This window comes from Patagioenas fasciata, chromosome 3 (assembly GCF_037038585.1).
Source record: "Patagioenas fasciata isolate bPatFas1 chromosome 3, bPatFas1.hap1, whole genome shotgun sequence".
NCBI lineage: Eukaryota > Metazoa > Chordata > Aves > Columbiformes > Columbidae > Patagioenas > Patagioenas fasciata.
Window position 1 is genome coordinate 103,521,098 of NC_092522.1, and position 1,153,433 is coordinate 104,674,530.

General features: G+C 39.6%; 9 protein-coding genes and 3 long non-coding RNA genes across 41 annotated transcripts; 4 read left to right on the forward strand and 8 right to left on the reverse strand.

The window, feature by feature from the left end:
• Nucleotides 1–583: 583 nt before the first annotated feature.
• Nucleotides 584–12,944, forward strand: LOC139827626 (uncharacterized). The gene is made up of 4 exons (XR_011738502.1): nucleotides 584–1,214; nucleotides 3,929–4,024; nucleotides 12,161–12,361; nucleotides 12,437–12,944. It is a non-coding gene; the product is annotated as an uncharacterized lncRNA (long non-coding RNA).
• Nucleotides 7,887–91,299, reverse strand: MYOM2 (myomesin 2). Of its 4 annotated transcripts, XM_065833354.2 has the most exons (40): nucleotides 91,196–91,261; nucleotides 88,394–88,536; nucleotides 85,974–86,053; nucleotides 82,853–82,986; nucleotides 81,715–81,834; nucleotides 80,115–80,253; nucleotides 79,785–79,942; nucleotides 77,926–78,018; nucleotides 68,403–68,491; nucleotides 68,272–68,322; nucleotides 67,824–67,988; nucleotides 63,486–63,647; nucleotides 61,466–61,607; nucleotides 59,698–59,897; nucleotides 58,519–58,572; nucleotides 55,791–55,918; nucleotides 52,601–52,784; nucleotides 49,264–49,438; nucleotides 47,758–47,879; nucleotides 46,927–46,947; nucleotides 45,415–45,602; nucleotides 42,767–42,893; nucleotides 38,341–38,519; nucleotides 38,057–38,171; nucleotides 37,593–37,749; nucleotides 37,383–37,489; nucleotides 35,301–35,345; nucleotides 34,706–34,842; nucleotides 30,018–30,162; nucleotides 29,852–29,911; nucleotides 27,270–27,337; nucleotides 23,455–23,568; nucleotides 22,028–22,115; nucleotides 19,141–19,179; nucleotides 18,333–18,438; nucleotides 14,223–14,386; nucleotides 13,868–13,904; nucleotides 13,733–13,755; nucleotides 12,805–12,860; nucleotides 7,887–8,961 (listed from the first exon to the last, which is right to left on the reverse strand). In XM_065833354.2, exons 4-40 carry the CDS (start codon nucleotides 82,957–82,959, stop codon nucleotides 8,626–8,628), a joined length of 4,401 nt encoding a protein of 1,466 aa, XP_065689426.2. In that variant the 5' UTR covers nucleotides 82,960–82,986; nucleotides 85,974–86,053; nucleotides 88,394–88,536; nucleotides 91,196–91,261; the 3' UTR covers nucleotides 7,887–8,625. The 4 variants fall into 4 exon arrangements, with proteins under 4 accessions (XP_065689426.2, XP_065689425.2, XP_065689428.2 ...); XM_065833353.2 differs by lacking the exon at nucleotides 88,394–88,536 and having other exon boundaries at nucleotides 91,196–91,299; XM_065833356.2 differs by lacking the exons at nucleotides 46,927–46,947; nucleotides 88,394–88,536 and having other exon boundaries at nucleotides 91,196–91,299.
• Nucleotides 91,300–124,203: 32,904 nt separating this feature from the next.
• KBTBD11 (kelch repeat and BTB domain containing 11) lies at nucleotides 124,204–146,985 on the reverse strand. 3 transcript variants are annotated; one of them, XM_071807006.1, is made up of 3 exons: nucleotides 146,783–146,985; nucleotides 132,096–132,227; nucleotides 124,204–131,672 (listed from the first exon to the last, which is right to left on the reverse strand). In XM_071807006.1, the coding sequence occupies exon 3, from the start codon at nucleotides 131,595–131,597 to the stop codon at nucleotides 129,828–129,830; it is 1,770 nt and encodes a 589-aa protein (XP_071663107.1). In that variant the 5' UTR covers nucleotides 131,598–131,672; nucleotides 132,096–132,227; nucleotides 146,783–146,985; the 3' UTR covers nucleotides 124,204–129,827. The 3 variants fall into 3 exon arrangements, with proteins under 3 accessions (XP_071663107.1, XP_065690265.1, XP_065690264.1); XM_065834193.2 differs by lacking the exon at nucleotides 146,783–146,985 and adding an exon at nucleotides 146,147–146,564; XM_065834192.2 differs by lacking the exon at nucleotides 146,783–146,985 and adding an exon at nucleotides 145,837–146,113.
• Nucleotides 146,986–154,206: 7,221 nt separating this feature from the next.
• ARHGEF10 (Rho guanine nucleotide exchange factor 10) lies at nucleotides 154,207–270,445 on the reverse strand. 7 transcript variants are annotated; one of them, XM_065834198.2, is made up of 29 exons: nucleotides 270,268–270,445; nucleotides 256,068–256,143; nucleotides 238,424–238,594; nucleotides 236,831–237,121; nucleotides 235,656–235,719; nucleotides 234,393–234,472; nucleotides 233,190–233,246; nucleotides 230,408–230,571; nucleotides 227,144–227,260; nucleotides 226,053–226,167; nucleotides 224,057–224,169; nucleotides 220,458–220,535; nucleotides 220,037–220,216; nucleotides 218,634–218,750; nucleotides 216,513–216,605; nucleotides 214,850–215,020; nucleotides 212,892–213,037; nucleotides 209,729–209,904; nucleotides 192,795–192,910; nucleotides 191,066–191,193; nucleotides 190,489–190,589; nucleotides 189,073–189,194; nucleotides 185,593–185,679; nucleotides 184,023–184,246; nucleotides 182,677–182,834; nucleotides 172,976–173,118; nucleotides 166,876–167,050; nucleotides 160,190–160,312; nucleotides 154,207–158,184 (listed from the first exon to the last, which is right to left on the reverse strand). In XM_065834198.2, exons 2-29 carry the CDS (start codon nucleotides 256,102–256,104, stop codon nucleotides 157,670–157,672), a joined length of 4,062 nt encoding a protein of 1,353 aa, XP_065690270.2. In that variant the 5' UTR covers nucleotides 256,105–256,143; nucleotides 270,268–270,445; the 3' UTR covers nucleotides 154,207–157,669. The 7 variants fall into 7 exon arrangements, with proteins under 7 accessions (XP_065690270.2, XP_065690271.2, XP_065690269.2 ...); XM_065834199.2 differs by having other exon boundaries at nucleotides 216,513–216,602; nucleotides 235,656–235,722; XM_065834197.2 differs by having other exon boundaries at nucleotides 235,656–235,722.
• Nucleotides 270,446–276,889: 6,444 nt separating this feature from the next.
• Nucleotides 276,890–289,629, reverse strand: CLN8 (CLN8 transmembrane ER and ERGIC protein). 4 transcript variants are annotated; one of them, XM_071807010.1, is made up of 3 exons: nucleotides 289,535–289,629; nucleotides 281,477–282,145; nucleotides 276,890–281,075 (listed from the first exon to the last, which is right to left on the reverse strand). In XM_071807010.1, the coding sequence occupies exons 2-3, from the start codon at nucleotides 282,017–282,019 to the stop codon at nucleotides 280,761–280,763; spliced, it is 858 nt and encodes a 285-aa protein (XP_071663111.1). In that variant the 5' UTR covers nucleotides 282,020–282,145; nucleotides 289,535–289,629; the 3' UTR covers nucleotides 276,890–280,760. The 4 variants fall into 4 exon arrangements, with proteins under 4 accessions (XP_071663111.1, XP_065691082.1, XP_065691081.1 ...); XM_065835010.2 differs by lacking the exon at nucleotides 289,535–289,629 and adding an exon at nucleotides 283,424–283,505; XM_065835009.2 differs by lacking the exon at nucleotides 289,535–289,629 and adding an exon at nucleotides 283,451–283,500.
• Nucleotides 289,630–316,935: 27,306 nt separating this feature from the next.
• DLGAP2 (DLG associated protein 2) lies at nucleotides 316,936–780,608 on the reverse strand. Of its 12 annotated transcripts, none has more exons than XM_071807011.1 (16): nucleotides 780,473–780,608; nucleotides 702,443–702,497; nucleotides 556,817–556,849; nucleotides 475,167–475,199; nucleotides 419,446–419,511; nucleotides 405,242–406,311; nucleotides 389,489–389,700; nucleotides 374,730–374,877; nucleotides 370,935–371,154; nucleotides 350,924–351,273; nucleotides 340,752–340,837; nucleotides 339,104–339,519; nucleotides 330,803–330,894; nucleotides 326,741–326,893; nucleotides 325,899–325,916; nucleotides 316,936–324,418 (listed from the first exon to the last, which is right to left on the reverse strand). In XM_071807011.1, the coding sequence occupies exons 1-16, from the start codon at nucleotides 780,488–780,490 to the stop codon at nucleotides 324,200–324,202; spliced, it is 3,189 nt and encodes a 1,062-aa protein (XP_071663112.1). In that variant the 5' UTR covers nucleotides 780,491–780,608; the 3' UTR covers nucleotides 316,936–324,199. The 12 variants fall into 12 exon arrangements, with proteins under 12 accessions (XP_071663112.1, XP_071663116.1, XP_071663121.1 ...); XM_071807015.1 differs by lacking the exons at nucleotides 702,443–702,497; nucleotides 780,473–780,608 and adding exons at nucleotides 472,208–472,327; nucleotides 646,006–646,435; XM_071807020.1 differs by lacking the exons at nucleotides 702,443–702,497; nucleotides 780,473–780,608 and adding exons at nucleotides 623,326–623,497; nucleotides 646,006–646,149.
• A 257-nt stretch (nucleotides 780,609–780,865) lies between these two features.
• ERICH1 (glutamate rich 1) lies at nucleotides 780,866–870,364 on the forward strand. Of its 4 annotated transcripts, none has more exons than XR_010651215.2 (7): nucleotides 780,866–780,955; nucleotides 796,991–797,185; nucleotides 810,531–810,665; nucleotides 840,501–840,881; nucleotides 843,297–843,491; nucleotides 848,027–848,219; nucleotides 870,302–870,364. XR_010651215.2 is itself a non-coding variant. In XM_065835904.2 (6 exons), the coding sequence occupies exons 1-6, from the start codon at nucleotides 780,934–780,936 to the stop codon at nucleotides 848,098–848,100; spliced, it is 1,002 nt and encodes a 333-aa protein (XP_065691976.1). In that variant the 5' UTR covers nucleotides 780,866–780,933; the 3' UTR covers nucleotides 848,101–848,285. The 4 variants fall into 4 exon arrangements, 2 of the variants coding, with proteins under 2 accessions (XP_065691976.1, XP_071663123.1); XR_010651214.2 differs by lacking the exon at nucleotides 870,302–870,364 and adding an exon at nucleotides 849,384–849,533; XM_065835904.2 differs by lacking the exon at nucleotides 870,302–870,364 and having other exon boundaries at nucleotides 848,027–848,285.
• Nucleotides 817,528–821,181, reverse strand: LOC139827628 (uncharacterized). The gene is made up of 2 exons (XR_011738505.1): nucleotides 820,987–821,181; nucleotides 817,528–819,574 (listed from the first exon to the last, which is right to left on the reverse strand). It is a non-coding gene; the product is annotated as an uncharacterized lncRNA (long non-coding RNA).
• Nucleotides 870,365–886,688: 16,324 nt separating the features above from the next.
• Nucleotides 886,689–894,090, forward strand: LOC139827629 (uncharacterized). The gene is made up of 4 exons (XR_011738506.1): nucleotides 886,689–886,922; nucleotides 891,138–891,357; nucleotides 892,894–892,935; nucleotides 893,611–894,090. It is a non-coding gene; the product is annotated as an uncharacterized lncRNA (long non-coding RNA).
• A 29,779-nt stretch (nucleotides 894,091–923,869) lies between these two features.
• Nucleotides 923,870–952,676, forward strand: TDRP (testis development related protein). The gene is made up of 3 exons (XM_065835405.2): nucleotides 923,870–924,239; nucleotides 946,627–946,730; nucleotides 949,482–952,676. The coding sequence occupies exons 1-3, from the start codon at nucleotides 924,120–924,122 to the stop codon at nucleotides 949,825–949,827; spliced, it is 570 nt and encodes a 189-aa protein (XP_065691477.1). The 5' UTR covers nucleotides 923,870–924,119; the 3' UTR covers nucleotides 949,828–952,676.
• Nucleotides 952,677–955,579: 2,903 nt separating this feature from the next.
• FBXO25 (F-box protein 25) lies at nucleotides 955,580–989,537 on the reverse strand. Of its 2 annotated transcripts, XM_065835555.2 has the most exons (11): nucleotides 989,422–989,537; nucleotides 985,086–985,229; nucleotides 977,046–977,155; nucleotides 975,645–975,694; nucleotides 972,483–972,575; nucleotides 968,137–968,230; nucleotides 967,235–967,419; nucleotides 965,261–965,443; nucleotides 963,056–963,199; nucleotides 959,237–959,263; nucleotides 955,580–956,758 (listed from the first exon to the last, which is right to left on the reverse strand). In XM_065835555.2, the coding sequence occupies exons 2-11, from the start codon at nucleotides 985,220–985,222 to the stop codon at nucleotides 956,669–956,671; spliced, it is 1,113 nt and encodes a 370-aa protein (XP_065691627.1). In that variant the 5' UTR covers nucleotides 985,223–985,229; nucleotides 989,422–989,537; the 3' UTR covers nucleotides 955,580–956,668. The 2 variants fall into 2 exon arrangements, with proteins under 2 accessions (XP_065691627.1, XP_065691628.1); XM_065835556.2 differs by lacking the exon at nucleotides 959,237–959,263.
• A 90,772-nt stretch (nucleotides 989,538–1,080,309) lies between these two features.
• FAM110C (family with sequence similarity 110 member C) lies at nucleotides 1,080,310–1,088,946 on the reverse strand. The gene is made up of 2 exons (XM_065835695.2): nucleotides 1,087,586–1,088,946; nucleotides 1,080,310–1,084,231 (listed from the first exon to the last, which is right to left on the reverse strand). The coding sequence occupies exon 1, from the start codon at nucleotides 1,088,721–1,088,723 to the stop codon at nucleotides 1,087,626–1,087,628; it is 1,098 nt and encodes a 365-aa protein (XP_065691767.2). The 5' UTR covers nucleotides 1,088,724–1,088,946; the 3' UTR covers nucleotides 1,080,310–1,084,231; nucleotides 1,087,586–1,087,625.
• Nucleotides 1,088,947–1,153,433: the final 64,487 nt, after the last annotated feature.

Below are 1,153,433 nucleotides of genomic sequence, written 5' to 3' on the forward strand. Positions count from 1 at the left end.
ATTTTGTTTTCCTGTTAATTTTTGACATTCCTCTTGGGACAATGAATGGCCTAATTCAAGCCTTTGGAAATCCACGAATGCCTCCCTTGAATTCAGTGGCTTCACTTCCTACCATCTGTGAGGAAACTGAGTTACATCCTGCTTTTCTTCACCCTCTAGCAGATCCACAGGCTTCTCTGCATTTGTCATGGATTTCCAGGTACTTGTTCAAGCATAAGAACAGGTCAATTGTGATAACTGATGTCTATCAAACTGATGTTTGTGATTCAGCAAAGAAGGAGATGGTCAAGGAAAGGCTCACTATGTGTGAAAGACAAAACACTTGAAAGAATAAATAAATTGAATAGGAAGTCAATTGAGATTTGGGAATGTTTGAAAAAAAATCAAAGTTTAGGTGTGAGCTCAATGCAGGTTATCTCATGCAGTCAAGCATGAGACAACAATCAAAGCCCTCTGACAAGTACATGTTTGGTGTTTTGTATTTTGATTTGTTTTTTGTTTTTGTTTTTTTAATTGGCAATGAAACTATGTGGTCTTTCTATCCATTATATTATCTTTTTTTCCATTATCTGATCCCAGAGAACTCCTACTTAAAGGGAAGAAACACAAAGGGATGCCCGTGTGCCAAGGTTTTCACTGTCTCAAATAATTTCAATAGACTACGTTGAAGGCTCAAGCTATGAAATTAGAATATATCCCAAGAAAGTCTTGGGAACAAATGTTCTTCCTACAGTCAGCATTTGCCAACTCCTCTACATCTTTGAACAGCTGCAGAAGGCAGTTTTTTCTACATTTTGCACTTTCATATCAGATGTTTGCAAAGCTGAAGAATAAGTAAGAAACCCTAATGTAGCAACCCAAACATCAAGATACAATATCACCTGAAAGAATAAAGATGAATATAAGCAAGCTGCCAATCCTGAAATGCCTGTAGAGTGTCTATAATTATAGCCTGAGGCCTCAGGAGGAGACTTGGGAGCACGGTTACTGCAAAGTCATTGAACTATGGCATTTTCAATTAAAACCTGTCAGGCCCAAAGGGACTGTACTCAGGTGGAAGAGGAATTACTAACTGTGTTGTTCATAATGAAATAGTCCTATCAGTTCACGTTTTGGCTTGGGATGGACACAAGGGCTGACCAGAGACCATCAGAAATTATCACGCAGAACTCTCAAAGTGATGGAAACTATATTTGAGTCTTCGGTACTATGAGGTAAGGATAAGGTTCTGAGAATGGAAATCATGGTTAATTAAATGGACTGCAATACAGGTACTTGATTATACAGGAGACAGAAAGGTCTGCAAGAGATACTCTCTGATTTGTGATGGGATACTTCAGGCAGTCACAACAGGATAGAACACAGGGTTACTTCAGGTGAGTATGCCTGAAAAGAATAAGATCCATAGGAATTTAGCTGCCTGAAACCGGTAAAAAGAGAGCTGTGCATGTAAAACATGATTGTGTTTAAAGGGAACAGAAAAGTACATTTAAGACCTGATGACAAAGTGAAACAGGTCTGATGTCACACGTGGAGAAAAGAGACACATGCAACACATGCTGACCAGGCTTAAATACCAAACAGACTGGAGCAGCAGAGGGTATGTGCCAAGGTAAGGAGAAAGGTCTCACGAGAGCCCGACCCGTTCCTGAAAGGTCAGCACATAACCTTTAACAGCCAAAGCTGCCACAGGTGTTTATTTTACATGACCAGGAGGTCTGTCCAAAAGCCAAGAAGAAAATTGGGAAGTTTAAGGTATAAGCCTGTAAAGTGCTATATACATTACAGAGGAGTTCAAGTACTAATGTGCCAGTTAATCATAACCCATCAGTGGCAAATGATGATAAAAAAGCATCACAGACAGGAAAGGGTCAACATCCAGAAATGCTGGGTTCAGCTATCAGCAATACAGGGACACATAAGCTGCTGAACCAAACATTTTATTTTCATTAGGATAGGTTTGCTTGCTGGAAGTGGTTATGAAAACAGCAGGCCACATAGGCTCAATTATTTACTTACTAACAGGACACTGAGTCTTGATGCTGCCACGTACACATTTCATATGGCTACTGATGCTTGGACGTTTTAGTTACAACCTCTGCTCGTAAATTAACCAGTGCTAAGCCACCAGCACTGAACTTCATTAGCTACTACTTTTATTTCTCCAGGCTGACCTTAGCAGAGTTTTGGTGCAGGTCAATTCACACACTCCAAAACACCTCCTGACTTGAAGTTAGGGTGGGTAGATACTCTCTCCAGTGGGCAGTTCAGATGACATCAGACTTTGAGGTGGATGCTGGAAGAGGTTAATGTAATGTGTACAGGATGTTGGCCTAAGGACTAGATAACCAACCCTGGCACTGTTTTATTTACTGATACAGATTCTGCCATTAAAGTAGTATAGGAAGACAGAAGACTGAATGACATAGGAACACAGATCATACCAAGAAACCACGAAGTCTAGAGGATAACAGAGTTGAACAGAAAGATAACTGGGAACTAGGTAGTGACAACCAGAAGGCAAAAGCAGAGAGGTCAATACCAGGACCAGGAGGATTCAGAGCTTTGGCCAGTCACTGAGCTGCCTTGGGCACACTGGAAGAACTTCAGCATATGGGAACCACAGAATTGTGCTTCTCCAGCCAGAAGGAGTGCCTGGCCAGCACTACAGAGAAACTGCACATGAGGCATGTCTAAAGGACTTAGCAAAAGGGCACTAACCGACCATGAAAGGCTTACAGCAGCTATTCATGGAGGTGTTGCCATGGAGTGATGGCATTGAGAGTAGCAAAGACAGAAACAAGTCCCACACTAACCGAAACATCACAGCGAATCAAAAACTGGGATGTTTAAAAGAATAGAAGGCCTAACACAATGTCTTGTTAAAGGCCAAATCATTAGACTCAACCGTGAGTTGGGACCAACTGGCAGCTGGAAGTCAGCAAATGCTTGCACATGGATGTGAAGAGAAGGCAGCAAAGACTACAAAATACAAGAGTTCAGTAGAGGAAACCAGCATGTAAAAACACAGCAAAAATTCCAACTATTATGAAGCATCTCTGTAAATAGATCTTTTAACTAAAGAGCTAATTAATTTAGAGAAAAGTGCTGCAGAATTTATCACATGTAGCTTCAAACATCAGCCATGTAGAAGTCTCCCATTCAACCTGCTTATACTAAGCTTTCTTTACAGTCAGTGGAAAGAATAGACATCATTCATCTCACTTATTTGAAACACCTGCTTTAGAATGACATGACTTGTGCCCTACTAGTACTTGTGTCTCTCCATTTTCTAAGAAGGGAGTTTCAGTGATTAGCTCAGATGGAGACATCTGCATGTGGCCTCATAACTCCCAGCCAGGGAGTCGTCTTGTGTTTTACCTCCCATTAAGCACCATGCAGGAGGTTGATTGCCATTTTCATATGTGGAAGGCATTTTTTCCCAGACAGCAAAAGTGGCACACGACTATGTGGGGTTCTTTTTCATATATTATCTTGCAATCAGGAGGGTTGGCTTTTGGGTTGATTTACAATTGTCGGTTTGGCTTTTAGTGCACTTCTTCCTTCAAAATGGTCCAGTGGAGGTCACTAAGTCAGCAGACTAAAATTTTGATAATTATTTTTACCATGATTCAAAATGATAAAGAGATACACCGGCTTTGCCTTTAACAGAAGTTATAGCTCTTTCCGTCTACCTCTCTTCTACATGCTGTGTGCACCAACTCATCAGATGGATAATGGCTTCCCACAGAGGTCCTCGGCAGGGTGGAGGGCAAATTATCTCTTGGGGGACACTGGTGCCTGATGAAATCTGCATGTGACAACCCTGCTGGGTTGGTTAGGTTACCATGGGAAAGACTTTAGCTGTAGCTATTAACCATATACTTCTAATTGCAGTAGGTTGTCTTAAGTATCTTTTTTCTTTCAGACTCTTGGCTGTGCAATATTAATGTAACAGAGGAGCAACAATAACAGAAAATGAAGTTACACTAACTTAAAAAAAAGGAGACAAGTTTATTACGAGGTAACAGTCCTTTAATGCACCCACACAAAGTTCAAATGTTCATAAAGGAAATTACATGAGGTCAAGTGTGCTATTTTTAGAATATAACAATCTGATAAACCTTGAGCTAATACCCGAGGACAAAGCTCATACTGAGTTACTGCACATTCCAATGAGGAATGAAATATTAATATAGAAGGCTACTGGTAGTTTCTTGCAGGTCTCGACATCACTGAATCTTGCAGTGGCAGCGCTGAGAGCCAGATCCTGCACTCTTTGCTCCCAAACTTCTCATGAATTTCAAATGGAATCATATCTGTGTAAAGACTGAACAAAAATTCTAGGGTGTGGGTCTTGCAGAATCACAAACAGTGTTTTGAAAACCCGTGGATGCTGTTAAGCCTGAGATGTTTGCCTTTAGAGCTCTAATTCAAATCTCTCTTTGAAAATATAGTTGATATGCTGTGGTTTTCATATTCTAAGGAGAAATTTGATGTAACATGAGTCTTGCAATATTTTACAACGCATGTTTAACCTTTTAATGTGCGTCATGCAAAGATTAAGAGGCAGCATTATTGCCTGCAAAATCACCTGCTATTTCCTGGAAACAGTCATTTGCTGGACCTGTCCTTGTCACTGGCAAAAGTATAATGCTTTTAATAATCTCCCATTCCCTAAGTGATGTGTTTGCATCAAAATGATGGATATGCTATAGCTGGCAGAATTTTTTAAGAACTGTTCATTTCTATCTTGTTCTTCTGGTGCCATCTAGAGGTTTTATTCTTAATTCTACAAAACAGAAAATAAAGTGCTTTGTTATATTTCTAAAGCTTCCTTTAAAAACTGTCTGTGCATTAACATCACTTAGGGTCCTATTATCACTGAACCTCTGTCTCCATACAAGAGCAGATTAATGAAGTGTGCACAAGTTTTTGAGCTGTGGGATGCAAGTGAACCTTATGAGCTGGGGAAAGATTTACACTAGAGGCAAATATTGTTGTAAAAAAAAATCTTTTCCTCATAAAAAGCACCTGTAAATTGGCCTTAGGAGGAATTTTCATAGAACTTGTTTTCAAGAACATAAACAGTAACATATCAAAGCTGATTCAAAGGAAGCAGGTGCTTGGAGAAAAAGCAGCCTTGCCAGCCTTGTAGCAGAATGCCAAAATGACAGACACAGCCACAGCTTTGGCCCATCAGCACAACTGGCTGACATCTGCCTCCCGTGACAAGTCGATGATGCTCTGTTTCACGCTAGCATTGCCTAGTAGAGCACAACATGAAACTCAGGCAACAAAAAACTTAATAGCATGACAGAAAATCATTCTAGTAGAAGCATTTCTTCTTAAAGATAACAGAAAATTTTAATTCGCTGTAATGGACCCCTATATTTGTAAAAAACAACAGTCTAGATTCAGACCCAGTATAAATGGGTCATACTCCCTTGATCTTAGTATGGGTAGGCTCATTTGGCACCAGATCTTCTCCAGAAAATCATATTTTCTTCTCTTCCCCTTCAAAATGTTTATTAATTAAGCTAATGCTGACACCAAGTCTGTGAAGGGTGTGTGCAAATGCTAATATGCCTCATCATGTATTCCATCTGACTTGATTACCAGAGCATCCGATTTGTCCCTCTAATATCATCCAATTGTATTGTCCCTCCAGGCGACTAAGTGCACATTCACTCTGAAAAAATAGTCCCTTTTAAACAGAGCTGGCCAGCTAGCACTGATAACAAGATTTTTAAATGGGTACAGAAGAATCAAAGGTACACTGAACACTGAAAAATGTGAAACAGTTTATATGAAGTCCTTAGCCTTTTGAATACAATGTTCCTGTGAATGATAATTTCTGTACTTCAGCAGAGGATTAACTGTCATAATAAATTATTTCTTTTGCCTGGAAGGAAATAAGTGAAGCTTGCTTAACTAAGGAGGCCAGCTAAAGGTACAACCGAGATGAGACTAACCTTGTCTCCTGTGCCCAAGGATACCTATGAAAAGCTGCCATAACATGCAATAATTTGATAGTCTCAGCTAAAATTAACCTGTGTACTGTATAAGGAGATAAGAATAATATTAAATTCTTGCTGATACTCACTTTGTATTCTGTGGAGACTGGCTCTGATGTTTTGTGAGCCTGCATAGTAAGATTTTGAAAATCTTAAAGGCCTTTAATAAGAAATTAGAATAGAACAGAAGAAAATTTGAGTTATTTTATTGAGATTTGCTGAAGTTCTTGTGATGACAGATTAATTTTGAGATATTTTTCTTACTTTGATAGATATTTGGAGGATAAATCCTTGCTTTGCCTTGTATCCTAAAATCTCCTAATTAGACTACCTCACAGCAAGACTCCTTGAGTTTTTTACCCTCTCAAACACTTTCATTCAATGACCAAACACAGAATGTGGTTCCATAGCCACTGTTCATCGGCTCTAAGTACACAAATCTTTTAAAAAGCTGTTTATTTAAAATCAAAATATCTTTTTAATACAGTGTGATTAAAGACTATTTCCTTTCCAGAGCTGGTCTGTTGCTTTTATCATGACTACTCTCATATATCAATGAGTTGCAAAGGAGACTTGCAATTTTTCTTACTTGAGGAATCTGAAACTACAATGAAGCCATCCTCCTCATTATCTCTTCAAACCATCCTGTTCTTAAATAGTCTGCATTACCATACTCTCAGTCCTCCCTTCCTTACTGAAAACTAAGATAAAGTACGAGAAAGGGAGAAAACCTCTTAAATCTAGCATTTTACATGCTCAATTGAGAAGTAGAAGGCCTAGGTCTAGTTTCTTTTTCAGTGCCTGTTTACCTAGTCAGACAAAGTAAAAAAGGATAAATAGAAGCAGCACTTCCAGGCACAGGGGAGACTGGGGATTAGTGCACTGCTTTGGTGGTCAGAGATACAGGTTCAAATCCCCAAGGATGGATAGGAGGGGGAAGGAGAATGTGGGTCTCCTGTCTCCCAGATGAGTGCTCTAGCCTGCTGTATCTGACACCTTGTAAATTGGCTTCTCATTTCCTCTGTGAAGAATTTATTTGCCAGACAAAACAATGGAAGGTCCATTTCACTTAGATGAGGGAAAAAACACACACACACACACACAGAGAAACAAACAACCAAAAAACCCCCCCTCTGAGATTAAATTTACTATGAAACTGTTCATTTTCCTGGGGGTGGGAGGGGGTGTCAGTTTATCTGCTGGAAAAAATAAATATGTTTCCATATTTTCCACACTTTAACTCAGAGGGTGTCAGAGATTTTGCATCGTCTTTCAGCTGTGACCCCAAACACAAGTTACAGTCCAAAGTGCTTGTGCCCCACAGTTTTATCCAGTTTCTCCAGTGAAGATCTTTCAGTGCCATCTCTCCTGTCCAGCCCTCCTCCGAGCTCTGCTGTCTCCCACAATGCTTCCTTTTCCCCACATTTATTCTACAGACTGGGAGAAGTCACAAGAGACAAGGACTGAATCCCAGCTGTTTGTGTCACCAGTGTTACTTACCATTAGAAGAATTCTGCTGGAAGCGGGTTAGAAAATAACAAAGGTTCATCTAGGTAGATAAATGGACTTTCATTGAATAGGGAACCTGATGTGAAAAAAACAGGGCTGCAAACACTCAGTCATGTATTTTATGACAGATATGCAAGTAATCCTGCTGAAAATGTTTCATGATAAGCATTTATTGAAATCTTTGCCTAGCAGAACATCACCCTGGGAAGAGTTCTGTTGTTCTTTTGGATAGAGTAGAATCAAAGAGATAATTATCTTAAGTGACTGAATTGTGTACATGTCTTTTGGTACTAGTTTAAGCTTGCATCTTGACCTGTATTGTAAAGAGTAAAATTAATGTCACAAGTGCCACCCAGTGACTGTGATTAAGCATAATTTGCATTCTTTATTGAAAGTCGATAGTCCACATGCTACCAGCTGTGAAATTGTGCAATAAGCAATAATTAAACAATGAAAGAGTAAACACAACTAGTTAGGTTTGATTTGGAGCAGTGAGTAGCAAAGGTGACTTTAAAAGTTTTATTAGCACAAAGCAAGAAAATTGAAATACAATCATGTGACCTATGCTGCAAGGAGAAAACATTAAACAGTTGTAAAAGTCTACTAAGGTCATACTAAAAAATAACAGTATCACTACTAAATAGATACTACCCACTAGACTCACAGGATCAGAAGCTTCAAAGTCAAAGCGTCTGTGTGTGTAGCAAAGCAGGAACTATCTGTGAATATGTATGTAACTGCAGTTCACTACCTTTACTGATAGAATGTTTGTTCTCAGAAGGTTGTTGGGTTGTTTGGGGTTTTTGCAGAGGGTTAGGGAGGGTGGAACTGAAGGTTTACAGTGTGCAGTTTGTGCAGTTGCCATTGCATATGGGAACCTCTGGCAGGCATTTGGCTTTTTGCGATTTGCAAGTCCCACCCTATTACATGTATTCAAATTGAGATTGTTGCAAATGTGTACAGCACCATAGCACAGCTACCTCCCTAAAGCAGACTCCCAAAATTTCAGTTTCTCTTTGGACGTTACCAATTAGCTAGGTGTGGGAGTACCTTAACTCATGTATTCTATGATTTTGTTTGTCAAATGTAGTGTCAAGCTTTACTTACTGGATGTTGCCTCAGCTTTGAGGACTTCTTCTGATGGTGGTATTGGCCTGGGTTTAGCAAGCTGGCCAGGTTTAATTTCAGGCATTTTTTCACCATGTCTATAAACACTTACAGTAACATCCACTGTTTCCCCACCATATTTGTTCTTGACGTGGATGCTATATTTGCCTGAGTCTTCTGAGGTCACTCCCTTGATTGTTAAACTGGCATATTTCCCTTGTTCCAGTGAAAATGCATAGTGCTCGTTAGCTTCAAAGGCCTTGTCATTCTTGAACCAAACCACTTCAGGGTCAGGATTTCCAAATACGGTACAGGTCAGATTCAGTGTCTGAGGGAGGAAAAAAAAAGTAATTTTGAGGATTAGTCATATTTGTTTAACCAGAATATTCTCAGGATTGCTTTCAGGAACTTCTTATTCCTAGTTAATTAAAGTAAGACAGATATCATGTTCCTGTGGACTAAAAAGTAGAGTTCCTAATATTTTTTATTATTATTATTTAATCTTTTCACCATCTTACCAGTGACTGTGATGCAGTAATAGCCTCAGGGTAACAATGTCTGAAGATGGTAAGTTGGACTGTCATTGCAGTCCTGCCTGCAGGAGACTCCTGACAACCCATTAGTCTGACATGAGGTTCAGGCAATGATAGGTTTAAAAACATCCTTGAAGTTTCCCTGTACACAGCAGGGAGGAGAACCGAGCAAATCTTTTCTGACCAAGGCCTCATGAGGTTATTGCTTGAGATGATTACAAGAAAAAAATCACTTAAAAATAGAGTACATAACAGGAATCATTGCACATTGATTCCAGGTGCTGCTGACTAGTAAAATGGAAATATTTCATGAAGAATAAATAATACATAAATGTTGTGAAAGTGTTACACATATGTGTAGCATATACAGAGAATAGCTGAAATGATCTAGTGGGCCATAGTGGCAGCTCAGGTATTTCCCAAGGTCTGAACTGAGATTGAAGAGGCCTATAAAATTTTCATGATCATTCTTCCAAATTTTTATGTAGTTACCGCTGAACCCCATTTTGACCACCATAAGTATATGTAAACTTTATGTATTTAAGTACAGTGTTGACATAATAAATGAAATAATCATCTGAAAAGCTGCATTGATTAGTGCCTACTTTGTCCACCTTTTCTTGAAACTCATTCTGTTCAAAATCCTGCCCTAAATGGCTAAAAGTCACATTAAGAATATCATATATACACCTTTGTGTTAGAGGAAAACCAAACTAACAAACAAAAACAAACCAACAAAACAAAACAAAAAAAGGACACCTGATAGTTTCTACTAGAATGCTTCCTTATATTCCCTCCCCTCCATATTTCCTTTCAGGTTTTGCCAAATCCTGACCCAAAGGGAGCAGAGAAAGTCTGCCTGTGTGCAACCATGCATGTTTTTGTGTGGTGTTTTTCTTGAATTATGACGACAGAATAGTTGTGATATAACTCAGAGAAAAATATAAAACAGGAGGAAGGTTTAAGTGATCAAAAGTGCCATATGTTCACGAACAGAAGCAGGCTTGAATACTACATGCTTCTGAAGGGGAATGTTGAAGGAAGATTTACATGCCTAGTGACAACCTCATGTGTGAGTTTCCTATAGGATGTACAGTTAACTAATAGCCTATAGGAACTAGCCTTACTATAAAATATTTAGAGTCTGATGGAAACACAAAACTAAAATGTTAGTAAATCAATGTCTAATAGCATGAGTCTAAATCTTACTGTCCTTTCCGTAACTCGGGCAACATTTCATGATTATTGCCCTCCAAAGTGACCTCATTTAAGAGGAATTAATAATTAATTCATAACAATTAATCAAGTCTTAATAAGTTAATACTAAAAACTTACCAGAGAACAGATATATTCCACAGTAATTTTAGATCATTTGGGCCTGTTCTACTTTATTAAATTATAGATGTGACCTGAAATCATTTATACTCTCTTAAGAAGCACTGGTAAATCTTTGTCTTATGTGCATATGTTTGTGTGGTTATACCATTCCATTGAATGAGGAAAACTGTTCACTCTTGTCCTTTTTGTACAGTTCACTTCTCACACTTGTACTTACACAACTCTTGCATAGTACCTATGCACATTTAGTTTAGAGGTGTTTTTAAAATTTCTCTTCCTTGTGATCCATGGTGTTTTGCCTGATTTCAGGAATCAGAGCTTTCCTCTTCATGCATTCAGTTATTTAATCCTCACACAATTAGATGTCCTTTGAAGCCCTTTACTTCTGGAAACACACTACATAGTATTTCCTTAATTTAAGGTTGTACCTTTTAGGGCATGATTGTATGAGAAAACTGCAGCTAGTCTGTCCTTGCAGTCAGAGGTGACTTCACCAAGCTATTTTCTTAGAGGTAGACTGTTTTAAGATGTAGGTCATAGAGTGGCTTACACCTAACCTCCTAAAAGACTAACTTTCTTGCTCTGAGGTGCCTCTGTCTACCACAATAAGAAGATACCTCATGTGAACACCCATTAAAGATAAAGGAAAGAACGGGCCAAGAGGAAAATATCTCTGGTCCAGAGTCGTGCAGCTTTCATCATCCACTGCAAGGGCCACATGTTCATCCATCTTTCTAGAGAGACTGCTCCTGGGTATCCAGAAAATGGCCAAGTACACGCAAAGTTGGGAGACTTATGTGCAAACTCTTACTCCAGTGATAAGAAAGACAGTTCCCGCACAGGACACCTCAGCTGTAGTCTCTGAAAATGCACTTCACACAAGAGACATAAACAGCCTGATCAACATACCCCTGATAACCAGCAGATGGTAGGAGTCACATTGGCTCGTGAGCTATAGTCAGTCAGAACAAAAGTCCATCTAGCTCTTTTAGAGGTCAAAAGCAACTGCTTCAGAAAGTGTAAAAAAATACAGAGCATAAATAGTATGATCCTATTCCCAGTACACCTTCCTGCTTTCCACAATTTGGTTGCTTTTAAACTGGTTACGAGCACAAGTTTTACTGAGAACACTGTATTCAATGGTCCCTGCTGGACTTCTTTTAACGGTAATGCCTATTTTGTTTTTCCACCAAAATTTATTTTTCCCTAAGGTACTAAGGTACAAATTAATTATGAACCACTTTAAAAAAATACTTCCTTTTGATTCTTTAAAGCCTGTAATGATCACGTAATTAGGCACTCCCTAGTTCTTGTTCTGTGAGAAGTGCTGGATAATCATACCCCAGTACCTCCTCTACACCATGCACAATGCTGAAGATTTCTTCTTCTTTTTTTTTTTTTTACCCTGTTATCATTCAGTAGTTTTTCTTGCCAGACTGAAGACCTAGTTTCTCCTCATGGGGAAGGACAGCGCACCTAATAGAAGAAGATTTGCTTCAGGAGCAAGAGACAAGAACTTGCTGTCTGTGTGAGAAGGATGAAAAGAGTTAATCTTTCCTGGACTGAAGGCTTGGGTGTTTGGACTCTGGAAGACTCTCCTTGCACCTGTGAGGACTAATATCAGCTCAGACTAATAGTCTTCTCCTTCTGTTTTAGTATCCAGAGACTCTGCATTGAGGTTGCAAAAGATCCAACTCCAACATGACAAAAATCCCAGTGAGAGACACCAGTCAGTAAGCATAATGGAATTTCATCTCCACCACTCAAACTGACCTAGGAAAAAACTTTGTGAAGGTTTACCAGTTTTGACTTTGTATCTGGGCATTCATTTATCTACGTCTGACATGCTGGAGAATGGTAATTAATTTTTGTTTCTGTTTTACTGGCCCCCAAAGTGCCTGCTTCCTCCTGCCTCTTCATTTTTTTCTACAGGGCAGGAGTGGACTCTCCTCTTGAACTGCTCTGCTCAGCACACAGAGCTGAAAGCCAGCCCGGATTTGAGGATGCAGTTAACTCAGAGTGTGTACTGAATCAGCACAAGACCAGTGCCTCCTCTGGCTGACCTTCCTTGCCTGCGATCTGAATCAGGCTGTGACTCCTCTGATTGTACAGTCAGCATACGTTACCTATGCTCACTCAGACTTTGCATGTGTCTCAATTAAATAACTACCATTAGGTGGTTTAAATTATCCTCCTTCTGCTTGCAGCTTCTATAAAATCATCTGCATTCCCTTCCCTTTTGCTGTCAAAGCAAAATTCTCACCAGTCAGCAAGACCTGTAGACAAAAAGAAGTCCTTACCTTCCCATCCATTATAGTAACGACATCAGGCAAACCCCCAATGACTTTACCACGATCTAGAAGTCAAAGAAAAATATATGAACCATGTGAAGTTTAGTCTTAGACTTCAAACTTATTCATTTCTTAATAATTTTATAACTTGGTGCCACATTAGTCACAGCTGTTGTTTGGACTTGTCTTTAAAAAACCTGTAACCTGTGGTCAGTTAAAAGTAAAATAATACAAATTTTGTGATATTTTGGGTTATTTCTTTTTGATGTATTTTATTGTCCCCTCAGATTTCTTATCAGAGATTGTGCTATAGCATTCTAAACTGATACGCATAAAAACATTGAAGCTACTGCTGAGCTTGACAGCTTGTGCTTTGGGCACAAAGCAAAGCAAGGAGAATGTTTTTAGCATCTTGGTGGTATCTAAGATCTAAGGAAAATTTGTTCTGCCACTCTCTCTGCAGGCAGAGGCATCTAGTCATTACCAGGGGAACTGATATCAAAGCACCAGAATTCCTAAAATCCCTAACATGAACAAGCTTCCCCACTGTCTGTGTCTCATCAAGCACTGGCCAATAGGCATTAGCAGGCAATTTTTTACTTAATAGGTAGATCTCAATATTCATTATCAGCAGCAGCTTTCAGAGTCAACACCTCCTTGTATAACACACAGAAGCTCACACCTCACAAAACCTCTGTAGATGCAAGCAGATACACTGGAGGCTTGCAAAATATTGAAAACTTTTAGTGGGTTTCCACTGGAATTAAAAACAAATAAATCCACAAATTACTTTTATTGTTTCAATATTATGTGCTAACAGGGTATTTCTGCAGCCACAGAGCTCTGAAAGCTATGGCAGCATATCATGATGGATGTCTTAAAGAGAATACTAGACTCCATTGTAGAACACTTTTGATAAAATGTAAAATAAACTTACTCTTCTCAGCAAAAGCAGCTGCCCTAAAATTGTTGAGGAAGAGAAATAGATAATGTTATTAATGAAATTATTAATATTTTTTTCTGTTAAGACACTCTCATTACATCATTAAAATGCAAAAAATGTAGTGCTTACTTGAGTCGCTGGAATTCTGCATATGCATCATCAAAAGCTGTAACGAAATGGTTGAGAGAGTTATTTTCCATAAGCATAATTTGCACTTGGGGGTTAAACATTTAGAGAAACCCATGTTAGAGCTCTTTTAAAACCCATATATGGTTAGACAGTACCAAAATGGGAAACCAGCCCCCTGAAACCCATTTGCCACTGGTGGTGAAAACAGATATAAGACTAAAAAGATCACAACAGTTATGCACTAAACTGCAACTGCTTCGGACCAACGGCTTTCTGTTTTACTGTCATTCTTCTGATAATTGCTTATTAATTCTGCTTAATCTATGAAAAGTTGCCATATAAGTATATAATATACCTTGCCCAGACAGATCAAGTGTGCGTTTGTAAGATTCCTTGTCACCAAAGATTTCAAAGGTGTAGTTCCCCTTATCCTTTTCAGTGGGTTCACTTATCTGCAGCCAGGCAATATCCTCTCCACCTCCAATCTTCATCTTTTCACCAGAAGAAATCTTAGATTCCCTGGGAAAAAAAAAAAAAAAAATATATATATATATATATATAAAAATGAGTTTGAACATTCTTTTCTTCCATATTCTAAATAGGAGGTAATCTATAAAAACTTACAAAGGACACTATACTCCTAAACTACAGCAGAATTAAAACTAATAGGAGCAATTTCCCAGGAGATTCTTTGCTTGCTAGTGGTTCTTGCTTTGGAACCATTAACTTGAGCTTTCATTCCAAAGATTAATTTGTTCACCCTCCTCTCATTCTCTTTCTCTCCACATACACAATCATTTATGTTTATATCTATATGCACATACGTGTCTGTATGTTGAAAGGTCCATGACTTCAGAGTTCTGTACACTTCATACTGTACACTTCATACACACTACCACAGAATACATCAGAATACTAAAGTAGAGGCAAATAACCTTTTCTGATCAAGAATAAAATTTTTAACTTCATTAACTTCAACAATTTATAAATAAAACAATAAAAGTTTTGCATTTAATTTATTAATCTTGCATCAAGACAAAATACACCTTTGTTTTTAGAACAAGATATGAAGAAAATTTTCTAGCTGTGTAAAATTAATCGACAAGTCTTTGAAAAAACAGTACCATTAACTACATCAGTGGACAAAGGAAGGGCTAGGTATGTCATCTATCTGGAATACTGTAAAGCCTTAGGTATGGTCCCCCACAACATTCTTTTCTCTAAATTGGAGAGGTATGGATTTGATGAGTGTACTTTTTGGTGGATGAGGAGCCAGATGGATGCTCACACCCAGACGGTAGCGGTCAATGGCACAATGTCTGGATGGACACCAATAATGAGCGGTGTCCCTCAAGGGTCCGTACTGGGACTGTTGAATATCTTCATCAATGACATAGACAGTGAGATTGAATGCACCTTCAGCAAGTTTGTGGATGACATCAAGCTGAATGGTGCAATTGACACACCTGAGGGATGGGATGCCATCCAGAAGGACCTGGACAAGCTCAAGAAATGGGCCCATGTGAACCTCATGAGGTTCAACAAGGCCAAGTGCAAGGTCCTCCACCTGGGTCGTGGCAGCCCCTGGCATCCCTGGGGTATGAAGTGATTAAGAACAGCTCTGCTGAGAAGGACTTGGGGGTACTGGTGGATGAAAAACTGACCATGACCTGGCAATGTGCACTTGCAGCCCAGAATGCCAATTGTATCTTTGACTGCATCAAAAGGAGCATGGCCAGCATGCCGAGGGAGGTGATTCTGCCCCTCTACTCCACTCTGGTGAGACCCAACCTCGAGTACTGCATCCAGCTCTGGAGCCCTCAGTACAGGAAAGACATGGACCTGTTGGAGAGGATCCAGAGAAGGACCGCTGAGCTGATCAGAGGGCTGGAACACTTATCCTATGAGGACAAGCTGAGAGAGTTGGGGTTGTTCAGCCTGGAGAAGAGAAGGCTCTGAGTAGACCTCATGGCAGCCTTTCTATACTTAAAAGGAGCCTACAAGAAAGATGGGGACAGATTTTTTAGCAGGGTGTGTTACAATGCAATGGGTAATGATTTTAAACTATAGGAGGGGAGATTCAGGCTAGACACAAGGAGGAAAATTTTTACAATGAGCGTGGTAAAATACTGGGACAGGATTCCCAGAGAGGTGGTAGATGCCCATCCCTGGAAACATTCAAGGCCAGGCTGGATGGGGCTCTGAGCAACCTGATCTAGTTGAAGTTACCCATGCGCATGGCAGAGGGATTGAACTGGATGACCTTTAAAGGTCCCTTCTAACCCAAGGTCCCTTCTAACCCAAACTATTCTATGATTCTATGATGGTTCTATTCTATTGGCCTATCATCTCTTCCTAACCTAAAAATATAAGAAATGCCCTACTGATTCAGATCGGTGGTTCTTCGGGTCCATAATCTGTCCTGAAGAGTAGAAATAGAAAAAGCTCTTTAGGGAAAGCATGCAAACCAGACCACTTTCAATGGTTTGCAGAGAAGTTCCAGCTTTCACTCATTAGTGAAAGGAATCTTTCTTGCCATCCTTCCTGCCCAAAAATCTTTAGCTGGAATTCTTCAAAAATGAACTCAGCTTTCACTTCTCTTTGATCAGTTAATTTATTTGCCCAGACAAGGCTGGTTTTGCTTCATAGCTGGAGAGTTACTTTGATGGGGAAAAGGAATTTTTACTATTTCCCTTTCTGTAAAATGACTACATTGAGTTCAGCATACCAAATTAGGTACCTGGATAGAAACTACTATATATTAGAAAATACTACACGTAATATTCCGCACTGTGCCATGAGTGGATGATGTATGCTGACTTTAGGACTTGTATTATGTTCCTGCTGTGCAATATAGTGGATAATTCAAAGGTAGCTAGAAATTAGCATGTTTCATGATGTGCAGACATCAGTAGAAAAAAAAACAACTGGATTTTCTAGCCTTTCATTTTTTTCCAGGAATAATATTGCTAAAACTCCATTTAATAGAGCTGGGAGTTTTGGTGAGGCTGGGGGAGGCTGGTTGGTTTGTTTGTTTATTTTAGTCTTTGTTTTAGCTTTAATGGCTCTGGCTTCTAATCATTGTATTCATGGAAGAGTCAAAATTTTATTTGTTCAAAATCTGTGTTGAATGATCTTCAAGACAATGAACATGTAAGACGTCATAAAATCTGAAATATTAGGAGCAGGGCAGCTGCCTGTATGTAAATATAGATCTAGATCTAAATATAAATATAAATATCTCTCTCTATATATATATATAGATATAAAAAAATAAATATGCACACTGGTATTTCCATATTAGCCATGTAGCGTTCTCTAGTTTTATAATTATGTGAACTGGAGGGTGGAATGGTCTAAGTTACCTTTAAAACTCAAGCACAGGCACAGGCAAAAAAACCCATTTTTCTTTTCCTTTCTGTCATATTAATACCACATTTACTGAAAGAAGGAACAGAACTTGCTGAATACAAAGCTGGAGTTATGAACACAACTGCACACCATTGCAGAAGTCTGCTCAAGTTCCCTGGGCCTGATGATCACTGGCACTTTTCTCGTGTTCCTGTCTTCATAGAAATCAAAGGCTGGGCAGCATTGCGCAACTAGGACAACATGCTGATAAACCAGCCTGTTCTGTCCAAGACAGACTAGTTCACTGTGTGTCACCTTTGTAGGCTACCAAGGAATGGGAAAGTTGAAATCGCTTGAAGAGTTTTAAAATCCTTCCAAACCCTACTTGTGGTTTCCGAAAAATGAGTGCCTGACATAGAAATGCATATGAACACATATTGATCTGTAAATACACAGATGAATAAAGAGTGTCTCTAAAGTCAAAGACTAATGTAACAATGATGGTGGAAAACTATTGGGAACTGTAAAGCTCATCTCTGGTCATGTTCTCATCTCTAAGAACTATTCTCAAAGCATACTGTGCCCCATCAAATATTTTTTCAAAGAAAAGGAACAGAATTAAAATATTTTGGGGTACTTAATATGTTATCAGTTTGGGAAAAAAAAAAAAAAAAAAAAAAACTTAACACAGGCTTTTATAAAACTGTGAGAGCAGATCCTTGGTACTGACCTAGTACTGGAGGAGAACTTCATTTAAAGACAAGGACAGCCCTGAAGAGAGCTATGCTCGAATATTTTTCTGTCTTTGAACCAAGCAGATAATGTAGTGGAAGACAAGCAGTCCTGTGTTGAATAAGAGATTGAAATACTGTAGATTCTTTTTTCCTGGCTGTTAGAGCCCTCCTGATAGGTGTTGGAAAAATCTGTTAAAATTTCTTTTACTGTGTATGTTACCTATGTGAAAAGAGAATATGAAGTGCTGGAAAGAGAAATTCATTAATGTGGTCCAGTTACTAAATGAATGCCACAAAGTAGTAAATAGTAAATCATTAATATAGCTTTTTTTTTTTCTCAGATAATGTACAGGCCACCTTGAACAAATATTCTCATCTACCTGTGAGACCAGCTAACTTTCATTTCTTCATTGTAGTACTTCAAGAAACATTGGAGCCTTATTCCTTCCTCAGTGCAAAGGATCTTCAGTGGAGAGGCTGACTTACCTATGTAAAAAATAGAATATATGCAGATCAAAGAGGATAGTGGAATGAACAGGAAACAATCAAATGGACTACTTGTACCATCAGGATGAAAAAAATTCAAGATCTGGGCATGATTCTCAACTACCACAAAGAGAAAATAGTTCATGCCTCTCAAAGGAGATCTGTTGATTTATGTCAGGTGAAAGTTCAGCATAAGTTCATGGTTTTATTGTCATATACAAGCATTATGACCAGAAAGATCCATTGTGAAGTAATAAGCTAGTCATGCCTTGAAACAGTAGTGTCACGATTCTAATTGAAAGAAAATTTTATTCTTGTACATGCCTTGTTCTTTCAGTGGAATGACTCCCAATATCTTATTGGGAGCAGGATCAGAGTCTCGGTCTCTTTGTTATTAAGGCTCACTTACTAATGGAAAACAGGAATAAAATGATTGCTACAACATTGTGATAGTATCTAAACCAAACAAGCCAGGTGGAATAATACTCTTTTTCCCTTTTAATAGTGTCAATTAGTAAGGTCAACTGCCTATTCAGAAACTTAATAACATGTCCGTAATAATAAGGGCATCATGACTCTCAGAAATTTCCCACTTACAATAAAAATTGTCTGCCTTAGGCACAGATGACTTTAGTACAAAAAAAAAACAAAACAAAAACAAAAACACAACCTACATGAAAATCCAAAACAGCATTTACTTACCACTGACTCCACTCAGTGCCAGAATTATATCATCATACACTGAAGAGAAAAAGAAAGAAAAATGTACCATCAAAATTCAATCAGAATATAGCTTTATTATGTTCAGTTTAACTAAAGCGATATGGGAAATCTTCACATCCTTAGGCAAAGAAAACCATTAAAATTGCAACAGGTGTATGGGAAAAATTAGAGACTGTGTACAGCATATGAATGCTGTGCTGTGCCACTGAGTATCTCCACTGTGTGTGGAGTCAGCTATCTGCTGTCAAATCCTTGTCTTTCTATCACTCAAGCCAGAAACAATGAAAGGTCATTAAAACTAGATAGTTCACATTCAAAGGAGAGTGCGGGGGAAAGAGAAATTATCACATTCTAGATGAAAACAGTTCTCCTGCTACCTATAGGATGGCATTTGACAAACATAATCCCCTTCAACAGCAAGTGGAAGAAATGAGGTATCATATCAAGCTTTTGAAATACCACAGAGTTAATTGTCTTGCAGAAGGGGAGAACCCTGGAGACAGGGGCGGAAGAGTGGGGAACCCTTTTGTAGCAGAAGAATCCTATTCAGTGTCACTGTGTACAATGCAAAGAGAGAGAGAAAGAAAGAAGCACCATAACCTAAAGAATGCACATTCTAGACTGAAGAATGCATATTCAAGGTTGGAGAATTTTATGAATAGGGAAGGCAGTGAAATGCATGAAGTTCAGAAAATACTGCTTTTGTATGTGGTCTGTATTGAGCTGTATCTGCACATTTTGAAACCTGCTAAAATAAATCATTATTCTACTCCATAACACTCTACAAACTCCAGTATGCTTCTACTAGCATCTTGACAAGAAGGCATTAATTACATACTATATATACATTAGATTACATTACAGCCAACTGGGGAAATGGGGTTATATTGCCTATACTGTCTAAATGAGAAGGTTTTTTGAAAGAATAGTGGGCAGAGTTTACACAGAGGAAAAATGCCTGAGACACTATTGAGTGATGATACAGCCTTCTGACGTAGACCTCAGCTTAAGAACACAATCTAATATTACCTCTGCCTCTTACTTCAGATAATTCCTCAACCTGCTGAAAAAAAAAATGTTGAGATCTTTGGCGAACTGAATTAATTTTTGAATATGTCTTTCTCCCTCTCTTAAGGCCCTGCAGAACATATTCATTATTTGAGTTAAATGACTGTATGCAGGTGGGATGAATCCATGTCGACTTTGGTTTAGTTGGTGGAACCTAAGCATAAAATCCCAGGGCAGCTCTCTCTACCAAAGCTGCATAAAATTCATTATGCTGGCAATAGATCAGTCTTTGCTATAGACTCAGAAGTAAACAAGCATTATTTTTTACTGAACAAATTTAAATATACATAAAATTACAGTAGGTCACTGTGATATCCAATAGCATATGAAACGTTATTTAAATGCCTATCATCAGTCCATTTTAGACTAGATTCTTTTACTCTTATTTGCATTTATCTTCATTTCAATGCCAATGAACATTTAGTTTGAACTAGCCTGCCCCATACAATACACAGTCTTTCAGGGCCTCGCTTATGCTAAATTTCTCTAGTTATGTTCCAAGGCTAAATTCACCGTTCAGAAGACCCACTGTTTGGCTTAACACTGCAATTATTGTGGTTTTGCTGGTTGACATTTTCAAGGCCTTCTGGATCAACAGAATTAGACACTGTATTGTCAAAATATGCATTTCACTGTATACCTTTCTAGCACAGCACAGTCTTGCCATACCTGAAGTATAGCCTCTGGAAGGACCCCTGACTTTAAGACTGAGAACTACAGTACCTGTTGTTCATTTCAGGGGCCAGGATACTCCTTATTTGAAAATCCATAGACTAAGAGAATGATATCTGTGTACATATCAAAGGACAGGAAGGGAGGAGGTGGCTAATCAGTATGTACTGGATAGTGTGGGATCCAAGTATAATGAAAAATGTATGGAATAAGATGTGGAGATTGTACAGATTTTGACTAGGATAGAGATAACTTTCTTCACAGCAGCTTATATGCTGCTATGGTTTGAATTTGTCACTGAAAAAGTACTGATAACACAGTGATGTTTTAACTATTGCTGATCAGTGCTTGCACAGTGTGAAGGTCTTTTATTTCTATTCCTCAAACTGTTCCACACCATATGATGCAACAAAAGCTTGGGGAAGAAGGAAGGAACATTTGGAGTTACAGCATTTGTCTTCCCAAGTCACCATTACACATGATGGAGTTCTGCTTTCCTGGAGATGGCTGAACATCTGTCTGCTGATGGGAAGCAGTGAATGAATTCTTTCTTTTTGTTTGCCTGCATGCACAACTTTTGCTTTACCTATTAAACTGTCTTTATTGTAACCCATGAGTTTTCTCCCTTTTCCTCTTCCATTTCTCTCCCCCATCTCACGGAGGGGGAGAGAGCGAGCAGCAGCGTGGGGCTGAACTGCCTACTGGGGCTAACTCACAAAACAGCTTTACGATTTTATGATCAAAATAACTCTCAGTCCACACTGAGAGTCCCACCTCAACATATGCAGCACTTTGAACATTTTGGTGCTTTAGGGTTTTTAGGAGACATTAAAGCTTAACAAATTTGAGAGAGAGAACTGTCTACACAACATCTCACATAATAGGGGTGTCTGTCTGATCAGAAACCTCATTTATTTCTTGCCTGTCAGGGTGCTAGAGGTTAATCATGACAATGCCCAGTGTCACCCTCCCTAAACTGGTGTTCTGCAGTTTAGGCCTCTAAAACATAAGGAGAGAAAAGGACCCTCAAAAATGTCTGTTAACTTGCCATTTGTGAAGATAGAGCTTGGACACCTATTGAGGACATGTGTAGATGGTTATTTCAATATAGTAAACTGAATGTTACCTTTTCCTGATAGTTCAAGCGTAGATACATCATGACCTCTATCATCTGATAGTGTCGCCTTATAAACTCCCTCATCTTTGCGTGACAGCTACAAGGAAAGCACAAGATGTTTACTGACAAACTTGATAATTCTACAACATTTGCTCAACCCCTGAATGATTTTCTAAATCAAACAACATACACTGTACTGCATTCTAGTTAAATAATCTTACCAGAGATGAGATAGAATGGTTTGTGCATGCTTTTTTATAGTTAGTCCTTAAGGCTAAAATATATTCTGATTTCAGTTCAATTGCCTTGAGAAACCACATTTTTCCTCTTCCAAAAAGAACAACAAGATTGATCTTGGTCAGTAGAAAATTCAGGTAGCATAATAAAATGTAACAGAGGGTAGCTTAACCCTCACAAGCTTTAGAAATGCTTTTTTTTCTGTATAAAACATAACAACAGATCTCTGTCCTTTACCTGTCCAAATATGAACTCAGTGGCTTCTATTTAAGCAACTGTATGAATGAACTGTACTCAAATTATATCTATGCTAAGTAAATAATGAATTCATTATTGATGGAGAGATTACACTCTAAAATCTAACACAGTGGTGCTGCATTAAAGGCAGTAGGGGTTTTTGGTTTGCGTGGGTTTTTTAAAATTATTTTAATTTTTTAAAAAAACTTGAAGGAAAATACACAAATAATTACATAGAGATTCAAGGTTATTTTATTGAATCTTAGATCAAGTCCACAAGCAAGTAAATAACAGTAAAAACATCATATAATTGAATGATGAGTAACAAGAGAAATTGAGACGAGTAGAAACCACCCTCCTCCAAAAAAATTCCACACATGAATAATGGAGCCACTGGAAACCCAGTATCTTCTTGCAAGTGAATGGGGGATATAAATTAGAAGAATATGAAGCAAATAAATGAAATAAATAAGTCAATTGAATGGAATGCACACTTATGCTGAAAGAAGAAAAAACTTGATTAAGGGTGGTTTTTGCACTTGACGAAGATAACAACTATGCAAGCTAAGGCTTCAGACACGAGTCAGGTTATCCTGTCTACACAAAGATAAATCTTAAGAAGCCACATACCTCAACCCTATTCATTTCAGGCAATAAAACTGAGACACTGTCAGAAATGAGGTACTTGAACAAATTGAAAAATTAAGGAGCAATAAGAAAGAATGAGATAGAGTTCACCTAAGGACACTAAAGCAACTTATGCATGAACTCTCTGAGCTAATAGGAAAAATAGATACTCTTTTACAAGCATTAGTTACTCAGCAGGTAATTGAAGGGTAGCAAATATGCCTTTTCTTAAAATGGTTCACAGACATCATGGTAGGTGGTTTAGTGCTCTGCCTGACAAACCTGTAGTGTGTCAAGCAGAAACTGTCATTGCTAATCAGTAGGTGATACTGTACCTTGGGAATACTGAGGTGACATTCTCCCTTCTGCAGATCAGGCACCTCATCAACGTCAATCCCAGAACCATCCTTATACCACTTGAAAACAGTCTCCTTCTTTGTGTTTGCGACCTGTACAACAGAAAATGAGCATAAGCCTGGCTAAGTCCTGAAGAAAGGTATCACACTGTAGGTTAGTCACACAGGTACTTTCAACATAAGAAACCAATTTTGGTGTAACACATGCCAAATAAAGCTAGGTAAAAATATAACTTAAACCAAGTCCTACTAAGAAAATCTTAGTCCAATGGTATTTATCTGCAGCACAAAACTGGTCAGAAGTATACATCTTATAGATTCAAACCCTGACAAATCCTTAAAGGCAGTCCCATCAACCTCTTCCCTTAAAGGTTTTTTATACCCTTGCTATGCACTTGTATTTTGTCTAGAGATATCTGTGAGAAATATTTTTTAAATTAGAGCTGCTGAACTCTCCTTTATCTTTTTGTGTTTGCAATGTGTCTCCAGAGAGCTGTAACAGAGAATTTAGGCCATATCTTAGAGAGAATTCAGCCAATTCACAGATTTATCCCAGCTACTTAAGTAATATCTTTCAGGGCTAAACTGCAGAGAGTAACTGAAATTAGTATTCTGAAAGCATTTGAGACTTCAAAATTGCAAGCTGAACCAGAAACCCTTTTTTTTTCTACTACATTGTGTCCTACGAGAAGTACAAAGTCTTGAGGAACCCTACAAATTGCAGTCTTTTCCAACACAAAGGGGCTGAACAATGTAGTGCAAATGCAAAGAAGTTGCTTGAAAGCCAGAGTTTTGCTGTAGTAGCAGCAGCTTATCTAAGTAATACATAAATAGACTACAGCTATGCCTCAAGTACTGCTATAATTTTGAAATATAAATTGTGTATTGGAGACACTTAAAATATCACTGGATGAATGCCCTCAAACTGTGAATTCAAAAAAGCTAAAAGCACAGCTCTTTTTAGAAACCTTAGCAATATTTATTTATTTATTTATTTATTTATTCCCTTTTAGAAACACTATGGTTTATTTGACTTCACTATCCTCACACCCTTCTAAAATTCCCAAAAATACAATGGTATTTCTATGTGTAGCCTGAATTCCCAGTCAGCATGGCTTTGGTGGAACAACAGAGCTGGTAGGAAATTTCTCAGTCCCCAGGCAGTTGCTTTAAACAGCTTCCCTAAAAAAGAACTGAACAAATGGATAGAGGGAAGCCCAGAAATTAATACAGATCTGCAATAGTTTTCAAGTGGCTTGCTTGGAGGAAAAAACATGCACCAATTTCTTACCCTTTCACATTATAGAAGTCATTCCGTAGATAAAGAGCTCTAGGAAAACTCTCTATAGAGGTGACTAGACAAATAGGAGTGCCTCCTATACTTACTCCTGGACCTCTCTATAAAACCTGCCCAAATTAATCACATATATTGCTGCTTAATAACCAGAGTGGTTGCTATGGATCTCTGACAGAGTATTCGAGATCACAGCCTGGCCCAAAGCAATGCCTTGCTTGAGAAAAGTGAGCAGCATTTTACATTTACTAGCAACTACAAAGTGGCTATTCCTGCAGTCATATGACATGAGTAGTAATTTTATTTGAACAAAGCCTGAAGGAACAAGTCTTTAATGCTTTTCAACAATTTTTCATCCAAGACTGTTAGCACTCAATCTGAAAATAAATAGACTGAGTTTCAGATATATGCAATTCTCAGTGCTGAAGTTATTTCATGTTGACATTTACTATGAAAAGTTACCTTTTCGCTGTTTAGCCACACACTAAAATTCTTAACAGACACAGTACAAATAAGGGTCAAAGATACGCAAGAGCAGGTAGCTTCTGAACTTTCTGAAATTTAGTACGAGAAAAATGATAGTAGATGCTGGTATATGAAGAAAAATAAACACAATAAAAAGTAAACAGCATCAAATTATCATTATGGACAAACATGTTCCTCTCACACGCAGGGGCTACCATACCAAGAACAAGGTCATCAATACCAGCTATTTAGATTTAAATACTAAGGCAATCAAAAGTCAATCAGGTCTAATCACATAGAAAATAAGTGGCACATGACATATTTGTTCATTATTACCGTTATGGACCTGGATCATACAGTCAGTCTTCTGCCTTACACAACCATCCAACTGACCTTGTTTCCTAACTCCCCTTTGAGAAAGTCATGGCAAAAAGCACTGTCTTACAGATACCTTTTTCACATTATCACAGGCTCTTTCAAGAGGTAAAAACAGCTATGACAACTATTTTTGCACTAAACAGAGCCTAAAAGAGACCTGGGCCAAGTGTTATGATATGGTCTCTTTTAGGCAGAGATTGTTCCTTGGATGTTTTTATTATCACAGAAATAGCCCAAGGCAGCCACACTTTTAACCTGAATGTCAGGCATCTAAAGTTCATAGGAAAAATCCAAGCTTTATTGTTCAGACTCTTACTATGTACAAATATCAGTTAAACAGGCATAAACAACAGTACCATGTGAACCTAATGACCAGTCACACACTAACAGTAACAAACATTATAAGGTCAATGGCATAGTTAAAATGATGAATGTGCAAACAGCCCACATCCATGATTGCATTCACTTAAAATGTTCTGACCTTATGAACAAAAAGCACACTGGTGAAAAGCACATAATCAGACACTCAGCCTTTGACAGTTTCAGTAGTATAAACAGGCTCAGCAGTCAATGAAAAGAAGGATAATTTCAGATTAATTTGTAGAGAATTAACACTAGTATAACTGGTTCAGCAACATTTAATTCCCCATGTGAATGAAAGGACAAGCAGGGTTCATGCCTGAGGCAAATGCATGCTGAGATTGTAAAATATTCCAGCTATGCAGCTCAGTACCAGCAAAAGTACCATGTTAGCTAATGAGTACTGAGCCCTAAAATGGGGGCACACAGAACGGCAGCTTCACCACCCAGGTCAGTTCTGCTGGGGATAAGTTGAGGTTAAAGGTTTCCTAATTAGTGAGCAGAACAAAAATAAAGAAAGAAAAAAATCCCAAAAATGTGCATGTAAATTGCTCATAAAGAATGATTCAAGTTAGTCTAATTAAAAGTGGAAAACTTGTTGAAAAGAAGTGAAGAAAATTAATAGAAAAGAGTCCATATTACAGGAAAAGGCAATGAAGAAGAGTTTCATGCCTGTTGAATTAAATGCACTTAGTTATTCAGACCTCTAATTAGTCAATCTAGAAGAGCAACAAAAATGAAAATTTATCACTTTAGATGGCATATAAAGATGTTAATAGCAGAAGTTACTCTGAATTCCATGCACATTAGCACTAGTTAAGGTTCAAAAGTCATTAGCTAAATACAATAAAAATCATGTTTTATAACTTTAATTCTAGAAGCCTTTGTTGCATGTTTGGTTACAGTTGATTAAATAATAGATGCTTTGGTAGAGGAACCTCCAAATCAGAAAATGGTGAGGAAAGAGTTTGAACTCTTGGTTTCTGTGGCTATTTTTTGACAAGGAAGAAGGACCATTAAGAAATGAATATTTTGTTTAACTGATTTTATGGCTCAAAATTATTGTAAATAATTAGATCACCTAACGCTTTTAGGAATGTCCTGTATTTCTTTATTTTAACAAAGACTAGTGCTGAACTAAGTCAGAAATTTTGATTTTAAATATTTCTAAGTAACAAAAATAAAGCTTTCATGTGAAACTTTTAATGTTAAAAATATAAAAATCTTTCCTCACATTTTCCTGCCTCAATTTTGAATCAACACATTCTAACAAATCATTTCAAGTATATTTCCTCACCTTACAAGCAAGTAAAACTTCACATTCTTCTGTAACTTCCCAATACAAAAACACTGAGAAGTGAGGACCTAAGAAACAAAATTGTCTTAAAGCATATGTTGTAGAATAAAATAATATCAGAGTGATCCAGTGAAAAAAAGGAAAAGAATGACAATTATATTATAACATCCTTATGCCAAAACAATGAGAGGGAACTCCTGAGCTACCCACGCACTAGAAGTAAAAACTCGCAGTAAGATTTTATCATGTTGACCCAGGCGTCTACAGCACAGCTTAGAAACCTAAGGCTCATCTCTGTTTGTACAAGTCATGTGGTATCCCAAAGGAAAATGGTGAGATAAATTAGTTTACTAAATATGTTTATGCCTAATTGCCAAGTAAGCATGAGAAAGAAATATAGTAGCTACAAACAAGTTTACAAACAATGTATTTAATGCAAAGGAAACTGGAGAATAAACGAATGTATCCAAACACTTAATTTGATGTTCAAACCAAAAAAGTCCCATGTCAGACAAGGAGGACTCAGGAAAATACAGGCCAGCAATCCTCACCTCTATTCCTGGAAAGGTGATGGAAAAACTCTTTCTGGATGTTGTCTCTAAGCATGTGGAGGAACAGAAGGTTATCAGGAGTAGTCAACATGGATTAGCCAAAGGGAAATCATGCTTGACCAATCTGATAGCCTTCTACAATGGCATGACTCCCTGGGTAGATGAGGGGAGAGCAGTGGTTGTTGTCTACCTTGACTTCAACAAGGATTTTGGCACTGCGTCCCAGAACATCCTCATAGATAAGCTCAGACATTGTGGGTTAGATGATGGGCTGTGAGATGGATTGAGAACTGGCTGAATGGCAGAGCTCAGAGGGTTCTGATCAGCTGTGTGGAGTCTAATTGGAGGGTTGACTATGTGACAGCAATGTGCCCTTGTAGCCAAGAAGGCCAATAGTATCCCAGGGAAGAATGTGGCCAGAAGGATGAGGGAGGTTATCCTCCCCCTCTACTCCACTCTAGTGAGGCTACATCTGGCGTACTGTGCCCAACTCTGGGCTCCTCAGTTCAAGAAAGACAAGGAATTATTGGAGGGAGTCCAGTGGAGGGCTACCAAGATGATTAGGGGACTGGAGCAACTTTTTTATGAGGAAAGGCTGAGAGAGTTGGGTCTGTTCAGCCTGGAGAAGGCTGAGAGGGGATCTTATCAATGCTTGTGAATATCTTAAGGACAGGTGTCAAGAGAACGGGGTCAGACTCTTTTCAGTGGTACCCAATGACAAGATGAAAGGAAACAGTCACAGACTGAAACATAGGAAGTTCCATCTGAAAATTAGGAGAAACTTCTTTACTTTGAGTGTGCCAGAGCACTGGAACAGGCTGCCCAGAGAGGTTGTGGAGTCTCCTTCTCTGGAGATATTAAAAACCCACCTGGACGTGATCGTGTGCGATCTGTTCTAGGTGAACCTGCTTTAGCAGGTGGGTTGGACTAAATGATGTCTAGAGGTCCCTTTCAACCCCAGACATTCTCTGATTCTGTAACATTATTTTTCCAAATAATATAAAGTTTAAAAATGTATTAAACATTGCATGCAGAACAGGAAATATTCCTTTTCCACACTGAGGATCCAATCTTGCAAATATATATATCCTTAAGTAAATTTACTAATATGCATAGCCTTTCTAAAGTTATTGTGGTTACTCATGTCTGTAAATTTATAAGTTTTAGTGTCGGCAGGATCAGGGCCCGTAATTGCAGTATCCAGACAAGGCAGGTAGCAAAGTCCCAGACTTCCACTTGAAACACTGAGAACTGAAAGATCTTGTGAATTTATGCTGTAAGTGGTATAATTTCTGTCCTAAATCTATTAAAAAAAATCCCTCCCCCAAAACCAGAAAAATAATAGAATTACATTGCTTGTATAGAGCATCTTACCTAAGCTACTTACAATATTTTTAATTATTATTGTTACTTTTATCCTAAAGGCCATGTGCTTACCAAGTGAAAATTACGAACTAGAGCACAAACTCAACCTTTTATGGATTTCACAGTGTTAGAATTCTGAATGAGGTATCCAATATTAATTCTTAATTACAGCTGCAAGCAATATCGGTAACACTTATGTGACAAACTCTGTAACTGTATAGCAACTATGCAACAAGTATACATTTGGTTCCTGGAATTTTGCCTGGACAGAAAACATAGGATCAGGTTTTTAATCTTCCTAGTCTGACACTATGCTGTCTACTCTTCTGTGAAGTGTATTGAAGGGACAGTTTGTGTACTTAAATCAAAGGTGCTGAAATACATTGTTGGATCAGAGCCTACAGCAGGCACATTTCTCATAAATATTGAGCAAAGATAACCACTTATAAGAGCTCCCAGTTTATTTCCCTATTTAATGGAAGTTCCGACATAACATGCATGGATCATATGACAATGCTGGAAAATAAGATCCACCAAGCGTTCAGTGTGTCCTCAAGCTGGGCAATATACTCATCTTCTAACGAAATCAATGGAAGTTGGAAGCATTTTGTATTCAACAGAGATGCAGCATCAGCTGCAAACTGGTCCTAAAGTCACCAGTCTTACCTTGCTTCCTGAGAAATTCCTTCCGCTGCAGCTCAGACTCAGCCAATACTGCCTTGAATGCTAGATTTCAGAAGAGGTGAATGAAAAATGAGTTAATCACAAAATTATTCAAAGAATGATTGAAGTTTATTTCTTCATCAAAGTTTCAGTGTTTCAGTGAACATACCATCTCCAATAAGAACTAAAGAAGACTGGTTCTTAGCCTTTCCATCTTGAATCTGTACTGTGTAGGTGCCTTCATTGTCAATTGTAAATCGGTCCATCACCATTTCTATAATGCCATTTGAATGATCACAATGTATTTTATGTCTCTGAAATAAATAAGTAATAATTTTACTTTGGTATAGTGTAAATTACTTATGATTCCTATCAAATTAATAACGTTTTCTATCTCTCTCCACAATCAATCTTTTTCACACCCTTTTAATTGTGAAATATGGAAACAGGGCTCTGCTTATGTTTACTCTTACGCAAGATCCCAGTGATGATAGAAACCTCTGTGTGCAGCGGCATTTGTAATCCTTGAGTCATAACACAGCTGGTTTGCATTTAAAAATGATAGTTTATGGCACTATGCATGTTTGAAGAAGAACCTACATAGCCAGCCTTTAGCTGCATAGCAGCTTCCACTTCAACCAAGGGCCTTGCTAGGCTGAAGCAATACTCCTAGCAAGGTCCAGAAATAGCTGGTGGTATTAAGTTTCTAGACACAACTGTGGATCTCCAAGTAAATCCATCACAAAATAATACATCACCAAAAAAAAAAAAAAAAAATAAAAAGTCATCGCTACTAAACATCTCTGAGATACATGTGGCAGCTCAATACTGGATCCTATTTTCTCACTAAAGAAGTTTCTTTAGGAAGGTTACAATGATTAGCTTATCTAACTGCAGTTATTCTTTTCAAAGAACACCAAAGTGCAAGACCATGAGAATAGTAACTTCTGCAAAACCAACAAAGCTTCTGAGAACTAAAAAGAACAACCAAGTCCAACAAAAGAGAATTGCAATCCTGTCAAAACACCTAGTTATCTACTAAAGTGCTTGCAGAATACCCAAAACACCAAATATTGACTTGAATTCAAAGTTAAATATTCTTTTCACTGTTTGTGTCCTTTTTCTGTTTGCATCCTTTTTCTGTTTGCATCCTTTTTCTGTTTGCTTTGTGTTAAATATTCCAGAAAGATAAATTATTGCCAGGCATTGTCAAGGAAACAGAATATTGCAAGCAAATATTGGACAATACTTGCAAAATATGTGTTTTGAATTTGGAGGTACTATTTTAGATACAACCACCTTTTACTAAGTAATATCATCTTTCATTCAGTGAGTAATAACTGTGAGGACCGTGTGTCGCACTAACAGTGATATTGTTTGAATCTCAACTAACAAAGTTCTAAAGCAAAGTGTAAATAATCCAAAGTTATTTGATGAACACTTCTAGGTAACCAGTGTGGTCAAGTATATTATACACTAACTCAGGGGTGTCAAACTCATTTTCACTGGGGCCCACATCAGCCTTGTGGTTGCCTTCAAAGGGCCAAATGTAATTTTAGGACTGTATAAAACAGTGGCCGTTGGTCAAAACTAGTTTGACACCCCTGCACTAACTGTTCCATTCATGATGGGACAGGAAAGCAAATCACAGAATCATGAAACAGTTTTGGTTGGAAAAGACCTTTAAGAACATTGACTCCAACCATTAACCTAGCACTGCCAAGTCCACCTCCAGACCATGTCCCTAGGGTCCTCCTCTACAGGTCTTTTAAATACTTCCAGGGATGGTGACTCCACCACTTCCCTGGGCAGCCTGTTCCAATGCCTGACAACCCTTTCTGTGAAGAAATTTTTCCTGATATCCGATCTAAACCTCCCCTCGTGCAACTTGAGACCATTTCCTCTTATCTTATCACTTGCTACTTGGGAGAAGAGACCAACACCCTCCATGCTACAGCCTCCTTTTTCTCCAGACTATACAGCCCCAGTTCCCTCAACTGCTCCTCATAAGACACATGCTCCAGACCCTTCATGAGATTCATTTCCTTTCTTTGGACACACTCTAGCACTTCAACATCTTTCTTGTAGTTACAAACCCCAAAATTAATTTAGTATTCAAGGTGAAAATGTCACCACCTAGAAGGAGTTCTATGCAGTAAATTATTATACAACTATTACTGTTAAAAGGAGATATGATGTTGTATAAACAGAATGGTTTGGTTAACCTTTTTATTGATTCCCAAAACTAGAAGAACATACCTAAAGCCACATTTAGATAAAATGTAGGAAAGGAGAGGGAGGAAGTGATGGGGGAGGGAAGAAAGGGAAGGAGGGAAGAAAGGGAGGGAGGGAAAGGAGGGAGGAAGAGGGGAACGGGGGAGGGAGGGAGAGAAAGAGGGAGGGAGGGAGAGAAAGAGGGAGGGAGGGAGGGAGGGAGGGAGGGAGGGAGGGAGGGAGGAAGGAAGGAAGGAAGGAAGGAAGGAAGGAAGGAAGGAAGGAAGGAAGGAAGGAAGGAAGGAAGGAAGGAAGGAAGGAAGGAAGGAAGGAAGGAAGGAAGGAAGGAAGGAAGGAAGGAAGGAAGGAAAAATGCCACTTATTAAACTCTCTGGGACTACTTCCTTAAGTGGAAGAACCTTTAAGTACTGATCCAAAATCATTACAAATGACTCCACTGACATATCTACTTCAGCTTTGAGGGACACCTCCTGACCAACCTCAAGAACAGATTCACTGTTGTGTGGACAACAAGCCTGGAAGAATAGTGTACACATAGTCAAGATGTTTAGCATTCATTAGTGGTACTTTGAGATATACAAAGAATACTAGTTTAAATCTTAACGGGGTAACTGAAGAATGAGGAAATATAAAAGATAATTGAATTAACAAAACATTACTCAACAGATTGATTAAGATAACAATTTGTTAAATAAATAACTTAGCCGGAAGGGACTGAGGTATAACGTTTATATAAAATAACAAGGGAAAATGCTCATATAATTCAGATATGCACTTTCCTATATCTAGTTCAAAGAAAGATATAATATCAAAGAATAAGACAATGCCTAAGCAATCAGGAAGTTAAGTAGAATAATTACTTATGTAAGAGTTTCACTGTAAAAGCTGAGGAGACTGGCCAGGTAGGTTAAAAAGAGAAGTTATAAACTTCAAACTATCAAAAAGTGCAAATTCAAATTCTCGCTTACAGTTTCTTGCCCACAGAGGTCAGGGACAACACTTGTATTCCTTTCATGAGTTCTCAGGGAGAATGTTAAATTGAGATTTGCCAGAAGCAGAAAATGAAGAGCAAGATGTATGTTTTAATCTGATCTTTTATCACACTTATATAATTCTTTTTATTTCTTGCTTTGGGTGAAGGAAAAAAAAAATATTAAAATATTTAAATGACAGCTGATTAAATGGGGCCTAGTTCATTCCACTCTCAGATTATTTTGAAATTTTACTGAACCCATTCCCTGTTAGGACTTAGAAGGAAAAATTTATCACTTCAGCCAATGTCAAGAATCAGACTACAATTCACCAGCATAACGGTCTATTGAACATGTTCAGTGACTGTGGCCCAGTCTCCAGGCAGGTTTTAGAGTGTAATTAGGCTTCTAACTATTGCCATTATGCAGCAAGATGAAGTTCAATGATTTTATGGGCACCATAAATACTGGGCTTTTATGTGACTTTCCACAAAAATATCATCAGTCTCCAAACGTAAATGTCACCTGTGGGTTACTAATTAAAGAGGTGAAATAATGCAGTTCCACTTCAAGACTCTCTCTGATGTCAACACTTCCAAAACATATGTGAACTAAAAATAGCTTGTTCTGTTCCACTAACATTGCCAAGACAGAATATTGTCATTTCAATACATCCTAGTCACTAATATTCAGGTTTTCAGTGCTATAGTTTATTACTTCTTAGAGTAAGAAAAACACAAGTATTTTACTCAGAAACATGTCTTCTTCCACTTGTCAATATGTAATTAAAGTAAATGCTCTTTGCTTCTATGGCATAAAAATGTTGACAAGCTTCTCGCGCCAAAACCAGGCTTTGCATCCTCAGGAATAAACTGAACCTTTCAAACAGCTGCACTGGAGGTGGATTCCTCACAGGAAAATATATTTACAGTGCTGTAGGTGAACCATACTCCCACCCTACCAAGGTATGACCTTGCTTTCTTCTCAACCCAATGTGACCACTTTTTTCTGTCCCTTTCTATGAACGGTCTTCCTAGAGCTGTAAAAATGTAGGAAGATGGTGGCCTGCCCTTACATCCCCATGTAGCTACTCAATACCCATTTAGTGTCTAGGCCAAAATGAAAAAAAAAAAAAAAGGAAATTGACATCATCTAAAAGATTTGTATCTATGACCATTGTTGCATTGTCAAGTGCCTCCCACAATATATGTAAAACTAGCAACAGGAGCCTCAGAGGGTCTCTGGGAAAAACACATCATGCTTGTTTGGAGTCCAAAACTTTACTTGAAGCACTTTTTTGTCTTGAGCTAATTTCCCAAGATATTTGTAAACTACTTTTAGTCAGATGTGTTTAAAATTGATCTGTGTCTATTCTCCTTCTCTTTGGCTGTTGGTCACCCAGCTACCCAAAATGAATATGAACTTCTGAGGATTAAACATTGCTCTCTTTTTTTCAGTATTAATAGAATCGCTCTGCAACAGGAATTCCATAATGAAAAAAAATAATAATATTTAAGTTAAAAAATGGTATTCCTATCAGACCTTAATAGTATGACTTTAAGCAACTATAAAAATTGAATATTTGTTAATGCATAAAGTTTTATTAAATAAAATCACATGTATATATCTATAGTACTCAATATGTACTTACATCACTGTTTTCAACTTCTTTATCATTAATAACGAATCTGAAGGTAGAACTTGGTGATAAGCTTTCAGCCTGAATCCAGAAACGAACTTCTCCTTTCTCAAGAACTTCATAAGCTAATTCTGATTTCAGAGGTATTGCTGCAGAAAAAAAAGCAATCAAAAGTCAATAAAGCATGAATCCTTGTGAGAAAAAGCACTATTGTAACACATCTCCCTATTATTTATGGAATGCTGAACATAGCATAAATGTTATGCAGAGCAACAAAGTCTAATGCAGTCTTTGGCCGGGTTTTAAATTAATTTCTCAAAGAGAGAAAATAATTTACAGCTTATAGTTTGCCCGTTGTTTAAGGAACTGGCTAGTAGCAACCTGTAGTCTGTTGTCAAAGTTAAACTTCTGAAGACTTTTGGGCAAGGATGATTTTATTCAATGCAAACTAATATTCTTCTAAATGAATTGAATGATAAGGAAGCACATTTTTCCATGAAAAATGAAACTGCTTTTGTCTCAGGAAGAACATTTTTGGAACTCCAGTCATTAGTATGTAATTATATTTCTTCTAGAAGTATCAAATATATTCAGGTCTTCAACTTACTCGGATTCTTTATTTCATAGCTTAGTGCCATCAAACGTTCCAACTCTGAAATTAAGAAAAATACTCATGTTTTAATTTACTCTGGAAAAGTATGGTGAGAAAACAAGTGTCAATTAAGGTACATATCAGAATCAGTAGATAATCCCCTTAAGTCTTATATGTGAAATACCCAATTCTCTTCAGAAAATCATGACTAAAAAATAAGATTTCATAAACTTTGAGTTCTGATACATGGATTTGACAAGTGTTCCTACTTCACGCATTTTCATGCACACTGTCTTATGTGAATCAATCTAAACAAGGGAAAGAAATATTTTTAAATGTCCATGGGATTTAAATGAAAGATGGAAGAAAATAGCTTCTAAGCTGTGCATGACGTTACTTTATCTGCTGACTTTCTTTCTAACACTACCTGAAATGCTTGTTTTACTGTGGCAGGAAACAAAATTGAGTGCAGGTAAGTCTGAAAAAGGTACAGAAAATTCTATTTAATGCATTAAATCTTCATGAAGGCCATGCAAGTGTCTAGAAATCACTTGGTTAGATTTACATACTAACCCTTTTTACCATATTCATTACTAATAAAGATTTGGAAGATGAACATTACTGCCAATTCCAAAATTAAAGATAATGTAAAGACCAGAGAAAATTAGCAAGGATTTATGACATTGTCAGGGATTTAAGAAAATTAAAGAATTTATAGTATTTGAGAAAGTGGGTAGTGAAATAATGGTTTCCAGTGATAGAATACAAAATCTGACACTTGTGCAGGGATCCAGTACAAACAATGTAAATGTAAGTAACAGATATTACCAGAGAAGACATGAGATATGTGTGGGACGGGAAACACCTTCAGTGTTCTTTTTTTTTTAAAAAAAAAAAAAAAAATCTTCAAAGGTAGGACTGATGGTGACAAGACCTACAGACAGGTTTCAGTGATGCTTCGAAACTAAGCCAAAGGGGAGTTCTCATGATCAAATGCATATCTGTCTTTTCTTACAGTATTTATTGGAAAAATAAAATATTGCAAGTTTAGCTTTACCACAAGAAGTAGATATTGGTGAAGACTAATAGCCCACACAAATGGTCCATGTCCTGGAGAATCATATTTTTTGCGGCTGTATATGGATTTCTTCTCAACATCTACTTTGAAAGGAAGGTTTCATATGGTTCACACTGTGATAAAAGTTCAGCCCACTAACAGACTCATGCAATCTCATCTCCTCTCCTTAAATTACTTATAAAGAATGAAGTAGAGGTATTTTCATGCTAAGAAACTGGCCATAGCAATTACAGTCTGTGGACTGGGAAAGCACCAAATTAATTTTTGTGCTATTTCAAAATAGCAAAGTCCCTCCCTTTGCCTTTCACCTCAGCAGCTCTCAATAGTAAAACAAAGTCAGACTTCAGCAAATTCATTGCAACTCCAATGAAACAAAATAGCCACAATGACTTAAAGCAAAACTAATATAAATTTAAGGCAAAGAAAAATTTAACTCAATGTATTCAGATCTTGTTGAAGCAACATCCTCCTGTTCATATTCTTCTCACTAATTCTCTTCATCTCAATTATATGAAACGATATTTAGATCCTCAAGGTCTATCTCTATATTAGGCTCCTTGGTTAGCAGAGATCTGGTGGTAGCTTTACAGCTAACAGAGGACCAATTATTATAAGATGTGAAAGGCTATAAAGTGAAAGCACAGAAAATGTGACCCACTAGAGAAAGAAATTCACAAAACAGTGCATAAAGCAACATTTTCAGACATTTAACTGGAAATGTAACAGATATTTGCAAACAGCATTATAGTCTCAGCATAAAGAAAACAGTTCTAATTGGACATATTGTCTTTTTTTTTTTAATAAAAATTGCCTGAAGTTATCCCAACTTTCATTATTGTGATAATCAGAAAAATAAGTAATCATGCAAAGCACATCGTGTGGTCTTCTTTGTTTTTCCTTAATGCATAGGAGAAAATGGGAGAATTGTGGCGTTCTTTTTTTTTTTCTTTCCCTTGGATAATTTTTAGTGCAGCTGGGGTGATGAAATTAAGAAAGACTTGAGATGGTAAGGAACTTACCTTCCTCATCCATAACAAAGCTGGATGAAGCCCCATCTGTGTCAGTAACTGAGATGGAATAAGTTCCCAAGTCTGATTTATCAGGATTTTTGAAGTACAGCTTAGAACTAAGATCATCAATAAAGAAGAATATAATTAGCAGGGTTTCTCATGATATTGAGGTTTTTAACAAGACAAACTTCTAATATATGGTAGACTGGTATGACTTACTGATTTCCTTCTGTTTCAATCTTAAACTTATCAAAATCATCAATCTCTTCATATGATTTACCCCACAGAAAATCAGATGCATCTGTGGCTTCTTTGCACTCAAAAGCCAAGTAAATATTACCCTCCTCGTCCACACCTGAAAAGATTTCTTTTGTTCCTGAAAAATAGGAATAAACTCAAATGTCAAGGATGTATTTTTCTTTTGAGCTGCAATTCAGAAATTACTAAAGCCTGTGCAAATTTTGCCCATCTTCACTAACAGATATTTATCTTGCAGATCTCAAAGCATATTTTTGTCATGTACTGACTTAGCATCACATACTAGCAAGATTCTTATTCCACACACACAAAAAAGGAATACTAAAAATTATAAATGCTTATTGAGAAACAAATCTATAAAATTCAGCTGAATGTGAGAAGTATTTCAGAAGTTTAGAAGCAGAGGAGATAAAATAGTTCATTACCTGGACGTGCCTCGACAAGCACTGGTTCAGATATCTCAGATGACTTGCCTACCCCAGCATCATTCACTGCACGAACTTTGAAAACATAGGTATGACCCTCATGTAAATCAGTGACCTTGAACAAGATAAAGAGCAAAGCCAGTTTAAAAAACAATCTAAACTCTGTTGTTTACTTATATGAAGATGTTAGCAGAAGCCTAAGTTCAAGTACAAATCGTTGTTGTCCTCAACCAGATGCTTTTAGAACTCAGTTTTGAATTAATACTAACCAATGAGAGTGTTACCTTAAAATAGCGCTTTGAAGTAGGTTTTTCATTAGCAGTGATCCAGTCTTCTGTGTCTACTTCCTTATAGTCCACTAAATACCCAGTAATAGGGCTTTTGCCTTCATACACAGGAGCTTTCCACAGAAGAACCAGTGATGTGTTTCTGACTTCACAAATTGTGAGACCATAGGCAGGACCTAAAATATTTCAGATGTTGAATGTTCATTTCAACATAATAAAGTTTTGCAAACTACCCTGTAGAGGCCATAATGCACCACTTAACTTTCCTTTTGACTGTGTTTGCTTTCAAAAATCTCATCCTTTACAATAAACCTGGTATATGTGGTATTCAGGTCGTTTTCCCCTCACGGTTATGTACAGCAATACCTGCTTCATGCAGTGCACGACATTAGTATTCTGAAGCATACAGTCTCAGCTAGGTCTCAGTAACTCCATTTTAAGGGAAAGTTATTCATGTGGAAAAACCCATGCAGTTCAAAATTTTCCAACAAGTAACAGAGGGTTTTTGTCTAATATTTAATTCACCAGCCCCACATCAGAGTAGCTTCACAGAGCCTGACTCAGGTTTATAATTTAGCACCATGGCTTTTATTTTTTCTTTGGTATACAGGAACCAAGATCCTTCAGAGTAATCCAAAACCCACTGACACAGGTGGAGTTTGGATCAGTTTTCTTGTTTCCTGACAGAGAATTTTCCATTGTGAGGTGGATAACGATAACCAAGAAGAACTTCTCAAGAAAATATCTGTTAGGAGAGCTATTTGCACCAAAACTATCCTGATGCTCTATGAATAAGTGAGAGTTCATACCTTTGCAGCTATCAGGTTATGGTCTCCCTACTATACTTTCCTTCTTCACTTAACTGTTCTAGTGATATTCAGTTTAACTTGTAAAACTAATTTTCTGCTATACTCTTAATATTTATTTTTACCAGTAGACTATAAAAGCATAATATCAGTTTCCTTCCATGGTGAATACACTCATGACAGAATACTGATATTCAACCAAATAATATAGCTGGAAGCCTGTTTCTTGTGATTTAAATTTAAAGTAAGGAAACCTGAAAGTACCCGAGATATAGGGATTTTCACAGTGTTGTCAGTTTGGCCTAATTCAAGACATTAATTCATCCTATAATACACCTCACCATTTAAAATTTTTTAAAAAGTGAAAAGCCTTACAAATAAGTTTGATTGATTGTCATGCAAGCCTACATGATATTAACCAGTAATTAATGAACATTAAATTTGTAAAGGACAATATTCAGCAAATATGAAAAAAATGTATAATATTGTTTCTCCAGAGTGGATAAATACATTTCAGAAAAAAAAAAAAAAAAAAAAGGCATGAGTACCTGTTGCAGACCTTATGAGGATAAATACTAGATTTCTCATGGAAAGACTGCAATTCTCAAGGAGCCTAAAGCCTTGTCAGAGGGCTCTTTAAAAATCCCAACCTAATTGTCTATATATCCACAGATAACTAAAATTCCACTGGCAGCCGCATCTGCTAGAAATCTAGACAGTAGAAGAAAATGTGTAATGAAGTATGTTCAATTCTGAGGATTCTGAGACCACTTTTTTTTTTTTTTTTTTTTAACTAATGTAAAATAATTCATTAGCTATCATTGCTAACTCACAGAGGCTCAGAGAGATACCTAGGACTAGAGTTCTGCAAAATGATGAAATAATTATAGGCTCTGGGCAAGGAATCCATCACTCATGTTGGCAATTCTGCAAGGGGGTCTGGCCTTTCTAAGGAAACCTCCCTTCCATATCAAATGTGGAAGAATATTTCATTTACACTGGGACTATATTGCAGTTACATTGCATTAGTCTTTAGTAAGTCAGGGAAGAGTCAGCCTCTTTCTTCTAGTCTTAAATCTCAATTATTTATTTTCATTATTGACAAGTCATTGTTTAAAAACTTATTCTAAAAAAGAGGTTGGTTGGTTATGGTGAGTTTTTTAAGCAGGAAAAATGCAATACTCTCCATTCGAATAGTTTCATAATGAGAACAATGTAATCAGCCAAGGAGTAGGAAGGTCAGATTGTTAATTATGAAAATGGAAATTTCACTCTCTTCATTTCCTGAGAGTGATTTATTTTATTTCTTAGTATATCATTTAAAATGAAGGATAATCTTCACTTGTTTATTATACTAGACAATTTCATTGATGTTTTCAAGACACTGTAGAGAATATAAATTACAGATTCTTTCTTTAAGGAAAATAATTGTTCCACTGATGATGCATTTATACTAAATATTACAAAATTATAGGAAAATGTAATTAACACAGGGGGAGTTAAGGTCAGGAGATTAAACATTTGTTATTGACAGCTTTGCCATGTCATTAAATCCATATGGTAAGATTTATGAACACAGGAGAATTTAACTAGAAAACGTGAACAACTCTTTGGCAAGCAGTTTTGCAGAAAGGAATTTTGCATTAAAAGAAGTTGGAACTTAGCATAACAGTGTAATGTTTTCTTTTAAAATACAAGTAGAAGGGGATTTGTAAGCAGGCAAATTATTGTAGGAGGTGTGGTGTTAACTTTGTTCAGGGTTGAAAAATATTTATTTGAAATAACATCTGCAATTTGTGCACTGCCATTCAAGAAAGACATGAACCAACTAGAGGTTCAAGTTCAACTGGAACTTCAAGTACAAAGAATAACCAAAAAAAATGTTTATTTAGAGATAGGAAATACAAGATCTATGGTGAAGGTTGCATGAAATAGATTGGGTCAACTTAAGGGGAAAGCTAGGGGTCTGATAAGGCCTTTAAACACACACAAAAGCTGTTGCATAGAAGAAAATAATAATTTCCTCCGTGTACTTGGTGGACAGGAGAAGCAGCAAACAGGCTTAGATTGCAGGAAGAGAGATTCAGGAATATTAGAAAAGCTTTTAAATGGTAAGTATAGTAAGATTAGGAATAGACCCTGTCCAAAGACCCTGGACCTTTTCACGAGTAGAAATCTTTAAGGGTAGATTAGACAAGCATCTGATAATGAGATAGATATAGCGGATCCTGAATGTGGGCAAGCAGCTGAATTACATTATATTTGAGAGTCTTTCCTAGCAAAAGATTCCATTATCTTAGTGGATTGTTCCTTCTTCCAGGCAAGAATTACTTTTTACATATAGCAATACTTTTACAAAACCAGACTTAGGAGTTGGATTTTTTTATTCTGTGCTGAGAAAATAACTGCATGAACATTTAGGCAAGAAACAGATGTGTGTAGGTGTTAGACAGCTCCTGTGACATAAACAAGTATTAGAATGGATCCTTAATTGCATACCAAAGCTCAGTGTCAGTGTCATAAATAGAATTCTACTTAACAACACAGCAGTATTTTACAGCATTTTGGGGAAAAGAAGGTGGTAGGTGCCTGTGTTTTCATTATGGACTGTACTGTGACATGTTTTGTTCAGGTAGATCAGTACCAGACATCAGAAACAGCTTCAGCAAAAGTGTTGCTCAGTATGAGCGAGGGTGTTATAAAATAAGCAGAATGGGCATTCAAAAACCCTTTCGTAGTTTATTTAGAGAACTAGAGCATTACTGAGGATAACCAATTCCCTAGCTGTCTAACATTTAGGCACAGATTTACATGCTCACATGAGGTAGATTGAAGCTTGTCTTTCTTTTGCTGGGGGACCTGAATTCACAATACTTCTTAATTAACACTTTTTACAGAGTTGGCATTGCAATTAACAGTCTTCAGCTACCTCTACACTAGTGAACTACAGACAGCCTAAACACAGGTTTCAGTACTAGCATACAGTCATTGCTATGTGTGTTTCTTAGCACAATTGTTCTAACACCTGGCTAATAATAATCTCTCAGGTAACACCTAAGCACAGTTAGAGAAAACACATAATTAAAGGCACACTAGTTGAGACTGGGAGAATTTAGCTGTAAAGTGTAGTCTATACCGTGCTGCTTGTCTCTGTGTCAAGACACAGGCCCTTGCTCTGTCTCATGACCGAAAAACATGGGTTTGGAGTCTGAAACACCAGAAATATTCTTCATAGACTGCAATTATGGTGCAGAGATGCCTATATATTGTACAGATGGTGAGTGCGAAGTGGACTTGTAGGGCTGGGGATGAAGAGCTGCTAGAGATAAAAACATACACTAAAGACTGAAGACTGCTCTGAGCTGATGTGGGCAGTGAAACAAGGAGACACTAAGCAAGCTAAGTAAAGGTCACCCACTTCCCAGGACATTCCATATCACGAGTGGGGATATGGAGGTAGCTTTTAACAGGAGATGTCAAAAGCAATGGCAATCTCAACACGTAATATGGCAGAAATTACTCAACAGACACACAGCAGGGTTTGGCTGGGTTTTAATGCTGACTGAATTTTAAGGAGTTTATATTGAACTGAATTCATGTGAAAGTAATATACTTACCAGGTTCTGGCATAGTCCAGGCTTTACACTTAAAATGTTCACTGGGATCTGAAGGTTGACCTATTCCAACCATATTTGCAGCAGCAACTTTGAATTCATAGAAGGCATCTTCTATCAAATCCTCTACCTTTTTTGAGGAAACAATTCAATATATCAAAAGCTACGATTTCTATTCTTTAAATAAATAAAATACTTAAAAATAAGCATTGGTTAATTGTCAGGTCTTACTGCTGTGCTGGAGTACTGGAAAGATCTAATTTGAAGATTTTACTCTTAAACCAAACATTCCGCAGAAATCTACATTGTACTTCCATGTTTCAGCTGCATCTGCCTTGGAATAACAGCTCCAAATATATCATCGTGAGAGGCTGTAAAAGGTCCAGGGAGTCCACCAGTACATACTTATGGTTGAGTGTTCTAACATGAAATACTTTCTTGAATTGCTTATGAATGTCTATTCATAAGCCATTCACTTAAGCGAGAGTCTGAATGGCATTTTAGTCTAAAGACGTCATAATGGACTGATCAGGGAAGAAAGGAAAACAACAGGAAACTAAAGGAAAAGCAAATCCAATTAGTTCCACAGTTTGCTGATATAACTCTGACAAATATTTTCTCAGCAATTTCTTCTGGCTTGTATGAGTGTTTCTCTTAATATTACTTACTCTTACAAAGCGAGGAAGCAAGCACTGGAAATTGAATGGTCAGAATCCATGCTATACCTCTGCAAACATCCCTGGTAAATGAACCCTGACTTATTTAATGAGTCCATCACCACATCACCATCTCAGATTTTGAGGTCAAGGTAGACAAGCCACAAGGCAAGAGCTTTTTGACACCCTGAGTGCTTCATGGGAGAAACCATTTTCCACCCTTCCTCTTCCAGGACACCTAAATACAATAAACAAATCTTCTACACCTCAGCCTTTTGCATAATTTTCCTGAAGTTATACTGAATTCTATGTGTCAAGAGGAAGAGTCAGCTGAGGGTAATACTTCTAGTAGAGATACTGAACAGTTTTAGATTTTCACAAATAGCTATTACTATATTATCTGGGAAAATGTGACGCAAAAAAAAAAAAGGATTTTGGTATGATGGTAATAAACATATGATGGGATGCTGAAAAACCTATTATGGGATAGCATCAAGTACAAGACCAAAGCAAACAACATAAACTAGGAAAAGTGAGGTACTAATACAATTTGGGAAGAATTTCCTGAAAATAAAGAGCTGTATAGTGTGATTCACAAGACAAAATAACAATTCGACCTGTACAATTGGTTTTGAAATCCCAGGTTATTAAGGGAAAGGATATTTGTGGGGTTCCCCTAGAATTATTAATCAGGGAGGGTTAAACCTTTAGTGATTTCCCAGTGCTGCACCGTATATCTCAGGACCTTCTCTGCTTGCAGTATGTCATAAAATATTCTGTGCTACTAAAAGATGCTTGGTTTTTATTTCCCATCAGTATTTCAGATTCCAGTCATTCAAACTAATGTGTGAAGATGCACCTTCAGGCACAAGTAGAGCTACTGGTAGGACTGAGACTTAAATATCAAATTAATTAAACTCTGAATGGTTTTCCTTAATTTACATTAATAATTTGTTTACAAATGCATTAAAAATGAAAATATCTGGAAATCATTGCTTAGTATTGCCCTTTCATGTCTATCCTACCCGCCCTTTTTTATTTCTCAACATCCATGCTTCATCTGATATGCCAGCGATGTCAGTTACAAACTCACTCATAAGCATACATACACTTGAGTGTTGCTGGCTGCTTTCTGTGCATAATACATTTTTCCTAAGCTCATATGCAGCATCATTTTCTACCTTAGTGCCAAATATCTGCTAAAGAGTTACATTTACCCTGAGGTTTGTAAGAAAGTTGCTGACTTGTGGAAATAAAATTAAGCATTTGGGAATAGAATCTGATTGTTTAACTTAATTTAAAAAGTGTCAGGTTGATTAAATACTTGCTATATCCTATCTTCCTATGCTTTCTTCATGGAAGTTCACATCAAAATTTTCCTCTTTAAGAAACGTTGAATACATTGCAAGCACAACCAGAAGTAATTCATTTCAAAACTAAAATCATCACTCTGGTACTCTGGAAAGGAGGCAATGAGGCATAATGCTAGTTTTATTAATATAGTTCCCTTTCCAGCTGAAGGCGGATTTTGAGAGTAAGAACAGGGACAGTTAAATTTGTTCTCAGCCCACCTCTATTTCATTTACAAGCCTCCAGTTCTACAGACAGCATGGTCATCTGTCCTGCGAAATGCTTCCATCCTTTCTCTGCATGTTATTACAGTGATGACACTTATAGTGCTCATTAATGAATATAGTTTATGAAGCATTTTATGACTCCTCTTGTTCTTTATGAAAAATGTGCTTCACAACTCTTTCCTCAAAAGTTTCCTCATCTGAATGGCCTTATTGATCTTAAAGTTTCATAGCAGAGAATGGCACTGATTCTCTACCACAGGTTTTAGGCTTGTTGCACTGCAAAATACACAATGGAAGCACCTGTTTTTCTCATAGTAAGTATTTAAAGAATTTTTCTGCAAGAAAGTAGAACTCTGCTGAAAGCAAAAAAATATAGTACAAATCATTTACAGAAAGACAAGGATTAAAAAGTACCCACCGTATAAATTGTCTGGGTAATAAGGGAAGAATTGACTTCATGCCAGTTTTGATGGTTAGCTTCCCGTTTATCCATATAATAACCAAGGATTGGTGAACCTCCACTGTACCTCGGTGCTTTCCAGCCAAGGGTCATTGAGTGACCATCACAGTTCAGAAGTGTGATACCATGAGGATATGATGGACAAGCTATAAGAAAACAAGCATCCTGAGAGTTAGGACAGAGTCTAAAGCACTGCAGTGTTGAAGTTGTTTGGTGTTTTTTGCATTGCTTTTGTTTTCTACTATCAGTTGCATATCAGTAATAAAGTAGGTGTAAAGCTGCCAGTCAACATTAATTTTATCTCTAAACATAAATGTGGATGCTTTTGAAGCATCTGCCAAATGTGCTGCTCTCTCAGCAGATAGCAAGAAGGAATAGATGATCTTTGGTATGGAAATGGCAATGCCAGCAAAAATGATTCCAGACTGAATATTATGCTTGAAGATTGAAATGGACCAGAAGATCTTTTTCTGCTAAGAACTAGGAATCAACTGCTCAAGTAATTTTGGAATACAGTAAGAATCACACAATCAGAAAAAAAAAAAAAAAGAAGGCTATGAACTTGAATGAAATGAAGTCATGTGACTATCTGATCTATGGCCTTTCTGTTTTTTCCATCCTATCCCCATATTATATGTCTACTTCAGACTGAGAGTGCTTTCTTTCCTATAAGGAATAGAAAATATTTAGACTTTCACTAGCTTAGCCAATGCTGAAGCAGAAGACATTTCCTCCATGACTTTCCCTGCATGACTTTACACCTATCTGTAGCAAAAGCAGAAATGATACAAAGGCATCTTCCTAGAGATGAAGAAAACTGTTTCCCTTTCTAGCAATTACTGTTTCATATTTGCCATCCATGCATGAAAGTTTGCTTGAAGATATCGCTTTCTTGACCCTGTTTTACTGCAGTCAGTACAGGCTAAGCACCTGCCTCTAAAGCTCATCTGATATTTTCAGTTGAATTACCTGTATAATCTGAAAGAATGTGACTTACCTTATTCAGAAGATAATATGTTATCAGAGGCCCTTAATACAGTCCCTGATCTTCCAGCTGTACTAGTGATCAGAGTGAAAACAGTTATCAGCAGAACTGACTTTTTGTTCTTTTTTTCGAAAGCTATTTTACACTCTGAGGCCACAAAACACGTCCTTTGCAATTATTACCAGTATTGGTAAATAAGAATGACCAAACTCCTAAAAATGCACTTAAAATAATATCACAGAAAGATTCTGGCCATACTAAGGTAAGCCACCTGTACATAGTCCTGTTAAATTCCTGTTGAGACTACTGAAATGGGTAAAAGCCATCCACATCCTCTAAGTGTGTGTAAGGTCCATGTGTTCTGTGTTTGGTGACATAATCCATGCAATCCTCATCTTCAGAACACACAGTGACAAAAAAAAAAAGGTGCAAGTGCATTTACAACATAGGGGTGATAGATGTACAAGTGTCCATGCACCACCTACCCATATGAGACACACTTTGTCCTAAAAAAATCAAATAGAGTAAGTTTGTCAGTACCATCTCATACAAATTTATCTTCTAATAGTCACTCTGAATTATAAATCTTTTAGAGGACTTTTTTTTTCCGACAAGTGTGCCTATTAATCTTCTTCTCCAAAAGACAGGGGCTATCCAGGTGGGGAAAAGGTGTTCTATTTTAAATTTTTCAGTATGAAACTGCAGAAAGGAAAATGGGCCCATAGTAGCCCAGATCTACTTTTTTGTTCTAAATAACTATCTAAACAAGTATCCAGCCTTTCACTCAGCATGTATCCTTCCCACTGAATGTTGCATAATAGATTGTTCTTACACTGAAATTTTGTTTGCAGGGTACCAGAAAAGGTAGATTGTGCTCTAAACTGTGGTAGCCAAAGGGAATTTTCTGCTTGGTTCAGCCACACAGTAATAAAGTTTCCTGAAACCCTTCTAAACAGAGCAGATTCCATGCTAATCTGGTTTGCACCACTCCAAATCACCTAGAAGCTACTTGTCTAACTTAATCAAGATTTACAATTTCTTTGTTACAGCTGAGGAACAGAAGGCAACCTGGTCATTATAGTAAATCTAACCCAGTGTTTCTAACAGGCATTATGAATAATGGTTTTTGGTTTTTTTGGACAATGTCTTTTATCTTCAACAGCCACATGCTATAAATGTCACTAAAGGGACATGCTTGATAGCTGCAAAATGTACTAAATTATAAATTATAATAAATGAGACCAAAGGAGTTCATTGCTGAAAATATGTAACTCATTACAGAAACAAGAAGCTGAGTTGCACAGAGTTGTACTTACTAAGGGCTGCCTGTACTGTTATAGCCTCTGATTCCTGTGAGTTTTCACTGAATCCTACAGGATTCACAGCTTTCACACGGAAGACATACTGCTCTCCAGTTTCCAAACCATGAACAACAAACCTGCATTTAAAAGAAATAGTATCATGTATTTTATAGGAACCACTCTGTGCTGTAACATGAAATCTTGGCAACAGTCAGAAAGCTCAGCTTCATGAGTGCTTAACAAAGGCAAATATTTCTGAGAGAGAAACTGTAATACAATGACATGATGTAGTACAACATAATTGGATGGGACACTGGAACAAAAGTCACAGGGCTTGTTAAACTGCTAGTGCTGAGCTACCAAGTCACATAAACTATCACACATTCCCTCTGAACAAACCATAATATATTCCCTCTGAACTTTGGCCTGTTAAATTCTAATCTATTCTGGAAAGGGACTATATTTTTCACTGCATTTTCATAGTCACTATCAAAAACAGCTTTCAGGTTTGATCTGAGTTTCTAGGTAATTAGTGTAGCAGATAGTCAAAACTGCCTTATTGTAGGATATGGTCACATATGACCAAGTGAATATTTTTTTCTATTTTTGTTCTATCTCAGTCCCTCTGACCAAGAATTAGTCTCTACTTTTTCTCTGATCGAATTCCTTGACTACTCAATCAAAAGATTCAGCAAAATACAAACTCCTTCCAAAATTAATTAATAACTGACAAATCACTAAACAACAAAATATACTCATTATATACTCATAAGAAAATATAAATTACACATCTAAACTTTACATTTGATGACTGATTCCCATTAAAGTAAGTATGATTGTCTCATAGGAAATTAATTGAAGAATCACATAATGAGGTGTGATATTCTCAAGACGGACTAAGAAATCATCAGCAATACAGACAGGACGGTGTCATGACAAGGGAACTAGAAAGACAGGCTACTGTCCTTTACCCATAGCTGTAGCAGATCAGGGGGCCCTGATGTTTCTAGGATGGGACACTTGGATTTCCAGCACAGCAGTGTCAGCAGCTGAAGCACTTTCCCCACCATGTTTATGGCAGACGTGGCCTGCCCTTTTGCTCAGGTCTCCATGAACCATGGGAAAGCTTCTGAATTCCCTCCCCTTCTTGTACTCTTCCTCATGTGCATCAGATCTGTTTACCTCATAACATGATCCAGACTTTTAAAAAGGCGTTTTTTTGTCCTCACTCCTGTCCAAGACATACATAATCATGTCTCTAGAACCTGCTCTTATAACTCAGCATCACGGAATAGACAAAAAATGCTTCTCTTTGGAGGAAAAAAAAAAAAAAAAGGTGGGGGGAGGCAGAAAGTCTGTGCTGCAATCTGAAAAACTTAGCTCTTTGAACCTCCAGACTGGGTTTCTTCACACTCATTCAACATTCACTTCCATGATAACACTGTTGCTCAGCATGTACCTTGGCTTAAAACTATCCTAGACTTTTCAAACCTCCCCAGGATACAGAAGTGCTTTCAATACCTGTTATATTTAATAGGTTTATGGTTGCTAGGTTCCCAGTGATTTGATCCCACCACAGAATAGTCAATGTAGTAGCCATATAAATTCTCTTCATGTTTCGGTTTATCCCATTGAACTACCACTGATGTTTTTGTATTCCGTGTGGCCACTACCCGACCAGGTGCAGATGGGACAACTAAGGAAAAGAGAGAAAACATATACTGTTATGAAATACATAAAAATAAAAGTAAGCTGAGGTAGTTGCAACACCATATACTTTTATCATATTTAATCACTACGTCATTGACTTCTACTGTATTGATGTTGCTATATGATATATATTTTAGAACATTTCTCTCACTGTAAGTCTGAATCCTTCTAGATATGTGTGTATATATATTTATTTTTCTATTTGTTTACTTAAAGTAAACTTACTTTAAGCTATGAGGCTCCCTTGTCTCATTTTATATAGGTTTCCTGAGGAGTGAGTTGTAGAAAATATTTTCACATATCAGTGTGGCATACAGATATGAAAATGGTCTCTCTCAAAAGTTCTCTCTCAAGTAAGAGGTTTATGTATAGCTTATGTTTCTGTAGCACTACTGCATCAGTAAGAAATGCACACAAACTGTAGAGGTGTGGTATCATAAGTACTGAGAAATACAGCCTTCCACTCAGCTAATGACAACCCCAGTTCAGAAAAGGTCAGCTTTTCAGGACAACTTGAAGCATAGGTTTGAATGTTGAGTGTTAACCAGATGGATTTCAGAGAAACACAAGAACATTTCCTGGAAGGGATCTCTGGGGATCATCTGGTCCAATCTATCACTGAGAGTGGGATTATCCCCAACACTAAACTGAATTGTCAGCCATGGATTTGTCCAATTCTTGAAAACTTCTGACAGTGGAGATTTCGCAGCTTCCCTGCACAACCTTTTCCAGCCTTGTACTCTTGCACCTTTTTCACTAAGAGAGTAAGTCCAACCTGAATTTACTAAACTACAATTTGTGGCTGTTGCCTCTTTTTTTTTTTTTTTTTTTTGTCATCTGGCATTGCTGAGAACAGTAAGCGCAGCTACTTCCACCTGTCCTCACATGTCAGAACTTCTAGGCCCCTGGTCATTTTGGTTGCCATTCAGTGGACCTCTCCAGTTCCTCTGCATCCATCTCTCTAGACTAAGAGTGCTAGATCTGGTACCAATACTCCAAGATCAAACTCAGCAGCAGCAACAGAAGTGGATAATTTTTCCTTGAATCTGTTGACTACAGTTCTCCCAATGTAGCATAGTACGCAGTTCAGTTTACATACAATGGAAGTTCACAGTTGATTTATATTGATCTAAACACCCTGAATGTGCATAAATAGGACCAGAAACATCAACATCTAAATGGAAAAAAATCTTAGTAAGGGCCAACACACAGTCTGTACACTATAAAATATCTGTCCAGGCTTTCATAATATAAGGAGTTAAGGCAGTGTCTGAGCTTTTCATGATAGGTTAAGAGAGGCATTCAGCACTTGCCTACTGAAGGCATTTTAGTTTCCTCAGACTAATATATCATTGCAGCATGAAACAAAAGAAAGACAGTATTTTTTTCATTTAGTCTTTCAATCTCAAAATAAAAAATAATACTTACACACTATTGTACTTTATGTGGTAAATTTGTAAGATCAAGTGACAGAAAGGTACCTACATTTAGGGGTTTATGTTTAAGTGTCTACAAGTACATGGTCTTAAGCTACCATTATAGTCCAAGAATTAGGACTTAATTCAGTTACCCCAAAAAATCATTTAGGGACATTTTAGAGGATTTGAGACTTCTTTTTGAAGTTGCCAGATAGGACTCAGGAGATACTAAGTACCTCTGAAATGGCAAAGTGAAAGCATTTGAAAAGGTATTAGATGTCTGTTTGGCCAGTTAAACTAAGCCTCTGATCAGTGGTTGGTAGAGTCCTGAAAATGATTCATCTCATCCCAATGTAGACACTCCATAGCTAGGTGCCATAGGGCAACTTATGGCAACATCAGCCACCTTATTCTCCAGGCTCCAGTTGCCACAGTGAGAGCAGAGGCATATAGACCATCTGTAGATGTCTACATGGAAATGCCTAAACTTAGATGTTAATCTCAAAATCAGTGCTCAATTCAGTTGTACAATATTAAGGATCATTTTGTATGGCCTAGGATACCACATCCATCCTCTAGTTTCTGCTCAAGAGAGAAAGCTACTTATAATTCCTGTGCAATGATTGCCATCCCCATTAAGTTGTCTCAGCTACCCTCAGGAAAGTCAAATGGCTCTATGTGCAGGCAACTAAGAGGAGCCATGTGTGTCTGATGTATTTTAGCTCAGGTGGTAAACCCTATCTCTTAAAATACACCTGCAGTTTCTCTTCAAAATAGCACCTTCTGCATTCTGCCTTCAGCTATAGCTATGATTTATTCAGAACATCTTGCGTTAACCCCTAAGGGATAGCCCATTTTCTGTACTAAGTGAAATAAATACAGTCTTTTTCTTCCTTACTTTAGGGAATGTTGAATGGTTTAAATAATTTATATGCATTAATGAGACATCAAATCAAGAATACATAAAAGCAAAAGATGTTTTTATTTCATCATGTATAGTTACAGATTAAGTTAAAGGTAACAGATTATATTTTTTAAAATTATGGTGAACATTAAAAATGTATCAACATTTGGCATACTAGTAAGATATGTGCTGCTATGGTGACAGCTGTCAATACATAGTGCTGTTATATATGACCTTTGCAAAACTGCAAAAGCAAACCAAATATTGGAGCAACAAGAAGAATTATCACTCCCTAAATTTTCACTTATGTTTTTTAATGTGCCCCAAGATAAATACTTCACTCCCATTTGGAATGTTATCACTGAATATGTAGACAAATTTTCTCCTCTACTCATCTGCAAGCCACAGGAATGCTGCACCAGCAGTAATTTGCAACTTAGAGTACTAAGAAAGAAAGAAAAGGCTACCTTAGGTAGTTTAAACTGTAGGGAATTAGGTAGTATATAATTACCTGAGCCAGACAATATAATTACCTAAGTTAGCGATTAACCTGTATTACCCTGTTTTTAACAAGTCACATTAGTAGAGCGCTCTGAAGAATGAGTAACTAAAATTCATTTACTTTTTTAAACAATTCTTGGTCTCAACAAGGAGTCTTGTGATCATTAGGAAAATTTTTGAATGTTTCTGAAATTTAGCATCTTGGTTCATAGTATTGAACACAAATCTATTTGATTAATATTATCATTATACTAATCTAATTAGAATGAGTGTTATCTATTTTCATTTTGCAAAGTATCAATTATATTTAATATTAATGTCTTACCAACAGTATCTTGTGGTTGAATAGGTTCTGTGATTTCAGATGGATCACTGATGCCATGTTTATTTGCTGACAAGACTCGGAAAACATATGATTTTCCTTCTGCAAGGTCAAACACTGCATAGCGAGGAGATTTTACTGCAACTTGTGCATTGACTCTTTGCCAGCTTCCACTCCCAACCATGGACTATAAAAAAAGAAAAAAGAGAAAAAAAAGCTGTGACTCACTTCTGTGAACTGTCAAAAAATGAACATATTGCTGCATTGCATCCTGTCATTAATTTATTTAATACCTATAAGAGAAGGATCACTCTCAAATGCCTCACTTCAACATATGCAAATTCTCATAGCTCAAGCATACCATTACTCTACAAAAAAGTCTGAATACATCACTGTCTCCCTGCCTGTCTAGGCTTCAATATATGCACACTTGTACATACAGCTAGTCTTCAGTTAGGGCCATGACCGTCAATTTGATTGGTCCCAAAAGAATTACTCTCATGTCCTGCAAAACTCGCTTGAACACTCAAAGGTTTGGTATAAAGCCAGCAAATCCTAATCCAAATTCTGCAGAAAGGTAAGGTGGGGGATGTTACTTCAGTCACTGCTTTATCTTTATGTAGTCTGTTGAGTAAGGTCATGTCCCTAAAGGCATTCATGAAATGAAATAATTACTTTTGAATATTCTCAATGCAGCAGCTGAGCTAATCATCATCACAACTGCACATGGAAGAGAGCCAGCACACCAGCACTCTGAGAGAAGTCTGCTGTCCATTAGGTTCCCCAGATAAACTGTTGACCCAAAACAAAAATTAGTCATGGAATCTTTCAGCAAATTTAGTAAAACCCAAGTGTCCAGTAAATAGCCTAAATAAAATTTCCTTTGAGCACGGAAAGGTGCATACAAATCAAATGTTCATAAAATTTGGAACAGAGTCTGGGAACAAAGCCCAATAAACTGTGAACCTCTTAGAGGAGGAAAAGTGTTTCATCGGTGCTTGGAAACTACCCTGTATATAATAAGGTCTACTGTAGATAAATAATAAACATGTAAACAGCTGGAGCCCATATATCAGTATCTTTTTCATAGATACTGAACCCACTGTTCTCAACAGAAAAAAAGAAATATAACATCCATTCTCTTCATAATAAAAAGTGAGAAAATATGAAATAAACATGATTTTGTCATGTATTTTATTTTCTGGAATGAAAAATGTTAATTTTTGCATTTCATCTTGACAGAGGAAAGAATCAACATGACATTTTAGTCTGTAGTTTGCTTTAGTTTATCTGTTAAATAATGATTTTAAGGGAACATTGCTTTACAGCATAGAAAACTCATTTCCATTTTGTGTTTCTTGAAGCCTTTAGAAATTAATTGTTATTCTTCAGGACTGAGTCTTCTTTATTTGAAATAAATTAATTAGAAATTGTGCTTTTCTAAATTAACAGATGACTATGAAAAGCAAAAAAAACAATCATTTATGAACTGACTGAGCTATTCATATATATAAGTTATTTATATTAAAAATATTTTAGATTCAGGTATTAATTAGTATGATGAACATTTTTTTCTAATAGCAGCCTTTTAATACTCATTCTCACTTTCCATCAATACGTTTGGCATTTAATTAAGACTTGTTGATCATCTTTGTCATTGGTCTACACTGTTTCTGGAGCTATAAAAAGCGATTTCTGTAAAACAAGCATATATATATATATATATATTTTTTTTTTCCCCAATTAATACATTTAGAATGAAATTCACCTAACCAGGTGTAGGTGTTCAGTCAGTGAAAATCTACATCTTAGCTTTTTATCTTGGCTATTTCTGCATATTCTAGAAACAACAAGGTATTTGCACACCAAAATCTGGTTCAAAATCCTTAAACGAGTATGCTTGAAATTTATAGATAATAGCAGATGTATGCAACTAGGAATAAGTATAAGGAAGACATGCTATTTCATCGCACAGAATTAAAACTAGATACTTATTTCTATGAGAATTTTCTTTACTTCTTTCAAACGTGAAATGCAGAGTGGGAGAAATCATGGACATACTTGCTGGAAAATTTAACTACTGACTGGACTTCACTTTACACCTATTTGTTCTACATCCAGCAGTTAATGAATGATGAAGAATGTGGAGATAGGCTACAAAGGTCTTTTGACGTGTAGATTTTGATGTGACTGAAAAGAAAGAGGCAAGATGGGGGCTGCAAAAAGAGGAGTGATGTGAGCTGAATGACTGGCTGGGTGAAAGAATGTGCTGAACAGATGTGAGAAGAGAAAAAAATGTGTGGTAAGGGCCTGAGAAAAGGCTGTTACAATATTCGAGATGCAAATTGAACACGTGGCAGTTTTAAGGGTAGTTTTAGTGCTTGTGGATCATTAAGAGGGGGCATATGCTAGAGGCATAATTCATAAAAACTAAGTATAATTTGGCATGTAAGAGTTTTAGAGGTCAGGTATGAGGCCCAACTTACTGGGGCAACTTTACAGCAAGAAGGAAAGATTGTGACCTCTGGCTGTAATCCAACATACTTAATTTAGAAACCTGGCTCAGGGACAGATGTATCTAAATCTTAGTAGCTCAGGTGGGGGAAGAACAAACCTCTGTGATCACTGAAGTCCCCTGTCAAGTCAAAGAGAAGAGCAAAGCAGCCATGAAGACTACCAGGGAGCAATGAACCTGAGACAGGCATCTGCCTCTCCGCTGACCTTGCAGGGAATAGATTGGAAATGTCAGGGTGTAGCAGAGGGTGCCATAAGCATGCAAAAAGGAAAGTAAGGATCAAATTATGAGTCACCATTTATTCCTTGCTGTACCACAGGACTACCAGAAACTTTTCTTTAATATAGTCAGACTATAAACTTCCAGTCTTGCCTGTAGGACTGCAAAATCTTAAGATGTTTCTTTTCCAGTCAACCACTACCTTAAATATGTAGTTTTCCCTCAGTTTAGACACCAATAAGCAAACAGCACAGGGGCATCCTTTTCCACAGACCTTGAATTCCAATGCTCATTAAATCATGTAATAAGTCATTCGATTGTCTGTGCTTCTCTAACATTCCATTACCAAATCCTGCAAGACCTCAGAAAGTGTTTTATTGTTTATTCTGTAGTTCTAAAAATGAGTTAAACACAGCAATGAAACACCTTATAGCCAAGTGGTACTGTACAGTACGGTACCTTCTCAATGAAATACGTCACTGGCTCCCTGCCACGGGGAACAGGTGGATCCCAGCTGAGTACAACATATGTTTTGCTGATTTCTGAAGCATGTACATTGGTGGGAGGGCCTGGAATCTGAATATCACCTGGAAGAGTGATAGACGTAGCAAGTGTTAAACAGCAGATTAACCCCTGGGTCAGCACTCATGCTACAGCTCATCTTTCTGATCTCCCGCCCTGCAATGCAGTGCTCAGCTATTAGGGGCTGCGATATCATCTGCTGAGTTCAGCTGATCACTTCAACTAATTTTTGAGAAATAAAGTATCAGTATTAAAAGCTAGTTATTTACGTTTTTCCGTAGAAGTTAAATATGCCCCCTGAAAATCTGTGCATTTGTCATTTTCTTTGATAGCATTTGAATTACTTCTAGCTGCTAGGCAGACTACCTTGGAAAAAACCTACTCACTACATGCAAAGGAGATATTTTTTGATAGAAGACAGAAGTCTGAAGAGTTATTATGAGAAAATAGACTGGAAGAAGATATCTGGAAGGGAAGTACAGTAAGGAGAAAACCAGCTTGAAACAAAGCAAAAAGCAGAAAAATAAGCAGAACCTATTAGCAATGTACCCTGTAAGGTGATGGTATCACCAGCCATATAGTCTAAAGAACTTCTAGAGACTGTGGAACAAAGACATAAAAATTATGTCACCAGCCTGCTGATGACTGCATCAGTTGGAGTGTCCTGACCAAACCCCTTTCCCTACAGTCCCATCTGCAGGGTTGGCAGGAACTTGAGGCCTGTGCAGGCTGGAGGAATTCATCGTGGCCCTTCGTGGTCACAGTCACCTACCACAGTGTAAGAAGAAGCCATTTTCACTATCTGAGGAATTACAATGGTGTAAAATAGCACTAGAGAGCAGTGGGTCCTATCTATGAGAGACCACTTGAGGAATAGCTATACAACCCTGAAGAAGGTACCTCTTGTTAATAGGTCAGAAAGAGTAACTCAGCAGATACTTTTTTTCTTTTTTCTTTTTTTTTTCTTTTCTGGCTTGCAACAGAGAAAGCAAAAATTTTTATTCTTTTAAGGTACATTTTGCCACTTCTCAGGCTAGCAAGGAGCATATTTCCCCTCAATGTTCAGGATTTGACAAAAAAAGAGAAAAATGTTTCAGTAATAATCTCCAAATCAGGGATGTGATATTTTAACAGTTTATAAACATCTGTAGAACCAACCAGGCTCAAAATGTAGACTGCAGCTATTTCATCATACCTATTTCCCAAAAAATCCCCAATTTTTTTAAAGCAAACTGATATATCCAAAGAAAAATTATTTTCTCTGAATGCTTTCTATGTTTGATTTCCTACAAATACATTTTTTCTTCAAGAAAGACCCATGAATCACCTGAGTTTAAGACAAAAATGCCTACAAAGCCAAGAAAATTACAATAACCCTTCACAGCATAATGCATAAAGTAAAAAGGTTTCCAATCTGTTCCACATAAGTAAATCTCAACATGTTTTCTTACATCCTTGAAAACCCCAAAGCTGACATAATTTGTAATGATATAACAGGATGGTACAGCCTGCTCTCCCAGAATGGAAGGTTATCCAGCACATTTGTGACCTATGAGATCATTTTTTCAGAAGTGGTCTCCAATCTTGCAGATGAAAGTAATGATCTATAAAAGCAATGGTATTTGGATATTCACACTCTTTTATTAAGTATGCACATTCAGGTAACAGAAATCCAAATATCATTATTCATGCTTGTGCCAGAGTGGCCATTTAATGCCTCTGATCATTCTCAGGCAATCCTGAGAGCAGGAGTATGTTCTGTGAAGCCAAACAAGTAAGATAAATGTATTCTGATCCTATAATGTGATTCTGATCCGAGAATACCCGTATCAATTCATTTAGGGTACCATTGTAAAAACAGAGAAACTTCATGTGTCCTGCCTGTGCACTGGTAAAACCATTTAATGTCTGATTCGTCTTCAAATTATACCTGTTCTCCAGTGGTTTCTCTTTTACTATATTATTATTGGCACTACAGGTTTATGACATTTGTGAAAGGAAGTGGACAGACTTTCTTTTTTTACTACTGAGCCTGTATAGTTAATATTTTTGACAGTTTAAGTGAAAAGGTCATTATGCAAGCGAAAAAACCCCAAGCCTACTACATATAGAAACAAAGACAGAAGAAATTCAGTTTTATCTCAAAAATTGGCAGTGATCTCTCCAGTTCTCCTGAGGAAAAACAAAATTTGGTGTATAAGCTTAGCCTTAAGAACAACCTCTCTATTCAGGTAGATATATTAATTAAAGAATCAAGATGGATTGCATAAATTTTTATGAAAATGGAAATAACTTGCTCAGATCATCAAATTCAGTCTAAAAAGGCTATATGTAGTTCTCAGAAGGATAGGAAGAAGAGACATGTGCAATGAAATGCAGTGTTTAGCTGTTTAACTCAGCTTAGTACTAGTCAAAGTAAAAAGGTGAGGAGATGCTGTTTGCACATAATTAAAGTAGAGCTGTTAAGAGTGTGGTGTTCTCTGTTCTTTTAGACCTCACCCTTCACTTGTATTCTCTCAGCCTTGCAAGCCAGAATATCTGTCTTTATTTATTTTACAGAGTTTGCTCAACAGGTGGATTTCTTTTCAAGCTATGCTTTTCTAATTATAATGCTAAATTTCTGGAATATAAACAGATGTACTGAAATCATAGAAATTCTACGTACCTTCAAGATCATCCTTACTGATCACAATCTTTCGTCCTTCATCCACATGAATAGCTGTTGATCAAAATATTCAATTAGTTTATTGAAACAGTTCAATAAATTTACAAATTTTGCAAATTATTGCTCATCACCTGCTCAAAAGCCCATATGCCTTTATTTCTATAACCCTGTTATTAAATCTTTCCCCAGATGGAGTCAATTCAAAGGCATACACTGGTTCATTCGCTTCGATAGGAAAACAGAGCATGGTAAGATAGTACTATTTAAAGATGTGCTAAAAACCAAGATTCATAGCCACAGTAGATAGATTCAATTATGTGGCAGATTAGTAAACAATTGTATAATTAATTGGACTTTTGTTATAGGAATTAAGCATAAAGCATAATGGAAACACAGCATATTCAAATCAGATTTTACAAGCAATATTGGGGCAGTGTTCTGCAGTCTTCATGATGAGGTTGATTCCTCTTTCAGTAAAAGGAGCACACAAAACAGAAGATGTGCAAGAACATAATATACGGAACCTGCACAGGGGTTTAGGACAAAGCTAAATCAATAAAATTCCTCCCCAGAGCAAGCCAGCTTACTCTGTTCCTGCAGATGTTCTCATAAGGCTCCTTTGCAATCTGCAGTGGCCTTGAACACAAGACCAGCTTTCAGAAAGAGCTTGTTCATTAGATTGAATTTTTCAATATGCCAGAAAAGTCACAATATCAGAGACCCCAAAACATGTATCATGGGGGGCTTTGTGCCAGTACTGGTGGTTCATTTAGAAAAAAAAAAAAAAGTGAATAAAACAACAGTCTGTGGGCCAGTAAATTCAGATGACAATTTTTCTTTTTTTCTTCAAATAAAACAGACATATTCAATAGCTTTTTCAAAAGTTACTACCAGCAAACTTAGAAGTTTAAGAGATTTGAGGGCCCACCTCCCAATGCAAATGATACAAACTTCCAGGGCATATCAGCTCTCTTGAAAACGTTGCTCCTTGAGATGGAGTCCCCAGGTCCTGCCAAATTGCCTGTATGGACCTTGCCATTCCAACTACATCCCCTGCCCTGATATTAGTGAGATATTTAATCAAATGAAGAAATAAACTCTGCTCCTTCAGTTAACTAGCAAACAGAATCTTAAAAATATATATATATTCAACATCTGTTTCAGACTTGCATAACATACTTTGTGTTCTCTCCAGGTCAACAGGGTCAAGAGCTGCAACTGGTTCAGAGGCTCGCGAAGGCCTGCTGATGCCAGCACTGTTTACTGCTCTCACACGGAATATGTAAGACCGTCCCTCATAAAGACCAGTCACAGGATACTTGCAGATTTTTACAGGAGCATCATTGCACTGGACCCAGTTTTCCAAACCTACTTCACACCTTGAAGTAAATGAAGACAGCATTTGTCAGTATCATCACACAACAAATATATATCATCCTACACACACTGAGTCAGAATCACAGAAGTCATCCTCACTAAGTTGAGGAACTAAACCCTGCACCACCTCATTAATGAAAGTCATGCACTTTATACTCACTTTCCTCTAATCAGACAGCCAATTCCCACCTTGTTCATATTTATTCACAATATAATTGCAAAGGTCATTTTTCTTGCGTGGCTTTTGGCCTTTTCAACTCTCTCTGCTTCCCTTCCATTTGGTTTTCTTCCTTGTCATGTAAAGAATAAGTTATTCACTTTTATTTTTAACAAACATGCATCTCCACAGAACATGCAGAACACTTAATCTTTTCCATCTCTTTCTTGTCATATTTTAATTTTTGTGCTTTTCCCTCCAGCAATCACTGGACCACAGAGTGTAGGAGTCATCAAGAAGCAGAGTGATGTCCTCATACTGACTCCTTCATGTGTACACATCTGGTTTGTGTCCTACTGCTATACACTTCTGTGGAGAAGAATGTCTTTTGCCCTGACAGTACCAGGAAAAATGGGGTCATGATCAAGGGCTCCTTTTCACTGCACTAATCCAAGCAAAATATCAAAAGGCACAAAATAGGTGAAATATTTCCATGATCTATGCACTATACAAATTGGATATAAGTGGTAGAGTCCCCAGGGCTTAAGTTAATTTCCTCACACTGACTGCCATTCATAAGCAAACATTTTCCAGCAATTTCCAGACACTTGTCACTGAACTAGACCAAATTACAGGGCAGCAAATAGCAATGAGCTGCAAATGTTTTTAAGTGTAGAGCAGTATACATTATTAAATCATTTCAATAATGTTTTTGCTGACTGACAGTTTCAGACACTAAGGATCGGATGTTCCGCTCTGGCTACAAGGGGCAAGCATGCAGTTCAGTGGGAAAGACATGCAAAACATCATCTGGATCCCCAGCTGCTTACACTCAGCTGAAACCACAGCAAAGTGCAAAGGACACTGGAGGAGAGAGGTCTGCCAGTCTGATTTAAACTACCACCTCCTGGGAGCCCATGCCTTGAGCTCCTGATGTACCATGGTTAAGACAGGAATAAAAAGATAATGTAATAACTCCTAGATTTCAGCTATCACAGTATACAGATTAAAGAGACTAAATCTAATTCAAGATGCCCATGGATTTTGGCTTCTATAAATTAAATATTACCAACCTCACTCTCTGATTTGGCCATATCCACACTATTGAACATTTTCAGTGTCTGATAAAGTGTGGCTGCCTGCAAATGATTACTGGGAAATGCCCCAAGCCATTGTGAACGCCCAGACTGTGCCCAGAATTGCCAGGGAAGGTACTAGATCATCGGGGCTAAAAGTTTGTCAGGGAACAATCTAGTAATTTAACAGTAGGACACTGAATTCCAGTGTTTAGGATCTGTAAAAATATACCCAAAGAACCCATGCATTGAATGATATAATGATAATATTTTTTTCTTCAGTGTATACATGTTTTTGACAATTAACAAAATTAAATAGATCATAATGTTTACATACTTGTCAACAAAATATCCAATGACTGGGTTCACATTGGTTGTGTTTGGCGGCTTCCAGGTAACAATTACATAGTCTCTGTTAGCATCATGACATTTAACATCCATCGGTGCCCCTGGTGCTCCCGCAATCAATGCATCAGCATCTGGACCACAAATAAAAATAAATCAGTTTTGATCCTGACTCCTCTGAAATCCACCACAAAGACAAAAGGGAAGGTTTCCAGCTCACTGTGCTATTTGTTTATATGAATGGGAGCCCAAAGATTTAATTATATGCTAATTCACTGCAATAATGAATCAGGCCCATAATGTCCATATCTCAACATAGATAAAAATGTTCAGGGACATTTTTGAGGACAGAAAAGCAATTTAGGCATGAAATATCTATTACTTTTAATAAGAATTAAAAGCTCAACTACCCCATGTGCTTTTGATACTGTGTCATACTGAAAGCTGTGGCTCAGTGGATTATTGACCAGACCAAGGTACTCAGTAAAGAACATGCAGCTGAGGAAAATAAACCTCTCAAGGAACAAACAATTTGCAAACTCCCAGTACGCTTCTAAGGCTACTTTTTATTTAAAGTCTTACAATACCAACAGGCAGAAGTAATCAATGTTCCACCCTCAAGATACCCTTTTGTGGCTTCATTTTGAGAGAGGTTTTGGCTGACATGGACTCAAACTCCTAATGAAGTCTCCTTTTAGGTGAAGTTCCCTCCGTTTAAAAAAGGTTTCTATGACACAAAAATGTAGAATAGAGTCTAAAACATGAATAGAGTCTATATTTATAGAGTTTAATCTCAATCAGTCGTGAGATGGCTGGTGCTCAGTATCAGATCACAGTCTACATGAAAAAAAAGGAAAAAAGGAAGGCCGAGAGAGGACATAGCTGAAGTCCAGAGTCCTCTACATGCAAAGGGATTAGACATACTATAAAATGAACAGAGAGGTACCTAAAATTGACCCACCACTGCAACAAAAACTTTTTCACCTGGGTGTTTGCTTTCTTAGGAGGTAACTGAGAAATAGAAAACTTCAGCAAATTGTTTCCAATTAGATCAGGTTGGCAGAGTGGCTTGTTCAGGACATATTGCAAAGCTGATGAAGCCCTTGCACTAGTCCAGTGACGAAGATGGATCTCAACTGAAAAAAAACATTCATGTCCCTCCATCCCACACAAACTGTCTGGATGACATTTCTGGAAGACACGTGTCCCAACGCATTTCCAAGAAGAAGAAGGTTTAAAAGGCAGCTCCAATGCCTTCAATGAAGTTGCTCCGGTCTGCCACCATGAAGGACGTTGTCCAATGTATTTAAGTGAGCCAGAGACATTTTCATCTTTCAATGAAATAATAAAGTGAAAACTAAGTTCAGCTCACAGGTGCATGTGGAAGCTTATTCTCACTTCACTGAGAGCTGTGCATGCAAATGTGAGGAAAAATTCTGACCTTCATTCTATTTTAATACATTTTCCTCCTTTTATCTATGTCCCTTGTGAAAACTGTATTTCTTCAGTGAGCTAATTTCTTACTTCTTTTCTCTGATTATTGAGATGACTATGACTGCTATAGTAGTGGGAATATTTCTTTTGCTTTCTCCTGTGTCTCCTCCTAAGGTCAGGCACAAGATATGAGAATGTCCAACAAGGCTCATTGCCAGTTGGCAATCTCTAGAGCTAAAACCATAACAGCGAGGACTGGCTGCATGCAAAGACATTTATTTCCTACTGGGAAAGGAGACAGCAAAGAAAGAAACAAGCTGTTTCATCAGAAGAATGATTTATCTGGTTCTTCAGAAAAGAAAACTTCCTTAGGAGTATGCTCCTCTTGAAGTTCCCCATTGATGTGAATTGACTGTTTTTTTCTAGCACAGAATACTACATAAATGAAACAAATTACTATGAAATACCACAAGGCTGGATTCCTTTTGTACTTCAGTTATTACATAGGATTGTTTAATAAAACTAATCTTCCTACTGCTCTTTTTAATTTCTCCCCAAGAAACAGATGAAAAGCTTACCTCTGACAAACAGGTATGCACTGTATTCACTCACACCACCTTTTGTAACCATGCGCAGGGTGTATAAACCTTCATCATCTTTGTTCAGATGGGTAAAGGACAGAGCTGCCTGGCCTTCTCCAAAATACAGCTTTGTCCACTTGGACTCCTTTATCAGTACATCTGGAAGAGAAGATGCATCAGACACGTTACTATGCTGGTCAGAATAACTACATCCCAGTGCAGCTCTGTGTTAATCAGGGGCACAAAGAAACCTTTATCCCAGTGCTATTCAAAGTTATGGTGCTTTGATGCTATAGAGAGCTGCATCTCTCTAAACTTATTTCATCAGTGAACTTCGGAGGATATGAGGTCTCAGACTACCATATGCAGTGCCAATAACAGAATTTTCGTGACTGCAATTTTTAATATGTTGGCAGAGAAAAATATTATCCACATTGCAACAATGACATGAAAACCTGCCATACCCTGTAATGAATGCAGGGTGGAACTTTGTTTCATTTTTAATAAGTTTTGCTACCTGTTCAGGTCAAAAGTCAGATTGCTTGATATCTTCCTACAAGTTTAAGACCAGCTTTCAGTTTAATCTGAAGACTACTATAAATGCACACTAAATTCAAATCTTCAAGGCATGCCTATTGAGAAGTGAATAAAATTATATTTGAATTTCTCACAGGTGAGAGGTGGTGACCCATGATTAATGCAAATTATTCTGATTGCCTAGTGAAACCACAGCAAAAGAATGAGCAGGGTATTTTATGCTAGCCAAGGGACTTTCTCATATCACCCTTTTTAATAATTGATTGGATTATTTTTGATTTTTAACTCCCTAAGCCATGTCGCATACTAATTTATGGTAATCAATGCAGCAGAACTGTATTTAAAGGAATTGAATATCTGTACATGTTTATTATTTTATCGCTAAAATACACTTTGGAGCAGACAGACAATTGCAATGGAATGTTTTCCCACCTACTAGCTGAATTGCATAAGAAGGTATAAAAAAATTATATATGTTCAGATAATAAAGCATCTGAAAGACACAAATTACTGAAACTTACAGCAGTAAATTACATAATCTCCTAAGCATACAGCTGTTTTCTGAGAAGCATACAAAGTAAATTCACTCACATTCCTTCCCATGAGATCCTTAATCATGAGAATCTTACCTAGAAAATCTGCATGTCCCCTTTCTGTCATGCATGTCACAATAGTACTGAGAATTTGTGTAGAGAGACATGAAGTATTTTAAATGAAATCAGAAAACATCTTAACTTAGAAACTTTAAGCAATGCATGAGTTCTGTGGAAAATCCTGAAGAAAAAAATGGAATTGAGTGACTGGTGCCTCTGAAAAACAGGTCATTTCTTTAGACTCCAAGGTTGGGTGGAATGGTAATCACTCTAGTTTGAATATACAGAAACTGTAAGCAAGCCTGCATTGTCTATTAAGGTCAGAACCATCCATTTCCACCTTTTATGTGTACCTGAGACCAGAAACTGTGAAGGCAGTTGTGTTTGGTAAGAACAGAAAAACTGTCCTTCACACAAAGCTCACCAGATCCTTTAAAAAAGCAAGAGTGCTCTTTTTTAATGCAGTCTGGATGGATGACTTCCTAAACAAGCCAAGAAGAAGAGTAAACTTTGGAGGCCACAAACTTACTCAGAAGCTCTAGTAGAGCAGGTATTCATGTACCTGCCATCAAAATAATACTGCAGTTACAGGGTATCATTACTGCACTCAAATTCCCAGTCTGTTGACCAGTTGTGCTATGCCACTCCTCCCAGAACTTACCAAGGAACAAACCTGCAGGAGACTAACCCTCAGAGACAGTGTGACTCAAGCCTCACATACTGTTTTCAGCACATGAGATATATTTCCTACAATATTACTCTGCTGAAATGTCATGTAAATAGTGGGCAAGTACTGTATACTGAAGCTTTTTTTTCATCATGTATTTTCGTTGCAGAAATTTCAGCTAAATTCTACACTGTTATTTTTCCCTCTGAATTCAATTATTTTATTCTAGATAACAGTATAAATGGCTGAAGAATACTAGTACATATAGCTTTATGATATTTTATTACATTAGAGATTAATAACAGAAATCTCCTGTTACTAGCCGAATTCATATCCAGATTAGATACACATTCCTGAAAGTATTATTTTGATTTAGTTCTTTCAGTATCTTAAATTGTTGTAAGTGAGCCATGAATTATAGACATCATATTCATGTTTGTCAAATCCCAAACCACTTTAGAGGATTTGATTCAGTTGACTTATACACCCCTAGGAGTCTAGTAGACATCCCCAATAAGGTTCACTCACGTGAAGCTTATTAATGCTGGATAAACACGTTTCTCTTGTGTACAATTATTTGAAGTAAATCATATGTATCCATCTCAAGGCTTCAGTTATTATTTGATTAACACAAACTGAAAAATTTTAGGAAAAATACAGTTTGTCATAGTGCAAGAGTAGAATTAAGTACTCCCTAAAAAAAAAAAAAAAAGGCACATGATGTTGTATAAATTATTAATCTTTTAATTGTTTACATTTGTGCATTGCCTCCAACTCAGCAAAGGTTCATAGTGTATGAACACCTCCTGTTTTGAGTACAAGCTGTGCCAGTTGAGGCAGCTCTACACATCTTGGAAATATTTTGATCCATGTTATGTGCAATGAAGGACAGATCTAAGCTTGTTTGTATCACCTTATTTCCTGTAACGTAAGTAGCTTGATGGACCGAAGGCCTACCTGACTCACTACTAAAAACTTATTGGTTTCAAAGAGACCCAGTTTTCATCTCAGGTTTTCACAGGGAAGGTAAACTTAAATAAGGCAGAAAACAAAGATCATAATACGGTTACATACGAAGACAGAAATATCTTGGCATCATGAATAGTTGAACTGAAAGCGCCATAAGCTTTTGGTAATCCATTCATAGCACAGGAACAATTCATGTTGGATGAAATGTGGAACAGTATGGGGTAGTCCTTGAAAATTAACAGTTCCTTATGGCTGTAGTCCCAAACTCACAATTTCAAAAGTTTGGCACCTTAAGAAACTGGGTCTAGTGGGAGACAAAGTAAAGGTACCATTGAAACTGCTGTCTCACCTCAGAGTGATGCGAGGAATTATTTATAGTGATTACAAATTGCTGTACACTTCAGTGTGAACAGAATCTGGGTTCAAGAATAAGCCTCAGATCTTAGGTTATAGACCAAACAAAAAAGCTATTTTTGCTTTAGTAACATCTAATAGTCTTATCACGATGAAGTATCCACACTGACAGACAAATAGGAGTGAAATAGTAAGTAGCAGTCCATTCCATAAAGAATCAGATGCAAATCTATGTAAAACTGTGATGTACATGAAATAAAAGTCATAACTAGCAGCAACTTGACTGATTTATTAATATTACTGCCACTTCTTAGTTTATGCACATTTCGCCAACTATGGAAATTTCTACCAGTTTGTCTAAGACCAGTCCAAACATCAGTCCGGGAGTCTGCCTTTATCAGACATGGTCCCCTGGGGAAAGGTCTCACTATTCACAAGTATCTAAGGCTTTTCTTTAAATCCTCAGGCAGAATATTTACTTTAGAAGTCTATACAGAGCTAGTGGATGGTGAAAAGTGATGAGCTAAGTATCTACAACAGCCTGCCATCTGTTAAACTTCAATAGGTAGCTGTTATGTTTCAAGACATACTTTTTGTGGGATGAACATTGGTCATGCAAGGTTTTTGTACCATCCACCAGAGTATACAGTATGCTTCAGTGATGTTATTTCCAGTATATCCAGTTAAGATCGCTTCTCTTGACATAGCATGGTTTTTCACTGACAAAGGAGTTGAGGAAAGCTACCAACCAACATGGCACTTTGCAGAGCAAACCCATGTGTTTCAGGCCCAGCTCCCATAAGTATTTCTGAACTATAGATTAAATTAATATGAAATTCACAATAAATACTGGAGTAAGTGCTTCAAACTTGAATTTACTGCTCTGGGAGTACCTTTGAGCTAACTGGTCAAAGCATTCAACTATAAATCATGGTCAAATCTAGGAAGTGAGTTTGGATCTCCACCCAGTCAGTAAATGTTCTATCATGTTATTAGATAATATGAGATTACCTCCAGTTGCTGTAAATGCGAGCTCAAGAAAAGGTTGGCCAAGTCACTTAACTGAAAGAGAGAGCAGGTCTATAAATCCTAATGAGATATTTGTTTGCTCTACTCCAGATTTAGTTCTGAGAATCTCATGTTCAAAGCCTGATCTGTGTCCTCAGGGTTTACTCCAGCATTTTCAGGTAGTTTCTATGCAATGTACTAACTTACCATCTCTGTACCACTCAGCACGAGGCCGTAGTCTTTTCAGGTCTGGGGTGATCAACATAGAACACTTCAGGGTCAGTGTTTCACCTTCAGTTGCGAAAGTGACTCCAAACTTCTCCAGAAATTGGACATCAATGTGGGTGAAGCAAACCTCATACGACAGGGGCACTATACATGAGAAAATGAAACATTCTTGAGTATAAGTAAACTGTACTCGGCACAAACAGATTAGTGCCTGATCAAAAAAAGAGATGGAGCTCTCTGTTATACTGTGTGCTCATCTAGAAATACAACTGGCAAAGCAAAAGCATCTGGACAGCTCCTATTGTAACTGAATGCTTAGAAAGCAAAGCCAGAAGCAGCAAGTTGTATCAATTTTTTTTTTTCTGTAAAACATTAGTTTCATAATAGTAAATAAACTATGTAAGGAAAAAAAAAAAAAAAGTCTTACAGTGGAAGGGCATTATCCCAGCTGGGTGAGGCTCTTCACCTTCTCTGAACCCTATAAATAAACATACAAAAAACATTCAATGACATGAGTATGATATTAATTTCTTATTTTAATCATTAAGTAGGACTTACTTCGTACAACCACAGCACAATTGGTTGATGCTTGTCCATGAACATTTGTTGCAACTGCTGAATAGGTAGCAGAATCATCAAAATCAGCTCTGAAAAGAGGAAGGAGGAAAAAAGATGACTCTTTACACAAATTCTCCTAATGATTGATATTAAAAACCATGGTATGCCAACCCCAAGGAAAGTGCAGAAAGTTCTTTGCTGGTGTTACACAGTGCAAGAGGTTGATGAAAGACAATGGGAAAGCTGGTACTGTTTTTGTACTGCAGTTTTATCACAGCTTTGTGTGCAGGCTGCATTAACTTGAGCAAACTGGAAATGACCTTTAGAGAATAATCAAAAGAAGATAGCTGGAGGATGTCAGCCTGGCTATTCCCTTTCTGTATGTAAACTTCTTCCTTAATCCATCTTGCCCTTTTGTCACGTATTTTAAGAAAAGGACATAGAAGAAAAGTACATGTGAAGCTTGCAGAACTTCCTCCTTCTATGGCTGTTCCCAATAGGCAGATACTGGCATTTTTTGCCTCTCTAATATCTCTTAGGCAGTTAAGAAGAAATGATACAAAACCAGAAAATTGACCAGATTTGCTTATGGTCTTAAATGTTTTGGCCTGATATATTTTTTTAGTGAAAAAATACATTTATTATGTGAGGACAATATAATTAAAAATGGGGGTCCTGGTGGACAACAGGATGACTATGAGCCAGCACTGTGCCCTTGTGGCCAGGAAGGCCAATGGCATCCTGGGGTGTATTAGAAGGGGGGTGGTTAGTAGGTTCAGAGAAGTTCTCCTTCCCCTCTACTCTGCCCTGGTGAGACCACACCTGGAATATTGTGTCCAGTTCTGGGTCCCTCAGTTCAAGAAGGACAGGGAACTGCTGGAGAGTCCAGTGCAGGGCAACCAAGATGATTAAGGGAGTGGAGCATCTCCCTTAGGAGGAAAGGCTGAAGGAGCTGGGGCTCTTTAGCTTGGAGAAGAGGAGACTGAGGGGTGACCTTATTAATGTTTACAAATATGTAAAGGGTGAGTGTCACGAGGATGGAGCCAAGCTCTTCTCGGTGACAACCAATGATAGGACAAGGGGTAATGGGTTCAAAGTGGCACACAAGAGGTTCCACTTAAATTTGAGAAGAAACTTCTTCTCAGTAAGGGTGACAGAGCACTGGAACAGGCTGCCCAGGGAGGTTGTGGAGTCTCCTACTCTGGAGACATTCAAACCCGCCTGGACGCCTTCCTGTGTAACCTCATCTAGGTGTTCCTGCTCCGGCAGAGGGACTGGACTAGATGATCTTTCGAGATCCTTTCCAATCCCTGACATTCTGTGATTCTGTGATTCTGTAATAATAATTTTTTAAAAATTCTTAATTCATGTAAAGTAAGACCCAGTGATGGATTGTCTCACTTACTATATCCTTCCTTGAAGAAGAAGTTACATTAGCAGATATATAGCCCAATGTTAAGATACAGGTACAAACTTTGATGTTCCAGTTTTCTTATTTAAAAGGGGCTCAGTCGGGTTAAGAACTCTTGAGATAAAATTGAAGTAAATTAAATGAAACTAAACTGTATGTAAAAAAAAATTTTTGTGCAATAACTCAAATTTACAGTTGAAGTATACTTATTTTCTATGTTTCTAATAAATATAAGTGACTACTAGAAAAAGTTTAAAATATTTTGGACTAGTTTTTGGTAAAATGTAGATTTGGGTTGAATGAGTTTTCCTCAATTTTGCTGAAAGAACTTAGTCTGGCTGAAGAAAGAGATTTGGAAAAGGTAGAATATTTCATTTTTACATTTCAGAATGAATATTTTAATTAAAAATATTTCAGAATTTACTTCTGTTTTGTTTTTAGAAACATACGTACTAAATACTCTAACATGAAATAAAACATTTTGGAATTTCTATTAGGTTGGGCAGTCAGCTAAGTAGAGTGTTGTCTGAAACACAATTAAATCCTGCCCCTGTGTAGTTCATTTAGTAGTGCCTTTAATGGAGGCCACTCTGAAATTTCCAGTGATGAGAAACAATGTTCGGCACACATGCACTTCGTTTCCTCTCAGAAGAACAAATTTGTATCTTCTTGGCAACTGCCAGATGAAAGGGATGAAATTCTGATTGCACTTGTCTTCTCAGACACATATCCCAGGTGTGAGAGAAGGAAGAATATGTAAAAGTGTTTGATGTAAATTGCAAAACAGGATGCCAATTCTGAGGTATGTAGCACCTGTGACAGGCACATCAGACACCTATTTTTCAGCTCCTGCATATATTCTGGACAGTGTCATTTCAAGAATGATCCTATCTGCACTGTGATGTCTAAAACATAACTTGATGAAAGCTCTATTAAATTGAGATTTATCTCTCTAAACGCACAGGACTAACAGCTCCTCCTGGAGGCTAATCTTCAGCCATGCATTTCACAAAAGAAAGAAGTAAAATACAAAGTTTATCATACAATTAATTATCAAAGTCAGAGGGGTAAGTCCAAAGATTAGGCCACTTAACTGAAAAGCCTTCAGATGAGTATGAAGCCCTTGAGCATGCTACTACAGTCTGGACAGGCAAAGTAAGTCCAAAAAACAATTTAAAATAATTGAAATACTAGGCTCAATATCATTCAACAGGTTTTTTGGTGTTGTTTTCAGAAAGGATTTTAGAAAATGCCAATACCTATTTACAGATCCATACAAAGCTTAACTGATTCTGGAATTGCTTGAAAGCTGTTGCACTTGGCAACATTTCTTTGCACTAGCTCCTTAAAAACAGGAGTGACATTTTTTCTATTGCAGTTTCACACTATTTAACATTTGAGTGATAAAGTACTAAAAGCAAGGCAAAACTGCAGTAAACTGAAGAATTCTTTCCTAAGTCATGTTATAATGTTTCTATACTCAAATGTATGTATTTCATAGATTTCTCACAGACCGACACAGTGTCTTGCAGTAATGAAACAAGCTAACAACAAATGAGACATCTCATTTTTCTTACAAGAAGGGCCATTGCAGAACTTACTGTACTGGAACAGTAAGGTGTTCCCCTCGCTCTGCACTACATACCTACTTTAAAGAGATATAGAGAGTATACAGAAAATAGTACGTTATATTTAGTAACATATATTATGTGTTAGCAAATTAAACAGTGTTAGGTAGCGTCCCCAGAAACCGGATCTTGATCACCCTGGTGCTGACATGTTAGAACAGGGCTTGGCATGCCGTGGTGTGTGCCAGTTCGCCAAAAGGATTCCTGGACCCAGGTCAGGAGATAGCAAGGGTCCATTCCCAGAAAACAGCTTGAATGTAGCTGCCCTGCCCCGAACGACAAGAGAATTAGTCCATCCCATGCCAGGAGGCCACTGTGGCACAGGATGTGTTTCATTTACTATGGCAAACAGATTTCAGAAGTGCAATTCCTAGGCACTAGTGGCAGGTGTATGCCAGGCACTCCAGGAGGATGGTGCACTCTCACATCTGACAGGGCATGTGGTGGGGGAGCCACGCTGCAGTTGCTGATGAAGTGCTGATCCATCTATGGCTGTACATGATTTAGGCAGCTTACTGCATCCTTATCATAACTGAGTGATGAACACTACTCCAACATTGTTGTGTTCTCTCACACAAGCAAAGCATTACTTCAGGCTGCTTTGCCTCTGTCAAATCCAACTTAGCTGTTCTTTAACATTTTGTTGTTTTTTAGAGTGTTGTCAACAGGAGTAAAATAAACTGAGGGTAATGCTGATTAACTATCACTTTAAAACAGTCATTATCTGCTCTCAGTGTTGGCTTCATTTTCCATCAAAACAATAGATAAAACAGTCAATAGGAATTCATTTCTGTAAGAATTGCATAGGATTCAGACTATGAAGAGTGAGTTATCATTAACCACAAGGTGGCGTAAAAATAATCCAAAAATTCTAGAAACGTGCATTCTGCACAAAAGCTAGGCCCCGATCTGTGCTTGACCATTCAAAGCATCAGAAATTTAGGGGTGTAAGAACTGCAAAGTTGTAACCCTAAAATGAAGAAGCAGAATGGCAGATACCTGATTAACTTTCCAAATGAAAATATATCTGTGCTTATCTCAGTGCCCTCCACATAGCCTTACTCTCTCATAAGGAACAGCAAAACACATCTCTTGACAAGATTTTCCTGTTTTTGAGGGTCTCCAAGGTAGACAAAACACAATATGATCCTAAAAGTCTCTAGAAAAGACAGAGATTCACAAAAGTGTTGTTTCTTTAGCCCCCAAAAAACTGAATGTCTGAAAGCAGCTATTTGACGGAAGTTAGTGATGGAGTGAGAATTAATTTTCTCAGGGACAACAGAAGAAAGAAGTTACTGACCAAATGACTGACCACACTCTTACAACATTCTTTGGTTTTACGGAGAGAAATAAGGTTTTTACAGTCATTATGAACATACAGCTAACAGTTCCCCAGTACAGGCACTTTCTGATGTTTAAGAGGTTCTAATGACTCTATCCATTTTCTGGAAGTCACTGCTTTGAAAGTATTTTACAAGTCCTAACTATAATCTGTAACCTGACTCTCCAGGATATAAATCAAACCATCTTAGTGTAAGTAAGGGCTGCTTTCGAATCTGGTATTGGAAGTGTACAGGGTTAGTGGGTAAGAGCTACACAGCCCATTTGTTTAATATATACTTTGAAGAAGCTGGTCGGGATGGCAAGTCACGTAAGGTCCTGACTCTCTTTTTGTGTCAAGTAATACTCAGACCGAGGATTATTCTGGAAGCTATCTACTTCCCTGTATGCTAAAAATCCCTAGACTTCCTAAATTGCACTGTAAAGTGCACTGAGTCAAGACCTGTAAGAAACGGTATTTGAAGTACCCAGGAGTCAAGGTGTGGTCTTTCCAACAGTTATTCTTGCATCATGATGAAGAATATGTTTTCCAACCTTTACAAAGGTCAGATAAAATATGCATAGAGTACATTTAGATAGCATAAAGTGTGAGCGCAGAGCTGTATCTGTCCCAAGGTACTAATACTTTTTCTGAAAATTAAATTGCCCTGAATCCACATGAGGTTCTGAAGTGCTAATGTTTGTGCAGGGAATATTCCCCAGGCAGATACATCTGTTTAAAATGCATATATTCATCCATCTGCTTAGTGTAGATTTAAACACAAGAGTTAAGAGTGAAATAACATTTTTGCCTGAATTGGAACAAAATTCAGTGCATGTCAAGAACAGGAAGCAGAACGCAGTAAATTACACAGAGTTAAAATTGCCTCATTTGAATGCAAATGACAAAATTTTCAGTGCTATGGCTATATGACATAAAAATGTGGAAACACTCAACAGGATTACCATCTCACGTTCTGATTCTCCAGGCAGGCTGGATCTGACTGATTCTTTTTGTTTGGCTGCCTTTTGTCATTACTGAAGAGGGGAGCTCTGTTACCAGGTGGCCACTTCCTCAAGCTCCCAGCTGTTGCAACTTGTAGGGGACAGTGACAGGTCAGAAGATCACAGAGCATTTCATTTGAGGGCTCCTGTTTGCATTTCAGGGAGGAAAGAAGAACAGAAGCACACCACACCTGCAGCCTATACACTCACTGGTACTGCATACCTGCAAAACCCTGAGAACTGCAGTTTATCAGCCCATCAACCCTGTACAGCTCAAAGGCTCTGCCTTGCTAGGCCAGAGGGCTGCCCTTGCCCCAATGTCTCTGCTCTGCTCTGCTTCCACCAACAGCGGGAGAAAGGGCAGCCCTCATTCTCTCTCTCTCCACATTAAATGACCTCGAGCCTTTTGCGCCTACTCAAACTAAAATAGCGCTGTACCGACTGCACAGTGTCATTTGTTAGATGAGAATAGTAAGAAGGGAAGGCTCAATCAATTTTTTACGCTTTTTATTTTGGAGCAGTGCTGGCGGTGCTGAGGGGCGTGATGAGAGGGCCAGCTCTGCCTGCTGGCAGCAGGTATCACACTGCACTCTGCTGGTCTGCCGCGCATTCTTGCTGGTGCAACCACGAACCTTTGCCGCAATTACAAGCACTTCTGAAGCGACGACTTAGTGAAGCAGGAAAAGGAGAGGGCCCTAATAAAAGATAAAATACTGCCTAACCTCGAGCCTTGTATAGGTGGGACTGTGCAGACACATCACATCGACAGAGCTCTGGAAAATCAAACTTCCTTCCCTGTTCCTGTCTCGCTGAGGAGTGGGGGTGGGAGCCCCCCCTAGTCAGGAGCAGACTGCTGTCCCCACTCTGTTCCAGCCAACACAGCAGGAAATGTAATACAGCTATTCACAGTTGCATAAAGCTAAGTTTTAAGGAGGCATCACAGTAAGCAAACAAACAGAAATCCAAAACCTGTTGCTAAACAAGTAGCAACAACTAAGAAATTCACAATATTATTATTTTTAATTATAAACGTATACGCTAAGGCAGAAAATATTTTGCAGCTGTGCTATAAAGCAGTGGCACACCCTCCTTTTGACTACCTGTGATACAGAAATCTTTTCTTGTATTATGTGCCAACACATAGCTAAATTAGGTGGAATAAAGAAATGCATTTTAAATAAACCCTGACATTCTCAGACATGTATCAATCACTTCAAACACCGGTAGCTTTCCCTCAGAGGGTTCTTCACAGTCCCCTCTGAATCACCTATCAGAAGTGAGATGAAAGATGAGAAGAACCACTAGCCCAGTGAAGGCTGGCAATATCTCTTCTCCTGTAATTAGGAGATGTGTGAAAAATATAATGAAACTTCAAACCCCTTTTCTTTACTGCTCAAGGGAGACCTTGAGCTCAAACTCCAATTGAAGAAGCCTAAAAAAGAGCAGGAAATCAGTACTGTATCCTAATGATAGTGCTGAATGCATGCACAAAATGTGGTCAATTGAGCACAGAGCATCATAAAAATATGAGACAAGAGAAATGAAAATGATCCAGTTACTGTATAGGTTTACGGGCCCTTGAAGACAGCGAACAGGGGGGATGAAATTGTGTCCAGTTACTACGTTAAGATGACAGGATGACGTTCGGGTTTTGGTGCCTCAAGAATTTTTCCACTGGGACCAAGGAATACTCATAGGAATAAATATCACACTTGCATCAGAATGAGAAGTTCACTGCCTGAGCTTCACTGAAGCACTAGAAAGGTAGCCAAGAAATTCCAAGGCCGTTCTGAGCGGCTGTGGATCAGATGACATGCAGCTCAGCACTTCGGTGTGAACAGCTGAGAATAGCACAGAAGTGGGTAGAAAGAAAATCCCAACTGTTCTACTTCCCGGGAAAAAAAAAAAATAAAAAAATAGTAACACTCCAAATATATGTGCACAAAAATATGTATGGAAGATCCAGAGTTACTTGACACATGTTTGTAGAAAAACATGAGTATGTATTTTAACCACTATGTATACATCCATTGTTTTCAATACAAGAAACACCTAGTATTAGTAATGCACTATCAAAATGTTCTTCCATTTCTTGCATGTCAATTTTCTGTCTTTTGGAACAGAAAATATGGCTGATGGTCAAGTTTTGAAATAAAACAGATTAGTAATAAAGAAATACATTTCAGGTTAGATTATTTTTATTTAATAAACTGTGCAAATCTATGGTAAATGAATCACACAACCCCACAGTATTCTTTGAAGTAGATAAGAGAAACCTGTGGGAGAGCAGCCAGATATCTTCAGGTGGCAAAGACACCACACTGCCAGACAGAACGAAAGAGAAATAGAGCAACAGCCTCTGCAGATGGCAGCTTGGTTGAATGTGAGGGAGCCAGCACATATACATACAGGTCTGTGACTAGTAAACAGTGGGTGATGATGAGTTGGGTGAGGGCACCTGAGTGGGTGCCCATAAACGACTCTATGGTATCTACGAATAGACATGGCTGGGTCTGAACACTCGCAAAGCTGATTGTAGATGTTGTCTACATGTCTGACAAACAGCAGAGGAAAGAGAAAAAAGAGCACCAAGGGGATGTGAGCCACTAGTACCCTTCAGCCTGGTGGTTACAGATACTCAGAAAGCAGTGTCAGTACTGTTTCTCATTTCTTCCACTAGCCATTTACTCCCAAAATGCCACAAAGGGAACCTATGTACTGCATATGCAGCATTTGGACTCGTAAAGCAGCTGCTCATGGACACTAACTAAGGGAAATAAACACAGCCACAGTCACTTCCTGGCAGGAAGTCACCAAAGTTTCATCTCCTGATTTTCATTCACACACATCCAGCTAAAGGAAAGCATTTTCCATTTTCCCTGCTGCAAGGGAGGGGATTGCGGGAGGACAACTTGTTTTTATGTTTTAACCTCCTGCTCTCATCTCCAAAAGTAATGTTGGTGGGAAGAATCAGTTGTGTTGAGACATCTCATGGATACAGATGTCAGCAAGTTACTCATAGACTGGGGATATAAAACTATGAGCATCTTAGAAGTGTTGATAAGTACTGCTACTCTCTCAGAAGCATCTCTTAAAAAGCAACAACATAGTGGTTCTTGCTGACAGCTTCTGTACAGGGACATGTTTCTCTCATCCTGAGCTATAGAAAAGTGGAGAGTTGGGCTGGACTTTGTTGCAGGATGGCAAAGGCATGTTGTCCTTCCCAAAAGCAGAAGGAATGAAGCACTTATTTTCTGTGCTAATGCCACAAGGCTGTGCTCAGGGCTGCTTCCACTGCTGACAGATGGAGACAGGGTGGAAGATGAAATGTTTGGTTAGCCAAGTGTTAGCCACAAATATTCCAGCTGCTCCAGCACAGCTGATGCTCATGTTCTGGAGAAATTAAAAGGGGTGTTTGTGTCTCTGCTCTAGATATTAATTTCATTTTTAAATACCACAGTCCTGTCCTCACATTTCTTGGGGTTTTTATATTAAAAAAAAAAAAAAAAAAAACACACTTGTATCAAGTCACATGCAACATGCAATATTTCAATTATTTAGGATAGCATGGGATTAGATTTGCAAATATATTCTACCCAGGCATTTTCTATACCAGAAGTTTGACATCATATAGACAAATAAAATCAATTAAATTAAAACCTTTTAAAAAATTACACTTCCTTCTTTTGGGAGAACAAAAAAAATAGAGATCAAAAAGTAAACAGTACCTAACATATGATAAAACAAATACTGATGACAGGTTATCCTTGCCCCAACCAGCTAAATTTTTGCTTACTTTAAAGAGATACATCATGAAAAGTATATAAAATACATAGACAATTTTCCACTTTGAATACTGAAAAGATATAATTCTAATAAAAAAAGAACTACCATTCTTTCAGGTACTTACCTCTGCTTTTCTATCTCCTTGTAGATTGCTGGAGTTGAATAATAGAAATATCTAATTTTTCATTTCATTTTCATGATCTAATATTCAGCTGCTTAGTTAATCTTCTCTATCTTAAATGTGAGTACCAACAGAGAAATCTGCTGAATTTAACAACTCTCTTGCAGCCTCTGTGTGAATTTTTAATTGTATTTAATATAAAATACTTTGTGTAGAGTATTAAAAACTGTTGTATTCCCCAGAATAATCTACCTGTTTATATGCAACACATGGACTCCATATTTGCTTTCAATTCTGTACTTTGTTGGATCACTTGCGGGGGTAATCAATTCCTCATTTTTGTACCTGACAATAGAGAAAAAGATGCATTCATTAATATAGATACTATCCACTGCATTAATTTAGCAGATTTTTACATCCAGATATCATTTACTATCATCTGAGCTCCCTCTATAAATCTTCTCTACCTGTATAGAGTATTTTCCAGTATGTATGAACAGCTACACATTGGGTCCTGAAGGCAAAGGGGGAGCATCATTGCAGTAAGAAAGCAGAAAGAGAAGATGTGCACCCAAATCAGAAGAGCAGGCAGTGCAGTAGAGAGAAGATGGTATGTGACTTGAACTTCAGCCCACTAGCCCTGACACAAGATGAAAAGCAAACTTTGTCTTGGATCACAGCAGTAAAGCACTTCAGCACCAACCAGGGAAGCAACAACAGAATTGTGCCTCAGGTTAGATCTTCAGGGTCCAGCCTGGGGCTCTTATACATACAGGATAGCATTTGTCTGGAGGGGAGGAAGCTTCAGGGATGTGACTTTCATGTTCGCCTCCACAGAGGCTGACACAAAGTGGACACAGGTACAGCCCATTACAACAATGGTGTTGTGCATGTTTACTGTGGCAGAATGCAAACCCCCCTCTCTCCCCCTCCTCCTTCAGTATGGAGGGAGTAGGCACATCTCCCTCTCTCTGCTACTTGAGGCTAACAGCTTCTTTTGTTTGGCCCAGAGCACCCTGGCCAGGGCCATTAGGAGAAGGGATTGCCGAGGCGCCAGTGAGCCGCTGGGCACCTGTGACCGGTGTGGGGGATGTTTGGAGGCTTCAGGGGCACGCCACACACGGTGTGGGGGTGCAGAGAAGCTTCTAGATTGCCTACAGTCAGGTCTGATCAGCCTGTATAAAAACGGGACTCTCGTCGAGGCTGGGCCCATTGTCGCCGGTCTCTCGGAGCACGAGTTGAAGATACTGCTGCCGAGACCCCCCGGGATGGAGACCCTGCTTGCCTTGCTGCCACGTATGTGAGTAAAACCCCTCGCAGGATTGCGAGTATATTTATCCTTTCCGTGCACATATGCACGTGTAACTTCCCGTGCTTAATACAAGCACGTATAAAATTATTTCATCGCACAATCGCAAGTGTATTTATATTTCCGTGCACATTTGCACGCGTACTTTAAATTATTCCCTCGCACAATCGCGAGCGTACGCTTTACCTTTATCTCTTTAAGAATAATCCCGCACCGTGTTCAGGCAAGTGTGTACCCCTCTGGGACTCGGGGATGGTTCCGGCATTGTTTTGGGTGAAGCCACGTGCATGCACTCTGTGGACCGCCAGTTGTACTAGTTGCTGCCCCTTAATAATTTTCCTCAACTGATACCCGAACCTATATTTAAGTCACTTTTGGAGCGCTAAAACCCTGTTTCTCACCGGTTTAATAAAAGTTGTTTTGGACCCTGTTGTCCCTTAAATTAGCCTCGGGGTGCCTCCGTGACATTACCCAGGCTTTGCATGTAGCCTGTGAGCTCTGTGCATTTTGCCATTTGCTACTTTATCATCAGGGAACTCAATGGCCAGAGAGACTGGAATGCCTTCCACAGTCTGCCTTCTGAAACACTTGAGTTTGCTTCTCACACTGCACAGGGCCATTCAGCAAGCTGTCCTGCCACTCCTTTCACTGCAGTATCAACTGCTACAATCCAGCACATCTATGAGGATTATAAAGGGGGGTTAAGATAGCCATTATGTATGTGACACCAGTTATGTCATAACTTCCAAATGAAAAAAGCTTAACAACATTTTTAGAGGACTAGGAAAGGCCAATCTCTTACCATTGTACTGCAGGGGTGGGAAATCCTTGTACAGTGAAGCAAAGGCTCACAGACATCTTTTCCCAGACTGTGTGAGACCTCAGACGTACTAGAATTTCGGGAGCTCGACTTATACTTTCCTCAACAGCGTGTCTTTCCAGAGCCATATTTTCTTCTACCTATTAAACACAGAAAAAGGAAAGCGCCGAACTCAAATGGGATAGAAGACTTAATCTTAAATCTACAAAATTAAAATATGCTAAATCACTACTGGTATTTGAAACACAAGCCTAAATTTCAATATATCTTATAATTATGCTTGGATAAGAATAAAAAGGTTCAGGACTGTACCATCCTTTGTATAGCAAGTCTATCCAGATGTTCTCTGGCGTGGTGCCTGGCTGTGTGAATCTCTTTTTCCAAAGCAGATAACTCACTGGCAAAACGGATCCTTTTCTCATCACTTGCATGAGTCTTTTGTTCATGAGTCCTGTAGGATAAAAAAAAGTATCAGGTAAGAGTAACCGATATGAAGCTTTAAGATTGTCACTTATACACATTGGGCAACTGAGAGCTCTGAAACCATATCAGTAAGATGCAAAATCTAGTTTAGGAATTATTCTTAGAGTCTAACCACTCATCCTAATTAGCATGTGAAATGAATATGAATTTTCCTTCTTTTTTCCTTCTCTTTCCTTCTGTATATGTGGTGCCTGTTCACACCCTGGTAAGAGTTGGGCCTTCCTTACGGTGTGCCCTTGCCTCTAGCACCTGGGATGCTCTACTGTCTTCATGGGCTGTATCACCTGACCTCACCTGAAAGATACAGACCAAGGGGTTCGCAAGGATTTGATGACTCGATGCATGCAAAAAAGTTGTGCTTGGACAAGGGTGAGCAGGAAGTATTATAGAAACTATCAGGAAAAGACAACATTTTGAGAAACAAAACAAAACTTCATAAATGTTTCTCAGAGGAGCTAGCTCCAAATCCTTCATTCATACTGATTCAGTAAGCATCCTAAGCTACTCTTTACCTTGGCAACAGGACAAAATAAGGGAGCTGAATATCAGAAATTTCTAACATGGCTGGCATTATAGAATATGGAAAGATTCTTAAAGCACAACCCAAGCTTCATTGCCATGAAGCAAATGAGAAAACTTGCTTTAAATTCAGTGAAGAGTAGATCAAGACATTGTTTGTCTGATATTTTAAAAATATTTCTTTGTACCGTTTCAATGTACTTTAAATATCAGTCTTGATCTGGCATGTATTTTTATATTGATAGAATTTAAGACTTTTTTTAAAAAATAAACTAGAGTATACAAATCTGATTTTCCTAGAACATTCTGTTTCTAGGATATATATTTCAAAACAGTCAAACTACCAGAACCATGTGGATATATATGATTTTCACAACACATTTTCTACAAACAAGGCAGAATTCACTATTTTAGTGTAAATTCTCTATGTCTTTGGTGCAGTCACTGTAGACCATGGCAGAGCAGAACCAGCCAAATTCACTAGCAGGAATGTTGCTGTCAGCACATTTCACAGACTTTGTAGTAAGGCTGTAACTGAGACATGCCAGTAAGTCATCTTGATGCTAAAGAAAGAACTTGAAATGTTTAAGCTGATTCAAGCCAGAAATTCAGGAATAGTGGAGCAGATCTGTTAAAAAATGAGTTTTGGATCCCAGGCAGATTCTAATTTACTTTGGTTTTAAATCTGTTTTCAAGGGTCAGAGTAGGGATTAAGGGAACAACTCTGGGCTGAAATATGAGATTGAAAGTGACACTCAGTCATTTAGTATTCCAGCCAAAATAGATTAGTGAAGAACAGTGACAGAGAAGCCTCCAGTCTTGTCAATTCTGAAAACAGCCCTGGCAAAAGAGCAATACTAAATGGGACCAGAGCCACCACACAGGTCAGATGGGACCAACAGAGATTTACCTTTTCCTGGATTCTTGTATTGCTTCATGAGCCAAGGTGCGTGCCCTCCTGGCACAGAGTCTACATGTCGTTTTTCCCAAGCCAGATGATTCATAATAAGCAGCCTGTCTGGAAGCAGCCCTTCAAATACGAAAGACATTGTTATAACCCAGCAATTCTGGCAAAACATGAACTCACAAAAGTCAAAGAAATTACTTTAAATGAGCTGAATACCATAAGTGAGCACTGTTCAGTGAGAAACCTACTTTATATTCCTCACTAACTGCACAAGGGTGTTGAATCTCACTTGTCCTTCAAGGGCTTAATGCCCATCATCTGTCATTGGGGATCATTAAGCATTTTATTTCATTCAGTTCTATTAAATTTATCGTTATCTCAGTCTCCAATCATTGAAGTGCTGTGATAGTACTTCAGTGAACCACGAGGGTACCAGCCTAACACAGAAATCTCACACAATCCCTGTAACACTGTCTGTTTCTAAACTTTCCTGCCTTTCTACACTTCACATAACCTTCTGCAGCTCTTCTCTTTCATGAGGGAAGCTGGACAAGCTAAACTACTAACTAAGCTGGCTAGTCCTCCCAGTTACTGAGGAGAGAAGATGATGATTTTTAAGCAAGCAAAATTGAAAGCTCCAGACCTTGAGATACAAAGAACATGCATCTTGTGGTTAAAACTCAGATTTCACATGAGAGGAGTCAAACCTTTATTTACTTTTAAAAAAGGAAAGTGAATGACAAAAACTATAATTAGGAATAGTCAGATTCAGGAGAAAGAATATCCTCATGTCATATGGAAGAACAGGTAAAAAACGGTCTCTGTGATTTAATATAAATTTCATGGCAATTTTTCTTAACTCAAAGTTTCAATTGGAGCCTAAAAGGAAGAACTTCCAATTTGGAGGTAGTAAACAGGACAGATCCTGAGCTCTAGGTGACTAGCAACATAGCTTAAAAGTCTAGCTATGCTGGTGGGAGGCTATAGACAAGGAGCATCCCAATGGAAGTGGAAAACCACCATTCTGAATAAATTACTATCTCAGGAGGTGCAAGGGGAAGCTAAAGATCTTGTTTCAAAGAAGTGATTATCCAAAATAAAAACCTCTCTATGTTCCACGTGTGAAATATGTGGCACTTACTTTCTTGCTGCGTATTCCTCGAGTACATATCTTGTCTGAATGTTGCGATAGGACTGATCAAAGTGCTTGTGCCTCCTCTGGTAAAATGGCACCACTACTGATGACATGCTTCCGTTTGCTGCAATCAGTAATTCCTGCAGAGAGTGAAATCACATTTAGCCATCTATTTCAGACTAGGCTTGATTTTTTTGGGGCATGTAAACATGTGTGTGTACATGTACAAATGAATAGAATTCCGTCAGTTCATGTCAAATAGAGGCATCAGTTATATACACAGGTACCTCAGGCTGTACCTTATCACCCACACACTATGAGATATGGAATCATAGATGACAGAGAAAGAAGACAATTTGTTTGATCATTTTTTCCCTTCTTTGCATATGCCATTTAACACCTACACAGAAATTTCAAGCCATGAAAAATTTAAGTTTTGGGCATATTTAGGTGTTTCAGCTCTCTGCTCTTCAAACATTTCACTTTTTCCCTTGTTGCGATTTATGCTCACTGTTTCTTGTCCAAATCACCATGACAACAAAAAACAAACTGTATTCACCCACTTTTGCTGCAGCCTGTTCAAGAATTTGTTTGCATCTCCTTTCAGCTCTCTTGTTTAAATTAAACAAAGCTGGCTCATCCAAACTTTCCTCACAAGTCATTTTTTTCCAGACCTCAAATAATTCTGGTTGCCCTCCTGTGGACTTCCTTCAAAGCATGATGTAGTTTGATGAGTATTTGGATAGAAGGTTCTCAGAAACATTCAGGGGGCTCCTGAAGCGGTGTGGGTTGGAAGATCATGTTTCCCACTGAGTCGGAGTTCAGTAAATTCGCAATCATGATGTTAAAAGAACCCAGGGTTGCCCACATCCCTCTGTGCTCATTAGAAATATGATGACAAATTATTGCAGAAGGGGGAAATGTTACCAGTAGGTGTCAGCTTGTGTAACTGCAATCTGCTGAATACATCACAGTTACAGTCTCAGTTGGATGTGGGGCTCTTCACTGCTGGGCCACCTGGCCTAAACAGTGCTAAGGGATTGCAAAGGACAACTAAACAGCCAACACCTTCCCCATGAGGTGGCTGCACTTCAGTGACAATAGAAGCAATTTCCCAATATAGAAACAGAGAATAATTTTGGTTGGAAGACATTCTCAGGATCATTGAGTCCAATCATAACCTAACTTGAGCACTAAACCGTGTTCCTAAGAACTTCATCTGAAAGCCTTTTAAACACCTCCAGGGACAGTGACTCCACCACTTCCCTGGGCAGCCTGTTCCAATGCCTGACAACCCTTTCCGTGAAGATTTTTCCTAATATCCAATCTAAACCTCTCCTGGCGCAACTTGAGGCCATTTCCTCTTGTCCTATCACTTGCTACTTGGGAGAAGAGACCAACACCCTCCATGCTACAACCTCCTTTCAGGTAGTTGTAGACAGCCACTACGAAGTAGCTTGGGCCAAATCCTGAAGTTTTTTTGTCAGGCAATTTACTGCAATAACATCTAATTTCCTCCTGAAAGGTAAGGGGCGTGTCCCCGTTGTTATGCTCCCATGCAGGGTGCAGCCTGTCAACTCTGCTCCAGAAGCTGAGGCACAGGCAGAGGCATGGCCTGGGACCCACCTCAGGGCTACCCATGCGAAGTGAAACAACATTAGCCCATCCAGGGGCCATGGCAAGAGGGTGTCAGTGTCCTGGCGGCAGCAATGGACCTGGTTGTCCCTGCCCAGCCTCCTCCAGGGTTCCCCACCTTGCCCATGGCCCAGAACCCCATTTCAGCCCCACAGGGCTATCAGCCCTTCCCCAGCAATGCCGCAGCGGGGCCAGTCTCCAGCTCCCCACAGCCCAGCCCTGCCCAGACGTGGCCATGCCAAGGAGAACCTGCCTGTGATGAAAATCCTCAGACCTACGCCAAAAGTCCTGTATGCATTTGTCACAAAAAGTCCTATCAGTAGGAATATAAAATGAAAGCTCAGTGGGATTTGAATATAAATTATAAACTCATTTATATACAACATGAGCTCCTCTTAATTTCAAAGGCACTGGTACTGGCCAGGTTTAGGCTGTGTTGTGTTTCCTATCAAACACCTGGAAATATGTGCTTTGGGTACAAAATCTACATTAAAATTCAATTAATAACTTTTTCAGGAAAAAAGTGGTTTCTGGCAAAATGGGACCTAGTCCAAAATTTAAGACATTCTGTCATGATGTCATTGTCAACTTGGAAATTCCATGTACTTTTATTTTTGTTTCATTAATCTTTTTACTGTGTGAAAAGTACATTCAGTCTATGTACTTCAATAAAATATTGCAGAAAATAGGTTTTTAAATGTTTATTACTTATTCTGAAAGTAATTATGTTTTCTGTCACATAATGGAATTTTGCTTACTATCTCATGTTTTGAAAAATCATTTTTCAAAATCTCCATTTGGAATGAGAAGCAATGGTAAAATTGTGGGAAAATTACAGATATATCAACATTTTTGCACAAATTTTTAGTGTTACATGTCTATGTCTTTTTTTCTAATCATATTACTAGCCAGATTGTATATGCAGAAGAAATAATTTTCTACTTTCCATTGCAGCAATTTATCCTTGGAAAACAAGATCTAGGTTTCTTAAACAATGCTTTATATTTTTAGAAAGAGGGATATAAGATGATGACTGCAATTCCTATTTTAACATGCCACTTCATCTTATGTGTCTTTTTGGCAATTTTGCCTGAATTGTATAAAATTAAAACCAAAATAATTTTTAAAATATTAATTATAGGCTAAAAAAATCAAACCTTGAAACATGGTAAAATACCTGTAAATAGCATATTTCCAGCATATAGTATTTACCAACAAAAGGAAATGCTAGTTATGGATTAAGTAGCATAATAAATTACAGCTGTGTCTGATTGTTAGTTTCACATATTCAAAAGCTGAGTCAGATGCCCCAAGTCATGACATTCTTACATCAGCTAGTTCTACTTTCCCAATAAAAGGTCTCTGCAGGAGAATACAGTTGGTATATTTAACAGCAGATACATCTTACTAAAAAAGAGTAGTGAGATCTAAAGATATGAGGTTTTACAATTTATCATCTGATAGCTGCATCTTCTGCATAACCTATAGTTACCTTTTCAATCCTTTTTCAAGAGATATGAGAATGACAAGTCACACGTTCAAGAATGAGAGCTTTAGGCTAAATACCAGTCACTGCAAGACAAAAATAAAACATGTTTACAACATCACTATGGAACACTAAAGAAATATATTACCACATTTCAAGAGAAGTAAGAAAGCTACCATGACTCAAGTTAGTATAGCATGGTGCAGGACATTGCAGAGATGCTATCTTAGGTGCCCTCATGTGATGTTGAGCTGACATGGACATATTAACCCATCATACGACATATTATCTTGGTTAGAAGAATACAGTCACACAGATCCATGAGCAGCCTTGGCTTCTCCTAATTTTGGTATCTGTACATTACATTATGCTATACCTGCAGACATCAAATACTGTTTTTGTTCATGCTGTGTGACTATTGTGTAAGACATTTGGCTTCTCCTGTAGTTTGTACATTAACTGCACAGTTAATGGTATAATGTTCCCTCTTTTCTATTTTTAATTAGCCCTTTCACTTAAATGAAGGTGTAAAGGGCAAACCCCTAGATAAAGCTGACTCAGCTGTTAAGTACTACTCAGGTTTACATGTGGCCCAGTTAAATAACTCTGTGAATTTATCAACATGTAATTTATGTGTTGCCGTGTGTATAACTCCCACAGAGACCTCATGTATAAAGGTTGCAGAGTAATGCCCATGTGTCTGGATGGATCACAGTTTGGGTTATTTTCATTTATGATATAGAAGAAAAAGTCTTTGCCATTTACAGTTCTGCCTTTTCCACTAAATGCAAAACTTACATTTTAGTTGGTATATATTGTTCTATTAATCAGCACCCAGAGTTTATCAAAATTTGAGTTCAGGCATTTTTTACATTTATCTAAATACCATTAGAATAGGAAAAAAGCATAGCCATCCAGTCACAGCTTCCATACAAGCAATTAACGAAGCTTGTTAGCACCCAGACTCATTTTGCCTTCTGTTAACACAGAGGGGAGCTGCCTGGCAACAATTCCAAATGTAATAATCATCATCAGTTAATTACAATGATGCTCGCAGAGAATGTATTTAATACTTAATAGTGCTGCAAAGATGTGTGTCTGAAAAGCAAAATCACAGCCCCACTGTAAAATCAGCTTCAGCAGTCTACAGAGCACGCAGGGTGTCTTGAGTTCATAGTAAGATAAGTTTCTATTGTCTTCCTAGGAACAATGTATTGATTGTTTCCACAGTTTTCCATTGATACACATTTATGTGAGATGTTTGAAATATGTACTAATATTTAGTCAACCTACCACTAGCAGACTAGATAACATGATATGCAGATGACATCTTAGTCCCACTGAAGTTATTGATTTAGGCGAACCAAGATTTTACTACTGGCAGTGCCTGAAGACCTAATTATACTGGCATGTCAATCAGTGGGATTGACCCAACAGCAAGAAGCAGGCAGAGGTCTGGCAAATGCATTGAGATAAAAAAAGAATGCTTTCCTAATGGGAAATAAAAAAATAAATTAAAAAAAAATATATATTACAAAAGGCAACAAATAGACCAAGAAAAGATAAATTAATTTTCTGGATAAATGCAATAAATTCAAAAGTAAATCTCAAGTTTTATTCAGCAAGTTCTGCTGATATGTGACTGCAAGTGTTACAGAGATCTTGCTGAAACCTATGGGCTGTGTGTCAAAACCAACCCTTTAACTTCACCCATGCAGATCCTATTAACTTCCCTGGATTTCAAAAAAAAGCCCTGGAGATACAGGACAAGATAGGCATACAACACTTAGTCTCTCATCTGTCCTTTAATTTTCGGTTGAACACATCACCATTGTACTCCTAATTTATTATTATTGATAATTATTAACATCACTGTTATCATTATTATTCCTGTTTATTTCCATAACTGTAAATGCTGGGGACATCAACAGTACCTAAACCGCACTAATCTATGTTCTGTATGAACCACTCAGAAGCCTATCAAACTCAAAAATATTAAGTCAGTCAAAATGTCCTTAAGGATTAATGATATAAAACACATATGAATTAGACTGTTAGAATCAGTTTACACAAACAGACATGTTCACAGGGTTAGTAGCATGTATATAACAATTTATACTTGGTCATGAGTAAAAGGCGGAGTTCCCAAGCCAGGATATGCATAGTTTCATGCCATAGTAATACTGATCTGAATAGAAAGCAATAATCTAGGACCATGTGACAAGGGAACACATTCTTGGGCATAGAAGCCAAGGGTCTGATATAGGCGTTGTTTGTTTGATAAGTGAGTTAATTTAAGATTTAAAGGACAGGCAGTAAATTCTAGCATGATCATTCACATAGCCTTGGAGAGCAGGCACACAACCAAATAAATTGATGGATAGGGTTGACAAATGCCATGGGAAGGAGAACATGGTTGTGCTCACCATAGATAGACAGCTTGCATTCCTGGACTCAGGAGGTTCCTGTCGTAAGTGATGCACTATACAGCATGTACTTTCTCTGCCGGACCTGTCAATGCTATACCATGCAACATGCACCTTCTTTGCTCATCTCTGTCCTTTTCCACCTGCAGAAGTGCCAAAAACAATTTGCAGGTTCTTGCCTGCCCTCACGTAGCCTATCCTCCTCATACTGGCTGAAAGATCAGTACAGTCTGTTCTTACATGCAATCCTCATTCTTGATCTTTCTCTCTCTCTCATCTTTCTTAAATATCTTTGACCATTTGTAGTGACCTGAGGATTTGTCCTTGTTTTCCCATGACATAGTCATTGTCTACACTGACTGTCTATAGTTCTGCTTGTTGTTCTCCACATTGGTCAAACTTGTGTTTTCAGGAAGCCCTTTTTTGACAGTTTATATTTCCATGGTATATTAAAGCCCATGATATTTAGCTGATAAAATATATTTCATTCCATACCACCTATATACCACAATGGAAGATACAAGGAAAAAAAAAAAGAAGAAAAAACAAACAAACAAACAAAAACCCCACAACCAAACAACAACAACAACAACAAAAAAACTAAAAAAAAAAAAAAAAAAACCACAACTTGAAGTCATCAGTTGCTTCCAATGATCAGTTTAAAGAATTGCCATATTGCCTCAGAAAACATGTGAACCTTTCCAGACAGTTATATCAGTCCTGTAGAAACCACAGTAGAAATCTTGTAAAATCAGCATGAATCATTATTCAGCTTATAGAAACTGCAGTCTAAACTGGAATGGGATGTAGAGGGTCTGGTAACATCTTCTCAGTTTTAGTAACAAACTTTTTACATGCTACTATGTCTCTTCAATCTTTTAGCTCTCCGTGCATGTGTGTATTTAGATGTCACACAGAAAATTCTGTCTCTGCATAAAAAAACATTAAAACACACACAATCTACCATCATTTAAGATGCTTCTGTCTTTCCTATTGAAGATTTCCATTTTAACTTTCTGATGACAGAATACAAATGCTTCTGAAAACAAACAAACAAAAAAGTATATGGAATTCCAGACATTACTTGGCAAACTTTGAGACTGATTTTCTTTTCTGATGTCTTTAGCTGCCTCATAGCTGGTCTTACATATTACTGATCGTACCTCCTTTGTATGGAAATAGTATTATTCTAGTTTCACAAACTGATTTTAAACAGAAATCTTATGGACAACAGGTTAAGTCTGGTTCGAATTGTTCACAGAAGTACATGCTTTTTTCGTTAAACCTAAAAATGGAGTTTTCTCATCAATTTCTAGTCACCTGAATGTCCAGTAAAGCAACATTTTCAAGCAGCTGATGATGCTGGCCATAACAGATGGGTATATTCTTTATCAATAATTTCATATGTTTTGAATGAGTAGACTTTTAACATCTCATTACATCAAGTGATTCTGCTTACAAAGGCATAAAGGTAGATTAAGCAGTTAGTGCAATCATTTGGCTCTAGCACATGTGTTTTAAGTCAGAATTCACACCTTGACCTTGTAATAGTCCCTGAATGGTTTTCTTCACCCTCTAGCCATAACAGTTAGTAAGAAGGCAGTTTCAAACATGCCATGGGTGGTCATGGTCGCAGCCACAATCCTTGATGGAGTTAATCGTCAGCTATGCTCTGCAGCATACTGGTATGAGGCAAAGCCTCAGGTACCCTTCCCTCAGGTGAGGTCATTGTTGTGGAGGAGAGCACCTCCTGCACTGTTGGGAGCCCAAAAAATGTAATTTTGGCTTTTTCTATGACTCTTATGGTAGAAGTAAGTGGAAGCCCCCAGTTTGATTTCTCTTGCCACAACCTTGTTATAAGCTAAACTGTATAGGCAAGAGAGAGTACTTCTGTAGACACTTTCTTACTAACTCATGATCTTATATGACTGGGAATTAAATTAGGCTTAGTTTGGCTGCATTGACTTGAAACCTTGCCATCTTAACACTCCAAATGCACAAAGAGCCACAAAATGTTACCATAAAGCTTTAAGATTTCCCTTCACTTTGTGAGTGTACTACATCCCTTCAACCGGACAGCAAGGAATATGGGACAGTGAGACAGTCACTCCCATCATTCCAGCCTTCATTATCCCTCATTACAATACTTTCTTTGGCTCACAGGTATTATCAACACACAGGTGTAGTTTCAAGAGCATTAACATGCTTTCCCAAGATTCTATCAGTGGTATTTAACTAGAATTTTCACGTGGCACAGAACACATCACATAGCCTAGAGTAATAGAGACACCAGAAATGTGTCTTCTGAAGACACATGCTTGAAAGTACAAAAAGTAAAAATAGAATTTTTCATCCTTGCTACATCCTATTCTTCAGCATCCCAAATAGTTTTGCCAACTACTACTTTAGGATTTTATGCTTAATAATTTATACACATACTTCGTATAAACCGTGTTTTTTCTCCTTATACAGTATAGGCACACAAGAAAGTTGCATTGCCAATATATGTGCAATTGGAAAAGCACATATTCCAATAGAGCTGTGGATTGGTATAATGTAGTTCCTCATATGCACAAAGAAACAGAGGAAATGTAATACACAATAAAATCAAGCTGATTGTGCACAGAATAAAACAATTCTATTGTATTTTTTTGTTTGTATTTTCATAAATCAATCTGTGTCCTACTTATTGCTTGTTTTACCTGAGGAAGGTAATTTATTTTTTACAGAAAAGCACCCAACACCCTCCCACAATCACTCCCATTTGTTATGAAGAAAAACCTAGGTGAAAAATGGACTTACCAAGGGATATAGAAAAATTGTAAGGCAGAGAGGAAGACCAGCCCTTCCCAGCTTAGTAAACTCTGGCTGAGGAAAACAAAAATAATTCCCCTCTCTAAAGGCTACTGCCCCTTCACTCCCATTTAAGGGCAGATACATGCTATATTTAGAACCAACCAAGTTATTCTCCCAAAACTGAGGGCAGCCTAATAGGCAATAAGGCAGGAGAAAATCTCTGCCCCATATGCAGTTTTGTACTGTATTTTCATAAAATATAGACTTCTTTCCTAAAAAAAAAAAAAAAAACAAAAAAAAAAACAAACAAAAAAAAAAACAACAACAACAAAAAAAACCCAGTTGTTTGTGTTAAAAGTGGGGTTTCTTTTCCCAGTAACACCAAGCACATGGGAAACAGATTAATGTCAGAAAACAGTTTGAACTTTTTATTTAGAAATTATTGAAGTTTAAAAATAATCAGTAACTTAGAAGACGAGTGAGGAGACGTAAAGTCCAGAATCTTATTAGTAGAGACATGAGATCCCCTTGGTGGCTCACGCTGTAAAATGAGCCTCCTCATTGCTTCCTTAAGAGCTCCCTGGATTTGAGAACATGGCAGCAATATGTGAAGGCACAGTAACTATCTAAAAAGCCTATTAACATGAACATAAAGAAAGTCCAGTTTCTAGTCACTAGTTCCATCTCCATAATGTTACCAGCCAACTTGATAGAAATTTCTTTGTGTCTTATAGGGAAAGCAGGAAGAATTAATACACATAGAGGCAGAGGAAAACCGCAGCCAAAGCACTCAATTCTGTGAGACCCTGATGGTCCCTGATTACTACCAATTAAAATGGAGGGGTTTGGTGCCTGTAGTGCTCCTAGATTTCTATCCAGAAGGTCCAAAGCGCCACTGTGGTGGCTCTGAGATGTCCAGATGTGATGGTGAGCATGGGCTCAGTCACTCTACCCCATTCTGGCGGTGTGCAACCCCACGGCGATTTGACTCATGATGTGAACCCATGTGAGGGAAGAGAAGGGAGGACAGGAACTCTGACTAGGCTTTGTGACGAGTGCAAAGAAATAATCACATTCCTCTTAATTCTGCCTGGAAATAAGGACAACATGTCTGAGAAAAACTGATCATATGACAGACTTAATCACACCTTGTAGCTCGGCCCACAATTAAGGAATTCACTGATATTTAAAGTATTTGAAAATAACAAGATCTATTTTCATTTTACTTATACAGGAATGGGATCAATACCAAAGTCCCTAAGTAATAAGATCTTTCAGTGCTCAGTATAAGAAAATTCGGTAAATGAACAATGTACTTCTAAGTAATGCTTTGTTCTTATACAAACAGGAAGCAGAGCAAGACGTGGAGACACCTTTAACCAGTTGCTTCTAATCCTATCCCCAGTGTTCGTCCAATTTTCCTAAATAGCTCTGCTAAGGATCTTTCCCACTTTCTTACTGTCTAGGACTATCTTTTGCCTGACACAGGCTTCTCCCTCCCACTGATCTTAAATTATAACTCAGTCTGACAGAATTAGATCTACAGAGACAGACACAGTGGAATGAGTGCATATGCACTGAGCATAGATGTTGCTTCAGAAGCAGCTGTCAAAGTAATTATCATGTAATAATCCAGAGCAAACCCACTTTACTTACACAGCTCCTTCTCCCCTGTTGCATTTTCCTGTGGGAGGTAAAAGGTTGGTTTTCAGGAAAGCTTTAAAGTGCTCATCACACTCTCTACTTTTAATTTCTTGTTCTATATTTATTATCTTTAAAGAAATGGAGGAACATACAGCCTGCTTTATCCACCTTTACATTTGAACTCTCTTCTATTTTAAGATCTTCCTTCAGGGTGTGGTTGGATGTCAGAAATGTGAAAGGGCATCCTGAGGCCTCTGGGGAACATACCATGGGCAAGAACCAGACATGCGATAGGACCAGTCCCAGGTTGTGTTCAGGTAAGTCAATAAATAAATTCTGCTTCTCTTCATAGATATTCACAAAATGGGAGAAAAGGGAAAACTGCACTATTGTGTTATTTGGTGGTGTTGAAATTTGGCAGAAAACCTATCATCCAAAAATTCTCCAGCATTTTAATGATTAAATAATTTACATTACACTAGCAAACACACTTCCTCCCTGACACTGAAGGCGTCTTCCCGTGATCCCTCCACTTCCCAAACAGAAGTTCTTCCCTAAGAGATGGTTTTCTTAAAGCAGAGATTTAGCAGGGTATCAAAAGGATTATCCAAGCACTTAAAACTGAGCATGTGCTAAAATCCTTTCATGAATATGGTATTTCAGAATTACATCTTTGTCTTATACCAGTCCCTTGATGTGGGTTGTTTAATTGCTACAGGCTTAAGTAATGGCTCAACTGCTCCCATAAAGGGGAAGACAAAGACCTGAAATGGATCTCAGAAAAAGATGCATTAGCATTTTAGCTACTGGAGGAAACATCAAAACTGTAATGAAATGAAATGTAATGGTGTTAGAAGAGGTATGCTTTTAGCCTGTAAGAGTGCCTTAATAGTGGCCTTGTGCTTTTAGCTTTCTCCAGTTCCAAGAAAACTTAATGCATCTTTGTATGGCAGCTTCTGAAGTCCTGCTTTATTAATATTGTAGGTCTTGATCTCTTCAAATGGTTGTAGGATATTTATAGTTTCATATAAATTGTAAGCTTTCTAAAGCCAGGCTAGAACAACAGATGATGTGCACTCGAGATCACAGAGCAGTCTATTGGATTTCCTTCACAGCTCTCCTGGTCCTAACGTCTCCTTTGGTATTACAAATGAACGACAAAATAATGCATGTAAATTCAAGGATATGGGAAGAAAAATCATGCCCTTTCCTCAGCTACTGCTTTTGGTCAGAAGCTCAAAATGATCAGGTCCATAGATGAACTAAGTAGAATTTGTCTTATTCAAAAGAGAATATCACCACCTGAAAGCCTTAATGAAAAATCTTTTGAGGCAGTGCACCTGCAGATTAGCTAACAAGAGAGCAGCAACAAACACACACCTGACTGCTAACCACACTGTAAAGGTGTTCACACAGCTGAGCACAGATCTCAGAGGGAAAACGTGCTCATCTCTTCCATGTGGGGAGAGCACAACTCCATCCCAGCTCCTAAGACACTTGAATAGTACTCTCTCTACCTCCTGTTTTCTTCTTATTTTCATTATTCTTGATGTATTTTCTCTTCCTCTACTAGAACTTTTTATTTTCTTTCTCAGTGCCCAACTTGGAAGTATTTTAAGGCTGGCTTCACCGCCAAAAGCTAAAACTACCCCTTCCAGAAATGAGGATGGGCTATTGGAGATGACACCATGAGAGAGCCAAGACATTTGGAGGAGGCAAGTGCAACCAAGAGATGACTGCACAGCTCCTGGGAAAGCGGACAATGGCAGCTGCAAAAAACCCCACACGTGCTAGAAGCTGTTCTAAACAACCAGATGGGGATTGTCAAGCAGCTATTCAATAGAGCTAGACTGAACTGCAGCCAGAACACCACACACTTCCAACACGAGCCTTTGAACAAATGCTAAAATACCTCAGAACACAAAATGCTGGGGTTTGTTTCCCTGCAACATAAAATAAAGTGAGTCTCTTAGTAAGTATCCTCATTTATATCTAAGAAGACAAACACACCACTTAGTATAGTGAGTCAATCATTTCTAAGATATTTAAACAGTGATGTGTCACCCTGCTGTTCCAGGTCCCACTCTGGAGCCCATCAGAGTCAGCGGTAAGGTTTTACTGACTCGGGGAAGCTCTGATTCATATGTTTCTTGATTTAATGCCTCTTTAAAAAGCTGACAGAGGGTTAGCTCAGCCACAAACAGAAAATATAGGGTTGCCTGGTGCAGCAGAATGTTTCAGCTACTTATTTTGTGAGTTACTGCAAGTGGCAACAAGAGTATATTTGCTACTGCTTTGGACAGCATAAAATACTCTAGAGTTGGTAACAGGCTTAACTGGAACTTCAGCCAATGGGATTGCGTAGCTAAATATGTTTTGCTAAATTTTAGGGTTAGCCAAGCAAATTACAGTCTCTCATCAGGGATGTGAAGTTACAGCTTAGGTTTCAAATGCTGTTGTTCTTTTTAATGTAATCAGATATTTTGGAAATGTTTTTGATAAAGCTTAATGAAAACAGCGTTTAGTACAATTTACTAACTGTAGTTAGATAAACCATACCGTAGGAGACCCCACTAACCGTGTATAAGCTCAGTGACACCTCTTCATTTACCATTATAATGGGATTTATTTTTCAACAAAGTGCACAGATATGGACCATAATGATTTTCATCTTACGCTGGTATAACTAGCCAAGTGTCACACAATACGCTCTGCATATATCGACTGTAGCAACAGTTATCTCTATCAACTAATGTCAATGTCAGCAACAGATGAAATCTAGACACAGCCACAGGTTGTAAGAGGGCAGAGATAGGAACAAGTTACACTGCAGTCATGTGGTCCAGAGGCTTCACCACCCAGAGGAGTGAAGGTGAGACAGTTACAGTCCCAAATTCACCACTGGGTATCACCATGCAGTCTATTTTAATGCCTTCAGGCTTTAGAAGCTGCCAGCTATGGGGTATAGAGCTATGTTAACAGCACCTACACACAGGACTCACACCAGAGATAAGCACAGACAACCCAAGCGCAGAATCACAGAATGGTTGAGTTTGGAAGGGACACCTGAAGGTCACCTTGTCCAGCCCACCTGCTCAAGCAGGGCCACCAAGAACCAGCTGCCCAGGACCATCTCTGGATGGTTTTGAATATCTCCAATGATTGACCCTGCACAACACCTCTGGGCAACCTGTGCCAGTGCTTGGTCACTCTCACAGTAAAAAAAGGGGTTCCTGATGTTCAGAACCTCCTGTGTTTCAGTCTGTGTCTAACACCTCCGATCCAGTCCCCTCCTCTGCTTGGGATGGCAGGATCTGAAGGTCACTAGTGCAGGCACTGCAATAGTTATCACCCAGTCCACTCATACCAGTCCGACCAGTAGCTGACGCTCAGTCCATGCAGCCCTCACATGGGATGGAAAGTGAGATTACAGAGAGAGAGAGTTAAGAAAGGATTTGAAGACAGGACAGGCTCTGGTGACCAGGCACAGGCTTCAGCCAGACAACTGGCCCTGTTTTACACACAACCAGCCCCTTTTATACTCCTTTCTGTCTGTTCCTCTCTTTGTTCCCCCCAGATTCCCTTCCCTCAAATATTTCTTCATGGCTTTGCAGGGTTCTACCAATTCCTACTCATCTGCTCTCCACCCAACTCAACCCAGCCCTCCTACTTTCCAGTATTATCAGTTGCAAAATTCAGATTAATTTTCCTGGAATACCTCATCAGTTTGTGTGACTAACAAGGTTTATTTTTTCTCATAGTCTCCATCATTGTTTGTCAGGTCTGTGTTTGTTGCTTTCACCTTTTTTCATATAAATTTGACTTTAAGTGCTCATCTATCAGATCATCTTGCTGGAACGAACATTCTCACACTCCACTCTCCTTATCAATTAGTGTCACTAACCAGGTATGCTTCTGGTTATTGACTTTGTTACCACTACATGATCAGGCTTTTTATGTCTATATGCTTGGCTCTCCCCTTTTCCTTATCATCCCATTTGACAAGGCTCTTCATCAAATAATCTTACAGAAAAAAAATAAAATATAAATTAAATAAAATCCTCACATTTCTCATATCTTCATACAGATAACATGGAAATTTTCTATTTCACAAGGGAAAAGGAGAAGGAAAGGAGCACATAACAGATCACATGGCAGGTGGGTTTCATGGTGAGTTCAATGCGAGAGTTGATGTGAAAACGTCCAGCAGTGTCAAGTTCAGACATATCCCACTACTCAAGGTTATTGAGCTTTGTGTGACATATCCATCAGTTCATGTCACCAAAGCATGTAGCTATGCTGGGTATGGCCCATGCCACACATGATATACTGTCTGACTTATATATGAACATGAATGTACTCTGGAGTAATGAACCTTTGATATATTCCTGGAAACAGGTAACTCCCATTAGAAAAAATGATATTGTTTCATTTCAGAGCTAAATTACAACAGCTTGAAGGAATGACACAGTGGAGATCTGATCGGTTTCACTGTAAACAGGCCAAAACTGTTGGAAATGCAGCCCAGGCGTGGCTTTCTTTAGGAATGATAGCAGATGAACCCCTTAATTCCAGTTCCTCACTACTGAAGAGTTTCTTTGATTCTTTGGTTATTATAATGATACGGATTGAGTTCAGCACAGGAAGGCACAATGAGGAGTGTGATAAGACTGTTGGTCCCAGGCAGGTCCCAAATTTACACTGTTTTAACGAATACCATTTGGCATTTTTAGTAACAATAAAGGAAGAAGCCACTGATTTGCAGAAACGACAATGAGTCACACTGATGCTTCTCCAACTTCTCTATAGTTTCTTCTCCAGGTTTTCCAGGGCAATGCCATCGCATAAAAAATAAAGCAACATTTCATTACAGAAAACAGACTGAAAAGCCATACTTGATTATTCTATCTCAGCCTCTAATCAATATTTCTCTCCATGGTTCATACTCTGGTGCTTCAGATGAAGCTACATTTGGAGGTTACCTGGTCTCACCATTACAGCTACTGCTCCTGAGTTACTGTACAGGTGAGTTGTTCCTGACAGGCAGGTTTCGCTGAATTCTTTGCCTATTCCGTTTAACTGATTATTTACTCTTCTCACTCTTTAGCATTCAGTTGTCACTAAATCAGTCATGCACTAGCATCCTTGATCCTCAGATTAAAGACTCATTTGATTTCAAAGGGTGCTTTTACCCAAGCAAAGACTTTAGGACTCCCTACACAAACACTCTTCACATTTAAACATAGATTAGACAAGTTATTGATATTTTGTTCTTTTTCTTTTTCTTCATATGTCATCTAGCCTGTGTCTTCCTGAGCATGCTGAGTGTTCCTCTGCAACTATATTTTTATCACAAGGTAATATTTACATGGCTATAACATTTTGCAGATTTTATATGTTAGATATATACAAGTACATATATTTTGATTCCCACTTTGCTGTTATCCAAATCAAACACTATTCTCATTATTCTTAATTTTAATCTGAGGAAGTTATGGGTTCCAGATACATAGGTAGCTAGAGATGGCAGAAGATTTTTTTTCTCCATGGGCAGAATCTGTATTGCAATAAGGAAGCATTAGGTACTGGTCTGGATTCTACTGTAACATATCCTAAAGAACAGGTAGGCAGATTCAGAGAGCTGCAAGACCAAACAAGGCATTCTTCCAGCTTAATAAATACTTTGAGACCCAGGTCATGTCAGAGCAGCACAGAATGTAAAGCTTTGAATGCTGAGGACAGCTGTCCTCCCTCCCTGCCTCGGTGGCCTGTCTAGTTGTAGGCAATCCCATCCACTGGCAGTGTTCCCCAAGTGAAACAAATACTACAGCATTGCAGGGGAGGAAAAAATCTTGAGCTGAGTGTGGTCGTCAAGATGTCTGGGCATTTATGACCAGACAACAACAACATAACATCACAGTAACCGTTGGGATAGCTTAGGATACCACAGGGAGTGACAGATCGTTGCTCCCTCCCTGACAAAGGGACTGAAATCAGCTGCTCAGAGTTTCCAACGCATGGGAACCCTTGAATGGAAAGATATAGTTTGAGGCCAGAAGAATCATCATGATCATCTTATTTATACCTCACAGTCTATTCAATTACGTTTGCTATTTTCGTGCAGTGACACTATGCAATTGAGAAAATGTGTGGTCAAAACATCACCTGGATGAAGTACTTGTTCTATAAAAGGAAGACTGTCTTAATGTGGACATATACGGGGATTAATTATTCCCTATTGTTTGTACTTTCCTCCAATGCTTAATCATAAGTGTAAAAAAAAGTGTGCCTTTCCTCTTGAGTTGAAATTTGCCTAGGATCACCTTCAATCCGGTAGTTCTTGCTGGTTTCTCACCCAAAGGTGCCCACACACTAACCCTCACACTTCACCTTCCCACTGTAATTGCTAGACAGAATATCTGTTTCTGACCATATGATGAAGCCTGCTAGCACAGAGCAGTCAGGACTTCTGTGAACAATAAGGTAGGAAAGACCAAACAATCAAAACAAGTTTTATTTTGGCATGTTTATAATTGTACATTTTCCATATATGGGAGAAAAGAGTGATTGCTTAGAAAATACTAGAAGCAGGCAATGATGTAGCAAGGAATTTGGCATTATGTGTTGACCTTTGGAAAATCAGAGATGAGAGATACACATAGGTCATGATAAACATTAAGCAATGGGAAATATAGTTTGCAGCAGTACATTACAAAAAATGAATCTTCTAGAAAGAGGAATCTTGTAAAAAGAGGAACCTTGTCAAAAGGACACCTTAGGATTATGATCTTTTCAGAAGCTTTCTGGGAAATACTAACTGAGCAACCCGCATTGCATTCCTACCCTGTAATATAAAAGCTTCAACTTGAACTTCAGCTGTGTGCATACAGAAAGACAGTACACTATACTTTTCAGATGTTTTTTCCTGTTTAATCCTAGATAGAATTAGTATAAAGGTGTAAAAAGTGAAACACTGATTGTGATAGCTGCTGGTTGAGAGGCTGCCTGACAGCTTGGAAGGTCGTGTCTTCACAGGAGTTGTGAAAGGAGGCAGCAAACAGAGGCATGAGGAAGGGAAAGCAAGGTCTTGGTGAGTTTAGGTGGGCAATAGAAAATAGAATAGAAAATAGAAAATGGTGGCTGATTTTCTGTGAATCTCTGATCAATCACACATTTTAAACTCATGCACGATACATCTGAAACAGAAATACTGCCTCTGTTTCCAGTTTAAAAAGAAAAAAAAAAAAAAAGTCACCAAAAACAGACCACTACACATGTACCTCCTTACTAGCAGAAAGGACACACATGTGCAGTGTCACTCCCTTCCTGACAGAAGTATGCCAGCAATTTCCTAGTGGGTCATGTGCCCTGGGATACAATTGTGCCTCATGAGAACCACGTGGAAATAGTCCATTAAGGCTCCAGTGTCAAGTAATATAGAGCAGCTGTCTCAATATTTGGACTTCTGACTTGCTGTGCACCTTGTTCATTATTACTTTTTGCTACTCCTCCTCCTCCCACTCAACTACCCCCTCCCACAGCCCCCTCCTCTATTAATTCTCAAGAAGAAAGAAAAGGGAGATGTCCAGAAATTCCACTACTAGTGCCAGCCCAGGGGATGAGAGGAGGACCAGGAAGACAATGCCACCATCGCTCACCACTCATAGAGCCACAGAACAAGCAGGGGTACATATAACTTAACAGCAGAACCAATCATGCCATCCATCAGTCTTCTGATGGGGCTCTCTACAGACAGTTGCAATTCCTGCTGATGGACTTCAGAGGCACCTGGGACATGGTGGGCTGCTGCTGGTCCTGAAAGCAGTTCTCTACATCCAGCCCTTCTGAACTCACAGCTGCAGAGATACTATATTCCTCTCATAGAGCCCTTGACCTGAAATTTGGTAAAAGTATGGAAACTGCTTTGGGGAGCAGCACGACACATACATTTGCTGTATTCTTTAAATCCTTCCTAGGGACCTGCTATTTGCCATAGACAGGGAGAAGACACTAAATGTACCTCTAGCCTGGTTTAATAAAGTCATTCTTATGTTAAGACAACACTTATAAAATATGCACCAGGAATATTGAAAAGGTCAAAGAACTGATTTGCATTCCAGAAGCTAATGAACATTTGCTTGCTGAATGTAATCTGCTGAAAGAAAAGACTAGGGAACAGCAACCAAATAAGGAGGTAGATAAATCAGAGTGTGTATAAGAGTGATCAGAAGAGGACCCATGTACAATGACATCTTTCTAGGTAGATACAGTACAGATAAAGATCAACACCAAAGATCAGCAACTCCCTCCAGGAAATCATTTAAATAGTAGCTGTCCAAGTACGGGACTGTCTATACAAGGTGTTTAATAATATTCAGAATCACCTCAGATTTCTTTAAACATTCAAAGTATTTTCATTACTTGATAATTTTGGCCACCATTTACAAGACTACCAACTAGCATTTCTTTTACCATTCTTGAATTAATTGTTATGTACATTGTTAACATTTGCATACATAAGCATTTCCATGGAAATGCCATGTTGATGATTAAGGAGTTAGAGCAACTGACATGCCAGGAGAGGATAAGAGAACTTGACTGTTCAGCCTGGAGAAGAGAAACTTCAGGTGATCATATGAATGTGCATAAATACCTGAAGTGAGGGAGTAAAGAAGACAGAGCTAGCCTCTCTTCAGTGGTGCCCAGGGCTGCAGGGAGCTGGAGACCAGCACTGCTGCAGCGTCACTGTGGAAGGGATTGATAGCCCTCAAGGACTGAAATTGGGCCATGGATAGGCTAGAGGGAGGCCCTTATTAATTCCAAAATTACATTTTGGGAAGGAAAGTTGGTGAAAACCTCCTCCATGTCTCTGACTTCTCTTCAAACAAACACACTGCATAGTGTTGACCATCAGTGAAACTGCATCGATCAGAAATGTCTATTATCTTACTTATAACACATAATCCAGCATTTTGTAAGGAATCCAAAATAACAGAGCAGAGTTTCTACAGTAGCATATTTGCACTTAGACAATTGGCCCATTAAGCTGGTCAATTTTATTTTAAAGCCTCATTTCACTTCTATAATATATTATGACTCATAAGCTCCAGTTTCAATGAGTATTGCCAATTATTTAAACTTCATGCTGAAATATACTTGATAGATGTCAAAGTTCATCTTAAATAACATATTTATAGTATATGAAGTATTAGCTTACATTCAACAGAAAGGGACCTAACATTTTTCCTGTGTAATAAATGTAAGCCAATGCCAGCAGACCAGCAGGATGTATCTACACCAGGCACTGATGAATAATTTAGAAAACTCTAGATAGCACCAGTAGAACCTCTTTAGGACTCAAACACCGATTAGCCATGTCAACATGGAGCTAAACCCAAGTTAATAATACAGGAAGATGTATTAGTTTTCTCCTGAACACAGAGTAACATAGCTACACTCCCATAAAGAAGGACGCTACTCCATGTGGACACCACAGCTCAGCTCAATGCTAGTTTATGTGCTTCTAAAGCACAATCCATCAACCATCTTCAGTGTGAAAATATTTTGATGTAAGTTGTGTTTTAGGGAACTGAATAAATCTGTTTAGGATTTTTTTTTATAAAATTTTGTTTCTTGGAAAAAACAAAAAAGTTGTACCAAAGTGACTTACCTTTATCTCCGTGTAAGTACATCTGTGGATATGGAATTTCTAGGAAAGGCTTCTCAGGTTCAAGGAGGAGTTTCATGCCATATTGAAGATGTAATTACTTTTTTTATGAATTCTTAGGCTATGCTTCTGCCTTCCCTTTCACACTGGGAAAGCTCAGGTCAGCAAACTGGCCCTGGGTGCAGGGCCTCACAGGTACCATGCAGTTTGAGGAGAGATGAGAGGCCAGGCTCCTACCAGGTGAGCAGCTGGATATGAGGCTGCTCCCACCAGCCTTGTACCTGCTACTGGCTCACTGAGCCTGAGCCCAGGGCCAGAAGACCTTCCTCAGCATGAAGGAAGCATGAGAACATATTGAGAAGGTACCCTCAGTGACAGGCTGCGTTCTGAGCTGTGAGAGGAGGCAGCCACAGCCCTCAGCCATGCAGCACAAGGCTGACCACTTTGTCCAATGTCTGTCCATCCCCTCCTGCCTGCTTGGGAACACCCCTGCTCCTCCTATGCACCTCCTCCTCTTCAGTATTAACAAAAAAGCGATCAAATCTTCCCTCTCCAAATGACTGGTTTTGACACTGAGTCCAGTCTCTCTAAAATGTGAATAGTCAAATATCAGAAACAGTTTAACTAGTGAAACATACTGGCACCCAAGCTGGAGACTTGCACCTCAGTACGGTCAAGAGAAGAGCTTCCATTTATTTTGAGTACTGCTTCAGTTCAAGAACTTTTTCTGGAACTCGGAAATCATAGTGAAAAACACGTTTTCTGTATAGTATAGAGTTGAATATAGCTGTGATATAAAGGTTTTCTTGCAAATAAGAAGATCTATTTCCTAAAAACATTACCATCGTTCACCTCTGTCAGCCCTTCACGCCTTTCCTTGGGAGCTGAGGTAGGACAATTGCTGGTCAGTGTAATGGGTCTTATGGGACCATTCCAGATGCTGTAACTCCAGCACTGTGCTTCAGATCATTTATTCTGAAAGTCATTTTTTCTAGGATCATTTATTTTGGAAACTATTTTAGCTCCTGCAGACTGAGAAACACCGTGGGAAAAAAATAAATAAATAAACAGATAAATAGATAGATAAATAAATAAATAAATAAATTTTTTAAAATCAGATCTTCCCCGTGCCAGGAGAGAATTCAGAGCTTCTCCAGGATTTGCTCAGCTAAAGATCTGGCCCTCTCTCTACATCAGTCGTGTGACAGTGTGAAACAGAGCTGTAAATGTACTGCGAAAGGCATGTCAGTTGTAGAAGCCAAAGAACAAAATAAGAAAGGCTGAAAACCAATAGAAAAATACTACCAAGAATAAAAGGATAAATCATTTGTCAATCACTCTTTCATACACACACACTCCTTTCCTCCTTTAAAACTCTACTTCTTTCACAAACAATAAACCGAAGTTTCACATTTTTGAGGCATGAAAAGCCTTCCAGACACTCAATCATTTTCCCTTATTAAATTTAAGAAAAAAAAAAATAAAAGAAGGTTAAGTGCAGTACAGGATGATGGTTCAACAGCCAAAGTTAGAAAAGGTTTCTTTCCCAACAATGTTCTTTTTTATGTTAGTCAGACCCTCATTTGTCTTCCAATATCTCTACCTTGGGAGTAACATGCAGTGTTTTTAAATAACCTGTCTATGCAGTTTAATAAAAATAATCAGCTTATCCTTTACGAAATAACTTTTTGCAAAATAACCCAGTTTTACACAAAATCAGGAGCACTCAACCTCCATCCCTTATGATCTTCTCTGAAAACAGAGATAGCACAGAAACTCTTCAGAAAGTGCTTTCATTGGGGTTTATTTTAAATTGAGAGACCGAGCTATGTACAGTTACTGATGCTTTCTTGAAAACAGCTAGTTCTGTAAAACACATTTGCCAGAGAAAACAGCTTTATCCTTACCAGATAGTTTAGCTATTTCCTTTTTTATTTTCCTTTTTATTTTAAAAAGGCACATTTTTAGACAGCTAGGGCCATATGTTCTGTCTAGTTATCTATCTTATTCCCTTGGGCTGCACTGAATCACTTAAGTGCAATTGAAATCCAAATTTGGCTTGCTAAACCAATCTGACAGATAGACTAGAAAGATGTCATTTGCAAAAGTAACTTGGATATAACCATAAAACCTTTTGCCATTTCTCAAGCCGCTTTCTTTTATTTTCCTAATACGTATGTAGAACAACCAGTTCATGTCTGAGCAGGGTTATAATTTTAGCAATCTAGCATATAAGCAGTTGTGTCAAGACAAAACACAGATTTTTAAATGTTTAGCTCTGACAGACCTTCTAGTGTTGCTGGAATGCTTCCTGTTTTCAAGGTTACCTAGTAAGTCTCTTAACTTATGGATAGCTTCATAGAGTAATACTGATGTCCTTGAATCATTTACCAATGAGCGCAAGAGTTCTCAGTGAAATAATGCAGCCATTCCCTTAAAATAGTACAAGAAAGACAGATGTACAGAAAGAAAGGACTTTCCTTTCCCCTTTTTCATTTCTCTTTTCTATTCTTCTTTTCTTTTCTCTTCTTTTTTCTTTTCTTTTCTCTTTTCTTTTCTTTTCTTTTCTTTTTTCTTCTTTTCTTTCCTTCCCTTTCCTCTTCTTTTTTTTTTCTCTTTTCTTTCTCCTTCTTTCTCTTCTCTCTCTCTCTCTTTTCTTTTTATAAGCTTGGGATATGCTTCTGCTATGTTACGAAAATGCTTCTGCACATAATGCAAAGTAACATTGTCTATACAGACAAACAGATGAAAAATGTCGGCAGGAGAAGAATGAACACATAGTGGTTTCACTTGTGATTAGTAAGCTCTGTAGGGAATCTTCATATCAGGTCCTTTTACCGCTTTCTGTTTCTCAAGGCAGCACAAATAAAATTGCTGTTTGTGCTGCTCAGTGCAAGCTTGTGCCCACTAGATGGGGTCCCAAGGCAGGAAGTTCTCAGCCAACACAGCCGGGTCCACCCTGAGACGCTGCATTTCCAGAGGAGAAATTTAAGGGCAAAAAGCGGTCTGAAATGTCAGAATCACAAAGAAGTTAAAGAGCTCGACCTGAACTTGGAATTTACTTCAGAAGGGGATTTGAATTATAGTAGCACCTACAACAGAAGGAAAGCATAGACCCTCTAACCCAAAAATTCTTGGCTATCTAATCCTTAAAACTCAATGTGTCTTTGTTTTTGTTTTTTAAAAAGTCCCTGTATTTTACCAATAAAATTCAGAATTTTTTTACATATCTGTTTATGACTACATAGAACTACGACTTCACCTACCTACAGGGGAAGACATTGACAAAATTATGTGATACAAACATTATCCTGTATTTCCTCCCGGTTAGTCCAGGCAACAGCAATGCCAGCATCCCTCAAGCAAACATGTTTCCAACAAGAAATAGTCCTTGGAGAACTTTCAGCTATGGCTTAGTCTGCTGGGCATCCAGCCTCTGACAGAAATGTATCAGCTTTCCTGCCCCGTTTCTGCTTCATAGATCCATGCCTACAGAAACTGTTCATCCTGACATATAAAAATAGAAACAAAAATTTCTGCACCTCACAGGCAAAGCTATGACCACTGATCCAGGACATGATTCTGATTTGGATTCACTTTGATCTACAACTGTTCTTCATTTAATCTGTTCAAAGCCGATCCTCCGCTGATGAGTTACCATCTTGTAGAAAATTGTCCTACAATATGAATGTAGATTGCCATTATTACTTAGCTTATCCCCACGTTTGTACAGGAACTCATTACCATGGGCTACCTTTACTGCCCATGGAGAAAGCCACTTCACAAATGCAATTCATCCTACTCAAACATAAATGTCTCAAATTGGTTCCCCCTAGGGTATATAGTTCAGATATGGATGTCAAAGCTGCAGAGGTCTTAGAGGTGAGAAAAATGGTCCTCCATTTACTTCTCAGAAGACACATTTTCTTAGCTTTGTGTTCAGCAAATTTTCATCTTTTAACTTAAATTTATGAGCTTAGGGTTACAAAGATAAGCCAGAAAGTGTTAATTGCAAAAGCTTAGAAAATTTGTTTGAAGGTTTGGAGAATGTAGGGTGAGAAGTTACTAACGTGGTAAATCTCACGTAGGAGAGAGAAATATAAATGTTGATCCTCCAGATTAATTATTCCAGGAAAGGTTAGCCAAGTTATGGTTAGACAATGCCATAAACCTCCCCACACAAACTTTTGTCAACTCTCTGGTCTGTTTCTGTTCCTGTGAAAAATCAGGCCTCTGTTGTTTACCAGTTTGCAGGGAAATCAGTTTTCCATACCAGCAGCGCAACATCAGCAAGTGTAATGAGGGGCATCAGTTGTGCAGGGTGAAAACAACTGGGACAGGCCAGACATCTTAGACTTGCTCAAGCCAGAATGCACAGCAGCCAAGCCAAGGCTGGCTGAATTGTTATTCTGTTTATGTCTGGCTGGATCAGACCCTGGAGCACCAGCCTTCTTCAACAGCAACTTCTGAAGAAAGGACTCAGTGGCAAGTCATGAACTTAACAGGAGATTTGCAGGCATAGTAATTCAGTCATCAATATTTTTACAATGTCAAAGTGTTCCTTGACATGGTTTTGCACTAATACACGTGATCCCTTCCCAAATAATTCCTGAGTACAGGCAGGATTCAGCCGGAGCAAGGCATCATTGCCCATGAAGGTTTGGATGTGATCATCATGTTTTGCTAGCTAAGAGAACTTTATAGCACAGACATAGCCAGCAGTTTTAGGGATCAGCCAGGACAGCCATAACCCTGTTCATTTTATTAGTACATATATATAGCTGGTAAACTCAAAACCAGGCAAATGTAAAAAAGGAGCACTTGTGAAAAACTCTAAACAATATTGACAGTTGAAGTGAGAACAAGGCAAGATGTCTGCACCACAGGCATATCATGGAGGTGAAGCAGCATGTGCAAATTAAGGCAAGGTCACCACCAATCCTGAAAGCCTGTAACTGGAGCAGGTGAGAAGAACATGCCGTGACAGAATTGACAAAATTAAAACAAAGGAATGGAATCCTTAACATACAAATTCTGGATTCAACCAGAGCAAAGAGAGCAAAACAGACAAGACTTTTTTCTATGTCCCGACAGGCTGCCACAGGAGAAGGAACATGAGTTCCAGATACCACTGAGTATTTGTGGTGTCCAAAGTAGGAAAGTGCTTCTGCCCAGGCAAGCATGGGGAGAGCCAGAGGTTTTTGATGACACCAAGTCTTCCGCAGGAGCTGTGCAGGGCAGGTCCAGACTGATTAGTACTTTCTCTCTCCTTTACAGCTCTCTCAAACCAGACCCACCTCCCATCCAGTAATTTAAGGAAGGGGGAAGGAGATCTATTACTTCATCCACATGTATGTTGCAGTTTTTCTTTGCTGCCTCCTACGCTTCATCTGCCACTGCTTTAATCTGCCCACTCTCTCACTTTCACACGACTCTTCTACAGCTCTGTGTCAGGAAGATACTCCTTCATCCCCTGTGTGCCTCACTTTGCCATGGTCACTTTCTCACACTCCTGCAACTCTTCCTTCTCCCTACAGCATCTTCAGACATTTTTTATCAAGCATTTAATCAATCAATCATTTTCCATGTTTGTTTTGATTTTCCAAGTTACTTTTCTCTTGTGCTTTATTAGACTGTAGAATGCTTAGCTCCCTCCAAAGCTCAACATGAGAATGAAATGTGAATAAGTGAGCCCATAAGCTATCAGACAGAGCTCTCAAGATAATTGGAAGCATAAAAAGTTAGAAACATGGCATCTTTGTTCAATTTATCCAGAAATTACTCAGAAGTCTGAGCAGCCTGAACATACTTCAACAACTTCCAAAATACAGACTAAGCATACCTAAAGCACATTTCAGACACTGAGATTTTTAGTAATAAACTAATAAAGAAATGAGTATGTTGTGCACCCTTCAGTAGACTAATAGGAATATTACTACCTTAACAAACTTTACACGGTATCCAGCCTGAATCTTTTTAACTGCAGAGTAAGCAAAAATTAATCTGATTTCTTCTTGCACTTCCTAAATGAACAAAGAGAACAACTGATCATTATCTTTAATAGCATCCTTTTACATAATGAAAGACTTCTCATGTTCCTCACTCAGAGTTTCATTTCCTAGATTAAACACAGCCAGTGCTCTGAAACTTTCTTAATTTCCTAACTCTCATGTTCCCTTTGTTACTCTCTGAATTCTCTCCAGTGAATCCACATTTCTAGTCAAAGACAATGCCTGAAATTAGGTGCAGTATTTCAGCCAATCTCACCCCTGCCAAGAAAGGAAACGTAATTAATCCCCATTTTACAAATAATGCTGCTGGTTAGAATTTTTTCTTAAATGGCAAATTTCTCTTTGGTACATAACAGAAACACACTGTAAACCAATATCCTTTGCTTTCCAATATCACCCAAGGGACTTGGTGGGATTCTGCCACTTGGCCAGCTGCTCCCTACCTCCATTTCACATTTAATTTCTCATCCACGAGAGCAGCATCTGTGCCATTCATTACTTCTGCTTAAGGTGTGAGAGAAGTACCCTGCTTTTTAATCCATTTAGGAATAGCCTGCAGTTTTCATGCTGTAATTCAGGCCCCTTGCTTTTTGCAATATTAATTCACTGCATGACTCCATTTCCAGAAGAAGACACATGCCATTATACCTTCTACGATAGAATAGTTCTGAAGAGCAAACTCCTCCTTGCTGTCATAAAGTTAATTTTTATTGTCAGCCATAGCATATGGGAAAAAAAGAAACACTCAGCCTCTGTGTGGGTGACACAGAAGACAAAATCTGAAAAGGAAACAGGAGAAAAATGGAACACTTGCTACTACAAGACACAGATAAACTTGAGACAGATCAAAAAGTTAAAGCAGGCATATATAAGGTGTCCAGGTTCTTGTCTAGGAAGTTAACATGAAACAGATTATATTCTATTAAAAAAAATAAAAAATAAATCTTACTTCAAGTATTACTTTTCCTAAAGAGTCTGGGAATGGGATGGAAGAAAAATGGACTTTCATTATGTCCAGGAGATTAACAATATTGTTCTGGTGATCTCAGGGAAGAAAACTCAAAATTCAAAGGCTTTCAGAGGAATAGCATGTTCAGGTCGACAGCCTGAGCTCATTTTGGGCATTTGCAAAAGCAAATAATCATGGAGCACATGAGTTACTTGCTGCTTGCCTGGAATGTCATGTAGAAGGCAAGACAGTCTCAGCTGTGTCTCCCTGAATACTGCAACACTGTAGTCACAACTTGAGGTAGCAAAAGCAAGCTCTGCATCTACCAAAATATTAACATTATTAGGTACAGTTTTGAATATACTAGGCTCTCTGTTTAAGACACTTTGTGTCCTCATGTTGGTGAATATTCTAGTTATTCTACATTTACTCTTTATTACCTTTGTGCTACCTCCTGACAGCATTGCAGTCAACTTGTCCAAATCTATCTTGCAATTTCCTACATGTTCTCAAAACTGTTCTGAAAGAGAAAAAAGGTAAAGACAAGGCTTTTCATTCAGTCCTAAGCTGTTACTGAATCACAGAGTGGCTGGAGTTGGAAGAGACCTCTGGAGATCATCTAGTCCAACACACCTGCTAAAACAGATTCACCTAGAGCAGGTTGTGCAGGATCGTGTCCAAGCAGGTTTCGAATGTCTCCAGAGAAAGAGACTCCACAACCTCTCTGGGCAGCCTGTTCAGTGCTCTGGCACCCTCAAAGTCAAGAAGTTTCTCCTCATATTCAGATGGAACCTTCTGTGCTCCAGTCCATGCCTGTTACCACTCATCCTGTCACTGGGCACCACTGAAAAGAGTCTGGTCCCATCCTCTTGACACACATCCTTGAGACATCTATAAACATTGATAAGGTCCACTCTCAGTCTTCTCCAGGCTAAACAGATGCAGCTCTCAGCCTTTCCTTGTAAGAAAGATGCTCCAATCCCCAATAACCTTTGTAGTCCTCCACTGGTCTCCCTCCAGTAGTTCCTTGTCTTTCTTGATGTGGGGAGCCCAGAACTGGGCACAATACTCCAGTTGTGGCCTCACCAGGGCAGAGCAGAGGGGAAGGATAAATTCCCTCGACCTGCTGGTCACACTCTTCCTAATGCACCCCAGGACATCGTTGGCCTTCTTGGCCACAAGAGTACACGGCAGGCCCTTTTCTGCAGAGCTTCTTTCCAGCAGGTCAACCCCTAACACAAAGTCCTCAAAGTTACAGCAAAGTCCTCCAGAAAAGACACATTTTAACATCTCTACTAGTCACTAAATGAGATTTTCTCCCCGAAGTATTTGTCTTTCTGTGCTTGTTTGCAAACATGGCACCAATGTGACACTGACATATGCTTAGTTTCCATACAAAATAATCCCACTGAACCCCACGGGTGAAATTCAATCCCACTGTGGTAAAAAAAAAAAGACTCCATTGACTCACTTGGGTACAGTATTTCACCAATAAGACTATATTAGCACAAACAGTTAAGCTAAGGCTAAGCACAATAGTTTGCAAATACAGAGGTTATTCTAGTTAAAGTTTGAGGATATATTGTATATATGTAGGAAGAAAAGCAACGCATGTGTATGATGGTATATAATACTTTAAATGTTGCTAAAGCTATTAAAATGCAGAAGAAAATACCAATGTGACACAGAATAACGATCACTTTGCTGAACTGATTACAATTTCAAAGAGACGGTGTATTTTTTGTAAGCTGCAACGACCCATTTGAACAGCAGAGGACACTTATTTAACCCAGTTTGTCCCTTGAATGGCATCCAGAGGGAAGAACAGTGGGAACAGTGAGGAAACGCAGCCTGTGGAGGGGCAGAGAGAAAGGCCCTTTTGTGCAGCGGCAGAGGCAGAATCCCACACGCTCACTTTCACACGCAGACAAAGGCAGAAGGAGAACACTTATCTCTTCAGGTTTTTTGGATTTTTTTCCAAGGTCTGCATACAAAATCCCTTCCAGGCAAGTTGTTAGCAAGGAGGAAGCATCCTGCGTGCAGAGGCCTGGCCTGGGAGATTAGCGCTATCGCTTACTGCAAACCCAACACAGCAAGAGAAGCTGCTGTGGAGAGACACAGCGGAGGAGAGTCTGAGAACTGCCTGTGTGAGCAAACAATAAATACGGCTGGTACTTTAATCATTGCGCCACATTTCCAACAATGAGCTCGATTCGCCATGCTGCTGAACCAATACGGGATGCCGGAGGAACTCCACGGTAGCCAGCAGAGAAGCTGGGGTGAATCAAAGCTGAAGTAAGACTAGCATAGCAAAGTTAAATATGTCTAATCCTGCTGCTGCATTTTGACTTCACTTGTTAGGCAAGACAGATACACAGCAGCAAATGGGCTTCTCTGCAGAGAGGAATGTAAGCTGCGGAAGACTGGAAAGACCACAAAAGATATCGCTGCCTGCAGTGGTGGTGACCCACAGCTGAGCAAGGGCCAACTGTGTTCAGTTTTACCCCTGATCCTAGAGCCTTTTGCATTAGAACTCTGCTGCATAAACAACTGAACAACACTGAGAACAGGGACTAGAGTCTGAACCTGTCTGCATCAAACTGCAGTGTTCAGCACCTTCTTGTGTCACATCTCTCATGCCCTGTGACAAGAGGGGATGAGATTGCTTTCAGCCTGGAGGGTCTAGGACAATGTGGTTTAAAGTTTCTTAAAGTATGAAAGGCACTAGGAGAGGTCTTAGTGACAACACTATTAAGAAAGGGTATGACAGCAAAATTACCACCAATTTCAAAGGAATGGAGGCATTCTCACATTGAAAATAGTCCTTTTGAGCAGCTAAAGAAGGGATGAATGTGTACTTTAAATCCCAGGGAGCTAGAGCGCTTCTGTTCCACAGAGAGACAAGATTTGAAACAAACCTTGCTTTTGCATTCACTGCCACTCCTGCAGGTGTACCAATCATTGTGATGATCTTTAGGGTCTTTTCCAGCCTAAATGATTCTATGAAACTAATTCATCAGCATCAGGCTTTCTTCCAGACAGACTCAAACCATGTATTGCCACCACACTGTAAATTGAGTCTAAGTTCCCTAAGAACCTAAATGCTCCCTTGAGCACAACTGAAAAAGTACAGCACTATCATACAGCTCTAAATTTACATTACTTTTATATGCCATCCAAGTCCACGCACTAGAGCTATCACACTTACCAGGATTCATTCAGCCAGACATCTCAGAACCTCCTCTTTGGGTCAGGATCTGCACAAAATGCAAGGAAAGAGATTAGTCCTGTGTATCAGTGGTAAATTGTCAGAACATGAATGTAAAAGAGGGAAAAACAGTTTAATCCTTTTTCTCGTCCCAGGGGAATGTGAACTCTTACGACCACAACTCCATGATACAACCATCAGTCAAGAAGGTTTTCTAGATGCTTTTGTCTGTCTTTTCTCCGAAAACTGCTACATACGACACTGAATAATGAAATAGGTCATGGACTGTAACAGGGAAATAACACCATAGCCTAGTTTGGACAGTAGTCACTGGGAGAGAAGGGGCATGCATTCCTGTCAGCTGTTCAGTCAGTCTTTCCAGATCTTTTCAAAAATAATCTGAACTATTCATGTATCCAAGCCTTTTCATGAGTTTAGCTCTGAGGTCTCATCCATACCTAGTTTTACTTTCCTAGTTATCTCTACCATGAGGCCTCCTTAAATGAAATGCAACCAACCCTGGCAGAAAACATTGTCTTCTTAATTATAGCATTGCACTTTTTCCCTGGCCAGAATTAATCATACAAGCAGAAACACCTTCTGCCAGTTTAATTCACTCCATCTACACCAGGACATTCCTGCAATCAGCTGTCTTACAAACAAAGACCACAGTGCTTCAGAGACCCCCACACCACACCCACATTGCCTCTACATGAACCATGAGTTCAGTCAAGCTAAAACACAACCTGCCTGCCCCTGAGCCATACAGATACGTAGCATCAGAATTCTCCTAGGAAGGACACTACCATCTAGTGTGTGCTTAATAAGGGTCTCTGACTTTGCCATGAAGAAAAATGGGAGAGATGGAGGTGGTTGGGAGGGGCTCAGGGTGTCAGGGGCCGCCTACTTAGGAGAGAACAAGTGCCTTCTACAGAATGGGGTACTCTTGGCATGACTACAAAAGCTGATGTGCTTCAGATACAACCCAGAGAGTGGAAACAGCATGAAGAGCCAGTAGTCTTGGCATCAGAGGTTTCCTCCATCCTGTAAACAGGATGCAGAGCTGTAAAAAGGCTCACGAGTCCCTGTTGTACCGTCCAACCCAACAAGGCCCCACAGCCAATGCCTCTACCACTACTACAACCTGCTCTTCTCCCTGCCTGCTCCCCTCAGCCTCCCCTGCCCGCTGCTACCACAGAGCTGATAGGAGCAGCACTCTGGGTAGTTAAATGAAGCCATGAGGAACATGAGGGAGTAGGAGCAGACACAGCTTCCAGCCCCATTCCCTGCTAATCGCAGGCTGTTGGAGAGATGGCCTCGGTGGCAGCAAGGGTCTCTGGTAACACACTTCAGGTCTGGATTTAAGCACTTTGGATAGACAGAAGGTAGAGAGAGGACAGGTCTGACACTCCCCCTGCACAGCTTCTAACTGGCTGCAAGTTATACCACCAGTGTTTTCAAATTTAGATTAAGCCTGAAATAGATAATATACAATGCTGTTTTGCCCAGGTATTCAAAATGACAAACACTCTCAAATCTTCAGAATGGCGGAAAACAAACCATTTACATTTTTGCAAGCACTTCAGTCTTTCCTCCATACCATGATCTGAAACCACAAAATAAAAATGGTGTGTCTTCTCTGATTTCAAGGAAGTGCAGTAGGTAACAGCAAACCAAACACGTGATGCAAAGGAGGCATTCGAGCAGGAACTGAGCAGAACTCACAAACACTCAGGCTGTGATCCCCTCATTCGTCACTCTTGAGCTGCTGCTTTATTTATGCAAGGAATTATTAGAGTAGCAGTTAGCAGTGTTGGTGAAGGAAACTGAAGGCTGGGTGTGGGAACAGACCTTCTGTCTGAACATCTTTATCTTCTCTCAATGCTTATGTCATGTCTCCTCTCCCACAAGAGATCATTATCCCCCTGTCCATCCCAGCACTGCTGCACTACCAGCATCGCTCCATTAGCTGTCAGCCAGCCTGCAGGTTTACATGTTTGTGCACATCTCAGCTGCCTTTTGCTTTACTATTGCTTGCTTCATTTAGATTTATATGCCACCTTCTAGCAGCAAGGCAAAAGTTTGTTTTCCTCCATAACAAGTAGTTTAGTTCTGGAAGAACTTCATTTTTTAACAGTTGGGGGAACGTTCATCAAAAGACTCAAAATGCTGTTTCTTTATCCTGTGATATTTTGGGCTGATTTTTCCACTCTTTTTCCTGTCTCAAATCCAGTTCCACTGATGCTTGCAATGGGCAGATAGACAACTTAAAATATCGTCACCAGTGCTTTAAATTCTGTCCCGCATGGATCTCTTTGAGCTGGGTTAGCAAGCACAGTACGCACAATCCCAGCCACCTCTGGGAGCTCTCTGGACTACATACCAAACCCTGCTATCATCATAATTCAACCAGCGATTGTAACGATGGGATATTTTATTTTAAAATATATTGGAGTACATGCAGTCACTGTCACCTAGGAGATGCTGAGTGAGTAGGAGTTTAGCCACAGATAATTTTGAAAAGTCATATTTTGCAGGGTGAATCAACTGATCCTTACTTTAGCTGGAAAGCTGCCCATGTGACTTGTAAAATAAAACATTAGAAATAATTTCTCCTGAAAATGCAGCTGCTTACAACTGTGCTGACATCTGGCACTTTAAAAATAGTAGTAAAAGGAGCTGGTAGAAACAGAAAAGAGAAGAACAATGTAAGAGGGAGAAGCAACACAGAGGCTAAGGAAATTACTGAAATCCAAGTTACTTAACTACAGACACAGAAGTGAAATCTATGCTTCTTGTATATAATTATGTAAGTTACTACCATTGGTGCTGCGTCCATAAAAACACCAATGAATAAAACATAAATAAAAGTGTCTTGTGTGTATAGTCTGCTTAGACACAAACACTTGAGGGGAAAAAAAAAAAGTTCTCCTTTAAAGCAAGGTATATGATAACCTTAAAAAGGGCCATATGAAAAGTATCTTACTTTTCCAAATAGAATAAAAAGGTGGAGAAAAACAGATCCTGCAGGCTTAGCTTTGTGTGTCAACACAAACATTGCCCTGCAGACAAATCTTTGTATACTGCCCCTTCATTAAAGGAGCTGTCCTGGAGTTTTCTTAGATCAAAGAGAGAAACAAAGGAAAAGAAAACTATATGGGGAGAGAGAAAACAGTAAGGTCTCTGTTTACTTCATGAACTTTACTGGGAGAACTGCCGTTTTACTGCAGAGCCACAGGCCTTTTCTATTTACAAATTCAAAATCCAGTGCTAAACTTTCGAAGATGCTTGTGCCAGGTTCTGTTTCCAATTACCTGCATGCTGTGTGGTTTCCTAAGTGGGGTTTCTGCTGAAACCATAATCAGTCTAAAGTAAATAACACCCACAAATGCTGCCTTGGATCAACAGATCATGCTCCAGCAGCACCATCCTGCCTGCAGGAAAATGCCTTCTTTTCTATCAAAAGAACACAGATGAGCTTGGATGTATTTGGCTTTAATTTAGATGTAGGCCAGCAGCCCAGGAAAAAACTGGCAAGTGGACATAAGAGGAAACCAACAAGAAATATTCTTTCTATAACACCTCTTGGTGGGTTGTCTCTCCTCCCAGACAGCTTACAGTGTTGAATGCAGGAGGCTACACAGAATGCTTGAGCACCCACAAGTAACAATGGGCCCTGTTTGCTAAAAAAAAAAAAAAAAACAAACCTGTATCTGTGGAGGATTTCCAGGTTAGGGACCTGGTTTTGAAAGGAAGGGGAAGCTATATGCAGAAAGACTGCAGGAAGCAGCTCTTTTGTTAAGCAGGCTGTGCTCTTGACCTGGAGCAAAGCACCCTTGCTCGCTAGTCTTGATAAAGATGGAGTTGCTGAATTGCTGAGGGGAACCGGTGAGGGTTGCCCAATACTTTATTTTGAAATTTTAAACCAGAGATGCTGGGGCAATCACCAGCTGGCTGGCAGAAGCAAGAACTGACTGTTCAGTGAACTACACCACCAAAAACATTCAAAAGGCCATCCCTTGACACAGGGATGGGTAGTGTATTTTAGATATCCTTACAACCTCAGATCCTTACATCTGCACATGCACTGGCAAAAAGGACCCAGCAAGTAGATCTTCAGGAACCACAAATCAGTGTTCTGTTGACTTTATGTATCCAAGTTTGCAGCCTTTGACAAAACCTATGAAATCTAATAAAAATGCAACCCTTTCAAGGGAATACATTTGATTGTTTCTTTTCTCCAAATACTAGGGATTAACTTTATTACACTTATTTTCTTTTTTTTTCTTTAAAAACAAAAACTAACAAGAAAACAAAAAAATACACACACACACAACAAAAAAACCCAAACCTTATAGAATCCTAAGTGCTCTACAGTCTACAAAAAAGAAACACTTCAACACTGTAACAAGATTGTACCATTACAGGACTTCATCTGGAAAAGAAAAGAAATTGAGGTCTCACCTGTTTAAATTCACACAAAGGGCTCTAATGACATTTTCAGTGCTTCTGACTGTCAGAGTTAAGACAAAGACATAATCAGCCTCAAAATCTTAAATGTTAAAAGAAGTTAATATGTGAACATTTGTAACCTTATTTATATGATGAGTGTGAAGTACTTAGCTTCATTTCAGATAAAGTAAGCAGAGAAGAGACTGAGAGGAACATGTCTACTTTTTCATCCCACTTCTCTCCAGACTATGTGTCCTTCTACAAGTATAAAATACATGGGTAGGAGGTGAAGGTAGAGGAATAGCCACAGCAGCAGTATTATTACACCATTCCTGAAGTGCGTATGTCCATGTGTAGACTGCCCTGGTTCCTCTGCCACAGACATCTGTGCTTCAACAGAAAAGGCAGATGTCCCACTGCCTTTTCAGCGTCCAGGAGCATCCTTGCTTCAGGGGCAAAGGGTGCTGCAAAAGGCCACAAATAGCAAACAGAGTAGGAACAGTTTCACTCCACTTTTTTTTTTTTTTTTTTTTAGTCTGTTCAGCTCCACAGGAAGAAAAATATTCTGTTCACATGGAGCAAATACAGTAAAAAAAAAAAAAAACAGTAAAATAATGCATTCTGCAGTGTGAGCCAATATTCCTCTAGTGCTTTATTGATGCAAAAAATGAATTTACTTCCAATACCTCATGGGATGAATTATCTTTCTCTCCCCCCTTGTCCACACTTTTCAGAGAAATCTGACACATAAACAGCTTTTCCTCAGGAATAAATATAAGTTCATGGCAGAACCAGAAATAAAACTAGGTCTTCCTAATGCCTGTATTTCCTACTGCAAGTTCAGCAGAAGCTAACCATAATTCCATTGTTCAGCAACTGCTCATGCAATTTCTTCTTCTAGACTGAGTGTGTTCCAGCATATGTAGGAGTCAGAAAATCTTTGGCTGGGAACTGTTTCCCAGGTAATCTGCACCTACAATTTCTTCTTGCTGAGAACACTTGGCTCAAGCCTCCCTTCATTCCCTGCACTGTCCCCCACCTGCTGCCACTGGCCATGGCACAGCTGTGTCAAGAGTCCCCGTGTAGCTCTGTGGAAGATGCACTGCTGCAGTCACCCAGCTGGCTGGGCAAATTTGCCTTTTTTTAGTGCCCTCAGAGAACAGGGCAAGTTCAAAAAAAGTGAACCTGTTGCCTGGGTTCTGTTGCATTTGAACTGTGCATGAGGAAGCCCTGGGACTGCTGAGGAAATCTACAGTACGTTCCAGCTGCCTCAAATACAGTAGCAACATCAAAAATAGCCAATGCAAACACTGATTTTTTTTTTTTTCACTGCCTCTTCAAAAATAACTTATTCTACAAGTTCTCTTTTACCACATGTAAGCTGAGCTATTTTCCTGGCTCTCAGGAATGAAGGGCAACCTTGTAATTTGAGTAAGAGGAAGCCTGGAACTGCACTCTCCCCGGGGACCAACAAAGAAGTAACAACTGAGCCGCTGCACCTCTCTGGTTCTCGGGAGAGGGAATATACAGCTTTGCTACTCTCCACGGGCACCCAGCCAGGCCGTCTGGGCAGGAAAGCAGCAGGAGACAGAATGACTGATGCGCCCGGTGGTCTTCCAGTCCTTGCTTACAACAGGGACTATCAGGTGAGCAGCCTCCTCTCCTTCCTCTTCATGGCTGGAGGCACAAAGCCCCTTTCTGTATTGGGATAAAAGGAAGTTATAGGCATATAAAATACATATACTGATATACGCCTATACACCGAGAGCCTGCTTGAAAAGTTCAACATAGCAATGACAGCAAGTGTGTTAATTGGCAGGTTGTGCTCCTTGCCATTAGCGCATCAGTCAGCTGAAGAAGAGGCATCATTTGCTTGTATGGACTGGGCTCTTCAAACAAATATTACATATATCCATACTCACTATCATCACACCTTTATAACTCCACAAAGGCAAACCAGAGTTGGATACAGCCAGAATCTACATTTAAATAATACTAGATTAATTGAAGTAGTGCTTAACAAGGAGGTATGAAAGAAGTTGCTGATGAGTTAAGGGGTTTTTTTCATTTTCTTCCCATTAGTATTTTGACATTTCATTTTGGTTTAGGATAGGGTGATAGAGTACTGCACCTCTAAGGTATGTTGTCAAATCACAGAGTCAGTATTTGCTTTCAGAAGATACACAAGAGCACAGAACTAGAGTAAGAACACGAAAGAGGTTCCATTTCTCTTAATTAGCCGATGGAAGTTCCCACACAGTCCTGTTCCCAGTGCAGGAGACCTCTCGTGCACCTGTATGATTTTGAGTTTTCTTAATGGTTTAAAAAACATTTTTAAGAAGGCTTCCTGCCTGCCTAGAATTTCATTGTGAACTAAAAAGAAACTGGAAATGATGGCAAAAATTGATTGTCTTATTTGCATTTCATATAGTTATTATTAATCTCAGCCTTTATTTCTCTGATTCTAATCAAGATTGCCATTTTCTTTAATTAGAAAAACATGTGAGAGATGTATAATCCATCATTGTGGATGACAGATTAATTCACCCATGCAGACTGTGTGGAAGTTGCTACAAATTTTCTACTCAAGTACTCTGCAATGATTTTTCACATATGCAAAGAACTGCAAAGCAGTAGAGGGAAAACAAAGCAACTACACCACCTTCATCTGTAATGCACTAACAAGCTGTCAACAAAATAGGCCCTGGCCGCTGAGATAAAGGTTTCTAAATGGTGTCAGAAGTAACTTAATCCTGCAGTAGTTTGTGGTCTTTCTTCCTCAGAGACCTCCTACGTGTTCAATACTTTGATGCTGCAGTTACTTTTTCTTGTAGCCACAGTCTGTGGTGACTGAAAGCACCAGTGAGCTTAACAACAGGTACATAACTCTTTGCCTTAACTCTGCATTATGACCAATTTAATTGCTCACAACTTCCTTTATATCCTTAGGAAGCAAACAGCTCATGGTTTATTGTACCATTCTGCCAAGAAGCATATGGATTAAGTCCTCCCCATCTCATCTAGAAAATTAGGATTTTATTAAGGGAAAAAAAAATAGCAGTCTAGGGAAGGATAGTCTGCCTCCTGAGAGAAGGAAAGAGAGTTTAATTGGTTTCCAATAGGTAATTTTGCAATATTCACAGGTGCCCTACAGGACCTATTGGAATATTCAAGCAGAGAGAGAAATACATAAAGCTACATAGAACAACAACAAGAAAAGAGAAGGAAAATAGAGGGGGTGGAAACAGAGCAGAAAAAGAGAAGATGACATGAGGGAAAAAAAAAAAGGAAAAAGAAAGAAAAGGACAAAGGGAAAAAAAGGGAGAGGGAAGAAAAAGACATCACCTTCAAAACTCTCTGTGCATAAGCTCCTCACTTGCTCCCTGGGGAATTCAGCAAGAACCAGCGCTGCCAGCACAGGGGTAAGACCACCATGCACATTGTTTTTTGCCTCCTTCCCGAGGACTTCACATCACAACAGCTGTTGCTCAGAGGATCCTCATTCAGCTCCTTTCTGTCATTACTTGCTGCTGGAGTGACCAGCCAAGCAGGTGTCCTTTTCGTCAGGCCATGTTCCCTTCACTCCACAGCTGAACTTGCTCACTAGTAGTTGCTCCTGGTGGTATTTATGAGATACAGATTCTCTTCACAGTCATTTTGAAAAGAAGTCTGCAGGTGCTGCCATATCCCAGTAATATATGCTTACTGCTCCCCTGGCCTGCTTTGAGCCATGTATTACTCAGACTATGAATTCTTTCTCTTCTGGTTACAAGTGCCCTGACAAAAAAATCCCAAGCCAGGACTGAGGTTTGTTTCTAGGCATGATCCCAGTATTAACAGAGATTTGTGTTGCCTTTATCACCACCCACAACAGGTACATGTGTCCATAGGCTGTAAGCTCATGCTCAATGACACTGTTGTTTTGTACACTTGAAAATTACTCTTTAGGTCATGGGAGCTACCAGGTATATGTGACTTCCCTGCTTGCGCAGTCCAGGAACTGAAGCAGATTTGTGTTTCCAGGTAAGACTTGTCTGCCTTCAGGGGAACACATGTGAAGACCACCTGCCTCTGGATGTTCTCATATGAAATCCTTTGTGATTTCTGAAGTCCAAAACATGGACAAAAGTGATGCTAAAAACACACATTATACCAAAAAAAAAAGATGATAACAGGGGATCTGCCACACCCAGATCAAGAAGACTTTAAAACCTGAATCTTTTGTGCTACAATTAGTGGTTTCAGTGTTTCAGAACTGGAAAATTAATCTTAACACATGACACAACTTATTGGAGCAAGTTGCATCATTTACCAGACTGTGGATACACCTGAAGCTTGAGCCTCTGGCCTTGGCATCCTGAGCAGTGTGTAGGTGCATAATGTTCAATGAACCAGGCAGATGTATATATTTGAGATAAATTTCGTTGGCACTAAACTTCCTGATGGCTAGTTCACAGCACAGAGAAAAACAATAGAGATAAGGAATTTAAGTTCTAATGAAGTTAAAAAAATAGTAATTCGAGTCAGTGATTGCCTGAGTCTTACTCTATCAGAGCTTTTCTTTCTCTTTTCCAGTGAAGGTGCCTAGTAAATGACAACAGACTCAAGACTCTGGGGCTGAATGGAACAAGTTTTCTGGCAAACTAAGAGGTTTGGCTGAGCTATTCCAGATTGTGCTGGTTTGACTGAAAATGAGTTAATTTTCTTCATGCAGTTAGATTCTTTTTCATAGCTAGCACAGTCAGTATTTGGACTTAGTTTGAGAACAAAAGATAACACCCTAGAACTGAGTCAGTGGTTTTAGTTGCTCTGGTCTGAGAGCCAGGGACATTCTGAGTGCTCTGTCCACAGGTGTGAGGCATCGAGGAAGGGTGGCATGGATGGGGCAGAGCTTGACTGATCAATAAGGGTATTCCATCCCATTAGCATCATGCTTCATATTTAAGGAGAGTTGGGATCTTCTGGTTGCTCTCTTGGGTTCTCTTCACTCTGGGAGACCTATTCGGGAGAGTTCTGTTGGAGACGTTTAATTTGGCCTTTTGCCATCCTGCAATTTTGCAGAGGCCTCTGAGCCTTTCTGCCTTTTTTCCTTTTTTCTCTCTAACAGGATCGGCTGTTGGGACCAGGTGCTGCTTCCTGGGACTGGCTGCTCAGTGTGGATGGAGTTTGTGAGGAATTGCCTTGTGCATCTTTTATTTTATATTCTATTTCCATTTTATTTATATATTTTTTTAAAAAAAATTTACTAGTAGTGTATTAGTATACTGTTATTTTATTAAACTGTGTTTATCTTAATCCAGGTTTCTCCTTTCCCTTTCGACTCTCTCCCCTACTTGGGGCGGTGGGGTTTGGGGTGAGTGAGTGGCTATTGTGGTTGTATTGCTAGCTTGGGTTAAACCATGGCACAGATTTTCCCTGGTTTAACCAGCAGCAGAATTCAGCTGTTCTGAAGAAAACATAAGAAAGCTGAAAAAAGGTAGAACTTGCACATTGGGGCAGCTAATGAAATAATGGAAATGACATCAAGTCCACCTATTCTCTCTACGAACCCTGGAATTTTCAAACAGGTTATATGACTTTATTTCAATCAAACTATCTGATGAGAAAATAAGTAGGAGACAAAGTACAAAATTCAAGCTGTGTTTGATTCTGCTTCTACTTACACTGCTGTAAATCTACTCCAGCCAAAAATCTGGCATGTGTGACATAAGACAGGAGAGTATCCTGGGAAAACCTACAGAATAGAATAGAATAGAATAGAATAGAATAGAATAGAATAGAATAGAATAGAATAGAATAGAATAGAATAGAATAGAATAGAATAGAATAGAATAGAATAGAATAGAATAGAATGGAATTTTCAGTTGCAAGGTACATACAATGATCATCTAGTCCAATTGCCTGACCACCCTGATGAATTCAAGGCTGATCAGAAGTTAAAGCATGTTGTTAAGGGCATTCTCCAAATGCCTTTTAAGCATTGACAGGCTTGGGGCATTGACCACCTCTCTAGGAAGCCTGATCTACTGTTTGACCACCCCCTCAGTAAAGAAATGCTTCCTCATGTGCAGTGTGAACCTCCCCTGGTGCAGCTTTGAACTGTTCCCACGTGTCCTGTCACTGGATACCAGGGAGGAAAGCTCAGCGTCTCCCACTCCATGTCCCCTCCTCAGGAAGCCGCAGAGAGCAAATTGCCCCTCAGCCTCCTTTTTTCCAAACTAGACAAGCCCAAAGTCCTCAGCTGTTCCTCATAGGACATTCTATCCAGCCCTTTCACCAGCTTTGTTACCTTCCTCTAGATGCATTCAAGGATCTTCACATCCTTCTTAAATCGTGGGGCCCAGAACTGCGCACAGTTGAGGTGTGTGATAACGTAGATAAGTGCTATCACAGCAACCTCGAGGTGAGGCTGCACCTACACTGACTACAGCAGGACAATCGCCTCTTTTCACCAGTTGGTGATGCTGGGTTTGATGCAACCCAGGATGCAGTTTGCCTTCTTGGCTGCTGGGACACGCTGCTGACTCACATAGAGCTGCTGTCAGCCAGCATCCCCAGATCCTTTCTGCAGGGCTGCTCTCCAGCCACTCCTCTGCCTGTTTATACTGGTGCCCAGCGTTACTCCATCCCAGGTGCAGAATCCAGCATTTGGATTTGTTCAATTTCATCCCATTAATCACAGCTCAATGCTCCCATCTGTCTAGATCCCTCTGCAAGGCCACTTGTCCCTCAAAGAACATCAACAGCACCTCCCAGTTTGGTATCATTAGCAATAAATAATGTACATTAACATATTGACAAGAAAAAAAAAATTAACTGAACTGGATCTTATGCTAATCTGCATTTAGGAAAGTGCTTTCACCGCAGAATATTTCATGTTCCAAATACCCAGGGCACTGTGAAATGAAAATATTCCCTTTTGCTTAGGCTTAGAAACATTTTCTAAAGATTTTCCCTTTGTGATAATCCATTAAATTTTGTCTTTGCTTTATGATAAGAACAAACATAATACTGTTTACTGGTTAGATGGATGACAAAGAAAAAACACCAATTAGCCAGAGATCACTAAGGGGGAACATAAGCTTTTTGTATGTATTTATTTCAATACAGCATAAATTGGAGTACATAAAAAGCTTTACTTATATATACTTCAAAAATGAAACTGTTAATACATCAGTTACACATATAATTCACCTGAATTGTGAACAGTGTCTAAAGCATTGGCATTAGTTAATCTGTTGTAAGTGACGGCATCGACATTGTTATTTCATGATTTCACAAATTTGTCCAAGGTTTATCCACTAAGACTTAAAAGCAAAGCACAAGATCCATCCAAAAAGTAGCTTATTAAACACTGCGGCTGTTTGAGATGCATTGCAGGTACAAAATGATAAGACTAACAACATAACTGGTAAAAACTCGGGCTGCTTGAGAAAAATTTGGAAAAAATTGGTCCTGTAGTTATCACTGTCTCAAGTACCAACTCTGGTTTCCCATCCCCACTATTTTTTTGTTTCAACTGGATATTAAGTAGGTATTTTTGACTTCTAACTCCTCTCTTCTATCCCTCTGCCCCACACTCACATTTCTTCCCATGGAGTGATTTCTAAAAGTCAGAGAGGCTCCAGAACAGCCTGCTGATTCCTAACACCGATGGGTTCATTCCAGCAGCTCTTACGACAGCATTCAGCAGGTCAAAATGAAGGAAAAGTGTGTGATTCTAGATTCTGAGCGTACAATTCTACTGACCTTGTGCATCAATCTCTGCTCTTAGCAGTAATGCTGAAGTCGGAATAGTTCCAGTAATCTACTAAATGTGTGGATCTATTATAAACTTAAATTACCTCAGAGTAGGAGCTGAGGCAGTCAATATACTTAAATAAAAATATACTTTGCTACAATAGTACTCGGGCTCATACTGGTAACAGCTACACAAAGATGTTCTCTTAAATCCAGTGCGAATCTGGTGCATACAATAATGGCAGACAAAACAAGAAATTAATTAAATGCTTGTTCCTACAACTGCTGAATGGTACTACCATTTCCCCTTCATGTGCTTTCTGAAGTTTCCCAGAAGCAGTGCCACTGGGATACTATTCTGTCTAAATCTTCTGAGTTTGTTCAAGTAGAAAGCACTACATGTCAGTCCAGACACAAAGCAAATCACCCCAGTACCACTGTTGAGCTTTGTGATAATGAAGGGTAACGCACCTGTGGAGCAGTCAATGGAATGGATACCGCAAAGCAGGAAAAGCAACAGGCCACTCATGAATAATGATATTCAGGATACAACACTCTGAGAACCAATCAATCAGCACAGGAGAGTTACAGTTTTCATGTGAATCATTTATTCTTTCACCACTTTAAATTTTAGCAGGTTTTATTTACACTTTTTTTGGTGGACAGAATTTACATCAGCTATGCATGATTTTATTCATTAATGGGGATGATTAGCATCCTTTCCATGTTGCTTAACAGTGCCTGTTTTGATCAAATAAGGTTATTTCTTTTGCCAAGTTTTCCTTTGATTCAGTTTCCAAGTGTAAACAGAATTTGTACAAATGCCTTTGCTGCAATTAAGATTTCTTTTTACAGAACCAGTCAATAGATGGAAATAGCAAATTTACATCTGTTATTAGTCTTTGCTAAGAAGGCTTGTTTCTTTATTCAAGCAAGGGTTTAGTTTTAGATGCAATGAAGGCTTCAGGCATTTCCATGTTAGGCACTGCAACACCTCTTCACCAAGGCATTGCCCTGAGAATCAAATTCCCTGCTTGGCCTCCCAGTACAGCGCATGGAGTCCCACACCTCAGACTGGCAACCCAAAATACAGAGCCTGTCTGGAAAAGCTTTCCACAGAAGAAAACTTGTCCAGGCGCACCGACGTACTAAATGTGTCCTGAATTACCCATCCAGGAGCTGGAGGCTGGAATCTACCCAGAACTCAGTGTGCAGGAGCCTGTGTACGTTTTCTGAGGATCTGCATGAGGTTCATCCCAGAAAAAGAGCTGTAAAAGGTGGTCCCAATACTCTTCTCCTAAATAATCACCTAGATTTGAGAACAAACATACACATGAAACGGGAGTACTTCCTCAGCTTAAGGGAATTCAAGCCTATGTCGTCTAGCAGATGACCCTGAAAACGGGAGTACTTTACGGAGGAGGAAGCACAAAAATTATCATCTTCTGCATATTCTACGAAAAATGGGAGAAGACAACTGTGAATCATGGAGAGGAAAAACAGCAGAGAGGACTATGTCTCTCCAGCTAGCTTCAGATCACTCCGTGACTATGAGGGTTTGAATTTACCTACCTCAATCATTTCTGAGATTTTTAGCCAATTAGTATATAATACAAAATGCATAAATACTTAGCTTCGAGATGTCCTTCAATCCACTGCTAATCAGGTGGTGAGAGATGTGGATTGAATCCTTGCAGGCTAAGAAAGTGAACACATATCTTCACGTTCTCATGCAAATGCAGTAGCCTTCAGGCTATTAGATAAAATAGCTCTGTTTTAAAAGCAAAACATATGCAAACACAATCTGACAGCGGTCTGGCCCTTTAGTTTGTACCATAAAAACATATTACACCAGTAGCTTCTGCATATCAAATCATCTAGTTTCAAAGGAGTTTAGGCAGTAGCTGGGTAGGTGCCAACTGCTCAGATGTGAGCAGCTCTGGAGGGGTGGAGGGGAGCTGCTCAGCACCTCTGCATGTCAAAGGGACAGTGGCTGCTCAGCTTAACTTAAACTGGAGAGTTCTGGTGTGTTGTGGTTTGTTGTTTTTTTTGTGGGTCTTTTTTTGGTAACTGGGGGAAAAACAACTCTCAGCAAACCTGCCTCAAGCTTAACAGGGAGGAAACAGAGGCCACAGAGTAGGAAATCTGGTTAGAAACATGTCTCTGTTGTCAATCATCAGGCTGTGATTATGCAGTGTACAAAGGAAACAGGTTTGACAGACAGCTACTAATGAACACCAGACTCTGCCCTCACACTGTGCAAACAGTGAAAGCGGGTAAGCACTTGATTCAACCTTTTCTAACAACAGGAGCTAGCAAAATTACAAACCACTGCAGGTTCATAGAATGCTTGTTACTGTAAAAATTATTTCCAAATGTATTTCTTCCTTGTGTACAGCAACAAATGTTAGAAGAAAGGATATGCTTCATTCTTTCCCGGAAGTCTGTAGTATATTTTCACAGCTTAAATCATTCTCAAAACTTATTCAGAAGCATTTTCATGCACTAGTAGGAATGAAAATGCTTAATTAATAGGAATGCAAAAGCTGACTTGATTCCTCACTAGGCTGTACTATAACATCTATACTACATAATATTTTGAACTATGAAATCGTATTGTATTTCAAGGTAAAACAGACACTTCATTGTGTGTTCCTGATGACTCTACTAATTCAAAATCTGGCCTAGCACTTCTGTCTTTAGTTTAAGTATGCACCTAAGTGTCCCACTACACAACTTGAAATATTTTCTGCAGTTAACATAAAAATGATGCTGAAGGCAAACACATCGTTTTTCTTTCCTGCGCAAGCTACAATACTGTAATTTCATTTAGAGTCAACGTTTGCAAGGATTCTTGTCTGAGAACTAAGTCCATCATTCAGCGAAAAAAATCAATTTCTTTGTGAATCCCTAACAAATGTGCCATCTGTGGTATTAAATTCCACTGCACCAACCTGTACAGAGGCTAAGATAAGTGTCACACTCTGCAGGCCTACAGCTCCTACCCAGGCGATGCTTTAATTAACTCACTAGGGAACAGAGTCACTTAGCTAAGAACTTTTAGGACTGGACCACTATTTTCTACAGGATGGCTAATCAGAACAGCTGTGTTAAAACCCTGTGCAAGACATGGAAAAAAGGGAAAAAAAAAAGGAAAGAAAACATGAAGTGAAGGAAAGAAGTATTGATAAACTTCACTATTTCCTTTTGTGACGATGATGTCTCTCAGGACAGAGCCTGCTGCCTTCCTTTGGATGTAGCAATAATGTATAAGAATGCTAATGTCCTGTTTAACAGAAACATCTTAATAAAACATAAAAAGATCTGCTTTCTTTGATGTAAAGTCCCTATGTCTTTCTAAAATATACTAGAGCTTTAAGTATAGACAATTCCCTTCCACAGTCCATGCCAGTTCCAGGCTGAATTACCAATAGCAAAAACACCAGTTCTGTTTTTCAGAAAAGGTTTCTCAGTGATCTACCATAAAGCTAAAACATTTGCCTTGCCTATTGACTTTTTAATATAAAATGTATAAAATAAATGCATGTGCCCTTTTCAATATAGTCTGTCTGTGTGGATGGTTTACGCCTTTCCAGTTCTGTGTGACATGACAAAAAGTATGCTCCAGCTTTCCACAGGCAGGAGGAAGCTTTGTACGAAACAGTTTCATCTTGTTAGGAAGCTGCTCCTAAACAGCACTCTTGGGTGGTTCAGAATCCCAATGACAGCGTACGCCATCAGCTCGTGCTGCAGTTAACAAGGACTTATTGATTACAGCAGATCGAAATAAATAAAGCAGTCTCTCAATCAAAAGATAGGAAATAACATCATGCTAGCGCACAACATAATCAACATGTGTAGGGCATTCCTATTTTCCACATCCTCCTTTGATGGTCTTGCACCAAGTTGGAAAAGCCTCTTGCCACAGGATACTGAACATACAGTGAAACTTTAAAGCTATCTGCAGTCAGTTTCAAAGAATTTACATTTAGTTTAGGTTAATTTTCCTTGACCTGCAGTTAATTAAAGAGCAGATGAAGTACAAAATATTTCCCCCAGCTCTAGTGGCATACACGGTCATGTCAATCAGTTGCAGCCTGAATAGCTTCAGGTCATTTTTGTTACATTTAAAATCTCTGATAAAAAAGGTAATAAAACAATGTCTTTTTATACAGAAACCATTGCCTTTTTCAAATAAAGAACATATCAACATTTCATTTCTGCTATAATATGCCGCATTTTAAAAAGGTAACTTGCCTTTTTTTTTTTTGTATTCCAAATACGAACATGTGGCACACATTTGTGTTGTCTAAAACTTTTAGAGTCTGGTATATGTTACATCATTCATTGTGGTTCAAATTCCTGAGACCACACAGTGCCATGTCTTCCTTAAACCATCTATTGCGCCAGAAATGAAAGGCTGTGATGGAGATAATCTTCCTATAGTTTTCTAACACAGTAAATACTTGGTTTAACATAAAAACAAATGTAGCTAAACTACATTGCCAGCAGTGTTTACCCCTCGGTATCATCTCAGAAAGAATGAAAACAAATGGCAGAAAATCTCCATCCCAGATTGCAACTATATGTAAACACACAACCAACACTCACAGTAATATCCCATCATGACACTGTTGTCAGGATTTTTTTAAAGATCCAGGGGTAAAAAAGTTTTCTCAGATTGGGAATTGGCACAAATGTAATCCAGAGATTATCCTTTATAGCAGCTTTTCCTTTCATGTGCTCAGCTTTTCACATAAAGTACAGCAAACATGAGAAGAGTTACAACAGAGTTACAACCTAGTGGCTCCAGATCAACATCTTGGGAGCAGAGAGGAGGAAAGGAGGAGCCCCTTCTCTCTGCAGACACCCCAGAGAGGATCACCTCTGTAGTGAGGGGAGTTTGTGGGTACCCCACAGCTGCAACCCAGCTCCACACTCGGGAAGTCAGAGCCAGGCTGGTCACCTCACAGCGGGAAGGAGCCCTCCTGATCCCCAGCTTTGTCCAGTCTCTCAGGCAGGGTGAGCACGAAGGGTAGGAGGAGACCCCTGACATCCAAGGGAGCTTTAAGAAGTTCCCTGTCAAAGGTGCCCTTGAGTCCACCATCCGCTTCCACCTCACCATCCTGGGCTAGGCTGAAGCGGAGGGTGCCGGTCCGGTTGACGCAGTAGATGGTGTTGCCCAAGGGGGCGCAGCGGAAGGGCTGGATGGGGCCACCACTGGGCCGCAGGTTGGCACACTGGCTCCAGCGCTTGGCCACCGTGTTGTACCGGAAAACTTCGACACCACCACCAGTCCCACTGCCTGGGCCCTGCTCCCCACCACGGCCACTGCTCACGTCAAAGCGGTAGATGAAGCTCTTGAAGGCCACCATGTCAGCAGAGCGTCGGCGGCTGCTATTGTAAGGGCACTCTTGCCACTCATCACGCTTGGGGTCATACTTGAGCAGGCGATAGAAGAGGGAGCCTCCCGACACATAGATCTCCCCGTTGCAGGTGGTGGCCTCGTGAGCCACAGCAAAGGCACCCTTGGGCAAGGGTGCCACAGGGCTCCAGCGGTCAACCCGTGGGTCGTACCTCTCTACAGTGAACAGGCACTCACCCCCCACGGCGTAGAGGTAACCATCCAGGGCCAGGAGCTTGAGCTGCGAGCGAGGCTGAGTCAGTGGCCGCACCTGGCTCCAGGTGTCGGTGAGGGGGTTGTAGCAGAAGACCTTGTCAGAAAGGCGGGCCCGGGGCTCACTGCCTGCTGGACCCGCTATGATGCCCCCTGCTAGGAAGAGGTAGTTGTGGAGGACACACATGGCGCAGCCCTTGGCATTAGCCTCCTCGGGCAGGCGCGTCAGCACCCTCCACTCACCGCTGGCCTCCTGGTAGCAGTGGATGAGGGCGCCACTCTCCTCCAGTGACACCACGGAGGAGGGACTCTGCGGTCGACTGCTCTCGCGGCTCTGTGGCCGGCTGCCGCCACCCAGCCGCTCAAAGGCATCACTGACCTCAGCCACCAGCAAGCAGGGCCGGCCAGCCTCCATGCGTCGCTGCAGGATGAGGTCCCGCTCAGTGCCACTGAGGCGGCCATAGACGCCGGGCTCCCGCAGCACTTCCAGGTAGTGGTCACTCATGAAGCGGTAGGCGGCCTCCCGCAGCTCCGCCAGCCGCTGCTTCTTGGCCAGGCAGAGAAGCTGGTAGCAGTTATCGAGGCAGAGCTGGGCACGCATGGCCTCAGCGGCACAGTGCAGGGCGCATGGCATCTGGAGGACACGGGCGCCGCTCACCACCTCGGCCAGGTTGTCGTGCCGCACTTCGCCCATGCGGGCTGTGTACACGTAGTCGATGAGGAGCCGCAGCGCCCCGTAACTCACCCCCTTCACCTGCAGGACGTCCCGTGAGGCGCGGGCACGAAAGTAGTCACTCTTGGCCGCCAGCACAGACTTGTGTGCCCGGATGCGACGCCCCGACACCTCGATCACCAGGTCGGGCTCCTCCGCCGGCCGCTCCCGCGTCCCCACCGCCTCCTCGTCCTCCTCCTCCGGCTGGCAGGCGGCGTTGTTGATCTCCCACTGGCTCTGCACCACCCGGCCGCCGGCGGCGGGCGGCTGCGGCTCGGCAGCGCTGGCGCTGAAGCAGAGGGAGGAGCTGAAGCCGCAGGGGGCGGCCGGGGTGGGCGGTGGCGGCGGCGGGGGGGCGCCGGGCCCGGCCCCGCTCTCCTCCTCCTCGGCTGCCCCGCTGCCCTCCATGGAGCCGCGCTAGCTGCGCCGGCGGGCTGCTGCGCCCGTGCGGAGGGCTCTGGGCCGCAGCGGAAAGGCCATCACCTGCGGAGGAGACCGGAGAGCGCTCAGCTTCCCGTGGCCGGGCTCGCTCCCCCTTGCCGGCTTCCCCTTGCCGGCTTCCCTCCCGCTTCTGCTGCTCGGAGCCGCCGCTCCCGCAGGCGGAGCTGCCTCTGGTTCCGGGGCTAAACCCGCGCTTCTCCTTTCCCCGCACGACCCATCCTCCCGCTGCCGAGGGCTGACTGCCTGACCGCTTTCTGGGGGGAGGGGGCGGGGGGGGAATCGCCCCGAGGAGCACCTCGGTACCCTAAAAATCGATTCTGGTTTTCCTGTTGTTATGCAAAAATTTTAAGCAGTTTGCATGCACAGCGTCCTTCCCATGACAACTGGTCCCTACACTGTGCTGGACAATGACTAAAACGTCCTTGAAAGGCAGACACTGAGCAGTGCTGTAATAGTTCTATTCACCTTGTGCAGCTACTTCAGTGGAAGGCAGTGGTCGCCATCTATTCTGGAAGGAGATTCTCCACTAGCCAAGTTTCCCTTTACATGACCTTCGTGAAGGTTTCTTCATATCACTGCTCCACATGTGCGTTCCCCCTGTTGAAAAGAAAGTGTAAAAAGATGATGAGTTTAAAAACGGATACATTCTCAGTTCACTCAGGAGCTTGGGATTACTAGAGTTATGCTTCCTGTAACAGGATATCTACAGTATCCTAAAGTGACCAGAGGTATAATAGATTCTAATTGTTTACAAAACACATCAAAGGACTTTTTTTTGCTGTTATGACAAAAGCAATCTGACATGTACCTAACAGCATTAGCAAGATGTAAATCAGAATTCACAGGGACTGGGTCATGTCTGAAAGATTTATGGCTTCTTTTAATAAAAAGGAGAAACGAGCAAAAATCACCATAGATAATTAGAACATGAAGTTTCTTCTGGGAAAATGGCAGGCTGCAGGGCACAGCTGTAAGTAGGTTAGTCCCTGTCAGCACAATCATCACCCAGCAGCATCTTCATTTCACAAATCTAGTTTTCAGAATTTAACAAAGTGCAATTTGTTTGCCTCATGTTTGTTTATGAATTTCCCAGGCTCGGTTTAAGTACTGATGAATGATGCATGAAAATTGTCCAAAAGTACTTAATTTCATTTAATAAGTATTTGCAGCTCTGATTCTATTTTTAAGGAGGTTATTAATTTCCATTAAAATTTCCATTGGCAGGTTTTTCAGTCTCCAAGGAACACTCGTTTCTCTGTAGAATATGCCTTGTGACCTCCTTTCAGCAGATGATTTATTTACCCTATTAAATTAATATTAGGATAATCTAACTTTTTGATGCTTTTTTCATGAAAGCGTAATTGGTAAGTGACATTGTCTGAAAACTCTTGACACAGATGTGAAGCCTAGAAGCCCATACTTGTGTAAACAAGGTTCACTTAAATGATAGTATCAGTCTTCGCTTACAGGTTTTTGTTTTGTGCACTTGGTCTCTGAAGGACTTTCTACTACGTTTGATCACATTCAGGTAGGCAAGAAATCAATACTGAGGTTTGATTTCTGGATATCTGAGCCCTTGAGACCATAACCAGGTTTCAAGAGCATTTGAAAACTCCTTACTAGGATGAGCAGATTTCAGAAACTTTGCATTTCTCATCTGGGTGTTCAAAAATCTGGCACTTAGGAACTTTACTATGACATTTTATGAACTTTGGATAGCCTTAGTGGCAAATTTCCTGAGGTCCAGACCCAAACTCAGTAGGTTAAATTTTAGTGACTTTTCTGCAGCTTTAACTAGACAAGGAGAAATGCAGTGGTCTGTGTGTTCACTTGGTGTGTCTGTGGAAGATACACTAATTCATTAGTAATTTAAACAGAGCACCATCCCTGTCGATGTCATTTTGTTTTTCAGTGAGTCTTCATGGTACTGAATTTACTATGTAATCATTTTTATTCCCATTTATTATGCTGTAGACATTGAGATTAATTTACTTTCTGCTCCAGGCCTTCCAGAGCCCTGACGATCAGCTTCCTTTGAGGGCAGCTACGGTAATAGACACTGGTGAAATGACGAAGGTCAAATGGAGGTGGTTAGAAAAACACCTAGAATATCAAGCTCTGATGTACTGCTATATTAAGAAAATTGCTACCAGCGTAATATAATTTGTAACGTAAGTACCTAACTGAAACATTTTGTGCCTCCTCTGCACTTTCTCGGACTGAGTGCCCTGATACTCAACTCATCTTGCTACAGTTCTGGATAGCTTGACCTTCTCAACCATGAACATTCAAAGGGTGCTGATGTACTTTCCCCCATTGTTTTCAATATTATGATCCAAACACACCTCACTTCTGAGAGCACTTCTCCTACTTATTTTCCACCTCTACAAGAAGAAAATAGTAGCTGAAAATAGTTTCAAGCTCTCAGTCTACTGCTTGATTTTGCAAGTGAAACTATACAGGAAGAATGAAAGAGAATGCTACCAAAAATAAAAGGTGTAGGTGACTAAATGTGAGAAGTCAGAAACAGTAACTGCAATACCAATAATATCTCTGTATGTTGAAAGGTATTTCTTGCATCATGTCTCAAAGGAAAATCACAAATTAGAATATTCACAGTTGTTAAAAACATCATGCAGAAAAAGCAATCTTCTCAACTTTCTCGAGTAATGAAAATAAAAAAGGTGAGAGTCTCCTCAATCACACCTTTTCTCATTTTCAGATATCTTCGTGGCTTATCAGTTTGACTTGAAACAGAAATGTTATTTAGAAAGAAGCCTACCATAGTCCTAACAAAGACCTGTCTTAAACTTCTCTTGAGGAATTACAAGGAGAAAGAAGGACTGATGGTACAGCTTGCTAATGGCAAGCAGCAGAATTTAGCAGAAAATTGTCTCCTGGTATATTTAAAGCCAACTACCAAGAATATGTTGAAATTCATGCTGATCATGAGGAAGATTTGAATCAGTATCTCATGCCATTTAGGCAACAAGGAACTCCACGGGGAAGCTGAAGGCTCAGAAAAGCTAAAAGAGGGTTTGGAGGACTTTGTCAATGACAGCAATGGCTGCTCTAGCAGTGTCAGCACCTTTGTCTAGCTGAAAACAAAGTATAGGAATTACACAAAGATGAAGCTGAAAAAACAATTCAGAGAAGTTGTGGAACCTTCCCATTATTGAGCAACATGACCCATCCAAGTTAAAAGGTCATGGACTTGGTATAAAACAGGAAGAAGCTGAAAGGGACTGATGGAAACAAAATACTGAACTCCTTCTTCATTCCCTTTTTTATCTACAGTGATCAAAGAGTTGTTTTGCTGTTCTGGTGACACAGAACATTCAAAAATTACAGAATTGCAGATATACTTGCTAGCTGTGCTGATTCAAAAGGATCTGAGCTCCTAGCAATCTCATTTGGCTTAAAACAAACTTGGTTTTAGCACTTCTTTCAAAACTCACAAACAGGATAGGTACTGGAAAAGGAAGCAAGCTGTTCGGAGTACATGGCATCTGTGGACTGATGTCACCTTTTATACTGGGGACTTTTAAACCACAAGCTGAGTTACTTGGACTGAAACTGTTTTCATTATCATGGGTTTGGTCTAGGGATGATGTAATGTTAATGGACAGAGGAACTGCCAACAAACATGAACTGTATTTACAGACTTGGCAATGACACACTTAGAATATCCTGGATATGTGCCCCTGACCTCAGATGCTGTGAGACCGTGCTCAAGCAACACCACAGACAAGAAGGTGTAGCTTTTTCTGACAGAGGAACTGTAATGAAGAGCTGCAGGTAAGGTTTCCTGGCACTGTATTCATTTGGCAGTTCTTCTGATAAAATCCAATTACATGCTCGTTCTTCGTTGTTTTTTATGTTTCTGTGTGCAGTGCCAATAAACTTTGACCTGAACCCTGTCCTCTAGCAAGACCCACTTTCTCTGGGGAATATGCACATGTGGGAGGAACTGGGTTACTGCTCTCCAGTTCACAAATGGAAACTGCTCTGACTCAGTCTCAGGGTAAATAAAAGCAGTGCTTTCCCTATCATAAGCAACTCTAATTTACATAAGCAGGCTATCCTCCCCAAGAGACACTACACCAGTTCAGAACTGACAGAATGCCGGTCTGCTCCACTTTAGTCCAGGAAATGCTTTTGTAAAAACTTGTACTGCCAAATTTTACCCCAGCACAGAACTCCCTCGGGATAGGGGCGTCATCTGATTGAGATGATTAAGGAGTCCAAAGAGGCAAGATCATCAAAAGAGAGAAAACATCCTTTGTATTTATTTTAAAAACTAAAATACGACTGTTAAAAGTAGAACTGGGCAGTATTATCTTGCAAAGTGAAGACATCCAGCTCAGCCCACGAGAGGGCAAAATCTTCTGGAAGGCAGAGTCAAGTGCAGAGAGGTTTGTGTACTTATAAAAATGATCTGTTACACTCCTGCTTATTGAGTAGATCTGTGAAATTTAGGTTAAAGAATGGTATCTTCCTAGCTGGGGAAACATCTGGAGCATAAAGAGAGATGCCACTTTTCTGAAAGTGCTTGCAGCACATGGAATCTTGCATCCTATTACAGATTCAAACTCTAAATCATAACTGCTTGATTAAGCCCCTGCTTGTAAGAAAAAAATAATTGTCTTTCAACGGCCCACGTCAAGAAATATTGCAGGAAGGATGCACTTTTTCTTTTCCTTTTTTAAAATTAGAGGTGCTCAAAATTGGGGTTACAACAGTGACATGCCTTGCCTACTGGATATATGCTTTTTGTAGTATTGCATCCATGCTCAAGTTACCTGTGTAGCTTTCTTGTGACCTCTCAAGGTGCTATAATTTTCTCACAACATGTAATGGAGGTATGAATACTTTAATCTCATAACTGCAAAATTTTCATACAACTATAATGGAAAATAAACATTTAAGAAATGCAGCTTCTGATTACAGACCACACAAGAAACATGTGGGCAGCAGTTCCTCATCAGGAACTTGGAGGAAGAAAAGGCTGTGTGTATCTGGGCGGAGGGGAAGAGAGAAAGGAAGTAAGTCATAATAAAAATATTACTGAGATCCTGATGAAATCGATATTATAGCTAGAAAATCTAAACTAAAAATATACAAGTTCTAAACAGTTGTTATGAGCCAAAGAAAAGGCTTCTTAACAGTGATACCCATAGAGACAAACATTCACTGAAAAGGAAACTATCTTTTTGAGTTCCTGCCAGTTTAGACTCTTCAGAAGTAGTCAGGGAGGAGCAGTGTCTCTCAGGAGTTCTCATACCAAAAAGGAAATAACACTCCCACAAAAGCAAAATGTAGCAAAGCTTAAGTGCAAGTCCTTTCTAATAGCTCTTAGAATAAAGGAATCTGAAAAAAACCCAAAACAACGCCAAAAAAAACAACAAAAAAAAACCAAAAACCAAAAAACAACACCACAAACAAACAAAAAACAACAAAACAAACAAACAAAAAAAACCAGTCAGAAACAAGGTTTGGGGTGATTACAATACCTTTGGGGAAAACTCCAGGGCTGATGTGATGTCTTCATCACTAATGCAGCACAGATCAGGAGATAATGGCACAGCAATACCACACTGAATGTAACAAAACTTTTTATTGAGAATTGCTGCTAATTCTAGAAATGGCCTTGTGATTACAGTTCTAGACATAAGGTGGGAGTATGTGGTTTTGTCTGTGATAAACTGAAGTCTGGTTATTTTCATCATATCTGGACCCAGCTAACACTACATTAGATGAACAGCTGTACCTAATACACCAGCATAGTGCTAGAGCTGAAAAGGGGAATGCAGTCCTTGAATGTGTATACTGGGAAATAGGGAGTAACTGTAGGGAGAAGGTTACTTTTCATCTATAGCATTGATAGGTTTGCAGTGGAACATGATGGATGGATGGATGGATGGATGGATGGATGGATGGATGGATGGATGGATGTTCCAGGCTTTACATTTTGAAAGTAGTATTTAAAAATCTGTGAGGACAGAGAAAAGTACCAAATTACCGAAGAGCTGTAGAAAAACACTCCAGTGAGAGACAACAGCACTCTGCAACCAGACACAAGCTTACTCTGTGTGCACACAGCATACGCCTGTCTCGAGCCAGATTCCAAGCAGAGAGGTCATGCCTGGCTTAGGCACTACCTCACAGCCACACTTCCATGGCTTTGGAGTGAAGGTGGCTTGTGCCAGTAGCTTGGAGAACAGGTAGAGCCAGCCTGAGAAGTGCAGTGCTGACACTTCTTCAGAGCTTGGTATGTTTGCTCTGGGACTTGATGACTGTGCGTAAGTGTGGGCACATGAAAATTCTGCATACTGATTAGGCTGGTGGAGAAAGCCCTATACAAACCTAGGGGTGGAAGCATAAACAAAGCAAAATATTTACACTACCAAGAATAAAAAAAATACTACCACAGCACATTGCGGATACTGAAAGTTTACATTAATTGATGGGAAAAGTGAAGAAGGAGCTCAAGGAAGGGAAATCTGTTGAAGGTGACCAAATACATACTAAACACTAAAACAGTGTCTAGCTTAGGAGGATCCTGAGCTGGAAAATGGCCAAAATATTAATATTCAAAGATGAAGTAGTATCCCATGGGAAAATACATATTTTTACCCTGGTATGTTTTTTTCAATACTGGATTATGGTCCATGTGCGAGGCAGGCTGCTGGGCTAGGTGGACATTTGATCTGACATTGGAAGACCCTTATCCTGATGTGACAAAGGAGATCAGGAGTGTGTGCCTTGCTGGAAGGCACTTGCGAGTCCAGGAGGAATAAAATTTGACAGGAGCAGACTATCTGTTCTAGTGATCCTTTCTAACCTTAAATTCTGTAGCACTGATATCAAGCAAAGCATCAGCTTGTGATGATTTAAAGCCTCTTTTGAGTGTTAGTGGGGCGAACTGCTGCAATGCTGATTGCAGAAATGCTTTTCATCATTTAACAGTGTTGTCAACAAATAAATAATTGCAAACATGATCAAAGTCTCTGAGAACACTTTGGCAATGTTGGTACTAATACACGAAGAAGAGAATATCCAGAGAAGACAAATCAAGCAAACCAGCAGATTTCTTCAGATAGATTTTTCTACATAAAATAAGAGTCAGGCTTGGTTTTGCATTCCAGAACAGCACTGGATCTCCATTAATATACTGTATTATTGCAACACCTGTGCTATATGTTGCATTTAATACAGAAGATGGGCCAATATATTTTCAGGAGATTAAATTCCTTGCATAAGATAAAACTAGGTTTTGCTTTTAATATCATTATGGAAAGGACATACAGATTAAAGAACTCAAAGCACCAGAAAACTGCCAAAGTACCTCACCATTGTGCTTGAGAAAGACAGAATTTGAGAAGTAACAATGGACTTCAAAGGAAAGCCAACTGAGTTCCATTCTTCTGAGACTTATGCCTAGGAATAGAAAGGAAAACTTCTAGAGAAGAGAAAAATGAAAACACTTCTTTTTCCAGATAAGTTCTAAATCAGGTACTTAAAGGGAAAAAAAGCCCCACTTTTAAAGACTGAATAGGCTCACTGATTTCTTAATGAATTAAGCAAGAGAAGGGCAGAGGCCCTTCAGATACATTGTGAATGGCATTCTTCTCATTTTTGGAAATCATATATTGTTTCTTTGCCCAGATACATTTTTCACTCTTAAGGTTTATATTCACTCTAGCCACAGCTAAAAATTACACTACATCTAGTTAGATTTACAAAATAGTTTCTGCAGACATTATCTCTACGCAGACTTTGGACTGGATTCAAAGACGGAGGGACTTGCCGCAATGCTAAACATGGCAAAGGCTGATTTTGAGGGTAGTTTTATCTGGCAGATGGCAATGCAGCAGAGATCTAAGTCCTAAGACAGCCAGATCAGAGAGAGAAAAAAAAAAAAACCCAAAACCTCCTGCATGACAGCCCTAATCTGAAAGGAGGAAAAGAATTAACTTGCACAGACTTCTCTCTGCCATGGCAGAAGTGCTGCTGGTAGAGTTTGCTGTTGGGCCTATAACTGTGAACTATGAGGTGACTCATGGGAGTCTGACTTCTCTTATTTATTATTTCATGGAAACCAGGCCAAGGTGGAGAGAAATGGGGCAGGCCTGAGGCCATATTCCTACCCAGAACTGATCTGTGGGTGGGATGCACCTCCCAGTTCTCCTGCAAGGGCAGAGGTGAAGGTTGTGTATCTGAGCTGTACAGTGTTGCTGATCTACCTGTAAGCAGCTCCTGGAATGGAATCTGGAACATATGGACAGGTTCTGTACCCATATGCATCATGTAGGTCATTAGATGCCACCTGATCAGGATCCTCTATAACCACCATAAGAGCTACCAAGGGGTAGCCAGTAGAAAAATACCCAAGACCGGTGGTGAAGTGCTTAACTTGTACTATCAAGAGGTGTTAGTTCTTGCTGTGGCTGCCTCAACCCAGAATCCTCCCTGAAATAAACCTAAACTATTTTAAAAGGTAACACTACTGACTCTTGTTGCTACTTTTCCTTTCTCTACAATGGTTAGAGCTCTGACTAAGCCCTGTGGGAAACTTGTCAGTGCTTCTCCCTTTGCCTGACAAAATTAAAACCCCCAAATGTCAACTGAGTGCCCAAACCATCAAGACTATGAGAGCAGGGTTACCCTCCTTCAGACTAAAGCTGTACTACTTTTCACTGAAACAATAAAAAATATTACTGAGGGAGAAAAAGAAGAATCCAGGGTTCTGCGCCAATGAAAGGGAACTTTCTGTCCTTCCCATTGCCTTTGGTGGGGCAGGGCTCAGTTATACTGGAGATCCAAGCCACCACGGCTTGTGCTAGGATTGAAAAATGCTTTTGCTGATCTCAAAGCAGAAACATATGCTAGAGTCATAGGTACTTTTGTGGCAACACTTTACTGTCAGAAATACCTGTACGCTGTCAATGCAGATTTCACATAGCAGTGAGAATGCTTTTAGCAGCAACTATGTGACTGGGGGCTTAACAAAATAGGAGGCTACTCCACGTGGTCATCAGAACCAAACAGGGGAAGAAGAGAAAATTGAGTGTAATGCATGCTGTTATCATTACTAGAAGGTAACAGGTTTTGATTATTCTGAGACAGAAATGAAATAGGTTTCTATTGAAATACTCTTATTTCCATGGCCTGACACTTTCTGTATTGGATGCATAACATTTTTTTACTATAATGTGAATTTCATATGCTAAGCCTGGGTATTCAGGCAAAGCCTCTCTGTCTGTGCTGATTTCTCTGACTATACTCAGCTTTTACATTTATTATTTAGTGCAAGCAATTCAATATGTCTCTCAATATTTTTTTTTCCATTTAACAGTGCAGATAGGTAACAGTTCTGTCCTTTAAGTTCAGGCATCTTAAAAGACTGCCTGGTTATCTAATCTTTTTCCATCAAGAACAGGCCAAAGAATTTTACTCCTGTACCAAGTCAATAACTTCTGGCTGAATTAAGCCCAAGCATTTTTCTGCTCAAATCATTTGTTTTACATCTATATGGTTTCTCTGTTTTGGCCAATGACCTTGATGGAAAATCAGGTGTCAAATGGATCATCTTGGACACCTTGAAGAAATATCCATGCTGCTTTTCACTTTGGACTTCACTTCTTTATCTTCTACACTTCTATATCTGCTGACTTGGCAGCATTCTGTTTTCCCAAAGTGATCCATACTCTTTGTGAAGAGACATACAGACTGGCAGCATAATCGTGAAGGGTGATGATCACAGCTACCTTAGGACTGTCCCATCTGCTTTTGGACTTCCCGACACAGAGAAGAAGTAAAGATTGTACTATGACTTACTAAACTATGATCAGCCATGTCCTTTTTTAAGTGCTACAGGGTAAAGGCTTGTTAATAACATGCAGTTAAATTTGCATCATGTGTGACAGTCACGGTGCTATTCTTGCATTTGTTGGGTAGCAATCTGGGCAGAGCTGGACAGTGTCAGGACCTGGAGTAAGAAGTAAGACCTTCAAATCAGGATGTGATGCAGAGAGGTGTTTGGTTTTATAGTTAGGATTGGGAGGTGTGAGAAGAGGCACAGATTCAAGGATCCTGGTTTGTGGTCCTTGACCATTTTCAGATTTTGATAGTTCACTCATAGGACTAAAGTTTGGTTGCTTCTGACTAGGGAGAGATTTTAGATACACACCAACAATATCTCCAATGAGATATGGAAGCTTTTCAGCCACGCAGCTATGAAAAGATCCCTCATTTTGGGGGTGCAATAGAAGTATTTATTTCCCCATAAGACTGCAAAATATCTCAGCAGGGATACTGTCCAGGCATTGGGCAAACAATCTAATAGATCCTTGCAATACTGTTGCCCATCATCAAGGCCTTTTCGTCTTCTGTCACAGAGAATGAGTGGTACAGACCTCATCCTGACCAACAAGAAGCAGCAGCATGGAATTTTATCATATGAATGCACATGAAGAGTCTTTGCCCTCCTTTTCCTATTTTACAGCGTAAAACTTCTTGGGACATATGGTACTAACTCCAAAACTCACAAAGCAATACACTCAAATGACATTGACTTTACTGTATCTGCATCTGCTGTGAAAACAAAACTCCTTCACTTGGTATTAAACCAGAAATACGCTGTCTGTGTACTGCCCATTTCCATGGCTTTGGAGAGACAAGGCTTGTGCTAGTAGCCTGCAGCTGGAAACTTCCACCTAAGCTTCACAGAGCTTTCTGATAAGGCCAGAGTCTGACATCACTTTAAATCCCACCCCATTAACTTCACGAGCATCTGGATTTCCTACACTGGACATACAAATGTGTATAGTAGCTTTTTTTGAACTGCAGCAATGCAGGGAGCTGCAGTAAAGGAGAGATGAAAGAAAGCTACAGGATAAGAGGGGAGCTCTCCCATGAAGAGACTCGTCTTTGACTGACGGAATCAGAACATTTGTTGTTCGTGTGTCATTCCTGTAGCAAAGGGTTGGCTTCTCGGTCTTACTGTCTAACACTTTAAAATATGGGTCACAGAAATAATAGTTTATCTCCACAGCTTAGGGCCTGTTCTTCCAATCTGCTTACAAAAGAGGGAGAGAGGAAGCAGAACTGCTGCCAAGAAAAAGAAAAAAAAAAAGTTACTGCAGATCTCTGACAGGTTAATAGTCTGAAATGATTCAGAAGCCCAGGAGCCTTCCAGCAGCTGGGGATCCACATGCAAAACTTACTCTGCTCCTTAAATACTCCTGGAGGAAGCAGTGTCCAGAAAAACAACAAACAGCTTGTGCTAATCTGTGAATGTGTACGTGTAAAATAACTTCATTTTTATTAATTAATGCAAATCATGTTGTGACAGACAACATAACAGCATGGAAGCTGCTTGTCCAACTTATGTGGATTTGTATGGAAAGGTTGCAGTTTCTGGCGTGTTTCCGAGTGAATTAAAAAAGGCTGTCAACCTGTCTGTTTTAGCTAGAGGCACAGCAATGGCAGTTCCTGAAACATTGCACCTGAAAAGCATTTATGTGACACATCTTTCTTCTCCCTCTGACACACAGTGCAAAATCTGGAGAACTACTGGATTTTTTTCAGCTTGTTTTGCATTAAATAAACTGACTTAACCGATCATGAATGCCTGCCATCCTCACTGATGAGGTATAGGAAACTGAAAAGTACCAAATGTGCAGCACAAAACAAAAGACATACTCAACTCTTTTTTTTGCATTAACACTCAATCAACCATATACAATACTGACCCAGTCTCCTAATTCTTTCAAAGCCAAAACTGCCTGTTAGCATCTAAGGAGCATTTTAGGATGAGGACAGAGAAAGGCTACAGAATTGTCAGCACTGTCAAGGAAAGCAAGGTGTGGGGGCGCCCAATCCAGCAGAGAGTTACAGGCAGATTTAAATGTTCTGGTCATAGGACCAGCCCCCCTCATAATGCAAACATCTATGTACATAAACTGTTTGTTTAACTAACTGCAGGAGGAAGGCAAAATCTCTACCCATTCACTGTATTGCCACCTGGTTACAAGTGCTGGCAGAAGGAAGGAGGCAGGAGTGTATGGCCCAGGCTAGGGAAGGAGCAGGGTCCCTTCTTGCTCAGTGACAGCTCAGTCACAGGTCAGGTCAAATCCTGAACTGCTACAACATAATTCTTCTTCAATGAGAAGAGCTAATCATGCCTGTTCTCTGACAAAACAACACTGAGACCAAGAATGAAGCAGAAAGAACAGATAATGACAATTCCATTGAAAAGTAAAATAGCAGTCATAAAAATGTCATGTCCCAAGAAGGCTAATGAGATCATACACAATGAAAACTAGCACATTTTTCAAATGGTTATTTCCAAGGATGTGAAGTGGCATAAAATGACTTCTCAGCTTCTTTCCACAGGAAAGAAACAGCCTCCTAACCACAATGCTGCAGAATCTCAGTAGGGATAAACAGCAAAATCCCTGCAAAATCCATACATGATCTCACAAGACACATTAAAAGAAAAAAAAAAGAGTTTCATTCTACTTTAAAATAAATTGCAGGATTTCCTTTCATGTTTTATTATACCCTTCTTTAGCAGCCAGCTGCCCTTAATATCCTCTTGCAACAGGATCCTACAGGATGCTGAAACCCCCAGTAAGTAGGATCTGGATCCAGTCATCTAACCACATCACTGTCTCTACGGTAACCTAGGCCAGCCCTAAATACTGTAATCCTGCTTTACTATAGTAAAGCCAGTTAATGGCTTTCATTGAGTGTTCCTGCCAAATAATGGTGCTCTAATATTTATTGACATTTCAAATCTGTCCACCTATTTGGACTACATGTTGCACTGAAAAGCGATGCAAGCAAAGCATTCCTAGAAGAAAGGAAGCTATTAAGGATTTCAGTCTTTCAGTATTACCAAGGCACAGTCCTGCTAACTCCAGCTCCTAAGAGTTTCACCACTGATTTCAGTGCCACTGCTGCCAGGAGCTGGGGCAGACAAGGGACCAGTCCTGTCTCGTTGGCAGGTTCCCATCAGACAGTGCCATTAGCACTGGGTGACCGGAGGATCCCACTGGCATGCACTGGATGTCCTAATTAAAGAGTGAATAAATGCTGTGTGATGGGCTCTGGGAAGAGGAGAATCCAGAACAGGCAGGATGGGCCAGAGAGTTAACCCAGGGAGCAAATTATTCTTTGTCAGTACTAGTGACAATTTAATTATTATTTTCCATTAACAGTCCATTTAATTCCTTTTTGGGAGACAGATGGTTAAGTCTCTGAAAAACAGAGGAGCTCTTTAGCTCCTCAGATCATATAGAAGATTGTTCTATTTTATTGCTATTCTACTTTTTATTGCCCTACTTTTTTCTATTTTTTTTTTTGTTCTAGTTTTCTATTGTTGAATTTAGTTGCTGTGGAAAAGCTTTACAGAATATTATTCCTAGAATGTTTTGTTGGGTTTTTTTTGTATTGATGAGTGAAAAAAACTTGGCTATAGGATTTAACACTGACATTTTCTGCACCACATATAAGTTTGGGAGCCGTTTTTTCATTGCTTTAAAGGACCAGATATAAAAACATACCAGCTCCGGACAAACGAAATTCAGCAGGACTTTTCCTCAGACATCAGCACCTCCCACCCTGCAAAGCCGTGTGTGTGCACCCAGGGCTTGCACCACTGCCTGCTTTTAGTAGGATGGGGAAGAATTACCATAAAGAATTCACAGCGGAAAGCAATCTACTGCTGCTGCTACACATCCCTAAAAGTCGGTGTAAAGAGTAATTTAGATTTTTAATAGGCCAGCAGCATTAAAAAAAAAAAAAAAACAAAAAAAAAAAAAAAAAAAACAAAACAAAACAAAAACAAAAACCGCAGGCATCATGTTAGGCTCCTCTGCGACATACGGAGAATGGTCAAGGGGATGTGCCCGGCCTCCCTCCTGCCCAGGGGAGCTGGATTAAGGAGGACTAAGGGAAGAGAAAAGCTCGATTAAACCCGACGGTGCTCCAGCCCCCGACACACGGCTCCCGTGGCTCCGCGTCGCGATCGGCTGATACCGGCATCAATCCTCCCCGGCGGCTCGGCGGCGGAGGGCCGGGGGTGTGTGGGCACGTCCCGGGCACTGGCCCTGGCCCCGAGACGGACGTGCCCGGCCCGGCGCCGCGCTGCGCTGCCTCCCCGCTGTCCTCCCGGCAGGGCGGGCGTGCAGGCGCTTACCTTTCGGCGGCAGCCGGCGAGCCCCGCGTCGCTCTAGGGAAGCTCCCTCCGCCCCGCCTCGGTGCTGGCAGCACGGCGGCCCCGCCGCCCTGCCCACAGGAGCGGGAGCCGGCGTGGGGAGGCCGGGAAGGAGAAGCGGGAGGTGGGGGGAGCGGTGAGGCGATGCCAGGCGACGCAAATGGCTGAAGCGCGGGGGCCGGGCTGGCGGAGGGGGCCGGGCGGCCGCTGTGCGGGGGGGACGCGGGGCCGCGCTCAGCCCCTTTGTTCGCCTGACACACTCACGCACGGAGGGGCGGGGGAACACACAGACCTGTTGCTTGCGGCGGTCTCCGGTGAGAGGCAGCCGCTGAGGCGGGAAGCGGCGACGCCGCTCCGAACCGGGTGTTCGGGCTGCCCCGTTGCGGCGGGGCGGGACGGGCGGGGGAGGCGGTGGAACGGCACCACCTGCCCGCGCTGAGAAACTCCCTCCTGGCGGCGCCGGGCGGGGAAGCAGCGGGTCCTCAGCTCCGAGCGGGGTGCGGGGAGCCGTCCCTGAGGTAACTGGGGCTGCGGCGCCGCCGCTCACCTGCGTGAGCAGGGTCGGTGGGGTTTGCTGAAGCTGCTGCCGGCCCCGGCGAGGCGGCCTGAGTAGATCTGCCGCCCTGACTGCAGCCCCTGACCGACCACGGCCTCCCGGGGCTGGCCCGGGCGAGCTGCGGGGAGCGGCCGGAGCCGCTGAGTTACTCAGGGTTTCTGCCGGCTGAGAAACAAGCAGGCAGAGGCCAGGTGGTTTCTATTGGACTGCAGTTTGGGTCTGGTCCCATTTTGTCCTGCTCTTCAAAGTTGAGACTCATCAGAATTCCCAGAATTAGACCTGTTTCCCAGTTTCCAGAAAAAAAAAAAAAAAAAGCTCATGTTGCTTTAGTTGTACCCTGGGTCAGCTGCTGATGCAGCCGGTGGTACTTACCCAGCTCATTCCCACCGCAGGCTGCATCTGACACACCGAGACAACGGATAGTGACACCGGACTGTTCAGGCCTTTCCAAACCACCATTGATGCCTGGATATATCATACTGCTGTTGCAAAGTGTAGTTTCCTATGATGCTGCTGTCTCAAAACACCACCATTTGCTGCTTTTCGCTTTACCTTCTCTCCACTGACTCCAGGGTCCTGTCAGACTGGTTCTCCTGCAGCTGCCCAGCCAGTGGCTCCTGGGCCTGGGAGACAGTCCTGAGCAGACTTGCAAAGCTACTCCTGTCTAATATTAACTTGACTATTAATTCCTTCTGTGCTGGCAGCGTAAACTATTGTAGCTGTATGTTCTGCCAGCTTCATGGTGGCAATGGTTAAATGTGGTTGGGTGTCTTCTCATTCACTTTGTCCCATTGCTCCTAGTTTTTGACTGGTTTTCCTAAAACTCTTCTGTGTTGAGTTAGTCCTTAATGCACTGGAGTGCTTGCGTGCAGTGCTGGGTAAGTGTAACCACTTGAAACCCTTGGCTCCACTCATGTTGTGTACTTACTTAAGTGCAGTGCTTAACCAGAAGGCTGGTTTTCAAGCTGAGGTCATGTCTCATCTCTGCTGAGAGAGGCCAGCATACTTTTTGGTGCCATAAGATAAACAAGTAACAGTCATAGCACATCGCAGAGGTCTTGGAATAATTGGTAACCACAACATGTGGCTTTAGCATAATTGTGAATTTCCCACTGTCTCCTGATTTTGGTCCATTACAAGATTGGACTGTTTCTGTACACAGTTTTATTGCTTGCTAGCTGGAAGAAGTTTCTGTGTGATACAGCAGGTCCATTCAAGCCTGCCAGAAATAACTCCTGTCTTGTGACACTAGGAACTAATCTTCCTGCTGTTTTGTGCTACTTTAAATACTATATATTTCAAGGTGACACTGAAATTAGACAACTGATACAGGTCTGGGAAATTATTTTCACTTTTAAATCCCCATTATTCTGTTCCTATGCAGAGGATTGTCTCTCTTTGAGGTGCCTGACTTCTCTTCACGCTGACGAGACTTATGTGGCTGTGCCAACAGTAACCTACCTGAGATCATTTGAGATTGTTCCAATTCTTGCTTTCTGACTATATGACAATTTTAAGCTCTACTGGATTTCCTTAACTCCTTTCCATGTTTAACTCACATTGCATTCCAGTCTGTGTGTACAGAGAGGTGTTTGAGCTGTTTTCTGGAGACAACTGAAAACTGGTGGTGAGTAGGAAGGAGCATATTGTGTGTATATGGGCCATGCTTGCCCAGTGGCTGGAGCCAGCAAAAGACCAGTACAAATACAAGCTCTATGGGGGACGTAGCCTGACAAGTCATATGCTCTGCCCTCACTGAACATTGCCAGAAGCAGATCGGGTGAAATGACCTCTGTTCTGGTTTTTGGAAGTGTAGCTTTGGACAGTGATTCCCCAAGTTTGTGAGCCTCAGTCTACTGTCCACTCTCCAAGTTTATTTCTGGTCCCCCATGCACCTTTGTCATCAAACCTTTAAGTGAAAACAGATATAAAAGAGATTTGCTGACCTCTTAGCACAACTTTTGCAAAGTACTGCTGCTCTACAGATCATAGGGTAGGAAACTTTCCGTGGAAAATGAGGCTGCTCATCAACTGGCCTTTCAGATTGTAGTAGACCTGTAGATGATGCTGAGAACAGGGAGACGCACTGTTGAAATCACCTCAGTTCTAGTTGTTTGATTTCCCTAGTTGGCTTGAGTTCCCTGAAGCTCTATTTATAATTAGTGTACAGGAATAATCATGTCTGGAGGGAAATCTTCTCAACTATCTTAGACATCTTATCTTAGGATAAGGTGAATGATCATTTGGTATTGCTTGTTTCTCTCCATTAGCTGTCAAGTCAGACTGGTACAACTGTAGACAATTAATTTTTAGACACCTAAATTACATGAAATGAATCATTGTCCCAGTGTAGAAAAAGACTGTCCTAAAGATAATCAGGTATAACACAGCCCATAATAATACATCATTTTGTGTCTGTCATGCATTTCTGTAGCACAGCCAATGTGACAAATACTCAGGGGGACTTAACAGCTTGTAATTGCTGCTACTGGCCACCAGGACTTGCTGAGATACCCGTGTTCTGTGAGGGCCAATTGGCCTGGAGCAACAACAGTGCAGCGGCGAGCACAGCGAGGTGAGTGAAGGTTGTAAGGGAAGAGGCAGGTGTTTGTTCTGCTCTGTCCCAGCAACCTTAGCTGGCTCCTGCCCAGTCACATACAGCTCCTTCTCCCTGACTCTTACACGCCAGCAATAGTGCACAACAATAAAAGGTAAAAATAACAGTTTTCAGCTGTACAATAATTTTATTAGATGTTTCTCTGGTTAAAAAAAAAAAAAATCCAATTGGAGAAATAGGAAGGTTTCTTCATCTTACGCACCTAACTTGGACACAAAATAGGCATCCTTTCTGTCTATTTAATCTACATCATGTAAAATCAAAGATTCTCAATTTCTTCTCCCTAGAATACATCAAACTGTGATATCCATGGTGCAGAGATGAGCAACAGAGCTGAGCACTGTTCTTACGATAGTGTCACCAAATGGTGCCCAGATCCAGAGAGAGGCACATCCTCTCAGAGCGCAGCAGGGCCCTGCCCTTCCTGGGAGTGGTGCAGCATTGCTTCTCTTTTTCCTGCTGGCTGCAGCTGCTGCGGTTCCCAGCTCTGAGGCTGCCATGCAGGACTGGGCTACCCAGGTCAACTGGAGCAAATGCACTGCTCTTCAGTAAAATTAGCTGGCAGATCACATAAAAAAATGAATCAGGCCAGTCTCAGGTGGTTTGTTTCTCGGCCAGTGAAGCTACAGAATTTCTCATTTAAGGAGGTTAGGAATCATTTAACCAAATCGTTATTTCACCCGGATGAAATACTCAGTGCATATCCTATGGACCAAGAGGCTTTAAACCTCCCTCAGTAATGGGCTCAGAGTGTGGCTTACACAGGTGTATGCAGACTTGCTTTTACAGGTGAGCAAGGTGGAGCCCTGCCGATGGTGTACCCATGGCAGCATGGAGCCGAGCACAGGACCATGCTCAATTAATTACCCAGCTAATTGGGTAGGCTGTGCAGCCTTCCCTTGCTGCATCCATTGCATTGTGCATCTATGTCCAACACACGAGGTAGGACTGGTGTGCCTACACAGTCTAGACTTACTACCAGAGTCGGTGCCAATGCAAAGCTGTTGGTAGGCTATTCTTTTGTATTTTAGAATGGCACAAGGATGTCTTGGATAAATAAACACTGCAGCATCAAATTCTGGAGCTGAAATAGGTGATATTCCTCCTGTGTGTACCAGAGGAAGCATCAGACACAAAGCAGCAGCAGCTCATGTCAGTGGTCACTGCAATACCCAGAGATCTGGTTCAAGGCCAGAAGCTAAAATGTAAAACCAAAACAAACAGAAAAGAAAACCTGACTCCTATTGCTTATTCTGGGTTTGACAGCTGAACTCTCCTGTGTGAAATGCTTCTTGATATTATAACACAACAGCCTCAAGGGTGTTTTGATGCTATTGCTGGCACAAACAGCTTATCATATTTCTGCTGAGCAGCCAAAGATGCCTAAAATGCATTTTGTATATTTCAAATACAAAAACCATACACGCTGTAGGCGTGTTACACAGTATATGTTGTATACATCTGATGCTGACTCAAGCTAATCTGTCTTTGTGTATTAGTTTTCACACTTCCTTGTATTACACCCAAATAGTAGAATTGAAAGAAAAGGGCTGGTAGTATTGAAAGGTTAATCAGCTTGTAGCAGATAGAGTGGTAATAGTCATAAGGAAAAATAGATCCTAAAGATTTACTTCGTGTTTCATTGCATACCTCTACCCACCAACCAATCAATATTGGTTTTAATTTAAGAAAAAACCTAGCATATCAAAAAAGACTGTGTTAGTGCAGATTTTTATCAGCTGAAACCATGCTCTGGAACAAATAAAACAGCTTTTAATGAGGTTGAAAGCATTTGATATGGTTAAAAGATATGGAACACAGCATTTATTTAGATGAACAACTGATTAAATGTCCACATCTTGTCCTAATTTGCTAAAAAGATAATAATAATAAAAAAATAAATTTAAAAAAATAATTAAAAAAACCCCAGAGGATTTGGAAAGGACAAAAGCTTACTCTTTACAGTGCTCTGAGATTATCCAGTCAATGTTTCTTCTCAGTCATAATCAGCCACGGATGGTCCCACCACCTGTCTCTTCAACTTTTGTTTATGACTTTTTAATTTGTGAGCAAAACACCTTGAGATCATTACATTTCTCCCCAAATACTGCTGTATCAGTGCAACGTCATCACATACGGGCATGGACTTCAACCAGCTTTTGTTGCCCAGACAGTGGGGTTTGTGCTGGGCAGGGCCTGGCACATGGATCCCACCTGCCAGAGCCTCAGGATGTGTGTCAGCAGCACTTGAGGTGCTCGTGAGTTCAGCAGCATAGATGGAGCTTAACTGACAGTGTCAGTTACTTGTGATGGGGATTAAGAGCACCACAGACTGCTCTGAGCAACCCTGCAGAAAAGTTGTTGCACTTTCAAATCTTGGCTGAGCTGGGGGTAATCCTCCTCATTAATGGCCATAGTCTGTGCTACCCAGCTCTCCATAAATCTCTTTAGAAAGGGAACATTAGAAAAGCATTTAGTGCAGTCTGTCAGCCGTGTTCTGCAACTTGAACTGCAGACAGAAAGAATGAACCAGGAAAGCCCACAGGAAACAACTTTCACAGTTTGCTTTGGAAGATGTGAGTTAATACATTTTTTTGTGCCAACATTCAAAGTGACCTTGATGCTCAAGGTAAAACCCATAGAATTTCTCTCCAACATGGAATCATAGAAAGCAAAAATGAAAACTCTGTAACGCTGTAGCTAAGCTGTATCTTGTTTCTTGCATTTTAAATCTTTCTTGTTATCCGCATTTGGGCATGTGAATATACAGATTTTTAGCAGAAATCAAGTACTTTGGTGCTTGAGAGAACTCTGCTGGAAGCTCACCTTAATCTTTTGATGTCAGAATACTCCTCAAATCGGATTTCCGGTTAATTCTCACAGTGATTTAATCTCTCCCAAGGTGTGTCATTTTAATCCTAGGTGTTCCGGCTCATCTCGCAGTTCGGGACACACGTTAATGATAACTGTGATTATCCCTGAAGTGTAACAGTATGCACAATGGGAGAACTTGCAGTTCTGCTGTCAAGGCCTGTTTTGCTGGTGGAAAAAAAAAAAATCCCTTTGAAAACCTTTGAAGGTCGTGCTGTGAACGACTAACTGCCTTTATAGCGCAGTTTATGGGGCTTGGCCAAAGCACTTCAAGTGCTTTGGGTCATTCTTTGACATTGTTGCATTTCAAGTGGAGTCACACAGGAAACCCTCATTTGCCTAGGAAATTCTCAGACCCTTTCATCTGAAGCTGTTTCAATGTTGCTATTTTGATTCTTTGTCTTAGGAGGCAATGAGTGTTTCTGGCAGTTTAGTTGTCGGGCATGCCTTTAAGGAAAGTGCTGTGATCAAGTAAGCACAAGTACGGAGGCAGCAGCACACCAACTAATTCTGAAAAATCTTGTGCTAGATTTCTCAAATCAAATAGCAGATCTAGCAGTGTGCATGCTGCATTAGTGATGAAATGTGATGAAGATTCTTCATACAGCTATAAAAGCCTTTAATCAGAAAGGTGAAGGAAGGAATCCAGAGTTTTGAGCTGTAGGGTGGTGCAAGCAGCTGATGAGCCACCACAGACCAACACTGAGACTTCTCGTGCCAACTACTGGTACCTGTGTGGTAGGTATCTAGTCTGTGTTAGCACCTATTTCTGTTCTCTGTTTGTAAGAGACTGGTCTCAAGTTCCAGACTGGTAGGCAAGCATCCTATATGAAGTAGGCTGTACGGATACATCAGGCTGCATCAATACCAAGAAACCAGAAGCAAAGAGCCTGTTCTGTGTCACCGTACAGTTCACATCCCTGTAGTCTGTCAGTCCCCAAAGGATCTCAGAGAAGTGGCCATGTTGGTGCAGGCTGATGGGAGCAGCCCAGGCCAGGCTCAGTCCCAGACCCAACCACTACCCACCTCACAGGTCAGTGCACAGGCTGTCGCCCCAGTCCTGGCCAGTTCACTGGCACAGGCGCTTCAATAGCTGCACGTACAGGATGCCTGCAAGGAGGAGGCCAGTTAAAGGGCTAATCATGGGCTTAGAAAGCCCAGTGTCTTTCATCTGTGTGCTGTTGCACCATGTGGCTTCAAGTCAGGCAAACACTTTTCAGCTCAGTGTCTTCCTAGCTACGGATAATATTAATCTGCCTTCTTAACAGGGCTATTATTATGTGAACTATTATTACTATGACGATATGTAAAGCAATCTAAAAATACTTTATCAACTCCATGGTATCATTAATTGCAATACATGTTAACTCTTGCAGAACCCTCCATTATAGCTGCACCTTTCAAACCACAGATTTTTCTCTCTGCCAAATGCATTTTACAAAAACTAATTTGCCTTCATGCAGCCAGAAAATTAAATAGGACAGAAGACAGAGGAACAGTGAATTCTAAGCACCAAACCACAGTTCAAGAAACCCTTCCCAATAGTCAGTCCTCTCTCAAAGGGGCAGGTAAGCAATTTTTAGCCTTCAGCCTCCACACATAAGTAATAATGTGTAAGTTCTCATTGGAATGGAATCTATCTTCAGGAGTGCAAATGTACAGTATCCTGCACTCATGCGATTTGATGTTTTTCAGAACCATATATGAAAGAGATGTGATATAAAACCAGGAGCAAAACCACAGACTTTACTAGCAACTAAACAGATCTCAATAACTCTTCTAGTTTACTTGTAATAGTGCAGGTACACAGAGAAAGGCTATTGCTGAGTCTGATGAATACAAGTCTCAGTATTTAAACATTATCATGGGATTCTGTATGTATCCTTTAGGGCAGATTAATTAGAACAAACTGCCAGTTAGCAACTAAAAATTAATTTCTTCTGTTAATGCTTTTGCTCTGCAATACTGATCTTGAATATTAATGCTTCTCATTTGGGTGCATCACACATGCTGCCCAAGCACTGACGTGTGCTCCATGGAGGCAGCACAGTAGAAATTCTACTGCTTAGACACTATCGGGATCCATTGATACAGGGGTCAGACTTATACAAGACTGCATCAATTTCAGAAATTGCATTTGCTGGTGTTAAAACTGTAGAAACTATAAAACTAAAAAATATGCGTCTTTTTTGTCCTAGTCGCGTATCCTATTTTCCCTTTCATGAGTCCATATATATAATTCATTAAAGCACACCACGATTTCTAGCCTTCTAGTTAATATGACAACCTGAGAAACGTACTTCTGAAGTTAATTTTTATCATATTTTTTTATTAAACATTTTTCTCAGTTGATACTTTGAACATAAATACACAAGATTTATGGCTCATATTATAAAAGACACTGCTATGTGTTAGAAAACATATATAGAATATATTGTAGTGGTTACAATTGCTCCCCTCTTTTCCTAATATTTTCCATAACTTCCATTAATCTAGAAAAGCAGTATCAGAGAGTAAAATCCAACCTACCTAGCAGCTCAGTCCACAGCAGCTATAAAGACTATTTGCCAGCTGTAAGAGAAACTTTGGTTCTGGTTTTCATAGTACGCTAACACAAGTTAGCTGCATATCGGAAAACAAAACATTGCACCTGGTGCTCAGTTAGTTACTAAAAATCTAATTTGTAACAAGGTGTATTTTTAAAGACAGACCTACAGCTTCTCTTTTGCTTTACAGCTTAGTAAGATAAATAGACACAAATTTTCAAAATAGTATAGCGCAAATGAGGGACCCAGTTCTGTTCTTACTGAAGTCACTGGAAAAAAACTCCAGTATACTTTCAGAAGAGCAGATTTCTACTTTGTTTCTACTGTTTTATCAATAAAACTGAAGAAAATTACAATTCAGCTGGAAGATAGGATGAATTTCACTTGAAAATCCCCATGCATTTTTGCTAGCAGGCCCTGTAATAGCACCATGCATGGATTTCCAGTTGAATGTGTGGTGGACTCTGCTCCTAGTGATACAGGTCCTTGAGAGAGTGGACGTGGTCTTGCAGTCCCAAAGGCAGACATGGAATCCCGTGCCCAAGGAACATGCAGAATAAACCCAGTGGTCTTTTTACTGCAGTGTAGAAAAGGGATACTAGATTACATATGCTTTATACACAGAAGAATCTTTTAACATGTTTTTCAATACACATACATTAAACTGTACAATGTAGTACCTCCACACAGTGGGCAAAGAGCAGCTCCCAGGGCCATGGCTGTGGAAGAGCATAGAAAATGTGACTGGGTTCATCCCTCCGGCCAGGCACACCGAGGCACTGGGCCAGGGACAAGAGGGAAAGTTTGGGAAAACATTGCCAGCTGCCTGACTCACAGGCATTCTTTCCTTTTTTTCTTCACCAGGGCTCATGCCGATATTAAGGCCACGCCAATGCTGACAACACCCAGCTAAAGCCACGAAATACACAGTGAAAGACACAAAATAAAAGCACAAAATAGTAATGAAGACACTAAGCCTGGAATCCCATCTGTAGCAAATGTCCTTCATTGTTCATTTAACTCTGTGCTTTATGGCTCAAGAATCCTGTTCTGGTCAGGGTGTAGGATGTGGGCAAAACCTCTCTAAATAAATCTGGGTGCGCATCTGATTTTTGAAATGTCTATTTTGGTGCCACCTAGCAGTCAAGGATTCCCGGTGTTGGCATTCCCTCCTTCCCATGTATTTGGTGGAAGGGAAGACCAGCTCAGGACTTCCTATGAATCCATGATTCTGTGTTACCGAGGTGCTCTGTCAAACTTGACAAGTCAGCCCACCCACCGATTTTGGGGTCACTTGACAGAAGTTTGCTTTTTAGAGCAGACAGACTGAAAATTTAAGCACAAATCTGCTGCAAAATAAAGACATTTCAGGAACATTTAAAAAAACCCTACTGCTCTTTTGGAAAAAAAACCCACCTCTTTATTTTCTATTGAATAAAATAAGTCAGTCTCTAGTACTGTTTACCTTGAAGTGTCATGTGGTGGGGAACACTGTAATGATGGTTGATGTTGATTTAAACTAGGCAGATTGAAACCAAACGTGGAATCAAGGAGTTTATATCAGAAGCAGCAGAAATAATTTTAGGGCAAACTATCCCCTTATTGGGATAATAATGGCATCAAAGTAGCCAAAAGTTTTACTTGTTTTTAGTCAATGCATACATGTGACAGACGTTCTGTTTCAGATACATTTAATTTGCATTTTATTGAACTGATGGACAGTATTAGAGGTCTTAACATATTCCAGTTAAACTTAACCATCCTCATTTCTCTGTATCTTTCAGTCTACTGGTGAGGGAAATTGATGTTCCCAGTGACTTCATTCAACACATTACCTGTATTTGACATATTTTGACTGAAGGATGTGTCTCATCACCACTTTTGGTACCATCTTTCTGAACTGAAGGCTTTGTCTTACATTTCACATGTGCAGAGATTAGCACAAAAAGCAATTTCAGTAGGAATCCTAAATTCAAAATTTACTTTGGAGGTACATCAATTCATTAAGAAACAATCATTAGGTCTCTATTTAAAATTCAGCCCTCTAACGCTACCAAAGCAACTGCTTGCCTGACTGAGTGGATGAAGCAGTGCAGACTGTTTTCACAATATCCATTTACATGACCATGCTTTGCTGAAACTCTGGGTGAAAAGAGGCGATCACCATTCAGATACAATCATCTCTCTGCTGTTGTGCTGGGCCGTTATTTGAGGGGCGTTTGCCCGAGGACATCACACAAATCAACTGATGTAGGACCAATACCCACAGTAACTACCTGCACTTCCCATAGATATTCCAATATTAGTATATTTCTTCCCAATTAATGAGTTAATTGGTAGTTTCATTATTAATTTACTGGATGTGCGTGCATCCTTAAAAACAGCATAGGCCACGCTCAGCTTTGATGCCAAGTTGCCAGGGGAGCACGTGTTAGCAGCACTACAATGCACAGCTGTCCTCTATCCGCATCTTCTATTTGCCGCAAGCCATAGCATCCTTCCAACTTTCCCTGTATAACGAAGGTGAGTCACAGACACATTGCACCTACTAAGAAAATTAATGCGCTTTTTATAGTGCAACATTATTAATAATACTGAGCATTAGAAACAATAATAATAACAATAATAATAAAATCTATTTTCTATGTTGAAATAAATGAATACCAATCAATTAGTGTAACCACTTTTGTCCAGATCAAACTCTGGCTTGTGGAATGATGTTACAAACTATGATAGTAATTACCAAATTAATATTAGTTTGCATTAGACTATTTATTGTTTAAAAATATTTGCTAATTTGTTAAAATCTACAGTCCATGCAATATGTCACTTTGGAAAAAGACCCAACAGCTGATTTACATAAGTAAAAACCAGCATGAGACGTGGCATGTGTTCCTTGCCTTTCTGAAGTGCTATAGAACATAATTACAATATTTATAAATGTGAATATAAATACGGTTGAGATTCTAAAACCATTTAAGAGTGTCTAACAGATCCTTTTTGTTCCAAGTATCAAGGACAGCATCAGTGGCTAAATGTTTTCCAATACTCTAACAATGCAGAATGTTCTCAGGATGTGAAGACTCTCTTGCAACCCTTAATTCTGTGATAAAAGCCTTGCTCCCATGTGTATGAAGTCTATCCATTTGGGTCCTAAGCTGACATTTGCTGTAAAAGGATATCAGACTTTTTTTAATTACAGAAAGTATCTTGGATTTAGTTCGCTTAGATATTTAATAGTGGTATTTGCCAGACCATCACTGAAGACACTAGTTCATCTTGTCGCTGCTGCTTGGTCTTCTTGTTCACTCTTCTGTGTCCTTGGCCACCAGAAATTACTAACACTGAACTTGCTTTAATTTTCTTGGATCTCTGTCTTTTACTTTTAAATGAGATATTTTGATCCTTCAAAAGCTCATAAATGTTACTGTCCTCTGGCCTATGCTCCAGCGAACTTGATCCGTGAGACAAAGTAAGGGATCCAGAAGATGACGACAAGTCGCTTTTTTGTGCAATTGATCCTGCTGAACCCCCCAGCCAAACTGCAGTGTCGTGGGTGTTACTAAGGGAAGAGCCTGGTCTCTCAATGTGCAGAACGTTCTTTTGGTCCTCGTCCTTAGGTTCCGAGCCAGGAGGCAGACTGTTCCTCAGTTTGCTTCTGTTCTTCTTGTTGATAGATGTAGCCATTACAAGAAACTTGACTGGGCCATTGTGTGCATGGTACGACACCATTCCTCTGCCTGGAGCCGAAAGAAAAACACCAAGAACATTATTTATTTCACCACAGTGTTCCACCATAATAAGTTCACGAAATTTGCTCTGAACAGCGTAACTCTTAAAGCCGTATTATACGGATCTAGTCTTTCACCTTCTGTGTACACAATTTACAGAAGTAAGTGTTAAAAAAAAATCTGTTGTACCACAAGTATTTTAGGACTGTATTAAGAAATCAGCTGAAACATGTCAGTTAACTGAAATTCGTACTGCCTTTTGTGCTCTGTTCTCACAGCATGAGTACAAAAATGCTACTAACTTCTTTTTTTCATCATCGACACAAAAGTAACGCTGTGAGTTTTCTCCAGTAACCCACAAACAGAATATGTGGTTTTCAGTTAATTCTTTTGTACCTCTGCACATCTCCAAAATTGCATAGAAACACAAGAGCATCTGTTTCATCCTGACAGACCCCTCCACACTATACAGCAGGAACTGAAATTCATCCTTCTGAATGGCTCTCTACTCACCATGGCAGATTTACAAGGAAAAGATGGAACAATTATTACTTTTTGGTTTTTTTTTAAAGTATTTAAACAATGGGAAGTCAGTGGTACAAGAAAGACTCACACTGTGCAAATCACTAGAAGGTATGAAAACAAATGGCATATGGCCAAATTTAGAAGCTGTGACAATATCAGTATATGTGGCTTTTACAGAAAAAAAAAAAAAAAGGGAAAATAAGGAGAAAAAAGGAAAAAAGTAGCATTCTACAATATGGAAAAGAGCCAGGCTATCATGGGAAAAACCCACCACCTACAAATCACGCTGTCCATCCATAACTGCCTAATGCATTCCAGGTTATGATAAAACATATTCTGCTTTACAGAAAGTGCAGTGATATAAAGATGAATTATCACTATTGGAAGGACAAATGGAAAAAGTCATGATTTTTCAGTTAGAATTCCAAAAATGGTATCAAAGACTATAAAAATAGATCTCCCGATGTAATGTTGCTAGATATGTGAAATCTGACGAAATCTTGACCTGAAATAAATGCAATAATATACAGATGACATAAACCACCATAATCAAAACAGAAAATGGAAGAATAAAATTAGAGATTTTTGATTCTGCAACTATACATTTTCTTGCATTCCATATTTTTTAAGAGCATTTATCCTGTGTCATACCAGATTATTGCTGCGTATTTTGCTGAACACAGAGGATTTTGTTTTCATTTTGTGAAGTTACATAAGCTTTTTTTTCTCCCTCTGAAGGAAGTTGCGAACAGCTTGCCTCATAAAATCTGCCGCCTTCCCTCCACAGCGCAGGAGCTCCAGCAGGATTCTGAACCCAAACTGTAGCACGGCAAAGCCCCTAGTAAACAGACTTTCAAAATCTTGCTTCTGCTAAGCAGTTTAAACATTTGCAAAGTGATACAGCAGCATTCATGCATTTGTATTTCAGATGGGGTAATGTGAAAGTAACTCAATAAATATATCTTTCCCAAATGCAAAAATCTTTATCATTGTCAAAAAAATGAAATCTATACTCTCATAGTTTCCAAGTCTCCTGTTTGTGGAGAAAGAGCACAAAACCAATTTACTGAATAACCAGTCAGACAATATACTAAATATTCAGAATCTGTCTCTCTAAAGCTAATGCATCTTTTTTCTGCAAACCTGGAAGAAAGATTGTTTGCATCCTCTTCTCATCTCCCTATATTTGACTCTATTCTGACAGGATTAATGCCTGTCCTATTCTTATGCCCTAAAGAAAAACAGTTGCCCTGGCTCAAACAACAGACAAAACGAGACAAGTATCTGGGTATACTGTAAAGCTCAGGAAGAACAACAAATATTATTTCATTGTAAAGCTCTGATATATATATATATACACATATACACACATACACATATATATAAACAATACATAATTTCGCAGGTTCACTTACGCTATGGACAGAAGAGAAATGAAATCTTTAGTATAAAAACACTGTACTTGAACCATTTGAGAAACATGACTCACCAGTGACTTTGGGGATCCCCTGCAAGCGCGGCACCGGCAGCGCTACGATGATGCCCAGGTTGGTCCCGACCAGCAGCAAGCCGTGGCACACCAGGAGGCTGGTCACTGACACACGCTGCTGCCCTGCCAAGTGCAGCAAACCCCCCGTTACGTGAGAGCAATGATCTCTGCATGGATCTAAGTCACTTCAAGCAAACATTCGGAAAAGCATCACAAAGGCAAATCTCTTGCCAGATTGTGGTATTAAACTTTAATAGTATTTAAATGGTCATATATGTAAACTTCTGAAACATCCTGCCCTAAATCTCTAAACCACAGTATCTAAATCAGATATATTAGATTATCTTTACAAATATGCTTTTATAAATAGACAATGTTCGTATATTCTCAATAAAAGAACTGAACGGCATTTCGCTTCACAGTACTCAATAATATATTGCCATAACACACTATATTCCAGACTCAAACCAATTAATGATTATTTTTTTTCCTTTATCAGAAGTGCTGTGTGCCCCTGTTTGAGTTTGGGTTCCTCTCCCTGTACAAAAAAGGCACTGGCATATCGGAACCACCCATGGGAGGCAACCAAGGTGATGAGGAGACAGGAACACGTGGTGTACACAGAGAAGGGAGAAATGCTGTCTGCACCCATCTGACAGGGAGCTGCACAGAGTCAGACTATTCAGCTGTGCACAGTGATGGGATAAGACAGAACTGCCCCTTTTGGAACATGGGAAATTTGGATTGTAAGTAGGGAAAAGCTTCATCATAAGGGTGGTCAAACACCGTATGGGGTTGCTCAGAGACGCTGTAGAATCTCCATCCTACTCAAAGATAAAATTTGACAGGACAAGTCCTTGAAAACCAGGTCTAATCATGCCTGCTTCAAAAAGGATAGACAAGCTGACCTCCACAGTAATTTGCAATCAAAATAATTCTATGATTTTCTACAACAAGTTCTTTATGGGATTGCTATTTTTGTAATGAAAACCAAGTAATCTTTTCTTGCAATGCTTACTAAATATGTTTAATTCAGTTTAGATGGATTTTCAAAATGGCCTTGCCAAGTTTCAGAAACAGAAACTACTGCCTGCCCTAACTTCTGCCATGGCCCAAGTATACGCAGAGGGGCATTTAAAGTCTGCCGGAATCCTACAGGTTCAAAACGCACACGTTCTTGGATTCATGGTTAACTTTACATACAAGAGAGCAGTCACTCCCATCTTCATCATAGCTCTCAATTTGTTAATCACTTCATCAGTAAGTAGATAATTTGGATTCCATGCCTGATATAACTTGGATGAACTCGCATGTTCCACACTTTGGAAAAGGACCTTAATCATGGTGTATCACGAATGCATTTTCCATCTTGCCCCTTGAAGCTGAGTCAATTTACATCCCAGAACATATGAATCACAGACCCAGTGGGAAAGCCAGGAATGAGCAGCTTGATTGTAGCCCAAAGCACTCAACTGGAAAGTAGGAGGGGAACGACGGTTCAAGTCGTTCCTCACAAAACTTTACAAAACCAAATCATTAACCCAGCAATGGTGTGCTGTAAAAGGCACATGCAGGCCATATCTGGAATCCCAGCTCTACCTGCCCAAACCCACATTCTGAAATACCCTAAAGGCACAACAATTAGGTCACTCTCAGCAGGCACAAGTTGAAGAGGCTCCATCTACTCATGCAGAGCTTCAGAGACACCCATGTTGTTTTCTATAAACTACAGATGTTTGTGCTGGTAGGACTGCAGCATCCCTCTTCAGCTAGATAAGCATGGATGGTCTATGCCTATAAATAAAATAGAAGCCTTCTGAAGCCTGGAGTTTGCTATTTTGATGGGGCATTTTAGTTGGTTGGTTTGGTTTTGGTGGGTTTTTTTTTGTGTTTGGTTTTTAGAGACATTAATGGAATTAATTTATTTTCCAAAACAAAGCACACAAAGGCTCCTTCAGCAGAAAAGAATTCCAAATAGGGATGCCCAAACACCTCTGTGTATTGGAGTTTTCCAATTTGAAATCTGTATTTGAATTCTGTGATTTAGGGCTCAGACTTGCTCAAGTTATGTGACATGTGAGTCCACTCCCACTCCCAGTGCCACAGCAAGTGCACAATAACTGCAAATTCACTTAACCTCACTCCATTTCACTTAAAAGCTTGTTTTACAAACAACAGAGAGAAATACTTATGTACAACTTTTAAACTTGTAAAATTATCAAAAACTCCAATTGTACTTTTGCCTCTCAAACCCCTTGGCAGAAGCAAGATGGTCACATTTTTAACCAATAGATCTTTAATGCTTTTTAAGCATTTAAAATGTAAAATAATATGCATGATTTCATACTCCAACCCTGAAACCACTTATAACCAGTAACTTTTACCAGGGAAAAACTGGCAATTTGAATTCCTGTTTTCATAGGTGAAAACAGCAAATTATCAGCCAGCAACTTAGAACATTAAACACTGAGCACAACCATAAGCATGAATCATCTATAGTGAGGTCAAAAGAAAAACCACTTGCTTTGAAATCTTGGAAAAGTAGGAAATATCTGCATCTGAAAATATACTTTAAAATAGCAGAGAAGTAGAAAAATTAAGTATAAATTAAAAAACTTATTAAAATACTACTTTAAAATATTAGTTTGTTTTCTGCTAGCCAAGGTTTGAAATCATAGTTTTCTGTGACGTTGTAAGGTATTTTGAATTTAGAGAAAAAAATGTAAAACCCATTTTCGAGAACGCATTATGCAGTAAGCACAGAAATGAACAAGTTAAGAAAGAAAAATTATAAACATACATGCCAAACCAAATCAAATACTCTTATCTTTAGATGACAACTTTTCGATCTGTCCCAACGCAGACAGAACTGTTAAAACCTATAAAATAATCTGACCAAGATGTTGACTTTACAAAGAGCTAAAGCCAACAATTAAGCTTACACATGGACAAGCGGTTTTATTGCCTGCGTTCTGCTCTGTGTTCACCTTTCCTGGGTCTCATTACAACAACCACCAGATCCAGGTAAATCCTCATGTGTTCCCTCACATGTGGCTTTTGAAGCCAAGCCCAGGTAGGTGCAAGGGCATCCCAGTGCATATCCTCTTACACGACCACGTTGCTCTTACTATATAAAAATAAGCCCACTGTACAGATTTTTTGGGCTGACCTAAAGTTTTTCCCAATCTTTTTATCATTTCCCAGCAGTAAAATCATAAACCTGTTGCATTTTATTGTCTGGCAGCTGATAGGGTGGAGACAAGAGAAAGCTGGAAGCCTCAAACTATAGTTTGTTTTCTGCAGATAGAAAATAATACTTTTGTTTTTTGCTTTGCTTTCCTCATCTGTTTCCAGGAAACACACATGCTATTAGAGGATACATGGATATAAACAGAACACAGCAACCTAAGCAGAAATAACCTCTCTGTTAAACAGGTAACCTGTCATCATTCGTATGAGCAATGAAATTACATTGTATCAAGGTCACAGTAATCTTTTTAAAAGGACAAACTGTTTTAGAGCTGAAAGGAAAGACATGTTTAAGGATGCTCTTGAATAATGAAATATCGAAAAAATAAGTGGAATGACTATTCATGTACAGTATGTTAGGTTTTGGTTGGTTTTTTTTTGGTGTGAGCGATAAAGGCTTGTGAAAAGCTGCCATTGTTGAGATTTCAACTTCAGATCACAAACACAAAGCATAAATGAAGTACATTGCACCAGTGAAGTGCGTATATTTGCCTTCCAATGTTAATAGATACTTTTTCTGCTGCTCAGTGTGCCCTCTGTTCAGCCAAGAGCTGTGCTTGGCCCACCTAAAAGCAATCCAGTAGCACTGTGGCAAAACAGTCACCTGGACCTGTAACAATAGTGATGCTCTTCCTCTCAACCATTCTTTTCCTTTCCCATATGGCATTTGTGCTTTTTTGGTGTTTTGGCAAAGAACACAAGCTTGTTATACAGTATTAGGAAGTATTTCCAATGATATATGAAGTAAAGGTACTGCAGACCACTCCGGACTAAATGTGCACCCCACAGTTGCCTTCGTGACCCTGGTTTAATTTCCAGTCCTGCCTTGATACACACAAACTTCCTGTAGCTCCGGAAAGCAAGAGCCCTCCCAGCTCCATTCTTCCCTTAGGAAGAATGCCACAGATTTTAGAAGTTATGCCCAGCAGACAACAGGTTCTGCCAGACACAGTCTGCTTTTCTACATGTCTGAACTTTGCTGAATCATAAGGGCAATCGCCTCCCGTGAATCTCCCTCACGCTTCATTCCTTTGTGACTCTGACCTGCAGGGCTGTCTTCCCCAAAGCAAAGGAGGCACAGCCTTTACAACCAGGAGAGCAGGCACTGACATTTCAAGCCATCTTCTCCTAAGAAAAAAACTGGGAAAATCTAATGCTATGCAAACTGGTTACTAAGGTTATGAGAACCTACCGCTCATCTTAGTTACTGCAGCTATCCTTTCAATACAGCACTGTAACTCACTGCGACCATTCCTGACAGGGACGGTAAGTTTTTCTTTTCCTTCTACTGTATAATAACAAAATTATTTAATTAACTTCATGGAGTGAGGTTCCTCTCATGCACATTGCTTTAAATGAAGATATAGATGACATCTTCAAGTAGACTATCAGGCCAATATTACATCTTGGCAAAAGAAGTCCAGCTTCTTCGAAGTTATATCGAGATCTTGACTTTTTAACCTCTCTTCTTAAGACTTTTAGCAATATTTTTACATCAATTTCCTTTCTCTCATTTGAATACAAGTTGAATGTTCATCTGTTATTTTTGCATATTAAGGAACTCTTACTGAATTTCAGAAACTAACAGGGCTTTGTTTCCTTTAAAACTAAAAGTCCTAAAAATCTTCAGCAAAGCCAAACACATATTTTGTAAACACACAGCTATTTCACTCCTGTTTCACTTTGATGGTTGTGTTTTACTTTTTGTTTCTCCTTTTTTAACCTCAGTAGAAACTACACAGAGCTTGATTTATTCTTCGGCTGCTTGTACTTCCAAAAGGTCCTTACTGCTGCTTTGTTATGTAAAACTCCTACTCTTTTTTTCAGTGTTTGTTGTTGCAGCGTTATTGGGATCATATAAACAGGCCCAAGAGCTGCTGCTAAATAATCGAAATTCATTTAATTTTTAGAATGGATTCTCCCTTGGAACATTTGCTGTAATAATGTTCTACTCCTGAAATAACTTTCCATTTTCATTCACTGGCGTGCTTTTTGTGAAGACACTAGGGAAAAAAAAAAGGAACTAAAATGGGTAAGAATGACAATGAAGAGATATAATTAGCTAAAACTCTTTTACAGAAAGAATTTATATGCTACATCAGCAGTTTTATTACCATGGCAATGAACACTAAGGCTAAATTTCTGGAGATTTTTATATGCAGAAAATATGTATAAGGGAGGCTCCATTTCCTGCCCCCCCCCCCCCACCCTGCCGCAACAGCAGAACATATTACAAGTTAATCTCCTTTTTAAACTGATCTTGATTTCTTTGCGTAACTGTGATTAATTCAATCAAATGACCTATATAAAGGCAGGCGATTTGCTGCTGTTCAGTGTTGGAACCACAGCCATGACATGTAAAAACCAGCCTTCCTAGAACATGTTATAAACGGACACAATTTAAAACAGAGCTTTATTTGCTTTATTGCAAAGCTAATGTCATCTGAAAGAAAACAACATAAGAGGACAGAAAGTGAAGAAGTGAAACATTTTTGATTCAAGATTTATCCCTAACTCTTGCAAAAATGTAAATAACAGTGTGGGAAAAATCGGCTTATGCTGGAAACAAAGCAATAAAGCTGGTACACACATTGTCCTTGAAAACTGAAGAAGCTCCATCTATCGCAGCCTATGAACACGGAGAGACAGAAAGAACAGTTGTCCTCATGGACATGTCGTGCTCAGCCCCACCAGTATCACCCTTTCCATCCCTTCTCCCAGCACCACCACAGCTCCCACTGACATGGTCACTGATGCTGAGGTCCCACCACCTGCAAAAATTATACAGGTCAATGCAGCTGCCTGTGACAGTGATGATTTGGGGATGATTGAACAACTTCTGTCTTAAAACGTTTAAAGATCTGTTAAACTTTCTCCAAACAACCACAGGTTCCATCTTTACCCGTAAGATTAAACTTTTCATTCAACAAATTAAAGCTCCAATCAGCAAAACACCAAACACACTCTGAAATGGCAGCATGGCAGCAGTTTAACTGAGTTCACGGAGACTCCTGATGTATAATAACTAAAATCAAGCAAGTGCTTTTTTGGTTCAGATCGTATGCAAACTGACTCCATCATGTACTTTGACACTAAGTTCCAGAAGTAAATGCTAAACTCTGCAAAACAAACACATTTTCATGGCAGACTGCACTGTCCTACTGCTTCACAGTCGCAAAACCCATGACTAAACAGAAGAATATACCTGCTTATCTATATAATTACATGTATAACCTCTAAGAAGGAGAGCTGCTACTCATCCAGTTCACTGCACACACAGTTCTGAGCAACAGAAGGCAACAGATTGTGATTTACCAAAGCAAACAGTCACGAGACAGTTATCAGACTCAAAGTCCAAGACGGACCTTCTGATTCTGGCATAATCTACAACACTCTGGAGAACAAGAGTGATAAAGAGAACAAAAATGTCGTCATACCTGGCAACATATTGTGAACAGGGGTGGCAATGTTAACGTCTTGAAGGTGTTTCAGTGTCTCAGTGTGGAAGAGGCGCAGTGTAGATCCAGACGTGAAGGCAATCCAGACTCCCACTCCAGCAACAGCCATGTGAGAGATGACCATCCCTTCCTCTTGATGGGCTTCAAAATGGCTCTGCAAGAAAAACAAGGACTCTGTGGGGAGATGAACAATCATTCAACCTTCCTTACCAACTCTGCAGTGTAGGCACTGTATCTTCGTCTTCCGTGTCAAGGACAAAGCTACCCTTCTCTACGTTGCTCAAGATACGTTCTGACTGCTGCAAATCATGCATTCGTTTTCCTGTTACTTTTTTTTTGAAAATACAACATCATTAGTATGGAAGGATTCTCAGCTCCTGAACCAAAGTTCTAATTAATGATAGAGAGACTTCATAGCAACTTATTACAAATACTGCATGGTAGGGGCTGGCAAGTCCATAATAACTGACACTTCAGAGGATTTTTATTTTTTTGATTGATACATTGGGAAAACTACCACAGAGATGAGAGTGGACATATATTTTCCTAAAATGTTACTTTTATCTAAAGCAGCACTCCTCTTTAAACAATAAAAAACATCTTTCTTCTCTTCTGTTAGGGGGTCTTTTCAGAACAAGAATAATAGAACCAAGGAAAAATAATCTTTAGAAAGTGGAGTGTTTATTAATATAAATACACCATTATTTGCTCAACTATGTACATAACAATGTGAGCCTTAATACTGTGGCTTGCTTTTCGACTCATAGACACTTGTAAATCTCACAAGTATCAACTACTTTGTTTTTCTGTCCTTCAAAATATTGACACTTTTCATGAGAAAGGCCCAAACCCTCCTTCTGAAGGTAAGGAGTAATGCAAGAGGTTCAGGATCGACTTTTTTTCGTTGATCTAATGCCTTCCCAGTTATACCTTCTGCATGGCTCCATGAAGGCCGACACCTCTCTACATGCTCCTGTTAATGTGCAAGACAAAGCTATAGTAAAGTTCTTTAATCATTAACAAGAAGTAAGGACTTTTTTTTTTTTCCAGTTGTGCCTTGTAAGTAAACTGTTTCTGAAGTTAAACACAGCCTTTTAATGTTGTGCCAGGTATTATCAAATACCGAGAGCTATTCTGATAAAGATAAAACTTCCTTGGCTAAATAAATGACAAGCTGTTCCTTGGGTACAAATCTGTCTCTGAGGGATATGGAAGGAAATATCTGCTCTAATATTCACAATACATATTATAATATTCTGGTTTATATTTGCAGATAAAATGGAAAAGTACCCCCATCCTCCTTGTAAAAGCACACTTAAATTTTCCATGCATTACAATTAAGAGTTACATTTTGGTTATTTTGCATCAAAATCTAAGTTACATGTTTCTCAGGCTAAGCTCTTAGTCTAAGATAGTTACATTTTGAATATATTAGGCTATAAATATATTGTTCAAATTTTCCATCCAAATTCAATAAACAGGCTAAGATCAGAAATAAGGAAAGAAGTTTAAGCTTTCACAAAGTAACTTTTGATATTATACTTAGCAGGCACTTAATTTTCTTATTTTAATTTCATACTTTATAAATTAGTACTTTCCACTAAGCAATTGGCTGTTAGAAAATAAGGGGAATTACTGCTTTTTTCTTTTCATTTGTTAATACTGTTCTTCAAATGTTCAATTTTTAGTGAATAAGCAAAGAAGTTTCTGTTCAACTCTTATGCAGTGGCAGTTTTTGAGTGTGTTACTCTTCTGAGTGTGTTACCTTTTGACTCTTCAGATAACAACACTGCAGAATGCAATGCAATGTAAGCACCTCTGGCAGGCTCATTTACGTTCGCTGTTTTCCTCAAGGAACCTCCATTCATTCTTTACCAAATGATACACACAATTTGAGAATCATACAGTTTATTCAACAGAAGAATTCATCCATGAACAACATCTTTCAAAGCCAGAAACTGCTCTTATGGATAAATCGCCTGATATTCTCATCATGCATGTTTCATTGCAAAAAGGATTTTAAAACAGTAACTTCTCTTTACAGACTCCTACATCCCTGCACTGATGACCAACCGACTTTTGAAAACTTCTCCGGGACAGATCTAAGGCTGCTCAAGTGAACCTGACCAGGAACTTGTGCTGTTTGGAATTAGAATAAAAATTAAGCTGATCATAAAAAATGAATTTTCTCTGCTGTGGTCTGACCACAGCTGACAGTTCTGTTGGTGCCACTGTAAACAACTTGCACATGCATTTTTGCCACATTCCTTTTTTACCAGCCAACTCATTATACTCCCACTTAGTCTGTCCTGCCGTTCGTACAGCTGTCTGCTGAAACATGGAGACACATTGAAAGAAAAATGGTAATATTGTCAATGCTACAAAAAGGATGTAAAAAGAACTATTCTTCTAATTCAAAAGGTATTCTAACACAGAGCAGAAACGTACCCAAACCTGTGCATTCTTTTTACAAATGCATAAGTTTTTTGACATCTGCTTCAATTACATGTCTAACTGCGAACAAATAGCTGGCCTTTTCCTTCATATATATATATATTTTTTTTTCCTTCTCACAGCAAGAAATACAAATATAAAGGGACAGAAATGTCCTATTCCCTCTGTTATTAAAAAAAATAAAATTGAACTTTATTTTGCTTTTCAGATTTCATACCTACGTTCCTCCCTATTCAGGGCCCAGCTTTTTTTTTCCCCGCAGGCTCTCTCATTCAAAACCTACAGCAAACCAAGAGCTGCAGAGGACTCTCTGGATGCCACAGTCCAACATCGCTATTGTTTCCGTAGCGCGGGGCTGAGCTGGAGTCTGTCTTTTGAGGAGGTGCCACTTGCACTAGACAGCTGCACCAAGATCTGAACCACAATTTCTCAAGCTTCATGGGAGATGCACAATGAGTGTTCTTGTCCACGAGGTAAAACAAATTACTTTTACTGCTTTAAAGAAGTTACAGTACTCAGGCAACATACACTCATGCACAGGGATTTTCATTTGTTTCATTTACTCAGCTGAACATTTCAGCTTATTCTACTTGATTTGTTATAAGGAAAGTAACTCCCATATAGTTAGCCAAATTTTAAAACCAAGACAAAACAAACCAGGATGGAATGCCATCCAATTGGTGACTTTATTCTGTTAAATACTCTGGCATTTCTTATTGTTTTTAAACAAACACAGTCTGCTTTTGCAGAGCCTAAGGGTCTACAGGCATAGACACCACTACGGGATCAAGGTCTATACCCAACAGCAATACAACTGTCATCAGTTCTAGGGTCAATAATAAGGACAAATTTCTTCTTCATGGAAAGAGTATCAGAGTATGTAATCAGTATGTAACAGCAATTGATATATTTCTCACATGTCCTTTGCCAAGGAGCTTGAGGAACTGTGCCAGTTTAGGACACTGTGCCAATAAAAGACATTTCCTAAAATATTTTATTACAGTAACATATCAAAACAAGTGAACTGAGAGTCTTACCCATATCAGAAGGGGGGAAAAAAAGGCAGAAAAAGTGAATAACATCCAAAACCAATGTACGGCATGCCAAACCTGCTCATTTACTAATAGTTATTGAACAAAAAAACCTTAAACAGGAGTCTTAGAAAAGCAGGGAGGGGTGGAATGAGATTGTTTTCAGAGGATAATGTACCTTGCACTTAGCAAATACGCAGAGAGTTAAATATGAGGTACCTATGAAGCAAGGAGTGCCTCACAAGGACCAAGTTTACAAAATAGTCTTGAAAAAGCTCATGGGTTCACACAAATATGGCCCTAAAAAAAAGTCAGGTGCCTCTATAGATAACGTATTTGACACACAGCATATAATATATATGCATGATAGCAGAAAGCAATAAACAAGCAGCTGTAATTTGAAGAATATAGAGAAATAAAGGAGTTCAGCAAAGAAGGAAGAATAACAGTTGAGTCCTGTGCAACACATGGATTCCTTTTAATAGAGCAAAGATGAATATTATGCAAAAATTCTTCAGTCCAATCTTACTAACTGACTCCCCCGGAACAAGAAAGGGCACAGAAGGAGAACAAATATTTCCTTGCTGCTGTTTCCCTCCATACAGCAAAGCTTCTGCTCCGCACAGTAAAGAAGCGGTAGCTCAGATATATTCAGTTGCCAATATTGTTAAAATATTCCCTGTATGCAGAGCCTAAATTTCCTTGTGTTATCACGTGATAGTGAAACAATATTGGCAATCAACATGGTATGTCCATCATAGCAGATCACTTTGGGAATACAAACCTGGGAGTTATGAAAACAAGTCAGGTAACTGAGCAGGCAATAGAGAAAACATTAGGGAGCTGTTTAGTCTGGTGAGATGAAGGAAACAAGATCAGCACTTCTGTAGATCTTAGGATCAGTAAAGAGACAATGGAAAATCATAATTTGTTTGCAATTCTATGAAAAGGTGACATGCTATCATATAGATATTCATGTTAATACTGAAAAGTCAGCAAAAAGACTAACACTGTTTTGAAAGTGTTAAAAAGCAGGTACTTTGAAAAGAAACCTCCAGTGATGCTTTTGTAGGAGAACTTGTAGTAATAGGTGAAACATGAATCTACCATGTCTGAAAGGCATGGATAGAGTATGTTACTTTATCTCTCTGAACTTCTGATTTCAATACTGCAGTCTATTACGCTATGCCGTATTCTGATAAAGTAACCTTTAGACAGGCTTCGAGGATTAAAGAACATATAAGCCTGGGTTTTTTCTCCTATGCCAAAACAGCACAGCATAAATCCAAACTGCAGCCATAGCACCTGATCTAGGAAGAGTTTTGTGAAAGAATTAGTCCAGAATTGCCCAGTTTATTTACAGAGATCTGGCTGTATGTAACCACCCTCACACAGGAACAATCTGGCTGTGATCTCTTACCATTGCTACGTATTTTTTGGTGAGAATCGGAGAGATTTGTGATCAAAGTCTGTAGGACAGTAACCATGTGTCCCAGAGGCCACCCTGCCTCCCAGTGAAGGTAACAAGAAGTCCATCTCAAGCATCTGTCCAAATCTTTCCCTCCTCTTACCATTGAAAATATCAACAAAACAAGCATTAGAGAAAAACAAAGTAGGAAAACACACTATCTGAGCATCTATGAAACAAATCACCCAGAAAGCATCTACAAAACAAATCACCCAGAAAGCACAGACAGAGGAAATTAGGATGTTAGCTATTTCCCTGCAAACTCATGACAATGACTCACAGAATCAATTGTACCAAACAGGCAATTGTTGGGAGAAAACACGATCATCAATGAAACAAAAAAGCAGCAACAAAGCCCACAAAGAAGGAGGCTGTGAGCTCATCACAACTCCTGTTTGAAAGAACTTTATGGCTGTAAACATCATGCAATTCAGTGTAACTGTACTGTAGGTTGAAATACAGGCTTAATCCCAACCTTTCATCAGCTGTAAACGTTAGACTACTGAGACATTCTTCTGGTGGAGGCTACAATTTTTACAGAAGTGAGGGCTTAACACTTTCTGGAAAATGTGGTCACAAATATAAGCTCAAATCATTAACACTCTTCTCCCCTCTCAGAAAAGCTAACTTTTTAATGATTATTCATTGGAAAATGTCCTTATGCAAAACATATTTCTGTATGCCAATGAGAAGCAAAACTTTTAAGAAACGTATTATAAAATCATCACAAGGTACAAGTAACATCTAACTACATAGAGGCAGTCTCTTTATTAAACCTTATTCTGGAATTACCAGATGATTCCTGTAGGCATTCACCACTTTGCTGCCTTTTCTCAGATCTCATTTTTAAGCAAACCTCTTTCCCCTAATACCTTATGAGCTCCAAGCACCTTACGGAAACCTGGGGTAAAACCAGAAGCAAACCTAGGTCTAAACGAGACATCAACAGAGAACATCACAGCAGAATTTCAAACTGTGGGGAGTAGGATTTTACAGAACTGAAACCATATTTTATGAAAGGCTTCTTCCTGAATCTTGAAGCTTCTTAAACAGATTTTAATGTTTAAAATTTCACCACTTATACCCTGTAGCATAGTATGTGAGCAATGCTTTTAAAAGCGTTTACCTCTATGGAATGTGTCACAGTGCTGATTATAAAAATCTGTCCACCACATGCAGCCCAAATGGTCTCCTCCATCACAAGCAGACTTCTGACAGGCAGAACCCCCAGTTTAACTATCTTCTGGGGTTCTGTGTCCCAGGTGCCGTCTTCAACAAAAAAGAAGAAAGGTTATACACAAAAAAATTGTGTTTTTTTTTTTTTTTAAACAGTTTTGAAAACACTGCATCTCAAGCCACCACTTGAATCTCTGCAAGTTGCTACTGCAAGCTGCACTGAGATTTAACTTTATCTGTTTAACTTTATCTTCCAGGGTAAGTTTGAAAGGTTAACGTGATAGTAAGGGGGAAACAAAACAAACCAAACAAAAAACCCATAACAAACAAAAACAACACCACAAACAAAATGCCCCCACCTCATATATTTGTCAACTGAACAAATTTTATATGGATTAACTGATAAACAAGGAATCTCACATTGCGGTTTTGATTCAATTGCTTTCCTCTCCACACGAAAAGCATCAGAAAGCCATGGCTGATATAATATTATCCAACTCAGAAAAAGCTCACAGCCTACCTGTTTCAAGACTAATCAACTTCCAACGAGGATAGAGTCATATTTCACATTAAAAGTAGTAAGGTTTTTACTGCAGGTTCTAATGAGCTCAGATAACTTTCCAAGAGCATGTTGATGAAATGGATTTTCTGATACTAGATGATTCATTTAAGAAGGAAAAGCTTTTTTAAAACAAATTGAAACTTAATTTTGTGCTATATCCTCACTACTTCTATTTGTTTCCCCCAAATATAATCCACAATGTTTTCTGTCGACTGCATTTAGCAGATCCAGTTTACATTGTGCATGTGTATGTGGCACAATGAATTATTCAGAGACCTTCTGAGAAAAACTGCATGCTGCCACTTAACTGCTCTGGTCACTTTCAATTGCTTTGTCTTTGTCTTTGAAACAAGGAGTAGCAGATTATTTCTCTCCAAATCTAACAGCTAGCAACATAGGATTCTTTAAATATTTGTAGCTGTGTCTTATATGTTCATTTTAACATACTTAATATGTCAGTAATCATTTTAATACTTTTATATTAGTTTATTTCTACATAAGCACTCATTGAACATGAAGTCTCAAAGACTGCATTTCTATCCATTATGCTAAAGTAGCACAACATCAAAATCTGTTACAGCATCTGGTTTTACACAGAGATAAAATATGTCCAAAAGGCCCCACTTTCTCAGTTTAAAGCTTTCTTCCTGCATAAGCTGCAGAAAAATTGTCCAGTTTACCAACATCAGTTTCAACTCAGTAACCACTTAAATTTTGGTTTATGAGACCAAGCTCAACACATCTTTAGGCAAGCACTTAAGAAAAACTTATTTTTTCCTCCTCAATAACAAGTGCACCTATTATTATCTGCTTAGGTAATGGGTACCAAGTTCCCTGCTTCACAATGCAGCAACAATAATGAGAAGCCTCAGCTCTGGAGTATTTCTCATTGCTTCTACCATCTGCACGATACAACCTTTGCTGAGTCACTCTCAGGATGCGGATCTCTTTTGAAAGCCTCTTTTTAAAAATAACATTTAGATTCAGACTGTCAAAATCATTTTCATTATTTTATTTTCCAAGTGAGAAGTGTTTCCAGTTATTAGCTTGCAAACTCTTCCAGCTATGTCAAAAGTCACTTTCTGTTCTTTGTGACTCATATGCAGGATTAGTAATAAAGAAACTTCTGGAAAAATTTTCATTTGCTAGCAATCATATTATTCTCAAACTAAGTTATTAACTGGAGGCTGCCCATACGCTGTGAATGCTTCAATCAGTGCAGGCAGTTCAGAGAGTAGAGCTGCACACGTGTGTGTATCCCAGCTTACTGTGTAAGTTACACTGACTGCAGAAGCTCTAGCAGCACCCAGTTCATCGCACCTTCATGTTTCCTTTTCTGGGATGAAACCAGCATACTTCTAGTATATTCTTCCTGTCTGTTCTGAAGGACAAGGACAGCTATCTTTTTTTTTTTTTTCTGTAGTTACATTTTCCATGGTGAAGAGCACATTATAATGTACAGATAAAATTGTTCATTGAACTCTAAGGCTTTTCTTTCTTAAATACATTTAAGCTATACATTGATTTATATATGAAGCACAGCTGATACATAAGTGACATGTGAATGGTGATTTTCAGGATCTCAACTGTGGACTCCAGGATTTAAATTTTGCTTAAATTTAATTATTTCAAGCACCTAAGGTTTTGGTTGGTTGGGGTTTGTTAGCTTGTTTGGGGTTTTTGTTTGGTTTTGTTTTGGATATGGATCTTCATGCCTTCAACTTCCATACAACTCCTCAGCAGTCAGCCATTTTATTAATTTTTATCAAGTCATTATTTAGCATTTGTAACAGTTTTTGAGTTAAAAGGAAAATTACTACTGGTCTCAAGTGGATGTTGATTGTAAAATAAAAATTTTAAAGTAACTCACTGGAAGGTAATAAAGTAAGTTCGATTTTACCAATTTTATTAATACTACCTGTGTTACAAATATTTGATTCATCAAATATACATATAAAAACTCAGCTCTCACAAAACCATTTTCAGTTGGTGCTGTTGGCACATCACTGAACAACCCAGTTAGTTTTAAGAGTTTATTGGGATTGGACATAGGAAAAAGCTGAGAGACAGACCTGATGTCTTTCATGTTACCGTGATTTCATGCAAAGAAACTGCAATCCCACTTGATGGCAGCCCAGGAAAAATCTGAAGCTCAGTATTGCTCTGCTGAGGTACCTGAGCCATGTAGTAAAGCTGTTCTGTAGGGCTTTTTTATTTCTTCCCGCAACCATTGCTGTCTTCCAGATGAGACAGCATTTGAGACAGATGAGAGGGGAAAAAAGGGAGGGGTGTGCAGGGAGACAGGGAGACACATACAGAACTCTCTAGCCTGGTAATTACGGCAGTAGTTAAACGATGGGTCAGCTGTGTTCTGGTCCCTGCCTCAGTGAACGTTTAATTAATTATACAGAGTGGAATGGCACCAGGAGGAGATATTAAGCAGCGTGCATCTCTTTCCTCTTATTTCATGGTAGCCATGGAAATCTCTTGGGAGTTGCAAGCACGGATACAAATCCTCTCAAGCAAGGCAAGGGATTAAGCCCGATAATCCAACATACTTCTGTGTATGCCAGCTAAAACCAAGACCACAACTTCATTTTGTTGACCAAGAATTTTACCACTCATTGCAAAAATTTCTTAACAAGTTCACAAATTGTTTCAAGACTACTAAAATCACACCTTCAAGACAATGTAATGCTCTCTCTGCCTCTCTGCAGATCTCAGGCGACGCTATTCAGTACCTGCCTGCACAGACTTCACGTTCAACGTTGGCTATTCCGTGTTGTCTAATTCAAAGTTCATTGCTTCTAAAATCTAAGAGAAGTATTATCTATATTCTACTTGTGTAAACACCTGCCAATGCAAGACATACTTATGCAAGCAGGTTCAACAACTTAATTGGTGCTATGCATGTATTTAAAATTCAAGGCAGCACTTACAAAAGATATGGAACAGCTTTGTTTGACATTAAAAATCCTTGGTTAGTTACCATATTAATAAATTGGTTTTCTCCTAAGGAAAAAAAAAAAGAAAAAAAGCAAGAAATAGTAGCTTGTCAACAAAATCTCAAGGTGTACAACAGGACAAAGCCAGCCCAAGGAGCCCAGCACGGCTGCTTTCAGAGTCTTACAAACTATTCTCTGAAAAGCAAGAATTGAGTGAAATAAAAATAAGCCATGGAGATGTACATAAAGTGGCTCCCAGAGACCAGGCTGGAGAATACCCACGGGATTGTCTACAAAAGTGTGGCTTGTCTTAAAATTCTGTTCAATCAATGCCTTGTTTCTGTTCTCTAAATATACATTGGTTTAGTTTTAAGATGATTCTTTGGTCATTGTTGTCTCTAGAATGATGAAAAGCCACAGACAAACTTCGACAAACTTCTTCTGCCTATGAGATAAGTATATACATATCAAATGAGATGCAATATGAGGAATCTATATCCTGTAAGCAGAGACTAGTCTGTATGTAGAAAATATAGTTATCTGCACCCTGAGCAAATACAAAATCGAAGGCTGACATCTGTGGAAACAGGAAAGAATCCATGGGAGAAAGGACAGGGGGTTTCCTTCTGCTTTGTGAAAAAAGCCCATGCAAGTATTAACACCACAGAAACATAACTGTATTTGCAGATTGTAATGGATCTTAAGCCGACCACATCAAAGCAGGTATAGACTCTCACTATAGATATAATAAAATATCTAGTACATGAGACTTGCAGTCTCTATAACATTTTTGTAATAGAATATAGGCTTCTATGGGGATTGCAAATACAGCTATTTGCAGGAACAGAGTCAAATATACTATCAAATCTAGGGGTTTCCAGAAAGAAGACGTCATAACTTCTGATATTTATACATTAGATCAATATTTAGAACGTGAGAATATAGTTTTTAAACACTATTTGGTCTATGGACTAATGTCTGTTATGCCACTATTTATAATGCTCACCATAAATTATATTTTTCCAATATTTACGTGCCATAGTTTATATCCCAATGTTGAACAGTATCTTGCAATGCTCACAACAGGCCTTTTAGCTTCATCCAAGTAACATATCTTAAGCTCATAAAATATTTCTAAGACTTTTATATACAAGGACATTATTTCCATTAGTGCATTTTGCTATAAGTCTTGTGATTCGTATACATTTTGGAAAATCAGGTATCCTTCTATTCAATCAAATTTAATCAAATTAGACAGGAAAAGTTTTAAAACCATGTTCATTATATAGGGCAGAATATTGGCTATTTTATCTTTCTGTGGTTTGTTTCCATAAAACCCAATGATGGTAAGTAACATTATTTTACAATAATTTATAAAAATAAGCTGCTTCTTATTACTTAATTTATAAATAATTTATTAATATGTAGTACTTTTTATAATTATAATTTGTTGGTGCTCTCAAGTCTTCATGTGACATAACCTAATAAAATATACCTTATCTCATTAGAAAGTCTTTTTAAAGTCTGTAGTACTTTTCCTCTCCTTTACACTTTCAGTTGAGCTGAACTGAACATCCTTTTTTGTTGGTAACTTCCTCTCTTGCTTAGCAGCTCTATTGATGATTTCAACAGAGCTGCCAACTACGCCCTGGGAACAGTGGTTGTTGGTTAATTTGTGCAGTGGAGCACAAGCATTTTTTCTATCACATGGTACATAAAGCAGCACTTTTATTGAGGAGTAAGACAGTAGCTACAGAAGTAAAAAGTTTAGCACGTTTCTTATAATGCAGAAATAAGCTGGGAGATTCAGGTCTGCTGGTTTAAACAAGGTGTAACTCGATGTTCTGTGCTACGCATGCATACAGGAATTTTTTCCTAGATATGCAACGAATTCTTCATGCTAAATAGCTGACAGACCTCTAACTAAAATCATAGAGGAGGCTGGTGCTGGAAGTCCCAGCGTGAGGTATGTGAGTAAGACTGACAGCGATGTCAACATACTTCTGGTAACAAGTATTGGGTGATACTGCTAACAGTGATAACATAGTCAAGACAGAAGTATTTATTTCTTTTTCAATATCACTGCTCTAGTCCTCTCCAAAACAGCTTAATACTTTGCCTCGCTTTTCACAGCAATACCTCTCAGCACATCCGCTTCAAGTGGCGATCACACTCCAGAACCGCACTCTTCAGACACACTGGGGCAGCGTGTGGATCCACTCAAGCTCTGAAGTCTGACATCAGTGCTTTACATTCCATGTATTCCTCCTTCCCTACTTTTGCCAAAGTACACAACTGTCTTGCAAAATTGATCAAGGTATCTTGCTAATGAACTGACCTGCTGACTCTTCACTGTTGTAATTGTTTCACCTTACTCTTACATTTCTTGTCAGATTTGGTCTTTTTCCTTGATATTAAGGTCCTCAAAGTGATCACTGATTAGTGTCATGAGGTCTCTTTGGATAGATAAGTCATCAAAACTCTTGAGCAACTTCAGAGCTGCCTAAGTTTTTAAACAGCAAAGTCTCTCTGAAAAATGCAAACTTCTGTTCTGTGCATGGCCAGAATTCTTGTTCTGTAGGCTGAACAGTCCCAGCTCTCTCAGCTTTTCCTCATAAATAAGATGCTCCAGTTTCTTCATCACCTCCATGGCCCTGTGCAGGACTCTCTCCGGTATGTCCACGTGTTCTCAGCGAGAGGGTGCAAGGGTTCACCACAGGTGTGGTATCTTAACCAAACTCTTTCCGAAACCACTAATACATTAATTCTTCTACTCTTTGCCACAATCATTCTGAGTTTTTATTTTCTTTTTCCCGTTTCTCTCCATACTCTTTACGGGACTTTATGGAAAGGAAATGTATATCAATGTCTAGAAGAAAGGAAGTAGCTGGAACTGACTCCAGTATGTCAGGAACAATACACCTATATTATATAAAGTTTGTGATTTCCCTTTCCTAAGATGTTTTTATGAGTGGAAGTCAAACACGCGCTGACCTTTTTTGCTATTACGTCACTCAGAAAACACATCTGCTGGGCCGTCTGCAATCATCACAAAGGGGTTTTGTTAGGTTTTTTTAAACAAAGACAATACAATGTACATTTCCCTTAACCTCATCTAGAAGGGTTTTGCCTGGAAATATTCTTAATAATTCAGTCTGAAACAAACACTAAATACACAGTATTTCAGACTGATAACTGTGCAAAAGTTAATAGCCCTATAAACTGCATCACTAGCATTGCTATATATAACAGCATTTAATGCATTAGCTGTTTCACGGTTCCCCAAACTAGTCTTCTCACCCACATAAAATTAATTATTATTAAGGTTAATTATTAGGGCTCCTGTCTTTAGGATTAACATATTAGCTGTCCTACATCCTAGTCTTCCTGTGACATTTTCACAGACCACATTAGGTCACATTTAAGAACTGAGCAGATTTTACGATATCAGCGCCCCATTGACTTTGCTTTTAATTTATGTTCCAACACATTCAAGCTCAAGTACTTTTTAATAGTGAGATACAGAAGTATCTCACTAAAACGCTACTACCCTCCATAAAGGAAGCCTCACTGGGCACCTTCAACCCTACCACTAATGTGTCACATGTTCCTAGGTTTATTATACATAGCTGCTCTCAGTTTCCATTTTTAATTACTTCAAGACAAGACCTTCTGTAGCCAGAAAGCACTCTGGATGCTGTCAATCTGACGAAGTTCTCTTGTGAAAAAAATCAGGAAAGAGTACTTGCTGTTTCTAAACAAGCTGGATATTTACATGAAATAAGCCACAAAAGAAATTAGAGCTATTTCGTTACTGAGCACCAAATGGCTGAAGTTGTGGGTCTCTGACTACACACATAAAGATATCGAGCTTCAGTGGCTGAACTGATCCAATTTCCCTTTCTGCCCATAGAGAAAGAGACTCTATGGGCAGAACAGATCCTAACTCTAACGTGGACTGCGAGGTGGATTTTCATCCTAGAAGAAAGATTACCCCTTCTCATTCATGGAGGCCTGCAACAGCCTGCACAACAATGTCACCTGTGCATCCAATCTCGTTTATCCTTCTCAGCCTTCAAATCAGATGTCTCGTAATGCAGTGACCATATTTCATGTTCACTTTTAAATTTCTTGTTAATCTCCTTCATGCAGACAGACCAAAACCCAAGTGTGAAGTGCATGGCTGGGAAGTAACCCCCTCTGTAGAACAGACTCGACCCAGATGAGTTGTACAAAGCTCTTTGGAGGCTGCATTCCCCCTCTCTCCCTCCCATTTCACCACTTGGATTCCTTTGTTTGGTAAAATAGGTCAGTGCTCATAAAAACACCCCTCCAGGGCTGATGCCTCACATGACCAGAGCAGCCAGCCATTATATAAGGAATATGAAAGCTAACACGGGGGCAGCTGACTCACACAACTTTCATGAGGCACAGAGAACTGAAATCACACAGATCAAGCTGTAAGGGAAAGGGCTACAAGTTGAATCAGAAAAAAAATGAATGTGTATTTCCCATCTCAGAGCTTCAGCAATACAGAAATAGACTGCGACAGGTTCTATGAATATCTTAGGTACGCAGAACTGGTGTCTTCGGAGGAAGATAAACAGGGGATGCTATGATCCTGGTTAATACAACATCACCTCCAGCTCAGAACAGAGTTCAGTCTGGTTTACAGTTCTGCCCCATCCTTAACAACCTCTGTAAATATGCAACCCACGCATCCTTTCTTACCTATGCTGCCAAGGATGCCACTCATGTTTTTGAAGGAGTCTTTTCTGGAAGAACTTCAGTGATAAAAATTGCAGTCTTAAGCAGCTTAAATACACCAGCCCCATTCAGAGAAGATGACAGATTGACCTACTACCCCACCCAGGTACGTAAAGAAACTGAAATAACAAAAATGATATAGCAAGACTAGGATCAAGACCTCACTCCTGTGCCTCCGAAACAAAGAAAAAATGCTATACGATGGTAAAAAATTAAATACATATTTTTTAAAGCGAACTGAAATCTCATGTCTGGCTTCAGATAAGAGAGAACAGCTCAACAGGAAGCCCACTGGCTTGAAGATGACAACAGGTGAAAGAAAATCTCTTTCCCAACACATTTTTCAGATTCTTTGTTGCTTGAAAGAATAAAAAAAAATGCACCCTGTACCTTTCCCAGACTAAGACTTTATATCATCTAACACTGGACACACAATTTGTTCCAAGATTCAAGATACTGAGCTTGGCTCCCCAGTTAGAGGCTGACAGGATTTAGTATAGTGCTATAATACACAAATGCAACTGCACTATTTACAGGACTCAACTCATTAGAGAAGTATGACAACCTTCATCATGCAGCTAACACTAATAAGGTTCACCAGATCTCTGTTGGTTCTGTACTTCGGTAACTTAGGTATCTCCGTGCTAACATCTCACTCAAAACCTCAGGTTTCAAACTTTGAGGAAAGCCTTGCTGATTTTGAACTAAATTCATTCTATATGTACGCAGTACTGCAGGAAAGTTAGTGAGACGTCCTGGAAGTACACAGGGAAGCACCCAAACCAGCTCTGGAGAAGACAGTTCTAGTTCAGAAATATCACCTGGAATTCTCTTTTATTCCAATTATTTTAGCAATGACCTAGCTAAATACAAAACAACCGTGATGCTTATGAAAAAAGGAGTCAAACTGTTAAATATATGAGCTGCACACATAGGAAAGACTTCTTGTATCTGTACAGTGAAAATGAGGCTGTAATTTCAAATGAGATATAGGAAATTTTTGTCTTTCATAAACACCAATACCGGGTAGTTGTGTGGAATTAGCATTGTGCTGCATAAAATACAGTATACTGCCTGTTGTCAAAAACTTCTGGACTTTTGTAACACTGAAGACCTTGGGGTTTAAGCTAATGGGTATAAATCGGTTTTCATATGTACCGTATGGTAAAAGTGGGAACAGTATCAAAATATCTACTATCCTTCAAAAAGAGAAAACAAGGTATGAAGTCTTTTCAGAAGCACTGAGAAGTATAGTAATCTTACTTCAGCAGTTTCACAGAGGACTTTCGGAAAATGTAATAGTGGAAAACTACATCCGCCAAAATATACTGACATGTGAGTTCCTCAGGATGTTATTAAATCATATCAGTACATTACCTTCTGCTTTTGTGTAGATTGAGATGTTTCCATTTACCAAGCCAGCAAACAAGTATTGAGACATATATGTTAAGCTCATAACAGTTGATTTCTCAGGAGTGAAGAAGTGTTGAAGTCGAATTTTCTTTGAGCCTTGGCAACTCTTGTAAACGGAAATACTAGAAAAAAAGAAGCAAGAAAAAATAAACCCATGAAAATGCTTTATTTAGTTCTTATTAGAATACACATAAAAGTGGTTTCGATCAAAACACTGGGGGAAAAAAGATTTTCTACTTCCATACATAGGAAGACAAGCATGGAAAGGAATATCTTGACCCCCCAAAATGTCTATGCAGACCATTTGCAATTACTTAGCATTGCCATATGACAACACTTTTCATTTTATCTTCTCTGGAGAAACATTTATCAAAAAAAAAAAAAAAAAAAGACATAAAAGTTGTGCTAACAGCCCTTATTATGAGTTTATCCAAAATTTTCTATTAGTTTAAAAAAAAAAAAAAAAAAAAAGATTAAGCATTACCTGGAGAACTAAGGAAAAGAGAAGAAAAACTCACTACCAGACATAAGTTACACTTAAAATTCCCATCATTCCTCCAGGTGATTACTATAGGTATGTTAGGAATACTGAATAAATAAATTTAGAACTAATTCCACTTCACAAGCAAAGATAATCAGTACAAGATGTGGGAATTTCTAGAAACATAGCATTTTCCTTGGAGAATTTTTTTCTCCTTCACTTATTCTGGTTAGAAACTCCTTCAAAAATCACATGTAGTCACATACTTTTATGGCCTCACTAGTTATAACAAGATCTGTTTGCTTACAGACTCATAAATTTAGAAAATGTAGCTTTTGTTTTTCAATGTAAATCAAGTGATGACTCCGTAAGGTCATCAGGTCAAACAGAGCAAAATAATTCATTTCAATAGTAAACAGAAATATTATTTATTCGCATGACAAATCCTGCACAATATCACAGTGTAGAAGGTTAATGGGTTCCTCATTTAACACTTCATCATTCTGAAAATTTTCCAATACCTAAAGATTATGTTGTAACATTACAAAAGTAATATTTATCTTTTTCAGACATGATGTATGATGAATAAATCCTCTTTCACTGAAGACTAATATTATTTTAATTTCAAACACTACATACTGTATTTTAATATCATGTGGAGTGTATTTTCTGCTTGATTTAGGTATAAAGGGTAAGTTGAGGTCACTGGGTATTCACAGATACTTTTTTAAAAAGAAAACATTTTCTTGGAAGTATCTCACACAATTTTGCTATAGAATAGTAAACCTAATGAATAAATCATACATAGTACACTAAAAATGAGAATCACCTTCCTTCTTCCATGCCAAGGCAAATAGTAGGCACACTAGAAGCTTTTGCAAGAACATTTTCAGAGTCTAAAGCCTTATTTTGCTCTTTCATTTTCTCCTCCTCTGGTATGTAGACCATGCAGAGAATCCGTGATTCCACATTGAAGCACTCAATAACCTTGGGGCCGGAGCTTTGAAATGAGACTATTGCAATCTGGCCCATCTGATTAGTACAACTGCCAATCTGAATTGGAAAGAGGAAACAAAAAAAAAAGACCAAGACTGACACGTTTCTCCAGGAAGATCAGCATTAACAAGAAAGAATGACTGGAATGGTAACTGAAGAGCGCATCTCAAGTTATATGTGTGAATACGAGGTTTTCATTCACTAAGACATAAACAAGAGATTTCAAAACATTATATACCCTTGTATACTCACAAAATCAGTTCTTTTGACTTTGAAATGAGGAATATTATGGCTTGTTCTGATGTCTGACTCATATGTATATATATAATGTAATGCAATTACAACAAGTACCTGTGTAACAAATTGATTTAATAACTGGTGTTCTAAGTTCTCAGGTTCTTTAAAACTGATAATATAGCTGAGGCCTGCCTGTTGCACAGTAACAGCTGTACAAATAAATGCTCTGTCCAAAAAGAAAGATGGATTATTAACATAATCCCTTTCATCAAGTTGCTGATACAGAATCCCAGGCTTCTCCCTGATCCAGAACTAAATATCATCAATATGTCCACAAATCTCTACGTTTTAGGGATCTGAGAAGAGTAAAAAACAAATGTCTGCCCAAGTAGCACAAGTGTTTTTATTTAGTAACTCTCTATGTTTATATGAAATGAAAAAACATAGCAAATAGAAAATAAATGAAACATTTTGTGCCAGTATAAAGATTTTATTGGCATATATTTGTGATGACTTTTTACAAATAGCAAAGTCAAAAAGAAATTCTAGAGGTCACTTGAAAAAGACCACTGACAAAAGCTATTCCTAACTTCCACTTTTAATTCACAAGGGTTCCCTTAAAATTTCAGTATTGTAGTAAGAAGAAAAGCTACTGAAATCATTAGCTTTAAATAAAAAAAAAAATAAAAATATTGGCTATCTCACTTTGCCTGCTGGAATATCTGCATATTTGAGGTCATAACAATATGCCAGAAGAGGGTTTTTTTTTCCCTGTGCACAGACTTAAACAGATGATTTACGGCTAAAACATTTTTACAATATGGCAACAGACAATAGGACAGTGTGAGCTCATATGGGTTTTAGCAGCCCTCATTATAAATCAGCACATAACTCACTCCTGAATGTGCTCAGCACTTTGGAATTTGTTCTGTGCCACACTAACAAATCACATACAAATAAGTGGCACCCTACAGAGAACAGCAAAATCACATGTCCAAAACTACAAGCTAGCCTTTACAGACATCTAGCTTAAAACAAACAAAACCCAAAAAGAAAAAAGAACAACCCCAAATTTATTTTAGATCCATATCCCGCTGCGAGTCACAAAAAACAATGCAAACAAACAGGAGATAACCTCCTTTTTAGCTTTTAAAGATGACGCTTACCCAAAGGAAACCATGTTCCATGGCACAGGAATCTGACTCTGTCTCACCAGGGAGGTATGGTTCAGGATTATAAGCAGCACATTCAACCTTCAAAAAAGGAAAAGAGAACACTTATCACATTAAATGCCAGTTTCTGCCTAATTTAGTCTGTAATTGACTAAATCATGTAAAGATATCAAAGAATCACAGAAGGCAAGAAGCGAGTTTAGTCTGTCCAGCTTCTCATGGGCAGGGTCAAGTACACGTCTTGTTCCTGACACATTTCTTATCTACACTCTTACAAACAAAGCCAAAAAGTTAAAATTTTCTATCTGATCTGCTCAAATGCTTCCTGACCTTTAAGTTTTCCCAAATTCCCAACTTAACATCACGCTCACTGTAATCGTTGGCCTCTTACTCCTCATCTCAGCCAGCAGGTACTTCCTTTCCTTCTGCAGTGTCTTTTACATGTAGAGTTTATGTATGTCATGACCATGCCTGAGTCTCCCCTTCATTAAGCTAAATTAACATTATCACTTAATTAATCTTTTAAACATCAAAATACTTATTTTTTCTTGTTTTTAAAATTCTTTATTATCACTTTTTAAACTGGCATCTCTCCAGCAGTTACATCAGCTCCCTATACTTGAGAGTGCAGAACTTTCTCACCTGAACATGCTATTCTAGCAGAGCTGTTAGAAGCACTGCATCATGATTACTTTTGTCCACATTCCATTGATCATTCGCTGTTTGTAACAATATTACATACTTAACCAGTCCTTAGATTGCTGGTCTAATAAAAATTACTTTTGCAGACTTTCTGTTCAACCACCTCCTCAATCTGTACTTGTAAAGTTATCTGCTTCTGCCTCAGCACACCATGGGCCTGTCCTACTGACTGTCATCCCTTTTTTCTTTCCCCCCATTCAATTGTTTCTCCAGGTGCTTTACTCATTTTGAGTGCAATAGTATCATCCATAATACTCCTATTCCCTTGCAACTTCATGTCATCATGTTACTGTCAGTAAATTAATAACTCTGCTCATGATTTTATTATGCAGGCCATTTGAGAAAAACCTCAAAGCTAGAGACTCACAATCTATATTTAAGTCCATCCCAACTCTGAAAAATCATTCAAGCACCAGCATTTTTATGAGCAGTCATGGAGTTATCTTTTCCCTAATTTTCTGAATGTCCATGGCAGAGCTCCCTAAAGCTTATGTAAACACTTTAAAACATATAAAAGCACTTAATAACCATATAGAGAATAAAAAGCTTCCTGATGAGGTGTGATACTACATTTTTAGACAAGATTCTCTATCATTCACGCTTACGTTCTCACCTCAGACACAAATGTCATCAGGATTATATTGCAGTACTAGAGATAAATTGGTTAGTACTAACTTAGACAACTTCACCATAAGCTGGCAACATCTCCTCACTACAGGGAATAACTAAAAAAGAAAGCAATCAGGTGTAAGCTAGAGTTGTAAATTCCCAGTTTACTTAATTTTCAAAAGTGCAAAGATTTTCTCAAATCTCCATGAAGTAAGCAGGCATCACCAAGTGATTAGCAGTAGTAAAAGTGTTATGTCTTCACCAAAGCAATTCAGTATGAGGACAAAAGATGGAAACTGATAGATGAGAAAAATACAAGGTTTTTAAAACAAAGAGGAGCTATCCATGCCAGTCTTAGCACGTCTCATTTAACACATGCTGAAACTATCTACTTATAATGGTGATTTACAGTAGCTGTGACAGATAAATACACCACTAGGAACAGAAAGACAGGCTGCATGCTGGGTATTTCTCAGGCTGTTTGTTGCATCTCCGTGTTACTTTGCATCTTAGTCAAAACCAATGATGTTTTTCACAGTTAAACCACAGCAGTTCTGCTCTCAATATTGATAGAAGCCCTTTGCCTGAGGTGTAAACCTGCTGTGGTGGGAGACAGTGTCACAGGCTCCCTGCACTACTGGGCAGCCTGAGCAGCACATGGAGACACAAGCAGCGTCAGCCCAGCAAAGCTTCTCTTCCCACCCCAAGCTGTGGCCTGACACCCAAACTGCAGCTGAGGCTGCAGAAAACCACCAATAATACTTAGATAATCTTTTCCAGTAATATCAAGGACTTAGGAGCATCAGGCATGACAGCTGGGCTCATGGCCATTTTATCTTTAGGAACTACAAAACTGGTCAAGCTGACCTGCAGGCTCAGGCAAACACTGCCACATACTGCCTTCTGCTGAGAAGACCAAGGCAAAGACCATTACCCAACTGTACAAGGAACAGATTTTCCTTTCAAAACAAACAGGTTCTGTTTTAACTCGATTACAGGTTGCCTTGGCCTTCAAGGGTCCTGGCATGGACCAACAGGATTTAAAACACATAGCCTTTAAGGAAATGTAAATATTTTAAGTTTCTGCAAAAAGTTAAACTAGCTTGATGATTTTAGAAAGTATTCAATACAGGCAAAGCAGAGTGTCTAATAAGATAAGGATGTGGTTGTCAGGGAGAAAGGAAACTTTCAGTAGACTTTGGCTGCTGTAAACCACAGCTCTGCTCCAAAACCAGTATCATAGGAAGAGCTGGATTTAACACCGTTACATATCTCAAATGTATTTCCAGCTAGCAGTTATCTTCCCTCAACATCCAGGCTTGTGCATTCACACTTGAAATGAAGCTGCCAGCTGAACGTTCCTCCTGTGTAGGCTGTCCTAGCAACAAGGGTCTGCAGACCTACTGCTTTAAGCAGTACCCATGCAATGATGCTAATTCAATGTTGGGATTCTGGCCATACAAACACAATTTTATCTCCATTAGTGTTTTTGTGCAAGACTGATTGATGGTTAATAAAAAAATCCTGTTGATGCACAGGAAAAAAAATTATTCAGCACCCTTTCCTCCCATCTCTTGGTCTAGACACGCTGTACTTATTTTCCATCATTAAAGGCAGTGGTCAATATGACTTCAAACTGACATATTACTTTATGAAATAAGCCATTAAGACTTTTTTGTATGATTGTTCAGAATAGAACTACATTTTATAGAAGACCCCTTAAAACTGGACATTTTTAAATTATTTTGAAACTATTGTTCTCTGTCCGCTAATGAAAATAAAAAATTTGAGGAGAATTCAGTATAGTTCTACCAGTGGAGGACAGCTATCACAGAGACCAGATCCTTACACTTTGTAAGCTCCAGGTACTTCGAACTCAAACAAACACTTGGAAACCTCAAGAGCAATTAAAAGTTCCCAGTAGTTCTGTTTTCACCTGGTGATGAGCTTACATCTGGAAGTAAATGTCATACTATATAAACACTATGTTCCTTAGTGACTCAAAGACTGCCTATGACCCTCTTGAACCTTTCATTGCTACTGATCTTACACTTAAGAGAAATAATAGATGTGAATTAATAGATGTATTTACAATATGGTATCTTTCAGCAGTTATATCACATGAGAAAAGTAACATCAATTTCATGTAACAATTCTGTTCACCTTAAACTCCTGTTGCTTGGCCATCATCACTGGCATGTGTCTAACAAGAAGAGGATGTTTCTCTTTTTTGATTTGATTTCCATCATCTTCTACACAGAACCAACCTAACAGGTTATCCTCCGCTGTTATGGAAAGAACACAAAACATCCCACAATATTTGCACTGAATAATCACTTGTACCTCTCAATTGGAATAGAAAAGAATTCTATTAGGATTTGTTAATACCAGTCAGGCTGTTCTTATGCCATATATGCATAAAATGACAACTTAAAACTATGAGCAAAAATTTAATATAGTAGATTACATACATATCAATAACATTAAAAAAAAAAAAAAAAAAAAAAGGAGAAAGAAAAAGACCAAAAAAACCCCACAAACAGCACTGACAACAAAACAAACAGCTTAACACCAGCAAAGTGTTAAGGATGTTCTCTTAATGATCCTGTCAGCAGGTTACTGAAAGAGGAAAACGCACATCAAACCTCCTCTCAGGCTTTCCGAAATCTGTTTTGCTAATAGCATTTCTCTGCCTGTATAAGTGACATCACTACCAACTACTACTTATTGTAATTATAAGGATCCTCCTCTTGGAATGATACAGACATTCATCCTCTCTTCGTTTTGTGGTTTTGCCTGCCTTCAGTGAGATACCAAAAAAGCACTGTGTTTTGAAGATATGCTGGTGAAACTCGCTTTCTAGCAAGTGCACATCCTTAATGTTTCTCAACTTAGGCATTCAAAATCCCAGGTATCTTTGGAAACCTTTGCCCCATGCAAACACAGGAGACTAATGACATCACAGGACAGTAAACCCTTCATTGCTCCCACTTAGGTCAGCTTTGTGTGTTCTAATCCCTCCATTGAAACTGCAGATTTATGTTAAAAAAAACACCTCCCCAAAAGCCTTGAGTTTTACATATCCAACTATAGAAATATTGTAGTATATTAAAACTACACCCAAAGCTTATTTCATGCTCAGAAAGCTAAACAAATAAATTCAACACCTTTACTGATACTTCCTAGCTAAAAATCACTGAGCTAAAACTGAGAAATTTAAATCTGAAGTTCAGCGTTCATAAGATCTGACAAAATAAAAATGTAACACATTAACTTCCTCACCTGTCTCTGCTGTAGTATATCTCACTCTTTTATTTAAATATAACAATTAGTAATGGTTATCACAGACTTCATTAAAATACTGTAGAAATTGTATTATTTCATAACAAAACCCCCATCCTATCTATAACATCATTGCTTTCTAGTGATACGCAATCACTACTATTTACTGTATTGCAGTTTTAACATCTGCAAATAGATTTTCACAATCATTTTTCTGAAAAATAAAAATAAAAAAAATTACAGTTGACATTGAGAGCTACCTGAACTTGATAGGAAATTTAAGTAACTAAGAATTACCAAGGGCCAGTTTAGCCATTTGTAAATTGTTGATCCAAGACTGTTTGATGGCAGGGGTAAATGTGTTGAACACAGCTGTAAAGAAAGTGGGCCGCCCAGACCTGCAAGACAGAAACACACCACACTAAATGCATTGAGTATGAGATACCGTCAAGGTTAGAGATGTCAAGCAAGATGAAATTTCATTATTTTCTAACACTCAAAGACACAGCTATGATATAAGCATGCAGCCTGTGATATGGCATATGCCCATCTTCCCGCACTTTACATGGAATGGTACGATAAGAACACCCTCCTTGCTGAAGCAACATAACCAGGGCTATTCCCCGCTAGCTGCCTCTGCCACGGCTCCTCTCTTGCTTCTTGCATCTGGAACACAGGATTGCAGAATGGGAGAAAAACTACAACACTGCCCTGGAACATGCAAGTTCCCAGCTTGGTGGCATGGGAGAAGTCAGAGGCTAACTATGGAGACAGAAGAGGCAGAAAAGCTACAGATTCCCAAATCATCCCTGGTACATCTATGCCTAATACATAAACTCGTTTAGAAAGTTTCACAATCAAGATTACTACTGACTTGTCCTGTTTTCCTGGAAGTTGCAGCTGTATTCTACAGCGATCTGCCGCTCTGATTTCATCTTCTTTTTTCAAAATCAGTTTTTGTAAACCTGAGGTCCAGTCATGGGCTACAGATTGGTTTAAGTTCTGAAAAATTAAAAAAGCTAAGATTCAGCACCAGCCTACTGGCCTATTTCCAACAGGCTAACTAAGGTGATCTCCGCTTGTAACAAACAGTTCCTGGCACCTGGCCCTCAATTAGTCCACATTTTATTCACAGATAATTTAGCCATATCAGTAAACACATTTCCAAAATATCTGTAAAAAATTTGCTAACATATTCTATCTGGTGATTTAATCTCACATTGCATAGAGTTTGATGATACACAAATGACATTCCCAAGCATTTGTCAGATTAAAAAATGCAAATTTGCATCAGGTGTACACACAAGCCCTTCATTTCAATAAGTAGTTACACAGAATCAACAAATTCTTTTTCTGAAGAAAATCTCATGAAAATATTTGCAAATAATACTGCCAATATGTATCTGTTCGTATCTTTGAGCCAAAATGTTTACAGAGCCATCATGAAAGCTATCTCTGTGGCTGCAAGCCGAGTGCTTGGTCACAGAGAGTAAAAGCCCACCTAAGCGACACTTAAAGCATCAATAGTAATGAGTCTTCATACACAAAAGTATAATGATTTTCCACAGTCAAAATTTTACAAAAATTGAAGTCTTTTTCAAAATAGAAAAGACAACCTCCTTCCTCAAATTATCTTTGCCATCTCTACCTGGAAACATTGACTGAATTTTAAGTTTTCAAAATGTCGTTAGCTCTGACTAGAAGTACAGGCGGAAAGGTTTTGTATATGTTAACAGGTGAGTTTCTCATGGCATCTGTGATATACATATTGCCAATAATGCAGCTGAAATTCACCTTCAAATGATTGTGAAATTTTGTCCAAAAGTACTTTTTCCATAAAATTCCTACACAGTATGCATTTTCACAAAAGGTAACATTTTATTTAAATCCCTTGACTCTGAAGCCAAGATAGCCCCAGAGAAATTCAGCTTTTATATACGTATTCACACACACAGGTATATATTTACGGTGGCAGGTAGGAGCTAAAAATTGTGCCTAAGCATACAGAAAGCATATAAAACAAAAGGTAAAAAGCAATTTTTTCTAAGTCTTAAGACCGTGGAGAACTCATTCTGAAATTCATTGTTGAAGTACTATATCTGTTTGTGGGAATACAAACTAAACAAAAAGGATGTGAACAAAGCTGAACGAATTACTTTCAAAACTCCTCTGAAAAATCCTTCTATATTTTTGTAATCTGCACTCATTTTTAAAGTATAGCTCTCCCCAAAAGCCAGGATTATGAGCTTGGATGGGCATCAAGAGGTTCCTCCAAACAACCACCCTCCTACTGCTTTGTCTAACTGCAAGAATCCAATTTCTTAAGATCAAAACGCAATTCTGTTTCCATATAAGCTTATCAACTACTGAGCAAATGCAGACACTTGTAGTATCCACCTACACTTAAAAACAATAAAGAAAAACAAGATTAGAAGACAGCCGTAATCTACACAGTTAACAGTAAATGAATTACTAGAGATAAAAATTATTACATTCTTTACAGAGAACGCTAAAGAATGTCTTGCACAGATTCTAGGGAGAGACAATTATGCTACTTTACAACAGGAATGTGTTTGAAAAATAAATCCAGCTTTGTTTATTACCTGATAGTTTCCTTTAAGGCTGCCTATTAATTGACTAATTTGACCAACTACATTCAAGTCATGCAAAAGGTTCTGTAGATCATGGTACAGTTGCCCTGGTCCCATATAGAGCTTGTCTAAAATAAATAAAAACATAAGGTTATGTACGATAAAAAGATGTCACTCTCAGTTGAAAAAGGAAAGCATGACAAATACAACAGTATCAAAATATATTGCTATTTCTTAACACTATGAAAATCAAGCTTATCAAAATTGGCGACGCTCTCTAGATTGTAAAAACAACTGATGCATCAGTGTGCACGTAGGGTCTTCATTACTTCTGAAAATCAGAGTGGTTTATTTATACATACATCATGAATATTTCATTTTGCTGCCCCAGGTGCTTTAAATGAACGTGCAGACGGATAATTATGAAGTGCTTCCCAGGAAATTATAGACAGCAGAATGTTACCACATATCAGCTTTGTATGTAGAGGTATTACCATAGGCATTTCCTTTTAGCTCACCTTATCACTCCTTCTGTAGTTACAATTAAGATTCCAGTTTGTTCATCTGGTATGATGGAGAGCATTATGTGTAGTTTTAATAAGCATGCACTACAACCATGACGAATAGCAAAGCTGCCCTGTCCCCAAAAATCTCTCACTGAGATGGCAGCTTTGCTTTGCACCAAGCAGTGGACTCGCTGTGACACCTTAGATCCTTCCTGCAGCTTGCTTTTGGTCACATGACAAAGCCAAAAAAATTATTTATAGCTTTCACTACGATGGCTTAAAACTCAAAATTTGTTTAACCAATCACAGGACAGTTCTGGATCATATATCCATATCTTAACTCTAACATGAGCCTTCAGTTTCACTGAACCACTTGAAATTTTATTGCAAACATGGCTAAGTGAACAAAGGATCTGCACTGAGATCATCAACAAATCTTAACAGCAGTAGAAATATTTTGGCCTAACCATCAAGAAGTACATATGTTTATACAACAACACTAACTCAGAAAAGTATTCTGATCGGTAGGATAAGGTGTCTATTTAAAGGCACAAAGCTTGCAAAGTCCTGCTAATGCCCTGACTCCCAGACTCCATGTCAGGAGCAGAACAGCTACACAGCTCTTGTGGAAACAACACTCTCCCTCTCCCCAAAAAATCCACACTGGCTCACACAGGGTCAGCATGTTTCCCTTGGGCTGAATGACAGGAACTGGGCTGGGTCACTTTTCCAGGAAGCCCCTGCGGATTATTTAACTCACGCAATGCAGCATCCAAACTATGGATCCTTCACCCTCAACCACATCTTTGGAAGCTGGTCTGAGGGTAGACAACTCCCCTGAAGCATAAGGATTTTCAACCTTGCATTGGCAAGAACACAATCTAAATAAAATGCTGGCTATCAGCTCTGCAGACAGGTCAGGAGGAAGGACAGGAACAATGTCACCTGCTCCTGCTGCAGGGACAGTCTATCTAGTGAAGTGCCCCAAGTGTCTGTACTGGGACCAGTACTGTTCAATACATTGATCAACGACTTGAATGAGGGAATACAGTGTACTATCAGCAAGTTCGATGATGACACCAAGCTGGGAGGAGTGGCTGACACGCCAGAAGGCTGTGCTGCCATCCAGCGAGATCTGGACAGGCTGGAGAGTTGGGCAGGGAAAAATGTAATGAAATATACCAAGGCAAAGTGTAGAGTCTTGCATCTGGGTAGGAACAACCCCAGGTTCCAGTATAAGTTGGGGAATGACCTATTAGAGAGCAGTGTAGGGGAAAGGGACCTGGGGATCCTCGTGGACAGCAGGATGACCATGAGCCAGCACTGTGCCCTTGTGGCCAAGAATGCCAATGGCATCCTGGGGTGTATTAGAAGGGGGGGTGGTTAGTAGGTCGAGAGAGGTTCTCCTTCCCCTCTCCTCTGCCCTGGTGAGACCACATCTGGAATATTGTGTCCGGTTCTGGGCCCCTCAGTTCAAGAAGGACAGGGAACTGCTGGAGAGAGTCCAGCGCAAGGCAACGAAGATGATTAAGGGAGTGGAGCATCTCCCTTATGATGAAAGGCTGAAGGAGCTGCGTTTCTTTAGCTTGGAGAAGAGGAGACTGCGGGGTGACCTCAATGTTTATAAATATATAAAGGGTGAGTGTCACGAGGATGGAGCCAGGCTCTTCTCGATGACAATCAATGATAAGACAAGGGGCAATGGGTATAAACTGGAACACAGGAGGTTCCATTTAAATTTTAGAAGGAACTTCTTTGTGGTGAGTGTAACAGAACACTGGAACCGGCTGCCCAGGGAGGTTGTGGAGTCTCCTACTCTGGAGTCATTCAAAACCCACCTGGACACCTTCTTGTGTAACCTCATGTGGGTGTTCCTGCTCCAGCAGGGGGATTGGACTAGATGACCTTTCAAGGTCCCTTCCAATCCCTAACATTCTGTGTTTCTGTGGACACCGCGCAGCTGCCAGCTGAGACACCGCCAGCACCTCCCTCCCCTGGGTCTGCTACAGGGACACAACAAACCCAACTTGAAGCTATCAAGAATAGCATAATCCACAATAAACATGAAAATAAATATGCACAAGACAATTCTTCTTAAATCAATCATACAGTCTCAGTTGTGTATAAAAGTAAGTATTTTCTAAAGACATTTTCCTATTTGGAGCCATCATACAGATTGAGGCCACTATTGGATACTTATTTTTAACATAATTCACTATATTAAGCTAGGAGACTTCCTTAAGCCTTAAAGAGTATAAAATTTCAAGGCTCAAGGAAAATGTTAAGTGTTGCTTTGTCTCTGAATTCTTACCTTCACTCCAGCAAAATGTAACATAAACCTGAGATATTGCACATTCCTATAACATTTCATATTATTTATTCTCTTGCCTTTACATCTTCTGGTAATTTGAATCAATGAAAGGATTTCTGTGTATTGCCCTTGAGCACTTAACAGAAGACTGCACTTACTACTGTTTACCCTGTCACAGAAAGATGCAACTTTCATCCACTCTTATTTGTCTGTTCTGAATGCTAATTAAAAGAACAATCTAGCCTTTCTTACCCTTAGAAAGAAATCAGTGAATAAGAAAAGATCATTACATTTATTGTACACAATGAAATTACTGCAAAGCAGACCTAAGAGTTTTGAGATTACGGTCAGTAAATTATGTTTGTAGATTTCTTTAAAAAAAATTAAACACTTCTTTGGAACTGCAGGCTACATTCTTTCATTAAGCTGCATTTTCACTTCCTTCAAACCAAATACCTGGAAAATCAACATCTGAAATCTGTGAACACTTCTCTCCTTGTATCCCTCTTCTGCTAGCTTACACCTTTTTCCTTACTAACATCTACAATACTAATGTTTTAAGCAGCAGAATTGCTAGTTCCTAAATGCATCAAATTATTGATTTTGATGAGGCCACTTGCAAAGAAATGGGTGGATCAGTGTTAATAGAAGTTCAGTGAAATCTAGCCAAAAGCCATGATTAATGTGTTGGCACTGTAAAGAACACAAATTAAATCATTCTTGCCCCAAATTTCTGTAACAAAAAGATAACTTCTGCAAAACACAGTTTAGACTGATTAGAAGTAATTGGCAGTTTCGTTGAGTTTTTGGAAGAAGTCCACTCACCTGTCATTTATGAACTCCACTACTAAACAAGCCAAACTGCTGCACTGAAAAACGTACTACAAATATTTCTGAAATTTATCCTTGTAGGTTTGAACCAAGAGAAAAATTTACAACTACCAGGCCATGAAAAGCTGAAAGTTTGTGAGGGTTCCCTTGTTTAGGATGGATATTTTTACTCAAGTGAATTATCTTATTTCTAAGTTTTAAAAGTCATGATCATTCTATGCAGCTTCATAAAGACACAGTTACCAGACATTTCATTTTATGGACATTTCATTGATAGGATGGAAAATGGACACTAACCTGCAACATCTAACAGCAGGCATTCAGGCAACTCTTAGATGCTCTAAGACTCTGCGCCATAGTCTTCAACTGAGGCCATAAAGAAAGCTTTAACTGCTTGCCCTGTACAGTATATACACACTTTTCCTGAAGCTTCATTATGTTCTTACAAATATCCTTGTTCCAGCCTTGGGAATAAGGTATGAATCGAATTTCATGCAATAATTGTCACCTGAATCCATTTTGTCTGTATCATGAATATTTTATAAGCTTTTAATAAGTCAGGATAAAAAGGATGCAATGAGAATTTCAAAGCAAATAAACTAACCTGGCATCTGAAATTTTGTCACACAGAAAAACCAAACGGAAGTCATTTTAGGCTCATTCATTAAAGACCACATTCTTAGCACAGGAAAGGAAGCCAAAAAGCAAATCAATAAATAATCAAAGAGAGCCTGCTTCCATCCTTTGATGTTCTAGAAAAGACAAACAGTCAAATTAAGAAGAAATTTTAATAGTCAACCAAGGACTAAATCAATAGCCACAGCTAATATCACTCTGTCATGGAGATCCTTAGCGGGTACAAACTGGAACACAAAAATAACTGGGCTTCTGAGATCAGCAATGGTGGACTCATAGGAACAGAGCCCTCCGAGAACTGACCACTTGGTTTGTGTCTGGATAACGAATGACAAGTTACAGCAACGTCATCTCAGAACTGGGTCCTGTGAGGGTTACTCACAGTGTCTTTTAAAATAGGATTAGCTTCTTGGTGGCTAAAATGTTGGCTACCAGTTGATTCATCTGAGAATTGTCTGATGGAGGGTTTCTCCTGGTGAAGGAGCAGGGGGCACACTAATGTGTTCGTCAGATGCATTTCTCAGTTCACAGCCAAAGACTGGCTGCTTCAGCCCACACGTGTTCCCTGACCATTTGATTGCTGGCTCTTTTGGGGTAGGTGTTCACTGTTTGTTTTTTTTTTTTTTTTTCCACAGAAAGCACTGAAAAACTCTTGGCTTCATTCCAAAGCAGATACGTGCTTCGTTTCTTTTTGTACTTTGAAATGTTTCAGAAATGATAAAGCCATTTCCTTCCTATTTCTAAGCCACTCTTGCAAATTATCAAGCTCCAAAACAACTTATTTTTCCAATGTGAAAAAAAACCCTCCATAAGTATAGAGAATGTTCTCCCCAGCTCTACACATCCTACACATTACAGAGGATGGTGTGCCCAGGCAAGAAGGAGGCAGTGTGCTATAAACAATAACCATACATGCAGCTTTGGAGGCAACGTTTTTTGCATTCCACCAACAGATCACGGGTGAAATCTTGGCCACATGTAAGTTAGCAGGAATTTTTTTCATCAACTCCTTTGTTGCTAAGACTTTACCAGAGGAATTTGTGCATCCCTACAACAGGCAAGTTTATTGCCGACAACTAGTAATTCATGCAAAACACCTAATTCCTTGCTCAGCATTATTATGAAATATATTCAAGGTTAAAAAACCCCACAAAACTGCCGCTTGATTTAGGAGGAGGAAAGGAGGTTAAAGTTTAAATTGATTTTTGCTGCTATGTAAAATTGGGCTGGGAAGATTTTGCTTTTTGTAACAACTGCTCCTAAATCAAGATACATTTAAGTATAAAACTGAATACTTATTTTACTTGCTCATTTCCCAGTGTTACTTTCAGCACCACAGCTTTCAATTCACCATTTTTGCCTGCCTTGAAGTAATTCTTATAATTGAAACAGAAGCAATTTTAGCCCATTTACATCCAGCCGTTTTCAAAGCCTGCAGGAAACTCCCTGGGTGTGGTTAAAGCCAATTTAACTTGGCTTAGGCAAAATTAGGAGTTGGAAGGTCGTGTATAAATATACACATGCAAAAAAAGTATCTGTGGGCTTGTGCTTGGGTGTGGGCAGAGGAGGAGAGGATCTCTGTTGTGCTCTGGGATCAGTGAGTAACAGGACGTGAATAAGACTCCCATGGCACGGGAGTTTTCTCCTTTCTGTGCTGCCAGCCTGATGTGCCCCTTCTACTCTCCCTGTACCAGCAGCAGTGGATGTGATGGACACTGCTGGGACAGCTGCTCCCATTCCTCTGTATTTTCAATTCTCATAGGCACCACAAGCATATTGGATTTCACAGACCTGAACTGATCATGCACTATTCTTCCTCTCAAACAACTACTACGGGACATATTTATTTACCACGGTGATTTATTACTTTTACACATTTACCAGTAGCTTTTGCTGTGTGCCCCGATTCTCACTTTAGAATTATTATTTTATTACAGATTTATGCTACTAAAGGGGAAAAGGAAAGTGTTACAATGCCTAGAGTAGATGCAGTCACCATAATTTAAACATCTGCTCCTGGCTAAGCAAACGCAATGGCTCTGGTTGGCCCTTTCCATGCTAAGCTCCTGTTTATTCCCAATTATTATTATTTCTTTCAAGTAATATTATATAAATCCAAATGGTGTGCAAGTAAAATAAAAGCCTCATCCAACATATTCTCAATATTGCAACTATTCTTGCAAATATTTCTGTGTTACATATTGTGTTAAAGCCAAAGATTCTTCTTAGATATACTCCTGGGTATCTCTTCTACTGCAAAGTATCTAATCTTGACAAGATCTGCCTTGAGTATGATTATAGTAATGACCTTTTCCCCACGTAGTTCAAAACCACAATCCATCAACATAAATTGCTTTGGAAAAAGTCATATTGACATGAAGTCAGAACTGATGTGTCATGGACATTCAAAGTCCTTAAAAAGATTACTTTGCTTCCAAGAGACAGAGTCCTGCAGTCAGACTCAATGTCACACAAAATAGAAGCTCACAAATACTCACATGTGAAAAACACAACCAAAACTGAACAAGGCCACAGTTCCTGTATTATTGAGGGGTAACACGAAATTAATGATACGCTTGAAGGACATGCCAGATTTGAAGACTACTCTGAAAGTCTGGCAGATCCCAAATTTGACTTGCTATTTGCAATCTGGTCTTTGAGGCTGAGCGCATTTGTATTGCTTCCTCCCACTGAGCCATCTGTGTGCATCCAGGCAGCATACTGAAACATCAAGTCTTATGAAGGAAAGAGATTTGGAAAAGATTCAGTCCTCATCTTGAGCATAAAAATCACCTGGGATGGGGGGAGAAGTTATGTATGTGGGAGGTAACTTTTAAAGTTGCTGTGTCTGAGGAAGGCATAACAAACTGGTATTGCATAGAATTATGAACTCAGAACAAATAATAGGCCCCTCCCCCAACATTTAAGTCTACATTTAAACCTGAGAAGCTTGTACGGTGTTCTGGAAAGCAAAGCATCATGATACCTGATGAATTCTTGATCAGTTCATAATAAACTGGACAGATTTCATGAGACTGTTAATGTGCTTAGGTTAAACTATGATGTTGTAGCAGTAATACATTTTAAACTACTTAAGTGCAGTCAGAACTGTTCAGTTGTTTTGTTTTAAATGTCACTTCATTTGTACTGGAAAAGTTTCTACTGATTTTTTTCATCAAGTAACAATAGGATGAGAGCATCCCACTGCTCAGTTTAAGATTCCTGCCATTAAGACAAGAATGGAGACAGAGACAGTCATACCTGAAGTAAAAGAGCTTCCTGTTCTCTGAAGATCTTGATCATTAAAGAAGGAAAAGCAGAAACCATTAATAAAGGTCCAAGATTCAATTACTGCAATTGACGAATTCTTCCCCTATACGTGGTACTGGATACTGCTCCTACAGATACACTGGTATGCAAAACAGATAAGACAAATGCCTTACAGCTGCTCTGGGGAAGAAATCTGGTCAAACAGAGGAAAAACATTCTCCCTACGGAGCTCCTAGTGAAGGTAATTTTCTCAGTGCAAGTAGAAATTGAGACCTTTATATGACATTTTCATACACAAGTGATCTATTTCAGCAAAAGAAAAACAGAGCTGGCAAAAAGAGTATGGATATTTGCAACCACAGGAACAGTCATTTATTTAGCAATTGATACTGATGCCCATTGTTAAGTATTATTCCCTTTCCCTTTACAAAACCTTTGCACCAGAACACCTAGCTTTTGCTGGAGGGCCAGTGATGAGGATCCCCTGCTGCACTGAAACCTTCTCTTGTACAGAACTTGGTAAACCCCAGCACCAGCTATACACAAGAGAGGCACCTCCATTCCTCTGATACCTTCTGCTTGGAAATTCTGTATCATTGTTAAAGGCAGTGACAAAATAGATGAGATTCTGATTTTTAGATTTTTAACTACAAGCTTTTTGCACATGTGCGACCTCACCTAGGCGTTCCTGCTCCAGCAGGGGGATTGGACTAGATAATCTTTTGAAGTCCCTTCCAATCGCAAACATAGTGTGATACTGTGTGTGATATTGTGTTATGCAAGCAAAGCACCTGACAACTCCCCAGCACTACCCTCCTCCTATCTGTGTCTTTCCACTTGCTCACTCATGCTGCTCCTGTTTCCATAGACACCTCATAGAAGCACGTGGGTGGGTTATGTTTTCTAGTTTCTCCCTTATGAAAGCATTTTAATAGCCAACTAGAATTTCAGTAAAATAAAATTTTAATAAGTAGCCTGTGAATCCAAAATCCTGGTTTAAGACCTAAAGAAACCCACAGGATAATTTAAAGTTCATAAGAGAAAAAGAGACTTTCTGCCTTACCCATGTTTGTCCTTTCATGGTAAATTCAACTCATGATCTTTAAAGTTGCATGCTCCCAAAAAATCTGAGCTACCATAGTTCAACCCATACTCTCAGGTCTAATCTGCACAAATATTTGGAGAATCATATCAGTCTCCAGGCTTGGAAATTGAAGTAAATAGTAAATCAGTAACGATCTCAGAAAACAAGAGCTTAGTTAGCAGCCATCACTGAGCAGCTACTCACAATACAGCTTTACAGCATAACCCTAAATTAGATTTAGTAACCTAGTGCAAAAAGAAGCAGCACAACTACATATATAGTATTAAGTGATAAGCAATAAACCCCTGAGATTACTAGAACACAAACTGCTAAACTCAGACATGGGATAAGCAAGCCTAATTATCAATACAGTCAGGACATACCATCATCAACCAACATGAGGAGTGTCAGCATAAACATAAAATTACATCATTCAGTCTAATCATACTTTAATCACATAAGCATCTAAAGGTAATCTTTATGAGCTTAATTATTGAATCTGATAATCTGAGCCTCTAAAACTCTTTAATGTATTTATTCTCACTGCCATGCAAGATAGGAATTCTTCAAGTCCTAATCACAGACAAAGAATCGGGTACCACATGTCACGCAGTATACACAGAGCAGCGCTGGGAAACAAACCTCCCAAGTTTCAACTCTGACAGGTATTTTTAACATGCCTCACCTCCCTGTCAGCTGTTAATACTTTGCTCTTAGCTGGTAATTACATGAATGCTCAGACCTGTCTTGCTATATGCTCATTGTATCAGATCTGAACACCAAAGAGACAGGCTGCACAAAAGCTACAGTCCAACCACTAAACTGCTTATTCACACAGCTTGATTAATGTGAAGATAAAATCAACAGCTTGCAACTGCAAACACTGAGTAAGGTATTAAATTCATTGTGTTATACCATTTGTGAGTAAAATTATACGATACCAAGGAAACATAAAGCCTCTTGAGAGGGTGAGAAGTAGCTCATACACTGAGAGCACGGCTTCAGGATTATATTTAACTCCAGCTAATCCTGACTACACAGGGAATTTCAGAGATAAAATGCCATAAATATTCTCCCTGCTGACAGAAGTAGCTGTGCTGTGTCACAGACAAGGAAGGAATTAGAGAAAAAAAAAAAAAAAGCAGTAGGGAACACAAGGGAGAAACACCAGAGCCCTGATACGCTGACAAGCGTGGACCCCACAGCCTGGCTCCTCAGCATCACTCTAGCTCGGACAACGCTCAGGTGTCGTCCTGAGCTACACACTGACTTCAGGTATGGATCGGAGGAACTCCAGTTCCTGGTTCTGTTCCCACAGGGAAGGAAAATCCTGGAAGCAAAGTGTCTTTAGAGTGAACAAAAAGAGTTTCCTCTCACAGGTCCCAAAGGGCAGCTAAGGCCAAGGGCAGCATGGACCTGGAAGCCTCTGCCCTCCTAAGGACCTCTGAGGTGTGTCTGCATGGGCACAAAGGGCGAGAGAGGAACTAGATGCGAGAAGATAAACACTGACACAATCATGCAGTGAAACTACACGTGAGGGCGTTTAAAACTTTGAAAGTACTTGTACACTGGCCAAGCTGCCAGAAGTTTACACCGGAGTTCCCACCAGACTATCTGTAACAACTCATGTGGAAAGCGTAGCGTGAGGAGCTTACCTCCCTCTTTCATACTCGCTCATAGCGAGGTTTCTGCTTATTCTACTACTCTGTGTCACGATGCGGATGAGACCCCTGGCAACACAGAAAAAAATTCAGAGGAGGTAAATGTCAAGCCGTATAACCACTATAAATAATATGAAAGACAAAGAGAAGAATCTCATCCTAAGTAGGTGAGACAAACATGGAAGACCTAATTTATTCTATGCCTAATCCACCAGCTGGAAACATATATCCACATAACAAGTGAACTATCAAATGTCAGCCAGTTTGCTCAGCTGAACAGGCTGTCTGGAGTTAGATTTTCTTAAAATCTCTGGTCTTTCGTTTGCTTCTATCAATGATAGCGTACATTCATGAACATATTACATCTCCTTTAGTGTACAGTACTATTTTAAATAGTTTTAAAATAAAGATTTACATTATTACTCCATACATATGTCACAGAGGTGAAAGTTAGTTCACCTAGAAATTCATGCCATGTCATCCTTTTTAAAACCTTATCACCAATGCTAGAGCTGATAAGCCACTAACATTTAGTCTTGCTTACCCTGGACATTTTATTATGATTGTCCAGCCTCAAAGCGATAATTAAGCTGACTTTTTTTCCATTCCGCAATTCTGCATCTCTCCTTAGACAAACCAGTAAAAATCAGCTTTAATGGTAATGGTGGTTACACCCGCACTATTTCTGTTTTTGAGACAATCTGTCCTTTCACTGAGCGAGACATTAACAAAAACACAAGGGTACACTGCAGCCCATCAAACATTCCTACCTGTTTCCCTGGAAACACTTGGAGACCTACATGAAGTGACTGCAACAAGCAGAAGGAAACTCTGAAGAGAGGAATCATGCCTGTACTTCAGCATCATGTCACTACTACATCTGACAACAAACAAAAATCTCAGACATCAAAACCACAGGTAAGCGGAAACAGAGTTAAAATGTAACCCTGAAAGTCTGACCAGAAAAGGAGAGAAGCCATGGTTTAGCAGTGCTACGGTTCAATCTCAATCTGAACTGTAAACCTGTAAAACTAAAAATAACATTACAATGCAGCCATAAACATGCTAAATTGTTTTTTTCATTTTACTGTTATCTCCTATGCTCATCACTTCATGATATATAGTACAGATGGGTCTTGCTCATTTTCTTTTTCAGCCTTTAGCCATATGGCTCAAATTAAATGGTTCTTTGCTTAAGTAATAGTCTATGCTGTGTATGGCTCCTAATCAACATGATCAGCAGCAGAGCACTGCTGACAGGCACTGGTTTCCCACCCAGAAACAGCAGGGTGCTTAGCCCTCTCCCTTTGCTGCTACGCAGTCTCTATAGCCAGGTCTTCTTAAATAAAAACACTGTGAATAACTTTTACAGCTCAATCCTTCTTTTCTTGGGAACCAGAGAACAGACAGCTCGGGGTGGTCGCTGTTGCTGCGGGACCAAACAGACATTCATCTTGGCATAGAAACCACATTTCGTGACACATCAACAGTTCACAGAAAGTGCTGCAAACATCATGATACAAGCCAGGGGTCTAAGAAACCAAAACTCTAGCCAGTGTATTTGACTGTTGCTCCTATGTTCCCCTTTAAACAGCAGTGAAATATGTGTATTTTCAGTGATTCTCTGCATACATGGGTGATTTGCAACTGAAGGTCAACTTCTGATTCTTCTGAGGGAACATAGTAACTTCTCATCAAAATGTACAAATATGCCTTTGACAGCACTTTTTTACATTGTTTTTGGAAAGACATATTTAAAACATGCCATGTTAATAGGACATACTAAAAAAAAGTTGTATTCATTGCTCTTTCACTCACCCTCTTTACCAGAAAAGCACAGGTAGCATTCAACTTTTTTGGTGCCTGCCTTCTAAAAGTTCAATCCAACTTCTTACCCTTTTTGACTGAATGAATATAATTCACTAGGATATACTTACGCAGTAAACTTCCTCAAAAGCCAATAAGAAAAATAATCTCTAATAAACCAAGAACCAAGGAAAGAGCCAGCAGATAAACCCCTTCAACTACTAAAGATCATTTAGGATGAAGCAGCATATATTAGCAAAAAAATATGGCATCAGAACACATGCATTAATTGCTTTAGATGCCTAAAGCATCTAAAACAACAAAGAAAAATTAAAAAAAAAAAAAAATCAGTGATAACCTAGTACTTGAATAGTCTCTGATTACTCTTTCAATTCTTCCATGAGAAAACACGATTACCAAAGATACCAGTTTACCTGTGTGCATGTTTAAGTGATGTGTGGCCTCCATTAGACTCTTTCCAGACACACTGGCTGCCTGAGGTCCTTTGAGTGTTTAGGGTTCCCACCCAGAGCACAGTGTATTGTATAGGTGGGGAAAGGGAAGTACAGAAGTAGCAAGACTCACCCAAACATACAAGCAACCCAGTGACAGAGCAAATTCAGGAGCCCTTAAATTCAATGTTTATTTCCCCGCCTCCATAATAAACAGGTTACCTAGAGCTATCTTGGGGGAAAAAAAAAAAAAAAAAAAAAAAAAAAAAAGAGAGAGAGAAAAAGAAAGGAAACCCAAACCAAGCCAATATCTCAAATGTGAAGACTGAATCCATTACTATCCACAGTACACAGAGGAGGTGAAATCAATGCATGTATCAACACAACTGTGTGGAACAACAGAATTCACTAGTTAATATGGCATAAGGAAGATGTGTAATTAAGAAAGCATCTCCTCTGGAGTTTTTCAACTGTTTATAACCCAGGGCCATCCCCATATTACACATAATACTTTTGCTGAGTTCTTTTCCTGTTTGAATCACAGTTCTTGTTTCTTCCACTTAGCAACCTCATCTACAATTATAGTAGCTTTCATATCTTATTAATACCATAAACACAAGCCAAATGCTCCCATAACCACTTAAAAGACACTCCAAATACCTCTTACTGAACTCCATTAAACAACACAATTCTTCCAACACAAGTAAAGCAAAAGTAATATATAGCTTCCTTTTCATGTCAAAAACATTACTCTCTTCCTATATTAATTCAGCTTTTCAGTATTGTGAATGCGTCTGTACTTCTGCACATGAAACAGTTGGGAAGGAGAGGAGAACAACAATAGCCTACCAGAAACAGTACATGGATTTTCTAGGGAAGAACTTTATCTTGCATCTTTCCTCCAAGTGGTTCTATGGAAGAAAATGTTCACATCAAGCCTCTTGGGCACACAGAGTAAGATAACCACTTCCACAGGAACCGTCCAGTTGGGATTCCAGAGGCTCGTACAGACTTTACAGCACGACTAACTCCGACACATGCAAGAGGACTTTGCCTGATTTGCTCAAACAAATGCGAAACAATACACATGCTATTTTTTTTTCCTCAAGTCTGAGAATGTGAAATGCTTTCTGCTTTAGATATCATATGAAGCAAATACAAGTTACAACTGCACTCCGCTAAGAAACTATATTAGAATCACACAAATAAAGGACTCTGCCAAACAGCCAAGACTTCAATCCTTCTCCATGTTCATAACTAAAACAATTCACAGTCGACTTTTGGTGCTAAGGGAGAACAACAAAAGCACATCAAGGACAGGACCAGCACAGCTGAATAGGAAAATTTTCCTGCTTTCTCCCCTGCACCCACAGGCCACGGAGTTTCTCCTGAAAAAGGGCTCAAAAAAGGAAAGGAACTTAACAACCTTAAATGTATTCTCCTCCAGAATTCAGGGACAAAAGACTGGTATGCAAGGCAGAACTGGGTAGAAAACTGCAAACTGATGATTTTGCCAAGTGAAAACCAAGTTCACACAGCCCTTGCTTTCCACCTTAGGACAGTACTAAAGCATGTCCTTGATTCATATGTACTCACAGAACCTTTCAACCTTTAATAAGTTGCATGTTACAGCCTGTACAAGAAGAATTCAAATTCAGCTAATTCATTTCTCTGTAGCACACAAAGCGCATCTTTAAACTATACTATCCTTTCTAGTAACATCATAGAAAGCTGAAAGCATCAATTGCATTTAGCCAATAATAAACAGGGAGATATGCCTATGGCAGTTACCTCATAAAAAGGATTTTGGCGGAAAAAAAAATTGCCATCATAAGAGTAATATAACTAATAACCAATAATCCTCAAAAGGACATGGCCAGAATCCATCAAGAATCCTCGCTAATTACAACAGTAATGTGAGAATATCACCTTTACAGGGGTCAAGTACTTAAGGTGGTGTGCTGTTGATACAAATCAACTTTTCTCAGTCCTGCAGAAATGGAAGAGGTGACTCCCCCTTACTACTTAATGCTTGTACACAGAACTGCTGTTATTCTGTATCTGTCCAGCTCCCACAAACTGAAGATAAGGTCTGACACACGGTTCTACACCATGGAAACAGGATTTTGAACAGGAGTTGGACTCTGATCCTTGTGGGTCCCTTCCAACTCAGGACATTCTATGATTCTACGATTTTGCCTGCAGCATCCAAAATTGTTCTTCACCATTACATACTATTTAAATCACATACTATGAGGTCACTGGGATTTCACCACAGCAGTTCCTTTGCTATCCTTTGAAAACAGACAAATATAACTTTATGACTGCAAAGTCATGCAGTTTCAGGCAGAAAATGACAATATTTTGCTGGTAGTGCTTTGTAATTTCTGGTAAATATCCAATAGTCTCACCAACAATGCAATACTATTACGACAAAGACTGTGTCATCAACTGAAAAATGCAGCATCTTGGTGGGTGCAAATAAACAGGCAACAGCAAACCGTTACACAGTCTCACCAGTCCCTTCCCTCTGCAGGAAGGCTGCACTTTCTGAGCTTCTGTACTCTTTAGCAGCCAAGAAGACTGGAAATAAGGGAGCAACTCTACAGAATGTCTAACACAAGTAGGTGTGTATTCAAACTTGTCTATGCAGGCCGATTCGGACAAGTCGTCATTCAGAGTAATAGTACCAACACAGAAATACATGCAAATAGCAAAACTACACTCTCCCCTTTTCATAACTGATTATATACCATTTAGTTGGATCATTTGGCAGAAACATTTGATTAAAGCAGAGGGAAGATTTATTAATTTCTACAATCAGTACTGTCTTATTATTTTTAATTCTTATATTTCATTGCTTTTATAAGAGAAGTCTGAATTAATACAATCATCAGAGCTTACCGAAAAAACAGTTAGTTCAGCTCATGTTGTACCTATTGAGTACCATTTAACTTGAAGGTTGAGACTACAATTATGTACAAAGTCTTTTTTTTTTTTTTTGTGATATTGCCACCAACATCACGACACTGAGAAACCTCAAAGCCAAGATGTTCAAGTAGGTTCTACAGGACTGTTTGGGTGAAGGTTTTTCTTTCTGCCCTCATGCTCCACTTCCCCATCTGATCTCGCTAAAAGGCAAGGATTTGGTCTAATTAGCTGTGAATTTGCTGCACAAAGTTGCAGTATGACTATTCCACAAGCTGTTCCTCCCACACTCACCTACAAGAGGGACCCCTAATTCTAAGTGACACATTCCCTTATACACACTCCTCTTGGGTCATGCATACACCAGCTAGTAAATTATAATATAAGAGCTTTAATCTCATTGTCTAAGTAGTCCATTAATGCTTAAAAGGAGGTACAAGAATGAAGTTATCCTTGAAACTGAGACGTAAGTACCCATAAAAATTTTCTGTAGCTACTTACAAAGGGGGCAGCAAGAAGACTTGACAATAATAATCCCGAAGAATACGGAGGGTATTAAATGCTGCAGCTGCACCTCAAACCATTCTGATGTTTATGTCTCCTTACAGCACTATTGCAGGAAAACTCATGAGGCCAAGAGTGTAATATTAAATACATGTAGCATGAAATAATACCCAGAGCTAGCACTGAAACCCATGTAAATTACAGTCCATTAATAGGGATCACAATCTAGATATAATAAATGCACTTAAAACCACAATACTTAGCCAAAATACAGGATATAAAAATAACTCATTACATATGAAAGGCTAGCTACCAAGTAAGCTCTTGAAATTCATATATCTCTTGAGGGTAGTTGGCAGGCCTATAAGAGGGATTAACAAGCACAGAAATAACTTGCAAACTTCAGACCCTGAGGTCCTTTTTGCAGGCGGCTAGCAGGAAAATACCTTTTGCCACACTGCTTCAAAAATTGAAGATTTTTCTCAAGCACTTGTTACTATGTTTGAAGAGGGAGATATGATGAGTTTGAGAGAATTAACTACGCTGCAGTAACCACTGTGTGCCCAGACTCACTCCACAGCAACGGAGTGACTGGTCATTTTCAGTTAGAAAGATGCTTTAACTATGGGATAAAAAAACCGATGCATGACCAGCTACCATGGGACAGCTGGCACACCATACCAAAACCACCTTTTTGCATGCCCACATACAGTCACGCTTTAAAACTCTTTATGCATTCATGCATAAAACTAAACCAGGACAAATTCATGTTGCAAGGCAGGAGACTGGCTATAACTTTATGGATTCTCAGTTTCCAAAGAAAGACATTATATTACTGTTCATGTTACAGAAGTCTTCAAGCACAAAATGCTTTCCTTTGATTTCAGTAGTCCATTGAAATTCAAATATGGATTTTAACAAAACAGCCTGTAAAGGTCAGTAACTCCTGTCACTTACTTGGCTTTGAGTTAACGACGACATTTTCAGCAGAGTGCTGGGGGGGAAATCTGCAATTCTCGCCTTGGCCCTCGCTGCTGCCATACTCTATGACTTCCACCTGTCCCAGCGGTACGCTCCACTTCAATAAATATCTCTGGCCAGTTGTCACGGTGCCACTGCTTTCATAGGAAGAGCTGGAAGATGCACAAATTATTGCTGTGACAAGCAACTATGTTTCATGGCATCCTATTTATTATTTTAGCTTCTGAAATCTGCTGTTTATCAGTCTGAGTACTGTGCACAACTTTAAACAAACACATGCATCAGGCTGGTTTTTGTGACTGACCGCCCCTGTGAGTGCAAAGAGCAGCTATGTAGGTGCAGATAATCTTGTTTACAAACAGCACACGACTGCCAACAACAGTCCATACATTTCTATAACAAAACAGAAATTATTGTCTTTTAAAGATCAACACGGATTTTGACATCCTTATACAAGCACTTAGGATGATACCATGGCTCCATCCTTTCCTAATTCTTTTGGATTATGCTGTCTTTCAGGACAATACTTGAAACAGTGCTCAAAGGAAGTAATTGTTGCGTTTAGGAAAGGATGGATGATGGGACCTTTAACTAACTGCTGGCAGCAGGAAAGACAACTTAACTTCTCAAAGGCTGAGAAGCTAACATTTCTGCTGAGTCCCATAGCCCAGGATGTTCTTTACAGCAACCTCCACAACTGCTGTGGCTTCTGAGAGCAACCCCACGTGAGCTGCGGCTGCTAAAGGCAGAGTGTATCACAACAGGCATTTCAGAGGAAAAAGCACACAGAGGGAGCTCACTTGGAACAGTAATGGCATTAATACTCCTCTTCCTTTCTTCATTCGCTATTCCCATTCAAGCACATATAGCAAACATTTATTATAAAGGACAAAAGAGATGTTACAGTGAACAAAAAAAGGTTTAATTTACAGAAAGCATGACTGAAGTAGAGAAGCTAAATGTTTGGGAAAATTCTGCAAACAGTATTTATTGAGAATAGTATCTATGTACTATGTACCTACACACTATGATGTTCAGCTAGTCAGCTACCTATTCACAACACTGTCATACTTTTGTTTCAATGAAGAGGTAAGTATGAGCAAAAAGCACAAGTGCCACAGCTTAAGTAAATATTTATACACTCTTGATCTAGTTCAGAAGAAAGAAAACAAGACCAGGCAGGACACAGCTGTTCAGTCACTAGGAATAGCATCCACTCCATCCAACTCCTGCTACTTAAAAGCCAGGTTTCTGGTTCAAGCCAGTCATCTGGACTACATGTGAAGAAGGACCTTCTGAGGGTCACGTGCTCTGTTGAAATACCGATCTTTTGCCAGCTACAGAAAACTGGACTGGAACCAGTGACCCCCAGGCTCCTGGGATATCTGACTGTTTCTGTAAAGGTTAGACAAAAGGTGGCTAAGAGAAAGGAGCTGATACATACTGCACAGCTACATGTATGTGTGCAGCTTCTGAAGAAGTCTGCGTCTCCTGGGTAAATCTGCAGGCATGCGCCTTGAAAATCACCACTATAACAGAAGCCTATCTTAGGTAAGATCTCTAACTTTTACACAGCTAAAATGAAGAGAAATAAAGCTCATCCTGCACGAGCCAAACAAGTGAGTGGTACATTCTATAGCATATGCTTATTTTTAACAAAAAACTTCTTGGACTGGATACAGGTGTCATATGTGAAATCTGGTAGATTATTTCCTTCAGTCTTTAACTGTATTTTGCATGACAAAGGTAGTTCCTTCTGCAGCAAAAATCTAGGAGTGGTCTGTGAAATGATGGAGGAACACTAAACCCACACACATGACTTGCAGGTGGACCCACCTGCAGCTGAACACTGAGGAAGTCACAAACCCTTTTTTTGCTAGTGAATAAACCTAAAAGTGCATTCAACTACTCTAAAAAACATTGTTAGATAAATAAGTGGGTTGGAAAGCAAACATTAACTGCTAGAGAAAGCCACAATTAAATGTTTTCAGAGTTCGCAAACCCCATGACACAGGTGTGCCCAATTACCATCCCAAAGGAGGTTGCTCAGAACCAGTTAATGCCCACAGGAATTAACTTCATAAAGAACCCAGAGACTTGGCATAATCAGAAACTTTTCACATGGAAAAGGGAAACAGACTGCATACTGCCACTTCAGGGACAAATACAGAAAATCCAAGACAATGATGGTATGGAAGATAAAATGTAAATGGTTAACAGCAATTTTCTTGCAGACAATCACGAGAAAATATCCAGCTGTGACTAAATAACAGAAGAACTCATAAGGAAAAAGAACCACAGGATAATTGACATAAGCTCTTTCATTTTCTGAAGTGCAGTTATTACACGGCAGTTCTTGCTCACTAACATGAGACAAAGCATTCACATGACTACAAAAATATGTACTGTATTCACACATCAGTAATAAACTAAAATATCAGCTCATACTAGACTTAGGAAAAGTTATTATTGGAAGATTTTAATGGTCTACATTTTCTCTGTCAGGATATACCATCACACAAAGCAATTTATGGTACAAGCAATACTTGAATGTGAGTGTGACCTTGGCATACACAGAAGTACAGTAACAGTAAAAATTACAGCCAACTAAAACACAGAAGACACAATGAAAAAATGCTTTCTTCAAAGCACCTCAGCTCTAATGCTTCAATGTTTCATCTTGGAAATGATAACTCTTCCCCAGCTGGAACTTTGTTAGTGAGTTCCAGCTTTTTTCTGGCTACATACATGAGCTTTGTGTGTTGGTTTTTTGTTTTTGTTTTTTAAATTTGCAACATGTGTCAAGTTACAGATTTGTGTGTGTGACAGTATGAATTTAAGGAAGAGGAGAAAAAAAAAACCCTACCTCAGAATGCCTGCACTCTCCCAAAGACTAATACACAGCAATAACTAGACACTGAAGAGCATTTCTATCTGTAAACTCCAACTGACATAATTTTCTTACCAATTTACTCTGCAAATTCCAAATGTCAGACTGTAAGAAAGCTAGTCAACCATTTATTATGACTACTGATAGAAAGCATTAGCCATGGTAAAGACAACAGTAAAATTTTTTTGAGTATCATTTATTCCAGCTGAGGCTTGAATGATCATTTTAAAAATACAAATCAAGTCTTACCGAATATTTACTGTTGCACACATCAGCACATCATTTAACATGAAAAGCCGTCGTTCTTTGGTTTTGATAATTTCACCTTTGTCATTGTAAACCGTCTCAACCATATCATCAGTCCGTACGAGGTATCTGTTTCCACTGCTGAGTAGCTAGAGTTTAAAAACAACCAACACTGTACATTATACACAGTAGATCAAACAACTGGTGGAAAAAAAAAACCAAAACAAAACAGGTTATCACCTGCTATCCTAGTACAAGTGTTTCAGATGGATGTGCCAAGTGAATTACGCCTCTTTACTGATTTGTTTTTCATTTAGAGAAACAGCAACTTCTGCTGCCTGCAATATGGCCTGCAGGGGTTTCAGTCTTAACATGGAATGCAATTGTTCTGAAAATCTTGCACACTGATAAAGGTCCCCTAGCAAAAAAACCCCGTAGCATCCAAAATTTCTGTTGTTTGCTTCCCTTATCTCTTCTTTCACAGCCCATGTAAGCGCTACGCACAACCCCAGACTTCCCGAAGGGGGATGTTGGTTTGGGAGGAGGAAGAGACCCCTGCCTGCCCCATCCCCTGGGCAGGCACAGGCAGCAGAGCCTGTGACTGGCGGCTGCCGCAAGCTCTCGAGAACATAATGTGTACAAATGATGTACAGTGTGTGAGTTGCTCCTGCTGTTTGCCTTCGAGGTCTGAGTATCAACACTGTGTGCAAGCATGAACTGGTGCCTCACAGGTCACATACTCCTCCGTAGCGGCCAAGAGAACAGAGCGATCTGTAACTCACCTGTTTTTCCGATTTATTCACCTTTTTTACCACCCGTTTCACCCTGCCTGGTACTGTTCCAAAACTATTAAGTCACAAGGCACACAGGGCCCTACGTGATTTGGAATGACTATCCAGGTATATCTTAATCTGTCCCCTGGTGCAGAACACACAAGATTTTACAGTTTATATGGGCTAACAAAATGAAACATGTACCACCATTTAAAAAACACATTCTGTGTCTTGAACTCCTTCAACCGTTCATAGATGATTCGTAGCTGCTTCAAGAAGCAGGAGTATTAAAACTAGAAAGTGATATGTCTGAATCCATCTTCTAATGCACTTAGAATAGAAATTCAGTATCCCATTTTTTATAAATAGCCTAAAACAACCATGTTCTGGTTGACTACCTTTTTCCTGAAACCTACGTTTTCATGTATCACAAAAGTATTCCTTGCTGTCTTTCAGCATGTCCCCACTACTCCATCCCAGAATGAGTCCAGTATAATCATCTGTAACTTCATGAAAGCAATAATTGAAGTACTTATGCCCCAACTCATGGGAAAGGAAGGAACATGTATGATGCAAATAAGGCTAGTATACATATATCCACAGTACAGACAGCTACGAACAAGTTCAAATTAAGAAGACTGTTACTTCCTTCCTACTGAATGTCTTCTACAGTTCCTTAAGGGCATTTCTATTGAATGATCTGAATAAGTGAATGAAACATACTGGGATGTTCCTTAAAACAAGGAAGATATTGGACACATTCAACAGCATATCTTGAACTGCTCCACAGTCACAAGCACTGCAGTATAAGGAACTGGTTCCTTCCTTTATACAGGAGTAACTCCTCAGTTCCTGGATAAATTCACAATTTAATTTTGAATTTAAGAGAAGGTGTGCATGAGACTTTACTACAGGATGAGGAAGCAGCTTGATCTATGCACTGCCAAAAACCACTATGACTCCTGCTGCTATTTCAGCACATCACCTGCTCCAGCACTCGGTGGTTTAACCAGTGAGCCTGTCGAGTCCTGGAGGTCCCTCACATCTCACACCTACAACTAGAATATCCCCATGTTGTTGTGCTCTACAGAAAAACCTCAGGCATCTCTGGTGTCTGTTCTAAAGACTGCTCAAGGCTCAGAAACTAACAATATGCTAAGTCTCCATCACACATTCTTACTTCCTAACCTTGTTCAGATAACGTTCGTTCATTGCTTTTGCTATTTGTTTTATTTCACAGCGCTGATCTGCATCCCTTTTTCTTTCATTTAACTTCTCTGCCAGTGTTTCAAGTTCTGTAAGAGCCATCTGTAGAGGTAATCTGTCGGGATGTCCTTTATTAGTGTTCTTCAACATATCCTGAGGGGAAGTGATAAAACAAACAAATTTCAAAAATCAGATTTAATTTCAAAGTCAAGTTCAAAAGATTGCAGGATGTAATGTTATTGCTACATTCTTTACCCAAGTACTACTAAAGAACAAGGCAAATGAACACCTCATGAATATTTAGACAGCACATTGCTTATTTTCCTGAATACTTTAATAGTTCTTAAAAAATATACTGAACAGGGTCACATATTGCTTATTCGCAGGAATAAAGTACAGCAAAGGAACTTGAAAATAAGTGTAAAAAAAAAATGCAAATGTAAAGGGAAATTAAAAAATATACACAGTTTGAAAATCAGTAATAAGACACATATGTGTCTGTAAACAATGATTTTAAATTAAACTTTTCTGATATTTACTGTTGTAATATTGTATTATCTTTACTACTATTATTATTCCTCATTAAAACACTGACAGCATGCTCATTCCAAAGTAGGAGATGTTACTTCATGGAGGTTGAAAAAGCCTCTAAAAATCTTTTCCTTTTCTAAGCATGCAGTGGAACAGCATGAATGAAATTTTTGCTTCTTTCCCATAGCACTTAAAAATCCCTACATATTCACTACAGCTTCCTGCCGCAATACACTCCATTTCTTCTGCTAACTCAAAAACTCTCTTCATGACTAGCTACCCACATTTTCCCACCACGACCACCACTGCTCCTTCTCCCTGGACCCGCACCCCAAAGCCTGTCCTCCTCTGAGACTCACAGAATGTCAGGGATTGGAAGGGACCTCGAAGGATCATCTAGTCCAATCCCCTGCCAGAGAGAACACAGTTAACTGTAGTGCTCGCTGGGACAGACCTGCTGCGGCCTGCAAGGAGTTACAAACAGCACAGGGTGGTCTGCACTGGCAAACTGTGCTTTCCCTACAGCTCGACTCCCTGTTAAGAGGAGACCTGAGGACTCCCTGTCAAATCCTCAGACTGCATGGGAAGGAAAACAGGGTCAGAAGGAAGCTGCAATGCACCCCAGTGGGTCCTGTGAGCCACATAAACAGGTAGAGAGTGAACTTTTGCTCCACATCCCATATATATTCCAAACCATCCAAGGCAGGAATTACATCCTCTTGTATTTTTCTTAAATGTAAAGTAATGCCACAAAGTTCCCAGTGGTGTTTTGAAATGTTATTAGCCAACTAATTCACATTAAAAAGTAGCACATTTGAACTACAGCTTTACTGCAAAGTGACTTACAAGGTAAATATAAACTAGCAAGTAATCTAGAGTAAATCTACCTTACTAAGATTTTCCTGCAGCGTATTTACTGCCTGTCCCTGCAATCAGACTACAAGATCAGCACATTATGATGATGCACTGAAACTTTTTCTTTGTTATTTCCCCATGATCCAGCGGTCACTTCCACGGGAGTGTGCTCCTCCAGCAGAAGACAGCAACCGTGCAATCCCACAAGCAAAGCACATAAGAATGAAACAAGAGCATCCCTTTGGTAAACATTATTTACCTGCAACAGTAGAATGAACTGTGGAAAGCGCTGGATAGGTTTCATCATTAAACCATACAGTGTAATACGATCAGGGCTTGACTCCTGGCACTGCTGCAATGCAAAAAAACCACACTGTTTACTACGGTGAGCGTATTTCCGTCAGATACAGAATGAAAGGAAAACATTTCCTGAAAATTCTTTTATGCCATTTAAATTAATTGTAACGGTGGTACTATAAAGATTCCATTTACTAGAAAGATTTTGTTTAAAAATATTAAATATTTTTTTTAATCATTAATAAAATGATGGCATGTCACTGAACTGAAATCTCCTTAAATAAATACAGCTGGGATAAAGCCACATCAGCAATGCAGCACCTACATATATATATATCTCAATACAGCACATTCATGCTTTTTACACAAACAGTGCCCTGAAACATCTGCTTAACTTCAAGCACAACAAAGGGAATGTACTTGTTCATGGTCTTATATTTGAAAAATGTAAGTGATCTGTTGATTTATAGTCGTAATTTACTATTGCTGCTCTGTTTCTTGGGGCTAAGAGAATATAAATCTCTACCTATGTGTTTTTAAAAGGAAATCTAAAGAAAACATCATAATCTCAGTGCCATGCAAACAAAAAGAGATTTTCATTTTCTTTATTAAAAGAAACTCAGGAAAAGAACATTGATTTATAGTTGGAAATAAAAACGTAAAAATCCATTATTTTGGTTTTTGGGACTGGCAGATAAAACCAGACAGATCTCATCTGCATATGCAGAAAAGTCCTGTTTGTATAAGACTTTTCACCATTTGGAAATATTTTGGCCAGAATCACAGCTAACCCAAAACACAGAGGGCAGAGGAAATATTCAGTAGTAAAAACAAAATTAAACTTGTGTTGTGCTTAAATTGCTATTTATTGCTACAACTATCAGCGTCACAACAATTTGTTTCCATACATATCTCCACAAACACTTCCCCCCCGCAACAGCAGCAGTGAAGATTCCGGTCTTCATTGCTGATAGGCAAAAAAAAAAAGGAATGTGCAGAAATGTCTTCTGTCCTCAGAGTTCAGTTCTGAGCTCCCAGCTCTGAGCAGCGCTGATGCCAGCAATGACAAACAATGATGAGAAGCGTAAGTTATGCCTCTATTGGAACAACGGGTTTTTAACAGCGTGAGAGGTATGAAGTGACTACACACTCACTACAGAAGTTTGATCTTTGTGGCTTCCATAATATAACCCTTTGTAGTGCTGGCTACACTCCAAACAGTTGTCAGTTAATTCTAAGACCTGGAGACAGATTAGGAATCAGCCTCCCTGCAACCACCCTCTCTGCAACCTGAGGGCTTCTCTATTTAGCTTGTCTAGGACACCCAGTTTCAGTGTTCGGTGGTCCACTGCACCAGACCTGATGGGGTGGCAGCTCTGAAGCACAACTCAATCCAGGACTCTCTGGGAATGGGACAAGCAGAGCTTCCAGGCTCTCAGTAGCATCACAGGCAACCTAAAAGCCTTGAAACAGATTTTGTGCACCCTCTGCAAGGTACCATCTCTAGGGATTCACAGCACTTCAATTGCATGTACCAGACCCTTAATGCACGTCACCAGAAGCATCATATTCATCAGGGTAATATGCTTTCTGCACAAAAACTTTCAATTTTAACTCCAAATTGGAAACATGATTTTCAAAATACTAGGAGATTGTTGTGGAACAGAAATCTAGTTATGCTGCTCTGCACAACACAATAAAGAATTTAGAAGTACAATAAAACCCAAATAAGAAGAAGCCACAGATGGTGAACTATTATTCGAAACTCATCTGCTTTGAGAGAATCCCAATATTTTGCTAAGTACAGTACATGCAAACACCAATAAACTGATCTGAGCAACAACAAAACCACTATGCATTTCAAAATACATCCTAGATATAATATCATATTATTCTGAAAATATAGTAGTGGAAGTGAATTCTCTGGGGATTTCTTTGTGCCAAACCCATAAAACATAAAACCAAAGTCCTTAAAATAGTCACACAATATATAGAATCAGCAGTCAAATTTCTTCCTAACTTATAAACAAGACAGTATAAATTATATCATAAATCCAGCTGGCTTAGGATTGAACAAACTCACCTTCAAGAAGTCTAAAAATGCAGGTTTGGTGGCACATGTCTTCTTGAGAATTCCTACTGCTGTACTGAAGTTGTTCACATACTCGCTGTACGCATCCAATACAATAGATTTAGAAAACTGAAAACATAAAAGGGTAAACTTTAACTGTAAATACAAAAGATCCCCAAAAGCATAACTATCTAAACCTCTGACTATTAAGGACTTGCCCAGTTTGGAGCTAAGGGTTTTGCTTGGCCTAGTCAGTACTAGATCTACAGAAATACCGGTGTTGCCCAAAATAACCTTTCTGTAGAAGACAGATTGGAAACCTAAAGATGTAACAGCTGTGAATTGCAAAATGTAAATTTACAGAAATAGCTTCATCTTGGCTATGACATGAGGGCAGAGCCTGGGGACTATGGGCAATCAAAGGGCATCAACTGAGAGTCAAAGTAGCTGCCGAGATGTGCTGATCATCTCACTGCTGCCTATCTTTCAGATTTGGCAAACCAGTGAAGTGCCAGGGCCTTCATGCCCCATCTTCAGCTTCAGGAAAGGGGATAGATTGTGTAGCCATGTGAGGGGTAAGATCATTGCTCATTGCCTCCATAGTAATTTTGTCCCTCTCATCTGCAGAGCTGGTCATTAATGCTACGTAATGTGTTTCCGTCAAAACAAGACAGGTTTGCTTTAAACAGTAAGTCTTTAGTAACCCTTTCACTTTGACTGGAATGAGTTCAGAGCACTCAGAGATACAGATCCCAGCTCTCCTACAGCAGGCATGAAAAGGTGACAATTTCCAGCAGCGGGGTGGCAACAAAACAAAGTACTCAAAGCAGCAGGTAGGCAGCTTTTTCTGTCCACACTCGGACTGGGAAAAATGCCTTACCATCAACCAAGGCCACTTCTTGTTTTCTCTAATTTCAAGCAGTGGCTAGTTCAGTCCTTTACCAGATGGGCTTCCATTAAGGGTGGAAAAGTATTTTACAAATACTCTTCACCTGCCCCCCCAGGCTCAGCTGAAATCCAGGAATTCAGGACATCACCTACTGTAGGCTTTTTCTACTCCAAATAAACACACTATATATGACTACCTACTTTTTAAGAGTTGCTGAGCCTCAGTTTCACCTTAATTTTGGTGAATTTGTGAATCTCTGTTTCCTCAGAAAAATAAACTGTTTAGCTAAATGTCTGAAAGCTTGATCAAAGCCTGCAAATTTTGCCCACAATCCTTTTATCTCTGCCCACCAAGCCAGACACATGTTGGTGTCTGTTTCCTTACCAGGATGGTACAAACACACTCTGACAGTCACCACAGGCATTGGAGAATATGGGAATAAAGTGGGCAAGTTAGACAGAGATATGGTGATGGAATGACAAGCCTAAAATAAAAACAGATTATCTGTTCAGGTGCATTTGCTTACTGAAGCAACAAAGACATCACCAATCATTTCAACAGAGTCCCACTCAGATACACGACTCGCCAGCGCAATCTGAAACATTGAATGGCACTGAAGAATTTCCTTAAGTCGATAAAAGACCATTTTGAGTTTTCTTTCACTCAGTAATTTTGGTTCCATATCTGAAAGGGGCTTCTCGTATTGCTGTGGGGAAAACAAAACAAAACAAAACCACAACATAAAAAGATTTTAATAAACAAGCAGAAAAGGTCTTCTAAAAGCAGAAAAAAACCCAACTTATGTAACAGTATATACACAAAAAATCTCTCAGCATTTGGCATGAAGCATCTTTAGTAAAACCTATGTGAGTCATACTACAGATTCTTTACGGATTTCACTATTTTTCAAATTTCCAAATTATAACATGCAAAACATATTAAGGTACCTCCAGGATTCTTTTGAGAGCATCCACGTAATTCTTCTCACTGTCAACTACAGAGCCCAAAATATACCTTCTCACAACCTGTTGAAGAAACAAAGTTTTGTCTGAAGCTCTAATTTGGTAACACGTTCATCATAGTTGGGAATGCTGATGATAAAATTCTCACATTAAGAAAACACAAAGCAATTTCAACACTGGAACTGCAATAAAATAACAGCATACCTCTTCAAAAGTAATCAAATTTACCATTACTGTAAAATTATTTATTTTAAAGAACACAATAGCTATTGTATCTATATCTATAATCTTTTTGACTGTTGCAATTTCAAGCTTTACTTTTGAAACTTGTATTTTAATTTTAGATGTATAAATTTAGGTATCAATGTCAATAATAAAAGAAATAGATTATGTTGGCTACTTTGGTGATTTGCTTCAACAAAATACATATCAACTTATCTAAAATCAGTCTTTTCTTTTTTCAATGTTTTATAAATTTACTAGGAGTAACCTGAAGGACAAAGCAGCATGTGCTGGTGACATGACAGGAAGGACTGGGGAACCGATTTGGGCTAAAATTTAAACTTCTTATGGTTATTGATTACATTTCTTGCTTGTTTCAAGGATTTGTTGTCACCCAAATCCATCGCCTAATCCAGCTCATCCCAGGGATTTCAAAAGCAGGACTAAGAAAGAAAACCACACAGAGGCAAGATCAAACCGCTCCCCACAACTACAAGGGAAGGCAGAACTGCTTCTTTTGCTACTTTAAGCCAGCCTAAATGGCCATGAAACTCAAATCTCAGAGTTGATTCTTTCTGCTCCTGATGCCCACGGCCTTCTTTAATTCTCCACACTTGTATTTTGCATTATTAAGTTAAGTGCAAGTTATGCAAGGATTTTCTTTCAAGTACTGGCATTTCAAAGGAAGACTTCAAAACTTTCTGAGGCCTCCCTTAAAGATTCTTGTGGTAAAATTAGTTGTGTCTAATATGAGTTTAGAATGGATTTAGCAGTGTCTTATTTGGTATTATGTATCAGCTGCTCTGGTAAAGGATACTAACTCCACTGTTAGTCACAGTTAATTCTTCTGAAAAGAATAAACATCTGTAGAAAATGTTTTTTTCAGGCTCCATAATACACAAATAGATACTTAGTAGTGCCTACGGGCTATTGCAACAGATACACAGAATTTATGAGAGACTTGTATGCAAGTCTTACATTTATGTTCACATTTTTGCTAGTAACAGTAGCATACAAACACACAACTTACCCTAAGAATTCAGGTCCCAGTGTTAAAACAAAGCAAAAGCTATCGCAATCAAGACCCAAGGCAGGACACAGTATTTAAGCAGACAGTAGGTTTAAACAAAAGCTGTTGTGCCACCTGGTGTTTAAAACCAGCATATTCATGGGTACAGCTCATCCACTAGGAGCCATGGGGTGAGCAGGGGCCCCTGGCCTCCACCTCTCCAGCGGGATGCCCAGGGCTGCTCCACGGCACAGGGTGACTCTGTCTCAGAGCCAGCACTTGGCTTGGCCTCTGTGGAGCTGCTCGAGCTTTTCTGTCACCTTCAGCCCACCAAAGCCACACTGACCAGCAGCCCCACTCTCTCACATGTGGCCTGCTGCACCCCTCCAATTTGGTATTGCCTCCAAACGTGCACTGCAGCATGCATTCAGATCATTAATATAGGCACTAAACATCATGGGATGTGTGTCCACTCCTGACGGACACCACTAACACTGGCCACCCGCTGGGACTTTCTACCATGGACTACAGCTGTTTGAGCATGGTGTCCTCACCTGTTTACCACTCACCTTCTAGTCCAACCATAATAATGATATCTCACCTATGCAGCTACAAAGGTGCTTCAGGAAGCTGCTGAAAGTCTTCCTAAACCAGAGGTAAATGACATCCTCTGCTGCATGCCTCAGAAAGTGATCTCCAAGGGACTCAGGCTGGCCAGGCACAAATGGACTCTGGTCCCTCTATGCTGACTGTTCCCGATCACCCTCCTGTCCTTCTGAACACAGACATAGGTCCCAGGAAGATCTGCTCCACCAGCTTCTCAGGCACTGAGATGAGGCCAGCCTGGATCCTCCTCCTTGCTCATCTTGAGAATGATAGTGTGACATTTACTTTTTTCCAGACAACAGAGAAAGGCCTTACCCTCCGCATCCTTAAATCCATCCCCTCTGGTCCCATTGACATCCATATGTCTAACTGGCCTCAGCACGCCCTAACTGCAGGTCTTGCCTCACCCCAGCAGGACCCGCCTCTGGGCTCAGGACTTTTGGAGGCCTGAGGACAAATCTCACCAGTAAAAGCTGAGGTAAAGGCAGCACTGAGTACCCTTTGTCACAAGGTCCCTGCCCCACCGAGCCCCAGATCTGTGTTTTTCTTAGCTTTCTTTTTGCTGCCAACAGCGCTGTAAGAAACCTTTTGTTTTTGCCCTTCACACCTGACCAGCTCCAGCTGAGCTTTGGCTTTCCTACCTCCATTCCTGCACACTTGGGCAGCTCCTCCTGAGTCGATAAGCAACATACATCATGACCCACATAGTGATGACTAGTTTGCTCCAAACTAAGACCACTCTGTTTTTCCAAAAGAGGGTACTTTTTTTAAACTCCCTAAAAAAACCCCAATGCCCCCCTACACCAAATCCAAAACCAACCAAACAAAAAAAAATGACAAACACACACAAATTCTCAACCCTCTGTTTGGAAAGCAGGAAAAGACAGCATTCAGATTGATGCCAAGATCTTACAGTACAATGAAATCTTACAGTAACATAACACAGTTTGGTAGTTGCATTGTTACAAGACTAGCACTTCACTGTGCTAAATACATTACAAAAATAAGCCTCACCATGCAAACCAAAAATCTTGTACCATTCTCCACAACGGACTCTTAAAGTGATTTCTTTTTTACTCATTTTCTGAAGGTACTAACATGACTTGACATCACAAGAAGCTACAAAACTTTCATATAGTTATTATTTACTGTAACAACAAAGTAACATGAGCCCACAGGATTTATTTGCAGCCAAATTTCTAACTGATGCTGATTTCACTGTTTTTTGAAGTGGTTTCTGCAGTGACTATAGAGGTTAAGGTGGAAAACAGCAAAATATATTCCTTCTGTAGACTTGAATTTATTTGGGACAAGTTTGTTTGTTTTTTAATCAGAAAAAACCTTAAGATTCAGAGACTATACAGGATATTATCTACATTTAAAATAGAAATCCTGGAGCACCTGGAGCAATGTCTTCTGGCTCAATAAAAATGTTTAAACTGTTTTCTTCTTCACTCAAACCCATCACATTTAGTTTAAGTGTTCGGATAGTGAAACAATATAATTATTATATATTATTTTACAATGCAATACAGAATTTTGCATCTCTGGCTGAATTCAGGACTTATGCAACTATATCCACACATACCAGTTTTCAAAAAACTACTTATACAGTCCTGAATTTGATGTTCACTCAATTTGTGTTAAACATCAATATGTTTGAAGTGCTAAGCACCTGGGAGCCACTGAGGTGGAGCAGAAGGGGAGATAGAAGAGACAGAAGACCATATTTCCAAAAGCCTATTACCTGCTGCTGTGATAATCCTTCAGGCATAGGAGTCATAATTGCTTCTGTATGCATACAGTCCACATCAATAAATAAACTGAGCTCTTCTTCTTCTAGACATGATGATCTATGATCTACAAGTAATTGAATAGCCAAAATGTCAACTTTTTACAACACATATATAGAAAGTAGGAAAAAAAAAAAACAACAACAAAATTAAGATCCTATTATCCAGTAATTACACCACAGTCTTATTTTTCTCTTATCAAACAAAAGAAATTTCCCAACTCTTCTATATCACCTATGAAATCACAAATACCACCACTGACAGGCGCTCTAATACAGGACATCTTTCGAAGGTATCTCAAAATCCTAAAATCCACATAGCAGGAGACAGCCTATGCATCTTTTGCTCGACCTCTACTCCCTCTTCATTGCCAGGAGAACAGGGCTGCCCAGAGTGCAGGACATGACAACCCAGGATAAAGTACTGTGGCTCCAAGGTCAACAATTTTTAAATAAATTACCTTTGAGAAGGAATTAAACACACCAAATAATACGATTCAACTCAAAAAACTCCATACACGCTTTCATAACTGAAATAAAATAAGAAACCAAATGTACCAAAATGTTGGTTTTCATCAGAAACGAGAGTAAGGGATTCTGCATTGCTCTCTACATACTAATTTTATGCAAAAAGTATCACCAAAGTGCAGTGATAGGTGGCAGTAGGCAGCCAGACACAAGCAGAGGAGAGATCAAAAAAGAACCAGTATTCAAAACCATGTCTTAGAGCAAAAAGAGAAGTAAGGGGAGCAGGTCTGCTGGCTGGAAGGAATTCATGAGTTTATTTGACAAATTTGTAACCAGCTTCCTATAGATCTGGTAAGCAGCTAAGGGATGAAACCATCCAGAGATATCCTGTGTCTGCCACCTAACCTCTAGAAGCAGAAGAAAGAATGCCATGTCCACTGTAATACTGCCCTGCTGAAGCAGGTAATTTTCTCCTGTGCAACAGCAATAAGTTAAAGACACATTTTTGATCACTGAAGTTTGTGCAAGTAACTTTATATCTTCTGTCTGTGAGGTCCAGAAGCAGTCAGAAGCCTTTACAGGGATGTGAGATGCATCCTGGTCCTTACAGACAGGATGCAGCTTTACATTAGCTTGCTCACTAAAAATGTGTTGTTCCAGCTTTGTGGCTTCAGCTTCCTAAAACTGTAGTTCTGTAATGTCTGAAGTTACAACCATTCAATTAGCTGGGTGGAAACTTGAGCAGAAAGGCATATTGCCTCTCAGACCTATCCTGGAAAATAAATAAGTTTGTATTCAATTACTACCTGCTGCCTCTTGCAAAAATTAACTGTGGACTGCTGCTGAGGCTCATGACAGAGGGTTGATATTTGTACTTAACCAGAAAAAGAACACAAATACTTTTAGCTTTTTGATTTTAGACCATATTTTGTTTCCCCAATATAAACTCAGATTTCATCAAAAACCACCAAATTGTGATAAAGCAGAAGTCTCTTCCCCTACTACCACTCTTAAGCACAGAAAGTATTTGTTATCCCTTGTCACAAAAAACTTTAAATCGTCAGCTATCACATCACTGAGAACCATATCATAACAGCAGACTTCCCAGACAGTCAGAGTTACTTAATGGAGGACACTGGACAGATTTGGTCCCTTAACGTAATTGCTGTATTCTTGTATACCAATACCTAGATGGTATCTATGACAGTGTTTGGAGGGCTTTTTTGTTGTTGTTGTGAAGTGGACCCTTCTCTGTGGTCATCAGGTTTCTCAGGTTACTCAGGTTCTTGCCCCAGACCTAAAACTACTCCAGATGCATTGACAATAATGTCTTCTGAAGTGATCATACCATACTTTCTTGCTATAAAAAGTTGATTTCATGTATCCAGTACTCAGCTCCCAGTACAAACACCTGCTATGCCATTCACTTCCTTTCTCAGTAGCTACTAAAGAGAGTAACAAACACAATATAATTTGTACATACCTTGAGAAATAAAAGATTTTGTTCTAATGAAAGAACGACCCTTTTTCACAGCTGCTTTTGTCTTTTCAAGTCCATCTTTGGTACCTTCTCTAGCAGCTCTCATCAGCTTTTGCATCTGTAAGATAAAAAATACAGTCTACATGTTCAGTGAATAATAGGAACACGTTTGAACTTAACATGCAAAATACTTTTGATCAAAATATCTTTAAAAATAACGCTGTCAAGTAGATTAGGCTATAAATATAGCCCAAAGTCAAAGGACTATACAGCAAGTACACAGCTCCATCAAAGCTCAGATCTAAGCATCTGTACTTTTCCCTAATAAAATCAAACCTAGAGAAAGAGACCTACTTCATGCCAATATTGTATGCAAGCCTAAAGTAGCAGAAACACTTAAGAATCCTTTGCAAACATCTGAACTCAAATAATCTCAAGTGCTCAGCTTTACGTTATATAACAAATAAATACTATAAACAGGTCATTAAGAGCCAAAAGTGCTGTTTTGCTAGGAAATCTTTATTAAAAAATATGCTTCATATTTTTGTTCTCCCAACGTCTCATGAAGGCAAAAAATCCCCACTACTGTCAGAGCTGTGCTGACATCATCAGTGACATCAGAACACAAACAAAGCTGTCTTGCTGCAACAAGGCAATTTCTGAGTTTGAACTGAAGCTTTTAGCAAAAACACAGCCTCCTTATACCGGCTCCATTCAAAAAGCAAAGCACGGAGATCCCCACAGCCGCAACCTCACCCCACATGGCCGGGGGGCCAGGGCCAGGCCAGCCCTGCAGAGCTCCCGGGGCTGCACACCTGGCTCAGCCTCAGGGACAAGGGCACCCATCAGCAGGGCAGGACGATGCCCCATCTCACCTTCCAAAACTGTTACTGTTAAAAATAAGCATGAGGAAAGGTCCTCGATGAAGCACTTTTAAGACAAACTTCATAATAATTCAGCACATTTAGCACTCATTGCATACAAATTATTGTCCACTTTTTCAAGTTATTATTAAAAGAAAAAAGACAACATTGTCTGTGTTGGAAAAGCAATCATTTAAACATAGCTAGTCACAAAAAAATCTACTACACTACCTTCAGCTCATGTTTTTGCTTTAGTTGCTGAATCTCTACTGCTCCCACAGTGTTTGCCATCAAATCTTTCATCTTTTTTTCATAATGCTCCTTTAAACGCGTTAGGTCATGAGAAAGCTACAGTGTACAAAAAGACACAATCTTTTCAAAAAGCCTGTAGTGCAAACTCCATGCTAAAGTACTCAGGTATATCATGCACATTGCCCATTCTACCTGCTGATACAGAGACAACTGAGGGAACATTATCATTTAGGGGAATTAACAGACCATCACTCCTGCACACCGCTGCACTCCTGAAACTCAACCAGGCACCTTCACACTATGCTGGCAACTATGTAAAGAAGGACAAAGTCACGTAGTCTAAGATAAGTGTGTATTAATTATGATCTCTTACAAAACATAAGGAAACAATGGATCAGCTTTACCCAAGGGGATCATTTGGTGGAGCACAAACCCTAGCGAATATATTTCTGGCTATCCTTCAAAATGGTGAATCAGAAACATTCTCAAGCACTGAAAAACCCACAGAGGTCATTGGCACCCAAGATGATCAAGATGAATAGTGCCAGTGAGTTGGGCAAGGAGACACTAACAGGGGAGGAGGCACAGCCCTGGAATTCCCAAGTTCAGGAGAATAGGGAAGCACAGTTTCCTCAGCTCTGTCACAGCCTCATTGCATGACCATAGATGTAACCATCTTGTACATTAATATATCCATTTGAAAGGTAAGAAAATTGTCCTGGAGAAATGCTCTGGAATACCAATTAACATTTGTTAAACGTTTTGAGAAAGCCAGATAAAAGAGGCTAACGTGTAACTAGAAAGAAAAGAAAAATTTAAAAAAATTAAAAATTTTGTATGCCCTATAGTAGAAGTCCAATGGAAAAACCCTCAGCTTGATATCAACAGAGTTATTTGGCAAGAGATGAAAGCATCAGGAAAGAGCAGGCCTACTGAGCTGAAAACAAAGGGGCAGGTCTGGCATTTAGCTTCACTCAGCTGGGTCAGGATGTGATTACCTCCAACACAATGATTCTGGCGTTACAGCAGTATAATTAGGAAAGCATCTGGTTCACAAACTAGAAACATTTAATAGCACAAAAGGCTTCTCATTTCAAAACAAAAAAAAATAATCAGAAGTCATAGTAAAAAAGTGACTTTGAGGGAAGTCATGCCAGCACTTCAGTTAAAAATCCTACCTCCAACCTCCCCATATTTATCAACGGACAGAAAAAATAATAAAAAACAAAGTCCCTCATGGGCTCTGACAGACTATAGAAGGAGATGTGCTGGGAAAATACTGTAACATCCATCATGAGACCTGAAGAGAAGCAAAAGTGCAAGGAATGGATACAGAGAATAGGTACGAAGTGGAGTGGTTTCTCAGCAATCCTTGAGTTTCTGTCTTTCCTCACTCTCTGCCAAACCCCTTCTCTATGACTTCACCTCCAAGCAACCCATTCAGGTACTGCAGCCTCTCTGACTTCACCATCCACCAACTAATATGTTCCTAGCCTCCTCACTCACAAGGGAATCCTCAAAATCTTTTGTTACAAGCCGGCTGCACGGCAGGACCCCAGAGCACAGGCCTCTCCTCCCACCACTCTTCCATCTCGTGCTCAGACACTCTGTACCTCATCCTGGCACTGTCACGCTCAACCCACTGCCCACAGTTTCCTGTGACAGACCAAAGTATACTTACAAGCATTTTAAAAATGGCTTTAAACCTTGCTTTGTGCACATGTGAAAAATCAATTATTATGACTACGACTAAAGCTGAAGCTACAGATAACAGGAAAAGATTAGAAAAAAGAAAAATAACAAACCAACAGGCATGTTACAAGTTACATGCCAAGTTATTTCCAAGCCTCTTACAAAGGTATTAAAAAAAAACAAAACAAAACAAAAAAAACACCACACACAAACAAACTAAAACACAAAACAAAACAAAACACCCCACACCTGTTTTCTTAGTCCGGTTAAAAAACTCCCCAGAAAGAAACAGCTGCAATAGCTTAAACTTGTTCTGGTCAGGACAAAACTAAAACAAAACCAGATGATTAGCTCTTGGCTTACTAAGTGCTGATTTGGGTGGGCTCAAGTCTTGCAGTTAATGGCTCACTCCCTGATTTCCAAAGGACAGGCAGCAAAGATGGAGGTGAGGGGAGAGCAGATAATGTGTACTGGAGGGAAACACAGACAGTGAGGCTTTTATTCTTATCAAGGCAAGAAACCTGCAAAATGAAGATGAGGGTCCCACGGAAGAACACCCTGGCCACTACCCTGCATCCTCCAGCCACGGGTGCTGGGCAGGTAACAGCACACAGCTGTGAAGTGGTTCTTGGGTGTCTGTTCCCAACCAGCACACACCTGGGGCCATGAGGATTTGGCAGTGACTCTGGGCACTGAGCCCAGCCCATCTTGTCCTCCCTGCTCCACATCCCCATCCTCCAAACACCCAGAGCTGGACACCAGCAGCAGGAGGCTGCCCAGGTCCCAGACAAGATGTCCCTCTCACAGAAAGGCCAGGAGGGCAGGAGAGGAGCTGAAGGAGCAGGAACATGTGCATCTGGGGCTCCTCCGACTGGCAATCAGAGAGATGCAGCAAGGGTAGTACCCACACTGCCAGGGTCTTCCTGCCTCCCGCGGAACACATGTAGCCCAAGATACTGCACCAGAGATGTCTCACAGATGCGTCCTTTTTATCACATCACCTCTATTCCCTCCTTAATAAATAGTACAGACCTCTCTTTGATCACAAAAAACTTTTTTTTTTTTTAAAGGTCAGTCACCTGCAAACAGCCAAAGTGATACAGATCTAAGACAGACAGGTAGGGAACGCTGGCAAACTGTTTTGTGACTTTTGAGCATCTGATGGATCCCAAAACTTCAAGTCTTGTCAGGCTTACCCCCATTTGTTCTTCACATTATTTTCCATGCTCATTTACCACTTACACTAATCCAGCAGCTGCAAAAGAAGAAAAGGTGAGGAACCACCCACAAGCAAAAACAATCTAATTTTTAATTACACTTTTATCCAATTTGAGTTATTTCTTTTTTTTAAGGGGCTTCTGTTTAATATTTCCATCTTTTCCTTGTCACATTTTGTTCTGGACTGTCACTCCCACACTGACTCACGTCTCCTTTAAAAAGAGGCTGTTGGCATTTGAAACTGGATTGAGGAGAATGGAAACACAGGTGAGAAAGGCAAGTGCTGGAAATCAGGATAACCTCAATGGCTGAGCAGCACCGTGGGATACATACATGTCTCTTGTGGTTGCCTCGCAAAAAAGAGCTGGGAATTCCATTTTTACACTCAGAATCACTCTGTTCTTCATAGCTTTCAAACTCACTTGAACTCCACCCATATTCCAGTGAGCTGTTTCCACCATCATCACCATTTTCAACGTCATCATAAATCATTTCCTCTGCAAGAATTAAACCAAAATAAAAAAGCTACACTGAAATTTCCGTTTGTTTAGGCACCAAAAAACTTATTCAGGACATATTATAATGAACTGTTTAGATTTTTGTATGAACATTCTAAAATGTGAATTAAATTCTATATTCAAAGTAGGCTGAATCTGTTGAAGCAGAGAACTAAAAGAGGACAGTGTTATGGATACACTGTCCCAATCCTTTTAAAAACACGCCCTACTCAAACTACACCATTTCGTCCAAAACCTACAGCACATTTTAGAAGAAACTCAAAGGAAGTTCAAACTGTAGCTGTGAACACACATGTGTACTGAGAAGGTGCATCCTGTCATTTGCAAGCTTGCCATTTGTCCCTAGGAACATCTTCATCATCAGTCCAAATGACAAATGCTAAAACATTACAAGAATCAAGCGAAAATGTCACTGCATCAAGCAGAAGAGATAAGACCGAAGTAGCAAGAAACATGTTACACTATAATATTATGACTTGTCATTCTTGCAATTCCACCAGTCATATTTGCAGGTTAGATTGCTCGTAATCTAATCTAAGAACTTGAAGTACTAACCTTTTCAAGATATAAAAAGCTATATTGAAAAGGCTGACCAAAGTATCGCCTGTTAGAGACACAGCTCTTTTCATTAGCACAGATGTCAATTAAGACAAACTGATTCCAAACAAAATGGAAATTTATTAGTGCCAATTACTTATCAGGAAACAAGCATACACTCTACATGCAGCATCATTCATCATCACAAGTAGAGAAGTATGGACACTTCTGCCAGGGATCCCTATTGTCAGGGGTTGCAATGCTTCATTTAAAGCTGTCTCATACTAAATTCAGTAATCAGAAGTTGTGCTTTCATTTTTAAGACTGAAGTTTTATTTAAATTGAGAAAAAAGTTGTACTCGAAAGAAAAGCTGATGTGTTTTACACATTCGCGTAAACCTTGGATTCTGTGATTTAAAAACTACATTGTGATCAATAATAAAATTTTAATATAATCATCAATTAAGTTATTTAGAATTAAGACCAAGGAATGTCCTCTAACTCGGAAGAATAAAATTTTAACAATTATTTTTTTAAACTTCTATGCATATTGAGATTGTCCTTAAAATACACTTACTGAAGAAGACATTTTAGTGGAAATCTAGCACAGCAAATAATTTAAGAGAATCATCATAGCCAAAATAAGTCAAGACTTATATAAGGCAAAAGTTTGCAATACTAGTATTGGAGCAGGCTATACCCAGTGATTTGGTGGATGTATCTTGTCCCTGTGCTAATGTAGACTGAGCCCTGGCTACAATTTTTTTTGGAACAGTGGTGTCTCCCTGACAAAATGCACAATAAATAAACATCAACATTGTGAATGTACAAAGATGAATTTTTCAATGTCTCTGGAAAAAAAAAAAAAAAACAGAAAGCCAAAATTGTAGTTAATATCTTCTGGGTTAAGCTGAAAATTCTGACCAAATTCTCAGCAGGGCTTTGCTCCATGTCCCACATTCCTCCCCAGCTCATCCTCCTGGCCTTGGTGTACATGTTTCCTGACTGAGCAGTTACGGTGCCCAGAGCAGCACAGTCCTCTGAGGAACCTTACAGTAATAAAAGCATTCAAGTAATGAATGCAACATCATACTTTCAAATAATAAACGAAACAAAATCCGTTAATAATTTGTAAAACACCTTGCCTGTACACCACTATGGACAAGAAATGAAAATGTTAGAGCTTTCAAGATAAATGTGGTTTTCACCCAAGAAAGCTTAAGTGTTTTCTCAAATCATTAACAACTTCACTATCAAACATCTGCATCCTCTGAGTCCCATGACAAGTAAATGCCAAGTTCCTAATAGGCTAATCCACTCAAACACAAAAATCAGTCAGTAACAACCAAGCTTTAAGTACTGTCTCCACTATAACCAAAAACTGCAAAACAAATCTGAGCAAAGAACTCATTGAAATAAGCTTCCTGAGCCCCAGCTCCACCATTCATAGTACAGGTAAAACCTTGGCTCCAGTAACTACTGAAGGATCTATTCTGTCCCTTCCAAACATGGTCACTCCATCAGGAGCTGGACCACTCCACAAAGCTGAAACAAAACATTTCTGTAGAGTCACGATCAGGATGGTAAACAGCCGCTCTGAATCTCCTCTTCCATCTGTTATATCAAGTACTTTTATGTTGAAGGGGGACTTTCAAGAACAGAGTTCTCTGCATAACCATGACAATGATGCATTATAATACCTTATTTAACTATTTAAACACACCCTTTTGCTGCCTACCTTGCCTAGTTTAGATCACTAAAGCTACAACATCCAACACTGTAATTCTCTAATATATAGAATACTTGAGCATTTGGGACAATATCTACAGAATACAGCAGAATTCAGCTTCTGAAAAGAGCTGTCTAGAAGACCTGCTGAGATAAAGTCTTTTTCAAGAGTTAGTTTAACTCTAAACTTTTTAAGACCTACCAATTATTGACACAGTGTTTTACATTTATGTTTATTTTAGGTACTTAACGAACGTATTTATTAAGTATACATGTACATAATTCCACTTCACATTGTTTTCAATGTGGTCTGTATTACAAAGACCTCAAACCTGGTTCAGAGTCTGAATTTTCTCTTGGCACATCATCATAGATTACTTCATCAGGGTCTAAAAGCAAAACAGAAGAAAAAAAATGAGAAACGCCCAAAAATTTTAATGGAGCCAACACACAGTGTTTAAGAGGCATTTGGACAATGCCCTTAATAACATGCTTCAGCTTCTGGTCAGCCCTAAAGTGGTCAGGCATATTGACTAGATGATCATTGTAGGTTCCTTCCAACCAAAATATCCTATTTTGGTTATATTGGCACATATGAATAAGATGGAGATATGATTCATTCTCCACTAACATTTTGCTAGTACATCTAATCATCATTCAAATAATGCAATAATGCACAAAAACAGTATAAGGTATTTTCACGGTTTTATCTGTACTGTTTATGCAAACCTTTGGTAGCCTGAAAACTGAAATTCAATTCAACAGCCAACATTTCTCTCTTCTTTTTACAGTGCTATGGTATGTTCTGTGATTGTCAGAGGCTGCTCATTGCCTTATTAAATGGCTGCAGAGAAGCTTAATAGACTTTTTTTTAAAAATAACAAAACTAAATAATGTAATGATCATTATTGTACATTAAGAGGCAGGATAAGGATGTAAATCTTCAGTCACTTCAAGTGACATATAAGATGAACCTCCAGCCCCGTGGAAACAGCTGAGAACAGGCAGGATTGCCTGTCCTCAAACCACTCAGTCTCTGTTCTGGTGTAAAATGCAGCTGCCAGCCAAGGGCACAAACTAAGAAAAAGTGGCAATTTGTTCTCTTCCACCTTCTCCAATAACTTATTTGGCAATTACTGCATGAGAAGAACAATTTCATACACAGCCACAGAGAAGACTCTGAACATGAGCAAATTTCCACTGGACATGTATTGACAGAGCCAAAATATTTCCTTAAGACAGTGACAAGTGATCCCATAGACTCAAAAAGGCACTCCATGGAAAACTGTATGTTAAATTTACTTTAAAATACACAATTTTATTATGCTACTGAAAAATTTTACTGGTATAACTTAGTTCTGGAACATGTCTTAAAAAAAAATACAAGAAAAGTGAACATGGACATTCCCGTAATATATATATATATATATATATGTGTGTGTGTGTGTGTGCATATAGATAAATGCACATTGTTGATCACAACTTCAAAACTGACCTTCTTCTATAGTTGTGCTTCAGTACTCACTGATACTTACTTTCCATCCATGCTGTATTTGCAGGATCTGCAACCCACTTGGCCAGAGCATCATCCTCTCTCTTGGCCTGGTTATCTTCACTTGAAAAAAAGGCCATAAAACAAAAGCATTAAAAGATACACCACAATGTTTTTGAATAACTGTGAACATCATAAATATCTTGCTGCCTTCCAGTTCACACTCTGAGGTTGCCGATTACTCAAAAACACTGCTTCAGTATGTAATTGGGAGATTATTAATCTATTTAACAGTCCAACAATTTCAGTCAAGAAATTGAAAACACTTCCCTTCAGACTCAAGAAATATTTTGCTTTTGAATTCTTCTACCAGAACACAGAAACACTCTCTCAGAAAGCAGTGAATTGAGATTTGTTCTTTCACTGTACATAAGAGTAAAGATATTTTGGGCTACATCAGGAACTATTGGGCTTGTCAAAGCTGTTCTCCTCTGGTTGGTGCTGGTGAGGCTGAACCTGCAGTAGCGTGTCCAGTTCTGGCTTCCCAGCGCCCCTCTTCTAGAGGGGTTGGAGAAATTGAAAACACCTCTAGAGAGACATGCAGAAATTGAAGTCAGAAACTAAAGCACATGGCCTACAAGAAAAGAGGCAGAAGATATGGAGCTTATTTAGTCTGGTGAAAAGGATGCCACAGGGTGATTCGAAAGCAGTTGCAACTGTGTGAAAGATACAGCAGCTATGGAGGTGATGGAAGGTTTTGGTTGGTTTGTTTTTTCTGGTTTGTTTTGGGGTTTGCTTCTTTTTTTTCCCCTGTGTCAATGATACACAAAGGGGAATGGTCATCGAACTGTATATTTGGAGTATTTGGACATTAGGGAAAAAGAATTCACCAAAGGGTTGTACGGCAGGGAAGACTGCCCTGGAAAGCTGCAGCACCTCCATCCTTTGAGATTTTTAAAGTCCATCTACCAAGGCCACGGTTGATTTCACGGCGTGTTGGCAGCAGTCCTGCTGAAAGCAGCAGGCCAGGCTATGAGATCTCCAGCAGCTTGTTGCAGCTGACATTGCTATGACTCTACAGAAATTAAACCTAGGTTCCTTCAAAAATGTCATGCATGGTTGTAGATGCAATACCTCAGCCAGTGCTGATTTTGGTAGGCAACCAGAGTGAAGGAGTTAAGAAAATTAAAATAAACAAACATGAAAGTGTCACAGTAGAAAAATAAAATATTTGATTGATTAAATCTAAGCCCTCTTAGAAATTAAGGTTTTACAGAAGATTAAAACATGCTGAACGGGCAATCACCTATTTTGAGGCTTCTCTGAGTTTCCAGAATTACAATGACATTCTTCAGTTGCTGACTGTGTACCTGCTAAGTACAAAAAGAAAAAAAATTTAAAAAAACCCAAACGCTTAGAATAGAACAATAAAACATCAGTGTGATTCAAACAGTACATTTTAGCATAAAAAACTTATTTTACTAGTTCATTACTAATGAATTATCTACTTCTGCACAACATTTTTATTCCCAAACAAACATGCCTCAAAAAGAAAAACTAGAAGTTTCTTCACGCTATCTACTATGCAAATGAAATAATTCAGAGACAGCAATTTGTTATAAGAGCTGTTTAAGAGGAAATCACAATGTCTGACGCATTTAATTCTAGTCTCTCAAACCTACATTCCTCTACAGGTAGTAACAACCCCACGAATGTCAAGAGAGCAGAGGGAACAGAAAGCTCCCCATATTCTGCCTTTCTTATAACTTGAATATACTGTTCTTCAGATAGGCAGCAATGCTACTGTAATTCCATGTACTGTGATACTTTTTTTCCAGCCTTTGCTGTCTGCCGCCATTAGGAATATTGGCAAGTAAAAGCAAATGTATTCACAGTATCACAGTATCTTTGTGATACTGAAGAACAGTATATTCAAGTTACAAGAAAGACAAAAAAGGCAGAATATGGGGAGCTTTCTGTTCCCTCTGCTCTCTTGACATTAAGTTGTCGGCTTTGCCAATTCTAGTTACAAAATGAGGGATTGTTCCTGTTTCTGTAATAATCTATAGTTATTTCTCTTTCAAGTTTCCTCTTCTGTCTTAAAATTGTACTAAAGAACAAAGGACATAGATAAAGCATGATAAGGTATGAGAAAAAATATTTGGCTTGAATACTGAACTATGGCTCTGGAAACTATTTCATGACATTAAAAGGGAATCAGCATTAATCATTCTTAATGGCAAGATAAGACAGGAGTCCTCCCTTGTACTACATGTTGTAATACAGTGCCACAAAATAAAAGTTCAAGCGTCACCAACTTAAGAAGGATTGAAAAAGAACTGACTGCGTACATTTGGTCTTTTCTTACACATCTTTACTTCAGTATCTCAACCCTAGCACAGCAAGCACAGTCACATATGAACTTTTTTTTTTTAAACAAGGATTCCCCTTCAAATAAAGTAAGGTGTGTAAATACAGTACCTTCTTCATCTACAGAAACACTGCGTATTATGACAGGACTGGAGTATGCTGGCATTATCAAAGGTAAATTAGATGGCACAGCATAACCACAGGGGACAGGAACAGAATATCCAACAGACAAGTTCGGACTTGCGCATTCATCTTGAGGACTTGGTTCTGGTGATGAAGATGGATCCTTTTCTTGAATTGGTGAAATATTTATGACTGAGTACGGATTTACTTTGGCTGGAGTGGCTTCTGCAGCAGGTTCCGATGTTTGTAGCTTCTCACTGTTTTCTAAATTATCAATCCCTTTAGTTGAAAAATTTAACAAAAAAAATAAGGTCTTATTTTTCATACCCATTCAAGCTGTTTAATATTGTTTAGGATATTTGCAAAGAGCAATGACATGCTCCTTGCTATAGAAGTTGCTTACAATCTATTGATTCATAAAATTCCCACACAGTAGTGCTATCCTTCCCATTTTACAGATGAGGAACGCCACAGAAGCAAAACAAGCTGGGTTACAAGGATGTCTATGGAAAAACAATAACTGGATTCTTAATTCTGAATAGGAGGGTTTCTGACAATAGCCAGGGTCCTCTTTTGCTTTAAACCCTGAAGGTTAAAATCTGGATTCTACATTAATTTGAACCTCATAAAAACACAGATACAAGAAAAATTTTAGGAATAGCCACAAGGAAAGAAAAAGTTCACTGGAGAGATACTCCTGAAAGAACAGTCCTGGAAGTATCCTATTAGAAAAGGGGAAAAAAAAAATAATTTGCAAGGTTTTTCTCTTTGAAAATATTTTCTGTTTCTGTTACTTCTTGAGACAAGCTGAGGTACAGCTGAGGTACAGCAGAACCAAAGGCCCCTCTAAAGCAATCGGAAGTTTCTAAGTTGTAAGTACAACTTCACAAAAGGGTGCGTGAGCAATAGATTTTCAGTGAAAGGTGGTGTTTAAGTTCCAGGTTGTCAAACTGCACAGTCACCCAAAGAGTTACCCATCTTTTACTGCCATGAACACAATGTCTCCACATACAAAAGGAAATCGGATCAAAGTCAGAAAAATCAGCTGTTGTCCGTTTGAGCAGAATACACTGATTTCCAGACTACACCTCAGCACTGGGAATGCCTACATGTGTTGTAACAAATGTTTTAAAGTTTAATAAAATAAAACTTCTGTTTATTACAAAAAAAGAAAAATGAAAAAAAATCACACATTCAGGCTCTGTTTATTTTTGTTCACATCACCTTAAGATCAGCAACCAGCAAGCTTGACTGTGAAAGCAACTTATCTCAAGCCATCCACACAGCACTACAGCTGCAAGAGCATAAAGTTTTCCTCTAGCATGGAACTGTGACTGAGACCAATCCATTGCTTTGGGTGTCACACTTGGATGCGAAACCTCACAGGAATTACATGTGAGGACCACTTGTCTTGTCAAATCTACCATGGGTGTAACTAGCAGGAATATTCAAAACACTTGTACAGTATTCCCCTACAAACTTCTTTTTACAAGTATTTTTATTGCGTTGTCATGAAAAGGCATCCAATAATGAGTCTTGGCTCTTTAGCCTAGTGGAGGCACAGTACACCACCTGACTTACCTACGGCGTGAGCCTCTTGGTGCTCTGTGCTGTTTCCAGGACCAGGAGGAGGTGGCACAAGGGCTTGCCTGTCTGCTTCTGGTATCTCGTCTCCACTGTCAAAGTCAAACTGGTCTCCCTCATCTTCCTCTTCATCATTTGTGCCCGTGGCTTTTGGTTCATGCTCTAGAACTGTGCAGGAAGACATGCTTTCGGTTGTTTGCTCCTAATAATGGTTTCATGGGACCAGTAAATGTTTCACATTACAAATAAAGCTTATACAACGAACCCTTAGATTTTTAGGTTACTGGAACAGAACAAAAGCTCCTTGACATGATAATAACGTCACAGAGTTTTCAACGAATCCTTTAGTGTCAACAATGATATTACTTGGAAAGCAATTAAGAACTAATAATGCAAATACCCTTGCTTTTGTCATAATGAAACAAAATGAAAAAATTTTTAGGAAGACATTTAAGCAGCTGATTCTTCAAAGAAGAAAAGTTCACAAATTAATTTATTTGTACAGGGACTTTGTGACTTTATAACTTCAAGTCATTTTTTCTCTCTAACTCAAATGTCTAGGTCTATTCCTTCTTAACAGTGTCAAAATGTCAGTGACAGCAACATTCTCCATACACATCACAAGTGATCAGCAGATTGGTTTTCCTGCTCCAATCTGGGATAGTTTTGCGTCAACAACCTTACACAACACGCTATTAGCCCTGTCCCCACACATAAGGTGCACTTGGATGGAGATGCAGGGGGTGGCTTTTTAGTTCTTATCTTTGAAGTAGTAATGACTGAAATAATTACATCCTAATACAGCTGGGAAGTGGGAATGTGAGGGGTATTTTTGTCTTTGCTTGTGAAGACCCCACAGCACAGATTTGGCTGAGGAGGGGGAGCAGGAAGAAGTGCCGGACAGTTTCCCTCCCTGCACTATTTTTCCTACTCACAGGAGTCTTGAGAACCCACAAAGATTTAACCCCCTCACTGCTTTATCTACTGCTGGTTTTGCTGTGCGTTCATACTGCATGAAGCCTGCCTACAGCATCCAAAACTTTTATCAGAGACACACCACAGCGGAGGGATGGCCAGAGCAGCTGTAGGGAGGGATGCCCAAACCCACCAGCCTCTTCCTTGCTTCCAGAAGCTTTCACTGCCACTCCCCAAAACAAAAGGGCTTCAGCCCTCCCTCCCTCAACCTGCCTTAGCTGCTCTTGCACCTTCTGGAGGAGAAACTTATCAGAGGTCCCCTTGAGGCAGAAATGTCGTATGTGGAAAGTTTTTGGCCCAGTTGACTTTACTTATAAGCCCTTTCACAAACCCATGATCAATAACTAACTTTTACACAGGTGTTCCACAATGTTTATAAAACGTTATTTAAAAAAACCCATGTCACTATAGCACAAAAATATATACTAAAAGGGATAAATATGTAAATACACAAATATGTTATAAAAACATGTGAAGTTGATAGAGTTCTCCCTGCTCCTCTTCAGGTAACATAAGATGAAAAACAAGGTCTTGCAAGGACAATTGGATCTCCTGAGTCATGAGGATATTATCAGGTTTTCTACCATCCAGGACACGTTTTGTATCTTTATGATAAAACCCACACAAACCACAGCTCTAGGCTGCTTAGATTGTCATGGTAATCAGCATTCCTGCCAAGGCTTCTGTTTCTTCAGGCAGGCTGAGCCAGCATATTTTATCACAGCCACAAATAACAAGATCTTTCATGCAGCCTCTCTCTAGGAGAAAAAGTGAACTAATTGCAAAAATCGTAAGGAACAAAAAAGGGGTTATCCCGCATTTATTGTCATGGTTTATGGCTGAGGCAGCAGGACATTTAATTTAATTTTAATGCTTTTTTTAAATCCTTCTGTAAGAAGACAGCCTTTGGATTAAAGCTTTTTTTCATTTTTTCATTTTGTCCATTAGCTATATTTTTTTTCCTGAAATATGCAAAAATCCTGCAGAGGTCTTCCATGTGATTCACGACAATCACAGCATTCTTCCCGATTCAGCATCCATCTGGCTAGACTTTGTACTACTTGCTGCTTGACAGTAATGTGGAAGAGAAGGAAAACGTGGCTGGTGGTGGTGTTCTATTTCTGTTTGTTTGTTGTTTTTTTTTTTTTTTTTCAGTTTCTTTATGTTTTCAGTATACCTGTGTACATCAAATTAGTAAAACACAAACCTGTGAAATACTAAGTAGAGGGCGTTTTGTGATTACAAGTGTGTGACATGTTAGTTAGTGATGCAGGCTGGGCAGTCAGGACGTAGGTGGCAGTCACAAGCAGGTGACTGCCATGAAACCACAAGTTTTTGTGCGCATACACTGCTATCCACCACTCATCTCCTGTGCTATGTAAGTGAACCACAGCAGCAACCACTTCAAATACATGAAGTAGCTCTGTCTGCACTTGGCGTGGTGGGAGCATGGAGAAGAAGAGGTTACTGCAATGAGCTGATAATTTCTGCAGGATTAGGTCACTCAGGAAACTGGAGCATTGCTGGAGTGAGGCTGAGCGCCATGAACTCACTGGAGCTCAGTTCTAGGCACCAGCAAAAGAAAAAGCGTATGTGCTTAAAAAAAAATCCCCGAGCCATGCAGGGAAACATTGCAGGAGCAGCAGGCACCTCTGAGGCTGCTGCATTAGGGAGCTTCTGGGTCTAGATGCTTCCTTAGGGCATATAAAGTAACTCGGGTATCAGATGCCTGATAACTCTCTACTCCAGCACTTTTGCACTGATGCGATTCCCCAGGCACTCGAGTCCAGCACAATGTCATTTGCCAGAGACAGACAAGATCTGCCACGGGCAAAAAAAGGTAATTTGAGACACTAAAAGCAAAGGGAGTGACTCAGGACCCAGAAGCAAAACCTGTTTTGGTCAACCGATGCACAATTCCCCTCCAATATGCCTCCCCCTTTCCCCTAAAGAAGCAATCAATCCATAGTTCACAATTGTGGGAAGAAATCTTAACATAGGACTTGACTTTCTCAACTCATATTAAAAAAAAAAAAAAAAATGAGGGTGCCACCTATTTTTTTGTCTGTTACGGCTGTTAATGCTGCCCTGTTGCATTTATTCAGAAACATTTACTTTGCATCAGAAATAAATAAGGTGCAGAACCCTGTAATTGAGCAGTACGGTCCAGAAAGATCCCCTAAATCACATCACTGATGGGACAGTAGGTTAGGATTACAAAACAGACCAAAAAAATACAAATTCCTTTCTCAGATTACGTGTCTTTTAGAAAGGGCAGGAAGTTTTAAAACTGTATTTCAGCTTTGCATCACTTCTGCATTTGCTTAATTCTACAGGTATAAAGATAAACTTTAAAGCTTTAAATGTACTGATGCCTTCAGTCTTATACTTGGTAAAAATATTTTTCTTTAAGCTTTTAATCTCAATGGCATCCTGTTTCATTTGATGGAAAAAGTATTTTAATAACAAAAACAAAGACAGGGTGAGGGGCTTTTTGCTTCAACTGAAGAGCTGCTCAGCACTGCAGATAAGTACAGATTATGTCACACAAAAAAAAAGATCTTGAATGACTATAATTTTGAAAAGATGTACTTTTTCTGCAGTTGTTTGTGTTATGTCAAAAGAACACACACCCAGACAAATGCACTTAGAAAGTGCTACGATAAATTAGGATGACACACAGCACAGTTAACACTTGGGCTGAATCTGGCTACAGAAAACCACCACAAATCTTGCAAAATTTCATCCTCATGAAAAACACCCCAGTTCCTCCAACCCTCTAACTGTAAATCAAAAGGATCAAAACAAAAAAGTGCATTTCCAGGCAATTGTGCTTGTAGAGAAAATCTCTGGGGGCGGGGGGGGATTTCCAAAGGTGGCCCCCTCCCCAGCCACACAGAGGACAACTCATTTTTTTTTCCCACGATTTTACAGTGCAGTATTTTTTTTTGCCAAAGAAATAATCACAGAACGCTTCGTATTATGAGTCTGTCTGAAATTACTTCAAATAATTAAATTAGTTACTAAAAATCCATTTTGCCCTTTCACCACTACTCACACCCTTAACTTTACACATGCCAACCAGAGCAATGAGAATACAATAACCAATTAGATGTTTTCATCTTATGCCAATACCATTCTGCAGCATTTGCTTTGCAAATGCTTCAGGGAAATTACTTAATTTCTAAACACTTCTATTTGGAGTTTTAAAGCACAAAAAATAAAAAAGCTGATATAATAGAAAAATTGCCTTGAGTGTGAAAGTATGAATTTAGGATTAGAACAATGAATATACACTCTCATAATTGTTAGCACAACGCAAGGATTTACGGCTTTTTTCTGTGCTATGCTATTCGGGGGAATGACTTTTTTTTATTAAGCTTACTTCAAAAACAAGCTAACTTAGGCTGTGTTTACAGAGACTTGCTGGGGCATAAGCAAATTTAAACAATTTTTGGTTGCTTTGCCAATTGCAAAGCATTCTTGGCATTATCTGCTTTCCCACTCGTTTCCTTAAACTATTTCTAGTTCCATGTCATACAGCTAAAGAGTTACAAGTTTAAAAGTTACAATAATTTCAAAGCCCAGATTAAGCTAGTGAAGTTTCATTAATAGTTTTCTTCAACAGTTTATTTTAGAGATAAAGAAGTAAGACAAAACAGCTCTGCACTTACTATCAAATGCACTTTGAACACAAAAGGCTAAAAGCATCCCAAAAGTCCGTCCTGCCTTGCAATTGCCTAAATCAGAGATGATCCTGAAGAAGTCAACCTAGTTTCTTCCATGGAAAATCATGACAAAAGAAGAAAGAGAACACCAAGCAGGAACAGCTCAGCCATCTGGAGCACAGTAGCAACAAACCTGGAAGCCCTGGATGATAGACATACTGCATGCAAGAAATGTGAATATGTTTTAAGGTTTGAAAAACATATTCAGAAAACAAAGTAAGGCTTCTGTAAAATTAAGAATGTCACCCATGTCACCCTTGCAATCAGTCGCAGTCCTTTCCTGTTTAATTAAAGTTAGCAGGGAACTATGGAACAAAAAGAAGAAACGCATCTATTATATTTGAAAGACTATGACAAAGAATATTCTAAAGACTGCAGGACACAGTAAATATGCATGTTCTTGGAAAGGAAAACTATTTTTATTTTCTCCCTCTAACAGTCACGTTCCTTTCAACACATTCTTGTTTTTTTAATTGGGGTGAGAGGGGACCTCTAGAGTGTAATCTATCTTGTATATTCACTGAATGCCAAATTTTCTTTTTTTTCTAAATTATAAACATTTGTAGTCACTTTTACCACATTTTCTTCATCGGTCAGTGTTAGGTAATGATAAGTGTACAACACTTTGGATGGAACCTAAAACAGACTGACAGGAGCTGCTTGTTCTTATTCCAATGTGCAGAAAACATTTCTGTTTTACTCATGTAGTCTGGATTGCAAAAAGACACTTGGAACTGCATAGACTCGCCTTCCTTCAAACAGAACTCCCCGAATTCTTCCACATTCACAAATCCTTGAGTACTTTGAAATACACAAAACTTTTCAGTAAAAAAAAAGAAAAAAAAACAAAAAACCAAAAACCAAAAACCCTCTCTCAGAATATCAAATTTTATAATACATAAAAATAACTTTAAAAGGTAACAAAAATCAAAGCAAACAGTCAGGTATATGTGTGCTTATTTATTTAACCTTGATACACTCCAAAAATGTCTCTCACGAGATACACTTGCCTTTTCAGGTCCTTTTCTTCTAAAGAGTTATAATCCACCCAGTTCCTTACTTAAGTGTACAAGGCAATAGATAGAAATAAGAAATGGCAGCATGTAGGTAACGGTAACTTTAAAAATCAAGTTATTCCCTGGTACTTTTGTAAAACTAACCGTTTGGTCCAAACACACCATGATGACGGTGTTCCACAATGAACAGGCTCTCATACCTTTCACTTTTCATTTTAGGTGAAATTTTGTAGCAAAGGCTTGAGGCTTGTCAGGAAGGTGAACCTTGTGCCTGCAAAAGTTCCCTGATTTGACCATCGTGTAACCTTTGGAAATTGACAGTTGGTTCACATTCAGCAGGAACTTGCAAAAAGCCTGTAAGAGACTCAGTCACCATTGGATTGCCTCTAGTTTCTCACAGCTTTTTAGCACTGATTAGACTGCATTCCAACAGATAGAAAGCAACATGGTATTTTCTACTTGCTCACATATCCCACTTGTGACTGTGACTTCTTCAGTATCAGGAGAGAAAACTGAAGGTAAATATTCTTTCACTCTGGCACCTGGCTTACACACACCTCCTGTGAGGACTGGCTGAGAGAGTTGAGGTTGTTCATCCTGGAGAAGAGATGGCTCCAAGGAGACCTTATTGTAGTCTTTCAGTACTTAAAAGGGGCCTATAATGAAGATGGGAAAGACTTTTTAGCAGGGCCTGTTATGACAGGAGGAGTAATAGTTTTAAACTGAAAGAGGGCAGCTACAGGTTAGACATAAGGAAGAGAGGTGGTTGATGTCCCATCCCTGGAGACATTCAAGGCCAGGCTGGATGGGGCTCTGAGCAACCTGATCTAGCTGAGATGTCCCTGCTCATTACAGGAGGTTGGACTAGATGACCTTTGAAGGTTCTTTCCAACCCAAACTATTCTATGATTCTCTGATCACTGCTGCCTTCCCCAAATGAGCCCTCCATTGGCAGCTGGGCGGGGTGAGACGTGCAGAGTGACAGGGCAGGAGGGACCGTGTGAGAGGGAGCTGGCTTTAAGAGCAAGTTCTCCTGCAAACACTGCCCCTCACTGACACCTCCCAGTCTGAGTGTGACATTTGCCAACACACCGCTGGCATCCATAAACCACTTCCTCATATGGTCACACAGGTGAAAAGTGCCTATTTTGCTCAGGGAAAGAAAAGTCTAAAGCAAAACTGTGTGCACAAAAACACACAGTGAGCACTCCTTCCCCTGAGGAGCACATTGGAGACAAGGACATTCCTTCCCCTCTCACTTGCAGGAAGCCCAGGTCGCTATGGGACAGGCACGCTGCAAACTGCACACAGCTCGTGCGCGCATCCAAACCATGACTGCAACATCATCATCACAAGTCTCTGTGGAAAACAGTTTCAAAAAAACCAACAAAATCAGACAGTACACATTCATGCAAAAAGTGTTCCCAGTGATGGAAATGAAAAACAAAAGCAAAACCACATGAATTAACAGGATTTCCCTGCAAATAAACAAAGAAATAAGTAAAAATGCCTCTCTAGTATTTCATAAATACACACATTACATACTAATTTTGTTGTCTAGCATGCACAACACATATTATTCTTCTGGATACGAAACAAATTAAAAATTGAAGTCAAAAGAACGATGAATCTGCCTGCTCAAGTTTCAGAGAGAGACTGCTAACAAAGGTATGCCAAATACTAAACAATTTTATTTCTTTAAATAAAACCCAGATCTGTGGATGTTAGGAAAGATTTACAAATACCAAAGGCATTGAACCTTACAAACTATTCACAATGCTAAAAAAATAAGCTTAAAAATGGCTAGAAATTAAAATAATCAAGTTGCAAAGAAACTTAAAAGTCTAAAATAAAAATATTAAACATGAATTAGGCTGTCCAGAGAGTAGTGGCAGCTCCACCAGCAAGACTTGTACTCCTTTGTAACTCCACAAAACACTTTTCAGTGCTGGCTATGGTATAATTAGAATAGCTCCTACAAAAAATCAGCATTTTGTGACCATTTACATTAACCGCCTTCATACTCAACATGCTGACGAAACTGGTATTTCCTGCCACGGCCGGAAACATAGCCTGGTCTCTGGACGAGCAGGTCTTTTGTACGTCAGCACCATATTAGAAGATTCTGCCATTAAAATTTCACTGCAAAATGTTGCTGATGTGCAGCAAGTGAAGCCCTTAAAAGGAGATGCTGTAAGGAAAATACGTACAGCCATTTATTTCAAAAACTGCATAAATGCATGACAGATCCCTATCTACAACCAAAACGGTACATATTAAAGGCTGTTAGCATTCCATCAGTATTAAAGGAATACTAATACACGTAACACTTAATAGTACCGAGGTTAGCAGCCTGAATTAGTATAAATGCCACCAGGCACCTAAGATGAGGTATAGCAGTCAAAGCACAAAAGGTACCTTTCTGTCTGGCATGTCTGTTGGTAGACAGAGGTGCTGACGACGGCTGCGCAGCCGAGCTCAGCCTCAGCCACTGTGCGCACAAACTGCTGAACTCGCCTACAACACGCTGAGAAACGGACAGTCCCACGCAAGGAACGGGAAAACCAGAGAGCTTTAATAAAACAGAAATCAGGCAGCAGGTCTCCCAAGTCACTGGGAAAAAAAAAAAAGTATCTAGCTCTGTCAGTGCAGGGATGGAGCATGTTGGCAATCCAGATACAAGTGTCATGTGAAGAAAAAAGGAAAAGAAAGGTTTCCTAGGAAGTGTAGTTTTGGCCGTGTAATTGATTTATTTGTGATAAAATAACCATTTTTAAGGAAAACTCCAACAGTGAAAGCAGTCTGGATTGTTCTTTATTTCTTCACATTTTTTTTTCTAGCATATATCATCTATTAATATCTAGTTTTCCAAATCATTACTTTTTACATTGAAGCAATTACTGTTTAATGGTTTGATGAATACGCACTTTTCTAATACAGTACATTCAATTCCAATTAGCAACATGAGACTGCTTTATCATTTGATAACACCTTGGACTGAAAGGACTTTAAGAGTAACTGGGAGTCCTGTGAACCAGAGAGTGGCAGATAGAGACCCTGGGGGCCTAGGACAGAAGAAGCACCAGATCCCACTTCCATAGGAATAAAACATACAGTTTGGGTAAATAAACTGTATATCATACTGCAAAGAGCTGCCAAGCAAAGCAAAAGCTGAAGCACCGCAGGTCTTGGATCACATTTAGCAAAATCCTTCCACAAGATCAGAGGTGTTCATGTGCTGAGCCTCCCTCTGTCGTAATAGCCCAGGAGGGGCTCAGAAGATGTTTGTGGCTTTGGGGATCAAATTGTCTTTTTGGACACACTGCCACAGGTTCCTTTTTCCCCAACAATAACATCCTGTAAGGCTGCCAGAACACTGCATGCAACCTGTTCACATGCTTAAAAATAACTTAGATTTAACTATTTGCATTTCTCCTCAATGTATTCTGAACGAGGAAACAAACTAGAAATCAACTACTATAGCAACTTACAGCATCTTTTACTACAGAAAAATTGTTACAGACCAGAACAGAGCCACCACATCCTGTAAATCCAGGACAATACTGAAAATATTTTGGATTTCAGCTGGCTTCTCACCTACTCATTTTTGTTGTTAACCCTTCGCCCAGCCTACAGAGTACTATACAGGATTTGTAAATGAAGACTGATTTGTAAATGAAGTTTAACATATGCAAAGTCTAACAAATCCATTATCCCAGCAATTAAGGGGGAGTGAGGTGGGAGTTAGTTTTACAGCACTCCCTTTCTTTGTTTTAGTTACTGTCTTGCTCTTCTTTGCCCTAACATGCTGTTAGGGAAGTCTATTTCCTAACACATCCTAAGATCCTGTTAAGTTCAAAAAAAATATACTTCAGGAATTCACGTAATCTCACAAAACCAGTAATTCTTACATAAAGACTCACCAACTGAACTCTCAGAAATCCTGTTTTACCTTTTTAACACAGCTTCTACCAGAAATTCTATCACTTCAGTGGACACTGGCTTGAGCTGGGCAACAATGATGTTTCCTTGGAACCTTGCAACCCATCAGTTTCAGAGTTCTTCTCATCACCTCCTTTCATTGCCCATGGAGGAGAAAGGAAGCCCCGCCTTGGCCTCAACATTGGCCCAAGACAACCACCACAACCAGACTTCATGATTGTCCTGGTTTTGTTAAAAAGCAAGTTTCTCTTTTAGTGAATTTGCCTGTCAGTTAAAGCCTTCATATTAGCTGCATTTTCCTGGACAACCAGATGCATGTTTCGGTAAACATAGCAATGGAATGCGAAGTTATTGATAAGCATGGATGCACCTCTCCTGAGAGGGGCAACAAGAAACAGGTGACCAAGAAACTGACCAACTGAGTATAACATCCCATTCACGTGAATAGTTCATATAAAAGTGGGAGATCATGAGGATCTCGTCCCTTTTGCTTATGGTCGACATTAGGAGAGGACCTTGCGAGTCATCCCTGCGAACTGAGGCCTAGTGACAGACTGAATCCAGCTCTGGTTGGCTGCAGAGTCCAATTCAGGACTTTGGGTGGCGACTGCAGTTGCTGAGACTTTCAAGATTGGTTTTGTACATTTTGCATTATTTTCTCTATTCTTATTAGTAGTATTAGTAAAACATTTTTAATTTTTCCAACTCTCTTCTTTCTGTCCTTCTTTCCCTCCTGATCGCCTGTCCTGAGTGGAAAGTGGGTGAGGGAGGGGCTGAAGGGCGAAGAGGGGAGAGAGGAGGTTAACAATAGATCTGCCACAGTTTTATTGTCACCCCGCAATCAAAACCCACGACAATGATTCAGAGCTTCAGCTAGTCCGCATGGAAATCGGGAAGGAATTTCTTCAAACATGAGAAGTCTTTTTAAGCATTTGGCTGGCAAGCATTCTTTGTGTGCAAACATGAGCAGGTCACCATCAGGCATGCAAGAAGCAACCCCAGCCAAAGTCAATTTTACTTCCACCTTCCTTTGCAATACAGGAAATCACTAAGATCCTCCAGACACATTACACCAAACCAGGTCACTGCTCACAGGGCAACACCTTACGTCAGCACCTGGATTTCTCTCTGTCTCTCCCTGTGGCACACAGGGCTGGGACATACAGAGACTGAGAAGCTGCCCATCAGTGTGGGCATCCCCACAGCACAGGAGCACACACGCTCTTCCTCCAGCCCCGGAAACCTGTACCAGCACAACACAAGATTTTTCAGGAACTATTATGCTTTCACGCAACCAAAATTACTGAGCTCACAACAGACTATTTAACAACAAGATGTACTCTGCAACAACCCTCTATGACACACTAAATCATCTTCTGTATTCATTTTAATGAAACTACGACAAGGTCACATTTCCTGGAAAGATTAGTTCGATGAGAAACAAAAAAGAAAATCTACATAGGAGGCTGTAGAGGTTTTCCCCAAGAAATGCTGATCAAGTTAGGTTTTCCTCAGATTGCTAGGCATAGTTTCAGTTCCTCTCTGCAGCAAAAGCAAGGAACACTTAATAAATGTTTCACTCAATAATTCAGACACTTTATTTAACTTACCATAAGGCAAACAAGTTTTTACTCATGTTCATGCACAAGATAAAAGAATTATAACAATGTATTAAAAAGTTTATCTCTCTGTAAACGCTAGAGTAGAATCATTACACAGGTTTTAGGCATGGTTAGTGAATATTTACTGGGATCAGTGAAATGGAATTAAAAAAACACAAACCAAAAAATTCCGCAGTTATTTTGCAGCAACTTTTATCTAGTTATTGCTAGATAAAAGTACTAAAAAGGCAAAAGAAGTAAAGAAAAAATAATTAACACCTCTCCTTATACATTGGCTTACTGTTTGAAACTAAAACTTCAGAATTTAGCTTACACAAATATTGATTGCAAGAATATCTCCAAATCAGTACAAATTCCTTTACAAAGTGTTTGTCTTTTAGGCAAACAATACCAGTTAGCCCAGACCAAAGGCAAAGTTTTGCTGCCAACCCTCAGAAGCCCTTTATCTCATCATCAATTGCTCTTTCCGATCAACATGTCTGGGCCTCATCTCTGCACACAGCCAGCAAGTTAGGTCCAGCAGTAGAGTCACCTTACAGAGCAGTTGAATGAATAGAAAAAATAAGCTTATTATTCAGAAAGAAAACATCAAATACGATCAAAAGGATTAAGTCAACCTCTCAGAAGTCTACTACAGTGAACCACATTTTATCATTTAACACATTATAAACATCTCAAAAACATTTTACTGGATTACTTCAAAACAAAATAATGTATCATTGCATCTATGTAAACTGTGTTTTCTTTGTAGATGCTAAAAACAGAAATAAGTTTTTAATTAATCTACTTATTTTCTTTCTATCTCTTGTTTTTCCCCATGCTCAAATACACGTGGGTAGAAGTAAAAACCACATAACTAGAAGTGACATGTGACACCGTAGCTGCACTCTTGCACTGGAAATTTTCTTGTTACTCTCTGTTACACAGCTTGTCTGAATTGTCACACAAAATAATTGATCCTTACCTTAAACAATGCATTTTCCTTGATTTACTGAGAGAATTGTGATCTTCAGAAATAAATAAATTGTTCTGTTACAGATGGGATGTCAGACACCAGCGAGCTACTGCCAGCTTCAAAAACAAGGGACCATTCATAACTACAATTCATATTCTGTTCTCATTCTTCTGAAATCTTGGCTCCCCTTTACCATCATTTGTAACTGTCTGTACGCTGGAAGTAGATATGTAACAAACAATGCTGTTCAGCGCAAGACCAACTCCCCTTACAGCTGCAGTTTAATTTAAGCAGTGTTCTTATTTCAATCCCCCTAATCATAATAAGTAATGCCTTTTTATTTTACTTTAGTCTGAAATACAATCTTATGTCCCCTCAGTGGTTTTCACTTCCATAAACCAAATTGTACAAGTGCTTTCCTTGTCAATAATATAAAAGCCCCAATTTAACTGCTTCTCTCAGTCACAAAATCAGCTTGTTAAAACAGTTAAAACCTAAATAAACTACAAAACCATTCACTAAACAGCACAAAAGGTAACTAAGCAATCTGAAAGAAATACATACAGCACACAGAATAAAATGCAGTTCCCCTAGTGGAGAAACAGTCATCTCTACAGCAAAACACGGCAGCCGTCCAGCAGTTCCCTACTAGGGTTAATAAACATTTTTTTCTAAGTTTTTTTTGTTAGACTATGTAAAGTCATCCCAATGGGAAGTTTTATGGGAGTATAGATGTTCCTACTTCACTCTTTCTCACCCGCAGCCAGACTTCCTTCTCAGGGACAGAGGAACTACAACTATCTTAGTGTTCCAGCCCTGGCGGGCAAATGACAAAAAATAACCACGGAAAGACATAATCACAACACTCGATCACATACAGGATATCCAGATTTAAGTCCTTGGCCTCCTTGCTCTATGTTTCTCCATATGAGGAACAAAGAAATATTCTGCTCACTGCCCTAGAGAGCTAATCGTTTGTATAAAAAGGTGTATACAATGCTTTTGTAGTTGGTGTCTAGGAAATATCCTCAGCCTGGTTTCAGTTTAAAAAAAAAAAAAAAAAAAAATTCCATTGAAGAACATCTCAGATCCCAAAGTTTAGCAGAACAAGGTTTCTCACCCAGCTTTACCCACAGTACTGGGAATAGTGGGGTAGGTAAGTGAACATCCAGCTCTTCACTAGACTTGGTCTTTAAGGGCACCTCATGCTTCCCAGATAAAGAAGAGTTCAAAGAGAATATTTGACAGTAATGCTAAGACTATGCTATCAAATTCATTCTCACAGTGTTCTTGTGTGGACACTGAAATTTCAGTATTTCACTTAAGAATTTTAATATCTCATATGTTTATTTCCTATAAACAGGAAACAAAATATAGTATCTATTCACAACTCAAGAACTGTATTGCAATGCAGCCACACTCGAGATCTCATCACTTTATATTAACCTATTTTGATACACTCAGTTAATTACAAAACAGAGCTTAAAACTTATTTAAGGCCTTTCAAATGTTGTTAAAGGCAACTCAGTGTAGGACAACAGATGACTTGTTAGCAAGCATACTCAGCATGAGGAAATACACTGAACATTTTCTTATAGGTTTCGCAGAGAAATCATATGAGGTATAGTACCATGTACCAGAAATAGTGAGAGAGAGAAACATATTCAGAGATGAAAATGCAAAACCAGAAGCCTGTTTGACACAGAGAGAACAACTTCCCAGCTTCCGTTGGGCAAGAAGCTGTTCATCAGGTATTCATCTTGCTGAGCAAACAGAGCTGGTTTTCCTTCTGAAACAGGCCCCAATAAATACCTCTTAAGTCCTCACTTAGAGCAAAGGATTTCCACTTTACTTGAAAACATCTTCTGATGTTGCAAAGAAATGAAAAACGGAGACCACATCTCCTAATAAAGCAGTAATAGCACAAGCACAGGCCATCACATGTAAACATCATCTCAGCCTTAAACATCCCATCTCCAGGCCTAGCTGGTCAGAGTAAAGATGACTCCTCTACAGAAGCACAATGTGATTCCCAGTTCTCGGAATTACCAGCTTTTTAATTCCTCTCTGCGTAGTCTGCAGTTCACAGTACATCCCTCTCTTCTCTAAATGGGTTTGGTTAAGGACACTCCATTATAGCAACCAATTAAAAATGTTATTGTAACTTAGAGCCATGATAAAATATGCTATTTTCATTTAGCTTTTGAAAAAGGATTTTGCTGATAGAATAAAAATAATCCATTTTCTTTCACAAAATAGATATGGAAACTTTTTACACATGAAATCTTAAATACCATTGCTTTGTGCATAAATTCATATGCACAGACACACTAGAGAAGGGAACACGAGCCAGTACTATCATCTCTTAGCCAGGAAAGCCTTTGCATCCACACCCCTCCAACTGCTCCCTTGCTGCTAAAACTTGCATTCATTCAAATTATACAGTAAAAAAATACTAGGGAATTTTTAATCATGGTTAGAAGAAAAATCTCTTTTTAAAGCAGTCTGGAGGAGGGAGCATACAAGCATTAATTTTTCCAAAGTTCCTCAGCACTTGAATTTGCTCTGAGGTAAGGGATTTAACTAGCACAGACTTGTCACTGCCTAATTAACAATGCATGAAAGGAATGTCCAAACAGCTATCAGCAGATATGTTGCATAAGCATAACAAATGAAAGAAATAAAGGTAAACTATGTTATTTTCCATTCTTTTATCACATGTATTTTTCCTTATCAAGAAGTGGGAGAAGAAGCCATACTATTGACTAAGGTACTAACTGTACCTTAACTTAAATAAAGTAGAGATTCAGATGGTTATTGCTAATGAAAAGACATTATTTAACCTGAATTTATTTGCTTAGCTTCCATGTACATGCTCACAACATCTCCATGACAAAGATGAAGTTTTACCATTGCTTTTCCCCTTTGTATGCGTTAGGATCAATACAAATACATTTGTGGAAGTTACTTGTCAAAATCATAGAAAATCTACTTGACAAGAATAAAATTGAGATTTATAACGCGAGGTATACACATCTGCAAGGGGAAAGGAACCCATACAACTTTCAACACTAGAGCTGTATTTGTTAGAGCTGGCAGGGCCTGCGCATCCCTTTCGAGCAGACACCATGTGCAACCAGTGTACATGCATGCCAAAAAAAAACCTTCAATTATTAAAAAAAAAATCCTATATATTTCCTTCCTTTAACTGTTACGTGTATTTGTAGTTGTATTTGGCCCTAAATTCCTCACTGTTTTTGCACCTGCAAAACGGCTCATGAGAACTATCTAGAAAGTGAACTAAAGTGTCTATCAGTGTAAGTATTAACATCCATCTTCACTGATATTCCTTTTACTAATATGTTCTTTTACGAGAGTTGGCAATAGTAAAGTAAAAAAAATATATATATATATACAAGTTCCAACAGTTTCAAAGCTTTTTGAGATGACAGGGAAAGCATCCATTGATGCAAGATCAGATAGAGCAGAATCTCGATTTATGTTAAAAAAGTCTAATCCCAGCCTATTAAGGAGTGACACGTCTGAAAATAAGGACACGATACACATAGTTCTACATGTCATAAAGAGCTTTGCAGAGAAAGAACCTGAATTCTGGAACTGTACTGAACTACGTCACCCTGAATTTTTGTCAGAGTATCCCACACACTGACATGCTGAACAAAGCTGGAGCTGCTGCCACAATTTTAACTGTCTTTGAACACCAGCAGCCCCTGCTCAAGTGGAAATATCGATTCCTTAGGGATGGACTCTTCCCCCACAGCACTACATTGCTTTGGAGATATATTATCCCACAGGGACAGTTTCACAGTAACTGTCACTAAACAAAACAGAGCTAAACTCAGAGTCCTGACCACATGGATTAGAACAAGGACAGGAAAAGCATTTTTGCCAACAATAGCCTCAGTGATACCTCAAACCATAAATAAAACTGTCAACAATCCTGACCAGAAATCTAACCCATTAAAAGCTGATTTCACAACTTTCTGCTTCTTTCACATTCCCAGTGTCCTAGGTAGTATATAGTAACAGACCTCCATCTGTGGCAGTGTCTAAATTAAGGAGAAAGCAAATTTGATCTACGATAGCAATTCCCAAATTACCAAACAGCTACAGCTGAACAAAACTAAGATAAACCTTCTTTAATATTTAAATGGCTTCATTTAAGTATAACTTCTGTGTGTACAATAAATAAAATGTCCTATAAGCAATAATGCATATTGTTAACATATATAAATATATACATATATCAATGTATACGATAGACTCTAAGTCTATGAATAATAATATCCTATATAAATGACAGATAAAAAATGTATGGAAAACCCATTACCTATACAAACTATACTAGCAACTTTACCAAAATAAGAACAGCTATACTTGGTTCAACCACAGGTCTCCATAACCCACATCTCCATAAACTTGTGCTTGGGGATGATCAGAAGAAGATCATTCCACTCCTAAGAAATCTCCAAGCATCCAACTATCAAAAGCGAAATCCTTTTAGGACTTAGAATACATAATACCAAGTACTGTACAAAGGTGCATTTACAGGAAATCAAACAGGAAAAAAGGTAGCCATATTCTTTTACAAAGAACATAAATGCTGAGGGCAATGACATGGCATCTTTCTACATCTTATTTTACGCCCTCTGAAACCTGGGCTTTGGAAGCAGCCATGCAGCTACAGTATAGAGCAGGCAATGGGCATCGAGTGTGAACTTCACCGAACCAGCTCCGCAGTCCAGCATATATAATACTCTTCCATAAATCTCTGTGCTGAGATCACACAGAGGTTCAGCTGTGCATGTTTCCCTTCTGCTCCCCATGGGAACACATGCTGGCTAGACAACTGCAGCATCAGAAGAAGGTCCTTCAGCTACAGCCCTCAACAGACATTGCCCAGATTAAGCATGCCTGGTGGACACAGATCATGCCCTAACAGAAAACAACTCACACCACTCTGTCCTCTCAATTCAGAATCCAAATCTGTCCAGGCATTTGGGACACTCATCCAAACATCCTGCCCATGCCACAGGCGTCACTTGTTTTTTCTCTAGAGGGCACCCTGTGCATGAACACTCGAGGCTCCCAAAGCGCATGATGAAGGTGTGATGATACAGTCCACACAACATTGCCTTAGGAAACAGCTATTTGCAGATTTGGACTGTAAGGAACAATTGCTCTCCAGGTTTCTTCTCATCATCATCTCCCAGCACCAGCAAACAAGGTCCAAGAACAAGACAGGGCAGACAACAGGAGTTCATGTTTCAGCAAAATACAACTGGGACCAAGCCTTAAGGTGATATTGGGAAAGATGTTTTTGGAAATGTAATCAAATTGTTATGACAAAATTGGCTTTAAACCCCAAACTATTTCAATTACCTTCTGGTGGTGGGGGAGGGAATTCCTCTGTGTCCATCCTAGAGCATCCACCGCGTCTTTAGCAGCCTGAAAAATCCTGCAAAAATGAAGGGAACATGTTTTGTATAATTTCCAAAAACTGAGACACTCCTTTTCAGTTTGGCCAAGCTCATACCCATTAGCTAATACCATTATGGAAGAGAGAAAATGTGCCTGGCTTCTTGCTTCAAAACGCATCTAGTCCAAATGTATACAGCCCTCGGTATTGGAGCCAATTCTTGTAATGAGCTCAATGAGCCAGCTGAAGAAAGATTGGGTTTTCAAACTATTCAGTACTCTGCAGCTCCCACTGTGACAATCACAAGCAGATTACTAAAACATGTTATTTCAATGCCTCTTTGGACTGTATATTCTGTTTCAAAATCTTCAGGAAGGAGATGGGGAAAAAATCTAGGAAGCTCATCAATTTTGATGATGCTTTTCTCCATTTGACAAACAGAAATCATAAGTTTTAACTACGTACTCTATAAACAGCTTCTTCTTTTCCTTTCTTTTATTTTCTTTGTCAATCTTAAAAACTCCACTTCAGCCCTTTTGCTTCCACCTCTTCCAAGAAGAGTGAAGTACCAGTGAGCAAGTCTCCTGAGCACCTTCTCTTTCCTCCTCTTTTCTCAAATGCCGTCAGTCTCATGTTTTAAGGAAAAGAATAAACCTACAAAGCATTCCCATACTTTGGTCCAGAATACACCCTAGGAGAAAGCAAAGCTCAGAACCCCATGAGAGAAGTTCTTTCTTTCTCTCATTCTTTCCTTCCTTCCCCAGAACAGTATTTAATAGCGATACTCCAGTGTCATCTGTTGAACAATGTACATACTCTGCCCCAACCCTACTTTCACTCTAACTCAAGAGACAGTCTATAAAAAAAAAGAAAGATTTTAGAACAAGGCTGAGGAGGAAAAGTATGTTTCCAAAAGCCACACAAGACTGGAAGAGCTAATGCTAAATTTTCTGTCTCTCCTGAACAGCCCATAGATGTTAATCTAAAGAAGCTACAATTTCTGCTTGCAACAGCACGCAAAACAGCTCAAGCCCTTGGAAAGTCTATAAAGCCAAAGTATGAAAACAGCAAGTTGAAGAAGACAGTGAAATTCAAGGTACAGTGGAGAAATAAACTAAAATCAGGATTCAGAGGTCAAATCAGTTGCCACTTATAGAAGAGGTGTCAGTAAATGGAAGGGAGTGCCTCAAAAAAGGATCCAACCTCACAGGGGACCAGACAATTTATCTCCCCAACATCAGATATGGAAGGGTAAATCATCAGGACAGAGGTGCCAGGAAGAATAACAACTCTAATAGCATAAGATCTTCATACGATGAGACAATTCATAACAACTTGCATTATCTAAGCATACAAAACTCCCTTTTAAATCCTCTCAAGCTTTGGTAATTCTTTATCAAGTCCTAGACAACACCAAGCAGCTTCAGAGCCAAGACTCAGAAAGGATTCATGCACATATACAACATCTGTCTGCAACAGAAAAAACATTCCATTACATGCTTTCACTATACAATGTCCCTCCTAAAGCCTCTCACTACAATTTATATCTGCAGAGCTCAAAGGCATGTTCCTGTTTACAAGTGTCTGGAATGCATTTTGCCACACCAAAATTGTCAGACAAAAGGAGTGAAAAATATGGTTTGAAGAAAAAGCTATTTTTCTTTATTATTTTAAAGCTGAATCATCGGTGGAACATAGGTTTTCAAGGGTGAAACAAGCAATGACCGGCAAACCTCTAAAAGTCCGTCTCAGCACCTCTTCCAAATACATCTTTCAGAAAGTAGCTAAAAGGCCTTCAGAATATTTTATTTAAATGAATGATGTGAGTTTTTAAACATCTGTGGAAGTTAACCTCAACAACAATTTAAAAAATCAGTTTCTTCTTCACAAGCAAATACTAACAATTAACATGCAGAGCTGAGCGCTGGAAGTTTTCAGCTTGTTCTCTGTTTTGATGTAGCTCTCAGTGACATGCTTCGAATTGCACAAGAATCGTGTTGAAGAAGGACACAAACCCACTGTTAGAGTCCTAGCCACTGACCTGCTTGCTCCCATCTGAACAGTGCAGTTATTCACAAGAAGAAAGATACATTTTCTCACTTAAGAATGCCTTAGGGGTTGACTTATACACGGCATTAATTCATCTTGAAGTTCCACAGATTTTTATCTACTTTTTACACGCTGAGAAAAACATTTGAGCAGCAAAGAGAGCTTGTGTATTGTACATTCCAGTATTACGCTCCATAAAAATAAAATAATTGCCATTTTATGTAGTAGACATCACATTCATGGCATGATCTCTAACAGGACGGTATTTGAAAGATAAGTTTTTCACGCTTTTATTGAGAGGCAGGGGAACTAATTCCAGTTGAAGATGTTTCAATCAAGACTAAGCCAGATGATTTAATTTGGCCACGAGCATACAACAGTTTGTATTTGCATTTCAAGTGGTTTCCCCATTGAACTTGCTGCTAACAGAGTTACCACACAGCTATACAGGTGTATGCATAAAGTAATTGTGGAAACCCCAGCTCAAATTAGGCTGGAAGTCCTCTGAACGTTCTCTCATATACTCAGAACAGGTGCCTTTAAAATTAGATCAGGTTGCCCCTGGCCTTTTCCACCCATGTTCTGAAACCCACCAACGGTGGAGGTCTCACCATCTCTCCTGTGCTGAAACAGCCACACCAGGAGGGTTTTTTCTCTTGTGCCCAGATGGAGCTAAACTTGCAGCAGCCATCATCTCTCACCCTCCTGCTCTCCATCCCTGGGGAAGCCCAGCTTTGGCTTCTTCCTCCCCCCTCTTAGGGAACAGAGGACTGTAGTTGTCTTCCAGATGCCACATCATGACCACTGAGTACAGGTTGTTTAACATCAAATTATTTAGGAAATGGAACAACTGTATGTTTTTATGACACAAAATACCAAAAAGTGGCTCCAACAGTATTTCAAAACTCCATTTGGAAAAGAAACAACAGATTAAACATGAAACACAGGAGCTATTATAGTCATATGTATTACATTATAAAATCATGAATATGAATAATTGAACAACTGCCCTGACATACTGGACGTGACACAAAGGTTATCAAAGTATTTTTGGGTTTTTTTCTGCCCTATAAAATTGATTCCTCAAACACAGTGTGATGACTCAAACTGCTCCCTCCTGGGCTCCATGGCAATCACAGAAACACAGAAAGCAGCTCTTCAGGTTACCTACCCCAGAAGTTAAGATCTCCCATTGCCTTCCAGCTACCCAAGAATTCACCTGTCTCACTGACCATCACCTTCTTTCCTTCAGGTGAGGGTTAAAGAGGTAGCAGTGGGCAGTGTGAACCACTGTAGTGGTTTACAGATCACCTCCTTTCCATCTCTCCCCCCATGTTTCCCCTGTGTACCCAATGTACAGCAGATGCTGGGAAAGAGACCAAGGAGCACCCAGACACTTTCATGAAAGGCAGATGACCCATTCTGGTCAAAAGACTGGCCCTCACCTCCCTGTCTGCTTCCTGATCCTAGTCCTTTCCTGTCAAACTGTTCAGAGGAACAGGCAGTTCTTATTCATATTTACAGACTGGAAGAGGAAAGACAGCTTTCCAACTTTGCAAGTTCCCAGGTTAATTGTCCACTTATAACAGATTAGTTATTGGACCAATCTATCTGAGCAAACCCACATAAAGAAAATATTCTGAGCCTAAGAGACTACTGCTGTCAAAAAACCTGATTTGTAGCATGGCAGCATTCTTTTATTCCAGCAGTTTAACTAGTAACTTCATAACCTTGCCCTTAAAGTCACCAATAACCATGTTAAATGCATGTATTTTGAAAGAAAAAAAGATCAGATCCCTTGATACACAGCAATATATTTAGGCCTCACCAAGTTTGTAATGATTTCTAAATTTTAAATCAATGTTTAAGACAAAGAAAATGTAATTAAAATACCATATGAAAATCAGACATTCCTGGGCAATGTTTCTCATGCAGAGAAGTCCCATGCAGTGGAAGTGGTCAGATCTCAAATGGCACTTGCACCAGAAACCAGAATCGACCAGAGTGAAACGATCCCCAAGGATGGCTCCTTACACTTAGTCCCATAGCGCTGGAAGGAATGTCCTGTGAGAAGCAGCTGAGGACTTCGGGCTTGTCTAGTTTGGAAAAAAGGAGGCTGAGGGGCAACTTCATTGCTCTCTGCAGCTTCCTGAGGAGGGGACATGGAGCGGGAGGTGCTGAGCTCTTCTCTCTGGTATCCAGTGACAGGACACGTGGGAACGGTTCAAAGCTGCACCAGAGGAGGTTCACACTGAACATGAGGAAGCATTTCTTTACTGAGAGGGTGGTCAGTGGAACAGGCTTCCTAGAGAGGTGGTCGATGCCCCAAGCCTGTCAATGCTTAAGAGGCATTTGGAGAATGCCCTTAACAACATGCTTTAACTTCTGATCAGCCCTGAATTGGTCAGGCAGTTGGACCAGATGATCATTGTGGCTCCCTTGCAACTGAAATAGTCTATTCTAGCCTATTATTTCAATTTTTTCCACCACGAGTGCTCACCTTCAACCACGAAAGCTGGTATGAAAGGAGGTGGGAGTCTGCCAGGTCCCACAGCAGACCTTACAGTCTCAGAGCACTAACACCTGGTAGCCTGGCATGTGCGAGACCAAAATTCTGATTCCATGGCACATGGCAGTTTCAGCAAAGAAAACAAAAGCATCTTTATACTTGTCCAAAGACTACAGAAGAAAGTCAGTGTTCAACTCTATGACTCTGTTTCCCCTCTCATTACCTCTGGTAACTCCTTCTGCCTCCAGGACTAGGTGGTCTCTCAGCTACGGCTGCACATCAGATTTCATTTGATTGTTTCCTCTAATTGTGGGACAAACAACAGACAACAAGTTCTCAGCTACCCAGATACAAACACCGATCAACATCTGCATTTCCACTTCATCAAAACTGTTTTCTGAAAATAGTTACTTACACAATAGTCAGAAGGCAACAGAAACAGGACTGATGCAAACTCCACTAAAGCTACCAGGTGGCACAGAATCTGTACCTGGTGGCACCGTACCCATCTGCTGAGCTCGCAAGAGACACAAGCTTTCCAGTTCTCCTACCCTGAGAACTGTAAAGGCCACATACCTTCTCTTTAAGGAGTGCACTACAACTGCAGCGACATCAGGATTCTTCATTCTTAATGGTGCAGAAAGAATGAGCCAGTGAGCATTTTTTAATAGAAAACAGAGAAGATGAAACAAGCAGACTGATTTCCAAGGAACTGTGACTCATGGAGAAAGCTTCGAGCAGGCAAACTGCAATGAAACTTCTCTGAGAAAGTGTAAGTATTAAAGTAAAACAAACAAACAAACAAAACAACCACACACACAAAAAAAACCCCACAAAAATAATCCACACACGAAAAAACCCTGTGAAGATGAAGCCCACAAATGTCTAAAATCCTCTCGTGTCCACATCACTTATTGATTATCACTGTGTAATACCAAATTGAGTTTTCTTCCACCTATAAATATACAACTGCCTGCTGAAATCTGAGAGATACTCTTTTGGGAATGCATAGAAGCAAGGAAAATTAAAGAATGCAAAAGAAAGAAGGTTAAATTTTTTTCAATACCTCAAGATGGCTCTGTTACACAGGAAAGAAAAAAAAAAGATAGCACAAGTTTTTCTGCATACAAAACTATTCCTAAGAGACGCAGACTGCAGACTTTTTTGTTTTTTTTAAAAAAAGATGGTTTTATATTACAGTGAGTGTGAATGAAGCAGGCATTTTTATTACAACAGCTTATCACATGCTGTAGGCCATAGAAGAAGGTTGTGTCAAGACTAGATCATTATTTCTTTTACTGTGTATTTGGTTTTATTAACAGTTAACAGTTCTATATTGTGCTAATTTTATTCTTAAATTTAAGAAAGAAAATTACCTAAATCAAAAGCAATAGTATAACAAGGAAATGCAGAGGTTCAAGTGAAAAATAAACATGAAGCCCAGTTCCTGGGTCAGTTACAGTCAGTGGAAATTCTATTACCAGCTGCAACACAGACAAGGTTGTATCTGAAGAGATGCACATTTTTCAGACTGCACGCAGAATCCACTTCCCTGAAAGCTGCTTTGCTTCTTTTTCTGACATCCTTTCTCACACCAAGCAGCATTCTGCTGAAAACTAGAGAACAATGTGGCAGCAAGCCCTGAAGAAGCAGCAATCTGTAGGGACACCCTGAGAATATGGCTGAAGATGGGTATTCTGACAGTCTCTTTTAAAGGGTATTATTTAAAACATATCTTCACCTAGAACAGATTCCTGCCCAGTACATCATCTGAAGGAAGGGAAAAGAGGAAGAAAGCAAAGACTGCATTTGCAAATTTGCCTGAAGGCTCCTATCAAACAAACAAACAAATAAACAGAAAACACTATGGATTTTTTAATATTTATATTCTTCCCCCCTAAAGGCAGATTATTATCGCAAATCAAAATACAGCATCACCGATTCATAGACTTGGTCAGGTTGGCAGGTACCTTAGGGAGCCATGTAGGCCAACCTGCTGCTCAAAGCCAGGTCAGGTATCCGGTGAGACCAGGCTGCTTTATCCACCAGGATCCTGAAAACCTCCAAGGCCAGAGACTGCACAACCTTGCCAGGCAACCTGTTCTCCTGCTTGGTTGTCTTCCCAGAGAAAAATATTGCCCTCGTAACTAGCTAGAACCACCTTTACTACAGTTTATTACTATCTCCTGTTGTCCTGCCACCTTTTTGATAGGCTGCTGTTAGGCCCCCATGAAGCATCTCTTCTCCAGGCTGAACAAGCCCAGTTTTTCACTCGCCCAGATCATAACAACATTCTGCAAAAGACCTTGCTGAACCCAACAGGAACATATGATTTTATTAAACTAAATAGCACAATACTTAATTTAAAGATGGGAAAGACAAGGTCTACAAATATTTAAGGAATGAGAGGAAGGATGGGTAAACAGTTACTGAAACCAGAGAAGGGAACAGGTTCCCAAACATGCACGTAGGTCACCTGCCCTGCAGTGAATAAGCCTTTGCTCCCGCCTTTGAATACCCAAAGGAAGAAGAGGGGCATGACCCTGAGTTTTGGAGGCCATCCTGGAGGTCCAGTGTACCACACAAATTGCAAGCATCCGAAGAATTAAAAGTGAATGCTGGCATCACACACTTTTAGTCAGGACTGATTTTTCTGCTTTGTGCCACACAAAATAGCAGACTGCATTGCTGGTTCGAGACCATGGTCTTCCATGTCACACAAGCAAAATAAATATTTATGAATGTTAAGAGCATTTTTCTTAATTTGCTTTAAAACTGGTTGTGCAGTCAAGTAACTTCAGCTGGAAAAGTAATCTTATTTCTAAAATTTCCTTCTTTAAACTGGATCCATATTATTCCATTTCAATATTGGAGAACAACTATTACCATAACTAGAAACATCTTCAGTATGATTTCTGGGTTTATGTCATTAAGATGCTCGCATGCTGCATAACACTTCAGTTGTGACGTAAGCCTGTGTATGGTTTAGTTACAAATACATATGTAACTAGAATTGTTATGCAGAGACTTTGTAATTTTTTATTTAAAAAATGCACCAAAACAGTAATTTACTCTAGTAATTCCAATAAGCCTCACATACAAAATGCGGTATTTTTGTCACAGGGAAAATGCCCCCTCCTGAAAGCTATTGTGATTCCCCAACAAATCAAGTTCAAAAAACAAATACAAACAAAACAAAATAAAAATAAAAATTAAAAACAAAAACAAAAACAAAACAAAACCAAAAAAAAAACAAACAAAACCACAACAAACACAACAAACAAACCCACCACAAAACAAAACAAAACAAAACAAGTGGGGAGGGGAATGTTTTTTAATCGATACAGCCAATAAAGCATTTTTTTCCCCCTCCAATTGTACTTCATCGACACATTAACTGCAAAAGCAGAAAGTCCTGGTCAAACCTGCATTAAATCCATGAGCACTAGTTTTACAAGGCACAGGTCGTCTTTCAAGATACTGATGACAACTGACAAAAACTTCCGTCAGAAGCTCTTTCCAACAATTCCCATGAGACATTGGAAGATCCAGTTCCTACCACTTTCTGCAAACCCAATCCTGACAGAGACACTTTTCCTAAACATTTCCAGCCCCTTGGGTACCACTGTCATTGGAAAAGTAACCACACTGCTTCTCATCAAGGACAACCCGTTACAACTGATCAATACAACAGTGTGCAATTGAATACATTTCTTTCACCTGATGAATAAAGTTATGAAGAACATAAATACAGACTCTTATTAATGTGTTTCTAAAATAACTATTTGGAGTAAAATATGGAAATACATTTCTAATCATAAATTAGAGTCATAATGCATGCTCTAGAAAAATAGCACAATTTTCATTTATTGTCTTTTTGCAACACCAAAATATTCAAATAAATCAGATAATGCAGCCATTAAATCATCAATTAAAGTAAGAAAGGAAAAATAGCAATAGCACCCGCACAAAACACCCCTCATCTTAAAAAAAGAAAGGGAAAAGGAAGGTAGTTTTCCATGGAAGCTTAAGTTCTGCATTTAGTACTAACATCAGTAGTTTTCACTCTTTCCCTGGTTTGGAAATGATCGAGAAGACCTCTTTCTTTTTCACCCTCTACAGGTTTAAAGTGAAGTTTTTAAGACTTACATTAGTCAGTTCATGGTTTGTAATAACCTTAAATATTACATATAAAATTCTAAAAGTACCCTGAGGATGAGACAGTGAATGCTTTAAAATGGTGAAAAACAAAGTCAAGAGCCATAAACTCAAGATTCACTGTGGTCCTAGCAGGAAATCTAAGTATTGCAATCTACTTCCCAGTAACTTATGATACTGCTTTATAGATGAGGAAATAATGTTTATCCCCTTTCTTGAAATTTCTGAAATGTATATTCTGTATCTCTAAGGAAAAAAAAAATCCATATGATTTCTGCCATCTTTTTGAAAGCATTTTGAGAAAAGAGATTACAGAACAGAAATAAGAGTGAATGTTTGACCTTGAGCTTGGATCCTAATAGTTTGTATTCATGGTTCAGTCCCAAGTAACAAGTATTGTACAGTACAGTAAGTCACTGAAACAGATTTTCCCAAGATAATGCCCCTATTCAGCACCACGTAAGTAGAACAACTTATTTTGCTCTGGTTAACTGCTTCACCCACGCATTTGACATTAAGCTTCAGGCTTCCTGACTGAGCAGCAAACATGTAGGACATGAATCAATGTTGTGCAGTTATGCATCACTTCCCACAGTCTTGCCGATTCAGGCAATTGGGAATGAGATCTGAATCAAGTTTTTTTATCTAGAAACACAAGTTTGAAAACATATTTTTCAAACCTTGTTTAGCACTACTTGTCGTCACTCCCTTAAAAACAAGTTGTACCTTTAAAGGTCCCTGGTTTCAAAGTAATCTGAAGTATTTTGGTGTGAGTAAAACTCAAGATTCTTTACTGTAAGAAAATGTCCAAGTGATTTAAATCTCAAAAGACGCTAATAATGCTGCAGGTTTTGTCCATGAATATGTGACAGACCTTGAGTCCCAAGATTCTGCTCTCTGCAAACAACATAGGCACACAATGACATTACTGAAAGAGATGTGAAAACAAAGAGTATTAAGACATGTATAGGTCCATAATGAGAATTTTGGTTTATCTTGCTCATGTACAAACTCTCCTTATTACAAAGAGCACATCCTCCTCATAACATGCCTGTAGTCTCCCTAAGTAATTCTCAGGCTTCAGTTTATGAACCCCTGATAATTTCCAAGCATCCAGGCTTCCAGCTTTTCTACACTTTAAACTATTTCTAGATTCAGAAATGGATTTACTACTAATAATTTTCCACTAACAGATATAATAACAAGAAAGACTTCGTATGAATAGGAACAGGAGTGGAAAAAAATATCTATACTGAATGCTGATTTTACGAAAAGGTCTCAGATATGAAAAAAGCCTCCCTCACATGTTGTAGAACATTTACAGAATGAAAGACTATTTCATACCACTATCATTAAAGCCTCGTTTATTGCCCCATTAGTACATACAAAATGTTCAAAAAGTAAGATGTACTCAACAATTGCATTCACAGCGTTTAATCTAACACTGTAACTTCAAATGAAGCTTCTCTAAGGGACAACTGCTGCAATAAATATTCCACAAGAAGCATCCAAAGATCATACGGCAATGCACTTGCGGCTCAAAAAGCCACCAGGAGAATGAATTTATGAAAAGACAGTTTCAAAAATGCCTTTAAATTTAGAGGCCACAAGACAATTCCCCATGAGATTCCTCCTACAGTTCTAAACTAAAACTGTAAAACGGAAAGACATAATTTTTAAAAAGGCAAAAACCAGAAAGTCACTTTACGAAGGTAGAAGGAAGATTACCGTCCCACATATGTAAAGATGAAGAAAGTAACTACTACACACTGTGCATTTCTCCATCACATACAAAAATCAAGAGCAGTGTAGTATTATAGATAAATGGATAAACTGACTGCAGCTCTCCACAATATATAAATTTTAACCTGAAAGTCTGAATCACAACAACTCCTCCTCCTCCTCCTGGATTGCAGAATTTGCTTCCTGGTTTCTTCATAAATAGACCAAAGTTTATAAATTTTCTACAACAGATTCTAAAAATAATTTATACTTTATATAGAAGCAGCTAATAGACTTCCTGGTTTACAAATGAGTAATGCACCATTCCCAGTTGCATTAAATTCCGTTAACACTTACGAGGTTTGACAATAGCCCTTCAAGTTTTAGACAAGTTTGTTGTCTTCCTTCAAATATTTATAAACTATGCAAGGACTCCTAAACAGCTCAGAATTAACTGAAGAACTCCCTTGGTGTTGAGATTTCTTCATATCAAATTTATTAATCCTGCAACTAAATACCTTCAACTGCAAAAGAAATTCCCACCCCCACCCCTCCCTGAGCAGTCAGCAGTAGCGCCCTCACAAAAAGGAAAAAATAATTTAAAAAAATCAATACAAGATTTTATACATCTAAAATGATAACCAAGAAAACAAACAAAGAAAAGACTCTGTTAAAGAGAGTAACTTAGCTGGACTGAAAGATACTAAAAAGCTTTGAGAGCATTTTTAAAAAGCCATGAGGTACAACATTAAAAATTCAGCCTGCTCAAAACTAAGACCGTACCTTTCAAAGCTTGGATTCTGGAAATCTTAAAGACATGCTGTACAGCTACCTGGTTTAGAATAAACAGAACCTCTTATATTTGACATATAACTAAACTAAGCACTTAGATTTAGTATTTCAACCTGGTAAAGGGGCTAGAAAAAACAAAACAAAACACAAGATTGTGAGGTACATAGATCGTCAATGAGTATCTTGTGGGGAACGGTTGAGGGAACTGGAGCTGTTTAGCTTGGAGGAGGCTGAGGGGAGACCTGATCGCTGTCTGCAACTACCTGAAAGGAGGTTGTTGCATGGAGGGTGTTGGTCTCTTCTCCAAAGCAGCAACCAATAGAACAAGACGAAATGGTCTCAAGTTGAGCCAGGGGAGGTTTAGACGGGATATTAGGAAAAATGTCTTCACAGAAAATGTTGTCAGGCACTGGAACAGGCTGCCCAGGGAAGTGCTTGAGTCACCATCCCTGGAAGGGTTTAAAAGATGTGTAGATGAGGTTCTTAGGGACATTGTTCAGTGACAGTGTTAGGTTAACAGTTGGACTCTATGATCTTGAGGGTCTTTTCCAACCAAAATGATGGTATGATTTCAATTGCAATCAAATAAGAATCTAAATACTATTTATTTAATACTGTGGATTTTTAAAGTTAATTTCAATAAACATTAAAGCCTGTTTCACAGTATTCTACTCCAGGAAAGGCTATCGCAGTCTACTGATGAGCAAAACCATCTCCTATCTGCTGATAGTAACCACAGCTCCTGGTCAGAAGAGGGTTCTGTGCATGGGCACAGAGCAAGGCAACTGCTTCTTCACTGCTTTGCTGTGCTCACCACCAATATGTCCAAGCCAACAGCACAAGACTTGCACATTTGGTCTCAGCATCTCAAAGCTGTGATGCCAGCCTGCACACACAAATCACACAGCACTGTGGCTTCTTTCCATGTCCTATGGTGTATGGACTCCCGAAGCCCAAATCCAGAAGACCCTGCCAGGTCCTGGCACTCAGCAGGAGTTGACAGACAGCACGTTCCTCAAGCATCTATCTCCTTCCATGGTCCTTTCCCCCACCACATCCACCTGTGGGTATCAGCCACGAAAGCCCCATGCAATGGACATCCATCCAGTGCCTGCCCCATCGCAAGACATGCGTTGCCACTCACGTAGTAGGTCATGTCTTATGTACAAAGCCATAGAAAAGTTATGAATTCCACAGACTATATTATAAAAGTCTTCCAAGACTCTGTAAAGTCTTTGGAAATATCAGATTTCAAGGTAATGTTTAAAGACTACTGGTTCATAACCAGATAAACACATGTAACTAGTTCATGGGCTACTAAGCCCAAGGTTGGGGGGGGTGAGGAGGGTGGGGGAGAAGACAAAATAAATTAAACAAAGCAAGCCAGACAGATTATCAAAATCAAACAGATCACCCAAGTGAAAAGAATGAAGGGCCCATTGAAGTAAGCAGCTGAACAGCCAGAACTGTTGCCTGAATAACGGGCTTGTACTTGTAGGTGGCCAACGTGCCCATGTTCAGGCAGTAAATCTGCGTCTCCTGAGCACCAACAGAAAATTTTTAAAATGTAATACTTCCTTTCCACTGCAGAACAGATTGCTCGCCAGGGTTCATGAAGCAGAGTAAAGGCTTTGGGAAAACATTTACTTTCTTTACAAAAATAATACATATACTGGCATTTCCTCACTGTATTTATTTGTCATGAGACAGTTTTTAAACAGTCAATATTTCTTATTTCCTGACTCATGCAAAAAAAATTATACCTTTTTATGGTAACAGTTAAATTGCACAACTGAAAAAAAAAAGAAGATACTTTTAAAACATTCAAACCTGGTAGTACAAAATAAAAGCCATGTCCTTAGTAGCTTTAAGGGAGAGGAAAAAAAAATAATCAAATACCTCAATGAGAGAGAAAAGATTTTAGGATGGATAAAATCTTTTTGGTCAAAAATACAAGCACCACCTAAGGGCCTTTAAAATGAGCCTTTGCTATGGGCAAATTATGACCAGCTGTCTTCCTAAGCACCTGGTACTGCCTACGGACAAAGCGCACTCACTCACCCAGGTGAATGAATGACTGGCCAATCTTTGAAAGCTGTCCTCGCCTTACCCTGTAAGAACAGGGCATCCTTCAAAAGTAACTACATGGTCTGGGATCACCACAGACAACTATGTAACTCTTCCGATAGTTAAAGTGTTAATTACAAAGAAACCAAAGACAATTTGTTAAAAAAAAAAAATAAAAAAATAAAAAAAACACCTACACACAGAAATTGATAACAGTTATTGTGCCAAAGTATTTTCCCCTCTGGTTTAAGAAAGCAAATTTAATTGCAGATGTCAACTACAAAGCTGGTGTTGAACACGATTTTTAAGAAGTCCCAAGGAAAAAAACTTAAGTCTCTCAGTGAGTTTGCATTTTCTATAGCCTTGTCCGTTCCTGGTCCAAAGGAGGGGGGAGCTGGAGCCGGCCCGCTCCCCATGCTGAAGAACACCAAGAGGCGCAGACCCAGTGAAGACCCCAGCAAAATCCTTGGGGAAGAAACTTTGCAACAAAGATCAAGAGCTGGAAGTCTGGAAAAGGAGTAAATACCTTTATTAACAGTCGCTTACAGCCGCTCTTCAGTAACTCGGGAAGCCGCGTTACACCGGCAAAACCTTTCTAACAATGCATCTAAAAAAAATCAGGTTTTCGCCTCCCGCACCGAGGCGCGCAGAGATTCGCCGCCGCCACCCGCGGGCTCCGCGCAGCCCCAGCGAGGCAGCCCCGGCGCCCCGGGCTCGGCGGCGGGACGCGGGGTACGGCAGCTCCGGACGAGGAGCGGTGTCTGCACACCAAATACCGAGCCCAGCCTCGAGGCACGAAACTTTCCGTGACTAACCCCGCCGGCTGCAGCCGCCCGCGGCCCCCCAGCCGCGGAGAGCACACTCACCTCTTCCACCGCGGCCAGGAGCTCCGAGCTCACCGCTTGGCCCGGTCCGGCCCGCTCCGCTCAGCCGGGGCTCCGGCGGCTGCCCAGCTCCCTGGACACGTCACTCAGCCCCCCCGCCCGGGGCTGCCGCCGCCAAGCACGCACTCGCCGCCGAGCGGAGCTCCCGAGCCTTGCCGGGGACCCGCCCGCCTCCGCCCCGCTCCGGCCCCGGGGCCGCCCTCGGCCCGCCCGCTGCCGGGCCTTTCGGGCCGCGCCGGCCGCCATTGGGGCAGCGCGGGGCCCCGGCGCCTCCCGGTTGGCGCAGCCGCCCGCCGGTTGCGGCGAGGCGGGCCGGGCGCTGTCAGCGGGCGGTGTCGCGTTCCCCCCAGGACCCCCGCCGCATTCCTGCGGCCACACGTGACGGCGCGGCGGGGCCGGCCCGCTGCATACCCCCGGGCACCTGCGGCTGCCCACGGCGGGGGTGGCGTGGGGGCTGTCGGTGTAACGGGCGGCAGGAGAGCGGGAGGGTGGCCGGCTCGGGACTGACGAACTGGGCACACGGCCGATACACGTTAACCTTTTTCCCTCAGCCACGTTCTCCCGAGGAGCCTGTGAGACGTGAGGACGCACGCTAGGCCACTGTAGCTGTTCTGGAATTCATTGTCATTTATCGGTTGAAGCGTCACTGCAGACCAGCCCTGACCCCATCAGCTGCACGTCACTCTAAGCCCACGTCACACAAACACTTCATGCTTATCGTGAAAATAAAATCATCCACTTGTACATCCACGTACATACGATTCAGGACTGAAGGTGCCATTTCATAACACTGAAAAACAACATTTACGATAAGCAAGTATTTTGAAAATGTGTACTTTACAATGTATCCACGTATGCATCCATCACACTGTGACGAAAAGAAATGCTCTGAAGTCCTTAAATACATTATAAGTTCTTGATGTCACTTACAGCTCTCTAATATTGCTATGCACTATTTAAAATCTTCAGTCCACTTTTAAGCATCGAAATTTCAAGCTAAATGCTGTTCAAAGATCCACGCATCATCCAGCAGTGATCCGTGCCAATTTAAGTGCATTCACGCTACAGCCAGTAATGAAATATACCCAGATATAGTAAATTCATTATTATTACACCAAAATGTCAGTAGAAAATGGTGGCATTTCAAAAGACATTTTATGAATCCTCCTTTTTTTCTACATTTTTCATTTGTCTTTAGTTTAACAACATACATTCACAAGTATCCCATGTCTTTGAGTTGGCTCATACAACCTGAAATTACAAATTAAATATTTCGAAGTATTACTTTCAAAAATGTTTCCATTTTCACCGTTATTTTTTTTAATGCAGTTCATCACAGTGTGAACTCAAAATAGTTCTCACATAGCTCTATAAGTTCTACATAAGAAAGAAAATGAGAAGAGAAAATTGGGCTATATGTAAACGATAAGGCCAGGAATACCATTATGGCATTCAGTTCAGCTTCCCGCAGAGACACTACTTTATTCTGCTGTTTCTGTGATTTTTTAAAAAATACGTTGCACTTCACTCACATCCAGGTATCATTTCAGGAGCTGAAATGGCAGTGAATCAGTCTTTGGCAAACTGTTTAATGGCTGCTTATCATTGCAAGCCACATTAAAGCGCAGACATACATCTAGACTAAGTTCAACTAGCCCAATTTCATGATCAAAGATATCATTTACTATCAATATCCTTCTCCTTTTAGCAGCCAACTCATTATTCATGGGCATCAATTTCTCCCTTTCACTGTTAAAAAGACAGATTTCAAATCCTTCCTGTAGTTCTTTTCTGAACCCTTTGACAACTGCTTCTTTGATTCCAGTGACCATATATAAATATCCCTCTCTAATTCCAATAAAAGTTCACCGTGGAAACCTTGTTGGACAAGTCCAACAACAGCAGATCAACTTATAATAAAGTAAAACTAACTTCCAAAATAACTTGCGCTCTCTTACTGTTTTCTAAGACAACGTTCTATTAGCAGTCATAATTAGCACCCTAATCACTGCAATCACAAATTCATTATTTATCCACCCATAATTAGTTGTCAAGAACTGCATCACAGACAATGGCTTCTCTCCAGAGTTAACATGATGTTTTTCATAACCAGTCCTTAAGAAGAAGATGTTTAAATTGTTTTTACTGGGGATATATGCACAACGAGAGCTCACCAGAATTTACTTCCCCTCACTGGGGACCCTTTCCTCTCTCTATGGAAATCAGGGTGGTTGCATGTAAACATAAATTTATTACACCAAAGAACATGCAACATAATTTCTATGATTTCCAAAACATCGCATGAAATCTGACCAAGGTAAATAAACTTAGGTTTTACCAAGTTTTCCAGTGAAGCCTGATTTTTCTCATTTTCTTCCTTCTGTTTACCAGCTGCTGTAGCTGGCACTGTCTCTTCGAGTTTTCATCCACAGGAAATTCAGAAATTGTTTCGCCTGTTGTTCTTCACTGTGTCCCCCACAAAGAAGGGGGACAAAGTATGTCGTCTGCTTACTGCAGTCCTTCAGAACCCACTCAAAGCCAGGACATCCAACGGCCTTGCTTAACTTGAGCCTCTGCAGAACTCACTCTGGAGCCTCGTAAAGTTACAGGTCCCCTCCACTTCCTTTACCAAACAACGCTGAGTGATGAGACTTCATTCTTTATATATATATATAATTTTTTTTTTTTTTTAAGATAAACCACACAGCTTTCTTCAATAGAGACTATTACATCAAAATAACACTTGGTTTTAAAAAAGCATTGCTCATTCACATTCTGATGTGATATCTGCTGCTGGCCTGTCTTCCAGGTCTTCCTGAAGCACCAGCCCCAATACTGGGACACAGTTGTTGATTTTGAGCACAGTGGTACATGTTAACCTGACAGCTATACTGTGATGTTTTACCATGAACAGGTTTACAAATACTCTGCTTACACGGAGCCTTTCCAAGTCAAATTCCCAGACTGCCCATTCAGACAGACTAGGTAACAATTTTCCTAAATTTTAACATTCCTCAGCACCAGAGTCCTTGTGTTACATCAGTTCCTCGTTGTCACAGGTGGCATGTGAACAATAGAACAGCCGATGCTGTAACTTATTTTGGTGGGTTGATCCTGGTGAGCAGCCAGACGCCCACCCAGCCGCCCTCTCACTCCCTTTCAACAGGACAGGGGGAGAAATCAAGATGGAAAGCTGGTGGGTCAAAATGAAGAGAGGGAGATCAGTTAGCAAGTACTGTCATGGGCCAAGCAGATTCAACTCAAGGAAATTCCATTTATCGCAAATTAAAATTAGAGTAGGATGATGAGAAACAAAGACAAAAGCAAGAACACTTTCAGTCCCACCCCCTTCTGCCCAGACTCAGTTTCACTCCTTCATTCCTGACTCCTCTGCCTGCCCACACGGCAGGATGAGAGATGGGGGTTGTGATCAGTCCACAACACCTCCTCTCGGCACACCTTCCTCCTCACATCTCCTCTGGTCTGGCATGGGTCCTTCCCACAGGCTGCAGCCCTGCAGGATAAACCTGCTCCTGCGTGGGTTCCTCCAGACGCTGCAGGGGAATCTGCTCTGGCGCCTGGAGCAGTTCCTCCCCTTCCTCCTCGCACCTCGCTGTCTGCAGAGTTGATTCTCTCACTTTTTTGTTACTCCTCATACTGCCTGTGTCATATTTTTGCCCTTCCTTAACCACACTTCCCCTGGTGCTTCACCACCTCGGCTGGGAGGCTCAGCCGAGCCCTGCAGTGCGTGGTTGGAGCCACTGGAACCGGCTGTGTCCTTACAGAGACCCCAGCAGCCCCCAGCACCTGGACACCCGCACCCAGCGCGGGAATACGCAGAATTTCTCTCTTTAACACAAGATCCCTACTTTTGTTTGTTTGCCGTGCTCTGATAGCTCTGCTTCATTCTGAACCTAAGGAAGGAAAACTTGAATGAATTCACTGTCACCAGCGGACCATGAAGAAATGAGGTCACACAAGTGTGAAAGACAAATGCAACCTTCAGTGAAGCAGAGCTATTTTCCAGTGGTGGAAAGGATATACCAGTGTAATACAAGGTGCTGAAAAGACTACAGGAAATACTATGTACAACTCTAAGCCATCAACATTTAAGAAAAAGAAATTCGAGTGGGTAAAATGGCAAATAAAAAGTATTAGGATGGCTAAGAAAATAAAAGTACAGATTGATTTGTACTCATGAAAATGCAAAAGAGCCTCCAGAGGTAAAAATATAATTATATCAGCTAACAAGACAGTAATAATACAAGAATTACTATCAGGTTGGTGCAAAAGGAAATGCAGTTTTTGCATGTTGAAATTTGCCCCAGTTATACTTAATATGTTGTCGAGAAAAAAAAAAAATAAAGAGAGAGCATCAGACAATCTAGGTATTCAATGTCCAACTGCAACTTGGTCACCACTATACAATGTAACAACCAGTCTCCGCTACCTCATCCCAAAGCCTCCTAATTTTTTTCATATTTATTTGCTGTGATTCCTAAGCAAGGCTGTTGCTGCTTTCCAGGATACACTTTGTTCCTGTAAATACGACCCGCAAGACAAGATGATCAAGCTCGTTAGATGTTCCATGTCTACTCTATGCAAACTACTTCTCTGTACTTTTGTAGTTTGCCTGCGTGGCTCTGTTTTTCAAGGTATTGTAGTTATCACCTTGATTTAGTCTTAAAATATCCTGACAGAAGAACTGCACGGTCCAGACATGTAGGAAAGTCAACCCTCTACCTTCTACAAAATTAATGCTTTGTAAGGTGTATTTTTTTCCTCCGGTTGCTGCAAGCACCATGCTTAAACTTGAGTGAGCACAGCTTTGGTGACAAAATGCAGTGTTCACATGGTAAAGTGCTGTTGGCTGCAGAAGTAGCAGAGCAGAAGAGGGAAGTTGTAGACCTATATAGCAGTATAAAAGTCAGGCCAAGTGAGCACCTGGAGCTGCCACAATCAATTATCAGTACTAAAACAAGGCACATCCTCACAGTCTTCACAGTAAATGTCAGAGAACATATTGGTGCAAACAGTGTCAGCCTATACAGCACTCTCATGTGAACTAAGTATTCAAAGGAGCGGGAGCAGCTAAAAACAGAATCATAAGAGGAAATAAATATTTCAGACCAGAAGTAATATGTCCTTTATCTGATAAAACTAGTATTAAATTGCCACTCTTGCTGTTCGGGTCATGTCCTTAAAAACTCAGAAGTGACCCCAGCTGACTCATTGAACATACACGCACAGAGCAGCAAGTAAGGGCACAGCCTTTTCCTTGCTTTTCTCTTTGGGGACATGTGAACAGTTCCCACACCTTTCCTGTCTGCCACCCCAAACACTGATACAGCCTTGCACATTTGCTGCGTCATTACCTTTGTCATTCCACCTCACCCAGCACTGCTCTACTTATGGAAAAGATGAAGGCACAGGAACACTTGTTTCTGTTCTGTGGCCCTACCACTAACAGAACACACTAATTAGTCAATCAGATCCAGAGCACATAATGTCTCTTCCAACACTGAAAACCCACCTGGGAGCTGACAACTAGAGCAACCGGCAAAATTTACTTAATTAATGACCATAACTTATTTTTTGTTCCAAATTATCAATTTAAATACCAGTGCCATGACACAAGACCAAAAGACTGTAATTGCTGAGTAAGACTGTCAGCCTAAGTGTGCTCTAATACCTTCCTGGGAATACGGTAAGAACTACTAAGGAAAACATAGTTAACTATTAATTGAAAACATCTGAATAGCAAAACATCAATAACATTTAAATCCCTTTTACAGATTATTTACAAAAAAAAAGGACTTTATTCATACAAATACTATTACACATTGTTCTTCTCATCCCAATCTGTACCCACGCACATTCCACAGTTAGTGGAGCTTTACACATGAATGTCTTACTTCTGCTTCAATTAATCTTGGGGACTTCAGTGCAGAGGCAGCTAGCAAAATTAATGCCAGTCAGTTGCTTACACAGTGCATTCTTATAACAATTATTACAATGCCAGTAATGATGCTATTTTCCTTTAACTCACTAATGCTGAAAACTATCAGGAATTCATTCCTGCAAAGCACCAAGCAAGATGTGCAGTTCGTGCTTAGAATTGTATATTGTTATTCAGCAACGAGACAAGTTGTTGTTGTTGTTGTGTTGTTTGTTGGTTTGTTTGTTTTTAATTTAAGGTGGCTCACGCTAAGCTATGAAGTGTTACGTGGTACCGAAGTGTCTTCACAGTTAGAGCCTAGTGCAAAAATAGACCGCACACTTCAAATACACAAGCTAGAAGGGTCATTTCCAAGTAATGCTTTCTAACCATTTTTAATACATACTTATATATAGCATAGCTTCTAGTGTTTTAGTCATTAACTAAACATTAATAATTTTTTAAATGCTGGTGAAAGGGCATTTGTTTACAAGGTTTAATAGTTACTTCCACGGATATGACAGTATGTTTGTAAAATTTAACAGAATATTTTAAAATAAGTCATCTTTTTAAGCGCATACACTGCAAAAACTGTTCAAGCTACAAATAGCAAGTAAAAAATAATAGTCATTAATTTAATCAGTAAATAAAACTCACAGTAGACAATTGTTCAATAAAATACTTTTATTTATGCAGACAGTTTAGAGATGCTCTACCATTCCATAAACATTATATTGTACAAGAACAAACTTGAATTTGCTCAACACTTCTAAATTCACTTCAAGTGGGAGTCTCCCTGAGGTTAAGAAAGGTGTCTTGTAACTGCACATGCCATCAATATTTAATCAGTGTTATCGGGGAAAAAGCAAAAAAAAAAAAAAGAAAGAATTGGACATGGGTATTTAGCAGAAGGGCCCAACGGTACATGCTGAAACCTATTAGACAAAGACATTGCTGTGGTAATGACTATGGCAGGATTATCACCAGCACTGCGAGCAAGAGTAAATCTTATAGAAAAATTGGTGGAGGGGAAATGATAACAGGTTTTAGAACAAACATACGACAGGATACAAATAGAGGCAAACACAAACTGTGATTTAGGAATGCTGTATGAAGACACTAAGAACCAGATGGCTGGCCAGGGTGTCCTAGATCAGATATTTTTATTTAAAAAACAAACAAACAAAACAAAAACCACCACCACCAAACAAACAAACAAACAAACAACAACAAACAAAAACAAAAAACAAAAAACAAAACACAAACCCAACATAGTTTGTTTCTTTTTTGTTGTTGCTTTTTTGTTTGGTTGTTGGTTTTTAAATGTAAAAAAAATATTCATCCAGAAAGGTGACACAAACAGCACTCCTTGAATAAGCCTGTCCAACAAGAAAGCAGGATGAAGTCTCTAATAGTCACTTAAGGCAAATGAGCAATTCACCCCCAAACATATTATGCAATAGTTTTCAAAATCAGGCAGCAGCAACACACCTTGTGACCTGATCCAGCCATTCCTGAAACTGGACTGGGATTAGTTTCACATTAACAAAATTTATAAACTAACTATGGCAAGTCTACCTTTGGGTTGTAAAGCAGCACTTAGTTATAAGAGTAATTAGACACCAACATTCAGAGAACTTTTCAGTCTTGTTTCAGAAGAACGAGACAGTCATCCACAATCATAAACCAGAAAATTCTCTTGAAGGGAGCTGCCAAAAGGCAGTAAAGAAAACACTGGAGTATTTAAAAAAAAAAAAAAAAAAAAAAAAAAAAGAGCTTTGTGTAACAGAACTGGTAACTCCAACTCTAGGCTATCAACATGAAGAAGAAAAGTTGTCTGTATTTTTATGTCCTGATACATTTCTAGTTGAAATGTAAAATCCCCTCACCCCTCAAACCAAAACAGAAATAAAGTGAGTGTTCTTATTTGCTTTATTGCACAGCTTTTGTTCCAGCAGGTCTAGCAGTGTTCAGGTTAACAGACACTCTTAGGTATTTGTAATTATAAAGTAAGATGAGCAAAACGTTTGAGACATGCTGGAACAGTCTTTGTGTCAAAAATCTCACACTGAGATGCATACTAAAAATACTGTCTTATTATGGTAACAGTTACTTCTAATGAGATATTTAAAATGCTCTTAATAACACTACACAAGTTAATAACAAAAAATATTAAACTTTAGAAGTCTGGTACCTCTGACATAACTACCCATCTGCTTGGACCACACCTCAACTCTTTTGGCAGCCCCAAATTCACTACTGAACCAAATCCCCCATATTGTTTTATTTTAGCACATAGAAACTTCACCTCCTTTAGCCAGCCACTATAAAATTACACACTTGGCTCAAAACTTATTGCCCTTCTGATGCTTCAATTTTATGCTATGATTCTTCAGAATTCTGCAGCAGAGATTTTTATAGTTATTACCTTGTTTTATAAAATTTGAACCTTTATGTTTCAAGCTGCATAGAGCACACCATCATTTTGGTATCTGGTAACTTATTCTCTGCCTTCCCCCCTGGAACTCCTGTAAGTGAGATTTGCATTCGACAAGATGGGCATTTGGATCACACTTCTGGGTTCTGTTTCTGAGGAATTCATCCCCCTGCTTTTTTCTGAAGTACTTTTAGCATTACTCTCCCTCACATAACCCCTCAGGAGAGGTATGTAATTTCAACCTCTAGAGAATCCCTTTTTCTATAGGATGGCATCCAGACAGATAACACTGCAACCTCACTCTGGCCTGCTTAGAAATAAGGAGGTAGCATAAAATTCGTATTTTCTCAATTGAATATCAGCAAGATAACAGACAGCATTGCTGTGTAAAATTATTATGGCTCTCTCAGCCTAGTTTTGAATGGGCAATTTCAGATATTCACCACTTCATCATTATCAACAAGATCTGGCTATGCTTTTGTGATCTAACAGTAAGAAGTTTCCTCCCCCTCACAACTCTGTGCTCACACAAAGCGAACTGGGGAACACAGCAACCTGACCACTAGCTTCCTCCCTTCACTTGGAATAAAATCGAAGACATTCCCACCAAAAATTAATAAAATGGGGTTGCTTACACCAAACAGTGCTTCCCTTCCACATTTAAAACAATATGCTCCATCACAGATCAGTACACAAAGCTTTAAACACATGCCTTGACCTGAAAGTCTTCACATATTGGGTTTGCCCGATCTTATTACTTTGGAAAATAAAACTGTAGCAGTCACGTCACAACATGAGAAAGTTTCAAATGTCAGGCTTTTTATCTCACTGTGTCAAAACTAATTATCTTTGGCATTCTCCTGCCACTAGGCGTCAGTCTCTTCTAGCGTGATCTTTACACTGTCATCTGCTGTCCAAAGTTTCACCCAGGAACCATCAGACCAATACCACCAGCAAGAGAACATGCACCACAATTTGCCATGCCCCTATCTAAAAAAACTACCCTATTACCTAGGTCAAGGTAAGATTTAGCGATGTGGCAAGTAAAGTGCAAAGGATTGTTAACATCACTTTGTATGCTCGTCAAAGTAAAATAAAAATACTAGAAGAACAATTGAACTAAAGGAGATGACTTGGGCTTTCCTCCAGAGGAGTCACCTCAGATTCTAAAACCCTCTATAACTCAGAGAATTTCCAAAAATGACAGGAACCATAACCAGAGCACTAGTGGAACTGCTCAGTGGAACCTACAAAGAAAATAATTTTACCAACCAACCAGCAAACTTTTCAAGAATGAAAAAGAGTGAAACATTGTATCATTGCCTCTTATATTTCACTGATTTCAAGTCCAGAAGTGAGCACTACGATTACCTACCTAGCTGGATCACCAGTATAACAAAGGCTTCCACCCCCACATGCATGTTTGTGGTGGATATGAATTCCCCATACTGAGGGTGACCTGGAAACTACAGTTCACTTTGACAGAGAACACTGAAACAATCACCTTCCTCAAGTGCACTTAGAAGAAAAAAAAAAAAAAAAAGAAAAAAAAGAAAAGAAACCCAGACAAAAACCACCCCAACCCCAGCCATGACTGCATTCTGTCACTGACCAGTTCAGCCACTTGGAATGATTTAATGGCACACAGGAACTAGGTACCCATGCATACCTAACTTGGGTCATAATTTATCTTAATAAGCAACTCACATAATTTCTAGTATCAGTGTCTCCAACATATGTGAAATAGGATCTAAGCTAAACTTGATTCAAGCTGAGCTTAATAGACAAATTAACCATAAAGCCACTTTGAAGCATTAGGATAAAGGATATCACTAGGGAACATGTCACTCCTAGTTTATGAAATACTGTCCAACCTGACAAAATTGCTGGTGTAATTCATAACTAAGAGGTTGAAAATCTTATATGTATGCACACATGAAACATAAACAATGCTTTTAAAGACTTCCGATGCATACAGAGTACTACCAGCAAGGAATCGCTGTGTTAATGAGCTCTTTGCAAAAGCTTCTAGTTCATGGACAAAGAGTTACTTTGCATTGTATTCTTCCACTGCCCTACTAGGAAGCAGCTGCTTCAGTGTTATATCCTCTTCTTTTGATGTGTTTCACCATTAAAATTTCCATTTTCCATTGCTTTATTTTCAAAGTTCCAGTCAGTTGGGCTGAGGAGCTGCTGAGTTTTTTTGTATGTCCAGTATGGGTTAAGTATTAGTGTAACAGCAAATAATCCAGAGAATAAAACAATAAAATGAAGAAGTCCCAGATTTTCTATCACAGAATTCCAATTGAAAATACACACCCACCACATGTGGTAAGTAAGAATCATGCGGCAGTGAAACAGGTGGATCATCACCCACTGGTTTACCTTCCAGAAAAGGGTATTAGCACAGCCAGCCTAGAAAAAACAAGAATAGAAAGTATGCAGAAATGAGATTGTTACTTCAAGATAAGGAACAGAGGAATCTGTAGAACTAATGCAAATATCCAGCTTTCACATACACACACTCTCAGGCGTTTTTTCCATGTAGAGCTATGATATTCCATACAGCATCCCAAACTCAGAATGAATCTATACCATCTCACTATCCACATGCACACAGCATCCCACAGAAAACTATATGGAGTACTACAGAAATGTCATCACAACAAAAGCAGGTATCATAGTAACATGGATATCAGTTAGATGAACACAGTTTTGCTGAAAAGCTATCTAGACAAACTACACAGATTACCTATGGACAAGTGAGATGCATGAAAACTGTTACAAACATAATTTGAAAATGATCACATGCTTACCTTTAGAAGCATCCAGGAAATGCACGTTGAGGGAGTACTCATCTCCAACAACATTCCCATCAAAGGCAGATAATGTCCAGATTTCACATTAATTACCAGACCAGCCAAGCCACCAAAAGCAAGCAAGTGATGAACTACCAAGAACACATCAAATGTTCTAAAAATAACGTTGGACACGTGAACAGCTACATTTTCAAGCAAGAAAAATCCAGCAGCTATTAAACAATTAAACCAACTCCACTTCTGCTGTGAATACACTTTGTCAGCATAAAAAACAGGATCTATGAGTAAAGCCCATAACCCAGAAACACAACTCTGAAGTCCAAACACACCACGTGTGACTGCCATGTTCCAAAACACCTTCTCCTTTGCATACAAGGCACGATAAGTGGTACTTATCCGTGAAGACAACCAGTGAGACAAAAGAAATACTCCCAAGTAGATTAAAAAACCAGCAGCTAAAAATGTCAAACGAACTTCCCATAAGAGATAGTCCCAGTCAAAAATGGTCCAAAACACTGGATCATCATTTGTAGGATTCATTTCTTCTTTTTACAGAGCAAAGCCTTGCAAGGGGCTTGACACTTCTCACCCACACTACAGTCTCCTTTATGCCTGTTCAGCCTCTGCTATTATGCAAATCAGAAACCATGAACTCTTCTTTTCCATCTGGAACAAGGAGAAAAAAAATAAGTGAATTTTAAGTCATCCACATACATAGCTTCTAAACCATGGAGGACTCACTTCCATGGCAGTTACAACTTTGGTCCTGTTGCCATTAAGCACAGTCACCCCAAAGACAAGTAAACAGACAGACAAAAAATCTTAAGCAGTGTGTTTCAGATTAACTGGCCTACAAAATCTGTACTAATACACAGTAATGTACTGAAACAGAAGCTGAAGAGGGCAAAGTAGGAGGGAAAGAAAGAGGAAGAGAAAATACAAGAAGCTAAGCCTGTTTTCTTACTTATGAAGCTTATATTTCAACAGCAGTGTGATGTTATTCTACTCCATTATTCTCCTGTTCCCCTGCTTTTCCCTCACTGATTTTTCCACCCCTTCCTACAGCTTCGAGTGCAATTCAGGATCTCAAATACAGAGCCTGGACATGAAACTATTGAAACTTAATCCAGTAAGCAAGAACACTTACACAGAAAAGGGTTTTTAGGGTCATATCTCAAAACAAGATTTTGCAATCGGTTTCTGAACATTAAACCTTCCAAAAGAAAACATATTCCAAAAATACATTAAGAATATGGAATGCAGACAAGCAACATTAATATGTGTTATTAACATTAGCATAATTAACTGAATAGCCCAGTAGTAAGTCCCTCAAGTTAGGTGAAACTTCCCAAACACATCACAGTTCAGAGCCAGAGATTTATGGAGATGGAAAAGCCAGATAATATTGAAATATTTGAATGCCGGCTGATTTTTATGAACTGCTGAGGTGATATCAGCGTGACTGCTAGACCCACTGCAGCCTGTAAATACTCAGAACCACGATGCGTTTGAGAGTTCGGTGGGAGCTCAATGAAAAAGCCAGAGTACAGAGATGCTCCGGCCTCGCTCCACCATGACCACGACAGCGCAGATCCTGCCGGACCTGCTCACAACGGCCTTTGCTGGCAGATGCCCCACTCCAAGCGGGTGACTGACGGTCAGTCCCGGCCCCAAGGTCCTACGCCCGTCCCACGGCTTCACACCGAACGACACGGACTCGAAGGTGGAGACCCAGCAGCTTCCCCTCCGCCCATCGCCCGGGAGAAAAGCGGGGTGAAACACACTAATCCACTGGCACGAACAGGCCCTGAACAGCGCAACCCACTGCGGCAAGCGCCGGCTCCGGCAGGGCCGCAGCGGCGCCGGCAGCGGCACCGGCACCGGCACCGGCCCGTCCCGCCCCGGCCCGGCCCGGCCCAGCCGCCGCGAGGACCTCACGCAGACCTGCGGTGCCGACCCCGGCGCACAGACCTCGCTCGCACCCGCCGCTCCTCAGCGATGGCGGCCCGGCCCTTCGCGGCCCGGCCCTTCCCGGCTCCGGGACTGCCCCGGGCGGCCAGCCGCCCTCCCCGGCCTCCCGGGAGCACCCGGTCCAGTCCGACCCACCGCGGCTCCCACAACAACCGCCCTCAGCTGGGCAGCCGCCATACGGCCCACTGCACATGCGCCAGACGCCGCCGCGGCCGGCCGGCATGAACCACCGAGCGCCTCAGGGGGAGGGAGGGCGCGCCCATACCACTGGGGCGGGGGGGAGACGGCAGGGCCTCAGACAGAGACCCTGGTCCCCTCTAGGCGGGAGCCTCGTTTACAAGGTGGTTTTCCTCGCGTCACAGAAGGATCATCACCACCACTGAAAAGTTCATAATATTTAATAGATGCATGTTCCACAATTAAAAAAAAAAAAAGGCAGCAGTGATGTCATAGCCAGTATCTTTACCTGTAATTATCCAATTTCATTAAAGCCAGCAAATTATTAAATAGATGTCGCAGAGTTCTGCTACATGATTCTCGCCATAATTGTGAAAACTGATCTTGTCATCCCAGTGACTCAGCCTGGCTGAGTCTTGCGAGCATCACTGGGCAGTTCCACTGAAACCACAGGGCACTGAGCTCCTGCCCTGTGCCCGGGGTTTGGTTTGGCAGCCACAAATGTGATGGGCAGCGACTGCAAGTTTCACCAGGGGAAAGCTCAGTCCCATAACAGGCCAGGTGTTTCCATCAAAAAGTGACCAAAAAAAAAAAAAAAAAAAAAATCAAGCCACAACATCTGTTACTCGGAGAATTGGCCCAAAACAGTCGAAATCCTAACCTGGGTCTCCTCTTGGTGAGACACCTGAGCTGGGAAATCTGCCCTGAAGTCTAATGTGTTCTTGGTTCCCAGTCAGGGACAGGGATGTGCCATCATTCCCTGGGGAGAACTGGGTCCTGCCACAGTAGCAGGATAACTGGGCAGGAGGGGTTTTGTGCGTTTGCTTTCAATTGCTAATGTGACAACTCCATTCCCCAGGGACCCTCCCCAAGCTCTGTGAAACCACCATCCGTTCATGTGACACCTCAGGAGTTTAGATACAGGCAGCCACGCTCGGCTGTTTATGGGAAACATCTGCAAATAAAATCTACTGCTTGTATCTCCATTTAATGTGCTGGTGTGAGGCACCACACCTTCCCTCCGAGATCCTCTGCAGACAGCCCCAAGGGACACCAGGGTTTGGCTGCAGCCGTGCCCGCACACCCAGACACCACCTGTGTGCCACCGAGGTGAGTCACACCTGAGCACACCTGCTGCCTCACCACCAGCAACCTCCGCCTGGGAGCTCCAGATCAGCAGTAAATGCAGGACAAGAAATTTCAGCCGAAATAGTTGTTTTTAGTAAAGAGCACACTGATAATCAAGTGATAGAGGTCCTGATGACATGGGCCAGCAAGTTGGTGTTGCAGACAGAAGGATTAATCCTTGCACAAAGCAAGAATAAATTGTTTGCAAAGCTTTGCGGTGTGGTCAGAGCCATTTACTGACTCTGAAGGGGGAAAAGTGCTACAGGGCCTGAGAGATGCTTGGGAAGTGCTTCCTAGCTAGTGGCGGATACTAACTTAATAACCTCTGTTCCCTAACAGATGCCAGACCTCCCCTGGGTAACAAGAAAAGGATGAGAAAGATGAACAAGCAAAATCTGGGTGAGCTATTGTTGGAAGAAATTGCTTTCCCAGGTAACATGATGAGGCTGATGCACCAAGGGCCTCTGTTTTAGCTTCTTCTGATTTTATTTTTCCTGTAGTCATCTTTAAAGAATATCTTTAAATTGTAGTACCTTGAGGCAGAAAGTTTTTTTGCTTACATATAAGGAACTGCAATTGTATTGTAAAAAACACGATCACAGGAAGGCTGTAGTCTTTCTTGGGGATTTTCCTTCTCTTCACTGCCTTTCTTGCCTTCTCAAGTGAAATCTAATTTTTTAATTACTACTAGGCTTAGCCATGATGTAATAGTTTTGTGTTACTTTCTGAATGTACTGATACTACAACCACACTTAGTGACAACTTTTTAATAGGTGCCTCATTATGGTAATTATGATCGCTTCAGGTATTTCAAAATAGTTCTTCCTGCAGTGATGCTCATCTTCCATATCATGTCATATTCAGTTCCCATTTTTATGGCCATTCTGGCTGGATGCTACAGCATGCCCTGTCCAAAGCTAAATTTCCTGACTCTCTGCCCTGTCTTGATTTTGGAAGACTTTCTCAGCAACTTCAAAATGTCACAGATAGAAGAACAAAGAGCACCTCTAGGCAGGGAGCCCTGCCTGCAGTCTGGATGATCTGCCCCTTGTAGTTAAGAGCCTCTTCATACTGGTTCAGTAGGCTTCCCCGCAGTCAAGAACTGAATGTGATTTTTTGCACCTTACAACAATATCTGTGTTTTGTTGCCTCAATGGCTATATCTATGCAGCCCCCCATGAGTGGGCTGCCTTTTACTTAGAAATGGGGTGGCTATATCCCAGCTGCCCATTGAAGATGATTTTGGCGCACACTATTTCCCATCCATAGAAATTTGGGCTTCAGAAGCTCATTTTGACCAAAGTCCTGCTTCAAATGGAACCAATGCCCAATATCCAGGAACCATCTAGAAAACTGCTAGGTGGCTCAAGCCAAACTTCTTCCAGGTAGCACACTAATAATTAAACCTTGCATGCAGTAATGAATCAGTAGCTCCTCTGTTGTATTTACTAATATACAGATAGCCGATGATAGTTAAGGATGTCTTCAGTTTTATCACTTTTTTTTCTTCATTCCCTGAATCCAAGTGCCACGATCCCATGTTTTTCTCCTGCTCCCTGTGCTTTCCAAGGCAGACTCGTACCCTCCCAGTGGTGGGAGAGCACCTTAAAGGCAGAGGCTTAGGAGATGCATATGGAGGACACAAGGCCAACCAGTGAGAACTTCAGTGAGAGGGGAGTCTACAGTTTGTGCAGAGGCTGCAGGATGATTATTATAGGACATGTATGAGTGTTTGTGAGTATATGAGGTGGGAATACAGAATATAGCCAACTGGTACTTCAATTACCATTGGCAGTGAGTTGGGAAATGTGTTTCAGGATGGGGTTGAGAAAGCAGTTTCACTCCCATTGTCAAATTCATCCATTCATTGCAGACGACTGTTTATTCTGTAAAGATTTGCCTTGGATATGCAAGGGCAAAAAAATCTAGAATAAGCCAGGCTGAATTCTGCCTTTTGCTCCATCTGCAGGAGACATGGCATAATGGCAAAAAGGACAGAAATTACCTGTGACGGCAGTGAAGGGATGGAGATCGGGAGGAATCCTGGCTGATGAGGTTGGCCTCTGATAATTATGTAACTCTGCACTGTCTTCCATCATATTGCCACAATTCTTGACAGCATCTTTCGTGTTCCTTTTTGAGCCCAACATACAGACGCACTCTGAGGCTTTCTTCTGGCTGGATGTACACTTGGCATATACCAGACAGGAACTGAGAACATGACTGAACTCCCCGTGGGTCCAGCTGTAGGGCATCCTGCAGCAGCTGATGGTGATGAAGGCAAAAGCCTGCACAGACTAGAAGCCTGCATTGTTTTGTGGGCAAGAACATTGTCCCAGCTCACTGCAGAAATTCTGGAGTCCTCAGTATGCAGGTATTGTGCACACAGCTGTGTGGCTACTATTAGTCTGTACGGTGAACAGTAAGGCCTTGAAATATGGTGAAAATATATTATTATAAGGTCATTAACCCCTTGAAGGAGCACTGGGGAAAATAAATATCATGGTCAGATATGCCCTGCTGCAGGAAGGTTGTCCAGGATATTTTATGTACTGACCAACCAAAAATAGTGCAGAAATATCAGTGTGGCCAAGCTAAGTAACAGATGAGACCCTTTTATTGATCACAATTCACATACACTTCAAATGAGTCCACCCTTTGAGAAGAACAACAAAACCCTGGCTGATGAGGATACAATGAGTTGGAACTGCACACATGGTTTGTCCCCTCTGACAATCATATGCAAGCCTGTCGCATGAATATGCATCAAATGCTTGAAAATAGCCCACCCTCACTAGGGCAGCACTCAACTATGCTATTGATCAGTGTAAATGAATCCTGGACAAAGTCTCTTTTCTGTTCATACCTATATTGATTTTTATTATGTCTTTTAAAATCTCAACACTGGCTTATTGGGAGAATGGAACTAATTAGTAAATAGAGGGATAACAGAAACTTCTCTTGTCCTCTGAGTAGCATGTGAAGGAAATTAAGTTCCTGCCTTAGGTTATCTTAATTCATTTTTTAATTCCAGAGTGCCAAAAACCTATGGTTAGTGGTACTAAATGCTGAACTAAGTGCTATGAGTGTAAATAAAACCTGAGCTGGTAATCTTCCCAATAGAGGATGAAAAGTCTACTGCTACTTAAAAAGCCAAGAACCCATTGACTTTTCAAAAGGTTTTATCCCTCTCTTCTCAAAGTTTTAGAAAAGCTTGCACAATTACAGACACAGATCCATGCATATACACACAGCTTGTGCTGACCTGTCACATAATAATTTATTTTCAGTGACATGCTTCTTAAATTACTTTTTTAAACCAAAATTTCTTCCTTTACCACGCACTAATCTGCTGTCTGCATTCAAATCTATGGGAGATTTACTACTAATTGTGGGAGCTTTGCTTCAGTTCTGTGGGAGATTTACTACATGCCTGCCTTAAGGAACTCCATAGCAATACCAAATGTGTAAACTTGCTTTGTTAATGTTTTACACATACTCTCAAAGTTCTCCTGATTTTTGTCCAACAGGTACTTATGCAGTATTCCTACACACAAACTTCAGGTATTCCAAGAAGCACTTTGAACATGCTTGTTTAGGGCATTTTCCCTCTCAGCTAATAGGAAGTGTACTCAACTTCGTTCAGAAAACCTGTATTACAAGGCTTCCATGGCTGCCAAGAATTCAGGAAGTCTTTACACGGCATAACATATTCATCTACTTGTTTATTTTCCTTAGTACTTGGAGATCAGCACTAGTTTCCACAAACTCTTTTTCTGTTTCACTTACAGTCAGTTTTACATGAATTAATCAGCTCCTTATGCTCCAGAACAAATAGTGATAATAGTTGCCTCGAAGCCTTTGATATTCCCAAAATTAAAAAAAAAAAATATCAGATATGCTGAGCATCCAGACTTCGATCTACCAGTTGTGGGGAAAATAGCAGCAATGAAAGTGGCTGTTTCTGCCTGCTTGAGTCTCTTGAGATAATTCAAATAATGCAGAAGAACTGGAATTTCTTTGTTCAGTACCTCTCAAGATTATCCCCCATTTCTCTTTACTATATGAACATTTTATGAAGATGCTGGAGGTATACAACCGCTGTTGAGCAGTGCCATATATCCCAGTCTCATTAAAGAACCTGTGTTGGGTGTAGACATAGTTCAGGATGTTTATCCTACCCATGCTGACCCTGTGACGTCTGACCATTCCCTGTCCACTGCTTAATTGGACCTCACAAAGTCCAGCCTTTGGGCAAATATTCCTTTAATATTTCCTCCCTTCTCATTCTTTTACCTCCATTCAAGGCAAGATATCCTACCTTTTTTTCTTCTAATCCTAATTTATTTCTGTTTTGAAAGAACACGCTCTCAAGCCCTCTCCTGCTTGATCCAACCATCTCTCTCAAAATTTTCTCAAAATCTCAACTTCTGTTTCCCATTAGCCTGCAATTAGTCTGCAATGCATGAGATGTTGCTGCTTCACCTCTTCTTTGTCAACTTAACTTCACACCTCACTCCAAAGCCTTCTTATTCTCTTTCCATTTTGTAAGCTTCTCTTTATGTTCCATGTACCATAAATGTGTCTCTTGAATCACTGCTTAAATAAATTCCATCACATTTTTTTTTCTCTCTCTTTTCCCTAATTCTGTTAGAGCCCTGGCCAGTCAATGCCTCCTTATGCTCCTCCATGAGGATTTTCACCTCCTAGTGCCCAGCGTCACTAGTGACACTATAACCACTTATTTTACCCCATAGCAATAATAAATAAGAACAATACCAGCTGTATCCAGTCGTCGATGCAAGTTCCTCAGTTGCTTCTGGTTGACTTCAGGTAACTAGCACACTGTGATGATAGAAGCTTCGGTTTGCAGTTGAACCTCTTTATTCCTTCCTCACCAATCTACGTGTCTTAACAACGTTCGCTGGAACAGGTTGTTCTGCCTTAGTAGTCAGGCTCTTGCTTCACAGCTGCAGTCATAAAGGTTAGACTAACTGGTGTTTCAAGTTTACCCAGAATCTCTAGTCCTTCTTTCTCCTTTCCCACACAGGTACCTCCAATGCCTCTTCAGGAATCAAAGGAAAATCCTGTGTCTGTCTTATGGAATATATGCTTATCATTTAGGAATTTTATTTAGCTCCAGGCAGTCTCACCTGGATAGAAACTGGGGATTCTACCAGCAGGCAAAAAGATGTTGGTCAAGTTAGAAACAGAACAGTAAGTGACTGGCTTAGACGTGGGTCTCTAACTAAGGGTTTGGTCACAGATTACTATCTCAGACCATCTTTCAGTTGCATTTGCAGACACTTCAAACAGTTCCTATGAAAACCGAGATGAAGTCAAGGACCTTACAATTGCTGCTTGGCAATGGTGGGCAGAAACTGGGAGCATTTCTGTAGCCTCAGCCATAAATCTAACAAGCTTACTTTTGGGGATTTCAGTAAAATGACAGCACATCTATCAACAGGTTCTCAACAGCTTAAATGACTTTTCGGAATACACAGTGCATAAGCAGTAAAGAAGATGGAAGGTGACCAGCTATTTTCCTGTTTTCAGCTTCATCCAAGTGGAGACATTCAGGTATTTCACAAGTTGCAGTGCAATAATGACAACAGTATAAGATGACAATTATTATTAGAAATAGAGAACAAAATAAATTAAAAAAAGTTTGTCGAAATGTCTTGCTAGGGATAGTGGGAGAAATCTAGGATGCTTAAAACAGCAGCTGAGAATGAGCTTCATGTCAGGTTATTCTAGACTTGCAAAAGATGGAAATCCTTTTTTATGTAGTCTATTTAGATTTATTTATAAGAAGAAGATTCTAACCATTTACTTGAGGTACTCCTAAAAATACATTCTACAAACCCATTTAAAAGTAAGTAAACAGTAGTTATTCAGTCTCTTTTAATAGTTCATGCAGTTTGTAATTTAACAAAGTTTCTGGTGCTGAAAAACCTTCCTAATACCTCCTTTCTTTCCAAAGCTAGCTTCACATGCAGTGGTCAAGAGTCAAGCATTTGAGGTCTGCTACAAATCTGTCAGAGTGTTAGATGAGCCCAGAGTTTTCGTGACAGTCTGCTATTTACTGCACTATAGCAACTATGTGGTGTGCTGAAACAGAAGGCATCATCCAGCACATGACCACTGAACTGATTTATACCAATTCATGGTCAGGCCCTGCATGGGCTTTTTCCATTTCTTTGTATTCCATCCTTCCTGAATTTGCACTTTCAGTAAAATGTAAACTGGCTTTTACACTGTTTCACTAGACTCTTGCGTAGGTGCATCAGATAGTATAAGGTGAATGGTAAAACTTAGGGCCTTCCATTCACAAGAGTCATATCCATAGAGGGGAAAGAACATATTTCAACAGTGAGAAGAAAGAGAAATGTGACAGATAATTCTCTGCCAAGGTATTCTCTCCTATTTCTTGTAAGCTTAATCAAAATCCCACTGAAATAAATCATCACAAGTTATGGACATAAACCATTATAAGATCCTTTAGAGTATTTTGAGGAGATTTAAAAGAAAACACACAATCAATAAATGATAAAATTGAAAGGAAATAAGGTTTTGTAATCTTACCTTATGTGCATCAGCCCACGGGAGATTTTCACAGTACCTTTTGAACCAGTTGGCTGTTTTCATTCAAAGTATGTACTTAAAATTTTCATAAAAATCAGCAGAAAGGAAGTCCGAATGAGTACCCCTTGAAAAGAAAGGCTGCACCACAGAATGACAATTCTCTGTCCTGTTTGGCTACATGCCCACCGGTTATCACAGACAACCCAAAACCAACAGCACCTTGCCAGAAGCAGCTGAGGGGCAGCTCACTCTGCAAGTTGCCAAGGACCATGCAAGGCAGCCCAGAATGGGACCTTATGGAAGTAGGAGAGGAATTTACAGCAGAAAAATCACTGCAAACAAGTTTCCTTTGCCTTGTTTCTCTCAAAACAATTTGATTTTGCTATTACTAATGGCTACTCAGAAGCACAAACAGGCTTTTCCAGCCTGTCTCTCAGGCAAGATCACACCCAACTTTGTAAAGATTTCAGTGGGATTCCTCACAGTGAAACACATGAGTAAGTCTTTGTGGGCTAAGGCTGCAATCTAGTAAAACTATGTGTAAATATTTCCTCACATTCAAAGGGTTAAGCTGCGGCGGAGTCCCACTGGTGACCAGCAGGCTGTGAAAGAGCCAGTTCTCAGTGACCTGAAGGCCAAGCTGTGCCACAGTTACGTTCCCACCCTTCTTCATTTGAAAACAATGCTGCAGCATGATGCTTTATCTGTTTATTAGGTGTGTACAGGATGTCAGAGATGAATGTTGGTTACTGTTTGTTGTATCCCTTTATTCTGGAAGTCTTAGGCATTTGAAAACACAGGCATAATTTTTTTAGCTTTACACTGATAGAGACTCCTAAATAAAGCAGGCCTCACGGTAATGATTAATTTCTTGCTAGACACTGTCTTCTCAGTTGCATAGAACTTGACAACTTCCCCAAGTGTGAAGTCAGCCTGGTTTTCTTCTTCTTGAAAAAAAAGGACCCTCATTCTACAAATACTTATTTTAACTGATTCTTAGTCTTCTGTATCTTCTAAGACATTATTTTGCAATCAATTATGTTAATAAGGGAAAAGTCCCACTCAGACTTACAGTAGAGGTCTTCGCTATAACCAGAGTACTCTTCTCTTCTTTTTTTTTTTTTTTCTACAAAGGTGGCAGTCTGGGCTGAACTTTGTACTGAAGTTGCTGTTTTTGTGACTCAAGAGAAAGGTGATACCTGCTTACACGAGCTATAGAAATCAATAGCCCTAATTCTGTACCAGTTATTTGAAAAAGAAAATCAAGATCCCCACATATAAGGCATATCTTATATATAAGGAATACCTTATATATAAGGAATACAAATGAAACAAGTATCTGAATAAAAAGACAAGAAACTGAAGGCAGAAAAAGCCAATTAATTACTCAACACCTCTGTTACAAGGAGGTAGTTTTGACAGTGGCAAGGTGCAGCATCCCTGTTGTTTCAGCATCTCCAATGAATGGTCTATCATCAGAAACTAGATTTTAGCTGCCAAGTAATTCTAATTCTAATTCTGATTTGGCTTTGAGGCTATTCCAGGTTTCCTAAGGGACAAATAAAAGATCTCTCAGGAAATGTTTTTTCCAGCTCAGGAGCAGAAAGGGGTGAAATGTCTGTACAGAATGAAACCTCCCTTAAGATCTTTTGTGTGAGGGAGCTCACTTTTCCCTATAAAATGAAACTTAAGTTTACTTACACTACCAGAAATCAAACTGACTACCAGGGAGATAGCAGGTGGGCTCATGAAATCATTTGAGGAGATTTTTCTGAGAATTTGCCCCTTCAGCATATATAAAGGACTCTGTACTGACCAGGCAATAGATTTCTATTTGCTAAGGTTATAGTTTCATTCTGCTGAAGTCACTGGATTTAAAACTGCATGCCAAGAGAATCAGATTAATCATTACCACTGCTGAAGAGGATAAACTCAAAGAGAAAAAATACCGTGAGTACTTCAAAATGACAGATTTCTGAGGAAATCTGATCATCAACAACATATAGCAACGACAATAAGTAATAAAATACCAATGTCACCTGAAGCCCAGACATAATGATCCAGATACATACTTCTTATTTTACCCCATTTAAGCAGTTATACGTTCCCTGTTCCCCATGTTGTATTCAATATAGTGCTGGCATTGGCAGCTGGAAGCATCATGAATTCAGTGAATGCAATTGCCATAGCAACAAATCACTTAAGTGCAAACTATTAAATTAAGTTTTTGTGACTTGAGTTATTATGACTTGCAAACCTCTCGTCTATCACAGAAGGTGAATTTTTCATGAACTGACCTGAAGAATAGAAATGAGAAAATCCTTCCAGCTTCCTCCAAAGTAACAGTCAGGAATGAGTTCAACTACTAATTAGAGTGGTACTGCTGCATAACAGAAGTCACAATATGATCAAGGCCACTGTCTTTAAAAGTGAGTGGGAAGTGAATAAGAACAAAGAAAGGAGCTTTCAGAGTGCTTGATGGGCAAATTAAAATTCAGCATTAAAGGGAGGTATGCAGATGAGACTGGGATAGGTGAAGCTGCCAGAGGAAAATCCTGCTTCCCATTGTGCTCCTTATTTTAGACAGATGAGAAATCAAGCAAAATTAAAGCTGGGGCACATGTTCACTCCAAGATCTGGCTGTGCTAGCAGAAGCTGTTGTCTTCGGCTGAACACCTCTCCACTAACACCCATGCTGCAGCTTACTGCCCCTTCTAATCTGCTCCAGAGCTCCTTCTGTGCCCATCAAATCGAGTTGTGCTACTTTGAGCAGTAACCCTTTACTGGCCTGTCACATTTAAGTCCATGTAGGTAAGGAACAATTCTGCAAGCAGCTCAGATAACAGCTGGGAAGGAACTATCATGTGTGGCAGTAGAGCCTTCATGTCCTTCTAGCTGACAAGGGTAGAGATGGAGAAGGAGCTGTGTCCACTGTCTGGCTTCCCACAATTAGTAGTGTCTTCTATTTTGCACAATTTCATCTGAAAAAGATTTGTAAAGCATCATCCCTGATGGTAGAAAAAACAGTGTTAAGAGCTTTACAAAAGAGAAATCCTTGAGCAAATCTCTGTACCATGGATTTTAAATTAGGCTGATGTGTGATGTGTGGCTATAATTGGCAGGAGGAAAAAACCCAGCATTGCACCAAATTCAAAATAGAGTATCTTTTGGCTAAAACTAGCAGAAAATTGAAACGGCCTTCTCCCTGAAAATACAATGCTTATTACCTATATATGTCAGATGCAAGACCAGTAGCTGCTAGCAAATAACTAATGAAAGGGAAAGAGGAAACGGTAATAAAAGTTTTGGGTAAAATCTTACTGCTGAGAGTAGTACATATAGACATTACGGTATGGTGACTCACCACACCATCATGTCAGTGCTTTTGTCCAGTTTCCAGAGCTTCAGCATACCATTTGGTGTCTAAGAACGGGACATGTCTTCAGTGCTAAGAGATGTCCCTTTCTCAGACAAAAGCTGAGTTGTCTTGGATGGTTCCTGACACACAGCACGTCAGCTTGTGTGACAAAAAGTGCTTTTATGCTGCTTGGTCAGTCATCACCGATACAGATGAAAGACAAGTCACTGTCCTGATCTGTGTGCAATGCTGAGATGTAATTTACAGCGCTCTGCATAACACTGCCTGATGCTCCCAAGCCCCCAGAAAGCAGATTATTGTTGTCATTTGACACACAGTCACAGGGAGGTTAAGTGAATCACCCCCAACCAAGAAAAGGCAAAAGTGATGGTTAGGTTTCAGAAATGTCTGGCTTTGAGTCTAACAAGAGGCACACTTAGATGTATATTATCTTGACAAATGAGCACATTGTTCCCAGGTTGCACTGCAATGTGCTTTAAAAAGTGCAACAGTAATAAAACAACCGTGGAACGTCTCTCAGTAGGATATAGTTACAGCCCCAAATAATGTCACCTTCTCTGTAATCCTTTTGGACAACAGTGCCGGTGAAAATATCCCTATCTGATCCCAGTGTGTCCTCCATGAGGGCTTGTTGACAGAGGTGGCAATACAATTTAGAAGACAAAATGTGTTCCAGTGGTAAATTTTAGGGTTGTTACTGCCTGCAAGAGGAAGGAGATAACCTCTGCAAAGGATCTCTTGATATTGTCATTAGGCTAAACAAATTAAGACCTAGGCTTTGCAACACATAACCAAGTGATGAAGTTGTTTGCAGTGGATAAATTAAAGAACTCAATGATTAATACAGGCTTTACAATCATTTACTCCAGCCTTTTGAGTAGCACAGGTCACTGGACATCCATTAATTAATTTGCTTCAAGCCCAATAGATGTTGCCCAATTAAAGCATGTCTATCAAATAAAAATCCAGTGTTGATTTAATTCTTTTTAGTGATGGGCCATCTTTGATAGATTATTTCAACAGTTAGTATGCACACGGATCACTAATTGAAAGCATTATTTATGCTCTGAATTAGTTTAGCTTAATCTCCCAACCACTGAATCTCATCATAGCTTCGACAGCTAGATTTGGCATTTCTAAATTGTTATCAAGGGGCCTTTAATCTTTGATCATTCAAATAGATCAAGCTTTTAGGATGATTAAGCAATCTATAACAAGTTTTGTAGTTTTCATGTATAATTATTTTTTTAATTTTCATTCCCTTGGACACAGTATTATAGTAGTTGTTTCACCAGCAATGTACAGGAAAATACTATGAAAATGTTATTTCTATTTTCTAGCACTCTGTTTGTAGACAAGGATTACCAGAATCATCTCCAAATTTATTTCCATGTTTCTGTTTTCTGAACACTATTGTGGTGGCATGGCTTACGTTCTTTGTGCCTGGAGTTACAGTCTTACGTCCGACTGGGGTAACTGTGCAGACATTCCCTATGTGATCAAGCTGTCGGTCTCGTGCTAATTCACTGTGTGCCTGTTCACATGTTCAGCTGACATTCCTGTTGGACACATTAGTAGGTGTTAAGCCTCTTCACCTAAGCGCAGTTTTTAACTGAGACACTGTAGCTGAGAATTGATAGATTTTTAAACAATTTTTCATCTGTAATTGGCTTTGTGAGATCTGCTAGCCTGCTGCTGAAAGACAAGACAGTGAACTTAAAACATTATTGAAGGACCTTTGGTCTGACACAATTTAGAGGCTCATGCTCATCTACATGCAAATTGTCAGTAGAAGGTATGTATTTGTAGAGAAAAGAGTCTTTATACATGCGCATAGTTTTAAATAAATCTGTTGAACTACTCTTTTAAGTACTTGTCAACACTTCTGGACAAGAAAACATGGCTTAACTATTTTATTAAAAAGAAGACATTATGTTTAAAAAAGCTTGCTCCTCTAAGATAGCATTAACTGAAATATCTTTTTTTCAGGAAATCAGCTCATAGACAGACATTAGAATAATGAAGCCAAAGGAGTCACAGAAACAAATGTGGCATGATGTCACAGAACCCTATGAAAACAGCTGGGCTGTGATGATGTATGAACAGCTAGGGAGGGCAGAAAAATGTCAGGCAGACTGCTAGTCCAAGTCTGGTATGAGTCTTGCCCAGAAGACTCCAGGCACCAGGAATTCAGGAACATTTAGACAGAAATAACAACTAAATTTACAGAAGGCAATGTAAATAACCAGGTGAGTCATAAAAGTCTTCAGCTTACCAACACCAGGCTACCGCCACTAGACTCCCATGGACAGTTAACGATCTACAGTGCAGCAGCCACTCAACAGAAAACATTCATCCTGGAATAAACCAGCTTTAGCTGTAGCTGAAGAGTAATTACTCAACAGAAAGGACAGCTAACCTGCTACTGTGAACGCATATTATATTAACGTGCACCATTGCACTGTCGGTAGCTGCTTGCCAAGGAAGAAGGCATTGGGAGGATGCTTCTGTGTGCATGGGGAGGGCACTGACAACAATCAGTGTCATCAGGCTTGTCTAATAACAACTCCTGTCACATCTACTCCTTTCTTCCATTTTGCAATACCCCCAGGCCCAGTTCTCAAATTCCTCTCGCCTCCCTTCAGTGTCCACCTCCCCTCTCTCCTGCTACTACAAAGTAACACATCCCTAACATCTTTTCCCTAACACAACAGTCCCACTTCTTACTTTCCCTGTGATTTATCCCCAAACCTCTGCTGCCAAACTAACAACCTTTTATCCTACAAAGCCTATTATCCAAAGCCATGTGAGTGTTTCTCGGTGTCCTTCTCCCAGCATCTCCATGCCATAATCTTTTAATCCTTCCTCCTGGTATTTCTTTCCTACATTTTCACCTGCTCACACTTAACAGGTTGGGTTGCATAAAACTAGCTTAAAAGATGGAAAGAAAATGGCTTAAAGATTGACTTCTCAGAGCAGGCTATGACAGCTCTGTTGTTAGCATGTTTGCTTTCCTGCTGACAGGATAACAGCTTGAGATGGTCTGAAGGGAATCTTTTGCAGTTAAATCTTAAACCTTCCAAAATTAATGCTTAAAAGAACTTCTTCTTCACAGGAAGAACAAAATTTAAGCTAGACAATAAGTGAGGCCTTACTTGTACTTTGTATTTAGCATTTCTCAACAGCTGAGTGATGTTTCTCCAGGGGCTGACAGCCCTGAAGGAACAAATGGCTTGATGTTCTATCTGCTTTTAGCCCAGATCTCTTGCCAGATGCACAACAGGATGGGAAAAGAGATCATAAGCTAATTCAGCGGAAATGTACTAAATCTGGGAAGAAATATGGAATTGAGCCTATACAAGTCCATAGCCATAAAAACAGTTATGTGCCCTGCTTCATGAGCTCCTGTGCGATCATTAAACACCATCTGAGGACTGTGAAGGCTGTGCCACAGATGATTTACATCATGCTTTTCACAGCTGCCTGAAGTAGAGGACAGAAAATATGCCCTGTAAAATCCAAGGACATTTTGTATTGGAGAATATTTAAAATATGAATATGTCTGTGTGTGAAGAACAGTGTCAATGTTTGAGGAGAGTATGGCTGAGAGGACAGAGGTAGTGAGCAGAGCCCAGATAATGTGGCAGAGTCATCAGACTATCAGACAAATGTTTGATGTGCAGTTTTTAACATCTTTTCTGTTCAGTACATTACAAGCCTCTGCAGGGGTAAAAGGGGGAAAAAAGGAGACAAAACCGATTCTGGAAAAAAAAACCTAAAAGATATTTTAGGCACAATAAATCAAATATCAGTTTTAAATATGTGAACGACATTTATTGTGGACTACCTTGTTGCAGGGATTTGTGGTATTTAATGTTTCTGTTTCTAGAGGGAAATAAACATTATAGAAAAACATCAGAAATACAAAAAGAAGAGTAAGGATTTCATTTTTGAGTTTGGAAAGAGTTTCTATATATAAAACTTGTTTGTTCGTATTAAACCTGACAGCTGGTAGAAAACCAGTGCAACGTCACTTTAAAACAGAGATTTCACACCCTTGGCAGTGTTGCACTTTGATGCCTTATGATTCAATCTTGCTTTCACATTATGGTTAAAAATTGAGATTATGTTCATTGATATAACTTAAAGGATCTTTGATTTTCACTTTCTTTGTTGTGATTTAGTAAATGTGCAAACTAAGGTAATATTAGAAAATATTTGTTTCTGAAGATTGAAGGTCTGCTTAGACTCTGTGAAAGCATTGTTTGCCAGCCACTTGTTTTTCTACCATAAGTTAACCTAATACCACTCAACTGTTTTGCTCCTTCTCTGTGTTACTTCATCTTAATAAGTATATTCTCAATTAAGCATTGATGATGCATAAGATGTTTGCTTTAATAAGACGACATAGTTTGTCTCAGGCAAATGAAAAATGGTATAGTTTCTTCTCAACATTTCAGCATTTTTCTCTCATGTATGTATGCATTTATCAAATGGCATTATGGAACTTTCCTTAAGTTAAACTGTGGGTGTACACCCAACATGTGGAAAAACAAGCAGACATGTGCTTGTGATTTCTCTCATTTGAATGCATGCTTCAGGCAACTTATGTATAATACAGAACAAAGTGCAGCTTGAATACGTGCTTTATTTAGGAAAGATTGCTTGGAGGAAAAAAGTCACAGATGCTCACATCACAGGTTGGCTCTGTCTTTAGGCAGTGAGTAAGTGGAGAAGAAAAGGGGCATGATCCTGGAGGTCTTCAGAAAGGAATTGGCTCTTGGAGATAAGAGATGGTAGAAAGGGCATTCACAGTGGTTAACTCAGTCTGATGAGTCTTATTTCCCCAATTTCCCTCTCTATTCAGTGAAGAGAAAGTATCTTCTCTAGGGAGTGCTTCTTAGCAGCTAAGTTCTGTGTGATCTGGGACCCAAGAGACATCAGAACCATCGTCACCATCTTCTAGGACCATACCTCTGGTTGTTGAAAATGTGGGCTCAGCAGTAAGATGCTGTTGCAGTCAGCATAGGTCAGCTCCACACAAGGCAGCAAGCAATGCTGGCTGAAGGTCAAGGCTACATGCATCTCTGTGAAGGACAAGCACACTTTTGGGAGTGATTTGGCTCCTTGGCAATTGCAGAGTGATGCTGCTCAAGATCTGAGGCAGTATCAGTGGGGCTTTGAAGACAAGGCCAGGAATCCATGTGTACCTGTGAAAGCTTAAGAGGCAGTCATCTGCCTTGTGTCTTTCACTGTTAAGGCAGTTGAGGACCCTGGATTGTTTCTTTCTAGGTTATAAGCCCAGTATTTCCTCCTGTTCCTCAGAAACAGTCCAAGGAGTGCTGAGATAGTAAATGTGGTATTGTCAGGAAGGTACAACACAGGTCACAAAATAGCTGGCACATCTGTTTGCACAGGAAACATGCTGGCCAGTACTTTGGTTGAGTTCTGGCAGCCAGGCCATTACATGAGGAGTACAATAGTATTTGCAGAGAGGAGAACCTTCCACCTACACCCCCATCTCTCTACAGTGTTGCCTGCTCAAGAAGAGAAATCATGTTAGCTGTTATCTTCTGCTTTTCCCTCAGGTGTTTTCAGTAGCCCTGAGACCCACTGTCAGAGTCTGATATGGATAATGGCTCAAACATTGTGGCAAAACCAGTTCATCCAGTCACAGAAGATGATGCATTCAGTATAAGGTCAATTGCGATTTACATATAACCAACAAACTAACGATCCACAGCCCAGTTGGGAGGTGGGGGATGAGCCAGAGGGCACATAGCTCCACCTTCTGATATGCCCAGCATGGCACAAAGGGAAAAGCTGAGACCCTTCAACATGGCCTGAGACTTCTCGATCTTTCGCAATCACCCTTTTCCCCTAGACTTATCTCTCTTTCACTATAACACCTCCACAAAAGACCAAAAATTACGCAAGTCGGCAACCCAGAGGTCCATAAAGGCTCACCTTGTGCAAGCACTGGTGATGCCCACCCACCATCCTGAGGACTACTCTGCCCACCAGTCTCACCACATGAACTGAACAAGACACTGGAGGATACCGCAGATCACTGGACCGAAGACTGCGAACTCCATCACACATAAAGCAGAGCCATAAGGATGGTGAAGTCTTGCTCTCTCTTTCCTTTCTTTCCCATACTTCTACTTTTTTTGTTTTCCTTTTTATAAATAACAGACTTGCATAAGATTTACAGCCCTGCATATGCCACAAACTTTTTATGTTTACCATCTGAACCTACAATAATGTAAATCCTTCTGCCACCAAAACATATACCATTTGGGCCAAGCTGCAAAATAAAAGCCTTTTGTTTGTGGACCTTAAGTACTATGTGTACTGTTCTCCAACCAAGGGGATCCACGAACCTGAGTCACTTCTCCCCCCAACTCATACCTCTCAGTGGGATGTGACACCCACACCAGACAATGATTCATGTGTCTGCTGTCAGGTGCTATCAGGTGCTTCATGAATGACCATTCTTAGGTCTGAGAGTGCATTTCTGACCCTCAGGTGCAGAATATTCTGCAATTTTTTTGCTCATCTCCCCACAAATGATCTGGCATCACATCAGGGGAATAGATGGCATTTCACTTGCATGTTGTAGGGTATGGAGCAACCTCTGTGACAAGATGGAAGCAGTTGAGGCAGATTTAGGACAGCACAGGCAAGTTTGAGGAAGAGAGAAAGGTCTGTCCACCACCCTCTCTCAGATCTTCAGGATTTTAGCCCTTTTCTGGAACAGGTGATTAACCACCTGCTACACCAGGACCATTTCAGAGACATAAAGAAGACAAACGCCTCTTGCATCAGGCACTCCAGATAGCTGTGGACCCATGGAGGCAGCCCACAGTGACTGAGCATCTCCAGTAGCCCACCATGCTTGTTCAGTATGCCTGGGGGCATACCAGGACACATCAACTGCAAAGATAATGGAGCTGGCACTTCATCAACTGCTTTGAATTCTACATCTACTTGCCAGAGACAGTTTGAAGCAGCAGGAGGTTCTTCATCTACTCAGATCAGACAATTAGAGACAGAACAAGGAAGGAGCACAGCATTGTATTAATAACACTGATACAGGAGGTACAAATTAGCTCATTCCCTCACTTTCTATATCCACACTCCTTTTTGCCTTCAGATGAATCTGCAGACTGCTGTGGGGTTGTACAGGTTGCTAGTGCTGATCCTGGAGCATCACCAGCTCCCTCAGGCTCATGGGATCCATAGCCAATACATCATCCTGCACGGTACTCTCCTGTAAGCATGGTGTCTACATGATCTGCCTGGCACAGGACCTGCCAAAGGATGAGCACAGCCTGATTCACACACACACAGCTGCTGTGTTGAAGAAGAGCATGACTCACGAGACTGCACTGAGACAGCAGTGCAAAGATCAATAGCTCCTTAGGTAGCTCACTTGAATGCTCTTACTTTGTTCAGTAAATTCAATATTTTTGTTTGGCTGAAGTTCCCCCAGGGATTTCTGAGGCCTTTGCTATGTCATTTTTGCCCCTCCTTGGCCTGGAGCAGTGAAGAGGGTAGGCACCCCTCTCATGAATGAGGACACAGGGTCCAGGATCCAGCGTACAGCTCAAGTATCTCTGTGGGGAAGGGAGCAATGGAAACGGATATCCACCAAGGCTCCATCCTGCAGAGTTTTGGTCCTGTGGCTGTCAGTGCCCCAGGAGATAACTCACCAAGCAGAGGCTTAGCTACATGGGAGATGGAGACAGGGCAATAGTGCATGTGGATGCCTTCACAGTGCTGACACTTGTGCCCCATGGTGAAACAAGGTCCACCACCGGCAATGTGTGCCTCAATGGCCTGTCAGCACGTCTCCGATCAGCTGGCTTTGCGATGTCACCATATGGAAGCAGAATAAAAGCTGAAGCTTTGGAATTGAGGCTCCACTGGGAAGGAAGCAGATCCAGTGAACAATTGTTTTTTTCACGTTTCAGTTTACTTTCTTTAATTAAAATAAGATACTACTCACAAAAAATACTGCAGTGACCCCAAATAAAGCAAATCAGTTTCTTTCAGAAATTAAGGTCTGCAAAAATCCAACAGTCTAACTCATCTTACATTCACAGACCAAACTCATCCACGGACACATCTCGCAACTATTGCAGAGGTTCCTCTAATGAGGCAAAAAGGGAGGTAGCACCCAGCTGCTGGAGGCAGTGTTCCTGGGGGGTCGCAGGGGCTGCGCTCCCAGGGAAGGGACTATCAGACCGTCACAGGATGTAGATTTGGTTATCGGGTTCTTCCTCCACCCTGTGGCTGCCTCTGGCTTTACAGACTTTTGTTGAGCAGCCAGGGACTCGCTGCAGGGTGTTCACCTGTTTCCAGAAACTGTTGGGCTGGAACCCATTTAACATATTCCACCTGGAGCTGGAGGTGGAGGGCGCAGGGACAGGTCAGGGAATGCACTTGGGGTCTGTTCCTCAACTTTAATACCTAAGTCCACATCTGGTTTGAGGCAGCTGTGAGAAATGAAGTTTTGCCTGGTGGCTGGTTGCGAGGTCAGAAAACGGGACAGGGTGTTTGGAGCCCTAAATGGCCATGGGGACAAGCAGCCTTGTTGTTCACAAGTGTAATGCAGCGTTACCTGGGAGAGTCTGATTAGATTCCTGTACAAGAACTCTACAACTCCTTGTTGTAGTTCCTGAGGTGTCAATTTTACAACTTTACATAGTCAGAAAGAAGCCCATAAGAAATATGATGAAAAAAGTGTAATAGTTACCCTACTGTTCTTATCCACTAATGGGTTAAATGAATGATTTATAAGCTGTACTCCACACAAATAAGGCCAAGCACAGGGCAGGAGTGAGTGCTACAATAAAAGCTTCATAATCAAAGCTTCCAAAAGCTTCATAGTGGCAGCATTGCAGTTACCCTGTAAAAGTAAACATTTAAGACTGAAGCTTCTATGAGTCTCAGGGCTCAGATATTCATTGCTCAGAAAGGTTTTGGATGCTGTTTCCAACAAGCATTTTGACTACAAAAGACATTTCTTGCTGGATCTCACTTGCTAAAGATTAAGACCTTTTCAGAGTGTCATAATGTATCACAGCAACAGAGATTAGAGAGTTAACAGATGTAATGAAATGTCTTCTGGATGGGAACTGGGCCGTGGCTGAGAGGATCAGAATTTATGGCATTATGACCCTTTTCGTACAACTCTTGATGGGATTTGCCGCTTTTTTGGTAAATTCTCCCTGCTCTAAATTCTCATTGTAGAAACGGTATCTGGCTGTGATTTCGGAGCTGCAGGTCCCTAGCGGAGACGACCTGGGAAGAGGCCTGTGCTGCACCCACCAGCGGATTCCCGCCAGCCCTGGCACCCACAGCCTTGGCAGCTCGGACTCTGCGTCACTTTTTGCAGGGTTCACCTTTGCTCACAGTTTTCACTGTTTCTTTTTTTTTTTCCTTTGAAATTATGAAAACCTGCAACTCTTCCCTGCCGCTTTCCCGCGTGGGGAACAGCCCTGCCTCAGGCCCCTCCGCCCGGACAGCGCCTGCGCTCAGGCCCGAGCGGCCGCCGCGCGTTGCTCCTTTGCCGCCACCTGGCGGGAGAGGCGGGAGGTGCGGGACGGGCTGTCCCCGGGCGGGGTGGGGACGGGCGGTACCACGGGCGGTACCACGGGCGGGGCGGGGCGGGCTCTAGCACGGGGGTGCCGGAACGGGCTGTGTCCCAGTGGCAGGCTGCCCCCACCCCAGGCCGCAGTCGCGGCGGGGTTGTTTCTGCGGCGGAGTTGTCTGATCTGTGCGGCGGGGCTGTCTGTGCGGCGGGCTGCGGTCGGCGCTGCAAGCAGGCTGTCAGGGAAGGGCACAGCCCGCTGGAACTCGGCAGGAGCTGTCCACCTGTTTCCCTGCCTCGGTAGCATTTCCAGGCTGCCAACAAATTACGACGGTCTTATGAGAGGGTCTTAAACTACTTGGTTTAAAGCTCAGCGATCCTAAAGCTTCCACAAAAGTTTTCTGCACCAGCTGCTTGTCCGTGTGCAAAGGGGTAGAGGGGACTGGTAGTGCCCGGAGTTGACACTCTTCTCTGTGCCTTTGAACGTGAATTTTGGCGTGTTACAATGAATGGCAATGTGACAGTCTACCCTGAAGCAGGAAAGCGATTTGTTACCTGTTTCAAAATGACAACACATGGTGAAGTTGGGACCTACTAATGGCACACAGACTCCCCGCATAGAATCATAGAATCAAAGAATCACTTCAGTTGGAAAACACTCGCAGGATCATTGAGTTCAACCATAACCTAACTTAACTCTGGCACTAAACCATGTCCTTAAGAACCTCATCTAAATGCCTTTTAAACACCTCCAGGGATGGTGACTCAACCACTTCCCTGGGCAGCCTGTTCCAATGCCTGACAACCCTTTCTGTGAATCAGTTTTTCCTAACAGCCAATCTAAACCTCCCCTGGCACAACTTGAGGCCATTTCCTTTTGTCCTATTGCTTGTTGCTTGGGAGAAGAGACCAACACCCTCCATGCTACAACCTCCTTTCAGGTAGTTGTAGACAGCCGTAAGGTCTCCCCTCAGCCTCCTTTTCTCCAGGCTGAACAGCGCTAGCTCCTTCGACCACTCCTCATCAGACTTGTGCTCCAGACCCCTCACCAGCTTCTCGCCCTCCTCTGCACTCTCTCTAGTACTTCATTGTCCTTCTTATGATGAGGGGCCCAAAACTGAACACAGTTTCACAGGTTCACAATCACCTTTCACAGCACTGCTGGCTCACTTTTGATGCCTAAGTCAAAGCTCCAGACCATGGTACTTTCAGCTGCTGCACCATTCGTTTCTCCACTTGTGTCACCCATCTCCTCCCAGCACTTCCCCTGAGCCCACCTGGGGCCAGGCTGCTGCTGCCCGGAGCCCCTGCTCTCCGCCAGCACCCCAAACCAGTGTTATGGCTGTGGCTGCTTTCTCCTGCCCTAGGTCACCAAGAACGCAGTGCTGGGAAGGATGCATGAATGTTATTTTCTGGAAAATAAGGCTCAGATCAGCACACTGCCGTGCATACAGATCTTTAGAAAGAGCCTATGGAAAGGGGACACAGCTCCTCACCTGCAGAATGACTCCCCAGAGTAAATGGTAGCTGTGGCACTGTTTCTTTGCATCACTTCAACACTTTTCAAGAACTATTAACAAATCTGTTCTCCCATTTAAACTTAACTCAGTGATGGAAATCATTCAGGAATGGAAGATGTGGTGAGAGCTTGCTTTGCAAATAGCTATGGTAATTCCACTTGGGAAGGTGTAGCAGGCAGAAGGCTGGTGTGGGAGATATACGACACAAACCTGCAGAATTTAAGTTCTCCTACTTTTTCAATTAAAACATAGCTTTTAAATAAAAGTTACTGAAACACCCTGTTTATTTGTTGGGAGAACTGAAGTGAAATCTGCAGCTCCTGAGAAAGTCCTCAAAATCTTGTCATTTATCCCACATGTCTGAGGCTGCAGCATGCACAAAGAGTGTCTGTCATTTTTGTGGACTTTGCTCTGATGAATATAATGGCCCCATCTCTCATTTGTGTTAATGTCATATTAGTGTCAGGGGGTCATAAAGTGAATTCTGTTTCTTATCAAGGTTTAGGAGCATAGAAAATAGCAAAGCAATCATGGACAGGCACAGGGTAATTGTCTCAATTTTCTGAAGAAAAACATAAAATGGAGGAGAAGAAAAAGGTGGATTTGCTGAATTCTGATCATTATGCTGTAAAGAAGTACAATGCTGTATTCACTCAGAGGGTTTAAGGATAGATGATATCACTAGAGCATGTAATCTAACCTCCTGCACATCAGAACTCTTCAACATTCACACAGTTTGTCCTTTATCAGGCTTCATCACTTGAGTTTGACTAATGCTTATTTTCAGAAAGTCAGTTATTGTGCTTTTGAAGGCCAAAAGAAATGAAGAATTTGCTGCTTTTATTAGCAGCTTGTTCCAGTGACTAATCTCAGTCTTAAAATGCATGCCTTTTCCACAGTTTGAAGCAGTTTAGCTTCCCTTTTGGTGTTGCCTGTTACACTTTTCCTTGCTAGATTAAGAAACTTATTAATTTCCAGTATTTCCTCCCTTGGAAAATACTGATTTATTAGAATCAGATGACATGCTATTTTTTTGAGTTCAGGGGAGGGTGGCTTGGGTGTGAATTTTTTTATAAACTAAACAGATTAAATTATTTTTATGCTCACCTGTGAGGCATTTTATGGAATTTAATATAACTTGCATGACTCTTTAAATTTGCCAGTGTCTTTTAAAGGCTCTATATGGACTATGAGTAGTTCTTCAAAAATAACAAGCAAGTTTTCTCCCCATATGAAACTAATAGGGTTTTCCCTCCCCAGTATTCAGAAATATTTCCCAAATGCTTATGCCACACATCCTCATGCAGTCCTTACAAATAAATGGCAATTTGCTCTCTGGAGCAAAACCTGAGTGACCATGTACTTCTGTGAGATTTGATACACCTGTCTTGACTCATGTTTGATGAATATACTGCTGACCCTCCCTGGCATACTATGACTGATTATCCATTACCAAAATTAAATTACGTCAGCAATATTTTGTAGTGGGTTTGATCTGTTGATTTCTTTTTTTAAGCATTAACAAGATCAGTGTATTATTAATACTTACAACTCTGAGTGGGGTATTTTTTGTAATTTGAATCAAAAACAAAAAAAAAAAAGGAGAAAAAAATGTATTCTTGATGCTATTTATTCATTTACGCCTCTTTGCTTCTCTTCTATGTTGTAATGTGTCTCCTGGCCACTAATTAAAATTATTGAAGTTCTTTTGTGTTCAGATAGGAACCTTGTTTAATTTCATTATGTATTTTCTCCCTTGCTGTAATATAAATCCCTGTGGTTACTTGTAACTTCTCACACTTACATATTATGTGGCAGCACTGGCAGTGGGAAAACAGAGGGAGGGCTCTAAGGAGCCCTCCATGCCCCAGTTGGGAGGTTGCTTATCTCACTTTCCACCAGCTGGTTTGACCTAAGGAGAAGCTGTATTAAATCTGTTCTTCATTGTATAAGGGTCAGATTTTTTTTTCACCCTATAAGCACCCTGTAAGTGGCTTTCAGTGCAGAGTACTTAAAATCTCCCATCCCCTCTATCCCCAGCTAAAACCCATTCTGGGTGTTTAAAAGGACTAGATCCTTCCAACATTTTTGCTGGCTTCCATGTGAGCTGGTCTCTTAATTGGGCTGAGATACAGTTGAGTACTGATCTGTTTTTTCAGAGGCATTGGCTAGGAGTTGCTGAATGTTTACATTGAGTAGCCCTGGTGTAGGTTTGGGTGAGGAGGAGAAGGTCCTGCCCCATCCCAGCAGCCAGCCCTGGCCCCCTTCATCACCTCTTCAACATGGATTTGTGCGTTTCCTGGACTGTATCCTTCCTACCCCCTGGCTCTTCTGCTCCTCTCCTCTGGTCTTGCTCCCCTCCTTCCTCAGTATGAACCAGATTTCTTCCTCGATACATTTTGCATCCTGGGCACTACATGGGAAAGCACAAAGATGCCCCAAAAGACTTCCTGGCTTCCAGGTAGCAAAAGCTCCTCAGCTCCTTCCCTGATCTCCCATCCTGTCCCATACTGGGCCCTACAGCATTGCTGTGCTCTGGAGCTCTCCAAATCCAGATGGCTTGAGCTTCCGATGTTCGAATGCTTTCTGTCTAATTTTCCACATATAACTTACGCAGAGCCAAGCTTTACTCCAGACAGACCATGGAGTTCCTCAGTGCACTGGTATAATGGTTCTCATATTTTTTAAAATAGAAACAAAATACCTTTTCTTTCTAGTCCTACTTATAGAAATCAATTCTTTTGCCTAAAAATGTCCTGCCAGACAATTTCAACAGGTACTGACAATTGGTATGGAAAATCTGAGATTGAATTGCATTAGCGATAAGCACGTGTGTAAAGGGAATTTATCATTTACACACAAGTGTGCACATGTGTGTGTATGTCTATGCTCACAGATGTAAGCCTGATGTGCGTAGTTATTATAGTAGATGAAGCTGAAGGGAGGAAATGAAATTCAAATTAAGCAAAGTGCTTTGAATAGCACAAGCAGGGTGCAAGGAAGCATTTGCAAAAGCATATGACAACCTGAAATCCCCAAATCTCTCTGAAAAAGAGTGAAATCCACACTATTAAAGAAAATTCCTGAATTTGATGCTTTGTACTGCACCAACTGGTGATATATTGTTTTGATGCTAGTGTTTTTTTTTTTTGCAAGGTCTGTGTGGTCTACAGGAACACATAAATTCCTTTATTACAGCAACATACATTAATGGTCCAGATGTACCAATGCACTCCCAAATGTAGCTTCCTTCTCATCTCATTTTATAGGAGTTGTGGCTCCCATTGCACCTGCCTTGCAGGTGCAGTTGCTTCCAGTGACATGGTGCAATGTATCTTCTTGTCAGGCAATGGATGCTCAGCCTCAGAGGTCATGAAGACCTGAATTTTCTCCTCTGCACCAGTGCAACAGGCTGACAACATCTGGAACAAAACACCTGTGGCAAAGGGACAAAGCTGAGGCCAAAGTATTCTTGGCTGTGAAGAAGCAGAAACTGAAAAGAGATCCAGTGACTCCACAGTCCAATCACAGTTTTCCTTTGAGGAAGCATTTCCAGCCTCATTGACACAGACACACTTCAGTGCACATTATTCCCAAATACGTCTGTTTGCTGTGATGGAGAGCTGTGACTGCAGAAAGAGAAACGTGCTGTTGTGAACAAAATCTGTTCAGGCGTTTGCTATCACTTTGAGGGGCAATGTGCTCAGACACAGCAATGGGTGGCAGTGTGAACTGCTGAAATGCTGAGCGCCGTGTTCAGAAGCGCTGGCTGAGCCCGCTGGGCAGAGCAGCTGCACTGTGCCTGTGCCAGGCAGCCCAGCTGTGCCCAGGGCATGGGCTGCAGCAGCTCGGCCGCTCGCCGCCTGCCTCCGGAGTGACACCCAGAAGGGCAGGCAGGGAAGGAAATGCGATGTGTTCCTGCCATTCCTCACGCTTTCCAGACTAGCCAAATGAGACTACTGAGTGCTTCTTCCCTCCCGTTTGATGTAGCCGAAAAGAACTGAGGAATTTTGTACCTCCCCAGACTGTCCCTCCACACAGCATTCAAAGGCATCCTTCAATCTCCCTGTTTCTGTGTTTCCTTCTTTACCAAAAAGGACAGGAGAACCACATTTATACTGGTTTATTATATGGATTACACTAGTCCATTTAGCTAAATGCAAGAAACAGTGAGATTGCTTCGAAAATACAGTAAAAAATGAAGCAAGAAGGGCCAAAGGAGGTTTGCTTTTAACCAGAGCTGCACAGGGGCGAGAACTCCCAGGACCCTTGTAGTGTCTGTTTGTCCAGAGCAAAAGGAAATAACAGCTGTACCTTTTGAGAGCTTCAGAAAGGGGGGCAGACTAGCAGAAGGAGCACGGTGGTGTGAAGGGGGGTTAAAGGACTGTCAGCCCCTCTTATGCTTTCTGAAATCCAGATTTCCCTGGGGAAGTATAAGTTAATGTGAGGAGAATTACAGCAAGTTAGATCCTATTTTGATTATAATAATTTTTCATTTTTAGCTACTGGAAATAAGCTTGTGACTGAAAAGCAGCTATTGTTCCCTTCTATCCATTTCTGACATCTCCCACCCACTTCTCCAGGAACAATTTCCCCCATATATTTTACCCTGCAAGTTACACCCTTTCATGAGTTGACTCAGAGTTAACACTCATCTTGTCCCTGAACTCACCTAATCTTTCTTGACAGGTGAAAGTACAACAGCAGCTTCACCAGAAGCCTTTAATCTTTCTTCAAGAAAGTCAATGGTCCCAGTGTAGCGTCTGACACTAGATAATAAGATTATCACAGAAGATATTTACAGATTTTTTCTTTTGTGACAATAAAGACAAATACTAAGCAGCTCACAGGCCAGCTATCCTGTTTACTTTCCAGAAGAGAAAGTTTGGTCCCAGAAGGAAGCCAAGGAAGGGTCACAGTCTGTTAGGTCTCACAAGGTAAATGCCATCGAAGTGAAACACATCACAGATGGTAAATATGCCCCAGAGGCTCCCTACAGCAAGTCTTTCAAGTGGCCACGAAGTGCTGCTGCCTGCTCTTCAGGTCTTTCTCTATACAAACCCATCCTGTTGTTCTATCACCTCATTTTCTTCCAATTAAAGGGAGAACTTTGTAACTCCTGACTTACAACAAGCATTTTGATTACATTCATTTTACTTTGATATCTGGAGACAAGCAAGCTGGGAAATGCCACACAGAGGGAACCTCCCCTCCACAGGTACAGTCACAGCTGGTACACATGTGGCTGTAAATGACCCTTCTGACCAAAGGGACAGAGATTCACATTTATCTCCAGGTATTAGGCTTTTTTCTTCCTTGGTTACTACATTCAGAATGTAAAATCTTATAGAATATTATAGCTTCTTTCTAATCATTAGAAATGAGGATGCTGTTGTAAATTTTGTTTATTCCATGTCACATTAAATAAGTCAATTGAGAAAATGTATTTTGCAAATATTATCTTGGGAGAATGGAGTGAACCTGAGTGGAGGAATGAAAGATCTTGAATTTGTTATATAGCGGTGTGTCTCAAAACAATTCAACTGCCTGTCCTAATTCAGGCTGGAAGGTGTCAAAATGCATGAGTTAGCTCATCTTATGCACAGACTGCTTTCTGGCACAGTAGGCTTGTGTATATTCGATTCAGTATCTGGAGATACATAGTGTGAATGCTTTTTCACCCTGAAGCAGAATTATGGTAAAATCCTATTTGAAATAATCCACAGTAATCTTATATTGTTAATGAGCAAAGAATAAATAATATAGCATTTATGTTTGGTTTGGTCTATAAGTTTTCCCTTTCCTCAGCCCTATTCTCCTCATCTTTCTTCTGAGCTTCAACTTTCCATGACTTAGACAAGCAAGTGGTTTTATCCTGAGATACAGATGTACACAAAACAAACATAAATTTTTGCCATTTAAAAAAGTAAATTTATATAAAATTTACATTTGATCATCTTCGATTTCTGTATGGATAAATATACATGTATATATGATATGTATACATATGTGTATATATATATATACACACACATATATGAAGCCACATAAACTTATACAAATATACACACATTAACATTCATGAGATTCTAAATACCAGCTTTTTTCCTAAGATGTTGTCAATGTTTCATAAATTTATAAATATTTTACAAAATTTACTTTGACATATTCAAACCCCAAAGCGTAACATTCATCTGCTTCCCTTACTGTTCACTCATTATTTATTTCCTATCTGGCAAAACTGATTTATCACCTATATTATGATTTGGTTTATGTCACTTTTTAATACTTAGATTCCTTGATTTTTACCAAAGCTAATTTCATTTTTAAATTTGTCAGAAGCAGTCTATTATCATATACTCCTCAAGGATCTGCATTTAAATTGATTTGTCATTATTTTCCATTCCATTGACCTGGGCCCTGTCCTCCTCAAATATTTCATATTCAAGCTCTGCCGTGAGTATGATGAGGTTCAGTTGCAAGGAGGTGATCCAAGCATGGCAAAGATGGGTGCACAGCCCTTCTGATGAGCAAGACCCTCTGTTTTTTTTGTGCATTGTCTAACTAGCTCACACCCATGCAGATGAGTTTGTGTGGGTCATGAAGAACACAATAACCACACAACAGCCACAAGGACATCCTGGGGATTTTGGCTGAGCATGTTAATTCTACGCCTGGTGAGGATCTGAGATTCCATTCAGTGGTAAAGGATGAGCTGATGTTACTTCTCATGTAGAGTAGAAACTTTCTTTTGATTTTTCCCTTAATTGCAACAACTCAAGAAGCCCGTTGCCTGCTGATAATAAAAAGGGATTTGAACATGGTACTGAGGAAAGAACATTGCTGACTCAGCCACTATCACCAATATTCTACAATTCCTTTATTTAGTACTAAGGCATTTTATTCAAGAACAGCCCAGCTTCATTTCTTTGTGATCTGACAGACCCGTAACACACAGGAGAAGTGGGGATCCAGCCATGACCGTGAGCACTCGCCTTTCTGAGTGCCAAAGCCAGTACATGTGAGCAGGGCGATCCTGGGGACCAGCGGTGGCCACGGTCCAGGCCAACCTCTGCATCCACCCACCTGGTCATCTTCTCCTCTGGGAAGCGCCAGGGAACAGCTCTCTGAGCAGCACTTGCAGCTTTGGCAGGTGAATTCTCCTTTTACACTCGCAAAAGGCCAGTTGCTTGCAAACAGGATTGTGTGCCAAGTGCAAGGAGGGGACCAGTGATCTGGGCACATCCCTCTGAGAGCATGCGTGCAGCCCGGCTGCCGAGTGGTGTTTCCTGTGGCTCTCCAGGGGATTCTGACATGGATCACATCCGGAAGGCTGTGTAGGGTTTGCTTGCTACCTTGTATTACTGAGTCCTTCAGCTAAATATTTTTTTTTTTTCCCAGGATTCACTACCCTTATCCAAACAAACAAAAAAAGCTATACTTTTATGCTAATTATGATAATAACCTCCTTCCAGGGAATGGGAAAACAATTGCATTAACATTTTCTAACAAGCTTTTTGTGTCTAAACAAGTCAGTCTTTTCTTGATCCACTTTCTGAACTCTTTTCACTTAGGCCATGCTTTCTACATCTCTTACAGTCCTTGTTACTTTCTTTTGAATTTTCTCCACATGCTTCTAAGTTCCTCCAAAACAGGATTTAATACTCTAACCAGAACGTTACCAGTAGTGAACAGAGTGAAGCACAAACCTCTGCGTAGCATACAGGAGACATTGCTACATCCCCAGGATCTGACTTGCTGCTTTCTTGGTGTCATGATTGAGCTCTCAGTTATTCAGTGTCACTTTTAGATATTCTGAAATGCTTCTGCTTATCTCACTCGTTAACATTTGGTGTCTGAGCATTTGCCTGGGATTCAGGAGGGATTTCTGACATCTCAGAGAGGAGTTCAGTGGAAGTGGCCAAGTTGAAGATAGCAAGATTCAGAGTGTCTGTATCCCAGCATTGCCCAAACATGACACTCTGGTTCCTAAATGTAGGCAACCAAGCACAAAAAAACCCCATCCTGCCCTCTGCCCCAGCCCTGCTGTGGTTCAAACTTAGGATAGAGACATGGACAATTACCACAAAAGTCCTGAAAGGGGCTCAGCCTTAGCCACTTGACATAGAGCAGAGTGAAGTGGCCATGGAGATGGCTGCTGAGCAGCCTGGGTGCAGGAGGACGAGCCATGCTTCAGGTACCCAAGTTCGATTTCTGTGGAGCTGAAAACTTCTTCCTTCTATGGGTAATTCATTTTAGCTTGGCTTGCAATGTCAAGTCCAATAATGTGTGTGCACCACGATTTAAGATTGTGTATACATGGATGATTACACAGCACGATAATTTGTTAAGCCACACTAATTTAATGATATGCTAATACATTCACTATTAGATTTGCCCTTTCCTTAAGAGCATGTGATTTAGCTTGTGTTGATTTAGCATCAGGTTGACTCTTGTTTAGTTTGTGATCCACCATAGCCCACATCTTCTTCGCTCTACTTTTTCTCAAATGGATATCCTGTCACATCTGAGCTTGATCACATTTTTTGATATAGCACTTTACTACATTTTTTCTTCACAGAATTACATCACATTGGATTTAGAAAGTGTGTCCAGTTTTTTTGGATCACTGTGAATTACGATCATACCTTCTATAGAACCTATAACTGCTCCCAGGTCCATATCATATGATCAATGAATATTATGTGTTTTAATAAATCATCAAAGTTGTCAATTTACTGACTAGTGCTGAGAGCAGGTTAGATTTTTGTAAGATTCTCCCACTTCAAAACCTCTTCAGATTTCACTACATGTCAAAGATATATGTGTATTTAAAATAATATTTTCAGCCGCTCAAATTTACTTTTCCAACCATTTTATTGAGACAATATTTTTCTAGTTTTATATAAAAATGTTCCACTGGAACTGTATCAAAAGCCTTAATGAAGTGAAGATCTATCACAGTCTACTGTTTTTACCTAATCTATTAGGCCATTCATCATGTAAAAAAAGAAAATTAAATTGGTTGACAAGATAGGATGTTGGCAAATCAGTGTTGCCTGGGTTTTATCACCGTATTATCCTTTAGCTACTTATAAATTGATTGTTTAAAAATTCACAGAAGAATCTGTCCAGGGATTATGTTAGGGCTGCAATAGGTTATGTAAGGCACTTGTCTACATTTCAAAATTTTCACACTTCAGCTTTGCTGCTACGATTAAAACAATAACAGCCTTCCACAAACTCACTGCCAGTGTCAGTGCAGTTCAACTGGAATAAATATGCTAATTCCAGAACATGTACTCTGCACCTGATTGTTTGGTTCAACAACTGAAATAAAATATGCCACATCTATGCTCCAGCTTTACTGACCTTCCTAGTTCATCAGCAATGACTCTCCTCATTTGCATGGGTATGCCTATAATACCAAAGCTGACATGCAACCATCTGTGATACTATTGTACAAGAAACAGCTTGCTTGTTAGTCCTGAGATCCTTTCCAGATTGCAGGAAGGATCACCCTATTTTAGGGAACTCTTGAAGGCTAAGACAAATGAAATGATTAGTGGAATTTCAGCTAGAAGTGATCAAGACCTTTCTTAGTTGTAAAATATTAGAACAGGACTGCTATGAGTGATGCTCTAGGTCATAACATCTATTGTTAGGAGACAGATAAAAAGAAGTGCTAAGCTGCTCTAATGACTTCTCTCTCTAAATTTCATTTTCATTAGAACTGCTGACATACAGCAGGACCATTTTGAGCCTTCCAAAACAGGTATTAGAGGTAAAAATTCCTTTATACAAATAACGAGCCAGCAGAGTACTGAATCTTTAATTTTATTGGTCTTTCTGCCAAGACCTTTCACAGGTTCTTCGTATACCACCTGTCCACAGTGTACCTTAGTATCATTCATTAATTACAGAGATGTCAGCTTCCCCCTCCAGTTGACTCATGATGCCAAAATTCATCATCTCTATGTTAAATTTTCAAACAAACATCTTTCTTGGACTGCTTCCCTTCTTCGAAAAAGATCCCTGAAGGTATCTTCCAACCCATTTCATTATCCTCTCTTTTTCTGATGGCTATGAAACAATTGACAACTGATGGGCTTCTGGGATGCCGCAACCACCACTCTTCATTTTAATTAATAGCATCTCATTTTTTTCCCTCCGTTTCTCTCCTGTGTCTGCATATCTGTTGTTTCTCACCTAATGGTTGGGTTGTAAACTCTTTGTGTTAAGGGAAATATTTTCATTTTGTAAAGGTATAATGTTGTCTTGGTCCATAGCTAGGGCTCCTAAGTGTCATGATAGTATATATAATAAATAAGCAATAAAAAAAAATCCAGTGATTCAACCAACTAAGCACTTTTATAAACAAAACTAATTCGTATCTGTCATAGCATTTCTGGTACCTCCTTTATTTAGACTCAGAGACTCCATGCATCTTTGTTTCATACCTACCATGCCTTCTGTCTTATTCAGAAGTGTGGCCAATGCAAAGCATTGCTCAAATTCTCTGCTGAGACTCTAAAGCCATTCCCTGAAGGAGACTTGTTTGCCCTGAAAGGAACTGAAAAACACGAAGTGGGCTAAAAGTTATTTTTGGCTATTCTGTTGCAAACAGCAAAAAAGGCACACAGAGATGCTCCAGGATTCACCTTTCCAAAACAAACTGTTTCAGTTTCTTCTGCCTAATAATGAGTGCTTACAAATAATTCAGTATCAGATGTTTTACACACAAAAAGACTATTGTTAGTTCTGTTAATGGCACACAATAGTCAGTGCATAATTTTATATACCTATAGTACTAGTGACTGTTAACCAAAACATATCAATAGCATTGCAATAACTGATTCTATTATTTGCTGAATTCCTTCAGATTTCAAATATGTTTTCCTTTGAATTCAGATAAAACCCTATCAAAAATATTTCATTGAAAATTAATTTCTTGACACTCAAAAGGCTACATATCTAAAGCAATAATTTAGTGTGGGATACAAATTTTCTTATTGGAAATGGCATTTTTTAACTACTGCAAAACTTAAATTGTAAAAAAGAGTGTACTCTATTTTTCTCAAAAAATTTAATTGCAGAATTATTTACAGGAGATGAACATAAACAATACATAAACCGATTGAAAGAGGCAGCTTCATAAAAGAGTGATGGGGCAAAATAGTGAAGCACATTTTCTTACAATCAGCTGGAGGTGAGCAGAGAACCATGAAAAAAGAATAACTCAATAATAAAACAATTCTCAAATATGTCTTCAAAGTAACAAATAACATTCTGGTAAAGAAGATATTACTGAGAAGCAAGAAATTATTGTAGCAATGAAACAACGTACTGTACATTCGATTTAGGTATCCTGCATGCTACTAAATAGAATTTATCAAAAGAACCATAAAAGCATGAGAAAGAGAATTACATAAAATAGTTTAATTCTAGTGAAGTGTAGCTTTATACAGATGGTGAATATTTGGCACTCAGTTCATCCTCATTGTTGATATGATTTCTTATGTGTATATATTTATATATATTTATATATATTTTTAATTATAACTAAACAGCTAGTTTCCTGGTTCTAACATTCCTTGAAATTCTATAGGAGGCATTTAATTTAGTCCTTAGGCCACACTTGATTATTTTGGCATGTCACATGGTGAATGAAAGTATGAGTTTTGTCTCTGCACAGAAAACCCTGCACAGTTGTAGTGGCTTTTCTTCAGGAAAGAACAGTTCTAGAGCAGTCTAAGTCAGCTTACTTGAAAGGGACATTTTCTTGTTTCAGGAAATTAATATATAAATGGAACTAAAGAATACATGCATGCTGAGCCCTTTTAAAATTATATGGCCATACTATTAAACCTCCAAAGGATAAATCAAAGCATGGATATAAGCATGTGGATTCCTGGGTAATTATAAACAAAGCTAGTATTTCTTTGTGACTTTTGCAGAGACATGAACCTACTACCAAGCCCTCTGCTTGATTGTGACCTACCTGAAAGGAAGAACTACATCCAACAAAGTAAATGGGCACTCACTAACTTGAGTGGTGAGTCCTTCCTACCTCAGCAGGGCTTGCTGTGTCAGATATCGATCTGAATTATACCGATTCAAATCTGACATTTCTGTCTGATTTCAGGTTCTTAGCATTGTTTCTAATACAAATGAGATCATAACTTAGCCTGAAGCTCTGAAATAATTCATCTCACAAGTAAGAATCTTGTATGACAGCCCAGTTTTAAGAGTGGGAAATGCTGTGTTGAATGAGAGAAGAGTAATGGAAGGAGAAGAAAAATTCTCACTAATGGGCTGTGTTGGTTAATAATGACCACATCTTCAAATAAACAAGCCCCTTTTATAAGCTTCAGTGAAAATATACATGGTTTTGTCCTAGAGGAGTAAAAAATCCTGTCCAACAAAACCAATTTAGAAAAATAACAATTTAGCCTTAATAAAACAGAATTAAATTGCCAGCTGATGAAAACTATTCTGTTTGCTCAATTAAAGAGCAAGCCATGTAGGCATACTATTTTATATTATCTACAATCTGACTTCAAAAGCCCAGTTCTGTTTCAGCAATGAAGGGCAATGGAAGAAACACCCATGCGTGGAAATGTGGGACCATGAATCTTCTGTGATCATCATTTACGAAATGCGATATGCATTTAATGAGAAGGGATCTGGAATATGTTTTTTAGGTATAATGAGTGGCATGGCCTCTTGCAGTTATTAGGATTTTATTTTGTTAAGAGGAGCTGAATCAGCCTAAACATGCTGGCCAAATTATCTTTTGGGCAAGTTTCCATTTCAATTTCGTTTTCATACTTGCTGTCCTGAACAGCCTGTTATGTAGTTAAACAGCTGCAGCATTACACCATAGAGGAAGCTGCATTTCAGAGATAAATTAAGCAATTTCTATGTATACAGAGGGCTTAATTCCTGCTGGGAGTCCATGTATGCATATGAGTATGCCATAAAGCAGCTGTTCCCAAAAGATGGTCCCTGGAGGTGAAGATGGTGAATCATTGCAGAATGGCCATGAGGCTGCACTAGGCAGTGAACCCGCCATGGCCGTCAGTGCTGAGGCTGATCTGCATGAAAGTGGCAGGTCTACAGGAACGTGTGTCTTGACTGTGGTTCCTGGGTCCAACTGTCTGGGACCATGACACTGAAAAATTGCTGTATATATATATATATACGTATGTATGTATGTATGTATACATCCTCTTTCTGTTATCTGCAGCATGAAATGGTTGCCTCTAGTCTGCCGATCCTGCCAGTGCAGAGACACGTCCCCATTGCTCTGCCATACAAAGAACCCTTAGGGTTAGAGCTGAGTCTCAGTTAAGAGCAGCTGCCCAAACCAAAGTATAATTCTTACACCCAAGCCCCGTGCTCCATGTTATCCCCCGTGTTAGCTGGGCTGGAGGGCAGACTGGAGGAGAGAACAGGGCGCTTGACAGCTACGCCACAGGGGAAGGCTGCTTTTGCAGCACATGCCCCTGACAGATCTCTCCTGCTAAAAGTGCTGGGGAGGGGGAGCTGATGCATGTGCAAAGGAGACCCTTGCCAAGATCCCCGATCAGGAGGGCTCAGCTGCAGTTGCCATCAGCTCCTGCACCTGGCACCGGCCAGGGCTCTCCTGTGGTGCCCTCCCAGGGGAGCTCTTCCACTGCAGGGACCTTCACTGCTACTGTAATGAACAGAAAAAACAGAGATTGTTCTGGAAACTTAATTTGATGCTTTTCATTCCCTGCCCTACACCCTGGAGGGACAGTGTGAGCATTGCCTTGGCCTTCACTTTGCTCAAGGTCTTCCTCCTGACTCAGTGAGTCTTTGCTTCTCTTCCGTCACAGGCTTGGACCGTAAGGGAAGGCTGTGTGGAAGGAAACTCCCCGGCAGTGTGGGGACAGGCAGGAGAGGCCCCCGTGTCCCGCTGTGCTGGCTCACCAGGCCATCGGTAGGGTAACCTCCCCAGCTGCAGCCCAGCCTGGAGTCTGTGTGCCAGCTAATAAAGTGCTTGGAGATCCTTCTGGACGAAAGGCACTGTGTAAATGTGTCAACCTGTCACACACCAGGAAGAACCTCTCTAGACATTAAGGGGTTTGCTGATAATCCTCACCTCAAACGTAGTTTGAGGGTGATGTATCTACATCGTAAGATGCTCTGGGAACAGTAATGGGAGTAACACCACTCCAAATTTCGTTTAAGCTCTCTGTCTTATACTGAGGCTGCTGTTGCACGGGATTTCACAGCTTTTCAGTGTATATAGCTTGACCCCTGGAGCTGCCAAACCAGCTTCAGACCTCAAATTAACAATCACAAAACTAGCCATTGATGGAGCAGTCCCCGGTGTGCTCCCTGCTACCGGCGCCAATGCCGAAGCGCCAAGAAGGACATCAAACCCTCCAACCTGGTCGGGCAGGCTCAAGGCCTGGAACACAAAGGGCTGGGATGGGAAGATCTGGAGGCACAAGACCTATGTGGGGAGGACCAGGTGTGGAGCAGCGGCCCTGCCTGAGGGTGCCATGGGGCCAGGAGCCTCTCAAGGGCATGAGGAGACCGTGCGTCACCTCATCGCGTAGTGCATGCTTCTTTTCCTTGCAAAGTGACCAAAACTTCCCTTGCTTTATACTAGATGCAGTGCTGAAGAAGATGAAAGTAATGTATTGATACAGCAGGACATGGGCTTATTTTAAAACAAATCATTTCCATTATATGAAATGTATTCTATATATTTTTATATATATATATATATAAATATATATATATATATATGAAATCCACACACCATCCTATGCACGCTTTAATTCCTTCCTGATTGATCTCAAATCTAACATAGTGACAATTGTCATTTTTTGGTATTAAACTGTACAATATTATTAGTCTTTGCACGCTGCCAAAGGCCATTCTATTCAGGTTGACATGAAATAATAAAACACTTCATAATGTACTTCACCAATTTACAAAGAATCTCAAATCTAAAAAAAATACACAAAGCAAAAATAAGTATGGCGAATATCAACGATTTTACCAGTCGGGTCTTTTTCTTTATTTAAATTTTCAGAATTCTGTTTATTATACTTGTGTTTTACAGGCAATGAAGAAATGAACAGAGACTTTATAATTTTCATCTGTTAAAATAAATATTAGTCCAATCAGTATTTAATTAAACACTAAGCTATTTTGCTATATCCAGCTGTTCTGTGTGGGTCTACACCATGAAGTCTCTGCATAGAAAGCATTCCACTTTCTATCTTTATATTTATTTACGATGTTCCTCCTACATTGGTTTTGTAACTGAATTTCATTTTTATGATGTGGAGTCAGATTACAATTGAATTGTTTAATAAGATACCACATGCTGTATTTCTCACGTCAGGGATTGAAGCAATTTGACTTTGATTTATTTGCAACACAAGTATGATAAGCATAATGTTAGTTTTCTAAACTAACCAGATGTACAACATGTAAATAAAAATGGCTTATTTGCCCTTAATGATAGAATGTTACCTGTACAATAATTTAATATATTGCACTTTGAAATGTAACATGCACAGATAACATATTATCAGACTTTTCAGTAGGCATCTAGTTTACTTTTGATATTATTTTTTTGGGGGGGGTTGGGGGGAACAAAAGTGGAACAAACAGAAATCATAGATATCCGAAGCTTATATTGAACGTTTTCTTGTAGTGGCATGGGAAATGTAAAATTCAGGGTTGGCATAATTCACGCAGGCCTATTTTTGTCTGAGAACATCGAATAAAATTTTAACATATTAAAAAACTAGCAAAATATGATTCTAAAATGAAAGATTTATACAGACTGCCCCAAGTCAGCATTATTAGGTCAGCTGGGATCTAAGCTCATCTGTCATCTGTTGTTTTTATGATTTATATTTATAAAGTCTGATTACTGGTAGAATCAAATAGAACTTGTCTTAATTACATGACCTGTTGCTGCAGGTGGGGGTTTTCAATCGAATAAGTCAACTGTGATTTCTCCTTGAAGTGTAAAGGAAAATTAGATAAAATGTATCAGCTGCCATACATATAGATATGTATGTGTATATGTGTGTGCCTATTTTAAATTTCTCAGATCTAGGAAAGACATTTGCTTTAGTTCTGTGTGGATATTTCTAATTAGCAGCTCCACTTTAAACAAGATACCATTTGTCAAGACTAAAGATGCCAATGTCCACAGGTACATTTGTATTTAAAATAGTACAACAGATATAGGAAGCAGCATCAATATTGTACATGACCTAGGATTCAGCTCTTTCCTTAATAGAAAATGCCTTGAAAAACATGAGGGATGGGAAATATAATGTTTTCATCGATAGAAGAATATTTCAGGGATTTTTTTTTTTTTTTTAACTTTTTGAAGGGTATACATTCGTCTTGGTTTTTGCTTCCAAATATAGTTTAAGGCTATTTGGTAAAGTATATACCAGATATCAGGCTCAATTTACAGGGTTTTCTCCCCACAGAAACTTCTCAAAACTTCATCTCTGAAGATTCATATCTTGAAGCTAAACATGCTTTATCAGCTGTGCTCCAAAGACAGAACTCATGCTTAATACTACACAATGTAGGAAAAAGAGAAGGAAAAAAACCCAAAACCAAAACCAAAAGAAAACAGATTTGAAGCAATGTCAGATCTGCATAACCTACGATACTTCATGTTTTCAGTCATTTCTCAGGCTGCAGGGTGCATGGGATTCGGATTTAAAGTGCTCATCAGGTGAAGAACCAAAGTGCTTAAGTATAATTAAATAGCTGTTCTGCCTATGGCTAAATACATTGCATTTGTTAAAGCAGGTAAAAGGGGACGCGGGAGTTGGGGCTGTCTGTCTGTCTGGGTTCAGACTGAGATAAAGTCGTGTTCAGTAAGATTCAAACCTTGGAACTGGGGGCTGCGGGTTACTCATCTTATTGCGTCTTCACCTGAAGACTTCTAAGTGCTGGGTTGGCTCTGGAAGGTAGGTGAAGTGGAATAATTATGTCTTAATCTGTTTTAAATTAAAGCCTCTTGACTGTGGTAGTTACCGCTTCTCTCTTCTGACAATGTGAGGCTTGAAAATATATTATTTTCCTTATATTCCATGGCTGGAAATCACTTATCTCAACTCTTTTTTTTTTTCCTTTTTTTTTTCTTTTTTAATGTCTGAAGCAAGCAAGAAGCTTATTCTTGCCATAAATGATACTGCATAGAAAAATAGTTCTAAAAAAAATACAACTGTAAACCACAGTTCACCTTTACCTTAACATAACCATTTAAACTTAGATATACTTACCACTCACATTCATATTTCTTAAACTGTTTACAACATCACAACTGGCATTTTAAACAAGCAAGATTTTTTTTTTTTTTCTCAAGGATACCCTGGAAACTCAATTGAGATAACATTTTGAGATTTTGAAATATTACATGTAGCACAGCTCTTGATATGAAAGAGAAGGTTTATAAAATAAAGATTAACACACAAAAGAACTGTTAAAAATGCAATGAGTGTTCCAAAGGAGCGAGAATATCTTTTTCTTTACACATCTTGCTACAGAAGATCTAACTTTTTAAGGCTTCCATTTTCCTTTCACCCATCACTCAAGTCCTCTTGCATTATAATTTTGCTTAGGTGTCAGAGTGTCGTTACACTGCTAACAGCAAACGGTTCTCAGTGGGCCTTCCCAGCACCACCAGACTTGTATGCTTCTTGGTTTCTGATGAACTTTGGAGTTTTAGTGGCTGGATATCCCTGTTCATCTCCAGAAACTTGACATGACATGAGAGGCCTAATGTTATTTTGCAGTAACAAAGATGCGAAGTGTGGCAGAGCACATGGGTAAATATGTTAGCTGGGTTCTAGGAAACGAAACTGGAGGTCAGAGAAATAAATGGGTTCTTTCTTTCCTGCTCTTTACATTTGTAGCACCTTCTACTTGGATTAGCTAATGCCTCTAGTGAATGGTGAGATGCACCCATTTATAGTTTGTTATTCTTATCCCTAACTATCACACATTTTATAAAAATATAAATAACAAAAAAAGTAAGCTGGGTTCCATCTCAAGAGGTGTTTCTTGTTGTCCTCTGAGAATATACTGGATAAGTCAGGTCTCAACAAGCCCTATCCATTGTAGCTGATTGTAAGTCAGACAATAAATACAAAAAGAAGTCATTCTTGCGGTGAGCTCAGCAAATTCTGAGGAAATCAAAAGCATTCCACTGTGCTTATGGCACAAAGAACACAACAGCAAGGGCATATTTAGTGGAGAGAATGAGACAAAAATTACCAGGTAAGTGACAAACTGTACAAGCATTTTGTTTAAAAAAGGAACTCTGCAGCATTCTGTCTTTAAAGCCGGGTTTGAGCCTCTGGGATATATATCTCGATGCTGTCTGCACGCTCTGTGGCTGAATTCTGCCGGAAAGAGGCTGCTCTCTTAGCAGCCATGAGCCGTCTTCTGGCTTCTTGTCGCTGTCTGTCGGGCAGATCCAGAGATTTTTCTCTTGTGATAGGGAATTTTCCTTTTGGGGGCTTCTTTGGTACAGGAGGAGGAACCTTTCTTTCTTCCTGCAATAGGGTATTAAAAGGGAGGGTGAACTGCGTGCGGAAGGTACCATCAGCAGCGCATGCAAATCGAAGACATGAAGTGCAAAATACCGGTTACATACATCAAGCATGCTCAATTTGTGCTCTCCAATCAGCTGACTAACGAATTACATGAACAGCTATCCACACTAGGGACACTGACAAAAACCCTGTTGTTCAGCAGCCATTACAAACTCTGCAGTCCTGCGCCTTAAAAAAGACTACGCTTCCTTCTCCTGTCCTTGCAGGGTACCCTGCACATGCAATCTGTGTACCTCGCTTTGCTATGAATTTGTTTAATTTTAGCTGACACATTATTACATACATTGTAAACAGAAACACACACTGGCTCTCCAATAAGAATTCAGCACATCTGTGTGGTCTGATCAAGTGAAAAGACTGTCTAAGATTAGCAGGACAGGATTTTAAATTACATTAATCATACTGAGTTTAGGCTCAGCTGGATATGAGATAGCAGCTGTGTATACATGTCTATTAGTTTAGTCTCCTCCATGAATTGCTAAATGGCAACATGCAAGCACCAACCAGAGAGAGAACACAGGGCTAATTGTTCTGTTTGCCAGCCTGGACCATTTTAAAGAAAATTATATTGAAGAATTATCAAATTATAAAGTGAGAGTTGGTAGATTTTGGTACCAAAGTAGCTGTAAATTGCTCTGCAGGTTTTAAATCAATAATTGTTTTGAAGTACGATATGGATGTTTTACTCCATTTAGAGACTCTGAAATATCATATAGGGGCCTTAAAAACATAATGTAGAATCATGGAAGTATATAATAGTTTAGGTTGGAAAGGACCACTGGAGGTGATCTTGTACAACCCCCATTCAAAGCCCACTTGAAATTAGATGCAACTTTGAATTAAAGCAGGTTTTTCAACATCATATTTAATACTGCACTGAAGAGCCCCAAAGACAGAGACTCCACAACTTCATATGTATGGTGTGGTATTATGATCGATTTTTCTGCTATATCATTTCTTAAAGTAATAGTAATAGTCCAGAGTATGAGCTGTTCCTTATGGAGAACACAGTTAATTTGATGCACAGCAGGATTAAAAGAATACAAAAATGGAACGGATGTGCCTATGGTTTACAGATGCTTCACTGATTTTTTTTTTTAAACTAATTCTGAGTCTACTACCAAAATGTATTACCCAAGACTAAATAACGAAGGTTATTTAATAACATAGTTCTACATTCTCAACTCAACAGGAATAGTGCAACAGCCTAAAACGCTGTTCCACATGACAGCCAGCTCTTCTGCTCTTTATTTTCTCTATTTCCTATTTTCAGCTACGAACATAAGGGCTCCATTCCTGTTGTCCCATCTTTTTTTCTTTTTACTTTTAGTTATTTCTCTCTTAGGAACATCACTGTTGCTGTCACTATAATAATTTCTTACTTCCAGTTGTCACTAGTAAGCAAGAGTTGCAAACTCACCATCCACCAACCAGTTGGCTGAAAATTAAAATCCAAGAGGAGCATGAAGAAATGAAAGAGTTGTCAAAATGCCTCCTACTTCCTCCCAAACCAAACAAATATTCACCTGAGGCCAACAATACTGACTCAAACCAAGTGCTGTCTTCATCTGACTGATACAATAATCATCAAAGGCAGTGGGATAATCAAGGTGAGGGATGGAGCTCTAGAAAGGGGGAAAGGTAGTTTCAGAAATATATTGCTTTTGTGGGCAATTTGCCACCTTTGGTTTGTAAGCATCATGGCTGGGGTGTCTCCCAGGTGGTGGACTTGCAGGACAGAGGTGCAGGCGGTTTGCCAGAAGTACTCTTTGTACTCCAGACTTCTGTGGGCCAAGCTTTAGTTTGACCTGCACTATGTTAAGCCACATGCTTTTACCACACTCCTAATATCAGTTGTGCTGTGCAGGCAGGATTAAACACTGTAGTGCTCAGATTTGAGCTGCCCCAAATATAGCAGAGTGCTGAGTTTACCTTGATTGAATTCTCGGGCTGTTGTCCTCAGTCTGAATTAAGCAGAACATGTTTCAGTTCTGGCCTTTAGAATGTCAATCCCAATAATTTGAACAAAAGAGTTACGGAGTGAATTAACAAAATCCGTATTATTGGTTATACAATTCAGCTCAACATTGTTAAAAAGAAAAAACCCTCACACCTGGTGAAAGTTTCTGTGTATAAATCGGGGCATGCCAATTAGATGCGTTCTAGGGTTAGAAACCTACCATGTTTCACTATTGTATTTAACACAAGGAGACTGCAGGACTACAAATGGGGAGTAAATGGCATTGTCCATGGTCTGCTTACCTTCCTTTCAGGTGATTCTATTATTTTCCATTCATTGAGCTTCAACTGGTGCAGTTCATCGAACTTCATGCTGACGTCTTCAATTGAGAGCTGCAATAAGTCCCAGAAACCTGCTAGGTCCTGGGAAGTTGGTCTCGGCATGGCACTCGGGTCCTGTCACACACAAAAGAGAGAATGTGAATAGACCAGGAGGCTTTAAACAATGTGCTTTGAGGCACGAAAGGCATCATGCCAGGTTATATGGCTACGGTGCTGCTCAGTGCTGAGGCTACACACGCTTTACGGCTGGGACCTGTGACTGGCAAGTTGTGCCTCCTACACAACCCAAACATGGACGAGTTGGATGTCATATGTGAACCTTCGTGAATCCGGGAAGTACCTCAGCACCATATGCTGTGCTGACCTGCCTTTCTGAAAAGGAACAAGCTGACAGCCTCTGCCTGCCGATTATTAAATGGAAGAGGAACGTAGTTTGTATTCTAGCCAGCCTGAAGTCTTTCTGATTAAAAATTACATTCATGATAGCTGCTTAGAAGGCAAAACAACATCATGAAGGATCTCCCCCTTCCTGGCCAAAAGCTGTAATGACTAGTTTACTATGTGAGAAATACTGGTGTTATTGCTGAAGTAAAACTCTGTGTCCAGTCTTTTACAAATCTAGTGCACAAAGGCATTTTATGTGTTGAACACAACTCCACATAGTTGCCTAAAAACTGGGAGATAACTCAGCATTTCTATTTAATTCTTTCCTTGAACTGCACATTTCTAGGGGGTCTGACACCAGGAATTGTTACTCAAGCTCAGGTATGCAGATACTACTGTGGGACCTGAGTGCCTGGAGCTGGCCGTGACAATGTGAAGGTTCACCCCTATCTAAACTCCTCTGGGAATCTGGGCCAAGAACCAGTCTAAAAGCTTATCCACTTCAAAATCTTCTTGACTAGAAGAAAGTCTCCTTTTCATAGGGAGCATCAGCAACTTAAGAGAAGTGGTCATATAAATTATAACAGACTTCTGGGAATCAGTATACAACTTTAGAGTAGCATTCACTGAAAACAACTTAATTGGGTAGATCCCAATTAACTCCCAAACCATTTAAAATTTATGTCAGTGGTATTAGTTACTCTACAGAGACCAATAACTCAGGCTTCAGGAACCAGTTCCTCGTGAGAAATTTGTCAGGACCAGTCCCGCAGCAGCTTGTCTTGTATTACAATCTGTTCTCTTCAACCTGGTCTCTTCAGTCCCTCTCCCCAGTCTCTAAACAGCCAGAAATTGATGCCACTCTTCTGAATCGAGGTGAATAGTTCTCCTGCACCTTTGTGCACCCCACTCTGCCCACAGTATTTGGGGTGATGGCAGCTTCCAGCACGGCTGCTCGCAGAGGAGTGTGCAGTGCGTGGGCTGGACACGAGAGGGCTGCCTCCCACTGCTGTGCCTATGGATCCGCACTCCATGGGCAAATGCTGGTGCAAATGATGTCTATTACAGCTAACTAAGTTTTGAAAAGATTGGCTTTTAAACTTGTTTCTTCGCAGAAGCTGCTCATTTACTTGAATCTTTCTTGGAACTCAGCTTTGCAGCCCTCCTTCTAAAGGAAGTCTGAAGCAAGCAAAAAGTACCCTGCTGATGCTCGAGCTGCTCTGTTTTTGCCTGCATCCATGACATATTGAGCGATGATCTCATGAGCTGAGCAGGATCTGTGCTGACTAGAGTATGGAGGAGGACACTTCAAACAAAAAAAAGGTGTTACAAGAGATAATGTGAATAATGTAGCAAGGAGTAGTTATTAATCAGTGATTTTTTTTTTTTTTTTTAATAGCACTTATTTGGAACAGTACACTGTAGGAGATAGCCAGACAGATTCTTAAAAAAACCCACAAACTTTGTCGAAGCTTAGAAAGTTATGAATTTACCCTGACTGAGAGGCTTTGGTAAGAGACCTTAACCCAGAACGTAACCAAATGTATTCCTTGAAGTTTCTGTGACCCTTTAGAGAAGTCTACAGGTGATGTGTGAATTTCCTGGTTAAATTTTGTGTTGAATAAGTACATTTCTCTTCCTAAACCCTTGATGCATTTTGGAATGGCTGTAGATGCTGTTGTTTTTTGTTCTTTGTTGCTGGACACTGTCAGAGAAGTTTCTGTGTGGTAGCCCTGTAAGTACAATATGTTTTGGGGCAGGGGAACGCCCTAGCTGGCTGCTATCTGGCAGTGTTCCCGTGTGGCACTGAGATGCTGCCTTAGGAGCATACGGAAAGCCTGTTGTGTTTATGCACTAAGTGACTATTTAACAACAAACTCTGTCATTAGGCATAGGAAGAAAAGCCTCAAAACACAAATGAGCTAAAAGTCCAGTTCTGTAGTTGCTGTTTTCTGCAGAGCCCATTGCTGATTTAATGAAGCTGAAGAATATTCAGAGCCTAAATCTTCAGAGTGGGAAAAAGCTGCTGTAATGGAGGTCAAAGGTTTATTATCCAAATAAGAACGAGGAATAATAAAGAAAATCTCGCCCTTTTTTTGGTCATGTTGTCTGCAAAGCTGTGGATTTCTCCTTGTGCTCCTATTTCTTTTGCAGTAATGAGTTGTTCACATTTCCACATAGCTGATGGCTGTGCTGAGCAGGAAGTGTGCTTGTTAGCCCTGGACCCACTTGAAGATAAATGGAGTGGAGGTTAGGTTCTCCAAATCTTAAGTTTGCATAGCTTAATCAATCAGGTAATGGAGGGCACACTGAAATTTGCAGTGAGAAACTTTTAGACATTGATGAAGATTTCCTCCTTTCTCTATGAAACAAATGACTAGATAGGAGCACACATGATATATTTGATATTACAAACGCGGCCATCCCCTGCTTGCCTGCCTTTGCATATTTCCTCTGTCATTCTGTAACAGCTATTAAAATTCTTGTTTTGACAGAGCCTTTGAAGTGGATAATTGGATTCTTTCCTAATGAGGACCATATATCTTATCATTTTCTATCAGAAGGTAGGACATTTTTGGCATGACTTTCTCAGTAATATTTGATCGCAGTTTCAGGAATTCTGGATGTTTAATTTTATGGGTAAAAAGCACCAAGTAGGTCTCTGCAGAATGAATATTTTACCTTAAGAAGTCATGTGGCAAATACTAACAAGTAAAGAAATGTATCTGGCCAGACATATAGGTCGTGTCTACTGTCATACCCGCACCAGAATTCAGCACCTTTAATGTGCGAGGTGTAGGAGCAGTCAAAAGGTGCAAGTTACACTTGACTTTTGAGTGAGCTGAAAAGGCGTTCTGCTACTAGCTGAAGCTAGAAGAACTACCTTCTTCAATTGATCAGTATCATCTTGCCACAACATTTGTATCACTGATGGCTGCTGTCATATTAATGAAGATAACATTTAGAATTGAATTAGTGCCTAATGAACTTCCAGAACAATAGCAGTAAGCCTCACAAGTAATATACTGCATCTGCTCCTTTAGCCCTAGGACATATTATATATAATTGGCACTGCAAATTATGAAGCCAAATTTTATGAACATTACGTATATTCCTATTTCCAAGATCAGTCCTTTTTTCAGGTAGGTAGAAAGCTGGATCACATATTCTCTGCTATTCTGCTACTTTACGGTTCTCCACTTCCTGTAATGTGAAAAATTTCTCCTTTCTTAACAGAAATATAGTTACTATTTTAGGGCATTACAAAAACAAGCCATAATATTATGTCTCAGAATACTTGCATTTGTTCCCTTCTCTTTTTTTTTTCTTTAATAAAAGCAGCAAAACCAGACAGAACACAGCCAGACTGAAATTACTGACATTACATATTTGCTTTGACAAAAAAATGCACTAACACCATACTTAAGATTAAGTTAAAGAAAAAAAAAAGTGCAGTAAGACAAAATGTGAGACAAGAAAATGATATTTCAGAATGCTGCTGTTTGGGTACACTACACTTCATTTTGTTGTTGCCTTTGAAGCAAATTTTAAATTTTGAAACTTAAAGCTACATTTTGTGGAATATCTATGCACGAATAGCCTTAAACTCTTCAAGAACAGCCAGACATTGTGACTTACCAGATTTTGCTGACACAGCCAATAAAATTGCTGGAATTTCTGAGACATGAGGAGCTGAGCGCTTCCAACAGCACTTCGGATCTTACCTAGGACTAAGCATACAGACAGGTTATTACCAACTGGTGTCTTTTGGCAGTAAATGTAAAATCCAGCTCAAAAATACGTAGCTGAAATTACTGTTTATTTTACAAAGGAAGCAAATATTTGGTTTTGCTCTTTGTGATTATACTTGTAAAATATTTTCAAAAAGGAGGAGATACAGGAATGCTCTATGGCACCTTACCCTTTGGCAATAACACATATTAGATAAGTAAGTCGGAACAGCCAAGACTGTATATGCTTTAGGAAGTAGAAAAAACCCGAGAGAATACAGACAGCTTCCTGAAGTGAGCATGCATACACATGTTCTTGAGAACAATTTTAGATCTCAAAGTAAATGACAACAACCCCTCCTCCATCTACATTTGTTCATGTAAACTGAAAGCTGTTGAAATAGTCCTGCCTCAAGAACCAGTTAGATGCCTGTTCCCTCTGACATCAAAGGGAGCTTTACATGTACCTTAGTATCTTCTGGTTCTGCAGTCATCAGTGACTTCACTCAGCTGTGTGGATGAGCTCTCTTTATCCTGTCTGTTCTGGGGGTTAGGTTAATAGACTAAACTATAACATACTCCTACTGTAAGGATGAGATCCTCAGAGGAATCACGTCTCTGAGACACATCTTAGTGCCCCCATGAGGAGTTACAGATTGCCTGCTCAGGAAAGTACACCAAGTCCTAAGCACAGGAGCTTCGAGGTGGGACACAAGGGGGTGCTCCCAGACTCCGGATTCCATCCCCCATGGTCTGTTGGGCTTTCCCCACAGTCAGTGTACAGTATGCATAAGCACTGGGGAAAGGAACCAGATTCATTTTACTTAACTTTGCTTCCAAAAGTCACCTGTCTAAATAAAAATTTATGGATGCTCTATAATCAGTAATCTGACCTCATCAGCTCAGCCATGTTGGGCACTTATTTTTCGACGAGCTGAATCTCTTCCTGAAGGTGCCTCCTTCTATTGACTGGAGTGCCTAGGGGGACTGGCTTATCCCTAGAAAACTAACTCCTCCTGGACTCCCACGTTTGCGGGGATAAATACCATACTTTGGTAGGTAGCAATATACTTTCCTACACCTCCTTCCTACACATCCTTTCCTACACTTCCTTTCCTCCACATCCTTCTCTAATGCTGAAAAAGCAACACTTTAAAAGCACTATAAACTGGATTTTCAATGGAAGATTGATTTTGTCTGGAGAATTTCCAGATCTTTAAATAATGTTTGGGGTAAAAATAAAGAGAGGTAGGGGTGAAACTGGAATTATTCTGACATCTTTTAATTAGATTTGAGGAAACCAATTTGACAATTCAAACAGGATGCAGAGGGTGGAATGAAGCTACAATAGTGCAGCAGAACAGATCTGCAGCCTGTGGTACAGAAAACATTAAACTCTGGCAGAGCTTAACATTTTGTTGTTATTTAGAATAAGTACAGGAGGGGACTGAGCAGCATGTGAAAACAGTGTTTCAGTAGTAGGTATTACATTTTAATTCTGCTTTCTCTAGACCAGAGAAACATCTGCTTAACCACAAGTAGAAGCAAGAGATAATTTGGAAGTTTTAGGCTCCAATTCTGTGGAAGCATACAAACTCTGTAACTTTAAAAGCATGTGTTAATATGTAGAGCTGTGGTTCCCAAACTCAATTCAGTTTTCTGTTAGACAAATGGTACAGCTGCATCACAACACTAAATTAAACAGCAATATGCATAATTCATCAGTCCTGTGTGGCACCCATTTGTGAAAGCGTTAAGTGGTTGAGGGCTGCATAAGTAATTCACTGGGGTTTTGTTTTTGTTTTCTTGGTCAAATGAAATAAAGTACTTTAATTGCTTTGGGGTTTTTGATCACCAAACACCTCACTTTCCTCTATGGAGTTCTTGGCATATGTAAAGCAATGTTTTGGTTGTTAAAACCTGAACAAACATACAGAAACCAAAATAGAAAAGAAATGTTTCATTTGATCTGAAACAAATTGCATTAATTTAGTTTTCAGTGTTTTTAATAAAGGCAAGCCTTAACTGACAGTCTTGTATCCTCCTTTTCGCTCGGTGGTCCGTAGCTCAGGACGTCAGACAAACAGCCCGTGTGGGTCAGAGATGCTTCTTTGCCAGGCTGGGGAACTGTGCTGCAGCAGGTCCCTGACATCCCCTGTTCCATGCTGTGTTCAGCTACTCCCGGGGCCGAAAGAGAGTGAGGATGGTTCTGTAGGCTGATGGTTGCAGTGCTTGTCTCACAGTGAGTGAAGTTCAGTTTTAGTTTCCTCTGCTGAATTTTATAGTTCATAGCTCAGACACATAGCCTGAGTAAGGGACATTGGTTTTAGCCCTACTGCAGAAATGTAGATCTTGACAGAAGTTTTGTATGACTGATATTTTCTGGTCAATCTCACAGTTACCTCAGCCCACACATTAAATAAACATTTATTTCATCTTCATTTTCCTAAAGGATCATGTTGACAAGCATTGGTGATTTAAAGCCCAGTCAGACCAGACAAGACCTGGGCACTGGCAGTGCAGCATTTTGGTGTCATCCTCATCTGCTGGGGACATGAGACAGGGTTTCTGGGCTACTTGCACGTGTCACTGAGTCACAGTGGTGAATACATGTGTATAATTACAGCCCTACCGTTTACTAAAGATCTAACTCTATTTCCATTTCAATACGTAAATCAGACCTAATAAAACATAGAAGTTAGAATCTCTCATATTCATGCTAGTCTGCTTTGCTGTAATTAAATTAAAGTATTAAAACACTTCAATTCATAATCTTTAGCACAATATTAATAGACAGCCAAAGCCTTGTTGTTAATTTCATGCATTGGGGAATTATTCTGATGAGTGCAGATTGATTATCTCCATGAAAGAATGATGAATGTCAGAGACTGGAAAGATTGAGATGTTTGGTGATGCCTGGGAGATTTTGCTTGTAAATGAACGATGATAAAATCTATCAACGCACCTAAATATACATTATTTTCATATAATTCATACACCTCCATTAAGATAATGTTATATTAGCTGAATGTCAGGAAAGAGTCACACAACCTTAATTCTGCTCCCTGAAGCATATGAAGCACTCCATTTTTGTTTTGTGGTCCTGTATGGTTTCTACCTTGAAGACATACAAAACCTTGACTATGACTTCAGTAGAAGCAGACTCAGGATTTATACCCTGGATAGAAATTGTGTAAATTGCCTGTATACAACAAGCACAATTAACACAATGGTGTCTTTTCTTCTGCAATAATTATATCACAAAATTGCAAGTAATTGATATGTGTTGTATTGCTTGAGAAATACTACAAAATCTTGTTATTGGAAATGTTTTATATCAGAAAGGTAGAGGGGAAAAAGTTTGATCTATATTGATGAAACCAAGATTATAGGCTGATGCTGTAACTCTATTCTTGACAGGTTAAAAGCTTTGCTCAATTGTGCCACTGCTGCACCAGTAATGAGGAACTACTAACAATCAATCTGCTTCTGGCATTCATTACTGTTTATTTAAATGATGTGTTTTAATTTAAATTTTTGTTCAGTTTGATTGTTCCATTTTTCTTCTATACTCATAAATAAATTGCTCCACAAGAAATCTGAGAAGCTATGCCTGGAAAAAGCATTCAAACCGGCATTTAGTTCATCCTCCTAATTCAAAGCAGGGTGTGATATTTGTCTGATCTTTAAACCTAAATTAGTAATCTTCAGTAATATGTCTACTTTCACTATCGGCACAGCAGGCAGGTGTAATAGTAAGTGTCTAATGTTCAGAGTGAGGTGACATTTTAGGACAGCACAGCTACCCATTGGCAGAGCTCTGGAGGGGAGGTGGGGCAATGGGATCCTTGTGCTCCAGGTGGCACTCAGTGAAAATCTGCTTTTTACCTCAATGGAGCTGAAGTCAAAGAAGAGAAAATTTGAGCAGAACCATGCAAATTCTAGGAGGAATTCTCTGGTTTCACATTATGGGACTGTCTTTTATTGACTTTAAAGACTGTTTCAGGGCAATTAAGACATTCTGTAGCCATTCACAATATGCCAAATGTAAATTTCAATGGTTCCTGAAGGATAGGTTTGTGAAAGCGTTAGGAAATTACGTCAGTAATTTCTCTTTAGTTAAAAGATAACTTATATTGGGTCAAACATCTAAGAAAGCTTTTATGGGTGACTAATTGATGAAAATACTAAAATAAATTGGTTGTATTGTTCATTGTGTTTTTTTGTGTTGTTCCCCCTGCCTCCCGCCACTATGGGAGATTTAACTCTGTGGTTTTTGTTACTATTGAGCTGTGTTAGTAAAGCCCTTGCAGTACTGTGGAAATATCAGCCAGATGATTAGCAAGGAAAAATTCAGCATCCATGGAACAAAGGGGTAAGGGGAGAGAAGGGTGATATTTTGATCTCTCACTCTCTCTAATGCCTTGTTTTTCACTATAGATCACTTTACTATGTAGTTATGCCAGCAGAGCTCCTAACCACGATGCAGAAGATACCAGCAAAACAACCTTTCTGCTGGCATAGTTTATGCTACAGCCCATTCTTCTTGCACCTATCTTAGCATTTTCATATGAGACTAAACTCTGCGTAGCTGTTCTCCATTTGATTTGGGCACTGAAATATTTCAGTGACCAAGTGTGTGGCATTCAGAAGCCCAGGATGTCTCCTGCTTCCCTCTGCCAGACCTTGCCCAACTCCCTCTGGGCTCACTCACTCTCCCCTCCCTGCACCCATCACAGAGCTGGTGGGTGGCAGAGTCCTGGCCCTCTTGGTCTTCAATAGCCTTGTGACAATTGAGAGCACTTTTCTTGTCATCACCTAAACGCCAGTAACAGTCAAACACAATTTTCAGGGTGTAAAATTGAAACTCCAGTCAGCACCCTTGAGAAACACATATCTTTGCTTGAAGGCACCCTGCTAGTGCAAATGATCAGGTGACTTACCCTGGGAACAGTTACAGCCACATATATATTTTTATATATATATATATAAACACTGAGAACACAAACAACTGCCCCCCAAAACAACAAATGAACTTTGCAGAGACTCCAAAATACAATTCATGGCAACTGACCAAAAACCCAAATGCTGTGAAAAGAAAGAGAGAGAGGTTATTTTTGCTACAATTATTATCTTTTCCTTTTCTAAGACCTGATGACTGAAGTTCTTTAAACAACATTATGGGAGAGAAGCTACAGTGAAAGAAAAAAAATCAATACAGCAATCAGACAGCTTTCTGTGATCTCAGAGCTATTGTGCTAACGCAGAAAATGAAATTGTTTTCTAAAATGCAGTTCTATTTTAACTCTTCCTGTGATTAAAACAAAATAGAAATGGTATCGAAAAGACAGCCTTCTCCTATGAGATGCAAAGCTATATTTGGTCTTCAGGTACAATTAATATACCCAGGCCAAAAATAAATGATCCAGCATTAGCAATGACAGTTTGAATGTGCAAACATTGCTGTGAAGTGTTTTGGGAATAGGAGCTCCTGCTGGAAGATGGAAAAACAGATTTAGTTGTTCTGGCTCCCCCATTTGCATGTATATTCTTCAGGGAACTGCCAAATGCTTAAATATGTCAAGGTACATTTCATGCTAGGATATTACTAAACTTCAGTTCTTGTGGATACATACCTTTCAACCTCAATAGCTCAAACAGGAGATACAAAATGTGTCAAAGGTTCAACAAGAAAAAAATTATTCACACTGAAATTTTAAAATGCTATGAAGCTCATTCCCTTGGTGAAAATAATCCTTTGATAACTTCATTTTACCATGAGGTTGATGTAAGCTATATTAGGTGAAGGGATACCATTTTAAAGATAATGTAATTTGGAAATTATTTGAGGAAAATCTCTTGAATTACATGAAATGGAAAATCAGAAGTCTGAGTGTCAATTTTGACAATCAGCTGAAGACAAACATCTGGTTTTGCATGAGCTATATAGACCTATTCTGTAATAATTTCTCAAAGCTATTGGGGAGGTCAAAATGTTCCCCAAACACAGGTATTTAACCCATTTTAGCTAGTTTAAAAAGGGGATTTGAAAGGTACATTTCAGTTGTGTTTTAGTAACCCTTATAGGGGAGTCACTCTTTCTTTTCCTCTACAAAGTGGCAAATGTAAAATCCTGATATTGTGTTTCGTTTTCTAACTGAAATTATTCTAAGTTAAAAGGGTCTTACTAACTCCAAATAGTAATAAAAATTACTGAAGTCCAATTTGTCTTCATTTCCTCTGCACAATTCTCTGAAAACTGTCTTCCTGCTTGACGTTTCCCCATGCAGCAAGGTGCTTCAGAGTGATCCCGAGTGCCAGAGCATAGCTCTACATGGTGGGAGGGAGAGTGGTTCTGCACCTGGGAAGAGGTCATTGACTAAAATCAGCACCTCCAGGTTGTGCTGATGCAGTACACAGCTTCATATCCCAGAGAACAGCACCAGTAACTCCTGATCTATGTCTCCGAGTGAGGAAGGAGCACAGTATTTCCCCTGCTCCTTTCGTGTGGCTGCAGATGTGATGAGGGCTGTGCATGAGGAAGAGCTTGCGGAGAGACGAGGTAGGAGAAGTCCACCCCTGTAGGTTCCTTGCTGGCCTCCTAGGGCTTACCTTCCCGTGTGTTTCTGCCCTTTGCTACCCAGTAATTTTACTCTTTCCTAGGAGACTAAACTCTTTCTCTTTGAACTTCTGCTTCAGATTGTAAGCACTGCTGTCCCCACACCAGTAACAGGCAACCATACAAGCCTTTGGGATACTTGATTATGACAGAGAAATGTCAGTATTCAGCAGTGCAAATACTTGGGGAACTGAAAAATAAGACATATACGGTAAAAAGAAGTGTTTAAAAAATGGCCATGATGAAAGAAGGCTTACAAAGCAAAATATTTTATTATTCATACTCAGCCCCTAGGAGGGTATTAAAGTCTTCACAGTATCAATGCAAAGGGAAAATTCTCAGCTCATCTCTGCCATGATGAAAATAAGGACAAAAACCCTACACTCCAGAAAGCACTGGAGGCTGAAGGAAGAAAAATAGCCTTATGCTCTCCCCCACCCCAATTCCTATGTTGTTACTTGGCAGACTTATGCACAATACAGTGGAGAAACTTGACTATAAGAGAAAAAATGATGAGGTAAAAACATACACATTCTTTCTTTGAAAAGGTCAGTGCAAGAAATAGAAACTGGTCTTTTAGTCACCATACAGGTCTGGCCCAAGACCCGAGGGTAGATCATAGCAAGAACTCATTGAGAGGGAAAGAAGATGGTCAGGAAAGAGTATTCAGAGGCAACGATGAGATGTGTGAGAGTGCAGGAAATGATGCTAGTAAGAAAACTTAATATGAACTAATTTGTGATCTGAGAAAATCTCAACTGAGACAATAATTCAGATTGGCAGGGATTGAAATATTTATAAAACTGAGCCTGAAGAACAAGGATAATTGACCTCAGAGGGAATCACAGGGAGCTGGCTAGCGAGTGCTAGGACCACTTTGATATATTACTATCATTAGTGTTGGCTTGGGTCTTGTTCCAAAATAGTCTACATTATTTTTCACTTCATCCCATCACTCCTTTCAAGGTGTCCACAGGACGTGAGAGAATAATAATGATTCTGGACAAAATCGTAATAAGAAAATGCAGCTGAACTGTCTAATGTTGTATATGCCTGTGTAACTGAAGAGGTAACTTAACTATTGTTCTTGCCTAATCCTTTCTGTTCTTCCAACAGACCCTTTATGATAGGCAGAAGTGTCTGTAAAGGCATTAAAACATTTTAAAAATGACTGTTCATTAATAAGAGGTAAATTCTCAGGTTTCAGGAAAATGGCAAAAAAATGTAAATGTATGACCACCTTGTGTGCTCTGGCAAAGGGCCACGCACTGAAGCCGTAGAAATAAGCTGGAAGAATATGTCAAAGTCGGGGCTGTGGATGAAGCTACTGCACCATTTGAGCTATATCGAATACCAGACTTTGATTCTGAGCTTGACTCTGTGGCTGTCTCCTCAACTACTACAAAAATGTACTCTGGGAAACACCAGTTTGCACAGTCAGTTGCAGGACAGGGATCTTATATCTAATGGTTCTGTAGAGTGTCTTTTGTACTACAAAATAGTAAGGAAAAACCACAGACCACAACTTTATCCTAACAGATTTCTTATTTTAGGAGACATCTATGAGAAAATATATTGAAATGTTCTTACTTTCTTCAGAAAGATCATTTTCTTCTGCTTCTCTTTCCATTTCTTTACACCATCCTTCCATTCTCTTAGTTTCAGTATGTAGCAACTTCATAAACCAAGATCCATCCCGTCGACAAGGAGACATTCGACCAGTCTCTACTGTCTCAATGGCTGGCTCTAGCCAGGGTTCTGGTGGTGGAAGGTTTGAGGTGTCAACCGGGGTCCTATAATCTTCTCTGTAACTGAACAGTCCCTGTGTCCGTACAGTTCTCACTGCGCTGTATTGGGTGGGTGTGCTGGGCTCTGAGTGCTGCTGGAACGATGAGCCAAACTGAAGTCCCTTGTCCTCCATGGTGATGTGTCCTGGAAAGCCCTCCAGTTCCAGGTCAGCCTGGACAGCTGCTGTTACACTGTTTGAGCGCTTGAATCGTCCATGTCTTGGTGAAGAGGGAAGAAAGGAAAGAGATTAAGACATATAAATGCTTACAGGATTATACAGGGGAACAGAATAATGTTTCAGTGAATGAATTCTGGTTTTCTCCTTGGACTTTATGCTAAATATTTTTTCTTTGAACATGTATCTCTAAAATAAGACAATGAATAACAACAGAGAGAAAAACCAAAATGTATAGTGGCATCATTGATCTGAGCAAAGATACAAAATAAAATCATTTGAATTATCTCTGGAAGCAAGTATTGATTTATTCTCACACTACAAAATACCATGTATCATTACTAAATGAACTGGAAATAACTAGCAGAACTGCAAGGTTACATCTCCTGATAGAAGCTTGTTAAGTAAATGTATAAAAAGATTTCAAATATTAAGGATCATAATTAGATAAAATCTGAAAATCAGCTAAGTTAGGACTGTTGAGAATTCTTTAATAAAAGAAAAACAGTAGTAAGAGGTTTAAGAGTGTAGTATTTTTACTTGCCTCATAGGATGGCCGTGAAATGTTGATTTTCTATTGTAATATGCCACCGAATAATGACATTTTAGAAAAGCTTGATGTTAAAAAGTTAGATAGAGATGCAAAGCTTATTCGTGAAATCTTCTCACATCTGAGCCTATTGTTTCAAATTGCTTCTAGTCAATGACGGTAAAAGGCAATTAGCGGCCAGATACTGTCTGACAGCTGCCATGAAATGAGATCATGTTCCCAGTCCCATAGTTAACAGACAGTGCCTGCCAGGAGCAACGGGTGGGGTCCTATACTGGCCAGCAGTTTTGCAAAGCTAGAGAAGGACTGAACGAGCATAAAGCTGATTCTAGTTTAGGACAAAGGTACCATGGGTAACAGCCTAACCATTATATTCCCCTGTGTGGATTAGGAAAGCCTGAGTCATCACTAGGGGTCCTACTGAAGAAGTATTCCAATATACAGCTTTTGTATTTGTTCTGCCAATAATGAAATTATATTACTCCACTACTTTATTTTAAAATTTTTACCTCCCTCCAAATAAAAACTGGAAGGTTAATGAAATAATAGCAACTACTAAGTAATCTTGACAAATTTTGCCAAATAACTAGCATGCATATAAGAAATTTGGCTTTGTGAGTTATTTACGGGCATTACTTGCCAGATGTTTGTTATAATATTAACCCTGTTTACAAATTTGTGTTGTGGGATGAAAGACTACAGGTTTTTGTACATGTTTGAATTACCGTTTTTCATCTTCCACTTGTATTCCAACAGAGTGGTATTCCCGTAGGCCTCTGCTTTCAGTATCTGAATCCGTTGCTGTTTCCACCTATTTCAACACAGAAGATAAATCCGCAGAGTGAGCAGTGACAACTCAGCACTATTTCTACCTGCACTTACTCAAAAGTAATTATATATTTCCTCCCTTACTGCTGAGAAACATCCAGCACAGAGAAATAAATGAAATAGGTATTCAACCTGGCTTCAGTGTTTTGGTGCTGTGTTTTATTAATATAAAGCTTTGCACAACTACTTCGGTTCTGCTATTTAATTCCCTATTTCAAATCTAAGCAGATGCAATTACTCAGTTCAGTGGAAGCAAGGACTAAGGTTAGTCTGGAAGACCTGTTCTTAGAATGAGGAATCCACAAGATAGTCCCTTTTTATATTATTAGAAAGCAGTCTCATTATAGCCCTTGATTTACAAAATAAAATAAAATCTCAAGTAGCCCCATAAACTGGCAAGCGATAAAAGGAAATGCTGCAATGAAATTTTATTGACAACTGCGTTGACAAATATAGAACCATTTAAATGACGTGAGGGACACAGCAGAATGCTATATCTCACCTTTTTGAATAACATGATCCTGAAAATGCTATATCAAGCAAGTAATTTATGCACTTTTTATAGTATTCCCGTCTGAAATACACTTGCCAAAGTATATTCGCTATAGACCTTTCTTCATAACTGAGACCACACTGCTTTTGCAAGTTTCTGTGGGATTTTATATAACCACCACTCCCCCCCATCCCCGCCCCCAAGTCTTTGACACAGACATAATGAGTGCTGCAGTATGGATATCGCATTGAATCAAGGGAGAGTCAGGATAAAAGACAAAGAGAATTTACTTTTCCTTTTAAATGCTATTTTCCCTGTTAAATTAAAAAAAACCCCACAGTATCAGCAATATTTTCAATATGCACACTCCGTATGTGACTTCAAATAACACATCTTGTGATGAAGACTAGACAATTTTTCTCCTTGCAGCAGTCACAGGCAACCCTGGAAGGAGCCCACTGGCCTTTGCAGCTGCCTCTCAGCTGCACAGTCTCCCTCCCACCACATGCCTGGAAGAATGAAGAATTCCAGACACTAATCAGTACATATTCAGATTTACCTGAGTGGGGGTCTTGGAGATGTTCATGGAAACAACTAGTGCAGGAATCCTTTAGTAAATGTTAATGGCACACTTGAACTGTGCAGCATAGCATCAGGCACAGGTTTGCCAAAAGCTCAGTGTGACAGCTGTCAGGGAAAGATATTTCTCAGTAATTCCATTTATTGTGCATGAGGTCTGGCAGAAAGGACATGCTGCTGTCTGTTTCCACCTCAGCAGTTACAGGGAAGCTGGCTATACTCACTTGGATGGGCAGCACATAGAACTAAGATATCACGCTTGATAACAGTCTCCAGGATTTTGTGGTGTCAGCATGAAGAGAAAGATCCCTCCTGATGTTGGCAGTGGAAGAAAGCCTCAATCACATAGGCAGGCATTTTGGGGAGAAAAACCCCTTAACAAACAAAAAAAAAACCAGGCAAGTTGGTTTCCTAGTTAGGGTGAGTCTTGGCTGCAATGGGGGTGAGAAGCTCAAGCTGTACTTGGAGGGTGACTCTCTCCTGAAAGAGCATTGCTGTAAGTAGAACAGCCATAAGGTCCAGTTTCTTAGCAGAAGAGATAGCTATCAGGAAAGATATCCTTATTTATAGTGTAGAAGTGTCTATTATGCAAAGAGTCTTGAATAATAAGTTCAGAACTAAGTGATCCACTTGGTATTTACCCAGCCCTTCCAGGCAAGTGAGAAAAGCTGCGTACAGAACATCTTCATTAAGGACTGGTGAGCCGAAATGAATTAACTGGGCCAAGAATGAGATACGCATCTGGCTTGTTGCAGTGGGTCTCAGAGGTAAGTTACACTTGTAGCTGTGATTACAGTGGTAAGAACTCAGTTAAAGGCATGTTTTGAAGAGTGAAATCAACTTATTCTCAAAGTAAGAGGAGATGCTACATAGTGTATATGAGCCAGTAACACAAAATGCTCAGACTGTGGCTCTTGGGTGTGCCTGTAAAAGTCCTAGCAGGAAGATTATGTTCAAGCTGGGGAAACACTTTCTGGAGGAAGCCTTTTGATGTTGAAATCCCTAGCAACATCTGGGGTGTTAATGAAGTCTAAACTGTTGTGAAAAGCTACGGTATTGGGCTTCATCCCCAAAGTAACCAGAGTCAGTCTGACCTAAAACACGTAACTTAGGAACTTGCTGGGTTTAAACTACAATAAGAAATGCCATCAAAGGCCATGTCTTGAAATTTGTCAGGCATGATTTGCCTTTAGTGCTGGCTGTCCAACACAATCCTAGCTGTGATCCAGACCAGTCCAGGTGTACTGCCTTCATCATGCCATCAGCATCCTACCTGGCATGAAGAAGCCTCAAGAACCCTGCCAAAGTCAATGACTCCTTCCATGCCCTGGGACTGCCATTCCTGAGCAGTTATACTGTGACTCTCCTTCACACCATTATCAGAGCTTGTCAGAAGCACTGCCATGTGAGGCTGTGCAAAAAGACCTAGTCTCTCCTCCAACCTTTGACTAACTGGTCATGGCACTTTGACATTTTCTCCTGCTTCTACAGGGAGAGAGATGCAGCCTCAAAATCACCCTGACTACCTATTGTTCATAATGTCCAGGCTGACATTTTTGTCCATTATGCTTCAACTTCTGAGGCAGGAGATATAAAAGGAAAACCCTGTTCCCTGTGTCACTGCCCTGAGAGGTATTACCCTCATCACTGAGACACTGTGAAGATAGAGCTTGCTCACATAGTTATCTTCCAGTGTTCACTTTGAATACATACTCTGCAGAAGATTTGTCCTCTGCCTTCTGTCACAGCCAGTACTTTGTTTCCATGACTTAGGAAAAAAAGTGCTCAGACCTTCATGTATGCTCTTAGAGAGGCTCTGGGGATACCTTATAGCAGCTTTTCATTACTTAAGGGGGCCTACAGGAAAGACAAGAAATTCTTAACCATGAAAGTGGTGAGACTTCGGATCAGGTTGCCCAGAGAAATTGTGAAAGCCTCCTCACTGGAAGTGTCCAAGGCCAGACTGGATGGGGTTTTGAGTAACCTGGTCTAGTAAAAAGTGTCACCGCCCACAGCAGGGGGGTTGGACACAGATGATCTTTAAGGCCCCTTCCAACCCAAACCATTCAATGGTTCTGTTCTATTCTATTCTATTCTATTCTATTCTATTCTATTCTATTCTATTCTATTCTATTCTATTCTATTCTATTCTATTCTATTCTATTCTATTCCATTCCATTCCATTCCATTCCATTCCATTCCATTCCATTCCATTGAATACTGAACTGAATCCAAAGGAAAGGACCGACATCATCACTTCCACTTGCGTGACTGTTGATTGAGATCCCTGAGCTTGTTCAGATGAACTGCAGCTGCACACCTTTACAAGTCTGAAGTTTTGACAATGGAAAAGAGATCTGTGGGTGGCCAGGACAAACAAGCTGAGCAGATGGGAACTCAGGATTTATCAGGGCCTCCTGCTCACTCATATGGCTCAGCATGGAGGGGCAGGGTATTGTGTGTCAGACCAGACCTCAGCCAAGGACAGACAGGACCAAGCTGACATCTCCCCATGTGTCAGTCTTCACTTTCAGTTCCTTCTAAAGCACTGCACTTTGTTCATGGAGTGATATCTTTAGGATGGCCATTTCTACATCCTATGATTCTGTGGAATGAGGTGGAGACCAGATTGCTGGCCATGGAAATAGGCTCAATAGTATCAAACTAGTGGGTCTGCCATCCGGTAACACTATAAAGGTGAGCAACCGTCAATGGATAAAGAAGAGACTTTTGGCTTCCGCTAGGATGTCTCAGCAGTTCAGATATAGTGATGTTGGAAACATGATGGTCTAAGGATCTAAACAAGGAAAGGTCCCTATGGAGAACATGAATGTGACCAATTGACGTGGGAACAAAGCAGGCAGACTGGCAACATACACTTTTCTTCCGTATTGCATATCAAAAGCATATCTGGTCTTGACAACAATGTTGTTTGCTTTAGTAACAGATAGCATGTCTGCTTTTGAACTCTACTTCTGAGGTGTGAAGGCAGATTTCCATTTTATACTTTCGATGGGCTGGTATCTTTCCACCTAGAATTTACAGGCATAAGTGAAGTAATCTACTCTAAAATTTTATTCAAAACAAAATTATCAGGAAAATGATGGCCCAGGTATCAAAATAAAAATGACATTAGTTACGTCTAAATATAAACTTTTGCCAAATTATCCTTCCCTCCAGCTTGCCAGGACTGACGCTGACTAAATGACCTGATGATTGTCTTCATATTTTAATGCTTTAATTTTCTCACTGTGCCTTGTAACAGCAGGAGAATGTCATTTTTTTTCTCTTTTTGCGCAATCTAGGATTGCAAATATTGTAACAACCAACCAAAAAATAGATCTGGAAAAGGGAGGTAAATGCCAAGATAAGTAAAAGTGGGAAATAACAAAACAATTTATAGCCACAAACAAAGAAATGAACAAATAAATTGCATTTCCGAATGACAGATAGTATAAAAACTCCTGCTAGAAGACAGCAGGAAACTCTTTAGGTTTAATCAGGTTGGCCAGGCTAGATTCAAATGAGCAGACAAGAAAAAGTAATAAGTTTGGTTTGATTGTGTGGTTTCTCAAACTCAAATCTTAATAAATCTGTTGTTATTGTCCATGATTCATTTTCGTTTTAATACTTGCACGCATTCTAAAAGCCTTAATATTTGCAAATTGGCCCCCAACCTCAATGAAGTCAAATTATGTGACAATTTATATGTTTATCTGGTTATGAAGGAGTCTCACACAGAGGAGGAAACATAAAAATAGACAGACACTGACCAAAGGCAGAGGAAAGGAGTAGATCTAATAAGCAGGTCATCTTCCTCTCTCCTTGCAAACAAGAACTAATAAACTAAAACTTCTTTAAAAATTTGGCACTTTATGCTGTGAAAAATCTTGTTTTATGGGTTTATAGTGTGCCCATAAGGCTTATAATATTAATAGTAAATGTAATGGAGCATTTTGAGATTAACTTATTTGTTGTATCTTTTCACAAAGGTGTATTACTCCTCTCCGCATTTTTTGCTGTCAATACAAGGAGTAGACAATACAATGAATCCTCTGTGGTCAGTCACTACTGACCAATCCAGCTCAAATTTGAAAACTAAGTATCAGATACTGGCACTGACTTGGTACTAAATGATCCATGAGTATGTTATACTAGCACAAAATTATTTGAATAAATACAAATCAGTATTGCAAAAAACTTGCTTGTTATAATCAATCTTTGTTTGTTTATAGGCACTCATTCTAGAAAACGATGCATGAACTGGCTAAATTATTCCTTCAAAGTATTTACCAAGTTTTTTAGCTGATAATATTAACTACATAAAAGTAACCTCTCTTTCTGTATTAACATATTATCCTGCTCTTAAACAGGAGCACTGCGACATAACATCGTAGTGTCCTAAAAATTCCAGTCTAAGCTTCTATACATTTTGTCTCTAAGGGAAGCTTGAAGTTAATATGTTCAATGCATAAGAAAACAGATTTTAACCTCATGTCTTTTGCTTTTCTCATAAGCGTCAGTAATAAGAGTCCTTCAGGCCACATTATCTCTCCCCATGCAACTTCACTGCCCTCAATGGTTTTTTGCTGCTGTAACCGATTTGTTCTATAATTAAAATTTAATAAACAATCTCCCTGATGATGCAGAGGAAGGGAAATAATTCACCTTTCCTCTCTTGCATAGGCTTCTTAGTGATAACAAGAGTAAAAAAGGGAAGAAAACATTACATTTGACACTAGATCAAGTACATGTAATTGTGAATGCAGATAACCATTCTCAGGTACAGGGAGATCTCATTTGTATGCGGTGACTTCAAAGCAGGAAAAATACTTCAAATAAAACTCCACTACTAACTGCTACTGCTTTCCTTAACTGACAGAATACTTTTATCAGCCAAAAAAACATACATTCTTTCAAAATAATTTTTAGGAACCCATGAAAATAAATCTACACTTTCATGCTTGAGGGATTTTTTGTGTCTCACCACAGGGCTACATTTCACTACTCCACTGCTTCCCAGCAGAACATCTGGACTACTCAGAAACATTGCACGGCACAGTAAGTGCTAATTACCACAAGAATATCCTACAACAGGTTGGAAAATTTCGTGGGTTTTTTTTAAGAGTTTTGATATGGGATTCATGCCAAGCTAATATGAAATAGTAACAACAAAGTAATGCACACAGCAGTGGTTGCTCATAACTTTTTTAGTGCATTTAATGCTGAGTGGCAAATTGTTCTGAAGCAACAAATATTCTGCAAGGCAGTAATCTGGGTCTTCCCCACTTTGAATGTTTCATTGTGTTAGATGGCAGTTAACAAAACGAGCAACAGTCATTTGTGAAAAGAGTAAAAAATTAGATGGCTTTAAAATAACCATAATTTTGTTTTAACTACATTTCCAACTGCCAAGATTTTGACAAGTGAGGAGGCTAAAATGCAGCCACTGGCTGGGAACTCTGCTAACTGGCTAAGCCTGTGAATTCTGACTCATCTATCATCTATCTATCTATCTATCTATCTATCTGTCTGTCTGTCTATCTATCTATCTATCTATCTATCTATCTATCTATCTATCTATCTATTTACATATACACACATGTGTATGTATAGGTCAATGTTAACTCTGAACGCAGGTTATAGCCTCTGTATCATGGAGGTGTTATCAAAGCTTTCACTGACTTCTGCAGGCCAAGGACTTGACAAATTTCTTTCTCAAAAGCACAGGCTGACAGTGATTTCAGGAGGAGAACGAACAATGTTTACATCTAAAACTTTCTGTCATCTCTGATCCAAAAGACCAGTGTAATCAATGCGAATATTTCTTTTGATTGCTATGTGTACACTAAAGTAGAGCACTGACAAGGATGGTATAACCTTTAGGTACAAAGAAAATGCAGATGCTCATCCAAGTAAGTGTGCCATGTGGGTACAAAATGCTTTGCCTTCAAAGGAAATTCCAGTTTAAGACTGTAGAGTTTCTTGAACAAAGTTTTTACCATATGATGTTAATAATTTCATTAAATATATATATGAATATTATGCAGAAGACCCCCTTTTGACACAAAAAACAGGCAGGTAAGTTATTGTACTAATCCTCCTGACTACAGAATTAGTAGCCTGCCATTCCTTTGATTTTAGGAATCAACATCTTTTTCCACTGACACATCTGACAACATTCTTCTTGATTTAAACATGGCAGTGAAAAAACAAACAAACCACCATCAACAACGAAACCACAACTATTTTCTGGAAGAACTTAGTTTCTGAAGCTTTATTTGTTCAAAATTCCCATCTAGGACAGGGCTAACATACCTTGGCAAGGGTTACAATATCTGTGTCCTCTGCCCTTGCAGACAAGGTGCTACTGATCATCACAGGAAGACCAAGGCTCTCCTGTGCGTGTGGATACCAATCGTACCGCACATACCAAGTGTACCAGGACTTTTTAAAAGGACTTCTATCCATTACAGCTGCACTACATAAATCATATATACCAAAGACACGGGAGCCTTAAGCTTGGTCCATAGCATTTCCATACGCAGAGGCATCACTTGTCATTCTTTATCCTTGTGCCTCTCTGCTCCTCTATGAAGCTCCGTTAGCAAGCATTCTCACACCAATGTGTTAAAGGAATGAAACTTCAAAAATGCACAAATTAACCATCCTGATAGCAAATTAATTAATGCAAATAAATGCAAATTCAATGCATTACCCTAGCATGGCACACTAATGAGAAAACAAGTCATTTAGTCAATCAAGAAAATATGCAAATAAAAAACATCCTTTTCTAAGGTGCTTTGATGCAGAAGTCTAAAATAAAATAAATACTTCTACTGTATTTTGGGGGCATAAATACTATGTATGTAGCTTGCAACAGAGTATTCTACCCTTCATTTTTATTCCTTACAAACTTGACAACAGAAATACAACAAAAATGCATTTTCTGCTTAGAAATGCTTCAGAAAGGTACTTTTCACACTAATGTGAGGTTTGAAGCTTACTGCAGACAAAAACTGAAACAACTAAGCTGTGCTCTCAGGACACTGAGTTGAAAGCAATTTTGCAATTTTAACTTCATCTAATGCCAAATGGTGCAACCAAGCAGTTTGTATTTCTCAAAAGATAACAAACAGCTCATCCTTCTAAGCCCTGCTGTTGCAAACAGTATTTGCCTTTCTCAGTGTGTGCACCTGAGAACCAGTATTTTGGGCCAAGTGTCAGATGCGAGGTTGCTAAAGAATATCTGCTGCCTCCATGGACATCACTGCAGATTATAACACATGGTTAAACACACCACATACCAAGAAGGGTCAGAGCCCAGTGAAAAGTACTGGTCATCACCTGCAGTAAGAAATAGTATCAGGTGATGTAATCAAAGTTTCAGAATTAATTGCTGAAATATCAGAACTGACTGAAGGAAGACACCAACATTGTTAAATACCACTGTGCACAGCTGCTGTAAAGAAGAGATAAGAACAAGCCCCGATACTATTCCTTTCTGAAGACTAAGTTTCAGGTTAGAGGCAAAATGGTACCCAAAATTACTGGCTGCTCCTTTGAGCTTTTCTCTGTAATCTGCTAAACCCCTTCTCTGAACAATTTAGGATATACTATTTACTTTGTAATACATTTGAAAAGTAGCCATCTGAATATTTTACCATTGTGGCTAAATTACATTTTACTCTTCTGCATCTAAAGTAGCAGAAGCAAATGCTTTTATGTTGAGAAATGGACAAGTAGCTTGCTGGCAAAACCTTCCCATTAGTCTAATACGTCATGAACGGCAAAATTATACTGCACTAAGATGTTAAACAGTGAAGTTCAATCAGCAGCTGTGACATGCTTAACCCAAATACTTTCCTCTGTTTGTCTTGTGAAATTAATGGAAAGAAAATTACTACTTTTTAAACAAAATAGTATACTTCGTAGTAGATGAACAGTCACTGATTGGGCTTTATTACATGGACTATTACCTTCTCAAGGTCTATGTTGCTGTCTCCACAATACCTGTATATATGCCAAAATATATGGCATTTCCTCTACAGTTGACCAGGCAAAACTAGAGATTTTTAAGCACAGAAGTGAACCCAGTGATGTAAAAGGGAATATTCACATACTTAAAATTATATATGTGTCTAAGTAACAACAGAACAGAAGTCTAAATTTTCTTCTGCTCCTATGACTCAAAGACATTCTTTACAAGTTCATTTTTCTGATTTTTATTACTACTTGGTATTTCCTAGAGATTTAAACACATTAGTGCTTTCCAATTAGTAGAAGGAATAGTATTCAGAATGTGCATCTGGAATGGTCTTATTTCATTTACCCGAAACAACACAACGTAACTGAGGTTTCCACAGCCTGACAGACATTTTGTTAGGTGAAATAATATTCAATTTTTTGGTGGACAAATGGAGCAATACTCAAAGACTATGCTTATTAATATTATTTCATTACTTGCCACCTATAATTATGCTGTATCTATACCAGCACATTTCTTTCTCTTTCTTGGTACCTTCTCTCCAGTACAACTAAAAGTAAGTGGGGGGTGGTGGTGCTCTTTTTTGGCAGAATAACTTGAAGATCCAGCAGCATTACACATTTTCCAAGGTCAAAAGAGAAAGATAATGGAAAAAATACACTCAAGCATTTCAAAGCTGGTGTAATTCTATAAAAGGACTGTGAATTCATGGAGGGAAGGAGATGAACATGCTGTTCACCTGTAGCTCTGCAGTATAATTTTCATATCAAGTGTTAATGACAGGTAACCTCCCTAGAGATTTATTCATTCATTTTCTTCCAGGTACAGCATATTAGCCAAAGACTTTTCTGCACAGCCACATTGCCATGATGTGAATTACAATTAATGCTAAGCCGCCAGGGGTTGTTTGCTAGATTATTAGAGCCAGCGAAGCTGAATGGCTCATTCTATGCTATTTACAGAAAGAAGGCAAGCCATTCATCACAGAACAGATGTTAATGACAGGCTACCTGGATCCCTATAGAGGAACGGCGACTCTTCAGAAACTCCTCTGCTTTTGACACCAAAATGGCCTTGTCGCTGGTTCGTATGGAGGTGCTCTGGCCCTCGGACGCGTGGCGCTGCGCAGCTGCGGTTTCCAAGGCGAGATTCATGGCCTTGTTACTGTCCAGGCTGTCGGTGGAGTTGTACATCCCTCGCCCATCCTGCGGCCACGGGGAAATCCTCTGCGTCCGGCTGTCGTGATACGCGTCCTGCGTGGACTCTGTGCTGCTCTGCGCCGTGACTGAGATCAGTGGCTTGGAAGTGGTACGAGGGGGTACCGGTGGTGGTGTTTTTTTGTAACTTGTGTAAGTTACAGCTATGGAAAGAATTAAAAAAAAAAAAAAAAGAAAAAAGAAAAAAAGAAACCAAGATTAATCTGATAGGAACTTCACATCAGAAATCACCTTTACATTAAGATTACGATACTTAAAAATGAAGATGTTGCAAGACAGTGCTCATTATTAACCTCACTATTAGTTGAAAGTTTTTCAGAGTCAGATGGGTGCCCACAGCAACACTTTATTTCAACCAGGAAGCAAGGGGTGGAATTAGGAGTCCCAAATTATGGTGGAGATGAAAGAGTTAGTGGGGATTTGTGTGTAGGTGCACACGGGAGCTTTCTGAGGTTGTTTCTGCATAGGGTGAAGCTGGTAAGAGAAATAAAGGAGGATTTTTTTTTTTATTCTTCTTGTTATAATCTGAGCTGTGGGCTCTGTATTGATACACTGTATTAAGAAAGTAACATCAACACATTGTAACAAAATATTATTCAGAAATTTCTACTTTACAGTATGCTTCCCTTTAAAAATACTTCCAGCTGTAGTGTCTGGAATTAGGCAAGACTGAGGACTTACACAAGAAGCATGTTTTAAAAATATCCACAATACAGTTAATAAAAGAAAAATCCAGGCATGCAAAAAATGTTCCAATATAGGCGAAACGACTAGATACTTCGACAACAAACAAAAACTAGAAGTAATACCAAGAGCAGTGACTTTTTATCTACTATCCGACAGTATGCCTTCAGTCTTTGGAACATATATTGAAGGGGAATAACCTTAAATGCAGAGGATATGGAAATATAAAGATGGGTCTGAAACACCAGGAGAACTGGATGCCTAAGAATGGAACTAAGACTGTTAGTCTGATGAGTGTAGCAGGTCTGAAGGTGGTTTAACATAGATTCTGTCTAGCAGCAAAAGGCTCAATAAAACACACAAGATCTATAGATGCAGAATTGTGCCAATAATGCTTCCTTACAAATTTTAGTGATTTCATAGAGATATTTAGTCATTACTATCACACAGCTGAACTCTCTAATTTTCCAAGCCCACTATACTTTTTTGGTACTAATAAGAGAATTTCATTTATGGAAGTGTTTTTTTCCCCAAAGAACATATATTCATAATTCATAAAATTAGCAACTGATACAAAAATGCATCGTGATACAGCTTTCTGTACTCCTGTACAGGAAAATCAAGTCAAATTCAATTCTTGTATACTTGCAGGAAGATAAAGAAAATTATAATTTTTCCCCGTATCAATAATGCTGAAATACCATAATGTATACATGCAGAGACCAGGATAACAAATGACTTAAGGAAAAGGTTTGCCTTTTTCTGATGTTTTTAAATGCATTGGACATCGCTACAGTGAGTCAGGTAACCTTGATTTTTATATGAGGTTATTTTGCAGCTCTCTGGAGAGATCAGTTTAGGAATTTGTTAATACCTGTGACTGCTGAGCCTGTATCGCCAGGCTAGCCTAAGGGAAAAGTGAGCCTAGAGAAAACTACTCCTAAATTTTGATTCTTGATAATCATAAGTAAAAGAGAACGAGGCAGAGCTAGGAAGCAAAGACCTTCATTTGAAGCACATTTTGAGTTACTGCTGATGATGCTCAATTTTGGTAGAGATTTAAAGAGAGTCTTGCTCTGAGCTAAGTTGCTCTAACAGAGTGAAAGACATGAAAACATGCTCTTCAGATTCTGAGACAGTGTGCTTTTTTTAAAGTGCTTTTTTGTTGTCCTATCACCAATCTTATCTCCTGTCAGTTTTGTAACCAGCAGTTAAGAAGAATGAACAACCCAGTATTTTCCAGATGCCGTAGGGTATACAGAAAGTTCATGGAGCAAGGGAGAGGCTGTAATACTTAGAAATTAAAACAGTGTCTTATGAGCTCGAGCAGTGGCTCTATGGAATGTTTCCACTAAGAGAGTTGACATAATACTACTCCCCTGCCTTCCCCCTGCAAATGGAGATGCAAGTGATCAAAGTGCTGGGAAACATTAGAAACAGAGACAATGGGGTGAAATAGGGTGAGTGAAAACCAGAACAGGAAGATATTTTTACCTATAAGACAGGTTATCACTCTTCTAACTAATTTACTGGTTTTTTACCGTATGTCTTCATGCAAAAGAATAGCAATGAATAATGAAGCATATGGTAAATGTGATAATGAAACATCATAAGCAAGTATATCCCTACTACTTGGGCAGCACACCACTTCTCTGTCTAATGAATACATAATGTTAACTTTCTGTTGCAGCCCTTCATAGCTAACTTAATCTTCATTTACATTTCTAAAAAAGAAAAAATCTCCTTGCGGCAAAATCAAAAGAGTCACTTTCCCCCCACACCCATTTCTCTAGGATTGAATATTTTATTCCAGAAGTTTCTGATTGTTTCAGAGGACTGCCATGCCTTTAAGCCACCAAGTATTAGTTACTGCAGTACTCTGGCAAGCATTTGATCATGAGAACTAAGCAGGAATGCTAACATCTGTTCACAAATGAATGTTCACAGACCCACAGATGTTCAACAAGGAGAAGAAATCAGGAGAAAGACTGAATGTTCATGAGAAACTGGTTACATATTTACAGTGTAATATGGCAGGAAGAAATCCGATTAATTTCTAAGCTACAGTCACAGACATCAAATATTGAGAAGGGAATAAAAAAATCCATCTCCACACAGTTAATGAGCTTGTATCTGGAGCAACAGTTTCAAAGCCACAAAAATCTGGGACTAATTGGAGACTGTAACAAAATGAGGTAAGAGGACGGAGGTGTGAATTTGTGAGGCAAACCTTGCCACCAAATTCGATTTGCTTTAAACACTCAAGTGGTTCTAGTGAATCACAGAATCATAGAATGCCCTGAGTTGGAAGGGACTCACAAGGGCCATCAAGTCCAACTCCTGTCCCTACATATGACAACCCCAAAATTTACACCATGTGTTCGAGGGCATTGTCCAATCACTTCTTGAAGTAAATAAGATAGTGAAGTAAAGAGGATAACTTAAATGAATAATGTGACCAAGACTTAGATAAACTTGCTGTGTGTTTCTGACTTAAGACATGACTACATAATAGATCAGAGGCTCATTAAAGGAGAAATGTAACACTGTAATCCATAGTTTACTGTTCACACTTGGTCTTAGGTCTCTAATAAATAAGTACTGGCTTAAGATCTGAAGTGTGACATTTTGTGTCACTTTGAAATTTTTTTTTCATTAATTATTACATCTGTGAATGTTCCTGTTCTCATCTGTAATGTCTTTTTCTATCACGTCCAATTCCTGGCTCTAGCAGTCATACAGACCACATATATATGGGCAGAAATATTTCCTTTTCATAACAGAAAATGAACTTCCTTTTCATTTATTATCCCATTCTTATGCTAATGGACAGGAGCTCCTGTCAGCTTTGCATCATTTGCTACTTTGCAAATTTTATTTGCCTTAGTGGTTATTAGTTCAAAGTAAGCACATAAAACCTCCTCAGCGCTGCTTTATGTCTTGCCCATTTTTTGATCCATCATTCTACAGCCCCCAGAGCTGTGGTGAGTTTTGCTGTTCCTCCAGGGCGGCAGATGCTGAGCAACGCAGCCCCGGGGCACTGAGCACTGCCCAAGGACTGTGCCCCAGTAACTCCATCCAGGATACTGGTGCTGGGAGCTGAACTGGGAAAAAGAAGGGTGGGACGGAGGATCTTTGTCATCAGTCACAGCAGGATGAGCTGGGCGTGAAACACAGCGCGAGGGCAGGGGGTGCCAAAGCCGAGCTCCGGGCAGGCAGAGCTGCTGCTGTGCAGCTTTAGGCTGACTTTAATTGTGGTCTTCAGCAGAAGCAGAGACATGCTTCATGTTTTGGTGTATAAACCATCAGTCCTGGATAATCTTCAATTGTTTCTGTGGCTCACAGAAGATGATCAGAGATTTCTGATTTCTTTAGTTTTCAGAGTAGTTTTGGTGTGTGTATGCTGGGCACTCCTGGTATTTTTCTCAGCAATCCTGAGGGTCAAGCAAAGTAAAAGCAATAGCCTTCCGCCACACTGTTAATTAATTTGTAAAATCTATAGCTGCTCTAAAATGCAAAGAGAAAAAATGGCATAAGAGGTAAATATCTTTTTAATGTTTACACTAAACACAAGGGGTTATGAAAAAGAAATTAACATTTTCCTTCCAGTTGTATTTAAAGACTATCTTCATATAGAATGCTGAATTTACTTTTTGCCTTTTTTAATACAGTGGGAAAAATTTTTTTTGAGCTTAGAAGACACAGTTTATCTCCATCTGTTAGCTTATGATCATCAACAAAATATTATAAAAATGGTAAAAAACTGTTCTAATTCTAAACTATAGGGGTATTTCAGACTTCCATTTGAATCAAAGTATTATCTATTCAGGTACTTGCCCCACTTCAACAAAAAGCTGTGCAATGGGCTCCACTGGATTTTCCATTAAGGAAGGACATTGTCAGAGAAACTGAGAGAAAACATAATGGTTCTGTTCTGCTTTGTAGCGGGCTGGATCAAACGATGATGAAAACCAGATAGAAATTGTTTAGGAGAAAGAAGCAGGTAGTAGTGCAGCATAATGTGCATTAATTTGTCACTTAGGCAGGAAAAAGTGTAACACATCAATCTGTTTTTGTAAGGATCACTGCCTTCATATGAAGAGCGCAGCGCCCATTTATGCCGGCTCCAGTCATCTTCTCCTGGCACATGACTCACATTTGATACCTTAACTGCCAGAGGACCATTTCTCCCCTCACATACACAACATTGCCCATCAGTGCTGAATCTGACACAGAGACAATGCAAGTGACCTGTTCTGTAAACTGCATTAATGTCTCTCAGGTGCTTTCAGATCCCAGCTGGGAAGCACCAGTCAGAACCGGAGTATCAGGCAGAGGAACCAAGAAGACAATCCTGGCACTGGAGAACTATCAATTTGATTGTTTCAACACATACAACAGAAATCCAAGGAAAGCTTCCTGACAATTCTTAAGTAATGGGATTTTTAAAACTGTAATTGATATACCTGGGAGCAGAATATCTCTCTTAATCTACACTGCATTTGACTAAACTTGCTTAAGGTTACTGTTGCTACAGCCATAGAAATCAGTCAGTTACTCTGCCCATATTTCAGTGCCAACACAGTTCATACTAGAAATAAATTGACTAAAATAATTCAATTTAGATATAACTTGAGGTTATGCATAGAGATTCACAGACAAAAGGCAGAAGAGATGTGATATATTTGATGAAATATCAGTGGCTGTGGGTGACATTCAGAATGCCTTTCAAAGGCAGCCTTTTAATAAATCACCACTGTTGGTCCTTTTGCAAGATAGAGTCACCTGAGGGGTTTTTACAAATCAATATAACCACTAAGCACTTAGTGAAAATAACATTATTTAGACTAAGATCACAAAGTTAACTGGATGATGAATTTACATGAAAGCACCATCAATTAAAGGAAATGGTTGTCCCTTATGACACACTGCAGGAGCTAACTGGATTTTCTGTTTTTTAAGGAGGTTTATTCAGAAGGAGGATAATTACTGCGCAGGGCATGTGGAGCTGTGCTGGAGGCAGAGCTCCCGGGGGCATATTGCTGCGAGCAGGCAGGGAAAGGTTCTCTGAGGAACCACAGCATGGAGAGAAATACGGTGGAGACTCCTAGGCTGATGCTAGATCTTCTGCATTGCACAGGGAAGGTGAACGCTAACCCTGGCACCATTTCAGAAGATGAAAAAGAAACATTCTGATAATGAAAGGCCTAAAAGAAAAGGGTACTCAGTTATTGGTATAGACTTTTGACCATAATGAATGCTGCTCTAGCCAAAAGATTTTACAGCCCCAGCAAACATGGTTGTCCTTGAAATGCCCTGAAATCTCTTCACTCTGCCCCATCATGGTCATCAGGACCTCTGAGCTACTCTGAAAATAAAAACGCACATATGGATGCATAACAGCTACTTCTCAAAACAAAGAATGATGAACATTAAAAGACCATTAAAAAATCAAAGAGGACTTTTGAGAAAAAAAAAATCTCAGCCACTAGAAGAGTTTATTTCACACAAAAAGAATGAACTCTTTGATGATTTTCCTGGTAAGCTATGTATGTCAAAAATAAGAATACAAGTCCCTATTTAAAAGGAAGGATGTTGGGACACATCTTTTATATATTCCTATTGTCAGCTTCCATTATATGCTGGTCTCCAATGCCAAACATGATTAAAAGGAGACAGTAGTGTCAAACAGGGCAGTTTAATTTCCACAAAGCAAACCTGGCTTTTCCTAAAGTCAAATTCTGAAATGTTAGAAAGGTGTTTCTTTCTGGGATCAGTAATACTTTTAAAGTTCAGTTGTAACAAGATGATTTAGATACGCTTAGTTTTGACATGTACAGCCTCTGGCTACAAAAGTAGAGAAAAAGTGATGAGCTAGAATGAGGGGAAAAGGTTAAGGGAAAATGTAAAGTTAAATTAGTCTGTTGGATCCAAGTCTGCCATTTTCGATGTGTGCGAACAGTGTCCACCTCAAAGATGTACACTGGTGCTGTGGGGTTTTCTTTCTCTTTTCGGTCCTGCAGTCGAATGTGCTCAGGCTCTGCACAGAAAAAAAAAATAGTTTTACTCCACTACCTGACCCTAGGCAGTGCTAAATGAATGTAAATGCAAGTCATAGAATCAGAAAATTGTAGAAATATTTAGGTTGGAAAAGACCTATAAGATCATCGAGTCCAACCATTAACCTAACTGCCAAGTCCACCACTAAACCATGTCCCTAAGCACCACACCTACACGTCTTTTAAACACCTTCAGGATGGTGACTCCACCACTTCCCTGGGCAGCCTGTTCCAATGCCTGACAACCCTTTCCGTGAAGAATTTTTTCCTAATACCCAATCTAAACCTTACCTGGTGCAACTTGAAGCCATTTCCTCTCATCCTATTGCTTGTTGCTTGGGAGAAGAGACCAACACCCTCCATGCTACAACCTCCTTTCAGGTAGTTGTAGAGAGCTACAAGGTCTACTGTATGTGAGTTTAGGGCAGGTGAAGAAGTAATGTCATGTTCATGTACAGGCTCCTCCAAGTCTTTCTTTGCTACTCCCTGGATGGGTCCACTTTTTTGCTTTCTGCTCTGCGACTGAAAGACCCTGCCATTTCTAAGGGCTTTCCATGCTCAAGAGTTTCTCCATTTGTGAGGTAATGAGAGTGGTTTTTTTTGAACAGTAACGTTATTCAAACCTTGCAAAAGTAGTCATTAAAACTTAGTAATGTTGTACTGTACTTGAACTTCAAGAGAGAAATTTATTTTTAAACAAATTAATTCTTTAAATTGAACCTCAGATAGATTTCTCTCAAACATAATCAGAGAGCTGCTTTATTTATTAATCTATCTTCCTGTTTCTTCCCTTTTCTCTTTCAGCCCTCCACAGTGAATCCTAGTCAGCAGAGGGACCATACAGTTTTGCAACTGAGAATGTTTTTGAGCATGGATATCCATGAAAAGAACCATGTTTCTTGCTTTCTAGATTAAGTAGTAAGAAACAGTTGATAAATTCACAGTGATATTTTTGTGAGATATGTTATTGAAACCACTTCTTACACCCATATGAGTTTTATCAGCACAGTTTCTATGTTGGGCTGCATTTTATTTAAACTATATAACCCAAAGCATTGTTTGGGTGGTAGGTATCTACAACTTCATAACCATTTTTCCTGATGGGTCATTTTACATATACTAAATTTAGGTAAACCTGGATATTTGCCACACCCTGAAGTCAGGTGGTCTCCGACTGCCATAGTCCAAGGGGGTAAAATGTTGCATTTATACTGTGCCAGTTTTTTAAGTAGGGTCTTCTAGTAACAATGAATTATATCATACCTTCAAGACACAGTCAGTATTTGAGAACTACAAGTGGGAATCCATCTCACCTCACATTGGTCTCTTAAAAAACAGCCACTGAATTCTAAGTTAGTTGTCTGATCTGTTTTAGAACTACTGGAAGAAAAATAAGTAATTCTGAGGGCAACGCTCACCTATCTTTGATGCTTATTTTACCAGGAAATGAATCAACCTATGCAGGTACCTACTTTCCTCTGTCAGCCATAAAGGGAATCAAGGACAACCAGCTCAGGTCTGGACATATAATTTGGAAATGCCTAAAGGGGTATGATAAACTCCAGCCAACCGCTCTGTCCCTGTGACAGCACTGGTAGGACTCTGGTATGCACTAGGACATAACCTCTCCTGTCTTCTCTTACCTTCATTCATTGAAAAGGTTGGAGATTCATCTCCTCTGCTCCATTTTCCCTGTGATCTGGCTGTTAGAGAAAGCCTGTGTGGAATTTGCCTGCATTAATGACTGAATTCCAATTTCCAATCAAGATTTGTGTTCTTATACGTGATTTTTAAAAGAGCTTTTCAAAATAGCATGTCACTGAGACACTGCTGTCATACAAATCCCATATAAAATGCTATTTTTAAAGCAGCATCTGGTTTTGAGATCTCTCTGCTAAACAGAATCTATATAGCACTTGTGAAAAAAGATTGAAATCATTAGCATGACTTGTAATCTCAATCGGAATTTACTGGGGTAAGGCAAATTACTGGATGAGGTTTTGTGGTTGTTGTTGCTGTTTTTATTTCTTTTTTCTTTTTTTTCTTTCTTTTCTTTTTTTTTTTTTTAATCTATGTGTGCATCAGGTTAGACTCAATATTCAGAGTAAATCCTTTTAGGCTTAAGTTCTGTACATTTATCTGATCTTGTACAGGAAACTAACAATTAAGTGGAAATGTGACCACTAAATTTGGAAAAAAGCTGAAGTATAAGTACACACTACAATCTCCCAGAGGGAGAACAGTATAAAAGGAATTACTGTAATCAAGTCATTCAGTGTGTAAGTTGTTGCCTCCATATTGAGGAAACTTAGGTCTGTAGGCAGCCCATGTTACATAAGCGATAAAATCTGTTTTGACAGTGTAATTAATGTTAGTCTCAAAACAGAAATGCAAATCAAACAAGACATCAAGGTCAGAAACTGTAAGCCTTTGCCAAAGTTAAAGGAGATGTGGGCAACACAAACCTCATGGATTGCTGATGGACTAGTTTACAAAGAGTTCTATTTTAGAGCAGTTAATTAGTGAGAAATTATAGCCTAACCAGCATCCTGTAGATGGCAAAGTGCTGGCAGCTGTTTTGGTCTTCTCAACAGTTCCTACGTGCCTCTAAAATACTGAAGCTGCATTAGAAAACCACCATCTCAGTTTTTCAGCTGCAGGAAGGAAAAAGGTACCTTTAACCATGTTTACAGAATTTATGCACAGCTTTTCAGGAATACAGGTTGCATTTGTCACATAATGAAAACAGTAAGAAACAAAGAGAAAAAAGAGCTCCAAGTGCTCTTACTGGGCTCTTACTCTTTCCACATTGAAAGAAAATTGAAAATTTGAACATGTTTTTCAGTAGAATCAAACCAATATTACTGTAATTCTATAGTTAAAAAAAAATTATCTTCTTGAACTCCCATGTACCCTTATCACTCAGGTAAAATAATTTCCATCAGCCTCCTAAACCCACTCACAGACATATTATGCAGGCTTGTCATTGGATTTTCTATTCTCATTCTTACAATAACTATGTGCAGCTTGTGATTTTCTTTAACTTACAGTAAGGAATTTTAAACTGGATGGGATGAGAAAAATAATTTGATCACAATCTTAAGGAAGTGTTGCAGAGCAGAATAATTTTAATAGTGCATTATGATAATAGTCCTGCATTAAAGAATGTAAGTGATTACAAAATATTTTAATTAAAGATAAATAAATACCCTTAAATTATTCTTTTACTCCTCAGAAAGGTACAAGTCTGGACACAATCTCATAGTTCACTTTTGAGATCAGTAGCAATACAGGCAATAGCCAAATGAAGAAATCATTTTACTCAAGATGCAGATGGAGTCAGTGTCAGCGTCAAAACCAGTGCTCAGAAAGCCAGCTGCAGGCTACCAACTCTGTATTTAGGTGCAGGAAATTATACTGCTGGCTTTTGAGCTCTCTCAGTTATCCTTGTCTTCAGTGAGACCAGGATTTAATCTCGGGTTTCATCCTGTAATGCAATTTGAATAGGCCTGACTTTTCAGATTTATAAAAGTTAGCTAGCTATACTATGCTATCATGGTAGACAATTTATATAGGCAACAGAGAGAAACAGGGATGACCAGAGGACAACTGCTTTCATAACAGATACCAATCCTAAAGGAGAAAAATCACATTTCATTGACTATAATATGACATTAATGTGACTGCCTTTGACAGCTACATTTTAGATATATGTATTAGGTTAGATGAATTTTTATGACTGAAACTTTTATGTTTTTTCCAATTGGGGGAAGGAGATGAAGAGTGGAAATATATGTATTTTTCTGGACACAGAACTATCCCAAGAGGGAAAGAAATGGATATAAAAATCATGACTCATTGACATGTCCTTGATATTCTGTTCTCAGTCTCAGAAAGCCAAGTGACTTCAAACTCAATATTTCCCCTAACCCTGTTTGGCTGTCCTCTAGTTGCTCATTTGGAGTAGTGATGAGCTGCTTGGATTGGTCTGATATTCCTGATTTTCAGTGTGCATATTTTAATGAACTCTATATGGAGACTAAACCATGGCCTTAGAGTACAGAGTTTGTTGGTAAGTATCAGGATGCTATTAGGTGAGTATAAGACACCTGAGCGTGGTTATGGGTTTTTTGACTGTCTGTTGGTGCACCAGAGGATCCACATGCTGTATTCAGTCTGAGTCAAAGTCACCAAAACATAGCTATCTAATACCTTTTTCGCAGGTCCTAGGTCCTCCTGCCTAGTATCTTTATTTTCTCTGATCCTTTGGAAAAAAAAAATCTTTCAAGTATGTTTAAGTATCAAGTTTAGGAATTGCCCTTCTAGGGTAGATCTGAGTCTGAATAAAATTCCTGACACAGAAATTGAGACTTAAGTACAAGTTTATCTTGAAATTCTATTTCAGGGAAGTGAAAATAGAGGATTGGAGTTGCTGAGAGGCTGGCAAAGATGTGCAAGCATCCCAACACATTTTTAGTATTTAAAATCCCCAGAATTGGCTGGAAATAAAACTAAATGCAACTATAAAAGCTTTTCTTCTACTTCTGTGCCTCTCCACTGAAACATAGATACAGCTTTAGTTAAATAGTGAAGAACTTGCTTTGTCTCTAGCTGCAGATGCCTCTGTTATTTGGAAGCTGCCCACTAGTATTCTGTTCTCCTGGAAAAGGCAATTTAATAATGTCCCTCAGGAGAGGTACATCTGTAAGTGGTGAGCATTAATCACAAAGTCCTTGCCATAGAATCATTTTGGTTGGAAAAGACCTTTAAGATCATTGAGTGCAACCATTAACCTAACAATGCCAAGTCGACCACTAAACCATGTCCCTAAGAACCTCATCTACACATCTTCTAAACACCTCCAGGGATGGTGACTCAACCACTTCCCTGGGCAGCTTGTTCCAATGCCTGACAACCCTTTCCATGAATAAGTTTTTCCCAATAGCCAATCTAAAACTTCTCATGAAGAAGAACAGTAGCAAAAGCACCTGAAATTGCCTCCCTATATGCCTGTTAATACTTTTTTAGAAATAGCGTTACTATCCAATGTACATTCTAGAAGCAGAAGGGTCCCTATGGAAGCAAGACTTGGCCTGCAATAAGGGAGTTTATTGTTATTTTGAAGTGCAACTCTCTTTCTTCACACATAAGCCCCTGTGCTTTTGCTAAGACCCACAGGAGAGGAACTCCCCTGTGGCTGCACACACAGTTTTTTGGAAGAATTTTTTTTGTTGTAAAGAAGCTAAAACAGAACACAGCTCACACTCCTGTTGTACTGAAAGTATAATGAAGCTAAGGGCCGGTTTGTCAGCAAGCAAAACTGGGTCAGCTTCAAGAGGGTTACGCTTAGTTACATTAACTGATGGGCTGAGGCTCTGATGGATGAAATATTACATGTGAGCTAGTAAAAATTAGTGTCAGAATGCAATCAAAATGATGTCTTTGTACCCAGCACAGAAAGCATTGTAATTCCAGTGCACACATCATCCTTATGGCTCCTGACGTACATGCCTTCAACAAAAAACAGGACTGAGTACATGTGAAGAGCTTCTGAGAAGACTCCTTAGACATTTTTTTCATTCACTGAGGAACACAGAATGAGAAGCACTGGCAGGAGAGGGATCCTGCCTTCTTTTCCACTGCAAGTACCAGGAAGCACTATGAACTGGTTCGTCCAGGTTCACCTCCCCTGTGAGCTTCCCACAGCTGCACACACCCACCTGCAGACAATACCCCGTGGCAACCTCAAGTTAAACAGCTGGGCTAATATTTAGCTCTGCCACTGTTAGGTTCTATCTTGTCAGGAAGGCTTCAAACACCTGAGCAGTAAATTACCTCTCTTGTATGATTTTTTTTTTAGTTATCTTTTTTTTTCCTTTTTTTTTTTTTCCTCCTTATGATACAGAAAATGAAGCTGAGAAAACTCTGTGAAAACAGATCCCACAGAACAGCTTTGAAGCCAAATTCTGCCAGGGAAGGGAGCATGGGTGTCCATTTTAATAAAAAGAGAACCAGCTGTCTGGCAAATCTAATAGGTTACGGAGGAATTATGTCAAGCACAGAACAGCAGGAGCAAGGGAGAAACACTCATTATACATTTTTTAAACTAACCATAGATGGAAGGCAGTGATTTCAATTTTTTTGTCTTTGCCTCTGCAGATCATCTGCACCAAGGAGAATGAGAATTATGAGAAGCTCCTGGCCACTGTTCCAACTGTTTTCATGCCTCATCAGCCTGAAGAGGCCAGGCAGCCCTGATTAGCACAGCCCTACTCCATCTCAGGGAATCCTAGACCTATGAACAGTTGCAATGGCCCCTTGGCCATCCTCTGTTGAACTCCTCCAACCAAAGGGCTTGTGTCACCTTCATCCCAGCGACTCCCTGGACCACTTCCACCATGTAGAGCTGCTATTAAACAGCAGTGTCAGCACAGCAGCAGAATTTCAATGTATTTAAAAGAACTAAAGACTAATTATTCTCCTCAGATATACCCAGAGCAATGAAAATGATGTGTGCGCATCCAAGAGTAGAACCGGGCTCATCGTTTGTTAGTATAAGATTTATTCTCACAGTATAGGCACACAAGTTGGCATAGCATCAAAGTATTAATTCAGGATCCCCAAGTGCTCCTACAGATATATAGTATGTTTCCTGCAGAGAATTAGAGTGCCAGATAATTCCTTGGAGCCCCAACAGTAATTAAACAAAGTCAATAGGTAAGTTATAATGGAGAAAACAGCCTTCTGTATCTTATTTGGACTTAAAGTTTCGCGGTTTTAAACATACCTGTTGTGGATACAACTGCTAGCTATTATTTAGCAATGGATACCAGCAAAAACCTCTAAGACTCAGCTGTTATTTCTATAGAGAGAACAGAAACTGTGGAGATGTTACTTCAACCCATTTGGCTGGGTTTTCCTAGCCATAGTGTGTTGCATTAAGAAGATCCAAGCAGCCACCTGGATGAAGTATCTCATGCTTGAGAAAATGAAATCACAGATTAATTGATGATAAACCAGTTTTCTTTTAGTAACTGAGGAGTGAGGTTTTCCAATTTTTATACTTCTATACATTTAACAAGTAATTTTTGAGCCTGCTGTTCTACAGGCTGAACAGTCCCAGCTCTCTTATCCTTTCCTCATGGGAGAGATGCTAGAGACCCTTTGTCTTCTTGGTGACCATTAATTGAACTCCACTAGCTCCATATGCAGTAGCACCATGACTTTTGTCCTGCCTTGGTAATCTCTTATCTTTGGAAAAACAAAACAAAACAAATAACCAACAAACAAAAAACCCCCAAACTACTGCCATTAGTGTTCAGATGACAACCAGAGAACCAGAACCAAAACCTTTTGGGGTCTGCAGGGGTAGATGTGCTATGGAACAGTACTACTTCTTGATGACATGTCATAATCTCATGCCTTTGTGTTTGTAGGTACAGGACCATGCAGTGTATTTATGGGTAATGGGAGTTTTGTGACGGAATATCAAATGCGCTCTAAAAATTCACCCTGCGTAGCCCCTTACTTAAAAAATGGAAAGCTGAAAACGGCTTTAAGTCAGTAGAAAGGAAACCTGCAATTCCTCAGGCATTCTGAGTAATTGTACGAGCTGTAATTGAAAACTCCCTCATGCAATGTGACCTTGTTTGAATTAATTGGTTTTGGAATTAGTGCTCAATAGTTCAGTAAATGTGGAATTCTCTGAAGTTTACTCATTGCCAAGCAAAGTCCTACTGGCTGAGAAAAGTAAAATGGACCAAAGACAGTTTCCTGCTTCTCATCTCTATCAGGAGACTCTTTATTAGTAGGGCTACCTGCCACGAATGAGATAAAAGGAGGTGCATATACAACTGATCTGACAGGTTTGCATCGTGTTACATTTTCTAGGCAAATGAGGTAATTGTAATGCAGTGTATGGGCCACTTAAGGCTAGTAACACTATATCTCCTGAAATCACTGGGTTCTTCATGCTGAGTTTCTCTCAAGGTCAGCTAGAAAACCCTGAAGTGGGAGAAGAAAAAGTTATCTTGGACTGACTCTTAACATTAGGAGATAAATCCAGAAGGCCTTTGTGTACTGTGAAGTCCATAGCTAGGTGGACTTTTTTGGTCATTAATCCATTCATAAAAAATACAGTCTCTGTTGTAGCCAAATGATTTGGGTTAGAGGAAGCTGTAAACTACTTTTAAGTAACTGAAGATGATGCTTCCTTTTATTTATCAGCCTAAAAGCTGAAGAACTTAACTAGAAACACTCATTCAGTGCTTGTTGCTGGAGAAGAATTTTGGACCTCTAAGTGACATGCTTCATTTCCTCCATATAGGATATTTAGTCTTTTCTGTTTCAGCTGTTTCACTTTGCATATAAAAGCAATATTCACTGAGCAGATATACCACCTGATGGGTGAATGTCCTGAGCAGCAGGCTAGAGTGGCAGTGACTCTATCAATAAAGGTGAAAGTGGTTTATACAATACGTAATGCTGCCATAAGGAGAAACTGAGTGTGACCCCTGCCTCTGAACAGACAATAACCTGGTGTTCAGGATATCCTGGCTGGCCAAAGGTGCAAATACCAAATTACTCTTTGTTTCAGAGAAGGGATTTTAACAAGTTATTCTGTTTCACAACAGACCATCCTAACTGCTACCTCCAGTATCATTGCAATCCAGTAAGTATTTCTGCATCCACAGTAAAACCAAACATCATCAGCAGGAAAAAAACTGTGAGGAAACATCCTGAAATATTCTATAACATATGGAGTAAGTAATTGTCCTGGTTTTAGCTGAGATAGACTTAATTTTCTTCCTAGTAGCTGGTACAGTGCTGTGTTTTGGACTTAGTATGAGAATAATGTTGATAACACACTGATGTTTTAGTTGTTGCTAAGTAGTCCTTACATTAAGTCAAGGACTTTTCAGGTTCTCCTGCTGCCCTGCCAGCGAGGAGGCTGGGAGTACACAGGAAGCAGGGAGGGGGTAGAGTCGACACAGCTGACTCAGACTGACCAAAGGGATATTCCACATCATATGACATGTGAACTAGGGGGAAAGTTAGCCAAAGGACTGCTGCTTGGGAACTGGCTGGGCATAAGTCAGTGGGTGGTGAGCAACTGCATTGTGCATCACTTTGTTTTGTATATTCTTCTATTATTATTATTATTATTTTTTCCTCTTTCTGTCTTACTCAACTGTCATTATCTTAACCCACAAGTTTTACCTTTTCTTTTTCCACTTCTCTCCACCATCCCACTGCAGCAGAGTGGGGAAGGCGGGGTGAGCAAATGATTGCTGTGGTGCCCGCCAGGTTAAACCACAACAGTCATATACAGGACTTTCTCGACATATAGGATATGTAACGAAAATAAGTTGACTTTCACAGGCAAAAGAACAAAAAGGGAGACAGTGCTCACTATCTTCCAGACCTCCTCACTGGTTAAGTTTTCATCATAAATCTAGTGGTGTACCAGGGTATTTGAATTACTTTTCAGTGAGACAGGCCAGGTCTTGCAGGTGGCATAATGTGTTACTGCAGCACTGCTGCCAGCCTCTGTGCACTCTGTTGCCCCACAGGACTATACAGCCAGGGTGCACTATCCACTGAGCTGGTGGTGGCACAGCTCTGGCACCTTGTAGCTGTATCTCTGGTAGCTTGTGTCTGTCCCTGCAGTACTCTACTACATTACTCAGACATTACCAGGAAAGAGCCTTCCAAGCTGACAGCATAGTGTATATAGGTGCAGATATACTTAGACAATAAGGAACCAACCTGGTAATACCTGGAAGAGTGACCCAGATTTTATGCACTCTTCCTGAAACGTGAAGCATTGCTTGCAAGAGTAGCAGAGATGTAAGGCAGTAGTAGTTAGGATGACTACTGCACTCTGTGACTTCCCATTCAGGAAATTACATGTTGTCTGTGATGGAGGGACAACGTGGGAGGCAGTGGCAGCTGGAGCTGTGTTTTCTCAGCTGTGCTTCTGACAGCTGCAAATGCATGCAGTTCACAGACAGAAAGCATATGCTGTCATTCATGGCTTTTAACATGAAGTATTTTTTTACTGGGTTCATTATCTCTTTACAGAATGAAACAGGATGGATAGAAATGCCCTACTCACAATGAAATATGAGTCTTAGCAGGGGTCACACGGAGTCCAGGTCTAGCTTACAGTGTGCCACCAAGCTGTCTGTCTCCTCTGTATTGTCACTTGTCTCATTCATTTACACCTGGGCCAGCAGGTACTGCCCTATGTCTTGTCTCTTTACAGTTTCCATCAGAGGTGGAGAAGGCTGGCTTCACAAATAATTGAACTACATGGGTCCGTGCCAACGTTTTGTGTTCATTAGCACCATAGGTATTACCAATGAACCATCTGGCTTTCTCTGTAACATTGTACACATTTAAGAAGAGCTGATTACTGGTAGTTCTTTCTCCATCTATTAGAAAACCCTGTTAATAGAGGCCATTAATAATGTTCCACATAACATTCATTATAGTTGCAACCTTCCTACCTTCTGAAAGCTGCTCATGCATCAAGGGACATTTTAGGAAACTGCACGCTGTAAATCTATATTCCATACTTTCATGATTGAATTAATAGATCAAATATTACATTTTTAGATACATTAATTAATTTTTAGCTAAGCCTGTGTGTTATGATTTAATTGCTTTATGACATCGATAAGAGGCAGTCATGACCTATATCACTAAAATTTCAAGTAATAATTAAATTGCAATGCCTGTTAATTTTCTAAGAAATTGCTTTAGTTTCTTTGTCAAGAAGAGTTTGTTACATCAGAAGCAAAAAAGGAATTAATGTAATGTAATTTTCCTATGAATTCAAAAGACTGAATTGGAACTGAAGGCTGACATGAAACATCACCTTTTTGACATTTATTTGAATGAGGCCCCATATAAATGTCAAATACCTGCCAACACCATTTTCACATTTCAGGCAACTGCTTCTTTTACAATTTTCAGAGAGGGCTAGATAAGTTTTTGTTTGTTTGGGATTTTGTGTGTTGTTGTTGTTGGTTGGTTGGTTGTTTTTTAATTATATTAATGGTAGGAAATGAAGCATCTCCCTCCAAAGTTATAGAGGCTGAAGAAAAAATACAGAACAGTTACCCATATGGTTTTAAAAATTAGAACTTATTTGGCAACTGACATTTTCAATTAGCAGTGAATCCCATAATCCTTACTTTTCTTATAAATCAGATAAATATTTCTAATTTGAATATTTATCTTAAATGGAAGCTGAGGACAAACTTGCTCAGTGGTACAGATAGCATTATCTCCAATACAGAATGACACTCAGAATTGTACACAGTCCACAAGCTTGGAAGCAGTTTTGGCTCAGGAAAACATCTTAAATAATATTTTTTTTTTCTTTTCTTTTTTTTTTTTTTTCTCCACAATGTCAATATCATCTCACTACAACAGAGCAAAAAGAATAAATATTTGGGCAAGAAAATCTATCTGACAAATAATTCCCAAGATGAGGGAGAAGCCATGCATGAAAAGAAGGTTAAAGTTTTCAAAACCACAGTATCTAACTAGCAGACTGCTAATCAGTGCAAAACATTTTCATATGTATGAAAACACTGGGATGCAAACATATTTGCTGCCTAATCAGGTTATTTTCACGAATATATTATATTATTCAGTTTTTGAACTCTAGAGAATTCAGTGAGAATTTTGGGCTTATCTAGCACATAAACTTAAGACAGCTTAGGCTAAAACCAATCAACTTGGCAACCGAAGTAATTCTGAAAGTACTCCAATTTGGTATTTGAGTCAGACACTAAAATAGATCTTTAGTTGTGTCTTTCGCCATGGAAGGTTTCCTCATAATAATCACACAGTACTGTATGACAAAGATGAAAATTAGTCTCTGTGGAAGCTATAAAATCTCATTTTATATCATGATAGATCTCTATTAAATAAAGGACAGAAACATCCCTAGAGGTGGCACTGTAAGCCACAACTTCTGGTTTCACACAAAATTATATATAGCAATTAAAATACTATGCTTAAGATAAAAATAACATTTTATGGTACTTGTTTAATTTAAATTTCTGTTATTCAACCTCAACTTATTTCCTTTCTAAGCACCCACTGTTCTGTTATTCAACAGATGTGTCAAGCAAATAATTAAAAAGTACTTTTGCATGATACATTTTGAGTTCTATTTTTACCTTTTGTAGATGGGTAGCCTGCACTGCAATTTAATAGTACATGGCAAGGACGGTATCATAATTAGAAACTAATATTAACATATTTGGAAACATAAAAGTGAATTTGAATCACTTAAAGAATATGTATTTGTTGTAGATTTCATTTTAGTTATTTAACTGGTATCTGTGCAGTATTTTCTCTACCAATACTAAATGTTGATATTCTAAAACGAATAAAGCTGTCATCTTTGCTAAGTAACTAATAAGGGAAAAGCAAGTTGCTGGAAGAATGTTAAAAGATCCTAAAAGTGAATGGTTTAACAAGGAATGTGAATGGTTACTGATGAGTAATAGCAGTTGTGTGAAACTTGCCATAATATTTATGATTCACTGTACTGATACAACTGGTTACACCTTTTCTAAAAGTATGTAATTAATTCCCTGTTAATTGCCTATGAGTGTTTAGACCAAGTATTTAAAATCTTGCTTATCTTTTTATTTTTGGTACTTTAATGATCTAAATTAAAATTGGTGCAACCAATTCTATTCAGAAGATCAATTACTTGATAGAAATAAAATACCAAAATGTCTAACAATATCCAAATGTTAGCATTTGCACTTTTTATATGTGCACCTGGATAACTATGTCTGGGAAATGGAGGTCAAAACTCCAGGTCCATTGTATTATGCTTGCAGGATTCTCCCCAGAAGGAGTTTTTTCCAAGTGGTAGCCACAACAGTACAGCATTACAAACCTAAGAATACTGGTATCAAATATTGTCACTGCACAGGGAAATTGTTTCCACTGTCAAACATCCTTTTACGAAACAGAATGACATATTTTTACATGCAGAACAATGGAAGGGTCAGTGTAGATTTGCTTACCTGTGGTTGACCTGATAGTGGAGGTGATGTTGGAAGATGCCATCGCAGGTATACATTCATCATCTTGGGAATAGCCTGCCTGAATGGCACGCAAGTAACTGTGGCTTCTTGTTCGGAAACATCCAGGGAGGTCAAGGGCATCCATTGCCTGAGCTTCAACTTCACTAAACACTGATTCACACACCGATTCAAATTGCCCATTAACCTCTGCTTCACTCATCTGAATAAACAACAACAATGCATTTGATTTTTGACTTGCTTTTTTGTGATCATCACGGCCTCAACATCTCAAATGGACACCTGTACATTGATGAAGAACTGTTTTAGCAAATAGTTAAAATGTAGTAATCCCTTCTGATCACATTCACATTTTTTAAATTTACATCGGCTGTTTATATCTATATAGTAAGTACATCACACATGCCATATGATTAATCTTACATTTAATATCTTCTGGCATATTCAGATGATTTTAAATACTCGATTAAATGGTAACCAACAAGACCAGTCTGTGCTGATATAAATCCGTGTTCTGCCAGGGTAGGAGAACAGAAATCATGTTTATCAGTATTAGCCCTGAAAAGGTGAGGGTGAATTGCCTGGGTTCCTCACTTATCAGCAAAGTTATTACTCCTGTGGATATTTAGCCTGTGGGGCAGGTTGCTATCTTCCTCCCACTATAAGGAAGTATCGTATACTTGAAGATGTGTAAGTTCAGGGGAGGTGACACTTCTGAAAGGTCTGAGAAATATTGTATCTAGACTTGTGTCCAGTGAAGCATGTGAAAGAATAATCATTGTCTGGAACAGAGTGAAAAGTGGTCAGATGGGAAAGCAATGCTTGGATCACCTTTGGCCAGGAAGGCCCTAAACCAGACTCGTTCCCTGATTAACTGGGTTAGACATTCAACAACTGTGGAAAAAAGAGATGCAACCAGTACTGCTGCCTTTTCTTCAGCAGCATTATTTTAAATCTGGTGCTTCTGCCACCAGCAGCGCTAGGAACCCTGCCCACCAGTGCACCTGGATGTGCTCACCTGCACCACCTCCCAGCCTGGCCCCGTGGGGGATTGCAGCACCAGCCTCCAGCTCCTGCAGGGCCTGGGCAGGAGCCAGCACCTTCCTGCTGACCCTGCCCTGCAGACTGGCCATGATGCAAGACTGCACATTTTCAGGCAGCTTTTATGACAAGCAGGGTCTAGGCAGTCTGGCCAAACTCAGGGAACCTCTCAATAGGGAACTGTGTGTTGCAGTTTTGAGGATGAGTTCATAAACTCTATCTTGACAACTTTTAACAGGTTCTCTGAAGTCAGCCCTAACTACCTGTAAATGTGTCTGAATAATTCGAAATTATGTTTATCCAAAAATCAGTCAGGAAGTTAACACTGGACAGAAAAATGCATGACCTCCTGGTAATACTTTTTTTTTTTTTAAGGAAGTGCTAGAACCAGTATAAATACCAAGTTAAATTAATAGTGTCACTGAACAGCACATCCAGTTGATATTACTTTTTCTATACGGCTGCTAAGTGCATTTTTCATTATTAGTGTTCCTAGTACATCATTCATTATGGAAACGGAACGAGTGTAAATGTTTCAAATGTTTCAGGATTTTGATTAAGTAAATGGAAATTTCATACGGAACTTCTGATGATAATGAAGAACTGATATTTTAATTTCATGTAAGACATTTTGGCTACTAAATCTCTTTTGAAAGGAATTACATTACCCTTCACAAAATTTGCTTCTAATTAAGTTAAGCAGACTAATGTAATTCCAAAAATTAAAAAAAAAATCTTACTCTGAAATATTTTGCATACAGGAAATTTATGGTAATGTAGTCCATAAACACTTTAAGTCCTAACAACTTATTTCAAACTAAGGTCATTGGCAATAGAAAAAAAAAGTTTAAAAACTTAAATTAAACATATAAACCATGACAGCCATAATCTTTCTTGACGCTGCTCTTGGTTAAGAGTGAAAAAGGAAGTATCTCAGAAAAAAAATATGTTAAAAATAGTACAAATCATACAAACTGCTATTGTGTAGATGGGACAAGAAGGTGATGGTGTAATGAAAAATGAACAGGAATGAGCAAAGGTTCAGAACTTATTTGAATACATTTACTTCATGTAGCATCTCTTAAATGCATTTATTACTCGTCTGGAAACAGCTGGACTGTGAGGTAGGAAGTATGTGGTTGACACAAAATTACATAGGTTGGTGAAGACTGAAAAAGAAAATAAGGAACTGTATCCAGCAGGTTTAGTTAATCTGGCCAATTGAGCAATCTACCTGCAAGTGAAATCTATTGTGCACATCTTTCCAGGTAATGCACAATGGATTAAAAAATTGGAACTACTGGTGAAACCAGTTAGTCATTATGGTCAGCTCAGTGAACATCCCCATGCACAGCCATGGTCAGGGCACCAGAAGATGTTAGAATAGCTCTATATTATAGCATTGTTAGGAGACAGCCAACAGCACTTGCTTTGGATGCAGGATCTAATCCTTGTGAAACTCTCTCAAAACCAGAGTATAACAAAAATAGAAAATAACCAAACCAGGGTAATGAAAACCAAGGCATGAAAATGAAGGGGACAGGTTTCACAAGGGAGCTATGAAAAATAATGAAAGGCTTGGAAAATGGCTGACTGTCTAATTCTGATGTGTGCTATACAAGATTATACTTAGATTTATTCCACATAAATTAAGGAATTTGACTGAAGGGCATTACTCAGGCAACCTCCCAGCTCTCTCCAGTCAGAGGAGACTGACAAGCATTTCCAGAGGGCTTTCAGCCCACTTGGGATGTGCATTGTCCTGGAAAAAAACTTTCACTCCATTAACTACAGAAGAAGCTTTAGTTGTTGCCTCAGTTAAAAGCCTCAAGTTAGATGAGTTGAATCCAGGCCTGAATAGCCATGCAATACAAATTGAATGTGAATGAATAAAAAAAATGCTTAAAAAATATTTTGTTTTAATATAACCATTGCGCATAATGAGCTACTATTCCCTTAGGTGCCTCACTAAATGGTCAAAGAAAAATAAAGTAACACATGTCTGAGAAGAGGGCAGGGCCCACCTGTCATGAAGCAACAGAGGGAAGAAATGTCAGGAGCAATACACATTAGAAACATTGGAAATTTTACAGCAAATCCTCTGATAAACAGAACATGCACATACTTCATCAGGCTGCTTGCACTTCAGGCCTGACTCATATCTGACTTCAACATGAATTACTACTAACAAATTAACACAAAACCAGCAGAGTGGAAAAATGCCCTGACTTTTTAGAAGTCCACATGCACAGAATAATTGATGGGACTTATTCTTTCACCCAAGAAGAGCGAAGGATTGAGTTTAGAGGTGAATCACTGGTCCTTTGGAGCATAATTATTTCAATCTATACCTTAATCTGGCAATCCACATTTACTGAAATTAGAATAGATATTTTCAGAGGATGAGTACTGTAGGAGTGTGCCCCTTAGATTCAGTTTGAATCTTCTTAACATTTAAATATTTAATACAGACTGAAAATGAAAGTATCAGTATTTATATTTTTAATGAAAAATAAATGGAAAATATGTATGATAGTGTCCCTTTGCTTCTAGCATTCAGTATTTTTCTTCAAATTTTGAAAAAGGGTTGTGTTCCTTAGAACTAAATTACTTTGACAATCCACATCCTCAGTTTGATATTAATAAGAAAACAAACACACAACAAACTCCTCCACTAGTAACAACTCTTGCATCTGTGATTAACCTATAAGAAAAGTTATAACAAGAATTTCCCACCTGACTAACACAGCTGGCCTGACTGAGCGTGCTCACTGCTCTCATATAGCTCTGATTCCTTGAGCGAAACTTTGGGGAATTGTAGTTTGCAGAGGGATCCAGGTTGTGACCCCCAGGCACGTCACTTGCAGTTTGAAGGTAGCTCTGACTACAAAGGAAAGAGGAAGAAAAAAGGAAAGGGTGTAAAACTACAGATGGAATCAATTAGGACACTGAAGACAGCAGTTTGCATGAGACTCGCAAATCCATTCCCCAGGGTCAAAGTCTCTCTCTCTATAAAGCATCATAGATCTGTTGTAGTCAAACAACTCAGCACGAGCAGACAACCTGTCTGCAGGTCAGCCACCTAGATGGTATGAAATGTATTTAAACATCATCAGTCCTCCTGGCTATTAATGTTGAACTTTACTAAAAGAGAATGTTTAGGTCAACAGGAACAAGAACCAGAGCTAGCGCATAAACCAAAGTACCTAAAAGAATTTCTTCATAGATAAAATCTGTTACTTGTCACACTTTTCATCAAGGTTTTAAGCATCAAGAGACTTTTCATCTTCAAAGATTGATATATTTTTATGAAAGATCAAAATATCCCATGTTTAGCTAAAAAAAAAAAAAAATTTAATAAGGTACTCAGAGCAACCACACGAAGCTCTAGAAATGCTTTTCTTACAACACATCTCCCAGTTTGGAGGACTGGGACCCTACCACCACACCAAGCCCCTTTCAGTATGCTTTCACTACAAAGGTGTGTTAGCCTCCATGTTTTATAGCAAATACATTGTTTATCAACCATTGCAGGAAAATAAAAGAAGCCTAAGAGAAGAACTTTGCTTTGAATACAAAACTTAAAAATAAAAAAGTTGTGAACGAGGTTTACCAGAATTCTAAGAAACTCTGAAAATCAGATTTTAAGAGCCACATGACATTCATCCCTAAACAGCAGCACACAATTTAATTTATGTTTCAGAAAATGTTTGGTTTCATGTGGTAAACAGGCATTTTTAATATTTATTCCTTAAAGGCAGTTATAACAAAAACACAATTTCCAGGAACAAGGGGTTTGTGCCAGTTGAACATCTGTCAGTATCAGTAACACGGTTACTTGACGCTGAGCTGGCAGAGTTACTCAGTGCATCCATGGCTGTGATATGTGCCTGTGTTGTCAGGAATTTCTCTGTGGAAGGAGAACCTTCCTCTCTGGAAGGACCAGACCACTCAGTGAATGAGAAAGCCACAGTTCAACTCCCGGTGCACAATGAGCCACAAACCAGGGCCTTGTGTTTTAGACCATACTCATCAAACATGGAGTGAGGCCATTGGCCAGTGCTTGAGGAAGGACTCAGCCTTCCTCAGTAAGTGGATACAAGCTGAGTTTCAGCTGGGAGCAATCCCTGAGGAGAATTCAGGGAGGAACCTCAGATCCTTTATCATGGTTCTGACTACAGTAGAAAATAGTGTTGTGCTCCACCTGTGTGTGGTCATGTCCATAGATGTCAGATGTGTGATGATCCAGGGTCCCTCACAAAAGCAGATGGGATTTATAGACCAACCACCTCCCCTCGGAACTTATTTATAGCTGGGACACCTATTATCAAGCTCTTCCATGTGTTCTCCCCGGTTTGGCCATCTCAGGGTCAATGTAGTCACAGCCTTGCCTCCTCAGTAGCCCATGGCTGGGCTGTCTGCTTTTCTAAGGTGGCTGCTTTCTTCTTCTCCAGAAAAAAGGACTGGATTTGTTTTCACTTTGGTGCAAAGCAGACTTTTTTTTTTAAATTATTCTGAGGAAATTTCCCTGGAGGACAAATATTTTTTTTTCTTCCTGTCTTTATTCAGTGCTTTCTACAGAATATCTCTGTAACCTCAAGACAGAGGTAAACTATCTAGAAACTAGGCTATAACTGCTAAAACCAACATGAGAATGTATGAGGCTGATGCAGGCATGTGATCAGAGGTCAATAAAGTTATTACAGTCTAAGTGATTTGCAGATGAAGATAGCTGCCTGATAGTGGGTCTAATTTTGTTTCGGATGATTAAAATGAGAACTGTAGCAGCATATTTTTGTTCCCACAGGTATGAAGATTAGGTGAAGAGGTGTAGAGCCTCCCTATCTATATTTAGTTGCTGTATGTAACTAAATCTCCTCTCCTCTACAGCAAGCAGGCTGATGACTGTCACCTGCTTTGTGTGATTCTATGATTCTTTGCATATGCTTTACTAAATCTGTCAGGTATTGTTAATTTAGTGTTTCTCAAAACAGCTAGATGAATCCCCCCTGGACCTTTTGCTTGTCATCAGGTGGTAAATTTTGGAATTCTGAGTTCAGAAGCAGTTTTTGAAAGAGATATTTGAGGTTTTTTCATTAAAACATGGGCCACATTAAGAAAAGATAGCAACAATATAATGAAATAATAAATTATTTTATAAAATACTTAAAAATGAATTAATTTAAACAGGCTCCTAATAACTGTCTCCTTTACTAAGTAACACTAAAGAACTAGTATTTCATAGAATTTGGGTTGGAATGGACCTTTAAAGGTCATTTAGTTCAACCTCCCTTGCAATGAGCAGAGACAAATGAGCATTTCATTATCTTTGTGAGGTATTGCTATCACTAAATACAACCAACAATTTCTGCAGCAATACCTTATTAGGGAAAGAAGTCTAGTATTCCATGGTACTGCTAAGCAGCTGAGTTTTGATGGATGAGTTCGGACATTACCTGATGATAGTTAAATAATTTTTCGTTTATGATAAGAGAGTAAGACATGGGACTGTAGCAAAATAAAAGAAATGTTACCTACATTAGTCTGTAAAAGCAATTTCACATCCGCTTGATGAACACTTTGGAATTTTCCTGATAAAAATAAAGATTAATTTTCATTTCTAAGATATACACTCAAATTTATTTTCTGGAATAAATGTCTCAAAGCATGGTAAAAATTATGATCTCGCTATAAATACGATCCAGAACCAAAATGGCATAGACCCAAAAGTTACATAAGGAAGTTGCTCTCAAATGTTATTATCTGTTGCTCAAGGAACTTTCATGCTTGTCAACAATGCTACAAAGCACACACCCTACATGACATTGGTAAATGCTGGCTTTTCAATGACATCTACCTCATCTATAAGGAACAAAATTCTTGACATTTACTTCCAAAACATCACAGCTCTATCACTTTGCTAAAATAAAATAATTTTATTTTATACACCATAGTAGATGATCTTATATCTCAGCTGATCACTGAAAAGGGGAAAGACAAGCATGAGCGCATGAGATCATTTGACAGTTCACCTCCAGGACAACACACAAATGCACATATTAACAGCAAAGAAGTGACTCTAAAGTTCGGTACTATGACAAAGGGGGAAGAGGATGAGACTAACAGGAAAAATTAAACTGGTATGTCAGTCTTCTTCCCATTTGCTTTTCCAAATAAACAAGATCTTAGGAACGGATTTCCTTTTAAAAGCTTTTTTTGTCCTCAAGGGTTGCTTTTCCCTTTCCATTAGCTAGGACCAGTCCAGGGCAGTTAGGAAGAAGTCTTAAATTTAATGAGAAGTATCCTACCTATAAGCAAGGCTCAATGCCTAGAGAAAATTCTAGGAATAAGGCAGTGCCATGTAACAACTTCGAAGCTCTTGAGAACCTGTACTCTAAAAGCAAAGCTTTAGAACCCCCAGTGAAGACACCTAAATCTGCAACAGCACTTTCAGTGTTCAACAGATTGCCTGTGAGTATTCAAAGAGGACAAAATATTGTATTATAACCACATAAAGTGAACTAGAGTATTACATGCTTCTCTAGGACAGTATATCTGATAGCATACCTCATTGTATAGCTGGGATAGTACATCAACCTGATATAGAGTGAATGGGAAAGAGGTTGCATATTCCAACAGCAAAACATATAGAATAAGTGAGGAGGCAGCTGTCCAAAGAAGGACTTTCTGTTTAGAAGTTTCTAGAAGCCCTGCATCACAGCCTCCCTTTTGTTACATACCACTACTCTGCAAGGACTCAGCCCTTTGTATACAAACCTCATATGCCCTGTTGCTCCCATACGAAAGCTGCCCCTGCCTCCAGCCCCAAAAGTCACATTTACCAAAACCTGCAAGTACAGCTCTCCTTCATTCTTGACCAAGCCAGATCCTAATCCGTCTCACTCCCTACAGTCCACTTAATACCCAGCTCACAGTTGTCCTGCTCAAGATCTTCAAAAACACCATCCCAGAAGCCAGAATTGGGTCACTTATCCTACTCCGTCCTCTGCAGATTTCAGAAGCACCCATAACAGCTCTGTCTGTCAGCAGAGTCCAGCTCACCCCTGCTACAGCCACCTATTCCCTCGCTGGGGACCTTGGCTTCCACAAAAGCACAAGCTCTTCTCCTTCCTCTACAAACACTTCTTGCCCACACCTCAGCAAGAATGACATTTAAGAGCAGAATGAGGGGAAATAACTGCTGGAAAATACCTACTACTTTAGTCCTACAAGCAACAAGATGTGCAAAAAAAAAAAAGTTAAAAAAAAGGATGACATTTTTACACTTTTTACTCCAGAAAACAAATTTCATTTTGTGTTTTGCCATGGCTTGTAGCCGTCCTTAACAGGACTCAGTACAGGAAAAAGGTAGGAAGAAGCTTACTTATATTGTAATCAAAATGCATTAGACGATGTTTGTCGAAAGACTTCAGGAGAGGGAAGACCACATCTACGTCTCCTTATCTTTTCCCCACTTATGCCATTGCAACCGGAGACTTGTAAAACTAGAGAGCTATTTAGAACATGTTTTAATGAAAGGAACAATCATGTAAGCTAATCCAATAGCTGCAATCAAGCACTAACTAATGATAAGGAAAGGACTCTTATTTTCTCATCTTTAGCCATCTATTATTCAGCCATCTACTTCCTCTCTTAACTGTGTATTTTTAAAATAAGCAAGATGCTTACTTTAAAGGCAGTAAATAACTGACTCTGGGGATTTTCCTGCATTCTACGGTTTTATATAATTTTTGCGAAGTTTATATAGCCGTGGATAGTGTCTGAAGCTGCCCAATGACTTCAGCAGAGGCATTAGGGGGATGAGAGGCATTCCCACTGTGGTCTGTACCGTGGCACCGCACACCACTTGAAGTCTGTCACTTTGTACAGCATTCAGCCCAGGCTTTCTCATCACTGAGTTCAGATGCTGGTGAACACCCAGGATTGTTTGCTGCATGTTTCCTGAAGCCTCTTGTCATTGCTGCATGATGAGTATTACTGTAAGCTAGAATTAAAACATCCAGTACTGTATCATGACTTATAGAACCATTGCATGTTCTGTAGAAGACAAATCCTTTTGTCATTTGGTGAAAAGGTATGTATTATAGTAAAAAAACCTCATGGTTTCACTTTTAGGACAACCTGAAATGCCAGATTTAGAGGCTGACATAGTTCTACAGCTTACAACTTGATCTAGTTGAAGATGTCTCTGCCCATTTCAGAGGGATTGAAATAGATGAATTTTAAAGGTCTTTCCCAACCCTAACTATTCTATGATTCTATAATTCATAGTCAAAATGAAAAAGAAACCCCCTAAATTCTCTCTGCTTTTTTTTTAGTCTGTATTTTATTTTCTAAAAGGTGACTGGTAACATGTACTTTGTCATAAATGTAATACTTTTGCTTAAAAGAGTATGAACATGATGCCAACAATGCAGCAAATGTCATACACTTGGCAAGGTCATTCCTTGATCTACTCACATTCGAAACAGCAATCACTCCCCAGAGCACCTATTTTCTGTCAAATGTTCAGCCATCAGTGCACCCTGGGTCAAGAAGGCACCAAAATTGAATCAAAGTCTTCCCAGGCCCCTAAAAGTTGCAGTAAGAAAGTTACCTTCTGACTCTGAATGGGTCTATCAGGTTTATTAAGGGAGCATCAGACATAAAAAAAGGCAATTTTCCATCAAATTAATTTTTGGAATGGTAATATTCTAAAATGGTACCTTTTTATTTGCATGATCATGCCTGCATTTGTCCAAAAATCTGGGAATGAATGGGAACATTAAAGAAAGTACAATCACCTCTGTTTAAATCAGTATATGCAATTCAGAAGTATCATTCTGTGACAAGAAGACAGAATTTGTAAAAGAATTCATCTTAGGCACCTAAAGGGGAGGTGCATTAAGATTATCAAGGTAGCATAAGTTATCAAAAACTATTTTATTGGGAGATTTGCATTTCAATGGATATCCATTTCTCTATCTGGATCTATCTTAATGTCTTTGTAGGCACACGAAATAACTCATCGACCAGAATCTAATGATTAAACTTAGCTGGCAGTGCTATTGTACAGCAGTTGCGAGTCACACTGTGTCTCTGAGGATCCCTGCTGAAGTCAATAGAGATCTGCAAAGGTGCACAGACGTGCCTGCCTGCAGCCAGTTCTAGAAGTCAGAGTATAGACATTAAGTCTGATTCCTCCTTTGGAATAGCACAGTTAGTTCAGTTCTTCCTTCTCTGGAATAGCACAGTTAGTCCAGTTCTTTGAAAAAAATCTGAAAGTACACATAAATCTGGTGAATTCATCTGTAGTGAAGAATTTATTTTCTAATCTTTGCCAGACTGGATCCTCTCTTTGATCAGTGATAGATACGAGAATTTGGGCCAAATTAAATTTTTAAGATTCCTATATATTCCATCATTGACTCATAGGCTTTTTAAAAAAAAGGTGCCTGAAAAGTATAGAACATCTGATTTATTACGGGAATATGCTATAGAAGAGGTGGAGATTGCTGTTTCTGTCCTTATGAAATGCCTACTAATCACTGGTAGGAGAGAACCTTTTCTGTCAGTAACTATTTAGGGATTTTGTACAACATGAACCAGAAGAGAATGAGAGGAAATAATCTGGAACAGTTAAACAGTCTGGTGGTTTGATCACTCCTTGCAAAGGTACAGAGGATATAGGCTCAATCAAGCCTGTGCTCCAAATCACGCAGAATGTGCTTGTAATAAAAGAAGTCTGACGTGGGAAACCTAAACTCGGAGCTATTGTTTGTAAGAGGTGACAGATGTGCGCATATGGCTAATCCTAAAAGTCTTGTCCCAATATCCTATTTTGAGCTTGCCCTGGAGAGCAGACAGTGAACTGGAGAGCAGACAGTGAACTGGTCAGCAACAACAAAACTCGGGCAGATGTGATGGCAAAAACTGAAGAGGTATTTAAAGCGTGATGCAGAAGTTCAGTAAATAGATCTGAGGATCTAAGCAGAATGCCAATATTGGATGTATGTTCCCAAACGCCTTTATGGAATTGAAGTATTAATAATTTTCTATGGGAAGCTCTTTAACTTTTTTTTTTTTTCCCTTTAATTTGCTTTTGGTACATATACACATATACATGCAAGAAACGTAATTAGGCAAAACAAGTATAGACTACAGACCATCAAGACTCAGTAAAACATCTGAGCATGAGCTTAACTTAAACATATATGTAAATCCATTAAAGCCAACAGGTCTTACACAAACAAGTGACCTTTTCATACTGAAGTGAAGATATTAATGAGACCATGTAATTTCTGAAGAAAAAATAGACTAGAATTGAGAGAAGTGACAATATATACATTATTTCTTCTTTTTAACCAAAAGCACCTTAATTTTAAAATCCTGCCTGTAGAAGAGAAGTGATTTGTTTCTGCACACATACCTTATAGTCTCAGTTAGTTTTTATTAAAAACTAAACAAATGAGAAAAGCAGCTCTTGTTCAAATGCCAAGGAAAACTAACATATTTGTTGCAAACTGGAATTAATAGGCACCAGAAACCAGAAACATAGTTTCTCTTGGATCTCAGTATTTGTGCTTGTAAAACTGGACTGAATCTTACTGTATTTTCACTGCAATCCACACATAATTGCATCTTTCTGACAAAAGCCTGTTTTATCCCTGAGAAGACTCCAAAGCTTTAGGATCCCCTTTCCATCCCTAATCCAGGGTAATGCACTTCAGTCCTACAACATAAAGCTGGTATTCGTTACAATGAGGCAGGAGATCCGGGCTCAATTGCTCCCTGGGTTTCATATTGTGCTACTTCTAAGAGAACAAGGTGCCTAACAGTGCTTAACAGCACTTCCTATTATTCTGCAAAAGAAGAAAGGATGGGGACTGTCTTCTGACCCCATAAAAGATACTTCTTAGGTAACCGAATGACTGGCTGCCCTTCATCAGCATTCCCTCTTAACCCTGTGGACTAATCTAACCCAGATCTACAGACTGCAGCAGAGGACACTATTGCTGTGCCAGTGGCCCACTGGTAGCATTATTGGTTGATAAGGCCTTGCAATTACCCCTCAAACTCTCCTAAGTATATCTCCAATTTAATCCCTCAGAGACTCCGAGTAGATGCTACTACACTACAGGACCTCAGAAAGCTACTAATAAAGTGTGTAATGAGGCTTTTTAGAGTCAGAAGATCGAGGAAAAACCAATGATAAATAAAAAGTGTTTAAAAGATGAGGGCTACTTTCCTAGTGATTTTTATTTTCCTCATCTCCGCTACTGAAAAGGTTTCTCAGGAAAGGCTTCAAAACCATTCCTGATTTGAAATGCAGAAGAAGAGTCAATGGTAAATTGAAGTCTAACCCTAAAAATTTAAAAAAGGCTTGCATCAGTGGTGGACAGCAATCAGCAATGGATAGCACTGAAATAGGACACTAATTCCTCCAGCAACGAAGCTGTGCTTATACTCTCAATCTATGATTTTTTTGCAGCACACCCACTCTTCTCCATGTGCGCACTGATCTACAGCCTGCAATATCAAGACTTCTCTCTGTGTACTTTCCCCAGGAGAAATAACCACAAATATGCCCGTCAGTAAACGATATGGCGCTGGCACTGCCATTAGGAAAAGAGGGACAAAAAGACAGAGGTCTGGTCCCATTCAGTGCTTCCTAACTTCTCTTTTTTTCTCCCCCCACTTTCTCATGTTGTAAGTGTGCTGTGATCAGCACAACTGGTCACGAACAGTAAGATTTTTTTTAATGGCAATTTCCCACATGTCATAGAGGAGCCTGATTTCTGGAGAGCCAAGGACTCTGGCAGTGAAGTGCTGCCAGATCTTCTCATTGCTGTTTAACACCCTTGCTGTGTGCTTTGGCAACTTTTTGTTGCCATAATAGAGTCTCCAGAATAGAACATGTGGACATGCCTTGGGTCATAGTCCAGATATTCTTTAAGTCAGCATAAATTAGTATGGTCATGGAGAGATGCAATCTTTCCCTCTGAAAAGGGGAAGGGCAGTGAAAGGTCATTTTCAATTCAGATTACTATTTTGACCTGGTTTACCACGAGCTCAGAAGACATGTCAACTGTTTCAGGTCTGTCTTAGGCATATTAGCTTAAACTACTGAACAAAGTGGGTTTGGCATTGACATACCAGACTGTGAAGAATAACGGCTGAAATATGGACATGCATTGTGCTCTTCAAGTGTGTTATGGACTTTAAGAACACCCAATGCAAAGGTGTTAAACACCTGAGAGGCACAGCTGCTTTTTTTCTGACTGTGACTCAGAGTTTGAGACACATTCATAGAGGGGTCAAAACCTGGCAGAGGGTTAGATAGAGAATACAGCCAAGACAAATCACAGTACCACTGGTACTGTACTGTGGTAGTCCACCAAATACTTTGTGCTATGGCAGATTTCCTTCCTCATTGAAATAGTACATTTCTGTACTACCTGTCGGCTTAAGGTGTCTAGACTACAAGCTGCCACAGTAAAGTCCGCCGTTAGAAGTTTGCAAAACAAAAGTACAAATTTCTGTCACCGATTTTGTTTAAATGTAGATTAACCTATTTCATTGTCATGTTTGCAGCATCTAGTTTTCCCATGAGTCACTTCAGGACATAATGGAAAACTTCAGCACAGCATGATTATTCATTTGCATGAGTGATATCGGTATGATCTTCAAATAGAGTGAGTTAACTTTGACTAAACGGTTAGACAGTTTCCAGAATCTTTCACAACACTTCAAAAAGGAGATACTGAAAACAGAACTTGCCATTTCTACTGCGCTGTCCTGTTCATTTACATAATCGGTATATTAAGTACTCTTTTCTTGAAAATGAGAAGCATCGAATAACTGGAACACTATCTTCAGTAATGGAATTTTTTTTCCATCACATAGTCCCAAATTCTTGTTTTCTTTTCAGCTTTCCTTTCTGAATCCTGGCGTCTGTGATGCTTCCATCTCTCAGCTTTGCTTGTTTTTGTCACAAATAGAGAGAAATGACATTTACTAGGTTGGAAGGATACCCTTACAAATAATGTGGGTCAGTCTTTTTTACAGGATTGCACAAAACTTATTAAGAACAGACATCTTTGTTTCAGCTACCAATTCTGTAAACTCTTCAGCTTTTTTGACCTTTACTATGAATGAAAATATCTAGCATCATGCTATCTACCTTCTACAAGCCACCTTTTGCAAACCGCCTTCCGAGCATCCAAGAATGGCAGAAAACTGGACTGAACTGAAAGGGCTTGCATTTCACCTCCAGAAGACCTACATTTGGTAATGGGATACCAAAACTGACATGCAAAAAAGACTTTGTATGCCTAATCATAATGCAAAATAAAAAAATTAATTGAAGAGCTTTAATATTTTTTTCTGCTGAGACTGCTGGGAGTCAAGATAATTTCCTCAATAAATGGGATTGCTGGCATTGTTCCAAGAAAGCAAAAAGTTGGAAAGGAAGCAGATTCAAGTATGTGTCCTGTCTCCACTACGGCAAGCCTTATTGCATTATATTTCACTCAAATGCAATTTAATAATAATAATAAATTACACTGGCCTTTGACTTAATGTTGCAGGACTAACTAGTGCAACATACTACTTAGTCTTTTGAAACAGCATTCACAAAGAACAAATTGAAATGCATGTATTTTCAGTGAGTAATCTAGATGTTTAGGCACATTTAATTATTGAAAAAGCCAGCAAAATTTGAGTGACTTAGGCTATAGCTATACTCAGTAATAAGCTAGGTCCATTACCTGACCCTTTGGCCAACTGGCCTGTACAGTTGAATTTTCTTATCCTCTAGACAGGGTGGCTGCGTCCAACAGGGTTAGTCCCTCAGATATGCCTGGGCACTATGGAGAAGAGAGCCAGGTGGCCACGGCTGAAAACGGGCTGGGGACCATACTGGCTGTGCCAGCACTTTGACAGAGGCGGTGATCAGACGGCAGAGGTTGAGCATATGCCCTGCTTCTGTCATTTGCATAAAACAGCAGTGGCAGACCCTGCTCTGCTTTTTTATTCCCACTGGATGTAAACTATATTCTTGTCCAAGAGTGACTTAAAAGAAATTATTTCAGAATTTGAATGTTTCTGTTAACTCAGTTACATTTACCTATTTATATGTTGTCAAATACATTTTTTTTTATTCAGGTACAAATATGCATTTTTATTGTGTATGAATTTTTAACATTCAATTTTCTGAGCCGTTGAGCAACACAAACTGACCAAATAGGGGCAGACTTTTGTCAAAGTAGAAACACAATTTAAATGGGAAAAAAATCCTTGCAAAATGCCTGATAAAACTCAGAAGAGAAACATGCACACATGTCAAAGGTCTGTTGAAGCTTAAGTGAATGTTTTTCTAATTTTTGTTTTATCCTGTTCAGGATTTATTCTTATGAAACCCATCTAAATACATTTTGCAGACAATCATGTTTTCTTACCACTGAAACTATCTATATTCAGTTTTTATTACAGGTCTACTGGTGCTCTGTTAGACTTAAGTTCCAAGCTATCATGTCACCCAAGCAGAGGACTAAGAAAGTATAAGCTCCATTTTCTTTCAGTGCATTTTCTCCCTCCGTCCTGGTAAACAAGCCAAAAAGCCAGCTAATGCAGCTGACATCTTGAATTATGTAATTTCTCATAATCCATGCCAGAAATGCTATCGAGTCCTGCTATACATGCAGGAGTGATGTTCAAAACCTCGGCTTCTGGCTCAGCAGTACAAGGGGAACTTGGCATGCAATGGGGATTACTGAGCCATGCCGGAGGAAGAAGGAAGGCTCCATAACCATCATTGCCTGCTACATCCTCACAGAAATTTGCCAGACATAAAAAGTAATCACAGTGACAGCGAGACAGAGAGGTATTGGGAGGAGATGGTTTGTGGTGAAAATCCCAGTTTAGGGTGAGCGCGTTGTATTCTTGTGAGAAATTTTCTGTCTGCTTTAGGACTGCTGAAATTTGAAGATTTTTCACAAGGAAGACATATAAGAACCAGAATAGCTGTCACATTTCTTCCTGAAGTTCATGGGAAGAAAACGTGTATGCTAGGCTGGCAGATTCATGGTGCTGCCCCTCAGTTTAAGGCAAAACCAAGGATTTAAAAGATATCTGTCAGCAGCAGCAGCCTGGCTGCTCAATTATTCCTAGTGCAGTGTTTGCAACAAATTCTTAACAGATCCCCTAATAATATTTCACAGTATTACAAAATCTTCCTTCTTTTTGAACTGCAGTTAGCAGTAACTATGCCATTAAATGCTTTGGGACCATGAACAGGCACAGCTGTCAACCCCAGTATATTGCATCAGCATCACACTCGTGTTTTAACCAGTTATATTTTGAGTGGTGTATTTGCAATACCTGGAAAACTGACAGAAGACACAACACTTGGTATTGATCTCCTAATAACCACCTGCCTTCAGGATTTAACAGATCAGAAAGGTGGGGGTTTTTTGGTTTTTGTTTTGTTTTTCTCTTGAAACTTATTCTTTTAATAGATATGTCTAGATGCTGTCTGGATCTGTTTACAAACGGTGGGAGTCTAGGGCAGGCACTGAGAGCTGCCACTCAATGGAAAATTTGTGCTGTTATCTATGTTCACTTGTGAGAGGCCCACCCATAGCCAAAAACAAAGAACAGAACATATTTCATTTGATCTCAGTACTTGGAAAGTTAGACCTGTCTGTGTGAAAAGATTCCAGTTTGTGGTACTAGAACGGATACGACATACCCTCCAAAGCAGGATGGCTGCATCCAAACTGCCTTCTGGGGATGATCCCTGGCCTACAGCAATGCCCAGCGCGTGGCCCGGCAGTGGCTGGGACAGTGCTAATAGACCCAGGCAATGTCTGCCAGGGGCCACTACAAAACCTTCTCAGTGTACATAGTCAGGTTTCTGTACTCAGGTTTGTTTTCTGGAAATGTTTAATCTACCAGCAATAAGACAGCTGGTCGATGTGTAGAAGTTTGAGAAAGTCAACTATCTCCTCTTTCCCTGTTGCCTTCAGAGGGGTCCCTCTTAACTAGTCACAGACATAGATCACCCTCCTTTAGTGTTTATTGTCCCATGAGGATAATTGCCCTTTTACTGGACTCACAGCTTTCAGAACCATTTATGAGAAAATGCCGTACTCAAGAATTCACAACATATTTCCACCATGGCTGAAAAATTACAGGCTCTTCATCCTGAAAGACCTCTATTCCCACTGACATGTACTCACAAGATGAAAATTAACCATCTTTTTATTTCCCAGGGAAATTTGGACTGAATCAGTTGATGCCTCAACCCCCAAATTCAGCCCAGATACAATCATATCAAAAATTCAAATGTTGGTTTTAATTGCTATCATTAAGAGTCAATCTTTTAATCTTTGGAATTCAGCCAGGTACAGGTCTGCCAGCAATACTTAAGTTATAGCCCATGTTTTCATCATTGGAACTAATATTCTAGCAAATCCTTCAGACTCAGATTCAGGCCTGGTTTCCAGAAAACAGGTCTCTGGCACCCTTTGAGATGCCGTAAGATATCCTGCCTGCATTTTAGTTGCTAATGGAGAGTGGAGACCTGCCAGTCTTGTTTTGTGGTATCTCAGAACAGCACTTCATGGTACAGACATCATTGTTTGTGCATCTGAACTGACCCTACAGAGATGTGTAAGTAAGCTGTATGAAACTATATAGTTGTAAACCATTCTTTCCAGCAATAGTGAAAGTTGATGGTTTTCTTCAAGACTGCAAGCTAAATAATTCAATTTAATTAAGCCAAAAGGATTTTTGCCTAAGGTTTTTGTTTTGTTTTATTTTATGAAAAGGTGAGTCACTATGGTACACTATGCATGGTTTTACCTACAGAACAATAAACAACCTTTGATCAAAGGTTTCATTCTTAATTTCTTCATTTTATGTATGTCTCCCAGGCAAAAAGATCAATTTTCTAACACCCAGTCATATATAACTACATATTTTCCTATAGTTTAAAAATTTGCCTTAGTTATTTAATAGGACATATTGTAGGTAGTATGTATGAAAAACAAACAAAACACCCAGCAATGTGTTTAAATGAGTGTGATACAGTGTAGCCGATACAAAAGCATTTTACTGATAAAAAGTAAAAGATGCCAAATTTGTGACAGAATTATATATTTGTTATTATACCTAGTATACAATAGTATATTTTCTATTTCAAAGAAAACAATGAAATAACAAAGTAGCCCCTCTGGAGAGAAATATTCAGAATTTTAAACTTTTGTTAAAAAACATGGATATATTTCCTTCAGTAAACATACAGTCTTCCTGAAGTAGCAGGTTTGTTGCATGAATGGAGGAAGTAAAATGAAGACAAAAAATGTTAGCTTTTTAACTATAGTATCATATATTCTTATAGATACTGACTACTAGCAGTAAGACACAAGGAAAAATTACCAAAGTCACAGCAACTTTCAGAAAGATGTATAACATGGTATAGTGAAACCTACTTTTGATGATCTCCCAGTGGTCTTTGTCCAATGGATTTTAATAACGACTCTGGCCGAACCGTTAATTTTGGTGATGTCTTGGGGCTTGTATCAGAGTCTCCACTTTCTTCATCTCCCATGGCCTTAATATAGCTCCCACTTCTCATTCTTCTACAGGGGATCTCTTCATCTTTCCCACCAGCTGGGTATCCTCCCCATTCGTCCTGAGGTACCTAATGGAGATCATAAAAAGCACATGCGAAATGTTCATTATGGTTTTCATATGTTTAAATGCTTCCTTCAATTTTTCATTTTACAATGACAAGTCATAATTTTTTTCATTCTTCAGAAACAGATCACTTAGAAAGAAACTTCTAAGCTCCCCAAATGATATGGCAAAATAATGCCAGCTTCAGGATTGGAAATCTTTAGTTTATAGATGTTGTAATCTAAGGAACACTCAGGTCATGGGTGGTAGGCTGAGCTGCAATATCTATTTGTAGACATGCTCTAAATTGCAAGAAATGGCTTAGCTTAATTTCTTAAAAGTTTGCACACAGATTTTTCATCTGATAAACAGTAAGTTGACCAGGTGTCTCAGACCTAAAACTAACTGAAAGGTGAACACTTCAGTTTTTTACCAGCTCTCCTCATAAGTAGCTTTGGCTACTTTTTAGGAAGGTGAATGAAGTATTTAAGTTAAACTCAGCTGTGGTTTTGGCATAAATGGATAGGATTCTGATTTAGGGCAAACTTCAGTGAGAAAAAAAAAGTTGCAATTCGTCTTTTGTCATATTTAGAAACTGCAAAATGGTTAATGGAGGCTATAACGTACCAGGAACATATTCAATTAATTACTTTTATGTTTGGCTGAGGCTGCTTTCATGCAGCTGGGGTGGTTCTTCAGTTAGTGAGGTTGGTAGTCGGATAACCCACAGCTGGTGGGTGGATCTCTCTTTGCACCACAAATTAGCAGAGAATTGAGCAGAAGTAGATTTTCCAATCCAAAGTGAAACCAGCCTTTCTTCAAGACTTATGGATAACCTCAGTAAACATGTCTCTGCCAGTCTTGCTAATTCTTTGCCTTTTCTTTAATCTTCCAAGGTGGTGAGTCCTCTGGTCCTAATCCAGAAACACACTTAAACATTTGCTTAACTTAAAGGGTATAAGCAGCTCTCTGAAATCCATTGTAATGACTCAGGGTTAAAAAGAAGGATGTGACAGCATACATCAGTGGACCAGGGCTGATGCACTTGGCAACATCAAATTCTTTATCAACATAATGACTTCCTATATATTAAACAGTATAATGACATTATTTACCAATGTAGAATAAACCTGAACTTCCAGATAAGCTTATATTAACGAGTTTCTGCAAAGCAGGATGTCTAATAAAGACTTTCAAATAGAATGTATTTGAGACCTCCTACAGACAGAGTTCACTGTGGAGCTCAAGCAAATGCTCCCATTGGTTTCAGAAGTCTTGGAGATCAGATTTAAATAACTCCCATGATCTGCCTGTCATCCTTACTGCCCTTTCCACATACACGAACTAGCCACACACTAGGTGAACAGACTTTGAGTCCCAAAAAGCAATTAAGGAGGAAATGAAGTTTTAAAAGAGGGTGAACAAGTAAAGAAAGAGATGTTAAAATAAAAAAACAAGCTCAGGAGAGAAAAAAGAGAGACTGAGGATGAAGTCAGATAAGAAGAGATGAAACAGATCATACAGATCAGAAAAAAGTTAGAGACAAGTATTAGAGGAAACAAATTATGAGATATATTCTTATACAAATAATAGGACAGAGCATGAATCTAAATGAAATACGGGTTAGATCATGCAAAGAAACAAACTTTTCATATTATTCAGCTTTGGATGGTGATTGGAAAGGGAGCATGAAAAATCTTCCCAAGCTTGAAGCCTGTGAATGTGATCTATCGCGCTCATTTCATTTCTAAGACCTAGTAGGTATGAGATTAATGTCGGAGGAAGGATTTTCAAGATTCTAGGACACCTAAAAGGTATTGACATGTCGTGACACTTGTAATAGCCAGACTCCTAAAATATACAAACTAAATATATTTTCTTACGCTTTTCTATTTACTTTATACATATATATATATATATAAAATACAGCTGGCAGGACTATTAATTGTAAAAATCTGAATTGGCAAACTATATTAAGAAAAATCAATTAACATCATAGAAATATACACTCACTTTAAAATCTTCTTTATTACTTGTATGTCAGCGTAGCTAACAACAAAATCCGAAGGCTGAAAAAGCATTTAGTGGTATCTACATGGGCCCATTGTAAGTTAATCTGTTCAATTTTTTGTACTAAAAGTTAATTCCTATATTCAGTCTTACTACACTTTAAAAAAAAAAAAAAACAAACCACATAACTTTTTAATAGAAAAATTATTTTGGATTGAAATTTCTTTCCTTCATTTTAGCTTGAAGATAATTAAATAGAAAGTTTAAAAAGACATTGATCAATGACCTTTTACTTACTCGAATGCAAAAAATGATTAGTTTTTCAACTTTCTTTTGTCTGAAATTCAATGTTCAAATACCTACGTAAAGACTGTATTTAAATAAGTAAGCACAGGCTTATTTGTTGATTGAAGTTGAAATCTCGCTTTAAAAGACAGGAGTGACTGATTTTTTTACATTAAAGTACCTAAAAATTAAGTTTCTTCACTGTGATAAGGAGCTTCCCGAGGACAAATCTTACACTTCTATGTTACTATTTTTGTTGATTACTTTTATTTCACTTTCTGAATTAATAAGTTAAATGAATTTACATGAAAGCTACAAACTGAAGAAGCACTGCTCCATTTGTGCTGTAATGTACTCACGGTACACACAAATGCACCAAGAATCCCTTTCTAATCAAAGTAACCTGTTGACTATTACAGAAGCCTTTATGACTGAAAAATGTTACTTGCAATTAAAATATGTGTATTTTTTACCCTTGAGCCATTCAAAGGCACAGAATAAAATGATCACAGGGAAAATGTTTCCGGAGCCTGGCAAGCAAGTGTGATACTGTGCTCTCTCAGAAGGTTTCATGCAGAGCCTAGGAAAACAGCTGGAGTCCTCCTGCTGTCCTCAAGAGCCAATGAAAGGGCCCTTGACATTTTTTTCCCTCATGGACTGAGAATAGAAGAAAAACTGAGTCCCAGTTTGACCTGGTTCATCAATTTCTTTAGCTGATAGATTAAATACTTGCAAAAATCTTTCCAAATCCAGGCCATCTCAGACCCCAACGTGGCTTTAAAAAAAAAAGCAGAAATGTTATACTACTGCAGGAAAGATTTTTATTTTGAAATATTAACAAAAATATTCAACAGCATGCATAAGGGTCATGAAATGTCTGTTTTCTAAAACATGAAAAGGGCTTTGCAGCTTGGCAAAATGCTTTCTTACAATAGTTACCAGTCCCTGAAATTCCCATCTGCAGGGCTTGCAGCTGCTAATTGGGAATAATTACCCTAATTATCTACTTGCATATAGTGATGAGTGCTGATATTTATAAAGTCTGAAAAGGCCTTCCTCCTGTTCTTGATGTTAACATGAACCGTTGTATATGCAGTTTCTATCCACAGAGGAATTAGACAGCATATTACCATATGAATTTCCTTTTGTAAGAACAACGAGCTGACAAGGTCTGGATCTTTTCATTTCATTTTGTCACCGATTGCTGATTTGGTTATAACTACTACAGAAAATGATGAATCTCTTTCATAAATTTAATGCACTGTTGCTGTGAGGAGCACAGCCATGTTCAGGAAATTCTGCGTCATTTAATAGTTCTGCCACTGATTCAGTGTGATATCTTACATTAGTCACCTAGGTCCCATTTTTTTAAAGCACCTGGTACCTTAATCTTGCTACATTTTATGCAACTGATCCTGAGAATGAGCTCCAGGACCTTAGGTAGGAGCCTAAATTACCCACAAAAGGTATTTAGGGGAGTCAGCTCTTTCAAAGTAACATCTGAAAGGAACCAAAAGGTCCCTTTAGTTAGCAAACAAAATGCAAAGCAGGCAGAAAACCTCAAACACTTCTCCTTTCTTGGGTTTATTGTATCTGATTATAGGCAGCAGAAAGGCTCTTCTGTCATTTCCCATCAACAGTCTAAAACAATCTTCTCAAGAATAAATTCAGATTTGGTTTTGAGGAACTGAGCAGCCTTATTCTTTTTTTCCATGAAGAAATGGCTGTGGAAGTGGGAGATGTCACTGCTAAACTTCTAGTAAGTAATGGCAGGAGTGCTTAGGAAGGAAAGAACTTAGAGGTGATAAATATACTGGCATGCTCTTCTCTTCTTCTTGTAACTCACAACATTTTCATGAATCACTCACAGATTGCCTGGCAAGGGCTGATTAGAAGAGAAGGACTTCATGCACAAGAAAGGAAAGGCTGAGGGAGCTGGGTCTCTTTAGTTTGGAGAAGAGGAGACTGAGAGGTGACCTCATTAATGTTTACAAATATAAAAAGGGTGAGTGTCACGAGGATGGAGTCAGGCTCTTCTCAGCGACAACCAGCAGTAGGACAAGGGGTAATGGGTGCAAACTGGAACACAAGAGGTTCCACTTAAATTTGAGAAGAAACTTCTTCACAGTGCGGGTGACAGAGCACTGGAACAGGCTGCCCAGGGAGGTTGTGCAGTCTCCTCTGGAGACATTCAAAACCTGCCTGGACACATTCCTGTGTAACCTCATCTAGGTGGGGGATTGGACTGGATGATCTTTTGAGGTCCCTTCCAATCCCTAACATTCAGTGATTCTGTGATTTTGTGAAAGGGTGTGTTGCAGTCTCCTGATCCAGGCACTTAACATGGAATGAGGGAGCTTAGTTATTGTCCCTGGGCCAAACACCCACATGAATTTTACGTGAAAGGGTGTTGGATAAAACTTGTGGAGCACTGTAACAAAAAAAAGAAGTGTCTTTGCTCCAAACTGCCTTAGAGCCTGCTGCTCAGAATGCAATTTGGGGAACTGAGAGGATGGGGGTTAGACTTTGTGCAGCCAAAAGAAGAAACTGAACTCACATCTTTGCAGTGGGTATTCTAGAAACTTCATTGCTATGAAAACAAATTTCCATGTTTTAGAATAGAAGTCACTATCCATGTGTTTTGTTAGAAGTCCTCCCTGTTGGGTGTGTTGGTTGTGCTCAGATTAGACCTGTCAGAAGGATAGGATTTCAGACCCCTGACTGGACTTTGGCAGTGAGTCTGTCCCCTGATTCTCAGATTACAGAAATTCTGTGTGTAACCAACAGCATATTGTCAGGGAAAAGAGGGGTGAATTCATCAAATCTCCAGAACAAACTAGGAATCAGGGAATCACTGAGGTTGAAAGGGACTCTGGAGGTCTCTAATCCAGCCTCCTGCTCAAAGCATGGTCAGGTACAGCAGGTTGCCCGGCTGTGTCCAGCTGGGTTTTGAATGTTTCCAAAGATGGAGACTCCACAATCTTTCCAGGCAACCTGTTCCAATGTTTGACCACGGTTTTCTTTATATCTAATCAAAGATGGGTAAGCTAGGCCCCTCTTCAGAACTAGTACTAGTAGTGTGAATATCCAACCTTGCATCTAAGAAATTCTAGTGTCAAAACTGGAAGAACCAATGAAATATTAATTACTCTGGACTTTGACCGCTGCTATTTCAAGTTTTTTAAATTTCAGTTTAGGATTTAGCTAAAGGAGTCAAGCTGGTAACAGCCACTGGCATTTCAAAACTGATCTGCTCCTTTTTTTCCACCCACTTCTGTGGCATTTCCTTCCAGCTCCCAGAACTTTAAAGGTGTTCCATCACTAAACTGCTGATCGGCTTAAAATCTGGCATATCACTTTACTCTCTAAAATGAAACATTTCTAAATATTTGGCTTCAGCTCAGAGAGCTGACTATCACTTCTTCATATTTCTAATTCTCAAAGGTTAAAATGAGGATTACCTACCTCATAGGAGTCCTGTGAAATTTAATTAGCATGCAGATGTAAAACGCACTGAAATATTCATTATGACCTAAATCTTATCTCAGTAATATAAATTTCACATTTTACTAGAAGTAGAAGCTGTCTGTGCATGAAATTAGACTATAGATGATATGAAGAAGGGTAAGATATGCAACACTATGAAGTAGATATGAAATTTTTACAATTTTATGCTTTCTCAGCCTGGTCAAGAAGATGACACCCCTCCCCTCCAAAAAAAAAAGGACACTAACTGACAGAGATTTTCTCTTAAATCATGCCTTCTTCAAGGAACCTCAGAAAAATAACCTTTTTGCAAAGCTGCGAGTAGGTGAAAGCAGATTATAGTCTCCAGCAACTATCAAGAATGGTTAAATACTGCAAATAGTTTTGTGAGGACTTTGTGGCTTTGTTTATACTGTTTGGATGAATGTGGGCCAAATGCCCACCTCGTGACCCTCTGTGCTGATACTGCTGGCAAAGACTGCAGTTCAGCCACCTGCAAATCTTCTGCTATGTTGCTGGGTCCCTCTGGACTCAGTGCTGTTTCAACACGGAGGTGCAGGCAGATGACATTAGTGGGCTTGTCCGCACTACGAGTGATTTTTACCTGCTGAGCCTGGAGCTCACTGAGATCTTGTGCCAGAACTTTGATGTGAGATGAACTGTGGGAACAGCAAGACGTGCGGTTCCAGGCATTTGGATGATAAAATAATATCAATACTAACACGACCATTTGGATGGTCTAAGAAGAAATAATACTAACATGATTAAATCACAGCAATTAGTCAAAATGCAAAGGGCCTTGGACCGGTTCTACAGAAGTATGTTTTTTATGAGTGTAAGGAGTGATAACCCAGGCCAGTGAGAATGATAACTTGGGCCAGAAAACTGCCTCCGTATGTATGATGCGTGAATGTTGGGCCCGGGCATGTGAATGAGTGGGTCGAACGCCCACAAGATATGCATGGGAATGTGACTGAAAACAGTCACAAGATGAGTGTGGTGTGTTTGAAATAACAATTTTTGAAAAAACATCCTGTCTACCCTCTTGGTCCAGTACCGTATCTGTAAACCTACAAATTGAGAACTGTTAATTAAAGAAGGCTCAGTTCAGCTCGGCTCAGCTCTGCTCTCACTGCTAACAAGAACTCTGTGTCTTTGCACCTCTGTCTGTGTCATTCTCATTGCTGCAATGAGCTTGGACAGAAGTGAGGGCTTGACCTGTACTCAGATGAGAACCTAGTCATATATAGCCTCTCAATCTAAGACAAGAAAACTGTAGGGAGTCAACCAAGAAACCTGGGTTCCAGTTGGCTGCGTATTTCCTTTGGCAAGTGATGCAGGATGCTGCTTCATGGTCAGTTTAAGCAGCTTTAAAATTATACTACCATCAACTTAAGCTAGGCACATTTTTCTTAAGCGATATTTAGCCATGTAGTCATACCAGTAATGGTAAAGGGACTTAGAGTGCTACCTGGAAAAGTGCCCTAGCAACACTAATAAAGGTAAGTAGAGTTTTTAGCTGAACTGGTGAGTTGCTCCAACTTACTGTGCTGCTGCACAATCATCAGTGTTAGTGAGAGACAGGGATGCAAATGTTATTGATGATCACCCTGGGGCTGGGCATGCAGTAGTAAATGAAGACCCACTGTCTTGCATGGAGGTCAGGTGGCCTGCAGCACTCCCCATCCCTGCTGTTGAGCAATCTTTGCTTCCAAACCAGAGTGGCTACCAGAAATGGTCCCTGGCCTGTGCTAAGTCCTGAACTGTACCCAGGAAATGTTCAGGGAAATACTGGCTGGCTTGGATGAAGACAAGGTCCAAGAGGCTGAGCCACTCAACAGTACAGAGGATCAGGATCCAGTGCCAAGGAACATTTCCTGACACTATGCCATTTGAAAGCATAGACGTAGCATTAGGTAGTGAAGCATCAAAGACCAAAACTTGGAACTTCTCATGCTTGCCACAAAATGCAGCATTTCTGCCAATTAATTTGCCACAGTCATGCACGCAGAGTTTGTTTTTCTATCTCTTTACCTTTTTTGGGCCAGCTCACAGCTGCATTTTCCTTTACAAGTTTCTCTATAAATTGAATTAATTTAATTAAAATGCAAATTCCACTTAAACCAAGCATCAAAAGGCTGAAGGCCTAATCTGGATTGCAGCTTGTCACTCACTAGAGGTGAAGGGGAGCCAGGAATATACCTGCCAGCTGGGCTGCCTGACTGACAGGGCAGCAGACGAGGCCCAGGGGACCACAATACCAGCAACTGAAGCTGAAGACAAGCTTTCCTGGCAGATGGTTTGGGGAGAGGTAGACTGAATTGCCTGAACCACATTTGCGGGGTGGATGGAGCACAGCTATCTGCACAGCACAGTGAATAAAACCAGCCTGTTTTTTGACTGATGAAGTTGTGGGAGAGGAGACTCCCTGAGTGTGGGGCATGTGCCCCAGCTCACAGGGGGGTCACCCGCACCCCTGTGGCCTTGCTGTGTGACCTCCAATGCTCCCACAGGCAGCTGGGGTCCTGTGCAGCACAGTGCAGGCATTGCAGTGCCTTACTGCTCTGTCCTTTTCTAGCCACTTTTGGAAATAGGAAAATAAAGCATCATCAGTCCCTTCAGCCCAGACTTTCAACATGGCAGCCAAAATCACCTGTAGGTCCCCCTGCAAACATCTTTGCTTTTACCACTGTAGACACCAAGTGAAATTCAGAGTTGTCACCTTATCATTACCTGTGTGAGTGGGGTAAGACTCCACATGGTCACATAAGTATAGACTAAGAGACAAAAATGCCCTTAAAGGAAAAGGGGAGGTGCCCCCAACATATTTACAATGCACAGCACCTCCAAAACCATGGAGACTGCAGGTGTAGCAAAGACCCCAAAGCTGCAGAGCTACTATAAGGCTAGACAGGGAAGAAGAACCTAAAAGGTAGCATACCCAGGGCTAACCCAAAAGAAGTTCTGTAGCAAACAGTATCTTATTTAATCTAAGCAGGAAATGATGTCACTTTTTTTAAGGACTACTAGTGAAAAAAAAAAAAAATAGTGCATGTCTTTAAAACATAAATAATTTTAAAGGCTGTATAAAATAGATATATTTGCTGCTCATCTATTTTTCTCATATTAACTAGTGGTTGACAGTTTTGAACAGCTAACTCCAGATGACTACAATTATTATATTTAGCTTACAGAGTGAAATGAGTAGGTTTTGTGCTTGACTATCTGCACACTTTCAAAAATATCAGTTCCCCTACAGAGTACCAGGGATCTTATCCTTATATACATTCAGCCATTTAAACACAAGTGCAATTCCACTTTAAAAAACAATGTTTAAGCACAGCACTGTAGGATGGCCAAAACCATTTGGAAAAAAAAAATCAAAGCAACGTTTATTCATGTTTTGCCATTTTTTACAGTCACCTGCTTGCAGGATAAATGGTACAGACTGCTCAGGAGAGGAGCTGGGTCTGCCCAAGGCAGCAAGCCTGAGGGATAGGAGAGCATGCGGTCATTATAACCCTGAGTGTGCGGTCCTGGCGGTCTCGTTTGACAGACGCAACTGGCCTGAGTGTGTTAAATAAGAAGTTACTCCTCGCTGAAAACTTCCTCAGACCCAGCAACACCTTTGGGTAACAACTGCAAAGGTCAGCCTTCAGCTTTGGTGAGGTGAACGTTGAAAAACGATTTGGCAACACACTGTACACTCATGTTATAAAGGAGGACAATTCCCCCTGATTAAAGGGCAATGGAATCATGGCCTCCCTTTTCTGCTCCTAGCTTTGACATTTCTACAGTAATAGGGACTTGCTTTGGCAGCTTTAAGAAAATACTAACTCTGAAATCTTTCTACTCTTGTTTGAAAAATGCTTCAGCAATTCATTTCAGCCAATATGAGCGTCCTGGTACACAGGCATGGGAGCAGTACGCTGTTGTATCACTGATTAACACAGTAATTCAAGACACTGGTAATGTGATACAGCTGTTCTGTCAGAGCTTTACACCATGACAGATCGAATGTGATCTTGTTTTTTGGTTTTTTTTTTTTTTTTTTCCTTCTTTTTTCCCCTGAAAGGGGCATTTAAGAAGTATTTTGTGGTTTTTTGTGACACACTAAACCATCAGAATTCTGTAAATACATGGAAGTGTCAGTTTTATTAAATCCTTTTTATTTAATGACCTTAAAATCATAAGTGCAACAATTCAGAGAGATGATAGGTAGAGAGAGCATGATGAAGAACAAGTAGGAGAGGTTGAGCTTGCTGCTCTGTATGAGAGGACAACACCTTTACTGACCTGGGGTTTAATTCCACAGAGTGGCCCCAGGTGCTGCACTCAGTGTTACAGGCTGACATTAACACTGTGAATGGGCTGTGGAGCGTTAACTGTTCCATCATTTCCCTTATTGTCTGGGCATCACAGGCCTCTCTTACACATCTCTGCTCCTGACTGGGAGGGCACAGGGCTGAGACACCCTTGTGGAACTGTCATGGGCTGTAGAAACGAAAATTGTACAGCACATGTCCATGCTGATTTAGGATGCAGACTACCCTGCTACCCTACTATCTATACTAGCTTTTTCTGCTGTGGAAACAACCCAGTTAATTCTGGAGCGGTGGCTGGCCGTAAATCATTGTGAAGGCAGCGTGGGTGAAAGTGATTTGGATGCTAGCATCAAAACTCTGCTAGCTCTGGCTAGCTCCACGGTGTGCATCAGTTGGCAGAGTATTGGATGCAGTTTCTGTAGTTCATATATGGGTTTTATGTCAAGCAAACAGATACAATCTGGTTTCATAAAGACAAAGTGCTGAGAAAGATGGATTGAGTTCAAATCCATCCATCCTTGCAAACCAGAGGCAGAGTGCAAAGCAGTAGCATGCCTCTTGAGGGCAATGGTCTTGTTTGTGGGAATCTGTCCTGTCCCCAGAAATGTTCCTGGAAAAATGTAACTGAAGGCTTAATGCCTATTTATCCATTAGCTTATCCTCAAAGCTTTTCTGCATGTAGGCAAAACTTAAACCAGCTAAGAGCCTTGTTGAAGCTGCTGCTTTTTTTCTTTTTCCTTTTTAAGAGACCAACTCTTGTGCTTTTCTTTCATTCTGTAGAGTACACAGCTGACATTATTACCCACATGCTTAGCAGTGCCACTGCTGTAATGGATGACGCTAGTACTTAAATGCACTAGGAAGACAGGAGTGGGCTGAAGCCATTTTTAGAACAATATGCTATTTTCTTTTTTCATGCTGACTCATTCACTGTACCTTGTGGTGTGTTTACCTTGGGTGCTTGCTGCTTCACAGGCTGTTGAATGGCTGAGGGAGGAATATTAATCAGTGACACGTAGCACTGTGCTCCAGAACTCCAGTGAGGGTGACTGCTATGCTCTTGCCTGTCTTTTGGCTTTATTGTAGGAATTACTTTTATTTAACTAGCATTCACAGGTATTTCAGTCCTGAAAACTGCAAACAACATTTTTGTATTCATCATTTTAGCACAGTTATCTAGTTCATATCCATTTTTTCTGTTGAAAATCTTTGCTCCTTGCTAGTACACGTATCAGAGTGAAATGAATCAGTCATTCCACTGTATATGTGTTGAACGTAATTAGTCAAACCAGCTGATGGAGATATATCTCACAACTGATTTACCTTTTTCTTAACATAATTAGTATGAAAATTAAAATGACGTGTAAAACAGTAGGAGCTTCTACAGCTATAACTATACAAAAGTGCACTTTACTGCATGTGTGATCTATTATACTTGGGGTGTTCTGCTGCTGAGTGAGATGACAGAAGTATTTGGTGCTCAGAACTGCATTTGTAGCTCAGTTTGTCTGCATTCAAAACAGAAATGAAAGGCCCATACATTAAAATTGTTGCCAATCATTCACAAGAATCTCATAAATGCTGTTAGTGCACGGTTAGAAACGGGTTCTCTCTGCTCCTGTGATGCTCGCTGACCATCTGGCTCCCATCACAGCTGATTTACCAATGAGCTGGAGCCCTAATGGGCACCCCGTTCCTTCCCTCTCCCTTCTCTCTGCACGTTCTCAACACCCCCACTGCAGCAGCAGTGATATGAATCCGATCATCTTTAGGTGAGAAAAATAATCACTATTTTATACAGCTTTATTTCTGCTACTTTAGTTCTCTGAAACTGTCCACTTTAGGACCAGATGACCACCCATGCTGGGACAAGGCATGTTGACTGAATCACCTCTGATTGCCAGCAGCACAGTCCCTGTGCGAGGGGATCACCCGGCTGCAAGGACCCTCTGCGGAGGAGCAAGTGATGTGAAGCCCTAAGAGAGGAGGCTAAGCCGGGAGATCTACCAGGTTAAATAAATACTTGCTTTCAGCCCTGGGTCATGACTTAAGCATATAATGTTCGGGTGCCTTCCAAATGTCTTTTCTCATTTCCCTTTTTTCAGGCATCTGTGAATTTGGTAGAAGCCCACTTCTTAGGAAGACGTTTTCTTTGTTCACGCTTCAGAGTTTCAGTTTTAAGGAAAAAACAGCTCCGTAATTAGTGTGGAAGACAAAATGGAAACCCAGAAACAGAACACAGAAAACATAATCTCAAGCATAGACCCTGCCATGGTCTGCAGTTTGGGATTCTGTATACCAAAACTTTTCAGTGGAAAACAGAAGTAGCAATATTTAATATAGGTGTCAAAAGAAAAATAATGAGAAGGAGACCACTAGATAGAAAAGTGAGTTGGGTACAGCAAATCCTCAAATAACTAGGTAGCAGAGGAAAAGCCATATGTATATATTATAAATTTATATTAATAATATATAAACATAGACAACTAATTTTTATTATTCTGGGGTATGTTTATGTATTCATATAGAAGACTGCTGAAGGACTATAATTTCACCACTTTACTTTGAAAAGAATTTTAAAATATATAGCTGACATCAGTCAGGAGAAATGTCTTTTAATGTCATGTGTTGTGATGCTGTAAACACAGAGATCCTGTGAAAGGCCTGGTGGTTTTTACTAATCTGTTCACTTGTGCACCTCAGGGAAATCTGCTGCTGCATAATCAGTTTCATAATCCCTCGAATTCTGATTTCCAGATATTCTGGAGCAAGACAGTAAGTTCTCCTGTCTAGGGAACCCGACATGTTTCTCTGCCTTCCTCAGTTTCTGAACCTAATCATTATTTTTATACAATCATTATTTAGTGATGCTTCTTACACTGCTGTAAGAAAAGTTAAATATCTTTCATCGGTTTTGCAGATAGAGCAATTGAATTGTGCAGCGATTAACAAATTACATTTCCTGGGTCAGAGAGAAAGTTAATGATGGGACTTATATCTCTGTTTTTAAGGATTACAGTGTGACAGCACAGCATCCCTCAAAGTAGAAGTTTCAAAACTGAGCATTTAGTTATGATATTGACAGAATGGGGTCCCTTCAATTTGTTTGCTGGCCTTGGGCTATTGAATAAGCCAGACACTCAACCTGAAGGATATCTATGCTCTGAATGGCATAACCAGATTCTACAGAGCATATATTTCATTTTAATATTTTGTAATGAGAATATTCCTGTTGTAAAATTCCTGGGATTATTGCTTTGGACACAACTATAGATTCTTTCTTGTAGTAACTGAGCACCCAAGTCTTAAAAAATTTCCACTACAGGATCTCTGTGAACAGGGAATGGCTATCCCATTTTTCAAGGGGTTTAAAAACAAAGATCACAGAGAACGTCTCTGGTGCAGCAAAAGTTTAAATTCACATCTCCTAGATTTTATGCTGGATGAACCTACCAGTGGATGAACCATCATAATTACTGGATAGAAATTCCTTTCTGTAGTCATCCCAAATTCACAAAAAGCATAAAACAATGACTCTGCAATAAATGTGCTTTCCTGCTTCCTAGGCTTGCCACTGGGCTTGATCCAAAGCTTAGCAATAACCAAGTTTGTTTGTGAACTCGGTGTTTCATACTGACTTGAGGATGATGATCTAAGTTGGGAGTAAGGAGAAGTAAAAGCTGGTGGCTTTTGTGAAGAAAAATGAGATGCAAAGAGGGGGAAGAAGAAACAGTGAACCATAATGAGAACGAAAGTACAAAATCCAGCAGAGATGTAGAGGAACCAGAACTGTAGAAGTCATAATAAGGAAAAAGCTAGGCATACCCAAACTTCTCTGTAATGTTGGAGCTGTACTTGTGGTTTTAGAACACAAACACAAGTGGAAGTCTTTGCACTGGACACGCTTCCAGTTCTGGCTCATTGAGTTAGGTTAAAAACTTCTGGGGAAGTGCAGGCTGTTTTACATACATGATGACTGTGCTTGAATATGATAAAACACCACAGCTGTCAGTCTAAATTGGAATCAGTTTGCATAGTAAGGCTAGGAGGATTGCAATTTCTTTATTTTCCTTTCTCTTCAATGAGGAACTTTCTCTGTTTCTGTAGGGAAGATTGATCCTGTATGTCGCCATATGCTTTTGAAAAAAATCTGGCTCCTCAAGTGTCAATCATTACTATCGGTCCCCTGTTCCTCAGAGGGGAGAGAGCTCTGCACAGAAGCACAACAGTTGCCAGTCTGTATTTGCTGGCTTCTGCAGAGTCCACAGGAGCTCAAAATCTCTAAGTACCTATATCTGGAGTGGAGATTTGCCTACATTAATGTGAGAATCAGTTAAGTTCTGGAGAAAAGAAGTTCCTTAAAATGAAAAAAATAAGAGAGGATACTCAGAACACTATGGGCTTTGCAGGTTGTACTTGGTAAAAATATCTGAGGGAATATTTGTAGACTATGTTATTTTCCAATGGCAAAGCTAGCTGAAAAAGTTATCCTCCCAGCAGCTCCCTCCTTTCTGCTCTACTCCCACTGAAGTTCCCTGTAGACCCTGGTGTGCTAATGACACTTGTCATGGGACTGAGCTGGACCTAGGCCATGTAAATGATGTAAATGTCTAAAAAAAATACATTTTGGAAGCTAACTTTTAAACCCATATCACTTTAACCTCCAGATCATTGTGCAGCATCATAAACAGCTACATTTGCATAACTTTGGGGTCATAAATGGCAGCAAGCAACAGGTATTAAAGTTTAAATGTAGGAGAAAGTGGGAGCTTCTTGGTTTCTGCTAAAGAAAACAAGTGTGCAGAGCAGCAGTAAAAACAGTGTGAGTATCAGGCCTGAAATATTTATTTCCCTGAGGTGCCCATATAACTTTTAACAAGCATAGCTTATAGTATGGTCTCAATAGGTTCAGTTCATAATGATTTTGGGTGTTTGACACACAAAGTTTGTGATTAATCACCATCATCATCATCCTGACAAAACAATGGAGTACACCAGCAAATCTACTCTCCTGTTACTTAGAACAACCTGGATAAAAGGAATAAAATAACACACAAACACACACAAAAAAATCACACAGCCTATTTTAAAAATTACTCATTTACAGATGTATTTGACACACTTTTCATAGGTCCCAGACTGCTTGGAGAACTGCCCCTTTTTAGTCTGATGTATGGATTTTATCGAGATGTTCAGAGTAAAATCCAAAGATGAAAACACATCCACTGACCTTAAACTAATTTATATCACATCAGTTTTATTTAGTTTTTAATCTATGCCCTATAAACCAAGACAAAAGCTAGACTTTTATCACTTTTGTGAAGTATCTGCATTAAGTAAGCCATACAGATATTCTTTTAGGAGAGATACACAGATTACCCTCGTATTTTTTACAGTTACTTAATAGCATAAACTCAGATGCTTTTACCATTACAAATATCAGGAAAATCTTCCTCTTACCTGAAGGTAATGGCATGGCCTCAAGGAAGGTTTGATTTCCTGATGAACCAGAGGCTTATCTAAGTTCAGTGATGATTTGCGATAAGCTTCTTTAGCCTGACTTACTGTAAGTGTGGACCAAGAACTCCTTTTCATATATTTACCATCAGGCGTCATTGCTAGCCCTTCACAAGCTGAACATTTCACGTCATTGTTACTTTTGGAAGTCTTCAAGGAGAGATCCCCAAAATGCCCCTGGAGCGTCTCAGGATAGCAATGGGATATATGATCTGCATGGTGCCTATTTACCACGCTAGGGGTTCGGTAAGTGCTATCGCTGTCCAAATTATCATCAGAGCTCCACCAGCTGCTCATTCCAGATTTATGCTTGGTTTCTGGCTTTCGCTCCTTACTTTTACTCCTTTTGCTGTGCTTGGAGTGGTGCCCGTGATGATGGTCGTCCCCTCGACTGTCTCCCTTTGTTCCATTAACGTTGCCCTTGGATGATCCTTCCAGAGAATGAGATTTAGTAAAAAGTTTCTGGACTGAATGAACGAGATGGCGTATTCTTCCTGGGCTCTCACTGCGTTGTTCCGCAGCTGTTGAGGTCCTCTGGTACTGTAAAGTGTGAAACCCATCCCGGTGAAGAGGAAGTTGTTTCTCAAATTGGTCCAAAAGATTTGCAGGAATACGGTTAATCTTAGGGTTACCGTGAGACATGGCGCAGTCGTCTCTGGAGTCGTAATGAGAGCTGTAGTGCATTCTGGGGAAAGTGCTACTTGACATGTGATCGCCCATTACCATGGGCATCATCATGCATTCAGAATGAATGGAGCTGCGTGGTGAGCAACGATGGTGGTCCATCGGGCAACTCTCTGTGGGGCTGAGAAGATACGATTGCCTTGGCTCCTGCCCATGGTGGATATGGTCGTGGGTGTGTTCACAATCTTCAGGGGATGCTAAGCCACAAGTATGAGCTGAACATAACTGTGGTTGATTGCGACTACCGGATAATCCTTTCATATTCCTCGGAGCAGGAGAGTATCTTTCCTCATTGAAGTGCTGAGAAGGCGACCATGAGTACTGCTGGTCTGTCAGGAGAACACACAAAACCTATGTTATGTGTCTGATTAAAAGATTAACTTGCAAAATCCAAGTATATTGCAAACCTAAACACTTTGTGAGCTTGATGGAAAGTCTCACCTTTCACGGAACTTCAGTCACCATTTTAAGACTGGTTAAAATTGCTCTCTACGAGCAAATTATGGGGTGAATGCAGCTTCCTTCCTGTTTGCAAAATTGTCTGCTAGCAGTTCTAAATTTTATGAAGCTATTCATTATACAAATTTACTCTAACAGATTTAATGGATACATTCAAGTATTCCATTTATTATTTGATATCTGGAATTCATATGAAAAGCTTTGTGGCTAGTCATTTAAGTTACATGGGTCTAGTTTCTATTTCTGTCATTTCTCAGTTGGATGTCTTAACCTAAATGTATGCTTTCTCCATGGAGCCATTTTCCTATCACAAACAGAACCTCATTTTCTTAAATGAATTTCAGCTTCAGGATCCCAAGTTCACTGTTCACAAACATAAATAATAAACAGCAAAGAGAAAAAGAATACGGACATGCTGAAATGAAGCTTAATTTTCATATCACTAAACGGTTTATGAATAAGCATTTCATACTATTTGAACATCTGTTATCCTTAGTCCAGAAGTATTGCTATTGGCATACATGTAAGGTTTTCTCTATTAGGCAGTTTTTCACTTCTTATGTCCAAATTACAAAATACTTATTTAACTACTCTATGTTGTTCCTGATAAAACAAATATCTTTAAGTCCACAATATGGATTTTCAAATACTTGAGTATTTGTTCCTATGGACCATGCGCTCCAAGTTGTGGTTATTAAACAAACATGATTACAAAATAAGAGCAGGTTGTAAGAGAAGATTTTGATACTCAAGCCTTTGATTTTTTTCTCTCATCAAATTTCTTGCAGCTGTCAGATGCTACAAACACCAAATTAAAGGAAAAAAAAACAGAAATGTTTCAATCTGATTTTAGCATTCACTCTCCCTCTTCAATTTCAGCTTATTTAAGCAACATTTCAAAAGCAGACAAAGATACAGGATGCAAGACAATCCTTTAGAGGATCAGACAGATGCGTAAGTGTTTATACAACCCACTTAGCACACTCTTTCTGCAAATTTGCTCTAAAGAATCTAAATACTCTTGCACAGGTGGCTGATACAAGGAAGTTGAAGGATTCAACCAGAATGGAAACCACAGAATATGTACTCATTATATATAACAACATAGTTGGACACTGGAGACTAGCCTCTAGAGATAATACATTAGGCAACAGCACATTGAGGGGTTTCTAAGTATATGACAGATCTCTTCTAAACAATATTCCCAATGTTGGTGAAAATTCAATGCCTGGGTATGGTCATGAAACGGATCAATACCCATATAGGTTTAATTTTTTTTTTTTCAACTAATAAGTATTATGTCATTATACCTTCAGTACAGAATGCAATTTGTTGCAAGTCTTTAGCGTCAGCAATTTCATAACCTAAAATACTCTATATTTTCTATAGTGGAAGATGCTTAGATAATTTCATTACTTCCTAATTTCAACAAAGCTCCACATAATGTTTCAAAATGAATGTAACATTAAACTAATAAACAATAAAATATCCTTCATCCTAGGCACAATCCTGCTACACTGAAGTCAAAGATGAATTTAAGGGTCCAAATGTCATCTCCAGAATTGATCATGTGTGTGTGCATATATCCTTTTCTGGTTCTGTTTTAGTTTTATATCAGTTTCTCGTACTGAATTCTTGGCTGTTTTCACATTAAAATAAAAACTTCTTACTGTTGATTACTCAGGCTGTTGTACTGTTCAGTTTGTAATATCCTGCATAAATGTAGTTACAAAAAGGAAATCTAACTGTTTCTCTGGAATAACAATTTTGATTATCCAATTAAAAGTACAGCTATATATAGACAAGGTAGTAAATTATAACAGTACATTGGGATTCAGTCACATAAGTAGCACTGTAATTAATGGTACTTAACCTAGTATATTACCAAATATTGTCAGGAGAATAATTATGGTCTATGTGTTCAACTTTGTCTGTGCTTCTCATAAAGGGTTCCCATAGCACCTGAGAGAGATTGCTGCATTAGTTCTTACAATCCCATGAGATGTAGAAGGCACTATTCTCCTTTTACAGCAAAAGAAACTGGAATGCAGACAGCATTTTCCAAAGTACTTGTGGATTTGCTGATTTTCATTTTTACAGTGCTATGACCCAGAGGGAGGTGGAAGGTGACTCTTCCATCAAACTGACAGCATGATGAGAGTCAACCCCAAGTCTTTTTGTCACAATCTTGCACATCTATGAATGAAGGTAAATCTTGTACTTCATCTCTGAATCGCCAATGCATTAAAAAAAAAAAAAAAAAAAAAGGGAGGGATCTGGCAGAGATCCAGAATGAAAGAAAGAGTTGGACAGGAATAGGAAACTCATTTAAATGACTTCTCTAGCACAGAACAGCTAGTGCCTGGTGGTTTCTTTCGGCCTCATGCAGCATCAAACATAGCTCGGAAGGCTTCAAGCATTTTCATCCAGTTACATGCCTAGGAATATGAGACAGCATGATTTGATTGCACTGCAATTGATAACCCAGCAACCACTTTTCCATCCCTAATGACTACCTATAATTCTAGCTCAGTGCAACTATAGAAAAACACAATTTTCTGCATGTTGCCTTCCCAGCCTTATAGCATTTTATGTGCCTCATGGAATTTACAAAGTTTTTTGTTTGAAATACAGTCGCCAGAAACTGCTATAGGTATTTATTAAAATAAGCATAATGAAAATAATTAAAAACTGAATTAACAAGGGTCATTTTCCAAAAGTCAGATAATACATAAAAACTGGGGAGGGACCTAGACCATGATATAGGCTCTTATGTCAGAAAGAATCCAATAATTCCAAAATCCTGAAAATCCCTTAAAGCTCTTCTTTTCAGAGACTACTGTACAGATATAAGACAACCTTTAACCTTGACAAATGGAAGGATTTCTGCAACCCTTCCTGCCTGTTTCAACTCTTTCCCTGTTATGCAATCTCCTTTCCTGCCTTTTCCCCCTGTATTTTCTTCTGGCCTTTGATGCTCAAAGAGCTGCTCTCTTGCTCCAAGCAGATGTTAGCTTGCCTGTCTTCAGGCACTGGTCACAATTTTCAGAGCATTCAAGCTTTTTCCTTGTGCCAGTCAGTATCAAGGGAAGAAAGAGAAATTCAAGGACCAAGAATACTGCTTGAAATAATGAATTAAAATTATTATTAATGTTCTAGGGCAAAAGGGCTAAAAACATCTAAGCAATGAAAAGTAAGGGCTGCGGATCTCCATTGTTCCTGGAACACTGCTCTTTGCTAAAGAGAATCAGCGTAAAAACAGTGGAAACCTCTCTGGTATTCAAAAGAAGCTCATGTCTCCACAAATCTTTTTGCACAATTCTTTTTGTGTGTTATGTGTTGAAAGCAAGCTTTTCAACCATAATAACAATGCTTGGAACTACTAAATGGTGCCTGATTTTTGCTTTTGTTTATCTATCTATCTATCTATCTATCTATCTATCTATCTATCTAACTATCTATCTATCTACCTATCTATCTATTGTGAAACATGTATTTCTACTGAGAAATTAATTTAAGTTGTTTTAACCTTATAAGCACCTTGGTAAGCTTCTTACCCATCCAAAACATTTGTGTTGTTTTCGCTGGAGAAGACACAGCTCTTTTACAAAGTGCAACCAGTAACATGCGTTGCTGAAAGAGATACCTAACGTAGCTTTCAAAAAGATGTGCTATAGAAAACATGGCTACTGCATTGTGCTGTTTCACTCAATTCAATTAGTGCTGCAATGAATTATGAAAAAGAAATATACTCACAGTCTAACTTATAACTAATAAAAATATTAAAGAGTGTAATAGAAAATATATTAATCGAATAAGTACATATTAAATAAGAAAATGCATAAATAAAATGTTTTAGGTGGAGATTTGTCTGCCCAAGGACTGATGTAAGTAGCATTAGATGAGAACTGTTTCCTCATTAACTTGTTGTAGTATTTTTCTCTGTTTTAGTCTAACCTTAAAAAGAATATTTCCAGGGCCTAAGGAGAGTGACTAGACTGCCAAGTGCAAGGAAGAAATTCTGGAAATGCCTCAAGTTCCTATTCTGGTCCCATGAGATTTCCAACCTGTTTATGGAGCACAACACCTTGTACGAAATTTACATAAAACTGCAAAGATTGGGTGACTACCTGTCTTTAACCTCCAGCTTCAGATGATTTGTGTTTTCCGTTACAGTGAGTTGATGCATTTGCACTGTATGCAGTGCCTTCACCTGCCTGGGAATGCCTATCTAACATCTCAGGCTGCTTACTGGAAATACTGAACTTCAAGGGGTAGCATCCTCTTAAAAATAAGTAATATCAGCTCTCTCAGGATGATCACAACAAGGTGCTTTATGCATCCAGTCTCTCTGTTAAAGGAGAGAAAGCAGTTCTGAGGACTGAATGCCAAACACCGTAATGCCCAATGTCAAACAACCGCTAGCCATGGGCTGCCGGAGGTTTCTGTCTTGTTCTGACACAGGATCTCTCTGTTCAGGCTCCTGAGTGGTCCTTGTGGTTGGCACATATGGCTGTGTTCATACTAGTAGACTAAACAGACCTAGAGGATGTGATCAGTCCACACAGTTAAACTGCTGCCATCATAGTTTCATACTATGTAAATAGGACTCTTCCCACCAATATATAGATATGATTTGAAGAATTACAAATATGCTGTCTGGATGTGGTTTTATTTTGGAATGTGAGAAACTGGCATGATTCATCTCAGTCTGAAGTACATATCTAAAACCCTTTGTGTACATATTTATCTCTGCTGACTACAGCGAAAGCTGTGGTTGACAAGTTCTGCTGCAGAAAACTACAACATAAATATATAAATTTAGGTGATCTGAGGCACATGTCTAATGCTAAAACATGGAAAATGATTTGACAGCCCAAGCTAATTCAGTGGAACCACATGACGCATAATGACGAAGGGCAAGATGGTTTTTATAACTCCTGAGTTAGATAAAAATAGACATGCAAATTCTATTCCTAAACCAGCACCGGTGACCAGAACATACCAATTTGGAGCAAAGTCAGAAAACCCAAAGGGAGAAGTAAGGAGCACGTGGAGTGCTGCCATTTATTCAGGACAGTCACAGTTTCAATCACTGACGCAGATGTCTGCAGGTGGAACAAATATTTTATGGCATCCAATCATACTGTTCAGCATAACAATTCTCCGACTTCAGCTTCATCCATCTTTCAAACAGAGATTAGGAGACTGGCAATCCAACACCCCAAGGGATTTATTTCTGAGATAAATAAGCATGATCAGAGAAAAGGGTGCAGAATAACTGTCACTGAGCAAGAATGGGGTGTCTGAGGTGGCAGGGTGGAGATGGGGTATTTAATCTCAGGGGACACATGGTATGATATAATGGGAGGAAGAAAAGCACGGAGAACTGTGATCATTGGGGAAATCTGTGACCAGGGCCATGTTAAAGCACAGTTACAACACCGACTCCCTGGCATAGAGAACACAGTGTGCCGTGTGTGAAAGAGGAGAAATGTGGAAATAGTATTTGAGGAATGAGGACATCCCACATCTTATGGGCAGGAGAATGGGCACTTGGGCTGTATGGGGAAGATGAGCGACAGAGTCTTGTGCCCATGCCATGAAAAAGGACAGAAAACCATGAGAGGCAATATGGGATGTACAAGAAGCTCCATGGTTTGGAGTGGAGGGATGTAGGAAGACCTCAAGATGGTGCAAAATTAATTTCCATTGGCTTGAAGCATATGAAGTCCTAGTATTGATTGGTATGTAGCACACAGACCTTCAGAGTGCTTTTCAAGTTTGAAGTACATTGCCACTATTCACCTTTTCGATAGTGGACTAAGTATTCAGTTGAATGGAAATACCCAGTCTCCAAGGTTTCTTTTCTAATAAGAAATACTTATTGTTGATCATTAAATGAAAATCAAACTAAATAAATAATCCTGATATTTATGAATTTCTTACTTGAGTGACGTTTTTTTGCTTGGTGTTTCTGGAATTCTTCTGATTTTGTCCTTTATTTATGATGATATATCATGGAGGAAGTTTACTATCTTCTGTAATACTGAGGGGACTGCAAGAACAAATGTTTCTATATCTAAGCAAAAATATTTATCACACATTCCTTCTAAATTGCCTTTTCCTGTCTCTTTAAAACATGGATATATTTTAAAGATTTTCCTTATTTTATAGAGTGCTCTTCTGGGAAATAAATAACCTAAGCATTGATTCTCAAAAGCATTGATTATTGCCACAGAATGTATGACTGTTCAATTTAAAATATCTTTCTATCTCAAAATCTTCTTTAGTTTTTTAAACATTCAATACAGCTTTTAAATTGTCAGAACTGAAGAAAATTATTTGATATTCTATATCCTTCAGCATCAGTTTTTTGCAGCCTTCTGATTCACCAACAATTTCAGAGTTTCAGCCTTCATCTGACCAAAACCAGTTATTTCTTTGACTTTTTGGAGTTCATCATTATCTGCCTAGCTGTACACCCTTGGTGCTGCCTCTTGCTGCTTTGTCATTTTACTGTGAACTTTTCTGCTCAGCTCAACCCACTGAGATAGAGGAGGTCTCATCCTGATTTTCCTATGGGGTGCAGGAAGAACAGCAGCCTGGTGACAAGCTCCCTTTTAAACCTGTTGCCATAGCAACATGCAGACAATCTCCCTCTTTCTGTAACCTTCAGACTGGGAATTTTTCAAATCAGGGTGCTGTCTCTTTTCTGCCTGGCTGAGCTCTGTTTTGGGTCTGTGAGAAACAATGCCAATATTAATTGCCTTTTCCTGCAATGATTAGCACCCAGATTTTCCATACGGCCGGGAAGGATCAAACTGTGAACTCTGCTCCTGGGACAAGGTGGTGGTGCAAGCACCTACAGCCTTGGCAAGTCTGAGACAGGGCATCTTAATATGCTGATGGCTGATTATTTATGAACAAAAATTACTTTGTAAAAAGATGGAAAAAACAAATGGAATTGCAAAAGAAATTCACAATGAAAGGTGACAACTGAACTCACCAGTGAAACTGGGACTGTGTAAGCAATATTTGCTGATGTTTATCCTGCTGCACTCATTACACCGGCACAAATCCCCTTAGGAAGGCAGACTGAAGCAGTGACCTATGGGGTCAGCGCTGTGAGAGGCAGCCGTGGTCACGTACCGCCACGCTGGAAGTTCTCCCACCACCCTGGCTGTCCCAATACAAATTGTCCTGCCCTCAACAGCCTAAGCAGCCTACAATGAATGTGGAGGTAGAACACGGCAATTTTTTTCTGGGGAAATGGAGAGTACATCATTTAAACTGCCCGTCACAGGAATTCATTTGAAAGGCTGCACAATTTATGCTTTTGAAAGGAGACAATGCAGTGAAGACACTCAGTGAAGAAGGCGGGCAGGGGAAGCAGTCAGATGAGTCAGTCTCTCATCTCCATTGCAGCTGCTGCGCTCTCTGTGGGAAAGTAAATGGTGCAGATCAGCTGTGCATCCAGGTGTTACAGGGTCAGTGGGTCATGAGGGTGAGAAAAACATCCCTCCTGTGCGAACATCCCACGTGTGAAACTGAACTGAAGCTGTTTCAGCTTCTCCCTGCTTTTCTCTCTCTTTTCCTTGGAAAGGTCTTTCATTCTTTCCAGTGCAGACACTGGAATCAGTGGTCCAGATGCGGTCTAGCACTAGGATGGAGCTTCACGATGTGGAAAAAACTTATTTCCTCTGCAACTGAACTTAGGAGCCTCCTCAGATGGACATCCCTGTCAGAATGCACAAATCATTTATAACAAAAATATTTGTTTCTTGGTAAAGTAACAAATGCATCGACCCCTTTAGTATTCTGTAATAGAAATGGATGAATAATTCATTACAAATAATCCATTTGATTAATCTTACATCCTTACAAATATCTCCTCCTCCTTGTCAATTGACCTTGGGCCTAATGGGATTTTTACAGAGTTATCTGACATTATGAGGTGTTTAATTTTTAGAAATAGCTTCTGGTCTGCAGATTGTTAGTAAGCATTTGTTTCCAACAGTCTATAATTAAAATGCAGGATAGTTAGCATGTTTTTATGTGATGCTCAGGCCATATGATATGATTTTGTTCTATGACTGAAAGTGAATCACCGAACAAGCTCTCAAGCCTAACTAAAAGGAACTTAAAGTTCAAAATCTATTTTTTTGAAAAACGTTCCCAATTATTTTAACATTTTATGCGGTCTTGATCATCCTATCAGTAAACTTCTACACTACAGTTTCTAGATACAGGAAAAGGAAGGATCTGATGTGAAACTATTAAGAGGTATGATGGAATTAAAAAAAAGGGGTTATTTTTTGCAGTATCTGTTCAACTAGTCACAATAAGCAAATAGGACAGTGACATGGAAACATATTGGGGCATCTTATATTTAAAACCTTTTGTTAATTTAAAATACTTTTGTATCTCAATACCCAAAGAACAGTCTACATGTTTTTACTATACGGAAGAAAGACAATCTTGTGTTTAGAGGTTTAATTTGGGAAATCTGCAGCCAAGGTTTCCTGTCCAGGCAGGAATTTTGTGTGTGTTCCAGGATAAGGCCATGGGAAGTGATGACAATGGCCACTGAGCGGCCTGACCCTGCCTCACGGGGTTAAAGTTAACCTTTGTGCATATCTCTTGTGGACTCCCTACCTCAGTTGCCCATAGCACAAGAATAAAAGTAACTTCTGTACCTTTCAGGGTTTGTGAAGCATGAAAGCATTCAGTCTCCGGGATAGTGCCCATCTAAGAATTTTAAACGAAGTATTTGCTACTGTGCCTGCTAATTACAGAGATAAGTGTCATTGTAGCAGTTTATTTTGTATGGCCAAGCCCTGTGTCTGACTGAAGTCCCACCAACTCCAAACAAAGCCTGTTTAACCATCATCCCTGGGTGCTCTGGGGAGAGGTGGATCGAGGATGGATCTGGCACAGAGAGCCAAGTGCCCACTGCCAACCCCTTGCCTGTCCTTGGGAAAAGCCTGTTACATGAAGCTAAAACCCATGAAAAGTGGAGAGTGTTCAGACACTGACTGCACTGAGGAAGGCTGGATGATTAGGTAGAAAGACAGACCTTTATTTTTTTATTTCAGTTATAGCCTTTCTTCCTTTCAACACATAAGGTCATAAAGGCATGATCATGCAATCAACAGTGATTGAATAACCATGAGTTGCTGTCTGACACTTGAACTATATCAATTAATCAGAAGCATGACTGCAACACTGTGAAATAAAAATACATTTTTGTAACTTGCCCTTAAACTCCATTAACAGTTTACTTTGCAACTAGAGCAGGTTAGGAGCACTATTAATAACTGCAACCTATTTAATGGGTTTTAACCTTTTTCTTAACATCAACTCAATATCCTTTCCTGAAAAGAGTAACTTACTGAAACAAAAAGCCTTTAATGTGAGTTATCTTTATTTGCTTAACATTATAAGCTGCGAAGTGTTAAATTTGTGTAAAGCAATTGTTTTCCTTATTTATACAAATGAGTCAAAGTAATTTTTCAACAATCTATTTTTCCCTCTTTATTAAAATCTTTATTTAAAGAAAAGTTCATCCCATCTTCCCTGTTCACATGTTTCTTTTACTGTTTGAATGCCATTTACACATGGCACATTTTCCGTGTTTCTTGTTAAGATCGCAGCATTTGTTTTTGACACCCAAAGCAAATTGTTTCTTGACTCTATACATGCCCAAAGTAAACAAGACTGTGAGAAGTTTCCAGTTTGCATAGAAAAGAGTAGCTTTGTAAAATGTTTATTTTCTAATACATTAATAGTGTTCAGATTTTGTAATCACCAGCTAGAAGAAAACTTGGAATTGGAAGAAGTCCAGTTTCCATGAGACTTAGAGTGAGCTGCTTGAGATCACACATGTCAGATCTCTTGCTGCTACCACCATGCCCTGCTACCTTTATCAGGTTGCTTACTTGAGATATTCCTAGCAAAAAGAGCATTTTTGGTGTGAGTGAGAATCTTGTAACCATGACAATACTTATCACCGTGAACTCTGTTAACAAATAAATGGTAATGGAAAAACTATGAAATATTGTCCTTGAGAACAGACTATGAATGCCTGAGCAAGCTTTTTTTGAAGGAATCCATCGCTTTTCTGCCTCTTTTAACTAATGGGATCTTTTAGAGAATCAATAATGTAAAAGAGTTGAGATCAGTCCCATCCCTTGATACCTTTTCCCAGTTAAAGCAGTGGATCCTTGTATTAATAATATTTTCGCTCTGGTGAGATACTGTGCAAATATTAATTAATCCCCACCAAAGCCCTGAAACCTCACTAGGAAATACTGAACTCATTTTACAAATAAGGGCCTGGAGCCAGAGATTTTTCTGTACCAGAGAGAATGTAGCTTGAAGCCCCTTTGAAAAGTGAACAGGTACAAGAGTCTAGAATAACTAATGGCCATGCAGTTAGAGCTACCTCAAAGAATACCGCCTCTGTTCTGCATTGACTTGGGCAATGGTTTTACTTCTCAAGGAAAGCCCTTTCTGTGGTTCTTTCAGGGATGAATGTCTCCAGCAGTCCTTCAGACTGAGAGTGTTCATACCAAATAAGTTCATAGTCTTTGGAGTATACCTTAACATATACATCTAGAGAGAGAGAGCTCTTTTCCATAGACCAGTGAGTAGAGTATCCACCCAGATACAGATTTCTCTCCAATGAATATTCACCTTTATACATGTGCAACAGCAAGAAAAAGTGGAGACTGAGAAAGATCTAATAGTCTGGGACAGACAGACAGACAGACAGACAGACATGTCCCAGTTGTCTGTAGAGATGTTAATCACTAGCACCGCTGTAGCTGCAGAGCTTGTCTACACTGGATTTAACTGACTTTCCCAAAACTTTTATAACAGTCTTCACAACTTCCATCTTCCATAGTATGCTCCTTCTTGTTTTACAGTGATTGGAGAATGGGACATCATATGTTTTTAAATTACCGATGGTGTCCAGTCCATCTATTTTGGTCATCCACAGTTTGGCAGCTAAATCAGGAGGACTGGTTTCCTACTGAAAATATTAAAACCATCCACCTCTCCACATTCATTACCTTGTGATCATTGGTACTTTTAGAGGACTCCAATAGTCACACAAAATTACATCAGTAATGACAGATCTTTCCTTGCTTTTAGCCTATTTTTTTCAGTCCTCCAGCCATAAATAGCTCAAGTTTTTGAAAGCAGCTTAGTTTCTTTGTAGTCTTTTCACCATTTTATTCTTGTTTTTTACTTTCTTGTTCCTAATTTCTTTTGATTAATCCTCTATCTTCTTCCTAATCAAAGTGCTGGATGATTGATCACTTTAGCCATATCTGTGTCAATCATTGATTACCTGTTTCATACGAGGGTCCTTATTCCTGTAGAGACCTGACATTTAATACCATTGACTTATACAACAGTTATTATGGCTTCAGAAATCCTGCAGTTCTTTCTCAACCAAATGGGAAAGAGAACAATTTTGACATGATTCATCTCACCCTAAGTTAAGCTTCTAAAGCTGGCCAAATCTGCAATGTCCTAGAAAAGTCTATCACCCTTCACTGCCTCTAAAGGAAGTCGAGGTATCTACAGTTTAGACATCTACATCTGCCCTACTCTCCAGCTGTTCGATGAGATGAATTCTACCACAGGGCATCTGAATTCCTTCCTGTGTGCTGTGAAATGGGGCAGCAGGGAAAAAAAAAAACAACAATAAATGTCCAAGAAGGGTGAGAGACGTGCTCATTCCATGACTTCTCCATAGGATTCACTTGCTCCTATGGAGAGTCGTGTTTAACTGTGTCTTCTCTCTTACACTATTTTAATTACTGCAGAAACTGCCTAAAGGTTCTTTAGTCTCTCCCTTCTGACTGATGTTTGGAACCTATCCTGTAGCTTTTTTTTTTTTACTTGATTTTTAATATTAAGTGGACAAACAAGACTGATACAGGTATTTCTACACTGAATGTTTATGGAACTCCCTGACTTGAGCGTAACTGACTGGGAACATCACTTGTTCTAGAAAATCCTGCTCTAAGAGATAATTTAACATAATGACATCCCCTGTTTGAATTCATGCTCCTTGTTCAAACTGTTTGGTTTTTTTTTTTCTTAATATAGCAACAATGATTTATGTTCCTGTTAATGTCCAACAATAAGGTCAGGGTGAGAGTTCATAACATTTTTGTCAAATACAAAAATATACTAACAGTGCAAAATAAACCATTGCAAAGTATTAACATAAGCATATGCATAAAAGGAGAAATATTACTGTTACACTGAACGTCTGAAATGTAAGTACACTCACTTTGAATAAAGGGATCTTTAAGAAGCAAACACAAAGAAACCACTTTCCACAATTCTTCTCCAAAAATAACCGCATAAAGTAATTGCATATAAATCAAAATTTTGATGGATTTCACATAAAACAGTGACAATATGAACATGAAATTCCAGGAACAGAAACTTCAGTTTTGCACAATCTGAAAGGTATAAATCTGGCTACATGAAAGCCAGTAGGACATTGTACTACTAGCTTTCTGAAAGCGAGGTATCAAGATGTCACTGATGAGTATCCATCCACTATGAGTTTCTGATTTCTTCTTAAATTTAAAAGGTAACATTGAAAACTCTTTAGGCAATTATTATGTTCTCTAAAGCGTAAGACAAAAAGAAAAAGACAAAAGAAGGAAAGTTGATAATTTCCTTGAACACCACCTTTTGAATTCGTGGTTGCCTGGATGTTACCCAAATCTGACGTTTTTCTGCTTTCGATTCTCTAACTTTACACAGCAGGTGAGAAATTCCCAGCAGGACTCGAATGAGAGGTTTTTTGGGCATGGCGTGAGAGGTTTTTGGGCATGGAGTGAGAGGTTTTTGGGTAAGGGTGCCATGCCTGCTGTGGGCTGTGTGGCTGGGTACAGGCTGTGCCCCCGAGCAGCCTCCTGCCCCCACGGCCGCCCCAGCAGTAGCAGTTATCTGAGAGATGGTGTATGTACCTAGCTCCTCCTCTGGCGTCCCTGGAAAACTGAAGCCCGACTTGAGCAGATCGCCACCCTCTTCTTCTGAAAAGACAGAAACAAAGGAGCTATTTAATAATTCAGATATTTTCGTATACCCAGACATAAACTCTCCACCAGTTTTTAAATCCAGTCAGTGATACCTATTACCATTCAGCATCTGTGATACTGTGAAGCTATTGAGATGCTATTATCTTCACTATCTGTTCCTCGTTACCCATTTTTCTAGTGTTCATCTATTTTTTTAAATTTTGCCAGATATTTTCACATCACTAGTGTCATAATATTCATAAATGCTTTTTTTTTTTTTTAAACATCTTTTACATTGTTCTTTTCATCTTTGCTTAGTCACATTTAATTCTATTGCCTTTTAGCCTTAACGTATTTATTCCAGGAAAAATCATTATTGTCAGTCCTCCAGTTGTGCCTTTAGCACTTCCCACCTCTGATAATAATGCCATTCACGATTCTCAGAGAACTTTCTTCACTGTTTATTCACAACCATTTCAGTTTTGGAATTCTGATCTCAGATAACGCTGTGATGGTGAGTTTCTCCTGTCAATACAATTTACTTTTGTACCAGAGACAACTTCTGTAATTCTGGAAGAGTACTTAAGCTCAGATGATTTGTCTATGCTGCACAAAAGCAGAAATCAGCTGAATGGCCTGAGTGCAGCTCTTGGCTACCTGCCTATATCACCTTCAGAACTGCAGCTTGTTGCCTCCGCATTGCGCTCTTGTCACGCTGGCATACAAATTAATTTGGACCTGGCACTTAGCAAGGATATTCCTAACACGGAACAGCATATGGAAAATTGGGTCAGTAACACTTCCTTAAAATACAAGATTAGCTTGAGAATACATAGATTAGGATACAAAATGTCACAGTAACAGGTTTCATGTAAGTACGCAATACTATCTTTTTAGATTTTTAGAATTTCTTTTGCCTTATTATCCATACTTGCTGGCGTCTCAGCTGAGTGGAAGTTGTTTGGTTATATACAGCCTTCCACTGTATTTTTTCTTACCATCTGTGTTAAAAGCACAGACAACTCAAAAGAACAGCGAGAGAGTGGAGCACTGCATAGCCTCTCACTGTATGTTTGACCAGCAGTTCTTCACAGAAAGACAAAAATCACATATTGCACACCACGTTTCTGTAGTGCACAACCGAGGACTGAAGACCTCTAAATAACTCACATCAGTTGAAGTTCCTCAAGCTCTCAGGCAGACATTTCTGTAACTTTGAACCAACTCAGGCTTTTCTTAAGAGTACCTCAATCCCTGCATCAGACAAGCTGGGTTTTGTGGTTCAGCTCACAACAAACACACTGTTTTGCCTGTTTCAATGCTCCATTCAACAAATATATGTGCTCTGTGTATTTCTTGGTCTTGGTTGCACTTTGTATTTGTGCTATCATTTTTCCCAATCATCTCACAGCAAGCAAAATGTGTGAATATACTCATGTGGACACTCTCAAACAATTGTTCCTGGTTTTGATCATTTGTGAGGTTAAGAATACACAATTGATAACAATGGGTAGTATAGCACAGATACTGCATAAAAAATAAGCCCTGAGCATGTTAAGAATGTTGGATAAGCTAAGATGCCAAATAAACATCTTGTTTATAAACACTATTGTTAAATAAACTGATTTTGCTGAAATAGAGCCTAGTAGAGATCTTGTTAAGTGACAGACAAAAAGTCATAGGCAATTTTAAAAAATGACTGGCATATGAATTTAAATTAAATTTCATTTGGAGAGGTAATGGACAACTCTAATTAAATAAAAGCACAGATTAGGCAGTTTCCATGGAGACTTTGCTCACATGATATGCCTATATTGCATAAGTCATACGTATGTCCTCTAATTTGGCTGCACAGGAGTAATGAACAAAATGAAAGTTACAACAGAAATATTCTGAATGATCCTTTATATTCATGTAAGTAACCAGGAGATCTTACCGCTAACTTCATAATGAAGAAACTTTACATTGAAACAGTAGTTTCGTACTTTGAAAAAGAAGCTGTTAATTTATTCCAAAGTTATATCACGTACATATATCCAGAAACAGTTAGAGAATGATTAGAAGAAAATAAAAATTTATCCCTTGAAACAAGTCAGCATTATTCTCACAAGTTCTGCCCAAAACTAGACTAAAATTTTAGGAATAGGCTAAAGTAGACAAAACATGTATGGATTTGTTGTGTTTGAGAACAAAGAAGAAAATAAATTTATTTTTCAAAAGGAAAGGGAAAGGTCATGCAAAAGGATCCATAAGTCACATTCTGACTTTGCCATAAGAATTCCTGTGCAAATTCAGACAATTCAGTTAAACTATTTCTGCTTCAGTTATCCAGGTGAACTGGGATTAGCATTCATTTCTTTCTCATAGCTATGCTATATGAATGCATTTGTTTGTGTTGGTGAGCCTGTTGTCTAGAAGAACCTATAGAGAGCACAAAAGAGTTAGAGTTTCCATTCTGAAGAAAGCTGTGCTCTCTTTTGAATAGGGTCAATTGCAAATCTTTATGAATCTACATGAGGGTTACGAGTAGCCCTTAGTGATTAGTTTACTTCTTAAGCACGAGGACTTTTCAGTTCTTATATTTTATGACTATACCTATCCACATCACTAATTCATTGTTTAGATTGTCTTTTCAAAAGGCTACTGCCAGTTCCTTCAAAGTCATTCCTTTAACAATAGGTTATATGGTCTTTTTTATTCAGTTTTATATTTTTCCTATAAATTACCATTTTTATTATTGACCATAGAAATGAAAAGCATATCCTTCATTCATGAGCACAGCAGAAACCTTTGTATCTCACAGTAATGAAGTCAGGCAGATTAACACAGAATTCTCAGGCACGCTGAAATTCAAGCATCATAAAATGCATGTATTCATTTAATGTCATTCACCTCCTCTGTCTCACAGATCGATAGTATTTCAGTTTGCCCTTTGCACGCAATGGGCCTGCTGGTAGATTTTTCTACACTGGTGGACATGGAGGAAAAAGGTAATCTTGGTGTGGAATGTTTCAATGGACAATGAATTGGAAACAAAGATGAGGTTATGAAAATAGGATGATTTACAATTTAAGGTTTTAAACAATGTACGGAACACACAGTCCACAGACAAGGGACACAATTACTAGTCAAAATTCCTTCCCAATATCCAAATTACTGCATCACAGACTGGTCTAAATAGAAAGCAAAGACCTGCCTCTGAAACTGAAACTAAAAAATCATGGACGAATTCTTCACTCTCAACAGGGCTCAAAATAGTGACAAAAAATGATAGGCTTTAAAAGAGCAGAGATGTCTCCTTCTGTGAAAGCTGAATGTACAGTAAAATGATGCTGTGATCTGCATAAATAGGAGAGAACAAACTGTCATTTACATCTAGTATTTCCTTTTCTTTTTTAAAGATGTGATGGATCTGTCATACATTCCAGTGCAACACAGCACAGATGACACTCAAGACTGTGTCAGGAACTTTCCACAGCAGAAGTTCTCCAGACTTAAGATCGGAAACATCAGGAGACATCGCTAAGCTGGAACCAGCTTGACAGATCCAGACGGCTCGTTCAACCCTGAGGCTACTACCTGTACAGTGGGAAAAGACACGGGCCAGTGCCTGAGGTCACGCAGGCCAGGCACAGCTTTTGTCCCCGGAACAGGCTGGGTGTCTGTCAGGAGTGTGCCCTGGCTTGTGCTGTTCTCACCCCTCTGAGGAGACATGACCCGGGGAGGTGCTGGTTGCCCAGCATGTGGTGGGCTCCCGGTGAGTCACAGTATAGAGGGAGCTTTAGCTGCTTCTGCTCCATTTTCTGCGTCAGGGGAATACAGCACAGTCCAATGTAAATCCAAAATAAAACTGCTGAAGGCCATAGAATTACATCCATGTAAAACTTGGGTAAAGGAGATGCAGCTAATCTCTTGTGGGGCAATAGCGAATTGTGCCTGAGCTGTGCTTGGTGCTGGTTTGTTGGTCAGTAGGATGTTAGTGTGTGCTGTGGGTCAGGAAAGTGACATTTCTGTACAAGCTAATGAACACATGTTCTCTTCTGCCCTGTTGCCTACTGTCTGCCTGTGGTCTAAGTGAACATTTTGACAGTCACTGCACAGAAGCCATCTGATATCACTGCTTTTCCTCAGTTCAATAATCACTTTATGCAGCCTTTAAATTTTATCATCTCAGTTTTAAGCTCTTGATCTACTCTCTGAGCTTGACCTATCAGTTTAAATTCTCTTTCTTCACCTGCAAAGGTCTGCACCAAGCCTCTATGTTGGCTCTCACTTTTTATGCATTCATTCTGTCCTTAATAACCTAATCATACTCCTTCAATAACCTATCCACTCATAAAACAGGCCCCAGTCTCAGCGGGCTTGTTGCTCACATACTTTAAAAGGCTCGCATCAGCAAGACTTACAATCAGTTAACTGCTTTTGCCACCACAATACAAGAGTAAGATCGAACTACAACTGGTATTGAACTTCTCCATTAATTGGATTTTAATTTATTTATCACTGGCCTGCTCTGTACCGTCCAATGATTTTTTCTATGTGTTCTTTTATTTCAGCCCATAAGCTCCCGATGGTAGCTGTTGTTCTTCTAGTTCTGTCTTATGTAGCACCTGGCATATTAACTTTGTCAACAGATGAAAGAAAACACAGGTCCTAAAATGTCTGTATTAAACAGCAGGTGCAACTTCACCTGATCACATCATTACAGAGCATAAAACGTGTCCGGAGCATGAATAAAGGACTCTTATTATATCACTCCATGATGTGAGAAAATCAAATTGCCTCTTGGGGTTTAGAGATGCTTAGAGATGCAGAAGAATTATCTCCTGTATGCCAAAGTCCACTAGCCTGCTATCCAGTTAAAGCATTTCTTGCAGGTGGCCTTTGACTCTAGACAAAGATCTCCCCAGTCTGCCACAGCTTATGTATCACTGAGAACGGTCATTGGGCTGATCCTGACATAAGGGAAAAGGCCAAATTCGGGCAAACCTGGATGCTGTTATGGCCCCCTCACCCCTCCTGGGAGACACCTAATTGGCTTCATTTGGACATTCCCCAACTGGCCAAAATCACTTGTGGCATACCTATTCCTTTTCTAATCCGATATCTAAGAGATTACATCCAACCAGTATTACAACATCTGTGTAGTAAATTAGGCATGGCAAAGGCCCATTCTCTGGCCGTGAGGCCAACTGGTGTGGTCTAGCCAGATCTTCAAGAACAGGCTGTCTCCCTCCATAGTGGGAATGGTCCCCTGCCAGCGCTAACTCCCTAGTCAAGCCTGTGAATTATTTGGGTCAGTGAAAATTAGTCGGTGAAGCTTAAAATTAAGTCACAGACCTCTCTAACCAACCTTGTAAATAATCACATTGTTATTTGTTTGGTCTTTGTCCTGGCACTGTTTAATTTACTCTTACAGATGAAGTCCAGGTAGCACTATTGTCAAATACAATATTCTTATTCATTGTTTTGATAGCATGTTGGTAAGCAATAAATACACAGACGCACAGCAGTGCTGGGAAAATTCTGATGGAAGTAAAAATTAAAGGTGATAGTAGGAGATTTAAGGTTATTGAGGTCTCCTTTGCAAAAGGTCTGTGTGAAAAGTATTAACAGTAAGAGAAAGTCACTGTTAATTAAGTTGCTTTTGTTTTTCTCATCACGCCTTCTCTTTTATTGTTCTTACTTTTTTCTCATACACACAGACAAAAGTGCTCCTGACAGATATTGAAAAGATCTGTTCATCCCAGTATGTTGGCTTCAGCACTGTCCCAAAGTGGATGCTACTGGAAACAGGGCAAATATGTAGATTGACTAGAATACTTTTCCAACTTGCTGCAACCAGCACTTAAGGGATTTCCTGGGACGGAAGTTTAATCTAGACCATTGTTTTTAATGGCCATCAAAGTATTTATCCTCTATGGATTTGTCTAATCTTCTCTGAGGCCATTTATACGGATAGTCTCCACTGCATCCTGTGCCGATGCACCTCACAATTTAATTATGTTTTATTTGAAAAAGAATTTCCTTTTTGTTTGTTTATCAGGATGGCTGATAATTTAATTAGGCGCCTCTAGTTCTTTGGTTGTGAAACATAATGGATCATTGATCCCTATTCACTATATCATTTATAATTGTGTAGATGTCTATCATATCCCTGCCTCAGTACTTTCTTTTCCAAACTGAAGAATCAATATGTTCAGTATCTCATTATGGCAAAGCCATTCTAAATATTTCGTCATACTTCTCACTCTTCTCTGTACATTTTTGTTACTCTGCTATGCCATTTTCAGACACAGCAGCCAGAAATTAAAACAGCTTTATGGTATGGGTTTTTCCAGTAACATGATGCAGTTCTCTGTTTTTGTGGTTTTTTGTTGTTGTTTTGTATTGTTTTGTTTTAAAAATATTTTCATCTCCTATTTCATAACTCAGAGAATTCATTATTCATATTAAGTTCTGCCCAAGAGAGACAATGTGTTTGGCTTTCCAAATACAAACACATTTCTCTAATTCATTACTCTAATAAATATTGAAGAATCCTGGCATTTTACTCAGCTCAGGTTACTACCAAGACTGCTCAAACCAAACAATCACCCTCCCCACCCCTTGATGAGCAGGACTGAGGAATTCCTGGTCTCTCGCTTTCATCCAGCCTGTCCACTTTCATGTAGCCTGGTTGCAGACAGCAAGTCTGTGAAACCAGGCTTCAGCTATCAGACAGTAGCCAGGCACACAGCCTATTAAATCAAGGAGAGAAAGCTGGCTGCATCCCTCAGGTCCTACATTTGAAAAAGTGTAAAATTAAATATATTGCAGGGGAGCACAGAAGCTGTCAGGGGTCATCTTGGTCTTGGCAGCCCAAACTCCTGCCTCCCAGCTTTTGGCAGGTGAAAATCATCCACAAAACACAGGTTGCCTTAGCAATATTGTGGTGATCACCCTGAAAGGCTTTGGTTCCCCACAGAAGCCTTTTCAAAGCCACCCAGGGCCATTCTGCTCCTAGGAAGCCTTTCGAAGCTGCCTTACCCCTTTTATCCCAGGGATCTGAAAGTTCCTCTTCCCTGTCCCACTTCAAACAGTAACACAAAAAGGTTCTGCATAATGCTGTGAAGTGTTAAACCAGATTCACTTTTCAGTCATCCTAGAATTTAAATGACAAATTCAGTTAAGTAATTCTGTTCTTGCTTTATCAAAATTAACAAATGACTGCAAGCAAAAAGAGCAAGCCAGTGATAACTCTTTGTGTTCAGACACGGCTCCATGTGATTGTGAGCTTCAAGCAGACTAGGAAATTCCTAAAAGCCCTTTCTTCTTCCATTTTTCACGGCTGAATGACTGCATCAATCTGCCAAATAAGCCATTTACCTTTTATTGCTTTTCAGGGTCTGAAATAGGAATCCCAAATCTTATATATTAAAAAGTGGGAATATGAAAGAATATATTAACTAATTATTGTGAATAATGAGCCTTATTCTGTGAGCCCAAGACTTCTGGACACCGCAGAAAATCCTTTGCCTCTTTCCTCCTACAGCTCTACAGAATCCATCCTTCTTCCTCCTCCCAGATAAAATGCAACAATTGCCTTTTTTTGTACACATTCATCTTCCACCTGCTGTAACAGCTTTCGGGAGGACTTGCAGCTGCCTCCACAGTGGACACCTGAGGAGGTTCAAGAAGTCTATCTTGGGCCTTGGCAGAGAGTATATAGAAAATACAGGTCACGAGCACAGTTAGAATGATTTTGCACAGCTGCAAAGGCTTAACTGTGGTGTCAGAAAAGTGCTTACTCAGTCTGCTAAAATACCTGAAGAAATTAAAAAAACATCCCCAGATTTCCCTGGTTTGTGAAAACTCATGATCTTTGTCTTACTGGATGGGTGTAGGTATCTAACGATCTTTCTATCTTCTGCCTATGCATGGAAAATGGAACTGACGTATAGAATAAATAAACTGTAGGTGCAAATATATTTCAAATGTACTTTGAGGGAAAACATTTCTTTAAGACTCTCCTTAAAAATGACTGAGATCTCTAATGTTAAACTATATTTGATGGAAAACGGGTTTTGTAACCTTTCCATTTTCAGGTTAAAACTAGATACGCTCACACTATATTTACTGTTTCTTAAAAACCACAGCCAGATCTACAACAATTATTACTAGTGGGTCATGGCATTCTATTTTTACAGCTTTGTTTTACAGTAGGGCAAAAGGTCCAAGTGCTGTCCCTGTCTTTCAAATGTTCAATAAATAAGATCTTTTAGTATCAGCGAACAACTGCATTTGTTACACTGATCTCGGATATGAGTCATAGTAGTCACTGGTTTACCATGGTAGGAGACATCCAGCATGAAAAACCCTTGATATGAGGGCATGACATCAAAATCACCATCATATCACACCAAAACCTGGGATGTGAGGGGAAAGTCAGCAGTTCCACTGAACACTGAAATTAGCTGCAACTGTGAAAACTCTCAGTGAGGCCTTTTGACATTAGATGATGAAGCTCTATATTACCAGGACTTGATGTGTATGGATTTTTCTGTATGTGAAAGGCTGAAAGGAGAGTAGAGGGAGAGCTCAAATTCCTACACAAGTCAATTCTGGTGAGGAGTTCTGTGAACACTTAAATGTTGGGGGTGTTCTGATTGACAGCTGTTTTTTATTTATTTAATAAATATGGCTACATAAAATATAATACATAGCTTCCTTTTGGCAATTTAAACAGATATGGAATACCAGTTTCTTTTAAATGAACCATTTTTTCCCTCTCAAAAACAGCAATAACCAAAACAAGGTTTCTTTCTAGAAAACATCACGGGTCTGGAGCAGCTGCAGCAGGCAGAGACTGATGGATTAGGATGCCTTATTTCTTTGCCTTATGTTTTCATTCTCCTGTAGATAATACTGAAGTTCTGCTCAGAGGCTCATTTTGTCCCTCAGACTTAATGTATGTCATTAGATCCTATATCCACCCTCATCCTTCCCCCACAATGCACTTGCAATGCAAGTCTTGCTCTCTCATCTGCTTCCTTTCATCTTTCTCATCTTTAGCCAGTCCCTTTGTCCCATATCCCTCTTTTTCCCATCTCCATCAGAGATCTGCTTTATGTTTTTCTTCTTTTTCTTTTTAACACTTGTCCACCTGTCTTTCCTTTCTTTTCTTCCTCCCCTCCTTCCAGCCTCAGCTATAATACTACTGAGGTGCAAGTAATATGTCACAGGTTAAAGCTCACCTGCACATTTTGTGCATGCTTATGTACACATACTCCTAACTATATGCTCTACTGAGTTAGTTATACCACAGGATCTTTAGTGAATGACTGCAAGTAATTAGAAACAGGAAATACACTGCTTCCCATTCCCATAGCAATTGTCAACTACAAATTAAAAATCTCAACTTAGAATTCTTAAAATTAATAAAATTGTAAAATGAGAGTCTAAAATGAAAGAAACTTGTATGTTTTCAAAAATTATTTCATACAGTTTTGACCTTCTTCACAAGTTAAAGAGATCTGAAGCAACACAAGTTCAAGGTGGAAAAATGAAACTTCTAAAAATTTCTATATTTTTTTTTTCCCCCACATGTTTACTTGAAGAAGGAATTTGTTTGGAACTGACCCATAAACAGTTTCAGCTTCAGGAAGTTTGAACTTTATGAAGAAAAGGCTTCTGCCAGCTACCTCACCACAGAGAGCTTTCTCACTAATGCATTTGTTCAGCACTCTGCTCAGGGGGTGCCACCCTCCTCAGGACCTCTCTGGTTGCTCTAGAAACCGTCTCATATACAGCACATATTTCTGTGATCGCTCGGGATACACGGACACACCAGCATGTTACATTTTAAACCCAATTATACTGGGGCTGAGGTGAACCTTTCTGTTTCTTGGTTGTGACATTTGACTACCCCCTGCGCAGCCACTGGGTTATTTAGACTTTCCCTACTACACAAACAGACATGCAGGTGAGGGAGAATCAATTCTGCATCTGGTCAGTGAAAAGCTGTGTATTGTGGAGTGGACAGCATTCGGGATGTTGCAAAAAGGTGTGCAGATGCTTGGCCGGTTCCTAATCCTAAAGTTTGCAGATTGATCTCACCAGAAGAGATGAATTTTTCACTTTGTTTCCCAAGCATAGGCTTTTAATTGAAGCACCTTGGAACCTGGGCATCCTTGTCTTCTGCTGTTAATGGAGAGGAGTGGGCAGCTGTGGATTGACCACTGTTGAACCCACTCCCCCAGGGACTCAGGGGAGTGCTGGGTGCCTGGGCTCCTCAACTCCATTCCCCAGTTGAGGGCTTAAAACAAAATGACATTAAGCCAGATTGTCATGATCAGTTAAAAAGGAATTGAGAAACTGAACACAAATATTTGCTCTCTCAGCAAAGACGCTATTTGTTCAGGTCACCTTGCTATCTGCACTTGTAGCTGCTACTTGCTTGTAGCTGCTACACTGGGAGGGGGACAACCTGAATTTCTGTCACATTTAGGTGTTGCTAATCCTTCTTGAGCTAGACAAGTGAAGTAGTTCCCAGACCTTCTTCACTAGAAGAATTTCTCATTGAGGTCTATACATGGGCAAGTACCCACGCACAGCCAAAGTCACTGACAATATGTATGTGGGGTCTCCCTAGTCTCTGCGATACACTGAAGGTTCTTCAGACAGATGTCAGCCTGGCATTTTCCTGCCGGGAAACAATGCACAGTCAGTAATACATCCAACTTGTTCTTTGGAGGAACTCACACAGCTGACAAATTCAACAAATAAAGTGTTTAATAATAACAGCTTAGATACCTGATCAAGTTTTGATGGTTTAATGGGCTTAAGCCTATCAGCTCTGCTGTTCTAACTACCCATCTGCCTGTAAGGTAAGTCAAATTAGTTAAGCCATAGCCTGGGAGTAAAAGCACTTGGAACTAGTTTGTATTTGCTAATAGTATAATGGTGTAAACAAGCTCAGCTACCAAAGCTCAGCAGACACATGATCATTTGCTAAGCTACGGCAAATCCGTGGTGTGACAGGACCCTCACTTTGATCTGATAATCACAGACATCATATATATGTGGAACTAACACATCATTGAATTTACAGTTACATTTGGGCAGTATCATTACCTTGAACACAGTATCTTTCAATTGCAATCTGTTTTTTGCACCATCTTACTTTTAAAACTGTTTAGGACATCCATAAACATTTGCTTTTTGCTGGAATCTTACATATAGTCATGCAGTGTATCAGCCACGGCTGCATTTTTGGGGTAAGGAGTATAGAAGGCTTGTACAGGAGTCTTCAAGCTCACATTACAAATGGAAAATAAATTATTACTGTTGGGCTCATTTTGCTTCTCCATATCTTTGTTAATTCAAGGCCATAAATAGGGCTGCCAGAAAGGTCAGAGATCTGCAAATCGAATATTGAGATTTTCATTTCTGATGCACTGCTCAAATCAAGCCCAGGCTGGAGGTGACAAACTCATTGGCTGAAAATGAATTAGTGAATTCTGTCAATTCCCACAGGAGACATGTCCATCACTGCAAAACTTTCATCCCTCCTTTGCTGTCTGAGAATGAAAGGGCAAATGGAATAAACTAACCTCTCAGCTTCTCAACCCATCAGAGTCAAGTCACATCAGCAAGACAATACTGAGAATCTTGCCTCCATGTACTCATTATTCACCCACACAATTGTATATGGCTCCTAGGCTGTCATTCTGGTATCTCTTAAGGACATTTGTGAGTGTTTCAGAATGCAAAGCTGGTTTTGTTCTATTGAAATCCATGAGTAAGGCCTTCACATTTTTAGCAATTTGGTCTCCCGGTAATGGGATTTAAAATGAGTTTAAATTAGTGCTTAATTTCTGCTCTTTCAGAACAATGGCAGTGATTAGTAGTAATGTTTGACTTCCAGTTCCATTTTTTTATGCAGCTGTAATGCTGTCTGCATTTGAGTTCTACTTTAATGATTACTAATGGGTTTATTTTGAAAGTAACATAACTTGTATTCATTCTCTGGACTCTGAACAAAAAGCTAATTTGAGTTGAATTATGCAGTCTGTTCATACAAGACCTTCCGTTGGTTAAACTTTATGTTGAGTAAGATCAAAGGAAAATGGCAAAGGCACTGAAAACACACCACGTATTTACACATGGCACGTACAACATGACTGGGTGAAAGTGGCAGCTAAAACTAAATGCAGCACAAAGATGTCACCCTGATAAGCAGCATGTAACAATGACTTCCTAGCATCAGTTTCTAGCATTTAAAGCATTTAATGGGTTAAAGTTGGCTGCTGCACCCTCAGTTCTTATGCGTGGAATTGTCTCCCACAGGACATCGGTGTGGGTGATCACCTATGGGAGCATCGATGGCTCCGCTCTGTGCTCTACACACAACTGCAGTTTCTTATTCAAAACCTCTGAGCCTGCCTTATTGTATGCATCCCATCCTTCTGGATCTCTTGAGAAAATTTTACATAACTTACTCCTTACTCCTTGATGGATAAATAAAGCTGTGGTTTTTTTGTTCTTGTTGGTTTTGTTGTTGTTTTTCTTCCCTCTTTTTTTTCCCCTATTCTTAGGAAATATCAACTCTCTGAGACCTACATGTTTTTGCAGCAATTTATCAATTTTGATGAAGGTTTCCTCTTCCAGTCAAAGAGAGAAGGAATCCTGCCTTAAAAGAACTTTCTAATTTTGACATTGATTCAGGAGAAGCTGTTGTCAAGTCTTACTTTATCTGAGTCAGGTTTGGGGTTAGAAAGCAAGTCTCTCAAACTCTGATCAGCTGCTTAAAGTATCATGGTGTTATGGCCTTGATCTTTCCTAGTTTCTTCTGTTGTAGCTATTTAAATTAATTCAAATAACTAGATATTTGTGAAGACAGGGGAAGCTGATTCAGCATGCTAAAAGTGAAGAATGTCAAGTAAAGTGGAAAAAGCAGAAGAATGTTTGCATTTCTTATATTGCCACCATTGTCCATACCTTTCTTCAGTGTTTCTTAGAAAAAAAGAAGAAAAAAGGAAAGCTTCAGTTTCTGCTGGGTCTGGCTAGGATGGAGCTAGCTTTTTCATGCCAGCCTATAAGGAGAAGGAGGAGGAAGGGGAAAAGTTTGTGGTTATGGCATTTGTCTTCTCAAGTAATCGTTATGGATGCTGACTCCTTGCCTTTCAGGGAGCAGCTGAAAACCTGCCTTCTGGTGGGAAGTAGTGAATGAATTCCTCTGCCTTCTTTGCTCATATGTACAGCTCTTGCTTTCTCTGTTAAACTTATTAAACTGCCATTATCTTCATCCATGAGCCTTCTCACCTCCCTTCTATTTTCTCCCCATCCCATGGGAGAGGGGAGTAAGCAAGCAGCTGCGTGGGTGTTTGGCTGTTGGCTTGGGTCAACCCACCACACAGTTTTGTTGCAGTTCTGAAAACCTGCAACCCTAAAATTTCCTGTGATAGTGAAAAACTGTTTTCTGTTCAAACCAGAACAAAGTAAATGTTCAATCCTCCAAATAAGACCTGTACCTGTTTGAATATCCTCCATACTTACCGTGAAATTAGCATAATTTACACCACCTAAATGCAAAAATATGAGGACATTACTTTACAGCTCATTCCATAAAATGGAGGGAGAAGGGGAGTTCTCTCCATGGAACTTGATATATAGTTTTCAGATTTATGTATAAAAGGGGAATTATCAGTGACTAAAACTTGCTACCATTTAAAGAAATGGAACATAACATATTCTGTTGGAATGCTTTCTGTGCTACAAAATGTCACCAAACATTACACTCAAATCCACTTTTTTCCCCCAGAATTTTGCTCCATCATCTAGGTAGTGAAGGCAGAGTCTCCTATGCTATCAAACTCACTTCTGTCTCCCACATGCTGATTAACTACTTACATCCATCTTCAGCCCTCTTTTCTCTCACACACACACACACATACTTGTTCAATATCACATGCCTTTTTATTAAGAATGATTGCAGCACGTGTAACTTTAACCTGGTTAGAAATCAACAGTTGCTAAGCAATAGCAACTCAGGCTTTAGCAACCAAGAATATACACAGAGTCCTGGTAAAACCTTCACTGAAGCCTGAACAGCAGCAGCTTTGTTGTCATCCGTACTGGAGCTAACGACCTCAACTAATGTGCAGAACTAATTAACGGAAATCACACTTCACGGTAGTATAAATTTGTCCATGGATAATGTTGTCCAGGACAGCACGACAAGGTTGGCTTTGCCACTCACTAAGTTACACTATTGGAGTTTTGGACACACGGAATCAGGCTTATGTAGACCCAGAAGCCTCTAAAACATCCCCAGCTGTTTTCCTTTGTTTGGTTTCTCATTTGGCAACATCTCTGTTCTCCCAAAAACTCAAATTAAAAGTTATATGTAACAAGGAAAACTAAATTAAAAAGAACTTCAAACCCCTGAATTAGCATGATATCTGTAAACCGCTGCTCAGTCTGCATGTTGTAGTTATTTATCCTGTTATTTGCTCATCTTGGGATTTTGAATTGTCAATACTAGTCTTCTAAGTTTACAGCATCGTTATGTGTGTGCATATATCAGCCCACGGTTTCCTGATGCTACAATGTCAGATTTAAGTAATAAAAGAACTAATTAATTCATAAGTAATGAAATAACTAATAAATACTGGACTTATTCTACTAGTCGCTCCTAGTATTATTGCAGTGTTTCCAATCATCAGCAGAAGAATTATTAGCACTGAAAACAGTTCATGAAGAAAGCACACAACCTGGGACAGCCTGATGTAGCCTGGAAATGCTACAGCCATAGAATTTTTCATCATGGTCTTTTTTAGTAAAAAACAATAATTTCAAGGATGAGCAACAGCACCGGAAAGGTTAATAAAAGCAACAAAGAAACAAATGTTTGGCTGGTCTAAGTAGGAAGATACAGATATCTCTTGCATAGATAATGACTCAATTAAGGTAACTGACAAGTAAATATAGTGACAATATACACGTAAGACTTCTGAAAATGAACTCGGTAACCTACCATTAATGGTAAATAAATGGACATGTAAACAGAGTGGCAATGTAGGACTGCACTGTCGTGTAGTGAATTCAAAAGCCATCACTAATTGGCATATGTATTTATTTCCATTTACAGGAATAAAACTTCCTATGGAGATGCATCTAAGACTAAACAAAACATGTGAAACTATGAATAAAAGTAATTTCAATGTTGCAGTCAGGAGTTAATGAAAAGTGCTGTAGATTTTTTATTTAGCTGTATATATTATGTAGTATGTTGTAAACTCTGAAAGAGTCTCTGGGAATTTTTCACAAGTAGTCACTGATGCTTCCTTTGGTTATTTACACTCTTGCTTTTCTTCTATTCATTTGACCACAATTAGGAGGAATATGATACACCTATAGAAAGGAAAACATCTGGCTGAAACATAAAACTTCCTTACATCGAGATTCATCAGATTATCAGACATGAATTTTACAGGTATAGTGGCAGAAACCTACTGCTTGCTTGCCAAGTGCAAACGGGAAGAATCTCTAGCCAGCATAATAAGCAGGAGCATCACATTTATCCCAGAGTATTAGAATCCTTCTTGTCTGAAATGTTGAAGACATCCCACTGTAGGAGTATATATACAGTCTCCTTGATCCTAAGAGACTTTCCCACAACTACCAAAATAATTTCCTTAGCTTTTTGCACAACCAGCCCAAACTTTTTTAGTCAAGAATACATTTCTCCTGTTCATAATTCACGTTAAGAAATTATATATTTTGCTTAATTTCCATTTTCCATGGCCATGAATTCAGAAAATGGGGGAGAGGGGAGCAGGTAACCTCTCAGAAGATAACCGAAAGGATCTGTCCTCATCCTGTTCACCTGTCTGGCCTGGTTTCCTTGCTGTGATTTCACTGCAGGTACAACTTCACTGACTTCCTTCTAAGATTTTTTTTTTTTTTTAAACATATATAATTTTCCTTATGGCTCCAGATTCTTCTCGGTGGTTCCTTTATGAAGTTAACTTTATTTTCAGTACGTACCCACAAGTGACCTCTACATGAAATAACAGGCCCTATAATAGCCTTGTGTGTCTCAAGCTTGGCTTTTCTCAGTATTTCAAAGCCACCAATTATCTGCTGAGAAAAGCAACAGGCATTCTTACATTGTACTTGTGCTGTGCCTTAATTGATTTCCTCATTAAACTGTAAGTAATAAACATTCCTTGGCATTTAAACTGCGTTTTTTTATATCACAGATTATTTATATAAACATGTTCGAGATTTTCTCTCCATTAATCTTGCATCTATTTCATCATTCTGAGTCTTCTATATCAGAAAATATCAATATACCAAAACATTCAGTAATTCATTACAACAATTGCTTATGCACATACCAGTGGTGAGAAAATTGTTAATACCTGCAAAATTAAATAGAATATTATTTTGTTGAAATGGGTGAAAGGCCAATGTTTGTTTGAAAAGTATTTTAAAAGCATAGCACATGGGGTAAAAGCTCATGAGCAGGTAAAAAAGAAATACTAATACTTCACACCAAGCAATCATCTGTATAAAGCCAAGCCTCCATGGCAAACTGAAATGTTGCTAACACCAATGCTGCTCGGAAAAACATCCAACATTTTCTGGCTCCTGTTCACTGGAGTCAAGATGTTTTATGAAGATGTTTTGATCCCAACAAGGCTTCACCAGAAGTCAGCATGGGAAACAGACTCATTTTCCCTGGGATCCCTCCCTCTGTTCCCCATGAGCGGGGCTGCAGCCCAGACACGCAGCCGGGCAGCACCGCAGCTCTGGGACAGGCTCGCCGTGGGAACTGCCCAATCTGGACAATTCTTCTGGCTGAAGAATTCAAAATTTTGGAGGTTTTATGTTGAATTAGAATCAAATAGAATGTCAATATCCTTCCTAAAGTGAATTTTAATACCTAGGTCCCCTTACAGCTTTTACTTACCTAAAAACTGGGAGGGGGAGGGGGGGGGAGGAAAAGAAAGACCCCCTGAAAAACAAACAAACAAGAAACAAACAAACAAACAAGAAACAAACAAACAAAACCCAAACCAAAACAACCAAAAAACCCAGAGTTTTTTTTCTGAAAGGAAACAGAAAAACATATTCCTAGGAAGAGAAGCTTTAAACAATTATTTAGATATTAATCAACAGAATCTGATGACTGATAACTCAGTGCTTCAATGAGACATCAGTTTAACTCCTGTACCACTGAAGAGTACAACGGTGCCCATCTCCTTCCCCAGAGTCAAGAATTAACTGCAAATGGACAGTCAGGTATTTGATACATGAAATAAGTCTGTGTAACTGAATCTAGTCTGATCTCAGGAATGAAGGCTCTTATTTTTAAGTTCCATTTTATTTGTCTAGATGACTACTTAAAGACTAGATAGTACCTTTCTCCCTTAGTTGTTACAGGTCTAAGTGAAGACAACTGGAAAGACTTTCAAACTCACTAGCCAGTTAAAAAACTGAAGGTAAAAAGTAACTTCAACTTTTAAAAAACTTATGGAAAACTGTGGAAGTGTTTTGTTTTTAAGTTTCAGGTATCTTTCAGTACCGATATTCTACCTGGTATACAAAATAACACATTTGTCCAAAATAAAGATTTCATTTTATCATTTGGCAATGACTTCTGCTTGCTGAATTGATGTGAATTTGAAAGGCTGTGTGTGGGTTACAAAGTTGCAGTAGGTAATGCTACTGCCCGCTTTTTGTTTTTTCTGCTTTTAATCATTAGCAATAAAAATAGGCGTTAGTTTACTACGTGGCTGGACTCCTGAGACTTCTGTCTTCAGATGTGCCGGCTGTCTTGTTTTGTCTAGGCAAAACCAACTTTGTGAGAAAAACAAAACAAAACACAACAAAAACAAGCTCAGAAGATAGCTTTTCAAAACTTAAAAATTTGCTTAAATTGTTTTCCAAGGAACTAAGTCGATGGAAAAAATATACTATGGAGCTAATATACTGCATTAGAAATGACTCACCAAACAAATAATACGCCTTTTCTGTGGCTGCTTTCTTAGATCTCGGAGTATTTTTCAGAGTATCCCTTAATATGAGTCACTACTTATTTGAGACCTATTTCTGCTATAACAAAATGTGTATGTCCAACTTTCCATCACTGTGCATCAAAATTAAAACCTAAACGAGATGAAATGTGGTCAATTCACAAACCTTTTTTATTCATCTTCCTTCTCCATTTCTTCATTTTAGCAATCTCTCTTCCCTGCTACTCTGGTATCTGTATTGGTAATTCCTCCTGATGATTTATACAGGCTGCACTATACTAAAAAACGTGGAATTTGTTTTTTGCTTTTTGATCATCACCCTGCAGTGCACACCATCTCCCTTCTCTCGCTGGGTCTTGTATTTGGAGAGCGATATGTTTATAACAGGGAGCTGATTTTCTGCGTTTGGAGAAAAGGGACAAGGTGCCAGACGAGCAGTGTTACCTCTCTACAAACAACAGCAACAACAACAAAGCAAACTATAAAGTCTTAAAGACAAAATTAAAAAAAAAAAAAAAGTTAAATCCTGCTCTGTAACGTATAGAAATATGCAAAGGAAACCCAAGAGAAGGAGCACATGGCTTTAGTTACTAGAAGAGGACCTCATAATAAAAGACCTCCTCCATGGCGACCCAAATGTAAGGAAAGGATGGAAAGGAATCAGACACAGCATTGACTGAAAGTCTGAAATAATTAAAAAATGAAGATGTAAGTTATGAATGGCTGAGCAACCAGAAAGGTGCAAAAATATTTTTTAGGTTTTATCCAGACCATAGGCTGCAGATAGAAGGAATGAGTGGGAAATTCTCACATTTTTTTAAAGGAGATAACCTGTTCACAATGAACCAGAGAGTGGAAAAAGCTACACAACAATTCCCTTTGCAAAGATTTTACTTCCACAGAACTGCTTTTGAGCATGCAAAAAAAGCACATCTACCACTAGGAAAGAATTTACAAAAGGAAAAACAATTAATAGAAATTGTGAAGCATTGCTCTTCTAGGTGAATGTCAGTGGGGCTGAGGGGTCGAATAGCAGTCAGACACAGTTTGTTGAAATAAATGAAGAGTCTGCATGGCAAGATTAAGAATAAAAAAAATATCTTTACCTCAGCTATTCCCTGAAGATCTGTGCTGTCCTTTCTGCTGCTAGACCATCATGTAAAATTTGACATTTCAGCATCCTTTTCCCTAAATTTCCTGTGATAAATATTTCATTTTAATACACAAAACGGAGTTCAATATCCTATTCTCAGTTTTGAAGAGACAGGTTACTACCACTGGCCATGCCTTGTCGAGGCTCTTATGCCCTGGTCTTTCAAGGGGAGATGAATTAAAATTCACCAGTGCACTTAACTTTCTGAAAAGAAGAAAGAATAAAAAGGAAAAAAAATGGTGAAGTGGCAGCATCTGGGCAAATGGGAGAAGGCCATCAGGAACTTGTCAGTCCTAATTACTGGTTTTGCCACTGGTTTGATTTCTGCCGCAGCTGCTCAAGCTCTGAAACATGAAATACAGCTGAACTCCTCAAACACAGCTTGGGAGTTTCTATTTCTGAATTTTTCAGCCCTTCCTTGCCAGCGTGGCTACAACGGGCCCACTGAAAGCACCACTGCGGAGACGGAGTGAGTAGGCAATGCTTGCAGAAGGGCCGTGTGTCCGTCTGTCCGTTTTCACGTCGCCGCTCTGGCAGACTCAGCCAGATCAGGCCCTTACGCCTCTCCTGGCCTCTGCCCGTCCCTCTCCAGCTCACAGCCTCATAAATACAATGATTGCAAATATGACGGCTATAAAATGTAATGCAAAGCCACTATTAGTTATGGACTGTTTTCATTTTCATGTCCTAGATCCTAAATCACACTTTCAAGGCATCCTAGCATACTGTGACACCTCGTTCAAAACCAAGAGAGAGAGAAACTTAAATCCTGTTAAATTATTTCAGATACAGAATTTTATTTCACCCATATGGTGCTATTTATGGATCAGAACAGGTGAAAGGAGAACTTCAAACATATAGGAAGAGATGGTCCCAGTACTAAAGACACTGCAATGTAAAGACCAGATTCAGTACGCAGACACCAAAATCTGTTGGTAGTTGCAACACTTCAGCAACACTTGGAGAAAAAGAAGTCATGTGAAAAGAAACAAAAGACTAAAACAAGAGAAACAATCTGCTATTCATTTAAATTGAAGTAATTTTAAGAGAAGGCGGTAACACAAGTATTAAAAAAATTGCTGCTATTCACCAGATCTGTATTTTACTACAAAAGCCAGTTGTCTGTTTACCTTTGACTAGGCTATCTGCATAAGGTCATTTGAATTTATTTTTTTCTTTTACCTGCTGTCATAATTTCAGTTTGCACGGAAAGCTGGTGACGAGAGAGATTTTCAGCACAATTAAAGCTGTGTTATTCCTACAGTAAAAATAATGGGAAGAAGTCTGACTGGAGAATGTGCTCAAATACAGTAAAAAAAAGTATGTGTTACCTCTAAGAGTCAGTATGCATGGCACTATAGAATAACAAACTTACATTTCACTGTTCTGTGAGATAGATTTTTTGGGAGGGTGGAGGTGGGGGTACTGGAATATAGGCAAACATCTATTTATTGAGTTAGCTTCTATTTTCATGTAAGAATCACTCACATTTAGACTATGTTTAATATAATTATTATATATGCTTCTGTTAGTCCCACACTATGGTACCATCCTGCTCAAGGCAATATCTAAATTCTGCTTCCATGGCACCATTTATCTTCCCATGCCACTTGTTCATGTGCATTACTAGAAAATCCTGAGAAACGTTGCATCATTGTACTGAGTTATTGTCATAAGCTGTGGTAAGGTGGAAACAAAGCTTTATTTCTTGGATCAGTGTGTGGGGATTTTGTTTTCTTCATCTGCAACTAAACTGCTGCATTTTGTTCACAGTGGTGTAACAATACTCTTCCAGTCCAGCCATATCATGCTGGATTCAAAGATAAAGCCTGCAAGTCATACCGATGAGAAGTACTATCTACCCAGGAACATTTCCAGGCTCTAGTGGGCAGTCAGATATATGGATAAATTGTTAGACTGATCTGTGACATGTTTTTTTCCAGCAGTGGTATGGGATCAGAATCTTTCAGGGAGGTGAGCAGATCTCTGCCATTCCCAGGGGACGCTTGGCATGCAAGTATCCATGTGCACAGGCAAGTTTGGGAGGCTGACAGGTTTACTAACAAAAGGTAGGTCAGGCCATGCCAGCTGGCTTCTCTGCCCAGCACCATTCCTGGGCAGGTTTAGTTTAACAGCACAGATGCAGCTGCAACATCTACCCCATGTGGGAATGCTATGGGCAATAAATGGCTCTTATGGCCATCTGACCATGTTACATAAAGGCATAAAACTCCTAAACATCTGGCTATAATTCATTATTCTTTTGTAAGATATAACAGATGAGATTTAATTAATTACTAACTACACACTTAATGAAGGTGTCTGGGCATCTGGGCTGCCACATACTCAAAGATTTATTCGATACAGTCCACAGAGTTTGTACTGAGCTGAGGCCACACTGATGAGACCTTCACTGATTATAATGAGAACTTAGACATCTAGTTCGCCTGTGGACAGCTCTATTTGACATTTTAATCCTGAGTTGTATTCTCACCAACACATTTGTGCTTGCCAGCATTACCTAAGGTCATTCTAAACATATGGACACTAGAAAAACACAGTATTTTTCTTTTCAAAATTGTAAGTGAAGATGAACAATCAAATGATAAATCAAGAAAGCACAGCATACTCCAGTTCCCACCAATGTACAGGAACAAGAGCCTGGGGAATGCAGGTCCTCTAGCGTGCAGATGGATGGACCATCCACAACAGAGAGCTGGGAAGTACTTAAAATATTTGGTGGGTACCCTCTATGTGCCTCACTTTCCTCTCTCCCTTTTGGTGAGGACAGGAACTGTTGTTTCTCTTTTTCATCCCTTTCATTTCAAATTCCTTCCTGGTCGCTAGGAAGGTAACTTAAGTAACACAGAACTCATTCACCAACAGTAGCCAAGAAGAACTTGAAGTCCTTCCACTTCCTCTACTCTGTTTCTTCTATCCTCCTTTCCATTCTATCCACATCTTCTCCAATTTAGTCTGATGCATCATTTTATTAATATTTAATATGGGATAACTCTATCATGGTTTTTTTTGTGGTTTTTTTTTTTTTTTTTTTTGGTAAAAAAACCCCTAAAATCGAGACACGGTAGATTGTTTGACTATGTTTTAATTCTTATGGTTAGGAACTATTCCTACTGGAGTTACCAAAGCCAAAGTTATAAATAGTATACAGGTACTTTTTAAAAAAATATCTAAATGTAATCATTTTCATAATAAATAATTTTTAAAAATCAGTGTGTGAAAACCAGCTACTCGTTACTATTAAACTGCTAAAATGATCTTAGCCAGTATTTCTTTGACGACTATCACCTGAAGCATTTACAAGACTTATGTGAAGCATGTGTTTCGTCAGTGAAACCAGCTGACTTAATATTTTTAACAAACTTACATTAACTGATTTTCATTTCCTTTGAACAGCAAGCTAATTTATTGCTCAAATGATTTTGTAATTCCTAAAATGATATTAGTACAAGTATCTGACTGCAACTGGGCAAATAGTGGCATCCTGACCTATTTATAACACTTTTCAAATATATTGTAATGTATGATCTCTATAGGCTATGTAGCGATAAAAAATGACAAAAAGAATAAAGTATTCCCAGTGCACACTCTTCCAGTTACTCCAGCAGTAAATGGTCTAGAGGGTTAGCGTATTCATAAATACATATATTTTATGCAATTTAGTGACGGGACTGCACAATTATCAGACAGTTTCCCTCATAATATATTTGCCTTCAGCAATTTATGCTTTCTATAATGAGAATCCTTGCCATTTTATTGCATTTGGCACCAAGCACTTAGATAATATTCAGAGCTTGAAGAACAACAGAATATAACTACTCTGCCATTAATGGTGTAGCTTTTCCTCACTACACTTACAAGAACTCAGCTGTGCTACCGCTGTCACCAAAATATTGGTACAGAAATCAAGCAGTTCTCTCGCTCCCCTCCCAATTACTTATTAGTTTGGGTTTTTTTCAACCAAAAAATAATGTTTTGGCATGTGAAAAACATGATTAACAGGAAGATAAAGGCAATCTATACTAAATTACATACTGTTCCAAAATGCATCCTCTGATTTTTTCTTTTGGTTTTCCTTCTTGCCTTTACTTCTCTAACAGAAATATAAGACTGAACGCTGCAGAGATTAAGAGTCTCAGAAACTTTCTGTGTGATAGTTTCCTTTTCTAGAGACACTAATTACTATCTGTTTCATCTCTGTGTACAACTCGTATTACTCTCCTGAAGTTCACATGTTTGCTCATAATTGACAATGTTCTGAAAAGAAATACAGTTCACATCTGTGTTCTGGCACTAGTATAGATGTGAGATACCAGAACTTAAGCAATAGTTTTGACCAAGACTTCCTATTTCAAACTTACAGAACTCACTTTTCAGGGCTAGATTTACAAGGTGTTCAAGATTCTCAAATCTAGTCTGACTACATACACTTACAATATAAATGCTGCCTATCTATCTAAGCAGGATCTATCCATCTTTCTACCTAAGTAAGAGTCCAAAGTTTCAGTTTTCAGATCCACACTATGTTGCTGCATTCAATATTCTGTCAGAATCGAACATCTTGTCACTAATTTTGTTCACCTTGAACATACTGTACTAGGCAGTGAGTAGGAAGCACCTAAACCCCCTCAGGAGACACAAGATAGGCATTTTTTCACCTATTTAATCTACTCCCTCAAACTCTAACGTTCTGCACTAAGCAGCCCTCTAAAGATGTCAATAAAATTTCCTGTCTTAATAGGTAAACGCACTACATGTTACCCAACAATTATTGTTCAGTGAAACAAGAAATAAATTATTATAATGATACTTCTCCCTAACGGGTAACTCTCTCTTCATCAGTACACCTCAGATTTCTTGATGGAATAGTTGGTTTTATTATTCACAATTTATGAATTGGGAAACAGCAAAGTTTTTTTGATGGGAGTCATACAACAGGATACTTTAATAACTAGGTCTCCTGAATCCCTGGTTAATGTACCATTCAGATAATCTATGAACACAAAATAACTGTTAAAGACAGAAGCAAAGAGCCAGCTGCTCTTCATAGACTTATAAAGAGTCTCCAGTGATGTATCTGTTTCAAGAGACAAATCACGCAAAAGGATTTGCTCTTGCTCTTTTATGTCAAGTGGAAACCTGAGATTTGGGATACTTTCCATCGAGATGAAAAAGCAGCAGAGGGAAACTCAGTTAAGGTAATTTGGTGTTCTGAATCCCTTTCACATCCCATTTCAGACATACAATTTTCAGCCTTTTGTAGGAAATCCAGAGGAGACGGTCGGACTCAGGAAGTATTTGTGTCTCACTCACATTTCCACCACAACAATTTGGCTCATTCAATGTCTGAATAGTTATTTATAAACAGACCTGTGTTCACTTGTCCATTCTGCATAGCTTATGTTTCTAAGATAGGAAAAGCAATTAGCATGGTGATGAGACTGAGCTAATAAGCCTATTAGGAAGGAGGGTATATTAGCTGAGGGTCAGCATGCTGTTAGCCACATTCAAATAGCTTTCATTTGCCCTGAAGCAGGACCAAGAAATCTTGTGTCTATCTAGAAAATTGTCTTTTAGACCCAGAACCAACAGCTGGCTCCCTCAGCTTCACACAAAATTTCTGATTATATTGCAGTCAGCAACAGCTCCTCCCAGTTGGTGTTTCCAGAAGTTTTGCTGCAGCTGCAGAACACTGAGCACAGGGTACAAATAAACAGGTATAGTGAGCAGGCCACACAAAGCTGTAGTGTACAATGGCTACTCTGCGACCAGTACTTACAAAACTACTTTAAAGGTGGCTCAGGATGTGTACACGATTTGCAGTATACACATTAAGTCTCATTCTTACTATTTATTATCTGGATACAGCATCCAAATGATGACTTCAATATGTTATTTCAAATTTTGATAAGGTGATTAGTCTTGGCTGACTACTTCAAAGAGTAACTATCCTTTGAAGTGATTTTGAGCTTTTGCACACATCCCTGTAAAACACCCATTACAGCTATTTCCAGGAACCATATGAGGATAACATACAACTATGTTTTGAAGGCTCAAATCCATGTTTGAGCATAAAAATGCAGCTCCTGCTGAAGTCATGGAGTTGCATATGGTCCTCACACTAATCAAAGGAAAAGATTCCACACCTTGAGTCTGCTATTGCACACATCTCTAAAGCTCCACTCTGATTATGTGTTATCTATTTTCTGTTCCCCAAGAAACTATGTGAGAAAAGCTTTCAAGAAACATGCTATAGCACAAAGCTGTCATAGCCAGCCTGGAAAATATACAGCCTAAATAAGCCTGAAATAGCACAGCTTTCTAAAATGTCTGTATTAAGAATGACATTTGTACCTGATTACATGTAGAAAGATACCATACAGCTATGATCTGAAACTATGAAGATATATGTTTGAATAATCCTTGATGATGAGGGGAAGACATTCAAGTGCTGCCTTCAGCTGTTTCCTCTGCTTTTCCAAGCAGGCTGCCAGGTAACCTCAGTCCACAGAAGTCCCAGAAAGGAAGAAAAGACCTTGACTGACTCTAAGAGCAGCAGATCATCTAGTGCAGAGCATCTCCCACACAAGCCATTGTAGAACAGTAAAGGAGTTCAGTGTTTGCTAATAGGAAATGGGCTATAGAGCATGTCCAGCTATGAGGGCGTTCCTCTAAATCGAAAAAAGAAAAATTCCAAAGCACCTGACGGACAATGGCATCAGTAAAGTGATGTTTCTGACTACTCTCCTTATGACATCTTCTTTTTTCCCTTTTCTCCCACCACTCACTCCATCACACATGTACATATGTACACTCCCTTAATACATTCAATTGACTAAATCCACAAAATATTGCATGTTCAGTAGAAAAAAAGACCTAAAACTGTTTCTGAACAATTAATCAGGAAGTCTAGCTAGTCAGCCTTTTCTTCCTCACAAATATTATTTTTTAAAATGAGATTTGAATCTTAATTATAATCTTCATCGGAGCAAAATCAAGACATTTCAAAATTTTTCCTGAGGAAGATGGGATGTAAACATTACTACTAAAAAACAGGCATAAGGTAAATGGTCAGATGCCCCACTTGGTACCTATGTGCTGCTTGCTTCGATGCAGCGACTTGACTCTACATCTCTCAATGACAGCTGAGTATCCCAACCACCAGGGTAATGTTATTTTCCCTCCAACTGGAGCTGTTCCATCTTGTTTAAATAATTAAGTATCCAGTGACCCATGAAGAGTGTGTCTCTCTAATCCAGTGACTTGGGCATTCGCCTGGCAAATTAACTTGTTGATCTGATAAGAAAGCATTCTGCAAAGACATTTATAGTCAATTCATCCCTAACAAGAAAGGAGGAAGATTTTTTGGTTTTGTGTTTGTGGGGTTTTTTGTTGTCTTTTTCTCTTTTTCTCCCCATCCCTGCATTAATTCTCTCAGTAGCCACCTATCTCCTGATCCTGCACTAGCTGATGGCTGCCACAGGGCTGGCAAGGTAGCAGTTCTCTAAGTAGACATTTGCAAAGTGTAACTAAATGATTGCCTAACATAAAATGAGCTTAACATTTTATATGCAACATAAAAAGGATTTAAAGCAATTACATCTGAAAATCTTGTTATGATTTGGTTCGGAAATAGCCTAAGGAAGAGTGCATATATATACTGTTGCAAAGTGCAGAGTTTAAACTACGTATGCTTGATCAGTGTGCACTTATGAAGTCTTTAAACAGAGTTTCCATCTCTCATGTACCAAAAAACTAGCCTTGAGGAGGATGTAGAATGCTTTAGCAAAGAAACCCATTAGAGTCAGAGGACCTCTATATGGTGGAGTTGTGGGTCATGAAATTTGTTTCCTGTTCCTGCAGGAGGCACCACCTTATTTAATCCCTTCATGAACTTTATTAAATAGGAAAAATATCAGAAATACTACTAGAATCACATCTCTGCAGTAAAATGAAAAGTTTGCTAGAGGACTGCCAACCCATTGCTAGCCAAACCAATGTGCTGGATGAGAAGCAGACCTGGCCCTTGCAGCTGTTCCCTCTGCCAGCATTGCTGCAACGTCTCTGCTCCAAGTGCAAAATGGTAAAAAAACCACAGTCCATATTAATGGCATCACGATTTTGACCTGTTTCCAACATTTTTACCTGAAAACTCCTAAAGAGGATTAGAGCAGGCATGTAATTATTGTATTAGTTTCCTCCTTGGGATTTAGCCGTTAGCACACTTGTTGGGGTGGGCTGAAACCTTCCCAACTGCCCTCTCCCCAGGCAGCACCCAGCTTTGTTTTGGAGCCCTTTCTCTGGGCCATTTTGGATGAGGTAACGCTGTCCTGAGAGGGGACAGTTTCTCCCCTTACTGTGGCCCATTTTTCTTACTAAAATGGATTCAGTGGAAGAGTGGTAGGTACAACTGATTGAATGCTGAATGCTGTTCAGGGATTTGTGGTACCTGTTGCAAACAGGCTGCTTCATTACCTGCTGCTCATTACCTGGCTGTTGTAGTTTGGTTTTGAGTGCAGCTATTACATACATGTTTGGGAAGAACCGCTGCAGCGACCGGGAGGTGACAGCTGTGGAGAGACCCGGGGGCAGCCCGTCCTTCCTCCTGCCCCAGGGCCTGCAGTGGGGCCAGGCTGGCCCATGCTGGGAAGAAGGGTCTGCACCATCCAGGCTTCAGTTATCACATTAGTCACCCATCCCCTGCCTCCCGTGCTACAGTGAAGACAATCATACTACAGAACATACCGAAACAAAGTTTAAAAACGCAGCCCTAAAAAGTCTGTGCAAAGTCCACACCTGACAACCTGGGCAGATTTTATAAACCTCTCCCTATTATTTTTCCCCGTGCTGGCTGCTGGCTTATTTTCCTATGTGCAGTTGTTCAGGAAGCAGCATGATGCTCAAGCAATGCAGCAGTTGCCATGGAGAGAAGCTTGAGTTTGCACTTTATTTATTTAATTTATTTCTGAATGGCAGTGTGCTGCAGTATGTAAAATCTGCATGCCCTGCTAACTCACGTGATGCCATGAACCTGGAGCTGTATCTAAGCATAGCCTGTTTCATGAAAATCACAGTAAAAAGCTGATTTGCACCTGATTCTATTTCTTATTTGGGATTGTATTTCCCTGGAGGTTCATATCTGAAATGTCCACTAAAGCAGAATTAACAATTGCCTCAATTAAATCACTAATTTTTTTTTAACCTGACACAAAGACATCTTAGGCCAGTGCTGTTAAATACGCAATTTCAATGAGACTTTTGGGAGTAAATGGAACATGGTCTTTCTATCCCTCTTTTACTTATTTATATAGGAACTAGAATAATGTAGAATCCTTTCTGCCTCCATGAAAAGGACAGTATTTGCAGAGCAACATTTCCAATTAATTAGCAGAGAAAGATGCTACTGAATTTTATCCTTCAGCATTACGGTAAATCTTGTCATGCTAAAGTGACACGGGAGAAATGTACAAATATGTGAAGGTAACTTTCTTTTTAGACTCACTAAATCTGATGACACCAAAGCAGTGTGCAATTGTTAGTTACAAAAATGTGTATGGGTTACTGAATTTCTTTGTCCTTCTTTCATCCCCTCCCCCTAGGTTGCTGAAGCTTTCAAAATGGTCATTGTCTGAAACCAAACCCCACAGGAGAAGTGAGTGTTTATTTGTACCACTGTCATTAAACAAACAAGGTAGAAACACAAAGTAATTTTTTTAATTATATGGATTGTGAGGATTTGGACATGGGAGACAGACTTCGATTTGTCTGGATAATTCGCATTTTTACATAGAAAACAAATGTAGCTTTTCTATATCCATTCATAAAAATAAATTAAAACATTTGCAGGAACGCTATACACAGAGTGTGAGTAGAGATCTTAAAGCTCTGCTTCTGTCATTTGGCAGACCCAACTATTGTGCCTCACCCAGCGCTTTGTGCATTCCTTGGTGCCTGGGAAAACAAGGATGCAAAACAGCCACACAAGCTCTGCAGGCCAAGCACTCTGTCTTTATTCTTATTTTCCACCCATTACATATTGCCAAATTGCTTTGACAGAGCTAGCTATCTTTTAATAGGTTTGGTAGGTATTATACAGTTTAGTCATATGCACTGATGATTAATTAAGCCAGCTCATATCTGAATTCAAATCTAAGGAACAATATTAAATTTTGTCCTTCTCTACAAGATGAAATAGAGGATTAATCAAATGATAAAATAATAGAAGATCTTTCTCTTAGTTTAAAGGGATGGAAATTAATAGATTGGCTCTGATTGGTGACTGTGCTGTAAGAGTTATTTAAGGATCCATGCACTTGAACTGTACTATAGTATTATTTTCTAATACCTTTCATTAGCACAATGTGTGTATTTGCATTATGTCAAAGAATTAATATCAAGCCTGAAAAGGTAATGTCACCTGTTGTCCTCGCGTGGGAGAGGTGGCCAATAATTCAGCACTAGAAAAGTTAACGTTGAACTTTCTAGAAGTTTCCATAGGAGTCGCACAGGACTGAAGTAAGCATATATCAGAGAAAAGTCCCAGAAAGAGTCAACAAAATGTCAGTTTTAACTATATTGGAGACCGCAAAAGGAAAGAAACCCACTTAATGCATATGAATGTTTTATTACACTGCGTGTTACTTGGTGTGACCTAGATTTTAGAAATTAGATACAAGATTCAAGCAGCCTTAAATATGGACATCAGTAGAATCAGCTTCTGAGAGAGGTCTAGAAATTATCCAATATCTTCTGTTCTTCACTGATAGCTTCTTGGTTGGTCAGAAAAATCCCTTCATGTTCACATGGTAGTGTTTTTGAACACACCAGAGAAATAGACTTCTGAATACTTTCTGAGCTGTACCACCATCTAAAAATCACAGGCCAGTCAGCTGATTTCTGTTTGAATTTCCACTAGGGCTTGACACCCAAGACAGCACGGGGTGCAGCACAAGACCCTGTCATGCAACAGGCATGGTGGCAGCACAGCCTGCTCCTTCCATTCCCGCTCTGAATCCCCCAACACGAGCCCTTCCCTGATCCCCTCCCTCTCCTAAGGCAGCCCCTGGGGACTGCAAAGTGACACCCTCCAGCCCAGTCTCTGCTGGGGACTGCCATTTGAGAGTCTTTCCCTGCATTTAGTGGCATGCAGGATATTGACAGTGAAAATCACCACCCCATGAAGCAGCCCGAGCTTCAGATTTCATTATTTACTTTTACCTTTCAGAAGCGGATCCCAACATTTATTTTCTCTGTGCTATGCTCACAAAGCCCAGCAGTGTGCAACCAGCTGCAAAACGCAGGTAACTGGTTGAAATTGCAAAGAGGAGATTTCTAGGCTTTCCCTGTACAAGTTAGTACAGCAGGTGACATGTTAGCTTAAAAGAACATCAGTAAACTCGAACAGATTTATTTTTTTAAGGTATTTTTCTCCTTCTCCCTGATATCCAGAGCGACATCCGCCTGGGCTCTCAGAAGTAGACTGTCTTGCTGAAGTCTGTGCTGTTACAGGCTAAATTCTTAAAAAGGGTTAAACACATTAGCCACTCTATTCAAGAAAGGACGGGGAGTGAAAAATGCAACTCCTTAGACCAACCTGTCCTTTGGGCAAAACACTCATATCAATCATTAAGGAGAACATGGTCTACCACTTAGAAGATGACAGGGAAAAAAAATTCCAAACTCCATCTAAAATTTATTTGCCAAACAAATCTAAGTCAGTTCTTTGAAGGGGTGACCAAGGAAACAGATGATAGAAAGGTGATGAAATCAATCTGTCTGTATTTCAACCAGGTTTTTGATAAGCTGTCATATGAGAAATTGGTGAGGAAATGAGAAGACAGGAACAAGCACTATATTGACAACATTGATTAAAAGCTGGCTGTCAGCCCAAACCAGAAAATGTTAAGTATTTAAAGTAACTAGTTAAAAGCTGGAGAGGCAGAGGTCTTGATGTTGCCATGTCCCAACATCTGGCTTCATCCTGAGACTTTTTTACTATATTTCACATAAAATTTCTTAGGATTTATTCAAAGGAATAAAAAAATAGACGAAGCAAAAGCTTAAAAAGGGGGACCTGTAACTTTTATGACTGCAACTGAGAAAAGTATCTAGACTCCACACATGTATTTATGTTCTCCTGCTATTTTTTACTTAACAGCATTATTCTTCCTCACACTGCAGAAGTAATTCTCTCTGAAGATTACACAAGGAGACTTGAAAAAGTGGGGGAAATATCTTTTGAATTCAGCAAAAATAAAAAACAGGTTATTGAAAATTATGACTTCGGATCACGACCATGTTGTATATGCTGTACATGCTGCACTCAGGAGGACAAACAGTAAACTCTTTCATTGAAGTAAATGGAAAATCCACACCTTGGTGTTAATAAAGCACACAGAAGCAGATATTATTCCTGTTCCTTACTCAAAGATGTCCTAAACTAAAGCCCAGGCAGTGGGGAATCTTTTGCATGTCTGCAGAGCCAGCTGAAATCCAAAGTGCAGATAAATATAAAAAATTCAGGACAAACTTGGGATTTGTTACAACTTCAAACAGAAAGAAATTAAGTGAAGAAATGTGAGACTGTTGAGATTCAAACTAAAGCACGTGTTTCTACAAAATCTCCTTCACTTTGCTCCCTTTGTATACGATTCTCTATTTAATTCTCTGCAACTGCAGCATTTCAGTTTTTAGAGACGTTCATAATCCAGGATAAGATCTTCTATGAACTGCCAGTTTTTTAATAACATATCTTCAGTTTACGTTCAGACTTCAAGTAAAATGGGAAATCTAAAAAGATTAAAGCAATTGTGACAGTCTAAATCAAAGAAGTGTACTTGTCTAGAACAAATATCTTCACTTTTTCCTATCTTATTATTAATAATACATGTATAAAGTATATTAAGAACTACAAAATACGAACATGTCACACTTCCTTCACTACTGCAGTGTTCAAAGTAACTGGTGGCTCATGAACAACAGCTTCAAAAGCGGAGTAAGGATACACTTCCCACTACCTTAGCAGTACAAAGAGCTTTAATCTCAAAATGGTAGATTTACAGAGGTATTACTTACACATAAAAATCTAATTAATATCCTGAAAGACCCATATACAATGTATTTTTTTAATGTACCTTTCTACGACTGAAAAGATGGTGGATGAGAAAGTTATTTCATGTTCATGATACAGAAACTTCCGAAATTGATCTAGCTCAATACATGGAAGTCATTAGGCTATCAAAAATGTAATTTTTTTCCCCTCCCTTACTCTTTGTCCTACCGAATATAGAATCATAGAATCATTTCAGTTGGAAGAGACCCTTAAGATCATTGAGTCCAACCATAACCTAACTCTCGCACTAGACCACATCCCTAAGAACCTCATCTACATGTGTTTTAAACACATCCAGGGATGGTGACTCAACCACTTCCCTGGGCAGCCTGTTCCAATGCCTGACAACCCTTTCTATTAAGAGGGTTTCCCTAATATCCAATCTGAACCTTCCCTGCTGCAACCTGAGGCTAGTTCCTCTTGTTCTATTGCTCATTGCTTGGGAGAAGAGACCAACACCCTCCATGCTACAACCTCCTTTCAGGTAGTTTGCAGACAGTGATAAGGTCTCCCCTCAGCCTCCTGTTCTCCAGGCTGAACAGCCCCAGTTCCCTCAGCTGCTCCTCAACAGACCTGTGCTCCAGACCCCTCACCTAATGAGAAATGGTTCCCTACCGGAGTCATGTGGAGCTACCACAATCTAAACAGATATTATCGGCAGCAACACAAAGGTTATTTCTGTTTAAAAACAAAGGAATAACTGTGATAACTCTCCCATAGTAAAACTGTTCAGCTTGCCTTTTCTGACTGGCAGCAGGGAGGAAGGAGAGAGGCAGTTCTTTCTCATGACTGTATAGTGCCCTCGTCATTAGTCATGACAGTCCTGACTGCGAGCCAAGCTGCTGCCTGTACACGATCCTAAATTCCCTGAGCTCAGTGCAGTTACAGTGACCTACATTTAATGCAGAATTTCTGTGAAGAAGCAGTATCTTCCATCAACCCTCAGCCGTGACAGTGATTCTTAGTGGGAACAATTTCAAACAATGAAGAAAGAACAACTTCAACTTTTGAAAAATCAAGGTAATACCAGAAATAAAGTACATTATATTATTGTCCTGATCTTTCTGTGTGTGCTTATGACACTTTAGGATAAGTATATCAAAGTGCACAAACAAAGAGCCTGAAAGTAATAATAATACGAAACATATCTGAGCCATTCAGCTTGTTTTCTGGTGCAGGAAGCTGGATGGAGTTGACCAAATAAATACTAGGATTCAGCTCAAATTATTACAAATGCTCTTTCAGAGAAATTACTCTTTTGACCTTTCATTTGGGTGCTTCACCTTCCTGTACATAGAGCACAAGGAGTCACATTGTTAATGAAAGGCTTTATGAAAGACAATTAAAAGTAACAATGTCAAAAAAAAACCCTAAACAAACATTAGACCTGATGAAAAACATTGAGATACTTTTATTTTAAATAGTTTGCACCTGTTTAAAAAAAAAAAAAAAAAAGATGGCTCAATCATTTTAGTCCCAAGGCCCTTTAGAATGTATATTTTTCTTTTTTCTTTTAACCAAATAATTCCATCCTTAGTTTCTGTTTAGGGTGATTCCAGCTAGAACATCACTTCTGAAATATGAACATTAAACCCTAAAAGAATGAATATAAATCCTCCTCCAAAATTCAGTAGGGCTTTAGGAACAGATTTATATTGGCCTTAACACATAAAGGTAAGTGCTTATATGTGACGCAGAACTTCCAGAACCATCTCTAATCCTATATGTCTTGAACACCTCTAAATTTCTGGGTGAATGTATACAACCACATGTTTCTTACAATGTAGATAACCATGTTTTTATAGATTCTTTATGAAAGAGATTGTCCTATAGGACTGAAATTTGCTGTAAGCAAGTTTCAATTTGATGAAGACAGGAAATATTGTTCCCTAAACCAGGTAAGGTAGACACAGGGCAAAACTGGTGTTCTTGAAGATTTCTCAAAGCACCAGAGCCTATTTTTGTGGGCATGTGTTTATATTTCTTTGATGTTTTTCACTACAACATCTCAATACTAACACAACATCTACTCTGCACTAAGAGATGGGTGGACAAGGACCCAAATCTACCTTGACACTTTTTATAATGCATGTTTAAAATATTCCATGTGTTTCTAAAATTCTTTTGAGTATCTTGCTTGGGATCCTGGTCTAAAGCATTACTCCCTCACCCTCATCTGAAGTCTCTCTGTGAAGAGTAGTATCACAAATATTTGTAGTGAAATCTTGTAAATTTCATAAAATGTTACAGGTTAAGTTTTAAACTACAGTTATTCATACTTAACATGCTTCCTTAATACTCTACCCTGCGGCTGTTCTCACCAGTGCCTCAGTAATGTAAGTACATTTGTTTGACATCAACTTGGGGCTTCACTGACTCTCATTTAAAACATAGAAACATTGATGAAACTATTTTAATTGATTTCAATGTTCTTGGGATCAGCTCTGTAGAAATTTAGCTATATAATACTGCTTCTAGAAATAATCACTTATTCGTCATCTGAAACAGCACTCAAATGCAGAATGAGATAGTGTCTGTATACGAAATATCCAATTCCAAAGACACTTTGAATTGAAGTGGAAACAGCTGCATAGCCAGAACCATTCTAGTGTACTGACTAAATACTAATACTATACTGGAAACATACTGTTTTCAGTGAGAATAACAGAAATGTAATGCACTAATATTCATGGATGTCACATGTATTATTAGTATAATTAACCCCTCTTCATAGATCCATAACCATGGGTTTGGACAGGTGGACTACCCATTCTTATGGTGGCTGGAAAATCAGCTGGACAGCTGGGTTTGCAGTGTTGTAATCACTAATAAAAGGTTCAGCTGGTGGCTGGATACCAGTGGCACCTCCAGAGGTTAAAACTGGGGTCAGTACTGTTTAACACCTTCATTAATGTCTGGATAAGGGGACAGAATCCACCATCAGCAAAAGTATCAGTTTAAGGGGAAAGATCAGTACACTGGTGATTACCCAGAAGGATGTGACAGGCTAGAGAAACAGGCTGATAATAAACTCATTATGTTCGAGACAAATGCCAAGTCCTGCACCCGGCACATAATAACCTCTTTCATGGTTGAGGTTGGTGGCCAATTGATTGCAAAGCAGCTTTGCAGCAAAGGACCAGGGGTTCCTGCTACATGGCAAGTTGCGTGTGACTTAACAGGGCACCCTGGAGGGCTGTCAAACACTGGAGCAGTTTTTCCAGAAAGATATCTCCATCCTTGGAGATGCTCAGAACTTGGAGCTACAAGGCCCTGAGCAGCTCCAGGTTGCTGTTGCTTTGAGCGGGACCTGGACCAGATGTTCTGCAGAGGTCCCTTATGACTTGTATTATTTTGCGATTCTAGATGTTAACAACCTGCTCATAAAAATATGGAATACTATACTTTTATACTGATGATTACAAAAGTATTAGCTCTGTTGCATACTACATCAACTTTCTCAATCTTTTATGAGTAAACAGAGTTGCACTTGAATATTCCTCTGTAGCACCATAGCCAGTTCAATTTTCACTCCAGAAGAATAAGATGGTGTATTTGTCTTTCTTAAAGCAAGAAATAATTTTGCAAGTCTGACACTGCAACAATGAAAGGACAGCATGCTCATAAGCCAGATATATTCTAGCTAACAAGATATTTGCTAGCATCTGTTTGATATGATTTAGTGACTACCCTCTGCATAGAGATAGCACACCATTCGTAGCATATGCTCTTTGTTCAGTATGTTTAATAAATAGATTGCCTTCTGTTCATTTGATGACACAAATTCAGTTGTCTTAAAAAATGGCTTTGTATACCCTAAGAAAATATAACCTTGAAGAATTGGATATAGTCAACAAAACATGGCATTTTTTTGACAATATAATGTAATGAAAGGGTATATCTCTTGAGTGTACACGACTACCTGGAACATAAAATTTTACTGTACTCCTTTCCTCTGCTAACTGACCTGTTTCCCAGTGTACCTCTCCAGGAAACTCTGCTTACCATGTTTTCTTCAAAACTGCTTTTTTAGCACCCCATAGATTTTTATTACTTGCATACTGAATGTGTGGCTGCACGTTAGTTAACCTGAAGCCTTTGAAGAGAAATTAGAGACTCTACTGTGCGGTAGCTTGGAGGCAGCAAAGTTCTTTGCCATGGAGATCTAATGTGTGCTTGTGTTCATGTCACAGCATCTGTACAAATATCAAGCTAGTTCTCTGTTGTACACTGACAATTTTCTGGCTCTGCATGGTATTCCTTCTGTCTGTCACTATATTCTAGGTGTCATCTTTCCCGCACTTCCCATAGTTTCTCTTCACTTTGTCTCCTTTTGTTTTTCTGACTTGCAACAGAAAAGAAGTGAATGTATGCTATTATATGACACAATGAATGTGGTTTCATATTGTCTTCATTTTTGTTTGTAGCTGCTGTTGTTATTTTACCATCATTCATTCTAATTGTCCTTCATGCAATAAAAATATATTTCTTAAAAAAGAGAGTAAGCCTTGCTACCTACTAGGAAGAGGTGATCCTTTAATACCAATATCAACCAATTCGGTACAGTACCACCACCCAGCAACTGAATTTCAGACATTACCTGTATCCAAATTAAAAAAAAGTAAAAATAAAGACCAGGTTTTCTCGTAAGTCATGGAATTGAAAGCAGCCATTCTCTGAAGCGCTGCTACTGAAGCTCTCTACTACTGGGGCATTCTCTGAAGCTCTTCATTGTCTGAGCTCTCCTACTTTGTATGACAGCTTTTCTTTAATAAAACTCTATATTAAAAAGCCAAATAAAATGAGCTTTAGTTCAGCTGCAGTGGTGTTTTTCCTTGATTCTGAGGAATTATGATGTCTCCGCTGAGAAACAAAGTACCAACTGAGATTAAATTTCACGTAGCCATATTGATAACTATCCTTCAGTGGTCTTCCTTATATCAATTAGATTTCAAAGGCACAACAGCAACAAAGTGCTGGCTCTGAATATTCTAAACAGGACATATTTCACTGTACAGATTTTGAAAGTTGATGGAACACTTGAGTTAGTTTATTTGCAATACAGAACTCTGAATTTGCCTCTTTCAAGAGTTTATTTTTGTTACACCAGTCATTCGAAAACATCTCATTCACCTGCTGATGATACATAAGGCAACATAATTTAATTGAGATCACAGCTTTTCCCTTTGAGCACATGTCCAAATCCTGAGGCACATAAAGACTCCAAAGACAAAAATAACTTAACACATTTGAACATCCAGTTTCTATGGAGACAAATAAAAGTAAAATGTCTAATGTGAGTTCTTATTCAGCCTGATGCCTTACAGATTAGAAGCACTTCACTAAGCCTTAGGGACAGATAGTATACACTAACTAAATAAAGAAATAAATAAAATTATAAAAAAGAACCACCCAAAATCCTAAATCCTGTGTTTCAAATATGCACTTCTGTATTCTAGTTGTGTAAGAATTACCACTGGCAGTCAGTTCCTGTTCTTCTATTCCCACCCCACATTACGGGCTTATTGATATACTTGAAGTATAGTTTGTGTCATTTTCAATAGCAAAATCTTTTTGTTGAAACATGAGAAAACTCAAAGCTCAGGACTTCAAGGCTTCTAGCCTTCACTCCAAGGATTTAGAGGATAATAGCTACAGAGTTAACTGCTACAGATGCCTGATGTTGCTAGGTCAAAGTAATGAATGTTACATGAACTGCCTGACCTTTTAAGCCAGGATCAGCAAAAAAAAGGCCTGCAAAGCACAGCGTCATGATTAGAGCTGTAGAGGTACCCATGAGACTTCTTTCAGGGAACTGGATACAGAGCCCAGTTTTTAAAAGTGCATTTTAAGTGGCACTCTAGTCAGTTTTAAAGATCATCTTTGAAGAGGTGCTGCTCACAATTATCACCAGTCTTAATGGTGTTTTCTGAATCCTGTGCTTCTGCAAGGTTTATTAGCGAGCCTAATGTCTCAGTCAGCTCCTCCTTCACACAAACTGCAGGTAAACTACAACAAGAGATTATCAGTATTGAGGGTCTCCACAAAGCTTTTTGCAAAAATGCAGGCTCTGATGATTATGTCTGAGCCAACTTCTACACAGCAGCCATGTAAATTGTCATTAGCACAGTACTGGGCTTCATCTCAGTTCCCGGCAGGGCTTTATTAGCTCCATACTGTATCACACTAATTACGGCTACATGCTTTTTTGGCCTGAAACTTGCTCACAAATGACCAGCTCAGAGCCTGAGCAGAATGAATTCAAGCATGACTGAAAATACAGACATATAGAAGAAACATGAATTACAGTGCAGGAGCCAGCCTCAGCCACCTTAAGTTGACCTAACTTACTTGATTTTAATGCTGTTAAGCTTTTTTATCCACCCGAGGATCTGCCAAATGTTTTGTGTTAGAGAGGGTCAGGTATCTGCTCAGCTAACATTTGCTATGCACAAAGATTGCAAAATGCATGAAAGAGCTGGGTACAGCTGGGTGCGATGGATAGAAATCCTGTTGCCTGCTGAACTAACTGATGTTCGGGCAGAGATGGGCAGGAGCCAGCCTGCGGGTGTTCCCAGGTGAAGGCACCAGCACCAGGTCTCTGTGCCACTGGGGCAGCTGCAGGGTCAGTCCCAGTCACTCGCAGTGTGAGCTGCTGTCACATGGCTCTGGACCAGCATGAACTGATCTTCCTGAGAGTCACTCTCACCTGTGCTTCCAATCTTCATTGTCAACGCCATGTGTACCTCGGTCACCTCCACCGGCAACGAGTGTACTCCATAACACCTCAGACATTGGATTCTCTACTCAGCAAAAGCTCCATTTGTCCAGCTAAGGATTTGTTAGGCTGCAGATCCACCCAAGGGAGACTGATCCCTGCCTTCAAACAGTATAGATGCATACCCATGGCACAATGTTATGAAGATTTACCAGTCAAGCATTATTGATATTAGTTGTCTGCAACTGCAACTTCACTACCTATTCTTATAGTCTTATTTATGTAAGTCTTTTTTATACTTTTAGTATAGAATGGTAAGAAGAACTGACTTGTGCAGTCAGGTTGTCCATTTGTCTGGCAGCTGGCAGTTTCCCCACTGACCAACTCTGAACTCAAGGGCCGATTTAAAAGAGCAAAAGAATTCCTACAGATAATTTGTGAAAAACAGGAAACGAATAGAGAAATGCACAATAGTGCGGGCCCTGTGGCAGAAGCCAGCCATGGCACCAGGGCTGGCAGAAGCCAAGTGGCCACCTGGCACGTGGGCATTAGCCAGGCAATGCTCACACGGTTGCAGGGTAGCAACAGCTTTGCTCCTATATGGGTTGTTATGTGGGACAGTAAAGGAATGCTGGGAAGCGGGGGATGAAAAGTCAGACAATGAATGAAATTAATGAGAAATTAGGCTTCAATATTTCCACTTGCCCAAATAGGAACTTATTTTGTACATGTTATCCTGCTCAACAGTTATCCTGATTAATTAAGATTTGCCTTTGTACTTAAATGCATTACCAATTCTCATAAAGAGTAGTTGATGGAAAAATAATTTTACTTATCCTTCACTAAACTCCACAAAAAGAGATTTATGTTATTTGACTAGAATACTACCAAAATACCAGCATACTTCCAAGTACTTCAGAAACCTTACTTCCTGAGCTTTTCTTGTATTCTTATTTGACTCAAGCTTCAACCGCCTAAATGAATCTTGGCAAACTGAGTTGAGTCCATATATAGACAATGTGGAGATGAAGTGCTATTGGGTGAACACGGTGCTATTCATCTAATCCTAAAACAGACATCCTAAATAGGTCAGATGAATCATATCCTGAAAGTACTTGCTTCTCTCTGTTTACTGTAAAGTGAGGCTGGGGTAACTAGCTTTAACACAGACACCTACAATGTAAATACTTAGAGATAGGTAAAATGAATGTCACCTTAGAAATTCAAATGTAGAATCAGATACTTAATATAGAACTAAATCATGCCAAAGTTCCTACAGTGAAATTCCTTAAAAAGAAAAAAAAATAAGCAAATCTCATGGAACCTGAGCTGAATTTACCTTTTTTTTTTTTTTTTTTTTTTCCCCTAGAAGTAAAGCAAAAGTTTAAATCAGTTTTTCAAAACTTCTTCTTCTGTGTCTCCAATACAGAAGAAACAACCCCCTGAACAGCTGAAAGCACAAACTTCCACATCCATCTGTGGCACAGTGGCAAGAAACACCCATAGCCTCCCACCTTCTCTAGTCCTTTGCATTTGCTGCACCTGAACCTTATCACTTTTAACCCAGTTCAACTGAACAAGCTGCATAGTTGTCTACTATTACTTAGCAAGACTTAAATTTCTCTTTTAAGAAAAAAGAAATGTAACTGTAAGCAAAAGAAATATGACAATCAATTCTAGACTGTGGATACTAACAACAGTTTTCAGCACCTGGGCTGATTTTTTCTTACTCTGAACCCTTCCAGGAGGTGACTTGTACATGCAGGGACACTGACTCACACAGGGAAGCCTTACACCGCAACACCCAATGAGCCCATGGAGCGTAGCTTTGATTGCCCATCTGACACATAGCACTGATCCCGCCTGAGATCTGGCCCACAGATCATCTGGAGCAGTAGCTGCTCAGCATGGGCTGAGCCTCCCATATTGCTGAATAACTCAAAGCTTGGAGGCCAGGGCACAAAAACTGGGAAGGCCACTGTCCTCACATTTCTCACACCTATACGTGTGCAGGTTGTGGTGAGGCTCACACCCAGATCTGCAAACTCAGAAGTGAGAGCTTCCAGCATCCACGGTCCTGCCACAGGACCTGCCACTTCCTAACATGTGGAAATCAGCTTACAGAGCTGACCTTCTTGCTCGAAGGGTGGCCCTGAGCTGCACTCATATTTACTTCTATGCCAAGGTCTGGTAATGAGAACATAGACAATTCAGCAAGGTAATTTTTAGGGATTTTGAACTTTGTCAGGGTTTGAGAACAATACGTTTCCATAACAAACCAGAAGAAAGTTGTACGAAGACTGGTCAGGAGCCTCTACAGATTAATAAATTTCTATTCTTCATACTGTTTAGAAATATTAAGAATATATGGGCTACTATGAAAAGAGTTCAAGATGGAAATAGCTTATACTTCTATCTTGTCCTAACATACCCCAAATTTTATCTAGCATTCTTTGCATATCTAGCACTGATGGGAAAATAGATTAGAGTATAAAAAAATACCTTAAATCTTTAAGCATACCTCTATTTCAAGAAAAAATAGTTTGCTTTATTGTTTGAATTGACTAAGATTTTGTTATCCATTTGAGAAAGCTCCTGTTTCAAAATGTATTTTCATGTCAATAAATAAAACAGATGCCTTCAAGGATGTAAAAAGCTTGAAACAATCACATCCTCATCATCTCCCTAATTCTTATTGCAGATATGCCTCCTATTGCATAACATATTGTGTTGGAGAGGTTTGCAAAAGACCATGCAAACTGTATGCAATATTTTAAAGACTAACCCCTAAAATACAGAAGTAAATGTCAAGAAAACACAGACAAGCCATGAACTGAAACAGCAAAATAAGAACACATTATGTAACTTTTTAGAGTTTATGAGGAGTGAATAGTGTAACATCTATTCAAAGCATGAAGTTCACTACTATCATTAAAGTGTGTGACAATCAAAAACCATAGCTATGATCCACCTTGGCAGAAGTTAGTACGCCAAGCAAATCCTGACCTGGGAGTCCTGCCACATTCTTAATTGGAACAACAACTGGGTTTGCTTTAAAGAATGAAATTTATTTCTCATCTTAAGTGATACCAGTGGATAACAGAAAAATCAGAGCAGAAAGACTGCAGAAATGACTGGAAAATAGATGCAGTTCTAGAAAAGTTCCTGGTGACAAAACTTGTTTAGTGGAATGGAATCAGATCATGCAAGGAAACATATTTATGGGACCATGCAGGAAAGGCTTTAAAGCTTTTCTTTAAAAAAAAAAAAAAAGAAAAAAAGCAGGGTATTCTGAGTTAGATCTCCAGAAAGCTCTGTATGTATTAGAGAGAGAGGATGAATAGAGTTATCCTGCTGGTGCATGGGGGAGAGAAATAGCAGAGCAGCGTATCCATTTCTCAGTCACTGTAAAATGTCATGGCTCAATTAAGTTCAAAGGCACTACAATAATGTACAGCAGGGGAAGAACTGACCCAAAGTTTTGTGCAGGCCTAACAGGGAAAACAGTTATCTGATGGCCACAGAATGTAATAGTCAGAACGAGAGAATATCCCTGTACAAGTACAGACTGTTGCTCAGGATTGTCTGTATGGGCTATCTTTACACGTTGTGCTGGTTTGGGCTGGGATGGAGTTAATTTTCTTGAGAGTAGCTGGTATGAGGCTATGTTTTGGATTTTTGCTGAAAACAGTGTGGATAATACAGGGATATTTTAGTTACTGCTGAGCAGAGCTTGCACAGAGCCAAGGCCTTTTCTGCCTCTCATGCCACCCCACCAGCAAATAGGCTGGGGGTGGGCAAGGACCTAGGAGAGGGCACAGTTGGGACAGCTGACCCCAACTGACCAAAGGGACATTCCATACCATTTGACATCATGTTCACGATATAAAGCTGGGGAAAGAAGGAAGGGAGGGGACGTTTGGAGTGATGGCATTTTGTGTTCCCATGTAACCCTTTGGTGTGATGGATCCCCTGGAGATGGTTGAACACCTGTCTGCTGATGGGAAGCAGTTAATGAATCCCTTGTTCTGCTTTGCTTGTGTGCGGGGCTTTTGTTTTACCACTTAAACTGTTTTTATCTCAACCTGTGAGTTTTTTCACTTTTACTCTTTCAGTTCTCTCCTCCATCCCACCGTGGGGAAATGAGTGAGCAGCTGTGTGGTGCTTAGTTGCTGGCTGGGGTTAAACCATGACACATATGTAAATACAATGGGCCTGGGCCATCACACTGGCCTTGAGGCAGGCTGACACTACACAGTTCTGGCTTGTACTGCTGATATCATTTCACCCCCTCTTCCACTTTGACAAATAAGATGCCTGCATCAAAACTGTCTTTTAGGAAAGATGCATGGCCAACCTTAGCTCTTGAAACATGTCCAGTTACAAGCAAAAGGAGTGCACTGGCACTTAACTATGTGGATGGTCACATGCCAGTGAGAGGACTCAGCCCCTGGTCCACTTCAGTTTGCTATGGCAGATGCAATCACAGGCACTCGACAGTGCGGTTCACTGAATTGGTGCACACGGGATTCAGATCAAATGTGTATGAGAGGGATGACCCAGTCCTACAAAAGGAGAGGTTGGATAATTACATCTACAAGGAGGAAAGGAAAGTTTGATTACTACTAATCTTTCCTGTTTGTACAGTAACAAAGATCCTAGCAATGACCCACAAAAAGCTTGACAGCACATCGTGCAAGTCTTGTGTCAGAAGATGCCTTGCTTGCCCAAGAAATGAACTTGTTCTGGGAATTCTTCAGGATGTAGACAATACAAGTGAACCTAGAAGACAAATTATCAAGGTAAAGGGAAGCTGAAGAGTTTAGAGAAGATAAACACTCTATTTAATGAGTTTATTCCACACTATAAGATGACTGAAACATAGTATCATTTTAAAGGGCAAAATTTTTCCTATATTTACAACTTAAATGTGTTAGTGAGTTCATCTCCATATTCATAAAGAATTGCTTTCTTCTCATAATATTTATCAATTTTGCTTGAATTACATGCTTGACGTAAATACAGTGTTCCAGGGAAAATATCTTTTGCTTGGCTTGTTTCTAGTCTCTTGCAGATAGATAATCCTCTATTTATTTAGCAACTACATAATTTGATAAAATAATATCATGGGGAAAATATGAGTTTCAAATTCCAATTCGTCATTTTGAGACAAATAAAGCACTTTTTATTGAATGAGAAAGGAACAGACACAGTGGGAGCATCTTACATGGTGCGGAAAGTGTGTTACAAGAATGCAGGTAATTCTCTGCGGGGAAAAAGCAAATATTTGGCTGGATTCAGTGAGAATGTTTTATAAGGTATAATGGGAAGCCAGGTCCTGGGTAAAAGTCATGAGGGCTTGGGCTACAGTTCTGAAGTTCATTTTAATATTGATTATTTTTGGCTACACCTCATCTCACAGTAAAAAATTATATAAAAGGGATATTGAAAGGAGGCAGGTAGAGTCTTAATTACAACATTCAGAATAAAGAATGTTTGCTTAGATGATCTGCATTTTCCTGCAACCATACATATTTAAAACATCAGCAATGGGGATACAAATCAGATTTAAAGGTTGATGTCTTCTTGATTATGTTGCAATTCGAAAATTGCTCAGCTAATGATTATGAAAGGTATTGCTATGGAATGGCGTATTATTTCAGTGTTTACTCCTGGGGATTACTGCCCAATACTATCATTAAAACAGAGCAAAAACCTGATGGTGAATGAAGTATAAACATTGCTCTATTAGAACAAGATGTCACAAGAATTGTAGCTCTAGCGCTTACATAAAAATTTGTGAGCTACTGTTCCCATAGCAACAGGCAACATAATTTAGCTAACATAGCTACTTTCCATTCTAGGGACCTGTTGTCATTGCAGTTTACAAAATACAGAAGTAATTCTTTCTAAGACTCTGACACAGTAAACAGACAAAACATTGGAAACATGTAGAGGAAGGTATAGCTTTCATTTCAGATGCAGGTTAATAAAATGCTTCTTTCTCTTCTCACCAGGGATTCTCTACATTCCTCAGCCCACCAGGTATTAATCCCATTCTCCTTATGGTGCAGAAGATCAAGTGACAGGCACCTGAAGCTGGCCTGCCTCTGCCTTAGTCTGATTCTTTCTGGAATGTGCAGAAGCAGCTTCTTCGCTGGCAGATTCCCTTTCTGTCCTTCCTCCCCTCAGTTACCAGAATAAGATTCACTTCGATGCAGAGAGTCAGCACAACAGATCTGGGGCACCTGTTAAATCTCAAATTGAGCCTACACACAGTTACTAATTTAACATGCTGCTGACACACTCCAATAGCTGTAAGTCTTTTGCTTCCCCAATGGCTCTGTGCATCTTGTTATTAATCTGAATCACTTTCAAAGTGCTTTTTTTAAAAGATCTGGCTTCACAGTTGTCAATTACAAAAAAAAAAATCTGTAAAAAAGTTTAAAAATAATAACTTAAAGAGACATCAGAACTAATATTCTCAGTAACGGTACTCTGAAATGTCACACTTGAGGAGCTGTGGTCTAAATGGAAAGATCAGGGGGAGCACCATCCACTTCTATCTACTGGAAGTTCTGGGTTGCCAGCCTTGCCCTGTGAAGAACAACATCTCATGCTATTTTCTCAGTGAGGCTGGAAGAATTCCTTTTGGAGGAGAGAAATCTAATCAATGTTAGCAAATGAATCACCACCTGTCCAGGGGTTACGATGCTTTTGAAAGCAAGGGGTACTGGACACTGCTTTTGATAGACCCCATAACAAAGTGCTGGCTCTGTCTAAGTCCTGCTGTGCTGAGCCCCTGACAGGGAGGCTAAGGCACTCACCTCTTCCCAGATCTTCCTTCCTGAACAAGTATTTGGAAGGTAAAAATACTAAGCTGTTAACTTCACAGCCGAGAATTAGTTATGCCTGATGTTAGGACGCAGATAATTTATCTGACTTCAAAGGTATTTTCTCATTTTGGTGAGGTCAACAGCACAAAGACAGGAACTGGCACCCGTAGTTGGAAAAGTGGCTGTGGTGCTGTAGGTAGGTAACATGAAAATTTGACAGAGGCAATTCAGGGATCAATGTGTGAGATGCAATATATGCCACTCATGAACTTCACCTAAAAAACATGTGAAAAGTAACCATGGCAGCTAGCTGTTTTTTTCCAACTACAATTCAACGCGTGCCAGTTTCCAGACAAAGATGCTGTGACACAGAGGAATGATCCTCCACTTACACATCCATCCAAACAAATATAGAGAACCTGCCTATTATTTCATTCATACCAACAAAGTATGTATGATCTAGCACTTTGATGAAGGCTTAAGTGTTCAGCTGATATAAAAAAGAAAAAAGCATTATACCTACCACTGTAGTTATTAAAACATTATTATCCTGCAGCTGAACATACACAATAAATGAGCATTGGGTTATGCTACTTAAATAGTGTGTTAGCCTTCACTGCCCTACAGTACAAATTCTGCAATCCCCTCTCACAGATTCAGTCACAGCAATTTCAAGTTCTTGACCTGTGAGGCATGTTGAGTGTGCCTACCAAACTAGAAAGAATAGTAAATAACCTCTTTCTGTGAAAACTGATTTGGTGTTAACTACCAGAATAGTAAAAAGTCATCTCCATATTAACTAACAGTGCCAAGTCTTGCATGAAATTAAGCGCACATACACAAGTCAATGGTCTAGATAGGTAAGACTCACACAACCACATCCAAAATGTCTAGTTATTGGAATAACAAGGATATTTAGTTAGAGGTAGAGATGGCAATGGAAAACATTGGCTGTTCTCCTCTCTGATCCCTGTGATCACTTCCTGGGCTCAGATCTGAATCAAGAAACAGTTCCAGAACTATATAAACTCCCCTCCATTTAAATTCTATCATCAAGTTTATTTTGAAGTAGTAGACATGGCATATGGCATTTTAACTTTGAGTAGTATTACTTAATATGTTCAGAAGATTACATTTATTATCAGTATTTCTTCTTGCTAAAAATCTTGTAACAGCAATTAAATACCTGACTCATGATCTCTGCAATATATTAAACTTCCATGCAGTTTTTGTTGGCATGTAGAGAGTTATCTGAACATCTATTCACCTTGGCATAGCTTTTGTCATTCAAAACTAAGACTGTTCATTTCAAAGGAAGTAAAAACCTTAAGGTCAGAAATAAATGTAAATAATAAAATAACAAATTTAAACAATATCCTGAGGTGATATCGGTCTAGGGAAAATAATCACCGAGAAAGCAACACTTAAAAATCATTTAGAACCACAATATAGAACTAGTATTTTAAAATCTTTTTGTTGCTTAGACAAACAGCTAAAATCCATAAAGAAGTGCTGCTTGATCACTTAATTGGCCATTGAGGATCATAATGGTCATGATTAATATTGTGCCCTAGGAAACAGATACACATAATAGGAAAATATGTACCAATACGAACTACTTATTTAGTAAAATTTTCTAGGCATGACCTTCAGCTGCTACAAGCTGGCCTGAATGTGTAACTAAGGGGCAACACCGGACAGTGTGTAATCACAGGAAATAGAAACCTTGTCAATGCAATATTTTATACTCGTCTATTTTAAGCAGCCACCACCTGAAAATTTAAAAGCATTTTCAAGACTTATTTGTGAAAAAGCTTATATTTAATAAATGTTATGAGAACGAGGAAATTAAAGAAGACAGGTTTTAAGCGAGGAGGCAAAGTCTGCAGGAAATCAAGCTTTAACTTGTGATTGTCAGACTTCTGTTTCAACCTTAAGACAATTCTTTTTACTTCCTGAGAGCATTATACAGAAAACAGTCAGCTTCTTTCCAAAGAAATGTGTGATCTAGTGCAAAATTAGAACAAGCTGGCTTTTAAAAGTAACTCCAATGGAAAGCTCAATAACTATACACAATACTTCACAGATAAGGCAGTCTCTAAAAACTCCACACTTCGGCAGATTCATGTCAAATTTATGCCTTGAGCCAATGAAGTTGTCCTCTTTCAATTCAAAATCTAAATTATTCTCCTTAAGAATTTGCCTTTGGCCATAACTCCATTTTAATATTTTTCTTCATCTGAGTTCTTGTGGACTATAGAACTGGTTTAAAACACCTGAATGTATTTCTTTTCGGAGATTTAACATTCCAGAGTCTTCATTTGGTCTGTTTCTCTTAACACTATGAAGTGCTGAGGCTATTTAAGATGTTATGTGGCATAATAGGTTCAAAACAATTTACATCAGCATCACAGGCTGAATGTAGAGCATAAAGAGTTGAACGACAGTTTAGAAAAATTGCTGCCTTAATAGAATGTTCAGGATAATTTGACAAACCAAATATCATAATTGCTGTCACCCTTATGGCTCTCAAGTAATTATGTTTCAGATTTTTCTAAAGCAAAATGTTTAATTAAAGAAGAATCAAGTAATGAATTCATGTATTTGCAAATCAGAGATACATCTTGTAGCTCTCCAGTATCTAGTAATGTACAAATATATATTTTTTAAATTTTATTTCCTTTAAATTCTCTTTGGTTGTAATGAATGAGCTATATATAATAATTACTCTGATTAATCCTGTACTTTTAACATGACATACCCCACAGGACTTAAAACCAATAATTAATAAAATATCCAAAAAAGAATGAATGAAAAGCAGAACTAAAAATTAAATTCTTATCCTGATATTAAACAAGATCAAGAATTGTGCAGAACTCACTGAGACATTTTATAACTCATGCTATACAAATGGCTAAAAACCAACTAGTAGTACCTGTACCTCTATACCAACAGTCATTTATACAGTTCTGGTCGAACAACTATAAATCATAGTTAAGAACCAATGAAATGAGAACAAATAATCCTAAAGAGTAAAATAAACCTATGTAGTAAAGCACCATCATCATATGTTTCCATGAAATACTTAATTTCAAAGATGGAATATACAAGTCCTTCTGAAATTACCTCATTTTCAATAAAAGTTTGCATCCTTTTCATTTTTCTGTTTTGCTTTTATTTAAGTGGAAAATAAACAGGTGAAATTAAGGATAATTTTAAATACAGGACTGAGATTCACACAACTGTCAAATTCCCGCCTGATTAGCCGTGTTAGTCTGTTTTCCCATCTTTGTTGCTCCATGACTAGGCCCGCGCCCTGGAGCAGGTCCCAGCCCCACGCTGTGCAGGAGCCGCCGGCATCCCCACCCCAGGACAGGTTTGCTCAGCGACGTGCGATCCTCATCGCTCGGCCACCCGTAACAGGAGGCTCCGGAGCAACCCAGATGGGAGACTCACGAGCCTGAAAGAGCTCAGAAGTAAAGGAATTCACAAAGTAAATTTCAGCCAATTTGAGATTTTTTTTTTAGTCTTTCCACCCCGGTGCAAATTCACATATCAGGTTTTTCAATTTGGTATGTAATGCGTGGTTTTCTACCTACAGGTTCATCTGGCAGCCTGATATTTCGAACAGCAGGACTATGCACTGTTAAATCCTAATCATGTCTCTAAAGGCAACAGAAATGTAGCGTACACAATGAGCTTTCTTCTCAGAATTTTCAACTGAGACAAAAAAGTCAAGGGGCAGGCACAGAACTATAAGAAATTACTGGAACTAAAAAAAGTTGTAAAGCCAGATAAGATCTATGCCAGATGAAGTGTAATAGATAAAAGGAGGCTTATTTCTGTCCATTCCATTTTACAGAACAGGAAGAACAAAGGGAGCTCAACCATGAGTGACTTTTTTGTTTTGTTTTGGTTTGTTTACTTGCTCATCATACCCCACCCCCTCATGGCTTGTTGGCTTTCATTTTATGTTTTTGTTTGTTGGTTTTTAATCAAGCTTGTCTTCAGCCTAAATTGAAATATCCTGCTTCTTTTGAACTTGGCATTCATAAAAAATAATAAATGAATAAATAATTTAAAAAATATGACTAAAGTTCAGTAGAAAGGTTAGGAAAAAATCATTTATCCAGATTTCAATTCACTGGGCAGGCATTTCCCTTGATAAAACCAAGAGGATAGCTCGCCAAAAGCATCTGTGAAATAATAATTTATCCAAATTTGTTCTTTAAAGATCTGTCAACTCTAATTAAATAACACTGAACTTTGATATTCTTTTGTTGATACTCTTGGACTAAATTCCTCTCAGCATTATTTGTTCTAAAACATCGATTTTTCATTAATATTCTACCCAACCTTACACATGCTTTGGGCAATGGCAGAAAAAAGGATGAAGATGGGACTTCCTGTGCTCCTGATTCAGTGCTACAGTAACTGCAAATAATGTGGTTGAGCAGATACTTTCAGATAAACTTTGATTTCAGCCACAAAGCCCCAGTACTGGTGTAACGAATTAAATGACCATTTAACTTTTAGACCCAGTAGATCTGTGAACAGGAAAGTGCACAGTTCAGTAGGTTATTAACTAACCTGTGAAATGTTGCTCATTATATGGACCAAGTGTTATTTCTGCTGGAAAATGAGCAGGTCACCAACCAACTGCCTCGATCAGATACACCCAGGAATTAGAATAGATACTTTGTGTTCACATTTGATTAGCATTTGAGACCCCCTTTCTCTAAATACCTCCCACAGGACTGCACATTCCAAATTCCTACCATAGCTCAAGCTATTATAGAACAGCCTGAGAATGCCCATTCCACTTAGTTACATCTTAGGTCTGGAGACAATACTTTTTTCCCTAGACTATTAAATGACTTTCAGGAACAAAAAAAAAGAAATATTTTGAAATTGTAATCTAGTATTACATCGCAAACAATGAAGAACTGTTAGAATAACCAGCCACAGCTTTGTCCCTGAGGTATTTCATAAACCTCAAACGTATTTAGATGAATTGCAACAAAATAGTATTCATCATTAACGACATGAAAAACAAAGTCTGTGGATCTTCTGAAGAGTTTTGATACTTTGAGTTGCTAGTAAGGAAAGCAGAAAACACTCCATGCTAAAGCAGAATTAAAAGAAAATCCAACACAGAGGCAGAAGGTGCATTTGGATTATCTACTGTAGATTCCTAACTAGGGTGGCATCTAATTCATACATATGTGATCCACAACAGGAATTCATGGGCACGCTTCACAGCCATTGGAAAGCAAACCAGACAACTGCTATTAATGACCCTCTCCATGGAGCTCCTATGTGTTAAAGGTACATTCTTAATTTTTTCAGTGAGCCAATACAAGGTATTAGGTATAGGGATGTGGTTTGAGGGGTGTACTCGAATGGGGCATAATTCAGTGCAGCAGTAAGTACCTTGGTGCCTTTGGAGGGAGGGTGTTGGTCTCTTCTCCCAAGTAGTGACAGGACAAGAGGAAATGGCCTCAAGTTGTGCCAGGGGAGGTTTACATTGGATATTAGGAAAAAAATTCTTCCCGGAAGGGGTTGTCAGGCACTGGAACAGGCTGCCCAGGGAAGTGGTGGAGTCATCATCCCTAGAGGTGTTTAAAAGTCATTTAGACAAGGTACTTAGGGACACGGATTAGTGCTAGGGTTAGGTTATGGTTGGACTCAATGATCCTGAGGGTCTCTTACAACTGAAATGATTTTATGATTCCATGATTCTAATTGTTTTGGACAAGCTACTGTCACCAAAATGTGTTTTAAAGCAAACAAATAGAAGACTGGGAACATCTGGGAACAAAGGACTTAGTCCTACAGCATGGGAGATTCTGTTCTGTGAGGTAAAGACCTAAGGAATGGTCTAAATACATTATAATCTGCCTGGTTTTGTGGAACACTTATCTGTCAGACAGAAAAATGTAGTCCTGGAACTCAGATCTCTCTAGGTTCTCTCATGGAGACAATGGTGGGTTTATGAAGGAACATAGTTATCTGAGTAAAGAAGAGTAGCTTGGTTAAGAACACTGGGGAAAAGCCTTTGGTTACAGAGACTTCCAGCACCACATTTTCTGTTTAGCAGGTTACTGAAAACTAGGAGGAAATTTCACGTCCTTACATGCTTTGAAGTCTCTGACCATTTTTTTTCCCCCCATTCTTTTCCCTAGTGACACATTCCTCTTTGGAATAACAATAATCCAAAATTAGCTGCCCACTCAGGTACCAGCAGATTGGAAGAAGATAGGGGAAAACCATTTGTTCCTGTTCTATCAGGTAAATGTTGGGATCACCACTTGGACTGCTTGACAAAGACAATTATTCTGATTCTATATACAGCATTTTCAAAATTTGTACCTATTTATATTCTCTACAGTTCTCCTAGGTTTTGGAAAAATTAAGAGAGTTCCTAGGACAGCTGTCAGAAAACCAGTCTTACAGTGTGAGCCTTAGAGAGTACAACACATCTGGTTCACCAGAACTAAAGTGGAAACGTGCCTTTACTATATATAAATTTTAGTAGTCACAGAGGTGTTAAAACTGTGATAGTTTAAAGATAGGGAAGATGCAAGGTTTGCATTAGGCCAGTTGGCATAGCTAGAAAAGGTACACAAGCTTCTGTGTACATAGGCTTTTCAACAGGTTGCTGCAAATATGCAGTTTTTCATACACACTTGTTCAGAAAACAAATGTGAAAAATGGAGACTTTTCAGTCTTACTAACAAAGGCATAGCAAAAGGAAGACTGGCAGCTGAAATGAGACAAATTCAACCTTTCCACAACATCGCAATTTCCTAGCACTAAGGGTAATTAAAGATTGGAATGGCTTACCAGGGGAGCTGGTGGACTCGCCATTGCTTGGAGCTTTAGGACGAGATTAGATATCATTGTAAAAGAGATGCTTTAATCCAGCTTCTGGAAGTTCTCAACATGCGCATAACACTTGCAGCTCTGCATTAAGACAATGACTATAATCAAATCTCATACTTTAGGGTTTCAGCTGATCAACTGTAAGGGTTATAAAGAATTTCTTTTTCCTTTCACATAACAACCAGACAGATACTTCGGTGTGGTTTATATCCTGATCTGTCTCTGAAGTAGCAGAGACTGCCCAGGTCTACAGAAAACACAGGAGGAGCAGGTGGTCAGTGGTGAAAGGGAAGATACTTTTTCTCAGCCTGGAATTCACCAAGCAGCCACATCCTAATGTGAGCTCACTTCAAATGTGAAGCCATCTGGATGCAAAACACCTCTGACCTGGAGAGGGTGTGATTAGGTCACTGCAGAACCAGGTCTGGTCTGTGTTCCCAGCTGAGGGTCTGGGATGAGCATTGCACCAACGCAGCAACAGGACTTTGGGAAAGGAGCCACTCCACGCTCTGCCACTGCAGAGCTCTGGCCAAGGGGCCAGTGAAGAACTCTTGGCTCATCAAACCCTTAGTGGTCTTGTTAATGAATCCTGCTGGGTTGGCTCAAAGGGAGTGTTTTTCCCAAGGTGAGATAAATAGAAACCTCAATTGAGTTTGTTTGTTTGTTCAGTGTGAGCCCCAAACCACCTGTTAATACACTACGATCATCTGGAGGTATCTCATCCAATTAGCTAATTGCTATTGAAGAAGCGTAAGTAATACCTTGATCTTTTCTCTCTCCTGAAAACCAACATGCTTTGGCGTAACTAAAGTCATCATGTTTACACACTGGTATCAGGATGGATTTAGTGTTCTATTTTCCAGTATAAGTACATACATCTATAACTATACAATCTGCACTATTTTAGCAGAATTATTAAATGCAAGTAAAGCTGAAGACAGGACACTCTGCTGCTTTTACAGTTTTGTGTGAAAAGAATATTTCTCAACTCTGTCAAATAAAGTGTAAAATGACTAATGATTCTTCTAGTGATTTCTGTGAGCTGCATAGTGGAATGTCCATACTGTGAGTCTCCAAATAAAGGTCTGTTTAAGTCAAGTCCACATTTCCAGGCTTTTATTCTTCTCAGCTACCTATACTATTATCCTACATCCCTTTGACAGTGAGTTAGATTCAAAGATATTTCTGTCTGTGCTAAATAATGGGCCATTTGGTGCAGTTGTGCACAGCTACATCTGGAATGTAACACAGGCATATAATTCACCTGTCCTGCAGTTTAGGACATTTTCCATGCAGAATAAGGATGATTTCTCTTTACCATAATTCTGAAGCACACAGAAGACTCTGTTGTCATTATCAGTCATTATCATTATGTTAAGACTGTCATATTTCAAGGTAAGAATGGGACACACTGTGATGGCACTATCTAGTAACACAAAATATTCATGTAAAAACAAAAGCAGACACAATTTTTAAAAAGGAGAAAAAAAAAAGATACACTGATACTGCTTGTCTCAATGTCTGTCTTGGTGATACATGCATGTATTTGACAGCAATTGTGGAGATCATATTTACAAGATGGCCCTATTATGTAATACATTATTCCATGAGTATTCTTACTCAAACCAAATCAGACTACTCAGAATAAGAGTCTCCTCATCTGGGACAAAAATGGCAAAATCTGCAGTTAGAGTCTTCTGACCTCTTAAACAGACATCACTTGGTCTGCTGCTGTATTTAGGGACAAATAGCTCTGACAGACGCCATACCCAGATCTGCTCCACACTGCACACAAATTTAATGATAATGAATTTGAATCTTTTTTTGGTCATTTGTTCTACTGAGATTCTTTACTTAATGCCCACAGAGCAGGAATGCTTGGGAAACCTCAAATAAATCTACTGTCCTGTGATTTTTAAAGAATACTCTTTTAAACAAAAACTGAAGGAGGAATATTATATCATGCAATAGGTACATTAGAAGCCAATTATATAATAAAGACTAATATTGTTCTAATGATAAATATCATCACAAATTTCAACTAAATCTCCTTGGGATACAATATTATGCCTTAATTTTCACAGCCTCTTCATTTGAAGGATTATTCAAGAACATTTTGAGTACAGGAAGTGTCTGCACATTTGCAGCTGAGATTTACCTTATCTTGCAGAGTGCTCATTTATATTACTCCTATGCCAAAATTTTTACCCAAGTAACACAGAAGTTCACGTGATCACTGAGCATAAAATTCTCTGCTCTTTTATTTCTGCTAAAAAATTCCTGAATCAGTATGTTTGAATTGTTAAGTAATTATAGTGGTAAGATTCTATATTTTTTAATTGAGCGGACTATTTTTAATTTCCATGCAACATAAAAAAATGGATGTGTACAGTAGAATTCAAAGAATTAACATAATTGTTTTCTCATCCTTTCTTGATTCTTTACTGAAAATGATGTTCTTACTGTTCAAATCCTGTTAATCTGTTTCCTATAAATTTCTAGTAAGAGAACTGGAAACTCAGTATTTTACTTCTCGAATCTTAGCTTTCCTTAGACATTACCAGATACTTGGTTTTTCTTCCTTACCGAATGATGTGTAATTTTGAATTAACCAAAAATATTTTTGTTACGATTTTTGTTATTATTTTGTTACGATTAATACTTCTCCCCCCTTGATTTGCCTAATATTAAATATACTACAGTTAGCATTTAAAGCACATTTTAAGTTCTATTCTTTAAACTAGTGCATGTAATAGCTACCTCTTCTTCATTTATCTGAAATTTAAAAAACCCTAACAGTACAAATTTGACATATAACGAAATGCGGTCAGAATTAAATTTTACCCCCTCTAAAAGAAAACCCAGTAAACCCAATATATAACAAACAAATAACATAATCTAATCTAACTGTCCACTTTACCTGGAAATGCATGCCCTGTTAGAGAATCCAAATCTGAAATTAAAACAGTGAAAAAACAATCTTTAACACTAATTGAATATTAAAAAAAAAATCAAAACAAAACCTGGTACCAAACATCACATTATCACCAACATCAAATCACATATATATGAAAGCAAAAAAAGAAGACTTAGCATTTCATTATGAAGTTTTTCCTCTCCCTGGTTTTGTAAAGATGTAAAATAGAATCTAAAGATGAAAGTCTTGAACACTACGAGAAGCTAATTTACTTTACTGTTTAAGACAGACAAACCACAATTAAATAGGAATTTTACAATATTTTTAATGTTAATGAATCTCAGCTTTCAGAAGCTTATATTTGGGCTACAAGTGTTTGTTCTGAGTTTGTACATAAGAACAATAATTAGAAATCTACAGAATGCTTTTTACATTCTATCATCTTAAGAAGATTTTCTTTCTTAATAACATAACAAATAAAAGACCAAATTTTGTCCACCCTAGTTTTCATTCATTCTTCCTTTTTTTTTTTTAATGAGTTGTTTTAAAAGAGAAGATAGCTGGCAGTATTCCTGCTGACACTAAAAAGCATACATTAGGGCTTCACTGGTCAACTCCTGTCTGAAGAGAGAGCAGGCAGGTGCAGCAGTGGCACCGGTGGCACCAGAATGACTCCTCCCCAACTCGTACTGCGGCAAGAATTCAGAATTTCATATTTGAAGGGCTTTGCCCCACCTTTGGAAACTCTGTGTTCTTAACAGAGATATATTTAATAACTTTGAGGAGTTATACTCAGTGATACACTTGCAAATCTGTAGCCAGGACTAAAAGAGTAGTCAGCTCTGAGAAAGTGCGGTCACAATATGAGCTAGGACTGCTGTTGCACTACCGAGGTGTAAGGCTAATTCTCAGACATACATGTCCAAAAAAGCCCTTCGTAGGTACTGATGTAAGTGCATCTGGAAATCCGCAGAGCATTCTATCAGTTCCCAGTCAGCTCACCAAGACAACATCTGTGACCCTCAGACTGTCCCTCTGTCACCTCACAGGGGGATGGCAGAGGGATACAGTAGCCACGTTCTCTTGGAAGAGCACAACAGGCAGACTGTGGCTGGCCAATTTACCCTGGTATGTGTACACAAGAGCTCACTCTGCATGTATATGAACTGAATGTATACATTAGCAGTGCCTGGCAAAAGGTAGTTGGGCAATCTAGGCACTTTATTAGAAACTTCTAGTACCATGTCTAAACCACTTCATCTTAAAACAAAGATTTTGTTTCCTGATAGCAACCATCAACAGATACAAGATTCTGGATTAATGGTTTAGGCCACAGAAATCCTGAGCTGCTTGTAATACAGTAACTGATTCTAAAAACTATTGCAAAAACATTTACGCGTGAACTCCTGGATATACAACTTCTCCTACTGGAAGACAAGAGGAAAGTGTGCTTGGGTTTAATAATTTATAGCTGTTTAAATGAGACAAATTTACTGAGGACTGGGAACATTCTTAATGTTGTAAGTGAACATCGGAGAAAAACAACCCAAAATGTGATAAATGTACTAGGCAGAACTGCTTTCCAAAATCCAAGGTGGTGAACACAGTGCACTATCCAGCACAGTATGTGGGGTCTTTAAGTTCTATCATACTAAACTTTATCATAAATACAGCAGTAAGAAAAACTAAACTCAGCATTTTTTCCAAAGCCTGAGAGACAGAAGAATGTTGTTGCCTCCTAGGAGCACATAAAAACCCCACCAAAACAGATTATGCATAAATAGAGTATTGAGCTATATGTTGACTACTCTCTGAAAGCACAGAGACAGAAGCAGCTACCATGCAATTCTGGATCATCCCCAAAAAACATGGAATACGTGAATTGCCCAAACCGATGGCACTGTGTACATTGTGGCTGCCCATCCTATCACAGCAATAATATGCTTGAAAGTTCTACATAATTTTATTGATTAAAGTATCCTGATACAAAACCTTAAAATCCAAGAAAAAGAACAGGAAAAAAAGAGAAAGCCTTATTCCTATCCTATAGCAATGGAACAATATCTACTCAGACACTAGGATTCAAAGGAAAAAACAAAACACCATCACCAAAACACAAACAAAACAAAAACCAAAACAACAAAAAACCCACCACCACCATCAAAAAACAAACAAACAAACAAAAACAAAACCAAACCAAAACAAACAAAAAAAACCAACAAAAAAAGTGTGACTTGTTTCTGAAAAGTGCATGTACATATTGTGACTTGCAGCAGAAATCACTATTAAGAAATGCTATTCTGCAACTGATGCTGATAAGTTAATGCAGATTAATTAGGTACTTCTCCCAGCATAAAACAGCACTACTTTGTAATACTCTGTGTTAAGCTAATGATGTAAATTGTGGATATGTTTATTTTTGTGCTAGCTGACCTGCACCAACTGAAAACAAGATTGTTTGTCACCTGAGCATGTGTCCTGTGAGAACTCTTAAATAAAATCAGACCTACTTTGCTAGCTGAAACCGGAAGAGTTTATGGCATATTGAACCCACAAATCATGATCCACATGCCCCGATTCCATCATTACATTTCACAAAGAATTATATGAGCTGACAGTGCACAGGCAGGCAATGTAAAGTTTCCCATATAAAGATAAATACAGTGTGCAGCATTTCCCTGCTAGACTTCAATACATGCAATTACTGCAGTTATAATGGAATGAAACCTTTGCTGCGACTGAAACAACCAGGGTATTCAGTCTCTGCCATAAGATTTCTTCTACTCTTCTATGGATTCCAAGGGCAGGAGAAAGATCAACATCTACTGTTATTGTTCAGAAAACTTTGCAGTTTCTTTGACTGATTTTCAATTAAGTAAACCTGGTCAGGTGGAATCCAATTTTCCTCCATTCCATTCATTTAATGAATTGCCCTGATTTGGCACCATACACTTTTATTTTCATATATAAGACTTTCTAAGCAAAGAGCAGGAATATGAGACGAAAGTGGACTTAACAAAATGAAACACATTTACATCCCCTTTTCAAGGCAAAATAGCTAGCATCAATTAGCAATGAATTATATTCATGCAATCCATACCTGATTCATACTATAAGTCATTGAGTTAAGTAGAAAAAACAGCAATTTGATGATAAAGCTGACTTACAGTTACATTGCATAGCAAGATTTTTAAAAAGGGAGAGAGGATGGACTTCTCAGCAAGCAGTATCTTTGGTGTGCCACATTCATTTCATTAGCTCAGTGCAAAACAGACGTTGGAGATGGTACAAGCTTTCCATGCCAATAAGCTAATTGTTTTTTCCTAGCGCTGATTAGCAAAGATGGAGTCCTGTCTCTGTCTTGCCTCCAGGGCCCTGTTCCTCCTATTTCCAAAACAGCGTACACTGCACAACCCAGTACGCAACCTCTGACTTCCACTCGCACAGTGCTCTGAGCGCTGTGCTTACAGGAAAATTTCAAAGTACGGCACAGCTGCCAGTGCCACGTGTTGGCAGAGTACCAGCGCCAAATGAACGGAAGGGACAATTTTTACAGTGCATGGGAAAACTTATTTAAGGTGCAGAGCCCATTTAAGTAATTTACCATTAATGGCTTTCCATGGCACTGTCAGAGAGATGATGAAATACCAAACCATCTCTAGGAGCTGATACTTGCTTAGAAAGGTTAGGAAAAGCTAAATGAATGCTAAATCACGCTCTTTTGAAAATAGTAGATTTCTTCCTGCTTCTCAGTGTTGAACAGATATCGCCAGCAGGAAATGAGTGTCTCTGCTTTGCTAAACTTCCACAGTTAGACTCAATCTTATTTCACTAAAAGCCCACAACTGGGCAGCAGAACTCAGGAGCCATTGTGGATGTGCACAACACCTGGACCATGAATTCTGCAAAGCTTGTGTCTAAAGAGAGGAGTGAGGTCTAGCCCCTCATAAAACTGGGAATATGAAGGAAGAGAAATAAAAAGGCTGGTCACAAAGAAGAAAGTAATGAGCTGACATAAGCTGCGGTGGCTGAAGACGCGAGATGACTTTCATTAACCAGAAGTTACAATGTAGTTTTGACAATTAGGTCAGTGAAAACTATTGGCATATAACTCCTAGGACTGGAATTGGGTGGTGACTTTGGCCGCACCCGGATTTGGGGTTTAATTTGGTACTACCCAAAACTAAAGGCAGGGGCTAAACTAGAAGGAGGTAAGCAGTTCTTTGCATTAGCCTCTAGAGGGGGAAAGTTTCCTTCAGCTTTGGAAATTATGTTCATTATTCAATAAAAAACTGTTTTGTCGTAGAAGCAACTCTCCACACAGTCCTGTTGCCTAGACTTGGGTCTGCACTATTTATCATTATCCTGCCACTGTGCCCCTAACCTACTGCGCTAAAACTGATTTCAGGCTCTTTCTTATTAGCATTGATACAGCATTGCTTTCATTTGCCACCAATCCTGTTAACAGCACAATTATCATTTTAATTAGAATGTAAACATCTTCTATGAGAATTTCCCCAATTAGAAGAAAAAAAGAAGAAACAGCATAAATGTTGCAGTCAGGAATTCATAATAGTACAATCATCACCTTACAAATCCACTGCTCACTTGCACTGGTTGCTGGAACTTATTTTTACTCTTGGAGATCATTGAAAGAAAAAAAAAATAGCTGAACAGTTAGTTATTAAGACTTAGCAATATGACACTACAAAGCCGATTTATTTCTCTGATTCAACTTGATACGATCAATCTGTTGATATAAAATTAGATCATATTGAGACAGGTAGATCCCATCTACAGTGTTAACCAGGGTTTCATTTTCCCAGCTTTCTTTTTCATGATATGACTACGAGTGGGATTCAAATTTACTTTTCTTCAGTAGAGGTGTCTATGTAAGCAAGATGTCTGAGCTTCCATTAGCTCCAATGAAGAAGTAGTTGAAATTGAGTCAGTTAAATACACCAAAAAGTAGAAATCACACTTGGTCAGATGAATAGTTGGAACAGGTCTTTCCAATGACAAGATCTCTAGTAACTATAGTGGGAGCTTAGACAGTTACCTGCATAACCTATAGTGCAGGTATTTGGAGCTGAATCTCACCACAAGAATATCTTTAAGGAAAATAATCTGCATGTATGGATGTGGAACTGAGACAGTCAGAAGACTAATACAGGAATGATTTAGGCATGGGATATTAGCTGTTTTGTGGCTGGTAAATTTGATCGCCTCAGATCTCTGAAATGGCTAGTTAAAATATCTCCTAGACAATAAACTTTGTCTTCTCAGTCACTAGTGCAAAAACTTGATCATTTCCTCAGCTCTCTTAAAATCATAATTATATAGGATGATGCTGGCAACAGTACATTTTGCCTTCTGATTTTCTGATTTCATGTTATTCCAGCAAGCATTTGGACCACAGATACAAATTGAAACACAGAAGGGTCCATCTGAACACCAGGAAACACCTGTGTGTGTGTGTGTGTGTGTGTGTGTGCGTGCGTGTGTGTGTGTGTGTGAGTGACTGAGCACTGGCACAGGTTGCCCAGGGAGTTTGCGGAGTCTCCCTTCCTGGAGATACTCAATAGTCATCTGGACATGGTCCTGGAGCATTCTGCTCTGGGTGGTCCTGCTTGAGCAGGGGATTTTTACCAGATGACCTCCAGAAGTCCCTTTCAACCTCAACCATTCTGTGATTCTGTGAGATAATACCAGTTGTTGAAACAACCCAAGGGCTCCATATGGCTCCAGTGTTGACAGACCAGGAGAAAGAAGTGCATTTTTCCTGATGAGGGGATTGAATTGAGGGAGACAGATCACCAAAAATATTGATTAGGAGAGCTTTAATTAATAAGGCTGCTCTTATTAATAGAATCCATCTGTAATTATCAATACCTGGTAACCATTCTCATTGCCCATGCGAGTCTGCTTGCACAGCTCATCCTTGTACTTGCACACCCACAGTTACCCACCAGTGCATGGCTGGGAGACCAACCCCATCTGTTTGTGCAGAGCTGCAAGGTTGTAACAGCACACAGGGCTCTTAGGTGGGTGTCCAGAAAGTCCCTCAAAGGGTCTTCCCTTTCATCAGGTATATGTGTGATCCTGCAGCCTGGCCGCATGTAGCAGCAGCACCCTCTTGCACATGGTCCCATTTACACAACTGGCCATTGATGGGCCTGTGGCCACGTGCGGCCAAATTTTGGTGCCCCAAGTCTATAAGGTCTTGCAGAGCCAGCCAGGCCGTCAGGAGTTTATCAGTGCCAGGGAGATGCTGCACGCTGCTCTCTGCAGCTTGCGGTATCCTTATAATCTGCTCTCCATATACCTAGGTACCTACAGAAATCACTCACACAAGCTCACTCAGAAGGCACTTCTATACAATGCAGCCTCTACCCAGGTACATGATGTGCTTTTACAGAAGAAGTTAGTGGGAGACCTAAAATCATGTTATTCCAGATACAAATTTATCCATACATGGTAGTTGTGATAATCATAGGAGATGGTTATACTACCAAATGTATATTATCCTTATAAGATTATATTCAAAATAACGTGATAAAGGAAGAAAATGCACTTCCAGATTTACTAAAGAATCTTATTAAAACAAAAAGCTTTCTTAACATAGAGGTAACTTTTTGGTATCCCCTTCCCTTGAATAGCAAATACTAATTAAACGTATTGTCCTTAGTTTCCTTAGAATAATTTTGTTCCTGTGTTCCTGAAGCTGTATCTAGTAGGGCTATTGGGTTAAAATGTCATCACCCTCTATACAGAATAAAAGTTTATATCACATTGCAAAAAAAAAAAAAATTATAAAAACTTTATATCAAAAAGTAATTGGGATACTGGACAGAGCTAATTGTAAACATATCCTCCAGGTTTATTTTGACTTGACTGAGCTCCTTTAGTAGGTCCATAGTGGGTAATATACTTCTGAATAGAAAAACCTGGGATCTACTGACCCTGGCCAGCTTACCTACATCATGATCTGCTTCTCTTCCTCCAGAACTTATGTTTTCCTCATTTCTTTATTCTACCTCACTTTAAAAAAACTAAGTAAAAACAACCACTAATTAAAAATAAAAAAAATGCCAAAACAGTTTCCTTACATGTTGAAAGCCATCATTAATTCATTTTCTCATTTTGCTGATCTCAAGCAAGCTGCCTGCTTCACGCTTCTTAGTATAATCATGGCCTCAGGACTGGTTTATCCAAACTCAACACAGGGTTTTTAAATAACATCTTAAAATGTGTCGTAGAACCTACAGCTGCATGCAGCCATCTCAAGATCAGAACACTTATGTTTTCCAAAGTAGCTCTCATCAGGAAGCTTAAAGTACCTTATGGCTGAAATCCCAGCACCGGTTCCCTGCAGGGATGGACGCAGCGCTGACAGCGGCAGCAGCACCCACTCTGCATTCACTAGCACTTGATAGCAGTGATGGAAGACACCTGTCATCAGTGGTAGGTGTACTGCAGTTCATCACAGCCTTACTGCCCCAGACTGAGCCAGGATTTCCCAGAGGACTGCCACAGGAATGCTGTTCTTACCACATGTAATAATCCCAGTGCTTGGAGGAAGGCACATTATATCTACAGGCACACTGTAACTGGGAAGGCTACAGCTCCTAAACAGCACTGAAGCTCAGTGTGTACATATGTAAAATGAACTCGCACTTAGAAATGAAAAAGTTTCTCAGAAACATCGGTACTTTCATACTTTCCCCAGCGACTTCCACTTCTGTGGCTACTTTAGCCATAAAAAAGGTGAAAGAAGTAATTTCCTAATGTACTTTAACTTAGTATTTCTACATTTTTAAGATCAGGATCCCTTTTAAAATGATGGATGGCTGATCATTGAACAATCAAGTCCTTAAAATCATAGAATTATTTAGGTTGGAAAAGATGTTTAGGATCATCAAATCCAACCTTAACCTAACAATCCCAAGTCCAGCACTAAACCATGTCCTTAAGTACCACATCTACAAGTCTTTTAAACACCTCCAGGGATGGTTATTCAACCACTTCCCTAGGCAGCCTGTTCGAATGCCTGCTAACTCTTCTAGTGAAGATTTTTTTTCCTAATGTTTAAACCAGAAGCCATTTCGTCTCATCCTGCCACTTGTTACTTGAGAGCCATAGTTCTCTGTTCAGCCAGGTCAGTTGTCTTCCCTGCTGGCTTGTCTTTTGGTACATGGGGATGGCCTGAAATCTAAAACTTGCTTGAAAGTTTTAATTCTAACTGATTTTTTTTAAAAGGATATTTGTGAATTTATTCCAGGTCTGTCAGAACCAAAGCCTGCACATACCCAGGATCTGTGGACCTGTGGTTAGTCCAGTACTATTCTTGAGCCTCCGCTATTCTAAAGCCTCAGCTCTGGGCTAGAGCTGATTTCTCTCCTGCTAGCTCAAAAGGCGAGTATAACTCTTTCCTATCTGTCTGAAACAGACCATACAGAAAACCAGTTTCCAAATTAAGGATATGGTTAATGCAGACAGCCATTAGGTATTTATACTTATTTAACCTCTCAAAAATTGTTACTTGTACGTAGAGTTTCAATAAGTGACAGCAAATCGCTGGTAGTTGAGTCTAGTTGAATCTGACCTATGCATTCAATCACAATCTCTTCCCATACGAAAAGTTACAATTTATACTTATTTTGCATTAACATGGAGTATGCGCATTCCATGACTCAGGAGAAGCAATGACATAGCACACATCATGATGTAGTGATTTCATGACACTCAGAAATTTAAAGCTATCAAATTTTCCAGACCAGTAAACCATACAATAGATGAAATCAAAATATTCTAAATAAATGTCAACCTGTTTATGTAAAGTTGAGACATTTGTGAAATCTTCTGATGAAATTTTGGAGGTAGACACTGGGCAAGTGAGGAGTCTCAGAAGTTTAATAATACTACACCAAAAAATAAAATATTTTTTCTTTTAAAAAATCAGTTTCCTGAAAAGTGAACTGCAAAATAATATATCTATTCAGTTTTATTGCAGTCCCTTTCTAAATCTGCTTTCTGCATGAGCAAGGCAAGAAATCCTATGAAATTTAAACTGTTCCACTTTACACCACTACTCATGTCAAGCATTATGACACACACGTCTTTCGGAAGCTGCTTCTTCATGTTGTCAGATTCTTTCAGTTTATCTCATTCTTTCTCTTGTTCTGGAAATGCCTGTTCTCTCACACTTTCCCTGGTTCTTTCGTGACTTTGTTTTTTCCTTGAAATTTCGATGAATATAAGCTCTTGAATCAGCAGGTGTTTCTAAACAAAAGATAATTTTCTTTCATTTTCACCTCAGCATCCACTTCCCTTCCTCTAACTCACGTCAGATTGCTTTCAGGTTTTTGCTCAGCTTGATCTGGTCTTTCATATATCATTCATTATCTTTTACTGGCCAAGCCACAGTATTTTTTCATATTCATTCTCCTGTCTTTTTTTCCTTTTATCAGATAAATCTGAGCACTTATTATTAAGCAATCTTTCAAGACTTTGATGCCCCGCCTGGTTTCAGAGAGACTAAATAACTATGTTTATATATTGATATGTGAAGTACCAAGTTGAGCTTTATATGACTAGCTGACTCAGTAACTTTCTAAATACTAGGACAACTCCTGTTATACTAAACATGCTGAGTTGTCTAAGTGCATTAGATTTGCAAAAGCTAGTGGGAAAAAAAAATCTACTTAAGTACTTAAAGGGGAAAAAAAATCATTAAAAGTGTAGGCAATGAAACATTTCCATGAGGCAAGCCCAGGAGTTTTCTATCAGATAATGCCTTTCAAGAACGAAAAGTTAGAAGACATTTGGCACAGTCTATGCATACATTTTGTAATCTCCAAAACGGGTATACAAAAGTGGCTGATTAGTGCTAGAGGAATGTAGCATTTCTACATCCCAGAAGATATGCAAAGAAGAAAAACAAAACAACAACAAAACAAAATGAAATAAAATAAAAAACTGTTAAATGGTAAAACAAAAACAGAAAGAAAAAAACCAAAAACCACCTAAAACCTGACTTTCTACATGAAAGACAAATACTAATACATTCCCAATATAAGGACTAAAAAACTTCAGAAGGGCTGAAAGTATGAGAAATTGGTTATAAATGGCACTGGACTTAAAACAGAACTCAAGAACTACACTAGGGAAACAACACAAATGTAAGCAATGCTGTTTGGTATTAATTCTGCTTCCAAGGTTTGGTATTAATTCTGCTTTCAAAGTATAATTTCACAGGTCTTTCAGGGCTTTTAAATCATTGAAGCTAAAATGGATCGTTTTGTCATTTTGTCACAGTACATAAGTACTGTGTAGGAGGTTTTAAAGTTTATGTCAGGTCAAAAAATACTTGGACTCTGTTTGAGAAAAATATCTTTCGTGGGCTTGAGCTGTGTTATGTACACCTGGATGAAATCAACTTCCATTGCAAATTGTTACTTTTGCTCTTATGTGGATCTTGGTTCAGAAAACTAGTGTGTTCTGACAACTGCTCTGTGTACCCTGAAAATGAAGACACATTTTTAATAATATTTTGAAGATAATCAGTCGACATAGATGTTAAAACGTTATGCTACAACAAAATGGCGACTGCTATTTTATTTTTTCTTTCTCATTACTGCTCACTGCCTCTTCCAACTTTATGTTTAGTTAAAACTTTTCAAGCCTGTAGCAATATCTGAAGAGACTGTGTTAAAATTAATTAAACCTTTGAAAACGTTTAGCCACAGTCCTGCTTTTATTGATTTTTCTTGAGTGACATCAATGAGAAGAGCAGCAGGTGCAGGTTTTCCTTTTGTCCTGTTGTATCACAGCACGCAGGATACAGGTGGATTCTGGTGTAGTATTGTGAAAGACAACTTCAAGGGCAAAGATGCTAAGGAACCTTTTAATTTTAAAACTTATACAGTTTTGTTGCAGAAAAATAAAAAAATACAGAAAATTTATTTTTCTCTGCCTGAAGCATTCAGGGCCTAGAAGGAGATAACAGCTGTGTTAATGCTGCTCTACATACCACTAAAGTTGAAACCATGAAATAGGCCACTCCATTTCACTTGTTCCCATGCTCCATGCAACGAAGAGAAGTCTGAACTAGCCAGGTTGTTAAAGGAAGCAATTAGGAAAGTCTATCAGTTCCAGGCAATTTGTGACATGGCACAGGAAGCATGTTGGTGCCTCTGCTTACACAAAGAGGAGCAAAGGAGCACGCATTGCAGAGGCCTCTGTTGACTCCACACGTAGTAACTGAGATCATGAAGTAGCAGAGGCACATTCAGGACACACTGCATCTGAGCTAGTAAGTCATTTGAAGACTAATAGCTGTAGTCCAAAGCCATTTGAACGTAGCTACTCTGCTTCAGGGCCCAGGTCGACAAGTCCACATCACTTCAAGCTCCTGCTTTCTTTGAATGCCCTTTCCTAAGAGGAAGTCTTTATCAAAAAAGATTAAATATAATTGACAGAACTGGCCTTAACTAACTGACCTCTTCCCACAGCCAGCATGGAGACAGACGGATAATTTAAAAAAAGAATATATGAATGGGTCATCAGCCTGTAACACAAGGCAGCACACAATAACAATCGCCATAATGATGTGTTGTTCATGTCTCATTCACTGAGGAACAGTCAGCTTCTGAAGCGGTGATTTAAGAAAGTTGTCAATGGTTTCAGTGATAAACACCAGAGTTCTATCAGAAATGACTACAAGACTCCCTTTGATTTCATAGCGATAAGAATTGCAGTGAATTCAGAAAGAAAAGACCATGAAACAGGAGAAGGGATTTCAATGGAAAGAGTTTGTGATAATGTAATTAAAATCTCTACGCACAAGGGAATGAAGTAAAGGCTGCATTAGCTTTTGCCCATGGGGCATTTCCAGATTTGATTGCTTCACTTGGTTGGTTTAGCATTCTTTCAGCATAGTTTTGTGCTCTCAACATTTTTCATGCAGAATATAACCAGAGGAGAAAAGTTATTTCATGATGTAACTCCTAAGAGTCAGTGGAAATATTCCAGTATAGAATAAGGTTCACCATCAAAAATGTCTGAATATCGTAGATTTTAATTATTCAACTACTAGATGAAATAACAACTATTTAATTCTAACCTAAATTCTAGTTTTGACTCTTTTGAACATTATTGTATAATGCTTGGATGCACAGGTAAAACAGAGCAAACAGTCCGGTTACTATCTCTAAATCCAGGATACATATCTGTGAGCTACAAGTTAATCCTGGGCCCTGATATGCAAATAGGCAAACAGCCAAATTGTCACAGGTCTCTTTCACTTTGACTGACTTTGGCTTTGAAAAGCTCTTCCAAAGGAAATGCACTGAAACTGCTTTATTCTCTGGAATAGAGTCAGTCTTGAAAAATCGGCAGTTTCAAATGGAAGGAAAAGACTTATCAAAATATTCTAAAAATAACTGTATTTGAAGGAGAAGTCTGGTCTGTAGTGTGTAATTTGAGATCATCTTTTCCGAATGAGAAAGACCTTCTTTCATATTTTAGCATATCTACATATTATATGTTCTGGAGTTTACTTTTGCAAAATATCTAAGAATAGGAAGGCTGTATTTTTTCAGATCAACTTTGATATGGAAATAGACCTACTTCCAAAATGAACTGGTTAAACTTTGTAGAAACAATGTCTTCTCTTCAGGGTACATGAAATTCCATGCAACATTAATTTTTATATCATGAGAGTCATAAAAACAAAGCCCTCAAAATCCCCTAAAAAACGCAACCTCACAACTCTGGAGATTGTCCATAAACAAAATGAAACAATTCCTGATATTTAGAAAACTCAAAAAAATCTCTGACAACACTTGTTTCTATAGGTAATGTTTATTTATTTCAGCAGTACTGCTTTCTCACTTTATTTTATAATGTGCCTGTCAGAAACTTCAGTTATAATGTAAAAAAAAAAAAAGGCAAGAAAAACAGTCTAAACAACTTTTGATTCTTGTCTTGGTTTTAAACTTAGCATTTAACCTGATACAACTGAATTTTATGAGAGGACCTGTTGTTAAAATAATAAGATGTAATTTTTTACTACACTTGCTAAAAAAAGATTCAGGAAGACACAACTGTTTTCAGGCACTTATTATCAATGAAATTATTTTCAGGAAAAAGAACTGTTTTCTGCGTCCTACAAATCTTGCAGTGATTTAGTTGTTAGAAAAACTATTGCACTGACGTAAAGTGGAGAGGATAATATCTATCTTTCACATTTCTTAGTTTAATTGTCTTACTGCAACTGAATATGACACACAATGTAAGAAAGATTAATGATGAGAGAAATCTGAAGTCAGCAGCCTCAGGCAAGACAGTTTCTCAGAAATGGCTTTATAATCTCAGAAGAGATATGATTACCCTTAAATTAATTTGAGTTTTTTACCCTTTCTCTCTTTTCTGAGACAGCACTATGAGACTCATTTTTAAGTCCTTCTGTATTCTGGAGAAAATTTACAGCTTTCCAATTCTTGAATAGATTTTAAATAAATTCAAAAAGCATTGTAGCCAGGTTTATTACACAGTGTCAAGGATTTGCTAACATTGATAAGTTTTAAACCACAACTGAAGGTATCCCTAAAGTATCTGCCCTAAGTTTCTTCATTAGATTCAGCTCTGTACTAAAACAAACAAAATGGGTTGTGAGCCATTAGAGCAGCAATGGTGAAGTACTGTTTGCTCCCATCCCTAGAGGTCCTGAGAACATGCATCTGTCTCCAAACACTTCACATCACATTTCTACTGCTCCTCTTCCCTATGAGGTCTTGGCTGGTCCTTGGCTTCTTCCTCTCCTCCTCACACATCGTAAAATACAAATCTTTTCTTATCAAAGAGATATTAGGACATTGACAACTTATCAGCTTTCTCCTCTTCAAGTCTTTGCTCTGCAGGCAGCCACCCTGGGTTCTGAGGGAGCAGCAAGATGTCAGGGCAGGGTGAGTGGCAGGCTGGTCAAACCACAAGGCAATGGCTTCTCATGTACCAATCCAGCTGCTTCACCAGAAAACTGCTCCTGCTTACCTCAGTTCCCTTCTGCCTCCAGATTCAACTCCAGGATATACCTGTGCATATCATTCTCTTCTTCATAAGGTTTCTGAATTTTTAACAGTGTCTTCAGTACTATGCATGTACCTTCAGGTGGAAGAGACCCCATTAACATTGTTTTTGACAAGGCTGTTGATCACACTACCCTTCTGCCAAGGAGCCAGCTGTATGTGCTGGAGTTCCCAGTTCAACCTCAGATTCTCACACACAAGGACCAGTGACCAATAGTGAAAGTGCTACTGCTGCTGATTATATACAGGGGTAAAGTATATGAATGAATCTTTGCATCTGGGTTGCTCCATATTACAGAATCACAGAATGACTGGTGTTGGAAGGGACCTCTGGAGATCATCTAGTCCAACCCATCTGCTAAAGCAGGTTCACCTAGAGAAGATCACACAGGAATCTGTGCAGGTGGGTTTTGAATGTCTCCAGAGAAGGAGACTCCACAACCTCTCTGGGCAGCCTGTTCAGTGCTCTGGCACCCTCACAGTAAAGAAGATTTTCCCCACATTCAGATGGAACCTCCTGTGCTTCAGTCTGTGCACATTGCCCCTCATCTTATCATTGGGCACCACTGAAAAGAGTCTGGTCCCATCCTCTCGACATCCACCCTTGAGACATTTATAAACATCAATGTCTCCTCTGAGAACAGATAAAGCAATCCTCAGGCATTGCAAAACAGCCCTGAACCTTTCCAATTATTTCCCAAGGGATTCAGTTCATTTAAGCAATTATTTTATTACAGTTTCCTTTAGACACAAGATTTGAAAAATTCATATCAAGAACTTGAAAATGTTGAAAGGTTGTGCAAATATTCTGCCAAATTTTATGTCTGAGACCAGGAAAAACAAAGCTTCAAGAAAAAAAAAATAAAGGAGGCGGGAATAATATACTTCATCTTTCCTTCAAATTTTCTCTCTAATAACCTTGTTCCACATTGATCAAAGGAAAAACTGTATAATCAGTAACATACAAAATACTTCAAAGAGATGGAATCACATCGATATCCATTAGTATAATTAATATATGCTATCTCAAACCCTAACTGTGAGGGCAGTTTCCAAAGTGATACCTGGTAATTTGGTGTACAGTATTTTACTTAAAGTAGGCACTGGCATTAAAAAAAGCTTTACAAAATAAAATTTAAATATTGCATTACATTCAGCAATACTTATATTCTGAGAGTTCTCAGAGACTCAAGGAAAAAAAAAAGAAAAAATTTTCTATACAAAGACATAGCAAATGTTTGCCTTCCTACATTTCAGCTGCACATTAAAGTTCTCCTTTGTAATACAACGTATGAAGGCAAGAATAAAAGCTGCAGAACGGCCAGCTGAAAGGATTCAGAAGGGTTGGCCTACTCCAAGCTCTACTACTGGTTTGCTGATAACTTCAAGAAATTCCCTTAACCATACCTGCACGTAGCCTATGAAAAGGTAGCTATTTAGTCTATGCTGTATGCCACATTTCCAGAGGGTGACTTTTTCCATCTGACTACAAAGATCTGAAAATAATTTGCCTAATGTGTGCGCAGAACTCTGGAAAACTTGTGGAACAAGTTTTTTGTTCCCTATTGGTGGGGGGTGAGGAGAGTGAGCAAACAGTTGTCATGGTTTTATTGCTAGCTGGGGCTAAACCAGTTTTGGATTCTCTTGATAAAGCACAAAGGTTGTTGAGATGGAATTATCTCAGAACTGTAACTATTTTATGCTATCATCTGAGAAGCACTTTAAGAAGCCTCTTTTCAGAATAGATTCTGATTTGCAAACACAAACTCAGTTCTTAAAAAGGACACTACCTATAGCACATTTATAAGTAAACGGAGGACAAAAAGACAGTTATAGAACTTTTTTTTTTCAGTTCAATGAACTTTTTAATGCATTTCCATGATTTGCTTTGCACTGAGTATGTTCATTCTGGCCTGGCTGAGTGTAGCCAGGGTAACTAGAGACAGGTACCCAGAGCAGCGGCTCCCAGGTTCCCGCTATGGCAGAATTGCTCCTTGGTTGCTGTGCCTTGTAGGACAAATAGGAACATTCATTTCACACAGACTATTAAATTATCTCAAAACCTGTGGAGAATGGGCCAGTTATGAAGAGCTTACAAAGGGAAAATACAGCTTAAACCTTCAAAGGGAATGGGGCAGAGAGGAGTGCTAGTCACAAAGATGTAGTAATTAGAAATCCTGAGGAAAGTTTCAGACAAGAATGGTGTATAAACATCTGAAAGAACACAAGGAAATGAATGGCAGAGAACATTTAATGTGTTTGTCTAATCTGTTTTATTTTTGTGTTAGAATAGGCAGTCTTATATATGAGGAGGAGCCTTAGGTGTCTCTTACATTGACCTTCTGGATTTTGATACTGGCCCTCATGACAATGTCATCTATGTCACACACAATGTGAGGGACATGTTCTAGATTAAATACTTTAGACTGAATTGATGAAAAGCCAAAATCTTCCCTCACAGTCAGCTGAGATGGGGTTTGGCAATCTGTTTTTTTCTTTTGATCAGATGGGAGAGCATGTCACTGGGACAGCATAAAGAAAAGCTTAAAATTACTGTGAAACTCTAAAGAAATTTCTTGAGGAAAAAATAATTAATTAATTAAACAAAACAGGACTGGATTCAGTAAGGACAAATACAAGATACTGAACTCAGGAGGGAATAACTAATTGCAAGACACTAGATAGAGGGCAAGTTCTCACGTGTCTGTCCTACACAAAACTGTCTGATATTACAGTTCAGCACAAGTTAAATAAGTAGACAATATCATGGTATTTATGGAAAAAATAAGCTTCATAGAGGAATGTATAAACAAGAGCATAAGCTACAAGACACAGAAAGCTGTTCTCTTTCCAACATTCAGAACAGGTGATGGACTCAGACATGAGCAGATTTGACAGGGGAGAGAGTACAGAGGAGAGACTCGTCAGAGCCCTGGAAAACATGACGTATGAGAAAAGACTGAGAGAGTATTTGCTTTTAAGTCTAACAGAGATAAGACTGACAGGGTACAATATCAGTCTTCAGTTGCATGAAAGATTGTTGCTAAAGGGAAGGAATAATCTGTTTCAACTTTCATATTCAAAAAATAATGAGCTTATTTTGAAACAGGGAAGACTCAGGTCAAACATTAGCTGAACTTTCTAACAGGAAGGACAGTGAAGCAGAAGAACAGACCTGATATGGATTTTATGGCCTTTCCATTGTTGGAAGCTTTGAAAACCAGGTTAGACCAAACATCTGTTCAGCATCACCGATCCTGTGGAGGCAGGGGATAGGCCAGCTGTTGTGTGCAGTTATTTTCCTGCCCTATTTTTCTGAAAGCTTATGTTCTGCTTATTACAGGGATCTACTATTGAGACTGTGAATGAATATTAGATTGGCCCTTTCCAGTCAGACAACAATAGATCCATAGATTTTTTACCCTGTCAACATGAGAGGAATCTCAATGTAATATAAATAGTTTAAAAATAAAAGTAAGTTTAAAAGGTCCTTGAAGCTCACAACAATATTCCATGATACTTGAAGGAATACATATCCACACAATTCCTGTGCTGATTCAGATTAAGCCAAACTGAAAGAAATATGGAAAAAAAGAAAACTGAATATCACAAGAGCAATAAAGAATTGTGGTGAGCACTTTGGCAAATATGAAAACCTAAATGGATCACTCACCTGGTAAAAAAAAAAAATATATATATATATGTATATCTTTTACAGACTACAGTGTGACGCTTCCTTCAAGCTCCCCATAAAAGTCAAAGCAATTTGAGACTGAAAGGTGCAGTGTTCAACAGAAACCTGACTACCACAGCAAAAGCAATGGACATAAAAAGGACTTAACATATGTCTAGGTTTGCATTTTCTTCTATAAGTTTACATCTGCCTAACAAAATACAATAAAAATTTATTCCTTGTTTATAGACAGGCTGTAGAAAGAAAGCCTTAATTTGTTCTTTCATTGTCCTTAAGTGATAAGCATCTACTAACACAATAATTTTGTTTCTAAGCGCAGCACATTCTTATTTTTCTTCTGAAGGCTTCACTCTTCCTAAAGAATGTCGCTTTGCTTTATTAGAAATCCCAAGTCTCAGTGAAGCTTGGGAATGCTACAGGTAGCCTCCACTAAGGTCAACAGAAACCCAGTGATTAAGTGGTCCTTTGTCTGGTGTACCAGAAACAAAGGAAGTCACTGCAAAGATCAGTTGTACTAGGAACTTAGATACAATATGAGTTTTTTTTTCTTGTCTGTATGGGAGTTCTGTCTGGGTATTATTCCTTGGAGCCCTTAACCCGAAACATCAGAAAAAAACGAACAAATAAACAAACCCAAACAAAAGCCTGAGGAATGGTAGCAGGACTGATAGGATGGGGAAGGATTTGAAGAAATCAAGAGAATATATTTCCCCGTTTCCCCAGAATTCTGGTATGGCAGGGGTTTGGAACATCCGCTCACACTGCATTCAGGGATGCAAACCCATGGAAGGCACTAGCTTAACACCTATCTATTTTTTTTTTTTTAATAGTGAATTAAATAAAGTAATGCAAAAATTAGAATGAGAATGAAGGACACATTCCTGAGGTGTGTCTTCTGTTAAATGCAACAATCCTATTTTCCTTTCTAGGCTCAGGGAATGCCACTCAGTTAAGAATTCAGACAGTGCTCATAAAGCTTACGCTTCCAGTTAGATGTATTGACGTATTTCATCAGCCTCTTACTGCTGCTGTGGAAGCATATGAAAATTGTCATGACACTTCTGACTGGGAAGGACTGTGAAACTGCCTCTAGCAACCACCGAAACTGTGTGAACAGCTCACACAAAACCTGTGCTCAAATGTGTCAAAAGTACAAAAGTACTGAAATTCTTTTTTTTTATTTTTTTAAGCTAAAACAGAACAACATTGGTAGCGCATGGTAACTGCGAGGCTGAGGGGCTTGAACTTTGCTTTGAAACCCAGCACAGAGCTCGTAGGATCCGTCAGTAAATGTGTTAAGATTTATGATCTTGTACTATAATGAATGAAATATTGGGTGTGCAGCAATTCATGGTGCTGTGTGGTAAATCATGCCATGGAAATGTTCAAAGTTAAAAATACATTATTTGTGGAGGGACCACCTTCGTAATCAGTTTAACATCAGCTTGCAAACCACAGCCTAAGAGCTTCAGGAGAAAGACTGAGGAGACAGTGAATGGTGCTACCGTGACAAGAATAAGCATTCTTGTAAGGAGGGCTAACTTTAATTCAAACTGGTCCCCAGAGAAAACCAAACACCAAATAGCTTCCTAGTTTATACCTAGTGAATCACTTCTCTGGAAGTAAGCACCATCCTGTTAACGGAGAGGAAAAATCCTTCTGATTGCTTCTCTCTGCTGCCTGTATGTGGGACTCAGATACTTTGAAAAGCTAAATTTGAAGCGGAAGTTGTGAATATTATAATATATTCTTAATAAGACAACCTAGGATTGTCCTAGAAATGTCGACGTATGGTTTACAGAAAGGGAAGCATAGAATGATTTCCAGTTTCAGTGTCTGGTCCCCAAATTGTCTTCTGAACTTTCCTAAAAACAGAAAAATCCAACTGTGACAGACAATATCTATTTTGTTTATCTACTTCATATGATGCCACATTCTTTCAATAGGCATGTGGAGGGAGGGCAGAGCTGATCCTCCCCAGGGGGTGCAGAAATGCTGTCCAGGAGGAAGGGCTCCAACACAGGGCCAGAGGGGAGGGACAGGCAGGGTGAGGTTGCAAACAGTCGGTGGCACAGGTCGGTGTGGCTGGCAGAGCGCAGGCACCCAGCCAGGATCCACAGAAAGCTCTTCCTAGTCATCAAGAAGGGATTGCACGTAATCTGACGCAATGCAGGAGTCAGGGTTTCAACTGAAAGGTTCCTGGGCTGGGAGTAAGATGGGAAGGAAGGGCCTTTGCCACCCACAAGGACCTGTAAGCTGGGGGGTATCAGTGGACAAATGCCATTTATTTTAGCCCAACCATTTATTTTTGCTATTTTAAAATGTTGTCTGCTCTACCACCTGCTCAAAGAAAGCTGATTTTAGAAGATGAAGGCACTTGACAGAGTTTCTGAGGCACCATTAGAGGCGCAGCACAGGTCACAAGGTACACAGCAAAAGGTCTGATTGGTTCAAGACCCAGAATTTCCTCCATTTCCAGGAGATTTTGTCATAACTTTCTTATGAAAAATTGCCTAAAGAATCACAAGACTATGCATACTTAGGTAAAACGAATGTTTTGCACCAGTATATTTTTCTACATGAAAATGTAGAGCAAAAGACATACTTTCTTTGAAATAAAAAAATACTGCAGCCAGTGTCCCTCTATTTAAAATTTTGCTCTTATTCTTAAACCATGTTTTGTTTCACGTTATTGTTTTTGATTTATGTATATTTTTGAGATCTTTTTTTTTTTTTTTTTTTTAATTTTTATTTTTTTCCAACTACAACTATGCTCCCTCAGCACATGCAAAGATTTTATGTTATCAGTTATTTGGTGCATTCTTTATGGAAGTTCTGGGATTGTCTACTCACACTAGATGTACAGAGTGAAGAGTTATTTATTGGTAGCTTGGTCATGACATTCAGAAAATAAAATAACGTTCCTAGATAGCTGTTTAACAGAATAAAGTATGGTATGGAACAACAACCCTAACATAAGCTTTCAAGTACTGCATCTAGAGGTCAGGTTTATGGAGAATGTAAATTGATGGAGACTTTGGAAGTCAGCAGAGCTCTTACAATAATCTGCTCCTACGTATTTATACATAAGACTGTTCATACATAAGAGCTCTTCAAACTCTCAAACATTTGTGGAAGGGAAATGATACTTCAGAATTTTTGAGATAAGAACTTCAAAGGCATGGAAAAACACTTTGCCATACAGTCACAAAATTCTCACATAACAAGGACTTGCAATTTCCTCACAAATTCATTAACTGCAGAATTGAGAAAGATCAGCTGAAGAACCTGACCAAGATCAACCACTTGAATCCTACTAACACCAGGAAGAGGTCATAAGCAAAAGCAAAGTCTGGATTTCATTCTGTTGCATCCAAAGCAAGCATGCCAAAAGCTGTGAGGCAACCAAAAGAAAAAAGAGCCTTTTCCATTCAAAAAAGTCAATGCCAGCAGAGCTCAAAGAACATATTAAAACAGAGGATGAGCAAGGTAAAGATTTCTCAATGTATAACAAGGTCCAGAACTGATCCAGCAATAACAAAGAATATAACTAGCCATATTTCTTCCAGAATAAATCACACTAAGGCAGGAATGTTCATCTGATGAGATAAGTCTATTGCAGCTGGCACCAAGGTTTATTGTTTATATTAATTTTAGTTTAGTACTTAAGCAGCTTTACACTTCTTTCCCCCAGCAGAGTTGGGTATCTCTGAAGAACACAGAAGAATGACTGAGTTTAAAAAAGGATTTATTGTCATTAAACTTGAGGGTATTTCTAGCATCTTTTATCATTAGTAACAGTAAAAATATCAATATTTATTAATGTAATTAATTTTCTTAGCCTATTAGTAAAAGTAAAAATAACATTTTGAGTATTTACCCCCTGCCTAATACAAACAATTACAGAAGGGTTCTACCTGGTTGTGGTAGAACTGTAGAAACCTGGAAATCATCCTAAGCAAACTGAGGTGTGAAAGGAAAACTGAGAATCCCAAGGAAACGTAAGTAGACATTTAAATCCCTCTTATAAGCTTGAGGAGCTTACATAGCACTGTAATAAAACAACAAAAAAAAGAAATAAAACTGAAAATTGAGGTAATGATAGGAACAATTCGATATTACTAGGCAGGATATAAATTCCCTAAAAGGGAAAAGACCAAGCAATAGAGCTTTTTCTAGATGGAGTGGGTGGAAATGTATTCTTCTCCTTCAGGTATCCTACTCCCAGCAGTAGGATATGAATTTAAAACAACTGTTTCTCTGATCAAGCAGAACAACTCATAGGTCCAGAAGCAACACTCCACAGATTCAACAAGAAACATCACAAAGTTTATCATTCTTGTACAGCAAAAATGACATCTGCTCTTTTGTCTCTTGCTGATGTTTCTTTTGTCATGAACTTGCACTGCAAAGAGGCTGCGTCCTTCTGGGAAATATTTGCAAGAGAGTGCAGAAAGCAAGTGTGGCAGCCATAACTGAAATCGCTGAAGAAAACATGACCATAATAACAATAGAAGGAATAATGTGTTTTTGTTTTAGCAACCCTACAGCAAAAGCTTAAAAGGGCGTAACAGTTCCTGAGAAATGTATTAGAAAATGGAACCTGTCCTGCCATCTTGTCAAAAAAGGGACACAGTACCTCTCAGAAGGCATGGTAAACAAAACCATCCATTAGCTTCCACCTGGTCCACTGCTTGACAGAGTTCTTGCAAGCAAACACTCAAACGTTGAATAACAAAGAAAAGAACAAGAGCGAGAAGAGGTCTTTTGATGTGCAGGGTATTTTTGCTACCAAATTCCTATAAAGCCTCTGACAATTCAAATTACTACAGGTTGTTTCAGTTTAAATCAAGAGTTTTCTAAGTAAATGCGTATAAAGCACTAATCCATCAGAATGAGGTTAAAGGGGATAAAAATCCTACAATCGCAGTTTTAAATTACTAATTAGCTACTCAATAGAACTATTGCAGCTGTTCTTCTTGCTAACCATTAAACTATAAAGATATGACGACAATGAAAAGAGAATGACCTTCTGGATGTCAAAGAATATTGCTGAAGGCATTTGCAGCTAATGGGCCTGTGCTTGCTCGTGCAGAAAGAGTAAATAGGTTTATTAGCTTACTCAGCTGGAAAATGCTTAGCAGCTACTGGTCATCTGATAACAAATTTAATTCATAGTTCATTTAGCTATAAAGGGAACTAATCTTTTTTTTATGCTGTTATTCAAATGTCCTGAAACATAATCTGTACCCAGAGGGGGTAAGACAGACTCTTGAACTCTGGAACAAAATGTTATCTACTTATTCTGTCCTAGTTTGCACCCTGTACCACTGCATGTGAGTTTCTTCCAATTTAAGAATTGATTTCCCAGGAAAAGATTAGTTCCTGTAACTAGAGATAACAAATGGAAAACCTGAAAGCTTCTTGAAAACTGTATCAGCCTCGTTGCAACTACATTGATTCCCTAATTATAAAATGTATTTAATAAAAAATTAAAGTGTATTTTGTAAAATATTCCATTGTTTGACTTAAAGCAACATCTTTTCAGACTACAGATTCGCTCTTGAAACAAATCTTGGATTTTATTTCGATCAGATTCTTCTACTATGTATAAACTACTACCTTTATGTTAACTGGCTAGTACTAGATTTGAAATCAAGAAAGGGCCATGCCTACAAATATTTGCCTGCAGCTGCCTGGTGAATCCTTCCCAGTCACTGATCTTCTGGGAATTTTCCTACCCACTGAGGAGAGAACTACAGCTAAGACTGGCAGAAAGGACGAATGAACATTCAGCACAAGGTAGAAACCCCTCTCATAAGTTCGCTTATGTTATTTTGTTCCCTATAAAAACACAGTCAATGGCAAAGACTAAAACAACTGGAGAAGCTCTTGATAACACAACTCAAATATCACTACACTGTGGAAGTGCTATAACAAGGAGGCAATCAAAATCAATATATAAATAATATGATAGCAGAGTCCAGCATATAATTTTCATGGGAAAAAGGGAGAGAAAGATAAAAGAAGATACTACCCTTATAGAAGCAATGACTATTCTTTTTTTTACCCAGAACTTTTTTCTAGACACTCCATTTTAAGGTAGAAAAAAATACACATACTTTTGCTAAATTTCTGGAATATTTACAAAGTACATTCATTAATTCTGTGATCTGAACTATCATTAGTATTTGTAGGTGCCTGGTATTCTGTAAATTGAACAGTCATTTTCATACCTGTTAAACCCATCAGAAAATTACCTGTTCTTAGATGAAATGAAAATCAAATTTGTTAAGTGACAGTGCTGTTGCTTATGAGAGGTGGTTTTAGGATAGATTTTTGTGTTCTTTATCACAATTTTAAAACAATTGAAGGAAGGTCCTTCACTTTTCCTTTGCAAAACTATGTGAGAAATATCACACTGACAAATTAAACTGAGAGGTTTGATTAAAATCCCTGCTCACCACTACATCTTTAGCTATCTACACATGATGTAATAGGAAAGACAGTATTCACTTGGCGTCCTGTTTGTTACAGCTTGATCTTCAAACAGAAAAAGAGGAGCTCTGACATTTTCTGGTTTAGCTCAGAATAAATCACACAACATTGGCTGGACAGTGTGAGCACCTTAGACAGGCTATGAGCATGTGAACCCCACTATCAGAGCCACATTTCCCAGGTGAAGTCAGTCAATCCACATACTATGGTCACCTCAGTTGGTCTTTTCACTCAAGAATTAGCGTGATGCTGCTCTATGGCAGTGCTCTCTTTACACATTAAATGGATATATGCATGGGTATTTTCTTCATAAACCGTTGCAGTAGTAACTCATCAGAAGAAATTAAATGTTCAGACTACAGCAGTGTCTTTTATATGTTTTCAGAGATGTCTTGTGGCTCAGGGATGTTTTGCATAAAGACTGCCAGATTTAAACACCCACATGAAAAACATTGTTTATATGTGAATCACACACAGCAGCAGAAAAAGCTCATCAGATTTCTAAAAGGGATCATATTTTTGTAGAAATAAAGATGCATTAGTCTTAAAATATCAGCAGAGGACAGTAATAAATATATCTTATTTACACACATTGCTACAGTTACACGCAGCCTGAAGTCAATCAATGCTCCCGTGCTTCTTTCTCCTGTTACCTAGCTCTAACTAAATAGCTTCCCACCTTAGGAAACCATAGCTAAGAGGAAAGAGCAGACTCTGAGGTGTAGATACGCCTTAGGTTGGTTCAAGCAGTATTGCTGTGCTTATTGTAATAATATCTTTCAGCTAGATGAGAAATAAATAAATTTGTACCCAGTGATGTGCAGGTGTAGCATAAGAAAAAGTCGTTCTTACAACATGCATTACTCTTTATAAGACATCAAAGGGAAAACATTAGAAAAATCAAGAAAAATTAGCAATAAGTTACAAGTTTCTATTACCTATGGAAACGTCTTCTCTTACATCCTCTACTAAGAGGTAATGAAAAGTTATGTGTAAAATGGGCATGAGCTTATAGAGGAGAGATGAATGGTACAGGAATCAAGGCAGTGTAGAGGCGAGAGAAAAAAAAAAAAAAAAAGAAGAAACTTCTCTGAACATCCTGAAAAGGGGAAAGGGAGAAGAACAAGCCAGCCAAAGAAAGAAGGAAGGTCATGTCATGTTCTGTTTATTTTCTCTTGGAAAAAAAGTCAGCAAGACTCCGTGAAAAGAAAGGTGGAAGCTTTCAGAAGTAATTCAATAGAATAAAGGTTGCTGTACTTGTGGGTATGGCATTCATTTGTGCTGAAGATGTAGAGCTACTGCATTCACATTAGTTTGATCATGAAAGTCACAGAGCAACAAAATATTTCTCTTGCTGCAACCTGCTCTTTTACCCTACCTAGAAATGTCTTTGCTTATGGTACTCTCTTCTGGTTATGGTACTCTCTCCTGGTTTGTCTCATTTTGGTTCATCTCAGAGGGGTTTTTTTATCCTATCATCCAGAAAGCCTGAAGTAACCTGAAATTAAACTGATGTGGGAGTTTCACATCTTGTAAACAAGCTAAGAATGCGGTGGTCCTTTTTAACTCCACCACATGTTCCCTAAATATGCTTTATAGAAAGAAGAAGAGTTAGGCAAACAAACCAGCTGAGTAACTATGCTAGGAGAGCTACTACCAGTGACAATTGGATTTTCTGGAATTTTTAATAGATAGTAGTAAAAGATGAAACCTAAAAATATTCTATAGAGCTTGGTTGTTTTAATTAAGTCTCTTCCCCAATATGAAAGTATTAGTATTTCAGTCTGCTATGTGTATGTATTTGTGGGACTGAAAGAAGTCAGTCTTTCTGTGAGGCTAAACACTAATTAATAACTATTAAATATTTTGTAATATTTTATTAATCAGAGGTCTGTATTATTGGGGAAAAAATCAGTTATTCTAAAAAACTTTAGTGGAAAATAGAACCAAGGTATTTTAGCTTTGGCACTGTGTACTTATGAACCAAGAGGCTGAATTGTTCTTATAGTTTTTGTACATGTTTCACATGTCATTTTCTTCTTTTTTTCTTTTTTATCTCTGGGATAAGAAAATAAGGCTACTGATTGTGTAATATTCAGTCAGCTGGTACTGAATATTTTAAATGGTATCCCACACAGCTTTCAAAATATTAAAAAAAAAATCCAACTAAACCTCAAGTGGCAGTGTTCTCCTGAGGATTAAGAAGTTACGAAAATAAAACTATGAGATAATATCATAAAGATAGAAACTCCCAGAATATAATAGTCATTCACAACTGGCTAGACAAATGAACACTGAAAGTTACAAAACAGCCTAGTGGGTTCTTATCAGTAATTTGAATATCCTGCTTGACTAATTTCACAAGTTCTATCCTGCCAATATATTCCACCAGTTTTTGACAAAATGAAAAAATATTGAAGGAAAAACCCCAATATTTCTAAATGTTTCATGTGTCAAAGCAGCAGAAAGTACAGGGAGTCAGTAATGTCTCGCAAAACAGAACTCTCCAAAGATGGACATTGAAAACTTACTAAAGGCAGATGTATCATCTAAAAATCTGTGTATGGTTAATCCAGTATAAACCGTAGCAGAGGAAAGACCAAGTAGAGCTGTGTCTAATGTTACCCTGTTGTCCCATGCAGAAGCAGCCTCCGTTTGCCCAGAAAGAACTTGTTAGCTGAACAACACTTGGAGTAAAAATATATACAAAAAAAAAAAGAGAGAGAACATGGATTTTTTTAACATCTATATGGCATTTTATATACTTATTGCTAGAAGATACAGCCCTCTGAATGTAATATATATATAGTAACAAGACAGGCAACATAGTAACAGTTGTTACTATAATGACCACAGAAACATGGCTGTATTTTTAAGGATACAATAAAACCTGATACATCTTTGCTTGTAACTATTGAGTCATGTTACATATTATCCCTTAGATTACTGACAGGATTACTGAGGTGTATTACCAATTTTTAAAGTAGAATGATTTTATGTGATAATCAAAGGTAAGGCCCTGTTTGTGGTGTGAAAACACATCTTAAAATTGATGACAGTCTGGGTATAGTCTCAGGAGTAACACAAGGAGATTAAGAAATTGTCAGGAAAAAGTATCAATTGATGTTTGGAGGCTATCTTTGGTACTTTCTCTGCATTTCCAATTAATGTTAGCTCTGTTATAAACTTCTTGGTTTGTGTCAGAGGTGGGGAAAAATACGGAAACACATTTTCACATTAGAACTATACCTACTGGGGGTCCTTTCCCGATTGAGCATTCACAGGACTTATAGCAGGCGCCTTTGAGAGTTAAAGCACAATATGGTAACAAAAGCCCTAAAAGACAAGCACGGTATGGTGCTTGACCACAAGTGGTCAATTAAGGGTCATCGAAGGAATGTAATCCTGAATAACTGGTCTGAACCCATTTTAGGACATAGCAGAGGACAAGGAATATATATTCAACACACAAACAAGCTAAATATACAGCAAATACAATGGAGGTAACAAGAAGGGTTGAGAACAACTGTGCAAAAATGGAAGCAGAGGAAGAATTGTAGAATCATAGAATCATTTCAGTTGGAAGAGACCCTCAGGATCACCAAGTCCAACCATAAGCTAACCTAACTCTAGCACTAAACCATGTCCTTAAGAACCTCATCTAAACACCTTTTAAACACCTCCAGGGATGGTGACTCCATCACTTCCCTGGGCAGCCTGTTCCAATGCCTGACAACCCTTTCCATTAATAGTTTTCCCTAATATCCAATCTGAACCTTCCCTGATGCAACTTGACGCCATCTCCTCTTGTCCTATCACTTGCTACTTGGGAGACCAACACCCTCCATGCCTCCTTTCAGGCAGTTGCAGATAGCAATAAGGTCTCCCCTCAGCCTCCTTTTCTCCAGGCTGAACAGTCCCAGTTCCTCCTCACCAGCTTTGTTGCCTTCTCTGCACTCTCTCTAGTACTTCAATGCCTTTCTCATGATGAGGGGCCCAAAACTGAACACAGTATTCAAGGTGGGGCCTCACCAGTGCCTGAAGAACCTCATCTAAATGCCTTTTAAACACCTCCAAGGATGGTGACTTCACCACCTCCCTGGGCAGCCTGTTCCAATGCCTGACAACCCCCTGAAGCGAAGGGAGGAAGAATGGATCCAGCTGTGCCTGCCCTGCCTAGGGCTGATGCACCCATCAGCCCCAAGGGGCTTCCCTGCCCCTTGGCAAAGAAGGCAGCACTGCCATTCACCACATTTCACTACTCCAACTCAGCAATTGTATCTAAAGTGCTGTCTTTCACTATGTAGCTGGGTTAAAAAAAAATCAGAATCTGGGAGAGCAGCATGTGTCTCTGAGTGTTTTCCGTTTCAATTTTCCCACATGACAAAATGACTGATACTGTGGCACTGAGACACAGGGAAGTAGAATGCAACAGATGAATGATGCTATCATGTTACTTATGGAGTCTATTTATACATGACCTTCCTCCATCTCTAAATCGTGACATCTGCATCCTAATTATTAAATTATTACCCAAGTGACACCTACATCCTGAGTGAAAAGGTATGGAGATGTTACTCACTGCAAGATATGTAGACATTAGTAACTGCAAATGAGGATTAGGACAATACTTAAGCCAGAAAGCTCCTTTTTTAAAAACTTCTCAGAAATCACATCAATAGCTAGAAGGGGATTATTCTCCCCTGCAATTAACTTGTTTTTGTCAAATGTTATGTTTGCAACTGAGCCTCTGTGGAGTATTCACAATGTTTGCATTTAGGTGTCCAGACTCCCTAACTGGTCACCAGAAAGTAAAGGTACCTAAATTAGACACCTACTCATAGTCTTCAGGAGACCACCTCTATTTCTTGATGACATCTGAACTATAGTTAAACAAGATGTTCAAGTTAGGCACTTAGAAGTTTATATTAGGTCCTGTGAATACTTCTGTATGTTTTCAGGCTAGAGTTATTATTAATTCAATGCATATAGTGTAGTAGCATTTGTTGTAGTATATCAGCAATATTCTTTGATGTCAGTCTGTATTGTCAAGTAGCTATAAGTCAATGTTTCTGGCTTTTTTGAAAACACTTGAGAGAAAACGTGAGTAGAAAATGAAAAGCACATTTAATGAGCAGATCTCTCCCACATTCTTTAGAAAAGAAACATGTCAAGTCACAACACCAAAAAATGGACTTTTAGAGTGTACTTATTCCTGAAACAATAAATCTATACATAGCATGTCAGCAAACAAGAGGCTATCATTCTACTCTCACTCAATTATAACATACTGTTTCAGAGTCATTTTTTGTTACCTGAGCAAATGAGCATTTCTGCCTCATATAGCTAAGTGCTGATCAACAATATATGGGAGAAAAACAAAATACAAGGAAAACTTGGGAAGATTTTTAAGGATCTAATTTTTGCAGGTCTTTTTTTCATAAGTTTTTAATTGTAACTGTCACAGAAAACTTTTCAGGAATTAGTAGAGAAAATAATTGCTACTTACTAGTAAAAACTTGTCTTGAAATCTCTTTTGGAAAGGGTGGTTGTCTGAACAATGAAGACTGTCATGTTGAAAAATGGTAGTAGAACATCTCTTTAAAGGTAAATCGCTATAAGCCACTGTTCAGCTATGGAAGTTCCACCAAAAATCTACCTTCCAAATGTGGTCTCAGTATATTTTTTTAACAATTGAGAGCAATCACAATAATACCTAAATTAAAAAAAATATTGCTAGGGTTATGAGATGTGACAGGGACAAATAAGTGGGTGGGGTACTGTTATTAACATTGATTTTCAAATTATTATGAACATAGGCTTTTTGTTTTCACTAAGTATGTTTCATTGTCACTGTACAGCAAAGCACAGTGATTAACCTGATCATATATAAACAAATTTTGTCACATTCCCCTTTTAAAGCAGTACAGTACCACTCCTCTAAGACACTGTATCAGGCATCAGTAGCATGACTTCTTTTCCTGTTACATTTGTCTCTTGGAGAAACACCTGTGGTGGCGGGTAAAAGAAATGACCCTCGGCATTTGTATTTGAGTTCCCTTTGTCCTTGTCCAGGGCACTGGTGCAGAACAGCCTCTTGTTCCATGTCTTTTATGTCGGATTCTCTTTCAAGACTTGAGGGCCTTAGACAAAGCTGATAGGATTTAGAGATCTGCACCAGTGGGTCTGTTATTTGGAAAGACATAGTGACTTTTTGTCACCTTGATGCATCAAATTCTACGGAGTCTAAAACTATGCATTGGCTCTAGTGGCAAAGGGTGCATAGGTGGATGTTTCCAGAGATTGCTTTTTTTTCAACTAGATCGCTGTTTTCAAGCCATGTCTCCATGTAACACAGATTCTTAGTCTGTTTTCTGTAGCAACAGAGAAAGCTTTACTCTATCTGATGGCATTACAGGAACAAAGCCATGAAGAGCATTATGTAGTTAGTAATATACCAAGTGACCAGAATTTTATGGTGAAAAAAGTGAAATAAAATTGCAGTGAACTTTATTGGCCACTTGAAAAAAAAAGAAAGTATTAGTTGCCAGTAGAACCATTTTAACATTTTTTTTATGTCAATATAACATTTCTCCTCGTTTCCTTCAGAACAGTTGCTTAACGGAAACGAACACAGCTTGCTAAGTGTCCTCAAAAGTAACAAGGTGAGTAAAAGAGGCCAAGAGAGAAGGAAGAAAGAGCCTCAGGCACTATTCACTATGTAATAAAAAGAAGATAAGGAAGATTTGCCCTTTCCCCTGCTCAAATATGTAGAAGGTTCCACGGGTTACAGTGACATATGTGAGAAGGCAATAATTTGGACATAATGGAATTCATATTCTACAGAAGCAAAAAGATCCCTTGTATACATGAAAATTAGGGAGTAGAGTAGAATGATGTCTGTGATTTTTTTATCATTCTATGTTAAAGTCTGCTACTTTACTAATTTGAATTTTTGTGCTTATTTATTTATGTAGCAGCTGCATTACCCAAACCAACTGAATGCATTGCTCCTCCTTCCATTTCTTTCTCTCGAAGGTACAGGTTTAAATTTAAACATACAGAACCAAACAGGCTATTCGTCTGAAAAAGGAAACCAAAGAACAAATCATCTTTCAGTAAAAACATTTCTTAAATGATACTAAAGATTTTTTTCAACATTTTTTATTTGTGTCAGTTACAGTTTCTGCATCCTTAGCTGGCAGTTCATTAAATGAGGAAATCATACAGTCCATCACATCAAGCATTTGACTGAAGGACTGAAAAATAGCAGGCTGTTATCACATCTGTTTATTATTATTTTAATGCAAAATGATCAGCTGCACCGACAAACAAAATTCATTGCTGGTTAACATGAAGAAGACACAGCTTGTGACCAGCTTAATAAGAACATTTGGGATCATTCTTGCCACCAGTTAAATTAATAGGAATTTTGCCTTTGAGTTCAATGGAAGCAAGACCAGATCCTTTACAGTGCACTCATAGCTATACTAATAGAATTCGAAATTTCAGTGATAGTAAAGAAATTAGTACAGTCAGATTGGTTTAGCATAGATAGAAATGCGATGTCGCTTCTCTTGGGCTCCCAGAACTTCTGCAAATGAAACGTATCTGTACCTACCTCTGTAACTATGCATGTATTAAAATTTGTGAATTTATATATTACATTCCAGAGCCTTCCAAAGGTTTTTTTTCCAAACAGTTTCATCCTAGGCATAACACAAGGTTATATCCATGAATATTTGAAACTTTAACTTTTCATATTCTGTCAAAGTCCATGGAAACATACTCTTTTCCAGAGAGGTTATATTGCTGCCTTGAGACAGAAAACACTTTTTGCCTTCTAGAATTCAGTGCTCTTTCTTTACAAGGTCTGACTTTACTTTCTCTTAAGGATTAAAATCAGAGTTAAGAACTGACGCATGGGCACTCCAAGGTACAGTGTTGTCTGTGCAAGACCTGGTAAAAATCACAACATATGCAACACACATAGGAATTTCCTAATGGTCACAAAGATGTGGAGATAGATTACAACGTTTTACAGAAACTATTACCATGTATGTCTGTTTGGCCTCTGTTTCTCCAAAAGCCTAGACCTTTAATTTTTTTTTTTTTTTTTTTTTTGGTATCGTCCAGTTGCTAACCTCACTCTCCCTTTTGCCTGTGTTCCTCCACATACACCCTCATTCTCTTCCTCTTCATTCCTGTTCCACACTCAGTTGTTCCGGCGAATCCAGAAGGTACCACAGTTTCTTGATACATTTTAGGCCCCATATGTAGGTCAGTATAGTAACTAACTGCTGCTAAGTAATCACCAGAGAGTAATGCAAGTTTCTGGGAGTAGTGTCCTTTTTTCCACAACAGAGAAGAGAGAAGGTAGTCACAAGCCACCTCCTAAGGTAGGTGAGATACGAGGAGTGAGTGGAAAATTCCACCAAGTTTTGTTTCCCCTTTTTTGAGTCCTGCACATACTAGACCACAGCTAGCAAACCAGTTCATTCACTAATTTGGTTACTACTTCAAAGATATAAAGGAATATGAATAAGGAGAACTATAGGAAAATGCAGAACTGATATTCAAAGCAGAAATTAATTAATTACTTGTAGACACAAATTAAATGACTTTTTAGAAATAATTTAGAAATTCTTAGATTTTTACGAGGGCTGGTAATGACAGGACAAGGCATAATGGCTTTAAATTTAAAGAGGGTAGATTTAGATTAGGTATAAGGAAGAAGTTCTTCACCATAAGGGTAGTGATGCACTAGGACAGGCTGCCCAGACGAGATGTGGATGCCCCATCCCTAGAAGTGTTCAAGACCAGCTTGGATAGGGCTTTGAGCAACCTGGCAGGGGGGTTGGAACTAGATGATCACAGAATCACAGAATGGCTGGGGTTGGAAGCGACCTCTGGAGATCATCTAGTCCAACATATCTGCTAAAGCAGGTTCGCGTAGAGTAGACCACACAGCAATGTGTCCAGGCATGCTTTGAATGTCTCCAGAGAGACTCCACAACCTTCCTGGGCAGCCTGTTCCAGTGCTCTGTCATCCTCAAAGTAATGAAATTTCCGATATTCAGATGGAACCTTCTAGGCTTCAGTCTGTGCCCATTGCTCCTCATCCTGTTGGTGGGCATCACTGAAAGGAATCTGGTCCCATCCTCTTGACACTCACCCTAGAGATATTTATAAACATTGATTAGATTCCCTCTCAACCTTCTCTTCTCCAGGCTGAAGAGACCCAGCTCTCTCAGTCCTTCCTCATGAGAAAGATGCTCCAAACCCCTGATCATCTTCGTAGCCCACCACTGGACTCCCTGCAGTTATTCCTTGTCTTTCTTAAACTGGGGAGCCCAGAACTGGATGCAGAACTTCAGATGTGGCCTCATCAACACAGAGTAGAAGGGGAGGAGAACCTCCCTTGACCTGCTTGCCACACTCTTCCAAATGCACCCCAGGACACCATTGGCCTTCTTGGCCACAAGGGCACATTCCTGGCTCGTGGTTAACTTGCCCACCAGGACTCCCAGGTCCTTCTCTGCTAAGCTGTTTTCCAGCTAACCTGTACTGGTATCTGGGGTTATTCCTCCCCAGGTGCAGGACCCTATAGCTGCCCTTGTTAAACTTCATCAGGTTCTTCTCTGCCAAGTCCTTCAGCCTGTCCAGGTCTCACTGAATGGCAGCACAGCCTTCTGGTGTGTCAGCCCTTCCTCCCAGCTTGGTATCATCAGCAAACATGTTGAGGGTGCACTCAGTCTCTTTCATCGAGGTCCTTGATGAACAGGTTGAACAGCACTGGACCTAATAGTGACCCCTGGGGAACCCTACTAACTACAGGCATCCAACCAGACCCTGCACCATCGGTCACAACCACCTGAGCTCTGCCGTCCAGCCAGTTCTTGATCCATGTCACCGTGTACTCATTCAACCTGCACTTCCTGAGCCTGCCTATGAGGATGTTGTGAGAGACAGCGCCCAAAGCCTTGTTGAAGTCAAGACAGACAACATCCACTGCTCTTCCCTCACCTACACAGCCAATCATGCCATCATAGAAGGCTATCAGGTTGGTCAAACATGATTTCCCCTTGGTGAATCCATGCTGACTACTGATAACCTTCTCTATGAACTTTAAGGTCCCTTCCAACCCAAACCATTCTATGGTTCTGTGAAATCATACTTCAGTTAAATCAACCAGTTGGTAGCTGAAGCAAGAGGGAAGCTAAGTTACTTAGATTGTGTGACTGTTGTGTCTTTAAGAGTTTTCAATTCCATACTATTTCTATTAAATTAATTCAAAATAAAAGTGCATTTTCAAGCTGGATGATACGAAAGGCTTTTTCAAATCACAGATTAAATTAAAGGAAGGTACTCTTCTGGATACTGGTTTAACTGATGGCTGCCCCTTTTCTGTTCTTGCATTTAGCATGTCACTTCCCTATTGAGTTTTGCTCCCTTTCTTCCTCAACTTAATTAAATGGTCAGATTTTTCTTTCAGAAATATGACTGCAAGTATAGTATTGCCTGGATCCAACAATTCATTTCCTCTTTTAAGAAAGTCAATTGCTTCTATTCTGGGTTATGGTTATTTCCTAGAATTTTCTAAAGCCTCTTTTATAAGAAAAAGTTTTGCCTTTTTTCCTGCTACATCAACAGTGAGATAAAATGCATTTTTAAAGTAAAATTAACTATTTCAATCTTTAGATTTTTATTCCTTAGAGAGTTTTGATGTGATAATTCCATCAAAAAAGTGGCACCCATTTAGATGCAAACAAAAACTGCGTAATTTAGAGGTGCAGTTTAAATAATGTTGATTTCCAGCTACAAAGATCTGGTCAGTATTACTGTGCTAGGAATGGGAAGTCATAAGGAACTCATCTTTCATGAAAGAATAGTCAAATAAATGTGAGTGGAGCAGATGTCTCAATAGATCAATAACATCCCCTTGGCAGTCACTAACATATGCCAAAACATAACATCTGAAAAACACCGAGGAAGAGCAAGACAATAAGCACCTGTTACACTATCCCAGTTTTATCGTTAAGGTGACACCAAGTAGTTCAAGCTGAATACAAACAATCCAACAGGAAAGTTTTACATTTTGCTTAAAAATTTAATCTAAATTTATAGGGAAAAATGTCCAAGAGCACCACTGTAGTCCATGGAAGGTGTTGGTTCAGTAATCAGGAGAAAAATAATATAATATCCTGTTTTTAAGGGTTCAGAAACATTGGTATACGCGAGAATAGTTTCAGTTTCAGTTGATGTGAGGTTCTGCCAGTTCAACTATTGCAAGGTCTTGATTCTGCTGCTCTTAAATTAGTTTTTCCTTAATTGCTCAAACTTGTTAATATGGGGAATAATGGTAGCAATAAAATCAGACAAGGCCATGTTCCATGACAGAGGTATAAACATGAACAAGGACACATGATAAGAGGAAGCTATGTGACTTGCTTAGAAGACAACAAAGGAATTCTAATTTCTCCACCAGTCTCTATCACATATACTAACTAATTTCTCAACATCAGCAACATTGACAACTCCATCTGGATAACCATACCAGGCTTGTCAAAACTGTCCAAGGCAAACAGAAGTTCTTAACAGTCATTATTGCTTATTTAGTTCTAGTAGAATGTTCCTGACTTCTAACTTAATTTACAAAAATAAAAATAACTTATGAACACAGCACAGGGTTGCATGCTTGGAATTCAAACTCCCAGGTTCTGAAGAAAAGAGGCTGTATGATAATTATAACTCACCTCAGTGTCCATCAAGCTGAGGTTCCTCATGAAGAACAAATAGAAATAATGTGCACTCCTTTAAGATCACTTTTGTCAGGCCCCTGAGGGCACTAAGAGTGCTCAATGGTCTGCCCAGTATTCCTTGAGCCTCACCCCATCCACCACCTAGAAGAAGCCCCATTTCAGCTCACTTCAGAGTCCTCAGTCCCTGCCTGAGCAATGCTGTAGGTGTGTAGATGTCTCCAGTCCCATCTCCTTGATGGTCCTGAGACCTGTGCTGTTGGTAGATCATCTCCTTGATGGGCCCCTTGGATACAGGCTGCAGCTTGTCTTTGGACCTAGCTCCTGGATGGACTTTGCACCCATGTTGCAGCCTTGTCTCCAGGTCTGTCTCTGGCCACATCCTCCTTTTGCTCTGGGCTGGAGTCCCTGGGCAGACCCCAGACCTGGTTCATTGCTTGTCTTTGTCCAGCCTCCCTGTGACTGCATCCCATAGATGAGGCAAAAAGCCACACTGTGTCACCCTTACTCCCTCGACCTGAAGAAGCAGCCAGACCTCTGCTCCCTTTATTTTGTCAGCCTCTATATATGTAATGATCCACGAAGAAAAGCTAGCCACTTATTTGGTGGCTAATCTAGCTGTGCTCAAAACTTTGACCTTATGCTATAATAAGGACAGAACAATAGAAAAATAGGGTTTGAAGGAACCATGGGAAGTCATCTCAGGCCCCAGGCAAGATAGATGAAATCTACATTATTTTCAAGAGCCGTTTGTCTGACAAGTTTTTAAAAACCTCCAGTAGTGGAGGTACCATCGCTTACCAGGAAACCTATGACAATTCTTCATTGACTTTGCCATTTTAAAGTGTTTTCCAATAGCAAAATAGGTCAAATTTTCCAGAACTGTAAACTATCTCATTCATTTCTTTTAGCCTGTCTCAACAGGACCACGTAGTTCTTAAAGTACAATGCCCCAAACTGCAGTTTCCTAACTGGCTAGGCTATCGGAGGCCTCATTTATTCCTGAGTACAGGATTACATCATGCATCTTGCTGACTGTACTTTAGTTTTGTCCTTGTTTATTTTTTCAGAGCACTGTCTGCTCATGCTCAACTTTTTCTGAAAAACTGCTACCAAAGCAGCCGTCCTTATTTTGTATCACTGCAGTAAATAATTCCTGGTTTATATTTTCATGTGCTTTGCCACTTTGTTATTATCATTTTGAATTCTGATCCTACCCTTCAGTGTACGAGTTGTCTCTGCCAGTTTTGGATCATATGAAGATACAACAAACACACTATTCCATCAGTTATGTTGTTAATAAAAGTATCTTAGACAGCGTACTGCATCAAATATAAGATACATGACAGCTAGTGCTTTGCTCCTCTATTCTATTTGACTTTTTGCTCTAGAAGTTTTCTGAGGATTGATATTAACTGACAACAATTGCCAGATTGTTCTCTTTGTTCTCTTTACAGTCAGGCACTGTGATTGCCTTTTCCCAATTCTCTTGATGTCTTGCCTCCTTCTGCAAGATCTCAAACATAACTGCAAAGAGTTCTGGATGTTGACATAAATAGGGTAGTGACAAAGTTCATGTCATGAAACTGCACAGAAGAGTTGTACTGCTTACACAGCAGAAGACCCTGGAGTTCTCTGCTCTAAACATGAATCATGAGATACCTTGGGCTATGCCAAGGTGGCATGGTGCCATGCATTTGTTGCAAAACTAATCACCAGGGAAGATCAAAATTGCTTAAACAAAAGGGGGAAAATTTGTATTGCAGCTGGCAGTCACACAGGACACAGGGCACACGCTGTGACTGGAACATTATCTACCACATAACACGGACTGGGTAATGATGATGAATAATCAGGTTTGCTAAACATAATGTTATTAGTCACCTAACAAAAGTTATTATTTGGAACAAAAATGTGTATGGATTCTTAAAAAATATTTTAAAAAATAAACGAACTAAACCAAGGAATGATGTTGTATTTTGAGATAAGGGCTGTATACAGCTAGCAACAAAATATCCAGTTAGTCCTCAACAAGATGAGAAAATTTCACTGATCAAAATACAGCAATCCTCCACACAGGAAACTCTGTAAGAGACTTGTTGACACCACACAAGAGCAGCTGTGCAGTTCATAAGCTCACTAGGGACACAGAACTGGTGTACAAAGAAATACTAGGTCTAGAAATGTCAGAACAATGAACCAGGGAATAGCCACACAGCTGGATGTTATTCCTACCTGCAATATTAGTATTTGTAATTACAAGGCAATTCACAAATCAGTACATTTCAGACCAGTCTCAAATCCTGACAGTAACCTACCAGCTCTCCTTCCAGTCTACTAGAACGAGCTAGTAAGAGAACTATGATCAGTCTCCAGACTTACATGAAACACTTTGCAAAACCTGTGCTGAAAACTGGTATTTGATGAGTATATACAAATTTAACGTAATAATGTTAATTAATTTTTCATTCTATTTAATGATATCATACCAAAATAAATCTCTAATTTGAAAAGGAAGCAGCAAAATCTGGAAATTATTCACTGTATCCTGGACAGAAAGAATCCTGAATGTTCAAGGAAAGAAATCTACATTTCATCTGACTCACGGGATTTTGTAGGGATCTCTATCTATATTAAAAAAAAAAAAAAAAAAAAAAGGAAATAATAATTTCTATGTATCATATCACGTATTCTTCCTACCTATGTGAATCAGAGCCATCCTCATTAGCAGCAAGGCACCTAACAGCAGTTCAGATACATCAGTGAAGCCTCTTCTCTCTGCCCCAAAACTGAATGCATTTAGAAGGACAGCTTGGTACGAAGTCCTTCACCCACTTATGTCCCTGGCAAAACATGTAATGATTGCACTCCAGTCAAGATTTCACATCTTAGATTTTATTCTTACACCAGAGTGGATTTCCAGCCTTACTTTTAAACTTCCTTACAAAGGTAGCTAACCACAGTTTTACTATGTCGATATCACCAGTGGAATGATAAATGATGTAAAAAGCAAAAGTTTATGCATCAGGTACTATAATGTAGTTTATTCCCCAAACACATCTGAATGCTACCCAAACAACACAGAAAGGTGACTTTGGTGAAAGAGTCCCTAACAAATAAGCATTCTTACCTATTCATTATATACAGAGTGCCTTATAAACGCATTGTGAAACTATATTCAAAGGCATTTGTTTTCCTTTCAGGCTCTCACTCAAATATTCAGTTTTTATCTGCAGCTCTGCAGTTCTTGGAATACACCCCACAATGCCATTTCCTGTTTATTGAAGGTTTCACATTTCATTTTAGAAATAAATAGTAATTTTTCCCAGCAATTTCCTAGGTCCTACTGTATTTCAATATCATGCCTTTTATCTTTTCCTTTATAATTGGAAAAGGGAACACAAAGAGAAAACTTTGAAAATATATGCCAGCGCAGGATGTTGCTGATGGAATGCTGGGTTATTTTACAAGTCTTTATTAACATCACTTCTTTGATTGTATTTGATGGCCTTCTGTGTTGGACACTGAACAAGTAGAAATTAAGAGACAATTTAGACTTTGGAATTTATCTCCTCCTGTTTGTTGGTTTACAATTGTAATTGTAAAACAATTGACAAAGATAAGAGAAAGTTGATCACAAGAGTGATTGCCTAATTCAGTTTTGAGCCTGAAGAGTCTGTTTTAGGCAGGACATGTGATAAGGTTACCACAGGCCATACAATCTTGCTGTAAGTAGAATCTTTTAAAGATTTATTAATGGCTCATTGGTTACATAAATTGTTAACTTTTTTTTTTCTTTTTGCACCCCATTTCATTACTTCTCCAGTCTGTCGCGAAAAGCAAGCAATGGTCAATTGCAAGAGCAATCTACAATATAATGCACCGTAAGCTACACAGATGCTTGTGGAATGCCACTTTGTTAAACCAAGGTCTTGACGAATGGCCAGTTCAGTGGTAAGAGCCTTGCCTAGTGCAGCTCTATTGGACCACAAGAAAAACCAACCAAACAAAAACCTAGCCAGACTGTTCTTGAAATCTCTTCAGAACAGGAAGTAGCAGAATTAAATTTCTGTAAAATATTATAGTGTTTGCAATGGCAGAATCTGCTATAATTGAGGTTGTAAAGTACTTTCCAATCTAGTTTCTCTTCTCACATCCTTATTTTATAATATTCACCTTCTGGGCTTGACATTTTCCAGGTTTCTTTGATGAAAAACATATTTGTTGATAATATTTATGTGCAAATACACTTGCAACTGTTTTGAATTCTAAATGAAACAATTTTAAGTTTTTGTTCTTCCAAGGGCTATAGCACAAGTGTCCCAGCACTGTTGTCACCTTGTCAGTCAAACTGCTGCACAATTTTGATTACTTGTACGAAAAGTAAAGAATTTTTCAAAATAGATGTTCGAGCAAAACAGCAAAATTCCTATTGCCTTCAGCAGGACTACAGCGTCACTCAAACTTTTACATCCTTTGTCAAGTTTGTAATAGCAATTTCTTTTTCTATGAAAACTGGGAGTGTCTGAGGGCTGTACTGAGCATACCAAAGACATGCTTGAAAGAAGAGGTAAGTCAGGCTCAGGGAGAGCACATTAACCAGTGCAGGTCCTGGTCTCCATAATATTCTTCTTTTATGGTCTCGCCTTCAGTCTCTTAGTTATTGGTTCAAACTATTTCCAGGATTTCTTTCTTTCTTTAAATCATGCACCATTAAAATGATCTAAGGCTTTGAAAGCTGCTTAAAATCTTAACCTCTCTAAAGCCTCATACATTTTACATTATCTGAAATATTAGCCTGCCTTGCATTAGTTTAAAAATAAATAAATAAAAGCATCACAAATTGGTGGCTAAGTAGCCAAGAGAGAGTTAGTATAATTTATAAATATCTTGCATTTAAGGTTATATGCCAGGAGACAGGATAATAGTCTGACACCCAGATTCTTCAGAGTTTTCATATCTTAATAAGGTTTAAAAATTTTTTTAAGACTAATTAATAAATATTAGGGAAAGTTACTTTGGCTGCATGTAACTGAATCGTGACTACATTACGTGACACCTTCTGAACTCCTGATCTCTAAAGTCATCCAGAAGAGATACTTGGCCAAAGAATCCTGTGGCTTGTTACCATGTCACAAACCTGGGTGTCCTTACTCTGGTCACCAGGGCACACAGAGGGCTAGAAAACTGAGGGAGAAAAATACATGTCTCCATCCAAACTCTGAGCTTGAAACTTTGGAGGTAGCTATGGGAGACATTTTATTATTGAGCCCATATCTCCTCTTTGTGAGGAAAATCTCTCTTGAGGATACTGCAAGGGATTTACCTATGACAGTAATGGGGTCATTTTCATTAGACAGGTAAAAGGTACTTCTGCAGTTCAATTATTTTTCATGATACATTTGTTTCTAACTTGATGCAACGTGAGGCCATTTTTTCTTGTCCTGCTCCTTTTTACTAGGGAGAAGACACCCTCCATGCTACAACCTCCTTTCAGGTAGCTATAGACAGCAATAAGGTCTCTCTTGACCCTCCTTTTCTCCAAATAAACAACCCCTGTTTCCTCAGCCACTTCTCATAAGACTTGTGCTCCAGACCCTTCACCAGTTTTATTGCCCTTCTCTGAACTCTCTCCAGCACCTCAATGTCTTTCTTGTAGTGAGGGGCCCAAAACTGAACACAGGATTCCAGGTGCAGCCTCACCAGTGCTGAGTACAGGGGACGATGACTGCCCTAATGCTGTTGGCCACACTATTCCTGATACAAGCCAAGATGCTGTTGGCCTTTATGGGCACCTGGGCACACTGCTGGCTCATATTCGGCTGGCTGTCAATCAGAACCCCCAGGTCCTTTTCTGCCAGGCAGCTTTCCAGCCACTCTTCCTGAGCCTGTAGCGCTGCCTGGGGTTGTTGTTGACCCAAGTGCAGGACCCGGCACTTGGCCTTTTTGAACCTCATAAACTGACCTCAGCCCAATGATACAGCTGGTCCAGATCCCTCTGTATGGTCTTCCTATCATCCAGCTGATCAACACTCCCACCCAATTTGGTGTCATCTGCAAACTTACTGAGGGTGCACTCAATCCCTTCATACACATCACTGATAAAGAGATTAAACAGAACTGACCCCAATACTCAGCTCTGGGGAATAGCACTCGTGAACAGCCACCCATTGGATTTGACTCCTTCACCACAACTCTTCAGCCAGTTTTTTACCCAGCAACGAGTATGCCCATCCAGGCCGTGAGCAGTTTCCTCAGGAGAATGCTGTGGGAAACAGTGTCAAAGGCTTTACTAAAGTCTAGGTAGACAACGTCCACAACCTTTCCCTCATCCACTAAGTGAGTCACCTTGTCATAAAAGGAGATCAGGTTAGTCAAGCAGGACCTGGCTTTCAAAAACCCATGTTGACTTGGCCTGATCACCTGGTTGTCCATGTGACGGCAATCAAGGTGGTCTGCTTCATGACCTTCCCCAGCACCAAGGTCAGACTGACAGGCCCGTACTTTCCACATACTCCGTCCAGCCCTTCCTGTAGATGGGTGTCACATTTGGTAACCTCCAGTTGACTGGGACCTCCCGAGTTAGCCAGGACTGCTGATGAATGGTGGAAAATGTCTTGGTGATCACGTCTGCCAGTTCCCTTGTGCCATCAGGTAGATCCCATCCAGCCCCATAGACTTGTGTGTCATGGGATTGTTTCGGGCTGTTGTCTTTCTTTAGACCATGCAATGACCAGAAGCCCTTCAGAGAGGAGAGGTGTAAAGTGAACAGCGAGCATCTGATACAACTTCCGGGCATGGGATTTGCAAAACACATGAATCCAGATGAATGGTTCAAAACATACATGGCTGTGGACAACTGTTGTTGATATAAAGATGAAGAAACTAAGTAATGTACCCAACAAAAAACTTGGAGAAGGTCACTCACAAGCAGGGGACCAGCCCAAGTCCTGTACCACACACTGCAGTTTCTATTTTGACAGACTTGTTACGTCAAAGAACAGAATTGACTTTTTCCTATGTAGATTTAAGCAGCAGACATACAAATAGAAAAACTGAGTCCAAATTCATATGTTCATGCTATAAATAAAGGAAAGCCACTATGAACACTACTGCCTCCTTGACCTCAAGTATTATCTCTTACTCCATCACCTTTGGTATCCTTTAAGTATTCTGGTATTCTGAAAAGGACAAATTCATAATGAGATTAGTGACAAGCAATTTGGAAATAAATAGTTTACACAGAAAAAAAAATATTTGTAGTATTTTTAGGATTTATGCATTTCCTACACTAATATGCCCCAACCTGGATTAAACACTTGTTTACTCATTTATACCTAGTTATCCCCAATAGGCTCATGCTGGCATGTTTAAAAATACTCTTACAGAAGCAGTTGTCCATTTCAACTCTCTCTGCAAAGCAGGAGAGAAAAAAAAAATTAAACGGAAAAGTCAATGAAATATTTATTGCCTTTAAATAGAAATCCACATTTTAGGGAGACACAGGTGTTATCAATTTAAAAAGTATTCAAGCAAAAGATGAAATGCAACTGTGAAAAGACTGAACAGATGGTTCAAGGATGGTACCAAGTGAGCTTCTCACTTATGAACCAGACAGAACATGGGCAAGGAGTTGTATGATTACAAACAGTAACACTGAACAACTCGGAAGTCCAGTTTTGGCTTTTTTCCCATAACATGTACTTATATTCTCCATAAGATCAAGATCAATGAGAATCAAATTGTACAACTCCAGCAGCAAAAACACATTATTAGATTAAGAATGGTCATTTAAAAAGCCCTTGCATTGGACAGCACTTGTTAAACACAAGGGCCATCCTGTTACTGAGAAATTTTCTTCATATTTAAGAGACTTTTTTTGCCTTAACCCCTGAAAACTAAGTGACCGATTGGAAATAAAAGTAAGTTTCAGTCATTGTAGATAAATCTTCAGAAATCTTTTTACCTCGAATTTGACAAAAAGTAAGAGTCTGAGGCACAGAAAAATGTTAACATCTCACTAAGCATCTTTGAAATATGGATGGCAAATCAATAATGTTACACTTGACAATATAAATATGCAGCTACAATCAGGTGATGATAAATATTAATTGATGTTATTCTTTGTGTACACAATATATGGAATGTTTCTTTCCACACTAAACACCTCATTAAAGATAATTTAACCAGCTGAAATGCTAGGATAATAGAAATCTTATCTACACTGATGATCTTTGGATTGGGGAAGGTAGAAGGGCTGATGTATCTGAGCTAAATAATGAAAAGGAACAAATTATTCCTGTGTTTGAAAGGCACAATTCTTATTTCTGTCATCAGATTTCACATTGCCAAAAGCTTCGCAGTGATATGGAATTATCATAGTGACCTCATGTGCAAAAGAGATATGATAAATATGCTGTCACTTCCCAATTCACTGCAAGTGATGAATAATCAGATATAAACTGTCAGTGATTGAATATATTTACAATTTTTCAGTTTGCCACAGTGATCAAAGGTGAATCAGTTCAGAGCACTTAAGGTTTGCATATACATTCAACCTGCCTGCTCTCTGCCAAGGCAAACCTTTCTAGTATTATACATTGTTCTTGTGCTGTCATTGCTTTTCACAAAGTCCATTCAGACAAGCCTCTTTCTTATTACTTCTTACTCTAGTAATAAATTCATCACCTTTCTAGCCTCTTACTCACCATTCCATCCAATCAGAACCTGAACAACACTGAACATCTCACTAAACAGGTTTGAGACAGACTCTACCACAGTCCAGCAGCGTAACTCCACACTTTTATTGGTTTATAGTTGCCTTTACAGTTGCCTTCAACACCAGGGTACTGGGCTCCACAGTCAGGAGGTCATTTCCAGTCCTTGTCCCCACACTGTGCTGTGCAGCACACGGTGCAAGAGAGAGGGAAGAAGTCTGTCAGGTGAAGAACCAACTTTTGTCTCCATTACACTGCACCACAGTGACAGTAAAGCCACATATCTGTAAGCTAGTAATAAGAAAAAGTAGCAGCATGGGTGCATAAGTGGGTAATATTTTTAGTATCCAGGCTTATCAAGCACAGCCACTCTTAATTCTCCACATGTTTCACTGACAGTGGTGTCATATACTCTTAAGTTAATGTGTGAGAAAAGAAGTAATAGGGAAGAACAGCAGGAGGCAGATGTAACATAGTGAAAATAGAAAATCTGGAGATGAAGGGAGAGTGGGGGTACTTTGCTTGAGAGGCTCTGACATCCATTTCAGAAGGAAAGGTAATGAGAATTAGTATAACTACTAGATAACTTTTTAACAGCCCATCTTACATTTCAGTCTGTCACAACACTTTTGTTTCGTAACTACATATGAATAATAATAACTGTAAAGGTCTTCAGCAAGCTGTACATATGGTTGAATATGTACTTTTATTCATCTATAGACACTACCTCCTCTTCTAGTTTGGCAAAGACACAGACATTTTGTTTAGTACAGTAGAGAGGGACTGACAATCCACACCTGGTTTCTTGATTCCTCTAGGTTACCCCTAATCCCCCAGAGCTAAACAAAGCAGCTGACAGGAGTTCTAATTATTCATGTAACTGCCCCTGTGTTCCCTGCTTGAGAAATGGAAAGGAAAACAGGAAAAGCTTGTGATGCAAGAGTTCTCTTCTCACACAGGATTCAGATAATGCATTTATGAGTCGATTATGGTTTTGCTTTCCTCCTTTTTTTTTTCTTTTTCCTGAAGGTACCAATTTTGGACACTAGCATATGATTCACTTTGTGATACAGACTACCTTCATTAAAGAGCTGAAATGACATGAAAACATCAGCATTCATTTGCTTAGCCTCATCCGCTTTTTCTCCTTAGGTTACAAAGGTGAACTACATAAACGTAAATTAGTGTAGGAAGGACAGGATGAAAAGGAATATAGTGTTTCACTGGCCAAACATAGATATCTAATATAGACTTCGTATCCGCCTTCATCATCTAGGTTCCCTTTCAAGTCAGTGATAACACACAGGTAATTATAAGGCACAATTTTACCTTGTCTTAAAGCTGAGGTCAGATATGTTACACTTCTCTCCCTTAATCATGAAGATTGCCTTGTACAACTCATTCTCATACAAAAATCAAAATTGCAAAACGTCATGTTAAATGAAATTAATTCCTTCCATCTGCCTCCCCACTGCAAAGCAGCACACATACCTACACGTGGTCTCAGACCAGAAGTTTTGTTTTTTTTTTTTTTAATTTTGAATTTTCAACTTATTCATGTGTCTCATACAGAAACCTAATAAATGACTCCAAAGCATCACAGAACTTATCCTTACACGTTAAGTCTTTCTCTCTTTAATCCACCATCCATCATAGCTTTCCAGAATCCCTCCCTACCTCCAAACTCCGCAAATGCTCAGAAGTTGCTTATTCCTAAAAAACAAAGTCTATCACCTCTGAATTTACTGACTTGTTTCCTACCACATTATCACATCTAAAGAGAAATCCCATCTCTTTACTACACTTGGTCTTTTTACTATAGTTTCTTCACTGCAGATTTATGCTTTCCACCTCTTGTAAAACTGATACAATTTCAGGTTTTTCTATAAACCAGTGTAAAATTCATCTTCATCTGCTTCAGTTTATGAATCTCTGTGTTGAGCATCTTACGATAACATTCCCTGTGAAAGATGATTTGTAAAGTAATGGTGTTGCTTTGTAGAGTAGATATTACTCTTCTACAAACTAAAGACATGTTTGAAGGACACTGCCACTTTTTGCATTAGTTCACAAATCAGGTGTGAGTGCTGAATATATAGGAATAATTTACAGTAGGCACTGAAGCTTTTAAGAGAAATTTGCCCATACAATGCACAAATAAAGAAAACCCAAACCGACCAACCAAATTTCCCCTTTTGTTTCTCATAGATGTATTTGGTCTAGAATTCAGTCTCAGCAGTCACAGAGAGCTCAGTTCTGCATGGATTTGAGACAGTACAGCACAAGTGTGCACTAACATACAGGCATAACTAATACACATACTGCTCCCATGTCTACACTGCTCCTGAGCTAACCATATCTAACTCACCTCAGGAGCATCCTTTAACAGTGTGAATATATTAAAAAAAAGCTTTGCTACACTTAAATTAGTTGGTAATATTTTATTGTCAGTAGTACAATATTTTCAGGCTAATAACACATTTTTTGAAAACACAAATATTTTGATATCACACAATTTGAATATTTGAAGTATAGAAAATGAAAACATGTTATACTCTTGAACCTGGAGTTCTAGTGCTGTTCCCAGTAACTGTTCTTGTTACAAAATAAAACCCATCATTGGATGTATTATTTCAAATGTCCAGTATTAACATTAGGATACACATAAGGAGTCTTTGCATATGTTCGTGTCCATACTTTCAATGGACTCCTACATCCCAGGAGTAGTGTAGTTTTTAAGATCTAGTAAACAGAACAATTTTCAAAAATTCTTGAACTTTTTTACAAATCAAAATAGTTTCTTAATGCTCATTTCAGAAGAAATAATAGAAATATTTACCTCCTCTAGAAGTCAGAATAAAAATTGCAGATTGTTAAAAATTCTCACAAATTTCCAAGCTTTCACCAATTTTTCTATATGACTAATATTATTATGGTTAGAATAGCTGCTCAGGATGCTTGTTCACCTTGAATGTGATACACACACTGTTTGCCTTCCAGGCTTTTCAGTATTAAGTCAAATAGATGTTACCATGAGGCTCACTTCTAACACTTTAATGAAGTTTGAATAAACCTGATTTTACCCTACATCCTCTGAGAGGACATGTGGCCAGATTTACTGTCATTTCTTCACCAGGTATCCTGGTCTTTGTTGTGCTTTATGTCCAACCCTGACAGGGATACTATTAATAACTCTCCTTAAACTTAAATCAGAACTGAAACCTCACTTATTTTCCATTTGTGATCTCAGTCATTTTGATCATCACTGGAGATCACAATATTCAATGAATGAGCATATTTTGTAAAGAGCCTTGAAATGTCATTGCATGATAAGGTGATACAGCATGGATACAGCCCCAATTTTTAGCTTCCATTTGACATATCTTAAATATTTTAAAACATACATGAAAATTCTAGGTAATATTTAAACACAGGCATGCCTTCACTTCAAATCTGAAGTACCATAAATAAATGTTAACACTTATTTAAATAAAGAATAGTCAATTTTGATGAACTGCAAAGTAAGTGGTCTCCTGCTGACATTCCAGAAAACTACCGTGTGTCCATTCTGGGGAAAAGAGCATACAAGTGAAACACAGAGTCTATTACTCATCTGTAAGAGCCGGTCTGAACAGTATTTGCCTGACCATCGCCATCAGGGAAAAGATGTCCTGATAGAAAGAATTGGACAATGACTTGGAGAGAGGCCTGAGGAGAAGAACTGTGTTGCACAGGTCTCTTCAACCCGGGGGGCTACCAGTGACAATAGCTGCTGTGTGGATTTCACCTGCTGCCTCAGCCAAGCTTGCCCCCACCTCCTAAAAGGAATTGTGTTATATGGGTCTCTCGGACCTGGGGACAACAGCCGCTGTCCAGAAGATGCATTTTCACCTGCTGCTTCAGCCAAGTTTGCTCCCCACCTCCTCTCTGTTACAAAGCCCAACAAAGAAGAGTATGCCCAGAAGCAAAACCAGGACACTCACCAAGGGTCCTGAGGTCACCCAAAAGGACCAGAAAGAGACCCCTGAACACGAGGTAACACAGGTGCAGATGGGTCCTGGTAAGCGAAGCAGGGATTTTTCAGGCCTGCGCAGTTAAGCCTGGATTGCGAAACAAAGGCGGAGATGGGCCTCAAACTATGGGAGTGGGGGGGAGGGTGAAGAAGCATAAAAGATGACTCCTGACTGGACATCGTTGAGATGTCCCCACCAAAGAATCCTGAATCACGACAGAGGACTGGCAGGACTGTTCTTACGGGACCTGAGACCAGAGGGACGCCTTTGGGACTCGTCCGGTGGTAGCTAAATCAATCCTCTTTCCCCCTTTTGTTTTCTTTTCCCTTTTTCTCTACTCTCTCTATCGCGTGCTGCTTTATGGGCAAAGCAATAAAGTAACACTGTTTGATTGAATTATAACCCCTTGGCATTTTGGTTGCCTTAATTTTGTGCTTTGAGATCAAGGTAAACAAACCATCATGAGCCCATCACTGAATGGATCGTGACATCATCCCTCCCATGCAGTCCATGTATTTCTAACATTATGTTTCATAAGAACTTGTTGATGGCTTTTCTGCACAGCCTTATTGGGGGGAGCAGGTGGTTTCACTGCACACAACTTCTGATCTGTGTTTCGGTCTTGCAGAGTTATTTCAGACAAGGCAATGACGAGAGGGATGTTCAGTCAGTCAGAGGCAAGAGACACAATGAACTGTGCTCTCTGAAGCACACCCCTGATAGTTTCCTGCATGCTCTCTTCTGAGTTGTTTTGCTGTTTTGTGCAAAACTACCTACGTGGGTTTAGGTCTGTGCTACATATCATGGTGAGGTTGCTACGAGAACATTTCTTGGTCCCACTATTTCATTTTGTCAGATTTTCCGTAGTGCTCCTCTCCCAGCTTTCTCTCTTTTTCACTATGGTGTACACAGGCTCCCCATAGAGCAAGCAGTCTGTGCTCCTAACAGAAGTGACAGAGAGAATCTCATCTTCCTCTACACAGTCCTGTGGTCCAGGCACTTTGTCATCCAGTTGCCAATTTTCCTAAGCTGGCACAAGCACAGGCTTGTGCCTCTTTGGAGAGAACAATGAGGAAAGATGTGCCTTTCTGTATTCAGCATTTTCTTTGAAGGAAATTTATATGTATTCCTAGATTAATAATTTGGAGTGTTCAGGCTCAAGTATGTGTCCATGGCCTATAGCTGCTGTTTGCAGTTCCTACCGAAACATCAGCTGTGGTTTGTTTGTTTCTTTGTTTGTCTGTTTGTGTGTTTTTTCATTTGGACAGAATCTATTACTCACAGTGAAAATTAGCACAAGCTGCTTGAAATTCTGGAAAGGCACTAAAAGATACTATTCTACATAATGAGTAAAAATAAAAATCTGTTTCCATTGAAAAACAGTAGGCAATATGACAATAAATGAGAATTTCAGTCACAAATATTAACCAACCAACTGCAAATATGTATTATACACACAGAAAAAAAAATGTGTTAGAGAACATTATTTTCATAAGTGAGCCTTTCAATAGTTAAGAAGTGCAAGAATTAAATTTTCCTGGGGTACTTCAGTTTGCCACCCTAGCTTTACTGGTCTTAATTACATGATCTGATTCTATTTTCCACAGTGCTCTGGCTTCACTCAGAACTCATGATGGTGCGTGCTCACTAAACATGTTTCTAGACAATAGTCTGTTGTCTCAATTAGCAGTCAAAAAACATCTGTAGGCATTATTAGCCTCGCATATTATTCAAATTCAGAGTTAAATAGCATTTCACAAATGGATTTCATTTCTTTATGTCCTGTTTTAGGCATGAAGAACTAAGGAATACTGAGAAAAATGTCAGAAGTTTCAACTAACATTGAATGTCCATTCTGAACTGCCTAGAAGCCAGTCTTTCAGAGAATTTAAAGTATCCCATCTGATACCCAAAGCAGCCATCCCAGTGGCCTCTGTCCCAGCTGAAGAGGCTCAGTATTCCTCCACAGCAGACCTCACTGCCTCAAGTCAGGTCTCAGAAAAGAAGAAACATTACATTTGTTGCATTTGTGACCCTTTGTAGAAAGGATGGTAAAAAAGCATCATCTAGGAACTGCAAGATGCAGGTAATTTTCCCAGAGTTTGGGTTTTACCAGTGTTTTTCCCAGAGTGATTTAGCAGAACTTGAATAGTTAGAATACTTACATGTCAACTAGTATATACATCTATATAATCTATATATCTCTATATATCTTATTCACATGAGTAGAGCCCAACAGGCTCCTAATCTGTGTAAATCAGTATGTAAAGGATTAAGGCTAGCAGAATCAAAACTTATTGTAAACGTCTCTTTTGGAAACAAAAGCAGATTGAATGCAACAAAACCATGCAACCAGAGTAGGGATAGTCACATTTCCTCCTGATTAACTCTCAAAAAAAGAGTATGAAAGAACAAGAATAAATTCACATGAAATACTACAGCGATTCTTTCTGACTTTACTGCATTTGCAAACAGCATCATGATAAACTGGGGAATATTATATAAAGCTTTGGAAATCCATATAACACTATCAGGTAAAAAATCTCAAGTAAAGTGTATTGGTGTCTGTTGCTGAATGATAACATTTTTCATATAGAGAAGAAACTATTTCAGCTGACTAAAAAATAACTGGTGCCCACACATTTCTAGTTTTCAAATTATTTCCTGACTCAAGCAAGTTGCTGCTTGTATTATAAAGCTCTACTAGACCCTGGCATACACACTTGTACTCTGGAAGTCTTTGTGAAATCATTCTCTCTTGAGACAGAACATTTCTTTGTGAGACAATTCTCAGAATTGCAGTATTGACCTGAGTGGTATGATTAATTTTGTAAAGGCAGGCAAAAAAGAAGTGTTATACTCCATAAGAAGTATGTTTCTTCCGAATTCAGGAAAAGGGAAGAGTCTATTTTATCCAGTTTCATAATAAGAAGTGTGAGAAGGAAATGAAGATGGGCAAGGCTTTCATTTTATTGATCCAGTGTGTAGTTATGTCATATTTAAGTTTAATTAATAATTAGGAATTGATTTAAAATCTAGAGGGAGAAAATTAATTGGGAAAACACATATTACAGTAAATATTTGAACTAATTGGAAGGTTAAATAAAATAAATAAGGATAATGGACTTTACAAACCTCAAGTGTCTCTTGAAAAGAAAACCTAATTTGGAATAAGCAACGTTAGCTAGGAAAGTTGGAGACAGTAGAGGTAGACAGGTAGTGCTATAAAGCAAGGTTAACACAGGACCAAGAACTAGGAGTGACAGCACCATCAGAGGCATTGATGATGGCAACATCTCCCAGCTGTTGGTTTCAACTGAATTCCAGGCTCTGCAATTGCTAAGAGCTGCTATCTTGCTTAAATGAAATTTGTAACTGATAATTTGATTGACAGCCTCTGTCTCTTTGAGAGGCAGTATCTTCCAATTCCTGCTGAGACTTAGCCTTCACCTTTGGGACAACAAAATGCAATCCAGTTGTATATGCCACTCTTGATACTGTCTTGACCAAAACATCAAGTGCAGAACAGCTGACTGTTCTTGTGAACAACTACAGAAAAGCTCAAACAACTAAGAACTTGCTAATCTAAGTGACTTGGTTTGCTGAAAGCTGAATTTTTTGCCGTTTCTGCTATCATCAATGCCATGAGACTTTTCATCTTTATGTGTATACTTCAAAATCTGTCTTGCCTTCTCTTAGTCTGACAAAACATAGTAGAATATTTAGTAGCTTATTCAAATAATGCATCCTAGTAAGTGTGGAAACACAGTAAGCCACAGTTCCATTAATTTCAGTATATAGTTAAAAAATATTCCCATTGGTAAGACTGTACTTTTTGTCATCAAATGCACAAAGACCAATTATATGCATGTGAAGGAAATAGAGGAAGCAAAGTAAGTTAGAGATCTTCCAGGCTGAGCCAGAAGCTCTTTAATGGTCTGAAATCAGAAAAGGAATCTGATAGAATACTGAGCATATATCACTGAGGATAAAGGAATAGTTAATGTTCATATGAAAATAAATCAATAAGACTAGTGTGGAAAAAAAAAAAAAAAGGTCTTCTTAGAACAAGGAAAAGAAGGCAACAGAAAGTGTTCATAACTACAACGGAATTATAAAAACGAAAGTAAAGACGAATGGAGACCAAACTGCAAATTGTAAAAAGGAAGAGTAACATATTTATTGTCTTTTTCCTAAATCTTTACACAAAGGCCAAATTGTGAAGACACACTTAACAGAACTAATTTAGCAAGGATATTACAGAATCATAGAAGGGCTGGGTTTGGAGGGACCTCTGGAGATCATCCAGTCCAACCCATCTGCTAAAGCAGGTTCACATAGAGAAGATGGCACAGGAATGTGTCCAGGGAGGTCTTGAATGTCTCCAGAGAAGGAGACTCCACAGCCTCTCTGGGCAGCCTGTTCAGTGCTCCGGCACCCTCAAAGTAAAAAAGTTTCTCTTCATATTCAGGTGGAACCTCCTGTGCTTCAGTCTGTTTCTGTTGCCCCTCATTCTATCATTGGGCACCACTGAAAGGAGTCTGATCCCATCCTCTTGACACCTGCCCTTGAGATACTTATAAACACTGATGAGAGCCCCTCTCAGCCTTCTCTTCTCCAGGCTGAACAGACTCAGCTCTCTCAGTCTCTCCTCATAAGAAAGATGCTCCAAACCCCTAATCATCTTTGTAACCTTCCACTGGCCTCCCTCCAGTAATTCCTTGCACTGATGAAGAAAACATGCTGAAAGAACATGCAGATCAGTCAAATGTGAGCATTGGAGCAGAGATTGAAAATATTCACTTTGGAGTTATCAGGAAACTAGCCATTGGAATTCTGAATATCAGTAAGTATTTGTCAAGGACCTGCAGGAGAAGGAAAAAGCCAATAAAAACTTCTCAGGGCTAACAGAGAACCACTTAGTCTAATTAATAACTTTGGAGTTAATTATTAAACATTACATATGTGAGTACTTAGAAGATAGTAAAACAATCCATATGCATCTGTCAAAAAGAAATCATGTCAAGTCAGTCTACTTTTTCTCCTTTGACAAGCTAACTAGATAAAGGGAAAGTTGTAGATATGGTATATCCTAAGTTTTAATTAAAGCTTCTGAAAATATTACATTTAATGTTCACATAAATAAGCTAAGGTAGGACATGTAATCACCATCAAGTTGGTGGACAACCAGCTGAGAAATTGCTCTCAGCGAACAATTATCAATGATTTGCTGCCAAACTGGAATAGGATTTCAAGTGGGACTAGATCAGGGACTGTAAAGGGCTGAGATCTACCAAGTATTTCCATCAGTTCCACCAGTAATGGCAAAGACGAGACCAAATTTGATTGTTAGTCTAACTGCAGAGGGGTTCTAAGTACACTGGTGGCTGGAATAAAAATTATTTTTCAGACTGGGGCTGAAATTTCAGCATCTAGCTGGAATTGAGTAGAGGCAAGGACAAAGTGTTATACCTGGAAAACAGCAAACACAGTCAAAACATGCAGAGTAATAGGGTAAGCAGCAGCTGAGCAGACAAAGGTGCAATAATTGTGCTCAATTAGCACCACTGAGCTCCAAGTAATGCAGTGTCCTTTTCACAACATCACTTTAAGGAAGATGGAGATAAATGAAGAAAATTGCAGGGAACAGTGAAAGGGACTAGAAATAAACTATAACCTGTAAGCAAAGGTTCAAGAAACAGAATTTGATTAAAGATAAGAAGACTGTGTAGTGACACAGTATAATTCTTCCAACATGCACGCATGTGCTTTAAACAAAAGGGTGATTTGCTTTGCTCAGTGGCCACTGTAGGGTAGAGAAGAAGCTAATGTAATCTGCAAAAAATACTATCAAAGCTGAATAGCTAGAAACTTTTCCATTGTTAGGATGAAAGACATAAGGAATATTACCAAATTATTTCTTTGGAAGTTTTTAAGTACATATACATTGCTGGTGCAGCTTGTTTAGGTGTAGTTGATCCTGTCAGAGCTCAGAGACTGAACTAAATTACTTGACTTTTCTTCTTGATGTCATATATCTGATTGTCATTTGATATTGATCACTACATATGAATCAAGCATCAGTAACTGATATATGCCACTTTTAATATCAGAGATTTCTAAACTAATAACTACTGACAAAGACACCTCAAGCTTTTAATTTAACTGAATAATCGGGATGAACCCTTCATAGCTGGAGACTCCAACTTAGCAGCTGCAGACTTTCAAATGCGAAAGTAATGATATGTATTTAAACAACCGGAAAATTAACAACTGAGAGGAAAATAATAGTAACTTTGTCTTTGAAAATTTTTTCTGATAAGGCTGATATTGGAGGAAGCATTACAATATTGAATGAAATGTGGAACCCATCACATTAAACTATGACGAGGTTGCAGATTTCATCTTTGACATTACCAGAATTCCTGAGATAATGGGGACAGCAATTTTATCACAAAGAAGGTATGTTACCAAGTTGACCCAGCCTGTCCCATACGCTTCCACACCACTTCTGAATACTAAGAGTTTTGCTTTGATGTCCAGACGGTCTGGACAAGCTGAGAGTTCCAGCAAGATACTGTTTACTCTTAATTATTACATGGACATCCAGTCCAAGAATCAGGCTTTACAATATTTTTTCCCATAAGAACACAATGTACCTTAACAGGGGAAAAAATTCTGTTGATCCAGAACCAGATTCAAACAATCAGCTCAAGTTAAACACTTGGGACTTCCATGAGTTTCACTACATATGTAACCTTTCTCCAAGAATAAATATAGTGTCATTTATCAGACAAAAATGAAGCTTAAACAAAATAGGGCATACTGGTAAGTACAACATGATGCAATAGGAAATTGCAAGGAAAAAAAACAACCAACCAAACAAAGCCAAAAAACCCAACCCAAACCAAATAAAAAAACCCCAAACCAACAAAAAAACCCCAAACAATCAAAAAACCCACAAAACAATCAAAATCTCTAAATTATCATCAACAGATATAAAATCAGAAAAATACTTGAAGTACTCAAATTTATGTAGAAGTGGATTTAGTGCAGCTACAACCAAAAGGTCACAATTGCTCCCAGGGAAATCACCAGAGACATTTATTTTAATATAAATAAAGTGGGATTTCATTTTACAATTATGGCCTTCTGAAGATGTATAGCTACTCTTAGGGAAGTACTTACATAAGGAGTTTTATCCCGGTGCAAAATGTGCATTGTTACTGCAATCATAGCCCTGCGTTTGATCAGATAAACAATCCGCACACCTCTAAGTGCTGAAGAGCACCTGCAGCTTTCAGAGGCAGAACTGAGTTCATCTGTTACTGTGCTGGAGTGAAAAAAATGTAAGAGCTTTGTGATTTCTAGTACAGCATTTTGAAGCAGACAAACAGGGAATCAGAATATCATCACATGTACCTTTATTGGTTTTGGGTTGTTTGCTTTGTTTTGTTTTGTTTTAATAATAAAAAGCATTATTTGATGAGGGTAAAGTTCCTCTTTTTCATTTTCTGTTATCCGCATCCTCGGTGAGCTCACTCAGAATTCGGAACAGATTTTGTTAGGCAGTTTTTGGGAGCTGAGTCTTTGGCAACCCAACAGAGAAGCAAAAAACCTGTCCATCTGGGTGTAGCTTGTACATCACCAGGAACTTCTATAGAAAAATTATTTGTCACATTAATGTGTGATAAAATATCAAAATGTCACCTGCGATAAATAACATTTCTTACTTGGAAACTTGATTTTTATCTTGAAATGGCAAAGTCTTTTAGGGGAAGAATACAATAGTGTTAGTTTCTATTTGACCTAATATTTTCATTGTTTGTAAAACTTCAGCTTATTTTCATAAAGAGTTCAGACAGGCGTAGCCTCTTAATTTACAAGACACCTTCCATATCTCCTTGAGGTTTTCCTGTATTAATTTTGCAAAAAGTCTAACCCTATCTCCCCTTTTTAATAAGGTGAGACAAGGAAGTCACATTTGTCATGATGTCATTGTCAGATAAAATACAAACAAGAATTTGGCTACATTTGAAGCAGGTGTTCATGCATATTTAATCCATTGCCTGTTTTATCTGATTACATCTAATTGGTAAATAAACATTGAAAATAAAATTTAGCACAAAAAAGATCCTGATCACTACTATTGTAAATGAGAATACTACTACAATCCATTAGATACTCTATTTTTTCATGATACTGTGTTATTACTCTTGTACTATGGCAGAGAATAGAAAAGGTACTGGTAACATCCCAGTCTGTGCAATATGAACCATCTATCAACAGTTATTGAATTACTCAAAATAGATCTGTTTATCCAGTTCAAGCTTTGAACAGTTTGTACCAATTTAGAAAAAGGTAATACGACATGTAAACCCAACTGCTATAGAAAACATGTAATGCATTGCAAATACACTTTATTAAGCGAACAGAAGACTCAACAGACCTACTTAGATTAAGATGTTTGGTTTGATGTAGATGGAGTATGCAGAAATAAAAGTATCATATTTTATGTTTCATTAAAAAAATATATATAAATTACAATTAAAATACCTTCATAACTACTGATTTTGCCAAGTACATGAAATTATTCAATTGCTCACTACAACATAAATACAGATGACAGTCCTAGTAAAAGGTAATTAGCATATCCAATGATCCATGAAGCATATAGCTTTCATATAGAGTTTAATTACCACAGTCCCACACTAGGCTGGATGTTAGGTTGAGATTTATAAGAAAAATAAAGGATTATGATCTTGAATGCTCTGTTGGCACAAATATATTTCCTAGACTACTCAGGTAGACTAAGAAACATAAAAGGTCTTCATGATGGTATGCAGTAAAACAATTCAATCACATATCCAGGCTGTAGTGTCAGAGGGTTGTTACTGTCAGTAGCACTGCTTGTGCAATAAGAATTATTAGTTCACAGAAACTCCTCTAGACCAGCAGATACCATTAATCCAAGCCAAACCATGGATCCTGTCTACTGGATTTTGAGTCTTCCTCATGTTCAAAGGCACATCAATGTAAACACTGCCACCGAGCTTTAACCAGCAAGAAGACATTAAAATTGAACAACCTTGACTGATCTCATAGAGCTAGTAACAACTAAATTTATGATGGAAGATATTAATGTAAACTCTAAATTATGTACAAAGAAAGTATTTCAGAACATATTCTACTTACTTAGACCAATCCAATTTTTAAAGATATTAATAGCCTACAATGACGGCTACATATCCTTCTTGTAAAGCTAAAATAAATATTTGCTTTGTTACTTTGGTCAAACATTCAGCTGAATTTGTGGATTAAAAGATAATGGCGATGAGTAACTTAATGGAAAAAAATAGTATGTTTTCACGTGATAAAGCTGATAGAGAAAACACATATAGAAGCATATGAAATACTGTGCAATTTCAATAATTCAGACTTTTTTTTGCACTCAGAATCTGCTCCTGTATTACTGAATGTCAGAATCTATTTCTGTAGTGGAGTTGGAAGCAGCTAGGACTGCATACTGGGGAACTGACTGCTCAAGTCAAAGACTGCAATGGAGAGTGCATCTTAGCAACAAGAATCCCTTGCTTTTTAAATGACTTCTTTCAGTTTCTCTAGAATTGCTTCAATTAGCCCTTGTATACAAATACAAAAATAATCAGAAAACATTAGAGAAAAAAGTTGTTACCTTCTTGGAGGTCAATAACAAATCAAGTCAATGTTTTAGAATCTCAAAATGAAAGTACTCGCACTAAAAAGGACAGTTAACTTTTCAATGAAATTGTGCTCATTTACAGCACAAGAAAAAAATACAGTCTAAATAGGGTAGAAATGATTAAAACTAGAGTTTTCATAAGACCACAACCTCTACTGCTAAAATCAAGTCTCCCTTGTTTGATCTGCATATCTAACTACATTATCTGGCTTTCTATAGGCTATTTATCATTAGAATGAGATATATAACATACTCTGACCTACAGGAAAGTAAAATTGCTTCTTCAGTCACACAGGTTTCAAAAACATAAGGAAATTTTTTTTTTTTTTTTACAACGACCACAAAAAAACACTTTTAAAACATTTTAAAAAGAGATCATACTTGTGAAAGGATGGTTGCATTCTTGAGCACAGCAGTGCGCCAACCACAATGTGGGTGTTTCAAGAAAACTGAGCAGTTTTGTAACAAACCAGGCAAACAAGTGTGCACCAGGAGCAGCAAAACAGTGAATGCAGCACTTCTGCTTTTCCTCTGCACTCTTCCCATGCACATGTTATAATACCCAGAGAGTTCTGTTACAGTCCTACTAACCTGCCTACTTCTGCTTCCAATAGCAGCAATGGATCTCGTCACCGAGCAATGCATAGGCACATTTCCTCCTCCCTGGGCAGAAAAGTGAGAGCATTAGGAGTCTCTGTGAAGGCGCCAGAGGCAGAATCAGGCAATCCAGGCAGTATCAGGTCTTAACGGACCACTGGATCAAATGATCCAGACCTTTCAAGAGCACACTTCAAAGAAAACTGGGGCAGTTACTGAGGGTGGGACTCAACTGACCAAGACCTCATATATGCAGTCTTCTGTGACGTCTGCTTCTGTCATCACTTTTACAGTCAGTAAAGATTCGTCTCACCCTATAGAGGTCTTCAAAAAAAGGTCAGATGAGCAGACTTGAAGCATGGTTATTTCTCCTTGTTGCTTGCAGTAGGGGGTAAGATGCAGGATGTTAGATTACGGCTAAAGAGTGCAAAAAAGCAAAACACACACAAAAAAAAGAATACATGAGCAACATGCAGAGAGGAGTAGTACCAGGATGGAGTGGGAAGAAAGGATGAGAAAGAGTTGGAATTGGAAATGGAGAGAAAAATAAGGAAAGAAATAAAGAAAACAAGGGTAAGAAAGCTCCCTTGCTTGAAAAACAAACACATCCAAAAAGTTAATAAATTCTATTTATTCAGGTACCTAATCGCGTGAATTATTCATTTTTTACAGAGTGTTATTGATGTTCTTGGTACTTCAGAATAAAGCTGAGGCTCTGAATATGAGCAAGTCACTGCCTTTTTTTTTTCTGCTTTTTTATTTTTTAAATTGGTGAACATGATTAACTACTGTCTCACTTAGGAAGACACACTTTTCCATCTGCTAAATCTTCCCATTAGAAAGGTACTTAGATAACAAAGGACAAGAGACTGGTTTTGTTTAGCCACAGCACAAGTTAATGTTCATATGATGAAGCTACTCTCTTGATGCTAACATAGAAATCTTAACACTAGCAGAACAAAAAGAATCCACAGATAAACAATGATTTAAAGGTTGAGCTGGGCATAAACCTTCCTAATGACAGGAGTTTATTTCTTCAGTGACTGAAATAAATTAAATTCCTACTCGACTAAAGAAGGTAAAAGTAGGGGTTTGGTAGCTGAGTCCTAGCAAGGATTCAAAAGGTGGTTTTGAAGGAGAAATTTTAGGTAGTTGTTGTAACTGAAGAAGAAAGTTGTTGCAGGACTAGAGAGAAAGCAATGTGAAAACACTGCCGAAATCAAAGGTTCTGCAAGGCGGGCAGTCAGTAATGCACCCAGTGTTCTGGATGGGTGCATTTTAATTAAATTAAACAAGTCAAAGCAGGGCCAGGTGTGAGCCAAACCATAGGGAGGCTTGTCATAGGAGGCTTGAAGGTGAGTCTGAGGAAGTCTGGAGTTGCTGAGGAATGAGAAAAGACAACAACAGAGAAGAGCTGTGTAATACGCTGGGGGGAGAAAGAAGGATGATAATTGTATCTGTAAAATGATGAATAGCCTACAGCAGTGAGAGATGAAGGGTGTACTGGCTGGAGGAGAGATGATATTACTTGTCAGTACACGGTTGAAATATATAACACACTAAGAATAGTGCTCGTAGTTTACATGTTTTCCCAATCATTATCTTTACTGCAGACATCTAGAATGAAATACCCTCTTGAGTTATATTTTTAAGGTTCATTTATGGGTCACTGACCATACTTTGCATTTTCAAGAAAGTTGACCCATTTTTTTCTTAATATTTTCACTGGTGAATTGTGCAGCAGCTGAGTAATCAACAGATACTCTACTTTTTGGAAACAAATTTAGGACTCTATTGGTACGTGTATAATAAAGGGAATACTAGGGAAAATGTAGGCCCCCTCTGGAAAGAAACAGGAGACCTGGTTACCCAGGATATGGAGAAAGCTGAGGTACTCAACAATTTTTTTGCCTCAGTCTTCACCAGGAAGTGCTCTAGCCACACTGCCCAAGTCACAGTAAGCAAAGGTAGGGACTGGGAGAATGAAGAACTGCCCACTGAAGGAGAAGATCAGGTTCAAGATCATCTAAGGAGCTTGAAGGTGCACAAGTCCATGGGACCTGACTGAGATGCATCTGTGGGTCCTGAGGAAACTGGTGGATTAGGTTGCTAAGCCACTATCCATTATATCTGTGAAGTTGTGGCAGTCTGGTGAAGTTCCCACCGACTAGAAACGAGGAAACACAAACCCCACTTTTTAGACGGGAAAAAAGGAAGATCTGGGGAACTACAGTCCAGTCAGTCTCACCTCTGTATGTGGCACGATCATGGAGCAGATCTGCCTGGAAACTATGTTAAAGCACATGGAAAATAAGGAGGTGACTTGTGAGAGCCAACATGGCTTCACTAAGAGCAAACCATATCTGACAAATTGGGTGGCTTTCTATGATGGGGTTACAGGGTTGGTGGATAAGGGAAGAGCAACTGATGTCACCTACCTGGACTGTGCAAAGCATTTTACACTGTCCCACATGACACCCTTGTCTCTCAACTGGAGAGACTTGGATTTGATGGATATATCACTTGGTCGATAAGGAATTGGCTGAATGGTCTCACTCCAATTGTGTTCAATGACTTGATGTCCAAGTGGAGACCAGTGACGAGTGACATTCTTCAGGGGTCAGTATTGGGACTAGTGTTGTTTAACGTCTTTGTCATGGACATGGGCGGTGGGATCAAGTGTACCCTCAGCAGGTTTGCCAACGACACCAAGCTGTGTGGTATGGTTGACACACTGGAGAGAAGGGATGCCATCCAGAGAGACCTTGGCAGGCTGGAAAGGTGGGTCTGTGTGAACCTCACGAAGTTCATCATGGCCAAGTGCAAGGTCCTGCACGTGGATCAGGTCAACCCCACGCACAAAGAGAGGCTGGGTGGGGAATGGATTGAGAGCAGCCCTGAGGAGAAGGACTTGGAGGTGTTGGCTGATGAGAAATTCAACATGAGCTGGTGATGTGTGCCTGTAGCCCAGAAAGCCAACTGTGACGTGGGCTACATCAAAAGAAGTGTGACCAGCAGGTTGGGGGAGGCGATTCTCCCTCTTTAGTCTTCTCTCGTGAGACCCCCACCGGGAGTACTGTGTTCAGCTATGGGGCCCCCAGCATAAGAAGGACATGAACCTGTTGAAGTAAGTCCAGAGGAGGGTCATGAAGATGAGAGGTTGGAGCACCTTTTCTACGAAGACAGGCTTGAAAGAATTGGGCTAGATCAGCCTGGAGAAGAGAAGGCTCTGTGGAGACCTTATAGCAGCCTTTCAGAAACCTAAATGAGGGCGTAAAAGAAACCTGTAGAGAGATTTTTTACAAAGGCATGTAGTTATGGGACAAGCAGTAAAGGCTTTAAACTTAAAGAAAGTAGATTTAGATTAGATATAAGGAAGAAATTTTTCACCACGAGGGTGGTGAGGCACTGGAACAGGTTGCCCTGAGAAGCTGTGGATGCCCCATCCCTGGAAGTGTTCAAGACCAGGCTGGACGGGGCTTTAAGCAACCTGGTTCAGTGGAAGGTTTCCCTGCCCACGGCAGGGGGGTTGGAACTAGATGATCTTTAAGGTTCCTTCCAACTCAAATCATTCTGTGATCCTATGATTAAGTTTATGAATGCTTGTAGATATTAATAAGAGAAAACAGTTGCTCAGCTTTGCTCCCCAGGAATTCTACAGCTTGTGACTTGGAATTTATTAAAAAAAAAAAAAAAAGAAAAAAGGCATCTGTGTCTTTCATGAGAGGCAGCCCATTCCTTGGAAACTGGTTTATGTGACTAAAGGTACCAGGAGAACAACATGATGGATGGATGGATGTATAAAACATGCAAACCAGAAAACAAATAAAAAAATCTTCATCCACAACTAACATTACAGAAGCGATCATCCTAAGCTGTTCCCCCTGCAGTGCTCATCTTTTCCCCTGACGTTTTCCTCGAATTGAGAAAACAAAAAATGAATAAAAACTTTGCCAAAAATGTAAGCTAACAACAAATAGCACTTGTGAGCAAATAGTAGGACAACTGGCCAAAATATTTTTCCCCAGATGTTTCACCATTGTTTTACAGGAAAAAGTAAATATGCAAGTGATCCAAAAGTTACAATTGTGATGTGTTTTTTTAAAAAAATAGAATATAAGTTTTTATACTAAAACTATTAAGTCTAAGGCCATTTATCTTATGACCATTTACACGTACAGTACACTGATTCACAGTGAAAATTCTGGATGCAGCTGTAGGCACAGAAGAATTTGGTGTATGTATGGAAAGCAGACGTATTATCAATTGCTAGAATATTCCCAGAATGCCAAGTTTCAAGATATAATGAATTAATTTAATTGTAAAATGCTTTTAGAAATTACAGTTACAAAGAAGAGTTTTGCCGGTCATTAACTGTTCATACTTCTCAGCAAAGAGGTCTTACATTAAATACTAAATAAATTACATTAAACACATTAAGCTCAAAATTGATTACAATGACAAAAGTGCTCAATTTGAATACATACATGCTTTTCTATGAATGCCTCTTGCAAGAAAAGCAAGCTTGGGCTGTATTGTAACAACAAAGACACCTCAAAGGAGACTTTGCTCAACAGCAAATTAAACTTCATTTTCTGTGTGTACAGTGGATGAGTTAACTGCTGGAGGTATCCTGGGATATCTGTATACAGAAAATGCACTTGTTTGATAACAGAGATGTAAACATCCTTGACTGTCAGTTAGTGCAACAGTATTCTCATGGAAAGTAGGCTTTTAAAATCCAGGTTTGCATACAGAAAGTATTTCATGAACAGGTTCTCAGTTCAGATGTTGTAGGCTTTTATCATTTTAAGTAATTATTTCAGCTCTATATTTTTTGATTCTTGATTATGCAAATATAGCACAGCAGAGATGCATACATATGCCCTTGACATTACCAGTATATAGCCCTGAGCCCCACTTTTTCCACCCCATTTCACTCTGCTTCACTGTGGTAGTCAGTTTTAAATTCTTGACGGTTAAAGCTGACTTGACAATTATGAGTCTAGCCAATACTTGCTTTTCAATGGGAATTCAATGGTAGGTGAGGCAGTAATATTGATCTATGAAACCATTTTTTTTTTCCCACAGCTTTCAAATAAATATACCTAATTCAAAATAAAAACATCAGCGCCATCTTAAGCTGATTATTGTTGAAATATAATGAAATATTTCATCTGCTCAGCTGAGCAGACACCTAAACAAATAATGTATTAACCTTTCTTAGGTTGCTGGTTGACACTAACCAGCGACTTCACAGTTGAATTTCATATGTGAAATTGCATATGCTGTTCTTGGTGAAGGCCTGACAACTATGTACTTCAGAATGTCTCCTGAGATCCTGTGGAGGATTGTTGCCCTTGTCCTCATGGCCTGGGAGGTCAACAGCAGAATGCACAAGAGTTTTGTAATAATAATCCTTTGATTAACTCACAAGCCTAGCTTCTACATAGTCCTGCATCAGCAATATTTCTGCTGCTCCTGTGATGCTTCCTTCCTCTATCCTCTTACCTCACCAGTTCTGGATTTTCTCCAAAAATAGATTATTTTGCCTTCTTCTACTAAAGGTGTCAACAGGCAGTTTGCTCATCCTCAGCTACTGAAATATTTATCTTAGGGTTATATGCATTCTGGACCCAGAGCACAGCAACTGCAGTTCTGCAAGTGAGCTTTCTTTCCGTGTTCACAGCATTGCTGTGCTTTGGGAACAGCCAAAGCTCTGACATGTCTGTATTCTGTAACTACTGAAAGGCTCCAGTCTCACCAGAGCTTTACTAGGGATGCCACAGTTGATCAAACAATTGCCAGTTTGTTGCAGATCTGAGAGCTGCAGCAGTTTTCATTCATCATCACACACCCAAGTAATTGAACCTCCAGGGCAATTCTGTCAAGTAGCACACTTAACTTGCGTATGACATTTGTGTTTCTACAACTGCAGTTCATGGATATTTAGGGAGCAGAGGCAGTGGAAGTAGAGAATGATTTGAAGGACTTTTCAAAACATTGAATACTTTTCTGTACAAGAAATATGAACTATATATCAGTCCTAATTTATTATTACTCTTGTAAGTTTCCTCTCTGTCCACCCATCCAGTTCTCTGATCCCTTAAGTATATGGCTCTGGAAAAAAATTAGTAATCAAAACAATCAAAAGTGCCAACACTCAATTATTTGATTTGGACTTCCATGAAGTCTACTTGGCAGAAATAAGACAAACAGGAAAGCACAAAGAGAAGAGAGGGAAATAATTTGTAGATCAGTTTAGTCAGCCTTCCCTTGTGCATGAGTTTCAGAAAAGAGACAAAGGATAGAAATGGATTTGGATATCACATTTATCCAAGAACCTGAGATGTCCTCTTTCAGGATTATGTTTAATTCCCACTATATGCTTAAGTACAAATTTGATTTATTTGCATTAACACATTTTTCCTCATAAAAACAAAAAAAACCAAATGCACAACCAACCAACCAAAAAGCTCCTGAAAAACAACTCACTCTATGAAGCTTTGACCTGCAGTCAGACATCAGCCCTTGAGCTCACCTTTGTTACTTGATGTAAACATCCAGATGTGTTTTGAGGATCAAGGTTGTTTCATCACTCAGTGTAGTAAAATGGCAAGAGAACAAAATGAATTGAGGATAAGCAAAACACGTCGAAGAAGAGAGAACTATTTTCTCTTTTTGTTTCTCATCTACAGTAGAAACACAAAAAAGATGTGTTAAATGGCCAGACTTGGATTAGTCAGTCATTGTAGGAAGCCATTTGTTTTAGACTCGACTTGAAATCAACGCTTGGGAGCTGATGAAGACAGGACAGAGCAAGGCTGGCACAGTAGCTGCCCAGGAGCCAGCAGCTCCAGTGCTTTACCCAGGGCTGTAAATTCAAGCACCTCAGTGTGCCCGGTGGATTCAGTGTCACGCTCAAAAGGGAACTGCCTGTCCATAAAGAGAATCCAATGTAGACAGGTTGATGTCAGCAACATAAACTTCATCCAGAAACCCACGAGCAACTAGCATAGTGAACTTCTCCTTTTGTTGTTCCAAACAATATTTAGTAAAATCACCTTTGTAAATAGTGAGATATTATGCCTTGTAATCCAGTGTATGTGATCTCTCCAAAATGTGATGTTTCTACAAATGTCTCTTAAAAATGTTGGGATATACGCCAAGAGGTCATGCTTTAGAACTGATTATCCACATTAACATTTCTTAAACTGGAAAAATGTAAATAATGGGAAATACTAAACAAATCAAAGCTATGAAAATGGAATAACTCATCTCCAGGTACTTCCTTTGTTTCATTTTTATTCCTTATAAACAGAACCGTAAGAGGTGATTCAATTTTGCTTCAGTTTTTGGTTAATGTGTTTATCTGTTTCTCTTGTACCATTATGGATAAAAAAATCATCTACTGCCTCAAAAAAAGAATGACCTAGGTCACTGGAGACCTGTTCTACATGAGTCTATAATCCAGAGTAGGGCATTCATCTGGAAAATGGACTCTCAGCTTCAGCATCCCTTTTCTGAAGTAACTGGAGTAGGGACTGAAGGGTCTTTCACATCTTCTGATGGAAAGCTTGTCAATCAGCTACTGAGTGCATTTATTTTGCGAAACATTAGCAAGCACACTGTCACTTCAGTTCCAACATTTTGATGAGAAGTCTTCTTTTCAACAAGTCTGGCCTTTTCTTTAAAAATGTACTTAAAACTAATAGTTCAGATCACCCCTTTAAAATTAGTATTAATTACAGTCACTTCTCCTGGGGAGAGATGCTGTATCAGTGTTATTCCACCAGAAATTATGGCCAGAAAAAAGCTTGCCAAAAGTTCGATACTGCTAGATAGAGTATGATACATTATGCTGCAAGGAAACAAGGAAAGGTGTGGGGATATAAGGCTCTAAATTCAGGGTGAGACAGGAGAGATATTTACCACAAAGTGAAAAATGTCCTATAAGGAATTGGTAAATTGAAGAGAACATCAAAATTGTGAATATTTACAAGGCATTTATCTCTTTCTAAGCCAGCAAGAGAGGAAGATTCTGGCACTTCTTGGAACTGCCCTGTTGTGTTCCCACATTTTATTGTGAAAACAATTATCATTCATTTTTTCAAATTACATTGAAGTGTTACTTCTGCTAAATAATGTCACTTTCACTTAAATTTCTTCTGGCTTCACTGTACATTTGATCCAGTTTTAGATCACACAGCTTATTAAGCAGGTCTTTGTGAACTGAACCAAAACATACTAGACACTATTTGAAATTTATCATTTAGTAACCAACCAGTCACTACAAAACAGCACAAACATCCTGACCAGCATGTACGCATTAGGTATTTAAAACTAGCTTTGTGTGTTAGGTTCTGCCTCAGAGCCTTCTATTACCATGGCCACATTGCTGCCTATTGAGTGGCACAGCATCGTATGAGGTGATCACAGTCAACTCACAATAACTTAAAACATGATGCTGACCCTTCACTACATTAAAAGAAAAAAAAAAAAAACAAATCAAACAGTTGAAAGAATCTGTAGCAGTGTCCCAAAATACAATCTGGTACATTACTATCTCTTTTTAATTATAAGTACTGAATTCATGTCTCTAGAGTTTGCTGTTTCTGAAGATTCGACTCAAAATGTAACTCGTCACATATTACTGTGTAATCTCATTTTTAGTTGTGAGGATAACTTAGGTTTGCTACAGAACGCTAGTTACGTAGACCACAGTAGTAAGCGTACTTTGATAGGAAGAGCTTTTGATCAGTCAGCAGGAAGAGCAGCTGACTACACCATCAGCTGGGGCTGTATTTTCTCTCTGCTCCCGTCAGCGCTCTGCTTTGGATGCCCCTCCAGCTCTTCTGCCTATTATCTCCATCATTCTTGGAGACAGTAACAAATTGCTTATTTCTTTCCCCTGTGAGTCAGAATGATTGATTTGTCAATGTCTAGTTAAAACTTATGACAAAGTAAGCAAGATCTTGCACAAGTCTTTATATGTCTTCATATTCAGGGGCTGATCTTTCTAAAATATAACGTTTAGGAATAGAGCACACAAAGTTTTCGACCTCACCTGTCTTGTAAAAGAAACTTAATGCAGAATTTCGTTAACCTTCCCATTTCAACCACAGTAATAATTTCATTTTGGGCTGCCTAGTCATTTAGATAGCTCAAGTCCTGAGCCTGCTACTGTGAAGTAATTATGGCAGAAAGGTACTATAAGGTTTATCCAAGTACAAACATTTTCCACAGACATATTAAAATGTTAAAATGGAAGCAAATTTACTGTAGGTGTTAAACCTGCCACCCTGGGGAGGTTATGAGGCTGGAAAAAACTGTGTCAATGAAATAGTGCAAGAATTCTGATTATGAAGTTGGACTTGAACTCTCTTTCGTTACATCTTCTATTACATCCACAGCTGACCTTTTCTACTAGATGGTACTGCTGTATTTGGTTTCCCCAGTAAGAGAAATGGGTCTGTTTCATCTCCTTTCGTGGTCTCTCTACTATTACCTCACAGAATGAGAACTTGAAACTCAGATACATTGTTGTGGGGGATCACAAACATGTTTCTCCTCAGGTTATGAGAAATCTGAGTTCACCTTTCCAAGGTTAAAGACATTGAATGCTAACAGACAAATAAGATTTATAAAGATTCTGCATATAAATCACATTTAGCTTACTGTAACATAAATCATGATCCTGCACAAGAAAAGCAGCTTGCACCATGTTACAAAAATAAAACACAGACAGACATCTCCCTTCTTTCATTCCTTGCTGCTCTTGACCATCCTTTGGTGGGAGTTCAGAAGTTCTCATGTTTTCAAAATTCTGCTCTTGTGCAAGTCCCACCATCTAAAACCTCACTTCTATTCCACATCTCTGACTTCTTTTCTAAGCGGAATTTGACCCCTTTGTTACCTGGTGTCTTCCATCAGTCAGTGAATATGTCACAAATTTACCAAACATCTGAAATTCAGACTGGAAATCTGAATTCACCCTTGGAAATATTTCTTGGTCTATGGGTGCTACAATTAAATCTGTGGACGCTGAAATTTAGCAATTTGTTAGTCTTCGCTAGTCTCCATTGTTAGTCTTGTGCCTAAAGCAAGAATTTTTCTGTTACCTTTTTTAGGTTTTAGATCAATAGGAAGACATTCAGTAATAGAGTATAAACAAGCCCCATATTCTAAACAGAGTGCACTCAAACTGAACTTCTACAGAGAGAGAACCTCTAGTACAAAGCAGAATTCCTAAATTACATATTAATGCCTCCAAAGAATTTCTCATGGCAGAGACAGTCATAACATTTTCTTTTCTGTGAGCATTTTTACCGCATTAAATAAATCGTGGAAATAAATCTTCTCCCAAGCTGAGTTTAAGCTCTCAGCAGCTGGCTACCTAGAAAACAACAAACACATAAACCTTACGGTATCAAGAATCAGATTTACCTAATAGAAGAAAAGGCCAGAATTTGAACTGCAGGGTCTTCTCTTGATCTTAAAGAGTCTAGCACATTAGCAGAGACTAAAAAAGGTAGAATATTTTGGCTTAGCTTCAGGAATACCCTTCAGCTCCTCTGTGCTGTTTCTGTGATACAAGGCAAATACTGTCGTGGTCAGACAATCACTTAATCAGCTGCTTCGCCACTGCCAGAAAAGTGAAAATCTCTATGTCTGGCACTTTTTTTTTTTTTTTCAAGCAGTTTATGTACAGTAAATACAAAGGGAAACAAAGGCAAACAGAAGGAAATCACATGTTCTTCATCAGTAAGGGAACCAATTTTCTTCTATATCAATACTATGAACTGAAGATTCCTGAGGAAAAGGCAAAAATAGAATCTCCATGATGCTGTTCATGAAATTAACACAGAACTTTGTTTCAGTTCATGAAATCCATAACTTTTGATTTGACTGAAAACAAGTTAATTTTTCTTCATGTAATTAGAAAGCTTTTTTTTTTTGGCAGCTAGCATGGTCACTGTTTGAATTTAGTCTGAGAGCAAGAACACCTTAGGATAGAGTTAATGTTTTTAATTGCTCTGGTCTGACAGCCAAGGATGGTTCTGAGCTCTGCCCACTGGTGTGAGGCATCCAGGAAGGGGGGCATGGATGGGACAGAGCTTGACTGACAGTCAGACTGATCAGTAAGAGTATGCCATCCTTTTAGTGTCATTATTCATATTTAAGGAGAGTTGGGATCTTCTGGTTAGTTCTTTATTTTTTTGGAGCCAGGACAGAGACATGTTTGGTGGAGCTCTATTCAGGACTTTCTTTAGCTCAGCCTTGTGCCATCCTGCTGTTTGCAGAGGCCTCTGGGGCCTTCTGCCTTTTTCTCCCTTCTCTTTACAGGATCGGCCGTTGGGACCAGGTGCTGATGCCTGGCATTGGCTGCTCGGTGTGGATGGAGTCAATGAGGAATTGCATTGAGTATATCTTATTTTATATACTATTTCAATTTTTACATATAACTAGCACTATATTAGTGTTATTTTGTTATTTTATTAAACTGAGTTCATCTCACTCCACAAGTTTCTTTCTTCCCTTTTGACTTTGTTCCCTATTGGTGGGGGGTGAGGAGAGTGAGCAAACAGTTGTCATGGTTTTATTGCTAGCTGGGGTTAAACCACGACAATAACGTACAATAATCTACATCAGGAATGTGGTTCTGATGCCATTTTGGATTCTCTTGATAAAGCACAAAGGCTGTTGAGATGGAATTATCTCAGAACTGTAACTATTTTATGCTATCTGAGAAGCACTTTAAGAAGCCTCTTTTCAGAATAGATTCTGATTTGCAAACACAAATTCAGTTCTTAAAAAGGACACTGTCATGATATACTTGACAAACCAAAAATGTAATGGCATAATGAAAATTCAATGCAAAATAAATACCCCAAGAGGTCACCGTCTTCACATATGCTGAAAGATAAATTATTTCAATGTTTTAATAATCAGTTCATCTCGTAAAGAAGGCTGATAATGGACATTAGTGAAACCGAGTTCAACATCTGAAGTTTCTAATTAAAAAATGAGTTCATTCTAAAAAGTGAAAAAGATTACATTTTTTTCTTCCAAGTAACCCGTAGCACCATGTCTGAAGCCCTACATCTGACAGAGTATGTTCATCCCATTATCATTTCAAGTGTTACATTAAGTAAATCAAACAAAGACTGAACAATGACCTTTGTCTGGCATTAACATAACAGTTTATTCCTTTTGCTAAGCATGCTGAGGCTTTCTACCATGAGTGGCAGTTGATTTGTACCACCGAGAAAAATAAGCTGTGAGAAATGAGCCCTCTGACTCAAGTTTCAATTATATTGTATGGGCTTAAAACCTATACAACCGGCACTGGGGGAGGAACTGCACTGTGGAGGACATCTTGCCTCTTGGTGCACCTAGAAATCCAGTTTTCAAGTAACTGGAAGAATACCATGCAAAGATTTTTCAGAAGTATTTTTCAGAGACAAGCACTGAAGAGCTTGCTTAACATTCATCTGCACAAGCTAATTGTTATTAACACAGTTGCTGCCATCATATTATTCATCATTTTCATGGACAGTCAATCAGCAGATACAAAAAAGTATTTCCAGCCACATATTCAAAGCTATTACTTTGTCACAGACAAATGTTAGCTTTAATATTTTATAAGGTGTGTGACGATTCCAGGGACTGAAATTGTGATAAAAGCTGATGGAAAATAATCAGCAGGTATAGAATTCTAAATCATTCTGCTTGAAGTTCTTTGCTGTGAAAGTCCTTGCTTTTTTTATACATAATATTTCCACTAATATCAGTTGTAGCTTTGCACAAGGTAAGAGCTCAGGATTTTCGTACATCACTGAAGTGAACGTTGCTAGAAGTTATCTAAGATTTATGTAAATGTACATGCTAGGAGAAGTCAGCATTCCTTCTGTGTGGAAATTTAATTTGAATTAATGAAGTTTTTGGCTTCTGAAAAGTTGTTTTCTTTTTTTTCTAGTACACTGCTTCTTAACCTTTTTAGATTTATGATCCAGAATCAAAGTAAAAAGTTATTCATTATCTAATCAGTCAGAATAAAATGTGTACATGTGTGCAATATAATAATATAATTTATTTGTGCATGGGTTTCAATAGATGGGTTGGAAATACTCAATCTTGAAGGTCAGCACATGGTCATAGGAAAAGAAGCTTTTCTTTGTTTTCTGTTACAGCTGTGGTGCTTCTCAAATCCTTAAAACTGCTCATTGTTTTGAGACTTTCCCCCTACCTAGAAGAATTGAACACTGATCCAGAAACAGTAACTTAATCTTGCACACACAAGATCCCGTGTTACTACACAGCATTTTGCATCTCACTAATGTTCAACCTTACATCTAGAATCAGCTTCTTCTTTTCCTAGAAGGCAAAGATATTGACGATTGTGCTGCAGCCCCAGGCTCCCATCAGATTTTGAGCTGCAAGCTGAGGCAGGCCCACATTTCCTTATAAACCAGTTGCCTGCAGCGGTCAGACTGATCATCTGAGAGTGTCCTGAGCCTGGGACTAAGGGGCAGATCCAGGGAGGGACTTGGTGAAAGTCAAACCAAGCTTGGAAAATGTCCACCCCAAGCTGTACACTGAAGAACTTATTACTGACCCATAAAATCTGCCACTTCAACTTTACTTAGTCAAATCCTCAGGAACATAAATAAGGGAGGAATGGTGAAATGTGCCCCCCTTAAAAAAAAATACTCAAATCTGTATGTTTTGGTAGAAATTCATCACGTTTCTTATTCTACAAAGGCACAAAAACATCTTCCTAAAATACAAAGCAAGCTAGAAGCTCCATGCCATGGAGATATTACTGCTCAACTTAAAGAGTTTAGCTACATATATGTACAAAGGAGTGTTACAGTTGAACGAATTTATAACTTCTTAGCATTGTAGAGCATGAAAATAATAGAAGCTAAAGGAAAACACAGACAGTTCATGCTATAAAAGAAATCTTCTCATTTATGACACATACTTCTAAAACAACACCTTTAAAAGAAACATGCTACTGCAGAAATTAACATACAGCAAACAAATCTGACACATGAATGGCTACTCAAAACAGGACATTTCATGTAATATAAAAGCCTGCTAAACAGTTAGCAAGATAAGAAGAATGGAAAAAAAGAAGTGTGAATATGTACATGCATATTTCTATTCAAAGGTTAATTTAAAATATCAGCATCTTCTAGGCTGCACTGACCTTATTTATATTGGTCCATACTCCAGCAAACGCTGAATTTCTGACCTCTATAGCACTGAATAACATGTGTAACTCCATTTACCATTGGCAGAGGAAATATTCACATTGCCAGTGCTGGCTGTAACTTTAAGTGTGTGCTGACTATAACCTTTAAGGCCAGCTCTTCACCTCAGAAATCAAATGAGCTTTTCATTTATTCATTCATATTGGAGGGGAAAAGAAAAGATGGTCCTTTTGTTTGTTTTGTTTGTTTTTTAATATCAACAATGTAGAATGAATGTACAAATAATACCTTCTGCATTTGGGATTACATCTTATTTGTCCAAATTAAATCAGTTTTGGGTGGGTTTTTTTGGTGTGCACAACACAGGAGAGTACATCAGTAGGTACAGAAAACTAGGACAACAACGTCGTTTTCAGTACAGTTGTTTCCTGTACATTTGAGAAATAGAAATACCTGAACAATTAAATTAATTTGTTCCAAATATAAATGACAGGTGAAGGTCTTTCTTAAATATAACAATTTGTTTTCTTAAAATATATCTGAGATTTTTTCTTTTAAGACTTTTATCTTAAATTAGCACAAGATTGGTTGTAAAAGAAATGTACCAAAATTGACATAATCATACCTCACACTTAGCTTACTTAGATCCTACTCCTTTAAATATCCCATTCCTGATTTCAATACAACTAAATAAAATGGGCAATTTCATTCCTTGTTATAGACAAAAGTATTCATTTTACTAATGCCATATATAACCTTGCAAGCTATACAAACATAAAGTATAGAATTTAGAAGCATTAAAAATTAAATCTTCAAATATTTCATGTATAACTAGACACTGAGAGCTTCCTCTGCAACTTTTAGCAGAGAACTTCTGCTGGTTGCCCAAATCCAGGCAACATGAAAATACATTAGGAACAGGTTATTCAGTATTGTTTGAATAAAAACATATTATAGCTCCTTGCTAAAAATGATGATACACATCTCATGACTTTATATAAAATCCAGCACAGTTCAAGAATAATGCATATTATGAATATATTATAAATTATTAACCTAAAGAAATTAATTAGTAAAATCAGACATATTAGGCAAACAAGAAAGAGATTTACAAACATTTAGGTTTGTACAATCTCCATGTCTTGCAGGTTACTTTATTTTAAAAAAATCCAGTGTAACTAATGTGCATATTGCCTTTTGATCTAGGAGTAAAAAAAAATTCAGTATTTACAGACTACACAATGGAAAATGATAGGAAGACATTTCTATGCAACTTGATAAAGTTTCCATGAAGATGAAAAATCAAATCACTTCACTTGGAGAGTAGTAACTGAAGTTAATAAAGAAAGGTATATTAGCAATACTTGGATCAGGAGGAAGTATCATGCTACCAGTGATTTTATAAGAACTTATAATTTAAATGCTAGCAAGGAAGTTCACGCAGGCACACAAATGTGACTATTGCTGAAAATCAAGGTGCTGGCATAAAAATGGAACAAAGCAGAAAGATCAAAGACGTTGACCCTGTATTTATGTGGAATTTTTCCTACAAGATTGAATAGAATCAGCATTGTATTAATCACTTTGGGTAATAAATATGAATTATTATTATGTTGATATCAGGAACAATAATCTTTTTAACTGTTTCAGTGGTATACATACAAAACAAGAAACTTCTAATTTAAACAGACAACTGTGACATTTCTATAATTAGCAGGAAAAGAACCAATATTAAAACTAGGCAAAGTAGATTTTATTATGTGTTATTGGTTCCTTAAAAATGTCAAGATTATGTGTAGAAAATGTACTTTGCTTCCTCAGGCAACATCAATTCTTGTTACTGATAACTGTTGATCTAGTATATACAGCATAAGGATAGAAAAGTTGAGACTACAGGACTCTTGAAAGTCATTACGAACAGTGTAAAAACTGCCAGTTTTCAGTGTGGATTACTAAATGTTGAGATTAGAGAAATGAAGCTTAGCAAAATTCTCTGGAGTTATTAATATGCCTGTGATAGTTTTCCACTAGATACCAAGGGAAATGTTTATTTTTGGAGCCAGAAGTACCCAGATGGAACACCATAAATATTAAGACATTCTGACAAATTTAAGGTTTCTGAACTACCTAGTGTCTGGATTCTCCATTTAAAACAAAACAACAACAACAAAACACCAACAAACAAACAAAAAACCTCAACCAACCAAAACCCAACCACAACAACAAATACCATCCCCCCACCCTGCGAAGACATTTCTTTCCAAAGCCCAATACACTAACCAGAAAACAGAGGGTACCAAATCTGGTTGTATCTGAAACAGATCCACCACTCTAATATTGATATATCTGGAAAAGCCCTCCTCAACTTTTAGTCATATTAAAAACTTCTATTTTTAATTGACATAAACTTCTGTATGGGTAAATGAGTGACATTCTTTAGCATTCTTGTAACTTTTGTAAAAAAATTGCACAAACTCCTTTCTTCCCAGAGAAAGTCAAAATTATGTTGGCATCTTTCTTAGCTTGAAAATATAAATCAATAGTAAAAAAAAAAAAAAAAATCAATCTTGTGACACTTGGATTTGTTTTCAGATAATATGTAATTGTCAGAAGATTCCCGATCTATTCCTGATCTTCTTACATTTGGAGTCATGTAGCAGCTATGCATCGGCTGTTTGAACTATTAACCACTTAACAGAAGAACAAGTGTAGAAAAAAAAAGTTCACTTTGAGATACATTAAAAAATAGGTCTCTTCTACACTCTCCTTTTACATGGAACATTTATTTTACAAATTAACAGAAAAGTAACTGTTCTAAGGCTGCTGTCACAAGCTTGAACCCAGCAGGTCTAACCACTACCAACCACTTCTTGTGCCAGTTGCTTGCAAAAAATAATGAGGGAACTTAATTCAAAGTGTAAGTGCATACCACAGCCCAAGAGAGATCTGAGATGCTGAGGAAGAATCTGAACTACCTGGTCACATTCTTAGGAAAAACTGTTGAAGGAAAGTGCATACAGGAGAAAGGAAGCAGCAAAAGGACCAGATGGTGCATGGCAGACTTGGCCAGAACAAGTAACTTCTGTGACCTTAGGAGAGGTCGGCAAAAACATTTTTTTGGTCTACAGTGCTGGATGTGAGAAGACGGTTATTTGGGGCAAAGAAAATTTCTCCCGCTTGCTGAAACTTTCACCCGGGACTTCATCACTCTTTGCAAGCATAGAAAAGATAATTAAACAATCCCTAATTTCATTTTGTTCCCTGACTGAACTGAGACAATCTGTAAGACACTGGTTCTGGCTTCCACTAGTCACAAGGGATAATAATGTGAAGAATATCATAATCTCTCTGCACTAGTATCACTGGCATTTTATATACTGTGCCATGCATGCAGTACAGTATTGGCCTGGTTCTGTGGTATGTGCAAAGACTGTCTCATTAGCAGACTTGTAGTGTTAGTAGTCTGGTAGTGTTAGATTAACGGTTGGACTTGATGATCTTAAAGGTTTTTTCCAACCAAAATTATTCTAAATCAGAGCAAGGCATTTCTGAATGCCATATCTCTGAGTGCCCTTGTATGGTTTGGATAGAAACCTCCACACAAGTTAACTGCACCACAATATGTAGCTTTTTGATCTACAGTTGCCCCACTGCATGAATATAGCTAAAAAGATCCAGCCATATGATGAGATAGGGAAGAAGGAATTTTTTCAGTTAATTTTTCGGAGATTGACTGTTAGAAACTCACAAGGTCTTTGCAGATGGAATACAAGGATTTCCACAGTGGACAGGGCCAAAGGTTTGCCCAGTTGGGGATTCAGGTTCTGATTACAGTAACTAAAAAGTTAATAAAAAACAAATTTGAAGAAAGTATTTATAATAACTTATCCCTAGGGGATGTATCTCCTCCATCTATTAAAAGATGGGATTTTTTGTTTGTATAAGAACATATGCTGATAACAACTGGACTTCCCTCTATCTCAAATCTGTTGTAACATTCTTACTGTTCACTGAAACATCCAAGTTCCACAATGGCATTTGCTTTTCTCACTTATACTTGTTACGATTTTGAGTGTTTACTTGATCTGAATTTATTATGAAACTGGAATGCATGGTTTCTGTGATCTCATTGAAAATGGGATGCATTATTTAGTACAGTATTAAGAAAGTCTACTAGATTTGCTTGTTTGTTTTTTGATTGGTACCTTCTTCAAATTACATGGAGCAAACCATCTCAATATTCATGCCTGTTATTGCTCCTTATGTATCTTCGTAAGTGTACTGTATATCTTTAGATTCCGAAACTCTTTGCTATATTCCTTGCTGGTGGTGGAAAGCAAAGATTCAACTCTGTATTTCAGGTTAGAGTTGTTTCTAGTATGCAGAAGTGGTGTCTTAATGTACTGCATTGTACTTGCCATCTCATTCCTTACAAATATTATTGTTTGCTTGTTTTCTTTAACTATCATCCTAACTAGAAGTCTCCACTGTATTGTTCATAATGAAACTTGAGTCTTCTCTCTATGATGTTAGAGTTAATATGCAGGGTGTCAGAGATGTAGTGATTCTAAATTGGGTCCATCTTTTTGAAACACCCTGCAGACACCAGCAAAGCCTTTGTGTCTATTGGTATCTTTTACAATGCGTGGTAAGCCAGACTTGATTACTAAATGCTGTGTAATTGAAAGGACATTTGTTGCATAATATCTCTACTAGAATGAGATACGAATACTATAGGCTGTATGTAGACCGCAAGTTCATGACGTACCAGAAAATAAAGTGAACAATAGGTAAGACTGCCTGCTACCTACTCCACAGTTATTGCATAACTTCTCAGCATGTTCTACCACCTCTATGATGCAGCAGAACTTCTACACAGAGAAACTTGTTTTCATCACAGAATACTTCTAAATAAATTGGAAATTGCTATCAGCATCACAGTAACAGGAAAGAAAGCTTAACACCTATAGCAAACCTGGGTTTTCTCTCCCATGGATATCCAAACAAAATTCTACATACAACCACTCTTTTTTTATCTCAAAATGAGAAGAACCCAACAAGCCCTTAAGACCATCAAGAGAGGGTCAGACCAAAGACCAGTGATTAATGGAGATAACTGTTCCCGAAATTTCTCATGACCACAGCAGTCCTTCTAACAGAGTACGTTGGCTGTCCCAAAGACTGATCTAGACACGTGACTGTAACTTGCCATCTTCACGTAAGCAGGGGAAAAAGAAAGAAAAACAACCGAACGGTGTTTACCCTGACAACATAATCTGTCAACTGCAGATCACTTCCATAAAGGTGGCTGTTGTTGTCTATCTGAAAACACATAATTGCTGCTCTCGCATTTCCAGAAGATGGAGCAGCTCGAAGTAGATTTATTAATAGGATTTATCAGACCACTAGCTCTGCCTTCTGCGACTTTAGTTTCCTCTCAGTATAAAATAGGCCTCCCGGTCTTCAGACATCTCACACTGACAGGTATAGTAGCTGACATGCTTGTCAACAACACAAAGTAAACTAATAATTTTTGAAAGAGAACACATAAGCCTGTGCAGCTCATACCAAAGACTGATGCTTGAACAGAGACCTTAGTTTTGTCCAACTCATTCTCTTTAGATGGGCTGCAAAGGAGGACACATGACACACATTTATCTATGGATCCACATATTTCACAGGTGAAACACTGAAATGTGTATTCTGATAATTTATATCTCCCTCCCATATGTGATAATTTTCTCTCTATAAAACATGCACCCACACCGTCCCCCATCCGTGTAACAAGGCGTATGCAGATAAATGCACTTGCTTCCCAAAGTGCAGCACTAGTGGCTGAACACTTTGCCAAGTGCCCCCAGCAAAGAGCTTTGCTTTACAGTCATCTCCTATTACACTTGGACACACTGGTAATCCAGGACCAAACTGCTGATTTTGAAAGGGGAGTGATGGTTAGAGAAAGGATGAACCACCACAAGAACAGTGAGGACCGTAGTTGACCAACTGGACAATCAGATTTTGTAGCTTGCAATACACTTCCACTCTGCTACCTGCCTGCAGGTTTTTCAGTAAATGGCATGAACAGCTTCAGAGGAACTCCGAAGTGGTAAAAAGTAAAGCTTTGCCTTCCACTCTCCCAAGTCCGGGAGATTTCTCCACATCGACTATTTCAGGGACGAGTCTCTCCTTACCGTTACAATTTTGAAAGTTCATTTTAATATACCAGCATACATGAATGTACTCAGTGAATTTTAATTTTTTTCTGAAGAGGAGAAAAAAAGGAACCTGGATGCCAATGGTATTTACCATTAAGTGATATTTGAATTTGCTTCAGATACAAAAAAAATCAAACTACAAGCCACAAAATAACTTAAATTTCTGAAGAAGGCTACAGAGAAAAGTCAGGAATTCCAATTAAAACATTGCAAACATTTGATATTTTATTTATTCCCTAGTTTTCCAAGTAACACAATTAGTTTACTATGATGCCATAGCAAAATTCGTAGAATGTTCCAGAGAGAAAGTATATTTTTTGAGGTTTGAATTGTTGGGTTTTTTTGTTTCTGATTTAGACAACAAAGATTCTTTTAGAATGACCTTCTGAAAACTGAAGTCATAGCTACTGAGCAACTTCATTACAAAATGATGTATAAAATTTACGTCAATGTTCAGTGTTAGATCAGAAATCGTGCTAACCTGGCATGGAAAAAATGTAAGATTATAAACCTTGTCACTAATCTAAGCTGTCGTTAATGTCAATATTTTAAAAATTAAGGCAGAGCATTAATAATTATAATTCCAGTAATACTGTATTTGAGGGGAGAGTATGGTGATCCAGGAGGCACTCACTCCTGGGAAAGTTCATTTCTACTCAGCTGAAAACGGAACACTATGTTCTTGAGGATTGTTCCTACAGCAATACATATAACTATCTTTTGATCATGGGTTCTTAGTCAGATAAATGTTAAACATTTTTATTACCGATTTTTTTTGGAATTCCCTTTTTACAAAGTCCATGTGCATCTATTAAAACTTGCAAAGCTGAGCAGGTATGAAAGAGCAGTAATGAAAAGAAAGGAGAATTATTGTTAAAAAGCAGGCATAACATGTAATAAAACAGAAGTAATCCAATGAATAACTTTAAAGTTGGACAACCTTATAATGAAAGGAATGTCTCATGAAAGGCAAACAAACACCTGTCTTCCTTTTCCTTTTCATATGTATATCTGTGCTATTATAAATTTATCAAATAAAGGACAAAGAAAATGAACAAATCAAGAACTGACTATTTATTAAAGGAATGCAAAGTCAAAACAAATCTCTAAAACAATTATTTGTCAGAGGATAACAAAGGAGAAGCAGATAATCAGTGTTTAATTTACTGAGTTATTTCATTTGTTGCAAGGTCTCAAAGACTTTAGCTTCCAGTCTTCATCTCTTAGTAACTTCTCCCTACTAAATTTATAGAACATTAAAAGTTCATATAGTTTTTCAGAAACTGTTCAAGACATAAAGCTGAATGTCTTTGGGAACAGCCTAGAATCTATCATTTTATTTTTTAATTAATATATTTTGCTCCAGCACTTACATTTGCTATTTCAGACTATGTTTCTTAGAAAGACTCCAGATGGTTGATTTGAAACTAAGGTCAGCTTTTTTTTGACATTTTCTTTAAATCAGCACCAATGCTAATAAATAAATAAATTAGAGTGATTCTCAATAATGGCTTACTTTAAAAATTATAATCTCATTACTTCAGCATTCATTTAGGTAAATTGTGGGTCTCACCTTGGTATTTAATTAGTCACTTGGAAAAAACCCAAACAAAACAAACCACCAAACACCTCCACACGGGCATACATTTGCACTACATAACAGTTATTGTTTAATTATCTTTATTTGAGAAGCAATATTTATTCACTTCATCTGTTAAAAAGTGTTAGCCTCTCACAGTCCACTGTAAATGTATTATCAAATAGAAAAGCATTTTCTCATTTCTCTTTTATATCCAATCTCTTTTTTTTTTCCATCCCCTAAATCCTTCGATGTCGCTTCGCACTCTCTCTTACCCCCAATTAGTTTGACAAACACGCAAAAGAATAAGAAGTAAATATTTCCATTTTTGCTCTAATGGAATATTTGTCCTTTAAGATATTTCCTGCCTGGAGCATGTACTGTGCTTTACTCAGCTTAATTCAATTCATTTTTGGTTTCTAATGTAGAGTAGAATGTCTTTCTTTGCTTCTCATCATTCGGATACCATTTCCAATCTATTCTACATGTGTATCATTTGAGCCAAGTGTTCACCTCTAGCTGCTTTGAAAAATTTAGTAAGAAAACATGCTCACCTTCAGGCTCCCCACAGAGTGTACACTGTGACTCTGCAAAGAAAAAGAGATAAATTATCATTTCTTTATTTTATGATCAGTCATAATTGCATCCGAATATAACAAAACTCAATTTAGCATGAAAAATGCAATTTTATTTTCAGCACCCCTTTTTTAACAGCTGCAAAATAAGTTTCAAAAAATTTTAAAACAGAACTATATAAATGTCTAGTTACATTTATAGAACTATCACCTTCAGAGACTTCAGCTGAATGCATTCATGTAGAGGGCTTTCTGCTTCTATATGTTTGCTGGTTTGTTTTTTGTTTTAATTTGTAGATGTACAATACTGCAGCAACCACAGTCACTCAAATAAAAAGTTTAAATTTCCTAATATTTTCTTATTGGAGGTTGGAAATAGTAATAGTGACAGAGTTACAATATTTCTTGTAAAAGACTTCCAAGTCCTCCCAAGCAAGAGGAATAAGTCAAATAGTCAATGTAAATGTGCAGTTATACTCTGCAAAATACTCAAGTATAGAAACGAAGGAAACAAAACTCCACCATTACAAACAGACAGTCTCTAAATGTCCAATTACTATTTATTCACACACCACTGTTTGGAAGTTAGCTGTCTTAAAAACTATTTTACATAATGCATAAATATATAACCACATGGAGGAAATATTTTAAAGTATCCCTCGAGGTTGAGCTGCCTCAGGTGTTAGTATCAAGTTGTAGAACAAAGCTGTTGTTTAGAATTAAAATACCAGAATCAATTGACATCACAGGTAATGTAATCAAGTTGGCAGATAACTCTGATACACTGGAAAAAAATCCTGCTAGAACAAGACAGCACAGAATATTTTAAATCACAAATCTCTGAGATCTCCATTTTAACACTCAGCTGAAAAACCACGTCTCTATCTACAAAATTTGCAGGAACACACATGTGCACATGTATATATATTTTATATAAATTAAGTACAAAAAGCAGTTTAACGTGCCTGGTTATATACAAATCAAATTCAAAAGCTTGGTGAAATTCTCTCTGGCCTTGAATGGCAAATAGGAGATCGGACTTCAGCTGTAATCTTGACTCAAAGGCAAAAAAGGCAGAAACATTGAATATGAAACACATACACTGAGTAGATTGACCTTTGTAGTACCACTGTGACATTGCCAGTTATTTAGAAGTACTTTCTCCAGACAGATAAGAGACTATCTCACAGTAACCCCTTGTTGTAATGGTACTTGACCCTACACCTTCCGTATATTTTACATTTTTTAATTTTTTTTTTTTTTTTTTTACTACTGCCAGAGATTGTAGCATGCATGAGGGAAATGAATGAGAAAAATTATGTTCATCCAGGCAACTCTGCTGCTGATAGGTGGATCACAACATTTAAAACAGCATAAAGTTGTATGATAGGGGGGAATTAATTTTGATGCAGTTAAGCACCACGAACCATGTAGTTGAACCATCTGTTGACAGACTCACTAGTGTCCCCAGCAGATCTGACAAACTACAAACATCGCCCTAACAGGCAGCTTGAGAATCCCCCAGTGCAAAGCATGAAATCCCAGTCTCGGCTAACACAGGCCTGTTGCTTTCACTGCTGGATGAAAAACGCACTTGCCACAATCTGAAGTAATGCAGAGGGTGCAGCTCAGATCTTTTTTTCACTTCTAATTCAAAGACTTTCTGAGGTTTTACTGAGAGGGGCTGCCTGTCTGTGTGCAGTTTATTATCCTGATTGATAAGGAAGAACAAGCTGAGACTTGGTTTCTGAACTCCTGACTTTTTGCTGATCCTCTGTGTCCTGCTAACAACTGCTTCACTGTTAGTTACAATCCAAAGAGCCTGCCTGGCACTTTTTGCACCTCTAAACACCACCTTCCAAAGGTTCCCACTCAACAGTACAAATTATTAGCATTCTTTTTTTTTCCTCACTAAGATAAATTAGTGTCAATATTGCAAATCTGCAGCAGGGTAGATAGTCTAACCATAAAATAAGGCTTGCAGCTCTGACTGGTGCCAGAAAGTTGTCCAAAAGCTAACTAGGTGTCAGCACTATCCCTGCCAGACAACTGCTTTTTGGACTTCTTTCAGGTGTTTGTTTAAGGTCTCACATTTACGGGCAAGCCAGGTGTTCCTTCCCCTACCTCAGCATGCCTGGGGAGAGTTCATGGTGGGAATTTGTTTTAATTCATCAGTGTATGCCCTCCTGGGGATCACTTCAAACTGCCAGCACTGCCTCTCCACTGGTGAGAAGTAGACCTGGTGGATGTGGATGATTCACCAATAAGCCTCTGGTTATGAACTTCCCCACCACAGTTTGCTGCTGTGGGGAACAACTAGATAAACCTTTTGTTGTGCTTGATACATACAGATCGAGCAACAAAACCAGAACCACTACTACTAGACACATGAACAATGATAGGGATGTTGTGTGGAGCACTGTTTTCCACAGAGCCTCTGTGTGTGTGAGAGAGAAATAATTAAGTCTATGTAGATGCACACATTCTATGGTAATTGTTGAGAGACTGCATGTCCTAAGTTTCCAAAACTAAAACCATATAAATCATACACATCACACTCAATTATCTGTAGGTTTGCATTATAAAGAAATCTTAAAATCCTATAGAGAAGCTATGTCTTAAAACCTATCTTAACTTACTCTTTTTTTTTTTTTTTATGTTTTGCTTTTTGTGTGTGTGTGTATTGTAAGAGGTCTTAGGCTTAGGCTACATCTTTACAAGAACATTTATGGCAAGAGAGAAATGTTCATTGTCTCTGGAGGTTGTCTAGTTCAGCCTCCCATGGAGAGCAGGGCTGTTGCCAACACAAGTTCTGCTCAGCTGGGGTTTTGATAGTCCAGTCCTGAAAGCCACCAAGGATGGATATTCCACAGCCTCAGTGGGCAGCCTGCTCTATTGATGTATCGGCCTTATAGTGTCCTACCTGGATCTCTCATTCTGCAATTTGTGGCCATTCTTCCTCGTTATATCACCCAGCACCACCCAAAAGACTTCGGCTTCGTCCCATCTATAACTCTCCTTCAAATAGCTGTAGTCCGGCTATGGATCCTCACCTCAATGGATTAAATAAAGCCAGCTCCTTTAACTATTCTGACCAGAGGGCCCTCTGCTAGAGTCCCTCCAACTTCTCCCTACGCTTCAAGAACCTGGGAATCCCAGCCACTGAACACAACCTTCCAGGGGCAGCCTCACCACCAACAGAGGGAAACAGTAACCTCCTCATTCTCCTCATTCTCCTCATCCTGGCATAGCCCAATACTCAGTTTGCCTATTTGCAACGAGAACAGTGTTTGTAAACCCCTATGCAGCTAGGTATCCACGTTTTTTCAGAAAAAAAAGAATTAATAAAATCAAGTCTTAGTAATATTAACCCCCTGATGCAATTATAACAGTGTTCATGTATGGCACAAGGGAAGAGGGTACACATGGCCAAACATGGGCAAACCGAGACTACTCTTTTCAGGAGTGGCCAGCCCACAGATCAGTTTAAGAGAATCATGAAATCTCAGCCTCAGACAAATATATTTTGTATGCCCACGCTGGATGAAGCTATGTCTAAAGTGACAGTGCTTAAGCTACTGTGTGTTGTAATGGAATGGGAGCATGAACATGATCCATTAACACATTTCAGACAAAGGTGTTTCTTAATCCCCTCTTTCTCACATTTCCTGGTAATGGATTATGCCTCTACATATCTGATTCACCTGGAGTATTATAAAGATAATTTCACAGGAGATAATATGTCTTTTTCGTATGTTGCTAATCAGCTGCACTTAGCAAAGATGCTCGTTCTTGCAAACCTACATGTGAGTAACTTGTCATTGCTCTCAAAAGTAAAATGACTAAGATCGGCAAGTGTTCAGAGACCTGAGACCCAATAAATCAATAGAACAAGGAAAACCTGTATTTATATTATTAATCTCACTCTATCATTTTGAAATTGTCTAGCCAACAGAAATAATCTTGCCAGATACAGGAACTTGCTGACAAAATAGGTCATAAGAAGGATCTTTTGCAGAAACAAATTTATCATGAAGACAAAAGCACTTTATTCCCTGGAAATAATAAGAAATTTATTTTATTTTGATAGTTTTTCTCATCTAACCTAAATGATAAGTAAAACTAAACATAATATAACTAGACATGTAAATGCCAACATTTTTTCTCCAAAAACTGAGTTCAACATTCCATTTTAATTTAGAGTGAAGACAAATTACCCTGCTAAACATGTTAACTTTTCTTTGCTTTGTATATACTTTTCTTGTATGGTTGGTGCAAGTACAATAAAATCTACTGTAAAAAGCTACAATTAGGAAAACAATATGTGGGCCAGATGAAAAATGCAAAATAGTCATTGTGAATAAATTACAATGCAAAATACCCATGCAAGCTACATAATATAATAAGACTAAGATGACAGAATATTATTAGTATTTTAAATCAGTTTAAAGAAAATACTGGATGATATTTAATAGTTAACTACACTATGCTCTCGGTAGGGGTTTATCCAGCTTATGGAATCTAATCTGGATGAGTTTTGACCAAGATAAATGGAAGTCACAGTGTGACAAGAAATAATATGCAAAGGTGAAAAGCAGTGCTGGGGATAACTTGTCACTGCAGTACCACATTCAGACAATGGATGCAGTCAGCCCTTCTGACTGCCCCTTGAATAATACCACATATCGGGATCTCTGTATCCCCACTTCATTTCTGTAACAGACCTTTATCTCTCTTTTCATCTGATGCTACCAGAGACCCTTGCAACTATTCTTCACTGTCATCCTTCTCTATACTATTTTAAATTTTAATTGCAAGCATATATGTTTGCTATTGCTTATATTTCTCTTTTATTTTTTTCCCACTACTGTCTGAATCTATTTACTGAGTGGCCAAAAAAACATACCCCTGTTATATAATTACTGAATATCACTGCCTATTTGAATTCAGAATTTGATGCATCAGAAGAAAACTGGATTTTATTTTTGTTTCACAGGGAAATGTGGTTGGCTTCACAGAAAATAATTCTCAGTCTGCTTTCTTTTTCCTTCCACGTATACAAAATAATAATTTTAAAAGCAATGAAAAAATTGATCAAGTTCCAATGAGGTAATTTAGCAGATAGTGCTTTAGATTTTGGTTCCAATGGCAAGAAATGCGACTGTTTCTGACACTGTTTTATCAATGTCTCTTTAAAACATTTTACTAAGGTGGGTGAAATGGAACTCTATGACACTTAAAGAGACTTACAGTAGCCATGCATTATATTGGAATTTAGTGCAGCTGAAAAGCAAGGTATAATGTAAGGCTAAACTGTGAGACTTCTCATCATTTTCAGGATTTTAAGCCAATATTTGTATCTAAACATGGTCATAATTGTGCAAATAAAAGCTGACTGTACTATGAACTATGTTTCCCAGCCTTTCTTTTCATGTCAATTTTTTTCTCTTACACTTTTTGTCTTCATTGATAGCTTTTTCCTCCTGTTGATATCTCACCATTGCACAATACCATCAGCTGAAGCATTGATGTGACAGACCTATAGGATAAACTCCATTCACAATCACCTCTCTGTTCCGCACCGATGCCAGAGCAAATCCTGTGGAGAGCTCCCGCTCCGTGGTCAGTCACCCATGTAGGGAAAGCATTGAGTGACACCGACAAAAACCAACTAGTGCTTTCTTCTGCAAAGCACATTCGAGATTTAACTACAGAATTTCTTTCTAACATGTTCTCTAAGACCTCTGATGACAGCAAATACAACCCTGTTCATGTAAATTAACTCTGTTGCTAAATTGTCTTTGCAGTTCGAGGAATTTTTCCTATATAGTCCAAACAGGCATTGCTTTTGACTCTGCAGGTAGAGAATAAAATTTCTAATGCACTTTGGAAAGAATAATATCTAATTCAGTTATTGTTTCTTTCATGTTCCTTTTTTTTTGCTCTTTTCTAAGCCTTCAATTTTTTCCTCACAGTCATGGCTGCTAATACTCATCTCATCTTTGCTGCTCTCCCCTAGAGTCCTCCCAACTTAGCCATATTTTAAAGTTATGTGTCCCACACTGAATACAGAACAGTACGTGAACGCTTTAACTGCCAGGTAGAGCAGAATATTTACACTGTAACACCCTTTTTATATTTCTAGGAATGCCATTGGTCTCATTTTGGGCAGCGCTATTTTCTTGACTCAAATGTGATCTCATCTCTTGAAGTACCTTGAGTAGTCATCACCATAAGAATGACATAAATCAAGGATACTTTGCTGGTCTGCCTTTGCAGTAAGAGCCCTGTCCACATAATCCATGTAAATCAAGGAAAATCCACAAGGCATTCTGGGTGCTTCTTACCACTTTGTGTTTGAAACTATGAAGCGCCAAACATAATCAAAATGACACCACAACAAAACACTGTATATCTTACAGCATTTTGAGTGCTGACAAATGGTACAACAGGAAGAGAAAGCAACTATGTTCAGACTCAGACATTATTGGTCTCATTTCCATGAACAGTCATAAAACAACTAAACAAAAATAGTTTGAAGTTATATACATATACATAGAGACACATTTACGTGTGTGCATATATATCTATATGCCTATCTTGAAACCTTTTTCTTCTCCTAAACAATAGTATTTACACATAAAAATAACTACCAGCAGTCACGTCATCATGCAGAATGTATTGAAAAAGGTAATAACAACAATTGCTTAGAACTGTTGTGAATAGAGTCAATAAATTTACTTAATCCCTCCGGAACTCCTTCTAGAAGCGCACTTGCTGAGTATAAGAGCCGGCTTTCCTGCCTGCCTCTCACTGCTCAGCACATACTGGATGACCACTCTCAAGATGAGATTCCCTCGTGTTTGCAATTTCAGCTTTGTCGAGTCTTTCCTTTCAACTGGGGTATTCAAAACAAAGGGTCTTTCACTGCCAAGGATCAGGTCTTGGGGTTAGGAAAAACAAATATCTACTAGAGTTTTATAGAATAGGAAGAATACAATAGAAAAACCAGCTGCCTGTGAGAGACTAGCAGCTGTGCTATATTGGGAAAGACAGCAAGGGGAATGCGTAGCCCTGAGAAGGGCAGAAAGAACTTTAAATAAAAATAGACTACAGAATAACCATTATTAAAATAGAATGAGCCTAAAGCAGAAGAAAATCAAGCAGCCTGGCAGCAAACTTAGTATCCTTTTGAGCAAATGAACTGACATCCAATCAAACGCATCAAGTAACCACTAAGAGACCATTATTTTCCCTAAATAAAAATATAAGGTTCATGCTCAAAGTAATGCCAGAACTTATTCACAGTACTTGAGCATCAGATTCTTCTCCATATGGAGTTTACACAGTACACGTGCATCAACCAAGCCAGAAGAGATTTCAGAAGAGAATTATAAGACTAGACAATCAAATATTTTCATAGGAAAACAAAAATAACTGCATCAATGAAAAGCAAGCAAGCAAGAAAAAAAAAAGCTAATGTTTTTCTTGATGATCTGAACACAAATACTTCCTTTTCAGAGGAGTAGTCATAAACAGAGTAATAAAATGAACGTGCTTTAGCACCCTTCTGATACACATTTCAAATCTACTGTATAAAAATGAAGAGTCCAAATATCCCAAATGAGCTCAAAAATGACCAGATGATGTGTTTATAAAGAGTGAATCTACAAGTTTTTATCCTTATTTTTATGCTAGTTTTCTAGTATTTGACATTCAAAGGTTAAAGTGAGTCATACTCTTCACAATCAACGGAAATAAACTTACCACCTCCAATCACATTTTTGTATCTTTATGGAAAACAGCAAGAAGTGTAAGACTGGTGATAAAAATTTGTGAGAGCGAGGACCCATAAGAGTGCTGTGAAATACATAACTGAAGACAGTCTGCACCAGAAGCTGGCTCCAAAACCCCTCTGGAGCCAATGCAAGTGTCATTGGAGTTCAGGCAGACTCAGGGACAGATCTCAACAGCACAATGCAAAACTAGCCAGTCTATCACCATTTCTCTACTTTCTGTCTTTCTTCTTTGCTCATTTTAAGAGTTGTCACCACTATTCTCAGAGCCTCATAACAACAACTAAATATGGTACAAATCCAAATTGAGCACGATACGGCAAAGAACCAGCTAGATAGATGATAAAAAATATAGAATGCGACTGCACAGTTCTAGAGTAGATCACATAGTCTGATACTTTGGTACTCTGAAGGTTAAATTGACCTTTCACTCCTTTCTTCTTCTTTTCTCTCATATAAGAATCAAATTTCAAAAGCATTTAAATGGAGTGGGGAGCTGACTTGACAAACAGATTTAAGGAGCTAATTTGAAATACAAAGGGTGTATAAAAAAATGATGTCACCATTGGAAGAAGTAAGAGATCAAGTCCAAGATGTATCCACATCTGGGCAAGACTGTTGAATGATGTCCATCATGTAAAGTCAGCAATGTATATCAACTTAGAACAGTACAGGTTTGAAGAGATGTCCTGAGTCATTAAGAGTTTATCCCTCAATTCAGAGCATTACCAACTTCAAAGCGACTTTAGGTTTCTCAGGGCCTTGCCCACTCAAGTTTTGAAAATACACCAGGAAGGAGAATAAACAGTCACTCTGGGCACCTGTTCCAGTGTTTGAGCACCCTCATCATGAAGAGTTTTTTTCTTGTGCCTAATTGAAATTTCCCTTGCTGCAACATCTATCTACTCCCTCTTGTCCTTTTGCTGTGCGTGTCCATTAAGAGTTTGGCTCCATCTGGCTGTAATGACCCATTAAGCAGCTGAGGACAGCAATCAGCTCTGTTCTCTTAGTTTCCTCTTCAGGCTGAGCAATCCAGGTCTCTTCAGTGTCTCCTTGTGCATCATATGCTCCAGTACCTTATCCATCTCTGGACACGCTCCAATTTGTCTATGTCTTTCTCATACTGGGGTGCAGCAAAGGCTAGAACTGGGCACTACTCCAACTGCAGCATCTGAAGTGCCAAAAAAAGAGGGGAATAATAACTCCCTTCAACCTCCCAGCTGCGCGGATGCAGCCCAGCGTGCAGCCAGCCTCCACTGCTGCAGACACACTTCTGAGATCCTGATGAAAGGGCACTCACACAGAAGGGGCTATGACATCCAGCTAAAGCTCTGAACTGGTCCAGTCTCAAGTATGTAGTGATCTCAGATGCCAAGTGGCTACTCGAGGAGGTTACAGCAGCAAGCTCTGATGTGACAGGCAATGCTTCCCAACAGCTAGAGACCGTAGCTCAAGCACTGATCTGTTGTATAAGCCTTTTGTATATTCCTGAGAAGGAATCTACTATGGATTGCTTCCTTAATACAGGCTGGAGTGACCAAGGTTTTTTTACAAGAGCACTGTGATATTCTCTGTAAGGATTTCTGTCTTGACCAGTCTATAATGACTTTTGGGATCTAATGACATTTCCAGATATATTTGCAAATCTTATGAGAAGAGCTTCCATACAATCTCTGCTCCCCATCAGAAATGCTGCCTTCAGGAGGGAGTGAACAAATATACAAGAAATATAAATTTAATGTGAAACATTAAACTTGCTTTTAAAAAGTTAAACAAAAATCTATTTATGCTATATAGCATTTGCTGCCAAACAAATAAGTGTTAATGAACCTAATCTGGAAAAATTTAGAAGTGAACTAACAAAAAATACGCTTCCCTTTCCATCTTGACCATTCTCAGGAAAAAAAAAAAGTCTGCTCTGTTGATGAGTTCAAACACTTCCATCTCACTAGATATAAAAATGTGACCTCTGTCATAACCATTACAAAGGCACAAAGAGTTAATTGCAGGACTCAGACCAAAGCTTAAAATAACAAGAGTGCTTAATTTTAACCTTTACAATAGAAAATAAAAATTTATTTGGGTAACAGGAACTTTCCTGTGAGTTAAACAGAAAAAAAAAAAAGTCTGCCTTTTTTTTGTAAAATAACTGTGAACTTCAACTCCAAGCTCCTAACTTGTTCTAATGAACTGAGGATCCACACTTGTACAAAGACCCCATGTTGGAACAAAATGCAAAATTGGGTACATCTGGAAACTTTTTTTATACACAAAGTTTTCCATAGTGAACATTCCTTATCAGTATTCAGAAACAAAAATAATCCAAAATTCCAGTTCCAACTAAATGAACATCAATCAGAACTGTAGATACTTCTGTATGGGGATATAGCAGAAGATTTGGTGAGGAGGTTAGTTAAATGTAAATACGCCCAAGTGACTTGCATCTGTCTGTAGAAAAAGCACATACATCACACTAATTGTTTTACTGACCTTGTGTGCTTGATGAGTAGAACCTCTGTGTTAGATAACATTGGCCTGTGAGAAACTCTGGGCACCTTATCACTGTGTCCGAGATTCCTGCTTTGTTGTGAGAAAGAGGCTGCGCCTGCCTGAAGCCTTGAAATACAGGCGAGCTCAGCAGGCCCAGTGATCTTCCAGCAGGGCTGAACTGACCAGTGCCTGCGTCCCCACTTGTGTCACCTCTGCATGGGAGCTTAGGTGTGGCTTCGGAGATCCCCCAGTAATCCCCCAGTAGAGAGGTAACTAAAATAAAACTTGCTCTTTGCAATGCATTCATGGCCTCTGGCTCTTCTTGCAATGTGCCTGCGTATGTGTACACAACTTAATTTCACAAAAAGACGTAAAATATCAATAAAAAATAGGAATTGAGAGTAAAAAATATTTCATGAAGAAAAAAATTGTATATGGAATTCAATGATTGAAAAATAGACTAATCTTTTTGCAGAATCACTCAGAAATTCAACCTTAAACACACAAAAGCCAAGTTGAAACAGCAGGTTTAAATTTACTATTTCTTTACAACCATATGAGTCCCTTTTCTTTCTTCAGTACATCATGTACACAGCAATGTACACCTCCTTAGCCGACCTCACCATTTAGGTTACTGCAGCAAGCTCGCATTCCCTGTCACTTCTCTGACCTTCACTTCTTTTATATTTCTGCAATGGTCTGGTGATTTCTTTAATAGTTAGCTACAAGAAGTCCAGATCTGCAGTATTAGGAGTCCAGAGCACAATCACTGAAAGGAGCCCTAAGGTCGAAATAAAAATTATTAACACGTACTATGCCACATTTGTAACTTCTAAGTATCACGGATTACTATGTGTTGCTTAGAAACTTCAGGGGACCTGAAGTGCAAACACCCAAAGCTCACATGGGATGCTTTTGTCTGATTCTTGAACACCACTGAAATTAGAATTTCAGCACAAGGCTTGCAAGTATTTCAGACATTGTTATTAACATATTCAAACCCTCATAAAACTCTCAAGATTAAATTAATGTATAATATACTCAGCTAATTAAGTACGAATTACTGGCATTACCATCATTGGAGTAAACTACATTGACCAGCCTAGCCCAAGGGCAGCATACTGTTGCCAGCCCCATCTGAATGTTATTGACTTTTGGAAATTAAGTGTTTTGTTGTGTCAAACATAAGATGAAGTTGCATAATTACACATCACCTTCAATCTAGTAATAAATTAGGAGTCCAGAAAAGACACTAGTCATATGAAGTGCCTGTAATTTCTCAGATTAGTCAACTAAGTTTAAACCAAAATCTGTTTATCTCTGTTCTTCAGAACTACCTTTTTTCTTCCAAATCCATTAAATAAAATTTCTACTGTAACTGTCTCTTTCAATCTCAGAATAATGAGAACTTTTTTCTACTTCCTAACAAGATATAGAGTTTGCATAAAAAAATGAAAAATCACAGATTAATTGAACAGTTTCTCTTCATGACGCAGTCAGTGTTCAAAGGCTATGCCAGGAAACTGCCATGCTCAGTTTTTCTGCCTGAATATCTAAATGGGAGAAAATTTGATCAATCACGAGAAGTTTGTTGTCAACGCAGCCTTTTCTTTTAGGTAACCCTAGTACACTCTGCTGACTGAGCCCTGGTCACCTAAATGTGGTTATCTGCAGGAATGAGCATGAATTTAGAGATTATAAACATGCACATTCTGTGATTTCCATGATTTTAGTGGTTTCCATCAAATTATTTACAAGGTGTAACTAAGGAGTAAGTTTCTGAAAATTAGAAACTAAGGAGATTATTATTAACAAGGAAATAATATTGTTTTACTTACAAGAGACAAGTAATGAAAAAGTTATGATCCAGCTTTCAACCATAAAATGATAAATAATTATACACAAGTTAATTATAAACAAATGTCATAAACGACTAGTTTATAAAGCTAAATTCTCTTAATCACAGAAACACCACTGAATTGCTAGCCAATGGAAAACAGACATATGCAGGTCTTAAAGGAGCTTTCTGTCAGATTTAATACTTCATCATTAAAGAAAAAATCAAACCAAATGAAACTCCCACGATTTACCATATTATTCAGCTCTATTTATCTAAGTTTATGTATTTAAAATATTTCAGTTATTGGATTATGTAATTAGACAAATACTGTTTGACTTCAAAAACTATCTCACCTCAGATGTGGTTGAAAACCAGCAAAGCATAATATTGGCTAAGATGGGGTCTGAACATAAACAAGTTTCCCAATATATATAATTCTTTACTATTTCAGGCCCCTTCAATAACCAACCGTACGATGTTCATGAACTAGCCTATGAGGCACTAGTAATAACATGAATATATCTGTTATACTTGTAAGTGCTATTGCTCACCTGAAGCTTCATGGTATAAGTTTTCCAGCCTAGTTTTATTATTGCAATGATAATCCGACAAAAATTCATTTTACATCTAAATTACCTGGAGGGATCTGAATACTTCAAGAATATTCATAAAACATTTCTACACATATTTTATCTCTCCATGTTCTGAAGGTACACAAGGTTTTCTCTAGGGTTGTAATTTTAGTTCCATCTGGTCCCATAGCATTAAAACAAATAATTAATGAAACAAAATTTTTTTTATAAAAATAAAATAAAGTTCTAGATGTGAAAATACATGCTGTCACATAATTACATGGGATGCAAAACCTGCAAAAGAAAACAGCTAAATATTATCACTGATTTCAGCAGAACTAAGTACTTTGTCATACAATGTCTGAAATGAGTCTGGTTTTAAATTGGCCCAGATTAGATGATCCTTAAATGCCCATACAGCAAAAATAAATCTAATAATATCCATTCCCTCCTCTTTACCTTATTTTCTGTCAATTAAGAGAAATCACAATATACATGTTCTGGTTATGGTAATGCAAGAATAAGTTGCAACATAAATAAATTTAGACACTGGAAAAGAGAAGTACTCATGTGAAAAAGTTAAATAGCATTTGAAAGGGGAAAAGAATTAATCTCTTAAATAAAGCCTCAGGTAAATGCCCAAATTAGCATTGCCTCATCTTACAGGCATTGAATACAATGCTTACAATTACCATTCAACTGATATTTATTTTTGTTAAGCTGAAAAATCAAGATAAATGGCATTGTATTGTTGAAACAATAATTAGGAATACAAAAGAACTGGTAGCCCTGAGGAAATCCAGGTGTTCTTTCAGCAGTTCTTTGCCTTGCTTGTCCAGCTAACTAGAAGCCTAAATTCTGTGTTTAAAAAGTTCATTGAAAATAATATTTTTGCTGATTGATACACAAGATAAAATGTTGCAATAAGCCCGAGTTCCCTATGAATTCATGTCCCTGCTACAACATTTTAATCCCACTGCTCAGACTAACAATTTATGAGGGTTATGCCTATATGAATCATTTTTCCACAGTGAAAAGAAACAGTTCTGCATAGTTTGTATGGTAGGTCTCCTTATTGTAATAGCTCCAAAATCCAATTCAGCTGATTTGGAAATAAGAGAGTCTGTCATGAAAGAAAGAGATTTTCCTACACAGAATCTATCAAAATATACACAAATACATAGACAGGAACAAAAGATAAGAATGGGCCTTGTGAGAAAGAGCTTGGCAACAAGAATGTAGGCTGAAGAGACCAGCTCACAAAAAAGAACATCTTTTTCATCAAGTAAGGTCACAGGTAGCAGGAGGTAACAAACATCAGAGAATCAAAGTGCAAGGCTTAAAATAATTACACCAAAAACAACCAAAAAACCAATAGATTCAGAGAAATAAGATACGTATGATAATTTAAAAGTGGTAGGGGTGTTTTTTTTGTTGGTTTTTAAACGCTGTAAGCATTGGCATTTCAAAACATCTGCAAAAGTTCACATGTGCATAGCCCTAAATGAATACTCAGTTTGTGTTTACTGAAACATTGAAGCTCTTTGAAAGTGCTACTAACTTCTCATGAATTCCCTGGAAAGAGTACACTCAGAGTAAAGCTAAATGAAATACTCATTCACAGCAGGATCTTGGTCTAAGTGTGGGAAACATCATCAATACTGTACATAAAAATCGACAGAAGCGTGACTCAAACATTCATTTTTTTGAAAGATGGAGAACTTAAAATATACAACAGTAGGAAGTGAAAGATCAGAATCTCCGTATGTGTCACCATGGCTCAGCCAAAATCAAAGGAATCTCACTGGTTTTTATCAATTATTTGGCCCAAGATCCTCCAATCTGTGGGTAATAACACAACTGGAGACAGAGCCAGTAATTAAGAGAATGCAATCGTATTCAAAAGGTTTTCCATTATTTTTTTGTGACTGGATGAGCAGATGGCAAATGCAGCTTAACACAGAAAAAATGTGAGATAATTAGAAGGGAAACCAAACACCAAGTTAGAGAATATGTACTAAATGGAAATCTCATCTAGCAAGCTAATCAAGAGAGGAATTTGGGGGTTATTATGAAAAATAATTAAAACCATCAAATCATTTCACAGCTGCTGGAAAAAGAAGGCAAAGATGATAGCAGGTTACACTAATAGATAGATACACCAAAGTAAAGCGATATTATTAGTGTTCAAGACATTCATTAAGAACCATCTAGAATACTCCATCTGGCCCTGGCAGGCATGGGAGTGTGTGGCAAGGCAATGTATTACAGATGAAAATTTGGTGTGTTAGCGGTACTCTCTGAATACCAAGCTTCTAGCTCTATTGAGACTGAGCCTCTCCCAGTCTCTTTCATGATGTGAAAAATTCCACCCAAACCTTGCCAAGGTATTTTTGTTCCCACTGTTCTTACAATGCTGTTGCAGAGCCTCAGTCCTGGATGGTTAAAATCATCCTACTAAATCGCAACCTACATTTATTCATGGCCAGTTTATTCTTACACTGGCAATATACTTTAGACTATATGGTTCTTCTTTCTTCTTGCTGTTTACTGCCTTGATGTACCCATAGAGGGCAATCGTATCTCTTCTTGGTCTTCCCCCTCCTGTGTAAAACTTGTTAACCCATTGTATCTTCTCTTGCAAAGTAAACACTCATCTTTCTTGATCACCACTGTAGTCCTATAAGATCAAGTGTTCACTTCTGTCCGGACTGTGCAAAGCATTTGACACTGTCCTGCACGACATCCATGTCTCTCAATTGGAGAGACATGGATTTGAAGGATGGACTACTCAGTGGATAAGGAATTGGCTGGATGGCAGCACTCAAAGACTTGCGGTCAATGGCTCAATGTTCAAGTGGAGACCAGTGTTGAGTGGCATTCCTCAGAGGTCAATATTGGGAGCAGTGCTGTTCAGCATCTTTGCCGGTGACATGAACAGTAGGATTGAGTGTACCCTCAGCAAGTTTGCCAATGACACCAAGCTGTGTGGTGTGGCTGATACACTGGAGGGAAGCGATGCCATCCAGAGGGACCTTGGCAGGCCTGAGAGGTGGGCATGTGGGAACCTCATGAAGATCAACAAGGTCTAAGTGCAAAGTCCTGCACATTGGTCAGGGTAACCCCAAGCATGGGTACAGACTCAGCAGAGAATGGATTGAGAGCAGCCCTGAGGAGAAGGACATGGGGATATTGGGCAATGAAAATCTCAGCATGAGCTGGCAATGTGTACTTGCAGCCCCGAAAGCCAACCATGTCCTGGGCTGCATCAAAAGAAGTGTGACCAGCAGGTGCAGGGAGGTGATTCTCCCCCTCTACTCTGCTCTTGTGAGACCCCACTTGGAGTACTGCATTCAGCTCTGGGGCCCACAACATAAGAAGGACAGGGACCTGTTGGAGCAAGCCCAGAGGAAAGCGATGAAGATGATGACAGGGCTGGAGCACCTCTCCTGTGAAGACAGGCTGAGAGAGCTGGGGTTGTTCAGCCTGGAGAAGAAAAGGCTCCGGGGAGACCTTCCAGTACCTAAATGGGGGCCTAAAATAAACCTGGGGAGGGGCTTTTTACAAGGGCATGTACTGATAGGACAAGGGGTAATGGCTTTAAGCTGAAAGAAGGTAGATTTAGATTAGATATAAGGAAGAAATTCTTAACTGTGAGAGTGGTGAGGGACTGGAACAGGTTGCCTGGAAAAGTTGTGGATGCCCCATCCCTGAAGTGTTCAAAGGCCAGGCTGGATGGGGTTTTGAGCAACCTGGTCCAGTGAAAGGTGTCCCTGACCATGGTACAGGGGGTTGGAAGTAGATGATCTTTAAGGTCCCTTTCAACCCAAACATTCTATGATTCTATTTCAGCACAAATTTCTGCTCTGTGAACAGGGCTCTGTTTGCAAGAATCACTTACGACATTGATATCTATGTTAGGTAGGAAGGAGCCCATGGAAAGGGACATGCTTATCTGTCACAGCAGCCAAGAATTTGGTCCAAGTGATTATTGGGAACAAATCCAGAACATAACGACAATGCATCAACACAGCCATATTGGTATAAATTGCACTACCTGGACCTGGCTGGGGAAAGAGGCAGATGGTTATGGGGCACTGAGGAAGGAGTGTCACATGGGAGAACTGGAGGTGGAAAGGGTTGGAACCACACAATTGGAAGGCTCTGGGTTGAACTGGGGTTCTAGAGTGGGAACTGGAACCAAGGCTGGATAGGGTTTTGGAGGGAGCAGGAGCACTGTAGGAGAGGCGATATGTGACTGTGGGGCATGGGTAGGGAGAGTCATTTGCAGGATGAGAGAGTGGTGTGTTGTAGGTAGCTCCAGATAGGCTGGGAGGGATGGAATTGCTTTAGAGTAAATTCAGAAATACGGGGGAGGCTCTAGAGCAGTGTTGGTACCGTTAATTTGGAGTCCATTTGCAGAGCAGGACACACACATACAAGCTGCTCCCTTGTTCCTGCTTCATTCTCCTTTTAAATTTTGCTTTGATGAGGAGATTAAATATGTGACTGAACTGTCTGGTCATGTGGCAGTTCTCTGACTCTCCTACACACTATTCCTCCACCTTTGCCCACTGTCCATTTCTACAGGGAGTTTGACACCTAGAAGACAAGTTGCTAAAAGATTTGAGAATATTGGCATCTGGGCAGAGGAAGGAGAAACCCCCCCCCATTGGAAAGGCAGCCATACAAGCTCAGCAACTATCAGATTCTTTCAGTCTTCCAATCAGCACAAGTATTATGTTGAAATCAGCTACTATACAAACTGCTCCTTCCCCAGCAGCTGGGATTTAGGGGAAATGGGAAGGTGCCAAGTGCACTGTGAATAGGGAGGCTTAGCAGATGTTACAGAGGAAGTGAACACATTACTTGGGATGGGAGGAAGGTTATTTATAAGGAACAGGAGGAGAGGACCAAGTTACTGTAACACAGGAACATAGGTCACAATTCTATAAGATATTTTCATCAGTTCCAACATTAATCAAACAACATGCTTGCTTTCCAAATACAAAATGGTGTTGGAGTGTTCAGCATAAGCCTAATTTTGAACTGGTGAATTACTACAAGTCATCAGAGCCAATATATTCAGCAGAATTTCAATGTAAAGACTGATATATGCCAGGTATTAATTACAGTTTGACTGAAAACCAGAACACATTTCTAAATGTTTTTTTAATCGCGTCCTTTAAACTTGCAGACAATTAGTGATCTCAAAGTATTGTTTAATCGATATTGAAAAATCACAGTAATTTTTTCTAACAAAACAGAGAATCTCTAAATTGCTGTTCTTCAGAACATTTCCCTAGAGTTTCACTGTCCTTTGGAGTATTTTCAACCCACATCTACAAGAAAGAATAAGACATTTACTGTACATTTTTGTATCCCAGCAATTTCTTTCTTGTTCCTTCACCTGTTTCCTCTCTTCCAACCTGGTAGGTGGGAAACATGAAGTCTTATTTTCATATAACAATTATAACCATAAATTTACCTGTACTGAGTAAAGCGATACTTTGCTTCTGTTACTGTCAGTCATCTGATTAGTACTTCACTGGAGCAATGGGAATGAAACTGCCTTGGAGACAGATTTCATCTCCAGGATGCTTTTAGGGTCATATGCTCGCATAGAATGACATTGCTATTTTTCTTTGGGAATAACATATTTCTTATACAAATTAAGACTAGTTTTAAAGTAATGTTGTGGTTCACTGATACCCAATATACTTAGCATCACTTACAAGGTATTATGGGTCAGTTAACACAAATCAGAATTGCTAACCAATGGAGAAGTTCAACATTTCAACAATTGCTTTTATCCACAACTAGAGTAAAACTAAAACATCAATCCTTTTTGTAGGTTAAATTACACCAAACTTGGAGTAAGCTGAAATTTTTCACTTGAGTTTATCAAAGAGAAAGGAAATATTTCTACTGTTTGATTTAGTTTGGTCAAACTCTGTTTTGCTGCTCCTGTTTCTCAGGCCTCCTCTCTCCCCAACAAGTAAGCTTCCTAGCCATCTCTGTGATGCCAAATAGCTCCTGTGAAAACATATGACCATGCATATCATGGGAAAAAGCCCAGTCTAGGAGACCTGTTCCATAAAAAGAGCATGGACACAAGGAAGGACTCTCTGAAAGGCATTCAAACCACACCAGTTCATGCAGTTCACTGTCTATCACAAACAAAAGCATTCCAACACTGCACAATCCTGGAACATGGCTGATCCAACCTGAAACAGAAATAATTCCTTTTCCTTCTGTAATGTTCAACAAATTAAAAATCCGTCAGTTTTTGATTTTGCAGGAAATGCTTTCCCCAATCATGGAATATGTAATAAACATCATAGCTCTTTTTTGCACAAATCAACTTTAGTAAAGGTGTCTGTCACAGGCATGACGAAACCTGCAATATGTTAAATGTTATTAAAGAAGGTTCCTAATGCTATTATTATTTTTATTAATGTTTCTGTTGCAGCCTTGTTCCCTTCTTTGTGTAAAGAATTTTCTGAACTAGAAAATAAGAAGCAGGAAACAAACTTGGGCTGCTTTAAAAAAAAATAAACTGCAAAAGGCTGTTGCAATCTGTTGTGTCTCTCCCTTTGGCCCTCAGCCTAAATAATTAGTGCTGGCTACTTTTCTGCTAGTCATTCAAAGCTGTCACTCTTTCCCTACCAACCCAGCAGCCAGAAAGACTGGCTTAACACAAAGGTTCCCCCGAAAAGCAGCTGCATTTTCCTTTCTCTATGAAGCTGGAGAAAAGAGCACTATGTTTGAAAGAAGAGTTAGGTCATGTTTTACAAAACACTGGTGCATTTAAAATCTAATCATAAAATAATGTCTTGTACTCAAAGGTTCTTATAAGTCCTTCTACTGTTTTGTCCCCAGTGGGTACCATCAAGTGATTTTATTTTTTATGTTGACAGTTTAGTGTTCAACAAGCAGTTAGAGAAAGGACTGTGATTTTTCTGAATGTGAACAAGTGGTCATTGGGCGATACAAATGCTACGGTCATGTGAGGACGGGTCAGAATGCCCTAACATACATTTTCACAGAGAACTAAAAAAAAAAACAAAACAAAAAAATCTTAAGTAATTGATATTTTGCTGAAAGCCTGTACATGAGCTGGGGCGTGACTACATCTTAAGGGGATTACTGGAAAGCAAAATTCTTGCCTTAGCTTCCTGGTGTCAGTGGTGGTTACCCATTTCTAATTTCATGGACTAAATAAGGTCAAAACCACAGCCAAAGGCATACGAAATAAATATTTCCTGCACTTTGCTCAGAGGATAAAAATAATAATTAAAATGTATATTAATGATCATTATTGAAGCTACAAAAGGGCTTCTTGGTCCTTGAGTATAGGCTAGGTACTTCTTATCTGCCTTGCCTCTGTCTTTAGTGTCATTCTTGCTTTTCTGAAGGGACACAAAAAGAGATGATGTGCTGGCTGGCGGCATATGCTTCAGGTGAGGTGGTTGGTGGGGGTGGGTTCCAGGAAATTAGGTCCACAATCCTATTTGCTGGAAAATCACACCCTTCTATAAGAGTAATCTTATTAAATGTATTTGTTTAATCTGTCATTGTAATGCTAAAACAATACTGTTACAAATCAGCTGAGACCATATTAATATATCAGATTGCAGTGGGTGAAGAATAAAGTGGGTGTTTATAAAGCAGGAGTCATAATACTCAAGTTTTGCTGAAACAGCATACAGAAAGGTCATTAAATTATATTAGGCTTGTAGGAAAATTGATAGGTGCTATTGTTTAAATTTCATAACACCTACTTCGGATTCCTGCCAGTTACCAGACCACTCCTTGACAAAAAAAACCTATCCATTTAAAACACCCCAACTCTAATATAATGTACTCTCTTCCCCCTCACCTGAAGTAAAGCATAAATGTGTTGATCTCCCCTTCACTGCTCCTGCTATCTAGAGTAAGAAGGTAGTTGTTGATATGCCTGTAGATGATGGCAAGGGTAAGGCAAAGTGATGCTGCCCAGTGCGTGCAGTGCACACAGAAAAATGAGAGAGGTGGCAAGGAGCTACACAAAGCAATCAAGCCACCCTGGCACGGAGAGCATGGAGATTGCAAAGACCGTGTGAGCAGCCAGAGGAAGCAGTATAACCAGTTGCCTTTTATCGAAGGCATCATGCCAAACCTGTCATGCCATACAAGTGCTTCTAACAGCTGCAAGTAAAAATATATCGGTGTCTCCAGAGAAATGTATTTTCCTTCCTGCAAATGCATTTTTCTGCCATCCTCTCACTTTCATTTCTCCCCCACACGACACTGTCCTAAGGTCCAAGATGTACAAATGAACCAGTGACAGGCTTGGCATTCAATATCTGGCAATTCCCACGAAGATAGTAAATGGCACTTCATGTTACTGGGAAGTGAACATTCCTCAGAGGATCCCAGCATATGTCTCACAAACCACATTTAAAATTGAGAATGTTGCCACTGCTGTATAGAAACCTAGATTAGATCACTTCAAGTCAGAATTTAGTAATTTCAGTTATGAAGACAAAAGATTATTAAAAAAAATAAAGTCCTAATAAGTTTAATCAATGTTACAATTTCAAAGCAGGGATTTTTTTGCATATATAGTCTACAATGGAATGTAGCATGAGGTTTATGGTACAAGTGCTCAATGCAAATATTTTTTACCTTTCCACATAAAGGCTGACATTAATATTTTGATGTTTTATTCACAATATAAAACCTAATTTTTGTCATAGCTTTTACCAGATATCATAGGAAGTTACTATGCAAAAATGAGAGGATAATATAGATGGGAGAAACTGCATCTGTAAAGATATCAAAACTAAACTTGTACATCATTGAAAAAGCAATAGTACATGGGACTGTTGTGCTCAACTGTAATGCCCTCTGAGGTAGAAAAGAAAAAGTAAAAAATGGTTACTGTACATCTTCAAGATTAAAAAAGCAACTCTTTTTAAAAGTTAAATTATGTCCTATAGTTTATTTTTCTACTTCACTAACAAATTTCATCAATTCTGACCCGCAATTTGCTCTATCAGATTGCAAATAAAACAAGGATAATTGAATACCTACAGCTTCTCAGAACATTCATTCTGATTTAAACATGCTGATTCTTGTTTACAGACAAACAGAAAAAGCAGTCTTTAAAGGGTTAAGAGAAAAGCAACTTCAGTGGCGTATGAATAAGGATGCTGAGTGTATTTTTCTTTAAGAGCTAAAAGAGAATTCCTTAAAGGCGGATTGCCACCTCCTACTGTGTAAAGTTGCTTGGATAGTACATTTAGGCTTTGGTCTTTTTCAGTCTTCTAATTCTAGTCTTTCTGAATGGAGGGACACACAAACCCAAAACAGACAGGCTTTTGCAGTACCTGAGGTCACGAGAGAGAAGAGGTGCAGATGGCAAGGCTACCAAGGCCGGCAGGTGAGACAGCAGGGCCAGAGGTATCATCCATAACCACAGCAGTGTCAAAACCTGGCGAATCAAAGTCACTGGCTCCTACCTCCTTATTTATCTGGTTCAAATGGGGTCAGTAGTACTTCATCTTACGGCAGCAAGGAATCATGAAAACTAAAACTGAGTTTTCTGCAACTAGAGACTGCTAAATTTTTCACAAATTAGCTACAATTGTAAGAGGATATGAATTTTGAGTCAAATATGTTTGATTAGACTAGAAAATTTTATTTGGCTGATTGGTTATTTTTGTAAACACAGTACACTAGAGGACAGTAGAAAATTTCATCTGGGATCTGTACAATAACAGCTCTAGAGCTGTGATATACACATACTATGTTGTTTACCCAAATGAATGACACAAAGATTGCTTGTCATAAGTGAAGTCAGTGAACATTATATGGAAAAGGCATCAGAACAAAGGAGATAATTTGCAGATGATGTTAGTTCTGTGAGAATAAGAGTGTTATTTTATCAGTGCTGAGTCGGAACAATAGAAATAATTTGCAGATAAAGTTTGAAAGAAAAGCAAGGAAAAAAATGGTATTTTTATCACAGTTAATGTCTAAAGTTTGTGATGATTACTTTCCTGAAAGACTAGGATGATTCACCGTGGAAAAAGGAAGCTAAATAAATAATTCCTCTCCACCCAAAAACGTGTCAGAGGAAATCCATGGAGATTTCAAACACTTTGTTCCATGAGCAGGGGCCACAAAAGCATTTTTTCTTCTATTTTTTTTGTTTGTTTCCAATTATCTCCTGACTCTTTGCATATCTATTACTGTATTCTAGGTTCTCCCTGTGCACCCAGTGTAGAAATTCCCATTTCCTTCCATTCCCCTTTTTCCCTACAATTCCCCAAACCCAGCACAGTCTTTCTCCCAGGCCTCTCCACAGCGGTCGCTGGGCCGCATGCCAGCCCTGTGCCTGTCAGTCTGATGAAATCTGGGTCTCTCTCCCTTCCCTAGCTCCCTAGTTGTAGTTACAAAAACGACAAACCTTCACAACTTCGAGATCAGTGCGTTTACAAGGCCTTTGTTAGGAAGTCCAGTCCACTCTTTGGAGAGGTCCCTCATTGGTGTGAGGGAGTTTCCTCAGTTTCCCCAGCTGCCAAAGCCAGTCAGACACCAGCATGCTCACAGAAGCAACAGATCTGCTGTCTTGCCATAGAGTGCACTATCATGAACAGCCTGCTCAACAAGAACAGTCCAAGAGTTCCAAGAAGATGACCCGTTTTGACCTGTTTCATCTTTCACTCCCTTTCCCCCTCTTCCCAAGCTCTTCCCTTTTACCACACTCATCCCCTCCCAAATAAACAGTCCGTTCTATCTTCCCCTTCCTCACTGGCTCTGTTTTTGCTGACTTCATACTCTTATTTGCTGATTCTGATACAGTTGCCCTGGTACTTCCTGCCTTGGTCCTCAGTTCTGTTCAACTAATGGTTCCCTTTCCTTACCTATAGTGTCTTGTTGTCTCTCACATGGCCATCTTATGACCATCACCAAAGAACAGGCTGCGATATTTACATGTACATTATTCCCATTTGACTCTCTGTAGCATCCTGCAGTTCCACATGTCATTATCTTGCCAGGTGTGCAACAGCTCAGGATTAGCCATCTACACACACAACCTTTTGAGGGGAAGATTTACAGATAGACACAATGATGGTGCGTGCACATGAAGCCTAAAACCTAGGAACAATGGCACATTGCCCTGGTAAAATCCAACAGCCCAGCAAAAACCATCTCAGTCCCAAAGGAAACTGGATCTCAAGAATCTCCCTAAAGACTGCGGAGATAACTGACAGTACTGGTGGGAAGTAGAGAGAACTTTTTAGCTGGGATATGAGACAGTTGAGTGAGGTCTTTCTATAACAGTAGGGTAAGAGTAAGTGGTTGGAAGAAGCCCACAGGCACTTACAAAACACAGGTTTACAAATTTAGAAATTAGACATTGCAGTAAGGCTATAAGAGAAATAAGAGCGAGAATAATGAAATTTTATCTGAATCTTCTGGTAAATGCCAGGTGTTAGGCTACTAGTAAGGAAAACATAAAAACATCTATACACATCATAGATATCACAGAGACACAGTGAAAGAAATCCCTTTTTAACAAGCACAGGCAGGGAGATGTTGAATTCCACGTCTTTAACACTTTGAAATTCAGAAGGAACTAATAATCTATCGAATGTCTCTGGGTGGATCTAGCACGAGAAAACAGAGTCATTGCCAAGGAATAGGTAGGGGCTTAGAAGACTATCTTTTATTATTTTTTTTAGGACACGTAATTCATCACATCTTTAATGCAAAAGTTCAGTTAGTTTCAAGAGGTAGAAAAAGCTACTGGGGAGGAGCTATTATAGGTTTGGTTTTAACTAACAGTGAAATAAACTGGAAGTGCAGAGCTAATATGGGGTCGTCATAAAATGATGACGTTTACTGTATGAAAAACAAATAATTGAAGTCCTTGTTCTGAGCTAAAATTACTGATTAAAAGAGAAAAAAAAATCCACAATGAGATCTCTCAAGAAGATAATCTAAAGGATAAATGAGCACATGAGAGCCACTACCTACTGAGAGAAACTATATCGAATACACAAAAGCAAATCGCTTTTGAAGTGTAGGTAGGAAAAATATGAAGAGACCATTCTACCTGCATCAGTAGTTTTTTAATGACCTAAAAAAAGAAAAAGAATCATTATAAAAGTGGAAACAAGAGCACATGATTAATGATAAGCATAATGGATAGCTCATATGCCCTATATGGATAAAAATCAAAAGGCTGGGGTGCAAAATGCATTTTAATTAGCTAGAGTCATAAAAGACAAAGAGGAAAAAGTCTATAAATACATTAAGCAGCCATGGGAAGACAAAAGAAAGGAATAGACGATTATTTAATTGGACAGAAGACAACAATATGGATGATACACAGAGATGGCCAAAGTGCTCAACACTTCAGTTTTCATACACAGAAAAATTAAATATAATCAGCTATCAAACAAAATGCATTTTAAAGAGCTGCCTGGCAAAAGAAAAGAAGCTGAAGAATATTTAGAAAATGCAGACATCTGAAGCTTCAGAGAATGAGTCACTGCAGAGAAATTCTAACTAGCTGGGTCTCTTTAGCTTAGAGGAGACTGAGGGGTGACCTTATTAATGTTTACAAATATATAAAGGGTGAGTGCCACGAGGATGGAGCCAGGCTCTTCTTGGTGACAACCAATGGTAGGACAAGGGGTAAGGGGTTTAAACTGGAACACCAGAGGTTCCACTTAAATTTGAGAAGAAACTTCTTCTCAGTGAGGGTAACAGAGCACTGGAACAGGCTGCCCAGGGGGGTTGTGGAGTCTCCTGCTCTGGAGACGTTCAAATCCCGCCTGGACACCTTTCTGTGTAACCTCATCTAGGTGTTTCTGCTCTGGCAAGGGGATTGGACTGGATGATCTTTCGAGGTCCCTTCCAATCCCTGACATTCTGTGATTCTGTGAAAGCAGTCTCAACAGAGAGACCAACTTCAAGAACACAAGGAAGAAGTAGCAGAATGGCAAACAGCACAACTTCATCTACTGGGAAAAAGAAAGACTGAGGAAATTAGCTACATATTAATCTAGCTTTGAAAGTAAAAATATTGCAAAATAAGATGATGAAAAAACTAAGGTACAAAAAGAACATAAGACAATCTATAAACAGCTAGTAAGAATTTGCCAAGCATAGCAAAGCCAATTTGATTGCCTGCTGACCAGTGCATATAAGAATGATTTCAATATAGTTGTTGTTACTGCTGAAAATTTTAATAAAAAGTCTTGTTAATTGTAACTTGAATATAATCACTACTACAGAGAAACATAAATGTGGGAAAAAAACCCACAACATTCCTGCCTTTATCAACTGTCAGTCATCAAACTTAAGAGTCACCAAACTCGGAGGCCATCTTCAGTGCAGGCCCAAGTCTGGGACTATATTTTCAACGAAGATTTACACAGTTGCAGAGGAACCTCATTCATACCACTCCAGGTATAAAAAGCATTTTGTCAGACAGCAGCAGAATTCAAAATGTTCTTGACAAAGTTCAGTGGGTTCAAAATTCAGAAAATAAAATTCAACACACACCAGGCAAATATTGATATTGGAAAGGAGCAGTCACATGCAGTAATAGAAAAATGGAAACATACAGTTAGGCAAGAATTGGCTGAAAGAAATCCAGGTGTTAACAGTGATCACAAAGTAAACAGCAATGCCAATAGCATTTCAGAAAAAGGATGTACCTCTTTCTGGGTCATGTTAGGAGGCAATGCCTTGAGACAGAGTGTCAATCATTTGGCTTCCTGAGCTAGAAAATCCCTCCAAAGGTTATTATACCTTAAAAAGTAGCTCCCTTTAAGAAAGCTATAAACTAGGACAAGTCCAAATGGAAAACAAGCAAACAAACAAACAAACAATCAAACAAAAACATAACCACAAAACCCAGCACATTTAAAGTGGTTTAACTAGGATGCAAGACTGAAGGAACTGAGCTGTCTTGCCACCAGCACACTCGAATTATATGGCATGGGGTATCATGCAAACCTCTTATTGGTAACTGCACCATGGCGTATTCTGTAAAAAAATCTGTAATCAGCACACAGATTTTCATAACAACTCTCTTAATAGAATACAGAACATTCTCTGTTCTTTCTGGTTCCCCATTAGGGTAATGACCTCAAACTGAAAAAGATGCATAACACAGTTAAGTAGAAAAACATAGCACTGCTGAAACAATGTTGGGATCAGGTCTATTTGACAAACAAAGCAGAAAGTACATCACAACCTATTGTAGTGTTCTGTTTATCCTTTGAAGGGTTATCAACATTTGTATATACTGGAGACATTAAGCAGGGCATTTGTATTGTAGAAGCTTTTTATCCCTCCAGGCCTCCTGTAGCTCTTAACAAAAGGCTTATTCTAAATGTTTCTATGCTTCCTCCTCTTAATGCAGTAAAACAAATGTTATGCTTCCTCATCAGTACAAAATAGAAAACATGAATTATCATTATTCACTATGAGACAAAACATTGAGGTCTAGACTGAGGTATGTGCGAATGTAGCAGACTCCTCTGTTATGACAGGAGTACAAGTCAGATCTTGGCAATGGTGACACCAGCTGTGGTCAACAGCAGCCTTACAGAGTTTTGTTAGAGTTAACTGCTCAGTGTGGTTATAACAAAGTCTGCATTCTAGAAGACGTCTTTGAGAGTAAAAGCAGGTGTCTTGAGAGAACAGCCCAGGGGAGGAAGCACATAGTGCAAATGGTCAGTCCCTGGCCACTATGGGAGTACAACTTGGAGAGCTCAGCAGAATTCCTTTCAGAGCACAGTGAAGAAAATAAAAAACACACACCAAACACATAAAACTGGCTACATGAAATGGAAATTCAAAGGAGAAAAAAAAAAAAGGTATATAAAAACAAGAAGTCACAGCCATTCTAATGAGGACCAGCAGTATCTCCCCTGGTTAAGGATGCTGCACTTGATCAATGCCCTGCATCCCTTCAGCAGATGAAAAGTGTTTTTTTATTTGTTCTTCACAACATTTTTCTTCTGCAATTCAGAAATCATATATGAAATGTTAACTGTTAGTATATACTTGTGTGAAGTAAATCAGAATTTTAAAGAGTTGCATGTGTGTGTGTTTGTTTTATTCACCAACGCTTGCCTACATGGCAAGGTGATTGATATTACAGCACCAAATCAGAATAAACTCAGATGCGACAGTACATCATATTTAGACCCGAGCTGGAGAAGTTTTGCATAAATGAGTTAAAATACAAAAAGATCAGGTTTTAGATCCCCTGTAGCATAATTAGTGCTGATAACTGGTATTCAGTTATCCTGCCATCCTTCCTACAGTTGTTTAAGTTCTAAGATGCCCATTCAGTTCCACATATGATATGCTAGTCACGTGCAGGAATGACAGAATAAACTTCCATGGGCTGATGTCACCAAGTAAAATATCAAGAAACTTTCACTCAAACTGGCATGAGTCAGGGAGCACACAGAGGTTGACAGATTCTGTTTCAGACTGCACTAGGACTGAATCTGTTTGCTGTACAAAATTATAGGTTGTTTGATAAACAAAAGTTAAATTCATGGATTGGTACAAAATTTCCAAATTATCAGTCCTGTTTTACTCGAATGACTGAGCCAAAACAAAATTTTTTTCAGGCTGCCATATCACATCTGGAGTCTTCTTTGTAAGGTTTAGTCTGCAAGTTCGCACCCATGTGAGAGAGAATGGAAGAAAATTGATGTTAGACCTGTATACAAAATACCAGAATTTTAGACCTGAGTGTGGAGGAGTAAACCAACTATTTCCCTTTGAAACAGGTGAGCAGAAGGACTATAGGGGGGAGTGGCTAGAGATTGAAGTCTTTTTCCAGACTTCTTGGCTAGAACAGCTGCGCCACTGCAGAGACATACTAATTTCCAGGAGCAAATTACTGTTCCCTCAGAGCAAGACAGAAGCAGAAGAGAAAATGTGATTCAGAGGAATATCTGAGTCACCATACTTCCCCAGGCTGGCATTACAATGATGCAGTTCACACACCACTTCTTGCTCAAAGCTATGCCAATAGGCATGATCTTCCCCTAGATAAAGTACAGGACAGTTGTGTCAGCAACTTACAGTTTCCATAAGTAAGCTTTATATGCTGCTGTTTAAGGTTTAGGGGAAGATTGAGAATCTAGAAAGCTATGAGACAGGGCATTTGCTATGTTCTCATACTAAAATATCCCTGTGTCACATGCTTTGTGTCTTTTCATAGCACAGAAAGTCCCCGCTGCAGAATAAAAACCCAGATGGATCATTTTGTAATGATTAGGCATCACTGTTTAAATGTAGAGACCATGAATCACTCTGCAACAGCTGCCAGTGATTTGCCTTGGAAATAAAAGCAATCATCTACCAAGTTTAAAGAGTTACTTTATGGGAAAGGGATGGGAAGCATGTGTTCAACGAAATAAAAATGACACAAAAATCCAGAAAAGGGAAATGATTTAGAAGTTTTGTCAAAGTATTCTGTAGGGATTACAGACTATCATCATTTAGGCTGCAAGGACCTCTGGAGTCATGGGTTCCAATCATGTTGGCTAAAATCAGGGCCAGTTTTGAATATTGATGCTCTCCATCTAAATGTGATTAACATAATTGAGGTATTCATGTTCTTTATTATCAGAAATAAAAGGAAGGTGCATTAGTATTAACTACTTGTTAACAAATTCTGTTTGACTTTTAACAATAAACACAATATACATAAAAAGAAATTCATTGTGTTATGAGCCTAGGATCTGTAAGCATAAAGAATTCTCTTGCCATACATGAGAAAAAAAGAGTGGCCCTACTTCATCAGATCTTCTTTTAGGAAAATTGAATAAGCACAAAGGAGGAAATCAACTGGTCAACAGAAAGTGAAAAATCCTATTGTGTACATTGGTCACCATTGTCTTAGCTGTCTTGAAAACTATTATGGAAAGAGTCAGGTATTTGCATGAGTCTTTCTTGTGCATATGCTTAAAACTGCTGCCATTTTGAGTTTCTGATCCAGTATCTCTTCACCTACATTCGCTTCAAAGACTCAGAAGTAGACATACCCAGCTGGGCATGCTCAGAGTCCCTCTAAGACACTAAAATCCTTTAATTTAGCAATAACATCTCAGCATCAGTGGCAACTGCTACTGATAACACAAGGTTGATGAGTAAGAAGGAAGCGAACTGTTTTAATCTTTTCTATACCAGATGAGGGTTGCCTTTATCCAAGAAGCAAGAAAACAGGTCTCTTTCAATGCCTTCTTCAACAGGAGGGATTTTGTTATCACACATCTCCTTTCCCAGGAGTATAACCCAGTTATCAGACTGGGGGAAAGGATGGAGTGGGGTTTATGGTCCCACTGAAGTTGTCATACTGCATTGTGAAGACTGAAAAAATTAATAGGAGTCTTGCTAAAACACAGGAGGCAATATGTTTCTGCATCTCTGTTAGAAGGACACTTAGTTGGGAACAGAAATACCTACTTTCCTGTCCCTGCAGTCAACCTTGCCTGTGTATATTATCCTCTGACTAATGAAAATGCAAACACCCCTGTGGTATTTGGAGAATTCATCTTACCATAGTACATTACAGAAAAAACAAACAAAAAAAAAAAGTAGGGAGGATATCATAGAAGTCAATTGTCCAAGATCATAGGTACAGCCCCAGCACTTGTTACTTGCATCAGTCACTGTAGAAACAGTGGTACTTGCTGAGTTATTTCACTGATCTCTGAGATATCCCAGTGTATTCCTACAGTCACAAAAAGAAACATCCAGTTTATCTCTGTTCCAGGAAAAAGCAACTGTCTGAAACACCAACTTTCTAATAGGGCCACCTATGAATTTCATTTTCTCTGTAAGCCTGGTTTCCAGTGTCCTTCTTATTGATAAGCCTTACTCAAGCCTTCTTGTGGACTCACTTATCTCCTGAGCAAACCTTCATTATTTCCTTACCAAAATAATTTTAACTTTACAGTAGTGCTGTGGCAAGGCAATCAGCCATCCTTCTATCTAGGAAGTGGATTTACTCACTGAATGGCAGAGGGCCCTGGATCTGAGAGCCTTACAGCTCTAAGGTGTTCGTTGAGAATCTTCAGAATACATGAGGAAGATATTTCTCTCAGTATACTCCTCTAAGAAACCATCTGGCCTGCTGGTTAGCTCACATCCCATGGAAAAACTGAGCCAAATGTCTCTATTATCCACACAGTTAGAAGCATTCCATCATAGAGCTGAATGGTTTGAAAGCCACACAATCCTCATTATCACAGAATCAATTTAAAACTGTCTTTCATTTACAATACGAGAGACACACCTATCTACTAAATTTCTTCTTTAGACCTTCACGTATAGGATCTTCCTGGATGATCCACACTCCCATGTGTACAGTCTTTGTCATGCTATTAGACAAGCGATGCTCAGTGAGATGAAAGATAAAAGTTCCCCTAACCACAAATAACTGTGCCATGGCTGTATTTATCTGATTTCTTCGGTGAAACAAAATCGCATCAATTTTGAAAACTTGCTGTGAATATTTAAGCTCAAAATATCTGGCCCCATGAAGAATGCAATATTTTTCTATGGCTATATACTTTTGTGGACATTTGTATTATCTATGAATGTGATATTTAATGTGCGAGCCGAGAAAGGAGAGGAGCAATGTATTGTGCAAGAGTAATGGACAGCTAAACATAATTCATTAGGTGAGACGGGCAGTGTATAGAATGAGAAGTTAAATCAAGCAGCAATGACCTTGGACTGAGCCGCCTTTCTAAGCGAGTCTACTGCATTTTTGAATTTACTTTGGAGAGAGGTCCTTTTATTATGCAATGAACACTACCGAGTGGGATTCATATAATCAAATGTGGATGACTACAATGAATTACATTTAAGCTAGTTCCCTCACAGCGAAGAGAGAAAAATGGTCACTTTAAAGGCACAATTGATGTCATTTGATGTACAGCTCTGAAAGAAAGGCAGACCTAAAACCCCCTATTTCTCAGCATTAATCATGAGAGAAGGTGGAGGTGATGAGTTCAATATACAAACAACTCTATTGTACCAGAATTAGGTGAAATTAATTCCATCCAGAAGGACTAAGAAATTCTGCTCTCTATAGCCAGCTTCAGGCATCCAGATTAAATTCCAGCCAGCGATTTAATTTTAGAACTGGGGGATAAGGAACATGCCAGATATAATAACAAGGCTTACCTCCTACTTCCTTCTCTAAAAATATACAGTTTGTCTCCTAGTTGCAGTATACCTCAAAATGAGCAGACTACTGAATCATTTAAGGGAAACAGTTCTTCTTAGGAATTTTGTCATTTTGGGATTTTGATTCTTTTCAATGATGGAGAACACTTGAATCCATCTTGCAAAATCTTCTTCAATAGAATCCAAGGAAAATCTGTGGAGCTATAAATTGTTACATTTTTTTATTTCAAGAAAATATTAGAAAAATAGTAGAGAACACTACTTTGTCTGCTTTCTGTCTTAGAGCTTTATTTTCAGCTGCAGCCTCATTTGGCACCAGGCTAAACTTCCTTGTGCTGGCAATATAAAGTGTGTCTGGGGAAGTAAACACAGTCACAGCATCAGGTCTGCACTGCTTGGCATTTGGACAGCACAGTTCTATATAGACCCGGAGTTTTCTAGTGCTGCTCACTTCGGTTTGTATTTTAGGAACCAGCAAAGCTTGGAGTAGCTGAATATGGTTAGTAAACACAGGTGTCCAGCTGTGACCTTGTGTTATGGATTTTCTTGTGTTGTTGCAACAAAATAACTTAAAAATGCACGAGGCATAGTTTTTAAACAACAAATACCAAATGAGCAATGAAACTATGAAAAACAAAGCTTTCAGAATGTAGGATATTATTCATCTGTCAAAAGCACAGGGGAAGCTTCATCCTTTTCTTCTAAGAAAGAAGTGCTAAGCAACCCACAAGGTACAAGGTACAGTGCAGTGTTTGTTCTAGTTCAGCTGCAACTACAGAAAATACTTTGAATAATTTATTATTCAAAATTAACTTTCTGTTAATGAAGAAAAATAATAATTTTGGCATACTATTTTATGTCCTATTCATAATTATTTTAATTAAGGTTATTGGCTCCTATTCTGTCCAAGAAATTAGTATCATTATTTATTTATATATTTTTTTTATATTAAGTTCATCTCCAGTGACTGTTCTTATGCTAATTCATATAACAGTACTAAAACAGCTATGAAACATCTGAGTCAGTGCCGAGAACTAGTGACAAAACGCTACGCGAGCTTCAAGTTGTTGCCAGGACACAGTGGTACTAAAAAGGAGCAGGCTGAGGACAGGACTACGGAGTTCTTACACCAGCCTCCTTGCCGGTTTCCTGTTCGGTCTGCATCACACACATCTTATTCTGAGGTTTCCATTTTGAAGGCTTTGAGGTAATAATGCTTAGGTCATTAAGTCACCTTAATAAAGACCACTGAGATATACAAACAGCAAGCTTTAGGGAAATGCAGGTCATTTTAATAACGCACAAATAGACGCAGCCATCTAGAATACTACAAGCTTCATATTCATAATATCTGCTAAAAAAAGTCTATGATGATAGAAAAATATCATTTCTATAACATATTTCACTGAAGCAGGAAAAAACATTTGCTGCTATAAAATCTCCAGTTTAGAGGCCATCTTGAAAATGTCTTCCATGGCTTCATGTACTGGAGTGAAGTTCAATAAAACACATTCTCCTTAATCTTCCATTTGCCTTTTTTTCCCTTTTTTTTTCAGTTGAAATTCACAATCACTACACCTGAATATGGGTCCAGTTGTCTAGCCTGCTGTTACAGACTACTCCCATTCAGTCATTGAGTTTAGCATGGGGGAAGCTACAACATCTGGATCCCTAACATGGATTAAAACATCAGACTATGATGGATTAAAACACCAGACTATAATGCAAACAGCTTACATGTTTTCCAGTGTCCACTAATTCAAATCTTAAGTATTCTGAATTTTCTTCTTCCTTCTCCTGTACTATTTCTTCTCCTTCATACTGGCACTACAACTAATATTCCACAGCTTCACAGATAACTTCACCGGAGCACAATAAAAATTGCACATTCCCAGCAAAAAGCCATTTGCAAAGGCATTTAGCGATAGTTCTAAAGTTAATAATTTATTGTCTCTCTTCATTAATTATAAAAAACTGAAAATTTTGCTACAAATGTCTGTGTTAAGAAGATCTAAGGAAAACAAGCTTTGGATGTGTTATATATAGGATGTAAGAGCAGTGTTACATTTTTAAAGGGAAAGCTGCCTTTAACACTGGAATTCCTCAATATTCACCCTTTCGAGACATTTGGCTAGGAGATAACTGACCTTGAAATAGGTTATGCATCTTCAGGATGCATAACAAGTCATGGTCAATTAATACACAACAGAGCCCATAATCATGGAAATTATTGCCTGATCTGGAGAAAACAACCTCAAGGGCATTACAGCCTAATTTAGCTTTGCAGTCAAATTGATAACTTCGGCACCTCAAGTACTCAGAAACCACAGCAATGAGTGCTCTGGAAACACGTATGGATCTCTAATAAACACTGACACCCTACAATGGTGTTTAAAAATGAGCTGTAAAACTTTAATAAATATTAGGCCCATAAGCGTCATTTCATAATCCTGCTAATACATAATAACACAGTCCAGAACTTGTCCTCTACTGTTATTTCTCAACTGAAAGCAGTTACCCAAGATGGAGAATTCAAATCGGGGCTTGCCCTACACAGGGTGAAAGAGATGCTGTCCAATAAAAAGGTCAACTGGGAGTTCCTCGCTGAGACGGGCCACTGCACGGCTCAGACCAGGCAACCACTGGAAATAATCTTACAGCTCTTCAGAGCTCCACTGAGCAAGCACGCTGCATTGACACCATTCTTATCCTCAAAAATATCCTGCTTTGACCAGCTCAATCAGAGAAAAGAACACAGGGGCCAGAGAAAGAGGATGTGAGAGAAAGAAAATGTGAGGCTGCATTTAATTATAATTTAGAGTGCGTAAGAGAACATTGTTTTCAATGTTTACACTTTTTGTCCTGTAGAGTCCCTGAACATCAATGAAACTCTGCTCATTAATTTCCACTGTAATTTTTGTGGATAGTTTTTCAATTCTGAAGATGACTGCGACTGCCCACCTGCGCCCCCACCCCACCCCCCCCCCCCCGAAAAAAATCAGGTTAAAAAATTGGATCCCAAATTACAATTGATTGTTTTTTTAAATTAGAAATGAGTTTTACATATGTCCTGAAGAAGCTGAAAATAAATGAATAATAAATAAGAATGTTTTATACTTGTAGTATTTGGAGCCTTTAATCCAAAGATTTTAATAGTGCTCTGAAAAGTATTTGCTAATTAACTCTCACTTTACTATGAACAAGGCCAATCTCTGTAACCTTCTTTTTAGCTCAGATGATAAATAAGAGGAAAAAGGGAAAGAAATTATGTGATTTTTCTATTTCATGCCCCATACTAGCTTACAATCAATAATGCACAGCACTAGCTTGAGGTATAACACCTTGTTGTCATTCTCCACACACACCAGCCTCACAATGATGCAATGTTTTAAAATCTAGCTAGCTGTCCTACCTGGAGATGAGGGTTGAAGCTCAAATACTAGTGGTACTCCTGTTAGTAAATAAGTGAGGAACCAGTGGTAAGAAGCAGGTAAACCTGTTGTACCTCAAGGCTCTCAGCTACAGATGAATGAACAATATCTCTTCAGACTACCCTCCAGAAGAGGAGACCCTGAGGTCACTATGTCCATGTCCCCAAGGAAACTACCACTGCTGGCATGGCAGGACTGGAGAATCTCCATGGCTTGACAGCAGGTGCGTTGAGGCACATGAGAAGTAACCTCAAACCTTTCAGGCTGAGAAGGAAATTCCCACTCCAGACCACTTGCCTAAAAGAAGGACAAGTGGCTGAATCAGATTGCTGGCACCATCAGTGTCATGTCCATCAGTGGTTTTAGAGACCAAGCGAGGCAAAGAGATTCGCCTGGAAATACATTCTACTCCAATGAGTGCCTTGTTTTGAACCTCGTGAAACTGCCTTATCCAGCAAACGGACTATTCCAGGAAACAGAAAAAAATACCAACCCCCCAGCGTGACTCAGCTATTCTGTGCTGGTAATCCAATCGCTTTGGTGCACTTTCTTAGTTACTTTCCAGCGTAGCTTCTCTCACTCAAGACAGGCTGGGTTGACAGAAACTAATCCAAATTCTGATTTTTCAGCACTCAATCACCTTCAATAGGTATTGATTCCTCCCTTTTCCAAATGAGTTACTGGTGTGGGATGGGGGTCCAGGAAAGAACAAAGGAATTTTGGAGATGATCTGAGATATGACCCCTCCTTGTCAGGGACAGCAAAGGGGAAAGTCAGCTTGATCAATGAATATGCTGACTGAAAATTTCGATGTCAGTGAATCCTAGGACTCATACTGATGACAGTGAGGATTAGGAAACAACACAGGTTTTCATGCACCCTATCACTGCAAAGTAAGTCACACAGTTCTTTGAGTTTCAAAAATGATTACAAGGAAGAATAAAAGGAATTTTGTAAAAAACAAGCATAACCTGTATGAAAAGCTTAAAAGAGCTTTAAGGTTTAATAGACGCCATCAAAATAGTAATCCAAACAACATGTATGGCTGCATATTCAAAAGGTACATGTACGTGGCAAGTGTAATAATCTATCTCTGATTCCAAACTAAAAATAAAATTTCCTGGAAGAAGTAGTAATCCTCACCCTATTTATTTAACAATTGACTTAGATCATAATACTAACTTTGTTGAAATTCTGTATTTGTTCATGAGTAATAGTTCTGTGTTTAATACTGAGAAGTTAAGACTGATGGATGCAAACCAAGATTTTATTGATTTTATAATTCCAAACATTTGACCACAAAACTCATACATTTTTTTCATGTATTTACCCACCTCTTGAATATTTGATTGGCTGAAGAAAGATCTTATTACAAGATCAGAAATTAGATCCAAGTGTTGTTTTTTTGCTTTTAAATCTGAAGCATAAACAATTACCTAGCTATGCCATCTGGCCCTCATTCTAAGGTTCAACACTCCACCTTCCCCTCACCCTGCCTCTTGCCGCCATCAGCCCTAATCTTTGTCTTCTCTTTTAAAATGCAAACGATGCTTCCATGCCTCCCCAGTTACACCTCCATCTCCCAATACCCTTTGCAGCACCTTGTACACTGCTCGAGTTCCACATTCACTGCACTCTCTCCCTTTCATTCCTGTGGTCTACACGTTCCTCCCTAACAGAGCTTTTAACAACACTACCAGGACTTCCCATCAGCACTTTAACTTTGACATCATGTCAAGACACTCCATGCACTCCATTTGACAGTACTCAAATGGTGGTTATTGAGTTGTATGCTACCATGCAGAAATGACTCTAACTGAGCTACCCTGGCGTCCTAGCTTAGAATCATAGAATTATTTAGGTTGGAAAAGACCCTGAAGATCATTGAGTCCAATAATAAACCTAACCCTGTCAGGTCTATCACTAAACCATGTCCCTAAGTGCCACATCTACACATCTTTTAAACCCTCCCAGGGATGGTGACTCAATCACTTCCCTGGGCAGCCTGTTCCAATGCCTGACAACCCTTTTAACCCTTCATTTCTCCACACCAAACAACCCCAGTTCCCTCAGCCGCTTCTCATAAGACTTGTGCTCCAGACCCTTCACCAGCTTTGTTGCCCGCCTCTGAACTCTTTCCAGCACCTCAATGTCTTTCTTGTAGTGAGGGGCCCAAAACTGAATGCAGGATTCAAGGTGGGGCCTCACCAGTGCTGAGTACAATCACTGCCCTGGTCCTGCTGGCCACACTATTCCTGATACAAGCCAGGATGCTGCTGGTCTTTTTGGCTACCTGGGCACACTGCTGGCTCATGTTCAGCAGGCTGTTGACCAATGCCCTCAGGCATTCTGCCACGCAGTTTTCCAGCCACTCTTCCCTGAGCCTGTAGCACTGCCTGGGGTTGTTGTGACCCAAGTGCAGGACCCTGCAGCTGGCCTTGTTAAACATCATACAACTGACCTTGGGCCATCTTGCATTCTGCCCACATTTTCCTGCCATGGTGAGTGAGGTATTTCTCTGTCAACTTTAGCCCATAATCATTAGGGAAGGAACTGCTAGACAGAATGATCGCAGAAACCCAGCCTGCTTAGGAAATAAGGCCATAAAAACAAGGCTACAAGACAAAAAAGGTGAGGACAAACAGAACACATAAAGCTGAATGACATAATTTAAGGCAACTGCATCATCAATATAAATTTACTCTGAAGACAGATTCACAGTTAGCTACTATTACACAGAGCACAGTGTGACTGTATCAAAGGGAGATGTCATTAAGCCATCCTCATTAACACTGCTTGCCAAGGACAGGTAGAACGCAACTCATTAGAACTGCAAGTCATATCACCCAGGAGCAGTAATGTAAGAGCTGGAACTTTCACTGCATAAAAAACATTTACCAGGTAACCGGTCAGGAGATAAGTGACTTGGAATGTGTTAACGGCAGCAGGAGGATGGCTGTTCACCTGGTACCTGCAGTGGATGAGATTGGTCTCACAGTTAACTCCGAGCAATGGCAGGATTTACACTGTCTTTCTGCTACAAGTGCCTCAACACACGCTGTGAGTCAGGAGCCCGTGCAGCCCCATGAGCAGGCTGTTCAAAAGCATTTGGCAGTTCGCTGTGATGCCTCCCACCTGATCTAACTCAGCTATGCCTGTGACTCATTTAGCCTGCTAATGCAAGGAGAGGCACACTTTATCTCATGCATGTTCCTGTTACTCTCATGCTTTGCATAGTCATCTTATGATGGATTCGAGTATATTATGAGATGTCACTGATTGGATCAGATCAGCTCATTTTCTTACCCACTTTTGTATTTCCAATTTTGCAAAGACACAAGAGTTTCTGTTTCCTCTATGCCACCTATTCTACATCTTGAGTTGAACTAAGCCAGTGAGCTTTGAACTGACTTCCTGCACACAACATAGGAAGCATGCAATTCAGCATAGAGGGTTTGACCCCCATTTATATCTTTATGTATCATCTCTGCAACATCTCTGCTCTGTTAATATGTTCATATCAAAAAAACTGAACATACATATCGTATGATACTCACACAAATTTTCCCATACTTTCCTCTAGAATTGCAGTGCTCTCTGATTTTGTATTTTTGATATCTGTTTGATATCTGGAACTACAATGAGAAACCTTGGAAACAGAAAGATTAAAACAGAGTATAAGGCCCTCCATGAATACTGGATATGTTTTCTGTTGGTTCTTTTCCGTCTGTGAACTTTGCTGGTATTTCTGAAGCTCATGGCATTGGCACCTCTTTTTCCAGCATGAGTCTATATAAACATCTGCAATCCAGTACGGACGGTCACGTTGTCCTGGAGTAACAGAGACAGGCAGATATGTCTACAGGAGTAAAGAATGATGCTACAAGCCAATAAATACATTCTTCCATGCAGTGTGGATCGCCAGGCTGAACACACTCACTGAAATGTAACCAGAACCATCTCACACAACTAGCTGGTTCATGATATGGGAAATGTAAATGTGACACTTTCTGCTCTGATCTGTAGATTTAGCCTACCATTGCATGTAAAACACTAAATAAGGCCAAGTTACAGAGTGGGAGAAACAAACATTTTCCTTTGGGGAGTGTCTTTAAGTCTCAGAAATTTCAAAATGCCTAAAAGCATTAGGTTTTGAATTGAAAATTACCATTTCAATTTCTACTATACAGACATTATATGCTTTCTTTGCTAGAGTTCACTTTTAAGAGTCACACTGCAGATAAGAGAGACAGAAAAAACAACTCAGTTCATTATTACAATAAGTCAATACTGGATGATGCACAAGTTGATTTTTCTTCTTACTCATTACAAACACCTGGAGTGTTTTACATTTAAAGTACAAAACATATGAGGATCCTTTTGGAAAAAAAAGAAAAAAGAAAAGAGAAAAAAGAAAAAAGAAAAAAAGCTCTGTCCTATCTCAAAAAGGAACTGTGTCAAAATAGCGTGGTTTTACTTTCACATATGTATTTGGAGTGTGCAAACAGAAACTGGATTATTCTTCTTCATATGGACTCTTAAGACTGTTCTGTTAAGTTCTACACATTTACACCTGTGCACGCCTCTTAAAAACATGAAGGTTGGTCTGATTTCAAGCTATTCATTTGTTCATACATTTATGTATGAAACATGGTGGGATGACTCGCACAACTGGAGTGCTGCATTGGATGGCTATAAACTCTTCAGAAGGAACAGGCAAGGAAGGAGGGGAGGTGGGGTAGCCATGTATGTCAGGGAGTGGTTTAATTGTCTGGAACTTGATGAGGGTGACAATAGGCTTGAGTGTTTATGGGTGAGAATCAAGGGGAAGGACAACAAGGTGGACATCCTGGTGGGGTTCTGTTACAGACCACCCAACCAGGATGAAGAGGTATATGAAACATTCTGCAGGCAGCTGGGAGAAGTCTCCTGATCGATAGCCCTTGTTCTTATGAGGGACTTCAACCTACCAGATGTCTGCTGGAAATACAACACAGCAGAGGAAGCAGTTGAGGAGGCTTCTGCAGCGCATGGAAGACAACTTCCTAACACAGCTGGTCAGTGAGCCTACGAGGGGAGGTGCTCCACTAGATCTGTTGTTTTTAAGTAGAGAAGGACTCATGGGTAATGGGTTGGTTGGAGGTCACCTTGGGCATAGTGATCAAGTTTTCTATCCTTGGAGAAGGAAGCATGTCTGCTTTGGACTTCTGAAGGACAGACTTTGATCTGTCTAGGAAGCTGGTTGGCAGAGTCCCTTGGGAGGCAGATCTGAAGGACAAAGTAGTCCAGGAAGGCTGGTCACTATTTAAGAAGGAAATTTTAGAGGCACAGGAGCAGGCTGTCCCCGTGTGCCGAGAGACGAGCCGGTGGGAAGGCTGGCCTGGCTGAGTAGACAGCTGCAGCTGGAACTCTGGAATGAAAGAAGAATTTGTAACCTTTGGAAGAAGGGGCAGGCTACTCAGGAGGACTACAAGGATGCCATGAAGTTATGCAGGAAGAAAATTAGAAGGGCCAAAGCCCAACTAAAGCTGAGCCTGGCTACTGCTGGAAAGAGGAACAAAAAATTATTCTATAAATACATCAGTAACAAAAGGAGACTTAAGGAGAATCTCCCCTCTCTGGTGGATGCAGGGAGAAACACAGTGACAGAGGATGAGGGAAAAGACAAGGTACTCAATGCCTTCTTTGCCTCAGTCTTTAACAGTAAGACCAGTTCTGCTTCAGATACACAGCCCCCTGAGCCAGAAGACAGGGAGCAAAATGAAGCCTCAATAATCCAAAGGGAAATGTTTGATGACCTGCTACACCACTTAGATGTACACAAGTCTATGGGGCCAGATGGGATCCATCCAAGGGTACTGAGGGAGCTGTCAAAAGCACTCACCAAACCACTTTCAATTATTTATCAGCACTCCTGGCTAACCATGGAGGTCCCAGTTGGCTGGAAATTGGCCTAGGTTCCAGGGAAGATTATGGAGTAGATCATCCTGTGTGCCATCACGCAGCACATACAAGACAATCAATTGAGCAGGGCTGGTCAGCATGGGTTTCTGAAAGGCAGGTCCTGCTTGACCAGCCTGATCTCCTTCTATGACAAGGTGATCTGCTTAGTGGATGAGGGAAAGGTTGTGGATGTTGTCTACCCTAGACTTTAGTAAAGCCTTTGACACTTTCTCACAGCATTCTCCTGGAGAAACTGGCTGCTCATGGCTTGGACGGGTGCACTCTTCTCTGGGTGAAGAACTGGCTGGATGGCCAGGCCCAAAGAGTTGTGGTGAATGGAGTCAAATCCAGTTGGAGGCCAGTCATGAGTGCTGTTCCCCAGGGCTCAGTATTGGGGCCAGTTCTATTCAATCTCTTTATCAATAACCTGGATGAGGGGATTGAGTGCACCCTTAGTAAATTTGCAGATGACACCATCGCTGGAGGTGTTTAAAGACATATAGATGAGATTCTTAGGGGCATGATTTAGTGACAGAATTAGGTTATGGCTGGACTCAATGATCTTGAGGGTCTCTTCCAACTGGAATGATTCTATGATTCTGTGATTATGGAATACCTGATCAGAATAATAACACTTAAATGAACAAGGACACCTTTGTGTCCTCAGAGTAGATAACTTTCCCCTACATAGAACTCAGTTCAAATCAAGAAATTTTAATATAAGGTTTTTAATTTTAGCTAATTTCCTTCAACAAACGATAGCACAGACATTTAGGTTGTAGAATACCACCCTTTCAGAATAGTGCTTTGGCAAATTGTACAGCCTCCTTTGAAGGACTTCAGAAATAAAAAAAAAAAAAAAAAAGGGTAAATTTATGTTACTTTTGAAAACAGTGTTTAGCAAAAAAGCGAAGGCTAGATTTTGAGCCCCCTCTGAGATCAGTGTGCCCCTACGGCACAAGGCCATATCAAGGAGATCTGTCAGAGTGGTGTAACTTTTTTTTGGTGACATCCTGAGATACGAGTTCACAACAGAAATGAAAATTCCCAGAGGGCTGAAGATACCTGTACTGGTAAATACATATTATTTTATAAGACACATTTAATACTAACTTTAAAACATCTTTTCCTTCTGACGTCTTTGTCAGTACTTACAAGACAGTTGTCAGAGAAAGAGCAACTACAGCTTAAGCATTTTAAGATGTTTGCTAAAGAATTAAATACTAGTTTTCTATCTCAAAACATCAGAGGTAAAATTTTAACTACCATATGAATAGCTTAATATTTTACCAGCTGAGATTGCAACTAAATACATAGAGAATATGGTCCCACTATGGAATACGGTTCCATTGAAATAACTGATTATGAAAGAGACACTGCTGCTTAAGCATCTGGAAACAACACTTTTACTCTTGTTAATAAAAACTAGAGTTTTAACAGATGCCCACATGTTCCTGGCAGGTACTTCATAAACTATAGTTTAAAGCATTTTGCAGGATTAATTAATTGCCTTTTTCATGTTTATAATATGAAATACAAGTTTTAAAGACCACGGGGAAATGATAGCTAAACAAAGCGTACAATTATTAGTCTCCCTTTGCAGGAACACAATCTCACCCTGACTGGGTTAGATGAAATCATAAAACACTTGTCTTCACATTTAGCCTTGATGATCTTGTGATATTTATGTTTTCTTGTAACATAAAATTCTCTTAGCTGATCATGAACAACCAACAGAGAAAATATGTTTTGGATTTGCACGACAGATATTGAAGTAATATAGCAGAAGGTTGTGTGGAAGACAAAAAAGAAATATTATGTTATTTATAATCTGTCTCATGGCTGGCCAACCTTCTTCTCTTATTGGAACATCTATTAGTATGTTTTCTCCTGAGGACACTCCTCTCAAATGTGTCCTCCCTTAATGTCTGTTTTCTCTGCTTCAAAATATTGAGTTTACACTAAATCTTTTTCATTTTAAGTCACATAAATTAATTCTTCAAAGAAAAAAAAAAAAAAGGTAACAGGCATACTATCTTTCCTGGAAAAAACTTCACTCTAAAACTTGATTTGTACTTTGTGGACTCCTAGTGCACCTCTATACAAGGGTTAAGTAACACACAGCAGCCTAGAATGTGAAGAAAATATTTGCTTTTGTTGACAGGGAGATAACAAGACTTTTCTCTTTCTTTGTGCTCTTACAGATTGAGTTTCCAGCTCAGAATGGCTTAGCCCACACTGGGTAAGCTCATTCCTGAATTTCCAGATCCACTGGGGTCCACTGTACCATCTTGGCAGCAAGAAAGATTTAAAATAAGGGTGAATGTAACTTAAACCAGATTATTTTATACTGTTTAAGAATGGAACTAAGAAGCTAAACCTCGATCTCAAGTGACAGCTCCCATACTCTTCACACATGGAGCATGTAACAAGCTGCACATCTCAATGTTTTGAAACACATGTTAACCCTTTCTCAAGAGTAACATTTGGTAAGAATGCAACATGCCCAAAGCAAGCACTGTCACAACAAATTATTTGGCAAATATTTTATCATTCAGGCTCGATTTTTTTGTGTGCTTCCCCTCTGTTAATGTATCCAGTCATACTAACCTCTTTTTTATTCAACTTCATCTCTCCTAAATGGTGGCCATCTCTGCTTCTTATTATCCAATTATTAAATCAATTAATATATGGTTTTCTGTTTCATGGAGAATCCTCACATTTTTTGAATTAACAAATTTGAATCCTACCTTCACAGTCTAATACTATTTTGCTGCTGTTTGAAATAAATGAGCAATGTGTCATATATATTTACAGTACTTAGAAACGTATATTTGCTGCTCCACAAAAGACTGGGAAAGGCCAAGCCCCATGCAGAGACATTTACAGCACAATTTCTGTCACCACACAACAGATGGTGGTAACCAACACATAGAGCGGTTGGAAAGCACAGAAACGAGCACCGCAGAAGTAACTACTCAAGTTAGGAGTGCACATTGGAAAGATTTGCTGGTTTTCCTTTGTTTGGTTAATTTTTCTAATCTAAATTCATGTATATTTTAAGTCTTTGTACAAATATTACTAAACACAGTTAAGGATGAAAGGCTACTAGATCTGATCTTGAGACTGGTTCCTGACAGAAGGTAAATGCACTTGCTGCACAAAAGGGTTAAGCATAGCGCTAGAATACAATATTGAAGAAACTACCAAAAGCTGCATTGTTACTGAACACAAGGTTTAAAGTGCAAACAGCTAACCTACTACTATGACAACTACAGGCAACATAAAAATAATTTTTTAGCATCTTAGAATGCTAACATGTTTACAGTGTTTTGCACAGTATAAATATAATGCCACAAAGTGACAAAATGAGAAGTAGCCAGAAATGCTGCCATGGTAAGTGTTACCAAATGGCAAAGAACACTAGAGAGAACTCTTCATGTCTGAATTACTGGAGAAAGTACAGCCAGGAAACGGCTTAAATTACTTACCCAGTGTAAGGCTGGACAAGAAACCAGAAACCTCCTAATTGTGTGTGTGCACATGGATAATGTCTGGAGACTCACTCTCCAAATGTGGTGAGTTCTTTCACACTTCTTTTGACTTCCATGCGAACAGGAGGCCCTCAGCATGTGGAGGAACTACACTGCCATTGCCACGAATGAGCCCATGCACACGATGAACAACGCATTATGACTTGCCTTAAGTGGTTCAATTGGATTTAATGGGACAACTCATATGCACCTGAGAATTCAGGTCTAATTCAGTAAATAAGGATTCCTAAGAGATGTTGTCATGCTACAAGTAAGAAACCTGTCACAGAAGAGGTCTACATAAACCAATAGATGAGGCTGACAAAAAACCAGCAGTTGGCTATAAAGACAACTGGTCCTTACACTGGAACAGGAGTGTAAGCCTCAAATAAAGCAATGGCTAATTTTTTTTAACTGACAAAATAAAATATAGTAGTAAGCATTTAAAAATCAGTTATATTGATTAAACAATTGTGGCAATTCTGAGCTGTTATTATTCATTTAGTTCATAAATTTCTGTAGAGTTCTGCTGAGTCACACAAATGGAAAACCTAGCCAACTGCATGGATATATGACTTGATTACTATACTGAGACAAAACATCCTGTTATATTTCTGTGATGTAGTTTAGCTTATTGATTTGAATACACAGATTGTGTGATTCAGATATTCAGACAGCAGAAACAAAGACGACAGTGTTACTCAGGATACCACACATGGTGAGGGCCAGTGGGCAGCTGGTCTGAAAGACCAGCAGCAGAGATGTCCATCAAACTACACCTATAGAAGAGAGCACTAATGTCACCTGGACCTGCTTGAAAAACATTTCTACTCATTTTATATCTGTTCTAACTTTATTAGACATGCTTATTTTTAAAAGGGACAGAGCAACATCTAAATGAACAGTCATTGATTCCAGACATTTGTCTTGCATGCTTATGTATCTTTATCCAACATGAATGAGCCCTTACTGTAACAGTAATTTCATATATTCATATTTTCATAATATTTCCTGTGCAGTAAGCAGTGGCTCACTGCCTGCTGGCTTTTCCAGGATTCAGAAATATTTCTGAGAACATTTTACAGGTCATGCTACCTTCAGTAATTTTTTAATAACAGAGAAGTTCTTAGATAAGTAAGACAAAACAAATTCTCAGTATATAGAAAATGGAATATACCTTTAAAAGAAGCCAGTCTAACCAAACTTCCTACAAGGTGGGTTTCAGTTCCAACTCCACCCACTCCACCTTCAGTTCCTCCCACTCCCACCCTAACTGGTTCCAGCCAGCTGTACAATCTGCCCCATCTCACCCCAAAGCCAACCAGTGGGAGGGGAACATGGCTCCTCTGCTCAGATGTTGTGAGGAAGGGTCCCATGGAGGGCACCCACCAGGGCAGAGGAGACGAGTAAGAAGGAAGGAGCAGCAGACGTGAATGGCGAGGCCCAGCGCCCACCCTCCTGCACGCCTGGCCCACCCCAGTGTGCCCCACTGCGGTGTCAAGGGGAGGGGAACCAGGACTCCAGGAGACGTGTCCAGGCTGGGGCTGGACCTGAGAACGGGTGAGGAAAGGTGTCTGTCCCAGATGTTTAATTGTCTTCTTAGTTTCTCAATGCTGAAGTCAGTAATGATGTCAATTGGTAAGAAATTAAGTGAAATTCCCCAAGTCAAGAACGCTTCTCCGAGATGTACCAGCATTTTAAAGGACTCAAGTTTTATCCTTTAGGATATTTGTACATTCTGAACCTCTGTTATCTTTTAAAACATTTTTATGAATTTTAAGTGATTCACAATATCTTTTAACAAAATATATTATGTAACATCAATATAAAAATACATATATTAATGGATTAGCATCACTGTTGGATATATATAGTTATATATGGACAGCTTCATACACTATTTATGCATAAATACAAGTAACACACTTGCTATATCGTATGATCACACAAGGGTAATCTTCATCGTCACTTTGACAACATCCATGTGTAATGTTTGATATGCAAACTGGCTTCTTTCCCTTTGATCAGCCTGTTAAATTTGTCTATTCTCATCCCCTTAAAAGAAGTGACAGTGGTGGCATCCCCTAGAAGGTGACAGAAGCTGCACGTTCCTTCGGAAAATGCAGCAGCCTCATTTACTGCAAGGCAGAGACAAGAAAAAGCAAAGAGAGAGAGAGAAAGGGCACACCTGGATCCTGAAGCTCAAAGAGAACCTGACTGATTGCTGAGAGCAGCAAAGGGCGATGAGCAGACCAAGAGGAGATACTGCCAAGGACCGATAAGGACCATCAGAATTTGTAGGAACACAACAGCAAGGAGATGACTGAAAGCAAAGATCATCCTGCAAGGTCACAGGGAGACGGAGGTCACTGATTTATAAACCTTGCTGTATTTCCATTCTGCTTCATCCGGCCCCTTGGAGTTTTCTATAGCTTTTATTAATTATTCCAGTTCACAGCCTAAGAGAACCTGGCTTTTGAACCTCAAAGCTATTTGGATTCAATTTGGAAAGCTCTTTATAAGGAAAAAGGTTCAGGCAGCACTACCTCAAAGCTCTGGCAGGTTCAGGCTCTCCCACAGCTCTCAGTTCTCAGTGAAAGCTTAATAGAAAGCACACTTTACCACGAGGAACATAATGTCTTTTACAAACTATCGAATAGAACCATTGACAAGCACAACACAAAGGGCTCACTTGAGTAAGTTCCTGTATCTCCTACAGATTTGATTTACTCAGCCATGTGATTCTCCATTCATGTTGCTACTCTCAAAAAGGAAAGAGGTGCAGTAGTACCTGAGACGCAAAAATTCCAGGCAAAGAAAGCATGGCAAGTGTCAGCAGGAAACTGACTGTGAAGCGCTGAAGCTGGAGTCCAAGCTGGGATATCTAACAACACATTACCTTAAAACACAGATACCTGTAATTGTGCTAGCAACTTGTGCCATTTCACAGTCAGAACTGTACTTTAATGCTTAGATGCAGTTTTTTGGTATGAATGGTCATTTACAGTATTTGGCCTTTATATACGCAATTTTCATCTGGAGGCAAGTCAATGTGAAACCATTTGAAGTATACCAATAAAGGCTGTGATAGCTAGCATTAATTTCCAAAGTTATGCTTAAAAAACCCCTCCATTTTCTAAAGAATATTGCTATGATCAAAGAGTTCAGGTTCCTCGTCAGCTCTAGATGTTGAAGACTATCAAAATAAATCTTAGAGAAGCAAATTATTGTGATGCTGGCTTGACATCTCTTCTTACTATCCGCCAGTGTAAAATGTTCTGCAAACATAAAACACTATCTGAGGAGAATGCTGCACATGTGCATCTCCATAATGTTGGAAGCTGTCAGTTTAATAGTAACATACTACCAGGGATAACAACAAATAGAGAGAAAAAATATCCTGTCAGAGACAAATTGTCTTGATCTCAGTCATGAAAATTCCCAGGCAGTTTAATGCTGTAGAAAACAGAAAACTTGGTCCAACGTTTTAAAGATAAGTTATTTTAAAAAAGAGAAATCAATTTCCTAGTGCTGGGGTTTGAGATTTTCAAAGCAGATATAGCTATTCTTCTTCTGTAAAGGAAAACATGCAGATAAGTTCCCCTGTTCAAAAATAAATCAAATCATTTGACTAGGGAATGATTCTCTATGAAAAGTAAATAGGATATTTGGATTAATTAATATTAAAAAAAGTCATACTATATGATACTATGAATTGGTAACTGGCACATTAGTAGGACAAATAAAATATCAGGCTGGATTAATCAGTATTCTGACTTTACTAATAAGAAACTGCTCATTTAAGTTCAAAGCTTTGGAGGGGTTGTTTGCAAAAATATTCAGGGTTTATTCTTTTCCAGTGGCTGTGCAATTTGGGAATGAAATTGGTGAAAACTGACTCAAAGTCTTTTACAGATTTCTGGAATTCTCTCAGGAAAACTGAACAGGTATTGAAAGGTGACACTCTGTGGAATGAAGGTGAATTTACTCTGTCTCTAAATGTACAGAGTTATCTAGAGTAAAATACAAGGTGGCATTCAATTTCATTCACCTGCAAGAAGAGAGATTTCTTCACAGCTCCTGGTGCTATTAGTATTGGTTTCCATTTCAACAGCAGCAGTGGTGGTGGTCGCTATTGAGATGTGCAACCATATTGCAAAAAACAGTTCATTTCCATGAGAGACCAGTATTCTATACTGTTATAGGACCATGAAGAGGAAGAAAGTCTTCTGTGACTGATTTTCTTCTATTGTAGTACTTTTTTTTTTTTTTCCTTACAGAATAAATATTGCTTCAACAGATTATAGCAAAAATGGCAAAGTTTTCATTTATTGTTTGTGGTACTGTTGGCTGTGAATGTGATCTGAATTGGTAGATTTGCAAAATGGATGAATTGGTAGACTTGCAAAATGGATGACAATTTGTTTTCCCCAGTTGACAGTAGTTGTATAAAATGATCTATTAAAGTTAAATTAATGGAAGATATGTGGATATTTCTGAACACTTTTCTTTTATAATCTGCCTGTGCTCATACCAGTCTACCCACACAACATTAAAAAACACAACAAAGGTTTTGCCCCAACACCATGTCTTTCAATTCCAAAATCATGAAACACATCACATTTTACTAGATAAGGTGAAACACTCTTTCTTCCTCAAATCTATAAGCTTTCAATACAATAGACAGCATAAGGCTTTAAGATTCTGCCTTTTTGTCCAAAAACTTACAAATAGAGAACATATTCTCCATGTCAATTACAAACTCTCTAAGCATTGGTATCAATGATGTGCATCACATATAAAGAATAGTGGATCTACGGTTCTTTGGAAGAAACTGCTTAGCAAATTTCTGAATGGAAAATGTGAGGTATTTCTGAATGGAAAATGTGAGGTATTTCTGAATATTTCAGGAGTGTCTTATTGAGTAATGCAATGTCCTCAAGCAGTTGTGTGGTTATTGATTGCTACCAGAAGAAAACTGTAATGTAATACCATACAGTTTTTACTAAGCTCTTTTAATAGGTGAATATGTCAAAGTAATGTATAATGTAATTTAAAACAATTACAAATCCTTCAAGCATACCAAGCAAGAAAAAAAATTAAATAATGTTGTACTGAAGGGAGATTACTTTCAGATGGGTATTGAATTCTTCAATTCTTCAGTGAAAATCTCTGATGCAGAATGGCAGGTTCAAAAATAATACAGTTCTTGACATCAGCAAATGTCTTTACAAATTACAGATGGTACTTACTTTCTATTTTATAAACTTACCCAGCACCTGCAACTGTATTACCTGGGTTCCCCTCAGTCCCATTTACAGGTGGGAGAAAAGTATAGGAAGACTAAGGCCAGTGTCACACAGACCGTGGCACTTTGGATCAAACTCAGGACCTAATTTTCTAAAGATCAGCACCTTGGCCATCAAGGTGCTGATCCTCATGAGGGCCCTTGCATTCAGTTAGAATCAGCTTAGTTTTCTGGTCTGAATCCTGGCAAACCAGGGCTTCTGCACAGAGCCCTAGAGACTGGATAAAGTCTTCTGGAAAAATATGTTTAGAGTGCAAATGCAAAGCTTTTCTACACTCTGTTTACGGGTGACTGTGTCTTCTAGATAAAATGGACAGTGCTGTGCGGTAAGTGCTACTGATTATGTTATAAGCCTGCAGTGTGTGGCTTGTTCTCATAAGGGTAATATAAACATGTAATAGAGACAGGTGTGAACAACAAAGATCCTGAGAAAACCTTTAAGGCAAGAGAGGATAATACATTTTGCTTCAAAAGCATGGGGAAATGCCATGCCTCCTAAGCTGTATATGCATTATTTTGAAGCTGCATTCTCACAATAAGTTGTGGTTTTCACACCATATCTTAAAATGCTATGTAGTCCATGTCAACCTCTTTACTGAAGTCATGCTGGCAAAAAAATATTCTGTGTAGCTCATATCATGCTTATCCTGCCGTTTGCTGCTATTATGTTTTCCGCATTTAATACATTAAGTGTATTTCTAATGGTATCTAGTTTTGAACATCTATTCTGACACTTGTCCTGGTTTTGTTAAAAACAAGTTTCTCTTTTAGTGAATTTGCCTGTCAGTTAAAACCTTCATATTAGCTGCATTTTCCTGGAGAACCCGACACATGTTTTGGTTAAACCTAGCAATGGAATGAAAACTTATTGATAAGCACGGATGGACATCTCGCGAGAGGGGCAACGAGAAAACTCATGACCGAGAGACTGACCAACAGTGTATAACATTCCATTCACGTGACTACTTCATATAAAAGTGGGAGATCACGAGGATCTCGTCCTTTTTGCCTTTTGGCCTTTTCCCTTCTTTTCCTCATGGCTGACATTAGGAGAGGACCTTGCTGGTCGTCCCTGCGAACTGAGGCCTAGTGAGAGACTGAATCCAGCTCCGGTTGGCTACAGAGTCTAATCCAGGACTTTGGGTGCTGGCTCTGCAGTTGCTGAGACTTACAAGATTGGTTTTGTATATTTTGTATTATTTTCTCTATTCTTATTAGTAGCATTAGTAAAACATCTTTAACTTTTCCAACTCTCTTCTCTCTGTCCTTCTTTCCCTCCCGATCGCCTGTCCTGAGTGGGAAGGGGGGAGAGGGAGGGGCAAAAGGGGGAAGTGGCGGGGAGAGGAGGTTAACAATACATCTGCCAGGGTTTGATTGTCACCCCGCAATCTTAACCCTCGACAACACTGAAGGTGACGGCAAGTAAATTCAGTTCCATTTAAACTAATGGAAAGGTGTGAAAACTGATCTAACAGCATTTGCAGCTTATTTTACCTTTTTCTTACTTCTAAAATTAGCAATGTAATCTTAAAAGTGAAAACTTCTTTGTTTCTAATGCAATTCTATGTTCCTCATGACTACTGAAGCAAAACTAGTTACTCGTTTCCAAAGCTGGAGTTTTCTTTCCTGTTTGTTATTATGTGATTCATACAATGGCATTACCAGTCACCAAAAAATTACATTAAATAGTTGCCGAGATTCTTCAGTCTTCACGCAGGCAAAATGTAAAAGAATTTATTAGATCTTCCATTTATTATTTTCCACTTTCTGTTTTTCCCCATGGAGTTAATACCCATTCAATGAAACGTTTAACCTTTTCTCACAAGCTATGTTAATGATGAAAACTTTTACAATGTTCTTGATGAACTTGGTGAAAGCCACAGCTAGGACAGGATGAAAAAGAAGTAATTGTCATTCCTGGAAAAACAGGTAGAAAGAGACCAAAGAGCCAGGTAAGAAGAGCTGATATATGAATAACTAAACAAATTTTATAACTAAATAGTGCAATCCATGTGAAGGACTTGTTTTATTGTAGACTTGCTCTAAAAGTCAAATAAGGGAGAGAGTATTCTGAGCAAGGGCTGTGCAGGCTGCTCTTTAACCTCTTCATACATGTCCCTCATGAAGAAACTCAAAACAATCTGGACCACTGTCAAGATTAAGATTTTAACTAAAAGGCTTCTATGCTAATAGCTATGGAGCTATTTAAATACTAAAGAGTTTTTTCCTAACAATAGGTCTAAAGAATAGTTAGTGGAAGAGTTAAATGGACTGTTCCAGTTTGTTAACAACTACAGGAATTCCTGGCTACCCAGAAAAAGTGGGAGCAATAAAGTATTGATACAAATGTTTTCACTGTCTTGTACCCTTTCCTTTTCTAATGTTCTTGACGAATTTGGTGAACTTCTGCCTTCCTCCCAAAAAATAAATAATGAAACTGGGGTGAATAAATAAACTCTAACAATAGAAAAAATGACAGTATTTTTGGCTTTTATGTACTGAGCAAAACTGTTTTGAAACTTAATATCCAAATAAACTGTGACAATGTAAACAACGGCTTCTGTGGAAACCAAACATATTTTCTGAATTAAAATATGGCAGAAGGCTATGTGACCACTCCAATTTTTAGATACTATATATACTGATGCTTTATTAAGACCTAGAAATAAGTGGTTTTTTGCAGCATTAAAGCAGATAATTATTGTTCCCATCCAACTAGGTGCTGGAGGCCCATTCTGTTTCCAAAATTAACTCTGTTGGTAGGCAAAATCATTCCTCTGCAAAAGTGTGCATGTAATAATAATAACAATGCAGAAGGGAGCTCTATAAAGTTATTAGGAAAAGAACATTTAAAAACAAGTTTCTAAAGTTTCCTCAATATATTTATTGTGAAGTCAGAGTCTGGGTTTCCTGAATGTGTGGTGTGCACAGAGATCCAACCAGAATATCCCTTTTTGAATTTTTTTTTTGACATTGGAATATCCATACCCAGAACAAAGTAAATCTGTGAGGTAGGAATTTCCCTAGTTGATGGCTAAACCCGCTAGTGTTTGGAGTGCTTTCTTTATTGAGAATGATGGAAGTTCCTGCTACGTGACACCTTAACTTCAATAAAACAAACCCCTAGAAAAACAGCAGCAAGGAATACACTTTCACAAGAAAAAGAATGGGTTAGATTCCCTCCTGTTTCAAAGAGCTGTAATTTGACAAATGGACTCTAATGATACCCCTGGAAAAAATACATGGAGGAGGAGAAAGACAACATGGACACAGGGACTGCCTTTCATTGCTTCCGGGCAGGACGAAGGGGAGCGGCAAAGGTGCTCCCTGTGCTCTACAGAGCCGGAATGGAAGACTTGAGTAAAGAGCCCTGTCAGTCTGGCTTCCTTCAGGGGCACTACTTTCATTTACACAGAAGATGACTCCTGACACTGCATAATGCACTAACAAGAATCATTTTTTCCCTGCCCGTATAAGATCTGACGGTATTATTATCAACAGATCTTCTCCATTCCTTTTACAGGTGGTAAACAAAAGGTGGATTTTTACAGTAAATGAAATATTTCACTGAAAAGTATTTTGACAATGCATTAATATATATTTTTATGTAAGCCAAAATTGTAAGGAATAAAAAGAAGAAAGCTGCTTCAATTTTCCTCACATTACCTGGACTTAATGAGTTGCTTTTATGTCATCACCAGCATGTATATTTAACAGAAAAAAAAAAAAAAAAGATATATTTAAAGCCTGTAGCAGTTTCCCAAAGCTGTTTCTCCATGTCATCCCGTTCTAACAGTTTTCCACCGACTGGGTGATACATGACATAGATCTGAAAACATATGGCTGACTCAATCAGAATTCATGCTTGTATATGCTCAAATTTGTTAAATATTTGGTAAAGGAAAACATTTTTTTTATCTTTCCTTTCACCTTTTTTTCCGAGCATCTCTCAAAAACAATAAGAGTTCAATTCAATGCAAGAAAAATAATCATTTGAGAAAAAGTCTTTAGGTGATATGCCACTTCTTAGCAACTGATGAGATTTCTACTGAAATTATATATCTCCTAAACTGACCTATATAGAGAATCACACAATCAGGGAACCATTTAGGTTGGAAAAGGTCTTTAAGATTATTGAGTTCAACCATAAACCTAACAGTGCAAAATCCACCACCAAACCATGTCCCTAAGTGTCTTTTAAACCCCTCCAGGGATGGTGACTCAACCACTTCCCTGGGCAGCCTGTTCCAATGCCTGACAACCCTTTCTGTGAAGAGGTTTTTCCTAATACCCAATATGAACCTTCCCTGGCACGACTTGAGGCCATTTCCTCTTGTCCTATCACTTGTTACCTGGGAAAAAGAGACCAACACATATGCTCTTTCATCAAGAAAAAAAGATAAAACAGAGTCATGTTGCAATATTTTAGTAAGCCCTTCAGTTGGAAACATTGCTTACATTTTAAATAATGTCAGAATAAGTCTACAGTTCTACAGTAACAAGTAAATGGGACTTGTAGCTAATTTAGATTTGTATTAATTGTGCTTCCTACGTAATCTAAGTATAACTTGTTTCTGTGCACAACACTAACTGTACCTCAGCAGAATTCTCATTGATTCAAGTGGGAAGGAAAAAAGATCTGTAATTTGCTGAAGTTACAGGACTCAGCTTACTGATAATGAATTTGTTCGCAGTTTAGGAGACAAACTGGTTATTTGTCTACTGAGAAAGTTCTGCAAGACAACAATAGCCACTTGTCACCAAAATATTAATTAAGCTTCTAGTATCTAACTGCGCTCCCACAACATAATCAATGGATTATTTCCCAGTGCTTCACAGTGTGGGTGATATACAGCCTTCTAAAGCCTTTCTTACTTTTCTTTGACTTAAAATTCACACATATCGTGATAGATCCAGTTGCCATTAGGAACCTAAACATTTCTCCAATATTTAAAAAAAATAATCCATCTCTACAGACATGATTGCTTTGAAGGTCTTTAGAATAATATTCTATTTTATCTCCTAAGCAGATAGGTGTTTTTTTCTTACCACTTTCTTCCCTTTATGATGAACATAAATGCATGTTTATTTCTGTTTCCAAGCTGTACAGGATATCTCTACCATTTACCCCTTTTCACTCTGCCATACAATGCCCATATCGGTCGTAAATTGCCTTCACATAAATATGAAAGACTATTCCTATCTTTTCCCTCTTTTCACTTCCCATTTTGCCTTATTTTTTCTTACACTCTATAATCTACTATTATATATTTGTTAGTCTGGTAATAGCCTTGATGATGCACCATTAATAAACAGTTAATATATCTAACTTCATATATGTATATTGCACTTCATTCCAAAGCAAGTACTTAAGTTGATAATCTACTAATAAATGCAATTCAAGTATTAAATTGCAGTTATGCCTATGGCAAAAAAAAAAGAAAAAAAAACCACGCAAACAAAAACAAAAAACAAACACAACCCTCCCATTTGAAAAAAACAAAAGCAAAAACCAGTATTTTTTTAAGTTCTCCAAGTCTCCTTGTTTTTGAAGGTGCAATATTTAGAACATCATAAAGTTAATTTTATTTAGCATTTTTGTAGTTTTCTGATCATTAGCATTTGCAATTTTCTTCTTTATTTTAGACTTGTGTCTTGTACTCTCTGAAATTTGCTATTTTCCTTCTGTGTTTCTGTCATTATAGTACATGACTGTGATTTGCTTACTAATGCTTTCCAATTAGCAAAGCATTTACTGAGCTTTCACAGTCAATATTCTGTGATGGCGGAACCAGCTCCTGGAAAACTAAAAAGTTGATACTACTATTGTTCAAATAAGTCGTGAGACAGGGTAAAATATATAATCATCAGCTAGCTTAACATTTTCTAATACATATTGAAAATAATTTTGTTGCAACTGGCAAGGGAGCACTAAGCAATACTTTATTTCAGCCAATATGAATGTATAATAGGAATGTCTTGCATAACCAAGTTGATAGAACTCTGAAGATAATGCTGCTGCGATAGATAAGAGTGTGACGTGGCCAGTATGCATTTTTCAAGAAGCATTTGATAAGGCTACATGTCAAAGATAATTGGTTGTTGTAAAGAAACCTGACACAGAATAGAACAAATTTAGAGAACTGGAAAGTGCATATTGCCATTAATACATAAAAATTTTTGTCTTCGTAACTATAAACCATAAGACGAACATAAAACTATTAGTAGCACTGGATGCATGAGAACAAAACAGCACCAGTCCAAGTAGGTGAGTACAATGATATTCTGCTGCGCTGAAAGATACAGGTACGTATTTGCCAAAATTTTAATCACAAAAGGCATCCTTTCCTGGACAACTGTGATTAAAATTAATCAGTCCTTCATACCAGTACTTTGAAGAAAAATAATGTGTATAGAGGTGTAACAGTGAAATTATGCCTCCATTTTTTTTAATTGGAGGTAAGAGGTCACTTGTCTACTGATATTTTTTATTTGCTCTTTTTTTGTTTGCTTGCCCCATTTGGATAAGAAGATCTAAGAATAATTTAAGATTATTAAGAAGCTGTACTTAGCAGTGAAATCTATAATCTCTATATAAAATTACAGAAGTCGTTAAATGCGTTTGCATAAACTATACAAAGCATCACGAAAACATACCAGGGTGATAACTCCTGCAGTGCAGCGAGATAGATTGGATGGTTTAGGTGTTCTCTGAGCTGTGAATGATGAGATTCACTACTGGTCTATCTCCCATGAAATCAAGTCCCCCTAATCTCTGAGGCTTCGCCACTGGTCAGCTCATATCTTCATATTCTCAGCATACACTTGCCTTCAAGACTGATGAGTCTATCATTTTTTCAGAGCAAATATATGCGGGGTCAGTTCAGTATTCAGGCAGTGTCATCGACATTTTGTAATTATTGCTTGAATTGTTACACTGCTGTTTAGAAATGATAGCTAATAAAAATGTCATTTATTCATAAACATCAAAAGACCTAAACATAGCCGTTGTGCTTTTCATGAATACTGAAAAGTTAATAGTTATTCTTCATTGAAACTCATGACAAGTTTTTATATCTACCCTCTGAAATTGTTCCATAATGAGCTCTCAATAATGACAGACTCCACTGATTTAGTGTCTAGAATACCATTGACTGACTGAACCCATGATGCCGAAGCAATTGTTTTCCCAGTAGCATCCATGCTTATGCAGCATATGCAGTAATACATCTTTGAATTCTGAATTCTTTTGCCTACTTTCCATATGTCTATTTTTACAAGAAATCTGGAAGCATTGTCCCTAAGTGCTTATTTTTTCTACTGATCTTATTAATCAGCCAACTACTACTTGATTGCAATCTCTTTTGGATCTACTTGGATTATGTCTGCAATAGACATCTTCTTTATTTGATGTTCTAGTCAAATATTGATAAGATTGGAAGGAAAGATGAGGAATGGCAGGATTAAAAGTTGCTTACTAACCATCATGTTCCAGTGGTCTTCTACTGCAATTTTTGCACCCATTTAGAGAAAAAATACTGAAGAGTAGACCAGCAAGGACATGCCTAAACTGTTGAGAGAGCATGCAAACAATGAACTCCTCATTGTATCTTTGTTTAAATGTATACTTCATACAGATTTGCCAGCTTTGACATCTTACGGTGTTCTTTCAAACTTCTGTCACATGGCTATTTTGGGGCTCTCACATTTAGCAAAATATGCTAAAAAGATTGGGAAACAAACAAAACACCAAAACCCCCACACAAAACAAACAAACACCCAGCCACAAACATGTTCAAGCTTCCCATTAACACAGATAATTCCTACTCTTTTTTTCTTCTATGGTTAGAATGAGGCCTTCTTCTGTTTCCATAGACACTTCTATCGAGCCAAAGTTCATCTATAAATGAAGTGGTGGGACATGTTCACCTGAGAGAATGTTAGCTTTGCAGGGTAGGAAAAAAAATAAAGATAATAATGGATGGGGGGGGGGGGGAACAAAATGCTTTTACTATTACAGACTTAAAACATGGTTATAACAAATTAAAAAGACCTGTCTGTTTGTGACAACCATAACTAAAAAATCATGTAAAGTTACTCTTCAGAAAATCAGGAAAGGAATAGGGTCCTGCTTTTTAGTTAATCCACTTTAACCACCTACATTAACAAAGTTCTGAAGTTTTGGTAAGATGCAAGTTACTCCAGAATGAACAAGAGAAATTATAGTCTACAGAAATGAGCCTTATTATGATATGCCAGTCCTTGTCATCAAGCCCTTGAGTCTTCAGGATGGGGTTTAGCATTTATTTTGACAGGAGAACATTTAACTTCCAGGCCTTTTGTATTTAATTGCATTCATAGTTGGAGTCCATGATTCCATATGAGTATGCAATAGCTTATAGGATGTAGCCATCATAAACTCTTCCTCAGCGATTCTGTATGTCAGAAAGACTCACAAAAACTGTGTTTCCATACAAAGACATGCAATTCAAAGTTACATTTTAGCAGATGTATTCATAGAATTAATTTCTGGCAATTTGATCTAATCCAATTATTTTAGATACTTGGCTTTGTAAAACAGCTCAAAATACATTTTGCTGCCATTCAGAAGCATTGATATATATCAATATAGATTTATGTCAGGAAATGAACTTTTCAGAATGAAGGTGAATGAGTCAGAATCCATGTGACATTAATACATGTACACCTGCAAACACAACTACACAAAAATACAAAAAAAAATCCTTATGATCTTATTTATATTATTCAAATAATTTATCAGTCAAACAAATATATACATGAAAAGCACTTCTATTATACTCATAGGCAGTAGCACAGTGACAGAAAAATTATGTTCAGGAAAACAGGATGAACACAATTATAGAGCATAACTTGTGCGGTGAAAGACATAAATTTAAGATCAGAGAAGACTCCTATCCCTATAAATCAGGTTAAAACAATATTTGTAGAGAGGAAGAGAGTGCCTCGTCTTCCCTTAACTTGTTTTATAAAGTATTAATAGCTATTAGAGAAAAAACAAGCGTTATCATTTGTGGTAGTAGTCGTATTTCAACGATAGACAAATCTTAAAGCCTCAAACAATTTTAGTTTCCAGAGTTTTCTGCCTAATAGCCTCACACACCTTTGCCACCCTAGACTGCTGTCAAACAGAGCAGAATCCTGACTTTTCTTACATCTGAGATCAGGACAGTGCTAACATTCAGTGGAATTACAACTACATGAACAGGGTTTTTTTGTGGTTAAAATTGCACAACTTAACCCCATCTCTCCATTCAGAAAGTTTTGTAGAGTGATATGAACATTTCTGCTAATGATATTATCAAGAATTTTGGTTCCTTGTAGGATTTTGGATTCTTACAGTATTTTGGTTCTTTCTAACGTTGAACTTCTCCATAAGATGGAAGCTGGAAGTATTCTCTCCCTCTACAGCCACTGCAGAAATTCAGAGGTAAACCTCTCGCACAGACAGTAAAGCTCGACAACAGAAACTAGCTATTATCTTTGCCACCTTAAGCAAAACTCTGGAAGTTACTTGGAATAAATATTGGCTATTCTCTACCTACACCCCATTGTGTGAGCATGGGTTTATCTTAAATTCTTCTTCAAATAATAAGAAATTATGAATCTATTGAACAAAGGAGTTTCTTACAGACAGCAATCACACCCACTTATATAGACACATTTTTATAGTCACAGATCACTGGGTTATGGTATAATGGCTGCAAGCCATCCACAAATGTGAAGGGCTATTCAGCACTACTCCGATGAAAACACTGGGAGCTGCTAAAATGCTCACAGCAATGAAAGAAGCCATGCTGGATATTTATCCCTCGCACTATATATAGCCCTGTAGAATGACCTAAGCTTGTGAATTACACCAATAAAAACTGTTGGTTGTTCTTAACAGATGATGGAGAAAGAGGTTACAGTTGAGGATAATAAATGTGATTCTGAATAGACTTCCCCAGTAAAACACGTATTATGCATGGGCACCAGAAGACAGTCAAAATCTTCACTCATTTATAGGCATTGATACTGTGTAAATAATGCACCGTGGTTGCCTTCATGCTTTGCTCTAAGCATCAGCATGAATCATGATGGGGACAAACTCCTGGGTACTGAGCCACATCTGAAGGCTTCTGCCCTAGAACTTCATCTTCCATACTTACTTCTAAGATGGAATGAGCACTTAACCCTCTTGCTGTAAGATATATTAGTGACCAAAGCATCGTGATAAAGGCAATTGCTACCACTCTAATAAAGCTACGGGGACAATCCAGCTCCTAAATTACCCTGAAACAAAGGAGAAAGACTGCTGAAGTCTAAAATTATACACTACCTGATTTTCGGTCATGCAAGTTAGTTGGTTTAGAACGGCACTGAATTCAATCAAGTGACCTGGATCCATTGAACTTCTTCAGAGAGCACTTCGAAACTGCAGGATTTATTTGACTTCTCTTTGCAATGGCACAGAGAGCTAAGCAAATCACCAACTTCAGATTTTTCCTCACACATACTTTCTAATAATTCCAGTCTGCTCCTTTGTTTGTTGTGTTTGTTTGTTATAGAGACTATTGATCCAGATTTGAAGAATAATGACAATGATGATAATTTTATTTCTTATATGTTCCTTTGTTTGTTTCATAAGTAATAAGGTTTTCTACAGTTTACAAATTAATAACTGCCCCTTTGTTGTGCTCTTCTCAGGTGTATCAAGTGACAGGACAAGTGGCAATGGGCACAAATTGAAATACAGGAGATTCCACTTAAAAAATAGAAAAAAATTTATCACTGTGAGCCTGGTGAAACACTGGAGTATGTTGCCCAGAGGGGTAGAATTCCCATCCTTGGAGATACACAAAAGCCAACTGACACGGACATTGTCATGGGCAACCCACTCAGGACCCTCTCTCTCTAGGGATGTCTTCCAAACACAATCGTTTCTGTGATTCCATGAAATAATTCCACTTTAGAGCATCCGCTGAACAGGCAGTCCCAGACTAAAAGCTCAAGTCTTGATTGTGTTCCCAGAAGAGAACTGAACAGATAGGAGCTCAAAGACACCTTTGACACTGGAGGTCAGTACAGTATTCCTTTCCTGATAGCCTTAGACTTTATGCCAAAGTTGGTGCTAATCTTGCATTTGCAAGGCAGATTTCTGGGGCAAATGTTGGCATGGAAAAAAAACTTTTCCAGTCTAGGTGATTTCTTTAAATAAAGATGGTAATAATATAGCAACCTTATATCCACTACCTACTTCGTTTCAAAGTTGGTTATTAACTGAAGATTCAGTCCACCTTCTTTTCTTGGCTAAGCCTTCTCTTACTGAATGCCAATCTGGGCTGAGGTAATTGGCCAGTGTTTGAAATAACCCAGTTTTGTACATGGAGTTTAGAGGTCACTGCATGGTCAGAAAGGTATTTCAGTACTGCTTTATTACTCCATTTATAGAAGCCTAAAATAATAGTGCATAAGCTGATTTTCCATCAAACTTTTTCTCCAGCTTCACTGCATGGTTTATGTTTGCAGAAGCAGTTCACAGTTTCTTCTGGCCTACCTAAGCATGCTTAGCTACAGCGAAGGGGAAGGAAACTACCCCAAAAGTCCTCATTGCAGACAATCAATATTGCTTCACTGATTCAAACCAAGAGCAGGTTCCTTCTTCTATCTATGCATCCTTCTTCTATCCAAGCAGAGATGTCATAAGAGAATTAAGAAGCAGAACTTCTTTCAGATCCATCCTTTCCTTGCCCATGAGTTCAGCTTACAGTGCCAACCACTTTCCTGCCCATGAATAGCTCATGAGAGCTCACAAGAGCACTGGATGTGAGGAAGATGCACATCTTGAATGACCATAAAAGTCAGGATAGGTATTTGTCACTAGTCATTTCATATTGATAGGTTAGAGTGTCCAAACCACAAAAAAAATAAGCGTACATTTTCCAAAAATCTGAAGTTGGTGTATATCTAAACATTTAACTCCTCTTGGATACATGAAAGCTACTATTTAAAACACTTGTTATTTCATCTGCTGAGAAATTTGGTGAAGCTTGTCTCAAATTTTGTGCTAAATCTTCTTCCTTGACTTCAGAAACATCTATTCTGTAAAAATAAAAATTATTAGTAGCCCTCTAAGAGGGAATAAGCACTTCTCAGTATTTTCTGCTTCCACTTCTACTCTAACTCTGCATGCTTATAAGTAAAAAGAAACAGTCCCATAGCCGGGAAGCAAAGCAGACCCAGCAGTGGAACACGTGCCTGAGCACTGCCAGAACAAGGAACCATGTGTGAGATTTACATTGGACGATGCCTCTGAATGTGTAAGGACAAGAAAAAAAATCCCGTGAAGACCGGACACTTCTAATACACTTTGTTAAACACTAGTATTTAAATTATGTTTTCAGACATGAAAATGAACAGGCCAAAGGGACCTGCTTTTATTTCTGCGTGTGTTCATAGCAGTGATGAAAAGCAAGGGCATTAAGTTCACACTGGGAACACTGTGGGTTTCTAACAGCTGCTGAGACCAGAGAGCCGCACTCAGACAGTGTCCATGCCCAGAAAGGCACTGCTGGGGCATGGGGAAGGGCTGCCCCAGGAGAGGGAGGCATTCCCCACTGGGATATAAATGATTGTGGAGGATAGATGACCTTTCTGGTTTGGTTTGGTTTGGTTTGGTTTGGTTTGGTTTGGTTTGGTTTGGTTTGGTTTGGTTTGGTTTGGTTTTGGCTGGAGCATCTCAAGAAAAAAAGATATCAAGAAATGATGCATTGCTTTCTCCAATCTACTCAGCATTTAAACCTTTCCACCTTAGGTTATCCGCTTTGCCTCCTGCATGGCAGAGGTGGGGAGCAAATACTAGAGCCATCCTTTGCCAGTCTGGATCACTGTCTAAAAGGAAAAGAATTTGCCTTCAGTACTTCTCTCCACCATCGTGCACATTTATTTATTTTCTAACCTTAGTGACCATCGAAGAATACTGACCACGTGGAAAGTGAGAAAATTAGGCATCTAGAAATGCTTAATGCAGGAGACGGGTCACACATAGTAAGAGGGAGAAGGTGCACTGCTGGCATGACCTGAGAGAAGTGAATTTGGCAAAAACAGAAATAATGCAGTGAGAAAGCCTTTAGTATTTCCAGTTACCAGCAGAACTGTTGGCAAAACTCATATCCAAGGGTCCTTAAATTGCTGACAACATTTTGTTCTCATTCAATCTGATTCAGCTGCAGCTGGGTGAACACTGCAGTGAAGGAAGGGTTGAAGCATTACTAAGACTTGCCCCGTGTAAGTCAGAGAGGTTTTGCCTCTCTAGAGAGGGCAGTCAGAAGATATAGCAAGGCTCAGAGTGACACAGGATAGAGGAGTGCATTTGTTGTTTGTTACTCCGGTTTGCTGTTACTTGCCTAGATTGGCTCTGTCCTCAAACCAGCAACATAAGAGGCAGCTTTTCTTCCTCGAGTGCTGCCTTGCATGGCTTTATTAATGCCAGCCTGAATTTCTTCACTGCACTGTACGTCTCACATCTGTTGTGAAGCTGATGCAACACACCTGGTTAATGATACATTAATACCAACACCTCAGCCTGTATGGGTTGCTGCTAGTTTCCAAGTAAATGGTTCATTTTCACATATGGAGTTTTCAGCAATCTGGATCGTGCTCCTATTCTGTTGCATTAGTAATGAGCAAAGGCATCTGATTTTAAGGAAATGCCTAAACCAGGTAATTTTCTATATTTCTTATATAGAATCTCTTTTAAACATTGATTTTTTTTTCTTCTAGTCCCATACTAAACTGTATCAACTTAAAAGGGATCCCTAACTGTTCAAAACTTCCACAGAAGGGAAAGAACAAGAACACATGCCAAGTACTGGGAGGAATATCATGATGATTAATTCCTTGGCTGGATAATTTTGTCTGGTGATGGAGTTGTGATTAAATAGCCATATTAATTATTTATTTAAGACTGTTTAAAATATAGGTCATGGTTTCCAAATGTCTGAGGAAAATGCTTTCCATTAATCTATACAGAGCAAAATAAAGACTGCTAGAGGCATCATCTATTTAGTCTGTCCTTACATGTAATTTCTACCTTGCCCTTTATTACTGTTGAGTCACCTCAAGGCTGAAAATTGCACAGGTGCTTTGGGATGTCAAATCCCCATTCACCTTCATAGGTGTCCAAGGCCTTCTGGATGTCTGAAAAAATTCTGATATCAGCGTATCTGACTAATGTAGTGGCAGCCCCGCAGCCTTTGAGGTTCCGCAACTGCAGCTGCTGCTGGGCTGGCTCCCTTCTCTCTCCTCTCACCCTTCGGCGGCCGGCCAGCTCTCCCTGCCTTCTCCTCACAGCTCTTGGTGCTCAGCCATCACCATCTTCTAGCTCTCCTCAATCCTACAGTCACATCCTCTACACAATTCTGGTTACCTCTCTCCCAAGTCTCCTCTCCTACAAAAGATAAATGATTGTGCTACTTCATATCTAGCTTCATGCACAATTCAGAACATTTCTGCAAGTGGTGCCGAGCTCTGTTCTCTAGCAGGTAGGATTAGTCCTGGTCCTATGGAATCTGGTAGGATTTTCCAATTTAATTCAGTGGCTTTAGAGCCAGTTGGAGCAGAATTAGGCCATTTGATACTAAATTCTCAGGATGTGCCCGAATAAAAATAGTACAAATACTGTGGAATTCAAGCTCTTCATCCATAATATATTCATCTTGAAGTGCACAGCTGCCATGCATATATTTATGTAACTGCTATCTGTAGAAATATTTAAGCATTCAGTTCAACTCTGAAAAAAAAATGTTTAGGAAAGTTAAGAATGGCTAAATGGCGAGAGCAAGCAAGGGGAGATAGTCATTAGACATGTGTCTTCATAAAGCTAACAGTTTCATCTGAATCGCTGAAGAAATATAGAACAGCTAGAAAATCTACAGAGAGGGACAAGGATGACCAGACATATGGAACAGAGGGAATCTAAGCAGACCACAACTTTTCAGCCTATAATTAGACAGCTTAAGGTGGCAATGACAAGCGTCTCTATGAGGTATACTATTCACAGTAAAAACACTTAAGGCTATCCTTAAAATCCTCAGACAGGAGGCTTAAAACAATGTGATTAATTTATTGAACTCATTTCCATAACATGTTTTTTGAAATCAATAATTTAAACAGGTTAAAAACAAGATTGGATAAATTCATGAACAGTTGAGACATCAGAAGCTTTTAACTACAGTCTGAGAGGACCAGCCGCAGCGGAAGCGGGATAAGGATCAGAGAGGAAGGCGGCAGCACCCCCTACGAGTCCTCTCTCCTGCATTGCTGTTCTTCACCACCAGCTACTGAGAGCTCTGGTCTCTCCCATTACGGCAGCTGTCACACATTTGCCCTGCCCTGTTCCCAGCCTTCAAAGACAAAAATACCACAAATAACCTGCTCTATATATGTAGTAAGTACTGTGGGCTGCAGGAACATCTCTGCCTCCCCACTCTGCCCAGCTGGTATGGCCATGCAGAACCTCCTTACATGTGCCTCTATTTTTTCCAGATTTCTGTTCCCTTCCTTTCTAAACTCATCTGCGACAAGTCTTTAATATCACATGGTCTTACAACACAAGCACAGTCACATTAATCAGCAATATTTTTATTCCGTTGCATCTCTGGCAGGCTCCTGGCAGTATAGCAACAAACATCCCAGTAATAAATGAGCTTTCAAGTGCACCAGACTTTACTATTCAGCTGCTGGCATGTGGTCTCTGATCAAAACTTAACTTACACAAGCCCTGTATAGGCAGCACACCAAGTAGCAATAACAGCAACAACGCTAATAAACAAGGTAAGGCACTGCTCTGACCACAAGAACACAAACCAACCATCTTCCTAACTATACCAAAATCTATTACTTCAGAGGCTCTTTTCCTAAGCTATACCAATACTCTACTGAATTACAGTGAGGCAGGTAACTACAAGCACGATACCCATTTAATCTCCACAAACAATTAACTTGCACAGCTGAGCTCTACCACAAAATACCCTGCCTGCTGCCATGGGATGTTGCTTAACTTCATGTAGGTCATTGGTGAGGTAATAGACAGTTTTAACCAGCAACAGCAGAAAAGTAGTAAAATCCCAGCCCAACACATCCTTTGATAGGTTTTAATAAAAATATATATCAAGTTCATAGCAGAAGAAATTGAAAAATAAAAGCAATTATTACCTCGCTTTAATGTGTTTTAAATGTTTTCAAAGAACACAGAACTTTACTGCTAAAAATACCCCAACAAAACATACATTCAATGTAAAAAAAAATGCCTTAAACTTACCTCTTAGTTTACACTGATTTAATATATTTTTTCTTCTACTTTTCAACTTTCCTTGCATCTTGGGCATATAGTGGTTTTCTCCACCCGCTTCCTTCCTCTCACCTCCTCCCCCTCCAATCTGGCCTCCTTTCCTTCCTTGGAGGTTTTTAAGCTTTAATTTGAGAGTGTAAAGCTGAAAAATATTTGATACAATTTTTTTTTTTAATTAGAGAATTGAGCTCCTCACCATGGTTGAAGCATTTCTGGGAACAGCACCAAAAAGCTGGAAGCTACTGCACCGAGTAGCCACAGCATCTCTCTTAAAATCATCACTCATTTATTTTTCCCAGACAACTAGTGTTTCAGCATTTTACTTACAGACATGACTGCAGTTTAGGAGACGAAGGCTAGAAATGAGTCCGAGTCTCTTTGTTCAATTTTGGAACGTGAAACCTAGATTCCCAAATTCCAGCGTGGGCCCATCTCCAGCTGGAACAGGAACAAGACTCACCAAGTGGGATTTGACAATGTATGAGCTGAGGCTCATTTTCAATGAGCTCAGAAGGGTATTGATGATTATATGTTCTAACTGGAGGAGGTAGTTGTCAGTCTGCCTGCAGCGAGCATGTCACCACAGCGGGGAAGGGGAAATATTTTAGAGTTTGTGTGGGATTGTGCTCGCTGAATGGAGTACTTGGGAAGTCTCCTATCCTATAATTTGGAAATTGTTGGGGAAAGGGGGGGAAAGAAATTAAAGAAAAAAAAAAGGTCAGATCTAACAATTCAGGGCCTCTGCAATGCACATTCACACTGAGGGGTGTTGAAGAGACTCAGCATTTCCATATGCTAGTGAGAAACAGCCTACAGTCTATTTTAGGTCTACATTAATTGACTACAGCCTCTATGTCTTTATTTTTTAATGCTTGACGTAATACGGTAAGAGTTTGCTTTCACCTAATAAAGAACATTTTGCTGATATGATATCAAATTTGTGGTAATGCTAAATAAGTCATCTTTCTTTAAATGCTTACAGATGTTTCAGGCATGTGGATAGGTATGAGGAAGAAATTTCGTAGAATGAGGGTGGTGAAACACTGGCACAGGTTGTCCAGAGAGGTGGTAGATGTCCCATCCCTGGAGACATTCAAGGCCAGGCTGGATGGGGCTCTGAGCAACCTGATCTAGTTGAGATGTCCCTGCTCATTGCCGGGGGTCAGACTAGGTGACTTTTGAAAGTCCCTTCCAACCCAAACTATTCTATGATTCTGTTCATATAGTAGACTTCCTCTCCATTCCTTGTTTGCTCAGTCATTACATTTCAGTCTTTCCTCTTAAATCGGGCTACTTAACCACTGACTTATTTGCCGTTGCTTGAACAACAGCAAATTGCTCCTGCAATCCACCCTATTTTTGTAAAGCTCAACAATTACTTGTCTGCTCTTTTACACAATCTATCTACACATTCTCCCAAAGACAGTATTTCCCTTTTTGGTATCACACTGATCACAAACTGGACCTTTCTGAAGCAGAAAAAAATATTTTATTGTAATTTATTTTGGCTGTTTCTGTATACTTAATATGTATTAGCCATATAAAATCAGTTCTCAACTAATTTATCCCAGATGCATCAGCTTCCCTTTTTTCTCAATCTGAATATGATACGTTGATAACTCCTCTTGCTCATGTTTCTAATCTGTAAGTATATTCTATTTTCTGTTTCCTGCTGTTTACATCATCTGCTGACTTCATTAACATGCTGTTCACTTGCTTTCTTTAATACTATTAATGAAACTGTTAAATAAGGCTGAAACAGAGACAAATCATTATAGTAGTACATTGGACATGAGTAATGTGTCATCAGTCAGGTTTTCTGCAGTAAGGCCTAAAAGCCTGTTTATCAAAATCATTCCTTTTAATTGGTTTCAATAAGTTATTATTTGTAGAATTGACTGATGCTTAATTGTTGCATTACCACAAAGCTGTTTGAGAAACCTTGGCATAGAAAAGCTGACTGCTTATATATGTGTTTTTGTTTAAATCAAACCTATGGGAAAGTTTGGATTTGCTTCAGAATGGGTTTTAAACTATTTAGTTGAGTTCTCCTTTCTATTTACCTCTTCGTACTCACTATTTCATGCCACAGTTTACTCTTACAGATTTAAGGTATTTGAATTAATTCCATGCAATTGATAAAACAATTAAGTTGCTTAAAAGCTGTGTAGAAGGATACCTGATAACAAACATACAATTAAATAGAAGATAATATTATTTATTTAAATAGACACACATAGTGTGAATATATGTGAATGTACAACAGACATAAACAGTTCCAAATACATTTCCAGGATAACTAAGGGAGGCATGAGAGGTGTCTCTCTGTTAAACATCAAAACCAGATAAACACAGAGAAGGAACAGACAGATTTTACCTAATAGTTACTAATGACCTGCAAACAGACTAACCGAGAATAAATTAGGCTAAAAATGAGAAGGTATATAGCAACCATCAGGACTGTGAGGCTTCAGATAAGTCTTGCAGTACTTGTAACCAAGGCAACGAAACTAATGTCTTTTAATACAAAGCTGGCTTGGTTCACAGGAGAGGCTGTCGAGTGACTGCTTGAAAAGGCAGCGTATCCAGCCCTGTTTTCAGATGTGCCCATCCTCATCTTCCTCCCAGCTCTACAAACACAACACTGAATATCAACGAATCTTAAACCCTAACTTTGTATTTGAAACTACTGATTGTTCTCAAGCACGTTTTCTTCATACTGAAAGCCTGAAATTAATAGCGATCGTTTTGATGTACCTAAATTGCCTCCTGAAATCTAAACAAAAGAAAATGAAATCATTATTTGTTATTACTAAGTAGACACTAGCTAAAATTTTAAATGCCAAAATTCTGGCCTCTAAAACACTAATTATCAGTAAATACACAAGGGTGAAAGCTTCACAAGCAAGGGTAATCCTGAAAAAAATGGATCTCAGCACTGGCCAAGTTCTTGCTGTAAAGCTCAAGTTCTCTACTCCCGACACAGAGCAGCTACATCAGGCTCTGCTGTTTCTCCCAGACCTGCAGGCAAAGGAAGTAATTTAGACCACAAGAACACCCCCTTGCTACTTTTTCTCCTTTCGCTGCCAAGAAGTATGGCAATCTCTCATGGGTTAGAAAAGATGGAAAAGATTTGAATATGGGTCCCCAAATCTATTTTGGATCTGTGAAGTGAGCTGATAGCAAAGGACAACTGGGCATTTTTGTACTCATTACATTTTGGGTATATAGGTCATTTCATTTTGAGGTTTTCACCTCAGAGACTCTTCCAGACATGCCAAAAATTCAGCAGAACTCTTTTCATAAATTAAAAACTAGTCTCAGTTAAAAAGAGTATCAAAAGATTTGCTCATGGGTATGTATGAAATTTCATGGAATGAAGTGTTCTTGGTCCTACTTGGAGCATTGTCCTGTCAGTTTTTTTAACCTTTATAGTGTATTATTTACATAGACTACTCAAAGAAAACTAACCGGGCTGTTACTCTATGTATGATCTCTTTATATGGCTGAATAGTTCTTGGCCTCTTGAAAGCACAGGATTCATTGTTTTCATCAGCCAGTGATCATAATGATACAAAGAAAAATCATAGTAATTATAGAGCAGTCTACATAAAAGCTACATTTAATAAGCTATGTTCATCTCTGTTCCAACTCCACTCGCTTTTGTCAAAAGTAAGGATATATTTAACCATTATGTGCCAGCTTGCATAGCTACAACTATTATTCTTGAGAAAGCAGTAATGCTGTGGTCCATTTAGAGGTTAAACCTTGTTTCTATCTATTAACAAAACTACTGAATACTTAAAATAAATTCACAATGCAATAAACGTTCACAGAATCCAAACTAAGCATTCTTTCTCAAATCTCATATAAAAATAGGCTTAATTATATTTTTTGCTTTTCAGCTGGACAACAAAAAGGGTAACAAAAGGCAAACATACATATATCTGTATGTGTGCATGTATAGGCATTTATACAAATATTGGCTAGAAATACTTGTCAGCAGTATCATCAAAACTCTTTGTTTTTCGTTGGATTACTAGTTGCTGTAGCATTTAAGAACTACAATTCAATTTCAGACGTCCATAAGAAGTTGAACAAAAAAGAACACAAAATACACTCTTTGTTTAGAGGAGACCACAATCAATGTGTGAGACAGCAGGAGGAGACAGACAGCTGTGCAGCACAAAGAAAATTGAGAAAAAAGTTGCTCAGCATACATCTCCGCACATGACTACTTGAACTGAGCATTAGATGTAATCTGTTGCCATCACCAGGTGCTTTATGTAAACATTTATCGGTTATGAGGCCTCTTCAAATGCTATTTTGAATTGTTACTGGATTTATTTCAATATAATATGAACTAATGGCAAAAAAGCTCAGGGCACCAGCATAACCTGGTGCTATTTTACCTGTTGAATTTAACCGGGCAAAACATTCAGACTACCTTGCAGGAAGAAAAAGCTTGCTATTGACTTTAAAGGGCTCACTAACAGTACCATACACCTTACAGTCTGGCATTATTTCAGTCTCACTGATTCATGATAATTAAAATTATTGTTTACTTCATAGTACACTTTTAATTAAAAAACAATAAGACATTTACATAGGTTCTTTCTTATGCTCTTTGTAAACACATTGTGTTCTGCTGCACAAGTGTTAACTTTCTACTGCCCTGAAGAGGAAGCCTTGTGCACACAGGGGAGGAAGAATATGGCTTGGAGAATTAGATCTACAGAATTATCATGCAGTAATTCACCATTTCAGGTGGGAGGGATAAGGGGGGAAATTTCACATGAAAGTTACGAAGGGGGGCAGACAATGGGGCCAAACAATAAGTCAGATAATATTAGGAGAATCAAATTCAAAGATCCCAACAATCTGTTTTAAGGCCATGCCAGAACTCCACATATCCTTCCTATTATTAAAAATCATGAAGTATCACAAAATCCTCCCATCTCATCTGCTGCATACAAGATACCCATATTCCCATCCTGCCATCTGATAGAGATCAGAATTAGGGACTTATAAGCCTCAAGATAGAATGTGGTGTTGTCTAAAATAAAACTTAGAAAGCATACATTGTCTTTATAGGGTGGCTCACAGTCACAGGGATCATGTGTGTCTGCGCATGTATATGTCAGTTTATGAGACAAGACTACTGAACCTATTGATTAATTTCTAATTAAAAGAGAATAGAGTGAAGCACTGGGAAAATTCTGAAGCAACCTTGTATTGTGATATGGAGAAGAATGCAAGCTGCAGTTCATTGGTGTCTCCATAGAAACAAGACATATTGGAGGGTGTAAGACATTGTCAGAGGACTAAAAAATTTCAGCTTCAGCAGAAAACAGAAAAGCACCTAAGGGATTTTTTTAACCAGGAAAACAAAATTAATTATTCATTTCCCATATAGGAAGCATCTGGTTTTTAGATGAGTTACTTAACATATATCAGGATTAAGTTATGGACTGGCTAATCCTGTGATTTTCTAATCCATAAAATCTGTAGAAAACGCATGGTTACACTTCTAAGTATAACGCCGAAGAGGAATATAAGTAGACTCTCAATGAATAATTGAAAGCTCCATTCAATGCCCTGTTAATTCTTGGTACCATTTTCACACTCGCTTTAGACAGGGTGCTTATGCATTCATATTGGCCCATGTGCCCCTGTCTTGGCCTGTGCAAAAGGCATCCCCAGGAACATTAAAGGCAGCAGGGAGACGTTTCTTGAATAAGACACTACGCTCTCAACCCGCTCAGCATCCCTCCTACTTCAAATGAACAGAGACTCACAGCGTGCAGCTGCAGCGACTATTTTTAAGAAGTTGAACCCACACACAGGATGGATTAAAAAAGGCTCATCTCCTTCTGCCAACCTCAAGCTACAGGCATAGGGTTTTTTCATTATGTGACCAAGACACTTGTGTCAGCTGGTAGCTTCACGAGCTGGGCTGCTGTTTCCTGATTTTCTGCCCAGACCTGGCCAGTGCGGCCTCAAGGACAGTCTGCCAGATGAACCGACCTCAGCATCCTTAGATCCTCCCCTAAAGATAGTCCTTAACTGTGGAGCTCCCCAGTGCTGGAGATAACTCTGCTTTTCTGCTGAAACAAAAATTCTGGGGAAATTATCAGTTTTTAGTTTCTGCATCAAGTCACTTCTCCTCCACTTCCACAAATGAGCAGAAAGACTGTCTCGCTGCCTGCACCGCCCAGGGTACAGATGGGGTATATATGTGTATATACATCCCTGCTTATGCTATGCACACAAACTAAATTTGACAATTGCTGTTTACTTTTGGCTGGAGGTCACTCTGGTTTTAGGAGCTTCTCTGAGGGCTGCATGGTAGACACCAAAAGAGAAAAGGTCCTTCAGAATAATCAGGTCTTTTCCTGGTGGCATGGCAGGCCACCATGCAGTGGCCACGTCTAACCCTTCCACAGCAATGAGCTGCTTTAAGGCTGCTTAGTCAGGAAGACAATTAAGGAAATAGATGAAAACTATGAGACTTCCCAGCTGCAAATAAGAGTTAGGGCCTTTAAAAAGATGTATCAGGGAGTGGGATAGGAATGAAAAGGTTTAAGTTAAAGTGAAAACTTATTTTGGGGCTTTTTGGTGTGCATGCAACACATAAGCATGTTCTGTACAGAGCACCCATGCTACAAAAATATTCAGAGGACACACTGGAGACTAAGTACTACATATATTTTTTTACCAGTTCTGATCTTCATAATAAATATTGAGGTATTGATAATAAATATTGAGGTATTAGAGCTGTGCCAGAGCATGCAGACTGATTCTCTAGCTCTCTACAGACTTGCATCAATATACATTTAAGAACCAGCGCAATCCTTTAATTAATAAAGCATGGCTTCTTCCTGTCAGTCACCAAAATTGATCCAAAACACAAAAATGGGAGTAAAAGTGATTATGGTTCTTTTGTGTCCAGGTGTGCTTTTTAGCATTTGGGAAAAGACGTGAGTTCAGAGAAATGTGAATGGATAGGCTCCATTGCTGCCTGCACAGGATCTCCAGAAAATGTTAAAATTCATGGGTACACATGCAAAAGGAAAAAAAAAAGAGATGCAGAAGATGATGAAAAATAGTTAACATTGCTAATTTTTTCTAAGGAGGATAAGAAATATAAAAACCTTGTGATTTATATTCGCTCTTATGAGGACTAATGCAGTGGCCCTGTAATCCTGATAGCATCCTACACATCTGTTTATATGTGCCACTCTTGTCCACCTAATCAGTCTTACAGATGTTAAAGGCATTTCTCACACAAGTAACATTTACTCAAGGAATAAGAGATACCAACAAAACCACTTTTTTCTGAAGGACATAATGCTAGACTTCTCCTTTAGGGGATCTCTTAAACTCTTCTTTGTTACAACTAAAAGAAAAGATAAAAAAGCTGTGTGACCTCAAATATTCCAGCTTCACATCCTTCACTGTGATGACAACTTTGTCTCCTCATAACTTACACACAGTGACGTAAAATGAGGAAAGAATAAAATAATCTGAAGTCTCTTTTCCCCCTTCCTGTACCCCTTACCTGTTTCCCAAACAAGGGAATGAGAAAGAGGAATGATTAACATTTTCCACTAGTTGTGCTACTTATTGATGAAAGTCAGACTGAAGGGACACTAAGAAATAACACTCAGAAAGGAAGAGTGCACCAAAATATCTGATACACGGTTGCTGATGTGTGCACTGTGGTCATATTACTGCAATTCCAGATTAAATTAAATGGAATGGTGTTGACATATGTCAGGAGAAAATTAGCTACAGCTTACCCAATAAAATCTTTATTATCCATGAAGCATGCTTGACACTTATTTTTACTAAGTATGGTACTTTATAGGAGTCTATCCAAACACTGACTAGATGCTTTATTCTATCACAATTTATAGGTGTGTTCTTTGATATTAGATCTGTCATATCAAAACCACATACCTGCCATGTGCAGTGATGGAACTTCAGCACGATTTTGACATCAGTAATATGCATTGAGTTCCCCATAATGACTTCATGTGTCATGCATACATGCATGTATGAAAATGACTTGGACACCGAACAAACCAGAAAAGACTGTTGCATACACTCTCACTAGCTCATCTAAGAGGCAAATCTATCTCCAGACCTAAATGGTTCAGGTCTATGTAGCAAACATCAGTGATCAGTTGTTTATCCCAGGGCTTTGTTAGACATATTGCTGAGGGATCACAGTTGAACTTTCCTAATCTCAGCTCTAGGAACAGTGAGATCAAAGATTTCTGCCCGATCTCCCATTCCTGCAGATGCACACAGACCCAAATTTTCCAGAGATTCAAATTTTCCGGGCAGCCGAGGCTGGCTGAGTCAGCATAGGATTTATGAAGTTTTAGCACAGTTACCGGAGAAAACACACTGGCCATGCTGGCTGACATAGAGTTTTGTCACTCACAGTTATCAGATGTGGGGAAAGAGTTGTGAAAAACTTTTACGAAAGACTGAAGACTATGGCAGTGTGTCCATCATTCAGGTCAGTGGTTATGGCTGTACTGTGAGACTGGTGAATAATGGGTTTAATTTCATGATTTGCCAAAGGCTTCTAAGGGACATGAGGGAAGCTACAGAGCCTCCGTTTAATTCTTAAAATAAGGATAATGATCTTTCCTCAGAGGTGTGCTCAGATGAAAACTGAGGCAGGTAGCCATAGTGTGCAACAGGTTCACACCAGTTTGTTCTTATATATGTATACATATACATACACACATATACATATGAACATATATTCTCAGCAATGGACCAATGGCAAGGACCTCACAGAGTGAGTTTGGATAAACAACCCAAACTCCTATGTTTTCCTAAAATTTGCAGGCAGTGCATCTTACTTAGAATGAGGGATGTTTTTGTAAATATAAACATCTTTACATTATGCTTCCTAAATCCATCCAGGACACTACAGGGCAATATTATTCCTTAAATTATGTTACCACTTCGTCATATAACTTATTGATTGTGAACGTATTTAAGTGAGTTTGTTTGGGTTTTGCATTTTGTATATTGAATGCAAGCTGTTTTGAAGAACTTTACTACTTTCTTTAATTAAAATAAAATAAAGCAAAGCAGAAAAGGGACATGTTCATTTTCCTGCCAGAGTTGCATTCAGCCCTAAGCAGTTTGAGCAAGGCACAGTGATGCACAATATGTTGCACAGAAGTTGTGCCTGGTTAAAGCTCCTGATATTAAAGAATAAGCATGCATCCAAAAGACAGTCAGCCTCAGATGCAGACAGATTGACACAGCATGGTGCAAACACTTTTGTATAGAAGCTAGAAATGCCTGCCTGTGAAACTCTGGCAAGAGTAAGTCTGCACCATGTGTATCTCCTTGTAAGTTTAATTGTCTGTATACAAGCTATTAGTCTACCTTCAGGAGTTACTTTTCTTCACATTTTTCTACTTCTTTTGCAGCATTCTGGCTAAATGAATACGATTAAGTCAAATAAACAAAAGGCAATCTGTGGTAATTTGAAGCTTTTGACCAAGCCTGAAGCCAGAGCTGATGAATGAGATAAATAAATAAACAGATAGATAAATAAATGTTTGTCTCTTAATCAGTGCTGCTATTTCACAGGCTGAATTGCTCAAGGCAGAGGTTCTTTAGTGTAGACCACAGCTCAGCAAAGCGAATGTGTTGATCTCCTGCCATCACTGCACTATAGTGCAGTTCTCCTTCTCTTGTGTTCCTCATTATTATCTCTTCACTGCAGTAAATAATAGAGCTATGCTTCATGAAAAAGTATATAAAATAACCTAATAAAAATTTGCACTAAGGAACAGTGGTCAACCCAACTGAAACTGCATGAAAGTTCTGCAGCAAAATCACAGGGATTTCTTAGAAAAATTTGTATGCTGATTACCTAGTTAGCAGCAATAATCAAAAGAATGCTGTAGGGATAAATCAACACACCTACAAAAGAAAGGCATGAACTGAAAACAGGCACAATACATTTCACTTCTCCACCTTGCATTTCAGTGCCACAGCACAATGAATCCCTGTGAACAGCACAGTGATGGCTATTTTGAAGGCACATCTTAAAGGCCTGCTTAAAAAAGATTATGTCCTGTGTGAGTCTATTCAGACAGTTTAACTGCATTACAAACTGTACAGACTATGCCATTTGCATGTGTTGTTTACATTACTGTCATTAGGATAGTCCCAAGGTATCACAATCAAATTTTTTCTTGGTCTTTTCCTCTTGGAAAATATAGAGTTTTCTTAGATGTTTGCTCTGGGCTTGGTTTCATAGAAATCATAGTTTAAATACGCATGATGTTCATTCTCATGTGTCTGTAGGCTACACAAGGCTACATGTAGGCTGCTGGGGCCTTACACAGGTGCCACAGTGATCGGAAATCTGAAAAACCTGCAACTCCACAGTCCCACCATTGGTGTGGGACTTCTTTGATGACATGAACTATTTTGTTCTCTGTAACTCAGAACTGCTATCAAGTTGCAGTCGAAGTGATCTGGAAGACAATCTACATTAACACATTGTGGAGCAACTCGCATCTGAGCACACAGTCAAACCTACAAGGAGATGTGCTGCTTGGTGCTCCCTTCAAAGGGAAGCTCCTGAGGACAAGATGCTGTGCAGTGCCCTGAGCACAGTCAGGCACTTCAACTCAATCTGGAAGATGTCACCCATGATCAGCCAGGGCTGGTCCTGGCTCTGGCGCTAAGGACAGACTCTCACCCCTGCTTTGTGGGCTGAGGGGAGCACACAGAGCCACACAGCCTGCTCTGGTGCCTGTTTGCCCTCATTTCTACCATGCTGGGTGCCGTACAACCTCTCAGGGTGTGGACCATATCAAAGATGGACAAAAAAAGACACGAACCTTATTGCTTCTACAAGTATATTTTTCCTCATACTGCAATGTTTTTAAATGGTTAATCTGCACTGTCAAACTTGAGGGTTTTTCACAAAAAAAAACCCTACATGTGAATAATAATTACAAGAGCATTTCCATGAACCGAAACACTATGAAACTCATCAAAATTTAGATATTTTGGAATATTTCACTAAAAACTTTTTTTTCTCACCTGGAAATTTTCTGTGACACTTTTAAAAATCAGAATAAAATTAGTGAGGTTTTAAACAGATGAAATTCAGGACAACTTTGAATTTTCAGATCAGGGTTTCAATTTTCATCTTGGTCTGCCCTACACTCTTCCCCTCCCATGAGAAAAAGGCAGGACGCACTGCAGAAAAAAGCTTACATTACTGAATCTTCCACTTGCTTTGCCTACACATCATCACCTACACACCATCCGCATTACCTAAGGCTTTTTAAATTGCTGCTCCATTCTGTGATAATCAGATATATTAAGAACTTTTTGTTTTAAACAAAAAAAGTGCTGTACTGAGTGTGTGTGCTCAGGTGCTGGGGGCTGCAGGGGTGTCTGTGAGGAGAGGCTGGAGCTGCCCCGTGCTGGACACAGATGGTTCCAGCAGCTCCAACCACCCACCACAGGGCACAGCCGAGCCCCCAGCTGAGGTGGTGGGGCCTCAGGGAAAATGTTTTTAAGAAACGGGAGAAAACAAGGGGGAGAACAGCTCTGCAAGCACTAAGGTGAGAGAAGGTAGAGGGCGAGGAGGTGGTCCAGGCACCACAGCAGAGACTCCACTGCAGCCCGTGGTGGAGCAGATATCTTACCCTGCAGCCTGCGGTGGAGCAGATACCCACCCTGCAGCCTATAAAGACCCCATGCAGAAGCAAGTTTATCCTGAAAGACTGCAGCCTGTAGAAGGACGACACGGGCAGGGAAGATGTGTGAGGAGGCAGGAGCAGCAGAGAGGGGCTGTTATGGACTGACCACAGCCCCTATTTCCCATCCCCTGCACCACCTGAGGTGGGGGAGGCAGAGGAGTCAGGAATTAAGGAGTGAAGTTGAGCCTGTAAAGAAGGAGGAGCCTGGGCAAGCTGTTGTTTTCATTTGTCTTTGTTTCTTACTATTCAAAACTATTCTTAATGGGCAATAAATTAAATTGGTTTTCCAAAAGTTGAGTCTCTTTTACCTGTGCTGACAACTGGTAAGTGACCTCCCTGCCTTTACCTCATCCCACAGCTTCTTCACCTTATTTTCTACCGCATCCTACTGAGGAGGGGGAGTGAGAGAGCAGCTGGGTGGGTGACTGGCAGCTGGCCAAGCTCAACCCACCACAGGCACTGAAATCAGGAATATACACCGTTCTAGAAATTAAGTACAGCATCACATTAACTATTTTGTTAATTAACTAAAAAGCACTGCTTTAAATCATGAATACAAAAATGCATCACAATTGTAGAGGTTTGTAATTATAGCTAAGAATTACAGAAGAGGTTAACAGATTAATGGTTATTTGTCTTTTATAACACCATTTTGAAAAATTGTTAAATAGCTTGGTGGAAAATACACTGCTCCTTGTTATTTCTGCAAACTGAAAACAGTGAAAGCCTTCCCCAGCTCAAGGTTGCCTAGCAAGACTGATAGCCGTGTAGGGAAACAGTCCAACATTCTACCTAGACAACTAATTTCGGTATTGGAGGAGGCACATTTAACCCCTGTAAGTACATCAGTGGCAAGTGAGAGAACACCATGAGCAGAGTGGGTGGGTAAGGGGCCGGTTTGTGCAAATAATCCATCTAGTCTAAGATAACACATAGGGAAGTTAGGTCACCAGACTAAGCTTCAGTTACAGCGATGTAAACTTGGAATAATTTAAGCTAATACCTTAGCGATTCAAAAGATAATCTGCTTGATATAAATGCTAAATTATTAACCCCTCCACCAAGCCAGATCTCAGGTTTTACAAGACGATAATATATAAACATATTCTTATTAATCTACATGAATCATGCCTTCTTGCTGAAAATAAAAATCCTTCCACTCTCAATTCAGATTTATGCTTACTCAGTGGACTTCAGAGCACTCCTACATCTGATTTTTCCTACTATTAAATACACCAATGATTTGACTGAAAGGATCTGTAACCTTTTGCTAAAAAGCAAAAATCACACAAATCTCATTTTGAAACCAACCTATAGAACACTTAGTCAGACATCTGAATCTATAGATTTTGCATGCTTAGGGAAGGTTTGGTAGATCCCTACTTCCCTTTACTTGTGCACATCTTTATTTCATTCTTCTCATACTCTGTACAACTTCTCCATAAGAGTGTCCTTCATTTGAAGAGAACAGCTGCTAGCACAGTAATCACAGTGTCCCCTTCTGTGTCAGAAACAGTAGCTAGGAATCCTGTTCTCAATTGTTTTGCTGCATCACAGCTGCATGAATAAGACCACTTAAATTTACACACTAAAAAAAAAAATTAAAGTGTTTTGTTTGGAGGAATCTCTGTTATTCAATGTCCAATACTGTTTTGATCTGTTCACAGATTTCAATGTCTCTGAAAAAATTTTAGGCATGTCAGCTTTGTCTGAATTCCCTCGGAGCCGGGGCGCAGGTGCCATGTCCATGTGACCAGGAGCTATGCAATCCCCCAGCCTGCAAGCCCATGGAAATCACATCTTGTCATAATCAAGTGACTACCCCAAATCATATTCTTAATGGCACACTACCTGGAAATTCAAGTGCAGCCTCTTTTAGTTTCAAACTAACCCATCTGAAAGCAGACAGTTAAACTTAATTGTTACAAGCACTTAACATGAGTAAAAATTCTAGAAAGCAAAAATATATTATTTTGCCCTTGGAGGACAGGGAGAAAAATGTCCATATTGTATTCAAAAAACTGGCACTGCTAAAGAAAAAAATTACAATGGTTGATCTCATGATATTTAACTGCTAATAGAACTTGGAACTGAAATTGGCGAAATAGAAATTGTGTCATTAAATTAATATTAATATTATAGCAGTACTCTTTTGAAATGCAGTTTTAAATATCTGAGTTCATTTCCAGGTCTCTGTGCTACTTGTGGATATGAATTCTCCTCTTTGGTTCTCATGCCCAAAGCAGCAGAGCACACATGGAACCTTTCAGGCTAGAAGGTTTTCTCAGTGCTTTAAAACTAAAACACATGTAAGTGCAGAATGTGTTAAAGAGTTGCACTTCCTAGTACTTCCTTATGATAGTCTTAAACCAAATCTCACCAGTGGCAGTATCTTCCATGTATTTTCAATTTCAAAACATTAATTTTTGGAAGCTAATGAAAATCTGCGTTCTTTATTAGATCTTTAAGTCTGCCCTTGCCTCCTGCTATAATTTCAAGTTTTAAATCTAAAGAAATGGAAAACATGGTTGAAGAAGAGATTCAAAAGTGAGCACATTAGTGGCCAGGTTTCCTAGGTGCCTTCAATGATTTTTGCATGCAGAGGCTCTTTCACCGGACTTTTTCAGATTCCAAGCAAATATAAGAGAATCAGTGGAAATGTCTGCCCTTCTGTGAGGATAATTTCCCCTTCCTCAGAATAGGCAGAAACATTTATGGACACCATAATATGTAATTTTTATCAATTTATATCGGTAGTCCTTCTCAAATATATAGTGAGCAGCTCCTGCACTTTTATGTCTAAGAAGACAGCCTTTTGCTACCTTGTAAGGTATTATCATCCATACTTTCAGAGGAATGACTTGTGAAGTAATGGAATGACCTGCAACAACCAAAAATGTTTTCAGCACAGTCACACCTCCACCTTCCAAAACTGTGCCAAACAAACTCACCTTGCTATTTTTTTTTTATCAGGAATAATGTATATATCCCTTTTTTTTTCTCAAATATCTGAGTAATTTATCATTCTATTATCTGCTGTTAATGACATGAGCATAAAAATCAAATAAAAATACCTGAACCAGAGAGATTAATCTGGTAAAAAGCCAGTATGACTCTTTTGTCACTTTTCTGAAAAATCACGTATTGGTACCGCGGGGCCTCTTTTGCAAAGATCAGAATAAACACTGCAAGTGCATGAAACAGTGAAGATTGAAGTATTATGAACTGGTTAAATTGCAGCTCTGCTTGAGAGTTTGGGGGACGCTGTTAATTATTCCTGTATAAATTAAAAGTGGAAATTTCAAATTTACTTATGAACAATCTTATTCACTTCAGAATCCCATCACTATACAATGATCACTAGTCCAAAATCCACCTTTTACTGATTTGATTGTTTAGAATGTGAATAGTTCCTGAAAGGGCTTATCTGAGAATTGCGTACCCACACTTGAAAGAGTTAGGACCAGAATCTGAGTGCACTGCATGGGCTCCGCTGCCAGGCTGGGGCACTGAGTGCTGTGTGTGCAGCCACGGAGAGGGGCAGCGAGCTGAGTGAGGGGAGGCACCAGGCAGGTTTTAGCATCCACCCTGGCTTTTGTGGACCATGCAATCCAGCAGCATCTTGAGGAGACGCACACTGCTCTGTCTGCCTCTTTCCGAAGTGGGTGTGTTTGAGTGTGTGTGTGTGTGTGTGTATGAACACGTGCCTGCCTCTGCTTGCACATAACAGCATTCTTGTATGACACCAGGTACAGGAGACATAAGATCCTAGAAGAACAAGAGAAATTAGAAATAAATCTAAAGATTACATTACAATAAAGCTACTAGACAGTGCCCAGAGGAGGTCCACGAAGTTGGTGAAGGGTTTAGAAAGGAAGCTGTATGAGGAGCAGCTAAAGTCACTTGCTTTGTTCAGCCTGGAGAAGAGGAAACTGAGGGGAGACCTCATCACAGTCTACAGCTTCCTCACAAGGGGAGGAGGAGGGGCAGCTGCTGAACTCTACTCTTTAGTGACCAATGACAACCCGAGGGAATGGCAGGAAGATGTGCCAAGGGAGGCTTAGGTTGGACATCTTGAGAAGGTTGATCACCCTGAGGGTGGTGGAGCACTGGAACAGGCTCCCGGGGAGGTGGACAGGGCCTGACAATATTCAAGAAGCATTTGGACAATGCCCTCAGGCACACCGTGTAAATTTTGGGGTTGTCATATGCAAGCGCATGGGTTGGACTGTGGGTCCCCTCCAACTCAGGACATTCTATGATTTGACGATAAGTACATATCTACTGTTGCTTACTGAAGCACAGACTTACCCCTAAACCCCCACGCTCTGATCAGACACTGAGGGGTTTAATATAAAGCAGTTAGTGTCTAGACAGCTTTGTCCTGTCTGGGAATCATGAGAACGATAAGAAGCAGGCACTTGCAGCACAACAGGTACATGAGGCATCCATCGAAGTAGTACTAAAATTAGCTTCAAAGGAGACCAAACACAAAGGCTGAGATTATATGTCCTGGAAAAGGGAATTTCCCATGTCAGAAAGTATTTCTCTTTCCTACTGAGTCTTAACCCAGACCCCTCTAAAACCAAGGGGAAGCTCATACTCATTTTCATCTAGAGTGCACCCAAACTGCTCCCACCACCGCTTTCTTTATAAGGTAACATTGCACTACAAGACACAATGCTAAAATTGATATGAATATAGTAAGAACCATGCAAATTTTATTCCATGAAGCTCCACGAAGGTCTGAACTGCACCAAAATCTACAGGATTTTAGAGCATGGCCATGGAACTGCCTTCTTGTGGTGTCTGTTCAGGAAAACTCAAGAACATCCAGAAGACTACAAAATGCAGCTACATAGTGTTGCTGGAAAGTGTCTTATGCCATCCAATTTCTCCACCACATATTACATAAAAAACGTTATACCTAAGTAAGCTTGCTGGTATTTTTTACTCACTATCTCATATTTGGATTTTATCTGTTCCATTGCCGAACTGAACACATTTTGACAGCTGCAGTGTGAACACTAAGGACAGGGGTTAATCTTTGCTTCTTGCTATAAAAACAAGGTCTTTCTCAGACAGTGCTTAGTTCCATGAATTCCTCATCCTTCATTTGCTTTATAGCTGCTCCTAGAATGGAAATTATACTGATAACCTAGCCATCCTATTCTGCAGTAATGTTGTAATATTGAAGAGAAACACTGTATCAACTTCAGTTGCAAAAACCTTGCAGATACTTCTCCCCTTGTTAATAATTCAAACTATTTTAGGAATCCAACATTTAGATCAGGTAAACTAAGCTTGTTAATATTACTTTAGTTGTAAATCTGATTTAAGAGGCTCTTCCTGGAACTTAGTCTTGCTCCTAGGTCCAGATCTTTTCCTGTATCAACCTCAAAAGCCGTGCTAATCCACAAGTTATCTGGTGTGCTTTGAAACCGAACTGTGAAACGGTGCATTCAAAAAAACATAACTACACACACACAAGAAAAGAGCAGGAAAGAAAAAAAAAAAGGCCTGTTTAGCTTGTATCTGTGTGTTTTTGAAAAAGCCAGTGTCATCAAAGCTGTGGTTTGGAGTGTGGCCACAGAAAGCGCCAAGTCAGCACACCTGGGCACACTCGAGGCAGGGAGTGGGGAAGAGCAAGTGTCCGTGGGCAGGATGTGAACCTCTTCAGATGGATCTGCTAACGGAATAATGAAATGGTGCCACAACTTTGGTTAAAATGTGGGGGAGATAAATGCTTAGAAGGCAGTTCAGAGCAATTGCACAAATTAATTGTCTAATTGTAAGGTATAATTTAATCTTTTACTAAGTCTATCAAGATGTATACAGACTACATATTTATAACAAAAATACCATTGACTCCACATAATCAATAAAAGCAAGAGTCCCTATGAGATTCAGCTACTTATCCTGCCAATCTTTATGACACTACAGTATTATTCCTCTTGGTTTAAGATGTTTTCTCCTTTCAGCTGCTGCTAAGCCTGCACAAATGGGAAGAAGCCAAATGACTGCACTGAGGAAACAGTGAGGCTGAATAGATACGAAATGCTGTCAAACACATCGAGTGAACAGAAAAAATATGCCTTTAATTTCTTTTAGTTCTTGCCTGTTACTCTACCAGCAATTGGGCAGGGGAAAGGAAAATAAAAGATGCAAGAATGACTGTCACAATGACAAAACTCCACTTAAAGACATATTGGTAAAATTCATAGCACTAAAAATTCATGAAGAAAACTGGGATTAAAAAATCACCTCAGGAGAAACGTACAGAATAGCCCCTGAATTCTGTGCCCTCTCCTAGCCATGCAGCTGATGCGAACAGTAGGGACGTGAGACTTGGGGTGTTTAACCCAGGCCTCGTCTCTAAAAGGAGTGAGCCAGCACGAAGAAGGGCTTTCTAAGAACAAGCACTTGCCATGGAAAGCCTGATTCCCTCAAAAACAAGAACATCTGCACATCTGACATCGTTCAAAGCAATGTCAAGCTCACCGTCCCCTCCAACCTCACAGAAAAATTTCTATAGGAGATGAACTACCTCCGTTTGGGTTTTCTTGTCACCATGTAGATAGGAAGCCACAGTGAGGGAGTTACCATGGCTGTGTGCTGAATTAACATCTGATCAGCAACACCTGTTTTCCTTTTTGATCCTCTGCATTCAAAGCCCAGGCCTCCACTGGGGTCCTGGCAGCAGGGGTGCGGTGCTACATGGCTAGACATGGTGCTACATATAGGGATGATGCTACACATAGGGATGGTGCTGCCAGCTGCACGGCCTATACACTGCCTGCCCCGGGCCACACGCTCAGCAGCGATGCCATTGCCTGCTCTGTGCTACAGGAATATTTATCTTGACGTGCCTGGCCTGCCCTTGCCCCTCCTCTCTCGGCAGGTAAAGCACATGAGGTCTGGAGAGCTCTTCCTCTTCGTGAACTGCTGAGAGATTTCTGCCCGCAGGAACACTACCTGGATCTGACAAGTGAAAAAGCAGCCTGATATTTTCTGGCCTGTATTATTAAAAGGTGGGTTGCCCTTATCATGATCCCAGTTAAGCCAGTAAGTGTTTTGCCATCAGCTTCAGCAGAAGCGTGTTCGAGCCATAGATACCAAGGATTTGATGATGGCAAGTCACCTAGAAAATGAACAGAAATTTATAAAGCATGTTGTTGCTGTCGTATCAAGACAGAGTGAAGAACTGCGAGGACAGAAAACACATGATTGTTTTCACAACACATTACTATAGAGATCAGCTAAAACTTGAACCTGATAAAAACCAATGCCTTTCTCAGAAATTGTATGGAAATACATGATCCTTAAGTGATCTTCTGCTTTGGATCTCTTTCTCACTTTCTTTTCATGGGCAATGGTTACCTTTAAATCCTTGACTTTGATACTGCAAGTAATTATTTCTACCACAAACACTGCAGTAACATTTATTAATTGCACACCATTTCTCTTAAGATGGTAATGGTGACTGTGATGCAGTTTCACTTTCCTTCAGGAAAGAAATCTATGAACTACTATGTGGTTTTCTCTATATATCACTAAATGCTCTACTATGCGGGTTGTCTGACAGTAACAGACTTGTTACCCTATTTGTACCTTGGTAATGTACTGCCAAGAGGAATTAATAGCTTGCTAAACAGAACTACTTTGCTGCTTTCTGTATGCTTTGCTGGCATTCACACTGCCCTGTATGATTTTCAGGCTTTAACATCAATTTTGCAAGCGCATCTGTCAAAGACAATTAAATTATATGACAGATATAATTCGTATTGGACCAATCCATGCAAATCTTTCATTGTTGCAGGTATGAATATTTTATATTACACAATGAGAAACTAAAAGCAATTCAGTTTGATTTAGCTATGAGTTCGCCAGGCAAGGATGTGTGGTTTTGTACATACTCCAGCCCTTTACACTGACCTTGGGCAGAATTTTTGGAGTACATACAAAAAGAAAAAATGTATTGCCTGTGGTATTCAAAGAAAATGAAGCTGGCACTTGCAGAACCTGTGTTATACTGAACTCTTATCAGTGAACAGAACTCCCTTTTAAAATGAGTGTAAAAACCAGCTAATTTTCTTTGCTACTATAGAACAATTTATTAGGATTTTATTTTTGATAGCAACTAAGAAACATGGAAGTGTATATTCCATATTCTTTCCGTTGTGTGCACACTTAACTCACTTTATATTCACATCAGAGACATCTATCTGATCTCATTTATACTACACTCACAAAACTTGGATGTACAGAAGTCCAGTTATTCATGATTTTCCCTGAGGTGCTCCAGCTCATCCTCAAAAGCAGAAACAAATGATAGAACTATATAAACTTATTGCAATAATGAAGCCAAGAACACAAAATTAAGTATCTAAGAACTCCATATATGAAGATCAAAAAGTTTTCAGAAAAATATGGCTGAGATTTCTAACATATTAGCAACAATAGAATGCAATAAATAATGAGGAAAATTTATGGAGCATAACTAATATGATGTAATCTATATTACAGAGTTATATGACTCCTGGATATATAATTTTAAAACTTATTAGATAAAGCAAAAGTGGAACATTGTATGCTCTGTGCTATGGTCATTCATCCTCCACTATATTTGTTAGATGCATTTAAGAACTGTATATATTGCTTTAAAGATTATGGATGGAATGCTTTTATTTATGTGCCCTTCAGCATGCTTATTATTCCAATTATGTTGATTGTCTTTCCTATTAATTTTAAATTACTTTATTATTTTTGAAAAGCTGTTGCCAAATCTGCTTTCCTTTAATGGGAAACAATGAGAGAGATGCAAAACTTGTAGAAAAGTATTAATGCAATTCTTTTGAAAATAAAATTTAAAAATAGTAAGTGTCTACAAAAAGCAATGATTACATAATAATTTATGCTTATTCTTCAAAAGATGCACCCTGCAAACTGCTTGATGTTTGAAATTTGATCACCTAAACTACATAACAGTTGCACACCTGAATTACAGAACAGGTAATTTGGCCTCTACATTCAGTATATGCCACTTTCCTTCAGCTTTTTCTTAACATGCATAAAGGGTAGAAATGTCTTCACTTTTCTAGATCACATTAAGAGGCATTTACAGTGAAATAACTTCCCTGAAACATATTTAGCAGGTCTAATTATGCAGTTATTAGAACAAGATAGCCTTTATTCTGCTGCTTTTTTTTTTTCCCCCAAAAGCAAAGGATAATGTCGGGCAGAGTGATCCTGTTTAATATGTTCATGTGCTGAAGTGCCTTCACCTGCCTTCCAGCATTTTAAAAGTGTGTTTCATTCAAAAAAAGGATGCCAGCAGGAACCAACTTTGCTAAACACACAGATTTTAAACACCTAGTAAATATTGTTTAACTGTTTTCACTTTTCAGAAGATACTTTTAAAATGTACTGCACTGGGTACTATGTGATCATGTAGATCACTTGTTGCTAAATAGAAGGATGTAGGGTTACTCAAATGACAGGGAAACATGACAGATATGGATCCACGAACCCGTTATGAGCATAAGCAAGAGCTGATGATAATGCATGCCTGTAAAATAATCACATCGGTACTACAGAAATCAAACCTTCAAACTTATCCACAGTCGTGAAAAAGCAACAGTAATTACAACTTGTGAACGGATGACAGCCAGCCTGTACCTTTGTTCTCATTTCATATAGACCTCACTTATTTTTTTTCCCCTTTTTGGCTTTGTTCCTGCATAAACTTTTAAAGAGTGAGCTTTTTCACTTGAACATCAGAAACCTATGCTGGTGAATACCATTTTTTTAATAGACTTTTCCAAAACTAGAAGGCTAATACTCATGGAAAAAAAACAAAACAAAACAAAAACCCAAATCTCTACTGTTTAAAAGTTTAAGACATTGGGAGGGAAGAAAAATAAATATAGAGAATTCTTCCCATACTCAAACATTTCAAGCCACCTGAACGCTGCTCACTTGCTGCAAAGTTGTCGATTCTAAAATCAGGATTGAATGAATCTTGCTAAGGGAGACCCAGTAACCCAGTGATCCTCCAGACCTCTGCTTAAAGGTAGGTTTCTCTAAAAAATTCTTAGATCAAATCTTAACCCTTACTGTACAACTGATGTCAGCTATCTGCAAGAGTGCATACTATGTGTGTGATCACAGCACTTTTTTAAAGCTCTTTAAAGAATATTTCTGTTCAATAGCATTTTTGTTAGCAACATTTCTATAATGTAAAGGCTCCTATCACTGTGCAGCAAATATGTGGGGCTTTTTGCTCTTATCTCATGTAGTGCACTCGATAAGGGGTACTACCGAATCTTCTTCTGCACGCTGCATTACAAAGAAAACTGTCTTTTTGTAAGGCATTTTCTCTCCTCTGCTTTCACATAATATAAAGGGTCTTGTAACTGGATGTATTTGCCTGTATTAATACTCAGATGAAAACCAAACCCCTACTACTTTATCTGAAGTATAAATCCCCAGAAAGATTCTTGCCTTTCCAATTGTGTTTGCTGTAATAAAGGTTAATATTGAACTGAACTTATCGTATTCTAGCATCACATGTTAAATGCCAAATCTGTGTGTGTGATCTATTTTCTTTTTTATTGTTGAAATTAAAGAATAGGACAATCTATGTTGGCAATATTATTAAAAACAACAGAGCTAAAGCATTTTACTTAATGACAGTTCAAACCTATTGCTTTCATGAGGAGAAAAATACATGGTGCAAAGTACTGGGGGGAGGGAAGGATGAGCATCTGTTGAAAATTAACTACTTCAATGTTAATTAACACATAATTTTCTACCTGATGAGATGGTGTTGCAGAAAGTATAAATTCAAGGCACAAGAGTAAGAAATGAGTCATCTTTGACTTACCGTATGAAAGACTATTGCTGTATTGCAGTCAGCATCCAAACACAGAGCATGAAGCTTCTCACAAATCAGAAAAAATGTACGACCAAGGAACAAATCAAATTCATTGTAAAAATAGAGGCCAGAGATTAGAGTATGTATCCAAGGGTCTGGTTAGTCACAGCTTTGACTAGCCTGCTACAGAGCCCTGCAAAACAAGTATACTGCAGCAGTGTGGCAAGCATAGGATTGCAATGCATGTCCCATATATTCAAGCATAATAGAAAACATGGTCTGGAGCTTATTCCATGTGGAAGTGGGGTTTGTTTTAAGCAGGCAGGAAAAAAAAAGGAGGGTTTTTTTCTCATATAATAGAATTAGAAATGAAGATTTTTCTTGATTATTGTACACAATAATTCCCCAGGATATCAATTATATAAAGCAGGTGCCTCTGTCTCCTGTTTCCCAGATAAATGCCTGTAATCTCATTTCAGAAATGATCCTATTTAGACAGGAGCCACCTATTGTGATGATATCATTTGCTCTAGTATCCATAAATGGGCAACTTCCTACCAAACGTCACGACCACTGACGACACAAATCTTTATAATATTGAGTGGGCAGGGTGGTTGATGGGGTCCCATCAATCTACAGCAGCTTCTGCTGATGTGATATCATGAATCCTGCATAATCATCTAAAAGGTTGAAAATGAAGAGAAGCATTAAACCTGTCTGGTGAAGCTCATTAAATAAAAACACCTAAAACTGAAAAGAAAAAAATCCTAGAGAGATGGTGAAGGCAAATAAAACATAACCACATAGCAGTGGCACCTTTTCAAATGCCTTCTGTACTCACAAGGATACTGGCAGATGTGAACAAAATCACTCTCAGTTAAGAAGTGTAGCTGTCAGTTTCTTTTTAACAAACAATAAAGACTGTATATCTTCTTTCCTTGCAAATGCAAAATATATATTGACAGCAAAAAGAACCAGAGTTTCAATGATGCACACAAATTAGCACACTCTTACTGAATATTTTTAGAATTAGCAACTGCTTGTCACAGTAGCTTGGAATATGAACTCTGTAACAAAATATCCTCAGACTGTTTGAAATCCAGTCTGCTAGACTGGTTTGCTTCATGCTCTAGCTGCATGGATTTCATTTCTCAGATCCGTGTTTTCTTAAGAAAAATAATTTCTTTAAAGACACATATTTGAGAAATGTTACGATACAGTAAGCTGAAATTAGTTTCCATCTGCCTGCTTTAACACATAGAGATTTGAGGAGAGTTAAAGGTGATATAGGGTTCACTTGCTTCCCCATCTTTTCCCCAAAGGACTCGGTTGTGCCTACTGGCTAAAGCAAATTGCTTAAGAACTTTATATTTAATATTTTTCCTTGCAGGAGTTGGTAAGAACTTCAAAAGAAGGTCCCCAGTTTAAAAAAAAAAAATACCTCAGGGTATTTTTCAACAGGATCTCCACAATCTTGGTTACATACTCCTGCATTGAACAGACTGAGCTGCATCTAAACAACTTGTTAATACACAGACTGAAAGGAATAACATTAGGATCCATTCGCTCTAGCATTTGGAGAATGTTCACCAGAATATCAGTCAAGCTGGGGCTTCAGGGTAGAAAACTTTAAAGTGCAAAAACCGAGAGGACTTTATATACATCTCCACTGAGGTAGTTCCATCACAACACTTCTTCAAATCCAGCCCCTCCATTGTAGGCAGCCCTCGTTACACCTTGCATTTATCTCAAAGTGTCTTTGTGGCAGGGCCCACCCTTTACTGAACATCTGTATTACATGTAGGGAAGGTCCCCAAGGCAACCAGTGCAAATGTTAATAACAAAAGCAACTCTTTCAGAGTTGGCTACTACTACAGTGACTCACGTCAGGTCTAGACGAGGTGAAAGCAAAATGTGAGTACAGCACCCGTGGCTCCAAGATGCAGCTATGCTGTCAGAGCAGAGAAGTCAATGGGTTTCCTAAAAGCACCATAAAGAACTCCTTCCTCAGAGACGGAAAACAATGGAGACCACCAGAGCCCTCAATAGCCATTTAGACATGAGCAGGTGTTCTCGTTCTCCCTCCCTCTCTCCTGTGCCCATCTTCCAGATAACACTAGCTGATCTCCTTAGATATGCAGTCTAGACAAAGACATAAGTGCAGTTTTCACTCTGGGGATCACAACCCCTTCATTTCAGTACCAGGTGGAAGTAGAAAAGCATATACTCCATGTGTCCAGATGGCATAAATATTTTCCGTGTGTTTCCATGACAAAAGACAAAGATAACACAAGAAACAGTTAGAAAGTGGAAGCATGTGTGAGTGTAACTGAGATTGATGGTCCAGAAGTTTCTCTCTTGGCTAGATGAAAGATGATGAAATTTGAATGAGGAAAAAAAAAAGGGCAGAAAATAGCTAAAAAGAATATTCATCACTGCTCCATCAAATTCAGTCCTGCTTTGGGAAAAGCCACATGTCAGATTTTCTTGGTAATGTTTTTAAGGCTGTTTCAGGGCACAGCAGGAAAGCATGCGTTTTCTTATGCATTTTCTTAAAACAATATATTTTTCAGCATCTGAGCCAAAGGATGTCACCACTCTTCCTTAGCCTAGTTTTGAGCTTACCAAGCACATAGTAATGAGCTTAGAGCAAGCACAGCTTTCCCATGCAGAGGAGGATGTTAAACATAGTCCAGTGGAAGATGCCCTGATGGTTCTGGTCTTTGACTTTGTAAGAGATAATGCTAAAGAGAATGGACTAGCATTACCAAACAGTTCCCATTTGTGTAGGGTTTTACTGTGAGAAAACACCTCAAACATACTCCTGTCTCAAGAATGGCCTGAAGGATTATACTGAAAGGATGAGTTGCTCTAGCGAAAGGAAAGCTGTGGTATTTCATAAGATCATAGAATCATAGAATGTCCTGAGTTGGAAGGAACCCACAAGGATCATCGAGTCCAACTCCTGTCCCTGCATATGACAACTCCACAGTTCACACCGTGTGTCTGAGGGTGCTGTCCAGTCTCTCCTTGAACACTGTCAGGCTTGGGGCTGTGACACCTCCCTGGGGAGCCTGTTCCAGTGCTCCACCACCCTCTGGGGGAAGAACCTTTTCCTGACGTCCAACCTAAACCTCCCCTGGCACATCTTCCTGACATTCCCTCCGGTTCTGTCATTGGTCTCTAAATAGAAGAATTTGGCACCAAAGGGAGACAGTCATAAACCACAACACCTAATGTTAAGCAAGCAGTGGACATCTGACAAAACTATAGACCATACAGCAGAATATTCTAGTCCTATTAATGTCTTTGTTTTACATTTGGGATCATAAAAACTCAAACAAACAAACAGACCATGAAATCCTAAAAATAAGTCCAAATGTCTTTAGACAAGCTCTAAAATGCCCACTAGACTTTTTTTTATTTGGCTTATTCTTTCCAGCATACTTGGAAACTAAGTCTCACCAGGCATTAGGGCCAGTCCATAAATCTGCACATTCCTGGGGAGAGAAGAAGCAGACTGAATCTTCTTTAAAGTGTCTAGACCTTTCACTAATCAGAATTGAAACCCAAGTCATAAAACACCAATGGATTACTGAAAACTTCTTTCTGAAGGGGTGGAGACAGAAGGATGCTACCTTCTAAAACACCTACTGATATTTTAGTAGAAAGTCTCTTTAAAACAGAGAGAGAAGGAACTGCTTCAGTTAAACTTGCTTTGTCTGCTGATTCTAGTAGCGAGAAACCCTGCCATCTCCAGTAAGTGTCACTGCACCTTATAATACTGGGGGAAGAGGAAACCAACAAAAACTAGGATAAAAATATAGCAAAGCTTTCCTTTCAAACTGCAAGCAACCAACAATGAATACAAATAAAAAGTTAATTCTGACATATCATCCTTTTTCAGAAACAGAGTAGGAAAACAGTTACTGCACATTGTATGTGTTGATTAACATGGATCATGCACACTAAGACAACAAAAAGCCTTATAAGAACTTGCACCTTCACTTGTTCCTCCAGCAAACTAACAGGAAAATTAGGCAAGGGTCTTAGACAAAGAAATTTTAGTCTGCTGTCCTTTCTAATCTTTGCAGCCAGAATCAGAAATGCTAAGGGCTAAGCCAGATCTACTCGTATATAAAATCTCTTGAACTTGACAGGACAGAGTGGATGGACATCACCACAAGATGCATCACTTTGCTGTACTTAAGCAAAAATTCTTCCTTAAATCCCTCTGAGATTCGCCACTATTGCTTTTCAACAAGACCACAGAAAACTCCAAGGGGGGATTTCAGCCTCATCAGGCCAAATGTAATTTGTCATAATATAATAATGATGAAGAATTATCTGCAGTTTCTAATTACTTGTCAGAATCCCATTACCCAACAAAAAGCTAGCAATATCTATTGTCGATATCATTTCTAAATAAATTCTTAAGAAAAATAATCACAATAAATTATTACTTAATGGCTAAAACAATCAGAGAAAGACTCTGTTCATAGGCTTATATCTGTACTACCAGCTGCAGTGCTGGTAATCCAAAGAAAACATGAATGTTCATTTTAATTTCACACTTCATTAAGAATGCAGGTGTAAAAAAAATCTAGCAAATAAAAAGTGACATGTTCTGATGGGAAAACACATAATTTTCATTTCCATATCAATATTTAAATAACTGAGATCAGAAACATTTAATTTTTTTTAAGGGGGGGTGAATTTTCTTTGTATTTCAAAGCCTGGTTAGCTCAGGTGTTGATCGATATGGGACGACCGTGGTTTCCATCTAGTCACCCTCCTAAATAAATCATTGTTGTTTGGGAGATTGGCAGAAATGGATAAGAAGTTCTGTCTGATGTCATTCTGCCTTTGAAACTATGCATTTTACTAATCCGTGGAACTCTCCACTGCTTTGAGAGCTGTGTTGAAACATAAATGGCCCAAAGGTTTGTGCAAAATATTGTTTAATATAAGCAGTAACTAAATACCCTCTTCTACCATAGACTTTGATACTGTAGGATGCCTAGTAGAAAGAGCCAAAGGTTAGGTGGTTGGTAGGCTTCCTCCTCATAGCCTATAAATCCAATTCTTAGACAATTTCACATCAGGATTCCCTTTAAATTATAGCTGTTTTGACAAAATATTCCCATTGGCAGACAGGTAATTTATGTAGATACTTTGCTTCCTAAGAAATAGTCCTAACATTGACCAGCAAAACTATGCTATGGTCATAAACCTGTGACACATAAAAAGATGTCAGAAATTCTTTATATTCTGATACTACCAAGGTGGAAGATGCAACTGTGAGCACAATAGCTTTGTGAACAGCAATTCCTCTCTCATTTAGAGGCAAGACTGCAAAAACTGCTGGCTACTCTTCAATGCAAGTGTTGAAGAATGGTAATAATAACAACAAAGAGAAAGACAATCCTGAAAGACCGTATATCAACAATAACATAAAAAAGCATTTTCAATTGATGCCTTCTTTTAAAGACAATAACATTTTTTTTAAAAAGTTCACTTTTTTATTCTTACCAGCATTTCCAGAGGGCTTAATTTAGAGTCTCTTAATAGCCTACCCTTTATTTCTTCCTTTGCAGAGCGGCTGGTGCTTTTCACTTCAGTTGCATTTTCAGAATGTACCCAAGAACTTGGTATCTCAAAAAGCTTATTGGAAAAGAAAATAAACAGTAAACACTTACTCTCCCTGTGGAGATGTGTAAGCTTACAATAGTTGAGAAGTGTCTCAACTTTGCACTGCTAAATTATAACAAACACATTATAACAGGGGCATTATTTTTACCAAAGCTGCAAATATTTTTCTCAGGTAACACTGCCTCAGAAATCACTGGTCTGAGAATGTCAGTGTAGACTTTCTGACCCTTCCTTGTTTTGAGTAAAAACAGGTACCAGTGACTTGTAACAAATGACTGGCTTTTATCTTTCTACCTTTTTGTTTTCTGACCTACGTCCCATGTCAAACAGTTCTTTCACTTGCAATCCTGTGTTCCTGGTTTTGCGTTCTGCTTCCCGGATTTTCTAAGTTCAAGTAGACTAAAAAATGTTGTGAGGCAATCTTTTCCTATCTGGTTTTGTATTTTACACATTCCTGGTGTCTCTGAAATATGACCAGTAGATATTACGACAAAACCGAAAATGCTGCTCTAAGAAATCACTCTAGAAACTATGGAAAAAAATATAGCAAAGAGGTAGGACTTCAAGATGGCCAAAGGATGATCATGTTCTGGCTAAATCTCAAACCCACTCCCTTGACAAGCTGAAGAACCTAGCGTGTCTTCTAGTACAATTGTGTTGTCAGTCTGTAAATGTGATCAGTAGCAGCATTCCAGAGAAAAACTTCAGGAGAGGACTACAGGCTTATGACATGTCCGTGTCAGCTGTGTGCGAGAGGGGAAACAGATGCACGTTTGCTGAAGCTGGAACCTACATCTTCATATTTTACTTCATTGACCATGAGTGACAAAAATGAAATGTGAAGATAGCAATGGTAAAGACTGAAATGCCTTGGTTTTAGGTCTTAAATGCATGGTGTAAACATATGTTTGCACAGAACCAAGAATAGTTCTCTCAGATGTATAAGGGAATTCAAACATGGGCTAAACGTCCTTTACACACATGTGAGATCCATACTGCAAAAAGCTTGCTATTGTTTATACTTAGCCACAGGTATTAAAAATAATACAATAGTTGTAAGTACTGAAACTACCAGGTTCAAGCTCCTGGTTAAGCCTTACCCAGTCATACAGTTTGAAGCCAAAAATACCCCAACTAAATTGTTAAGTCTGAATTCCTGGAAATAATGGTCAGTAAGATTTTCTCTACTTATCTCTGTATTGAGTTTAATTATTTTTGGTTTTAGAAAAAAAAAAAACAAACCTGAAAAAATGAATTCTTCACTTATAAACTGAACTTCTGCTTGAAGAGGAAAGGAGGATCCGAAGTTTTAGCCCAGGGAATACAAAGAATGGGACCTTGAGATTTGGCTTTGTGTAAGAAACTGAGGAGAAAAAAATCAGGGAAGAGCAAAAACAGATAAACAAGATTTGTGGAAGAGAGAGATACGTCAGCAGGTGCAGACAGCTCCAAGGCTTTCTCAGAGGCCAGTGAGCACAAAGGAGACACCCTACACATGGGGGTCCAAGTGAAAGCACCATCTCCAAGTCATAGCCGGGAGAAACAGACAGCCCACAAGTTTTTGTTAACATTTCACGGCTCTTCGCTAATAATAACAACGTTATCTTGACTGTCTGGTGTGTAAACAAAATTCTGCCTCACATAATCTATGCTTTGTACCTCCAGCATAACTACCATGTAAGCCCAATATGAAATGTTTGCTGCACTGCAACAGCTGGAGTACCGAGTTTGGGCCATCTGGAGTCAAAACATGTTGTGGGGTTTGACATCATGTTCAGGTCCTTATTCTGGCAGATACACAGTGATATGAGATGACAAACGTCGTTTGGAAGGTGAAACCAAGTCAAGTTCTGTAACCTCAGATGTTGCCATGAGACAAAACTGTCATCTTCTGGTCATATCTCATAGGCACTGGCACTAATCCATTTCCAGACATCACAGCTCATAAACTCAGAACTGTTATGGACTCGATAAAGTCGATCAATACATTAGTTAAGTGAGATGGAATGATTTAGCTCTTAGCGGAAAAAAAATAGAGCTCAGTATTTTTTGTTGCTGTTTTTGGGTATCTCAAAATAATACATTAAATGTCAAGGAAACTGAGTTCAGACAGACACCCATGCCTTGGCAAATTGACTTGAAACAGAATCAGGAAAACAAAGACTTTTTATTCTGTCTAAATAAATTCAGATGTCTTCAAAGCAAGGACCACTTCTTACTATCTGTTTTACAAAGATGTCTTGAAGGGCTTCTCTTTTGGTGCTATTTCATATTGAATATGTGCAAGAGCTTGACAATATACTGGTTTTGTCAAACTTCAAAGTATCATCATATCAGTGGTGATTTTTCAAAGGTAGAAAAACCTACAGTACTTAAATGACTCTTCCGCAGTGCCAAATCTGAGCTAGATATAAAGACATGGTACAGTGGTAGTGGGAGGAAACATGGCACACTGAATCCCACAATACACATTAAAAATAAATTTCCATGCAACTTCTCTTCAATCTTGCATGTTAACTTAAAGTAATAGTGGTAAACAGCAGCATGTATTTACACACATCAAAATAATAATGTATGTTGACTTATCACAATCTTTGTGTCCTATTTTATCAGCAAATCCACCTTCTATTTTAGAAACTAAATTAAATAATATTTAATGCTTCCTTTTTTGTAGAGAAAATACATATTCATGGGACATGGTTGGGAGAGGGAAGCTGCATATTTGTAATAAAAGAAACCCCAGAATACTTTAATGAAATTATACACAATACTCCATATTGCAATATTCAATACCCAAATATACAATAAATTCATACAACAGCAGTCACATCTTGTCCTTCGCTATCAGCCTACGTTCTTTTTTCAGAGAATCCTGCTCCCACACCAAAAGAAAGTTCCCAAACTGACATGTACTAGAACTTTTAATCCATTTATTTTAGCCTGATTAAATCCAGAGGCTTCTAGCATAAGCTGTGGCAGTTAGAATATGCAGCAAAAGGACTGTTTAGCGTGACCACTAAAAACAGTGAAATTATTTCTGACATAAACAAAATAGTGGGAATATTATTTCAGTAGATTATTTCTATTAAGTTTCATGTTTGTTTCAGAAAGACAATGTGTGCAAGGCTACTCATCAACAGTGGTAAGTAATAGGAAGTAAAACCCCCTAGCAATAGCTCAGAAAAGCGTATTTCTACACATTGGTCAACTGGCTCTTCTTTAAGTGTGGCTTAGAGCCAGAAAATGACATGACAAAAACGCAGCTATCACTGGTAGATTTTTTAGCCCTGCCAGCGTGCAAAGGAAAAGCATCAGCAATAACATTAATATTCACAGTGGCAACCTTTGATGCTTTCATAATTTAGATTTTGACCTCAGTGAGAAACTTGGCAAAAGACTGTTGTGTTCCTGCGATTCTAGTCTTCTATGCAAAGGACAAAACTCTCCCTGCATCAACCCTTCATTGCAATTGCCCAATAAGAACCCACAAATTTTTGATAACTAGGATTTTGCAGACTATAACTGAAGCACACTGGCAAAGCTGATATGTGTAGAAGTCACTATGGTTACTGCCTACACTTGCTTTGCCTCCAATAAAATCTTTCATTTCCATGAGCATTAAAATTCACCAAATGCACCAAAATTATTCAGACAAAAAAAACCCCATCTCTTCACTTTATAAGCCTTTTAGCTGTGTTGCATTCATCTTTTTAAGTTTAGACTCTTGGTTGAGGCACATTATTACACCTCTGTGTATAATGACAAGTAGTGCAATAGAAACCTTGCAGTGGAAATGCTGCGTTAGAACCCGGGTTCAGCAGCGTGTGTGGAACAGCCCTCTGCTCCTGGCCAGTGCAAAGCCGAACCCCACAAAACGCTGTGCTGGATGCCAGACAAGAAGCACTAGCTGGACATTTAGCAAGCCAAATTCAGCTTAATACACTTAGTATTTTTGTAAATCTTCCCACTTCTAAAAAATTAAAAGTTCATCTTCCCTGATTAAATTCACCATCTGTTGTAATAAGAAGTAGCTATAAGTAAAGCTATTTTTTTGTTTGCTTTGTTTTATCTTATAGTAATCAGCATGATTCTTCCTTTCAGTATTCTTACATAAATGTCAAACTGGCTAGAGCTTACAACGTTTCCTGAATTCACTGTTAGTTGGTATGTCATAAAACTGTTTGATAAAACTGTGTCCAGTGGCTGTGTCCTCAACAGCTGCTAAAAAACCATGTATTACTTTTATTCTTTTACTGTAGGTAACTTCCTACTTAAGATCCTCCCTGCATGTCAGGTGATTTTGCTCCCTGTTATTGTCTGTTATTTTTAAAACCTGCCTGAGCCATGATCGCCACTCCTCCTACATCTAAGTAACCCATTCTTCCTCTCTTCACCTCAATACCTCCTTACAGCTAATTGCTTTTAATCACCAGGTGACATACCTAACGGAGGCAGATCAATGTACGCTTTATCAGTTCAGTGATTTCACTTTGTTTTCTCCGTATCTGATTTTGCTGACAATCCCCTTAGGTGAACGTTCTTAATATTGCTCTTCATACTCTCCACGAGGTCTTTTGGGAAGGTTTAACTTTGAACTTTTTCCTCCTTTTTCAGGAAGCGCAGAGTGTTCACTGGGAACAGGACATGCAGATAGAATATGTGAAACCTTCAGCAGCAAATACACTGAACCACAGCTATAGTTTGTAAAGAAACAATGCTGTCAGAGGCTTATTCTTGCCTCTGAGGCAGGATGTATAGTCCACTCAGCACTAGATTGCACATATTGGGAACAATTTCTTCACAGAAAGGGGTGTCAGGCATTGGAACAGGCTGCCCAGGGAAGTGGTCAAATCACCATCCCTGAAGGTGTTTAGAAAACACATCGATGAGATTCTTAGGGACATGGTTTAGTGACAGTGTTGGACTCGATGACCTTGAGGGTCTTTCCAACCAAAATCATTCTATGATTCTAGGTACTCAGACAACAGCCCCAAAAATCACAGATGGAGCTTTCCCAAAATCAGAAGTGCAAATTTCACTTGATACTCAGTTTTTAGTTGGTATATTCAGATCAGATTTCCAATCTGTATGAACAAAGACTACTGTCTGTCATACCACTACTGTCTTAACCCTGTTGAAAAACTAAGCTTCTCCTCTAAGCCGTCAGAATAACACACTTTGGCCAATGCATTAAATGGCACATTGAACAACAAATCAGCAGTTGTGACTTTTTCATGCATAATTTCCCTTTAGGTACATTAAAGAGAGAGGAAGGTACTTCCTAGAAGTTCAAAGGCCTCAGCCTTTAGTTTAAAAGAGTTGAATCCACTGTGTGAAATCTCCAGTCTTCAAGGACAAACATGTTGCAGGGCAACTACTTTATGCTTTCAAAAGAATTCATCAATATCTATGTAAGTCATAGAAAGTGCTATTAATACTATTGAACAATTCTCTGCTCAAAATTTTTCAACATAAATGAGAATGTGGAAAATGTTTTCCTTCTGTTGAAGTCTTACTAAATTCACTTGTGTCCAGGTTTCAGCAAAAATAGAATTGCAGTTTAGTGGAAGCTTATAAAAGCTGGGTAACTGTGGAGAGTACAGCAAAAGGCTGATCTTTATTGGTAAAGTGCTACTCTGACTTTTAAGCCGTTTTCTGTTACTCTTGCCTACTAACTTGTGCTCCTGTCTTCCTTCCTGGGAGAAATGCCAAAAAAATAAAGTGACCTCTGTATACGAGCTATTAAGTATGTCACATCATGCTACTTAAAATATGTTATAAGCTGGCTGGCACAGAAACACATTTTCTTCTGTTTGGGAACACATATAATGTACAATGAAAATTCACAGCCCAGCTTCTCAGGAACTGACAACACTACATATGGCTTCATATACGGGTTCAGCTGCAGCATTATAAGATATAGCAGAGTATGTTAATCCATAAACAGGATAATTTATAATGAGACAACATTTAAGACAAATACAGACCTTGTTCAGATCAAATTAATCCAAGTTAGGGATCAAATGATGTGTAAAGCTATGAATTAGGTTTTAGAAATCACTCTAAGCAAAGCTAAATGCACACAGAAGACATGCCCTCATTTTACCTAAAGCACAGACAAATATAGTGCAGATTCACAATCACAGAAATTGAGTACACAGTGTAAAGAAAACACAGCTATAAAAAAGCCATTACCAAATAGAACACAGCTGGCAAACAGATTTAAGGAGGTAATGAAGATGCTGAGGAAATGGCAACTTTTGAGGGCCTTGAAGATGTAAGAGACAAAGTGAGCCGCAAGTGGTGAACAAGAAGAGGGAGCAGAGAAAGCCTGCGAGACAATAGCCAGGGATGGAAGCAAGGATAAGAGTCTTTGATATAACGAGGGAAACCTGCCCTGCAGCCCATTCTACCATACCCATATCTGCCAGACAGGCAGTGGAGAGTTTGCAATTGTTCCCCGCTGCCAGGCTTGTGTCGGCGCCGCTGGCTGCGGGGCTCCTGCAGGAGAAGGAGTTCATCTCTGCTCGCAGCCAACCCTGTTGTAACACAAGTGGACAGCTCCATCTAGAGGGCAAATATTCCCTCGACTGTTAAAATGGCATAATTGCAACTCTAATGTCTTACGATTATCCTCAGGTCAGCACATATTCAAATAGCATTCTTAGCTGCTGCCCCCTCGAGCAGGGATTTCCAACTGGGGGGAGCGAGCCCCAGCCACCTCACCTTCTGTAAAGTCTGAGCAGCTGAAAATAAAACCAAGCTTTCCCCAAAACCTGCCTCTTCATTCGAATGGTCTCCAACACAAAGCCCGCCAGACCAATTTTGCAGCATCCATAAAATGCCACAGATCAAGGGCTACTCTCATTCTGGTTCCAAAGGTTCATGAACTCTTTACCATCGGTGACCCATAAGAAACAGACAGCCAAAGTATTTCTAACTAATATCTTGATAAACACAGCTATATTCAGTATCAAACGGCATCAGTAGTTAACACAAAGTTAAACAAAATTTTAAAATGCTGAGATTATCAAAGAGGATGTATATAATCCCTTCTGCTGCAAAGACTTTCTTTACTGAACAAAGAAGATGCTATTATTTTCTATTGATCAATTAACAATTATCTCCAGCAACATACTAATACTGTTAAGGAGCCTGACAATGCTAAGAGCACCAAATCACACACTTTAAAAATTATGATATGCAAGCCAAACTTCATCCTCTCCACTGCTGGGATGTGGGCTCTGTGCCAGGCTGTTCTCACAGAAGAGCTCCTCTTCTGCACAGATCAGGAAGAAAAAAAGCCTTCGAGTAGATGTGTCTGAGCTCCCTTTTCTCCCAGTCACGGGCCAAAACATGTATTGCAATGTAATTTTAAAAGCTTAATTCCAGTGTAGCTTACTGCACTGTAAGTGCTTATTCAAACAGGCAACTAATTATATCAATATTATTTTTCCTGTTCGTTGTTTTTCAGGCTCACAGGATATGTATCATCAAATCTGCACTTTTTATAAATCAATATATTTAGATTCAGACAAGCTGTGTATCTGAGCAACAGTACAGCAAGGAGACACTGTTGTCTATGCATTAAATTTTCTCAGATTACTCATTTATTATACAATACTGTTCTAAATTTTATCCATCACTTTCTTCTGGTGCTTGTTAGTGAGGAAGAAAATTTTGACTCAAACAAGTATCCATTCTTCAAGTTAGGTATAAGCAGTTAATATGGACAAATTTAAGATTAAAACTGCTGAGTTGATAAATATAAGGAAGACATATTTGGAGAAAAAAAAAAAAAAAGAAGAAAAAAAGAATGCTCCTTTTCCTACAAAGTTTAATTGCACAACTGGCTACTCATTTCTTAACCTATTATTATCCTGAGTTTTTTTCTCATTTAATATGTGTTATTGCAATAAGAATACAAAGCTAAATGAACAGAAGCAGAGGTAACAAATTTTGCAGTTCTAGGTTTGGGGTCTTTTTTTAATGGGCATATATTTCATGAGGCTTTTTTTTAAAAAAAAAAAAAAAAAAGGATTCATTGTTTAAAACAAAAGCAGCAAACTACACAGTCATTTCTTCCCTGACTTCTTCCTACTGTATGAATTCAGATTCAGTTTTCTGTTATTCAAAACAAAATTAGTTGCAGTGATGAGTCATATTTTCATGGTAGCAAAGAATGTAAGATGTATGTCTATTTATGAAGCACATGTAAAATAGTGCATCTGAAGTTTTTTTAAGGTCTCTTCTGACAGAAGTGCAATAGCATGGGTGAAGAGTAAGCTCAGTGGTGGCAGAAAAAGAGCAGAGCGGACTCCAGCATGTGTTTGCAAATACACGTAGATATTACTCAATTGCATTGAATCTGTATAAACACCCATGGTAAGAACTGGGTATCAATCAAATGAAAACACTAGAGCTGACCTCCAAGCAGCTCTACTGATTAGCAATCAGTTATGCTCAAAGACATTTCCACCTTGCAAGCTCAGCTTCATCCCTTGGCGTCTGACCCAGAACAGACCAGCTCTCGAGCAAGTCCTGCCTCTTTGCAGTGATCTGGCTTTGCAGCGCCCAGAACTGATGTAAATCAACAGCTCAAAGACCAGTGGGCTCAGTGGCCACGGAAGTGGCACCATTTCTGTACCTCTGAAACATACCCCACAGTCCCAGTCTTTGCTTGGGTGGTCCAAAACTAAAGAAGATACAGGTAAGAGACGGACCATGGACTTTCATTATTACAATAAGTTTTTGGAGGCGGACTCTTTATGAAAACCTGAATTATTCTAATTCAATAAAAGAGAAGAAAAGTTTAGGTCAAGGTGCAGTGCTCATAAAGGTGAATAAAGTATGGAGCACAAGGTAGCATGCTCAGAAAGATGGAGAACGTGGTCTATTATGGTATATATCTAAAGTAGTGGTACAGGGTAGAGGCAATTTACAAAAATTTAATGTAGCCTTCTCTGTGTGTCAGGAACACACGTGACACATAAAATCCTACCCTTTCTATGAGATTGTGAAGAGTCTATCCTTTTCTTGCTCTACCTGAAAATGGTAGAATATATGAACAGTTACTTGGGGAGACTAGACTACAGAAGTATCTACGAGTGTAATCCCAAAACTTCAAATGTCAAAATCAGAACAAGCCTGAGACTATTTCAGTTATGGTAGATCAATGTTCCTGGTTCAAATTAGTCAGCTGCCTGTTATGCAAGATCATCCTCCCTGCTAGTCATTCTCACAGGGTATTTACAGAACACTACATGGTGAGAATCTGAGAGAAGGTACTACCAGGAGGAGGCTACTTAAAAAAGAACATACCGCATGCATTTGCAGGCAGACATTTAAGTAGACATTTCTATACTGGACTTGCTTTTTCACATTCCATCATATACGTGCACATACATATGTATATACACACATGCATACACCATGTTTGCATGTCATTGCAGGTAACATGGGAAGGAAGGAATACATAAATATGTCTAAAAAAATATCTCTAGGGCAAGAAATCTTTCTGTTATTTTTCAGATAGCACAGGTTCATTTGGAAATAGCTTTCAAAATGCAGCCTTTGGAGAAAAGTATTTCACAAATCAAACTGACTGTTTCAAAGCTTATTTTGCCATGATAACATTTACTGGAGTTGGAGGAAGAAGGAAGAGAGAAATTAGGGAAATTTGGTTTTATATCATCTCGGTGGTTTCAAATTTCTCCTTTTCCAGATGTTTCATCCAATATCCTGAGCAAGTAGTAAACCACCTCATTAAAAAGATCACAGCCAAACACACACAAGATATTTTAGCACAAGGATCTGTTGCTCTTCTCCAATTTTATTTTGCCCAGTTTCATCTGTATGGGATAATGTCTGCCTGCTTAACTCATACTAAAAGGCTCCTTTTAAGAAAAAAAAACATAACAGAGGAAGTGAACATAAAGTGGAGTAGTTCAAAAAATCTATTTGAATAGTCTTTTGTTATTGCATCATATGACAGCATTACTCTGTATGCAGATTTATCTCCATTACTGCTCTATCAATACACTCACAAAGAAGCCAGGGAAGAGAAGACCAGTAATGTTCCGATTTGTCATCATTATTTTTACTGTATGTTTTCATTTTTATTTCTTAAGAGGTATAGTTCATGAATTAAAAGAAGTTTGATTCATTTTATTTACTCAGAATACAATCTGATCTGCACTGATTCAGGGTCCATCTTATTTGCTAAGGCACAGGACAGGGAACTGGGGTTGTTGAACCAAGCTGAGAGTTCGGCTACTTTTCCTTGACAAATAGCAGTATTCTTCAATAGCACTTGACCAAAAATGCAGGAGTTTCAGCAAAGCCCGCCAAACTCCAAATGATGATGATTTGGCACAACTTGAGGTAACACTGAAAGCAAGTATGGCCAAATGAGTTCTTGCATTCAGTTAAAATGAAATGGACTATAATATAAATAGATCAAAATCAGGCCCAGATCCTGCAATTCACTGTGCAGGCAAACTGTCAAGTGCAAAATCAGCACTTTGGTGAGCAGAAATCTAATGAGGGAAAGCTCTAAAAAAACCCCAAAAAAACAACAAAACCCAAAAAGAATTGCTAGAAGAAAAAGTACTGAAATCCTGCACATAACTGGAAATATTTGCTAAATACCACAGACGTTAATAAACAATTTAAGAGAAATTACTTACAGCCTATAAATGATTCTCTTACCGTAGTGAAAAGAATTTCATGCAACAATGTGTCAAGCCGGTTCAGAAAAAGCTCTAAAATAAGCCTGACGACTATGTTTATCTACAGCCAAGTGTTTTAATAAGTATTAACCAGTCCAAGAAGCAGTGCACTCCCTGAGCACAACACAAGTGACAGGGATTTTGGAAGAAGACTAAAGATGAGAGAGAAGGAGCGAAAGGTTAAACATAGAAATCCCAGAAAGAAAGGAGTCTTTAAATGCTGGGCTTTTTTGAGAACTGCAGCCTACAATGCAGTTCCTCTGCTTCATGTTTGCTCCGAATTAATAAAAAAAATGAAGCAGTCTGGTATTCTTAAAGAACCAGTTTTACAGAGAAATCTATTTACGTTAACAGGATAGGTTGCATCATGTTATATAAATAAAATCTTATACTGTGACACAAGGATCTGCTAGGAAAGTCAGAAATTCGATTGAAAGAGACGCCGTGAGAAATCTGCAAACCTGAACACCAAGGAGAAAAATGAAACAAAGAAAACAGAACAGGTTTCTAGACATTTCACAGAGAAAAATATGTACAAATAATAAAGGAACAACAACAACAACAACAAAAAGCCTTACCATGATGTTTGCACAACTGTGTGTCTGTAGCCCATGCTATAAATGTGGATACCTTCTATTCCCATCATCTCAGCCCCTCTAGTGGCCAGTACCTGAAGATCTTGCCTTCAGGAGGGACAAGATCTATCAGTATGTACCATTTGCTGCTGCTCCTGTATCCTGTCGGAGATTTTTTTCTTAATTGTGTAATTTTTTGTGGAGATATAACTTGTCACCTTTTATTAGCATTTTTTTTCAGTGCCGCTGCTGTGTGAATACATTTAATTGCTAAGCAACAAAGAGTAAGCTCTGCACAGCACGTTCAATTACTGCATTCCCTGTGCTATGCATTGTTACTAGTGCACTTACATAATATGAAATACGAAAAATGGTAAAAATATTTATTTCTGTTTCCATAGTATCTAGAAGCCACAATCTGGAATCAGGCTCCATCGTGCTAGCCACCAGGCAGAGAGCTAACAACTGAACATGAGAGCAAGTGAACCAATGCAAAGGGAGAAAAGTTAAAATAAGGCAGAGTTTCTGCATTTGCACAGGTGAATAGGCTAAATTTTAGGCTCAGAGGTGACTACCCACCTACAGCTGGACATTAGTGATGTTCTGGCATTAAGGATCTATCCCTGTGGCTGAAATTCCTCAAATACTTGAGGCATTTGTAAGTGCAGTGGTCACAAGGCACAAAGCAATAACATGTGACAAAAGCTTACCAGTTTGGAAGAACGCACGCATCTGTACTGCATCAAGAAACAACCTCTCTTAACTTTTCTCTTTAAGGTGTAGAAAAACAAGGGCAGCCAGGATTTTCTCACCAAAAATTATTTTTCACTTTCTGCTGTTCCTATCCAAATGCACATTTGCCCCTGCAATTGAAGGGTACTACCTCCGAAATCTGAGCTTGGTGTGAATGTGGATTATTTGAGTTTGTCATAAAAGAGCCTGCAATTCTATCTTTCAGTTATGGAAGAACAGATATGTTTACCAAAGTGTTCTCTTTGGTCCTGAAATGTAAAAGGACAGTGATCCATTCTTGCTCTTGGCATGATTATTAGCCATTATACCTCATTACAGTCTAAAGAGTGGTTTATCTGCAACATTCAGCAGGAAAAGAAGCTTGGAAAATGAAGTTGTTATTGTGTAGGTCATCACAATTCTTGCACAAACTTGCACAACCACATCCAAATATTTTTATTTCTGCAGTTAGATAGACATTTAGGTATTGGGCCTGACTCTTGCTGTGCCCCTTTGACATCTCCCAAGTAGCCCAAATCAGATGCAAGCTGGCTACAAAGAACCAGTTGGGCAGACCTGGTAGAATCCCCCCAAACTCTATTTCAGGATATTGTATACCAAGAATTATAGCAGGTATACTTTAAGACAGGTATCTGGTCTATTAGTCCCAAGGATCAAGAGGAATGCTAGGAAAATAGGCAGTTGCTGTTAAATCATGGACGGTCATTTACACAGTCCTTCTGATTTCCTCTAACATTTTTACATACAAATAAACTTAACTTCTCTAATAGCCAATGAGTTCTATCTCTTTTGGAGGGAGAGAGACAAGAGCTGTGGTTGAGTTCTGGGCACACTGTCCTTTATACTCCATTGGGAAGACCAACCAAACAGCATTCTTCTAAATGAACCACAGCAGGACCCCACAAAGACCATTATCAAATTCCTAAACTAATTAATTAAAGCAATACTTAATCACACAAAGTGCTTCTGCATTCACCTACTCAAAACATTAATTACTTAACCCCTAAAATATCTTTGTGAATTTTTTTTTCATTGTTATTTCATAAGAGAGGAGATGGATGCTTGGAGAGGCCATACATTTCCAAGAACTAGAGAGCCAAATCCTGTAGTCAAAGCCTCTTGATCCAAATGCATGCCAGGGAACCAACTGCCACTCAGGAGACCCCACTTTTGCCTCCTGGGTGACTTTGGAAGAATTTGGTACAGGACTGAGACAGAGATTTGTGAAATAAATACAGAAGAAAATGACAGACTTTCGAGTTACTAGAAGGAGCTCAGAGTCCTATGGCTCCTTGGACTAAGGGTTTCACAAAAGGTAGCACGGAAAATAAGTCTCACATCACTGGTTCTTGAGATAGAAACTTTGAAAACCCAATGAACAAGGCAAATTAATGGCATATTATATTATACTTTGTGTGCTGATAACAGTAAGAACTTAAGCTTTTCCTGACATTTAACTTCCTATCATTCAAAATCTACTAAATGAATAGGTATGCTTCTACATTTCATAACACCACTCATTTCTGAATTCTCACACTGAACATTAATGGTTTCTCCTGCTTAGCTCAAGACAGCAGGACTGCCTTGTTTGATGGGATTTTCCCTAAGCATCAGTCTACACATGAAACACATCTGGGCCTAGCATAGCTTTCCTGATTTGGACAACCTCATAAAACCCTCAGGGTTCAACCCTGTGACAGCTCCAGCATGACTGGGAAGTATTCAGTGCACAGCACAATCTCTGAATTTGAGCTGCAGTGACAACGTGTGCAATCTAACCAACAGGAAGGGAAAATAAAGGTTACATCCGACCATTTCAATCACACATTTTACAGCACAGAGTCCTATAAATGCTTTGTTATTCCCACATTTTTTATAATTGTCTTTTCATTCCTTCAAAGAATTGTAGTCATAACTTGTTTGGCTTTCAGGAGTTCAAGAGGTAAGTATACAAGTTAAGTGTATGTAAGTACACAGGCCTTTAATAACGTCCTTTGCCATTAAAAACACGCTTTAACTTTGGTTAGCCTTGAATTGGTCAGAAAATTGGACTAGATGATCATTGCAAGCCTCTTCCAATTGAAATGTTCTATTCTATTCTATTCTATTCTATTCTATTCTATTCTATTCTATTCTATTCTATTCTATTCTATTCTATTCTATTCTATTCCATTCCATTCCATTCCATTCCATTCCATTCTAATGTTGGTCACAGCAGCCACAGATCCCAGGGCAGGCAGGGTGGTGCCTCAGTCCAACTGTAGCAGTGATGCAAACACTCTGGGCTAATGGGATTTGGGAAGCGAACTTCTTTTCTGTATAAAGCTGCATTACAGAGCACGCCTACGTACAATAATAATGAATGGGAAACTAAGCCTGCACTTGCCAGACTCTCAGCTTTCTTTTATCCAAAAGGGCACTGACAGCAGCAGTAGTGTTCACTCATACTTGCCATATCGCAAGGGTCAATGGGACATTTTCGAAAGGTGTATGTGTAAAAGGCTCAGAGATATTTCTCAGTTCAGGAAACAAACATTGCATTTTGATTGCTTCTTTTCCTTTGCAGACAGGTCATTCAAAGGAAGTGGCGGCCACGCATTCACTGAGAACAAGCATATGGAGAACCCAATGGGGTTCTTCCCCAATTTCAGTGCTTTAGGCTAACTAAACATCAACAGCTTCCATGTTTTTTTTCTGGAACTATTATTTTCTATGTCTAACACTTCATGTGAGGTTTGTCTTTAAACCAATCTGTTAACATATGTAATTAATGTGCCCCTTTTTGTCCCACCAGTGTGGGGAGATAATTTTATCCTTTATCCAGTCTGGAAGTACTCATAGGACAGACAGCAACTGAATAAGGAGCTGAGCAGTAGCTGTGAATTTTATTGTTGTAATATTATTAATTTAAGTGTTCTATAAACCAGTTTGTTAGGGATGGGCATAAGGGAGCAGAACATTTAGTACATCAGAGCAATGAACAGGAGAGCACATAGTCAAGCACTTGCCTCCAAATCAATCCTTCCTTGCTTGTAAGGTAGAGACAGGGAATGTTTTATATGTAATATTTTAGAAATGGCTAGATGCTGCTCAAATGACAAAACTTCTAGAACTTGTACATTACTTAAACTCTGACTCCCCTAGAATCTGGTAGGATTTATACATTACAGGAAAAGGGATCGTCAGCTCCTGAAATAACGAGGTGTAGTCAATCTCTATTATATTCTAAATTTTGTTGTCATAACGGTGGAGGAAAAATCCTTCCCAATTCCAAATATTTCAGTCAGTTGAAAGTGGGTTTTGGGGTGGGGGTGGTGGGACATCCCACACAATCATAGTACCTAAAATCAGCAGTTAGTAACAGAATAAATTAATAAGAATAAGGGTCATAGATTTTAGACATTTACTAAATTAATAAGGTTCACAGATGTTAGGTTTTAGGCACTTATTAGGCATTAAGTCACAAGAATGATATCTGTTAAAATAAGCAGAAGGAAGTTAGGAGACAATACCCTTGTTCTCAGAGATAAGGTGATAAGACCAGTGCAAGGAGCAGTTCATACTGTTTTGGTTTCGGTTACAAGCTGAATTACATATGCAAAGGATTTCTTGGAAATATAATGAATATGTATGAGTTGTGTGAATACAACCTATGTCTCGGAATTGTTTGGGGCCCTCACTAGGTGGAGCGATCCTTTGAGGTACCTGAGTGATGCATGTCAATCATTAAATGGGATGCTTGCTTTTAAAACCTTAGACCCTGGTTTTAGAAATTTCTTCAATTAGCCAATTTTACGGTATCAATCAGCAACAGTTGTACGGGGGTGATGGGATACCAGTAAAATTTCAGGAATAATTCAAAACTTAGAGTAATGTCTCTCTGCAGAGAGGCAACAAATATTGGATGAAATCTTATAGCTCTGTAGAAAGTGCTTTGTGACATGTATCAGTGAAGCAGGTCTTTGTCGCCTTGCTCCATTTGCTCATGACAACAAGAATGAAACCCCAAAACTGACAAATACAAATTTTCAGTAATCTTTATTAAGACATACACATCTGCAGATCCAGGACAAAACTGAAAGGGTCTCATCTACATTTCCCAGAGGAAAAAGAAAGGAAGAGGTAGGAGTTAGGACCATTTTGAATGTAGAACTCTACTCTCCATAGCTGTGGCCATCTACCAGCTCTTATGTCCATGCTACTATTTTCATGACATTTGGTAAGTTTGCTTATGTCTTCATTTAGTCCAAATTAGTGCTGCAGAGGATAAAAGATAAGGGATCTATTGGGAAAACAAACAAACAAAACAAAACAAAACAAACAAAAATCAACCAACCAAAGAAAAACTACAACAACAATAACTTTCTGATGTTGAAGATCAGACTGATTTTCTTCAGAAATAATTCTCAGTAGGCTGAAATAAGCCTTCACAGTTTTTCTAAAATACTGACAGTATTGGATGAGGTGCACTTTGCATTCTTGACTACAATATAAGTGTGCACAGTTTTTTACTGTATGCTCTAATATGAAGAAAACTGCGATGTTCTACTGACATGCAAAAAAAGTATATCCAAAGTTTTGGTGTATTATATACAATATAAAATTAAGTACAGCGGAAATATGCAGTATGTTGTCCTTTACCAGCACTGATAAACATCAAGTGTTTTCACAAATGGAACAATAGCATCCATTAAGTTCTCTCAGAATACATATGCTTCATAATTAACATTATTAGAAGAGGAAAACTCTGTTCTGTAAAAGCAGTGCAGTTATGTGACTTCCATAATACCTACTATGCAGTCCATTAACCTCAGCAATTTTAAGTAGTGTCATAGTCATCCGTGGCATTTCAGATTTCTCACAGCTTCAAATCTGTGGGCAGCTTCACAAGCTTTTTGCAAAGCTTCTCATGACTAGGACATCTGTAAAATTCCCTCCACACTTTTCTTCAATTCATCTCGTTACACACTCAGTAATTCACATCTCTGAATAAGGATAAAGACAGGTCCTTAAAACCATGCTCTACTGAACACAGCATTGTTTTTAAAAAACCTTATTGATAATTTTAGATGCTGTAAGATATTAAAAGCATTCCGTTTCTCAGTCTTACCTTTTATTCCCATTTCAATGTGAGTTTTTGATGAGCAGCATACCCAGTTGAGTCAATCGGATATCAATCGGATATCAAACTTCTGGCTTTTACCAACTAATCCACCATTTAACATCTGTGTCTTCAAAGGTTTTAGCAACTTCACTATTTAGGTGAAAAGAATTTATATATTTTACAGTCATATGGAACAGTGCAACACTGTCTGATGTGTTGCTTAGAGACAACAGCTCAGAGCAGAATCCTAAAATATTCAAGAAATTACAATATTGTGTGAGTATCAGTGGCTAGTATTTTAATATTCTCTTTTTGTATTTTGTAAAAGTGATTTTCAATCCAGAAGACAATACAGGGAACATACTTCTTTTTAGGTAAATAGCCATTGAAAGTTCTCTCTTCTGGTTTTTAATTTCCACTTAGTTGCTCTCGAATTTGACCTCTCTCCTGATGTTCATTTTGCTGATAATTTTTGTTAGTCAATAACTGTGAAAGAAAGAGTGTTAACTACTGCTTTGCTGTCAGATTTTCTTCCTGGATGTGTACTCAGGAAATACAAATAGGTTGCACATGGATGTTAAATTTTGGCACAGTGGTTTTTGTTAATTTCTTTAATCCACAGAGGGAAGAAATTGGTGCATCTTTGTTGATTCTGATCTCATGAAACTGGTATTATTTTCCTGCAAGCAATCAATATTAAAGCAGAACTGCTATAACAATGTCTTTAAGTCACCTCTCTTAAAACGTACTCATAGTCCTGTCTTCTTTATACAAATATGTTTGTATTTCTGATACAGATTTGTGAGAGAGGCCTATCTGAAGAAACACTGGGTGATGATGCTAAAGGAATTCAGAGATCAGCATGAACAGAAGAGCATGTCATCTCTTCCTCTCTGGTTGACAGCACTAAATAATGTTGCACCACGTAACTCAATGTAATATAATACGACAAAGATATTTAGATCCTCAGAGCATGCTAATGTCTAAGAAATAGAAAAGACACTGGATTTTATACTCCATGGCATACACCCAACTTGCATTAGTGCTAGAGGAGAAAGGGCAATATATGCACTCACTCATAAGTCAAATCCTACCCACTGAACTTGTGTGAGGCAAACTCTGGATACAGACTCCAAATGGCATACCAGTGGACAGCTTTAACTGATCTGAATTATTAGCCTTGTGTCTGAGCTAGTTTAGGGTTTTAAGCACTACAGGTGCTTGTATGCTCATGAACAGGGAGGAAAAAAAAATAGATTTGAGATCTGAACTCAAGGGAAAGATGGTTGCTTTGGATCTTGGTTGTACCTTGCAACTGATTTTGGAAAACTAAAACCTAAATTTGCAATGGCTTATTTGTATCATGGTAGCTATAATTTACCAACTCCTAGCAAACGCAGGCAGCAGTCATACCAAATGGCTCAGTGCGCTTCCTTACAATTATGCTGTATCAAGCCACAGTACGACAGCATAAAACTCATTTGAGTCTGGCAGCTTTCCTACTCTATATGTTGGCCCTAGCTGAAGCACGCTTCTTGACAGAGCCTTAACTCTCCAGGGATTCCTGGAAAAGGGCTCTCCAGAAGCCGCTGGAGCTGCTGTGTCCCCGGCACACAGCAGAGCCCATGGAGCCCCGCAGAAGGCCGGGGACACAACCGTGGCATCACCCTCTGCGCTCTGCAGCTCCCACGGATGCCTTCGCTCCGCTCCCACTGCCCACAAGGACACTCTGAATGTGGCTTTTGTCTGAGGAAAGATGTTGTAGCCAATGTCCTGCACCCTCAGCCAGCTCCATGTTTGATTTAAACTTGTCCAAATGGAGAAGAAAAAAAAATCATGCTTGCTTAACATGCAAGAGATGACACTTAAAATTAAAGACACATAATACATAGATAAATATATCTTTGTACTTTTTAACATATATCAGTGCTGTCTATAAGACACTTTTTTTTTTCCAAAGAGAACTGTAAACTAACTAAACACTAATATATTTGATAAAACAGAGTATCCAAATTTGTAAGATACACTTTCTAAAGGTCATATTCCATAATGTTGCATTGATCACCACCTGATTTAATTGCTTCCTGCTCTGAATTTAATGAGGGACTGAAAATTCTCAATGGTAATTGGGACAGCCTATTCTTTAAAGAGAGAGAGTGAGTGGGTAGCTAGTTGAAGCACAGAAGAATGTGTATTAGTCTGGAGGTGGAAGAAGTGCTTACTGAGAAAAACAATTAAAGACTATTTCATTTGGAAAACATTGAATTTGTATTTGTGCTACTTCACTAAAGTCCTGGATACATTATCAATTCCATAGCAGGTGGGAAGAAAAAAAAAAAGCAAAATAAATGCAGCAACCACTAAACCAGTACTTCATCTCCTGCTCAGGAGCTATGATGAGTCTGGTGTCCCCAGGTCACAGCTGAGAGGACCGTACATGTGTCCCAACAGAAAAAGTCTTTTTCAGAAGCTGTATTTAATGTTTCCTGTCCATTCTGTGGCAGACGCATGTCAAAATACAGATCAATTGTGGTTTAAGACTGGGGTTAAAATCTGTCCTCAAGTATATGACCACAGTTTGTTGCCTAGTTGAAAGATTGGCTTGTTTTGTAGTTCCCAATTTTCCTTTCAGATCAGGTATTTTATTTAGAGTCATATCTAGCTATGAGAAAACGAAGACATCAACTCTTTATTCATCGGTCTGGTAGAAAATGTTTATAACAAGGCACTGGGAGAGTGGCAAAATGTGCAAAACAAACAGCAAGCTCAAGCTGTAAGTTGCAGAAGAGACTGAAGCATGAGTAACCACGAGCATGAGCAACCTGGCTTCTCTTCCAAGCAGCCAGGGGAAATGGATCAGCAGAAGAGAAGCTTAACTCTTCACAGCACAGTCATTCTTGCGTGCAATGAAAAGGGACTTCACTGCTTATTATGGCTTGCTAGTGCTATTGCATTATAAATTATTATAAATAATCAAACAATGAAAAAAAAATTAAAATGCCTAGGCACGTTTTTTTCAGATTACCTGCAAAACGGTTTCAGGTTACAAAACACATTCTTGCTTTGAAAATCTTCTAGCTTACCTTTCCCTGAAGAGACTGAAATCTGCCTATACTTTGCATCAAAATTACCTACCTTCTACCAAATAGTGTTTGTCTACCTCCACAGGCTTGGAGCAGATACCCCAGTTCCTGGTAAGAGGTCTCTGCCCTCAGACTGAGCAATTTGTAAGGCTTTTGATTGCAAATGAACACGGAAGAAATCCTTGCAGAGCCCTCTGCTCACCCTTGCACCAGTTCTTTGTCCCACCAGACCCTCGTTCCCTGGGGTAGGTATGAGGTACACAGCAGCATACGGTGAGAGGTTCACGGAGATGAAGCAGTAATTCGAGTCAAATCTTCACCTCTTCTAACTTTGGGGTCATGCAGTGCTTATTCCCTTGTGACCATCATGTGCCCATGACTGGAGGTCAGGAAGAGGGATGGCACCAGCTCAGGGCTTTTTCTGATGCTTGGAACATGTCATAATCTCACTCCAACAAAAAAGAAGGACACTACATTAAGTATCACTTTACCTCACCACATGCCCTTTTAGGTGGCTTTTTCTTGGACCTCTTTGAATGTGGTTATGTAATTGTGATTGAACTCTGTTCTGACACAGAGGAAGTTTAGAGAAGTTCCTCCCCTTACGCACGGGACAATGAGAAGCGCCCATGGCAAAGGCCGCTTTTCCTGCTTCATTCCTCCTTAATTTTTCAGTCTTTGAGGAAAAATAAGAACCTAACAACATTACCAGCCTAAATGAACTTTCAAGTCTGTTTACTCAATGTCTTGTAATTCTGGGAGGAGACAGGATAAAAAAAAGGAAAAGACAGAAGAGAGACTATGAATGCTAGCTTAAATGCTCAAGCCATAAGATTGGTAGGACTGTTTCCATAATGTCCAGATTCCAATGGTGTTATAAGGTCACCATTCAGTGATCAAGTGTGCAAGTCACTTCCTCAGAGAAAGACAATCTCTGACAGAATGCAAAGAGGAACGACGCAGGCAAGAGCAAGACAGTTGCTGTTACTAAACTACACTGTGGTTATTCATTTCGTCTCTAAAGTGAAAGCATATTTTATTATTCACTCTGTCTGAACTCTGTTGTGTAAGCCTGCTTCTTTTGTAGACTGAGGACTACGTTACTGAAGTATTAAATGAACAGAAATAATATTTACATTCACGTTGTATTTCCTGTGTCACAAAGCTTAAGAATGCCAAGTAGATAAATCCAAATAAATCTAATTTCACATTTCATGATAGAGAGACTCAGGGATAATAAAGTATAACAATATACTAGTGGAAAGGAAAAAATATATCCCTGCATCATATGAGGTTTCATTTTCTTCTCTAAGAGTTACACACTGTCATTAATTCTGCAGGCTGTATGCTAAGACGAGGACATTTAGTCATTAAATCAGTCAGTGAATTGATAACTGTCACGAATTAGTTCATCACAACACTTGTTTCTTCTTGATTCACTTTAACAAAACTGAATATTAATGCACAACAAAAATAGTAGTCTCTGCATGCAAAACTTCTGTGTTTCACTGAAGACACCCCCACTTCCTCCTACCAAACAGCTGTGTACAATAGTAGATTCCAAAAAATTTTCTTTGATGATAGAACACCAAAGAATTGCTAAGGTAAAAGGAAGTCTTTTTGACAATTGCCTTGTTTAGTAGAAGGTGCTTGAAAGTATTTTTATTTTATTTACCAATTATAAAGCTGCTATCATGTTACATAACTTATTCCAGGCCAGAATTAATCCACAATAAAACTATGATCTGAACGAATCTTCAGATTTATTGGCACTTTCTAAATCATCTACTGGTGAGCTAGAAATAGGCAACAAAAGAGGTCTTACTAGGAAAAGAAGACGTATGGATAGACATGAAAACCTGTTATTAATCAAATATTCACGTGTGCATGGGAAGCAAAGACATGTTGAGAAGTGCACTTCGAGTCCAAAACAGGAATAGTAACCCTCAGAATAGATATATGAGCCAAGAACAATAGTTCACAGTGTTTATCTTGTGGCTAATTGGTGCACTGAACAAGGTATGCTATGTGCAAGGGCATCATCTGAAACACGAGGCTTTTGATAGTACTGTTATTGAGAAAAGTTACGTGATGGTGGTACCTCTTGTGTGGATGTGTTAAAATCTCTTGATTATTTTCAGCCTGTGAGGAGTTTGTGCAAAATGACATTAGCCAGTTCAGGGTAGTTTGATGCTACGAAGTGTGGTTCTGGGATGCTTTATTTCAGGACAGGATTTTTACCCACTGCAAACTGCAACTGCTTAGTGATGTACTGAAGAGCTTCCAGGCTGGAAGGACATGCAATGAACAGAACATCAGCTTTCTTCTGTACTGCATGAAGTTAATGGACAGTAACCAGGTGCCACCTCACAAGTTTCATCTTTTTTTACTAATAAAGTATTCTTGGTGATCAACAGCTTCCTTTAGGTTGTGCACTGGGCCTTGTCTTGACTAAATTGCCTGTTTGTAATGCACTGTCTCGAGTGTGAACATTCTGCTTATCCTTTTAGCACTAATTTAGCTTTCCAGAAGGGAGATGAAGAAGCCATATAGAATCATAGAATCATTTCAGTTGAAAGAGACCCTCAGGATCATCAAGTCCAACCATAACCTAACCTAACTCTAGCACTAAGCCATGTCCCTAAAAACCTTGTCTAAACACCTTTTAAACACCTCCAGGGGTGGTGACTCAACCACTTCCCTGGGCAGCCTGTTCCAATGCCTCACCACCCTTTCCGTGAATAATTCTTTCCTAATATCCAATCTAAACCTCCCGTGGTGCAACTTGAGGCCATTTTCTCTTGTCCTGTCACTTGCTACCTGGGAGAAGAGACCAACACCCTCCATGCTACAACCTCCTTTCAGGTAGTTGTAGACAGCGATAAGGTCTCCCCTCAGCCTCCTTTTCTCCAGGCTGAACAGCCCCAGTTCCCTCAACTGCTCCTCACAAGACTTGTGCTCCAGGCCCCTCACCAGCTTCATCACCCTCCTCTGCACTCTCTCTAGTACTTCAATGTCCTTCTTATGATAAAGGGCCCAAAACTGAACACACTATCATTACTAAAGGACAATGGATCTCTGACTAACACCCCTGAATAAAATGATATTGTACTGAACCTATAGATCCAAGACAATCATTATTTGTCTGTACAAAACTAAAGAAAACAAAAATGATGTTTTGATTATTTATTAGAAAAAGTATTTGTTCCCAAGGCTTTACTTCAAGGAATAGGTGGCCAAAAGCAATGCACCGGTTGCTAAAGCTCTTGTGTTATTGAGCCATGACAGAAGTAATTGATTTCTGCTTGGACTGAATTCATCATACATCAGCAAGGGGATCCTTGATGACCCAAACTTCCCCATTCAGCACAGGCAGCAGCTAGGATCTCCTAGCAAGCACTGGTCGAGATGTCACAGGAGGTGACTCAACTCGGACAAGAAAAGGAGAGGGTAGAGGGAATCCATCACATATTTTTAAGGAAAAGACAGCGTGTTTCCCATGGCCTGGACACAAATGGGACAAAGTGTAGTCTGTTGTTAGACAACACACAGATGAAGTGATGCACAGAACACAAGAAGGAGAAAGAAAGGAGAGCCTGGCAGAGATACTTGTTCATTTGAGATTTCCATGAGCAAGTGGAAAACCTGAGATGAGAACTACTTCTAAAATGAAGAGGTGGGTTTTTTCACACAATCTTTCTACATACTGCAAGAGGAGCACTCCTTCAAGTAGTATGGATAGAACGGAATTTTGTAATGTTTCAGGAATACAGTTTGGAAACATTAGCATCATGAAAATGCAGTTCTTTGCTTTCAGAAACAGCAGTCAGAATAGATGTTTTAGGTAAAAAAATGTAGACTATTGGTGTCTGGTGGGGGTGGGGAGAGAAACTGAATCACAGAATCACAGAATGGTTGGGGCTGGAAGGGACCTCTGGAGATCATCCAGTCCAATCCACCTGCTAAAGCAGGTTCAACTAGAGCAGATTGCACAGGAATGTGTCCAGGTGGGTTTTGAATCCCTCCAGAGAAGGAGACTCCACAACCTCTCTGGGCAGCCTGTTCAGTGCTCTGGCACCCTCCAAGTAAAGTTTCTCTTCATACTCAGATGGAACCTCCTGTGCTTCAGTCTGTGCCCATTGCCCCTCATCCTATCGCTGGGCACCACTGAAAAGAGTCTGGTCCCATCCTCTTGACTCCCACCCTTGATATATTTATAAACATTGATAAGATCCTCTCTCAGCCTTCTTTTCTCCAGGCTGAAAAGACCCAGCTTTCTCAGTCTTCCCTCATTGGAAAAATGTTCCAGATCCCTGATCATCTTTGTACTCTGCTGCTGGATTCTCTCTGGTAGCTCCTTGTCCTGAACTACATCTAAAGATCAGATTCCCAGACACTGAAGTTGATTTAACAACCTGATATTCAAGATGCTGAGTTTGGTCAGTTGTATATAATTTTCCTTTGCCTGATGTTCGCTTTAACTGAATATAGCTATGCTAATTATAACCTCAGTGTACTTTCGCTCTCCATGGGGCTCCTGCTTTGCATAGGGCCACATTTTAATTAAGGAGAATGTTTTCTTCTGTGCCACTGATACTCAGCCAGATCTCATTGCAGAGGCTTCCTCCAGTCCAACCATGTACATATATAACAAATGGGTGCAAAGGGGAACAGTAGCTGCAGCTCTAATGTGATTGAAAATAAAACTTCAGCCTCTCTTCCTTACAGGCTGCCTCCTTCAACTTTCAGAGCATTGTGAACACTGGAATTAATAATTTTTGTCAGTGGCCTAGGTGACAGAGTTATCCTCCTCTTTGCAGCACAAATCTACCAATGGAAAAATCAGTGCCTCTTCAGCTCCTCCAAATCATCAGCCTAATATGCAATTTTGCCATTTTCCTTAGAATATGGAGGTAGCTACATATCACCTCACTATAAAATGTGTATTTCTGCTTTAATCAGGGTCATATGACAGATGCTGAGGAACAAGCTGGCGGGACTGAGAACCTCTGGAGGACACACAACAGCAACCACTGAGGCACAGGACATCCCTGACACGGCCGAGCAGTAGCAGAATCTAATCCAGCCCTTTCACAGCCCTGCTCATCCATCCTCAGCTATCCTCGTGGGTGCTGCCAGCACATTACTACTGTCACTCTAACTTTTAAGCAAAATTCTTCTAAGTAAGAGCAAGCTTTAAGTCACTGTAACTATTTTTCATCAGAATACAGGATGTGGGTGATTCAGTGCCCATGGCCTTTTCAAATCCCAAGTTCCCACCAGTTCCAGCAGAGGCACCATCACTGTGCCAAGATGGCACTGGAGAGTGTTCGCTGTGCGCGATCAAGTATTGGGCAGAAAGATGAAAGCACTTGAGCAACTTCTGCTAAGAATACACAAAAAGTGGTTGAGCCAGGAAAATGGACAAAGATGAGTAGAGAAAATACAGCATTAACAAAGTTACCAATTGATAAAAAGACATTTAGAATAATATGGCCTCTATTCTTAAAAAAAGTATAGGTCACTGTCAGCTTAATTTGCCTTTTTATGAAGACCTCTTGATATGTGTGTGATCATAGTGAAGAACTAAAGAATTCAGAGCATATGCATAGCTTGGTTGTGAGTTTTAATCCAGATTGGTTCCTTGCTCCCTTTCACTACATTCTTGCACAGATGTTTCCATGCGATTAGCAGTGAGAGAATGTAGGATCATAGAATCATAGAAACATAGGATATCTCAAGTTGGAAGGGACTCATAAGGATCATGAAGTCCAACTCCCTGCTCCTTGCAGGACTACCTGAAATTAAACCATATGACTAAGAGCATCATCTAGATGTTCCTTGAACTTTAATAGGCTTGATGCCATGAGCATTTCCATAGGGAGCCTGTTCCAGTGATTGACCACCCTTTCAGTAAAGAACCTTGTCCTAATGTCCAGTCTGAACTTCCCCTGATGCAGCTTCATTCCATTTTCTCATGTCCCATCACCAGAGGGAGGAGATCAGCACCTCCCCCTCTGCTGCCCACCTTGATGAAGCTGTAGACCATGAGGTCACTTCTCAGCCTCCTCTTCCCCAAGATGAACAAACCAAGTGAACTCAGCAGGTCCTCATAAGTCTTGCCCTCAAGGCCTTTCACCATGTCGGTCACGCTTCTCTGGACATGGTCTAATAGTTTGATGTCCTTCTTATATTGAGGCACTCAAAGCTGCACACAGTGCCTGAGGTGAGGCTGCACCAGTGCAGTGCGAAGTGGGACAAACACCTCCCTCAACTGGCTGGCTATGCTGTGCCTGATGCACCCCAGGACATGGACATGGTCGGTCAGACCTTTTGGCTGCCAGGGCACACTGTTGTCTTGTATTCAACTCACCATCAACCCAAATGCCCAGATCTCTTTCCATGGGGCTGCTCTCCAGCCTCTTGTCCTCCAGTTTGTAAATATAACCAGGATTATTCCATTCCAGATGAAGAATCTGGCACTTGCTCCTGTTAAATTTCCTATAGTTGGTGATTGCCCAGTTCTCCAGTCTATCCAGATCTCTCTTTAAGGCCCCTCTACCCTAGAGGGAGTCCACAGCCCCTTCTAATTTAGCATAATTGGCATATTTGCTTAATGTACATATGATTCCTGTGTCCTGATCATTTATAAAAATGTTGAAGAGAACTGGTGCTAAACTGAGCCCTGGGGAAGCCCACTGCTGACTGGCCACCAGGCTGATATAAGCCTCGGCCAACTGCTCACTTAACGTATTATGGACTTGTCTAGCTGTGTGCTGGATGTTTTATCCAGAAGGATACTGTGAGAAACAGTATCAAAAGCTTTGCTAAAAAGGACCTATCAGCCCACCTCAGTACTGGCTCTTCCCATTTCGACATCAATGAAAATCCCTCTCAGGACACAAGACAAAGACAAATAGGCAGTGCCCTTGTGGAAGCAGGTGCATGTATAACTCCAGCAACGTGAGCCCAAGTTTGAGGTGCTGTCACTGCTAAGTTTGTAGAAACATTAATAAGAGTAATCAGAAGTTCCAAAACACCTTTGGGAGCTACCTCAGTACAAATAAAATCAATATTTTGATCTTTCTTTTACATCATTTCTCACTTTTGGATTCTAATATTGCTGCTAAAATAGCATAGTATCACAAGCCAGAATTGGTATGATGGGAAATTAATTTATGACTGAACATGAGTAAATCAAGATGTGTTCTGCTTTCAGCTTTCCCCCTCCAAAAGTGGATCACACCCCCCAGTTGCCCTCCCCTTGCTGCATTCCTGGAATATGTACAGAGACAGCTCAGGTTTGGCAAGGTTTGGACCTGTTCTCCAAGAGGGCAGTTTCTTACAGCTGTAGTGTCTCTGCAGCACCACTCACAGATAATTACTGCCTCATCAGGTTTCCAAAATGTTCCTCATCCATCTTACCTACTCTTTTCACCAGCTATTGTCAGGAGCTTTACATATCTGATAGTGTAATCTTCTTTTGCGTATTATTTGTTTTTATTATTACTGTACCATTATAATCTCATTATAGTCTTTTCTAGTTTCAATTATTGTATTTATTTTTTTCTGAGTCACTGTAATTGCTTTTAGTTTTTAATAATGTTTAAAATTTCCACTCTCTGAAGCACGCATTATCATTTCCATTATAAAATTCAGTTAAGAGGTTGTCAACAATCTTAGCTTGCACTGGTCTTGGATTGATCTTTTTGCAATGCATGATACATGGCACCTGCTTTGCCAGTGCCTCCAGCCTACAAAGGTAGACTCAGATTCACTTTTAAACAACAGGCTCATCAGCATGTAAGAACTCATTGGAGAACTGGTCTTAATATTGCTATGAAAGAGTAATATAAAATCCTTAAAACATAGGAGCATTTTATACTTACTCTCCAATCCATCCAGCTGTGGAAATGACTGTTTTTCTACTGTGAGTGTGCTTGGAAAAACTACAATTTTATGACAAGACTTGATTTTTGTGGCTGCGCTTACAAGATATAATCACATCAATAAAATATAATCATGGAATCACAGACCTAGGAAATCATAAAGTAACACCCCTCTGACAGAAAATAAGAAGACATTCTCCTCATTCCCCAATTATTTCTCTCAAATGTGAAAGTAAGTGTATATCCACCACTCACACACACATCCCTGAAGAAAAAATAAGTAAGTAAGATTTGTAAATCAATCCTGAAATGTTTACTTGCATAGGAATCCTGTAACCTGTCATGAACCCACTTAAAATCAGTATAGCTTTACTCAGTTCCATGGATTGTCCCTGTGAAATGTTGCAGAACCATTACTTCAAATTCTAGTGATGCAGTTATTTATTTAACGGAGACGGATTTGCTATCACATCTGATTAAACTAATTAACATGTTTCTGATTTACCAGGGTTGATGTTTTCCTAGAAACAGGATTAAATGCAACTAAAATGCATTGATATTGTTATATAACTCTGTTTGGGGTTTTTCGGTGGATTTTGTTCAGTTTGTTTGTTGGTTTTGCTTAATTACTCTCTTGTGTAGGCAAGGCAGTTATACAGTAAAAATACTTAAAAAAATTAGAGCCTTCTTTTTAAAAATAACTTTGGACCTGAATTTATCAACTTGGCAACAACCTGAGTCCTTCTTTTTCTAGGAATATTATTTAAAGATCCACACAAGTCCCACTGTAAAATATTGCACCACTCTGCTCAGGAAACACTTTTCAACGTTTTGAGAAACACACCTCAGCACTTAAGCCCATGCATGTCACATTCATCATGCGTATCATAAGCGCATAACACTTGCATACGTTTAAAAGTTGACTTTGAATTCAGCAACTAGATACTTTAGGATACTGCATGTGTATTTACTCATGTGCAAAAACAGATTAGAAAAGTTTTTGAGTATTTTGTGATAAAGGATCACTGGAGTTGGGGAAGGTTGCTCTGGTGGATGGCTGTACTTCTCGGCGATGCACAGCTTGACACCCTGTTATTCAGTATTACGCTTAACATTCCCATTCATTCACAGGTACTGCTATGAAATCACTCTGCAGCTTGTTCATCTGCATAACTAACGATCACTTTAGAGACAGAAAGATTCATCCACAATAACATTAAGATAAAAGTTAAAAGCTCTGAAGTTACAGACAGCTTGGAATAAGATAGTAATTCAAGTGCAATTTTCGGGAGAATATGCAGGCTGCATTATACAGGTAACAGAGTGTGATGAAGAAAGCATTTAGTCCTGCTCCTGAAGCCCTTAATTACCATCAACTCACATATAGTTCATTGTTTTGCAAAGATCTGTAAAGAATCGTTAAATTATCTGCTTTAGTCTCCATTTCTCCACAGACATCTACATTTCACACAGAAACTCCAGTCACCTTGGTTGTCTAAACCATAACCTTTTAAAGGGGCACATATCAGCTCTACGTAACCGTCTTATTGGCAGCAGCATCTGCATATTGGCCGCTGAAACACCAACACTCAAAGCATTTGCAGAAAAATTACATGCAATAAAAATGAAATAAAAAATAGTATAGATGGAATAACAAAGGAAAGTGAATTCAGTATTTTTAAAATTTGGTGCTTACCTCACTACAGCTAATATCTAGTTTTATACTTAGCAAAATTGGCAAAGAGCAATTACAGACTTAAAGGCAATCAGTGCACGCACCCAGCTATGCAAGTAAATAAGTAAAGCAGCACATATGAAGATCTTTAAATTTATCCGAAGTTCATTAGCAAGCTATTTGAATGACAAGTACCAGGCAAATTCCCATAAATCAAGGTCAGAAAGGCTAAGGAGCCTGGTGTTCAAAAGGGTTATTATCTGGCTAGAAATCATATTGTATGTCTCATGCCTATTCTGGAAATACATCTCTGACTCAACAGGCCTGGCCTCTCTGAGCTTAAAGGGTCAACACCAAATTCCTGGTGTATGACAGGTGTGAGGCAAAACAGATCTGAGCGGGAGCTGTTCACAGATGAAAAATTTGCCACGGGAAATGTGCGTCCCACTGGCTAACCATCCTCACCATCAAAAAGCTCGCATTATATGCAGTCTGTCTGGGTTCTGGTTCTACTGTTCTCACATTGAAGAACCTTGTATTAAAGGATGCTTTCACTCTGAAGTGATGCTCTTCTGGTTCAACAAAAATACACCTCTGTTCTGAAAAGCCAAATATCAAGTCCTTAGTATGACTGTGATGCATTTTACCCAGATCTTAAGGGGTATTTTTTTCTCTTTTCTGCATGCCCATGCATTTTTCCAAGAAAAAAAAGGCATGCAGGAAAACTGCAATGTACTAATATCAGTTTCAAGAACACTATTTGCAATTCTGAAATCCTCCTCCTCTATTTAAATACCATATCAGTAAATCGGTCCTTCACCTCCCAGCACTACCTTAAAACAATATCTTGAGTCCCTTGTCCAACACCACAGAATAGGAAAAGTTGAAACTTCCAATAATATATTATTTGCGATTCTGGTGTTGTGATCTTCTTTTCTTTGTTCCAATGTGCCATTTCGTCTTCTCCCAAACCGAAATAATTGTTTTGGAAGTTGTCCAACTTACTAGACACCAATGAGACTGATTTATACCACTGTCCACTCCATTCATGATGTTCCAATTGTTTGTTTCAGATACAAGTTTTAGAAGATTTTTTTCCATATTTATCTCCAGTTTAGTGCTGAAGAGGTTGAACCTGGTGCCACATGTTGCACGGCCGTTCCTGAACCAGAACTTTTTCACTGCCACCATGACAACCTTTTGACATCTGCCTTTCAACTAGTGTCCAGCCCATTAAGTCTGTGATGTGCTATAGCACATCAATGGCCTTAAAATCATCTGCATCAAGTCAAACAGTTTACAGCACTGTACGTTTGGCTGAAATCAACTGAAATCTTGAAGAAAAAGTCTGTTGGCAAGGGCTACTTTCTTAAAACCATGCGAAAACCCACTACAGAATCTAAACCTGCAACTGCTTACTAACAAAAAAGATGAGACAGGATTTTGGTTTTATATCAAGTGAAACTAATTTGCTTCTGGAGTCATCTGGATTGTCACTTTGAATACTAGTATAACAGCAACATTTACACCTATAGAGATTTCTCAGTTATCATTGGATTATACTAGTATTAACAATGAACCGGAAAACTTTCTCAAACAAATCTTTTCAGACTCCAGGTGTAAATGACCTGGTTTTACAGACACCAAGTTTATTCATAGATACCACTGGCACAGAGACTCTAACTGACTTGCATAATACATGGACTTCAACCTGAAAAGTCAAAACCAGAATAGAAATATTTATTGAAACCCTCTAATTTCTTTTATCACCAATACCGTATCTTTCTTCAACTACAGCAGGATTACTCCTATGCTAATTTTTTTTGTTTGTTTTTATTGAAAATCTTCCATTATACTTTTTTCTGCCAGTTTTATTTTTCCCTTGGAGGAACACACTTTTGAGTGTTTTGGTGTATCAGATCCTCATAAAGGAAGGAGTCAGGCCTACAGAAACTTTCCTGCCTGTGATGACAGAGAGCCCAGTAGCCAGTCCCATACCATTTTAATCTACACAGGCATATTTGAAAATAATCTTTGCATTTTTTAATCAACTCAAGGTGATCCTGAGAAAGACAAACTCATTGAACTCTAAAATACTACATTAATAGCATCCCCAGAAGCATTAGTGAACATCCTAGAGAGAAGATAAAGATATTTTTGGATTGTAAACCAATAGTCAGACCTAAAATGCAACAGAGAACTGAAAAATAAAATAAAAAAAAATCAAAGTAAATGCTTCCAAAGACCTCAAGAAGTTATAACTTGGCTATAGTTTCTTCAGGCTCCTTCATTTCAAAGCTAATTAGGACACACAGGCTGTAAAAAAGTTGATTAGGTTTTAATACCAAGAAACCTGCAGGAGCAAAAAAACTTAGATAGAAGGCAATTATGCAGCCTTTACTATGTGCGTGTATGCCCTTTAATTCATTTGCATAAAATACTTAATGTTCAAAATCATCATTGCAGCAATATGCCTAACTGGATTTGTATATTTTTGTATAATATAAGACAAAAGTCATTAAACTCCTACAGATTTACTTCTCAGTGTATAATTTTAATGTGAACATATTCAATTAAAAACACTTAAGCAAAGAAAACAAGGATTATCACTTGGATGGTAATTGTTTCATAAAAATATGCCAATATTAAATGCAGACATAGTCAAGGGTCACTGTAATCAGTCAACTATTTTTTTTATTATCATTTACTCATTGACTGCTGTACTTTCAGTATTGTGCATCCCAAAGTCAATAACAGAAATGAAGTTTTCATGTTAAAAATTCCAAGGCTGAAATTAATGGAATAGGCTAAATATTTTTCTTGCCTTTCTGCATGGATTGGACCTAAATTACTTCAATTGAATGAACTAGATACTAGGAAGATTCATAACTGAATATATAATTGATTTCTTAAAACTCAGCTTTTAAACTAGGACTTCCTTGGTGTGTTTCCACCTCACATAGCTCAAGAAGGATTAATTCTTTGGGGCTACCGTGTTGGTTTATGTTACTTGCTTTTCAACTAATACCAGAAAAAGACCCAAATGTTTAATAAAAATTTAATTTAAAAAGTTTTAATATGGGCTTAAGAAATTACTACTGGGCAAGCATTGTTGTGATCTATGAACTCTGATCATATTTCCTTACCTGTGAAAAAGGATATTTCAATGCAACGCTTGAGGGACTTTGAAAGAAATAGTACAAGGCAAGATTAACCTTTTCACAAGAGGTTTAGAAAAAATGGTCAAGTGCCAAGGAACTATTTCAACACTTTTTTTTCCTGGAAAAGAGAGATCGCAAATCAAGGGCAATAGTTTCCAGATACAAAAAAATGCCATTGTCAAAAGAGACAGTAATCATCTGTTCTTCATGTCTGTGGTGGACTGAACTATAATAGTTAAGTTTAAAGTTGCAATAGGGTATATTCAGTCTCAAATATGTTGCAAAATCTAACAGTAGGACTCATCAAACATAGACCTACATTACTTCAGAGAGTTGTGGAACCTGTCATAGGCTCCACAACCACCAGGAATGAGCTCTTGGCAGGCACAAGCAGAGCTTGTGTTGGACAAGGAGAAGAGACTACATGACCTCTTCAAGTCCTCCTCCAGACCTAGAGCTCTTCTCTGAGTATTTGAATGAGTTAAAATGTAAAAGTGCATGAAAAACCCATGGGCAACAAATCAGAGAGATAAAATTACAATGAACTCTTGCATAAATCGCATTCTTCAAGAAGTCAAAATTACTGTAAAATTATTTCATTAAGCTATATACAGAATTAGTCATCAATGCCATGAGAAATTGTGCATATAGGCAGATTGTGTTATAAGTTAACGGTTACCATCCACAAGGAGATATCAAATGTTATAGTACAGAACATGATCATGAGGACACAAAGAGAGAGACTCCTCAACCATGCCAGAGAGCCTAAATAAGGGACAAGGCTTATTGGAAACGCCCATTCAGGATACTTGGAAAGGAAGCATATTTCTGAAAAACAAATCCCTGGCAATAGGAATCAACTGTGTTAGAGAAAATGTGCTGCCTGTGGGAGTCTGGAAATCCAGTCTAAAGAGCAACAGCACCGTGGCATGACAGCCGTACCTTCACCCTGGCTGTCCAAGGTGCAAATAGAAAAGACAGTTCCATCCTTAACTAAATGCCCCACCCACAAAAAGACACAACCAACCAAGCAAAAAAACCACCACCTCCCATATCTTTGTTTCTGCTGCTAAATGAGCTGACTCTTGAAAATCTCATGCCATCCTATGCCAGGAGGAAACAGAGAGGAACAAAACACTGAAGTATTTGTACCGCAAGCTAAACATCCCAGGTTCTCCTAGAATGCTCAAGGTTAAGCCTTGGCTAACATAAGATTCCATGAATGGGAAAAGAAATATTTATGGTATATTATTTATCCCTGAGTCAAAATATCCAACAGGAAAGCAACAAAATTCAAGTCAAATAACAATAGAGTTTTGCAGGGAGCCATATGTCTTCTAAAATGCCAAGCAAAGATGTCAGTGACAGTTAAGGATGCTCTGCAGTTTACTGTTGAGAGTAAATTGTCAATAACTTGCTGGTATGCTGAAAGATTTTTTTTCAGATAAATCAGCAGAGCATTACACAATGTCAAATAGCCAAGAATCTACTAGCCCAAAAGACTACATTACTTAAGTGTAAGTATAGTGAATATCAACCTAGGAAGTGTTTCTTACATGATTAAAATAAACAAATTTTTAAAAAGGTAGAGAGAAAAATTAGAAGATAAAAAGAAAGACAGCAAAACAAGAGAGACAATAATAAGCACATAAAATTCTATACGGAAGTGAAAAACATTAGGCATGGAAATTCAGCAAAATATCTAATAAAGTGATAAAGCTGCCAAATAAAAAAAAAAAGGATGAAAATAATTACCAACAAGGGACAAGACTGGCATTATTGTCTATGCTGTTACGAAAGGCCCTAAGGAAAAAGAAACACAAAATATCACAGAATATATCTGTGATCTGTGATGCTCTTGAGTTACAACTCAACAAAATAAAAAACAATGAAATGGCATAGGATGTCTTCCACAAGGATTTAAATGGTAGAGTTTCAAAGAAGGAAGATGACTCCACACACATAAATTACTTGAGTAAACAAGTCAGAGACCAGCTCTAGCAGAAAAGAACGGATGCAGCCCAGGAACTATTACTTGTAATGATTTCCAAAAGAGTAGTATCTTCATGGCTACATGGCTGAGATTTTGAAGATGTCCACCTTAAGGTCGAAACCTGCCTTTCACAAAATGAAGGTGAATCTCACACTAATTAAAAGGACAAGCAATCAAATCTACCTCCGAATTTTAATTCCAAAAACATAAAGTCCAACCAAAACCAAAAAATCATGGAATCATAGAATGGTTTGGGTTGGAAGGGATCTTAAAAGATCATCTAGTCCAACCCTCCTGCCCTGGGTAGAGACACCTCCCACTAGGGTAGGTTGCTCAAAGCCCCATCCAACCTGAAATTGGACACCTCCAGGGATGGGGCATCTACAGCTTCTCTGCTTCCAGTCTCACCACTGTCATTGTAAAAAAATTTCTTCCTTATGTCTAATCTGAACCTGCTTTCTCTCAGTTTAAAACCATTACCCCTTGCTCCATCAGTAGAGACCTTGGTAAAAAGCCTTTGTCGTTCTTATAAGCCCTCTTTATATATTGACTGATGCATGATGCTATCTATTTTCTATCAAGTTAATAAAATAAATGGAAACATAATCATATTGAATACTTACAATCTGCCTCCCATGAAAAAGAAAAGAAAACAAAACAAAACCAAAAACAAACAAACAAACAAAAAACACCAAGCAAAATAAAATACTATCATCTCCATCAAAACCATCTTCTGTGCCTGTGCAGGCTGATGTGCCTCATTAGCACCATGAGTTCATGTTTATGAAGAAGCTTGTCTCAGCATGGGAGGCTCCCACACAGAGCCGGTCTCCCTAAAGCGGCAGAAAGTATCTGAAGAGTCCCTGTCAAATCTGATGGCCTTTCTAAAGAACGTGTCTCATTTGGATGATACCAAGACACTTGTGTTTGCACAGACAGAAGCAGATACCTTAAGCATCATCCAACAGCTTATTTCTTATTGGACATCAAAGCATTCTGTGCCTTTGAGGAACACCATTTGTCATCATTGTCTCCAAAATCCAAAAAGTTTCCAAGTCAGATCAATTATCTCATTCCCTGTAGCAACAGCAATATTCAGAATACCACCAAAGAATCTAAAAAGAAAAACCCACAAATGGGGGGTTTTGGTGTCTCCCACTACCATCACCAGAAGAAAAGCGAGGTTTTGAGCAATGCTTCATGTTCCTCCAGATCAACATCTTTCCTTCATTAGTGCCCTTATCCCCATCGATTTCTCAACAGCATTTTCAAAAAGAACTACCATGATTTTGTTAAATACTTAAAACAGCAGACCTTCAATGACATAAGCATCATAAATTGTCCATAGCAAAGAAAATGTAAAGTATCTTGCTAATTGTATGGCAGTTCTCTATAAGTTGCTGAAGTGTATTTAATGCTACAAACTGAAGTAAAGGTGACTGCCTCGTTCCCATCCTGCGGGCCAGAGAAAGAGTTCAGAGTAAATTCTCAGTAACCACACCAACACCAAACAGGTTTCCCCCAAACTAACTCTGGCTCTTTCAGCTTTGACTTTTTCACTCCCCATAAACCATTCCAGAAGTACAGCACAGGCGAGTCATTCACTGAGCCACCTGAACTATTTATCCACAGTTTTTATCTTGCAAAACCTAACTACTCCTTTCAGCAGCTGTTAGCAATCTTAAAACTGGTTTCACAGAAGGAAGGTTCATTTCTAAAACAGAAGGTGAGATCTGTAATTCAGTAGAGATTTCATTGCACCATCAGTGAGTGCAAAGTTTGCCTCCCTGACTCAAGCTCCCTGGTTCAGGGCATGTGCCTGCAAGACACAAGGTCCTTCCTCAGGGAGGGAGGGGGGATGCAGAGGGATGCTTCCTCAGGGGATGCGCAGCCTGCTCCTGCCTGCAGCCTGCCTGCAATCTGCCTGCAACCTGCCTGCAATGTGCCAGTCCTGCCAGGCAGAGCAGGGGCAGGTGGAGGTCAACCTCCTCGCTGTCTTTGCAGCATGTGGCAGTCCAGAACATACAGAGTGCTTGTTGCTGCACAAAACACTTCAAGGTCTGCAATTGTGCATTGCGCCGGAAGACAACACTCCACTTTGTGAAATGTCATTTGTTCCACGAAAGGCGTATTCTTTGTTCTTAGACAGCAGACTCTGCCTTTCCAGCTATGCCCCTGGAAGACCGTGCCACATGAGCATGTTCAAAAGAATCACAGGCAAAAGAGGTTATTTTCTGCATTAGCTAGTAACAAGTGTCCTTCTGCACTTTAATATTTTCCTATTTCTGATGCACTTTACTCTCCTTTGAGCTAAGCAAGTATTACCAGCAGTAATGTACTAACCACTGGCACATACCAACCCACCATTGGGTTAGAGAAATAATTAAAGACCAAAGGAAAAGCCCTCAAAGATAGAATATAAGTCTTCAGCAAAAATGAAATAGATACTTCACTGTTCAGATTATCAAATGCACAATATTTGTCACCAGACTAATTTGGACAGTTATTAAGAAAATGAGTGTCCTGATAAAGAAGAGGCTTATAATACAGTGCATTTGTTTACTGTGTCTTCTTACTATTACAGTTTCCATAGAAACAGGAGAGAGTTAGAAAATTTTAGCAGTGGGCAAAAAATTCTAATGATCTTTTTTAAAGAATCATGATATATATATATAAATATATATATATAAGTATATATATATTTAGTTCAAATAGAATACATCAGCAAGACTTACACTCAGGTGTATGAAACATGGATCACTAGTCCTAGTGCAGAGGTGCTCATGATGGTACATGTTTTCTAGGTCTTTATGGCAACAAAAGAAAGAGGACTTCCTTTCAGACACATTAGTAACAGTCCACACCATACTTGTCCTTCCTCTTCAGGTTTTTCAATTCCTTGTTGCTTCCTCCAACTGCCCTCCAAATGAGCAAGGGAGCAAAAAATACTCAAGTATTTTCAAAATATACTTCCCTTTCCATGAAGTGTATGTGGTATCTTATCCCTTACATTTATAATCACCTACAGCTTAAGCATGATGTAATTTCTTATGCCTTGTGGGCTGATTTCTGTGACTCACAATTTCCAAATATATTTGTGAAGGTGGTTCATGAATTAAAGTTCTGTCAGCTGAAGCCTCCAGCATTGTTCTGCCCAGGTTCAGTATGGAGGCTCCTGGATCACAAGAAGTTTTAATGGTACAGTACAGAGGATCAGTCTTTGGTTTATAAAGGACATTCCAGAAGCCCTTATATAAGGCAAGAAAGATTGCAAATGCCCCCATGGCTTTTTTCATGCCTTCGTTATTCTTTGGTAACTTTAGGTTTCCTATATATACCACTGAAAACCTTCAGATGATTCATCCCCGGGTTTTGCTGTCAGATGAGCACAGTTGTGAGTTATGCTTCTCGTAGTTTCTCTGGCACTGTATTCTTACTTCTCACTTCTTCCCTGATTTTAAGCTGTGTCCACATAAGACCTGGGGGAGCCTGGGACAGCAGCCTGGGTCAGCTGCAAATTCACACTTCTTTACTCAAGCATTTAACTGCCTAAGTCTAGCAAATCAAAATATTTTAATAAAATTAATATAATTTACATGCATCTAATCTTGTAGAATTACTTTCACAGAGGTACACAAATATCACCTTCCTTTCTGGTGAAACATCTTCACCTCCTCTGCCCCTTTTCTGCCCCAGTGATCTTTGCCCCAAGAAGGATAAGCTAATAGGACAGTTTTTGCTGTTCCTAAGCTCTTCCTTTGCTTTTCCCTGCTCAACAGCATCATTCCTCTCAACTGGCAGTTTGTGAGATATTCTCTGGAGATACAGCTGGTGTCTTACCCAAAGCAGAGTCATACTGAGGTGACTAAAACACATGTGTGGATGCATTTGCTACAGTTTAATCTCAAGTGCAGAGGGTGCCACAGTGCCTCTGGTAATATACTTCTACAATAAGCACCACTAACAGCTTCAGGCATCACATGCATTACTGGTGCAGAAGTGCCTGATGTCTTCCATTGTGACAGAAAGGAGACAATGGTTAAATTACTGCCTGTTGTGCACAACTGTAGACATTAGCAGCTGTTACTTAGGGTGCTTATAGTATCCCAATAGACAGAACCATGTCATACAGCATTACTACAAATAAAATCATTTTAGCACAGAAAAAACAAAACAAAAAGCAAACAAACAAAAATAAACAACAACCCCCCAACATTTTAAGCATAGAGAATATCACTGTAGTTTATCTTTAAATGGAAAACATGAACAACCTAGATGTTTTGATAACAAAATGTATGTCTCAGTACTCACACCCCACCAGCTCAAACAAAAGAAACATGAAGGAGAAGAAAAAATGTACATGAATAGAGTCAGCTGAAAGAAAAAAGGTACATCTGGAAGAATGTCCACCAGTGTGTCAGTGGAAGTGGGATGTTCTTTTCTGGAAAACCCACATCTGGAAGAAAAGACAGCTCTCATGGTTTTAATTGTGGAGAGGCTTGTACGCTACATCTTTTAAAATCTCTTCTTCAGTCCTAGGGAGTTAAATACAAGTCCAAAGCATATGGCAGACTACTCCAAATTAAGCATCATGCCTTACAGCAACAACATTGTTTGGGCATCTTATGAAAATAAAAGTTACCTAACACCATGAGTATCTTAGATACAGAACCCAACTCCTCATACGCTCCCACTCCTCTAGTAAAAATGGGTGGTAGAGGAGTGGTGGGGCTTAGAAGGACAAAATAAAGCAAAAGAGAGCTTCTTGAAACAGATTTCTTTTTAGAAATGAGCAATATGAATTCTAGTCCTTATTTTTTCTAGCTTACATTATTTTTGCAAGGAAACTTTTGTGACAAAATCCACTGTTCCTGCATTCCCTGAAAAAAAAAAAAAGCTTCGCTCTCCAAAACCTTGAAGAGCTTCTACAAAGCTTACAAAACAGCTGAAGTGAATCTAGGAGGAAAGACTGAACGTCAGTTCGAATGCTGTCTGCATTGCTTGCTCCTCTCAGGACTGGGAGTCTTCCCAGATCATGAAAGGATATATTTTTAGGATAACACTCTACTTAAACACTTCAATTGTAATTTAAGAGAAAAAAAAACATAATCAACATGTTAATAAATCTATAACAAATATATCTATGACTTCTATACTTCACACATTTGAATATGTATGATTAAACCATATCAAGCAAGAGATCTGTCCATACTTCCAACTTGCCTCAAAGTGGCTGTAGAGAGACAAGACACTACTGAAATGGGGAAAAAAGTTCCTGAGACTTTTGAAAGGTAAGGGAACAGTTTCTTTTGGCCTGCAATCAAATTCCTCTAGTGGGAATGAAACATTGGTGTGGTCTACTGTATCCATGTGAAACCAATGAATCCAAGACTCCTCCAGCATTACAGTTACACGAATTCCCTGTGTTCCTCACCATGGACTGGTAGTTGTTCTAGAAAACAGTACTAACATTTTATCTTACTCACTGTATGAGTAGAAATGTCTGTCTTTTGATTTTTCTGCTCAATTACAAGCTCTTTAACTCTACCCACACGCTGCACTACGTTGGCCAAGTCGTACGTTTTGTCAGTGGACTTTAAAACTATATTCCTACACCCGATAGTGCCTGTGTATAGTACACTTACACACACATACACACACCCTCAGTCCACGTGATTTCTGTACTGCCTGCACAACTATTTCACAAATAGATGAAATCACTGAAAAATAAAAATCCCAAACTCTGGCATATAGAAATCAGTCATACTACACACTGCTTTCATTTAGCAATAGTCACATTACTAACATGACCAGCTATCAGAGCTGCCTGCAGCTTCTGCTGCTGATGATGTACACTTCTCTCTTCCTTCAGCAGCTGAGCTGTGCGCATTGGGAATGTTTTACAAAACATTCCAGAAATAAAGGTCAAGTAAGCCTTCTTGCAAGAGATGCTCTTTTCTGGAGAAAATTTCCTTCCTACACACCTTCAGCCACCAGGGCTCTCACAATGTTAGGCAGAGACTGCAAACACACATACTCACATGTCTGCCTCTAGAATTAAGCTTCACTGAGTTAGAGCCCCACCTTCAGCCCCTGATCCCCTCATAGATATGAGAATGAGACTGTTGTGAAAGTGCTATTTTACAGCTAATGGTTTATAGGCAGTTCCAAGAGCACAGGGGCTAGCCAGCACTCTCAGGAGAGCATGTTTTATTGATCTTGGAACATTTAACGTGACATCTCAACATCAGTGAAATCTCTTGCTCAATTGTTTGTTTTTAAGACTACATAATTCTGGTGAAGCACAACTGTAACTTCTCATAACAGTCATGAGAGGAGAAAAACATCTCTTGGGAGGAGTTAGTTGTAGCGGAGGACCTTGAACTCCAAAAAGGACTTTGTACTATGCTAGTAGCCAGCTAGGACACTGTGGAAAGATTGGAGCACCACAGCAACATGCTGTGATCATGACAAACTTGACCTCTTTGAAGTCTGAGTCTACCTCAAACTGCCTGTAGTTGTGTACCACACAGAGACCAGATTTTAGTGAATTGTGGTGGACAAATTCAGTAAGACAAGGCAGTCTTCTGGTTGGTTTGAGACTGAAAATGTATAGTTGCTTCTTCTATCTAGACATCTAGCAGTACTAAGAAGTCTAAAATGACCCACAGGATGCAAACTAACTTTAGAAGATAATATCTTTCACTGTCTGCAGGTTTACTTTTAACATCACTGCAAGTACTCTGCCATTCAGTGCCAGTTACACCTCAGCCAAATTCTGAAACCAGTGTCCCAGTCCCTCATGGCTGTGCTCCCTGTGCTGCTGATCTTCTGTAGATATGAAAAAAACTAGAGAAAACAACTATGAAAACCAACATTTGGGTAATAAGCTTATATTCACCTTGTGGGCTGTGGTTAATGTAAAAGGATCAGGAAATCAAAAAGTGAAAACCCACCCAGTCAGGAATAATAAAATGAAAGATTTGGTATCTTTACTCAAACCTCCTGGTTTTTACCTGTTTAAATTACATTAATTCCCTCTATCAGATCCCCTTTCCAGGCTGCCCAGAGTGGCTGTGGAGTCTCCTTCTCTGGAGACATTCAAACCTGCCTGGACACATTCCTGTGCAATCTGCTCTGGTGAACCTGCTTTAGCAGGTGGGTTGGACCAGATGATCTCCAGAGGTCCCTTCCAACCCCAACCATTCTGTGATTTTGTGATTCTGTGATTTGAACTAGCACTAAAAAAACACAAGCAAACAAAGCAAGCCCTTCTTTTTCAAGTCTATAGCCAGTGTTAACGTATTTACCCAAATCAACTAAGTCTTCTGGAAGAAGAAAGCTCACAGACTACAGCACATTAGAGTTTCTTTAGTGTAAAAACCAGGATATGAGACATGAGAAAATCAGAGATGATGCCGTGTTTAGGGAACTGTCACATGGTTATGTGATTACCCAGGATATAGAGAAGATTGAGGTTCTCAATGACTTTTTTTGCCTCAGTCTTCACTGGCAAATGCTCTAGCCACACTGCCCAGATCACAGAAGGCAGTGACTGGAAGAATGAAGAACTGCTCACTGCAGAAGATCAGGTTCCAGACCATCTAAGGAAAATCCACGGGACCTGAAGAGATGCATCTGCAGGTCCTGAGGAAACTGGCAGATGAAGTTGTGAAGCCTCTATACATCGTACTTGTGAAGATGTGGCAGTCTGGTGAAGTTCCCACTGACTAGAAAAGGGGGAACATAACCCCCATTTTTAAAAAGGGAAAAAAGAAAGTCCTGGGGAACTATAACCCAGTCAGTTTCACCTCTGTACCCAGCAAGATATTGGATCAGATCCACCTGAAGACTATGCTAAGGCACACGGAAGATAAGGAGGTGATTGGTGACAGCAACATGGCTTCACTAAAAGCAGCTCATGCCTGACAAATTTGGTGGTCTTCTACAATGTGGTTACAATGTTGGTGGATAAGGAAAGAGCAAGTGATGTCATCTACCTGGACTATGCAAAGCATTTGACACTGTCCTGCATGACATCCTTGTCTGTAAACTAAAGAGACGTGGATTTGATGGATGGACTACTCAGTGGATAACGAATTGCCTGGCTGGTCTCACTCAGAGAATGGTCCTCAAGAGGTTGATGTCCAAATGGAGACCAGGCATGAGTGAGAAAAGTTGTGGGTGCCCCATCCCTGTAAGTGTTCAAGGCCAGGCTGGATGAGGCTTTGAGCAACCTGGTCTAGTGAAAGGTGTTTCTGCCCACGGCAGAGGACTTGGAACTAGATGATCTTTAAGGTCCCTTCCAACCCAAACCATTCTATGAATCTATGATTAGGTCATGTTAGAGACCTGCTGCAGCTGCATTCCCTTCTAAACAAATCTGGGGGTGAAAAAAGGTTCATATTTCAACAAGTTACTTCAAAAACATGTCCACTAGCACAACATACATGAAACAGGGGAGAAGTGGAATTTGTTAACCTAGATAAGAAAATCTAGAGGGAGGGAAGACAATGATACAGGGAACTAACTAACACTTAAAGAACTAAGGAGCTAACACGTAGAGAGCTAACCCTTAACCCACATAGAATTTCCTAGCTTAGAGTTTTGTGTAACTTATTGTATGAGAAACAGGAGTTCGCTGATGACTTCACAGGCCTTGCCAAGACAAAAAACCCTAGCTGCATCCTTGGGTGGACTAGACAACAGAATCTTGGACACAGGACCAGTTCTAACGAACTCATCAGTTTGAGTCCCAGCCAACTCAGGACACCAGGCCAGAGGTAGAAGTGTCCAGCAGAGAAGGCCATGGCTCACCATCACTGTGCAGCTGCAACCAGAAGGGGCTGGAGGTGGAGACTATGGAAATGATTTCCCGGAACTCACTGTAATAAGAACCACCTTCTCAGGGACAGGTTATGAATATGTATAGGTGTTCCTAGAACTTTCATGAATATGTAATACTTTACAGCATTTCATCAAGCTCACAGCTACTAGGAATTTACACACGTCTTTAGCAGAGTAATCCCTCATGTGTCCACCGCTGAATAAAACATACCTTCCTTATAACCTCACAAGGTTGTAAAGTAATTTCCACACCTCAACAGGATAAAAAGTCTTCAGGTGTTTAAAAGATATCTGCAAGGAGCTGAGAAACAAGAGGTGAGATCAGGGAAGCTGAATAAAAGGCCTGGAAAGGCCACACAAGCATCTGTCAGAAAAGAAGTGGGTACAGCTGATCCTCCTTGGGGCATAGTGCAGGTCTGCTCCCTCCCTGTTTCTGACTCCTTGCTGATTTTGTCGCTGGCCAAAATATGAGGAATAGCAGCTTGGTCTAGAGACCCCAAACATCGTCTTCCCAAGAAGAGGCCAACACAAAGCCGTGGCTGGAGTTCAGCCACTGGGGAAGGAACAGCAGAGTGTATATAAGAATACACTGCTTGCAATAAGTAGAAAGTTTACCTCACCATATACCTATCTGTATGGCGACTGCTCCACAGTCCTGACTTTGGTGATCTGGTAGTGTCAGTAACATGGACGAAAAAAGGAGAGCAGGAATACCTAAGGAAACATGAGACTCCTACATCATGTTCAGAATGCATTAATGATATCCTTTCTTTCTCTTCCAGCCCATTTAAATTAGATCTTCTCTGAACTGGATGTTTTCCTCCTCCAGGTTCATGTGGCATTATTGAATTAATTGCTGTCAACATTTTTCACAATGCAAGCTATGTCTGACAAGAAGTTCTGTCACAGCTCATCACCTCTGCCACTGGGTATTGCCTCACACCCTTTCATCAGTTTATCCTTGCATAGTCCAGTTCAGTTCTACCTTCTTCATCCTCTACTGGTGATCCCAGACACCTCTACAGCATTAAGGTAACGGGTATTGCTCATAACAGCTCTAATGACAGGTTTTATTTGTTTTTTTTAAATCATTTTGCAAAAGTTGGCATCATATGCCAGTCCAGCTAAAAGCAAAACAACCTTGATACCAAGGTATGAGAATTTCCGGACTAACTTGAAGATTAAGAAAATACTTACTCTTGCTTTATTTTCACCCCTCTAATTCCCATTTCCATGGAAACAGGGCTGGAAAGTACCAGCAGGCAGCCTGCAACTGAACACCTGAATGAGAACACTCATGTTGAACTCAGCAAGCAGACAGCAGGTGAAGTCTGCAGGAACTGTCTAAAAACCTATAGCTACATCTTGAAAGTAAAAGGACAATCTCAGTTTAAGCGAAGAACTTCTAAAGAGGGTGATGCATAACTCTAGTGAATATTCTTGTATTGCACCAGCTGATGAACTGACTTCCTCTTCTATAAAACATATGAATAAAATTTCTTTATCTCAACAGGACAAGACAGAAAATTATCACAGTTAATTAAGTACTTCAAAATGTTCAGATGGATGATGATTTGTTAGTGAATATGGTAAGTTGTTTTTGCAACAGGACTTTGGCTTCTGAACATTGTCCTGTAATTCCTTCTGTGAAATCAGACTGTACAGTTCATATATATGCACTGCAAGCCCAGTTATTTGTATGGCTCTTCTTACAAACATCCATTGCATTTGAATAAATACGTATATATGGGGAAAAAAAAAAAAAAGAAAGAAAGAAAGAAAGAAGGAAAGAAGGAAAGAAGGAAAGAAGGAAAGAAGGAAAGAAGGAAAGAAGGAAAGAAGGAAAGAAGGAAAGAAGGAAAGAAAGAAAGAAAGAAAGAAAGAAAGAAAGAAAGAAAGAAAGAAAGAAAGAAAGAAAGAAAGAAAGAAAGAAAGAAAGAAAGAAAGAAAGAAAGAAAGAAAGAAAGAAAGAAAGAAAATAACGACAAAGTAGCTGTTGGTACAACATTTGCTGCTAATAAAACACATTGGTTTTGAACACCAATCCACACTCCTTTTATTTTAAAAACTACTAAAGCAACACAATTGTAGATATAGTTAAGAAAAAAAAAAGAAGCAATTGTAACTTCCTTATCCAATTTAGTAAAGTTTCAGGCAGGAATTCTTTTTAATACTATCTTAATACCACCTTAGATTTTTCTCCTGTTCAATATTTGCTCTTCAAGCAACAGGAAGAAAAGCAAACAAGTAAAGGATGAGACATTACCATCCTGGGCTATACGTTACACAGTGAAGAGAATGGTTATTATTAAACTCCTGCTTTTGTATCTAAAGCAATTACCACTCTCTCAAGCACATATTATTCATCCTTTGTAGAGAGCAGAACAGTGGTCACACTTCTTTATAATGTAATTTTAGCCAATGCACTGGACAAAAGCAAATGGTTATAATGAAGGATTTAACATCTTGTGCAAGTCCAATATTAGTACACAAGAGCTGACTTGAATGATGGAGGAACTTGAGACAACATAAATCTTTTTTCTTTCCTTTTGCCTTTTTTTTTTTTTTAAGTGTTGTTTAAAGTTTAAAAGAGCTATTTATCAGAATCAAGCCAGACAGATAGGTACGGATACTCTTTATTGTATCTATGTTCTCCTTTGCTATCAGAGAGGAAAAGCAAGCTTAAAGCACCAGCGAACGGATCAACCCAAAAGGTGCCTATTGATTCATTCCTTCCTTTGGGATCTTCAGTGGAAAAAACGAGCCCAAATTTGCGGTCCACAACATATTAAATTCACATCTGTGATGGAAAAGGATAGAACAGAAGCTGCTTGTGCAATTTCCTTGCATGACAGGAAACTAATAATTGTATATCAAGAGTACAACAGCAGCAGACAAAGCACACAGCTGTTAGCACCTCTGCAGGACAAGAATGTCCATTTAACAGCTGCAGCAATGGCAAAAATCGCACAGAGCGCCTTCTGCTAGTGAGTCCCATTGATAACTCACGTTTTTCTGCACCAAGTGTATTTGTGTTCACCTTGACGATTATTTACTGTGCTAGATCATGATACAGGGAGCTCTGGGATAAACAAAAATCAAACTCCAAATAATTCACTTATCTGGTCTAAGACTGCTTAAACACAGTATACATAAAAGCATAAGCTTTCCAATATATTTCCTCTTTTTATTTGTCTTAAAGCATCTATAGCTAAACAACCCACATATACTGCCTGAAGAGCTCTATTTCAAGAAAGACTGGACACAAAAATAAATTTTAAATATACATACATTTAAATAAAAAGCAACTCACATCAGGGAACAGTTGCATTCCCACCACTCAATTTTTTTCTGTTTTTAAGAGTACCAAAATGTATTGTATTTGATGGTTATCTTCATTTGGAGGGTAGAAAGCAAGTGTTCTGCTCATACCGTGTGGACAGTTTTCCAAAGCATTATCATAACTGAGGGCCTCACTAAGCGGGGGAGAGCAGGGAGAAGAACATGGGGCCTTCACCTCTGCCTGACGTTCACAAAAGTGACCATGAGCGGAGGTTTCTGACTTGGCTGAAGAGTTCCCACTGGCAAGGGATGGATCAGTACTAGAAAATATTTATAAAGGGAATTAGAGCTGGCTGCATGTATACACAGAGGGCGGTGGGTGTCCATCAAAAGGTGTGGGTTATTTCTCCCAGCTGGAGCTGGAGAGAGAGAGGGCTATAATTCAAGAAAATAAGTAAGCTGCTCCCTACCAGGTCATCAGTGCCTTCACACTGTTTCCCCTTATGATCTTGTTAGGAATACCTGTACAGAGCATGTAATTGCTTTTCTTCCAATTAGCTTTATAATTGCTAATGCATCCTAGTTGTTGCTGGCTGGTTAACTTATGGGAGATGGAAAGAAACTGAGAAGGGACATCAAAACAGCTCTTACAGTACTCCTGTGGCATCCAAGAAGGAAGTGCAGAATAAACGTGTCTGGTCTGGGATCTACTGCTTCCTGAGGCACAGGGTATGTGACAGATACAGGTTCTGAATACCACCTAATGTGATAATGAACATACATTATGCTGGTGCATGACATACAAACTTTTAATTTAGTAATCAAAATATATTTATGATTAATGGAAAGCCACAAATAAATTAACGCTTAAGAAATGAAACATCACTGTCTATTAGAAAAGCTTAATGTGAGCAACTAGCTTGCAGCATTCAGTGTTTTATTTAGAGACTGAAATTTTGTAGATGTTTTATGTGTTTGAAAAGTGAATCATTCTTTAACCTTTGAAACGCCTAATCTTGTTAAATATGTCTTCTTCCAAACTGCATTGCTGTGGAGCAGCTGAATTACTTTTTTTATCCTCCCTTTTGAAAGGCTCTGCAGGAAATGTTTTTATAGCCAAGAATAAACACTGAAAATAAAAGTTTGTAGCAGAAGTACTAGCACAGCCTCACAAGGGGATGGTGATCAGCACTCCCGTGCACCTTTCTTTCCACGCATATGTCTCTTCTCCAGTTTACAAATACGGAACATCAATACTGACAGAGTAAGTGTTGCCACTTCACATTCTTACACAGTGTAGGAAGGGACAGTAGAACACACAATTTTCTAGGGTACAGGCAATCCAGGGCCATACTACTTTTAAATCTAATTGCATATATTCCCTAGAATCATGGTTGGGCTACGTCTGAAGGGGACCAGATGAAGGGATGGCCTGGCAGCACTGGCTCCCTCGCTCCCAAGGGCTCATTTCTCCCTGGGGTTCAGCTCCAGTGCTGACAGCAGGAAAGGAGCTGGTCCTGGGGCACTCTGGAACAAGGACTCCAAGGCCCCCAAGCTGGCTGCTCCTGAACTGGACAAGTGGGGAAACTACATCTGTGTCTCTTTTTCCTCCGATCCCACCCCCCCACTCAAATCCATCTCTTTATCCCTCTTTTCTTTTTATTACAAACAACACTGAAGTCTGCACATTGCTGAATTCCTCCAAATGTCAGCAGCTCAACACAGACAAAGATGTAAAGCTCATTATCAGGCATTTTTTCTCTGAGCTCACTTAAAGAGAATGGAGCTGGACAAGATTATATACAATGTATATATCTGAATGCAAATAGCACATTCCACATTTACACAAATCTAATTAATGTCTTCTTAGCTTGGACTAGCTGATTGAGATATAATCAAACAAGAAAATGGTTCACCTATCTCTAATAGACTCAATGAATCAAATTCAAAAAGTCAGTTGTTCTTTTCCACCAGAAAGGAGCTGGTGGAAATTTGCCCGTGTCCTGTCTGAAGTCTTCTTTCCTCCTCTCCGCCAAGTATTTAAACACCATAAATGGAGGAAATGGCACACAGACATCATTTATTTTGCATCTGCTGACAACTCCCAACTATATAATAGGTAGGCATGAAAATACTTGCTGTAGCAGTCACACAGAAGCAATAGAAGTTACAGTTGTTTTCATACCTAAGTGTACTTGAATTGTACAGCAGTTGTTAGGTACCAAAACCCAATAGGATTCCTCTCTAAAGAGCTTAGTTCAAAATTTTCAAGAACAAATTTTACCCCAGCAGGCTCCTCCTTTCTTTTATGTCCAAATGGAAGCGCTTTTGAAGGTGATTGGTATTTTAGATAAATGTGCTTCTTGATATTGATAATAAAGGCATACACATTTCACCCTCCTTAGATAAATGGTCAGTCTTACTGCCCAGCTCCAACCATCACTTCAGGCAACACTGGCTTTGACACCTACTTGATAGACTTATGTACAAGTCAAGAAGCGTTTGGTCATCAAAGGAGTCTGTATCAAATTCTTATTTTACAAATACAATTTTAACAAAGCTAATCAGCATAAGATATTAGCCCAGGAGCACATAGACTGGGTTGTGGTCATTATACAGTGTTTTCTTAGTACAATTTTCAGGAAAACTTGAAATAATTATAAAGGCCAAAGTCTGTCTGCAATCTGTTCATTGATGCAAAACTTCCAAATTATTGCTGGAAAAGGTGTATTATTAACTATCTTATTATAATATACTGCTCCTGTGTTCACAGATGAAAATGGAAATGAGATTTTAACTTTCATTCAAGCAGCTGCAGGTAACCACAAGTCACACCACAGTTCAATGCAGTTGTCAAATTCTCAGTGCAATTACCCTTCGTGCAAACTGTACCTGAAACACAAGTAATAGCCAGGCAAAGAACAAACCAGTTTATTTTAACTGTGGCTATTGGGGGAGGAAGAATGAAGCCTTAAGAGCTGCAAGTGTTCACATGTATTCTGTTAATCAGATATCAAAAATAAGGTATATTGTATAGCTCACAAGTGCATATGCAATAATTTTCACTCAATTTATAAAATTATAAAAATAATGTTAAAACTTATCTTAAAAGAAATTGTTTTTCTTGTAATAAAAGAATGTAAATTTAAATAATAATTTTCTTCTTGTCCATGTTATTGGTCTCATCAATTGATTTGTTCTGGTCACAAATGCATTACTTTAAGTCTCCTCCTACGCAGTAGTAAGGCATCATTAGTGATATTCCTTCTTTACTCTATTCCTCTAGTCCCTGAAAAATAAGCATAAAGCAAGCATCTATCTGCAGTCAGAGCTACATATAAGACTTACTACTTAGCACCTTTGCAAATCAACAGGACCAGACTGCAGATTCCAGTATTAAACCCGTTTTCTTGACAAAATCCTAACTTTATAAATAACAATAGAGACACTTCAGAAGTTCGTAGAAATACCTGTGTAAGCAAGACCTGACAGTAGTCTCTACAACAGCTCCAGCAAGTCAACAGAACACAGAAAAACTTCACATGAAAGCAGGTAATTTAAATAAAACATCTAAGTTGTCACTCCCTAGAAGAGGACTACAATGATGGTAAGTAGCAAACAAGACTTCGCTATATTATCCAATTTGTGTTTGCATTTCTCCAAATCATATTACAACATGAACTCATTAAGCAAAAGGTTTACCTGTGTTCCTATCAGGTAAAATACAGCAATGCTTCTGCAGTATGCCAGGCAGGACCTGTTTTAACAAAGAAAGAGATGTTAAGGTACATAAATATTTTGATAACACACACAGAATAGCCGATGATTGCTGAAGTGCATACCTGACCAAGCTTTGCGCTCTCATACTGCACTGAAATTAGCTATCACCCTTTAAAGTCTGAAAATTTAAAACCAAAACCAAACAGTTTCTACTGACAGGAGACTGGCACAACCACTCTCTGGAAATGCTGAGTGTCTAACCTCTGAGAAGACCCCAAGCACCAACACAGCTTGCATTAAGTTTTTGAAATTCAGGGAGCAGAATACTTTAGCGACTTGAGACATTTTTATTTTTGATAGAGCCTGCTGTTGCTGTTTGGCCAAGGTTAATAGCCAGGTATGAGACCGCTAAGAGTCAGACAGGTACTGCCCCTGCAGCAGCACCCTATATCCTCACCCATCCCTGCAGGACTTTTCCAATACACGCTCCAGTAACCCCGAGGGGATGAACACTTCCGTTTCTGTGTCCTGCAGCACAACAAATTAAAGCCTTAAGAAACTTGTTTCACCATGCTTCTTCCTGCATGTACACATGCAGAGGTAGAGCCATTGTGAAACTGTGCTTTTGTTGGTATTATAAGCCAAAAAGTCAGTCTGTGGTCAGAAAGCTGCCCTGGACAAAAAGCATTAGCAAGAACTGTGCAGGATAAGAATAGTTCCCCCTTCAACTCCTCTAAATACTACTGAAGGCAAAGTGTTTAAAAGTAAGCTCTTACAATTAAAACAACAACAACAATAATAGTAATAACAATAATAAGAATAAGAATAATAATAAATTCATTTATTCTGGCATAATTTTAAAGTTATGCTTGTGGATAAAAGGAAAAACAAATTGGGTTTAAGCAGCGGATGTTAGGCATGGGGTAATCAAGTCAGATCCCCAGAGAAATGTCTCAGCAGATACCCCCAACAGCTTAGCAAGGAACTGCTTTTTTGCAAATACAGCTGATGGTCACATCTGGGGCTTTACTGCATTATTGTACATACATGTTGTAAACATGTTTGACTTATTAAGTAGCTTATTTTTCTCAAATTCCTTCTGGCTCAGTCCTTCATGCATACATGCACACGGACTTCCGTCCTAGTGTAGGTCTGTAACTGATGGTGCTTCTGGAGGCTGTCAGAAAGTGCTTCCTTCTCTCAACATGACATAGGACCTCATAGGCCACCCACAGACACTCTTGAAAGTCCACAAAATTTGAAAGAAGAAGGAAAACCTACTTGAGGTTCACAGCCACCTACTTTCAAGATGTGTGCTGGTCTTCTTCACTCTGTTGCCACCCCATTTAAGCAAATCCCACCATCCTTAAGTTAAGGTACTTGACATGAGGGCTCCCTGCCTACAGAAACACCCTCACCAGGAGGTGGATCACACTGGGGTACATGTGTGGACATCTCGTACTCCCGAATTCCTGCATGGTCATCTAGGCCAGCTAAGTACTATCATTTCCGATCTCTTTTGGTCTACACCAGAGCTTTTGGTAAGTAAATGGCTTCCTTAAACAGAAATTCTCCTCCCTTCTCTCAAAACTAGCATGTTTGCTTCAGGAAGGACTATTGGAGGCAACAAAGTAGGACTTGAACCGAACTATCAGCTTGCCTTACCCCATTTCACAGGCAGCAGGCAGACTGTATTTTATGAAGGATCAAGACCACAAATAACAAACTTCTGAAAACTCCACTGATCATTCTATAGTGTTTATTAACTTCAAAAATTAAAAATTCCAATAATTCTTACGAGTATGACATCATACATACAAACTGTAGCATTTTCCTTATGGCCACAGATATAAATAACAGTACAGTCTTACAGGCATTGAAAGCACAAAAATTAGAAGCAGAGAACAAAGAAATCCTAAAATGAACAGAGACAGTCTTTCAAAGCAGCATAACACAAAGACTGAATTTAAAAAAAAACACTGTCTTACTCAGACATAAAGTAACATTTAGTTCCTAGTGAATCTGTCATATTTTCTTCCGCACATTCACAAACCATGGAGAACCATTATGAATTTATTATGAGCACCCAGTTAATCAAATTAAGACAAATTAGAAGAAGACACAGAAAAAGCAGGTCTGGAGTAGCAAGACAATTTCAACACGGGAAAAAAAAGCTCTAGAACATACTTCTTCCTTCCTTGTAGACTGGCTATATATATGATAATAGTCATACTGAAAAGCACAGGCTGGAAAAACATTTATTTGTCCCTTCTCTTCACTCTCTTAAGCATTAAGTAGGCAAACAGCACGGCAAAGGCTAAAACAAAGCTTCCTTCTCCCCAGTCCCTTAACATGTTTACCCTGCACAAAGCCAGTTTCTGGCTGGTAGGAGTTTGATATCAACCTCCCACTTACTTATCTGCAGTATACAGGTTTTTACACTGTACCCATCTCCATGGTATCCAAGAGCCTCTTCACATTGCTCTCCTCCCACCTTCTCCCCACTCCATTTCTCTCCTCCCCAGGGAACATGACAGGAGAATTCCTCAGCAAAACTGTCACCTTTCCCTCTACATGTCTCTCCTTTCCCCGGCTGCTTTCCTTTCATTCATTTGCATGCTGTAATCCCCAGTTCGCTCCTTAAAATGCCTCATGTCTCAAAGCTTTTTCTTTAATTTCACAGATAATCCTTAGAGTTTATTTATTTATTTTTCTGTGGTTTGAAACTTTGTCTATACCTGCAATTTGAGTGAAAATCTTAACCCAAATCAGACCTGGACTGATTTCTGCTGTAGAAATTAAACCATGGGAACAACTGGAAGGATTCACACACAGCGAAAAAAAAAACACAGAGAGACTAGGATATTGTTTTAGAACATTCTTTTTCCTCAGCAGAAGAAAAACAGTTTTCAATTATATTAAACCAATGATTTAACCTTCAGTTGTTTGGTAAGTTCTCAGCCGGAAGCTAAGACATTGCAATACTAAATTAAAACTGGGCGCACAGATGTAGAAACAGAATACATAATACAGCAGGTAGTATGTCCTTAAGACGAAGGTGCTTCCCTCGCAGTAGCCAAATTAGCTCTGGCCCACAGTATACAGATGGGTGGGCACATGTAGCAGGAATGTAGGATTTGCTCACGGTGCCAAGCCGAAAGCTTCCTCAAAATCAGTGAAAATTTCTAATTGATGTTGGTCGACATTGATCAGGACCCACTTGCATTTGTTTTCACTGCAGCTTGTTGTGATTAGAGATATATAAATATATTTCTGCCATAATTAGTGTTCAAATTTTTAGTCTCAAAGTAGCATAGGGTAGTTACATAGCTGTTTACAATGTAGACGAAGATGAGTCCTCTGAGTGTTCAGCATGCAATACTTTTTAAAAGTGGTTTAACAAGAACTAGAATTAATTCCTAAACCATAATTTTAAGTTTGGAAAGTAGTAACCTCTAACACTAGTTTAAAAAAAAAAAAAAGAATTTACAGAGAAGTGAAAACATGTGAAGCAAAATAATTCTAGTATGAAAAAAATGGCTCTATGAAATAGGTATCTACTCACTTAAAAGGATCTACTGCACAAAGATATTCAGCCCCCTCTATGGTACTGAATGATAAAGATGTTCTGCTTTCTACTCCACTTATAATTGGACTGTTAAGATAGCCATAGAAAAGTGAGCTGGATGCTACTTTCCTTTGCCCATTTACACTTTATTCTGCTGAAAAGTAAGTCAACTGAAAATGAATGTTTCACAGGTCCAAAATTACAGAACACCTGACTCATGAGTCCAAGTGCTCTGTAGGTGCAATTCAAGGCAGAAGTTAACACGGATTTATACCGTGGTTTGTAACTTGCTAGAAGTAAAAAACCTTAATTTGAATTTCAGGTCCTAAGATGAGATGTGATATTTGTCTCTGCTCTTTACATACTAGAAATTCAGCAATCCCAAAGGTTGGGAAGTCAGAATACACCCTTTTGGCTATGCCAACCACACAGGCCATGTTTGTAGCGCTTACGCTTACGTTCAGCCACTTCCCAGGACTCCCTCTGAGGTGGCTCCTGCCCTCCGAACCTCCCTTCCCAGAAAACTATTACAATTAACATGTCAAACATTTTGATTGCAAGAATGTGGTAATATTCAGAAGAAAAATGTGTCAAACACATAGTGGGCACATGCACATTAATTTAGAGAATTTTTGAGGAAACATATTGAGGAATTTGAGCTTTACTCATGCACCAATGGTTTCAAAGAAATGGTCCTTGGGCAGAGTCAACCCATCAGGTGTGCCTTGCACCTTCTGTGGAAGCAGTACAGCAGCAGAGAGAAGTGAGGTTAGATATTCTGGTGTGATCCAGTGAGTGAGTTCCTATCTTTTCATCTTTCAATGGTTGTGTGACTTCTTTTGAAAAGGTATTCACCTCCTAGACCTTGCAATCTGCACCGCTCTGTGCTAAGAATTGCTGCTTTCCTACCACTCACACAGAACTCAGGAATTTTAATTGTTTTCACTCTAAGGATCATATTAATTCTATTGCTGTATCTGCTTTTCCTTATATTTGTTTTAGGGCTTTTGTTTTAGACAAGATTTCTTTGTCACATAGTACAGAGATGTTTTGAGATAATGTTTGTAACAACCAGATCTTAAAAACACTGGAAATCCTGCACTCGTACTTCTCTGGATGTCTTTTGTTGCCTCTTGTTATTACAGGAGTATATTATATTTTGGGTTTCCTTTTTCTTATTGCTTCCTTCTGCTTTGGATCTCATAGCTGAGGATTTTAGATGTCTCCGTTCCAGTGACTCTGATAAAAGGAGAAAGTCCAATTGCTCTGGAATCAATTCCCTCCTTAAGCAGAAAGGATTTGCACTGAGGATTTGGCTGCTCACAAGAGCTCACTATCTAACAGGTCTGCAGAGGTGTCTGCCTTCAGACAGGGCGTGAAAAGTAGACAAGGGTTCCTGTTCACAGGCTGTTGGGTGATACAAACCATCATAAATCAAAGGTTTATCATTATAGCATTACCACATTTCTTCTTTCAGAACAGTCAGGTTTGTGCAACCAGGTGCTGAAATGCTACACCAAACTATGGCCTTCAGCTTCCTAACAATATGCAGTTGGTTCAATCTACAAGAAGCTAAATCTGAACTTCATTCCACTCTCACAAACATAATTATAGTTGGGTATGCTTTTTAAAGGGTATCTATGGAGTGTACAACAAACATCTGTTATCATTTCAGTTCCTGTAAGAACTCTAAAGCAACCTAAGATTATCAGTGGGTCTCTTCTGTGTCTCACCTGAAGCTGCTACTGATACATCCCACACTGGCATCAGCCAATAACTCCAAGTTACTTGTAAAATCAGTCCTTGAAATGGCTGGCTCTGGAGGAAGAGAGCAGCAGGGCCAGAGGGACCTGCCCTCCCAGGGCTTACACAAACCTGTACGCGTTCCCTACCAGGGCAATGCAGACCCCAATTATAATGGCAAAGCTCACGCAGATAGAAAATATTAAGGCTCATTTTTTTGGTGTATCTGGTACTGCTGAAAATAGTAGAGATTTTGCAAGACCTTTCAATCATTCCCTGCCAGCTGTCAGCTCCTCTGCCCTCCCAAGGAAACAACCTTTCACCGTAGCTCCTGATGAGCTGCACCCTGCTGCAAAGGCAGCCGGTGCCAAAATGTCTCCCACCCACGGCGGTTCGAGCAAGAAGCCCATCTTGTCAGTTTATTTGATTGTATTCTGATGAGATGGCCCAGGCTTGTCTGATGAAATTTCTTCGAGATTTTACTAGATTGCTGTTGTCCAATATCCAGTTTCACATATACACCGATGAACCTTCATGCTAATTTAATGTCAAAACAGAAATTGCTAATGACTCATCTACTTTGTGGGGTTTTCGGTAAAATTATTTTCTTCTCTTATCATCCTCTACCTTAGTCCGCCATTCCCAACTAGATATCAAGAATATAAATAAAACATGTTTTGTTGAAAGGACAAGTTACACTGAAAAAAAGATAAATCATATTTACCATATATCCAATACTTTGATATTGTATCAATGTCACTGTCACATCAAATCACATTTAAATATGTATATTCTCTCCTTTTCTTTTTGGATAAAAGGAAATGTTGGGTTAAGGAAGATAAATCTCAGAAATACTCTGGAAACACTACAACACCCATACTAATATGTGTTCTTTCAGATGAATTACATCTCAAAAAATGGAAATTTTCTAAAACCTTTTCCACGATTAAGGGAAGTATTGACACCAACAACAGAAGCAATGTTTCTTAAACAGTTTTCAACTAAAAGTGACAGGCATTGGAGTAATGAGGAACTCACTGACTGCATAATCTATCTTTTATATTTGAATCAAAATTAAATAAGGGAAAGCAAGCCTAGAAGAAAAGGTACAGAGTTATGAGGGCCCCATATAGAATAGCTCAGCTCCATTCACTGTCTTTAGCTTCATAACTCCTTTTATCCAAGTCACCAAGCCAAGTTAAGCTGAAATACAAGTTTGATCATTTTTTCGATGGCCCAGGAAAGAAAACATGATTATCACATTTCAGAATAATGTTAGCTTGAATCTGAATTAGCATGAACTAATTATAATTGTCCTATGATTAACAAGTACTTATATACATGAATCTTTTAGAAGTTATCATCTAAAGTATAATCCCTTCACATAGCTTTCGTAAGAATATAATATGCAGACTAAATAGAGTAACTTGGCAAATATACTCTGAAAGTCTGCAGCACATCAAGCTCTGAAGTGTCCAAAATAATACCTAGGGACAGTGTTTTCCCTATTTAATAGCATCACAGCAGTCACAAAACCTGTTTCTTTCTGATTTCCTCTTCAGTATTTAGTCTCTCTGAGAAAAATACATCAGCAACAACAAAAACTCCTTTATATGTTTCACTTTTCAGAAGAGTACACTCCTTACTGACAGAACAAGACTTAGCTACAGTGGTCCATATGTTTGTGACCTCCAGGTCCAATTACTGTAATTGGCTGCACTTACAAGAGAATCCACAAGTTATTTAAGATGCCTCAGAATAAACACAACATCATAAATAGAGGCCTATGGAGAACACATCAGTTTGTTGTTCAAATAATGCATCGTTGCACTGCTGTCCAAAACTAGGTCTTCAGAAATCTGGAACAAGCAATGTGAAAGTTCTCTGAACCTGAGAGGTTATGATACCCTCAAAGTGCTCTGAATCTGAGAGATAATGATGTTGTCCTTTCCAGGGTAACATTGCTGGGAGGAACAGACCAAGACTTTCCAGTTGATGCCGTAATTTCTTTTTTCTAAAGCAAATGAATAGGAGGATAAACATCAGGACAAGATCAATTGTATTTTCAACTTCCCTTCAAATGAAATATTCCTAACCAATTCATCAGATGTACAGTCATTGCCCTACACATAAGGCAACAAACAGAAACAAATTCACTCACTCTGGCAATTTGAGCTGAGAAATGTGTTTTGGTGTAAACCAGAAATCACAAACACCTCTTCTGCCCATTACTACCACAAGCAGCAGTAGTATCTCCTACCTCATGGCAATATCTAGACACAAGATACCCTGTCTCTGGTGTGGACCATGTGGATCAGAGGTCAGAAATGACTGTAGGAGACCACTAATAGTGCAAAGGTTGGACACAATTCTCTACAGACACTCTGCAGGGACAAGAGCCCAAGCCTCATCTTGGGCTGAAGAAGGAATGGCCAGAGACAACCCTTGAGGAGGTGCTGACAAAGACCCCCGCAGTGGTGGAGCATGGCAGCTAGCGACTTCCAGGGGCTGGAAAGTGAGCCTGGTTCGCAGATCACAAGAAGGACGTAATGGGTAACACCTGTTGGGTATTCACTGCTGTGGGGGCAGAGGCATCTATTTGCTAACCAGAGCAGCTGTCTTAGGAGTTTGCTGCTTGTTTGCAGCCTGCACATCCTACAGCAACTGCCGGGGTTCACCCAGCCCCTGGTCTACACCCCTGAGCTGCACAACCATGAGGAACAAGGAAGGGATCAGTTAAGACATCCAGATGCAGTAAGTGGATGGAGATGGGTGGAATGCATCCAAGGGATCCAAAGGTGATGACTCTGAGTCCTCACTCTGTCATACACAATTTTAATATATTAGATTTAGTGTGCTAATATACCACCAAATATCACACCAAGATATAACATGAAAATGCAGCAGTCCCTCCATCCTCCCTCAAATGTATTTATAACAGACATATGTAATTTCTATTTCTACTAATGAATCAGAAGTCTGAATAATGAGCGTATTTACCTCCACCTGCAAAACCCAAAAGGCATTATAGAAGCACAGCAGCTTTGGGAGTGAGCAAAAGACAGCTCAGAAGTTACAAAGAAGCCACCCTAGGGCTGCAATTGTTTAATTAAAGAGTAAGCTGTGGAGAGTGATCTGGTGAAAGAAGTTGCTTATGAAAAACATTTTTTTACTGAGTTGTTAAGATTTATTTATCTTTAAGCATCTGATTGTGTTTTGGGCAAATAAAAATGCTAGAACTTGCTATATTGGAGCAGAACAAACATCGTTTTCATTCTCCAAAATACAAAACACGATAATAATAGTTCATTTTTTCCCCTGCATTAATCTTTTGAGATACAAATAAATACGTTGCAATGCCTAGACTGTGAGGTCTCCTAGTTGAAGAACATGGTACTACAGTGGTACAGAGAAAGCAATCCTCTGGGGGATAAGGATGCCCTGGTATTCTTGTTACTGCAGCACTGTGAGGGTCCTTGCTGCAACGGCAGCATGGTTTGTGCAGATAAAAATGAGCATAGAGCAAGGTTACAGCAAATCACAGCGAATGCTTTCAGGCTAGGGAATTTTAAGCCCTCTAGCAGATGGGTCCTGGCTACCTCCCCGCTCCCATCACTCGCCGGAGTCAGCTGACTGACTGTCAGCACTGCAGATACCGCTCCCGCCATCCCTGCCACAGAGATTCCTCATCTTCTCAGTTATTTCTTCAGAGTAGAAATCCTAGCCCTCCTCATGGGTCCTCTTAGATCCTACATGCCAAGCTGCTCTTTCCACAGGGCTCCAGGCTGAAAGCCTGTCAGGCAGATGAGGGTTCAGCAGGCCTACCCGCAGGAAAAAAATCCTCCTGACAGAGGAACAACTTTCAGTGAGCTCAAGAAGCCCAGTGCTGGAGAAACGGAAGCACCCGGCCATCAGGGAGAGGGCTGGACCTGGTGGCACCAGCCTGCAGCCTGCCCCTGGTGCCTCACCGCCCAGTACTTGACCCCTCAAAGGTTTGGTTGGAGGACAGGTGAGATGTCTCCTTGCTTCCATCCCACTCACACACTGCTGAACAAAGCCAGCCACGGCTTGGTCTCTCTGGTTTTAGTCTGGGAGAGCATTGTGGAATATGTTTTTATTGTTGCTTGGCACAAGAAGTCTCTTTAATGCGCAATGTCAATAAAGTCTGTGAGTCAAAAGCACAGATTATTCAGATAATAATTAAATAAACTAGGTAAATGCCAGGGAATCCCAAGTGTTGTTTCTCCTTGCTGCTCTGGAATTGTATTTAAGATTTACATGTGAAGCACAGGGTTCTTAAAGATTTTTATATCTATATTCGCACTGCAGAAACAGATCCATTAAGCACATAAAATAGAGAAATAGTCCTTCCCTGCATCTTTGTTATAGAGAAACTAATCTTCATTAAAAAATAAAGTTTATGGTTTTGTACTAGGACTTGGCAACAAAACTCTCCCAATGGTCGGCTTTCTTCTACTGTGTAGGAGTCATAGATATACAAATAAATTCAGTTCAAAAAATATGATTAAGGTGAGAGAGGATGTTTTAAGTATAAAAGTTACCAAAAAAAAAAAAAAATCCGAACTGTTTACTTGCATTTATGGTCCTGGTATCACAGACCTTTCTCACCGTGAATCAAAGAATTACTCATGTATCAGAAGTGGTGAATCAGGACTTGAACTAGCAAGGAAGTCACCTAATACTTTATAATTTATTAGTAGTTTAACTATAGCATTTGGTTGCTTTTAGAAGCTATTTGTTATATCCAATTTCAAGTTTATTAATAGCTATGAAATAGAAGTCACCTTTATGAGCAGGGGAAACTGAAGTCCCCACTGTATTAGGACCAGAGTCTATCTATCTGGTAAACTATTCGGTATTACACTTCAAAGGTAGCTTTCATACACTTGTCACTTTGGAGAAGTTGAGACTCTAGAAATAAGTAGCACGCTCTGTCCTCCATGGGACAACTACAGAGATGAATCACATGTCTGCAATTTCATCTATCCATTTCACCTGGCCAGGTGAAAGATGCCCTGAAAATGGGAACCAGGCATAGTTTTCCCAAAGGCTGCTTTGTTGTTCCATGTAAGTCAAGTCCATTTTGTCATCCTTTGGCCCAACACACGAACCGAAGTAGCAGCACGCAATAGAATTCATGCATACACAGAACTGGGACATTTCACTCCTGATGGACAACTGCAAGTGACAGCAGAAAAACAGAGAAGGAAGGGTTATTTTTAGGAATACTTATTTCACAGATTTAGGTTACACAAATCTTTCATGCAAAGAGAACAAACAGAGAAGGATGCCTGTGCCTTGTTCATGCCCTTAGCAATGTTTGATAGCACAGGGAGATATAGATTTCAGAACACAAAGAGCCTACCCACACCTCCTTCCCCAGCGAGCAGACATTCTTATGGTAATAATAGCTTTCTCTTTATGACAGAAATTTGTCTTTATTACCCATGTTTCATTCAATATTGAACAATATGATAGCTTATTGTGAGCCCCAGTCATTTGGGGAGTTTTCACTGAAGGTGGGATAAAACCAGGATAGGTCTCAGTAAGCATGTTATCATTTTTTCAATTCCAGTTGAACAGTTATGCTTCTAGAGAGGATTTCTGATGAAGGAGACTGCTTAATTTGTGCAGTCAGTTTCTGAGAATACAAAATGGAAAGAGCAGCAGGGCAGTTTTAATCTGTGAGCTGATGATACTGCAACACACTGCTAAAACTATGTAGTTTTGCACAGGTTGCTCTAATCTTTAATCAGGTCTACATACCACTAGATGACCCAAAGATGAATACACAGAAGGGGTGGTTTTGATGTCTACAGAGATGAAAAGATAGAAGTAAAACATGCACAAAGGTGCCTATTCCTCTGCAGCTGATGCTCCTGCAGTGCTGTGGAAGAAGCCAGGGAAAGCCTGGGGAATCCCCAGGAGCGTTACAAAGCCAGCAGTCATCAGAGACCTGACGTGTTCTTGGGGATAGTCCTGAATGGAACACTGGAGATGAGAGCGCTGCCTCACCTCTTGAGAAACAGGCAAGAGGTACAACTCATATAAAACACAGGAGACTGAGCTGCAAGTCAAACATCTGCCACATAGAGATGCTAGATTCTTATATTTTAAAAAGCTGCCACGATCAGTGGTTGTGAGATAACATACGTCTTCTGTGAATAAGATTTTCTCAGTTTTGCACAATCAGCAAAATATTACTCAGATCCCCAAGAGCTCTATAATTTAGTGGTCAGCAGACTTGCCAAAGAAAAAACAAAAGGGGGGGGGGAGGGAAAGACAAGTCCCAGCCTCTTTGCTAACACTAATTAAAGCATTTTATACAATGCACAATTAGTTTCACAGAGCCTAGCAAAATGTCCCCAATGTTAGCGCACCAGAGAGAGTTATAGCACACTCCCAAGAACAAGGAAGACCAAAGGAAAACACCACACTTGGAATTAATCAGAAGACTATATGGACTCCTGACAGCTACATCTCAGAGCAGCATGCTAAGTACTCCACTACACAGAAACAAGTGCCCTTTTATTCAGCTCTACATGTTTGGGGGGTTTTATAAGGCTTGAAAGGGGCAATGGGGCTGCACAAAGTCAATTAGTTTTCAAACTTGGACAAATATTTCACTGTTTTTTGTGATACTTCCAGGGACTCTATTTGCCATCAGAGAAATAAGTACAAGAACTGGTGGAAGGGTAGGGGAACACTTTTTTGTTGGTAAATGTATATGTAGAATGACAGAGCTTTTATGTATGTGTTTTCTTAACTACAAGCTAAAATAAATGTAGCTTTAGAGAGACTGTTTTTTCTTGCTGGCTTGCCTATCCAGTTGAAAATCGGTTGTTTACAGCCTGTTTATTTTTAATTCTTCTTTTCATGTTGCTTTCAAGTAAATGTCACTTCCCAAGAACAAAAGGTTAAGTCACACAATGCTGAACTATATAATCAGTCTGCTTGACAAGCCCAGTCCGCTGAAAATATTAAAGAATAAGCACATGAGCAGTAGACAAGCTATCTCCATTGACATAAGATCCTGTTTCAGCTTTTTAATTATCCTCATGGGTCATCCCATCTTCAGACACGTCAGTACTGATGTTATCTCATCTCTAGTAAACACCAGCCATTTGGTTTTTTTCCAAAGACTGAACTCTGTATCTTCAAACCAGAATCTAGAGTTAGCAATGAAGTTGCTTGAGCCTGACCCAATCACACTGTCCTGACAAATGACTAAGGGGCTCTGCTATTCACTGTTAAGATTGCTTAGTCTAACCAAAAAGCTATTAGAAAGTTACCAAAAATATTGTTTTGATATCAGTCAAGATTCCAAAGTGTGAGCGGCCTGTTTATTTATACAAATATTCTGTGCAACTACTGCAACATCCTGCTGCATTTCAGACTGCTGCATTTCAGATCAGTTTTTATTATTCAAACACATAAAAAGCCATGAGGTAACTGTAGCTACTTTGCTGTTTGAAGTGCTTGGAGTAAATGTTATGAAAAGTTAAGTGTTTGTTGCAGTTAATACAGATAGCAGAAAAAAAAATAGAATGCAAATAAATTCTAGGAGGGTGGTAAAACACTGGCCCAGGTTGCCCAGAGAGGTGGTTGATGTCCCATCCCTGGAGACATTCAAGGCCAGGCTGGATGGGGCTCTGAGCAACCTGATCCAGTTGAAGATGTCCCTGCTCATTACAGGGGGTTGGACTAGATGACCTTCGAAGGCTCTTTTCAACCCAAACTATTCTATGATTCTATGATTTTTCAACGTAACACCCTAGAATCTTGGAATTTTCAAATCCTTTTTCATTTTCCTGTGATTATTTTATACTATACTACAGCAGTAACAGTAATTCATTTTGCTGATCTCATTACAACACCAACAGGAGAAATTGTGATCTATGAGCTAGAACAGAAACATTATTGTTTTGTGTGGTAATGTGGAAATTTATAACAATGTAAATGTGGAAAAAAAGAAGTGTTAAATAAAATAAACTACTACTTCAATACCTATGCATATTTCCCTTCGACTCAGCTTCACAAAAGGATGCTCCTTTAAATACCATACTGATTTTTTGGCATGCAAGTAAATTTTTCCCATCTTTCAAAGGTGATCTGCTATTTGCTCATATTTTTTCATATCTAAAATAATGAGACTACGAGGAATAGCAAAATTATTTCTATGATCATACAAGGCCATACTTAATTTTTTCTACATTGTGTTATGGATGAAAATATGTTTTAAGGCCTTCCTCCTATTCTCTTATATTAAAAAAATAATTAATTCATGCTGTATCCTATTCAAATTCACGGATACAACGTGGTCTATTCTTGACCATAAAGAAATTAGCATGAATGCTGGTCCACTTCGCAATGCTGGATTCCTCACTGACATGTATTGTATGCTTGTCATCCTTCCTATCAACGAATTCAAACAATTGGAAATGAGGAACAGACACTTGGCATTCTTTGCTGGAAATTAGACATTTAAAAACATTGAAAACCAAAGTCTGAATGTGATTACAGATTTAACAACTGGCATCAGGGGTAAAACAATGTAAGAAAACTTTGTTTGAGGTGTTTGGCCAATAATGTCAGCACAGAGTAAGATTCACAAAAAATTACATATAACTGGCAGAAGCATGTAACAGTATTCATTGGTCTCAGAACAACACAATAAATATGCCAGGGGCTGTGTGTGTTTGCTCTTTGACTCAGCATGATGAAATCTTGCTGGAGCACAGACGCTCATTACACTTTAGTATTTTGTTGTGATTAATGTCCATTCACAAGTCACTGACTCGAGCCCTGCTTCAGCACTCAGTCCCCATTTAACCACATGCTTAACTTTAAAGTGTATACTTTAGCATTTTGTTGGTTTACAGCATAGACATTATCATGAGTAAATCTATGATTAAATTAATATTTAAATTAGTGAATTAGGAGTCAGAGGATAAGCTTTGCCAAGGGTATAAAGGAAAAAAGAAATATATAATGTATGGTCCTGTACATATAGTTATAGTTTTTGGTCCATACAATGTTAGTCAAATATAGGCGTATGCATTTTCTCTGAATATGTTGGAGGGATGGAGAGGAGGTTCTAATTAGCTTATCTATCATTTTTAAAATTATGCTGGCTATATTTACTATATTTTTTGATGCCCACTAATGCAAATGAGATTAGAATTTGTCCCTAGTCTCTAAGGAGCTACAACAATGTAGGAAACGCAGAATGAAAAATAAAACATGCGACACTATTCCTGGGATCCAGGGCATAATGCTTTGCTCCCTGCTGCTTTGCCCAGCACCACAACTGCAAAGAAGCAGAAACCATAATGTTCAAATAATTCAGTGGTCAAACTTCGCTCTACCAAGGGATGCAAAACAATCATTATCAAAAACAGCTAGACCGTAAAAATTAATATGGCTGTGATTCAAATTAACTCAATAGTCTTTCACAGTATCAGTACATTACTGATGACATTTGTTACAGTAACACTTAGGAATAATAACCTTTTGTTCTTCTAGTTTACACAGAAAATTTCTAATTTACTATGGTGAAGGATACTACAACAGACTAGTGATGTTTGTTTCAAGGAGGGGTGACCAAATAAACAAGATCACAGAAAATGTGAATGCATAGCCTAAAATTTCAGGATTTTTCATACTTCCTGGTGCTTCAGGAAAGCATTGTCAGTTTGGGGTTTTTTTCCCAAAACATGTAATTAGCTTATATTTTTCCATACACGCCTTTACATTCTGCTTGGTATCCCAGAGATGTTATTCAATAAACCCCCAAAGCCAGGATTGTAAATACATAAAACAGTAACTCTTTAGTCTTCCCACATTTTTTAACTGATTAGACAGCATTATAACTTTCATAGCAGCAAATACTATAATTAAGTCTATCAATTTCATTACAATTTCACTGTTTTCACCTGCTCATTCTCCTTCTCCAAAATTATCCTTCTATAGATGGCTTCATCTAAAATAACATCTGAGATGCATTATTATAATTTGAGGTTTATTGTGAATGCTGGTTTTGGAAAGTCCATAAAAAACTTGTTCATCCCTCTGAACTGGGTATATGGGATAAATGAAACAAAGAGGGGCTCCCAGGCAGCTTTGGGGATGGTCTGCCTTGGGAAGGCTGTTGGGGTTCCTGCCCCTCGCCACCCACACTGTCCTTGTCACTTAAGTGACACTGGCACTGAAGGTAGCTCAGCTATCAGACCATCAGCCAGTATCACCCACACCTTCTCTTCCGCGTGTTTGGCTACTTATCTGGCCTGATGCTGACCCCATTCAGTTCACTGAGCTGGCAGAAAACAAAGAAAGACATCCAGAAATATATGAAAAAAAATAAATAAGTTAATTTCTGCTGGCTTACTGAGGTAGATCCTGGCCATGGAGAGCAGGACCACACAGCCAGGGAGGAGAGGGAGGTGAGACAAAGCAAACCCACCCAATTTTACATCAGCAGGACCAGCGGCTTGAGAGACGAGGTTGGTGTTTTCCTCTGACTTCATCCGAAGTTAAACTGGTACCAATTTCTACAGTAAACCCTTTTGTTAGGTGTTTAAAGTTAAAGTCAGTCCTTTAGACAAGACAGCCCTAGAACTGAGGGGACAATAACCTCGATGGAAGGGTGAAGGCAATAAGAGACAGACCAGGGCAGGGACTCCCTTGCCTGGCTGAGGTAAGGCATCCACAACCATGCTCCTCCTCTTGAGAGAAAGCTTAAAGAGCTTAAACTTAAAACACCGAGACTTAACACAAAAGGAAAATAGTTAGTTTGCAAGAATCGGAGACAAGAGCAGAGTCAGGAGAGTTTTCAGCTGAAACTTTTTGCTTAGTGCCATAAAAAGCAGGAACTAAATCCAGCAGCATCAAACACTCCTGGGAGGAACCAGTATCAGAGTCCTCACACAGCCAGCTACACTCTGATGGGTACAAAGGTCATTTCTCAGAGCAATGATATAGCCAGTAACAATGTATTTTTGAAAATTCAAACTAAAGATCAAACTTCCAGTGAATTATCTTTGCCCAATACTAAGGCTGTCATTTTTGCTTAACACATATCTGAATTTTTTTCAACCCCCCAAGACAGTGAAACTACTCTCTGTATGAATGATTCTTTCACATGAAAAACTCTTCTATGCTCTGTAAGCATAAAAGGAGCTCAGAAGTTATGTCTGCTGAAGTGTATATCTCTTATAAGGCTGCCAAGAGAATTTACGTGTGGTTTATGAAATGTGGGTGATGTTATAAAACTGCCGTACCACTGAAAGCTTTTATGTATGTGAAATCTGCTATTTCTGGTAGCATTTGTCATTTATCTCTCAGGCCAGAGACAGTGAACGATTACTACAAGGAGAAAACATCCACATAGGTGAGACAGTCGTATGGCCAAAGGCAGGCTAAGGACCAGGCATGACGGTAAAGCAGTTCCCTACCTTTTTCTTCAGAGAGATCATTTGAGGCAGTGAAATTTCCCTGGATGGCTTGCAGATTTTGTTCGGTGACTATCTAAATAAAAATACACAACGCAGTCCTGGAAGCAAGGATCAGAACCACACGCCTTGGTTCCCGGCACAGAGCCCTGAACAGAGAGCAAAATCTTCCTTATCTTCTTCTGGAGGGTAGCTGAATTTCAAAAGAAACGCAATGCAGAGTTTTTATTCTCTAAAATGACCCATAGCAGTTACAAGAGTTATTATGACTCATGTTTATACCTCCAAAGGGCTGAAAATTAGACTTCCTCAGCTGCCAGGGACAGAAGCTACTCTGTAATAAGCTATGGCTTAGATACACCCTGTGAGTTCAGCTCCCGGAGATGGGCACCTGACTCAAGCTCCTTTTGGGTCTGGACCCAAGAGTCTTAACTGCGTTTCCCTGGTTGCACTTATCTAACACTTTTCCTAAGCCAGCTGCTCTAAAGCTGGTCTTGTTCTTGCACTGCACACAAAGGTAATTTTTCTTTAGGCAGTTTGCTCTTGAATTTAATGTTAGATGTTGTAGCATATGGACTCATTTGCAGATAAATTCACAATATCTTATGAAATTCTGGCAATGGAATAACATTCTGCTTTCTGTACTTTGGCCTCAAGAAATCTTCTTGTTCACTAAGTGTAAGTATTATGATGTTAAAATGAATATACTTGTTCTCTCATTCTGTCATTAGAGATTAACATTATGACTTTATGCTAATGTGCTATTTTTCCACAAGTCCAGTGATTTACAAGACTCTCTCATGCCTTGAAACAAGCCATTACCTGCAAAACAAAAGCACTATAGCTCTCCATTCTCAGTCTAATCAGGTATTGTTGTGTCTCTGTTCTTTCCTGAGGCTTCTTTGTTTTCCAGAAGCCCAGGGCCGTAGTTACAAAAACCTAATGTACCTGGTGCCTATTTCTCTACAACATCCCATGTAAGATGGCAGAGGGCTGCAATAACACATCATTAAAATCAAAAATACACAGACTCACTTTTAAAAATCTTTTTTTCCTTTTATTAATCAGATAGTTGTCTGGAAGAGGAAATGAGCAACAGTTCTTTAAAGCATCTTTAACAATTCTTTGTAGTTCAGATCTAATCTGATCCAAAGCACTGCTGGCAGCTGCACTATTATTGTGCATTATCCAGAGAGAAGAACAGAACAGACTTCTCCTTTGCTACTCTTTTTTTCTTTTCTCTCAAAAATACTCTGAAGCTATTACAGGTCTCAATCCCATGCTCCAGATGGGAGAGCAGAGATGAACACACGATGGCTCACTGTCTACTTCTGGTTTTGTTTTCTTCTGTCCAATAAACAGTGATGGTCTGGTCTGAGTAGTCAGTTGAAGGACTTGGAAATGCTCCAAAATCCCCCAGTCCGGATGGGCCCAAAGAAGCTCTTATAGCTGTATTTGCATTTAGCATCCTTTGCAGTCCCTACTGAAACCCACCTCCACTGATTTCAAAGGGAAATTATGTGAATCTATACTGACACTTTCAACACTGACACTTTGAACACACTGACCATATGCTTTTATAAATGAAGCATCTTTAGCCCTTCCATTCCAGCATATTGTCTAGGAACAGCTGCTTTAGTGACTTGTTTGTGACAGTAGCTGCTGCATGAACTCAACTGAATAAGTTATTCAGGCAAGTCATGTGGAAAGGCTGCTGTGATAAAAAACTGAGAAGAAATGAATGGGCTGGATAGGAGGCTACTGTACAACAGCATTTGCAACTGCGATCAAGGAGCCTGAAGGAGATATCTGATCTAGGCAGAGTAACAGGGGAATAAACTGTGATGCAACGTGAAAAACAAAGCTGACATGTGAGAGAGAAAAACCGCTTAGAAGGTGTCCATAGTGCAAGTTGCTGAATCTCCTTCAGAGGTAGCTCAGGTGCAGTGTCACTCTGCCAGTGGCAGGTGGAGCAGAGGGCTCCAGCAGGGCTCTGGCTCTAGCCTCCACCCCAGGGGCAGCAGCCAGCTTGCCCCTTCTCCTTGTGACATGGTGAGAAGATATGCTGCAGCACGGGAAATCCCTGACTTTCACACCAAGCAACAACTAGGCAGGGTGTGCCGGGAGGCACTGCATTCTGCCAAAGGCATCAGGAGCGCATCAGAGGTAGGTGCAAATACAGTATGGGTCTGCCCACAGAGAACTGTAAAACAAGCAGAAGTTGCTGGAGAACAAGCAACAAAGCAAGATCTGAGACAGACCCAGGGCGTGACAAGGATGGAAAGGGAAGGCAAATTCTGGAACCTGTCAGGGGATCACCGTCCCAAAACAGTGCTGGCTTTGCCACACAAGCACAGCCCCAAGTCCTGGTACTGGCTTTCATCTTTCCTGAAAGCCTGATGACTTACAAGTAAAGAAAGGAAAGGTGCAACAGGGGTGTATGTATCATCTGCTGCCCTTTAAATACCACTCTCAAGAACTGAGCCACCTGGAGGTACCTCCCTGCCTGTAATGCCTGAATCATCAGCTTTTGCCCAAAGGAAAGATAGCTTCAAAGTTGCCCAAGCTTCAAAGAAGCTTCTTTGTGACTGCTGCCACCTTAGTGAGTGCTTAACTCGTGGAAATGTTTACCTGCATGTCTTGGTGGTGATGGGCACAAGGGTGACCACAACTCGCTCTAACACAAATGCCAGAAATAGAGGGACATACAGGTCCTTCAAAAGCTTGTTGTTGCCAAGTACAGATGAGCCTGACAGAACCAGGGGTTAAATAGAAGGTCTCACAAGATGAGTTCTAGCTAGAATTACCTACAGGGACTATTGACGTCCCCAGTAACAAAAAGTCAATGGGGTAGAGAGAATAGACCTGCTGGAGAACAGAGAAGCTGTTGAAGACTCCACTGGCTAGGAAAAAGTCTTCAGAATTTCCAGCTTTGAGAAAAAAGTCTGTGACATGGGTATGGCAAATGGTTCAAAATATACCACCAACATCTTCCCTCATGTCTATCACAATACGACTTAAATTGGACTGCCTATATTGGAACACTTTTATCTAAAGCTATCACGAAGGCTTGTCCATTACTAGGGTAGATTGCTTTGGGTTTTGTTGCTGGCTGGTTATCCTGTGCTGCAGTATCTTCAGAATATCTGAAGACTCTCTCATAATTCCTGTTGCTAAGCAAAAGTTGAGAAAATCCAAATCTTAGACGGGTTAAGGAGGACACCTGACTCAAAAATTAGGTTCAGTTCATTTCCAAGATAGACTCGAGAAAGTACAGCAGGTAAGTACTTCAAAGGTGACTATTAATCATTCTTTAAAATTCTTCAGTGGTCTGTCTTCTAAAGGAAGCTGCATGAATAATGTGAAGAGAAAACTAGCTTTGACAGCAAACACTGACTTGGGATTAGGGGAATTTGATAAGGAAGATGTCTGTGTGAGCCAAAGGATTTGGTACAGGGTAGCCAGCAATGATGAAGATGAAGTCTTCCATGGGATTTAAGCTGTTCATCTTGGGCTTTGTGCCTTTGACTAAGATGCATTTGTTATTGCTTCTAAGGAATGTAAGATGAGATAAACATGACATTTACTTTGCTTTCATGCAAATTTCTATTACTTTTACTTAAATTACTTGCTGGAATGGTGACTTTGTATAGACATGCTTTCTCCTAGAGAAGAGACCCTTATGATTTTTAATGAGCAATGATGAAAGGTTAACGGAGTTCAAAACTGACAGTCATATTTAAAGGTTTTGTTCAGAACTGACTCTGCCCTTTTGTGCTCCTTCACTGTTGCCCAGGTGGGGTGCTGGTGATGGAAACAGCATCAGCAGCTTGGATAAGGGGTGAGGATCACAAGAAATGAAAAAAGTGGCTACATATCCATGAGCCCTCTGGCGGACGCCTTCAAAACCTGAAACTTAAACACGCTGTGGTTGGTGCCCTCAAAGCTAGAAACCCAGAAACCGTCTGTCTGGTGTCTTCAAATCAAGGTGGGCCATGGGGCAGATATCTAGTTCTGGTGGCAGTGAAGGTGATTTCTTCCTTGAGGACCACAGGTGTGAGAGATGTGGCTGGGAACGAGCTGGATGTCTGGTACACAGCTGAATCCCACATCACCATCGAAAGGAGGCCATGAGGAGAGGGTGGTGTGAGCTGTCCTGGCAGGTAGCGCGTGGGTCACAGGTTGGTCATGCCTGATCTAGAAGAATTCTTTGGGAACATTAGAGCACAAAGACGCTTGACTGATTTATCTGTTCAGGGATGGCAGCCCATCACTGCAAAGATTATATTTGCACATAAATAGCTGCATTCATATGAAAGGCTGATGACCGGTTTGTTAAGAGTGGCACAGATTTTTCCATGGCTTGATTCATAGCCCATATGAGTGAGTTAGCCTCCTAGATGCACTTCTTTTTTCACTCAAAGGCTGCAGGGACATCTGCGTGAAACTGGAGCCTAACATTTTTCAGTATGAAGGCTTTAAACTGTTTAAATTTAAATAAATATGGAAAATTGATATATCTTTTTTTGTATCCCCTATTTTCTGCATCAAAATTTTCATTCAATAAGATAACAGTGTAGTATAGCACTGTTAACTCCTGTGGTTTTATTTTACTTTCCCTAATTTCTTCTTGAGGATCCAGATCATTAAATCAGGAGACTGCAAAATAAATGTAAATTCCTTTAATAAAAAGTTTTCTAATCTACATTTATAAAGACAATCTTGAGAACGTGAAGCAAATGAAACCTAAAGGCTCAGAAGCCAAGAAAAAAACAAACTGCAAAAGTATTTTTAATAGGAAAAAACCCCCATCATTTTTAAACAATCCCATGATTTTTTGAGGCTGACTCATGATTTTGTAATGTTTAAAGTTGGCAATACTGATACCCTGTGATTTAGATGACTAATCACACACTGAAAAGCTAATAATCAAAGCAAGCAGTTTGTGAAGTACCCACAGACTAGAAAATACATATCTCGACTACTCAGCAAAGGCTTATGCATAAATTGACAACAAATAGAATCAGTTTATATAACTGCTTCACAAAGAGAGAAAAGAGCTAATCAGTTAATCAGTTATTTTATTTGTATCACATAATGCTACCAGCTGCAGTACTGAGCGTGAAGAGGGAAGAGTACGGAATAGAGAGAATAACAGGGTAGCGCTTCAGCGATGCAATCACGGGGAACAGGGGAGCACGGATGGAGCTCAGCAAGCAAAATGCAAAAGTAAAAACTGACTGAAGGAAAGCTGCTGCTACACTGCATGTCAGACAAGAAAATACCTGGGGGAAGGAGGGAAGCAAGCAAAAAAGAAAGTCAGGAGATAAGTGGTCAGCTGGCTACAAAGAGTTAAATCTAGGTGCAATGTGCTGTCCATGGAAGATGTCTATGGGAAGGCACAAAGATAATTAAAGCAGCAGAGGAAACATCATTCCAAGACAGGTGGAGGCAACAGGGGTAAATCCTGGCTTCTCTGTGGGTTTTCTGATTAAATCACTTGTTTGTGCACAGCAGTGCTCAGCTGGGCTCTTTCCTGTCTTTTATCTTACCTGATATTAAGCAGACAGCAGAAGGAGGTGTATTTAGCACGTGCTTGGCACCAACTATATGTTCTAACAAGAAGATTCTTTTCTGAAACTCTGCTCATAACAAAATTATTTTTTTAAAAGATAAACCATCCACACATATTGATGCTGCTCGAGCAGTTTAGTTCCCTCAAAATAAAAATGGCAAGCAAGGATGATTTCTAATTTTCAGAAGGCATTGAAGAAATATATAAAATATGGTAGGACTCCATTTATTGACTTGCAAAGGCAGAAGACAACCATTTTAGAAAGAAACACTACACATTTATCTGATTAAGTATTTTTGTAGCTACTTTATTGCAAAATATAAAGAATATGTGGCATTGGCCTACAAGCTTGTATCCTCTTTATATAAAATTTATATCTTCTTTATATAAAATTTACATTCTCTTTATCTAAAATTAAATAGAGCTGTTAGTAGTTTCAGAAAATTCTTCCACAACGGCACATTTAATTACAAGTCTTCCAAATGGGAGTTTCATTTTCTTTTAAAGAACCTGATACAGACAGGATATTACATTAGTAGGGTATCTGGTCTGATCCTGTATGGAAGCTCCTATATCCCTGGGAAGTGAAAAGAGAAACCACGATCTGTTTGAAAATGAAGGTCAAATCAAAGCAAGCAAAACCAAGACATCGGAGTGAATGGAGCAGAATGATCCATCTGTATTAGGGCTTTCTATAACAGCTGTCACCGACCAGCCATCACCGTAATGTCTACCGTGCTGCGTAATTGGAGTGGATACCAAAATTCAAGGGGAGATTGCAGGCTAAATGGGAAAGACAGAGGGATGTATTTCACAGCTGTCAGCCAGATAGGAAAGATATTCCGCTCCTTACTCCAGATGGAGAAGAGCGGCTCACATCTTGATGCAGTGAGTGAGGGGGTGACTGAAATGCACGGATTCATTCATGAGCTGCATGTGCAATGCTGCCTTGTGAAAATGCTGTAGTAATGCACAGAAAAAAGGCAGGGGGGGTGTATCAGCATAATGAACCCCTTAGTGTAGCAGGCACAGGGGTCACTTAAACCAAATACTGTTGCAGGATATCTGCCTCACATTCAGAACCTGTCTATTTTGCTTTTACATTTCTTTTTAATAAATGTCTCAACATAACTATGGCACTATAGCTGCAGGAGCCCATTCTCTGGTGACAACTTTCTACCTCTGTTGACATCATTTCTTAATTAACTGAAAAATACAAATATTTTTATAGTAAGGTGTGCAAGTGCACAAAGAAAAACATATTTAAATAAATATGTTGAGGGCGGTTGATGGAAAAGTCAATGACTAAAAGCCCTAACAATGTGTCATGCAGAAAAATTGGAAAGCTCTGATATACATACATTAAGTGGACAGAAGTTGCTGTAAAGATTCACAAAGAGCAACTCACCATGCAATATACTGACAATGTACTGACAAAACAGCCCTGTGTATTTTCAAGCAGTGCTTTCAACATCCAGAACATTTCAATGCATTTATTTTACTGAAACGAACCATTTCTAATATTGATGCAAAATGTATAAGAATTAAAGCTAAATCAGTCTTCATTTTTCTGCCTTGATGTATAGACTTTGAACAGCGCATCCTGCATATTCTACCTGCTCTTACTATTCATATCATATAATACGTGTTTATGCGATACTGTATAACATTTTTCCACTTCTCCCTAGGTGCCTGTAAACTATCATACTGATCTAATAGTGGACATTAAATATGACAGTTTGGGGATCTGCCTAGGGGAACTCAAACATTTCTGTTTTATTTCATGAACACTTTGCAAACTTGTACTCTTGTTTATGGTTTTTATTGCAACCTTGCATCATTTGTTTTGTTTCAAGGAAAGGAGATACTGATATATGAGGCACGGTTTGCTTGTGATTCTTCCTCATATTTTGCCTAAGAATAAAGTCTGATTAATGTTATAACGCCTTTGTCAGGAGCCTGCCTGTGCCCAGTGGGAACTGTCCCAGCCCCTGCAGGACAACACAGCAGGACAGGCAGCCAGGGGGAAATATGATGGAATTATGCACAAGCTGTTGGGAGAACAGAGCCTCAATACGGCTCTGAAGGGCAAGAGGAATGACGCCACAGAGCTCAGCCCTCCAGAGAGGACCTCAGCCTTGGCCTCTGTATCTTCAGGAGCCTTTGATTGCTGCCAGGGGTCAGGCCAGGGCATCCAAGTGTTTGGGCAGAAGTCAGGGAGTCCTGGAAGACCAAGACCTTCTCAGTACTAGAGGGATTATTATGAGGAGACATCAGGACAGCGGTGGATGCCAACGCTACAGTAACAGTAATCCAACAGCACTGTGTAGTGCAGCAAGCTCTGGTGTCATCTGGCAGAGGAGAGGCCCCAACTGATGCTCAGAAATCCCATCAGAACCTCCTTTATCCAGGGAACTGCTCTGCCCTCAAGACAGTTAGCTCCCTGTAGCTGTGTGTCTCTACCTGACCAGTTCCTTTCTTCCCTCAAAAAACTGTAAAATGTGGATGCAAAATGACAATAAAATCCAAAAATTGACAGTGCTTTATGCATGAATATGAAATCTTGTATTTCAGCCTGCATGACACCCAGCAAAAAGCTGCCCAGTATCCACCAGCACGTCCTCCTTGTTTGTCTCCCCATGCTCACATCTCTGCATGCTCTGCAGCCTCTCACATGACCACTGAGGCCTCCGTAAGTAGCGTCCTTCACTGATGACCTGATAGCCTTCAACAGACCTGTGACTTTGCTACAGGAAGGAAAAACAGGCAGCCATTGCACAGTACCAGTAGGTGCTGTGCAACGGCCGAGAACTGCCAGGATATAACCCTTAACTCCTCCACTGACAATGATGCTGTTAGATCCCCTGACACACCTCTGACAGATTGTTCAGAAACAAGTGACTGTGCCCCCAAGGAAAACCTAAAAGCAGACAATCAGATCGCTGCAGTGAAAAGGCTCTGGGCCAAGGTCTGCAGCGGGCGAGCTCATCTTGTAGCAGTGGTGGACCTGGAGATGAGATGGGGCTGTGGGCAGGAGCAGGCAGAGGGTAGGGACCAGCAACAGAGAGCTGCCAAAGAGGCTGGAACTAGTGAAAAGCCAAATCACCACAACTGTATAGGTGCTGTAGATGCAGCGGATGGGATTCATGTGATTCATATTCATGGTCTCCGCAGGCAACAGAAGGAAGCAGGCACCCTACGAGAGTGATGCAGATGGGTTTCTATGGCAGACAGATAAGCCATCTCTGAAAGCCTGTTCTCTCCATTGACTGCAAAGGCTGACTACGCAGGATCCACAGCAGTGTATTCTGTGGCTCAAAATAAATGAAAATTATTTCACCAAAGTTAGATGAACTCTATTTTTTAAATATAAACTTCATGCTGGACTTCTATGCCTCCTGAATTTTGAAAACAAATTGCTTATTTCTGCTGATTTAAATACTACAGTCACCTGCCAGTCCGTTTTATATTTTGCTTCTTTTATATAACATGATGAAATGCATGGAAGATTTTTATTATAATATTTATAAATATATTTACACACATTTATTTAGCCTACACATGCACACATGAATGTGAATTTTTTTTAAATTCCATTGCCAGTCTTCACTGTCAAGTATAACTTTTTTTTTAAAAGCATTTGAAAGCATGCTACTAGTGATTTGCAATATGCTTTTAAGATGCTGTATCTCAAATGCACATAATCATATACATCTCATTATTGTTTTTTTCAATAGACTTTAGCATAATCCATTTTATATTTTGCTGGGCTCTCCTGCAGCCTTTGAAGCAGCAATCAATTTGCAGTGATTTCAGGGGGCTTTGGATTGGAATTCACATTACCCTATTAGGAGAGGTAGTCAGGTTTACTTTTATTTTAAAATTATCCCTAGGTTGGGAGATAGAGTAGCAACACTGTCACTCTGAGAAAAGCCATACACCTTGCCTGAGAAGCAAACGCAACTCTTGGATAGACGTGTTGAGAGATATGACATATGTCTTCAGAAAGAAAATTGTCATTGTCGTGAAAGTCACGGGTACTGTGAGGTTGGAAGCAATGAGCAGTGAACATGGTGGATAACTTCAGCCTTATTCTCTGCTTCATCCTGCTGTATCATCCATTTCTACCTAGGCTGATATTCACCTTGCAAGCTCTAGATTGAGGGTTGTAGCTAAATCCCCGAGTGCCGCACCAAAGCTCAGGTTATTTTAACTTAATTCCAGCCATAGGTGCTTGCTGTGCCTTTACCTGCAAGGCAGAAAAGTGTGCTCCCATCAGACCCTGTCACTCTGTTCAAGGATTTGTGTTCAGCAGTCTGGGGACACCTCCACCTCCCCTTCTGCAGGAACGAGGTTGCTCCTGACATGCCCCTCACAGAGCTCTGCACCTCTGCTGCTGCGGAGGCAACTCTGGGATCTCCCCGCAGCACCTCCATGTCTGCGGGGACACGCCACCAGCACATTGCAGCCCTCTGAGTGCCACCCTACCCATAGGGACACAGCTTCCTCTCAGCTTCTGCCTGATACTCCTCCCTCATACAACTTCATTCTTTGTTCTCAATTCATTATATTGCACTGAAATCAATTAAAACAAAATTTTGAACGGAAAGTATTTAGACAAGAATTCACATAATTCCATAGCATCTATATGCCTTCTTCACACTTCAGCAGCCATGTTTTCATATAAACCATTGCCAAAAGTACTGAGCAGCTTTCAGTCAAAAATCAGTCTCTGCAGATCCTCTCTAGGAAAAGACATGGTCAAACTTGTTAATGAGACAGTTGTTTATTCCCCCTAACACAGCTGTAGGTTTTAATCAAAACACGTTGTGATACCAAGTCAAGTAATCTGGAGAAATGAAATTGCTTCTGTATCCACACAGTTGATTCCATCAACCAATCTATAATCCTGTCAAAGAAAGATAACAGATATATTTGACAAGTCTTCCTTGCCATCAGACCACACTGACTAGCATTATTCACATTTATTAAACCTATCCTTTCTGTTGGCTTTTCCAAGTTAACTGTTCCAGTATTACACTGGAATCTGAATTCATGCAAGGTCGCATTTCTAGGTCCCATTTTCTAATCTTTTTTGACATTTGAACTACAATAGCGCTTTTCCAAGCCTCTGAAACTTTCTTAGCTCTCCAGGATCCTGAGCAGTGGTTCAGAAGCTGCCTCAGCTATTTTCTCTGTAACTCTTGGCGGAGTGGGGTGGGGTCTGGAAATTACCCAGAACTGACAACCTGCAAAAGCTCAGATTTCCATCATCTGAGGCAGGCTCACAACTTTCACAAAGAGTTGTCTGCCTTTTGCTGAGAGCACAAGGAGAGCTCAGCCACCCCTGCCATAGAAAGGGAGAACTGGGGCTGGAGAAGCAGGGAGCAGCCGGAAGAGTCAAGGTTGTTGTACCCATCGCTGCTGTTCCTGTGCACCTCTCCTCGACAAGGAATGCACACCTTTATTACCATTTTGCGTTTTTCTTCTAAATAGAACCATAATTAGTATAATGATTATTCAAAGGAATACAAGAATTTGCCACTGCTTCATTGTTACCTGCCTGTCCAGCTCAAGGAGGACTTCCAGATGTGCTTCTCAAGGTGAAATGCTGCTGGTAATACAACTGCTACTACACCTACTAACCAACCTTAAATTCAATGGGAGGAAATGAGAAAACCTAACTACAGCTCCAGTAGGAAAAAACAAGGAGAAATAATTCAGATTTTATCATAACGGCAGGGAGGAAATCAAAGGACAATGATTTCTCTTTTGTCTTTTAAATGCAGTATTTTGTCTGTCAGATTCATTCATCTTATACAAAGAAGAGCAATAGTATACATTTCCAAGATAAAATCAATTATGCATTATCTTAGAGTTGTAGAATCTCATTCTCCACAGAAGCCTTAATATGACTTACATGTAGCATAATTTTTTATTCCAGATCTATGAACAAAGCTAAATTTCACTGACAGATCATTGTACAAATTCCAATTTACGGTCAGTTTTTCCACTATTCTCATAGAGTATAAAATTGCAAAGGCCATTTCTGCTTGAACCAGAATATGAATTTTGAAAGATAATGAAAATAAAGGAGCAAATTAAGAAACCCGTTTGATTCAATTCATTACCTCAGAACACTTTTGCTTAAAATACCCTTCTATATTTTATGTCAGTTCTCAAATGACTGAAAAAAGCTTTTGTTCCTCAAAAACTCCCAAACTGTAGCCAAGTTAGCCACACTTTAATTAGTTTCTTAATTTATCTCCATTATGAAATAATATAGGGAAATAACTCCTGTTTCTGTATTCCATTAAAATGTTTCTGTGCAAGTTTAAGACTATGTTGTTATCATGGTATTCCAAGTTTTAAGCAGTCTATCTTTGTAAAAGCTAAAAATAATATATCATGCTTTAGATTATCTTAATTTGCCAAGTTTTGGCAGAACTCACATAGGTACAGCAGAAGTTGCTGGAAAATTTGCAGAGCTTATGATATTTAGCTCATTTAAAAAAAAAAAAAATTATCCCTAATCAGTTCATCGGTTCATTTCCATTTCCAACAAGATTCTTTCAGAAACAGCACACTTTTTTCTTTAATTTCAGTATGAGGTATTTCAGGCAATTGAATTAGAGCTTTTCCTTGACTTTCCAGCTGTGATCATGTTGTATTTCAAGAGTGCTCTCAGTGGCAAGACCCTGGCCAGCCTATAAAACATTTCACTCATCGACTCTGAACAGATACATTCCCGTTAAATCATTCTCATGACATCTCTTAGACAAAGCGGGAATGAGAGGACAGCTGCAAGCTACCTGGAAAGAGAACCTCCATGCCACAAGGCAAAAGATACTTTGAAAGTGCTAAGTACTAATAATTAAGTTTCTAACCTGGACAAAATTTTGCTTTTAGAGTATGGACAACTTAAGGTACTATGACCAAAAAAACCCCAACCATAATAATTCAGTCTATTGACAGAACAGCTGAATAGTGTGCATACTGAAGAAATGTGAAATCTTGGGCAGGAATAAGAAATCTGTCAAACCACCTGTGTGAACTCCAGTTTCTTAAAAATAAATCTGAATTTCTGTCTATTTAAATATTTTCCAGAAGGTCCTCAGTGATAGCATTTTATGGAGAGAAATATGTCCAAAATAAAGAGCATTAATTGTAAAGAACAGTACAGAATGATGAAGATACTCTCAAGTCTGCTTGATGTGGGAGTATCTGATGAGAAGGAGTGACATGCATGCAGCAACCCCTGCAAGATGCAAAATAGATTATTTACGCAAAAGAATCTGGCAGAGACTGATATTCATAACAACCACATGACTTCTCAGGTACCCTGCACTGAGACGTGATTGTCCAAGTTGAAGAGCAAGACTATTATTGTGTACAGCTTTGATCACAGACATTAGAAAGACACTGCCTTAAGGTTAATATGCTCAAGCCCAGCCACTTGCTGCCACCTCTGTGGATAATAAGAGATGTCCTCTCCTCTCCTCTCCTCTCCTCTCCTCTCCTCTCCTCTCCTCTCCTCTCCTCTCCTCTCCTCTCCTCTCCTCTCCTCTCCTCTCCTCTCCTCTCCTCTCCTCTCCTCTCCTCTCCTCTCCTCTCCTCTCCTCTCCTCTCCTCTCCTCTCCTCTCCTTCCCAGTTTGGCTTCCACATTCCTGGTCAGAGACACCACCATGCTTGCACCATATGCTGCTTCTCAGCCTCTGCTGTCCCTCAGTGGACATAGATCAAGCATATGGTTAGAATAATTTCCCTAATAAGCAAGTCTGTATTTTGCATAACTGTGATACTATATATTCACTGCCCACTGAGTGCTATATATGTTTTAATGACAGATAAGGAGACAGAATGGGAGACTCATAAATGAGCTCAGGTGCTGCAAGACTCAACACTCCACTGGTTGCCTACTGCAACCAGGAAAACTCTGTTAGGGACCCAGGAGTGCATCTTCTCTATAACACTCACAAAAACAGGTGCATAAAATGGGAATCACGAGATTGCTGCAGTGAGTGGGAGCATTGCCTTGGCAATGGAAGTAAGTGAGGGAGCAACATGGCCTGAAGCCTAGCTCTCCTAGGCACTCAACTTCAGGCTGCTGGACTTCCACAGCTGGAATTTTCTTCCATACATGGGTGCCTATGGCAGCTCTTTCCTACAATATACAGCTGGAATGTTTCAGACTCTGACAGGAGGTGAGAAAATGTGATTTAAGTTGTTGCTATAGATGATTAGATTCAAGCAACCAGCACCTTCTGTCACTGCAGTGAATCCTCTTATTATTAACTACCTGATCCCTCTTAGTACAGCTCTTCCATCTTGCATGGCCAACTATTTTTTTTCTTGAATATTTCTTTTTTTTGACCAGAGAAGGACAAATACACAGAATGGGATAGTTAAAAATTAATTCTTCCTGTAGTGCACATGGAGCTATTTCAGTGAGCGTGGAGTACTAAGCATTCACAATCACAGAGAAAACACAGGCATTCCCTTACTCAGATAAGTACACCCAACAAGTTTCAGTAACTGTTTTTTTCTCTCTTGCCTTATTAAGATTTAATTATTTTTTGCAGAAGAAGAAACTCCAAAAGACTTCCTCTAAGAGAAAGAACTAGGACACTCGGACCAATTGTTGATGGACTGGAAGATGGGAGGCTGGGCCCCTTCAGACAGGAGAGGGAACTGAACGCCGCTCCATCTAGCTGGGAATGCTGCAGCTGTTTTATTGCTAGCAATGGGGTCTGCTCTCTGGCATGCTTGCTTTGTGCAAGGTACTAGTGGGAAAGCAGTTTCTTAGAATGAACCCCACAGGTAAATAAGTCTGTATTTTATAAATTCTAGGATTTAAGTGGGAGACCTCAGCTGCTGCAAAATAACTTCCTATTTCTATCACATCTCCTTGTGGCACGGAGCAATTTGGGTTTTGATAGAAAGGAACTATCTTTGAAGAGCACAGCTGGAGGGTAGTTTTGTAGGGATTGCTGCTCACAATACATGCAGGGGAAGGAACAGGGTAGTGCAGAAATCAAACCCAGCAACCCCAGGAATTAAAATGACGTAGCAGTTGTTCTCCCTGCCCCTGAGAGACCATCTCCATCAGCACAAGGCTGACTGTCCCTTAAGCAAACGAATGAACAGAGTCAGGACCCTCTGATTTCCATTAGACTTCCTCAGTGGGTTGGGATTTTTTCTGTTATTTTTGAGGTTGCTTTTAAATCCCCATGAAAGTTTTTGCTTAGTCAGTGGTTAGGATAAGTACGCTTCTTGCATGACTTCATCTAGACTCTGATGAAACAGCCTAATTTCATCATCTGCTGTGACTTTGTCTACACACAAACTAGCTAGCATTTCTAGTGTGGTATAACACAGTCCTCTATAAAGGAAAAAGTGGCATCATTTACCAATAGCAATCAAACTGTACTTTACAAATCTTCCCACATATGTAGCAAAGTAAGTCAGAAAAAATGGTCTAAGAAGTATATTTACGTATACTGTAGTTGCAAAAGTTCCAGGTCACCTAGCTAGAGTTTAACACGGCAAAGCTAACCTCTGGGGACATGAGTTAGCAGTAAACATGGTAATGTTACATTAACAGTTGGACTCTATGACCTTAAAGGTCTTTTCCAACCTAAACAATTCTATGATTCTAGCTCTGCAAACGTGCCATCAAATTCTGACAGGTAAGCAACAAGGAACCACGATATTTGAATTGGATTATATTATTTGAGCACATAGTGCAGCCTGAACGTTCATGACAAATTTAGCAAGTCACTTTTCTACTAAAACTTGCCAGACATTTAGCAAAAAAAAAGGCTATGCTCCTTTTAAGTGTTTAAAAAGAAACTGTTGTTTGAAATCAAGTCTTTCAGGTATTTTTTGGTTTTGGTATTTGTTTAAGTTCATGTCTTTCATGCTTATTTATAATAAACAAAAGTGTACATCACAGTAGTTTGGCACAGCATATGGGACTGGTTACTTGTAAAAGAAAAAGTAACAGGACCGTTTATCAAAACTTTGGAGTATGACACAGATTGCAAAATAGGGTCATTGTACGTATGATCCAAATTACGCACTACTTTATAAAGCATCAGCCAGACTCAACAGACTCAACAGACTCAACTCCTGTGTCGCTGGAGTTACTCATTTCAATGTATTTCAATTGCATTAAAATCATACTAGTAACAGCGTGCATGAGTTACAGCCTGTGTAGAGCTTTATTTCAGAAAGTGTTGCAACGGTCAAACCGTGTGGCTCTCAGAGAGAGTTCATAGCCTGTGCAGCCCTCAGACAGTACTGCAGGAAATTCACAGTAAATATAAAGTAAAAGCAGTAAGAGAGGATCTGGGACTCGGAAAGAGTAAGACTGGCGATGGCCAACCATTAAAGAAGATGCATTTCTGGCTTTGCAATAGAAAGTTCTGATTTGAAAGTTCTGATGCCTGGATACATTCCTGTGCAATCTGCTCTGGTGAACCTGCTTTAGGAGGTGGGTTGGACCAGATGATCTCCAGAGACCCCTTCCAACCCCAGCCATTCTATGATTGTGTGATTTGGCCACTGGAAACAGAAAACACACCATACTGCAGCAGATAAATAGCAGCAAGGCAAGCCTGAAGTGGCATGGCTTGTCTGCTTTTATGTGCCAACTTCTATCCTTCCAGGGTACAGGCTGATGCAGGGCGATCCCGTACATGCCATCCACACTCTTCTCCACATGTACAGAAAGAGGGAGAATAGCAAAGAATACAGCAGAGCCCTCATACAGTTCTGGGAATGTTTGTGCAAGCTAAAGGGCTGGATATGAAGATCCAGGGAGCAGATCAGAGCTTGGTGCCCTGCATCTGAGCTCAGGAGGAAGGTCTGTCATTTAGAGAGTGGATTTGGCTTCTGTGACTGAAGGAGGGACCGCCCCAGGATCAGTTCACATGACTGTGTTAATCTCAGCCACTGATATGAAACATACTTCAGACTTTCAGTGAGCTGCAGAGAACCAGATCTGCTCTCCCTTGCCTTGCCCAGGTCCTTCTCACCCCCTCACTGGGTGTCCTGCTGTGCTGGCAGACAGGCTGGATCCCCATGCTCGTTTGCACTGTGTTTGCTGCTAAAAAAAAATGGGGTTTCCACTCTTGCATGGTCCCCTGAAGTGGCTCCTCAGCACAAGCGAAGCCAAGGGCTCTGGTGCAGGGTGAGCTGCACACCAGTAGAGCCAGCTGCACTTCACTGTGGCTGCCACCCCCTAGAAAAGGCCCATAACAGTACTGAAATTGCCATGAAAAATTGAAAAGTTCTGCCCCAAGCCCACACACCTGGCTAATCCTAAGTAAAATGTTTCAGAGGTTTGACATATCCTCGCAACCCAACAGATATTTTGGAAATCAAAACCTACAGCTTCTGTGTTTCACTGCTCAGACACAAAATTCAATAGAGCTTTTCTTTGGTACGTGCCGAAAGGCAGCTTTTGCTTAATTTTAAGGCTGTTTAAATTCTCCTCCTCTACCCACTATCCATGCTCCAGCAAAACAAATGGTTCACGTTTCTGGTGAGCAACCTGTCAGCTAAGCTGACCTGCCACATCTCACCAGCTCTGAAACTCCTGGCACCTGAGAGATCCTGTGGCAACAAGTATCACCATTTATCCATGTGATCCATGCACAGTCCTCATCTTCCACATCTCAAAGTTTTAGCTGTTGCTCCCTTGTGCCCACATGGGAAGAAAGAGGTTTTCCTTGCTCACTTTCTTTCTATCATTTGCAACTTTTAGACGGCTCCGACCTGTTTCTTTCCTAGCCCGACACATTCAAGCTATTGCAGAACTTTCTCCATCCTCTTTCCTCTTTGATGCGGTTTGTCCATTTTTACTAATCCTTTTTCACATGACCGGCTTTGGAAAAATCAAAATATCTGCCTATTTTTTATCAATGAAGTACTTGCTGCAGCCTGTGTTTGAGTAACTCCAAGCTTGAATACTCTTTATTGTTGTTTTTAAAAGGAATGCATGACTGATGGGCTTAGTGTTCTCTATAATTTGGATCTACGGTGAATTTCTGTGTGACTAGATTTGAATATAGCAGAAGTAAATGAGCAGATCTATAGTTGAAGTTTATGGCATACACATCAGAGAGAAAGGGTTATTTGTATTGGCCACGGGAATAAGCAAAATCCGTGTCCATAGCCCTGGAAACCAGTTGCTTCTGCCTGAAATTCAGCTTATCACCATCCAGCAGCCTAATCAAAATGAGAGGTGTATCCATGCTCCACTTTAAATGACACTGGTGTGATCAGCTCTTGTGCTTTTACTCCCCTGGTCTGAAAAGCTATAATTTGACCTTGGAAGTTAACTAGCATTTAAGCCATACCTGTATAAAGAAAAAACACTTTAGCAGCATCATGAGGTAAACTGGGCCAGGTCAACCACACCAGAGATGCCATTCAATCCTCAAGATGTTTCACCTTCAGAGAAAAACCCATAGTGTTTCCCTACAGAGACTTTATCTCAAGATGGTTTGTGCCAATTAGTTACACTGCAGAAAAACCACATTTTTCAAGACAAATCTACATGCTGTAGTCAAGGACCAAGAGCAGAGATGAAGAGAGCAATCAGCCCCTTCTTCGGTGTTCATTGAGCAGCAGAGCCTGGCTAGCAATTGGACAAAAGGCCATTATTGATGTACGAGCAGCACTCTGCACCCACTTTCAATTTATATATTTAAATAGAGAATACAGATTCCAATAAATCCTCTGCAACAAAAAATTACTCTTACAAAATAAATTTATCTATCTCAATATGAAGGTTCAGTACCATCCTCACCAAAAGCAAATAAAATACACTCTCCCTGTCCCAAGTTTTAGTTGATGCCTTTCTTTCTAAAAAAGCACAATGTTACAATGTTTTCCTGGTTTTCATCACTTCTAAAAAAATTATTATTTCTGAGGTTGGAATTCTTCCTTACAGCAATTTATACCTCCCTTCCCCCATATCAGTTGCCATTTCGTTTCCTTAGCAGTAGCCTAGCAAAGGTGATAACATCTATGGGAGATCCCTCACAACTTGCTCTGCCGTTACATGCAGTCACGCACAGGGAAGGCTCAGAACCACTGCGTTGGGTGCAAAATGGTTTTGTGGCATGGAAACAAGGGAAGACCCCTGAGAAAGCATGGACGCTGACTTTACAAAGACATAGGTTCTCACTTTGCTCGTCTCTTATGGTTAGCAGTGGGCTCTGGGCATAGCGGGTGCATCAGGGTGACCACATGCAGGTATAGCATACACTGGATATTTTGTCAAGTAAGTCGATAGAGTTGTGGTTATAAAGTATCTAACACTAAAATTAATACAAGCTGAAAGGTAAAACAGAACAAAATGCAGCTCAAAGGCTGCTCTACACTGGTGCCACATATACACAGACAGGGCACTGAAAGCATGATTTTAGAGGTCATTATATGTTTGCAGCTGGTCTACTCCAGAGAAACCACAGCATTTGGTAGTTATATAGGCAAGCATCTAAGAAAAAAACACTGAAAATATTAAGATTTCCATCTACATCAGCAGGAGTGGTTACAAATGAAATATTAGAAAATAAAGCCATGGAACAAAGAAGATAGCTTTCAAGATTATAGTGATTTTATATTCAAGCAAATAAATTGCTAGGCTTGGAAAAGGTCATAGTCTTTATGGATCATTTATAACTTATTTCTTACTGGGTTACTTTACACAGGTTGACATAACTTCCTCTTTATAAGGACATGTATTTACATCTCAGGTGCAGCCTGTGAATGGAAGTCTCTCTAGTCACTTAATCGCTTATATCACTGCAAGGAGAAGTAAACCCCTCATGCTAATGGCCAATAATTTACTTACAAAGCAGATAAGAAACTGAGAGCCATTAAAAATAACATCCCACAGTACTTCAAAGTTAGTGAATCTATGATATAATATAAAGAAGACAATAAGCTTCACCCAACCTGAAACACAGATCTGGATAACGTGGTCTTGGATTAACTTTCTTTGGTATATTCAGGTTTCTTTCCATGCAATGCCTGTTTTGTTACCTTAATTCTTCCAGAAACACTTCTGATTATGAAATGCATTCTTGAAGTATATGAGATAAATAATTTAAATTGTATTTTATACCGCATTCATCACATCTTCACTTTCACTATGCATTTTTCACCTTCATATGATTACTGTGTGTAATTAGTAACTGAAGTCAACACCTAGAAAGCAGACAGCTTAAGCAGGATTTATAAATGATGTTGTGATGAGTTTGGGGATGAACTTTTCATCCACATGTTTAGATGTACCATTAATAATAAACAGAGACTACAGAAACATTAATCAACAAAGAATGACACACAAAGAAAATGGAACCTATATAGCTGCACAAAATCTACTGTCTGATATTTCACTTTATTTACAGCTGATGTAGTTTATAATCCAGTCTATTATCAGATACCTAACCCAAAATTGTACTTCAGGTCCTGCTCTCCCACTTACAGCACTGTTAATTAATTAATTATTATTCTCTCTGGCGATCAAAGACAGAACCCGTGGGAATGTCAGGAAGATGTGCCAGGGGAATTTTAGGTTGGATGTTAGGAAAAGGTTCTTCACCCAGAGGGTGGTGGAGCACTGGAACAGGCTCCCCAGGGAGGTGTCATGGCCCCAAGCCTGACAGTGTTCAAGAAGAGACTGGACAGTGCCCTCAAACACATGGTGTGAAATGTGAGGCTGTCATATGCAAGGACAGGAGTTGGACTCGATGATCCTCGTGGGTTCCTTCCAGCTCAAGGCATTCTATGATCCTAAATAACCCCCCTACATTTTGTTCTGTTTAAGCATTTTCCGAACCACAGGATCACAGAATGGTTAGGGTAACAGTACTATGTTCTTTCAACGTAATAAAACTAAAATCCCAACAGCATATGAACAACTAAAATGGACTTCAGGCTTACAGCTTTTCTTTTTATTCCTTGAGCTGTAAGTTCAAAGAAAAACAAAATAGAACAAAAGAAACAAACAAACAAAAAACAACAACAAAAAAAAACACCCTACAGTAGAAAATTATTACCATTTTGTAAATTTTTTGTCCATTTAAAAACTAATCACAGACGCACACATGCACAGTCCTGCCTTTCTCCACCACCCCCCCGGGTAGAACTTTTCCTGCCAGGACGCGGTGGGAGCCGCAGCCCCCGCTGCGCTCCGCGCCGCTGGGTCCGGCCGGGCCGGGGCCGCTCCCGCGGGCACTAGAGGGCAGCGCTGCGCCGCGCTCCGCTCCGCTGCCCCAGCGGGACCTGCCGGCGCGCTCGCAGCGCTGCCAGGCTCGGCAGCTTGTTGCAACAGCGACGTGCCAGCCATAAAAACTTCACTGCATCCCAGCGGCCAAAAAGCTTTCTGGAAAAAACGCGGAGGCGCGGGGTCTTCTGCCAGCCCTCCGGGCGTCCGGTCCGGCACGAACAGCTCCCCTCGGGCCGCTCCCTCGCCCCGGAGCGGGTCCCCCGCCCCAGCCGCCCCGCAGCAGCAGCAGCCCACGGCCGCGGTGGCAACGGGGCACGGGCGTGGGGCCTTTCTGGGTGTCACTGCGTGCCACACGGGCGAAGCAGGAGAGTTTGGGGAGGTGTTGGCAGGGCCGCTGCGAGGGCAGCGACAAGCACGGCCCGGGAGAGATAACCTCTGTGCTCTGCTCTGCTCAGCCCAGAGGCGGCATCGCACACGGACCGCACCACAGCGCTGGGGCCGAAATGCCGGGCTGCATTGTCATCCCGCTGCCTTCTCCAGACACCCAGGCTCTCGTCCTGGGGGCTGAGAGCAGCCCCTGGGCTGTCCCCAGCGTGCCTGAGCCTTGTGCAAGGCTGCGGACACCCACACAGAGCTGCAGCGGGTGGACTCGGGGTAGTCCCACTCCTGCTCCAGAGGGTGAGAAACACTCAGGTGAGGAATGAATAACAACGGGGGAAATATGCTAAAAATGCAGAACACCTCAGCCCAAAAGAAAGAGAGGAAAAAGGGAACGGCTTTTAAGTTCTTGTGGGTGCACATAAAACAAGAATAAAACCATGTACCCAAGCAGCTTTTAATTAAATTAAGCATAGCAATGGAGCATGAAACAAGCAAGCACAGGGACATGTGCTGTATGTTAATAACCACACTATGGAAAACATTTTGATGTACTCAATCTTGCTATCATATACTGCAAACGTTTAGAACAACCCTTTTGCTCCTTACATGCAAGATACGGGAAGAGAGAGACAATCTGTAGTTGAATCACCTAGTCATTCATTCACCAAAAAGGTTAGACATCATCTATCAGAACCACATATATGCGATTAAAGAAAGAACTGAGCTTGTTTAGGATAATCAGCACAGCAATATAGGTAATCAGAAGTCTACTGAGTGGAAAATGCAATCTATTACTATACTGAGCCCTCCTGTACACAACTCAAGAAATGTTATACCACAAGGAAAAAAAAAAAAGTCACATAACTAAGAAAAATGAGTTAAAATAATGATCCTAACTAATACCCAGTGCCTCTTGGGTGAAACCAATAAAATCAGCAGTGCAGTTAGACAAGTTTAGTGCTGCATAAAAATACATAAATAAAGCACGAAGGTGCATCTTTTGAAAAGGTTGTTTGGAAATGTGCAAATGGAAATACACATGATAAAACCATATAGCATAGTCACAGTGAATCTGAGATATCTAAGACACGTCAGTCCCATAGAGCTGACCCCATGTGTGTGTACCCCACAGAGCTGACCTCTGCATGAGCAGGGATCATGTCTAGAGGACAGTGTTGTCATTAAATTAATGCTCATCAAAGCTCTAGGAGTATCCAAGGGACACTTTGAATAACATGGCAATTCATCTGACAAGCAGGAACTTGTTAATCTGCCATAATTCAGCCTCATTGAATTATGTGCTCACACCCTGCCCTTGGTTTACTAATTGATGAAACAACAGAAGATGAATTTCAAGGTAAAATTGTATTATCCTCAGCAGAAGCTTCACTGAGGTGGCCCTGAGGGGAGTTCCCTGGGCAGACGCAGGGAATGGAACATTGACATACTGGCAGCTATTTGCCCAAATGTCTGGGAAAGGAGTTATAAAATAAGGAGACAGGAAGAAAAAGCTAATAACCTGGACCTGAGAGAACACAGACAAGGCCCTACATAACACAGAATGCCAGCTGACAAATATGCTGCCATGATTTTACAATGTTCAAGGAATTCAGGTTTGGGCTTTATTCCACAATGCTAAGTAATGTAGTACCAGACACCTTGTATCTGCAGCATCCAAGATCCAGTGTCTAGGTCTCCTACACCACATCCAAAGAAATCTGAGATAGCTAAGGATGGGTCCTATGTAAGCCAGCACATTAAAGCAACCCACTGGAGATTATGGAGATACTTGAATTTTACTACTTATTTTTCTCTGGAATTCAGGAGCTTTTCAGCAAACAGTGGGAAGCAACTTCTTCCTCTTTGGGAATGAAATACTAGGGCGTGAGCCCTCGAGCTGCATTAGAAAATACTTTTTTTCTTTCAAAAACTGCAAAAGTTTGTCTGTCCTTTCAGAAAATGCCCAGAGAAATCCCACTTGGTAGTGGGTTCCAGAAAATACTCCCATGAATTCTCCCTATAAATATTGTCACTTTACCACTTCAGGGTAGGTGGAGCTTTATCAACAGAAACCCTTTACTTTTATCTTTTAGAACTTTTTTGGATTGTATACCTATCTGCTGCCTACAGTTCTTTGAAGATTTAGCTCTTCGCATACACCTGTTGTAGACAGGGCTACACTAGGAAAAGAGCTGCCTTATAGATCTGTAATTCCATCTACTGAGAGCAGTTTGAAACACCCCAAACACACTGCAGTGCTGAACACAGGGTGCACTGGTATTTAATTGCCATCAGCATCTCAGTGAGCCCAAAACCCTTCCCAGTCTTCCATGCCTCGATTTCCCTGCAATAGTGTTCCCTCAGCTGACTGTGCTGATGTGAACATAGGTACCATGGGGCCTGGGTGATGCTCAGTATCACCTGAAACCCCTGCAAGAAAGTACAGAAAAGCTCAGAAACCCCCACAAGAAAGTAAGCTGAATCATCTCCTCAACCCAAAGGCAAATACAACAGCTGAAGACCAGGAGACATTCACTCTTGTAGTAAGGGCACCCTGAGGGACAGGGTCACCTCATAATTAAAGGGACATCTAAGTTCCCTCCCCTCAAAAAAAAAAAGGGGGGGCTGCATCAGGGCAGGTTTTGGGGTTGGTGCTATGGGCAAGCATTGTGAATGTGCAACAATGATGGTCTCAATCTACTCCTGAGAGCTGCACACAGCAGTGTAGACACAGCCAAAAACGACTTGTGTTAGATATGCTGGCATTTAAATCTGAGCTAAGCTCTTTGTTTTGATTTACAGTAGAAATAGGGCATTTTTACTGCAGCAAAATCAAATCAAATCAAGTTAATTCCTATTCAGAAACCAGAAAATTTTTTTTTTTGTAGCCTTCAGAAACAAAATGTTAGTTTGACTTGCCTGTCAGCACTGAACACTGAGTTACAGCTCATCTTCTCTCAGCCTAATAAATACTGTTTGTAGGGACCAAGTCGGCTTGTATGATGTTGGAAACTCATTCCTCCTTCCCACCAGCTCTAGTCTCTCCAGCACAGTCTACATTCTTGCCTTGTGTTTATTTCTGCACTCCTTTCCTCTACATTGGTTCACAGCGAAAAGACACCAGCTTACTTGAGCTACCAGGATGGTCTTACATGGTCTTCAGCATTTCAGGAAAAAGTGACAATTTTGCTTTCTCAGAATTTTGTGTCAAACTCAGATGAAGTGACAAAGAATAAGCTAACACATATCATAGGAGCTGATGCCTGCTAGCCAAGTGTATCCACCCGAATGGTAGAGAACAATGAAACCAGCATTAACCATTAACTGTGCTGCCACAGACCCAAGTCCACCAGCAGTGGGGGAGGAAGCCCACGAGACAAGCTTAAAAGCACAGAAACAAGAGCCTGGAAATGGGAGGACAAGCCAAGAGTTGGTGACTGCAGCCTGTCCCTACACTCACAACATCAAGCAAAGCAACCTGCAGACTTGAGGACAGGGTGGCTTGACCCTTCTGGCAAGTTAACCATGAGTCAGCAACGTGCCTTTGTGGCCAAGAAGGCCAATGGTGTCATGGGGTGCATTAAGAAAAGTGTGACCAGCAGGTTGAGGGAGGTTCTCCTCCCCCTCTACTCTACCCTGATGAGGCCACATCTAGAGTACTGTGTCAAGCTCTGGGCTCCCCAGTTTAAGAAAGACAAGGAATTACTAGCGGGAGTCCAGCAGAGGGCTACAAAGATTATTAGGGGTCTGGATCATCTTATGAGTAAAGACTGCGAGAGTTGGTTCTGCTCAGTGTGGAGAAGGCTGAGAGGCAATCTTACAATGCTTATAAATACCTCAAGGGTGGGTGTCAAGAGGATAAGATCAGACTCTTTTCAGTGGTGCCCAACAGGCACAGACTGAAGCATGGGAGGTTCCACCTGAATGTGAGGAGAAACTTCTTTACTTTGAGGGTGCCAGAGCACTGAACAGGCTGCCCAGAGAGATTGTGGAGTCTTCTTCTCTGGAGCCATTCAAAACCTGCCAGGACACATTCCTGTGTGATCTGCTCTAGGTGAACCTGCTTTAGCAGGTGCGCTGGACTGGATGATCTCCAGAGGTCCCTTCCAACCCCAACCATTCTGTGATTCTGTGAAATCACTGCAGGAAATATGACTAAGTGCAGAGAAAGAGGGACTGGCAGACAGAAAGGGTAGTGGAGAGGAGGTCAGAGGCACAACAGCTCATTTACCACCTGGTTGCCCCAGGGCTGCAGCATCTCCTTCCTCCTCCAGCCTCACAGCCAGTATTTCATGCTCCTTTCAGGCTGCTTCTGTGCAAAGGAGTGAGGAAACCCAGCCCAAGGCTGCTGCAGTTCAAAACCACCACTGCTTCCCTGTGCAGCCTCCTACAGAAAGGCGGGTGCAGGACAAGAACAGCATGTCCTGCACCCCATGCCCCAGAGGGAAGGTCTCCCACCCTGTGGAAGTCTTTTCTTTCCCCTCTGTCCCCCCCACCTCTGGAGACATGCTTGGAGACAGCACGAGAAACAATACTAGAAAAACTAGTCATTCCTCATTAATATGTTAAAATATTATTATTTATATTTGTTATAGTTTATATTATTACTTATTCTAAATAATGACTTGGATTTATTTGGATAGGCTTGCATTAACTGCGTTATTTTATTTAAATTGGATTTATTTAGTAGTGCTCTACAACTCCTCACATGACCCTCAGGACAGAAAGTAGCTGAGACTGATCTCCTATTTCAGGTAGGCAGGAAAATTAAAGACAAGACGATGCCTTTTGTGAATGCTCTGGGATTCAGAACAGGACCAAAACCACAGCAGGACATCAGTTTTGCTTCAAAATAAAACCTCAGAAGAAACTAAAGAAAGAAGGGGTGTAATCATATATGTTTATGAGAAGTCAATCTTTTCAAATCCGGAGCAGAGGGAGGTTCGTGCCATATGCATCTACATCTTGCAAAGGTCTAAAATGTAGGTCACATCTATTTAGGACACGGAACATCCCTCTTGGCTACTTCTACATGGCTTCACATTGAGCTGCATGAAGAGCTGCCTGGCTCAACATGCTGACCGCTTACCATCCAATTCTGAAACCCTCTTCACTCACTCCAGGTGCTGTATAAAGTTTTTTATGGGCTTCATCTCAGGACTGAAGACTCTGCTATTGGGAAGCAGGACCAAAAACTAGGCACAGCAGTGCTGAGGATGGGAGTGTACACATCTGTCACAGATGCCTCCCTGACATCTCTCAAAGTGCTTCACTGGTAAAGGTGTCTAAAGGTGAGTGTGCTCATTAAAGTCGTCTGAATAACACGTATTTCTTTTGTGTAACAAAGAATCTGGCCAATTTTACCTTGATTATTAACTTAGCAATATTTGTCAAAAATCAGAGAAATTCAACAGGATTATTAGGAATAATTTCTCATAGGCATATGCATGGTCAGTTCTTAATCCTGAACTTTCCTTATTCCTCCAAACTGCCAAGACTAACTGATTTACTCCACACAGTTGTTAAATCAAAGCTTTTGCACGAACCTATGAATCAAAGAACACACTCAGTCCTGTGATTTTTCTTTGCTTGGTGCTGATCCAGGAAATTATAGATGTAATTTTAGAGGGTCATTTGGTGAAGTTTCTTTTGAAGACAAAGGATATGTAGTAACTCAGACAAAGACAACCAATGCACCTAAGAACTGAACACTAAAACATACATCAACTTGATGTTTTCATGTTACTTTAAGCTAATACATTACTTGGTTCCTCACTATTCTTTGATCTGACACAAAACTTAAGAAATTTTGAAGTAAAAAATGCAGGAGATAAAAGGAAAAGCAAAGCATCTCATGGTCAAATGGAATTTTACAGCTATCAGATTTAATGTAAAGATTACAGACATTTATAAGCTGATTTTTTACATGGCAGTCTGTGGCCTTGTTTTCAAACTGGATAGTGCATTTGTGCATTATTTTAGACTTTGGCTCAAGCAGAAATGTAACTATAAATCAAGTGCTAGTTTTGGTTGTTTTCAGTAATATGTCTCAGAAAGGACAAGTCTAAATAGGCAAGAGCAATGTTTACCTTTGTTATTTAAAGTTTTCTCCTTCCATTTGAAAACTCAGAGTAACATAGGGGCTGGAAATATTTGCCCTCACTGCTAATATGGAAGGCAGCAAATATTTTTCAGTTATTTTTACAGAGCAGTTCGTCTGTTTATCCATGTGTATCTACTAAAGCTAAACAAGTTTTGGGTAGCAAAGGTTATGCAAACTCAAGAGAAGGAGCATGCTGGAGTGAGAAACAAATGGGCTATAAACTGCTAATTGTTGAAGAAATAACCTTTTTCTTAGGAATACAGTGAAACTGAGTCATTACCTTCTCTTTGCTCAAGTAACCATCTTACACTTCAATTGATTTATTGATGAAGAGTTTAGAAAAAGAGCTAGTAAGCACCTTGGAAACTTTAAGGCACATTTTTATTGCTCACATTTGAGATCCCTTGAGCTTGCAACACTGCTGCAGATGAGCGAGCTGGATGGCCACCATTTTTTGTCTGAAAATGTTTCTCTACAACAAACTAGTTTTCTGTAGAACAGATTTCCATAGCAATGAAAAAATGAATAACAATAAGTACAATGTATTTCTACAATATCAAGTCATTGCAATCTTGCCTTTTCATTAAGAGAACTAGTCTTTTCATACATAATCATTTCCAGAGACAAGATTCATGGAGAAGATAAGAATTTACAATTTTAGGCTTTCCTTGCTTATTTGAATTTCTCAAATGATCAAGATAATTATGGCAACTATTTTCTTTCATTGTGGAAGATCCCTATGTATCAGTGAAGATGCCCATCCGTGTAGCTATAAATCTGTATCTCTTGTCTCAGCATGTGTGTCTCAGGTCTAGAGCAAAACTTTAAAATGCTTTTTTTGTTTCGGGTTCAGTGTTGCCTTATTTGATAGTAGTTTGTAAGGGTTTTAGACATATGTAGACCATTTTATGGAAACCTTTCATTGCATATTATGATACAGTATGATTGCTAAGTCATATCTGGGAACATTTATTCAAGAGAGCAAATGAATGTAAGTATTCTAAAAAAATAAAGGGAAAAAGAGAGCCCTCTTCTTGTGTAGATTTCAGGCTGAAATGGGTATGTTCTCCACTCCAAAACCACCACAATTGTAACGCATTCTGTAAAAGAATACAAAGACGCTCCCCATTTGCAACTGAAGAGAAGTGAAGCTGAGGAAGGTGTTTTTGAAACGTAAACTTGTTTACACCATCTTATTTTTCTCTTCAGTGAAAAAAAATTAGACCAATTTTGGAGAGTTTTAGAACTCTTAAAGCAAATGGGCTTTTAATAAGCACTTTAGAGTCTTTCCCTTCCAGACCCTAAGGAGACCATGACCTTGGTATGCTTTGGAAATGCTTCATTTAAGACAATGTTTTAGTAAAACTGAAGCGTGAGTATATGAGTAGCAGAGTAACCTCGTATTTACATTTGAATCTGGTTTGGATACAATGGCAAGCTTTTATACAGTACTTTTTTGACACTGTAATTCTGAAAGTAGTAAAAAGTTCCATGTATACATACAGCAAGTTCATCTGCAAAATGAGTTTGGTATGTAGCAGTGGCGATGCCTCATCTCCGCTACTGAAGACTGATTAAATGCAAGGGGTAATGCTGGCAGAGGCCTGAATCTGTGCAGGAAACTTAACGATGCTCTGAGAGATTCCTCATAAAAGAAAAACACATTCAACCGCTCGGCATATGTACCAGCAGATTGCAAATTCATGTGTTGGAGGGGGTCCCAAAACAATCTTCCAAAGACGGCTGAACACCAATGAAAGGCCAACAGTGGCTGGTATTTGAATCTAGCCAGCCCACTACAGTGTGGGTTTTTTCTGCCTTTCCTCTTTCTTCAAAGAGATTTGGGAAATAAAGGACATGAATCTCTCTGAACCAAGAGAATAAAGAGAAATACTCTCAATTCCAGCCTATTAATTTCCACAAGCTACCAGGAGCCGCAAGGAACAAAGAAGAGAGAACAAAACACGAAGTAACTTTATCCTTTTACCAGCATTTTTGCAATGCGATGGCACCCCTGAGACTTTAATATCATTGCTGAAAGGGATTTTAAGCACTGCACTGCAGTGCCAGTTTGCTTGGAAATCACATTATAACCTCTATTTGCAAGACAGTCCTCCTATACGTTAGTCTGTGACTTAAGTGACAACTGAGAGATGCCACTTGCATTGGTTTCTTGTTGACAGCTTAAAATTATAAAAATAATTCTAAAAAATACTGCATCAACCCTTCCTGAGCTGGAGTCCATAGTGAAATATTAAAATGAATCCACTTATGAGTAAAATAATGGAAATAGACTCTTTCATAAGTGCAACAACTAGTTATAATTTTTCTTTGGATTAGATGGTTTCAATAAGGAAATAACATCGAAACTTCCCAACCAAGCAGTCCAGGTCTGTTCTGTGACAGTGGACTCATCAGTGCTAAGTGCAGGCACAGTCCACAGTAGATGTTAACACCTTCCCAAACTGTAGCTTTAAGTTGATGAGTTAGACCCCTGGTCTTGCCAGGAGCCTGCTCCAGTGTGATCTTCCCACAGGGTCACAGCCTATTTTGACCACCTGCTTGCTCTGATGTGGTCTTCTTCCTGGGCTGCAGGTGGATCTCTGATCCACCATGGACCTCCATGGTCTGCAGGGGGACAGCTGGCCTCACCAGGGTCTGTGCCATGGGCTGCAGGGGAATCTCTGCTTGTTTTTTAATAAGTTAGCTTTACCCCTTCAAAAAGTCACTGACTTGTCTGCACAGTGCAGCATAAAATAATGTACGACCAGACAAATATGTCAATTGGCAGTGGCTTTAAAATACTTTCTGCTAATGTTTTGTCTCACTGGCTAAATGCTGCCTACACTGTAGTTAGAGAACAGCAAAATGAAGAAGCAGAAGCCTTCAAACAGACAAACTTGAATAAAAGCTGAATAGCTCAAACAGGAGCTGCAACGGCACCTAGATTCTGGTCGCAATGTAGGTTAAAGGCTGAGCTTAAATCCAGACACAGGACTATGCATCAGACCTGACACCTGGAGGACTCATTCCAGGGGGAACAGAAATGGGACAGAGATACTATTAATTCCATAACCGTGTCACCAATCTTAAACAAGGACTCATAGCCAGAAACTTCATAGAACTATACAAACCCATCTCTTAATTCTGCTTTGCCTATGTAATACATAAATGATTGCCTATATCTTTAAAAAAAGTCACCAACCATTTTCTGGTCTGGTAATACACTCCTTGAAATACTCTTAGTAATAACAACAACAATAATTATTGTTATTATTATTGTTGTTATTATTTTAATTATTATACCAAGAATCCTCTATAGAAAAAGATGCTCTGAAACTCTAAATTGTTCACACAAGAGACAAAGGTTTAATATTTTTATCTCCCCACCCACTGGTTACTAAGAAAAATTATGTAATAAAAACAAAGGATTCCCAGTTGTTTCTGAATACCTTCTGAGCAAAAATAAATCACTTAAACTCCAGAGATATTTTTGACAGTGAGCTAAAGGTGTATTATGAGAGAGTAGGAGGCTCAGTGGGTGAATATAATCACTGCTTACCTATGGGGGGGTGTATTAGAACCTATAAAGAGAAGTGTGTGGTTGCCCAGTTTAATGGACATTAGCCAGAAGAGCAGTCACACAATTCATCTTTGCTAGCAATTCCAGTGAGTGTGGTAGGGATTTTTAGAGCAGAGCCATATATCAGTATAAACCACAATTATTCAGTTGGACGGCAAAAGCTAGTGCAGCACCTCTGCTTCTGGTAAAAGCTATTGTTCACACTTCCATAAGCACAGAAGAACCAGAAGAGAGTAAACATCTTCATTTTTTGCATTCCAATTCAGAATTCTTATCTAGATCTTCATATAACTAAGTATTACTGTCTTCTCAGTATTTTCTAGTATCTTCAAAAGCATCTAAATGGAAACCTACAATCAAGCACTGACAGTTTGGAAAATATGCTTTGCCCTATTGAGAGAATTCCTTTGAAATGCATATAGTGATTTATTTTAAAATATCTTGTTAAATTATCACGTAATGTTAGTATATATAGTACAATATATACCATGGTCTCCACCAAGTCTTGACAAAAGAACTTTGAAAGAGACAGGAACTTAGATAATGTGGACTTGTTATGCAAGACATTAAATTATGTTTCTGTGTGAGATCTCCTTTTCTATAGGTTCATATTAGGACACGATGTCAGGATTTGGCTTTGGCCAAGCTGGGCACTACAAAGAAAATCAATTACAGTTACAGCTCCACATTTAACATCAGCAATTTTATTCAGATTAGTGTCATTCATATAGTAAATTAAGCAACCAGTAGATTGCTTTAATATACTGAAGTAGAGATGGTTTAAATATCTCTGTTAATTCAGTATTTTTTCAGCTGAACCTTTATTCACAGGGCAATGCAATCCATGGCTATCACCCATATTACAATTTCCTTCTGCTAAATTGTTCCTTACGTTCAAGACTCATCTTTGCTGAATCCTAGCATCTGATTTGCAAAGCCAGGGATGCTGTCCAAAAATATGTTCCAGTTTCCGTACAGTATGTACTCCCAACAAAGTGCTTCACTTATACATTTTTAGTTAGAGCTCAGTATTCCACATTAAGCCTAGTTGTCAGTTCCAGCATTCATGATTAAACTGCTTAACCATACAAACAAAGCTGAGGTCTGTTTGGTTTTCACTAATTTGACCAATATAATTAGCATTTCATAAGCCCTCCTATAAACAAAATATTGGGTCAAATCAGTTATTGGTATAACTCCATTAAAAACAACAGAATGACCCCAGTGAATACTTTAGCCCATTTAGTTTTCAGTTAATTGTGAGTACTTAAACTGTCATTATCTGCTTATTAAAAGACGGTGATACTCGTTCCAGCTGATGGGTCTGGGCTGCATCCAAAGGCCTTCCTAACCGGGGGAAGACTGTCCACTGGTCTCTGAGGGCCTCAGGGTTGGGTCCAAAATAGGCTACAGTCAAGACTTCAAATTCAGTAGGAAATGCATTACTCAGTATCTTGGTCACCTTAAACCGAGATCTCCTTTGCCTGCCCAAACAGCCCTATAGCAGGAGAGGCTCAACATCTGTTCCTCTCCGAGATCCACAGCCACAGCAGTAGGATAAAACAGGAAAGGCAGAGGAGGGAAGGTAGAAGTGGGACTATAAATCATCACTTGAAATGGCAGCCCAGAATGAAAAGGCTGATGAATACCTGGCAATGTTTTATGCCATCCCAATACGCTGCTTTACTGCTTCCCCAGCAGAAGAAACTCTGACACAGGCACCTCCCGTCACAAGCAAATAGGCACATTTTGGAGTTTATAGCAAGACTCCTGTGCCCTAAATTCAAAACTTCTAATAAAGAGAAAGAACGCACCTCAATCTCTTCTATACCATAATGAAAATACAATAGGTTTCTAGGTGGAAGCCAAATGCTGGCTGCGACCTACAATGCCTCGTGTGATTTGGGACCATATTACCTGAGAAATTGCTTCTGTCCCTGTGAAACCTTACTGCAGCTGAGATCCGCAGAGATGCTCAATTATGGTTTTATGGTATAAATGAGAAGGCGCTTTTTTTTTTTTTTTTTGATGGAGGTTCAGTTTGGGATTCACTTAACCCCAGGGTTTCTGAAAGCTCGGGTTGGTTAACCTTCAACGTGTGCTGTAAAACTCCTCTCGTCTCTCTTTTCTTAGGCCACCGTACAAGGACAAGCTAAAAGCAGTGGAAAATGTTATACGCATGAGCTGTCTTCTAGCACTATGTAATGTGTGTAAATGTACAGAAAAGATATGCAGAATATATCCAAGCTATTAAACCTGCCTCATCAGCACTGGCCACACGGTAAGCTTAGAACTGGAAATTCATCTGACTATTCTGCTCATAACTGTATTGTCTTTTCTTTCTTACTGCTTCGTTCCTACTGTCTTGTTTAATTTCTGTTGTTTGCAAGAACAAATCATCTATATTACTTCCTTTCTCTATTTCCCCCCATTTCATCTACTTCTGTTTCTTTTCTCTCTGTAGAACAATAACTTCCATTTTCTTTCAAGAAGTTTATCACTTGAGGCAGCAATCATTGGTAACCAGTTCTGGAAAACTGGATATTTTGCTGTATCTGCCTCTGGTTTAGATTTCTTAATTGCAAGTTTCTGTGAGCAACAACAGACGCTTTTGAGAGGAGCATGAGTTGAGGATCATTGGTCCCTCACCAGCAACATCCAGGACACAAGTTCAGATATTCACGGTAGCATTTTAGCCTTAAATTCTGTGAATCGGTGAAGCTCTACTCACTACCCCACAGTGCCGCCTTCTTTCTAGACCATGTCCTATAACATAAGCGTAAGAGTTCACTATACCTGCCCCACTGCAGCGTCTCAAGCGGGTGTCTAGGCCATCCCCAAGCTTTTACAGGTGGTGAATGGAATGTGATATACAGCAAAACGCCATCTGATATGGAGCATTTCTAGATCAGAAAGGATATTTATATGAAAGGAAGAGAGAGAAAGCCAAATGTTGATGCGAACATCATAAATCCTCATGACATCACACTGAATATGTGAGGAACATGGATTTCTTGATAGTGCTGCACCCTGCCCAAGAAATATAAGCGTATGAACGAGACCTGTCAAATTACCAGCAAAACTGCTTGAAAAGAAAAAAAGGGACAGAGGGCTCTGAGGTATCAGTCATGATGATCAGGAGAGGAATTCTGATGCGAGAAAGGCCTGGAGGGAGCCGAGAAAAAAGGTGCACTGTGAAGTTGAGAAAGCTGAAGCAGCATTTAGAGTGTGTGGCCCCAAACATGCATGAGTTGACTCAATTCATTTAAGTGGATAATTCCCCAAACAGAAGTATTGGCTATATTGTGTGCTATCTTTCTGTAGACTCTGAGATACACTGAACAGGGAAGAAGCAGTAACCCTTGTAATTCTATTATGTATTAATATCCTCTATAAAATGTTTGTCATTTCCACTGAAATGTTATCTTCAGAGTTTTCTGCAGACTTCAAACTTTAGCAGGGACATAAATTACAGAGGTACTTTCTGCCTTGTCCTGGAAAAAATCCATTTTTATTTGGAGAACATCACAGAATGCTGCCATTTCTTGTCCATTTATCAGACAGCACAGGAAACTGTTGTCAGCTTGGTAACACTCTTCAATACTTTATTTCTAGTCTGCATACATTGCTTTAAAATTAATATTGGTTTGGAACAATTTGATAACATATATATTTGACTTGGAATAATACTAAGATGCTGAAAACACTTCTCAAGAGTGACATTTTAGTGAGAGTAGGCAAAACAGCTAGGAGTCCTTTATCTTGAGCACTGACCAGTGACATGGAAAAGACAAATTAAGTTAAGCCACTAAATCTATGAACAGTAAGAACTGAATATTGTTCTTTCACTTCCTAGACAAACACCTTAAGCATCCTGACAGTATTGTGGTGAGAGAGGAAAGGGAGTGCTGTCTGACATAGCCAAAAATAAATTTAGCTTGCTTTAAACACTTGAAGTTGTAAGGATATAGAACAGCTTTCCAAAATATAAAGGACAAAAATAAAAATAACAAATAAAAATGGCACTTAAAGCAGTCTTATTGAGATATATGATGACGTTATCTGACTGATTCAAGTGGTTCTTTTCAGTCCTAAATGCTGTATTCCTAACTGAGTCATTTTAATGAAATTCTTTTTTATTGGGCAGGCCTATTCCAACATCTGACTATCGCAGTCAAACAAACAAAAAAGGGAAAAAAAAAAAAGGAAGAAAATCCAAACATCAAATGCTTCTACTGTATCTTATATTCATCTGTTTATCTATTTACTCGTTGATTTGCTGTTCCTCTGGCCGTGGGGAAGCTGCATGGCTCTGGGCAGCTGAGCACCATCCCTTCCAGCTCCACCTCTGCAGGTCCTCTGAATCCTGTGTATTTCCCAGGCCATATGATGGAGCAGAGCTGCACAAAACCTATCTGCTGTGGTGTCGTCTTGTGGAAAAGACACTTGCTTTGTAACCTCAGACAAGACACTACACTTCTCTGAGTGCTCTTCCTTTAGACAGTGTTATGCAGATTGTGAGAAACAAATGCAGTCTGGACCTTTCGGCATATGCGCTACTGAAATACAAATAAAAATAAGAGAAATACAGGAAAACTATGCCATGTAGATACACTGTCTCTCAAAGTCACCCAAATATCTGTGTGTGGCTACTGCTGAAGGCATTTCTCCCCATTCCCAATTATTATCCATCTGTCTTCTCCTGGCTGGTTTAACCAGAATAAATGCCTTCTCCTCCTTTTAGATCAATGACATTCTTAAGCATGACTGACAGAGGAGTGTGCTAGCTAATAAGTGTGCTACTGATGCAAAGTTTATTAAAAATAAAAGCTTTTTTTAAAAATCCAAAAGGATCTAGAAAAGTAAATGAAAAGAAAATATTCTACTTGTGAAATCAAGCACTTGAAAGTTGGGGACATGAAATGCCTTTATTTGGGCACTTCTGAATATATTAGGATATAAACTTAATTACACAGTGACTGACTGATGACCAGGACGACTCCCATTTCATCCATTCACTGCAAAAAATAATTGTCACCTCACACATAAAGTCATGCTAATGACTAAAGAAACTCTGGTGTTGCTAAGGGGAATAGCAGCCATACTTCACTAAGTATACACACAAGATGTTAAATTACTTCAGATAACAAGATAAATGAAACAACGGGAGCACACCAAACATCTAGGCCACATACAGAAGGGTTCAGAAGAGATTCACCAAGCCCTTAGTGCAAAATGCAAGAGGGGGTTGAAAATGCAAGCAAGGAAATATTTCCACGTTTGTCAGGAAAAAAACAAAAAATACATTACTTCAGTCTATAAAATTTAACAGAGAAATCAAATCTATGCTCCAATAAAGCAACCTGAAAAAAGCAGGGATAACCTTTTAATCTGTAAAGGGATAACAATACATAATTACAGATTTAGACAGCCAAAGTCTGATAGCCAAAGGCTTACATGGGATACGTTAATTAAAGTAGTTTCAATAATTTACTTTCCTTGCTGATGAGCGGTTTTCAAAGCTATTGACTGGGAACCCGATACTCTTTTATCTCAGTAATTCCTAAAGACTAGAGCTAAATTCTGTAAGTAAGTCCCTATACAGGGTTGATACATTCAAAGAAATACTAGACATTAAGACAGAAATTCAATTTATGTAAAGTGCTTTAATTTCTTTAATGCAAATATAAAGAATTTTACTAACTCAGGATTTGGCCAAACGTCCATGTTCTTAAGAGATTAACGCAAGAATGGCTACACCGGCTCAGACCAGCAGCACCTCTAACACTAGTGCCCTGGTTTCACCCATGGTTGGTAGGAGATACTTCAGAACAGTGAAGAAACACTATCTCTGGCTATACGCTCCTGGCTTTCAACAGTCAATGGTTTGAGATCCTCCTGACTGGAAACTGCATCTGATCATGAAACAACTGCTAAGAGCTCATTTTTCTATCTTATGTTCAGGAAAGTAACTCTGATCAGCAAACACACAGAAATCAATAGAACCATTGTATGAATGGAATTACTTGCAAGTTTAGAAGTCTAGGCCAGGACAGTAAAACTTTCTGAAAGCAGCCATGTCCACCACTCTCTCTGGAACTCTTCTGTTTCCTCACTCCCTTCTCTAGTCACCTTCTCATGTGCCATCTTCCCAGTTTGAGCTGATGACAGCTCGTCATTAATGGCTGAAATGTGAGTACTTATTGGCTGGGAGGGCTGTGTTTCCAACAGCAGAGACACCGGGAGGATACACAGGCTCTTTGAACCTGTCATGTGGGAGATTTGAGGGATTTTCTTGAGGTTGTTGTGTGGATGGGTTTCTATTAGATGGAGATTTATTTCTGAACTAGTCAAAGAAATTTCAAGGCCAGCCCGAAGGCTGAGAAACAGCACCCTGAAAAACAGCAGTGAGACTCGGGCGCATGGACAGCTTGTGAACATGGACAATATCCAATCAGCTAATGCACGTTTGCAGCGTGGATGCGTGATCAGGAAATAACTGCATATATAAGGAGGTTTGTTTCTGTAATAAATGGCTTCGCTTGAATTCATATTGAATTGTGTGGAGTCCATGAGTTTTTTCCCTTGCAAGTGGTGATTCCAACGTGATCCATAAGAAGAATTTACGGAAAGGGGACGACCGCTGTGGGGAGCGAGCCCCAGCTGGAACGGCTCGGCTGGACCGTGACCGGGACGCAGTCTGCGGGCTGCGTGACTCCTGACTGATCGCTACAGAAGCCACGGAGAAGGGATAAAGGATCCGATATCGTTGCAATGGACACCCAAAGAGGTGAGCAGCTGGGGGCGAGAGGAGATGGGGCAGAATATTTTTAAAGAAGAAGAAATGCTGCGGCTCCTCTCGCATATTCTCTCTAAGAGAGGGGTGAAGTATGAGGAGAGTAACCTCAAAAGACTATTAATTTCGTGTAGAGGCAATGGGTTTTCTGCTGACCTGTTAGGAGTTTTTCAAATAGAGACTTGGGAAAAAGTGGGAACTGTGTTGTGGAAGGCAATTAGTCGCCGTGAAAAATATATTCTCGGCCTTGTAACCACCTGGAAACTGGTAATTACTACAGTGAAGCAATTAAAACCTGAGAAGACTGTTACAAGCATTAGTGACTCAAAACTTAAACTTGAACTTTGGGATGACACAGGGCAGAAATTATGGGATAAAGTCAGCAATGGAGATAAAGAAGCTAAATCTTTAGTAACTACATGGAAGCTTATAATCACTACCTTAAAAGATCTTAAGGCTGAGTGGTCTGCTGCTGCCGGAATTTTTGCAGTGTTGCAGCCTGATAAGTATCCTGAAAGTCACTGTGAAGTTTACCCAGTTCGTGTCTTTGATACCCTCCCTACTCCATCCCCTGCTGTGCTTTCGGCACCCCCGATAGCTCAGCAGTCCAGGGTGGGGGGAGGAAAAATGCCGAGCGGGTGGCCTCCTGTACCATTGCCCAACCCTGGTGAGAACAGCAAGTCCAGAGGATTGGAGTCAGACAACTTGCCCAAAGAACCTGTGAAAGCTGAGAATGCTAAGGTCATAAACAAGTGTACTATCAGTCCTTCTACCAATTTCTATCTGCCTTTACCATCTTTTAACCCTCCAACTTCCACGAGAGAGCAGAAGGAGTCGCTGGATAAGAACTGTGTGACAGATTAGATCAGCTGATACCGAGTGAATCCAACACATACTGAATTGTGTGGAGTCCGTGAGTTTTCGCCCTCGCGCCGTCAGTCACAGAGAAGGTCCCAGAAGCAGAGACATGGCTCAGCCAGCAGGATGGGGAAGCGAGGGCATGGAGATAAGAGCAACAGAACACAAATGGATGATTACGGGTGTGACTAGAGTACGATAGACAAGTAAAAATGGAAAACAGCAGAAAGATGAACAGAGCCACAAGCCATACACTGAAAGGTTTTGTAGACAATATAAGCTGTTAGTTGAAGAAGCTTAGTGCTGCATTAAGCCCTTTTAATAATCTGATCATATTTTGAACTGCTTCTCTATCTTTCATGTAATGTAGAGGGATTTTTTGTCAGCTCTTGATTTTTACAATAGCCATTCACACTTCTGTTTTTGGTTTTTTTTTTTTTTTTTTAATGCAGTCATATCCATTCTGGATTTCAAAATCTACATTTTATATTCTTATTATCCTGATATAAATTGAGAGAATCTGAATAGCAAGTGAAGAGGTTGCACTGCTAGGCTGCTTTTCATTCAACATTAAGGACAATGAATGCTTTGATTCAAAAGCAATCCCATAAAGGCACATTAAAACATTTAATAGAACTGATCTAAAAATGTTTATTGAAGAGAGACAACAGTGCTTGACAGATTTGAAGGGATGAAATAACAAACCACATTCATATATGGACTAATAAGACTCCATTGAAATTAATATCACGACTGTGGCTTTGAACACATCTCCCCTTTGTATTTATGAGTAAAACCATCATGGCATTGTGTTTTCATACCAATGGCACAAAAAACTACTGAACTGCCACAGATTGCACACAACCGACAACTCAGTTTATCCTCTGTTTAGTTATTTACTTACATCTTTCCTAAGTCACGGCAAGGTGGCTATAATGTACCATCATCCCGATCTGTTTACCCTCTCACCAAGCAAAAATTTCTTCACAAATACAAGATAAAAACATGACCCTCTGCTACAAAAATCAAAGTGCCTGAATTAAAAAAGATAGGTGAATCCAAAAATGTATTTATATATGAAGGTTTTATAAGCCTTGATGAGTTTACAGACGCTAAAGTTCTAGAATAAATTTCAGTGGTGCTAAATGTAACAGAAAGCTTCCTTTCTACACATTAAATTTGAAATATTAGTTAATGTCTTACATTTATCTCTTAAATGCCAGTCATGTAATTTCTGAATATGCACGATGAGTTGCCATTTTCGCAAGATACATGATGGCCAAGCCCTTATGCTCATCAGCAAAAGTGGCAAGAAAAATTATTAAAAACTTCAATTTAACACATTTGTTCACAGCCACAGCAGGCTTTATTAGACTGTGCAGAGCATCACTCTCATGCAGCTTCACAGCTTTTGGACAAGAGGAGATACATCTTTACAGTTTGCTTTCCCATCTCTCCATTTATTTATGCCATTTACACTGCTCCTGGTGGAGCTGGTGAATATAAGGTTTCTGAGCAGTAGGTGTAGGTAAAGCAAATATACACTTGTCTGCCACTCAGCTTAGATACACACAGCTTCTTAGCATGACTCACATTATTCTTTCAGCAACCCCACCGTTTATAATTTGCCTTTCCCGCGGAGTCCCTGGCTGGCAGACTGCTAACCCTTCTGGAGCTGGTACTAATGGACTTGCCCTTCCCAGTTATCGTACCTTACATTTGAACTTTCCTGAGTTTAAACACTAAAAATTTATGATTGATTTTAAAATATAAGATATTAAATACATGCCTGGTAGCTCCAACACTTGAGCAGGTTTCAAGACACATGAGTTCCATGGCTTGACTGGCCACACTGACTTAGAATATTTATTCCTTAGGAAAAACACCACATGAATCACTTAACAGTCACTTGCAACTGCTATGGATATCCCTCAATGCTCCACTTGTGTCTCCATAGCAAACATAAAGCTTAAATATTCACCCACTTTTATGTGAATTAGCAACATCCTGTTTCTTCTTCATATTTAAATCATGTAGTGTTTGAATACATAATGGAATTTCAAATAATTTCCTACCAAATTGTGTGATCAACATGTGAATAACATTACCCCCAAAAAAATCTGTAAGAAATTCAGCATTGAACTATTAGTTTCAGTAACAGTGATGCAGGTTCTATACATACAGATTTACTAAAATCTTACTTAGATACTTTCTTAGTGCTTTAAGTTGCTTCACAATTTGGGGAGGTGGGTGTATTTTTATTTATTTGTTTGTTTGGAAGTGGGGGATTTTTGCTGTATTGCTGGTTATTGAGACATTCTCTACCAGTAAAAGCTGGCAGAAAACTACCATCGCTCATAGGATCTCAAGAGATCTGGTTTCTTCCAACATGAAGCAATCTCCAAGTGTTTTGAAAGTTGTCAGAATCCACTAAAATAATTATTGGATTAATTTGTGATGTACAATGTCAATATCCAGCTATTGCTGTACAAGAAACATTCGATTATGGAGATACAAAAAATATACCATAAATCCTACTCACTTATTTTAAAAGACTAATTGTTTTCCTAGTAGGAAAATCAGGCATGACTGTGAAAGAAACAGGGCAGAGGAAACTATAGATAATTAAAATGAGAATGAGAGCTTGGATCAGGCAATGTGTGCAGTTCCAGTGTGGATGATCTGTGCTTGCTCTGAAATTCTCAGTGCAGCAAACTACTATCTAGAACATGATTTTCTTCCTAAACAAGCATAACTTCGAGTTTAAGAGATCCAGAAATAGTTTTTTACACATATGTGCCTACAGGTATGCTAGGTATAAAGCCCTTCTTCTACTTAGGTGAGATCTAGGAATTAATACAGTTGCTTAAACACTGCCATCCAGTGCTGCTTGAGATACTTTTGGAGAAAAACCTAACTTTTTTCCCTGTGGATGCCAAGTTTAGGTGCCTTAGCAGTAAGGAAGGTGCAAGGCGGATGATCCACTCCGTCTCTTGAGTATGCATGTTTTGCTACATCAAATAATGAGTTGAATCAATCAATTGACCAGTAAAACATAAACACTTAGCAAACTGGCACCCTCTTACATATCGACAAGTAAATTTACAGACATTAAATTTGATGCATATCTTATCGGTTGTCCATATATGATGTCCAGTGCCATACCAAGACACTTGGGTACCAGCACTACACAGTACCAGGTAAGATGCAGAACCTATAGAAGACGACACCTCCCTTAAGTGCCAGATGGAGATAAGCATGGTTACACAAGGGCATCTAGTATTGCATTAGATGTGGGGGGAACCTGGACAGAGTTCCAAGAGATTGCATTAAGGAGAAGGTAGAAGTCCTAGGAATTAAGAAATCCTAGAAATTTTCCTCAGTCCTCCACTGTGAAACCTTGTTGATTGCCTTGCTTGATGCTGCAGATGACCCACACAGACATAATGGATATTAGCCTCGTGTTTGTGTAAAATGATGAAACAATTATTTGGTATTTTTAATTAAATGAAAATTCTGATATGACAAACTGTGGTAAATCCTTAGAACAGACTTATTCTGAGACACTTCTACATCTGGTGTGCTAACTGTGGCTCAGTAAAGTTAAATGTATATTTTTAAAGACAAAATCATAGCAGTTTTGCCCACGGAACAGGTAGGATGAGATTCAGCTCTCCTACATCTGAACTAGTCACCCCCATGCGTCCTTTGCAGTCAGTCTGATCTATTCAAACACCTACTTTACAATGAGATTAATTGCACTTTACACTGATTAGACCTCCATTGACTGTAAAAAAAGGCAAGGGCAACAAGTTCAGATGGAGACATCTGCACTGTATGAATTCCACACATTGTGACAAATGCAAATCAGATGTGTGCACTGAGCCCCTATTTACACCATTTTGGCTGCAAAAGCGCCCTTGCACTTGCCATTTCAGATACCAATACCCTCCCAGGCAGCATGCCCTCCCAGCTCCCCACTGAATATGGAAGAAGCCCTACTATCCAGCTAAGACAGAAGTTAACAGCGTGAATGATTTTCCCACGATCTCAGGATGAGTTTATAGTTTCATTTTCATTCAGTACTCATTCTCACAGACATAAGCATAAGCTAACAATACACACTTCACTCTGCTGTGATGATAATAAATATTTGCAAAACACACTGAAATCTTTTGATGATATATAATTGTTAAGTACTGTTATTGCAGTTATTATATAGTTTTACTTCAGTCCTGACTTCCGTTCATGCTGCCTAGCTGTACTCTGATGGGAGAGCTGTCATAATTTTCAGATTCCCATTCTTCAAGCATTTGAACTTCATAAAACTGAAGTGACATTTGAGTAGCAGAAGGTCAACAAAGGACTCAATAAAGAGCTTGTAGCCAGGGTTTGCCAACCGTGGTCCTAGGTACTTGGATGCTGGTTCATTAAAATTAATGATGTTGGTTCAAAGATCTAACCAGGCACAGAAGATGTACAAACCTGGGTATTTGGATTTCAAGTGAAAACCTTTAATAAGATTTATAGGCCAAACAGCAGAAAGGGTTAGTTTATGGGAACGGGACTCTTCAGTAGATGGACTAGTAGTTTCTCGTACACACAACAATGAAGTCTTGAGTTACCACAGGCAAATAGCCAAACAAGAAAATTAAGTTAAGTTAATATCCAAGTCCTCAGTGATGCAGAATTCAGCTCATAAGTCTACAATGCCCAAATTCAGGTGTCTACAGCTACTACAGTGCCTACACCTCTAGTACAGTCAATGGGGCCTATGGTCGCACCATGAGGGCTCAATTCAGTTGCTCACATACCAGTGCCTGGTGTCACTGCGGGTGCTCTCAGATACCATGCCTCACCTCCAACGGGCACTTCTAAGGAACATACACTTGCTGCAGGTCCTACAACATATTTTCTAGCCCATGCAGATGTCTCAGATAAGCTAAAGCATCTGAAATACCATAAAATGCTTGAGTTTACTGCATACATAGTGTGTGCAGCTGATCAGCTGAATTTCTCTGCTGCCTTCGCTGTACTGACCAGATCTCCATGCACTGTAGTCAGAACTTAGGCATGTAGAGATTGAATCAGGGCACAAATATAGGTGTCTAATGACTTCTGAGGTTGCCTGTTTACTCAAGAGCTCTGCTGAGGCTGGGAGACATTACACAGGACCCAAGAAGGACTGAAGTCCTCTAGCCTGGTAGCTTAGAGTCATGTGGAATAACTTAGGGCTTCTGAAGAGGCACTAGATGTCTAAGCTGATGCAGCTGAATCTCCTCATATATAGGCAGGTAACTACATTCAGGTATCTTAACCCTGAACTGAGTATAATCTTTAGATTTTGACATAAATGGTACCCCAAGAAGTTGTAGCTAGATTGTAGAGCTGATTAGAGCAATAGGTTATAAAGAATGTAATATTTAAAAGTAGCTATTTGTGTTCAGAGAGAAGTGAAAAGGAGTCAGATGGAAGCAAAGACAGTGGTGCACACAACAGTGACATTTAATAGCTTAGCAGAAAACACTAACATGCCTTGCACACAAACTTTATACAAAAATGCAGTGAAACATTTTTAACCTAATAATTTACTGCTTGAATGGTGACAATGCATACAGGCTACAGTTGTTCGGAAGAAAAAACTTTATGGTCATCTTCCCTACAGAGTACTATTTATCTATGCTTAAATCTATTTTACAGATATGTACTATGTCTAGGTATTGTTAATCTACAAACTACTTATCTTCTTCTATGAATCAAAAATATGGATGTTTGACATGTCTCTACAGTATTGGAATACAACTGGTAATGACAGTGTTAAAAAGGATTGGAGGGAAAATAGTTATATCTATATTACACAGTTATCTTATTTTTCCTCGGTGCCTGGCAGAACTAGGCTAAACTAAATATTCAATAATCAAAAGCAACAGAATACACTTTAGAAGTCAGTTGGACACAAAAAATGTAACCTCCCCATGCAGCTTAAACACAAAGCATACAGACTCTCCGGAGAAACAAAAACACTGGATTTCTAATAATGAAAATATTTAGTGACCTACTGTAAAGCCTTTGGAATAAAGAACTGCAAAAATTTATTTGATTTCATGCTTACAGGACAACAGAGAAGGCTCTGTATGTACGCACGAACATATTCCTATTGAGGATGCTGAACTCAGTAGGACTCAGATGACTTACAGAACTTTCATATCAAGCACTGCTTTGAGCTTTTTTAGGTATTACAAGCATCTGAATATAGATTGTTTTGCATATTTTTTTACATTTACATATAAAAAGAAGTCTTACTCTGAATCACTCCAAGCATTCCCAGTTGAAATCTTCTAACATTGACTCAGTTTGAGAGAAACTTTGTATTGCTTCTAAAAATAGTTGTGTGTGCACCTTGGTAAAACAGACCTTTACGTGCTTTTAAATCCCAACAATAAGGGTTTCATTTAATCAAAATAATTTTTTTTACAAACTTGAAATTTATCACATATATCTGCTACTGACAGATAATGAGCATGTGTATAATGATGTGCTTAATATATACTGACAATTTATCCCTTTTACGTTAGCAGGGTTATGGAAGTATAAGTTTTGGCTAAATATGCAGTTTCAATGGCCATTTTCTGTTTAACATTCTAATGGTCAGTAGCAGATTCAATTCATAAAAATGTCAAAATAAATTCAGATGGAATGAAAATATGTGTCCTGATTTTGCTAAAAACAAGACCAGTTCTCTTTCAGTGAATTTTCCTTTCAGTTAAGTTCTTCTGAGTAACTGCACTTTCCTGAATTTGGTTGCATGTTTTTTTCAGACACTGTTCGTTCTAGAGCTGATAACATTAGCAATGGTATGCAGAAGAGACCCAGGTTTAGACTTATTGCTATGGCAGCCAAGGTTACTGATAAATTTTGCACGTCCCATAAGTGAGAGGGGTGTATATGCAAGGATGGGCAAACAGAACTGGTGACTAAAACTGACAAACTGAGTATTGCATCCCATTCATGTTATACACCCTATAAAAGAGGGAGATCATGAGGGTCTTGCTCTCTTCGACCAGTCGCTGTCATCTGAAGAGGACCCTGCCTGTCATCCCTGCAAATTCTAGGCCTGGTTCCAGACCCAGCACCCCTGAATCCAGTTCTGGTTTGCTGTGGAATTCAGCCCAGGACTTCTGGGTGCCTGCCCTTCATAGCCAGGGCTGCGCTATCCCGGGAAATTCAAGATTGGTTTTGTATATTTTGTATTATTTTCTCTATTTATTAGTAGCATTAGTAAAGCATTTTTACCTTTTTCCAACTTGCGAGTCTCTCACTTTTCCTCCTATTCCCTTTCCTTAGTGGGGAGGGCTGGGGCTTAACAGAGAGCATCTGCCACAGCTTATTTTCACCCTGCAGTAAACGGTGACAATATGCAAGAATTGTTCTTAGTGTAAAAGAATGAGATTCTTCTCTTTTTATTTGTTATTCTAAATCTGGGATAAATTAAAGACAGCCCAGTACACTGTTGCCACTTCTGAAACCAACAGCAGATCAGCCAAGTAAATGTAGGATGTTTACGTTCCAAGAGCATCATGGACGGAGCTGGTGTTTCCAGATCACCAGAGGGCTTTCTACTTTTTGGCACTTTAAAACCTGCACTACAACTACCTTGAAATGAGAAATTCTTATGTTAAAAGGACCAACTTAGAGATCAAAGCTCCCCAGTTCAAACATAGCTGGTGAGGGAACACAAACGTTTCTTTTGTGACTGCTAAACTTCCCTTGTTGATACTTGAAGCATGAAACAAAGGCAGTATCAGGTATTCCAAATAGACACCTTTGCCTCTGCCTTATACTCCTCAATTCTTAACCAATTCTTTACCTTTTTTTTAATGTCAAAATATTTTATGCCTCTGATATTTTTATGTACTTAACTACAGGGAGTAATTAGAATACTGGCACTTCCTGGCTACTAACATTTAAGGCTTCTATCACAAGAGAAAAGGAACATGTCATGTATTCACAAGGAACAGAATCATTACCAACAACTGCTATTATTGGCATGTTCCAAATTAGCTCCAAACCAGCCTTTTTTCTACGCCTTAACCTCCTGTTGCTCAGCTAGGAATAAAATCACTAAGCATCTCAGGAGATCAGGCAAGAACATATTTACTGGTTAAAAAAGAAAAAAAGGCATGAATCCCAACCCGCTCCTGTGTGGAGCTACTCTAAATCAGGCTTTTTCTTCTATGAAAAATGGTGTGGACTCAAAGTCCACAGCATTAACTCGAAGTTAATGCAGCATTATGAAACAATTTTCAACTTCCTGCAGAATTCAATGTGTGAGAACAGTGGGCTCAAATGCAGCCTTACATGAAAGAAACACCCATTATTTTTGATGTCTTTACGCATAGATGCTGATTTTAAAGGCATCTCAAGCAACAGTGAGAAACTACAACTAAAAAATTCATTAAGACCTATTTAACTGTATGGCCAAAATTCTACTAGAATGTATTAAAAAATAGATGACCTGTAAAATTCCCTGATGGAATTCACCATACCAACATATACATCCTTTATAATAGAAATCTGCCTCTGAGCCCTGGTGTTGAGATAGGTGTGACACAGCTAACCTGCTTTAGGGAGAGGTAGTATCACCCATTAGTGATGCCCACTTCACCCCACTCACCACACAGGGAACCAAGAAGTACAAGTAACTACCAGTTTCTGCCCACATGGAGGCAATTATTAATACAACACACACATTTAATCAGAGGAATCTCATGTCCAGCGACAAAAGTCCTAAAGAAAGAAGTGGGTCCACGAGTCCACTTTACCACAGTTTCCTTTAAAATCAGGATCATAAAAGCATGTAAAATACATCAAACACTGTGAGAAATAACAGATGTAAGTTATGAAAAAGAACTAACATATTTCATCAAGATTCACAGAATTTGCTAGGCAACAATTCCTAGTACTATACATATGGGACCAGTATTATTCACAGATGTAAGCAGTGTTCTTATTTATTTCAGAAAACATTCAGAACGGTAAACGGAAGAACCAACGTCATCAGAATTACGATGGCAAGGCAAGGAGACAGCAAAGAGAGAGGATTAAGGTGAAAAAAACCTAGCAAGGGATAGCTGCATTAATTTTTACAAAGAACCTAAAAATGCCTCTCTGTTGGGAAAATTCAGTCCACTCTGAGACCTCTGAGAGCAAGGGCAGAGGAAAGGTGATCTCTGTCAGGTGAGGCAAGAGAATCACTTCACACCCCCCAGCACTCGTGGAGCTCAGCTGTGCAGTACCAGAATGGAGCAGTTCGTATTATAATAGTGCAGGTGAGGGAGGCACAAATCCAGGTTTTACCAGCTCCTGACTTCATGGTGGGCTACACACACCAGACTTGAGAAGATTTCCTGGCACACTTGAGAAAATCAGGGAGAACAAGGTCCAGGACTTTGAGGAACAATGACCCCAGAGTAGAAAGGGAAGCCTGGAATAAAGGACGAGACACCTTTGAAGGACTTTAGAATGAAGTTCCGTTGGTTTTAGTAAGCCATCTGCTTTACAGAAAGGGCACATTAAGTAGCTAATAAAGGTTGTCATAGCAGTCCTGACACATACAATAAATATTGAGGGTCACTGGATTTTTTTATTCTCACTTAAACCTTATCTTATATTTAATACTGCTTATTGATTTCATTCAGACCAAAAATAATTTCATCTTCTGAAGCAGTATTTAAAATAGATCACACGTTGTCAGCTCTTTCAAAGGAAATTTCTAAAAATGGTGGAAAAGCACACGCAGCCCAATTCAGGATAAACACTAAATTTGTCCCCGTTTTCGGTCCTTACTGGAGCTCACCAGAGTGAAGGGTTCACCACAGTCTTCCCAAGCACTGCTACCCGAAGGGAGGTCAGTGTCCATGCGGTGGGGCAAGTTTTAGGGTGTATATTTGTGGTTTGGTAGCAAAATGCAATCTGCTACTTGGCATTAGTATGGCCCAAAGACATTGTCTTGGATGGAGAAGACAGAGAACTTCAGGTGCCACTCTCAGGTCTCTCTGATGCCAGCAGAGGAATGGCCCCTAAGGCTCCAATAATTCTCATCATGATGGTGACTGGGGCAGGTTGCAGCATGTTCAGAGAGATGCGCAACTCACTGACACTACAGAAAAATGGACTCTACCACTTGCAGATAATTTTGTGTCAGCCACAAGCCCCAAAGGTAGTATATTCATCAACAGTGCAGAGGCACAACAAGGGCTGCTGTGGTACCCCTGTGATGAAGTCTTGGTCTTGGGCACCTGGCGTACCTTCAGTGGTCATCGAGGGAAAGGCAGGCTATGAAACAAAGGGGACTGCAAAGTTTGGGGAGAACAACATGATGATGCTCTCTCTTCAGGCACCAGCAAACTGATACCCCAGCACAGTGTTTTGGGGTATTTGACTACTTTTGTGACAAGAGCAAGGAAAACAAAAAAAAAAAAAAAGAAAATGCTGCTTCTCAGTTTTCCATTACAAGAAAAAGAAGAACACAGATTATTTGATGATGTATGACATAGTGGAGCCAAAAATACAGCTTCTCTTGTAGGCAGTCTTAGCTCTTCATGATCTTCATGACTTGAAAACACCCATACTTGCTCTGTCCAAATTAGGTGATTGGTTTTTTTCAGCACATTTTGCTCAAAGAGTTAATATATTCAAATTACTCCTGGGTAGGGCTCCAATGAAAAGAACAGAAGTCTGATACAGCCCAAATACGATGCTAAAACCAAAAGCCTTGCTCATGGCGAGGTGTGTACTCAAGGATGCCTTTGCCAGCCAGCATCTAAAAAACTAGGTCTGAGTTCAGTGGCAAGACCTTCCTTGTTTACCTATAACTCAAACAGCTGAATTTGAACATTTCAAATATTTGAGATGGCTGGATTGCACCGGAAAGTAGGCTAATTTGTGAAAACTAAATACAAATAAGATGAAGTCTGGGCAACTGACAGCTCAAATTTGCACACAGGTAGCACAATGTTCTCCAAGCATATCTGGAGAGCACTTTTATGTGTGTTCATTTATTATATCAAATAACAAATGTAATGCATTTAAATCTCTAGGATCCGTTTGTTCTATATTTGTTTTCACTGTGAAGTTGTTTCCATCAAAGTCAATGCTTACAGTTAGGTAGAGCCTGTTAAACAGCTCCTCTTGGTGTGATGGAAATACACACTTAGGGCAGGATTTGGGTGTTTGCAAATGGGTGCCTGGTATTATTTGGGAAACCTCAAGATACTTGAAGTCGGCAGATACATATCAATTCGGTATGTATGGCACATGGGTTACATGGGACCGTTCTGGATCAATGGCCGAAGGTCAGACTACTCTAGGTGACTACCTAGAGTCCCTAACGTGGCTCTGAGCTCTTCAGGAGTGGCAGGAGAAGGCCATTGTGGGCAGCTGGAGCTCCCTGGGGGCTTCTGGGTGCCCCTGACCTGGACTCCAGCCAGTCTTTATTGTACCAGCCAGGTCTGCATGGGCATCTTGGAGATGCTGAGGCACCTCAAGTGCAAGCCAGCGTTATCAGTCTCCTCCTGTCAAACTGAGGATGCTGCCTTCTCCTTCACTCCCTGACTCACCCAAACAACACAAAACCGAGCAGAGGTAAAGTGAACAAGCTGCTGGTGGGCAAGAGAAAGCCAGCAATTGTCACAGGGGCCAAACCACAAATGGAAACAGAGATTTCAGTCAGTCCCTTTTACTGCATCAAGAAACTAAGTGGAGGCCTAGTTTCAGGCACAAATACACCTGGAGCGTATTTTTAAGTGAATTCACAAATATATCACTTCAGCACCAGCTGAAGTTTCCTGGTAGTCCACTGTGGGAAAAAAATGACAAAAATGCTACTATTGTACCAAGGAAATTCAGAAAGATGTTGTTTCCTTGTGACGACAAGCAACATTCCAGGCAATTCTTTCGGTGATTTCTGAATGAAAATTTTAAGTCATGGGTGAGGAAGAAATCTATACATAGCCACAAACATTATATCATCTCATGTTTCAGTTTTTACAGGAATCAGTTCTATTCTGTTTTACTCTTTCAGTTCATGAGTTTTTCCATATACTTAGGAACAATTAACTGCCTCCATATGGAAAAAAGTGAAATTATTACTAGTTTCATCTTTATAATTACTACATTAATACTAATTTACTGTTGCTTGGTATTGTTGATTCTATATTATCGTCTAACTTTGTTTTATTTTGGTTTATTTTCTTATACTTTAGTCACTGCTTTTATGTCTTTTTTTCCTGTGGGAATATTTAAATTATTCTTAAAATTTCTGTGAAATCCAAAGCTACTAAAGTTGTTGAAAAGTTACTGTTAGGTCTGCAATCTTAACTCTTTCACCACTCTCCATTGTGGAAGGTATAGAAATGCTTGGGGAAAATCACAATTTTTTTCTTATTTATACAGTCAATTTTTCTAATAGGTTTATTGTATATAGGTTGGCACCGATTTATGTTAAAACATGAAAAATCAATCAATTAAGAATACCACAAAAGTCTCCAGATCAACCCATACAGTATTAGAAGCTATAGCAGTAGTACTGGATGGTAAAGCAAATTTTCATAGATATAGTTATAAAGTGAATGCATCAACAAGTTTATACTGAGTAATATTTCAGTGTATCCATCATTTTTTTCATAACCAGGACATCTTGCATGCACATACATTGCTGTTTATTTTGGCAGTTCTTGCAAATCTTTCGGATGAGATTTCACCAGTGGTAGTGATTACAAGAGCTGGACATATTTACGAAGGGAGGACAAGACCGGAGAAGACATTTTTATGTTTCGCTCTGTAAAAAATAGAAGACTAATGATCACACTGATGTCTTTCAGAAGAGAATTCACACGGGAACAGCCTGGTTGCCAAGAATACTTTGTTCCTTGTGCTTCAAAATCAGAAACACAGGAAAAATTTGTTCCATTGGTCAAGAGGAGTGCAGCTTACACTGCAAATCATGATAATAAAGGGCAAGATATTTTTTCAGGGCAACTTGGACCAGCCTCATAAAAGATGTTGAAAAAGGCAAATTTTTTTCATCATTATCTGGAATTGTGCAACTGAAATTAAGAGCCGTATAGTATTTTCTCACAGTAAATGACATCCTGTTTGGTTTGTGGAATGTTTTAGGGTTTTTTTGTGCGTGTGGGCTTTTTTTGTTTGTTTGGTTGGTTGGTTTTTTTGACAAGTTACCCTATTTTATGGGTAATATGGTTTCCAAGCAAAGAACACTACAAATGCAGCCTGGCAGATACCTCACATCAGCTGAGCCTCATCAATACAATTTTACATATCAAGATGCATTATAAGATGCTGATGACTGTTTCTGTAGTCAGTACCTTGTACACATGAAAATACTCAAGTCTGCCGATTTTTCATGATGCAGTTTGTGGAACATGTATGGCAGCTCAGAAAACAGATGTTATGCAGCTTGTGGCTGGCCCTTAGAACAACTAGAACAAAACAACCAAAATAGTCATCCCCTGTACTGCCCTATCAGGATCTCTTCCCTGTTATATCCAGACACTTTCATTTATATCCTTGATCATTTGTCTCCTTTTCTTCTGGTGCCAAGCAGTATCATGATGCTTCCCTAAACCCCTCCATAATATGTTCCTTTTTTTCCAAAGTTAACCTGGGCTTGCTCTTGCGTCTGCTCTCCCTTCGGCTGACACATTGCAGTGTTAAGTGCAGGGAAACACAAATGTTAACACGACAAGCTGTGCTTCCAGAACTGATCTTTCAAGCAGTGAAGCAAAATGTTGTCTTTCATTTCAGCACTGTAATCAGAATGTAAAGCTTCACACATCCTCCTGGTTCCCAAGCATCACATTATTTTGTTAAGTTTCACTGTCCATGGACATGCTGCAGAGTAACAGATGGACACCTGTCAGAATATTTTACATGAAATTCCATGCAATCAGGAAGCATAGCACATTTTTTTTGAAATAATGGAGTGTAATTTAAAGAAATGAATAAACACATAGAAAATATTCTATTAAAGGAAGTTTAGAAAAGGCACTTGTTATCTTTCCAAAAAAAATCAAAAGAAAAATTAAATGCATTACATTACTTGGGTATGTTACTTAATGGAAGGCTACCTACAAGCAGATGCCAGGAAAGCTCCAGAAAGAGATTGCAATCTGAATGTTATACAGGTGTATAGGAGAAACTTTTCCATTTTATTGATCAAAGCAGCACCAGCCTGGCATACACTGAAGTTCTCAGCTTTGTGTTTTGCTCTTTCCACACCATTTTTAGGACAGCAATTGATGACAATTTCGGAAAGTTAAAAGAAACAGAAAATCATGAGGAACTGATCAAAGACCTGACACTGATTAGCAAAGAAAGTGTGTTTTGTAATTTATCCACAACAAGGAGTATTCAAGAGTGACTTCCCACTCTGCTCTAATAAGCACAGTACATGGTAACAATATTAATGTATCAGATTAGACATCTAGTAAGGAATGTACAATCTCCAAAAGCACTGTGAAATGAAAATGTGATTTTAAAATACATTAATTAAGAAGAATTAAATAGATTTCAAAAAGAAAACTCAAAAACAAACAGTATAAAAGAACTAACTGCACTTTAAAGGATCTGAACAGACATTAGTGTAGAAGATGTTTTATTGGTGGATGCAAGAATATTTCCACCGATATATGTAACCTTTAACACTTCATTTTAGCTGCAGAGAAACATTTTTAGGGAGGAAAAAGATCAGAACTTTGGGACGCATCCAAAATCAATGTATCACTTCTTAATTTGAAAAGAAATATTTCAGACCTTCCAACTATTGAATTTAACTATTTAGATCTATTATAATGCTTTGGTCATCTATTTCATTATTTTCAAAGTGCACTGTATGTGCCCTTGAATTCATAAATTAATGTATAACTTTCTAAATCTAATCGCAGCTGAAATGTTGAAGTGTAGAAAGTTCAAGTTTTCCTGAGAAAGGTCCGTGCGATATAAGAATGCATCACTTTGCAAAAGGAGGAATGAGGCTGAAAAATAATGTAGAGACAAGCTTTCTTTTTTGAAGTGTCATATATGCTAAGATTTTGGAGTAGTAAATTCTAAATTACCATTTAAGAAAACTGTTATCAAATTACTTACCATTCAAACGTATTGTCATAAAATTACAGGATATCACAACTAATTGCACCCCTCTTCAACTTCATCAAAATAATTTCTTTTGAAACACCTTACTTATACTCACCTCTTGCATAATGAATAAAAGCTGACATGCACGGCGATGGGAGATGCTACTGAATGCCATGCATTTCAGGACTGGTAGCAGAAGTAATAATCCATTTTGAGATGTACTGCTGCCTCTTATGCATATAATGCTATAAACTGGGGATACCTGGAACAGAACCACTCCGATCTACAAATCATAGCATACTGTAATTTATACAAACTGTGTGCTGTGAAGGAGCCATGCCTAGTCTATGCGTAACATTTTGATTTCTCAGCCTCCTAAAACTTAAGGGGAAAAAAGCAGTAGTCCCGTTTATCCATTTGAATTCCAGAATGGAAAACAGTAAATTTAAATTTCTGTTAAGCTACTAAAAAAACATCACTTACATTAGTTACTTTAAAATGAATCTCTTAGATATCAGAATTATTCTCTTAAATCAAATAATTTATCTAGCTCCGAAAACTAGTTCTGGACATTTGCAGTAAGAATACAAACTATAGTAGCTATTCCTAAATGACGCTATTTTTAAACAGATCTTTAAATGAGATCAAAATCTCAGACTGAAATAAAAATCAAATTACAGTGTACACAACCTTTAACAGGAAAGCTTAACAATCACATTTTTTAAATGTCCTACCTTTAAGTAAAACATTATGGCAAAGATAACCCCAAAATAGCCAAAAAACAGGCCAGATGCTGGATAACAAAGCCACAAGTCGCCATCAAAGAAAAGGTAAGTTTCAAGACCTGAGGCCAGAAAGGGCTGGAAACATCAGAGGGGCTTGAATTCTCCTTCAGAGGGAAGGTGAAGCTTGTGTCACTCTTTCCAACGGGAGCCCAAAGTCTTCCCAGCTAGAGGATATTAATACTTCTTACTCATATGGCACATCTTCTTGCTATGTGATGTCTTCATGCCCCAATTAAAAAAAAAGCATTATTGCATTATTAAGTCTACGTATTATTTCTTCTACATATTGTTACCACAAGGAAGCCTGGTTAAAGGTATGATAGAGAATTCAGGCAGATACATCGTCTTTTCAAGAAACTTGACTGTGCTTTTTCATTTCCTTCCCTAGCATAAAAAAAAAAAAAAAAAAGACCAGATTCTTCCTGTAGCTTCAACTACACAGAATTTAAAAGGCTGCAAGATCAAGGGAAGTAAATCAAAGGAAGAAAAGCAAGGTTTGTCCTCCTTTCTGCTCATCAGGGAAGATAATTGTTATCAATCTCTAAAACTAAAAAATGTATTTGTTCATTTAAGTGAAATCTGCTGTTGCGCAGAGGATAAAGGTGGCCTTGTATTGACGCTCTTTGGAAAGAATTTCACTCTGCATGAATGAAGCAAAAGTGTCGTCTTTTATCTTACTTGGACTCTGTTTAGACAAATTTGACAGAGTAAGTGTGTTTATGCTCTGTAGCTTTATAACTCAATGACTTATTAAGTCATAAATCAATAAGAATGTGAAAGTGGAAGATCCTTTGAGTTTTTTCCCTTCCCCTCCTATTTTTAGATTATAAGAAATAAAAGGAGCAGTAACTATTTAAGTTTCTCTCTTTACTGTCTGCCATTCTGGGGAAAAAAAAAAAAAGAGGGGCAAAAATAACCTCCCACTTGTGGCAATTGAAGTGATTTGTTCTATGTTATTTTTATGGGCTACTTGTGAAACTAGAAGGCAGGAGTGAAAGCTGGGAAGATCTTTCTACTCCTCATTGCCAGTGAAACACACAAGAATGTAAGGACATACTTTTGTACCCCTGCAGCTGCACCAGCTCTAAAACTGCCAATGTAAGAGTGAAATGGTTTGGACAAAGTTTCCTTGAAGGCTAAGTTGATTATCTGCATCATTAATAATACCATGTATCGTTTCTAGGAAAAGTCAACAGCCTATCCAGTTGCGAAACTAGAATTGCTGGAGACTTTGACATTTTATGATATGTAATTTGTGTAACATTATTAAGGCATTAAAAGTTTTACAATGCAAGTCATACTGTCAAGAAGTAAAGAATCACAGGAAACTAATTCAGTTGACCTCCAATGTCAAGTAGGAAACCAACATATTAAAAACCCCTGGCATGCTAAGGGCAATTAGATTCCAGACAAGTTTAAACAATTAATTTGCATTCTCTCTCAATAATCTTAGGGATCATTGAAAGTATAGTATCACCTAGATTAAAGAAGAAAGGCAATAAGGATGTGATACAAAATAAAAATATCCCAAATTGTTATTCTCCATACTGACCTGCTGCCTTTCCAGGGCAATGCTGGAGAGTTGATCCTGCTGAGTGGCAACAGTCCAGAGGCTGAACACTGCTTGAGCAGCCTCTCAGCTTCCAAGATGAAATAGGTAACAGAGACACTTTAAATGACCCATACACAAGAGAATGGTTCCAATTTCTCCCTAAATTTGTGTTTCTTAGCTTGACGCTTTCCTAACTTTTCAACTTCAAGACTTAACCTTCACATATGCTAGAATAAACTTTGGCTCGCAACAACGTCTTGTTTTCAAACTGGGCTCAGATCAATCTGACAACCCTAAGATGCTCTTCTTTCCTTTGGCATAACAAATTTACCTTTTAAAGAGAGTGTTTAAGATGAAAGATACAAAATTGAGAGTGGTAGAAGGATTTTGGGTGAAGAAGGAGTAGCTATGAAGGACCCAGGATGGGGCAGACAGAAAGCTCTGGTATATACTTCACTTGTTGTTATTCGTGCATATGCAGAGTTTGAATTTCTAAATTTTTGCCTTGTTGGATTGATGTATGTATTTGGCCATGTTTTTTACTTGTTTTATTACTGTAAATTTATCTGCTTTATCTACACATGGCATTGGCAGCATCTACTGAAGACAACAGACACGATTCCCGTTGTGAGATAAAAGCCTTCACTTATGTTACCCCTCACGCATCTCTGCTAACTGCAGGTGTACCCTACATTTATTAACAAAAGTGGAAAGTCTTTTTAGATCATAAGAATATATGGTCATAAAACTACAAAAAAAAAAAAAAAAAAAACAACAATGCCATACTGGAAGCTATTGGTTGTTCATTTTCAAAACTGGCAAGGACGGAGAAATGAGACAAATGTGGAATGAAAATGCATGGAAGATAAGTAAATTTCATGCACAAAAGTAGTATTTAAGAAAGCACAGTGAGAAACAGATAAAAGCAAAGTGAGATCAAATATATATGCATGCGTAGAAGCACTGATTGAGAAATGTAACTGCAGTGATTTCCATGCTCTTATCACAACTGAGCATGTACTAAATGAATAAACTGCTACTTGACATTTCCTAAATAAACATCATGGGAAGAGTACTTTTTTAACTTTAATGAATCATTTTGGCCCCTACAACAGAAAGTAGCTGTGATGAACTATAAAGTGTTTTGGGAAATATAATTCTATAATGGAGATATATACGGACCAAAAAATGAGAAGTTGTGGTCTCCTACAGGTCTACTTTGAAAGAGATTCTGATTCATCCATGCCCACTTCTACTTATATTTGATCATAGCTGTTGACATACTGTATCTGCCATGCGGAGATATTTCTCTACTAGAGGTAAGAGAGCCATATGGTTTGTGGATGACTATGAATTTTCGCAAGGCAAACTGAACCACATATATTTTTTTCTGTAGTTATTCAAACAAAACTACCCATTTAGCAAACAGAATATATTCAATTCAGGTGGGATATTTTGGCCCATATAATACATTTCTAGAGAACTGAAAGTCTCTCTTAAATACAGTCATAACTGTTGAGCTAATACTAACTTGCTGCATTAGTGGTCCTCTTGTTCACCATGCATGGTTAGATAAATTCACTGTAGTAATGAACTGAAGCAGCCAATAAGGTTTGTCTTGTTCATGGAGTAGAACTGAAGCAGCTGGTTTTTCTTTGACTGATGCAGTTTGAAAGGGCCCCCTGATGGTATACCTTAGAAAAAACAAGGGTTTATTTCAATGCTCTTTTTATTACCAAAACTACTCATAGGATTATCACAGCTATACAAAGAAATTGCTTTGGCTAGATGTAATTGCAAATAGGAAAAAAAGTTCCTGCCAGAGACAGGTGTAAAATAACATTTCACAGAATCACAGAATAGTTGGGGTTGAAAGGGACCTCTGGAGATCATCTAGTCCACCCCCCAGGCTAAAACAGGTTCACCTACACCAGGTTGCACAGCAATGCATCCAGGCGGGTTTTGAATATCTCCAGAGAAGCAGATATTTAACCACCTTTATTAAGGCACACAAAAACTATCCCAGTAATTACTCCAATGTCCATAATTTAGCCAAACAAAGCTCTCAATCAAGATGAAATTTAGTCACCCAGTCTATGTCTATGAATATTTCCTATTAGAACATTCACTGTCAGAAAAAAATGTTATAACTGTGAAGTGGTAACTTGACCAGGACGGGTGATGTCCAGGGAAGCCTGCCGAGGCTACTCTCTGGTACTTGGTGTCCAAACACAGTGAAAACTGAAAATACAAGGTTTCCTCAGGGTTAGGTATAAATGCCCTATTCAGGGACACATTTCTCCTATCACCTCTACCTATTAATATTAAAGTAACTTGCTTCATATATTTGAATTTATTAGAACATAATTTTTAGCTAGCCATAATGAACCTTGACATTTTGTCTTGATTTGGTAACTTTTAACAGCTTGGCACAGCCAACAATATCACCATTAATACTGGTGGGACTTTGCAATGCACAAATGTGAAATCCTGATCCCACTAAGTCATTAGAGATATTACCACCAAATCAGCGAACACTGGATTTGACTGTGCAGTTTTACACATTATATAGACAAAACACATAAACACATTCTCCCCAACACCTCTGTCAAAAGCAGTCGGTGTTTGTTGGTTGTTAAATGCTTGCTTAAAGCATTTATGATTTCACTCTAAGTGTAACTTCAACTTGTAGCAGAAATTTAAAGTCATTTCAGAGGGACTAGAGATTCTAAAAAGTTAACAGAGGTATGCCCTATACTGTTCTACTGGAAACAAGATACATGTGCAACTAAATGCAAATAGCACCTTATAGTACTAAAATGAAAAGCTAAAAATAATCTAAAATAGAATCAACAAACTCATTTGACAGTCCTAGCTTTTACTTCATGTGTAACTGAACAACAGCATAATAAATGCGTGCTTTATCTTAGGAATATTATGTCACATCACACAGGGTCTGACTACAGCACTCAGAATTAAATCTCCAATTCATAACATTGTAATTCATAAAATTATTAAACATCATCTGAGTCCATTTTAACCACATACTAGACCTCTTGAAAAGCACGAAAAAATAATGGGGGGAACAATCTTTCAAATATAAACGATAAAATCTGGTTAGCACTGTAAAAATAGCTACATGCAGTAAAATTAAAACTTGCTATTTTGAAAGAAAGTGCATTGTGCAAACCATTTGGAAATTACTTGAAAGCATAATTGCTATATTGCTGAAAGTACAGAAATATAAAACTTCTACTCTTCTTATTTTACCTGTTCTCCAGATAAAACGCAAAGACAGACATGAAACCTATCACAGATGTGAAAGGCTGGTACCCCAATTACATCTGCATTATAAAATAGTGTTATCCTCTGCCCTAGACCAGAGCTGCTTTTCAAAACAAGTCCAGTACAACTAATAGGCTCCCCTGACACACCCCAAGCTGCAGTACAACAGATTCAGCTACTAAGACGCAACACCAGGTTTCTCAGTCCGCTGCCCTTGGACTTGGACTCGGCCACATTCAGGTGACCCTTCCTCCTAGCAGGATACCCCCCTTGCGGCCAATCTACTACCTAAAAGACTAGAGATATTCAATATTTCAAAATGTGCCAGTGCTCCGTTTGCGATGCTACTCTGAAGCACACACAAATCTATACCAAACACTTCAACACTGAGGAGGGCACTTGAGTTTCGCAGCCTTGTTCTCGGGCTCACACCACCTAGAGTGATTGGAGCACTTGATGTAGTTCTAAGTGCTTTAATTTGGAAGAGATTCAAATATCACCCGCTCCCAAGACACATTAAGCCGGTGCTAGCCTGTGCCGTAACGAAACACAATCGGAAACAAACAAAAGGTTTGTCGCCGAAGATTAGAAACCCTTGGAAGTTTCAGAGAAGTTGAGGTCGAAGGACTTGGATGTGCATTTATCGCTAAACACCGCACGGCACCGGCATCGCTGTTAAAACTGGGGCACGGGCAGTCTAAGAATTAGGTTACGAAGGCGACAGGAAGCGAGGCCGTAGGTGAAAGCCCCTTCGGCATTTTTCGCCGGCTGGAGGGCTCTTCTCGCTCCCCTCCCTCGGACCCACCCGCACCGGCCCCACCGCATCGCCCCGCGCCGGGTCGGAGGGGCTGCCCGCCTCCCACCCGCCCCGAGGTGGCGGCCGCCAAGCGGTCTGGAGGCTCGGCTCCGGGAAGCGAGACGGGCCGGAGTGCCCTGCGTTTTTAATATGATGCTGCTTAATTATTTGATTTCTCCAGCAGACGGTGTTTCAAAGGACCGCGGAGGCACTCGGCCAAGCTGGCCGCAAACACCGCCCTCCTCAGCGGGGAAAGCTGTCCCTGATCGCCCCAGCGACCGGGGGCAGCGCGGCAGATGCGTCCGGCCCCCGGCGCCCGCCTCCGCGCTTCAGATGCGCGCCCGCGGACTTTTCCAACTGCGCCGAGCCCTGCGCACCCGCGGCGGAGCAAATGCGCGGAGCCGGCGCGGGTAACGCGCGGGACGCACCCGCAGCCCACCCGTCCTCGGGTGCCAGGCTGCGGTCACGCCGCCGCTCGGGGCTGGGCCGCCCCTCCGCGGGCTGTGAGAGGCCGGGGCAGCAGCGCGGCCCTTCCGACGTACCCGCAACCGCCGCGGCACGGCGGCCGGGAAGGAGAAGGGGAAAGCGGTGTAGATGGCAGCACGGCTTCAGCCCCGGCTCCCCCTACCCGTCCTCGCGGGGCAGCCCCGAGAATCACGCGCTCCCAACATTTAAATCGCCGCCGGTACTGCGGCTCCGCGAGCAGCATCCCCCGCCCCGCCGCTCTCTCCGGCCAAACCGGCCGCACAGAGGGTCCGTCCGCCGTCCCTCTCCTCCCCGCCTCCTCTCCCGCTCTCTGCGGCCGGTGCCAGCCCGCAGCTGCCCCGCGCCGGTACAGGGCACGCTGCCACGCAACCGTCCTGCCCGGGCTATGCCGGAACGAGACCCACGCCACGGCGAGATCCACGCCACGGCCAGCGCGGCGCCGGGACGCGCCGATGATGGGGTAGGACGCCACAACCGACGGCGCGGCTGGCGCGCCCTCGCCCCGCTGCCCGGGGACGCGTCCCCGACGGCGCCGGTCCCCGCACGCAGCGACAACGGCACCCCCATTCCCTCCGCTGCCTGAGCGGGGGCATCCCGCCCCGACGGCGGCCCCCTCCCTGCCTCCCTACCTTTTTCAGCGCTGACATTCTAGTGCATTATTAACGCGGCGGGCGCGGGCTGCGCGCGGGGCTGCCGGGTCAGGCGGAGGAGACGCGCGGCCGGGAGCGGGAGGCGCGGCGAGCGCCCAGCATCCCCCCGGCGCCGCTCCCCCCGCCGGGGCGCCGCCGCCGCCCGCTCCCCGCGCGCCGCCCGCCGCGCGCCGCCCCCCCTGCCCGCGCGCACCCCCGCCTTCGCTCCCGCGCGCGCGGCGGCGCCCGCCGGCTCTGCGCAGCCGCGCGCCCCCTGCCGGCGCCCTCGAGCACCGCGCCGCACACGGCGGGCAGGCGGGGCGGGGCCGCGCGGGCACGCCCCTGCCAGCCTCTCCACCAATGGCGCGCGTCCATTTCTGTGACGGACGGACGCGGCGGCGAGCAGGAAGAAGGGTGAGCGCGGGGCCGGTTGGGCTCCTCGGAGGGCGCCGCCGGGGGCCATGGCCCTGAGCTGGAGGGAAGGTAAGGCCGGGCCGGGTGAGGGACATGGAGCGGGGGTGTTAGTGCTGCCGTGCCTGCTCCTTGGGGCCGGGGACAGAGGCAGCCCGCGGTGAGCGGCCCCAGGCGCGGCCGCTCTCAGCTGAAGCGCGTTTCCAGCGGGCGCACCGTGTTGCCCACGGCCGCGCCGCGGGACCCGCGTGTCCCGCTCCTCGGTGACCTCTCGCGCGGGTAAGGGCGGTGGTTCGCCGGGAGCGGGCGAGGAACGGAGCCCCGGAGAGAGGGGCGGCCCGTGTCCAGGTGCGTCCCGGCGGGGGCGCAGGGCTCGGGCTGAACTCGCAGCTCCGGGCCGGTTCCCTCTGGCTCGGAGACGCCGGGCAGAGCTCCTGCTTTTCTTCCTGACTGGCGACTGCGAGGGGCGATAAGTAAAATTATTTAATCATGAAGCGTTTTAAGATGAACGCTTTATTTTTTTTTTTACCTCAGTGTGCATATGCATGTCTACTCGTTAGTGACCGCATAGCGTGGCTTATTTAAGGCAGGTTAGCACAATTCTAAAATAACCGTGGTACTGTGCTTGCATAGCAAAAAAAAAAACCAAAACAACCTTCCTCTGTCCAACCGTAACTTCAGTGTGGTTTCCCTTCATGCTTTATAAGGCATGGTCTTGTGCAGGAAAAATGCAATATCAAAAATACAGATGTTCTTGATATCTTGTTCTTAAGGGGGGTTGAGTGTTGCTGAGCTGTAAGAGAGCTGAATGCTTGCCTGCTGTAGTGACTTTGGCTCTTCAGTTTTCAAGCAGTTGCAACATGCTGAAACTTTTATTTTTCCTGGAAGGATAACAACGTGAGAGTGAGACTGAACAGCAAGGGTTAGTGTATAAGCTGGCTGACTACAGCTCGTGATAGTTTTGAAGGAAGTATAAAAACAAGGTAGGGTTTTCTGTGGTTTAGATGCAGCTTCATTATGAGAAATGGACAAGGCTGATGAAATAACTGGTTTTGCTTCTAGTGCAACTTCCTTTGAGGAAAGGCAGAGAATTACATATTGGTGTCTTCTGGGAGAAAGTTAGAGTTGGGAAGAGTGAGTTCATGCACTCATAAATAAACATGTGACTGTAGAGCTGCAAGGGGGGAAACAAATTTTAGAGCACTCAAATTGTTTAAAACCAAAGGTCAGATAAAGAAACACTTGTTTCTGTCGGGTGGAAGAGAAAGCTGAAATTATTGTGCTGAGTGATGGTCTTTACCGTGTGAAGTTAGAAATCATTTAAGTTGTTTTCAGCCACACTAAGGAATGCTGATTTAAGATTGGGACAAAAATACAGTGAGGAATAAAAGAATTATGGGATGTCATGTGGTCACCCGGGATGAAATAACAAAATTGCAAGTGTTTATAACCTTGTCTGATTGGTCTGTGCAGTCAATATATGGGCATTTTAAAATATTTTTAAACATTTTAAAATATATGGCTACATTTTTAAAAGACAGGTATCTCAGACAAGAGCTGAAAAACTTCTGCATGTGTCTCTTTAGGGTTGATTTTACTCCTTCACATGGGAATAGGTTGAAGATGTTGAAGATAAACTTTTGTCTGCATTACATGTGAACACTTAGGCTTTTTATTTTATATTGAACTGGGTCATAATACAGAATAAATGGGATGGTCAACAGCTTGTAGGTTATGGGTCTGATTGTCAGTGAAGAGAATCTAAATAGCTGAAACACAGTAAGACAGCACTGCAGGTAAGTAAAACACAGTTTTTGAGTTTTGTGGGGCTTTTTGTTTTTCAGTTGCTCATGTACCAATGATTTGTAGCAAGGTAGAAGCAATTGTCATATGTATTATTGCCAGGATGATTATCCTCTCTGGGACATCTGGATTCATAATTCATAGCTGTTAAACGTCATCAATTGTGTCTCTAAAACTGCAGTAGTAATTCTTGAAAGTTAGTGCAGCCCCAAGGTAACGCTATTGTAAAGGGTTACAGAGTGGCATTCCAGCTGCCAAAGGGTAGAGTTAAGATATTGGTGTAGGTGTAGTATATGTTACTGACCTTAATTGATGATAAAAAGTGATACGGAAGTTACTATGACATACAAAGGATGATCCAGTGGTGCTACAGGGGACATCATATTTGAGCGATTAAACTGAAAATCAAATGCAGCCAATTGATAGTCATCAACACTAACAAAAGGTTTTAAACAGTGAGAATATTGAATCGAGCAGTGCTATTTTGCTCTCTTTGCGATGAGTCAGATGACTTGGGCTTGCAGCAGGAAGCTCATACTTAATAGGGCTTGAAATGAGATTGCAGTTCCTTAGCTTTAGGGTTGTGTTGGTTTGGTTTTTGTTGCTGTGTATTTTTTTTTTTTTTATGGCCATATCAGATATTAAACAACTTAATTCTTGCAGAGAAAAAACACACAAAAAAAGTTTCTAATTTTTTAAGAAAAACCTTGCTTCTTACAGATCTTGGTTGTTTGGTTGGGTTTTTTTTAATTCAACATAATTTTTGGAAAATATTTTTTGGCCTTTTTTCAGGGGGGGAAAAGAACCTATTTTTTTAAGGTGGATATCTTTTCTTTCATCAGTATATGTTTATCAGTAAGGAAAATAGTAATTAGAAATTGAATTTGGTGCCTGATATTGGGTTTTTTTGCTGTGGGAGAGGTTTCTTGCTCCCCCTACCCTCCCCAAGCAATTAACAATGCATGTTATTTTCAGTGACCAAAGATTTATTACAGCTCATCAAGATCTAAATTTTACTTGGATTGTAGTTGAACAAATCACAAATATCTGATTTTTTGTTACTAAATGTAGAAGTTGCCCTAGAGCAACTGGTATTGAAGAAGAGGCAAAAATGACACATCTAATGGCTTTGTATTTAGAAAGTCTGAGGGGAACTCATGCTCACACACTGCACAATATGCACAGCCTGCCATAATGTGGTCTTCGGGGTTCTGTATTTTCTGTGGATGGTTGGTTTTTGTGTGTGTGGTTTTGTTTGGTTGGTTTGGGGTTTTTTCCCAGGATAGGGGCTGGTTTTGGTTTGATTTCTTTTTAGAAATTATGCTTTGGAGTAATTCTTATCTACTTGGCAGTGAGATAGGATGAGCCACAAGTGATAGATAAGACTGTTTAAACATACTAGGATATTTTTAGGAATGGGTGTATGTACTTGTGTTATTTAGTAAAGAGGTAAGTGGGGGAGGAGGTGATGTGTGTGTGCCATTTTCATGTGTTGGTTTGGGGTTATTTTAGCTTTTTGAACAGTGTGTGATGCTTTTCACTCAAAACTGGTTTTGAGCTTATTATCAGTAGATTTCTGGAATCTGTGGGCTATCTCAGAGCAATTCCTAAAAAGTTAAGGTTGTGTCCTGGTTTAACTCCAGCCAGCAGCAAAACACCATGTAGCCGCTCGCTCTTTTCCCCGCATGGGATGAGGGAGAGAATCAGAAGAATAAAAGAGAGAAAACTCATAGCTTGAGATAAAGGCAGTTTAATAGGTAAAGCAAAAGCCCCGTGCACAAGCAAAGGAAAACAAGGAATTCATTCACTTCTTCTCATCAGCAGGCAGGTGTTCAGCCATCCCCAGAACTGCCAGGCTCCATCATGTGTAACGGTGACTTAAGACAAATGCCATCACTCTGAATGTCACCCTCACTTCCTCCTTCTTCCCCCAACTTTATATGCTAAGCATGATGTCATATGGTCTGGAATATCCCTTTGGTCAGTTGGGGTCAGCTGTCCCAGGTGTGTCCCCTCACAACTGCTTATGAACCCCCAGCCTTCTCACTGGTGGGGTGATGTGAGAAGCAGAAAAGGCCTTCGCTCTGTGCAAGCCCTGCTCAGCACTAACTAAAACATCCCTGTATTATCCATACTGTTTTCAGCACAAATCCAAACCATAGTGCCATACCAGTTACTATGAAGAAAATTAACTCCAACCCAGCCAAAGCCAGCACAGACTGCTGTTTCCAGTAGGCAGTATCTGGTTTCTTATGTTTTCAGTTTTCTTTAGTTCAAAATGTTGAAAACTTCTAGAGAAGTGTGCGTTTCTATTAAGAATTGCCAATGGCTTAAGTTAAAACTCCTTTTATGACTAGAAAGGAAACAAAAATTCTCTCTCATTGAAATTTTTAGTATTTTTTTAATGATGGTATATTTGGTATAATATTTATTTCTGTTATATATATATGTGTGTGGGCATACTTGCAGAAATTGCTGGATATTATATTACAGTCAAATACTCAAGTCACAGCAAAGTGGGATATATTTACTCCCTGAAGAAGGCTATGTAGACATTCAATTGTATGTGTGTTATATTATATGGACTTATAAAGTTTCCTTTTAAACAAAGCTTAAATGATGCACAGTCTTGTGGAACTTTGCCTGTGCTCAGTGATACCACCCTTGCCAGTTTCATGGTTTGTTTTGTAAATACTGGTATATTGAGCTTCATTTTAGTTTCATATGAGCAGAGGCAGCAATCTGTCTTTTTAAAATTTCCAGACTTTTTTTCTCCTCAGTAATCTGAACTCTGACTTTTTTTACAGTGTTCACCTATTCTTATGGCAGTGTGTTAGGCTGGTGTAGTACTATTTGTCTGTTTTCTGTGTTGCCCCCAGCATCTACCATGACATTTAACTTTAGCCCACATGTGTGGTACAATTTATTTACTTGAAGCCATATGCTTTTTTAATCCAGATAAGAGTTCTTTAGGTTGAAGTCAGGTTTAAGTCTACTGAAACTTAGAAAGTTTATGCCTATGCTGGCCGGGGACTGGTCTAGATGATCACCAAGCTGGAAGGAGTGGCTGACCCACCAGAAGGCTGTGCTGCCATCCAACGGGACCTGGACAGGCTGGAGAGCTGGGTGGGGAAAAATTTAATGAAATATAACAAGGGCAAATGTTGAGTCTTGCATCTGGGCAGGAACAACGCCAGGTTCCAGTACAAGTTGGGGAATGATTCATTAGAGAGCACTGTAGGGGAGAGGGACCTGGGGGATCCTGGTGGACAACAGGATGACCATGAGCCAGCACTGTGCCCTTGTGGCCAAGAGGGCCAATGGCATCCTGGGGTGTATTAGAAGGGGGGTGGTTAGTAGGTCGAGAGAGATTCTCCTTCCTCTCTACTCTGCCCTGGTGAGACCACATCTGGAATATTGTGTCCAGTCCTGGGCCCCTCAGTTCCAGAAGGACAGGGAACTGCTGCAGAGAGTCCAGCATAGGGCAACCAAGATGATTAAGGGAGTGGAACATCTCCCTTAGGAGGAAAGGCTGAGAGAGCTGGGTCTCTTTAGTTTGGAGGAGACTGAGGAGTGACCTTATTAATGTTTACAAATATATAAAGGGTGAGTGCCACGAGGACGGAGCCAGGCTGTTCTTGGTGGCAAACAATGATAGGACAAGGGGTAATGGGATCAAGCTGGAACACAAGAGGTTCCACTTAAACTTGAGAAGAAAGTTCTTCTCAGTGAGGGTAACAGAGCACTGGAACAGGCTGCCCAGGGGGGTTGTAGAGTCTCCTCCTCTGGAGTCATTCAAAACCCCCCTGGACACCTTCCTGTGTAACCTCATCTAGGTGTTCCTGCTCCGGCAGGGGGATTGAACTGGATGATATTTCAAGGTCCCTTCCAATCCCTAGCATTCTATGATTCTATGATCAGTGATGTTATATGTGCACAGGTTTGTTTTGTTTTTTGTTTTGTTTCGTTTTGTTTTTTTCTCCACATTCTGAAAATCTGTCTTGGAAGAGAAAGAAAAGTCTCTTACAGCTCTGGGTTACAGTTGGCCCGACTTCAAGTAGCCAGAATGACTACTACTAATAATATTCAGTGAAGCTGAGCTTCTTTAGTAAGACTGGGTGAGATATCTTTAGATATTTTGAGTGAGACCTGTTTGATTGTGCAAGGTAAGATCAAGATAACGGTGCAATATGAGAAATGTATTAAGTATTGTGAAAGATGCTTAGAAAAATGGATAGCGTGCACAAATTGAAATAATGATGAAAATGTTCTGTTTTCCCAGGACTGTAGTAGGAAGTACATATCTTACAAGGTTTCACTACAAGGCAGACAGGGCTCTTATGAACAGCTGGAACAAAATCCCTATGTTCTCATTGTATTGGTTATGTAGCTTCTTATCATCTGTGTCATGCCAAGTTTATTAGATGTCCAGGAGCTTGCAGTTACAATTAAGGTGGCCTACTGAGAGATCTTGAAAGCCTTTGTTGAGACAGGATGGCAGGATCTATTAGTCAGATTCTTATTGAACTACACAGTCATGCAGAATTTGATGACAGATGTAACACCAGTATTACTGATTTTAAACTGCAGTGTGACACAGAGATCATGCTTGAAGCTGAGTCAGTTTTGTCTAAACTGACAAAATAAAATGTATATCTGTTTTGGTTTTATTCTTTTGTCAGGAATAAGTTACTGATTTGTATCTGCAATTGCTATAAATGGTGCTGGCCTGGATGTACACAGGTGAATCTTGGAGTGGTAGATCACCCTCCCATTGTGATTCACTCCTTAATTTAGGTGAATACATAAATATGGAGTATGTGATGATTATATTATTTTCCTTTCCTTCCTTTCTACACTATTGACATGTGCCATATACTTATAAGTTGCTCTTGTTCAAAAGTTGCCTATGATAGGAGAATGGTATATTACTGATATTTGGGTTAGCAAAGTGGTTTTCCATATATTATAAAAATCAGTGTTAGGTGAAAAGATAAATGAAGCCATGTTTTATGGACAACTATATCCGAGCACAAAACTGGAGGTTTTTTACACTATGCAGTTCATGAACTGTAATACTAAGGAGTAAAACTAGGCAATTAACATGTGAGCTTAATGTCTAATGGGACGTAGAACACCAACAGATGCTGTTTCAGTGAGAATAATGTCAGAGGTCTTGAGATGAACCTCAATATCGTGAAGTTAGTATTACAAACTAGATTTAAAACGACCACATCTGAGCTTTTGTGCAGTTCCACATGACATTTTGATTAACAACTGTACTGAGATGCAGATGGCGGATACCTACTAGTTCAGGCACAGAATTCAGGTGAACTTGAATACAAGTAAATTCTTCTGTTACTTGATTCCCAAAAAGAACTTGTGTGTTCTCCTTTTTCCTGCTAAATAGATAGTCTTAACTGCTAAGGCTATTATTATATATGTTACACTGAATGTCAATTAGATTGATTGTGAAACTGGGAAAGAGGACCACTCCCAACTTACGTGTAGACATTCTGTCAAAAGCTGTACAAACTTTTCCCTTTAAGCTGTTATACAAGTTTTATGAGTCTAGTGGATTTAAAAGATTGTGTGAGGAGCAAGTCCAGTTAAAAATAACCAGTTTGTCACACCAGCATTTCACCAAGGTGTTCCTACTCAGTCTTAATTCTGAGTGTTGTAGTTTAAAAAAAAAACAACAAAAAAAAAAAAACACAAACAAACAAAAACGAAGCAACCACTCTCTTTGACATCTGCTGACCCAGATGATAACAGCTCGGAGGGGAAATAGGGTGAACAGCTGAAGATGTTGTAGATGATCTGCAAAATGGCATCGTCTTTGACCAAACACAAGATCTCGTAAGTTGTTAGCTTCTGTGTTTGTCTACATGTGCCTCTTTCAAGAGATAGTCAGCTTCAGCCTGAATTTTCTGCAGCAAATGTTTCAGTCCATACTTTCATCCTGTTCTGTTCTTTAGCCACTCTCCTAAGAACCTGTTGCTGTAGCTTCACCTGCGGGATGAGGACTGCTTGCAGATTGTGAACACAAAGCAAAATACTGTAAAATTGGATGTTTTCCATTCCTATGTATGTAAAACTATACTTCAACCACAGCTAGAATTCTGTATATTTCACACTTTTTTCCCCCCCCTCTTTGGAAAGATCAACTTTGTTATTCCCATGACAATGGTTTGCTTTGCGCACACACTACCTATGGTGGAATGGAATTATGTCACTCTTGAAAAAGCTCATGTCACTGATAGCAGGAAAATTACATTTTCCTTTTCTTCCACCTGACTTAAACAAGAGCATCCCTTCTTAAATATAACATAACACTTAAGATGATCTGAACCATCAGGCTATACAGGATGGAATTCCATGTCACTACATTCTTTTTCTTTTTCTTGTATAACTGTGCAGCCTGAACATTTTTGGAAATGGGAAAGTCATATAAAAGTGAGTGGGAGTGGGAAAATGATAACCTGTTCAGCTGCCATGGAATGTTTTGTTCTCGTTAATTCCTCCCTTTTCTCTTTGTTTGATTTTAATCTGCTGGTAGTTGCTGAGCTGGTATCCCAAGTCTGGGAATATTCTTTGCAGCTAAGTGATCTCTACTATAAGAGGGGTTTGTACTTGGTGCAGTATCACCTGTGCTGTGTACATCTTGGATACCCAGTGGCTGGTTGGCAGAATTGGTGTCTTGTATTCACTAAGTCTCTGGAGGGGTGTATAAATGGAGTATGATGCCTTGCATGTGTCTACTGTTGGACATCATAACTGCAGTCTGAATTTTACTCTGAGCATCTGAAATAGAAACTGGGTGCCTTTATCTTTTTGAGACTTGCAGACCCATGACCTGAGAATCACTGTGTGTTAGGCCAGAGTGAAGACCTTTGTTCATCAGTTTGGCCAGCTGAGCAAACTCCTTCAGAAAGAATCCAGAAGACCTAAACCATGAAACTCCATCCTGTGTGGTTAAAGGGCAAGCAAGCTTTGTGGGGAATGGTTTAAGGGAGTGGACAGTAGCTTCTAGTCAAAGGTTATCATCAGTCTTCTCCCTGCTAGCTGGTAAGAATACCAGTCTGGTTAACATTTTCTGGATGTAGCAGTATCTTAAAATGCTTTTACACTCGATTGCTTTGGGATCTAATGAAATCCAGGTATCTCTTTTTCAAGTGGTCCACTTCAGTGTCTCTGGTCAAGAGTTGCCTGTCCAACCATGATTAAAGAGGAGAAGATTATCCAGGCAATATGGTTGTTATACCCAACTAGGCAAGGCCCTAAGCAGTCTGTTCTGGTTGATCCTCCTCTGAGCATTAGGATTAAACTAGATGATATCTGGAGGTCTTTTCCAACCTTAACAGTTCTGTGATTTTTATGACCATTCCGTGAAGTAACTCGCCTTTATAAGGGGTGTGATGCTTACGTAATAAAAGAGACTTCAAGGATTTAAATCCTTTTGAATATCAGAGGGTAATTCTGCACTAACAGAGATGAACTGAACATTTTAATGAGACCTGTCCATATGTTGTGCATGTGGATTATCATTCTGTCTGCTCTTTCCATCTTTTCTGTTCTGCTGTACTAGCTTTTCCTCTGCTTTAGCAGAAATAGCGTGTTAACACATCTCACACATGGGATGGTTTCAGCAGAAAATTCCTGATTCTTCCCTTTTTGGAAGACTCTTCTGTTTGTAGGAGAGACCAAGTAGGGCACCTTGCAAGCTTCACAGAGTTCTAATGTGCTCAGTGCTCTTGGTGCCACTTATTTTATTCTTGCTGTCCAAGTTGCATTTGAGTAGGCATAAGGCAACCAATTGAGAAACACGGTGGGGTGCTTAGAGTATGTATGGCAAGTGGCCAAAGATACATGGCAAGCATTCTCCACAGAAATGTTTTTGAGGAAACGGTTGCTTCCTACACTCACCTGTACAGGAACACTTCTGATGTTGTTCAGAACTGTATTTGTTTATTTATTCGGCATGGTTTTGTTACAATTTGTAGTCTTAACTGAGTTTGAAGTAATGCTGGCAACCCCAGGAGAACCTTTATAAATCTGCAGTGCTATTCCAGTGTTGGCACCTGTGTGTGTTTGTGGGTAGTCTCCTTATGTACATGAGAAACTGACAGTGGTGTCCATTTAATACCTAGATGGCAAACAATGCATTTGTTTGAAGCAGTGTTTTTTTATCTTCTCACAAAATTGTGGTAGAAAGATCCTGAATGTTTATAATTTGTATCGCTAGCCAGCAAGTGTTCTGCACTCTGTTTCTTGGGATTATACTTTGCTTTGTTTATGTTACGTCAAGCTGTAGAGACCTGGTGCTTTTTCGGTTTTCTAATGTATTTGTATTTCACCATTTACACCCATGATTTGTCAAGAATTAACCATGGAACTAGTTTGGTACTTTTTCTCATTTCTGAAAATACTGGCACCTTTTCATCACTGAGGAATTCCTGGAAAGATACATCTTCTGGTGTTACTTCAGCTCTTTGCACAGTAGGAACATTCAGTGCTTTCAATTAATAGGGTGGATATTTTGATAGTTGCATGTTTTCACATGAAAGTGATTTTTTTTTCACTTTTGCAATTTAATATTGTCTTCTGAGTAAGCTTTTCACAGTTGTAGGTCAACTAGAATTGAATTTTTCTATTGAAAGTGTTGAGGCAATTGGACTAGGTGGTCATTGTAGGTCCCTTCTTACTGAAAAGTCTTATTCCAGCTGAAGAAATACACCAACTGGTCTCTTGATCTTGTGTTTGCAGCTCTCTGCATCTCAGGCACAAGGCCACAGTGGCTTTTGAAGCTCTAGAAGTACACAAAAGCCATGTACTTCACTGTAAAATGGTATAGGCTTTTAATAAGCTTTCATTTTAATCTTTGTAACCTTGTTAGCAAAGGCAATGTCAGTGTAGCCTGGTCTTCCTCTACAGCAGAAAAGCTAAGACTGTCTTTAAACCTTTAGGATTTGGGCCAGGTATTTCAGTTAATATTATTAGTGTGCAGTACCTTCTTTTGGCTATATGCCTAGCTCTTACATTGTGAAGTTTTCTTTGTGTAGTCTTGAACTGTATTCAATCTATTCCACAAAACTGGTGTGGCATGCACAACTCTTGTCCTCACTACCACAAGTGTGAACACAGTCTGATGTTTGGTAAATCCATGTAGATTTGGAACACGAAGTCATCATCGGTTGATTATAAAGTCTACTGCTTCTCTCACCTGCACTCACCTTTGGTGTCTTGTTTTCAGCATTATACATCTCACAGCATAAAGAATATTTCCATTGTAGTGTTTAAGTCCTGTCAGCTTCCTAGAGGTGAAATAGCACACAAAACGTGGCAAGGACTTCTTCACAGTTCTATTTGTGTTTCCGTTTGGACTCTGGAGATGCCAGCAATGGAAAAATCTTTCCACACACTGCTCAGAACTCAAATGGCTACTAAGTCTGCAATGTTAACACAAAATTCCAAAATATGGTGGTCCCTTGGCCATGCTCATCTAACCTAGAGGCTTAGAGCTTTTTCCAGTTGTCACTGTGTGACCAGGTGTTCAGAGCCATGTCTTCCTTCAGTAATGTCTACAGCTACAGGGAAATTGTCCTTCACGTTGCAGAATACATTCCCCAATGAACTCAGAAAACGTCTTCAGTGGGTTGGGAGTAATGACCTATCAATTATACCTCAGAGAAGCAGAGCTGTGATAAGCTACTGTGATAGGTTTTTAAAGACTTCCTGCATATTGTTTGTTACGTCAAGCTGTAGAGACCTGGTACTTTTTCAGTTTTCTAATGTATTTGTACTTCACCGCTTATACCAATGATTTGTCAAGAATTAACCATGGAACTAGTTTGGTACTTGTTCTCATTTCTGATAATACTGGCACCTGAACTGAAGTCTTCGTTATTTCTTGCCTGGTCTATTCCCTGTGAAACTTCTTGAATTAATCTGCTGTCCCAGATTTTGTAGGGACTTGCAAGCAATGCAGAGCTAATGCTAACAAACATTTTGTGTTGCTTTCAACATGAGTTTTACATTGGTGCCATTCCTGTCCCCTAAACCTCTTAGCTTATCTGCTTTCCTCTCTCACTTCCAGTTTCTCATTTGTTCGGTAAACTGCTTTGTTCAAAAAAGAGAGATGTATTTGCAGTAGTCTCTGCAACAAGGTTTCCCTTTTTTTTTTTTTTTTCCTTGTAATTGGCTTTTTATTGCTATTCACGTTTCCTTCCTCTTCAATTACAGGCTCAGTTCCAGAGATAATTCCCCTCAAACTATTCTTTCTCTTCCAGAATGGAACACCAGGTTTTGTAATATGTGAATACAATTGTAAAGAATGTCCTTAAAAACATATGCTGTAGAATATATTACATTCACCCTCTTGTACATTGTGCTTTAGCACTGTGTGTAAATGTGACAATTTTTGTTGGTTCTGACTCCAGATAGTATATCCCTGATCTTTCTGTGATCTTCCTCACATTTTCTTTCAGTCTTTTTTTTAAAAACACATCTCAAAATTATGTATGCATGTTTAGAGACACCAGTCTGGTATGAAAAGTAGAAAAGTGTTCCCAGATTGGTCTCTTGAAAGCCTACATGAATCTGTACAGATCCTCCATTGGTTATGTTGACTGGAAAACAAAGGCAACAAATAACCATAGGTACTTGGCTATGCTATGCTACGGTGAGAGCAAGTCTCACAACATTTTGGAACTCTGATAGGTTAGATATATCTTTGGTAGTACATATTTTTCCTTAAATTTTCTTTATTGCAAATCTCCTATTAAAAGAGAGTTCTTTTTAAGGGTTTGAGCAGTTCTTACCAGATGGACTAATTTCTGAAGCTGCACAGTGCCAAAGACATCAGGGTAAAGAGAGTTTTGAATAGGGGAGAAAAGCTGCTCTGTAGCATCAGGCAAGCAAGACCAGCCTCCTGTAATTAAGCCAATGCTCATGGATATCACAGGATATTTACTTCTTTTTTCTTTCTTTAATTAAAAAAAAATAGGTAATTGCAGCAATAAAACCCTAAGAAAAGACCATCTTCTGTCATTTGAAAAATGTTTTGGTTGCTCAGCTGTGAGACTCTTAACTTAGCAGAGTGCTGCTTTGGAGTGTGTAAAGCTGCTGAGTATGGCAGGATAGATATTCCTCAGAGCCTCATTTCCTTGTTCATTGATATGCAGACAAACTTGTTCAAAAAGTTTTGGACTGCAGGCAGATTTTTTTCAGGCTAAAATATACTCAGGATTCAAAATAGTTCAGACTAAATCAGTCAGGTTTTTTCAGCTGCTTTCTATTGATACCACCTTCTCCATTCTCCTGAGGAAGGATACTGCTGGAAACATGGCTTCCTTCTGCCATCAGAAGGTTTGTGATACATCTGGTCGTGAACAAGGACCTAGGTCATACCTAGATGTCACTACTGCTCGTTTCTGTTCTGTTGTGGCTATTTGGATTTGCTAGGCCTCTAAAGAGAGGGCTTTGCAGTGCCGAGGTGCACTGACACAGGTGTGAAAGCTTTGCAGGCACTGACGGACCCCCTGCTCTGCATTCAGCAGCCTGTGCCTGCTGGAAGCTCCAACCTGTAAGACGGGATGTTGCATTGATGTTGGCAACTAAACCACATCTTTGCTGAAGTAAATCTATTGCTGCTACAGATTTCATTTTTCTTTCTAAGCAAGAGAGATTTTTGTGGAAGAACACTTCCCTCAGTATTCACACTCTTCAGAGGCAAGCGTTGTTTCACCCTGTTTCTGAAGCGTAGGTATTAGAGATGGGGAGAGCTCCATGTGAATGAGAAGGAATGAATGGATCAAAACTGCTCTCGTACTGCTTTCTGAAGCAATGCTAATGTGCATATGAGTATAGTCCCTGTATTTTAAAAAGGAAATAAAAAGAGTGGCATTTTTTGTGGGGGTAACTGAACAGATGACTAGGGAAATTGGATTTCAAGCATTAAATACACTATAGCTATGAAGAGGCTGCCTCTCCTCAGGAGATCTGGAAAAGATCTATTTCCATACATGGATTCATCGGTATCTCAATGATCATTTACTTTGGGAGAATAGCTTCCTCAGTGCAAGTGCCTGGATGCTAATTTTGTGTACTGGTTTTGGCTGTGTTAATTTTCTGTATAACAGCTCCTATGGTGCTATATTTGGATTTGTGGTAAAAGTGTTGATAACACCCCGATATCTCGGTTATGGCTGAGCAGTGCTTACGCAGTGCCAAGGCTGCCCTGCCAGCAAGTAGGCTGAGAGTGGGCAAGAAGCTGAGAGGGGACACAGCTGAGACAGCTGACCGCAACGGAACAAAAAGATATTCTGTGCCCTGTGATGATGTGCTCAGCAATAAAAGCTGGGGGAAGGAGGAACGTTTGGAGTGATGGTGTTTGTCTGTCCAAGTAACAGTTACACGTGATGGAGCTTGGATTTCGTGGAGATGGCTGAACACTTGCCCATGGGAATGAGTGAATGAATTTTTTGTTTTGCGTACAGGCATGGATTTTGCTTTACCTGCTAAACTGCCTGCATCTCAACGCACAATTTGTCTCAGTTCTACTTTTTTCTTTCCCATGTCACCTGTGAGATATTGAGTGAGCAGCTGTGTGGGGCTTAGCTGCTTACTGAAGTTAAACCATGATGTTTAGTAATGGCACTACCAGAGTTAGGATGCTGCCATGTCAGTAGCAGTACTAGGGGAGAGAATCCAAAATAAATCTCTTGGATAACTTGCTTTAGAGTCAGAGATCTGCAGAGGGCAGTTAACTTTGTTGAATTACACTGCTTATTTCTATGTATTTTCCCTGGTTGTCATCTGAGGAGAGAAATTGTGGATTTTGTCTTTCTAGATGTAGAATATCCTGACAAGGGAACCTAATGAAAATAGACTTTTGAAACACTTGTTGATGCCTGTCTTTCTGGGAACAGTAGTCTTAACCCATAACTTGCAAAATGGTTTGTGCTTACTTGATGGAGATATCTCTGGCAGCTTGTCACAGGTTTTTTTTCACAGCACTGAATGATGGATAAGTATAAAAAAAAATCAGCCTTCATAAGCACAGTTTCCTGCACAAGTATCTCTTCAGGCTTACAGACTTTTTCATAAGGTCAACAATTATTCAAGAGATTGGGCACAAGCAAAAACTGATAATGTATGAACTAGTAAGAGCTCAAGAGAAGTCTAACAAGACATTCTGCCCCATAGTTAGTCATTTACATGACAATTGAAACTTATCACCAAGGTACATCTGGATACATGACTAGAAGATAAAGTTTGTCTCTCAAGGGCTGGTGGTTCAAGGATTTCTCAGTTTCATTATGGTGATTTTTTTTCTTTTAAGTTGTAGAAGGAAGGTTATTTATTGAAGAGTTATGTGATGATAGTATGTTTTTCTGTTAAGTTGCAAAAGGAGCCATTCTTCTTATAAGAAGTCCTTTCCTCTTGATAGAATTGTTTTGTTAAGAATCTACACCAAATTGCTTGTATAGTGTCCATACACTGTATGTTAAATTTACAGTTGGAACTTGGGTAATATATTTTTCTCCAAATGTGTCTTTTGCACTCCTCCCCCATCCCACAATATCGGCTTGACCGTGTAGGATTTGTGAAACTGGAGATGTTGTTTTGCAGTAGATAAATCTCTTAGTATTACTTTGTATTTTTATATAATATGTAATTTCAAGTGATTGAAATATGCATGCATATAAAGATGATAGTTCTGTTGATGAGTAGATTATTTGCATGTATTTCTTTAATCAAATGATGCTTGCATTTGAGTAACTTGTAACAGATTGCTGGTGAGAAAGAGGCATGTAAGAATACTGCTAATTCTGTAGAAATAATTTGGGTTACCATGTGTTTCTGCCGCTGTCTACTTTTAGTTTTTCTGTGTGATTAAATAGTTGTAGCTTACTGATTTTAATGAGTGATTCAATTGCAATGCCTCTGTGCCAGAAAAGCGACCTGCATTTTGAGCAGCCTTAGAACACTTGTGTAGGAAGATACTTGATTTAAAAGAAATTCTAGAAATTAATGTTTATTTAGTGTGTAAATGTACTGTACTAATTTATTGCCAGAATGTAGCTGAACAGAGGACTTTATATGTAAACTTGCTAGTGAACTCTGGAATTTTAAAGCTTTTTTCTGACTCAGGTTTAGGACTTGAATATGTTTTCAGCTTTACCTGTGAGAGGTAGGAGTTACTGAAGACAGACTTGTATGGAATATGAGGGAAACTATCTTGTATTAATTATTGAAAACACCGTATTTATTTCCATTTAAAAAAGGTTTCTTATCCCACAGTGTTCATAGGAAAAGTACTGAAACGACTCTATCCTGAAACGTCTTCATCTTCTCTTGCACATACTTCGACTAAAGAAGAGGAGGCGGGTCCCAGAAATCTGGGCTCAAAATCCAAAGAAAAGGATTTGGATAATGTTCAGACTTCATCAGCAGAGGCTAGCACATCAACTGGTACAGTCAGCAAATCATTTAAAGGTGAGACTGCATAGTCCTTTTTCTGATAATATGCTTTTAACTATAGTTGCTTTACTTGAGAACAGTATGTTATCTACTTTTTTATCTGTTGAATACAAGGGCTAGTGGTACTTAATACCTAGAACACCTGAGGCCAATGCAGAAGTCCTCTGTTTATACCTGGTTCCTAATGTGTTGTTCTTCCGGTTAATGAAACAAAAGCTTTTGATCCAGCTAAAAAATAAAGCTCATGGGGAAGGGAACATGGAGTGAAAAGAACAGTTCTGTATTTAGGATTTTCACAGCAAAGCAGCAAGGTTGTTCCTGAAACTAACAGCAAACTAACCAAGCATATTTTCTATTGGAGGCAAGCAAATGCTGTGGTAGATTGTTCTGCAAATGTGTACTTTAAAAATTAAAGTCTTGAAGAGGATTGCAGTGATAAACTCATAAGAAAAACAGAAATCAGTTCCTCATCTGTGAAACCAACAGATGGCCTAACTATTCTTCTCTGGTTTTGATTTTATTTAAATTTAAGAAGCTCTTGCATGGATAGTCATTTACATGTTGTGATTTTTATGGCATTGGACACTGAAGGTGCGAGTTTAGTGATAGGTTATGAGATTTGAAGCAATAAACTGTGTGGGATTGGAAAAGGAAAAACATAAAAGCATTGACTGAATTTTTTTATCATATACTATCTTAAGTATCTTCTTTCTTGTAGACCATTTAAGTAACAGTAGTTGAAGATGGACAATAGAAATGGAGAGGTGGATATTATTGTGTGTTAATATGAACTCCTTGTTAGAAAGTGATTATTTCAGTCCTGCAAAATCTACTGAAAAATTCAACTGTGACAATAAGAAATTGAGGATTTCTTCAAAAGAAGCTGACTTAAAACCTAAGTATTTTCTAGCATTAACAGCTTTTCCTGTAGAACTTATTCCAATGTTTTACTTGCCTTTAACAGTTATTTTCAAATTGTGAAAATACCATTACTGATATGCACAACCTAACTCCCTCTAGATTCTTATTTTATTGGAATGCAGTTTGCAGCATTGCCTTAAATGTCTGCATCTTGACGCGTAATAGGGACTTATGCCCATAAAATGTAAATATCCTACTTTTTATATCCTGTAAATATTTGCATTTATTTGCAAAATTATTTGCATTTGAGCTAAGTAGAAGTTGAGACGTCTAAGTGTATAAGAGATCAGGACCCATGTAAATGACTGGTTCTTATCTAATTTGGGAAGTTTAATAATTTAGTATCAGAAAGGATTGTCCCACAAAGCTCCCCACATGGTTCTGGAACTAAAGCTTACAGTAAGACTCAGAATAACTGGTAGTTGAAGAAAAGGTCAGAGGGACACTGTCCTTTGACTACAGAGTGAACTTGTGAATGGTATTTGCATTTTCTTTGGGGAGGTGGCAGTTCTGTTAGGGGGTGGAGAAAACATGGAGATGCCACGCTTCTTCTGAACTGCAAAGGAGGGTGGTCACATCTTCTATCTTGAAATGGGAGGCGGGCGAACGGGGAGTGTTTGTTTTTTGTTTGTTTTCCCTGAAGTGAAAGAAAAACCCCAGCAAACCCAACCATCTGCTTGTGTCCAAAACTTCCATTCAGGGGCATACTAAAATGTACCTTCCCTTTGGATTCTAGTTGTCCTAAATCAGATTTTTTTTTTTTTTACCCTATTCTACCAAAATACTCAAATGAGTGTAACCAAAATAGAGGTTCCCTCACCCCCAGGACAATTAGATAAAATTTTCTAAACATTTCTCCCCTTGAGGAGCTTGATTATTCTATTTCATGAGCTGTAGTTCTTAATTTTCAGAAGATTTAAGAAAGGAGCTTTTTATTGCTTCAACATAAAATTAAAAGACTGTCTAGATAACCAGCTTTATTACCTTAAAACCGTTAAAAATTACACGTACATGTAATAAACTTGAGCCTTCTTGGCAGTCGAAGTATTAAAGAGCGCAGTGGAAAACTGAATGTTCTTTCAAGTAAGTGGACTAATTTTTGTCCCTAAGCTTGTGAATATGCTTCCAACTGTGGTATTATAAATGCTTAAAAACCTGCTGTGCTGCAAAAGAAAGTGTCTGGCAAAAGACTGAGAAAGCATTTCTAAGTATGGATAGCTCACTTGGTTCTGAGCTGTGACTAAATTTTGTTCTGAGGATTCGTTTTGTTTGGTGTTGACCCTTGTTAGGGCAAGATCTACTTGCAAGAAGTATTAATTTCGTGGAGAATGTTTCTCTTGAGGTCTGCAGTTCTGTGATTTCTTTACTTTTGTTGATACTTTAAAACCTCACTGATTACTTTTAGTAGTTCTATAGTATATTTTCAAAGTAGACATTCATGCTTCTGAGTAGAGACTTGCTGATTGTAAAAGTGGCTTTTTTAATGGCCTCCTTAGTCTCAGACTTTCTTCTTGGTAAGAATTACAACCAACTTTTGAAGGACTTGGGATTTACTGATCAATGTTTATTGTATGTGAGCAAAATGTATTGTATACCATTTTTCTGTATAGAGCATGCCGTTGCACTTTTGTGTTTTCCTTAATTCTGAAAAAGGAAATTGAAATGCAGAGAGCCTAGGCAAAGTCTTGGGTCTTGTGGAGAACACCTGTTTGATTACTTTTTATCTCCTTCATTCATTTAAGTAAGAGGTAATGAAGAAAAATATTAAACTATTATTACTCCTAAGTTTTAGGGTTTTTTTCCTTGTTGTTGTATGTTTTTTTTTTTAAAGAGAATCCATATTATGCTGTATAAATAGAAAAAATGCAATTCACTCCATATTAATTAAACAAACACAATGTCTACCAACTGTGCAATATCTTCTCACTTTTTTTCATTGAAGTTGTTAGTGCTGACAGCATGCTGTGTTTAAGAAATCATCACTGGGACACCTGGACTGTGTCCTTACCCATCCTAATCCTGTCTTCCTGCAGCCATTCTGTTATAGAAGACTTAAGTTTGTGACAGAAGTGCCTAGAAGACAGAACTTTATTAAAAAATATGCATGGACAACCGTGGTTTTTAGTTGATGGAATTGATGAAGTGCATATGCATAAGAAATTAAGCTCTAGCAGTACCCAATGCAGTAAACAGCTTTGAGACTTGTTCAACAGTTCAGCTTCGTTTGGTTAATTACTCTGAAAAACTGTCTGTTGTGAATAAGCTAAGGAGAAATGGTGATTATTATACAATGAAGTGTTGTTAAACACTCTCTTGTTTTTCTCTCAAGGGTTTAAAAATTCTCTTATTAGATACTGTATTATAGTGACATTATACTGTGAAAATGAGATGGATACATGCAGAAGTGAGCAGGGTATTTGCCTGAAGACGCCATTCTCTGGAGGTTATGGTAGAAATGGTGCCCAACCAGAATTACCAGCTGGTAGCTGTATGCTGGGGGGGAATGTAGAGATCTGAGGTTTGGGAGAACAGGGGAGAAAAAAAAAGTCAAACTCAAAACACAAACAGATAAACCTGTCTCTGTTCAGACTGAGTGGATTGCATGTATAATATCTGTAACTTTTGTTGTGACAAACAGCTTCATAGTTCAGTCTCCAGTTCCCCTAGCAATGCTTTTTTTTTACTTTTTATTTTGCTAGTAGTTAGCAGATTCCTTCCTTTTCCGGTGTTCTTATGTATATGCATTCACTCCTTCTCTTTCACATATTCATTTCAAACAGCTTACCTGTCGTAGAGAAATCTGCTGACCTCTGTGACAAATGAAAGCAATTTAACAAGTAACTCATCTAATAGTATGTAGGTGCCTAATTTGAGTAGAAATTGCCAGCTTTAGCTGTGAGTGTAAACAAGCTCTGAACCTAAATGTAACCAGCTGCAGGAAAACTAATTATCTTGAGAAAGGAAATGGAAAAATGGCTTGTGTAAGAATGTGGTAAGATGGACTTGTTTCAGCTAGAGAAGGGCTTATAGACAGTCCTGAGGTGAATCAACCATAGCATAGTAATTATGTGTGTTAATGTGCCCACTGTCCACCTCGTCCCCCTGTTTGAAATTATTTTTAATGTCTTGATGACAAACCAGGTTGTGTGAGATGCCTCTCCTGCTCCTGTGTACACTGGGGAGTTTATTACTTCAAACTGCCATTGTCAAAATCATAGTTATTCAGAGACAACTTTTATGTTTTCTACTTTTTCACGTGCTTACTTCCCAGCAATGGTGCCCTCTAACCATTATTTGGAAAGAGGAGATGCTTTTCATGTGAACTTGGTACTGAACTAAGTTCAGGGCAAAATGATTTTCCGTAACTTTTTGTGCTTTTGTGGTTTGCAATATTCTTGCACACAGATGGGAATGGACTCTTACTGATGACTTCCAATTCTGGAATAAAACCAAAAAATTTGTGTTTTTTGAGGAGAAAAAAGTTTGAAACCTTAAGCTTTTACTTCCATTCTGATGAGCACATCTGTTTTTCCTGGTCTAGTTTCAGGTAAGTCCCATAATCACATAATCAGTGAGGGTAATTAACTAATTGTGGGTAATTAACTAAGTGCAACTTAGACATGGCCTTTTAGATTCAGTACTGTTGCATTTATTAAAAAAAATATATGTTGATTGACAGGGATGTATTTGGCTTTCAAAAGTGTGTTGAACAAATAAGGTCTGGAGCACTAGGAGAAATGTAATAGTTGAGCTGAGTACTAACTTAACATTACGATAGCTTTATTCTTTGTACAGCTAGAATTCAAAGACATCAAAATATCGCTGAGGCTTTTAAGTTAAACAAACAACATGTAGCTGTATGTTTTGTTTCATCATTACTTTGTATGTTCAACTTACAGAAAACAAAAAATAGCTTGAACCAGTTTTTAAATTGGCTGCCTTGTAATTTTAAAACTGTCAGCTGCCTATAGTCAGATTCCACTATGCGAAGTGCTCAGTTTCTTGGTTTCCTTGATCAAGGCTCTTTCTCTGCTTCACTCTCACTTTGTATTGTGCTTTGTTTTCATTACTTTTTCCAAGGGAATGTAGATGTTTTAAAGATTCATAGGTAAAAAAGTCTTCCTCAGATGATGAGTGAGAACAAGAGGAAGAAGGATTTCTGCTTTTTTAATCTGTTTTTTCTCCGTGACAAAGAATGTCTGCCACTTCTGTTGTAATGAAACTGAGGCTGTGTTATAACAGTAAGTTCTGTCTCAAATAAAATTGGCTATTATGCAGCCTTTCTAGGTGTCTGAAAACCAAAAATGTAGGAGTTAGTATACACATGGGAGGTGGGTGGTGAGGGAAATAAATTTGAGCTCTCTTATTACTTGTTTTTCATTAATTTCCCATCCCAACTGTGGACCTTTTAAAATGGGTATGTCTTTATTGAACTCAGTTTCCTGGTGAAGTTTTTTGTTTCCGTGAGGCTGAAGGAAAGGATAACAATTAAGTACTTCTGCGGATTTTTTCAAGTTGTTTTCTTCTTTTAATGCTCTAGTCCTCTGGGCATCAAACCTCATCTCCTCCCTGTTCCCTGAAAACAGAAATAAGGTCTGTAAATTCTGAGTTTGACCATGTTGCTTTCATTGATAACTCCACTGGAAATAGTAGTAGTAAACAGAATGGTTTTAAAATGTATTTTAAGCTAAACTTAGATGGTGATGTAATTTTTACTAGCCGCACACAAAAAAATGCTTGTAAGGAATGAAAAGCAAGAGAAAACAATGCCTTGTTTTGGTTTTGTTTTCTTTTTTTATAGATTTAATCTCTGCCTTAGGTCATTATATAATTGGGGGGGAGGGGGAAGCTTTGTGTTAGTTTTTAGGTTATCTTGCACCTGTTTCAGCTCTTAAGAAATAAATTGGATTCCTGCTGTTAACACAAATGAGAATATGATAACGCCTAGTATGCTGTGGAGGAGAATGTTAATTTTATACTGAAGAAGCTGCAATCTACATTGAAATAAACACATAGCCATAGAAAGTGTAGAAGTAGAAGCATAGAAGTGCAAATGTGTTTGTGGAAATGAACTGCTAGCCTTGAGAGTAAAATTGTGGGACTGTGGCAAAATGCTGTTGTATGGGAAAGAATTGACTAAGCCTGTGGAGCAGATAATGAGCCAGCTTTGAGAAATAACTCTGGGCAAAGAATTGCCACAAAAAGCCCCACCCTATTCTGAAGTCCTCAAGATGGATGCTTTGATTGCTCTTAATTGCAAATAAACCTTAGCAGCAGTTTTAGGAGTTAAGGAGCTCAGCACTGCTGGTTAACAACACTTTAGTTACATGCTTCTCAGTTGGGTGATGAATCTGAATGAGGAAATGTTAAGATGACCTGTAACAGGTGTTTGAACCTTAGTACAGTAGATTTTAATAAAATTGAAAGTTCATTTAAAAGACAAAAAAGAATTTAGAAACATAGTAAATAAAAACCAAAATAGATGTCTTTTCCAAAGTGCAGAGGGCTTAATAAAAAGGTAGTGAAGTTGGCAATATTTGTAGAATTATTTGAGACATCTAATACAAGGTGAGTGCATGAATCATCATTCATTTGGGTGATGTCATTATTCCTCTTTCCATTCTCCCTCCTTTCTAATCATACTTATGCTTGTACAGGAAGGCTGAAATGTAGCTTGTCACATATTAAGTAGACCCTTCTTTCAAAAACTCTCACATGTGCTTAGCAGAAAAGGGTTGGGAATCCTTCCCACCGAACTCATGGGTACCACTAAATGACTGTATCTGGTTTCACTGAAAATCTAGTCATTATCTTAGTACATTTGAGAGGACTAACCATAAGGCTGGCCAACAGCTACCCATTTCCTTGTCCATTCTGTTAAATTTGCATGTTTTCCACAGGGGAAAGAGCTGGGAGGGGAGTTGCCATAGGAGTTGGCTCCAGACCCTTCATCTGTGCTAAGCCATAAGCAAGCGTCAGCTCCCCTTGTACTCTGAGCTCCTAAGAAGCCTGGTGGTCATGAGGACTGGGTGGAAATGGTCACACGCTAGTCTTATTTACCCACACGTGGAAAAGGTGGGATGAAAAATAAACTAATTGTGCTCATCCATCTTGTTGGCTTTCCATCAGTGTGATAACTGGTGTAAGTCATCACATGCCAAGGAGCCTTGGGCTGTGGGTGGAAAAAGGAATTTTCATTCAAAAATACATCTTTGAAGACCTAGGGGTTTTTTTTATCTAATCAAATGTACTGAGTCACCAAGTCATAAAAAAGAATGCTGAGAGAAGGCTCCCATAACTACTGAGTTCATTTACTTTACAGTGATTTTCATTATTTGAGAAGAGATAACAACTTCTGTAATCTAGACTTTCTCTTTTTAATGAAGTGTCAGGAGGGATGTTGGAATGGACTGGCTTGAGTGACAATGTGCTTCCAGACACAGGTGCTATACACCCTAAGAGTCAGGAGTGGTCCTTTGTAATATGGCTAAGCTTCTACAAAATGAAAAAAAAACCTGTGAATGCTATTTCTTGAACATCAAAAGATAGTGGACTTTCTCTGTTTAAAGATAACTAAATCAAGTAGTAGAAATTAAAGTCAGTCCAAAAAATTCAGTAGTGCTGTCTACCCTAGTTTGTAATGACCAACAGTACTGTCAAAAAAAAAGGACTGGAATAAAATGAGTGTATTGTACTACTTTTCCTTGATGTTCTCCAACATTTTGCTGCTTGAGGATTTTCTGAGTCAGCGGACAACATGTATCTGTTTAATTATCTTATTTTTTTCTTTCATTAATTTGTTGTTTGAATCTGTGTAATTTTTCAATTTGGAGTAGAACTACACACTTTGAAGTTCTACCTGGCAAATGGAAATTTATCATTCAAAGCAGAATAGCAGACACCTTCAAAATTTTAAAGCTGAAGGGAACTCTGCAGAAGAAAATACTTTTTCAGTATTCTGTTACAGGTATTCATGCCAATAAAATATGTGACAGTAGCAAATAACATGAGATAATTACATGTCCAAAAGGCATTCAGTAATTTTTTTTAATTTAGAAAGAGATGAATAATATTTGGAAGGGATATATCTTCAGCCGAAAACTGGCTCAAGTGACTCTCCTTGTTTATTCCAATAAAGTACAGATAATGAGTGGGATGGGTTGGACACTAATATTTGCAGATGAAATAAATTTTTCTATTAGTTAAATTAGTAAGATTGGGCACTAGAGGTTTTAAAACAAGTAAAGGAATTAGACCGTAATGGTAAACTATATTAGCTCTCTGTAAAAGGAGTTCCGTAATTTTGGGAGAGGCAAATTCCTACCTGCAGTAGTGAATTTGTACAGAAATAATTCATCAGTTACTCGAATCATCTAGCAAAGTAGCACAACATTTCCATTATTGTGTGATGGTTATCATTTCAGTAAGATAAATTACCAGTCGTAAATGACTGTTCTTTGCCAGGTTGCTATTATCATGATCATTTTTTCTCTCTGCCCAGTGTGGCTTCTCTAGTATTGAGGGAGAGAATCCTGCTGAAGGCTGAGGTCAGGCAGCAGGAATTATCCAGCACTCCAAGGAAAAGGATTGTACTTTCCCATTGCACATAAAATTAGTTCGGCTAAAAGGTTCTGCATTTGTGGAAAACACTCTAATGTGTATGTTGACTTGAGACTGGAAGACAATCCCTTGAAAGTCAACCTGTGAGCAGGTGATGATTGTACGCAGTAGAAGACCTTATGTCCCTGAAGTTACTCTCACGTACCTTACCATGACAGACTCAAGTAACTGTAGCTCAATGTTCAGGATCTTGGATATCATCTGAACACAAATGTGTATATGTTGGGGGGAGGGGAGGTATTTAGGATAACTGGACTTATTTTATAATGTTCATGCTGATGAATGACAATTTGATGTCTTCACACTGATCAACTGGAAAAGTACCTTTTTCGCAGTCCTCAGGAGGACCCTCAAGGTGTGTGCGTACTACAGTTACTGATATAACCTTTACTATGCTGCAGTTTGAGGGTTTTTTGGAGGAGCTAAAACTCTTGCACTGGATTTTCATGTGCACTGTCTTGCTTGTCAATGACGATGAAAGTGATAGTGTCTATTATTGTGTAAAGAGAAGTTATGTATTTGTATTGGGGGTTGTCATAGTTTTCACGTAATAAAAATGAGCAATAGCTAGAATGTGGTTATATTCTAGCTTACATAAAAAGTTTGTGTTAAAGTACGTTTTTACTTATTAAAGGAGGTAACAGACCTTCAAGCCTTATTTTTGTCCAGATTGTATCTACTGTAACACCACGCATTAAGTGCTCGCTGAGAATAATGACTTTTGTGGAAGGTATGGCACTGAACTGATCAGCTCTTGGATTTGATCCAGCATCAATCCCTCTCCTCTGCTTTTGTGTAAAGACTTGGTTTTGGGGCTGAACTCTTTTCTTCCCATCAGAGAAGCGATACCCAGGTGTTTCCAGGCGATAATGTTGTGTAAAAAGTCACAGTCTCAGTCAGATTCAGCTTAAGTCAACAGTTGCTTGGGGGGAGGCTGCAGGAGGTTCTAGTTGGCATATGGACTTGGGTCCTGGGTTTGCTCCACAAGTCATAGAATCAAAGTGGGGGCGCAGCAGTAGGTTACCAAGGCTTTCTGAGTTGCTGGGTGCAGATGCCCGGGCACTGCGGGCTGGAGGGGTGTCTGAGGAGAGGCTGGGGCTGCCCTGTGCCGGACACAGCCGATTCCAGCGGCTCCAACCACCCACAGCAGGGCACAGCTGAGCCCCCCAGCCAAGGTGGGGGCACTGCAGGGAAAACATGTTTGAGCAAGGAGACAACACTCCTGAGAGAGGAGGGAACTAGAAGGACTGATAACCAGCAGCGCGAACACTGGCTTGGAGGAGGAGGTGCTCTGCGTTGAGCAGATGTTCTGAAGAACTGTAGCCCGTGGAGAGCCCCCACTGGCCTAGGGGAAGAGTGAGAAGGAAGGAGCAGCACAGAGAAACCATGGTATGTTGACTGTAAACACCAACCACCACGCTGCTCTGCTTCTTGCCTCACTGGAGGGACTGAGAGTCAGCTGCGGCAATAGTAAAAGAGGGAGGAGAGTTTGGAGTGTACATGAGCCGGGCAGGAAAGGTGTTTTTCCTAAGTGTTATAATGTTTGTTTCTTTTAATTTTGTTTCTGTTCCCAGTACCTGAGTCAGTAAATAAATACTTCAAGTAATTGGCAGTAAATTAAGTTAATTTTCCTGTTTTGCCCACATCAGGAGCTGGTAGGTGATCGCCCTGCCTCTGTGACCCATGAGCTCTCATTCCTCATCTTCCCACTTTTTTCCTCACCCGGCTGTGGGGGGAGCAAGTGAGCATGTGGGGGTGTTGGGCTGCCAGCTAGGGCCCCCACCACAGAAATTAGAGGTGATGCAGTCTCTCCCCAGGGTTTAGTCACTCTTACCAGCAAGGAAATTACCAAGATGATATGAGTGTGTGTTCTGACTGTGTCCATATTCAAGGTCTACCCCAGCAAGCTTTGTGTTCCGGAAGCCATGCTGGCATTATTTATTCTCTTTCTGAGGTGTGGGTAGAGGAAAGTTTAGGGATTCTGAAAAATAGCCTTAAACCCAAATATGCTGTCTGCTTGAGATGACAGCAGACTGGGCAGCTGGCAGTTTTACAGGGCTCAGGTGAGATGGAAGCTTTACCCTCAGCTCCTTCTTAAAAGGTCTGATAGGTGTTTGTAGTAGGATGGCAAAAGATAACACAGGCAGTCAAGCTACCAGCCTACTGGAACTGTAACCCTGGTAACAGCGTGGTTTTGGTGTGCCACCCTGTTCCTGCACGGGGCTGATTTACAGGCAAAGGAGTTGTTTGGGGGGGAATGTTGTAGAGAATAACATGACTAGGGGACAATTGAATTCAAAATATTTATTCCATATTCTTGTTGTTAAGAGTAATGATGGTTGTTTGTGTTGTAAACATCCTTTAGTTTTGTGTTGGTTCCCCCCACCCCCCATAAAATAAAACTTCAAAAATGGGATTAATGACTTTTTACTAGTAGAAATAAGAGCATTCTTGAATATCTCCAGTATCTGATTACTTTTGTTAGTCAAAAACCCCTTTTTATGTCACATATTTATAAGCTTTGCCGTTTCCTTTGCAACAATGTTTCCGCTTTATAACCAACCAATCTCTTCTTAGCCTAAGGAGATTGGCTCCAGGCTGGAAAAATCCAGACTTACTGGCTTGAGACTGGGAGATTTGTTGGTACACTGACATTGTACTGTTGTGTGTATATTATTTTTAATGTATGATAACAGTTTGGTTTGGCATGCTTGCACAGGATTAGCAAAGACTAATACTTGCTTTTTTTGGATTGTAAACTACTTGAAGATGCATATGGGGTGAATAAATAAGTAGTTTGGTGACTCCCATTTAAACAGACTTAAAAAAAAATGTTTGGGTCATTGTTCATTTACATAGTAAAAGTTGATTCTCTTCTTTGTAATGCGTATTACAGGTAGTCCCATAAATTCTGTTATGTGTAACTGTTTTGACCTGGGAAGTTAATATCCTGATGTATCTACTTTTATGATTGAAGGGTTTGAGTTAGGGCTGCTGCAAATTAAGTTTTATGTTTGCATGGTCATCTTTGTTTTACAAAAGGTAAATATAAAGAGGAAAAAAAAAAGAGGAAACTTGAAATTGATCAGAAGAGAGTAACTCAATTAACATTTATACATTTAAAACTATTACCAATTAGCACTTCTTTAATCAACCTGGGTAGGGAAAAAAGAAATGAATGCAAGTACTACTTTGGTATCATCTTCATAGAAAGGATCTATGTAAAAATTATTCCAAATTAATTTTTAGTAGATCTTTTTTCCAAATCACAGTATTGCTCTTCATCTTTATTACTTATTTCTTTTCCTTTATTATCCTTTAAAGTAAGCATCATCAATATCAGTTCACAATTTTCTGTCTTGTTTAAGAAAAAACAGTAACTTTTTAAACATTTTCTAGAACCAAAAGTATTATATCTTGGTGATGAAAACAACTGTGATGTAGCTTTTCAAAAGTGCCTTACATGTTCTTAAATGCACTTTTTCATAGATACCTAAGATGATCAGTCATGCTGAACTCTTTGAAGTTTGCTGAGAAATATCAGTGTAGACTCAAATTACTTATTTGCATACAATGTATATAGTTAAATTACATATTAGAAACATAGATCCCCTACAAGACTTATTTCTATCAGACACAACTGCACTTTAAATGTTTAGGTATTGGTCCAACCATAGCTGCGGCTTGGTAATAGTCTCAGTACACCTGGGATCTTCTAGTGAGTTTGTGGTAGAAGATTAATCATGTTCACCTGCTGAAGACGTTTTTAAATGCATATTATTTTAACAGTTCTGTCTATGTGTTTTAATGGGGCAAGTTGCCCCCAGGAAGGGAGGGCAAGTGCAGTGTCTGAGCTGGTTGAGTGTAAAAGGAACACAGGGAACCATCTAAAATTATGTTGCAGCATTTGGAGACATCCTGAACATCCTGGTGTTCTGGAAAGGCTTTTGTCTCCCTGTAGTTGATCTTTACAGTTGTCAATGGCTGAGCAAAAACATACAGTCTGCCCTGGACTGGTTATGTGTAAGTGGAGCGGAGATGCGTCTCTGCCTTTCCTACAGAGTTATTTCTTGTCTGGTGAACAAATGGAGTTTATATTGCCAGTCTTGCACATATTTTTAGATACCTTTTAAAGGGGAAAGAAGTTCTACAATGAGTCTCTTGCCATCATAGCAAATAGTTTCTTGTACACTGAAATACTTTGAGAGCTGGCCCTTGGCATTCTTCCCCCCTGCCCCAGAGAGAAGCAGAGAAAAGATGAGGAGATGAGCCCTCTTGGGCAGGCACTGCTGAAGCTTAATCAAGTGTGGCTTTCAAAATCCCTTTATCTTTGTGCTCTTCAGAACAGCATGGGCTATGTTTAAAAGCACTGTAAATGGACAAACCACAGTCCTGTGATTCTGTTACTTCTGTCACTTTGTAATGAGCTTGTAACTCTATCCATCCATCTTTTATGAAACAGTTCTTAACGGAATAGCGTCTGCTCACGCTGAATGGGGAAAAATGTGTAGAGGGTCTCTTGAAACTCACTGTAAGGAGAAGCTTTTTCTGAAGTTAAGGCAGAAGAGTTGTCTGATGCAAGGGGGAAAAAAGTCTTTCTCCTGGAAAGAAATAACCTGTGGAATATTTGTTTATTTGTAGCTGGGTGCAATTTTCTTGGTTGCAGGATAATTTCAGTGCTCCACTTTCTCTCATGTCTTTTTCCTCTATAAGGATGTTTGAGACCACTTCCTCTCATTGCTGTAGTTGAGAAACTGTTTGAGAAAAATCTATACTTAGATCAATAGCCAGACACTTTTTTTTTTTTTCTATTTTGTAGGTAGTGACAATACAGTTCTGTCTCCAAGGAGAGTGTACACAGTGAATCTTCCTCCGGAGGGTTATGTTGCAGTTACTCCAGATGCTGTTAGTATTTCAGTTTCTGAAAACTCAGACAGTAGTGCTGACTCAACAGGTAAGTCTGGATGGTTGTTACTATGATGAATTTTTCTCAAGACGAGCTTCTTAGCAACTCTTTTCAGGTAGAGATCCATATTGCAACAAATAGATATTTAAACTATTGTTGCCAGTGGGTGTCACTGTTTTGCAACATAAGCAAAATGAGGATGGACATCCATATGTTTTCATTTCTGTTCTTAGAGTTTGGGGACCAGATTCAACGTTTGTCTGGTTACAGCCATATAGTGCCACTGGTCTTACTGAAGTTACATGAAGTGTAACTGCAGATAAAGTCTTAAGCTCCTGCCACTCAAGTGCCATGTGTATATCCATATTATGCCTGCTTACAGTCATATTATTTTTAAGAGTATATGTTAGATAAAGTTGTTTTAATAAGTTCTATTCCTGATGTTCTGAGGAATTGGGCAGAGACTTAACCTTTCAAATTTAACTCTCCCAATTAGAACAGATGTTTACTTAATTGGAGTTGATGGGGGGACATACCAATCCTTTAGCATTGAAAGGCTCTCTGAGAAACTGTGACCAGGTAATTTCAGTACCACTATTTAGTGTTGTCAAAGGGTACAAGAGAAGAAGCACAGGATCTGTAAAGAAGTGGGCTCTAAGTTGACCTCAGAAAACCATGTTTTTAATGGAAAGACGTTGCCAGAAATAAGTTGATTCTTTCTGTCTTGGGAGGAAGTCCTAAGCTCAGATAAGACAAATTAATTTAGTTTCTTCAGTTGCTATGTTCTTGTGAATGTGTATTTGTCCAAAGTTGTGTGTCACTGTCTTTGCTGCTAAGGGCACTCTACAGCAAAGAAAATAATACAGGTGAGCCTGCTGAAGTAAAACATTTGATAAGCATTGTTTATTAAACTCCTGTATCTATTTCAGCCTAGAGGCTGCCTAAATGTAAGGAAAACTTGAGATATAACCTGCAGATACAGAAAGGCAGATGCTCCTAGCCTTTGAAAACAGTACCCACGGGGTGAATGTTCAGCTTGGAAATTGCATCTGCACTCTATTCTGAGCTCCATTCAGAATCTGAATACAAGTAAACCCATCAAAGTAGTTCAAGAGGCTGAAACAAAATACAGCATGACTGGTGGCACATCAAGAATGTTTTAAGTGTGAAATCATTTACAGACATTTTTGGGGTTGGGGAAGAAGTAACTATTGGTGTAACTTAACAGTAGATCTTCCTACTGTCGGGATTATGGATAGGAAGGTGTTCTCATGCAGTTTTCAGGTTGAGCTTTTTTCTTTATGTTAGATAGTATTCGTGTTTGGAATGCAGAGTCTGTTTATAATCTGTCCTTAAATTTGTTTAATTACACAGTTCTCTTTGGACAGTTCACTGAGTTTCTGTTTCCCAGCATGTTGTATTCAAGCTACTTCTCTCCCTCCTTGCCGTATAATCTCTGTTTATTCTTTAATTTGATAGCCTTTCAGATATTAGAGGAACACTCTCCATTTAGTCTTATTAGCAAAGCACAGAAAAAGAAGTATCATAATACTTTGTAAGTAAATAGACCTATAATATTCACTTTTGTACAGGGACTTAAGTGACTTCTAAATAAAACAATGAAATATAGGCCTCTGAACAAAACTGCGACTGAGATATATCATTACTAAGGTATCAGCCCAGAGCTTCTGGGGCAAATTGGGAGGGGAAAAATTTAATGAAATATAACAAGGGAAAGTGCAGAGTATTGCATCTGGGTAGGAACAACCCCAGGTTCTAGTATAAGTTGGGGAATGACCTATTAGAGAGCAGTGTAGGGGGAAGGGACCTAGGGGGTCCTGGTGGACAGCAGGATGACCATGAGCCAGCACTGTGCCCTTGTGGCCAGGAAGGCCAATGGCATCCTGGGGTGTATTAGAAGGGGAGTGGTCAGTAGGTGGAGAGAGGTTCTCCTTCCCCTCTGCTTTGCCCTGGTGAGACCACACCTGGAATATTGTGTCCAGTTCTGGGCCCCTCAGTTCCAGAAGGACAGGGAACTGCTGGAGAGAGTCCAACACAGGGCAACCACGATGATTAAGGGAGTGGAGCATCTCCCTTAGAAGGAAAGAGTGAGGGAGCTGGGTCTCTTTAGCTTGGAGGAAACTGAGGGGTGACCTCATTAATGTTTACAAATATATGAAGGGTGAGTGTCATGAGGATGGAGCCAGGTTCTTCTTGGTGACAGCCAATGATAGGACAAGGGGTAATGGGTTCAAACTGGAACACAAGAGGTTCCACTTAAATTTGAGAAGAAATTTCTTCTCAGTGAGGGTGACAGAGCACTGGAACAGGCTGCCCAGGGGGGGTGTGGAGTCTACCCTGGACACTTTCCTGTGTAACCTCATCTGGGTGTTCCTGCTCTGGCAGGGGGATTGGACTGGATGATCTTTTGAGGTCCCTTCCAATCCCTAACATTCTGGGATTCTGTGAAATTTACTCAGCTTCTGTTTAAAATCTATGAATAAATCAATGTATGCATATTAGATGTTGATATATTGCATAGCTGTAAAGTAGAATAGAACTTAGGATTGTGTTATATTGTTCATTTTTAGGGTCATATAAATATTTGTTTGGTTTTACAATGGATAGGTTATTGACCAGTGGCTTTACTTGCTAATTTTTTAGATTTAATCTTTTCCTCTAGAATTTCAAAACAAATGTACTCAACTGTGATAGCAATAATAGTGTTTTGGTGTTGCTTAGTGACAGTATTGACTGTTTGATGGTGATCTCTTTTAGCTGATCCCAGTCACAGTGCTCAGGAAGAGCAGGTTTTGGACTTCAGCCATTTTTTTGACAGTTAATAGATGCATTTTGAATTTTGCGAGACTTATTTTTAAGTTGGTTTGTTACTTGACTTTACAGTTTACCACAGAATCAAGGAAAATTAAGTTTAAAGTGATCTTTGGAGGCTTTTAATCTCTGTTCTTTTTGCAAGGTAGATATGACTATAAATGTCATTCTTGCCAGGTATTTGCCTAATTTTTCTTAAAAACCTCCCTGTAGGGAGATTTTTCTTGCATGCCCTTTCCATTTACTTTCTTGCATGCCCTTTCCATTTACACTGCTGTTTCAGTACCCATTAATACTAGGTCTTTGCTGCAGCTTAAGACCCTTATTATTTGGTCTATCTAAATAGGGATTGCAAAATTAGAGATCTGTGCTAATCCTGCATGAGGTACATGGTTAACCTTACTTGTGTGTTTAATTTGAGCATGCACATAACTTCTGTTGCAGGATGAAGGCTGTGATTTCAGGCAGCACTCATGAAATACAAAAGGAACAGCTGAGACAATCACACCATGGGTTACTTAGTTCGCCTAGATTTACTGGTATATCCCTTATTTAGATTTTTTTTTTTTTTTTAAGGTAAAAAAGCTCCAGTGAGAGCCTTTGACACTGAAGAAAAAAAGGAGAGCATGCATATCTGTATGTGTGAACATTCTAGATATAGAAAATAAACCTGTTTAGTTTGGAAGTGACTCAGGTAATATTCCTGAAGTACCAACTCTGTAAGGTATAAATGCAGATCTAGTGTGCGTTGGTTTACTCCTAATCCTATCTGCAAATTATATTTTAGAGGGGCAACAGGCTCCCTTCTGTTGTGTTTCTTAAAAAATGAAAGGATGTTGTGTACATGCTGGGTAACAAAATGCTGCCTTGCTAGCCTTTTCTAGCCTTTGGAATTAAGGGAGATAAATTATGCGGAAATTCAAACAAACAGAAACCTGACTCAGGATGATAATTTTGTTGTTTGTCAAACCTCTCATGAAAATAATCTTACCATATTTGGAGATTAAAATTTTTTAATTAGTTATGTATTAGTGTGATTTGCTATGTCTTTTCAATAAATTAAGTAAACCAAATCCATGTTTATTTGGATTACTATAACAGGATTATCAAGAGGAATAGGTATGCCATGGCTGATATTTCATGGCATTAAATTAGTCTGTGGAAGAATGAAATAGTCAGTAGAACATGAATTTAGACATCAACTGTTTTTATTGGTTATTTAACAGTTAAAGTTAACTACAATTATAAATTAAAATAATTTCTTGACAGCGCTAAAATATGTTTAGGTTTGTCCACTATTATTCTTCTTCAAATTAGTAGTTGCCTTATGGTTGATACTGTCGATTGAAATAATCTTGTCCAGACTAGCTTCTGAACAAGAGGGGAAAAAGAAAAAGGCAAAGCAGGCCTGTGTGAATATTTTGGTATCTCTTTCTCCATCTGTCTCTGCATGTTGTTTTTAGCACTTCAAATAATTTTTCAAATACTTTCAAATAATTCTCTCTGTGTCAGAAAAATTGACCAGTTATGCCTTCGACATTACACAGTCACCTTGTGATGTATGCATTAATGACTAATGGCATTAGGATTTAAGGTTTTCTGAAGCATCTTGGCTTCTTTGTGTACTACTTTTAAATGTTTCCCAGAGGTGGGGGTTCAGAAAACTGCTCTTTCAGGTTTGTTGTAAACATGTGATTGATGAACCTGTAGTAATGAGAAGAAAAATCTGACTGTCTTATTTTTCAAGAAAACAATGAAAAATTAAAGTTATCCAACATTCCTACAGTAATAAATTAGACTTGGGTGTCTGTTTTAAAAATTCACTTGACTGTTCTGGAGGAACTGAGTTGCTGTGATGATATGGTCATGTCAGCCTTCTGTTGACTGAAATCAGTAATAGGAATTAAGCAGTCAAGGGAGGAAATAATGCAGAGAACTTCTTTTGTTTTTCATGTGATTTTAATATTGACTTCAGAAGGTGTTAATGCATTGCTACCTTTCTTTTAGCAATAGACTGTATACTTTTGACAAGGGCATTAAAAATGTTTAATGTCAAAGCTATAGCTAAGTGATCATCCATCACATTCTGGTCATAAACTCAAAATCCTCAGAGCTTAAAGCTCCTAAATCAGAGATCAAAAATAATTAATTTTTATCAATTTATTGAGAAATATTTCTTCAGGAAGACTCACCTGAGAAATACACCATCATGTTTAAAAGGGTGTTCTATACAAAAGGAGGATACAGGAAAGTTTAATTACACGTTCCTTAACTTACTAGGAAGCAGTAGCTTAGTTTTCATTTGTTTTGCTTTTCAGTTTCATAAGTTGAAGTTAAATTCTGGAGCTTATTATTTTAAGACGGGTGAAACAATAGCAAATACTGTATCTAGCATTAAAATATGAATGCTAAAGATGTAACCTTATTCTAAAAGATAAGCTGTTTGATTTTATTTCTCCAGCGATGTTTGTTCTTGGATACTCTAAGCCATGATAGAAGAATATAACACATAAAATTATTTAATTTGTGCACAAAACAGTGTGCTGGATTATAATTTCTCTCTAAAGTGTGTTAATATTAAATTCATACTTTTATGTAGAGTCCCAAAGTGGTGTTTGGTGTTTCTTAGACTCATGGCAGAGCAAATTCCAGATTGGAGACTGTGGAAAGTAAAAAGCCTGTGCACAGGAGTTTAGGAATATGCAGTAGTTGAGGGCACCTGGAAGAAGAAAGAGCATTCAAAGAAAAGTATTCTTAGGGTGTTTTTTATTTTTTAATTGCATATTGCATTCTTGTAATGTCTCACTCATTTTTCCTTCATATTCTTGAACTGCAATGCAGTATTCAGCCGATAATATTGTGTTGTTACTATCTGGTTAGCAACCTACCCAGTTTTGGTGAAACCCTTTATGCAAACAAGGGAGCAAACCTGCCTGCGCTGCATCCCGTTTCCTAATGAGTACGTTTGGGGGCAAAGCTGGCAGGAGGGGTCCAGTCTGGATGCGCCATTCCCATGCTGAGAAGAAGTCCAGCTAGGAAAAATGAAGCAAGCAAGCCCTTTTTTTCTACCTTTTGGTAACTGGCAAGTCTGAAATAATGTGGAAGGTGGTACTTGCGTGGGACACTTCCTCACTTAGTTAAATTTGCTTGTTGGTGTGAAGCCATGCAGTTGTACATGTAGCTGGCCTTTGGACTTTTGCTTTTTTTGTTTGTCAGAAAGAGCAATACTGAAAAAGAATTGCTACTGCTGCAGCGAGAGGTTCGAGCTGAGGAAATGAATTTAGAGATCGCTGCCATTTATGTACAGACAAATCAACTTATTCAAATCAGGTGCACCCCAGGAAATTATGAGCTGTGTCACTGCAGGATGGGGACATTATGGGGGTCCTTAGCAGACCTCCTCAAAACTACTGCATTTCTTGAGTTTGGTTCTGATGGCCAAAATGTTTGGACTTACTGATCAGCAAAAGATAAAATTGGAAAAGGCATAATCAGGTGGTGTCTTATCTGTCTGTTGTGCCTTGATTCACTTAAGGTTTAAGGCAGCCATTTTAGGAAGACTTAATAATGTTTAAACGTGTTTGTTGTTAAGGAGATGCCAGTGTGAATCATGTGCTGGCTACTTAGGTTCTTGGCAGGTGGTTGGGAATGTGATCGATTACAGAACGGATACACTCACCACACCAAAGGAACAGTATATTTTAAGCAGCTCGCACCAGCAGCAAACCTTTTTCACTGGTAGGTAGCACCAGTTGTGAAACTCGAGCATTATGAATCTCTTTGTAGCCTTCAAACCAGAGGGATCGTTAGACCATGTAATTTAATCTTCTGTACCTGTTAGAGAGGTCTTACCCCATATTGAGCTCAGCAGTTTGTGTTTGCAAAGGAAAAAAAGCACATTTCAAAATGCAGAGGCTCCACTACTTGGTGATTTATTCTAATAGTTAATTGGCCTCAGTCTATTTAAAAAAAATAAAGGGGCAATTTGAAAATTGCTTTTTTTTCTGCCTCCTTCCATTTGAGTGAAGAGCCTTTATTAAGCAGTATTTGCTTCCCACAAAGCAGCACAGTAATCAAGTCACCATCAATCTTTTTTATTAGATAAACAGATTCACTTGTGTATTACTTTAAGATATTTACTTCGATACTCAAGTCACTTCTGTAGCTCTTTTATTTATCTCCCTTTTCATAGCATTCTTTTAAGAATATGAACTCCAGTACTGTGTGCAGTTTCTGTGGTTTCAACAAGGCCATGTGTTGAAATAAAATAGTCTTTGTATTTCTACCCACTACTCCTTTTTTTTTTTCCAATATGTCAAAACATTGCATCAATGTTTATCTGCCACAGCATTCCACCAAGAACTCCTGTTATTTGGTATGTTGATACCTTGGCCATTGCCAAAAGTCAGTCTCTTAGAAAATGTTTTCTGATAAACAGCTGCATTTGACTGCTGCTGTGGTTTAGGGTCTGGGGTTTTTTTTGTTTGGCTGTGTTTTGTTGGTTTGGGTTTTTGTTTGTTTGTTTAGAACTAGGTTACCAGCTAGTGCTTATGTATGAATTTGCATTGCTTTTTGTGTATCAACAGTAATTTTAATGTTAATCGCTGATGAAAAAGCCAAGTAGCTGGAAGCTTCCCCGCAGTCCCTGCAGAACTGGGGTTATTTTAAATTGTCTGTTGTTTGGCTTTTTTTTAGTCAACTCGAACTGTATCTCCAGTGTCAGTGTTATGAGTTCATAGGCTCTGTGTTGCAAGAAAAGGGTACCAAAGCTGTATTTTTATTTTCCCTATATGTTAATACAGCACACATAAAATTACTTTTCTGAATCTGGTATCGGAAAGAACTATGAAAATGAAGATTGACTGTCCTGAACCTTGTGGTAACTTCTCGTGTTCTGAATATTTAAAGCTTTTAACAAAACAAATTGAGGGAACTGTGGCAATTTGAGGGTGAGGATTCTGTATTTCCAAACAAAAAGTAATAAAATTATTTCCATCCTATTTTAGTCCACTAAAAAATATCAAACAATGAATCTATTTAAGGATGCTTACAGATGAAAATCATATCTAATTTAGGATTTAATTAGGTACACCCAAATAATGAAAGATGCTAAACAATCATCTCCGAATAATGAGATGCTAAAGTACAGCTCTTAACCTAGTATTATAGTCACTGTTTTGCAACACAGATGCACCAAATAATATTTCAAATGATAACATTAATAAGTAAATATGATTGACATGCAGATATCTAGGTTTTTCTAACAACTTGCTGAAAAAAAGACAGAGGTTTTTTGTCCTGCATTCAGCAACTTCTAAAACTATTCCTGTAAGTCTTGTTTCCGTCTTTTCCTTTCCTCAGACCTCTTAACATGGGTGTTTCATCTTCCAGAAAGGATAGTCTGGACTTGCAGGCTGAAATCTTATTTGTAAAAGAGTTGTTACTTTAAAATTGATTTTCAGTAGTTTGACCAGGAAGAAGCAGTGATGATGTGTTGATTCTGACTCTTTTGTATTTCTGATTGTCAAGTTAAGTCTTTTTAAAATTTCTATTAATGAATTCCCCTAGTTAGTTTTGGATGTTCTGGTTTTAATTCTCTGCCAGTTTGCATGACAGTGTTTGTTATTAAAACAATATCTTTGTGCACGATAAAATTATAGGAGATAGCATTCTGTGATTTAGCTCTGTCCTTGCAGAAATTAGTTTGTGACTCTGAGTTTGCGAATGGCAGATTTTCCTGAGCTCCCAACAGCTTCAGGCGTTTTTGTGCATGTCATCCTCAGAAAGCTGTAGCAACAGTGACACCTCTGTTAAGGTTGTTAATATAAGCCTTTCCATAATGTTCCTGGTGTTTACAGATTAATCAATAACTTGGAAGGGGAGTGGTCTATGAGGTTAAGCAACTTTCTCCTCTACAGCCAGTTTCCCCTTCAGCATAAGTATACTTGACGTTTTGGGAGCAGTTACAGCGACAGATGCCACAAACAAGTAGAGATGTTAGACAGCTATAGCTGAGGAATTCTGTACTTCAGATGTTTTCTCCTTGAATATCCTTTCTGCAGACCTTGTATTTGTTGATAGATGCAATGACATTCCTAATAGATAAAATCACCGCAGGTTTCTATCTGAAATGGAATAAGATTAAATAAGCATTCTTATTTTCAGAGTTTAGATAAAGTATCATTTTATCATTTGTTATCTCAGGCTTAATTTAAAATAAAAATCTAGATCCAATGGTTCTCATATTTACACGGACACTGTTGTCAGTTGACTTATGTCACTGGAATTAAACTGCAAGGTTAAGAACAACCTAATCAACTTTTCTAATTTAATACTGCTTCAGAAAATTTTTAATCTTGTTCTGCATGAACAGGAGAAGGTTTCCTTTTTAAAGTGACACCTGATTTAAGAGTTGTCCAGAATTCTTGTCATGTGTTTAACTTTTATCATGTTGACTTCCAAAGAACCAAATGTATGCTTAAAAGGAGGCGCTTGCTCATGTGATCAGTTCTTTTTGGAAATCTTTCTTTAGTGTACTACAGGTGATACAGATTATAAACATGAGGTGGGTGTAGCTTGGGCAGTCACCTACAGAAAACATCTCCAGACTACTGGAATCCTATAGCAGTATTATAAGCAATTTCAGTGGTCTGTCAAGCAGGCAGCTAGAATCCAGTCATCACTTCTCTTGATTTCACAACAAACAAGTCTGAACTTCCTGAAGGTGAGTGTGAAATTCTCCGAGAAACTCACTGCTGCCCACTGAAGGTTTTTAAACGCAGGATTGGGCTATCAATTCAAAGTGTAAGTATGAATCACTAGTTTAGGTTTATATACAATGTAGGAACCAGTCATTTCTAACTACCACTGTCTGTAACTATTTACATCTTCTAAATGCTGATATATCCACAAGCATATGGGGCTATTACAGAACTTGTGCATCATGGTACGGATGAGGAGCTGTTTAATGTCACTGAAGTCTTCAGGAGTTTTCATGTGATAATTTCTAACATTAAGACATTGGTAGACACTACATTTAAAAAATATCTGGAAAATAATTTTGGAAGTGGAATGGAAAAGAATTCTGCCCCAAATTTTTAGTCCAAATTCATGTGTGCTGTTAAGAAAGGCAGTAAATGCTGAAAATGTATTAAGGAAAAAATTAATTTTATATGTGATTCATAGGCAATGCTTTACTTTACCCGTAGCTCCACGTTGTTGGTTTATTAAAGATCTTTGATTTATATTTCTGTAACTATAAATAAGTATGCTTATAGATGCTATGAGTATTAGTTAACTTTCTGCATGCTTTTGAGAAAGCATTGAATACTTGATTAATGAAAATGTACCTTGGAAATGAAATCTTATTCCTATGTGTTTCTGTAGCACAGAAAGCAAATGTAATCCTGGTATATGCCTTTACATTTTAACAAAGAGAACATTTGGTTGGAACACAGAGGGCAAATGTGTGCTTAAGCAGAGTAAGAACTCTCCAACAAATGTGTTTTTAATGAGACATATTTACTTTGGCTGTTACCTTCATTTTCTCTAGTGGTGGTTGTCCTTCATTGTGTTTGTTTCTTATTCCTCCGTGATACAATCAGTGTCTCAAACTGAATCTCCTCTTGTTTACATGCCCCTAAGTCTAAAAGTAATTCGGTTAAAGTAGGTTCAGTGTGTCAGGTGGCAGGAGGAGAGGGAATTAGGCCCTTTATCTCTGTGGCATTTTTCTTTCTGTTTTATTTTAAATAAAATTTTGTGAAGACAAACATTTTGGTTGAGCATCCCCTCCTCTAATAGATGAGCCTTACAGAATGAAGAGGCACTGTGGCCTTCTATTTTCTCTTCTTTCTTGACTGCATCCCTTTAGCTTCCCATATCATTTTTCTGTTCTTGTCCCCCACCCACTGCCACACTTCTCCCCTCTCAGCTGGAGGGTGCTCCCCTTTCTCCCTCCTTGCAGCTGTGTTGCAGGCTTCTCGTTGTCACGGTGACAGCCAGGGACTGATGGGAAAGGAAAGGAAATAGAGAACAGCACCAACAGCCACCTTAGATCCCAGCAAAAAGCCAATGCTGTTATAGTTGCTGCCTCACTTGAGCCAGACACCCAACACTTCGGAAATCCGACACTGCTTGACCACTTTCACCTCTTTATTTCGTAACAAAAATATAATCAAGACCTGAACTTTTGTACTTAAATTGTCGTGGAACAGCAGGGAGAAAAGTCACAGTAACCTCCAGTGCTCTGCCTATGAACCTGTTGGTATTGAACCAAAGCAACATGTTGCTGTCCTACATGTCAAGACCCAAATATCTCTTGACAGCATACTTGTGAATACTGGGTATGGGAATGTGACCCTGGCTCACCCTCTCACTGTTAGGGCTCATGTTGTTCTTCAAGGAGACTTGTTTCAATGCAGTATTTTCAGTTCTCACATTAAAAACAAACATAGGGAGCTGGGGACAGGAATGCTGTTTGAATGCAGAACTTCTCTTGTTACATGTTGTCCTGCTGTACAAATACTCTGGACACTGTAAATACAGAGGAAAAAGCCCATTTCTATCATGAAGTGATTTACAATCAGTATGGCTGAGTGGACGAAGAAGATGACAACAGCAGGAAGAAGAATGTGTGAGTAGTAGTAACAATGTCTCTTTTCTCTTTAATAGTTGCATGTGTTTTGTATAACATATAGAAGGTGCTGGTGTCTCATGTTGGAAATCAGAATCAGGCCTCCCGAATTATTGCATTTTATTGTTATTCTGTTATAGCAGCTGTTTTAATTTATGGCAGTTTGTAGGGTTACAGCTACACATTAATATAGCTTCCAGTAGGCTGTCTGCCTTCAGTCCCCTCTTGGGAAATGTCGTGATCTTTGTCTTTGGTTACTGCCCTCTGCAAAATGTACAGGTGGCAGTCTTGTAAAGTACTGAACAACCCTCTGTACAACTGAAACCTGGGCCAGTCAAGCTTTGAAATTCATCCTCGATCCAGCTCTCTTTCCCAATACTTTTGTTAAATCATTTTGTTTGCTAGTTTCATGCTATTTCCTTCCATTTTTTGCCTGCAAGTGGAAATTGGTTCCTAGTTGGAACACGCCCTGTTAGTAATGTGAACTCGATCAGAGCCTTCCGTATAGCAGAGCAATGGAGAGAAAGGAAGTCCCTTCACTGTAGAGTCAGGATCGCTCAGTGTTACAGGGTTTGCACTGCACATGCTGTGCATCAGCCTCACCCTCTCTCTTCCCAGCGATCTGTAGAGGGCTGAATACTGATGTTGATATAGCAAAAGACAGAAATACCAGCGCACACAAATTTATTGCTGTAATCTGGCCAAAATGTACTACAAGCAATCTAAGTGCATTCCAAGGATCCCCAGTTGCTTTGAACAGCATGTTCTGGCTCACCAAAGCAACTGCAGTTTTTCTGACTGCTACCAAAGTAGTGTGTTCTTTTGCTGCATCTGTGTACCATTAGTTTCATTTCTCAGCTGCTCTGGCAGTGTGCAACTGCATGAGGAGGCATTACGGCAAATACCCTCTCTCTCCTGGTGAAGAGCAAATCTCTCCAGCAGCTGCGTCTCTGGGACACAGTACTGGGTAATTTGTATCCAGCTGGTGATGCTCCACCTCACAAACTCCTCTGCATGAAGTCTGAGTGTTCACAGACTCTCAGCTGGTGTAACCAGCACAGCTGTACTGATGGGAATGCATCTGCTCATTTGCAGTAGCCGAGCACCCAGCTCTGTATGAAATGTCACCTTCACTGTGGGCCATTGCCAGCATCTGACACTTTTCTCCTTTTCCGATGCAGGAATTTTAAATGATAGTCTTGAGCCTCCAGCCTTTGCCTCCCTGGTCTAATGGCAGGTGAAGTTTTGTGTGAATTCAGACGTGCTCTGCCTGGCTGCCTCTGTATTTATCCATAAGAATTTAGTTACCTTACTTTCCCAGAGCTTTTTATTTCTGAGTGGGTTGGTGGTATTTGGCTAGGACTTCCATACTTTTCACCCTACAAACTGTCTCTCTGCATCTTGTTGCTAAGGGAGTAGGAGAGAACTCAAAACCAGTTTTACAGAACTATTTTTGCTTTGTTAGGCAGATGATACAATTTTTTCACCAGTCTAAGTTAATAAACATGAATGGAAGGCTTCTTAAGCTGCTTTCTTTACAAGAGATTTTTTTAAAAGCTGAATTCATAAGTGTTAAGAACATTGAGAAAATGCAACACAAGCCTAATACGCTGATAACTCCAACTCTAAGGTGTTTAGAACAGGATGAAAAATGCCGTGTTACCAAAAGTCTTGCCTACTAGAAACATTCTGCCAATTCAAATTCGTTTAGTACATTAGTCTCAGTGGGTGATAGTGAGATTTTCGTAACCAGGACCAAAGTGTGAGTGTAACACTGAGCTGGTTATCAGCATCCTTGCACAGCTAGCCACAAAAATAGATTTATTTTGTTGCTTTGCTTTTCCCTGGCAAGTAAAAATTGCGCTGTCATAATGCCAGATATAATGTTAGATAAAAACTTTGTTTACGTAATTTGCAAAATAAACTAACTAGATGCAAAACTTAAGTATAATGAAACTAACGGTTGCAACACCTAGCAAACATTTAATAAAAAGATGCATCCTTAACACATGAGGAGCTTAATTCCTTTCACGTTTCGGTCTTAAATCCAGCTTAGGTACTTTCTTATCTGGATGTCTTAAGTTTGCAGTGTGTTCACAGACCATTCTACATTTTTAGTATACACTCAATTCTATTAATATGTCAGCGTTTTTTGAGTATTTACAAACGGAAACATTTCTCAGTCTGTACAAATAAATAGCTCTATTTATTTGGTCATTGTCTATCTAAAGATGAGATGTTAGGAGCTGATACTCTTTATTACATGTGCCTTTTTTTATATATAGAATGATTTGTTATCCTGATTGTAAAACTAAGTGTAAGACATGATTTCCAAAAACGACAAAAGCATGCAGCTCTTCAGTTGAGAGGATAATGATTTGCCGTGAGACTTCATGGAAAGTGGCTATCGTTAAATACAGCAATTATATCTGTACTCAGCATTCTAGAGGAAGCAGCAAACAAAGTGAAAACATCTCAATTCTTAGTACTCAAATGTAGCATCTATTCTTTTCCAGCCTTCATTCAATATACTAACAAGCTTAGTTCTTTTATGCTTACCTAACAAATTTAGATTAGTTTTCTATTAGGTCAGCTTTTAAGTCCTTAATTTGTCTCATTTCAGTCATACCTATTCCCTTAAGTCTTTATATCTCTGTCCATCATCTATACTGATGCTGACACAGGAAGCTCAAACATATTTGGGTGCTGGTTTAATAAACATTTGTGTTGGGTTTGAAGGCAAAGTAGCTGAATTAAGTATGTACCTTTATTAAGAATCATTCCCCAGAGAACTTGACTTTCCTGAATGCTCAGATCAATGCCCTTTTCATATCCCAAGCTATGTAAAATAGTAAAGATTCTGCTGTGGAAGCCCAAACATATAAAGACAGGAGCGAAAGTACGCATATAGGAATGTGGTTGCAATTGAGACAGTAATGATGGATCAACACAGAGAGGCAGCAAGTGCTGCAGGCTCCAGGGCTGGTCTGCAGGTCTCTAACACCTCATACCCTGAGCTGTGGCAGTTTGTGCAGGGACCTGATTTTATTCTGCCTCTTTGCTGAAAGCGTATGAGAATACCCTACTAAGCTGCTCGTATAATTAGAAGAGTGAGGCAGCTAGTGATATTATAACAAGTGATGATAATGAAGTCTAGCTTGGATCAGACACAGCCTTTGGAGGAGCCTGTTTCTGTGACCACAGAAAGGAGAGTGAATATTATGGTAACTTACATGTCTCAGTTAAGTACCTTAGCTGAACTGTAGCACTTTTACTCGAAATAATAATAATAAGTAATAAGTAATAATAAGAAAGGTTTGCATTTGAAGATAAAAATCACACTTTGTTTAGTGCAAAACCATGTATGTATGGATGGAGAACTTCAGCAAATGCATTAGAGATGGTGTTATAACTTTTGCACATATGCAGAAACATATCTAAGTAAAAATGCAATGGTTAAATTACTTGAATGTGTTCTGTAGTGATCACCTACAGTGCTTTTCCTTTGCACTCTACCTCTGGCATTTTTGTTTTATTAAATACATTCTTGATTAAATATGTGTATTAAAGTGAAATGCCTGTAGCAGTTATATTACAAGCTGTATAAACTTTAATTGTGTATTATATATCTGTTCAAATGTATTTACACGGATTTTATACTTCCCTTTTTTATACTTTCGCTTTTAATGGCAGTAATTCCGTACACTTAAACTTGCTTGCAGTGAAATGCTTATTTGGAAAGCCCTGAATTATTTTGAGCTATTTGCAATCTATTTTCTGGTGAACTCCTGCCAGCATTTTGTGTCACCATACTTGCTAGTACTGCAAAAGTTCTCTCTACCTGCTACAGTATAAGGTAAATGGCAGAAATAAATCTTATCTGAAGACTTATTAGTGTGTATCTCCAGAGGATGAATGAGGAGTAAAACTTAGGCTGTGATCTTCCTTGATGTTGTTCAGCCAGAGAAGGAGCCACCACCACAGAGCTGGGCACCTGCTGTCCCCATCGAGGTGGCCACTCCTCCCAGTCCTGCTTCCGCAGAGGTCAGTGCTCTGGCCCATAGATCTCCAGAGAACTAAAGCCATTGCTACGGCTTGTTGGTCATGTCACTTCCTGCAAGATTTTTGTGAACTCTTTGATGTTCCAGAATGAAAAAAGCCCTGTGAACACAGGAACTGACTCCTGAAGTCAAAATGCCAATTCTTTGAGGAGGCAGAAACCTGTGTGGTCTGGCCTCTTGTCCAGCTTCACTGAAGGTGGCTTTTATGAAGGGTCCAGAAGGGGGGACTTATCAACCACTGCTTGTGGTGATTTCGAATTCAATGTTCCAGTGAAACCTTAAGAAACTTGGTTTTGCTAATGAGATGTGCAGATAGCTTATAAACTTACTACAGATTTCTTGGACTTCATTTTTTTGTTTGTTGAGTTTCTGTCCTGCTTTCCCTTTGCTGTTCTTCAGTGTATAAGAAAATGTCACGCTTTTCCATGGTTCTTTTTGCATCTCTTTCAGTTGTCCTTTGGAAAGAGTTGAAATGGAGCTGAGCTGTGCATAAAACCCTGTATCTGTTGGATCTGCATGAAACGTAGTACCTTGGGTTTATTTTGCTGGAGTTTTTTGCTTGTGTTTGGTGGGGGTTTTTTAAAGCACTTTTTCATAAAATAAACAGCCATCCAGGTGTCTTTATACAAAAAATAAAACCATACTTTTCAGTAAAACGATTTTGATCTCCCGTATCCCTGCAGAAAATATTCAGGGTGATACACATGCAATAAATGTTTGTGTGCCTCATGAATAACATGTGATACAGCCATAAGAGTAATGGTAGTATAGTATGAAAACACTTGATAATTCGTGCAGATAGGAAAAGCAACGATCATGTAATATATATAATTATTCCCAAAGCACACAGATCTTTTAAAATTTATGATACCTACTTAGCCAGCCTGCATTTTCTAATCAGCTGTAAAAATTTATGTATTCTCAAGGTGAAAAAGAAAAGGCTAAATAAAGCTATAATCTTTAGCAAAACATTTGCATTTGCAATGAATTTTTTTTTTTTTACCAGATTTGCATTTGTTAATTAAAGTTAAGGCAACTGTTACTCCTTAAACAAACTGGAAATTGTTCTCTGACCTGTGTTCCTTGCATCTAAATCCAACATCTTCACCGTATGCAGTTGACTTAAGAATGTAGGGGACGATCTTGTAACTGGAGTCTATATCAGGCTTCCTTGTGTTCTATATGAGTAAAATGAAGAAACAGTTTTTACATTTTCTCATTTAAACAAAATTCTGCATTGGACATCTCATTGCACTCTGAATATAAAAATATAATATTCCTTTAGTGGAAGAAAATTTTATGTAGTTTAGTAGCTGTCTTGGGAAAAATCTGATACAACTTGGCTGTCCGAAGTATTGCTGGAAGCAATTTCTGCAGCTTAAGCGTAGGAAGCCTGAATACCCTTTTGACAACAAGCATAAGTCAGATGAGAGAGACCAGAAGCGAAGTCTTTGGGGGAAAAGGAGAAGCTATATCTTGTAATTAGTTTCCGGCTTTTGAAAAGGTTCAGATTAAAGCATAGCAGATATCCAATGTACAGGATATAACATCTCAAGTAATGTGATTTTGTAACCTTGTCACGAGGCTAAAAGAACAGTGTGATTGGCTTCAAGCTGAGTATCTTAGTTGTGCTAAAGGTCTGAGTAAGTTCAGAGTACCTCTCTAGTACAACGATGGTGAGATACTCCGGTTCCAGAAACAGGAAGCAGTGTGCTTTTTCACTCCAGACTGGAAGCAACAATGTCAAATGGCAAAAATGGAAACAAGAATTTTGCATCCCATGTCAAATTGCTTCTAGGTGTAACCAGACTAGGAGGACAGAAGCAGTGGGGGCAGGGAAGGGGGGGCGCTGTTCGTGTCCGCTTGTTAAAGGTTTAGCTTCGGATCTGTAGTCTGAAAATGTAATTGCATCTCTTCAGGAAAAATTTACCAGGTAGATTTTAGTGATGAACTGCAGTAATGTTAGAGGCATTGCATAAGTACTGACAGTTCAATAAAAGGGAACTCGTGTTGACTAGAAGAGGAGGCACTCAGAACTGTAATGGCAGGAGGATGAGATGACCAAAACAATTCTGCTCATGTTTTTTGCTGTGCCAATCACTTTGTAAGCCTTTGTGATATGTGTTATTAATTACTACTAAAAGGTCAGGAAGAACAAAACAATGAGTTACTCTCTCTCCTGAAGTAACTCTCTTGTAAGCTGTCATAAACTGGACATGGCTCAGTATACAGGTTTTCACTGCATCCCTGGAAGTAATCCAGTTATTTTTATATGCAGTGCATACCAAAAAATTTAAGATTTTTCAAATGCCTCTTGTGAGCTCTTCATACTTGAAATAGTAAGAAACTACTGAATAATAGCAATAAAAATAAGCATAGTTTTCCACAGTACCCCTTTTCATTCTTGAAAATTGACTTTTGGATAATGAAATACGTAAGGATTTTTTTTTTTCCCTGAAATAATAGATCTTGGCAATTGTAAATCAAACCAAACATGCCTACCTAATCCACCACAGTCGTAAGGGTTGATGGAACAGTGAAACACAAATGTTGCTATGCTGTCCAGTTCCATCAGGGTGAAACCATCACTCAGTTACCTTTTTTGAGATTGGAAGTGCACACTTTAAAATTAAGCCAGAGGAAATGTGGGGGGTTTTTTGAGGCTTTGTACTCCCTAGGTCCAAAAAGTATCCAAAACTAACTGCATAGGCAATGGCATGTGTGCCAACAGTATCCAGTCCAACTCCAGATGCTTATGGCAAATTGTAGTTTGTGTCCTAAACTATACTCAGTGACAAAGTAGTACAATAGCCTTGTATATCAGAGCTGCCAAATATCTTGTGTCACAATTTTTTTGCCCTAATACGTTGTCTAGATTGTGCAAGATGTAGAAAGGAAACATCATTAAGACCTAGAGAGGTACTTATTAGACCTGGATTTATTCCTCCTTGCCTTCTCTCACAGAATTCCTTCCTACCTCCAGGCATTTCATCTGTGGAAAACATCCTGCCTGAAGTCAGCATATAGGTTAAAGTTAGATGCTTGTGGTGGAATAAGTTATCTTTGGGAGAACCTTTTTTTATTCCTTCGCTGAAAAAAATGTCATTTTATGCCAACAACGGGATTTGCCTTCCTCCCAATGGGATTAATAGTAGTGTACATCAGCCAGTTCACAAAAACCTGTGAGAGATTCAATTAGTAATGAACATCTAAGTACATGTCTAGAAGGGGAAAAAAATTGTGTATATCCGTAGCGTATTATGTGTAGTCTATGACTTATAGCTGTTGATACCTAAAGTTCTATGAAGTGCAAAAGAAAAATTATACTTTGAGTTTGTAGAGGTGTCGAGCAGTGCACCAAGTAAAGAAAAAAAGCAATAGCATCACCACTAATCTGTACTGGGGTGCAGAGTGTGATTGGAAAAAACCTGTGTTCTGCAAGCAGATGACAGTGTTTAAAATTTGTATAAAAAACAATTTCAAGTGTAGACAGATGCACACATTTTCCTTTATCATAGCAGGATTAATTCCCAGATCGTGTCATATAGCTGATGAACAGTAAGAAAGTCTCTTCTTTTCAGGCAAAGATACCATGCTTCAGTAAGATGCAGAGCAACTCCTGTTTTTCAACAAATTAAGTGGGAACTTGAAAGGACTTGACATTTCACTAAGCTGAACAGAGAAGTCATTGTGCTTGCATTGCCATTTTGAGTGCTCTTGCTTTTGGGAAGCAGCGCAAGAAATCCTGGAAATGATAAAGACTGAGGGATCCACGTTATCCCAGTAGTGCTTTGCTCTGCCTATAACTAGGTGATATGCTAGTATAAAGCAAATGATGTATAGTAGGATCAATCCTTAGGAAAACAGAGAATGTGTAATATGTGATCTCTTGTTAAGAATATGTGACAAATTTATTTCAGTCACTTTGCAAGCATTTGTGTAGCAGATTGTATTTTTTAATTTGCAATTTCTTAAGAATAATCACATATTTATATCACAGATCATGTTTCCTTATTTGAAAAACCATAGCTCTCTGGTAGAGAAGCCAGGATGGAGCCCTTAGGAGATGAGATCTTTGCGGAGAGCAAATAACTTTCCAGAGCATGAAGGACAAACAGGTTGCAGAGAAATGATGGTGGGGAAGGAATAAGCCTGTGCATAGCAGAGCCAGATGTCTGCTGCGGACAGCTGGAACCCAGGCTTTGGAAGGACATTCCCCGAGGCCCAAAGGGCGCTGTGCAGGCTCCTCTGCAGCTCTGGCAGCCACCGATGTGCTGTCCCGAGGACAAGCGAAGAGGACTGATTTGCAAGGATGCAGTAGGCAAAGTGGATATATGGCTATCTATGGTCTTGATTTTCCTCATTTTGAGTTTTCTGCCCCCCCCCCAAAAAAAAAAAAATGTTTTCCCTAGTGTCTGTCCTAGTAAAACTTAGCTTTCCTATCTAATAAGCCATTTCAGTCTTTTGGAGCGTTCAGTGTGGAAATAAAGGTCTGAGCAGTCTGACCATAAGAGCCTGGGCAGAAGCCCATGGCAGCGCAAACCTGCACCAGGGAGGGCTGGGGCACCAGGTTCCCCCCTGTTACATACTGGCAGGTTACCAGTTTACACAGCTTTTCAACATCTTTCCTATAGCATTTCTCATTTTTACAGCATGCCTGTCTGCGTATTTATTTGTATAATTATCTTAACATAGAGCACTTGGTCGTTAGGAAATTACTTGCATAAATGTTTTCAACTGTTATAATGTGATTAATAAGAGTAAACTGAACCCACCCTAAAATATCAATTTTTACAAAACATCTTAGTATGTGATTAGATTTAATTCAAATCAGAGTTAAGATGCAAAGATAAATGGATAATGGAAATAGTTTAAAATAAAACACTTGGAAGGTTTGCATTCTCTCAGACTTTCCTTTCTGCAAAGTATTTTGAAATACGATTTGCTGAAAGAACAATTTAATAAATTGTAGCTGTGGCAGCTCTTTCGTATGCAGGATTAAATGTGATTGGTTATTGGATGCTGTGTAAAAAGTTAAGAAATAGTGTAAAATATTGCAAAAATAGAGTTGAGGTATCATTTAAATACTTGTTTACTTAAATTGATAAATTGGGCCTGGGTTTTGCTGAGTATCTCCATTTTGCTGTGTCAGTGTCTGTGTATTTTTAGATAGCTCTTCTGTACAAAAGATTGTACTTTTAGTTTAGATCTGCTCTTTGATATGGTTTTATCACAGGGAAAAAACAGATATCAGTTTTTCCTCAGTTTGCTTATCATTTAGTATTCTGTGATCCTGTAGCCTAAATCACTTCTTACACTTTATACTATTTTAGCTGGTATATTTGGAAAGAACATTTTAAATGCTAAACAAGACTTTAAGATTGCAGCTTTCATAATTTCTGTTGTTATTCTGAGCAAAGGGAGAGCTTTGGATTCTTTAAACTAAGCATTTGTTGAAAACCAGTTCTGGGGGAAAAAAAAAGATTTTTAAAGAACACTCTTGAACGTATATTTGTATGCTGCAAAGTTAAGAAAGAACAACATTTTTTAAGTGTAAATGTGACATCAAAAGTTTAAAACGTCTCCAGTTTTTTTAATATGTTAAAAATCCCTCCCTCCAATTCACAGTGTTGCTTTTTGTTCAAATACAAACATGTAATCTTATTAGCCAAAGACTAAAAAGGTTTCTGTGTTTAGTACCAATTAATCTTTGCAGCTGCTGAACTGTAGAAACTCCATAGGCAGCTTTGGGGTCCTGGAGCATTTCTGATTTAGCAGCCTTCAGAACAGTTACCGAGTGTCATTGAATCTCTGTTCTTCTTTCATGTCTGTGGTTATGCTCAGCTCCACGATTTTTTTTTTGTTTCCTTACTAAGTCAACATAATAATTCTCAGGTTTTTTGGGAAGCACCACTGAGCTAAATGGGCTTATTTAGAGAATGTTACACGGTGACTCTGTACAATGGCGACTGACTCAGATTGTTTGCACATCACGCCAAAAAAGCCAAAATGAATGAAGACGGTGAGCTTGAAATGTAAAAAATAATGAGAAGCACTGCTAAAAGGTCAAAACATTTGCTTTCATTTAAAGATTAAGTCATTGAACAGTACAGGATTTGTATCAGAAAATCTATTTAAGAAAACTTGGGGGGCTTCATCAAACTTTTGCATAAAGCCACAGGTGGCCTGAAATATTATTGTCAAAAATAATTTATTCATTGATATAGTTTCACATACCTCCTGGATGGCTCGTATCAGTGTGTGTGTACTGAGTGTACAGAGTCTGTTTGAGCAGGTATCCAGCTGGGCTTGCTGATCTCCCTGCTGCACACTGAGAGATCAGAGCGGCCGCAGAGGGAGCAATCACAGGGTCTGCAGATTCTCCCCGTTCTCATGGCATCACTCTCTGGTCGGGATGTTGTCAAAAGTCTCATTTTTTAGACACGGCCAATAACCAAGCCATGGGTTGGTGGGGCTGTGAAAGAAAATGTGTCTCTTTGTCCTGGATGGAGTTTGGTTCAAAAGAGGCACATTGCAACAGCAACCATTAACTCCAACATCCTGCTGAAACACCACCACCAAAAATCTGCAACAGTTGTGATCTACTTCAAGAAGGGACACTACACAAAAATAAAACTTGCTAAAAAGAAGCTAGAAAAGGTTAACTAAGAGAAGGAAGCTGTACCAGGTGGTGTGGAGGCTACTTAAGGACACCACCATATGTGCTATTCAAGGCCAGCAACCACCACCTGTCATGAAAAACTTGAGAAAAAGTGAAAGGAAGACAGCAGAGCTAGACAATAGAGTAAAGGAAGTTGATAGAAAGAATTAGGTGTCCTCTAAGACACTGAATTCATACCCAAATGGTGTTTTAAACATTTAAATGTCAAAACATGGTAAGACAGGCTAAGGAATATTTGAACAAATTGTAGAAATAAATAAAGTCGGTACTAGGTCTTACTTCTGATGCACAGAAGCAATGTGTCTGCCAGAATCTTTTGAGCCAACGATAATAGTGTAGAAGGAATACTTAGAGAGACCTGTTTCAGAGAAGTTAAAATTCTTTGCACTAGTGTCATCTGTGGAAAAAACTATAGAGAATCCTATGTTGGAGCACTCCTCCTTGGACTTTCTTAAAAGATATGTGAAATTGAACTGATCTAGTGATCATGCAACAAAATAAATCATAAAATCACCCGTACAGATGTTATTCACTTAAAATTTCTAAAAGAATTTATGGAAAAATATTGCCCATATTACTGACAGTGATGCATAACCACTTGCTTCCAAAATTGCCTTCTTACCAGAGACTTTGAGGCAGGATAGCGTGATGCCAGTTTTTTTAAAGAGTTCTTAAATCGTCCTGGGAACTGCAAGTCTGTAATCATGGTGTTTGCCTCTGGCAATTCAGCACAAATTATAATGCAAAATAAGATTTGTGGATGCTTGAAAACCTGTGATCTGCATGGGAAAGACCAACACGAGTTTTGCAAAGAGGAAATGTATCTTGGAATTCTTTGAAGAGCCGGGAAGTGTGTGGGCGCTACAGCTGATGTGGTTTTCTTGAATTTCCACCAAGTGTTTGGTGAAGCGCCTCGCCAAAGGGTTTTAAGATCTAGCATGAAAGGGAAAGGGAAGCTCCAGGAATAGGGAAGCAGATGAGGAGAACGCAGCGATTCTGAAAAAGGAGCGAGGTCCCAACTGGAGGCTTGTGTTCCGTAGGTGGCCAAGTACAAAGAGTGAAATCTGAAAGTTTCCTGATGGCTACGCAGACATTGACTGCACTAAAGGCATGAGCATGCAGTGTAGTTGAGTGCAATGGTTGAGTGATTTGTCAAAAATGTCAGGTGAAACACATTTTAGGTAGTTGTCAAGTGATGCACTTAAGACAAAACAACCAGTCGAAATTCACCTGTAAAACGGTGGGCTCGGAGCTGGCTGTTACCAGCAAGAGTAAGATTTTGTGGTATGATGAATAACTCTGTGAAAACAACTTTTCAGCACTCAATAGCAGTCAAAAAGCAAAAAAATGATGGGAATCAAGGTAAGAAGTACAAAAGTACATCCTTGTACCACTGCATGAATCCCAAGTTCGCCTTACTGTAAATGCAGTGCATCACTACTGTTCGGTACAGGTTACAGTACTAAGTAGACATGACCAAGTACGGTTCCTCATATGGTAAAAGTCTGACATAGTTTATAAGTGAGAGAAATTCATCCATATGTACAGTCAGATGGACATTTAGGATTGAAGACTGTTGCAGACCATGATATCTGCCTTCACTTACTAGTATCATTTCTTTTAATTTGATCTACTTTAAATTGAAGCAGTAGTACTCTGTTGTGGTAGGCAATGTATATGCAATATTTGACAATTTTTAAATGAATTGTTCATTTGTAACTATACAAACACAGAGCAGTATGAATGAACAAACAAAAGACAGTCCCTATCCAAAACAGCTTCCAGCCTTTTGCAATTTTCTCCCAACATCGAATGTGTTGTAGATTACTAAAACCTTTGAAGGGTTTGTGGGGTATTTTTTCTAATTTTAAATGATGATTTGAGACAATTAAAAAAAAAAAAAAGTGTAAAAATAGTAATGTCATCTTATGCTCCTGAGATCTTTTCAGCATTGTTTTTATTCTAATAAACCATAACATTTTATTGCATTTGTTAGCCACAGCTTTTCACTCTTGGCCGACTTATAGCTGCCGATATCTTAATTGGCACTAATAATAACATTTTTTCCCTTACAAGATCCTAAATCAAAATTAAACGCCTGTGTACTGGCTGATTGGTACACTGCAGAAAATCCATCCCGTATATCAGGGAGGAAAAAAGAGTTTAAACTGGATGAAAAATCTGGAGAGGCACATGTCCCGTTTCATCTGAGCAAAAGAACAACATTGCCATGAACAACATCCAAAAAGCCAACTGTGGGATGTGATACTTGAGCAGGAGAACCAGCTGCCGCCCTTGAGTCACCATGAACATGTTAGAGAGGAGATTTCTAACGCTCGGAGGATATTCTTTGACTGTGTTTTTCCTCAGCCTGCCTTATCTCTTTTTCTTTTTTTACCTTGTCTTTTTTTTTTTTTATGTGCTGTTCTAAAGATTTGTTCTAATAATATTTAGAGACTTGATTTTTAAAACATCGCTAGCATCAGCAGCTTATCTCAGATGTTCAAATCCAAACTTCAGTTTGGCATGCTGTGGTACTTCATACACCTCAGACTTGCAGACACCCAAGGAAATAACCTCCTATTTTTCATTGTCTGTTATGATGCTTTCCCTGAATGTTTCCATCTGCCATTGTCTGAAGGAACTGAAATAATGCAGATAAATTTAAAGCAGCTCATCTTTTCAGTTGTGGAGCCGTCAGCCATGTGTTCACAATGACAGTTACTCTGGATGGGAGGAGCAGTCAGGAGATGGTTGTTGCCAGCAGCCTTTGTTAGGCTTTGCATTTAACCTCTTTGTGTGTCCAGCTGCCCTGATGATGAATACAAAATAACTTGCTAATGTAATAAAAATTAATAAATAAAAATCAGCTTATTCAGAGTCTGGATGGAAATAATTATTCTTATTCTTTAATATTTTTCCTTGAAGATATAAACTTGTATGCATTGACTTTTCTTTTTTAGAGCCACAAAGATGATTAAGGGAGTGGAGCATCTCCCTTAGGAGGAAAGGCTGAGAGAGCTGAGTCTCTTTAGCTTGGAGGAGACTGAGGGGTGACCTCATTAATGTTTACAGATACATAAAGGTTGAGTGTCATGAGAATAGAGCCAGGTTCTTCTTGGTGACAACCAACGATAGGACAAGGGGTAATGGGTTCAAACTGGAACACAAGAGGTTCCACTTAAATTTGAGAAGAAACTTCTTCTCGGTGAGGGTGACAGAGCACTGGAACAGGCTGCCCAGGGAGGTTGTGGAGTCTCCTGCTCCGGAGACATTCAAATCCCCCCTGGACACCTTCCTGTGTAACCTCACCTAGGCATTCCTGCTCCGGCAGGGGGATTGGACTAGATGGTCTTTCGAGGTCCCTTCCAATCCCTAGCATTCTGTGATTCTGTGACATTTCATTATGAAAATTCAGTAAGCAATATCCACAAACTGAGTCCCCTGTTTCATTTCAAGTCTTTTTTTTGACGTATTTCTGCCTCTGTTGTGTTAAGAAGAAATGCAGTTTGCATGGAGAAACCTTTCTAGTGTTTCAGACCGGATGAGATAGCTTGTTGGAAGATGACTTTTTCTTTTGGTTCTGTCTTTGCTTTTCAGGCTGCTCATTCCCATTTCCACATCATTCTGTCAGTCAGGCTAGTGTGACAGTGCAGCTGCATGGTAAGCTGCATCAGGAAAGTAATCTAGACTAAAAATAATTTTTTAACGAATCTGTTTTTAACTCTGAACGGTTCTTAAGGAGGATGTTCTTATTTAGGCTGAAAGAAAGGCTTGTGAAATTATGGCCATGACTGGAAAATATACATGGCCGTTCTGTCTGGAAGCCACTTTGCTCAGTCTGAGAGGCCACTAAGTCCGGGCTAAACAGGTTAAAGGCAATTGCTTCTGGATAATTGGATTATGTGATAAATTAAGCCACTTGTGGAGGAGAACTGGGTCTTAGGAGGCAGAGAGGTGACAAGCCTTTATGGAATAGGAGGAGAAGAATCATCAGCTCTTGGGGAATTAGGACAAGATGTAGCTGCAGTTGTGGCTATAGTTGGTGTGGTCCAAAAGCTAATACTCCTATCAACATTGCTTGAATATGTATTCAACACCTTACTAAAATTGCCCATGTGGTACATGTTCCCTGCATTTCTTATAATTATGCTGTTGTGACATAACAAACCTCTTCAGTCAGTGGGAAAACTTATTGGAACCAAATTCATGTTAACTGAAATTTTATCAGCATCCTTGCTGGTTTGAAATGTAGAGAATCAGTCAAAAGTTGAGCTTTTTTTTTCATAAAATAGTGGATTCTGTTAATTAGTAAAAAATTAATCTGATGAGTAGACTCATGTTATGAGGCACCTTCCTCCTTGCTGTTAATTTTTGTAAAAGAGAACAATTCTTCTCAGTTGTTGCAAGCATCCAGTCCAAATTTATTGTCTACGTTTCCTGTGTAGTTAGTGGAAGGAGAGAGAGCTGCAGACCTTCAGGGTGTGTTGCCATTGAGCTGCTCTAGGATGAGGTAAATTGCTTTCTGAGGATGCCGGCATCTCTTGGTTTATCAGAGAGAGCACAGGTCTAAGTGTGCGCTAAGTGTTTTCATTTCACACAGCTAAAGATGTAGGAGGTGAATCCCACTGAACATTACATTTAAGATCATTGTGTGGGCTGTGACCTAAACGTTATGGTTTATACTTCTTGTACAACTCTTATTTATATCTTAGCAGAGCTGGCTATATAAACAAGCAGTTCTTGAATACCTTTCAGCTCTTGTCTCCTGTGCATATCACACACATGTGAATTCAACAAGCTATCTGTACCATTTGTAGAACAAGTACTTATTTTCTTCTATTTGCTTGTGAAACAGCTCACATTAATTAGATGTCATCTTGTTCTTGCATGAGGAGGCAGAAACAGAGCCCAGTTCATTACTCTTTAAGTCAAATAATACAAATCTTTTTTCATAACTTTTGTGACAGTCCTCTTGTCTACCAAAATGTTATTGTGCTGGGATTATGTTAAGAAACATAGCATTAACAAGCTTGAAGAGTACAACAGATTTATATAATAGCTTTGGAATATTTTTCCTGTTACTTTCCATCCTCTTTCTTACATATGCAAACAAGGTGTTTGCCGTTTTGATCACTGATACCCACTGAGCAAATGTTTGCATTGAGCTTTCCACAGTGATGCATGTCTGGCTTTTGTTTTGCTTTTCCTGAATTGATAGGACCTCAGTCTAACCCTAGCAGTGAGTTGTTCAAATGAATCTCTTTCATGTGCATTGCTTTGCATTTATCAGCATCTGATTTCATCTGTTCCTGATGCTGAATCACTAGTTGCTCCGATGCATGGAGCAGTAGGTTCTAAAGAGGTATTAAAATACGGGGCAAAGAATGACAAAAACTGTTAGTGGACTGCCAGTTTAACTCCCGAAGAGAACTATTTTGGTTTGTTTTCTGTGTTGGAGGAAACTCAATACAGTTCTGATTTCCTTTTAATGGGATATTTATCTTAATAACACACCTATGGGAAGACTGCATTCATTCTGCCTTTTAACAGCTTCACCCTGGTCTCTTCAGACCTGCTGTCCTGAGCAACCAAGGATACACAAACTTTTGGACTTCACTCGAAACATCACTTATCTTAAGCCCTGTTCTGCCTTCTACCATTTCTTTCAAGTGGTTTCAGACCAACTGAGGGTGCTTGGCTGCACAACGTGCCGTAGTTTTGCGGAGATTCACCGATGGTTTTATGCTTCAGGAGCATGTTGGGCCACTTTGCTGAGGGCACAGATTAGAGGAGCTTTATTAGCAAACAATGTGGCTCAGGTTAACAGAGGGCTGAGGAATTTTATGGAACAGTGTATCTATGTTTACAGGGGAATTCACCTATTATAACACAAATACTCCCATGAAAATCCAAATTGGGTCCTGAGATGAAATATTGATGTTTTGTTTGTAGGATCCTTCACCATTCATATCTGCTTTCAGTTCTGATATTTTATTCCTACAGAATGACACAGACGTTATTTTTCCCACATCCCATATGCCCAAATCATGTATAAAGATATTTAGCTCAAATACCATGCATGCAAAACATTCCACTCTGTGGGTACAATTTGGTGTTTGGTGTGTTTTTGACGTGCTGTGGTGTTCAATTACAATACAGCAAATTTATTTTTATGCAGCCTTATTCAGAGAAAGTATGGAAAATTGCTTCACAGTGAGTCATCTGTCAGCTAAAGAACTAAAAGTCTTGTAGTGATATTTAAAGAGAGAAAGTGGCTCAGAGATGACAGAGTTCAAGACAGAAAAAGAAACAGAAATGAAAGAGAATGCCTCCAACCACAGAGAAAATAGAGGCAAAGACTGGTGAGGGGAGGAGTGATGAGAAAGCCAAACAAGCTGTGAATGTCAGAGGCAGTTCAGGGGACTCTGCAGATCCTTTGGAAACAAATGTTGGGCTTCAGGTGGCTCTCCTGCGTTACACCAGCGTTAGGCAAGCAGAGATCCTGTGATTCTAAGAGAATGGTGTAAGACCAGGTAAATGAGAGCACTGGGCTCAGTGCACTGTGAGGAATTTAGAAACAGTCAGGTAGAGTATGAGGGAAAGAGAAATGGCTTAACTTTCTAGAGCAAGACATTAGAAGAACACTGACATTCTGCACTCGGTGATGTTCGAAACGTGTGAGGATTTTGTTAGAACATGAAAGAGGGAATTTCAGTTAATTAGGCAGCCATTATTGTAGGTATGCATACGGATTTCAGCAGCAGTGCGGTCAAAGGGAGGCTGGATTCTGGCAATGTTCCCTTGCTAGTGCCACGAGGGCTTAAACTCAGAAGTGAGCCTATGGGAAAGGCAGTCAGTTCAGGGTCGGAGAAGACTTCAGAACTCTGGTTTTGTGTATGGGGATAAGATCTGAGTAAAGAAGTGTCAAAGCTGTCTTGGAGAGCAAGAGGGACTTCTTTCCCTTGACATTTGAGCCTTTTGAAGAATTAGCTAGTAAGGAAATTGTAATGTAGAAAGGGAAGGACAGAACCAGGACAGGCTGTTGGAGGTTACTTACCAAGGTCACTGATGCCTTCTGAGCTTTCCCTATAAACTGATGTCGAAAGCTGAACTAGCAGTAAAATATCCCAAAGGAGGATGATGTTTGAGGAGAAAGTAGAAGAATCAGAAATAGGTGCCTTCTGTTTTTAAGGTACAGCACTATCATGGAGGGATATCATTGATATAAGTGCTGTCGTCTTCTTTTGTGAATTATATGCTTTCTTCTTGGTCAAGTGGTCAAGTTTACCAGCTGATGGTGTGGGGCTCCCTCATCCTGTGTTCCCTACTCTGTCCATAATGGTTTTTGCCCTGGTGATTCTTTTGACTTCACTCTCTCTACAACCGTATTGTCTGCCTTAAAAAAGTAAGTGTGATATAAAGTATGTAGGATGAAGGAGAGTACAGTCTTTATTGAAAGCGGAAGGGAAAGGAACTTGTCTTCTTACTCAATGCATTCAGAAAAGTTGACTTTGACATTGTAGAACTGAAAGGCATTCTAAGCATAAAACTAAGGTTAGAGCCACTCAGACATCCCAGAGTTTGAAGGGAGTAATATTTCATTGTACGCAGTTCCAAAATGCTTATTACAGATCTTAATATTTACAACTATCCTGTCTCTTTTGGATCTGCAGAGGAGGAATATCAAGGACAAACTAAGAGAAAGCGGATTCGAAGAAAGAAACAAAAGAACAGTTTGCAAAGCTCTAATAATTTACATGGAGAACAAAAAGAATCTGGAATGCAAGAGACTCTTGTTCAAGATAATTTACAGCTGCAGCAGCAGATAGACATTCCTAAAGTAAGCAAAAACAAAAAGAGGAAAATGAAAAAGAAGCGACGGAAAGAAAAAATGAGAGCAGCTGGCTTGGTAACAAAAACTACTGGTGTGGATTTTACATACCAGCCTGACAAAAACAACGGAGAAGGAGCAGCAGGTTTAAAAGACATCGATGAAAAGACAGACAGCGTTCTGGACTTCTTGCAAGCAACGCAACAAATATATTTTGTTGACAGTATGTACCACTCTCTCTCCTTTCTTTTCATGGGTATTATTACCACATAGGGGAAAACAGATGTGTGCTTTTTATTACTGTAGAACAGACAAAATCTGGTAGAGAATTATCTCTTTTGAACTCAATAAGACATAGTATTTGTCCTGTTTTCTGGTGTGTACATGGAAGAATCCACATTGATGTAAGAAACTGTGGTCCTTATCTTTTTGTGTCTCTCACTCTTTGAAAATATGCATAATATTCCTTCTTCTTTTTAATACATTCCAGTGCACTTGAGTTAAATGGACTGGTTAAAATGGACCAAATTCTTCTTTCCTCTGCAAGCAAACATCTAGAAGGATGACTTGCTTCCAGAGAGCTTCAAATGAGGACAGTAATTGCTATCCTAAACTATTTTTATGCTTACTCTCTCCGAACCAACCTACTTTGAGAACGTTTTCCTTCCCAGGAGATTTATTTGTAATATATAAGGAAATCTAGACAAACGACATCCAAGAGGAAGGAGGAAGATACTGTTGGCACTGGGAAAGTGTGTTGGCATAAAGCACTTGTGAACAAGATGAATGTGAACTGATGTTCACTGCACATTCCGTAGCACTTTAAAAAGAATTGTATGGATGTTATCCCTGATGACCTATTGAATGTTCACCTGGCCACTAAATTCCTACTGTGGCTTCCTAAAAAGCTGCTTATATGGTGCTTATGTCATGAATGCCCTTTAGAAATAATGGGGTTGTCATGGTTAGTATAGTAATGGTCTGTACATAACACCAGGTTATGTTGGCATCATCTAGAATTAAATATGTTTTCTTGAGGGCAAGTGTTCTTCAGTTACGCAGCTCAGAACATATCTTTAAAATGATTACTGTCTTGTAGAACTGGAAAAAAGTAGTGAACATTTTTTTTAAGTGCATGGCCTTGCCTGTCTTTGTGGAGCTGAATGTTAAACAGCTTACCTGCCTGTACGAGCCCATCTTAAGTCAGAGCTGTCAGCTCCTAGTCCCATAAAATTCATCTTTAGACTACAGAATTACTTTAAAAACCCTTTTAAGATGACCTCAGGGATTTCATGTTCATTTTTTTTCCTCAAGATTTATATGTAGTATTTTCTTTGCTTACTGTTAGAATATTTCTGCTGTGTCAGGTCTTCATACTAAGCCTAGTATTCAAAATCCATCCTACTTTCTGGCTGAGGTATTTCCATCACCAAAAATAAGAATTTTATTACTTCAATGTATGGCTAAGTAAGCTAAACTATGTGCATTTACTATAGTGTAACTTCAGAGTAACTGAGCAAAACTGTAAATTCACTTACAGTTGTGGAGTTAATACGTGACCCAGAAGAGTCACGTGGTAAATTGTCCACAGCTGTAGTGCTTGTTGAATTTTAAGAAAAAGTGTTGAGCTTCCAGATTTTCCTGGAAGTCAAATCCAGGTTTTTCCAGGAAGTCAAATCCAGGTTGGCAGACTGACTGGCCCTGCTGTCAAACCTGCAGATCAGGGTCATCATGGATTGCAGGAGCTTGAGAATCTGTAGAGAGAAATTCTCAGGTAAAGTTAATCCGCAGATAGATGTCACATCCATAGATCAGAGTGTGACTAATTTTCTTGTTAGGCAAATCCCAGTTTATATATAGACCTGACATTACGCCGTTTGCCTTTTCTAGTTGAGTGACTTTAACATTCCCCATTTTTTTTCACATAAAATTGGAAGCCATTGCTTTTAGCAGTATTTTTAAATGGTCACATAGGATTGTATTTCTTGTACCTATGTAAGAAAGCTGAATCAGGAAAAATTTGTTCTTAGTTGGCTTGCTGGTAAAAACAGAAGAATTATGGGGAGTCTGGTTAAAGAGACAGACTATGGATTGTTGCTGGAATGGAAGAATGAATTCATGCTTTGGTACTGTAGAAACAACATATGTACTTCTCTGCTGTCTTGCATGCTCTAATGCCTGCTTTTTAAATAAAAATGTAAAATTACAATAATAAGAGAACTGAATGTCTCCAGAAGTGCTTTGCAGTAGTTCCAAGGAGTTGTTCATTGTCTCCACATTTGTGTATGTTTTTGTAATACATAGTGTGTAGGAAGTGAGAACACAGTGCATTGACCACAGTGCACTTTCTTCATCACAGCTTCTTCCTGTGCTAACCTTGAAAATTCAGATTCCTCTTGCATTCCTGTCACTATGAATCCTATTGTCCTTTTTCCTTTTTCAGTTTGATACTTTTCCCTCTTACCATTGCTTTAGTATTGAACGAAAAATGGGAGGAGCAAGCTGCTCTTTAGTACCTGATATTTGGTTGTAAGTTGTACTAAAAAGGGAGATGCTGTCTTCGAAAAGAAAGTATGATTTGAAAAATTCTTTGTGTTCAATGAATATTTTTAATGTGATTTTCCAATTGTTTTTCCAGATAAAGCAAAATGCACGGATTCTGCTGTAAATTCAACAACTGCCCAAGAGCTTTTACAGTATCTTGAATCTCGCACCATCTCTCCCTCAGATGTGACTCTTCTGCATCAGCTGAAATCCCTTGTATTGCTACAGGATATTGAGAGATTGGAGGATGCTTTGAAAACATTCCAAGAACAATCCATGATGACTCCTGGTACGTACCATTCACTCATGTTCATTCACTGATGTTCTTTTTTGTGTGCATTAAGATTCAGATTTGTCACAGGTTATTTTACTAGGAAGTAGTAAAAAATTATATACTGATAAATGTGTGCTTATACAAGATTTGAAAGTATAATTCCCACCAAAAATGTGGTGATTTTCCCTGTTTCTTGTTTGATTACAGTCAATACAGAAACTTTTAATACTTTGTAGCAACTGTAGAGAGCAAGATTATCCAGATTCTTAAAACAGTATTTTAAAAATCTTAACTGTTTTAAGATTTAATCATGTCTAAAGCATATTTTTAATCCATTCTCTTTTTAAATAATGGGAATTAATTTGTTTGTCTTGGAGATTTCATTCATCAAGTTAAGGATTAATTTTACATGTATAAGAATCAGTAAAGCCCATTATTTCACTTCTTCTTGGTCACCTGCATGACTTTTTGTTTAGATATAAACATCTGGTTTAAGTTTCTAAAAATGTGCAGTCAGTCTTTGTAATAAATGATATTATAAAGTCATTCATAAGAAGAAAAATTATTCTGTTACTAAATCCCTGAGGCACAAGTCTGATTTCATTTGTGTTCCTTTTGTTCTCCATTATAACCCCTATAATTTTAGTAAAATTTCTTCTTGGCCAGCTAATAGTTCCTCAAGTGAATGTGGGGATCAGCATGTAGTCCATAGAAGGTATAATAATTCATTTTCCAAGTAGTCTTCAATTAAGCAATCGTTGTTGCTTGTTATTACTACTTCTGTTGCATCATCAGCCAAATCTATGAGATGTGCCTCCCAAAGAATTTAATCAGAATTGAGAGGACTTGCTATGGCACAAGAGAATCTCAAGCATTTTAGATAGTGCTCTGAGTCTTTTGAAGACTTTGCTGGTAGCAGTGTCGTAAATAAGATAGCTACTATCAGAGACTAAGCAATGACATTCAAAGAGGAGACTGCTGCTTGTAACATCATTCAATAATTTACAGCATAATAGTGGCTAAAGATCCCAGTCAAGACCGGACCCTACTGCATGCTGGGCAGTGTGAAAACACAGACGAGAGGCAATTCCTGCCTGAGGGTTCATAGCTGATGCACTTTGAAAAGGACACATTTACAGTAGTGCATAGGTGTTCTTGTATTAATAAGGTTACATATGGAGTATGACAGCCCTTAAGGTTCTAATAGATCTGAAGTATCATAGTATCAAGTATACATAGAACAAAATCCTTCTGTGCACTCAAGAATTAATTTCAAGCCTAGATTCCATCATATTAATTATAATCAGATAGTCTCATTGCATGTAATACACATTTGCAAACTAAGTAGGACCCAGCAGGAATAGTGGTAATGGTTTTGGCCCTTTATTAAATGACCTAATTCAGCTTCTGTTGATTAAATTAAAACCGAACTGTTGGAGTGACCACATTCAAGATATTATTTACAGGCCTTATCTAAATACTACTCAATACAGTAGGAATTCAGTGGTGTTTTGCAGCCTTGAGGGAAACTGCTCTATTTAGTTTTATATAGCAGAAATGTCAAACAGAAGAGAGAAGCACATTAGAAACAAGTCCATGCAACTACCCTAATTTTCTGGTATATTTGTCACTTAAAAAACAAGAAAACAATTTTCTGAGTGATTTTTAAAATTAGTTTATGTTTCTGCTGATACAGCCTGAATTTGTTTACTCTTCCATTTCACTTTTTTTCCTGGTAACTCTTGTCACTCCGGGCTCAATTCTAATCTCATTCCAAGTTCACAGTGTTGTAACCATAGTAGCTGATTTGATATTCATGAGGTACAACAACATAAGAAAGAGGAAAATACTTTGTTATAAATTATTAAAGGATAATTAAACACCTGCTAGATATTAATTTCCCTCAACAGAGTTTAACAATGCATTCCATTTGTAATTCATGAATTTCAGTGAATGAGAATATAGTGGTCTGAAATTTTACCTTGAATTAAGCTTTTATTATACTTTTTTTTTTCCTAATTTTCTCTCAAAAATAGATCGTCTTGCCCATTTTTTTTAAATTTTAGATTTCATTTCCAATGGACAGGTGATAAAAGTTAGAGTTATTACGAAAAGTTGTTGTCTCAGCAAATTCAAGTTCTTGGTATAGAAATACAGGTTAGGGCTGTTTATGGAGATAATATGTACAGCACATCACAGTAATCTCAAGGTTTTTTTACAAGTTTGCCTGATTATCTTACCTTTTTTCAGTTTTGTTTAATTTACTGGGGTGTGATGTACTAGAAGAAAAGGTCATTCTTTATTAACATGATGAAAAGAAAACAAGTTTTCTTTATTTTAGCAAGGTGTATTATTTTTACAAAATAAACCTGTTTTATTCCTTGTAATTCAAGAAGCAATATGTTAACCCTTCTTCCCATGGTTATGCTTCTACTTAAGATGCCAGCATCAAAGGAATAATAATGCGTGCTATGTTTTGTTCAGTTTTATCTTTGATTCAAGGAAGGAAAGAACAGGAAAAAAATGAGAAGTGATCCATCTCTTTCATGTAAATGTGTATTCTCCATTAGTAAACATACCATTATATATCTTTCTTCACAAATATATGTGGTGATTTAATCTAATTTTCCACTGGAGCTACAAAGTGCCATTTAGCCATTGTGTGCCTACTGATGATAAAACCTGGTTTACTGATGATAAATTTGCTTTTCTTAGTATCTTTTTACAGACCACATAGAGTAAAGCTACGGGCTGTCCAAGGTCTGCAGATCACAAATGGAAAACCATGAACTGGTTCATGACCATGTTTTGGTATTTCCTGCACACCTCTTAGCATGTCATTCAGATTGGGAATCATGGTTCAACCAAAAGAAAAAAGAAATTATGAAGAAATTAAAAGTTTCTGGTTTATCTTAAGCTCTTAGATCTCAGTATTTGCAGTCATATCAAAGAAGGGTCTAACAGGGTTGCTGGTTGGGTCTGGAAGAATTTATGGGAAGAGGAAATTGCTAAGGAGATTAAAACAGAAAAATTATCAGCCTTCAGGTATTATCTTTAGTCCTTTTTTTGAAGTCAGAAAACATACCTGAAACAAAGCATCTCTCTGGTTAAGAGATACTGGTGGTTCTGTCTAGTTGTCATTGTCCATCGAGTTACCTTGTACTTTGTGCTTCAACTTACTCCTTCAGGTTACCTTTGGCTTTGTACTTCAGAGAACATACAAAGCTGAGATTGGCCAAGAGTTTTTGTTTGAATGTGGCTATTTCAAAATGTCATTATTCTCAGACTGTAGAAAGGAATAAATTGTCCTATTACTGTTCCCATTTATTTGGTAATCTTTAACAAAAGGTGCCTACCTCTACCTGAAGTGTCCCGTCAATGCAGGGAAGAGAATGTTGGGAAGTCAAACAGACACGTGTTTCTCATGGTGGGGGCTTGGCTGGTCACAGTCAGAAATTCAGTGGCCATTTGCGGGAGGAGGCCAGACCCCGGCAGCCTGCATGGGCGGTGGCACAGGAGAGGAGCTGGGACTGGGGAGAAACTGCAGCTTTGGAAATGAAGGGTACTTAATTCCCATTTCACGTCAATTACTAAAGCATAGGTGATCACCTAATTAAAAAAAAAAAAACACACAACCTCATTATCTCCTAATTTATGAACTCATTCAGCCTGTACTCATCAGCTTTATTCCATTATCTGTTAACACCCGTTGTTGGTTAGCATCAAGTCTCAAATATACTCTTCCCTTGTTGCCTAGGAAATTATCACCCACAGAAGAGCCAGAAGCTTCTTTTAACTGCCTTTTTTTGGCGAATTGTCCTTTATATATGTCTCCATTGTGGGGGGTGTGGGATACATTTTGCAGACCAGAAGTAATAGAGTGACTGTGTGCCAACAATGCACAGACTGGGTATACGGAGGCCCTAAAATGATTAAATTTAACCTTTCTTTTGAATGAGCATTCAAAGAAAAGGAAATTAAATGTGAAAGCTATATTAGCATAACATTATAGAATCATCCTAAATGTGATATAATGTGATAAGAACTGTAGAAAGTCCTGTCATTAAAAATAAATGAAGTCACATACATAACCTCTGAATTAAGACAGAAGCTATGGCATTTTGAGGCTTTAATGCAGCTGTCTATATTACACAAATCATTCTCAAATGGGGCTTCTATGTGCTACTGTAAATTAAATAATAAAGTGTGAAAATACTCTCCAGACAGGAAGAAGCGCAGAAGATTGCATTCTTTTAGCCTTACCCATATGATCACGTCATTTCAATCTCTTTTTTTTCTGAATTATTGAATCATAACAAACAGGACATTCCAAAATATAGAAATAAAATTGTTTCTCATACAAATAATTGACCTCCTAAAAGAAGATGCACCTGTTTATGTAGAAATTTATATGTATTAGTCTTCAAGCTCCAATATCTGCATTGATTTTACTGGAGTGCTAATATTGAATGGAAACACAAGTCATTTTCTTTGATGTTCAGAAATACCACAGGGGTATTTCAAAAGGAATGTGGTTTTTTTTGTTTCAGATCACACCAAGATAGTCACGTCTCTGTTTCACTACTGGATTACAGATATCCTTCCTGTGAAGAACAGGAAATAAAACCTTACCCATCTCAACCACAGCACCATGTCCACAGAATTTAAATTTAATATACAAACTCTTAATCGGGTAGCGATTGGTCAGGAAGAGCAGTGTCCATACACATTCTTCACCTTCAGGTAAATGAATTATTTTTCTGTGTTACAAACTCCAGAAGACAATAAACAGGGCATAACTACATGTGATTTTCGTGTTTGGTTGGTCAAGAACATATGCTGTGTGGCCTGAGTCTTCAGCTGGATTGGTATGTTCACTTTGGGATAAGGGACTTATCTGGAATGATAAAGTCTATATCAAGTATTTTGTTTAAGAAGTATAGTATTTTTTTGTTGTTGTTTATAATTCGATTGTTCCTTTATGGAAGGTTTCTTTCTTGACTTTCCTTGTTTACCTGATATATCTGTTTACCTAAAAACCAGAAATACATTTTTATATTTAAGCTACATATGTCTTAGGAATATATTTTTGCTGAATAAACTGCTAAATTGTGGAAACAGATGAATGTCTGTCTGTGGGTCATGCAGGTACGGTTTGGAGTTATGCAGAAACTTGTGTGGCATTTTCAGAACTTCCCTCAGCCTGTGACAATCCCATGGGCATCACTGACTGCAGAATTATGGGACTGGGTTCTCTCACTGATTACTGTCTTGTCTCTCTGCAACTGAATTTGTCCATGTGTAGATGATACAGTAAATAATATCTGTAGTTAGAAAATGTTTCAGAAGAGTGAAGAAAGAAATGCTTCATAAGTGAGAGGCTCCTCTCTCAGCTAAATCATTCACCTCAGAGCAAACTGTTCCTCAAATCTTAGTGTATCAGCTTCCTCATCAGTAGGATAGGGGCAACGTATTTATCTCTTCCAACACGTGCTTGGAAATACATTACTGACAAGACCATATAAACATTGTGTAGGGTTATTTGTTTGTTTGTTGTTTGTTTGTTTGTTTTTAATTATATTGCCTGATATATCCTATTGCAAGGCATTGTTTTTAGTGATGCTCAAAAATGTGTAATAAAAATACAGTCATACCTCTTTCTCATTAATTGAAGAAGTTAGAAGTCGTTCAGTAACATGCCAAAGGATTGCAGAGGCAGAAGAAGTGGTCTTATGGCTAAGGCAGCTGTGTGCAGCTCAGCAGAACTTGAGTTAGGTCTGTATTGACTAAGAAATATATTTAAACCAGACTTCGCAGAGGGGAAATGAGTAGTATGTTCCCTGTTTTAATGCTTCTGACTTGCTAACGCATAGCTGTGACTTTTCACTGAGATCCTATGTGCCTCAGTCCCATATCTGCAGAATGAAGAAAATATTGCTTGAATGTGAACTACCTGGATATTCTATTGACAGACCCCACAGGAAATTAATCACTTCATCCTCAGATTAAGGTTTGAATGTCATGCAGTAAATGAGGCCAAGGAACTGCACAAAAAGGATATGCAGCATTCATTAGGTAAGCTTCATCTGTCCTGTACTCTGAACATGAAAAAATAAATGAGATAATGTAATTAAAGACAGTGTTTTGAAACACAGGTACAAACTATGTCGAATTAGGACTGTACAAAGAGCTGTAGCGTCTGCATTTCCTGATGCTCAAGTGACTGTCCCGAGGGATGTTATACATCTGCTGCCTTGGGTGGACCCCAGGACCTGGGAATCCTGCTTGTCCTCTGGATCCCAGGCTGGTGCACCTGGAGACCTGGGTGTCTCTCCATCCCACGCCGGCAGAGGTGACTGTGGGTTTCAGGTTTCCAGGTTCAGCTGGTGGTTCGGCTCAGCACGTATCTCAGGGACACGCTCCCATGGCGGGCTGCACGGGCTGCCAGGGACAGGGCGCTGCCTTTATCAACACCCATGAGTAACCCTGCCAGGACTCACGTAAAACACAGGCAGAGCTGTCTTCTCCGACTGGCTGCAACTGAAATTCACAAGTGACCACACACATGCCCTTCTCTTCCCAGATTCACAAGTGCACCCCTGTTCACAGATCCCTTGAATACCAGCCCAGGCCTCTCTGGGATCCCTGCCTGGATCCTAGGCCCTCTAACCAACCCTATGGGTCCCCTGCTCACCTGCTTGTCCAGCCTGGCACACACTGTCACACGTTCACACACTCATCTCACAAGCACTCACACGCTCGTCTCACAGCTTTGTTTGATGCTTTAATTTCTCTTCTTTATTATTCCTGTTGCAGTGTTCAGCCACTTCGCATAATAATAAAGCAATTTTTTAAATTATGCTGATTTTTAAATATTATAAGCTGCGTACAGAGGGGCAGCTTTGGGTCTCATTGCCAAACAGAAATATTTAGTATTATCAGTAGTCTAATCTGAAAACGTGACTAAAATTTCGCAGGTCAAAAATGTACTTTGCTTGAATCGAGTAATAATGGGGAAAAGCCTACTTTCAGTCTCTTTTTTTTTCTTTAACTGCTGTAAGAGCCTTATATTCCATGCAGAAATCAGCTGGTTCTAACAAAGCAAGCCTGGGAACAGTTTCAGAGCACAGCTAGTTAGAGCCAGTGATATCTGATGTCTTTGTAAATGACCTGCAATAGGAACTGAATCGTACACTTATCAAACCTGCCACTATTATGCTAACAGGGATTATAAAGAGTAAATGATAAAGTAAAATCTGAGATGTTGGAGCGTTTAGAAAATTGGACCAAATTCAGACACATAAATTGTAGATTGGCGTTGTAGATAAATGCAGTCACGTGAGAGTGTATTTGTTTTTGAAACAAGCATGCCAACAGTGGTGTGCTGAAGGGCAACATGCATAGGGACACTTGAGAGCAATACACAGCAGAAAGATCCAGTTTAAAAGCATTACTCATCCTATAACAATAACAATTAGGCAATGTACTAAAAATGGTAGGAGGAAGGATTGTTTTGTTCCCTGTTCAATATTTGCAGTCAAAAAGATTTTACACACCAGAATTTTAATACCTGGTCACTTTTCTGTGCTGCTTCTCTAAAAGAAATGGTGCTGAATCTCCCTATGCCTGTTGTGGTTTATTTGCGTAGCGGTATAACCAACACAACTGGAATATGAAAGCCAGAGAATTTAAATTAATATCCACCAATGAACACAGTGTGGTTTGCATTTCACTGTACATGGCTCTTTCAGCATAGCAATGAAACATTTATTGCTTTGGATTTCCATGCTAAACTAATAAATGGCAAAGGAGATGGCTGTGAATTTTTCCTTCATCCTCATCATTCAGCCTAGTGAATGTAGAGTATTGTGGAATTTCCGAGGAAGAGTTTTTTTAGTGGACTTTGCATCAGAGAACTTTATATTGAACTGTACACACACTGTTATCAGTATTTCAAACTTCTGGGAAGATAGAACTTTAACATTTTGTTTTTAAAAACTACATGGACTTCAATAGTCAGAAGAATTTAAGGATCAACTAGCAAGTAGCCTACATGTAGCTTCAAGAATTAACTTTCTAGTTGCATAATTAAACATTACACAGCAAGGAAGGAACAGTAGCACAGTGGGAGAGAAATCAGGCTCTGAGTAGGTGGTGGTTCCTTCCCAAGAAAAACCACAGGGGCTGAAGTAGTTTTGGGCATCTGTAGTAGTGAATATCTGGTCACTATATCTGTATGCAAAGATAAAAGTTTGAAGCCATTATCTCTCTGTATAGATACATGTTTTATTCTCAAAATTGCCTGTAAGACCTTAATTATTCTCTTTTGTGGATGTTTAATGTGGGAATCATCCTCTAATGTTACAGGTTTTTACTGCTTCATAAGTGGTGCAGTATTTTATATAGTACTTTCCAGTCATGTGGAGCTATCAATTCCTTAATGTGTTTTCTGTGACAGCTGGCTTTTCTCCCCTGCACCAGTGCAAGGGAGCACTGCTCAGCAGGCTGGATCTCTGAAATGACATCTGGGCGAACAAAAAACCAAAAAGCTTTTAAAAAAAAAGAGAGACAAGGAAGGAAAAAAGTGGTGAGTGGCAGCATGAAGGCAGAAAATTGTTGTCTTTGGCTGAAGAACACATATTTCATCCAGTAATATCTGGTATATTATAAAACCAGTCCACAGAGGTATAGTGGAAAGTGGTGTGTGTTATGCTTGTACAGTGTGCTGCACATTAGGTGTGACAACAAGGAGCGGTACTGACAAAAACAGGAAGAGGTTGGAAAAATGCATTATGTTTAATATTTAGGCCAACCTCAGATTATAGCTATGTATATTTTGTGATTAATTGCTTCAGTCCTAGATTGCACTAAGGAGGGAGCTGCATTGCACATGTTTATGCAGCTCATTTGGCTTAATTGCTAACTACTTTATCCTCTGCATTGCATCCAAGTAAATTTTGTTGAATAGGCTAATTGTATTGTCTGAGTATTTCACAATTTTTAATATATGTTTTTCTTAGATGAAAAAAATATATATTTTTAAACTGCTAGATATATGGTGAACTAAGCCATGGGGGAAAAACAGTACATAAGTATAAAGAAAAAGCAGAAATTTACAAATGGTGGTGTTTGTGTTTCCCATCTCTAACGATCTAGGAAAGAACCATATATTCTGTGATTACTTGAAAACAGTGTAAATGCACCACAGCCAGTCAAGGTCAAGTATAGCTTTAATAAGGACATCCTCCAAGTTGAGTGCTTAACTTTGTAGAATTAATAGTCTGTAGTCATTTTAATGAACTGTAAACATTTATAAAATGTATAAGCAAGCAGTAGTTCTCCTTTACATTATTACTGCAGTGCTACATCCTTGTTTAGGGTACATAATAAAAAAAAAAGTGTTATCTAAGATCGAAGAGGACCATGCAAAAATAGAGAAGCAATGAATCTGTGGTTCAATACCTTCTTTTCTGTTGCATCAACCAGACACTGGTTTCTTCACCGTCAAAATCCTTGTCAGTCTTCTCAGTCCCTTAGACAGCGCACAGATGATTCCTCCATCCTCTCACCCTCTGGAACCAGCTTCTATCACCCACTTGCTGCATTTTCAGATGAACACATTTGTGCTTTTTCCCACAGTGCCTTTCCCAGCTCTCTGCAGAGCACTCTTCCTTTTGTTTTACTTCTGTTCTTTAGAACTCTTGCTTTGCCATCATGCTGCCAAAAAGCTTCGCAACAGCTGGGTCAGTAGTGTGCTAAGCCAACTACCTACTGTGCTGACTAATGTTGCTGTGTTGTATCTGTTTACTCCCACATCAATCTGCCTGTTTTCTCCTCTGTTTTCTCCTTTCTTAAACTAGAAGCCATTTGAGGCACGATCTGGCCTGCTGCTCAGTGCCCAGCACAGTGAATTTCTATTACATCCGAGGTGCCAGTGTGCCAGGGGAATATAATAGGCCTAACTACAATCAAGAACATGCTAGAACATGTAAGCAAGGCTGCTGATATTTAAAAATGGCATAATTTTACATTGCACACATGATCAGTCTGGTAGGACAGGGGCCTGGTTCTCCCTAGTGGACACTTGGGAGGCCGTGTTCATCTGCAGCTTGCTGAGGAGAGCTTGGAGGCAGCCGGGGTGGGATTCATTTCTTCTGATTTCAGATGTCTACAGTGTCTACTGAGCTGCCTATCCTAAAGAACTTCATAATCACTGGGATGAGATAAATACTTGTACAGCCCAATAGAACTGATTGCATCTCGATATCTATTTTAGCAAAAGAACAATGGTACAAGTAGGGGAACTTAAGTCTTTTTGTTGACTGTTATGGCAGCATAAACAGGTAGGTCAGATGGAAACATCTGCATTGCAGGCATCTGGATCTTGTAAAAAAATTCATTTACTGCATCTGAGAAAGGGACAGGAGCGTACATGTCCCATGACCAAAACATCCCCTGCTCCTAGTGCTGGTCTGGCAGTGGCAAGCTCCTTCCACTTGTTCAGGGCTGTGACCCCCCCCCTCCTTTCTGCTTTCATATCTTCTCTTAGGAAGCCATTGCCTGGGAGTGTAAAAGGGAGAAGGAGAAGAGTAAGGAGCTGTTGTACAGCCGTAATTGGAACTCGCCCAACATGACCTGAGTGGGTGCTTCTCCTGCTCTTCCTCTTGTTCCCTTCATGTGATCATGCACAAAGTGGCCTCCACCTCTTCTCAGGCAGGCTCAGTAAAAGATTGCTGTGTGATTAATTCCTCCTCCCAGTAGCACTAAGTAAAAGCGAATATAAATGCACAGAGGAGTAACCATTGCTAGGAAGATCAAACGGATCACCCATTACTGATGATGTAGAGAATGAATCAATAGCAAACATATTTTTTTGAAATCACAGGTGTAATCACCGAACTCTGTAGGCCCAGCAACAGCTGTTTGATCTCTGTCTGGCATGTTGGAGCTTAAAATGAAGGTCATATTCAAATCTGATTGGAATTCAGGGAAGGCATCTTAGCTTATTACCATTATTATAGTGCTGGATTCTACTTACATTGGTAAACAGTTTAAAATACTTGACATGTTATTCAATTAAATCAGTGATTGCTAACTGACAGACCAAAGTGCATTGATTTTTCCAACCACATTAAACTAAGTACATGGCACAGTGTTTCATTAGCCTGTCTGCTTAACCCTTTCACATTTAATTCAATTACCCAGTATAAAATTAAAGTGTAAAATATTTAATAAATCTAGATTTCTAAATTAGAAGGCATTGCAAGGATATATTCATCTCAATAGTTTCTGACATATATTTATTACTGGGTGATTTACAGTCTGCTATATATCATGTTGTTATGCAGATGGCAAAAGTCACTCAGAAAGTTTTTTCTCTGTATCCACTCAGTAAATGGATACATTCATAGAGGGTAAGATTAAAAGGGCATGAGATTATATTTTTTGACCCCATCGAGATCCCTGGTCATAAATTTTCCTTTTACTTCAGGATGAAGACCAGTAACTCGAGTCTTACAAAAGCACAATTCAATTTGTGTATTTTGCTAGAGCAAGTCTTCTGCAGAGACAGGCAAGCTTGGTTTAAAGACGTCAAGACATGAAGACTTAGCCCTTTCTCTGGTGTTTTATTCCAGAACTCAACCACTCTCACGGTTAGAAACATGCCTTATTTTAAATTTTAATTTGTCTAGATCTAACATTCAGCCATTAATTCTTGGTATGCATTCCTTCACTAGATTAGGTAGTCCCTCAGTAGCCACTATTTTCTGTATATGAAAGTTTTTGAACACTCTAATCAAGCTACACTGCAACTTCCTTTTTGCTACCCCGAACATTATCTGCTTAAGTGATTTGCTTTAAGACATTTCCTACAGCCTTCAAGTTGTTTTTGCGGCTCTCTTGTGCATTCTTCCCTTTTTTTTTCCCCACCATTTAGAGAACAAGTGTGCTGGAACTGCACATAGAACTTAATTTAACATCTCAGCAGTGCCAGCTTTTGTACTGACTACTCCATTGTGTGTGCGTCCATTCTTTGCCATAGGATTGTATAGGGAGTCCATGTTGAATCGTTTGTCATAGTAGACAAGTATTCTTGACATGTATTGCTTTCCAGAATTTAGTTCTGGTTCCGTACTTCTTGTTCTTAAGTTCCTGACTTTCTGTTTGGCCATATTAACATTAATTTTCTTTGATTGTGTCTAGATTAGTAAGTGGTGGATTGTTTTGTGTGCCTGTACTGCTTTCATTAGCCTCGACGATCTGCTAATGTTGGTGTCGTCTGCAGATTTTACCACAATGTCTTTATGTTTACTTACAGATCATTAATAAAAATGCTGAGCGGTGTCAAGCACTAGTAACTTCATTCAATCATGATTCCTTATTTATAACTTTTTTCGAAAACAGAAAACTGAGATAACGTAGCAGATTTCTTATAGATTTAATGTGTACTTTATTGTCTTCGGTGCTTTTTTGTTTTGATCAGGAAGTCTTGTGGCACTAGGCAACTTCACAGGAGTATAAAAAGCACAAGGTGTAATGGTTGTCTGCTACTGTCAACAAGTATTTCTTCAGTTTTCTACAAGAGCAAGCTTTAATTTTTTTAGGTAAGGATAAGAGTCTAAACTAAACACACTCTACAAGAAGCTATAGAATTGTGTTTTACAGTCTGTTTAAGGGAAAGCAGAATAATTGAAAAAGTGTTCAAAGCAAATAGCCTCTAAAGTTTGTCTTATGTGGTTTTAATTTATTGCTCTATGGGGAATGATTTGGTTTAGTTAAGAATGATTGTTGTGAAAGATTCCGTATTTTTAAACATCAAAGGAAAATTAGTATTTCTTTTTTTTACTGCAAGATACGATCCATAGCTTTAGTTATGCAGGTGTGTAGTGTGTGCATTATCTGTTGTGTTGCATTTCTTCCAGCTGGTAATTGAAGAAAGATTAACTTTACATGATTAACTGCTGGTGAATAAAACTGGTTTGAGACTTAGAAGTTTGCTTAGGAAGTTGCATTAACACTTTTATAGAGCGATATGCAAATGTTCACTTTTTTACAGAAGCAGTTCTCTGAGTGCATTTCCAGGCCATAGCACAGACGTGTTAAGTGTCAGTATCAGCATTAACTGTCTAAACCTTAAGCTATTGTTGGAGACTGGTGTAGGGATTCATCACAAATACTCATTGAACTTCAGCTTAGTCTCCCAGCTCCTGCTGCTCACAGAGCGCCAAGTTGCAGTTGGTGTCATGAATCAAGATGCAGGCAGCCTGAACGTTTTCTCTTGGAGCTAGAAATGGCAGAGAGAAGTCTCGTTTAATATCTACCCGGAGCTGTCACAATCTGGAAAGAAGCAGGAGCAGATTCTCAGGAGGATCCTTGTATGAGACAGAACTGCCGGTGGGATTCCCACTTCATCACAGTGGTTCATCACCCTCACGGCTCCCTGGAGTCAAGGCTGTGTCACAGCCTGGCCCCAAAGCTACACAGCGGGGCAACAGAGGAGTAATAACTGCATAGCAGTGCAATAAACAGCAAAGCCACAGTAGGGCTAGTTGTTACAGGAGATAAACATGAAAGGAAAAGGATTTTAAAGCAACTTGCAACTGGAAGTACTGCGCCTGCACCAGCGACAGCAGCCTGCTGTTGAAAGGCAGAGGAGAAAACTGAAGTGTTTTGTACCAGAAGTTACAAAAGAAAAAGAGCCAAAGAGAAGATGTATTCAGAGCAATGCAGTGATTCATTTTCTCAATGTGAATAAAGCAGTTCTCCTGCTTTATTTGAGGAAAGTCTAATGGCTTTAGCAGAAATGGCTGTATAAACCCTCACATAAAAACAGCCCAGAGCCTCCAGCTCCCAGGTTCTGGCTCTGTGTGAACACAGAACATGCCTTGCAGGACTCCAAAAGGTTCCTTAACTCTCCCCTGCACTGGAAGCTGTAGGGAAAAAACATTGTCTGTCAAAATGCCCTGGCAGTATCCTTTCTTTCAGTCTGATTCCCTCATGCATAAGCAGAAAACATCGAAGTTCAGTATCAAACCAGAAACATTTCAGGTGTCCTTGTCAGAGTACCTGAGACACAAAGACTTAGGTGACTGTTGTGTTTCTGGAAGTCCCGTGCCCATCCACTTTCTCCGTCATTTGCGAGGCCTTGCCCTGTTTCGCAGAGTGAAAATCAGTCTGAAACCACCTTGCAGGTGCCATGGGATGAGAATCAGAACGTGGGCAGATCCTGGGAAGCAGCTGGCAACAGTGCCTTACCAAGGTGATGTGAACAGGAGGGAAGGAGACACGGGACTGTGTGGGTGTAGCTTTTCCCGTGTAGGTTGCGATGGTGACTCGCAGAGCTGTTCTGCTCTGACCACAACAGTGTTCTTGTGGATAACCTGAGACTTGCACTTTCAAAGAAGAGTGGTGGGAAACTTGGGAGGTAAAAGTCACAAAGATGAGATGTCATTGAGCAAGTATCTCGAAGAGGATAATTCGTCTTTTGAATAATAACTAAGTGTCCTCTGTGTCAACCTTGATGCAGCTCCAGCTGTCTAAGGCTGATCCAAATCATAGGAATGGCTGTTATCCAGAAATCATAGATGCTTTGTACATCAGTCTCTTGCATAGTATTTTGTTTGAAGCCAATCAAAGTCTGAAAAGAACCCTATAATACTATAAAAACCATTAAACTATTTGTTAGAAATCCAAACTAGGACAGTCTTTGCCACCATTTTTTTTTCGTCTATAAATTGTTGTTATTCTTTGTGTATATCCAAGACAACAAGCAGGTCACCTGAAAAACCAGCCCAATAAAAACAGTCTACCCACAGTTTCTGTTTCTTCTCTTTGGGTTCAAATATGGGTTCTGAATGTTGTCTCAGTGCAGGGACTGGTGTGCTCGCATTGCCAGTGTGCCCTGCAGGGACATTCATTCTGTGTCCCAGTCTGTGCCTGCGCACAGGAGTCACTATGGGGGAGCTGCTGTTCTGAGCTCTGTCCTAAGGCAACGGAAATGTCTGTGGTCTGGCTCTCAGCTTGAGAGTATTGTGCACCAGGATATTAACTGTAAAACTGGCAATATTGCTTTGGTGCAGAGTCTTCCTCTAGGCACCCACAAGACAGATGGCTTTATCAGTGCACAGCCATTCACCTCTGCATTGCAATTGGGAAGAAATACAAACAAATTTCCAACTATCTTTGCTAAGCAATTTTACAGCTGTCTATCTGAAATTAAAGCACCCTCCCTTGGTTGTGCTTTGCATTTTTATAGTGACTGGCAATTTTTTTTTTCCACAATGCTACACTCAGCCTTTCACAGAGTTTTTAATGCTCACAAAAATATGTGACACTAAGTTAATGAAGATGAGTGCTTCAGACTGTAGGGAACCAAGCAAAGGAGGATTCTGCATAATCTGTATAATTGGACGCTTCCTATAGACCGGTGCAAAACCCAAATTGTCTCTGTTAGGGAAACAATTTTGTATAGAAGTTGGCAGGGATGAATTGATGTGCACCTGTGGGAAGCAGAGCCTGTAATGAGGGGCAGCTCCCAGCCCGTCAGTCCTGTGTCCCCTGAACTGACCTGTGCTCCGGTGTCTGAGGTGGTATGAGCCAAGGACTGAAGCAGCGCCTTTCTCAGTAACTGAGGATCTGTCTTTGGCTCAAATGAATGGGAATCCATGAACACATCTCTCAAGGGAGTCTTCCATCAAAAGCTGTTCATAGCTAAATTTTAAGATGAAGCAGTCAGGGCATTTGCACCCCCTGGCTATTGTAGTACCTGTGCTCCAGTTTCCAAATAAAGTTAACACAAACTTGCCATAAGTGAGAGGGAAGACTGGGCCCTGCTTAGCTGGTAGTACCACCTCAACCCCAGGGAAAAAAGCAGTTGTCTGACATTTCTATAAGCTGTGAAATGGGAGGAGTTTGCGGTCAGCTCTGAAAGTAACTTGAAGGTGGAACAGTGTCACAGCAGCTCCTAAATCACAGAGAAGCCGCGCACTGAACACAGTCTCTGTGCCTCTGAACTGGAGAAGTCCGTGTATGATAATTGGTAAAAATCTTGCTGACAAGGGTGTGATGCAAGAAGGAGGTAAAAAATTCCAAGGAGTATTTTTTTTTCCTTCATACTTGGCAGGGGATGGGGGGGCGGGCAGTGAATCCTTCCGCATTTCCTGCCTTGGAGAACTGGAGAAGGAGTACGGGAAGCTCAGAGGAAGCCTTCCCTCTCACTCTGAGCGAGGAAGGAAAACCCCCAAATCCCAACAGCTTGTATTTCAAAAAATCCATTTTTCTGCACGTCTGGGAAGGCTGTTGGTAAGAACAGGGTAACGTGAAAAGGAGAAGCAAACATGTAGAGCAAGTACGGAAACAGGGAAGAAAATTAAAAGATCACATCTGACTTGAAGAGTCTTCTTTACTCATTCTTCATAAAGAAACTTTTCATTATACCCTTTTTGCCCTTTGCTGTGTCTTTTTCGAGTCTGGTTCTTGCTTTCAGAGATGGGAGGACCAAAACTGCCTACGTTATTAAAAATGCAGGTTCATCATGTTGAAGTGTGCCTTGATTTGTTCTCTAGTCCTTTCCAAATAAATTCAGTTGCTTTCTTGACCCCTTACTGGGTACTGAGTTGACATTGTCATAGAAATATTTCATTCCTGAACGGTCCTTATCAGTTTATGTAATTATGTGCACCACTTTGCTATATCCCACACGGAATTTCATCTGCCATTTTATCACAAGTTGTTCATGATCTTAGTGTTCTTCTGCTGCTCTGCACAGTCAGCTTTCAATTTTAGTCCCTGTGATAAACGTAGTGGCATCAGCAGTCTTTGTTCCCCCATTATTCATCACCTTTTCCAGGTCATTTAGGACTTTGCTGAGCAGCACAAATCCTGGCACGAAGTCCCATAGAATTGCTTTGGCGATTTCCTTCCAGTGGGAAAACTTTGCGTCCCTGCTTTTTCTTTTGTATCTTTTAATTGTTTCTTTATTCAGATGAGGATCTTTGTGGCCCCTGAGACTTCCTTTTTGAGAGGTTTTTTTTTTTTTTTGCAATGAATTTTTTAAAAACGCACTTTAGTACACCTTGTCCGTGTATTCATTGATTCCTCAAAAAAAATGCCAGTAGGCTTGTGAAGTGTGTCTTCCCTTTACAGAAGTTCAGTGGAGTGCTTCCTGATATATTTTCCCATGCATCTATTCATTCTGTTCCTTGCAATGGCCCCTCCTGATTTGCTGAACGAGGACATGAGGTTTGCTGGTCCATAATTCCTCAGATCACCCTGGAATCCTTTGTGAAAATGAGCCATTTCACCACCTTCCAGGCCCCTGGCACCGGGACAATTCCCAGTGCGAGGTTCCACACCACGGCTCACAGTTGTGTTATTTCATCCTTCAGTTGGTTCAGGGCTCTCAGGTGAACACCATCTGGTCCTAGTGAGCTGTTAGCGTTGTGCCAGGGGAAATAGCGTCTCTGCAGAGAGCTCTGTGCGGAGCCCAGGGTATCGTGCTGAAGCGCTAATGTTCGCTTCTTGTTCCCCTCTTGTTTTGTTTTCCACTCCTAGGTAATTCAAATTCTGTTTTAATCACTTCTGCTTAGCCTCGCAGTCAGACAGCCACAACGCCTAATCAGAGTAAAGGCTACCTAATGCAAAAATAAATGTTATAGAAATGCTGTTCTTTTGATTAATGTAGTTTTCATTCTTTATTTCCTGCACAGATTGTTTTATCCTCTTCTTAAGTGGATGAATCTTCCCACGTTCAGCTAGAGAGTTCACAACATAAGATGTGTACCTCTACGCAGGATTATGCCTAAATATAGATTACCAATCATGTTAAATAGCCACAAGTGTGCTGGCACGATGCCATGCCAGAAATAATAGATGTCTCTTTAAAGGATTAGAATGTTTAAATAGGAATATGGATAGTAAGGGATGGGAACCATGTGTAATCAGAAAAGTAAAGGCAATTACAAGGAAGCAAAACAAGGGGACATATCAGAAAATGTGCAAGAACGCAAATTCATCTAGCAAAGTTCCCACTGAAGCCATGTAATTTAGTTTAAAGCTTTGAACCATTTTCTCTAATACTTGGGAGGCTTCAATAATTTGTATTTTCTTATATTGCACTTCAAAGTCTTACAAGAGAATTTACAGACCTTTTGTGTTTTGGGTGGACTAATTCATTAGCCTGTAGCACTGGAAACATGCAGCATGCAGCAATATATATCAGGATGGATCAAAGCATTTACAGTTTCTTAATTAGAAACTGGTTTTAGATGTTACAGATCTAGATATCCATTACTGCTAAATGTAAGTAACTTTCCTAGTGGATCGCAAAGGAAAACTTCAGAACCTCTCCATGTGCAGATACATTTGCTTATGCAGGAATGGTAAACATCGATAAAATTATCTATTTTTATAATGGCTCCAGGTTCATTTTAACTGTGATCGCATGTAGAACAAGTTCCAGCCCTTCCAAAAAGAAATTCCACAGGTTTGTTTAGAAGGTGGATCAGGTGCTTTGAAGTGTAGACCTTAAAGTTTGGGTTGAAAAAAGAAAAAAAAAAAAAACACAACACAAAACCAACCAACTTTGTAGGATTCATGACTCACAATTTATGAAACCATATGGGGTATAGTAACCCACACATTTTGACTATCTGAGATTTTTTTTTTAAAAGAACAGAGAGGTACCAGTGAAATGATTGAAGCTGTTCACTTCTCTTGTAAATCAGTGCTTTAGAATTAAAACTGAAATTGTGGTCGTGCTTTGAATGTATCTATATTAATCTTCTTAGAATAAATCCATCTCCATTCCAGAGCCCTGGTACCTCAGACATCATTACTATTTTTTCACACCATGACTGTGCTCTGAAACAAAATAAAAATGTCCCTGTCTACAGAAGAGCACAGGATACAGTATTTTAGGGTCTTTCTCATACCTAAAAGATGGCAGTTCTTTGCAAGCCTCCCAGTCATTTGCAGCATTGCAGGAGATCTTGTGGCCTTTCATCCTTGGCTGCCATGCCCAAATATCTGCACTTGCAGAACTGCGTGTCAGAAAGCTGCTTCATGAGCTCTCGTTTGTGTGCTTCACAGTGGAGATTTGGCATGTGTGTAACAGGGTTGCAATGCGGGACATAAAGTAGGAGGAAGAATCCTGCTCGTGCATAGTTTTACTGATGAGAAAGTGTCCCAGCAGCAATATAGAACTGCTGGGAATGGTCTCTCCAGCTTTTCACAAACAAGTGGTTCAGATTCTAAAGGCTGTGGGCTGTGTGTATGTGTGCACTGCACAGGTTACTACCCTACGCAGCTGTACACTGCGTACACTGTACAACCCATAGCTGTGTACCAAGCCACAGAAGACATCTGGGATGCTGCAATGGAACCTCATGACCTGGGACCCTCTGCAGAGGAGGTGGAGGGTACCCATGAGGACATGAAGTCTGACAGTCCAGCTTTTTGTCTCATCAGCCACAGAAACAGCGAAGGACACAACATGAAGAGTTCTCATCACAGATTGTAATATAATTTCTCATATTGACTCTCAGTGAAAAACACCCCCTGAGGACTGGTGAGCCAGGAGCACGTGTTCAGCCTGGCACAGGAGCCAGTCTCTGGTGAGTGTCTTGATGTAGATACCCATTTTAGTGGCCTTTGGGAAGCCAAGTGACAGGACACTCCTCACTCCTTAACAAGCTCACCCCTCTTTGTTCCATCTCTTCTAAATGGAAAGAAAATTGCAGGCCATTCATGAGAGCCTAATGCCTTGTTTCTTTGCAAATAGCAGCCATACAGTTTCACTCCCTTAGAGCAACAAATACTACACTGTCTTGGATTAACAACCACTAGTTGGCACACACAGTCACAGGAGTGGACGTGCTCTTGAGTAGCGATCTGTTTTGTGAATCTTACTTATCCAGGTATATCCATAGGTGTACCATAGGGTTCCCTAGTCAGGGCAGCAGTGCCTTGGTAGCTGAAAAATGCCATTACATTAAATGATGATGCCCACCTTCTTCACAAACTGTCAGGATTGCATTGCTTGTCCTTCCAGTGCGCTACCTTGCTGAAGTGGTTGGTACGTGCTCTGAATACTGGGATCGTTGCAAGACGGCATTACACTTGTGAGAAAAAGGGAACTCTATTGCCCACTGTTTCCAGGGTTAACTGGGACTCTGGACCACTACCCGAAGTCTATCTGCTGCCTGTCAGATGTGAACCTTCCCAGAACAATAGCTATAGAGAAACATTTCCACCAGTATGCATCCAGATAATTCTCAGACCAATGAGGACAGCCCGTAGAGTTCCAGCTACTCTGATAGTTCATTGTGTTGGTTGTCTGAACTCACCTCAGAAGCAGCAAGGCATAAGCTGTTGCTCGAAGCAGACAGCCATTATTCTGCTATGCATTTTAAACACTCAGGCACTTCCCAGGAGTGGACGTTAGGCAAAAGACACAAGAGGCAAGTGTTTGTGATGCAATGTCACTTGCACAGCAGAGGCAGACAAGCTTCTCCCTGCCCATATCTGCTAGACGAGTTTTCTCTTGCAGTCCAATCTAAAGATTCTGCATAGTTGTACAAATCATTAAGGTGGACCCGAACATCAGAGTTGTCAGTGGCTGACATGAGTGCAGCAGCACATTTTTTAAAGGTGCTGGCTTCCATTGAGGTCTTCAGACCTGCAAGACCCCAAGTCTCTCTGTTAATGCCCATTTTTTATACTCTTGGTTTGGTGGTGGGTTTTTTTTTCATTTTAGTGGAATCTTTTTGGTTTTCAGTTGTAAAATGAATAAATGAATTTGTACTAGTACACTCTTTAGCTGCATAAAAACTGGCAGTGAGTTTATTCACCCAACTGATCGCTCACAGATTAGTAGCAGTCAGGACTGGCCATGTTCTGTAGGGCAATGACTGTCTGCTGGGACACTGGAGGTGCTTCCCCCCAAGATGCTGTACTTGCACATCAGGTCAGATAGTACCTGTTCATGCAGGGCCTTAAACGCTGGCGTTCTCACATGTTGACTTTTCCATAGGTAGTGGGCCACTCAGTTTTACTGGCACTGCTTTCCTCTGAGGGAGGGCAGATGGAGCTGGGCTACTGACCGCATCTAGTAGTTGGGGAAAAATCAGCGTTCACAGACACCATCACTGTTCATCAGTATCTAAGAGGTGAGGGAGGGTTTGACAATCCTCCTTTTGTGAGGTTAAACATTTTTATAGCTGCTTCCTGTAATACACACTTTTCATTTGCTTTGGGCATCTTTATAGCCGTTCTTCATACCAGCTTCGCTTTGAATTGTCCTGCTGTAATCAGTGGCGTGCAGTTCACATGACTGGCTGTGTTTATTGGTGTGTGTCTGCGCTAGATGTATTAACTCGCGGTACTATCAAGCATCGCTTCTTTCCCTCATCTTAGGTAAATTACAGTGGAAGTTTAGAGCAACAAGTTTGGGTGCAGGCATCTGCGCTGGTCACATGTGGAGTCAGGAGAGACTCCAGCGTGACCAGAGTGGGTTCCAGACGAGCTGTGCTGGTGCTTTGAGCTGCGCCTGTGCTGCTGCCAGTGACAGCAGCGCTTCCCTGCCTTTGCCTTCCAAATACTTCAAAAAAAAGAACATTCCAGGATTTTTTTTCCCTGTAGTTTCTAACAGATACAAACTGCAGCAATTTCTAACATAAAACTTCCTTTCAAAGCAGAAGTTCTCCTTTCTGTGTAGCAGAAATTAACTTGATTTCCTGCTATTAAGTATTTTGCTGTTTAATTTTTGTGTTGCTATCATTTTGTTCCTCAATGGTATCAAAGCCCTTTGGGTAGGTAGGCTGGGAACACAAAGGTAACTGCTTGGCAGTGGAGCCGTGGGAAGTGAACGAGTCAATTCTCAGCAGGAAATAAATGAGTCGTTTAAGCTGCTTCAATGGTAACTCCATAAGCCTCAGCAACACAATCTCTTGCTGCTCTCTATCCGTAACCCTAGATGACTTTGAGGACAGAACTATCTGTAATTGTCTGTCTCTTCCTCAGTTCTTCCATACAGTGTTCCTGTCCTCTTTTATTGACAGTGTTGCCTACTTCTGTCATCAACATATTCCAATACATCTCCCTAATTTAGTGCTCCACAAAGATATTACTGTGTAATGCAACATGACTAACATTGTTCCTGTTCCTTGCCTGCCTTATAATCTTAAAATTCATTAACCACCTTCACATCCCTTCACACAACACTGTGCTTTGCTGCAACGCCTACAAAAATTTGGAAACAATGTGGCTGTGAGTGAGCTGAGAACATTGCCTGGCATACCAGCTTTGTATTCTCTTTGTTTGCCCGTGCTCTCCCATCTGGTGGCATCCATCTGCCTCCCCACGGATCGTGGTCTCTTTGGGGCAGGACCATCTCCCTTCTCTCTGAGCTGACAGCTCCCAATCCTGTTACTCCCACAGACACGGTGTTTTAGTTACCTTTGTTTTAGGCAAAATTCCTCCTAGCTTAGCTGTAATTTTGAAGTAATGCGCAGAATGATGTGCAAGGATGTACTCTCTAGATCTAATAACTGTTGAAGTCAAAAAGCCCAGGATTAGTCATACAGATGTGTGTAGAGGAAGATTTGCTGGACTGTTTTCTTTATGTGGTTTATTTATTTGCCTACAGCGATAGCACTTTGTGTTTACTCCTATCCTGCACAAAGAGCTGCAGTGGAAGCCATGGGTAGGTCCAGAATCCTGCCTGTAGTCCTCAACCCTGGCCTCCTTAAGGATGGTGAATTTTGGAAAGTACTTCTTCAGTTGAATACCTGAATTATCTTTAAAAATTATGTCAAAATACTACATTTTGCTATTGTTGCCCAGGTATAGAATGAAAATTGTGTATGCTTTATGGGAAATCCTCTTTTAAAACGCTGCCCCTGTGTCGATGTGGAAGGCGGAGAGTAAATCAAGCTTAATGACCCGTGAAGCTAGTGAGGAGTCTTGCTTTAAACCAGTTTATTGTTCAGAAATGTGTCCACACACAGGCAATGCCCGGCAGTGTTCTGCTGCAACCTTCATCCACCAGGTAGGAGCAACAACTGTCGGGAGACATCATCTGTGACCACCTGAGCATGCAGCGGGTCCCACGTCACCGGTGCCTGTGCTGAGGGACACTCGCCACCACCTCACCGGGGCTGCCTCAGCCTTGGTGCTGCCGGAGCCTCCTGCCACAGGCATGCAGCCCTGGCCACGGGTCTCGTCACCCCAGCTGCCCCAGGGACAGGACTTGCCCCTCCGTGGTCTCACGTTCTTGCTCCCACACTGTCATTCTCGTGGCCTTGCCCCACCAAAGCCATTACTGTGTTGGGTTCTCATAAGAAGCGACTGCGGCAGCAGGAGAATCACCAGCCTTCTCCTGCCATTGCTCGTTGCCCAAATAACGCACGTGCACGGAGCGAAGCAGTCGGTCAGCACACACCGGCCCGGCCAGCACGCACTGGTCAGCAATAATGGCATCGCAAGCAGGAACCACCAGCAGCAGTTTGAGCGGGTCCCAGTGAGACTTGCGTGCTTCCTGCAGGGGACTTCTTGGGGCGACCCTGCTGCACTGGAGGGGAGCCCTGGGGAGGCTGCTCGCCTGGGCACCCCCATCACCTCTCTTCCTGCTGACTTTCCCTTTTTTCCCCTTTTTTATTTTATCTCTCTCACCTTCCCTTACTTCTCCCTCTGTCATTTCCATTTTTCACCAAAAGCAACTCCATGCGTGCCATCAGCTGCAGACCCCACAGGTGGATCCTTGTATGTGAACATCTGGGTGTCTGTCATTGTTTAACTCCAGCCAGCAACACTGTTATCAACACTTTTCAGCCCAAATCCAAAACCTAGCCACATACTAGCTACTAGGAAAATTAACTCCATCCCAGCCAAAACCAGCACAACATCCTTTGTGTGACAGCCATGTGTTGGCTGCAACTCCATAGTCTGGGCTTCCACACTGTGCTTGCCCTGCTGCGCTGGGTGCTGCTGACAGGAGTGTCCCTGCACCCTGCTCTGCACAAGCAACACAGATTGCTTTTCAGGGAGTGCCCGTCAATGCTGTGAAAATAAGTTGTTCCTGTTGGTTGATTCCTGCTGCATTTGGGGAAACAGCCCTTGCTGGTCCCAGAGGCACAGGATTACAGCAGAGAAATGTTTAATTAAATTACTGATGTCTCCTTTTAATGGAAATATGGCACAAGGTGGTGAATATTGGCAACTGGTTTCAGAGTGTTCCATGCCTTTAATTTTGGGACTGGGAGGATGTCAGCATATCATTTGCATTCTTATCTGCTTGATGTCTGTTAGAAAGCAGTGTCATCCTCAAGCAGGGAAGGTGTTAGCAGGTGAATGAGGCGAGTGGTCTGCACAGCCCTTTGCTGCTTGTGATTTTCCTCCTCCTTTAGCTGGTCCCGTGCCCAGGAGGGGCACGTTCATCTCTGCATCGTGACAGTCAGAACTCAGTTCTCAGAGGCTTGAACTTCAAAAAGAACAGAGTCAGCCCCTTGTTTGTTCAAAGTTCTCCTGGAACAGCCTGGGAGGGTTGTTCTTTCAGAGACCTTGGAAAAGTAATACAGATTTTGATAACACCTGCAATGACAGAAAATGTTCTACAATTCAATTGTGTTGAGTGTGGCCAAGAAATCATTTTTAAAGACAGCTGTGGTATTCAAGGCATACTCTTTCCCTTCCCTTTTATTTTCCAAAGAAACTTGGGTGGAAAGCTCCCCTTTTCTGAGTACTGTACCACAGGAATCTCACTGCCGTTCTCCAAACAGAAAGAATTACACTCAAAAGGACACAAGTTGCTAGTAACACATTTTTTGCAGCTGGTGAAACTCTTGTACTGCACTAAGTACGTTCTCCGTTGAAGGCTGGAAATGGAAAGCTCAGCCGTCTGTGTATTTCCAGAAGAACATGGGCTCTGCAGTTTAGCCTTGTCCTGCCCTGGGCAGCGTATGCTTTCCTGTTCACAGTATCACAGTATGTTTGGGATTGGAAGGGACCTCGAAAGATCATCCAGTCCAATGCCCCTGCTGGAGCAGGGACACCTAGGTGAGGTCGTACAGGAACACGTCCAGGCGTGTTGGTGCAGGGAAGTCAGCACAGGGCATACGGTGAGAAACAAGAACGAGAGAAAAAAGCCTTTGCCTTTTTATAGTGCAGCTCTTCATCCTAAATGCGTTTGGGCAGTGTCTTCTGTTTCCTGATACACTTTCCATTAACTTCAGTCGGTTCCCAATTTTACGTTGTTTCCCGTTAATACATTTCCTATAGCTAAGTTATACAGCACTTTGGGTGTAGCATGAGGTCACTGTGCAAGTTACATATTTAAAAACAAAAAACCCCATCAAAACACAATAGATTGACAGGTTCTCAGTCCCTTTCTTTCAGTATTTGTATTGATGCTATAGGACAAGTTCAACTCAAGTTACCTTTTTTGTGAATGAGCCATCGCTCTGCCGGTGCTGATGGGGTTCATGTGGTATAAATGTGGTGCAGCGAGAGGAAAATGGGCTCTGGCTGCTGTGTGCTGTGGAAGACAGAGCCTCAGAAAAAAACAGCAATGTTCCTCTATATAGCATTAATTAAGCATCTGCTGAAAAAGTAAATGAGTTATGAGAATTCTTGATGTGTGATATCGTTGTGGAATGCCTAATGTAGAGTGTTTCTCCAGGTAGAAATATTTCATGTTTCTGTTCTTTTATGTCAGGAATATTTCTCAGAGAGCTTTAGGCTGCCGTAGCAGAGACTAAAGGGGTGTAAATTAGCACTACTCTGTGGAGCACGTGTGATGAAAACCAATTTGGCCTCACGGTGCACACTGGTACTGTACTGACTTACACCACCTGAAGATTTTGACCCTGCATGTTTAGAAGTACGGCTGAAACTGAAGCCAAATTCTGCCTTGCTATCCATCTTCAAGGTTGCGTGTATTCAGCTATCTCAGCACAGTCTGTCCGTGGACACTCCTAAAATTAGGAGAAATTATTTTAGTGGATTAGATTTTACCACCATTTCTCACATTTTGTACTATATGACCTCAGGAGAAGAACTGAATCCAAGCTCACTACAGTGAAAAGGTACCACAGTTAACAGAAAGTAGCAGTAACAGTAATAATAAGTATTAGCTTAGGTATTTTTAGTGGCAAAGCTTTAGCAATAGAAAAAGGGGCAAAAACATGCATAATGCTGAGTAAAAGAGAAAGCTATCAGAAAAGAAAGAACTTATTTTTAAATGTGCCTCCAAATAACCCTATTATAATAGTACATCCTTTCAACTCGGGGCATGGCTGCATTAAGCTTCCTACCCAGTCAGGTCATCCTATGGGTATAAATATATGCTCAAAGTTACATAAAAGCCATCCAATCCTATTTGCATTGTCACTCTACGACACAAAATGCTATTATGACCTCCTTTTTTATGTCCAGTGCTATCTATAAAGCAGGCTTAGGCCCTTTTGTTATTAAGGAGGTCAGCTGTCGCCTTGCTCCCTTAATGAGCTTCAGGCATTCCCGGAGAGGTTCCAATATTACAAGACATACCTGGGATGGTCGGGCTCTGCCAACACCTGAGGGGTGCAGACAGGTCCCATGTGACAGGTTATGCAACTGAGCTGGGCTTATATACCCCTGGGAGCTCGGGGAGGTAACGGGTTCGGGAGAAGAAAGCATCAGGTGAGGATGAAGCGTTTGTATATGTTGCTTCTTGGAGTGCCTTGGCATTGTAGCAAACTGTATTAGATTTAATCTTCCGTTTCATTAAGGGGTCAACTTGTAAAAAATCCCTGGGATTTAGTAATGGTTTGTGTGTTCTAAAATTGTAGGGGCTGGAATTCTACAAAGACTCAGAAATCATGGTTATTCCTCTCCGGAGAATGACACCTGGGTATATAAGGTTGTTGCAGGTATGAAAATTCAGTCTTTTTTTTTTTCTGCTTTTGATTAGATCTTCAAAATACTGGTATTTCTCTTGCTCAGACTGATTTTATTTCAAATTCTTGTATGACCAACCCAAGGGAACACTGGCTTCTGGTGGGTTAACTTGCATAACAACTCAAAGAAGTCTTAATTAAGCCTCTGCTGAAAAGTAAATTGGTATCCTGATAATTGGTATCATGCTGGAATACCAAATGCAGAATACTTGGAAGGAGTTTATGTTTTTGCAGTGCTTAAACAGAAACTACTTCTACATCATTTTCTCTTGCAATGGCTTTGTGTGTTTGGGGCAGCAGGAGAATGTTAGTGGGAAGATGGATGTTGGGTTTCTAGGCAACTCAGATGAGCTGCTAGTCAAATGCTTCAACCAGCTTCTATGGTTATGATAAAGAAACCTCAAGCATTATTGACCTCTGGAACATTGGGGGACTAGAGCTTCAACCATTATATACAGAAAAAAAAAAAAAGCATAGAAAATGTTTATAATCAGCTAAATAACTGAGAGTAAAACAGCCCACAGCCTCACAGCTCTTACTGATGTGATTTGCATCCAAAATCATAGACTACAGTAGCTGAGAGGTGATAGTTGAATAGTTGAGAGGCTGAGCTAAGGACACCATGTTTCAGTCCTAGCAGTGATTTTCTTTCATGCCTCCCTGCGTATCTTTTGATACCATCTTACCTAGTAATTTTATTTTGAATTTATTTTGTCTTTGTTTATTCTGCTGCTGAAGTAGCCACACTGTTGGCCACATTTATCAAGGTAAAAGCACTGAGCTCTGATTATTTAAGCTCACATTAAAGAAAATAATCTGGAAGTGAAAATCAGGCTACTTGGAATCTGTCACTCTTGTTAGTGGTGCCATGCCTTCTGTCCATGGACTGCAAGGGAAATCATAAAAGAAATCATCATTTGAGGCCCAGTCATCATTTCACATAAGAAACGCTGCAACTAGAAAGACACATGATCTGTTTTAACTCATGGTGCCAATATGTATAGGAATTTGTGTTTTGCTCTCTCGGGAGTCCATGCAACTATGCTTCTGCCTCTTGGTCACTGTATCGTATGTACTAGGCAAGCAGCAGTAACTTAATTTGTTTTCTGATTGTTATTCAGATAATAATTTCAAGTATTTTTTAATCTTTGCTTCAATTGGCATTTCCTGCTTCTCTGTTGGACTTGACAAAGAGACTGTGTTAAAACTTGTCTGCTTGGTCTTGTCCTACCCGTGGAGCTGATAAAAGCTGTTACTGAACCCTTCTGGCCTTGCTTCCCTGAATTTGTAACTAACATTCAATGGAACATCACTGTGTTAGGAGCTAATCTGTGGGAAGGAAGAGATCTTTGTACTCCACAGAACAAGAAAGTCCCTGCTCATTTATGCCTCAGCCTCCACGCTTGAGTCAACTCTCCTCTCAGCCTAGGCCAGAGGGAGCCCCACAAAGTCACTGGAATCAATGAGTTACAACTGAAAGAAAAATCATATCAGAAATGTGTCCTTTCTATTACAAAGTGACAAAAAGGGGGGCCTTCCAAAATGGGCAATAGTTTGTGCCAAATGCCCTTCAGCAGAAAGTGAAGACATTATATTAAATGACAGGGAGAAGGAAAAAGCCCTTTGTAGGTTCCGAAGACCTGCGTTTGTGCTGCACGCAGCTGAATCAGCGGGTAACTTGCCGTGTTTCTCTCGTAGACTCAAGCTGCAGGAAAAATCGTTATCAACCCATCAGACACGCTGCTGCAGCGGGCGGCCGTGCTGCTGGGGATGTTTGGGGTCAGTATATCCAGCTACAGCACACACCAGCTGACCCAGAAGAAGAGGCTTCCCTTGAGCCTCTGAGCCGCGCTGGGCTGTGACCCGAGGAAAGGTCTTTCGGTGCCACCGAGCGGCTCGTCTGCTGCGGTACCGCGGTGCAGGTGATGAGACACTTCGCAGCCCTGAATTCCACATGCCAGGCTAAAAAGGTGGAAGAATTACAGACTTCTTCAAGGAAGAAAAAATGAATAATGACTAGCAGGGGCATCAGATTTCCAAATGAACTGTCTGTAAATACAATGGACTTGTTTTGTTATGCAGCATATATGTAGAGATCTAAAGGTATAAAACAGAGTTAAAATCAGAGCAGGTGCAAACAGATCGATGGGGTGCCGTGCTTCGTTAGTGTCACCTCATTGCAGCAAATCGACTCCTATGCAAAGACTGGTTTTGAAAAGGAAAAGTTAGAAGCAATATATTCCTCATGATAAAAGTTAGACTAAATAAAAATAATCTCTCATAGATTCTTTGTACTGTTATATCTAACTAGGTATGTACATTTGTGTGTATGTTGCAGAAGTTGTACAATTTAACCTTTCGTATTGAATCGTAAACATTTCTCTACACCCTTTGGGTAGGAATGTTTGTATATTGTAACACGGGCTGGCAGCCTTCTGCAGGAGCAGAGATGGACACAGGCTGCACCGCCCATGTGGTGCTGGGAAGGGACTGTGCCACCAGACCAGGTAACTTTGTAATTCTGTACAGAAACTCCATATTCTAGAAAGTATCATGAAAAATATTGGGTCAGGTTTCATAGCAGAGTTCAATATCTGACCGTATTCATTTGCAAAGCCCACCCATCCCATAGTATACATTCTGATTAAAAGAAAAGCAGAGATTGACCATTTTCTTCCTCCTTTTCCCATATTTTCTTTTTCTTCTCAATGCAATTTATTATTCAGGAATGTTCTCTTATTATTTGTTTGCATTTTTCCAACTGTTTCTGATGTTTTATGTAAACATGGTTTTGTAGGCTCTTCTGTGCATATGTTAGCATTTACAACACTTTGTTCTCAGCTAATAAATACAAATATTATTTTATTGGGTTTTGTGTGTGTGTTTAAAATTATTTCTTCTGTCAACAGTGTTTGTATTCAGCCACTAAGGGGCATCCTACACAGCTGAATATTTTGAAGTCTTCAGATTGCGTATTGCAACATTCCAAACCACAAATTGAATCAGGTTGAAATTCTAAACTTTTTAATTTTTAAATTGTTCTTTCCCCTGTTTTCTGTTCTCACCCACATCTTTCCTCCCTCCACAATTGTTGTTAAATTGAAGAAGATTAGAAGATCAGTGTTTACAAGATCTTTTTTTTACAGTGTACCAGGTTGCAAATTACCTCCATCTTGTATAGCCATCTGTTTATATTAAAAAACCTAAATCATATGATGGAATATTCCGTCTTCTGCCTTCACTTATAAGAAGTGGAAAAAAAAAAAAAACAACGAAACAACTTGATCCTTTTGACAAAAGTAAGAATGATATCACTGGAAAGCATTTAATCACATTGAAGTTATATAGCATGACCCCGCCACCTCCCTCAATTTGCCATATTTATGGCTTTTTAATCAATGCATATGATTTTGGGCAGCTGTATTTTTGTAAACTGATGTCCTGCCCCTATCCAAAATGAATGTAAGATCATTAGCTGTTTTCAGTGTCATTACTATCATAATATGAACGCTTCTGTTCGACAAAGGTTACATGTCATAACAATATACTTTTCAGAAGATACACTAGAATAAAATAAATCATAACTTGACCACTGAGATCTTTCCAATTTACTCCATCATGAAACTGAATCTCATGAGGAAGATGCATTTTTTCCATGAGAATTGCTTTGAATAATTTTGAAAGTGTTATCTGGTACCACTGAAAATGGCAGGAGGACAACACAGACAATAGGTAAGTTGGGTGTGGAGAGTCTCAGTAAAGGCCTTACGAGCCTCAGGAGCATAAAGTGAAGCAGCAGGAAGGTGTCATTGAAATAAATTACAAAACAGACACATTTCAACTGGCTGCTGATGATTTGGGCCTGTGCTAAAAGCCATATTTGGGTGAAAAGTTGGGACTCCACCCATCAGAAGGTGTAGGCATCTCTAGCCAACCTATCTGCTGCTGCAAATGTCTAAATCCAGAATCTAGGCTTCCTACAGCACACGCTGGGTGTGATGGATGGCCACGTGGCGGTCCCTGGAAGATCTGCTGTCAGGTTTGCCCATAGCCGGGGGTACGTCAAGCACCAAGACACTGAAACCTTGTGAGGGTGGGTGACAAGATGCCCATCTTCTCATCCTCCTCTGGCTGGAAGCACCGAGGTGGACTGGAGGCTGCCCGAAATATGACTGGAAGCTGACAGCCCCCGTCCCCTTTTGTCCTGTTGTGTGTTGGAGAAAACACTGTTGGGCAGAGGAAGGAAAGGTGTGGAGGAGGCTGCGGTGCTGCATCTTCCCTCTGCCTGTTCTTCTGAAGGAGCAACATGGTGCTATGGAGCCCTGCATCCCAGAGGAGCCTCACCGCATGGACCTCTCCCAGTGCTGCATCCACTACAGCAATGGGGCCCAAATTCACAATTGCGACAAGCTAAAGGTTCTCTTCTTCTAATTGCCTATTAGGTAAGTTGGCCCTCACCCCTCCCTGCAGTCAGTGTGCTGTGTGCTTGAATCCTACCTCCATTTGTCATGTTTGTAGACATCTAAATCCAGCCTGCAGGCTCAGGACACGGCAGGGCTCCCAAAATCTGAGCAGGATATCGCTCCATCCTGCAATTCCCAAACCTGTCTGTGAATTTAGTCTTCAAAGCTCTAAACATGCCAAACTTCAAGCATATGTTTATGTCCTACTGAAGTCAAAGGGGGATTTAAGGAACATCCTTATATCCTTTGCCAGACTGAGGTATTTAATCTCTTCCTTGATCTCCCCCAAAAAGCATTTACATTTTAAACATATTTGTACTTTTGTTTATATGGCTTTTACTTCAAAAATGTTGGCAATTCATCAACAACTGAATGCTGATGAAAGTCAGGAGCCTAGTGAGCTTGGGGAAGCTAATGCTGCTTTACTTAGTTTTGCAAAGGTTTGAAGAAACACCAGTAATGGATTTCATTTGGCACATAATTTTTTATGTTTGATGAGTTATGCTCCAGGAATTACTTTTTACCTTCCCTAGCTTGTAAAAGTATTTAAATAGAAGTACCGTTTAAGCAAGTAAATGTTAGACCATCTTCACAAATACACTTTAAAAGCCGTTTAATAAAATTTATCATATTGGTTTTACCTCTAAAATCGGGAAAATACAGGGTAATATCTCCTGATGCCAAACAATTTTAACTAAACTAATCCGCTTCTATCAGCAATAACTTCCCTACTTTGAATTATGTCTTGATACATCAAGTTAATTACATTGTTCTGTGAGAAGGAATCCCAAGAGATTTTGTAGCTGTTTGGTTTGTATGCCTGAGTCCACCTCTTAAAGGCAAGTCAAATGAAAGTATTAAATAATCAGAAAATCAAACATTGGTGCTCTAATCAAACAGGTGTAGCGTAGACTGGAGAGTCGTTTGAGATAAATGGCATTGCTAGCAAATATCAGAGAACATTCAAGCTTGAGTGCTGTGCTAAATAAAGTCAATTAAATTCACCTGAAATGGCATCTTTTATGAAAAGCTCTTTCACCTATATATACATTCAGTTGTCTAAAGCAGAATTTCTGTCTTCTTCCATCAGAACATACAGCCTAGGACTATTACTCAAGCTAACACTCATTTACTAATAAGGGAAGCATAAAATGAAGGCAACATCTCTGATATATTTTCATGGATCCTCTGGAAATTGCCTTTATTATTATTTTTTATCTCTGAAGCTGAAGACTACAGAATTGCAGGTTGTGCATTTCCAGATATGCTGCAGATCCCAAAGGCAAATTTCAGTAGTTACCAATCAGTGGACATGTAGTCACTTAGAGGCAATATTGTCATGTTGCTGCGCCTTTAATTCATATATCAAACCAAGAGCAGAATCTGAACAAGGAAATTGATTTATTTACCCCTAAATTACGTGCATGTCCTAAGTAACTGCCCAGGCCCTTGATGGGCAGGCTGGGGGTTGTTCTGGCAGCGTGACCCAAGCCACCGGTGCCTTGCTGAGAGCCCCTTTGTGTCAGACCATGCGTTTTCCCTAGTGCCAGATGCATGGAAGTCTGGCCTCAGCTGGGGTTTTGGGTGCTGCTGTAATGGTAATCAGTGTCACCAATAAAACTGGGGCACTGATGCTCCATGGGAGCTTCCTTCTGAAGAAGTTCTATGTCTGCAGCACTTTTTTGGTCACAAGTTGCATGGTGGGTTTGTCATTGGCAGTAATTCACCTCCCTGGCTTCAGTCAAATGTGGCCATGAATGGTTTTACCTGTGCAGTACTTTCGCACTTCCCTATGATTATATTAGTGATAAAACAATACAAAAAATATATTAATGCTTGTCACGTCTTTTCCTACCTTAGATAAAATGCCTCTCATTTATGAACAGTCAATGACAACACAAAATACCCCCCCAAATCAGTCTTATCTTTCATATGACTTTCTTGTTACTCTTCTGCAAGTATCACAATTTAATAAGGAAGCTGCAAGGTTGTTTAATCAAGTGGCAGATTAATACAGTTCCTGGAGCTATGTTCACTTCAGTTTTTAACTAAGCTACCGTTTGTTGCTGACTTTTAATCAGAAGGCCCGTCTTTGTAGTGAGTGTGTTTGTAAGCACAAAAACAGTCCAAAAGGGCCCAGGAGGAGATGTTTCTTCACCTCTGGAGTGGCATTTTTGCAAGTGACTTCTTTTAAGAGCACTAGGTGCTTCAAAACCAACAATCCAGACCTTTTCCAAAGCTTTTGGGAACTTCATGCAATCCACAGCACCAGATACTGGAGCAAGGGTGGTCAAAGGAGGTGTCTGACGCCAAATGGAGCAAATACATGAATTAAGTCTCAGTGGGTGCTTCGGTGTGTTTCCATTCAGAAGTGACCGGTGAGGTTCAGGTCAGCTAATGGGAGCATTGGAAATGTTGACCAAGTCTGCCAGGGCCCTGAGCTCCCTCGACGGACAGCAGAGGTGGGTCCTGGGGGTGCCGCCTCCACCATGTCATCCGGCAGCGGCCTGAAGGGGCTTTAAGATGAGCTGAAGGAATGTGAGTGGTTTCCTTACATATAAAAGCACTTTATGTTGGGGTTTCTTTTATTTTTCTGTAATTTTCCTGACCTGGGGAAGGGGCTGTGTCTTGTTGCTGTTATTCAAACCAGAGTAAGGAAAAAATACCAAGGCAGAATGATCCTGCTGCTGCTAAAGATTTTTAATCTTATTTAAAAAAAAAAAAAAAAAGGAAAAGAAAAAGAAAAAAATAACAGATTGGTTTGTCCTTCACTCTGTGTGCTTCAGTAATGAACTAGAAGAACTTGAAACTCTAAGACCAAAAGGGATGGCAGCAAGTAAATCCAAACTTCATGAAAGCTTGAACAGAATCATCACCACCTGGGAATAACTCAAATACCACATGCCTTCCCTGTCATAGCTGAGCCACATATCCTTCTAAAAAGCAAGCTTTACCCTAAGGGAAAAACAAAACCAAACCAAAAACTGCTGTGCTCTGCTCCCCCAGGAGCTCTTTAGCTGTACTGCAGTAGGTCCTCGCTGTGGGTGAGGAGAGGAAAGGTGGAGGAACAGCACTGAAACCTTTGCTTCACCAGGACCCTCTGATGGCACAAGAGCCCCTCAGCTACTGCTTCAGGCCAGCACAACCAGAGCATTGCTGAGCCTTCAGCTGCCTACAAGAAAGACACTGAGGTGCTGGGGAAAGTGCAGAGAAGTGCAAGGAAGCTGGTGAGGGGTCTGGAGCACAAGTCTGATGAGAAGCAGCTGAGGGAGCTGGGGCTGTTCAGCCTGGAGAAAAGGAGGCTGAGGGGAGACCTTATCACTGTCTACAACTACCTGAAAGGAGGCTGTAGCATGGAGGGTGTTGGTCTCTTCTCCCAAGTAGCAAGTAATAAGATGAGAAGAAATGGCCTCAAGTTGCACCAGGGGAGGTTTAGATTGGATATTAGGAAAAAAATTTCACAGAAAGGGTTGTCAGGCATTGGAACAGGCTGCCCAGCGATGTGGTGGAGTCACCATCCCTGGAGGTGTTTAAAAGACATGTAGATGAGGTTCTTGGGGCCATGGTTTAGTGGTGGACTTGGCAGTGTTAGATTAACGTTTGGATTCAATGATCTGAAAGGTCTTTTCCAACCAAAACAATTCTATGATTCCTCCACCCAGAGCTCCTCTGAAGTGTGGGGAGCTGTGACAGACCCCGTCTGTCTGCATGTGCACATAACGGAGCAAGGGCGAGGGCAACGACCGGCCCTGAGGCTGCAGGAGGGGGTGAATACCAAAGAGGCATGAGGAGGGAGGCCAGCACAGCATCAAAGATTTGTGCAAATCCCTGGCTCTTCCCGAGTAACATGTGATCTCCCGCTGGGTCTTTGCTTTCATCTGCAGCCCAGCTCTGGCAAGAGTCCTTTCATCAGGTAACTCAGAGTCCCTTTTCCACTCACTTGCCGGTTACGTCCTGTTCATTAGTCCCAGAGCTCGCCTAAGGAATTTGTAATGTTTGATTCCCAAATGAATTTGACTGTGAATTTGATAGCATAATATCAAGAGGAGAAACTAAAGAAATGCTGAGAGTGTTTGTCTTGAAAAGATACTGCAACGATTTTTGCCACTTTCTTCCTTATTGTCAATTATTCAATAACAGTTCTGCTCATGTATTTGTGTCCCTGCATCTCCTTGCCTTTTCCTTGCCAAGCACAAAGGCACCAAGGCCCCAGCTGACCCCACGTTGCAGAATGGTGTGGGATGGGAGGAGAGGCATCACTCAGTGAGGAGCAGGAGAAGAAGAGTTAGCATCGTGAGAGGGGCTGTAAATCTCAGCTCCTGGCCATGCAGGGAGCCCAGCATCACGCTGAGCCCTGGATGGCTTTCATGAGCTAGTGCTCCTGCAACCATTCTGCAAAGCTTCGAGTAGTTTTAGCTGTGGTTTCACTATGCAACTGTCTCAATACAAGTTTGTGCCAAAGTGACGGGAGGATGAATGTAAAGCAAACGGTTTGTACTGGGTGACTAACAGTTTGGGGTTTTTTTTGGTTTTTTAAATCATACAGTCTGAATTCCACTTTATAATTGCTCTTTCACATTAAAGTAAAATTATTTCCTTGTTAGACAGCACATTAAAAAGCCTAGAGTTTACTCAAAGATATTGGTACAGGAGTACAATGCTGCACGTTTATCTCACGGAACCTTAGCCACTGCATGTTAAATATTCAGCGTGAGCTATTTCCATAGGTTCTCCCCACAGCCAGTACAAAAAATGAGCACTTCCAGAGGTGTCTGGAAGAAGGTGGGCCAACTCTCCCTCTGAATGTGTTCCTCTGTCCTTGCTGACTACAAGCTGAACACCTAACTTTTAGAAAGCTCAAAGTAGGGGAGACAAATCATCCCTATCTCTACAAAAACATCCTATTCCAATAATAGCAATTTCCCACTCAAGACAGACACCGAGATAATCAGAAAATTCAGAGGCATGATTGCTGGGTTCTGGGCAGCTTCCAGAGGAAGCCACTGAGCTGCAGGACACTGTCTCTGGGTCCAAGAAAAGGGACTCTGGGCCTGGACCAGCATGGGCAGCCCAGCTGCAGCTCATCTCCTGCATGGAGACACCTACAAACCTCCGAGAGCAGAAGCAGCTCATAGTAAGTGCGAGCTTGCGCCAGAGAGGTGAATGCAGCGGTGTGTACAATAGTAGCAAGGGGGACTTACATTAAGAAAGGCTGCAGTAAAGATGCACAGCCCCAGGCATCCACATGGGAAGTAGAAGCCCACAAAGGACATTTTGTATTTCCTTGGAAGCTGAAGCCCTTGCCACTGCTTGTCCGCTGTCATTGCTCTGTGACAGGAGCCACTGGATGGGATGTTGGCCTGTGCCTACTGACAACCCTCCCTGCAAGCAGCAGCCTCCAGAGCTGGATGCAGAACTGCAGGTGGGGTCTCACCAGAGCGGAGTAGAGGGGGAGAATCACTTCCCTCCACCTGCTGATCCCAGTCCTTTTGATGCAGCTCAGGATATGGTTGGCTTTTGCACATTGGCAGCTCATATCTGTTTTTTTTGTCCACCAGTACCCCACATCCTTCTCAGGGCTGCCCTAACCCATTCCCCCACCTTGTGTTGATGTTGGGAATTGCCCCAACCCAGGTGCATGACCTTGCACTTGGCCTTTTGAACTTCATGTGGTCTGCAGAGGCCCACTCTACAAGCCTGTCAAGGTCCCTTCCCTCTGGCATATCAACTGCACCTCTCAGCTTGGTGTCATCTGCAGACCTTTTCAGGTAAAAATAATGTTAATTAGAGATACCCTGCACCTTGGCACCACACAATGGATGTTGAAAGAGGCATGAAGCAGCACAGCAAACGATTACATGTGTCAGCACTGAAGTCTGTCCAGCTCTGGGCCATCTCATGTTGCTTGTGAGTTTCACTGTCATCCCTGAGAGACTTGATTAAAAAAGTTAATTGTGCTCCACCTCAATATTCATACTTTCTTTAGAGCTGGACTTCATGTACTTGTTGTAGTCTAGTAGTCCTTCAAATGAAATATTCTTTTGTCAATACCTATACTATAGTATTATTTCTGTTAACACAATGTTTGGCTTACAATGTTACTGGTTATTATATTCTTTAATCCTGGGGACTGCTGAGAAGTCCTCAATACATAATATTTTTCATTTGTTTTCAACATAGGCATCTATAAGTAAATGTGTAGTATCGCTGAGGGTGAATTATCTGCAAGTACATGCTGAACCGTAAATAAAGTGCTGCGTGTGCTTTGTGCTGTGTGAGCTGAGGTGGTGCCAAGAACCTGAAATCATCCACTTTACCAAGAGAGAGCAAGAAAAGGAAAGGGTATATGGAGAACACAGCTCTAGTGTTATGTTTCGGTCTGATTTGGCCCTCCAGGAGTTGTTTCAGTTCCTCACCTGCAACAGGCAAGTGATGATATTTCCTTTTTCTCAGGCTTCTGCTCTGTGGGTGGCACCTGAGGGGTGGCGGTGGCTGCCCCCACCAGGCAACGTGATCTCTGGGTGCCAGGTCCCACAGAAAGAGACCTGCTCTGCGCTAGGGTAGCACTTTGGGGTCACCCTGGTCAGCCATAGCCCTCCTCCCCCCCCAGTTGCCTGATACCATCAGGTGCTTGTGCCAAAGAGCCTTGGTCTTTGCAGGGAAGAATATGAGCTGCTGCCATAGGTCACGATACAACAGTAAAAAAATAAATGGCCTGTGGCGTAAAAAACCCAATCTCTTGAATAGAAATGATGGCCTCCTGGGTGCTTACAGTCCTCTCCTTCTGAGAAAAAATCAAAACCTGCCAAGATCTTAAGTCATCTGGCTGCATATCTATCTGCAACCGACTCAGCAGTTTTCCCTTGCTCCAGCTGCAGAAGTTGTGTGTTAAGTATCCTAAAGCCAGGGGTGATTTCAGTCCCTGATGAATTAATGTCTACTCCTCCTATTGCAGACGCTCCAAGAGGCCCCCAGGATGTCCCTGCTGTGCCAGGCATGGACCAACACTGAACACCATTTCCTCCCCCAATACGCTTTCCAAGCAAAACAAGAGGTAAAGTTTTACGGGCCGCTCTTGTGACATGTTAGTGTTTCTGAAAAGCCAAAGGTGAGTAATGGACTTGCTTTCCTTGTCTTTTTTGCCAGTGGCTCCTATTCAAAGGAGTGGGAAAAATATCAATATGCTTGCATGGTGAGAACAAGGCAACAACTGAGTCACTCAGACCATCAACCTCGCTGAGAAAGAGCTGTATTGGATAATCTTGAAAGGGAGTTATGCCAATGCCTCAGATGCTTTGTACACACCAAATCAGAAACAGTAGTATCTAACAGTTGTGATATCTAATTAATATAATTGGTCTATGGTTATTTTAAGTAATATTTCAGTATCAAAACCAATTTGCTTCCATTACCTTAGAGGTGCTGCAGCCAGAGAGCAAGGTTTTACCTAATAACTATGCTATTATCAGGTGGACCTGAGGAAATTCACTTTGGAGTACTTTGGGATCTGACTGAAGGAGTCTCAGAGCCATTAGTGGTTATAGCTGAGGTTCATAAAGGATGGGGGAGGCCCCAGAAGGCTGAAAAAAGGGTAAATATCTTTCAGATGGAAAAGCCTTGGATCAGCTTCCCACTCAATGATGATCAACAGACACTCAAGAGTACTTTACAAATAATCAGAGCTATCTGCAAACCCACAGAAAAATAAGAGGATAAAAAGCAGCTAATGTGTTCATCAGGAATAAATCATGTGCATCCAACCCAGTTTCCTTCTTAAACAATATTACAAGCAAGTGAGCAAGCATTGTAATGCATGACTTCAGTAAGATGGTTGCAAACAACATTCTCATACACAGGCTGAGGGAAAGCACTCTTAAATGAACCACAGTAATGAGATTACAGGTCCTGTCCTTAAACCTGCAAAGAATGAACAGAATTGTCTGAGTGTCTGGGAAAAAAAAAAGTGAGGAACGGGCTGCTGCACACTGCTGTGAATGGAGCTGCCTGATATTTTTACTAATGACTCGTCATGAGAGTCGGTATGCATAAAACATCAACCTCGGAAGTTCTGCAGGCACAAATGACAGGAGCAGAATTCACAATTATCTGAAATCTGCAAAGCGCTCTCAGATTGGCAGTGGGATTCAAGAAGGACAAGCACAAAAAGCTCGATGCTTTGGCAAAAGCTGTGTGAACACGGGGTGAGGAGCAACGCCAGATCAATGGAGTGAATCACAGCACCAGCCAGCAGCATCACATCCTTGCGGGGGCGAGAAACAATCTTGTGGGGGCATTAAGAGCAGGAATGTGGGCTGGAAGGTGTATGGAGGGGTCCTCCTGCTTTGCCTGGTGCTGGTCACTGCTGTGTCTCATTTTGGACATCACCCTTCAGGGAAGACATGGACCAGTTAAAGAGAGCTCAGAGGAAAGTGACAAAAATAAGAAGTGCAAAAATGTGACCTGCACAGAAAGACTGAGGAAACTGATAGCCTGGAGAGAGGAAAGCTGATAAATGCCATGGACCCGACCATCTCCCCACCAGCCCTGATCATGGATACCATACCCACAACATGCACTGCCGCTGATTCACAAAAAGCAATTTCTTTTTTTCACTGACCTACCATATGCTCTGTGTTACCCTTGCAAAGCTAAGGCTGTCCTGCTTCGTGATGCTCTAGCAGATACGTAATACACACTGCTACATCTGCAAAATTAATGCTGGATAAAGCTGGTTCTGACAGCAGGCTGAAGAGAGGTTGGTTATCCTGGAACCATCCAACATGTCCTCCAATGCTCAGTACTGCAGAATTACCAGAGGGAAGATGCCACCTAAGGTACAAGCAGGGATGAGCCATTTCAGACCTTTTTGATCCCGCAGGTTGACAGTCAGCGACATTTATGTGCATGGCTGCATTGCCAAGTGATACAAAGGGGTGTCTGGTATAAGGGCAGTACTGGAACTTGTAGCTTTGTTTTCAGTTTCAGTTAGTAAAAGAAACTCCAGTAAAGTTGATCTCTTGCTGTTCTGCCCACTCTGCCTGGGAAAGGGCCCATAATATTGGGAGGAAAAAAAAAAAAAAAACAAAACACAAAACCCACAAACGAACAAACAAACAAAACATATAAAGGCACTGAAGTCAAAATCATGACTTCCTACTCTGGGTGCCTTTCTTTAGATACCACGCATCTCACCCTCACCAAAATGAGCCATATCATGCCAGTCAGGTGTCAGGGCTCCCTGCGGAGGCAGGGGAAAGCAGAGAGACTGCAGAGCAGCCCAGCAGGTCTGCAGGATTCTAGAAATACCTCTGAAAAATCTGAGCCTTCATCAGTGGTTGGACACTGCTGGTCACTGAGGACCCACCAGTCAGTGGAAACCTCTTCCCAATGCATGTGTCTGTGGACAGTCAGTGCCCCTGAACACGCAGCTGGAGGGGAGCAGATGCTGCCGCTCACTCCTTCCAAAGAGCCCAACAGCCAAATCACCTGTCCCAGAATGACAAAAGCTGAAGGTGGCACCAGGCTCATCCCCAGGGCTGCTGTATGCCAGGCGCTGGTCACCTCCCAGCCCCATCAGAAACCCCCAGCAGGAGGCCTGGGTTGGGGGCAGGTCCCTGCTGCGGGAGAGCTGGGCATGGGGACACCAGGGGAGCAGGAGCACAGCTGTAGGTGAACAGCTGGAGTGAGAAACGAGGACAAAAAGCTTTAGACCAGAGATCTCGTAGTGCCTGCCCTGCTCTTCCTGTGGCTCCACAAACAAATGTAATTAAACACTGAGAACAGACTGACTGAACTTCAGCATAAATAATCTATTAGATTTCTTCAGTTCTTCTTTCCATTATAAATTCTGAGACAGACCTGTGATCTTGTCTGTGCTCTGTAGAAGATTGTTTGCAAGTGGCAAAGAACCACCACTATCTCCAGTGCAATACTCACTCAAATACTCAAATGTGTCACACACGGCAAGACCACTCAGCTCAGCAAGTCTGCCATCATACATGTGGCAGACAGAGGCGACTGTCTCATGTCTGCACTCGCCTCCCCCTTCCCCAGCAATGTGGGGTGGTTGGACCCACTGCAAAACTTAAGCGTGCGACATCTGTTCTCACCAGTCCCAGCCGCACATCCACAGGACAAGGTCTTTCCCACGCATGTTAGGTGGATCTGTGTGAGCCCAGCTTTGCCTCATTGACCAGGCGGTGAGGTTGGTGTCCAGCTTTGATGCAGGAGCCCAGTTTCAGGTGTGTAGGATATAGGCAAAAATATTCATACTTTTAACACATTTGATGCACCGACTGGGAGCAGGAAAGCTGCCTGCAACTTGTAACATTACCGTTGTACTATGAAATGCCATAAACTGTGCACCCAAATGTCCTTTTTTAGGTAACAACCTAACAGTTTTATGCAAGTATTTGCTCCTTTCAGGACTGTTTCACTCCCTATCCTGGAGTTTTAACTCCCTTCGTAAGTCCATCTTACAGCCATTTCTAGCATTTGACTTTAAATACATGTGATTTCTTTTGTTATACTCATTGTTGCATAAGGTCTAATTCACCAGCCTGACTATTTTTTCTTATTCACTATTCAATATCATGCAACCCAAATAATGGTTTATATGCCTAAGGTAAAGTCAAGTTAATGTGACAGCAGAAATCTCTAGTTTATTTTTAGGAATGGAGCTTTTATTTCATATGCTATTGATCATGGAGAGACAAAATGTTATTGCAGGTTTCCTCTGAACTGTTCCTATAGCACCAGCTTGGGGCAATTATGAAGATCAAAAGAGCAGAAAAAATATGTTTCTTTCAGAAATTTAGATGTAAGTAGAACTGGTCAAAAAAAAAAAAAAGGGATAAAAATATGTCATGAAATGTTCTGTCTCTCTGTTAATCTCCTGTTGAAATCTAGCTCTTCTTTGACCAGCTCCAGGACAACTCGAAGGACTTGGGCAAACACCAGACCAAAACCATTTTTGATAGTGTTCTGAAAGTACTGGCCGCCTTTTGCAGTTGGCCATGCAGAGAGGTATAAATTTAAACATTCACTCTCAAAACTGGCATCATTTTATCCTAGTTGCAAAAGCCAGTCAGCGCCCTTGCCCTGGTGAAGGTGACTACCTCTGTGCAAGCCCTCACCCGCCTGTCAAGTCAGTATAAATGAGCTCTCCGAGCTGCTGTCCCACAGCTGGTGTCACACTGGGAAAGAAAGGGGGTCTGGAGCTCAGTGTGCCCTCAGGATCTGTTTTAATTCACTGTACATCTCTTTTCCATGTTGCCTGCCAAGGCTCTTCTATAAAAATGATGTACATGTTTCATTTTAAGTAATCTCTGGTGAATCATAGCCTTGCTCTTTGAAATAACCAAATCTGAATATCCATTACTGCAAGGATTTTGAGGGCAGATTTCCATACGAGATCCTTCAACCATCCCTGTAACATACATGTGTTCACCAATCCACCTGTTATTTTGAAACAACTCTAAATATATTTAAAGAAGGCAGAGGTTACAAATCTGATGCAGAAGCAGCTGGGTGAGGCTTTTCTGGTGTGCTGCGGTCTCCCACTCTGATTTCACACACAATACGTGCTTCTGCCTGCTGATGCTCTTGCAGAGAGCACGTGGTGAAATACACGGATTTATTACTACTGTAGGAAATACTAGGGACCAAATGCAAGGGTCCGGCTTTTTGTAGAGGTCCAGTCTGCTCCTGCACCAGGACGGTGCAGGCGGGAGGTTTAAAAGCGGCTGAAACTCGATACTAGCATTCAGTCAGCTGATCGGAGCCAGCCCAGCGAGAGCCACAGCCGGCGAGGTTCAGCCGACCACGAGGTTCAGCAGAGATTAGGAAGCTCAGAGGGAAACGTACAGGGACAGCGTGATTCCCGGCGTGTCCCGAACCCCGAAGCCCCGGCAGCCATTGCGAGAGAGCGGCTGACGTGGCGGGGGGCGTTCCCACGGTGACGGCGACCACGCTGCCTCCCCTTGCCTTGAAAAAACCTTTGGGAGGGCAGCCCACCAGGTGCAGAGAGGAGCAACCGGCTTGTGCAGCGGGTGAGTCCCACCCACACTGTGCTGCGGCAGCGGGTGTGGTACCTTGTGCAGCAGGGTGCAGAGAGCACTTGTTGCTTGTCAGTCCCTCTAACTTATTGCCAGCGTCCCAGACTGCTGATGACCATGGTCGCCTCCAGAAGGAGAGCTTGTCTCAAAAAGACTGCGGCAACGCAGGCTGAGGTTCTGTCCCGAACGGTTGATGTTCAGGTCTCCGGCTGCAAGGAGTGCCAGGGCCTGCTGCTGCCAGGGGAGGGAGGCCAGCACTCTACTTGTGTGAGGTGTGAGCAGGTGCAAGATCTGCTCGACATGGTTGTGAAGCTTAAGGAAGAGGTTGAGATACTGAGGTCCATCAGGGAGTGCGAAAGGGAGATCGACTGGTGGAGTAACACCCTGATGTGCCAGTCGGAAAGGCCCCAGGGAGGTACCCCCCAAAAGGAGATGGACCTCCTGCCCTCTCGGACAGAGGCAGAAGTCCTGAGACAGCCCCACCCTTGTCGCTGTCGGGCAGAGGTAGGGGACCTAAAAGACGACAAGGGTTGGAAGCTTATTCCAGTTCGGCATCACGGGCAGCCCCCCTCCCTGCCTGCTTTGCCTCCCCAGGTGCCCCTCTATAATAGGTTTGAGGCCCTGGATCTTGAAGAAGAGGTAGGTGAGGAGGTGGTTCCAAGCTTGCCTACAAGATCACATAGGAAGAGGCGGTTGACTTCACAACTTAAGACTGCCTCTGATAAGAAAGAAAGGTGATTGTAATAGGAAATTCCCTTCTGAAAGGAACAGAGGGCCCAATATGCAGAGTTGACCCTCATCTTAGGGAAGTTTGTAGTCTACCTCAAGCCCAGATCAAGGATATTGCTAGAGAGCTCCCCAGACTGGTGCACCCGACAGACTGCTACCCGCTGCTGGTCTTCCAGACAGATGGGAGAAAGCTGCTTCCCGTAGTCTGAGGGGAATGAAGAACGATTTCAAGGTCTTGGGAAGGATGGTGAAAGACTCAGGGGCCCAAGTGATCTTCTCTTTGCTCCTTCCATCTTCATGTGGCGATGTGGGATGGAATAGGAAAATTCAGTCTCTAAATGGTTGGCTCCAAGACTGGTGCTACAGGCAGGGCTTTGGATTTTTTGATAATGGTTGTTTTTATAAGACTCCAGTCTGGACAGTGTTATGCAGGAAAGGCTTATCTCACAGGGGCAAAAGGATGCTGGGGCAGGAATTAGCTGGGCTCATTTGGAGAGCTTTAAACTAGGCTTGAAGGCGGATGGGGTTGTAGCTGGGCTTGCCCCAGTGGGGCAGCATTCTAAAGTGGATGAGGACCGGATGGGCTCCTGTGCCCCTAGGGAGAAATTGGTGTGCTCTGCTCGCTCCCTGAAATGCCTGTACACCAATGCGCGCAGCATGGGGAATAAGCAGGAGTTAGAATCCTATGTTCGGTCGGGAGATTATGATCTGGTGGCAATTACAGAAACGTGGTGGGACAGCTCACATGACTGGAATGTGGTCATGGATGGCTACGCCCTTTTCAGGAAAGACAGGCCAGCCAGACGTGGTGGTGGAGTTGCTCTCTATGTGAGAGAGCAACTGCAATGTACTAAATTCTGCCCAGGAGCAGATGAGGAACGAGTTGAGAGTGTATGGGTCAGGATCAAGGGACAGGCTGGCAGGGGTGATACTATTGTAGGTGTCTATTACAGGCCACCAGATCAGGCTGAGGAAGTTGATGAGGCCTTCTATGCGCAGCTGAGAGTGGCCTCACAGTCACAGGCCCTGGTTGTTGTGGGTGATTTTAACTTCCCTGATGTTTGCTGGAAGGACCATTCAGCCAGCCAGCCACAGTCCAGGAGGTTCTTCCAGTGCATTGATGATGACTTCCTCATGCAGATGGTGGAGGAGCCAACTAGGAGAGGTGCACTGCTGGATCTCATCCTCACTAACAAAGAGGGTCTGGTCGAAGCAGTAAAGGTCGAGGGCTGCCTGGGTTGCAGTGACCACGAGATGGTGGAGTTCAGCATCTTGTGTGGCAGGAACAGAATAGCAAGTAGAATTGCAACCCTGGACTTTAGCAGGGCTAACTTCGGCCTTTTCAAGCAATTGCTAGGGGAAATCCCATGGGCAAGGCTGTTTGAAGGAAAAGGGGCCCAAGAGAGCTGAATTGCATTCAGAGATTGCTTCTTCCATGCTCAAGATCAGAGCATCCCCACATGTAGGAAGTCGAGGAAGGGAGCCAGGAGGCCTGTGTGGTTGAATAGGGATCTGTTGGGTATGCTCAAGCAGAAGAGGAGAGTTTACAGGTCATGGAAGCAGGGACTGGCCACTTGGGAGGAATATAAGGCTGCTGTTAGAGGATGTAGGAAGGCAGCTAGGGTAGCCAAGGCCTCCTTAGAATTACAGCTGGCGAGAGGGGTCAAGGACAGCAAAAAGAACATTTTCAAATACATGGCAGATAAAACTAATACCAGAGGCAGTGTAGGCCCACTGATGAATGGGGTGGCTGCCCAGGTGGCAGAAGATACAGAGAAGGCAGAATTGCTGAATGCCTTCTTTGTCTCTGTCTAGTCTGGTGGAGGCTGTCCTGGGGAGCCCTGTACCCCTGAGACCCCGGATGAAGCCAGGTTAATGGAGGAGTTTGCTTTAGTCAATGAGGACTGGGTTAGGGAGCAGTTAGGCAATCTGGACATCCACAAATCCATGGGTCCGTATGGGATGCATCCACGGGTGCTGAGGGAGCTGGCTGAAGTCATTGCTAGACCGCTCTTCATCATCTTTGCCCAGTCTTGGGAAACGGGAGAGGTGCCCGAGGATTGGAGGAAAGCAAATGTCACTCCAGTCTTCAAAAAGGGCAGGAGGGAGGACCTGAGTAATTATAGACCGGTCAGCCTCACCTCTGTCCCTGGGAAAGTAATGGAACAGCTTATCCTTGGTGCCATCTCAAGGCATATCAAGGATAAGAGGGTCATTAAGGGCAGTCAGCATGGCTTTACCAAGGGTAAGTCATGCTTGACCAACCTTATAGCCTTTTATGAGAATGTAACAAGGTGGATGGATGATGGCAGAGCGGTGGATGTGGTCTACCTTGACTTCAGTAAAGCCTTTGACACAGTCTCCCACAGCATCCTCACAGCTAAGTTGAGGAGGTGTGGTCTAGACAATAGAGTAGTGAGGCGGGTTGCAAACTGGCTTAAGGAGAGAAGCCAGAGAGTGGTGGTCAATGGTGCGGAGTCTAGTTGGAGGCCAGTATCTAGTGGAGTGTGTCAGGAGTCAGTACTGGGGCCAATATTATTCAATATATTCATTAACGATTTGGATGAGGAAATTGAGTGTACTATCAGCAAGTTTGCTGATGACACTAAGCTGGGAGGAGTGGCTGACACGCCAGAAGGCTGTGCTGCCATCCAGCGGGACCTGCACAGGCTGGAGAGTTGGGCGGGGGATAACCTGATGGAATTTAACAAGGGAAAGTGTAGAGTCCTGCATCTGGGCAGGAACAACGACAGGTTCCAGTATAGGTTGGGAAATTACATATTAGAGAGCAGTGTAGGGGAAAGGGACCTGGGGGTCCTGGTGGACAGCAGGATGACCATGAGCCAGCACTGTGCCCTTGTGGCCAGGAAGGCCAATGGCATCCTCGGGTGTATTACAAGGGGGGTGGTCAGTAGATCGAGAGAGGTCCTCCTTCCCCTCTACTCCGCCCTGGTGAGACCCAGTCTAGAGTATTGTGTCCAGTTCTGGGCCCCTCGGTTCAAGAAGGACAGGGAACTGCTGGAGAGAGTCCAGTGTAAGGCAACAAAGATGATTAAGGGAGTGGAACATCTCCCTTATAAGGAAAGGCTGAGGGAGCTGGATCTCTTTAGTTTGGAGAAGAGGAGACTGAGGGGTGACCTTATTAATGTTTACAAATATATAAAGGGTGAGTCCCACGAGGATGGAGCCAGGCTCTTCTCGGTGGCAAACAATGATAGGACAAGGGGTAATGGGATCAAGCTGGAACACAAGAGGTTCCACTTAAATTTGAGAAGAAACTTCTCAGTGAGGGTGACAGAGCACTGGAACAGGCTGCCCAGGGCGGTTGTGGAGTCTCCTTCCCTGGAGACATTCAAAACCCGCCTGGACATGTTCCTGTGCGACCTCACCTAGGCATTCGTGCTCCAGCGGGGGGATTGGACTAGATGATCTTTTGAGGTCCCTTCCAACCCCAAACATACTGTGTGTGTGATTCCATAGACATCTTACCAAACCATTGGGAGGTTTCAGTGTACGTTCCTGGAGAAGAGTCGGCATCACATCCCCCACCACCGTGCAGGTGTAACCACAACAGCCCTTCACCGAGATGGTCCCAGAGCAGCACTGAGAGCCACGTTCCCCCTGTATGAAAAGGATGTCTTCACAAGGTCGAGCCTACTGGCAAAATACAGATGGGTGGTTATTACAGGAAGGATTCAAGGTAACAAACCCATTAATAAGCTTTTCTATATACTTAGTGGCATACTAAGTATATAACTATATATAACTCATTAGGAAGGGCTTTTTTACACTTAGTGGTATACCCCAGGGGTCAGGGCAAGGCAATACTCTTTAATTGATCTATGAGCAGATGAAAACTTGCTCTTTAATAGCAGTTTGTCAGGGAGAAACACCGAAGTGAAGAGTAACTCCACAAGACATCATAATTTGAGGGGGGCTGTTAAAAAAAAAAAATCTTGGTGAAGGAATAGCTGACTGACATTGCAGAATATAGGACAAGAGGAAATGGTCTCAAGTTGCACCAGGGGAGGTTGGATATTAGGAAAAATGTCTTCACAGAAAGGGTTGTGAAGCATTGGAACAGGCTGCCCAGGGAAGTGGTGGAGTCACCATCCCTGGAGGTGTTTAAAAGAAGTGTAGGTGAGGTTCTTAAGGACATAGTATAGAGGTGGACTCAGCAGTGTTAGATTAATGGTTGGACTGAATGATCTGAAAGGTCTTTTTCAACCAAAATTATTCTATGATTTTATGAATATAAAGCAGGAGGCAGTTCAGCTTGTGGGACAAATGCTACAAAGTATCTCAGAACAGCAAAACCCTAAATAGCTCCAGCATTGCTCTATCACTTTGGAAAAGTTCGAATTTTACGCACGTTGATTCAACTCCACTGAATTTGGTAGCACCCTGCAGTGTTACCAGAGAGAATGATTTGACAGGGAAGTCCTTCTGCATCAAAACTGATTTCATTTTTTTCCTTCCTTCCACTTCATTTATACCCTGTGCTGTCTGCTCAGTCTTGCCTCTGCAAGTTTCTGTTGTTCTCTGACTTCATTTATTTGTAAGAAGCCTTCTGACCACTAGGTCCTGTGGATGTATTTAAATGTGCTAAGAGAACACAAATGCTCACCGGTCATAATGAACTGTGCCATGGTGAAAACACTCCATGGACAGTAGAGAAGGTCTGATGACCATGACAGTCCAGGCATTGACTTCATTTGATTTGAATCTAAACTCATGCAAATCTGTCAAATCAACATCACAAACCCCATAATTTTTTGTTTAACTCTTGGATTCTCCAGACTGATTTTGTCTTGTGTCTTAGAGTTGTTTCTGAATATCAAGAAAGAAAAAAATTAGAGATGTTATTTAATAATGGACATTTTATGCACTATTATTGCTTTACCCTTGTAAGAACATGAACTTTCAAAACATTTTCTCAAAACTAATAAAAAGAAAAGATGCCTGTCATAAAATTCAGCTGAAAGTAGCTCTGTGGAAAACCACAGAGTAAACCACACAAAAATAAATAATAAAAGAAAAAAAAAGACTGGTGTGATCTAATGAGTGTTGGTGTGGTTGGAGACTGGGAAATCAATCACTGCTTTTGGCTGTCTCTACACATTTCTTCCCATGCCCAGTTGTCCAAAGCTATTTCTCAAAATTCCTGTCTGAAGTCTCTGCCACCACTACACTTGTCCTTTGCGTAATAACTAGCACTGTCTTTTTTCTTTTCTAGAGAACTCTGAACATTTTATTCCTGTAAGAAGTGAATAGAATGGTAGGTATTATCTTGAAAGTATGAAACAGCACATTCTGCCCAAGAAATACTTTCTGAGTACTTCAGATAATCAGCTCTTCAGATGTTTGTACCGAGGCAGCTTCACAGCTCTGAAGAGTGCTGTGTGTCGTCTTTATCCCAAGACATAAATCTCACCAATCCTGAGGAAATCTCCTACCAGCCACTGCTCTCAGGAAAGGAGCCATATTCAGAAATCTTGACTCAGTGTTTAATTTTTTACTGAGCTATTTCATTGGAATTAAACATAATCCACAAAAAGAAAATAATAAGCATCTGGGCAAATGTGTCAGGGCAGGGATGTCCTGCAGTGGTGGGGTAACATTAAAAGAGCTACTCATAGCCCTTTTATTACCACCAATATATTTATCTTGAAAATGCTATGAGTAGAAAAACAGTATTTTTTTCTTCCAACAAACACTAAATAAAAATTCTTTCAAATGTAACCTCCTCACCAGTTACTTCACCTTATAGAGCTTCTGTATAGCTTCTTATAAATTTAATACATAATTACAGAGCTTATAGCTTCTTATAGCACCTGTTACTTCCCCTTATAGAGCTTCTTCTCCACCTGATAGCACTTCTGTAAAAGCAGCTGAATAGCACATAGCAACTTAAGTTTACTCAGGACTTCATGAATATTGCATCCTTTCTCAGGGCAATCCAAAGAAGAAGCCACCGAGCTGATCCAGAAAGGTTAAATGACAGCAAGCCCAAGTGCCCCAAGGTGTTTGGAGCCGTGGTTCCTTCGCACTGCCCGTGCCTCTGCTGATCTGCTCATTCCCACCCTCTGGATTTTTCCATGAGATCATGATTCTGCTGTTAGCAAGCCAGAAGTGACAAGTCACATATTGTGATATAGTGCTGCTCCTACAGAACCTCAGGAGATCAACAACAGTTCTGATATACACCTCCTGGAAGACATATACACCTACATCCCTATATGAACCTATAATTCATGTATATATATGTGTGTGTGTGTGTGTGTGTGAAAACTCAAAGTGGAAGCACATTTTCTTGCTAATAATGTAATCAGAAATGCAGGCAAACTTCCATACAATGGGGATTTGGAGCTACCAAGGAGTAAGGCTGCTTTAAAATAAAAGCAGACAACCCCCAGCATCCTGATGTGCTAAAGCTGCAGCTCTTGTGTATTTAAAGTAGTTGTGAGACACAGCAAAGGCATTTGAGGGGCAGAAACCAGAGCACCCTGGACAGGAGCCCATAACACCCCAGCACAGGCGGAACAGGTCTGTGAGCTGCTGTCCAAAGGGAAACAGGAAAAAACACCGGCACACAGCCTAGAGAAACCAAAGGCAAAACAGGAACTAGAGCACTACCCAAAACAAGGAAATAAAAGCAACTTTTCAGGCGGACCCCACAGGGAAGGAAGCTGGAACTCCCCAGCACAGAGCTTGCCATCTGCCCTCATCAGGAAAACAGTCGTGTCAAAGAGCCACTTGGGTCCAGCAGCAATTTCTCCATCTGTCTGGTAAAACAATCTTTCAGGGTATGGCTTCTTTTAAATTAAGTGGTTCAGTGAAAAGAACATAACTTCCTCACCTCACACAGCTCTAGCGGTTTTCTAAATATACAAACAAATGCAAGCTTAATTATCCCGATTACTTACCATAAAATTATTACTTGTTTATTTCCCTTGGTCTACTCTGATTGGAATCCTAATTAAATTTAATTACTGCATGACCTATTCCTATTGTTTCTTCAGGCCTTTGAGTTTGGTGCTGCTCTCAGGATTAATTATGGACCTGTTAGCATGGTATCCGCTGAATTTGCTATGTGTTAGCTGCAGCACAGCAACTGCTAATCTGAATGATTTTACTCCACAGGTAAGAGAAATGTATTTGGCCAATTGCTGTTGAGCAGTTGAATGAAAGTAGCTTGTTAATCCCTGGCATGTCCATGTCCTCAATTACACTGGTGGGAATCAGGACCAGTTTGACAGGTGAAATCTGTCTGCCAGTAGTATAGTCTGATCTGAAGTCTGATCTAATATTTCCCTGCCTTAAAGAATATTGTTGTGATTGCCTGGGGCTGAAGCATTCAGATGTGCCTTGACATGGACTGGGAACATCTTGGGTGCTGCCTTTTCTGTTTCCAGCAAGCGGACACAAGAGGACACAGACCCACCATCTACATGAGGGGTCTCTTTCCTTGACTCTTCAAGTCAAAAAGGAAAAAGTGACTTAGTGCAGGAGTGTAATTCGGCAGCTAAATTACGTGCTGTGACCATTACAAATTCTTATTTTCCTGATTACTGTAGGACTAAATAAGTGATTTCTGAATACGTCTTTTCTCTTCCTTGTGCCCATGAGGCCATACTGTCCCTGCTCTCCCAGCCTCCTTGATGCTTTTTCTTTAGGCACATTGATGTGAACAGCTGGGCTACAGTTAAATACATGAACTCCTGCATTTGGGATTACATCCAAATACTGTTCTACCTAAATTAATTCCTACTTAAGCCTTCCTATGTGGCATATTGTTTTGGCCTTCACTGTGCTATTTTAGTTGTTGCACACCATGAAGAAGTATCACACTGGAGGGTAATTTGCAAAAATACCTGCAACTATAAACCTGTGTAAACCCCAAGAAAATTCTAAGATCAGAACATAATATAGGATATTCGATATACGAAGCCTCCCCAAGTCCAATTGGTGTTGAGTGGCCAAGGCTGAAATTCTCTTCCAGTTGAAGAAATAAGTAATGGTTCCCACCCTGAAATAGGTCTCCTTCTGGGGAAGATTTCTGTAGGTGCTCTCCCCTGAGCCAACACTGGACTGTCTACTGGAAGACCATCTGATCTGGATGAAGACTCTGACCTTCCTTCTGCAGCACAGTTCATTGAGAGTGCAGGAGTGATGCACAGGTTAGATTAGACACCTAGAAGAGCTGTGTTAACCAGTGTCACCTCCTCTAACGAGGAGCTATTACGATCACATTGGCTACATCCCCCTGATTGTACATAGGCTTCAGCTGCTGGTCTGACACCATGGGAAAGCTGCTTTATGACAGCATGTGCTGAGACCACTTTTTGAACAAAAGTCTCAACATTGTGAAGTGCCCTTGAATAAACTTTGGATATTTTCTTTTCCCAATGCAATAGGTGTGCTGAAATATTGCTTTGAGGCTGGAGGGCTTAGGAGAACACCCAGATTGTCTGTCAGTGGGCCTGTCATCACTGTTGAGTTGTGGTGATGGGAAAGCAGACTCTATCTATATTTCTGTCCATAATGCAATGGCCTTTTGAACCAATATCAGAAGACTCTGATAAATAGGCATTGCTTTCCTTGACTGCATGGTAGACTGAAGACGCTTTTATTCAAATGCAGATAAAATCCTCCTATTGTGGAACTTCATATAGCAGCCTGGGCTGCCTTGCAATCTAACGTGACGTGTGACAAGTTAAACTTGCTGCTCGGGATTCAAGAACTCAAAATAGATTATTGTATCCTTCTGAGCCCCATTTCTTACAGCTGGATGTGACTGAGGAGTGTTTACTTATTCCAGAAATTCTGATTGTGGTATGAACTGGTAAACACAGAGAACAGTCTAATGACTTGCATGGAACTGAGAAAATGCACATGTTCTTTTTGTGTGTTTAATTGACAATGCAGCCCAGCAAACGTAGGTGCAGCCTGGCCAGTTCGGGTGTGCTCACTTGCCTGGAAGCCCTGCAGCCCATCCAACAGGCTTGGTTTGATTCCTACAGATGCTGAGTGAGGAGAGGTCACCTCTGGGCTAGAAAATCAAATTTCTGTGGGTGAATTCCACCCACAACCAGCTCATAGTAGGACCAGTTCACAGGAGTGTAGGTTATTGTTTGGGGCAAGATCTACCTTTAACCGGCAAATTATCTAGGTGAAAGTATAATAGAATTGTCTTTCCTGTAGTCCTTGGTGCTCTCTGAAGGTCCAGTGTGTTCTGTAGAGACACAAAAATACTGTGAGCTTGCCACGAGCAGCAGACAGGAAAAAAAAAAAAAAAGAAAAGAAGATGTCATTTAGATTAAAAGCTGCAAAAAATATCCAGGTTTTCTGAGTCCCGTCTTTCTTGGGGTAAAAGGAGGAAAAATCTCTTAAGTTACACAAAGGAAATATCACATAGAGAAGTTTCTTCTTCCTGTGCATGCACCTTCCCTTGTAGCTCCTGGGCCATACTGGGGGTAGTAGGAGAGTTCTTTGAGACTTTTATTTCACACTCTTGTTTGTTTGTTTGTTTTGTACTGTTTCATGCCTTGATTTTTTTTTTCCCTCAAATGACAGTGCTTCTCTTTTTTTTGTTGACAAATCATTTCCGATCACTTGAGTGGTTGATACTGCTGAATACTGTATTTAGCAATTAGTAACTGTGGGACAAAAGGTTCCTCAGATACAGCCTGCTACAATTTTTGATCAGTAAGATTGTTTTCACTTTCAGAAAAACTACTCATTTGAGGCTTATGTTACTGCTTTTTTGCCCCCTCCCCCCCTTTTTTTTTTCTCTCCCTAACACCATGAACACGGACATATTTTAACACTGGGATCTTCTCTATAGATTTTACCTTTTCCATTGTGGCAGTTCATTTACACTTTGCTGTCACTGGGGCATTATGAATGCAAAGATTAATTTGTGAAGCTGATCAGGGGGTCTGGGTTTTAGCAAAGCAATAAAAATGCAAAAGCAACTTGTAAACTTTTGTAGTTTCACTGCTGAGTTCTCCTCTTTACTATTTGTATTAATTAGATTGTGTGTAAATCAAACACATATAAATGTCAGTGACAACAGTAGTTAGCAGAAATTTAAGTGAGCTTCTCTTTCCTTCTCTGCTGTATTTTCCCCTTCTGATTTCGCTATGAAGGAGCAGTGAAATGAAGGACTGCAGGATTTCCTTCCCCTTTGTTAAAAAAATGTGCAAAGAAGCAGAAAACTTTAAGCAGGAATGAGAATGATAGGGACGAATGGGTAAGAATTGGGAAAACAAAGGGAGGAAAATTCGAAAAACATAATTAGATTTGGGAATATGTAAGAGAAAAGGGAAGCCTCTGCATGGTAGTACTCAATCCAGGGATTATTTTAGTATTTACTACTTATTTATTCCTCATTAAAATGCATCCTCTGTGTTCATTACATTTCAGCAAAACGATTCAGCCATTCTTACTACCTAATGTTAATGTCACACACTAACAATAATCAGTGGTCACTTGCTCTGGAAAACACTCAGGCACCTGTACCGTTCTGAAGCTAAGGAATGGTGGCTACCAGCAGCTATTTAACCCTCTGAAACCTGTTTATTACTCAATATACCTAAAACTACTAATTAGTGCCAGGCTTGCCTTGCGATAAAGAGTTGTCATTTTATGAGATCAAGATGGCTGTGGATGACAGAGGCAGGGACACTCCAAGTCTTTGCTAATAAGAATCCTTTGCCTACAAGCACAGCAAAATATAATAACCTGTTGGCAGTTCGTGTCTCACATTGATGATTAACACATCTGCTCCTGGATCAAACAGGCCACAGGCTGGGTGTCATTCTTCTCGGTGAAGAGGTGGGATCCTCACAGATGGTTCTTCACTTGTCCTTTGGGAGGTGGGAGTTGCTCCTGTCTCTCATAGCCAGTAAAGTCCTGTGCTACCTGCAGTTTAATTTCCATTAGCTTCTGTATGTAACTGGCTGATGTGTTACAGGTGTTGGCAAGGATATCTGGTAAGACGCTGAAATCGTCCTGTTTTCAAGTTACCTCATCCCAATTTCCTGTGAAAGCTTTTTGCATGAACTACGGTTTCATTTCAACAAGCAAGGAGTAACACACCTAAAAATCCCAAGTAGCAGCAAAAGATGTTCCACCTCAGCAGCTCTCAGCGAAAGCAGCATTTCAGAGCTCCTGCCGGGCACAGCTGAGGGGTCGGTGAGTCTGTGCCGTGGGGCTGTGCTGGTGCTGCTGGGCTGAAGCAGGGCTCATGGCTGGCATTTCCAAATTTTCTGGTTTCAAGTCAGTGGGCAACTTTTAAATACCCAAGCAGAGTCCTCAAATGCAACAGATCAGACATAATACTTTCATTCTTTTCATCTCAAGCATTTGCCTTGTGTGCAGTGACTTGCGCACACTTCTCAAGAGGAGAAAATGATGACAGTCAGCTATTTCTTGGAAATGAGTGTGTTTATTGGCAAATAAGATTCTCATAAGCACGAATACCATACAGAGCCAATTTCCTTTGTCACGTTTCCAAACCTGGCCTTCAACTAGCATTCTGTCCAAAAAGTGGTCTTCTGGTTTTCTTTCTTACTTACAAATGTGACTTTTACTGTCTGCATAGCTTTCTGCTGAAATTCTGCCTGTTCTATAATGCACACACACACATAAGCCAGAACTAATTAATTTCCAGTGTTAGTGTTTATGTTCAATCTAGTCCTTGGCAGCCACTACCATTGTTTTAGGTCTGACTGAGCAGTGGGATATTTAATTGTTTGCTCATTTAGTCTGAAGAGAGAGCAGCCAGCAAAACCGTAAAATCCAGTGAGAATTGTATGTGATCAGCTTGAAAAACAAAAATATATTTGCTGGATTTCACCCAGCCTCCTGCAAAACAATGCATTCGGAGAAGGGCTGCTGCCTTCGTGTGCTGAACGGAAGACTCCGCACAGCAGAGATCCTCTGCACCACCTCTGCAGCGGCTGGGGCCTTCAGCTGGCCCCAGCCCCTTCCCTGCTGCTGCTGCTGCTGCTTGCTCCTGTCACCATGCATTCCCACCAAGGGAACTGCATGATGAAAAAAATTAAAAAAAAAAAAAAAACCACAGAAGACCTCTGCAGAAGTAATCTATTTTTTTAAATGCTATTTAATACTTTTTTTTTTTTTTTTTTTTAATGTGTTAATCTCCTGCATGGAAGTGGTCTTTTGAGCAATTGCACGAACATGGCTGAGGAGCACAGCAAGGTCAGGGGTGATGGATTGCTTAGGCTGGGGGGACAAACACATAACATGTTAAGGCAAGGATTGCCACCAACTGTGAAACTGGTACATGAGACTTAACAGGAGGAAAACCCCGGATCTTGCTTTCCTCGCTGGTTCTGTGCCTCACATTGCCCATCTCTGCATTCCGGAGAACCACCTTAAGACGTTATTTAATACCAGAAGAAGCTCTGAGGTTCCCAGGAAGACAATGCCATTTATAATAGAGGTTTTGTTTACTTCTAATGCCTACAGGTTATACATCAATAGGACCTATTCCGCCACTGCAGTCACTCTGTAAAGATACTGTATAAGTGTTTCCACTAAATAAATGATTGGATGAACTAATATAATTTGCATAATTATTTCATATCTATAATTTATAAGTTTTCAACACCCATTAACTCATAATTCACAACAGCAATTTATTTCTCTGCACTCATCCAGTATTTATCTGTCTACTACAAATAGCAGTGGCCTATTTTTGGCCAGCACGAGTAAAGAAATTAATAGACTGACTTCATGATTATTTATTACTTGTTGGCCTTCTAGCAGTAACTATGAGAGTTCCGACAGCCCGACATCTGTCTTTTGACAGGCATAGCATCTCACCTTTTTGGTCTTGAGCATAGATCTGAGAGAAGTTCAGCCTTCCCATAGTTGCTGCATGCTATAATTTTATCACAGACCTAAATGTTTTTGAAGCTGTGAATACCACACATGGTAAGAGTGCCTGTTTGAGACTCAGATAATCTTACTTTTCAGGCAATGAAAAGAGAGCACTCCAGAGCACCTCAGCTCGGCAGCTACTCTGGCTTCTCCTTCAAGGGGCTGCTGACTATGAGGAAGGGCAGTTGCCAAAGTACCTTAAACTTGTGGCACTGACAGCTTTCCTGTCATGCTTTCTAACACCCATCTTCATATTTTAGTACTAGAAAATGTATTAAATTGACAGTGGTCCTTACTGGAATATGTGCAACAAACTGGCAGTTAACTCCTTTGGTCCAGCGGCATTTCTGTTGCAGTTGCCACTGTGGAGCTGAGTGGGGCAAACACGGAAAACAAAAGCTACTAAGTTCCCCCTGGGCAGCGTCCTTCAGGCAGAAGGGCATGGAGCCGACTCTGCTTTGCCCTGCCTGGAGCAAATTGTGCCCGAGCATGGGGACAAGAGCTGTGCAGTGTGGTTTAAACTTGTATCCCTGCTGCCCGGCTGGTGAGCCAGGTTTGAGCCAGCGCCTGCCTGCTGCCTCAGTTCCCCCACCTGGCAAGCCTGCTGGCTTGCACCAGGGTCTTTGAACAACCAAGTAATTTGGATTTAAATGGGATCTTGAGACCCAAGTACAACCTTGATGTTACCCCTTGAGTACCAGAGTACTGCAAAACCCAATCTGAATAACACTGTCAGATAAATAAACTGCTGTATTATTTCAGCCTCCTGAATGGCATTTCTCTTCCTTGCCATTAATTGCCCATGAATCATCTTTAGTTAAGTTTAGGGCAGTGAGTAACTCAATGATGCAACAGAAGCTACAGCTCGGAATTAATCTCTTCAGGCACCAGAAATAAAGTGTGATAGCACTGATTGATCTATTGTTAAAATAACTGCAGTTTAGAGCAAGATTTTATATTTAAAGGTTTTTGTTTCCCAGGACTTCAGCAAAAGTATTTTCTTCACCTGATTGAGGTGGTAGAATGATTAGGGCTCACCTCCGCATGGAAATACACTGGAAGGGCTATTCCTGAATAACTGTGTCTGATGCAGAAACAAGAGTTGTAATTATTATTCCAGAATAATTATTTTTAATAGCTATTTTGGTTTAAGTCTCCATGCAGCCACGCAATTTCTGAATTAGCTCTGAATATGGATTACAGTCCGTCCAAAAAAGCCCTCCTATTCTGAAATAGGAACATCCAGAGACGACGTACGCCCAAATAATGTTCTGGAATAGCTATTTCAGAGACTTTTCAAGTGCTGAGGAGCCCTGAGGGCAGGCAATCTGAGGTCTTCCAACACCATCAGGGTGGCCAAGTTTTGCATCGCTGACATGCAAAGTGCTGTCAGACCCAGGGCGGAGAAAGCTGCTGCAACCAGCCCTGCGTGGAGCTCCTGGAAGGGTTTGGGGTGAGGGGTTTATTGCAGAGAAATGGATCCTGTCCCTGAGCACACATCTCCCAGCTCGCAGATCTGTGTACGCGTGAAGCTGAATGGGCCCGTGTCTGTTGGTCATGCCAGGATATTTGAGCTTGACCTCCTCTCTTTCTTGTGTTTTGGCAGACTGGCAGTCATTTTTATAGAGATAGCCTGAATACATACTGAAAATATACATTTTAATTTCTGCTTCTCATTTGCTCTATAATGCCTTACACTTAAAGAACTCCTCTGCATCCCTTTTCAGAGGGCCAAAATTCAGCATGGCATGTTCTCTATTAACTTGAAAACTGCTTACCTTAATGTTTCAGATTTTTTTTTTGAAAGAACACTAAGGGCACGGGTGTCTCAAACAGATCTGTGACTCTAGAAAAAGAGGTAAGCTCTTAGAGAAAAATTGCTTTTCTTTTCTCTTTCCTGTTCTCTTTCCTCACCTGTCACAGAGATCTGAAGAAAAACTGAAATAAAACTTTCATGTGAATAATTTTTTCTCAAACTGCACAGTGAGATAATTATTTGAGTTTTATTTACAGTATAATGAATGTATAAATGAAAGTATAAAAGATTTGTATATTCATTTTCCTACCTTCCTCTATAGCAATACAATTTTTCTCTCTGTTGCATTGCAACCTATTTACATATGCAATTATAGCTTTCCATTTTGCTAGTGAGTCAACAGCCATGCCTTGTTTTCAGTGTTTCTATTATTTTCCTCTTATTGCAGATATATGTTAACAAGTACAGTATAAATCTAAGTTTAGATTCCTCATACCTGTGAATGCAATATGAATTGTATTTGTCATAACCCCAAATAAAAATATGTTTATTTCTTAAAGATGTATAGAAGTTTTTTTCATCTACCCAATATACAAGATATCTTTAATTTCTGAAGAAATTAATAAAGGGCTGTTTTGATAAGCGTGTAACTACTTCAGATATTTCTAATTTCCTCTATATTTCCATTATTCTGGAAGAGACTTCTGGGAAATTTTATACTTCTGCACATTTTCTTGTAGAAACTGTCCCTCTCTTGCCTTGGTAGGAGTCCAGTAGCCCCCTCGCATCCTTGAAGTCAGGTGGGCAGAACAGACCCAAGTAAACGGCTGAGGACATTTGATGATGCTGGGATGTCATTTGGGCAGGTGACACCAGCCCCACAGGAGCTGGTGGGTGGCTACACTCCTGCTCTGCTCTCTCCAGAAACCCACAGCACGTGCTCCCAGCAGGACCTGACCAACTTCCAGTCCAACAAAAACCTCTCGAGAGCTGCCAAGCAAATCTGCGGGTCCCTGATGCGATAGCGCTGAGGGCATCACCAGCACCATACAGCCCCATATGTAGGTACCTGACATGAGCCAGACTAGGGTGGTAATTATGAAAATGTGATATTAATACAGGTTGTTTTGCTGTTGTTCTTTAGGTAGGTGGGTCCTTGATCTGCTTCTCAGCACAGACATGCAAAAGGTTAAGCAGTAAAAGGAGTTAATGCAGCCCCAGGAGTCATTGTGGATAAACGTAATGAAATACGAAACAGAAATGTAAAATTAGAGTTTGCTTAGGAAGAGCTACAGAACAATGCAGAAAACATTATGTTGGTTATGTAGTTACAGAAATTCACGGTACAGTTGCATCTTGAGTGTCATGTGCTCTTTTCTCATCTTATACAGTGAAACAGAACATGGTCCAGGAGATGATGACAACATCTGACTATGGTCATGACGATGCCATGGAAAGCATGAATGGAGACAAATCATATGAAGGGACTATGGCTCATTACCTTGAAAGAGGCAAGAGTGATGCCATATTTGAGAGAAGACTTTAAAACCATGAATAGCATGGATACAAGAATTAGGGAGCGTTCAATGAAATCATCAGGCAAAGTTTTGGAAAAAGAAAGAAACAAAAGGGTTTTTTGCGCACTGGAAAACTGAAATGTGAACATGTGTTACTGCAGGATGTGAGGGGCTGTGTTTTGTCAAGGGTTAACAGCTCCACTAAGTAGGAGATTGCTGGAAGCCAAGGGCAAGGTGTACTTGGAGGAACACCATGCTATATTGTAATGTATTTCCCCTAAGGAGCAGCTTTTATTCAGGGTCTGCATGAATCTTTTCTGCAGTTTTTGTTTGTTTGTTAGTTTTCAGATGTTGTTATATTCTGTAACATAGGATCACTAAAAGGGAAATAGATGCTTCAGATTAATATAAAAATAATAAATCATTTTCATTTGAGGCATCCACAGAAAGCTCAACTATATTACGTTTAGTAAGTTTACCCAGAGGGGGCCCAGATGAATCTATGGGACATCATGTACACTACTGTTGTTATTGAACAAATAATTATCTGTAAAAAGGGAATTTCAGTGCCTGTGGTACAACCTATTCATTTTAAGTTTAATAAAAAAAATCTGTAAGAGGTCTTCTTCAAAGCTTATGCTTACATGTCCTAATTTTATGAGTCCCTACCTGCTTTGGAGGACTGCAGATATCAGAAATAGCAGGGTGGAGGGAGGGATACAGCAGGTTGCAAAAAGACTGAAGTGCTCAAGTGCCCCGTGATCTCTCAGGTGGCTGAGCCCTGGCTCTCCTCCCCTTGCTGCTGCCCTCTCTGCACACATACCCCTGAGGGATCTCACACCATATTTCTCATGAGGCATAACTAAGTGCTAATTTTGACAAACACAAGATGGTTACACCATCGTGGGGGTGGGGTTTCCCTTGCACTGAGCGCACTTACCCAGGCAATACAGCTATAGTGAAGAGATAAAACTGTACAGAAACAATATGAACCTTGATAAAGTCCATCTAAGTGCATGTGTATGTGTTGAAATATGATCCAATTATTGCCTGAAATTGTGAAGAGAGCAGCCATCGTGTTTCATGCAATCTGTCTCGGAGATGAGGGAGATGAGAGGTTGCACAGATGTTTGCTTTTTTAATTGCTGTTTTTAGAAGGATAAAAGGTATCTGCCTATTCACAAAAGCACTTTTTTTTTTTTTTTTAAATATGGTGGGAGATGAAAGAGCCCTTTAAAGTGGATGGGGTGATTACTATTACTGCTTCATTTCAGATCAGGGTGAGGACTCTAATCACTGACGTTTGGAGTCCAACTCAGTGACCTTGACTGTTCAAAGCACTCAGAGCCAACCCCATGAGCAGAGCTGTCCCTTCCCAGGCAGGCTGGTGGCCAGGCCACCGCCACAGGTCAGGGAGAGATGGGTCCTGGTCCTGCCTGCTCAGCACTGTTCTGGGTGGGCAGGATGGTTGCCCCTCCCCACTGGAAGAGGTCTTTTTGGTCCTTCAGGAGCAAGGACAGTTTTTGATGGTAGAACAGGAATGCAAATGGATTGGATTTTTTATTTTTAGTTCTCATGTTACCTATCCAGCACTAGTGATTACTATGCTCTGAATGTACCTTTTTCTTTTCCTCTTCCTGCTGTATAACCATAGTCACTGCTCTGCACTCTTCTATAGCTCTGGTTTTGATTTTCCCGGGAGGATATCCTGTGGACTTGGACAAAAAAACACAAGAAAAACATTTTACCTTGTAAAAAAAACAAAACAAAACAAAAAACCCTGTATTTTCTTTTGTTCCTGGATGTGACTGAACCTTTTGTACCAGGGAAGGGTGCTCTTTCAGGCTTTAACACAATTCAAATACAAAGTACTTATATACCTCCACTGAAATTTTTACCAGCTTCACATAACGAAACAATGAACATGTCTGGTTGATTTGTGTCACTCAATATACTTAATTTGGAGGTTTTAATCCCCTTTCTGTGTATCTTGGATGACACCAGAACTTCTCTGTTGGCTGGAACTGTGAGAAGTTGTTCTATTCCCTTGGGAACACCTGAGGTGGAGCAGCAGAAATGCCAAGGTGGCCAAAGCCACTGTTGTTTCTTGGTTGCCTACAAGAGGCTAAACTTGAACCTAGAAAATGCTGTGCTGTGCTATGGTAATACTAGCTAGGAGTACCATCTTTAAGACTTCAACAATTATATCAACAAATTATATTGACAAAAACGATGATACTTCTTTTTTTCATTTTTACCTTTTTGCAGTTTGGGAAAATGACAGAAGCTCTACCAACAAATCCCACAAAAGCAGGGAAAAGCTGAAACCATGGGGATCTTATGGCAAAAGGAGAAAACTTTATACTGGTGTTCGGGTTAATTTGGTGATAAGTTTGGCTTAGCTTGATGTGGTATTTTAATATACAACAAATGCATATTACCTCCTCATTGAGTCAGTAGGAAGTGAATGCATTATCAGTCTATTATCAGTGCTGTTAATTAGGTCATCTGTGGACAGAGGTGCAATACCCTCACTTACGTGGTGTCATCTGCTTCATTCACCAGCTATCAGGCACTAAGGAGAAAGCAGTAAGCCTTTTTCTGGCTCTTTTGTTCTCAATAGAATATTAAGCCTTGAAGGGAAGGAACCCAATCTCAGACATACATGTGAGTCAGAAGGGTATTTTCTGTTTATTGGTGTATAAATCTCAGGGAGTGTCTATTCTGATCTCTGCACTAGCTGGATGCCTCCTGTACACAAGATCTGCTGAAAGCTAATTCGGATGCCTCTGCCTGACCTGGCACAGTGCACCCCCAAAGCCCAGGCTGGCTGTGGTGGTCAAAAGGGTGGTACAGGGTCTCTTCAGGGCAGAAAAACTTCCACCTTACGTTAGGCATTGAGCATCCTCACTCAGCCATACTCTGGGGAGCTCAGCCACAGATCTCATTTAATGCCCACCCCACGCTCTGTGGCTAAAGGTGCCTTTTAAACTACTTGGCAGCAAAGCAAATGGAGTCACCTGCTCTGCTCTGCTCCCAGCATCGCTCCACAGCCTCTGACAGAGCTTTGTTCTACATGCGGCCCTTACGACTGTACAAAAGGACAAAAAGCGCCTAGAAGCATGCAGAAGGGAGTGAAAGGTTACTCCCACACCGCATTTCTTTCCACAAACTTCAATATTAACAGTGTGCTGGATCTGCTGACTCCAGCTCAACATTTTTACGTTGGCAGTTGGTATTTCTGCCAGAGTGTTGCCAACTGTTGATCTGAAAGAATGAGATTTAGGGAGTTATTTCATCATGTGGAAAAAAAGAAATCTGTTTTCCTCATGCTTTTACTGTTTACTAAAAGCTGTCCCGTAGATCTTCCAAGATTTAGAAAAGGCTAGCTGCTACTAGTAGAGATTTGGGGTTGGGTTCGGGTTTGTTTTGTTGGTGTTTCAGATGTCCAGAGGTTTCACACAGCATCTTTAAAAGTGAATGTCTGAGTTTACTCCAATACATAGTTAAGTACTGATACCAGTTCTCTTCTGGTGCTGAGGAGGAGCTGCAGTATTCCTGGCATCCTTTGAAGCTGGTGACATCTGGAATTGTTCAGCAGCTTTAAATTCCATCCCCTTTAGGTGTCTAAGCATGAATTTTTTTAAAAAATCTGGATCTTAACATACTCATCACGCTTTTTTCCCTTCTTAAATACACTAACACAGTTCTCCCTTGTGCTCACACTTTGCGTAAACCATGCAAGTTCTCAGTCAAAAGTCTTCCCGCATGAGAAATACAGAATTTGATTGAAGTGGGTTACTCTCATTATTTCTATTATGTCAGGTTCCTCATACATGACCTTATCAAAGCTCACAGTAATAATAGCAACAATAGTTTATAGTTCTTCTGTGCCTGTTACTCAGGAATCTGAAGAAGCACTTCTGAAACATTAAACCATGAATGTAACCCATCTATTCATATTTGTAGGGCTTCTGCTAGGTAAGCGATATAACAGTTTTGCAAGTGAATGAACTGACATTTGGTAAGAGTCACAGAACAGAAACAAAATTTAAACCAGAGATAAATGACTGCAGTAATAACAAATAAATAAGCACTTTGGATTCCATTTTTGTCATCTGAACTTTTCATTCTCTGACGTTTGTTTATTTGATCAGCTTTTTTCCCCTCTTCCCAGGGCTAAGACAAGTATTCTTCTAGATTTGATTAGATTTAGATCTTTCTCTTGCTCCAGCTTTGTGAGAGAGCAGAACAAGGTGTTTCATAATACTGAGGATCTGGTTGCATCACTTTTCTCTAGCTTTGATTTCAATTGCCCTTTTTTTCCATCCTCTTTTTCACCTTCCCACTTGTCTTGCAGTTCTGCTTGGTCTCTGGCAGGCTGTGTCTCCATGTGCTGCCAGGTGCGCTCCGGCTCAGGGCACAGCCTGGGGCACTTGCCTGGGACACGTTGTGACTGCCTCACAGCTGGCGGTTTGGGGATGATTTCTGAGGAGGTGAGCCTGGTGCACGCTTTAGGATGCACAGCTCAGGCCCACTGCAAAACCCTGGCAGTCAGGAGCTCTGCCCTGCAGACATAGCCCAGAAGACATTTAGAAAAGCCAGATTCTCTATCCTTCTAGAATTCGCAAGGAGGAAAACAAAACAGACTAATGAAGCAGCTTTTAGCAGCAGAAAAATGTATTTTATGTTGAGCAATTCCATAGAAAAAAAAATACGTAGAGGAATGGCTCATCTGCATGAGTTTTTTAAATTATTTTTCCCCCTATAACCTCACACCATTCCATACCCAGATGAACACTGAAGGAAAAATGGGGCCACAGAAAACTCTAGGACTTACAGACTTGACATTTCTCCCTTGGTCTGTTAAACTCCATTTTGATACAACAAAATTTTTACCTCAGTGGGTAATGCTGACTGTTTTGTACATCACATTGTACACCATACAGAGCAACTGTGGGCTGAATATAAACTTTACCTTTCCACTTTTTTACTTCCTACAGCTTATGTCATAACCTTAATACAACCCACACGTATTTTTTATGTGTTACTTTACCATAGGTTGAATTATTACCAGCTGAAAGCTTTTCAGCAATGCCAGTTCAATAAGAACTCACTAAGCTTCAATCCAGTTTTCACCCACAATGTAATAGCTTCAAGCCACAACTTGCAAACCTCCTTAAAGGGCTGAAATGTTGTGTTGCAGCAGCCTGGTAACATCCCCACAGCCACCGGCAGTGCTAAATCAGAAGCTTTAGGTTTCTATACAATAGCTGAAAATGAAATAGCTACAGAGCATTGTAACAGGCAAGAGAAATAACTTTTCTGGGGGATCGTGTTTGATGGAACACCTCCAACCACAGAAGATATTCATTAGCTGAAAAGCAGATTCTATAAAATAGCTTATTTTCGGCTTGCACTAAATAATCATGAGGGACTCTGCTGTTTCTGATGGTGTAGCATACACAATGTGTTCTCAGGCTTTTGGTTGAGACACGAGTGCCGTGTTATCTGAAAGTATTCTTTTCATACATTATAGCCAGGAAAGCATTATTGATCACATAAAAATCAAAAACATCAGCAAGGAAGTTCCGAATACCAACGTCTCTCTGTGATGAAGAGCATCTTCCTTCTGTTAGAAATTGCATTTTTTAAGGCACTGTAAATCATTCTTCCATGCCAAAGTTGAAACACTCATTTCCATTTTCTAGGAGATGAATACTACAGTAAAATACAATACAAAACTATTTTATTGGAATATTTATGCATTTTATAACATTACTTACTCATAGACATCTTAATCATTCACAGATGGGAATTGAAAGTTGGCAGATAACAAAAAAGGTGAGAGATAGTAACTAACATGACATATTTCTTATAGATTATTTTAAACTTAACAGCGAACAGATTTATATTGCAATACCACACTAACAATCACTTTGAGACATGCATAAAAAGGAATAAATGTTCCATTAAATAGAAAATGTGACTTCTGTTACTGTGGACAGTAGTTCTGTTCATTCTGAAATGGAAATTATAGATCGCTGCAACAACAGCTCTTTTTCATTATCCTGCAGTTGCAGAACTGGAGCAGGAAGCGAATCTGAAGGATCTTACCCTGGTGCTGCACACTGGTGCTAGGGATGATGTTCTGCCCTGTTCGCCAATGCACTTCACTAAGCTGCCATATATCACTTTATCACTGCAAGGAAATTTACCAGCAAAGCCAGCACTTTTTACTAGTTAAACTGGTTAAAATGGACATCTATCCTACAATCAAGATATATTCTATTGCTGATATAACTAATGTTGCTTCAGGAACAATGTCTGCCTGTAGAGAAAGGCCAGTGTACCCAGAGAGATGTAATTCTACTGGAAAAATGAGGGACTCCCCCACACAGATATCATCTGAGCTGTGGGACCACAAGGAGCCAATGTTTGCTTAAACTGTATTGCATTTCTAGAGTGCAAATTGTCAGATGATTTGCATCTCCAGTAAACATATCTAGAAATAACCCATCAGAAATGCAGCTACCCTGCCAATACAGGGTGACATCTACATCACTCTCCAGCTGTGTTTGCACAGTTTAGACACAGTGCTTCACATCTGAAACTGTGCAACGTTATTTACTTCTCCCGCCTTCAGAAAGCAAGAAGAAAGCCCCAGACAAACAAAACGCCCAAATATCTTTTGGACATGAGGTCTCTGTGAGCTGTTCCCTGACTCAGGTCACACATTATGACCCCTGCTTGGGATTGTACTGAAAGGCAAAAGTTGGGCTTTATTAATGTTATATTAATTTTTCCACAGACCCTCAGGAGAAATACCAGTGAATTTTTTTATAGAGGGGGGTTAGCACTAGGATGGGTATTTTTATTGACTACATCTATTGATTCATATGCTGGTGTAATTCAGTTGTTTACTCAGTGATTTCCCTGCAGGCTTGTTTAATGGAGAAAACCTCTGCATACACATATGACTAGTGGACTTTTATGTAATTAAGAACTTTTGTTTTATTTGCCTAGTTATTGTTAAACTTTTTGTCAGAGAAAATGTAATGGCCAAGTTTTCAAAAAATTACACAATAAAATTATGCTTCCAGATCTCTGCAGAACACAAGGCTCAAGTAATTGAAGAAAAATATGTAACATTTAACATATTCAAGTACATGCTCCCTGAAAAATTCTCATTCTTTCTTGCAGTGGTGGTGAGGACAGGCAGCATGACTTCTGCTAGACAGCAGCCAGAGGTTTACAGAGGAGTCACTGGAGGAATTCCTCATTTTTGTGGGCTCAGGTCATGCCTGTTGGGGGGCTCTCTTCTGCAGCATGAGCAATACTGGCAGGGGGTTACGATGGGCACACTGGTCACTGGACAAACTGGGAATGGGTGTACAACTGCTGGCTCTCCGTGTTGAGTCACCCAGCAGATGGCATTGCCCCTGCTGCATCCATGCAGCCTGAAAAGACCTCCTGCAGGCCAGACAACAAAAACATACTTGAGGGAGCTTAGCAGCGATCAGATGGTTTCCTAATTAAGAGCAGGCTGCAGAGGAGGTCAGGCAGGCACCAGCCTCCTGTCTGTCCTCAAGCTGGTGCTGCTAAAGCCAGGGATGCCGCAGCACAGGGAACTTGCAGGCCCTGTGCTCAGGGGCTTTGCTGCTTCATTTAAACAGTGCTGGAAAGGAGGCTTTCTGGATTGTAAACTAGGATTTAGCTGGGCAACAGGTACCCAGCGCCCAGTCATGCCAGTCAATGGGATGTGTTCTCTTCCCGCTGATGACCTCACTACGGGGTTTTCATTAGCTTACACAAGAAACGTGGTGCAATATTGTATTAAGATGCCAAGCCTTTCTTTGCAAAGAAAACAAAGAAGAGCGTCTAGATCTATCATTATAAAAAATTGATTAATTTGATGCCTTGATAGCTGAGTTACCCTACACCATCTGAAACAGTTCAGTATCTGCCTTTAAAAGCAGTGGCAAAGTGATCAACTGCAGGCTCCTCTGCTGCTGAAGTCATCCAGAAACCTTGTGCAGGATGACTAAACCAGATATTATTTGCTTTGAAATTCAAAGGAAACTTTACTTAACAGGTATTTCTTAAGAACAAAATGCAGGATGACTGACTTTGTACACACACACAATGGCTGCTTGCCTTCAAGATCAACAGGCCGATTACCAACTCTAACAGAAAGATTTATAAAAACAGTTTTGTAGAAGCAGGATTATGAGATTGCAGCACTATGCAACAACACAACAGACAACAGAGAACTATTTGCAAGGGCATTTTTAAATCTAAACATTTGTCCTTCTAAGGAAATGTAAGCTTACTAGTTTTGATATCAATCTTCATCTTTCCTGAGGAATATAAATTTCTTGGGCCCAAGACAGTAAATTACCTAGATAGTAAATTATCATAATATTAAAAGCAAAAGGATTTATGCAAAGTACATATTGAGACTGCTAAAGCCAGGAGTAGGATACAGTGGAAATTCAAAGAAGCTAGTGATTTTAAAATATAACAGTAATGTGTGAACTTGCAAACTCATCAACAGTGGATGAAGTCAAGAAGGGACCGCTATGAAAAAAGATAAATTACATTATTTTAAATCTACATAAAAACTATGCAAATTTAACTTATAACATTCTTACGAGAAATAAGTACTGGTATGCAAATTTCCCCACAGAAGAGAAACTCTTCTAATTGAATCCTTCGCTAAAATCTCTGAACTCTCTAAATCAAAGTAAGCTTCTTAAAGCATAAGCAAATTCTCAGGCGGTATAAATCTCTCCAGCTTTAGCCTAAACTGAATTCCTAGATTGGTATAAACCACTTGTGGCTGAAGTAAGCTTTATATTCCCTTCCTTCCAAACATAAGGGGTGTAGCCTCTGTTACCTCACCTACACCGAGCATAACACTCGCAAAGCACTATAAGCATTTAGAAAGTAGCTATCTCACCTCTATCTGTTTTACAGGAAATCTCTCTGTCAAGTACGACAGCATATTGCTACTGAACACCTGGGGAAAAATTCACTCAGAGCTAAAATTTTAAGGGCCATAAAAAAGTGCAAACTCTAGATTATTGCAGATTTATGTCTCACTGGAGTTAGGCTAAGAAAACTGTAAGGTAGCAAGCTGCCAGTTTCCGTGGTGATCTGCACTAGCTTCACATGCTACTGTATTGAGAAGAGTGATGAGCAGCGAGTGATTACTGGAAATCTGATGATTTTGGCAGCACATTGTATTTGAGTTCTGGTTTTGGAACAATTAAATGCTGAGGAAACTATTGTCAATGAAGGTGAAGTTAGAGGCAAGAAAATCTGCAAAGACTCAGTCACCTAAACTGCTATCTAAGTTTCCTAAATTTAGATTATCTACACAATTGGGTGAAGTATGTAGAAAATTGGTAGAAGTGCTTGTATGAGCCAGTCTCCAAAGACTAACTTTAACAAAAATGTCATGATTAGGAGATGCTTCTGCTTTGAACTCTAATTCAGACTATTTTTTTTGTCTACAGCACCATACAGAAAACACAAAGCTCCCCGAAAGACTGGACCAGTGTTTTCAGAGGGCTGGAGCTCCAGTTTTGGACCTCACCTTCTCATCAAGTGAGAAGTGCCTCAGTATTTGGACATGCTTTTTTTTTGTTTGTTTCTTTGTTTTGGTTTGTTTGTTTGTTTTTGTTGTTGTTGGAGTAGTTTGAACTGAACAAGTCAAATAATTAAAACAAAAACAAAAACAAAAACGAATTTTACCACAAAGGAATCTAAGGGCCTGGTCCAACATCCACAGAAATATACGTTCCTCATTTCAAGCATTCATTCAGGAACTTTTTAGGTAAGTCTCTGCCAGAAGGAATGGGGTAAATGGAAGGTCTCTTTTCATATTATGTGTGTGGTGTTACTGCTATGATCAAGAAGGAACAGAGAGTAATAAGAATCACTCCTTTAACTAGTTTTTTAAGCAACTAAAGTGAATATTTCTCATGTGAAATTTAACTGGGTAACAAAATCTCATTCTTAACATCGATCTCAAAGGCACAATAGAGAATAAAACTACTTGGATGGATTAACAGTGTTTTTATTAATAGATTAGGAAACGTCACATTATAAACATCTTGATCTATCCATAGAGAAAAGTCTCACCAAGAGCTAATCTGCAAAAATACCTGTTTAGATTGAATTGATATTCCTACATTGTACATATGCAGTATTTTTCTCTCCCTTCTATATGAAGTTATTTTGAATTAAAATATACCTCTGCTAAAGTCAGGGAAATTTTTTATCAACCATGCAACGACACTAAGATTTCAGCAAGTTGGTCTAGGCACAGAATTAAAAAGAAATTCTGTCTTGCATCATTAGCCTGTGCATGGGAACATACATTTTCATGCTAAAGAAAATTAATAGGAATGCCAAATACTCTAGGCAAATTTAGGCAAATGCCACTGACTCCTGCATGCTTTATTAGAAAACTAGTTAATAATCAAAACTGAGTAATGACTTCTGTAGAAATATTTATAGCTCTCTTCCTTACTCCATCATTATCCAATGCTACAGCAGAGTTTCCCATGTTTGTGTGTCACACCAGCCTTGATTATGCAGGAACATTCAGGAAAATGATCTGAATTAACTACAGGTGTGACTTTGAAGAGTATTAATAAAACTCCTTTTCATCCTGTGTGGACACTGGTTCAGAATTAAAGACTTTTAATTTAATTTTGCACACTTGAGACGCAAAGTAAACAAAGTGTAATCAAGGTCAATTCAGCAGTAAGAACTATATATATGAGGAGTAAATATAATTTATTCTGCATTTTAAAGACTTGCAAAGTACAGTAAGCAAAATTCTTGATTGCAAAATGCTTAATTGCGCAGAAGAGTTTTGCATGCAGTTTTATGGAGGTGACAATACATGTCTTTAAAACTATTTTGAATTTTAAGATTCCATGAATGACAAGTCTTATGCTGCAGAATTCTGTGAAAAATATACAGGTATTATTTCCTGAACCACAACTCTAACTCCATCTGTCACACAATTGCTTCAGTTTTGTTGTTTAGCCAGTATTTTGTTACTTTTTCAAATTCCCTTCAAACTTTCCACCTCTCAGTGCATTTGATTGCATTATTTTATTTAACTAAAGTTGTATGCCTCCATAATATGCTTCTATAGTACAAATAATTGTATACTACTGTAAATTAGAAACCAAGTGTATTTCTCAGATTCTGGACTCTATATTCCACCAGCATTCTCATATTCACAGATTATAGACTGCTGAGTGTTGAAAAGAGCAAGAGGTTATGTGGCTGTATGTTATAACGACAATAACATTTAAGATGTTTAGTAGTTTGGGCTAGACCTTTATGCTCTACCAGCAATAGAAATTTAAATTACTGTAAGTCTTGCCATCCTCTGAAAGTCCTTGCTTCAGGGAACATGTACGAGGGTGCTGGGTGCCCTGGCTGTGTGCAGGGGTGGGTGGAAACTGGGGGGCTGTTCCGATGGGCACAGGGCTGCCCTGGGGCAATATACAGGGGAGCTTTTAGCAGCAGGTGGCATCGTTCCAACAATAGGACTCTGAATATATATTTTGGGCAACCTTGTCCTACATTATCTGTCCCATCATGCTATTAACGTTCCTACTTTTTTTTTGTGTGTGTGTGTTGGTTAAAGACAAAGTTGCCTGTGGTTTTTTTTTTTCATGAAATGAAGGAAAAAAAAAGGAAATACTTTGTATGCGTCATTGTAAGAAGTCAAATCCATAGTGAAAACTCATGGGAGAAAAGTCCACCAAATTCTATTAAAACCCAAGGTGCTGATAGAGCCTGTAGTGTAGGAAGCTGACGCTGGAAGGATACACCCAGGGAAGTATCTCCCTGACCTCGCTCTGTGCCTTGTCTCTTTTCTTGAACACCACTGTCAAAGACAGGCTGCCTGGCAAAATGGACATTAGGCCTGTTTCAGCCATACTAGAGCAAGTGTCCCTTTGCTGTTCCAGAATGATGTTTGTATTTTAGCAATATTGCTTCTCACTCCTTGGGTTTGCATCTCTTCTGTTTTCCTCATAAACGTGACTATTCCTACAGTCGCACCATAAATAGCCTTACACGTTCCCTTCTCTCTGGGGTGAGGAGATTCATATTCTTTCTTTCTCCCCAGACAGAGGCATGGTATTTAAGTGTCTTCTCAATTTATGTGAGGCAATGACTGCCTGCCTGCAATCTGGGCTAGCAGTGGAAAAAATAAGAAGTATTTCTCAAATATGAAGGTTTCATATCACATAGATCCTATAGCAATAGAAATCAAAACCCCTCCAGGACGACCATTTTCAGGGAATGGGGCATTGGAACTGGAAGATTGTTAGGAGAAACATAAATGAGGCAACATCTATGTTCCTGTTCTGCTGTAGGCTGGAAAATAGCTTCTGTGGCTTTTGGGAGGTTGTATCACTCACATGAGAATACCTTGAGTTTTTGATCTCTTAAAAAAGTTTATTAATCCCTGACTACTTGTTGACAGTTCTGCAACAATACCTGCTAGTGTAGATGTGGTACTTGAAAAGTGGGCTGGTGGGTAAACAGCAAGAATGTGAAGTCAGGAAATTGCTTAGTAGCAGATTTGACAAAGCTTGCTAGAAAAAGCTGTGTATTTTGGCTTCCAGCATATATAGGACTTTATTATTAATAATGATTTGTTGTTTGATTCCAGTCCCAGCAAACTTTGAAAAAGAGGCAAAAAAGATAAGATGCGGTTTCCAGCTATGAAGATGTTATTTGAGAAATACGTTGTCAGGATTAATTTGGTAATATATACATGAGTACTTTCAGATCATTGCGCTAAAGTTGCACTATAAAGGAAGCATGTAATTTGTTTTCTCATATCCAAAGCCCATGTATTAATATAGCAAATAAGGAACATTTTAGATGTCAGGCAAAAGTAGCATAACAAATAAACAAGAATCTATCTTAAATCACACATGACATACAAAAAGCAGGCTTTCTCAGTGCAGAATAGTATTTCAGTTTTGCCTATATTAAAGAATATTTATTCTTCAAACACATTTTCATTAATGATCACTTGAGATGTTTGTAGCACAATAGGCAGCATACATAGGACCTATTTATCAGTCTCTTCCCAGTCATGGGCAAAGTGGCCTCTCATGCCACCAGGAGAAGCAAACTCAACTGGGGGACCCTGCCAACCACATCATCTGCTTCCAGCCCCTCATCTTCTCATGTCAATGAGGAGACCACTGGTGGGCAGCATCCTTTGCATTCCTGGGCAGATTCCAGGAGCGATTTATGATGTTGGGGGCTGCCCTCCTCCAGTGCCCCTCAATCTATTTTTGAGTCAGCGACACTCACACACCTTTACTTTAACCTTTCTTGTTCCCTGGAATAACTTTTTTTTCTCCTTGTATTTCTTTTTTGCCTCTAGCCCTTTCTCTGCTGAGAGGGCTTGAAGGTTTGATTATGGTTGGGCTAGCGCCTGGCACTAAAAGGGAGAATGACAGCTAGCATGGTTTAAACAGAACTTAATTACAATTTTTTAGCTCCTTCCTGCATGGTCTAGTGAGAGCTCACCGCATCAATGAGAAATACTTGCAGGATAATTGGCCCCAGGAGAGTCCTATGCTGGTGTCTTGAGATTCTCCCTTCACACTGAGTAGTTTCCTTTGTTATCTTTCCACTGCTGATATCAACCAGCTGAAGCAGCGAAGAACTGGAGCATTTCTGGAGTATTTGTCTTTGCCAATCACTTTCTTCTGCCTGTCTTTTCAATGATTTTGTGTGAAAACTGGCCTCACAATGCTCTGAGCAAGGAGAGAACATGGAGATAAGCTTTGCACTCTTCAGAGTCCTTGGGCCATAGATTTGGACCAAAACCAAAAACTGGCCTCACAATGCTCTGAGCAAGGAGAGAACATGGAGATAAGCTTTGCACTCTTCAGAGTCCTTGGGCCATAGATTTGGACCAAAACCGTAGGTAAGAATTGTCCCTCCAAAGAAAACTGAGGCCACCTCTGCGATAGCCTGGCAGAGCCCTGTAGTGCAGAGATGTCATTCATGGCCAGAGTAGCTGCAACAGTACGTAGCCATGTGAGGGCAAATCAGTCCATTTTTTTCCCCAAAACACTTTGTTTTGCTTGGATAGTGGTGGAACTACAAAACAAAAGGTCCTATCTGCAGTAAAAGTGCTTTGCCTGTTTGGAGTGAAATACTTCCATGGACGTATTTCAGGCTGAGACAACCAGTTCACCAGGCAGAGAAGGCCTGAATCCGCAACCAAGTTTTACTGTTGACGTAATTAAAGTGCCGGGGTGGTTTCCTTAGGTTTAACTCTTTAGTAGTTCTTCTGCAAAGCTGATCATTGAGTAGTCCAGAGGATGATGTATGTTTGGTTACATGTACCATTCTTGTGTAAATCTGGGCAATCTCTCATGAGCACTCTACCCTGTGGTTTCAAAATTCAAAAATTAGTTCCTGAAAAACTGTTTCTGACTGACATAATACAAAATACAGCATACCTCAAAAATGGAAAACTGCACCGACTTCAGATTATGACATTTGTTTCCTGCAGGCAATGAAATTTTAGTAGCTGCAATCTTCTGAGTGCACTTCTATCCAATGTACATATTGCAGAGAAGAGCACTGTTTCGGGACATTTTATTTTAACTCTTTTGTTGGTAGGAAAAAATTTTGAAAAATACTTGTTGAAAAGATAAGGAATATAAGACCAGAGAGGTAGGTAGTGGTATGCTTTATCTAATATTCTGTTTCCAGTAAAGGTCATTGCCAATTTGATTTACATTACAGCAAGAAGTCCTGAAGTAGAAATAATGGAATATTCTCAGAAATCCTGGTTATTAAAATCTAGCTTGTGAAAATTAGCATATTCCCTGAAATCTGAGCTTTAAATATCATATTACCTTTTTTGTTTGTTTGTTTTTGTTTTTGTTTTACTTGTGTTACCTGATGTTCTTGTTATCCTCGTAAACTTCCTGTTGCTTGAATCCTGCTTCAGTAACATCCTTTGGAAATGAGTTCACACAGTGTGCAATTACACAGCTGAAAAATATCTATATCCTTTTATCAGTTATAAATGCATTATCTTTTGACTAAATGGATGCCTCCTCATTTATATCTGATGATTAGAGGCAATACTGTTAGGTCTATCTACCTTTTCGGTATTTTTCTGGTTTTGCTTATTCCATTTCCTCTTATTTATTTCTGATTTAAAGCATAGTATTACTCTGTCTTTGTAAGAGTATTTTTCCATGTCTAACAGTCTTTGTCATCGGTTCTGGCCTTCTTCTATTTTTGCTATGTCATCCCTGGGGACATAAAATCTCTATAATAAATCGTAATGACAGAGTATAAATTAATTTAGCATGCATTTGCATGCACTAAATATGCTTCCTCTAAGACTCCTGGTATTTCTTGAACTGATTTCCAGTGGATTCAACCAGCTGTCATTTTTTTTTAAATAAGTGTATTTTTCAGAAGTATTTTGCTTTACTCTCACATTTTCTTTGGACAAAGGGCCACACTGAGTAAGTTATATGTCAGGATACAGTTTTCCTGTTTGTGTCAGTATTTGAAATCAAGTTGGTTTTGTTATCAAAAAGAATGGGGTTTGGCTAGAGACTGAAGAATTCCTTCTCCTTACAAGGCTGGACCTCACTTTTGCATTGGTAAGGCTTCAAATAGTCATACAAGAGTTTAGAAAATAAGGTTAGACCATTTTAGGATGTTTTCTGGCTGCTAAAACTGCATTATTTTATAATTTGCTTTAATCAGGAATTACACCTAAGTTCTGAGAAAGTAGAACACAACCTTCTTCAAACTGCTCTAGGACAGCTTTCTGTAATAAATAGACTTACGCATGTGTATAGAAGGGTGAAATATAAGTATTTTGTTTGAATGAGCTTGGACACTGTGATGACTTGCAGAACTCACAAATTGTAGTCATCCAGAATTCATATTCATAAAAACTGTGTATTGTATCACACAATAAGTATTCTCTCATACATATTACATATGTTTTAGCTTAAAGTATTGCTAGGGAACTGCTAGAAAGAATGGTAGAAAACACAAAGAAGAAAATCTTGCCATCCCTGGATTCTGTTATTGCTAGTTGATGAACTTTCCTCTTCTTCTGCAGTTTGGAAGATGTAGCCCCGGCTATGCTTATTTTTGTGAACTTGGGTATGGTTGTAGCTAGATGTCTACAGTAAACACCTGAGAAAGCTAAGATGAAAAAGGCAAAAATACACAGTATTTCTTTCCACTAATTAGAAAGGGAGAATAACTAAGATTAGATAATTAGGCATTTAAAATTTCATGAGATGAATTCCAGTATGGGACTCTGGCACTATCAGTTTCCAGGAAGTAGAAAACGCTTTCTTCTAAACAGAGGTAGGAATCCAGGAAAAGACATATGGATACTCCAGAGCCTGTGCTATATTCTGGCACAGTGCCATAAAGACAGTTTTCACCACAAAATGGCAAACAATGGGCCACCACAGGAGGAGAAGGATGTCTTTCCAATGCTCGTGGTTGTGTGCCTAACACTGCTGTGAAGTGGTGAACCTCACCTTGCTGGCAATAGTTTCCAGCAGCTTGGTTAAACACTGAGCACCCAGTGCAGCAGAGAAAGTTGCTGATGGTGGCAGCAGTTGTGGATGTGTGGTCTCCAGTGCAATATGGCTTACTGTCCCCGGGCTTCTTTTCGCCTCCTGCTTAGAGGAGCAGCACTGCAGCTGTGCTCACTTCTGCACGGCTTGCAAGCTTTTCAGAACAGGCAGCCACAGCAAGGTTAGTTGGCCCAGTGAAGGGTGACAGACCCCTTGTGTAAAATACTGATTGTGACATGGATTAGATGCCCTGAAGCATAGCAAGGATTTGAAAGGCAAACCGAGAGCTGTTGGGGTAGATATGGTACCTGAAACCATCGTGCGTGTACTTGAGAGCACAGCAATATCCAAAGGGCCTGGAGTCACTGAAGTATGCTAAAGCCACTAAATGTTATGCAGTTACCTGGTGTGACACAGGGCATCGTCTCTTCCTTGCTCTTTCTTACCTTTCCCAATTTTGCTTTCCGTCCTGAGAGGCCGGTTCAGCTCACCAAAATAACTCCACCCTTTTCTCCCCTGGGTGAGAGGCTGGAGCAAAAGAGCAAAGGAGAAACAAGTTTTTCAGTAGCACCATGTTTTGCCAGGTCATGAAGTGGCTGCTAAAACCATGTTGTCTGGTTTTGCTTTAAAAAACAGCTAAGTCTTCCATGGGAGTGAGAGAAAAAGGCTGCATTTTCTATTACTTCTCTCGCTTTTTTTTTCCCCTCTCTGTTTTTGCATGTCCCTTAAGGGAGATGGGATCAGCATTCACAATCAAAATCAATTTTTCCTCATAATGATATTTATAAAGATGTTAATAACGTTTTAAATACCATACAAGAAGTTCCTCAAACAGGGGTTTGCAGCCCTCCCTTGCACCCAATTTAGGGAAATATGACAATGTAGCCTCTTAGAGGAAGAAACTTTGTATTTAAGTGTTTTGTATTCTTTTCCATCCTAGGCAGTTCCAGTCTGTACAGGTCAGCTTCTTTGGAAAAATCTTTTGATTAGATGTGTATAATTAATTGTAAAAGGAAATAATAAATTTGTAAGCACAAAGTCTGTAGAACAGATCAGCAGAAAATAATATTCTTTTTAGAAGAACAAGAGATAGGGCTCAACCATGCCTGGGGGTCTTGAAGACAAATAGAAAACCTGGACTGAAAATCTCAGTTCTCTAAATCAACTGGACTGATTTTCAATGACTGAAGTAAAGCCAGGATTTCACACCAAGTCCAAAACATTACGAGAAACCCTAAGGAAAAGCAAACAAGCAAACAAAAGTCCCCACAAAACTTAACAGAACTAGAATATTTGTGTGTATGTGTATATTGGGAATCCTGTGAGGATTTAATCATGAGACCAAAACTGAGAAGAATCATAATTATTTGCAGGATTTAAGCCTCATGGTAGAGCTGGTGTTTCAGATAACTGTAAGAAAAATATCGTAAGGAAGGTACTGGATTAAAATAGATGGGTCATGTAGTGGCTAATAACTTATTTGATATTTTCAAGGGTCTAAATACAGAACTCAAACTAAATGAAAGGGCTGCTTACTATTTAAAGTTAGCCAAGCATGCATCAATGTGAATAAGAAACATTAAGGTCCGTCTAATGAATATTTTTGTTTATAAATTTAAAGAAGGAGTGAGAGATTAAAAGGCTAGTTATAAATTGACCTGGCCTTCAGAAGAAACCCATGCTAAACCTGATCTGTCTTTAATAACTAAGAATGTGTTTTGTCTAGTATCCTCTTGAGAACTGGTTAATATTAACACAAGATGTGAAAGGGAATTCTGTGCTTCACTTTTTAGTAGCTTTTAGTTTTGCAAGAGAAGAGATTAAAAATGAGATAAAGAAGATTTTGTTTGGAAATTTACTGTAAAACTAGAGGCTTTTTCGGTCCTTCAAACACATGTGCACCAGCTTTAGCATATCAGTGCAGTTTTGCTAAGTTCATTTTCAAGACAGAGGGATAAAACTACATTGGTGTAAATTCTGTGACTCCAGGTTCAAGTGAAGTGACCGTGTCTTTTGTGTAGTTACGTAATAAATTATATTTAGTTACATTACATTCCTAAGTCATTACAGAAATCCTTAATCAGTACAGAAGTGAGATTATAGTGAAAACCATGATGCCTCTGAATTTTGCTGTTATGGATGTTTCATGACAGAAAAAGTAGTGGGTTTTCATTGATTTGTAAACCTTGACTCTGTGGGTGTTCATACATCGCTGATGGGGTGTTAAAGCAACTCCCCTTACTCCTGGGCAGCACATAGAGAAACCGGCTGGCAAGAACTGGTGCTGCAGCCCCGGGGTGAGCCCTTTTCTGGCTGAGCAAGTAGGAGCACATTGCAGCCGAAACACTTCAGCCAAGCATTGCTGCTGCCTGATTGCCGCTGCTTGGCCCTGAAGAGATCAGGCAGTCGAAGCAAGACTGGTACATTCATGGCTCTTTCGACATCTGACCCTAACTCAAATAAATGGAAAAATGAGTGCCTATGTACAGATTTTTATGGCAAAGCATGCTAGCACATCTATTTGAAAGCAAGAACCTTTAGAAGTACCATCTGGTATGCAGGGCATTACATCCAGACTGGGTCATTCGGCCATCAAACTGGGAGCTACTGGGACTCACTGGACACCAGCTGGATGCACCAACCTTTTCCGCCCTGGCCACGGGGCTCGGTGAGGCGAGGGAGGTGGGAAGGGGAAGAAACGTGGTGGGGCCGAGCCCAGGCTGCTGGGCATGGCTGCGGGACACGGCTGCGGGCATGGCTGCAGGCTTTCCTGGGGTGCGCCCCGCCTGATGGTGGGGGCGAGGGGCCGGCGGGTACACCTGGACCCTCCGAAGTGGTGTCAGGGCCGTGTGTGGCACCGTCTGGGTGCCATTACCCCCAGCACCACGGTCCGACCCTGCCTCAAAGTGCCTCGCGTTGCCCAGACGCACATTTTGTGGTCACCGCTGCGCGGGCAGCGCCATCCGCACGCTCCTCAGCACCGGCCGGCCCCTCTTCTGAGGCACCTGCGCGGGCCCTCGGCGGGGCCTTGTCCCCGAGGGCCCCTCCTGTGCCCGCAGGAGGCTGTTGGGGCTCATCCCCGCCCGGGGGTGCCGACCCCCGTCCCCGGGTCCGGCGCTGTCAGAGAGCGGCCGGCGCCGCGCCGGTTGCCGTGGTGACGGGAAAGCACCCCCGGCCCCGCGCCCCCGCCCCCGCAAACATGGCAGCGGCGGCGCGGCGGCTGCGGGCCACGGCTCCAGCGGGGAGAGGTGGCAGGTGAGGAGCGGCGCGGCGGGAGGTGTCGCCCCCGCCCCCTGCCCGCCTTGCCGCCGGAGGGCCCTCCCTCCCCGCCGGCTCCCCGCAGCCGCCAGGCGGGGCGGCGGGGCCGGGTCAGCGGCTCGGCGGGCCGGGGCCGCCAGCAGGCCGGCGGGCGAGGCGGTGGCGGGGGGCGGGCTCCCGGCAGCGCCAGGCACCGCTCCTCCCTCCCGCTCCGGGAGACCCCGGCGGGGTGACAGCCCCGCCGCGCCGAGCCAAGCCGTGCCCAGCCGTGCCCAGCCGAGCCGCCCCGGCCGGGGCTGCGGAGGCAGCGCCCGCTCCCGACTCGGCCCCATCGCTGCCGGGACGAAGAGAGGCGGGAGCCGCCACCCCTGCGCCCGCCATGTGGAAGCTCAACAAGAGCAGCAAAGTTCTGCTGGACGACTCGCCCGAGGAGGAGGAGACGCGCCCCCGCGGCCCGCCGCCCGCCGCCTGCGCCGCCGCCGCCTTCGCGGCCCCCCAGGTAGGAGCGCGGAGCCCGGCGGGGGAGCCCCGCGGGGCCGGGGAGGGGTCGTGCGGCTCGGCCCCGCACCCTGCTCCTCTCCGGCGGCATGAGTAATCACTTTCCCCACCCCGAGATGTGCCGAAAACCGGACTGTGGTCGGAAAAGGGGGTGTTTGCGCGGGGTGTGCAACTGTCACCCGTTTTTTGGGGGTGCTGACTGGTCTGTCCTCCTCTCTTTTCTTCCAGCAGCCGGCCTCCGGCATTGCTGGGACTTGCTGTCCTTCATTCCAGTGGCTTCATACCGCAGGGTACTTTCTCTCCCAGCCCTAGGCAGGAGCATTGTAACCCCTCTGTTAAGCACAATACATTAAACGGTGATTTGTAAGAACATGATCTTCATTTGCAGATGTGTGCGCGTTTGTGTAGAGCGCTGTCGTTTTGGCAGGATTGTTTTTTCTGTAGTTACAGTAATGGTAGTTGGCTATCTTGAAATAGCCGCAATCTTATTTGAAAGCTTTCATTGTTAAATGATAAGTTAAATACCAGCAGTGACCTCCTCAAAGTACCGGTTGCCTAACAAATACAACCTGAAAGGAAGGGTATCAGATGAGTATCAGGCGAAGCAACTAAAAGAATGTTTGTTGACTTGCTTGCCAAAACTTGATAACAATTAGGCACCAATCCAGCTCAGAAGCGTGGTACACTAGCCAGTATTGCTTTGTTGCTGAACTGATCTGTTGCCACAGAGTATCTTTAGATGTTGAATGCGAGGTTGCAGGAGACATGGGTATCTAAAGCAAGCAGTTGCCCAGGGCAGCAAACTGGTGAGGTTTGTATTCAAAAGAAGGTACAAAAACCCACCAAACTTCCCACCCTATAGCTGTCTTGCCTGCCTTGCTGGAAGAGCTGGAGTGGATCTGGATAGCCTACCTTCTCCTTGAGTTTCTGTTTGACAGGTGCTATGGACTGACAACATGTGTGGCTACTGCTGAAGAGCAGCTTCTCCCAGTTGCAGCAGTTATTCCCTCCATCTTCCAGTAGCTGAAATCACCAGTCTGCTTCCCAGTTCAGCCTTGCCTTGTGCTTTGCCCTGCACATGAACAGAGAGCCCTGGCCCTTGCTACTTGTTTGACAGCAGCTGTGAAGATGCATATGGATGAACAGGATTTTCTCATTTTGGAGAGCCCACTCAGGGGACGTAGGGGGATTGTGGGTTGGAGATGACCCGAAGTGTCTCCCACAACCTCTAATACAACATCTAACCTCTCCCTCCTACAATTCGTATCCTCAGGTGCTTGGAAACCTCCACTGTTTTCACTAAGCTGCTGGCATGTGCTATCCACAGCCCTCCTAGACTTGCTTACCTCCTGAAACCCTCCTTGAACACCAAAGCTCACCAAAAACTTCCAGTAAATCCCATTGACTATCCACTGCTTGTCTTCTCTACTTCAGATGCTCTAAACCCCCACTGAGGCTCCTGACCTTAGCTTCCCCGTCAGAAGATGATTCTTCAGACTTCTGTCCTGACAATTCTCCCATTATTTTATCCTCTACTTCAACAACAGAGGTCGTTTTTGTTTGTTTGTTTATTTGCTTTTTTGTGTCCTGATCGTCTTTATTGTCCCGGGCTTCAGTTTCATTAGTCTCAAGTTATAAGGGTGATAACAATGATTTCTGGTGCAAATGGTTTGCCATTTTCATAAATTTTAAGAAAATCACTTTCCAGCTCCCATGGTGTCTATTACCAGTGGCAATGGAATAAAAGATGTGGTTTTGGTATTGTAGGTGGTAGGGGAAAAATAAATTATTCTAAGGCACTAAATGAAATATTGTGGAAGATAAAGGGTTCAAAAAAGTTAGCAAGGCTGTAGTGTAGCTTGGCACAGAAACTGGAGTGAAGGCGAAAAGCTATTAGCTGTTTGCCTCTTAAAATCAAGGCGATTTGACAATTTGTGAAAAAAGTCCCCAACCTTCCAAAAACATTTAATGTAGTTATTTGAGGAAGCTTCTAGGTCAGCCATAGGTACAGTATTTCTATAACATGGCTTAGACAGGTGTCAAGGAGAAAGTGTGAGGTAACCAAATGCACTTGTTCAGCTTGTTATCGCTGATTGGGTTCAAGGGCCTTGCTGGTAATCTTTGACATTTTTGATGTTTCATCAGAACCTGTTTCTGTTCCAAATAATATGATTGCAAGGGAGTGAAATCCAGTAATGTGTAGAGCAATTTGGCAATGACCTGCACTTCACTACTGCTGTGTCCTGACCTGCAGCACCCAAGCCCCTGACTTTGGAGGACAGTAGCACCACCAGAGCTTGGAGGAGTTATGGAGGCAGTTCTCTTAGTACTTCAGCTATGCATGAAAAAAGTCTTGTTCTTCCTCAGCCTCTGTTTAAGTTGTCATGGTACTGCCTGCTTAAGCTGTGAATGAGGGACTGCCTCATAAAGACCAAGATAATCCAGGACTTTCCTAATTTTCTGTCTTGAGGGCCAAAATCTAGATAATTTGAGTGCTTTTTAAGAAAGTCCAGCACTAGATTTCATGGAGAAGTTTACTGTTAGATTTCATTTCCTTTATGTTCTTTTCTGAAATGTCATTTGGTAAAAAATGAACTGTAGTCATCACATTTTGACTTTGATTTTTGATATGTTGTTTTCCCCAACAACTCTCTTTTGTCTGTATTTTCATTTTTAATGCGCAAGGGGGAAGAAAAATCCTTAAGCTTCTACCATTCATGCTATAAATAATGCTGAAACTTCTTACTTCAAAGAAAGGAAATTGGTAGGCACATCTGTGTCATTAAAACAGACCAGGTTGAAAGTGTTCCAGTGTAATGAAATCTTGGTGCTGTATGTTGTTTCTTCAAAGCTGAGAAAGAGTGACGGAGTTCTCACCATGCAACCTAACAATTAGGATATTGCAGTAGCAGACAGCAACAAAGAATTAGACTACTATAAGTTTTGAAAACAAACAAAAAACCAAAAAACCTTTGTTACTCTACCGAAATTTTTATCATCCTATTTAGATATGGAAGCCTGATCTGGGCTTACTCAAACAGACATTTGAACTTGTAGAAGTTTTTTGTTCTTAAATAGTAAGGCTTAGTTTGATCTAAAAAGAGAAGTTTTGACAGTTCTGGTTTTGTGGAATACAGAACAGTTTGATTTTGTTCCAATGGAGAACAAAAACAAATTTCAGAACATGAAAATTGCAATGGGAGGGAATTGTTGGCCTCTGGCCACTTCTTAGCAAAAGTTTCTGCATACATTCAAGTACTTTGAATTGTTAACATGTATTTAAAATAGTAAGGTGTTTCCTGAGATAAGAAAGACAAGTAGATTTTGAAACAGGACTTGTGTAAATAAATGTGTGAATTATTGTATTTTTTTTTGACCACACAGTTTTAGACTGAATCTTAGAAGTTAATTTTAATTTGCACTTTGAAGCATAACTATTTTAAATTTATGCAGTGAAGAGGCTTTGTTGGCTAAAGTTACAATTAATACATGAAGGCAACTTAACACATGTATAAAATGAAATTATTATGCTTTTTGTGTGTCTCTCAAAATATGCTAGAAATTTGCCCTGATGCATACCAAACTTGCATTCAGTTTGTAACATAGTCATTATGTTTTGAACTGTAGTTATATTTTTGGAAAGGGAAAAATGTTGGGTTTTGACTTCTGGAAGGCAACTCTTCAGCAGCGTGCAAAGCTCTCCTTGATTCAAGCCTCTTATCATTAAGCAGTCCTCAGAGATGTCAGTGCTGTATCAATATCGCATGTAACTCTGACGTAAAATGGTGCTTGACTTTAAAACACATCTATATAGTTGAGGAGTGGATGGGTGTCAGATTGACCTATATTATCTGCTGCAACTTTACCTTTAATGTAAAAATATTTCAGATCCTTAGCTTTGATTTGTTCTCCCTGATTGTGTTTTTTTTTGTTATGTTCAAAGAGAATATGTGCAAAAACATGTTTTATGCTGAATTTTGTTTAGACTTGCTTCCTGGATGTTTTAAAGTTGGCTACACAGAATTTTAGTTATCTATTTTAATAAAGATGTTTAAGTCTCTGGTGAAATTTTAATACCAACTTTCATCTTAGAATGAGTTGAACTCAGACAGGCCCTGCAGGAATGGGTGGGAGCTGAGCAGCATTTCTTATGTTCTACTAATACATTGAATAAGGGTATTTTTTAATTAAAAAATAAAGCAGTCAATGTTAATCCAGCTAATGCCATTCCTTCATGTTCTGGCCATTCCAGCGTGTCTCAGGCTTTGCCTGCAGTACTCATACAATTCCTTCATACCTTCTCCTCTCTGCTAGCCTGCTTTTTTTGCTTTCATCAGAGTTATTCTTGTGACATTTCAGTGACATTTTCCTGGCTAAAATCCACCACCTGTATTCTGTCATCATTCTTGAACATTAGATGGTGAGACTGACAGTGAAGACTTTCCCGAGCCCTTCCTCAACCTGCCTTTCTTGCTTTTCCTCCTTGTCACATTCGTCTTTCAGCAGCTTCTTGAGCAGGTCCTGTTTCCTTCTCACAGTCTTCTTGGAGCTCTGCGGAGCTGATGGTGTCTTTGAGGGCTTTAGGCTTTCTTGTTTTTAATCCCTTGCATTTCTGAGCTGCTTCACTTTCTGATTTATACTGTCATCTTTACCCACTTAACCCAGATCAGATCTGCTTCTCCCCTCTTAGAGTCTCTTCGTTGGTTAACTCTGACTCAGAAGGCCCACAAAACACATATTGTTTGGTTGGTCTACTACTGTAGACATGAGTATCTATTTTTTTTTTTCCAGTCAAGTTTATAAGCTGAAGGTTGTCAGTGTTTTTTATCTATTGTTCAAGAGAGAATTTGTGTCCAATACTTTACTGCTGTTTCCCCTATAAAGTCCAGGTCTGCTTTTTTTTTTTTATTTATTTTTTAAATTTATTATTATTTTTCTTTCTGTCTAGACAGCTGAAATTCTTGTGCAGACCCTCACTTCCCATCCTGATGGTGATTACTTCCTCTGCAGCTTCTAATACCTATGTCTTATTTCCCCATGCCCTAGTCCCCGCAAATCCCATTGCTGTTATTACTGTTGTTGCTTATGGCATAATGTTTAAGTCCTTCTCATCCTTTGGTTTCCGTTTCTTCAGCTGTCTTCCCTTTGTTTCAGGACATTTACATTTAAATCTCTGTCTTTGCTTTCAAGGTTTTTCTTAGGTTTTCTTAATATGCCCCCTTCCTCTTCTCTATTTGCCGTTTTTATCACTTGTATCATACCTCGAGCCAGTTCTGCTTTACTGGCTCCAGTCACCAGGGTATGTCCACAGCCTTGTCTGCCTCCCCTTCAGCCTCGCACATATTTATCCCTTTTCACTGATCTGCAAAACCATATTCTCCTCCACATCATTGCTTGAGATCTGCTTTCCCTAACCTATTCATTCTATCTTCATGGGGTTTTGCAAGGTTTCCGGAGCCATACGCTCTTAGCAGTGATGGATTTGCTACCATTAATATACAAATTAAAATATAATGCTTTTTGAGAAAGATTCATTGTTTTAATCCATTTAATTATTTACTGGTAAAACAAGTTTATATTTTTTTAATGTAAACTGTTATAGAAACTATTTGCCAGATTGCATGAGGGCATCCGTAATGTAAGTAGAGCTATTAAAAATTACTGAACATTTTATCAGGTAGACAATCTTTCATTTTTGTCATCATCAGAGGTACATTTCCAACAAGTTTTGCTGCTGCTTTTTTGTGAGGAGCTCCAGGACAGGTGTGTGTGATCACTGTGAGTGCTGATAAAAGCCGCGTGTCAAAAGGAAGCAGCGCATGTGCTGGTGAACACTGTAACCCAAAATATTGTGTTCAACCTGTTTTGCAGAAACTATACTATGAAAATATTGCCATTATTCATGCAAGAGCTTTTTTAAAGATATGTAAATTAATTGCAAATGCCATGACTGAATAAAAAATGTATGTCAGCTACTGTCTTTTGAATTAGCATCCATAGGTTTGTTTTCTAGATCAGAAAAAGCAAACATGAACTTCAAGTACGAAGATTTTCAGTCAGAAATTTCATGAAAATTGAAAACTTCACTGGAATATTTGAATTGTTGCAGAAATTGAAGTCAAATCCATTATTTTACTTTCTTTGTTGCAGCTTCGACACTGATGATATTTTGATCTTAATACAGCTGTTTCCATTTCTTGAAGCACATTTGAAATATTATAAATTGGGCAAAACTAAATTCTTAATGAGCTGAGCTTTTAAAAAATATTTTTAAGGTGTTTAATAACATTCTTCCAAAAATATTTCAGAGAGGCAAAGTCTGAGTAATACGCAGTATAGCCACTTACTACGGAGATGCGCAATAACGTGAACAATTAATAGAATAACCTCATAGATTGAGGTAAAAACAGAAAGCATAAGAATCTGGTGTCTGATGTTTCTCTTTGTAACAGCAATAAAATGCAGAACTACAAAAGTATTCCTATGTAAATACTTAACATTCTGAAATGAATCTTCTTCAGCAAGTTTGACCATTTATATCAATTGACAGTAGGAATATGGAAGTAATTTAGATATTCTATTTTAAAATATAAAGGAATGTAAAGCAATAACTGAAGTGGCTGAATGAAACAGAGTTTGTGAAAATGCTAAACAAGTTTTTGACAGCTGTGCATGATAAAGGAAAGAGCATCAACCTAATTTTGGTTCCTTCAGTACTAATAATAATTTGAAAAGTGAAAATGTAGGAAAACTCTTTTTCATCTTCCAGTCAGTCTGGTGAATAATAAGTGGTTACAAAAGATGGGGCCTGGAAGATGGAAGCGTTTTTAAATGCATTGGATGGGTTGGCTGCTGTATCTGAAATAGTCACCTGGATTTGTTAAAGTCAGTGGAGTGAAATAAGTTCTTTTCGAAATGGTCTGATGAGTTATGTTTTAGAAGTATGTTTCAAGATTAGTGTTGTCTACTAAATATATCTCAAGATGAAAGTATAATTCTTTAACATACTTATATATTTACATTTTCCTTTTCTTTATGGACAAAGTATTTTCAGTTTTGCCAAAGATTGGCAGAGGAAACTTTCATTATAGGATTCACTGTCAGTGCTTAATTGCAGTGGATTTAAAATGGTTTATTGTCATAATGTAGATGTTTTTCTAAGTGTAGTGAGCAATCTGGAGTGGAAAAGTATTTTTTATAGAAGAGAAAAATTAGTTTAAAATACTGAATTACTCTTGAGAATGAATAGACTTCAGAAATAGTAGGGTTAATATTTTTCATTGTTGATATTAATAGGAAACTTCCAATTTGCACCACCTGCCCACATGGCTAGTTTGGTTCACTCTCTTGCTTTAGGGATATGCAAATAGAAGGTTGACACATAGCAGTAGATGAAACATGGACAAGACTGATGAAATGATCTTGATCTCAGTCTAGGCTCCCTCTGCCAGAAAGAAGTGGAGGCAAGTCAGGGTTCAGCATGGGAGTTCTGTCTGCTGAACACACAGCCCCGTGTCCCAGGAGAAAGCTGGGTATGACTGAGTAATGCATCACTTTATTTGTTAAAATTGCAAACTTTGTTTTTCCTTAAAGGGCATGTTCAGTTTTGTGTGAGTTTTTGGTTACAGTTCAGCTTTATTTTTCAGCTATGTTAAAAGAATATGTTGAAAGCAGTATAGTTGTTTGGGTGCTTGTTTACATTTGATCACTGTTGCCTCAATTTCATGACTCAGAGGGCATATACCCACACACTGAATTTTTCCAGGTGCATATTATAGTGCAGCAAAGGTGTATGTTCCAGATGTATATTATAGGTGCAGCAAAGAAAATGAGGCTCAGTGCCACTGATCTTCCACTGGTAACTTTCATCTTACCCATGCTTGAGTGCATTTTGCATTGGTTTTGATTCAGTTCTAACATGAGGTAAGCAGAGCGACTTTTGCATTAATAATCTGCTTTAGTCTTGTTTGTTTCATTTGATATAATGGCATCAAATGGATCCAGCTCGAACCCAAGGAAGGGGTTTCTTTTGCCAGCTGTATTTTAAGATGGTGATCTGGCAGTGTGACCTCTTCCAAATCTGTGCTGTCTCTGGTCAGGCTGTGTATACATAGTTGTTCAACTGTTTGGTTTGTAATCAGTGTTTTGGGAATCTTTCCAACTTCAGAGGTCAACCTTCAGGTTTGTGATTTCCTGAGTGATTTTTTTAAACACTTTTTTTAACCTTCCACTCTACTATCACTAAATTATTTAGTGGAGCTTGTGGAATATTGGAAATTTTGTTAAATTCTACCCTGGAGTGTATCTCTTGAGGTGGTGGTTGTTTTGGTTTGGTTTGGTTTGTTTTTTTCCCACTTAAATTATACGTTTGTGCTTCATAATCTAATTTGCACTTACAGGCATGATAACCTAGACTTTAAATTACTCTTAGTCCTTGATGAGATGTGTTGATAGGCAGAGGGGATGTAGCAGGTCAGCAGAAGGGCAAGAATTTGTACCAAAAGGAGCTACTATTTTAATAATAGCTTGTTTACTTTTATGTGTGCTCAGCTTTGACAGCTTGTGTATGTATGATAGGAAGGTCTCACAACTGGGTAGAGAAAATCGATAATATACCGTTTTATGTATTAGAGCAAAAGAAGGGCATGCAGGGTGAGATGATGCTATTATTTGTCTTAACTCTTTGATGTCCAGTGTTTCTCATCTTGGCCTGAATTATGAAAGTGAATGATCTAAAGAGACTAATTAATTACTTTACCACAAAGGAAGCTGAGGGAAGTAGATTACAGTTTTGATCTCTGTACAAAAAGGTTTGTGTGCTAGTTGAATTAATCCCTAGAGTACCTTATGGCTTGCAATATGTCCAACAAAAGGGCACTTGTTTCCTTATGAAAACACACTGCACATACCAGCCTTCCCCTGCCAGAACTGGAAGGCTACTCAAGTTGCTGATCAGTGTTTCCCACTAGTGCTAGCATTTAGTCACCTATTAGTTACTAAATACTGTCGTGTGGGCTGCGTTTTTATTTTATATTAAAGTAAAAAATGAATTGTTGTAATTATAAACTGCCTAGATTAAAATACACTGAAATAATGTGTGTTCAGTGTCAGTATGTGTTATGCTGCATGATAACAAAAGCTCATCTTCACTCTTTACATGTAGCTGTACAGTAGATTGTCCCCTAAAGAAAATTTGAAACAATGCCAAATTTTAGGCTCCCTGATCTCTGAATGGTAACAAAAGTAGAGAATGTGTATCAGAAGAGTGTGTACTAATGTGTATCACCAAAAAAACACAACTTATTCTGTGAGCAACAAGTGAGGACAGGTTGTATATGACTTCTCATCTTTTGTCCTCACCTCTCCCCAGTGGTGCCACTGGTCCCCTGCCTCCCTCTGGCTCCTCTTTCCCTCTGTCACTGTTTTTAAATACCTGACCCATCCCTTCTCCACAGTGCGCAGGTCCCTCCTGCGCTGTGGCCGTGGGTGCCTCTGGACCCCACACAGGCTCCTCCTGCGCTCTCTCCCTGCCGTGGGGCATCACTCAGCTGCTCTCTGCTTTCCCTGCAGTGCATTTTCTACAAAATGTTTCAAAATCTATTGTCTTTGAGACTGTTGAATTCAAATCTACTGGCCAGTTTTGATCAAGACTTGCTGTGAGCACGAGATGTATGGATGGACATCACAAGCACACCACAGTTGTCTGAGTCTCCTTTTAGGCATTGTATCTTAAAAGGATACTATGGATACTTAGAATCATAGAATCATTTAGATTGGAAAAGACTTTTAAGATCATTGAGTCCAACTGTTAACACTGTCAAGTCCACCACCAAACCATGCCCCTAAGCACCACATCTATATGTCTTTTAAATACCTCCAGGGACGGCGATTCAAGCACATCGCGGGGCAGCCTGCTCCAGTGACTGACAACCCTTTCAGTGAAGAATTTTTTCCTAATATCCAATCTAAACCTCCCTTGGCACAACTTGAGGCTTTTCTTCTTATCACTTGTTACTTGGGAGAACAGACTGACACCTACCTCACTGCAACCTCCTTTCAGGTACCTGCAAAGAGTCATAAGGTCTTCCACTCCAAAAAATAAAGTATTATTTTAGGTATTGGATTCTCACCAGTTGCTTTCCTGAGGGTTTCGTATATTTTTAATCTTTGTATTTCATATCTTTTAACTTTCTGTTGTCGTCTTACCATAAGCCTCAGCTGCGTGAGCATAGTTACTCCAAACTGCTCTCTCATCCTTTGTGAGGCAGCATGTTGTATGTCCACAGAGACACAGTCCTAGTTGTCACACTTTTAAAGAAGCAAATAAATACCATTTTTTGTCTACTATTTAGTGTGAATTACATCTTTTATAAACAAGGGTGTTCACATTTTATTATGATGACTTCCTAGCCACATAAGGTGCTTGTTGCATCTCTCAGTTTTTCTCTAAAAGCTCAAGCTGTGACAGCTGCTTTGTGCTCTTGCTTCCTTGTGCTCTGCCTTGCTAGAGACTGGATGCCTTCACACTGCCATCTTTGCTCTGTAGTAGAGCATGAAGTCTGTTCATGCACTTTCATGTTTTTATTATCCTTCTTAAGATATTTGGAGAGGTGGAAGATTGAAAATGTGAGATGTTATTTCTTTGGAAGGTACTAACAGTGTCTTGTTTGTTCTGGAGACAATGTTGTTGGTTGTTGAAACTGGTAGCTCTGCCAGCCTGGACGTCTGAGATAGGTTATCCTCTTACCATACTTCCCCCTGAGATTTTTATAGTTCTTTTGTTTTGTTTTGTTAGTGGTTTTGTTTGTTTGTTTGTTTTTGGTTTTTTAATTTTTGGTAAAAATTTGGACAAATCAGATGAAGTATTCTCTAGCTCTTACCCTGTGTCCGATCAGAGATGCCATCATGTTAAGTCTAAGGCTTTGTAACCTCATCCAAAAGTTTGGGAGCTGGGTGTTGAGAAGAAAGAAGGAAAGTTCTGAAATGTTATGTGTGTGGCATTTCAGTTTAAAGCACTGCCCATGATTCTCTTAAAAGGGAAGGAAAAAACAAAAAAGAGAAAAACTGATTGAATTTCATTGTAGAGTACTATACAAATCTTAACTTTGCCATTTTTGGCTACCCCTCTACAATAATATTCTCCTGTATTAAAGACAGCTGACTGAAATCCAGAAGTTAAATAATTTGTTAAGATCCACAGGAAGTAATATTCTCATTATGGATCATAATAGGAGTTCCCGACTTTGTGTTCTGCCACAACAATTAAAACTGTCTATGTACAATTCACTTTATTTCAACACACTGTTATTGTGGCACTGTAGCGTGGTGGTCTTCGTACTGATTCTAAAAATGCTCCTAACTCCATCCTTGTCCCTTGTATAATGTAAAGTATTGCCTATAAAGTAAATGGAAATGTTAGTAGGCAAATAATTTTTAAAATATATTTATAAAAATAAGTATAACAGAAACAGATGCATGGGATTTGAAGCTGGTCTCTCAAAATGAAGCTGATACATCTGGGCCCCCACATGACTGGAAATACCTAATGCTTCTCATGCTGGCTTTCTCACCTCTTTCTGATGCTGTTAGCAAAGTGAAGGTGGTCCTTGGTAACGTGTAGGAGCTGAGATACTGTGTGTTTTGGGAGTCTTGGGATATGTGCATGTGCAGTTACCTTAAATGGAAAATTAAGGTTATGGAGCAAAGAGCATAAGAACTCCTTTGCATTTACTGTAGTGAAAAAGGAAAGAGTTGATACATTTGATTTTTAAACAGTAAGTGGCTGACATAAGCAAAAATGGACCAAAGGAAACGTAGGGGATTCTGTGAAACAGCCACTTCAAATATAATTTCCACAAACGGTTCTGTTGTAATTTTGTTTTTTTCTTGGAATTGGAGTTGGATAATTTCAGTTATAGGTAGCTGTTCTTGTTTTGTACTTGGAGACTGTTTATATTTGGAGTTATATGTAGAGGAAGAAAAAGTGTCATTTTTTTCTCATTAAAACACAGGCTATGTATGCTGTGCCCCACTTTCTATATCTTTCTTTGGCCTCTAAAGTGCTCCTGACACTGATCTTACTTGCCCTGTCTTGAAGAGAATGTTGATAGTAACAGGAGGACCTGAGCATGCTAAGGTACCAGCTTAATTCAGAGATGGACCGAAGTGCTACCCTAATGAATTGCCTTCACTAGCATTGTCAGTACTCTGGTTTTCTTCCAAAATCTACTGTTATGAATGGAGAGGAAAGGAATGTAGGCAGAAGTCTGTCTTTGAGTTCAGCAAATCCATGAACCTCAATGGGATGCACCCATGAGTGCTGAGTGAAGTGGCAGATGTTATTGCTAAGCTGCTCTCCATCATATTTGGGAGGTCATGGAGAACAGGAGAGGTGTCTGAGGACTGGAGGAAAGCCAGTGTCACTCCAGTCTTCAAAAAGGGCAAGAAGGATGACCCAGGAAACTACAGGCCTGTCAGCTTATATTGGAGACTCCAGTCACCTCCATCCCTGGAAAGGTGATGGAACAGCTCATTCTGGATGTCATCTCTAAGCATGTGGAGGAAAATAAGATTATCAGGAGTAGTCAGCATGGGTTCACCAAAGGCAAATAAAGTTTGACCAACTGTTAGCTGCCTATGGTGGTCCGATGACTGGCTGGGTAGATGAGGGGAGAGCAATGGATGTTGTCTGCCTTGACTTCAGCAAGGATTTTAGCATTGTCTCCCATAACATCCTCATAGGCAAGCTCGAGAAGTCCGGGTGGGATGATGCACGGTGAGATGCGTCAAGAACTGGCTGGACAGCAGAGCTCAGAGGGTTGTGATCAATGGTGCAGAGTCTGGTTGGAGACCTGGAGTTAGTGGGGTTCCCTAGGGGTCAGTACTGGGTGCAGTCCTGTTCAACCTGTTCATCAATGACCTGGATGAAGAGAGTGAGTGCACCCTCAGCATATTTGCTGATGATACCAAATTGGGAGGAAGGGCTGACACACCAGAAGGCTGTGCTACCATTGGGTGAGACCAGGACAAGCTGGAGGACTGGGCAGAGAAGAACTTGATGAAGCTTAACAAAGGGTCCTGCACTGAGGGGAGAGTGGCTCTCTGACCACAAGAGGTTAAGGACTTCATCTCATATCTCTTTCAGAAAAGAAAAATAGGCATAAAAGTTATTTTTTTTTACTTTGATATGTGTCCAAGAATTTTTTTTTAATGTTCTTAAAATACATTAGTAGAAGATGAAAGAACTGGAAGTTGTTATGATATGCTAGAGCTTATTTTGAAATTCCATAGGTACAGAGAAAAGCATTTGAAAATAGTTTCATTAGTGCAATAGAATACTTTACATTAATATGTATAAACTGAACATCTGCCTCTGTTACTTCTTTTTGTTCTACTTCAGATACAGCACGACTTTGACTGAAAACAGAATTAAGATTGTACTATACCTTTTTCTACTTTTTAGAAGAGATGTATTCCTTTTTATGGAAAATACCAACTACTGTTTATTTTATGCCAGATGATGAATGTTTAGGAAAAGAACCGTAAAATTAATTTCTTTATATTGAAGCTTTTTTGCCCCTTAGTCTTTCAGGAAGGCTTGCTAAGTGTTTTGACTTCAAAAAGTATTCAGGCAAACCACTGAGCTACAGTATTTGTGTGTTTTAAGGTAAAACACCCTTGTCTTAAAAATATATTCACAAAAAAGCACCTTGTCTTTCTCCTTTCTTTACTGTTGTTTCTGAAAGCACTTCTGTATTTTATTTGGTTGTTCTGTCATTTTAGCAGCTGTCAGTACAGTGATACTCCAGAAGTTCCAAAATCTTTAATATGTTAATAAAAGGCTGATGAATTAGATGTGTGGTCTTCTCAGTATGCACATGTTATGGGTTAAAGAGTCTCTGTTTTGAAGCAGTACGGTGAAGAAGAATGAAGTTTTTGACGAAAAGGGCAGTGGATGAAGGGTATGTCTGCCCTTTTGGGAGGTGGTCCTAATGCTCTCTTAAAGCTTGAGTTTTAGGACAGTATTGATGCCCATTCACAGAGGAAAAGCCTTTGACCTACGTTTGGAGGTGCAAAAGTGGGAGCTGGAGATTTAGGCTGGATGATGATCTTAGTTTCTGCTCATGCCGGGAACCTGTCCACTTAGCAGTGAGGACAGGCTAACTGCAAAGCTCAGTTTTTCTAGTTCCCTCTTCACAGCTCTCCTGAAAGGCAAGTATAGCTGGATAAAAAGCCTCAAAGTGAGGAACTGTGAACCCTCTAGTGGTGCTCTGCAAAATGCAGAAATGTGGAACCCATGTTTGTGCTGCACTTGGCCCTTCGGCCCTGCAGAGCTCATCCTGGGGATCTCGCCTCGTGCTGGGCTTCCGAGTTAAAAGTACAGCAGAGGCTTCATCTGTAGTTATTAGGGCAGCTTTTGAAATGAGACACAGTTTTGAAAAACAAAAGAATCATTTTAATAACAGAATTGGAGATGTTGGGACGTTCTAGTAGAGATAAATGCTGTTGTTCCAGCTCATGTGTGCCACAGAATAAAGTAACTGTTGGTCTGCACACCAGCAGCTGGATGAGTTGAAAAATCCTCCCCCCCAGCCCATACACTTTGACATTTGTCTGGAACACAAATTGGGGGGGTTGTTGTTTTTTTTTTTTTTTTTACTTTCTGTTATTTGAGTTCTTGCATGTTATGAAGTTATGAATGGGTTTCCTATAATGTGGGAACAATGCCTCTTTAATTAAAGCTGATGGCCTTTTTTTTTTTTTTTTAATCGAAAACCACTTAGTTGTAACTTTATTGAACTGTAAGGTACTTATATAGAAAATTTTGTATCTAGCTTTTTATTTTGGGCTCTTTTTTCATGGGAGGAGGGAGAGAAGCTGTGGAACAAACAATTGTTTCTTCTCAGTCAAGGTTGAAATGAAAACCCATCCTTTTAGCTTACATTTATAAAAAAATCCTGCAAGTGTTCTGTGGAGTGCCTCTACTTTGCTGGAGGGTTTTGATTTGCCAGTTGTCAATCCTCTGTGAAAATGCTTGTAAAGATCTGCTAAGACTTGGCTAAAATATACATTTCTGGAAATCTCATTTCATACATGCTGAGCAGCGACTTTTTAGGGATTAGCTGCTTAACTACACAGAGGCACTGAACATGCTGATTCTCACTGCAGGTATACAGCCAAGAATCCCCTGTAATTGCTCTTTTTGGTTGCTAAGACTCTTGTCATGTGGCTTCTTGTAGCCATCAGAGAGTCACTTCTGTGCTCCAGAGCCCTGCTGGCCAGGCAGGCGGGGAGTAGAAAAGCCATAGTAGTAGAATATATTGACAGTGTTGGTACCCACTCATAAAGCAGTGCCGTTTTAGAGCCAGAGTAATACTTGAACATACTCAAATTTCTTGCTTTGAGATGAAAACTGTTTGTCTTGTACCCTTAACATAGGTGTGGCAAATCCTTGCTGTTATTGACTTGATTGAATTCTGTGCTGTTTGTTTCCTCACATAATGAAGTGTTCATGTATATTAACCACATGCATCTGATGGGTGGATTTAACTGTTTTCAGTTAAATTTACAGAGTCTTCCTCTTTAGTATATGTTCATCTATATCTACATACTTTTTTGTGCAATGTACTTTTAAAATTTGCTTTTAAGCAAATCTGCTTCTTTAGTTTATACCAAACTGTTACTATTTCTGTTTTGCTGCCTTTTAGCCTAATTTTTCATTAACCTTCTTGCCCTCTAGTAGAGTTCTAATGATGAACTGTGTCGCTTTGGGCAGTAAAATTAACTGAAAATTCTTCTTAGTGGTGCTTTGCTGTTTCCCAGTAGACTCTGAATTGTTCATTTATAACGCTTTGCCCGCTTACCTAGTATGGGAAACTGAGTTGCGTGAATCATTAGAATTTGTTGATGTGGTGAAGAATGGTATACCTAAATTTACTTTTGGTAATAATACCTCTCAGTTTTGTAGGAGACTTCCAATTAAGAGGCGCTGTCCCTTTGTGGAGCATTTTATGAAGTTAACTGCCAGTAGATATGAGTTCCCTGTTTTATCTAAAGAAAGCAGAATTGTAGTCAACATATACACTTTATGTACAGTTGATGCACTGGAATCAATACAGGTAACAAAGCAGAAAACTTACCATAAAGGTTGAGTTTACAGAGTGAAGCTTAGGGGGTGAGTTTGGGAAGGCATACTATATGCACAAAGCTGTATGTATGGAAGACAGTGCATAGATGGCTGCAACTTCCAGAGGGTGCTCGTGCTGATACAGTAGCTGTTGCTGCAGAAGAGGTGCTGTTGCCCCTAGTGTCCACATGCTTTGGTGACTGTCTGACTTTTAATGAGCTGATTCTTACCACAAACTCAAAAGAATGCAAAAAAATGAATTAGTTAGATTTCTGCTGGCTTAATCATAGAATTGTTTTGCTTGGAAAGGACCTTTAAGATCATCAAGTCCAATTATTAATCTAGCACTGCCAAGTCCACCTCTAAACCATTTCCCCAAGAACCTCATCTGTGTGTGTTTTAAACACCTCCAGGGATGGTGACTCAACCACTTCCCTGGGCAGCCTGTTCCAATGCCTGACAACCCTTTCCGTGAAGACATTTTTCCTAATATCCAATATGAACCTTCACTGGCACAACTTGAGGCGATTTCCTTTTGTCCTATCACTTGTTACCTGGGAGAAGAGACCAACACCTACCTTGCCACAACCTCCTTTCACGTAGTTGTAGAGAGCGATCACATCTCCTCTCAGCCTCCTTTTCTCCAGGCTAAACAGCCCCAGTTCCCTCAGCTGCTTCTCATAGGACTTGTGCTCCGGACCCTTCACTGGCTTCATTGCCCTTCTTTGGGTTGAACTGTTTTTCCACAGCATCCCACAGATACAAACCTGCAGTGTTTGGAAAGCAGCATAAATGTGAGTAGGCAATGGACTGGGTTGACCCTTTTCAGCATCAGTGTCTGGTAAACCAGATCTGCCCCGCTGTGTGAATTCTCTCTGGGAATCTGTCTGACAGATGGGCACCAGCACTGAGGCATTGGCAAAGCAGAGGGGAGCGAGGGGGGAAACATCAGACAGTTTGACTAGGGATACAGACTGCATCCTTTACATGATGTTCTAGAAGTGACTACTTGTACTCCCAGTTTCAGAAAACACTCTAATTAACTGGCAGCTTTCTCATGGCGGAGAAAGTACTTCACAAGCTGGAATTTCCTCTGCTGAAGGGGAAGAATCTGTGCTCTGGGCTTGAGCTCTTTAGATGCCTATTGGGACACATGACGATGATGATTTTTCAGTAGTCTACCAGTTGATGGGTTAATACGTTATCTGTAATTTCTGTTTACCTGATCCTTTTGGGTGATTGAACAGGACATTGTGCTGCACAGATTTTCACAGTCTAAAATAGAAGATATGGGAGAACCTTTATTAATGCCTGTTTTGACAGGCATACTCTGTGCTTTCATAGTCAAACTGGTATAAGACCAGGCTGTAATCCTGCTTCACAGAATACTCAAATGGCATCTTTAAAAGTTTCTGCTTTGTTTTTCATTGGCATTTTTGAAACAGACCGCAGCATCCAGCCTGGTCCTCTAAGGGTTTTGACTTCCTACCATCTGATATTACAATTCTAGTCCTTCTTAATAGTGTTTTCTTTTCTTAGCAGTCCCATATAGGCATTTCACTTGATTTTTTTTTTCTTTTAAATTATTATGAGTTTTTAACCTGGATGTTTGACTGTACACCTAGTTCTATTCTAGTGCTATCAATCAGTTTTGATTTTCAAAGATCACCTCCTCCAAGCTCAGAAATAGCTCATCCTATCCATCCCATCAACAGAGAAAGAAGCAAAGGTGTCATGTCTGTCTGCATCAATGACCTCCAACATAAAAAGGAAGAATACAGGAGGTGAAAGTAGGATCAAGTGACCTGGGGGAAATACAGAGATGCTCCTTGAGCATGCAGAGATGGCGTTAGGAAACATGAATCCCACCTAGAGTTAAATCTGGTGAGGAGAATGAAGAGCAATAAGAAAGGTTTCTGCAGGTACACCAGCAGCAGGGAGGGTGTAAAGAAGAAGATGGAGTATCACTCTTCTTGGTGGTGCTCCTTGAATGGGCAAGAGGCAGTAGGCACAAATTGAAACAGAAGAAGTATCATTTAAACATAAGAAGAAATGTTTTCACCAGGAGGGCAGTGAAGCCCTGTAACAGGTTGCCCAGAGAGGTTGTGGATTCTCCAGCTGTAGAGAGGCTCAAAACCCAGCTGTGTGTGATCTTTGTCAATCTGCTCAAGCTGACCCTGCTTTGAGCAGTGTGGTTGGACTAGATGGTCTCCAGGGGTCCTGTCCAGCTGTAAAGGCTGTGTGATTCTGTGAACTTTGGATGTTGAATTATTTATTTTTCCACTGACACAAGGAAAAATACTTAAAAGGTTTGAGAATACAAGCTCGTCAGCTATGTATACAAACTTTTCTGAAAATCTTAGGAGTAGTACTTTTGAGTTTTGTATAGACAGTCACAGAACAAAAATGAAATACAGAACTTCTGCAAGTGGCTCGATGCTTTAAGACAGTATTAGTACTGTATTTTTATACTTTGCGTAACTTTACTCTTTTTACACAAAGTAAGCGTCCAGAGTGGTAAGGAGTCAGCTCACCGAAGTCTCATCTCTTCTTTACTTACTGGCATTCCTTTGACATCCATTGCAAGGAGGCTAATTGTTCTGGGATCTAGGTCTTTTTCCATGTGCTCTGTAAAGAATGTAAGAAATTCCCAGGTCCCACAGTCTGTCTGTGGCACCAGGAAGTGCTGTTCAGGGAGAGCATAGCTTGGCCGGTTTCTAGGGCCTCTTCCGCTAACACCACGAATCATTGTTTTGAGATACTGGAGGGTACATCCCTCTACATAGAGGGTATCCAGTTACAGACCTGCTGCCTGAATTAGTCTAATCCTTTTTTTGTGATGGTTCCCAACATTTTTTGGCTTTGCAGCTGCTGCATGTCAAGACCGATGGTTTCAGAGAATGGTGACTTAAAGATCTCCTTCCTGAGCTGTACCTACCAGCAGGTACAGTTGTAACTGTTCCACCTGCATAGGTGGTGACACTGCATGTGTAGGTTAAAAATTTTTAAAAGACATTGAAAAGAAATACAGAAATACAGCAGGCTGTTTTGGGGGATTTTTCTTGTATTTGACAGAGTTACATGACAGCTGTAATCAAAAAGAGAGACTGTTGTCTTAAGCAGTTCAGTAGTTAGAAAAAAGCTTCTGGAAGTGGGAAATAAGTTTGACCTCCTTTGCTAAGGTTCATATTCTTAAGTACGCTGTCACTGAGAAGACTATCAAGAGTGAGCTGTTGGCTCCTTTTCAGTTGGGTGAAAAGATGTTTCAGCAGATCCACACTGGTGCAGGCAGGTGTAGCAGAGAAGGCGTCGCTGTAGTAGGCCAGGTTCTGGTTTTACTCTTGCACTTCTGGGGTTTCTTTCAGCCTAGGCCATTAATATGCAGTAGGCTTTGTGCAATGAGTTTTATCACATATTAGCAAAATACAGTCTACTTGGATGTTGCTGCCATTATGTAGACTATCCTCGCATTGTTTCTTTTGGAGAAACATCAAATAACTAACTGGTGGAAGCATGTCTTAAAGGTTTAGTATACATTTCCCCTAAGGATTGGTTGAGAAAAGAATAAATCACTTAGAATCTGCTACACGGCTATTACCTTTGTAGGTACGTACCAAATGCCCTGGGTCCATTGTGGGAGTGCTTGTTCATGGAAATATCAAAGGAATGGTTCAGTGTGTACATAGATACTGATATACAGATGGGTGGAAAGAGTGCAGAGTTTGTAATTTTTTATCTGGAAACCTGCACACACTATCTGTTTGACATTGAACAGAACTTTTCTAATAATTGTTCTTAAAAATATCTGTGAATAAGAATCAGGCTTAATGGACTTAGATTTAAAAATATCCAAAGTAAAAAATATGGAAAGCTTGTGGCTGGACATTAATGTTCTATATTAAAAGAAGGTGTGTGTGTAGGTATATCCTTTTTTACAGTGGATGTAACTCTGTATAAATGCATGTCTCCAAATAGTCTTTGATCAGTGCTGTTCTTCAAAGGCACCTATAATTTAAATGAAGCTGTATTAAATTGATATCTGAAAACCATTAACAAGGTGTTTTTCTCTTTTTGTTTCTAAATCTGCAGATTAGTTATGTAGCAATGGCTTGATGAAAACATCAACAGTGAAGACACACAAGCTTATCTATAACATAGATCACTGAGGTAGATTTGGGTCTTTTTCCCATTTAAAGGCCTAAAGGTTTAAGGCAGTAAGAGCTGTTATGTGCTGCATTTAATTGTGGGCTGGCCTATGGTAGCAAAGGTTCCTTCCTTCCTTCCCCAAAAGGCCTGAAATAGTAGAGTTGGAGTAAGATAACAGAGGATGAAGGATCTTTTTTAACATATGAAAAGCCAAGTGCTTTCTAGAGTTTTTATCTTTTTTTCCTTCTTTCTTTAGACGGATTACTTTTTTCAATAATTAACTTCTTGGAGGTTCTTACATTTTAGAAGTTTGCTGTGGATGAAGTACTTTGCAGTGAGAGGAAGCCAAATCAGAGCAACAAATCCTCAGTTAAACTTGTTACAGAATTTAACTGAACAACAGAAACAGATAATAGGATTGGGCCTTTATAGACTAAAATTGAGGTTTTAGACCGTTATTTACATGACAGAAATATTAAATGTTGACTACTGCTTGGTGAGGCTGACAGTTTAAACACAAGGATTTGGTATAGCAAGGCATCTCTTTGAAGGCATCATCTGCAGCTTGTCTGGTTTTGTTTTATACTATCGACAGTACCGGTGTTCTATGAGATGGGTTTGGTGAGTGAGCCACAGGGATACAAAGCTGAAGGTAGCTGTCTACTTATTTTTAACATAATTAAAAATAGAAAGTGTATGTTTAAATTAAACATGAGTTTGCTCATTATAATCTGTACTTATTTTATTCTCATAGTGGAAAAAATATTTATGGAAGCAGTTGCTTTTCTTATGAAGCCATGAGGAATGCTGTGGTTTATGGTAAGATTAGGCGTGGGCTGCTGCGGCCTGGCTTGTGGTGAACCTGGCTCTTCTGTGCCTCATCTGTCCATATCCCATGAACAAAAGCTGGTAATCACTCTGGGCTTGCTCTTCAGAGTTCCCCACCTCTTTGCCCAAAGCTGTGTCCATATTTTTATCTAGCCAAAGTGAAATTAAGTGAAGGAAAGTCTAGGTTAGACCTTCCTCTTAATCCAAAAAGGGGCCTACTGTGTCTTCTGGGTCAGAGGAGCTGAGGCGGCAGGGAAGGTATAGGATACAGTGGAAGGGGAGAACAGGAGATGGAAATATGCTGTGACTAACGTGTCATAAGAAAGTTTCTGGTTTACTGCTGTGAATGGTAGAGGTGATGGGTTTCTGAGAGATGAGGAGCTGGCAGTACTACGATTTTCCTATCTAGTGTTTGTGCTCAATTTGTAGGTGGTTGTTTCACATACATATTTTAAGGCCTATGTGGATGTACCAGTTGTAAAGTGTAATGAGTTAAAACCAAAATGACAAACTGATACTGATTTGCACTGACAAGTTCTGCAGAAAGGATGAAGCATCGTAACAGGTGATGAATTACCCTTCACTGGTGTTGACTACTACGATTTTGTTTTGATTGTTGTTATACTTCAGAATGTATTGTTGTATTTTTTTAATGTAATCAAGTAACACTCATAGACTGTCACTCTGCCCTTCTTAGAAGACCTTGAGAGAAATGCATGTGAGCATTTCTGTTAGAGTCCCTAAGTCCCTCAGCATGCTATCAGAATAAAAATAACCAATACCTATATTTTTCACTTTGGGGAGAGGGAACCAAGCCTTTAATAATGTTGAAAAAATGATTTATACTACATGTTTAATAGTTGCAGTAAATTTGGGGAGCACACTGTGTGTGGTGCACCAGTGCCACACGCTGCGTTTCACCAATGAGCCAAACCTCTGACCCTTTTTGCTTGCAGGGCCATGAGTAGTTTGGTGAGTTAAAAATAGGAACAATGGGTGCAAAACAGGTTAAGCCTTAAGAGTTTCTTAATTCAGCTGGCTGTCCTGTCTGAGACCCCTTCGAGCAATGACTGTTGGTGGCATCTCTGTCTGCTGAAGGCCCTAAGCTGCCTATGTTCCCTTCTGACCATGAGACACCAAAGTGGGGCCAGCAGCTCCTGCCTGCAGAAGCGCACCCAGGAGCAGAGCTGTGTTCCCTGACACCGCTTGCCTGCCTCTGCAAACCAGCAGGGGTTTGTCCACAAAGTCTGTTATTCACATTTATGAGGATGGTTATTTCTCTGCATAGGTTCAAGGTGCAAGTTTCCGGGGTTGGAAGGAAGTGACGTCCATGTTCAATAAAGATGATGAACAGCAATTGCTAGCAGGATGCAAGTCTCCAAAATCCAAAGGGTGAGTACAATCATTTGGTCTATCTGCTATTAAAATATACAAACTGGAACAGAAAATTCTTCCGCTGTGCAAAGTAGTGAAGGTAGACACTGAGAAGCAATAGTGTTCAACTCCTGGAAGTGAAATCACCAAGAAAGATTTATGTGCCTTTCAGAATGATGTATAAGTGAAGTTTACAATGAATAAGACATGCTCTTTAGGAAAGGACAGATACTGTGGACAACCTTTTTAGGTCTGTCAGGATGAAAAGGGAATTTAGCTGCATAATTTTTTTTTTACTGTAGGAAAGGAATAAAGTTTTCTGAGTAAAGGGGTCATTCCCATGCTTCTCCCTTCCTCTTAAGGATTAATTACGGTTGAGTTTACAAAGTCCCTTTTTTACATGCTTTACTTGTTCTTTTGGAATCTTGCTATACCTACAAAGGTTAAGTGGAGTAGCTATACCAGGATCTGCAAATCTTCCCTGTTGGAGCTGAGGGTGCTTCCTTGGAACAGGCCCGCTGCCAGTGCGGTTACAGCTGTTCTCTGAATAGAACAAGCTCCTTTCCAGAATTACAGAATGGTTGGGGTTGGAAGGGACCTCTGGAGATCATCTAGTCTAACACACCTGCTAAAGCAGGTTCACCAGAGCAGATGGCACAGGAATGTGTCCAGGAGGGTCTTGAGTGTCTCCAGAGAAGGAGACTCCACAACCTCTCTGGGCAGCCTGTTCCAGTGCTCGGGCACCCTCCAAGTAAAGAAGTTTCTCCTCATATTCAGATGGAACCTCCTGTGCTTCAGTCTGTGCCCATTGCTCCTCATCATATCATTGGGCACCACTGAAGGGAGTCTGGTCCCATCCTCTTGACACCCACCCGTGAGATATTTATAAACATTGATAAGATCCCCTCTCAGCCTTCTCTTCTCCAGGCTGAACAGACCCAGTTCTCTCAGTCTTTCATCATAAGAAAGATGCTCCAGACCCCCAATCATCTTCTTAGCCCACCGCTGGACTCCCTCAAGTAATTCCTTGTCCTTCTTAAACTGGAGAGCCCAGAACTGGACGCAGTATTCCAGATGCGGCCTCACCAGGGCAGAACAGAGGGGGAGGAGAACCTCCTTCAACCTGCTGGTCACACCACTGACCCTCTTGGCCACAAGGGCACATTGCTGGCCTGTTGCCAGCCAGGACTCCCAAGTCCTTCTCTGCAGAGCTACTTTCCAGCCAGTCAGCCCCCAACCTGTACTGGTGTCTGGGGTTACTCCTCCCCAGGACAGACTGTTTTTCTGTTCCAAGTATTTGTAGGCTTCACCTGCGTGTGCTACCTGACTGCCTTGGTTACACACAGGAAAAAATGTGCCACCTGTCAGTATAGCTGTTCCAGCCAAATAGTAGCTTTGATAAGACTTTCTGTATTATGTTTTGTTTCCAGTTTACTTTGAAATACATATATTTCAGTATACAAGACTATACATGTGCATGTAGGGTGTGTGTGTGTGAAAATGGTTTTAGAATCTAAATACATATATTCCCATTTCCATTTGAATCTGTTCAGTAAAACTTCCCCAGAGTTCCCTCCTGCCCCTGTACAATTTTATGGGTGGTGCTGAGATCCCAGAATCACAGTCTGTGGTGGAGTCCGTGATTGGCTTTAGCAAGATGAAAATTCTGAATTATTGTAAATCCAAACTTCAGTAAAGGAAAAACCCTTTTGAAGGTATTGGTTTGGTCCACTACTTAAATATGATAGAGTCAAGCTTTCATTAATGGGAAAAAAGCTCTTTTAAGAGAAATATTTTAAACATTTCACTGGTGGTTTTATTTGTGGCTGAGGAATTTGTATGCTGCTAGGAGATTTCAATTTGCTACTTAGCTCACTGAACCCCGAAGGTTCCTTGTTTCACCACTGGTATTCAGCCTTTCCTTGTGGTCCATCATTTGATTACATATCTGACCCTGTATGTAAACCTGTGCAGATATATTTGACATTCTGTATTTTAAATACTCCACACTGTGATTGTGAAATAATTCATATTGAAGAGTCTTAATCGGATAAAAAAATAATAATATGAGTAGCCTTTCAAATGTCTCTTTGAGAGAGAAATTACAGCAAAGGTTGTTTTTTCATGGTTTTGATAAGGGAATTTTGGGAGTTCCTAGCAGAAATACCAAACAGCCATTTTCAAAACATTGTGCCTATGTTTATGATAAAAACACTGTATCTTTTAAGTCCAAGTACTGTGTACATCAAATATATGAGGGTATAAAGTTTAGCTGGCAATGTGATAACAGGTATGTGAACCTGAGAAACATAGTGATTGTTAAAAGCTGGTGGTAGACAAAACATTTTCATATTCTTTCTACTATCCTGGCTCTGTGGGGTTTTTTTGTTTGTTTTTGTTTGTTTGTTTGTTTGTTTTTGTTGAAGTCCTAAAGGGTTCTAATACATGCTAAAACGCTTCATACGTTTCCAAAGGCAGTTCTGTGTAATTCATGGGGGGTGGGGAGGAGTGCAAAGTCTTTTCTAATAGGAAATGACCACACTCAGTTCACTTCTGATTTACCACTGCAATATTCTACCATGTTTAGGCTCACATGTATACGAGGGTGTTTTCCCTGAAGTTGACAGTAATGGATGTGCTGTCATAGGCTGATGACTCACCAGTGTTCCTTACTACAAAAAAATAATAAACTAATTGAATGTTTATTAATAATTATTCCATGCATTGTTAAATTAAGAAATTAATCACCTCATCATTGTTATTTGCTAGAACAAACCTCAAGTTAAAGGAAGAGATGAAGTCTGAAAAGAAGCCAGGTTTTTGGGACAGTTTGGTGATAAAGCAGAACGTCCAGTCTAGGAAACCAGACGAGATGGAGGGATGGGAACCACCGCAGGTTACTGCTGCTGACTCTACCAGTGATGCAGCCACTGCTTTAAGTGACTATACAGCCTGGTCAGGCTGGGAAGATGAAACCAAAGGCTCCACAAAATACACAAACCTGGCGAGCTCAGGAAACAGTTCCAGGTGGAGTATCAAATCAGCTGGAAAGCTGGTTAGTATCAGACGTCAAAGCAAAGGTAACCTTACTGACAACTGGGAAGAACTAGAATGATTCTGGTAATGTGAAATGCTTCATAGATAAGAAGAGAAAGGTTCCATGATTTATTCGTATGTTTAAACCAAAATCAAATTGCTCAATATTGCACCTTTATACAGTACTTTGTTTTATTCAGATTGTTAAAAATTTTTGCTCACCTGATAGTACATTTTCTTATTACATTGTTAAATAGCTATGTTTTCCACACAGAAGAAAAAGCAGAGAATCTATTTTGTGCCTATATTTCACATTCAGACTCTGAAGTATGTTGGGTTGTTGGTTTTACCAAAAAATGTAATTCCTTAGTGAATGTATACACTGGTTGTAAAGTTGGCTGCCTTACGTAGGAACTTCCACTAGGCTTGAGGTCCTGTTTCCTGGTATGTGAGGGTCACTCAAAATCTTAGTTTTGATGCTGACCCTTTTTAATTAAGAATACTGATCTGTTGCTTGCAGGGAGAATGCCTGTACTTGGTAGACTGTTTTCCAAATATTCAGCCTCAGCATATGCTTCAGCTTGTGCACACAAGATGCTCAACTGTCACAATGTGCTATACTGTGTAAGAAATGGGAAAATACTACGGTAATGTGATTCCTTCCATCACAGGAACTTCATCAATAGTCAGGTCAAATGGGTCTTCCAGAGTTTGTTTGGTTGTTTGTTTTTTTATATGGAGTGTTGTTTGACAAAGCTAAGCTGCTCAGTTTTTAAGGTGCATGTTATGCGAACAATACAAATGATCGACTATTTGGAAAGCAGCAGTGAGTAGAGAACAAGATCATCTGGATATTCAGTATCTGTAGTCCTGAATCTTATTCCTCTAAGTTGCTTCTTATGGAAGGGCGTATGTTTTCATTTTCACAATAGCTGATCCTTGTTCTACAGCTGCTTTGTTTTGTATGTGTTGTTCCTCCTGCCCCTGCCCTGCAAGCAGTGATTGAATTATACTCTGGCATTTTCAGGATAACTGAGTAATTGAGCCATTGCAGGTATGTGCATGCACACAACTTCTGAAGAATTTTTGTTATAAAGCTCTGTCTTGTTAGCTAGTGATATTTTAATTTTTGGTAAAGGAAGGTGAAGTGTTAAAGTTGAGATTTGAAATGTATGTAAGAACACTAAAAGTGCCTCTTTCTAACATATTGTCTCTCATTAGCATTGTGGCCTATGTCAGATCCAAAGTTGGTTTCTATTTTGTTTATACGACCTATATAAATACTACTTTAACATTCATGGAAAAAAAACCAAACCAAAAGTTTCATAAAAAAGACATTTTCTCTCCTGATTGCTAAACTGGTAGAACAGAACTGAAAACCTGGTGACTGCCTAGCAATATGGCCAGTACACTCAGAAGATCAAGTCAGCATTTCAGAGAAAATCAGTGTGTTTTTACAAGAAAGCATTTACCTTTGTATAATGGACATCTTGTAAACATATTCTTGCAGGAAGCTTGTGCTGGCAAAAAGGGATGCATGCCATTTTCTTCTAAGCTTGAACCTTGTTTCTGTTCCTGCCACTCTGCTCCTTCCTTAGCTCTCTCTTTCTCCTCTCTCTTCCAATACATGTGTAGTTTTCCAACCTACAGTTCTTGCATAGCTATTTTTCAGATTCCTGTTGAGATGTGCCTGGAGGGAAACTGTAGCAAAATGGTTTGGGGTTTGTTTATTTTTCCTGTTTTAATAGGATGTTAAAAGACATTGTTCTTAAATTTATATAAAAGAACATCAGCGTTTTGTGCTACAAAACAGGATCTTGTAACTGGCAAATGTATTTGTAAAATTTATATATTTAAACATACTAACAGAGGAGAAAGGGTTAGCAGTTACATTGCATCATTTAGTCTGTGAGTAAACTCTGTATTTGCCTTTGGCAAGTACATCTGCTGAGGTTAATTATAGGAAAGAATAAGTATTCTTGGGTAAAGTATGCTGCATTTTATAGTTTATGGAATACCCTCTGAGGCATGAGCTAGTATTTAGTTTGGTTGTTGGTGCAGACCTAAAAGATGGAAAAAGATCTGCTGGCAGCCCTCAATATTTTTCTCTCAAAGATGGGCTGAGAACTTTTAATTTCCCTCCTGAAGAAACTGTTTATACTGTGACCAGTAAAGGTTTTGCCTTGCACATTATACTGTCAAGTGCCTGTTTCTCACCTTGATGATGTGTTTGATGCACAGCTTAACTGCAGCATCTTTCAGTTCATTTTTAAATGTATGATAACGAATGTGCTCACAACAAAATTGCATCCGAGCGGGAAATTGAGATATGTAAACTTAAGGTTTAGCTCCTAGTGATGAAAGTTTTGGTGTGCTTTTTAAATGGTGTTTCCTCAGAAATAACTGTTGTAAGGATGACCATTATTAAATTTAATATAAGTTATTGTTATGCTTTAATAATGTATTTGTCTTTCGAGAACTCACTGGTGTGAGCGTTTCTTCTCTTATGTTTATAAACTTGTCTGAATTTTCAGAACGGGGTCCTCTTTACTTTCTTTAGTTGATTAATACATTATACATTCATTGGCTCAAGCTATACACAGCTGCATATGTGGAATAAGTGTAGAATATGTCCCTTAATATTTGTTTTGAAATCGCATTTCAATCTATGTGAAATGGTTTAGAAGAAGGTAGCATTGAGATTGTATGATAAGATTGCACAAAATAAAATATAGTTTATATTGCTTTCTCGTAGCCAATCTGCATGATTGTTGGCGTGGTTTTAACGGGAATTAAAAGCTTCATGTGGCTGTAACTAGTCACTCAACTCTAAGCAAAGTTCTTTCTGAGTATTTTTATTTATTAGCATCATTTGCAAAAAGAAAAATAGTATTTTCCATATGAATAAAGATTTAGTTTAAACTGAAATGCCTTATTCTTTTTTTTTTTGGTCACACTGTATTTATCACATGAATTTGTTTTCATGTGTGTGGAAGTTACTTGCAGCATGCCAAGGAAGTGAGAGCTGTGTTTGTCCACACTCAGTGAATCAGGCTGTCTCAGAAGCTGCTGTATCCTGGATTTAGAGCATCACCCATTGCTTTCACAGTAGGAAGAATTCATTGGTTTTGACAAACTGCAAACATTTTATTGGTTTAAGCACTTTTTAAAGAATTTATTGACTGTTATGAAAGCTTGGGCAAAGCAGCATTCTTTCCCTGCAGATTTCACCAGCCTCATGTAAACGGGAGGAGCAGGAATCCTTTTGCGTACAGTGGCCCCAGAATGAGGTGAGACCTGCGCCCTGGGCTGTGGCACAAAGGAGATGCAGCCGCTGTTACCGGTAGATCAGATCGAGACAGGAGCGCATTGTCACTCCTCATTCTCCCACCCTGGTCTGCTGGCTTTGTTGGTGTCTGTATGGGCTTAGCGGGGAAGATTTACACAAAATGCTTCTTACCAGACTGTGTGAACCGGCTGAAACAGAAAATTTCATTCATACAACTGAAGAAAACTGACATTGAGACGCCTCTCACTATAGCCCAGGGGGTCAGGTGCACATCTGAGCGCAGGGACCAGTGTTTGTAGACCCTGGGTAGCCAAGGACCCTGCCAGACTTTGAGCAGAGTTGTTCCCACAGCCCAGGTGAATTCAACTTGGCATCTACCTCGATTTCCAAAACTTTTTAAAATGCTTGTTAATATATATGAATATAGATGATAAAACTGTATGTCCTGTCTCTGTACAGTCTGAAAAGGACATTAATGCACATGTAATTTAGCTGTTTCTTGCATACTTAAACTGCTCTTACTGATTTTTTTTTTTTTCCCATAAGTGCCTGCTAATTGGTTTATGATGTGCAAGGATCCAGGAAATGAAACCAGCAGTATGAAGAGGAAAAATAATTTTGGAAAAGGCTTAGTCACTGGTAATAGTTTGCAAAGGTGTGTATCATTACATGTCTGTCTCTCAAAAATTTCTTGCCAGTTTAGAAATTGAAATGAGAGAGTTGCATTGTAGCATAATGCAGGAAAAAATGCTTTTTCTATAGTTACAAAGTAATGGAGACTATGGAAACAATCAGAAAATAGGGATATAAATAATAAAAAAATGAAATACATAATAGTAAGCAAAGTGTAAAGAGAAGATGGGCTTTCATATAATATTGACCAGCTTTTATTACTGATAATAAATGAAGAAACACCTGCTCTGTATTTGGAAAGAAAGTTTTCCTATTCTGTGTTCAGTACTTCTGTAAAGGCACAAGAAAGCTACAATATTCTTTTTAAGTCTGTAATAATCTGGTAAAAGCACTTAAATTTCTGTGTTCTTGAGCCCCAAATAACATCAGCGAAAACTTCATAACACCTGTTGAATTGTGAGTTTGCTGTTGGAAAAGAAAAAGCCTTACTCTCCTCAAAGAACACCACACAGCTGTATTTTCTAAGAGTAGTTTGTCTGCTACTGAAAACAATCATGTAATATTTTACTTTTTAGTTGCTCTAACCCCTTGTACTGAGAAGACTCTCCGAACAGTTGAGTTTAAATATTTTTTTCAAAGAATTTGCTGGTTTAATTATTTGAGGTTGTACAGTAAACCAGTTCAGATTTGATACAGAACCATTCCTTGAATTCAGCAATGTCTCCTGGCCTGTCTTGTCTTCTACAGCTTTCCTTGAAAGCCCCAAATGCTGTTGGCTGAACATCTTGTTTGTCCAGGATTCTTACAACCAGGTTACACAGCTAAATGCTTCTGGTATTGGAGTCTTTGTATATTATCACTTTTTTGGTGCTAAAGCTTTCTTAAATGCAAGATAATTAATTATTCTGTGCTTTTATTTTTGTACTTGTTCCCTATTAGCTTAGTTCTTGGTCACATATGCAAAAACCTCCTCATAAAGACCCCATCTTTGCTGTTTCTGTCATGACAGACACCCACTTCTAGGCAGAGTTGCTTTCTGTTTAATGCCTGTAAACAGTTTCTTTTGAACATTCGGACAGAAACTTGGCAACCAGCATTTGACAGGACAAACAAAGGAAAACAAGTCAAACATCATTTCCCACGAGGAAGTAAACTATTGTATGATAGGATGGAGCACAAGATTAGCACAAGTCATGGTACAGATACAGCAATGCTGCACATTAAATATTTAAGTCTCTAATTTTGAAAATAAGCCACTTGCTCTTTTTTTCATTCTATAAACTGGCATGTCTCCTGTCTGTATAGCATGGCTGGGTTTTCATGTTAGAGAATCAGAACTAACCCAGCAACTAGTCCTTTTGCCTGGTGTTTTTCCTTGGTTACCCCACTCAATAGCAATTGGAAAGAACAGCCCCTGTGCACAGGGACAAAAATGGAAGTTCTGGATGCCTTTAAGTCTGCTGTTGCATAACTCACAGCAAGCACTTCTCCAGATCTGTTCCATACTAGTATGCCTATAAATTAGACTTCATTGATCAAAAATGTAGAAGTGCAGGCAACAGAACCTTTAACCAGGGACTCAGAAGGCTGCACATGGTCAGCTTTCAGCAAGATGGGATGAATTACTGAAGTTTGAGTCTCCCAAAGAAATATTCTCCTCTTCTTGTACAGCCAGTTAACAGTCCAGCTCTTCTACTAAAAAAGTGCTAATACAATCAGTTACTGTAAAGCAATGTCACTTGTCTGCCTGTATGCTGCTCATTGCATTACCAATTGCTACAAAGAACAGGTTATAGAAAGATCTTAGAAAATTCAAAGGCATTCATCTCTATGCATGAGATACTTCTGGGAATAATAGATAAAACCATGATTTATTACACTGTACAAAACTAGATTCAGAACAAGCAAGTGCAGAATATAGTACATGATTTATTTTTCTGTACATTACATATTTATTAAATTTCACTGACAAACCCAAAACTTCCCTAATTTTTCCTTTACCTGCCTAAGCCAAGAAATGAATTTTGTTCTACAGGACAGAAGAAAATAGCTTCCTGGAGAGTTTATCATCTGCCAAACTTGGCTGATGGTGTTTCAGCTCAGACTGCCTTTCAGTGTTTCCCAGAGCCTGTAAAGCCTTGCCAGGTTAGAACCTCAGGTGGCAGAATTGATGTCCTGCCCCAGTACCAGCCTAGAAACAAGCAACTCCATTCTTGTTAACTTTCAATAGTGTCTTCTTCTTAGAAGATGAATTAATGCAGTTGCATTTGTAGACATACCAAGCAGCATAAATGAAGGCTGTAGCTACCATAAAAAAAGCCAAAACCAATCACTTTCCAGTAGCCCCAGACTTGTTTCTTGAGTTATGCAGAGTGTGCCGAGATAGGTTATATGTTTAATGAAGTCCTTAAGAAAAATATTTTTGCATAATGTATATAAAAAGATCAGTTGACTTCCTTCATAGGTTGAGCAGCAGATGCAACCACAGCTGTATTTTATTCACTAGCTCACAATGCCATCTTGGTAACTGCTGCATTAAGAGTCCAAGAGAATATTGGTCTGTTCTTTATAATAGTGTAAATTATATATGGAGGTGTTTGGAAAAGAGTGGCTTAAAGAAAGAAGGATTAACAAAAAACCCTTTCTTTGGTCCCTGTAAGAGCAGTTTAACTCTTCCATGAAATTTTCAAAACTCGCCCACATAATTTTAACCAACTATTAAGGCGTCAAAAGAATAAAGTTGAGATTAAAATGGTCTGTCTTGGACTTGAAAAGAAGTCCGCTTCAGATTTCCTGACAAAGAAATTTTCTTTATGTGTCTTCTCCTCCTCAGCTCTTTTCTGCACATCAACACCACATCAAATAAGCCTGTCTGATAATCTCCCACATATCTTCTTTAAATTACAACAAAACTCTACACTTAAATATATTGCACAAAAAGCATAACATATCCTGCCTGACTCTTCACAAAAATGGCCACAAACAGCTACTGAACATCTCAAAACTTGAAGAGATCAATGAAATGCTGAGGAGATACTGGCATGAGACAGGTGTTTGGATCACTGGCTGTGCAGGGGTGTCCTGTATCCTGAAAAATGAAGGACAAAAAGAAAAGTAAATTATCTTTCCATACCCACAATATCCCCCCACTCCCAATTTAAGAAACAAAACCCAACCAAAACCAAAAGCAAAAATTGACAGATAGGCACATGCAACTATTTCCACTCTAAACAAACTGATAGGCACTTGCTCTTTTAAAGAATTCATTATTTCTCTTTAAGCATTCTAGATTAAGTTGTTAAGAAAATAGGCCCTTCCTGTTTGACTGGGGTAGTACATTTTAGAGAAAAAAACCCCAACAAAACACACCCCTAGACACCCACCCCTTGTTCCTACCCAAACCAAGACCTGAGTCAGAGCTCTTGAAAAAATTCCATATTCCTTATCCATTATTTTTTAGTAACTAAAAACAAAGAAAAGCCACCGCTTTTCTGAACCTACATTTTCTGTTGTATGAAAATCTGAAATCAACTACTACTTCAGGGGGAAAAATAAGCTCCTTGCTTTCAAGCTGAAGGGCAGCAGACACTTCCCAAAGAAACCTGAACAGCATGGCTGCAGTCCCAGCCATACCAGTTTTTCTACCTTGCTTGTTCCCTCCACCTCAGATCTTTTTCTCCTCTTTTACTCCTACATTTTCCCCACCTGAAAGCATGGCCTTATAACACAAGTTAGCACCCAGGCAGGTTAGGAATACAGAATACAGAAGCCAGAATGGAAAGACTCTGTCATTACAAGTTCACTAAGCCTGCGGTGCTTGCTTTAATATTACAGAAACTTGAACTCAGCACAATTGTCTGATTATTTAGGACTCAAATTTCTCTTCAAATGAAAAGTTCAGTTTTGCGCCTCATTAGAACCTTCTAAAGGAAGGAAATCCTAGAGGTGTAATAAGGAGAAAGTCCCAGACAGTTTAATGAAGAGGTTAAACACCTTAAGGGATCAACATTGTTTTAAAGCTCAGAAACCATCCTCCCCAGGTCTTAAGGGGTTTCTCTCCCTTTCCACCAGTGCTGATGAATTAATCATATAAGGCAACAACACTTTCCTTATGTCAGTTTCCAACTGAGAAAAGTGCTGTCAAAGGTGCCACCTGCCCTTTCACACCCAAACAAACATGAACAAAAAAAAGAGACAAATAGATCAGAGCCCAGGTAGAGCTGCCTGTAAGCTGCAGATGAGAAAACAGGAGACTAAGACCACCTGACACCTTCATCTTGAGATGACACTTGGAAGGAAGAGATGGATACACCTCAGCAGAAACCACTCTCAAAGGTGGTTGCTAATGAACAGTCTCATGAACTTATCTTCCATACCCATGTAAGTGTCATATCATTACTTTCCATTTCCAGGAAAACACGCTATTAGAATTAAGGATTCTGGGGAAGAAAGCTCTGGTTTATCCCCTTTTAGTGCTTTTTTATACTCCTAAATATTTTAGACAGAATTTGTACCATGCTATCTGCTTTGCTCCGCACATCATCCTAAAAACGCTTTTGAAAGCTCCGCTCAGTCAGGAATTACAGGTCCAATAAAAATGTCATTAAGATCAGTTCTTGGGGTTTTTAGGTATTAAAACAAAAAAACCCCAGCAATTTTACAGGGAGGGGAAAGTGGTGAGGATTGAAAAGAAGAATCATAACTTTCCTGTAATTATTAGTATTCCTCCTTCCAAGAAAAAGGCATTTTGCTCAAAATGCCATTTAATATGGTGTTCAAATCATACTTATTTTCAATGTAGCTACTTATAGCTAAACCAGAATTCTTTTAAATTAACATGATAATTCACTAGGAGGAGTGTTTACTGGCAAATGCAGTAGTTTTCCTCCTCAAATTTTATCATAACTGGAAATTAAGAAGCTCCCATAACAACTTCGGAACTACAGTCCTTTTCTGTATAATTATTTCCACCATTTCTTCATTTAGAAAACAACATTTTAATTGCCTCCTTCCACTCTCTCAAGTCACCCCTGTTTTGGGAATTTCTTTTCAGAGAGACTTGCGTAACAATATGTATGACTAAAGCATTCCAAGTGGAGTTAAAAAAAAAATCAGTTTTAGTACCTTTACATTAAAGAAAGTTATCCGAGCTTCATGTTACTGTTTTCATATTTAAGTACTGAATTAAATACATTAAGGAGTGCCAAAACAGTTGCTAACACTGAGTGCAGAGAAACCCATTTCTAAGCAAAATTCACTCATCTCACTGACATCATGCACCTGCTATGTTCATTAGAAGCTGAATTATGGTATTAGTTTAAATGGCATTAACAGGGAATATGACAAAAAAAAAGCAAACCTGATGAAAAGCTAAGATGGAAAGTCACAGCTACCTTATCTAATAGGAAACAAGGAACAAAGTATTCCTGCTGCGAAACTGATGCAGGGAAACACGAAAAAACACTAAAACAAAAAAACCCACAAAGAGTGTCAAACAATTAGAAATTAATCTCTTATTCACTTTGACATTACAGAACAGTCAGCAATGGAAACACACAGGCAATACCTTGAGTAACAAAGCAAGGTGGTAGTCCTTTGGGATCGTGAAGAAGGGAGCAGGAAGAAGAGCCATAAAGTAAAAGAAGCAGAGTTAAGGTTTACTGAAGCTGAGCTTCATGAGCCATTCAGAAAAATAGTCTTTTATTCTCCTGACAAATCACAAGCAGCTGGAGAACAAAAACCAGCACATGCCCCAAGACTAAAGCCAAGTGTGAAGCATTTAACTTATGCAAAAGAATTATACTGTTTTGCATAAAGCCCTGGATACTGAAAGACGCTACTGGAATTACAGATTTTGCTCATTTTCATCATGGACAAATCAAGATACTTCTCAAATATGTTCATTTGATATAGAGAGTTCCTTACAGTCACTCCCTTCTTTAACACAGCAGAGTACAAGATGTTCTATTATATCACTGTACTTCCTACAGCACATTTAGGAGTCTCCTTGTATTCAACATTACGATGGTCACAGGTTTTAAACAAATATAGGAATACAAATGCCACTTCTTGGAAGCTCTTAAAGACTTCTTAAAAGTAACGCCAAGATAATTACAGCACATTGAAAAGTCATTTCCCTACTTCTACTGTTTGCTAATTCAGTTCAGTGGCCATCAGTCTCTTATTTTGGAAGACCTTCTTTAAAAGGACACAAAATGCAGGACAAAGAATTTCCTGTGTGTAGCTTCCATGTTGCCAGCAATTACATTATATTATCAATTTCATAAACTTATTAAGAATCTTCTCATCACTAGCTAAGCCTGTGCTTTGTGGCTATTTCAGAACCTCACTGCTTTGGTTCTTAGAAACTCTTAACTCAGAATAAGTTTACTCACAACTAGTTTCTACAATGTATTTGCATCAAGGCTGTCCCTTAGCTTAAATAATTTCCTTAAGTAGTCTCATGTTTATTCATCCCTTCTCTTTCTCTGAGAAGTATTTAAGAATATCAGTCACATTCCTTAATAGCTTAAACACAGTTAAGGTAAAAGAAATTAACCTCTGCTTAGTCATCTTCATACCCTGGTCACTTAAATACTTGTTCCTCTGTAACTATTCCAATGTTCAGCTTCGTTCTTGCATGAGTGGAAGAAAAAAATACAACCCAAAACACACAAGCCCAGAGGTGCAACACCAAGAAGTGTTCAGCTCACTGCCTGAAGTTCTTCTGAATGCCCTTGAAAGCAAAAGCTTGCTGATTTTGGTAGTGTACCATTAAAAGAAGAAACTAAGTTTTTATGTATTATAAGCTATCTGAAGAATCCAGTGCTTCCCTTTGCTTCCAGATGCAAACACTTGGTACTCTTCTTCTGTAAAGTACTGTGATTTCTCTTCTGAAGTTCGGTTTTGATCCCAACCCCCATATGCTCAATGGAATCAGGCAGAGTAAAAGATTCAGTTGGGAAAAAAATCTGTACATTATATTAATAGATATAATTATATGTTAACCACTCATATACATATCTAACTTAATAATCTGTCTAATCAAGTATGATACTGAGGCTTGAATGAATTGACAAAGCCTAATAAAAGTTCTTTCCGTTTAAGAAATATTTTCACCTAGCACAGAAATTTTCTAGAACTAACGGAGTACCCTCCTGCCCTCTGCTTTGTTTCTCATCTCTTTTTAGAAAGCTTGAGAAATGGTATAGAAACAAATGCCTGAAAAATCAGAACTACTGTTCCTCTGTATAACTCAAAGAGACTAGCACTACTTTACTGACGTTACCCTATAAACAGAGGGACTGTTTTTCAGACTGGTGTCCTGACAATAAGGATGCCAGTTGTGCTGAAATAAATTTGTTTGATAATCTATTTCAGCTGATCAAATATTTATTTCAAGACAGGGCAAAGGCCTAGCTTCCAAGACCTACAGAAGGAAAACTGCAGTGCAGGCTTGCAGAATGATCAGGTTTGGCAGCACCTCAGGTCTCCAGTCCAGCCCTCTGCTCAAAGCGGGTGAGCTGTGAGATCAGACCACGTTGCTCTGAGCTCCACCCAGTCAGGCCTTGAAAATGAAGGATGGAAACCGCACAAGCTCTACAGTCAAACCACTCCCTTACTTGGCTCTCCTCACAGCAGGCTCTGGTGTTCCTCTGAAGGAGTCTTTCCCAGACTCTCCTCACAGACCAGGTCTTCAAGCTCACAGGACAAGTCCTCAAGCCTCCCTGATTATTTGGTCCTCACTTGAACACGACCCAGTTTATCAGTATCTTTTTTTGTATTGAGGCTGGATGCGGTGTCCCTGATGAGTGCCAAGTGAAAAGGGATAATCACCTTCCTCAACCTGCTGACCATGCTCTAGTTAAAACAGCCAATCGCAAACCGCTGCTGCCAAATTTTAGTGCATCTATAACCACACCATCCCCACAAACTGCCCAAATCTCCAGGAGGAGGCAGTCAGTACTGCAATGGTGATCATGTGGGTACTGCTCATCAATCCAAGCAAAGTCCCTTCATAAGTTACTATGTTGAGTGTAAGTTACAGGTTCACTGCTTCTTACTGACACACATGATCTCCAAAGTTACACGTTTAATTCCAAACACATTTTAGTTATTCCTAATATTAAAGTAGTATACTTTCAATTATACTAAAATCAGAATGAGACAATTTTACTTTAGAAAGCATTAATCAAACAATCCAAACAAATCCAATACCAAAAATGCCCACCTGCATGCATGCTGTGTGCTCACCTTTAACATTTCCACTTTCAAAGAGAAAACTTCACCCTACATCCTGAGCAACATGATGGACACCAATCGCACTGTAATGTCTCTCTTGACACAGGCTGGTCAGCAAATGCCCAGACTTCTCATAGCAGAAACCAATTCTGACTACCTGCTTTCCTACTATTAATTTAGCAAAACATTAGTGCCTAGAAAGGCTCCTGTGGTATCAAGGACACATACACAACTTCAAGATGACATAATTCAGGAACATGCTACTTTGAAAGCTAGCTTACCCTGTTAAACTGCCTTGAGTGTTCTACAGAAAATAAAAAAGCCTCACACTGACATTCAAAATTACAGAAAAGGGACACAAGAGAAACTTATTTCTGTGAATTAGAATATGATTATTTTGCAATATTTCTCAAATATTTTGTGCTCTTGCTGTCTCCTTAACATGACCAATACCTGGGCTTTGAGCTGCAAAATTAAAAGACACCTCACTAACTACAAGGCTAGATTATGGTGCAACAAAAAGTAGAAGTAGGACTATGTGCTCATGCATGAGTTAAACATGAGAACACTCCACAAAAGTTAAAGTTGTCCTGTAAGGCAGAATACGCTTCATGGTAAATATCAGAATCAACATAAAATGAATTCTGAATGAAGCTTCAAACACCCCTCCGAACTTTGTATGGGATGGAAGCAATTCTAAAAAAAAATACAAAGTTCTACACCCATGTGACAGGAATGCTATAGTACTCAGTTCTCATTAGAAACATACTGATTGCCATGCCACCAGTAGAAAAGGGATGTCAAAATGGCCAGCTTCATACAAGTTGCTAACCACTTTGCATAAGACTAAAGAGATACAAAAAGACACAGAGTGCAATGCTTTCTACATCACATTTTTCCTTGCAATTCTAAGCATTGAGGTTATCAGGTATCAAGAGACATGAATAGTAGATAAAGAACAACTTTGGAATGTAATACTGAAGTTTTATATATGTGGAAGTTTTGTGATTTAAAAGTTTGATATTTGTTGTTCAATCACATTTCACGTGAGAAATCTGACAATATGATCTTAATATTTTTCCTTTCAGACAATCAGCAGTAGCTGTTTGAACTTATTTCTGATTTTCTCTTTCAAAGCTCTTACCTTCCAAAAGAGAATACTACAGTGTCGACAGAAATGCAAGGTGTCCCCGTACTGTTCCTTTATTGGGTAGTATTTCTGAAGTGTAAAGTACATCAGCTTCCAGTCAATGTGACCTTCCTTTGACAGAATCAAATGCCTACAAAACTGGACATAAAATTATAATATAAAATCAGGTAAAGGACTGGAAAATAAAATGGTAGTTAAACTGAAGTTCTGTAACTGGAATTCTTTCAAGTCAATAATCTGACATCACACATCTCTGAAAAGCAGTGAGAGATCTAGCCACAAGAAAGGTAAAACACTAAAAATAGGAGAGTACACGTTTGCCAAGAAAAAGTAGGCCATACACAGCTGATCCAACTCCTGTCTTGAAATTATTCTAATTATAGTCAATAACCACATAAAAATAATATTTAGAGCCATAAGTACTTCATTTTATACTTAAACTTCACAACACTCAGAAATAAGATTAAAAATGATTGTGCATTACAAATAGTGGTTTTCTGTTACGACAGTAACTATGGATTTAAATAAAGCTTTTTTCTTTCATTTTAAAAGCATATACATTATTTTTCATATTTACTTATGATCTTTTTCGAAGGATTGCAATAATCAGTGATTGATTTACTTCTTGAGGATATAATCTTTATGTAAAGATTAGCTGGTGCAAAGTGGCTATTTCTCCCAGCTTAACACACAGCCAAGGTTTATTAAGTATGTACTTGTAAAAGACTTCTTGTTCCACTGAGTGTGGATTAATGCTAATACATTGAGGGCTTTCTTCATTCAGAACACAACTCCTAGATGGGGAGAATAGCCCTGCCTCTGTGATTTCAGCTACACTTCATTTCATAATAGCTTCCCTGTGTAGAGTTCTCATTTTTTCTAAAAGTGCTCTTCAGATAGCGCGTATGTTTTTGTGGTTATTTCAATGGTTCAAAGACACTGCAGAGGGCAGGAAAAACAACCTAACGTGTCTCTGGAGCTTATTAAGGTAGTACACTTTTAAACAGAAAAAGCAGAATTTAATATTGGAAAACAAATAATTATATTTCTATCATTAAAAACTCTATCAGAAACTTAATGTGAACATTTAGGAACGCATTGGGAACACTGTGTAGAAGTGTCCCGCGTAAGGCACAGGGCTGGCTAATTCTACTGAATTACTTAAGCGATTTTTTCCCAGCTTTACCTCAGTGTAACAGCTTCCACTCCAGCCAGTTTTGTCACTGTTCAGTAGGGCTTACCTCATCTACTCTCAAAATACCTTTGACTGCTACATTAAACTTAAACCTCTCCTCACAACTTCACCTCACATTCTCCTGAGCTGCCTTTGACGGCAGATTTTTTCAGTTTGCCTATGCCTGTCTGTATTCTCTATGAATAGATCCTTTCATCTCACCAAAATTCTTATTTGGGTCAACTTCACACAAGTTAATTATCTTCACTTCTGTCTTTCCTGTTATAATAATAATTAATTCGGTAGTCACCAACTAAATGGTACCACTTCGACTTATCAGATTTAAGAATGAGTATTTTCACTTCCTCCTGTCTGGAATGTGCCAGGTTTTTAAAGTTCTTCCTCCAGCTCTGATGTGGTAACTTCTATTTTCATACCTTTATTTTCAGCTAGTCCAATTTTGACCCAGCATATATTCCTGTCAGAAAATCAAGACAGTTCTGAAGGAGTTCCTAGATTACTTTAATGCTTTTTATGAGGAAGTAACAGAAAAGTGTCATTTGTCTTTCTGTTCCTTTCAAAATCTCAAGCATTTAATTTAATTTTTTATTTTTTTTTTTAAATCCAATTTTGGTTTCACCAGAATGTTCGTATACACTAAAGGTTTAAGCAATCTGTCTGCCTACTTTGGCTAGTAAAAGAAATTATACTTCAGATACTAAAACTACAAACACACTAGAGGTATCTTCTACCACACTTGTTGGGGATTGTCTAGTAAAAAAAAAAAAAATCATCTTATGGTAGATATTTTTTTAATGTAATATAAGGAAACAGCCTGATGGTTATCCTAAACTCACAGGCATGTTGAATACAATTTTTAGTATGAACAAAGTCCAAAAAGAAAGAATATTTTCACTATTACAGCATGCTGCCACATATCTCATATGAAGTGAGTTTGTACTTCATTATTAGTGCACCATATTGAAAAGATAAGGGTCACATTTATGCAAGTAATAGTTTATTACCTGTTTTTCTGCAAAATGGTACTGGCAGAGTTTTTTCCACAACTGTCTGTCTTCACTGAGCATGTATAAAGTCGGAGTCACTTGACCCAAAGTAATAATGTCCCAGCCATCAGAGAACCTATATAAGATGTTATTCAGCATATGCAGAGGAAGATCACTAAGTGTAAGACCATTGTTGACTTGCTGGAAATAAGAGTTGAAGACTTTTAAATACAAGAACTTGACAGTATAAGGTATAATTAAGATTCTTACTTCAGAGGTAGCTCAGGTCTTAGTTTAGTTTGTACAAAACCATTGAGTGAGATCTATGATTAGTTCTGTGATACTTTGATTAATTGGCTACTATTAGTCTCTAATAGCTGTTGTTGAAAACTTAAATGGCTACAGGTACAGAAGGAGCTACAGACTGTCTTTATAACTTACAGATTTCCTACTGTTAAAGTAAACATCTCCTAAATTCTTTATTTAAATTCCAAATAATTTTAAAACACTTTCATTCTCAGAAACCAATTTAAGAGCATACAGTCTTGAAAACTATGATATAATTCAATTCCAACTTTGAGAAAAGTGTGCTAAAACCCTAACTATAATAGAAGTATGAACAAATTATAAAATCATTTGTAGGATAAATACAGTTTCTCAATTTTAATTAAGAAACAGAGCACATGTCGATTTGCCCTAAAACAACTAGAGTACAGAACATAGTACAGGACCAGCAAGCAGAAATACAGAATTAAAACATTTTCACAGTCAGAGGCAGAAGACAGCAGGTTCGTGTCTGAAGTCTGGAGATAGTTCCCTTCGCACATAAATGGGGAATTCTGCAGGAGGTGACAGATCAGAGCACTGAGGAAGTTTTCATTAGGAGTACACACCTCTGCTGAATGGGGCAACCTGCAGCACAACTTGTACCAGGCTGAACCCGGACCCTGCGCAGGCAGGTGGGACAAAGCTCTCGCTCATGTCAGGTTCTTTCACAACCATTCATCTCACTTACAGACTCTGCTTTCTATAGCGTCACATGCTATAAACATCTCTGGGACTATCGCTGTGTTCAGGAATACGTGAGCATTACAGATGCAACATTTCTCATCAGTTATTTCAACCAACATAAAGCAGCTCAGACAGAAGCCGCGCATCGGAAGGAAACGCAGCAACTGCAGTGTCTCAAAGCTGTCTGCGGTGTGGCTGCTTGGCATGTGAAAACTGCTGAGATTGGGTTCCCCATTTCTCCTTTCTGTTCCAACAGCAGCTGTTTTATTCAGATACCAACACACACACAGCAAGGACAGTTTCAGAGTTTCATAGTAGAAAGCCAACAAATGAAGCAGTTGTTTGACTTCACTATGAGCAACCACTTGCAGCATTTCTTCCTCCAGGAGTCACCCAGACAGGTTAAAAAATTATGCCTGCTTATCATCAGAAGTTTCCACTGTAGAAGCCCAGAACAGCGCACACCACATGCTTTGAACGAAGCTGCATGATCAGAGTCCAAATGCTGAAGTCGTTGGCCTTTTTCTAATGAAAAGCAACTGTGCTAATGAATAAAGCTGCAAAATTGCTACTCAAATGTTTTATTTCTGTTTTCTTGATCCACCTCTAAAATGCCCTTTAGATTTGTATTTCTTCAATAGGAGAGCATTGACTTTGGAATTAAAAATTGATATTTTTCCATCTCTATCTGACAATCTAGAGACAAACATTTTGAGATTTCGGTGAGAAAAACAATTATATCCATACATCTCTACCAGAAGCCAGTAGTACGGGCACTGTAGCAGCTCTCATTAGAAAATAGCTATTAAAACATTAGAAAATGAAGTTGATTCCATTTCATTAATTTCATATTACTTCTCCAAAAACCAACTAAAACTATTTAAGAAGTATTTGAAACTTTGTTCACTTACAAATCATAAACCAACATTCAATATAATTCCCCTCCCCAAATCACTTTTTTAGTATGATTTAATAATATACCTTGTTCATCTGAAGGTTTTTTAGTTGTTGTTGCCACAGAAGGATGGTTTCCAATCGGCAAATCCAAACATTGACGTTCCCTACCAACTCAGATTTTCCTACTCCCCTAATCAGTATACAGAGAGTAGAACTCAGATCCTGTAGAAGATCCTTGATTAATCGTGGGTTATACTGGTCTTCCATGACTGGAAAACAAACCAAACCAAATATAATTTTGGTTAACTGAGTTAACCAAGCCAATACAGTTAGCTCAAGCTAATCAACACTTTTTTAGATTAACTAATTATGACTTAACTGTTTGTGTGCAAATAGCTGCTCTAATTCCCACCATGAGATTCATTAATGCTGTTCCGTAAGTGCAAGATCAATAATGAACAATTTCACAGGCAAATCTGATGTAACATTTCATGCTATGCATTTAATAAACTTAATGCTGAACAACTACTTATAAATCCTATTTCTTCCATTCAAAGCTGATAGCGTTACATTTCCATTTAGTGTGGATACCAGAAAAAAATGCTTTTAATATTATGTAATAGCTTTTTTAAAAATAAAAAAGCAGTTATGTACTTTAAATCTCAGTACATCATGCAAATTAAAAAAACGCTACTAATCTAAAAGCTTTCACATTTCATAAAGAGTATAATTTTATAGTAACAAATAGTTTGTGAATAGAATACAATTGTCATTTAACTTCACCAATCCGTTTCAGCAGATACTATTCTGTTTTATTTTGATTATTGGGACTATGCAATGGGAAGTATGAAACCTTTCACTAATTAAATATGCTACTGCTTTGTCTCAGAATGTAATAATGGTAATAAAGCTAACAAAAAAAAACCTGATAGCTTAGTCACAGCAATTAAATCTGAACAAGCACATTACAAAACCTTAGGTCTTACCTTTCTGCACAATTTTGTCCAAAATGTTAAAGTAGTTCTTCTGTGCGGCACCACTCAGTGAAGTTAACTGGGATTTTGCAATTAACTGCAAAAGCTATGACAAAGAATTGAAATTTAGAAAAATGACAGAATATGTTTAAAATACACCTTTTCAGTACATACATTCAGCTATAATAGCTTAGATCACTTCAACCGTATTTTGCAAAAACATAACTACAGAGTTCAGAAAATGAAGCAAGACAAACGAGGATAGCTTAGGCATTCCCACTGGCATGACACGAACAACTCATGAAGAGACGCACATTTTCAAAATACTATACAAATACTGGTGTGTCTCTCTTATACAGCACATGACACATGGTCTTCATAAGCTGTAATGAAACAATGGAGGGAGTCTGTTTTGGAGGCTCACAAATAGGGTGGGTCCTAAACCCCCTGACAGATTCAGTGGCCAGGAACATCACTCTGAACTGATACCAACTAACAGACTCCTCATTTCTGAGTGGAAGTATCATAGGGGTCAAATCAAGGTGTGATGGCCTAAGTGCACTACTTTCTGCTCAGGGAGGGGAAATGCTGTATTTTACCTCAACTGGAGAAAAATGAAAAGTGTTATTCTTGCATTCAGGTTTCTGGTAGGAGAAGCCCCAGTAATCTAACAATGAGCAGTATACAGGCTGTATTAGTAACTTTCCCTTAACAGATCTCCTAACTGAACACACATTTCTGTCTGGAACCACTGTGAACAGAAAAGTGGTGACAACACTGGGAATGGTCTAGAGGAAAGTAATCAGAACAGATGAAGTTGTTGCTGCACACGAACACCAAGCTTCGGGCACTACTGGCAGCCCTTGTTCCATTCCTACACCTCCGCTTTTACATTTTAGATTCAGTTTTGTAGCTGACAGAGGCCATTGCCCCTTTAACAAAAAAATGGTCCATTAGTATGAAATAAGAGACTTCAATGTTACAACAATACTGCAGTGTTTAAAAGTATGTTCAGAACAAGTGTTCTCAATGCATCCGAAAGGGAGAGCAGGGAGCAAAACCAGCATCCCTTGCAGAGCCACGCTTTGCAGGACAGCATCAGCTCTTGGCACAGAGGGTGAACAAAGACTAAGCCTGCCAAAAATTATTTTGTATCTTCATTTCTAAAACACTGATTTGACACTCATTCATTTTCTTTTGGAGGATGAGAGAATACACCTGTTCTCTCCCTGATTTAATAATGTTCCTTTTGGCTTCTCTGCAGGATCCCTGACAAAACATTATGTGCTATGAAAGGAGGAAATAATTCCCCTGATGTATTTAAATACAAGCAATGTATTCATACAGGTTTTTTTTGAGAAGACATACCAGGACGTCTTTCTTGGCATTTTCAAAGCCTTTTAGTTTGATTAACAATTTAGAGGTCTCTGGCAGTCTGCCAGTTCAAGCAAGTATGCACATTTCTCCTAATTAATTAAAAAAATATACCCTCAGTTATGTAACTCAGACTAAAGATCAAATGAAAGAAGCAAACTCCACCTGGCTGATTTTTACGAAGATTCCAATTTCAGTGAAGGTTAATATGCAAGGATTAAGACAATTTTAGCAGGTGCATGAGTACAAGGATCTGACAGGAGTTCACTCTTGGTGATGTGTGCATAGCCACAGCTTATGTTGCACACTAGAGATAACTCCAAATGGAGTAACTGTTTATTCAAATGGAAACAGTTTGAAAAAAGATCATCCATATGAAACTCAACGTATCAGACCTTTAACAGCTAAGGAATGACTAGTGTATTAATACTACAGCATAAACAAGTGCAGGAAAACAGTTGAACCCACCTCCTTTCCCCACTGCAGACATCTATATTAACTTTTAATGATCACAGGGTTTTTAGTGAGTTGCAGAGTCAAAATGAATCATGTGGGTGGTCTAAGATCAAAAAAGAGCTACCTAGTAGGGCTTGGTATTTAAAAAGTCTTCTTGATTTACATCTTGTTATTTTAAATGCAACAAGCAGAACACACATAAAAGTAATCACAGTTGTGTTTGTGCGTGACTAGGGATGATTCGTAGAGGAAAAGAAATAGGAACTGCTGCACTGCATCAAATGAGATGAGACACGAAACAGCAGCATCAGAAACTTCAGGGAAACAAAAGAGAACCTGTCTAAAGCAGATGGGTGTGGGATGACCTGCTGCTTACATTAGGTCTCGGTTGCAGATTGGCTTAAAACCTGATAGAGCAGATTAAACAGCCTTTTTAAAGATCTGTTGCAACTTCATATGTTACTGACATCCACACAGAGGTTTCAGTTTATTAGATAAAACACCACAAATTTTTCTCAAGTCAGCAAGTTCTCCAGCTATAGAACGAGGAGCAGTTGTCACTCACACTGATCGTGTTTATTAGCAGCTCAGTATCTTTTCAGGTTTTAGCTGCACAGTTCCTGTACCTGTTGATAAAAGTCAGTTTGCCTTCATCACCTCAGAAGAACTGATGCAAAGATCATTAAATTTTTGTAACTGTAAAACAATTCTAAAATTTTTAAAATTTCAAATACTAAAATGTTGGAAGGATTTGGGAAGCTGGCCCACTATTCTATATCCACCCTGATTTCTTAGGGTCTACCACTACTCTTGTAATGGTTTGCATCACATAGCAGAATTTCTGAATTTTAAAGTATTGCTCCTTTCTCAACAATCTTAAGCTTATCTAACTAAATCAGCCATTTTATATTCTTTGGCAAGCAGAAGAGAAACTCTTCGGTGTGCTTATGTTAGACTTTGCCCTTCATTACAATCAACTATTTTGAGCAACTGAGCTTAGGCACTGCAGCATCTAAAAAACATGGAAAATTCTAGTTGCAGATCCATTCTACCTGTTTACCATTCAAGCGAGGCGCTCAAGGTTAACCCCATTTATAACGTAATTCATCTTTTCTAGGTGCCTTTTTTTTCTTCCTACTGTTTGAGGCTGAAAAGTCTTGGGAAAGATCAAGGTTCTTGTTTCTGCTCCCAAAACAGCATCAAAAAGCAACATTCTAAACCACAACGCATACATACTCACCTTAGATTTTTTCTTTTTGGTATATAACAGGCAAGTCCCCTAACCATTAGCCTGGATACAAATCCCTTTTTGCTTTGTTTTCTTTGGTCTCACATCTCTTGTTTTTCTGGAAGTACAATACACTGTTCTTGGCTTCACAAAGATGGGTAGAACATGTTTTCTCTTCAAATATTCCACAGCCTAGTCATACAGGTTTTCTCCTGGTACGTTTATTTAATTTTTATTTGTGTCTTTTCAAGTTCTGGATCCATTCCAACCACTACCTTATTTGTGAACAGTCTCACCACTGAACTGAACTCCAGTTTTAATGTCTCACATTCTCATCTTATCTAGGAATTGTGACAAGGACTTTACTACCTCAAGTTAGATGACAAAAGAATTTGGGGCTAGAGAAAGACCAGTATCTCCCAGAACAGGTATTCCCAAGTGGGCAGCTGGTTAGGCATCGAGGAAATTAAGGCATGATATTATGTGGCTCCCTGAAGTACAAGTTATGTATTTTTAGAAAACAGGCAAATAGCCCTGTTGTCCAGAAATTACAGGTTCCCTGCCTCACTGAACTCTCAACTTAAGATTAGACAGGACCCAGAAACGCTAACACAGTGAGAAAGAGACTTTCCCAGGAATCACAAGATTAATGTATCATAATTGTTTCTACAAACTTCATGTCACTACATTGTTTGTACAAGACAATTTGCAATAAAACTCATTTCTGGAAGACAAAAAAAGAGACTGAAAAAAAGCTGGAGTTCTAAGGGATGTTAACAAAGATTAATGCGTTTTTATCTTTTTCTAGATAAAAAAAGAAGTGCAATGAATCACATGACTGTTAGGAAGCTACAGAAGCAACAGAAAATGCAGAATACTTAGACACCAAATATTCTTCTGGAAATTGCTATTTTAAGCATATTTAAGACACCATAAAGTATATTTAAGATGTACTGTACTTTGCTATTTTTGGTTGTATATGAATTATTTTGCCTTTAAAGAGAATTCACTACCCAGACTGATGAACAACTGAAAATACAGTCAGTGTTTTGCTGCAAATGCAGAACATGCTGGCCATCACCATCCTTTCAAGCTACAGGCTTTCATAGAGTAATGTAATAAGTTTTCACCAAAGAAAAACTACTCAGTTTGAAGTTGCTTCATGCAGTATAAATTACATATGAACAGGATATTTATACAGTCACAAATCATCAGCTGTTCAGTGCAAAATGGTTTCTTTGTACACACAGGCATATCAGCAAATGCATTTTACAATATGCATATAAAATAAAGAGCTTACTTTGACCACGTAATTGAACCTTCTGATGTCCTGAATTGCACTTGAAAAATCTAAGCGGTTAAAAGCTTCTCCCAAAGTGCAGTAGCCATGTCTCTGTGAAAAATAAACATAATTTAAATGGAAAGAAACAATGATGAAATTGAGAAAAATATTCAGAAAAGCACTTTACCATGCAAATGATACTCATCTATACCATGATCCCTGGAAATATAATGTATCTGGAATGAAGATTTATTTAATTTTTAGTAGAGTAAATGAAATCAGATCCACTCTTTGGAAGTAAGAGGTACAGAGGCAATATTACTCAACGGCAATTAAAATTCATACTAACCATGCAATCTGTAATCACCAGTATCTGAGCATCTTCCACTATTGCAGGACCACAATGCTGGTGCTCTGTCATGCTCCCCATTTGCCTCAATAGACCTTGTTTGTACAGCAGACTGAGCTTATAACCATAAGCATTAACTAAGTTTATGTTCACATTTGAGGGTAAGAATAGAGCTACTAACTCCTGGGATTGGAAGAACAACTGGTCTCTACATCTAGAATTTATTTTCTGGGTGCTAGAAGTTTTGCCATAATTCTTCTTAGGTACCAAAAGCAAGAGCAAGAGAAATAGCATTTCATTTTGGTGCACCCGGACAGGTGTCTTAAGGTGAAAATGGAAGTTTCAGAAGCTGTTCTCAAACTACTTAAGGTGGCAGTGGCAGCCTGAAATGACATGGATCACAGAAGACTAGTAAATTTAGATCCACAAAGCCACACAAGAGCCTTGGAACAAATATAATGAAGCCAGAAAAAACACTGCAACTGATGCAAAACACTTGCAGAGCAGTGTGCTAGTGTGGCTTATCAGCCCAGGGAAGGGTGGGGATAAAGAATTACTTTGAGTTCATTCCTAGACAGACTTTGTTGGTGAATTACGTGATGGTGAAGAGATGGCGGCACAACTTAACATTCCTTTTTGCAACCCAGTGAAAGCCTACTTACCCTGGAGGTACCACAGCAGGACAGGACACAGTTAACTATTCACTGCACAGTGGTGGGAATTACTGCCTAGCAGTTAATGACTAAATTAGGGATCATACTGCTTGCTCATCCAGTTAATATACCCGAGATGCAAGCATGCTGCACACTTTACAACATGTTCGACTTGCTAATAGCAGTGAATTAACACTTGCAGACAACAAAACTTTTATTAAAATTTAAATATTTGTCCCTGTTCTCTAGCTAAACAGTTATCAAAAGACCACGGTTAAATACATTAACATGAGAACTCCTTTGAACAGCTGGAAGCACATCTCCATGAAGCTTCAGCTCTACCTTTCCCAGTGTGCTACTATGTTAAAAATTACTCAGAAGAGCATCCCTTACTTCATTTCAGCCATATATCTGAGCATGTTTAGATTTTATTTATTTTCAGTGCTCTCCTACAGCATGTTTCACACGCTTCTTATCAAGACCTTCCTCCTGCTGTTATTTTGCCTTAAAATTCATTGTCCAGTTTGGAAAAAAATTTCCTAGTTGCAAGACCTAACCATTTTGAAATCAAGTATAACTACAACTTGTACAGAAAACTAGAGCCCCTGTAAACTATGTTTCAGATTAATTTAAATTGTTGTTCTGTTGTTTGTGGTTTGGGTTTTGGGTTTTTTTTGTTTGTTTTTTTGTTCACGTATACTTATTCCTTGCTACTTTTTCATTCTGCTACTTAACTTTCAACTTCTTAAACTTTTTAATTTATACAAGTAATTACTTGAAAAAGATTAGTGATTAATTCTAACCATCCATTAAAAAAAAAAACCACACAAACAACAACAAAAACAAACAAAAAACCCCAAACAAACAAAAACAACAATAGGAAAGGTCAATGGTCAATTATTAGAAGAGAGCAGCAGTGACAAGAATAAGCTCACCGGTACACCAAAATACTTCATCCACTCTCTGAGTGGGCAAGAAACTCAAGTAAATAGTTACACATCACCAGTACACCAGCTCCTGCACAAGTAGGGGAGGGTGGGAAATCACAGCATATAGGTTATGAAAGACAGCAAGGGATGATTTTAGCCAATTTGTGTTGTAGCCTGAATGTTGCTTGAAAAGTCAGCTTAACCACTTGTATTATTCAAAACACCATAATGACTGGTGACAGTCTGTCGTACCCCCTTCCTTACCCTAAATCTGAGATGGCACAAAGGGAAAAAAGCACCCTTGAGACTTCTGCAGACCATGTGAGTAAAGACATCTATCACAGATGAAGATAAAACTGGGAAAGAGGGCTATGAATCTGGTGAAAGACTTTGTAACACCCTTCAGAAGTAGAAGGGCAGCCTCTGGGTCACTAGGCGGCAAGGTAGAGTCTTCCATTGTCTCCTGTAAGTATGTTCTCTCCACACCACCTCGCTCTTCCCCAGTACACTGCTCTTTATGGTCTCTCTCAGCTCCAAAATGCAAAGCCAACTTTTGCCTGCATGGCCAGGGTCACACTTCCCTCTCCTCCTTAGCATTACTATGGATGAAAAACATTCTTATGGGTGTCTGAGTTCCACCTATCCCAGATAACCATGGGGATCAACACTGGAATGAAACTGAAACTTCAAGACAGTTTATCTCTACATACAATGGACATATTTTAACCCTTAGCTTTCCAGGAGGTCATTCTAAGATCTTTCATGTTCGCTTTAGAGCTGCATGATACAGTTTGTATCCTAAATGAAAGCACCTGAACTTTGTGAAATACAAAGGTTCTCTCTGCAAAGTTTGCAACTGACGTTTTACTTACCTATATTCAAATTTACATCAAGATTCCAAAATAGCAAGGGCTGCCTGCAAACACATTCTTTGGAGACATTACTCTGGTTTTGCAAACACTTACAATTTTAGTTCAAAGACACATGATAGAGACAGATGGGCTTGGAGTGTAGTGGAGACTTGTTTTGCCTATCCTTGCAAGTTCCCACATCTCTGCCACAGGGACCCACGTAAGAGTCACTCTGCTGGCTGCCTTTGCCTCACCACGTGCAGGTGTAATATGTTGCCAATTAAAAGCGTTGAATATAACCCCTAAGATCACACAGCATAAAAGCATTTTTATTATACTATTTGTCTATTAAGCAGCACAAAGATTGTAGGAATTGACCCACAGCATGCAGGACTTACTTCCTTGGTGCTTTCTTTATGAACGTAGATCCACTTTTCACGGTAAAAACCTAAAATAAAAATTTAAATATAAGCATTTTTAGGCTTTCACTTTAGGTAATATCTTTTAGAAAGACTGAACAAAACAGGCTATCACAATAAAATGCTTCATAAGATAGGAGAGATGGTAGAAAAAACTTTTAATGAAGGAAGCTTATGAAGGCTGAAAATGATGACTACAAATTTTCAGAAGTTATGCATTTGAAAAAAATAACGGAAAAGTTAAATAATTTTACAAATCAAACACAAGAGTTGGCACACAATTGACAGATATAGCACTTTTGTCCACTGTGCACCAACAACAGCCTATTTCTCCTACAACCCCCCTGATCTTTTTTAATCCACCAGGCTCCTTTACACAGGAGCAGCACTTAACACAGGAAAATACAGATATCAGCAACCTTTTTGTTCCTAACACTCTACCCCTCTAATGTATTTTCTTCACTAAAGGCGCCTGCTCCGCACTCACTTGGTTCAGCCACTTGCAGAATGCTGCAGAGAACTACACAACCCTAACAACCGCAGCTGGGCAGACCTTCAGCTTTCAGAAGCCTGGTGTGTTGTCAAGTGAAATTCTGTGTTTACATATGGCCACTTGAACCTTTCAACGTGCTTTACGCCCAGACAAGCCTGGGGAACCTCACAGCTTTCTACAAGACCATCTCTGTTACAACTGTGGGAATATACAAATAATGGAGATCATTTCAAGACCACAGTATTAGAAACACCAAAAAGTTGCTTGTGAGATTACCTTTTTTTACCTACCCCAATAAGTTTACTTGCTGTCATACACAGGTTTACAGCCAAAAGTATAGATGATCTTTTAAAAAAGAGACCTGATGAAAATGACTAATATTTTAATTCTTTTTTTCAAAGTGGACTTTTTCCCCAAAAACCTCAATACTGATAAAGTTTCTACCATAGGTATAGGTATTACGACAAACATTTATTCATTAACTGATTCTAGAGCTGTATTACTAATCAGAATTTGAATTAAGAAAAAAAAGAACCAGCTGCTGTGGTAAGCAGAAGCTTCCATAAGTATCCAGAACAATTTAAACTAAAACTGGTCCACAACATAAAACCACGGTTAGGATCAGAAGACATTTATTATTCAGAAATTACTGTTCTTAAATGAATTACCTTTGGCTCTTCAGGAAAAAAAACACCTCACACAAGAGATCATCAGTGCCACAGTTCAATTAAGATGTATCACTTCTGGCACTAGAACTTGCTACCAACACAGAAGTAAACATAACTCAGGAGGCTACTCTATAGATGAATATAAATTAATGGCTATTATAAATTTTTCCTAAACCTACAAGAGTCTCCTAAAATAAATGAAAAAAACCCCATCCTTACATTGCGAATCTGTGTTATCCCTAAAATGATCTTTTTTCCTTTTCTTGGCTGCAAACTCACAATCTTCGGTACTGTATATTTCTTCATCTTCACCATCACCAGTCAAGATGCTGAAATAAACACATCTAATTAGAATAGCAGTGATTAAATATTTAAGATACATACAGCTTATAATTTTCTGCATTAAAGTTTGACAGCTGGGGAAACAAACAAAACAAAACACATTTTTAATGATGTTACTCTACCTGATGGTCTATAGCAACACATCTTATGAGAAAAGCTGTATTACCATTTTCTTCCCAGTGGGGTTGAATTTTATGACAAAGTGATTAAATACACAAAAGTATCTTCATAATAGCTATCTTGTAAGTCATTACTTACATTTAGGAAGGACTATTGAGGGGACAGTACTAGCTGGACAGCTGGCTGTCTGCAAAGAACTGGTGTACAAAAATTCATTATTTTTAATGGACTAAGCCTTGAAAAGCCTTGCACACAGGTAGAAGGCCGTGCAGAATTACTGCACTTCCTCACATAGACAGGAAGCCAGCAACAAAAGACATCGCTCTCACTACTGTCAGCTTCGGGGAAAAGAGAAGTCTTTCTTTTAATAAACGCCCAAATCACAACGCTGTACACAATTTTCGTGTTACAATGACTTGTAGGGTATCCAGAATCATGTGGTCTATCCCCCTCTTTCCCAGAGGAAAAAACAAACACAACAAAAACCCACAATATCCATGTCACTTCTGACAGGTAACTAAATAACCTAACACTGAGGACTATACTGAATAATTATATATGTGGTATATAGATAGTGTGAGTGTGTGTATATATATACACACACAATATATATATATAAAGAAACTATTTTAAAAGTTCTGTTAGATAAACTAACCTTTTTAAAATTCATATACACTGAAAAACTGCCTGTGCTACATAAAGTCTACACAGTTGCATAAGGTTTTGCTTTCCATTTTTGCAGATAATTCTAAGGAATTGGTGTTTGTTTCTCTAGCACAGAGAACAAAGACAATCCACATGAAAGCCACAGTTTCGCACAGGTAAACAAAATAACTAAGGATATGTGGCAGTGAAGCTTAACTGTAGGATTATTTTATTTCACCATTATTATTCTTTGACAAGGCAGCTGCGTACAAAACTTTTCCCATTCATTAGTATTTTTTAATCCAAATTTGCCAGATGAATCCATCCGTGTCAGTTTGAACTCCAAACTGCACCAGCAACAGCCAGATGTTGTAAACTTAAAGGACACGAGTTTATTCAAAATCACCAGTACTCGGGCATCACGTTGCAAAAAATCAAATTATATTATGTCTATTGCTACTGGTTTATACACTAAAATTTTCAGGTTTGAATTATCTGCTAAGGAGGATGACTGAACTACACTCTAAAAAAGCTTTTTTTTTAATTGCTTTCATCAGTAAATACTAGCTCAGCTTAAATACACACAACTTTTCTTGAGTCAGAAATAGAAGTTTTGTTTTATTTTAGGTTTAAATCCTGGAAAAACTACCCTATCTCTGCATTCAGAACGAGCTCAATCCAAGCTGAGAGCCTTACTTCATGTCTTATCATTTTTAGAGCACAGGATGAAGACCAAACAACTTCAATATTCTGTTCAACATTGCTAAATAACATAGCCGATCAAACAGCAAAAAAAGAGTTTGGAGAAAATGAACTGGCAACTGACAAAAGCAGAACATCAACACTGACAAGATACTTCGATTATGTAACATTCCAATCCATCAAGTTTTCTTCTCCAAAGCTATCATAAAGGAAATATCTTTTTGAACTCACTAGACTAATTAATTTAATTCTGCTTTTGCATATTGACTTCATCACTACAACATGTGACAAGTTACTGCGGAATGATAAGAGTTGCTGCAGAATCAAAAATAGAGCCCAAAGCTCCCAGACTCAGCTTTATCATCCTAACAAGATGCCAGACCAGGGAGAGGTGGCCCATACCCTGCAGTACAGCTCAGGCAGAACAGAAACAATCCCATTCCCACTGACCCAGTGCAACTGGGAGAGGAGGGAGGCAGCATTCCTGAAACCCAGCTTTAGACATGGCAGGTCAATCTGGCTCAATTCCTTCTTTTGTTAGTGGAGAAGAAGCGCCCCTAGAAGGCAGTTTCAATCAGTAATGTACGTGAAGTGATTTAAAGTCCACTCCTGCTCCCCAACAATATGCAGTTCCTTACGTATTGGATAAACAAGCAAGCCAGCTTAAGGACAGTCAGTTAATACAATGAGTTGTGAATATGTAGAGGGCCATTTCAAACACCTCTGACACTCAGAGTCACCTGTGGCATTCCCGGAATTCTTCATGTCATTTTAGAGAAAAGACAAATTTAACTGTTATCTCTGAGGATCTTCCCATATGCAGCTTTATTTCCTCATGTTCTGCCCCACTTCATGTGGAGACCCTTTCCCTACTTATCTGTAACCATCACCACTCTTCATGGCAGACTTTAAGTCTCAAATGGAGAATGAAAACAAGGGTCCCACAGACATCAGAAGAATGGGACAGAAATACATGCACTTCCCAGGCAACTGTTAGCCTTCCATAAACCTGGAAAGCTGCTCTGAGTGACAGAGCTGCTCCACCATTTCCAACCCCTGCCCCACTTAAACACCAAACTAAGACAGAAGAAACTGAACCAAGTGCTGCATGTGCCATATGGTTTAACATAAGCCTTGGCTTAATGTTTTTACCATAATACTGCACAAGACATATGAATGCACCTGGAAGGATCTAAATGCATATATAATACTGCCAATTTACAGCTATTCTTTCTTTCTTGTCTAAAAAGCAAAGTGCCTGGTATCCTCAAAACTACAATACCCTACATAAAGCATCCAAGAATTTCGGCTTTTTCAAGAAAGTAATTTCATAACAGTATTTAAATAACCTCTTGGGTATGACACTTAAAAGCTGGAAAACTTGGCAGGGCTATCTGAACTCCAACTATTCCTCCTTGCCCCTTTGCTTCTCTTCTCATGGAGGAAGGAATGCCCTCAAGTGATGCAAATTATCCAGAGACACACCAAGTGTTTTCAAAGAGTCTCAAAGCCATTTGCAGCTTGGCTATGCATGGAAAACCCTGAAATTAGTGCCTGCACCAAATATGCCCAAATGGTATAAGACTAGATTCAAATTTGAGCACTTCTGTCGAGTGCCAAAACCACTTCTGTGAACACCATATCTCACAGAATTGGAGAAAAGACACCACAGACTCAAATGACCAGGCTGCCAGCCCCAGTAGTTCATATTAGACTAACACACAATAAAGGACTACCACCGTCATGAGAAATCTTACTAGATTAGTCCAATTCTCTTTCTTTACTTCAAAAGGAGAACATAAGACAGATTTACTCCTAAGTTGCAGGCTACTGAGAGGTATTTACATACAATTCTGTAAGGCAGTGCTGTTATCTCTCCCCCAGCAAGCTTCAAGGACTCAGTGCCATGGCACTGGAAATACGTATCTGCTAGAATGTATAGGTACAAATTGCAGGTAGTCGTGACTGGCACTCAGCCCACAGAGCTTAAACAAGTGCTGTCTCAACCATGTTTCCAGCTGCTGCACACCTTGAATACAAGGTGCTCTTCACTTCTATAATAATATTAATTGTCCAAGTAAGAGCTACAGAACTGAAAAGTCTGATTTTTTCCATCTCAGTTTCCATACATTGAACTAGTTCAAATTGCAACTATCCAAGCAGTATTTCAAATAATTTAAGTTGTTCCTGCACAAGTAATTATGTTTGTTCAAGGACAGTTATAATTTGGGCCACTCTTTTTTATAATTCATCAGCTGGATTCACGAAGGCACCATGTGACTGGTTGAGTAAGGTTAAAAGTCCTATTTTAATAAAAACATTCTTCAATTTATGTACATTATTTACACGTCTTGAAGGTTTATTTCTGAATCTGTGAGAAAGTATTTTTAATTTCTGAAGATAAAGTATTTGTAATTGATAAAAGCCAAAATTTGGCAAGTAACTCTATCCACACTTTCTCTCATGGAAGACCATACAAGTAATAGTAAAACTGGTTTCAGTCAACTACGTAGCTTGAATTTATTTCTATTTAAAGAAAAACTGCCCTAACTGCTCCCTGGAATGTAATACTCAAATAATACCTTTAGCATAGATTTCTACAGAATAATTTGGTGGAAAAAAAATAATTTAATAGGTAAAATAAATACAAACCTGTCAGGACAGCCAGACTGGCACACATCATCATCATCCCTACTCATAGGGCATTTTTTTTTTTTTTTTAAAAAGCCAAATAAATACTTATGTATTGTTTACTGTGCTTCTTCCACACTAGAACAGGCTGCCCAGAGAGGCTGTGGAGTCTCCTTCTCTGGAGACATTCAAAACCTGTCTGGACACATTCCTGTGCGATCTGCTGTAGATGAACCTGCGTTAACAGGGGGAATAGACTAGATGATCCCCAGAGGTCCCTTCCCACCATGATCATTCTGTGAAATAAGGAAGCATTTTATCAAGCCTCATTCTTACTCTGTTCAACATCATGTTAACTGATATCCTAGGCTGTGTTGTCTATTTAATATATAGAGATACCTGTTTCCAAATAGCTTAAGATGGTACAGAGACCCAGCAAGACATGATAAGCTTCTGTACTTCAACAGAAAGACCTGCACGGACACAATATGTGATAAGAGAAATTCTTACTAGGATTGGGGCAAAGGCAGGACAGGGAACAACCAAACAAATCACAGTGAGGATAAAAGAACTTAAAACAGGAGCCCAGAGAGGAATTTCCATTATTGGAAATGCACAAAGCTTGACTGGGCAAGGCCCTATAAAACCCAACCTCACTTGGCCATGCTTTGAGTATGTGTTCAGATCATGTGACCCCAGAGGTCCTTTCCATGCTAAATTGTTCTATAATGCTGGGCAAATTGACATTAATTCATATGTAGCAGCAATTATTAACTCAAAGATCCAAAGCTCAAATTGCAGTCATAGATCCAAAGTTTAGGATGTAGTGAAATTACTTCCAAGTAGCACCTACTTTGCTAAGAACTACCAACTTAAATTCTGTAGTCCAAGTTTGGACAACATACATTTTCAATTGAACAGGCAGAAACAGAATTAAAAAAAAAAAAAGGGTGCTACAGGATATGGTGTGGTTTGGCCATACTAAGTAGATGTGCAAGATGAAGATGGAGAACTGTAAAATTGCTACAGACGAGAGCATCTGCTGCAGACTATGTTGGTCCCCAAGTGGCAATCTAGCCTAAGAAACCCGAATCATGAAACACCTTAGATTCCACAAAAACTTTTTTCTCCTCAGAGCATTTAATGTCCAGTTCCTTCAAATTAATGTACCTATTGTAGTCCTAAACTTTAATACATGTATTTCCAAAAGCAGTTGATTTAAATCCATTCTAGCAAAACAACTCCAAAGGAGTTCAATAGTAAGTTCCTTCAAGAGTAAGGGAAAAAAAATCTGATATTTTTACTTGAAGAAGTAATAAAAATACCCCACCTTGATCTCTGGAGAAAAGATATATAGATCTAGATATGTACACACATACAAAAATATAAACATATATACATATATATATAATTCTGATCCAAAGAGCAGAAGCCTTAGCGATATTCACAAAGACAATGACCATATATCATACTTGCCAAACAATATTCATTAAAGCAACCTACAAGATATAACTATTTAGAAACTGTGAAAATAGCTATTAAATTAGAATTCCTTTCATTTGCCAACTATATTATTAAAGACACATGAAAAGGGAAGAAAATATTTTTTTTCAAAGGTACTTATGACAACTTTTATGTTGGAGGCTTACTGAACACTCTTCCAGACCAGCATAGTCTTTTGTATCCACCATGGCCAGATTATGCGGAAAAAGAAGCCCAAATAATATCAGTAACAGATTAACACAAAAAAGAAAAAAGGCATAAAGAAAACAGTAGGTCAAGATAAGCTTAAACATAATTCTTCACTGCTTGGTAACTCTCTTGAAGTTTATTTCACAAATTTAGAAAACATAGGTGTATATGTAGATCAAGTCCCAGCTTGCCAGTAAATTCCCACTGTATCATTTACTGGACTAGCAACAAAACACTGAATGTTCTCTTTTCTCATTATGAACACATTATACGGGAACTTATAGATAAAATGCTATCCCTGAGAATCGCTTCTTGGTGGAGAAACCAAGTAGAAATTTGTTTGGACAAAGTTATTTATAATATCACACCAGTCTCTGAGCATCTACCACAGGTATTGCTTTTTTCAGTCTCAAGCTAATATCTTTCTCACCTGTTCCAAAGGAACATACATATATGGTGTTAGAGAATTACTATAAAACTATCATTAATCATGTATTTGGTGCAAAGGCATTACATGACTGTGTGGCAGATGCACTCAGCCTCCACCCACCCCCAGCCAAACCAGGAACAGTTTGGTCCAGGTTCCAGAGGAGGTAAAGGCCCAAGTTGCAGCCATGTCAAGAACTCCTGTTAGGAAACCCACAAGGAATCAGAACAGCAACTGAACACAGACAAGTTGTGGGCGCAGGGAGTCTCGTGCAGACCCTTCCCACTGAATGCAACTTGAATACAAGTCAACCACTTTATGACAGCCTGGGTAAGCCTACTTTGAGCTCTCTCTTCTAAATAAGCTGGCTGTACGGTTATGGTTTTACTACTCACAGGTCAGTGGCTGAGCCCAATTTAAGTTTCATATTAATTATTTAGCTGAAGTAAATGCATACTAAATATGAAGTATCATCTAGAAGTATCAAGTTGTGTGAATTTTAATATACTCTCTGCTTCATGCTATACTTAGTAAGCTGGATTTGCTGAAATCTTAAGCTCTAAAGTTCTGCTCATATTTACCAAAAGCAACTACAAACTACACTGAACACTTGCAAGATAAGGCCCATTTTGTACTTTGCTGAGAAGAAAAGGATTTATTCAGACAAAACAGCACCAGCAAGGTTATGGACTATAAACAATTTCTACAGCTGAACAAAACAAAGGCACATATGAGATCAGTGAAAGGATTCAATGAGAAGCAAGAAGAACCCAGAATGAAATATTGCTATTGGACTGAATCATGGTATGAATGGTCTGTAGAGATATAGAAGTCTTTGGTTTTCTATACTCAGGTTGGACCTCTGCACAGGTACCCAGCTTGAGCCAGCCCTCCTGCTATTCTACTCCATTAATTTTTTTTTTCTTAGAATTTTGTTTCCCAAAAGTCTGCTCTGTATACGGTTATCAGACCTCACCTGAACGTTCGCAACTAGAGTTCTAAAATACAGACTCCAGTGAGAACAGTTATCAGGGAGGGGACACCTGAAAGCTTGCTTTCACAAACAGGTACAGACCACCAGAGAGAAGACACCTGAAACCCGGCTCTGTGAATGGGTATCACATTCCTGGAGAGAAGGTAAGCAGCATTCAGCTTGGTGTATCTCCTCCATGCAGTAAATAATAGAGTGAACCTGCCATTGAACTCTTAAGTCGCACTACTTTTTGAGAAATCTAAACATTGTTCTGCAATAAGCAGAACCCTCAAATACTCCCCCGCAACAGACTGCCATAAACAATCCTAATCCAACACTCAGTCAACAGAAAGTCTTCACTCACTTTCAGGAAACATTCCAATACACCTGTTGCATTTGCAATTACTAAGTATCACTTTTATGTTTAAATAGGACTTGACAAGTTTTTTGTTTGGCTGGGCTTTTTAAAAGTTTTTTTTTTTATTATTATTTTTAAAGACATACAACGGGATCTGTCTACTTAAAATAAGCAACTCACCAAACAGTGACAAAAGACAGTCTCCACAGGAGTCTCATAGCTGTCTAACTAAATAAAACACATGGGTACATTTGTATATTCTAGTATATGCTGATGATACTGTCTACCCCAAACGCTTGCAGTTTGAATGGAAGTTAAGTCAATCTTTGCCTTCCCATCCATGCAGAATCACTTTTTTTTTAAACTTACACAGTGTGACTGATATCATTCAGCTGATTATTCCCATCCTCAAGCGCAGGACTAAAGGGTTCACATCGTTTCCATCCATCTTCTGTTTTAACCCATCTCCATCCAGGGGATCTCCAGTCTTGGCCCAAAAATGGCATGGTTTCTCTAAAAGCAGCAACAAGATTGTTTGTATATTATTTAGCTATCAAGAAAAGTTGCAAAACTTCTTGTCATTATTTCAGTTTTCTCTTTAACCTTGAAAAAAAAATCTTGAGGAAATAAAGTTCTTGGCAGGGCACCCTTTTAAAAACAGATTCAGTGGTTTCTTAAGTACATTTTTGATTCTGTAACCTCATTCCTCTTGCCTTTCAACATTTATTTGATCAAGGTAGGTTTCCTAGTTCTTTACAGAACACAGAAAACAATCACGTTAGCCAGAAACAAGATGATAGAAAAACAGAAAAATTGTATCCTGTGTAATCTGCTCTACCATAATCAAACATTACTAATTTTGAGACCTGACTAATAAATCATTTTGACGGGCCACAGAATCAATGCCACTCCTTTTATTTTTTTGAAGACTTATAAATACTGACTTTGTGCTACAATGTACAGTGATGTCTCAGTAAAGAAACTTTCATTTTCCCAAATTGTTTTCAGTTGTTGTTGAGGGTCACCTGCCACACTAGGCTATTACCTGGATATCAAGACAAATGGTGGCTACAACAAAGTCAGTTGTGAAAAGTCTTACAAACTTACAAACTCCTTACAAACTGATGGAACTCATCACAGGTACACCAGTGTTCTGCTACCCTTTTTCAAAAAAGAGATTCACTTCTGACACAATAAGTAAGAATTTGAACAAAGCAGTTTTCTGCAACTTGAAGGCCCAGACCTTGCCAGATTTTCCCCTCTTCTTCCCATTCATCATACATACATGTTGCTCCTTATTTTAACTAGGAACTTCATATGCAAGCTATACAAGGAAAACAGCATCATACTTGAAACATGTTAATATATAATGCTAACAGCTTTGCTCCTAACAAGAATGCTTTTTCTAATATTTTTTCAACTTCGAAAAAAATATTAGGTCACATCCATCAAACATCACTATGGATTTATTTATCCATTTCCACTCTTGACGAGCATCTGCCCAATATAGTAGTTATAACAGAAGAAGGCAGAGATGCAAAAAAAGCTTGAAAACTACTAGTTGAGTAAGCCAGTGGTTTTTTTGTTTGTTTTTAAGTAAACAACTGCACACCACACAACACAAAGTGCATTGTCTAGCCCTCAGCATTGACTGAAGTCCCCTTCCCACTCATAACTCAGGTCTCCTCTGCATCTAACACAAATCCTTTCCAAAATTTACCACATACTATCCTCCAGCCGCCACAAGCTCTATTCCTCTCTACCTGCTTTCCCAATCTTTTTACTTCGAAGGAGTAATATGAAGCATGACATACTTTTTTCCCCCCAAGTTGTTCAGAACTCCTCTCATTTTGACTGAAATTAAGGCCCCTTGTCTTTATGATACAACTGCTTAAATAGTTGGTGCTCATGAGTGCGTCTCAGAATAACATAGGTTAACATATTTTTACTTATGCAAAGATACACAGAATCTACCTAAAAAATTGTTTAATTGTTGAAAGAGACTCAGAAAACAGCAAGTCAAAACCAACATCTTAGACAAACACAAAACAGAAGTTTAGACACAGAGGTCACAATCTAGTCCTGGTAAGCAGCTCTGACATAAAAATAGAACACTATTGTAGTTGCTCAACTCAAAAATTACTATCTAGAGAGAATTCAGAACCCTCAAGATCACTATGGGCTGAATGGGATAACTTGAAAAAAAAAAAAATCAAGAATACTTATATTGATAAAGAATTGTTGGGAAAAGGAAGTGAAAAAATGAGACTGCATACTTGCAGCAAGGCATGAATGTGTATTATTAGAAATTAATAAGTTAAAAAACAAACAAACCAACAAAAAGTATAAGGAAAAAAAACCTTCCTGAAAACAATAAAAGAAAGCATGTAGTATTTTGTTCAAGTGGATGAAAGCAGCTGAAGTCCAAAGCTAACCATAATTTACAGAATATGATGCTTAGTATGCTTTATCAATTCTTAAACTTTGAAGAAAAAAAACAACACACCAAAACACCACAACCCTGTGGTTTCAAAATACCAGGCCACCAGTATAAGTGCTATGTATAACTTCCTCCTAGGCAGCTGTACTTGTGTTTAAAATTACATGTTTCAATAGTTATACGCTCTAAATCAGAGTACTTCCCAGACATCTATAACATGAAAAGTGATGGTCTTTCACTGCAAGGTTTCAACACAGAATAAATCTTCTGTCACCCCTCCTAAAAAAAATTACATTAACTGTTTTCAAGATAATAACAATGGTATCCAGAACAACACACACATCAAAGATACTGATGTCTGCTCTGAAAATCCTGGAAAACCATGCTCAAGACAAAAAAACCCATAGAGACATGAACAATTTCTATAGATGTATGACTTACTCAGCACATTATCTTTCCACGAGGGGAAAAAAAAAAAGCTATTAGAAAAATTACAGATTATTTTAACTTCTTTAGAATTGCTTAAACATTTGTGGAAGTCTGTGACACTGGTAAACACTGACATATTTTTTTTTTTTCCAAAGAATCAGATATTCTTATCTAAGACATAGTTTTACTATTGTACCAGCTAAAGTACATCCATCAGTAGCAATTCCACAAAATGACCTGTACTCATGCTCAAAAGTTGTAGGTCATTTAGTCAGTACTCTTTTAGTAACAGCACATATGCAACTTGGAAAAGAAAAAAATCCATTGCTTCTCAATTCCCGTAGGACTGAAGTACAGATTTGAGTATTGTTTAGAAGTGACCAAATTTTAATAATCTGCAGTGTATCATAAAAATCTCTCCTATGCATCTCTCTCACATGAGAAGTGTTTAATAGAGTACAACTGCCAGGTCAGGTCTGACAAGCCATGCTTCTGCTCTGCCTCCACTCAGCCTTTGTTTCCCAGCACTGCATTGCACTAAAGCATCCCTGTGGTTTCCAGACCAGAGCTTGTTTTCGAGAGTTCCAGCATATTTCATGTAGTGTACCTTCAGTAACAGCAAGCAGCTGCTTACTTGTTGAAACTTTCTGTACAACAAAAGATGAGCTCCCTAGACTCGGATTTTGGGGGAAATGCAGACTTCTTTAAAACTCAGAAGAACTGAGAAAGTAATGTGGTTGTCAGCTAACACAAGGGCTTCAGACAAGACATCGATGATGTTTAACTTTTTCCTAAAAACAAATAAGAACAATAGTTCTTCACTTTGCATCATACACCTTTTATTCAGGAGAGGGGGAAAAACAACTGAGGAAACAAGAACTACCAGAAAGAGCACAGAGGAGGAGGAGGGTTGTGTACACCAGCTTTGTACAGCTTGAGATTACAGTAACTGCTCTAGCCGTCCTTGTCCCTGTAAGGGAGTTCTGCTTTCCGCAAGGCAGATAACTCACCACACGAGCAAACATGACTGCAAAGCCATTCAGAATTGCACCAAGTCACCCTATTGTCCTCCCACTGTACTGGAAATCTCTTTGCCTGTGTAATACCTATACCCAAAACCACTCATCATGACGCAGGCCATTCTTGTCATTCAGTAGCAAAACTGTTGACAATATGATGGAACAGGCAAGGTTCTCCTGTTTCCTAACAATACAACAGCACATACACCTCCTCCACACACCAACAAAATCTCTTCAGCAGCTCAACTTTCAATAGAACCTGCTCTTTTACACAACAATTTCTGGACTACCTTCTTCTAGGAGGTGGCACTGCCAACCTCTGACTCAGAGGTCAGAGTCCACTTACAGACTTCACCCCACCCCATGTTTTTTCATATCAAAGGACTGTCTCAAATCAAGCCTGAAACTTCCGTGAGGCCATGATTCATCAGCGCCTCAGCTTTGGTCTTGCCCACCTCATGGAGCAATTCTAGAGCACCCAGGCCACGCAGTTCTCAGCTCCCAACAGGCACCAACGCTCCTCCCCTTCCACAGAACTTCACGGCCCTTCCCCCGCCCCTGCAGCCCCAGTCCTCGCCTCTCCCGGCTCCCCGACTCATGCCGCCCGTGGACACCCCAACACCCCACCTCCTCCAGGCAGGCTCCGGACACCTACCGCCCGCCCCTTATCCACACTCTCTGGCCACCCTGCCCCCAACCACTCCAGAGCTACACACCCCGCAGACCCCGTCCCAACAGCTGCAGCCACACCTGCACACACACAGTCCCAAACCCCCGGGCCTCTCACATACAGTCCCAACACCTGTTCGCCCCTCACCTGCACCCTCGCCCCACAGCCGGGACCCCTCACGGCAACGACAGCGCCAGCCCCCCACGCACTCGGCCCGAGCCGCGGGGCTATTGACGGAAGTAACATGGAGCTGCGCTCGCCACGCCCCCCGGCCCCGCTGATTGGCTGCCCGCCGCTGCCCTTGTTGCTACCCGGCGGCGCCCGTCGCCATTGGCGGAAGGGGGAGGTGGTGTCACCGGCAGATGCGGCCCGGGCGCGTCACGTGAAGGGGGAGCGCACGTGTCAATGTTTTGGTCGGGGCGCGGGGCCCGTGTGTCGGGTTCGGAGCAGAAGTTCCTGTCTCAGAGACACTGGAGCTCCCGCAGCCTGTGTGCGAACTGGCAGCTGGGAGAAATTGCCGGCTCACAGCAGCTTCGGGGAGAGCAGGAGGGAGGTGGGTTGTTGAGAGGAAGGTGTTCCCACCGGCTTACTCGACAGACCTGAAACTGTTGGTCAACTGGCCTCCCAAAGTCTGTGGGCTGGCCACAGGGCAACTCAGAACCAGCAGATTCAGAGCCCTCATTAATTAGCAAGCAGGGATGGGATCTTAATTTAGTTACCCCAAAATAGGTGATGTCACTGACAAGCATATCATCTGTGGGATATACGTGAATAACAAGCACATCCCAAGGAGTCAGAATATGAAAGCTCTGACTTATCCACCAGCTATGGAGGATAACTCATCCACTATTGACACTACCTCTGTGACTCGGACAACACATTAGGTGTGCCAAACTACACGGGATGGGGAAAAATCACCTGGCTGCAGAATTCAGTTTGTCTGATGTTTACTTTCGCCCAGTCTTATGCACAGAGTATCTCCCCTCAGGATCTTCAAAGAGAGAATGGCAGGAAGATGTGCCAGGGGAGATTCTGGTTGAACTTTAGGAAAAGGTTCTTCACCCAGAGGGTGGTGGAGCACTGGAACAGGGTCCCCAGGAAGGTGTCCCGGCCCCAACCCTGACAGTGTTCAAGAAGAAACTGGACAATGCCCTCAGACACATGGTGTGAACTGTGGAGTTGTAATATGCAGGGACAGCAGTTGGACTCAATGGTTCTTGTGGGTCCCTTCCAACTCAGGACATTCTGTGCTTCTATAAATTGGGGTGGCCGATGGATGTGGGTCAGTCAGTATCTTGGCCAGCTGTAGTCTTTGGTACATCCTCCCCGCGGTGGCTTAGAGGTGTTAGATGAGGGTTGGAGCCACACTAGCTTACTTGCAAAAGAAGGATTTGGGGGAAATGGGAAACAAGTCTGTAGGAAACCAAGATCATCTAATCCAAAAGCGATGCGGTTCAGAAAATATGATGTAGTACTCCTGTGTTTCCCTGAGGACAAGGCAGCACTAGAACACTGAAATACAGTTAAGCTGGAGCTTACTTCTTGCAGAAGTGCAGCCTTGTGGGAAAGACCCACATAGGTCAATTTGTGAAGGACTGTAGCCTGTGAATGGCACTCCATGCTGGAGCAGGGGAACAGCGTGAGTAGGACAGAGTGGCAGAGACAAAGCGCTAGGAACTGACTCCAACCCCTGTTTCCTGTCCCCGTGTGACACCTGTGGAGGGGAGAAGGAGGCAGAAGAGAAGGAATGAAAGACTGGAGTTAAGTCTGGGAGGAAGAGGGGTTTGGAGGGAAAATGTTCTTAGATTTGTTTCTCACTATCCTACTCTATTTTCAACTCACAGTAAATTGATCTTCCCCAAATTGAGTCTATTTTACTAATGCTAGTAATTGATAAGTGATCTCCCTGTCCTTATCTCGACCCATGAGCTTTCTCATTTTATTTTCTCCCCTGTCCTGCTGAGGAGGGGGAGAAGGAGAGTAGCTGGGTGGGCGCCTGGCAGGCAGCCAAGGTCAACCCACCACAGCTCCCTTAGTTATCAAGCCCACCTGGTAGGATGGGTGGGTGGTACCCTGGGTGGACATCTCACTTCTTAGAAAGGCTACAGTACAGAAGGAGGAAGTAATGTGATGTGTTTCTTGTACTTTTTTGTGGTCTACATTCTAGAAAGGCAAGGACAAGTGGAACTTCCCAGCTTGGGCAGTCACACGCAAGTCAAAAATGACTTGTGTTGCAAATTGAATAAAGTCACTAATATCTGAGATACATAAGCAATTGGGTTTTCTGTGACAACTCTCCTGAATATTCAGTACCATTCATATCCAGCTATTATAGTATTTTACCTACTGGCTTCAGCATGTTTATATTAATTATACATTAGAGGGAGCTGCAACAATGTGGATTTTGTTATAAAGTTTTGTGTATATATGATTTAATTCCAAATTTATCAAAATATTGTGCTAAGTTGACAAGCTGATGTAAAGCATTGATTGTCATTGCAAGTGTAAATTTAGCTCTCTGTACGTTCTAACAGAAGTCTTTTTATTATTATTCATGATTTATGATCATCTGCCTTTCATTTTTTTTTTTAACTAAAGATGACAAATTTTTAAACAAACAAATGTTGAGATATTGCCCATGGAAATGATAGTTATTATTGTGAACATCAAAATTCCTACCTGTAAAAAATTCATCTGGAGGATTCAGGTTTTAAGATTGAGGAATTTAAATTTATTTTAAAATATTTTCATGTGTAGTTCATGTCTATGTTAAAAACATACAAAAGAAAATACGTTCATTTGGAGGAGATATGAAACATAATAACATAATAGAATGTGAAACTATTAAGACTGCTCTAATCAACACATAGCTGGTCAAGTAATTCTTGAGTAATTTAATAATTATTGTCACTTCTGTAGTAATTTAATAATTATTGTCACTTCTGTTTCAGACATTCTGTATAAAGTTCTATGTGAATTTTTCTATTCTGGTCTCACAGGCCTCATTTGGACCTTCTCTATTGTGTTTTATTTAATACTAATTGGTTTTTATTATTTCAGAGGGCATTAAACCTAGGATGGTTACCCTTGTTGTTGATAGCAGGTCCATGTGCGCAGTACAGATGAGACACTCTAGATCATTGCCATATTAACATGAAATTAGGAGAGCTAAATAAAATGGCAAATTACATCCTTCCTATTTATTACCTATTAAATTACTTAAGCTATTATTTCTTTTTAATAAACCAGAGTAAAGGTGAATTCTCTAAATGAGATTGCACCGATGGAAAGCCAAGGTGTTTTGCTTTTAAGTTACTTTGCTTGTAAGAGCTGAGACACATGATTAAAAGCAAAATAACTGCTATTATTTAGGGTGCCTTAGGATAATCTCATGGAGAAGGTAAAACAAATTTTCATCAATATTTGTATTTCCTGAACTACCTGGTTTGGAAATATGCATCACATTTATAGGATTCTCTTCCACTTTTTCTTAGAAATCATCTGAAAATGAGGGTTGTGGTGGATGAAAATGGCCATCTTCCCCTGGGAAAATCACTTTCCATTTTGCTGAGTAATCTCTATACATATTTCAAAGGATAGAATAGTTATGCCAAATAATAGCACAGCCTGATTCAGTTACTTAGCAACATTTAATGCTAACAAAAAGAAACCCAAAAGTGATACAGTAGCAGTAACATCATTAGACAGCAGTAGGGAGCTCATGACAATAATGAAGACAGAAGTCATAGTATTTTATAGGTAAAACAAGTAGAAAAGAACACATATTCCAAGCAGTTGTAATTTTTTCCAAGGAGTCAGTTGCCTATAGCTTCATTTTTCAGCAAAGGTACTAACCCGTGAAAGAAAGCAAAGCTTGGACAAAAGCCTCATTGCCCTACGTATTACCTAATGTGTAATTTCCAGTGTATTAAACTGTTCTTCAGAAGTTTCTTCTGTGGTCGGCATAATTTTTTTCCCAAATCTTCATCGTCGTTACTGCCAAAAAAAGAGATAATTCTACTGCTCTTCATTACATTTTTTACTCTCCCCAAATTATGAGAAGATAAATTTAAGTGTGTTAGGATAACTGTAGGTGCGTAAGAGAGCATCCTTCTGGCTGCAGGCCTGGCTGCCGGGGCTCGGGACCAGCTCAGGGGTGGTGCAGCCCAGGGCAGCCCTATTCCCTCTGGGACAGTGGAGACGGCGTGGTGGGAACCAGCCTGGCCTGGCCATGGCACCTCCTGAGCTGGGCCCCAACCTAGACCTGCCAGCTGTTGTCCCAGGTTGAGTTTGGACCTGCCTCACCACTTGTGTGGTGAGTCCACTCTTGGTTGGACCAGGCCCCTGCCTTGGGATGCCTCTTCCCTCCCCAGGCCGCGGGGATGTAATACAATCACAAAAGTTACTCTCCAAAGACCATGGGGGATGAAAAACCTTTATGAAAATAAACAACTTATATGAGCTTTGTGATAAACTGAACTCACAGATACACAGTAGGTTAGTAACAATTACATTCAAATATGTTTTTTCAGCAAAGATTCACAAATCAATGTTGGATGTAGAATTTTAATATGAAAAATGTTTTATTATCTAATAATTCACTGTTGAATGTAAAACCAGATTTATTTTGGTTGGAAGGAATAGTATATAATGTAGGGCCAAGTATTCTGAAAACTAGTAATTATTATTGGAAAAAAAAAAATGGTAACAGTTTGCTGGGAAATAACATTAAGGGAGAAATAAAAGAAGTTTCTGTGTTGCAGTAAAAAACATTATTTTAGTTAAACTCCAGAGAAACAATCTGAAAAACAGCATGTACCATATCTTGAGACAAATCTTTAATTGAAAACACTGGGGCACCAGCAGAAATTACACTGTTTGATCAATGACAGGTTGGATACTTGCAACTAACTCATTCACAGTGGGGGAAATGTGAGGTCAAAACTAAGTTTTAGGAAATAAATTTTCCTTTTTCAAAAAAATATGAGCTTTGCCTATTTAAGAGAGAACTAAGAAAGGAAATAAATTAGTTTAGGAAATTGTTGTATGGCGTAGAATTTCCTGGCAGTTAGAAATCCCTAAGAAATTACTTACAGAAGTGAGATTCATTGCTTTTAAGCTAATGAAGGATGGTGAGAGATTTTTCTAACCTTGTACTTGAAACCTTTAATCAGTAAAAATTTTTTGGAGGCAGACTTCCCATATTGGTAATTTGCCAGCTGTTTTCACCATATTTGTATGCATCCATACAACCAATAATTATTTTGGATCAGTGGTTTAAAATATGTTTATAAGAGAAAGTGATCCCTGCAGCAAAAGGTAGGGACATACAGCTTGAGGAGAAAATGGATCAAAACTGAAGACAGTGTTGTAATAATGAAAATAGATATAAAGTTAATCTACAAAGGAGGATATATCTAACTGTTACAGGAGAGAGATTATCTGTCCTTTTCTTCTCTCTTTCTCTCAGCTTTTCCCATAGGAAGAAAATTGAACGAAGAAATCTAATTTTAAAGAGAAGCTTAATCAGTGTATGAAGGGGGCTGTGTGATGCTGTGGAATCTGAGTGCAGGGAACTGAATGAAAACTACTTGAGGTACTGCAAGGCTAAGAAAAGTATTAACCTATTAGTGTGCTGTTCTACAATGTGATATGCATTGGTGTTTACTAAAACGCTCAACGAAAGGAGATGGCTGCAAGAACTGCTAACTCCGAAGGGGAGGTTTCCAGAGGAAGAGAGAGAGAGAAAATTTGGTGTTTCCAGAGAAAGAGCAAGATAGCTAGAGAGTATTTAGAGAAATCAGATGTTCCTCAGTTGGCTGGACCTGATAACTTGGGTTGCTTAGAGAGTAAGCAATCTTAAAGATACTAGTAGTTACGTAGAAAATGTGAAGGATTGGAGAAATATAGCAGAACTGCAAAAAGGGCAAATACAGCGTCTGTTTAAAAAAAAAAAAAAAAGGAAAAATGGAAAAAAGAGTATAATTTGTAAATTTAACTTCAATTTCTGCTGGAAAACCTGGAACTAATATTATCTCTTTAGTGAGCTGGAATACAGAATAGAGTGTATGCATGGTAAATTGGTAGACAGTAGGAAACTGGCAGGATTTCTAAGAATGCATAAAGATAAGCTAAGAATTAAAAATGACCTTGAAGAAGTGGTCTGAAAACCAGAATTAAATTCCCTATGGGCCTTCTTTTATGTATCCACTCATAATTGTGATAATTGAAACGACTGTCCATGGTATGCTTGTATCCCATCTAGCTATGCCTGTGATTTAACCACTGTTCAATGGAATTGCATAAAACCAAACTAAATTACTAGTGCTATCAGTAACTGTCTTCATTTCAAAAACCAAAGCTGTATCTGATATAACAGTAACATTATTTGGATAAACCTGAGCATTCAGGAAATAAAAAAGAAGGCATTTTGAAGAAAATAACACTGAACTTTACTTAGCTTTTGCTTATGCAGGTGAAGCACCTTTAAATGATGGTCGTGTTAGTCAACTTATGTCATCTTGCTTATTGTAGTGTGAAAACAGAATCAGGCTCTCTGATTTATAAAAAAGTTTGATGGAAGCCAACAAACACATTTTAATCTAAGTGTTTCATCTACATGAGATGCAGAATCCTAACTTGCAGTAATTCAATGTAACAATAAATGTGTTCGTGGTTTACATATATACTCAGTTATTGCACTTTAGCTCACTGGTGTCAAGGAAATGTGTCTCTGGTTTCCTAAATACCGTTTTTCAGGTTTGCTTTCTGAAGTGAACTGCAGAGGCATAGAAAGAGCAAATAAAAAAGAGATAATGAAAAACTGACTTGAGACCCTTAAAGTCAGTGTGTCTGTCCATGGACACAGCAGACTCCAAAGAAATTTCTGAAACAAGCTAACCAATTTCTTACTTCAACTACTTTGATATTATACTTATGTTATTTTTCAGAACTGGAAAATCTGCTCTTAATGGAAATTTCCCTCTGGTAAATTTTTTCATGTTGAACTGAATGGTTTAATTTCTTGACATTTTGGTGGTTTTCAGTATCCATGCCTTATGTTCTTGCAATTTTGACAATATAAAGGAGGTGGAGAAGGAGGCTAGAATGAGCTAGGGGGACAAGGAAGAAGGCAAGGTGTTAAAATAACTGTTCCTGTAGAGGTAGTTATTAATAGCAGCAGGGTTTTGGGATAATCGCATGGTGAACACTGGAGCATTGTAAATTCTGCTGTCGTGTCTCCTTCTGTGGGATGCAGGCTTTGCACTGATGCTCATATTTTTACTACAAACGTAGTTAGTACTGTGGTTTATGTTTATTACCTCATTCCAAGATTTAAAACAAGAAAAAAATGGTGTGACTTTTTGACAAGAAGTGATGTTTTAGTGGCTTTGGAGCATTGAATCATCATAGACATTTGTGTATCAGATTGGTTTTTAATGACTCTTTGAGATGTGTTATGGCTGTCATTAATAGCGACAGACAGATGGATAGATACAGTTTATGCTTTCATCCCTTTCAGGTGTCCACAACAACTTTGAAACCTCGCATTTTCATGCTCTCCTTTCTCAGAAGCTTCCGAGTGACAATGGTTTTCTCTTCACAGCCATTGTTCATTCTTGAACTCAGACTGTTCATGGCTTTAGCCAGAGGGAGTCACTGTCATATTTAAAATGCACCACCTCCTCACAGCAGCTGGGAATCAGTGTTTTTATCTAGTCTTTGTGCACATGCAAACATGCCTATTAGGCTTCTTTTTGAGAAATAAATTGCTGCTATAAACAACACAATGCTGTTTGGTTTTAATAGAGTAATTTGCAGTGCTGCTGAAGGAGAGTGGCACCAATGGATTATCAATCTGACCCAGAGATGAAAAAGCAAGCAAGCTGACAAAGCCTGTAGTTGGTAAAGTATTAGAGCTGTGGGGGTCAGAATAATTTTATCCTTTCTTGGAAGGATGCAAAGATAAGCGATTATAATGTGTGAAACCAAAACCTTGAGGGTGACCATGAGAGAGGTTGCTCTATGGTATATGCTCTATGTATTGTATATTTACGGCTAATTTAACTACTCAAAAGTCTATCAGAGATTATTAGTACATGATCAGTAATTCTATACCTCATCATTAGTAGTGCTCATGATTAGGAATCCTATGTGATCTGTGGTTGTAAAGAGTTCCCTTTGGTGGCACTAAACAGAGGAAGTCTTAAAAAGTGATACATTTTGTGAAATAGGAACACAATATACTTTTATGATCCTTATTCATAAGCTTGCTCACCATGTAATTACAATCCCTAAATTCACATTTGCTATGGAAGAATCTGAAATGCTAGCATTTTATCATTTATGTTAGTTTGTCTAGTAAAGCTTTATGGATTGAACTTCTTGCATTTGGTTTTCTTCTTTGCTTACTGTATTAATATGAACATGACTTTGTATGACAGCCATCCTTACGTGCCATCCAACCCCAAGGGAGTCAAGAAGGATTTTGACCTTTATTTCAAAGGAAATGAATCAGGCTTGTTCATACAGAAGAAAAGCAACTGCATATATGCAACTACAGTTCTGAACTTTGTCATTAGATTCAGTGCCAGCCTAGTACTAAAAACAGTAATGTAAGATCTGAGCAAATTTCAAATTTGTTTTCTTCGTGGTTTCATTTTTTTTTTCCTTGTAAGAAAGAAGAAACAAAAGCAGCATTTTATTCAGATTCACAGGTAGATTTCTGCATAGCTCTTGAGACTGTTCGGCTACACAGAGCAGGACTCTTTGGCAGTCCATTTATCCAGTTCTCAGCAAGGTTTACAACTATTAACTATTAATACATTTTGTCACATATTTATTGGAAAATTTTATTATGATTTTATAGATATCTTACATATAAAATCTGTGAAAACAGATAGGAAATTTTAGAAAACAGTTAAAGGCCTTGTGAATAGCAAATTCTTTTTCTTGGCACATTTTGATAGAAAAGGGAGGATGATAAACTAAACATAGTCATTTTCAGAAGCATATAGGGCTGCATAACACGTAAATTTCATTCATTATTTGAACACAAGCAATATGCAAAGAATTAAATAATTTTAAAAACCTATTAAGATAAAACTGACTCATTAACACCCATATTAGACTAGAGAAACAGCAGGAAGTGAACAATGTGCTTTTCAAACTGAAAAATTATGCTAGCAAGTACCAATAAACAATGTGATTAATCTCACTGATAGCATTGGAAATGCTATTTAGGCTGACACGGCATAGCTAGGTGTACATTTACCCCACCATCTACAGGCGAGAATCATTTACATATTTTTCTCCTGCAAGCACCCTAGTTAAATGAACATTTACTGCAGCAATGATCGCCTCTCCGTACCCAAAGGATAAATGAACATCTTAAAAATTCTGAGAATGGAACGGGAACTACTTTTCTTTGATTCTCATTTTTCTTCTTCCCTTTCTTCTGTTTCTTTCTTCCTACGTCTACTTTCTTGGTTTCAGACCATGCACGTCCCACGCTGCTCCTCAGTAAAAACCGAAGGACTTGCACACAGACAGCAGACAGCAGTGGGCTGGGGACCTGTCTCCGTTCAGCTGGTTTCTGGGTTCTGAGGGGGTTTTTGTTCTTCCCAGTTCTGACCTGAGAAAAAGGCTGCCCTGGACCAGGATTGTCTCCCCAGACTGTGGTCATTCCCTGCTCTTCTGAAGATACAGTGTTTATCATCTAGATCATCCTGTGGGCCCTTTGAGAATACAAAATGGTACCCAATGACTGCATCCACAGCAGCATATTAAACACTTGGAAAATGAATTTTAGGGAAAAGTAGCATTCTTTTACGTCTGACATAACATAACAGGCATCTTGGATGTCACCTGTATATGCCACTAGTATCCCCAAAGGAAACTTTGGGTGTGTACGCTGCTTAAAACATCCCACAGAGCATGTCACCCGTGGTGTGGATCTGGCACTCTGTGGGCTCTGGTTGTTCCAGCTGCTCTTGCAAAAAGACAACCTGAAGGAGAACTTCTAAGGATACTTCATGGAAAACAACCAGAATGCACGATGTATGTGAGGGCAGGATGCAAATTGGAAAGATGTGCTATCTCTAATAATCTATAGGTAATTGTTTCACTTTCCCGAAACTGAAGAATTCCTATAAAGGGGGACATTAGCAGTCACTCCTGATCACTAGTGGTAGGTCTTTGGGATGAACTGGAATCTGGAGCACTCCACCAAAGTGCAGTGAAGATGTAGCCAATTTGTTTAAAGGTATAGCTGACTTAATCCAAGGTGGCCCAAACAAATCCCTTGTATTCTATAATTGTTACAGAGTTCAGCTTCTGTGATGCTACCAGTTGTCAAAACTACTGAAACTGAAAGGAATTGTGCCTAGGTAATGGCAGCAGGATTGCACCCTGTAGAGTTCTGCTTTATGAGATCTCCATCACATTTAAATCAATATGCTTAAAAGAATGTATTTATGATCGTACTAATAATTAATTGTTGCTGTTAACCTCTACCATTATATTAATTCCTCATCTTTGGGAGGATACAGAAGTTACCTCTTGATCATTAGAGTTAGCACATCGTTCTGATTTACCTGCCTGAAAGATATTACAATTTGTTGTTGCTAAATTAAAAACAGTTAATCGCTTTCCTGTATTCATTTATATTAAGGAGATCATTTCCTGATTAAATTTGCTGACACTTCTGAAATGTAACTGCATGCCATGTACTGTTTTTCTGTCTCTACTTTATAGCATGCTTATGTTTTATTCATTCAATTAAATAAGAAGTATGAAGGAAGAAACCATTTAGAACTTAGATGCTCAATCTTTCAGCTCCAGAGTTGGGATCTGTAGAAACCGTATTGGGCATAGTAGAGGTAAGAGGGTCAGGGGGAAAGTGTTTTTCCAACCCTTCAGGCTGTACTAGGTTGTTTTTCTATAGTGACAGGTGAAGTTTCATCCAGATATAACTACTATTTTGGATGTTTATTCCTTTGGTAGTCACTTGGTAGTTATGTTATACTATCTGTGTTAGAATCATAGAATCATTTCAGTTGGAAGAGACCTAGGATCATGGAGTCCAACCATAACCTAACCTAACTCTAGCACTAAACAATGTCCCTAAGAACCTTATCTAAAAGCTTTTTAAACATCTCCAGGGTTGGTGAATCAACCACTTCCCTGGGCAGCCAGGAGTGTTAATCCCATTACAGTATCTGGAATGAAGTGATGCTGTAGAGATTACATCTGTGAGATGAAGTGGGGTGAGTAACTTCAGTCAGAATTTGGGAGAGTGAAGACTGGCCCCAAGATGCTGCTGTTGTTTAAGAAGTTAAGTAGGAGCTGCATCATCTCTTGAATACAGGCTATGTTATTCCTTAATGTTATGGTTCTGTCACACTGGAAAAGCTATTTGCCAAAATATCTGCACTCAGAATCAGTGGAACCCCCAGGTTATGGAGCCCAGTGGCTGCGGATACAGGATTTAGGCTATGTACTTTTAAAAAAGCTCCCATTTATTTCTCAGCGCAGCCTCAATCACATCTCACAGCTCTTGCAGCAGCTGCCCTTCTAGAACATCCAGCTCTTAGTCCTTTTTGTGTGATCACAGAAAGTATATTAGCATTGACAATGCCATCTTAAGTCTAGGACCTTTCCCATGAAGATGCCAATAGTAGTATCCACACATAATTTTGCCCTTCCTGATTAACTGAGATCGCGAGCATTGTGTCATGATTTTCATGGGACAAGCCTTGTACTTGACCTGTTCTGGTCTTGCAGACTTCTTCAGTGCTAAGGGAGCTGAACTGCCTGCACATTTTCTCGTAACATGAATCCAGGGGTTGACAGGATCTTCCTGTGGGTGAAGAAGGAGAAATGAGACAGGTGACAGAATGCTCTGTATGACTTCTACTGTCCTCACCTAAGACCAGCACATCCTTATCCTCACCTTTTATTGTATCCTAGCTGATATAAATGTGGCAGAAAGAGAGGCAGCAGGGTAATTGTAGACATAAAGGGATGATAAAGAGAGGATTTTTCAAATAAGTTTGTGCCAGTCTGGAGAATTCATTTTATATTCATGTCATAAAAGTTACTGAATTAAAGCTAATCTGAAATTATTTACCTTTATTTGAGGCCATCTATTTAATTTCATGCAGTACCAGCCACTGATCTGATTATTTTTAACAATTTTGTGTAGCGTATACATGCCTTGAGGATCAAGTCCATCAAGAGATAGATGTTAGTACAAACTTCAGGGCTTCAAACACTTCAAGAATGTAATGGACCCCACAAACTGTCAGTCCTGGTGGTGAGGAATAGCCTGATGAATTCCAGTGGCAGCAGCAGTGCAGTGGCTGTAAAGCACTGAGTTCAGAGGATGAAAATGTATTAGGCAAGTGCTACATACTTTCACTAATTTATCACAGCACAATCTATCATGCATCTGCTTTTCCTTGGATGAAATTGCCTTCTAGCAACATCAGCACAAATATTTGGAGGAGGACAGAGAAACATATGGCTTGCTGTACTTTACTGACAAATTGCTTCAGCAGAAAGTGTGCCTTTTCATTTACCTTCTCAGCCAATGCTTAAGAGTTAATCACAGCAACTAAGTGCCACTACTGTGCCATATGGAAACAGAGCTAACTGTGTTAGCAGAAATTTAAACACATGTGGGGAGAGTCACAGGAATTATGAGGCCTGGGAGGGTACATTTAATAGTCAGACGGGAACACTTGACAGAAAAGAGAGGAAAAAGTTGCACATTTCACAAATCTTACTCTTTCCAAGACACTCTCTCTTTTGGCTTAAGCTTTTACCTCATATGCTCCATCAAATATCACTGTGCTGCATAAGTTTTAGCTGCTTGGTGGAGTAGACAGCAGTAACATTGAGAATGCAGTCCCATCTCCATGAAGTCAGTGGCCAAAATTTCTCTTTTAATGCAGATTCAATTATATGGAAAATGTTGGCTTACAAACAAACAAGCAAACAAACAAAAACAAACAAACAAACAACAACAACAACAAAAACAACAAAAACCCACAAAAAACCTTTCTTCTATCATTCTAAATATTACAGGAAAATGCCACAACTGGATGCCTCTTCTCCAGTTACTTGCCATTATGATGAATTATTGGGTTGTACTGTGCTTTGGGGTTCTGAGTCTAAAGGGATTGTCTTGGCAGCTTTGCTGTATCTTCACTTAAATCAATTATGTAATGAAATTGTCCTCCCTCCTCCAGTGTCCTGTAGACCTCTCTTGAAATTATTAGAAAAGATTTAGAGGATACTATATGCCTTCATTTAGCATATAACCCCAAAATCTCATTACCACTCGTGAGGAATATTCAGACCAGGGCTGTTTAAATGACAGACTGAAGTCCAACTTTGACAGTTAGTAAATTCTTTCCAGATCTCATGAGAATGAGTTAAGGTAGGATTCATCCCATCCGACTTTACCCATCTGTAGTGCAGGTACCTCCACCTGAGCTTGCTGCCTTATGCTGTCTATATACTGGTGGTAGGGGAAGAGGGGAGAGAATTAAGCAATTTTAAGGCACATCAGCGATGAGTTGTTCCCTGAGAGTGCCTGTGTTTTTCTAGTGACCGGAGAGGCACCCTAAAAGGTAAATGTCTACATTGTAAATATGTCTAGTTAGGTGAGATTTACTCCCTCCATGATCAAACTTCATTTTCCTGCAGGACATCCCATATTCCTCCCAGCTCCTGGGGAACAATTTCAGTTTCGACTACAGTTCCCAACTGCTGTACAATGATTAAGTGGCCCAACAGAATTGAGACCAAAGCAATGATTCCACTAGCTGACCTTGGAGAAGTTATGCATTAGACATGAAAGTAGCTGGGTGGTCTTTATCACTAATGGTCAATAAGGTGAAAAGAATGAATACAGGAGAAATCCAAACTAATTTAAAGATTAGTGGAGATGTCTGAATATGTGCTTAACCTCATAAAAATGGAAAATAGAACTTCATACACACCACTGTTTTTTTGACACTAGATGGCAACAGTATACATTAGAAATAGTGGATTCTCAACCAATGAAAAGAAACATTACTCAAGGAATTGAATGAAGGAGAACCATAGAGATAATTCTTTAGAATTGATTTTCCATGAAATTAGAAACAAATAAAGCATATTTAGAGTACTATGTGTTTCTATTATCAAGATGTAGAACCTAGAGAAACTGGTCTAAATCTAATAGAAATCTTATAACTACTCTGAGTTAGAATCTACCCTCCCATGAAAGTATTTATTAGAGTTTCATCAATCTAAATGAAGGCTAAATGTAGATTTTACTGACTGGATGGTTAGAGAGGATCTGAAGGTCAAAGGTTCCACTCCTTCCCTCCTCAGCTTCCTAAAGAAATCGTTGTATGCACAGAGCTTATGAGCAGTTCTGTTTTGTGATCAAATACATTTGTAGAATTCATAAATCACATTTTCATTTCTGTCTCTGCAACAGAAAGTATTAGGCACTGTGCCGTTTAATTAAAAAAAAATACTGAAAGACTGCAGAGAGATGAAATTGTGGCGTTAGTTTGGGAGGAGAGATCACAGCTGCACTTCTCCTTTCACAATGGTTTAATCCTTTTGATTTGGTCGGTGTCATTAGCCAGTGCAGAAGAAAAGAAGGATATGAATTTTTGATGCCGATAATTGCTTTTCCTTTCCTGATGAGCTTGAGATACCCTGTTGGGGCAGCAGCATGGATATATGTGCATAGGACTGCCCAGTTGCTCAGGGAAGCTTCTCTAATCCTCAGTGCTCATTGGTTTAGGATAATTTTTCTGAATATGTCTTTCTCACCCTGGTGATTGTTAGGATGAATTTCTCCATCCCAGCCAGACCCAGTACACTCTCATTTGAACTTGTCAGGTTCACAATGGTGTTGATGCAGCATCCTGTAACTGTCAACATCCCATGAGTCCTGATGAGTCATTAGTTCTGTGATTCCATAATACAATTTCTACAGTAAATGGGAACATTGGACTGTTAAAGAATAGAAGAATGGGCTATTTAAGGATTAACAAAATGTGGAATAAAATTCCTAGACTATTCGTAAGTATATCCTTTTGTTGTTGCCACCATTTTGAAAGAAAACCATCTCTTTTTTTTTTTTTTTTGGTAGAATATTCTTCTGGGATATGGACCTATCTTTTTAATATCACTACTATTTTGAAATAAAAGAAGTCTCCTATTTCTTCTCTAGAATATTCTTCTGGGATGTGGATGAGTCTGCTATAAAACAAAGTGGATATTGACCAAATTAGCATGCTGCAGATTTTTCTGCAGGACTAAAAGCACAACAGTGCCCGTGGCTTCACAGTAAAAGAATATAAAGAGAACTTTGGGGAGAAGACAGGGTGAGAATTATCTGCTTTTTTGACATAAAATCATACAGTAGAGACTTGGAATATGGGCACTGAAGCCAGCTTCTCAGCTGCATGAGCTGCATCTATATCGTCTTTTAAGTGGAGTCTTCCTTCCATCTTCAAGCAGAAGCTCAGTAAACATCCACAATATCTGTCTTCAGGTCTGTGCTATGGTCAGATAGTGTGTGTATCCAGGATCAGATTCTGAGCTTACCACTGTGTATTTATGAGGAGACAAATTCTGTAGCAGCAAGCACAGGCCAACTTTTAACCCCATCTCAAAGGTTCAAAATCCACAGGATGACTTTCAATTCTCATGTGACTTTGATGTGAGGTGTGTCCTAAGGGAAATATTTTTGGAGGAGAGAAACAATGACCTTTCTTTACTGTTAGGTGAATGTGGTAACTTCATATTTCACAGATGTGGAGTATGAGGCAGAAAGATTAAGTGAACTGCTCAAGGCCATGAAGAAAATTTTGTATCAGAGCCCAGATCAGAAGCGAAGAATTGCTGACTTCCAATGCTGTGCTGAGATACCTCTCTCTGTTAAAATAGGCCTATGAATCATCCTAAAAGCCAACAGTAATGCTTTATGAGTCTCAGCACTGCAGATGCTATTAGTACTGTTGAGACGGAAGGGACTTCTTTATGAATGTGCAGCAATAATCATTCTTAACTCTCATAAGCATTTATTCGTATTCAAAGCATTCACAATCTAAATACAGCACAACACATGGTGTGTCAACCCTGCCTTCCCAGTACTGTCCTTGGATTTACTTTTATCTAAAAAAACCCCTATTATTATTATTGTTTTTCAAAATGTAGTTTTCAAAGCCTGTAAAAATGACCTTGCAGTCATGTCTGCTTCTGGTTGCTGCCTTACTTTTCCAGCCTTAGGAGGTATTTATGAGATATTGTAAGGTTCTTTGTGGCAACATTGCACAGAGAGAGAAAAAAAATCCTAATGTGAGCCTTTGTATTTCAGGACATATCTCCATTTGATTCTGAATGATAATATCTGCTTATTTTCTTATTTTCATATATCTTTCAGATATGAACAATTTTATTGTCCTTCTCTGGTGAATAATGTGTCTGCATATGAGACAGTTTCTGTGCACTCACCTTGCCTGACACAGCCAGCAAGAGCAGAAGACTCAGCTCAAATGATGCTTTTACTAGGGGAAGGAAGAGAATCTGAGGTGTCTGGGAAGAGCAGGGAGGCTCTACTGGGCACTGCAGAGCTATGTTCCAGAAACTCTGCATTTCTACAGAAGGAGATTTTTGGACTGAACGAGAGCAGACCCGTTGAATACACGTCTACATGAGCTACATTCTTCTTTGGTGTAGGTGCTACATTAACTCAGGCTAGTACATCTCAAAGGACAATGATCCAACAAAAAATATGCTTGATATAAACCACATGCAAATTCTTCTGAAGTCAATGGGATTTTAGCGTATAAAAACTAATGTACCTGCCTTATTTGAAGACTTCATTTGCACAGCAGTATAAAGCATTTTATTGCTCCTCTACAACTTGCAGATGATATTTCAGTTCCCAAACCTTGCAGGGTATAACTGGCTTCCCAAAGCAATGTCTTGGGACATAAGGACGCTTATAGTGATATGAGGAAAGTATTTTGGCAGTATCACAGGTATTTTTTACACATCTGAATAAAGATTGCAATATGATGATTTGAAAGTAAAATACAGGTAAAACCAAACACTTCATGCTTGAACTGTTGAAGTGTGTTAAGGCACAAGAAGATTAAGATACTGTTTTAATGTCAAATTGTCTAATTAGATGTATCGTGAAAACAAATATACTGCAGTGCATCAAGGAACCAATCCTGGAGGTTAAACTCCAAACCAAGGAGGTAGGAGATAGAAGCATTTATGTTGTGGCAGTTTTGCTGGTGTTCCTCAAAAGGCTGTTTCTATGGACAGGTTCAACTGGTTCAGAACAGAGCGATTGCCGTTGAGAGGGCAGGTCTGTGGAGAGAGGACAAAATGCAACATCTGCTCTCGAGCTATACCACTATTGCCCCTTGCAGGATAAAAACTACTGAAGAGTATCTACTTCCAATGTATATTTGAAACTCAACAATTTCACTTACACTTTGTACTAACACTATAGTTGCTTCTGAGGATCAACTATAAAGTAACTGTCAGCTGGACTGCCTGTGAAACTCCTTTTCCTTCAATTACTTTCTCATTGGTTAGGATTAGCTGGATCACCTTGGTTTATAGTTTCTAAAACATGTGGCTTTGGATTGAAAAGGCACACTTCTTTAGGTCACCACTGCAGCAAGTCAGGAGTAACTCAACTTGATGGTGCCACAGTGGCGTGTGAGGAATAAACAGGCCAGAAATGTCATGGGAGAAGTTCCAAGCTTTTCTTGGCAATCAAACTCTCTTACCTGGCTGAAGTGATGATTTTTGTTGAGTTTCAGAAAATGATGTCACTTGTTCTAACTGGATGACTTGGTCTTCTGCCTCACTCAGAACAAATTCTAGTTCTGAAAGCAAATTTCTAGTGTTCATGACATGTGCTGGGAGCCCTTTGCGTTCTGGTCATCGCCAAGAATAGTCCCGTGAAGTCAAGACCAGATAGCACAGACAGGCTTGGAGAGGTTTCAGTGTCTGGCATAGCATAGAAAGTGCTCAAAGATTGTGGTGTCACCTGTTATTTTCTCTCAGCCATGAAGTGGGTTATTGCTACAAAGGTGAAGGACCTTGAAGAATCAGGCCTGGTGCTTTACACATTATGGAGGACATTTGCACCCTTGAGTGTGAAGTGAATTAAAGTGTCTTGAAGAGAGAAACAGAATAATACATTGCACACAGTCTCACTCACAAGTAAGCATTAAACATGGAAGATTGTCATCCAGATTCAGTCAGCTCTGAAATGATGCTATTAATTGTTGTGGCGCCTGATGATTCAAACAAATGTCCCACCATGTTCTCTCATCTGAAACAAAAATGGGGTTTCTGTGTTGTTATTAGGTTTTCACTTGACTTGCAGATATGAGCTCACACAGGTACTTAGCAAGAAAATATGCACAGACTTGTTTACATACAAATACCATAGCTCGTTAGCTTGATGTCCTCAGAAAATAACTTTTAATCAATCGCGATTTTTTAAATATAATAAATGTAGTCCCAGATTTTTCAGGAAAATTAAATGCTGCCTCCCAGGTCTGTTTTCACAATAGAGAGATATATAATACTGTTTTTCCTTAGTCAAATATTTGTATTTAGCCACCTGAATAACTAATCTCTTTGAAGCTATCACTGTTTTTATTTATCATATGTACAATGTCATATTTTCGTCTTCATTTAGCTGTTATCTCACTGATTGTTCTTGGTTAAGTTACTTGTGATCTGTGTGCCACAATCGCATGGCTTGATCCAGCATAGGAATTCTGCTTTAAAGCTGCCTTTTTTCTGTGCTTTCTTAGTGATATGTTGCCTCCCTTACACATTAAATCTGCCTATAAATATGATAGCATAAGGGAATGTAAGTGTCAAGCATTTTATACCCTTTAGGAATTATCAGTAAAAGGTTTAAATTCTAATTTTAAACTATACATTTTTCATAAGTAATATTAGCCATCTTTTTCAGTAACTTTGTTTTGTGGCTGCTACGAGTGACTTCAGATGATGTTATTAACAGCTCCCAGCAACCAGCTGTTTACATCCACCTGGCACATTGAGATGAGACCAGAGTCTTGCAGGTAGTGCTGGTGACTGTGCAGGTCTGGTCCTGCTGCCCCTCAGATGAATCAGGCAACAGTGCAGTTGCAGTAGCCGTTTGTTCAGGTTTAGGTGTGAGTTCTAGCCAACCCAGAAGGGACAATGTAGCCCAGGAATTAACAATTAACGAGATCCTCGAAATGAGAGGAAGGCTATCGTGCCAGTGAAGAGGAATGGCTGATTAAAAAGTGTGGTCCTAAGTAATTTTACTTATGAAATAATCCATGTCCTTTTCTGAAAGTGCTGTAGTACTAGTTCCAGAGACTGCCTTGGAGACTAGTTCAGATAACTTTACCCTGAATATGTAAACTGTTGCCTGTTTTGAATAGTATGATATTATTTTCTGACTCAGACTGGCTTAAGCTGTTACCATTAGTCAAATACCAGAGGCAATTCCATAAAGCTTTTGTATCTGAAGTGAAGAATGATGGATAATTTGTAAAATGTTTAGGCATCCTTCACAGAGAAAAGTGCTATTTAGGTGTGTGGTATTTTTATTATGGTAGGTTTGTTTGGTTTGTGTGTTAAGAACATCAACAGGGGAATTACAGTACTTAAACAAAGTTAAAATCTGCTGTCCTGTTACTACCATGTCTAAACACCAATGTTTCAGACGGAGATTTATTCAAGTACTTAATACAAATATAGCTCTATGGTAATTTCATGGAATAAATCCTTCTAATTATGCTGGTATTGAACTATAAATGTGAAATCAATGTAAATCATCCAGGGCACTTCAGATGGTACTGTCATAGGAAGGCAGACTTTAAACTGTTTACTTATATAAATTCATATATGTTTCCTTTTTTAATATAAAACTCATTTGGCAACTTCATGAAGAGAATATGAAACTGGTGTTTGAAAAAGGCTCCAAAGAAGTAACTCAGGGCAGCATGATTAGTACTTGCATCTCTGCCTGTTATTACAGGTGTATCATGCTTCCATGATCAGATGCTATTCTCAGTTGTTCATAATGTAGCCATTCTGGTTTGGGCCATAATAAAATGTAGCAGCATGTATGCAAGCCGTATTGTGATACTTGGCTACTCAGTGCTAGAGAACTCATACAGTCATAGCATGTGGCAGGTGTCTTCAGACAGGATAGCAATCATCTGTAAAATATTTAGCTAAGAGGGAACCTGGCATTACACAGCAGCTCTGTGGAAGAAACAAAAACAGAAAATGGAAGAAACGAAGACAGAAAATGCTAGGAAGTTGGAAGCAAAAAATGATGAAGAGAAGATTCAGTTGCATTAAGCTTGAGATCAGCTTTTTTCTAAGTATCATAGAATCATATCAGTTGGAAGAGACCCTCAGGATCATTGAGTCCAACCATAACCTAACTCTAGTAATAAACCATGTCCCTAAGGACCTTGTCTAAACGCCTTTTAAACACCTCAAGGGATGGTGACTCCACCACTTCCCTGGGCAGCCTGTTCCAATACCTGACAAGCCTTTCCATGAAGAATTTTTTCCTAATATCCAATCTAAACCTTCTAAATCTTCCAGAAGCACCCTGTCTCATTCAGATGAGACTGCCTTCGGAACAGACTGCAAGACCTACCTACTTGTTAAAAGCTTCCTACCATCATGAATAAAGATGGAAAAAGCAAAAGCCAAGCAGTATTTCTTAGAATAAAGGATGGTTCAGGAGTCAAGTCTCTGTCGAGTTTCATTTGTAGAAGTCACAGTGAGAATGTGTCAGCTTGTGCCTTAGAGGAGAGGATAATAGAAATAACATTGACTGTGGAATACCTCAATTACCAATACTAAAATGTATGTCCTTATGTCTGCTGTTATTGTTGTGGTTACATTTCCATGTATAAACTGGTGTTTGTTTGTTTGTTTGTTTGTTTGTTTTCCCAAATTAATGAAGGCTGCTTCTGTTAGCATGTCTGTGAAGGGGCTGAGCCTTTTTTTTCCTAGTTCTGAGATATCTGAACACAGGATAATGTAAGTCCTTCAGTATTAATGTCCATATTTGGCTGGTTTTATTTTTTTGTGTGTGACAGTGGTAGATGAAAATGAGAGGTAAGTTCACCATGTGGATATTTCAAGCAGTCATGAAGCAGGTTATCAACCAAACTTTTCACCATTACCCATTAAACCATTAAACATCGCCCATTTAATTTCTGAAATCGTAAGTCCAAGAAGAGGATCCCATCTCAATGTGGCTGTATAAAAATTCAGGCATTGCAAAATCCCAGTTCTTGTCAATACCTTCTATATTTTTTCAAACTAAAAAACTGAGAAAGATAGAGAAAGAAAAGCAAGTATTAATAATATTCAATGCAGAACTTTCTACAAATGCTGGCAGACCAGTTAGGGCAGAGGGAAGAGGGCATTTCTGGAATAAAAGGCACATTCTCACAATATATACAGCTACGTGGTATCTTGTCTACTGAAGGCTGTGAAATAAGGAAATCATTAGTTTCAGCATATTTTGGATGATCAGATGGATGTTAAGAATTTCATTCGTTACAGAGTAGTTCAGACCTAGCTGAGGATAAAGGCATCTTCACACCATCTTTCATCTTTACCTTCCTTTTTCTGTACTTTGTCATTGCAAAGGGTGCCACTTGGTTCCAGCTGAGGAGGATCCCTTAGCCGTGGGGTTATGTGGTTACATTTTTCAGCTTCTTGCAGGGGATCTTATGTGTCTCTTTTGTGCGCTGCAGCTGGTTCTATTACAGCCTTTGACAAGCACATCTCGGTTATGCTTGACTCAGATGCAGTGGCACAGGTGCTGTCGGGAGCGGAGTGTCCCTTGGCTGCCTGCGGCTTGTCAAGTTGACTCGGGCAAATACATTCCACCTGAGGTCTGTGCTTCCTGCTAATTCAGTGTTCAGAAAAGATAACGCTTTCCTCAAAAGCAGAAAAGAACTTCACTAAAAAAAGCCCTTTTCCTTTGTTCATACCATTCACTTTTTCTCCGCCAAGTTACTATGAAGTATTGAGTATGAAAATACAGGGATAGAATGTAGAATACCAACTGTTTGTCGAAGTATCTGGTTGTTAGGTCGTTATCTCACTTGTTGACAAATATTCTGTTGCTGACAACTGAGCTATTAAATATTAATTGAAAGGAAGAAAATAAATGCAAATTATCTTTTAATTACTTGAAGAATTTTCCACATCACTCAGTGCCATAATAGCCTTCTTCACCAACACGTGTATCCTCAGTAATACTCCCATAAAGTAAGGAAATACCATTATTCCTGTTTAAACAGTAAAAAGTAACTAGAAAAAATAAAAAGACTTACTGAAAGGTACATGCCCGTGGTCACCAACCAAGGATTCAGCTCCAGAAGAAGAGAGGCTTTCATAAAGATCTACCCTGATGGAGTCCTACTGATGGGCTATAGGCAAGGGCATTTAATTTTAAATACCTTTTATAAACATTTAGCTTCCTGCATAGAGGTTATAGATTTAAAATGTGTGTTCCCATTTCTAGAACATGCTATCAAATGGTTTGGTTCCAGTATCCTTTAACAGATCTAGCCCACGGGCCTTAGACCGAAGTGTGAAAGTCCATGAACTTTCCAGATAACGGGTTTCTTTTCCTGCTCACTAAATTCAGTGAGTCAGTAAAATTAAGAAGCACATTTACATGAAGTATGACTCACTTTTTTAATTAAAAAGTTGGCAAAAATAATAGAGAACATGTCTTTTTGTAACATTCATTTTGCAAATCGTATTCAATTGCTGCCAAAATTTCTGTCATTACTGTCGGTTATTTAGTCAATATTTCTTTTGGTCTACCAAATCCTAAGGGCTTATTTTTCTAGTCTTATGGGAATTATGTGTTCAGGTAACTCCTTTTCTTATTAACTGGAATAAAGGGCCTAAGCCAGGTGTGAAGTCCTCTAAATTTCATTTGGAGCTGCAGGGATTGTGGGCAGCAAGTCAAGGGAGGTGATGCTCCCCTTCTGCTCTGCTCTGCCCTGGTGAGGTCCCACCTGCAGTGCTGCATTCAGTCCTTAGTCTTTACATCACATCAGGGAAGTTTCTACAGAAGCAGATGCTTCCAGTTCATGGAAGAAGAAAGGAGAAATCCAGGAGGAGATCAACAAAAAAGGACCAGAGATCCGGAAAACATGACCTACAAGGAAAGACTGAACAAACAAGGGTTATTTAGATGAAAGAAGATAGGATTCTCAGGGGAAAAAGACAAGGTGTCAAACTTCAAATAAGTAGAGGACTTCAGTGAAGATCAAGGAAATAATTTGTTCTCTGTGTCTATGATGTGTGTATACAGCAAGATGTAAGGGCTTAAATTACATCAGAAAATTCAGGTCAGACACCATGGAAGTTTTCTTACAGTTAGAATAGTAAAAAGGTGGAAAAGCTGCCTGCAGAAGGTCATGGTATCTCTGTCTTCGAAGAACTTCAAGAACAGGTTAGAGAGATATCTACTGGAATAATCTGGGTATAGGTGATCCTGCTTTGGTGTAGGATGGTGGAATAAAGGAGCTTAAGGTTTTTTGCAGTTGCTGTGATTCTAGAAGACTAATAACAACAATAATTGATTTCTGTAGACATCGCTTGTGATTTCCAGGCGCTCTCTGATGCAACGAGCCCAAAATAGTCAAAGGTATAAGCAGAGATTTTTATGGTACTGGGGAAAAAAAAAAAAAAAAAAAAAAATTAGATTAAGTCATTGCTATGGAGCCAGGAGAGAAACTCAGAAGACTGAGTGACATGGGTATTGAGATAACTGTTTATTTTGTAGGGAAGAAAGTCAAAGAACAGCTCTAGCCTCAGGCTACAAGGGAACAGTGGCTGGATACAGGAAAGGCATTTATTCCCATGGAGAAGGGCAGGTGTCCCTTTGAAAAGGGACTTTGTAAAATGCGGTTGGAGTGGAGGGTGGGTCATTTACTGGGTACCGGCCATTTGCTTTGCGTTCTGATCTTAGGAAACTGCAAGTGTGCTTACAAATAAATGTGGGTATCAGGATTCCAGCATACCAGTACCCCAGAATAATAACATACTAGCCCTGAGAAAAAAACAGTAGCCCAAAGGAAACACGAGTGAAAAATTATTTTATACAAAAAATGTTTATTTCAGTTGATAAGAAACTTAACAATTAAAAGCTAACTTTTAATTGCACTCCTGCAGACTTTCTTTTAGTGAATGAATATCACGTTAACATATGGGAAGCCCAGAAGGAAAAGCAGCAGCAGCACCAGTGTGCAGTGTTCCCAGGGGAGGGAGGCCTTCTGGCACAAGTTCAGGTGACTGCTGGGATCCATCATGGGGCTCGAAGCTCCACCACACTGGCGTGTTATCAACACACTGCTGCCTGACATGGAGACAAGACACTTCTGACAGCTGATGAGCAGGCTTGTGCAGTTGTGACAGCGTTGTGACACTCTAGAACCAGTGGGCACCCTGGTACATAAGGAAACTCATGGAGATCCCTGACTCCCAGTGTTCAGGGTGGTAATGCCGTACAGCTCTGTGGGCCAGTAACAGCAACAATAACAGGGATCAGTAGCGTGGAGCTCTAAGTAGCTAAGAAGGGACAAACATTTTTTCCTATTTGTTTTGGTTTGTGAACTTTGCTGAAAGGAAATGATACAAAAGCTGTTGCTAAAATGCCAGCAGAAACTTCAAGCGGTTCTTAGCTCATTAACCATATGCTTACCCATAACTTTATCTCATGGGGGGATGCATTGCTTTATTTTCATGGCAGGAGGTCTGCATAGGCTCAGACCAACAAATATTCATTTTTCAGAATGCTTTAGAGGAGGATGCTGTCACTGATTCCATAACACCCCTAGGAACCATCTCTAAAGATAGAAGTTAGTGCCTGTTTCATGGAAATTCATAGCATGCACAATATCCAGGGATGTCAATAAAAAGCACAGGTGCTTTGCATGTTGGAAAACCAGATTCAGGTATTGTGTAAATCTATATATCGTATGAAGGGCAGAAGGAAATTCCTACCATTTGGAATGATACTGCTAACATATGTGAAATGTCTTTTGAGACGTGTAGGGGATACAGTAAGAGTCACATTTCCAACCAGTGCCAGAGCTGGTGCTCAACATTTCATCTATTGGTATTAAGTATAGCTATTGACGGAGCATTTCTAATTTCTGGGGAAGCTTATTTAGCATTGTTGAAGCTATTCTAAAATAAGTTGAAAGATCTGTAACAGCTGGTCAAGTTTATCCTCTGTGTACTTCACTGAAATGAACCTGGCCCAGATAACATTTTCAATTTCTCTTGAAGTGTGACCACAATGCACAAGCTAGAATGAAGAAAAAAATCAAGATATCAATCAGTTTTGAATATTATAGTGAATAGGTATGACCTGCAAGATAGCACCATAAATGTAGACGGCATGATACTAAGGAATTTAGGAATGTTGTCAAAATTAGGTGAAATAGCTTGATTTATTACCAAGCAGTCGGAAAGTTTGTTTAATCAAATCACCCTTTGTTGTTACTTTTCTGTTGATAATAAATATATTTCACCTCATGCTGTATTGTGGAAAATTGTCTTCAGAGTCACCAAATATTTTTTTTTTTTCTTAATGTGATTTGAAAATGACAGTCTGGGGCCATGTATCTTTAGACAAGATGTACCTTTACAGCATGAATTCGACAGGGCTCTGAGAGTGCTAATAGGCTTCAATGGCCCTGAGCAGCCTGACCTGGAGCCTCCAGCCCCACCACTGCCCCAGGGCTCCATTTCAGCTCCAGTCTGGACATCCAGTCCTGGCCGCATCTGTGCTGTGGATGGGCCTGTGCCCAACCATGTCTCTGGTGCTGCCTCCTGGATGGATCTTGGACCTTGCTACAGCCTTGTCTCCAGTGCAGTCTCTGTCTTTACTCTCCTGATGGTCCCTGGATGGACCATGGACCTGATCCATGTCCTCACTATGTCTGGGCCCGTCCTTGCACCCTGTTAGCAACCCTGCTACACAGATGCTGTGGGGCTGTGCCCTGGGCAGCAAGGATGGGCAGTCACCTGCTGAGGGAATGGCCTCATTTCTTGCTGCTCCCTTCCCACCACTTTCTCTACCTGTAAAACCTGAGTGTTCTGCAAAGCTTTTATTATTGTTATTTTTTAAATCTTCAGTCCTGTCCTGTTAGAGGACTTCTGCTTTTACTTCAGAGATTTTGCATAGTAGCTCAGTTAACATTAGTTTATAATTATGAGAGACTTGTAGAGTTTTAGTATCCATCAAGGCCTAACACTTGTTTCTTGAGCCACATGTCACATCTTGCCTTGGATCTTCTGCTCTGTGCTTTTACATTCATGCTCTATTGTATTAGATGCTTTGCAAGTAAATAGTTCCAAGTTGTGTGCCTATTTTCGTGGTAAATACTTAGAATACGAGACTCATGGGAAACACAGTTTGGAAGGTACATTGGCAGCGTACCTAGTTCAGACTCCTCCTCAAAGCAGTGCTTGGAAGGTAGATGGGGTTTATTCAGGGCCGTGTCTAGCTAAGTTCTGAGTATCTACAAGGATGGAGATTCCACAGTTTCTCTGGGCAGCCTGTCCAGGTTACCCTAACTGTGGATTTTTTTCCTCATAAGTTGTTGGAATTTCTTTTATTGCAGCTTGCACCTGCTGTTGCCCTTTGCTGTGCAACTCTGAGAAGAGTCTAGCTCCATCCTCTCTGTAAACTCCCTTTCAGAAATGGAAGACTGTTCCTATGTTCTCCCTGTAGCCTTCTCTTCTCCAGGCTACACAAACACAGTTCCTTCAGCATCTGTTTGCACATCAGCTGCTCCAGACTTTTAACCACTGCAGTAACTTGCTGCTGGGCTTGCTCTGATTTTTACTTGTCACTGTTGTGCTGGGGACCAAAAGTGAAACCACAGTGTTCCAGATGCAGCTGCACAAGTGTTGAGTGCAGGAGAATAACAACCTCCCTTGATCTGCTGATTATACTTTTGCTCATACAATCCAGCATGTGGCTGTGTTTATTTACATATGCAGCAGAAGACTGAGTGTGGCCACAGTTCAGCTCAGGGCACTGCGAAGCATCTCAGTATTTCCCCTTTCTGGCTGAGCCAGGGGACTGCACTGAATAGGGGTAATGGATCTGATTTGTGTGTGGGCAAGGCTGCAGCTTGTCATCCTATCCATCCATCCATCCATCCATCTGTCCATCCATCCATTCATCCATCTGGCAATTCTCTTTTACTTTTTGTTTCTTAAGAAATAGGGAGCATATAAGTGAGCCTGTCTGCTTATTACTTTGAAACGCTGCTCTTCACATTTGTCATTCTGCAGAATGTGCAAATTATGGCCATTCCATGTACTTGCAAGCTCGATGGATTGTCAGGGTGCTGTGAAAAGCCCTACACTTTGCTGGGGCTTTTAATAACAAGTGTTTATTACAGTAACAATTTCCTCAGACTCCAGTGAGAACAGTTTACACAAGACAGTGATGAGGGTCTGGTCAATATCAACGGGAACCTTCAGGTCATTGCACTGCCAGATACCATAGCATCCCATGAGCAGAAAAACTACTTGGTCCAAATTATCCCCAGGTTTTAGCCTCCATATTTGGCATACTGCCAAGCCCATCTCTTTGGAAAGGCGTGGGAGCAGAGTGGCTTTGGAGAATTTTGGGGCAGAATTTGTTTCTGTTTTGAATATGCTTGGCTGAAGAGGATTACTTGTAAAAGAGTCATGGAGAGAGAAGAATTGCTATTGTGATGATATAGATGCTAATGTATGAGCAAAAGTACTACAGTGTAGGCAGAATCTGTCCTTTTAGTATTTTGATTTAAATGCTGAGGAAGAGCAAAAGTGAAAAGGAGTATACATGGGGCTGTATTTTATTCTGTTACAGTCTGCCAGTACAGAGGTCACTAATTCCTCTGTATGCGATATTCAGCAGCAAAGCAGAGATGTGTGCATGATGTTGTATTGTATTTACATTTTTCGTGCTGTTACTGGACGAAACTCTGAAAAATGCTAAGCATCTATAAACTTCCAAGAGAGAGACAACGTGCGAGGGAACTGATCTTCCTCTTCACCTGAAGAGAGCTTAACACTCCTCTCTACTTACATCTCAAACACACAGTGGATGTGTGCTTCCTTTTCAGTACTTAAGCTGGCCTTTACTGAAGTATTTGGCTTTTGTTAGGTGAAATTTATGCCATTACTTGAAGGTTTCAAGCCACACGTATTTGTGCCTGTATAACGGCACAAGATGCTTCTGTCCTTTTTACAAATCCACGTGCTGCAGCATGGAGAACTGAAGTGGCTCCTTCAAGACAGTACAATGGAAATGCTCGGTGCACTGACATGCTTTTCCTTGTAACTGTCTCTCTATGCAAGCTGTCAAAGATCTGCATGACAAAAAAGGAAGAATGTGGAGTCTCTTATCACTGCCCCAGGGATCGAGCGTTCTTCAGAGTCCTGAACATAGAAAAAAAATCAGAAACCTGCTCATTTGGCAAGTAGAATGATAAATCTGTCTCACATCAGAAATAGGATTTAAAGGAAGTGCATTATTTCTTTCTTTCTTGCTAATTTTAATATGAATACCAATGGAAAAGATATTAAGGTGAACAGTGAGTTCAGCTGAGGGGAAGAACTGCAACCTAGTTTTCTGACAGAAGTTTTTTGAGGATTTGAGGTTTCCAGGCTAATGAAAGCAACTTTGGAGTCCGCTTTATTTTTAGTTCTAGCCTTACCCTGTTGAAGGCAGTACACTGGCAGTTCAGTTCAAGTCTGGAGAAGTACTTGAGACAGGGAGCAAGGTTTATATGTTTATATAATTTATCTCACTCATAAAAAGTAGTGGCCAGAAGATATTACTGACTTAGTGAGTGTTCTTCATATCCTCTCCAACTTCCATGCAAATGTCTCTGAAATTAAGGTCATAAAAACAGTTAAATATCACACAAAGGCATTCCTGTGGAGCAACTGTAGTGGGTAGCTTTTACACTTTATACTTTTGTTATGCTTTTAGTATAATGCTGGCACCTAAATTAGGTACAGTTGTCCAACTGAAGTCTTACCAAAGAAGAGTGAAAGAGAAATATTACTTCCTTATGTCTTTAGAGGCATATATCTGATATATATGCCACTGTGGCTTTCCTCCACTAGCATGGCACTTCTGATTTTTCATCTTAATATTTGCTTCAGTGCTACACCTTTTTTTGAAAGACTATGTGCTCAGTTATCCCCATACCTGTGTTTTTGCAAATTATAATTTCTCCCGAAAAGTAATATTCTGCACTTGTACTTATGTTCTGAGACCACTTCTCAAATTTTTCAAATTCGTTTTGGATTATAGCTCTGTCCTTCAATAAAGTTCTTCAGCCTTATGAAGTCTGCACATCTAGGAAGCATGTTCTATCCCCTAGAGCTAGGAAAGACTGCTTCAAAGTTTTACTCAATGCATCCTCTTATTCTGAAAGTGGACTACTGATTACTACCCCTTTAGTGGTTACACAGTGTTTGAAATAGTGGTCTGTAGTATGTTATAATCTAGTTTATGGTAGATTATAGGAGTGATCTTTCCGATGCTGCAACTGGGCAATACACTTTTGTCTCTTCATTTTTTAAATTCCCACTTTTTTTACCCTACCAGGTCAGGTGATCTAATTACTCTTTCTCAGTCCAAAATGTTTATTACAGAAAATTTCTAAATCTGCCAATCAGCATCTACAATTTATGTATTTTTTTTTTTTCCTCTTGGCTGATATGATATGGTGTATATAAAAGGCTTGGCCTAAAAACTGTGTAATTTTAGTATTAAAATTAAGAAGCTGAAGACAAAATTGGATATGCCAAAACCAGAGGCAGTGTATATTGCTCTTATACTCGTGTTTTGAACATGTTTTGAACAAATGTCAATAATCATGGTAGGAAATTCCTGTGTCTTGATTCTTTTCATGTCAGGTATTTTGGCTTGATTATAAAAATATCTTTAAAAGTACTTTGGACAGAGTTTGGCTCTCAGACACAATTCTGCAAATCTGGAGGAATTCCCACTTAGCTAATAGAGTTACTGGAAATTTAACATTGCTGGAACTGCGAGCTAGTGCCTGCATTTACCAAAGTGTGTAGCAATCTGCCCACAGATTTCATTAAACTTTGATTCGCAGCCTACAAATCTTAAAGATTTTCTTTTTATGTGTTAGTGTATTCAAAATAATTTATTGTGATAGCTATCATGTACACTATCTATTTTTTAATATCCAAGCAAATATTTAACATTGAAAAAGACAAATTATGTCATTTTGTTGTTGCCAATACAAAGCTCTGGATAGAGAGAGTTCCGTGTATAGAAAAAGATTCTCTCTGTCTCTGCAGTAAATTCTTGAACAGAGCTGTTCTATAGAAACTGAACATAGGGACCAAGCCCACTGAAGGAAGGCCTGCCTTGTGGAGTGTTTGACTGCCTGTAGCTAGTACTGGCATATGTGTATGGATAAAAGCAGCCTCTCCAGCTACATCTATGTTCATAAATTAAACCATACCAGAATATATCCCTGGGTATGGGAACTAGATCCTCTCTATTGTTAAATTATTAGAATGCTTTTTTTTGGCAAGTTTTAGCCCAGGCCACATAGAGCATGGCAATTCCTGGGCACAATTTCAGAGTTAGCACAGGCCATTCGAAATGCAAATTTCTGTGGGGATGCTGCATTTTGCAGGGTAAGAGAGTTTGGTATTATGGGCATAGGCTGGAGGTATTGATGGCCTAGAATAGTCTTGGTCACACGCTTCTCAGCCTAAAACACCTTAAAATAGCAAAGCCCTGAACATGTACTGGGACATTGTAGAAACACTATCAACAAATGGATTCAATTACAAATGTGGATTACTAAAGTTAGATACATAAACTACATCTATGTTAGTAAACTCTACCAGGACTGGGCACAGTCCCATGGTGACACATCCAATGCTTTCCCAAACCCCATTTGGGAATCATTCAGGGAGCATCACAGCCCATCCCACCCCAGCACCTAAGACCCTGTTATGGACTGGAAGGGAAGTTTTCCATGTGGGTATGAGGCTCACTGTATGATTTTGTCTCTGGACTCATTTTATTCACTAGCACAGTTATCTCGTCTTGTTTCAGACATGCCAATTGATGTTTAAACATCTAACATAAAGGTCTTAGCTCCCTTGCAACAGAAACTGGCATTAAACTTCAGGTTGAATTAGAATATTTGGCTCATAAAACCTGTTTAATTATCGTAGTGCAATATTTGATGCATTTCCCGGATATACAGCAGGCTTCTGCCTCTCCCTGAACAGCTCAATCTCTCTTTAGGGGAGCAGACTGCCAAACCTGGGAAAATACTTCATTTTGAGAAGGTTTATCTGTATGTCCAGGACTAATTAAAATTGACTTTGCTGTATATAGAAATGGAAATGATTCTAGTAAGACAAGCACTGCATTAAAGCATCACCTGGAGGTGATGTAGCTGCTAAAAGAAGTTCATACAGTCATGGCAAGATTTGCTGAAGGACTTGTCTGTCATTTCCCTGGTGCTCAGCTTTGGGGACTTGTTCTCTGTAGTCCTTATCTGTAGACAAAGCACCTTCCACACTATATTTATGAGTATTCATGTTGATAATGAACTTTTACACAAAAATGTAAGTGTTTGTGGACTGCATTTTTGTTGTTATGGCACCTTGAGAGTGTTGGGTCCTGCATTCCTTTTGCATGTTGCACTTCAGCTCAAGTATTAGCCACAGCTGCTACCAGGTGCCAGAGGGAGGATCAGAGAGATAAACTCTCCCAAGAAATACTGTGAGCACAGATTAACTCCTGGCACTTCAGCAAGCATTTTTGAACCTTTTTTTCCTGCTTTTAGCACAGTTTTCTGAGGGTATAAACTTACTAAGGCAGGAGACATTAGGAAAGAAAGCTAATTGTGAACTACAGAGGTAAGAAAACTCCTCTTTATGTGTTCACATATATTAAAGGTTTCTGCGGCACTGGATTAGCTACACAAGAACAGTTAGCTAGAAGAATGTTCCAGATGTGAGCAGCTGCATGAAATGTTTCTGCCCTCATGCTGAATTCCCTTACCTGTACCATTACCATTGCATTTCCTTCAAAAATGGAACAGGATTTGACCTGGCCTAGTCTGCAAAATGTGTTCCGAATCTGAGGTTTCTGGGGACTTTTTCAAGCCGTTGGACCATTCTATAAAGATAGAGAATTTCCATAAAGGCCACTGCAGGAAACACACTTTCATTGTTAAAAAAACAAAAGAGAGTTTGCTTCCCCAGCATGGCCCTGAAGGATCAGCATGGAAGTTCTGAACCCTTCTTGTCATCTAAATTTATTTTGAGGTAATTTTACTGATTTAACAAAATGGAACTGGTATGTTTCATCTTCTTTCTTTTTAAATTTGCAGAAATAATCACGGTTGGCTGGTAGGGATTCAAAGAAAATCTGGAGGTGTTTAATTTCCTACCTGAGATATTTCCTTTTGCAGACAGATATGGTTTGCTGTCACTGGTGCATAGTTTCGTATTTTAGAGAAAGTCATGCAAAGCACATAGGAAGCCAACCTGACATTTGTTAACCCTAAGTAACATCTCTTCCTAGGACAGGGAACTTAGAGGCAAGGATCATGATTTTTGTTCTGTATTTGTACAAAAAGAGCCCTGATTTACGACTGTATTGTGCGTGCTGGTACTTTAAAGACAAATAGAACAGAATTGCCTGTTACCAAAGGCTTACAGCTGAAGTTGAAATGATTACTTTTTTTGGTCACAGTCAGTGATCACACTGATTTCAGCCATGGGAGATGAAAATGTCCCTTTTACCCTGAAAATTTCTGTAAGCATTTCAGGCTAGTGCAATTTCCACTATAACACCGAGTCTGAGTTATGCGGCTGATAGTGATATATCCTAATGTGAGGGCAACTACGAGGAGCAGCTGTAATATTAGCAATTTTCTAAGTTACTTGTTTGTAACATTTTATGATGGTAGGCAAGAAAGAATCATTATGATAACATGGTCACGGATAAGGAAAGTGCAGCACAGTGCTACTTTTCTTGCTGAGCAGAAAAGAAAGTGGGGAGTTTGGCAAAGAACAGGGAACATATCTTTTCTGCAAGCTCACTCTCTTATATTAACAGGAATTTTCTGTTGTTTTGATCAACATAAACCCAGTTTGTTTATTTGCTTTTAATTTCAGAGAGGTTTTGGTGCATTGCAGTCACAGTGCACCCCACTGAGATAACGTAGAAGGGCATTATGTTTTCATGCACAAGGAACAAATCATGCCCTTGCAGGCTGTGGATTCTCTAATTTCAATTATGGAAAGCTACAAGAAAGAGCAGAAAATAAAATGTCCATGAAAGAATATAGGAAAAATATCTCTTTTATTACATGTTACAGAAAGCAAAACTTGGCATAAAGACAAAACCCAGCAATTCGGAGGTGGAAACATAGATGTGTTTAGTATTCCTTATGTTTAAACTGTATGTAAAAACGGGTTAGGAGTCCACAGGACTCTCACAATGTTTCATGGCACCATCAAACAATGCTTATTTTAGGGATTAATTCAGGAACAGGATTTGGAATAGAGAGAAGAGTTATCACTCATAATCTGCTCTCAAAAACAAAGAAAAAACCACCCTCATTGCTACTTCCATTTTAATGGCATATTCGTAAATGCACCAACTCAAAACTTGTATCCACATGATTACATGACATTAAAGAAAGATCTTGCAGGGAAAAAGTTTCAGCTGTATGTCTCAAGTCTCAAAATTCAGATAGCAAATACATATTAAAAAAAAAAAAAGGGCAAAAATCAAAGTACTGTTTTAAAAATACCATGACTTTAACCTACTCACCTGAGCACTTTATCATACTTCTTATGTCTTTGAGTAGCTGGGGACAAACAGCCTAATTCAGGATTTAATACCTGTTGAAATGTAAAGGAGGTCTATAGGATTTTTCCTAAAATTCTTACCAGTGTGAAGTGTGCACTGGTCAGCAAATATCCCATGGGAAATGTCATTCTCATCTGACAGTCTGTGTCAGCTCCAAAAGGTCTCTGCCTTGTCCAGAGTATCCTGAGCTTGTCCTGGCGCCCTGCAGAGGTGACCCAGTCACCCTCTTTGGGGCTGCTCCCTCTATGAATACAACCTCTGGGGCCTGTCAGGTGCTTGGATGCTGCTTTGAAGAATGGGGAAACGATAAGTAAAAGCAAAATGAACTGATTATCATGCTAAGATGTAAGACTTGACCAGTAGTATATCTGCAGCAAGTCTACAGAAGAAACCTCCAGGTGTTTTTAGGCGCTGATGCTTTTCTTGGTAATTTCAAGATGTTCTCCAGCCCTCTGGCCATAGAGCTGTTGAGAGTCATGCAGGTCTGCCAGCTGGACCCAGACTTTTGTAAACATCTTCTTTCATGATTGCCTTCACTAGATCAGAATGTAATATGAAATGCTGCGTTTTCTTTTAGGCCCCTTCCTCTGGGGACTTCATTCAAAAATCAAATGTATTCACCTGCTTGTCTTCTGATAAGCAAATGATCAGTTTTAAGACATATTCCAAAGAGCTGTGGTTTTCAAGATGATTTAGAAATGCTGACGTCCCCAGGGCATATCAGGGAGCTTTAGCACTTGGCCAGACAGTAAACAAAACATTCCTTAGAGGCAACATCTAATGAGTAGCTTGATACTTGACAATAAACAGACCATTTACCTGTTGAAAATTAAATGTTCTTTGCAGACTGGTAAGGAGTGGTATAAACTGTATTACACAGCCATTTATATCACGTTCATCAGAAATATGCTTTATATAAACATGGAAAGGAGAATTATGAAAGCACCTTATTACTAGTTATTGACAGAGTCTGGAAGTGCTGACAATCAAGCAGGTTTGGACTGATGGTGTGTTTGGGATGACAGCCCTCCCCCACATCTGGCTTTCAGCAAGTAGACACACCATGGCAACCTTACGTAAGTGTGGTGAGATTCAGACACATAATTTTTTTCACCCTTGTCAGAGTGAATTGATTAACCACTGCCACAGGTAACTGCTTACATTAGCTTGTGCTCATCATCATTGTCAACAAAACTTTGTGTTTATAAGGTTTGTTCTACTAACATTTAAAAAATATTATTTCAGGTCTAAATATGACAATATACTAACTAGAATGGAGAAAGGGGATCAACAAAATCAAAAGTGTTCAAATTCAAAAGCTTCAACTATATACTTTAAAGTGCTGATTAAAAAAAACCCACCATCTATGTTACTCTGAAGCAGTAGTCTACATATTATCTTTCTTCATCAGTCCTTTGTCATACCTGACTCCTGTTGACATCGTCTGTCTGGAATTTCTCCATGAGTTTAAGATTTATTTTAAAAATAACATCAGAAAAATTAAGACTTCTTCAGAAAAGCCTTCCAGATTTTTAGGTGGGAGTTATGAATTTTAATATTTGTCCCTCATAAGTACCCTTGGTAACTAAAAGGGGAGAAACTTCTGTTCTTCATGCACACACCAGCCTGCTTCCTCCCAAATCCGTCCATTAAGCCTGCCTTTGAAATAACTCAAGATTTTTTTTTTTTCTTTTCCTTTTGCATCAACTTTGGTCATAATTTTCTGCAGTGAAGCAATCAGTTAAATTACTTGTCAGAGTGGACCCGCAATGTGCCAAATTCCAATCTTTATATTGTTTTTGTTACAAGGAGGTCTTTACCAAGGTTACCTGAAGCTCTGTGAAATTCCTTTGGAGGATGGCACATTGTCATGTATAAATGTAGGAACTCCAGTTAGATTTTCTAACTGGACCTATAAGAACTCCTGTAGATATCTGTCAGACTCGCACACTTTTGAAAATTTTACTTTATTTTATATTTGCTTAAAACACCAGCTCTCTCATGCACACCTGATGCATGCTGCCCTGCTGCTCCTACCCGGTGTGTGGAGATTGGCAGTGGGTCCTGGGCTGCAGCCTCTGGAGCTGAAGCCCCTTCCCCTGGGAGCTTTTTGCTTCACACCTTGGCTTCTGAGGCTTGACATTCAAGGTCTGCTTACAAATTGATCCCATTCATGGAATGCCGAACTGCTAAAAGTTCTCTTTGTGTCTTGTTTGTTTGGATACTCAGCTTTAAAACTATCCCTCAAGATTAAGAAGGAGAAATGTTTACTTCTGTGAGACAGCAGTACATGAAGTGTACATGAAGTGAGAGCAAGCCTGCACCAGCTTTCAACAGTTGCACAACCACTCACCCATTTTTCCACTTAGTAGACCTACATCTTACGTGAATTTGAGCTGATCTTTTGATACCATGTAAACCTACCAGAAAAATGTATGGATCATGCAAGTCACGTTCAAACACTTTAATTTCCAGAAACCTTGTGGCCATGCAAAGATATATGAGCCAGATATTGCACTCAGCAGCAAATGTGGGAGACTTTTATAATACTCAGTTGTTGCTTACTATGTATTTTTTTTTCTATAGATCAGCAGGATAGCATTAGACACATGGAATGATAATAAATGAATCTTGGGCTAGTTACAAAAAGCCAGAAGGGACCGAGGATACAGCTGACACACTGCTAAGTAGCACATGTAAAGTGTTTGTGGTTAGGGCTTCATTTTTATTTACAGAGGAACAAATCTTGAGTGATTCATGGTTCCTTTGATCAACTTACTTAAAGAAAGGAGATGCAAATTCCCAGAAGAAAACGGTCCTGCCACGTGAAGCTTTCTGCAGGATTGGTCAGACCTGAACACACATGTCTGGGCTCTGCTTCCCTGGGCAGCTGTGGCAGGCAAGGTCTGGCGCCGCTGGCGTCACCCTCTGGGCTGCACACAAACAGAGGTGGCACCAGGGCTAAAGATCAGACCTCTCAGCCAGCCCACAGCAGCTGCAGCTCCTGCCCGAATGGACTCAAACCTTTTATTTTGGGTTTCACTGACAAGCTGGGGCTTGGTCTTTAAATTGGCTTAATCGGGAAAGAACGAAGGCAGAGAGTACATCGGACGCAGTCTGACTCATTGGTGCTATCCCAGGCAGCGTGAGGAAGCAAGAGGGCAGAGGGGTTTCAGATAAGTCATATTTTAACCTCCTGAAGGTACCTTGATCAGCTTCAGCAAGGACAAGCAACAGTAGCTCCCATCAGGGGAGGAGCTCAGGTGTTCACAGCTGACCTCCTATGATTTGTACCAGGGAGGATGGGAAATCTGGCCATTTTCTGCTAGCTGTTCTTCACCATGAAACATACTGTGGTTTATTTCCCTAGCATCGCTGCCTTACAAAAGGAGGGCAAACTCTTTACTTTTGGCCTGCATATTCATTTCTTTTCTTAGCTTTGCAACTTGTTTCCTAACAGTAAGAGGAAATTCAAAATATTTCAAAACACATTACAAAAATAGAGTAATTTAAGCTGAATTCTGCTTTTGTCTGTGGCCTCAGTGGTATATGTTGAGTTAATGAGGAGACTACTTTGTTTCAAAGCTTTACACCTAAGTATACACACTGGGATTTGATTCAGAAGTTGACATTTACATATGGGTTTTTACTTGTACATATGTACAAACTCATCAAATACCTGAAGTTTCTGCTGTAGTCAATGAAGATCTGATTAATGCAGAGACAAAGTATGGCTTATCTAACCTACAAGCCAGTTCAAGGAGAATTTAGTTGCCTAAACACAAATATCTAGTTCCACTGTTGAATGTTGTCTACTGGTAACCTGAGCAGGAGGGAGTATGTGCGTGGGCTTGTATGGAGGGGGTGGCAAACCCAAGGACCTCATGGGTGGTGGAGACACATGTTATCTCCTGAGGTGTGGGTGCATGATGGAAGGTTGTGAGACCCACTGCAGTGGGGCTTGCCTGGGAAATACAGGGTGTACAGTTCCTTTTAGTGGGGCATTGTGGAATACCAGGTTCAGAAGGAGCATTCCCTTTTCAGGGAGATACTCGGAAGTTCAAAGTGTTTCATGACTGTTGCTTGAAGATATAGAAGAAAACAATGTGTTGGGTCCATTCCCAGCTGTTGTTAGAACAGGCTTTCCTTTTTATTATTTTTGCCACTTGTTCTCATTCTGAAGTGACAGGATATTTATGCTCCCTTTGGCAAATCAAGCAGGCTTACATGTGGATAGATGTAGATACACTCTGTCCTGGCACACTGACTAATGAAAACCCCCACAGGATAACAAGAAAAAAAGTAATTAGATCAGTGTTTTTTGTAGAGGTAAAACCATCGAAATAGTGTTGGTGTAATAATCTAGTACTCCAAGTGTTTTTTGTATGCTTCAGGACAAATACTGTCATGAAAGATAAAAGGGGTCTCATTAACATTTTTATTTTTTTCTCTGTGCATGAGTAGCTAAGTTCTGTTGTTAAATAAGCAGAAACCAAAGGGATCTGATTTCTTAGAGTAGAGCTTGGCACCATAAATAAAACAGAAATTCTGCTGGAATATCCCCTTTTATATAACGACTCTCACTAATTGTCTTGCTAGAGAGATCTGCAGATTTGCACTTTGGTTTGTAGCTCAGTACTGTAAACAGGCAATTGATTACAAATGAGCTTAAAAACTTCCCTGAAAAGATATATCAAGAAACTATATTCTAAACTCCAGGGAAGATCCAGAGTATATTCGCCATGCTATACATATATTGGCCCTGTTTATCTGTACAGATGTGGTGCAGCTGAATGCTTTAGTATCAACACTCTGATCTACAGGGTCAATATTCTTAAAAGAATTCCAGTTTTCCAGCCAGGGAGCCAAGTAATATTATAATATCAGTTGTGGAAATGATCTTTAAATATGAATAATATCTAATACATACCCAAATTAGCTTGCTAGGGAATGGCCAAGAGAACAGAAGTGTGTGTGTGTTTGTTGGTTTTTTTTAAGGCAAATCCTTGTGGACAGAAATTTTTTTTTTTTGAAATTGATATGGTCTTATAAGCAGATTTTAAAAAATCATTGAGATTAACAAATATTTGATTATTATTACTATATGAGACATTATGTCATTATATACAATTATATTATTACATAATGTAATATAGTGATCTATATTACATATGCTATATAGTATATAATTATAACGTATGTAATATAGATCATTATATAGTTTAATAATTTAACTGGCTGAGTGCAGTTAAATCAGGTGGTGATATGGTAGCTGAGATGTGAAGCAAGAGGCCAAGAAATGTATTGTCTTTGATAAGAAATAAGACATTTGTTTTATTTTATCATGGGAAATTTGAAAAATGAGCAAAAATAATAACTAGAAAGGAACAAAATGTGGGACTAAAGACCAAAGATTTGGAATGATTTTTGTGACAGCTGTTCACAAAACATGTAACTAATGTCAGCTCTTGAAGATCTGGGTTTATTTCAGCATGTCACTCACGCTGGAATCGTTTGGATTTTTTTGGTGTTTCTGGGCAGTATGTGTTGTAGACTTTGCAGTTCAGGACAGAGTTCAAATGCACTCCGTGAACCAAAAAAGTCCCTTTTTTCTCATAGAATGCTTCTGTGTTTGAACTGTAGTTCAAACAATGTTCCAGTGAACTGATTTTGCTGAAGCATATGAAATCCATCATCAGATTTTGTACAAATAGGCAGAGTTCAGATTCATGTGCTGGTGGTCTACTGATGGCTCAGCACCTCGCAAGCTGGACTTTCAGTAAGTGGCCTTCCTTAACATTGGAGATGAGAAGACAAAGTGATTCCTCCTATCTCATTTGCTTTCTCTAAAGTGTCTGCTAACTAGCACTCACCAGATGTCTGAACAGAGTATACTGACCTTTTAAAGACATTTTGAAAAACATCCTTGAAAGAGAAACTTGCCTTGCTAGTGGAAAGGTACAATTGTTGGTGACACAGAAAATTGCATTATACCTTTTCTGAACCAGTGATCCCTTTAAATCCTCTGTGAACCACTGGGGCCTCGTTTTCCTTTCTGGCATCCTTCAGCATTATTGATGTCAATAGTTTCTCCAGGCTGATACTACAATAAATGGGAGAAAAATAGTTCTCTTGTCACTCTAAAATGAGTTTTATTTCTCATCAATAAAAGGGCCGTCAGTAAAGAGAAACGGTGGGTGGTGATTTAGTCAAAGTGGTAAGAAAATTATTTTGGATGAGGTTTGAGCTCTCCTGCACACAATGGATGACACCCAACTCTTAAAGTCGCCACATTCATAGAAATGGCAATTATGGGGCAAGCTGACATTCAGGATGAGGAGAAACAGCACACAGTTAACTACGTGTTAACAGTGCTCCTTTGTGCTGGTTTGGACAACTGCTGGGAAGCTCACAGAGCAGTGGTCACCTACTGTTGTACTTAGTCTTGATGGAGACCAGTAGCACTGTGCTGAGTGATGCTTGTGCCAGCCAGCACAGGGACAGGAGGAAGTCTGAAATTATGAGATGTCCCTACAGAGTACCAGTACATCTGCAGGTGCTTTGCTCTGCACCCCTAACCTTTCTACACGTGCTCATCCCATGCCTGGGAAGTGAAGCGTCCCAGGAGGGGTAGACTACCAAGATCTCCCTTGCCTGGGTAGACACTCCTGTCGCTGTGGCTTGTGCGGCTGAACATCCCAGCAGTCTCTGGGTGAGATCTCTCCTCTCCACAAACCCTATCAGTATATGCGCCCGATTCATGGTGTCCTTATTTTTGAAAATGGGCAAGTCAACTCAGCATGTGGATTTTGCCGTTTAGTGTTTGTATTCACCAAAGGGTGTGCAGGGAATACTAAGCAGAGGTGGATCTAATCTTAGAAAGTGACTGGTTTCCTCTCCATGGAGATAGGGCTCACAGAGCCAACCAAGCAGCTGGAGTGCTGTCTTCTGCTGTTTCTCCCACATGCTCCTGGAAAGGCTGCTGCTGCTCTCTGCCGGTCTGCTCAACATCACCGACCTGGCCCATCTTCCAGAAATGACATTTTTCTGCAGACAAAACCCGCTGTTCACAGGCAGCAGAGCTGCTAGCTTGGATCAAGGGGCTTCTGACTGCAAGAAAGAGGCTGACCTAAGAGCAGTCCTTAGTCAGGAATTGACTCTCTGCCCACCTACCAGGGCTGTAATTTCTGCATCCCTCTTCTCATCCTCTGCTGTGTTTGATCTCGGTTCTCACAATCACACTACAGGCTTTCCAGTAATGCTGCTCTTTGCAATGCAGGGAAATAAAGAAAATACAAATTCTCCTTTTAAAAACAGAAAGAAAATAAAAGGGATTTTTCAAACTCAACTTCAAGAACTCTGTAAGGTCACAGCTGTAGGCCTATGGATAATCCTCAGAACATTATTACCTTAATGCATTTTCCTTTAAGTTTCAGCTAAAGGTGGCAAAAATATTGGGAGGTGAGGGCAGAACAAGTTGTTTAGAAACACTGCATGTTGTAGCAGTCAAAAATGCTGCTCATCATGGCAAAGCATAGAGAAACCACTAGAAAGGCCTATTTTGGTATATGAATGGGTTACACAATTTTAGTGCTAGAAAATCTGTTCAGGAAACACTTTTACTCTGGGAATTCTGCAGATCATGGCTTAATATTTTTACTCAGTGACTAGTCCGCAGCCAAAAGTAGATCAGAGCTCTAAAATGATCGGCATGTAACTGGTGTTTGGCAGCCACCAAAAGGCACCTTGGGTCCGCGTGAGGAGACACTGAGCTGAAATGGATGGCAGGGAGGGTGACTCAGTGGGATCTTCAAAGTGTTCCTGAGTAGAAGAATCGATCTGTGATCTCTGGACTATTTGAATCAATGGGTATGTCTAACATCAACATTTTTGTTCAGGCACCATCTATTTTTCACAATCCATCAAGCACTTTTATTGTGCAATGTGGAGCAGCACACCATCTGTACACCACCTTCTGTGGCTTCATAGTTCTCATGGTCTTCAGACCATAATCCATGAACCATAAATGCCTATGTGTAACATAGATAAGGAATGGAAGTGCACCCAATATTTGGCATTCTTGTCTTTGAAAAGAGACAAGTGAATTCAGTACCCAGAGGTGAAAAATTTGTTCCAGAACAGATCTCTTACTTTTATTTAGCTCTTGAATTGATGCATATTTTAAAAATGATTAGTTAAATATAATAGTTTAGTACTTAATCAAATATTTATATATTATTTAATAACCATGATATTACAAATGATCAGTGTTTAACATTAAATGGATTTGGAAGCTGGCTTCTCTAAAGAACTTACAGTGCAGTACTTGGGTCCAAAACAGAGGATCACAGCCCAACACTCACAATGACAATTGCAATGACAATTGCTACACTTGTTACTCTGTGCACGCTGCTGTACACTGTGGTCCTCATCCCTTACTGATGAGCACCCTATGTGATCTGTGGCAGCATGGGGACAGCACAATCTCAGCCTTGGCTGCCTATGTGGTTGGTGTAGAGAGAGGAGCAACTTTGGGGAAGCAGCTCTGGGCAGCTGCTGCAGCCAGCACAAAACCAGCAGAAAGCATGAGCCCAGTGGTGTCTCCACTCTGCCTCTATGGAGAGTCTGGGTGCTGGGTGCATGTGGGGCAGCTGCCAGGGCAAGAGCTGGATGCTGAAGGCCTCTTGGGGGAAGAACGTTCCTACAGGGCTCAGGCTTCCTCAGGTTGAAAAGTAGCTGCTGAGGAAGGTGATGGGTTTAACACTGTACACAGGGACTGAGAAATGTACTTCTGAGGCCTTTGTGAGCTGTGGTTCCTGTTCCCAAAACAATGTCCTAGCTGCCAGCCTAGGAGTATTTGGAAGAGATGATGCTGTGAGGTGGAGCCAGGTGGGAGAGAAGATCAAGGAAGAGTAGCCTTCATCCTTACGATGAAGATAGTACACAGGCAGGAGCACAATCAGATCAACAAAGTTAAAGCAAGAATCTGAAGCCTCGTGATGTGGGCACATACAGAGACCTTGCAGGAGCAGAGCTGCACTTGGTTCCCAGCTTCTGCACATCTGTGTGGGCCGTTGCCTGCTGCTGTCTTGGTGTATCTGTCTTGGAGGAGCTGTGTGCACCTCTCAACCATGCTGATATTAGCAACCATGCAGTACTATAAAGCAGACGTTCTGCATTGTGCTCTTGGACATGGGGACATTGGACCTCAATTTTGCAGAGTTCTCTTTCTTTCCAGCTAACATTTTTCTTCTGTGTCCCAGAATAGGACGCTTTGTGGCTTCCATGGTTCCGATGTGATCTTTCATTGTGTTTCCCACCATATTTCTATTATTTCTTTTACTCCAAAATGTGAGAAACACATTACTCACAAAATACTCCTTTCCTCACCTTTTCAATTTTCAGTGAAATAATAAAAGGCCTGCCACAACTCGTGTGCTTTAGTTCTCATTATTTCTGCCCTGTTTTCAACAGCCACTTCTATCAGGGAGTATAAAACCTCCAGATTCTGCTTGCATGCCAAAGAAAACAACTGCAGTTCACAGAAATCCCTTAATAATTTCAGCAAAATACTGAAGGAGGAATTTTGTAATTAAAGATTTCATATTTTCTTACTTCATGTTCCATGCTGGGCTGAGAGGATTTTTTTGTACTGATTCCATAACACCACACTGAGGAGGGAAATGGTTGCACAGTTGGCAAGTTTTTTATTGGAATAACTTTGTAATTTTGCTCTCTCTTTGATTCATGGAATAAATATTTACGTGTATCCTTTTCCCAAACAACCTTCAAATCAACATTTTCCTCATTAAATTATTGCAGCGATTTTGAATAAGTGCTTTGGCAGAAGAAAATACTTCTATCCCAAGTTTATGGGTTAGTGTTTGGCAAACCTGAATACATAACAAATCAATGTGATTTTATCAGGATTCTGTGCCAGTCATCCTGTGAGCTAATATGCTGAGCATGGAGGATGGAAAAAAGCAGAACTTTTGTAACAGATGAAGCTCATATGAATCTGACACCTTAAGAACAACTGCTCTTTCTCCACCTGTGATGGCCATGGTTGTCTCTTTCACAAAACCCGTGGGGCTCTGCTGGAAGGAACTTCCTGATGTCCTTACTCTCATTCCTGTGTTTCAGGGACAGAATTGTACTTTCTGTCACAGGAATTAAAATGGGACTGAAATTTACCCAATACCAAGTTCAGCAAATGACCTTTTGAAATAATGTTCAGAGAATCCTTCTTCAGTTCCAGCAGAATATTGAATTTCGTCCTGTCTGACACGTAGGTGAGGCCAGACAACATGCAGCTAATTTCTTGTGAAGCACACTCAGATGTCTCCTGTACAATCGCTCCTTGTCTTTTAGGACATCCTTCATTTTCCTCTTCTCGATGAAGAAAATGTATTTAGCGGTCTGAGCTGGAGCACCTGCATAGTCCTTCTTTGTGAATTTTAGACAATGATTCTTTCTTGTGCCTTAGACTAACCTGTTTTGCACACAGAAGTTGGTCTGACATTAAAAGATAATTCTGTTCCTCTTTTTCCAAGCCTTTTCTGGTAGGAATGCTTACTGCTGAAAGTGCTGAAAGCTAAGTCTTTGGAAAACTGAGTGCTCTACAAGCCTTAAGAAATCAAACTGAAAAAAAAAGAGAAAATCTCTACCTCTCTATTTATTTGTGTGCGCATGTATATTGATAGCCAGTAACCACTGTCATAGATAAAGTACACAAATTAATAACAGGAAAGGTTCAATATACTATTACAGCAGATTAATGAATGGCTGAGCATATGGTGAAGCAGTAAATTTAAAGGTAACTTCTATATATTATAGTTTTGTCCTCTTGTCGCTCTCTTTATTAGAACCTTGGTTTATTAGCCTATTCGTGAAAACCTTATTAAAATGTTGCTGTGAAGTGATATATTCTGTTGCATAATAAAGACTTTTAGGACTTGCAGCCTGGCCACGCAGAAATCTCTGCTGAGTCAGCAGAACGGCAGGTGCAGAGTTTCAGCAGAGAAAGGCACGGCCTGCCCTGACTCACTCTGCCGTAACCTTGGGGTCCAGGCTCAGCTCCAAGTTAGACAGTGGCAAAGCTTTCAGGCAGGGTTAACTACGGGGGAGAAGAAGGAAAAAAACATAGAAAGAGGAAATTAAAACTGACTTTAATTTGCTTGATTATTATTTGAGGGGCCATGAAATTTTGACCCTATTTGGACAATGTTTTGGAGAGCAAGGTTGGATGTTTGTGATTATAAATACTGTACTTTTTGAAAAAGGAAAAAGATAATAGAAAATGGTGATGTAAACTCTACCTGAAAAAAAACAAACAAGTGTATTCTAGTAAGAATACATAGATGTATGTTGATGCAGCTTGCACCCATGCGGATCATAAAACCAAAATTATAGCAGAAAAAAGCGAACAAGATGTAAAGTAGACTTTACTCCATCAGGCTAGATTTCTACATCTATCTCCTTCCATCTTTTAGATGATTTTTTTACTTGCAACTTTGCACTTCCATGATATCAGCTGACCCCAGATTATGCTCACTTATTTGGATTTACATAATTTCTAAGGTTATGTATCCATAGGTTATGTCCATAGGTAGCTAAATATATCAATATCACAGTCACGGATGTATACACACGTGTTCACATACAATATTGTAATCCTAAAAGGGAAAGTACACAGCTTTTTTTCTTAGTTGGCCAACTCAGGAATTTAGGCAGTTAGTCTGTGAGAAAGAAAGTATTATGCTTCCTTGACTTTTTTTTTAACTCTTGCTGTTTTTTCAGTCTAAAATAGAGAAACCCACTCTGTTCAACAGCACAACTTCGAGATGCTTCAAAAGGAATGCAGCAAAATAAATGTTTCGGTTGAGTGCACTCCAGTCTGTTTAAAATAATGCACAGACATCTCACTGTGGGAGTAGTAATTATTGATCAGCCACTTTCTCTTTGTTCTTTTTTTTAAAGTGTTGAAGTACTGTAACCAGCTGCATTTGTAGAGCTTTGTGAACTTGGCTTATTCGCTACACATCAGCCGCTGCAAAGCTAATGAGGCTGCTGACCTTGGCAACAGGAAGGTTACAGGCCTCTCAAAGTAAATACGCAACACTAAACAGTGTTTGTGTTCTGCCATTTTATTAAAGTGCATATTTTAGTCACTGGCACAAATAGTAAAGAGATCAGAGCAAAGAGTCATAGAAAAAACCACATTCTGTGGCTATTCGCAGATTAGTGAGTCTTTCATGGTGAACCTCTATGGTTGTCTTGGCCACTGAAGATGCATTCTGCTAGCGTTGAGGAATCCCTACAGTTTTCATGAAGTGTAACGGTAATGCTCCTTTGACTGCCCAGTCCTTTTACTCGTGATCACTCATTGGACAGGTCAGAAATCCTGGTTTGGGAAAGAAACAGAATATTCCCATCTGTGCCTGCCATAATCTAAATAAAACACTGTATTCAAACCTGGCTGTGTTTAACTGTTACCCATTTAGACATTAGATACCATATTCATACAGAACCTCTTGGGGTTTTTTATAAAGAAATCTTTGGCCCTGCATCATAGGGTTGGTTAAAGTGTTTTTCTTGGCAATGTAAATTTGCTAATATTTCTCCTTATCTGTCTGTCTTTTGGAGCAGTAAGGGGACAAGTCAGTCTCGCCTTTCCTCTCTTTTTCAGTACTTTTTTTTTTTTCTTAATATTATACCTTGAACAGAAATGACAACTCCTCTCCCCCCAGGGATAATAATTTGTCCTAGTACTTAATTTTTCGGGGTTCTTTTAGATCTTGGCTTCCTCGCTGAGACTACCATTTGGGTTGATAAGGAAATCTATCCTTTCAGGATATAAATACATAATCAGTAGCAATTATGCACAGCTTTTCAATTCATGAAGGAGACTACATATTCTCAAGTATGTTAGTGACCACTTGTCACATGCATTTTATCTAATGGTGCTAAAATTAAAGACTCTCTTGCCACCATCATGATTATACCATGATATAATTGTAATATAAAAGTTATGCAATAAGCACTTTCTGGACATTGTTTTGAAGAACTTGCAGGATGATGCAGGCTTTCTACTCAGTACTGGTGTCCCATGAAGCGTTTCTCTCATTTCCTCTGAAAAATGTCACGTCTGCTCTTCAGTCCTAATAGATGTCTCCCACCCTGCTGTTCCTCTTCAATTCTATAATCCATGTTGGAATGAAGCCTGCAAGAAACTGATGAAAAAAGCCAAAGTCTAGAGATATCTTGCACTCTAGCTGTGCAGAAAGTGTGGAATGAGAGTGTTTCCTAACAATATGTCAATGCTTTTCTTACAAAATCTACAGGTATCCCTTTTTCACTTCTGATACTGAGAAGGGGTAGTGTCTCACATAGTTATTCTCCTTTTATCTCTAATTTATCTGTCGCTGTGGCTTTTACCTCTGCTTATCAGGGTGAAATTGAGCAGCACAGGCAATTCACCCTGGCTGACATGGATGCCGATTCCTTCTGTGCGGCTGCTTGAGGTGGCCGTGGGTCACCTCCACAACTGCTGCAGTGGATTTTGTGCTGCTGTGCACAGCACATTGTCAGATGCAATGGGCACACTCCCACCAGCGTGAAGGAGCCTGTTCTGATGATACTCCTCATAGTAAGTTACAAAAGAAAGCATCATGCAAAGATAAAGCTGGAGGTGACCTCAAGTGTTCATGTAGTTCAACTGTCTGCCTCAAGACAGGATCAGCTATAACTATAGCTTTTCTCTTTTTCAAAGATTTTCAGGGATGGATATTCAGCAATGTCTTTGGGCAACCCATCCAGTGCTCCTCTCTCCCTGTCATTGAAAAAATCTGACCTAATGTCTAACCTGAATCCTTCTCACTACCATTTATGTTCATGACGGTGGGGTTAGCCTTCCTCAGTAGAAGTCCTGGCAAAAATGATATAGCTGTTTGCTCTGCATGTGAAAGTTTACTGAGTTTTGCAAACCTGCCTGTGCCTTCTGCATTTCTAAAGCACCTTAAAGTATGTGTGAAAAGTCAATAGAAGTTGCATTTCTGCATTTAGTGTTGAAAGGGCTCTGTATCTTTTAAGTATGAAGCGTAGCATCCAAATGCAAGGTCTTATGCTGCAGTGCTTATAATCAGGATGGTGCATCAGCATCTCTCAGTGCACTGCGATGGATGAGGCATTCCAGTGTCTTCTTGTACTTGTCAGGCTGGCTGGTACCAGGAGCCATTTAACTTTTGCAAAAAGGGGAACAAGGGGAACAATCACCATTTGCCAGCAAGGGCATTTGGAAAGCTGCCTATACACTGCACACCGTCTCTGAAAGAAAATTGTCCAGGCACCAAGACCAAAACCATGGGATGTTCTTTTTCAGAGATGGAAAATAGGAATTACCTGGTTTTAGCAGAGTGGGTCAAACTGCCTGTCAAAATATCCCTATAAATTCTTTGGTAGAAAAGGAACTAAAAAAGCAAGTGGATCAACAGGACAATAGTGCAGTGTTAACCTCTGTGCAGATATGGCAACTGACTGATAACTGACAACTTCTGTCGCCTTCTAGTCAGCTTGTCAGTTAACATAGTTGATTTTCATTTGAACCTGTAGCTATGATTACAAGGATAAAGTGATAAAATATGTAAGGGTTATTATACATTTAATTTTTTAAAAGTGGATTTTGTTTTTGCTACTATCTCATATCCAAACATGGTTCTGAAGCCGAATGAGCATAAACTATATGGAGATAAATTCACAGATTCTGTCATTACTTATATATGGTTCATATTGGTTTCAACAGCAGATAGCTGACCTAAAAACATGTTTGAGTGGTACACAGAATTTTGACCCTGCTTAACAAAAGAATATTGCTGCTTAGATTGCAAATACAGAAAAAACCCTCTACAGATACACACCATGCTGTGAGCTTTTATTGTCTGACTGTGTCTAATGGTTGAACTGCCAAAGCTAACAGCAGGAAGAGAATAACCTATGAACAGACGAAGAACTCTCTCATTCTCATGTGATAATCCAGCATTTCTTTATCTATAAATAATGATCCTGGGGTTTGCATATGAGAAGCACAAATGTTATGGGAACAAATGGTAGGAAGCTTTTATGTCCTTGTTAGAATGATATTCTCTGACAAACCAAACACCAGATACCTAATCTAAACAAGATGGAAACCCTGTAAGTTAAATGTCCATGGTACATATATAACACGCTTTGCGTACTGAAACTTGGTGTATACTTCTGTATCTGCTTCTGTGTAATGTTAGTGTTTTGCATTCATGAAACCTACTTCTTGTATCTGAATTTAACAGAAATACCCTGAGATACAGCAGAGATATTTTCTTTAGTGGCATGGAATTTGCCAGTACCTCTATTTTGCTTTATTTCACACATAGGTACATCCTCCATGCTATTGAGTATCAGGAAATCTCTATTATCATAAGCTACCACTTCCAATACTTCTGGAAATAGGAATATTTTTACAACAACTGAAGTCCAGATAAATGTGGATTTGTTTTTTCTTTTCCAAAGTAACTACCTTTACTCCCTTTAATCACGTAGTTTCTATGTGAAATGTTCAGGCTTCTGCTACAGGACATCCTGTAGCTGTTGTGCAGTATGCAGCTCTATTAATTTAGAGTTGGAGGTGATAATAGTACAGAAGGAAAACATAATCAGATGTTTGTCCTGTTGCATTTTGCAAAGGAGGACTGCTGGTTTTTTTTTTTTTTAAACTGCATTATTTTTAAGGACAGTCCAGTGAGATCTCAAAAATTAGGGCAGCTCATGAATATGATAACTCTGTGACTCATAGTCAGCGTTCTCTTTTTAGTCAAGAGGAAGCAGGTCCATTTTGCACAACAGATTGCTCAGTGTAGCAGCTTATTGACATAAGTAATATCCTTGAAATAAATAGTTTTCCTCACATTAGTTTTGCTTCCTTACAGTAATTTTGTCCATGTAAAGACTGGCATGCTTATTTAAAACTGCTTATACCAACATTGTTAATGCTAATCCTTCCTTACATGGATTTATACTGCAATAGTTGTTTCCATGAGGAGTTCACACTCCTAAATCAGACAGATATCCTCATATATATTAGGACTAAGAAAATGCACGTTTGCATATTTTCTATATTTGAAGAACAGAAGTTGAAATGAGACCTCTGCTTCAAGCTGAATATGATGGGGAAAGAAAGGGAGTGAAAGAGAAAAAGAATGTCAGTGAAAAGAGGGGAATAACAGACAAGAGGGTAGAAAAGACAGAACCTTTAGGAGGTCCCTCTTCAGTGTGAGTTTTGAAATATTCTGGCCACTTGAAATCATTATTTGGAAGAATATATCAACTGAGACTTGTTTTGTCCATCACTCCAGGTACATGCTCTCTAGTTACTGTGGTCTCCTTTTTTTTGTCATTTAATATTTTCACTTTCTTCCCATATTTGTTTAATCTTTTAAATCTAACCTCGACCAGTTTTTTATCCTATTCTACCTACAGGGAGATCCTGCTGCTGTGGAGCCCCGATGTGGCATGGGGTAAATATAATGTCTTTTTAATGGGCAAGAAGTCCCCTACTATGGCTGAATGCTGATGAATTATTTAAAGAAGAATAACTAAGGTATGCTACTATATGAATTATTCTTTCTATACTTATATCTGTTTGTTGCCTTAGCCCATCAACTATACTGTCTGCAGAAATGTCAATCTATACAAGCCTTTTAACTTGCATATGACTAGGACATATAGTAAGAAGCTGAATGCAGACTGAGAGCTAAAATATATAAATAACGTTAACATTTCTGAATATGTCTGATGATAAAGAAAAGTAATCTAGAAGTTTCATATAGAAAAGAGTTTTTACTATCAAACAGGAAGACTGACAGATTTCCTAGTGCAAAGTCATTATGCCAGAAGATACCTTTAGCTGCGAGTCAACATGTGGATCTTGAATTTTGCAAATTTTATCTTTTACTTATTGTATTACTACAATTTTTATTATTACTGTAATTGTATTAAACGATTTCTGCAATATGCTAGATGTGCTAAGCATCTAGCTACTCACATCCTGCATGATGACAAGAATCCAAATTCACTTCATGTATGGAGGGCTCTAAAAATGAGAAGAATATGGGACTTAAATCCTGGCTGAAATACAAAGTTCTCTTCTTTGCCTGGTTCTGAAAATAGGCCCAGAAATCATAATTTCCTAGACTCTCTCAGCATGGAAGCTAATCGCGTCAAACTGTTTTAATAACTTTGCGATAATTTTAGGGCTTTCAAAAAAAATTTTTGTTTTTACAAAATGAAAGATGCCTAAGGAAATTTTATGAAAGTTCTGTTTGATATATATGTAATACCAGGAAGCTCATACTGCTTTGAGACTCATTTTGCATATGTAGTGGTCCTGTTAACCTAATAGTTGCAGTGTAGGAAAGACATGATAAGTTATAAAGAAGCTTGAATCAATTATTATATCTTGAAAAATTTCAGGCAGATTTCAATTTTTGACTTTGTGAACAGGTTCCTCTGACTATACATACGTGCTGTCTGAAGTTCCTCATTGAGTGAGAAGTCATTTTGGCTAACAAAATAAGTTTATTACTTTTAAGTCTGCATGTTGCTGCTAAACTAAATGTGGTAAAATAGTAAGATTAAAGAACATAGCAGAAATAACTGGGTAATTGTAATTAACTATAATTGTAATTAACTATTTAACTATATTAAGCTCTTCCCTAGAGGACAGCATATGGAAATACATAGTGCTTTCAACACATATCTAGACAACTAGAGTCTTCAATTGGAAAATAAATGCTTCTACATAAGGCTCAATTTTGTTTGGACCTTTGGCATGATTTTAAGCTGTGTTTAAACTGAATTAAATTAGGGTGACCTCAGTAGTCACAGAATATCTACGGTATGAGCTATGGGTCAGACTCACCATCCTAACCCTGACATGCTCTGTGTCATACTTCGAGCTGAGGGGATGCTCTGTTGCCAACTCCCGCTTCTGAACAAGCAGATTAACAAAACCAAATATGGGCAAATGATGCTAATAAATGTGTGCAGATTCTGAAGTATAAAAAACTTTTGCATTCATGAGCAATTATTGCAGAATCTCCTACAACCAGCATTGCAGAAACTGCACTTTTTCCTCAAGTTGATTCTCTATTTTTTTCCAAATGTGTAACACGAACAGGATGAGCACAGAGAAAAGAACCATTACTGGATGTATATACATTTACTTCTGCATTATTAGAAAATTTAGAAGTGTAACAACTCTGGTAACATAAGTAAAAGTGAATGACAACGTAGTTTGTAGAGGGAGCTTGAAGGAGGTAGAAACCATATACAAGACCAAATTCATAAAGGATGTGTATGGAATATTCACTATTACTATATACCCTAAATCGAAATTCGAGGGAGATCTGCAGTACAGATTCTGTGTGCACACCCAGTTTTCCAGTGACTATGGGATCTTAAAATCTGACAAATCAGCATCTTTATTTCACAGCATATACTCATGGGATATTTCAGTTCCAGTCTAGTGAAAGAAAAAAGACAGCTGCTGTGATCTCTGCTTTGATGTTTGCAAAAAAGTGGAGTGGTCAAGGATTTCTGAAAGGAGATTAGTAAAATCACATATACTCAAGTGAAGTCTTGCCAGGCTACATTTACTATGCAGGACAAATTTGATTTGCAAAAATGTAGAATATAGATTACTAGATTAATGAATTAAAAGAGCAGAGCTTGCTGTCTGTCTTTTGCTCATTTTCTGTCTCATGGGAAGAATAAATTATATTCTGTCTACACACTGGAATAATTAAAATTTTGAAGAGCATGCAAGTATGGTATTGAATAGTTACTCATCAGTTTGCTATTTTGCGAACTTTCCTTATCACAAATTCAACATCAGTCTCTGCATCTAGTCATCAAGAAGAAATAAATGCCTCACTCGAGCCATAATTTTTGCTATCTTTTCCTCTGATTAAGAGTGTAAGTTCAAACTGGAATTTTTGAATGATTTTTGTTTTTTTTCTTCATCACAATTATTTTTTTTCTGACTTTGGTCCTGAATCAGATTTGCATCTGTTAGTGAATATTTAGAATCTTACCTGTGAAATCTGTGGGAGAAGGGCATCTCAAACAATGAAAGGATCTGGTGAGAGGTCTTCACCCAGGGCACAGCATAGCCTGTGAGATGCTTTCTTGTGATTTCTGTGGGCACACAAGTGGGGACAGAAGAGCCACTGCTCCTCTCAGATAACAAGTAACTATACTTTGAGTGGAAATAATAGTGGAAACAATCAGCCTCCAGAAAAAGGCACATACTGAGGCATATTTGATTTTGTGAGAAACAAGCAGGACAATCAGAAAAAAGAAAAAAAAAAAAGACAAAAAAAAAAGGTGTATATTTCGTGATACTAAGAAAAATAGAGATTTGGGGTTTAAGGATGGGCGGAAAAGAGACTTGGTGCCAAGGAGGCAGAAACTTTATTGTGCAGTTTGATTCCATGTATGGGGCTCTAATGCAGATGTGGTCTTGATGGAGGGGAATGAGCAGTTCCTCCTCTCCAGTCGTAGGGAGGTCGTGTTCTATGGAATGGGCTACTGGAAAGAGAACAGCAGGTACTCGTTTCCCTGCTTAATCAATGTCATGAAGGGAACACGGGAGCTTGCATTTTTGTTGTTGTTCTTGTGAATATATGAGACTACATGTAAGAAATGTCTGACTTCTTTATCAATTTACCTCTGGTGGAAACAACCTATAGGACTGATAAAACCCTGACTGATAGTCCGGGACAGGTAACAATCTACCTATATATAGATTCAGTGTATATTCATATAAAAGAATTTCTCCTCTGAGAAGGTCCTTCTGCAAAACTCCTATTTCTGTCAGTTTAGATTAGCCTTCTAAACTTCAGAGCCAGCAAGTAACAAGCTTAACAGCACAGCCTTGTAAATCATCTCTCTTGCTAAGGCACTTCCGTGGAGGAGCTGAGCATCTCGGAAAATCAGGCCATTTGATTTTACTGGCTATATATGGATGCAGCAACTTAAATTAGGCATACAGAAATGTTAGCAGTGGGATTTTCTGAAGAATGATTGATGCCTGGTTATTAGAGCATGCTCCAAATGCTTGTTTTGTGCCAGGAAAGATATGACAGCAATATTTCACCAGCCAGATGGACAAAATGACCTTTTTGAAGTGGCTCTAGCATGGGATGGGCTTGATGCAGCAGGCAGGTGTATACTAAGAAACTCAGGGATTTAGCTGGTGCAGTGCGTGATTTTCAGTGAAGAAGGTGAACTGTGGATTTAGGAAGCTCATGTGGCCATCCCACAGCCCTGAAAAAGTGTGGAAAGTGGCTTGGGCTGGTGATAAGTATATATGGCTGAGGGTGGAGGTCAGGCTACACTAAGCTTGTGCTGAGCCAGTCGTTGGCAAACTTTAAATGACAGAGCATGTATCTTTCCCACTCAAGGATAATGTACTTGAGGGAGCTGGGATGCCTTGCCTTTCAAAATTAGTTCTCTTGAGTTACTACTTTTAGCTCTAGCAGCCCAGTGCCAGCTCAGCTGTGTGGCAAGTGAATTCTGTTTGTGCCATGGGCTGCTGGCTCTGCCACCAGGCCACTTGCACAGGGATAAATATTTAAGCTCTCCCCCCAAAGTCAGTTCCCACAGGCTTGCTCTTGCATTGAGCAGCCAGTGAGATGTTCCACAGCATTCAAAGATATTTGGTCAGCTTCCCACAGAGCTCTGAAGATCTCTGAAATAGCTTATTTTTCAGTGAATGGGACAAGACCGTATATGCAGAGACTGGGATGTACTGGGGACCACGGCTGCTTTTGCAGCCAGGAAAATAAAACCTATTGAACCTTTGCTCTGTGGAACATAGCCTGCCTGGTGTGCTCTGATCAGGTCCCACTAACAGAGGGCAGCTGCTGGGCTTGGGATTCTGCAAATGTGACCCATCTGCTTGGCTCCCTTCAGGCTCATCGCTGCCTGTTGGTAAAAGTTATCTTCCATTGAGTGGTTGTACTGTACTAACTGCAGATGCTGCTAACTGGTGGCAACTCCCCAGGGTGCAAGCAGGAACAGTGCTGGTGTTTTTGCAGTTCTAAACTAATTGCTGCGACAAGCTACAATGAGGAGGGGAGAAGTGTGATCCCCCTATTTAAATAATTGTAGTCTGAAATAATTAAACCTTAATTAGTAAGCTGTTCTAACTTGATCCAGCTCATGGTCTTGGGTACTCAAGAAATATCAGCCAAGCTGTGGTTTGATTTGGATAATTAACAGATCGCTTATTTACCAAACAAGGGCTTGTCCCTTGCTTGGGGAGTGGGATACTGTTCTCAGTGGAAGTCTTTGTTCAGTGGTAGGAAAATAGTTCCTATGTGTTAGCATTGCTATAACAGCTACAAGCCCCAGATAGTCCCACTGTATTGACTTCTTCACTGTCATTACTCTGCCTCAGTGTTTGCAGAAAATAAACATCTGCAAGGAAGGTACTTTGACATTACTTCCAGAAAATTGTTGTTGCCCCTGTTTGATGAGAAGACTTGGAGCCAGACAACCCAGCTCTGCACCTTGGTGGCTATGTTACAGGTGAGGCCATAGATGGCTCCTTCTGTTTTTGGAGATCCTGCCCACTCTCCCCTGGCATTGACTTACGATCTGATATTAGTTTAATTTAGTCACATCACTGGCATGGTACACTGTAATCTCTCTCTTCCACCTGCTAAATGGCTTGTTCCATTTAGAGGAGAGAACAGCATCCACAGTCAGTGTGCTGGCAATGAAAAGCAGAGGCTGAGGTGACAACAGTAAATAAAACAGGGCTAGGGCACAGGTTCCAGCACTGGCACATGATTATCCAAACTGGCTGTTAGCATAGCCCTTGGTATGGGTTTTGGCATGCACCAACTACCTCTCCCCTGAGGAAAACCGAGGCACAGCCTGGATGACAGCATCTGTCAGGGACTGTTTCTAAAAAAATCAGTGTGAGTGAGGGAAAAAGTTGTTCTGCCAGTTCACCCCAGGGCCCATGGTCCCTGGCCTGTTTTGCTTGCTGATACAGACAAAACTGGACATGCCAAACATCTGATCCCTCAGACAGCCTAAGAAGCAAGAACATCTGTGGGATACCTCAGCCTTGGCACTCTCACAACAGAGCTGCCCAGGAGCTTTCATAGCCTGAGATTTTAGAGATTTCTTTTGTAACAAATGCTTAGACTATGTACAGTTTTATGCTGGAGCTGGATGATGCTTTTTCTTCCAGAGGCACTGTAGAAAGTCTGCACTCTTTTAAGAGAACTATGTGCCATGCTTCAGATACCTCAGGTGCAGTATAACCTGGGTAAAGCAATAATGGCTGGCAAACCTGTACACCTCCTGAGACCCATCCTTGCAATCAGAGTCAGTCTGCAGTTTTGCCGTAAATTACATAGTAACAAAAGCCATAAGGTGCTATTTTATTCTTTGGAAAGAAAAATGCCTCTTAGGCTGGCTGGATTATCTTTAACACGTTTGAAATTTAGCAGAGCAATTTTCTCCATGCTTTGGAATTCACGGTGAGGGAAGAGCACAGCTAATGAACCACTTTCAAGGAGTCTAAACTTAGTTAAACCTTGTTCATTAATCCCTTCAATAATCAAGAACATCAGCAGAGGAACAAGGTTGAAAAGACAAAGGCCTACGGCTTAAATTTACGCTGTGTACAAATTAGGGAACTGGCTCTCACATTTTATCTTGTAAGTAAAAGGGTAAAGCATGGTTACGTTTACCCTTCCCTTTGCCTCTCATTGCCTCACCTCTGTCAGTACATTTGAATGGTGCTGATTTATGAGGCTACTGCTTTATACATCAGCCTGTCTGGATTTCACTTACATTTCCACATGATGTTGTTGTTGCCGTGTCCTGTCTTTGAACTGAAATGTTTGCAGTTTGTCCTGATGCATATTCTCCCGTTGGCTGTGAATGCACAATCCAACAGATATTCTTCCATTCTTCCTGGTTATTGGAAAATTAAATACATTTGGGCTCTTCTTCTCAGCAGACTGAGCACCTGTGTTTGTTTGCAGTTAATGGGAACTTGCATCCACACTGCTCCATGAGCCCCATCCCAGGTTCATTGAAAACTAGGGATGGGGAGCACTTCACAAAACCAAGCCTTGGAGGCTGTCAGTACCTTCTTGCAGTGGACAGACTATGAACGGACTCTACTTCAAGGGAAGCAAAACTCCTGGGCAGATTCTCTTAACGTGTCTTCTTTATAGAAAGAGTTACAACTGCTCTGTTGTTGTTATTGCCTTTCTTTTTTATTTGAGAGAGAGAGAGATTGCTCCACTGCTATTGTACTAATTAGATATATCCATTTGTTAAGCAATCTAAATTACCTTCATTCCCAGCTGCTGCACAATGTGACAGTGCAAATTGTTTTCAGAGCTGGCTTGATTTTTGTGATAGGTTATATTGTGATTAATTGTTTGTCACAGAAATTTAGCTGTAAATGCAGCAATATATGCACAGATTGAAGTAATGAAATTTGTGATCATGATGATACTGCTTTTCTATTTTATTTTATAGTCAATCTGTCCTTCTCTTAAAGATAAAAAGCTGGGTTTGATGACTACTAAACAAAAGAACAGATGTTGCCTGCTTAAAGTTGAGCACACAGAATGTGAAACTGTTTTATTTGACCTAGTGAGAGCCCTCTGGAAAGGACGTATCCAAAACATTTTGGATCTGGAAAAGCAGAAGGAAATTATAAGACCTATTCTTTTAAGTTTCAGCACTTAGGCACAATTTAATAGTTGACTGTAAAGTGTTTGATCACGTCTCTGAAATTTTTCAGCTTCTTGCTAACAGGAAGGCTGTGTCCTTGAGCAATTTTAGCAAGAGCAAGATAACTGCATCAAAATGGCTGCAAACCTGGATGTGGTACTGGTGAGAAATCTACAGGCAACTTTTTCCCCAGAACTTATTTTCATAGCTAGATATTACAGCAGAAAGGCTATCTGGGAGTCAGTGCTGAAAATTACAGGAAAAAAAGAACCATTTGGGCAAATATGGGTAAACTTCCCTATGGTGGTGTAACACTTTTTCAGTAAATGGCCTGTGCATCAGAGGAGAGTTCTCATCCGATCATCCTCCGGTAGCTGTTGCTGGTCAGTCACACAGCTCTGGCAGGAGGCACAGAGGAGAGGGCTCACATGGAACGATGAAACTTCATGTGGTGCAGCCACCCCTAACTCAGCTTGTTGTTCAAGTGCCCTTTACAGTCAATGGAGAGAAATACGCACTCCGGAAAAGCAGGCAAGCCCTTGAAGTCAACAAGAAAGAATAAGGACTTCCTGAAAATAATTATGTCATCTTGCCTGATGTAGGTGGAGAATGAGTGGAGCAAGACTTCCTCTGGTGACTGGAAGAGGAACCTCAGGTGCCTAAGGCAGATGACTGATTAGATAACTGACACCAAGTAAAATAAATCCAATTCAAGTATTGGTAGAATTGTGTCAATGTACAGAGCACAGTACGTCTTATATCCCTTCCAGTACATAAGCACTTCATTTATGCTACATCCAAAAGCAAGGCTGCCACACTATAGTTTTAGAAATATTTGCATTATTAAAGTTTTCCAGCATTTGCAATACTTTTAAAGCCTTCCTGCAATTGTTTTTCCAGCTTAATCTCTCAAGAGCAAGCAGTTTCTCTTACACTCTTAATTTTTCTCCTCATGTCTTCATGCTCCTATCTGATGGTAACTTTAGACTGAAGTTTAGTTGCTGCCTGACCAGTATCGTATTGATGCTAGGTTTGGATTTAAATGTTAATATTGTTTTATTTTGTTGAGAATGGCTGACTAATGACAAGTTAATGTTTGTAACTCAGGGTGGATGCACTTATTTTTTTATTAAAAATACTATTTTAGAAGCTTTTACAATTTATATATTTTCAAATCAGCCAAGTCTGAAGCTTTTGAAAAAGCCCAAAGGAAGCAAAACCAAATAAAACCAAAACAAACCCTGAAGTATCTTGTCCCTGAAGGAGAAATTAAAGTGGCTTCTTTGCATCACAGAAAAAAAAAAAAAATATTATTAGTAACATACCTGATGAAAGCAGTCCTCACAGAAATTACTTACTGTAAACTGAATTGTGTTAAATGAGTCCAAAATATTGCTTTTGAGCTCTGTGAAGAAACTCAAGTTCATTTTTGTCCCCAGTTTCCTGATTTCTGGTCCAGAAGACATGGAGTGCAGAGGAGAGCAGCAGATTCGAGCACAGGGCGATGGAGGTTTAACCGTGCAAAGTGAAAGCTGCACCATGTGTGGTGCTGACATGTTCCCAGTGGTGGTCTAGATGTTCAAAAAACACTTGCCTGTATCAGTGACAATACTTTGCAGATATAAACATGATACACGTGATTCTAAGTTATGTGAATCCTGTGCAGCAGATTTCAACAGTGTGCTCCTGTATCTGCTTTCTCTCCCAGCTAAATTGTGTCTCACTAATGCTTGGATTGTCAAAATACAGTGACTTTGGATAAAAGTGAGAGAATAGGGGAGAGAAATAAAACTACAAATGTTTAATTTTCTTATGTTGCCAAAACCAGTTAAGGCAATTTTTCATGTAAGTACTGAATTTGAAAAGAGGCCATTTTCTGTCAGCTTGGAAAATGTATCTAATGCCCAGTTCCTTTAGAAAGAGGTATGGGAAAGTGTATGTAGGATTGCACACTTGCCTACATAAGGCTTCTCCCTTGGGTAAAAGGTTATTGTTGTCTGCCTCCTAGAGCAAACCATGACTTTGTGTTTGCTTAAGGCATTGCTGAATGCTTTCTTCTGCCTCTCCACTATTTCATCAATGCTGGATATGAACTCTGGGACATAAGCAGAGGTTTTGGGTTGCTGGCAGAGGCACAGAAAGCCTGATCCTAATTGTGGCAACATGCCCTGAAGTTCAGACTTCTTCAGTAGTGGGCCCTGAGTTATTTTCTGTAGAGGCTTATTACAGATAATTGTTTCATGTTTTGGCCTCCAGATCTGAGATCACCTTTGTCCCCGTAATATGATATACTACATATTCTAGGTGGCACAAAATATCTTCCCTTACAGTTGGAACAACTTGAGTCCAGTATCAAGCATATAGCTTTTTTTCACAGTTACCTAGACACTGAGTGAAAAGAAATATGTGCCTTTTCCTGAGCTTACCTGAGAAGATAAACGGTTTTCCACAGTCAATGAACCTTAGACAGACAAAGTAGCAAGAAGCTGCACCCCAATGGAAGAGAAAAAAAAAAGAAAAAAATAATCACTATTTCCATTTGGTGGTATCTGTTTCTCCTTTCAAAGCTGACAAGAGAGGGAGGAGTTGGACTCTTGCATTGTTTGGTACTACGTGATGGATGATGCTCATTCTTACCTTTTATTTGTTCCCAAGACAGTAAGGTTAACTTTGATTTATTATGCAGTTTGCAGATTATTGGCATTTTATATCTTCATTGTTCATCTAACTTATAAGAATATTTAAAATAAATACATGAAATGCATAAGATCAGGACAAAATCTCACATTTCACATTAATTTTATTTATAAGTCCATTTACATACCACCAAAATTAAACAATAGACATAATTGGGTATGTGTTCTGTAGTAAGAAAAACAACTTTTCTGACAAATTGCCGATGACTGTTTTTTATTTAACAGTCAAAACCACGTAGTCTATAACTCCCATCGAAGCTCCTATCTGCAAATATCATGCTGTGTATTTACTGAAAATTCAAGGTAATTTGACAATCTGTAGTTTACTTTTAACACAAATGCCCCAAACAATTTAATCACTCAGGGAGTAGACTCCTGTAAAATTTATATGCTGAAGCCTGCAGCAAGTTTTTACGTAACAAGTTTTATGTTTTCCTTCTTTGATTTTACTTCTCTTCCAAAGTCAACCTAAGAGTAATAGGCCGATGTATTTGTATTATCAGTCATTAGTAGGAGACTTGATGGTCTAAGGATATGAGCATGCCAAGGGTCATAGGAAGAGACAATATCTTCTATCTGACTAATTTAGTAAGAAAACTACACAGGTTTCAGTGGCATGGACAGTATCTGGACAGTCCAGTACCTGAATATTTGCCTGGTTTTCTTCCAGCATTTCTCTACCTTGAATTCACTGTATCCTGTTGATTCCTGTTCTGGTTGCAGAGTCATCACAAACAAAGGTTTGTTTTCCACTTTTGCCTTTGTCTCAAAAATAGTTACTGGAGGAAGGAACCACAAGAAGGTTACTGTGGATGGGGTATTATGTGTTACATAACTTTTGTGCTATAAATGATTGTTTTTCAAAAAGAAATTCCAGATGTTCTCTTTTAAGAACATAAACCAAATTTTCCAAATAAAATCCTGGCCATCCTGACGTCAGTTTTGGAATTTGCTGCAGCAGAGCTAAGATTTCATGTTTCATCTAAGAAGTATGTTTGGTTAATTACCAGTCCCTGAGGATCACGGTTGTACCAGGTTCAGAAAGAGAACTGTCTGCTGCTGTCATGGCCACTGTACGGATTAGTCATTTACATATACAGATTTGTGAGTTTATGAAGGATAGATGACTACACCTCTAATTTTGAAGCACGAACCCTGTAGTTAATCACACGACGAGTCTTATAATTGTTGTACAAGTAGCATAACACCTGAGGCCATTCTCTACCAAGTTCTGATATATACAGATCCCCTTGGCCTCCTCCTGATTATAGATGTATATTAAAGTGTAAAGAACAAATGTGACCTGCAGAATCACAAATTCAAGCTTGAATTTAGAGTAATTGTTAATAGCATTCATCTTAATGGCCACTGATATAGGGTGTATTAATTCCAGTTTTAGGGTTATTACATGAAATATGAATGAAGGCATTCTGGAAGAGATGAGTATCCTGGATTATTGCTAGGGTGTTGTGTTTTTCTGTGAAACACTCCTGCATCTTAGCATTTTTAGCTGTAAGAACACAAAAATAAAGTACCTAAAAGTGGGAAGAAAATGGCAAGAAAACATTCTTTCCCCAAACTATAAGTATGTTACTCTTTATAATTAATCTTTCATCAATTTTTGAGCAAGTAGAACTGTAAAAGGAATCCTGGAAATAAGAAATAGCTTCATTGACAGACTATGCAGACTATTTGTGTTATGGAAAACAGCTAGGAGCCCTGGAACTGTATGTAGTTTTTTCTTGAACTATATAACAAGTTAATCCACAGTAGAAAGTAAAAAGTTTCCTTTACAGTACTTAAAGGGAACTCAAATCTCTTGCTGTGTTTCTCTAGATAGTCATGCATTTCTGGAGTCGTGGCTCTCTGCAGAAAATTTTCCAATGATTCCAAAGATGGGGTTTTCAAATAAAAATCTCAGAATAGAGCAAAAATAGACAGATACTCAATTAGATAATGCAGTGAGTGCACAGCAAGTTACCTATGTGAGTGCGTTAATTCAGGAAAGACTTCAGCACGTGCCTTAGTCTCATATGGTTACCACAGAGCAAAATGAAGGTGATGGTCTGCATTAAAATTAATTTTGCACTGAAGTTTATTTTAGTAGCAGAAGAGAAGGCACCTGTAAAATTATGATATGGGCTAGCAAGCAGATTGCAAGCCATCTATGGGCTGAACATGACATATTTTAATCCTTAATTCATTTGACAGCTATATTACTGTCATTCACTGTTACATAGCTTAAGGACAGTATGTCTACCCTTCACTGTGCTGTACAGCTTCTCTTTCATGTGGTTCAGGTCAAAACTTAAAAGTTATGGACATAATAGACTGGCTGAGCATGTCCTCATTTTCCATGGAAGAGAAACAGAGGCAGCAGAATCTGCTTCCTGCTGGCTGTCAGCGCACCCCAGCTCCACACACGTATTTCAGAAAAGTGAACTACTTGTAAATTGTATGTTTGTACTCAAACTTCAACATTTTGGCTCATTTTAATGTGTGAATTCAAGTACCCTTTAAGCATTTTATACGAAAATAAAAATAAACTCTTCCCAAGTTTGGGCTGTGTACAAACTTTAGGCTTGTGAATTTGTGTGCTGGACATCACATAGTGAGCTTCTCTTGGCTTAACATTTCAAACACCAAACTGGTAAGCAGAGATAAAGTGAAGAGAGCTCAGAAAAATTAAAACATAAGCACGCACAGAAGCAAAATGAGAGACAGAGAGAAAGAAGGCAAACAACTTATATTTGAGTTTTCTTCAGAAAATGTTTTATCTGCCTCTTCCTCTTACGTATTGTGGAAACAGATTACAAAACAAAGCAAAAGCCATAAAAGCTGTTTGTGACTGGGATTTATTACTCACTATTAGTAGTTTGCTCTTCTGTGTCAAGAGGAGGATCCTTTACAGAGGACAATAATAATTTTTGAGTTTCTACAGTTTTGGGGTTGGGTGGCAGGCTTTGCATATTTCTTCTCAACTTTTTTGTTTTTCTGAAGATGCAACTTTTTAAAGAGAGAGCTTAATTTTCATGTAGCACAGGGTCAGCAACACAGCTTGTCCTGGTTTTGTTAAAAAACAAGTTTCTCTTTTAGTGAATTTGCCTGTCAGCTAAAGCTTTCATATTAGCTGTATTTTCCTGGAGAACCAGATACATGTTTTGGTAAACCTAGCAATGGAATGCAAACTTATTGATAAGGACAGATTCACATCTCGCGAGAGGGGCAAGGAGAAACTGGTGACCAAGAAACTGACCAACTGTGTATAACATTCCATTCATGTGAATACTTCATATAAAAGTGGGAGATCGCGAGGATCTCGTCCCTTTTTTTTCCTTTCCTTTTTTTCCCTTTTTCCCTTCTGCTTATGGCGGACATTAGGAGAGGACCTTGCTGGTCGTCCCTGCGAACTGAGGCCTAGTGAGAGACTGAATCCAGCTCCGGTTGGCTGCAGAGTCCAATCCAGGACTTTGGGTGCTGGCTCCGCAGTTGCTGAGACTTTCAAGATTGGTTTTGTATATTTTGTAATATTTTCTCTATTCTTATTAGTAGCATTAGTAAAACACCTTTAATTTTTCCAACTCTCTTCTCTCTGTCCTTCTTTCCCTCCCGATCGCCTGTCCTGAGTGGGAAGGGGGGAGAGGGAGGAGTACTGTGTTTTACGCTGTGCCTCAGGTCCATAACCTAAGGTCTTTGCAGTGCGGTATGGCAACCAGTATGTTTTTCTCCTCCGTGATTAACATGTCTAGCTCCAGTGTTGGCTTGTACAGAGTTGATATGGCTGTTTCTGGACCTGTGGCAGAAATTAGCCCAAGATGTTCCCATGTATCTGCAAGCGAAGTGTATTAGATGTGGTAGTGGCTCAATGTGCAGAGCTCCCATCTGCCAGCTGGAAGCTTTGCTGGTGGATTTGGCCACCCATGGAGGGCAGGCAGCTCCCATCTGGAGCTGATTGTGTGATGAATGGGGAGCGGAGATGTTCTTCCAAGACAGACAAAGCACTTTGCATGTATAAAAGTGTAACTTAGTGCAACACCAAAAAAAAGCCTAGTTTTTGTGGGATAAGGGAGTGTTTTGGAGTATGGGTCTCTGGTTTATAAAAGCTTGGCTCTGTGTAAATTATTCTTTAGACACGTTTGTAGATCTGGATCGTAATTGTTTACCCATTTATGACAGTCCTACAGCTTAAGAAGAAGCAAATTTTTAACTAGAAATATTAGATTAGGAGCTACTGGGGCAATCTACTTCTCATATCTTAAAATCCAAATTTAGCCCACTTGTAAAGAAGCACAAATGGATCACTTGCAATTTACATTTGAGAAGGACCCATATTTGCAATGATAGCAAGTTGTCACTGTAAAAACATCATCAGATACCCAAAACAGGCTTTAGAAAAGCAAGGAGGAAAGTGTTATAGTTCTTTTGTGATGGGTGAAAGGGAAAAGTCAGTTGGTATGCTATGAGAAGTAACAGCTGGATTAAATATGGAAGGATGCTCTCTGCTGTTTATATCTTGGTGATATAATGTTCATGAGAAACCCTGGAGTAAATTCTGTCCCACAAAAGCTGAGATTCATAAATTACTTACTGAAAGCTTGGATTTGCTTTCACTCCATCAGAGACAGGAAAAATCTGAAGCCAAGTCCCTGAAGAATTATTGTGTTGAATAAGCCAAGTCCCTCAAATATGCAGCATATCCATGTGCTGGTTTAAAATTTCATCTCAGTAGCATAGACATGAAACCTTCCTCTGAAGTCAGTGGAGTTATTCTCAGTTTTAGCAATGGAAGAGAAAGCACAATATAAGTCACTGTCTGGGAAAAAAAGACACAAAACTTGCTATGACTGAGGCACAGAGAGTGTTTTATTTTTTTTGTCTAAGTGATATCTTGACATTGCGTTCTTATTTGAAAACTGCTCCGAAACTTGCTGTTTCTTGAGTCTGTGATAGCACCTGCAGGGCTGACATATGTGCAGTGAATGAGACATCTGTTCTGAAACAAAGCTGTCTTTTAGTCTGGAATAAACGTCACTTGTGCTTCAACTGCAAACAGCAGACAGAGGTAAGGATGAAAGCCAGGTGAATGTTTCACAGTGCATATCAAGAGTGATTATAATAATCAGAGCTTACAGGGCATGTGATTTAATTGTTGCCTCAGAAGCCAGGGCATTTGTCTGCTTTTTGTTTTTACAGAGACTTCACTGTGGTTAACCAGGTTTGCTTAACTAGCTGAAGATGATGTTGCAGCCCACCTCTTGAAGGTACATGGGGCAGTATCTGCGTAAAGCCTCTTTTCTCTTTGGCCAGCTGCCTGTATTCACCAGATGGGGCTTGGACAACATGGCATGGTCTCTGAAGGACTCCTGCTCACCTCCCAGTGGGGTGTTAGCATTCCCTGCTGTGTTGAGTGTTGATGATGAAACCTGGCTAATCTCTCCCCATGGAGGCAGCTGTTATGGATGACTTCACCTCTGACCTGTGAGAAGGTGCTGGATGCCAGGGAGGGACTCCTCTCCTTCTCTGGAGACATTCAAAACCGGCCGGGACACATTCCTGTGTGATCTGCTGTAGGTGAACCTGCTTTAGCAGGGGGGTTGGACTAGATGGTCTCCAGACATCACTTCCAACCCCAACCATTCTGTGATTCTGTGACTGTGGGGCCAGGCTGGGAACATGTCTTCTGGCAGGGACAGCTGGAAGGTGGTACCCAGCCAGCACCAGCACGTCCCTGTGATGCTCCTGTCCCACTGGTGTCCTGGCCAGGCTGGCCACCTCTGCCGAGCCAGTGGGACCACAGAGCGGGAGAGGTGCCGCACTGACAGGGGAGATTTGGCCTTATCTCTACAAAATTATGGGGCAGGGAAGAATGAACTGCACAAGCCTCTTGGTTTATAGAGTTTGATGGGACTGTTAAGAGTTGAAGGGCACAGAGTCAGGCAACTCTTGATTTTCTAGTTTGGCACCATTTGCAAGGGCACAACATGAATAAACTGGGATGTGGCAAAGTCAGCATTCACCCTTGAGCTTGCCAGACATTTCCATTTCCCCTAAAACCTATAAAAATGACAGGGCTTGTGTGTAAAATTTTGAAATAGGTCCAGCAGTTGAAACATTTTTGGATGCTTTGCAAATCCAAAACAACTCCAACCTTCTGGCAAAAATGCAATTGCTGACTTTTGTGAACTGTGTAATTTCTGTTAATACAGGCAAGAAATACTACTTTACACCCCAGAGAACTGTTTCTGAAGTGGAAAAGACCGTACCCACACCTTTCATCCAGCATGGCAACATGGTCACTGTATGGCAAAGCTGGATGCATGACAGGGAAGAGACCACACTTAGTGCTCCCCTAGTTACTTGCTATAAACAACTAACCACAGTGAGAATGAAGGTGATGACTCATTTGGACTGAATTTGAGTTCTGTTCAGGGTCTGGGCTTCTGGCTTCATACAGCCACTTAGAAAGGTAGCGAAAATTTAATTCATTTTTAGACACTGACTCTTGGGGAAGGTCACTTCAGGGCCTGATGTGATAGATGGATTTTCTTGACAGAAATATTTTTGCAGGCTTCTGTGCAGTATGTACATAATGGGCTTAATACACCTGGGAAGTATCAAACTTACTGCACCTGCGTTCATTCTTCATAGTGAGACATCCTGAGCATGTCAAACATAGAGCAGAAACACAGATCATCTGTGAAGTCCATGCACTAAAATCAAACCCCTTCCACTCCCAAAGAATCAGATTTTTAAATGTGTGCTCCCAGTGAGCATTGCTGTGGTTTCCGGACACTGGGCAAGCCAGAAATCATGGACAAAAGCAGAGAATCCTCACATTCTGCCCAGGTGGCATTTCTGAGTTGGAGAAATGAGAGTGGCAAAAGAGATCCTCTTGGGAAGGATCACTGTGGGAGAGAGGCAGGAGGTGGGACATATGAGATGCCATGAGAAGCTGCCTGCAGATCTTAAGAGGAAGAAATTCCATCAAAGAGACCTTTTTTGGATGTTATTTCAAGCCGGTCTTGATAATTGCTTGGACAAATTTACATGGACACAACCAACCTTTTTGAGGGAATAGCAAATCCAGGTAGAAGTCCCATGTTTTACTTTCAAAAAGCTCAGAAGATATATTGGCCTGCTGCAAGGACAGCATATGCACAACTGAACAGGAGATAACAGGATTTCTGCTTGAATTTCGCCTACAAACCACAGCTGGTATTCAGCACAATTTTTTCACTGATCTGCAAATGTATTATGGTTCATTATTAAAGCTGACTTCTCTATTAAATTCTCTAAGTACTTTTTACAAGGTTGCCCCTAGCATCACTGAAGACACCTACTAAAGGTAATTGAGACCTGCTTAGAATAGATGTCTTTATGCGAGACAAAAAGGAAAGGGGTGAAAAGAACAGGAAATCCTTTGAACAGATTAGTGTCAATAGTGTGACTTTCTCTCCTAGAAGGTCAATGACATTGACTTCATGTTATTTATGTTAAAATTTTACAGGGTTTTAGGAGAGTGTGAAAGGTCCTCCCCAGACAACAATATGCCATTTTTCATCAGTCTGATTTTGAGCCTTGTGATTATGACTTTTGTTTCCTGATGATCTTCTGTTGTCATCTACTGTTTGAAGCGACACGGCTGTAAGAAAAAAATACCTCCTTGGTACGATGCCCATGCAGAATTAATTCAATAACTGCTCTTACCTTTAGAGTTCTTCCAAATATAGTAAGTTCTCAAAGCAGCCCCGAGGAGAACTTTTTTCATGGTACCAGTTGCAAAAGACAGCTGTCAATACCTATCTTGGACTTGTTAAACACAAATAACCTGCTAAGTAACTAACCAGCAGTTCAACACCAAGTGAAAGATTTGTGCCTCCTTTTCCATGTATGCCAGGTATCAGAAAATGAGAGCTCCTAAGGCTATAGTGTGAGTTACAGAGAAGCCAGTTTGGCCACAGTAAATTAAGCCTCATCATGGGCATGTTGAACTGTGATGACAGCTACTGCAGGGTGATGTTAAATGTGTGAAAAGTGCTGCAGGAGAGGGCTGAGGGAAATGAAGGGAAAACATGTTAAAATTTGCAGAGTCAAGTCAGGGAAGGACTGGAGAAAAATGTAGTGCAGATAAAAAGGTTTGCAATAAATTCTCTTAAGAGGTAGGTCTGCAGTCATACTTCTCCGTGTGGATAAAAGATTTGAAATTGAAGGCAGAAACTCTGCCAGGTGAACTGGCAAAAGGGCACAGGAGTGATCAGCTAACGAAAAAGTTGTGCTCAGCCCAAATGTGTCCCTACTGCCTCTTTTTATAGTCATACTCCCCTCATCCAGGCTTCTCTGTGGAAAGACATAGAGCTAGAAACACATTCCTGCATCCACCAAAATGAAATATTCATGCAGAGCAATAATGAATGTTTTTCAAACATGGAAATAGTATTAAATTGCAAAAGGCCTTTGCAGGGTAAAAAAAAAAAAAATAAAAAGGATTTGAGCAGAGACTAAAAAGCAGCGTGTTAAATGTTATGATACAGCTCATGTATCTGATAATACTATTTCCATCACAAAACTTACCACAGAGCTATTGCAAGTCAAGTGAAGCGGCCTTACATGAGAGACCCTTACCCACCAAAATTAGCTAAAAAGAAATCTAGTTTCCCATGGTTTCAAAGCAGCAACATATCAGTATCTCAATAGGAAAGGCAAACCCACTGACTAGATGGTCTTATCTCTTTAAGTGTATGGCCTTATGACTTAGAGAAAGAAGTATGGTAACAGCTTTTTCCAAACAGGAAAATCCACCAATTTAATTGGCCTGCTTGTTTGATTTGAGTAAATATTATTCCCTTGCATGTTGGTGTAGCAGTTCAATGATTTAGATAAAGAGCTGTTGCTTGTTCTCTTCCTATCAGGCCAGCTCTGCTCTGAAAGAAAACAGAAGCAAACTCCTGTCTGGAAACTCCTAAGGAACTGGGGATTAACTTCATGAGAAGCCTGGCACGGGACTTAATGTCTACCAGATCATGATGATTACTTGATGAATCCTGCATTTACTTACAGAGGGCTTAATTGAGTTGACACAAGAATATTCCCTTTGCAGTGCAAACAAACAAGTTAAAAAAGGCTTAGTTAGACTTGCTTAGTGGAGTCAAATCGATCCTCAGTCCCAGCAAAATGTAGATACTCCCATTCTGGTTTGTGTGATGGATAAGCAGCCGGTTTTACTGAACAGCATGTCTTTTCTTATGCTTAGCAACAAAAAACTACTCTGTTTTTGCAGCAGAGTTCGATATCGTAGAAACAGGCACAGTGATTTAAACTCTGCACTCCAGTAACGTTAACATCTACCTTCTTCTGCCTCCAAAGGGTTTTCCTCAGAGATACTGGAGATACCGTAGTCAAACGGCCTTACAGCAAAGCTTTAAATTTCCTTGAAATTAAGGAGAAGCAGCCTTTAATAAATATTCAATTTTAAGACAATTATGCAATAGCTATTGTAATCAGTAGTAAGCCACAGAATTTAAGTTAGTTGTCTCGCCTTTTACATCTTCTGGCAGCTTATTTGAGGCATTACTACTATGGATTAGATCACAAAACCAGAAACTATCTTACCTGAGACAGCTGCCAGTCTTCATCTTCACAGATTTAACAGTGTGGCTCAATACTGAGACATTTTGTCAATGCACTTACCAACAAATACTACCAGTGTTAGCCCTGACACCCTGCTTATTCTGCAGATGTGGATTAACGGAGAGAGGCCTGAAGGATGTATCTTATGTTGTTTGTCCTGAACAAACCCTCCAGAGCGCACTTACCCCCATCACGATTCAGCCTTTGTCATACAGGAGTACAGTCACCCTACCCCCTTCACGGTCTTCAGGGCCACCCCAACCCTGCCCTGTGACAGCTGCATCAGAGCACCTGGGCTGTCAGGTAATCACAGAATACCAGCTTGGAAGGGACCACAAGGACCATCTGGTCCAACTTTTCTTGGCAAAAGCACAGTCTAGACAAGATGGTAGTGCCCTGGAGGAGCTGGATGATGCCCCAGCTTTGAGGACCCCCAGCGTGCAGAAGTCACCATGCCCACCTATCTTTGCAGGGCCAAACCGCTCAGTGCAACTACACCCTTATTGTTCTCCTTGCCTTTCAATTCAGTTTCATTTGTGGCTTCTTTGTTCCTGCAAGCTCTTTGGGAGGCATATTCCTCTGCACCTGCCAGGTTTCTGTTTTTCAAGGTCATTTTACCCACAGAAAGTGATGTTGCTGCTGTTTCTCCTAAAGGACTGTTATATGCATATATATATATATATATATATGTATATATAAAGGCATCGTTACACTATGTTCAGACCACTGCCCAGATTTATGATCATGGAAACTTGTTTTGACACTGTTGGTCCTGAGTGAGGCTGTTTTATCAATCTGTAGAAGTGGAAGACAGTGTTTGCTATCTTACCTCACTGTCAGCTCACTTCTTCACGTATCAATCTTAGCACTGCAGTTCAGTTCATAGTTGTGAAGCCCTGGTAAAATGTTAAGCACTCTAAAAGTGCTGACGATCAGTATTATTTTGCCCTGCAGAGCACACAGCTACTTCAATAGGATAGGGCGCTTCAAACAAGTCTTGACAGTGTCTGGAAAAGCAAACAACTAACACCAAGCAACCCCTAACTGATTTTGTTTCTGCAAGCAAAAAAACTGAGTGGTGTCTGACTGAAGGTCATCCTTCTTTCTGTGTGTTTCTCTAAAATACCTTGGATCACAAGATAACTTGCAGGAAGAAAGCTGAAGAAGCTTTCTTTATCAACATTTCTTTGCAGCCCTGGTACCTTTCCATGTTTATAGGAAGTGCAGAAAAGCTCTACTTGCTGTGGTTTATTTTGATCCCTGCTGGTGCAGGGACCTGGAAGCATTGAATGAGTGATGCTACAGCAAGGTTAAAGATCATGGGCAAAGCTAGGTCCATACTTCCCATCGCGCTTTCTTCAATCCCATCTCTAATCCTTGTAGTATCTGATTTGAGAAGTAACAGCTGTGAAAGATGAATAACAGTTCCAGGATCACGCTTCCTACCTGCCAGAAAGCCTTGTGCAAGTGCACTGCAATCAGCATTTGAAGGAAAGTATGTATTTTTAGTTTGAGGAGTCCTGGACGTGCTTACACCTGGAATGGCCTACCTGATCTCACAGCTAAAATGGGGTTGTGCACTGTGTGCTTCCTAAAACACACCTCTCCGGGCAAGCCACAGGCACTTAGCCTGATTAGTGGTCTTTGAAATACAATCTAATGAGTAATACAGTAAGAAAGGAAGAAAGTAATTTGGAAAATAACAGAGAGAAGGAGAACAGTACTTCTTAAACATTTTACTGCTGCATTTGCTTCTGCTTGGCCATATTAATAAAGTTTAATAGCCAATGACAGAAACAATCCAGATTTTCTCAACAGTTTCAAAGTAAACCACAAGGCATGGAGGATTTTTTTCTGTTTGACTGCTTACTTGAAAAAGTTACAAAAATGGCTTACCACATCCTCACAACCACTACAAGACATGCTTAGGCAGTGCAGTGGACAGGTGAGAAATTTGCCCAGACTGCCAGGCCCCAGACCCCTGTGCAATCATGGGAGACAAGCAATCTGGAAGATTGTATTCATTCATCCTAACTAAAACGCCTAGAGTTCAGCCCATGTTTTCAAGGCTGTGATATACACACTGCTCATCTATGGTGGATTTGCCTTGCCAAGCAATCTTCTTCCCTCTTTGCCTATGCCTGAAGCCAGTTCTGAGTCATGATGTGAGTGCTTCTTTGAGAAGGATAGTTTAAATTTCCCTTCTCAGCTTGACATTTTTAATTGCATAGCAAGGTACAGAATTACTAGACTGAGAATAATAAGACAAGTCAATAAGCCATGTATTACATTTTTAACCTGAGGCTTCAAAAATCCATGTATTTTTGTAGGTGTGTTTCCTGTACATGCTTTGAAGCCCAGGACATATATAGCTTAAGGGAACTGTACAAACTTCTTCATTTTATATAGGCAGCCTTGTGAATGAGTGGAACTTACAGCTTTGGTCCACACCTACAATAATTTTCCTATTGTTGGGAAATGTTCCTTTTTTCAAGCACACACAAGCATTAAATCTCTCGAAAGAACAGAAATAATGGCTCTGCTTCATAGCTCAACTCCAAACGGGTGACTTCTGACAACAGACACTCTGCCCTGCGTTTACACCTACAGAAGGGGCGCCCACATCTACTTTTTCTGTTTTAGGAGTCACTGAGATTTACCCCAGCCAGAGTGCAGTTTGGCAGGCAGATTTTGCCTGGGAGGTGAACATTTGTTCAGCACTTTGGGGAATTACCAAGTAAAAGCATCTGGGAGATCTCAGTCTAGCAACGCATTCAAGTACCTGTTAAATTTTAATCAAATCAATAGTTTGTTGACTTTGGTGGGACTAATGATGTGCCTTCATTTAAGGCTGTTGTTTAAGTGCTTGGCTGGGTTCAGGTTTGAAATATAAGTTGCTGCCCAGTGTTGTGTATTGTAATGCAGGTAAGTCTGGAGAAAATGAAAGGAGATACCACATCTAGCATGAATACAACTACACTTGTTTTAGAAGAAAAAGGTAATTGCTATTCGAGGTAGAAAACCAACCATCTGTTTTGAATAAGCTCATGTTTTACGGTTTCCTCTCCTTGCTCACTTTAGGACACTCTGCCATTACTGTATTTTGTTTGCCTTACCCACCTCCATGTCTCTTCTACTTGTTTTTCTTCCTCATTCCACTGTTCTGGGAACTGGAGTTAAAAGGAAAGCAGAGCCCCTTTGAAACTGCAGCAGGCTGGATTAACTGGGACAAGCAGCAGCCCCCCCTTCCCTCCCCTGCCCTGCTGTTTGCAGCTGAGTGATAGCATCAGCTGGCCCTTGTTCCTTGCTGTGTCCCATGTGTTTTCTCTTCCTTTTTTTTTTTCTGTCGCTGTCACTGGCTTTAATTCCACATGCACCAGTGAGCAGCAGCCACTAATGCCTGATCTAACCACTGCACAAGAAAAGCTTTTACACAGGCTGCAACCTGAGCTCCTGCAAACATATTTCAAAACTCCAGCTGGTCAAGGTGCACCTCAGCTCACGTTCCTTTTATCAGAGGGCTGCAGGGGACTCTGCTAAGCAAGCTATTTACTCTGCCCTGTATGCAGCCGTTCTGACCTGTATTATCAGGGGCAACATTTTGTATTGGAGGTTGCCACCCAGTAACTAAATATGAGATAATTAGTCGTGGGTAAAAAGTATTTGTTATTTGCAGAATATAGTAAAATCATTAGGGGGAGCACACACTGTTCATCTATCCAAACAAGCAGGCAGGAGCCAAGTAGTGGAAGATTGTCTGCACTGATAGTGAGTCTCCATTTTCAACCCTTCTTGGCAGCATATCTGAGGATCCAACATGGGGAAAATAACCAAGACTGCCAGTCTGCAGCCCCCCAGAAGGACATTGTAGGGTATGGTGATAAGGTATAACCATCGATGTGGCTTGCTTACTGCCCAGTGTTATTAAAAAGGATTTTGGATAGGAGTCTGATCCTCAGTGAAGGCTGGCACTGAACGTTAGTTCTCTATCCAGAATAAGGGGACATTCAAGGACATTCTTGGCAACCTTCTGCGGAAGCAATTTGATATTCGATATTTGATATTGGTCAAAAGACCAAACATCATGAAAAGACCAAAAGGAGTAGAGGAAAACCACACGTAAATATGCAAGAGGAACATGAAAAGGCTGTCAAGGCTGGTTCTTTCAGGGTTTCTTCACTCCTGTCTGTTGTTGGCTGGTAAGGAGAAGTCATTTCTGCAATTACATGGCTGGGACTTGGGGTGCGTTTCATGGGCAGGCTGGGGAGACTCTGCTCCCCCTTCCCCAGTGACTGCGGAGGAGGGCAGTGAAGCTCTGGCTTAGCCTCGAGTGTAAGGTACGAGTCCAAGCCTCTGCCTCTTTTTGTTGACACCCTGTGTGTTTAGCAAAGAAGCAAAAATGTCCTTGCAATGTGTGGACATGACAGGCACTTTCTTGCTCTGTTGGATCTTCTTGGGGAGGTCTCATCCAGTCTGTGTCCTTCTGCATTGCACCACTTTGGGGAAAATTATAGTGCTCCCTCTTGTAACAATGTTACGTAAAGCATCTGAATATTTCAGCCTCTGAGAAGATGTACCAGCTCCAAGAAACTCATTCCGATATTTCAGATATGATAATGACCCATTTAAAGTACTAATTAAAATAGAATTAGCTTCACATCACCCCAACTTTAGAAAAGAAAAATCGCAGGCCAAATATAAATTTCATAAATGCTTGATAAAATCTCTGCAGGAAGGAATTTGGCAGAGGGCATCTAGACCGGGCACTTCTGAGCAAATGAAAGTACGTAAAACAAGACTTTGAAGTCTGACTTTCAGAACGTGTAATAATACACTGGATGACAAAGGTAATAAATACCACCAAGTGGGACAAAGTATATCTAATTAAGCAGTTTTAGTGATGCTTTGGCATTGTTTTCAAATACGCTTCTTACCAGAAGGATTTTCAAACTTATCATCACAACTTTTCAGTGATGTTATTTCTGAAAATACTGCTTTCTTTTTCTCCATTCAAAGCGGCACATCATCATCAGTCATTTTATAGTCACATCCGCCTCAGTGGTGTAGTTTCCATTACAACAGTGGAAAGGTCTGAGAGAGCTGTGACTAGTGATAGTCATCACAAAGAACTATGGGCCAAACGTTATTCTGAGCTTTATGTTAAAATCAATGGATAAACTAATTGGCTAGGCACTGCCACATGAACTGGAACCCCAATGGCTTCTTCTCTGAATGGATAGACTAAAAGGTATGCTTTCTTGCTCTTGCTGCCTTCCCAGAATCACAGAACAAATGAATTGGAAGGGACCTCTGGAGGTCTCTAGTTTGACCCCCTCTCACTTCCTTACACCTCAGTTGGTTGTTTATACACAGTGACAAGTTCCCCCTGAACTTTCCATTCTCCAGGATAAACAGTTCCAACTCTGTCATCCTCTCCTTGTAGGACATACGCTTCAGTCCCTTCATCATCACCACGGCCCTTTGCTGGACTCTCTCCAATTTGTCCATGTCTCTCTTGTACTTTCCTGTCCCTGCTTCCATCTCCTCTTTGTTTCCTTTCATGCTTGAGTTTAGTGAGGAGTCACATTCCTCCTGCTACCTTTGCATTTTTATCTGCTCATCAGAATGGACCATTCTTGAGTTCAGAGAAGACAGTATTTAAAAATAAACAGCTCTTCTGGACCTCTCTTCCCTGCAGGACTGTATCCCACACAGTTCTTCTAAGCAGGTCTCTGAACAGGCCAAACTCTGCTCTCCTGAAGAATATGGATCCTGTTGCCTTGCTCCCTTCTCTCAGCATCCTGAACTCCACCATCTCACGGTGCAGCCAAGGTTGCCCCCCAGACTTCACATTCCTGAGCAGTTTTTGTAAGCATGATCTTTTGAAAGCATGAGGTCCATCAGAGCACCTTCCCTCATCAACTCTTTTTTTCTGAGCTGTTTAAACCTCAGTGGGTGAAGGGAGCTGAGTCTCTGCTGGTAAAGCCCAAGAGTGGCTGATGAGATGAACCTTACAGGCACTGGTCACAGATAGAGAGGCATGGCAGAGCACATTCCTCATTCTCTGCCTGGGATCTTTGTTCAAGGATCCAGCACAGCTGTGTGAAATGATTTTGCATAATTTGTGCTGCCAATGTGTGGCATGAAACCTTTTCCCAAAAGGTACCCACAGCAAGGATGCTCTGGCACTGGCCCCATGCCCCAGGTGCTTGTTTCACAAACTGTCCTATATAACAGGAACTTGCAGGGCTGGGAAAGGGTGAGACAAAGCACAGATGGCTTAAGGAGTTTTAGGCAGGGGAACAGACGAATCTGATATCCCAGGAGCTTTACAATGCTTATGTCAGGGCCCAATACTAATACACAGAGAGAACATTTGAAATTCTGGAGGCTTTTACTTGTGGGATCAGTTCAGTCATTTTATGTGGATCTGGGTGAGCAGTTGCTGAAGGAGAAGTGGAGGACTGTGGAACTGTAAGATGCAAAAGGCCACTTTTCACAAATAAAGTTATGCTGGATGGTGGCATTGTCTGAGGAAGAGGATGCAGACTTGGATCGGGTTCCCTGTCCAGTCCAGGGTATATGCATCATGCTCTGCAGTTGAGAAAAACCCTCTGAGGACATCAGAGAGACTTCCAAACTGAGCGCTGTAAGAGGTGGACATTAAATGGTCCGCTACAAGTTACAACCAACACTATCTGGGTATGTATCACAGAAGTTGCCTCCCTCATAATCCAAGAGAGAAGATAGCATGTTAAAACCTGTTAACACCAGTACTTCTGCTTAGTTTTGAGACTCACTCCTTTCTTGTCCTACGTCTTCCAAGCCACTTTTCCCAACTATCAAACAGTAATCTTCTTTTCTACCCTCTCTTCATATTTGATTTCCTCATCTAATGCCATAACAGCATGCAGCAGAGTGGACATACTTTTCAGTCTTTGCCTGATATTACTTCTTATCGAAAACACCTGCCTATGTCGAAATTAATTTCTGATTGCATATAGTTTGCCTAACATAGATTCTTGAATGGTACTTAAGCACCCAATCCTTGGTGAAGCAACCTTGCTGCAATGAGAACTTCACAGGGACACTAGTTCTCGGTAGTTTTTCACACTTCTCACAGAAGCACTTGGACACAGACATGAATGTCCTGCTGCATCATGTACCTGCTGGGGGATGTCCTTTGTCCCCTGGCCGAACTAATTTCTGATTCCATGTGCCATCACAACAAGGTGACATGCTTTCTGCAGAATGACACGTCACTAGAGCAGTAATGGAAGATGGTCTTTCCAGTCCTCAAGCTTTGAATTGTGAGAAGGGAACAGCTTTTATTCCTTGCTGAGCTGGGTGACATGTGCTTCTTGCAGACTCATAGAGAAAACCTTGGGGCAGGTGTGGATTTTCTGCATGGGGACCTGCTACAACATGTACCTAACCTGGCAGCTCGACAGTTTGAAGTGCTGCTGTGGGGCACTCCAGTACTGCCCATGAGAGCTGAGAGATCAGTACAGGTGTACAATCATGGTAATAATTTTTATATGCATCTGCCCATCTTCATCTTACATATGAAAGATGGTTAGCAGTGCAATTTATAGATAGTTTTGCACTCAACATGTTGTTCAAGGCTTTTTGTTGTTGCTCCCAGACTTTGCAAAACTCCCCCAAAAATCACTGATATCCTTGGAATGCCTTGTATTTTATTGCTTAATTATTTTACATGCCTCCTATTAATTAACCATGGCTGGTATACACATGTTTGTGCACTGAAATGACTGCACCATAACATGCACATACCTGATTATTATATAGCATGATTAATGGTGAGTTCTTCTTAAACACCAACTTTGCTGGTAAAGAGGTTGAATGCAGTTATCTGGGTGACCTAAATTGCTTCATGAGCTGAGGCTGCTAAGAGAGAGTAAGTGATGGCATTATGAAATCATGTTTTCTCTTGTGTAGCTAAAAATGGCTCCAGCCAAATAACACAGGCTCTAAGTTTGCTTCAGGGTGTGGTGAACTTGTATGTTTGCATTTTCTCACAGGAAAGGAATAAAAAAATCCTTTGTCGGAAGTGCTACTTCACTGAATTTTAAGAGGATTGGGCAAGAACTTCATCTTCTTGCTGAAGGAAACATGTCCTAGTTATGTTTACCTTCTGCCAATGGACATTTTCTTATCTGTTTCATGCTAAAGGGTTGACAACAGCCATGACAAAGCACTGCAGGTACCTGTCCCAGAGCTCACATGCTCTGCCACCAGCAGTGCTGGCAGCTCCCAGCAACACTCGGCCTGAGCAGCAGCATCAGCAGAGCAGCTGCATTGAAAGACCAGCCTGGAAGGTTCTGTATGTTCTAACTTTTCCCCGATTACATGAAGGATCATCATGTTTCAGGTTTTCAGGGGAATTTTCTGCATCTAAGGGATACAACAAATAGTAACTGTTCCAGTCAGATCTCGAGAAATGACTCATTACAAAAGAAGGCAAAACAAGGTTGCTTCTGACATGGTAAGCAAGCACTGTATGGCTCTGAACCTAGGCTTTGCACAGCTCTTGTTTTCCTTCTTTATGATGAATATATGTATGAGGCCTTTAACTGGTTAAACAAAGTACCAATGAGTAAAGGAATGTTCAAATATACTGTGGAGGGAATTCTTGAATATCCCAGAGAAAATCAAACCAAACTCCTCAAAGGCATTTAGACATTTAGATGCATTTCCTGTCGTGCCATGGAAACGATGATTTTTTTTACTGTGATAAGGATCCACCAAATCCTACATTCCTTCAGAAGAGAACAAAAAATAATGAAGACGTCTTCCAGGGATCAGGGAAGCTGTCAAAATTAACTGTGGAGTTAAAAAGCTGTATTCCCATTACACATTTCCTGCTCTGAGCAAAGACTAAGGACTGGATAAACTCTTTATACTGGGAATCATGGAGCAAATGGAGGCACGGACTGAAAAACTGTTTTTATTAGTCACTATAAATGAAATTTGTTTTGTTCTGTTTTGCTTTGAGATAGCAAATATTTGTGTTGCTGCATGCTCTGAGGGTTATGGTGGCTCAATTGCAGCAAAACCAGTTGTCCTCAGAAGAACGCTTTTAGGCAGGTCTGTGGCTTATGTGACTCTAGATTCAATGTGATGTTCAAAGCTTCTCAACTGATGAGTGTGTAAAGTTAATTTTTATTCATGGGACACTGGGGGAATCCTTACAATGTCAAATCCAATATTCTGCCCTCTAGTCCTAGTCATCATTGTCCCCTCCAGAGAACAGGTTTTATGTTTGTTTTTATTTCTCTTGAAAAAGTCGAATTGCAGACCTAGTTCTCCTTCCACTGAAATGATAGTGGGGTTAGAAGCCTCAGTGGCCATAGACTGTGCTGCTGCTTTTCAGAAGAAAGTTCTCAAAATTGTCAGCTTAAACCTTTCAGAATCACTGGAACCAAATGTTTCAGCGGCTCCAGCAGTTTGATCTTGTACAAAATGAAAATAAACCCATTCATATTCAGCATCACCTGAACTTCTGTGGTAAAAATTTTCGTTTCCTAATTTTATTTTAAATAGTTCAGAGATGAAAGATTTGATTGTCTTGTCAGTGTGACATATTCCACACCAACACTTAATAATCCTGTGATTAGTTAGTATTTAAGGGGTTTATGAATACTGTGAAGAGTTTATCAATTTGCCCTTTCTCTTTGGCTTATTGCCTAATTAGGAACATGGCTTTGATCATCTTCCACTTCAGCAGGTTTTGGTGTTTCTTTTGTGTAAACACGCATGGAAGTGGTTCTACATATTGTAATGATTATTAAATCATTAACATCTGCAAACTCCAGAAATGTTTGTGTTGTTATATTCATTTTAACTGCTAACCAGGCAGTGTTAATGAGGGAAAATCCATGATAATCCATGATATTCTCTCACAGTGGTGAAACTCTCTTACAAAAGTCACTGAGGAATTCTGAAGAGAAATTGCTCTTAATGGGTGAAGCATACAACTAAACGGAAAGATCTATGATGAAGATAAAATCACCATTTAATGATTTGGAATATTAGTCATGGTTTAAAATTATTTATATGTCTGGCTCTCTTTCTGCCTATTCATCTATTATTTCATAGGTCCGTATTGCTCTCCAAAAAATAACAGGTATTTCTAATTCTACAGAATGAAAGTGAGTCTGCGTGTAGCTCTGTTTTATGTTTCAGGTTGTTGCTAGTATCTTCAGTTTTTATTAACTTTTTATTGGTGGATAGATCAGAAATTGGATGAGGCATGGATGTTTACAAACAGGTCTGCCAAAAAGAAAAAAGAGAAGAGAGGAAAAATGTTGATGTATTTCATAATTCTGTTGTGTGCTTGTATCTCTTAGAAGAATGAATCTTTATCAAAAAGAGACTGGAAAGATTTGTCTTTGTGAACTGTGCTTTTATTGATATTTTTTAAAGCTTGGTTCAAATCCGTTTGGTGATATAATGTACTTTCCCTCCAGCACTGCTAATATTGAAGCATTGAAAGAACAGTGAAAGCCTACTCTGAAATCCAAATACTGAGTGCACGTTGAGCCTGTACGTTCAAATATGGTAGAATCAGGAATCCAAACCAAAATTCTCAACATTTTAAACTACCAACTACAGGAAACACATTGTCAAGAATGGGTGGGTTCCTATCTGGCATTTTTGCAAATCTGGACTGACAGACATATCTGAATTTGGCCTTTCCGAATCATATCTATTAAAAGTCCCTGCTTACTGTTGTAAAGCTCAGTCCTACACTTGCGTTCACGTAACAAAATATGGACATATTTATTTATTTATTTATTTAAAGAATTGGAGCACTTTCACAACCATTAATGGCTTTAATGAGGACTGTGGTTGAGTAATTAACTTGCCCAACTATAGATTAAGATATCTACCAGTATTCTGAAAATGTTGGCTTTGTTTTAACTTGCATTTGTTGTCTTTACTGTATCTGTCTGTCATTTCTTTGCGTCTCTTAGCATGTGAACTGCTTTTGCTGCAAATATATTTTTGGTTTGTGTTTGTGCTGTGTCAAGCAGCGTGGGCACATAGGAACACAGGGTTTGAAGGCACTGCTGTCCTGGTGCAGAAAGCACCATCCCACAGTTTCGGGTGAGATCCAGGTGGTGTGGATGCATTTTCCACAGCACAAAGCCTGGTGCAAAGCAGGCGGCTTCCTGGTGGATTCACACAAATACCGAAAGTTGTCCCTGTTACATGTTTTGCCCTTTGCAGCTTTTAATATTTGTCAATTTAGTCATTTTTTTCTTCCTTACAATGTGTGCGGATTTCCTAAAGCCAATAAAATAAAAATACTGTTTCATTTAGTCCAGTATCTCATCTTCAAAAGTAACCAGTTCAAGAGACTTCAGAGAGATAATTAAAGGTCTACAAAAGAGAAAAGAGCCCTTAGGTCTGAAGAGCTGAGGAAAGGAGCTGAAAAGCTGTCAGAAAGCCACTGGTTAAATTTTATTAGACAATAATAAGAGATATTAGAGTATTTTTAAAATAACCTATTATTATTACAAGCTTTTATTTTAATAATAAAATAGACCATTATTCCCTCTCTACCAATCGTCCCATGACATAACATCACATATCTCTGCTCAAGATGTTTTTTCCATTCCTTTGATCAGCAATTCACTTTTAAACTATCTCCTCTCAGCTCCGTCTTTGATCACCTTTGACAGACTGCTAGAGTGTGGAGGACTAGTGTATTTAGAAGAGCAAGGAAAATCTCAGGATGTAAAACATATTTATATGAAATGCAATGTAGACATGTCTCCAAAGCAGAAGGTCAAAGTAAAAGATGTATGTGTTAGTGGAAAGAAATGGCAGAAGCAAGGAAAATTGGCTGCTGTGTCTCTGGTGCTGCAATTCATACTTCGCCTTGGGGTTTCAGCAAACAGCATCTGCATAAACCTTGATGGCTAGAAATCAATAATATAGATTTCATCTGCAAACAGATGCAATCTCTGCCCCTTCATGGGAGGAGCAGCTCATACCTCAGGCAAACACAGGGCATGACTTTCAGGTATGCCTCGCGTTTGCCGTGGGAGCGTTGTGTAACCTTGTGAGCACCCTTATTTTCATAATAATCACAATGACAAATCAAACGGTCAGATAAGAGGGGGGAAGACTGCCGAGGAAGGACAATTTTAGGAGTAAAGTGTAAAATAATGAATTTGTAAACAGTTTGTGAAAGTCATGTAAGTGAGACTTTAAGAAATATTAGCAGAGGAGTATAATTTCTTAGAGAAGAGAGCTGGGTATATGACACCCTTGAGCTACCAACAGGTCATAGGTTTTGTTCTAAAGCATTTTATGGATTTCAATTGTCTAGCCACTTTTATTTGAACCTGATGTTGACTGCAACTCCTTCCTTCCTTTTTTTTTTTTTATTTTTTTATTTTATTTTTTTTTTTTCTGCTTTTCCTTTATAGTTATCTTTCAGAGATAATAAATTTTCTCTTTACCATCAGCATACGATTTCTCCATTTTGATGGAATTTTTATTTCTCTTTGTTTCAGTTTTCCACCTGGAAATAAAGATAGTGTTGTTTAATAATCTGAGAGGATGCTACTAGAATTCCTGGATGATTTAAGAGTGCTTCATGACAGATTTACCTTTCATAAAAGTAGGGATAAGGTGATATCTCGAGAGGGAATTTATATCTTCAGAAAATAAGATAGGTAAAAGTGATATTGCCTTTACTTCCCTCTCTGTTGCAAACTGTATTTGTTAAATATGAAATGTTTTATCACAGCACATGTAAATCACAACTGTGAAAACTGCAAACAAACTCAAACTGTTGTTCCAAAGTATCTGTCACTTAGTTACACATTAACAGTTGCAGTAGTTGTACGTTCACATATTAAGATATTTTCCAATTTCAGAGTTAAAATGAAAGCTTCCTTTTCAGCACATTACCACTGAAATAAGGGTATACAATTTTTCTGGAGGAAGTGATGAATCTTTATATAGTACTCTAATGGCCTACAACATATTTGGCTGACTGGAATACTAGCAAATATTAAACTTTAATCTTAATAGACTACAGAAAGTATACGTATATATTGAAATTTTAAGATTAAGGAGGTACAGTGCGTACACTCCATAGTGCTAGTACAGAATGTTTCACATTAATGGCATCATGAAAGCTCTCTAAAACTCTTGTCACAGCAGTTCTGGCCCTTACCTGTAACAAAACAAAATTGTTACACATTGGATGCACTTTCAAACTATTTCTTCCTCCTTAAAGTTCAGCTGAACAACTAATAATTAATTATCTTTACATTATTTCCACCACCCTCAAAAACCCTGAAAATGAGCCTATTTGTCTATGTGCCAGATGCTGTGGGCATACTGCTCCCTCTGCTATGTGCTACCTCTATGACGTATGTGATATTTGTTTTGACCTGTGTTTGTTCTTCCTGGCAAAAATATATTGATTTCCTTAGATTTGTAATTTGTTTTGAGAGTGTTTTTATTTTGTGTTTTTTTTTTTTGTTTGTTTGTTTTTTTTTTTTTGAGGTGGGCGGAGGAATTTGTTCAGTATTTTTTTGAAAAACATGAACTCAATAAAACTCAAATTTCATTACGAAATATGTTTTTCTGGAAATTTTTCAACCAGCCTTCCTTTTTAGATATCTAGATTTATGTACATTAATGACTCACACATCCTCCCCCCACTGATTTTTAACACTTTTGCTGTTGTTTTCACAACCTGCTCTTCCCTCTTTCATTCTGAAAAACTACAAAGGCAGTTGTAATCAATCCTTGCCTTGCTTTTCCTTGCCTTTCCAACAATTGCTTCACTATTTGGCTTAAACCCCAGCTCTTTTCTGAGATAGAAGCACACCTCTTGATCTTTCAGATTTGTCTTCTATGTTGTGCTCTATCAAAGGGGTATACCAAATGTCACCACGGCTCAGTTAGCACCACTTTAAACTGTGTGTTGAGAGTTTAAAATAACTTTAAGAAAGAGACTGAAGTGAGCAGACAATGCAGAGCTTGTTTGAGACAGCCGCACTCATGGAAGTTAATCAATATGCCAAATGTTAAGTTTATCTTTAACTAACTTGCCTGTTACTAAAGAAGTAACCACAGATTTTACACTTCCTCTCAGGTACCACTGTGGTGCTACATTCCCTGAGCCACACTGGGGACCTTCTTCCAATGACCATGTTGGCTCTGCAGCATTTCTTCTGGGGAACTTCAATTTTGACAAACGGCAGGTTCATCAAACTGGAGCTTCTTCCAGCCACACCTTGGTGGGGATTTTCAGAAACAGCAGCCACTCCAAACGAAGTGTTTTATCTCAGTAAAGGACTGAAAAAAATGACAGCCCTGCTCTGAAAATCCCAGTAGGCTTTACGGCTTCAGACAGTCACTGCATTCACAATACTATAAATTATGAATGTCTGCTGAGAGTGGAGTTGCTCTTGTCTGAGTTTAACTGGCCAAAGGTTAGTAGTCTAGCCTAAACTAGTCATCTAGTCCCCCTCTGTAATCAGCAGGGAAATATAAGTAGCTCCAGAAGTGACTCAGTCCTCATACCCCAAATCTACCTAACGAATGGATGAGTCACTGACTGCAGAGGGAGCTGCTAGGGGGTAAACGTTAGGTGAGATCCACTGTGCTGCTGGGTACTGTTTGTGTTAGCCTGCCCTCGTAACGAAGCAACATGCCCCGGCTGCACAATGCCTGCAGGCTGGGCTGCAGCACCTCTCCTTCGGAGAAGGGCAGGAGCTCACACCTGGACAGTCACGGCAGCTCTGGGGACAAGTGCTGGCAGGTTCAGCTGCCAGAGCTGAGTCATGTGGCTGAACCCTTCGTACCAGCAGATGTTTGTAAAATGGGCTCTGAGATACTTCTGATAAAGAGAATTATGACTCAGAAAGGTTGTGACTGCTTTTGAAACGTTACACCATTTCAAACAGCTCAAGCTATTACCAAATAGCTTAGCACCCCCACCTCTTGACTGCAGTATCCTGTGGCTCTTTCTAGCTGCAATTACTGCCAATAATTAATTAATTACATCATTAAGCACACTGAGAATCTTTGAGCCTGAAACGCAAAACAGCGTATGAAGTCAGTATCTAGTCCCTAAAACTTCATTAAAATGATTCCCACATCAGCTTTCTTTTACCTCAGAAGCTCATCAGACTCACACAGATAGCAGACCCACCCCAACTATTTATAAGGAACTCAAATAGTCTACATGATCTTTCACTTTATTCCTGATGAATTTTTTTTGCATCCTCCACACAACTGGAAACCTCATCATCACAACTGCATCTTCTGCTTTCCACAGTCTGTGAGCTTTCTAGTTCACCTCATACCTTGTGTTTTTATTTTTTTGAGAATCCTTTTTGAACTGTTTGCATTTTCACTTCCTCATTCAGCTGCACTGGCTTTGCTCTTACTTCTGGATTTGTTGCTATACAGCACACTTCTCCCTATGGAATACATCCATTTACGTCTGAATATTTTGTGTTTCCACTGCACCCTCCCATTTGATTTCACTCAGAACCACCCATGTTTACTTCCTCCTCTGATGGAATTTGTTGTCTTTGCTTTATGTTTCATCCTTGGTCATAGTGGTAAAGGTGTAATCCTGACCGTATAGACACCATCCGTGTGTCTCCAGCTACGTCTCTGAGCTTGGTCACAACAAACAGAAGTGCTGGGGAAGGCTGGGAAGGCAGCAGGAAATGCACATCACAGGCTTCTTCATAATGGGAATATTTGTACTGGGTAATGTTTATGTTTTTCAGTTATGCCCAGGACCTTATCACACTACACGCTATACACCTACAAAAAAACACAGCACTTACCCATGGTCAGATATACCACATGCCGTAAGTTCCTCACGGCACTCCTGCCTCCTCCGCTGATCTGAGAACTAGGATGAAGACCGGGCTTGAAGCAAAATGTAAAGTGGAGAACTGGTGTCCTTCTGTTTCTTGTCTAGATTCAATAAATGAACAGTCCAAAATGTTTGGATGTTTTTGATCCGGATCATAGCTTTATTTATTGAACAGTGTAAAGGTTTTCTTTGAAAATAAATATACCTAGATACGTCTTGAAAAGATATATATGTGGAAGAATGTTGGGTAAAATCAATAGAGAACAAGCATCAGAGTCCTTGGTCAGCATTTATTTTAATTCTGGAATTAGCTAAATAATTTTAAGTTGGGCTCAAGCTGGAAATATATATTTGTGACATATAGGATTGTTTGAAATGGTAGAATGTCCTCTCCTTTAACTTACTGGTATGTATTCTACTTTTGCAGTGGGCATAGGCCTTGAAGCTGATACAGCTGCTGTTGAGAGGATGAGCTCTCTAAGTGGTTTTAGAGTCCAGGTCAACCACCCCTCTTCCTAGCAGGCCTCCTTTCACAGCAGTCCCCACTCCTTCATCACCTCCTGCCACATGGACTATAACCTGAGAAGATGCCCAGGAAAGCACTAAATTGCTAAAGCAGGACTGGAGGTGGCAGGGGTGTTTTATTTTGCACTTTGGGACACCTCAGAGGTGAGATGTGCAGCTGATAGATGGTAACAAGCTCAACTGCAAGGCCATCGCCTTTGAAGCAGAATCGCATTCCATGGTCCCATGCAGCTAAATTAATGTTTCGAAGTTTCAGATCTTTTCAGTTGGCTTTCTGTTCAGCTGAAACCTGCAGCAAGTTCGCTTGAACTAAACAGGGAGAGGGTTGCTAAAGTACAATTGCACACGAGGAGGTTTGCAGTGCTTTTGAATCAACTCTATTTTACAACTAAAGTAATATAAATAGATTTAAATCCATATTTGTAATTAAAACAACACAATTTCCTGTGCTTCCCAACTGCAGGCAGGATCTCAGTTTTATTCTGTGAGGAATCATTGCTTTTGCAATTTACTGCAATCAACCCAGATCTTGCCAGCTCGGCTAAACCATTAGATGCTCTGTAAATGCTCTTCTTAGGGTACTCTGAAGAAAACAGGCTGATAAATTTGGAAGGCCTTTTTTAGTTTTTGTCTTTTTTGAATCTATGGGTAAGTATTCAGAGTGTGGGATTTACATGTTATGCATATGACGAAAGACAGAAAATACATCAAATTATGTAACTTCAGGAATTAAACATTCCCCCAAATTCTTTTTCCTAGTTTCCTTGAATTTTGTAGGACACATTTTTTTATTGCAGCATATTCATTTTTTCCCTAAGAAATCTGACAGATTATCCTATGTACAGCGGATTAATCAGCAGAGTTAGATTTGTATGTACTCCAGCATTTGTACAAATGTTTTACATATGAGGACTGTTGCTAGTATTGGCCTCTGTCCTCAGATAAGATGCTCACATAACACAAAATACATTGACTTATTTTGTAAATATTTGAACATCAGGAGAACTTATTTGTGATAGTCTGAAATCAGGCACAGGTAGCTGTAAATAGGGATTTTAGACAAAATGGCCATGGAAGGAAACGATCCTGTTGGATTGTGCATGATGGGACTTTGTACCAGCAGGCAGAGAAGTCCTCTTTGTTTCCTCAATGGTTTTAGAACAATATAAGATCATCTCTGAACGTCTCATGCTCTGCATGAAGCAGATGGTCTTTCTTTCAACAACTGTAGGGTAGTAAAGTTTCATGATATAAATAACTGAAAATTAAAGAAAATTGGAGCCTCTAGACTTAGTCTGTTTTGGAAAGTTACATTGAATGCCTGTTCTCAGAAATTACATGTTTTCAGCCTCTTTATACTAATCAACATCAAGAAATTGAATCCTTTTCTGTAACAGGGAGAAAGAACGGGGACCTGTTCTTGCTGCCACCACAGAAGACAGAGACAGCTTTAGGAAAGCTCTTCTTAAACCCAGTAAAAGCCTGGAGAGTCACTGCAGCTTGTGTTTGCAGGTGAACCTAATAGATTACGTCGCTGTTTGATGTTGGTTGACTTTTTTGTGTGATAAACTGCTTCTTAATTTTACTTTCCTGTAGAAAATAAATGTTGAGTGAGGGCTGGTCCTCCAGAAATGAGGGGCGAACTACATCCTTACAACAAGTTCAAGAGTCACCTCACTGTGCTGGGTCCCACACGGAACTGCTTCAGGTGTGCTTCTTTTTTTAGTCCTGCTGCTGCGAAGCTTGCCCAATTTGCCTTCACTGGCCTGATGTTATTTTTATTTGGCTGCACTGAAGTTCCTAGAAGGTTCAAACTATTCACTAATTGATTAATATTTATTACTATTTATTAATTTATTAATAAACAATCACATTTTCACCATTAAAAGATTCGTGATTTGGCATTTGATTTTGAAGTAGCTCTGCTCAGAACACTTTGCACAAATAATGTGTCACACGACAGCTCTGAGAAACTTTCTATCTATAAGAGCTAAAGCCAGACCAAAGATGATGTTACAAACAGATATCAAAGAGAAAAAAATTAAAACCAATACATGAAGTTATGCATCCATAGCATGAAAAAGGACTGGAGAGTTGACCTCTAATCTGGTAAACCTCTGCTTAACTATGCAACTCATTCATTTCTTGACTGTTTGCACGTTTAGCTTTTAGTTTCCTTGGGGTAGCGACAGATAAAGTTTGAGCGGAAGGATGTAAAACCTAACTGGAAACATTACACAGAAAAAAACTACAAAAATGAGGATAGGATAATGCCTTGTGTAACACGATCAGCGCACGAATGAGTTTATTGGAAATGTAAACACAGAAAGGGACTGTCAGAGAGGGCATATGATGAGCAATTCAAACTGATGAATAACTGTGGAAGCAGTTCAGACTTCCTCCTCACCAGTAAGAAAAACAATGATGTAAGAAGAGGTTGGGTTGACAGGAAGGAGTAAGAGCAGCTTTCCCCTTGGCTTGCTCAGCTCTGCCTGCCTCTGTGCATGACTCTAAATCTTGGCTCTGGTTGGTTTGGCACTGTCTTACGTTGATCATCTCCTGATGAATAACCACGTGTTTTTGTGGGTAACTGTTGACGATTGCTACCCTCTGGGTTTTGCTGCCGGCAAAGAACACAAAATTGGTGCTCCTGTGGGGCTCTTGATTATTAAGGTGAACTGTGAAACCCAAACAATCAAAGCTCTCAGGTCTCCTTAATCATGTTGACTGCTGAGGCAACTCAACTCCCCTACGAATGCACAAACTAATTTTACAGCTTTTATGTTATTTCAGGAATTAGCCCAACTCCTGGAGTTGGATATAGGCAACTCACTTTGATCTGGAGGTTGTTTTTCTCTGATATAGTTTATTTTTCTTGTATATCACCAGTTTTATATGCAAATGTAAACAATCAAAATTCTCAACACATTTTGGCATGGAGTCCTCTGTGGACCAAACTGCCTATTACACCGTTGACTACAGATGAGCTGGGTAGTCCTTTCTAAGCCCATTTTGCAATGTTCCACTTAAATGAACTGAACCGGTCCCTTTTAGTCCTGCAGGATAAATCTAAGATAAAGATGGATCAATAACTAAACCTCCCCAAAATTTGGAGGCATCTCTTTGCAGAGTAAAGCTAAGCTCTTTATTTGCTTATTTGTTTGCTGTTGATCTAGACTGTTCTTTATCTTTATCAAAAGCCCTTGGAGATACTAAGTACTTTTACAGTTCTGTGTTCAGAACCAACATCCATAAAAGACCTGAAAGAGCCTTTTTCCAGTTACTATGTCTTTGCAGAGTTTCTTTCCAACATCTATTTACTACATAGACATGAATCAAAAGAGAAGCAGTGAATCAGTAAACTGTGGGTTTTAAAAGGTCAGTTTCACCAGACAGTCCAAGAACAGGAGTTTGCAAATCCTTATTTATAGAAGAAATCCACTGGACTTCATAAAGTGTGGCACAAAGGTTTTACGTGAAAAACAACTTGAGAACAACATTCTTAAATGCTAAGCTGGGCTGTGGCTGCAGGATATTCACAGGCTGTGCTGGCTCTCTCCTCTCTAAGGCAGCAATACCAGTGAAGGCTTCTAGGGGAGATAAACCTGCATAGAAAGGGGACCCAAAAATTGTCTCCCCTTTCCAGACCTGCTTTGTACCTTACACTGACACAGGTCAAACAGGGCTTGTGTGGGGAAGGCTACACGTCAATGATGATAAAGTTACTTGTAGGTTTTTGTGGAAGAGCCTAATCTGCACAGCGAGAATCAGTTAGCTCAACCTCCAGTTGTGTTCCGATGCTGGCAGGTGAAACACTTGTGTCTGAGCAGTTTAGACCACACCAAAATGATATTAGTGCAACTGGAGTGTATTGTTCTCTAGTAAAAGCTCACTGTATGCAGCCATTATTTCTGCTGTTTTCTTCACAAAATACATTCACGAGGAATTAGCATCATGTATCGAGCTCTTCCTACGGAATCCAGTCAAACAACAGCTTGTTATAATATTCTGGAGATAATGTTTTTTCCAAGCAGAACTTCAAACTCCTTGCTGCTTTGGACGCTGGCTGTGATGAATGCGGTATTGCCTGCAGCGTACTGTAGTTTTTGACAGGGAGTAAACCCAAATATAATATTGAAGTCTGGAAGAAAATACTATCCTTCAGAAATAAACTACATTTTCAGCTGTATTCTGCAGTAAAAAATATTAGGATACTGTGAAACAGCTGTAGCCTCATACATTTCAAATTTACTGATATCAAGAGCTAACAGTTATGATGAGTGTCACCTCCTTACAAGATTCCCTGCCTGAGCTCTCAGCCAGGGGCCTGAGTATGGCCCAGGGAAGCACTGTCCTTTCAGATGCTCACAGTCTACTATCAGCCTCTCTTACAGAGATAATTCCATAACGCAATCATGGCTTTAAAATAATTGTAGCCCAATAGAGACAGGAAAGTAAAAGTATACTTTTTCAAGAAAAAAGCATTAATTGTCAGAGCGGTATTTTTATTTGTATGCACTCAATAGTACAAAGATTATTTTATAGTTATACAAACATAGCAACTTAAAAACATCCATACCAGATCTGACCAGTACTCCATTTCAAAGGATGCAAAGGCAGATGCAAGAAACTTCACAGGAGGCAATGACAGGACAATCTGCTCCCGGGAGAAAGTTTCTGCTTAACAGCCACCAATACAATGTTTGGCTGATTTCACAAAACACAAGGGCTTACATCCCTTAGAAAAGTAATATATATGTATTATAGAACAATCTGTATTTCTTAGTTATAGATTTATGTACAGTAATATTTACAATATATTGCAAGGATTACAGTCTCTATCTCATACCCTTATTGCAAATGGTTGCTTGCAGGCCATAAAAAACAGACTTTGTACCTCTCACCTGTTATACTACAGCCATGGACATTGCCCCTTGTCAGAGCATTGAAGCACCTGCAAACCCTTGGGTATAAAGAACACTGAGCACTGCCTGCTTGCACTCTGTTTAATTATTTTAGTTTACATAGTTCTAGTCAAACAAAACAGTTCAATTTATGACTTGCCTTTGTCCTCAGCCCCAGTTTTAGGTTACCCAAAAGACTGGAAACCCAGTTTGGTTGCTAAAACTTCTGTTCATGCTGCAATGGCCTGTTCTACTGTGGTGTATCACTAAAGCTGAAAAATCCTACCCCTTCCAAACCTTGTGGTTTATAATTAAAATTTTGGACAAAGAGATAAGTAGCGACTAACATTAGCAGGTTCTTCTCATTTTGAGGGATACGATTGAAAGACCCAGTAAAAGGAAGGAAAAACCTTTACATGTAACAGTAACAGGAGCTGAATGAAGCCAAGAGCTCCTACTCTTTGGTAAAAATACTGAATTACCCATTCCCAAGATGTATAGAGAAAAAAGGATTGCCATTGCTCTGGCACACTGGGAAAGGCAGGTTATTAGCTTACCCGGAAGGTATTATTAAATAAAGGGAATCCATAGTTTATCAGGGAGAGATCTTAGATAGCTCCACATCATCTCTGAAGTAAATGATACCTGAGAGAGCCTGGGGTTCCTATCACAGTTTGAACAAAACCAGGGTAATTTTGCCTGCCACATATCAGCGTGGAAAGTCACTACAACCCCACTGAACTGCTCCAAAGACAAAAAGGGGGAATAAAAAAAAATACTCAGGATGGCACCAGTTCTGATTTCACAAACCTCTGTCATAAAACTTTCACTGATTTTGAGAAAGGCTGATGTTCAGTACTTTCAAGAAAATTAAACATATTACTTCCTAGCGCCGAAAACTCACGACCAATCATCTTTCATCTTACCTTTTGAGAGCTGCTCAACTAAAACAACAAAAACAAACAGAAGCTTGAAAACGAAACAAAAAAGTTCCTTGGAAACAAAACAAAATAATTCTCCTGTGGCAGGGCACTAATTTGTAATGCAAAAGAATTTTCCTACACTCTGAGCTGTCTACAGTCATCCATCCTTATTTTCAAAGAAAAGCAGTCCTTAGCTCTGACAAATGCATATAAATATTTATGCAGTACAGCACCTTGCAAAGTGAGCATGAAAAGAACAGATATGTCAGGTTGCATTCCTGACTAATAAACCTAGACTGTGTCCCTTAAAAACCTGCACGTTAAGTGCATAAATCTTGTCATATTAGCAGCATCTTGGGTTGTAGTTTTCTGAGAATCACCCATTATTAATAATAATGTAACAAATACACATGGAAATTTCATTATTTAATGAAAATATGCCCATGTACTACCTTCCCTCTAAGTTTGCAGAAGTTCACTCATGCAAACTATTCAGTTTTCTCCCAAGTGGAAAGCATGTTCAACAATTATTTTATCTGGAATTGTTATCTACCTATTTCAACAACTTCAGACATGTAGGCCTTAGTACATAACATTAGAAAATGATGACAAATGCCCTGCATTCCCAAACTGTTGCTGTAATTGAGAACTAACCATCCAGGGACTGTTAAGCACATTTAAAACATATGGAAATGCAAACATGATGACATTGTTGTGAATTTAACTGATTTCAACTAAACTGCTTGCTGAGCGCTTCCAGGGCAACTCTTCCAGTGCACAGCGTTGGCATATGTTAAAATAGGTGACCTCTTCTCCTACCAACGTTTTATTGAATCCTCAACGCTAACCCTCACCCTTTCCACTCCTCCAGATGCGTTTACTGAGTAGCAAACACTTGAGAAACGCAGCTCGAGTGCTCACTTGAGCTCGGCATCCACCCGGCTGCGGTGGCAGCTGTTCTGGGCCAGGAGAGGCAGCGGCGGCAGCTGCGGCAGTGCAGGCAGGAGGAACGCGGAGAACGAGGCTGGTGTTCCTGGAGTCCTCCTGCGGCAGGTCTGGCGGCCAGGTAAGCTGCACACCAGGACACCACATCCGCGGTAACAAAACAAACTTCTAACCTCTGCAGGAACCTCAGTCAAGTCGCTGTTGCACCAGCGAGGCAGCTATCACAGATAGGCAGTAGTGTCACTGAAAGGGGAACTAGCTTTGGCTTTGATTGGTGGTTTGTCGTTTTTTTTTTTTTTCATTTTTTTGTGGTTTCCAATGTCCACAAAGAAACACTTTGGTGCAAGACATTTTCTAGTGAGCAATGACAGATTGGGATAAGTGTTTGAGGCACAGCCAGCAAATTCCGTCAGTTATTGCAGAGGCTTCATTCACCACACTGATGATACAAAGTACTTTTTATCAGCTTTTAAAACACATATAGCTTGGCCAGCCCAAATGAAGCGTTTTATTGATGATACTGAGTAAGGTGCTGTCTAGACTGGGTATCTCACCCCATCAGGACATTTACCTGGCACGGCTGCGCCCTAATGTGCCTTCTTGCCTTGCAGCGCAGGGATGCCATCCTGCACATCCCAAGCATGGCCCTACTCCAGAACCGCGCTAGGAAACTGTGGCCTCACATAGCCTGGCATGCAGCTTCCTCATGAGATTCTGTAAGCCCACTGCTCACTCACAGTGCATAAAATTAAAGGTGTTAAACCACAGTCTGCCAAACCTTGCGGCGTTTGCAATGTCAGAGTCAGAGATGTATGGCAAACAAACTGGAGGAGCCTGTGAGGTACATGTGAATTGTACTGTTCTGCAGCAAGGCAGTATCAATGTAAAACCCTCCCTCATTTTTGACTACTTTTTTCTTGGAACCATGCTCCTGAAAATATTTTGGGCAGGGTTTTAAAGGCTATTCTTCCCCACTGGCTGAGCAAACTGTGTGACAGAACAAACTATATGGATACAAGGTATTGCAATTTGGCCTGAATACCCTCAGAGAAAGAGGCTTGGCAGGCATTTAGCTTACCACGTGTTTGCCAAGTATCCCAGATAAAGCTGCCACAGTTAGTCCTCACCAGCCAAGCAAATACCATCTAATGATGTCAGGATGAGCCCTGGTCAAACAGCCCTGAATGTCCGGGTGGAGCCTCCCTGACTGCAAGGAAATGCCTGACCCAGAGGTCATTGCCACTTCATTCCCACTTTCTCCCCCCACCCCTGTTGACAAATTCATTGCTGGAAAGAGATGAGTGCACAACACAGACCTTCTGTCACAGCCTGGATTGGCATCCTGGGGCGGTGAGTTGATGCTGAATAATATCGTGGATGGCAGCTGCTGCCACGCTTTGCTTTTCCAGGAGCTTTCATTTCCTGCTGCCTCGCTGGGGCACAGTTCACAATCTCCACTTGTTGCCATGCTCTTGGACATCCCTGCACTTGTGACAAGAGTGAGGCTGCCAGGGGACAGGGACGAGGGTAGGAGGCAACAATAAAATATTAAACTTGGACGAAGTAGTCGTGAGCCAGATGATGGAAGAGTTTCTTCCTGTGTCTGGTTTTGTTGAATTTCTAAGTCGAGGATTCTGAAGAAATAGGAAAAAAAAAAGTGTTATTATTTATCACATCAGACAAGCCAAGGTGATACTCTAAAACTTTTATTCAGCTGCCTATGGCTATCACCAACATAGTAAATTCCCCTCCCAGGAGATTTCCACTTGAATAATGAACATCCATTTAAGAATGGTGCTGAAACTCAAGGCTGAATAATCTTGATTCAGCCCAGGAAGGAGGACACAGCATAAACCCCCTTCTCAGAGTCAAGCAGGACTGACAGCAAGAGGAGCTGAACCGCAGAGGTGAATCTTGGCAATGTCCCACCAAGAAGCAGCAATGCTTATCTTGCTGAGGACCTCGGTTTTCTGAAGCTCACAACCTGCATCCTGCAATCACCACTCTGATTAAATGTGCTATGAGATTTGATCCTTCAGTCAGCTGCTTTATTTTCATGGTGCCCCATCAGGTCCCAGAGAGCTCATGAAAAATTAAATGGAGAACATCAAATATGAATGGGATGATCACTAGCCCATAAAAGCCCTGCAGTTCTTGAAAGGTTTTACTTGTAATGAACGCTCGATTTTGGAAAACACCTTTCTGCCTCTTTTCCTGAAGAAGGTGCAACAATTTTCTAGCCTCTGTGTAAAATGAGGAGCCTTCAAGGATGTGCCTGGGAGTGCCAGGGAGAGCACATCGCTCTCCCATGCAGCAGGTTTCCCCTAGCACACAGGAGTCCTCTGCCCATTAATAACCAGTAAGCAAACTAAATAGAGACAAATACGTGGATACAGTGAAAACACACAGATGTCTGACTTGATGATGCATTGTCAGAGAAAGTGTAGAACTGAAAGATGAACATTTGATCAGAACTACAGGACTCATCTTGCAATCATGTGGTGATAACAACTCTCAGCTTAAATACTGTCTGGTAAATGTAATATTTAACTTATGGTAACTCTTGATGACTCTTGTCCTTTATTCCGGGTGCTGTGTACAGGTATTTTTAGCTGACCTTTCTGAACTTTCTGGATCTGTGGCCAAATGGTAAGTACATTCCCAGTTTTCAGAGATTACCCTGTAAGCAATCATAGCCCTGCTGCTGAGGTCTATCAGCTAAGAGTCAGCCCTAGTATGCTTAAAATTAGGTTTATAATATGGACCCTACAGATTTAGTGATTCCTAGGCTGCCAAAAATTTTGGTGCCAAAGGAAACAGCTGCCTGTGTAAAGCACTCCCTTGTTCTAGGTATTAAAATTATTGCAGAATGACCATAGACTTGAATAAATCTGCTGTTTACTTCATGGAAGTCTTTTCATCACACTGTTAGGCTATGTGATATGAACATTCATTTTGACTTAGATGTTAAATAAAATAAATTGAGTAAGCCATGTGAAGTTACATTGATTCAGCACTTGGAATAGAGCTTCCCCCCTCTTGCCTTGCCTTTACCCTGGTGAAGCAGCTCCTCTGCAGACTGCATGTTCCCTGGGGTGGTCACCAGCATCTCCTGTCTCAGTTGCAGTTCTGGACACACTTAGCACTGTGTAAATGGATGGGGAAAGGGCCAACAGGTCCCTCCTGAGCAAGCTCTGCAGTGATGACCACGGTTCTGACCCTGGACCCTACGCCCAGCAAGGGCGTTCAAGAGCAGACGGGCTTCTATTTTGCTTTCCTTAATGGAAACATGGTTGTTTTTGCTATGTGGCTCCTGCTTGCGGTGAAATCTGCCTCCCTTGCTCTGTGTTTACCAAAGCCAGCAGCTGCAATGAGCTCCACGAACTGCCACCTGCATCATTTTGTTTCGTGCATCTCCCTGGCCTTTTATCACAGCAGGATGAGCAAGGAGAAATTATTAGCTCAGGAGAGCCCTTTTTTCTCTCTAAGGTAATTTAGTAAAGGATCTGTCACATAACAACATTTCTTTAAGTTGTCAGCCAGATACCTGACAACCATTCTTATCTACAAGGGCTTAAAATGTTTGCGTGAAAATGGCTCTCTCCCCCTTTCCTCTCCCTCAACTTGCAGGAAGAAAACAGGCTTTTCATAAAAATTCAAATTTTAAAAGTGATCCAAATTTCACATAATTAAAACAAATTTCAAGTAAGTAAATGCATTTTTTGCATTATATAGATTAAAGACATTGGGAGTGACAGCCCCACATCCATCTAGGAAAGAGGCTCAAGCACTAAATTTCTCCACATTCATAAGGCCTGAACGCTCTATCAACAGCTGTGTCTACACTAAATGATGTTCTTCGCATGCACCAATTACAATCTGTCAGAAAATATACATGTAATCCTTCATATGAAGACCTACTCATGCAATTTTTAAATACCACACTGTAAGCTGCGGTACTTATCCTATGGGCTTCATGTATTGGAAGGAGAAAAAGCTGTTATCTACTAGATCATCAATGCTAAAGGCCCCACAATATACACCTTTATCAGATTTGATGCAAAATTAAGACCACTTTTATTAAAATAATGATATCACCTTTTACCTGGCCTAAATTCGTTCTGCTTCTGTCTGTGAAGTAACTGATTTCCAAGCCTAGGTGCCACATGTTTATATGTATTATCTTTAGTTCAAAACAGTGACGTACCCCTCTAACCAAGGCAAACCGCACAACTGATTTGCAGCTACTGGTGCTAAACCGCACAGCAAAACCCACTGCACAGGAGCCAAATCCACTACAGTCAAACAGGACAGAAAACTTAAAACCTGTGAAATGCTAAGGGGTCATCCGGAGCAAACTTTCGTGGTCCAAACAGAAAGCTAGGGGGGAATTAACACTGCTAGCAAGGAGCACTGACTCGGCTTTGCTTCCCTGATCCTTGGGGGTGCCTATGTATAAGGGCAAGGCAGAAAGAGTGAAGGAGAGCAAGGAGGGGATAAACGGTAGCAGTACAGTATAAATACAGTGTACTCCTAATTAGTAATAGTTTCAGCAGTATAGTGGAAATACTGCATACTCCTTATTAGTGATAGTATCAGTTCAGTCTGTTGTCTAAGCAACTGTAATTAAGAGTTGAATACTTGTCTAAGTTTTTTTCTAGCATTTAATACAGCAGAAATTAGAGAAAACAAGCTACTTACAAAGCAGGAATCTGAAAGGACAGACGTCCCTCATAGACACTGATGCTTTAATTTCATGTGGGGGGTCTGATCTAGATTTGGTAAACTTTATGCATTTGTTTGTACTTTGATTTTTGTAACAACATGGATTTCTGCTTTGCAAAAAGGCCACACTGGAACAGATAGTATACAAAATACATTTTCCTTATGCTCTTCATGAAAAGACTAAAATAAACTAAGAAAAGCCAACCGCTTGCTAAAGAGGAAAGAGAAATACATAAATTGACAGGGCGAGGCTTTGCACACACCTTGAGATCGCCAGGCTGCAATGCACACTGAGAGAAGCCATCATACCAGTTCCTGGATCACCTTGTTGGTTTCCTGGGCTTTCTTGCATGTGTACAGCCACTTGATTATCCGAGCGTTGCGCTCGATCACAGAGGTGCTGCTCGGGACCTGCTCCGTGAGTTCATCCTCCAGCAGTCCCTCGTCCCCGCTGTGCCTCGTGAAGTCGCTCTCGGATGTGGCCACGCTGATGCTGCGGATCTTGAAGGAGACGTTGTCAGATACCACAGAGAAGTTCTCTCTCCCGAGATCCTCGATGACCTCCTGCTCGAGGCCACAGTACTTGAAAAATGTATCAAACTCGGAGAAGGACTTGGAATAGCGAGAGCTGATGTCCGACTGGGAGCGATGGAGACCTCTCCTTTTCACCTCCTTCTCCTCCTCAGGAGGTATCCTCAGTTTTGAGGGTCTCTCATGCTCTTTTGTACATACCCCTTGGGCTTCGGTGCGCACAGCGATGGTTTGCTCCGCTCCGTGGTTGCTCGGCTCACGGTCACTGTCTTTTGCTGAGAGAGGCTCTTTGCTCTCACTGGCTGTGGTGTCCTCCATGACTCTGGGCATCTCAGGGGAAGCCAAATGCTTCTCCTTTACAGACCCTTGGAAGATCCTCCTCACCAAGTTCCCCCGTGAGCTGTCCTGACTTTGACCTCTCCCAAACTCACATTTCTGGCGGTAAATCACCAGGGAATCCGGCCGCATCTGCCTCCTGGGCGTGCTGCGCCTGGCTATGGGGGGGCCGTGCTGCAGGGGGGCGCGGCAGGAGTACACGGCCTTGGCCAGCTCCAGGGGCTTCGCCCCCTTCCCTCTGCCCAAGTCCCTGCTGATTTTTTTGCTCTCCACCGAGCAGGTCTCGCAGCTGCTCTCTGAGGCTGAGCTAAGCACGATGACAGGTTCCTGCTTGGTGCTGATTACCTGCTGGCTTTTTACGTACTTGGCCTTATCGGCTGCCAGCCTCTCCACGGCACTTTTCCTGCCCGGGCTGCCGGCCTCCATCTGCCTGCGGAGGTACTCGGGCCCCTTGTTGAGGAGTCGCAGGGTGAGGGAGGAGTGGAGGTCGGAGATGGCGTGCATTCTCACGGCCCGGGAGAATTCAGTTGGCATAGCAGTTGCAGGGACGCGGCTCCCGCTTCCAGTCCTGGGAGGGAGGGAAGGAAAAAAAAAAAGGAGGAAAAAGAAAAAAAAAAAGGAAAAAGGAAAAAGGAAAAAAAAAAAGAGAAAAAAACAAACAAGGGGGTGGGGGGCAGAGAAAATCCCGCGCCCCTCCGCGCCCGACCTGCCCGCGCGCACCCGCAGCTGCCGTCCCGTCGGGGCTCCGCGTGTGCGCGCTGCCGGCCGCCCCGCGCGCCCGCCCGCGGCTGCGCCCGCCCCGCCACCCGGGCAGCCAATCCCGCCGCCGCGCTCGCCACTCCCGGCGCAGGGAGCGGCCCCGGTGGGTGAGCGGTCGGGTTCGTGCCGGAGCCGCCTCCGCGGGGTGCGCGGGAGCTGCGGCGAACTGCGAGCGTCTGCTGCCGGGCCACCTGCTGGGGACGGGCCGCTGAGTTAGGGCCTGATCCGACAGGTGACAGCGCGTCTTTCCCTGGGGGGGTCAACCCCTTCCACCTCCCGCCTGGCAGCCTTTCCAAGGTGCGATGCTCCGCGTGCTGAAGAACCTGGATGTACCGAGTGCGGTGCTAAAAGGCATTTCTGCCGCTGTAATCTTTGGGGAAGGCTTCAAATGTACAGCTTGGCTTGTCCAGTTCTGGAGCTGATAGTACAGGAAAGACATGGACCTGTTGGAGAGGGTCCAGAGGGGACCACAAAAATGATCAGGGGGCTGGAACAGCTCTGCTGTGAGGGTGGGCTGAGAGTTGGGGTTGTTCAGCGTGGAGAGGAGAAGGCTCCAGGGAGAACTCGATGCAGCCTTTCAGTACTTAAAGGATGAGGACAGAGTCCTGTTGCGATAGCACAAGGGGTAATGGTTTTAAACTGAAAGAGGGGAGATTCAGGTTAGACACGATAAAATTTTTTACAGTGAGGTTGGTGAAACACTGGCACAGGTTGCCCAGAGAGATGGTAGATGCCCCATCCCTGGAGACATTGCAGGCCAGGCTGGATGGGGCTCTGAGCAACCTGATCTGCTTGAAGATGTCCTTGCTCATTGTGGGGGACTGGACTAGATGACCTTTGAAAGTCCTTTCCAGCCCAAACTGATCTATGATTCTATGGCTTGTGGTGGCTGATGCCACCCCATAGGCAGCAGCTGCTGTGCCCCTAGCTGCTGCCAGCAGCATCCCACCCTTTCCAGAGCACCAGCAACAGCAGGAAGACATTTGTCAGTGGCCCACAGCTGTGCTGCGGAGGTGCACGTGTAAAGTGTAATGGAATGGCATAAATCTGAATTGCATGTTATAAGTGTTTGCCCTTCAGAAAACACAGGGCAGATTTCCAAAGTGACAGAATTCCTGTTTGGGGCTGGCAGTTCTGAACAGGCAGGATGGAGCCATTGGCTGTAATTTAGACACCTAAGTCATAGGTAATGACCTGGGGCAGTCTGAGCATCTAACTTTACTCATGTGATCTCATGTGAGATGCACCTTCCCTGGGGTCACTAATAACTAAATTGCAGATAGCTTTTCTCCTTATATAGAAAACAAAAGCCAGTTTATATCTACAAGGTTTTTAACACATAGGGTTGCTTGTTGTTGTTTTTATTTTGTTTTATTTTTTAATTATTATTTGTGGAATTACAATACCAGAATGTTTTTGTGGTGATTGACTCATACTTGTTCTTTACAGTTGCCAAATTGTGAAATCTGACAAAGGGAAAGGCGGTCTAGAGGCTTCCCTCTTTACGAAGTTTCAGGGTACACCACTTTTCCATTAGGAGCAAATTGCTCATAGCTGTATGGCTGGAGAAATAAAATACTAGACATCATTAGTGTGAAGAAAGTGTATGTCAAATGTTGGCTACACATCCCCCTCTGCACCTGCTGGAGGCAGGTGGTGGGTGCCTGGGTACCTCTGGTGCATGGAGCTGCTTTATTTTGGGGTGAGAAAGCAACAGCTTCTGTACTTATAGATCCCTCCAAGAATGGGGCTACCCAGACTGAGTCCTGCTGTGTTGGCTGCACGCAGACACTGTTCCCACCAAATGGTTGAACCATGTGAGTGGCACCAGTGTTATCCTCATTCAGGTATAAGAGAGTACAGGGTGCTGAAGTATGACCTGAGCAGTTGGGCTTTCAGTGGAGCTGCACTCTTCTGGAAGCATGCCCACCTTTTGTGGGGATGTTTCCACAGTTTCTGTGTGCTACCAGAACCATGCTGTGGTTCATAGAACCACAGAATCATAGAATAGTTTGGGCTGTAAGGGACCTTTAAAAGTCACCTAGTCCAAACCCCCGCAATGAGCAGGGACATCTTCAACTAGATCAGGTTGCTCAGAGCTCCATCCAGCCTGGCCTTGAATGTCTCCAGGGATGGGGCATCTACCACCTCTCTGGGCAACCTGTGCCAGTGTTTCACCACCCTCACTGTAAAAAATTTCATCCTTGTATCTAGTCTGCATATTTTTTAATTTAAAAACAGTGGGTTTTAATAACCTTGGGTTATTGCCCAAGGGACTGTGGAAGACATGGTCCAACTTCCTGAACAGGCTGCAGGGCACTGTATTCTCATTTTTGAGTGTTATGAGCGTGGAGTGATTTCATCTTTGCCCTCAACACAAAGTGGTTTCTCCAGTCATGCTGAAAGTATCGGCCACATTTCAGCCTACTGCCCTGGACAAGCCCAGCAGACTTGGGTGGGAGGTTCTTGCTGTGACAGGGGAAGGGTTAAAAGCAACCCTGGGCTAAGAGTTTGGGCTAGCTCTTCAATGAAGACCTGCTCAGAAAAACAGAACAGAAATACTCTCTTGCTGACATGATTCTACACCTGCATCCTCTTTGTTCCTAGACATGTAGGTCTGAACTCCATAAGCCCCTTAACACATACTTTTGACTGTTTGCAGCAAGGATCCCAGATGGCGTCCTTGCCTGAATCAGGACTGAAACCCATGATGTCCTTTGTGATCCCTTAGAGTGAAACCCTTGTGGATACATAAATGGGCATATTTTTTGAGATTTTTTTTTTCCTTCTACTGATATAAAGCTAGAGCTTACGAAAGAAGTTAATGTCCTCAAAAACTAATCGATAATAATAAAAGTATAAGCACAGTTAATTACCAGGGAATCCTTGATGGAAGGCTGGGCTTGTAGAGAAGGGTTAATTTTTTCTGACAAAGACTCTTAGCAATAAGACAATAGATGTGATGAATTTAATGAGGAGATTAAGGTTTCGTTCCCATCCCTGTATTGACAAATTTGGCTTATTTTTTTCCCTCAATGTGTTTTTTGAGTTATGTGACACTGTATAATGTAACAACATACATTCATATTCCTCCATGCATTTTAATTTGTGCTTGTTCCAGTTTTTTGTACCTTGTATCTCTGAGCTTTAAGAACTCACAACAAAACCTCAGATATGATTTGTTTGCCTTCATTTGAAATAATGAGAAGAATGAATATACATGAGCATAAGTAAGGGATCTTCTTAAGCAACTCCAGTGCATTGCTTTATTAAAGCTATTTATTCACTCCTTGCTACATGCAAAAGCCACTAGGAAGAGCAGATACGTATTTTTGTCACCGGACAATAGCTTTTTGTTTAGAATTGATACACAAAAACAATTGAAAATTATTGACTCTTTTGACTACAAAAAGTTTTTTAAACATGAAAATTTTCATTTCACTTAAAATTACCTAGGTTTTGAAAGCATGCCTGAAAGACAAACCTGGAAACTTTCAAGGGCACATTTTTCACTTTCAACTCCTGTATTCCCCCTCTCACTGAGAAAGGAAAAAGAGAGTCTTGGTTTTCTACAAAGTGCATGTGAGAAGAGATTTCTCATGAAAAATCAAAACAGCCCTTTTCAGCTGACTTTCTTGATATGTGAGATACTTCTCCCTGTGAATCCTGGGTGATGACAATGACATTTAAAGTGGGAGAAGAGTCTTCCCAGGGTCAGAAAACATTGTGAGCAACAAAATTTGTCTCCTCTTTGATAAGGTTCTTTAATATAGCATCTGCACAGTCATATGATATTTTAAATATATTTAGGTCAGGTATTTAAGAACTTAAATATATTTATGTTATTTGAAATATTTATATATATGTGTTGGAATTAGTTCTTATATTTATGGATGCACTGTTAAAATGTTCAAAGAAGAGACAGCCATTGCATTTCTTCTTTCTGAAAAGCAGAGTGAAATTTAGTGTGTTATAAGAGCTCCAATCAAACAAGATTTGCTCCTGGCCCAGTACAGGCTTGCAGACAATAAAATGGAAGAATCAAAGGGCACAGCAGCACTCATCCCTCCGCCTGTCAGCTGGCATTGGTTTCTCTCTGGCAGTGAAGCATTAAGCAAAGGTAAAAGAAGCAAATCCTGCACACACTAAGCCTTTAAACCCTAAGCATTTAAAGTTATCACAAAATAGCTGAATTTTTGTCTTTTTATATAGGGTGAGACGAACCACTTCTCACTCTGTTTGTATTAATAAGATATGTGTCTGGGGCACATTTTCCTGCTGCTGGTAACTGGAATGCCAGGAAAACTGCAGCAACATGACTTCAGGTAAAAAGTATAGTGTGTGCCAAGCTCAGGTCATTGCTGTCTACTGCTCCTGCCCTGCTCCCTGTGTCAGTATCACGCCTTTGATTTATAGTAGTCAAAGGGCAGAAACAAAGCCATGGCAGTGGGAGGGAAAAACCAAGGAGAGGGCGGTTAGTTCAGCCTGGAGAAGAGGAGACTAGGAGGAGGCCTCATCATGGTCTACAGCTTCCTCACAAGGGGAGGAGGAGGGGCAGGTGCCAAACTCTTCTGTTTGGCAACCAATAACAGAACCCGAGAGAATGGCAGGAAGATGTGCCAGGGAAAGTTCAGGTTGGACATTAGGAAGAGGTTTGTCACTCAGAGGGTGGTGGAGCACTGGAACAGGCTCCCCAGGGAGGTATCATGGCCCCACAGCAGCTCTTGGGGACCTGGGCTCATGGACTGCCTGAAGAGCAGGAGCAGTCCAGATCAGAAGGTGGCTCGATCCCTCTGTGACATACTGAGCAGTGCCACTGGGTGTCCTGTTTGCTGCACTCAGGTGACATAAAGCAGCCACAGAGTGGAAATGAACAGTTTCAGATTAGATGTCTCCAGTGTGGAAATTTCAGGCCCTTCGACATGACCCAATGAGGGTCATGATTCACCCTCAGATTCAAACAATGGAAGATATAGACATGCCTGCACATCTTCAGGCAGGAGTTTAGGATTTGGGGCTTGAGCACTGTACAGTCAAGATTTCAGTGGAGGCAGACCCCCATCACTTCAGTGTTCTCTTTTAGCCTCTCCCACCACTGCCAGATTGCTTCACATCCTTTCCCACCCCTGCAGTTCTTGGTTGTTTACTTCATTGAACAACTTGGCATCTTAGTCAGAAAACATCTTCCTCCTAAAATCAATCCAGCTTGTTCACAATTGTCACTAGTGGCCTTTATTTTTTAGTAGAATTATTTTGGAAACCCCACAGGTACTGCTTTCCAAATTGAAGAACCATCATGGATCTCAACAAGACTGTGTAATTTACACCACAGTGATTCATGTGAACATACAGGCAGCCTTATTAAAACAAACAGCAGAAGAAAAGTGATGGAATAACACAATGAGAGGAAGAAATGAAAGGGAAGAGAAATGTAACATACATTACACCAGGCAATGCAAATGGGGAAGGTTCAAGCCGTGGCATGCTCCCTTCCCCTCTCATGTCCTTTTGTCCCTGCAGTACATCTGAGCCTACATTAACTCCTTTTTTTTCATACACCGCTGACATGCCTAATGCAGGAGAAAATAAAAAATCCAACTCAAGTTTAGTACCGAACATATTTAACCGTGTGTTAAAATGTTGAGGTTGAATATTTTGATTTAAAAAGACTGATCACAGTATCACAGAATCACAGAATGTTAGGGATTGGAAGGGACCTCAAAAGGTCATCCAGTCCAATCCCCCCGCCAGAGCAGGAACACCCAGATGAGGTTACACAGGAACATGTCCAGGCGGGATTTGAATGTCTCCAGAGAAGGAGACTCCACAGCCTCCCTGGGCAGCCTGTTCCAGTGCTCTGTCATCCTCACTGTGAAGAAGTTTTGTCTCATATTTAAGTGGAACCTCTTGTGTTCCAGTTTGTACCCATTACCCCTTGTCCTATCATTAGTTGTCACCAAGAAGAGCCTGGTTCCATCCTCGTGACACTCTATCTAACGTTGTCAGAGGGATCAAATTCGTTGAATAATGTGTAAAAGGATGGGAATGAGACAGAGTTTTCACGATAAAATACAGCTATGGTGCTGCAGAGGAAATAAATGAATTAACTCCCAGAACAACTCTGCTTGGTCCAGAAAGAGATCCTTTGAATTTTGAATTGAAATCCTTTATGAATGAATATGTTACATGTATTAAAATAAACTTTGCACTCAATAAAAGGTTCTTACTGTTGCTTCTGTCATGCATAAGTTGGATAAATGTTCCCACAGTCTTCCCCCATAGCGACAGTCATAGCTTAGAGTTGTAAAACTGCATCTCTTGGTGGTTGCGAAACCCTTTACAAACCAGACAAGCTCATATGTGGTCAATTTACCCAACACATGGATGGGTCAGGACGCTTCCTTAAGTGCTTTATACATTTTTAGGCAGCATTACTGCCATCTCTATCACTCATCAGCATGTTTATCTACAGAGTTTTCCTCTGGGGAAGCACTGTTAGCCTAGTTTCGTATTTGGTCATGAAAAAGCCCTTTCACCTAATCTAAGGCTAAAACCAATGAAGCTGTACAGATCTCTGTCATTTTAGGGAACTTCAAGCATTTTTGTGTCACTGGGATCCTCAAAACTCTCCTCTGCTGTTTCGTTGCCCTCTATATGCCTAAAACAATCAGTGCAAAGTTTCTGCTGTTACAGTGCCAAGGCATTACATGTCTACCCATGGCCACAAAGACTATCATATGCCTCTTGTGCTCATGAAACTGAGAGATGTAGCACATTCTTACATCCCATGGATCCCTCTGCTTGTTCTCACACATGGGCTCTCTCAGAAGGCACATGCCCAATTAGGAAGCGTACGGAAGGTTGCTGGTTAATGGACTTCTGACGGAGGATTACCTGCTGTCTGTTATATATAATTTATATCCTGCCAGTTGAGCTACTCACCTGGCAAGTATCTGAGGCCATTTTCCCCTCCCAGATTTGGAGCAAAGGTTTGAAATCGTATTTGAGGCTTCCCAACACAGTATCTGTAATATGGGTACTGTAATTCATTGTCACTCAGATTGTACTGCTGAAAATGGTTTTATTTTGTTTGACTAATTACAAATTTACTGATGATAGCAGGCAGAAGGCATTAATTCTGTAACACAGCGTTTGTGCACCTAGGAAGTGGGGGATACCCTGTGAATTTTTAGTTACCCTTGAAAATTTGAAGGATTTAAAAAGAGTAGGTTGAAAAAGTCTCACCTTCAATGGTGGTCAAGGTGTTGTCTGGAGATGTGGGTTCAAATCACAATATAATATCTAGAAATGTCAGCTTTTCTACCATGCAGGCTGTTATAAGCTCTCCCAGTCTCATTTTCTGTGATAAAGTCTTGGATTTAGAAATCAAACAACAGGATAATATTCATATTTGAAAATCATAATTACAGATGGGAACTGAGCTACCTTCGGTGTAGTCTTCAGACATTTAAACATGTCCTACAAGCTTATGCAGATGTTGCCTCACTCAGACACTGACTTCTGGAAATCCTATCCCTCATTTAACTTATTAATTTTCTATATAATATATTAAACGTTTTATAGCAAGTTGTAATTCACTAAGCCCAAAATATTTCTATGAAGGCAAAAATTTTGACATGTTTTCCTTGAGAAGATGGTCATGGGAGTCTTGGCACTGCAGCGTTTTCTACTGCAGCTGAGCATAGGTCTACTTCATTGTTCTGGTAAGAGAGACCCATAAAAGACGGTAGTGATCTCTGAGCTGGCAGCAGACGTGCTCTACTTTGTCAGTATCTGTGAAGCTCCAGCAGAGTTTTGAGCAGGGCAGCTTCTCAAAATCTGGCTGGTTGCAAGAAAGATGGCAACACACTCAAAAAATCTCTGCTCGTCATAGAGCTCCTTTTAAATATAACTGAATAAACTTGCCCAATTCTGTCTATCATGGATGCAGCTCCTAATGTTTAAAGAAATGCATCTATCAGTCAAACACCAAAACACTCCAGATATCACCTGCAGAGCACAGTGCCAGAACTTGTGAGGTATGAACATGTGTAACATATGAAGCCTGTCATCTTCTAAGGTTTTAATAATAATTAGGATGCAATAGTGATTGCTACTTTCCTAACAATTTCTTGTGTCTGTGAAATACTTAGTCTGAAGATGCAGTTAGCGATCCCTCAACCTTCCTTAGGAGTGGATGCAAATTTCACCCTGCTTATGTAACCTATGAAGAACTGACTGAAGATGATGTTTGTTTGGGGTTTGTTTGTTTGTTTGTTTGTTTGTTTGTTTTTCTGAGCTTCCTATGTATTTAGATCTGGAAGAGATCTTGCATGATGTCTCTAGCAGAGTTACTGGCCAGTGACAGTCTGCATGCTCCCTTTCCGCAGAAGGAGCCAGTGCTCCTCACCTCTAAGATGCCTGGTGTTTTTCTAAGTTTTTCAAGAGCTTAAAGGCTTTCCCATACCCCTTAGCATATGGGTCAGTTCTTGATGGACATGTGTAGTTAAAGGAGACTGCTGGAGTATGGCTACCTAAGGGCTTCAAAGGGCTTTTTACTGCTGTAGGTAGAAGAAATATGCAAATCTAGGAAAACAGATAAATGCACTTATATGTATTACTACGGCTTGTTTGCTTCCCCCTTCTAGGTATTTCCAGGGCATATTGAGTTCTCTGACTTAAGAGCTCCTTTTTGGAGTTTAGATGGGAAACATGAACTAATTTATCAAGACAGTTCCCCTGCCAAGGACAGAACTTCACGTTTAATAATTATCAGTCACTACCTCTCTGAAGGCGTGTTGGTTTCTCCTGTTACTTTCAAAAGGGCTTTTGTTCTGTTAAGCTATAAAATACAAATATCTTCTGAGGTTAAAAGGGAGCCTGCAGTCTGATCTGTCTGTACGTATAGGGGATACATAGGCTACAATTTTTTTGCCTAACTTGGGGGTTAGCACAAGCAAATGGCTATTCCCAACTATCTTGTTTGGTTAACAAAAGAGTTAAATAGTGTAGATGTAGTCAAATCACATTTGTTTTAATCTCAGTGCCAGGAAATAAGCCTGAACCCATAGAGGCAGTTCCGAGTCCTCAGTATAAATTTAATTCATTAACTGTTTGACCTTCTCTAGACATTCACTGTAACATGCAACAGGTTTATACACATACCAATTTGAGTTTGAGTGTATTTGGTAATTTTCAGCCTTTGTTTAGGCAGATGAGTAAACTTGTACTATGGAGCTGTGCTTTAACTGAACTTCGGAATATCTGTGTTGTAATTGGGTTCTCTGACGCAGTTGTTTACATTGTGAAATCAGGCCATGTCCGACAAAGCTCACAAATGCCCTGCCCTTTGCATTTCAGAGTCCTTCTAAATGCACCCCAACATCACCTGAGCTCCGCATAACAACAGAAGAGTGTTCCCAGTACTCTTGATTTACAGGAAATTTGTCTTGAAAGTGATAACAGATCTCTTCTAATCTGATTGACTCTGAAGATTAAATAACATCTTGGATAATGAAAGTAAAATGGCTTAGCTGTTCTGTATAATTATATCAATTCCAAAGCTATACAAAACAAATAAACATAAGCCCTGGTATTCAAGCCTCGTTAGGTTTATGTTGCAACAACTATGTTAAACAAAATTACAAATTCAGTCAGATCTTACCATGCTGTTGTTGCGACAACTGCTCTGGACAGGACCACACAGTAATTCATACTGCAGGGATTTTCTGGTCCAGATTTCTTCAACAAACAGCTCCACTCCACCCTACAAACTTTAACTCAGGTGCTAGCAAGGTGTTCAAGCCCAGCTTAAGCTGAGATATGTCCACTTCTGGCTGCTGGACTGCACTCCTGTTTCCTTCCCTGAGAAAGAAGATTCAACCAGGAATTCATCTGTGAGCAAATACTGTTCCACCTATTTCTTGTAATTTTCTATCTTTGCAAGTACAGCTGGTACAGGAGCCTTATTTATGGCATCCTCTCTATAACCCAACCTAAGATATCTATTATAGAGAAAAATAAAAAGGGGAAAAACTGCTTGTTTTTCTAAAGTAGATACCCAAGGCTTAGGGGGTTTTCCTAGAGTCTGGTGGTGAGCTAAATCAAGGGATGAGTTATGACCTGATGGGTATGAGGAGGCTGGGGAGGGAAGGTGAGCACTTGTCCCCTTGTTCCCACACTGGCTTCACTTTGGGGGCCTCTAGCCGCTGTCCTCTAGGACAGGCATGTCCTCTGGGTGCTGCTCAGACAGATTTCTTCCCTGGAGCCCCTCTGGAGAGCTGCACAGACAGGTCTGCCCCAAGTCTGGCCCCTTCTGCCCTCCATCTCCTCTACCCTACACCCTTGGGCAGGCAACATGTGGTCTCCAGAATGGATAGTTCACCTTGGTGGACCAAGTATGACCCTCAGTTTTCAGATGTTTTGGGCTAAATGACCCCTGTCCAGCTCACACAAATGGTAATTTTGTCTCAGGAGAAGCACAAGAGTCTGGAGCAGAGGGGCACAGGGTGGGTGTAGATTGCCTGTAGATGTAGTGTGAGTAGGGGTCGTCTGTGTTCACTCACCAGCATCCCCTCCATCTTGGGCATTGGGGTCAGCCCAGGGACCTGAAGGAGTCGACCGTGTGCGTGTAGCCCAGGAGTGTGCTTCGGCTTGGAGAGGGGGATCAGTGGAGTCAGCCCAGGTCATAGGATCACAGGGAAGTTCATGCTGGAAGCAGCCTCGGGAGGTCTCTGGTCCAACTTCCTGCTCCAGGCAGGGTCAGTTGTGAGATCAGAGCAGGTTATGGCCTAGAAATAAAAATAGTGTTGCAAGGAAGGATTATATAAAGACCAGTCAGATTTTGCAGAACAAGAGGAACAAGGCAAACAAAAAACAACTGATAACTTGATTTTCTTGAAGCCCTATTTAATTTCATTTTTTTTCTCTGATCCATTTGTTTAATTTTTCTACATAGATTGTAGACTTCTGACTTGTATGCTAAAATGATCTGTGCATTACCTAGAGCATCTTTAGACATCATATAAAGAAATTATAGTAATATTAAAATCAAGTGACTTACAAAGAAATGTGATATGCTATTTGTTTACAGTCTGCAGTAATTATTTACCCCCACTGAATGTCAGCCTTCACTGGAGAGAAAAATAACCTCTGTTTATTGTTCTTTGGCTTTCAGTAGAAAGTCTCTATTATTTTAGTAGCACCTGGACTTAGAGGGAGAGCTGTAATGTAGGCCTAATAGAACTCATCTCTTGTTATTAAAAGTTAGAGTAACTGCAGATTGTATTTACAAAATGACTTTAAAATGCTCCGTAGAAAATAGCCTCCATTGCCACATTTGCTAACACCCTCCAGAAAACCTCCTCTCCCCCCAAAAAAATACCACTTAAAATATTTTAATGATTAAACTGTATTTTTTTCCTTTCACATCATAAAAAAAAGTTTAATTATTCCATTGATGTTTTCATGAGCTGTGTCCAACTTCTTATGGAAGTGAAGAAAGTAAGAATTAATATGCAATCTCAAGTGATGCAGTATGTTGTAGAAAAAAGGTTAGCTGAAATGCTGAGTCCTTTGGTTTAAGACTAGTACTATGTAATGAATGAACAGATAATTTTCTTTATTAGCATTCTGGATTATTAGGAAAAAAAATATTTGTAGAATCCCATAATTATCAGTTTTTCTAATCCAAGGGTTTGCACACCATGTGTGAGGTTCTCCCAGTGACCCCAGTTACAGCACAGATTTGGTCCTTCCAATTTTGTAGCAGTGAGCATCATGCCCAGACTGAACTAAAGTGCTTTGCCAACAGTGGGAGATGCTGTGCAAATGACCACTGACACACCTGATGATGCAAAACTGGGGTCTCCTGTTGAGTCTCCTGATGTCTCTGTGCACTGTGGGCATTCAGCAACTTGCGTGGTCAGCCCTGATGCACGGCTGCGGCTGACGGGGTAGTGCTTGGATTAGCATTGTCTTGCTGAGCTAAACCCCCCTGAGAATGGAAGAACAACGTCCAGCCGTTGCAGAGATTTTGCTCAATGGGGACATATCTCTCTCTGGGGGAGAAGTGGGGACCTGAGAAGGGAAGAGCCTGTGCATATGCCCGCTGGGGCTCCTGCAAATCCAGCACTGTCTCTGGCTTCGTGTGCTTCGTTGTGAGGCTTGGAACTGCCCTTGATCTGATTTCAGCAGAGCCAACATTTGCTGAACCATTTGTGAATCACTTGGTGCTTGCACAGACTTGTTGAGAACACCGAAGTCATCTGCCAGACCACAATGTTCCCGGCTTTTCCGTTTTTCCTTCCTTCTCGAGCCTGCTGCTTCAGACAACTTAAATTATATGAGCATGGCAGGGGTGAGGAGATAGGCTACAGAAGGTGAAAAGTTACCATGTCTCCTCCTCACAGATTTTCATGCAAAAATGAAGACTTTTGGTGGGATATATCATTGAATGCTGTTAAGTTATAAACAGCTCAAGTCCCCAGTGGCTTCAGTCAGAGATAAGGACATGCAGCACCAGGCAAGTTTGTTTGCTCAGAGATATGATCACTCAAGAAATAAAAATAACTTGTGTCATGTCAAGCTCGCCGAAGACGTCAGTGCTCATCGAACCTTTACGAAGGCTTTTGGAAGGAGATGAATACTGTAAAGAGCTTAATTTATCACTTAACTAATTGTATATTTTTTTTAAAGATAAACAAATTGTTAAATTATAATTTAATCTTTATTTAACCTTTTTAGAAGCTTAAAAGTATTGTAGATGAAGTATACACACATTGGTTTACTATTGTCTTATTTAGAGAGAGGTTTTTATTTTGAAAATATTATCTAGGCATTGCTAATGCTGAATATCTAAATTGAAATGACATATCAAAGAACTGGGTTGCATCTCTAAGTCTTAATGTCAACATTCTGCCTTTTATGCTTTTTTACTATTCTTTGAAAAGGCTGAGATTATACATTGGCCTCTAAGTTGCCCTAATATTTTTTAAAGGATTTTAGGGATTGAAAATGGGTGATCAGCAAGAATGTCAGCTGGCAAAAATCAACTTTCAATTCCATACACACAGAGTATGGGGGAAAAAAAAAAAAAAAAGAAGACAAAAAATCTTTCATTTTCCAGGCAAAGAAGACAGATAATAGGCAGTGTTTTCAATGAACACTTAAATCCTTTTACACATAATTTGAAGTGGTGACACTTCCAAATCCTTCTGCTAGCAGAGCTGTGATCTAGTGTGGGTCTCATGTTTCTAATCGGTGTGTATAAATGCAGCACTAATGAAACTCACCACTTTGGGGAGGGCATCGTGCGAACGCTGTGATCCACAGCAATCCCCCCTCACCCCCTCACCTTCCAAACGGGGCTTACGACCCACCAAAGCCAGCGCTGGCCTCTGCACTGAAAAATGAATTTTCTTCCACATGATTATGAATTTTCCTTCCATTTGAAACCAGACTGCCCCTTTACATGAAATACCTCTGTTCTGCCTGGCGCTGAGGGTCTAATCGACAGCCCAGATGTACTCTGCACCATGATGCCTGGCCCATGACCACTGTTTACACAGCACAGAGTTCTTTGTGGCTCAACATAAGAAATCACAGCGATGCCTGTGGAAAAGAGGACTGTGTTCGCTAGCACAACGACAGCAAGGTTTTACTTTCTTTGCCAGCAACACATTGCTATTCATCTCTGGTTTAGCCCTGTGTGTCTTGAGGTAAGGAGTATTAAATTATTGGCAAAATCATTGGACTACAGCTTTCTGCTGGGGAAGGCTGAAATGCGTTTACTGACAGATGTGGTTGGTATGTTGTTTTATCTCCATCAGAGCACATAAGTCCCACTGTCCATCTTCCCCCTTCCCTTCTATCTCTCAGCTCTCCTGCTCAGTTATCGCCCTCTCTCTCCTCACACAATTGCTCCCTCACTGCTGTTTTTGGCCTCCGCTATCACACTTGTGTTAATTGGGGCCTGATGAGAGGCATTTGCTTTCCCCTCTGTGCTTATGGCTCCCCAGCTGGGGCCCTGGCTCGCTTATCCCCTTCCGTGTCTCTGGGCTGTTCCCGGGGCAGAGCAGATGCTCCCCCGTGGAGAGCAGCTGGCCACTATCACTGCCATGTCACGGGCCAGCCTGTGCTCCATGACACCCGGCCGGTAGAGTCTCAGGTTACACCAGAAATGAACATTTTCTCTCTCAGAACAAAAATAACCAATTGTGTCCCAGTCACAGAGTTTAAAACCCTCCAAGAACAGATAGAATCTATATTGAAAAATACTTGCGGATCAGGGCAAAGAGTTGTGAAAATGGCTTTTTAATTTCTAAACAGTAACATGGAGACTGGAAGAGCCCTATCCAATGGCTAAGAGCAAGAAGGGCTCTCACACACACAGATCTCAGCTATAGGGATAATCCATTAGTGTGTCTACATCAATTTTAATTCAGTTTGTATGCAGGTTTTTCAACCGAATCTCCTGATCATCTCCTTTTACTGTGATTTAATTTGCATTTTAGAGTGATCATAGATTTCCTGGACTGGATCCTTTTTAATAAAAGTAGACCAGAGCACCGGACATCCCAGCTACTAACAGGCAGTTGATGAGAGCAGGTCTGCTCTGCAAGACACTGAGCCCAGCCTCTAATTTCAGGCTGCCTGACAGAGCTGGTCCCCCTTTCCCTAAGACATGGTTGTAGACACTGTGTTCATACATGCCCTGTACTGAAGGGAGAGCATCTTCAGAGCCTTTGCAGAGACCATGATAGCTTTGTTCCCATTCTGCTCCTGGAAGTAGGGTGTTGTCATGGACTCCCCACTCAGTACAGCTGCAATCCAATTCATCTTCCAGGAGATTTCTTCATTCCTTTCAATTAGATCACTAATTCATGGGAACAGATCTAGTTTAAAAACATGATATGGAAAATTCAAACGTAATTGTAAGAAGTCCTGGAAGTTTTGTTTTGCTTGCAAGCAGAACACTAAATTGGTCATCTTTAGCCTTTTGTGCACTGTTTGTATAGCAGATTGTGGCCATTTGGTCTGTGGTCACTGAAAACACACACACAGGCCTGACGACTCCATGTTAATTAGGGGTCAATCCCAGCTTTCTCATGAACCAGCAGAAACAGTGCATTTCTGTCAAGTATGTGAAATACTCCCAAACATGTGGGTTGGAAAGGAATAAGGGTAAGAGGGAAAACTCTGTTGTCACTTAGATTTTTTTTTACCTTAAAATATTGCAATTGGCTTTAATCATTTTATCACTTAACTGCATCAAAGTACCTGTAGTTAGCAGGAGATGGTGAACAATGCTTCCTTTGAGCCATGTGGTGTTCTGCTGGAATGTAACAAGCAGAAATAATATCTGATGGGCTTGTGCAAAGCCCACTTAAGGTATATTATGTTGTCAAGGCAGATCTGTAAACTAGCTCTTTCTGAACAGGGACTGTGTGTTTGATCTTAAATATTAAAACTGAGCATGTAAGCTGAAAGGAAAAAAACATCACTTAGTCTTTGTCCGCATCTCTACTGTGCTGCAGTGAACCTTCAGACCAGGAGAGAGAGAAATCCTATGATTATTACATTTTAAATAATATGTAATTTATCCATACATGCTGAGTCCATTACTAGACTTATCTTGTCTTGAGTGGGGTTCAGCATAAGACAAAGTGTTAAGTGTCACCATGTAGGTACAATGAGTCTAAACTGCAGCCACAGTCAATGGAGGTCTAGTGGGCCCAATCACTGGAGAATCATGTGGGTCACCTGAAAGTCTGCCTGAGTTTAGCTGCTAAGATGTACTCCATCTGCGCCACTTGAGATGCTTCAGCGTTATCCCATGGAATCTCCGGCTGCTGCTCTGGAAGGGCACTGGTGAACTATGGGCTTTGTGCCATGTTTGATGGCTCCATGAGACCACTTTATACATTCAGTTGCGACTCAAATGGCACCATATGCCCATGCTGGTGAACTTGGTCTCAGTGTACCGTTGACACTGTAGGCTCCTACATTTGACCTAGTCCTCCTATGTCGGTCTCCTCTGCTCCCATGTTGCTTGCTGGTAGCATCTGTTTTATTATGAGATGAACTGTGCCTTGTAAAACCTCTTTTACTGCATCAGGACTGCACAGGTGATGGGCTTCGATGCAAATATCTGTAGCTTTTTCTGGGAATACGCTTGCTTTGGGAGGATGTGTGGAGAAGTCTGCGGCGGATGATGCTGGGTGTAGCTCTGGTGTTATTTCGAGAAGGCTCTCGAGTCACACCCCGCACCCACAGCACTGCTGCTGATATGTAACTACACCTTGCCTTTTGATCAGGAGTTTTGGTGATTTTGTAACATAACCTTGGCTGATACTACTGCCAAGTTTACCCAGGATATGGCACAGACATGACCAGCCTTGACTAAAAAAAAAAAAAAAGGTTCAGAGAAGATACGAAGTTTCAGCAAATAACCGTAACAACGGTATTATGATTGTTGATTTTTTAAAAATTTATTTATTTTTTTTCCTGGATTATGCTGAGTTTAAAACAGAGTAGCTGGCAACCTTCAGTTCTTTTGCAGCCTTGCAGCCTTTGGATTGTGTCAGTATAAAATAATAATAATAATACTGTTTAGCTGATAGCTTTCAAATCTCATGTCTACATCCTTCTCTGCCCCATACTTTCAGCCACAGAAGCTTGGAAGTCCTCCTGAATGTTTTTTGCTGCGTCTAAGGGTATGTCTGCATGAAAAAAGCTTTCTATAGAAAACCGATGTGTGAATTTGCAGAATAGTGCAATAAGGGTTTTGCCATCTGGACAGTCTTGTCCCTGTCCTGGGCATGCCCACACTGATGGGGTCTGTGGCACGTTGTTCTCTGTGTCCGTGCTTGATTTGGGCAGACACGGACTAGCTCTACTCTGGAAGTCATGTAAGCACATTATTGCAGCACCGAGCATGAGCTTAGGAGCTGGTCTATGCTGGCATACCCTATGAGCTTTGTGCATATTGACTTCATTGATTTCCAAAATTCACTAGGCTAAAAGAGCCAAAGAAATTTTTGAACAAATTGTCCACCTGACAATCAGCCAACCTGTCATTCTGGACCATCTCTTGATAAAGAGAGGTTTTAAGAGAAGATCTCCAGGCTTTGTGTTTCTGGAAGATACCCTGTCACTCTACTTAGTTTGTCAGCAAGATACAGAACTACTTGTGGAGAAAAGCAACTAAGTTTGGAATTTTAAAAGAATCACACTCTTTTCCTAGGAACACCAAGAAGATACTTTGTTCAATGGCTCTGTCACAAAGATGAAGGGGGTTGAGGGCTGCTCCTGCATAGCCTTTCTTTATAACCAACTGATCCACTGCCAGCTGTTTTGTGAACGTGAAAAAGGACTTGAGATATTTCTTCTTTTTCCTTCATGAGTGTTGGTTGGACAGCAAATCTAACACAACAGTTTGTGTTCCTGTGCCTTGGCTTGTGACAGGAAGAATCAGAATCCTGGTGTTTATTCTGGTTATACATATTTTTAGATAATATTGCCCTGGCAGTGACCATGGGCCTCTCTGTCTGTTACATCTCCACCATCAAGGCTTAAATTTTTGTCTCTGCTGAAAGGGCTTTTTTCTACCCACTTACTCAGTTTCGTCATGAGATAGGTTCAAGAGGAGGAACCACCTGGGATGCAGCAGGGCTGCTCATGCAGGGAGCAATGCTTTGTCCTTTTCAGTTTGCTTATGTATCTAATGAGGCTGAACTCTTTAACACAGAAGTAGATTATAGATGCCTGATTACACTAAGTGCATGTACAGTCAATGGTTATTTTGCATTTGGCTTTAAGCTCAGCCTTTTCTCTCTAGGCTAGTGTGGTCCTGGATTCCTCATACTGCCAAAACTTTCAGAAGTCGACATCATACAGACTACAACACCTCTTATATTCTTCAAAGTGGATTTCATCTTTCTTCCTGGAGCTAATATTTGTGTTTCCGTCTTCACGATTTCTCTCTATGTATTTTGTTCATCCTGAGAAATTGTATTTTTTAACAATAAGAAAAAAAAAAAGAACTAAAAAATAGCTGTTACTTTTTGTTTGGCTGTTTGTTTAGCTGGGTTTCATAATGGTGTGCTAATGGTCCTAAAGTGCTGTCAACATGGTGGTTTTTGTGTTTTTTTTTTCCATATTGTCCTGTTTTCAGCTCTCTGTGGTTGTTTGAATTTAGGTCTGCTAGCTGAGAAAATCCTGTGGCAAACAGAGGGTCTTTAGATGGTAAAAGGCACAGGTAATCAATATCTTTAAAGATGTTCTGAGTGAGTATATGTTACAAGAAAGTAAAGAAGAATGCCAGGAGCTCTCAGTTTGCTAACCATGATTTATTTGACCAGGGTTATTAATGACATTCTTTGGATAGCTAATTTCTCACTTTTCTTTAGCTGAAGCCTAACTAGAAGATATGACCACCAAGACTCCTTTTTTTTTTAAAAAAAAAAAAAAACGTTTAAGGGCAATATGCTCCTTTAAGTAGGTTGCAGAAACATACAGATCATACCATGATGTCAGATATTTAAGGAGATTTTCTTGTTTCCCTTCGGAGATGCTGAAAAATTGATGTGTAATATAGCCCACAGTTAAGTACGATGAAAACTAGGCCGTTCTCTCAGCCAGATTCATAGGTGACATACATAATGGTGGTATAAGTTACACATAAATGATCTGCTGTGTGAAAGTAGGAGGTTTAATTTAATGAACATGGGAGAAGGATGGATTCTAGGAGAAGAAGCAGATGAAAACGAGTGTAATAAAACCATATAAAGGACAGTACTTGATCAGACCAAAGATCCAAGTTGCCCAGTATCCTACTGCTGGTAAGGGCCAGTAATGGATGCTTAGAGAATGAACTCAGGAACCTGCCATACATCTGTCTCCTTCTTGTATAAACACACCTGTTTTCACTAGGTTATAGATTGCCCACAGTGTGTTTCTCTTTAACTGGCTCATTCTATGCTGCCCTTGCAGCTTTCTCTTGAGAATTTTTTTGAATGAAACTTTCAGAAATTCTCCTGAGGATAACTAAAGTAAAATAAAAGAGGGGGAAAATCCTACTGTAAGTGCAGATGAGAAATGTATGTGATAACATTTCAAAGACAGGCTTTAGGGAAAGTCTCAAAGAATGGATGTAAAGATTGCGGAAGACAAGCTCTTTGCGGAAGACAAGCTCTTCCCACGGTGGAGTGCAGGATGGCAGGGGTTTGGCGTTAACATAGAATTCCACCATAATCTAGCACTTCAGATGTGATCTCTTTGCTCTGGGCTTTAATGAAATATGTATTAGTAGAGCATGAAATTCTTACAACAAAAGTGATGTCTGTATTTACTGGCTGTTGTCTATTGCTAACACATCTGAGTCTGCAGTATCCTTAACTAACCCAACAGCGTTTTTTGGGACGTGACTGAGTATCTGACAGGGAGGTTTGCTGTAGAAGTTTAAAAACAATTTGCAGGAAAGGAGCAACACAGGAAAAGGAACACCTAACTGCTTTTATTTCATATAGGTAGAAACAATGCATAATAGACTATAAGTGTGTTACTTTGGCGATGTCAGCAGCTGCATAAAAGTTGAATGATTATATAAAACTGGAAACCATTTTGTGGATGGTAAACAGAGCAATAACAGTATCTGGCAGATACAGTCATTTAAAAAATGCCTGCAATGCTCTGTTTCTGCACCATTTAGATGAAAAGGCAGCCTGGATAACACAAACTGTATTTATATGACGTACAGTAGATCTGGGAAAAGCTGTATGACAACAAAAAGTGCTGCTGGAGCTTGCATAGAGTACCAAACTGTGTCAATATATGCAGATGTAGAGGTTGAGGAGCCAATGTATTTGTGCTACTGTCTTGCAGTTGTCAGCAGTAGCACTTCTTCACTCTTCTGGATGTGATACCAATACACAGGGAGAAAACATAATTTGTTTTAGGACATCACAGCCCAGGGTTCCTATTATTAGTCAGTTTATATCTACTGAATTGAACTAACCTGTTCTAAATTGTATGGGATTTTTTTATATGCTACAATAACAAGCACAATCTCTGCACTCATCTGAGTATGGAAAATGTCCCCAACTCCACCTCTTTGGGTGGTGGTGACTCCAAAGTGAGTCATGATAGAAAGACCATGGTTGTCTTCTGGTTCTTCCCCTAGTGTGGTGTAACTTGCTGCCACCCATTTTGGGCTTTAGTGTTATATTGAACAACTACCCTTAAAGATCAACGGAACAAATTCAGGGAAAAAAAAGTGGTTTGTTTGTTTGTTTTTTTTTCACCTGGGAACACCAGGTACTTTGTTCTACTGCACAGAAAAAGTAATAATTCTCTCATCTAAATGAGTATGAAAGCTCCAGATGTAGTAGATATCCCTGAAATAACAGATGCACTTAAATATGCCCAAAGTGTAGACTCATCGACTTCAGCAGGACAGTTCATGTGGCTAAAATTAAACAAGTATAGGCACTTTCACAGGTTGCAGCCATCAGGATGTCATTACACACCCCCAGGAACTATACAGCTCAATGATATCAGCTTTCTTTTGCATAAATAAATAAAAGCTTTAGGATTGAAAAATGTTTCTGAAATGCTGTGAAGAGATAATGACGTGGCAGGAGAGAGATTTATTAACTCCAGTGGCAGATGCTGGGGTGTGGAGAGAGAGGCAGTGTTGCCATGGGGGTGTTACTGGGCCACAGGGTTCTGCAGTGCTGGCACGAGGGAGATACTGGACTGGTTCTGTCTCAGAGGGCCCTGCGAGTCTGTGTGAGCACAGGCAGTGCTCTCAGGTGACACACTGGTAACCAGAGAGAGACAAGGCTGCAGCTGTCTCATGGTGGCTGCTACTTATTGCATCTTTCCTTTTGACTAGAGGTTTTGAAAACCTGTGATTAAGCTCCCTCCTGACTTACAACACGAAGAATCCTTTCAGTTGATGACTTCTCTGCTCTGGATTGTGTGTTCCTCAATGCACCAAGTTGTAAGAAAGATTAAAGGAAGAGTCCTCCTCTTTCTTAGTTACCTTTGTATGAATCGGTAATGGATTCATTTGAGTTTAGGGCCAAAATCATGGTATTTGTTTGCAATTAATTTGGTTCAGCACTGAATGATGTTATGAAGCTGTTTTATAGCCATTGATGCTGGGAGCCAACTAACCTACAAGCCAAAGTAGAACAGCCACATGATATTTCAGTGGCTCAGGCTAACATGTTTTTGGCATGAAACTTCCAGGGCACAGGGTCTAACTTCTTTCTGGAACAGAGACAGTGGATTTGCACCAGAGGGCTGGAAGGAGCTGAACTTTCTCTGCATTATAACTTAATTTCATATGTCAAACTATACAGATATAAAACCAGAAAGAAGAGATTCAAACCCACAGGCTTAATCTATTTTAGTAAATGAAGTGTGCTGGAATTCCCCAGCATTGGGACTGACCAGCTAAGGCAGCCCATGCACATGGCTTTGAACTTGCCCATCCTCCCAGCAACAGGGACCACATGCAGCCTGCTCTGGGGTGAGCCAGCTGCCAAACTATGCCCCAAGACAGTTCTGGAGATTGCTAGTTGGCTGGAGCCACATGCCAGGGACTGTTCAAACAGTGGGCATGACTGAGTTGTCAAGCCTGGGACCATGTAATTGGCCCTTATAGAGATAACCACAGTGTGTATTTGGGAAAGGCTCCAGTGGGGGTAATGATGAGGTACTTCGGTCTGTGTATGACCGTTACAGATTACTCTAACTTGCCAGTTTCTCTGATGAGTAAAAGATATATCTGTTTCTGTTGGGTTTTCAGAAGTTTATCAAGCAAAGGCTAACTTGCTCTTCTGTCTGCTAGGAAACACACCGATACACACAGAAAGACCCACAAACCTACCTGAAAGGAGGTTGTAGCAAAGTGGGCATCAGTCTCTTTTTCCCAAGTAACAAGTGATAGGATGAGAGGAAACAGCCTCAAGTTGTACCAGGGCAGGTTTAGATTGGATATTAGGAAAAATTTTGTGACCAAAAGGGTTGTCAGGCATTGGAACAGGCTGCCTAGGGAAGTGGTTGAGTCACCATCCCTGGAGGTGTTTAAAGGATGTGTAGGTGTGGTGCTTAGGGACATGGTTTAGTGGAGGACTTGGCAGTGTAAAGTTTAGGGTTAGACTCAATGATGTTAAAGATCTTTTTGAACCTAAATGATTCTATGATTCTATGATTCTGTAAAATCAGGGCAAAAAGCAGCTACTCTAGCTCACAAGAATATTATTAAGTACTTTGGGTCAATTTGACAATTTGTCCTAGTTGTGACAGCACATAAAAGACAATGCAAAGCTTTGTGGAGGAGACAAAGGAACAAAGCCAAACTGTTGTTGTTAAACGTGAGCCAAGCAGAGCTCTTGATCTTTGAGGGGGAGACCAACTTCAGTGGAAACTGCTTGATCTGCTGAGGACAATAAAAGACGTTCCACATGTCTTCGGGCCTTTTAATCAAATTTCTGGGTGCCATTAGCATTGCATTTTCTGGGTAACTAAAATGTTGTCAGGTGATGAGTTAAAATAGCTGAATTCCACTTTTTGAAGGAGAAAACAATATTCAGAATTGTCATTTGAGCAGTGCATAGAACATAAACCTTGCTGTAGTGTGAAAAGACACAAGTATTATGGGATGTGCCTGCTTTAATGCATTGTTTTGACAGCTTATCCCTTGGAGTCTGCAACACTTGAAAGTCTTTTATACAGAGCCTTCTTCCTTGGATGATGCCTTAAGGTAATGAAGGATTGTATTGTAACTGGACAGGGAGCTGAAGGTTGAGAATAAATTCTGTTTACTAAAATATATTCTGGTGCTTAATCTGATCCTGGGTGAACTCACATAACAGAGTTTGGAGAAAGGAAGGGGAAAAACCTTGGCAACTTAATTAAAATGATTGGTGATGTGTGTAGGGAAGGGAGAGGAGGACAAGGAAAGATCCTGCTAGTACAAGAAGGGTAAGTATTGGAGAAGATGAATCTTACTTTCGAAATAATGACTGTGTCTTTTTCAAGTATCCCCATAAATCTGTAGTACAGCCTAGGATTTGAGAACTAAATCATTTTTCTTCCTGAAACGAATTTTTGAGACAATGTTTCCTGAGCTCTTTTAAGAAACTAACACAGGAAAACTATAGCTGGTATGTATAATCTTATTCAGCTCATTAAATTGTATTTTTCAGCACTCATTTGGCTTATGTATTTAGAAAGATCTTTCTGTCTCCAGTAAACTACTGTTCAGCACCAGGCCTTCCATTTTTTTCTGAACTTTCCATCGACCTAAAAAAAGTATGTTCTGTTAAACACCTGTTTAGAAATAACATGCTGCATGATCTTTGTCCCACTTCCCATTGTTTAACATAAGCAGTTTTGAGGTTAATCAGTTGAATTTAAAAACAAATTACTGATCGCTTCATACTTTTCATTACTAAGATGGTGCATTTTTTAAATTTTATCAGCATAGCAATCACACACACACACAGAAAAATCTAAGTTCAGTTGGGGACACCGTCTTGAGAAATATGACATATGGAAAGTAGCTATGAAAAATGTCTCTGGCTTTCCCCACCAAGACACAGGCACGGTTCTCACCCTGCCAGGAGGCACCAGCAGAGGCCCCGTCTGACGCTGACACCGGCCCATGCTGCATTTGGCACATGGCTGCTCTGCCGAGCCTGTGCGCAACCTCCCCATCCCTGTCCTGATGTCTGCTAAGTGGTAGAAACAGAACTATATATCACTGTGGGGAAGATTTTAAACTCCTTTTTGGTCAAAGTGTAGGTGACACATATCCTGACATATTCAGCACGAGGGGAAATGACTGCCAAGTCTCTCAAGAGGCTGCTTTGTAATTGCTCTTGCTGAAGCGTTGTTATTATCACTAATAAAAGGCCTGGAGTTAAGAAAACAGAACTCGTGTTTAGGAACTGGATGTGCAAGGGGGAAATGGAGTAAGTAAGCAGATGTCAGCAGTTGTCAGCATCCGAATTCTCCAGTGGTAGAGATACAGGAGGTGGAATGTTAATTGCTTTCCTGGAAGGTGCCCTCTAATATGGGAATTGCTTATATGCGTCTTCTGTAGTCCTAAAAGCTTTATTTTAAATTCAAAAACATGTTTTCTCATCAGTGCATACCAGCCCGAGTGACTTTTAATTTCACATTTCCCTACAGACTTTCACCAAATGTTAATAAATGATTGTACACAGCACACTCAGTTAAAGGAGCCACCTCAGAAAACGATGCAGAAGCACTATATGCCATAGTTTGTATCAAGATAGTGTCCTGGGATCCAAACTGAACTTATATTTGTGCAGTTTATGTTTTGTGTGCTTTGTATTTGTGTGGTTTTCCACCTATTCAAGTTCTGCCATATGTGAATCCTTTGCTGCCTCAGCAGGTCACAAATATATAATCTCCACAGTGTGCTGGGAGAAGCTACAGAGTGGCTGCCCAGCCCCACTGCAGATCAGGGTGGTGGTGCTGAGATGGGACAGAAAGACATTCAGGACCTGTTGTCTTAGGCTCTGTGCAGATACCTCATGACAGACAGGAAGTGTGCAGAGGAATTTATAGTTTGAAGGATGAGGTAAATGATGGGAAAAGGAAGAAATTCACTCCAAGTGACACAACAGATCCAGGCAGACCTAGAAGGAAGATCTCAGGAGCATCAAGTGTTATGCAGCATCCATCCTCTATACATCTCACTGCCTCTTTGAAACCACATGCACAAGAAACAGCTGATAAAAGAGGCTGCCCTTCTTTGTCTCTTTGATTTTCTGCCAGAGGGTACCAGTAGGAGAGGTCTAGGTCTGCACTGGGGGTCATAGCCCACTGATCACACCTGGGTTAGCAAAGCTGAAATGAGTGACGTGAATAATGGAGTAAGTGCCCCTTGTCCTCTGTCTCCACCAGCCACCCACGGGCAGGACCCACAGACAGCCCGCAAGTTCATTGTGCTCTAATTACTGTGCCAGCTCCCAGGGGACCTGCTGCTGCACCGAGGGCAGGACAATGTCTACTCTCCCCCTGCAACAGCTCCTGCAACCATCTCGTGCTGCTGCAGCTTTCAAACTTGCATTGCTTTGATGGATTAAAGCCTAGTAATAATTTGCTTACACACGAAGCCTGATATTTCATTGGGGAAATGAAAGAGACATTCACAAGATTATGCACTCTCACCATCTCATGCCATCAGTCCTCCCTCTGGATTTTTCTGGGTAGGAACTGTACTGGAATTGTGTTGTACTTAGACAAGGGAACTTGAAACTGTGTGAGGCTTTCAGATGCTTCATTTGAAAACATGACTCATGCCAAAATGAACATACAATAGCATGCAATTCTTCCTGATTTTCATACTCCAAAATAATTAATGGGGATGAAAACATGTTCATCTTTTGCTTCAGATACTTCAAGTGATGCTTACCAATGGAAGTTAAAATTATATCTCTGGAGGCTTTTTTGAATACAGTAATACTACAAAGAACTACCTTTTAAATCAACTGAGCTAAGCTTTAATTTGCCCAGCTCGTATGCAGAACTCTAGAATCTCAGTAGAAAGAAATAAGTGCAATGTATGTCAAATATCTAGAAAGATATGGAAAGTCTTAAAAGCTGTTTTAAAAATGGTTTTCATCTAAAAAATCAAAGAACTTTGAATTAACTAGCTTTAACAGCTTTTAAAGTTCTACATACTCCTTTAAAACCAGATTTTTCTTGTGAATAATTTCCAATGTAATGTAGACCTCGATTTTTAAAATGACTTTACATCAGAAATACATTTACGTCTAAATATGAGCATATGATAATTAGTTTTCAAAAAAATAAAATAACAGTCACCAGTTTGCTAATTTTGCTTTTTGCAAAACTTGAAGTCCAGTGTCCAAGCCCTGCTCAGGCTGGAGTCTTTTACCTCTGTGAAGAATCCATAATCAGGAGAAAGCATCTCTCACCTGTCTGACTGCTTTTGCCACAACCAAATATGTCACATGTGACAAATGTGTGACAGTGAGCAGGACATCTGATGGTGGAGAATGATCCAGCAGTCCAAGTCAAATGGTTCACTTGCTCCAAGACAGATCATGAAATAAAAGTCACGCATTAAGTAATTTATGTAATTATGGCAAAATTATCTTGTCTTTATTTAATAACATTTGTTGGGTTTTGTTACATCTTTTTAAGTACACTTTCAAAAACAGGTCAAAGCAGCTTTTCTGTCTGGAATGTCAAGCAAGTTATCTGCAAACAGTCACTCTGCAAGCTGATACCTCCCTCATTCATTGCAGTGGATTATTAACCCTGGAAACTAATGCTAGACCTCTTAATTTCAGTATTGTGAGCAGTTCCTCCACAGATCATTTTACCACATTCCCACTATAGGCTGTTCAGATCTTACAACCTACATCTAGTTTGATCACTAAAGGAGAAGAAACTTATGAAAATGCCACAGCTCTGTTCCCATGACATTTGACAATGGGAGAGCAGTCCCATGATCCTCTGTTCCTGCATGTGTGGCTGATGTATGGAGGAGAGCTGGGGTGGGATGCTGGGGGATACCCACTGGCAGGGCAAGGGCTTTGCCCCTTGGCTGGCCACCACCACCACCACCACCACCACCACCACCTGCTGACCGACGAGCTGGCCAGCTCATGCCAAATTCAGACCTGGACACTGCATGAGCTGCCTTTTGCCACATTGATGTTTGGGGAGCTGAGGATTTTGTTGGGGATGGAGGATGGGTTGTGTGGTACTGAGAGAGACTAGGAGGGACTGTCTGGAATGGGGTCAAGGTGGAGGAAAGGGACGTGCAGGACCTTGCTGCTGGGGGAATGTCAGGCAGTAGGAAACAAAGCTCTGGAAAATCACACTGGCAAAACTATTCTTGTTAGTGTATTTGAACCTTAACCAACTATTGTCCTTGAAAACCAGGAACAACATTTTTGAAGTGGTTATGGGAAAGATATGAGAGGCAATAGAGATTTCCAGAGGAGGAAGCAGAGGAGCAGACATGCAGATCTGCCTGTTCTTTTGACAGCTGACTAGCCAGCCCCAGGACATGGTGAATCAAATGTTGACAATAAACATGGAACTGCAGATGCTTCTAATCTCCAGAGCTTTCATTTTACCTGTACCAGGATTTTTGAGAAGATATCACAGCCTCTGGAAGGAGGCAATAAGAAGCTTTAAACTCGAACAATGAGCTATTTATTTTCTGGAAGAGCAAAGAGTAACCTAATTACCCTGTTCTGCTTTGCTTAGCCATCGTGGAGTTCCCTGCTGAATACAAAGTGCTGAGCAGGGGTGGAGACTTAATAGAAGAATCAGCACCAAGCTGATTCACTCTGTTTCGAGAAACAAATTATTATTTGTTTGCTGATTTCAGTTTCACCTTTAGCTCTAAGGAGAGGAGTAAACACTCTTTCTATGCTTCATCCATCATCTGAAAGTCCTTCTTAAAATGCACAATTCCTCTTTTCGCAACTATTCCTCTTTTCTTGACTGGATATGTTTTTATTTGCAGGGTTGCATTTTTGCTGCCCTGCTGCCCCCTTGCCTATGGCCGTTCTCTGATGCAGCTGAAACTTTACTAGACCTGAAAGTTTGTATTTATAATGGGGAAAGATTTGCTGATTATATCATTAAGCTTTAATGTACCTTCCAACCCATTTTCTTCCCTGTTGAGAGACTGTAGCCATATGAAATTATTTTAAAAATACAAAAATAGGAATTTTCAGGTAGCTGGTTTGGTAGCTAGTTTGTCAGAATGAGCTTTTTAAAGCCTTTTATTCTTTTTTAGGGTTTTATTTTTGCAAATTTTTTAGCTAGAATTGTCTGTGGTCATTCAGTCCATCATTTTATGCAGCAAATGTGACCCTGATTCTTATTGTTCCTGAACACTCAAAATAAAGTGAATGGCTAATGCAGATGTCTGGTCTTTTAAAAGGATATAATAACATTTTTATCAATGAACATCATGTTGGCTGAAAAACTTTTTTTTTTTTTTTTTAAATTTAATGGAGGTCTGCCTGGTATCGTTGTTTTGTACCTATTCATAAATAATCTTCACCTTGCAAAATTTATCTTATTCAACTACAAACATTTTCTTACTGAAGGGAAAAGAAAACAGAAGTCCTTTAAGCATGCCAAATAGCCATTTAAAAAGGACCTTTTCCTTTATCTCACTGAAACTTCAGACAGGGGAGTAGAGTCACTTAAAGAAGGAATTCTCATGTCAGTACTATAAAAATATACATTTTTCTGCTGGAGAAAGTTCATAAACTTGGAACTTCTTAAATCTTTACTAACATCAGATAAAAACCTGTGAAGAGCCAAATCCTGGACTGAGATGCTTGTTTATTATTCTTCACTTTTGACATTTTATGATCCCACACAGACTAGATGAGTAATTTTATCAATGCTAATTCTAACCAAATAATAAAGTGTGAGCAGAAACTGCCACTGTGGGATTCCATCCCCTCGGGGACCTCATTCACATTTTCATCTCTGTGAACCTTCTGGCTCCCCTCTGTCCTCCACATCCTGTTACCACTGTAAACGTATAACATGACAAGGTTGGTGGATAATCTTTTATGAGAACAACTTCTGTATTTGAAAGAAGTAGATAAGCTTTCAGACACACAAGTCCTTCTTTGGATATAAACCAGAAGCAGCAAGCTCCAGAGCTAAATCTTAGCTACTCTGTTTTTAATTAGATATGTAAATAATATAAGACAGCTGAGAGCAGCTGGGCAGTGTGAACCTCAGGAACAGCATGGGGAATGCTAGATAAGAAGGTGATTATCACTTACTGAAAGAAAAAAAATAGTAGGTAATGTATAGCCTACGGAGGAGAGGAAGGTTAATGGGGAGAGGGAGGAGAGATATCCCATTGTGTAATTAAAAACATCTCTCTTTTGACTCACAGTTTTATGGATTTCAGTTCCTAGAATAATCTTTTGAAAGAGTTCTGTATACTCAGTTAGGAAGAGGAAGAGGAAGCAGTGAAACAGAATAAGAGAGAACTGCTTCTGTGCACCTGCATCTTTGGAAAGCCATGTTCCTCTAGGGCAGGACTCAAAAAGTGGATGCAGTGCCTAAAAAAGTAGAGACAAAACAGTACTGGAAAAGAAAAACAAAAATTTGCTTGTCAAATGAGCCATTGTTTGAGACAGAACCGGTTCCACAGCTGATTGGTTACAGGACCAGGTGCAATACAATGGTATTCACAGTTACAAAAATATCTTGCACAGTACTTGTATGCAGGTACCTAAAGAAGAATTTTCTAGAACACCTGAGTGGGCGAGAGAGGAAAGCTTTTTATAAGATAACAGATATAATAAAAATTATGGATTGTAGAGAAACTCTGAGATAAACAGTAAGACATCTTGCTCATTGTAGCACACTGTGCGTTGTATATCACAGTAGCTGCACCTTACAAATATTACAATGCTTTACCCTGTTGTTTCTCTTTTTTCTCTGTAAGCTCCTCAAGCGGGGACAAGATCATCCTATGCTGATAGAGATCCAAGCGTGCAATCTTTGAAATGATTTTGCTAGTTACAATGCTGTGGAAAGTCCTGCCACAATAATATCTGTTCTGTAGATTATCTTCTGACTGTAAATAAAAGCCATTGAAAAGCCTTATGAGTCAACACTTTGGCATAGCTATATTTCTAACCTACTCCTCTATATGGAGGCTATATGAATCTGCTTTATATTTTGACATTAAAAAAACCACAACAAATAAACAGGGGCTCTTTAGAGGTTAAAGTACAATGCCATGAAATAATTTCCTATTGGCTGAAGAGGACTTTCAAATGCCGCTCCTTCTGCAGGTGCCTCTGAGGTGACTGTCAGCTGTTTCTTGTGCTGGTCTGAAAGCCGAAGGACAGTGATACCTGGTGCCGAGCCAGCTTCCCAGTGCCTGGGCATCAGCCACTTCCACTGATTCGCATGAGCCATGGGCTTGACTTTTTACCACATGTCATCTTAGCTGTTTGTAACTACAAAGAGGGTCATGTCAAATTACCAATGGCAGAGGCAGGGGATAATATTTGTAGAAATTTCATTCATGTCTCTCTCAAATGCAAAATAACACCCTAAAAGGAACTTAACTTTAGAGAAAAGGGAAAAGTAAGAGCTGTTCTTGGATACCTCATGTCTGAGCATATTTCTCCTGCTTATATTCAAAGACTTCTGAACTTTTCATGTGCTGCATTGCCTCAGGGCTATTTCGCAATAATGAGAATCTTCTAGCAAGAGTTTGAACATTGCAATAGATTCAACAGAGAAGTGGGCCGAATCCCATATCCTGGGCTCTGTAGATTAACTGCAATTTCCTGCAGTATCCAATAATTTTAACTCTACAGAGAAAATGTACCATCCTGTACAGCCCACAGAGAGGCTACCATAACTCCGCAGCCCATGTGACCACATCATCACATCTAAAGCATTGCACTGTGCCTTACTTAGCATCTCTCCCCATCAGAAGTAAGAACCACTGCTCAGTTAAAACCCTTCATTGCTCAACCCATCCCAGCTTGAGGGCTCTTCTCCAGACGACAGGCTGTGCTGCATTTATAGAGTCACTCATTGAGCAATGATCTTCACACTGTCATTGAATAACTAGTTGTGAACCAGTTGATGGACATTGATTTGACAGCCAACATGGGCCATTCTGGCTGGAGCAGTCTTGCTGTAGGAATTAGATCTGGTCCTAAGCAAAGCCCCAATAGGATCTGTGCCTCTGAGCCACTCCTTGCCTGGGAGAACAGCGCACTGAAATGGTCATCAGAAAGATAAAATTTTTATGGAAAAAGGCAAAAACAGAAAAGCACTGTTATTTGTGTATCTCCAACAGTTTCCTCCAACAGTGTCAGTCCCACACAGAGTCTTCTAGTGGTGTTTGGACTGATCCCAGCCAGCCTTTTATTCACAGAGTATTTGGCAGGAGCTATAACTTTTGAGCCATCCCCAGCTGGAGTCACTTGGCACTCTGGTCTCAGCTGTGGTAGGTGTATTTGCCACCCTTGGCTGGCATCATTCCCAGAAATACTCTGTGAGTAGAAGTGACACTGCTTTTTCCCAAGATGATTCGTTCTTAGACTGTATTCGCTAGAGCCATCCAAAGCTGTTGTGGAGCTCAAAGTTATTTCTCTGCCACAGAAAACTTCCTCCTGATTGTAAACCACTTCTGAGTTTTACTAGAGTCATCAGTCACTATCTGGAAGAACACAGTTCAATAAAGTGCACCAGGACTTCTGCAGAAGACACCAGAAGAGTGATTCACGCACAGGAGAATGAAAGTAAGCTACAAAGCAACCATGAAAGCTGAGAGCAGTGAGGAGCACAGGAAAGTAAATATGATTTCATGTAGTAGGAACTTGAGATGTGAAGGGAAATTAAGATCAAGGATATAAAATGATGACTGAGCATAATCAGACAACTACATCCATCTCATTAAAGCAAATTTATTTTCAGCTCATTACCTTGATATAACTTGCTCATGTATTCATGTTATGTCTTTAGTCTTTGATGAAGAAAGTTGAATAAAACTGTCAGTCAAAGGAGGTTTCTTTTATCCATCCTTTGTGATGTGCTGGCCATATGTACACTCAGGCAGCGGGACATCTTTCCCATAGTGCTGTAAACTGGAGGATTTTTTTAGCTGGCAGTAACTGCAGATCCATACCTGGGGCTGTCCCCTCTGCACCCATGTCCCGTGGCTGCCACAGGGGCAGATCAGGGCATCCTGGAAGCAAATCCAGACACAGGATCACAAAATTCGTTGTGATCTCAAAGTAATGGGTAGGAGTGCGGGTTGAGACTGCGCATCAGGACCATATCAAGCAGAGTGGCTACGGGTAAGAAAGTCTCTCTTCTCTTTCATGTGATTATCTACAGGTACATTCACACTGTGGGTCATTCTGTGAATCTTACCTACTTTCCCTGAAAACTGCTATCAAAAAAGCTTTGCTCTTTGAAAGCTAAAGGAAAGAACAGGATGCATGGATTGAAAAGTCTTGTCTATGAAGGTGTCAGAAGTCAGCTCAAGTCTCACGGGGGAATCAGCTTCCAGAAGGAAACACTGAAAACTCTCTTCAGTTGAGTGGCAATACAGTAAGACTGAAACCCCCACATTTTGCTGATGCAAAGCAGATACATGTTTCTTTCAGTTGTGGGAAGCAGGCCTACACCCTTTTATTCTAAAAGAGGATTTTAATCTAGATTTACACCTGCTGAAAATCTGGTCTATTTGGACAAATATTTTTTAATAGAACTTCTGCAAATACTGAAATGCCATTACCGAGGATAAGCAAGCTTGTTTTAGCCTAAGAGCTAGCTCAGGATCGACCATCACTCTGCTGCTTTTATGAGATCCAGGTGAATGAAGGGGAACTGGATATTCTCCAATAGCTCTTGCAAATGTGAAAATCTCTCTGGCTATTAGTGCATGGGTATAGAAACATCAATCATAGGATTACACCTATGCACAAGTGCTTGGAAAGAAACCAGTCAGGATGTTTCTTTGTTCCTATGTATATTTAATAATAATACATTCCCTTCTGAGTTGCCTCGTTTAAATAGGGGGATCTGCCTGCAGTACAACGGGTTGCTGGATTAAGGCTAAAAAACATGCAGGCATAAATGATATATTGCTTTCTGGTAGCAAGGGTTTGTTGTATCTTGTCAGTTAAGAGTTTCATTTTCAGCCCAGTATACTGTGTACAGGATGGGCTGTGCCCTCAGGCTTTTGCTTTAAATTAATGTTCTAAATGACGCAGAAGCATTCCAGGGAAGAGAAATTACCTGAAAATGACACATCTTCTGACAAATATTTCTAGTCCATAGTTTTGACATCAGAATAAAATTAAATTTGTATCATCTCTCGTTATTTCAGAAGGAAAATTTTCCAGGCTTCAGTTGTTGGAATGAGGGACCAAAGGAAAGAGAGATGCAAAGCAAACCAGGGAGGATTTCCATTTCCAGATAACTAACAAGTTATAAACACCAAAATGAAACTAATGTTCACTAATTATGCTAGAATAATCACCAGGACCTATAGACAAAAACAGAGCCTAGAAGACTGATTCAAATATTTAATATGATGCAAAATTAAAAATCTGGAATTGCATTTGCATCACTTCTGCATTCCAGAAGATGTATGCAGAGAAATTTGATTTGAAAATAACTGATCTCTCAAACTCACAAACTGGCTGAAGGTAAGGTGGAAAGTAATTGTTTAATAATTCATACTCCCCAGCTTTGCTTGTTATTCCTTCCTTTAACCAAGAAGAAACAGCTGATTCAATTCAACTGTAGAAACTTTCTATTTTTTATGTGTATTACTCCTCCGGAGGTCTCATAACACAAGTAGTAGATTTTCCATTGTCAACCTTTTTTACATTACATCCTTCAACATTTGGAGACCATGGCTGAAGATTAGTATGAAACAAAAAACATGACACGCAAGGCTTTAATTACATTATGCATGGGGCTTTAGCACCTTCTTTATCAGCTCTAGTTATGGGTCAGTCAGAGCTTGGTATGTGACTATTTAGAAACACTGAAATGACAGTGGATGCTAAAAGAAAACAATTTTTGTCAAACCAAAGAATAATTTAATTTTACCAGAATAAAGGAAGCATAGAAAAGAAGGATCTGTAGTCCTTGTGGCCTTATCCAGAAGCAAACACGAAGATAACCCAAACAGTTTCAGGTTACTGAAATTTTGGTGAAAACATACATCTTAGTGATTTTAGATGTCCATACCACCTGAGCATGCAGAAGGCTTGTGTCAGATCTCTGTTCCACACTCACACTTTGCTTTTTATAGCATGAATTCTTATGTGGTTGGAGTGACCAAATGTAGCTGAAAAATTTGTAAACTCTGCATCTGAATTTTAGCCTGGCTAACAGTGGATGCTGGAGCTACTGATCAATAGCAAAAGGTACTTACTTTAAGTAATGGACTAAAGGGTGAATGGTGTTTATGCCGCTTGTCACAATTTTTATTCCCACTTAATATCTTCTTGAGAAATTAAATATAACAGAGTACAACGTAGTGCTCTCTGTCCAACCCTGCTGGGAGAGGATGTTGAGTCTAGAGTACTTACACACAAAATAATTTGGCTCTGCAAAAATAATCAAGCCAAGTTCCAGCTTTATAACATGACACTACAATATAAACATACATTTTAGTTGTACTTTGGTAGCTGGTGGCCTGGGATAAATCCACAGCTAACATGAATGGGTGGAAATGGGTGAAGACTTCAGGGGGACTCAAAGCTCCTGAGGCAGCAGATATTCACATATTTTACACTTTCCAATTGGAAACACCCGTATTTTGCTATTCTTGAAAAGTTCATCCCAATGCAGAGTGGGGAGAAGGGAACAAGAGGTCGGAGGCCAGTGATGGTTCAGCATCTAGCAGTGGGCTGGGGAGGGTGGAGGGTGTCAGGATGGGTTAGTCCATTTAGGAGAGGATTCATAAAGGAAAATAAAAATACTTGGGCAAATTCCAGGTTTCTACAATCTATATAACCACATTGTCTCCTTGTGCAGTTTATGGGCCTGCTGTATATACTTCAGCTTGTTATAATGAAGTTTTATGAACATGGTACAGTAAGAAAGTAATGCAAATAAGTTGCTTCTGCCCTTAACTCAGGCTGATGCACAATCTTGTTGTACAGCCAAGTTACAGCATTTCTTCTTTATCAACTTGTACACAGGGATGTGTTTATTGAATTTGCATTTCAGCTTACTGATTGCTAGCCCTGCTTTTTACCAAGGCTGCCAATAGCATTTTCATCTGAAAGTAATATATACATGTGGGTTTATTGCTTTTTGCTCCTCCTAGTTCTTCAAAAGTTTTCTCTTGGGGAGAAAGGTAACAATTTCTCTCCACAAGGCATTGTATTACCTTCAAAGATATTTTAGTCCTTATCCTGAGAAATATGTGGAAATGCCAATCACTTCAAAATGCTACTGCACTAGCGAGGTTCCTTGTTCTGCATATTCTGGATACTCAGGAATTAATTATTTTTTTTCTGCTGCTTTCATGTGATTAAACTTTTTTTTGGGCAAAAGAAAAAAAGGAGTTTTTTGCATATTGAGTGTCATCCAAAATCTTAGCGCTATGAGGCAGATTAATTGCCATGAGCTCTATTTATAAATGCATGGTCTTGGCTATCACAGCGGGATGTGAGAAGCTCAAGGTCAAACAGTGAGGCAATTTTGGAGGAGAAAACATGCCCTGCATGTCCCATTTCCTGTTCCAGCACCTCTCTGCTGGTCCATCATCCAAATTAGTGTGGGCACAGAGAAGAGCCTTGGGAAAGGCGCCAAAAATCAGTGCACCTAGAGAAATGATAGAAAGCAGAGAAAGGGAGCGTACTATGTCTTTGAATCCCTCGCCTTGCCCAAAGGTAGGTTTATTTATCTCTGCCTCTGCCACTCCTGTTAGCTCTTTGTCCAACCTGTTCTTAAAAAAATGACACCAGCAATTCCCTCCCTTCCTTAGGCAATCTTTTCTGGGAACTGGACTGTGTTTCCTGGGTCCCTGTGTTTGCCCTTCATTGCAGCAGTTCTGGGGAAATGCCATTCCCACGCTGGCTTTTTGTGGCTAGTCATCATAAAACTCCACGAGATAAGATGCTACATGGGCTGCTGCCTTTCGGGGTGTTCCCGGTGTTCCCAGGGTAAGGGCAGGAGCTGTCAGAGGCTGGAGCAATGTGGGAGGATTTGCCTAGCTGCTGAAGGGTGGATGTAAGCTGTGTGTAGGCATGTAGGGGTTTGTACATGTACATAACATAAACTTTGGCAACCATAACCCTTTGGTAAAAGTTATAATGTCCCTGGTCCAGCCAGAGGGCAGGGCTAGTGTTGCTATGGGTATGCACAAGCCAGCAAATAGGTATCATAGCAAAAGAGTTTCAGAGGAGGGTCTTTCTGAGAGACAGAGAGCCACACTTGCTTTGGAAGAGGGAGGACGCCAACATTAGCAGTGATCAGAGGAAAGGAGGGAAAAGAATAATCAGAAAGGTTCTGCATTTTTCAGATCGTACAAGACAAAAGCAGTAGGGCTTTTTGATAAAACCTAAGGGATGGCTTTTCAACCTTGCATCCCTAATGGCAGAGAATAAAATATTAATAAAACCCATTTATTTTCCTTTTTTTTTTTTTGAGCCTTCATGGGGGCTTTTTTTATACCACTCCTTGCCTACCTAGCACTTACTCTGTCTAAATATCAGTACATGAGTTAATATCTATAAATCAAGACCAACATGTATCTCTGAGCACAATGGCCCTTTCTAGTGACTACATCCATTGTAATGAATATTGTATTTTAATAATTGATGTTTTACATGCTATATTTTGCCCTTCTTTGCACTGGGAGCTTAGCCAACGGCACCTGAAGCACTCCTTGTAAGTGGAAGGTGATTGTAAGTCAGATGAAAATACGATCTTTTTCGTCTTGCAGATGGACAGAATTTACATGCTAAATTCAGGTAAAATTTTAGCTCAGCCACTTGATCCTTGTCAAAATGCTAAAGAATTGAGGTTTTGAGCTGCCTTTTCCAAATTCACTGGAAAAGAAGTAATGAAACATTCATTTAAGTAAATTACAGCTCCACACCCTATTAGTCGAAGAACTTGAAAGTAATTTGAAATCTTGAGTATACATGAATTATTGAACAATGGGTGAAAATTGAAGAAAATGGGGACTATAGCTTGCACTTCCACCATTTGTGTAAATTGCTACTGTGATCCCTCTGTTCAGTAATTTCAGGGCAGTATTGAAAGAGCAGCAGACACCTGTAATATTTAAAGACAGTGGGATCCTTATTACACAGCAAAGCCAGAAGGCGGCAACAGATCAAAGATGAGAAAAGCCTTAAAGGTAACATGGAGGGTCCAGTTATTCCCACCTGAGCTTGTTGCTGGGTTGGGTTCCTGCACCTTTTCAACTGGTTGCCTCCCCTCCCATTTTGGCTGCTGGATGAGTCCAGCATATTTTATTAAGTACAGCAGGAACAAACTATAAACCGAAGTATGCTCTAGCATCATACCTGGCACTGGATGTGAGCTGTTTGAGATCCATGGGATGAAAGAGGTGAAGTGAAGCTACAGAAACATCTCAAATACTCTGAATAAGCATTATAAGATGAAAAAGAGTCTAAGATGTATTTAGTCACTCAAAAAAATTTCCTGTCATCCAGCAAAACAGAATAACAGAATATCCATTAAATGTATTAAAAATCACAGTCAGTTTCAAAAGTACCTGTAGACTTCATATAATTGGGTATGTGCACTGCCAAATGACTATATCAAGCTACAGATTCAGCTTTTGGAATTTATCTCAGAGTAACCTTCAATTTTGGCAAAGCTCTTTTTTCCTCATGTTTACATTTTTTACCTACTCCCAACATAATATTTACATGGCTATTTACCTGAACAATATTAGGACCCTTCTTTACATTTTTCTTTTTTACTTGGTATGAATCTCTAAGTAACACTTTTTTCCTGTCTTTAGCATCCAAGTCTCATTCAATTTGCCAGACTCCACAGGGTTAGTGACTTCACCCATCACCTCTTCCTGTATGCTATAGACTCCCCTTCTGAAACTGGAAAATCTTTAATGCATGCCCTTTTTCTTGAACCTTCCAATTAATTTAACCACATGTGAAACAAGACTACCTTATGTGGCCAGTACTTTTACAATAGCCTCATGTTCTAACAAGACCGGTTACAAATTACTTCTTTGTTCATTAATTTGCCTATTGGTTGCAAACTGATGAGGAAATTTCTTGCCTATCAAACCATGTATCTGCTTTTCATCTTTAACTGGTATCTGGGTACTGAAAACCTTCCTTAATGATATTGTCTTCTATAGTATTTATCTCTCTGTATTGTTAATACATTTTCTAGTAATCTCAAGGAATCTTTTTCTATACCATCGCCAGTACTGAAGAAATTACAGCGATCTGCTATTTATTTCTCTATTCCCATTAGCATAAATGCTTCAATACCAGAGATGAATTTTTGATTGCTATTTGACTGTGTTTCAGTTTTCCCTGCAATATGTATTACAGAATCACAGAATGCTTGGGGTTGAAAGTGACCTCTGGAGATCATCTAGTCCAACCCACCTTCTAAAGCAAGTTCACCTGTTTATTCTTACATTCTGCATAGTAATATGAGTTCCCAGATGCTGTTCTTTGGACTCCTTGAACTTCTTGTCCATCAATTTCTCAGTTGTTTCTCACTGGTATCTTCTAGTCTCCTACACGGAAACTCATTAACTGTACCTTCTATCTGATGACTTTTGCAAGAAAGAATCGTTTCTTCTCACAGTTCTGCTTCTGCTGTTTCATTATCCATTACTATTTCCTTACTTCCTTATTTCCCTTTCTTTTTTTTTTTCTTGTCTTCTTTCTGATCAATAACAAGGGTCTCCAGGAGCCTCAACCAATCTTCTCCCTCTAGTTCATAAATTAAAATTTATAGTCACACACAGACCTCACACCCAGACTTTGACAGAGTTCAAGTCTTTTCTCTACAAGTCCTTTCTGGTGCTTTCTAATGAAAAAACTTTCTTCTACCATCAGTCCTAGTGCTAGCTTTTAATATTTACTGTTGTGACATGTCACTTCATTAAACCCAGCCAAGTTACAAATGTCTGTTAGTAAATGAGTTTTCTAACCCTGTCTATGTTGGAAACATTGCTTCACTGTTGTCTCTGAGAGCAAATGATCCTTCAGTTAAAAAAAAATTACACTGGCAAAAGACAAAGTTGGAAAAGGCAGACAAGTTTTGCACTTGTAGTTTATTTTAGAGTGAGCTTTAGAAGTTAGCTATAAAACCAGCTTTGGCAAGTACAAACTGTACTTTCACAATGGCCACACTGGCACAACCTATCTAGTACTGGAAGGGCCAAGTGGCAAGCTCGCTCTGCAGTCATGAAATGAGATCTCAGCCATTGTCTGTGAGTGTGCACATGAACCGTGGTGTTCTGTTTGTTAATTGTCACAGGAGAGTTGCATGAGAAGTTTCCAATCAGCAGTTTGGAGCCAGGCCATGCAGCTTAGCTTGCCAGTCTGAATCAACAGTTCATGAACAGGTTAGTTTGTGTAAGTTATCTGGCACCTAGACAAGAGTCAGCCTGAGAGGAAACAGGAGTCCTTTGTGAAAGACTCCTCACAAACAAGAAAAGAAACTAATTTAATCAAGTGCTATAGAAAATACATAGTGTGGTCAGTTCCAATTTTAAGCCAGAGCAGTGTTCTTGAACTGTCTATACTGTATATGAATCCAGATTTATACAGTGACAGCTTGCTAGCCAACTTTTGCAGAATCATTGAGCCATTTCAACAGTTAATTTGTTTCATTTGGTATCAGGGCCCCAGGCAGTGATAAGACAGCTTGTAAAAAGGTGGATTGGGCAGTTTTGATGCTCGCCTCTGGTAAAGTGTTTATAGGAAACCTACAGTTATGTCAGGTGAGATGGACTGCACGTTGCCATGCATACTATGGTTAACATGGGCAATGCCTTGATAAAATGTAGAGATCTTGGAATCCAGGGGAAAAGGATAAATCCTGCTTCTCCTTTTACCTCTATGAATATAACACATCTCTCCTTCCTGTTTTGTAGTAATATGATGCATGTTTTGATGCAATTTCTATACATCCATTTCTAATGTGATAAACAAACATAAAAGCATTTGAGTCAAAATATGACCTGAAAAATAAAAATGGACCAGAGGCTGTACCAAGGGCACTGACCATTACCCAGAATGGTCTCTTCATCTCATCTTGTACCTCTGGACAAGTCACAGAATAACCAGTATCTGACTTCTTACTCATTTAGACTTTTAACCCCATTGTGCTAACCCAGGGGAGAAGCAGCATTGATACGAGGAGGTAAATTAAAGACTGGGAACAGAAACAATTCTGAACTCTGTTCCCCCTCCTTTTTTCCCCCTCTCAAATTAAGAAAACTGATACCAGAATTTTTCATGGAGATGAAGGGGTAGCAAGGGGTTAAACCAGGATATAACTTTTAGTTGTAACAGAAAAGAGACATCTCTGGCTGTTTTAAATTCAGGGAACCTTTCAGGATCTGCAGAGGCTGGTGGGATTTTAGATTGTTTGCATGGGAAGTGACCAGCCACGGTGTGAATTTTCTGTTACTTTGTTTAGCACTATGAAGCAGTTGCCAATTCTATTTGAGGCTCCAACAATGCTGTTAATGTTGCCACTTTGGGTAAGCTGAGTTTATCTCAGTAGATAGTCCTCAGAGCCTGATCAATCTAAGTGTTCATGCTGGTGTTTGAGAAGTAAAGTTACACCAACAGTGCCAAGCCAAAATAAGATCCAGATAAGTGGAGCCGTTAAAAATGTGGGCTGTTGCTGCTGGCAATATTCTGTTTTCTCTTTCAGCATTGCCTTTATTTAAACAACAGCACCATTTACTGGAAATAGGAGTTGGAGATTTTTTTAATTATTTGCTTGTTTGCATTATTAATTTTTAAAACTAGTGTTTCACAAACTGTGAAAAGGATAGCAAAGGCCTCTTTTGTTCTTCAGTTTTAGTTTTCTGTCACTGGACATGTCAGCACCTGTGTATGAAGCTCCGGTCACATCCAACAATAAGGGTAGCACCTGGAGGGCTCTCAGGCTTCTACCTGCTTTCACATAGTGAATTTGTCACCCATACACCAGGACAGTGTTGGTGATGTGGACTAGGGGATGGCATTCAACTGTGGTACATGACTCACTGCTAAACCATCACATTAGCTGGTATTAGTTCTGCTACCTAGCCCATATAAATCCTATTTAATATATGCCTGTTCAAGCATATGAAGGAAGATGGACACAGTAAAGACAAAATGAAGAAAAAAAAAAAAGATTAAGCAGACATCAGTGCACTTGCTGTGACATACACAGTGCATTGCTTGGTGCTGTAGGTGCACCCTTATTCCAGCTGTGATATCCCTGGAGACCTTCCTTACTTCTTTCTGCAAACCCCTTCTGCATGTTCTTTTTACCATGTAAGTTAGTTTAAAATAAGCTGCATTTTTGGTAATGTAGGAAATCTTGGCTGGTTAGTCCTCAAAAGTTACAAACAACAAGAGGGAAGGAGAGGTTCCTGTTGTGCTATGGCAACTGTCAGAAACTTATGTACACATTGGCAAGATCAAGCATTTGCCTGGCCTGGGAAAGAGCAGGTAAACACCACGCTAATCCCTCTGGAGCTGTGAGACGCATGGGTGGCCAGGACATACAGCTTTCGTCAAGAGATGCAGAACGTCAATCAGGAGTAATTTCTCTCCATGCAATTTGTTTATTCAAGGTACCCACGCTCTGATGGTTCGTGCTTTACAAGGCTGGCCCACGTGTTCCTTGTCGTGCAGCTGTGCTGATTGAAGTACAACAGAGCATAGCATGAAGGGAGAGGGAAGCTTCAAAAGGTCAGAGTTGCAACAGAAAAGCACAAAGCAAGCTGATTGCAAGGTCCCAGGGACCTGTAAGTGTGACCTGCAAACCCTGCTCTTCCTTAACCTTCAGACCTCTCTGGCTCCAGCGATATGTTCCAAACTAGCTAAACCAGGTGTTGAGGATGCATTTGCAGCACACAATAATAGGCCTTTGAGACTACACAGGAAGTACGTAGCCATCTAGGACCACTGCTTGTGGGGCAGGGGTACCATAAGTGATTGGGTGCCTGAATCAAGGTTTCCCCATGAGCACCTCCATCCCTTTGGGATCCAGACTCCAAAGGCTGACGGATGATGTGATCCTAGATAAGCTCAAAATGATACTCAGAAATGCACCAGGGCTAGATTTTATTTTTATATCCTCTTAATAATACTGAAAAAAAAAGATTATGTGTATCTCTACCAAAACCTGAGACTGTGCAGAACACAGGCACAATTGCTAATAGGCTCAGAAGCATAATTATTATCAGGCCATGTGAACTGAAGGAAAAAAAAAACCAACATTTTGAAACACCATTAAGCATTGAGGTGGACATCACCAGTGGTGCCTTTACTTTGATTTAAGCCAAGCTGTTACTATGGAAGTAGAAGAAAGTCCTGAAGAACTGAAATGGTGATGAGAGAGCTTGGTGACACTGTAGAGCTGCTTACTCACTTATCTGGACCTGTCAGCATCTGAGGAGCAGTAGTTTGGCTAAGGTACCTTGGAATACAGTAAGAGAGTCTTGTCTCTAGGTGGATTGTTTAGGTTTTCTTTTATCTGTCTTTCTAAACCTGTTTTCCTAAAGTCTTACTCAAAACTTAATAATAAAAAAGGAAAGATTAATTTAGCAGAGTTTACTGGATGTTACTGGCAGGTAGGGTCTGCTAAGCCTAGTGGAGGAAATGCCACTTCCACAAAGTGAAGATGTTGACACGAAACAGGTTGTGTGGGGGGAGACCTGCCCCCCTCCACCCACCCTGCTGAGCAGCCGGGGAAGCAAGGCAGCCAGTGACAGGGGAGCCATGCAAGAGCTTAGTGGCCAGGACATCTTGATAAGGTACAGATAAAACCCAGACTGCATTCCTGTGTCCTGCAGTGTTTACAAATGTTTCCTGAGACAACAGAGAAAAAAACAAAAAAAAGGTCTGTTAATTTGAAGATTAATCACTCAGACACTGGTTCGACCACATGACCCAGGTGAAGATGCTGAATCCTTGATCATGCATGCACAGAGCTAAGGAGAGTTGGGCAGCTCTGTACCTTCTATATTGAAAATGTGTATTTCTTAACTGGGAGGCTACACAGAGAGGATAATGACCAATACTCTTCCCCATCAGAAACTATGAGAGTTTTGGAGTGGAAGTGCAGGAATGCATCTCAACCCATGACATTTCTTAAGCTGCACTACGAGAGTTTTGGAGTGGAAGTGCAGGAATGCATCTCAACCCATAACATTTCTTAAGCTGCATTGAAAACATGGATCAAAGTCCAAAATTTACTTTTCTTACCTTGAATCCCAGGTCCTGTTTCCTGTGTGGAAAACATTAGGAGTTTTCTGTCTTAAGGGGAGGAGATAGTGAAAAATTCAGAGGGCTGACAAGCCTGTGGTAAGCCGGAGTGGATAAACTGGCTGCTAATGAATTTCCAGCTCCAAGAGACAGGGGTGTTCATGCTGCAACCAGTAACTGCAGTGAATCTTGTTCTCGAGCGCTACAGCTGCCTCACATGGTAAGACGATAGTAGATGACTAAAAAAAAAAAGTTTCAAAATTATTTTAGTTCTGATTTTTCTTAAAAGTGTGCAAGTCACAACTACAATTGGTAAATTTTTAACTTCTGAGGGCAAGGGTCATCCATTTTCTACATTTCTCTACCACATGGCAAGTAAAAGGCACCTTAGGCTATATCACCTCACCATTACTTCTACTACAATTTGAATCCAGTGAAACTGGTGGAGGTTTTCGGAATAAAATGGCCAGAACTCATAATCAGCCTGAACACCCTGAAAAAAATGTTGACATGTTCCTGATATGACAAGTAATCCAGTTTATATTTCACTGTTTACTTTGTAAGCAGGGAGAGCTTTGCTATTATCAGATTTTCCTCTGCAGTTTTTAACAGGAAGATGAATGTATGGCACTTTGTGAAAGTGACAGCTGAGTTCAGTTTCATTGCCTTTTAAAATTTGCTCTGCTTTCTCTCTGTTTAAGGAAAATCAGGGAATGCAATAATTACTTATCAGGGATTTGCTTTTTACACTACAAATGCAGATGCACAAGATGACAGCTGAACCTCACTGGCATCAGTGCCGGCTTTTAAGGCTTCACAGAACTGTCTTGTAAACGTTAATGGCATTTGAGTCATCTCACCTGGCTCCTCACAGTCATACAGAAACTATTGAACATTGAGGCAGTGAAGGAGGTAGAGGAACCCTTTGGTTTATGATGCTGTCCACAATATTACGACCTTCATGAAAGCTTAGTCTAACTTAGAAGATTTATAGAGTTTGGAGACCTTTTTTATCTGTGTTTCCTATATATCCCGTTACCTATATAAAATAAATGAAAAACAGAGAAGGAAACCTCCTAATAGGGCAGTCTAGATCTGAAGAGCAAATTAAGGTCAATTCCCACAAAGAATTCAAGCATGAGCTACTTTTCTCTTTCGAGTAGTTTTACTTCTGTTAATAGCCACTGTTCCTCAGCTTATAAATTATTCATGTGCACAAGTCTTCACAAGACTTGAGCCTGCAGGTTACAAGCTTGTATTAAGCAGTGAGTTGCTTAAAAATGTATTGGTAAAGAAGTACAGAACAACTTTTAATTGGGGCTAAAAAGAATAGCAGTAGCAACAGCTAATTATAGTGAATAAAGATGGTTTAAGATACACCATCTACATAAGGAGAATGTACTAAATATCTTCAATACATCTACAACATGCTGTATTGCATATTATGCTTTTGTTTTATGCAGGAGCATATGGCCTCATTCATCCAAAGGAAAATATAAACACATTAAACAGTACAAGTCAGACAGAATTTTTTGGCAATAGAATGATGACTTGGATTTAAATTTTTGTTTATTTTCTCTTTATATCTACCAGTGTGTTTTCAACTCTTCTGATCAAGGTGAGCAGAAATTTTTGGGGCGGCTGATGTTTTTTGCAGTGGTGGCAATTCCTGGTGGTTCTCACCACCTCGGTGAGTAATGGTGAGCAGTGTCAGCCTTCAGGAACTGGGACCCCACTCCCACAACCAGTGTTTGCTAACATCACTCAGGATATTGTGCAGTTTGACCAAACAGCATCTTCAACACACAAGAGAAATGTCAACTGCGAACAGTATTTTAGGAGGTCCCATCTCTACTTGATCCAGTGTTCCCATTAAGGTGGCAGAGGCAGCTTGCCAAGACCTGATGGCTTCTGCCAGTACCTGTAGCAGTCCATCCAGAGTCACTCCCCTCCTCTTGTCAGGCTTTCCCACCCATCATCCTTCCCTCTGCTGAACACAGTGGGGACTGGGGAAGCAATCACAACAGAAGAGAGCACTGCATGGAGGCAGAGGCCAGGTGGGGAAGGGCAAAAAATAACAGCAGTGTGAAGAGGAGTGATGAGTATACATGTCAGGGAAGCAGAAGAACTGGAGGCATCAGTGAAGGCGGGGAGGTAAGGTCCCAGCACTCATGGGAGGGATGCAGCACTCTGGCTGGCTGTGCATGGACACACTGGAAAGCAGCTGAAATGGCATCTCCTCCATGCCGGGGCTAAAACTTCTGCAAGAGCCATGAGTTTCAGTAATGAATTGGTGATGTTCTGCATCAAGACATTTTTCTTCCACCTTGGCTCTCATTTCATTGGGTTTGTTTAAAATAACTGACATGTGGAAGCCTCGTAACATGTGAAACCTCTCCAGGAAAAGCTGAATGCACGTATTTTTTTTTAATCTGTATACCATATCTGCTATACATTGTGTGCCAAAAAAAATTTTAATACTGAGTAACAGGACGTGTGTTTTGGAATTGGAATTAGTGAAAGAGGTCAACTGCACTTAGCAATGGCAGGTCGTGACAGATATAATCCAGTCTTTTACACTCAGAAGTTCATGCTTGCAAGAGGCAGCCACACTCAGAAGAGCACTGTGGAATTTCTTAAAAAGAAAAAAAACTTATCCCAACAGCAGGTGGTTCCTATTTGGTAACTGAACTCAGGAGTATGAAGGCACGTTCCAATGGCATAGTGTGTAGAAATGGGTGAGAAGGCTGTGGCATGATGGAGGAGAAATCAAGCTGGAAATTGTTGCTCTGAAATGTGAGACAACAAAAATGTGCAGGCAGTATCCAGAGGCACAGGATGAGGAGGTCCTCTGCAGCATGCAGGTGGGTGCCAGCAGCTCAGCGGCTTTGCTGCAGCTCACCCAATCCCACACCTCCTGTTTGCAGTGAAATGCAGCAGTTCTGCTCCCTTACTCCCGGTGCTGTAATTCTCCTGTGGCCGCCAGCTTGCAGTGGGGACTGCACTGTGCATCAGGGAACACTATGGGGCATAGGCAAGCCTGGTCCCACTGGTTGGGCAGGAGAAGCACCCCCAGTACAGGTGCTATGACACATGGACAAGTGGTAAAGGGAGCAGTAACTCTGGAACACACTTAGCTAATAAAAAACTCCTCACTGTCCTGCCATGTAGGTGTGGAAGATTTAAACCATGCCTTCACATCAATAAACTTGTAAACCTGGGTCCTTTCCCTAAGTCAGGAGTTGGGGATTGCTGCTGCAAACACCCCTGCCCAGATGTCCCCAGCTAAGTCACTTCTGGTCTATTGCTCTATATCTTCCGCTGAAGTTGTTAGTTTTATCCTTTATCCTATCTTCTTTGTCTCAGTAAAACCAGTAACTACCTCCCATTCTGTGCATCTTATGCCACACGTTGAAATTTGTCTCCTGCCATCTGACTGTTTCCATATCAGACCCCTTTTTCTTCACCTCACAATGTCTAAAACCTCCCTGTGTGTCTGTGACCAGCTCCATTTCATGGTTGTCTTGGGACAGTAAGAACAACCTTTAATGGCATTTGGATGCTTTATGCTGTGAGTAGTGGCTAAGCCATTGGCATATCTGAGAAATGATCAGGATGTGTAGGACCTTATCCCCAGCACGTACTGAGGGATCTGTGTATGCCGGATCCCATTAGCAAAATGAAATAACAAATGTGGTTGTCCTGCCTGTTTACCACCAGGTTTAAAAGGTCAGGCTGGGCATGATGTCTGTGAAGCAGTTCAGTGCACTGAAGAGATTGTCACCAAATGGTAAGCATTGTTTTCCTGTAACTGTTGTTTCATTTACAGAGGAGGTATCAATCTGTTCTTCACCTTGCCTGGGTGATTTGCTGACCCCTCTCCTCCCACTGCAAGTTACACACACACACACACACACAGGGAGGACGGGGTGTTTGAACGTGTGGCTCCTTGAGATGCCATTTAGAAGACTGCCTCCACCATGGGTATTTTTATGGTCTCGAGTAAATCACATCGCTTTCTTCCCCCAATCCTTCCCCATTTAAATAGTAGCATAGATCTACTTGGCAGATTACAGCAGATATCCCTTCTAGCCCCTGAGAGACAAAGGGTGTATTAGTCCGAGTGAACAGCAACATTTATAAGGCTTAAGGCTTCCTGGCTAGTTCTTTGATACCTTTAAATGACACAGCACTGAGCCACATAAATGTACGCTGTTACCAGTGATTTTAACCTTTCTCACTTTTAGACCCCTGAAACATTTCAGGAAAAGCACAGACAGCTTCCTGAATGTCCCAGATGTGGGTTTTGTGTTTGTGAACATCCTTCCCTTAGCCACCACTTCACAGTTCACATACAGGTCAAAACCTCCTGCAGCAAGTACATTATAACAGGGAATGTCTCTTTTTTTGCAGAGAGCAAACCACACGCAGTGTTTTGACTATAAACTGCTCAGCTGAGGCAGTGAGAGCAGGGAAAACACAGCAACAGGGGCTCGGGGTAATGTTAGTCATTTGAGGACCCCGTGGTGAACCTGCAGAGCTGGCCTGGCCACCTCCTTGCCATTGTGTGCCCACACTGAGGAAAGGAAGCCTTGCTCAGGGCTGTACATACACACTGCTGCCACGTCAGTATAGACACAGGCATAATGTGCTTGTGTACTTCTCCACACAGCTGGCCTGGAGCTTGATGAGACATTAAATTGTATCATTATGTGGGTCTTGGATTATATTATCCATCTTTCTCTTTTCTTTCTGAAAAGTATTTTTACTCAAATGCAGTTTGAAGACTGATATTTTTTTCTTATCCTCTGCGTGATCTTTTTGTTAATGGGTCTGTTGTTTCTAACTTCAGTGACGTTCAAATTTGCCCAAGTGCTTTGCAAACATGCAAGAAGATGAGTCTCTGCTTGAATGAGATTGTAATCTTTGAAGGCAACAGCAAACACAGAGCATATGCATAACTCCTGGGAGCAGGTCAAAAGATGACATTGTCACTAGGAGCCCAGTGTTAAAATTTCAAACATTTCAGAACTTATTATGCTCTTCGATTTCTTTTAAATTGTCATTAATTGTGGTTATTGTTCCTTGTACTTTCTTGTGAAGATGTTGTCACAGTGTTTCTAATGTCTTTTCCATTGATTTATCAGAAACTGAGATTTTAGCCTGTAAACATTTTACTAGCTATTTTGGTAATGGTATGTCAAAATATTGGATGAAAAACAACCAAGCAGGTCAACACTTTCACAAAATCAGAAAAACCTTGTTACTGTGTTGCAAAGAGTTTTGTTCAATGAAAAAGTAATTTTTTCCAAAATAGCTTTTTTGAGAAAAAGCCAACTGACTTTTGCAATTCATTCATCTCAGAGAGAAGCTGCCCTTTGCCCTGTGCAATGCAGAGCCTTGCCTGAGGTTTGAGGGATGGTTCCCACACCATGAATGAGTTGCCGCCAGGCAGCTGCTTGAACCCGGCTCAGTTTTGGCGAGGCAGGTCCACCGCAACCCAAGGCAGAGAGACCTCTCCTACTGTACCCAAATCCTGACTCTTTTTCTCTGCTATGTAGCCTGTGACACAGAGCTTAGTTTGTTCATGTGTGTTGTTTCGTTTCCATCAAGGCCTTCACCGAGCAACAATATATTTCTTCATTGCGATTTAAGGCTCTACCCACACTGCAAATTAAAACAGGTTTGGAAACCAGTCCTTGCCCTGGAGGTTGAGAGGCAGCTCGGGCACTTTACACAACACTTGACCTGTACCTCCTTAGCACCTCATCTTGTGCCCTGTGCCATCATTACTATTCTGTGGGAGGATTTTTTTCCAGCTAAAAATGCCTGAGATATGTGAGGCTTTTCTCAAGTACTCTTTTTTTTTTTTCTTTTTTTTTTGTTTTTCTTTTTCCAGTGGTAGGAGGGTGGCAGTTTATTTTGCAAAACCTGTGGTGTGGTGTGCTGGCATGTGGAGGTATTTGTAGGTGCAAAGCCTGGGCACAGGTTGGAGGATGGAGCAGAGGGAGCCAGCGTGATGCAGTCATGGGGAATGGGCCGTCGCACGTGGCCTCTCCCAAACCTTGTTCAAGCAGGATTTGGGAAGGTTTTAGCTGGTATACACCTAAACCCTGCCTGGAAGTGAGTTAACTGTTGAACAGCCTGGATAATCAGTGGGCCAGTGCTCAAACCTGCCTCCTGGCCCCATTTGAAGTGATGGTGTAGACACCATGATGCCTGTTATTCAGGAATGGGATGGGATTGCTTGTGACATCGGGTGTTGGCAGGGGTAAGGAAATGGTGAAACATCTTTCAATAGTGATTTACTGGATTCCATTTTAATTGCATTTTGGTTTGATGCTTCATCATTATCTGTTGGATCTGTTGGATGTTTATCTTTGAAAATTACCAATTTTTTTCATTCTGAGCCTCCCTGAACACTCAATTTCTTGCAAGCACTGTGAGCCTGCAGGCATCCTCTCCTCTTTGCTCACTCTCTTGTTTTTAAGAAAACTACCAGTTGGCCAATTATTTTATTTTTTTAATTCCCCTCTAGATGTTATTTTCTGCTATTCTTCAGACACTAAGTGCTGCAGGGTAAACCTGTTACCCTAATTTTATATCACATTGGAAAAGAAATGGAGAAGAGGAATAGAGAATGCCTTCTTGATAGAAAGAAAGCAGACTGTGTTCTAAACAGCCCATGACAATAGCTTTGTGTTCCTTTCACCTGACACACTGCAAGCAAGGTGCTCTTTTTTATGGGCTTTTTCCTTGGCCATGCCAGCTCCATGCAAACAGACCTGGTGGCTTGGTCCAGTGCTGCTGTACATTGCTGTAGCTGTGATGGATTTATATTAGGTGACACTCTGACCTATTGCCCAAGGCAGAGTATAACCAGGTAGAGTTTCTCATGAACCTTTTAGATGATTTAAACATTTAGGAGTTTACATTAGCCTTATCCTTTTGATGAATTCCTCACCTGCATTCAGAAAAAGAGCTTCATTACCTTAGGACAGAACCATTATTTATCTAGCGTTTATTTCTCAGTGTTTTGCTCTCTACCCAAGAGCACACTAATGCTTCCTGCAGCATGAACAGCCCCCAGCTCTGCCCCGGTAAGCTGACAAACAAAACTCAGCAACCACGCTGCAATGAGGGACGGGATCTTTGAAGGGTGAACAGGGGTGTAATCTTAGGAGGGTAATGCAGTATTTGGGGGCACTCAGCCATAATGCAACAGAGCAAAGGAGACTTATTTATTTAAAAAAGTTCAAACAAATAAGATGTTATTAGAAGGTCCTTAACCAATGCACTGCTTCTTGTCATTGTTATGAACCCTAAAATCAGTATGATCTTTAGAAGCCTTTCGATTTCTGTTTAGAAGCACCTGCCCCCTCTCACGGCATGCAAAGGTACTTTTCCCTTGAAGACAGATACCACATTTTCCTGGACCGGTGACAGTCTAACGCTGTATCTACATCTAGTGGTTTTCCAACAGCATTGCCACTGGCTCCAGTGTGGCTGCCAGGGAAGGCGCAGCTCTGCCCTGGGAAGTGGGGTGTCATGGGTGTCCCTGCCTGTGCTTGCCCCAGCACATTTGTCATCACCCAGGTCTGATAATTCTGCAGCTGCTGATGTATACAAACTCTAACCCAGATAGGTGTGGATGTCTCTGTGCAGAATAATACCACGGGAGTGCTGTTATGCTGGTGGTTTACATCTGATTTTCTTATATATATCAGTATTATATACAGTCATTAACTCAATATCACCTCTGTAGTACAGTTAATATTTTTAGTACATTTATATGTGTACAGCAAATATATCTGAGAGGGAGAGAAGAGAGGAGGAGACAGCAACAGTGCAGCTTGGGTTAATTTTTCATTTTTATTTTCCAGAGAGCATTATAACTGAACACAACTGAAAGATCTGGGTCCCACCTCCTGTGTCTATTTTGCCTCCAAATACATCACTCTGGAGATTTCTTGTTCCTCTTCCCACCTTTCTCTGACACCCTACATGAGTGTAGCCTAACTACTAATTGTGTGGCTCTTTGAGGCTGATATCACCTATTTCTGTACACTTACATCACACTGGATTCCTGTATGGCCTCAAACATGGATGCAATTTGGGTAATTGTTCCTCAAGGTGAATGCACTACACAGCCATAGGTGTCACGATGCTTGTATCACACGCCTGTGGGAGGGGGCACAAACCCCCTTGTCCTAGCCAAGGCTGTCTCCATCACTGCATTGCAGTGACTTTCTTCTCCTGTTGCCCTTTCCTTACTTGTTTGAGCCTCCCACTTTCCATGTGAGCCAGATGCACACAGCTGGCTTCACTCTATCTCTCTCCATGTCTCAGCAGAAGATCCACATCCTTGGACCCTACATCTGCTGGGGAGGTGTGATGCTGCAGTCCAAATCATCTCCCAACCACCAGGACTGCAGAACGGGAGCAGGGGATGAGCTGCAAGGTACTGGAGCACTCTAAGTGCCCTGTCCGAGATGTCCATCATCTGCCTCATGTGCCTGCCAGAGCTGCAGTGGACATCTTTGCCTCTTTGGCCTGTGGCACAAGTTCTGCAGCATGTTAAAAAGCCCCCTCTTTCCTGAGAGCTTCTTTGGCACATCTTCAGTGATGAGCGACAGGCTTCACTGAACACGAAGCTGAAGGAATGCCAGGCGGGCTGAGTAATTTTTATACCATTGTCAAATCCACGCGTTTGAACAGCAGGAGCCAGACCCTTGAAATCGTGAAGCTGGCACAACCCTGGGATTTGTTTTTAAAGCAATTTGTGCCTTTCTCTTTAGTTCCTGCTCATGTTCAGAGCAGATATTCAAGGTTTTTACTGCAGCCACTGGATGGGACTTGGCTGTTTAATTCAGTTTGCACTCAGACTGTGCATGCCTAATGAGGCAATTATTCTCTAAAGAAAAACCCAGATTCCCTATACAGATGATTGAGAAGAAGGCTGGGGCTTCTGAAGGCCACTGGAATTGGGCTCATGAAAGATATTGCCCCTCCCCACAAATCTTGCATTTCTTCAGTCTAGGCACCAAAGGCAGGCACACAGAATCTCCCATGGAGGTCTAAGTAGCTCCTTCTCTGCACTGAATGTATCAAAAATCTACGTGCTGCCTCTAGAAGAATGTTGGGGTTTTTTCTCTATATTTGTCTGCTGGAACTGGGTTAGTAATGAAATGCTCCAAGATTCACCATAAAACTGCAGAGTAAAAGTAACTAGTAGATTCAGCAGCTGTGCATAATAGCAAAAAAGTCTAGTATTAAAGATAGATAGGAAATGTAAGTTGCATTCCATGTCTTTTTTAAATTTAAGTAAGATGTGTTCTGCAATAAAACTTCTCAGCCTTTTGTCGATATTTTGTCAGTCAATATTTTAAGAAAGTCAGAATCATATAGTGTGAAGTACAGTGTAAGAGATACCTAAATATGAATTTAAAAAAATATAAATGATAAAGTAAAAAAACAAAAAAAATCTAATATTTGAAAAGAAGGAAGAAATGGGTTTGTTAAGTCTTCTTTTCCTTAGAAAAATTTCTCCAAGTTAACTGGGATGCACAAAACTTTCTCCTTGGACACAAGGTCATTTTACAATGGAGATACGTTTTTATTTAAAAAAAAAAAAAAAGAAGACCAAGTGTAATTGGTACCGATAAATATAAAATCCTACAGCCATTACAAGACATGAAGAGAAAAGAGTTGTAAAATCCAAAATAGCTTCAATAAAAAGGAGCACTGAAGCAACTGCATTTTTCTCCACTGAGGTTTCGCTTTTTCCCTTAAAATTCCTGCAGGGTAGATGTAGAGGGGATGCATTCAGACAACAGGGAAAATTATTAGGATGATACTTAAACAAATCCAATGAGAACTATCGTCTAGTTCAGTCAGTACAGACAAAATAATGAATTTACCATCAGCAGGTTCGAACATAAAGAATCACCCAAATTTTCCAAAAAGAAGTCCCTTTCCACTTCACCCTCTAAGAGATCAAAAACCCCTCAGTAACCAATGAAACAAGTAATTGACTATTCAGAATAAATATGGGTCACCCACAAATACTAATCATAGGGATGGAAGAAAGATCATGTGTTGTTTTTCAAATGCTCCCTCTTCTTTCTGTACCCACCCCTGCTCCAAACACACATGTTCAGCTGTAAATGTATAACTGCACTCTCTTACACATCTATCATGTCTGGAGATGAAAGAGTTCTGAGGAAGTTCTTTGTCAATCAGTATTATTAATGATGTGGTCATAAATCTCAGTGTTATAGTATTTAATGAGTAAATAGGTACTCACTGACTTTGTGACCTAGAGGAATATTTTCCCATTGAGGAAACTTGTTTGAAAAAGTTTGACTCATCTTTTTTGAACATTAGACCTCAAAGTCGTGCATGGTGTTGGGCACTCATTCAAAGATGAATTCAGGTGGTCTGTATGTTACAGGATCAGTAACATGCAGATTCCATAGATGTATCATTTAGCCTGAAGTCCAAGAGGTTTTGCACAATGAATGTATCTGTTGATTGGACTGGAAATAAAATAAATTTATGGATTTTTTCCTATAATTCCTCTCTCTCTTTTATTTCTTTTTTATTGTGTTTATCTGTGCTTCCAAGTAACTCTAGAACTTGCCTAGGAACAGACCAGGTTCAGCCATTAATTTCCCCTTTTTTGATCAGTATTATCTGTAACCTGCCTCTATGTCCTCTGCTTTAGAGTTACCTGTCACAGCATTGCTCGTGTGACTGTTTACTCATTCAGCTCTGACCGATGTATACTATCTAGCTGTACCTTTGACAGGATGGGTAGGCTGGGCAGAGGCAGCAGGAGGAATTTGTACTGTCAGCCAGGTCCTGGGTCCAACAGCTTCACCCCTCAAAACTCAGACGTGGGCTGTTGCTCAGCCCAGTCAGGTCAAGGTTGAGCAGATGCAAGTTTCTGCCATCAGCCCCTGGTGAGATTATCCCCCCCTCCCCCACCTTTCCTTGCTGCCATGGTCCTTTGCAATTATCTTTCTTTTATCACACTGAAGCTTAGATTGCTGCTACATGCTCAGCATGATGCCTGCACTTGGGACCATCTGCAAGCTCTTGTGCTTACAAAAGGCTGTGGGCTGCTCATTATGTGGATCTGCACCCCAGCAGCACACAGAGACCAGTGTGCTGAGACTGGTTGGACCCTCCGATAAGCTTTTTGGTGGAATTCAGGGCATTAGCTTAAAGCTGTGGAGTCCTAAATAGCTCTCGATCCAGTCGTTGACTGCGCTGCTGGTTTGTCTCAGCTGAGATCAGCAGAGCTGTTCAATCTGAAGCTTCACGAGTACAAAGCAAAGGAAAGCTGTCTCTGGGATGATCCCCACATGGAGTCCTCATCTGCTAAGCTGCTCTTCCCTCCTCTCATGCATCACCCCTTCTCTCACTAACAGATCCCACAAGCTGTAAGGCTCCTGGTATGTTTGCATCCCTGTGTTCATGCTGCTGCTCAAGTGAGTGAGCTGAGGGCACTCACCTCTGCTGTGGTAGGCAACATGGTTTCCAACATGTAATGAAGATGTCCAGAGCATTGAATGGGTGCCTAGTGATCTTGTTTTGAGATCTGGTTGAATAAATAAAAGCCATTTCAAGGAATCTCTCCCAGTGGCATGTTGTATGCTTATACTTCATCCAAAGAAGAAAGCCATGCATTGCCTCTCCATGCATCCATGCTGAGGAGCAAAAGATCACAGGGATGTGGGTAAAAAACAGACAGCAAGTGTCTAAATGGCTGAGAAAGAGCTCAAAAGCACAGTGATGGAGGCTGCCCAGGGAGGCTGTGGAGTCTCCTTCTCTGGAGACATTCAAAACCCGTCTGGATGCCTTCCTGTGTAACCTCATCTAGGTGTTCCTGCTCCACCAGGGAGATTGGACTGGATGATCTTTTGAGGTCCCTTCCAATCCCTAACATTCTGTGATTCTGCGATTCTGTGATTCCCAAGCTCATCCATCAGCTGGGCTTTGTCACATTGGGTTACTCCACATCTTTGTGGGTTTTACTTGGTTTTCTGGGTGTCTCCAAATAGACAAGTAGTTTGTCTTCAGAACAGGGTCTCCTGTCATGATCTTCTAACATAAAGCCCCTGCCTTCTTGCATGTGCATGCCATTTGAGAATGTTACCCTCAAAATTTGTACTTTTAACTGTCCAGCTTAAAGATCAAAGTCAGAAAACACAAGGATTGAGAGCAGTTTTGCCCTTCTGACTTTTCCTCAGGTAGGTTTCAAGGTATGCAGTTTTCCAAACCTCTTCCCTCCTGAGGGAATACCTGTAATGAGAACTTCAGTCCATTACAGGCGAGAAAGTTTTCATCTGCCCTCCCAAAATTTTTATAAACTCTGAATAAACACCCATGTTTCTTCTGATCTATAAAAATTCTGCTAATTATGCAGTGCTACTAACCCAGGCATTAAACATGTCTTACCCTTTTTATAGTATCAGACAATCATCTAAGATGCAAAGGGATCACTTCAGGTTATCTGGTCCTACTCTTGCAGGACTCAAAGTGAGATCCAGCTTCGATGTTAGATCACATTACTCAGGGTCACATCCAGTCAAGTGTTGATTAGCTCCATGGATGGAGATCCTACTAGAGATTTCAGGAGGTTTCTTGGATTTTCTGCTTACTGGCAGATCATCCACAAGTTAATGGGTGCCCTTGGTTCTCACATAAGCGTCTCTGTACCCTTCTGGGGTCACTTCTTACTGTGGTGTTTCCTACCTTAGAGATGTAAGCAGGGTATTCATTCCTGGAAGCCAGCTGGATCAACCCAAGACACAAGGTTTGCTTGACACTGTTGCTCAGCTAAGCGGTCCCTTCTCCCCTCTTCCCCCTTAGCCTTACCCTGTTTCAGTGAAATTCAGCAACAAGCTGTCCAGCAAGAGAAGTTATGCCTTTCTTTTTTTAGAAAGCATCTAGCACATTTGAAGTACCACCAGAAGCAGATAAATATTGGTTGTACCTCTGAGAAGAATCCTTTGCTGCTAAGAGCACATTTTACTCATGGATTTTACACTGGCCACACCATGACCCTGCTTTTGCCTTAATAATGTTAGATATATAACTAAGGGCCAGGTTCAATAAAATCTGTCTGAATTATCCTGAAATCAATTTTTTAGATCTGTTGTGACCTTGCATGAGACCAAAATGATTTTTCTAATTGAATTTAAATATACCGTGTTCTCTGAAAAGTAATTAAGGTATTATGCAACATTAGTCATTTAAAAACTAGCACAGGACATTTTATAATGCAATGTAATGAAATGACATAATAGAGTAAGTGATTTTGCTACTCTTTATTTTAGTCTACATAGGAATAAGTGACAGATAAGAGCAAACTAATTAATTTCATTTATTTAAGAAAGCCTAATCTGTAGTTCTTTTATATACCGGTGTTATCTGTGTTGTTTATTTATTTATTTTTTAATTCTAAGCGTGTATGTTAGAGAAGTCTTTATGTTGAAGATAGTCTATATCCTGGCTAAGCTGTATGTGTGCATGACAGTCTGCTATCCTTTCAGAGAGAAACAGAAGTAAAACTCTAAAACACAGTGTGGTACCAGTTTTAATGTAGAAAAATGTCTTATAAAGTATTCTCTTTTGACGAAGAGAGTAAAAAAAAGCTGTATTATACCACTTTTACACTGAATATAAAAATAGTATTCACAATAAGGAGTTATTTGGTTGTTCTTAAATTAGAGATATAGTAATATCAAATTCTACTTACTTCAGCTTGTTGGAAAACTGTCTGTAAGATTGGATTGTGATGTTGACATTGACAGAAGTAAGATCTCAAAGCATTATGGTATGAAAGGCTCAGAATGAGGGAGAAGAGGGGTACTACCTCAAAAAGACAGTTGATAAAGAAATGAATTTTTGATTTAATAAAAAATATCTGAAGTTGTTTCCATTTCATATGAAGTGAACAACAGCTTTTCCTTTCTTTTGGGCTCTTTTCTGAATTATTTTTAGGCTTCCCTATGTTCTACTCCAAGAAAGGCAGACTAACTGCTCTCTGACCCCTCTACAAAGAACTGGGGAGCTTGAAGGTGTCAAGGTTCTTCTCAGCCTCACCCATCTCCCTCTACTCCTGTCATGTCCTGGTCAGGTTGAGTTTGATTCCCACATGCCATGTGTGCTCCCAATGCCATCAATTCACAGGAGACGTTACAGAAAATGTGGCTGGAGAATCCTGGAGAAAATAATTTCGTCTCAGTTTAAAATCAAGAGGGAAGACGGGCCTTGCTGAATTCCCAGAGGCAATCCTGGTTTTGGACCTGCAGGAGGAACAATGTGACGTGATGAGATGCGATACAACACACACCTGGCCAATAGGGGAAGATGACACCACTGAAACTAGTAGTCTATTTGGAGGCCGGTAACTACTGGCATATTCCAGGGATCAATACTGGATCCTGTCCAGTTTTACATCTTCATTAATGATCTGGATGATGGGACACAGTGCGTCCTCAGCAAGTCTTCAGATGACATGAAACTGGGAGGAGTGGCTGGTATGTCAGAGGGTCATGCTGCCATCTGGAGGGACCTCGACAGACTGGAGAAGTGGGCTGACAGGAACCTCATGAAGTTCAACCAGGAGAAAGTCCTACATCTGGGGAAGAACAACCCCAGCCATTAGTGTGTGATGGGGGCCACCCAGCTGGAAAGCAGCTTGGCAGAAAAGGATATGGGGGTCCTGGTGGACACCAACTTGGACATGAGTCGGCAATGTGGCCTTGCTGCAAAGAAGTACCCTGGGCTGCATTAAATAAAGTATTGCCAGCAGATTGAGGGAGGTGATCCTTCCCCTCTACTCAGCAATGGTGAGGTCATAGCTAAGAACTGTGTCCAGTTCTGCACTTTTCAGTACGAGAGATATGGGCATACTGTTCAGTGAAGGGTGACAAGGATGATTAAGGAACTGAAGGATCTCTCCTAGGATGAAGAGCTGAGAGCTAAGACTGTTCAGCCAGGAGAAGAGGCGGCTTAGAGGTATCTCATCAGTTTCTACAAATACATGAAGAGAGGGTGAAAAGAGGATGGAGCCAGGCTCTTTTCAATGATACTTAGTGTCAGGGCAAGAGGCAATGGGCACAAACTGAAACACAGGAGGATGTGAACATGAAGCAACACCTTTTGTTATTGTGAGAGTGACTGAGCACCGGCACTGGATGCCTTGGAAGGTTATGTAGTCTCCATCTTTGGAGATAGTAAAAAAACATTTGGACATGGTCCTGTAGGCAGCAGGAGGGTTGGATGAGATGACCTCCAGAGGTCCACATTCTGAGATTCTGTGAAACATTAGAGTATTATTGGGCTGGACTACACATAACCATTTCATCAAGGCATCTGCTATGCAGCGGATGGTCCATTCACATGATAGATGTGTGCATTTGTATCATGCATATATCAGACAATGGTCTTAAGTGCACAGAGTAACACCACAGTGGTCCATGCACAAGTGAAGACTGGTTCCTTGGCCCAGCATCCATCAGCTCTGTGCAGGCTGTGCAGCACTCACCAGACAAAATCTCTGTTTCTATATTTCTCCAGTGAAACTTCATTCAGGCAGCAGATCTCTTCATTGCTTTGTTTTTTCCTCTTTACACAGTGATAAAGAAGCTTTATTAATAAAGTGTGACCAATAATTCATGTTTCAGTGGCAAGAGGGACAGGTAGTCCTCTTAGCCACATGTCACTGATCCCTGTCAAAACAAGAAAGACCAGAAAAGAATCACTGTATCTGCAGGTGTAGATGATACCTCAAAACTTATTTTCTGTTTCATTGGGACCTCTGTAGTTGCAAGATACTTAACCACAGGTTTCTTCTACAAAAAAAATAAGAGGAAGTTTATTACCTATAGGCAACCTAGTTTCTTCTTTCTGCCTCCCTGCATGCTAGGCTACCAGTGATTTCTCAAACTGAATTCCTAAATGTGTTGGAAGCTGGTCTATGATACACTGTTTATAAAATAAAATCCAGATTTTTATTTTTACTTTTTTTTTTCCATAACAATTATGACTTTAAATTTTTTTTTTTAATCTTTTTTTTTTTTTTTTTAATCAAAAGAGAGACATTACCAGAAGTCATTGTGTTGTCTGATGACCATTTGATCCTAACAACCTACCTTTAGGGCCAAGTTCACAATTCCTCATCTAACAGAAATGCTGTTGAGATCAGAGTTTTTGTGGTTTATGGGTATGTTCTGTAGCCCTGGAGCAAAGCAGTAAATGTTTATATTAATTATGCTAACAAAGTGTGAAAGAAAATATTCTTTGTAAAAAAAAAATCAACTCATGAACTTTAACAGAACTATTTTGGAGGCGACATTGCACACAGTCGAACGAGCTTTACAACAAATAGTATTAACCTCAGGCATTTATTTCTATTGCACAGCTACCTAACTTTGTAAATCTCCTAAAAACTATTATGCAACAAAACTCTGGAAAGAGTATATTTGTATTTCAATGGACAAAACCATCAAAATGACTTTACACTGCCAAATACTGTAAAAGTTCAAATTATTCTTTCACTGTTCAGTTTCAAAAATCCCCTAGATTCATCACTGAACTTAAGACTTTCTATGGAAATCATGACTTGATTTAAACATTTCAGATTCAAACTATGCTCTGTCAAAGGGAAAACTAAAAATAGACATTGGGTATGTTTTGTCTCACAAGGACAAGCAACAAATAGAAGAACAAAAGGTTATTGAGTATATATAGATTTTGGATGTGGGGAGTGGGTATAAAGGCTCCAGATTTTTGTAAGTGCTTTTATGACAGACTGACATAAACATTGAGACAGTTTGACCTGTTGTGTATCCAGACCCCAACAAAAAGTGATTTATGGCTTATTTAAACTTGTGGTACTGAGGCGGAAGACATTAATCTCATTCTACGGATGCTTAGAATAAATCAAAACTGATTTGTGTATAGGACATTAAACTTGTTTTGTATAAAATTTAAGTTAATAAAATATACCTGTGTTTTCTCAGACTACTCTCACTAGCAAAATATTAGCCAGTAGGAATGGTAATAGAAAGTGAAGATCTTTCTTTTTCTACATAGCAAACATGAACAGCTGCTTGGTTTGAAATGTTTCCCTAAATATGAAAAATTGCTTTGGATCAAGGGGTCAAAATATGAAATAATCATCAGGATAACACAGCCAAACTTTTGGAAGTTAATTATCCAAATCCCATTTAAACACATTTTCAGAAGATCTGATATTCTTCTTGTAGCAAGAGGGAGCAGGGTGAAGCCAAGGGGAAAGAGAGCAGATTTTAACAGAAAAATCCTGAGACTGTGGTTACTAGAACTCAGCTTAGACAGTAATTTACTATAATTTACTTTTCTTAGATGCTGAAGAAGTACCTTGTCATAACTAAGGGGAAAAGTGGACACACTTAATGAGTTCCACAGATAATTATCAGAATAATAAAATATATATATATATATAATTTTTATCTGCTTTTATCAAGGTTTCTAAAGTGGTCAGGACTTAATTGATATCAGAACTTCACCCGAAGTAACTTATCTTTATGTATCACTGCCGTATGATCTGGGGTTCAAAAGAGGACCCTGAAGTTACATGTTACCAGAAATATGAACAAAAATATGCAGACTTTTCTGTCTATGGAAGCTGTTGCACTTTCTAAAATCCAACCTTAGCCTTTAGGTCACAAATTTTATGGAATTTGCCAGCTTTTCCATATCACTAATCTTTGCGATATCACTAATCTTTGCCATCTATATTTTTTCAGTGTCTAACTGACAGTAATAAAGTTTTCAGTTATTTTATTTATTTTAATTAGTGTGAGGGCACAGTAAGACTTGAAAATAGCAAAACCCTATTACTCACAATTAGCACACACTTGAAGGCACAGGATTTGGTCCTTAATTGGAGTGGTTTGAAAAATGCTACAAAATTAAATGGCTTTAGTTCACTAAGACTGTACTCTGAAAGCTTCCATTCTGCTTCTTTCAGAGTTTCTTTCACCTTGGTAATGGATAGTGCTCAAGCAAAAGTATTTGCTAGGAAAAAATGAGGGATTTTTCTTTTTATTTGTTCTCTTTGGGGACATGAAAATTATATTTCACTCTTTATCTCTCTTGGTAAATACAATCATGCTGAATTACAACCTCTCATATCACTTCTGCATTGGTTTAGCATCCATAGATTTACAGGTATTGTCCTCTGCCCAATTTCAGCGTTCAGTAAGGCAGAGAATGGATCTTTTAATCCAGCATAAATTCCCAGTTAGTTTTATGAGACTGTCACAGACAGGACACAAGGGGCGAATATAACTACAGTGTGTACCAGGACTGAGGGATGAGCAGAGCCCTGGCGTAGGCTCAGACCTGTTTTGAAGGCTTCGGTATTGCTTTTTCTGTTGTTGTATTTGAAAACTCTGTTTTGTTTTGAGTCTTAGGCTCAAACATTTGATTTGTACCTAGCTTTGAGTTAATAAATATTTGAAATCTGACTCCTGAAGGAAATGAAAAATTAAAACTAGATGTTTCCTTTGCACCCTATGGGGCCAAAAAGGCAGGACCCTCATCGGGAAAACAGATAGGGCTGTTTTGGCTCAACGATGATAAAACCTTCCTTCAGAGCTTACCTCTCTTCTCTTAGCCATAGTACCAGGATTTTGCGTTTCCATGGAGAGGACAGTGGACAAAAGCCAACTCTGGCTTAGCACCAGGATGTCCCAAAATGAGGGAAGTGATATGGGGGCAGTAGGGGAGACAGAAGGGTTGTGAGGGAGACTGTGATTTCAGAGGGAAAGTGGGGGTGCCAGCACTCTGGTTTTCTTTTACGGAAAAGCTGGAGGCAGAAGGGACAGAGGAGACACTTTGGTGGTGGCAAGCAGAGGGAAACTTCAGTTTCTGAAACATCAGATGTTGATACCATTTACCAGTGGGATGTGGAGGAAGGAGCCACTGCCCTGTCATGGAGCAGGGTACCAAATCCTAACGCAGTCAGAGAGGTACTTGCACAGGTGCACACAATGGGAATACTCTGTGCAGGGTATTTGGAGTGGCTGGTTCCAAAATTGTAATGTTGAAGAAATGCCCCATCTTCCTGCATTGACAGGGAAATAATAGGTGTAAGGTAACATCACCTTTTAGCCTCTGTTTTCATGCAGTTTAAATCCAGAATAGACTATTGTATTAGTCAATGTGTGCATTTTTTTATTATGACCTAATGAATTACATGCATTTTTTTTTGAGCACTATGACTACTTAAGCAAGTGTATTTCCATTCTCATGGCCCTGAGAAATAATAAATCCAATAAGAAATACATTTTAAAAAAAGGAAGGTAGCTCCTATGAAAGTTTGCAGACCCTGCACTGTCAGGGAGGTGGTCACAATATTCAGATGTTGAGAGGACCAGTGCAGCTCTAGGATTCCCAACCCAAGCTGCAGAGGCAAGAAAAACAAACAAACCAACCACACCAAAATGCCGACACACCAAACCAACTAATCAACAAAAAAACTCCTAGGTCTCTCCAGTTCAATCTGTCAGAAATTCCTGTGGGAGCTCAGGCACACATGATCAACTAGATGTTGGTATGTGAGTCCAAGTTTCTGTTCCTACTCCCGAAGCTCAGAAGGACACATCATCCTAATGTAGGTTTCATGTCTTGTGAAAGTGCAAGGACAAAGCTCAGCTTTCTTGGCTGTCATTCATCCATGGGGACGGAGATGGTCTGTGGTCCTCTGCAAACTCCCCAGAGGTTTACCACTCCTCCAGCCAGAGCTGAAGTGTTTAGTGACCTTCTCAGCTAAGACTGCCAGGGATTAATTTGTTTAATTTCAGCTGCCAAAAATTAATTTTACTATGCCTCTGCTTGTAGATCAAAAAGAACCTTTCCACAGAATCAGATATTTTATTCCTATGTCCTTGCCTATTAAGTCACATTTCAGCTTTTCTTCTTCATAAAGGTAGTACATTTTATTTTTTCTGCCTTTGAGTCATTTTGAATGTTTCAATTGAACTCCCTCTGTTATTTCCATATTGAAAACAAACCAGCAACAAATATTCTAGAACTAGCTTAATGTATGTGAGGCAAGATTGCTTCTTGCCTTGATCAGTTATCCAAGATGACATCCAATCATTCTCTGAAACAATACTTTATAAAACAGTCTTCCAAACTGTATATATTCCTTACATTACGCTGCATATAACTGAATTAAAATGCCTTCTGTGGAACTTGAAATATTTGACTTTACAGTTTTAACTCCTGTATAACAGAAATTTATTTTTATTATTTACTACCTTGTCAATTTTTGTGTCATTTACAAACACACCAGCAATTATTTTATATCATCTCAGTTGCATAAACAGCTTTAGATCAAGAACTGATATCCTGTTAACAACTGTCTGGCTAATGGATATCTCTCCATCAACAATCTATTTTCCAAGATCTGTCACGGAGCATGTGTTTTGTTCCTCTGATGTGTTCTGTTAATTCCACACATAATGCAAGAATTTTAGTTTAAGTACTATGCTGTAAATAAAATTGTAAAAATTCATTTTCTTAAACTACTATGCTGTAGTAGTAAAATTTATATTCTGAAAATCAGTTGTCTTCTCTTTAACAGCCTGCTGCACCAAAAAAAGATAAGATCCTGTAAGGCCATTCTGGCTGTCCTGAATTATATTTTCAGTTTTAATTATTCATTGATCGAATTCTAAGCAACTAGTTCCATGGCTTGACCTGTACTGGCAGTCTTCCATTCTTTTGGAATATCTCCAGTTTTCCAAATTTTCTCAAATCAAACTTCAGTGCTTCAGAGAACCCCTTCGGTCCTGAAGATGTCAGGAAAAGAAAAGGAGCCTGCCGATTTCCAGAACCTTTCAAAACTCAACTGGACAAGACCCTGAGCAACTTTGAAGTCAGCTCTGCCTTGAGCAGGGGATGGGACCAGATGACCTCCAGAGGTCCGTTCCAACCTACATCTTCCTGTAAATCTGTTTTCCATTTTATATCCCAAATGTAGATTATTTCCCCTGACAGAAGCGGAAAAAAGGAAATAGTCATATAGCTAAAGGCTATATCGTATTGCATGAAGTTATTCAGATGATCTTAAATCTGGAATCCATTATTTTTTGTGATTAATCTGGCATCTTAAGCATTTTCTTGTCTTTTATGCAGAAGACATTTCTTGACTGTTCTGTGTGACTAATGAGAATTAAAATGCTAGTATGGAAGATTAAAGTGGAAGAAGAAAATCAGACAATGTTTACATTAATAAGACCTTTCATTATTTCATTGGTTGCTGGAGCTGAAAAGGTTCCTTTGGTCAAAATTATTAAGTAATTAAAAGTCATGACAATTGACAGTTAGGGATTCAATGGACTTAACACCTCTTCTTTGTCGGAAAGGAAAAGTGGAATAAACTGAGGATGGC

Excerpts from the sequence above, each read along its gene's own strand:
- KBTBD11 (XM_071807006.1), bottom strand. The coding sequence starts at position 131,597 with ATGGAGGGCAGCGGGGCAGCCGAGGAGGAGGAGAGCGGGGCCGGGCCC.
- FAM110C (XM_065835695.2), bottom strand. The coding sequence starts at position 1,088,723 with ATGCCAACTGAATTCTCCCGGGCCGTGAGAATGCACGCCATCTCCGAC.
- CLN8 (XM_071807010.1), bottom strand. The coding sequence starts at position 282,019 with ATGAATCCTACAAATGATGATCCAGTGTTTTGGACCATTTTTGACTGG. Across the intron at positions 281,076-281,476 it reads TTTCCTGGATGCTTCTAAAG|GCTGGCTGTGCTAATACCCT; the intron begins GTAAGCATGTGA and ends TGTTTTTTCTAG.
- ARHGEF10 (XM_065834197.2), bottom strand. The coding sequence starts at position 256,104 with ATGGACACAGAGGAATTCCCTCCCCCACCACCAGAAG. Across the intron at positions 233,247-234,392 it reads AAATACAGCATGGATGGAAA|ACCCTGATGAAGTAATCTAT; the intron begins GTAAGTATCAGT and ends TTTTGCTTTTAG. Across the intron at positions 185,680-189,072 it reads CCAAGCAACAGGAGTTTAAG|GTTGAATGTGCTGCTTATAA; the intron begins GTGAACAGAATT and ends CCTTTTTTGAAG.
- ERICH1 (XM_065835904.2), top strand. The coding sequence starts at position 780,934 with ATGGCCCTGAGCTGGAGGGAAG. Across the intron at positions 780,956-796,990 it reads GGCCCTGAGCTGGAGGGAAG|TGTTCATAGGAAAAGTACTG; the intron begins GTAAGGCCGGGC and ends CTTATCCCACAG. Across the intron at positions 843,492-848,026 it reads ACAATCCATGATGACTCCTG|ATCACACCAAGATAGTCACG; the intron begins GTACGTACCATT and ends TTTTTGTTTCAG.
- FBXO25 (XM_065835555.2), bottom strand. The coding sequence starts at position 985,222 with ATGCCATTTTTGGGCCAAGACTGGAGATCCCCTGGATGGAGATGGGTT. Across the intron at positions 977,156-985,085 it reads AATGATATCAGTCACACTGT|CATCTTGACTGGTGATGGTG; the intron begins GTAAGTTTAAAA and ends TGTTTATTTCAG. Across the intron at positions 975,695-977,045 it reads GGATAACACAGATTCGCAAT|GTTTTTACCGTGAAAAGTGG; the intron begins GTAAGGATGGGG and ends TTTTTATTTTAG.
- DLGAP2 (XM_071807011.1), bottom strand. Across the intron at positions 475,200-556,816 it reads ACTCTGTGGGGAGCCTGAAG|ATTTGGATTCTCTAACAGGG; the intron begins GTGAGCATGTTT and ends TTTTAATTTCAG. Across the intron at positions 330,895-339,103 it reads AAATGATCTTTCTGAAGAAA|TCCTAGGTAAGATCCGAAGT; the intron begins GTAAGAACATTT and ends CTGTATGCTTAG.
- MYOM2 (XM_065833353.2), bottom strand. The coding sequence starts at position 82,959 with ATGTCATCAGTAGTGGTGCCATTTTACCAGAGGAGGCACAAGCACTTT. Across the intron at positions 78,019-79,784 it reads CCCACCCCTGCAGTACAATG|GTACAAAAATGAGGAATTGA; the intron begins GTAAGAGATTGG and ends CTCTATTGTCAG. Across the intron at positions 13,905-14,222 it reads ACTTGATCTGTCTGGGCAAG|CTTTTGATGATGCATATGCA; the intron begins GTATATTATATA and ends ATTTCGTTACAG.
- TDRP (XM_065835405.2), top strand. The coding sequence starts at position 924,120 with ATGTGGAAGCTCAACAAGAGCAGCAAAGTTCTGCTGGACGACTCGCCC. Across the intron at positions 924,240-946,626 it reads CCGCCTTCGCGGCCCCCCAG|GTTCAAGGTGCAAGTTTCCG; the intron begins GTAGGAGCGCGG and ends TTCTCTGCATAG. Across the intron at positions 946,731-949,481 it reads AAGTCTCCAAAATCCAAAGG|AACAAACCTCAAGTTAAAGG; the intron begins GTGAGTACAATC and ends GTTATTTGCTAG.